The following is a 1,119,756-nucleotide window of genomic DNA, read 5'->3' as shown; positions in this document are numbered from 1 at the left end:
AAACATTTATTGTCCCTCTGTGAGATTACTAAGCTGTAATCTTAGTTAGCATGCAGATTCACATAAATGTAAAATATAAAACAAAAACAGAGACTGTAGAGTAAAGAAGAAAAAAATCCTCTACAGTTAATAAAATAATGTAACAGAGCAGGATTGTTAAAAAAAAAAATAATACGTTTGTTTAAGAAATGCATTTTAAATCACATCTAACTCTCTGTAATCTTGAGTTAAAAAAGCAAAATACTGTATCTTGATTTATAAATGGAAGAAATGGTTATGAAAAATCAGACAGTTAAGTTGTGAAAATAACAAAAAGCTACAATAATCTGTGAGAGAAACAACTAAAATATGTTACAGAAATGGACTTTACATGTTGATTATTTGGTAGACAACAAATAAATGTCATGAATAACAGCATAAAATTTAATGTTCCGTGTTATGTTAACAATAAAACAATTGTTTTAGAATAAAAGTAATTAATTTTGTTAAGACAGAGAAAACTTTCCGGTTTGTAGAATCAATTCACGTTAAAAATGATCTAGTAAAACCTCCTACCTTTAAACCGACTGCTAGATATTTTATGGATCTGTTACAAAATGATTTACTTCACATTGAATATTAACACAGGAGAAAACCACAGCATGAAACGAACCGCCTGAAGCCTGAACTTGCCTGAAGCGACTGTGAGGTACTGAAGGACCTCCATCCTGGTTCCTTTGGGTCAGAACTGCAGATCTGCAGCTGCTGGATTTACTTATCACACCGGCGTCACGCACATGCAAACGGAGAACGCAGACCGTTTGCATCCTCAGCCTGATGCAGGCAGAGAAATCTGAACGATTCAAAGTGGCTTCATTTCCATGATTCTCAAATGACTCGTTAGTCTGAAGGTTTCACTGAAACATCCGTCATAAATCAAACCTTCACTGAAAAGCTGGACCAATTTCACCTCATCATTAAGATTAACATTCACATTTTTCCACCTAAAAGAATTGAGATATAATTTATTTCATAATTCTGTTTAAAGATTATTTTTCGATCAATATTATTTACTAGTGTGGTGGTTTATACTTTGAAACCACAAAAACATCCATCCATCCATCCATCCATCCATCCATCCATCCATCCATCCATCCATCCATCCATCCATCCATCCATCCATCCATCCATCCATCCATCCATCCATCCATCCATCCATCCATCCATCCATCCATCCATCCATCCATCCATCCATCCATCCATCCATCCATTCATTCATTATCTGAACACCCTTCTCTCTCCCAATGGGGTCAGGAGGGTTGCTGGTTCCTCTCCAGCTGCGTCCCAGGCGAGAGGCGGGTTCACCCTGGACGTGTCGCCAGTCTGTCGCAGGGCAACACAAAACATTTTATTATCAAATCAGAGGTTTTTAAATGGGAAAATGTATTTTAAATTACGGCATGAATTTAATAGAATAGAATTCAACTTTATTGTCGTTGCACCGTCACAAGTACAAGCAACAAAATGTAGTTTGCATCTATCCAGAAGTGCTATACAAGATATAAATATTTATTTACAGGTGTACAAGACTAAATATAAATATAAATATAAATATGGGAGCTATATACACAGATTATACAGATTATTCAGATTATACAAGAGTGTTAGGAAATGGATTATATATGTATTAGTGGGTTTATAATACAAGATAAATAATGGCAGATAAAATTTACAGATTGTATATGTGTGTGAGGAAAACAGTCCGTGGTGTGTGTGTGGGTGTGTGTGTGTGTGTGCGTGCGTGTGTGTGTGTGTGTGTGTGTGTGTGTGAGGATAGTCCATGTGTTATTGTTGTATGAGAGGATGGAGTACAGTCCATATAGTTTATGTTTTATGTCAGGAGGCGTTCAAAAGCGTGACAGCTGTGGGAAAGAAGCTGTTCCAGGTCCTGGTGGTTCTGGTTCTGGTGGTTCTGGTTCTGGTGGTTCTGGTCCTGGTGGTTCTGGTGGTTCTGGTTCTGGTGGTTCTGGTTCTGGTGGTTCTGGTCCTGGTGGTTCTGGTTCTGGTGGTTCTGGTTCTGGTGGTTCTGGTCCTGGTGGTTCTGGTGGTTCTGGTCCTGGTGGTTCTGGTGGTTCTGGTCCTGGTGGTTCTGGTGGTTCTGGTTCTGGAGGTTCTGGTCCTGGTGGTTCTGGTCCTGGTGGTTCTGGTCCTGGTGGTTCCGGGTCCTGGTGGTTCTGGTGGTTCTGGTGGTTCTGGTTCTGGTGGTTCTGGTCCTGGTGGTTCTGGTCCTGGTGGTTCTGGTGGTTCTGGTCCTGGTGGTTCTGGTGGTTCTGGTTCTGGAGGTTCTGGTCCTGGTGGTTCTGGTCCTGGTGGTTCTGGTGGTTCTGGTCCTGGTGGTTCTGGTGGTTCTGGTTCTGGAGGTTCTGGTCCTGGTGGTTCTGGTCCTGGTGGTTCTGGTCCTGGTGGTTCTGGTGGTTCTGGTTCTGGAGGTTCTGGTCCTGGTGGTTCTGGTCCTGGTGGTTCTGGTCCTGGTGGTTCCGGGTCCTGGTGGTTCCGGGTCCTGGTGGTTCTGGTCCTGGTGGTTCTGGTCCTGGTGGTTCTGGTCCTGGTGGTTCTGGTGGTTCTGGTTCTGGAGGTTCTGGTCCTGGTGGTTCTGGTCCTGGTGGTTCTGGTCCTGGTGGTTCCGGGTCCTGGTGGTTCTGGTGGTTCTGGTCCTGGTGGTTCTGGTGGTTCTGGTTCTGGAGGTTCTGGTCCTGGTGGTTCCGGGTCCTGGTGGTTCCGGGTCCTGGTGGTTCCGGGTCCTGGTGGTTCCGGGTCCTGGTGGTTCCAGGTCCTGGTGGTCCTGGTGGTTCTGGTCCTGGTGGTTCTGGTGGTTCTGGTCCTGGTGGTTCTGGTGGTTCTGGTCCTGGTGGTTCTGGTGGTTCTGGTCCTGGTGGTTCTGGTCCGTAGGTGTCTGTAATGCCTCCCAGAGGGCAGGAGGGAAAACAGTGTGTGTGCTGGGTGAGTGAAGTCCTTTGTGATTTTCCCGGCCCTTTTCAAACTCGCTTCCTGTAGACGTCCTTGATGCCAGGCAGCGGTGCCCCAGTGATGTACTGGGCAGTTTTCTCCACCCTCTGCAGCACCTTCCGGTTGGAGACAGAGCAGTTCCCAAACCAAGCTGTAATACAGTTGGTGATGATGCTCTCAATGGTGCAGCAGTAGAAGTTCGTGAGGATCTCTGAGGACAGGTGGTTCTTCCTCAGGGTCCTCATGAAGAAGAGGCGCTGATGCCCCTTCTTGATGAGTTTGGAGCAGCTGGTCGTCCAGGTCAGGTCCTCAGAGATGTGGACTCCCAGGAACTTAAAGGTGTCCACACACTCCACCACTGTCCCCTTAATGTGGATGGGTGGATGTAGGTCAGCGTTCCTCCTGAAGTCCACGGGAAGCTCCTTGGTCTTCTCGGTGTTCAGCTGCAGGTTGTTTTTGTCGCACCACTCAACCAGATGCTCTACCTCCTCCCTGTAAGCGGCCTCATCATTATCTCTGATGAGGCCGATCACCGTGGTGTCGTCTGCAAACTTGATGATGGCGTATGAGCCGTGGACCGGTCTGCAGTCGTAGGTGAAGAGGGAGTAGAGGAAGGGACTCGTCACACAGCCTTGTGGCACTCCGGTGTTTATGATGATGGTGGATGAGAAATGGTTGTCCAGCCGGACATGTTGAGGTCGACAGGTCAGGAAGCCGAGTAGCCAGTTGCACAACGTCTGTGAGTTTGGTAATGAGTTGTGATGGGATGACAGTGTTGAATCCTGAACTAAAATCTAAGAACAGCAGTCTGGCGTAAGTGTTCTTGCTGTCCAGGTGAGAAAGGACAGAGTGCAGTGTTATGGAGACTGCATCCTCTGTGCTCCTGTTCTGCCTGTATCGACCAATTGGTGGGGGTCTAGTGTGGGAGGGAGACAGGATCTGAGGTGCGCTAGGACCAGCCACTCCAAGCACTTGGTAATGATGGGGGTAAGGGCTACCGGGCGGTAGGCATTGAGTCTGGTTGGGTTGGGATTCTTGGGGATTGGAACGATGGAGTAGACTTGAAGCAGGTCGGTACCACAGCGCGGGCCAGGGACAGGTTGAACCACTGAACAAAAGCTAAATGTGCAGCAGTATGATTTGGATCAGTAAATCACAAAAAGACCAGTTTGCTGTTTGTGGTGTTTTATTGAAGTCTTCAGGTTCACACACACGTTTTCCTTCTGCAGAGCTAGTTTCTACATAAAAACATTAAACTTTATATTTTAAATTACATCACAAATAAATGTACTATTTGTCTACTGTAAGAGGATTATGGGTATTAGAAAACAGCAAACCATGTTAATAACAAACAAACAATATTTTCAGCAGAAGTATCTTCCTGTCTGAAGCTCGTCACTAGTCCTGGTGGAAAATCCTCCCATCTGATTGGTCAAGCCATCTCAGCTTTACGTCTCCTTCCACTCTGCTGTCCTTCAGCTTCTGTTCAAACTGACAAACGAAAAGAAAAAATATTTGATCAAACTTGGACAAAATCATTCCCTGAAGTTCCAGAAAGCAAACAGGCAGTGAATGGCAAAACGCGCTGCAAACACAAATGATACTCCAAAACACACACACACACACACACACACCCACACACGCACACACACACACACACACACACACACACACACACACACGCACACGCACACACACACACACACGCACACACACCCATACATACAGAAAAAGAAAACAAATACGAAAGAAAAACACTGCAAACTAAGAAACAGAAGGGACAACATCTAAAATACCAAATATGTTACGATGCAAACAGAAGTACTCCAGACCACTAGGGGGAGTCGATCACCAAATCCAAACCAGGATGTCATGATTTAACAGACGTCCAGAAGAAAGTTGGAGGAAGAAAAAAGCTGCATTTTACTTCATGTCTTTTCCAAACATACAATATATTACAGAATAGCTGCATATTTACGTGGGTAATATTACCAACGGTAGACTCCCCCTAGTGGTCTGGAGCACTTTTATTCTGAAAGTCTGCTTCTGGGTATTGGTCAGTGAACATTGTACTGAATATGAAGCTGAATATGTAGTTTATAAGTTAAACATGTAATTTTAAACCACATATTTAGCTTGCTAATGAAGTATTTAGTTTGAAACTGTGACATTTTCCCTCCTATGACATTAGTGCTTTTTGACTGTAACAGCTCTCTGTCTGAAATGAGGTGAGTGGGAATGAAGGAGGCTGCTGCAGCAGGCTGTACCTGCTGCAGCAGGTCTGCCAGCACCGCCGGGTCACCCAGGTCCAGAGAGGAAGACTTCAGCAGCTTCACCTTCACCACCTGCTTTGAACCTGGAACTTTGACAAACAAACTGGTGTCACAACCTTCCCCATCTGACATGGAAAGGAAAACTAAAATGGAGGAATTCATGAAATCAGGATTTTTAAGGTTCTGTTCTGACCTGCTACAGAAAATATTGAGATATTTCACAGAAGAGGAAAGTTAATCTGTTGCAATCTCTTTAAAGTTCTGTAAACTCTGAATCGAACTCTGTGGAGATTATACTTGCTTTAGATTTATTTAAGGATTTACTGTTTGTGACTTTTAGAGAAGCTGATGGATGCAAAGTGACCATCCAGTCACGGTCAGCAGGTCAGCTGACGGACAGACGTTCTGAAATAAAGGTTTTGCTCTGAACTTTTTCAATATTTTAACTAAATCCTTTTGAAATTTGTTAGCAGAAACAAACTGAATCATTTTCCTGAGGAAATCTTAAGAATCAAGGCTTACCTGCGTTGCAAAAAAAAGGCATTTTCCAGGAGCAAGGCTGGTCCTCCCACCGCCCGTCGTCTGCAAGAACGGCTGCTGCACAGTTCTCCTTTGACCCGTTGGGCTCCGACTCTCTCCAGTGGCGGAAGGAGGAGTTGCTGCCATCCACCCACATCCAGGAGTTTCTGTATATACCGATCCAGACCTGATTCTCTCCTGCTGATTGGACTAGGCCCTTTATCTGCTCGTTCTCTGACATGCTCCTCACGCTGGCCAGGTCAGTGTGATGCTCTCTGCAGTAGCTCTGGGCTGCAGGCCAGCTCATCGTCTGGTTGATGAAGATCAGCGAAACATTCTGCTCTGAAATCATCCAGCAGATAAAATCAGCTGCTGCTCGTCTTCTGAGCGACCAGTAATCAGTCTGTGATCGGCCATCACCGGCTGCATTTCCATCGATCAAAGAATTGCACAGTTTGACATTTTAAAAATAAATCTGCTTAATGGAAACATTAGAATTTCAAAAAGCTTCTTTGTTCAAAAAACAGAAACACTTTTCATGTCATGAGTCACATGACCAACAACCGGATGATGCCGCTGCCGCAAACCATGAAGAAGAAAACCACAGGAAGTAGTTGACGACCCAGCATGTTTTTTAATAACTTGTCAGATAATTTTAATTCCATTTTTTACTCAATGGAAAAACGGCTATTCTGAAATTATTATTATTTTTTTTACATTAGCAGAATATTAACAAAGTACCAACATTTGTAATGGAAACTCTGTGGATTAGCTCTTCCACAAGGCAGGACATAGAACAACCAGGCCCCTCCATTCAGGGCTTAGACAGGTCAAAGGTCAGGAAAAGGGCAGCTGGCATTTCTGCAGACCCCACACATCCTGGACACAAACTGTTTAGACTTTTACCATCCGGTCGGCGCCACAGAGACGGTTTCTTCCTCTGTTCCGTCGTTCTTATGAACACAATGATTATATTTTTCTTTTCCTTATGTATAAAAAACAGAATGACCTTGGAGATCATTCAGGAAACAAACATGTTTGGAGAACAAGGAGACGACAGAAGAATCTGGAAGGAAAGACTGAAACTAAACGGCTTATAAAGCAAAACACAGGAGAAAATAAACTACATAAAATACAAATCACCACTAATTCAGAAAAAAATCTAAGATCCAGAGGAAAATCCAAAATAACACGAGAAACAAGAGAAACCAGACCGGTGACACAACAGGTGAGAAACCAAAGCAGTAATTCTGCTGGGAGAGATTCCTGGGACTCGTTAAGTCCAGGTGCGTTAACATTTAAAATAACTGCAAGAAAATTTCTAAAAACAGAAGATAGAACAACATGAGCAACAGAACCCAAAACCCCAAAACTGGCTAACTAGAAATAGCTAGAGCAAAAAATACTCCAGATACAAAACAACAAACATCTGATAGAACCGAAATGAGAAATAAAACTGAAAAACTATTAAAGATGTGATTTTTCTTGATATATAAAGATCAAAATGACTCAGAACATTTAGCTTCACTCTTAAGACCTTAGACTAGCTAATCCACATTAAACAGGTGAAGCAAACAAAGATTCATATGAGAAACAACATTTTTCCACTTGTTGTTTAAGGAACTGCTAGATTTTTGGTTCATTCTTTCAATATTGATAATAAAATACCAAATCTTATCTTCATTTTGATACAAGCTCAGAGGAAAGGTCAAGAATTCATCCTGATTAATTTATTTTTGAGTTATGGTGTCATGTTTGTTAAGACATAAATGCAGAGGTTTGGTCTGATCCTCTGTTCTCACCCTGTACGTCGTGGCAGATTACTTTGGCCAACATCTGGCAGGGATTATCGTTCCAGAAGCCGCTGTTCCACATCCCGCCGCAGCTTTCTTTCCCCTGGTAGTTGTTTGGTTCCCCAATCCTCCAGTTCCTGAACGCAGCTTCTCCGTCTCTGTAGAAGTTGGGGTCAGTAATGGACCACCTCCAGCTGTCCAGGTCGTCAAACAAACCGATCCAGGCTCGCTACAAGCAGCACATCACATCTGAGTGAAAACTGGGCAGTGACTCAGCTTTAACGTTTAACCACAAGAAACCTGAGGAAGGACTTGGAACTACGGTCAGAATGAGCAGCTGGGCATTTTTAAACGTACATGTTGGAAACTTGTGTTCATGTAGACCATGGCGTCCAGATCCACCATGTTGGTCAGGAGCGTCACGTCCTCCATGCTGCTGACCGACACCAGGTCCAAGAAGTTCTGTCTGCAGAAACTCTGAGCGTCTGGCCAGGTCATCAACTCATTGACAAAAACAAACAGGTGTCCAGGGAGCGCCGAGGCGACACACAGCACTGCAGCACAAACACAGCAAGACTCATTTCATCTGCAGTTCATTATCAACCATGTTGGTCCTGAAAGGGAGTAAACTTCAGGATTTTCAAATACTCCAGTATTTTTTATATTCACAAATATTCGGAAGCATTAAAACAGCTCACTTCACATTATGAATGAAGAACAACATCTGCAAAACTCACCCTAAAGTTTGATCCGTTTAAAGTTTATGATAATAAAAATCAGTTGGCTGCTCAGACAGAGTAGATGATGGTGGCCAACAGGTGCAAATGCTTCACAGTCAGACAAACATCATGCAGAAACATGAATGCTGCAAACTCTAAAACTCAAACACAAAAGACTAAAAAGACTAAAAAGACTAATCCAACAGAAAAACAAAAACATCCCATAAAGACAGAAAACAGCAACAAAAAGCTGCAACTAAAAACTGCTGCAACCACAGCAACAGAAGCAAAAGAGAGAATGTAACAGCGTGTATAAAACTGGCTCCAGACCACCAGGGGGCGTCGCCTCCACAGGGGACCGACATCAGTAAAGACTCCATGTCATGATTTTAACAGATGTGATTTTAATGAGAAAGTTGGAGAAGAAAAGAAAGGCCTGTGTCTTTTACTCAGCAGCACATTTACATAGTAATATTACATACTCTATACTCCCCCTAGTGGTCTGGAGGAGTTACATTTTTTGGAACAGGTTCGTAGTGTTTAAATTTTTTCCTTTAATTTGTTTAGTTGATTGCAGGATTTTCTGTTGATGTTTTTTGGTACTTTGAATCCTTCATGAGTTCATGGTGCGTTTCGCCGTTACCTGTTTACAGCTGTCAGCCACAATTAGTGATGACATCACTAATACTGGGCCAATACTGAGTAAATTGAAGCTGGTATTGATGAAACTGATCTGATACTTTGTACAAAAACATGTAATTTGCCTCTTAAGTCTAAAAGAACTGTTGTAATTGGCTTCCTAAAAAGAAGACATCACTCTAATGCAGGGGTGTCAAACTCCAGTCCTCGAGGGCCGGTATCCTGCAACTTTTAGATGTGCCTCTGCTGCACCACACCTGAACAGAATAATTAGGTCATTAAGGCTCTGGAGAACTGATCTACACAAGGAGGAGGTGATTAAGCAATTTCATTCCAGTGTTTTGTACCTGTGGCACATCTAAAAACTGCTGGACAGCGGCCCTCGAGGACTGGAGTTTGACACCTGTGCTCTAATGTATTCATTTTAAACTCAGAAATCATTTATCATTTAGTATTTTAACAGCAGTAGAAAATCATACAAAATATTTGAAAATGTTGCAAACTAAAAAAAACCAACAAAGTAATAAACCTACTTTTGTTTAGTTATTAAGAAGTTCTATAAATGAAAGTTGACTGTCGTTGTGTTTGTGTCTGAGTGAGAGACGCTGCTTTCCTGACGCATTACACACTCACCAGGCGGAAGAAAAAGTAGTTCCCATCAACGCTGCCTCAGTCTGAGTTACTTTCTATCCTTCTTTTGTTTAGTTACATTATCTCAAATGACTGAAGTATTGAAGTATTGATACTTAGATTTGAGAATTGATCTTAAAGCATGAAGGTATCGGAAGGCAGAAGCATCAATAATCTGCACATAACTGGTCACAATAGTGTAAACCTCATATTTTAACCACAAGCACAACAAATAAAATAAAACAATAACAGTCAATCTCTGAGTTTATTTTGCAAAAGTCAAATTTAAACTAGCACTTCTGCATCCTGCTAATTATTATTATTATTATTATTATTATTATTATTATTATTATTATTATTATTATTATTATTATTATTATTATTATTATTATTATTATTATTATCATAAAAAGATATTAAATGTAACATTTTCTATGTTAATCTTAAAATCTGAGTTTGTCATAAGTTGCTTATATCAGCAGAGCAATAAAACCTTGTTGAGCTCTTTTAGAACTTCTGATACGTGTTTTTGAATAAACTCTGAGTACATTTTTACAGAGATATTCACCTCCTGACCTCACAGTGGTAAAAATAAAGCGTAGTTAAGAGGAAGCAGGCGAAGCCTTACGTGATGCAGCGGTGAGGAAGTGAAGCGCGTCCATCATCTCTGCTGCTGCAGCCTGACTGCAGACCTGCAGCTGTTTATTGTTGCACTTATGATTCTGTTGTCACGGACATGCAAAGGAACGATACAAACCATTTGCATTTTTTGCTGACAATACCTGAACCATTCATGAAACTTCATACTATTCAAACCAGAGTCATTTACATCCTATTTTACTCATCACTCATTTCCCTCAAGACGCTTCAAAGTCACTCAAGAGAAAAATGTTTTCATTTCAGGGGAAAATCTTTCTCTGAAGGAACCTGCTCAGATGTAAAAAGTCTTCAACCCCTAAAGCTGAAACTGTTGCTGCAGCTGCCATCAAACTGTCATTTTTCATCAGAACCTTGACCGGCTCTGTTCGGACGGATTGTTTTAGTTTGGGTTCCTTCCAGCACAAACTGCCTGTTTAAGGACATGAAACAGTTATTCTGTTGTACTTTGACTACGCCACTTCACTTTTCTTATTGGTCATATTTTACTTCAAACTTCACTCAAATCATATGAGCTGAGATTCAATTAGTGCCAGATTGATTTTGTTTATTTAATTTATGAGAAGAAAACGCCTCGACGACGGAACGATTAATCCCAAAATGATTCGTCTCCTGGAGATTCAAATCTCAGTAGTTTTAATTTAACCGATGAGACACAGACCCTGTAGAAGAAAATAAAACCAGGGTCTTGGTTAAAAATTACTTGTAAATTGGCATCTTTGGACTTTTAGAACGATTTTGTAAAAATGAAGCTTAGCAGCAGAAATGCTTCAGATCCAAACAGAATTGAGTTTTTTGAGGTTTCAGCAGAAAAGCTTCCAGCTGTTTGGCAGATAAGTGGCAGTTCAAAGTGTTTTACATGATTAAAACACAACAAATAAACAGAAACTAACATTATGTTACAGCAGTACTGAAAACTAATGGAGATGCAATGAATCTATTTTATCATAACATTTTCTTCTCCCAATAAACTGAACTCAAACTATTCACATCCATGGCACTATTACACTCTTTTAAAAATGACAATGAATAGTAAATTATTTTGTTTTTAACTCAGATTTACACATATTGTACGAAAAGCCATTTTGGATCCGACTCTGCTATTTTAATTACTGTGCAGAAATATTTCTGATATGCTGTAAATTTAATTCTTGGTGCAACTTTTTACAGTAAATTTTTAATAGTTTTAATCTTAAAAAGAAGGAATGGTATGGTCTGGAAATAATTTGCATGGAGACGAGTGATGGGTTTGACTGACCGGAAGCTGCTATGCCCACAGCTGCCACTAGAGGGCAGACGAAATTCAGTTCATCAATTCGACTGTGTTCTCTATTAAGAGTTAGCGGAGATGAGTCGTTATATAAAAACACAAAACAGCAAAAATAGAAAATTAAATCCATTCTTTCTGCTTCTTGGTGAGTTTAAAGAAAACAGCAGGGAGGAAACGCATCAAGATGTTAGTCAGAGCTTTGTGTTAAAATGACTAAAACGTCTTTTTGCATACAATCATTCATTTAAAATTTTAAAATTACATCATCAGACAGACGTAGGTGTAATTACCAGTAACTACTATCAGCAATTATGATAATTATTCAAAGCCAAACTGAACTCCAAAGTCAAAACACCACAAACAAGATAAACATGAAGAATAATGTATTTGAAACGTAATCAATTGAAAATTTATTGACGGAATCTGACTTGATGTTGTGTTTTTAATGTTGATTCTATGTTGCATTGTTTTTTTGTGTTTGATTTGATGTAAAGCACTTTGAAATGCCTTGCTGCTGAAATGTGCTATACTAATAAAGTTTGATTGATTGATTGATAAAAGCAACAAATGAGAATTAAAATGAAACGGAGAAGTAGATTAATTTATGAATCTACTTCTATTGTGAAGTTTTAATCTTTAACAAATAAAACAACAGGAACAAAACTGTTTATTCATATGCTTTATTTGAATTTATTTATCCTTGTGTCTTCCATCAGCGACGCCATCGAGGCCTGACGTCCTGGAGGAAGTGACATCACCAGTGAGAAGGTCACATGGTCACGTCGGGGGAGGAGTTAGCGATTTTTAGCACAGATGAAGAAATTCCTTCTGCTGCACCCTTCATCGTTCACGTATTGAGTAGGTCCTGAAAAGATCAGCAACGATCAATAATCAATTCTACTCATCAGATCAACTGGAATTATTAAGTATTTTAGCAGAAAGTCATTTTTTAAAATGTCTGTTCGTGTAGAAAGAGGCAGTTTGTGGATGTTCACCTTTCAGGTTGATCTCCATGCAGTTTTCTCTGCCACCCTGGTTGTTTGGTTCCCCTCTGCCCCACTGGATGTAGTCGAAATTTGACCCGTCACTCCACAGCCACAAACGCTCCTGAAAGGAAGACTCTGTTTTTAGCTTCAGTCTGTTGCAGAACCTCAGACACAGCAGGTGTAGACGCACCACTCTGTGATGAGCTAAAGTTGGAATGAATGTGCTGGATACTTGGAAGCCTGGTTGAATCGAACTGAATGACTTCCGTCGGCAAAGCATCTCTCAGAACCACAAACGTGAACAAACTGACCTTGACGGCGTCGTAGCCTCCGACCCAGGTTCTGTCCCAGGATCTTCTCACAGTTTTGACCAGGTTCTTCAGGAACATGTACTCACTGTGGCTGTGGAAGGAGGCCAGGTTTGCACCGAGTGCGGTGCAGATACGCTGGAGGTAAAAGAAATCACAAAATGCAAACAAAAGCTTAAAAGAAACAGAACTAAAACGTTCAACTGTAAAACCCAGATGGAGGATTTTATTCTGGTTCTGGTTGTGCTGGAGGATTCCTCCTGTTAAAGGAGAGTTTTTCCTCTCCACTGTTGCTATGTGCATGCTCCGTATGAGGGATGGCTGTCAAGTGACAGCTAGAATTAATTGGAATGTGTGTGTGACTGAATTGAAATGTTTTTTTTGTAATTTCTTTTGAATTAGTTCTACATAAATAAACTGAATTAAATAAATGAATTCGGATTGTAATTTCAGATTACAGATTAAATCCACAAACACACTTTGGAAATAGCAAACTGATTATCCCTGAAACAAACATCAGATGAACCAAAAGGTGAAATAATAATAAAAAAGAGACAGATTTAAAAAACACGAAGCATCAACAGGTTTTTAGTTTTCTCTACCTCAGCATTCACCCAGTCAGTTTGGTAATTATTAAAGTAGAAACAGCGAGAACCGTACTGAGTCCAACCACCAGGGCAACCTGTGGAACACAGCAGAAGAAATCCCAAACAGGAGAAAAACAACGAGACCTAATCTGGAAAAGAGTCCAGATGAGTTTGTAATAAATGTTATTAAATGGAACAGAAAGGCAGCAGCTCATAAACACTTTACACCAAAACATCTTCACTTATTTCATCACGTCTGACAAAATTCAGACAAACTTTTAAAGAGTTTGTTTTCTGTCAGGTTGAAATACTTACATTCACCCTGTGAACAGACAGAGAGAGGAAATAAAAAAATTAATCTGGATGCATCTCAAAAGCTGTTAAACGGCGTAGCAACAAACATATTTATCCCCGAGGTAAAAACACCTAAAACACTGAAATATTAATCATTATATTGGTCAGAAAGCAAAACTGATATCTTATTTAAATTAATCACAGAGTTAAATGTTTCAAACCTGTATTTGTTGTAGTTTTATAAAGAGCTAAAAGCTAGAATTCAGTGTCTCAGGAAATTATAATTTTACAAAAAGATTCTGGATGTATGAATGTTATGGACATTATGTTCTGCACAACCACTGGCACCGTCCATAAGGAGAGCAAAGGTCATTGCTGAAGAAGCTCAACAGAGTTCTGCGTCCAAATATGTTCATAAAAAGTTCAGTGGAAGGAAAAAGTGCAGGGATAAGCGCAGGTTTGAGGGGATTGCCAAGCAAAAGTTTGAGTTTTTATTTTCTGTCAGACAAGATCATCAAATGTACAAGAAATAAAGGCTTGAAACACGAAGACCTCTGTCACTGTAGAGGCTGAAACTGTTAGAGTAAAACAGTGTTTCTCAATTCCAGTCCTCAGGCCTCCTGCTCTGCATGTTTTAAATGTACCTCTATTCCAGAACAGCTGATTCAAATGATTGCATGACCATCAAGTGCTGCAGAAGCCTGTTAATCACCTACAGATTCAATCCAGGTGTGTGGCAGAAGGGAAACACCTAAACCATGCAGGGCGGGGGGCGTTAAGACCGGAACTGAGAAACACTGGAGTAAAGGAAGACGATGACAGACTTACAGCCGTCCAGAGCGCGCAGCTCAGACCGATGAGAAAGACGACATGAAGAACTGAAGCCATCTGTAGGGAGAATCACCAGAGAAATGAGATAACAGAACCTCTAGATGTTTTCATGCCCTTAACTTTACAGCCACAAACTCTCATAGTTATTAATATTAATGTGACAGAGGCAAAGCAAATTTAGCAAATTTTTTGTGACTTTTATGAGACAAATGAAGAAACTCCCTGACTGAAAAATCACTGCATCACTGCTTGATAAATACCAGGAACCACTGCCCAGCAGAGGATGCAGCATCTACCACCCTGAAAAAAGTCTTCACATCTACAGCTCGTTTCTGTACTTTCATAATCGATCTGCATTTTCTCCATCATTCCTTTGAGACTAATAAAGAATCTCCTGCTGCACCTGAACACCTCCACCTGTTTGTGAACTCAACTTCCTGCCTGGAAAAAAAACACTCGATCATCACCAGCATGTGGAAATTTCATCACATTTGTTGTTCATATTCAGTATCTGATGAAATGACAAAAGATCTATTTAAATTTAAAATTATATAAAGCATTGAGATAAAGAAGAAGAGCTCCAACGTTACCGTTCTTTGGGTTGTGAGCAGTGAAGTGCGTCTCAACAGCAGAACTTGGTACCAGGATGTTCAGGGATGGGAGGGCAGCCTTTAAATACCCTCACTGGGTGGTGTGACCATAATCTGTCAACATCATCAGGACAAAGAAATAATATTTCCACAGTCTACATTTCATGAACATATACAGATACAAAGGTATCAGCTAACATGATGAACCTCCCACAGTCAACAAGCTGCTGTTGATGAAAGTCTGATGTAATTATTGTTTTACACACACAAAGTTACTGCAAAATGTTCTATATTTAATTTTGACCTGTTGTCATTTTTATTCTGTATAAATATCAATAAACTGTGACAGACTGGCGACCTGTCCAGGGTGACCCCGCCTCTCGCCCGGGACGCAGCTGGAGAGGAACCAGCAACCCTCCCGACCCCATTAGGGAAGAAGAGTGTAAAGAAAATGGATGGATGGATAAATATCAATAAAATATGGAACAAAAATAAATTACACAGATTTACACATTATATTATTGATTTCACTGTTTATTTCAAAGTTTAAGGTTTCAGTTCATTTAGGTAAATGACAGATATGATTATGACATTTTTAGCCAAGAATGGTTTGAAATGTTTATTTGGGGCCAATTCTGCATTCAATAAATCCACTATTATCTGCTGTTGTAGTGGCAGTTTCTGTTCTTGATGTGCTTCAATTCTTCATAATCATTAATCCAAACTTGTTGTTGGTTTGGTGGGAGTTAATTTAACTTTTCCCTTTGCTGTGGCCAAATTAATAATAGCAACATTTCCAGGTTTCATTTTGTTACCAGACAGTTCTACTGCAGCAGTGTGGATATGGATGGTAAGTAAAAGAAAAGTCTTTTTGCTCTCCAGCTGCAGGCCTGAAATTTCCAGATGTAAATAAAAACATGCAACATGTCTGTAACTGATGGCTTCATGTTTTCACTGGTTTCACGTTACCATGGAGATTCAGAGACAGATTCTCTCAATAAATTGTCTTAATCTAAAGTTTATCATCTTTTCCCAGAGAAATAAAATGACATGACAAAACAAGTTTCTTCATGCAACAGATTTATTGGAAATCAGATTTTATCCTTGTGTCTTCCAGCAGCGACGCCATCGAAGCCTGACATCCTGGAGGAAGTGACATCACCAGTGAGAAGGTCACATGGTCATGTTGGATTTCTCAGGAAGAGGGAGGAGTTAGACTCTTTTGGCACAGATGTAGAAAAAATTATTGTTGCACGCTATATCGTTCAGAAACAGAGCTGATCCTGAAAAGAGATAAAAAAATAATATCAGGAAAATATTTCAGCAGCAGGTGAATCTGTTTGGGATCCTAAATCAGCAGATCGTAAGATTTATTAAAATCATAAAATGAACTTGATTTATCAAATATTAGCTGCACAGCTCCATCTTTCTGAGGAGAGTTTTAAACAAAAGCTCAGAGGCTGATTGATGATGTTCACCTCCCGCGTTGATCTCCATGCAGTTTTCATTTCCACCAGCGTTGTTTGGTTCCCCGCTGCCCCACGGGGCGGAGGTGAACTTTGACCCGTCACTCCACAGCCACACACCCTCCTGAAACCAAATGTTTTTTAATAACACATTTTATTATGCATACATTTTATTTCCTTTCAGAAAAAAAATCTGAGTTTTAAATGTATTTAAACCAACATTTACTATTTTGGAGAAAGCATGAAGCAATGGGAAGATCAGTCTTGATTCAGCAGCAGGAAAAAAAACTGAATGAAAGTAGCATTCACAATGACGCGAGGACAAATTCTGGAAAGGAAGTGATGTTAGAGGTTATCTTCCACTTTAACTGCGGAAAGATATATGTTAAATTTGGAGCAAGGCGCTCTCCTGCGCAAATTCCAAGAGCTGAAACTCTCGCGTGCAAATCCTGAGAGCTGATAATTGATGACAGTTTGAAAATTTGTTTTCCGGAGACATAGAGTCTCCTTGCATGCCATGTGTGTTGACCCAGAGGTCATGGGAGTCTTCCTGACAGGGGATGACTGTCCCACAACAGGTGAGGCCTGTCCCGTATTCTGTATTAAAGCCAGACACACACACAGGTATGAAGTTTTTTCACATGTACAGGTCATAAAACTTAGGGATTTTGATTGCTGGTGGAAAGTTCAGATCACTGTGGTGAGTCCGGTCAGAACTCCAAAAAACGTAGAGTCGCACTCCAGGAGGTTCAACTTGTACTTGCTGTTTATTCTCAACTTGTAACTGTGTGTATGGTTTTTCTAGAAAGACAGTCAATAATACCACATCAGTGTCCGGATAATTCCCAACAAAAGACTGAACTAGTATCACCCATGCTAAACAACTGCAATATTAATAATTACAAACATCTCGTTTCCAGATAAATACGCTGCACGAGAAGGAAAACCAGGTTTTGTAGCTCTTAAGCGCACACATGTACAAAGCATGCTATAAATTAAGGGCAAACTGAAATATTCTGTTGGACAAACAATGTCACCAAAATTACTTACTAACATTTCACGCACACACATCGAGAGAAGGTGACAACAAACTGCAAACAGCAAGATGAAATATACAAACTGCTAACGGTAAAACTCTGCAGCTCCTTTTTTTATTTTCTCTCCCCTTCTTCGTCTGCATGCTGCTCTAAGCTCCGCCCCTTAAAGGGCTCAACATGGCAGACTGCCGGCAGCCTTTTTCACAGGTCACATTTATCTAAAAGTAATCAGCCATGGTTTTACAGTGTAGCACAAACATAGAGCTGTACAAGTCAGATAGACAAGTCAACAAATCTACAGTTTATCTTTAGATTCTATAAAAGACTTTCAAATATCTTCCAAACTTTACAAGCTGCCACTGAAACATCTTAGCTTAAGCCTGGAGGCTCAGGCATCGTGGTGGGATGAATGATGGTTTCATGTTTTCACTGGTTTCACGTTACCATGGAGATTCAGAGACAGATTCTCTCAATAAATTGTCTTAATCTAAAGTTTATCATCTTTTCCCAGAGAAATAAAATGACATGACAAAACAAGTTTCTTCATGCAACAGATTTATTGGAAATCAGATTTTATCCTTGTGTCTTCCAGCAGCGACGCCATCGAAGCCTGACATCCTGGAGGAAGTGACATCACCAGTGAGAAGGTCACATGGTCATGTTGGATTTCTCAGGAAGAGGGAGGAGTTAGACTCTTTTGGCACAGATGTAGAAATTATTTCTGTTGCACCTTTCATCGTTCAGGTACATAGTTGATCCTGAAAAGAGATTAAAAAATAATATCAGGAAAATATTTCAGCAGCAGGTGAATCTGTTTGGGATCCTAAATCAGCAGATCGTAAGATTTATTAAAACCAACTGAACTGTAATGATTAAATACACTGAAAAATATAAACCCCCCATGTCAAAAAAGAGTTTTATGAACATTTGGGTTAGACAATATATAGAAAGTATCTTTTCAGTAATGACTGATCTTCATATTGGCAGTGAGAACATCGTGGTGTGGCTGTTTGTAGCGGATCAACAGTCCTTTGAACATGTAGGGGGTCGGGGTGAGGAATTTGATTTTGACACAGTTGCCATCTTGTAGGTGGTTACAGACAGACTGAGGTGTGACGTGCCTGTTGATCAGACCAATAGTCTCATCAGCTGTGTGTGTGGCTGGTTTTAGCCGATCCTGCAGACGATCGAGCCGATGTGGCGATCTGGTGCTGGAGCGGTCCGACGTGGCCGATGAGGATGAGGAGGATCTGCAGTAGAGCCAGTCTGTTGGAAACCAACTCTTAGGGATAACGGACACTGATCTGTGCAGCTGCTGCTCTGGTGGACGATCCTGCATAACTTGCAACATCTGAGGCTTTATGACTTGTGTAAAAATTTGGCATTTTGAAGCGGCCTGTTATTGTCCAGTTCACAGATTGTCCAGCTGTTGCTCATTTTGTCTGATCACCCACTGGAGTTAAAAACCAACACTCTGAGTAATGCTCACAAGTTGGATTAAAAATTATACACAAGTCAGAGAAATATTACTTTTGTACAATAAAATGTCAGCAAATGCTCATTTACAGTTTTTACTCCACACGGAAACAATATTTGTCATGGGGCGTTTATATTTTTGTTCACTATATTTGCTGCATAGCATCATTTTAAGAACGTTTAAAAGCCGAGAGGCTGATTGATGATGTTCACCTCTCAGGTTGATCTCCATGCAGTGTTCATTTCTACCAAGGTTGTTTGGTTCCCCCCTGGGCCACGGGGCGGAGGTGAACTGTGACCCGTCAGTCCACAGCCACATACCCTCCTGAAACCAAGTGTTTTTTAATAACACATTTTATTATGCATACATTTTATTTCCTTCCAGGACTCTGAGGACTGGTGTCCAAGCTGTGGCCCAGGGGCCATTTATGGGCCCTTGATGATTTTACAAGGCCCCTTGATTCCCCATCATGATCAGTCAGTCAAGTTTATTTGCATAGCACATTTCAGCAACAGTTAAAACTGCTTTACGTCATAAAAACATTAAAATATAAAGTCATTACACATGATATAAATAAAGTTCACCAGCACAGGTGGTTTATGCACAGACAATTTTTAATATTTTATTGCAAGATCCATTCATCCGTCCATCGATCCTTTGCTTATCTGGTCAAAGGTTGGAGACCCAGACTTCCCTCTCTCTGCCCCTTTTCCCAGCTCCTCTGGGTACAAAGCAAAACATTTGCTCTGAACCATCCCTGACTACCAAACAATAAAATAAAATAAGAAAAAACTGACCTTGTATCTATCATGACCTCCGACCCAGGTTCTCGCGAACGATCGTTTGTAACTGTTGACCAGATTCTTCAGGAATCTTTGGTCAGCGCTGTTGTGGACGGAGGCCAGATTTGCACCTAAACCATTGCAGGCACGCTGGGAAAACAGAAAACAAAACAGGAAAATACTAACAAAAACACTAAAATCAACAAAGTAGAAAACTAAGAAAAGTCCAACTAAAAGAGAAGATGGAGATCTTTATTTAGTTTGACTCTTCTGAAGACAAACTTGTAGCAACACTTGATGACTAGCAGCACAGTTTGTTGCTCTGAAAGTCGTTTCATTCACCCAGAGATCCAGTCCAGATGGTTCTACTGGTCTTTGTCTCATCACGCCTATAAGGGCCGAGGTTGTCCTGAACTGTCTCTGTAGTTAAGCTGCTATAGACCTAGAACTGCTGGGGGACAAACTGAACACTTCCTCACTCTGCTACAACTCTCCAGTTGTCTCCATAGAAGCTCCACCTGCTCTGATGTCTGGATGTGGTTCCTTCCTGGAGGGAATCAGCAGATAAAGCTGCTGCCACCATCCATTCATCCTCCCTCTCCTCATATTTACTCTTTATGAACATAGAAATTACTCCTAGATCAGTTCTTCTGTTTCGTTTCTCTGTTCGTCTTCTGGTTCAGGCCGTTTGGACTGAGCCAGGTTCTGGTTCTGCTGGAAGTTTCTTGCTGTTAAAGGGAAGTTTTCCTCTCCACTGTCGCTACATGCATGTTAGATATGAGGGATTACTGTAAAGTTAACCACAAAACGCATAAAAAGTGATCTTGATGCACTGATGAATCTCTAGGATTTATTGTGTGACTTGAACTGAATTAACTGTTTTTAGTGTCATGAAGCAACAGTTATTATGAAATGATGATACATAAACTGAATGAAATAAAAGCATTTAGATGGAAATTCTAGATTCCAGATTGAGTCCTAAAAACATTCATGAAATGACAAACTGATCATTTATGAAACAAACGTCTGGTCAGACGGGGCAAAGATGAAATAAACAAAAAGTGAAAGAAATAAAGTGACAGATTTACAACACACAAAACATCAACTGATTTTATAGTGACTGTACCTCAGCAGAAGCCCAGTCCCTCTGAGCATTCTGGAAGAGGAAACAACGATTTCCATACTGAGTCCAACCATAGGGACAGCTAGCAGGAGGAAGTGGAGGAACAGTAGGAGGTCGAGTTGTAGGTCGAGTTGTAGGTCGAGGAGTTGTAGTTGTAGTTCGTGGAGTTGGAGTTGTAGGTCGAGGAGTTGTAGTTGTAGTTCGTGGAGTTGGAGTTGTAGGTCGAGGAGTTGTAGTTGTAGTTCGTGGAGTTGGAGTAGAAGTTGGGGGAGGAACTGGGAAATGCAAAGAAGTGCAACAAATCCTAAATAAGAGCTAAACTATTACATTTATTCTCAAAATGAATTTGAAGTCAGTATATATTTTATTAAATGGAACAAAGAGACTAGCAGCAAAATCCTTGTTCTTCATAAATAAATGAGAATGTATTGAGACAAACCTGCCTCATTACAGGTTCACAAGTATTTGTTGAAATACTTACCACATGTAGCCTGTGGATAGAGAGAACGTAGAGATTATTAAAACCATGTCAATAAAAAGCTGCTAATATAGATGGAGATCATCAACATATTTATATTGCAAGTTAAATTGGATGCACATACTAAAAAACAAACAATATATTTTCTTCCATATCAAAAGTTAAACTTCTCTTATTTAGATTCATCATAGAAAGTAAACATTTAAACCTGCATTTGCTGCAATGTTAATGTTGAAAACTCACAGAGCATCAGAACCCAAAACTCTTTGTCTCAGAAACTTTTATTATATCAGATCAATTTTACAAAGTCATAACTTGATCTGCACAATCATGAGGACGACAGCTGACTGGACGGATGTCCCTCCTCAAGGAGGCAAGACGCAAAAGGTCAATGCTAGCAGCTGGTTGTTAGCACAGAGCTGTAACCAAACATATTCAGAAAAAGTTGAGTGAAAGAAACACTGTCATAGGATCAGGTCCATAGTTGCAGGAATTCAAGCAAAAGGAGTTTAAAGGTAGAAATCATTAATTTAGAGATGAAAAGTATCATTCTGAGGTCAGTACAATTAATATGTAGATAATTTTTACTAGACAGTTTTAATATTCTGTAAATTTGAACTGTATTTCATGTATTTAATCAATTTTAATCAATAAGTTCCAGAGGGAGCTTTTAATAGTCCAGATATTGAGCTTTGCGATGGTCCTTTAAGTTTAAAGTCCTTTAACTCTCAGTTTCAGTGCCTTTATGTAGCTGCTGTCTGTCTGTCTGTCCTGCTAGCTGTCCACCTGCCACTGACCAATTAGCTGTTTTATCATCCAGCTGCTGACTGACCTGATTAGACTCACCTGGTGGAGCGCCACCTGCAGGGCACCAGGCTGCCCTTACAGTAACAAACACTTTTCAGAATCCATTTTGTTTAAAATATCTTTTATCATCAATCAGATGTAATATTCTAATTTTTGGAGACAAATTTTGGGTTTTCATTCTCTGTGAGTCACAATTATCAAATATTTAACTGTATGTGTAAAAAAATCTATACAATATAATGAGTATGATTGTCTGACATAAGGGAAATAAAACACTGAACTTTTCACAATAACTTTATTTTAATGTGTTTGTTAATACAGTAAATGTATCTTCATTCTGTGACTCCAACAGCTTTAAGTCTGAACACCTTCAGCTGCCTCATCTAAAAACTCCGCAGCTTCACTCTGTAAACATTTCCTCAATAATACTTTATAATCTGTTTTTCACTTGAGAGAAAAAGAAGATGGCAGACTCACATCGACTCCGTTCCAGAGAACGCAGCTCAGAGAGAGGAACAAAGTCAAGTAAAGAACTGAGGCCATCTGAGGGAGAATCATCAGAAATATTCAGTTTGTCAGAAATAATGAATTTACAAAGCCTGTCATATGAATTCACACCCTGCATTAATAACTAGCCATGATTCATACTTGTTCTTATCAAATTAATAAATAAAATAGAATAAATACATTGTTTGAAAATTATGTATTCATAAAACAAACAAGAAACAAAAACAACAACCAGAAAGTCTCCATCTTTGGGCTCTCCTCTGTCTAAAGTCTGGCCCTGATCACTTAAGGATTTTCAGGTTTTGTTATTTTACAACCTCAAACTTCTATGATGTTAATGTGACAGACAAACAGAAATGGATTAAAATGTTGAAGTGGAGGGAAATTTTAAAATAGTTTTCAATAAAGAGGATAATACCCTCCAGTATAATATAACTGTTACCTTCTCATGTTGAAGGACTTTATTTAACAGGAAGTAGAAGAGAAAGCCTACCTACATATCTAGGTAAATTGGGTCTATAACCCCATTAGGATGCAGAATCAACCACCCTGAAAAAAGTTATCACATCTATAGAAACATATTTTCATATTTGCTCAGATGTTTTGTCTTTTTGGAGACAAATGAAACTCCCTGAATGAAAAAAACTGCATTGTTGCTAAAGATGAGCAGGTGAGTCCCCTTAGAAATTGTTGTTCATATTCAGTATCTGATGAAATAACAAAAGATCTATTTGAATTTTAAATTATATAAAGCATTGAGATAAAGAAGAAGAGCTCCAACGTTACCGTTCTTTGGGTTGTGAGCAGTGAAGTGCGTCTCAACAGCAGAACTTGGTACCAGGATGTTCAGGGATGGGAGGGCAGCCTTTAAATACCCTCACTGGGTGGTGTGACAATAATATGTCAACATCATCAGGACAAAGAAATAATATTTCCACAGTCTACATTTCATGAACATATACAAATACAAAGGTATCAGCTAACATGATGAAACTCCCACAGTCAACAAGCTGCTGTTGATGAAAGTCTGATGTAATTATTGTTTTACACGCACAGACAGAGTTACTGCAAAATGACTGGGATGAAAATAGGGGGGACCCTTGTTTCCTCTTTGGGCCGAGCCCGGCCGGGGTCCATGGGTAAAGGCCCGGCCTCCAGGCGCTCGCCATCATGCCCCCCCTCCAGGTCTGGCTCCAGAGAAGGGGCCCCAGGGACCCACGTCCGGGTGAGGGAACACCAAGTCCTTTGTCATCACTTATCATAAGGGGTCTTCAGGCTGAACTTAGCCTGAAGGGAATCAAACCCAGAACCCAGGACCTTCTTGTTGCTACCTACTGCATCACTGTGCAGCCAAAGACACAAAGTCTAACAACTGAAACCGTGTGCATTTGATCAACAACACAAAAATCCTGAAAATGCTCCTCAAATGTTGCCTCAACATCTGATAGCAGAAAATAAATACCATGTCACAAATGTTGAGAATTATATAAATGATATATTTTTATTTGCTTGGGAATTAGATGAAAAAAAAACAAAATAAGATGTTGGAATATTACATTTGGTGCATTGTGTAAGAATGTACAAATGTGCCAGCTGTGCATTTATCAAATGTAGAAAAAGCAAAAAGAAAATGGCGTTGGCGAGATTCTTCCCGAACTTGGTCCAGTACCCGGATGCTCAACATTACACTGTTGGTGCTGAAAAGTGTGAACTCTGACGTTTAACACCCATAATGTTATATTATCACACTTGCATTGAGTTAGTTATGGTGAAGGCAACACTACAGTCTCTACACTCTGATACAGTGGAGCCCAAAGTGGGTCCTGGAGGGCCGGCATCCTGCATGTTTTATTAATCAGTCAAATTTTATTTGTGTAGCACATTTCAGCATCAAGGCATTTCAAAGTACTTTACATCAAATCAAACACAGAAACACAATGCAACATAGAATCAATAATCAAAACACGACAATGAGTCAAGTTCCATCAATAAATTTGTAATTGATTAAGTTTCAAATAAACAGTTTGGTCTTTAGTCAAGTTTGCATCCATAAAAGTTTTACCTGTTACACTCCTACTGTGTTATATGGAACAAAATACCTGTTGCTATTTTTATTCCCACTCACAATCACAGAGCTTAAAACGATGAAAACAGACTTTCAATGGACTTCCAGCACCAGGCTCCATACAACTCTTTCACAGAATTTCGCTCTGGGACTCCGTCGTCCCTCACAGATTTTTGTGCCATTTCAACACAGAATCAACAACCAAACCATAACATTAAGTCAAGTTCCATCATTAAATTTGTAATTGATTACGTTTCAAATACAAACATAAACAGGTGGCTTTTTAGTTGAGATTTAAAGGAGGTCAGTGTGTCAGCTGTTTTACAGTTTTCTGGAAGTTTTAGTCTGTCCCTGTTTTAACACACATGGATCCAATGTCAGGTCATTAGAGAACAAAAGAGATTATTGACCTGCTGATAGATTGTTTTACCACCAGGGAGAGACTAAAACCTGCAGGATGCCGGCCCTCCAGGACCCACTTTGGACACCACTGCTCTAATATGTGCTAACATTGAAATTTGAACTCTGGCGAATTTGCTGTGAATGAACGGATTAAAAATCTGCTGCTGTTGGATCAACCTTCCAGACATCTCAGGTCTTCTGGCATTAGTTTGCTCTGCAGGACCAGAACCAGAACCAGAACCAGAACCAGAACAAGCATTCGGCTTCTATGCACCACAAACCAGGAACAAACTTCCAGAAAACCTCCAAACAGCTGAAACACTGAGCTCCTTTAAATCCAGGCTGAAACTGATCTGTGTAGAGCTGCTTTTATTAGTAAAGAAACATTGATCAATATATTTGATGATGGTTCTGATAATGAAATTTGATGAAATGTAACGTTTGTTTCTTAATTTCACAACTGCTGACTGTGTTCTGTTTTTAAGATGTAAAGCACTTTGAATGCTTTGTTGCTGAAATGTTTCATTCAAATAAACTTGAACGTAACCTGTTCATGTTCAAGGGTAATTGTGTGAACTCAGCCAGAACCTGGCAGCTCAAACGTTTAAAGAACTGAAAGGTTTTAGTTCTGCTGTCGTTCTCTGCATGTTGCTGGTTATGTGTGTTTTTCTGGAGAAGATGATAAATTGTTCAATAAACATCTGGAAACTTTGTCCCTCTCATTTCTGAGATCCATAAATATGAATTAATGACTGGAATGTAATAGAATAAACTCTTGATTATACTTAATTTGGATTTAAGACCATTAGACTCATAAACTGAATTATTTTATTTGGTTTATTTGGAGTAGATTTGGTTCCTGTCCTGGAAGCTGCCTTCAGGGTTTGGCTTCCTGTTTCATCTGATCTGTTTTCTGTTGATCTTTGATCATTTGATCCTTTTAACAACAGAGGTGGAAACCAGCAAACAGTCATCAGATCCACATGTACAGCAGTCATCGTGTTTCCAAATGTTCCAGAACGGCTTCAGGGTTAAACTCTGTCATATTTAATGATAGTTTCATTCTTTGTAATAATATATAACTAATGCAAACTAAGCTTCAATCATTGAGCCCAATCAGACCTGAAACAGCAGACATGTTGGGTGTATTTAATTTCTCTTTGGGATCAGTAAAGTATATTTTAATAATTGTTTTTTTATTTTTTATTTAATGTGTTTTGTTCATATTCAAAGATTTTGCTCATAAATAAATTCCCTTTATCAATATTTTGGTTCAGGTCAATAATCAATAATCTTCTTACCTGACGTTTTAGATGTGAATAAATGAAAGTAGATGAATAAAATTATTTACTAACACAACAAAAACAGGAATCTTTAGAGGAATTGAACCAACAACCCTGAATCAGACATAACTGGATCATCTCCAGTTTAACCTCTAATGACTTTAAGTTGTTTGATTCAAAGCTTTTTAAGAGTCAAACTTATCGACTCTCTGACCTGATCATGATGTTTAATTCCAGCAAACTGCTGAATCATCAGAACCTGTTTACTTTGGATAGGCCGATCTCCACAGCATCAGGGTGTGTCTGACTCAAACGGGTCGTCTGGTGTTTGAATCTCAGATTTCATCCAGAACTGCTTCTGTTCCTCCTTCACTTTGTCAACAAACTTCTGGGACCCGATCCGTCCCGTCACCACTTCACTAACACACTACAAATATTAACATTAATATTTAGAAATGAGTATTAAATAAAAACATGAATGCCTTTGGAAAAGTTCTACACTGTAAAAACTGACATCCTTCTTCAAATTCAATTTTAAAAAATACTTTATTGAGCCAAAAGGGAAATTGAAGTGTTAAAATTTATTATTTTATTTCTTATATTGAGCTTCTTATAAAGACTTTAAAGTTATTACACTGTGGTTATGTTTTATTGCCACTTCAGTTCCACATTTATTTGGCTGGAAAGTCCATCTGTCTGTCCGTCCGTCCGTCCCAGTGTATCATGCTGTGAAACATATTTGCCCTGTTAAACATTTAATCTGTTTCTCCTTTTTTGTCACAATTTAATGTTTCAAATCATCTATTTTTTATTTTTCATAAAGAGTGAATCCCAGAAGCAGTTTTCAAACGATGATTTTAAAAATCATGGCCCATCAGAAACAACAGCTTGTGAAAACTCAACAATCCCTCTGAGCTGCAGCAAAATTGCTTTAGTTCAGTCATACTGGACGGTTCTGAGTATGAAGGATGTTGATTTTAGAGCTCTGTCCACCATCAGAGAGGTTCAGTATGAATTATTATTATACCTGCAGGTCAGGGAATAACCAGGCCAGGGTCAGGCTGCTGAAACGGAATCAGTCTTTGAGAGGCAAATACTTTTTTCATCACACGTTTATTGCATCAATGTGCCTGCAACTAGTTTACATGTGGTGCAGATTAACTACAGTCCAGCAGAGGGAGCTGTCCCCGTTTTGATTGGACTATGAATTAAGTTTCTGTTCATAAACAAAAAATGACAGAAATATTGTGTTTGACAAAAAATATTTAGCATTTAAGGTTACTGTTTTGATGTTTAAAGATGTTTTATTAATAAACATCTTAATGAAAAGCTCTAGTTAGCAGCTTTTTAACTAGAGCTGCTAAATTAAAAGCTCCTTTTTCACCTCTAAACCTTCAGACCATATATTTTTTTTGTTTATGTATTACTTCTGCTTCTTGTCATTAAATTAAAATTAAAATTTCTCATCTGGAGAAACTTTGGGTTAATTTTGCTTCCTTGTGTAGAAGATCCTCCCATCAGGCTGGTTTTTCCAGCTCAGTCTGATCTCAGCCTTCACTGCCTGGTCCTGCAGTTTCTGCTGGAGCTGAAACACAACAATCAGAAAAGTTAGGAACACACACCGAACACACAAAGAACACACAAAGAACACAGACACACCCACACATGCACATGTTTGTTTGGCTATCTTTGTGGGGACTTTCCATTGACTGCCATTAATCTCTACAGCCTAAACCAGGGGTCTCAAACTCCAGTCCTCGAGGGCCACTGTCCTGCACATTTTAGATGTGCCACAGGTACAAAACACTGGAATGAAATGACTTAATTAGCTCCTTGTGTAGATGAGTTCTTCAGAGCCTTGCTAATGACCTAATTATTTTGTTCAGGTATGGTGCAAAAGAGGCACATCTAAAAGTTGAAGGACAGCTGCACTTGAGGACAGGAATTTGAGACCGCTGGCCTAAATGTTACCCTTATCCTTACCCTATGCATTACATACCTAACCCTAACTCTAACCAAGCTCATTTCATACCTCAGTCCTAAATCTAACCCCTGACCCCAAAACAGCATTTTCCTTGAAGGTACCAGGCTTCGGTCCCCACAAGAAGCACTGGGTCCCCACAATGTAGTACATGTCAGGAAAATGGTCCCCAAAGTGTATTAAAAACAAACTCACACACACACAGCCTTGTTCGTAACCACTTCTAGGGACTCAAGACAAGGCCATGCTTTTTGGGAACACCCCTTTCTGAAAGTAGTACCACTCTGCAAAAAATTAGCAGTGACGTGCGGTCAGGGGAGGCAGGTGAGGCAGTGCCTCACCAGCCATCATGGAAAGAAAGAAAATATATATTCATAAAGTAATTTAAATTGTTATATTCATCCGGTGGTTTGTACTAAAAAATATTTATTTTTCATGTAGCTTCACCAATTTCGATTTTTATTTGTTCAAAATCGCTGAATTTTCTTATTTTCCCATTCAAATGCTTGGAAGCGATGCCGGTGAGGCAGCAGCGAGCTCTGCCTCACCTTGGATTGCGCAACCCCTGGCTCTGCGCTGGCTGCTAAGCGGAGAGAGCATGTTGCTGTACGGCGTCAATAAAATGGTTTAAACAAATTTAATATGTGAACTTATTTCCAATAATTTAGCTTATGTATATAATGTACAGTGCTTTTTGTCACCAACTGTGTTTGTGTAACGTGTTTAGATGTAATGGCGATTATAAACGGCAGAGAACAGGTTCGAGGTGAGGCAGGCAGTTCTCTTGCCTCATGGCAGGGGGCGCTCAAGATCCCAGACGTTCGTCTTGTTCACTCCTCAACTGCCGAGTAAGTGACAGCGAGCTAGGCTAAACGATTCGGGAAGCAAGTCAAGTGCAGCGATAGATTATAATAGAGATAGTGATTTTTTAGGTAAGGTAAGACAGTAATAACATTTATTTTGTTTTGTTTTTTAAGGAAATGTGTGTTTTGTGAGCTACAGTTTGTATGTGTAAGGATGCAGAAGTGAAACATAACCTGTAAACTGCTGTCAATCTATGCATCTATTTGCAAATCTGATTCTGATGACATCAGTGCCTCACCAGCTATGAACCTCACCGCACGTTACTGAAAATCAGGTAGCATGCTAGAGAGGCAGTGAACAAACATCCCACTTTAAATTTACAATAAGACAAACTAGAGTTCCCAACTTGATTAGAACGTGGGTTTTGGGGACCTGTCAGGTTTTTAGTACTATGTGGGAAAATAAATACACACTAATATGTTTTTATTACATTCTTGGTACCTGTAGCACAGTTTCAGGTTCAAAGTGCTTTGAGAGCCACTTTGGCTCAATGTACAATAAAATCTATACTTTAGAATCAAAAATTTTAAACAATGAGTGGCCACTCAAGATATGTTAAATTCTAGTATTGTGCAGTATTGGAACCGCCTTGTTACATTTAATTTATTCTTTTAAAAAGATTACATAAAGGGATTAAAATGAGTTATACATTTCTGCAGAAAGACCTTTTCCTTGCAAATTAGATTGCAATTTTGTGTTCTTCTGATTGACTGTAAACCTCTTATTCAGGAACAACCTGTGATGATGAGAACTGAGAGTAGATGGGTCACAGGCAGCTGAAGAAGCCCTGTGTAATTCTTTTCAGGGCATCAGCAGGAATGCACTCGGAGAACGTCAATGTCACAATGTTCTCAGAGTGCATTCCTCAGAATGGGAAAGACTAAATACATTTTTGCTTAAATAGAACCTCAACAGAACACTGAGATACATGCTTCTCCAGAGCCTTTAGTGAGGACAGGAAATTAGTCAAAATTATGCAGAAGCAACTCAAAGTCAAGATTAAAGACTGTAAGAAGGCATAAAGGAAAACACTTGGCAGCAAGGTCCAGCAGAACAATAGATCAAAAATGAAGAAAATCACAAGCAGGAGGATCGAATAAATGAAAGTCTGGACAGAGCAATGACCTCAATACATTATTCAAGAGGTTGAGTTCAACACCAGTTTTAAACACTACAGAATCATGCATTAAACAAGTGGTCAGCAAAAGACAGGAAAACCTCAACGGACTGTACTTTTCAAATTGTTTTCCACTCTTTGCAACTTCAGACTTTTAGGTCAAGTCAGACTGCTGTCATTTGCAGGATACTGAAATAGTGTGCAGTTGTTTTAAACACTTATCACAGTCTGCTTTCCTGGAAATCGACAGGTGTTGATGAATGCCATCAAGTGCTTTTTGACTGCAAAGACTCTCCTTCATCCCAAGTCCTCCTCTTGCATGGTTGGCGACCTTTAAAACCAAAGTTAATAACACATGTAAAACAAATGCAGCCCAGAAATATTGCAGCATCTAAAGATGATGCAATAAAATTGCCAAACCAATATCATACTTAAAGGGTTTCTTAAAATCGCAAACTACACTCATTAGATTAGACTCCTCCTGCCAAATACAGTTAAATACAGCACCTAAACCAATTATCAACTGTACCTTGCTCACCATGAAAAGCTATTTTTTCTCGATTATGCCAAAAATATACATTTGCAAACATCTAAAGTAATTATTACATCTGACAGAGCTAAACTTTGAATTACATGTAGAATAATTCTTCATGAAAAAAAACATTTTGAGACTCACAGTATACAACCTTCATGCAGTTTACCTATTAATTTAAAGTATAACATTGCTAATACTTTAACATTTGCTACCTCAATGCCATTTTGAGCCTACAGTAAGAAATACATCTAGATAAACTAAATGAATGATAAACAATTATTTGTACAAAAGAGACCACAAAGTCTCTGGAATACCATAGTGGACATAGCAGTCAAAGAAAGATTTAGCAACAGTTCGAGCTTTCTGATTTGGTGTTGGAAGAGCGACAGCATACTTTGTGAAGTGATCTGTAATCACAAGAATATTTTTCACTCTGCAGTCTGGCTCCAAAGACAAGAAGTCCATGCACACTAACTCTAGAGGTCTTGATGTCTTGATGTTAATGAGAGGTGCAGCATGTTCAGGTAAGGTTTTCCTTTTTACACATCGTTCACAGGTCTTGATTTTGTTATAAATATCAGCAGACATGCGTGGCCAGAAAAACCAGGAACGAATTAAATCTAAGGTCCTCTCGATCTCAAGGTGGCCCATACGATCATGAAGCTGAACCATCACCATATGCTGACACTCCTCTGGTAACACTAACTGATAGGCTACTCTGTTTCCCGCTTGCCGTCTCCTGAGAAGAAGGTTGTTACGGAGCTCCAATTTATTTACTTCTCTCAACAGTAGTGGCAAATCTGGAAATACATCCCTCAGTGATGGCAGGGGAGATTCCCCTCTCTCAAGCTGAGCAATCACATGTTGGATGGTGGAATCAGCTCGCTGTTTAGCAGCAAGATCAGCAGTGGAGAACCGAGGGAGAACAGAGGTAGCAAATTGGGTGTCATTCATGTAACTGTCAGATAAGCTTTCCACATGAGCAGTCAAAGAAAGAACAAGGGCATGGTCATTGCTTGAGCTGAGCACCAGTTGGCGGTCACAGATGGCTTCAACAATGTGCTGGTCAAGAGAGGTGCAACCTGGCTCCTCGAGATGATGTTGAACAAACTTTAACACTCTCTCCCTTTCTTTGCAAGATTTAAAATCATCAGGCATTTCAGAATGTGGTCGTCGGGACAGCCCATCAGCATCAGCATTCAGTTTTCCTGCTCTGTAAACAATCTTAAAGGTAAATGTGGACAGAGCAGAGAGCCATCTATAACTTGTAGCATCAAGCTTAGCTCATGTCAACAGGTAGGTCAATGGATTGCTGCCTGTGACCACAGTGAATTGTGTGCCATATAGGTAGTCATTAAACTTCTCAGTAACTGCCCATTTCAGTGCCAGAAATTCTAATTAATGTGCTGGGTAGTTTGATTCACTTCTAGACAGACCTCTACTTGCATAAGCTACAACTCGACTTTTGCCATCAATTTCTTGATATAGCACTACTCCAAGGCCTGCAGAACTGTATGGAGAATGTATGGCTTACTAGGATCTGCAAATACAAGTACAGGAGAAGTAGTAAGTTTTTCAATAATAGTTTTAAATGCATGCTGACAAGATTCAGTCCAACATTCAGCAAAAGGCTCTTTTGGGTTGAAATAGTTTGGGGGTTTCAACATAGGTTTTGGTTTCTTTCTGCTAGGTGGATAGCCGGCAGTGAGGTCATGTAGCGGCTTGACGATTGTAGAATAATCCTTCACAAATCGTTGATAATATCCTGCAAATCCCAGGAATGATCTTAGTTCTTTCAAATTCTTTGGCACCGGCCAAGATGCAAGAGTGGAAATTTTATCAGGATCTGTCTCCACACCATCCTCGGACACAACATGGCCGAGATACTTCACTGAAGTTTGGAAGAGCACACATTTTTCAATAGACAGTTTTAGTCCAAAGTCCTTTAATTTGTTTAGGACTTTCATCAATCTTTCTTCATGTTCTTCAAGAGTTGGTGCGAAGATGATCAAATCGTCATTAAAAACCAAGACCTCTTTCAGATGGAGCTCACCCATACATTTTTCCATAAGTCGTTGAAAAGTGCTTGGAGCATTGGTCACTCCCTGTGGCATGCGATTAAATTCACAGAATCCTAAAGGACAAACAAATGCTGTTTTGTCCTTATCAGCTTCCTCCATCTCTATCTGGTAATACCCAGATTTTAGGTCCAGCACAGAGAACCATTTAGAGCCTGCCGGTGCAGTAAATGCATCTTCTAGCTTTGGAAGAGCATAAGCATCTTTAATAGTTTGCATGTTGAGTTTTCGATAATCAATACAGAGACGTACAGAGCCATTTTTCTTACGAACCAGCACAATGGGTGAGGCAAACGGAGACTGATTCACGGATTATTCCAGACTCAAACAATTCTTGCAGATGCTTTCTCACAGCATCAACATCCTGTGGATGTATAGGGCGTGGTCTTTGTTTAAATGGTGTCGGGTCAGACAATCTTATCTGATGTTTCACTTTGTCTGTTCGACCAAAGTCAAGGTCGTGTTTGGCAAAGACCTCTGGTATGTTGTTGAGCTTTGAAATGATCTGACTTTTCCATTCTGGTGTTAGAGGTGATTCTCCAAAATTGTATTGAAGCTGAGTTGTTAATGGCTCTGCAGACTCATGGATTTTGACACTGTGCTCTTTTGAGATAACAGACTGGAACGCAGCAATCTCTGCAATGGCTGCTCTTGCGGGGATGATGACTGGATGGTTTGACTCATTAGTTACCACAACTGGCAGATTACAAGGCCGATGTTGAGGTATATTAATGAGACAGGTGTTAACCATAAGTCCCCCAGGCAGACAGGAAGAAGCTGGGTATTCAACAACAACCACCTTCTCTTCCCTCAGTAACCATGTGGTCAAACATCCCCCAAGAACAACAGTTTGACCAGATAATATTGTTTGTGGTTGGTCAGACTGCAGAGTTAGGACAACTGGATTTTCAGATGTGGTTTGAGTATGCCTGTGCTGCAGGATCTTCAGGACAGTTTGATACCCAAAGGCAATGGGTTTGAAAGTAGTAGACTGGCTCTAAAGGTGCTTTTTGTAAGCAATGTCAAGGGTATTTGTGCCTACTAGTAAAAGTGGATGTGTGGTTTTGGTGTCTGGAACCACCAAAGCTAGGGTGTCCACATCCATTGGTGAGCCAAGAAATTCAGGTGGAAACGTCAAATTTAATTCAATGTACCCGAGGTATGGCACATTTTGACCATTAGCACCCTCAACTTCCAACAGATTGTTCAAAGGCATAATTTCATGGTCAAAAAGATGCGTATTATAAAATGAATGTGGTACTGTAGTGACTTGTGACCCACTGTCAAGAAGACAGCTGAAGGTGGTTCCTTTTATTTGAATCTGGCCCGTGCTCTTCATGCTGATAAGACCCTTGGGTAATACACAAGACAATTCAGAATGGGGTTTGGGACAGCTAATAGTAGCAGCTCCTGAGTGTCCCTCAGCAGAAACTGCATTTAGTTTAATGGCTGGCTTGAATTTTTTTTCATCCCATGCTTGTTTCTGACGGAGCTGTCTCTTCTTGTGTTCCACAAGGCCTGGATTCGCTTTATTACTTAGACTTGGTCTGCCGTAACTCTGATTTTACACTAACAGATGTCTTTTTAGACATGAAGGAAGACATCTGTCGTTGGAGTTGTTGAATCTGCTTTTTTAACTCTTTCAGTTCTTCATTAACTGTCTCATGACCACAAGAGCAAGTACTCTGAGACTGAATGGTCACTTTCTGTTTAGATGACTGGATGTGCTTTCTCATTAGAGATTCTTTAGCACTTTGTCTGTCCTCTTCTGTTCGGAGTGACAACAGGAGTTCAGAAAATGGTGGAGGATTGCTTTTCTTTTCCTCAAGCTGCAACTTTGAGATGACTGAATTGTCCCAGCATCCACGACAAAACTGTCTAAGTAAATACATTGGAGATGGCAGGAGGCGATGATGGAGATGATGAGGACAAGAAAGACAACATCCTCACCTTAGCACAACCTGTGCAAAGCCAGCAGACATTGCTATCTGTGCCTCAAGCGTTTTCAGCCCCTCTGACCCATTCATATACTGATTGGCAGGGAGAGCCACCTGGAGCTAGCCGCTCCCCTACACTGCCAATCCAGAGAGTTTCTTTGTCAGGGAATGACCTTGTTCCACAGAATGTTCAAAAAGTTGTGGTGGAGCATGTTGTAAAAAATAGTGACTTTTCTACATCCTCACTAAGACTCTGCTCATTTTCAGGAAAAATTCCTAAACCAAGCAATGAAGCGGATTATGATTCATGGCGATCCCAAATAGAATTGCTGCTTGCTGATCCCAGCCTTTCCAGACTGCATATTAATCAGCGAATTGTTGAAAGTTTGTTATCACCAGCTGCCGATTTGATTAAATGTTGTATGAACATCTGCTTTATCACATATCCTTCTGTGGCTTTCTTTCTGCTACACGCCTGGTTGAATCTTTGGGTGATTAACAAGCTTCTGCAGGACTTGATGGCTGCAGAAGAGATTATGCAATCATGAGGGTCAGATGTTCTGATCATCTAAAACATGCAGAGCAGGGGGACCTGCGGTCCCGGTGACCCTTGCCTCATGTCTTCCCCCCTCTCCTTGCCCTCCTTCCTGTCTGCCTACTGTTGCAAAAATACGACCCACTAGCGTCGTAAAAAAAAAGAGAAAAAGAAAAGTTCAAGGGGGTCGAATACTTTTACAAGGCACTGTAATTCAGAATAAAATTAAATACAAGACACTCATCAATTAACAATAAAATAAAAGCAAATTATGTGAATATCCTACTTTGGCCTGTGATCTACCAGCTTGGTTTTTTATTTTGATCTGGAAGAAAATATATGTTTAAGAGTTACATTGCATCCCCTCATCCACAGTCCTGATTATGTGCTTGGTAAATAAATAATCTTTACAGTCACTTGACTTGTGGTGCAGATTAACGTGGACCTAAAGACACCCTGGTGCAGCGGTCCAGTGAGCTTTCTCACTTTAGCTTGAAGAGAACCCGGAGAGAACCCACCATGGACAGGGAGAACATGCAAACTCCATGCAGAAAGACCCCGGGCCGGGAATCGAACCCAGGACCTTCTTGCTGCAAGACAACAGCTCTACCAACTGCGCTACTGTGCAGATAAAAAAAAAGATGTTAGACTATTGCATTTGGTGTATTGTGTAAGAATATCCATCAGGTTGCCAGATTACACGATTCATGACTCCAGAGAAAGCGCCTCCACTGCTCTAGAGTCCAGTGGTGGTGGTTTTACACCACAGCATCCGACACTTTGCATTTTACTGGGTGATGTCTGGCTTGGATGCAGCTGCTCAACCATGGAAACTCTTCCCATGGAAACTCTGCACATTGTTCCTGAGCTAATCTGAAGGCCACATGAAGTTTGGAGGTCTGTAGTGATTGAGTCTGTAGAAAGTAGCCGATTTCTTCACACTACGTGCTTCAGCATCCGCTGACCTCGTTCTGTCAGCTTAGATGACCGACTAATTCATGGCTGAGTTGCTGTTGTTCCCAGATGCTTCTATTTCCTTATAATACAGCTGACAGAGGAATATTTAGGGGCAAGAAAATGTCACCACTGGATTTGTTGCATAGGCGGCATCCTGTCACAGCTCCATGGTGTAATTCCCTGAGATCCTGAGAGCGAGCCATTCTTTCACAAAAGTTTGTAAAAACAGTCTGCATGCTCTGGAATGATATAATAATTCACAGAATGTTTACTTTTATTAGAAGTGTATGTAACATTACATCTTACTCAGGCTCACAAAGTCATTGTTTCTCTTCTGACCTTCACAAGTTTGCTCCAGTGTGTCAGAAGCCTAGCAACAAGCGATAAGTAAATAACTGTCAAACCTCCAGAGTGACAGACCAGATTCAACGGCTGAGTGATTATTAGGCACAGAATATTCTGCCTGAAACTGGTTTTAACTAAAGGTTGCATTTTTCTCTCTATGTGTATTAATCTGATCAACTTTTTTTGGAATATTGGTGATGACACCCTGTCTGTGTGTGAAGGGCAGTATACAGTATATATAGAGAAGTGATTCCTTTGTCTAGTTACAACTCTTCTGAGTCCTCCATCTGTACAGATGAATTAAAGATGTTTTGTTCTCTCTTTTTAACAAGGTTTGGACTTTGTTAATTTTCACTTTCCACAATGCCAAGGTGATTCATTTTATGGCCGAGGAAGAGATTGGAGCACCTGATTCCAATCATTTCAATGGGGGGGCAAAAACATTTTATATACATATATAGATATAGAATTGAGCTTTTATTTTTAACGGCTTCATTCAATAAAAACACAAATGTTTAGCAGTAAAAAGTGTTTTTTTTACCACCATCAGGTAAGTTTCATATTAACATCAGAAGCCTGATATATTTTATCCAGCTGATTAGTGATAAATATATCACTAATGTAAAATGCTGATGTCATCAGATCATATTTCTGTTTGCCCGAGGCGAGCCGATCCTCACAGGAACCTGGGTGTAGCTTCACTCAACAGATCATCTGACATCCAGATATCAGGTTTCATCCAGAACTGTTTCTCCAGAACCGACTCTGTGTCTGCAGCCAGCTTCCTGTTTTCTTCAGGTGCAATTTATTTATAAAGCACATTTAAAACACAAGTTTAACCAAAGTGCTGCCCAGACATAAGATAAGCAAGAAACATTTATAAAATAGAATCATTGCAAAGATCATGTCAGCTGACGCCAACCAAAGATCATTTTGAAGACGTAAATATACATAACTGATGTTATTCTAACTGCCCAAATCAGCCTCTAAGTTTCCTTCATGTCTTGTTGTGAGGTCAGTTTGTGCTCCAGTTATTTTTGTTACTCCCTCAGTTAAAGTCCCTTATTTTGCCCTCTGTTGGTCATAATTCATCCTTTGATGAAACATCTAATTTCTTTGTTATAAATGAAGAATCCTTTTTGAAATCAGTTTCTCTCTGGCTGTTCTGTGAAAATAGATGATCTTTGATTTCAGAGGTGGGTTGTACTTTGCAGACTTCAGGAGTAAAGGAGGGGTAGACAGCTGGTTAGGTTTTAACCCTTTCAGAACAGGAAGTTAGTTGTGAGGGGCTTAGCATTTGGTTTGATAAAAGTCATAAAGAAAGTTGGAGGTGAGAGATTCAGCACAATGAAGGCAATGGCAGCCTGGAACTTCTGCACATGTACAGGTCACATTTATCTAAACGTAAACAGCAATGGTTTTACAGTGTAGCACAAACCTAGAGCTGTACAAGTCAGATAGACAAGTCAACAAATCTACAGTTTATCTTTAGATTCTATAAAAGACTTTCAAATATCTTCCAAACTTTACAAGCTGCCACTGAAACATCTTAGCTTAAGCCTGGAGGCTCAGGCATCGTGGTGGGATGAATGATGGTTTCATGTTTTCACTGGTTTCACGTTACCATGGAGATTCAGAGACAGATTCTCTCAATAAATTGTCTTAATCTAAAGTTTATCATCTTTTCCCAGAGAAATAAAATGACATGACAAAACAAGTTTCTTCATGCAACAGATTTATTGGAAATCAGATTTTATCCTTTTGTCTTCCAGCAGCGACGCCATCGAGGCCTGACATCCTGGAGGAAGTGACATCACCAGTGAGAAGGTCACATGGTCATGTTGGATTTCTCAGGAAGAGGGAGGAGTTAGACTCTTTTGGCACAGATGTAGAATTTATTACTGCTGCACCTTTCATCGTTCAGGTACATAGTTGATCCTGAAAAGAAATTAAAAAATAATATCAGGAAAATATTTCAGCAGCAGGTGAATCTGTTTGGGATCCTAAATCAGCAGATCGTAAGATTTATTAAAATCATAAAATGAACTTGATTTATTAGCTGCACAGCTCCATCTTTCTGAGGAGAGTTTTAAACAAAACCTCAGAGGCTGATTGATGATGTTCACCTCTCAGGTTGATCTCCATGCAGTGTTCATTTCTACCAGCGTTGTTTGGTTCCCCCTTGGGCCACGGGGCGGAGATGAACTTTGACCCGTCACTCCACAGCCACACACCCTCCTGAAACCAAATGTTTTTTAATAACATTTTATTATGCATACATTTTATTTCCTTCCAGGACTCTGAGGACTGGTGTCCAAGCTGTGGCCCAGGGGCCATTTATGGGCCCTTGATGATTTTACAAGGCCCCTTGGTTCCCCATCATGATCAGTCAGTCAAGTTTATTTGCATAGCACCTTTCAGCAACAGTTAAAACTGCTTTACGTCATAAAAACATTAAAATATAAAGTCATTACACATGATATAAATAAAGTTCACCAGCACAGGTGGTTTATGCACAGACAATTTTTAATATTTTATTGCAAGATCCATTCATCCGTCCATCGATCCTTTGCTTATCTGGTCAAAGGTCGGAGACCCAGACTTCCCTCTCTCTGCCCCTTTTCCCAGCTCCTCTGGGTACAAAGCAAAACATTTACTCTAAACCATCCCTGACTACCAAACAATAAAATAAAATTAAAAAACTGACCTTCTCAGCATCATGACCTCCGACCCAGGTTCTCACGTACGATCGTTTCTTACTGTAGACCAGATTCTTCAGGAATCTTTGGTCAGCGCTGTTGTGGACGGAGGCCAGATGTGCACCTAAAACAGTGCAGGCACGCTGGGAAAACAGAAAACAAAACAGAAAAATAATAACAAAAACACTAAAATCAACAAAGTAGAAAACTAAGAAAAGTCCAACTAAAAGAGAAGATGGAGATCTTTATTTAGTTTGACTCTTCTGAAGACAAACTTGTAGCAACACTTGATGACTAGCAGCACAGTTTGTTGCTCTGAAAGTCGTTTCATTCACCCAGAGATCCAGTCCAGATGGTTCTACTGGTCTTTGTCTCATCACGCCTATAAGGGCCGAGGTTGTCCTGAACTGTCTCTGTAGTTAAGCTGCTATAGACCTAGAACTGCTGGGGGACAAACTGAACACTTCCTCACTCTGCTACAACTCTCCAGTTGTCTCCATAGAAGCTCCACCTGCTCTGATGTCTGGATGTGGTTCCTTCCTGGAGGGAATCAGCAGATAAAGCTGCTGCCACCATCCATTCATCCTCCCTCTCCTCATATTTACTCTTTATGAACATAGAAATTACTCCTAGATCAGTTCTTCTGTTTCGTTTCTCTGTTCGTCTTCTGGTTCAGGCCGTTTGGACTGAGCCAGGTTCTGGTTCTGCTGGAGGTTTCTTGCTGTTAAAGGGAAGTTTTCCTCTCCACTGTCGCTACATGCATGTTAGATATGAGGGATTACTGTAAAGTTAACCACAAAACGCATAAAAAGTGAACTTGATGCACTGATGAATCTCTAGGATTTATTGTGTGACTTGAACTGAATTAACTGTTTTTAGTGTCATGAAGCAACAGTTGTTATGAAATGATGATACATAAACTGAATGAAATAAAAGCATTTAGATGGAAATTCTAGATTCCAGATTGAGTCCTAAAAACATTCATGAAATGACAAACTGATCATTTATGAAACAAACGTCTGGTCAGACGGGGCGAAGAGGAAATAAACAAAAAGTGAAAGAAATAAAGTGACAGATTTACAACACACAAAACATCAACTGATTTTATAGTGACTGTACCTCAGCAGAAGCCCAGTCAGTCTTAACATTCCGGAAGAGGAAACAGCGATTTCCATACTTAGTCCAACCAGAGGGACAGCTAGCAGGAGGAAGTGGACGAACAGTAGGAGGTCGAGTTGTAGGTCGAGGAGTTGGAGCAGGAGTTGTGGGAAGAGCTGGGAAATGCAAAGACGTGCAACAAATCCTAAACAATGACTTTAATTCTCAATATGAATTTGAATAAATTATATATTTTATTAAATGAAACAGAAAGACAAGCTGCAATGTCACTGTGCTTTATACAGTAATAAATGCTACTGCACCAAGACAAACCTGCCTCATTACAAGTTCACAAGTATTTGTTGAAATACTTACATGTAGCCTGTGAATAGAGAGAGAACGTAGAGATTATTAAAACCATATCAATAAAAAGCTGCTAATATAGATGGAGATCATCAACATATTTATACTGCAAGTTAAATTGGATGCACATACTAAAAAACAAACAATATATTTTCTTCCATATCAAAAGTGAAACTTCTCTTATTTAGATTCATCATAGAAAGTAAACATTTAAACCTGCATTTGCTGCAATGTTAATGTTGAAAACTCACAGAGCATCAGAACCCAAAACTCTTTGTCTCAGAAACTTTTATTATATCAGATCAATTTTACAAAGTCATAACTTGATCTGCACAATCATGAGGACGACAGCTGACTGGACGGATGTCCCTCCTCAAGGAGGCAAGACGCAAAAGGTCAATGCTAGCAGCTGGTTGTTAGCACAGAGCTGTAACCAAACATATTCGGAAAAAGTTGAGTGAAAGAAACACTGTCATAGGATCAGGTCCATAGTTGCAGGAATTCAAGCAAAAGGAGTTTAAAGGTAGAAATCATTAATTTAGAGATGAAAAGTATCATTCTGAGGTCAGTACAATTAATATGTAGATAATTTTTACTAGACAGTTTTAATATTCTGTAAATTTGAACTGTATTTCATGTATTTAATCAATTTTAATCAATAAGTTCCAGAGGGAGCTTTTAACAGTCCAGATATTGAGCTTTGCGATGGTCCTTTAAGTTTAAAGTCCTTTAACTCTCAGTTTCAGTGCCTTTATGTAGCTGCTGTCTGTCTGTCTTCTGTCCTGCTAGCTGTCCACCTGCCACTGACCAATTAGTTGTTTTATCATCCAGCTGCTGACTGACCTGATTAGACTCACCTGGTGGAGCGCCACCTGCAGGGCACCAGGCTGCCCTTACAGTAACAAACACTTTTCAGAATCCATTTTGTTTAAAATATCTTTTATCATCAATCAGATGTAATATTCTAATTTTTGGAGACAAATTTTGGGTTTTCATTCTCTGTGAGTCACAATTATCAAATATTTAACTGTATGTGTAAAAAAATCTATACAATATAATGAGCATGATTGTCTGACATAAGGGAAATAAAACACTGAACTTTTCACAATAACTTTATTTTAATGTGTTTGTTAATACAGTAAATGTATCTTCATTCTGTGACTCCAACAGCTTTAAGTCTGAACACCTTCAGCTGCCTCATCTAAAAACTCCGCAGCTTCACTCTGTAAACATTTCCTCAATAATACTTTATAATCTGTTTTTCACTTGAGAGAAAAAGAAGATGGCAGACTCACATCGACTCCGTTCCAGAGAACGCAGCTCAGAGAGAGGAACAAAGCCAAGTAAAGAACTGAGGCCATCTGAGGGAGAATCATCAGAAATATTCAGTTTGTCAGAAATAATGAATTTACAAAGCCTGTCATATGAATTCACACCCTGCATTAATAACTAGCCATGATTCATACTTGTTCTTATCAAATTAATAAATAAAATAGAATAAATACATTGTTTGAAAATTATGTATTCATAAAACAAACAAGAAACAAAAATAACAACCAGAAAGTCTCCATCTTTGGGCTCTCCTCTGTCTAAAGTCTGGCCCTGATCACTTAAGGATTTTCAGGTTTTGTTATTTTACAACCTCAAACTTCTATGATGTTAATGTGACAGACAAACATAAATGGATTAAAATGTTGAAGTGGAGGGAAATTTTAAAATAGTTTTCAATAAAGAGGATAATACCCTCCAGTATAATATAACTGTTACCTTCTCATGTTGAAGGACTTTATTTAACAGGAAGTAGAAGAGAAAGCCTACCTACATATCTAGGTAAATTGGGTCTATAACCCCATTAGGATGCAGAATCAACCACCCTGAAAAAAGTTATCACATCCATAGAAACATATTTTCATATTTGCTCAGATGTTTTGTCTTTTTTGAGACAAATGAAGAAACTCCCTGAATGAAAAAAACTGCATCGTTGCTAAAGATGAGCAGGTAAGTCCCCTTAGAAATTGCTGTTCATATTCAGTATCTGATGAAATGACAAAAGATCTATTTGAATTTTAAATTATATAAAGCATTGAGATAAAGAAGAAGAGCTCCAACGTTACCGTTCTTTGGGTTGTGAGCAGTGAAGTGCGTCTCAACAGCAGAACTTGGTACCAGGATGTTCAGGGACGGGAGGGCAGCCTTTAAATACCCTCACTGGGTGGTGTGACAATAATATGTCAACATCATCAGGACAAATAAATTATATTTCCACAGTCTACATTTCATGAACATATACAGATACAAAGGTATCAGCTAACATGATGAACCTCCCACAGTCAACAAGCTGCTGTTGATGAAAGTCTGATGTAATTATTGTTTTACACGCACAGACAGAGTTACTGCAAAATGACTGGGATGAAAATAGGGGGGACCCATGTTTCCTCTTTGGGCCGAGCCCGTCCGGGGTCCATGGGTAAAGGCCCGGCCTCCAGGCACTCGCCATCGTGCCCCCCCTCCAGGTCTGGCTCCAGAGTGGGGCCCCAGGGACCCACGTCCGGGCGAGGGAACACCAAGTCCTTTGTTATCACTTATCATAAGCGGTCTTCAGGCTGAACTTAGTCTGGTTTTGGACTGTAGGAGGAACCCGGAGAACCCGGAGAGAACCCACCATGGACAGGGAGAACATGCAAACTCCATGCAGAAAGACCCCGGGCCGGGAATCGAACCCAGAACCCAGGACCTTCTTGTTGCTACCTACTGCATCACTGTGCAGCCAAAGACACAAAGTCTGGAATATTGCATTTGGTGCATTGTGTAAGAATGTACAAATGTGCCAGCTGTGCATTTATCAAATGTAGAAAAAGCAAAAAGAAAATGGCGTTGGCGAGATTCTTCCCGAACTTGGTCCAGTACCCGGATGCTCAACATTACACTGTTGGTGCTGAAAAGTGTGAACTCTGACGTTTAACACCCATAATGTTATATTATCACACTTGCATTGAGTTAGTTATGGTGAAGGCAACACTACAGTCTCTACACTCTGATACAGTGGAGCCCAAAGTGGGTCCTGGAGGGCCGGCATCCTGCATGTTTTATTAATCAGTCAAATTTTATTTGTGTAGCACATTTCAGCATCAAGGCATTTCAAAGTACTTTACATCAAATCAAACACAGAAACACAATGCAACATAGAATCAATAATCAAAACACGACAATGAGTCAAGTTCCATCAATAAATTTGTAATTGATTAAGTTTCAAATAAACAGTTTGGTCTTTAGTCAAGTTTGCATCCATAAAAGTTTTACCTGTTACACTCCTACTGTGTTATATGGAACAAAATACCTGTTGCTATTTTTATTCCCACTCACAATCACAGAGCTTAAAACGATGAAAACAGACTTTCAATGGACTTCCAGCACCAGGCTCCATACAACTCTTTCACAGAATTTCGCTCTGGGACTCCGTCGTCCCTCACAGATTTTTGTGCCATTTCAACACAGAATCAACAACCAAACCATAACATTAAGTCAAGTTCCATCATTAAATTTGTAATTGATTACGTTTCAAATACAATCATAAACAGGTGGCTTTTTAGTGGAGATTAAAAGGAGGTCAGTGTTTCAGCTGTTTTACAGTTTTCTGGAAGTTTTAGTCTCTCCCTGTTTTAACACACCTGGATCCAATGTCAGGTCATTAGAGACCTAAAGAGAATATTGACCTGCTGATAGATTGTTTTACCACCAGGGAGAGACTAAAACCTGCAGGATGTCGGCCCTCCAGGACCCACTTTGGACACCACTGCTCTAATATGTGCTAACATTGAAATTTGAACTCTGGCGAATTTGCTGTGAATGAACGGATTAAAAATCTGCTGCTGTTGGATCAACCTTCCAGACCTCTCAGGTCTTCTGGCTCTAGTTTGCTCTGCAGAACCAGAACCAGAACCAGAACCAGAACAAGCATTCGGCTTCTATGCACCACAAACCAGGAACAAACTTCCAGAAAACCTCCAAACAGCTGAAACACTGAGCTCCTTTAAATCCAGGCTGAAACTGACCTGTGTAGAGCTGCTTTTATTAGTAAAGGAACATTGATCAATATATTTGATGATGGTTCTGATAATGAAATTTGATGAAATGTAACGTTTGTTTCTTAATTTCACAACTGCTGACTGTGTTCTGTTTTTAAGATGTAAAGCACTTTGAATGCTTTGTTGCTGAAATGTTTCATTCAAATAAACTTGAACGTAACCTGTTCATGTTCAAGGGTAATTGTGTGAACTCAGCCAGAACCTGGCAGCTCAAACGTTTAAAGAACTGAAAGGTTTTAGTTCTGCTGTTGTTCTCTGTGTTTTTCTGGAGAAGATGATAAATTGTTCAACAAACATCTGGAAACTTTGTCCCTCTCATTTCTGAGATCCATAAATATGAATTAATGACTGGAATGTAATAGAATAAACTCTTTATAATACTTAATTTGGATTTAAGACCATTAGACTCATAAACTGAATTATTTTATTTGGTTTATTTGGAGTAGATTTGGTTCCTGTCCTGGAAGCTGCCTTCAGGGTTTGGCTTCCTGTTTCATCTGATCTGTTTTCTGTTGATCTTTGATCATTTGATCCTTTTAACAACAGAGGTGGAAACCAGCAAACAGTCATCAGATCCACATGTACAGCAGTCATCGTGTTTCCAAATGTTCCAGAAAGGCTTCAGGGTTAAACTCTGTCATATTTAATGATAGTTTCATTCTTTGTAATAATATATAACTAATGCAAGTTGAGCTTCAATCATTGAGCCCAATCAGACCTGAAACAGCAGACATGTTGGGTGTATTTCATTTCTCTTTGGGATCAGTAAAGTATATTTTAATAATTTTTTTTTTTTTTTTTAATTTAATGTGTTTTGTTCATATTCAAAGATTTTGCTCATAAATAAATTCCCTATATCAATATTTTGGTTCAGGTCAATAATCAATAATCTTCTTACCTGACGTTTTAGATGTGAATAAATGAAAGTAGATGAATAAAATTATTTACTAACACAACAAAAACAGGAATCTTTAGAGGAATTGAACCAACAACCCTGAATCAGACATAACTGGATCATCTCCAGTTTAACCTCTTTAATGACTTTAAATTGTTTGATTCAAAGCTTTTTAAGAGTCAAACTTATCGACTCTCTGACCTGATCATGATTTTTAATTCCAGCAAACTGCTGAATCATCAGAACCTGTTTACTTTGGATAGGCCGATCTCCACAGCATCAGGGTGTGTCTGATTCAAACGGGTCGCCTGGTGTTTGAATCTCAGATTTCATCCAGAACTGCTTCTGTTCCTCCTTCACTTTGTCAACAAACTTCTGGGACCCGATCCGTCCCGTCACCACTTCACTAACACACTACAAATATTAACATTAATATTTAGAAATGAGTATTAGATAAAAACATGAATGCCTTTGGAAAAGTTCTACACTGTAAAAACTGACATCCTTCTTCAAATTCAATTTTAAAAAATACTTTATTGAGCCAAAAGGGAAATTGAAGTGTTAAAATTTATTATTTTATTTCTTATATTGAGCTTCTTATAAAGACTTTAAAGTTATTACACTGTGGTTATGTTTTATTGCCACTTCAGTTCCACATTTATTTGGCTGGAAAGTCCATCTGTCCCAGTGTATCATGCTGTAAAACTTATTTGCCCTGTTAAACATTTATTCTGTTTCTCCTTTTTTGTCACAATTTAATGTTTCAAATCATCTATTTTTTATTTTTCATAAAGAGTGAATCCCAGAAGCAGTTTTCAAACGATGATTTTAAAAATCATGGCCCATCAGAAACAACAGCTTGTGAAAACTCAACAATCCCTCTGAGCTGCAGCAGAATTGCTTTAGTTCAGTCACACTGGACGGTTCTGAGTATGAAGGATGTTGATTTTAGAGCTCTGTCCACCATCAGAGAGGTTCAGTATGAATTATTATTATACCTGCAGGTCAGGGAATAACCAGGCCAGGGTCAGGCTGCTGAAACTGAGCTGAAAACAGTTTAATCAAACCACCAATAAATAAACAGAAAGGTTTTTGGTTTGCTTACTGAATAAAATCATCAATTGAAAACTGCCTGTTGTGTTAATTCAAATTATTTTTGTACAATATTACAGTTTTTTTAATGATATGGAACATTAAATGTGACAAAAAAGTAAAAACGGAATCAGTTTGTGAGAGGAAAATACTTTTTCATATGTTGTAAACAAAAATAGTAGATATAATTTTTAAAACCTTGGCGACAGAAATATTGAGGGCAGTTATGATTTTTACTTTTCCATCAAAAACACTTTGAAGTCATCACACGTTTATTGCATCAATGTGCCTGCAACTAGTTTACATGTGGTGCAGATTAACTACAGTCCAGCAGAGGGAGCTGTCCCCGTTTAGATTGAACTATGAATTAAGTTTCTGTTCATAAACAAAAAATGACAGAAATATTGTGTTTGACAAAAAATATTTAGTTTAAGGTTATCGTTATGATGTTTAAAGATGTTTTATTTAAAAGTGCAGAACATATCAGTGTTGGCAGAGAAAGAGTTAGAAAAAACAAAGAAAGCAAAAGAGAAAAAATAAAAAGAAAGAGGAAAACAGGAAAAAAGAGAATAAAGAAATAAAAATAACAAAAATAAGGAGTTATAATTGTTAGGGCAATGTGATGGGAGAGATTAACATCTTACTATGATGTAAACTGTTAGGTCTAATACAAAGTTTTAATATTTTAAGACTTTATTTTTAATTTCATAGTAGATAAACCAGCGATTTTAACTCAAAAACAAACTGGTGAACCCAAATCTGCTTTAAAGTAATTTATAATAAAAAAATGCCTTTTAACTACAGCTGCTAAAACAAAATTTCACCTCTAAACCTTCAGACTATATGATTTCTATGTTTTACTTCTGCCTCTTGCAGTTAAAATAAAATTCAAGTTTCTCATCTGGAGAAACTTTGGGTTAATTTTGCTTCCCTCTGTAGAAGATCTTCCCATCAGGCTGGTTCTTCCAGCTCAGTCTGATCTCAGTTTTCACTGCCTGGTCCTGCAGCTTCTGCTGGAGCTGAAAAACAACAATCAGACAAGTCAGGAACACACACTGAACACACACAAAGAACACACATTGAACACACAGCCCCATGTTTGTGCAGCTGTCTTTGTGGGGACTTTCCATTGACTTTCATTAATTTCTACAGCCTAAACCTTACCATTACCTTTACATACTTAACCCTAACCAAAACTCAATTCACACCTTGGTCCTAAATCTGACCCCTGACCCAAAAACAGCATTTCCCCTTTTGGGGACCAGGCTTCAGTCCCCATAAGGAGCAGTGTGTCCCCACAACGTAGTAGATGTCAGGGAAATGGTCCCCATAAGGTATTAAAAACAAACACACACTGAACACACACTGAACACACACTGAACACACACTGAACACACACTGAACACACACTGAACACACACTGAACACACACTGAACACACACTGAACACACACTGAACACACACTGAACACACACTGAACACACACTGAACCAGTTTCCATGTGTTAGAAGACAGTTAATACGTCATTAGGAGATTATTGGTGATGATTTCACACTAAACGGTGCAGAATGTTTTCTGAATATTTTATGATTAATCTAATTCACAATCTAAAGATTTGGATTAGCAGCCGCTTGTTGCATCTGGAGAGAAATTCAAGCCGTTTTCACAGACGGTCGATGCAGGTTGAAATATTTCATTTTATTCACAGCAATATTTTTACTGGTCAATTAAAATATTCTTACATGGTTTTAGTTACAGTTTCCAAAACGATTTTCTTACATATTGCATGCTCAGTTTGTTAAAACAAACAGTTTTTGTCACTTCATTGTGTGTTTATGCTGCTAAAAGCTGCGTATCGAGACTCATACCTCCTTCAGCAGGTTTTCCAGGACTGCAGGGTCGTTCAGATCCAGAGCCGAGTTTCCCACCAGCTTCACCTTCACTGTGTGACGTGTGAAAGGTTCAGCATCTTTAAGATAAACCAAGCAAACGTTTTATCATTTTCGGTTTATCGTCCTCTTTTGTCCTTTGGTTCAACCCAACCACTGCTGGTGTTCTGACAAACTGCCAGTTAGCCACTCCCCTCTGCCAAACCACTCTGCTGCATCTTTCTTCTCTGCTGGAGTGATGAGAACCAGGTGGATTCAATTGCCTACCAATCAGAGTGTGGGTACTTAAGGTGTGACTGACCTGTCACTCCTGTTTGAAGTGCGGCAGCAAGAAGGCAAACAATCCTGTTAACACGAAAAGTGAAACTGTGCAAAAGTTTCAAAAAAAACAAACTGTGAAGGACAGCCGGTAAGCTCAAAATACTGTTGCTCATTCACATGGACTTGGATTGATTGTTTGAGAGTTTAAATATTATTGAAAAGAAAAGAAAAAAAGACAATACACTTGGTGTTTATTGGTTGAAGTAGAAAGTGAGAAAAGATTTAAAGAAAAAATGTTGGTTAAGATGTTTTACTACGAAATTAAATGTTGTTAAATATGCTAATTTATTTATTGATATTGAATTTTATTATAAAACATTTGCTATTTATCAAACTTTAGGTTTAAATGGTTTAAAGGGGTGGAAATTTATCTTGTTAATTTCACAATGTATTTATCTTGTCAATTTCAGATTGTAATTGATGTTTCTGTTTGATTTAAGGTTTTTCACCCAAGTGGTTGGAAGTGGTTGGACTACAAAAAATAATGAAAAATAAAGATGGACTAACTAAAATGAAGATTCCTTGAGTGAAATCCAGTCATGTTTCACAATAGAGACCTATCCCTTTCAAGTGGGGATCGCACAGTAAATCAAATCTAGCAGAACTTGACAGATGGCGTCTCACCATGGTAGCAGATGAAGGCCTTCTCTAAGCCACACGGCCAGTCCTCCCAGCGACCAGAGAGGCTGTAGTCTGCCGCGGTGCAGTTGTTCAACCCGCCGTCAGGCTGTCCTGATGCCCAGTAGGAAAACAGGAACAGGTTTCCGTTGGACCACTTCCAGGTGTCTTTGTAGAGGCCGATCCAGACAATGAGACCTGCAGGCCTCGCGGCCCTTATCTGCTCGTTCTCCTGCAGGCTCCTGACGCTGGCCAGGTCTGTGTAGTGCAGCCTGCAGTAGCTCTGAGCATCGGTCCAGTTCATTAATGTGTTGATGTAGAAAAATGCTGCTGTCTGTCCTGGAAACAGACCAGAGGAAAACCAGAGAGACTGCTTGGAGACACGGGTTGAAACGTCTCCAGTTCCAGTTTAAATTTGTTTTTGATTTTTGATCACCTCCATGCAATCAGTCAAGAGTTAATCAAGTTTCTCTCAGCACTCTTTTTTTTTTTTTGATGGTTTAAAATCATTTATAGGGTGACCAAATGTCCTCTTTCCCCTGGACATTGTCCTGGTTTGTGTCATTTTTCAGGGACCAGCAGGAACGTTTAAATCTCCCTGTGAGATGCAGAAACATGGCAGCTTTTCTTTTAGCAGACAGAGCCGTTCTGCTGCTAAAGTTCACAAAACATGAGAAAAGCTTTATAGATGAAGTTGAAAATAAATTTTCTTCATAACATCCTGTTCACAACAGAGTGAGTGGCGCTGTGCAGCATGTCCATACTGGCCTCAAAACATATAAAAAGATTGTGCAAAATGAGAATTTATCTCTTAAACTAAAAGATGATAAATTTTACTGTTATTATTACATTAAATATAATTTCAGATTTTGTGTTTCCCCAGGTTGGCTGAAATTCCGACTTATTACTGGTAGAGGTTAATTTTCTAAGCTACAGCTGTGTAATTATTGAGGATGCAATGATATGAAAATGCAGATTAATATTGATATCTGATATTAATACTGCTTTGATTACTATATTTACTGATATTTAACAATACTATATCTATTTGTCTGCATTTATTCACAAACAAACCTTAAAAATTAAATTCAAACTGTTAATAAATCTAGATTTATTTTACATTCTTACCACTGGTGTTGGCACAGATGAATCCATAAAGCCACTGGCAGGGAGCATCGTTCCAGTATCCATTATCATACATGTGGGCGCAGTCTGCTGTGTACCAGGCGCTGTTTGGCTCACCAGGTGACCAGAGTCTGTAGCTTCCATCTGCTGGGTAGAAACCTCCATCTGACAGCGACCACCTCCAGCTGACCACATCAAAGTACAGACCGATCCAGGCCTGTCGGACAGAACGACTTACAGCCACATCCAAACACCTGCCTGATTTTAAATATCGTTCTACGTCACTTCCTGCAGATCGGTGGCAGCAACATGGCTCCTGGTTGAAGCGGCATAAATTCAGCCTGGAGTCAGTAATCTGGATTTTCTCTACCAACGGAAGCTTAGCTGAAATATTTCTATGCCACAAACTTGAAAAATGATTTCTGATAATCTTCTCATGGAGAGAGTGATCATTGATGGTCAATTTTTAATCATGCTGTGCTGATAAAATCGGGTTTTCATAAAACTGACCCAATTCAAAGGTTTCATCTTTGATGGCAGTCTCCCATTACAGAATTCATGTTTAGGTGCAAATACTCTGAAATAAAATGACATTTACAATATGTTGATTAATTAAGATCAGTTTCAAAAGAAGCTGAAACAGGGAGGCCTTCCTGGTTGCTTGTTCTCTTGCCGAGTTTCACCCAAAGTGTAATTTAAATATTTAAAGCACCAAATGCAGCAGAGTCAGACCCAACATGTCTGTGCAGCAGTGGTTTGGATTCCAACTTTTATGAAATCATGAGTTTTCATGAATCCAGGATTATGAGTATAAGAGGCTGGAAAGTCTTTCTGTTGGAGAGCTTCGAAACAATCAGAGGAAATAATAAAAAACAACCTTAAATCAATAAATAACTTTGGTCTTTACTGCATTTTTACCACATTTGAACAAATTCATCTATTCCTGTCAGAGAGGAGAGTGAATCTGTCTAGATCTTTGGTGATCAGGCAAAGCAGAGGGAACTAGAATCTGTAGATCTATGTTTGAGGTGTCATTCTCACCTTACAGAGAAAATCCAAAGACAGGAAATTTGCATGACTTATCAAGAGGTGTTTACTCAGTTCAAGACAAACCTGGGTCCTGCTGCTCAGGATCTGGAGGCATTCAAATTGCAAACATCATGCAAATGGATTAAAAACTTCAATGTGGAGAGAGAAAAAAGTGAACTCTGATCTTTTCAAACGTTTATGCAGCGTTAGGCTAACAAAATGTTGGATTTAGTTCAGGAAAGCAAAAAGTTTCCTCTCACAGAAATGTGAATGAGTTTGGTGAGCAGCAGTTTGATAAAACAGAGACTCAAACTAACTTATCATCTTCACACGTGGTTCCAGTGAAACGTAGGATAAAAAACAGACACTTCAGAGGTGAACCAATTCCATTTTCACTGATGTTTAGGAAGCGTTGCCTGAACTGATGATTACAAAATTGGCTGATAACATTTTTTTGTTAGAAATGTTGTTAAATATAGTAAGAAAGTTGCTGAGTTGGCAACAGTGAAGAGATTTTTGTAACTGTAAACGTACAGAGCAGAGGATAGATAAGATCTGAGGAAAAGATCAGCTTCACATCTAAGCATGAGTTGACCACTGATCTCACAAAATTAAGAAAACTGGTGTCAATGAATCAATGCACCTCTAGTTATTTCAGCTGACTGAATATTTTAAAAGAAAACAGAGGAAAATATGGAGTTTACGTCTGCAGTGGATCCCATTCTGCTCACGTCTGCCAAGCCGTTCAGCTTGGTCACCATGTTCAGACTGTCCACAGTGACCAGGTCCGTGTAGCGCTGCCTGCAGTGACTCTGCGCCTCGGTCCAGTTCTTTGGGTCATAGATGAAGTGGTACTGACGTACAGGGAGAGAGCAGACGGACCCCAGAGCTGCCGCAACGCAAGCAGGAAGATTAAAATAAGAATAAAACATTTTCATGACAGAGATCTGTTATGTTTCTATCAGTAGAACAAACTTTAAAAATAACGGTTTCCAAACAGAGCTCAACTTAGCTTACATGTTTTAAAAAAGGACACACTCACACTGAACACATACAAAACATTATGTGTGATTGTATAATTTTATACTGGGAGTCTAAAATTTAATTCACTTGCCTGATGCACTGAAGAGCCACAGAAGAACGTTTTCCATCCTCGTAAATGTCGTGTAGTTCAGTTTGAGGCTGCAGACGTTTATCCTCTGGGTTTAAACACGTCATGCAAAATGATCAAGTTGAATGATTTGCGTTTGAGACGACAAGTGTTTATTCTGACAGATGCTGTGATATCAAACCAAATAAAGCAGGTTTTAAATCACAAATGACTCATTTGACTCCTGAGGCTTTTCCAGCAGAGATCCTCCCAGTTCTCTGGAAAGGGCTCACATGGCAGTAGCCCAGGGCGCAGAGTCCTGGGGCGCCCAAACGTTGTTTGTTTTAAGTGAATGTGTGTTTTTTAGATCCTCTCCTTGGGCTGCCACCTTATTGTGATGCAGGGGTTCGAGTGTCCCAGTGATCTCAACCAGTCTACATGTGTTTTGTGGACTTGGAGAAGGCGTTCGACCGTGTCCCTCGGGGAGCCCTGTGGGGGGTTCTCCAGGAGTATGGGGTACCGGGCTCCTTGATACGGGCTGTCAGGTCCCTGTAGGACCGGTGTCAGAGTCTGGTCCACATTGCCGGCAGTAAGTCGGGCTCATTTCCAGTGAGAGTTGGACTCCGCCAGGGCTGCCCTTTGTCACCGATTCTGTTCATTACTTTTATGGACAGAATCTCTGGACCAGCCAAGGTGTTGAGGGGATCCGTTTTGGTGGCCTTAGGATCAAATCTCTGCTTTTTGCAGATGATGTGGTCCTTTTGGTTTCATCGGGACATGATCTGCAGCTCTCACTGGAGCGGTTCACAGCCGAGTGTGAAGCCGCTGGGATGGCGATCAGTGCCTCCAAATCCGAGGCCATGGTCTTGAGCCGGAAAAGGGTAGAGTGCCTTCTCCGGGTCAGGGGGGGTGTCCTGCCCCAAGTGGAGGAGTTCAAGTATCTCGGGATCTTGTTCACGAATGGGGGAAGAAGGGAGCGGGAGATCGACAGGCGGATTGGCGCAGTGTCTGCCGTCAAGCGGGCGCTGTACCGGTCCGTCGTGGTGAAGAGAGAGCTGAGCCAAAAAGCGAAGCTCTCGATTTACCAGTCGATCTACGTTCCCACCCTCATCTATGGTCATGAGCTTTGGGTCATGACCGAAAGAACGAGATCACGGATACAAGCGGCCGAAATGGGTTTTCTCCGTAGGGTGTCTGGGTTCTCCCTTAGAGAGAGAAGCTCAGTCATCCAGGAGGGACTCAGAGTAGAGCTGCTGCTCCTTCACATCGAGAGGGGCCAGTTGAGGAGCATCTGGTCAGGATGCCTCCTGGACGCCTCCCTGGTGAGGAGTTCATGTTCCACCAGAGGAGGGGAAACCCAGGACACGCTGGAGGGACTTTGTCTCTCTGCTGGCCTGGGAACGCCTTGAGATTCCTGGAGGAGCTGGAAGAAGAGACTGGGGAGGGAAGACTGGGCCTCCATACTGAAACTGCTGACCCCGGGACTGGTGGAAAATACTAAAACAATAGCACATATGAAAGGCTGCAAACTTGCTCCACACCACTAGGGGGAGTCTGGAGCAGGTAATATTATCTACAGCAGTGTTTCCCAATTCCAGTTCTCAGGCCCCCCTGCCTGCATGTTTTAGGTGTTTCCCTTCTGCCACACACCTGGATTGAATCTTTGGGTGATTAACAGGCTCCTGCAGGACTTGGTGGCTGCAGAAGATGTCATGCAATCATTTGAATCAGCTGTTCTGGTGTAGAGGCAAATTTAAACATGCAGGCAGGGGGGCAGAGGACTGGAACACTGATCTACAGAAAACATAAATATGTTTCTAATTTTTAAATATTGGAAAAGACTGAGTGTTTGAAAAAGACAAAGTGTCTTTTTTTCTTTCTCCAATTTTCTCAGGTGTTCAACTTGAGGCCCGTGGGCCAAGTCTGGCCTGTCAGAACCATTTTGTGGTCCCCAAGATTATTGATGGCCGCTTAAGTAGAGGTTCAAGATAACTTTTGCATGCTTAAATGTTATTTGATTATGATTATTTGATGTATAAATGTGGGTCATGCTTGGATGAGACAGTTGTGGGTCGGATCCACGTGGATTAACTGCAACCCGTGAAGATCGTACTGTTCCTGCCTTTTCAGTTACAGCTGCCTGGCACCTTTGACTTTTTTCTCAGATTTTCTCAGTCAGAATTGATTCTGAAAATCTAGTCTTAAAACTCAAATCAAATAAATTAGAAACAGGCTGTCAGTGTGGATAAAGGGCACATTTACAAACCCAACCTCAAAGAAGAAATAACTGATTTTTTTTACATGCTAACATGACAATCGTCATTCACCATAATGTTTGATTATTTATTTGGGATTTGACATAAACAAACAAAAGTCTTTTGTTTTTTGTGGACCTAATGGTCTTCCGTAGATCTGACTGAGGTTGTAAATAGAAACGTTTTTACATCTCCAAATCTGGTGGAGAGAGACACCAAGAAGATTGTAAGGAAGTATCGACTCAAGGTGGCTGTAGAGAAATGAATACAATTATGACAGAAATATTGAAAAAGATGCTTAATTTATTTCCCTACTTCCCACTTTTGCAGTACTTACATCCAGAGTCCGGTTTTTGCCTTTATCTGGTGGTTTTATCTTTAGTCAGTCCTTATCCTGCTCCTTGATGGCAGAGTGAATACATTTCCATTAGTTATCAGGAGTTCCTGGTTCTGAGAGGCAGAGAGTCCATAGAGTCATTACCATTGCAAACCTGATGTAAATACATCTAAAAAGCACAATGACACAAATCTAAACCCAAGGATTAGAGGATTTAATGTGATTTTGTGGGAGTTTCTGGCAGTTCTTCAGAGTTACTTTGCATTTTGACCTGAAGCTGCTGACATGGCCTGGCTTGCATATTAACTGGACCGTTCCCGTCTCAACAGCCTGTTCAGCTCCAACGGCCTCCTTCACTCATCTGAGTTTCTGCATCTTTCCTGCTGCTCTCTCATCTGGCTGCACCATAAAGGCAGAGAGACACTGAGAAACACTCAGATGTTTGTTCTCTGATAGAAACATGCAAAAGTACATCAGATTTTCCAAAAATTACAGTGTTGACTCATTCAAACATTTGTGAGAGAACGGGTTGCAGATTAAGAGATGTCCTTCCTGGGATTGGTCCACACGGCTGAGTAGCTGCAGTGCAGACAGCTGGATGGAGTGATGCAGGGAGTGCCTCTGCTAAACTCCAACACGGCTGGGTCGGGTCAAATTATTCTTGACCTGAACCAAATGGAGGAGTCTGGGTTTGGTGTGGAAGAACACAGAGTGTTGAGTTCAACTGTGTGCTGAACTAAAGCGCAGACTGATAGCCAGACATTCTTGTCCAACATCAGTGTCTGACCTCACTAATGGTCCTCTGGAAGAATGACCTAATATTTGCTCCTTCTGGAAAACCTTTCTTAAATAACTGAAGCGGTTATAAGACGGACAAACATCACATTAAGCTTGTTTTTATTCAATTAAATACTTTTTTTAACTAACTGTACTGAGATCCTCTACTTTTTAATTTGTACATGTTGCTGCTTGGTGGAGCCATCAGGAACCATGGAATCAGCTTCCACGGTTGTCGAGATTTGACCTTTAAGATTATAAATGAAGCTAAGATCACCTGACCAATATATAAAGATTAACCAGATACACTACATAAAAGATATCGTTCCCTGTTGGAAAATAATAAAGATTGATATTTTAATTGGATTTCAACACAAAGCAATGAAAACACTAGAAACAGAAATCAAATTGTAATTGTTACAAATGCTACAACGAATGTGGATGGGAGTCAACAGGAGAAATGATGCAGAAGTGACTCAAACTCTACTGAACTCTTCTGGACTTCATCTAAAAGGAAACTGAATATTTTCAGAGATAAATCATGAAAAGTAGAATCTGTTCCAAAAAACACAGTTTGGCCAAATTTCACATCTTTTGCATGAAAACAGCCAAAGGTAATGGAAATCAGAATTCAATAAAACACACAAAAATAAGTAATCATGAAGGGTCAATTAAAAATCTATAAAAATAATCAATAAAGTACAGTTTAAAGGAATCCATATAGTTTGTATATTTACCTGAAGTGAAATGTGACCTGATATAAACACATGTAGACGAGTTTAAATGATTTTTCTGGTCACTATTTATTTTTTCAGGAGAGATCGAACAGGAATGTGGCTCCCCCTGGTGGACAGCTGGACACGTGCAGATTCATTTATTGAGTAAATGGGAATATTTAAAGTGAGGTGCTAAAATTTAAATGTGGATAAGCTTTAATGTGGAATATTTGATGCATTTTGTTCATGAAGAAAGAAAATAGAGCAACAATTTGAGCTGAATCTAAGCTTTTTATTGATCTATTAATCAAAACATATTCCTCTGGAGATTTATTACATTCAGAACCACAAAGAATCATTTTACCATTGTGTTAAATATTCTATATGAGCCGCCTCAGTTAAGCAGATAAAATAGTAAGACTTGGTATTACTCAAAGAATAACATCACTGTCAGAACAATGTGGGCTTTATGTGAGAAGAGCAGGAAAATAAGGAGATAAATCCTGTAAATCCATCTGATCCTGTCAGAATCAGTTTTCCTTCCTCTCTGAGTAGAAAATGTTTCCATCTGGTTGTTTCTTCCAGCTCAGCTTCAAGTTTTCTTTTCCTTCCTGTCCGATCAGCTTCTGCTTCAGCTGAGAGACAAACATTCATTTAATAGAGACCTTTACACCTTCAGCTCCAAACTCAAACTACATCACATGCTAACAGGATTTTTTCTTAATATAATTTAGTTTCACCTTGAACTAGATGAAAATAAATGTTCATTCTCCCAAAAACAATGTAAGGTTTGAACTCACCTGCTGCAGCAGCTCTTCCTGCAGGGTGGAGTTGTTCAGATCCAGGTCGGAGTTTCTCACCAGCTTCAGCTTCACCACATGCTTCGAATCTTTGGAAACCCAACAGGCCCAGTTACATCGGTTCTGGTTCTATTATACTGGCTGTTTCGATGCTAATCGAAAAGAAGTGTAACAAGTTTTGTCTTATTTCAAGTGTGTAAGTTTAGAAAACCGACTAGAAATACTTGGTGAGACTTTGTGTTTTTGCAGAGATCTGAGCAGAACCAAATGTCTGCAAACCCAAACGAACCGAAGCAGCAGCTGAAGGAGCTCAGAGGAGCTTCATTTCTGCTCCTCTGTCTGCAAAGCTTTTCTGCATTTTTCTTCAGGTTTTTGAGAATAAAGTGAAACATTGTACTACTGTACATCATGTCTTTCATTCTTGTACTTTTATCAGTTTTTTAAGAAAAAGTTGCAGAACTGTTCAAACTGCTGAAGCTGATGGCAGACCTTCTTGTCCAACATCAGTGTCTGACCTCTTGAAGAACTGCTTGAAATTCACGACGACAGTCTCCTACACCTTCTGAAAGGCTGTCCTAGGATCTGTAAAGCAGCTGTGGCTACATAACAGACTGACTTTATATCAGGATGATGTCAAGCCAAACCCCTGAATGCTTTTGGCAAAACGTGAAGCATTTTTTATGTATAATAGGTATTGAAATGTGCTGAAGTAAAGCTATGACATATAATCAATAAAGATAAAAAAACTTTGAAAAATATCCAACAATATTAGCTTTCAGCATTTGCAAAGAAACTGAGATTAAAAGTAACTTTACAGAAGTTGAGGAGTCCATCTGCTGCAGGTCGGCCATGTTGTCACGACCTCTTGGTTGTCCACGGTAACCAGGACAACCTGGTTACCGTGGGTTCCCGTGCAGAAACGTTCAGAGGAGACGGCGCTCAGAGCTGCAGGGAGGAAACATGTTAAAGGTCTCACTGCAAAGCTTTTCATTTCAGGAGAATAATTAAATACTCATCAAACACATGTTCCACTTTCTATTTAAAGGATTTTTTACACGTATCCTTAGATGATGCAGCACTGATGAACCAAAGAATGTTCTTCATTTCTTTACATCTGCTGGAGTTCAGTCTGACTGCAGAAATCCAGATTCTTACTTTTAACCTGACAAAGCAAAACCTTGAACATTTCAGACAACAGACAAAGATCATGGCCATAGATCAGGGGAGAAATGTAAATGGAGAGGATCTCTCTCCACCACAAAAAAATATTCCTTTATGTGACCGCTGGCATATAGTATCAGGAGCATATAATCATCAGACCATATGAAGTCAATAAGCATCATCGGATACATCAGTTAATGCTCTAATCAATCAATCAATCAATCAATCAATCAAACTTTATTAGTATAGCACATTTCAGCATCAAGGCATTTCAAAGTGCTTCACATCAAATCAAACACAGAAACACAACATCAAGTCAGATTCCGTCAATAAATTTATAATTGATTACGTTTCTAATAAAACTCTAAACAAGTGGGATTTAAAGGAAGTCAGTGTTTCAGCTGTTTTACAGTTTTCTGGATGGACCTTCTGCATCTTTCTCAGCTTCCATCAGTTTGGGTTTGCAGATCTACAGCAACAGGAAACACGATTTGCATTTTACAATCCGTCTTTTCCTGATAAATTGGCAAGTAAAAAATATTCAAACCAGCTTTATTTACATACTGAAGATCTCTGATCTTACATCCGAACCTTCATATAGAAAAACGAAAGTTTAAAATTCTAATACTGATCAAATAAAACTATCTAATAGTATGAATACTATTTCTGTATGTATGAACTTATACATACAACAAGCTGATTTTACAAAATACAACACAGAACGAGAAAAACTCATTCTAAGATACACGAATATAAAAAGATTTATGAAGTTATTTATAAAATATTTCAATACGGCTCCATTTGACATTAATTTTAAGAAATAAATTCCTTAATTTCATGAAACATTTAGGTCATCTTTGCATCCCTAAGTTGTGTTAAACTCCAGTCAAGTTTCCTTCGTGCAGATGAAGCTTCACCTTATTATTACACAAAGTTTTAAACTTCAGGTTGCAACAAAATAAACTACAACCGTCTGTACAGGGAAACAGTTTGGTGTAACTGGTTTTTTAGAAGAGCATTCTTTGCTGTCAGTGTTATTTCAAACATATTTCTATTTTTTATTTGTAACGATATTCAACTTTGTAATCATCAATACATTTTAAAAAAAAGCCTCTGTGCAAAATGAGGTTAAAACATGAACAAAGAGAGGAAAGGAAATGAAAATAAAGATTTGTTTCCTTTAATGCTCCCGTCTTTCCAGTGGCTGAGCTGAACCTGCTTGTTGCTGCAGATCTTCTGACACGTCAACCCAGAGTCGCAACGTTCAGGGAGCCCGTCGAAAACCTGACCGTGATGCTAAGAGTCAGGCGCCGCCACCCCCAGGCTCCGCCACCCCAAGGGGCCGCCACCCCCAGGCGCCGCCACCCCCAGGGGCCGCCACCCCCAGGCGCCGCCACCCCAAGGGGCCGCCACCCCCAGGCGCCGCCACCCCCAGGGGCCGCCACCCCCAGGCGCCGCCACCCCCAGGGGCCGCCACCCCCAGGGGCCGCCACCCCAAGGGGCAGCCACCCACAGGCGCCGCCACCCCCAGGGGCCGCCACCCACAGGCGCCGCCACCCCAAGGGGCCGCCACCCCCAGGCGCCGCCACCCCCAGGCGCCGCCACCCCCAGGGGCCGCCACCCCCAGGGGCCGCCACCCCCAGGGGCCGCCACCCCCAGGGGCCGCCACCCCCAGGCGCCGCCACCCCCAGGGGCCGCCACCCCCAGGCGCCGCCACCCCCAGGGGCCGCCACCCCCAGGGGCCGCCACCCCCAGGCGCCGCCACCCCCAGGCGCCGCCACCCCCAGGCGCCGCCACCCCAAGGGGCCGCCACCCCCAGGGGCCACCACCCCCTGGGGCCGCCACCCCCAGGCACCGCCACCCCCAGGCGCCGCCACCCCCAGGGGCCGCGACCCTCAAGCACCGCGACCCCCAGGGGCCACGCCCCACACTTTGGGAACCACTGGAGTAAGGAAACACAAAACAACACTCACACCGTCTGGTGAACAAAAAAGGAACTTTATTTTGATAACAATAAAGGCACAGAACAGACTTTCCCTCCAGGTCCAGAGAGACGAGTTTGTATCTTCATTTTTTCTGACAGTTATGCAGAAAACAAACTGCAATGCAAATATGCAGGAAACCAGATGAAATATTTGACAAAATGAAAAATAACTTCCTTTCCCAGATCATTAATATGCTCCAAAATCATATCAAACTGTAGGATTCCTTCAAGCAACAAAACAAAATACATTTATATTATGAAATATCCTATAATAATACTTCAAAGACCAACATTTGAGTTCATACACAGACATGTGGCTTTAAGTCACAAATAATCCACTAAACTGACCTGATAAAAATAAAAAAATCCACTCAGTTTCAGCAGATCCAACATGAACACCAGGGGCCTCATGCATGAAACAGCTCACAGTTTTCAGAGCCAAAGCTCCTCAGGTAGCAGCTCACCTTTACCTGTGATGTCAGACACACCCTGATCACCTCAAAAATAATCAAACCTGTTGATTATTTATAATCAAACTGTTTGAATTAATCTCCTGATCCAACCTGTTTCCTTCTTTCAGTGAGAATGAAATGACCTCATAGAAACATTTTGTGTTTCGGTGACAGAATGAAGCGTTTCATCTTTATGAGACAAACACTGAGAGAAAGTATCTTTACATTGGAGTGACGTTTTCACACACTTTTATTTTCATTTTCTTTATTTTGTGCGAGTGTTAGCTTATTGCGGTTCAGTTTCATCGTTTAAACAATAAAATATTAAAATCATGAAAGATGCTTCTTGGTCTAAATAACTGAATGTCGTCAGATTTCAGTGGATTTTGTGAGTTTTGATGATTTGAAGTTTGAAATTGTCCACAGAAAAAGTTTGGTGGCTGCCGCACATTTTCACGCCAACGGAAAAGTGTGTGTATATTTACACAAACTTTGACTTAAAGTAAATTTTTATACATGTCAACTGCTGCATAAAACATGGCGCCGCACGCTTTATGCACGAGGCCCCAGAACTTTAAGAACTTCCCTGAAACAGAATGAAATCTTGGTTTTCATGTGAAACACGTGGTTCTCTTCGCTCCTCTAACACTGACCGTAGTGAGAATAAAAGACATTAAATTAGTGCAAACAATGCCCACTGGAGCGGTTAGTAACCTTACAGAACCTGCAGCTCAGAACCAATCAACATGTTGGAAAACTCAGCGGTTCATGAGGTCCGGTGACGCTGCAGAACCTGACAGACCCGTCCAGTCTGCTTCTAGTGCATGTTTTCCAGTCACAGTAAATTAAAACATAAAGACAACAGAAGAAAAGTGCAACAGTGACGACGATCATTCAAAATAACATTAAATCAAAGGAATGAAGCTGTTGGTCGGTGTGGAGGGCAGATCTGACAGGAAGCCACGATAAAAACAGGCTTTACGTCCAAAATCCGTCACTTCTAATGGAAGTAGGTGGAAAATTACAGATCTATTGTCAGTTTGATCTGATAATCCAAGACTTTCATGGCAGATACGATGACTGCTGTTCAAAACAAAGAAGCTCCTACTTTTATTTATTATTTTTATGGCTTCCTGTAATTTTAATGAACTTGTAAATAAATCCATCAGATAGAACAAAACCTCCTGGCATCAACATGCTGGCTGATTCAGGCCACTGATCCCATCGGAACGACGAGACTTCATGCCAATAAACACGTCAGTTTGAACTGCAGGCTGAGCAAAACAACACAGAAAAACTCCATCATTCAGCTTCTCTGGGTGGCAACTATCAGTTATTTCACATCTAACTGGGAAGCTCAACAGAAAATATTACAGAAGGACACAAAAGATCTGAACTGATCCATGTTTGGTGGCAACACAATTTAAATTGGTCCATCGGGTCCAAACGGCTCCAGAAACAGAAGTGGGGATGTGGAACAGAGCGAAGATGTTACTTTGTTGTTCATAAAAGTGATGATATTCAGTCTCTTTGGCATCGCTGCACACAGCAGGAGACTCCAACCTCAATACTGCTCTAAAATTAAAACTTGTTTATCCTCATAAAGGGACATGAACACAGCAGCTGCTTTAAAAAGTTAAGCAGTTATGAAATGAATCAGAGATCTTAAATAATGAAATCAGAAATGGAAACACCCAATCATGGTTTGTTAATGTGGATCAAAACTAAATTAATTAGATCTTGTTGTTGTCATGATGAATTCCAGATAATGATGAACTGAGCAGTCAAAGCAAACACCAGAGAAAACTCACCCAGATCTCTATAATCCCAGGTTATTTGTACCAAAACAAATCCTAAATATTGTTTAAATATTGTTTCATTCAACTGTTGAATCATTTAAAATCCTCCAGCAGCAGCAGAGAAACATCCAGGCAGCAGATCTGAATGTTAAACTGCTTCAGTTTAACATTCAGATTGCAAAACTAATTCAGGTATAAGAGAATCAGTCCAGGCTTACAAATGTCTGTTTGGGCTGTGTGGATATAACCAGATTATTCCAGATTATAAGACACACTGGAATACAAGTCCCATTAATTTAGAAAATGTTAAACATGAGAGGGACGTCGTTCATATTAAAGATTTGATCTGGTGACACGTTGTGTTCAGATGCTTTTTAACAAACTCACAGAATCTGTCAGCTCTAAATCTGGAACGATCTGGAACGGTTTCGCTCCGACAGCGAAGTGCGCAGCGGGGCCGAGCGGAGACGCATGCAGTAGACATGCGTTGCATGAAGCCGTAAGACCAAGAAGGCCGTCCTTGGAGAAGTAACTCCACCGACCAACAGACATGGATATCTAGACGAACTGCGGGTGGAAAATCAGAGGAGGAAGCAGAAATACCCTAAACCTAAGCAGAAATCCTCAGAACAGCAGCAGCTCATTCTTTATGTTCAAACTGTTCCTCCAGCTCTGGCCACCTTCCTTTCAGCAAAGCCTCTTCTTTCCTCACAGCTGCAGACGGTAATGTTTGATCCTTGGGTCGTATCCGTCAGTATGAACTCATATTTAATGAATCAGTCAAATAAATGTAACATCTATAAATTAATCCTGTAACTTATAGAGCGGAAAATAAAAAATGGTGTATCCACTAAAAATGTCTGCATGTTGCCCATCTGCATCCACAGCAAACCATTTCTAGATTTTTATTCGTTGGTCGTTCCTCCTGAACGGGGGAAAGTTCTGCTGGACCTCCAGCTCCATCGGAACCGGACGGTTCTGGACACGGCTGCTTTCTACCGCAAAACAGAGAATACACGTCTGCTTTTGGACAGAACGGTGAAGCTCTGACAAACTTTAAAAACATCTCAGACACAGAGGAACATCATGATTAATAAAATAAACTTCAATCTTTTCTGATTGGCTGCCTTCAGGGTTTTAGAGGAAACATGATTAGTTGTAACATCAGAAGTAAAAACAACTCAGTAAAACTACGGTAGGTTAAGTTCTACACTTAAAGGAAAGACTTGTCATGTTGTTTGTGCTGCAATGCATCCTGGGTAAATGAAGAATGCTATCTGATGTAGCATTAGCTCCTTCCAGTCAGAACATTGATTTTTGTGTTCAGGCATTTTAAGTTGAACTGGAAGACAGAAATGATGGCAGGAGATGAAAATGAGGAGCAAACTGAGGAAGAGGAAAGAGTCGGCTGAAAAATCTGGTGTTTGTGTTGCTGCTGCTTGGAAACCAACTGGAGGGTGAACACCGCGAAGACGTCCTGATCCTAATTCAAGCTGTTTACGACTCGCGCTGAGGCCGAAACCTTTTCTCAAACACGTCTGGATGGAGAGTTACACAGAATCAAAGATGTTTCATCATCACGTTAAACCACCACTCGTTTTGCTAAATTTGTTTTGTTTTGGCTTTAGCTCCCGCTAACGGCGTTAGCTCTCGCTAACGGTGTTAGCTCCCGCTAACGGTGCAGAGAAGAGATTGAAAGCCGATCATGTTAGCTTGATCCAATAAATCTCTTTTAATGGCAAATTAAAACCGTGTGGCTCGATGAACGACTTCTTGTGTTTTGATTTTAGTCTCTAGGCATCTAAATCTTAAAAAAACAAATAAATAGAATAAAACTGGCAACTTTCATAAGTGAGAAAAATTATATATGTTTTCTAAAATAATTTTTTACATCACAAAACAACAACTTTTAGGTTGATAGGAAAATTAAAACATATTTAGTTAACTAGTTGTGGATGTTTTGACCAATTATTTTATGCTTTTCTAAAAACTCCCCCGTGCCTCCAGACAAGCTCACCATGTTCATACAGAGACAGTCCACAGCCGTCTCAGATGGTCTCCGGTAAGCAAATAAAGTTTGTTTTCTATCCTCAACACCAAAAATAAAGAAACATAAGAGAAAATCTGCACCCTGCAGTCTGAAGGCTCCTACTGCGTGGAAGAAGATCTCCCTCCTGCAGCCTGAGAGCTTCTTCCCTGCAGCTCTCAGATGCATCTTGTTGGTTTTGGGAATGTTTAATAAAGTTAGAGACGAACCAAAGCCCAGGCTTGGAGGCCAGGCAGAGCGGGGCGGGGCGGCGCCGCGGCGTTGGGTCAGATGGTGATGTAATGCTGTCGCAGTTTGGCCACCAGGAACTCGTGGGTTAAATTATGTCTTGTGATTATTCCCACAATCTGAAATAGAGACTTTGCTCAGAAACAACTAAAACGTCAGTGCAGCTGTACGTACAGGAAGCGCCGATGTCTGAGTAGAACTTACTTCTCCAACAGCGTTGACCACAGGAAGGTGTCGAAGGCCCATGGTTCTGAACAGGTTGAACACCTGGGAGATCCGGGTGTTTGGTGAAACCGTGTAAGGACACGTGTTCATGTAGGGCGTCACATCCTAGCAACGCAGATCGACGTTTTACCAGCAGCTCCAAGTCAAACTGAATTCAAACTTATTCAGCAGCCGATCGGATCGTACCACTATCATCCGGGGATTGAGCAAGGCCAGGTCCACTTCGTGGATGTCCGGGTAGCGCGGGTAATCTTCGGTCATTTCTGTGAACGACAGCCTGGGCTGAGTGGCGCTCTGCACAGACGGAGACTTCTGTCACCAACAGGGAATAAAACAGGGATCTTTGAACAAACGTGTGACTGACCGACTGGTTCTCGGAGTAGCAGACGCCTCGGATGAGCAGGTTGACGAGCTGGGAGCGCAGGATGAGGCCGTGGAAGGTGAGCGGCCTGAATCGCTCCTCCATGGTCCACTCCTCACTGGGAGACTGGTCTGGGTACAGGTTTGGGTAGGGAGCGTGCCTGAAGACCGAAACAGAACCAACGTTATTCTGCTGGATGCTGTGAGAGAAGAAAAACATTTTGTAAGTTGCAAACAGTTCAAAGGTCACTGTCCCACAACCACGACTGACTGACTGATGCAAAAATGAGACACCAGACTGAAGAACAGGCTTCATATTTTTATGTTTTTATGATTTACCACAAAATCTTACGGATTTTTGTGGTAAGGCTTGTCCAGTTATTTCAACTGGTCCAACTCCAGTTTGTCCCAAAAACCTCCAGATTCATTAAAAGAAAAAAGCAGAAGCAGACAGCAGACTAATAATAGTCAACTTGACAAATAATAGCAGCACATTCCTGAAAACTTCTCTCCACTTTTCTGTGATGCTTCGGTTGATCAGTGGATGGAAAAACTAATGAACGTTTCTTATTTCTAAAGTTTCCATGACAACCGGATACAAACAGCTGAAAACTGAAAATAAGAGAAAATGTTTTTCCCTTTGTGTTTTTGACATCAGACAACTCTTTAATGAGATTAAATATATTTTGTTATTGCCTGGAGGAGCAGCTATGATTTCATCTCCATGCAGAAAGTTTTTATTCTGCTGTTGTCTAAACGTCTAAATCTTTTCAGATACACATCAGAAAACATTTTTGGAAATGCTGTTGTGTAAACAGGACCTAAATGTAATTTTTAGTTTTAAATAAAAACAATTAGATCTTGTTTAGTTTTGCGTTTTATCTGATTACTGAGTTAAATTGTCAGAATGAAGTCCTGCAGACTTTCATCCTGTTGGGTGAGAAAAGTTTTTTCCTGCTACCGTCTCTCCAACATCTGCTGCAGCAGGTCCTCTCCCTCCTCCGCCGGCTCCGCCGCCGCGATCTGGTCGTCACAAACGTTCCTCAACTCGCTGGACGGGTACGACTTCATGGACTGGCAGCGCCGCCGCTGCTCCGCCGCACGAGAGACGATGTTGGACTTCTGCCAGGGAGAGTAAAGGAAAAAGTTATTTTATTTCTGTAGCACACTTTCAGCAACAAGGCAATACAAAGTGCTTTACAGGAATTAAAATGAAATACAAACAAAATAACAAACCAAAGGAAAAGAGAATCTAAAGTTGATCTAAAGTAGGAGCTCCTGTTCAGACCAGCTCCTCTGGTCCGATTCCATTTCTGTTGGAGGAACAGGAGTCTAAAAGTTACTCTAATAACTTTTTAATTTAATTAGATCCATTATTACATTATTGGATCTAATAATGTTGATCCAAAGTTAATAAAATGCCTTTCTGGACATTCAGACAGAAAAATATCTTCAACAAACAATTCCTGGAATTAAAAGACAAACTATGTGATGAAAGATTCATAAAACTTTTCTTTTCCATAGCAGCATCTCTCTGCTTACAGTTAAACACGTTTAAAAACCTTTACACATATTACAGTTTAGATATTATAGTTTGTTTGATTACTTTGTCACTCAGCACCAGCTTTTTCCTTTAATAAATGAAATTCTTAAATTTTAAACTGATTTTTGTTTTTACATTATTTACATTATTAATTAAACACATTTGGTAAAAACACTGGATGTAACTTTGGTGATTAAAGCTGTAACTTTTACAATAATATGATTTTTCTATATTTTCTAAAACCGTCATCATGTTGTGACAGCATGATGTGAGACGGCTGGTCAGTGAAAAGATCTGCTGTCTGAAGAAAAGCAGCCAATCAGAGCCGGGAGGCGGGTCTTCCTGCTCAACGCGGCCAACGGCTGACAGCCTCAACCCAGTTACCTTGAATCGAATGTTGTTGCTGATCAGGATGTTGCCCTTCATGAAATCCCGCTCGTTCTGTCGGTTTTCCGTGACCACGGGAAAGGCGTGGTAGACGGTGGTCCGGAGGATGCTGACCAGGGACTGGACCCGAGTGTGGGGATAAACGTAGGTCAGGTTGGGCTCCATGATGTCGCTGGCTGTCAGCCTGGAGGGATAAAGGGAGGAGAAGAAAACTGAACACAAGAAAGTCAAGGTGGAGAACAGGAACGTGGCTCAGTTGGTCATTTAATGAGTGAACTTTATTTTAAGGAGCTAACAAACTTTACACATGATCTTACTTGTCCATCTCCACCTCCGTCTCCCACTCCAGCAGAGGGACGCCTTTCAGCTGGATGTGGACGTCATAGATGCCCTTGTTGAAGAAATCTCCAGTCCATTTAGCAACCTAAAGTTCAGACACAGATTTAACTTCATGTGCTGCTGCATTGTGATTGGTTCACTCCGACATGGAGCTGTGCACTAAGAACAAACGTCTCCAGATTGTCCAGAAGTCTGAGGTTCAATTTACAAACTGAAGTTGTGACGTCATAATGTTTCCAGAGGCTCTTTAGTCCTTTAAAACAAGCTGGCTTAGTGTTTTCTAACATGCCAAATGAGGCTGAGGTCAACCGCTTAGGAGTTTCTGTCATTTAGGAAAAATGACCAAAACACACAAAACTCAGAAACACAAACTGCAAACTGAAAGCATCGGATGACAGAAAGGAAGCAGCGTTGGCACCATTAGAGTGATCATGATGGGCAGCCCGTATGTGATCTCATTGGTGGACTCGATGAGGATGACGGTGAGACTGATGGTCATCCTGACCACGCCCCCGAGGAAGGCAGCGGCTCCGATGAGGGCAAAGGTCCCCGAGTAGATGTGGAGTCCCAGTTTCCTGAGAGAACAGATCCCAGTCAGAACCAGTAACAGACACAGCTGTGAACCTTTCACTGCTAAACACCAGACAAATCTTTTAAAACCAGGTTTAGACGTAGTTCCAGCTCCAAAAAGGAAATGGTTTTTTAGCCAGCAGGAGGAGAAACTCTAGTGGTTATACTGGTGAACACTGAAAGATGATCTGCCTGTTTTCTCCTTTCCTCTCTTTCTCCTCTGAGGCTCAATATCACATCACCATGAAAAGATCAAGTTGAAAACACTTGGAATATATTAGCAAAAGTAAAGAGGCGTTTAATTTCACTTCCTGCTGCACGCCGCTCCGTTTCCACCTGCTCTGGTCGGAGCCGTTTCCCATGAGGTCATTCATCACTTTGGGATTTAGAGAATTTAGCAACTAGAACATTATTACATAATAAATGTGTCTTTGTATAATATTTAATTTACACTTTGAGGACGTTTGCGACGAGACGTCCGAACGCAGCGCCGCACAGGAGAGACGGGACGAAGAGACCGCTGGGGACAGAGACGCCGTACGTCCAACACGCCAACAGGAAGTACAACAGGAAGAAGATGGACAGAGTCACCGGGCTGAAGGTGCCTGCAGCATAAAGCAGAGAATCTATTGATATATGAAAAATCAACTCATCTCTTTATGAAACAAAAAAACATAAATCACTGAATCTTTAGAAGAACCTTTAACATCAGAGATCATCTTACCCTGTTTATTAATGATCAAAGTAGCATTATGCATGTTTATTGGTGCTGCCCAAATCCACAGAGAAACTATTAATTACTCCTGCAATAAGACTTTTAATATTGCAATGAAAATATGTGCTGCATCAGTTTATCTCCCGCATGAGATGAACTCAAAAAGGCGTCAAGAAGTAAAACGAAATGCGGAATATTTGCATAGAATAGCAGTTCTTTTCAAAAACAGTTAGATATTTGCTTGGCATCATCATCAGTTAGCCATTGTTCCCAGAAGGAGCCGAACACCTTGGCCTCTTTGTGGGTTCAAATCCTCACCGTCCTGGTGGAAGAGCTGGTGGATGGCCGCCTCCTGCGGGTTGAAGAACAGCGTGGCCATGTCGTTGTAGGTTTGATTGGAGCAGAAAAACTGCCGGATGGTTGAGTTGATGTCTTCACTGCCAGAAACCTGCAAACAGCAAACCGTCTGTGAGGACATGAAGCTGGAGAGGCTGCAGGTGAGGAATTATTTTTATTTTCTGTTTTTTCTGTCAGAGACTCTGAGAAAATGATCCGGCCTTCAACTGTCTTCATAGGAGATATTTAAAAGTGTATCCTCACTGTGGAGTTATGGGTCGTCGGGGAGGACAGGTCCCGACATTCACCCAACAGAACGGAGGCCAAAAATATCACCAGCGTGGTCACCATGGCAACCAGCAGACTCTCCAGGACCCTGGGAATAAAACGGCGTCAGTCTGTTTATTAGGCGGATCGACGGTCCAGCTGCCGGGCGAGACGGACCTGATGAACCGGGCTTTGGGGTGAATGTTTCTCATCCGATACTTGGCCAGGCACTTGTTCATGCAGTTGAAGAGCGCCCCCAGCAGGCCGCCCACCACGCCCATCAGGACGAAGAAGCCGAGGTCCACTGCTGTCCACAGGTGGCATTTCTTTTCCCCGTCTGAACACTGATGGACAAAGACTAAATGAGTAAAACTTTGGTGGACTCCCGCAATTTCTTTAGAAGACTCCAGATATTTTAACTCTGATTTATTCAGAAAAAGACTTTATATAAGGTTGACACTGATTAAAACCCAGCTGGTTAGAGCTGCTTCTGAATCCTGACAAATATTTGATGTGAAATGATGATTTTAACAAAAACACAATGTCTGTTACTGGTTTTCACACAAACACTCTCTGATGTGTTTATGATGTAGAGAACTTTGATATAAAAATAATTTATATCAATGTTTGATAGAAATTAAAGGCATTATTTTTACTTGTGTCAGTCAGCAACTGGAAAATAACAGGAAAGTTGTTGCAATAACTTTGGAGTCTAAACTGGATGCATCATTTTCATTTATAACTAACTTCAGATGCAGTTTCACGTTTTAGGGCTTTTACTGGTTTAGCTGAAAAACCTGCAACGTTTACGTCGACAGATATGAGAGATTAATGTTTAAAGACAAAATGATAGAATTTGGTCTGAATTAAAATCATTCACAGTTCAGCTTTAGCGTCTCTGATAATGTCAGGAGTATTTCTACGCAGTGAAACATCTGATGAAATGCTAAACCCAGAAACAGACAAACAAACCAACTCATGATGGATCCCTCACCTTGAATTCTCCAAAGTTGAGGAGCCCAGGCAGCTGGAAAGAGCCCCATTTGTTAAAGTTGATCCCAGAGCGGAAGAAGTTCAGCGTGAAAGTGGCCGACATCGAACAGAAGAGCTGAAAACACAAGATCAGATCTGAGAGGGACAACATCTCTTCATTTAGTTTCTGTAAATCCTGCTATCAGCAACATGTTGGAAACAAATCTTAGAAGGAGGAAGTGTCAACATCTCTTCCATCCATGGCAGTCAATGCAACAAGGCTGCAGGATCAAACCCTCAACTCAGCGTTTCTCTGCTCTGGACATGAAGCTGTTACCACGTCATACAGCAACACTCTTCAGTCAGAGGCTTCTTCTGAGTAGCTGTAAGACTGACTGCTACTGCAGCATCACCATCAACAAAAGGTACCAACTCTACAATCCAGATCCATTTGTGCTCTCAGTCCATCTAAATACGATTTAGAGCCACAAATGGTACAAAAAAAGGAACTTTTAATTTTTTATAAATTTCTATTCCAAAAAATTTGTTGCCATTTTTTTTATTTATATTTAGGGAATATTATGTAAGAAAAAATATTACCTGAGAATGTATTATTAGTACTATAGTACTTTTAATGCCATTTTGTTGTGAAAGTGCAAAGCAATCACTCCCACAAAAACAAAAAGATTCTAAAACCTGCATTTATTAAAAAAATTGTTGGTTCTTTAGGATTTCTAAACTGATCATTGTGCTAAAAGATGGATTAGGGCTTTAGGAAAAGACAACGCACCACTTTCCAGGTGAGTGCCTGGTTCCAGAAGGAGGAGCCCTCCTCCAGGCTGAAGAGAGTGCCCCCTATTGGCGCACCGAAGGCAGCAGCAACTCCAGCGGCGGCACCGGCTGACACAAAGTCCCGCTTGTCTCTGGGGAGCAGATTAATAAGAAAATAAGCCACATTTCCCAATGTGGCTGAATAACAAGAGTCACCAGGTCGTACCTGTCACTGCGGAAATAAGGAAAGTCAAATTTGATCCTCTTGAAGGTGATGCTCTGAAACTGATGGAGGGAAGAGCAGAAAATTAGACGTGTGTTACGGCCTGGACAGGTCGCTCATCCATCAGCAGTCAAACAGAGACATGGTTAACCAAGTGTGTGTGTGTGTGTGTGTGTGTGTGTGGGGAGTCAGAGAGCCTGCAGTAACACCCGGAGCTTAACCATCCTCTCATGGTAAAACGGTTTAGAGGAGCGACGTACCTGAGGAAGCCCCGCCCCCACTATGGCTCCACTGTGGATCATCGGACCTTCCTTTCCCACAAACAGACCTGAGAGGACAAACAGAGACGGCTCAGAGCATCGTTCACACCTCACAGCTCTGAATGACTTTTTCTCAAAAATTCTGTCTAAAAACAGGAAAATCTTAACAGAAATGCTGCAGGATTAAAAGGTCAGGCGGACCAACACCGGAACCAACACCGGACCAACACCAGAACCAACACCGGAACCAACACCGGACCAAAACCGGAACCGACACCGGAACCAACACCGGAACCAACACCAGACCAACACCGGACCAACACCGGACCAACACTGGGACCAACACCGGAACCAACACCGGAACCAACACCGGAACCAACACCGGAACCAACACCGGAACCAACACCGGAACCAACACCAGACCAACACCGGACCAACACCGGACCAACACCGGAACCAACACCGGACCAAAACCGGAACCAACACCGGACCAAAACCGGAACCAACACTGGAACCAACACTGAACCAACACTGGAACCAACACTGAACCAACACTGGAACCAACACCGGACCAACACCGGACCAACACCGGAACCAACACCGGACCAAAACCGGAACCAACACCGGAACCAACACCGGACCAACACTGGAACCAACACCGGAACCAACACCGGACCAAAACCGTACCAACACCGGACCAAAACCGGACCAACACCGGACCAAAACCGGACCAAAATTGGACCAAGATGGAACATGTCGAGAATGTTCAGTGACATTTACTGATTCTCTAAAATACAGTATTAATATGATTGAACTGAATCAAATTAATTATTTAATCACATTTTAATCAACTATATATGAATTTTGTTACATTATTGTATAAATATTCTAATGAGCTCAACAGCAAAGATATTTATTGCTTATAATTTTTAATATTTATGTGATTCAGCCATCAAATTGGTGCAAATGCTGCAACATGTTTAGCACTGAGATGCTATTTTGGGATGAACAGCTGATGTGAATCATCATGTCTTCCAGGTTTGCACCATAACTGGTTAACGTCTCCAACAGTTAGATCCTCCCACACGGCAGATCGTCTGAACAATTCATAATAATGTTTCATCTACCCAAAACTGAGCAATAAAAGGATTAATTCAATCAAATTAAACATAGTGAGAAAGTCTGTATTTACTTTATCAAGAGATGACACAATTAATTGTGATGAATATGTTGATCAAATAGTTTAGTAAATCAATTCATTCTGGGCCATTTACCGAAAGAACAACATACTCAGAGCAATAATTAAAGCATAACTGGTTTAATTACTGCCAGTTAATTAGTAATAATTCAACCTTCTTTGAAAAAAAATAAACCTTTGTCAGTAATTATGTTCTGCTCCGGAAGCAGTTTTAACTTCAAATGGGTCAAATTCTGTGAAAATAAATTTCCTGTTAAGTCCCAACTGACTAACGAGTAAATAGAAAATAAATCACTAGATCATCAGTACGCTGCATCGATGTTCAGTCCAGCAGAAAGAGCTGAACTTTCCACCAAGTGACGTTGTAAGGATTTTTTTTAGCTTCAGATGAATCCTGTAAAACATGATCCAATGTTCACTAAAGGAATGCTGTCATTGCATTTTAGGCAAATAAATCTTTATGTTGTTATTTAAAAAGGGAATTGAGAGTGAGAAACTTGCAGAATGTGTCACTTTTCTTTGATTAACCGTGAGAACAATCGATTATTACCTCCAGCCACGCTGAACAGAACTCCAGCAGCTTTGCAGAGAAACGTTCGAAGTCGCACGATTCCTGGGATCTTCACTCCATTCAGGTAACTTTTGATCTCTGGGATCCCGGAGCCTGCAGCCACCGGCTGGAAGTCGAGACGCATCGACAACAACATGTTAGCGGATTGGTCTCCTACCACACACTTCAACTGAAAACACATCCAAGCAGGTCGGGTGAAGGAGTGACGTTCAGCGCCTTGGCTGCTGGTACGTTCCCACTAACACGCGGTTACTGTGGAAACGTACCTCAATGAGAACCAGCACGCTGGCGATGAAGACGAACAGCATGTTGAAGGTGAGCAGCTCCAGCAGAGACAAAGACAGACAGCCTCTGTCTGTGCATTTCTCTATAGCTGGAAGTCTGCAGTTAAGGAGCACTTCCTGTTTTACATGACGGAGCTTCCTGTGTGTTGCAACGCTAAAGGATACAATCAGCGACCACGGAGAATTTGATTTTAGTGAAGAGATGAACAAAGAAGTCCACAAACAGTCCCAGCAGTCCGACTGTGACCCCGATCACAAACACCATCACCCACCGCACCGCCTCGTACTTTCTGGCTTTCTGAGGAAAAATTAACGATGCACTCAGACTTTACACATCAACCATCTTCAGAGATTATTTTTATATTTATGTTCTTTTCTGAAATGACACTAAACCGTTATACATTTCCTCACCTTGTTGTCCATACCCTCCAGAACCTCCACATACGGCTCGTTGATGCAGCGGTCATAATCCAGACTCTAAAAAGACAAACAGAGCCACATATTCACCAATTCATTTGGTAATAACTTCATAAAACTCTGTGATAAAGAGTTTTGTTCAGTATACTTTCCTTTCAAACGGAACCAACATTTTTATTCTTTTTAAAGCAGTTCTGATCAATAGTTTCATGTACAGGTGGAAGGTCCTGGTTATCACATTAGGGTCGGGATTTCAGTGGGTTACATTTTAATAATTAAATACATAGATTTTAACACAATTAAATGCATTTTTAAAAAAAAACATACAAAAGGTCCAGTGTGCTCTCTGGTACACCTGTAAATCTGACGCACAAGCCACATCCGGGAACAACACCAATGGACGTCAAAGCCACCATGTTGTGGCAGAACGGCACGATCTTCTACTGAATAACTGGGTTCTGACAGGGTCCAAATGCACAGAACCAGGATGTTCTGCGACCTGTAGTCAGGAGGTAATTAGGACAAAATGCTAATGATGTAGAAGACAGCCATAGAACGGGGTCACTCAGGGTCAAAGCGATTTAAACTCAAAGCCACAAAATACCAACAAAAAAAAAACCTTCTGCAGAACTGCTGATCAGAACCACTTTAAACATCTCTGGAAACTTCCCAAGGTCGCTCACCTCGTAGTCTTTCCTGGGCAGAATCTCATCTTCCTCATCTCGGATTTCCCCAAGAATTGTCTGAGAAAATATGAAAGAATATATATATTTTTTTAAATTATGCACAGGGAGATTTAATTAACTATGAAACAAGCTAGATGAAATCACAACAGTAGGGACTGCAATCAGCTGTCAGTTTGCTACTTGTGATGATAACTTCAGGTGGACGATCAGGACAGATGCACAAAAATGTTAAAATGAGTTTATAGCAGCTGAAATTAAACCGATAAACGGGAAGAAAATCTGATTCTCTCTGGGGAGAAGCTGAACATCTCAGGCTGGCCGGATGTGCAGCAGCAGCAGCAGGGTGGAGCAGAGAAGAGACTCCTGGAGGAACTCAGAGGAACCGGATCAGAACCCGGGAATGCCCCACCGAACCCCGCCTTCACCGCCTGTACCCCCGCTGTCCTCACCAGCTCCTCCGGCGTCCGCGTCTCTCCCTCGCTGCAGCAACACTGGCAACAAAAACAGCTTCTGCAGCACGCCATCTTTGCTGTTGTGTCATGCTGCGTTCAGGAGCTGTGGTAAAAAACAGAGTCAGCCGAGCTAAAAGCTATGAAAAGAACATTTACCGAAAAGAAAACCAAGAGATGTGTTTGAAATAAAAAATAAATATAAAGTGATTTGCTTCAAATGCTTCATAATCGGACTTTTTACTCATTTGTAATAATTTAATAAATGCATCGGTTTGTTTTGAAAGCGAATATTTCCCGAGACAAGTGAATGCAGCAGAACTCCTTTCACGTGACAATTTTTTGTTCGAAAGCTTTATTAAACAACTTTCCGTTAACAACAATAGAATTACTGGATTATAAAAACTGGATAGTTTTAAGTAAATGTATCGCTGTAGAAATAAACTGAAGTGAATATGTTCATGTTATTTCACCAAGTCGATTCAAACAAAAAACAAAAACAAAACAAAGAATTTCACAAATATTTTACATATAAATATATAAAAGGTGGTGATAAATTATACATTTTGGGTAAATATTGAATTAGTACGAATATGCCTGCTATCGACCAAATTCTCTCTGACTATTCATTTGCTTGTGTTCAGGATGTGTGGGGTCTGCAGGAATGCTAGCTGCATTTTCCCTGACCTTTAACCTGGAGGGAGGGAAGATCAGCCCTGATGAAAGGTAATCTAGACTAACAAAATGTTAGAACCAAGTCCTGTTAGATGAGCCAAACAGGACAGACTGAATAATTAATTTCTGTTTAATGTGCTTCATATATTCCTGACTGATTCATTACAAGCATATATTGACATCAAGCATCTTCTATTAATTTTGATTATTATGGCCTACTGCTGAAAATTCATCTTCTCAGATTTTTTATTTTCACTAAGCCCAATTAAATAAGGATTTTTAAAGCAGAAATATGCTGTGCATGCGGTGCTGCATGAATTCCTGCATCAATGCGACATTGGATGGAGGAGAGCAGCATCTGGCTCTGCTGAGCTTCTGGAAGCCCGGGTTGCTTCAACGATCCTCTGCACTGTTGGTTCTGCTCTCTGTCACGGTGACAATGTGCAATGTGCTCAGGGCCCCAGGATCATTAAGGGCCCCTCAGTGGAGTTGATTCATTTTTTTATTCTTTTTATTAATAATTTCTATGTCATTATAATATTAAAACATGACGTGATTTGTTTTTACAATAATATATATTTGATAATGTATGTAGAAATTATTATTTTATGGATAAAAAGAAAAAAAATTGCTCTTTGGGCCCCCTGGTGGCCGCGGTAGGTACCGCACGCTTCGCTGGTATCGTGAGCTGCTGTGCAGAGCATCCAAAGGTCCAAAGCTCCGGTCAGAAGTTAAATTAGTAAAGAAATGTCTCAAAAAGGACTTATCCTTCAGGGTGGGAGAAAAGAAAGAGGAAGAATAGACAAAAAGACAAAAAAGTGTAACAGATTAGTTACAATTTAAGCACCGATTTAGGAGTCTCTTGTGAAAACATTGATCATTTAGTTTGCTCAGCTGATTTTAATTCCTAAAATATCTTTTAATCTGGATTAAAAGATAAATTCTTAAAGGAGTTAACTGGTAGGCTTTCATTGAGTTGTGGGTGTTAAATGATCAGTTAATACGACAAAACATTTTATACTTTAAAATTTAGTAACAAACAAATTCTCAAAGCTCTAACTTGAATAACATCTTATTTTTTAAAACTAATTTTAGCTGCTGAACCAAATAAAACTCTCATAATCTATTCTTGACCAAATTAACACGGACTTTGTGCAATAATGTGGTGAAGCTTCATCTTCAAGAAGGAAACTTGACTGGAGTTTAATACAAATTAGGGGATGCAAAGATTACCTAAATGTTTCATGAATTTAAGTGTTGGGAACCGGCGTTTGGCTCTCTGGAATTTTTCTGTTTGCCTGCTGCTTCCCACTTCTTCCACTAGATGGTGCCTAATGGCTGCACACCTTGGAGGGCGTGCCGCAACGCACCTGTGATTCATCACCCAATCATCCCATCTCTCTCTCTTTCTCTCTCCGTTCACACTCGTGGAAGGAGAACGAGTGTGAAGTTTTTTTAAAGCTTTAAACTTCACTTTTTATGGTGGTGTTTCATTTGTTTCGCACTTTAACACATTCTGTTTTCACTGGTGTTTCAATAGTTTTTTTGGGGCAGCAAAAGCTTTTAGCTCGGTGCGATGGCCGGGAAAAGTTCCGGTGCTGCAGGCTTTAGCCTTTTACATCGACATGGTATTAAAATACCAGTTGCCGTGGATTTTTCGGTAGAGGAGTGTGGTTTGGCTGTTGGGGAACTTGTTGGGTGTGAAGGCAGCATCCAGGATGAATAATGCAGTGGTTCTGTTTTTGGACTCGATTGACAAGGTGAACTGCGTAGTTGAGAGGGGAATTGTTTTAAGACGTATGCAAACTACTGTTTTCCCTTTAATGAACCCTGCTAAAAAGATCATCCTGTCTAATTTGTCACCTTTCATCAGCGATGATCTGTTGCTGAAGGAACAGTCAGGTCATGGTCAGGTCGTGTTGACAATAAAAATGCTCCCGTCGCGTTGCATATCATCAAAGTTGAAACCCGTTGTTTCTTTTAGAAGACAAGTATTTATGATTCTCATAAATGATATTGAGAAACTGATCATAGTGATAAATTTAAAGTTGACGGCTTTGATTACATTATTTTTGCGACAACGGAAACTGAGGTGTTTTGGATGTAACCAGGAGGGCCATTCAGTTCGTTATTTCCCTGAAAATATTCAAAAAGAAACTGTTCAGGTTAACGAAAATCCAGAGCCAGGGACATCAGCGGATACTGTGAATGGAGCTACAGTGGGGGCAACTAAGGAGGGAGGTTCAGTGGCTGCTGCTAGGGAGGGAGCTCAAGAAATTAACGCTGGGGAAGGAGTTTCAACAGGAGAGCAAAAGCAGTCAGATGTTTCAGAACGTGACATTGATGATGTGATTACTTCGGTTGAAGGGAGTAAAGAGAGTCAAACAACCACACAAGAAGGAATACAAGAAGAAAGAGATGTTGATGACTTAGTTCGTAGTGGAGGAAATCTGATCAGGGATAATGAAAGTGTTTTTTAAGTACCAAACACAATAAGAAAACCTAAAGAATCCATCCATCCATCTTCTTCCACTTATCCGGGGTCGGTTCACGGGGTCAGCAGCTTCAGAAGGGAGGCCCAGACTTCCCTCTCCCCAGCCTCTTTTTCCAGCTCCTCCGGAGGAATCCCAAGGCGTTCCCAGGCCAGCCGAGAGACATTGTCCCTCCAGCGTGTCCTGGGTCTTCCCCGGGGCCTCCTCCCAGTGGGACGTGCCAGGAACACCTCACCAGGGAGGCGTCCAGGAGGCATCCTGACCAGATGCCTGAGCCACCTCAACTGGCCCCTCTCGAGGTGAAGGAGCAGCGGCTCTACACTGAGTCTCTCCCGGACAACTGAGCTTCTCACCCTATCTCTAAGGGAGAGCCCAGCCACCCTACGGAGAAAACCCATTTCGGCCACTTGTATCCGCAATCTCGTTCTTTCGGTCTTGACCCAAAGCTCATGACCATAGATGAGAGTGGGAATGTAGATCGACTGGTAAATCGAGAATAACTCGAGCACAAAGTGACCTCCCCACAAGACATGAAGGAAACTTAGAGGCTGATTTGGGCAGTTAGAATAAAATCAGTTATGTATATTTATGTCTTCAAAATGATCTTTGGTTGGCGTCAGCTGACATGATCTTTGCAATGATTCTATTTTATAAATGTTTCTTGCTTATCTAATGTCTGGGCAGCACTTTGGTTAAACTTGTGTTTTAAATGTGCTTTATAAATAAATTGCACCTAAGAAAACAGGAAGCTGGCTGCAGACACAGAGTCGGTTCTGGAGAAACAGTTCTGGATGAAACCTGATATCTGGATGTCAGATGATCTGTTGAGTGAAGCTACACCCAGGTTCCTGTGAGGATCGGCTCGCCTCGGGCAAACAGAAATATGATCTGATGACATCAGCATTTTACATTAGTGATATATTTATCACTAATCAGCTGGATAAAATATATCAGGCTTCTGATGTTAATATGAAACTTACCTGATGGTGGTAAAAAAAAGACTTTTTACTGCTAAACATTTGTGTTTTTGTTGAATGAATCAGTTCAAAATAAAAGCTCAATTCTATATCTATATATGTATATAAAATGTTTTGCCCCCCCATTGAAATGATTGGAATCAGGTGCTCCAATCTCTTCCACGGCCATAAAATGAATCACCTTGGCATTGTGGAGAGGGAAAATTAATAAAGTCCAAACCTTGTTAAAAAGAGAGAACAAAACATCTTTAATTCATCTGTACAGATGGAGGACTCAGAAGAGTTGTAACTAGACAAAGGAATCACCTCTCTATATATACTGTATACTGCCCTTCACACACAGACAGGGTGTCATCACCAATATTCCAAAAAAAGTTGATCAGATTAATACACATAGAGAGAAAAATGCAACCTTTAGTTAAAACCAGTTTCAGGCAGAATATTCTGTGCCTAATAATCACTCAGCCGTTGGATCTGGTCTGTCACTCCGGAGGTTTGACAGTTATTTACTTATCGCTTGTTGCTAGGCTTCTGACACACTGGAGCAAACTTGTGAAGGTCAGAAGAGAAACAATGACTTTGTGAGCCTGAGTAAGATGTAATGTTACATACACTTCTAATAAAAGTAAACATTCTGTGAATTATTATATCATTCCACAGCATGCAGACTGTTTTTACAAACTTTTGTGAAAGAATGGCTCGCTCTCAGGATCTAAGGGAATTACTCCATGGAGCTGTGATAGGATGCCGCCTGTGCAACAAACATTTTCTTGCTCCTAAATATTCCACTGTCACCTGTATTATAAGGAAATAGAAGCATCTGGGAACAACAGCAACTCAGCCATGAATTGGTCGGTCATGTAAGCTGACAGAACAAGGTCAGCAGATGCTGAAGCACGTAGTGCAAAGAGATCGGCTACTTTCTACAGACCTCCAAACTTCATGTGGCCTTCAGATTAGCTCAGGAACAATGTGCAGAGTTTCCATGGGAAGAGTTTCCATGGTTGAGCAGCTGCATCCAAGCCAGACATCACCCAGTAAAATGCAAAGTGTCAGATGCTGTGGTGTAAAACCACCACCACTGGACTCTAGAGCAGTGGAGGCGCTTTCTCTGGAGTCACGAATCGCCTAATCTGGCAACCTGTTGGATATTCTTGCACAATACACCAAATGCAATATTCCAATATCTTTTTTTATCTACACAGTGGCGCAGTAGGTAGCACTGTTGCCTTGCAGTAAGAAGGTCCTGGGTTCGATTCCCGGCCCAGGGTCTTTCTGCATGGAGTTTGCATGTTCTCCCTGTCCATGGTGGGTTCTCTCCGGGTTCTCCGGCTTCCTCCCACAGTCCAAGAACATAACAGTCAGGTTAATTGGTCTCTCTAAATTCTCCCTAGGAGTGAGTGTGTGTGCATGGTTGTTTGTCCTGTCTGTCTCTGTGTTGCCTTGTGACAGACTGGCAACCTGTCCATGGTGTACCCCGCCTATCGCCCAGAACGTAGTTGAAGAGGCAGCAGCAACCTTCCCGACCCCATTAGGGACAAGGGTGAACAGAAAATGGATGGATGGTTCTTAACTAACTTAAATAGAAATAAAATTGGCTTGTGTAATATTGGCCTTACGTTATGTTGAATTTGTTAACAGCACACTTTTATCAAGTTGCATTAAGCATTGCAAAATATCAACAATATCAACTTTTGCATAATGCCTCAGTGTGTGTGTGTGTGTGTGTGTGTGTGTGGGTTTGTTTGTAATACCTTTTGGGGACCATTTCCTTGACATGTACTACGTTGTGGGGACCCACTTCTCTTTGTGGGGACCAAAGCCCAGTCCCTTAAGGGAAAATGCTGTTTTTGGGTCAGGGGTTAAATTTAGGACTAAGGTGTGAGTTTTGGTTAGGGTTGGGTATGTAATGGTTAGGGTTAGGGTACGGGTCTAGAAATGAATGGAATTCAATGGAAAGTCCCCGCTTGGGAGGGCAGGTGTGTGTGTGTGTGTGTGTGTGGGTGTGTGTGTGTGTGTGTGTGTAGGTGTGTGTAAAAGTGTGTTGTGTGTGATGTTCAGTGTGTATTCTGTGTGTGTTTGGTGGTGTGTTCACTGTGTGTTTTGTGTGTTCAGTGTGTGTTCTGTGTGTGTTCCTGACTTGTCTGATTGTTGTGTTTCTGTCATGATGGGTACTGGTTTTCTAGCCCACATGCAGAACACAACACAGGAGAAGTTGAATCAGTGAATAAGAGTTTATTGTGAACACTAATAATAATGAACATGGTGAAAACGGGTGTCGTCCGGGAATGGGCTCACAGAGCGATCGGCACACTAAGAGAGGTAGAGCAGGATGATTAGTTCAAGGGCTGTCGGAAATGGAAGAATAAACAGACAAACAGGAACGAGCTTACTTGGGAGATGTGGTTTGTAGTCTTGGGGAGGGTTATTGAAATGTCTGGGGTCTTTGTCCTCTGGTGAGTCCAGGTGGTCCAGTGTTTAGCGGCAGGAATCCAGAGGGTAATAGTAAGTGCGTCGGAGGGCGGACAGGTAGGCTCAGGTCCAGCGGGAAACAGATAAGCGGTGACTGCCAGTCGGAGAACCACAGGAAAACTTGCAATCTGACTTCAGAGGTGAGTATGGAAACTCAGGCAACCGGTGGGTACGTTCCGCGGCGTCACGAGGAAGATCTTCAACAGGAAGCCAGGGGAGATCAGCACGAGGAGAGTCCAGGACGTCTCGGGGAAAACACCTGAAGGCAGGAAACAACAAGGAGAATCACTAAGTGATCAGACAATGAGGAGAATTCAGAGACTAGCTCTAGGGGGCTCCGAGGTACCGTTACTGGCTAACACTCAGGCGCCGAAGTTCTGGCAGTCAGCTCCTCAAGTACTCCCAGCTCGATGAGCCAATTGGGATCCAGTGTGCTGGATGATGTCACACGACTCCAGGAAGGTGCTTCTGGCAACCTCTAGTGGCAGAATGGTGAGTGGCAACCACAAATAAAGACAAAGAACCCCAGAACACAACAGTTTCAGCTCCAGCAGAAGCTGCAGGACCAGGCAGTGAAGGCTGAGATCAGACTGAGCTGGAAGAACCAGCCTGATGGGAAGATCTTCTACACTGAGAAGCAAAATTAACCCAAAGTTTCTCCAGATGAGAAACTTGAATTTTATTTTAATGACAAGAGGCACAAGTAATACATAAACAAAGAAATGATATAGTCTGAAGGATTAGAGGTGAAAAAGAAGCTTTTAATTTAGCAGCTCTAGTTAAAAAGCTGCTAACTAGGGGTGTGCTCCGGTGGCGTAGAGGTTAGCGCGCCCCACGCTTGGAGGCCTTCAGTCCTCAACGCGGCAGTCGTGGGTTCGATTCCCGGACCCGACGACATTTGCCGCATGTCTTCCCCCCTCTCCTTCCCGCTTTCCTGTCAGCCCACTGTGGTATAAGGGACACTAGAGCCCACAAAAAGGACCCCCTGGTGGGGGAAAAAAAACAACAACTGCTAACTAGAGCTTCTTATTAAGATGTTTAATAAAACATCTTTAAACATCATAACAATAACCTTAAACACTAAATATCTATTGTCAAACACAATATTTCTGTCATTTTTGCTACCTGTTTATGAACAGAAACTTAATTCATAATCCAATCTAAACAGGGACAGCTCCCCCTGCTGGACTGTATTTAATCTGTGCCACATGTAAACTAGTTGCAGGCACATTGAGGCAATAAACGTGTGATGACTTCAAAGTGTTTTTAATCCATCCATCCATTTTCAAATCACCCTTTGTCCCTAATGGGGTCGGGAGGGTTGCTGGTGCCTATCCCCAGCTACGTTCCAGGCGAGAGGCGGGGTTCACCCTGGACAGGTCGCCAGTCTGTCGCAGGGCAACACAGAAAACAGACAGGACAAACAACCATTCACACACACTCACACCTAGGGAGAATTTAGAGAGTCCAATTAACCTGACAGTCATGTTTTTGGACTGTGAGAGGAAACCGGAGAACCCGGAGAGAACCCACGCATGCACAGGGAGAACATGCAAACTCCATGCAGAAAGACCCGGGCCGGGAATCGAACCCAGGACATCAGTGTTTTAAATATAAAAGTAAAAATCATAACTGCCCCCAATATTTCGGTGTCCAAGATTTAAAAATTTAAATCCACTATTTTTGTTTACATAATGTGAAAAACTATTTTCCTCTCACAGACTGATTCTGTTTTTACCTTTTTGTCTCAATTAAATTTTCATATCATTAAACTAACTGTATTATTGTACATTATATAGTATATTTGAATTAACACAACAAGCAGTTTTCAAATTATGATTATATTCAGTAAGGAAACCAAAAACCTTTCTGTTTATTTATTGGTGGTTTGATTAAACTGTTTTCAGCTCAGTTTCAGGAGCCTGACCCTGGCCTGGTTATTCCCTGACCTGCAGGTATAATAATAATTCATACTGAACCTCTCTGATGGTGGACAGAGCTCTAAAACGAACATCCTTCATACTCAGAACCGTCCAGTGTGACTGAACTAAAGCAATTCTGCTGCAGCTCAGAGGGATTGTTGAGTTTTCACAAGCTGTTGTTTCTGATGGGCCATGATTTTTAAAATCATCGTTTGAAAACTGCTTCTGGAATTCACACTTTATTAAAAATAAAAGATAGATGATCCATCCATCCATCCATCTTCTTCCGCTTATCCGGGGTCGGGTAGCAGCTTCAGAAGGGAGGCCCAGACTTCCCTCTCCCCAGCCACTTCCACCAGCTCCTCCGGAGGAATCCCAAGGCGTTCCCAGGCCAGCCGACAGACATAGTCCCTCCAGCGTGTCCTGGGTCTTCCCCGGGGCCTCCTCCCGGTGGGACGTGCCTGGAACACCTCACCAGGGAGGCGTCCAGGAGGCATCCTGACCAGATGCCCGAGCCACCTCAACTGGCCCCTCTCGAGGTGCGGGAGCAGCGGCTCTACACTGAGTCTCTCCCGGACAACTGAGCTTCTCACCCTAACTCTAAGGGAGAGCCCAGTCACCCTACGGAGAAAACCCATTTCGGCCGCTTGTATCCGCAATCTCGTTCTTTCGGTCATGACCCAAAGCTCATGACCATAGATGAGGGTGGGAACGTAGATCGACTGGTAAATCGAGAGCTTCGCTTTTTGGCTCAGCTCTCTCTTCACCACGACGGACCGGTACAGCGCCCGCTGGACGGCAGACGCTTCACCAATCCGCCTGTCGATCTCCCGCTCCCTTCTTCCCCCATTCGTGAACAAGATCCCGAGATACTTGAACTCCTCCACTTGGGGCAGGACACCCCCCCTGACCCGGAGAAGTCACTCTACCCTTTTCCGGCTCAAATAGATGATTTGAAACATTAAATTATGACAAAAAAGGAGAAACAGAATAAAGGTTTAACGGGGCAAATATGTTTTACAGCATGATACACTGGGACGTACAGACAGATGGACTTTCCAGCCAAATAAATGTGGAACTGAAGTGGCAATAAAACATAACCACAGTGTAATAATTTTAAAGTCTTTATAAGAAGCTCAGTTTAAGAAATAAAATAATAAATTTTAACTCTTCAGTTTCCCTTTTGGCTCAATAAAGTATTTTTTAAAATTGAATTTGAAGAAGGATGTCAGTTTTTACAGTGTAGAACTTTTCCAAAGGCATTCATGTTTTTATTTAATACTCATTTCTAAATATTAATGTTAATATTTGTAGTGTGTTAGTGAAGTGGTGACGGGACGGATCGGGTCCCAGAAGTTTGTTGACAAAGTGAAGGAGGAACAGAAGCAGTTCTGGATGAAATCTGATATTCAAACACCAGACGACCCGTTTGAGTCAGACACACCCTGATGCTGTGGAGATCGGCCTATCCAAAGTAAACAGGTTCTGATGATTCAGCAGTTTGCTGGAATTAAAAATCATGATCAGGTCAGAGAGTCAATTAGTTTGACTCTTAAAAAGGTTTGAATCAAACAACTTAAAGTCATTAAAGAGGTTAAACTGGAGATGATCCAGTTATGTCTGATTCAGGGTTGTTGGTTCAATTCCTCTAAAGATTCCTGTTTTTGTTGTGTTAGTAAATAATTTTATTAATCTACTTTCATTTATTCACATCTAAAACGTCAGGTAAGAAGATTATTGATTATTGACCTGAACCAGGAAATTTATTTATGAGCAAAATCTTTGAATATGAGCAAAACACATGAAATTAAAAAAAGAAACAATTACTATACTATAGTTTACTGATCCAAAAGAGAAATGAAATACACCCAACATGTCTGCTGTTTCAGGTCTGATTGGGCTCAATGATTGAAGCTCAACTTGCATTAGTTATATATTATTACAAAGAATGAAACTATCATTAAATATGACAGAGTTTAACCCTGAAGCCCTTCTGGAACATTTGGAAACACGATGACTGCTGTACATGTGGATCTGATGACTGTTTGCTGGTTTCCACCTCTGTTGTTAAAAGGATCAAATGATCAAAGATCAACAGAAAACAGATCAGATGAAACAGGAAGCCAAACCCTGAAGGCAGCTTCCAGGACAAGAACCAAATCTACTCCAAATAAACCAAATAAAATAATTCAGTTTATGAGTCTAATGGTCTTAAATCCAAATTAAGTATAATCAAGAGTTTATTCTATTACATTCCAGTCATTAATTCATATTTATGGATCTCAGAAATGAGAGGGACAAAGTTTCCAGATGTTTGTTGAACAATTTATCATCTTCTCCAGAAAAACACACATAACCAGCAACATGCAGAGAACGACAGCAGAACTAAAACCTTTCAGTTCTTTAAACGTTTGAGCTGCCAGGTTCTGGCTGAGTTCACACAATTACCCTTGAACATGAACAGGTTACGTTCAAGTTTATTTGAATGAAACATTTCAGCAACAAAGCATTCAAAGTGCTTTACATCTTAAAAACAGAACACAGTCAGCAGTTGTGAAATTAAGAAACAAACGTTACATTTCGTCAAATTTCATGATCAGAACCATCATCAAATATATTGATCAATGTTCCTTTACTAATAAAAGCAGCTCTACACAGGTCAGTTTCAGCCTGGATTTAAAGGAGCTCAGTGTTTCAGCTGTTTTGAGGTTTTCTGGAAGTTTGTTCCTGGTTTGTGGTGCATAGAAGCTGAATGTTTGTTCTGGTTCTGGTTCTGGTTCTGGTCCTGCAGAGCAAACTAGAGCCAGAAGACCTGAGATGTCTGGAAGGTTGATCCAACAGCAGCAGATTTTTAATCCGTTCATTCACAGCAAATTCGCCAGAGTTCAAATTTCAATGTTAGCACATATTAGAGCAGTGGTGTCCAAAGTGGGTCCTGGAGGGCCGGCATCCTGCAGGTTTTAGTCTCTCCCTGGTGGTAAAACAATCTATCAGCAGGTCAATAATCTCTTTAGGTCTCTAATGACCTGACATAGGATCCAGGTGTGTTAAAACAGGGAGAGACTAAAACTTCCAGAAAACTGTAAAACAGCTGAAACACTGACATCCTTTAAATCTCGACTAAAAAGCCACCTGTTTAGGATTGTATTTGAAACGTAATCAATTACAAATTTAATGATGGAACTTGACTTAATGTTATGGTTTGATTGTTGATTCTGTGTTGAAATGGCACAAAACTCTGTGAGGGACGACGGAGTCCCAGAGCGAAATTCTGTGAAAGAGTTGTATCGAGCCTGGTGCTGGAAGTCCATTGAAAGTCTGTTTTCATCGTTTTAAGCTCTGTGATTGTGAGTGGGAATAAAAATAGAAACAGGTATTTTGTTCCATATAACACAGCAGGAATGTAACAGGTAAAACTTTTATGGATGCAAACTTGACTAAAGACCAAACTGTTTTTTTGAAACGTAATCAATTACAAATTTATTGATGGAACTTGACTCATTGTCATGTTTTGATTATTGATTCTATGTTGCATTGTGTTTCTGCGTTTGATTTGATGTAAAGTACTTTGAAATGCCTTGATGCTGAAATGTGCTACACAAATAAAATTTGACTGATTAATAAAACATGCAGGATGCCGGCCCTCCAGGACCCACTTTGGGCTCCACTGTATCAGAGTGTAGAGACTGTAGTGTTGCCTTCACCATAACTAACTCAATGCAAGTGTGATAATATAACATTATGGGTGTTAAACGTCAGAGTTCACACTTTTCAGCATCAACAGTGTAATGTTGAGCATCCGGGTACTGGACCGAGTTCTGGAAGAATCTCGCCAACGCCATTTTCTTTTTGCTTTTTCTACATTTGATAAATGCACAGCTGGCACATTTGTACATTCTTACACAATGCACCAAATGCAATATTCCAACATCTTATTTTGGTTTTTCATCTAATTCCCAAGAAAATAAAAATATATCATTTATATAATTCTCAACATTTGTGACATGGTATTTATTTTCTGCTATCAGATGTTGAGGCAACATTTGAGGAGCATTTTCAGGATTTTTGTGTTGTTGATCAAATGCACACGGTTTCAGTTGTTAGACTTTCTGTCTTTGGCTGCACAGTGATGCAGTAGGTAGCAACAAGAAGGTCCTGGGTTCTGGGTTCTGGGTTCGATTCCCGGCCCGGGGTCTTACTGCATGGAGTTTGCATGTTCTCCCTGTCCATGGTGGGTTCTCTCCGGGTTCTCCGGGTTCCTCCTACAGTCCAAAACCAGACTAAGTTCAGCCTGAAGACCGCTTATGATAAGTGATAACAAAGGACTTGGTGTTCCCTCGCCCAGATGTGGGTCCCTGGGGCCCCACTCTGGATCCAGACCTGGTGGGGGGGCACGATCGCGAGCGCCTGGAGGCCGGGCTTTTACCCATGGACCCCGGCCGGGCTCGGCCCAAAGAGGAAACATGGGTCCCCCCTATTTTCATCCCAGTCATTTTGCAGTAACTGTCTGTGTGTGTAAAACAATAATTACATCAGACTTTCATCAACAGCAGCTTGTTGACTGTGGGAGGTTCATCATGTTAGCTGATACCTTTGTATTTGTTTTTGTTCATGAAATGTAGACTGTGGAAATATTAATTATGTTACCTGATGGTTTTGACATATTATGGACACACCACCCAGTGAGGGTATTTAAAGGCTGCCCTCCCATCCCTGAACATCCTGGTACCAGGTTCTGCTGTTGAGACGCACTTCACTGCTCACAACCCAAAGAACGGTAACGTTGGAGCTCTTCTTCTTTATCTCAATGCTTTATATAATTTAAAATTCAAATAGATCTTTTGTCATTTCATCAGATACTGAATATGAACAACAATTTCTAAGGGGACTCACCTGCTCATCTTTAGCAACGATGCAGAGATTTTTCAGTCAGGGAGTTTCTTCATTTGTCTCCAAAAACACAAAACATCTGAGCAAATATGAAAATATGTTTCTATGGATGTGAGAACTTTTTTCAGGGTGGTTGATTCTGCATCCTAATGGGGTTATAGACCCAATTTACCTAGATATGTAGGTAGGCTTTCTCTTCTACTTCCTGTTAAATAAAGTCCTTCAACATGAGAAGGTAACAGTTATATTATACTGGAGGGTATTATCCTCTTTATTGAAAACTATTTTAAAATTTCCCTCCACTTCAACATTTTAATCCATTTCCGTTTGTCAGTCTAAAGTCCGGCCCTGATCACTTAAGGATTTTCAGGTTTTGTTATTTTACCACCTCAAACTTCTATGATGTTAATGTGACAGAGGAGAGCCCAAAGATGGAGACTTTCTGGTTGTGTTTTTGTTTCTTCTTTGTTTTATGAATACAAAATTGGCAAACATTGTATTTATTTTATTTTATTTATTAATTTGACAAGAACAAGTATAAATCATGGCTAGTTAGCAATGCAGGGTGTGAATTCATATGACAGGCTTTGTAAATTCATTATTTCTGACAAACTGAATATTTCTGATGATTCTCCCTCAGATGGCCTCAGTTCTTTACTTGGCTTTGTTCCTCTCTCTGAGCTGCGTTCTCTGGAACGGAGCCGATGTGAGTCTGCCATCTTCTTTTTCTCTCAAGTGAAAAACAGATTATAAAGTATTATTGAGGAAATGTTTACAGAGTGAAGCTGCGGAGTTTTTAGATGAGGCAGCTGAAGGTGTTCAGACTTAAAGCTGTTGGAGTCACAGAATGAAGATACATTTACTGTATTAACAAACACATTAAAAATAAAGTTATTGTGAAAAGTTCAGTGTTTTATTTCCCTTATGTCAGACAATTATACTCATTATATTGTATAGATTTTTTTACACATACAGTTAAATATTACATTTGATAATTGTGACTCACAGAGAATGAAAACCCAAAATTTGTCTCCAAAAATTAGAATATTACATCTGATTGATGATAAAAGATATTTTAAACAAAATGGATTCTGAAAAGTGTTTGTTACTGTAAGGGCAGCCTGGTGCCCTGCAGGTGGCGCTCCACCAGGTGAGTCTAATCAGGTCAGTCAGCAGCTGGATGATAAAACAGCTAATTGGTCAGTGGCAGGTGGACAGCTAGCAGGACAGACAGACAGACAGACAGACAGCAGCTACATAAAGGCACTGAAACTGAGAGTTAAAGGACTTTAAACTTAAAGGACCATCGCAAAGCTCAATATCTGGACTATTAAAAGCTCCCTCTGGAACCTATTGATTAAAATTGATTAAATACATGAAATACAGTTCAAATTTACAGAATATTAAAACTGTCTAGTAAAAATTATCTACAAATTAATTGTACTGACCTCAGAATGATACTTTTCATCTCTAAATTAATGATTTGTACCTTTAAACTTGACAGTTTCTAAGCTCTCAGCCTTTTACATCTTGCCTCCTTGAGGAGGGACATCCGTCCAGTCAGCTGTCATCCTCATGATTGTGCAGATCAAGTTATGACTTTGTAAAATTGATCTGATATAATAAAAGTTTCTGAGACAAAGAGTTTTGGGTTCTGATGCTCTGTGAGTTTTCAACATTAACATTGCAGCAAATGCAGGTTTAAATGTTTACTTTCTATGATGAATCTAAATAAGAGAAGTTTAACTTTTGATATGGAAGAAAATATATGGTTTGTTTTTTAGTATGTGCATCCAATTTAACTTGCAGTATAAATATGTTGATGATCTCCATCTAGATTAGCAGCTTTTTATTGATATGGTTTTAATAATCTCTACGTTCTCTCTCTATTCACAGGCTGCATGTGGTAAGTATTTCAACTTAACGGACAGCAAGCTCAGAGTTTTGTTACATTTTGACTGAATGATGTTAAAAAAAAAACACAAGTCCAAATACTTGTGAGGCAGGTTTGTCTCAATACATTCTCATTTATTTATGAAGAACAAGGATTTTGGAGCTAGTCTCTCTGTTTCATTTAATAAAATATATACTGACTTCAAATTCATTTTGAGAATTAAAGTCATTGTTTAGCTCCTATTTAGGATTTGTTGCACTTCTTTGCATTTCCAGTTCCTAGCTGTCCCTCTGGTTGGACTCAGTATGGAAATCGTTGTTTCCTCTTCCAGAATGCTCAGAGGGACTGGGCTTCTGCTGAGGTACAGTCACTATAAAATCATTTGATGTTTTGTGTGTTGTAAATCTGTCACTTTATTTCTTTCACTTTTTGTTTATTTCATCTTCGCCCCGTCTGACCAGACGTTTGTTTCATAAATAATCAGTTTGTCATTTCATGAATGTTTTTAGGACTCAATCTGGAATCTAGAATTTCCATCTAAATGCTTTTATTTTATTCAGTTTATGTATCATCATTTCATAACAACTGTTGCTTCATGACACTAAAAACAGTTAATTCAGTTCAAGTCACACAATAAATCCTAGAGATTCATCAGTGCATCAAGTTCATTTTTATGCGTTTTGTGGTTAACTTTACAGTAATCCCTCATATCTAACATGCATGTAGCGACAGTGGAGAGGAAAACTTCCCTTTAACAGCAAGAAACCTACAGCAGAACCAGAACCTGGCTCAGTCCAAACGGCCTGAACCAGAAGACGAACAGAGAAACGAAACAGAAGAACTGATCTAGGAGTAATTTCTATGTTCATAAAGAGTAAATATGAGGAGAGGGAGGATGAATGGATGGTGGCAGCAGCTTTATCTGCTGATTCCCTCCAGGAAGGAACCACATCCAGACATCAGAGCAGGTGGAGCTTCTATGGAGACAACTGGAGAGTTGTAGCAGAGTGAGGAAGTGTTCAGTTTGTCCCCCAGCAGTTCTAGGTCTATAGCAGCTTAACTACAGAGACAGTTCAGGACAACCTCGGCCCTTATAGGCGTGATGAGACAAAGACCAGTAGAACCATCTGGACTGGATCTCTGGGTGAATGAAACGACTTTCAGAGCAACAAACTGTGCTGCTAGTCATCAAGTGTCGCTACAAGTTTGTCTTCAGAAGAGTCAAACTAAATAAAGATCTCCATCTTCTCTTTTAGTTGGACTTTTCTTAGTTTTCTACTTTGTTGATTTTAGTGTTTTTGTTAGTATTTTTCTGTTTTGTTTTCTGTTTTCCCAGCGTGCCTGCACTGGTTTAGGTGCAAATCTGGCCTCCGTCCACAGCGTCGCTGAGCAAAGATTCCTGAAGAATCTGGTCTACAGTAAGAAACGATCGTACCAGAGAACCTGGGTCGGAGGCTACGATGCTGTCAAGGTCAGTTTTCTTCTTTTCTCCTATTTTATTTTATTGTTTGGTAGTCAGGGATGGTTCAGAGCAAATGTTTTGCTTTGTACCCAGAGGAGCTGGGAAAAGGGGCAGAGAGAGGGAAGTCTGGGTCTCCTACCTTTGACCAGATAAGCAAAGGAATAAAATATTAAAAATTGTCTGTGCATAAACCACCTGTGCTGGTGAACTTTATTTATATCATCTGTAATGACTTTATATTTTAATGTTTTTATGACGTAAAGCAGTTTTAACTGTTGCTGAAATGTGCTATGCAAATAAACTTGACTGACTGATCATGATGGGGAATCAAGGGGCCTTGTAAAATCATCTAGGGCCCATAAATGGCCCCTGGGCCACAGCTTGGACACCAGTCCTCAGAGTCCTGGAAGGAAATAAAATGTATGCATAATAAAATGTTATTAAAAAACATTTGGTTTCAGGAGGGTGTGTGGCTGTGGAGTGACGGGTCAAAGTTCACCTCCGCCCCGTGGCCCAGGGGGGAACCAAACAACCTTGGTAGAAATGAACACTGCATGGAGATCAACCTGAAAGGTGAACATCATCAATCAGCCTCTGAGCTTTTGTTTAAAACTCTCCTCAGAAAGATGGAGCTGTGCAGCTAATAAATCAAGTTCATTTTATGATTTTAATAAATCTTACGATCTGCTGATTTAGGATCCCAAACAGATTCACCTGCTGCTGAAATATTTTTCTGATATTATTTTTTAATCTCTTTTCAGGATCAGCTATGTACATGAACGATGATAGGTGCAGCAGAAATAATTTCTACATCTGTGCCAAAAGAGTCTAACTCCTCCCTCTTCCTGAGAAATCCAACATGACCATGTGACCTTCTCACTGGTGATGTCACTTCCTCCAGGATGTCAGGCCTCGATGGCGTCGCTGCTGGAAGACACAAGGATAAAATCTGATTTCCAATAAATCTGTTGCATGAAGAAACTTGTTTTGTCATGTCATTTTATTTCTCTGGGAAAAGATGATAAACTTTAGATTAAGACAATTTATTGAGAGAATCTGTCTCTGAATCTCCATGGTAACGTGAAACCAGTGAAAACATGAAACCATCATTCATCCCACCACGATGCCTGAGCCTCCAGGCTTAAGCTAAGATGTTTCAGTGGCAGCTTGTAAAGTTTGGAAGATATTTGAAAGTCTTTTGTAGAATCTAAAGATAAACTGTAGATTTGTTGACTTGTCTATCTGACTTGTACAGCTCTATGTTTGTGCTACACTGTAAAACCATTGCTGTTTACGTTTAGATAAATGTGACCTGTACATGTGCAGAAGTCCCAGGCTGCGATTGCCTTCATTGTGCTGAATTTCTCACCTCCAACTTTCTTCACTGAGGTTTGACTTTTATCAAACCAAATGCTAAGCCCCTCCCAACTAACTTCCTGTTCTGAAAGGGTTAAAACCTAACCAGCTGTCTACCCCTCCTTTACTCCTGAAGTCTGCAAAGTACAACCCACCTCTGAAATCAAAGATCATCTATTTTCACAGACAAGCCAGAGAGAAACTGATTTCAAAAAGGATGCTTCATTTATAACAAAGAAATTAGATGTTTCATCAAAGGATGAATTATGACCAACAGAGGTCAAGATAACGGACTTTAACTGAGGGAGTAACAAAAATAACTGGAGCACAAACTGACCTCACAACAAGACATGAAGGAAACTTAGAGGCTGATTTGGGCAGTTAGAATAAAATCGGGTGAGGGGTCAGGCAAAGTGCAGCCCGAAGACCCTGATGATGGATACTAACTTTGGACTATGTGTTCCCTCGCCCAGACGCGTGTCACCAGGGCCCCACTCTGGAGCCAGGGCTGGAGGGGGGGGCACGACAGCGAGCGTCTGGTGGCCGGGCTTTTACCCATGGAGCCCGGCCGGGCACAGCCCGAAGAGGAAACATGGGTCCCCCCTCCCATGGGCCCACCACCTGTGAGAGGGGTCAATGGGGTCGGGTGCAATGTGTGATGGGTGGCGGCCGAAGGAGGGACCCTGGCGGAATATTACCTCTCTGGTGGGGAAGGAGCCGGAGCTAGTGTGTGAGGCTGAGAGGTTCCGACTAGAAATAGTCGGTCTCACCTGGACGCATGGCTCTGGTTCTGGAACCAGTCTCCTTGAGAGGGGCTGGACATACTTCCACTCTGGAGTTGCCCAAGGTGAGAGGCGTCGGGCAGGAGTGGGCATACTTGTTGCTCCCCATCTCGGCGCCTGTACGTTGGGGTTTACCCCGGTGAACGAGAGGGTAGCCTCCCTCCGCCTACGGGTGGGGGGGACGGGTCCTGACTGTCGTTTGTGCTTACGGGCCGAACGACAGCTCAGCCCGAAGACCCTGATACTTTTTTGAGTCCCTAGAGGGGGTACTGGAGAGTGCTCCACCTGGGGACTCCCTTGTTCTGCTGGGGGACTTCAACGCTCACGTGGGCAATGACAGTGAGGCCTGGAGGGGCGTGGTTGGGAGGAACGGCCCCCTGATCTGAACTCGAGTGGTGTTCTGTTCTTGGACTTCTGTGCTTGTCATGGATTGTCTATAACGAACACCATGTTCAAGCATAAGGGTGTCCATATGTGCACTTGGCACCAGGACACCCTAGGCCGCAGTTCGATGATCGACTTTGTCATCGGGTCTGCGGCCGTATGTCTTGGACACTCGGGTGAAGAGAGGCATGGAGCTGTCCACTGACCACTACCTGGTGGTGAGTTGGCTCCGCTGGTGGGGGAGGATGCCGGTCAGACTTGGCAGGCCCAAACGTGTTGTGGGGTCTGCTAGGAACGTCTGGCGGAATCCCCTGTGAGACGGAGCTTTAACTCCCACCACCGGCAGAACTTCGAACACGTCCCGAAGGAGGTGGGGGACATGGAGTCTGAGTGGACCGTGTTCCATGCCTCCATTGTCGAGACGGATTATCGGAGCTGTGGCCGCAAGGTTGTCGGTGCCTGTCGCGGCGGCAACCCTCCAACCCGTTGGTGGACACCTTCGGTGAGGGAAGCTGTCAGGTTGAAGAAGGAGTCCTATCGCGCCTTTTTGTCCTGTGGGACTCCAGAAGCAGCTGATGGGTACCAGCTGGCGAAGTGGCATGCGGGTCAGGTGGTTACTGTGGCAAAAATCTGGGCATTGGAGGAGTTTGGAGAGGCCATGGAGAAAGACTTCTGTACGGCTTCAAGGTGATTCTGGTCCACCATCCGGCGTCTCAGTACAGCACCAATACTGTTTATAGTGGGGATGGTGTGCTGCTGACCTCAACTCGGGATGTTGTGGGCCGGTGGGCAGAATACTTTGAAGACCTCCTCAATCCAACCTACATGCCTTCCATTGAGGAAGCTGAGCCTGGGGACTCTGGGTTGGGCTCTCCAATCTCTGGGGTCGAGGTCGCCGAGGTGGTCCAAAAGCTCCTTGGGCCCCGAGGGTGAATGAGATCCGCCCAGAGTTCCTCAAGGCTCTGGATGTTGTGGGGTTGTGTTGGCTGCTGCGACTCTGAAATATTGCATGGAGATGAAATCAAATGAAATTTTATTTGTATAGCAAATTTCAGCAGCAAGGTATTTCAAAGTGCTTTACATCAAATCAAACACACAAACACAATGCAACATCAAATCAACAATCAAAACACGACATTAAGTCATGTTCCATCAATAAATTTATAATTAATTGCGTTTCAAATACAACTCTAAACAGGTGGGATTTTAGTTGAGATTTAAAGGAAGTCAGTGTTTCAGCTCTTTCACAGTTTTCTGGAAGTCTGTTCCAGATTTGTGGTGCATAGATGCTGAATGCTGCTTCTTCTCGTTTGGTTCTGGTTCCAGGAATGCAGAGCAGAACCAGAACCTGAAAGTTCTGGAAGGTTGATACAACAGCAGCAGATCTTTAATGTATTGTGGTGCTAAACCATTCAGTGATTTATAAACTAACAACAGTATTTTAAAGTCTATTCTTTGAGCTACAGGGAGCCAGTGGAGAGACTTTAAAACTGGTGTTATGTGCTCTAACTTCCTGGTTTTAGTCAGAACTCCAGCAGCAGCATTCTGGATCAGCTGCAGCTGTTTGATTGATTTGTTAGACAGACCTGTGAAACGCTGTTACAATAATCAATACGACTGAAGATAAACGCATGGATGAGTTTCTCTAGATCTGGCTGAGACATTAGTCCTTTAATCCTGGAAATGTTCTTCAGGTGATAGAAGGCCGTCTTTGTTAGGATTATTATGTCTTATCATTCTTACATGAGTAGTTACCAGTTTGCTTTTCATCTAAAGGTTTAGTATTCACACCCCAGACAGGAAGAATTTGTTAAACCGTGTGAAAGACAAAACTTGCTTTTTCCCTAAACCTTGAAGCTGCAGCTGCTCTCTAATCTTGGTATACTCCTTAAACTGTGAGTGTGTAGAATGAAGTTCTCCCTTGTTTCAGAATAGTCCCCTTCTTTTATTTATTACTCTCCCATATTTCACTCCCGACTCCTTTCTTTCCTCCTGCTTAATAAAAAGACAGGCTCTGCTACAGGGAGTCAGAACGCATGGTGAACACCTTGGAGAAGTGGTTTGCTATGTTTTCTCCTTCTGCAGAAGCTTGGTTGAAAACTCATAAACGTTATCTGTGGTTCTCTTTTTATGTAGGTTTAGAAAATACCTATCATCTTGGTGCCGTGACCCGGATCTCAACATACCCGTTTGCTGACAGACGAAGAACGACACGCTGAAAACCGTGCACGGCCAGAGTCAACAGGACTTGGAAACAAAGTCCCGGGAAGTAACTTCTTCGCTGGGCCAGCGCCTAGGTCCGACTTTGTCTGTCAACGGCGGATTGAAGAGATCCAACCAGACAAGACGAACGGACAGAAACGTGAGTTGATAAGCGCTTTTCATTTAGGGTTGAAGTCCCAATTTAGGGTTGAAGTCCCTTATAAATAAAAGGAGGGTTGGAGTCCCATCCGTAATTGGGTTTAAGTCCCAATTTGGTTAAGAAATAACATCAAATAAAAGAGAAGAGCGGGTTTGAGTCCCCTCCTTTTTGAGCCGGCAGAGGATGTTTGAATGTGTGTGTGTGTGCGTGTGTGTGCGTGGGCGTGTGTGTATTAACTAGCATTGAAGCTGAAGTGGGAAAGCTCACTGGACCGCTGCACCAGGGTGTCTTTAGGTCCATGTTAATCTGCACCACAAGTCAAGTGACTGTAAAGATTATTTATTTACCAAGCACATAATCAGGACTGTGGATGAGGGGATGCAATGTAACTCTTAAACATATATTTTCTTCCAGATCAAAATAAAAAAGCAAGCTGGTAGATTACAGGCCAAAGTAGGATATTCACATAATTTGTTTTTATTTTATTGTTAATTGATGAGTATGTGTCTTGTATTTAATTTTATTCTGAATTACACTGCTTTGTGAAAGTATTCGACCCCCTTGAACTTTTCTTTTTCTCTTTTTTTTGCAACGCTAGTGGGTCGTATTTTTGCAACAGTAGGCAGACAGGAAGGAGGGCAAGGAGAGGGGGGAAGACATGTGGCAAGGGTCACCGGGACCGCAGGTCCCCCTGCTCTGCATGTTTTAGATGATCAGAACATCTGACCCTCATGATTGCATAATCTCTTCTGCAGCCATCAAGTCCTGCAGAAGCTTGTTAATCACCCAAAGATTCAACCAGGTGTGTAGCAGAAAGAAAGCCTCAGAAGGGTATGTGAGAAAGCAGATGTTCATACAACATTTTCTGTTCCTGTGGGCAAACTCCACCAACACTGAGTGGACACTCAGAGGAAGTGGGGAAAACGTAAATCCTCTCTACATGACACAATTGTATTGATTTTAATCAGCGGGTCAGTTTGACCCAGAACAAAATACGTGTCTCAAATTAAATTATAAAAACTACCCATTGGGGAAAAAAATCACAATGTAATATAAAAAATTTACAAAAGATCAATGTCAAGGATAATTATATTTTTTTAGTGTGTAGGTTGTGTTCAGTGTTTCACAGCCTGTTTCACATACAGTCTAAATAAAGAGATAAAAACACTAAAAGTAGAATTTTTACAACTTATTTTCTAAACAGCAAACAGAAGAGAAGGATTTCACTGACATTTACTTTACGGATGAATCCACAAAGGAACAAAGTAAAAAGAACGAATTTCATCTGTATGAAGATAAGAAACATTCAGTTACTCTGAGATATGACTGAAAATATTAGATGAGTTTTTAGAACGTTTTCGTCAACGTTCATCCATCCATCCATCCATCCATCCATTTTCTGTTCACCCTTGTCCCTAATGGGGTCAGGAGGGTTTCTGGTTCCTCTCCAGGTACGTCCCGGGCGAGAGGCGTGGTCACCCTGGACAGGTCGCCAGTCTGTCGCAGGGCAACACAGAGACACACAAGACAAACAACCATTCACACACACACTCACACCTAGGGAGAATTTAGAGAGACCAATTAACCTGACAGTCATGTTTTTGGACTGTGGGAGGAAGCCGGAGAACCCTGAGAGAACCCACCATGCACAGGGAGAACATGCAAACTCCATGCAGAAAGACCCCGGGCCGGGAATCGAACCCAGGACATTTCCAACAACCTGCTGATTCAAATGATATATTTCATCCATCAATAACTGTAAAAATGTGCTTTAAAATGGTACAAATTTGACAGTATGAATTTATTCTTAGTATAAATATTTTTGATTCACTTTCACTAGCAACTCTCAGGAAAAAGAGCAGCCAAATGGTAGAAGGAGATTACTGGTAGGGGCCAGATGCATTCTGGGAAATGACAAATGTAGAGCTAGTTTGGTCTCTTCACATGTCAGATATCCAGCTAGAAGTTGGTTATCTACTGTACAGCAGTGTACAGTTGTTGTTGTCCAGTTGGTTCAATGGTTATCAGCCGTTGTGATGATGTAGAGAACTCTGTTTGGATCAGCTGTTCTTGACCGTCTCCTGTTTTCTCCATCAGGACAGTGCCAATGTGCAACAGTATACTGGGTGCAATGTACTGCTGAAATGTACATCTGTCATGATCTCAGTCAGGTAAACTGTCTTGCATTACTTCCTTCAAGGAACAGGCCACTAGCAAGGACCATGCCACAAAGATATACTATTGATGAAGGGATGAGGGAAGAAAGGATGAGCGATGGAGGGATGAAGGGATGAAGGGTTTTGATTTGGTTATCTGGGGAGGTTGATGGATGGTTTTGGAGGTGAAGACTCTGTGTGGGGATTTGGTCTTTGGGAAACGGATCTTCTTATTTTCCCCGAGTCCACATAGGACCCCAAAAGAGTCTGATTTAAATAGAACAGACGAGAGAATGAGCTTGTCATGAATCACTGAGATTATTGAGGATGCATGAACCATATCGTGGTGTAACCACTGTTCTAGTTTTCCCCTATGAACAGCGCCTAGATTCTCTGACCTACACTCTATCAAATACTTGACAATGAGTAAATAGTGTATTAAATGGCAACAGTGTGTATTGTTAATAGAGTGCATAACTGAGCACAAAAGCAAGGCTAAAACAACTACAACTAAGACCTAAATGTAGTGCGACTTGGACCTTATACTAAAATAAGAAAGCAAAATGGTAAAGTGGAAAACGTACCAGTTTAATGAATCATACTGGTCAGTAATGAACCAAGGTCAATGTACAGTTAACTTTAATTACCACACTTAGTGCAACCATTTGGTCTCAGAACTGTTCAAAACCACCCTTTAAACAAGTCTTATACAATAAAACAAAAAACAAGGCTGAATGAATCAAACTGGTGGATATCAACCACGCCATTCAGTTCCTGGAATGAGTAAAACAGTCCATTAGTTTTCTTAACGTTGCAGGCCTGAAGGGACTCGGTTAGCATTCGTCCTCAGAATAGCAGTTCCAATGGACCTTACCAGAGGGGCCGCTTTTCATTGGCTGATGCACATTCTACGTGGTCACGTGGGTGGCCGTCTCACAAACACACGCTTCCCGTTAGCTAAGTACAGCATAATAGCAGTTCTGATACAACTTCTACACCTTGAAGCCTGTCTGCTGCACAGTCTTACGTTAGCTAAACAGATCAATATGCAATGTGTACTGTATCTGACACACACTAAAGATTTGATTTTAGCAGAAAAGGCTTTGGACTAAACTGTTACTCGTGTTAGCCTCTCTAGCACCAAGTACAGCTAGTAAATCAACCATCGCTGTGTTCAGGGAAGCGCTGATTAATAATCCAGAAATAAATATCAAGCCTGGAAACTTGATGTCGTAACGGACTGAATGTTTTGTTTTTAACGTAATCTTTGCTCGTCTTGCGGGGGCGCAGGCGGTTGCCACGGTAACAGGTGTGCTTAAACCACAAAGAGAGAGAGAGAGTAAAAAGGTACAAGTGGTTTTGAGTTGATCACCTGTTCGGGTTATTTTACTTTTGTTTACCTTTGCTGTGGCGCATTACAGCCGCTGTAGTTTCTAAAGGTTGGACTAATTACGTCGTTCGTTTGTGACGGTCGCATCGTCATTCATAACAAACATCAAATAGAAAAAATATATTTCATAAACTTTTAACAAACAAATGGCGTCTTTACCTTAACAGAGCTCTTTGGTTTCTCTTATCAGTCTGTAGCTTCTCATATTGAGGTCATCAAACCAAATTTCAGATCTACCATAACTGACTGACTGACACCTGCTGGCCTCAGGTTTGCAACCAGCTTGTGACTGAAAAACCAGTAACCTCCTCCCAGATGATGACATGAACTTGTTATTTCCTCTGTCCATTGTAGTAGCTGATATATTGTGAAAATCCGGTAGAAATGATGCACTAATGGAGTCATGTTTACATAGAAACAATGCGCTACGAGGCTTTGCTTGTGAGACTTGCGGTCACGTGGGTCGGTTGTGGGCGGAGCTTGGTAAGGTCCATGATGGCGGCTCCCAGAACAACCACGAGGCATGGGTTACTCACCCCACCATGGATTACCAGTTTCAAACAAACGGTAACAAAAAGGCTCCGACTCCGGTCCAACAGTCCATTCCAGCTCAGGAGCGTGGTTCGGATCTGCAGCTCCAAAATCCAGCAAAACGTTGAGCGTGGTTCGGCTCTGCGGCTCCAAAATCCAGCAAAAACTCCCAGGAAGAAGTTCGTAGCTCCAACTGGTTAGCTAAAAATAACAGTCCAAAGCGGCAAATATCCAACCTAGTCCATGAACGGCCGCCGGCCGAGTGCCAGTACACAGCAGCTAGCACGTACACATTCATCCAGTTCTCACCCCCGGTCCATCACAACCAATCAAATTGCTTAAACTTGATTTTGCCCTTGACTGACCAGTAAGGTGGAGACAAGTAAAGTTGATGCATTTACTGACGGTAGTAAATAACAAATATTAGCAAACGCTACATTTACTGCATGTTTTAAGCCAGCAGAAAATACATATATGCACTATATTGTTATGGACTTTTACGGTGTGTAAACCCTCCAATATGTGAGTGTAGAACATTAACTAAGTTAAGTAAAATGTGACTTTTATTGTTTAAGGGGAAAAAGTCTAAGAAAATGTTTAAGGAGCATGGGAGAAAAGAGTTTTATATATATATATATAACCTGAGGGTTACACTGGGGATAACCAGCAACTTAAACTTGGATTGTCTCATTGGAGATGAAGGGATGGAGAGATGAGTGATGATCTGACTGGATGCTGAAGACACTGCTCATATACACTCAACAAAAATATAAACGCAACACTTTTGTTTTTGCTCCCATTTTTCATGAGATGGACTCAAAGATGTAAAATTCATTCCAGATAAACAATATTACCATTTCTTTCAAATGCTGTCCACAAATCTGTCTAAATGTTTGATAGTGAGCACTTCTGCTTTGCTGACATCATCGATCCCACCTCATAGGTGTGCCACATCAAGATGCTGATCTGACATCATGATTAGTGTACAGGTGTACCTTATACTGCCCACAATAAAAGGCCACTCTGAAATGTGCTTTTTTCTTTTGCTTTATTGGGGATCTGGGGACTCAGAACCAGTCAGTAGCTGGTGTGACCACCATTTGCCTCATGCAGTGCAACACATCTTCTTCACATAGAGTTTATCAGATTGTCAATTGTGGCCTGTGGAATGTTGGTCCACTCCTCTTCAATGGCTGTGAGAAGTTGCTGGACAATAGTTGGAACTGGTACACGCATTCGTATTCGCCGGTCAAGCACATCCCAGACATGCTCAATGGGTCACATGTCCGGTGAGTATGCTGGCCATGCAAGAACTGGGACATTTTCAGCTTCCAAGAATTGTGTAGAGATCCTTGCAACATGGGGCCGTGCATTATCTTGCTGAAACATGAGGTGATGTTCATGGATGTATGGCACAACAATGGGCCTCAGGATCTCATCACGGTATCTCTGTGCATTCAAAATGCCATCAATAAAATGCACCTGTGTTCTTCGTCCATAACAGATGCCTGCCCATACCATAACCCCACCACCACCATGGGCCACTCGATCCACAACATTGGCATCAGCAAAGCGCTCACTCACACGACGCCACAAACACTGTCTGCCATCCGCCCTGAACAATGTAAACCGAGATTCATTGGTAAAGAGAACACCTCTCCAATGTGCCGGACGCCATCGAATATGAGCATTTGCCCACTGAAGTCTGTAACGGCGACGATCTGGAGTCAGGTTAAGACCCTGATGAGGATGACGAGCATGCAGTTGAGCTTCCCTGAGACGGTTTCTGACAGTTTGTGCAGAAATTCTTTGGTCATGCAAAACAATTGTTTCAGCAGCTGTCTGAGTGGCTGGTCTCAAACAATCTTGGAGGTGAACCTGCAGGATGTGGAGGTCCTGGGCTGGTGTGGTTACATGTGGTCTGCTGTTTTGAGGCCGGTTGGAAGTACTGCCATATTCTCTGAAAAACCTTTGAAGATGGCTTATGGTGGAGAAATGGACATCCAATGCACGAGCAACAGATCTGGTTGACATTCCCGCTGTCAGCATGCTAATTGCAAGCTCCCTCAATGCTTGCGACATCTGTGGCATTTTGCTGTGAGACAAAACTGCGCATTTCAGAGTGGCCTTTTTTGTGGGCAGTATAAGGTACACCTGCGCACTAGGGGTTGAACAACTACATATTTTTTAAGGTCGACTACATCATGATAATAGTCGAGTCGATGTCGACTAGTCGCGGTGACGTCATAGTGACGTAAGAGCAAAAACCCTTCACAACTACTTGGAGGCTTTATTAGCTATTTTCACGGCAAATATTGACCCCCAGCTCCCCCCCCCCCCACCCCACACACACACACACACACTCCCCTTCTCCTGCTTTTACTAAGTCTATTATGGAGAATTAAAAGAGCAATAAACAGATCATTCTTCGTGAGCAGCGGGGAAAAGTTTGTTGCACAAAGTCGGGTCTGACTTTTTTTTCTAAACACCGGCTGATGCTGATGATCTCTGGATAGTTAGGAGTCAAATGATCACACTGACTACATGGTGCTTTTGGAACATCACAAGCCAAACTTGTTATGAACGGATCCAGTTTGGTTACAGCTGAATTCAACGAAACCACCTGCTTCTCCTCCGCCCGATGCGCGGCAGGAAGCTCTGCTGACTCAGCAGATTGAACGATTTAAGATATTTTCTAGTCAACGTCAACATGATAAAAGTCGAGTCGATGTCGAGTTGACTAGTCGTTGTGACATCATAGCAACGCACTTCTGACAGCTGATCTGATGACACCAAAGAGGGGAGAGCAGAGAGGGACCCGGCTCTGTCTCCGTCGAAGTGTCATTCTTAGCACGAACTCACGGCTATATGTCAGACAAGTATACACTGTCATTACCAACTACAGGCTTTTATTTAATCAGCAGCTGTCATTACCACAGGTCTTTATTTAATCAGCAACATAACATCATAATGTATTAGTTAGATCGTTGTGACAAAGACACTCGCGAGCCGCTAAGTGACATCCTTAGCGGGAAGGGGGCGAGTTTTAGACGGCTCGTGTTTTGTAGTCGACTGCAGCTGCAACTCCATCTCCTTTTAAAAACACTGTAAAACCACAAATATGCATCCATCTACATATCATTTAAACTAATGTATTAACTTATTTTTCTTGTGTCTTGTGACGTTTACTGTGCTGTCAGATCAGCACAGGCTGTCACCACCGGCAATCACATGACTGCGACTAGTCAACATGAAATGTAAAAACTCGCGAGACGTCCTAGAGTCGACTAGTCGACTAATTGGTTCAACCCCTACTGTGCACCAAACATGATGTCAGGACAGCATCTTGATGTGGCACACCTGTGAGGTGGGATGGATTATCTCAGCAAAGCAGAAGTGCTCACTATCAAACATTTTGACAGATTTGTGGACATTTGAAAGAAATGGTAATATTGTTTATCTGGAATGAATTTTAGATCTCTGAGTCCATCTCATGAAAAATGGGAGCAAAAACAAAATGTTGCGTTTATATTTTTGTTGAGTGTACGAAAGACAATGGGCGGAATAAAGTTCGAGAGAGATGCCTGATCTTAACAGGGATTAACTGAGATGTCTGGAGATCCAGACTCAAGTGTCTGGATTTCAGAAATCTGAGATGTGGTGTGGACCTTCAGATGAAACATTTGCTGAAATTCTGGTCGAAAAATAAAGATTGGCTCAAAGGGGTTGAGGATGGAGATAGGATGGAAGAGATTAAATGTATGAGATGGGAAACTGATCAATTGAATTGTCTGAAGGAAAATATCTGAATGTTATGACTGTGAATGATGATATCTGAAAAGCATAAATGAAAGAAACATTGTGCTTAAGGAGATTAAACAACAGAGGAGTAGGTTGGATATTATTGAAGAGGATGGTGGAGCTGGAGTTGGATGAGTTTCTGAATCTGGAGCAAAGAGTCAGAATTTTGAAATACTGACTCTTCCAGAAAATAAAGCATCGGTTTTGTTTAGCAAGAGCTAAAATCCAACCGGTTTTTCCAAACTAACACCATAAGCCTGATGTTAACATTCTGACATCCAGGAAACAGCAAAAGGTTAAATAAGCTCTTATAATCAGAACTGTGAAGAAGTTGCTTCAGGTTTGACCTCCTTCTGACCCCGACCCTTCCCCTTACTCACCCTGGTCACAAGTAAAGTGGACCTGGCCGTTCTGCAAGTTATTTTAAAGATTCCTTGTTGTTTTCTTCAGCTACTTGAGCTCCTCAGTGAAGGAAAGGCTCTTGAACAAAGCAAAGCCATTTACACACTCCTCCATCAACACAAGAAGCACAATCCTGAGTTATTGCCTTCAGCAAAACTAGCAAGTGAGTCTTTTCTTGACTCTTCAGAAATAAGATTTAAATACCCAGATTAGTTGGTCCTCTGGAGTTTTTCATATCTTAATAATTCAGCAGCCCAGGAGCAAACTGTGGAGAGAAAGAGGTTAGGGAGTTCCTGACAGACCGGCCTGTGTGTGTGTGTGTGTGTGCGTGTGTGTGTGTGTGTGTGTGGGGGGGGGGGGGTTTGTTTTTAATACCTTTGGGGACCATTTTCCTGACATGTACTACGTTGTGGGGACCCAGTGCTTCTTGTGGGGACCGAAGCCTGGTCCCTTCAAGGAAAATGCTGTTTTGGGGTCAGGGGTTAGATTTAGGACTGAGGTATGAAATGAGCTTGGTTAGAGTTAGGGTTAGGTATGGAATGGATAGGGTAAGGATAAGGGTAACGTTTAGGCCAGGGGTCTCAAACTCCTGTTCTCAAGGGCAGCTGTCCTTCAACTTTTAGATGTGCCTCTTTTGTACCATACCTGAACAGACTAATTAGGTCATTAGCAAGGTTCTGGAGAACTGATCTACACAAGGAGCTAATTAAGTCATTTCATTCCAGTGTTTTGTACCTGTGGCACATCTAAAATGTGCAGGACAGTGGCCCTCGAGGACTGGAGTTTGAGACCCCTGGTTTAGGCTGTAGAGATTAATGGCAGTCAATGGAAAGTCCCCACAAAGATAGCCAAACAAACATGTGCATGTGTGGGCGTGTGTGTTCAGTGTGTGTTCTTTTGTGTTCAGTGTGTGTTCTTTGTGTGTTCAGTGTGTGTTCTTTGTGTGTTCAGTGTGTGTTCTTTGTGTGTTCGGTGTGTGTTCCTGACTTTTCTGATTGTTGTGTTTCAGCTCCAGCAGAAGCTGCAGGACCAGGCAGTGAAGGCTGAGATCAGACTGAGCTGGAAGAACCAGCCTGATGGGAAGATCTTCTACACAGGGAAGCAAAATTAACCCAAAGTTTCTCCAGATCCATCCATCCATCCATCCATCTTCTTTCACTTATCCGGGGTCGGGTCACAGGGGTAGCAGCTTCAGAAGGGAGGCCCAGACTTCCTTCTCCCCAGCCATTTCCACCAGCTCCTCCGGAGGAATCCCAAGGCATTCCCAGGCCAGCCGAGAGACATAGTCCCTCCAGCATGTCCTGGGTCTTCCCCGGGGTCTCCTCCCGGTGGGACGTGCCCGGAACACCTCACCAGGGAGGCGTCCAGGAGGCATCCTGACCAGATGCCCGAGCCACCTCAACTGGCCCCTCTCGACGTGAAGGAGCAGCGGCTCTACTCTGAGTCTCTCCTGGATGACTGAGCTTCTCTCTCTAAGGGAGAGCCCAGCCACCCTACGGAGAAAACCCATTTCGGCCGCTTGTATCCGCGATCTCGTTCTTTCGGTCATGACCCAAAGCTCATGACCATAGATGAGGGTGGGAACGTAGATCGACCGGTAAATCGAGAGCTTCGCTTTTTGGCTCAGCTCTCTCTTCACCACGACGGACCGGTACAGCGCCCGCTTGACGGCAGACACTGCACCATGTCGATCACAGACATTCATCCATCTCCCGCTCCCTTCTTCCCCCATTCGTGAACAAGATCCCGAGATACTTGAACTCCTCCACTTGGGGCAGGACACCCCCCCTGACCTGGAGAAGGCACTCTACCCTTTTCCGGCTCAAGACCATGGCCTCGGATTTGGAGGCATTGATCGCCATCCCAGTCGCTTCACACTCGGCTGCGAACCGCTCCAGCGAGAGCTGCAGATCACGTCCCAATGAAGCCAAAAGGACCACATCATCCGCAAAAAGCAGAGATTTGATCCTGAGGTCACCAAAACGGATCCCCTCAACACCCTGGCTGCGCCTAGAAATTCTGTCCATAAAAGTAATGAACAGAATCGGTGACAAAGGGCAGCCCTGGCGGAGTCCAACTCTCACCGGAAACGAGCCCGACTTACTGCGGACCAGACTCTGACACCGGTCATACAGGGACCTGACAGCCCGTATAAAGGAGCCCAGTACCCCATACTCCCGGAGAACCCCCCACAGGGCTCCCCGAGGGACACGGTCGAACGCCTTCTCCAAGTCCACAAAACACATGTAGACTGGTTGGGCGAACTCCCATGCACCCTCCAGGACCCTGCTGAGGGTGTAGAGCTGGTCCAGTGTTCCACGACCAGGACGAAAACCACACTGCTCTTCCTGAATCCAAGGTTCGACAATCCGACGGACCCTCGTCTCCAGATGAGAAATTTTAATTTTAATTTAATGACAAGAAGCATAAGTAATATGTAAACAAAGAAATTATATAGTCTGAAGGTTTAGAGGTGAAAAAGGAGCTTTTAGTTTAGCAGCTCTAGTTAAAAAGCTGCTAACTAGAGCTTTTTATTAAGATGTTTATTAATAAAACATATTTAAACATCATAACAATAACCTTAAATGCTAAATATTTTTTGTCAAACACAATATTTCTGTCATTTTTTGTTTATGAACAGAAACTTAATTCATAGTCCAATCTAAACGGGGACAGCTCCCTCTGCTGGACTGTAGTTAATCTGCACCACATGTAAACTAGTTGCAGGCACATTGATGCAATAAACGTGTGATGACTTCAAAGTGTTTTTGATGGAAAAGTAAAAATCATAACTGCCCTCAATATTTCTGTCGCCAACGTTTTAAAAATTGAATCTACTATTTTTGTTTACAACATGTGAAAAAGTATTTTCCTCTCACAGACTGATTCCATTTTTACTTTTTTGTCACATTTAATGTTCCATATCATTAAACTAACTGTAATATTGTACAAAAATAATTTGACTTAACACAACAGGCAGTTTTCAAATGATGATTTTTTTCAGTAAGGAAACCAAAAACCTTTATGTTTGTTTATTGGTGGTTTGATTAAACTGTTTTCAGCTCAGTTTCAGCAGCCTGACCCTGGCCTGGTTATTCCCTGACCTGCAGGTATAATAATAATTCATACTGAACCTCTCTGATGGTGGACAGAGCTCTAAAATCAACATCCTTCATACTCAGAACCGTCCAGTGTGACTGAACTAAAGCAATTCTGCTGCAGCTCAGAGGGATTGTTGAGTTTTCACAAGCTGTTGTTTCTGATGGGCCATGATTTTTAAAATCATCGTTTGAAAACTGCTTCTGGGATTCACTCTTTATGAAAAATAAAAAATAGATGATTTGAAACATTAAATTGTGACAAAAAAAGGAGAAACAGAAAAAATGTTTAATAGGGCAAATATGTTTTACAGCATGATACACTGGGACGGACGGACAGACAGACAGATGGACTTTCCAGCCAAATAAATGTGGAACTGAAGTGGCAATAAAACATAACCACAGTGTAATAACTTTAAAGTCTTTATAAGAAGCTCAGTTTAAGAAATAAAATAATAAATTTTAACACTTCAAATTCCCTTTTGGCTCAATAAAGTATTTTTTAAAATTGAATTTGAAGAAGGATGTCAGTTTTTACAGTGTAGAACGTTTCCAAAGGCATTCATGTTTTTATTTAATACTCATTTCTAAATATTAATGTTAATATTTGTAGTGTGTTAGTGAAGTGGTGACGGGACGGATCGGGTCCCAGAAGTTTGTTGACAAAGTGAAGGAGGAACAGAAGCAGTTCTGGATGAAATCTGATATTCAAACACCAGACGACCCGTTTGAGTCAGACACACCCTGATGCTGTGGAGATCGGCCTATCCAAAGTAAACAGGTTCTGATGATTCAGCAGTTTGCTGGAATTAAAAATCATGATCAGGTCAGAGAGTCGATTAGTTTGACTCTTAAAAAGCTTTGAATCAAACAATTTAAAGTCATTAAAGAGGTTCAACTGGAGATGATCCAGTTATGTCTGATTAAGGGTTGTTGGTTCAATTCCTCTAAAGATTCCTGTTTTTGTTGTGTTAGTAAATAATTTTATTCATCTACTTTCATTTATTCACATCTAAAACGTCAGGTAAGAAGATTATTGATTATTGACCTGAACCAAAATATTGATGAAGGGAATTTATTTATGAGCAAAATCTTTGAATATGAACAAAACACATAAAATAAAATAAAAAAAAACAATTATTAAAATATACTTTACTGATCCCAAAGAGAAATGAAATACACCCAACATGTCTGCTGTTTCAGGTCTGATTGGGCTCAATGATTGAAGCTCAACTTGCATTAGTTATATATTATTACAAAGAATGAAACTATCATTAAATATGACAGAGTTTAACCCTGAAGCCCTTCTGGAACATTTGGAAACACGATGACTGCTGTACATGTGGATCTGATGACTGTTTGCTGGTTTCCACCTCTGTTGTTAAAAGGATCAAATGATCAAAGATCAACAGAAAACAGATCAGATGAAACAGGAAGCCAAACCCTGAAGGCAGCTTCCAGGACAAGAACCAAATCTACTCCAAATAAACCAAATAAAATAATTCAGTTTATGAGTCTAATGGTCTTAAATCCAAATTAAGTATAATCAAGAGTTTATTCTATTACATTCCAGTCATTAATTCATATTTATGGATCTCAGAAATGAGAGGGACAAAGTTTCCAGATGTTTGTTGAACAATTTATCATCTTCTCCAGAAAAACACACATAACCAGCAACATGCAGAGAACGACAGCAGAACTAAAACCTTTCAGTTCTTTAAACGTTTGAGCTGCCAGGTTCTGGCTGAGTTCACACAATTACCCTTGAACATGAACAGGTTACGTTCAAGTTTATTTGAATGAAACATTTCAGCAACAAAGCATTCAAAGTGCTTTACATCTTAAAAACAGAACACAGTCAGCAGTTGTGAAATTAAGAAACAAACGTTACATTTCATCAAATTTCATCATCAGAACCATCATCAAATATATTGATCAATGTTCCTTTACTAATAAAAGCAGCTCTACACAGGTCAGTTTCAGCCTGGATTTAAAGGAGCTCAGTGTTTCAGCTGTTTGGAGGTTTTCTGGAAGTTTGTTCCTGGTTTGTGGTGCATAGAAGCCGAATGCTTGTTCTGGTTCTGGTTCTGGTTCTGGTTCTGCAGAGCAAACTAGAGCCAGAAGACCTGAGAGGTTTGGAAGGTTGATCCAACAGCAGCAGATTTTTGATCCATTCATTCCCAGCAAATTCGCCAGAGTTCAAATTTCAATGTTAGCACATATTAGAGCAGTGGTGTCCAAAGTGGGTCCTGGAGGGCCGGCATCCTGCAGGTTTTAGTCTCTCCCTGGTGGTAAAACAATCTATCAGCAGGTCAATATTCTCTTTAGGTCTCTAATGACCTGGCATTGGATCCATGTGTGTTAAAACAGGGAGAGACTAAAACTTCCAGAAAACTGTAAAACAGCTGAAACACTGACCTCCTTTAAATCTCGACTAAAAAGCCACCTGTTTAGGATTGTATTTGAAACGTAATCAATTACAAATTTAATGATGGAACTTGACTTAATGTTATGGTTTGGTTGTTGATTCTGTGTTGAAATGGCACAAAAATCTGTGAGGGACGACGGAGTCCCAGAGCGAAATTCTGTGAAAGAGTTGTATGGAGCCTGGTGCTGGAAGTCCATTGAAAGTCTGTTTTCATCGTTTTAAGCTCTGTGATTGTGAGTGGGAATAAAAATAGCAACAGGTATTTTGTTCCATATAACACAGTAGGAGTGTAACAGGTAAAACTTTTATGGATGCAAACTTGACTAAAGACCAAACTGTTTATTTGAAACGTAATCAATTACAAATTTATTGATGGAACTTGACTCATTGTCGTGTTTTGATCATTGATTCTATGTTGCATTGTGTTTCTGCATTAATAAAACATGCAGGATGCCGGCCCTCCAGGACCCACTGTATCAGAGTGTAGAGACTGTAGTGTTGCTTTCACCATAACTAACTCAATGCAAGTGTGATAATATAACATTATGGGTGTTAAACGTCAGAGTTCACACTTTTCAGCACCAACAGTGTAATGTCGAGCATCCGGGTACTGGACCAAGTTCGGGAAGAATCTCGCCAACGCCATTTTCTTTTTGCTTTTTCTACATTTGATAAATGCACAGCTGGCACATTTGTACATTCTTACACAATGCACCAAATGCAATATTCCAACATCTTATTTTGTTTTTTCATCTAATTCCCAAGCAAATAAAAATATATCATTTATATAATTCTCAACATTTGTGACATGGTATTTATTTTCTGCTATCAGATGTTGAGGCAATATTTGAGGAGCATTTTCAGGATTTTTGTGTTGTTGATCAAATGCACACGGTTTCAGTTGTTAGACTTTGTGTCTTTGGCTGCACAGTGATGCAGTAGGTAGCAACAAGAAGGTTCTGGTTTCTGGGTTTGAGTCCCGGCCCGGGGTCTTTCTGCATGGAGTTTGCATGTTCTCCCTGTCCATGGTGGGTTCTCTCCGGGATCTCCGGGTTCCTCCTACAGTCCAAAACCAGACTAAGTTCAGCCTGAAGACCGCTTATGATAAGTGATAACAATGGACTTGGTGTTCCCTCGCCCGGACGTGGATCCCTGGGGCCCCACTCTGGATCCAGACCTGGTGGGGGGGCACGATCGCGAGCGCCTGGAGGCCGGGCTTTTACCCATGGACCCCGGCCGGGCTCGGCCCAAAGAGGAAACATGGGTCCCCCCTATTTTCATCCCAGTCATTTTGCAGTAACTGTCTGTGTGTGTAAAACAATAATTACATCAGACTTTCATCAACAGCAGCTTGTTGACTGTGGGAGGTTCATCATGTTAGCTGATACCTTTGTATCTGTATTTGTTTATGAAATGTAGACTGTGGAAATATTATTTCTTTGTCCTGATGGGGTTGACAGATTATGGACACACCACCCAGTGAGGGTATTTAAAGGCTGCCCTCCCATCCCTGAACATCCTGGTACCAAGTTCTGCTGTTGAGACGCACTTCACTGCTCACAACCCAAAGAACGGTAACGTTGGAGCTCTTCTTCTTTATCTCAATGCTTTATATAATTTAAAATTCAAATAGATCTTTTGTCATTTCATCAGATACTGAATATGAACAACAATTTCTAAGGGGACTCACCTGCTCATCTTTAGCAACGATGCAGTTTTTTTCGGTCAGGGAGTTTCTTCATTTGTCTCAAAAAAGGCAAAAAAAATCTGAGCAAATATGAAAATATGTTTCTATAGATGTGATAACTTTTTTCAGGGTGGTTGATTCTGCATCCTAATGGGGTTATAGACCCAATTTACCTAGATATGTAGGTAGGCTTTCTCTTCTACTTCCTGTTAAATAAAGTCCTTCAACATGAGAAGGTAACAGTTATATTATACTGGAGGGTATTATCCTCTTTATTGAAAACTATTTTAAAATTTCCCTCCACTTCAACATTTTAATCCATTTCTGTTTGTCTGTCACATTAACATCATAGAAGTTTGAGGTTGTAAAATAACAAAACCTGAAAATCCTTAAGTGATCAGGGCCAGACTTTAGACAGAGGAGAGCCCAAAGATGGAGACTTTCTGGTTGTGTTTTTGTTTCTTCTTTGTTTTATGAATACAAAATTGGCAAACATTGTATTTATTTTATTTTATTTATTAATTTGACAAGAACAAGTATAAATCATGGCTAGTTAGCAATGCAGGGTGTGAATTCATATGACAGGCTTTGTAAATTCATTATTTCTGACAAACTGAATATTTCTGATGATTCTCCCTCAGATGGCCTCAGTTCTTTACTTGGCTTTGTTCCTCTCTCTGAGCTGCGTTCTCTGGAACGGAGCCGATGTGAGTCTGCCATCTTCTTTTTCTCTCAAGTGAAAAACAGATTATAAAGTATTATTGAGGAAATGTTTACAGAGTGAAGCTGCGGAGTTTTTAGATGAGGCAGCTGAAGGTGTTCAGACTTAAAGCTGTTGGAGTCACAGAATGAAGATACATTTACTGTATTAACAAACACATTAAAAATAAAGTTATTGTGAAAAGTTCAGTGTTTTATTTCCCTTATGTCAGACAATTATACTCATTATATTGTATAGATTTTTTTACACATACAGTTAAATATTACATTTGATAATTGTGACTCACAGAGAATGAAAACCCAAAATTTGTCTCCAAAAATTAGAATATTACATCTGATTGATGATAAAAGATATTTTAAACAAAATGGATTCTGAAAAGTGTCTGTTACTGTAAGGACAGCCTGGTGCCCTGCAGGTGGCGCTCCACCAGGTGAGTCTAATCAGGTCAGTCAGCAGCTGGATGATAAAACAGCTAATTGGTCAGTGGCAGGTGGACAGCTAGCAGGACAGACAGACAGACAGACAGCAGCTACATAAAGGCACTGAAACTGAGAGTTAAAGGACTTTAAACTTAAAGGACCATCGCAAAGCTCAATATCTGGACTATTAAAAGCTCCCTCTGGAACTTATTGATTAAAATTGATCAAATACATGAAATACAGTTCAAATTTACAGAATATTAAAACTGTCTAGTAAAAATTATCTAGAAATTAATTGTCAGAATGATACTTTTCACCTCTAAATTAATGATTTCTACCTTTAAACTCCTTTTGCTTGAATTCCTGCAACTATGGACCTGATCCTATGACAGTTTTTCTTTCACTCAACTTTTTCTGAATATGTTTGGTTACAGCTCTGTGCTAACAACCAGCTGCTAGCATTGACCTTTTGCGTCTTGCCTCCTTGAGGAGGGACATCCGTCCAGTCAGCTGTCGTCCTCATGATTGTGCAGATCAAGTTATGACTTTGTAAAATTGATCTGATATAATAAAAGTTTCTGAGCCAAAGAGTTTTGGGTTCTGATGCTCTGTGAGTTTTCAACATTAACATTGCAGCAAATGCAGGTTTAAATGTTTACTTTCTATGATGAATCTAAATAAGAGAAGTTTAACTTTTGATATGGAAGAAAATATATTGTTTGTTTTTTAGTATGTGCATCCAATTTAACTTACAATATAAATATGTTTATGATCTCCATCTAGATTAGCATCTTTTTATTGATATGGTTTTAATAATCTCTACGTTCTCTCTCTATCCACAGGCTACATGTGGTAAGTATTTCAACAAATACTTGTGAACAAGGATTTTGCTGCTAGTCTCTCTGTTCCATTTAATAAGATATATAATTTCTTCAAATTCATTTTGAGAATAAATGTAATAGTTTAGCTCTTATTTACGATTTGTTGCACTTCTTTGCATTTCCAGTTCCTAGCTGTCCCTCTGGTTGGACTAAGTATGGAAATCGCTGTTTCCTCTTCCAGAATGCTCAGACTGACTGGGCTTCTGCTGAGGTACAGTCACTATAAAATCAGTTGATGTTTTGTGTGTTGTAAATCTGTCACTTTATTTCTTTCACTTTTTGTTTATTTCATCTTCGCCCCGTCTGACCAGACGTTTGTTTCATAAATAATCAGTTTGTCATTTCATGAATGTTTTTAGGACTCAATCTGGAATCTAGAATTTCCATCTAAATGCTTTTATTTCATTCAGTTTATGTATCATCATTTCATAACAACTGTTGCTTCATGACACTAAAAACAGTTAATTCAGTTCAAGTCACACAATAAATCCTAGAGATTCATCAGTGCATCAAGTTCACTTTTTATGCGTTTTGTGGTTAACTTTACAGTAATCCCTCATATCTAACATGCATGTAGCGACAGTGGAGAGGAAAACTTCCCTTTAACAGCAAGAAACCTCCAGCAGAACCAGAACCTGGCTCAGTCCAAACGGCCTGAACCAGAAGACGAACAGAGAAACGAAACAGAAGAACTGATCTAGGAGTAATTTCTATGTTCATAAAGAGTAAATATGAGGAGAGGGAGGATGAATGGATGGTGGCAGCAGCTTTATCTGCTGATTCCCTCCAGGAAGGAACCACATCCAGACATCAGAGCAGGTGGAGCTTCTATGGAGACAACTGGAGAGTTGTAGCAGAGTGAGGAAGTGTTCAGTTTTTCCCCCAGCAGTTCTAGGTCTATAGCAGCTTAACTACAGAGACAGTTCAGGACAACCTCGGCCCTTATAGGCGTGATGAGACAAAGACCAGTAGAACCATCTGGACTGCATCTCTGGGTGAATGAAACGACTTTCAGAGCAACAAACTGTGCTGCTAGTCATCAAGTGTCGCTACAAGTTTGTCTTCAGAAGAGTCAAACTAAATAAAGATCTCCATCTTCTCTTTTAGTTGGACTTTTCTTAGTTTTCTACTTTGTTGATTTTATTGTTTTTGTTAGTATTTTTCTGTTTTGTTTTCTGTTTTCCCAGCGTGCCTGCACTGGTTTAGGTGCAAATCTGGCCTCCGTCCACAACAGCGATGACCAAAAATTCCTGAAGGATCTGGTCAACAGTAAGAAAGGATCAAACGTGAGAACCTGGGTCGGAGGTCATGATTGTGAGAAGGTCAGTTTTCTGCTTTTCTCTTATTGTTTGGTAGTCAGGGATGGTTTAGAGCGGCGGTTTTCAAAGTGTGAGGCGCGCCTCCCCTGGGGGGCGCCAGAGCACTTTAGGGGAGGCGCGATGCGAGGGAAAAAATAAACCGGAAAAGCTATCTGCTTGCTGTCTACTGATGTGAGAGAAACGTCTTTTACGCACACGATCAACTCTGTGGATTTAGGAAAAAGTTGGTACTGTGGGGTGCGCGTGTGGAGCGGGGATCAGTGGAAATGTTTCCCTCCTTAGAGGATGTTTTGGCCAGTAATGTCAGTGACGTTACTGACGTCGGACCACTTTTTTCAGTAACGAGTAATCTAACACGTTGCTATTTCAAATCCAGTAGTCAGACTACAGTTAGTTATCAAAATCATTTTTGCGTTACTATCTTCTTTTGTTATTTAACCGTATTTCCTCTACTCGTCTTGTCGAATGACCGACGTCTCTATGCGACAGAAATGTAAACAATGGAGGGAGATGCGCATTTTGTTGGAGGAAAAACTGGAACTATTTTGAGTTTCTGTCGCCAAGTCCGATTATTATAAGCGGCTTTGGGCTTCATTTTTTTTTTAAAGTCGTTTGAAAATTTAACGAGTTGCTGGTTGCGCCTTTTTTGGCTCGTTTTTGAACGTGAAGTTGCTCATTTGGGCTTGGAAATAAGCAGAGACTCATAATAAATCCCAGAATTTGTCCGTCATTAAGGTAGTTTTAGTCAGTCTCTCCCTGTCCATCATTTCCCGGATGATCCGTCCCGCTGTGTCTTTGTTGATGTCAAGTTAATATATTACCTCTGAATGACGTCGAGCTTCGCGTTGCGCTCCAGAAAACTGCAAACATCAAGACCAATATGAACAGCGCAATAAACATGAAAACAGCCACGAATGAACGTGTCCGGAGTTTCCAATAGTTATAATGGCAACTTAACATCATTATAATTATTAATATTAAGATAAGTGTCACAAATCTGTGCAGCCATCTGAGCTGTGGAGCTGCAGGAGGAGCTCTGTGCTGTGACACCAAACGCAGGGCCGTAACGCAGAATCTGGAGGCTGGGGGAAGGGGGGCTTTAAAATCCTTCTTAGAGTTTTCCAGACAACAGTTGACCACACAAATTACTCACGTTTTTTATTTTTTGTACTGTTTATTTTGTACAATCTCCTCTTCAGTTCAACCTTATCAGTGGAGACACATTGTTGATGTTACCATTATAAAATAACTTACAATTAAGTATTAGCAAAGATCAATGTGATTTTCACAGGAGGTGGAGCGTTGTTGTTAGCAGCTGCTGAAAGTAACTAAACAGTTACTTTTAATGTGACTTAGTTACTTTCCAAATCAAGTAGTCAGTAATATAACTAAGTTACTTTTTCAAGGAGTAATCAGTAGTCCGATTAAAGTTACTTTTTCAAAGTAACTATGCCATCACTGGTTTTGGCCAGAGCGGGGCTGAAGGTGGAGTTTTTACAACCCCCCACCCACCCACCACCTTCGGGGGGGGAGGCGCAGCAGGCATTGTGCTCCTTGGAGGGGGGCTCACCCTTTCATACTTTGAAAACCCCTGGTTTAGAGCAAATGTTTTGCTTTGTACCCAGAGGAGCTGGGAAAAGGGGCAGAGAGAGGGAAGTCTGGGTCTCCGACCTTTGACCAGATAAGCAAAGGATCGATGGACGGATGAATGGATCTTGCAATAAAATATTAAAAATTGTCTGTGCATAAACCACCTGTGCTGGTGAACTTTATTTATATCATGTGTAATGACTTTATATTTTAATGTTTTTATGACGTAAAGCAGTTTTAACTGTTGCTGAAAGGTGCTATGCAAATAAACTTGACTGATTGATCATGATTGGGAATCAAGGGGCCTTGTAAAATCATCAAGGGCCCATAAATGGCCCCTGGGCCACAGCTTGGACACCAGTCCTCAGAGTCCTGGAAGGAAATAAAATGTATGCATAATAAAATGTGTTATTAAAAAACATTTGGTTTCAGGAGGGTGTGTGGCTGTGGAGTGACGGGTCAAAGTTCACCTCCGCCCCGTGGACCAGGGGGGAACCAAACAACTCTGGTGGAAATGAACACTGCATGGAGATCAACGTGGCAGGTGAACATCATCAATCAGCCTCTGAGCTTTTGTTTAAAACTCTCCTCAGAAAGATGGAGCTGTGCAGCTAATATTTGATAAATCAAGTTCATTTGATGATTTTAATAAATCTTACGATCTGCTGATTTAGGATCCCAAACAGATTCACCTGCTGCTGAAATATTTTCCTGATATTATTTTTTAATCTCTTTTCAGGATCAGCTATGTACCTGAATGATATACCATGCAACAATAATTTTTTCTACATCTGTGCCAAAAGAGTCTAACTCCTCCCTCTTCCTGAGAAATCCAACATGACCATGTGACCTTCTCAATGGTGATGTCACTTCCTACAGGATGTCAGGCCTCGATGGCGTCGCTGCTGGAAGACACAAGGATAAAATCTGATTTCCAATAAATCTGTTGCATGAAGAAACTTGTTTTGTCATGTCATTTTATTTCTCTGGGAAAAGATAATAAACTTTAGATTAAGACAATTTATTGAGTGAATCTGTCTCTGAATCTCCATGGTAACGTGAAACCAGTGAAAACATGAAACCATCATTCATCCCACCACGATGCCTGAGCCTCCAGGCTTAAGCTAAGATGTTTCAGTGGCAGCTTGTAAAGTTTGGAAGATATTTGAAAGTCTTTTATAGAATCTAAAGATAAACTGTAGATTTGTTGACTTGTCTATCTGACTTGTACAGCTCTATGCTGATTACTTTTAAATAAATGTGACCTGGACATGTGCAGAAGTCCCAGGCTGCCATTGCCTTCATTTTGCTGAATCTCTCACCTCCAACTTTCTTCACTATCCCGGCCAGAACGTAGCTGAAGAGGCAGCAGCAACCCTCCCAACCCCATTAGGAACAAGGGTGAACAGAAAATGGGTGAATGGATGGACTTAAACTAACTTAAATAGAAATGGAATTGCATAAATTAGGCTTGTGTAATATTGACCTTTCTTTATGTTTAATTTGTTAACCAGCGCACTTTTATCAAGTTGCATGCATTACAAAATATCAACTGTTTCTGCAGGAAATATGAGTTAAAAACCTTTGCATAATGCCTCAGTGTGTGTTTGTTTCTAATACCTTGTGGGGAGCATTTTCCTGACATACTCCATTATGGGGACACACTGCTCCATGTGGGGACCCAAACCTCAGGGGTCAGATTTAGGACTAAGGTGTGAATTGATTTTTTGGTTAGGGTTAGTGTTAGGTATGTAGGGGTTAGGTGTGTGAGCTTTCACTCTCGGAGTGTGCAAAGCCCATCACGTTTGATTCCTACTCATTTGGTGCTCCGTTGGTAGTGCACGCTCTCTCGAGATCATACATCTATCGTGGGCAACGGGGTGCTACCTTGTGGGGGTGCATGTGCTTCCGGTTGCTTTTTAGTTCAACCTTTTGGCTTGTATGTGCTGTGTAAGATGCTGAATTCTGACTGGCAGATTCCTCTGAGTGCAATGCTCAGTTGGGCAGGCCCAAGTAGAGCTGTGAGTGTCTTGTTATGTGCTGTGTTTAGTGGGAGGAGGAGGGAGAGAGAGAGGGGAAGGGGAGAGGAGAAAAAGAAATTGGAATGGGGTTTAGATCGAGATGGTTAGGTTTAGGATAAAGACTAATGGTAAGTTTAAACCAACTGGTTAGGTTTAGGATAAAGACTAATGGTAAGTTTAAACCAACTGGTTAGGTTTAGGATAAAGGCTAATGGTAAGGTTAAATAAACCAGTTTGGTTTAGAGTGCAATTCAATGGAAGGTTTTAGGACTAACTGGGTTGGTTAGGCTTAGGGAAAAAAGACTAGGGTGGATTAATTCCTAAAAATAATTTAAAAATAATTTAAGAATCTATAGGACGAAAAGTGTTTTTAGATAATTCTAAAAGTTATAATTTTTTTCTAAATAGAGATGTTGGCATAAATGGGTGGGATTTAGGTGTATCGTGCTGTTTCTAATTAATGGGCAGTTAATAAAGCGAAAGTATTTATTTTAGGCTACACTCTTATTAGTCCTAGTTTAATAACGCAATTAGCATTGAGTCAGCAGAGCCGCCTCAGTGTTAAGTCGTATGTAAGCTGAGCAGAATTTCAGAACTTAATCATCAGTGGTGTGCTGCTGGGTCAAACAGGCGTTTCGGCCAGTTAATCACCAGACGCCCAAACCAGCGGTGGCCCCCCGAGGTGATCAAGCCTCGAGGTCAAGTTCTGTGTCCAATTAGGAGGTGAGTTTGGTGATGTATAAAGCTTGGAAAAGGAGGGAAGCTAGCGTTTGGTACCGCAAGTGGTGTGGTTCTTACTTATATCTGCAGTTTTGAGGAGAGGTTTTTGGTCTTGTTCTAGATTCCCACAGCCTGGGAGGTTGTTAATAGGCTATTGTTGGGCCATTTTAAGGTTTTTTTGTCTTAACGGTGGATTGTTACCTTAAGTTCCTGTAGATCAGGGGTCTCAAACTCCAGTCCTCGAGGGCCACAGTCCTGCAACTTTTAGATGTGCCTCTGCTGCTCCACACCTGAATAGAATAATTAAGGCTCTGGAGAACTGATCTACACAAGGTGGAGGTAATTAAGCCATTTCATTCCAGTTTTTTGTACCTGTGGCACATCTAAAAACTGCAGGACTGCGGCCCTCGAGGACTGGAGTTTGAGACCCCTGCCGTAGATGGTTGCTAGGGTAAGGGTTAGGGGTTAGGTATTGTTAAGGAAAATTATTATTGTTTAGTGCTTAATACAGCTAATCTTACCCCAGATGTAAAGGTTATAATGAACAGTCTGATTTTGAACAAATTTATTAATTTTAAACAGGTTTGTGTAAAGGATTTGAAACTAAAACTACTCTATCAGTAAATATTTAGAAGTAGGTCAAATCTGTGATCTCTCTGTGAGGTTCCTCCTGCTGTGTTATCAGAGGTCAGGAGGCCATAAAATTAGTATTGCCTGTGAAACAGAACTCGGTTGGGTTCACAGAACATCAAACGTCTTTTAATCACATCTGGTATGGTTTAAACTAAAATGCAACATAGAATGTTGAGATCATTAACATTTTTCTAAGTATTAATAGCAAGTTTATAATTAAAGTGCATTATCTAAGTTTAGAATGGTGAATGCTGAATGTATTTGAAAATTGTACTGTCTATGATAATATCTGAACCAAATGGAAATTGTTTCAATGAAAATGTGTTGTTTAGTATTAGAAAACTGTTCAGGATGTATGTAATAAGGCAAAGATTCAAATCTTTGGAGAGGCTCAATGCAAAACTAGGTTTGTGAAGATAATCTTTCCTTAAACTAAATTACTTGATGTGGCCGGGAGGCACTCCGAATTTCACAGGTATCTGTGAAGTCTTGTTGTATGCTTTTATTTGCCCGAATGGCCTTAGAGCCCAGGAGACCAGGATGCAGCTGCTTGCTCCATTGTTCTTCCAGAGAGCAAATGGCCTTTGATCTCTGGCGTGAAATTAGGGGAAGTTCTAAGTTTTATTGGCGTCCAAGGTAGCGTCTGATTGGTCATACAGAGCTACGCCTCAATTGAATACATTAAAAAGTTAGGAAACACCTACACTATAAAAGTTTGTGCACAGTAATAATAAATCAGATTGCTGGTATATTTCTGCCGTTTTGGCATCAGCCTTCTCCAAAGACATGTCTTTGCCTTTTCTTTCTCTGTCCTTGTTTTTATTCTTTGTCTGTCTCAGGTATGAGTCTGTATCTTGGCTGCTTTCCAGCTCATGTTGTTACTTCATTGTGGGTTTCTATGAGATTAAACGCTGTAACTCTGTGACGTCATCACGCCTCGTTGATCCTGATTGGCACACACGTGGTTCGCTGGAAGAATCCGGGAAATAGGAAAGAAATTGAGAGAGCCAAGCTTTTTTCCAAAAAAATTAAGCTAACTTATTATTTCTTTCTTCAACAGTATGTAATGGTTAGGGTTAGGATAAGTGTAAGGTTTAGGCTGTAGAAATGAATGGAAGTCAATGGAAAGTCCCCGCAAAGATAGCTGTGCAAACATGTGTGTGTGTGTGTGTGTGGGCGTGTGTGTATTAACTAGCATTGACGCTGAAGTGGGAAAGCTCACTGGACCGCTGCACCAGGGTGTCTTTAGGTCCATGTTAATCTGCACCACAAGTCAAGTGACTGTAAAGATTATTTATTTACCAAGCACATAATCAGGACTGTGGATGAGGGGATGCAATGTAACTCTTAAACATATATTTTCTTCCAGATCAAAATAAAAAAGCAAGCTGGTAGATTACAGGCCAAAGTAGGATATTCACATAATTTGTTTTTATTTTATTGTTAATTGATGAGTATGTGTCTTGTATTTAATTTTATTCTGAATTACACTGCTTTGTGAAAGTATTCGACCCCCTTGAACTTTTCTTTTTCTCTTTTTTTTGCAACGCTAGTGGGTCGTATTTTTGCAACAGTAGGCAGACAGGAAGGAGGGCAAGGAGAGGGGGGAAGACATGTGGCAAGGGTCACCGGGACCGCAGGTCCCCCTGCTCTGCATGTTTTAGATGATCAGAACAGCTGACCCTCATGATTGCATAATCTCTTCTGCAGCCATCAAGTCCTGCAGAAGCTTGTTAATCACCCAAAGATTCAACCAGGTGTGTAGCAGAAAGAAAGCCACAGAAGGGTATGTGAGAAAGCAGATGTTCATACAACATTTTCTGTTCCTGTGGGCAAACTCCACCAACACTGAGTGGACACTCAGAGGAAGTGGGGAAAACGTAAATCCTCTCTACATGACACAATTATATTGATTTTAATCAGCGGGTCAGTTTGACCCAGAACAAAATACGTGTCTCAAATTAAATTATAAAAACTACCCATTGGGGAAAAAAATCACAATGTAATATAAAAAATTTACAAAAGATCAATGTCAAGGATAATTATATTTTTTTTAGTGTGTAGGTTTTGTTCAGTGTTTCACAGCCTGTTTCACATACAGTCTAAATAAAGAGATAAAAACACTAAAAGTAGAATTTTTACAACTTATTTTCTAAACAGCAAACAGAAGAGAAGGATTTCACTGACATTTACTTTACGGATGAATCCACAAAGGAACAAAGTAAAAAGAACGAATTTCATCTGTATGAAGATAAGAAACATTCAGTTACTCTGAGATATGACTGAAAATATTACATGAGTTTTTAAAACGTTTTCGACAACGTTCATCCATCCATCCATCCATCCATCCATCCATTTTCTGTTCACCCTTGTCCCTAATGGGGTCAGGAGGGTTTCTGGTTCCTCTCCAGGTACGTCCCGGGCGAGAGGCGTGGTCACCCTGGACAGGTCGCCAGTCTGTCGCAGGGCAACACAGAGACACACAGGACACACAACCATTCACACACACACTCACACCTAGGGAGAATTTAGAGAAACCAATTAACCTGACAGTCATGTTTTTGGACTGTGGGAGGAAGCCGGAGAACCCGGAGAGAACCCACCATGCACAGGGAGAACATGCAAACTCCATGCAGAAAGACCCCGGGCCGGGAATCGAACCCAGGACATTTCCAACAACCTGCTGATTCAAATGATATATTTCATCCATCAATAACTGTAAAAATGTGCTTTAAAATGGTACAAATTTGACAGTATGAATTTATTCTTAGTATAAATATTTTTGATTCACTTTCACTAGCAACTCTCAGGAAAAAGAGCAGCCAAATGGTAGAAGGAGATTACTGGTAGGGGCCAGATGCATTCTGGGAAATGACAAATGTAGAGCTAGTTTGGTCTCTTCACATGTCAGATATCCAGCTAGAAGTTGGTTATCTACTGTACAGCAGTGTACAGTTGTTGTTGTCCAGTTGGTTCAATGGTTATCAGCCGTTGTGATGATGTAGAGAACTCTGTTTGGATCAGCTGTTCTTGACCGTCTCCTGTTTTCTCCATCAGGACAGTGCCAATGTGCAACAGTATACTGGGTGCAATGTACTGCTGAAATGTACATCTGTCATGATCTCAGTCAGGTAAACTGTCTTGCATTACTTCCTTCAAGGAACAGGCCACTAGCAAGGACCATGCCACAAAGATATACTATTGATGAAGGGATGAGGGAAGAAAGGATGAGCGATGGAGGGATGAAGGGATGAAGGGTTTTGATTTGGTTATCTGGGGAGGTTGATGGATGGTTTTGGAGGTGAAGACTCTGTGTGGGGATTTGGTCTTTGGGAAACGGATCTTCTTATTTTCCCCGAGTCCACATAGGACCCCAAAAGAGTCTGATTTAAATAGAACAGACGAGAGAATGAGCTTGTCATGAATCACTGAGATTATTGAGGATGCATGAATCATATTGTGGTGTAACCACTGTTCTAGTTTTCCCCTATGTACAGCGCCTAGATTCTCTGACCTACACTCTATCAAATACTTGACAATGAGTAAATAGTGTATTAAATGGCAACAGTGTGTATTGTTAATAGAGTGCATAACTGAGCACAAAAGCAAGGCTAAAACAACTACAACTAAGACCTAAATGTAGTGCGACTTGGACCTTATACTAAAATAAGAAAGCAAAATGGTAAAGTGGAAAACGTACCAGTTTAATGAATCATACTGGTCAGTAATGAACCAAGGGCAATGTACAGTTAACTTTAATTACCACACTTAGTGCAACCATTTGGTCTCAGAACTGTTCAAAACCACCCTTTAAACAAGTCTTATACAATAAAACAAAAAACAAGGCTGAATGAATCAAACTGGTGGTATCAACCACGCCATTCAGTTCCTGGAATGAGTAAAACAGTCCATTAGTTTTCTTAACGTTGCAGGCCTGAAGGGACTCGGTTAGCATTCGTCCTCAGAATAGCAGTTCCAATGATGGCGGCTCCCAGAACAACCACGAGGCATGGGTTACTCACCCCACCATGGATTACCAGTTTCAAACAAACGGTAACAAAAAAGCTCCGACTCCGGTCCAACAGTCCATTCCAGCTCAGGAGCGTGGTTCGGATCTGCAGCTCCAAAATCCAGCAAAACGTTGAGCGTGGTTCGGCTCTGCGGCTCCAAAATCCAGCAAAAACTCCCAGGAAGAAGTTCGTAGCTCCAACTGGTTAGCTAAAAATAACAGTCCAAAACGGCAAATATCCAACCTAGTCCATGAACGGCCGCCGGCCGAGTGCCAGTACACAGCAGCTAGCACGTACACATTCATCCAGTTCTCACCCCCGGTCCATCACAACCAATCAAATTGCTTAAACTTGATTTTGCCCTTGACTGACCAGTAAGGTGGAGACAAGTAAAGTTGATGCATTTACTGACGGTAGTAAATAACAAATATTAGCAAACGCTACATTTACTGCATGTTTTAAGCCAGCAGAAAATACATATATGCACTATATTGTTATGGACTTTTACGGTGTGTAAACCCTCCAATATGTGAGTGTAGAACATTAACTAAGTTAAGTAAAATGTGACTTTTATTGTTTAAGGGGAAAAAGTCTACAATGTATTGTATCTAAGAAAATGTTTAAGGAGCATGGGAGAAAAGAGTTATATATATATATATATATATATATATATATATATATATATATATATATATATATATATATATATATATATATATATATATATATATATATATATATATATATATATATAACCTGAGGTTACACTGGGGATAACCAGCAACTTAAACTTGGATTGTCTCATTGGAGATGAAGGGATGGAGAGATGAGTGATGATCTGACTGGATGCTGAAGACACTGCTCATATACACTCAACAAAAATATAAACGCAACACTTTTGTTTTTGCTCCCATTTTTCATGAGATGGACTCAAAGATGTAAAATTCATTCCAGATAAACAATATTACCATTTCTTTCAAATGCTGTCCACAAATCTGTCTAAATGTTTGATAGTGAGCACTTCTGCTTTGCTGACATCATCGATCCCACCTCATAGGTGTGCCACATCAAGATGCTGATCTGACATCATGATTAGTGTACAGGTGTACCTTATACTGCCCACAATAAAAGGCCACTCTGAAATGTGCTTTTTTCTTTTGCTTTATTGGGGATCTGGGGACTCAGAACCAGTCAGTAGCTGGTGTGACCACCATTTGCCTCATGCAGTGCAACACATCTTCTTCACATAGAGTTTATCAGATTGTCAATTGTGGCCTGTGGAATGTTGGTCCACTCCTCTTCAATGGCTGTGAGAAGTTGCTGGACAATATTTGGAACTGGTACACGCATTCGTATTCGCCGATCAAGCACATCCCAGACATGCTCAATGGGTGACATGTCCGGTGAGTATGCTGGCCATGCAAGAACTGGGACATTTTCAGCTTCCAAGAATTGTGTAGAGATCCTTGCAACATGGGGCCGTGCATTATCTTGCTGAAACATGAGGTGATGTTCATGGATGTATGGCACAACAATGGGCCTCAGGATCTCATCACGGTATCTCTGTGCATTCAAAATGCCATCAATAAAATGCACCTGTGTTCTTCGTCCATAACAGATGCCTGCCCATACCATAACCCCACCACCACCATGGGCCACTCAATCCACAACATTAGCATCAGCAAAGCGCTCACTCACACGACGCCACACACACTGTCTGCCATCTGCCCTGAACAATGTAAACCGAGATTCATTGGTAAAGAGAACACCTCTCCAATGTGCCGGACGCCATCGAATATGAGCATTGGCCCACTGAAGTCTGTAACGGCGACGATCTGGAGTCAGGTTAAGACCCTGATGAGGATGACGAGCATGCAGTTGAGCTTCCCTGAGACGGTTTCTGACAGTTTGTGCAGAAATTCTTTGGTCATGCAAACCAATTGTTTCAGCAGCTGTCTGAGTGGCTGGTCTCAAACAATCTTGGAGGTGAACCTGCAGGATGTGGAGGTCCTGGGCTGGTGTGGTTACATGTGGTCTGCTGTTTTGAGGCCGGTTGGAAGTACTGCCATATTCTCTGAAAAACCTTTGAAGATGGCTTATGGTGGAGAAATGGACATCCAATGCACGAGCAACAGATCTGGTTGACATTCCCGCTGTCAGCATGCTAATTGCAAGCTCCCTCAATGCTTGCGACATCTGTGGCATTTTGCTGTGAGACAAAACTGCGCATTTCAGAGTGGCCTTTTTTTGTGGGCAGTATAAGGTACACCTGTGCACTAGGGGTTGAACAACTACATATTTTTTAAGGTCGACTACATCATGATAATAGTCGAGTCGATGTCGACTAGTCGCGGTGACGTCATAGTGACGTAAGAGCAAAAACCCTTCACAACTACTTGGAGGCTTTATTAGCTATTTTCACAGCAAATATTGACCCCCAGCTCCCCCCCCCCCCCCACACACACACACACACACTCCCCTTCTCCTGCTTTTGCTAAGTCTATTATGGAGAATTAAAAGAGCAATAAACAGATCATTCTTCGTGAGCAGCGGGGAAAAGTTTGTTGCACAAAGTCGGGTCTGACTTTTTTTTTCTAAACACCTGCTGATGCTGATGATCTCTGGATAGTTACTAAAGGAGTCAAATTATCACACTGACTACATGGTGCTTTTGGAACATCACAAGCCAAACTTGTTATGAACGGATCCAGTTTGGTTACAGCTGAATTCAACAAAACCACCTGCTTCTCCTCCGCCCGATGCGCGGCAGGAAGCTCTGCTGACTCAGCAGATTGAACGATTTAAGATATTTTCTAGTCAACGTCAACATGATAAAAGTCGAGTCGATGTCGAGTTGACTAGTCGTTGTGACATCATAGCAACGCACTTCTGACAGCTGATCTGATGACACCAAAGAGGGAAGAGCAGAGAGGGACCCGGCTCTGTCTCCGTCGAAGTGTCATTCTTAGCACGAACTCACGGCTATATGTCAGACAAGTATACACTGTCATTACCAACTACAGGCTTTTATTTAATCAGCAGCTGTCATTACCACAGGTCTTTATTTAATCAGCAACATAACATCATAATGTATTAGTTAGATCGTTGTGACAAAGACACTCGCGAGCCGCTAAGTGACATCCTTAGCGGGAAGGGGGCGAGTTTTAGACGGCTCGTGTTTTGTAGTCGACTGCAGCTGCAACTCCATCTCCTTTTAAAAACACTGTAAAACCACAAATATGCATCCATCTACATATCATTTAAACTAATGTATTAACTTATTTTTCTCGTGTCTTGTGACGTTTACTGTGCTGTCAGATCAGCACAGGCTGTCACCACCGGCAATCACATGACTGCGACTAGTCAACATGAAATGTAAAAACTCGCGAGACGTCCTAGAGTCGACTAGTCGACTAATTGGTTCAACCCCTACTGTGCACCAAACATGATGTCAGGACAGCATCTTGATGTGGCACACCTGTGAGGTGGGATGGATTATCTCAGCAAAGCAGAAGTGCTCACTATCAAACATTTTGACAGATTTGTGGACATTTGAAAGAAATGGTAATATTGTTTATCTGGAATGAATTTTAGATATCTGAGTCCATCTCATGAAAAATGGGAGCAAAAACAAAATGTTGCGTTTATATTTTTGTTGAGTGTACGAAAGACAATGGGCGGAATAAAGTTCGAGAGAGATGCCTGATCTTAACAGGGATTAACTGAGATGTCTGGAGATCCAGACTCAAGTGTCTGGATTTCAGAAATCTCAGATGTGGTGTGGACCTTCAGATGAAACATTTGCTGAAATTCTGGTCGAAAAATAAAGATTGGCTCAAAGGGGTTGAGGATGGAGATAGGATGGAAGAGATTAAATGTATGAGATGGGAAACTGATCAATTGAATTGTCTGAAGGAAAATATCTGAATGTTATGACTGTGAATGATGATATCTGAAAAGCATAAATGAAAGAAACATTGTGCTTAAGGAGATTAAACAACAGAGGAGTAGGTTGGATATTATTGAAGAGGATGGTGGAGCTGGAGTTGGATGAGTTTCTGAATCTGGAGCAAAGAGTCAGAATTTTGAAATACTGACTCTTCCAGAAAATAAAGCATCGGTTTTGTTTAGCAAGAGCTAAAATCCAACCGGTTTTTCCAAACTAACACCATAAGCCTGATGTTAACATTCTGACATCCAGGAAACAGCAAAAGGTTAAATAAGCTCTTATAATCAGAACTGTGAAGAAGTTGCTTCAGGTTTGACCTCCTTCTGACCCCGACCCTTGCCCTTACTCACCCTGGTCACAAGTAAAGTGGACCTGGCCGTTCTGCAAGTTATTTTAAAGATTCCTTGTTGTTTTCTTCAGCTACTTGAGCTCCTCAGTGAAGGAAAGGCTCTTGAACAAAGCAAAGTCATTTACACACTCCTCCATCAACACAAGAAGCACAATCCTGAGTTATTGCCTTCAGCAAAACTAGCAAGTGAGTCTTTTCTTGAATCTTCAGAAATAAGATTTAAATACCCAGATTAGTTTGTCCTCTGGAGTTTTTCTTATCTTAATCATTCAGCAGCCCAGGAGCAAACTGTGGAGAGAAAGAGGTTAGGGAGTTCCTGACAGACCGGCCTGTGTGTGTGTGTGTGTGTGTGTGTGTGTGTGTGTGTGTGTGTGTGTGTGTGGGTTTGTTTTTAATACCTTTGGGGACCATTTTCCTGACATGTACTACGTTGTGGGGACCCAGTGCTTCTTGTGGGGACCGAAGCCTGGTCCCTTCAAGGAAAATGCTGTTTTGGGGTCAGGGGTTAGATTTAGGACTGAGGTATGAAATGAGCTTGGTTAGAGTTAGGGTTAGGTATGGAATGGATAGGGTAAGGATAAGGGTAACGTTTAGGCCAGGGGTCTCAAACTCCTGTTCTCAAGGGCAGCTGTCCTTCAACTTTTAGATGTGCCTCTTTTGTACCATACCTGAACAGACTAATTAGGTCATTAGCAAGGTTCTGGAGAACTGATCTACACAAGGAGCTAATTAAGTCATTTCATTCCAGTGTTTTGTACCTGTGGCACATCTAAAATGTGCAGGACAGTGGCCCTCGAGGACTGGAGTTTGAGACCCCTGGTTTAGGCTGTAGAGATTAATGGCAGTCAATGGAAAGTCCCCACAAAGATAGCCAAACAAACATGTGCATGTGTGGGCGTGTGTGTTCAGTGTGTGTTCTTTTGTGTTCAGTGTGTGTTCTTTGTGTGTTCAGTGTGTGTTCTTTGTGTGTTCAGTGTGTGTTCTTTGTGTGTTCGGTGTGTGTTCCTGACTTTTCTGATTGTTGTGTTTCAGCTCCAGCAGAAGCTGCAGGACCAGGCAGTGAAGGCTGAGATCAGACTGAGCTGGAAGAACCAGCCTGATGGGAAGATCTTCTACACAGGGAAGCAAAATTAACCCAAAGTTTCTCCAGATCCATCCATCCATCCATCCATCTTCTTTCACTTATCCGGGGTCGGGTCACAGGGGTAGCAGCTTCAGAAGGGAGGCCCAGACTTCCTTCTCCCCAGCCATTTCCACCAGCTCCTCCGGAGGAATCCCAAGGCATTCCCAGGCCAGCCGAGAGACATAGTCCCTCCAGCATGTCCTGGGTCTTCCCCGGGGTCTCCTCCCGGTGGGACGTGCCCGGAACACCTCACCAGGGAGGCGTCCAGGAGGCATCCTGACCAGATGCCCGAGCCACCTCAACTGGCCCCTCTCGACGTGAAGGAGCAGCGGCTCTACTCTGAGTCCCTCCTGGATGACTGAGCTTCTCACCCTATCTCTAAGGGAGAGCCCAGCCACCCTACGGAGAAAACCCATTTCGGCCGCTTGTATCCGCGATCTCGTTCTTTCGGTCATGACCCAAAGCTCATGACCATAGATGAGGGTGGGAACGTAGATCGACCGGTAAATCGAGAGCTTCGCTTTTTGGCTCAGCTCTCTCTTCACCACGACGGACCGGTACAGCGCCCGCTTGACGGCAGACACTGCACCATGTCGATCACAGACATTCATCCATCTCCCGCTCCCTTCTTCCCCCATTCATGAACAAGATCCCGAGATACTTGAACTCCTCCACTTGGGGCAGGACACCCCCCCTGACCTGGAGAAGGCACTCTACCCTTTTCCGGCTCAAGACCATGGCCTCGGATTTGGAGGCATTGATCGCCATCCCAGTCGCTTCACACTCGGCTGCGAACCGCTCCAGCGAGAGCTGCAGATCACGTCCCGATGAAGCCAAAAGGACCACATCATCCGCAAAAAGCAGAGATTTGATCCTGAGGCCACCAAAACGGATCCCCTCAACACCCTGGCTGCGCCTAGAAATTCTGTCCATAAAAGTAATGAACAGAATCGGTGACAAAGGGCAGCCCTGGCGGAGTCCAACTCTCACCGGAAACGAGCCCGACTTACTGCGGACCAGACTCTGACACTGGTCATACAGGGACATGACAGCCCGTATAAAGGAGCCCGGTACCCCATACTCCCGGAGAACCCCCCACAGGGCTCCCCGAGGGACACGGTCGAACGCCTTCTCCAAGTCCACAAAACACATGTAGACTGGTTGGGCGAACTCCCATGCACCCTCCAGGGTGTAGAGCTGGTCCAGTGTTCCACGACCAGGACGAAAACCACACTGCTCTTCCTGAATCCAAGGTTCGACAATCCGACGGACCCTCGTCTCCAGATGAGAAATTTTAATTTTAATTTAATGACAAGAAGCATAAGTAATATGTAAACAAAGAAATTATATAGTCTGAAGGTTTAGAGGTGAAAAAGGAGCTTTTAGTTTAGCAGCTCTAGTTAAAAAGCTGCTAACTAGAGCTTTTTATTAAGATGTTTATTAATAAAACATCTTTAAACATCATAACAATAACCTTAAATGCTAAATATTTTTTGTCAAACACAATATTTCTGTCATTTTTTGTTTATGAACAGAAACTTCATAGTCCAATCTAAACGGGGACAGCTCCCTCTGCTGGACTGTAGTTAATCTGCACCACATGTAAACCAGTTGCAGGCACATTGATGCAATAAACGTGTGATGACTTCAAAGTGTTTTTGATGGAAAAGTAAAAATCATAACTGCCCTCAATATTTCTGTCGCCAACGTTTTAAAAATTGAATCTACTATTTTTGTTTACATGTGAAAAAGTATTTTCCTCTCACAGACTGATTCCATTTTTACTTTTTTGTCACATTTAATGTTCCATATCATTAAACTAACTGTAATATTGTACAAAAATAATTTGACTTAACACAACAGGCAGTTTTCAATTGATGATTTTATTCAGTAAGGAAACCAAAAACCTTTCTATTTATTTATTGGTGGTTTGATTAAACTGTTTTCAGCTCAGTTTCAGCAGCCTGACCCTGGCCTGGTTATTCCCTGACCTGCAGGTATAATAATAATTCATACTGAACCTCTCTGATGGTGGACAGAGCTCTAAAATCAACATCCTTCATACTCAGAACCGTCCAGTGTGACTGAACTAAAGCAATTTTGCTGCAGCTCAGAGGGATTGTTGAGTTTTCACAAGCTGTTGTTTCTGATGGGCCATGATTTTTAAAATCATCGTTTGAAAACTGCTTCTGGGATTCACTCTTTATGAAAAATAAAAAATAGATGATTTGAAACATTAAATTGTGACAAAAAAAGGAGAAACAGAAAAAATGTTTAATAGGGCAAATATGTTTTACAGCATGATAGACTGGGACGGACGGACAGACAGATGGACTTTCCAGCCAAATAAATGTGGAACTGAAGTGGCAATAAAACATAACCACAGTGTAATAACTTTAAAGTCTTTATAAGAAGCTCAGTTTAAGAAATAAAATAATAAATTTTAACACTTCAATTTCCATTTTGGCTCAATAAAGTATTTTTTAAAATTGAATTTGAAGAAGGATGTCAGTTTTTACAGTGTAGAACATTTCCAAAGGCATTCATGTTTTTATTTAATACTCATTTCTAAATATTAATGTTAATATTTGTAGTGTGTTAGTGAAGTGGTGACGGGACGGATCGGGTCCCAGAAGTTTGTTGACAAAGTGAAGGAGGAACAGAAGCAGTTCTGGATGAAATCTGATATTCAAACACCAGACGACCCGTTTGAGTCAGACACACCCTGATGCTGTGGAGATCGGCCTATCCAAAGTAAACAGGTTCTGATGATTCAGCAGTTTGCTGGAATTAACAATCATGATCAGGTCAGCGAGTCGATTAGTTTGACTCTTAAAAAGCTTTGAATCAAACAGTTTAAAGTCATTAAAGAGGTTCAACTGGAGATGATCCAGTTATGTCTGATTAAGGGTTGTTGGTTCAATTCCTCTAAAGATTCCTGTTTTTGTTGTGTTAGTAAATAATTTTATTCATCTACTTTCATTTATTCACATCTAAAACGTCAGGTAAGAAGATTATTGATTATTGACCTGAACCAAAATATTGATAAAGGGAATTTATTTATGAGCAAAATCTTTGAATATGAACAAAACACATAAAATAAAATAAAAAAAAACAATTATTAAAATATACTTTACTGATCCCAAAGAGAAATGAAATACACCCAACATGTCTGTTGTTTCAGGTCTGATTGGGCTCAATGATTGAAGCTCAACTTGCATTAGTTATATATTATTACAAAGAATGAAACTATCATTAAATATGACAGAGTTTAACCCTGAAGCCCTTCTGGAACATTTGGAAACACGATGACTGCTGTACATGTGGATCTGATGACTGTTTGCTGGTTTCCACCTCTGTTGTTAAAAGGATCAAATGATCAAAGATCAACAGAAAACAGATCAGATGAAACAGGAGGCCAAACCCTGAAGGCAGCTTCTAGGACAGGAACCAAATCTACTCCAAATAAACCAAATAAAATAATTCAGTTTATCAGTCGAATGGTCTTAAATCCAAATTAAGTATAATCAAGAGTTTATTCTATTACATTCCAGTCATTAATTTATATTTATGGATCTCAGAAATGAGAGGGACAAAGTTTCCAGATGTTTATTGAACAATTTATCATCTTCTCCAGAAAAACACACATAACCAGCAACATGCAGAGAACGACAGCAGAACTAAAACCTTTCAGTTCTTTAAACGTTTGAGCTGCCAGGTTCTGGCTGAGTTCACACAATTACCCTTGAACATGAACAGGTTACGTTCAAGTTTATTTGAATGAAACATTTCAGCAACAAAGCATTCAAAGTGCTTTACATCTTAAAAACAGAACACAGTCAGCAGTTGTGAAATTAAGAAACAAACGTTACATTTCATCAAATTTCATGATCAGAACCATCATCAAATATATTGATCAATGTTCCTTTACTAATAAAAGCAGCTCTACACAGATCAGTTTCAGCCTGGATTTAAAGGAGCTCAGTGTTTCAGCTGTTTGGAGGTTTTCTGGAAGTTTGTTCCTGGTTTTTGGTGAATAGAAGCCGAATGCTTGTTCTGGTTCTGGTTCTGGTTCTGCAGAGCAAACTAGAGCCAGAAGACCTGAGAGGTCTGGAAGGTTGATCCAACAGCAGCAGATTTTTAATCCGTTCATTCACAGCAAATTCGCCAGAGTTCAAATTTCAATGTTAGCACATATTAGAGCAGTGGTGTCCAAAGTGGGTCCTGGAGGGCCGGCATCCTGCAGGTTTTAGTCTCTCCCTGGTGGTAAAACAATCTATCAGCAGGTCAATATTCTCTTTAGGTCTCTAATGACCTGGCATTGGATCCATGTGTGTTAAAACAGGGAGAGACTAAAACTTGCAGAAAACTGTAAAACAGCTGAAACACTGACCTCCTTTAAATCTCGACTAAAAAGCCACCTGTTTAGGATTGTATTTGAAATGTAATCAATTACAAATTTAATGATGGAACTTGACTTAATGTTATGGTTTGATTGTTGATTCTGTGTTGAAATGGCACAAAAATCTGTGAGGGACGACGGAGTCCCAGAGCGAAATTCTGTGAAAGAGTTGTATGGAGCCTGGTGCTGGAAGTCCATTGAAAGTCTGTTTTCATCATTTTAAGCTCTGTGATTGTGAGTGGGAATAAAAATAGCAACAGGTATTTTGTTCCATATAACACAGTAGGAGTGTAACAGGTAAAACATTTACGGATGCAAACTTGACTAAAGACCAAACTGTTTATTTGAAACGTAATCAATTACAAATTTATTGATGGAACTTGACTCATTGTCGTGTTTTGTTTAATGATTCTATGTTGCATTGTGTTTCTGCGTTTGATCTGATGTAAAGTACTTTGAAATGCCTTGATGCTGAAATGTGCTACACAAATAAAATTTGACTGATTAATAAAACATGCAGGATGCCGGCCCTCCAGGACCCACTTTGTGCTCCACTGTATCAGAGTGTAAAGACTGTAGTGTTGCCTTCACCATAACTAACTCAATGCAAGTGTGATAATATAACATTATGGGTGTTAAACGTCAGAGTTCACACTTTTCAGCATCAACAGTGTAATGTTGAGCATCCGGGTACTGGACCAAGTTCGGGAAGAATCTCGCCAACGCCATTTTCTTTTTGCTTTTTCTACATTTGATAAATGCACAGCTGGCACATTTGTACATTCTTACACAATGCACCAAATGCAATATTCCAACATCTTATTTTTGATTTTTCATCTAATTCCCAAGCAAATAAAAATATATCATTTATATAATTCTCAACATTTGTGACAGGGTATTTATTTTCTGCTATCAGATGTTGAGGCAATATTTGAGGAGCATTTTCAGGATTTTTGTGTTGTTGATCAAATGCACACGGTTTCAGTTGTTAGACTTTGTGTCTTTGGCTGCACATTGATGCAGTAGGTAGCAACAAGAAGGTTCTGGGTTCTGGGTTTGAGTCCCGGCCCGGGGTCTTTCTGCATGGAGTTTGCATGTTCTCCCTGTCCGTGGTGGGTTCTCTCCGGGATCTCCGGGTTCCTCCTACAGACTAGACTAAGTTCAGCCTGAAGACCCCTTATGATAAGTGATAACAAAGAACTTGGTGTTCCCTCGCCCGGACGTGGATCCCTGGGGCCCCACTCTGGAGCCAGACCTGGAGGGGGGGCACGATGGCGAGCGCCTGGAGGCCGGGCTTTTGCCCATGGACCCCGGCCGGGCTCGGCCCAGAGAGGAAACATGGGTCCCCCCTATTTTCATCCCAGTCATTTTGCAGTAACTCTGTCTGTGTGTGTAAAACAATAATTACATCAGACTTTCATCAACAGCAGCTTGTTGACTGTGGGAGGTTCATCATGTTAGCTGATACCTTTGTATTTTTATATGTTCATGAAATGTAGACTGTGGAAATATTATTTCTTTGTCCTGATGGGGTTGACAGATTATGGTCACACCACCCAGTGAGGGTATTTAAAGGCTGCCCTCCCATCCCTGAACATCCTGGTACAAAGTTCTGCTGTTGAGACGCACTTCACTGCTCATAACCCAAAGAACGGTAACGTTGGAGCTCTTCTTCTTTATCTCAATGCTTTATATAATTTAAAATTCAAATAGATCTTTGGTCATTTCATCAGATACTGAATATGGACAACAATTTCTAAGGGGACTCACTTGCTCATCTTTAGCAATGATGCAGTTTTTTTTCATTCAGGGAGTTTCTTCATGTGTCTCCAAAAAGACAAAAAAAATCTGAGCAAATATGAAAATATGTTTCTATGGATGTGCTAACTTTTTTCAGGGTGGTTGATTCTGCATCCTAATGGGGTTATAGACCCAATTTACCTAGATATGTAGGTAGGCTTTCTCTTCTACTTCCTGTTAAATAAAGGCCTTCAACATGAGAAGGTAACAGTTATATTATACTGGAGGGTATTATCCTCTTTATTGAAAACTATTTTAAAATTTCCCTCCACTTCAACATTTTAATCCATTTCTGTTTGTCTGTCACATTAACATCATAGAAGTTTGAGGTTGTAAAATAACAAAACCTGAAAATCCTTAAGTGATGAGGGCCAGACTTTAGACAGAGGAGAGCCCAAAGATGGAGATTTTCTGGTTGTTGTTTTTATTTCTTGTTTGTTTTATGAATACATAATTTTCAAACAATGTATTTATTCTATTTTATTTATTAATTTGATAAAAACAAGTATGAATCATGGCTAGTTATTAATGCAGGGTGTGAATTCATAAGACAGGCTTTGTAAATTCATTATTTCTGACAAACTGAATATTTCTGATGATTCTCCCTCAGATGGCCTCAGTTCTTTACTTGGCTTTGTTCCTCTCTCTGAGCTGCGTTCTCTGGAACGGAGTCGATGTGAGTCTGCCATCTTCTTTTTCTCTCAAGTGAAAAACAGATTATAAAGTATTATTGAGGAAATGTTTACAGAGTGAAGCTGCGGAGTTTTTAGATGAGGCAGCTGAAGGTGTTCAGACTTAAAGCTGTTGGAGTCACAGAATGAAGATACATTTACTGTATTAACAAACACATTAAAAATAAAGTTATTGTGAAAAGTTCAGTGTTTTATTTCCCTTATGTCAGACAATCATACTCATTATATTGTATAGATTTTTTTACACATACAGTTAAATATTACATTTGATAATTGTGACTCACAGAGAATGAAAACCCAAAATTTGTCTCCAAAAATTAGAATATTACATCTGATTGATGATAAAAGATATTTTAAACAAAATGGATTCTGAAAAGTGTTTGTTACTGTAAGGGCAGCCTGGTGCCCTGCAGGTGGCGCTCCACCAGGTGAGTCTAATCAGGTCAGTCAGCAGCTGGATGATAAAACAGCTAATTGGTCAGTGGCAGGTGGACAGCTAGCAGGACAGAAGACAGACAGACAGCAGCTACATAAAGGCACTGAAACTGAGAGTTAAAGGACTTTAAACTTAAAGGACCATCGCAAAGCTCAATATCTGGACTATTAAAAGCTCCCTCTGGAACCTATTGATTAAAATTGATTAAATACATGAAATACAGTTCAAATTTACAGAATATTAAAACTGTCTAGTAAAAATTATCTACAAATTAATTGTACTGACCTCAGAATGATACTTTTCACCTCTAAATTAATGATTTCTACCTTTAAACTCCTTTTGCTTGAATTCCTGCAACTATGGACCTGATCCTATGACAGTTTTTCTTTCACTCAACTTTTTCTGAATATGTTTGGTTACAGCTCTGTGCTAACAACCAGCTGCTAGCATTGACCTTTTGCGTCTTGCCTCCTTGAGGAGGGACATCCGTCCAGTCAGCTGTCGTCCTCATGATTGTGCAGATCAAGTTATGACTTTGTAAAATTGATCTGATGTGATAAAAGTTTCTGAGACAAAGAGTTTTGGGTTCTGATGCTCTGTGAGTTTTCAACATTAACATTGCAGCAAATGCAGGTTTAAATGTTTACTTTCTAAGATGAATCTAAATAAGAGAAGTTTCACTTTTGATATGGAAGAAAATATATTGTTTGTTTTTTAGTATGTGCATCCAATTTAACTTGCAGGATAAATATGTTGATGATCTCCATCTATATTAGCAGCTTTTTATTGATATGGTTTTAATAATCTCTACGTTCTCTCTATCCACAGGCTACATGTAAGTATTTCAACAAATACTTGTGAACCTGTAATGAGGCAGGTTTGTCTCAATACATTCTCATTTATTTATGAAGAACAAGGATTTTGCTGCTAGTCTCTCTGTTCCATTTAATAAAATATATACTGACTTCAAATTCATTTTGAGAATAAATGTAATAGTTTAGCTCTTATTTAGGATTTGTTGCACTTCTTTGCATTTCCCAGGTATTCCCACAACTCCTGCTCCAACTCCTCGACCTACAACTCGACCTACAACTCGACCTCCTACTGTTCCTCCTGCTAGCTGTCCCTCTGGTTGGACTAAGTATGGAAATCGCTGTTTCCTCTTCCAGAATGTTCAGACTGACTGGGCTTCTGCTGAGGTACAGTCACTATAAAATCAGTTGATGTTTTGTGTGTTGTAAATCTGTCACTTTATTTCTTTCCCTTTTTGTTTATTTCATCTTCGCCCCGTCTGACCAGACGTTTGTTTCATAAATAATCAGTTTGTCATTTCATGAATGTTTTTAGGACTCAATCTGGAATCTAGAATTTCCATCTAAATGCTTTTATTTCATTCAGTTTATGTATCATCATTTCATAACAACTGTTGCTTCATGACACTAAAAACAGTTAATTCAGTTCAAGTCACACAATAAATCCTAGAGATTCATCAGTGCATCAAGATCACTTTTTATGCGTTTTGTGGTTAACTTTACAGTAATCCCTCATATCTAACATGCATGTAGCGACAGTGGAGAGGAAAACTTCCCTTTAACAGCAAGAAACCTCCAGCAGAACCAGAACCTGGCTCAGTCCAAACGGCCTGAACCAGAAGACGAACAGAGAAACGAAACAGAAGAACTGATCTAGGAGTAATTTCTATGTTCATAAAGAGTAAATATGAGGAGAGGGAGGATGAATGGATGGTGGCAGCAGCTTTATCTGCTGATTCCCTCCAGGAAGGAACCACATCCAGACATCAGAGCAGGTGGAGCTTCTATGGAGACAACTGGAGAGTTGTAGCAGAGTGAGGAAGTGTTCAGTTTGTCCCCCAGCAGTTCTAGGTCTATAGCAGCTTAACTACAGAGACAGTTCAGGACAACCTCGGCCCTTATAGGCGTGATGAGACAAAGACCAGTAGAACCATCTGGACTGGATCTCTGGGTGAATGAAACGACTTTCAGAGCAACAAACTGTGCTGCTAGTCATCAAGTGTTGCTACAAGTTTGTCTTCAGAAGAGTCAAACTAAATAAAGATCTCCATCTTCTCTTTTAGTTGGACTTTTCTTAGTTTTCTACTTTGTTGATTTTATTGTTTTTGTTAGTATTTTCCTGTTTTGTTTTCTGTTTTCCCAGCGTGCCTGCACTGGTTTAGGTGCAAATCTGGCCTCCGTCCACAACAGCGATGACCAAAGATTCCTGAAGAATCTGGTCAACAGTAACAAAGGATCGTACGTGAGAACCTGGGTCGGAGGTCATGATTGTGAGAAGGTCAGTTTTCTTCTTTTCTCCTATTTTATTTTATTGTTTGGTAGTCAGGGATGGTTCAGAGCAAATGTTTTGCTTTGTACCCAGAGGAGCTGGGAAAAGGGGCAGAGAGAGGGAAGTCTGGGTCTCCGACCTTTGACCAGATAAGCAAAGGAATAAAATATTAAAAATTGTCTGTGCATAAACCACCTGTGCTGGTGAACTTCATTTATATCATGTGTAATGACTTTATATTTTAATGTTTTTATGACGTAAAGCAGTTTTAACTGTTGCTGGAATGTGCTATGCAAATAAACTTGACTGACTGATCATGATGGGGAATCAAGGGGCCTTGTAAAATCATCAAGGGCCCATAAATGGCCCCTGGGCCACAGCTTGGACACCAGTCCTCAGAGTCCTGGAAGGAAATAAAATGTATGCATAATAAAATGTTATTAAAAAACATTTGGTTTCAGGAGGGTGTGTGGCTGTGGAGTGACGGGTCAAAGTTCACCTCCGCCCCGTGGGGCAGCGGGGAACCAAACAACGCTGGTATTGAAAACTGCATGGAGATCAACGCGGGAGGTGAACATCATCAATCAGCCTCTGAGCTTTTGTTTAAAACTCTCCTCAGAAAGATGGAGCTGTGCAGCTAATATTTGATAAATCAAGTTCATTTTATGATTTTAATAAATCTTACGATCTGCTGATTTAGGATCCCAAACAGATTCACCTGTTGCTGAAATATTTTCCTGATATTATTTTTTTATCTCTTTTCAGGATCAGCTCTGTTTCTGAACGATATAGCGTGCAACAATAATTTTTTCTACATCTGTGCCAAAAGAGTTTAACTCCTCCCTCTTCCTGAGAAATCCAACATGACCATGTGACCTTCTCACTGGTGATGTCACTTCCTCCAGGATGTCAGGCCTCGATGGCGTCGCTGCTGGAAGACACAAGGATAAAATCTGATTTCCAATAAATCTGTTGCATGAAGAAACTTGTTTTGTCATGTCATTTTATTTCTCTGGGAAAAGATGATAAACTTTAAATTAAGACAATTTATTGAGTGAATCTGTCTCTGAATCTCCATGGTAACGTGAAACCAGTGAAAACATGAAACCATCATTCATCCCACCACGATGCCTGAGCCTCCAGGCTTAAGCTAAGATGTTTCAGTGGCAGCTTGTAAAGTTTGGAAGATATTTGAAAGTCTTTTATAGAATCTAAAGATAAACTGTAGATTTGTTGACTTGTCTATCTGACTTGTACAGCTCTATGCTGATTACTTTTAGATAAATGTGACCTGGACATGTGCAGAAGTTCCAGGCTGCCATTGCCTTCATTGTGCTGAATCTCTCACCTCCAACTTTCTTCACTATCCCGGCCAGAACGTAGCTGAAGAGGCAGCAGCAACCCTCCCGACCCCATTAGGAGCAAGGGTGAACAGAAAATGGGTGAATGGATGGACTTAAACTAACTTAAATAGAAATGGAATTGCATAAATTAGGCTTGTGTAATATTGACCTTTCTTTATGTTGAATTTGTTAACCAGCGCACTTTTATCAAGTTGCATGCATTGCAAAATATCAACTGTTTCTGCAGGAAATATGAGTTAAAAACTTTTGCATAATGCCTCAGTGTGTGTTTGTTTCTAATACCTTGTGGGGAGCATTTTCCTGACATACTACATTATGGGGACACACTGCTCCATGTGGGGACCCAAACCTCAGTGGTCAGATTTAGGACTAAGGTGTGAATTGAGTTTTTGGTTAGGGTTAGCGTTAGGTATGTAGGGGTTAGGTGTGTGAGTTTTCACTCTCGGAGTGTGCAAAGCCCATCACGTTTAATTCCTACTCATTTGGTGCTCCGTTGGTAGTGCACGCTCTCTCGAGATCATACATCTATCCTGGGCAACGGGGTGCTACCTTGTGGGAGTGCATGTGCTTCCGGTTGCTTTTTAGTTCAACCTTTTGGCTTGTATGTGCTGTGTAAGATGCTGGATTCTGACTGGCAGATTCCTCTGAGTGCAATGCTCAGTTGGTCAGGCCCAAGTAGAGCTGTGAGTGTCTTGTTATGTGCTGTGTTTAGTGGGAGGAGGAGGGAGAGAGAGAGGGGAAGGGGAGAGGGGAAAAAGAAATTGGAATGGGGTTTAGATCGGGATGGTTAGGTTTAGGATAAAGACTAATGGTAAGTTTAAACCAACTGGTTAGGTTTAGGATAAAGGCTAATGGTAAGTTTAAACCAACTGGTTAGGTTTAGGATAAAGGCTAATGGTAAGTTTAAACCAACTGGTTAGGTTTAGGATAAAGGCTAATGGTAAGTTTAAACCAACTGGTTAGGTTTAGGATAAAGACTAATGGTAAGTTTAAACCAACTGGTTAGGTTTAGGATAAAGGCTAATGGTAAGTTTAAACCAACTGGTTAAGTTTAGGATAAAGACTAATGGTAACGTTAAGTCAACTGGTTAGGTTTAGGATAAAGGCTAATGGTAAGTTTAAACCAACTGGTTAGGTTTAGGATAAAGACTAATGGTAAGTTTAAACCAACTGGTTAGGTTTAGGATAAAGGCTAATGGTAACGTTAAGTCAACTGGTTAGGTTTAGGATAAAGGCTAATGGTAAGTTTAAACCAACTGGTTAGGTTTAGGATAAAGGCTAATGGTAAGTTTAAACCAACTGGTTAGGTTTAGGAAAAAGGCTAATGGTAAGTTTAAACCAACTGGTTAAGTTTAGGATAAAGACTAATTGTTAGAGAATTTTCGGAATTATCATTTTGTTTTGACTTTAGGTGAAATTCAGTCTAATTAAAGTGTTCTCTTCCTTGTGTGTATTTTCTGACGTGGAGGTCAGGATGTCTGTTTATCTTCATGTGAGCAGTTGAGTAGTTTTCTAGTTGATTAGGTTACATGTTGATTAGGCTACACGTTTACAACCTCTGTTCTTTTTACGACCTCTGCCCCTTTGACTGTTTTGACTGTTTTTCTTTGACAATAAAACAGGAGCTCGCGTAAAAGGAAATCAGAACTCTCTTTGTAAGCAGCTTGGAGAAGCTGCTTCGGAGACTTCTCCTTTTGCAAAAGCTTTGTCATAAAATTCATATACGTTGTCTGTGATTCTTTATTTAGGTATATAGGAAAAGTACCTATCATTTTGGTGCCGAAACCCGGGATCTCTCCTCCCCCGCTGCCAGGCAGAGGAAGACGCGCTGAATCCGTGCACGGCCAGAAGTCAACTGGACCTGGAAAGAAGGACCCAGGAAGCAAATTCTTCGCTGGGCCAGCGACGCATGTCCGACTTTGTCTGCCAACGGCGGAGTGACGAGATCCGACCAGACAACTACAGAAACGTAGGTGAATTTTAAAACAAAAGGACGGCGGAGTCCTGCGAGATACAGTCGCTTAAGTTCCGTAACAAAAGGATGTCGGAGTCCTGCTAGAAGCTTAAATTCCGTAATAGGTTTGAGTCCTTGTCAAATATCAATTTGACTAAATGAAGGTTTGAGTCCTTGTCAACTTTTAGTTTGACTAAATGAAGGTTTGAGTCCTTGTCAAATACCAACTTGACTAAATGAAGGTTTGAGTCCTTGTCAAATACCAACTTGACTAAAGAAGTTATAAAAAGGGTTAGAGTCCCAGTTGACTGAGTTTCAACTAAAGGCAAAAGGAACGGCTTTTAGAGCCTCCTTATTTACAGGACACTCTTTAAGAGTAAGTCCTCGTGTAGATAGGAAGTTGTAATACTGTTTTGTTATTGCTGTGTTGATATTGGTGTTTTTGTCTGCTGCTTTGTTGATGTGTGTGTATGAAGGAGTGAATGGTGTTTCTCTCTCTGGGAGTAAAACTCTCTGCCTTCGGAATTAGGATCCAAAGTGAAAAACCGCTTGGAAGCTAGGCTCCAAGTAGAAGCCTGTTTTTCAGAAGGCACTGAGCGCTGATTTACAGCACTTTCTCTGAGAAAGCACAAAATACCAAAATTTTCAAGCTAAAATTGCAAGTGGTTTAAATAATGGGAAAGTATAAAAAAGCACACATGAAGGAGAAAAGGCTTAAAGGGGATGGAAAGTTTATGTGTCAGATGGAGCCAGGAAACGTAATGTACCTGACTAAATGGAAGAGGAAGTACGGTATAGATGGCGTGTTGAAAGTTAAACACATGGTGTGTAGGTCTGAAATAAGCGCTAGGTTAAAAACTGGTACCAGACAACAGGAAATTATTGGTTATTGCTAGATCCTAATATAAATTTGAGATATCTCTTTTTAAATGTGCACAAGTTATTTAAAACAGGTTCCTGAAGACTAGAGTTTAAAATTAATTAAATTATAACATGACAAATAAAAAAAATAAATAAATAAAAAAATTGGAAAATTCCTGAAGCTTCAGTAAAATATGATAAATAATTGGAGAAAAGAAAATGATTATGAGGACAGACTGAAAATTGGAGACTGATTAAATTTTGACTGACTACAAATCTGACTAATTGTTTTGTGTTTCTGTTTGTGTTACAATTCATGTTGCTGTGAAGGATTGTGTGTGATTGGAGGTATAAATACCACTTGGTATTTTATCTAATATAAAACAGTAGGATTTCGTAAAAGGGCAAATTATAGTCATCTGTCAGGAATTAAACAAAAAGGTGGTGAAGATGTGGACAACTTTCGTCTACGATTTGAAAAGGAGTTATGACTTTCCTATAGAGGGAAGTTTAAGTGTAAATGAATTTTGACAGGTGCAAAAACAACTTGATGAGAAATTAAATGAAACAATAAAAAAAAGGGAAAAACATTTCTTCTCAGAGAACAATGTTTTATACTGCATAGATTACTGGGTAGCATAACTACAAAAGGTTAAAACACCAACTTGGTGCTATGATCCTTTGGCTGTATGTCTGGAGGGGTCAGCGATCAGAGTTTGGTACCGACCTGGACTTTATCCAGCCTCATATCTCGCTTAAATTCCAAAATGAGAGGAGGGCTGCTTGCTGGCTTCACAGCTTCAGCATTAAGGATCAACAAACTTAAAGTAATTCACTGGTCTCTGATAAGATGTTCACTCAAACTAAGTTAATTAAATTAACTTACATTCTACATTTTAAAATCTAACATGGCAAAGAATATAAAGAGATTACAGGTTAAACATGTTTCATGTTTATAGGTGTTCTAAATGATTTAGAATTCTAAAATATAAATAATGTTCGGTAATAAGTGGCTAAAACTATAAAATCAAAAGAGAGAAAAGATATACATGAGATATTTAGAAATAAAAAACACAAAAAGAAAGATAAACCCTCATTGACTCCTATTTGCTTCTTTCCTTTTCCTTTGTCTGAGCCTCGCTGCGGTGCGTCTGACCTCTGACCTCAACTCGAAGCTGTCCTGCAATGGATCAAATGAAGTCCCTCCCTCATCACCAGCTTCTGACAGCAATCAAGAAGACAAAGAAGAGTTCCATCACATCCAGACACTAAAATGCAACTGAACTCTTACAATCTCCGCTGATCTACTCCCTGATATCAGCGTGGAGAAGGAAAAGATAATGTGCTTCAGAGACGAAGACAACAAACTGAACTATTCGATGCTTGTTTCATTTGTGAAATGTTTGGACATTGACAGAGGGACAGTCTGGACAACTCAAGATCCAACACCAGAAACTGCAGAGTGAGTTAAAGGGGGAGGGAGGATTGCACCCCAGCGACGCCAGAACCAAGAGGAGGAGGGAGAAATGAGACAGAAAGGAGACATCAAAAGATAAGTGTATCACACACACAGCTGTTATACACTGCTATTGCAATGAAAACTTGCTTTCTTACTAACCCTTTTCACATATTATCTAGCCAGAAAAGAAAGTCTTGGAGGCTTTTATGTTCAATATTAGACAAATTCTTTCAGTTTGTCCCCGTAAACTCTGAGTCCTGTACAGCAGGACCACTGCTAAGGATCCTCTTAGGGTCCACGAGCCATAGGTTGGGAAACCTAAAGGGAAAACTGCAATTACTAAAAGGTCAGCAAAGACCTAACAAAAAACTTATGCCACTAAATTACACCAACTAAAAATCATGAAAGAGTCTAAGCCAAAAATTATTTGCAAAAGTTTTTTTTTTCTTTTTAAAGAAATATCCTGGTAATACATGCTTTTTGGAATTACATTAAATCTCTTTAAGCATTGAAAATAACTAATACTGAAGTGTTAATATACCATAAAGTATTTGTTGGATTTAAATTTGAACAGTTAATTTAGAATTTTATTCTATGAATGAATCTGCATAGGTGAAGTGTTCCAGCAACAGGAAGTTGCTGGATTCTACCACATGTCTGAGATAGCTCTTTTAAAATGTGTACGATACCTAAAACAGGATCCTGACAACTAAAGATAATTATTAACACATTAAAAATGTTAACACATATTGAACATTTCTTGAAGTTTCCGTAAATTTAATAATAATAAATTGCCAGCTGTTTTAAAATACAAGGTTGAAAGAAACTTTGATTTTAAGTAATTGGTTACTCCAAACTGATGATTGTGAATAAGAGTATTTTCTAGACTAAAGTTTAAAACCTTTAGTCTAGGTTTGTTTGATTGATGATAATCAAATTTATAAAGAAGCTGCAGCAGGGAAGCATGGGAAAGGAGCTTTCTCAGCACAGACTGAAGGAGAACAACAAATGATAGACAAAGCAGTGCTAAAAGACATGCAGGATAACGCACCAAAGGTTGAAAAACAAATGTGGATAACTAAGGGTGCGAAAATTAATGATGAGAACATTTTTGAAGTCGATAACAAACCAGTCCTTCCTAAATCTTTATTTAAAGCTGCAGCAATTGTGACACACGGGCAATGCCATGTGTCAACAGGGGGGATGGAAACCATAATACAACAGCATTTCACAACATATGGTTTAAATTCATACTTAAAAACTTTTTGTACTGCATGTCCAGTTTGTGTGAAATATAATTCTCAGGGAAACATAAGGCCAAAACGAGGCAGGTTCCCGAAACCATCTTATCCATTTCAAACTATGCATATGGATTTTGTGTCCAGTGCAAGTTTACTGCCTTCTGATTCTCTTCCTGTACAGGAGGCCACTCCAATCGAGCAAGGTGATTGGGTCTACATAAAGGTCATCAAACGAAAGAACTGGGCGAGTCCACGGTGGGAAGGACCGTTCCAGGTGCTGATGACCACACCAACAGCTGTAACGATTGCTGAAAGACCCACATGGATTCATCTCAGTCACTGTAAGGTACAGAGAGTGTTAGACCCCTAAATCAGAGTGACGGGGAAGTCTGATTTACAAAGGGGTTCTGTCGTTTAGGACAGTTCGTCTCAAGGTCAGCAGAAGAATTCAACAGATCCTCACTCTGCTAGGCTGGGGGTCCTGACATCTCTGTATTCTGAGCAGCAATGGGGTCTCCACATGCCAGGTGGATCCTCTAATGTGTTGTGACTGCAGCATGTCAACTGTTTTGCAGAGGGAGTGGTCTCACTCTCAATAGGATAAGGAGAAGAGCAGACACAACCTCCCTCCAGTTTCATCCGCATGACTGTGGTGGAAACTGATGAATAGAACCGCTTATGAGGGACATGCTGTGAACTGCTACGTGTGTGCGCAGATGCCGGTTTCCATACATAACTCAGGTCTACGACCAGGTAACATTACTGACGACAAACAGATGTGTCTCTACGTTCTAAGCACCAGACCACGGCGTATCCCACCCCTAAGAGGAGACAGACCACGTGAGGAGGACTATTCAGTTGACCTCCGGATGGGAGAGGCTGTGCAAAGCCTATTTCAATCTTTAAATTGTTCACTTGCAGATGATGTACTTCCTTTTTCGTCATCTCAACAAACTGTATGGAAAATACCAGAGATCATTTCGTTAGCAGGAGCTAAACCAGGATCTCTAGGGAACTGTGTTTATAATAATGGACATGTTGTTCTAGGGACGGTGCCCTGGAATTTGTGTAACAGAGTTTACACCTACTGCGAACCGACACAGGATTTCATCACCTGCACAGCATGCAGGGGTCAAGAGAACGACTCACGCTGCAAAGTCTGGAAGGACAACCCAGACTGTGACAACTTGCTTCAGGAGAGGAGTTTCAACATCACGCATAAAACAAAGAGGAGACAGGAGACAACACTGTGTAGCGCCATAGTGCCAGGAGATTATGGCGCCGAATGTTGGCAGACTGGTACTTCATATGTGGAAATGAAGCATACATGTTCTTGCCGAAAAATTGGGGAGGACTGTGTGCTGTGGTTCCTTTGATCAACCCGATTGCATTCATCAGGAAAGCACAGAATGATCTACACACCCGCTCCAAACGAACAGTTACGTCCGAGGTCAAAAATGGGGACCACGTTGAGATAAACAGGTACGGATTACTGCGACTAATCAACATCACATACCAGCTGGCCAATGGCACCATGAAAGAACTGGCTGAACTGAGAAACATGGTTATGCAAAATCGTGTTGTCTTGGACTTCCTCACTGCCCCTCAAGGAGGGGTCTGTAAAATCATTGGCCCAACGTGCTGTACTTATGTGCCTGACGAAACAGGAACTGGAGGAACTATTTCTGATGCTCTATACGAGCTGGAAGATTTAAAACAGTATGTGGAGAGTGGAACAAGCGGTTCACCCTCTTTCGATTTGTTTTCATGGCTTACTTCTGGACCATGGTGGACCTTGCTGTTAAAACTCATGACGCCTGTTCTAGTTGTGTTAGTTTTGTTCTGTCTTTTTACGGGTTGCATTTTTCCTTGCCTACGTAAAATGGTGTCCAAAACAATTGACACAACTGTTATCAATTATCAACTGACAAAGGCATCTTATGAGTCGACTGAAGATGACTTGTTCCAAGTTTCAGATGATTTTCTGAAAAATGATGAATTTCTGTAATCAATAAACAGATGATTTCATTTGCTGAATGACTCCTACACCGAAAATGTGAAAACAAGTGGTGTTTTGGATGAAAGAAAAACTGCATTTGATTTTTGCTGTTTCTTTTATTTTTCATTTATTACTTTATATTTCATTTGTTCATTGTATTTTCTGTTTAGGTTAGAAAAAAAAAATCTTGCATTTATTGTTTTCTTTTCCTTCTTTTCCTTTTTTCTTTTCTATACTTGGCTTTTGCATAAGGTTTACGCATGTCGTAAAATGATAAAAAGGGGGGAATGTTAGAGAATTTTCGGAATTATCATTTTGTTTTGACTTTAGGTGAAATTCAGTCTAATTAAAGTGTTCTCTTCCTTGTGTGTATTTTCTGACGTGGAGGTCAGGATGTCTGTTTATCTTCATGTGAGCAGTTGAGTAGTTTTCTAGTTGATTAGGTTACATGTTGATTAGGCTACACGTTTACAACCTCTGTTCTTTTTACGACCTCTGCCCCTTTGACTGTTTTGACTGTTTTTCTTTGACAATAAAACAGGAGCTCGCGTAAAAGGAAATCAGAACTCTCTTTGTAAGCAGCTTGGAGAAGCTGCTTCGGAGACTTCTCCTTTTGCAAAAGCTTTGTCATAAAATTCATATACGTTGTCTGTGATTCTTTATTTAGGTATATAGGAAAAGTACCTATCACTAATGGTAAGTTTAAACCAACTGGTTAGGTTTAGGATAAAGACTAATGGTAAGTTTAAACCAACTGGTTAGGTTTAGGATAAAGGCTAATGGTAAGTTTAAACCAACTGGTTAGGTTTAGGATAAAGGCTAATGGTAAGTTTAAACCAACTGGTTAGGTTTAGGATAAAGGCTAATGGTAAGTTTAAACCAACTGGTTAGGTTTAGGATAAAGGCTAATGGTAAGTTTAAACCAACTGGTTAGGTTTAGGATAAAGGCTAATGGTAAGTTTAAACCAACTGGTTAGGTTTAGGATAAAGGCTAATGGTAACGTTAAGTCAACTGGTTAGGTTTAGGATAAAGACTAATGGTAAGTTTAAACCAACTGGTTAGGTTTAGGATAAAGACTAATGGTAAGTTTAAACCAACTGGTTAGGTTTAGGATAAAGACTAATGGTAAGTTTAAACCAACTGGTTAAGTTTAGGATAAAGACTAATGGTAAGGTTAAGTCAACTGATTAGGTTTAGGATAAAGGCTAATGGTAAGTTTAAACCAACTGGTTAAGTTTAGGATAAAGACTAATGGTAAGTTTAAACCAACTGGTTAGGTTTAGGATAAAGGCTAATGGTAACGTTAAGTCAACTGGTTAGGTTTAGGATAAAGGCTAATGGTAAGTTTAAACCAACTGGTTAAGTTTAGGATAAAGACTAATGGTAAGGTTAAGTCAACTGGTTTGGTTTAGGATAAAGACTAATGGTAAGGTTAAGTCAACTGGTTTGGTTTAGGATAAAGACTAATGGTAAGGTTAAATAAACCAGTTTGGTTTAGAGTGCAATTCAATGGAAGGTTTTAGGACTAACTGGGTTGGTTAGGCTTAGGGAAAAAAGACTAGGGTGGATTAATTCCTAAAAATAATTTAAAAATAATTTAAGAATCTATAGGACGAAAAATGTTTTTAGATAATTCTAAAAGTAATAATTTTTTTCTAAATAGAGATGTTGGCATAAATGGGTGGGATTTAGGTGTATCGCGCTGTTTCTAATTAATGGGCAGTTAATAAAGCAAAAGTATTTATTTTAGGCTACACTCTTATTAGTCCTAGTTTAATAACGCAATTAGCATTGAGTCAGCAGAGCCGCCTCAGTGTTAAGTCGTATCTAAGCTGAGCAGAATTTCAGAACTTAATCATCAGTGGTGTGCTGCTGGGTCAAACAGGCGTTTCGGCCGGTTAATCACCAGACGCCCAAACCAGCGGTGGCCCCCCAAGGTGATCAAGCCTCGAGGTCAAGTTCTGTGTCCAATTAGGAGGTGAGTTTGGTGATGTATAAAGCTTGGAAAAGGGGGGAAGCTAGCGTTTGGTACCGCAAGTGGTTTGGTTCTTACTTATATTTGCAGTTTTGAGGAGAGGTTTTTGGTCTTGTTCTAGATTCCCAGAGCATGGGAGGTTGTTAATAGGCTATTGTTGGGCCATTTTAAGGTTTTTCGGTCTTAACGGTGGATTGTTACCTTAAGTAACCGTAGATCAGGGGTCTCAAACTCCAGTCCTCGAGGGCCACAGTCCTGCAACTTTTAGATGTGCCTCTGCTGCACCACACCTGAATAGAATAATTAAGGCTCTGGAGAACTGATCTACACAAGGTGGAGGTAATTAAGCCATTTCATTCCAGTTTTTTGTACCTGTGGCACATCTAAAAACTGCAGGACTGCGGCCCTCGAGGACTGGAGTTTGAGACCCCTGCCGTAGATGGTTGATAGGGTAAGGGTTAGGGGTTAGGTATGTAATGGTTAGGGTTAGGATAAGTGTAAGGTTTAGGCTGTAGAAATGAATGGAAGTCAATGGAAAGTCCCCGCAAAGATAGCTGTGCAAACATGTGTGTGTGTGTGTGTGTGTGTGTGTGGGCGTGTGTGCGTGTGTATTAACTAGCATTGAAGCTGAAGTGGGAAAGCTCACTGGACCGCTGCACCAGTGTGTCTTTAGGTCCACGTTAATCTGCACCACAAGTCAAGTGACTGTAAAGATTATTTATTTACCAAGCACATAATCAGGACTGTGGATGAGGGGATGCAATGTAACTCTTAAACATATATTTTCTTCCAGATCAAAATAAAAAACCAAGCTGGTAGATCACAGGCCAAAATAGGATATTCACATAATTTGTTTTTATTTTAGTGTTAATTGATGAGTATGTGTCTTGTATTTAATTTTATTCTGAATTACAGTGCCTTGTGAAAGTATTTGACCCCCTTGAACTTTTCTTTTTCTCTTTTTTTGCAACGCTAGTGGGTCGTATTTTTGCAACAGTAGGCAGACAGGAAGGAGGGCAAGGAGAGGGGGGAAGACATGTGGCAAGGGTCACCGGGACCGCAGGTCCCCCTGCTCTGCATGTTTTAGATGATCAGAACATCTGACCCTCATGATTGCATAATCTCTTCTGCAGAAGCTTGTTCATCACCCAAAGATTCAACCAGGTGTGTAGCAGAAAGAAAGCCACAGAAGGGTATGTGAGAAAGCAGATGTTCATACAACATTTTCTGTTCCTGTGGGCAAACTCCACCAACACTGAGTGGACACTCAGAGGAAGTGGGGAAAACGTAAATCCTCTCTACATGACACAATTGTATTGATTTTAATCAGCGGGTCAGTTTGACCCAGAACAAAATACGTGTCTCAAATTAAATTATAAAAACTACCCATTGGGGAAAAAAATCACAATGTAATATAAAAAATTTACAAAAGATCAATGTCAAGGATAATTATATTTTTTTAGTGTGTAGGTTTTGTTCAGTGTTTCACAGCCTGTTTCACATACAGTCTAAATAAAGAGATAAAAACACTAAAAGTAGATTTTTTACAACTTATTTTCTAAACAGCAAACAGAAGAGAAGGATTTCACTGACATTTACTTTACGGATGAATCCACAAAGGAACAAAGTAAAAAGAACGAATTTCATCTGTATGAAGATAAGAAACATTCAGTTACTCTGAGATATGACTGAAAATATTAGATGAGTTTTTAAAACGTTTTCGACAACGTTCATCCATCCATCCATCCATCCATCCATTTTCTGTTCACCTTGTCCCTAATGGGGTCAGGAGGGTTGCTGGTTCCTCTCCAGCTACGTTCCGGGCGAGAGGTGGGGTCACCCTGGACAGGTCACCAGTCTGTCACAGGGCAACACAGAGACACACAAGACAAACAACCATTCACACACACACTCACACCTAGGGAGAATTTAGAGAGACCAATTAACCTGACAGACATGTTTTTGGACTGTGGGAGGAAGCCGGAGAACCCTGAGAGAACCCACCATGCACAGGGAGAACATGCAAACTCCATGCAGAAAGACCCCGGGCCGGGAATCGAACCCAGGACCTTCTTGCTGCAAGGCAACAGCTCTACCAACTGCACCACTGTGTAGATAAAAAAAGATATTGGAATATTGCTTTTGGTGTATTGTGCAATAATATCCAACAGGTTGCCAGATTACGCGATTTGTTTTCTCTTTCTTTTCTCCCACCCTGAAGGATAAGTCCTTTTTGAGACATTTCTTTACTAATTTAACTTCTGACCGGAGCTTTGGACCTTTGGATGCTCTGCACAGCAGCTCACGATACCAGCGAAGCATGCGGTACCTACCGCGGCCACCAGGGGGCCCAAAGAGCAATTTATTTTCTTTTTATCCATAAAATAACAATTTCTACATACATTATCAAATATGTATTATTGTAAAAACAAATCACGTAATGTTTTTGATATTATAATGACATAGAAATTATTAATAAAAAGAATAAAAAAATGAATCAACTCCACTGAGGGGCCCTTAATGATCCTGGGGCCCTGAGCACATTGCACATTGTCACCGTGACAGAGAGCAGAACCAACAGTGCAGAGGATCTCTGTTTGGATCAGCTGTTCTTGTACGTCTCCTGTTTTCTCCATCAGGACAGTGCCAATGTGCAACAGTATACTGGGTGCAATGTACTGTTGAAATGTACATCTGTACTTTATTGATGATCTCAGTCAGGTAAACTGTCTTGCATTACTTCCTTCAAGGAACAGGCCACTAGCAAGGACCATGCCACAAAGATATACTATTGATGAAGGAAGAAAGGATGAGCGATGGAGGGATGAAGGGTTTTGATTTGGTTATCTGGGGAGGTTGATGGATGGTTTTGGAGGTGAAGACTCTGTGAGGGGGTTTGGTCTTTGGGAAACGGATCTTCTTATTTTCCCTGAGTCCACATAGGACCCCAAAAGAGTCTGATTTAAATAGAACAGATGAGAGAACGAGCTTGTCATGAATCACTGAGATTATTGAGGATGCATGAACCATATGCTGGGGATAACCAGCAACTTAAACTTGGATTGTCTCAATGGAGATGAAGATTAAACAACAGAGGAGTAGGTTGGATTTTATTGAAGAGGATGGTGGCACTGGAGTTGGATGAGTTTCTGAATCTGGAGCAAAGAGTCAGAATTTTGAAATACTGACTCTTCCAGTAAGTTCACATTCCAGTAAGCTGGAATGTGAACTTACTGGAAGAGTCAGTTCTTGACATTTCATACACTCTATGCATGGCCACATCTTCAAATGCCTCACCCTGGGTGTTCTCACAAGTTTGTACTTAACACAAATATCTGTATGTTTCTCAATCCTTTGACAATCCTAACTAAATTGCTCCCAATAGTGTCAGCCTTAGTCATTCTGAAAAGTTTGGCAACAGTCAAATTCACCTTTATCTTGGGCAGCAACATGTCTGAACATGAACATATTTCAATCTTATCTATCTTTATCTAAGGGGAATTTCAAGTTTAAATGAACGTTATAAGCTGTAATATTTATTTGACCATAGTATGATTTATATTTGGAGTATTTTTCTGAGTTTTCCAGTAAGCTGGAATGTGAACTGCTTGAAGCAGGAACTGATGCTAGACTGAGACCAGAGTGAGTCTGAATAAATGACTGTTGACTTCTTACGCCATTCATGTCCTCAAAGTTTTTGCTGCAATAATGTTAGGGTAAGTTCGAAAAGTGCAAGAGAAATAAACTCATGGTGCCATTTTGGCACTGTGTGAATAATATTTACAGAGGTAACATTAATTACCTCTGTAATGGCCACCAAGTCTATAGAGGGAGTTGCATTTGTGTAGAGCTGAATGGGCACATCGCTTTCCATGGTGAGTTGAATTTAAAGATTGGAAATCGTAGCAACAATCGCAGGCCTGATGGTTGACAAAACGTAACAGACTGAGATGAGTGGGTGAGCAGAGAATAAATAGACCACCTAGAAATTAGAGGTGTGGTTTGGGCGTGGCCCTGCTCCCGAACATAAGTTAACACGTTAACTCCATTTGAATTTGAAGAGAATTTAATGCAAAAAAGTGTGAAAAAACACAAAACTCAGAAAAATACTCCAAATATAAATCATACTATGGTCAAATAAATATTACAGCTTATAACGTTCATTTAAACTTGAAATTCCCCTTAGATAAAGATAGATAAGATTGAAATATGTTCATGTTCAGACATGTTGCTGCCCAAGATAAAGGTGAATTTGACTGTTGCCAAACTTTTCAGAATGACTAAGGCTGACACTATTGGGAGCAATTTAGTTAGGATTGTCAAAGGATTGAGAAACATACAGATATTTGTGTTAAGTACAAACTTGTGAGAACACCCAGGGTGAGGCATTTGAAGATGTGGCCATGCATAGAGTGTATGAAATGTCAAGAACAATCCAAAGAAGCATTCTAAAAATCTGAGCTCATTTGAATGAGCATGTGATGTTTTAGGAATTTTTTAAAGTTTAGAGGTCGGAAGAAGCATTTTTGTAAATAAGCCCCACAAACCTCAGCCAACCATGACCATATTAAATATGGAAGGTAAGACTTATGCAAAGTTTGGCTAAAATAAAATTGCCAATATTTTATGTAAACAATAAAATGTAGTCTCACTTCTGGTTGGAGGCCATCTTGATCTGATCCAGATGACAGCAGGCAGCGTTCTCACAGACATTCAACCAACTTCATCCACATGTTCCTTCCTGTTCAGACAGGAAACAGTTTTTAAACTGCCTTCATTGTTTGGAAGGAGTTTGTCAAACTTTTTGTCCCCATCAGGCTGTTTGTAGTGAACAAATGCAAACCGAGCAAAATGTAAATGCAAGTCAAGTTTATTGAGGAAAGTTGAAATAGAAGCAAAAAGGATGAAGATTGGAGAAGAAAAGCAAATAAAATACTAAGAAAACTGAAAGAAACTAAAGAGAGATGAAGCTGCACATCAGTGGATCACAACGTCTGTAGATGTTTCTGATTATGATGCATTTCATCCTCAGCACAGCAGGTCTATTCGTCACTTCAGGGTAAATTATGTGGGAATGGATCTGGAAAATATCAACAAAGTGAAATATCACCAGTTCTAAAGCTGCAACAAGGCCTCTGGAGAGTCAAGGCTGGTTTCCTGACTTCAGTCCAAATATTAAAGTTATTCTTTCTAAATCAATGCAGAAAGACCCAGGCTAGGATTCAAACCCAGGACCTTGTTGCTGCAAGGCATTAATGCTACTGACTGTGTTACTGAGCTGGACTGGAACATTAAAGCAGATGAGGGAAAAGTTTTAACCAGACTACAGAGTTTGGACAAAACCTGCTCCACAGGATCACCATGGCAACCAAACTCCAAGTCTTGATATTTTATTATGGGATGCTAACTTAAAAAACAAACAAACTAGAGGAAGCAAAAAAGGAATAAAGAAATAGGCAAGTAATATACATAAAAAATGAAAACAGACTGAAAACAAAAAATAAAAACAGAATTTAACGTATAAAAAAACACTAAATTATTTCAATTAATTAATTTGACAATTGAAAAGCTAGGTTTGTTAATCAGGTTAAAAACTTGGTAAATTAATCTGCTACTGATGGAGTTTGCTTAAGATAATGGAAGAAAATTTAAATCACCTGAATAAAACAAATGTGACATTAATGCTGTTCTTGAATTTTAGAAAGATTTTAGTGAAGTTAGACCATAAACTCACTTTGACAACGATACTTCACCTCCAGGTACTTGTAGGTCCCAACACAGGGATCTCCGAACACAGAGCTACTGGCTAAGACAGGACACGCCAATTTCCCCTTGCATCTGTGGATTCAGATCAAAGTCAGTTTCCAAGAAATTGTGATTTGGCATTTCTTAGATTTATTTATTCATATCCACTTAGAAAAACCTTTACAAAATACTAAAGCTCTTTACCTCTGAAAAACTAAATCTGCCCTCTTAGCACAATCAGTGTTCTTTGTCTGGTCGTCAGGTATCCCATCGGAGCACGTCGTCTGGTCGCTTCGTCCAAATGTAGCACTGATCACAGATACATTCCCAGTTACTGTTGGAAAACAGAAGAAAAATGTAAATCTGAATGTACTCATGGTTTAATGCACCAGAACAACCAGTAAAACCAGTGACCTTACCACACTGGATGTGACTGACTGATCCCTCACAAGTCACAAGGGATATTAATCCAGAGAACGACCTAGTATCTGATATATGAAGGATTCAGATCATATTAATATCAAGACACTGAAAAGTTCAGCTATTGATGAACTAAAGCAAAATTTATGTTTCATAATTTCAGATTAAATAATTTTGTCTTCATGCTAAAACTTGCAACACTAACTTTTCGGTTTCAGAAAACCACGACCAGCCTGTAAAAAAAAAAACAAAAATCAAAATGAATCACAAATGGAAATGAAGCCTAGGCGAAAATTCAAGCTGGGAGACAAAACACAGCCGTCCCACATCAGACACTCACCACGCCCCCGCTGCAGCCAATCGGGACAGGTGCGCCGCACCGCTTCAGCCAATCATCGTTCACGGATCCCTTCAAAGGACAAGCTTCCCCGGATCTTCTCGCTCGTCAGCCGTGCTTCGATTCTACGTATGCGCTTTCCAACCTCTCCCACATTCAGTCAGCTAGTCAGCTGCCTCCCGTCCGCCAGCAATCCCGGTCCTTCAGTCCCTAATTCAGCTCGCAGAAGCACCTTCGATCATCTTCGCCTCTTTCAGAACCAGAAAAAGGGAGTGTCCCTCACCTGCCGGCTGCGCTCCTGTCGACTCCCAGTCATTCCTCACCGATCTAACCACCCTATCAAGCCTGCATTCGGCCTCCATTGATGTCTTTCCCTCATTGATGACGCAGGCGTCCTCTGCCATCCGCCTGGTTCCCCGCTCCGGCTCACCGTTGTCAGCTGCTACGGCTCACTGGTGCTGTCAACCTGCAGCCAAGCGCTGGTTGTCTCCACGATCCGCCGTGGCTCCATTGACGCACGTCGGCTCTTCCTCCTCGTCCCGTCATGGACTCGATCCGTCGCCCCATCTTCTCTACCAGTCCACCTCCAGGAGAAAACCGAAATCAGATCACTACGCTCACCTCCGCGTATCTCAGCTCGCAGCTGACTCTTCAGCCTCATCAACCGGGAACTTCGTTTACGCCCATCGGGCGTCGTCTAGGTAAGACGTACCCACTCCTGATTCGTTCATTTGATATGCATCATGTCACCGTCAGCGCACCAGTACCTTTAATTCAGTTTATCTCGCCTCCTATTGCTGGTCAGTCGGCATCTTCAGGGTCTCGAGTAGCTCAATTAGTTAGAAGAGCCGGGGTTCTCACGGCCCGCCATTTAATGGCGGACGCTCTTTGTCAACCTCATTCCGTTATTTCCCCGCTCAGGCCGCTGTAGCCCTCTCTTTACTCTGTTGCTTAGCTCGCTCCAAATTCTGTCAGAAGTCCAGTTCGTATCTCAGCACATTCTGCCCTCCAGCCCAGCTGCCGCTGGTCTCCTAATCACAGCACCATGTTTCTTTAAGCTCTTTTCACTAATAGAGGGGATTCTTTTAAAGCTACACATGAAACGCACCTGAAAACAAACGAGTTTGGTGCAATCTTTTATTTACAAATTCCTCTTTTATTGGAGGGGAAAAAAAACAAAACAAAACAAAAAAAAAACACGTTGGACCTGCCGCTCTCGTCTAGTTTCACACTCCTTTTATCAGGTCAAAGGAGACGTGCTTGCCCGTCCTTCATCCACGTAGTTCCAGTCGCCTGTGTCAACCTCAACCCTCTAACAGTCAGTTTTCACCTGCACAGCAATCCGAACTTCACGAGCGTCCTCTTTCAAGTCATTCACACGTGGCAATACCACCCGCACCGACGGCTTCCTTTCCTCCTCATTCATTGGTTCCGACTCCTTTCAAGGAGGCACTCACGCAGCGAATAAGCAGACATGCGCTCTAAAGAGGTCCGTGCCATCTGCACAGTCGCCAGTCCAACAAACGCGTCAGGATACGACTAGCCAGCGTTTTGATAAATGCACGATCTCTCATGTTTGTCACACTTGCTACGTAATCTCTGCTGGAGCTATTCGCAGTGAACCACAAAGCGCACTCGCATAAACAAGCGTCGTCCTTGATAGCCTGACGGCTTATCACCAAGTCTAACCGTCGAGTGGAGGCCAAGTTAATGTAGAAAATATTCAGTTACTGTATAAAACTTATTCGTTTAATTAGTAATTTAATAAGAGAATTTGTTGAGGTTTAGGAAGTATTATTATATTGCATGTAGCTAAATTCATAATGTTCTAAGTGTTTTATTTTAAGTTTGTATGCCTTATAACTTCATTGACCACTTTGCAATTTATGCAAAAGAGGTGAGGAGCCTGGTGTTAACGGAAGGGAAGAGAGAGGGAAAAAGGCGAGGTCGCTGCAAGTGAGAATCGACAGAGCCACACAGTTTTCAACCGTAGTTTGTATTGTGGAGGTTATTTAAGATTTGACTGCTCATGTAAAGGATAACACAAGAAACTGTGGAATGAATCTTTTTGTTTTACATCTTTACATCGGAGCGCTGTGGAAGTTTTTGTTTTCCTCCTCAAACACACGAGTGAAATCAGCGAAATTAACCTTATGGAAACACACGTCGTCTGCGATAAAGCTTACAAAGATCTAACTTCCCTGGTATAGAGGCTAAGCCAAAGCTTGAAGCCCCTGAGGTGTTACACCGGGGTAAAGTTGACACGCCAATCAGTTTTTCTTTTGCAGGTAATCCATTTATTATCTTGACTTAGCAATCATAGACTTATTTTCTTTGTACAAGTCATTCCTCTAACACGTTGCATACATTTTCTCAGTGATCCAAACAGCATTTAATTCCCTCCCGGTATCAGTGCATCACGTCGTTTATTGTGTTGCGTTGAGCTGCCTTTCATTCCCTTGCGGTCAAAACTGTTTCCCCCTTTCGGGTGGAACACACCTGCCTCATCAACACCAAGTGCTACTTAAATAGACAGCAGACAGATCATGTGACCCAGACCATTTGGAATATAGTAATTCATAATATGCTCCTACACCTGGCATGTGGCCGTTTACCTAAAACCGTTATCGTTTGTCCCTCCCTGTTGGTTGCAAACGTAACCCAGGCTTTCCCTCTTCAAACCTGCAGCTGGTGGAGACACCCTACGGGCTCTGCGTTGTGTCATGTTGTATGTGTGAAGGTAGGATGTGTTCCTTGCAGAAGAGTAATCAGGCGCAGGGCTGTTCGTCGTGGGGAGACAACGCAGCTTACGGCCATCAAGTCTCACAGACTGCAGATCCCTGTCCACGCGGCTCACGCCTAACAAGTCTCACAGACTGCAGGCCCCCGCAGCGCAGCTCGAGCCTAACAAGTCTATCAGACTGCAGGCCCCCGCAAAGCGGCTCGCGCCCAACAAGTCTCGCAGACTGCACACCCCACCACGCGGCTCGCATTCAGCCAACGTCATTCTCTCGACCGACTCGCTTCAGGTCTTCACGGACGCTGCCCGTCCTCTGGTTTTGGGGGCTTTAAAAGGTAAATGGTTGCTGGACAGTTGCCTTCCTATTTTCCTCAGTCCGAATCCTCTACATTTTATGAAATATTTCCCTTTGCCGTAGCTTGTCGCCTCTGGGGCCATCCTTGGAGCAGAATGCGTTTATTAGCGCGCTGCGATAATATTACCATGGTCCAAGCATTAATAAAGGCTGCCCATCCGTTAGCTCCATTATGCCTTTCATTCGCCGCTGCACATGGCAAGCTGTCAACAACATTCATCATCTCAGCTCAGCATGTGTCCGGTCATACAATGCTATCGCCGACTCTCCGTCCCGTTCTAAGTTTCAGGTTTCGCTGTCCATGCCTTGCTGGCGACGCTCAACCCGAGCTAACGCAAACCTTCGAAGATCTGACGCTTTATAAATGGCTCTCTCCACTCCCTCTCGCATTCATCACGCCACTACATAAAGTCGGGCTCCGCCCCATCTACACTCTTCACATACTCTCGCCTGGCAAACCTTCACCAAGTTCTGCTCTGCTATCAATTCTCCCCTTTACCCTGGTAGTATATCCACAGTTCTCGCTTTCATCACCTACTGTTTCGACCACCGTCGATTCGTACTGTCCTACATCCGCAGTCCGTTCACGGGCATCAGTTTTCACGTGAAGCTACAGAAACCTAGTTAATCACCTAGCCTCTTCTCGAACTCTGCTGCGAAGCTCCTTCTCAAAGGGATTGCTAAGCACAGCCCCTCTATTCCCGATAGCAGAGACTGATCACACTCCTACTACCTAGGAGTCTCATCACTGCGCTCCGTCCAGAGCTTTCTCCTCCTACACCTAAGCGCTCCTCCATGCGCTTTCCTGCTAGCCTTCCATGGATTTCTTGGGCTGAGTGAGTTCACGTCTGCATCGAAAGTATTCAGTTTGTCATGAGATTTATCTATATCTGATCTAAAATTCTTCGCGGACCACTACAATCCTTCACATCAAACACACCAAAACGAAAGGTTTGTGTACTATCGCTATCGCACGCATGATCGGTCCGTTCTGTCCTTTTTGCTCAAATTCACATGTAAAGACATCAACTCTGCCACGAATCCAAATCTCTGTTTCTCACACCTGAATGCTTCGCCGTGACTGCTAACTGGTTCACTCACCACCTCAGACTGACGTTAGCAGCTTGCGGTCTTCCACCTAGTCACTTTTCAGGCCATTCTTTAGAATAGGCGCCGCTACATCTACTGCCGTTCAAGGCGTCCCTGTAGCTTCTCTCCTTCAGCTCGGACGCTTGGCGTCCTCAGCCTTCTCATCTTACATCAGACCCGATCTCTCAATCCTACTCAAAGCTCAACGTTCCATAACTGCAGGTGAGCATCTCGTCATATCTGGTGGTGGAGCGTTCTGCCATTTCTAACATCTCATTCTGCTAGGAGATCCGGCCGGACCATGGGTCCTCAGCCCTCGGCTCGACAACAGTCATTCCATCCTCCACAGGTCACCAAGCGGTTCGTGCCTAACAAGTCTATCAGACTGCAGGCCCCCGCCAACGCGGTTCGCGCCTAACAAGTCTATCAGACTGCAGGCCCCCGCCAACGTAGCTGTGCCTAACAAGTCTTGCAGACTGCAGGCCAGCTAGACCTCAACCCGGCACCCTCTTTTGGGGGGAAGACTACCCTGAGCTTAACCTGGACCGATCACCTGCCTGGTGATCCTCAGCTCACAAGTCTTCCGCAGGGTTCGAGCGCCAAAAATTTCGGATCATTAAATCCTCTAACTGCTTCTCTTTCTCTGAGTGAGTCTATCCAGATTGAAATGAAGCCTAGGCGAAAATTCAAGCTGGGAGACAAAACACAGCCGTCCCACATCAGACACTCACCATGCCCCCGCTGCAGCCAATCGGGACAGGTGTGCCGCACCGCTTCAGCCAATCATCGTTCACGGATCCCTTCAAAGGACAAGCTTCCCCGGATCTTCTCGCTCGTCAGCCGTGCTTCGACCCACCTCCTCCCCATCTCCACCATCATCCCACGGACATCTTCCTAGCTCCCTCTCTGCTCCTTCGTTCAAGGCTCCGTTCCACCACCAGTATTTGGACCGGGGGGAAGACTACCCTGAGCTAAACCTGGACCGATCACCTGCCTGGTGATCCTCAGCTCACAAGTCTTCCGCCGGGTTCGAGCGCCAAAAATTTCGGATCATTAAATCCTCTAACTGCTTCTTTCTCTGTGTGAGTCTATCCAGATTGAAATGACAGAAGATTTTTTCTAAAAACATCTTGGATCTGTATTCATCAAATTAAAATCTGGTTAACAACTGAATGACAAGAAAACTATAACTGCTAAATAAAACCAGTAAAATAATGTTTTTAACAACAGATATTCAAACCACAAAGAGAAGAGAAGGTTTTCACTCACATTGATTTCCAGGACGAATCCACAAAGGAACAAAGTAAAAAGGACGAATTTCATCTGTATGAAAATAGAAAACATTCAGTTACTCTGAGATCTGACTGAGAAAAACTCAATGATTTTCTGAAATATTTTCAACAATCTGCTGAACTAAATGGCACAGTTGAACTAATAAATATGAACATAAAAGATTTTAGTAAGATTTAAACTTACAATTTATTTTTTTCTATGTTTAAATCTTACTATATCAAACAATGCTACTATAGGTTGACATTTTCCAGTTTTAAGTCAAATCTTACCTTGTTGTGATGAAGAATAAAAGCAGCAGCAGGACTCACTGTAAACAATGTGCCTTCAACCAGGGAATGGAGGGTTTATAAACCTTCACTGATGATCTGACAGAGGAACAAAATGTCTTTACTCCTTCAACAATTCAGCCTGTTGAGTTTGTCTGAGCAGAAGTTCAGGTTGGTGATGGGTGTGTCACACCTGAAGCCATTTCTCCTCATTCCTGTTGATAAATCACTGATCATCTCTTTATAGCCCCCAGCCCAGCTAGCAGGTACACCAGACTGAAAATGTTGGGATGGAAAAACCCGGTTGGGTTTTAGATACAGGCTGCAACAACCAGGTGGGATTTTCTGTTAACAAAGATTCTTGGTCTTGATGTGGACCGTGATTCTGCCAGCCGTCTCCATCTGCTCTCTGGTTTTATACAGGAATCATAAACCATTAATGTCTTTATCTGCTCTATGAAATCCCAGTTATTTTACTGTTGGATGAGTTCAGTATTTAAAACCTTACTAATATCTCTGGAAACACGTTGGATCTAACGATTCCTTCTGAATTTGCTTTTTCTCAGTTTTGACAGATTGTGGACAAATTTTAGTGTCATGCAAAGTTGATCCCATTAAATACAAAATACAAAATGATAAATTAATTTCAATCCCGTCTATACATTTTGTTGAAATATAACTTTATTTATCATATCCTGATATAAATACATTTAGGAAGAGAGAAGAAATAAATCTTTGATATTTCAGTCTGGAAATGGTCACCAAGTCGTTTCTAAGGCCTTTGGATTCTGGAAAAGCACAGAGAGAACCGTTATCTGTAAATGTGATGTGGATGTTTCTGCACCAGAGTCTGTGCTGTTTTGTCTGGGACTGGAGGTTCATGTTTATGTTGATGATTATTTATGTTTAATGAGATTCCCAGAAGCATCAGCAACATGCTATAAACTACTAAAGGATTAAGATTTAGGCATAAATATCTGGTGTGGATGGTGTGATATCTAATGATAAGAGCTCTTTCTCAAAAACAAAATGTTTATCCCAAACATTTTAGGAAAATAAAGCATCGGTTTTGTTTAGCAAGAGCTAAAATCCAACCGGTTTTTCCAAACTAACACCATAAGCCTGATGTTAACATTCTGACATCCAGGAAACAGCAAAAGGTTAAATAAGCGCTAATAATCACAAATGTGAAGAAGTTGCTTCAGGTTTGACCTTCTGACCCCGACCCTTCCCCTTACTCACCCTGGTCACAAGTAAAGTGGACCTGGCCGTTCTGCAAGTTATTTTAAAGATTCCTTGTTGTTTTCTTCAGCTACTTGAGCTCCTCAGTGAAGGAAAGGCTCTTGAACAAAGCAAAGCCATTTACACACTCCTCCATCAACACAAGAAGCACAATCCTGAGTTATTGCCTTCAGCAAAACTAACAAGTGAGTCTTTTCTTGACTCTTCAGAAATAAGATTTAAATACCCAGATTAGTTTGTCTTCTGGAGTTTTTCTTAACTTAATCATTCAGCAGCCCAGGAGCAAACTGTGGAGAGAAAGAGGCCAGGGAGTTCCTGAAAGACCGGCCTGTGTGTGTGTGTGTGTGTGTGTGTGGGCGTGTGTGTGTGTGTGTGTGTGTGTGCGCGTGTGGGTGTGTGTGTGTGTGTGTGAGTTTGTTTTTAATACCCTTTGGGGTCCATTATCCTGACATTTACTATGTTGTGGGGACCCGCTGCTTCTTGTGGGGACCGAAGCCTGGTCCCTTCAAGGAAAATGCTGTTTTGGGGTCAGGGGTTAGATTTAGGACTGAGGTATGTGATAGGTATTTTCTAAACCTACATAAAAAGAGAACCACAGACAACGTTTATGAGTTTTCAACCAAGCTTCTGCAGAAGGAGAAGACATAGCAAACCACTTCTCCAAGGTGTTCACCATGCGTTCTGACTCTCTGCATCAGAACAAGTCTTTTTATTACAGAACAGAGCAGGAATGGAATGTAAAGGTAATAACTCAAAGAAGATAGAGAAAGGTAACATAGGAACTAACACACAGGCCCTTTAAGGAGTATCCCTAGATTTATAGAGCAGCTGCAGCTTCAAGGTCTAAGGAAAAAGCAAGTTTTGTCTTTCACACAATTTAACAGACTCTTCCTTTCTGGGGTGTGAATATTAAACCTATGAATGAAAAACAAACTAGTAAACCAACTAATGTAAGAATGATAACAATACATAATTATCCTAACAGTATGAAATGAGCTTGGTTAGAGTTAGGGTTAAGTATGGAATGGATAGGGTAAGGATAAGGGTAACGTTTAGGCCAGGGGTCTCAAACTCCTGTTCTCAAGGGCAGCTGTCCTTCAACTTTTAGATGTGCCTCTTTTGCACCATACCTGAACAGAATAATTAGGTCATATTCAGTAAGCAAACCAAAAACCTTTCTGTTTATTTATTGGTGGTTTGATAAAAGTGTTTTCAGCTCAGTTTCAGGAGCCTGATCCTGGCCTGGTTATTCCCTGACCTGCAGGTATAATAATAATTCATGCTGAACCTCTCTGATGGTGGACAGAGCTCTAAAATTAACATCCTTCATACTCAGAACCGTCCAGTGTGACTGAACTAAAGCAATTCTGCTGCAGCTCAGAGGGATTGTTGAGTTTTCACAAGCTGTTGTTTCTGATGGGCCATGATTTTTAAAATCATCGTTTGAAAACTGCTTCTGGGATTCACTCTTTATGAAAAATAAAAAATAGATGATTTGAAACATTAAATTGTGACAAAAAAGGAGAAACAGAATAAATGTTAAACAGGGCAAATAAGTTTTACAGCATGATACACTGGGACGGACGGACAGACAGATGGATTTTCCAGCCAAATAAATGTGGAACTGAAGTGGCAATAAAACATAACCACAGTGTAATAACTTTAAAGTCTTTATAAGAAGCTCAATATAAGAAATAAAATAATAAATTTTAACACTTCAATTTCCCTTTTGGCTCAATAAAGTATTTTTTTTTTTTTTTTTAACTTTATTTTTATTTAGTTTTAAACAAGTAGATATACAAATACAGAACACGGCAAAACAAGAGGGCTAGGGCAGGTGACATTCACCAATACCGATATAAAATATTACATTTCCATAACTATTACAAAGTATTAAGTCCAGAATCAGGAACCAGAGAACCAAAAATATGTGATCAGGTAAGGAACCCCATTTTCTCGCTCAGGTGGTGCAGAGTCCCACAAATCACTGTTCATCGCCTCTGACAATAAAGCATTCCCAACGTTTCCAGAGTTTCTCTCCTTTCTCCTTTTTAAGTCGTATTGCAAATGTCAACATCTCCATGTCGTGGATCATATTTATAATATTCACCAGGAGTTTCAATGAAGGGGGGCCTGGTTGAAGCCAACACTTAGTGACCGCTTTCTTGCTGGCGACCATAATTATTTTCAGCAGGTATGTATCCCCTTTGCTAAGTCCCTCAGGGAGCATTCCAAGATACAGAACAGTGAATGACAAGTCCAGATTTATACCCAAAACTTTATATATTAGACGATGTACATCCTTCCAAAAAGTCTGTAACTCCGTACAGTCCCAAAAAACATGGTAGTGGCCTACCGCAGTCACGCCGCACCCCCTCCAGCACGGAAGCTGTAACCCACCCATCTGAGATCTCTGCTTCGGCGTGATGAAAAATCGGGCTAGATTCTTCCACGTGAAATCGCGCCATATCAAAGAATTTGTGGTCGACAGGGAGCCCCTCCAAATTTGCATCCATGCCTCTGACGTAATTATCATGTCTGCTTCCTTTTCCCATCGCTCTTTTATATAGTCTGTTGAGTTTTTATTCATGGATCTTAAATTTCTATAACATTTGCCAGTAATTCCTCTTATATTTTTACCAGCATATGAATCAATAAAAAGTTGTATTATGCCTGGAATTGTCTCCAAGTCAGAAATTCTCATTTCCTTTCTTAGGAAACTACGGACCTGTAAGTAGCGATAAAAGTCCTCTCTACTCACCTCATAGGTCTGGCATAGCTCCTCAAATTTCATTAATACCCCGTCTTTAACTATAGTGCAGAATGCGGTGACTCCCTGTCTTGCCCACCTTCTATATTTATGATCTATCGATGCTGGGAGGAAATGCGGGTGATACGCAGGCCAACTCAACAGCCCTATCTGTCTGTGAAGATTAACCCACAGAATTGCAGGGCTAACTGTACCGTTGTCATTGAATTCTAAATACCTTTTAAATTCTTCTGTCATTTCAGTTTTGAATGCAGCGTTATTTAGTAAGCTTGTGTTAAGCCTCCATAGAGTATTTTTAGAATGCCTAATTAAATTAATTTTCATACTTAGACCAGAATGATCAGAGATGTCTCTTTGGCCTATTATACAATCTTTTACTCTGTGAAGGTCTCTATTAAACATAAAAAAATAGTCAATTCTTGTATGCACATTATGCCTAGCAGAGTAAAAAGTAAATTCCCGGTCATGTTTTTGCAAATATCTCCATACATCTATAAGTCCCAATTCTTGAATAAGTTTTTTAAATTGCTTTTCTAAGTGAGTCCTTCTTCGTTCTCTGCTAGTTGTATCCATCTTTGGATTTAGGAGTAAGTTAAAATCTCCTGCACATATACATGTGCCACTTGCTTCCGTGGCCACAAGACTAAGTACTTCCTTAAAGAAATCCACCTTACTACCAGGAGGTGCATATATATTACATAAAGTGACCTCTTCCTGCTCCAACCTCCCCTTCACCAACACAAATCTTCCCTCTTTATCTATGTGTTCTGAAATAAGATCAAATCTGATATTGTTGGATATTAGAATAGCCACCCCTCTTTTTTTCCCCGATCTGTGGGAAGCAAAATATGTCTTTCTATAACCCAATTTCTTAAGTTTCTCATGTTCATCATTAGATAAATGTGTCTCCTGTAAAAAGCCAATACCCACCTGCTCTCGCTTAAGCTTTGAGATAATCTTACTTCTTTTTATGGGATTCTTTATACCATTCACATTCAAAGTCAGTACATTATGGGACATATCCTCCAGACATCAACATGTTTTTACCCACCTGTAAACCAACACTCCCAGCCCTCAGAACACACAACAAACAAAAATACTTGGAAAGAAAACTTAACATAACAATGAACAGGTCTTCCAAATAAGAGGAACCCTTATCCCTCCTATTGTAGGGGAAACTGCCACTACGTGGGGCCCCTGCTTAGTTGCCTACTTAAAGAAAGGAAACTGAAAAAACTAATCTAAGAGTCACCTGCATCGATCCTTCATCATCCTGGGAGGGAGTCATAGTCCCCACCATATTCCTGTGCAGAACCGATCACCCAGAGCTTTTAAGTAGTACTGATCAGCCAGCCCGAGGGGCTAGCTGTTGGGCGGCCGAAGTTTCCTCGGTAGGGAGAAGAAAAAAGATTACTCATCAACAACGACGTCCTCTCCGCCCGGTCGCTGGAAAGCCCTCAACTTTTCCCGTGCATTCTCTCGCAGGCCCGGCGCGCTCCCTCCGCGTCGCGGTCCAACCACATCCACCGGTAGAAGGTTGTTGATCATCTCCGCCGTGATAACTTTAGGTCTGTTTGCGCACACCGGTCCCACTGTAAATCCGCGTCTCCGCAGGTCCAGGGCTGCCTCCTCCGCGCTGTTGTAGATGGTCATGCCGGAGTCGAAGTGCACACGCATTTTAGTCAGCGGGGTTTGGAACCGAATAGCATTTTCCTTGAGCGCCTTCTTAACTGGAGCATATTCTCTCCTCTTCAGCTGTATACTTTCGGCATAATCATGGTCGAAGAATATGCGTTTTTCCTGTATATGTATAGGCTTTCTCCACGCCGCGCGGAGGACTTGTTCTTTAACATTAAATTTCAGGAAGCGAACCACCGTGGATCTAGGTGGGGCACCAGCCGGGGGCTGCGCGCTCAACGCTCTGTGGGCTCTCTCTATCCCCAGGCTCTTCTCGCTGCCTAAATCCAAGCCGTCCCCGAGTTCAGTTTTAAGCATGTTTTCCACGTACCTCAGCATCGAGGTACCCTCCGCATTTTCAGGAATGCCGTATATCCGCAGGTTATTCCGGCGTGAGCGCCCTTCCAAATCCGTAACTTTCTCCCGGAGCAATTTCTGTTCACTCAGCAACTGGACAATAGCATCTCTCACTCCACAGTCCCATCTCTCTTCCTTCGCCATGCCTTTCTCAATCTCTCCAAGGCGCTTAGCTAGCTCCTCTGTCTTGTTGATAGCGGTGCTAACCTGTTGATTTATTTCAGACGTCATTTCGTTCAAGAGGTCTTTCATTTCTTCTTTCACGCTCATTTTCACTTGCGCTAACTCCTTTCTCAGTTCTAATTTGAGGTCTCGCATGCCGTCCGCCACTACTTCACCCACCACCTGCCTCAGTGAGCTAATTGTAACAGGCAAGGTCTCATCCGCCATCTTCTCTCCTTCTTCGACCGGATGGGTTCCGCAAACTTTGCTTTCATGTCGTGCTTCTGGATTCCGAGACTGGACTCGTCCCTTCTTGCTTTTATCCCCGCTCATTCTTCTTGAGAAAAAGTAACTTTTGACGAGTCAGTACCTTGAATTAGGGGGTCTTTTGTAGCTATCGATGCAGAGCCTCTGTTTTATGCTGCCTACCTGGTCGCCATTACCCGGAAGAGCCAATAAAGTATTTTTTTTAATTGAATTTGAAGAAGGATGTCAGTTTTTACAGTGTAGAACTTTTCCAAAGGCATTCATGTTTTTATTTAATACTCATTTCTAAATATTAATGTTAATATTTGTAGTGTGTTAGTGAAGTGGTGATGGGACGGATCGGGTCCCAGAAGTTTGTTGACAAAGTGAAGGAGGAACAGAAGCAGTTCTGGATGAAATCTGATATTCAAACACCAGGCGACCCGTTTGAGTCAGACACACCCTGATGCTGTGGAGATCGGCCTATCCAAAGTAAACAGGTTCTGATGATTCAGCAGTTTGCTGGAATTAAAAATCATGATCAGGTCAGAGAGTCGATTAGTTTGACTCTTAAAAAGCTTTGAATCAAACAACTTAAAGCCATTAAAGACGTTAAACTGGAGATGATCCAGTTATGTCTGATTCAGGGTTGTTGGTTCAATTCCTCTAAAGATTCCTGTTTTTGTTGTGTTAGTAAATAATTTTATTCATCTACTTTCATTTATTCACATCTAAAACGTCAAGTAAGAAGATTATTGATTATTGACCTGAACCAAAATATTGATAAAGGGAATTTATTTATGAGCAAAATCTTTGAATATGAACAAAACACATTAAATTAAAAAAAACACAATTATTAAAATATACTTTACTGATCCCAAACAGAAATTAAATACACCCAACATGTCTGCTGTTTCAGGTCTGATTGGGCTCAATGATTGAAGCTTAGTTTGCATTAGTTATATATTATTACAAAGAATGAAACTATCATTAAATATGACAGAGTTTAACCCTGAAGCCCTTCTGGAACATTTGGAAACACGATGACTGCTGTACATGTGGATCTGATGACTGTTTGCTGGTTTCCACCTCTGTTGTTAAAAGGATCAAATGATCAAAGATCAACAGAAAACAGATCAGATGAAACAGGAAGCCAAACCCTGAAGGCAGCTTCTAGGACAGGAACCAAATCTACTCCAAATAAACCAAATAAAATAATTCAGTTTATCAGTCTAATGGTCTTAAATCCAAATTAAGTATAATAAAGAGTTTAATCTATTACATTTCAGTCCTTAATTCATATTTATGGATCTCAGAAATGAGAGGGACAAAGTTTCCAGATGTTTATTGAACAATTTATCATCTTCTCCAGAAAAACACACATAACCAGCAACATGCAGAGAACGACAGCAGAACTAAAACCTTTCAGTTCTTTAAACGTTTGAGCTGCCAGGTTCTGGCTGAGTTCACACAATTACCCTTGAACATGAACAGGTTACGTTCAAGTTTATTTGAATGAAACATTTCAGCAACAAAGCATTCAAAGTGCTTTACATCTTAAAAACAGAACACAGTCAGCAGTTGTGAAATTAAGAAACAAACGTTACATTTCATCAAATTTCATGATCAGAACCATCATCAAATATATTGATCAATGTTCCTTTACTAATAAAAGCAGCTCTACACAGGTCAGTTTCAGCCTGGATTTAAAGGAGCTCAGTGTTTCAGCTGTTTGGAGGTTTTCTGGAAGTTTGTTCCTGGTTTTTGGTGCATAGAAGCCGAATGCTTGTTCTGGTTCTGGTTCTGGTTCTGCAGAGCAAACTAGTGCCAGAAGACCTGAGAGGTCTGGAAGGTTGATCCAACAGCAGCAGATTTTTAATCCGTTCATTCACAGCAAATTCGCCAGAGTTCAAATTTCAATGTTAGCACATATTAGAGCAGTGGTGTCCAAAGTGGGTCCTGGAGGGCCGGCATCCTGCAGGTTTTAGTCTCTCCCTGGTGGTAAAACAATCTATCAGCAGGTCAATAATCTCTTTAGGTCTCTAATGACCTGGCATTGGATCCATGTGTGTTAAAACAGGGAGAGACTAAAACTTCCAGAAAACTGTAAAACAGCTGAAACACTGACCTCCTTTAAATCTCGACTAAAAAGCCACCTGTTTAGGATTGTATTTGAAACGTAATCAATTACAAATTTAATGATGGAACTTGACTTAATGTTATGGTTTGGTTGTTGATTCTGTGTTGAAATGGCACAAAAATCTGTGAGGGACGACGGAGTCCCAGAGCGAAATTCTGTGAAAGAGTTGTATGGAGCCTGGTGCTGGAAGTCCATTGAAAGTCTGTTTTCATCGTTTTAAGCTCTGTGATTGTGAGTGGGAATAAAAATAGCAACAGGTATTTTGTTCCATATAACACAGTAGGAGTGTAACAGGTAAAACTTTTATGGATGCAAACTTGACTAAAGACCAAACTGTTTATTTGAAACGTAATCAATTACAAATTTATTGATGGAACTTGACTCATTGTTGTGTTTTGATTATTGATTCTATGTTGCATTGTGTTTCTGTGTTTGATTTGATGTAAAGTACTTTGAAATGCCTTGATGCTGAAATGTGCTACACAAATAAAATTTGACTGATTAATAAAACATGCAGGATGCCGGCCCTCCAGGACCCACTTTGGGCTCCACTGTATCAGAGTGTAGAGACTGTAGTGTTGCCTTCACCATAACTAACTCAATGCAAGTGTGATAATATAACATTATGGGTGTTAAACGTCAGAGTTCACACTTTTCAGCATCAACAGTGTAATGTTGAGCATCCGGGTACTGGACCGAGTTCTGGAAGAATCTCGCCAACGCCATTTTCTTTTTGCTTTTTCTACATTTGATAAATGCACAGCTGGCACATTTGTACATTCTTACACAATGCACCAAATGCAATATTCCAACATCTTTTTTTGGTTTTTCATCTAAATCCCAAGAAAATAAAAATATATCATTTATATAATTCTCAACATTTGTGACATGGTATTTATTTTCTGCTATCAGATGTTGAGGCAACATTTGAGGAGCATTTTCAGGATTTTTGTGTTGTTGATCAAATGCACACGGTTTCAGTTGTTAGACTTTCTGTCTTTGGCTGCACAGTGATGCAGTAGGTAGCAACAAGAAGGTCCTGGGTTCTGGGTTCTGGGTTCGATTCCCGGCCCGGGGTCTTACTGCATGGAGTTTGCATGTTCTCCCTGTCCATGGTGGGTTCTCTCCGGGTTCTCCGGGTTCCTCCTACAGTCCAAAACCAGACTAAGTTCAGCCTGAAGACCCCTTATGATTAGTGATAACAAAGGACTTGGTGTTCCCTCACCCGGACGTGGGTCCCTGGGGCCCCACTCTGGAGCCAGACCTGGAGGGGGGGCACGATGGAGAGCGCCTGGAGGCCGGGCTTTTACCCATGGACCCCGGCCGGGCTCGGCCCAAAAAGGAAACATGGGTCCCCCCTATTTTCATCCCAGTCATTTTGCAGTAACTGTCCGTGCGTGTAAAACAATAATTACATCAGACTTTCATCAACAGCAGCTTGTTGACTGTGGGAGGTTCATCATGTTAGCTGATACCTTTGTATCTGTATATGTTCATGAAATGTAGACTGTGGAAATATTATTTATTTGTCCTGACGATGTTGACAGATTATGGTCACACCACCCAGTGAGGGTATTTAAAGGCTGCCCTCCCATCCCTGAACATCCTGGTACCAAGTTCTGCTGTTGAGACGCACTTCACTGCTCACAACCCAAAGAACGGTAACGTTGGAGCTCTTCTTCTTTATCTCAATGCTTTATATAATTTAAAATTCAAATAGATCTTTTGTCATTTCATCAGATACTGAATATGAACAACAATTTCTAAGGGGACTCACCTGCTCATCTTTAGCAATGATGCAGTTTTTTTCAGTCAGGGAGTTTCTTCATTTGTCTCCAAAAAGACAAAAAAAAATCTGAGCAAATATGAAAATATGTTTCTATGGATGTGATAACGTTTTTCAGGGTGGTTGATTCTGCATCCAAATGGGGTTATAGACCCAATTTACCTAGATATGTAGGTAGGCTTTCTCTTCTACTTCCTGTTAAATAAAGGCCTTCAACATGAGAAGGTAACAGTTATATTATACTGGAGGGTATTATCCTCTTTATTGAAAACTATTTTAAAATTTCCCTCCACTTCAACATTTTAATCCATTTCCGTTTGTCAGTCTAAAGTCTGGCACTGATCACTTAAGGATTTTCAGGTTTTGTTATTTTACCACCTCAAACTTCTATGATGTTAATGTGACAGAGGAGAGCCCAAAGATGGAGATTTTCTGGTTGTTGTTTTTGTTTCTTGTTTGTTTTATGAATACACAATTTGCAAACAATGTATTTATTCTATTTTATTTATTAATTTGATAAGAACAAGTATAAATCATGGCTAGTTATTAATGCAGGGTGTGAATTCATATGACAGGCTTTGTAAATTCATTATTTCTGACAAACTGAATATTTCTGATGATTCTCCCTCAGATGGCCTCAGTTCTTTACTTGACTTTGTTCCTCTCTCTGAGCTGCGTTCTCTGGAACGGAGCCGATGTGAGTCTGCCATCTTCTTTTTCTCTCAAGTGAAAAACAGATTATAAAGTATTATTGAGGAAATGTTTACAGAGTGAAGCTGCGGAGTTTTTAGATGAGGCAGCTGAAGGTGTTCAGACTTAAAGCTGTTGGAGTCACAGAATGAAGATACATTTACTGTATTAACAAACACATTAAAATAAAGTTATTGTGAAAAGTTCAGTGTTTTATTTCCCTTATGTCAGACAATTATACTCATTATATTGTATAGATTTTTTTACACATACAGTTAAATATTACATTTGATAATTGTGACTCACAGAGAATGAAAACCCAAAATTTGTCTCCAACAAATAGAATATTACATCTGATTGATGATAAAAGATATTTTAAACAAAATGGATTCTGAAAAGTGTTTGTTACTGTAAGGGCAGCCTGGTGCCCTGCAGGTGGCGCTCCACCAGGTCAGTCTAATCAGGTCAGTCAGCAGCTGGATGATAAAACAGCTAATTGGTCAGTGGCAGGTGGACAGCTAGCAGGACAGAAGACAGACAGACAGCAGCTACATAAAGGCACTGAAACTGAGAGTTAAAGGACTTTAAACTTAAAGGACCATCGCAAAGCTCAATATCTGGACTATTAAAAGCTCCCTCTGGAACCTATTGATTAAAATTGATCAAATACATGAAATACAGTTCAAATTTACAGAATATTAAAACTGTCTAGTGAAAATTATCTAGAAATTAATTGTACTGACCTCAGAATGATACTTTTCACCTCTAAATTAATGATTTCTACCTTTAAACTTGACAGTTTCTAAGCTCTCAGCACCTGGCCTGGGCTCCTTTTGCTTGAATTCCTGCAACTATGGACCTGATCCTATGACAGTTTTTCTTTCACTCAACTTTTTCTGAATATGTTTGGTTACAGCTCTGTGCTAACAACCAGCTGCTAGCATTGACCTTTTGCGTCTTGCCTCATTGAGGAGGGACATCCGTCCAGTCAGCTGTCATCCTCATGATTGTGCAGATCAAGTTATGACTTTGTAAAATTGATCTGATATAATAAAAGTTTCTGAGACAAAGAGTTTTGGGTTCTGATGCTCTGTGAGTTTTCAACATTAACATTGCAGCAAATGCAGGTTTAAATGTTTACTTTCTATGATGAATCTAAATAAGAGAAGTTTAACTTTTGATATGGAGGAAAATATATGGTTTGTTTTTTAGTATGTGCATCCAATTTAACTTGCAATATAAATATGTTGATGATCTCCATCTAGATTAGCAGCTTTTTATTGACATGGTTTTAACAATCTCTACGTTCTCTCTATTCACAGGCTACATGTGGTAAGTATTTCAACAAATACTTGTGAACCTGTAATGAGGCAGGTTTGTCTCAATACATTCTCATTTATTTATGAAGAACAAGGATTTTGCTGCTAGTCTCTCTGTTCCATTTAATAAAATATATACTGACTTCAAATTCATTTTGAGAATAAATGTAGTAGTTTAGCTCTTATTTAGGATTTGTTGCACTTCTTTGCATTTCCCAGATCGTCTCTTAACTCCTGCTCCAACTCCTCGACCTACAACTCGACCTCCTACTGTTCGTCCACGTCCTCCTGCTAGCTGTCCCTCTGGTTGGACTAAGTATGGAAATCGCTGTTTCCTCTTCCAGAATGCTCAGAGGGACTGGGCTTCTGCTGAGGTACAGTCACTATAAAATCATTTGATGTTTTGTGTGTTGTAAATCTGTCACTTTATTTCTTTCCCTTTTTGTTTATTTCATCTTCGCCCCGTCTGACCAGACGTTTGTTTCATAAATAATCAGTTTGTCATTTCATGAATGATTTTAGGACTCAATCTGGAATCTAGAATTTCCATCTAAATGCTTTTATTTCATTCAGTTTACAGTAATCCCTCATATCTAACATGCATGTAGCGACAGTGGAGAGGAAAACTTCCCTTTAACAGCAAGAAACCTCCAGCAGAACCAGAACCTGGCTCAGTCCAAACGGCCTGAACCAGAAGACGAACAGAGAAACGAAACAGAAGAACTGATCTTGGAGTAATTTCTATGTTCATAAAGAGTAAATATGAGGAGAGGGAGGATGAATGGATGGTGGCAGCAGCTTTATCTGCTGATTCCCTCCAGGAAGGAACCACATCCAGACATCAGAGCAGGTGGAGCTTCTATGGAGACAACTGGAGAGTTGTAGCAGAGTGAGGAAGTGTTCAGTTTGTCCCCCAGCAGTTCTAGGTCTATAGCAGCTTAACTACAGAGACAGTTCAGGACAACCTCGGCCCTTATAGGCGTGATGAGACAAAGACCAGTAGAACCATCTGGACTGGATCTCTGGGTGAATGAAACGACTTTCAGAGCAACAAACTGTGCTGCTAGTCATCAAGTGTCGCTACAAGTTTGTCTTCAGAAGAGTCAAACTAAATAAAGATCTCCATCTTCTCTTTTAGTTGGACTTTTCTTAGTTTTCTACTTTGTTGATTTTATTGTTTTTGTTAGTATTTTTCTGTTTTGTTTTCTGTTTTCCCAGCGTGCCTGCACTGGTTTACGTGCAAATCTGGCCTCCGTCCACAACAGCGCTGACCAAAGATTCCTGAAGAATCTGGTCAACAGTAGGAAAGGATCGTACGTGAGAACCTGGGTCGGAGGCTACGATGCTGTCAAGGTCAGTTTTCTTCTTTTCTCCTATTTTATTTTATTGTTTGGTAGTCAGGGATGGTTTAGAGCAAATGTTTTGCTTTGTACCCAGAGGAGCTGGGAAAAGGGGCAGAGAGAGGGAAGTCTGGGTCTCCGACCTTTGACCAGATAAGCAAAGGATCGATGGACGGATGAATGGATCTTGCAATAAAATATTAAAAATTGTCTGTGCATAAACCACCTGTGCTGGTGAACTTTATTTATATCATGTGTAATGACTTTATATTTTAATGTTTTTATGACGTAAAGCAGTTTTAACTGTTGCTGGAATGTGCTATGCAAATAAACTTGACTGACTGATCATGATGGGGAATCAAGGGGCCTTGTAAAATCATCAAGGGCCCATAAATGGCCTCTGGGCCACAGCTTGGACACCAGTCCTCAGAGTCCTGGAAGGAAATAAAATGTATGCATAATAAAATGTGTTATTAAAAAACATTTGGTTTCAGGAGGGTGTGTGGCTGTGGAGTGACGGGTCAAAGTTCACCTCCGCCCCGTGGCCCAGGGGGGAACCAAACAACCTTGGTAGAAATGAACACTGCATGGAGATCAACCTGAAAGGTGAACATCATCAATCAGCCTCTGAGCTTTTGTTTAAAACTCTCCTAAAAAAGATGGAGCTGTGCAGCTAATATTTGATAAATCAAGTTCATTTTATGATTTTAATAAATCTTACGATCTGCTGATTTAGGATCCCAAACAGATTCACCTGCTGCTGAAATATTTTCCTGATATTATTTTTTAATCTCTTTTCAGGATCAACTATGTACCTGAACGATGAAGGGTGCAGCAGAAATAATTTCTACATCTGTGCCAAAAGAGTCTAACTCCTCCCTCTTCCTGAGAAATCCAACATGACCATGTGACCTTCTCACTGGTGATGTCACTTCCTCCAGGATGTCAGGCCTCGATGGCGTCACTGCTGGAAGACACAAGGATAAAATCTGATTTCCAATAAATCTGTTGCATGAAGAAACTTGTTTTGTCATGTCATTTTATTTCTCTGGGAAAAGATGATAAACTTTAAATTAAGACAATTTATTGAGTGAATCTGTCTCTGAATCTCCATGGTAACGTGAAACCAGTGAAAACATGAAACCATCATTCATCCCACCACGATGCCTGAGCCTCCAGGCTTAAGCTAAGATGTTTCAGTGGCAGCTTGTAAAGTTTGGAAGATATTTGAAAGTCTTTTATAGAATCTAAAGAAAAACTGTAGATTTGTTGACTTGTCTATCTGACTTGTACAGCTCTATGTTTGTGCTACACTGTAAAACCATTGCTGATTACTTTTAGATAAATGTGACCTGGACATGTGCAGAAGTCCCAGGCTGCCATTGCCTTCATTGTGCTGAATTTCTCACCTCCAACTTTCTTCACTATCCCGGCCGGAACGTAGCTGAAGAGGCAGCAGCAACCCTCCCGACCCCATTAGGAACAAGGGTGAACAGAAAATGGGTGAATGGATGGACTTAAACTAACTTAAATAGAAATGGAATTGCATGAATTAAGCTTGTGTAATATTGACCTTTCTTTATGTTGAATTTGTTAACCAGCACACTTTTATCAAGTTGCATGCATTGCAAAATATCAACTGTTTCTGCAGGAAATATGAGTTAAAAACTTTTGCATAATGCCTCAGTGTGTGTTTGTTTCTAATACCTTGTGGGGAGCATTTTCCTGACATACTACATTATGTGATGTTTTAGGAATTTTTTAAAGTTTGGAGGTCGGAAGAAGCATCTTTGTGAATAAGCCCCACAAACCTCAGCCAACCATGACAATATTAAATATGGAAGGTAAGACTTATGCAAAGTTTGGCTAAAATAAAATTGCCAATATTTTATGTAAACAATAAAATGTAGTCTCACTTCTGGTTGGAGGCCATCTTGATCTGATCCAGATGACAGCAGGCAGCGTTCTCACAGACAGTCAACCAACTTCCTCCACATGTTCCTTCCTGTTCAGACAGGAAACAGTTTTTAAACTGCCTTCATTGTTTGGAAGGAGTTTGTCAAAGTTTTTGTCCCCATCAGGCTGTTTGTAGTGAACAAATGCAAACCGAGCAAAATGTAAATGCAAGTCAAGTTTATTGAGGAAAGTTGAAATAGAAGCAAAAAGGATGAAGATTGGAGAAGAAAAACAAATAAAATACTAAGAAAACTGAAAGAAACTAAAGAGAGATGAAGCTGCACATCAGTGGATCACAACGTCTGTAGATGTTTCTGATTATGATGCATTTCATCCTCAGCACAGCAGGTCTACTCGTCGCTTATGTCAATTACAAATGGAACTGAAAACATAAAAATATTAACAATATAATTTCAGCAGAATGCATTTCAGATATCAGTAAGTGAAATATCAGCAGTTCTAAAGCTGCAACAAGGCCTCTGGAGAGTCAAGGCTGGTTTCCTGACTTCAGTCCAAATATTAAATGTATTCTTTCTAAATCAATGCAGAAAGACCCAGGCTAGGATTCAAACCCAGGACCTTGTTGCTGCAAGGCATTAATGCTACTGACTGTGTTACTGAGCTGGACTGGAACATTAAAGCAGATGAGGGAAAAGTTTTAACCAGACTACAGAGTTTGGACAAAACTTGCTCCACAGGATCACCATGGCAACCAAACTCCAAGTCTTGATATTTTATTATGGGATGCTAACTTTTTTTTATTAATGAGAAGAAAGAATGAAATTAGAGGAATCAAAAATCAGAAATAAACAAATTAATAAATAAAATAAATACATCTAAAAACAAAATATGAATGAAAATGAAAAATAAATAATGGAACATTGCAAACATGGGTAAATTTTGGATCTTTAAAAAAATATATATATTTCAGTTAATTAATTTGACAATTGAAAAGCTGGGTTTGTTAATCAGGTTAAAAACATGGTAAATTAAGCTGCTACTGATGGAGTTTCTTTAAGATAATGGAAGAAAATGTAAATCACATGAATAAAACAAATGTGACATTAGTGCTTTTCAATGTTGTTTTTGAATTTTAGAAAGATTTCAGTGAAGTTAGACCATAAACTCACTTCAACAAAGATATACCACGTCCAGGTACTTGTAGGTCCCAACACAGGGATCTCCAAACACAGAGCTACTGGCAAAGACAGTGCACATCGATTCCCCATCGCATCTGTGGATTCACATCAAAGTCAGTTTCCTACAAATTGTGATTTGGCATTTCTTTGATTTATTATGTCCTATCCAGTTGGAAAATCCGTTAGGAAAGACTGAAGCTCTTTACCTCTGAAACACTAAATCTGCCCTCATAGAACAATCAGTTTTCTCTGTCTGGTCGTCAGGTATCCCATCGGAGCATGTTGTATGATCGCTGCGTCCAAATGTAGCACTGATCACAAATATAGTCTCATTTACTGTTGGAAGACAGAAGACAAAATGTTGGAAATCTGAATGTATTCATGATGTAATGCTCAAGAAAACCCAGTAAAACCAGTGACCTTACCACACACTAATTGAGCCTCTGATCCCTCACATGCCACAATAGTTCTTAATTCTGCAAATGACCTAGTTTCTGTTATATGAGAGATTCAGATCATATTAATATCAAGACACAGAAAAGTTCAGTTATTGATGAACTAAAGCAAAATTTATGTTTCATAATTTTAGATTAAATAATTTTGTCTTCATGCTAAAACTTGCAACACTAACTTTTCGGTTTTTGAAAACCACGACCAGCCTGTAAAAAAAAAAAAAAAAAAAAAAAAAAAAAAAAAAAAAAAATCAAAATGAATCACAAATAGAAACGACAAAAGATTTTTACTAAAAACATCTTGGATCTGTATTCATCAAATTAAAATCTGGTTAACAACTGAATGACAAGAAAACTATAACTGCTAAATAAAACCAGTAAAATAATGTTTTTAACAACAGATATTCAAACCACAAAGAGAAGAGAAGGTTTTCACTCACATTGATTTCCAGGACGAATCCACAAAGGAACAAAGTAAAAAGGACGAATTTCATCTGTATGAAAATAGAAAACATTCAGTTACTCTGAGATCTGACTGAGAAAAACTCAATGATTTTCTGAAATATTTTCAACAATCTGCTGAACTAAATGGCACAGTTGAACTAATAAATACCTTGTTGTGATGAAGAATAACAGCAGCAGCAGGACTCACTGGAAACAATGTGCCTTCAACCAGGGAATGGAGGGTTTATAAACCTTCACTGATGATCTGACAGAGGAACAAAATGTCTTTACTCCTTCAACAATTCAGCCTGTTGAGTTTGTCTGAGCAGAAGTTCAGGTTGGTGATGGGTGTGTCACACCTGAAGCCATTTCTCCTCATTCCTGTTGATAAATCACTGATCATCTCTTTATAGCCCCCAGCCCAGCTAGCAGGTACACCAGACTGAAAATGTTGGGATGGAAAAACCCGGTTGGGTTTTAGATACAGGCTGAATTTGCTTTTTTTCAGTTTTGTCAGATTGTGGACAAATTTTAGTGTCATGCAAAGTTGATCCCATTATATACAAAATACAAAATGATAAATTAATTTCAATCCCATCTATACATTTTGTTGAAATATAACTTTATTTATCATATCCTGATGTAAATACATTTAGGAAGAGAGAAGAAATAAATCTTTGATATTTCAGTCTGGAAATGGTCACCAAGTCGTTTCTAAGGCCTTGGGATTCTGGAAAAGCACAGAGAGAACCGTTATCTGTAAATGTGATGTGGATGTTTCTGCACCAGAGTCTGTGTTGCTTTGTCTGGGGCTGGAGGTTCATGTTTATGTTTATGATTATTTATGTTGAATGAGATCCCCAGAAGCATCAGCAACATGCTATAAACTACTAAAGGATTAAGATTTAGGCATAAATATCTGGTGTGGATGGTGTGATATCTAATGATAAGAGCTCTTTCTCAAAAACAAAATGTTTATAGCAAACATTTTAGGAAAATAAAGCATCGGTTTTGTTTAGCAAGAGCTAAAATCCAACCGGTTTTTCCAAACTAACACCATAAGCCTGATGTTAACATTCTGACATCCAGGAAACAGCAAAAGGTTAAATAAGTGCTAATAATCACAAATGTGAAGAAGTTGCTTCAGGTTTGACCTCCTTCTGACCCCGACCCTTCCCCTTACTCACCCTGGTCACAAGTAAAGTGGACCTGGCCGTTCTGCAAGTTATTTTAAAGATTCCTTGTTGTTTTCTTCAGCTACTTGAGCTTCTCAGTGAAGGAAAGGCTCTTGAACAAAGCAAAGCCATTTACACACTCCTCCATCAACACAAGAAGCACAATCCTGAGTTATTGCCTTCAGCAAAACTAACACGTGAATCTTTTCTTGACTCTTCAGAAATAAGATTTAAATACCCAGATTAGTTTGTCTTCTGGAGTTTTTCTTATCTTAATAATTCAGCAGCCCAGGAGCAAACTGTGGAGAGAAAGAGGCCAGGGAGTTCCTGAAAGACCGGCCTGTGTGTGTGTGTGTGTGTGTGTGTGGGTTTGTTTTTAATACCTTTTGGGGACCATTTTCCTGACATGTACTACATTGTGGGGACCCGGTGCTCTTTGTGGGGACCAAAGCCTGGTCCTTTCAGGGGAAAGGCTGTGTTTGCATCAGGGGTTAGATTTAGGACTGAGGTATGAAATGAGCTTTGGTTAGAGTCAGGGTTGGGTATGGAATGGACAGGGTAAGGATAAGAGTAACATTTAGGCTGTAGAAATTAATGTAAGTCAATGGAAAGGGCCCACAAAGATAGCCACGCAAATATGTGTGTGTGTTTTATGTTATATAGGAATCTAAATATAAAATTAATATCAGAGTTCAGTTACCAGTCTAGCTCCTGTGAAATGAGAGGAAAAAGTGAATTATTTAATGTAAAGCCATGTACATATTCCTCTTTTAGCTTTTTGTTTTATTTTGGGTGAAGAAGGTTACAAAGAGAAGCAGTTGGATAGAAAAGCTATGTTTAAGGTTGACATAACAGGAAGAAAAATAAAAGATTTTCAAAGCTATAATCTGTGATATTACTTTATTTATTATGTTTAATTGTAGTTCATGTTATTTTCTGTCAGCTTCTTGAGGAAGCTAAGATCCTTCCAGGTTTGCAGCAAGAGGCTGCAGATCTTCTCAGTCTGTTGTCTTCTGCCGTCATCAGTTGGGGCAGCAGCATCAGAGCCTCATCAGCATCTTGATGAAGGAGGCGACTTCTGCTTCTATTCTGGGCACAACTGGGGAACCTCTGGAAATGATGATGATAATGATGATGATGCACAGAGGATTATTCATAAAATCAAGAAAAGTATGGACAACCCTGACATCCTCTTCAGACTGTCTTGGGAAAAGATTGTCTTCAGCCAGAGGCTTCTTCACATCACTGTGATACAGACTGCTACAGGAGATCATTCCTGTCAACAGCCATCAGCATCAAGAAGAACTGAAGAATTTGAATTAATAAGTTACAACAACATTTAATTTCCCCTTGGCATCAATAAAGTATTTTTGAATTTGAACTCAGAAGACTGAAACCTGTTTTGATTTATGCATCGATATTTGAGGCATGTGGCTCTTGATTTAAGTGTTTGATGGGTTGAGCTGCTTTAACTCATCTGTAAGTGTACTCTACAAAGGATGCACTAGTTGGTGCAACTTAAAATATGTACTTTTATGTACTTGTTTTGTTAAGGGCAGTCGCTTTTCATGCTTTTTGAAGTATTAATAACTAATTAGATTTTACAGTGTAGATGCTGATGGCTTTTGGCAGAAGAGATTTGTTATAGCAGTCTGTATTACAGCGAGTCTGGAGAAGCCTCTGACCAAGACAGTCTCATGAAGAGGACGGTCAGGGTTGTCCAAACCTGAAGAAATAATATTTTTTATTCCGTTATGATAATTTTTTTCTTTAAAACAAAAAAATAATCAAAGGAAACAAAAACACCATAAACAAAGAGATAAATAAAAATAATAACTGAATTTGGCACAGAGTACTTCTAAAGGTTTAAGGAAAACACTATTTGTTTGTATTTAATTATTTACCAATTTAATATTCTGGGTTTGTTATTCAGGCTAAAGAACAAAGTGAATAAAGCTGCTACTGATGGTTTTTGTTTAGAAAAGCCACAACATTAAAATGAGCAGGAAAATCATCCATAAAATTGCTGTTTGTGTTGCAGCAACTTGTTGAAGCTGTTCCTGTTTTGAGAAAGATTTTAGTGAAGTGAGAGCCTGAACTCACCGTAACAAATATATTCCACCTCCAGATACTTGTAGGTTCCATAGCAGGGATCTCCGAACACATAGTCACTGGCTTTGACTTTACACCACTGTTTCCCATTGCATCTGAGGATTCAGATCAAAGTCAGTGATTTGCCTTTCTTACACCTCCTTATTCACTCGTTCACATCCATTTGGATAAACCTTCAGGAAACACCGAGGCTCCGTACCTCTCACCAACTTCCTCTGTGTCTGTGGAGCATTCAGTGTTCTCCAGCTGGTCGGCAGGTCTCCCAGCTCTGCACGTCTTCTTCTCAGTGCGTCCATATGTAGCTCTGGTCACATAGATAGCCTGACCTTCTCCTGCCAGAGCAAAGAGGAAATGTTGGAAACCTGAATGTATTCATGGTGTAATGCTCCAGAACTGACCAGTGAAACCAGTGATCTTACCACAGTGGAGTCGAGCCAGTCTTCCCTCACATGCCACGAGGGATTTTTCCTCCGGGAGGCATGCTGCATGAGACATTCAGATCATATTAATATCAGGACAAAGAAAAGTCCAAATGATGTAAAGATGAATTCATGTTTAACAGTTTTAGATCCACTAAATGATGAACGTTCAACATCAGCCTTCATGCCCAGCTTGTCTTCATACTAAAACCTGCAGCGCCACCTTGTGAACTCAAAACACTAGAAAGATTAAAGCACAAACCTCCTGATGAACTTTTACCCTGTTAATCAAAAGAGACAGATATAAAAAATAATTACTTATAAAAAACCTTTTTTCTTCAAAGTCTTTAGAGTTGATTGATGATAAAGTTATCGTCATTTATCTGCTGTTCATACAGACACATTTAAGAGTTTCACTGCCTGTTTCACAAACAGTCTAAATAAAGAGATAAAAACACTAAAAGTAGATTTTTAACAACTGATTTTCTAAACAGCAAACAGAAGAGAAGGATTTCACTCACATTTACTTTAAGGATGAATCCACAAAGGAACAAAGTAAAAAGAACAAATTTCATCTGTTTAAAGATAAGAAACATTCAGTTACTCTGAGATATAACTGAAAATATTAAATGATTTTCTACAACATTTTCAACAAGATGCTGAACCAAATGATACATTTCATCCATCAATATAAATATGATGAAAACAAGTTTTTATGTCTTTGAGAATCAGAACTAGATTTTATAATAACATATATTTGAAGAAAAGAATTGTTAGCAGGTTTTCCTTTTGGGTTTGTTGAGTCAAATCTTACCTTGTTGTGATGAAGAATCAAAGCAGCAGCAGAAACCAGATTCACTGGAAGCAGTGTGCCTTCAACCAGGGAACGGAGGGTTTATATACCTTCACTGATGAGCTGACAGAGGAACAAAATGTCTTTATCCAGGCAACAATTCATCCTGTTGAGGTTTTCAGACCAGAAGTCCAGGCTGGTGACGGGTGAGGCAGGGATGTGTCAGGTTTTATCAGGTAATGAAAACACTTCAGTGCTGTGCTTAGATGATTCAAGTAACTTTAAAAATGTGCTTTAAAACGGTCTAAATATAATGCCCTCTATGCATTGTGTGCAGATATAACAGTATTATTTTAAATCCTCATGTTTTTGATTCAGTTTCACTAGAAACACTCAGGGTTTAGTGTAGCCAAATTGAAGAAGAAAGAATATTAGCCACATAGAAACTGTCTGACAACATGAAGTAGGCTAAAGGTCTCATAAAGCAACACATCATTACGTGTTGGTGTTTGTTTGTTTGGATCCGCCCCAGTGTTAGGCTCCAGGAAGAATTCAAACCAAATCAATCATCAATATTGGAGGTTATGTTTAGTAAATAAAGTTTAAGTGCGTTAATGGTGCATAAATATTCAGCTGGATGTTGCTTTAGACAGAAAATAAGTCTTTATTTTTCAGTTCTGGTATTCCTCTTTCTTCTTAGCAGAGGCGTTCTACAGCATTTTAATGTTGGGGCCAGATGCATTCTGGTATATAACAGGACTAGTCTGGTCTCTTTCCATGTCAGATTTCAGATATCCAAGCAGGAGTTTATCTGTTTGTTGTGCAGCAGTGTGCAGTTGTTGTTGTCCAGTTGGTTCCATGGTTATCAGCCGTTGTGATGATGTAGAGAACGCTCTGTTTGGATCAGCAGTTCTTGAACACATCCTGTTTTCTCCATCAGGACAGTGCTGAGTGGGTTCTGCTGGTTCTACTGACTTTCGCTTGATGTTGGCAGAGGTTACTTGTTTCTGATTCAGAGAGCAAAATATTTTTGATGATGATCCGGATTCTTAAAAGGACAAAACAATCACAGAATTTTAAGAGGATTTTTTTTTTTTTTTTTGCAGAGTTCAGTAATTAAAGATGTAATCAGGAACAACCAGAGGAAGGAATGATGGATGGATGAGTGGATGGATGCATAAACAGATGAAGGGAAAAACAGAAGGATGAAATGCAGAAGAATGACAGATAATTAAATGGATTATAAATTACTCGATATATCAGCATTAACACCAAAATCTGTCCCATAACTGAAACTGATTTGATATTAATAATGGACCTGCTACCCTGGAGATGCCAGCCTCCAGCAGGAATCAACAGGCTGTTTATTTCCATTTGGGCTGATGAGGTTGGTCATGTGGTATTTGTTTGGTCATGTGTTGATGACGCAGTGCATTGTGGGACGTTTGAAGCAGAGTACCCATGTCAGTGGGAAGTTGAGTTGTCATGGGGTTGATATGGTAGGAAAATATTAATGAAATATGATGTATGTTAATGACCATAACAGCAATATTAACATTTGGGATTAATATCAATCCAAATTTTCAAATTGATGCATCCATATTACATTGTGTATGTGAACATTCAGTGTGTGATACACCCATATTAATGTATAATATATGGTTTATATATGCATGTAAATATGTTATATATTATCTGGAGAGAAGGCCTCTGATAGGTTAGGCCTTACAGGAAGTAGAAAAATAATCATTAAATCGGCATATAGAGACGGAGTGGGAATAAATTTAATGCCAGCAGTGTGATCATTTTTATCACCTTTTAAATAATATAACTGAAGAAATTAACAAACTTAATCATTTGATGAAAATAAATATTTCTCAAACCAAATATAAATAATGTTATTTGGGGAACTTTCAATCAAATACAGAACTTTAAATACAAAAAGTTGGTGTGAATATTGAAAAAGTTCATAAAAACTCATTTCTAAGAATCATTTCTAATGATAAACTCAACCAGAGACAAAACATCTGATATGTTGAAAGAAAAGTCACATCACTGAGCAAGTCGGTCATGGAGCTAAAAGCTTTGCATGCTCTCTGCTGTTCACTAATCTGACCTGTTTAAGTTGTTGTGCTGAAATCTCAGGTGGTAAATAAAAAACTACACCACAGGCATCAACAATAACACAAAAAGAGCAATAAAATTAAACCACAAGGTGGTATAGTTTTTTGTCATTAAATGTAAAAAAGGTCAAAGCCATCCAGGCATTCATGCTATCAAGAAATGTGAAAAAACACTTCTCTTTTTGAGAGGAAGTTAAAACTGCATGGCATCAGAAAGAAATTCCACATTTCCAGAAACAGAACCACAGAGTCACAGATACACACAGAATGTGAAGCTCAACATTATGGGACCCCCGACTGAAAAAGCACAGAGAAAAATCCACAAAGTTTGACACATAAAGTTTGTTCTACCAAAAAAGATTAGAACCTAAAGCTGCATTATTCCTGTAATTAAAACTTCACAATGCCACTGTGTTAAAGACAGCAATTAAATTCAAAACCACAGAACCTCTGTCAGCTGACAGTTGCTAAATACACATTGTTAAAAACTTCTAAAACATAATGTAAAAAAATATATCACTAATTACTTGTAAGCAAATTTCTCAAGAATATGATGGAAAACATTTAATTTGACAACAGTTCTGAGATTTGCAAATAATTTGGAATCAAGAAATAGTTGATTAATGTGAGGCAACTTGTTGCATATTTATTATAAGAAAAACTCCAGAGGACAAAATACTCTGGGTATTTAAATGTTATTTCTGGAAAGTCAAGAAAAGACTAAATTGTTAGTTTTGCTAAAGGCAATAACTCAGGATTGTGCTTCTTGTTTTGATGGAAGGTCTGTAAATACCTTTGTATTGTTTAAGAGCTTTTAAACAATGACGAATGAGTTTATCTTTGACTCATGAACTCATGAGTCAAAGAAAAATATTTTTTAAAAATGTGAAAAACAACGTAGTCCAGCTTTTCTTCATTTCTGATTATTAGAGCTTATTTAACCTTTTGCTGTTTCCTGGATGTCAGAATGTTAACATCAGGCTTACGGTGTTAGTTTGGAAAAACCAGTTGGATTATGAAGCCTAGGCGAAAATTCAAGCTGGGAGACAAAACACAGCTGTCACACATCAGACACTCACCACGCTCCCGCCGCAGCCAATCAGGACAGGTGCGCCGCACCGCTTCAGCCAATCGTCGTTCACGGATCCCTTCAAAGGACAAGCTTCCCCGGATCTTCTTGCTCGTCAGCCGTGCTTCGACCCACCTCCTCCCCATCTCCACCATCATCCCAGGGACATCTTCCTAGCTCCCCCTCTGCTCCTTCGTTCAAGGCTCCGTTCCACCACCAGTATTCGGACCGGGGGGAAGACTACCCTGAGCTAAACCTGGACCGATCACCTGCCTGGTGATCCTCAGCTCACAAGTCTTCCGCCGGGTTCGAGCGCCAAAGTTTCTGTATCATTAAATCTTCTAACTGCTTCTCTTTCTCTGTGTGAGTCTATCCAGATTGAATTAGCTTTTGCTAAACAAAATTGATGCTTTATTTTCCGAAAATATTTTCCTGTAAACATTTTGTTTTTGAGAAAGAGCTCCTATCATTAGATATCACACCATCCACACCAGATATTTATGCCTAAATCTTAATCCTTTAGTAGTTTATAGCATGTTGCTGATGCTTCTGGGGATCTCATTCAACATAATCATAAACATAAACATGAACCTCCAGTCCCAGACAAAACAGCACAGACTCTGGTGCAGAAACATCCACATCACATTTACAGATAACGGTTCTCTCTGTGCTTTTCCAGAATCCCAAGGCCTTTGAAACGACTTGGTGACCATTTCCAGACTGAAATATCAAAGATTTATTTCTTCTCTCTTCCTAAATGTATTTACATCAGAATATGATAAATAAAGTTATATTTCAACAAAATGTATAGACGGGATTGAAATTAATTTATCATTTTGTATTTTGTATTTAATGGGATCAACTTTGCATGACACTAAAATTTGTCCACAATCTGACAAAACTGAGAAAAAGCAAATTCAGAAGGAATCGTTAGATCCAACGTGTTTCCAGAGATATTAGTAAGGTTTTAAATATTGAACTCATCCAACAGTAAAATAACTGGGATTTCATAGAGCAGATAAAGACATTAATGGTTTTTGATTCCTGTATAAAACCAGAGAGCAGATGGAGACGGCTGACAGAATCACGGTCCACATCAAGGCCAAGAATCTTTAACAGAAAATCCCACCTGGTTGTTGCAGCCTGTATCTAAAACCCACCCGGGTTTTTCCATCCCAACATTTTCAGTCTGGTGTACCTGCTAGCTGGGCTGGGGGCTATAAAGAGATGATCAGTGATTTATCAACAGGAATGAGGAGAAATGGCTTCAGGTGTGACACACCCATCCCCAACCTGAACTTCTGCTCAGAAAAACTCAACAGGCTGAATTGTTGAAGGAGTAAAGACATTTTGTTCCTCTGTCAGATCATCAGTGAAGGTTTATAAACCCTCCATTCCCTGGTTGAAGGCACATTGTTTACAGTGAGTCCTGCTGCTGCTGCTGCTGTTATTCTTCATCACAACAAGGTAAGATTTGACTTAAAACTGGAAAATGTCAACCTATGGTAGCATTGTTTGATATAGTAAGATTTAAACGTAGAAAAAAATAAATAGTAAGTTTAAATCTTACTAAAATCTTTTATGTTCATATTTATTAGTTCAACTGTGCCTTTTAGTTCAGCAGATTGTTGAAAATATTTCAGAAAATCATTGAGTTTTTCTCAGTCAGATCTCAGAGTAACTGAATGTTTTCTATTTTCATACAGATGAAATTCGTCCTTTTTACTTTGTTCCTTTGTGGATTCGTCCTGGAAATCAATGTGAGTGAAAACCTTCTCTTCTCTTTGTGGTTTGAATATCTGTTGTTAAAAACATTATTTTACTGGTTTTATTTAGCAGTTATAGTTTTATTGTCATTCAGTTGTTAACCAGATTTTAATTTGATGAATACAGATCCAAGATGTTTTTAGTAAAAATCTTTTGTCGTTTCTATTTGTGATTCATTTTGATTTTTTTTTTTTGTTTGTTTGTTTTTTTTACAGGCTGGTCGTGGTTTTCTGAAACCGAAAAGTTAGTGTTGCAAGTTTTAGCATGAAGACAAAATTATTTAATCTAAAATTATGAAACATAAATTTTGCTTTAGTTCATGGATAGCTGAACTTTTCAGTGTCTTGATATTAATATGTTCTGAATCTCTCATATAACAGAAACTAGAGCGTCCCCAGAATTAAGAACTATTGTGGCATGTGAGGGATCAGAGGCTCAATTAGTGTGTGGTAAGGTCACTGGTTTTACTGGGTTTTCTTGAGCATTACACCATGAATACATTCAGATTTCCAACATTACGTCTTCTGTCTTTCAACAGCAAATGAGACTATATTTGTGGTCAGTGCTATATATGGACGGAGAGATCAGACGATGTGCTCCTATGGGATACCTTATGACCAGACGAAGAACACTGATTGTTCTATGAGGGCAAATTCAGTGTTACAGCAGTACAGAGTTTCAATCTTTTTCCAACTAGATATGAATTAATAAATCAAATAAATGCCAAATCACAATTTGTAGGAAACTGACTTTGATGTGAATCCACAGATGCGAAAGGGAATCGATGTGCACTGTCTTTGCCAGTAGCTCTGTGTTTGGAGATCCCTGTGTTGGGACCTATAAGTACCTGGAGGTGGTATATCTTTGTTGAAGTGAGTTTATGGTCTAACTTCACTGAAATCTTTCTGAAATTCAAGAACAGCATTAATGTCACATTTGTTTTATTCAGGTGATTTAAATTTTCTTCCATTATCTTAAGCAAACTCCATCAGTAGCAGCTTAATTTACCATGTTTTTAACCTGATTAACAAACCCAGCTATTCAATTGTCAAATTAATTAACTGAAATAATTTAGTGTTTTTATTATATGTTAAATTCTGTTTTTATTTTTTGTTTTCAGTCTGTTTTTGTTTTTTATGTATATTACTTGCCTATTTCTTTATTCCTTTTTTGCTTCCTCTAGTTTTTTTTTAAGTTAGCATCCCATAATAAAATATCAAGACTTGGAGTTTGGTTGCCATGGTGATCCTGTGGAGCAGGTTTTGTACAAACTCTGTAGTCTGGTTAAAACTTTTCCCTCATCTGCTTTAATGTTCCAGTCCAGCTCAGTAACACAGTGAGTAGCATTAATGCCTTGCAGCAACAAGGTCCTGGGTTTGAATCCTAGCCTGGGTCTTTCTGCATTGATTTAGAAAGAATAACTTTAATATTTGGACTGAAGTCAGGAAACCAGCCTTGACTCTCCAGAGGCCTTGTTGCAGCTTTAGAACTGCTGATATTTCACTTTGTTGATATTTTCCAGATCCATTTCCACATAATTTACCCTGAAGCGACGAATAGACCTGCTGTGCTGAGGATGAAATGCATCATAATCAGAAACATCTACAGACGTTGTGATCCACTGATGTGCAGCTTCATCTTTCTTCAGTTTCTTTCAGTTTTCTTAGTATTTTATTTGTTTTTCTTCTCCAATTTTCATCCTTTTTGCTTCTATTTCAACTTTCCTCAATAAACTTGACTTGCATTTACATTTTGCTCGGTTTTCATTTGTTCACTACAAACAGCCTGATGGGGACAAAAACTTTGACAAACTCCTTCCAAACAATGAAGGCAGTTTAAAAACTGTTTCCTGTCTGAACAGGAAGGAACATGTGGAGGAAGTTGGTTGAATGCCTGTGAGAACGCTGCCTGCTGTCAAGGTTTATCCAACTGGATGTGAATGAGTGAATAGGGAGGTCTAAGAAAGGCAAATCACTGACTTTGATCTGAATCCACAGATGCAACGGGAAACAGTGGTGTAAAGTCAAAGCCAGTGACTATGTGTTCGGAGATCCCTGCTATGGAACCTACAAGTATCTGGAGGTGGAATATATTTGTTACAGTGAGTTCAGGCTCTCACTTCACTAAAATCTTTCTCAAAACAGGAACAGCTTCAACAAGTTGCTGCAACAAAAACAGCAATTTTATGGATGATTTTCCTGCTCATTTTAATGTTGTGGCTTTTCTAAACAAAAAACCATCAGTAGCAGCTTTATTCACTTTGTTCTTTAGCCTGATTAACAAACCCTAACTGGTGACATTGTATGGCGGCTTCCTTTTATTTATTTTATTTATTTATTTTTTTTATTTTGCTCTTTGTGTTTGTTTGTTTTCTTCTATTGTTTTTGTTTTGTGTCCCATATTCATGTAAGGCAGTGTTTCTCAAATAGTGGGGCGCGCCCCCCCAGGGGGGCGCGACGCTCCATCAAGGGGGGCGCGTTTGACCTCGGGGAACATGCTTTTTTATTTTTTTATTTTGATTTTTTTGACTGTCCTAGAATAAAGTGCAATTGCACCTCCACTACATTAGGGGGCAGTGGCGCTCTCATTGGCAGAGTGTGCGCAGGGAGCATTTGCTCGGTGGTGTAGGGGTTTGCGCCTTTGCACATAGTATGAGTATGAAGTGTAGACACGAAGTGTAGCAGACCCTCAAGTGACACCATGGAAAAATATTTAACAGGAATTAGAAGACAGGCGAAGAGAGACGGAGATAAAGAGACAAACGAAAGTCTTCCTAAAGCTAAGACGAGGAAATATGACGAAGCGTATGTAGCGTTTGGCTTCACTGTGACTACGGTGGGAGACGAAGAAAGACCGGTGTGCTTACTGTTGGCAGCGGACAGCATGAAGCCAAATAAATTATATGTTACTTAATACATTACACCCCAATCACGCTGATTGGGGTGTAATGTATTTAATGTGTAATGTAATGTAGCCATTAATCCAGACATTATCTTTGATTTAAAAAAATCAGCACAGATTATTTTATATATTTTTGTTTTGCAGGTTAAAGTTTTTTTAAATATTGTGCTCCTGAGTTAATGTTGGTGATCAGTTTAAATGCATTGTTATTTATCGATTTTATGTAATTTTATTTTTCAGTATCATATGCTTTGACATGGTCAGTCAAAAAATGTTAATAGTTTAATCAAGGATTTCATTTTATTTTTGAATTTCAGATGCACTTTAAATCTTTTCTGTTACAGTTAATAAAACTATTATTTGTGGTAAGTCGATCCATAATTCTTTCTTTTTATATTCTCTTATATGTTAATAAGTATGCAGTGTTATGCAGAGGTGTACTTATAACAGTTTTATTGACAGTGATACTATTAATAGTCACAGGGGCTTGGGGGGGGCGCGAGATGTTTTCTTCTTCCTAGGGGGGGCATGACAGAAAATAATTGAGAAGCACTGATGTAAGGTAACTGCTTGCACAGTGTACAATTTTTATTTATTTTTTTTCTGTTTGTGAAAACACAAAACTAATAAAAATGTTTGAAAAAAAAAAAACAAACCCTAACTAACCCTGACTCTAACCAAAGCTCATTTCATACCTCAGTCTTAAATCTAACCCCAGATGCAAAAACAAGGGACCAGGTGTCAGTCCCCACAAGGAGCACCGGGTCCCCACAACGTAGTACGTCAGGAAAATGGTCCCCAAAAGGCATTAAAAGCAAACGCACACACACACACACACACACACACACACACAGGCCGGTCTGTCAGGAACTGGCCTCTTTCTCTCCACAGTATATACCATAAAAAATGGAACATTGATCAACATGGTATTGGTGCTTATTAATGATATTTATGATCACTCTGTTTTTATAACTTTTTGTTTTTGTATTTTTATGATGTAAAAAGTTTTTCTGGTGAATTGTGCTACTCACTTGTTAGTTTTGCTGAAGGCAATAACTCAGGATTGTGCTTCTTGTGTTGATGGAGGAGTGTGTAAATGGCTTTGCTTTGTTCAAGAGCCTTTCCTTCACTGAGAAGCTCAAGTAGCTGAAGAAAACAACAAGGAATCTTTAAAATAACTTGCAGAACGGCCAGGTCCACTTTACTTGTGACCAGGGTGAGTAAGGGGAAGGGTCGGGGTCAGAAGGAGGTCACACCTGAAGCAACTTCTTCACAATTCTGATTATTAGAGCTTATTTAACCTTTTGCTGTTTCCTGGATGTCAGAATGTTAACATGAAGCTTATGGTGTTAGTTTGGAAAAACCGGTTGGATTTTAGCTTTTGCTAAACAAAACCGATGCTTTATTTTCCTAAAATGTTTGCTATAAAGATTTTGTCTTTGCGAAAGAACTCTTATCATTAGATATCACACCATCCACACCAGATATTTATGCCTAAGTCTTAATCCTTTAGTAGTTTATAGCATGTTGCTGATGCTTCTGGGGATCTCATTAAATATAAATAATCATAAACATAAACATGAACCTCCAGTTCCAGACAAAGCAGCACAGACTCCAGAGATATTAGTAAGGTTTTAAATACTGAACTCATCCAACAGTAAAATAACTGGGATTTCATAGAGCAGATAAAGATATTAATGGTTTTTGATTCCTGTATAAAACCAGAGAGCAGATGGAGACGGCTGGCAGAATCACGGTCCACATCAAGGCCAAGAATCTTTAACAGAAAATCCCACCTGGTTGTTGCAGCCTGTATCTAAAACCCACCCGGGTTTTTCCATCCCAACATTTTCAGTCTGGTGTACCTGCTAGCTGGGCTGGGGGCTATAAAGAGATGATCAGTGATTTATCAACAGGAATGAGGAGAAATGGCTTCAGGTGTGACACACCCATCACCAACCTGAACTTCTGCTCAGACAAACTCAACAGGCTGAATTGTTGAAGGAGTAAAGACATTTTGTTCCTCTGTCAGATCATCAGTGAAGGTTTATAAACCCTCCATTCCCTGGTTGAAGGCACATTGTTTACAGTGAGTCCTGCTGCTGCTGTTATTCTTCATCACAACAAGGTAAGATTTGATTTAAAACTGGAAAATGTCAACCTATGGTAGCATTGTTTGATATAGTAAGATTTAAACATAGAAAAAAATAAATAGTAAGTTTAAATCTTACTAAAATCTTTTATGTTCATATTTATTAGTTCAACTGTGCCATTTAGTTCAGCAGATTGTTGAAAATATTTCAGAAAATCATTGAGTTTTTCTCAGTCAGATCTCAGACTAACTGAATGTTTTCTATTTTCATACAGATGAAATTCGTCCTTTTTACTTTGTTCCTTTGTGGATTCGTCCTGGAAATCAATGTGAGTGAAAACCTTCTCTTCTCTTTGTGGTTTGAATATCTGTTGTTAAAAACATTATTTTACTGGTTTTATTTAGCAGTTATAGTTTTCTTGTCATTCAGTTGTTAACCAGATTTTAATTTGATGAATACAGATCCAAGATGCTTTTAGTAAAAATCTTCTGTCGTTTCCATTTGTGATTCATTTTGGGGTTTCTTTGTTTTGTTTTGGGTTTTTTTACAGGCAGGACGAGGTTTTCAAAACCCAAGAGGTAGTGTTCCAAGTTTTAGTATGAAGACAAAATTATTTAATCTAAAAATATGAAACATAAATTTTGCTTTAGTTCATCAATAGCTGAACTTTTCAGTGTCTTGATATTAATATGATTTAATTCTCTCCTATAACAGCTCTTCGTGTGGCATGTGAGGAATCAGTGGCAGAAATATTGTGTGGTAAGATCACTGGTTTTACTGGTTGTTCTGGTAAATCTGAATACATTCAGACTTCTAACATTTTGCCTTCTGTCTTCCAACAGTAAATGGGTCTATATCTGTGATCAGTGCTAAATATGGACGCAGCGACCAGACGACGTGCTCCGATGGGATACCTGACGACCAGACAGATAAAACTGATTGTTCTACGAGGGCAGATTTAGTGTTTCAGAGGTAAAGAGCTTCAGTCTTTCCTAACGGATTTTCCAACTGGATAGGACATAATAAATCAAAGAAATGCCAAATCACAATTTGTAGGAAACTGACTTTGATGTGAATCCACAGATGCGATGGGGAATCGATGTGCACTGTCTTTGCCAGTAGCTCTGTGTTCGGAGATCCCTGTGTTGGGACCTACAAGTACCTGGAGGTGTTATATCGTTGTGAAAGTGAGTTTATAGTCTAACTTCACTGAAATCTTTCTAAAATTCAAGAACAAAATTGAACAGCATTAATGTCACATTTGTTATATTCAGGTGATTTAAATTTTCTTCCATTATCTTAAGGAGACTCCATCAGTAGCAGCTTAATTTACCATGTTTTTAATCTGATTAACAAACCCAGCTATTCAATGGGCAAATTAATTAACTGAAATTTTTTTTAAAGATTCAATATTCATCCATATTTGCAAAGTTCTATTCTTTATTTTTAATTTTCATTCATATTATATTTTTTATATGTATTTATTTTATTTATTATTTTATTTATTCCTGTTTTTTGATTCCTCCTATTCCTCTATTTTTTAATTAAAAAAAGTTAGCATCCCATAATAAAATATCAAGACTTGGAGTTTGGTTGCCATGGTGATCCTGCTTTAATGTTCCAGTCCAGCTCAGTAACACAGTCAGTAGCATTAATGCCTTGCAGCAACAAGGTCCTGGGTTTGAATCCTAGCCTGGGTCTTTCTGCATTGATTTAGAAAGAATAACTTTAATATTTGGACTGAAGTCAGGAAACCAGCCTTGACTCTCCAGAGGCCTTGTTGCAGCTTTAGAACTGCTGATATTTCACTTACTAATGTCTGAAATGCATTCTGCTGAAATTATATTGTTAATATTTTTATGTTTTCAGTTCCATTTGTAATTGACATAAGCGACAAATAGACCTGCTGTGCTGAGGATGAAATGCATCATAATCAGAAACATCTACAGACGTTGTGATCCACTGATGTGCAGCTTCATCTCTCTTCAGTTTCTTTCAGTTTTCTTAGTATTTTATTTGTTTTTTTCTCCAATCTTCATCCTTTTTGCTTCTATTTCAACTTTCCTCAATAAACTTGACTTGCATTTACGTTTTGCTCGGTTTGCATTTGTTCACTACAAACAGCTCAAAAACAGATCAAGATGGCCGCCAACCAGAAGTGACACCACATTTTATTGTTTACATAAAAAACTGGCAATTTTATTTTTTCCAAACTTTGCATAAGCCTTACCTTCCATATTTAATATGGTCATGTTTAGCTTATTTAGAAAAATGCTTCATCCCACCTCCAAATTTAAAAAAATTCCTAAAACATCACATGTAAATATCTGTATCTTTCTCAATCCTTTGACAATCCTAACTAAATTGCTCCCAATAGTGGGACATGTCAGCCTTAGTCATTCTGAAAAGTTTGGCAACAGTCAAATTCACATTTATCTTGGGCAGCAAAATGTCTGAACATGAACATATTTCAATCTTATCTATCTTTATCTAAGGGGAATTCCAAGTTTAAATGAACCTTATAAGCTGTAATATTTATTTAACCATAGTATGATTTATATTTGGAGTAATTTTCTGCGTGTTGTTTCATTTCAATTTCACACTTTTTTGCATTAAATCCTCTTCAAATTCAAGAGCGGCCTGTTTCTTGAAGGAAGTAAAGCAAGACAGTTTACCAGACTGAGATCATCAATAAAGTACAGATGTACATTTCAACAGTACATTGTGCCCAGTATACTGTTGCACATTGGCACTGTCCTGATGGAGAAAACAGGAGACAGTCAAGAACAGCTGATCCAAACAGAGCGTTCTTTACGTCATCACAATGGCTGATAACCATTGAACCAACAGGACAACAACAACTGTACACTGCTGCACGGTAGATAATCAACTTCTAGCTGGATATCTGACATGTGAAGAGACCAAACTAGCTCTACATTTGTCATTTCCCAGAATGCATCTGGCCCCTACCAGTAATCTGCTTCTTCAATTTGGCTACACTAAACCCTGAGTGTTTCTAGTGAAACTGAATCAAAAACATGAGGATTTAAAATAATACTGTTATATCTGCACACAATGCATAGAGGGCATTATATTTAGACCGTTTTAAAGCACATTTTTAAAGTTACTTGAATCATCTAAGCACAGCACTGAAGTGTTTTCATTACTTGATAAAACCTGACACATCCCTGCCTCACCCGTCACCAGCCTGGACTTCTGGTCTGAAAACCTCAACAGGATGAATTGTTGCCTGGATAAAGACATTTTGTTCCTCTGTCAGCTCATCAGTGAAGGTATATAAACCCTCCGTTCCCTGGTTGAAGGCACACTGCTTCCAGTGAATCTGGTTTCTGCTGCTGCTTTGATTCTTCATCACAACAAGGTAAGATTTGACTCAACAAACCCAAAAGGAAAACCTGCTTACAATTCTTTTCTTCAAATATATGTTATTATAAAATCTAGTTCTGATTCTCAAAGACATGAAAACTTGTTTTCATCATATTTATATTGATGGATGAAATGTATCATTTGGTTCAGCATCTTGTTGAAAATGTTGTAGAAAATCATTTAATATTTCCAGTTATATCTCAGAGTAACTGAATGTTTCTTATCTTTAAACAGATGAAATTTGTTCTTTTTACTTTGTTCCTTTGTGGATTCATCCTTAAAGTAAATGTGAGTGAAATCCTTCTCTTCTGTTTGCTGTTTAGAAAATCAGTTGTTAAAAATCTACTTTTAGTGTTTTTATCTCTTTATTTAGACTGTTTGTGAAACAGGCAGTGAAACTCTTAAATGTGTCTGTATGAACAGCAGATAAATGACGATAACTTTATCATCAATCAACTCAATACTTTGAAGAAAAAAAGTTTTTTATAAGTAATTATTTTTTATATCTGTCTCTTTTGATTAACAGGGTAAAAGTTCATCAGGAGGTTTGTGCTTTAATCTTTCTGGTGTTTTGAGTTCACAAGGTGGCGCTGCAGGTTTTAGTATGAAGACAAGCTGGGCATGAAGGCTGATGTTGAACGTTCATCATTTAGTGGATCTAAAACTGTTAAACATGAATTCATCTTTACATTATTTGGACTTTTCTTTGTCCTGATATTAATATGATCTGAATGTCTCATGCAGCATGCCTCCCGGAGGAAAAATCCCTCGTGGCATGTGAGGGAAGACTGGCTCGACTCCACTGTGGTAAGATCACTGGTTTCACTGGTCAGTTCTGGAGCATTACACCATGAATACATTCAGGTTTCCAACATTTCCTCTTTGCTCTGGCAGGAGAAGGTCAGGCTATCTATGTGACCAGAGCTACATATGGACGCACTGAGAAGAAGACGTGCAGAGCTGGGAGACCTGCCGACCAGCTGGAGAACACTGAATGCTCCACAGACACAGAGGAAGTTGGTGAGAGGTACGGAGCCTCGGTGTTTCCTGAAGGTTTATCCAAATGGATGTGAACGAGTGAATAAGGAGGTGTAAGAAAGGCAAATCACTGACTTTGATCTGAATCCACAGATGCAACGGGAAACAGTGGTGTAAAGTCAAAGCCAGTGACTATGTGTTCAGAGATCCCTGCTATGGAACCTACAAGTATCTGGAGGTGGAATATATTTGTTACGGTGAGTTCAGGCTCTCACTTCACTAAAATCTTTCTCAAAACAGGAACAGCTTCAACAAGTTGCTGCAACACAAACAGCAATTTTATGGATGTTTTTCCTGCTCATTTTAATGTTGTGGCTTTTCTAAACAAAAACCATCAGTAGCAGCTTTATTCACTTTGTTCTTTAGCCTGAATAATAAGCCCTGAATATTAAATGGGTAAATAATTAAATACAAACAAATAGTGTTTTCCTTAAACCTTTAAAAGTACTCTGTGCTAAATTCAGTTATTATTTTTATTTATCTCTTTGTTTATGGTGTTTTTGTTTCCTTTGATTATTTTTTGTTTTAAAGAAAAAAATTATCATAACGGAATAAAAAATATTATTTCTTCAGGTTTGGACAACCCTGACCATCCTCTTCATGAGACTGTCTTGGTCAGAGGCTTCTCCAGACTCGCTGTAATACAGACTGCTATAACAAATCTCTTCTGCCAAAAGCCATCAGCATCTACACTGTAAAATCTAATTAGTTATTAATACTTCAAAAAGCATGAAAAGCAACTGCCCTTAACAAAACAAGTACATAAAAGTACATATTTTAAGTTGCACCAACTAGTGCATCCTTTGTAGAGTACACTTACAGATGAGTTAAAGCAGCTCAACCCATCAAACACTTAAATCAAGAGCCACATGCCTCAAATATCGATGCATAAATCAAAACAGGTTTCAGTCTTCTGAGTTCAAATTCAAAAATACTTTATTGATGCCAAGGGGAAATTAAATGTTGTTGTAACTTATTAATTCAAATTCTTCAGTTCTTCTTGATGCTGATGGCTGTTGACAGGAATGATCTCCTGTAGCAGTCTGTATCACAGTGATTGTGAAGAAGCCTCTGACTGAAGACAATCTTTTCCCAAGACAGTCTGAAGAGGATGTCAGGGTTGTCCATACTTTTCTTGATTTTATGAATAATCCTCTGTGCATCATCATCATTATCATCATCATTTCCAGAGGTTCCCCAGTTGTGCCCAGAATAGAAGCAGAAGTCGCCTCCTTCATCAAGATGCTGATGAGGCTCTGATGCTGCTGCCCCAACTGATGACGGCAGAAGACAACAGACTGAGAAGATCTGCAGCCTCTTGCTGCAAACCTGGAAGGATCTTAGCTTCCTCAAGAAGCTGACAGAAAATAACCTGAACTACAATTAAACATAATAAATAAAGTAATATCACAAATTATAGCTTTGAAAATCTTTTATTTTTCTTCCTGTTATGTCAACCTTAAACATAGCTTTTCTATCCAACTGCTTCTCTTTGTAAACTTCTTCACCCAAAATAAAACAAAAAGCTCAAAGAGGAATATGTACATGGCTTTACATTAAATAATTCACTTATTTAGATTAACAATGTTTTCCTCTCATTTCACAGGAGCTAGACTGGTAACTGAACTCTGATATTAATTTTATATTTAGATTCCTATATAACATAAAACACACACACATATTTGCGTGGCTATCTTTGTGGGCCCTTTCCATTGACTTCCATTAATTTCTACAGCCTAAATGTTACCCTTATCCTTACCCTGTCCATTCCATACCCAACCCTAACTCTAACCAAAGCTCATTTCATACCTCAGTCCTAAATCTAACCCCTGATGCAAACACAGCCTTTCCCCTGAAGGGACCAGGCTTTGGTCCCCACAAAGAGCACCGGGTCCCCACAATGTAGTACATGTCAGGAAAATGGTCCCCAAAAGGTATTAAAAACAAACCCACACACACACACACACACACACAGGCCGGTCTTTCAGGAACTCCCTGGCCTCTTTCTCTCCACAGTTTGCTCCTGGGCTGCTGAATTATTAAGATAAGAAAAACTAATCTGGGTATTTAAATCTTATTTCTTGTTAGTTTTGCTGAAGGCAATAACTCAGGATTGTGCTTCTTGTGTTGACTGAGAAGCTCAAGTAGCTGAAGAAAACAACAAGGAATCTTTAAAATAACTTGCAGAACGGCCAGGTCCACTTTACTTGTGACCAGGTTGAGTAAGGGGAAGGGTCGGGGTCAGAAGGTCAAACCTGAAGCAACTTCTTCACAATTCTGATTATTAGAGCTTATTTAACCTTTTGCTGTTTCCTGGATGTCAGAATGTTAACATCAGGCTTATGGTGTTAGTTTGGAAAAACCGGTTGGATTTTAGCTCTTGCTAAACAAAATTGATGCTTTATTTTCCGAAAATATTTTCCTGTAAACATTTTGTTTTTGAGAAAGAGCTCTTATCATTAGATATCACACCATCCACACCAGATATTTATGCCTAAGTCTTAATCCTTTAGTAGTTTATAGCATGTTGCTGATGCTTCTGGGGATCTCATTCAACATAAATAATCATAAACATAAACATGAACCTCCAGTCCCAGACAAAGCAGCACAGACTCTGGTGCAGAAACATCCACATCACATTTACAGATAACGGTTCTCTGTGCTTTTCCAGAATCCAAAGGCCTTAGAAACGACTTGGTGACCATTTCCAGACTGAAATATCAAAGATTTATTTCTTCTCTCTTCCTAAATGTATTTACATCAGGATATGATAAATAAAGTTATATTTCAACAAAATGTATAGATGGGATTGAAATTAATTTATCATTTTGTATTTTGTATTTAATGGGATCAACTTTGCATGACACTAAAATTTGTCCACAATCTGACAAAACTGAGAAAAAGCAAATTCAGAAGGAATCGTTAGATCCAACGTGTTTCCAGAGATATTAGTAAGGTTTTAAATACTGAACTCATCCAACAGTAAAATAACTGGGATTTCATAGAGCAGATAAAGACATTAATGGTTTTTGATTCCTGTATAAAACCAGAGAGCAGATGGAGACGGCTGGCAGAATCACGGTCCACATCAAGACCAAGAATCTTTAACAGAAAATCCCACCTGGCTGCTGCAGCCTGTATCTAAAACCCAACCGGGTTTTTCCATCCCAACATTTTCAGTCTGGTGTACCTGCTAGCTGGGCTTGTGGCTATAAAGAGATGATCAGTGATTTATCAACAGGAATGAGGAGAAATGGCTTCAGGTGTGACACACCCATCACCAACCTGAACTTCTGCTCAGACAAACTCAACAGGCTGAATTGTTGAAATAAATGAGTTTTTTTTCCTGAGTCACTGTGAGCCTCACCTAAACACCAACGTATATAAACTCTCCATTTGCTGGTCGAAGGCGCTGCTGCTGCGGTTCATCATCACAAGCTCAGGTTGGACTCAAACTGTAGTCATGTATTCATAACATTTTTATTTAAAATTCTGTGTTTTTAAGTAGTGTAAACTGGCTAAATTTATTTACATCATGCTCCTACTGCTAGGGAAAATGTGCCACTTATTCAGCAGATTTATAAATATAATATTTTTGGATTATGTGTCAGAATATTTAGAGGAAACTTTTCCCATCTTCATTCAGATGAAATCCGTCCTTTTTGCTTTGCTTCTCTGTGGTTTCAGGTTTAAAGTAAATGTGAGTAAAATTCTTCTCTTCTCTGTGCGTTTGGAATATGTATTAAAAAACTGTATTAAATGAAATGCGTTGAAAATCGACCTCTTGTTTCTCTTCTGTGTTTTTGGATTCACAGGTGAGATGTCCTGTTGATCCAGGTTTGTTCTCTAATCGTTTCTGTTGGATCTCAACGTAGTGCTGCAGGTCTTAGGATGAAGAAACTCTCAACAAGCCAAACTATAGATGCAGAATGTGCATCATTTCTTTAACGTATTTGTAAAATTACAGAAATGTACTATTTCATGTTCTCAGTGCTTCATGGGGTATTACAGACATTATGATGTGGTGTGTTATTTTGTGGCAACAGCTCTTCGTTTTTAGACTGTGTTGACAGAATGATGATGATGATGATGATCAAAGCCTGTAACGTTTCCCCTTCCTGCAGCTGATTCCTGTGCCAGCTGCCGTTTCCTGTCTGAGGAGCGAGAAGCAGACTGGCCTGATGCTGAGGTACGAAAACAGCTGAAGTCCATCAGTGAAACCCTGAACAACTGACCGTCCAGGTCCCATTCACCAGTACGGATGACGGTCGTAACGCTAGTTGTTACCATGTTTCCTGCAGAAAGCCTGCAGTGAATCTGATGCTAATTTAGCTTCCATCCAAAGACAAAGTGAGTACAACTTCAGAGATGCGATCTACAAAGGAGCAGGATCTCACAAACCAACCTGGATAGGAGGTGCAACGCAGCCAAGGTGAGAACTCAGAGAAACCAACTTTAATCTGCACATCATCACCAAGATGATCTGAAAGTGACCTCATGGGTCGGCCAGGACTGATTTAACCTCTGGAGGAGATGGAAAGAGTACAAAAATAAAACACTCAAGGAACAATATACTCAGATAAGTTACCAGTGTAAAGTAAAAGCAATTGTGCTTTCAAATAACTAGTTGTTGTTTTTTTTTAATTGATTTTCATTTATGTTGAGTAAAGATGTATTTTTCATAGCCATAGATTTAAACTTACTCTGTGCTGTCGTAGCATCAACAGGTCAGCAGAGCTGGCTGGAGGCACATTTACTTCAGTCACTTAGGAAAATAAAAAAAGTACCTTATGGAATATTTTTAGTGCAACTTACTTCTTACTTCTACTTGAGAAGCGTTACTGTAAATGATCACTACTTGGACTACAGCTAAAGGGAAATGATCCGCTGTATCCTCACAGAGACGATGGATTTGGAAAACAAAGTGTTATTTTTTTTAAGGTACCGGCCCGGGTTCTGCAGCATTTAAAAAGCAGATGGCGTTTCTGAGCTGTTCTTCTCCCACGGAGGCCTGAGAAGAACATGTCTGAGAGAGAATCAACTTTTCAGTCCTTTTCCAGGAAGGCGTTTGGCTGTGGAGCGACGGGTCCAGGTTTACGTTCTGGGCCAAAATGGAGCCGAACAAACACGGAAGAACGGAGCGCTGCATGCAGATCAATGAATCTGGTAAAGAAGAAACTCTGCTGCATGTGAAGCTCTGATGCAAATCACAACACAAAATGATTTGTTATAATGTAAATCATGGTGAACAAAACAAACATAGTATTTCCAGAAATAAAACCTGTCGGGAAATACAGTTGTTTTTTTGTTCAAATACTTTTTGGATACCAACTGTTGTACTTTTTACTTAATTACAGATCATGTGATCATTTGGTTTTCATGAAAGAACATAAAACAGAGTGAAGGTCGTCTCCAGCAGCAATGATATCCTGAACGAGCTTCACTTCATTTATCTCATCTAAAATTATGTTTGTGTACTTTGGTTCAGAAGTGAAGACAAAAAAATCTTTTAGAAACGATAAAATAGTTTGAATTGAAAAGGCATCATTATCAGTTTGTGTTTTAGTTTTTCTGTTTTCCATGAGTATCCATCAGGAGAAGGAGAAAAGCTTTTATCTGTTTAACAGTCAACGATGCCAGAGGCGACATGGAACTGAGTTTTGTTTGTACCAAACATCCGTAGACAGAACCAGAACCAGAACCAGAACCAGAACCAGACATCCTGCAGGAAAAAAGGCAAATCACTTTAAATAAACTAAATGTAACCATGTCTGTTCCTGTTTGTTCTCCACATACTTGTTTATTAATGTAAATAAAATTTAAAGTTTCTTTCAGCATCCAGTTAGAAGAAAAAAATAAAAATCAGAATTTCCTGTAGCGTACTTTCCTCCGCTCCAAAAAGAGTTTATGAGACGATAGTTGCTACAGAACCTTATTTATGTTTTATATAATTCATCAGCAGTTTTGGCAGAAAGGTATTAAAAAGTCACTTAAAACTGAACAGGACATGAAAGATATTGGAATTAAAGATCAGATTCTTTGTAAATATTTGAGAATAAATGACTCTGGCTGTTTGTGATCATTAGTGAAGCAGCTCCTGTGTTTCTTAAGATAAGTAGATATTAATCTGTGAAACCATTAAATATGAGAAAAGAAAAAGGAATTACTTTCTCAACATCAGGTTTCCTGGTGGTTTGCGTTTCACTCGCTGTCATCATGATTCTGACGCCCAGTTTGTTAAACTTGCTGAGATTCATGGGAGCCACCAACCCAGGTGGCGTAAAATCCACCAGTCACTGTCAGGCGTTGGCTCAGGGAGTCGTTCTCAGCAGAGCTGTGGGTGGAGGCCAGGTTTCCCTCCAAAGACTAAAGGAACCAAACATGAAGCAGCATTCAGCTTCTATGCACCACAAATCTGAAACAAAGTCCTAGAAAACTGCAAAACAGACGAAACCCTGAGTTCCATTCAATCTAGACTAAAACCCAGCTGGTTAAAACCGATTTTAATGATAATAAATGAAACAAACATGTTTAATGATGCCACTACAAGGAATGTAATGCTTCAATTCTTCACAGTCTTCTACTACTTTGTATTTTTATTATTTAAAGCACTTTGAACTGAATGATTGACTTGACTGAAGAGTTTCCAGGTTGTAAACTGATCATCTAGATTCAATCGTTGCCATAGTTACTAAATAACTTCATGCATATCAGTTTTAGTAAAAGATCTAATTTGAAATTTGTTATTGTTATCAGAGATGCTTAGCATAGCATAGCATAGCATAGCATAGCATAGCATAGCGTAGCATAGCATAGCATAGCATAGCATAGCATAGCGCAGCTGCCAGGAGGAGAATGGTTAGGTTAAACTTTATTAATCCCGTAGGGAAGTTGAGGTTATCTGTTGCTCACACATTAATTCACATCCACACAGAATTAAAATGGTACAGCATTAAGACGTCCATAAAAAGGTACAAGAATATAATAAATACATCACCACTAAAAGAGGTCAAATAAAAGTGTTTAAATAATGTTAAAATACTAGTTACCCCGTCTGAGCGATAAACAGATAGCAGCATTATAAAACCTAATGGTCGGTGGGACAAAGGAGTTTTTAATCCTCCCAGTTGATCAACCCAGTGAGAGCAACCTGCCACTACAGGAGCTCCTGTGGTTGGAGGAAACCGTGAACAGGGGACGGCTGGTGTTCTCCATCCTGACTGTTGTAATTTGCCGACAGCTGATATAAACTGATTGTGGGGAAAAAATCCATTTCATATCAGTTTGAAAGATTAATAAATAAATTGATAGATCCAAATACAGAATATCTATGGTTGTAACATGTATTAGTTAGATGTATAAACATGATATAGTTCCAGTTAGTTTTTGTTTTTCCCATTAATTAAAGTTGTTTTCATTCCAGTTAATAAAAATATTTCGGTTTCAGTTTTTGTTTCAGCTTTTATCTGGGATCTTCATGGTGGGGTTAAAGTGTGTGAATCACTCGCGATACAACAGAAGGTTGTGAGATGACCTCCTGACCTCCGTGCTGTGTGATTTGTGTTGTTTTGTCTCTGAGTTAACCTTGTAACAGGCGGATAATCTCCGGTTGCTCCTGCCACTCACCCATTTCCTTCTGCTCCAGGTTTCCATGAAGCTTCAGGGGGAGATAAGATGAAAACTGCGACTTTCTGCTGTTTCAAGACAAAAACAACTGGAGCAAAAACACAATTCATTTATAAAACGGGTTTTATCTCATTCCTGTTGACCAAAGCATGAAGGTAAAACAGGTTAGTGTGAATCTCTAGCAGTAGATTTGATCTCCCAGATCAGATTATCTCTGTTGTCTGAAGAATGTGAAATAAAACAAAAGTATTTCTCATCACTCTGCTGCGCTGCAGTCGTTTGGTGTGAAACATTTTGAAAGGAATCAATGAATCATGAATAAGTGATTTCACTTGTACTCCATAATTGGATTGTAATTCAATGATTGAGGCAAAATAAATAAACATTCAGCTGAGAAATATCCAGACTTTTCCTGATTTTCTACAATCAGTTTATTGATCAATTCTGAGGCTGGTGAACCAACACATTAATGACCATGAGAGCAAAACATTCTGTCTACTCTAACTGAAGGAAAGGTGTAGATCGCAGTTTTTGTAGGTTTGGTGTTTGATCACATAAAAAAATATGTGATCAAACACAAAACCCTGGAGAACTCCACAACTAAGTGTGTGAGGAAGAATTATTGTTTACATCAGTTCAAACTTTTTGGTGCCAAAACTGCAAAGTTCAAAGTGCAAGTTGGCCACAAAACGTCCAGCATCAATGTGGGCTTTAAGCAGAAAGCATGGTGAGTTTACTTAAAACATTTCCATGAAAAAAGAAGTTGGTTTCATGAGTGAGAAACAATTTATGATGTTCCAAACATTACTTTATGAAGATTTTACTTGCATTTGAAAATCATCTTGGCTTAATGCCATTATAGAAAAGTGAGCAGAGTCCAAACAAAATCATTGGGGGCCACAAAGTGAAACTTTTTTTTTATTTGAAATTTCCAGGTTTTTTCCAGAACATCTCTGAGATTAGTTTGTGTTTTTTCTCACAGATGTTCTACTTTTGGTGCTCAAACATTTTCAAGTTACTTTCTAGAAAATTTCAGAGATTAACCTCAAAATTTCTCAGCTTTCTGGCAGAAATGTATTTCCTTACTTTTTTTTCTACCCCTAACATGCCATCAAAGACGAAACATATCTGTTTAGATATCCGATCCTTTGCCTTTCAGAAATTCTGCATTTCTGTTGGAGGGAACCTGGCATCGCTCCACAACTCTGGTGAAAACACCTTTGTTAGTGACATGATTACCAGACTGTCCGGTTCTCGTAGTACCTGGGTTGGAGGCTATGACGCCGTCGACGTAAGTCTTACAGACACTCTGAGTGTTTGGTGCAGATCCTGCAGTCAGTGAAAAATTAACTGGTCTTTTGTTGAATTTTATATGCTGATGTTTGTTATCAGGAGAAAAGATGGCTGTGGAGTGATGGATCCAGCTTTGAGTTTGATCACTGGTACAGCAACCAGCCAGACAACTCTGGAGATCAACACTGCATGGAAATAAATTATGGAGGTAAACAAATATTTACTTGATTTTAAATTGATTATTTAATCTCCTGTTTGCTGATTAAACTTGTGGTTCGTTTGTAAGTCGAACACTGAAATGACTGACCATTTTTTCCCCAAACAGGAGACTACTGGAACGACATGCAGTGCACATATGGCAGGCCGTTCGTTTGTTCCCAGGATCTCTGAGGCAGCCAAGAACATCTCAGGTTCATCTGAGTTACAGTTCAAGTCAAATTCAGCTGCACACTTTTAATTTGCTACTTCTGTTCATTAAATAAACTCAATGTGATTCTTTTTCTTCTCATCGCTTTAAAATTGTTCAAATATAAATTTGGTTATTGGGATCTTTTATGTAGGACAAATTATTTCTTTATTTAGGGACTTGAATATCTGAATAAAACTGAGTGATATGACTTGCCTGGACCTCCTTTCTATGACTTTTGAATTTTTCTTGAGGATCAGGTGAAAAGCAAGATATTTAAAAATCTCTTAATGAATAGTCCCGGTTTGTATCACTAGATTTTCTTTGTGGATCAGAAAATGGAGCAAAGAGGAGAGCTTTGCATTTTTCAGTGTATATCAGTAACGATGCAGCAGCTGCATTACGTCACTGCCTGTCAAAGTCCCAGATGTTTTTGCAGCTGTTTTATGTCCAGTCTGAAGAATGCTGCTGTGTTTGCTGATGCATCATCCACTTTAACTAAACAGATTCAATTTAGCCAAATAAATGGCTAAATTGAATTTAGCCATCTAATTTGTTTAACATGGTGATTGGTGCTAAATAGAAGACTAATATGGAAATATTGACTGTTTTTAACAGAAAGCAGCAAATTTGTGTGTTCAGTTGTCTCCCTCTGGTGGCTGATATAAGCATTACATAACTAACTCTAAAGCCTTGCAAGTGTCTGGTTTCCTTTGGACTCAATACTGATAAAAACAATGTATGTACCGATAGGAATTATACAAGCAACAGTCGGCACAATATGCAATTCACATATTGAAACAAGATTAAAATCAGGGTTAGGATTAAACTCAGGCCTCTTGCCCTACTATTAAACTCACGTCCTCTTGCAGCTACCGTAACTGCTGTTGTTGTGCGCAACACGCTCACTCACGCTTTCTATGGAGTCTCCGGCTATCGTAATAACAATCTATAGGAAGCTTTTTTTTCTCATTTATGAAACGCTAACATCGGGGACTTTTCCGGGGAGAGGCCATCTAAAACGGGGACTGTCCCCGGAAATCGGGGACTTTAATTACACATTCTGATTGAGGCTTCCCTAATTTATTAACCATTGTTATTGAAAGAATTGTTGACTTTTCCTTTCTGTCTGCATATTTTCTACATTTTATCAGACATGTTCAACCTCTTGTATTTCTTTACATTGGGAGTTTTCCTACAATATTTAAACCACTATTAAGTCTTGTAAGGCCAATCCTCAACCTATTCATTCTAATTTCCTCCTCATTATATGAACCTCCTGCTGATGCTTTTGGATGTTGCTCCAATATTTCCATCTACGTCATTACCTGTTCCTCCTGCACCAAGAAACGCTCAGACCTTCCTGAATGGACAGATTCTCTCATTATTGTGGCTTTTACCAAACATAAATATTCAATTCAATTTATTTTAAAGGAGATTTTTGCAAGTTAAAGGTATTTTTCAACATAAAATTCTATTTTTTAAACGTCCTCAGATTGAACGTGAAATTTCTCAAAAAAAAAAAAAAAATCCCATTGATTGATCACGACAGATCTACAACAAGAATACCAGTACATTTGTCTTTAAATCAGTAAAATGATTAGAGGAATGTGAAACCGCTGATTTGTCTTCATTTATTTTAAGTGGAGTCTCAGTTTTAAAAAAACTGTGTGAACATGAGTGACAGAATGTGGGAGGAAGAAAGTACAGGCTGAAAGTGTCAGACGTTTTCTAGTTAGAAAAATAAACCGACATCAGTGACAGACTTGGTAACACCAGGATGATGAGCTCATTCCTACCGTTTCAATTAAAGACACAGTGGCTGAAAATGCACCAATGTGATCAGTCATGTACATCAGAACCACAGAGGAACACCTCAAAACATCGGTAGTGTTTGGAACAATTACAGTTTGAAAAAACACCCGAGAGGCTGGCGGCCAGCTGTGCTCTGTGCCTGATGTAACTGGGAAAACGATGAAGAAAACGGTAAAAACACAACTTCTAATGATTAACCTGATTATAACGAGCATCTTGCACTGAAAGCAACTTCACTTTGAGTCGGGGTGAAAAGTGTCGTTAAGAAAACAGCTGGAAAGGTCAAACATACAACGATGAGGAAGGAGGCTTAATGCACACGTCATTCCCAACCGGAGCGGAGGCGACGTTCCTCCAGGCTGATGGCGGAAGGTTCCGGTCCGAGTCGCCTCACATGCGATGCTTACGGCGCCAAGTAGATATCCAATAATATTAACTCTTTAGGAATAAATGGGCTTGAGGTTCCTACGGTCCTTTCAAGCACACACACCAAAGAATACAACCACATCTCACGCTAATCTTTAAGCAGGAAGCACAGCGGCTCTGCCCCCCCGCCGCCGCCGCCGCCCAGAGTCCGTCTACGACACAGCGTCTCGGTTCCCTACGCGTAGACTCCCTCCGCTCGCCACCAGGTTGCGCAGCAGTTTGCAGCGGCCGGCCAGGTAGTCCTCCTCGTCAACATTGACCAGCAGTTTGATGGCCTCATGGCCCACGGCCTGCTTTAGGGAATCCGTGATGAAGACCCCTTTGAGCGCCTCCAGCAGCGAGCCGTTGATGTAGTCCCTCCAGAAGGCGTCCAGGTAGGTGAGCTCCGAGAACTTAATGTCGCAGATGATGGAGCCCAAGTCTCTGGATTTCAAGATGGTGTTGGCCTGGTTGAAGCGCTCAAACTGCCGCTCCACCGCCTCCTGCTTGTTGGAGAAGATGTTCCCTTGGAGGGCCGACTCGTGCTGGCAGTACTCCGCCCGAACCCGAAGACGAATATCTGAAAAGGAACCGACATGAAATCAGAAAATGATCCAGTCGCTGCACAGACGTCACAGTTTCCCCCAGTGCATTATGAGGTTTTCTCTTTCTCCAGACTAAGGCTTGTTTGTTTATTTGTTGTAATTTACCAGGCCACTAATTGATTTAGTGCTTCCTGCAACAGAACATGATCAGAATGTGAACACACTGGCAGAGTGAGGTCAGTCTTTTTCATTGCTCGTCTTTACGGCTCTACAATCGAACAACTTCAGCCAATAAAGTGAGAAGACACAGAAAAACGATCAAAAATATTTGGTCACTTTAATTAGGATGAAACAACTGAAGGTAAAAGTATTAATATTTATTTTAATTGTATTGTTTGCCTTTTTTTAAGACTTTATACTGTAGTTGGTGTTTCGGTGTTAATGTCTTCCAATAACACATAATTTACCTGGTGATATTTTTACATTTTATGTCAATTTTAAACATTTTTAAGTCAAAAACACGGCGAGTTGCTGGTGGATTGCCTTAGCGCCCCGTTGGCAACATTTCTGGGGGAAACTCTGGATGGACCTTACCAAGCTCCGCCCACAATTGACCAGTTTCTTCTGATAATAAAAAGATCAGAAGAAACTGGTAATAAATGGTTCAATTTTAGATTTTGTAAATTGTTTTTAATTTCTGAAGACGTTTAGTGCACTAGAAAGTTCACCGAGTTTTTATGGTTTAATCTGGGTTCAATCTGTCAGACTGTATAAAAGTCAACAGGCTCAAATAGCAATAAGAGCTAAAATATGTTTAAATAGATGACTAGAAACTCCCAGGTAGCCACAAACAGCCTGGCGGCGTGTTGTTTCTATGGAAACATGGCGTCTCTGATTCTCTGCAGAGTATTTCTGACTCCATTAGTGTTTCATTTCTACTGGATTTTCACAGTATATCAGCTACTACAACAGACAGAGGAACTAACAAGTTCCTGTCATGTTTTTGGATGAGATCAGGCGTTTGAGCCGCGATGCCTCCAACACTGTGACGTCACAGCAAAATGCTTTGGCTCCATGAGGAAAACAGCAGATCCACAAACCCTCAGCATCAACATAGCTGAGGACAAGATCACTGATGCCGGGGCGTGGTGTAGTGGCGTAGGAGATAGAGCAAGCCACGTTTGGAAGCCTTCGCAGGTTCGATTCCCGGACCCGGCAGACATTTGCTGCATGTTTTTCCCCCTCCTTCTCCCCCCTTCCTGTCAGCCTACTGTCATATAAGGGCCACTAGAGCCCACAAAAAAAAAAAAACAAAGATCACTGATGCCTGTTGTTCTTTAGGGCTGGGTGAGTCGGACATTCATCGTTTTGTTGGCTACTTTTGAAATCAGTGGGTGATTCCTGAGGTTTGTTGGTAAAATGTCTGAGTGTGTCCAGGTCTGACACTCTGTACTTGGTGCTAGAGAGGCTAACAGGAGGAACAGTTTAGTCCAAAGCCTTTTCTGCTAAAATAAAATCTTCAGTGTGAGTCAGATACACGTTGCATATTGATCTGTTTAGCTAACGTTAGACCGTGTAGCAGACAGGCTACAAGGTGTAGAAGTTGTATCAGTGCTGCTTTATGCTGTATTTAGCTAACAGGAAGCTGTTTGTGAGACGGCCAATCACGTGACCACGTAGAACGGGCATCAGCCAATGAAACGCGGCCCTGTGGTAAGGTCCATGGTTACTCTGGTCTAAAATGTTTTTGTGTTCTTTAGGGGGCGCCACATGGGGGCGCTGTGGGACCTCAGAAAGATGAGAAAATAAAGGAAATGTTTTTTTAAATTAACATAATTTTTTATCTAAAATGTTTAATCCTATTTTTTGTTGTTGTTGTTCTTTTTTTTTTATTAAATAAAAGTTAAAATAAATTATTTAAATGTTTTTTCTAATTGACTGTGAGACACATTTCAAAAACTGGAAAAGTTTATAACAAGAGAAAGACCAAAAGAACGGTCCAAATGTGGAGAACCTTTCTGCTGAAACACCATCAGAACTGTGGGAATAAAATTTAATTTGATGTGATAACATAAAGTATGAAATACATATTATATAATATCTGTTCATCACTTCCTGTTGTTCTCTCCCTGTTACTGAGCTGAGCTCAACATAGAAGTCAGATTACGTCATTTCTTCTTCTGTGGTGTTACATACACACATCAGGACTGACTGGCTTTGCTCATGATTATGTTTATGTACATAAACATTCCTTCTCACTAATACAAGGGATAATATTAGCATTATATTCTCATTAATATGACGTTTCTAACAGCTGTAATCTGAGCTGTAATCCAACTCATCCTCACCGCAGGTTTGCTTTTCTTTGCAGTCAGCAGATGAATTACTCCTCTTGCGCTTGCGGTGCGGCGCCGGAGGGCCCGGCTTGGTTCGGGGAGAGCCCACATGTGATCCTGATGGGGGGCAGCAAATGAACGGCTGTGAACCTGTGAAGTAGAATCATGTTCAAAACACAAAGTCTTTGAAGAAAAATATTGCCATCTGTTGTAATTAAGTTGGTATTTTTGCCAGTGGACTGCTGTAAACATGGCGGGTGGGATGTTTCCCACCTGTTCTTCTGTGGGCTACGGCGTCTTTACACTGCTCTGATCCTCTGGGTGAAATGTATCGCACAGACGTTTCCTCCAGGTACTTGTCTACAGGATCTGGGCACACTGGAAACAACTTGGTTAGTAGCTGATTTCTAATGCAAACCTCCAAACTAACAGAGCAAAGAACCCAAATGCACCAGTGATCATTGAATGATGCAGATTTTACAATTCAATTTTAATTCAGTTTGATGAAAAATGTTCTTAAAGAGACAAAAAAAAAGACTCAGAATCCAGTTCCACCTAAACTCCTGAATGATAAACAAGTTTCCAGTCCCTAGAGGGCAGCAGTGTTCAAATTAATCAACAAGCTGCCTGTTCATTACAGAAGAGGAAGTGACCTAACAGGCACACTGGGGTACAGAGCTGACAGAGGAGGACAGATGGGAGGTTTGTGACAGTCAAAAGAAAAACAGCAGCAGAAGTAAAGAAAGAAATATTGTGACTTTATTTTTGTCATTTAAAGAGAAAACTGTTAGTCTGGCTAAACTAAACCAGAAAATGTGAAAGCCTACATAATCTTTGAGTTTAGTGATTGCTAGGGCTGTAACGATCCCTCCAATGATTCGAGTACCTTGATTATTAATGTTCCTCGAGGAAAATGCGTCTGCCTGGAAGCTTCGTTAAATTAAGTTCTATTATTTAGCGCACCGTGTTCCTCCCGGGTCATTATATCTGGTGGCAGCGCTCTCACTTCCCCTGATGAATAAAAACTTTGTTAATTGCGATCCTGGATGTACGACAGCTGTTGTGATGTCATTACGTTTCAGAGGAGAGAGAGAGAGAACGAGAGAGATCCAATTAACTGTAAAAATTTCTGAGTTTCAAAAGTAAAAATAAAAACATCCTGAAAACAACGTCTTCTGTTGGGCGACCAGAGGAGTGAAAATGGAGTTTGAGAGGAAGGTGGTTTGAAGCCAAAGTTGAATAAAACTGAACCCTTGTGATCCAGCAGAACATTTGAGATCAGCTGGCCCTTTAAGAAGTTTCAGTTTTGCAGACACCTCACAGACTCATGTTTTATTCAGGAACAAGATGTTCAGAACGTTGATGTGCAGGCGAAACGATGAGGCCCCACGGACGTTCCTAATGTACATCCTGGATAAAAATAAACCCAAGATTCCACATAGAGGTTCGGACTGCAGAGGAGACGCCGCTGGAGGGAAACGACTGGCAGCAGAGGTTGGTTCCCAAGGTGTGTCTTCTCTCAATTTATTCAAACTTTTATGGGTTTATAATGTGCTTTTAATCTATTTGGATTCTCAATGCAAAAATACAGCTAAATATCAGCAAAGCAGCGAAATTGTATTTATGGAAAATCCTATATTCAGGTTTAAAGTCACAGCTCTGTGTGTTTTCAGGACATAAAATATGTTGTTTTTATTTCATTCAGCGGTAAAAAAGAAAATAATTTTCCATTTCTGACATTAATTTGATTTAATTTTATTCTACAACTTTAAAAAATGGAATTAATTGAACTAACTGGATACCTGGTTCGATTGTTTTCCATGAATAAAACCGTAAACGCCGGCAGAGCCAAGTACAACAACACAACCGCTTGAAAACGGCGCAGACTGAAACATGTTTGAATCAGCCTTGTGTCCCAGCTGTACCTGAATGCATCAACAGAGGTTCCTCCAACAGGATGCAAGGAGTTTGGGCTGACCGGATCTGGACTTTAGCTGATTTTCCTCAGTGCTAACAAAGAGGTCAAAAAGTTTTTTCCCACCTAAGAAGTTTCACTGCAGGCTGAAAGATTAAAACATTTTCTAAATGGTTCCATCAGAACAACCAGGCTGCTACTCCATTTAAGGCCTAATGTTTGATTTTGAGCTTGGAAATTCCTTTATTCTGTTCTTTTCTTCTCCTCCTCTGTATAAATGAGCACATTAGCGCCCCCGTGAGGCTGAAGTGAAAACGGCTTCTCTTTAACTGGACAGCAATAGTTCAGTTGAACTAAAAATATCATCAGTAGGTGTTTATGTTTGTCCGTCAGAGCCAAGCAGAGCCACAGCGGCCTTTAGATGACCCAGAGGTAAACGTTTGACCCTCGTCCTGTCGGGTTTCTAAGAGAACCACAATACAGGGAGAAAGTTTATCTACATGAATTACTGGATTTATCAGAAAAACGTGGAGCTGAGAAAGCACTAGAACCAGTTTGGTACTGGAGTAAGTTGGCTGAAGAATCTAAATGGATCTGAACTGATTTTGATTGATCCGTTTCATTTCTTTCAGAGGTTTTATGAGAATCAACGTTTCTCTCTAGAGTATAAAACACTTATTCCTCTGATTTACCGGCAGTTTACAGGTTACCTGTGAAAAGCTGCGTTTACACTTATAATGTGTGAAAATCTTTGTCTGTATTCTATTAATGTTGAAAAAAAAAAAGAAGCCATTTTGCAATTATGGTGATTCCATTAAACAGGAAATTTAATTAAAGTCATATGTGAATAAGTTTTATCAAGAGATAAGTCATAGAAAATCATGGCAGCGATGGATTTAAACAGTTAAATAAAATATACTGATAGCTCAGCCAATCAGAGGAGACATCAGCGTCCTACGCAGGCGTTGGAGCAACAAGCCCCGCCCACTAGGGAACAGCTATGTATTCTGCATTTTGGGGAAAATTTTACGTTAGAATGACACAAGTTTTTGTGAACTTTGCGGCTGCACATCGTCTTAAAAAAACAAAAACAAACCATCATCTTCCAACTACTTCCTGTCGCCTTTTTTGTCGTTTCTGCCAGTAGTAACATCTGGCTGTTGATCATGTGACTAGTATATTGTGAAAACAAGTGTTTTGTATTTTTGATAGATTTATCTATTAAAATCTGTCTGGAAAAACTACATCATCCTCCAGCAAAAGATTTTTATTAAAATTCATCAGTGTCTTCAAAATTGCCGTGTTTCTCGTGAGCAAATTTATTTTTAGAATTCAAGTTGTGCAGTTTATGGTTAATGGAAACGCAGCGGCTGTTGAATAAAAACATTAACTCACCAGTCTGCCGCTTCCTGAGGGTGACGTAAGGCAGGAGGTCGTGGCGGGTGATTATCCTCAGAAGCTGGAGAACGTGCCGAAAGTTCGTCTCGTCGCACCGGCCCTGGCGTTCCAACGCCAGCAGGAAGTCTCTGCCGCTCCTGATGCCGCCGCGCTCGTACTCGTCAATCACATCGACAAACAGGAAGGACAGCACCCTGACGTCCCTGTGAGTTAGCTGGGCTCCGACTATGTCGAACATGCGATGGAGGGAGTACAGCCCGTGGGAGTTGTCTACGGCCTCCTCAGGCCACGGCTCAAAGCCCCCGTCTTGTCCGGATGACCCGGAGTTTGTGGAGCGAGCGGAAATGTTTCTGTTGGCCGTCTGGTCGCTGGTTGCCGCCGCACTGCGGCAGCCCCGCCTGCCTAGCAACGCTCTGTGCTCCAGCAGCCCGCTGTTCGCCCGGCTCTGACTGGAGTCCACCCGCAGCTGGGAGTGAGCCGAGGAGTTTGGGGCCAGGTGAGCAGGAATACCGGCATTCGGGATTGGTTGTTGTTGTTGTGATGTCATATCCAAGGTCGATGGAGACGAGAGACGTTAGGATCCCACCAACTTCCACGGCGTTCCTCTGCTCCAACAGACGAGCTGATGAGAGACGGAAGCGTAATGCAGGAAGAGTAAAACTACTTTTCATCAGGCTTAGCAGCTCCGAAGCTCCGTCCACAAACCACGTCTTCATTCTCAGTTTCCATTCTTTACTGAAATACCTTTTGATTGCGCAATTGTTCATACTGCTAATTAAATCATTAGTCGTAAAAATTAATAAACCACTTAAGAGTAAAACTGGACAATATTATTAAAAACTTACAAGCAATAAAACAAAGCATAAGGTCTTGATCTGTTTTCTGTCCAGAATACGTTATGACACCTTGTTTTCCCTCAGTCAATATACAAAAAATAAAAATCACATTGCAAGAGGAAAACAGTCTTGAATTTATTTATATTGGTCACATTTTTAAAGCTTCCCACAGCCGCTGTATGCACCAGACTGTTTCACTACCAAGTAAAGATGATTTTAAATTAATTGAGTAGGAATATATTTTACTTGGGGTTTTTTTCCACACATACAGTACATGCACATACTGTGCATTTTTTTTTCTTTTGATTACCTTCCTCAGTTGCAAAGTCCATAATTATCTAATTTTAATCACTGTACACAACATATAAACAACAGTACTGGCCGATGTTGCACATTTTTTAACTAGTGCTGGGACTCAATTAAAATTAAATCTAGTTCATTTCAGAGTCTGTAATTAATTGTATTTTAATCATTTCCAGCATTCCTGAGAGAAAGCCACATTTTGAAAGCCATCGCTGTTAAGGATGTTGCTTGTGCGTCAGATTTACGGGTGTACCAGAAATGAACAAATACAAAGGTTCCGGCGGGAAACAATGTTCATTTCCATCTGGTTGCAGTTTGTATGTCAACATAAGGGAGAAAATGGTTGGTCATGTGACAGTGATGAATGCAGAGCAGGACTGTGGGCTGTTTAACTGGAGCAGAGAAGCAATGTCAGCCATGTTTTCACTGTGTGTAAAGAAGTTCATACAATATTGTAAGATATTGGGTAGCAGCTATAACAGCAATAATGGCTCAAATTTTTATATCACAGCATTTCTAAACTGATCAGTATTATCTATCCTATGTTTTCCAATTTTCTCTATCGGAAAATCTCTTGTTCTTATTTTTATTTTTTACCTTTGAATGAATCTGCATGTTCCCACTTCCCTTTGACTTGCTGCTGGTACGCCTGAATTTCTCCATTGTAGGACAATGAAGAACATTTCTATTGTATTCTTTTCTAAAAATATTTTTTAAAAGCTGCAAGGGTGAAGCTAAATGTTTCAACATCAATTTCTTCCGCAGGGAAATAAAAACTGAGATGTCAAGTAAAATAGATTTGGATGATAATTGACATCAGTGTACATTAATGGTCATTTAAATTAATATATGTGAATAAATGGGGTATTTAGCTGTGATGAACCTCTTAGCTGGACACATGTGATGGGCTGTGGCTGTTTATTGACGCTGCTAACGACAACATTTTATTTCTGTTAGCTGACAGCGACAGATAAAACTAACTCCAGACAATAAAACGCATAATCCACACGCAGACGTCTCCTGCAGGTGGCAGTTTTACTTTACCTGTAGTGTTTTGGGCTGATCCAGATGAGCCTTAGACAGCAGGAGTCCGCGGTGGATAAACAACATGAAGCTAGCTGCTCCTGAGCTGTTAGCAGCTTAGCTTCTCCTCCAATAAAAACCGTCAGCTCCGTTCTGCGGCTGCGCTGCAGTTCACTGAAACCGGCCAAAACATAGCTTAAAAGCGGACCGAGGGCCAAACAGCGTCCCGCAGAACAGGACAAAAAGGTAATGCAGTTGTTTTGGTCCGGCTATCGACATCACAGGTAAATTAAGCTAAATAATTTTCGGTGTTGAGGTAAAATGAAAGAACTTCCTGGTCGCACTGCGGTTGACTTCCGGGTTTCAGATTCAGGTTTTTTCACTTGACCGAATAAATAATAAAAACAACTTATTGAATTTGACACAAAGAAAAATATTAAATACATAAACACAATTGTTCAACATTTAATTAAAAATTTCTTAACTGTAGTTTTAATTACTGTAAAATTATTTTCCAGATGTATTGTTTTTGTATTTTTTGGGATGAAAAAAATGTTGTATCAGACAAATAATGCAATTTTAAAATAATGATTTCATTTATTAATAAAATCTAGCTTTCCAAACCAAGCTAGCCCTATATCAGCTTAATAAATCATAGATTTGCTCTGGATGACCATGGTTTTTGGAAAGTTAAGATCATTTTCTCTGAATGTGAATTATGATGAGTAGAATCAAGAAATAACTTAAGCAGAAAGAGCCTGAAACACGTCAAAAAGCTACACATCACCACCCCAGTCAGAGGAAGAGATTTTATCAAAGAAGCATCTTAAAAAAATTCTACAACTTTTGAGGGGGAAATTTTTCTGGACTTATGACACAAAAACTGAAATTTCAGAACAGTTTCCGTCCTGTTACATTTGGTTCAAAACTAACAGCTTCTCAAAGAGTACAAAACAAATAGGTAAACATGAAACATGAACAGTCAAAGTCAGGATTTAAATGTGATTGATGTGCTTCGGTGTGCCTGAAAGAGCCTGAAACACGGCGCCAGTCATTTCAAATAGAAACCTGATGGCCTCTGCCTGCAAACTGAAAATGGGTTTTCATTTTCCAATAGGATCATGACTCATGAGGTCACAATCATACAGCAACGGCTCACCAAACCCAAAATCAATCTTTCTCTACTTCAGCCCCTGGACCTGCGCTGTGTAGAAAATCTCTGGGCAGAGCAGACAAAGGTTTCTACACCAGGACTATTCTCCAGATAGTCCTGGAGGAGATCAGGACTGTCTAGTGGCATCTAAAGTCAGGCCTCCAGGGCCAGTGTCCTACTTATTCTAGATGTCACACCAGGTCAACAGACCTGCACCAAGTGATTGGTTCTTTGCCAGGTCTGTGGAGAATTTTAAGACATGTTGGTTAGGTAATTTAGCTGTTGAAATCAGCTGTGTTGGGACAAGCACTTCTAAAATCTGCAGGACACTGACCCTGAAGAACTGGAGTTTGATACCTCTGATGTAGAGCGAATGGTCAACCGTCCCTCTGTTCGCCCCAACCCTATGAAATGATGTGGGAGGAGACTAAGCCCAGTTCTGTTGGTAAAATGGGGTTCTACAAACTGCTAACAGCTGGGGTGACAATAAGTGTGTGTGGAGATTTTGTTTAAATATTTAATCACACATCTTCATCAGCGGTGCTAATAACTGTGGGTGATGTTTTATATCAGTATAATGTCTAAATATGGAATATCGTTTTGATATCAGCTCTACACGTTTTATCATGTTAATGACCATATCTGTCAGTTGGTGCATGTTGGTTCTCACCTTCTCTTTCTTGGACAAATGATTTTCTAGATGTCTCAAACAATCAGCATCACCTTCAGACTTGTTTCTATGTTTATCTTTGTACTTCCTGTAGATTCTCGATCTGTCTTCGGTCTTCTGCCTGGACAGAAGTCACTTCTTTTCTAACCTTCTTGACATGAAGCAGCTGTCTGGAAGTCTCCATCTCACTGCCCATACAGATACATTTATATCAACTTCTGCAGCTGCTGGGAAAACTCCTTGGGGGGGCAGGAGAGACATCATCTCAACAGGACAGTTCTGGAGCTTGCTGGATTCTTTTGGACACCATAAACTGAACCTGTTATCTTGAATCTAGATTATCCATTAAACTGTTCTTTCAGATGGAGTGTTTGTGGATGTGTGGCCATTTTGACACAAAGCAATGCTAATGATATACATTTCTTTGGAGATAATAATTCCTAACAAAAAAGGACAATGACTTAAAGTGCATCTGTCCTTCTGTTTTGTCAGTGAGTTAGCCAATTAGCTGGACAGACGAACTTCAGCCAGACTTTTTTGCCACTGCGCCTGTGTTCATGAAATCAGGTTTGAAGGTGGAGACAATACTGACTTTGATGGTGTTCCACCTATTTACATTTATTTAGCTATTTCATTATTTTACACACCTGCTTTAAATGAATAGGTCATGGGAAGGAAAGTTTTTGTAGGATCCTTCAAAATCATTGGGATTAGACTCATTACCTCCAACCTGCCAAGCCTGAAAAATCCTAGTGTTGAGTTATTTTTTGACATTATATTAATGTGATAATCCAAACGATTATAGCAATGATTTTATTGAAAAGTCTTTATATATGCACTTTGATTTCATCCTGCTGTCAGAAGACAATGTTTGTAAAGAAAAGGTGTAAACATGTCTTCAGGAATGGACTTTGATGACGTTGCAACTTGAAGTGAAGTGTTGTGAAGGGAAATGCCACCAGATCTGTTTACTCAACACCTTTCATGAACTCCAGGAACTCTGCCAAAGACAAAAAACACAGAATCTGTTAATACAGCTTATTTTAGACAGGCATAAATGAATCCCAGTTTATACAACGCTCTGAGAGAATAAATACAATCTGCAAATATCTGAGGTCATCTCTAACTGTTAAAACTTTCTGTTGTAACAGTTAGTAAACCAGTTAAACCTTAATATTCATTAATACACACATTGGAAACCGTCTTGGCACTAACATCAACTGTCTTCTTTATATTTACTCTTGGAGGTTCAGCCAAGCAGCACCAAGGGAACTAAATGCCGTTCCTGGATTGACCTCTTTACAAATGCCAGCCAGCAGCATGTCAGCTAGTATTGTGCTCAGGTATTTCTGCACTGTCTTCTGAATATTTAAGTTATGTGCTATGAAAAAAATCTGCAAATATTGTGAGATGCACAGAAAATCTGTGAACAGGCAAAGGTCCAATCAGAAATGTTTTGTTTTTTTATCCCAATAGGGACTATTGCTTTGAGTGACACAGATTACTAGATCACAACCTCAGTTCTCCCAGACAAAGGATGCAATAATAAATGCAGTTTAGTTATCAATAATTTTGTTTTTCATAACTTAGAGTTGTGAAATCAGACCAGTACCATCATAATCAATCTTCCCATCATTGTTTTTGTCTCCGTCTTTCATCAGCTCCTCAATGTCGTCTTCTGTGATGGGTTCTCCGGTGGATTCCAGCATGTTCTTCAGTTCTTCTAAGTCAATGTAGCCATCCCCGTTCCTTAACAAAAGGTAAAACACTGTTTTAAAGTTGAGTTAAGGATCAGTCAATCTTCTAATCCAAATGACAAAGTCAGTGTTTCTTTGCCTCTACCTCTAGGAGAGAACGACCATTTAAATAAAACCTACTTGTCAAACATGCGGAAAAGTTCAGCCAACTCTTCTTCTGACTTCCCTTTGCTCTCCTCCTTCATGCATCGGACCATCATAACCAAGAATTCATCAAAGTCTACTGTGCCGCTCCCTGTGAACATGAAGCCTGGTGTTAAAAAACTACTTACATCCCAAAGCATTTCTACATTTAAATCATCCAACAAAACAGAAAAGGTATTTCTACTTAAAGTGAGGTCAAAGGACAGGCAGCCAAACGCTAACCTACCATCCTCATCCACCTCATCGATCATCTCCTGTAACTCTTCAGGCGTTGGATTCTGTCCCAGCATTCTCATCACCTTCCCCAACTCTTTAGTGCTGATGCAGCCATCTTCAGCATCCTGAATGAAGATGTCAAAGGCAGCCTTGAATTCTAGAAGAAAAACAGCATTGCATGTTTCAGGACTTTCTGGTGAGATGTGGGAACAAGCCATGGCAAAAAGAAAGAAAGAAAAGAAAAGAAATACATTGACAACTACAAATACACTGCAAACAAATCAACCAAAAGTTACCTTCTGACCAAGTGCTCCAATGTTCACAAGCCTTCTGAACCGATTTGAAGGCGGAACCAGAGCTTTTGGGTCACATTTTGGGTGTTCGAGAGACCAGGTACTTCCATACCAGTCTTCTCTACATGACATGGGATGGCATCTCTTGTACTTATTATTCCAATATCATGTTTCTATGATCTTTGTGTCACCCACAAGTGAACTTAGCAAACCATGTTGTGACTGGACAAAACTTTGTGAAAGGACTGACCTTTCAAATGGTTTTACAAAGAAAAGCTTCAAAATAGAGAAAGGGTTAGATGTGTGAAACATTTGTTGTCATTAAAGACTGATAAATTTGTCTCTGTGGTCCAAATGGCCATCTATCCCTCCACTGACTTGTACCAATCCAAGACTGGGTCAGAGAGGCACCAGATTTAGGAGAAAATCCCTGATAAACCCAGAGATATAGACAGCTCCTCCTGTAATGTTCCCAGACTAGAGGGGTGCAGGTCCTTCTAGAGTGTGAGGCGCGCCTCCCCTGGGGGGCGCCAGAGCACTTTAGGGGAGGCGCGGTGCGAGGGAAAAAGTAAACCGGAAAAGCTATCTGCTTGCTGTCTACTGATGTGAGAGAAACGTCTTTTACGCACACGATCAACTCTGTGGATTTAGGAAAAGTTGGTACTGTGGGGTGCGCGTGTGGAGCGGGGATCAGTGGAAATGTTTCCCCCCTTAGAGGATGTTTTGGCCAGTGACGTCAGTAACGTTACTGACGTCGGACCACTTTTTTCAGTAACGAGTAATCTAACGCGTTGCTATTTCAAATCCAGTAGTCAGACTACAGTTACTTATCAAAATCATTTTTGCGTTACTATTTTCTTTTGTTATTTAATCGTATTTCCTCTACTCGTCTTGTCGAGTGACCGACGTCTCTATGCGACAGAAATGTAAACAATGGAGGGAGATGCGCATTTTGTTGGTGGAAAAACTGGAACTATTTTGAGTTTCTGTCGACAAGTCCGATTATTATAAACGGCTTTGGGCTTCATTTTTTTTTAAGTCGCTTGAAAATTTAACGAGTTGCTGGTTGCGCCTTTTTGGGCTCGTTTTTGAACGTGAAGTTACTCATTTGTGGTTGGGAATAAGCAGAGACTCATAATAAATCCCAGAATTTGTCCGTCATTAAGGTAGTTTTACTCAGTCTCTCCTTGTCCATCATTTCCCGGATGATCCGTCCCGCTGTGTCTTTGTTAATGTCAAGTTAATATATTACCTCTGAATGACGTCGAGCTTCGCGTTGCGCTCCAGAAAACTACAAACATCGAGACTAATTTAAACAGCGCAATAAACGTGAAAACAGCCACGAATAAACGTGTCCGTAGTTGGCAATAGTTATAATGGCAAGTTAACACCGTTATAATTATTAATATTACGGTAAGTGTCGCAGCCATCGGAGCTGTGGAGCTGCAGTAGGAGCTCTGTGCTGCGACATCAAACTCAGGGGCGTAACGCAGAATCTGGAGGCTGGGGGCAGGGGGGCTTTAAAATCCTTCTTAGAGTTTTCCAGACAACAGTGGACCACACAAATTACTCATGTTTTTTATTTTTCTACAATCTCCTTTTCAGTTCAACCTTATCAGTGGAGACACATTGTTGATGTTACCATTATAAAATAGCTTACAAAAAAGTATTGGCAAAGCTCAATGTGATTTTCACAGGAGGCGGAGCGTTGTTGTTAGCAGCTGCTGAAAGTAACTAAAAAGTTACTTTTAGTGTAACTTAGTTACTTTCCAAATCAAGTAGTCAGTAATCTAACTAAGTTACTTTTTCAAGGAGTAATCAGTAGTCCGATTAAAGTTACTTTTTCAAAGGGGGGAGGGGGGGCAGCAGGCATTGTGCTCCTTGGAGGGGGGCTCACCCTTTCATACTTTGAAAACCCCTGTTCTAGAGCATTTGGGATTTGAACAGTGGGACATACCTGGAAAACCTCAGAATGAGACGACCAGGAAACATTCACGTATATTTATCAAATGTGCTAATACTGGAGTTAATTTTTTTATTAGCACTTTAGCATCTTGCCATCATTAACAATGTATTTTTCATTTAGTTTCCCCTAAATTAATGTTCCAGATAAATTCTGAGGTGCCAATTTTCAACATGGTTGAATCTAGTGCTTTGCCTTTAGCTTCTGCTAAATACCAGGTTGGAATAGCTCTTTAGTGAAACTAATGTTTATGATTAGCGCTTTAGGATTAGCACAGCTAACATTTCCCCTAGCATTTTTCCATAGGCCCTAAAAAATAAATATTTGTACAAATGTCCTAACTCCAAGTCAAAGCAGAAAACAAACCTGAATGTTTGAAATGCTGTAGGGGGCGCTAATTTCCCCTTAATGACACAGAGCTCTGTGAAGAGCCAACGGTTCAGCAAAAAGTAAAAGTTTTCAGTTTTTCTGCTCAGTCTGGCTAAAGTCACAGACCGACGGCCCCAATTAAACACAGGCTTCCTGTCCTGAGTGGGCGGGGCCAAAATGTTTGCGCCAAACATGGCCGACCTTGGAGCCGACTCTAAACTTTCAGATTACTGTTAGAAGACTCAATACATGTGGTACTTTTTAATCTCTGTTTAGAAACGTGTAGATTAGAGATATTATTAGTATAAACACATAATGCAGACAAACATCATAATAAATAAAATCAGTACTTTAAGTCGGTTTTATTCTAGCAGTTGCAGTTTCCTCACCATTTTTCTGCTCCTCTGTCAGATTCTCTACCTGCAGATGAAAAACAGTTATTTTTCTCCTGTTTATCCACCTCTTCACACCATCGTGGTGAAGTAGGACCTCAATATTCTCAGTTTAGCTGCACTGTAACGCGATGCGCGCTGCTTCAGCCGCTGCTATTCTTGTGAGGTTTGTGGAGCTTAAGAGGCGACCAGTTCCTCACCAGCTGTTCATTGTTCTGATGTCAGGCACAGACACCAGACCTCACGCCTCTATCTGCTCTGCAGACGTCTGTTTCTGATTGGGTTCACAATCAAATTTAGATTTTGAGCTGTTAGAAAATGGCTGATGCAGTAAAATAAAAATGTAAGTTCATTGTTCGAGATGTTTGACCTTAGCGCAGCCGATTGGAAGCAGATTTAATTTGTAACTATAAGTTCAAATTGATTGGAATTTCCAACAAATCTCTGAATGAACATTGAAACGTAACTTTTTTCCCCCATGAAGGAGAGCAAATTAGCAGATTATACCACCAGTTATCAGAACTCACCGCTGCTTTATATACGTCATCCATGACTGCTGGTCGGTTCTGGACTCGGCCGCACCGCTACCTTCAGAACCAGGACGAGCTCTGGCAGGAATATGTTGCTCTGTCTGCTATGTTGGCTCATGTGGCATCTAAAAAAGGTTCTGGCCCAACTTTCATTATCCTATGATAGTGGAGGGCGGGAGGAGTGACAATGAAGAAGAGAGGCCATCTATAAATGGAAGATAACAGAAGAAACCTAAAAATAGATAAACACTGTGTGCATGCAGCCTTATGGTGGATGTGTCACATCAGAGGCTCGTTCTGAAATATCAAATTATGATTTTTACAGGAAAGAGACACAGTGAAACAAAAAACCGTACAAATCAGTTCTGAATTGATGGTGCAATCTACAGGGTGAAAGAGAAATTAAATCTAGTTTGTGGCAAAGTGCTGCTGTATGAACTCTTACGGTGCAGTTAGCAAGAAGGAATCACAACCAAACAAAGAAACATCAGGCTAAGCTGTAGTTCTATGACAAGAGAAAGAGATAGAAAATGAACCATCCTGGCTGTGAAGTACGGCAGTGGCAGCATCATGTTGTGGGCTGTTTTACTGCAGGAGGAACTGGTAATGAAATAATATCATGTGGGAATCCTGGAGCAACATCTAAAGGCATCAGCAGGACGGTTTAGCTCCAGATGGACGATGACCATCAAAGTCAATGTTTGGTTCTGAAATTGTGGGTCGATCAGGAAAGAAACCCCATAAATCTGACCCGGTTCTGTCAGGAGGAATGGACCAGAACTCCAGCAAACTACAGTGAAAATCCTCTGGAAGGAAACTCAAAAGGTTTGACCCGAGTCATCAGGTTACAGGAAATGCCAACAAATACTGAGGAAACAAAAATATTTGCTTTTGAAGCCATAAATAAATGAATGTGAACAATTTTTTCTCTCATTGTTGTGGAATTTGAATAGAAATAACTTGTGATTTAACTGACTGTAAACAAGTTTGGTCTGATTTAACTTCACACTGTTGTCATTTTGTGTGTGTTTGGGTTTACAGCCTACTGATACTATTAAAATGTTCACTGTAACTTTTCACATACAGTAATGGAAATCAGAACTGATTCTTAAATAAAAACACTTTTTATGGCTGTATTTACTGTCCTGCTGGCCTGTGAGCACATCAGATATAGAAATAACAATAGTTACACAGACGGGTTATTTTCAGCAGCTGTCCTTGACAAGAAATAGTTGTCCTTTTGAAACGGGAGGGCGACGGAGAGTTTATGGTAATAAATGTCAGAGACTCGCACCATGCAGAATCAGATGGCAAAGAGCAGCAGCTGCACAGGCCCTCTGAGCTTCAGAGAGGATACGTGAGCGTGAAGAACTGCTTTTTGCTACTTAAAGTATTCCAAATAATTAAAGCTAATCCCATTGATTATGCATGTATTACATCCAGGCCAGACTAATTTATTATCAGAATGTCCAAGAAGCTTTTTGCAGAGCTTCCAGCTAATCTAAAATGCCAGTCAAGAGCTCTGATGGAGAGCAGTAAGAGAAATCATATGTCTTCACTTTTTACATCTTAAAAGGGTTAAAACTAGACTTTAAAAACAACAACTACCAAACTTACTAGAAGACCTGCTAAAGATACATACAATGTGTCAAAAATAATTACTCTTACTTACTAAAACAAATTCTGATCAGAAAAATTAGTTTAAAATGAAAAATGCTTCCTGGTATTAATTTTATATTAATGACCATCAGTGCAGTAATTTTGGTGTTTGGATTTTTTTCAACAAAACACAAAACACTGATCAACACAAGGAAGCTCATATTCTGGAACGGACGGAAAGTCCCTCTTGAAAATGAGGTTTAGATTTCAATGAGTCTTTTACCTGGTAAAATAAAGGAAATCATTTTAAAAAGTAATAATTTCCTTTTTGTTCACAAAAAATGAAAAATCTAAACTTTGTGGCATGGATTTGCATTATTAGTTGGTTCATGTTTACATTGTGTCATTTTATAGCACAATCAAGTAGCTATACTTGACTATTTTGTTAAAATGCTACTCATCAAATATGACTTAAAGAAATTTTACTTTGTAATTTAACTCCTTGATATTGGGCCTCCGTCTCTTTAAAAACTCCTTCTCCTTCTGAAGCTCCGCCTCCAGGAAGTCATCCCAACATGGCTCCTCTATTAACCCTTTAGTGTTTCTATCGGCATAGCTCTGAGAAGAAGCTCCTATAATGAGCTCAGCAGTTCCACCAGGTGTTTGCTAATTGCTGCTAGTCTGAAGGAGCTAAAAGCGGGGAGGAGCTTCACCCCAAAGGCGTGGCTATTTCCACCCAGGCGTTCTGCACAAGTACATGGTTGCCATGGAGATTAAAGGATGCATGAAAGAATCAAAGCAACACTCCAGGTTTGTTTTTGATGAGGGAATAACATTATAGCATGACAGGAAAAAAAAGTTAATTTTTCATAATATTGCTGTTTTAGGCCACCGTGAGTTAATTTTCTGCAGCACAGGGTTTCCAACTTCATTCTCCAAGGGCTTCTGCATGTTTTAGTTCTCACCCTGGGTCAGCACACCTGGATCAGGTGACAACGAGTGTTGACAAACTGAGCACTGACCCCGTTTTATTTGTTTAATTTGAAGGTGAATGCTGCCACCTAGCGGCCAGTGGCTGTTATGGCTGCTCTGATTGCAATCCCCTGGGGTACTGGTGCAGGAGTTTTTACTGGTTAAAGTGGGAACAAATCTAGACTTAATGTTTTCAGGAAACTGGTGTTGATTCTGAAAGCTTTGTCTTTCATGAGAGTTTTTATTATTGTTGATTTTATCAGTTCCTGCAGATCTTTAGATGCTGACATAAAATGATCAAAAACATCAGCAGGTGTTGGTCTCTATCACACACACACACACACACACACACACACACACACACACACACACACACACACACACACACACACACACACACACACACTCAGGTTGTGAATGTTTCAGATGTTGCAGAACAGAATCAGTCATGCTGTCTGACTCACGTTTCCTCCGTTTTGTTCTCTGTTCCAGGGAAACTATCATGTCGTATTAAAAATGAAACAAGACCACAAGCAGACAGAGAACCAAGTGTGCAAGAAAACATGAGTACTTTAAATAATTCAGGGTAGCTAATATAAAAATGAGCTTGTTGCTGAATGAGACTCCATTGCTTTCAGTAGAAAACAGACATGAACAATGAAGGACCAGTGATTAAATCAGCAGGTTGCACAAAACATTTTACAATTTTCACCAATTATTCATGCAGTCTTTAGAGACACAAGGTAAAGGCTTCAGATTTATTTCTAATTCTGTATATTGTTACTTTCTTTGCTGAACAGAGCAGTTGTTGGATCCAGAAGAAGCTCTTTTTTAACCAGGAAGTAGAACCTCAACAGCAACTGAGAGCAACCAGCTTTGCTGCTGATTCTATGACCCTCAAGTCAGGACAGATTTACATCTGATTGGACCGCTGATAGCACGTCTGACCTACAATCTGCTGCATTCTCTCTGCCATCTCCATGGGCAAAGGTTTCCATGGGAACAAGCCCTGGGCTCCTTTAATCTCTTGTTTTGCAGCCCTCACTCATCTGGAGGCAGGCTGGATTCCTTTTTGTCAAGCTCATATTCTTCTGCTCTATTTCCTCCCAGAGTTCTCTCTCTCTCTCTCTCTCTTTGCCTCTCTCTCTCTTTTTCCTTCTCTCTCTTCAATGTCAGCACTACTCCTGCATCGTCCCTCTGACTCATGCTCTTCAGCTCATTCCAGTTTCCAGTTATGAAACGGCTCATGCAGATCAGCTGTAGAGTCTCTGCAGTTTTAGCCGCCAAGAAGCTGAGAATCAGAGCAGAGTCCTGGTGGACAATTAAGATTAAAACTAAAAACATAGACGCAACAGATTCTCTAAATAATATCATTTCATAAGTCTGATACACGAGTTCTTTGGTAAAATTATCTTTCATTTAATTGGCTACCTAACAGACCCACTGAACCATATGAATGCTAATGTATATAGCATAGTGTATTTATTCATCTGTGTATTTATATACTTTTACATTCTTTATGAATGTTGATTTTGTACTTAATTTATATTCCTAGTTTAGCTGGGAGAAGTTAAGCAAAGTCCAAACATTTTAAAAACATGATCATAAATGGATATTAAATTAAAATTATCATCACTGTTGCTGTGACTGTTTCTATTAATCCTCAGTATTTTGCTGTTAATGCGTGAGATTTGATATTTAAAAGTTTAGCTGGTATATATTCTACTTCATAAATCACTGAAAGCTTAAAGATCTGCTGTGGATCAACATTCCAGACCTCTCAGGTTCTGGTTCTGGTTCTGGATTCAGAGCAGAACAAACTTCCAGAAAACTGCAAAACAGCTGAAACACTGAGTTCCATTAAATCAAGGCTAAAACCAACCTGTTTAAAGTTTCCTTTTATTTATAATAAATGGAACATTGATCAATATATCTGATATTGATCATTTTAATGATGAAAATTAACGAAATGTAATAATTGTTTTTGGTTTTCACGACTGTTGATTATCTGATGTTTCTTATGCTTTCAAAGTAAAACACTTTGCTCTGAAATGTAATATAATAAACTATAATAATGTGCTTAGTTTAAGGGGGGGCATTTTAGTTCAACTTATACTTTATAATATGTAAATTTTATCTATCTATCTATCTATCTATCTATCTATCTATCTATCTATCTATCTATCTATCTATCTATCTATCTATCTATCTATCTATCTATCTATCTATCTATCCATCCATCCATCCATCCATCCATCCATCCATCCATCCATCTATCTATCCATCCATCCATCCATTGTTCATATATTTGCCCCCCGTCCCTCCAGTTGGTTGCTCCCAGTCTGATCGGCCGCAGCCGCGGCGGCAGCAGCGATCCCAGCCATGATCCCTTCTGTCGCTGATGATGACGAGGATGAAGCTCCGTGTTTCTGAATGAATCCACAGCCAGGGCTCCGCTGCTGCACGGCTGCTGGACGGATGCATCGCTTCCTGCCTTCCTTCCTTCCCTTCTTCTTCTTCTTCTTCTTCCTGTTGTTGATCGCACACTCAGATGCGCGGGATGCCCGTGATTATGGACGTGGTGTGTTTTCTGTGGATGCTGCCGTCGGTGTGGGCTGTGGAAGGTAAGTCTGTCTGCCTGCACAGATCTATGCTCATCTTTCTGCTGCTGACATGAAGAGGAGCCTGCAGGGGGGAAACATTCAATGCATTCATTATTCGTAGCAGTATTGTTATTATTGCTCTTACTGTTGTTAATATTATCGTTATTTATGCTCAACATGTGAGCCAGCAGCCTGATTCTGTAGGATTTGGAAGATTCGGGGCCTCCCTGCAGTATTCCTGTCAGCTTGTGAAAACTGGACCCCGCAGCTCAGAAAGTAACTCTGTAGCATCCTGGAGTTTGGTCCAAATCAGAACAAGCACGAATATTTATTCAGGACTGTGCATAAGGTAAAACAAAATGATAATGAAATGAATGAAAGAATTTCCTACACAGTGAAATGAATCAGTATCTGTGGAGAGTGAGATCATTTAATTCTTATGAAACAGCTGCTGGAAGCTGTTTATAATTAAATGATTAGAAATAAAACTTATGTTTCAAATAAAAGCTTAAATTATTGTTTATTTTAGGATAAACTATTCAGTTTGTTCTCTTGAATCCGACATGAATATTTCTGAGTTCACCATCGTCTGGTTGCTTTTGGTAGATTGTTTCAGGGATGAACTGTCATAAATACATTTTAGCACCAATTCTTTCTGTTTTTATAAGTGACAGGACTGAAGTTAGCGTTGAAAATATGCTTCTGTCTGCACCACAGGGCGTCAGAGAACTGCTTTTGTTTGGAGCTGGAAGTTAATTGGTTGTTGATTTGTGACAGATTCTTAAAAACACACATAATTATCTAATGTTTAAATCTGTGACGTTAGTTTTACATTTAATCGGTTTAAATTGAGAAGAAATTCAGCAGTAATGTGAAGTCCGGTTAGCACCACTCATCGTCTCTTATACCAACCAGATTTCATTTCATCCATCTGGTAGAGACTATTTACTTTTTAAAAAGCTAATTTCATGCATTTTTAATTTAAAAAGGTAGTTAATAAACTATCAGATGTTTTATTGATGAGCAATAAATCAGTTGATAGCAAGACAAATTAAAATGAGCTCCATAATTTCCATTTCTCTTTTTTCTCTTTATACCAAAAACTGGATGATGAAAGTCTTCAGTCTGATGCTTCTCATCTCTTTTTCTGGAGGATAATTTTGCTTAAAAGGCTCCACAATTCTTTTTATTTGTTATTTTGCTTCTTTATTTTGGATGTTATTGTTTATTGATCTTTGAGAATGTTTTCTTGCATTATTACTGTTATATTAGTTGAAAATGGTCTCAAAACAATACTATTGTTCATTACAATAACTAATGGGACAATGTAACTTATGGGCCTCACTGATAGGGGGCAGCACTGAGCCACAAAGACACAAGTGGCAATAAATAATAACTTTATTATTGTGACAGACTTATTCAAATCTCCATCAGATATTTGATAACAGGACCACATTATAGTCCATGACAAGTGGCCAAACACTCTCTCCCACTGAAGGGCAGTTTAGAGTAACCAATTATCTGAACATGAAGGTTTTTGGACCGCAGGAAGAAGCCGGAGTACCAGGAGAGAATCCATGAATACGCAGAGAGAAAGTGTCGAGGGCAGGCAGCGAGGCAGCAGAACACACTGATAAAAATATCTGAGCACATTATTCGCGGCTCGTCCTGAGAGCTTTCACACTCATGTTTAGTTCTTTCCCCGTCTGGGTGAAGCAGTGCAGTACTGCATCTTACCTCTGGGGGTGCTGTGTCACATAGAGCGAATGAAGCAGGCCGTTTTTCACATGATTATCGCTGTTATTTACACACGTTCTACATTTGTTAACGTTTTACAGTCTGATGGATTTAATTAATATTCTGATGTGAAGTGAAAATGCGCCGACTGAGGCAGAAAGTACCGTGCCTCACTGATAGGGGGCAGCGCTGAGCCCCAGAGACACAACAGGCAACAGGTGCTCTTCTTCCACACACTGAAAAACTGAAAACAATTGGAAAAAGAGAAAATAGAGTAAGACTTTATTAAAATGTGTGCATAAGACCCTGTCAAAAACTGTTGTCATGAATGAAATAATGGCACTCTGAATGCAAAACTGCATTAAAACTTGCATAAAAAGTCCATTAAATGTGTTCATGACATGTTATGATATGTTGTGTCATGTAAGCCTTAAGTGAAGAGTTACTGAGTCGCTGCTGCTGCACCAACATGGAGGCCTTCGCTTTCACAGCATCTTCAGTCTGTCTCTGGTTTGTGCTAATGTTTCTTCTTCTCCTTGTGAATCCTGGTTCAGGTCGCAATCTCAGTCACTTCTGAGTTTTTCTGCAGCCTGGTGCCAACCAGCATTTCTTTTCATTTATCCATCACCTGAATGTGAGTCAGTCTGAATCTTCTGGATCTTCTTCACCACAGCTGATGATGTGCCTGATCCGCGCTGCTGTTCCTGCACACTGACAGCGTTTTCATTACAAATATGCTCAAATCTTTGTCAATATTCCGCTAATGTCAGAAGAACAACTTCACAATTGAAAATCACATGTGAATACATTAATTCATGTGATAAGTTATAATTTAAACAACATGCCGCTGTCACTGTACGATCCGTAGCTTTGGCTCATTTGAGCTGACGAAATACTTCTGGATTATTCTTAAAATGTACATCAACAAAGTGTAACATATTTATTCATATTAATTAAAATACTATTTTAATTGATGCTTTAATTCTCTTAATGAATAGTTGTCATAATGTAGCTAAAAGATTTTATGAAGAAAATTGTGTTGGACTCTCAAGACTGTTAGCTAGTGGTTACCGTCAGTGCGCCCCCTGGTGGACACGATAAAAAAGACCCTTATTTTATAATAATCATAAATTTTAGGAGATTAGCTAAATGTGTTATCGGATTACCGATCAGAAACACTAATTTATTACTATATCTTCCCTCATGTTTGATTTTTGTACATTCATTCACGTGATTTATTTTTTCTAGAATCAGTCTTATAAAAATCGACTGATAAAAAGAAATATATAATCTTTATTTCTTGTTATCCTCTTTAAATCATATACTATTTTTACGATTATAATGACATGCAAAAGAAAAAGGGAACAAAAGTGATAATTAGCCGATGGTACGGATTTTCCATCAGCCTCCTGCTACTTCCTGTCGTTTTCTTCTTCGTGGTTTTGCTGTTGAACACCTGTTCTAGTCACGTGACTCGTGTGACGTAAAAACAGTGTTCAGGTTGGAAAAAATAAAAATAACTTTGACTCGGCCACAAAATTACCTCAACCGTCAAAACGAAATTGGTATGTTTCCATGAAGCATATTTATTTTAGAAATGTTAAATTGTGTAATTATTTGCTCGGTGGAAGCGCAGCTGCTGAGTTTGAGTCGCTGGTTGTCGTGTCTGCTGTGCCTGCGTGTACCTTACCGTGCGTTTCTCTGCTGCAGCCCTCAGGGATCCTGTTCTTGTGCCCCAGATTGATGAGATTTATTGTAACATTTCTGTTCGTTGTGTGCCAGTAGAAGTGTAATCAACATAATGTGTTTCTGGGGACACTTTCAGTCAACTCTGACTTCAAACATGCAGAATCACGACACAACAGAGAGGGTGTTCTCATCCTGGAGGCTTTATTATTTCTGTGTGCTGATAAATAATCCATGTGGAGAGAAAAAGGAGTGAAACACAAACTCATTTCAGCATCATTATATTGGTCTTATCGTGTTTTTGCAACATGAGAGGAAAAAAAACATAAAGAAAAGCCAGTAACCCAAGATTCATAGAAAAACATAAATGTCTCGATATTACGTTAAAATCTTCTCTGAGTGTTTTGGTTTGGATAAAGATGTCCTGATAGGAATGACCTCAAAGCTCAAACACTCTGAGACATTGAGTCTCATTGTCCACTGATGCATCAGTTTTACTGTAGCTTATATTCACTCAAGCATATTTTCTTTCCCAACGGGATCAGTCATTTTAGTCCACGTTATTTCTGCTTACTCAATCTCTAGCGGACAGTCACACACCCGAACCCACTGGTTTCCCAACAGCTCAGCAAAATGTCCAGAAAATTAGTGATTCATGCAACATTAGCCTGAAATTATTTTTTATTTTATTCCAGAGTGTTTACTATGACTGAGTAAGCTGATTCAGGCTTGATTGCATTAAAAATTGTCACATAATTATTCACATTTCTTTTTCTACATATAAACGTCCTGAGCAGGAACCTTTTTAATAGCATTTCTGACACGCCTGTTAATGTGACACACAAGCTGCATCCGCTAACAGCAGCAAGGGACAAAGTCGCTTCTCTCGGCCTACTAGGGGTTAAATTCTGCTTCTAAACGATCTGATTGGACGCTGGAAGAAACTATTGTTGAATCAAGTTGCGCTAAAAGGAGTTAGCCTATCAGCAAATCTGTTCAAGTCTAAAATAGCCTCTTAGTGCTAAACATGTAGCAGCTAACGCTACTGTTAGCATCCACATTTCTAAAGGAAGAATGATCAGAGATGATCTTTGCTCCAACCTGATGGTTGAGAAACCGGAAGAACAGATTAAAAACTTTAAATATCTGTATTATTCTTCAGCTCAGATGTCTGTTTGTTCGTTTAGCTGCAAACAGCAGATGTTGCCTTTGTGTCAGTTTTACCAGAAACACAACGGAAATGTTCTGGCTCTGAATTGTTTATGCAAAAAAAGAAAAGAAAAATATGTTTAGTTTTGTTAAAATTTTTAGCTTATTAAAATCAATTGAATTATATAATTAGAATTAACAGACATTTCCTAATATAAATGCTTATTGTGAAGTACTGGGATCTGCTATTATCTGCAGGATATAAAATAAGATTTATGACCTTTATTGGTTTGAAGTTACTTTAGGGAAATTTATGATTTGATTTATTAATTTTTTGTGGAAAGCTGTCAACATATTTGTCAGTTATTATTAATGTCATGATCCTGGATTGTTTGGGTTTTTCTGTGTTTGTATTTTGATCATTTCCTTATTTTTTGTTTAGTTTCTTTGTTTATTCGTTTTGTTAATATTTCTAAATCATATTTGTGCCTCTGATTGCCTGCATCTTGGGTTCAACTACTCAGCAAAATGACATATTGAGGATTTCACCTCAAAGCAATAAAAATATGTGCGTGATCTCTTCTGCACTGCTCCTCATGGAGGCCATGCGGAGACGAAACTATCAATCTTGAATTTGATTGCTAAGGAGATAAAAGCTGGAAGCTAGCTAACAGCCCCCGCTGTGACGTGAAGCAGGGAGTTTTATGATGCGTCTCTGTTGGTTTGATCTATCATGACATATTATGTGATGCAGCCTAGTAGGATTATGTGTGCTGGGCTTAGTTGGCCCAGTCTCTCCTCCTCTTTGGCCTACTTTTACTGAATCACGCAGGGGGACGGAAGCACAAGAGCGCCCTCTACACCCATGCAGCAGAACTACAGGAACAGATGGAGGCAGTTGGAGGAATCAAAGCTAATTAACTACAGTCTGCAGGAAAAAAGAAAAGATGAAATTCTAATATTAAACCAAACATATTTTACAAACCAAACTGGGTTTTGGTTTGAACAGAAGATAATTTGTCAGGTTTATATGAAACAATTTATATAAAAGTTTAGCAGGAATTCCTGCTATTTCGGGTGATTTCCAGATGTTTTTTTCTGTCTGTACTGCTGGGAATGAGAACCAGCTCTAATAAATATGCAGCAGAAAGGAGAACGTCAGACACTAATGCATCTCGTCTCTCCATCTTCCACTAGAAGCTCCAGCTGTGCCGAGCCCACATGCATTTTAAATGTGGAACTGCGGCAGCGTCGTTCATTATTAACACACATTCACTGGTGTATTTAATTCTCCTTCCCTCTGATTATGACGGATTTGTTTCTGCATGTTATGTGCGGCTTGGAGAAAGTTTCAAAACATGCAGACAGCGAGAATATTTATCCAAAACTTCAGATCCCGAGTATTTATACATTTTTCATCAGGAGTGCATCCCAATTTCATTCATCCACGAGCAGTTAGAGCGAATCTCGTCCAATTAGTGTCAAGTCAGCTGAATTTAGTTTTATTAGTGCCTGGGGTGTCCAAACTTTTTGCAGTGGACAAAACGCTCTTTAACTAACTAAACCCTCTGAATTGTAGTGAGTGGAGAACTAGAAAGTAACATGAAAAGTAAAAGAAAAACTTCAAGTACAGTATTTGTACTTTGATGCAGAATTTAGTCAAAGTACTTTCCAACACAGAAATAAAAGCTAAATTATAAAAGCTTAGTTTTTCTGAACGAATCCAGCTCCAGTGGAGTGACTGGAGAAACTTTCCATCCACAAATTCAAAGTAATTTAGTAAAAGTGATTTTTTAAAGCTAAAATTAAACAAACCATACAAACATTTTGTAAAATGGATCAATAAAAAAATTAAAATTGTACAGAAATCCTCAAATGACAGTTTTAGCTTCACATGGTTCAAATTCTGTAAAAAAAATCTCCTTTTAAAAACCATTTCCTGTCCAATTATTAATTAATAGAAAAATAATAATCAGCCTCTTGCTGCAGTTGCATTCCTTGCTAAAAATGATCAAATGCTATTGCAGTTTTTCTTACTTAAGCAATAAATTGAATTATTTGTTTATTTTTAAAGTCTTATCGCATTAAAAAAGTTTACGCAGTTTAAAGGAAATTTTGCAGAATGTCCCATTTTTTCATTCGATTAATTGATTGATCAATAGAACAATTAAGTTTTGGTCAATATTTGCCATCTTGTTGTTTGTATCGAACCTCCAGAATAAATCCTGGGTTCACAAACTCACATCTTCAATACGGACAGTTTAGAAACTCGACGTAACAGCTAGTGAAGTCATAAAAGCGTGTGATGATTTGTGTCTGCACACCAGGCTGTGCTGCAGCCAGCGGTGCTGCAGCCAGAAAGCTGCAGATCCTCCTGGGGCTGAGCGCTGCACCCACAGTGTCTCTGAAGGGACTTTTTCTTTCAAAAATATAAGATATGTGAATTAAAGCAACATTAAAAAGTGTTGCTACATGTGATTTCAATGCAATATCATCAAACGAAACATTGATAATGACACCACAATGGAAGCTACTAACATTAAAAACACACTAAGCATGAAGCAGTTTGTGGGAATTTGAGTTTTGAACTGTGAGGTGAATAGATTAATTTGAAATGTCCTGCAGGTCAGCGCTGGTGGCCTCTTTGTTCCTGCCTAACTGTGGCTCTAACACCTGGCTCTCCACTCGCTCCCTGCTCCTCATTAATCGCTGCTGACGCTAACAGGAAGCGATCACCCGGAAAAATGGGCCGTTTGGTTGCAGCAGTGCTGCTCACACTTTAGCATCGACCAGCCAGACCCTGGCAGTCGTTTCCCAAAGTCCTGACTAATTATTTCAGCTTGAGCTTGTTTCGTTTTGCCAAAAATGGAAACAAAACAAAGTTTATTGACAATTGAAGACAACAGAATAAACAACACATTTTAACCTTTAACAGGAAATAGTCATGAGAAATGCTGTGTGCAGCAGAAACCCAGCAGTTAGCGAGCATCAAACTTTAGCATCGTGTTTTCAACCTCAAAGCTGCAGCAGAGACAAAAAATCACAGTCCAGGTTTTTATCGCCTGAATTAAACGTCGTCCTCTCTGGTTTGGTCAGAGGACTTTGGCCGGTGTCCAGCTGCTGATAGCATTTAGCAAAACAAGCTACTAGCTGAAGTCCAATAACCAATAAATCAATTCATTGCATGATGAATTCAAATGAGCTCAATAATTTCCATTTTTCCCTTTGCTCTCTATTTTTCTACCAAAACCTGGATGGTAAAAGTCTTTGGTCTCAACTGTCCCTTTTTTTGAAGGACAGTTTTGTTTAGAAACTCCATAATTAATTTTCTTTGTTCTTTCTGTTGTTTTGTTTGTTTATTTTGGATATTTAAAATGTCTTCTAGTTCCTGTGTTAATATTCATTAGAATTTAAAGTTTATTGATCTTTAAGAATGTGTTCTTTCATTATTATGCCATTATTATTTTCATTACTTGAAAATGGTGTCAAACAACAATATTATCATTTATTGCGATAACTAATTTATTGTCCAGCAGGATTTATTATTGTCAGAGGTTTGAAACTATGGCACTGATACTCAATTTCTCTCTCTGTCCCAAACATTTGGCCTTACTTGTTTATTTTACCGTTTTTTTGTGTTGTTCTGTTTCTGCTACAGCGCCACCAACTGGCCTGGCAGACCTCCTGCAGTGTTTTCAGTGGCTCCTGTTTTTTACTAATCTTTTACAAAAATTTACAAAGTTCGTCTGCGTACAGGCAGGACCACATTTAGAACAGAAATATATACATATGTGTGTGTGTATATGTATATATAGATTTATTTTTTTAAAATCGTGTTCTACACAAACTTTGAAACGTATTTTCTGAATGAATTGAATAGTTTTGTTACACTGCAGATGTTCATAGTGGATTTTATTACGACTGTAGGCAACTTCACATGAAATCATTACTACATTTTTAATTCCAACTTGGAAAAACTACACAATAATAACAGACATCAGATGTTGGGAAATGCTTATTAATTATGCGATCAATATTAAAGGTTGTTTTGTTTATATTTTTAGTTTTTTTCCATCCAATGAAACAGTTGAAAGAACAGAAAAAGTTGAACTCTGTCTCAATCGTTTCCTCCTTTTGTCTTTTCTGCAGAAGTTCTGATGGATTCAACGACAGCAACAGCAGAACTGGGCTGGACCATCAACCCGTCACAAGGGGTGAGAGAAACAGTGAAACAAAGCGAAGCTAGATGAAAGTTAACATCTGTCGTTCTGTGTTTGTGTTTCTGTGTCAGTGGGAAGAAGTGAGTGGCTATGATGAACACATGAATACCATTCGAACGTACCAGGTCTGCAATGTTTTTGACAACAGCCAGAACAACTGGATCCGGACCCGGTTCATCCAGCGCCGCGGCGCTCAGCGCATCCACGTCCAGATGAAGTTCTCAGTGCGGGACTGCAGCTCCATTCCCAACGTTCCCGGCTCCTGCAAGGAGACCTTCAACCTTTACTACTACGAGTCGGACTCCGACGTGGCCAGCAAATCTTTCCCGCCCTGGATGGAGAACCCCTGGGTGAAGGTGGACACGATAGCAGCCGATGAAAGTTTCTCCCAGGTGGAGCTGGGAGGACGCATAATGAAGATCAACAGCGAAGTTCGAAGTTTCGGACCGGTTTCTCGTAAGGGATTCTACTTGGCTTTCCAGGATTACGGCGCCTGCATGTCCATCATCGCCGTCAAGGTGTACTACAGGAAATGTCCGCGGGTGATCCAGAACGGGGCGGTGTTCCCTGAGACTCTGTCCGGAGCGGAGAGCACCTCTCTGGTGGCTGCCAGGGGAGTGTGCGTCCCCAACGGGGAGGAGGTGGACGTTCCCATCAAGCTGTACTGCAACGGGGACGGGGAGTGGATGGTTCCCATCGGCCGCTGCATGTGTAAGGCCGGCCACGAGGCGCTGGAGAACGGCACACTTTGCCAAGGTGAGGAAGACGTTGCTATCTGCATTCAGGTGTGAATGCAGATAGTGCATGAATGCAGACATTTCCTTAAAGGGGCAGTATCGTGTTTTCCTGGCACATAGGGCCATTTTATGGCATCATCAATTAACTATGTTACCTTCAGTTGTTATAAAAAACCTATAAATATCAAATTATGACTTAAGTTTGACTTCTTAACTGAACTCCTTGAAATTGGGCCTGTGTCTCTTTAAAAACTCCTGCTGTTTCCTCAGTTAACCCTTTAACATCGTTTTTACCAGCGTTGCTGAGAAGTAGCTCCTATGATGAGCTCAGCAGTTCCACCAGGTGTTTGCTAATTGCTGCTGGCTAGTCTGAAGGAGCTGCGACTTGGAGGAGGGGCTGTGTCCACCCAGGCGTTTTGCACAGCTTAATGGTTGCCATGGAGATTAAGGGACTAATCAAACTTCCATGAAAGAATCAAAACAACACTCTAGTTTTGTTTTTGATGAAGAAAAAACATTTTAACATATAAGTTGATTTTACATGATACCGCCCCTTTAAGATTATGCTGCAAATCTTTTGTAACTTTTATTTATTCTGTCTGCTGAATTGGGACACTGTGCATTATAAAACATTTTGAACAGTAATGTGACTCCACCAATTACAGCTGTAACTGTTTGTCGCCATGGCAATGGTACCGCCTGAACGACCCAAAATTAATAAGATTTAAATCAGGAACGTATTATGTAAGGATTATTTTCTATAGAAATTTGTTGAATTAGTAAATTCAACGGTTTCAATATGTCAGACTGATGGCGGTTCTTGTTTTTATAAAAATTGATTCCTTGGCAAAAATTAACAATGTGATATTTATGTGGCAACAGGGACTTTCCCATTGTGCATAAATGTACTAACATTTACATTTTCTACAGTTTGTCAGTGTAGGATTAGACTGCTGCTGTAAAAGCTGAATTTGTTTTCAGGTCTGCCGGTAAGTGTAAAGTTTACAGGATTTACAGTGTGATTTGAAACAGAGATTTTCCTGCTCCTTTCGCCCTGATTGCATCCCATGTTCTAACATGTTGAGATATGAAAAGTGACAGCATCTGTCGGGGTCTCTGTAGCTGTCATGTTAATGATCTGACCTTTCTCAGACGCAGACATGAGCAGGCCTTCTGCTTTCCGGAGAAAATGTGAGCAAGAAAGAAACGTAGAAATATTGTTTTCAGAACATGTCAAGTGCTGATGTGTGTCAGGACTGTTTAGGTAACAACAAGCAGAAACGATGCAAAGTGGCGCCATGTGACCATGTTCAGCTTGTCTGCTGCTCGTTTTCCTGCCTGAGCCTGGAGTTGTCTGTTCTTTCTCCAGCTTGTGTGTCGGGTTTCTTCAAAGCTGCACAGGGAGATGAGAAATGCCTGCAGTGTCCCATAAACAGCCGAACCATCAGCGACGGAGCAACCAACTGCATCTGTCGTAACGGCTACTACCGCGCTGACGCCGATCCTCCCCGGATGCCGTGCACCAGTACGTAAAAACACACCGGAAATCACCGCAGCCGGTCTGCAGCGGCGCAGCACGATCACAAACACATCCGACTGATGATGATGATGATGATGATGATGATGATGATGATAATGATGATGAGTGAATAATCAGGGATAGATTGTTACATTTACCCTGTTACGTTTACTTCAGTAAGATTTTTGAAAACAAGTATTTTTACTACTTTTACTTCATAATCACATTATGAAGTATCTTTACTTTACCTTGAGTAAAATGTGTGGATTCACTGAATAAAAAAACAACCAAAAACAGACGCACACCTGCAGTTTTTATCAAAGTTTATTAAGTTTGTATTGATAAAAAAATGTGTTTGTTATTTCTATGAATTATTGTCACTTTGGTCCTTAAAATAACAACATTTCCACTTAACTTTATGATGCTATTTTAAAATATTAAATGATTTATAATTTGATCAGTTACTCAGTACTTGACTTTTTACCAAATACTTTTTCACGCTTGAATAATTTCTTGGACTCTTTACTTGAAGCAGTGCTACTCTTTCTTCAGTATAATTTTGGGTACTCTACTCTGTACGGACAACACATTAATAATCTGACAACATGAATAAGTAGAATGATGTTTGATTCAGCATTTATTTTTAATTAGTGTGAGCAATGTTTGGAGGCCCCCCTTCTCCAAAACAGCTGAATCGAATGAAGCTTAAAGCTGCAGTTTGTAATATTTATTTGAAAATCCCATGTTTTTCTACACATTTGCTAAAACTCTCACCCTGTCATGACACTGTAATATGAGGCAGATAATCTGTGAAAAGATTAATCTTCTCCACCTCTTTCCTGAGTTTCTATTGTCATCTAAAGAAACGAACCAAAAACAACCAATCAGAGTCAGGAGGAGGGGCTTAGCGCTGTCAATCAATGCTAAATAACTCACTATTTTATCAGTGGCCAATTATAAACTATAATATTGTTTTGAGAATGTTTTCAAGTAATACATTGATGATGCTGTAATAATGCAGGCTCTCAAAGTCCAATAAACAAAATTTTGTACATTTTAACACTGGAGCTGGAAGATATTTTAAATATCTAAAAATAAAACACTACAACCAAAAACAATGAATAAAAAATTAAATCCACTTACAGTTCAATTCAGCTTATTTATGTAGCGACAATTTACTATAAATGTCTCAAGGCACTTTACAGAAAAAAAACAATTAAATTAAATGGATTATGATGTAAACAAAAATGCCTTTCTAAAAATATTAATAATCAGAATGGAAATGATCAAGCTCATTTTAATCATCAGAACTGTTTAGTTATAAGTAGACTGAGCTTACAGTTTGGAGAAGTCTTGTAGATCGTTGTGTGGATGTTCGGCTGGTTTGTCGTGTGACGCTCTTCTTCCCGCCCAGCTGTTCCTTCAGCGCCACAGCGGGTCATCTCCATGGTGAACGAAACGTCTGTGAGGCTGGAGTGGAGCCCGCCGCTGGAGAGCGGAGGCCGGGAGGACGTGGTCTACAACATCATCTGTAAGAGCTGCGACAGCCGGCGGGGCAGCTGCACCCGCTGCGGAGACAACGTCCAGTTTGTCCCGCGGCAGCTCGGCCTGACGGACACCGGCGTCCGCATCAGCGACCTGCTGGCTCACACCCAGTACACCTTTGAGATCCAAGCTGTGAACGGAGTGTCTGACCAGAGTCCGTATTCGCCACAGTACACGTCCGCCAACATCACCACCAACCAGGCCGGTTAGTGAACATCTTTCAAACCTGTTTCAAGATCCAACGGGACAGAAGAACAAAAGACATTTCCTGTCGACACACTTCCGCTAATCCTTAAATAGCAGAGCTAATTTTTTTCCTGTAGCTAACTTCAAAAAGAAGTTGGCTAAAGTTTCCAAAGTTAGCTTTGGAAATAAGTTAGCGAAAGGTAGAAAGAAGAAAGAAGATTTTTCATTTAGCGCTTTAGCTAACTTTGAAAATAAGCTAGCTAAACATGGACGTTGGTCTCCTTGGTGGAGAACACACTGAGGGTTTTGAGACCAAGCGTTCGTCTCTGGTGCTCTTTCTGTGTCTCATTTTTTCTCTAACTTATCATTTTTCTGGTTTCTTCTCAGCACCATCTGCAGTGTCCATCATCCACCAAGTTAGCAGAACTCCCAACAGCATCACCCTGTCCTGGTCTCAGCCCGATCAGCCTAACGGTGTTATCCTGGACTATGAACTCCAGTATTATGAGAAGGTACATCCCTGCTGATTGGGTCCGTCTTTCCCTGGAACATTTGTAGATGGGTTTTAGGTTCTGGACAGAGAACAGTCACAGGTTGAATTGTTTTGTTTTCTGTTTCAGAACTTGGCCGAAGGGAACTCCTCTCTGATAAGGAGTCAGACCAACACAGCAGTCATACGGGCCTTAAAGCCTGGAACCATCTACGTCTTCCAGGTCCGAGCTCGAACTGTCGCTGGATTTGGAAGCTTCAGCGGCAAAATGTACTTCCAAACCATTACTATGGGTAAGACCTCTTGTATCTGCCTGAAGGATGTAAATAACCTTTAAATTTCTGTCAAGAAGCGGATATCTGTGTGTGTGTGTGTGTGTGTGTGTGTGTGTGTGTGTGTGTGTGTGTGTGTGTTGTATGAACCCACTAGTGAAGAGGAAGGTTGAATTATGCCAAATCCCACCCAGTCTTTTATTTCTCTCTGGCCTCCAGTGGAGTCTGTAGAAGGTGGTTCTAAAGTCAGTTGAAGTTGTTTAGAGAAATTCTGGAATAAAAACGTCTCATTAGAGACTGAATCCATTAAGACAATCCACTAACCACTGGCTCAGAGAGTAATGTCGCTCCTGGACAGATCAAAAATCTGTTTCTACTTTCTTTTGGGGAGTCGAAGCTCTTTCATTGCTCAGCGTCTCTATTGGATATGAAATGTTATGCAGATTCTGTCTGCTGTCCGCTCATCCTTAAATTCACATGTCCAAAATGATCAGGCTGTAAAAAGTCTGAAATTCAATAGAAAATCTGTAAATTGACCTTAAATACGATAATCACAGGTCCTAAATGTTGTGGCAGGATTATTTAATCTCATATATTCTATGTAGTTTATTTTCTTCCTGGGATTTTTCTTTCAAGAAAACGTTTGAGTCGCAGACATCAGTTTATGTTCTGTTGAGGCTAGCTAGCAAGTTAGCTTTTTGCATCTCTCATTGATAAGTGTAAATTATGGCCAGTAAGCTAGACAACGTTCAACTTTTCTATACAATGCTCTGTGCATTCTGTGTAAAAAAGCTGGCTACTACTACATAAAATATACAATTTTCTTTTGTACATTTCTCTCATGACACAGGTCTTAAATTTAAGTCATAATGGCTTTAAAAAGGTCTTAAGAAGTCTTAAGTTTGAGTTGGTGAAACCTGCAGAAACCCTGTAATAGATGCAGATTGTGGATTTAATTGGTTTTCCTCTTCTTGGACTTTTAACTGGATAGTTTCTGATGCGGTGAGGTGTGGAAAGCTCTGTGAGGTCCAATCAAAACACTGAAATCCTCTAGTACATTTATGGCCTGAGGTGTTAGCCCATCAGGGTCTGGCAGTTATTTCGTGCCACAATCTAGAAGTTAACTTGTGAGAATCCTTGCAACATAAACAAAAAGTCTGCCTGTGGTTAGTGAAACCAGGCAGTGAAAGGAGGAAGCAGACCTGCTCAGAGTCTGGCTGACCAACACGTTTTAAGGCGCTGTATCTCAGTCAGCTCCAGTGTTTATCTTTTGTCTGCTTTTGTTGTTTAGAAGAGTATAACTCCAGTATCCAGGAGAAGCTTCCTCTCATCATCGGTTCGTCTGCAGCAGGAGTCGTCTTTATCATCGCCATGACTGTTGTCATAATCGTCTGTCGCAGGTGAGCCGTTATTTGACGGTACAGGTAAATAAACTCGGCCAACAGTTGTTAATAGAGTAAGAACTGGTGAGTTATACTTCCAGGACTCACATGCACGTCTGAATGCATCTAATGTCCTTTTGGTGCTATATACATGTAACATAAACACATTGTTTTTATCTGTAGACATTTTTTACCTTAAAGATCTTTGTTTTTCCTCATCAGGAGGAGTACAGACAGACCAGAATCAGAATACTCCGACAAACTCCAACATTACACCAGCGGCCACAGTAAGCAGCTGATTCAGTCTTTTTCTCGTCCAACAGCTATAAAGATTAAAAGCCGTCTTTAGTGAGATTGGACTTAGTTTTGGCTGCTCCTAACTTTGAGATGTGTTTTGCACCTCTGCTGCTGTTCCGTTTCTCTCTCTGACAGTTTCCCCAGGAGTGAAAATCTACATTGATCCCTTCACATACGAAGATCCCAATGAAGCTGTGAGAGAGTTTGCCAAAGAGATCGACATTTCCTGCGTCAAGATAGAGCAGGTCATTGGTGCAGGTAAGGAGACGGTGAATCAGAAACACAAAGTTTGAGGATAAACTGGAATATTCGGAGCTTTGCTGTTTGGCTCAACTCTTCCTTCTCAATGAGAGACCTCTTTGTCCTTTTCCAAACTGCCAACTCGTCTTTCCGATAGGTGAGTTTGGGGAGGTATGCAGTGGAAACCTGCGGCAGCCTGGGAAAAGAGAGATGCTGGTGGCCATCAAGACGCTGAAGGCGGGCTACACTGAGCGCCAGAGGCGGGACTTCCTGAGTGAGGCATCCATCATGGGCCAGTTTGACCATCCGAACATCATCCATCTGGAGGGGGTGGTGACCAAGAGCAGCCCAGTGATGATCATCACAGAGTTCATGGAGAACGGATCCCTGGACTCCTTTCTTAGGGTAATGCTACCACATGATACACAAAGATACGCCATACCAGCATACTGTGAGCAGAGTTGACTCTTGCTCTGTTCATAAGGATGATAACCAGTAAGACTAAGTGACACTGATCAGCTTGCTTTATGAACACTCTGTGGAAAATAGATGCTGACACGACTTCAGAAACATTTATACTCTGTGGTTGGTCCTGCTGCTAAACTAGATTCTGACTTGAAAAGTCGAATAAATTTACTGACGGTAAGGTGTCCGACCCCATTAGGGACGAAGGGTGAATAGAAAATGGATAGATGGATGGATGTCTTAAGCTGTTTTCACAGCTGAAAGTCCGGTAGACTCTGTTCGATTGGGGACCAAAATAGAAACTTCTGTTGGAACCAAAAGGTCAGCATCAGTTCCATCTCCAGCTGCTCTGGTTCTCTTTCTGCTCTGAGTCAAACCAACCAAACCCTGTGACAACCTGTTCCTCTGTAAACCACTTCCTGCTTCTGTTTCGGTCTCCAGTCCGCTTGGTGTTCACATATGAATTCAAACCGAACCAAAGTTCGTTTCAACCAAACCCAGACTGAGGTGGATCAGAGTTCACTTTTTGGTTCAATTACACATTCACACTTCCCCAAATGAACTGGACTCTCTAGACAAACGGGTTGTAGTTGGATTAAAGTGGACCAAACATAACATAACTAGTTTTTCTCTTTCCAAAAGCAAAACGATGGGCAGTTCACTGTGATCCAGCTGGTGGGGATGCTGCGCGGCATCGCAGCAGGAATGAAATACCTTTGTGAGATGAACTACGTTCATCGAGACCTGGCTGCCAGGAACATCCTGGTGAACAGCAACCTGGTGTGCAAAGTGTCCGACTTTGGCCTTTCGCGTTTCCTGGAGGACGACACGTCCGACCCGACATACACCAGCTCTTTGGTGAGTCCTTACTGAAGAACAAACGTACTTGTGATGAATTCATTTTCAATTGGTGGCAAATTTCCTACGTCCTTCCTCCCTGCAGGGAGGGAAGATTCCCATCCGGTGGACGGCGCCGGAGGCCATTCAGTACAGGAAGTTCACCTCCTCCAGTGACTGCTGGAGCTACGGCATAGTCATGTGGGAGGTGATGTCCTACGGTGAACGGCCGTACTGGGACATGAGCAACCAAGATGTAAGTGAATCCCCACTGGAGATCAACACAGAAAGTGTTTGGTTTTCTACTGTTGGTCAGAAGTGCTTTACATCATGACAACATAAAAACATCATTTGGCATTACATTTTGTCAAATGCCATCATTAAAATCATCAAGACACATAAATTATGTTGGTCAATGTTTCAGTTATTATTAATCAGAAGTCACTCTGAACAGACGGGACTTTAGTCTTGATTTAAAGCCAGTCAGTGTTTCGGCTGCTTTGCCGTTTTCTGGACGTTTGTTCCAGATCTGTGGTGCATAGAAGCTGAATGCTGCTTCTCCATGTTTGGGTCTGGCTCTGGATGCAGAGCAGAACCAGAACCAGGAGACCTGGGAGGTTCTGGATACAACAGCAGCAGATCTTTGATGTGTTTTGGTGCTGATCTCTTGACAAGAGTAGTGTGAGTTTTCATCAGTGATTGGGTCTGTGCAGGTGATCAATGCCATAGAGCAGGACTACAGGCTGCCGGCTCCGATGGACTGTCCGAGCGCGCTGCACCAGCTGATGCTTGACTGCTGGCAGAAAGATCGCAACAATCGGCCCAAATTCAGTCAGATCGTCGGCACACTTGACAAGATGATCCGCAACCCCAACACCCTCAAGACCACGACGCCGCTGTCGTCATGGTGAGCAGGCAGACTCTTCACACCCGGACCGGCCCATACCCGCTCACTAACCACATCTCTGTTCTGTTCTGGGTTTTTTCACCAGTGTTCACTTAGCCCTGCTGGACCGCAGCGCCCCGGACTTCTCCTCCTTCAGCACGGTGGATGAGTGGCTGGAGGCCATCAAGATGGGCCAGTACCAGGAGAACTTTGCCAACGAAGGCTTCAGCAGCTTCGACGTGGTTTCCCAGATGACCATGGAGTACGCTGGTTACCTCTCATACATCACATTTCAGATCGGTTTATTGACACAGCACGTTTAAAAGAACCTTAACAATGAGTAAAACCTTTAGGTATAAAACAAAAATATATCTAGATCAATTTTACGTGTGGAAGGATGTTCCAGTTAAAACCTGAGTAAAAAGAGTTAAAATATTAAAGGAAAATAACTGCAGCTAATTCTAAATTTTACACAAATATACCTGCATTTCTTAGAAACAGGATTTTCTGGAACTACTGGCCTTTATTTTACAGAGTAAAGAGAAGTGGAAGGACATGCAGCCCAGATTCAGGAATAGAAGAAAATGGAAATATTGAAATAAGATTATCAATATTAGTGCAGTTTTTCTAAAAATATACATTATTTCCTAATGTTATAACTACCCAGCCAGTGTTTTTTCACAAATAGAGGAGATGCTGTTGGCTGCTTTAATGATCTGTAAGAAGAACACAGGAAATAGGTTTAGACTCTTATTGTGAAGGGGCCAGTATGCTTCTGTACATTTTATAATTTTAGTGTTGTAAAATTGCCAGGCTTTATGATTATTTTAGTTATTGATCATTTTATAAATTATTCTGATGATTAATTGTATTGAAAATGTGACACATTCTGCAGATTTTTTATTTAATGCAGAATTTAAACCAGGTGAAACTAAAATTGCCACTTGATGTTTTGGGTAGGACAAATAGTGTTTAGAGAGTCTTGTTCTTTCAGCAGTTAGCCTTCTGATTCTGTTAACAATCTATTTCTAAATTTCAATAATGGATTAATCCGATTACTCGCTTCAGCCTGTTATTATTATTTCTGCCTCAGTCACTCAGAATCAGCCTGGTTTTGTTTGTAGGGACATCGTCAGGATAGGCGTGACGCTGGCCGGCCACCAGAAGAAGATCCTGAACAGCATCCAGGCTATGAGGGCGCAGATGAACCAGATTACCTCAGTGGAGGTGTGATTCCACGGACCCGTCCGCTCGGGCTCTGCTCACCGCAGGAGGCCAGCGTCCTCCCGAACTTCAGAGGAGAGCCAACAGCATCCATCCAAACTGTGACCTCACCGTTCCTCCCTACAGACTCCACCCGTTCGGGTCCGTCGCTCGGCAGCGCAGAGACGTCGGCTTGTTGTTGTGGCAGCTGCTGCGTTCAGGTAACGGTGCATTCAGGGGCTTCGAGTTGCAGTCGACCTGCAGCCGTTTGAGATGATACGCTCTGTTTCCACTCAACACCTCCACCACCAAGTTCCTCTACTGAGCAACAAGAAAGTCCGTCCAACGTGACCTGGCAGTTCCAGTTTAAGGTTGACTTGATCTCATCAGACCTCACATGTGGTGCTTTTGGTGTCAGGCGGACTTCGAGGCCTTAAACATCACAGACAATCAGCTGAAGGGAACATCTGGACTGACTGACATCTGTCTCTTCACTCCTCCGGCTCTCTTTTCTACTCGTTTCACCAATCAGATTTCCTGACTCTTGGTTTGGCATTGTGGATGAGGGCAGTTTTCAGTGTTTGAGACGTTATTTATTTTAATATTTAAAGGGGCAGTACTATGTAAAATCTCTCTTTTTTTAACTTTTACATCATGTGATAATGTTATTCCTTCATCAAAAACAAACCTGGAGTGTTGATTTGATTCTGTCATACATGTTTGAGAAATCCTTTAATCTCCATGGCAACCACTCAGCTGTGCAAAACACGTGGGTAGAACTAGCCCTGCCTATAAGGCATAGCTCCTCCCCTTTCAGATCCTACAGACTAGCCAGTAGCAATTAGCAAACACCTGGTGGAACAACTGAGCTCATTATAGGAGCTACTTCCCAGAGCAACGCTGTTAAAAACGTTAAGGGGTTAACAGAGGAGCCATGTTGGGATTACTTCCTGGATTCTGAGCTTCAGAAAGGAGTTCTTAAAGAGACACAGGCCCAATTTCAAGGCATTAAGCTGAGAAGTCAAATTTCTTTTTTTTAAGTTATATTTGATATATAGCATTTTAAGATCAATTGAGGTTAACTTGGTTAGTAGTTTATGCTATAAAATGGCACTTTGTGCCTGGAAAACACATGGTACTTCCCCTTTAATAGGTGAATCTTAAATCCTGCAGGAACATATAAATAATTTAAACTCTTAGGACTCTTGTTTGCCTGTATGAGCCACAGGAAAACAAAACAGTTTTATCTAAAAACACTTCAAACTTCAGTACTTCTTTGCTGTTTATTTCCTTTTTTATCTTCTTCCAACCAAAACTCTTCCTGGTTCAACTGACTGAGTTTAAATCAAATGAATTTAGACGCCTGCAGGTTTTAATGTTTTATTTACTCTGCTGATTCCTAATTACACACAACTCACAACAGAGAAGTTCACTTCAGGCCTCCTGGGACTTATTCCATTAATTTGAGTAAAAACAGTCGTATTTATATCCATTCACATGAAGCTCTAAAAAACAGATTTAAAGGTTTGATAATTTAAAGGTTTCTGTGAGGCAGCGCGTCTGCAGCCTGAACTGTTTTAATTATCAAGTAAACGTCTTATTTTCTATTTTCATGGCTGTCGTTCCCAATTAATTTTTTTTCTTCTAGCACTTTTTTTTACCATTGATTTTTATTTATTTATGTTTTTTAATTACACAAATAAGTAAAGTCATAATAATATGAGAACAAGTCATAATTTTATGAGAAATCCTGCATGAAACTGCTTCAAAATTAGGAATGTTGAAGAAGTTATACTTGGTATTCCTGTTACAAATACCGAAATACTTAATATTTTAAAACACTAGAGTGAAACTATCATGACTTTCAAACGATTGTTTAAACGTCTGAGTCCATTTTAAAGAAAGAACCACGCGGATTAACTGAACCGTTTGTGTCAGTTTTGATACTCCAGAAGCTTTTTTTCTCATTAAAACATCTTTCTTCTGGTGCTATTATTTTTCTGTGCTAATATTCTAGTAAGATCCTGTGCTAGCCCTAGTGCTACGTTGCACTTGTTTTACTGGCCTCTGCTGCCCTCTAGTGTCTGGAGGATCGTTTAATCAGTCAAGCATGAAAAAGACAAAGTTAAAGTCCTCCTACCTGATGCCTGCCAACAAAATCTGAAAATAAAAATAGATTTCAGTTACATTTCAGAAATTTTCCAAGTAAAACATTTAAATCATTACATTTATGCATTTTTTGCAGCACTAGATGAATATTTGAATTGTAAAGGTTGCAGACCCCAGGTCTAAGGAAACCATTGATTGGCTGCAGTCCTTGATCCTGAGCAAACACAGGGCAGCAGTGGTGAGTAGGTGCAGATTTTTAGTTTTCTTGCCACCCCTGATCTGATGGCACCCTGGACACAGAGCCGTATCACCCATGTCTAGAAGTGCCACCGCCTCATTCATAGAAACTGGGAGCCGGTTCCACAGGAGAAGCTCCACCTTTAACCACCTGAGAAAGTCCAGGAGTCACCAGGAAACCTGCAGATGTTTGACATGACCTGGAGTTTGGTCATTCAGGGCTTTTTGTGTAAGAAGAAGAAGAATATCTGTTTCTTACCTCTCATCAAACGCATGTTCTGGTTTTTGTGGATCACTCTTATCATTTGGTAAAAATGGTGTAGAAAAGATAAAAGTGGTCGTGGAAACCGTTTTAATGTGAAGGTTATTCAGTCTGATGGGTTAAAATGAATCTGCACATGCAGAACGTGGTTCTGCAGGAGCCGGCCTCCATCCACGTTTCAAATTTACATGTTTTTTCTAGAAAATTTTTGAGAATAATCAGAATTTTGTTTCTCATAAATGTTTTGCTTTTGTAGCTCAGTATTTAAATAATAATGCATATCTGAGGTCTAGAAGTCAAATTTTTTTCTAGAAAGTTTCTGATGTTAATATGAAAGTTTCAGATTTTTTTTGTGGAAATTAATTTCTTTTTTTAAATCTGCTATAGCACTAGTACAGCATCATAGAAAAACCTGCCGTCCTTGGTCATTTGAGCCAAAACTGCTAACAAAAATATTCTTACATATCTCCCTGATGTTGTGAAAACACGAACACAAAGCTCTCTTTCCAAACAGGAAACATGCAGCTAATGCCTGATTGATGAGAACGATAAGCTTTTGTTGAAAAGGAACAAACTTTACATTAAAATGACTGAGTTTTGCATTTATACCTCACAGAACTGAAATGATTTTCCTGGTTCATGTAACATGTTATCAAATCTCTTTTTGTCTCAGATGTTTAGAATGTTAAACCTCTTCCTCCTGTTGAATTTGCACAAATGTATGTAAGAACAATCCTGTCAAAAAAACAAAAGCATGCATTTTCTGTTCAGGAGCAGAAATTCTTATTTTTACACTCAGAAACTTTGCTGCTCTCGCTCAAAACTTTGAAGTTTCTTAAAACAAATCCTGATTTCCTGCAAACACACTGAGAAGCATTGAATCTCTCAGAATGCAAAATTCACTTCATCTGGAGTGAACTTTGAAAACTAGCATAACAATACAAATAGGTCACAACCACATGTTTTTATTCTATTAGCTGAAAGTTTGACAGGCTAAGCATAGAAAAACAATCAAGGATGATTTCCTAAAGAGAAGCTTTCTTCTGTCCATCCATTTGAAGGAAAGAAACATTTGATCCAAACTTTCAATCAGACTGTTGAGTGAGAGCAGCTCAAACCTTCCTCACTGCAGTGTCAAGATACGACGCTCTCTTTTGTGTTTTGACTGAAACATTCCTCTGTACAATCACATTTATCTGCTCATATGTGAGGTTGTGTGTGATCTGTGTTCTTGTTGTAAATGCCTTTGTAAATTATGAGAATGTGATTCTTTCTTTTGTGGTTCTGTGTTTTTGCCCACTGGAACGACCCGATCCACTTATTTTCTAGCAGATTTGAAAGTCTGACCTGAAGTCATCGGTTTCTAAATCTCATTGTTTTCCTTGTATAATAACTTCTGTCTCTGTTTGACGATGATCTGTGTGTTAAGGACGCAGCGAGTTCTCTGTGGTTCTGCCTGAGCAAACTGTTAGGGAACGTTCTTCCAGAGCTCTTATTTTGAAAATCTCCAAGCAGAGTTCAGATGTTTTTAACTTTTAATTTTAAAAATGGGCAGATTTTTCTGAAAAGGTATTTTCTCATGCAGCATTGTGTGTGTCAGAAACAAAGTCCCTGTATGTGTTATACAGCTGCACACAAACTCACTGTAATGTACTGAACACACGCCGACTCTGCACACACTCCTGGCGTAATGGATCACACAGACTGATGTATTTTAATAGGGTGTGTTTTTGCTGTGAAATCTAGTTCTTTCAATCTGTGTTTTTGCAACGTATGGTTCCACTTTTTACTTTTTGTTTGTCTGTTAGTTGTGGTTCTTCCAAGTCTATCATAGAAATGCAGGTTTTTAATCTTTTTGTCATTATTAAATTTCTGCACTCCTTTAGTTTATTACATGCGTTGAAGGAAATAATCATTAGCCTGGACACAGATTTGATATTTACATTTATTTATATCATTGTTTTTCTTCTCTTTTTTTTGTTATTGTTGAACTGATGTTATTCTAACCTGAAGTTAGTCGTCATTGTGTTCCTGGATCCTTCACAGACATAAAAACAGAAACAACCTCACTTAAATTTGGCTTCTGTTTGTGAAGAGAAAGTAATCTCTTGTGTGTGTGTGTGTGTGCGTGTTTATTTATAGCAGAAAAAAGCCTGATTCTTTGATTCCAGATCTGCAGTAAACGAGCTCCACATGTTCAGATGATAGATATGAAAGCAAAGTAAAATTTCCATGTTTATCATCATTTCTTTATTTTTGTTTTCTCAGAGACTGTGAGACATTCAAGTGGATAAAAAGAGCAACCTATAAAGCTACTTTTCTAAAATGTGTTCCAGTTTTTATTCGGCCATTTTTAGATTTGATCAAATATCACACTTTGGGTCATTTAAAATCATCAGGGGAGATTTCGCAAATTTTTCATTTGTCTCTTCAGCATTTTTGCCAACTTTGAAAACATTTAGCACACTTAGCTTCCCCTAAATTAATTTATTCACATTAACACTAAAGTGCTAATTTACTCAGTTGTTTTGTACATTTTTCAGTTGAGTAAAGAGTAAGTGCTTAGTATCACGATCACAGTTAGGATTAGTTTTGGTGGACAGAATTATTTTTTATTGTTGCTTTAAAGACGCAGCCAAGCAGCGGATTGATGTCCAGCTCAGAAACCAGGTTTTAAAAAATAAAATTAGGGATTTTATTATATTCCATTGAATTATGCTACTTATACTGAGCTCAATTATTTAGATGTACACCAACATTTTACATATATCCTTTAAATATGTCCTTTTCTTTAAGGTTAATAAATATATCCTGTCTATGGGCTTTTTGTTTTGTTTTTTCTTTGTGGCAAAAAGACAAAAAAAAAATGCAAAAAAAAAAATGCTGCAACTTAAGAGCTAGATGTTATTTTTACTGTAGTTGATTTTTACAGAAGTATTTAGACCAGATTTTACTTAAGCCTTTACTTTTATTAAGTTAATTTTCTTTAGCTGTCAAGCTCTTTTTTTAAATATCCACCTCTGCCTCACTCTCTGAAAAAGTGTCGCCACATCATTTTCATTAAGCCCTGAGAAACATCCACTTAAAAAAAAATAGACAAAAAACAGAAATAATCGAATGGTTTTTAGGATCAGACACAACAGAGCATTTTTCTTGCTTTCTTCGTAAAATCAACAAGGTTGTATTAAACTTTAAGGCCTTAGCTGCTCCCTTTACAGCACAGTTTTACTTTTTGCAGAATATTTTTCCCGGGACTCTTTTGGTCCAAAGCATGTGGATGATGGACCACATGGTGTCACCAGAAGCCAAACGATCCTATCACTGTGACCTCACTTCTACCTTTCTTCTTCTTCTTCTTTTTCTTATATTGTATAAATGTACATTTGATGGCACTCCTGTGAATGAGGAATTGATTTTAAGTGTTTGTAATACTGGTTTCATTTTGTAAAAAAAACAAAGAAAAGATCAAATAAAGGAAAATAAACACATTCAAAATTATATTTTTCTTTATATCAAATTGTGTAAATGGGGGGGGAAATTATGTATGTAAATCAAGCATTTCAATGGAGGTGGGTTTATTGATAACTGGAAACTATTGGAATACAGTGGGCTTATTTTCACCATGAAGAAACCTGTTTGAGATTATTTCAGTTGAATGACGGGAACCATTAGCCATCAGAGGATGTAGACTGGGACCATAAAGGGATGGACAGCAGCGATAAATGTAAGTAAATGTCCTCCACGTAATCACAACACTGAACTGGGATGGGTGGATGATACATAAACGGTTGAATAACACAAATATGGGTACAAAATGTGAAATAAAAACACAAAATTACCCAGAAATGTACAAATATATGACCAATCCACCAACCTCCTTATTGGTTCTTGTGATAAAGATAAATCTAAATAAAATTTTGTTTGAGTTTAGCTTCTCACTGCCCTTTCTAGGTGGCATCATTAAATAAGTAAGAGCACAAGTTAAAACTTAAATTTCCCTGTTTTTTTCACAGAAGACGTGGAAAGAAATACTATTGGTTTTCTTGGAGGATGTTTAGTTTGTTGTTTTACTTTAAAGAAAACTAAATGAATAAACAAATACCTACAAATTTATAAATCAATGAATAAACGCCTAAACATTTACATGAAACTGAACTTTTCTTTATGTTTAATTACGCAAATTAGCTTGCAGTTAAATCTTCACACTTGTCACCTCAAAAATATACCTTCGGGGATTAAAAACGTTCTATTATTATTATTATTATTATTATTATTATTATTATTATTATTATTATTTATTTATTTATTTATTATTATTATTATAAATAGTTTTGTGTTTTTTATATATTTACTCGTTACGACATGAGAACCATTTATCTAGTGCTTGTTTCCCTGATGTCATTGAAAGCAGCACAAGTGGACCGTCTTGTTTTCGTCACGTGACCGGAAGCCAGCGTTGATAGTTGAACGGTGTTAGGAGATGTTACTTTCGTTGGTGTGACAGACCTGTCTGAAGTTTAAAACAGCGCTGTCGGTAGTTTTTCCTTCTGAGTACCTGAGAAGAAGCCATTTCGCTGATAATTCCTCAGACTTTGACTCATTAAAAGCGGACTCTTTTGGCCTTAAAGCCTCCAACATGCATGCTAACTTTAGCCAATTCGCTAGCTAACTGGATCCACAACCTTCTGTCCATTCCAGGAGCACAGCCAGGCTGGGTTGTTTTCTGGCCGTTTTATTTTCTATTTAAGCTCATGCCACCGCCTGTTTGTCCCTGTAGTGCTACGTTGTGCTGTTGGTGGAAGTTGGTGCTATGCAGCTGAATAACAGCTAACTGTCTCTTCAGTCCCGTCCTGAGGGCTTTCTGATAAGACAGCACAAACAACCCTCGCTTGTGTGTCCCAAACATGGACGCTATGGAGCTGGTTCGATAGAACAAGTGTCGTCGTTCGCGGTAAGTCAAGATTTTAATAACCTTGAAACTAAATACAGGGGAGTAGTTGTCATGGTGACGGTCGTTTTCCAGAGGAAAGTCTCAAGAGTTTTGAGACTTTCCTCTGTTAAAAACGAGCCTCGATTAAACAGTTTATTTACCTCATATCATTATTTTTATTATGGCTGCTGATGATCAAAAGTTGCTGACATGTTTCACTGTTATACTGGATATCCGTCGTTTTGCAAAAGTATTCACACCTTGAGCTTTTTCACTTTCAATCAGGCTACATCTACAAACTTTTATGTGTTTTACTGCAGTTTTCGAATGCAGTGTAGTCTAGAATTATGAACTCGACGGAATATTTTATTTTATTTTTGCAAATAAAAATGTGAAAAGTCTGGCATGCTTTATTTAACCATTGTTAATATTTCCTCTGCCTCCAGCAGCTCTCAACATATAAGAAGTGAATTTGTTTGCTGGTTATTCTTTTAGAAATAGCTTAAGATCGATCAGATGGGATGGAGCGCATCTATAAACATCAGTTTTTAAGTCCAAGATTTATACATCTATAAGCTCAAATAATTTTATTGTGTTATTAACAAATGTGGAAAAGTTGGAGTTCTTTAGCAGAACTCTGAATAGGCCATCACGTTTGAATGTAGTTAGAAAGTTTAATGTTTTGGAGCTAATAAAAGCCAATAACTATTGTTTTGTTGTAGCTAAAGAAATATAAAATTTAAATATGAATCATGGGTGACGGTAGTTAAACATTCCCGTTGCTGTGAGATTTCTGCCGTTGTGTTTGTTAGACAGCAGATGCCTCCTGTGTGAGGCCAGCGACCATCACCCCCCACCAGAATTACTCCAGCTCCTCATCATCATCTTCTTCTTCATCATCCCTGAGCCGTCAGGATGTTGGAGGGGCTCGTAGCCTGGGTGCTAAACACTTACCTAGGAAAATATGTCAGCAATCTGAACACAGATCAGCTCTCCATTGAACTTCTTAAAGGTAATAAATGTTTTATTATTGAGACCTGCAACTCTTGCCTCATCAGGATGGAAGGAAATCCTGTGACACACCAAGAATTGGAATTTAAGGCATAAGAAGGGATTTTTATTTCTCTTTCATTTATATCCTAAGGTGCAGTGGAACTGGAAAACCTGCCACTGAGGAAAGATGCCCTCCGAGAGTTTGACCTGCCATTTGAAGTCAAAACAGGTGAGAAAAAAAGATCAAATAACAAACCCTGGATCACCAGGGAACTGTGAAAGTAGAAATAAAAAGTTTTTAGGGAATGAAATGAGGATTTATTGAGGAGAAGCAGGTCAAAGTTAAGATTAGAGACAGCAAGGTCCTGGAGAAACTCCTGGAGAGACCAGGACTCCAAGATATATATCTTGTCTTGTCCTATAAGAAGGAACAGAGCGACTGGAGGAAGATAAGATCCTTCAAGGTTTCCACCAAGATGCTGCAGATCTTCTATCAGTCTGGGGTTCATCGCTTCATCGATCGTCTGTTGGGGCAGCAGCTTCAGAGCTGGGGGTCTGAAAAGGTTCTACAGCCTGATAAAGAAGGCTGGTTCTCTTCTGGTTCTGTTCTGGTTCTCTTCTGGTTCTGTTCTGGTTCTGTTCTGAGGATGACTGTAGAACCTCTGAAGATGATTATGCAAAGAAGAATTCTTTATAAAATCAAGGAAGTTGCATGCGATGCTGACCATCCTCTTCATGAGAATGTCTTGAGAAGACATAGTATCTTCAGTCAGAGGCTTCTTCAGATTCATTGTAACACAGACGGCTACAGGACATCTTTCCTGCCAATAAGCCAGCACCATCTACAAAAACTCTTTGAAGAAAATGAATTAATGAGTTACAATATTTAACTTCCTGTGGGATCAATAAAGTAATTTTTTATTTGAAAGCCTTTTAAAGTTTATATTTTCACCTTCCTGAAACAATGATCCAAGTCATTTTTTTGCCTGAAATGATTCCAAAAGTTATTTTAAAAATCACTTATGTAACAAGACAATGTGTAATCAGCAAGCTTGACATGAACGGATGATTTTCATGATGGCATTTGGTAAGATGTAATGTTTGTTCCTGGTTTTTATCAGTTGGTGACTGCATGTTTTGTTTAAATTTTTGTGTTTTTATTTTGTAAAGTACTTTGAAACACCTTGTTGCTGAAATGTGCTATGTAAACTTAGTTGGTTGATTGATTAACTGGGATGATCACATTCCTGTTGATCATCATCAATCAGTAATGATCTATTTACTTGCTTTTGGTCAGGACTCTGGCAGCAGCATTTTCTGTTTTTAACTGACACTTTAACCCACCAAAATAAAAGCTTTCACCCAATTTCCTGTCTTATTTTGGCAAAAAAATCGTAATTTTGGTTTTTGACATGGTAGTAGGCTAATGCGACTTTATTTGTGAGTCCATAGCTGAGTCTAGGATTTTAACATGCTGTTGTGTTTTTACTGATCTATCAGGCCCAAATAGGAGTTCTGATTTATCCAGTCAATATTCTATACATGCATTCACACAGCTACTTAGAGGGAGAGAAATATAAAGATATGTTTTATCAAAAATATGTAAAAGTGTCTCGAGAACAGAACCTTGGGGAACCCCATATATGATATTAAATTTTTTTTAATGACACAATAATTGAAGTTTAGCTGCCGTGTTTTTCTGATGCTAAAGTTAAGAAAATTGTTTTACTTTGACACATTTAAACTCATCATTTTGTGTCTTGATGTTTTAAAAATGTCCTTTTCCAGGATTTATTGGGAAGATCACTCTGCAGATCCCGTTCTACCGGCCTTACAGTGACCCGTGGGTCATCTCCATGTCCCAGCTCAACCTCATCATCGGCCCCACTCAGCCGCAGGAGTTTGACGTGGAGAAGGAAAACGAGGAAGCGAGGGAACGCAAAAAGCACCTCCTGAAAACTCTCGAAGATAAATTCAAAGTAAGATAAATTTTTGGTTCTTCGTATTTTAATAGGTTTCTGTCTCTTCTTGAGGAAAACTGAGTTTTATTTGTATGTTACTGTTGATTATTGTTGACATTTTATGTCACCATGCCTGTGTGGCTCCTGCAGAGTGAATGTGAACAGAGAGGAGAGTCGTACTGGTACTCTGTCACCGCCTCGGTCGTCACCAGGATTGTTGAAAACATTGAAGTGAGTAATTCTGCTTCATATGATACATGTGGAATATTATATACCACTTATCATATCATGTATTATAAACTAGTGTTACTGATGAATAATACTAGTTTTCTTTCTGCCTTTTGTGTTCAGCTGAAGATCCAAAATGTTCACCTGAGGTTTGAGGATGACTTTTCCATCCCGGAGAAAGCCTTTTCTTTTGGAGTTTGCATCAACAGCGTGTCGGCTCATAATCCTTCCAAAGAGTTGGTAAGCGTTCATCCTTAGGACAGGCAAGCACTTCAAATAAATCAACCATTATATCCATGAAAACAAATGAACCTGTGATCGGCTTTTTCTGCCCTCTCACCAGTTTTTAACTGCAGAGTAAAGTTACTGTAAAGATTAAGTTTTTATTTTTAATAGGTTTGAATCTTCTTAGGTCTAAAAACAAACACAGAAAGTTTGGAGACGGGTAAAGAACAGTGGTGGCGGCTAACTGTAAAGCTCTAATCATAATGGCGCCAACGCGCTAAACCGACATGGCATTTAGTGGAAGCTAGCGCTAAAGCAGGACTCTAGTGATAAACAGTGATGGCATAGTTACTTTGAAAAAGTAACTTTAATCGGACTATTGATTACTCCTGGAAAAAGTAACTTAGTTATATTACTGACTACTTGATTTGGAAAGTAACTAAGTTACACTAAAAGTAACTTTTTAGTTACTTTCAGCAGCTGCTAACAACAACGCTCTGCCTCCTGTGAAAATCACATTGAGCTTTGCTAATACTTAATTGTCAGCTAATTTATAACGGCAACATCAACAATGTGTCTCCACTGATAAGGTTGAACTAAAGAGGAGATTGCAGAAAAAAACAATACAAAAAATAAAAAACGTGAGTCAAAAACAAGCCCAAAAAGGCGCAACCCGCTGCTCATTAAATTGGCAAGCGACTTTGAAAAAATGAAGCCCAAAGCCGTTTATAATAATCGGACTTGGCGACAGAAACTGAAAATAGTTCCAGTTTTTCCACCAACAAAATGCGCATCTCCCTCCATTGTTTACATTTCTGTCGCATAGAGACGTCGGTCACTCGACAAGACGAGTAGAGGAAATATGATTAAATTACAAAAGAAGATAGTAACGCAAAGTGATTTTGATAAGAAACTGTAGTCTGACTACTGGATTTGAAATAGCAACGCGTTATATTACTCGTTACTGAAAAAAGTGGTCCGACGTCAGTAACGTTACTGACATCACTGGTGATAAAGAACTTTAATGTTATTAAGTTGTTTATTATTTACAGTCAGTGTCATATTCACACCTACGTAGTTTTAACTACAGTTTGCAGAGATTTGAGGATGATTATATCAACAGTTTAAACGAAGCCTTGAGCCGGTCCAAGTCCTTGGTGTTAAATAATGTTTTGTTTTGGTCTCAGATCCATAAGCCTTTCAAACAAAAGCAGCTGGAGATTGAAGACTTCAGCGTTTACTGGGACACAAAGTGTGAAATGCTGGGAAAGCTGCCTGCAAGCCAGATCCAGGTTGGTTACACATTTAGTTTTATTGATTTATACGCCTCTCTGGCTTGTTGAAATGGTTCAAAGGTCACGGTGTGACCCACCCTCTCCGCCTTTAATGCACCACATTTTTACTGCATCCTGAGTTTCTGCTAGTGATGGTAAATGAGGCGTCGCGTATCATTTTGACCCAAACTAAACTGTATTGATACTGTATTGATACTGTATTGATACTGTATTGATACTGTATTGATACTGTGTCACTGAATACTGACACCTGCTGGACATTAAAAATCCCAACAGGCAACGTAGTTGGACTGATTTGATGACTTAGTCTGTACAATAAGATTGAAGTCATTGTATTTTATTGTATATTATATATTGTATTAAATCATATCTTCAGTTAAATTCAAAATGTATTTGATATTCTTTGATAGAGTCAATAAATAATGTGAACATGAACCAAGTGATGAAAATGAAAGTGAACGTGTTTGGAATGAAGATGCTTCTGGAATGTTTTTTCTTCTTTTTCCCCACAAATTTTCATTAAAAAATAAGTTTTTCCAACATTTTGAAATTTAGCCTGTTCTGTTTTTTTTAACACAACTTCTCCTGCTGTAGAAAAAAAATAAAGTAAACAATACATTTCTATGAAATAGTTTATAAAAAGTAATTTGCAGAATGGCTGCATGCCTGAGTTTATCCTGGTGTATCTGGGACTTTATTCTGATGCCCTATAATGGCTCAGCAATGAGGAGGTGGATTCATTTCAAGAAAACAGGTTTTAGTGACAATTTTAGAATAAAATTATGAAATGTATAATTTAAAAGGAGAAACGTATGCAACACTTAACCTGCAGAACATAATACGAAAGTCAATTTCAGCTGAATTTGGATTCAGATCGAGTAGAAACTGGAAAGAACCGGATGAAACAACAACGCAGTGATAACCAATATCTTATTTTCTGATGTAAAATTAAAATGGTCCCAAACTACAAAACCTTTTGTTTGTCTTGAGGCTCTGTAGTTGATGCTGAACCGTAAAAGATCAAGAATTATTTTGGCAAAGGCATCCTGCTGACAGATTCATCAGTGTCATTTAGAACCAGTTCCTGTATCGATCACATGACATGGTGAAAGCAACCGACACGGGATTTGGTCCCTGGGCTTGATGCATGCGCCGACGCGTTGGTGTTGCCGGACCCATCACTAGTTTCTGCTGCAGGTTAAAGGCCTGCGATAATTCTGGGACTCATTTGTAAATGACTCCTAACTAAGCTAAACAACACAGACACAGAGATGTTTGAGCATCTTCATGTGGATGAAAGACTTTCTTCTGTAAGGCGTGAAACAGACATTTTGCTCTTTTTGTTGAAATGCAGCAGTAAGAAGACCTCAGTATTGGTCCTTGTGGTTCTCTGACTGTTTTCCGTCCCGGCAGGATGCGATGACTCGGTGCATGCAGAGTCGCCAGCACCAGTACATCTTTGAGCCAGTGCGCGCCTCCGTGCTGCTCAGGAGAAACACCTCCAGGGAGCCGCTGAGGACCCGAAACATCCCTCGGATCGAGGGCCAGGTCCAGCTGGAGCCCATGTCTTTACGTCTCTCCCAGGTTCAGCAGAAAAAACCGCCGTTTCTTTCTGGATGATATCTGAATGTTTCTGCTCTCTGGAAGCATTTTTATTGTGTTTTCCTGATATTTTCTTCAGGTTCAGTACCAGCAGATAATGGCTTTCCTTAAAGAAGTGGAGCGCAGAGAGAGAGGGATGCTGTACAGAACATGGAGACCCAAAGTCCCGATTTCTGGGAAGTAAGTGCTGTTTTCAATCAACCAATCAATCACCAATCAAGTTTATTTGATTAGCACATTTCAGCAAACACTGATTTAAAACAGCGTTTTAAATCAGAAAAACACAAAAATCAACGATTGCAACATTACATTTTTCCAAATACCGTCATTACGCATCAACATGTTGGTCAATGTTTCAGTTAAAATGATTCAAGCAGCTCTAACCAGCTGGGCTTCAGTCTAGATTTAAAGGAACTCAGTGTTTCTGCTGTTTTACAGTTTTTGTTCCACATTTGTGGTGCATAAAAGCTGAAAGCTGCTTTTTCATGTTTGGTTCTGTTTCTGGAGGCAGAGCAGAACCAGAACCAAGCTGAGAGTTCTGGAAGGTTGATCCAACTACAGCAGATCTTTAATCCGTTCAGTGATTTATAAGCTACCAGCAGCAGTAGCTTAAAGTCTGTTCTCTTAGTGAAGGACTGTGGAACCGGGCAGTGTAGAACTGTGTGATGTAGAACTGTGTGATGTAGAACTGTGTGATGTAGAACCAGGTGGTGTCTCTATCTTCCTGGTTTTAGTCAGAACTTCAGCAGCAGCGTTCTGGATCAGCTGCGGCTGATTTTTCTTCTTTTTTATGAAGATACTGTTGCATTAATCAGTGCGACTTTAGGGTTTTTATTTTTCCTGGTTCTAATTTCCTTCGTCATTTTACTGATTTCTGACTGATTTTCCTCGTCGTTTCCTCCCCAGCGGCCGTGTGTGGTGGCTGTTTGCCATTCAGGCCAACCTGAGTGACATCAGGGAGCAGCGGAGGCGAGGCAGCTGGGCGTTTGCCCTGCAGCGCGCCCGGGATGCCAAGACCTACACCGACCTCTACTCCAGAAGGCTGAAAGCCACCGGCCTGAGCCCAGAGGACGAGGTATAACCGCACATCCATGGCACAATGCAGAAACATTACAGTCATAGTCTGCAATACAAAGAAACATCATGTTTTGATCATTTTACCAACAGAAGTTTAAGAAAATATATTTTAATTTTATAGCGGATCAGTTTTTTACACCTGAACAATATTTGATAATTACTGATTCCTTAAATGTGACCAGTTGGTAAATTTCATCATTTTAAATGTTCTGTTGGACCGTTCTAAACTGTTCTTAGTTTTAACTAGTGTCTTCTGGTTTTTGTGTTTCAGGCTGAACTGGAACGAGTTGAAGAGCAGCAGACGCTCGAGGAGCTGCAGATTCTCAGAGAAGTTGTCCATGACAAGTTTCGATCGCAGGAAGAGAAGGCGGATGTACGTGTAGATGATCACAGAGGGTTTGCAAATATAGACGTGCATATCAGTAAATTGAAATATTATCAAAAAGTTCATTCAGTAATTCCAGTAAAATTACTTCCATTTATAGATCCTTAATCACACAGTGATGTATTTCCGCCATTTATTGAGGTCATTAAAGTTAAAGAAGCTGAACTTTCGGTTTTCTATCCAGCTATGCTGATAGAAAGTTGAGTGGAAGAAAAAAGTGTGGTAGAAAAAGATGTTACAACTCCTGTTTAGCCCTTCGAAGCTAACATTTTCTAATCTGTGTGTAACTTCCCAGTTTTAACAGATTTTATTTTTTCCACTCGGTCTCTTCTGCAGAACGTTCGGGAGCCGAGCAGCAGCCCCCCAGCTGCTTTGTCTGCCACATCCGTTCCTAAAAGTGGAAGCTACAGAATGATTCAGTACCTGCAGTCTTGGTTCCCTGGTTGGGGCGGCTGGTCTGGAAACACGCAGGATCTGGACACACCTGAAGAACTCCTGCCAAGCCCATCATCCTGGAATATCCTACGTGAGCAACAGGCTGCGGACTGAAAGAGGCTCATCTGTTACCCATGCAGTGTGGAAGAGTGATCTGCTTTATGCTGCACTGTAACCCTTAATTCTTCTGATTCTTCTCCAGCAGAGACAGGGGATTTGTTCGACCCACTGGAGGACTCCCAGTCTCTGAACACCTTCACTAGACGAGATTACATGTTTGCTCGAATGGAGTTCTTTTTGGAGAAGGGCGGAGTCACTCTTTTTCACGAGGAAAGGAGAGCGAACTCGATGCACGAGAGCGGAGTCCTCCAGCTGGAGTTCTCAGGTACAAACAGAGAAACTTCAGTTTATTTTTCCGCCTGAATAAATACATTAAAATAACTATCACTATTTGGTTACTTTTAATCATAATTTACTCATTACACTGAACAACTTAAAAGTTAGCAACAGATTTAAATTTTTTTAAAACCTAGAGGAAGTGAACGCCACCAATAACTTTACCTGGAAACTGAATGTGACTGGAGGAACTAAGCAAATTTACTTTGAGATAAGAACCAATTTTTATAAAAACATCGTTCTAATTTGTTCTTTGCTTCAGAAATGTAATAAATTTCTCTTTGGAACCATAGTTTGTATTTTGTGGCGTTAGCAAAACTCAGCAAGTATAAAACTGAAACCATGAGTGAAAAATCTGTTCCAGAAAATCACTTTCTGAACATAGATCGTACAGGAAGGGCTGTAGTAACAAACTAGTGGCTGTCTTTAGTGTTAGCTTCTGCTAAATACCAATGCTAATAGCACTTAGCATTGGCAGAATTTACTGTAAGGTTAGCAGTCCCCAACACTGACAATGAATCTCAGTTATTATAAAATTAATTTAAAAATACACAATTGCAAGATCTGGTTGTAATGCTTTTCTTTCTTGCTCCAGTTTATCAATTTTTACCAGAAAGGAAATAAAACTTTTTGAGTGTGGGTTGTCTTTCAAGCATGTTTTTTTAAAGTTTCTATTTATGCAGAGCAAAATATGTGATTCAGCAAATATTCTATCACTAAATTAATCACAAGGGTTATTTTATTAATTATCTGTACACTTCAAATAATTACCATTTAATTACACTGTAATTCATCTTTATTGCAGTCTAATAAAACACTGTAATATACAATGTAATTACACTATATTGCAGTGTAATTACACTGTAATGCAGCTATATTGCAGGGTAAGAAAACACTGTAATGTACAGTATACAGTGTAATTACAATATATAATAGTGTAATTACACTGTATTTTTAGTGTAATTACACTATATTACAGTGTAATAACACTGTATTTGTGGTGCTTTCCTCAGGAGTGAAGGTGATCGTGGAATCTCTTCCTCGCTCGGAGTCGTCCTTACTGGCCATTAAGCTGGGCAGTCTGTTCCTCAGAGACCTGACCACTCAGGGCACCATGTTCCCCTTCCTGGTGTCGCCCAAAATGGTAATCCACATGCATCTCTTCATCAACCTTAATGTTGCTGGCTTTATTATCTCTGTGGGTCTAACGATGTCCACCTGTTGCAGGAGAAAGTTGTTGTTGCCCTTAGTCAGTCCATGAGTCAGCACAGTGCTGCTGCTGGTAAGGATTTATTGTCAGTAATATTCTGCACGGTTCTGTCAGTAGGTTCAAGGACTTGTTTCAAAACAATCTGTACACGTTTTGTTATCAGAGTGCGATGCAGAGTGGACTTCTCCAGTGTTTGAGATGATATACGAGCGCAACCCTGTGAGGTCCAAATTTGAGAGGAGGCTGGAAGTGAGCACCAGTCCATTAAACATCATCTACAATCCACAAGCCATGAAAAAAGTGACTGAATTCTTCTATAAAGGAAGAGTTCACACTTCAGGTAAGTACAGAGTGTGAAAACTTTCTCAGAGTCATCTGGAAAAGAAAACACACCTTCTTTAAGTTTCATGGTTTTACACATGAAGACAAGATAAATCAGTGCCATACACGTTTCCAAAAGCACAGAAAAAAGTCACTTCTTTAAAAAACGTCCCTAGATGGCCTGAAAAGTTGCTAAATATAGCAACAAAGTCTTAAGTTGACAACAGCACATCTTTTCTTGTGGCTACAGCCTCCCTCCCCACTACGGTCATCCCCACATTGGCCACGCCCCTCAGTGTCTCCTGGCTCCGCCCACTTTTGTGAGATTTTTTTTCCAGCTTTGTTCATTACGCTTTCACAGGGGATTAGTAACATTTCAATAAACAAAGATGAAACCAAAATGGAAATATTTGAGTACAGCCCATGATTCAGCCGTTTGGAGAGAAGCATTCAGCAGCAACGACTGCATGAAACGGGTTTTAAATTAGATGCAAGTCATTGAGGACCTGGTTAAGATCAGACAGGACTGATATTTATTAAATGTTGCATTTTTTCCTCCAGGCTTTGGCTACCAGTCTGAGCTGGAGCTAAGGGTGGCCGAAGCTGCAAGGAGGCAGTATGACAAGCTGAAGAAGCAAACTAAGGCAGAGATTCGACAAACTCTTGATCAGCTGCTCATTGGGGAGTTCATTGTAAGAAAGATTTGATGGAATGTCACATGAAACAAATATAAACTTCAAATTTACTGACATGTTTTTGCTTTTGCAGGAAAACAGCAAGCGCTGGACAATGAAGCTGGATATTTGCGCGCCTCAGGTGGTTTTCCCTGATGACTTCCAGTCAGAAGACCCGATGCTCGTTGTGGTGGACTTAGGCAGGATCCTTCTGACCAACTCTCAAGGTGAAGCAGCCAAGTTATCTTCTCTTTACACCTGATGGGATTTAAATCACCCTGTAACGGCTGATATTTGTTCCCCTCTCTGAAGATGACAGCGTCGTCAGCTCTACAGCTGCTCAACCTGAGCAGGAAGTCCTGAGTGACGAGGAGTACCAAACTCCTCTGGCCACCCCGCCCCAGTCTCCGCTTGCAACTGAAGTGCCTTTAAAAATGCTGTTCAAAAACCCAGAACTTCCCAGCCTCAGTTCTCCGGAGGCTGCGAAGGCCTACAGCAAGAAGCTCTACGAGAAGTTCTGCCTTTCATTCAAGGACCTGCAGATTATGGTCGGGCGCTACAAGGACAGCTGGAAGCACCTTCAGGACAGCGAAGTGGGACCAACCCACGTTGTGGAGAAGTTTAACGTTTTGCTGCAGCTTGAGCAGCGGCTGCGCTACACCTCGGACCCTCAGCTGCCCGGCGCGGTGCTGTCGGGAACGCTGCCGGATCTAAAGGTGCACATCAACCTTGAGAAGATGACCGCCATCAGGACCTGTCTGGCGCGGCTGAGCAGGCCAGCCAAAGACGACAGCGGCCCTGGGAAAGATCCGAGCGTAGCCTCCCCTGACCCTCCCATGCTGCGTCGAGACAAGATCTTCCACAAAGTGGACAGTTCGTGGAAACTGCACGATTCTGCCAAGAACCTGACGCAGAGCGTGATGACCTTGGAGCAGCACACACGGGAAGTCCTGGTGGAATCCCGCCTGCTGTTGGCTGAGTTCAACATCACCTACATGCAGCTCGGTGTGGAGAGCAACGGCCGCTATATTTCTGTTTTTAAAGTGTTTGGCACTAACGCTCATTTTGTCAAGCGACCTTATGACGTAGAAGTCGCTCTGACGGTTCACGGATTTCTCCTGGTCGACACGCTGCAGACGTACGGGTCCGACTTCGACCTGCTCGTTGCGTCTCATAAGCATCTAAGCTTCGACGTTCCCACCGGTAGCCTCAGAGAAAGCCAGCCGTCTTCTCCAGCTTTGTGTGATGAGCAGACCTCTGAGCATCCTGGAGTCCATTCTGGGTCATTCTCTGATCTGTCCCCATTTAGTTCCTTCCTGAAAGACCAGGAAGCCCTCATTAAACTTGAGTACCAGTTTGTGAGCTCAGACTGTCCCTCCATGAACCTCAACAACTCCCTCCAGGCCACCAGCATTCAGGTCAACAACCTGGACATCATTCTCAACCCTGAGACCATGGGGGAGCTGCTCAAGTTCCTCCAAAAGTCTTTCCCCAAAGAGGAGAATGCATCCTACGCCCAGGAGTGGCCAACGGAGCTGTCCAGTGAGGAAGAAAACCAGGCCTACCAGGCAACCTACGACCAGAACAAGGAGCTAACCGTGGAGATCCACCGCCTCAACCTACTGCTCCTGCGGACCGTCTCCTCCGGCACCGCCCTGGCAGTCGAGAAGAAAGCCCTGAAGATCGCCACCGCCAGCATCTCTGGTACCAAGGTCAACGTTTCCCTGGGAAGCCGTCTGGACGTCAGCGGTTCCCTGGGATCCTTGCAGCTGGTGGATTTAACCCAAGAGGCAGGCCGAAACCAGTTTGTGGTCAGCATTGGGAGTGCTGAGGACAGCTCCTCCAGTCCCAAAGGTTTAACGTTTCCGCCCGACAACCGAGAGTCTCCAACAGACGCTCTGAACTTTCAGTTGGAGGAGAAATTTAAGGGAGAGTGTTCTTTGAAGTTAAGAATGGCGTCTCTGCACTACAACCACTCGGCCAGGTTCCTGCGTCACCTCAGACTGTCAGCCAACGAACTGGAGGACAGTTTCCGCTCCGTGTTGAAAAACGCCGCCACGACCGTGTCGACGGTTCTCGCCTCCAAGACGGCGGAGTACAGCGGCAGGGTTTCACTCTTCGAGACGCCGTCACGGAGAACGCGAAGGTCCAGCCAGAGCTGGGGGTGTTCGTTTGATCAAGAGGAGGACGTCTCTACAGAGGAGCCTGAATCCGCCCTGGACACTTTCTTCGTGAAGCTGACCCTCAACATCAGCATCGAGTCGCCGGTCGTATCCATTCCTCGGAAACCCGGAAACCCCGAGCTGTTGGTCGGCCATCTGGGGAGCATTACCATCCAGAACTGTGACAATGGCAAAGGGTCTCAGGCAGAGAGGCTGGAGGTGTTGGTGAAGGACATCCGACTGTACTTGGTCAACACCAGTCACTTGGTGTTGAAGAGGCCCAGAGAGGAGAACGCCGACACGTCTTCACCATCCCACACTGGAAACGTCAACAAGGACGAATCCCAGTTCACACGCCACGACTTCTTCGAGTCCCTCAGCCGGGGAGAAGGTGAGAAGATTATAACTAGGGATCAAAGTTACCGATTAATGAGATAATTTAAAGTTGATTAACCTTACAGAGCAGCTAATGATTAAATTTAAAAACAAAAACGCATAAATTGGATTTTGCATCCCAAACTCTGTTTGTGCCGTTTCTCCTTCCTGTTTTAATGTGGCTGCCATCTTTAATTTTGTATTGACTGGCTCCACTTATGGATGACCAAGTGGTGCCCTCTGCTGGATGGAGGCCAAATTACAACACTAAAAGACGGTCTAAGTGGACGTTAATCGATTGGAACAAATTCTAATAAACCATTAAAATACAAATTATTGTAGGTGGATTAATTGTTTACATCATAACTAGAGGTGAGATTCTAATAAAATGTTTAATTAAGTTAATTGCAGGTTTTGTAATTAGTTAAATGCATTTTAATCGAAAGACATGAAGAGACAAAATAAGCAATTCTCAATTCATACACAATATATTTATTGTTTTTATTATGTTATCTCACCATCAGATTGGTGCTCAGTGCTTTCCAGTGTTTCATTCATGGACCCACTACATCTTTTCCTACTACATTTCTTCCTTCCACTCAACTTTCTATGATTATGCTTAGCCTCTGTAAAGAGTGACTGTTGCTGATCTCCCCACTTATCCAGGTTAAAAACTATCCAGTCTTTTCTTTGATTAAATCTGGCTTAATGTAATATTTAAATAAACATACATAATATTAAAATTACATATAAGCTGTCAGTGATTTTAATGAAAATAAACATAATGTTTGTATTATATCACTCTATGTGTATAGACTCATAATACAAGACTGTATGACTTTACCTGCTTGGATAAATAATCCTTTGGATTATATTCTCATGACCTTTGTCTGTTTCACTCATCATTTATTTAACATGTAACTGTTTTTCTGTCCGTCAGCCTTCCACATACTGAAAGACACCACTATTCACTTCACTTTTGAGAAAACTCCAGTGGATGAGGATTCTGAGTTCATCCTGCTGACGACAGACGAGCCCTTCAGAAGCACAGGCCAGCTGAGAATCCAAGGAAAATTTGTCAACCCTGTTCAGGTAAGTTCTGTACATGAGGATGATTGACAGCGCTAAGCCCCTCCTCCTGGCTCTGACTGGTTGTTTTTGGAGTCTTTCTTCAGACGGCAGTAGTAGCAGAGGAGCTGGATGTTTCACAGATTATCTGTCTCATTACAAACTGTTTTAACAGATATGTAAAAAACTTATTTATAAAAGTCACATTCTGTAGATTTGCTGAGTTATTGACGTAAACAATCTCCTGTATCTTATGGAAAACTTACCTGTAAGTTAGTTTTGTTTTGTTTCTGGTGTGCTAAGATATTTGCAGTAGAAACTAGAGCGAAGTAACTTGGTGTTCTTGCAGTGTGAGGATACGGGTTCTGGTTTCTGAATGTGTTGCTGGTAGTCGTCAGTTTGTGGTTGGCGGCTGGTTTTTGTCCTTCCTCAGTTACAGGCTGACCCTGTTGTGGTTATTGCAGGTTTGTCTGTGTAAACCCGTGTATGAGCAAGTTCTCCAGACTCTGGACAATCTGTCCCTGATTGAGGAGCAGCCTCCGACCCCCAGCCAGCCGCCGACGCCGCCCCCGCCCACCCCGTCCTCCTCCAGGCCCCACGTCTTCCCCGACCCCCAGGGGGGCCTGTTCGCCAGAGACCCGCCCTCCATCAGCTTCTCTCGCTCCTCCCTGTCCTCTTCGCTGTCCCTGCCGTCTCACCGGCCCCTCCTGCAGCCGCCGACCTTCACCCAGCTGAAGGTCACGCTGCAGGTGGCGGAGCTGCAGGTCCAGCTGAGTGCAGACCTCACGGAGGGCTCCCAGGGTCTGGTCAGCGTGCGCTTCCAGGACCTGGAGGGCCACTTCACCAAGGACCACCCGCAGCTGCTGGAGGTGCAGCTGGCTCTGCGCGCGCTGCTGATGGAGGACCTGCTGGACCCCAACCCCGACTCCAAGTACAAGCACCTGATGAAGTCCCACGGCGCCCCCAAGCCGTCCACCTTCAGCTCCAAGGAGTACCTGTCCCGCAGCTGCCCGTCGCGCTCCAACGCTCTGTCCCCGGACATGCCGCGCTCGCTGCCCGCCCACATCAAGGAGACGCAGAACGTCTTCCAGCCTTACCAGAGGCACCCTTCCACGCCGGCCGCCGGCCGCAAGTCCAAAAAGGACCCGGACTTCCCCAGCACCCCCCCTCCCTCTCCGACGCCGCGCGCCGGCTCCCAGCAGCCCGACTCCAACTTCGACGACTCGTTGGTTCACATCAACGTGCTGCTGGTGGAGGCCGGCCACCCAGAGTTCAGGACGCGCTACGGCGGCGTCGGCCGCAGTGTGGACGTGGACTTCAACTGCCTGGACATCCTGATCACGCTCCAGACCTGGGTCGTCATCCTGGACTTCTTCAGCATCGGCTCCACGGCCATCAACCACTCGATGAAGCCGGCGGCCGGCGCCACCCAGCCGGTGGCCGGGCATCCGCTGTACGAGCCGGACGGCGGCGAGGAAGAGGAGGAGGAGGAGGAGGAGGAAGAGAGAGCGCCGGCGGTCAACACCAAGCTGGACCTCAAGGTTGGTCAGCTCCTCCTGAAGTTTTTCACATTTTGGCACCTGGTAACACAAACACTATCGTGAGGTCAGACGATGTTGAAGCACTGACTTATCGGCCCCAACGTTCTTAATCTTGGGTGCCGATACTTTCATGTGAAGCCGATCTTCTCTACCTCAAACACAGCCGCTGTCTTCTTCTGCTCTGATAAAATGTTCAAACAGTTCATCGAACTTTGTAAATGCTGCTTTATTGATCAGGTTTGCAGCAGCTCTGAAGTGAAGTGGTGCCATTGTTGACCCGTCTGTCCTTTTTCCAGGTTCATTCTTTGACTCTCATCCTGAACAAGAAGCTCCATGAACTGGCCAGAGCGAGCGTGTCAAAATTATCCACCCATCTTGACACTCGCGGTACGTTTAGGAACCATTCAGACCAGCTTCCTGCAGCCAAACATTCTCTCACAGCTTTAATTTCTGACTGCAGACGGCGACCTGAGGATACACGGCAGTTTGGGAAGTCTGTCCCTGAGTGACCTGACCCCCCACGGCGACTTCTACAGAGAGCGCTTCACAACACAGGGAGGGGAGGCGCTGGTTTTCAACATCCTCAGGTACAGATAGTCTCATTACGACTGCCTCTGCTGGAACCGTTTCCCACCTAATTTCTCCTGGGTTCTGAAGGTACGGCCAGCCGGATCCTGACCTGCAGCGCGAGTGTGACATCAAGGTGTCGCTGCAGATGGCGTCTGTTCAGTACGTTCACACGCAGCGCTTCCAAGCCGAGGTGGTAGCCTTCATCCAGCATTTCACCCAGCTGCAGGACGTCCTGGGCAGACAGAGGGCGGCCATGGAGGGCCAGGCGGTGAGTCCAGACCGCCAGGCCCACCTGGGACCTGCGGTCAGGGGAGGCTCACCTGTTATCCTGATAAGTAAAATGGATGCTAAAGATGAGGAATTATGAATATAAATTTGTTTTTTTTATTGGTAACATCAACATAATTATGGTCAAAATTACTGAATTTACTCATTGCCAGGTCAAATGTATGGAAAAAGTCCAGGTGAGGCAGTGTAGTGCTGGAGCTCACCTTTGGGGGGCGCTGTGTCACACAGAGTGAATGAAGCAGGCAGTCGGGGCCCAGATTATTATAGACCTGTTGCAGCGTGACGTCCAGCGCGAGAATCCACCCGTCTCCATGCTGGAGGAGTCACTGACGATGGTTAGCATCGATTTTAGCTGTCAGGTTGTCAACAGAACGCGCTACAACTTAAATGAATCCGTGATTCATAAGAAGGGATGCAGTGCTTTGCCAAGTGTCAACACTACCACAACTAGATGACAAGGTCAGGAAAAGGTTTTAATTAAGAAAAAATAGCAAGAGAGAGGAAAGTTGTTCAGTTATGCTAGCTTGACTATGACAACCTTAACAGGTAGATGTGCTGTGGAATTCAGTGACTTTCAGTTCAGTTAAAAATAAAAAAATTTAATTCACACACCAACTCTGACAGTTCATCAGCAGAGCAGGTGTTTAAATTAGTTAATCTCCCACCGCTGGTGGATCAGCAGCGTCATCTGTTGAGTATTCATTACCTAATCAATGCATACATAATACAAAATACAATACTTTGGTTAAATTTTAGGTGCAGAATTCAAAAAGGTCAAAGTCTGAAAAGTTAAAACTGTGTATAGATTAAAGGAAAATTAAAACCGTCAGTCGTTTCACATTAAAATTTAAATGTAAGTTTGTGTCCTGGATGTTGGATGTGAGAGTGGGGAACCTCAGCGCTCGCCGCCGAGTCGCAGGTCCAACCCCGTTTCCATGGTAACTGAGGTAAACGGCTCCGTCCTCTTCCTGAAGGTACGTGATCAGCCTCAGAGGGCATCCAGGGTTCTGCTGGACATCGACGCCGGCGCTCCGGTTCTGATCATCCCCGAAAGCTCGCGGTCGCCCCGGGTGATCGTGGCCAACCTGGGCCAGCTGAAGGTGCAGAACGTCTTCCTCCCGGCCGGGTCGCACGGAACCGTTTCCCTCCAAGACAAGGTAGAGAAACTCACCATGGCGCACGCCTTTTTCCCCTCTCTGGTGAGTCCGACACGAACGCGCCGCTCCATGGCCGCCGGTTCTGCTAACAAACCCGAATTCATTCAGGCGTTTCATGACATTCATCAGATTCACTCATGAAAAACTGATTTTTTCTGAAAAGTTGGTGAAATGCTGAATGAATTCAACTTCACTGACAGAATATTTTTGTAACCAACTAATTACTGCATCTTTAATTTTTGTCCGTTGTTCGTTTTTTTAACGTAAAAACACAAACTTTATCCAATTAGACTCAGTTTTGTCTGATATTAGAGTTGAGGAAGTTTGCTAAGGAATTTTTCATTTAGTCTTATGGAGATTTTCAGAAAATATTGGAGAACTTCACAATAAAAGCATCTGTTGGTCCACTTCCTGTCTAAGGTTAATCCTGACCCTGCTAAGGATTCACGCTTTCCTTTTGGGGCGTTTTCCAGAAGCAGGTGAAGAATCATTTTAGTTTTGTACCTCTAACCTTAAAGTCCAAAGGTCCGAATCAAAATGTTTGGTTCTGAAGTTACTCCGTTTGTAATGATTTGGATGAATCAGTGAGACACGTCGCATCTCATAACAAGCTAGTTAAGCTTATAGCTAAATGTTTTCTTAGCTCTTTTTGGCCGTTCACATGCACCTTGTGTGTGTTTTTAAGAATGTTATACTGCATGGGAGTTCGTACAAGGAGCTGCCCCGATACCAGGTACCGCTGCCTCCTCCTGCTGTGGTGTGAGGTGCATTTCGTCTGATTGCTGTGAACGTTTCCTCCTGTTTCCATGATCAGAACGTGAAAAGCTTTTGTTCCTGTCACAGGGATATATTTTGCCTCAGCCAAATATATCCTTACAGATTGTGGGGAAACTGACTTCAGGTGGAAACACACTGGTCCAGTTTTCACCTGTGGGATTCCAGGCTATAACTTTATAACTTTACTGAGCAACGGTTTTTTCTGGGGTGGTTTGTGTTTTTGTTAACTGCACAGGTAGATAGAAACTGTTGAATACAATCGAGTTTTATTTCTATAAACTTTGTAGTAATGCAGGTTTTTTGTCCTGCATGCTGTGATCGAATGTTGCTTTCTTTTCCACAAAGGAGCGCGTCAGGAGCGCAGCAGAAGGAACGAGTAATGCTCAGGAGAAGCCGAGAGGTTTTGCTTCCGGCTCCGCCTCATCGTCCAGATTTGGCCTCAGCAGACCCAAAGCGCTGAGCAGCGGTACCATCCCTGAGGACGAGGAGCCGACCAGCTCAGGTCAGCGTGGCTCAAAGGTTAAAGTCAGACGGTTTCTCTTTGTGTGCTGTAACCTGCTGTCCTTCCTGCTGCAGAAGACCATGTGTGTCTGTTGGACTGCATGGCCCTGGACCTGCAGGAGATGGACATCTTTGCCGCGGAGCGCCTGCCCTGGGACAGCACCGGGAAGCCCGAACCCTCGGACCTGATCTTCCCTTCCTACTCGGTCCGTCGGACCGGAGACAACCTGCTGAAAGACTGCTGCCGCCTCACGCTGAAGGTGGAGCGCAACCTGGACAAGTAGGTCCAAACGCCAGAGCTGTTCAGGGGCCACAACGTTTTAGCAGCTTTCTTTTATTTACAATGACAAGAACTGGTTTTGTTTGGGTTTTTACCTGGTAAACACATAATTAGGGCTGAAATCATTAATCATCATTAATCTATTATTAAAATTATCATCGACTAATTTAGTAATCATTAACGAGGGAATGTCTTAAACGCACATTTTGCCTTTAAGATGAAAAAACACCTTTTGTGTAAAATATTTATTTATTTGCATCTATTAACGTATTTCTAATATTGTATAAAAAATACTTAACTGGTAAAAAGAAAAATCTGTAGAATGTGCCATTTTTTATCGGATTAATTGTCAGAATAATTGATAGATTAATCGATTACTAAGATAATTGCTAGTTGCCACCCTACATAAAATATTCTAATGAAATAATGAAGCTTGAATTGGACCGCACTTTGGACACCCTGGGCCTGCAGGAACACGTTACCATCTGTGTGGCCCCAGGAAGGTGATTATTTTGTTCAATAATCAACTTCCAACCAAAACTTAGTTTTTGCTTTTTATCTTCTTGGAACCTTGCCATAAAATCTGGAACAGGCTCTGGTTTCCTCTCTTTGAATTGTTACTCGTATCTCCCGCACGTCGCCTCGACTTTGTGGAGGTTTTTAAAGAGACGGCGTCTGTTTTAGAGCTCTGTTCGGTTTGTGCTGCGTTGAGTGATTTCAGCGTTGAGTGATTTCAGCGTTGTGCCTCCAGGGAGCTGAGCCACGCCGTGCCTGACACGTCCATCCACGGCAGCTTGTCGTCGGTTCACTGCTCCCTGGACAGGAAGCACTACCAGCTGATCCGGGGCATCCTGGAGAACAACCTGGGGGAACCGGTGGAGGAGTTCCTGCGGCCGTACAACCTGCAGCACCCCAGCAGCTACGTGAGGAAACCTGCAGCCACACATCTCTGCTTTCCTTTAGACAAGCAGTCTGTTTGATTTCTGTATGAATTTTATTCTGTAATGTTTCACAGCAGAGCATTCGTTCCCTCTGTTCACATTTTCTATCAATTTGCAACACTCCCTCCAGGATTTCTCAATTTTATTATTTAGTGTTTCCTTTTTGTTTTGCAATCTAATTTTCTAATTTTCTTGTGCTAATTTAGAAATATTTGCAAGGAAGTTTGCAATATTTCCTCCTCATTAAAAGTAAGTCAGTAAAACTTTTTGTTTTTGTTTGTGATTTTTTTCAAGATAAAAGTCACAAACAAAGAAATGACAATATAAAACTACATAAGGAACAAAAAAGAGTCAGTTTACCTAAACTACACACCCGCCTGTGCATAATCAAATGTCTCAGGAAGTGGAGGATGATAACGATTGATATGAATTGATAACGATTGATATGAATTGATAACGATTGATATGAATTGATAATGATTGATTGATTTAGTTATCTATATTCTATAGAAAATATCAGCGTTTTTTTGAATTGTCATCCATCAAAATGACGGATGATCTTCAGATTTTTTCATTATTGTTTCAAAAGCCTGAGTAGGAAAAAGAAATACTGCCACCTACAGGTGAGAGTTAGCATCACTTAAACTCAGTGATTTTCAGCATTTATGTGGAAAATTTTCCACAAACTCACAATTATGTATTAATTTCTGTAACGACTGAATTATATAATTTATCTACCAAAAAGGTTTTTAATTGCACATTCCTCTGGTTTAATAAAACATCGACCGTCTCTGATGTTGCTGCTGTTCTCAGACGGTGCTGAGTGGAGTCGTCTTCACCAACCTGTCCTTCCTGATGGACATGACGGACGTCAGCCTGGAGCTGCTGGACAGCCCCATCTCTGCTGACAACAGGAACTCTTTAGCCAGGTGAACTTCCTCCTTACAGAACCTAAAGGAACCACTCTGACCCACATCTGGTTCTGGGTTCTCACTTAGCCCCATATTCACCTCAAAATTATGGTTTTCTCAGGATTTAAGGTTGAATTGTGGAAGAATTTAAAAAATAATAAGTCAATTGATGCACAAAACAATAACTTCCTGAAAATTCTTTCAGTACCGACCCATTTCAGTTTGATCCACCATATGAAGCTAAAGTCCTAAAATGGACTAATATTTTCAATAGTGCATGTATATTGGGATTAACCATGTAAATGTAATCTGCTGCTGCGAACAGATGGAGTGAAAGATAATTATTACACTCAGCTTTCTATAAATTAATTCATTTAGAACCAGAACTTTAATTTTAATTCATTACTGACAGTTTTAATATGTAAAAAATTTAACCCAGGTAATTGTTTGGTTTTTTAACATAAAAAAGTCTTGCGCCGGAACCTTTGTATTGTGTTTCCGGTAGGCCCGTAAATCTGACGCACAAGCAACTTCTGGAAACAACATGATGGACGACGAAGCTGCTTCTCTCTGCACCCTGCAGGTTCATTAATCTGATTGGAGGCTGGAAAAGACAAAAGGAGTTAGCCTATCAGTGAAGCTATGCTAGCCTAAAATAGCATCTCAATGCTAAACAGATAGCAGCTAACGCTAATGTCAGCGCCACGTCCAATATTTCTAAAGAAGCTCCATGACTGATCAGCTTCCTGAAACACTGGAAAGATGAATGTCTAAAATAAAACTTTGCTCCAATCTGGTGGTTGAAGAATCTGATTAATAGTTTAAAAAATTATAAATATCTTTATTCTTGAGCTTATATCTCTACTTATTCAGTTAGTTAGCAGCAAAAAGGTATTTTTTCTTATTTGTCAATTTATATAAAGTTTTAACTATAAAGCAATTAATTAAATAGAGACTCTGCAATTAAGTCAAACATTTTATTGGAGTCCCACCTGCATTTTTACCTAAACTGGTCAAAAAGGTCAAAGAAATAGAAGCCTGAAAATGTTAGATTTTCAAAAAGAACTGGTTTGAAATCCAGTCAGACCAGTTCAACATATCAACATCCTGAATAATTTCTGGTGTAAAACACTTTATGACAGCTGAAAAACCTCCAAATTAGGATTGTAGGCCATATTTGGTATTGATAAAAAATAAAGAAATTCCCAAAAATTAACCTAAAAAGTTGAACACAAAACCTTGATGAGCCCTTTTAAAAGCTTAAACATGTGAAATATGTTGTTTTGTCTTCCATAGGTTTGACTTTGTGAAATCCAAAGTCCTGTTTGAGAGTTTGTCCGACGGCTCCAAGTCGGTGAACCTGGTGTCTCACTCTCTGCTGGCAAACGACACCAGATTCACTGAAACCACGAAAAGCAGCGAAAATAGCAGGTGCAACGTGTTCGACTGCATCCTGCAGGCTTCAAAGACAGGAACCAACCGGGCGACTCTGCAGCTGGAGCTGCACTACAGGTGACTGACAGCAAAGTACTCAGAATGTTTCATCCAGTGAAATAGGAAGGTCTGTTGTTCATACAGCTGGGTAGAGCATCCAAAAATTATACTCAAGTAAGAGTGACTCAACTTCAAAATGTTTTTACTCACATAGATTTAAAAATGAGTGAGACAGTATTTACTCAAGTTTACTCAAGTACTGAGAGCTGAACACATTATCATTCATTTAATATTTAAAAATAACAAAATCAGACAACATGAAATGTTTCCAAATCAGTTTCTTTCAATAAAATACTTATGAAACTTTAGCAGAAACTGCAGGCGTGTCTGGTGAACTTTAGGATAAAACGTGTTGGTTTTTCATTCAGTGGGTAGAAGGTCCAGAAATGTCACTCAAGTAAGAGTAGAGATACTTTATAATAACAAGTAGAAGTAGTAAAAATACTCCTAAAAGTAAATTTTTTCAATAAAGTTAGATATACTGGAGTAACTGGTTACTACCCGGCTCTGGTTCTGCGTAGATCCACGCGGGACTCGTCCAGCTTCACGGTCGTTCTCAACAACCTGCGGGTCTTCCTGATCTTCGACTGGCTGCAGCTGGTGCATCACTTCCTGCAGCTGCAGCCTGAAAACGCCACAGAGAGCCAGCAACGCTGCTACAGCAGCGCCGCAGCTGGCAGCACCGCCGCATCCGTCATGCCAAAGACGGTGAAGAGCGGCGTGGTGACGAAGAGGTCCACGGTGATGGTCAGTCAGGACCGCTGCCTGGAGGTGAAGATCAACGTCACAGGTGAGTAAAGACGGCTCACTGGCCCTCAGTGGTTCCGTTCAGCAATTCATAATTCAGACGTCAACTCGTCTTTTAAAACGTTTCTCTGCTGTCCAGGCACTGAGTTTGTAGTGGTGGAGGACGTTTCCTGTCTCGACACCAACGCCATCATCCTGAAGGGAACCACGGTCCTCACGTACAAGCCCCGCCTACTGGACCGACCGTTCTCTGGCAGCCTGGCAGGAATAGAGGTGCTGCCTCTCCTCTGTTGCTATGGGTTACTGCGGGTTGCTATGGGTTGATACCGGTTGCTATGGGTTACTACGGGTTGCTATGGGTTGTTACATGTTACTACGGGTTGCTATTGTTGCTATGTTACTCTGGGCTGCTGCAGAACGATGTCTCAGCTGCGGCGTTTCCCCTGCAGGTGTTCTCGTGCCGGCTGGGCAGCGAGCAGGAGACGGCGCTGTCCATCATCGACCCGGTCAACGTGCAGCTGGAGCTGTGCGGCAGCCCCACCTACCCCAGCAGCTCGGGGCTCCTGGACGCTTTCAACGTGGAGGACATCCCGCCGCTGCTGGAGGTCGGGCCGCCGCCGCTTCCTGTTTGGTCGGACTTCGTTTTAACGCTGAAGGCGGATTCTAAGATGTTTGGCTGACCTTTGACCTGATTGACCTGCAGATTCAGTTTCCTGCTCTGGACATCCGTCTCTCCTACAACGATATCCAGCTGTTCCTGTCCATCGCCAAGTCCATCTCTGCCGCCCAGGCTCCGCCTTCTCATGCTGACTCAGCCAATGGAGCGCCGCCACACCAAGATGGCGTCCAGGAGAAGACAGAAAGCCTCACCGGTATGAGAGACCAGTTTCCTCTGAACCCAAACCTAAACGTTCCACTTTATAATTAATTATACATTATTATGTTTATATCATGTGCAGGTTGAGCTGGGCAATAAAAATAAAATATAAAGTTTTTTATTCTAAATTAAATTAAAAAAGAATTCTACTTTTCTCTTCTTAAAGTCTTTATTAGATAGTTTTGCAAAATCACTCAACTCTCTTTTGTTGAACACAGTTCCTGTAGCAGCTCTTTGTTCAGTTTGTAAGAGTTGACCATACAGATCAAGCTGATCTATATTTTCTGATCTATAATTTAATCATGTGATCATTAATGTGTTGTGAATTATGACATAATTGGTCTTCCATAGTTTTCCATTGGTGTCTTTGAAAAGAAAAAATGATCAGGCGTCTAAATGTTTTGGTGACGTTTTATTTGGCAAGTTGTGAATAAGACTGTCATAAAGTGTCATGATTTACTGAATGACACTTCATGACATCAGTCATAAATATTCATGAAGACTTATTCATGTTCATCACAGTCTTATTTACAACCCATCAAATAAAGAGTTACCAATTTTTTTGACTAAATATAATTAAATGCACATAAAATGCAGTAAATATTCTGTTTCCTGTATTTTTCTGCATTTGAGCATTTTTGAGCATTTCTTTCTGCATCTATTTTTTCTTAATAATGACAGGGTTTGTCCTCCATATGTTTTACCCTCACTCTTTGAAAACTTTAAAAGACGGCTGTTAGTGACAGAACCAGCAGTTGACTCTCAGCGATGTGCTGAGAAACTGTTGTTGAAAAGTCTCAGAAATCCAAAATATCTAAAATAAATGTTTTGGTTTGTGTATTTAATACATTTTTCTGTTTGTAGAAACCAAGCTGAGCCACTTACAGAACCTTGGCTTCAGAAGAGAGGACTGCAAAAAAGCCCTGATCAGCTGCAAAGGTGAGTTTGAGTTTTTTCCTGTTCAGAGAAGAGATGCGCTGCAGCAGGTCGGCGCCTGGAGGAGGAAAAGGATCCATTCGGTTTAAACTCAGATATCCAGTGTTCAGGGTTAGAAACATGCAGAGAGAAATGGCAGGGGGCCCTGTGGTGGTGCAACCTTCATACGGAGGCTTTAGTCCTCGACACGGCCGTCACGGTTCGATTCCCGGCCTGGTGACCTTTGCCGCATGTCTTCCCCCTTCAGTCCCATTACCCACTTTCCTGTCAGTTAACTACTAAATAAAGGCCACTGAGCCAATAAAACTTAAAAAAAGAAATGGCAGAAAAAACTGAATTTATTCAAAATTCTGAATTTCTTTCAGATTTTTAACTGTAATTTAAAAATTGTGTTAATTAATCAAGAATTCTGACTTTTTTCTCAGAAATCTGTCTTTAATCCTTCAAAGTCAAATCCGTTTTTATTTTCTTTGTTTGGCTCAGGCCAGCTGGACCAGGCGGCCACCTGGCTGTGGGAGAACTCGGAGAACTCTGGGATTCGTCCCAGAGGCCGGGCCGACTCCGGCTCCGGCAGCCACGCCTGGCCTCTGTCCGGCGTGGAGGTGAAGGCCGAGAGCGTCTGCATCTGCTTCATCGATGACTGCCTGGACTGTGACATCCCGCTGGCCGAGCTCACCTTCTCCAGTGAGCCTCTCACTCAGCATCTCACCGTTTAATCATGAACTCTGACCTCTGCTGAGCCGAGTGAGACCTGCAGAGCTTCACATGTTCTTCCAGGTCCTTTTGTGACCCAGATTCACCATTTAAAGAGGAGAAAATCATTTTGTTTCTGTTTACTGAAGTTTTCTTGGTCGGATATTGAAATTAGTTTGACCAGAAACATTTTAGTGTGACAGAAACAGAATAAAGCTGTAAGTGTGGATTTGACTATAAAACCAGAGATTTTTATGTGTTAACTACATTAAAACAAACACGTTAAGATCCCTAAAATACAACATTAACATTCCTTAATGGGTTAAACACCATGCCAGATTAGGTGTTGATTAATTATTAGATTTTTCATTTAGCCCAAAGGATGAAACAAAACATAATTTAAAATCTATAAGCTACAATGAAACTAGAAGTTGTTAATGATTCTCATGCTTTAGTTTAGTTAATGCATGTGAAGCTTCATTCAGCTGGACGGTTTCAGGTGGAAACACTGAAAATGCCCCCTGCTGTGTTTTTATTGCAGGACTAAATGTGCTGCAGCGCATTGGCTCCACCCAGGAAGGAAACGCCAGCTTCACGCTGTCCGGAGACTACTACAACAGAGAGCTGTCAGGTAAATGATTCACCATAAGACACGGGGAAGGAAGGTCAAGAAGTGAAAGTGAATCAGTTTCCTAAAGTTTTAGGATTTGGTGTTTTTACATTGAAAAGATCATTAAAAACTTTAGAAACACGTTACAAGGATGGATGATTTTCTAGATCCTCAAGTTGAGATTTTTTATGTATTTAATACATTATTCTTCAACACAGCGACAAGCTTTCTTTCCATCAAATTGTCTTTCAGATTTTGAACAAACGTTTAAAATGTTGCATAAGAAAAAATTGCTAATGATGCAGTTTTCCAGCTGCTGGTCTGCAAGGCGTGATGTCACCAGATGTTGGTGCTACTCGTGACTGTAAGAAACAGGAAGTAGAGGTTCACACATCTCAGAAAAATGGAGTCGTCCCTCTGGAGGGTTTAGTTATTCAGAGACATGTTTCCAGTTCCAGATCAGGGGTTTTTGGAAAAGCCAAAACTACCTCCAGAGTGAGAAGCATTTCTATGAATTTCCATGAACTTTTTGTAATGCAGAACTCCAAGGAGCGCCGGGACAAATGTTGATGGAAACGAGGTGACAGGCTGTCCATCTCTGTGCCAACCGCCATGTTTCCATCTGGGGTTTTAACGCACATTTTGAAACATTCGAAAAGGCAAAGAAAACGGCTAAAGTCAAAATATTTCTACGCTCAACTGAGGCAGTTTTTGTCTTTTCTGAAAGAGCTAATGTGCTAAACAAGATGATGGAAACGCAATAGCCGAATAAGTTCTGACGTAGCAAACGTTCCCGTCTGGAAGAAATGCCAGAGTCCCGACCTCCAGAGGAGAGAATCTTTTCTCCATGTTAGTTTGAAATCTCTTCTTCCTGTTTAGTACCGTCAACATCTGAAGAAATCCTGCACTGTGTCACCTGGTTGCTTCAAACCAGTCGATGGAAACCGACCTAATTCACTGTTTTCTCTTTGTGCAACACTTTAAAACTTCACTAAAACGTTGGATGGAAACATGGCTAATTATGCGATCAGTTCATGTTTTTCTTTTTCATTTTGGGTTTTTTAAAGGTTAGGGAAAAAATGTCGGCTCCAAATTTGCGGTGTGGAATTGAAAATTGACAATTCAACGATGGAGGAACAATTGATTCATCTCTGAGCCGCTGCGTTTAGTTTGCAACGAGGCTGCAGGATTGTTGCCACAGCTGTGATCCAGCCGTGGAGCAACGGAGGAACTTCCTGAATGCTGTGACCCGACGGGCTGGAAGCCTTCAGGAGTCCAGACAGCACCGAGTTTCTCCCAGTGTTTGGACCAGAACTGAAAGATCCAGATGATCCAGCGTTTCTGTTTGTGTTCCAGGCTGGGAGCCGTTCATCGAGCCCTGGCCCTGCGTCCTGTCATGGCAGCATCAGGCTGCGGGGCGACTGCACCCTCCACGCCTGAAGGTCGCCGTTCGAGCAAAGCAGAGGCTGGACGTCAACATCACCTCGGTTCTGCTGGGTCGGTCTGAACACAGAGACGGCTAACAATTATTTTAGCTATCGGTTAAACGATGCTTCTGACAATTAATCAGTTATTCTGGTGATTAATCGTATAAAAAAAATTATACTATTTTTTCATTTCAGCCTTTTTTATGCAATTTTAGAAATAAGTTATTAAAAGATTCCAATAAGTAAATATTACATTTTGTTTTTTAATAAGAACATTTTGCTGCCTAAATGCAATAACAGCATTTCTTTAGTGAACGATTGAACTTAGGAAATCCTTCTGGCATCAAATGAGGCCTTTCTGCTGGACTGAACGTCAGTAAATCACCAGATCATTTACTGGATTAACTGAGTAACAACTGGATAGAAAAAGCTGCTTAATCTGACATTTTCTAGAGAATTCAAAGCTAAATTATGAAAACTCATTTGAGGAGTTTTGGGTATTTCATCCTTACAGACAAATATGTTTTGTTTTTATCTTAAATCCAAAATGTTTACACATATTTCACAGTTTTGGCTAAATTGCTGCTCAATGTGCTTTTCTTTCAACAAATTACCTTTTTTGAGTCTGTGTTGACAGTTATTAAAATAATTAATTCAATCTGATTAACCTCCTCTTCCCCTTCCTGTGACCCGTCCAGATCAGTACAAAACCACCAAGACTTCCTGGATGGCTGATTACTGTAAGGCAGAAGAGCAGGCTCCTCCGTCTCCGCCCCCCGATTGGTTGGGGTCCTCGGTCGACCCGCCTGGCTTTGGACAGAGTAAGTTCCCGTCACACACAAAACCAGAGTTTCATCAGTTAAAGAAACGCAGTTCCTCACTGGACAAAAACAAGCTTGGAGCGAGAAACGTTTCTACATTTTATGCCGTATTTTCAGGACTATTGGTGGCTCCAGATGATGTGGCAGAAAAACAATATAAGTTTGATTTTGAGTGTCAAACATCTTGATGTGGTTGAATAAAATGCAGCAAAGAAAACAGGACAGGGCTAACAGAGCGCTAACACTTTTCTCTGTTTCCTCCCTGTTTCCTCTGTTTATCTCTCTCTGTTTATCTCTCTGTTTATCTCTCTCTCTGTTTATCTCTCTCTCTCTCTGTTTCTCTCTCTCTCTCTCTCTCTGTCTCTCTCTCTGTTTCTCTCTCTCCCTGTTTCCTGTCATCGTGTGTTTCTCTGATCAGCTGCGCCTCTGACTCACCTCAGAACTAGGAGCACAGCCAGCCTGACGAGCCTCCAGCATCAGACTCACTCCAGAGGTACCAGTCGGATTCAGCTCTCTCACCTTTAGTAATTATTAAACCACCTGAAGGATTCAGCAGATAGAAAGCATTTCTTCTGCACATTAGATAAATATTATTTTGTCTGCACAAAATCTTACAAAGTATTTTTGTTGAGTTTCTGGTGCAATTATAACACTTAACACTTGAAATAAGACAAAACTAACTAACAAGTAACTTTTCAGCAAGAAATAGGAGCAAATTTTGTCTTGTATCAAATGTACTGAGATGTTTGCACTGTAAACCAGACCAAACCTTCTAGGTAAGATTTTGTTTTTGCAGTGTGGAAATATTAGCTGCGTTTCCATAATTCATTAAAAACATCACATGCCTGATCCTACTGGTTTCTACTGGTTTCTACTGGTTTGTACTGGTTTGTACTGGTTTGTACTGGTTTCTACTGGTTTGCTCCAGTAGTAGAATCTGGTTGAAACAATTAATCCAATTAATTACGTTATTGAAACCAACTCATTTAGTAATCAATTAATCATCAGATCCTAAAAAAGAGCATATGCTGAAAGGACAACAGTAATTAATCCAAACTGTACAAAATATCAACATTTTGCATTTAAGATGAAAAACCTTCTTGGTCTGTAAATAAGTAGCATAGTTTTAGCTTCGCCTGGTTCAAAATTTGTAAAGTAAAACTCATATTAAGCAGGTGTTGCGATCTAATGATTAATACAATAAATAATCTAGATATCGGCTCTAAACTGTATGGATGCAAAGTCCAGCAGAAATATGTGAGCTTTTCACATGCTGTTGTGAAAACTGTTAAAAATGGTTGTTTGTTTTGCTTTCACACTTTACACTTCATATAATTATATTTTATCAGACGTCTGTAAATGTTTGATGTAAATGACAGAAGAGGTTGATCTCTCTGAGATGTTTTTGTTTTCTCCAAAGATGGGAAGATATCAAAGAGGAGGCAGCCGTTCGTCCCATATGCACTTCGAAACCACACCGGCTGCACCATGTGGTTCGCCACGTCGACCACAACGCCCACAAGGTACGACCAATCACAGCGCAGCACCAATCACAGCAGAGGACCAATCACAGCAGAGGACCAATCACAGCGCAGCACCAATCACAGCAGAGGACCAATCACAGCAGAGGACCAATCACAGCAGAGGACCAATCACAGCGCAGCACCAATCACAGCAGAGGACCAATCACAGCGCAGCACCAATCACAGCAGAGGACCAATCATCTGTCCATCTGTCCATCCTTTCAGCCACTCACACCTCCTTCCAGTAATGACTGCACACTTCCCTCTGTCTCCACAGGGTGGCGCTGTCCCACAGCAGCAGTGCTGACTCCATCTCCGACCTCCAGAGTTCACGAACTGACGACACTCACAACCTCAGTCAGTGGAGGGAGGTTCTGCCCGGCAAGGAGATTCCCTTTGAGTTCGAGGCCCGCGAGAAGCTGCGTCACCGGTACGTCCGTCTGTCTGTCTGTCTGTCTGTCTGTCTGTCTGTCTGTCTGTCTGTCTGTCTGTCTGTCTGTCTGTCTGTCTGTCTGTCTGTCTGTCTGTCTGTCTGTCTGTCTGTCTGTCTGTCTGTCTGTCTGTCTGTCTGTCTGTCTGTCTGTCTGTCTGTCTGTCTTTCCTTCTTTCTTTCCTTCTTTCCTTCTTTATTTATTTAATGGCACCAGCTTTAGTTCTCCTTTCTCCATAATCTCTCTACCTGGTTCTCTGACCTCTCTGCCTCCCTCTGCTCCTCCTCTTCCTCTTGTCTCATCTTCTTCTCTTCCTCTCCTGCAGACACACTCATGAGCTGAAGCTCCACCAGCTGCTGGTCAGAGTCTGTGGCTGGGAGCAAGTTGAGCCGGTGTCGGTGGAAAAAGTGGGGGTTTTCTTCAGATACGCTGCTCCGGACAGAAACAACTCTTCCAGCACTGTGAGAGCAAAACCAAAATACCAGAATGTATGTGATGATTACAGAGCCGCTCTGCCATGTTGTCTCCTCCCTCTCTGCCTCGCAGGTCGGCAGTCCGATCAGCAGGACCAACATCATCCACCCTCATGTTTATGTACGTTCGTTAACCAAAAACATCCTGAAAAAGTAAAAGAATTCTGCAGCACATCCACATGTTAAGGTTTTCATAGTCAAGCTAGCATAACTAACCTACCTCCAACTTTCTTAACATTTTTCAAATTAAAACTTTTTACTGACCTGTGAAATGAAAAACCCTCAGATTTTATTTAACAGTGCGTCCCTGATTCAGATTTCATTTTCCTGACTCAGCAATGTTTTCTACTGTGAGAAGATTTTACTCTGATCGTTTCCCCACAGTTCTCAGAGCTGCCCCCTGTCAGGGTGGTGTTCGCCATCACCATGGAGGGCAGCGCCCGGAAGGTCATCACCGTGCGCTCGGCCCTGATGGTGAAGAATCGCTTGGATGTTCAGATGGAGATCCGGCTGGACAGCCCCTCTGCACCCGACAGTGAGACTCCTTCCTGACCTCCTGCTGGGACAATCAGATGCAGGATGGTTTTAGAACCTGTTTATGTTCTGATTCTTTGGACAGACCCGGTGGTGCTGCCTCCCATCCTGCCGGGCCAGTCGTTGGCCATCCCCCTCCACCTGACCTCCTGGCGGCTGCAGGCCCGGCCTCAAGGCAGGGGTCTGTTCTTCTGCAAGGTTCCGATCCACTGGACCAGCGTGAAGCAACCTGGAGAGGTCAACAGCAGCAAGAGGGACTGCCAGTCAGCTGATATGGATGAGTCACTCGATGGCAACTTCAGGTGTTCACGCAGCTTTAAAAAGTAAAATCATGCGTCTAATGTCTTAAAGGGGCAGCGTCACGTAAAATCATTATTTTATAATGTTATTCCCTCATCAAAAACATACCCGGAGTTTTGCTTTGATTCTTCCATACATGTTTAAGAAATCCTTTAGTTTCCATGGCAACCATTCAGCTGAGGGCTGCACAGCACAGCGGCCACGTTGGTAGCACGGCGGCCATGTTGGTAGCACGGCGGCCATGTTGGTAGCACTGCTGCGCCTCCTTCTGGCTGCAGATCATCTTCCAGCTCCATTTGTTAAAACCACAGGATGAGTTCAGTTTAATGCTTTCTGTGTTAGTTTAGTTTCCTCAAGGTGAACTGCCGTGAATGGATTGGCTCAACATCGCACTCCCTCTGGTTTTCTTTGTTCTGTGTGTAAAGGAGACTGGAATTAAAGGCACCATTTCAACCAGAGGTTCTGAACCAGACGCTCCACAGCGTCCGGTCCGTAACTCTTCACCACGCTGTCAGCGCCGGTCAGAGAGTCACATTTAGTTCAGAGTCCATGAGATGATATTCAGAGAGGATTTTTTATACATTGATTCTGCGATTAACTCTTTACATAAAGTCTATAATGTCTGCCCATTTGCACCAGTCCAGGGTGTGAATTATAACCTGCAAAATGGCCGACAGGCTTCAAATGTTTCCATTGTTTTAAAAAAATATTCCGTTAACACGACCCTGTATTTGATATATATAACTTTTTTTTATTGCAATTGAAAGTAACATGGTTCCTTGATTGTGCTATAAGATGTTGCCTCTTTAAATCAATTGAAAAATGTAATTTGACTGTTAATCTTGTGTATTAAATTTTGTTACGGTGGGATTATTTAATCTTGTATATTCTACGCAGATTGTCTTTCTCACAGACTTTTCTGTAAGGAAAAGGTTTATGTCTTCATGGTTGAGGCTACTGCTAACTAGCTGCTAAAACACCCTTGCTAGTTAGCTAGAGAGCGTTTTTGGTTTCTAAAAGCCTTAAATTTGAGTTGGTGAAAGTTGCAGAGATCCTGAAATGCATCATTTTCTTCCAGCCACCCCCAGAAGAGTTCCTGGTACTAATTAGCTTTAATAAAAATGTTCTGATTTCTGCAGATTCTGTGTGGTCATCAAGAAGGAGAACTTCCCAGAGCAGCAGCCGGCAAAGCCGGAGGTTTCCGGCGGCGCTCAGCAGATCTACCGGCAGCCGGGTCACACCATCTACCTGCTGCCCACCGTGGTGCTGACCAACCTGCTGCCCTGTGACCTCAACTTCTACATCAACGGAACCAACATCCGAGGCTTTCTGAAGCCGAAAGACGAGGCGGTGCTTCACTCAGCTGACACGTCCCAGAACATAGAGCTGGGTGGGGAAACTGGCTCTCTGACGGTCTTTAGCCCCCAACAGCCGCCCCGGTTCTCATGCTGGGCCTGATGTGTTTGCAGGAGTCCATCTGGAGAACTTCCCCGAGTGCAAAGAGCTGGTGATTCCTCCTGGCACTCAGAACTACACGGTGGGCATGAGGCTGTACGACACCAACAAGCAGCAGCTGAGTCTCACCATCCGCATCGTCCTGAGAGCAAAAGTGGCGCTGAAGATCCTGGTCTCTGCTCCCTACTGGCTCATCAACAAGACCGGTAATTTAGGTTTTAGTCTGCCGATTCATCTACCTAAACGCTGCAGAACATTTCTGTAAATAGCTTTCAAATGTGGATACAAGCATAAAAAAATTATATTTCCCAGTATACGCAAGATGGCCGCCGTTTGTGAGACTTTTAAACCTTTTACTTTCATAAAAGTAAAGTTCATGATTTCATGAACTTTATGTGACATCATTCGTTTTCAACATCAACTGGAAAAAGCCAAAGACTTGAGGCAGTGATAGTCCTCTTAATTGTTAGCGTTAGCTTCAGATAATTTTTTGTTTTTAACGATGTAGCGTTAGCTTCAGATAATTTGTTTTACATGCAGCAAATAGAATAGAATAAACAGTAGCAAATAATTTTTGTCTATAGCATTATCTTCTGCTAATTTTTGTAATGTTTAGCATTAGCAGTTTAGCATTAGCTTCTAGTAATTCCAGTAATTTCTCTGCAGGTATAGCGGTAGCTTCTGCTAAAAACATTTTGTCTTTAAGTTTAATACTTCAACTTCTGCTAGTTTTTGTAAAATGTGTTGAGCAGTTTAGCAGTAGATTTATTTTTATAATTTGGAAGTTTAGCATTAGCTACAAGAAATTGTTATGATTTTTGTGATTTAGCATTGCTTCCAGTAATGTTTTTGTGTGTTTATTGGATCAGCGTTAGCAGAGCTAAGATTCCTTTTTAGTGAATTATCTGATCTTCTTTTTCTAAAAAGTCCCTGGGAGCGTCTGCACCACGTTCGGTTCTTGTATCTGCCTGTGAAAGGTTTTGCTGAACTGATCATTTCCCAGTGGCACTGAGTCCTCTTTGGTTCCTCAGGCCTGCCGTTGATTTTCCGTCAGGACAACACCAAAACCGACGCGGCGGGGCAGTTCAACGAGCATGAATTGGCCCGCAGCCTCAGCCCTTTACTGTTCTGCTACACAGACAAGGAGCAGCCCTCCATGTAAGACCCAATCTGCTCTCTGCTTCCAGAGGAACCGGGTTTACTGTCATTCCTGCTCATCTTTACTCCAGGTGCACCATGCGGATTGGGAAAGGGATCCACCCAGACGGGGTTCCCGGCTGGTGCCAACGCTTCTCCTTGGATGGAGGGAGCGGAGTCCGAGCCCTGAACGTCACCCTGCAGGGGAACAGACCGGGTCTCGTCTACAACATAGGCAAGATGCTCTGAGTCAGATTTCAGATCAGAGACGAATGAAAGCTGCGTCTTAAAGCTAAAGATGGACGTTTGTGTTGAAAACGATAGCAGTGAGTTTAAAAATGTATCTCCAACACGTTGGTTTGTTTGGGGTTGTTGACTCGTTAAGTCACCAATTTTAGGATTTATCCTGTGCAGCATGAGGCAACATGAGCTGTTCACGTTCTGTACTGTAATCAGACTGATACATAATCAATGGATTTCATTCTGTTACTCAGAATCAGCAGCATGCATGTATGGAGCCAACAAGTGATTATTTTAATAACTGATTAGCCAGAAATACTGTCACATTTTGCAGAAATAATTTAATCACTTTTTATAAACACGTAAATACATCTTTTATTCCCTAAATGCAACAGCAGTGTTTTTTTAGTGAAGACTGGATCCTTTGTAGCAAAGGAAACATCTGCAGCTATAAATCCTTTCTGTTTCAGGTTAGGCTGATCTGGGGACGGACTTTTAGATTTACTGACTGAAAAGATTTATTTTACATTTATTTTGAGTCAGTTGAAAATAAAAAATGGTTTTAAATGGAATATATTTACAGACAAAGAAGGTTTTCATTTTAATTCCAAAATATTGTATATTTGTACAGTTTTGGCTTAATTGCTGATTTGTTCTTGCAGCCAATGACCTTGAGTTTTTATACGCCACGTAACTCATTACTAAATTAGTTGACGATTACTTCAAAAATGGATTCATCACGAATAATCGTTCCAACCCTTTATGCATGTAGTCGCTGTTGGGTCTCTGAATTCTGCTGCAACAATGAGTGAATTTAAAATGTAGAAATATTACTGAAGCCCAGCCGTTTCCTCAATCGTTCCTGCAGGAATCGATGCGCGTAAAGGCAAAGGAATCTACAGAGACACCTACATAGTGACCTTTGCCCCCCTCTACCTGCTGGATAACCACTCAACACACACACTGGCCTTCGCTCAGAGAGAGTTTGCAAGAGGAAGGGTGAGAAACCGACTGGCAGTTCTCCTTCCTGTGGAGTTTAACTGCAAAATGTGATATAAAATTGGGATGTTTTTTCCTTAAAGTTGCTTAAATTCCAGTGATGGTACGTTAGGTAAATCATTAGATTTGACCCATTTTCCTGAAATTTCTCCTTTTCCTAACCAACACTGAGCTGAGTCCTTCTGTCCAATGTGAAGAGGCCAGATGGGATGTTAGTGAAGGCATGCTGTATGATGTTTATTATTTACTGCGGTGGCCAACGGGTACAAACTCAAAAACCAATGCAACAGAAAAACGCAGCAAAAAGAAAAAAATGCTACAATCACAGAAAATAGAAGCAAACTGGAAAACTATGCGAAAAGGAAAAACAGCAAGTGAAAAATGCTCCAAACTCTACAAAGTCCTCCAGACCACCAGGGGGACTCGATCACTGAATCATATGGGAGCAGACGCTCAGCAAAGAATGGATGTCATGATTTACCAGGATGTCCAGAAGAAAATATGCATTTTATTTTTAATATTACAGAATCCAGACTCCCCCTAGTGGTCTGGAGGACTTCAGATTTGTGGAGCAATTTTCTCTTGTTTCCATTTCCTGCAGTTGCTTTTCATCTACAAAGTTTTTCTGCTGCATTTGTTTGTTTATTTTTTTATTTATTTATTTTTGCGTCATTCACGTTTTGAACTCGTCAGCCACCGTAGAAAACTCAAACATGCTCTAAAAAGTGGTAATGAACTTTTTCATCAATTATACACCAACAAATGCTGCATTCTAGGGTGCCTCCAACCCTGAGGGGTACATTTCCACACTGCCGGGCTCCAGCGTGGTTTTCCACTGGCCCCGGAACGACTACGACCAGCTGCTGTGTGTGCGCCTCATGGACGTCCCCGACTGCTCCTGGTCCGGGGGCTTCGAGGTCAACAAACCAAAGTCCTTCCACGTCAACATGAGGTGAACCCGACGGTTTGGTTTCTGCAGATTCTGCTCAGCTGTTCTGTTCGTTTCTCACTTCACTTGCAAAGCTGTTGCTTCGCATGTTACTCAACAGGTTGTTGCTAGGTGACCAATGAGTGAGTTAGTTGATAAATAAAAATGGCTAACTGACCTGCCTAAACTCTTGCAGGACAGTTGTTTTTATCTGGAGAACTACCAAAGCTTTCAAAATAAACTGCTGCTAATGATTCATGCTAGTTTCCTTCCTCCTGACTGAGGATGTGTTGCTGTGAACAGAAACACGCAGGGGCAGTGTTTCTTCCTGCGGACCGAGATCAGCCTTAAAGGAGTCACCTACCTGATTTCCTTCACGGACACAGATCAGCTGCCTCCACCTCTACGCATCGACAACATGTCCGAGGTACGCCGCTGCCGTTTAGCTTACAAAACGGCCAGGTTAATTAGCACTTTAAAATGTATTCAGAAAAATGTATTTAGGGGAAGCTAAGTGTGCTAAACATTTCCAAAGTTAGCGCTAGAGCGCTACATGAAAGTTAGCGCTTTCATTTAGTGCCAACTTTCACTTAGCGCTTTCAGACTAGCGGAAGTCTACTAGCGGACTAGAGGAAGTCTGCTAGCGGACACGCGGAGTCTGCTAGCGGACTAGTGGAGTCTGCTAGCGGACTAGCGGAGTCTGCTAGCGGACTAGCGGAAGTCTGCTAGCGGACTAGCGGAAGTCTGCTAGCGGACACGCGGAGTCTGCTAGCGGACTAGCGGAAGTCTGCTAGCGGACACGCGGAGTCTGCTAGCGGACTGGCCGAAGTCTGCTAGAGGACACGCAGAGTCTGCTAGCGGACTGGCCGAAGTCTGCTAGAGGACTAGCCGAAGTCTGCTAGCGGACTAGCCGAAGTCTGCTAGCGGACTAGCCGAAGTCTGCTAGCGGACACACGGAGTCTGTTAGCGGACTAGCCGAAGTCTGCTAGCGGACTAGCCGAAGTCTGCTAGCGGACTAGCCGAAGTCTGCTAGCGGACTAGCCGAAGTCTGCTAGCGGACACGCGGAGTCTGCTAGCGGACTAGCCGAAGTCTGCTAGCGGACACGCGGAGTCTGTTAGCGGACTAGCCGAAGTCTGCTAGCGGACTAGCGGGAGTGTGCTAGCGGACTAGCGGGAGTGTGCTAGCGGACTAGCGAGAGTCTGCCCACCCCTGATAATACCTGTGAATAAAATGAGCTGTTAGTATTTCAGTAAACTTCTGTAGTGTTTCTTTGTTTTGATTCCCATTAGCCGTTGCCATGACAACTCTTTCCACATCCTCAGAAAAAAACTTTTATTACAAAAAAACGTCAATATAACATTAGTGACGTGGAATTCAAGTGTAGCCCTTTATACAGTAAAATAATTGAATAAGGTTCTTTTAAAATCATTTGTTATAGTTAAGACTTGTTTTTATCCAGCATTCCTGTTGCATTATTCAAGAGGAAAACCCTTTAAAGCATGCCTTGTATTAAAATGGTGTACAGTTTGGCTACATGACAGTTGATTATATAAAACTTTTGGTAACTTAGGTACTGCAATATTTCTGAAAAAGCATAAATGGTCCATTTCAACCTTATTTTTAACCAAAAAATAAGGTTGAAAATAACTTTATTTTTGTGCATCCTGATAATATTTTCATCTGGAACGATTCTGAGAAAGACAAGCTGCTCTATTTTGAACTAATTCTTCCTTTCTTATATTTGGATCAGTTCCATACATCAAAACATAACACACATAGATCACATAAGGTTTATAAAGTAAACATGTTTTTATAACGGCTATCAGACGGAGCTGTTAACGACCGGATGTTTGACCTTCAGGTTCCGATCCAGTTCTGGCAGCACGGCGTGGCCGACCTGCAGCTGCAGTATGAGGTGAAGGCCGCGTCGGTGATGGACTACGCCTGCGACGAGCCCACGCTGCCGCCGTGCATCACCCTCATCGTGAAGGGGGCGGAGTCGTCCGAGGTCACGGCCAACATGAACTTCTTCAGGGAATACAACAAGCTGTACTACGAGAACTTCATCTACATCGCCGCCACGCACACCTTCTCCTTGTACGGCCCGCCTCTCTCTCACAGCGCTAACCAAACCGCTGAGCTAACAGCTAACCAAACCGCTGAGCTAACCGCTAACCATACCGCTGAGCTAACAGCTAACCTAAGCGCTGAGCTAACCGCTAACCTAACCGTTGAGCTAACAGCTTTCAGCTAATTGTTGAGCTTACTTCTAAAGTAACTGATTAGCTAACCGCTAAGTGAACCACTGAGCTAACCGCTAAGTTATGTGTTGAACTAAGTGCTGAGCTAACCGAGTCGCTCTGTTGGCGCAGGGACCTGGAGTGGAGATTGGCTGAGAAGCAGCGCCTGGAGAGCAGCGCAGGGTTGGTTCTGGACGTGGACCCAAAAACCCAACGGGTCATCCTCAGAAAAAAGGTGAGAGAGGGAAGGTGAAGGGGGGACTGGAGAAATCTGGAATCATCCATCCTTTCTTCACATTTAAAGCCACAGAAACAGTTGCCATAAATAATTAGAATTAATAAAAAAATGTTGTTCTGACTTTAAAAGCTAAATAAATGACAGGATCAAATTTTTGTTTTAGCATAAAAAACTACAGATTCTGGTTGGTGGTTTCCTTTGTTGATCCCAAAGGAAAATGTGATTAAATTTAGAACCGGGACGAAGCGTCATGAAGCTGCAGCTGGTTGGTTGTTACTGAGTGATAAGTGATTTTCTCCAGTCAGTCCAGAATCGTTGTGTTGGTTCTGCAGGAGCCGGGGAAGCGCTCCCAGCTCTGGAGGATGACCGGGTCCGGCATGCTGTGCCACGAAGGCTCCTCCCCCCCCCAGAGCAAGCCGTCCCAGCCCCAACCGCTGGACACCTCCCTGGTTCTGGACATCGCCGGGCTGGCTGCCGTCAGCGATAACAGGTACCGGTTCTGGATCCGGTTCGCCTGCTGTGATGTCCTGGTGAACCTGAATCTTCCTGACCGCCTGGTTCTGGTTCCTGGCAGGTTTGAGCCGTTGATGCTGAGGAGGCCCGACTCGCGGCGCAGCACCACCCAGACCTGGTACTTCAGCGAAGGCATGCTGACCTGCGGCCTTCCCCGCCTGGTGGTTCAGGTCACTCATCCTCCGTTACCTCCACCGATTTCAGCTCTTCTCTCTGTACAGCTGCAGCATCTAACTGTTATTAACTATGTTTGTTCACATATTTGCTATGAGAAAGATGAACTGTGAAGATTGATCTCCTCTGCCAATCAGAGCCAGGGGGCGGGGCTTAGCACTGCTACCACGTTATGAATGCTCAGGGTAGTTAGCAAATAAATGGGTTTTTCTTTCATCGGTAGCTTGTTTCTCCACATTTAGCAGTGAGTACAAGAAGTTCAGTCAGAACTCTCAGCATTAACCGAAATGCTTTTCAACGCAAAACGATTGAGTCTTTATGACCTCATCAGGTTTTCATTATTTTTATTGCATTTTTAAACCCAATTTTATTACTTTATTACCTATTATCACACAGCATGTTCTCCATCAAAGTGGGGGAAATTAGCATAAAATATGGGAAACATTTCTAAAGTAGATCCACAAAATCTTTGATTTTTATTACAAAAAGAATAAAAAATCATGAAATTCTGGAGGGACTGAGACGGTAAACCAGAGCTGGACAAAAACCATCACAAGTTCACAGAACCTGAGCCGTGTCTCCATCCATACTGCAGCTCCGTTGGTAAACCTGACCTTTTGACCCCCAGGTGAAAAATGGTGTGGAGGGGATGCGTGACGGGGCCGAGGTGGTTCTGGGGCCGGATTCGGGTCTGGACCAGCCCGGTCCAGAGCAGCAGTTCATCAACCAGAAGATGAGACCTGGATCAGGGGTGCTGTCGGTCCAGGTCCTACCAGATGGACCAACCCGCGTCCTCCAGGTGAGTCCAGAACCCAGAAAGAACCAGGCTGCTGTGGAACCAGCTGTTAGCTGCTAGCTTCTGAAAAATGACCAAGTAGTAAAATAAATCAATATGAGAACAGAACGACCTGCTGAGCTTTACGAGTATGAAAGAAGATGATGCAACGTCACCTGATTATGTTCAGATTGACTTCAGTCTGTTTACTTAGAGATCAGGTTGAAATGAAAATTCAAAAACACTTTATTCACCCCAAAGGGAAATCGGATGCTAAATGTGAAAGGTTGTTGTTGATTTCAGTTGCTAGCTTTCTGTTCTACTGCAAACATCGCTTCTGTTTTCAGATCAGTGACTTCAGTCACAGGAGGATGTTGTGGAGCTCCTCCAGCGTAGAACAAGACGCAAGCAAAGAAGAAGAAGAAGGAGAGAAGGCGGAGCCTGAGCAGGAGCTGGAGGTACGTCATCAGCTGCAGGCCGGCCGGGATCCTGCAGAAACCCCGACATTCATCCCAGACACTGTTATCGCGCCACATCCCCCCCCCCCTTCCTTCCTTCTCTCTCTACTCACTCACTCTCTACTTCCTCTTCTGAGAGGGGAGATGTGGTACCAGCTCTCCATCTAACGGGTTAATCGAGTTTCCTAAATCTGCTGAGATTTACCCTGTCCAGAACTGAAGTAAACTCTGTTTAAGCTGGCATCGAGAAACGATTCGCCTGGTTTCTGACGACCTCCATCCAGGTGTCCCACCCTTCTTCCCCCTGTGAATTAGCCAGACTGAGCAGCCTGCAGCCAACTAGTTTCACAGAGCACACCTGTTAACGGTCGCTCGTTCTCTTTTATTACAATTTGCTCTTGTTACTGAACCAGGTAGGTTTTAGTGACTCAGGCGAGTCCCAAGGATGATGTTTTAAATTTGGGCTATCAGGAACCAATAAAACATTTTCCACCTCTTCCTCTCCAGAATCGAACATCAGAGCTATTTTACAACCATCAAAGAACTTTAAGGTGACTCATTAATTGAATGTCCACAACATCTTTTAGATTTTCTTTATGCTAATTATTTTATTAGTAAGGCCATTTTGCAAGGGTCAGTACAGCTTAATTCAGTAGCAGAAATAATCAATAAGAAAAATCAATCATCTAGTCGATCTTTCCCTAATGCTGACACTGAGAACTAAAAAGGGAACCTTTGAGAGAGACGGACAGTTTGGCTTTTCGAACCCCAGACCTGGCCTGATGATGAAGGAGGTGTTGCAGCAGTAGGAGGATGTTGGTCGACGAAGGCAGGGATCTCTGTAGGTCTGATGAGCTTTCTTCTCCTCATGGATGGTGAGGTCACACAGGACTTGGGTGCTGGCAGAAAGGAAGACATCAGTTCTTCTTCTTTGTCTTTGTTCTTTGTCTTTGTCTTTGTCCTTGTCTTTGTCTTTGCCTTTACCTTGGTCTTCATCTTCGTCTTTGGGATCTGAACCCAGCTGATGAGAGAAGTGCGATTTGAAGCCACATGTTGCGGGGCAGACGGGTTGGTCCCCATGATCAGGACAGTCTTCGGCTCTGTGGCCCCGGCTCTTCTTCAGCTGCAGAGTTCTTTGTCCATCTCGATCTTGACTCGAAGCTGCCTGGAGGATCCAACCAAAGTTTCCTCTTTTGCACCCACCTTTTATAGGGTTCATCCACCCTTTTGGTTCATTTGCATTGGCCAGCACTGTTGCTGTGCTTATTTCATTGGCTACCTGCTTGGACAGATGATCTCATCTCCATCACTGTCTTAGAGACATTGTGTCCTGATGTCTGTGCTAATGTCTCAGGTTGCTTAACAACCTGTTTCCAAATAAGGCGTTGACCATCTCTGCTCTCCTGTTAGTTCCTCTTTCTCCCTTAACCTTTCACCTACTATCTACCTCCAACACATCAGTGATCTTTAATTGCAGTTACACCTTTGACACCATTTCAAGTTCAGAGTAAAAATCACATTTATAACTTCTTTAGCTTCTCTAATTTATCATTCATTTATAATGTTATGATAACCATAATTTATCAGTTACTCTAATTATAATCTTAATGTGGGTTATTACAAATGTTTTCTGTAAAGAAACCAAGAATAATCCATGATTCTTATTATTTGATATCAAAGTTACAGTTACTTGTTTTACTTGTAAGAGTTCCCACTAATGCAAGTGTAAGTGTAAGTATTATTACAAGCAAACCAATATTAATATAAGTATTTTACTTTGAATCTTATCCAATTACTCACAATCTTTAGATTTCTTTCTTTAAAACTTTCATGCTAAGTAATAGTCTGAACTATTTTTATAAATCTGCAGGCTGGAAACTTACTTCCTCTTTTTCCAGGAAACCTGCTCTTCCTGTGTCACGACTCTCTCTGTCTTGACTATGATTTCTTATGATTAAATAGAAAAAAGTAGAATTAAAGCAAAGTTTGCAGGAGACAGAAACAACACACACAACCAAATTGATTTTATTGACATTTAAGTCTAATGTTGGGTCTAGATTTTACTTGAGTAATTAATTTTAAAGATAACTTTATTTATTTTTACTGTTAAACTAAAATCTCCAGCATGGGGAAGTGGGATGATCTCGGATTTTCTTGACAACACTTTCTAGAAAAAAAATAAATGCATTTCTGAGTTTTAAAAGATGAAGATTTGCAAGAAAAAAAAAATCAAAAATTGTGAGATTAATCCCAGAAATCTTCTACAAAAAATTGGAAGTTGAATTTTTTTTACTTTTGAAAAATGTCAGAAAGTTGCAAATTTTCTTAATGAGCTCAGAAATTTTCCAAGATTTTTTCCAGAATATTTCTGAGATTAATTTTAAAGTTTCATAATGAGAAATATTCATGTTTTTCTTGAAATATTATGATTAATCTCAAAATGTGACTTTTTTGTCTCAAACATTTCACCTTTGGAGTTCAGAAATGTAGTCATGTTTTCTAAAGATTTCTGAGGTTAATCTGGACCTGGTGTTTCTGTTTCCTGGTGTTTCTGTTTCCTGGTGTCTCTGTTTCCTGGTGTCTCTGTTTCCTGGTGTCTCTGTTTCCTGGTGTCTCTGTTTCCTGGTGTTTCTGTTTCCTGGTGTCTCTGTTTCCTGGTGTCTCTGTTTCCTGGCGGACGCTGCTCCTCCTGTTCCATCTGTAACGCCCCCTGGTGGTTCTCTGTTTGCTGACGCTGCCTCCGTATCTCCGTCAGGTGCTGGTTGACCTGGACGAGGGTCTGGGCGTCTCTCTGGTCAACAAGTTTCCAGAGGAGCTCATTTTCGCCACTCTCTCTGGTGTGGACGTTCACTTCACGCGCACTGCAGCCACTGAAGTCCTGGAGCTGAGCATCCACAACATCCAGGTCATTCCTTCCCCAGGCTAGATCTTTATTAACTGTCCTGAAATATGTATGTAAAGTAACATACCCAAATCTAATTTTGTTTTTCTCAGCAATTACAAACTCTGTTTCAATAATCGTAGTATCAAAAGTTGGGAGGCTCCATCAGAAATGTAAATATCACAGCAGCTGCTAGAGTTTCAGAGAAAATGAGGATGAAACATAAAATAATTGTTTTTGTCTCTGGCAGAATTTCTTTGCATTATATATTATATAAAGTTATAGAAATATAATAATTAAGGCAGCAACCTTTTGAAAACACCTCATCAACTGTGGATCTGTTGATAGATTCACAGTTAATTTAACTTAAGCTAATTTACAGAAACTTTATTTAGAAAATACTTTGGCACCGATGACAAAACTGAGGATTTCCTGTTTACACTTAGCAAACCTAATAAACGTTTTAAATAATTAAAAATTTCTTTTTTTTTTTTTTTTGTTGGTTTTATTTTTTACATTTATTTTAGCCAATTATATTGAAGCCATAATAAATTGTTATATTCAACTCTAATTCAAGTTTTTTTTTTACAAATAAATTGGGAACATTTAACTCAAAAACAAATTAAAGCCGCCAAAATATGTGCCTATATTTTATTTTTTGCACTATTGGAGCTCCATACAATGTCTCTTTGGTGACCTGGGGCTGAACTCAGATCCTTTTATCAGCTTTTGGCCAAGAATCTGATGTTTCCATGGAAACCAAATCTGTCTAGATGTTTAACTGAAGGGAGGGGCAGAAAAGAAGTTAAAATCTGCCCCCGGGGTGCGTGGCGTTTAATACGTTTAAATTATTTTAGTTTTGACCCATGCGGACGTTTTAACTGTTTCTGTGTTGCCGTTGCCGTTGCCGTCAGGTGGACAACCAGTTGCTGGGCACCACCCACCCAGTGATGCTGTGTGTCTCTCCCAGTACGGCAGACGACGGCGCCAACGAAGGCGGCCCCGCCCTGCAGGTCAACTCGGTGAAAGTTCCCAGCAGCCTCATGCTCACCGAGCTCTTCAAGGTGAGATTACATCACTTCCTGTACGACCCGCTCACACTGGTCTGACCTGTACATACAGCTGCTGATATTCAGTGGAGAGAAAATAAGATGTGAAAAACTGAGCTGAACTTCAGGCAGTTCAGGCTGACAGGTGGATTAAAATAATTATGGATTATTTTACTGTTTGCTGATTAATAATTGGAGAGAAAAATGAGTTAAAGGAGATTTTGAGGTTTATTGTAATATTGTGTTGTATGATAGTGAGAACAATAAGGATTATTATAAAAAATTACTTATTTTTTAAGCCACAAACTCAAAGATTGTTCTTGAAAATTTTCCCATTTGTTTTCTGCCATTTACTTAAAAATCACTAAACTGCACAGTAAATGCAGTTTTTGTATTTACTGATGTTTGTTGATGCTTTTGTGAAACTGAGAACAAAAAAAACCTTTTTGATGATTTTACCAGTTTAGTTGTTTTATTTACCACCAATAACTGAAATTTGTGACCATAAATGATACGATAGAAAATGAATTTATCAGCTTTGAAATCATTGCAGTGGTTTTTTTGCATCAGTATTTTCCTGATGAAACAATCATAAAAATAATCAAAATTTATTATTATTATTATTGTTGTTTTTTTACTTTTATCTTGGCTTCCTTACAAAAATAAAGCAGCAAACTTCTAAGATTCAAACCCAAAATTTCCCAGGAAATTTCTAACCATGTTAGAAAAAAAAAGTCATTTATTTCCAGCAACAATAACTGAAAAATGAAAACAACTCTTCTTTTAATGTGGTCAAAACATAATTTTACAAAAACCTCCCATTACCAAAATAATCTAAACCGGCGGTTTTCAAAGTGTGAGGCGCGCCTCCCCTGGGGGGCGCCAGAGCACTTTAGGGGAGGCGCGGTGCGAGGGAAAAAGTAAACCGGAAAAGCTATCTGCTTGCTGTCTACTGATGTGAGAGAAACGTCTTTTACGCACACAATCAACTCTGTGGATTTAGAAAAAAGTTGGTGCTGTGGGGTGCGCGTGTGGAGCGGGGATCAGTGGAAATGTTTCCCACCTTAGAGGATGTTTTGGCCAGTGATGTCAGTAACGTTACTGACGTCGGACCACTTTTTTCCGTAATGAGTAATCTAACGCGTTGCTATTTCAAATCCAGTAGTCAGACTACAGTTACTTATCCAAATCATTTTTGCGTTACTGCGTTACTATCTTCTTTTGTTATTTAATCGTATTTCCTCTACTCGTCTTGTCGAGTGACCGACGTCTCTATGCGACAGAAATGTAAACAATGGAGGGAGATGCGCATTTTGTTGGTGGAAAAACTGGAACTATTTTGAGTTTCTGTCGCCAAGTCCGATTATTACAATGCAGTAGGCATTGTGCTCCTTGGAGGGGGGCTCACCCTTTCATACTTTGAAAACCCCTGATCTAAACCACTGCAAATATTATAAATAGTTACAGATTCTGGTTCTGATCTAATAAAAGTAAATTTTACGGCAAAGTTCTGATTTACAAAAACACAAACGGTCTCCATGTGAACGTCAGATCCAGGATGAACTTTGACCTCTGTCTGTGTGGAAGCAGTTCAGTGGGGCTGTAGAATCGGTTGGTGGTTCTGTGCTGATTTGAGCTCGATGTGTCGGCAGCACCTGATGGTGACGGCGCGCCGCTTCACGGTCATCATCGACGAGAAGCTGCTGCTCAAGCTGCTCAGCTTCTTCGGCTACGGGAAGGCCGAAGTCGGTGAGTCTCACGGCGCCGCCGCCGACACGTCGCTCTGCGCCGGCAGGCCGTCTGTGAAAGTAACTAACTGCCTAAACGCAGGGCTGGAGAACCTGGACGAGAACCTGCGTGAGCGGCCCAGCGAGGACGGCGGGCCCCGGAAGCGATACTACTTTGAGAACCTGAAGATCAGCCTGCCTCAGATCAAACTGAGCGTCCTCCCGTCTCACAAGCTGCCGCCGGACCTGAAGGTAACGCCGCTCCGCTTTCAGGCCCGACGGATCAGGACTCACTGCAGCCTGGAAACATCTGGAAGAATGTGGAGTGTGAAAATTTAAAGTTGGTGTCAAGAGGAAAACATGTTTCCAGATTTTGGATCTTAAAATATTATTTGGAAGATAAAAACTTGAAGTTATGGTCAATTAACAGTTTTGATTTATATTTAAATCTGGTTTACAAAATTACAACAAAACTTTTTTTACTAATCATGTTCAGGAGGCTTTTAAAAATTCATTTAAAAAATGAAAGTTAGCCTTGAGTGCTTTAATCACAGCTCTTAAATTTAATCTCGTTTATTTCATCTAGTTTCTTTTCCGTCAAATCTTCACTGGTTCTGACTAGCGGCCGTTGAGGCTACCGCTAACTAGCAGCTAATGTGCTGTAGCTCGCTAGCTAGCTCTTTGTTTCTGTCAGGAGTAAATTTACATTTAAAAAATATTATTTTAACTTCTACTTCCAGGTTGGAAGCAAAGAAATGCAGAATAACTTCAGTTTTAACCTGGTTCTGATTGTAGCTGGTGGTTCTGATTGAAGCTGGTGGTTCTGATTGTAGCTGGTGGTTCTGATTGTAGCTGGTGGTTCTGATTGTAGCTGGTGGTTCTGATTGTAGCTGGTGGTTCTGATTGTAGCTGGTGGTTCTGATTGAAGCTGGTGGTTCTGATTGTAGCTGGTGGTTCTGATTGTAGCTGGTGGTTCTGATTGTAGCTGGTGGTTCTGATTGCAGCTGGTGGTTCTGATGTCGGGTTTTTTCCTGTCCAGGCTCTTAAAGGCACCCTGGGCTTCCCGCTGATCCGTTTCGAGGACGCGGTCATCAACATGTACCCGTTTACCAGAGTCCACCCCTACGAGACGCAGGAGATCATCATCAACGACATCCTCAAGCACTTCCGAGAGGTCAGAGTTCACACATCCGGGCTCGTCTATCCGAACCGTGCAGAATCGGTTCCGGTTCTTCACGCTGCGGCGTCTGCCCTGCAGGAGCTGATGAGCCAGGCGGCGCAGATCCTGGGCTCCGTGGACTTCCTGGGGAACCCGATGGGCCTCCTGAACGACGTCTCGGAGGGAATGTCCAAACTCATCAAGCACGGCAACGTGCACGGCATGCTGCTCAACGTCACGCACGGCGTCTCCAACTCCGCCGCCAAGGTACCGAGTCTCTGGGTCCGACGATCCGACCCAGTTTATGGATAACAGTTTTATTATGACGCCAAATCATGTTCCAAGAACTGCAGTGTGTTTTTACTAGGAAATTTCTTTAGACTTGCATAAAATGTTTCATTTCAAAATGTCAAAAATCCACGTAGTTTTTTTACAAGTGTTTTGAGTTTTAATAACATTTTTATTACATAGAAACAAAATAAAATTAATGGGAGAGAATTTGGCCCACTGAAAAAAATTAATCTCAGAATTCAGAGAAAAATAAAAATTCTGACAGAAACTCAAAATTACATTTTAATTTCCAAACTTCTAAGAATTTTGAAAGTCAATTTTAACGTTTTCTCAGATTTGCTCAAACGTTCAGCCCCTATTTCTGTCTATTCTGTTATTTATTATAAGTGTATTTTTAAAACTAAATGGAATAATAAAAGCTGCTGCTGCAGCGTGTGAGGAGCAAACAGACTGTCGTCCTGTCGCTCCGGGCAACGGACCGTTCAGAACAACCGGATCGTCATTTCTGTCTTCTCCGTCAGTTTGCAGGCACGTTATCGGACGGTCTGGGTAAAACCATGGACAACCGGCACCAGAGCGAGCGGGAGTACATCCGGTACTGCGGCGCCACCAGCGGGGAGCACCTGGTGGCCGGGATCCACGGCCTCGCGCACGGTGAGCCGGCGAACGCCGAGTCACGCCAACATGGCCGCCCTGCTGGTTCATGACTGTAAATCGCCTCCGACCTGCAGGAATCATCGGGGGCATGACGAGCATCATCACCTCCACCGTGGAGGGCGTGAAGACGGAGGGCGGCGTCAGCGGCTTCTTCTCCGGACTCGGTAAAGGTCTGGTGGGAACCGTCACCAAACCCGTGGCCGGGGCGTTGGACTTCGCCTCGGAGACGGCCCAGACGGTGCGGGACATCGCCAGCCTCAGCAGCCACAGGTGGGGTTCCTCAGGGACGGGAACCACAAATACACTGCAAAAACAGAACTTCTTACCAAGTAATTCTGGTCCGGTTTCTGGTGCAGAAACCTTGGAACACCTGGAATAAGGTCAAAGTAACTTTTCAGCAGATATAGGAGCTCGTTTTAACTAAATAATTCAGAGTCCAAATTCTGACAAAGTACCAACTAAATAATCTGCCAGTGGAACCAAGACGTTTTAAAATCAATATTAATAAATGATTGACATAAAACCAGCTCTGATTTCATGCTGAAGTTAGTTTGGTCTCATTTTCTGGGTTTAAAGGGATTCATCGGAAGTAAACAGACAGTTACCTAGCAACAGGGTTGCTAGGTAACCAAAGAGTGAGTGAGTTGTTTAGCTAGCTGAGAGGTTGACTTGCTAAAGTCTTCCTTCTGCCTACATCTCCCAGAATGCTGTGCGGTTCAGTGAATATTTTCTATATTGATTTTCTATATTGCTGGTTTGTTGCCCAGTACTTCCTGTTTGTGTGACGTTGACTTCCTGTCCAGGTTCCCGGTCCAGCGCGTCCGGAAGCCGCGCTGTTGTAAGGGCCCCCAGGGCCTCCTGCCGCGGTTCTCAGCCATGCAGGCCGAAGGTCAGGAGCAGCTCTTCCGCCTCACCGACAACATCCACTCTGAGTTGTAAGTTCTCCCGTCTGCAGCCCAAACGGAGTCGGGTCGCTCCGGCTTCTGTCACGTTCCCAACCCACTTCCTGGTTCTGATCCGGCAGCTTAATGGCGGTGGAGCCGATCGACACCTACAGCGTCCTCATCTCCTCCAAAGTGGTTTACTTCCTGAAGCCGGGCGACAGCGTGGACCGCGAGGGCATCGTCCTGGAGGTCAAATACGACGACCTCTTCCACTGCCTGGTGTCCAGGGAGTACGGGAAAGTTTACGTCCAGCTCACCAAGAAGGCGGAGAACTCCACCAGCGGAGTGGCCATTCCTGGACCCTCACAGCAGAGACCCATGGTGAGAATCAGAACCAGAACCGCAGCGTTGCAGAAAAAACAACACCTTAATGAAACGGGTCAGAGAGCCAGGTGTTACTGAACCAACACCTGCTGATGTAGCTGCAGGAAGAAAAGAAAAAAAAGACATTTAAGATCCATAAACTGAGACAAACTGATTCTCTACACTGCAAAAACACAAAATCCTACCAGGAGTTGGTTGGTTTCCACTCCAGAGTGCACTTAAAATAAAATAAAGGGAACTTACAGGTAACTTCCAGCAAGATGTAGGAGCTGGTTTTAATTCATTTTAATATTAATAAAGTTCCACTGGCAGATAATTTAACTTATAATTTGGAAAAAATGTCTGGTTATAAATTAAATGTAGCATAGAAACACAACTGGAGATGGGAAGAAAGAGGAGCAAATTTCAAACATCTATGTTCTTTCAAAAGATGAACATTTGTAACAAAAAAATTATTCTTAATTTTTGAGTTTCAAAAGTTGAAAATTTTTTACTTTTCTGATAATTTTTCTAGAAAATTTTTGCCATTTCAAGCTTTGAAAATGTTCATCAGATTTTTCTTTGTAAGATTTTTTGGCAGATTTTTCCTCCTTTTCTCTCTGCTGGGGCTCCGTGTAAATTAACCTCTAAATTTTCAACAAAATTAGTTTCAAAAGGTGAAAATTGGCTAGAAAAAAACTTAATATCGGACATTTTTTAGAAAAAAAAAAACTTGGAAATTTGTATCAAAGTTTAAAATGTGCAACTTTTCAAACTTTGAAAATTTCCACTCTTTCTAGAAAATTTGATCTTAAATTTTTTTTCTTGCAAATGTATGACTTTTCAAACACTGAAAATATAAATTAATTCCAAAAATGCAAATTTTCAGACTCTGAAATTTCTTTTGAGGAATTATTTACCTAGACGGTTAATTTTAAGATATTTCCGGTAGAATCGACTCGGCAGGATGTTGTGTTTTTGCAGTGTGTGACGCTGCCGCTGTCGCCTGCAGGTCCAGGTGAGGAACGAGAGCCTCGCCTACAAGATCTCCCAGCAGATCAACTTCGCCAAGAGCCTGTACTACGAGCAGCAGCTGATGCTGCCGGCCGCCGACGACGAAGACTTCCTGCTGCTCGAATTCTGACGTTTCCTCTGAAGTCCTGAAGCGACTCGGTGGAAGGAAAAACACGCTGCGCTCTAACAGACACTTTGAAACTCCTGGACTCTAAAAACTGACAGAACCACTATTTGTTCTGGACGTTCACCAACATGTGAATATGTCTAGAAGAACCTTAAACTCTGTAAATATATACATATATATATATATATATATATATATATATATATATATATATATATATGTTGTTATAATAAAGATAGGATATTAACAAGAAGCTGAGCGTCTGAACTCTAACCAGCTGCTTTTACGTGTGTGTTTGTATATAAGAGTTTATTAGAGAACATGAATCTGTAGATCTGTGCAGGTTTTTAACCTTTTATCGGTGAGTCGCTCTCTGCAGGAGTCGGCCCAATCAGACGGCAGGAAGGCAGCGCCGCAGCGCTCGCCGTGATCCGCTGCGCTTCACGTCAGGGAGGCGGGCGGAGGATTTTCTGCAGGGTCAGCGTTCCTCCACTCAGTTTGCTTCACATTATGGATGCAAATGTTCTGTTATTGATCCGGAACGATGATTATTTGTAGGCAGACGTGTATCGGTTTAAATTCACTCTTTAATATTTTTTCAATAAAACATTTTGTGTCATTTAAACAAATGAAGCATTTTTTTACTGTGCAAATGGAAAAAGTGACTCAGTGTTGCCAGATTGGGCGGGAAGTTCACGTTTGTGCTGCTTTTCACAAAGTTTGGTGGATTTTTTAGGAAGAAGCAGAAAACTTTTAATAAAACGCCATGACTTTACACCCATTTAATTTAATTTAATTTGAAATGTCTAGAATCTGTTAAACGTGACGACATCAATGATTAGTCATCGGTTAATAAAGTGTGATTATGTAGTATTTTAAAATAGAAATCCCAGAATAACTGCATGATTTAAAAGGATTTAAAGCCACACAAAACTCAAGGTTTGTTAAAAAAACTCCAGCTGGAAACTGTCGACTGCTACGGAGTATTAGGGCCGTTATGGATTAAAAAGCCAATTTCTGCACAAAAACTTCGATATTTCTGAGTTTTAAGGGTCAAAGGTCAACTAGAAAAAGGGTTTAGAAAAAAAATACAAAATTTCTGAGTTTGAAAGTCAAAAATTTTAAACTTTTTTTGGGGCGTGCTGTGGTGGCGTAGGGGATAGCACAATCCATATTTGGAGGCCTTGAGTCCTCGACGCGGCCGTCACAGGTTCGATTCCCAGACCCGACTGACATCTGCTGCATGTCTTCCCCCTCGGCTTCCCCCTTTCCTGTCAGCCTGATGTCATATAAGGGACACTAGAGCCACAAAAGACCCGCTGGAGGGAAAAAATATAAAATAATAACAGAAAATGTAAAACTTTTCAAGCTCCAAAAGTTGAACATTTTTGGCTTTTGAAACTGACTTAGCTCCAAACTAAATATTTAACTAGCAAACCAATACGTAGTTTGAAGCTAAATATCTAGTTAGCCAACTAAATGTTTAGTTAGCAGGATAAATATTTAGCTCCAAACTAGATAATTAGCAAGCTAATGTTTTTGTTAACAAGTTAAATATTTAGCAAGCAAGCCACAATTTATGTAGCTTGGAGCTAAATCTTTAGCTAATAGGTGAAATTTAGCTTGGAGCTAAATCTTTAGCTAATAGGTGAAAGTAAAAATGTTCAACTTTTGAAACTGAAAATCTTTTAGAATAATCTCAAAAATTTACTAGGAAAATATGAAAATTTATGATTTTTTTGGTGGAAATGTGCTGCTTTTTTCCTGACTAGCCGTAGTGAGGGCGAGACAGAGATATACACGCTAATATTAATGTGCGTTTCTACAGAAGTTGAGATTTGGGCTGGTTTTTTTGTTTGTTTTTTTAAAAGTTTTTTTTTGGAGTTGACCGGGTTTTAGGTTCTGTTTGGGCCGGAAACTGTCAGTCAGATCTGGCAACCCAGGTCCAGTAATCCTGGATAAAATGTCCAGAGTTGAGATCCGGACGACATCCAGAATGAAAAGTTCACCCCGTCTGTCCGGATCCGCCAACCGAACCGGGGTCCCACTCGGCGCCTGTTCCTGGACACACACTCTGCCGAAGTCGACGGACTCCTGCAGCTCCTGAGTCCGCTGAGCCTCCGGGTCGGGCCTCCCTGACCGGCTGGGGTTCTGCTGGAGCCGCGGCGCTCGGCTCATGTCAGCTCACAGGCGACGCTCAGCAGAACCAGGAGGTTCGGTGTGAGGAAGAGCCGAGTGGCCGCCGCGTTGAGAGCTGCACACAACAAGGTGATTTCCCTTTAAATCGGTCTAAAAGCTTTTATTCTTCATTTTAACAAGTCACCTAAATTCCCATTAAAATTAAAAATTTGATTTAGTTTTAATTTAGTTTTATGATAAATGTTTGCATCTGATGCTTCCTTCATTTCCATCATTTGGGTTATTTAGCCAGACATGAGAGAGAAAATAAGATTAATTGATAATTGTTTCAAACTAAATATTTAATTAGCAAGCTAAATATGTATGTCCAAGCTACCTGTTTAACTGGTAAGCTAACATTTAGTCAGATAGTTAAATATTTATCTTAAATTAAATGTTTGGTTTGCGAGGTAAATATGTATCAGCAAACTACATTTTAAACCAGTAAGCAAAATTTTGTTGGCGAGCTGCAATGTGTTATTTCATTAGAGAGCTAAATGTTCAGCTTCAAGTTAAATGATTTTATACTTTAACTAGGCCATAAATGAGGCGGGTCAGTGCATCGAATCACATTTCGTTCTTGAACGTACCGATAAAATGTTCCCTTCCTTTCTTCAGTCTTGGGTTCTCTGAAACACAAAGTAAAACCTGTTTGTGGCCCGATTCTGACCCGGTTCTGGGCCGGTTCTGAGCCGGTTCTGAGCGGTTCTCACCGAACACGATGAGGCGGGTGTGTGTGTCGGTGGAGCCCAGAGGGTTCTGCGCCGTGCAGCGGAACATGGATCCGTTCAGCTCAGCGGGGATCCGCTCCAGAACCAGCTCCCTCCCATCGTGCTTCTCACTGCCGTCCAGCAGGTTCCCGCCGACCCGAGTCCAGGTGAGCAGAGGCTCCGGGAACACCTTGGTCTGCGACACAAGATTAACTTCAACTCGAGTTACAGTCAAAAATTAACAGCAGTGATCTGAGTTACATTTTCTGTCATAAGAAAATAAATGGCGGATTATTCTTCAGTCATAGTTTCACTGTTAAAACTAAATGTTGAGCTAGTGAGCTACTTATTTAGCCTCAAACTAAACACTTAATCAGCAAGCTAGTATTTGGTTAGCCAGTTAAATGTTTATCTAGAAAGCTAATATTTAGCTAGCAGTTAAATATTTAGCTATAAGGCTAAGATTTTCTAAATACTGTTTTTAGCTCTAACTTAAATTTTTAGCTAAGAAGCTGATATTTATTGAACCAGATAAATATTTAGGTAGAAAGCTGATTATTGAGTTAGCACAGAGCTAAATGTTTAGCTAACAGGCAAATTCACTTGCCATTAACAGGAAGTGAACTACCAAAATAAAAGCTGGATCTTCGAAGCTCTATAAACTGTTGCATCGTTTATTGCTGTGCACCAAACCGATCCAGAACCGTTTTCTGGGTCATTAGAGAGAGAAAAGGTTCAGGAGCCTCATCTCTTTCATTTTTACTTTTTCCTTCATGTTTACATCTCCTGACTTTTATCCTGAACTGAAGTTGTTCCACAGCCGTTCTGTATTTTTATTTTAGTCAGGAACTCACAGCAGACGGTCCCAGCTGGAAGCCCTGGACAGAAATTCGCACCGTGTCTCCCACTTTGGCCTTACTGGGTCTGGTGGACAGTTTGGGTCCCCTGGGAGCAGCTGAGGGAAAAACAAAGGACCGCAGTGAAACATTCCCACCTCAAACTGCCTGCCTGGCACGTAAAGCATGCATGTGGCGACAGTGGGGAGGAAAAACACAGAAAAACTAATGGAAGACCTGATCCAGGATCAGTTTCTAGAGAAGTTAATATCAGTAGTAGCTCCTTTAGCAGCTTCATTAAAAAGAGAAACAACAAAACAGAAACTGAGAAAAAACTAATCTGAAAGTTTAGTTAGTATTACTTCCAGGTTAAAGGTCATCTTGAATCTAAATCTGCTGGAAGTATGAATACTTTTGGCACTCACTGTAGAAGCATCATTTCTGAGAAACACCAGAAAACTATTAAAATATCAGCTTTGTCTGTGCTGCACATGTTAATGAAACCATTACTGCCCTTTTTGAAACACCAGTCTGTGTGTGTGTGTGTGTGTGCGTGTGCGTGTGTGTGTGTGTCCTTTGCTTCAAGCCCTTAAAGTGACTCATTTGAACAAACATCCCAGACTCTGAGCATTTCAAGCAGCTTCTGATCTCATTAGTGGGAAAATAAAAGGTTTAAAATAAAACCTGCTTTAATTCCCCAAACCTTTTATAGAAATGATCCACAGCAAAAGAATCGAGTTCCTCTGAACTGTTTCACATCTCATCTCAAAATTAATCAAGTTTAATAAACGATGGGTAAAAATTGGTTCTGACAGGAACGAAGTGGAGAACCATGAAGAGTTTTTGGTAGAAATGCTCTCAGCGATGGTCTGTGAACATGGTGACAATAAGTCGTTTGTGATGCAGAATAAAAGTTAGAACTGGAGTCCAGTGTGATGATTTGTTTTTCTTTAGCCACTTTCTCACTCTCCACCAAATTGTCGGCCAACGTGTCAACAATTAAAAAAAATAAAACTGATTAATTATTAAGTGTGCAACAATGGGGTCTCAAATATTTCAAACACTTTCTCGTTATGGTCATCAGACCCGGTCAGTACTGGACTAGATTCTTTTCTGAGGCGCTGGAAGCGTCGAGTGGCTGGAGGTTTGGTGTTGAGCTGTGACCTTACTGAGCGTGACCTCGGCCTGCATGGGCATGGACAGAGCGGGGTGGTTGACCTCGCAGCTGAACAGGGCTTCGTTATCCAGCTGGGGGTTGAGGCTCCAGGTCAGCATGGCTCTGACCTCCATGGTGCCGTCGCCCGCCACCTGCTGCCAGTGCTGGAAGTAGTAGAGCGGGTCGCTGCTCTGGACCCAGTGGGGAAACTCCCGGCTCACCACCGTCTCTGGGATGCCCTCTGTGGTCGACTCCAGCTTCAACCTGGATGCTTCCTCCACGCCTCGCTCCATGCTGTCCGTCTCATTCTCTCTAAGCTGGGTCACTTTCCCCACTTGGTTCTGCAGGGACAGGGACTTCTGGATTTTGGTGTCGTCAACATCTCCTCTGGGAAGAACCGGGTTCTCGCTCCGGTTTCTTTTGGAGGCTTTACTGTGATGTCCCACCAAGGAAGAAGACCGAGCTGCTGGAAACACGTCAATGAGCTCACCGTCCCGTTTGAAGTAAACCTGGAAGGCAAAAGGTTTGGAAAAGTTAGAAACCTGTGGAGACTGACTGAGGATGTTTTCACACCTGATAGTCCAGTAAACCCGGTTCTTTTGGACCCAAAACCTCATCATCTGCTCCACCTCCAGCTGCTGTGGTTCTCTTTCTCAAACCAACCTGTTCCCCTCCTGGCCTGTGGGGGCGCTGCACCAACAACCACTGAAGGAAACCACACAAAAACCTCTGAAGACACTGAGAGCAACTTCCTTCTTCACCAGATGGAAACAAGATGGAGGCGTCAGATTTTAGTGTTGGAGGATTTCTCTTTAGTCTTTGGCTGAAGACCAGGAGACATTTCTGCTGCTAACGCTAGGCTAGCATGTTAGCTTTTGTTGTGTTTACCCAGAATGCCCTGGCTGTAGTCCACTTCCTGCTTTTGGAGCGGTCTCTGGTCCACTTGGTGTTCACATATGCATCCAAACCAAACCAGAGTTCATTTCAACCGAATCCAGATCGAGGTTTGGAGGACCAGAGTTTGATTATCATTCACACCAACCCAAACGAACCGGACTTAGAGCGGCTGAACGGGGCTGGAAGCTGTCTGAGTTCCCTGCCTCTCACCCAGTCAGGACTGAAGATGGCTCCAGCTGCCCTATAAACAATATCTGGCAGCTGAATTCAAAAACGAAAACATTAAATAGGTTATTAGATTAATCTCTGTGAGAATAAGATTAGTTTATGTCGATCATAAATGATTTTGGAAAGCTGAATTTCTTTGCCACTGGATTTGATTCCATCACAAATGCAGCTGTTTGCTAATCCTCCGGTATTAATGCCGAATACTTTGGCAAAGAGGTCGCGCAGGGTACAGACCACAGCCACAAATAGCTTTTTAATTTCAAACTTTCTATCTGCTTCAGGCTGCATTTCTGTGTGTGTTCGTTTCATATCAAATCCAGCTGTGAACTCATTACTACCAGCCAGGCTCTCATTTGCACTGTTACGCTTTTCATTTCTCTCCACCATCATAAATAGATTACAAACCGGATTTTTTTGGGGATACAAGAATATCTGGGGAGAGATGACAACAGACGGATCCGTCTTACCGAGGGAGCTGGTTTTGCTCCAGTAACGATGCAAACCAGGGTGAAGTTCTTGGCCTCGTAACGGCTGAACGGAGCGGGGCTGTTGGCTGCCGCCACAGAAATAGACCTGGGGGGAACTGCAGGGAAAACACAAATATATTCACACACTGGAGGGGATTTATACCCAGACATTACAGGCTGAGAGACGAGACTGCGGCGCTCCCACCATCCCTACGCCGCACCGTCCAAAATGGCTGCCACCAGTTTAAGAGCTTTTTAATCTCTAACGTCTATTTGTGAGTTTTTCCCACTAGACAGTAGATAAAAAGTTTGTTGTTCAGCATGTTTTGCTAATGGCTAGCTTGAACATGGAGACCCATAAAGGTTTTACTGGTTTTCAACTGAATCATCAGTTTAGTCTGGGAGGCCATTTGTAAAGTCACACAGTCGAGGATTAACAGCAATAATTTTGCTTCAGTTAACAAATGAACCCAAATTAATTTTTCTTGGTGTATGTATATTCATCTTCTGCATATTTTTACCAGGTTATTCATTTGTTTATAAATGTCACAGTTTCAGACTAAATATTTGATTAACAAGCCAAATATTTAACTCCAAACTAATTATCTGATTAGCAAGCTAATTAATTTGAAGCTAAATATTTAGCTAAAAAATTTGCTTTAAACTGAATAGTTAGCATGTTAATAAATAATTAGCTAACTAAGTAGTTACTAGTGTGAAGCTAGTTAGCGAACTAAATAGTTATCTATCTGAATAGTTCGTTTGAAGCTAGATATTTAGCTTTAAACTGACTTGCTAGCGTGCTAAAGCTAATCTCGTGGTAAAATGCATGAATGAATCGGCAGCATCAGGCTCTGACGTCATTTCCTCCCACATCCTCACTGTAACTTCTGACATTGCGTTGAAACAAAGTGCATTTCACACTGAACTGCTCTGACAGAATGTTCTAACTTACTGTTTAAAAGAGACACGAAGGTTTTCCCTCAATATTAACCATTTAAAAAATGTGTGGCATTAAAGATGAAATGAAGTCGAACCGATAACGGAGAGCGTGACGCTGCCTGACGCTTCGATCAGCTGATCTCTGGAGCCTTTGCTGTAGATCCCCACATGGCATTCATACAGACCATCATCCTGCAGCTGCACCTCAGGGAGCCTGTCAGCAGGGAAAACAACAACCACCAAATATTCCACGTTCATCCTTTTGTTTTCATTGTGTTAAATAATAATAATTGATCCCTGCCAGCCATTCGTACCGTACTGTTGAGTGGTAAACCAGTTCCTCTCGCTTGTTTGTGTCCTCCATGTTGGAGAAACTCGTGTTGTAAACAGAATCGTAGGTGAAAATCTTTTGCTTGGCATTTCCTCCTTCAGTTACCTGCAAAGCAAAACAATAAAACGCTGGTTTCACCTAAACAATGAGGAGTAAAACTGAAAACATTTTGTTCTCTATCATGAGAAAGAGAAGAAAGGGAATTAATTTTATTCAGTTTTCTAAATCTAGAGGGAACTCACCTTTTTATTCATGTGAACTGATTGATGACTAGTGTATTTAAATGTGAGTTGTTCCTAATAATTTGGTCAATAGTGAATAATGTAGGATTAAAAACTCTGTATATGAACTGATAATCAATCAATCAAGTGTATTTGTATGGCACATTTCAGTTCAAAATGCTTTAGATCATAAAAATACAAAGTAATAAAAATACAACACGGTTAACAATTATGAAAACCAGAAACAAACATTACAGTTTGATGAGTGGCATCAAACTGTAATGTTTGATTTAAAGCCTTGATTTAAAGGATCTCAGCGTTTCGGCTGTTTTGCAGTTTTCTGGAAGTTTGTTCCAGATTTGTGTTGCATAGAAGCTGCATGATTTGGTCACAAAAAAAAAACTTGTCTTCTCATGTGTAGAACCAAAAAAGGAAGAACTTTCCTCACATGAGCTACTCTCATATTTTACTTATCTTATTTGTGAAAAGATAAAATGATCAAAGTGAAGTTTGGAGGCAGAAATGTGACCGATGCAAACGTCCAGGCCAAAACGTTGCAGTCCGTTTCTGTTGAATGCTCACCTGGAACCACGCGATCTCTCTCAGGGTGCCCTCCGTCTGGAAGTTGCACTTTAACGTGATCGTGTCGCCGATGACGACAGGTGGGAGGGGATCCATGGAAACGATCAGGTAACCTGCAGGTGAGGCACAAACAGGTGGGAAATCACCTGAGAGACTTACGGGCACCACGTTGTCCAATACATAACTTAAGGGTTAAATCTGACAACAGATGATCATGATGCTGCCACCACCGTGCTTCAGTGTGGCTGTCTTGTTGATTGTGAGACAATGCCTTTCAGAACTCCTCCTCTGTCTCTCTGCTACAGCTACAAGATGCTTGTTTTCATCAGGAGTGAATCAATATCCGGCTCTCCACATTGACCTTGGGGACAAAGGTCACCTTGCAGAGCAACGCGGCAGCCAGCCTCACCTCTGCTGCACCGGCCGCTGACGCATGACGTCACCGCGGCTGCAGATTATTTTCCTCCCATGTTTTTCCTCTTAATCCTCATAGAGCTTTTGATCCAAAGAGCCGGGCATTGCCCATCTCTGGCCTCTTCAGACACACAAACAATGTGGAAGAAAGATTAAAACATTTCCAAACGAGGTCAAAGAGTTTCCAGCAACCTGCAAAAAAATGATTTACCCATAAAGGCTGTTTGGGAATCTGGAAATAAAACATTAGGAACTGATACGACTGATTTAAACAGGCAGACATGAGCTTCAGCTACAAACTTCACTGTATTTTAATGGGATTATATACAGAAAATTACACATCTGGAATCTCAAAAGTGCGGCTTGAGAGTTTGAGGATGGAGCTAAATCCAGGACAAAACTGAAATAAAAACTGTTAGAGGCAGAAAACTGGGATGGAGGTTCAGCTGTCAGCAGGAGAATCATCATAAACATACAGCCAGAAATGCACGGGAAACGTTTACATTCATGTCGTAGAATGGCCTAGTCAAAGTCAAAGCTGAGAATCTGTTGTAAAACTTTAAAATTGATGTTCACAGATGGTTTCCATTCAGTGTGACTCAGCTGGAGCCCTTCTGTGTTGAAGAATAGACAAAAACCTCAAATAAACCGGTGGAGGCAGAACCCAAAAAGATCTCTACTGGTGAACAAAAATGTCTGCCACACTTTTCAGATTTTGCTTAGCATTACTTCACATTAGCCTAATACACAAAATTCTTGTAAGATGTGAAATGGTGAAAGACCAGAAGGTGTGGTGAAGAAGAATGTGACGTCAGTGATCAGAAACATCCATCCATCCATCTGTCCATCCATCCATCCATCCATCAGTCCATCTGTCCATCCATCTGTTCATCCATCCATCTGTCCATCCGTCTGTCCATCAGTCCGTCCATCCATCCATCCATCAGTCCATCCATCCATCCATCCATCCATTCATCAGTCCATCCATCCATCCATCCATCCATCTGTCCGTCCATCCATCCATCCATCCATCTGTCCATCCGTCTGTCCATCAGTCCGTCCATCCATCCATCCATCAGTCCATCCATCCATCCATCCATCCATTCATCAGTCCATCCATCCATCCATCCATCCATCTGTCCATTCCTCTCATCCCGTTCCCGGGTCAGACAGTACTATGGTCTCTCCAGGGAGTTCTTGCTCTCCTCCCAGTGGGATAGTACTGAAATCCTCCGGATAAAGTGATCCAGATCAGATGGATGAACTTCCTCTAACTCTGTGGTGTCCAGATCGGTCCTGGAGGGCCGGCAGGCTGCATGTTTTAGTTCTCTTCCTGGATCAAATGATGGCTCACGACAGGCCTAAGAAGAACATCGACATGCTGAGAAGGTAGTTAGAATGCTGTCCCTCCAGAACCGACTCCGGACACCACTGGTCTAAAGTCTCCTTTCAGTGAGGAGAACCAGCGGCTCCACATGGAGCTTCCTGTGGATAAAGGAGCTCCTCAGCCTGTCGGTTAGGCCGAGTCCAGCCTCCCTACAGAGGAAGCTCATCTCACCTCCTGGTTCTGTACGAACTTGGAGTGGAGCTGCTGATCCATCAGATGGTCGGGACATCTCATTAGAAGGCATTACTTCATGAAGCTGTGAGGCCAACTGGATCAGAACCAGAAGATTCCCGATGAGATCCTGAACAGTGATCGTGTCTCAAGGGTGACGGGTGTTTGGGTTTTATTAGAGTCCAAGATCATGGGTGGAAAATCTGTGGATTCTGCTTGGGGATTAACATCCATGCACTTTGTGATTTCAACAGCCACAAGCATTTAATCACTTGAAAGTACAGATTACCATAAGCAATATGGCTCAGAGTCAGACAATGGACTCTTTTATCCCCAAAGGAACATCTCCAAACAGAGTTAGGTAACCCGCTAGAGGACAGTCCTGCTCTGATGGCACAAAGCTGTCTCCACACAAACCCAACCATAAAGTCAGCCAGATTAATTTACAATAATTCAAACACTAACATCTTTATCTAAGAAATACCCAGAAGCAGATTTGAATTTTCGCTGTAAAAGATTTAATCAAAGATGTGTTTTAATGTCTGTTTCATAAAAAGCGCCTGTGAACGTGACGCTCTCCCGCCATGACGGACATCAAAACAAACTCTGTTCATGATATTCTTGGTTAGAGTTTGAAAGCGTGGATAAATGTCTTAATTTGAAAGGCAGACCATAATAACTCCCGCTTCGTAATAAGTTGGCCTACCATGAACTATTCCTGGATCTGTATTCTTACCACCAGGGGGCAACAAACCGCCGTACTACACTGTTAATGCTCGTCAAAAACAGAAAGATGCTCGCCTAATGTCGCTTTTATTTAATTTATTTCACTGTAAAAAATGTCATAGTGATGCGCGGTTGGCTGCACAAATAAACAATGGCGCGATTAAAACTTTTATCGTTGTTTTATAGTAAATGGTTTTATTCCTGTAACAAGGACAGATTGCGTAGACAGATTGATAATCCCAAGGACTGGAAACCTTTGGTGTATTCACGGATTTGGAGCGAACACTTCTAACAAGGTAAGAAGATTAATGTTCTTACTTCATAAGTGAGTAAGATTAATAAAACGCAATCAAATATTGCATTATTTGGAAGATATATAAGATGTAGCCTAGCATGTACAAAAGAAAACTGATTAGCATCGAGACATTTGCGTGGTTTTAAATCTGCTCTAGTGTAAAGGGAAACGTCGTTTATTACTTGATGGAACAAGTCATGTAGCATAAAATCAGACAAAGTCGGAGCCTTGAGAACATAAAAAATGAAGAGGGAGATGGTTTGGGTCGGTTTCTAAGCTAGCTGTGTACAGTTAATATTCCTAGTGTCACTTCTGAAGATCCATCATGGCGCCTCAAGGTGATCAAGTGACGTAGTTTTCAAATGGTCAATAAAAATAATGATTGCTGAGTCAGCAGTCATTGAGATGAGACTGGTGGTTAGCATCAGTCCTCAAAAGCAATATCTTAGATGTTTGTTTGTATGAACACTTCCACTAATCCGCCAATAACGGAGCTACTTTTTGTTTAGCATTTTAGCATTTTGCTAACTTGGAAAGCATTTAGCACACTTAGCTTCCAGAAGGTAAAATTTTTCAGATAAATTCTAAATCACTAATAAGGAATTAAGTTCAAGTTATCACTTTAGTACTTTAGCATTAGCTTCTGCTAAATATTATGTTAGTGTAGGACTTTAGGATTATCAGAACTAGCTTTTTAGTTAATCCTAACATAGTATTTAGCTTCTTTTAAATACCACTTTGGTGTAGAGCTTTAGCATTAGCAGAACTAGTTTTTTTTAGTTAGCACTGGTTCCACTGGTTCCAAACTGGAATGGTTTGAATGTCTCCTTTGGCTTTGTGTACATTCCTATCGTACACACATCGTGTCCTGCAAGAAATCTTTTTGATTTCATGTGTAAAAACATACAAACTCCACAGGATTTGTAACTTGTTTGAAATGTAAATGTTATTTTTCTTTCTTTTGACAAAACTTCACCCTAAATATGCAATAAAGCCCCTTTAATTGCACATTTGTGCTGGTGCTTAATGAACTAAACCCATTACCAGGAATGAGATGCAGTCAAGCGTGATTAAATTAAAATAATGAGATCATAATTTCTGATGATGATGATTAAAAATAAAACGAACACCAACTGGATCACAGAGAAGGTTTTTAATGAAAGTGAGAGTAAAAAGGATAAAGCAGTTTGAAAATTAGAGGAACACAACCAATTTAAATTGAAGTTATTTCTTAAGGACACTTTAATGAAAGCCAGGATTATCTAAAAGGCTGTTTTTCATGTTATCCCTGAAAAATGCTTAATTTGTCCTGTTAAGAACCAACAGATGAAGAGAACGGAACTGAGTTGGTGTTTAGCTGTGGGATAGTTTGAGATGCTGCTCTTACCTTTCGTTGGGCTCAGGGTGTGAGAGAGGAGGAGCAAGCAGCAGAGAGCGAGCGAACGTTTCATCCTGCTGAGATGCTGCTCAGACCTGCGGACGCTCCATCTGCTGGTTTTATCTCCCACTGAGGCTGAATGCAGAGGCTCAGCAGGTTTATACCACAGGATTACTGCAGCTTCAACACGCTCTCTCTCTCTCTCTCTCTTTCTCTCTCTCGCTCTCTCTTTCTCTCTCTCGCTCTCGCTCTCTCTCTCTCTCTCTCTCTGTTGCTCTCTGGACTCGTAACTTAATATTAAATAATTTAACCTGGATTTATTATCAAAGCAACACTTTACAACAGACGGTTTCTCTCACAGCTTCCCTCTCTTATCCAGTTTTGTGTGATCCAATCGATTCAACCCAATCCAGAACAGTCAGGTTCAGAACCAAATCCAATTTAATATATCCCAATTTAATCCCATTTTAATGCAATGCGATCTGATCTGGTAACAGTAGAAGGCCAGTTAGGGTGAGGCAGTCAGCATGACCTGCAGCAGGAATGTTTCCACACAATCTGAAAAATCTCCACAGATCTGGGAGGTTTCTGCACCTGCACCATCATTTATTACCAATAAATTTAACTGGATTTCTAAGTGACTCGTGGTGCTGAATCTACTCAAAATGGAAAATAACACAATCACCAGTGGATCTACAGAAACAGTCGCTGCACAACCTCTAAATATTTAGTTTAACTCCAAATATTTAGAGCTAAACATTTAGCCCAGAGTTAAATATATTCTCCAAAATATTTAGCTGTGGAGCAAAATATTTTACTTTTTATTAAACATTTAACTTTCTAACTTAATATTTAGTTTAAAGCTACATATTTATCTTCAAATCAACTAAATATTTAGCTGATTTAGCGTGCTAAATAAAAATGTCGCTTTTAAACTAAATATATTTGTTAACTAAATATTTATTTTTTAAAGTGAATACTTACTTTGATTTGCTTGCTAACTAAATATTTAGTTCAAAGCCAAATATTTATTCTTTAAACTAAATAGCTTGCTTGCTAAATATTTTAGTTTGAAACAATGACTTACATAAATAATGCATAACATTATTTTTATTATTTTCTAATTACAATAATCCAAATTATTGCTGATAATTTTTGAATGTTTAACTTTACAAACAGCAGCCCATAAAAACCAGTATGTAAGTAATTAAGCCAGTTAAAAGTAACTGTCTGAACCAGAGCAGAAAACTTTGTTAAAGGAAAAACTCTTCCAGCAAAGACATCCTGTCCTGTTTTATCACAGAAACAGTAATAAAATGAAATCGCCACCAGGGGGAGCTGTCTGATCAACTAAAAGCTGCTGATATTTAATTCAGTGAAACAGAAACAAACTCAGTCAGCCGTCCTGCTTCCCTCGGGGCGTCGGGTTGCTGATCTGAAGACAGTAAGACAGATCCAGAATCTGGGTTTGTGTTATAAAGAAACTGATTTGCAATTATTCTGATCATAACCTTCGTCATCCCTTAAATCACGCTCCCATGCTCCGGCCATGTTGTTAGCTTAGCGACGTGTTTCTGGGCCGGTTAATGGTGGAAAGTTACCCAGAGCGACAGGAAGATCAGAACGACTTCGATCGTATCTCTGAGTCTCGCTGCAGGTTTTCCGCTTTAGAGCCTGCGCTGAATTTATTTGTCATTTATTTCCCATCAGGAGGAAAATCTGCAGGTTTTTCCGGTTTTTAGCGCCTGGATGTGAAAGGATGTTGAGTGCAGGCCGGTTTACCTCTGCAGCTGTCGGCCGTCGCTCCAGATGTAATGTGGGTGGACAGACCAGTTCTCCCAGTCCCACCATTACAAACTGACAGTGGCGTTCCCTCTTCAGTGGCTGTCTGATGCAGTTAGATTCAGTCCGAATTAAAAACAGACGAACAGCTTGAATCATCTGACAGCCGTCGGTTTTATTTACTGTGATCCACAGCAGCTTTCAGGCAGCAGCTTCACGCCTGGCGGCGAATTACAGCACCGAGGAGGAAATGAGGAGTACATTTCTGCCAAAAAGTCTCCGAAATTTAGAGTTTTAGAAAAAGAAAGGAAATTCATGAACTTGAAAATTTGAAAATTTGCTATAGAAAAAAAAAAAAATTGAGATTAGTCTCAGAAATGTTCTTGGAAAAAACGTTGAAATTTCTGAGTTTTTGGCAGAAATTTAATCAACTTGCTCTAATCTACAGCGGCCTGACTGACTGGAGGGGAGGAAGGGAGTAAATTACTGCCAAAAAATGAAGACTTTTTCTAGAAAAAACTTGAAAACTCTCAAAGATTTTGACAAAAGTTGAAAATTTCTGATGTTTAAAACTCAGAAAATGTCTTTTTTTTCTAGCAAATTTTCAACTTTTCAAACTCAGAAATGTATTTATTTTTTATCTAAAAACATCTTGGCAGAAATTCACTTTGCCCTTTTTTATATTTATTATACCTCTCATCCTGTAGGCAGGTCAGTATTTTCAGGGTTTTGCTTTAAATCTGCTTTGTGTTTGTTTTTCTTTATATTCCTTGTTAAACAGTTTCACTGTTTTTATTGTAACTTCATGATGATAGAAACAAAACAGGATTTGATTGATCTGAAATCACTTTATTTAGTTTGTTTTTAAGATGATCTCATCTTCAGATTCATCAGACATAAAAGTGGATTAAAATAAACAACAAATGTACATGAAAAACAGCTGATGAGGATAATAAAACTATGTTTGTAATATATTATATCATACAGTCATACAAAATTAGAACATTCTTTAAAAACGTGTATTAATTTGGACATAAGGAGATTTAATGTCAATTTTAACATCACTGGGAGATTTATGCAACATAACTAAACTATTAAAGTTGAAGACATTTCTAAATATTCAATAAAGTGTGAAAACAAAACAACCTGCCCCCCCCCGGCGCTTTGTGGAAATAAATCAGGACATTTATTTTGACGGCTCTGAAAGTGAAAGTTGTTTGATTTGTTTGTTTGTAAAGTTATAAAGTCAAAGACTAAGAAATAATTTGGGGTCATTTAGTCTGAAATAACAGAATTTTATTTGTAAATGGAAATTTAAAACTAAATATTTAATTAGCAAGATAAATAAACTAAATATTTAGTTTTTAAATTAAATATTTAAATAGTTGTAAATATTTAGTTATTCAATAAACAGTGGAGACACTAAATATTTTTAGTTTGTATTCTAAAAATAGTTTACAAATAATTTTTGTTTGTAAACACAGATGTAGCTAAATAAACTATTTAATTAAAATTATTTAGTTTAGCTCGATAAGCTAAATTACATATTTAGATTATTTAGTTTTCCAATTAAAATGACAAAGCTTAAATTTAGCTTATTTAGCTTTTTAATGAAATATTTAGCTCACAAATTATTATTTAGTTTGTGAAAACAGAATTTATTTTATAAATGTCACAGTTTCAAACTAAATATTTAATTAGCAAGCTAAATAATCTAAATATTTAGTTTGTATCTTTAATTAAACAAGAGAACTGAAACGATTTTTAAGAAAATATGTAATTTATTTCTTTTTACCTTTAATTTTACGTTTGTGTTAGAAAACGACACACAGAGTAAATTTGTTGGCTGACAGATAAATTTCCACTTCATATGGTGAACCTCTCATATTTACATAATCAATAATCGATTTTCAGGATGACAGAATCGTGGCTTCGATCCAACCCTCCGTCCGGCTACCCTGGAAAAACACAAACAGAAAAATAATTTATGGATATTTATGAGAGGATATAAACCTTTTCAGGGGAAGTTTTAGTTCAATCTTCGTTTTGGGGTTTTGTGGTTCGTTCATAAAGTTACACAAAACTTAACATCAATATTTGTGATATTTACCTTCTCAGAAAATAAAAAGTACATTTTTTAAAGCCATATTATTTCCATGTTATTATTTAATTTATGAATGTCACAGTTTCAAAGTAAATACTTAGTAAACTAAATATTTAGCTCCAAATGAAATATTTAGTTAGCAGCCAAATATTTAGTGTACAAAACAAGCTAAAGACTGAGATATTTAGATCCCAACTAAACATTTTAATGATCAAGTTAACGACTTAGCTCTACAACATTTATCTCTGAGTTAGTTGAATATTTAGCTCTTAGCTTGCTAGATGTTTAGTTAGCTTTGAGCTAGCTGAAATGTTGCACCAGAGAAGATGAAAACTAATGATGGTAATGAGGTCACATAAAGCTCCAACTTTCATGTTTAATTTGAAGATAAATATTTAGTGTACAAAATAAATATTTATTAGGAAGCAAAGCATTTAGTTGATAAGCTAAACATTTAATTTAACTAAATGTTAGCTTCCAACAAATGTTTAGTAAGCAATTTAACTACGTAGCTCTTGTACAACATTTAGCTGAACATTTAGTTAAACGTTGAGCTAACTAAATAAAAAGTGACAGAGTTTACCAACTCATCCATTTTATTTATTTATTTTATTTAGCAACATTTCAGACAAGAAATAAATTGGTACGGGCCAGGATCAGAATCGACAGGTCAGGTTCTTTAAAGATCGGTGATCTGCGATCGGCCACCTCGCTTCCAACTGCGCTTTCAGAATTAAAGTCAGGTGGCCACTGAAAATGCTTCAGAGGGCCCCGCACGGCCCCCGGGCCGCACTTTGGACCCCCCTGACGTAACCCTGTGTGGTACCTCTGCCGCTGTTGCATCCCAGGCCGCTGCTGTTTTCTATCCGGTCCATGCGTGTGCCGAAGCAGCTGGAGGCCCGCTTCCTGAGGCTCAGCAGCAGGTCGTTCAGCCGGTTCCGCTGACTCGCCTCCGACGGCCGGTTCTGCTGCTCCGGACTTCCGTCCCGGCTCGGTTCGGCTTCCCGGATCGGCTCCTCGTAATCCGACTCCTCCTGAGGTTCGTCAGCCAGAGTCTCCTCGATCCGCTCCAGCAGCGACTGCAGAGGTAATTATTATTTGAACCCGATGCAGGAACCAAAACGAATCCAATTCATCCAGGAACGTTTTGTGTCATTAACTTAACTTGGCAATAAAATAAATAAAATATTAGAGAAATATTTAAAAATGGAATAAAAATTAAAAACAGGAAAAAAATCCAACATGGCTGCCTTAGGAAACCATTTGACGGATGAAGTCCATTTCCATCTCACTTTTAGCTCCATCAGAGTGTAAACCAGGGGAGTCCAAAGTGTGGCTCAGGGGCCATTTGTGGCCCTTGGAGTGATTTTGGGCGGCCCCCCAAGAATAACACAAATTTGAACTTGTGAGGGTAAAATTATTATCCTGATGAAAAATAATATTTTATGTTGTAATTTTCTTACAGTAGAAATATAAAGTAGAACACAAAGTAAACTTTTCTGAAAATCTGACCTTGCTGCTTTTATTTAATTTGTTAAAATTAGCTAAATAAATCAAATGTTTTGAAAGAAAGTCACTCAGAACTTTTTAAAATAACTGAATAAATTTGTTCAATCAAGCCCAAAAGATTTGAAATTAAGTTTCTTTACTACAGAAAATGTATTAAATGATTTTAAAGTTTTGGATTAACAAAATCAAACAACTTTACTGCTTGGTTTGATTTTAATATTTCTATTTATTTAAATTTGGTTGGGTGCTTTTTGACCCGTGACTGTCATAAACCCTCCACCCACAGTGGCTCTGAGCTGGTTCTCCTACCTTTAACTGGTCCAGGTTACTGGGAAGCGAGGGCCGTCCCAGTGCGTGTCCAGTAACCAGACTGTGCTGCCAGAACAAGGCCAACGCCGTGAAAACCACCGCCGTCTTCATGCTGTCCTGATGCCGAGGCTGAGCCTGCAGCCGGCGCCGACCGAGGCTAAATACATGGCAACACACACACCTACACACACACACATCTACACACACACACACACCTACACACACACACACACACACCTACACACACCACACACACACAGCAGACAGTCAACATTGGCTCATCGTTTCATGGATCAAGTCAAGAGCATTCTGACACCTCTGCATGATAAAGCAGCAAGTCAGATGTCTACTTCACTGGTGTCTGTGTGTTGAGAGGTGTGTGTGTGTGTGCGTGTGTGTGTGTGTGTGTGTGTGTGTGTATTCAGGTGTGTGTGTGTGAGCACCGACCAGCAGTGGGGTGACTTCAGGAGTCCAGTTTGGCTCCCTGAGCTCAGGCGTGGTTTATTTTCAAAGCAGCACTCAGTGAAAATATTTAACACTTTTTGCTTTTCTGAGCATCAAAACTCCATATTGGGTCAAACCTGCAGCCTTAAAGGGCCGGGATCCAATTTATCGATCAGAAATTAATTCATCTGGAAGATTCACAGCTTCAGGACCGTCACTACTTTTTATAACCCAGGAGAGGAAAACAAATCCGTCTCATCATTGTTCTGCAGGATGACGTCTTATAAAGCAGCTTCATCGTACCCAAACAGCCTTGACCTCTGACCTTTACAAACATCAACTTTTAGAATGTTTTTATTCACTATTCAATAATTTTTACATTCTTTTAGCATCCAGAACATTTTATGACTTTATTAGAAGGTAAAACACAATTTCAACACAATCCCTGTTTGGATTGTAAGAAAATATTAATTTTATATTAACCACATGAAAGTTGATTTTATTTCCACGTTTGCACATTTTTTGCAGCAGTTTCTTACTAACTGAAGTAGAAAAGCAGTTAGATTAATTTAATAAGCAGCCAATCAGAAATAATATAAAAATAAATACATTATTTTAACTTATATTTTACAAACATTATTAGATGATTCCTTTCATTTTGACACAATTTTACTATCAATAACATTAGATAATAGTTAGATAACCTCACTGTGGACAGATTACATCGTCTCTTTTTCAAAATAAAATAGTTTTTATTTCAAATTTCTTCTATTTTTTTACCCAATAATAAAATCTGAGCCCATTTGTTCAGTCTTTTAAATGTTACTGTATAGGAAATTACCTATAATTCCCCAAATTACCAAAACTTGGAAAACTTTACCTGGACCTGATTATTTAAAAAAGTAGTAAAATGTATTTTCATCATTTTTGTCTGCAGATTCTGCATGTGTACATTTTGCACAGTACTTGTAAAAAATGCAAAATAAAGTATGTTTTATTTTAGATTTAGTAGAATAACATTTGCAGTATTTAATTTATGTTTTATTAGAGCAAATTAATCAGATTAAAAATATCTTTATAATAGTAAATACTGCATTTGTTTTTAAATACCGTTTGGTTTCCATGTCTGCATTCTGTTTTCTCAAAAGAAAACTTTGCTGCTTTCAGATTTGGTTTTACTGAACTTTACTGAAAGCGTGTTGCATTTTTAACAAACGTGACCTAAATCCTGTTTTTATTGCTCAGAATTGTCCAAATCTTCTCCTCTCTTTGTTTCAGTGGAGAACTTAATAAATCTGATAACTGGTCGTTTTAACAAGGCAAACTAAAAAAAAAAACTTTTAAAGTTTGGAATCTACAATAAATTTCAACACAATTTAAACTATTTGTCTAATTAAAGCGCCGTGTCTTTTGTTTTTGATTCTTTTGGTCCAGGTGAGAAAAGGTTTTAATCCAGAGGTTTTTATGGAGATCCAGTAACTCTTGTCTTTCCCAGGTTCAGCAGTTTTTGTTGAATTGTAGATTATTTTGAACAGAAAAGTTTCTGTTTTACTTTCCAAACGGTGTTGCAGCTCTTTGCTCTCCATGGTGCTGAAACGCCTCCAAAAACTTCTTATAGTGTAAAAAAATCCTTATTTAGGTTCAGTGAAGCATTTTTATTACATTTACTATTTCCAACTAAATGCAAACTTTTAACTACTTCTGGGCCACAAAATCACTTAAATTGAAAATATTATAAATTATCATTTTTTTCTTATTTTACCTACACAAGAAATCTGTTGCCTTATTAAAAGAAAAACAGCGAATTCCAGATTTTTGTGTTATCAGTCATTTCCTATTTTATTTGCCAAATTTTAACCATTCTTGACTTGTTGTCCAAATAAAATCATTTCAAGGGCCACAAATGGCCCCCGCGCCACACTTTGGACACCCAGAGATTAGGTGAGACTGTCTTGGTCTCAGTCTTCAGTCAGAGGCTTTTCAAATTAGTTTTTTTTATTTCCTGCCAACAGCCTTCACTGTTTATAATAATATAATGAGTTACAACAACATTTAATTTCCTTCTGAGGTCAATAAAATATTTTTGAATTGAACTGAATTTCTTGTCGCTTTGACAAAAAAAACACATTTCTGATGATGTAAACATTTATTAGACATTCAACAGAATAGAAGGAACAACATCACATCTATTTTCAATAAATATTTTTAAATATCGGCGAGAAATAAACAGTAAATATTAGTCAATAAATAACATTTAAAAGGAAACAGGGTTTGGTACAGACTTTGGAGCAGCAACAGTTGGACGGTAAGACTTCATCTTTGCTTTGGATCTGGAGAGAAGAAGAAAACAGATTCAGGTTCAGAAACAGATTCAGTGTGAACGGGGAACAGCGTGGGAACGGGGAACTGCGTGGGAACGGGGAACAGCGTGGGAACGGGGAACAGCGTGGGAACGGGGAACTGCGTGGGAACAGCGTGGGAACGGGGAACTGCGTGGGAACGGGGAACTGCGTGGGAACGGGGAACAGCGTGGGAACGGGGAACTGCGTGGGAACTGCGTGGGAACAGCGTGGGAACGGGGAACTGCGTGGGAACGGGGAACAGCGTGGGAATGGGGAACTGCGTGGGAACAGCGTGGGAACGGGGAACTGCGTGGGAACAGCGTGGGAACGGGGAACTGCGTGGGAACGGGGAACAGCGTGGGAATGGGGAACAGCGTGGGAACGGGGAACAATGTGGGAACAACGTGGGAACGGGGAACTGCGTGTGAACGGGGAACTGCATGGGAACGGGGAACAGAGTGTGAAGGGGGAACAGAGTGTGAATGGGGAACAGCGTGGGAACGGGGAACTGCGTGGGAACGGGGAACAACGTGGGAACAGCGTGGGAACGGGGAACTGCGTGGGAACGGGGAACTGCATGGGAACGGGGAACAGAGTGTGAAGGGGGAACAGAGTGTGAATGGGGAACAGCGTGGGAACGGGGAACAGAGTGTGAATGGGGAACAGCGTGGGAACGGGGAACAGCGTGGGAACGGGGAACAGAGTGTGAAGGGGGAACAGCGTGGGAACGGGGAACAGAGTGTGAAGGGGGAACAGCGTGGGAACGGGGAACAGAGTGTGAATGGGGAACAGCGTGGGAACGGGGAACAGAGTGTGAAGGGGGAACAGCGTGGGAACGGGGAACAGAGTGTGAAGGGGGAACAGCGTGGGAACGGGGAACAGCGTGTGAAGGGGGAACAGCGTGGGAACGGGGAACAGAGTGTGAAGGGGGAACAGCGTGGGAACGGGGAACAGAGTGTGAAGGGGGAACAGCGTGGGAACGGGGAACAGCGTGTGATGGGGAACAGCGTGTTCCTGCGGTTCTCTGCAGTGAAACTCACTGTATCTGCCAATCGTGTTGCAGCCCAGGGAGCTCATGGAGCCTATCCTGTCCATGCGGCGCCCGAAGCAGCCGGAAGACCTCTTGGACGAGTCGTTGCGGACGCTCTTCAGGTTCTTGGCTGAGAGGAATTCTCTGATTTGCTCCTCGTCCAGGTCGGTCTGAGGCTGCTGCTCGCTGGACGTGTCCTCCATGTTCCTCCTGTTAGCGCGGCCGTCGTCCTCAGAGACTCCTTCGTCCACCACAATCTGCTCTGAAACCGACTCCTCCAGTTTCTGAAGCAGCACCTGAAACAACCAGCATTAACCTTAGAAGCCTAGTCCTCTCTAGTTTTCTGATTATCTTAATTGGATCGTTGGATACTCACCTTCAGGATGTCCATATCGGCGTCAGTGAAGCCGGTGCTGACGGGGTAAGTGCTGCTGGGCTCCAGGTTGAAGACGAGGAGCAGACCGCAGAGAGGAATGGAAAACAGAAACATATTTCTCTGAGAGATGCTGCCGTTCATATCTCCACTTGTTGGCCTTTGACTGGGCTGCTGTTGGGATGCTGGACTCCACCAGCTGCTCCTTTATACTTGAGCCTGACACGCCGAGGAATGCCAGGAATTTGAACTCAGGCTTTATGCATTCTTGACACCTGATTCTGATAACGAAAGCTGTCGGAAACGGCTCCTTATTAAGTAGCATATCTGAGATATCTGACAGCTGCTGCTTCTATATCCTACTTTGTTTCAGGAAAAAGTCCAACCCACCGTCCACTCGACTCAGATGTTGTCACTAGGCTACGGGAAGTTGTAAAATAATATGACAGAGTTGCTAAATCGAGACGTCTACGTGGTAAAACAACATGCTGGTCACCAAATGGAGATAAGTAAATTCTTTTCTGGGGTTCAGACTGTGACCTCATTTCCTTCACTGCAAAAACACAAAACTTTACCAAGTACTTTGGGTCTAACTTCTGATGCAAATTGGTTAATACGCTTTAGATAAGACAAAACTAACTTACAAATGACTCTTTTTAGTGAGATATTGCAACTTGTTTTAAGTCATTCCTTAATAATTGGAAAAAGTATTTGTTCTATTGGCAGATTATTTCATAAGACATTTTTCCCATGTTATAAGTGACATGAGAACTAGAACTTCTTCATCAAAATTAAGGAATTATTAACTTAAAACAAGCTCCTATTCCTTGCTGAAAAGTTGCTTCCATGTTAGTTTTGTCTTATTTCTATTCTAAGATATTTTCACTAAAAACTAGATCAAAAATACTTGGTAAGATTTTGTAATTTTTTTTCTGTATTTAGAACCAAAAAAACCAAACATTTTTCCTCTCAGTGCTGATAACTGGACAAAAATGCTTCACAATAAGCCAAATGACAGTGAATATGCAGTGAAAGTTACTATTTATTATTATTTATTTCTATGTTTTGACTATTAGATCATAGTAAAAAAAACACACAGGAATGTTTGGTATGATAGATATGCTTGTTTTACCTGTAGAACTTGTTATGAAATACCTAAATATAGACCAGACACCATGTGGTCATGAGTTTCCTATCATGGTGGACCCATTTAGTGACTAAAATAGACTCATCTACTGTGTTGTTTTTCCATAAATATCATTTTAACAAGGAATTTCATACATCAGAAATATACAATGTAATAATATTTCTGTCTTTAATTACACAGCATCGAAGGAGTAACTGAAAATTAAATTAATAATTTCCTTCAAAAGAAAGTGTAAGGTACAACACAAAGTATTTTTAATTACTACATACTATTTCGCATTTCAGTTATTTTTTAAAAATAGTAAATAGATTTATCCCGTGACTTTTACTCAGATTAGGGGTGTCCCAAAAAATAAATGAATTCACATAAGAATCCCAATTCTCATTTTCTGTAATTCAGAAACGATTGAAAATGTTCCCAAATCGGAAAAAAGAGCCTATTTATCTTTGGTTACAAACACAAAATAAAATTCACCAACTGCCATCAGCGCGAACATAAACAATATTCTACAAGTTAAACGGGACACGTAACAATTATGCAGTTATTAAAGGCATATTGTCATTTTTGTCGGCCTCCATTTTGTAGATTCCCGGGCCATGGTGACGTCATAACGCTGTACGGTAGGTGGCGGTATTCAGCTTTAAGTTGTTTACGATCCGCCATTACAGAAAACAAGAAGAAGAACGAGAGAGATTTGACGTGTCCGTCCTCGTTGAGGGAAAACAATTGTACTCATTTTGTTTTTTGTTTTTTTAAGGAAGCGTTTGAAAGACGAAGCTTTCCGAGTTTCACCGTGTTCAAGGTTTGGAAAATGAAGATGGAGCTCTTACGGAACAGCGCGAGTATGGAGCAAAGCTACAACGGAGCTTTTAAAGAGGTACGCCGTTCCCTCCGGTACAGAGCGAGTAGATTAAGATAAGTATGGGTTAATATTTAAAACTATTCAGTAAAGGACACCGCAATGTCTCTGTCATCCTGCCTCGCTAAACAGACTGGAGTATCATCAGATTCCTTTGTACACATATCGATTGAAGCAGGAATCATAATGAATAACCGTTTTCATTCAAAAATCGATTCTGAATTGAATTGTGGCAACAAAAATTGGAATCAAATTTAAAGACAGTGAAACAAATTCCTACTCAAAAGCAGACTTTGGTGAAACTTGGATGAAGCCAAATCTACTTTCATTAATTTATTCAACGTGGTTGAATTTAACAAACGTTTTCAGAGAACTTGTGAACCTCTGCTTTTATATTTTTCAAAAATTTTCAATAAGAAAGTTTTGGATGTACCATTGTTTACAAAATTTGACATTTTTAAAATTTAAAATTAACATGTGTTCCCTGTAAGGTTCATACACTTTGTGTTTCCAAACATTCCTCTGGATTCATACGTTTATTTGTCTGTCTGTAAAAGTCCAACCACCTCTAAACGCTGCACAGATTTACTCCAGCCATATTATTTTTTGAAGTCTGTTCAGATCAAAGTTCAGTTCAGTTACTTCTTCATGATGAGTGAGAAAAACAGTTTTAATGTGGAATAGTTCTGACTTTAAACCGTTCTCTGGTTGCATTTTCAGAATGTTTTCAGAACAGTCTCTGGTCATGGAACGAAGTTATAAAATAATTTTAAACAACAAACTGTTTAAACTTGAACTGTTATCTGGAACATTTTTGGTAACAAAAAACTAAATATTTAGTAATGCATTAATGAGTTGATGCTTGTGAAATAATTTCTGAAAATCTGTGAAACCTTTGTTCAGTTTTTATTGTGTTATCCACTACTTTAAAAATATCAGTTTCAAACTAAATATTTCATTTGCAAGCCACATATTTAGTTTGTAATTAAATATTCAGCTCCAAATGTAAATAAGAAGCTGAATACTTTGGATGTAAATATTTAGTTTATCCTCTCAGGCTGCAGTTTCTCACTGAACCTGTTAAAGAGAAGATCTTTCTTCACACTGTTTCTTGTTTAGTAGCAATTGCTGCAGTCAAAAACGTAATGCTAACAGCTGAAGTTAAAATGTTTGAAAAATATATTAGTCGTGTTTCTTCTGTCAGTCTGATGCAACATTTATTAGAAATTATTTTAATATTTTACCTGCAGTTGGTGTGAATTCAGGAATGAAGCAAAGTAGCGACATTATGTAGTTAAGGAATATTACAGATCATATTGTTAGATATTTAGCTAATTAATGCTAATAATCAATTAACTTCACAAAAATCGCATCAATTCCAAAACGACAACTGTCTTTAAAATAGTTAATTATTGAGAAAACTACTTTCTCCTGCCTACATTTGGATCCTCACCTTAAACAAAACAAATATTATTAACCTTTGCTTCTGCCACTTAAATCAACAAATGTTATATTTCCAACTTCACTTCATATTTTAGATGGTTAGTCAGGCTGCACTGTCATTTGGAATATTCTTATCCACTAATATGTGCTGTTGATTTTAATTTTTATAGTTATTTGCCCTTTTTTATGAATCTGATCAGAAATAGAAACCATGAGAGACGTTATCAACACCTGTACCAACTAAACTGAGTGTTTATTATTTCTCTGTTATTATATTTCAGTCTGTCACGTTAGTAACTGACATGGAGGAAAATAAACTGTGATCAGGTTAATTTTGGATTATTTCTGGTTTGTTATGTTGTCAGTGTGATCAGAGTTTCCCTCAGCTTCAGATGAGTTAATAAGATCTGATGATGCTAAAAATAAATCTAATTAAAACTCTTTATTTGTACTGAATCCTGCATAATGCTGCATATAGCTGTTCCCACAAATAACCAGTGAATCAACATTTATATGCAAAATAATGATTTTACTCCAATACAGAATATCACAAGGCAACTTGACTTTATCCAACAGAAAGATAAATAATAAATACACAAACAATAAATTAGAATTCAGCAGCTTTCATTTTAGAAAACACAATGAAAGGGAATAAATCTGGGAGCAGTAACTGCTGCGGCGATCTGGAACGTCTCTGGAGGACGGACCTGTTGAGACAAACACACTTTAAAAACATTTTTATACGAACCTGTTGAGACAAACACACTTTAAAAACATTTTTATACGAACCTGTCGAGACAAAAACACTTTAAAAACAGAACGTTTTTATACCAGGACACAAACAAACCTTCAAATTTATCTTTTCCAAACGCCAATAAAAAACCAGTCAATCTTAGATCCATGTACTTTGCAGGATTGTGTCTAAACCTATAAATAAATGCCAAATAATCCCATGGAGAAAGTTAAAAACAAACTTTTTGTTTAATTTGTTTGAACAAAAAGTTCAACCAAAAATTACTTTTGGTAATTACCAAATTATATTGGTATATTTGGTTAAACATAAATATTCTATTTATGTTTATATTATGTTATAAATGAATAAATCAACAGTCTGTTCTTGTGTTACCATGGCAGCATTGTATTACTGGAAAATGGTCTCAAAATAACAATATTGTTGTTTATCAGAATAACTTCTGGAACAACTTATCTTTCAGCAGAACGTTGTTATAGTGACAGACCTTCTATTATGTAATATAATTATGATGCGTTTTAGAAACTGAAACTGCAGGATTTATGATGTGATTTTAAAAGAGGATGACGGATATTTCATCCCGGTTTCGTACCTCAGCACCCCAATCCGCTGAAGGAGCCGATCCGCTCCAGGCGGACGCCGAAGCAGCTCCTCAGGCCGCCCTTCTTGTATCGGCTCCACGAACGCTTGGAGGTGGTCATGATGTCTTTGAGGAAATGCGCCAGCGCGTTGTCTCTGGCCAGCGGAGCGGCTCTGCGGCGGTCGGCGGTGCTCCACGGCTCCCGCTGCTCCACAGCGCCAAGCACAGACCTGTCTGCGCCCAAGTCGCTGTCCTCCACCGGCGCCTCCTCAGAGGAGACGGGAAAGTTGCTGATTTCATTCTCCAAAAGCTGCTGCAAACTCTGAGAAAAAGGAAACAGCCTTAAAATGAGTCGTTTCTGCAAACAAGTCAGCAACACTGATTTAGTTTGTTGGACACGTCGGTCAGAATGATATCCACTCCAGCTGAACTTACCTGCATGTCAGAAATGGGCTTAGCTCCTATGAAATTAATGAGCAGCAGAGAAAACCAGCAAACTGAGAAATGTGGCTGCATTTTCTTCTTCCTGTGGCGGTTTCCAGTCGTTCCTCTCTGTGATGACTCTCCTTGCTGCTGCCGCTCTCCTCTGGGTCTCCGGCGCTGCAGGTGCCGCCTTTATACCGACCTGATTTCGTCACCATGCGATCCGGAGGAGAATTAATGAGGTGTGACTAATGATGCTGGAGCGGAGCCTAACCTGACTCTCGGAGGTGTTCGGTCTCTGAAGCTGCCACAACGTGACTGAAGACCCGGCTCTCCGCTCTGTGAGGGTCACAGCTGCACATCAGCTGCTGAACTTCACCTGGACTCAGAGATGGAGGTCCCACTGTCACACATTATTAATTTGACTGCTCCTCTTTTTGCTGTTTCGGTTAAATCTAAACTTTATATGATGAAAACGTTCCTCTGAGGAGGTGCAAACTGTAGAGTTTGTTTATGTAATCTTTTAGTGGAGTACTTCCTGTTTGTGTTTAACTGGTCAGAGGTCAGTTTCCACATAATGCATGCAGCGGTAGCAGCTAGCTCTTGATCTCTGTTTAGTTTTATTACAAATAAGCATCTAAACATGGGTTGCATAAATAGTCACAAAATGTTATAATTAAAATGGACATTTTTAAGTTTTTCTTTCCTTGTAATGCCACATCATTTTCAGAATATGTTGTCTAATTATATATTAGGTGAACAAACTTCAAGAAAAAAATAAACTTAAGTAAATAATACAATCAAGTGGAGGGCACACTTATGCTAATCAGCTAATGGTAGCACTAATTTTTAATCCAGCGCTTCAGCTAACCTTGAAAACATTTAGCTCTCTTAGCTTCCTCCAAATAAACGTTCTCAGATAAATCCTAAGGCTCTCAGGTAAGTGGCTGTTCTGTAAACTTTCAGTTGAAAAATGTTTGACATCTTTGTTGAAGTTTCAGTTTTCTACTGTTAAAAATTCTTTAAGCAGTTAGATGTTTATATTCATGCTCTTATTTTGAAGACTGTTTACAAAGCACTTGCATTTCCTCTCACTCATGCCCTGACTTAGCAAACGATCTTTATTCTGTACCCAGAATTCATTGCTGTTCTACAGCAAACAGTTAAGATTAAGAAGTGATCTCTGCACCTGCTGTTAGCTAGGCTAACACTGCAGTGGTTGGTTAATTTAAATACCTGCCCTACTGACCTGTCAGAGTTGGTGTTTAGTTTCTTTTTATAATTATTTTTTAATTGAACCGAAACATTCTGCAGCACATCTAAATGTTGCGGTTGTCAAAGTCAAGCTAGCATAACTGAGCTACTTCCCTCTTTGTGTAATTTTTTTCTTAATTAAAACATTTTCCTGATCTTATCTAGTTGTCCCAGTTTTGACAAATAGTAGCAAAGCACTGCGTCCCTTTTTCTTTCATATATCCAGGTGTACATTTAAGATTTGGCGCATTATGTTGAAAACCTAAAAGCTAAAACTAATGCTAGTAATCGCTGGTGAGTAGTCTTTTGCCCTCCAGCGGGGGGATGGACGGGATCTTCCTCTCGTGACGTCACAGTGTGACGGGTCCACAGGCAATATGGGACCAATTGGCAAGAGATTAGTTAGCATCAGAGCCATGATCTAAAAATAAAACTGTGTGTGTGAAATAATTCTGTGCCGTTTCTCAGCTTTTCCTAGGAGTGTGTTTTCCAGAATAAAGATCTCTGAGGTTTTCCTGGAATCTCCTGGAGTTTCTTTCCAGCAGATTGTTCCAGTGATGACTGGCGCTGGTCCATTGGACGTTACATGGCGTTGATGCTGCAAGGTTTCAACTCCAATCCTGACAACCTTTTGCAAGTTTTGTGAAATGCTCTGAAAGATATATAAATAAATCATCCTTCATAGAAATATTAAATGTTTCAGTTGTATTTCTGCTTTTTGTTCTCTTTAGGATTTTAGGCGTCCAAGTACATTACTGTATTTATTCTTCAATGCATTGATGCAGCTTACTATAATCTTTGTAAATTTACCATTATATTGTGAGATTTCCATTTTTCTCTCTTCACATGATCTCTGCATGTGCAAATGTACATGCAGAGTTGTTTGCACAGTCTGAGATTTCAGGCATTGTCCACTGAATTCAGAGTTAAGAGATAAAGATTTCATGTTTCACTTTATCTTCACCTTCAAATATAAATGCACTGCCTGTTGCTCCAGCATGGCACCAAACTGTCCTCTAATACTCTCTCTCTAAACGTAGACTCATGCTATTTTTGGAAAGTGTTTGCCAATCATTACCTAGACACGGAAATGAGTAAACTGTGCAACAGTGGAGGCTCATGAAAAATTTACAGGCACATCTTTTCAGCCAACAAAGAAACAAGTTGCAACCTAGAAACCTTAGCCAGATCTTTAGCCACCAGACCTCTTCTGGAGGACCTGAACCTGTAAACTGTCCGATAAGTTTTCACCAGACTGATCAGGTCCATTTCAGCTGAAAGTGGACCTGATCAGTGGTACCCTGGCTTTTCTGGAGGCCTTTAAAATCTAAAGACATGAAAACCTTTCACTTCATTTTTAGACCAAACTACTCTAATGGCTCTTTGGGGGAAATGCTGCTACATTGCTGTCAAAGCTTACGATTCTTCATACATTCAGCTTAAGAATTATGGACTGTGTGTAACATCCAGAAAGCGTAAGAGATAACCTAAGATTTGAGTAGAATATAGAGGAAATTGTTCCAAATTTTTACTTTGTAGGAACATTGCTGATTATTTCTCCATGTAACCCAGCTGAATGAGTCATTCATCCGTTTTAAACACAAGGTCAAGATGTGACTTTTCAGTTTGTTTGGCCTGCAGTTTTTGCACAGGAATGAAAACAATTAGGACATGATCCCAACCACCTCAGTGCAGCTACATGTTGAATTGTTGTCTGTGTTGGATGGCTGTGGCACAAACAACAGGGGAAGACACAGATAAACACTTGGATGTACAAAACGTACTGCGTTTCATGAGACGCCTCAGAAAACAACCTGTGTTGTTTTCCGTATTAGGAGGAGATTTTCTGCTGAAAGGAGGAAGTGCTGGAATGCAGTTGATGGGATGAATCGGCTCATTGTTTCCTTGTTTCCTGTTTGTATTATTCCAACCTCAGAGAGGGCAGTTCTGGAGTCTGATCTGAAACTGTCCAGCAATGTTTCATAGTCATGATGGGATCGTTGCCAAGTGTATCTTTGTCACTGGAGTGAATTTGTGACGCATTACCATAGAGCAGCAATGAGTCGCGATGAGTCAGCGTCAGGTGAGTGACCTATACAGTGAGACAGATCCTTCCTTTCAGCTGCTCCTTTTAGGGATTACGACAGAAGATCTTCCTCCATTCCTGACATTTCTCAGGCTTTGGGACTCCATTGAACCACAGAAAGAGATAATATCCACAAATAAAGAAAACATGGAACAGTGGTACACCGTCCTTCCTGGCAATGATTATCCAATGAAAAATACAAAGATACACTGAAACTTGAGGTAGATGTTGGTAACTATGGTCTTCCTGCTCTGGCGTTACTTGTGGAGAACCACAGGGGTCCGTTCTCAGTCAGTTGGCTTCCGGTAACAACGTAAAGAACCTCGGCGTTGTCTTTGACCAGGATATGTCAGTAAGGTTTAGGCTGCATCACCTTCACTGCAAAGTCATCTCAGGGAGAACCAACACCAAGCCCCGGTCCACTGTCACTGTCCTGACCGCTCCCAGCCAGAACCCGGAGGCTCCGTTAGCCAGACAGAAACCAGGAGCCAAACATCCCAACGACCCCGACAGAACCAAAAGACTACCTGACCCCCAACTCCATGCCAGACGCCAACCAGAGCCAACAAAATACCAAACGCCCCCATCTCTGACGTTTTGGAAGCTCTGAACAAGGAGAGTGTCGTTACTCAACGCTAAAGCAATTAGTTTGATAAACCGACATTTAAACCTCATAATTATTACTCAGGTAAATCATCTGCAGAGTTCCCCCATTACACACACACACACACACACACACACCGTTCCCCCCCAGCTAAAGTCCATAATTAGAACATGGGTGCCTCACTACAGAAATTTGTTTGGCTGAAATGAGCCGCAGCATGTGGTGTCAGTGTTGTTGCACTGATTCAAATAGTGGTTTGTAGTTTGTAGTTGGTGCCTATAAACTCCACACAGGCCACAACACCATCATAGATCTGGATGTCATCCTGTTTTCTTTACAGCTCCTAGAAATGCATTATTGTTTGGAGTTGAAGTTCCTGGACCCACCAGGTCCAGTTGCTTCGTAGGTGTTTGTAGGTATCACTTATACACACATATAGGTTTGCATATTTCAAACATATAACCAAAAGTCTGCTGACTACAAAGGTTCTCCAATTTTTTTCACTTGAGGCCCCGACTCCCAAAATGTCTGCCAGTCACATCGGCTTGTATTCTTTTGGACTTTGAGAGTTCAAAAGAACTCCCAAGGTTCTTGGGACAAAGCCCCATGAAAACAACAGTTTTTATGACTGCGCCACGGATAAACATTCCCTCCAGCAGGTTTGGTTCCTCTGGGTTTTCTCCCGCTGGGAAGCAGAAGCTTGAAGGTGGAATAAAAATGGCCGTTATGAAGTAAATCTTCTTTCAGGTTTCAGCCGCCGGGGCAGGAGTTGAGCGCTGCCCTGTGATTGGCTGCCACACCCAACCAATGTGGCCAGATGATCTGTCCTCCCTGTCGCTGTCTCGCCACAGTCACGTCAGCCACACTCACTTGTCCTGAGGTGTGGAAGGCAGGGCATCATTAGGGGAAACGACTCTTGTGTTGCATACCAGCCCTGATAATGAAACTGTCACAAGGGCGGACAGCATGCTGCTGCAGCTCTGCAGTGATTAGGCTCAATAACTCACTTTTCTTTCCTCTCTTCCTCTCGGTCAATAAGCTGTTATTTTAAACTCTAAATAGAAATCAGTGTTCTGTATGTTTGCTTAGCGGTTTTACAGCAGCAATAAGTTGGTTAATTTGTAAGCAGAAGGTGAGGATCAAGGACAAAGAGCTCCTGAAAGCAGGTCGATAAATCATTTCATTCTTTCCAGGAATCTTGTTTATGTTGGTTATAAATCAGAACATGTATGACAGATATTTAGTTTATTTTATTTAATGTTTAGAATTGTGCTGCATGTTGGAGTGACTACTTCCTTTTTCAAATTTTAATTCCTGCCTTTCTGGAGGAATATTGCTTTTATTGGACGACCCAAAACTGCTGTCCTTGGTTTGGACAGCTGACGGTGTCTTCAGTCAGAGGCTTCTTCAAATTCACTGTAATACAGACAGCTACAAGAGCTCTGCCAACAGCCATTACTACAGTACTTACAATAACTCTTGGAAAAAATGTCATGATATGAGTTACATTTCATTTCCCTTTTGATTCAGTAAAGTATTTTTTGAATTGAACTGAGTTTGAATTTCTCATAAAGCAGCAAGTGAATTTTGTCTATTCTTTTAGTTTCTACATCTAGAAACTGAACTTTTTACCCATTTCTCTTTCCAAATAGGTTAGATTCAGCGAGATTCAATCAAGTCTTTCCAAAGATTCTCAGTTGGATTCAGTCTGGACTTTAACTAGGCCATTCTAAATCATGGATCTGCTTTCCGGCAAGGCAACGCTGGATGCTTTGTGTGCCGAACAGATAGAGCTTCACTGGACTGAAGAACACAAGGTGGATGTTCGAGCACCAGTTTAACTTTAACATTATGTGTATTATAAAACCCCTAGACATTGTTTATGTCTTTGTCTCGTTCTCCACTGTCTGGTTTTATCTTATTCCTGTTTGGAATCAGCTTATTGGGAACAAATGATTGATGGTAGGTGAGGAGAAGAAACTGAACTTTGGAGTTACAGTCTTCAAAATAAAAGCATTAATATTAACGTCTAAATACTTAAAAACTTAACAGCCAATAACCAAAACCTCAAACTTTAGTCAACTGAAAGTTTACAAACGGTGCTAAAAGTTAGTAAAAATTAGTTATTATTAAATTACAGCTGAATGTCACAGTGGAGAAAAAGAATAAAATGGGCCGATATCAGAGCTGATATTGTTACATATTGACAGTAATTTGTAAATATTAATTTAGAGCAGAAAAGTCCAAACTTTTTGTCATGTGGGCCAAAATTGACAAGTGAATAGAAATCAAATGAATAATAATATAAAGATTAAAATCAAGTAGTAAAGCTGTTTTTTGTAAAAAATGACCCAAAGCTTCAAAATGATTTTTGCAGATTTTGTGTATTAAAAGAAATTTTTAGTTTTCATATTCTCTTGGAATTGATTGAGCACATTTATTATCTTATGAGAAAAAGATTTTAGTCGCTTCCTGTCAAAACACCTGCTATGTTTAACCAAGTTTAATAAATTAATCAAAAGTTTATAAAAATAAACTTGGTTTTATATATTATGTTTAACATTTTCCACTGTGAGTAAATTACAATATAAAAATATTTAATTAGGGTAAGCATTTAATTGAAAATAAAACGTTTTCATCTACACCTGTGATAGACAGGCTACAGTTTCATAATTCTTGAATTGACCACACAGAATGGGTCATAAATGGCCCCTGGACCACAGTTTGGACACCACTGGTTTAGCTAAATGCAGTGAAAATGAGAAAACGCTCAGCTAACAATTAGCTCACTGATTCACATCAGAACTCTCTAAAACAGAGAAAAGGAGTAATTTGCTTTAAATGTTCAACATTTCCCCGTTTTATCCCGTGTTATGATTCAATGCTCCCCTGATGCAGTTTAATGTATCCTGCTGTCTGATCAGCTGAAACGGTGCGACTGGGAGACGTTTGTGAGCAGCTTGTTCATGCTGATGCTAGGCTGTAATGTTTCCCACGCCTTGACTGCAGTGGTGACTGTGGGAGTCACGGCCCCTCCAGGCAACGACATTAATAAGTGTCAGGAAGCAGCGGGAGCCCACCAGCGGGAGAGGGAGCTTTCTAAAGAGGTTTTAATGACATTGAAAACACAACAAAATGCGTCGCGTTCAAGCACATCTACATGTAAAGCAGTGTGGGGAAGTTTTTCCAGTGCACGCCTTTATTACTGGGACGATTACAACATGTTTTTCTGTTTACATTTGCACTTATTTTGTTTATTCCATAGGAAGAGTCAGAAAATGAAGTAAAACCCAAAAGAAACCTTGTTTACAAAATCTTACAAAGTGTCTTTGGTTCAGTTTCCAGTGCAAATATCTTAGTGCTCTTGAAATAAGACAAAACTAACTTTGAAATAACTTTTCCTCAATAAATATGAGCTTGTTTTAAGTCAACAGTTCCTTAGCATATGTTTTAAAAACATATGCTAAGATAACAAAAAACGTTCATCAAAACAAAGACAAGAACAGTAGAATCTGGTGAAAAACTAGATTGTTTCACTCATAATTATATATTCCCCATGTTTTCTGCTAGTGGAACTTTCTCATCAACATTAAGGAATTATTGACTGAAAACAAACTCCTGTATTTTGCTGAGAAGTTACTTGTAAGTTAGTTTTTTTCTTATTTCAAGTGTAAGATATTTACACAGGAAACTTGACCAGAAATACTGAGTGACATTTAGTTTTTCTGCAGTATAAACGTTAGGAATCCATGTCACTGACAGGATTAGGGCCTTAAACCAAAACACCTGATATTTTTAACAAAGGGTCGCCAATAAATGTGTGTAAATTTAAATGCATTAAAATAATGCTTTAAAATTTATGTAGACATCTATATATACTTGACCAGTATTTCCACATACTTATTTTGACACTTTTCTGAATCAACATTATCTTGTTTCATTGACTTTGTTTTCTAACAAGCCATTTAAAAGCAGTTCAACCTGTTAATGAACCTCTGGCGCCATGTTGAATTACTAACAGGAAGTTGTAATTGTTTTGAAGGATTCTGATTGGCTGACAGGTTTTACTTTGCGCTACACTGCCCCCTATGGGTTCGGTATGAAAGTATTTTGGAGCGTTTGAACGTTGAATCGTTCACCCAGAGATCCTCTCCAGTGTTTTTGAGAGAAATGCTGTCATTGGCTCGTCTGCTGCAGATACTGACACGTTGTGCTCGTTTCCACTCATCAAGAGGCCGGGAACGTTTCCTCCTGCTGCGCCCATCAAGCCGGTCCTTCAATACCTTCGACCTGAATCCACTTTTAGAAACTGCTGCCAGGTCCACAATAAAATGACCATGTCTCTTCTTTGACTGGACCTTTTCCAGCTGATGTCAGGCTCTGAATGTTAATTAGCATCAGAGCTAATTAGCAGGTTATGGAGCTGATTTTGAAGAACTCAGTTTCCCTGAAGCCGTTTTCATCTCCAGCTGAATTATTTTACTATTTAATTTCCCAGCATACATCCATCACAATCCAACACAGAGACACAATCACACACACACACACACACACACACACACACACTGATGTTGGACGAGACCGGTCTCAAGACCTCTTTTTGATGGTTTCAGTCTCTGACATTGAGGACTTTTATGTCAAGACCACAACTGTGAAAATGTCACTAAAATGTCAGCATACTGTCCAGTTTGTTTGTCAACTTTCTTGTTTTCACTGGATGCAAAACATACAGATTAAAATACTAATTACTTTATATTGTCCCTGTGCAGCTGGCTTTACTAACCTCCACAGAGCTTACCTTTCAAAGTGATGCTTAAAGTTGGACGTGGTTCCCACCGTCTCTGAAAGCAATGCGTTGCTGAATTTACATGTGATTATATACTTTCTTATGATTTATGTAGGCAAATTTATTACTGATGATTAGATGGGCATCTTTTCCGAGACAAACACTGCGCATGTCTCAGAGCGCCGCGTGCGAGTCGAAGGGGGCGGCAACGGTAAATATATAGAATCATTACGTATTAATGTCAGCTTCAGGTTAAGATTGTGTAAAAATGGGGAAATTAAGAACAAGAAGCTAGTTCATGTGGAGCATTGTTTCATTCATTTACATTAATAATCTACATGTTTATTTATAAAAAAGCTTGTCGTTGCACCAAACTCCTGGGCTGACCTCTGACCAGCTCTCCATCTAACGGTTCGGTCCGTCTAACGGTTCGGTCCGGATAATCCCTATCAAGGTTTATGCAGTTACAGAATTTATTTGATTCAATGATTGTCAGAATAATTGATTATCTGCTATAAATTTAGGTTTTCTCTGATCCTTACTGCACATTTGTTTTAATTTCTACTTTTGTCTCTTTATTTTAGTGATGAATCAGCTACAGTACAACCAAATTCTCCTAAACATGCAGACAGTAAGATCAAGTTCTCCCTTGAAACCTCACCTTACCAGGGCAACAAAACCACATGTTACATTTCTCAGTCAGTTTTGCTTCTGATGTGAATCTTAAAAACTTAGAAACTCCGAGCAGTTCTTAAAAGGAAGTTAAATTACTCTACAGAACAGAGAAACGTATTATTTCCTAGATCAGAGCGCCCTCTGGTGGGTAACACACAAATAGCACTTTAGTAACTTCACTGGCATCTTCAATTTAACTTCAAATATTGTGAAATTATGAAACATTCAATACATTCCTGTGGGTGGTATTTTACTCAGACCTTTAGACATTTTACTTAGCTGAGCAGGAGCATGACATTATGTGTTCTTCTGCAACAGAAACCATAAAAATATTCCAGTTTATCAACATTTTGTCTCCCAACAGCAGCAAGATGCCTACTAGAGCAACACCAGGCTCCAGAGGAAAATGAGAATCTAATTCAATTACGACAATAAATAATTATAGCCACATAGTTTACATCAGTGTTGGGGCTGCGATTCCCTGGAGAGCCACCAAGGGGCGCCAGAGGGGCCTCAAAGTTGGAGAGAAAATAAGAAAAATATTTTAAAAATAAATATATATTTAAACCCATAAACTTGTGGTGATATCAACTTTGATGTGATTAATATAAAATATTACATATTCATAATCAAAAGGGATTGTGTTGAAAAATGTTATTATTTGGTTATAAAGTCATAATATGTCCTCTGATAATAAAATGTTATGCAACAGATCTTATGGCCATCTAAAATCAGTATGTATGATGCAGCATTTATGCTAAATGAATGTAATAATTAAGGATTATCAAATAAAAAACATTCCAAAGTATAATTCTTTACATATTTTGTAGCAGTAAAGTGGTCTAAATCTAAATTATTATTGTGGAATAATTATAGAAATATGTTTCAGATCACTTTTTATAAGCCCAATATAGAAACCTAAAATCACTTATAGTACCAAAAGCAAATTCATTGTGTACCAAAAATAAAAACATGCAAGACATATTTGTAAGAATGACATTAATATTTTAACAAAGTTTTGTTAAAATATTTATCCTCAGTTTCTTCTTTGTAATTTGGCATTGAAGAGGCGGAGGTATGGCAGGTTGTCATTGATCGACAAGTTGTCAGAGTGTGTGTATGTGTGTGTTTACGCATATTTTGTATTCCAGTCAAGAAAACTTGAGTCACGTTTCTAGTAAACAACATCCCTACAGACGTCTCAGTGTATTGATGACATGTCCTAGACAACGGCAGAAATGAGACAAGGACACAAACCATGATCAGCATCTATTTTATTGATTGTTGCATTTTAACCATCCCCTCTCTCCTGCAGACACACACACACACACACGCACACACACTGAGGTTAACTGAATTAAAGCTTTAGTGAAGAAGGATGGAGGAAATGTATGGAGGAGAAAAACCACCCACTTGATGTGGAGAAGATAATGGAGCAGATAGCTGCTTCGAAACAAACTCAATTTGCAAAGCAGAAGATCAGAACATGGGAAAAAGGGAGAGGATGTACTGAAGATATGATAATAACCTGCTTTCTTTTCCTGAAAAGCCATAATAGTAGCAATTTAAATGGTCCAACCCAAGACTTATGTTACACGTCTCAGGTGGAATGAAACAGCTGTAATGATGTTTAGTTTTCTTGTCTCTGCTTCTCCTTTCTTCTGGAGAAAGGAGCCTGTAAACAAGAACAACTCCAGTGAATGAGAGAGCGACCGCCGTCTTCTTCCCCAAACTCTGTCTGAGGGGCCGGGGCTCCTCACTCTGGGTCTCCTGGTGGAGCGCTGTCTATAATTTGGTTCCCTTTGTTTAATTTGACGTTATATTTTGGTAAATTTGACTCTAAAAAAACCATATATAATGCATTGCAATAATTTATGTGGTGGCTTATACACTTAAATTTTCTTGACTATATAAACAAATGATGGTTACAATCTTTCACTTTGTGGTGTATCACACTTACTTCTAGCAATGCTACTGAACCTGGACACAGACCGAACAGATTGAGCAATAAAGACAGAAAGAACGTTATACTATTCGATCAGGCGACAAAAAAGAGGATTTCAGATGGGTAAAATATGAAAACTGCGAAAAAAAACTAGAATAAACTCATCGAAACAGATTGTAACGACCTAGCACTGAACGTTGCCAAGAACGTTTGTCGACGACGTTCGGCCGACGTAAAATGAGACGCCATTAAACGTCCGTTCAGTGAACTTTGGTTAGCCATCTGCTAGCCCTGTGCTAGCTTATCCCTCCATTTGTTAGCCTACCTTCCGGTGTCTTAGAAAACTAACACACCGGAAATTCAGAGAGAGACGTTTTTTTACGGTTCAAGACAACACACCGTGATAACGGAGGAGCTGAAACTTAACGGCAGGAGACGGTAGGTTAATACAATATAACCGCATAGTTTTTATTAGGGCCAGGCTAAGGTTTCTTCTTTTCGAGAATAAGAACGACAGGATAAAACGTCTTATGAGAATACGATCATAATATCACCAGAGTAAGGTTGTAAATTAGGAGAATTAGTAATAATTTTAAAAATAATTACATTTTTACAAGTCTGGTCACGTCAGCTCTTATCGAAGCATCGCTTTCATTAAAACGACTCTTTTTCGCGTAATTTCACGTCTTTATTGTACTAATAGTATGACTATAATATTATGGCTTTATTCTTTTAATTAAAAAAATCTTATTCGTTGGCATAAGTTTATTTTAACACTTACTTCAGATAATAAAAATATAGTCAACCAAATTGGTGGCTATAAAAATATTTTTATAGGCACCTGAGGAAATGGCAAAATAAGTCAATTTTATAGTTTTTATTTATACTTTAAGATATGCAGAAAAGCATAAACATGTAGAGATATCCCATTATTAATTAGTTATTTTGCAGAATTGGTGGTTGATTGGATTGTGATAGTTACTATAATAGTTATATTTCCCATTTTGTTTTGATATTTATTGTGTTCAGTTTGTGCCACAAGTCTCTTTTTTGAATGTGTAAAAGGTGTTTCTTGGTTGGTGTGGTTCAGCCGATGTTTGCATGGTGACTTGGAATTGATGCTGTATCTTTTTATCGCTTTTTTATTTAACGGGCTCAACCCATATTTCCACAGATTTCCTTAGAGGTAACTAAACCTCTAAAACTAAAGAAGTTTAGTTACTCATTTAGAGCAACGAAACCTCTTTTTTTTTGCAAGTAAATTGTCTAAATTAGTCGCTAAGCGTGCTGTTTTTACGTTTATTTGCAAATTATATTTTTTGTGTAAATTTGTTTGATTCCCCAAATATTTGACATAAAACTGTTTTCACAACGGATTTAGTTCCACTTTAAAAAGAAATGCTTTTAGAGAACTTGAGTTTCTTTGATAACAAGCAAAATGATTTTTTTGTTCTTTCAGTGCAAAATTACATACTGCTGCTGTGAATATAATCCCAGATGGACTACTCTGCCTCATAAAGATTGTTGGGTTATCCTGTAAACGGTCCTGTCTGTTTTTGGTAGATGCTGCAGAAACGTTTCTTAGTGCTTTTCCTCAGACACACGGTTCCAGCCCAACATATGCTCTAGCAGAGCGAGATGAGCGGCACCACATGGGGCTGCCACATCCTTTATCAAACGAGTCACATCCAACGGCGGGGGGCATTCACAACGATTATCATACGGCTCCCAACGTGTTTGACAAAAAGGGCACAAATGGGTCGCCATATTGCACCGGCTTCAAAAAACTGCCAGAATGAAAACGGCTGCCAAAGTGACTGGAAACAGAGCGGCAATAAAACCAGGAAGAAAAAACAAACAATATGACTCCTCTAACCACAGCAGGTTTAAAACATTTACAACTTATTATTATGACAATGACTCTGATCATATGAAATAAAATGATATAAATACACCATATATTCATCATTTTATATCTTAGGTAAGAAAAACCCTTGAACAACCAGCAGCACAAACTGGAAACGAGACTAAATTATTTCCTGACTGTGATGCTGTGGTTTTTATTAAATAATAAATAAACAGTTATTCATCCATTGTTTATTCCCTCTCTCACTGGGTGAGACGCATTGCAGGACTTTTCAATAATCACTTTAAAAAAAGAAAAACAACTCCTAAAATACTAAATCTCAAAATATATCAAGAACATTTCTGTATTTTCTTATTGGTGCAGGATGAGCCATGGTTCCTGTTGGCTTCATCAGGAATAACATAACTAACTGGAAGATGGACCTCATTAAGTAACGAACAATGGTTGCTATGGCGATACTCACCTCTTCTATGGCAGAATGCCCACAGCACCACTAAAACAAATAAATTCAACCTTATGCAGTCATCATGTTAAAACAATGAGTGGTAGCGCCTTCTAGTGGCCACATAAGTGTATTTTAATTTGTCTTCAGTGTTTTATGTAGAAAACATGTCAGAATAATAGTGTGATCAGATTAAAGTTTAGTGGTTTAACAGAAAAGTGCAGCAATGGGAAACAAGCTGATGACAGAAGACAAAAAAAAACTTTATTTGATTTATAAACATTCAGAAATTAAACTATGGATTAAATCATCAAAACGTTTCTGAAGATTTTACAGGATTAGACTTCAGCTTCAGCAAAACATTTGGTGATAAAATAATAAAATCATAAATCAATAAAATAAAATATTCAGAAAACCTGAACAGTGATTGTGTGAAAATCTCTGAAAGGGGAAAATCTAAAGGTCTAAGAGGAGTTTAAATATTAAATATGTCTTAAAACATAATAAACATAGTAAAAAATATTTAGACAAAATTTACAGTTTTATATTTTCATATTTAAGTAGTAAAACTAGTAAAAGTATGTGCATAAAAATAACATTATTCTTGATACAAAAATATTCATGTCACAAAAATACAATTTATTACATTTATTAAGCAAAATTAAAAACTAGGTGACCAGGAAAATGATCCGAAAGAAAATAAACGTGAAAAATGTTAAAAAGCATCTTTAACGTTTTTTAACATAAATATATTGCCAGGCCTTTCACAATAAATCAAATAATTACATGATGAATTAAAACGAGCTCAATAATTTCCATTTGCTTGATTTATCATTTTTCTCTTTTTTTTTTCTTTTTCTACCAAAATCTGGATAATAAAATTCTTCAGTCTGGTCATTTTTTCAAGCAGCCCTTTTTGAAAGGACTCTTCATGATTCATTTTATTTGTGTTATTTGTTGTTTCTGCAAAAACAACAATTAAGTTAATAAAATAATCTTCAATAATAAATATCATTTAGGATATTTAAAATGTCTTCCAGTGTAAAGTATTCATCAGAAATTAAACTTTATTTAATGTGTTCTTGCATTGTCATTATGCCATTACATTATATTATTTGAAAATGGTTTCAAAACAACAATATTATCATTTATAGATAATAATAAAAACATTTATTGTGACAATAGGGATAAAACTTTAAATTTTGTCATGAAATCAGTTAATACTTAAAGCTTAAGTAACTCTGGATAATCTACTGATTAATCTACTGATTAATCTACTGATTACTGAAATAATTTTCATCCCTTCATACAGACGTGTGATGAAGCAGCATTTTGAAGGAACAACAGATCCGTGTTTTTTGTTCTCCCCAGTGGTTTTCTAACAATCTAACCAGTTCACCACCAGTAAAAATGAAAAGCAGGATATGGGACCAAGAGAGATGGAGGTAAAGAAAAAGGGAGGGGCGCAAAGTACCGAGGGAATAGATGGAGAGGAGAGGGAGGCTGCGATGGAGGAGGCTGATGTCATCGGTGCGGATGAGCCAATCAGAGAGCCGGGAGCGGAGAAACGGGGGGGTTTGGAGACGGAGCTCTGAAGGGTGTGTTTTATGATCCACTGCAGATTCAAAGCAAGAAGAAAAAAGAGTGGAGAAAGGGAACGAGCCAGGAGACAGAAGTGAAAAGATGCTGAGATAAAGGAGAAGCGGAGATGGAGACAGGAATGTGAGGAGGAGAAAACGAAGGGATAAAAGACGGGAAGACGGGGAAACACCTGCAGAGGTAAAACAAAGGCTTGGCAGGCCGCTGCGTGTGTCTGGGTGTCAGTGTGTTTGTGTGTCAGGACGGATCTCAGCTGGAGGCTTAACCGTCTCTTACGTAACACAGCTGCAGGTATGGAAAGCTGAAATGTCTCTGAGTTGGTCTGTGAAACACTGAAACGAGTTCTGGACGCCTTAATCTGGACTGCACAACCTAGAAGGCACATTGATTTAAATTTGACCCAAAGTGTGTGTGTCTGTTTTATGAAATCCCCATGTGGATCGAGGTAGGAGTGGCAGTCTGGCCTGGAAAATTAAACCAGCCAGGGAGACATTTTTATTCTGCTCAGGTTCATTCATGTTCTGCTTTGCTGTCACCTGTAGTCAGGATGTGGCTTAGAAACCGACTGGATCAGCCTTCAGGGAGGAGTTCCTCCTTCTCCAGCCTGACATCCTCCATCATCTGCAGGCGCTTGTTTTTATTAATATTGAATGAAATAATGCACTGTAGCAGAATTTGATTAATTATTTACACTTGTGTGGCTTCCTAACTATTCCAGATTACCTTCTATGAAGAATAATCTGTTTCTGATCTGGTTTGACTTTTCAATGGGACGGGAATTTGGTCAAATCAAGACATTAGACATTCTGCTGTCTAAAGTTATGTTTATCAATTAAAATGATTTATTTTAGTGTCTCTTTTTCTCCACAGTCAGCTGCAGCAATACTTAAATCACTGAGTTGCACCTCAGACACACGTCTGCCTTAAATCTGAGAAACGCTTGGCCTTTTTTCTTTTTTTTGGCAGAGTTGGAGTTCATAAATTAAATTGTTTCCTGCAACAAACCCTGGTTTTACGTCCATTACTTTTTAAAAGGGTTGAGGTCAGAGCTTTAGGAATGCCGTTCCAGAAACTAGCTGCTTCTGTTTGGAAGTTTTTGGGAACATTGGAATATCATCAGAAACAGAAACTAGCAGCCAGAGGTCAAAAGGTCGACGCCTCCTTCTGGCACAGAGACCATCAAACTGCTGGCAACACCAGCAACTAAGGATTTAGGATTAGATTAGAGAAAATAAAAATAGGCTTGTAATCACTCCAGAAACCAGAAGAGTCCAGATGAATAATTAATGCTCCTGCCACAGCATCTTCCAGTTTGTTTTTCCAACATGAACTGAAGGCAAAATGAATGCAGGTAAACTCCTCATTCAGCTGCCTGTTGTTGGTTTGTTGCCATACATTTATTCAGGTTGTTTTTTAAAGAGAAGACGAGGTTGAATCAGTCCAGACGTGTTTTATCGATCTGGGCTCTGAGGATTTCCTGATTAGTGTCGATCAGAGAGACAGTCTGGGGGGAAAACTTGCTTCTGTAGCGCCAACCTGAAGGTAAAGGTCTAAACAGTTCATGTCCAGCATGTGTGGGGTCTGCTGAGATGCTATCAACTTTCACAATGGGCTGAGTCAAACCAGCCAAACCCTTTGAGCGACCTGTTCCCCTCCTGGCCTGTGGGGGCGCTGCACCAACAACCACTGAAGGAAACCACACAAAAACCTCTAACGACACTGAGAGCAACTTCAGATTTTAGTGTTGGAGGATTTCTCTTTAGTCTTTGGCTGAAGACCAGGAGACATTTCTCCTGCTAGCGCTAGGCTAGCATGTTAGCTTTGGTTGTATTTTCCCAGAATTAAACAGGCCTGGTGGGAATGCAGCCAAAATCTGATATTCCTATTTCAGATAAAACATTTTAGTAGAGAAATTAAGTATCTTTAATATCTGATTTTAGGTTATTTAACATATTCTAATTTATTGAATATGACTGAATGTTCATGTCATTGAGTTTCTGTTCGTATGTTTGAAGGTTTACATTCAGTCTCTCTCTCGTCTTGCTGATTTCATTTTATTTTATCTCCCATTTAAATCCTGTCATTAGTCGAAGCCAAAATGAAGTAATCCATATGTTTAAATACTCCGGTCTTAATTTGCAATACAATAAAATAAAATATTCTTTATTGTCTTCCAGATGACTTCTTTTTTTTCCCCAGTCAATAATCCATTAGAGCGCTTTAAAGTCCTACACAATAAAAGCATAACCACTCAGCAAGATACACGGCAGCGTTTCAATTAGGAAGATAAAAAATAAAACAAGATGAAGAAGAAACATCTGCTGCTGGATGCCCGTAGAAATATGGAGACATATTTCAAAGCTACAGTTGAAGAAAATTAGAAAATGATCCAGTTTGCTCCAACTGGACGATGTTTGACCGGTCTTCTGTTTGTTTCATAATGACCTCAGTATCGCTGCCAAGGCGACTAATTAAATTACTCAGCAGAGATTATTCATAAAGACCAAAACTACGATAAACATGGAGGCGTTTTTTCTGTGTAATCCGTGACACACTCTGCGTCGTTGAGCTGAAAGCAGCCGTCTTGGTTTCAGCAGATTTTTATTCCCTAATTATTTTTACTCATAATATGTTGGGATTTTTGCCCTGATCTGTTTATGATGTTTACAATTTTCAATAAAGTCTCAGACTAGATTTTATTACATGGATATTACAGTAAAAATTTGATGTTTAATGTGGATAATTTGTGATATATTTGTAAGAGACAACCAGATTTAACAATATTGGACTTCTTCCTACTCCTTCTCATCTGGTTTTTAAAGTTTTTTTGTATGTCATTATAATATATACATTTATTTTCATTCTTGTTTTGTTTTTTACTTGTTTGAAGTAAAGATTTAATTGCAAAGTGTCTAACCGTTCCATCATACACATTCAGTTTCTCATTGAAAATCGTTTTTATTGTTAATTTATAGCTGTGAATTTAGTTGAAAAATGTTTATTTTTAATTACCGTATTTTTCGGACTATAAGCCGCTACTTTTCCCCCCACACTTTAAATCATGCGACTTACAGCCCGGCGCGGCTTTTCTGTGGATTCTTCTTCAGCCACCAGGGGGCTCTTCAGCAGGAAGTGACTCATTGGAAGTCACAATTGTAAATCAAAGAAGAAAGCTCTGAGTTTCATTTAGAACATGCACATGCTAGCAGCAGACACGACGGAGAAATGTTTTCAAACTCATCATGGAAATACATGAAGAAGTTTATATGATGCAGCTTTTAAGTTGAAGGCTGTAGATCTGGCAGAGGGAAAACCGGGAGCGGCGCAGATACCAGCGGCTTATACATGCATGTTTCCTTTTTCTTAAGAAAACTTTGTAGGTACAACTGATAGTGAGGTGCGCTCTATAGTCTGGAAAATACGGTATGTTTCTCCGTTATGAGATGAACTTTATGTCCCAGAAAAACGTTCTGGTGATTCCTGAGCTCCGGTTCTGTTTCCACCAATAACCACAATCTGAGAAATGCCGGTTCTGTCTCGACTCTCAGCTGAACCTGAAGTGTAAAAATCTTTTATAAATCGATTCAAATGTTTTCATCAAAGCTGCATGAAAACAAACTAAAGCTGCAACTAGACCTACGACCATAAGTTGTCCCAAACGTTATTGCAGTAAACAATAATGTTGTTCCAAGACCATTTTCAAGTAATATAATGGTCACATCTTCTCAGGAAGCTTCTAATGAACCTTTAACACTGGAACTGGAGGACATTTTTAATATACAAAATACATAAACAAATGTAAATAAAATGAATCATAAACAAAACTGTCTTTCAAAGAAAAGGCCAGTTGAGACCAAAGTACCAGACTGAAGAGTTTTATCATCCAGATTTTTATAGAAGGAGAAAAATGATAAATTATTAGCTCATTTTATTTTATTATGCCATTAATTGATTTATTGTTTATTTTGACAGGGCTAATCTCTATTTCTATATAACATCAACATAAAGCCAGACTAGTTAAAAAACTCGAGCTCATTTTCCCTCCTGCTGTTTGCACTTTTATCCTTGAACTAATTCGGTTCGGATGCCTTCAGACCTGCTGTGTGGCTCAGAGCCTACAGTCGTTTCCACCTGTTGGGAACCCAGGATGCATCGTCAACAGCAGGTGTGAACAGCTCAAAATCGCTCCCTCTTTATTAATTTCCAGTTCATCTGCAGCAAAAATAATTTTCCCTCGTCCAGCCAAGCGACTGGTGAAGTTTGTTCATGTGAAATTTCAACCTCGTGCAGAAACAGGCTGGTGACGCAACACAAGAACACCAAAACTAAGAGTCGGCTCATAAACCAGCCTTACGTTTGGGAGATGGGTGATCGCTCGGTTCTTCCATGTGAAGAAAAGGAATGAAAATCAGCTGCTGCCCTTTTTGCTCCACGTCCTCCCAGCAGGTCATGTCTGCATGTTTACAGTTCATAACAGTCATTCCACTGTTGCCAACTCAGCAACTTTATTGCTATATTAGGAATATGCAGCTGGGAAGGTTTGTAAAAGATTTTCAAAACGTACATGTGTATTAGTGCATTAAAAGTGAACAAAATATTTACAACAAGCGACAATAAAAGAGCTGTGCAGATATGAACAGAAATGTTTGAAATGCGTAGAAAGCTGTGCAGGTGCCAGCAGGAGCGTAAACAGTTCCTGAGTCTGTTGGGAGAAGTGATGGATATGAAGTCCAACAGCTGCTGGGAGGAAGGATCTGTGTTAACGCTGCGTTGTGCATCTAGGACGTTCTCCCTATTTACTGTTTGAACTGTTAAAATATGAAGTTATGAGCGTTTTTAGATGCTATTTGCTGGAGGTTCTGGTTGCTAAACCCAGGAAATACGGCGGTTTCACTTATTTAATGTGTTTGAATATTTTTAAAACTCATCTGGAAGCATTAACCTTCACCTCAAAACAAGATTTTCTGATCGTTCTCTGACTTTCTGGTGTCAGTTTTTCAGTTTCTGCTTCCAGCTTCTGTTTTACATAAAGGAAAAAAATCCCTCTTGTCCTTTTACAAAGTGAGTCTTTAGTGTTTCAGAGGCAGACTGAAAGGTTTTTTTATCAGAAATGAGGGTGAGATGGAGGTCTGCTTGACTAAATGAGATTAGCTAAATTAATCCTCTGGATTCCTTATCCATCATCCCTTTTCTCTCATCCGTTGTCCTGCTTTCTCTTTTGCTCTGTTCTTTTCCTCTTGTGCCCATTAAGACGAGGTTGTTGTATTAATGAAATTAAGGCGTGCCCTGCTTAATTTTTCTTCCTTCAGTCACCCCCTTCCTCTGAGAGAGAGTGTGTGTGTGTGTGTGTGTGTGTGTGTGTGTGTGTGTGTGTGTTGGTTTGTTGGACATGTTGAACATTAGCTCACGTTAGGGACTGTTTTAAGCAGCTTATCTGAGTTTGAGACCTTAATCTGGTCAGAAGCAGCTAATCTAACTTTAGTGACTTAAACGGATTCGCTGAAGAGAACAAAGAGAAACACTCATCCTGCGAGTAACAAATATGTGACCTCTGATTTTTTATTATTATCATGTGACCACAAAAACAGAGGCGGCTGTGTTGGTCAGCGCTCCGGCTAACTGTTTCATCAGTCACTCATCTGTCATCCAGCCAAATGCTGCACAATTATTTCCTGTGTTTTACACGAACATGTTGGAATGAGCGGCGTTAGGTTTTGGGAAAACGATGAGCTTGTTGATGTTTTTCAGAGTCACAAAGAACTGCACATTCTGGACTGAAAGACGCATAAAGTTTTGGACAATGTTGCAACATTTCCTCTAGAAACCAGTTTCTCATCACTGTTTGTCTGTCTGTGGCGTTACAGAGAGCTGCTGTTGGTTCCTCTCATGATCTGAAGCCGATTCAAACTGAAGGCTGACGCTTCCTGCCATCAAAACCTTCAGACTCGAGTTGAGGAATAAACCTGAATCATTTCAGAGGAGAGGTTGGCAAATAGCAGCATGTTGTGGAATTATGAAGTCAATTTTATTTTATAACAAGTGAAGGTAACATAGTTACTGGACTGTACTATAAAATGGCACTGAGTGCCTGGATAACCCAACACTGCTTCTTTTAGTTATGACAGAAAGACAGATTTACAAAATAACGTCTTGAATCACTTCACAGAACTTCACTTTAAACAATCCTGGCAGTTTTTCCATTTTCCCTGACAGTCCAAACTTATTCAGATTGGTTGGGTAGTTTATAGAGCAAAATGAGGATTTCATGGACAATAAAAATCATAGGTAGATTATTTCACCTCTTCCTGTTGCCCTAAATGTTTGTGACTGTGGTTATTTGTCTGCATGTTCCTGTTTTTACTCACTTTCAGGTTTAGAACTGGAAGATAAACTCCAGTTGTCTCTGTTTGACCCTAAAACAGAATAAACACCTTTAAGACTTGGACAATAATTCTCCTGATTCTCTTAATTAATACATTTGGTTTGTAGTTTTTGCTACAGATGGAAGGCGTGTAGATTTTCTTTCTTCGATTGGACTGGATTTAAAAAGTCTGTGGCTCTAAGCACTGCAGAGCGAAGAACATGAAGGCCGGAGGAGTGTGTGTGTGTGTGTGTGTGTGTGTGTGTGCGTGTGTGGGTGTGTGTGTGTGTGCGTGTGTGTGTGTGTGCGTGTGTGTGTGTGTGTGTGTTTGGAGGTGAGTCAAGTGGATGCTGGGAGTGGCTCTGGAGATGAGGTGTGGTGAGACGGAGAGGGGGATGGGAGGACTCAGGGAGGGACGGGGGATGGGGACAGATACACGGCCGTGTGGCGCTGGAGGTTACCATGGCGATGGGGGGCGACAGAAAGTGATGGGAGGGACATCAACACATATTACACTGAGCAAATTTATGTCTTTCTCCTCCGACTCGTTGACGAGCTCTAAAGCTTCACAGGAAATGAAGAAAAAGGTTTTCTAAATAAAAGAAGAAACAAAACCTCTCATTGCATTTCAGAAAGTTTTTACTTTTTCTCAGGTTGGACACAATAAAATGATTCCCAGGATAATTATGGAAAGTTATTTGTTTCTGGAATTGGCTGAACTCATTATTTCTTCTGCAAACTGAAACAAGTCTGCTGATTATATTTGTTTTAAATCAACCAGAATCTGTAGAAAGTTGAAAATTATATTCTGTCTTTTTCTTTTTGCAGTTTTCTGGTTGGTTGCCGGTTACATATTTGTAAAAATCCTGACCTGCAGATTCTGATTTTGGCCGATGCCAGTTTTTTTTTTGTTTGAAACGTTGCTGAGTTGGCAACAGTGGAGTGACTATTGTTAACTGCAAACATGCAGACAGGAGCTGGTCTGTCAGTCAACCTCTCTGAATGAGAGCAGCTGATCTTTAGTCCTTTACTGAGGCGGATAAGATCAGATTCACATGTAAGGATCAGCCCATCACTGAAGTAAGGAAATTGGTGCCAATAAATCAGCTGGCCAATAAACTGGTGCACCCCTAATTAACATTGATTTGGCTTTAAATATAAAACCTGGATGGAGAACCAGACCTGTTCTGATCGATCAATCAAACCTTTTTTTTTTTATCTCTGCCTGTTATTAAAACAGATTAGATGTGCATTAAGTTACAAACATAAGTGATCTATTTTACTTTATCTTTGTTCCACCAGAAAATCTCTGCAGGAAACCGAGTGGGGAGAAAATCAGTGGACAGAAAGAAGAGAGTTTGTTCTGGGTTATTTTGGTGTGTGCTGACAAAACAAAACAAGAGTAAAATAAAGGATTATTCAGGGAAAAACGCAGACCAGTGCTGTGGGGAATGAAAAATGTATCACAGAAAGTGGAGCCTGAACAAAGCCAATTTGCTGAACACATATGGAGGAATTTTACTGCCAAAAGTTGAGAACTTACAGCTTGAAAGCAGCCTGCTGGTTATATTTAACCAAAATATTTAAAAAGTTATAAAAAAATCTAATCTATTTCCGTTGGTAACATCATTGACTTGAAATGTGGTCTAAACCAGTTTCAGTAAAAGGAAGAGCAGGCATTTGAGATTGGTTTAGCAATCCTGACTACAGAGAACACAGATATGCTACCAGTTTTGTGTTTACACAACAAACGATTGCAGGCGATCTCTCTTTAAGTCTCGATAAGCTCAGTTGGAAATCAAACGATTTGTCTTTTGTAAAGTCATGACTTTACAAAAGTCATGACTTCCTGTAACATGCAGGAAGGAGCAGAAAACCGAAGAGGAGGAGCTACAGCTACCTGTGGTAGCCACACAGGCACACCCAGGAGGTATTATCAAGCGCACCCAGAGGAGCACCGTCATTCTATTGGCTGGAACGGTTGCTAGGCGACGGTACAGCAAGAGCAGAAAAGAATGGCACCGATTGCAGATGACATTTTACTACTAGTACAAGCAGAGTTGGGTGGTAACTAATTGTTAAATATTAAATAATTGATAATTTGATCATTTACTCAGTACTTGAACAGACTTTCTAACAAATACCTTTTTACTCTTTAGTAATTTCCTGGATGGCTACTTTGTACTTTTACCTGAGTAAAAATATGTTGAAGTAGTTCAAATACTTGAGTATAATGTTTGGGTACCCGCCCCCCTGTAGCTGTCACGCCGTCCAGAGGCAGAAAACAAACCCACCTTTCAACCGTTGCTGCCTTGTTTCCACTTTGAGTCCTCAGCATTTCAACCATTGTTAAAGTTTCTCCAGCTTCTGTATCAAAGAATATTGAAACAAAGCTCCCGAGACGTCTTCATCTTCTTCTTTGTTCAGATTTCTCTGTTTGTGTTTTGTTTGTCCGAACATCCGGGCAACTAGTGCGCTTATGAATATTAATGAGCCACAGTGGTATCTATTGCAATCAGGGCCTTTTGCAAGTGAGCAGAGAGGTTGGAGCGGTTCGGTTTGATCTGTGCTGGGAGAAAATCTGAGGAGAATATTGGAAAGAGAGCAGAGGGATGAAATCTTGCCTTCAAATTAAAAATGATCAGCAGTACAATGCACTATCTGGTACCAAAACCAGATGATATCTGCATTCAGTACCCACAGGCCTGCATAGATCACATCTGCTCTCAAGCTCCACTGCTGTGTGAGAAACTATGAAACGGTTGCATTGCGCTCCTCCTCAACTGTTAGGGTTTCAGTCTGCCTGGTAGATCAAGCACACTTCCTCTTTAGTTTGTCCTTCAGACCTCAAGAAGCATCAGAGTCCAGAGAAATCCTGCAGCCATTGGGTCAGTCAGTGGACCCATAAACCCGACATTTGATTTTATAAGGGTCGTCTTATAACTTAGTCTCTAAGTCTGAGTTTTTTGGCAGAATTTTACTACTTGTTTTTTTTCTCACAGTGGCCCAGATATGTTGTTGTAGAAACAGATGAAAGCAGATTGTAGTTCATGAGACGATTATACTTTTACCTTAATTCTTAACTAATCAGGATTAACTTTTGTATTTTTGACTAATCCAGAATAACGATGGGAGTGAAATCTTTGCTTGGCGTGTCTCTGTTTGCGCCCTGAGGTTCGCCCCTCTCTCAGCTGGAGCCTCTCGCCCCTCGGCTAAATCTAATGGACCCACCCGGAGTGGGTCGCTGTTCAGGCAGCAGCATGCCTTCACTAATGACAGATTTATGCATTCCTCTGCAATTGCTTTGTTTGTCGTGTTGGGGACAGGAAATTACAGACACACACGGGCAAGTGGCTTTGTGTCTGAGAAGTGTGTGTGTGTGTGTGTGTTTGGGCGGTCATGTGAGGGGTTGGTAACCCAGAAGTGTTTGGACTATGTTTCAGCGTAATGCCTAATTTGAATGAGAAAAGAAACGTTCTGAGCAATGAAATGACTGTATTCTGGATTTCAGTCTGTAAATGTCACAAAAACTCAACGCAAGAGAGATACAGGAAGAGCCTTTTGAAAGGGAACATATGCAAAATATACATTTTGCCTGTTTTTGTTCTTCCATTTGGGTTTCTACGGCTTCTAGAAACAGCCAAGCACTTCAACAAATTACCCATCTGGTTCTTGGTAATGAATGTTTTTTGGTGTTTTGAAGATGAGCCGTTTCAAAAACCTCTGAAATGTAACGTCATAAATCTGCAGGCATTATCCGTTACCTAGCAACCCCACCAAAACTCCGTCTGTTACCTAGCAACCCCACCAAAACTCCGTCTGTTACCTAGCAACCCCAGCGGAACTCTTCCCCATTACCTGGCAACCTAAGCTGAACTCCAGCACATTTGGTCAGCTAGTTTAACCACTGTATGCGCTGTACAATGGCTGCTGGAAAATGCTTTGCCATCCAGAAACCACTTGCTGCATTCTTGTTGGTTGTGCAGGAGGCTCCACTTCTGCTTTTCAAAGACGGATGGTTGTATAATTGTACATCCGTTTGCAGCCTTTTTCACATGCGAGTGTAAACGTTGAGTAAGGGGGCGTGGTCAGCACTGGTTTAATTGGATTTAAAGTGACAGGAGGCCCTATAGAGCTCAGAATAGACAGAACTGAGCAGACTGGAATCTCATTATCTAAAAAGATGTAACAAACATGTTTGGTATTTACCATTAATGCTAATATTAAGTTAGCATTAATATTCATTGTTATAAAATTTTGTAATTTTTCACTTTTTTGACCACCGGTAACTTTTTGTTTTTGGCTTCTGCCTTTACCTTTCTATATTGTTCATTGGTTATTCTGTTCTTCTTCATCTTTAATTAGAAATGTAGAGGCCTTCACCAATCAATAATTCCTCTATTAAAACCATTTTCTCTTAAAGACACATTCCGGTCCAACAGAGCACACATTAAGGCCAGATTGACCCTAAGAGTCTGAGGGGGGTTGAAGTCAACCCACCAAGCAAACAGTGAGCCACACTTCAGCTCTTCTTAAAAGACATTTTATTTAAGATTTAAACATTAAATTTATGAGCATCTCTGGTGATTTCTGAAAAGCTTTTTTTTGTTTTTGGGACTATATTGTGGAACTGTTTACCAGAAGAGGTTAGCATGTTTTCTGGCAGGAAAGAGTTTATCTGCTCTTGTTGATGAATGAATTATTTCCTGCGTTTGCAGACAGATTGAGCTGTTATCAGGCGCTCTATGATTAACCCATTTGCACACAGACTCACACAATGCACACCCCGTTGCACAGCAATTAGCATATCGAGGGCAGTGTGGGGGTTCCCCGTCTTATCCAAGGACACTTTGACGTCTGGCAGGTTGGAGATCAATTAGCTGAAACTCGGCCCCTCCACCCTGATCCACAGCCAGGAAAACATCAAAAACACCCACATACTGACACCCCACCGTTTTATTTATCAGGAGACATTTAAACTGATTTGTTCTCACATTTTCACAGAAATTCAGCTGTACTTAATCTGAGCCAACTATGTGTTCATATAAACAGTTTATCTGCCACTTTGTGGCGGCCATATTGAATCTTACAACGCCCACCCAGGGCGTTGTAAGATTCTTGGTGTTTTCCCAACAGAACGTATCAAAATCTCATTTGTTGGATGGATTTTCCTTAATCAAGAGTGTAAAATGTGGTGAAACCAGAAGATTTCTTCAGTTTTTTGCTGTCAAACATCAATCGAATCAGGGGTTCCAGTTTGAGTTCAGCATTTTAGTTTGTTTGACACACAACGTTTCTCATGGAAAAGAAACATCATTTTTGCCCCTGGTGACGGCTGGGATTAATAATCCAATCTGGTGACAGAGATTATGAGCAGAATAAACAGTCGGCTGCATGTTGGGTGACGTTTCCTCAAAGTAGGAAGTTCCTCGGTCAGATTTCATGTTGGGGGTTTGCATGTTCCCGTCATGCATGCATGGTTCAGGTTTTCCTGCTGAAAGCCTCTAAATCGCCCCAGGTGTGACTGTGTGCAGGAGATAAGCCACCAACGCTGCACACGACCGACAGCAAGACAAACATTAATGGATGGATGTTTATGGAGTTAGAAAAATAAATAAAACAACAGAACCCAATAATGGTGCATTCTATAGATAAACGTCTGGGTTCAAAGGTCAGAAACCTTTTCAGCCGTTGCAACAAAATAAAAATTTTCTAGAACCAGAAAACCTTCTTATCCCTAGTTTTATAAATATACACTACATAAAACATTTTTATTGCAAAACCAAAATAAATTGTATTTATTTTTTAGATTTCAGGAAAAACAAAAGACTTTTACAGCGAATGAGAGCAGCTGAGTGAAATAGTCAGAAGAAGTAATTTTAGGAGAATTCCTCCATGGAGAACAGAATCTAAAATGAGAAATGATCAATCAATCAATCAATCAATCATTAATCAAGTTTATTTGTATCTGATATTTCAGCAGCAAAGCAGTTCACAGGGCTCTGAATCATAAAAACAAAAACAGTCACCAAAACGTCATCAGTTTGAGAACAAACATTATATTTTATCAGGTGTCATCACCAAAAACATCCATTCACATCAAATATGTTGATCAATGTTGCATTTATTATGGTTCAAAAGACACAATAACCAGCTATGATTTAAAGGAACTCAGTGTTTCAGCTGGTTTTTAGTTTTCTGGAAGTTTGTTCCAGATTTATGGAGCTGAATGCTGCTTCTCTGTTTGTTGGTGTCATTTTTAACACAACAGCATCAAATTATTACCAGCAGCAGGTTTTGATTAAATGAGTCAGTTATGTAGAAAGAATCTGACAAACATCTTCTTTTCTCATAATTTCTCATAACTTCCTGTAATTTTATGTATTTATTCTGCTAATATTCAGACTTTATTCTCGTAATTAAAAAAACATCAAATCTTAGTCTGGCTCTAAAACTCTCTCATACCAACATCAGTTCCACAGATAAATGATCCAATCTGAGGACAGGATGGGGTCAAGGTGACGTTTGGCTGCCGTTCTGAGGAAGACTCCAGAACACCTGCATGCTGATTTCAGCTTGTGAGGAAGAACTTTCTGTCTTCTTCCTCCGCCACGCCCGTTAACGGCAGCGCTCCTCTTTCTGATCAGAGCTCTCCTCCGCTGCCGGGAATCACTTGATTTGTTTGGACGGCTGCCAGAGGAAGTGCTAACTTCACTGGCTGGAGGAAACCTCAGTTCAACTGTTACCATGGGTTATCTTTCAGGATTTAATGAGTTCATTTCTGCAACAGACTGTGTTCAGAGCTCAGCTCATTCTTTAAATCCAGTTAGTTCACCAATCAATCAATCAATCAATCAATCAATCAATCAATCGAGTTTATATTTGTAGCACATTTCAGTAACATGGCAGTTCAAAGTGCTTTAAATCTTAAAAAAACATCCAATATGTTGGTCAACGTTTCATTAATTAATAATCAAAATAAACTCTGAACTGGTGAGTTTTTAGACCAGATTTAAAGGAACTCAGTAATTCGGCTGTTTATTCCAGATATGTGGTACATAGAAGCTGAATGCTGCTTCTCCATAACAGGTTCATAAAGTTAAATATGGAATAAACTTCCAGAAAACTGCAAAACAGCCGAAACCATGAATTCATTTAAATCAAGGCTAAAAATTCACCTGTTTAGATCATTTTGATTAATAATAACTAGAACATCGACCAACATATTGATGATTTTGATGATGTCACTCGATAAATTGTAATGTTTGTTGGTGACTGTTTGATGTTTTCAGTATTTTTTTTTTGTCTTTTTAAGATGTAAAGCACTTTAAACGGCCGTGTTGCTGAAATGTGAAATAAACTTGATTGATTAAAACTTCAGGCTACAAATCGCTTCTCATTCAGTCGGTTTTGGTTCCTCGTCATCAGGACTCACCAGGAAATAACCAACCACTTACCTCTGTGTGTGTGTGTGTGTGTGTGTGACTCATGAATAATGAAATCAGTTGAATTTAGGCCACATGGACAGTCCAACGGGGGGAAAGCAGGGAAACCTCTTTACTTTTCATCTCGTATGTCTGATAATTACCCTCATCTTTCTTCCTTCTCTCCTTCTCCTCGTCTCTCCGTCCACCTTTGCTGATTTTTATTCCTGCAGAAGGGAATCTATCAGTGAGTTAATTTCTTGCTGGGTTGCACCTGCACCCCGTTCTGCCCCCTGGTCCCTGATTAGATTGCCCCCGCCGCCTCCCCTCCTGCCCTCTTCCTCCGCCCTCCACTGGGAGTAGCGGCTGATTGGACCCATCTGCTCCGCCGTCTAAAGCCTCTCAGATCCACTGGAACGGGTTGGAAACACCCAATGGAGTAAAAACTGGAGCTGTTTAAGCATCACAGTGATCTGCTGCTTCGTTAGCCCAGTTAGCTCCACGCTAGCATCAAGGTTTCTCCACAGTTAGCAGCTGCTACAACCTCCTAATGCAGCCCCTGCAGAAAGTATGAAGTGTCTCCTCTAATGACTGGGCTGGGCATAAATTACAGTCGTCATGAAGATGGATGTGTGTTGCAGAGAGTGATGTGTTCTGGGCACAGGTTGCATAACAATTAGCCCCCAGGGGGTCCACAGGCCAGCTGCCACCGCCTCCAACACCATGTGTGTCTGAGAAGTCCTGAGCCAAAGAGCACTTACAGACTGATACGATACGACACGTCCAATAACGACCTCTGACCTTTCGTCTTCATATTTCAGGACCTCCAGGTGTAAAACTAGAAACACTCTGAACCTGAAAGCTGTGAAATCACATCTCAATAAATCTGGGGAAGGCGGCCAATTTTTCCCTAAATGTCCTGATCTAAAGCAAGATGGCCTCCGTAAAAATAACGAAACTCTTTTTTTCTAAACGTTTACACAAACTGGTACTTTTGGTATAAAGTTAAAATAATTTTATCTCATAACAACTTTGAAAGTTGTAATTATGACTTTTATTCTCAGAAGTTTTCCAATTATTCTTGCAGTTAAGAATTTAAAATTCATTATTAGACTTCATATTGGGCTTTTATTTAACTTTAATTTTCCTGGAATTTACAGGAAACTTTTAGGGAGCAGCTTGTGGGGTTCCTCAGAGCTTCCTACTCGGTCCACTTTCAGTCCAGGTTTTCTTTTCTCCCTCTGATTATTAAAGCATCTCTGACTGCAGCCGTCTGATGAAAAACTGCATCATCTTTCTGAGTCACTGCATGATCCCGCTGCTTACAGGAACCCAGCGACCGGGTCGCTAACATACGTTGGTAACCGGGTCGCTAACATACGTTGGTAACCGGGTCGCTAACATACGTTGGTAACCGGGTCGCTAACATACGTTGGTAACCGGGTCGCTAACATACGTTGGTAACCGGGTCGCTAACATACGTTGGTAACCGGGTCGCTAACATACGTTGGTAACCGGATCGCTAACATACGTTGGTAACCGGGTCGCTAACATACGTTGGTAACCGGGTCGCTAACATACGTTGGTAACCGGGTCGCTAACATACGTTGGTAACCGGATCGCTAACATACGTTGGTAACCGGGTCGCTAACATACGTTGGTAACCGGGTCGCTAACATACGTTGGTAACCGGGTCGCTAACATACGTTGGTAACCGGATCGCTAACATACGTTGGTAACCGGGTCGCTAACATACGTTGGTAACCGGGTCGCTAACATACGTTGGTATCCGGGTCGCTAACATACGTTGGTAACCGGGTCGCTAACATACGTTGGTAACCGGATCGCTAACATACGTTGGTAACCGGGTCGCTAACATACGTTGGTAACCGGATCGCTAACATACGTTGGTAACCGGTCGCTAACATACGCTGGTAACCGGTCGCTAACATACGTTGGTAACCGGATCGCTAACATACGCTGGTAACCGGTCGCTAACATACGCTGGTAAATCCGGATCGCTAACATACGTTGGTAACCGGGTCGCTAACATACGTTGGTAACCGGATCGCTAACATACGTTGGTAACCGGGTCGCTAACATACGTTGGTAACCGGGTCGCTAACATACGTTGGTAACCGGATCGCTAACATACATTGGTAACCGGGTCGCTAACATACGTTGGTAACCGGATCGCTAACATACGTTGGTAACTGGGTCGCTAACATACGTTGGTAACCGGATCGCTAACATAAGTTGGTAACCGGGTCGCTAACATACGTTGGTAACCGGGTCGCTAACATACGTTGGTAACCGGGTCGCTAACATACGTTGGTAACCGGATCGCTAACATACGTTGGTAACCGGGTCGCTAACATACGTTGGTAACCGGATCGCTAACATACGTTGGTAACCGGGTCGCTAACATACGTTGGTAACCGGATCGCTAACATACGTTGGTAACCGGATAGCTAACATACGTTGGTAACCGGATCGCTAACATACGTTGGTAACCGGGTCGCTAACATACGTTGGTAACCGGGTCGCTAACATACGTTGGTAACCGGGTCAGAGTCTCCTCCAGTTGGTCATAGAAAGACAGAAGTTCCTGTTCTGGTCCCAAAACTGTTTAAAGGGTTAGAGGTCAGCTCTCTATGGAAGTCCAATCCTGCCATAGAAGAAAGAATTAGGAGGAAGTTGTAATTTCTGCTGTAAAAGTCACAATAATGAGGTTTGAAATGATCATTTTGAGAAACTGCAGCAAACGTCCTTAGAGAAACATGATTTTGTATGAAATAATTGAGATTGAAAGTCAAAATTATGACTTTTATTCTTGTAATTAACACTTGAATTATGACTTCTTGTTGGGCTTTTATTTTTTCTTTTATGGTAGAAATGGGCTTCCGTAGCTTTCAGGTTTTTTAAACCAACATTTTGAATAATTCATAAGGTGTAAAAGAGAAATTCCTGGAAAAAAAGACAAAAATTAGAAATAAGCAAATTTGGTGGTGATATAGTTTATATAAAAGGAAGAAATTAATATTTCTTATCACCTCCTGATAATCTTACCGTCACGGGTCAGCGGCCCGTCAGAACCAGAACACAGCAAACAGAACCTCTCCATCCCTCCATCCTTCCATCCTTCCATCTCTCCATCCCTCATCTCTCCATCCCTCATCTCTCCATCCCTCCATCTCTCCATCTCTCCATCTCTCCATCCCTCATCTCTCCATCCCTCCATCCCTCCATCTCTCCATCCCTCCATCTCTCCATCTCTCCATTCCTCCATCCTTCCATCCTTCCATCTCTCCATCCCTCCATCCTTCCATCTCACCATCTTTCGATCCCTCCATCCCTCATCTCTCCATCCCTCATCTCTCCATCCCTCCATCTCTCCATCCCTCCATCCCTCATCTCTCCATCCCTCCATCTCTCCATTCCTCCATCCCTCCATCCTTCCATCTCTCCATTCCTCCATCCTTCCATCTCTCCATCTCTCCATCCCTCCATCCCTCATCTCTCCACCCCTCCATCCCTCCATCCTTCCATCCCTCCACCTCTCCATCTCTCCATCTCTCCATCCCTCCATCCCTCATCTCTCCATCCCTCCATCTCTCCATTCCTCCATCCTTCCATCTCTCCATCTCTCCATTCCTCCATCCTTCCATCTCTCCATCTCTCCATCCCTCCATCTCTCCATCCCTCCATCCCTCATCTCTCCACCCCTCCATCCCTCCATCCTTCCATCCCTCCATCTCTCCATCCTTCCATCCTTCCATCCCTCCATCTCTCCACCCCTCCATCCCTCCATCCTTCCATCCCTCCATCTCTCCATCTCTCCATCCCTCCATCCTTCCATCCCTCCATCTCTCCATCCTTCCATCCTTCCATCCCTCCATCCATCATTGTAAGCTAATTAGTGCTGAAGATGTTTCTGCTGATCTGCTCTGGACTTTATCTTGATGATTTAACTGCTTTATCTTTTTAACACAAAATCCCTCCAGTCCTCTTCAGCCATAATGTTTCCATCCATGATTTGAAGATAAAAGTCTCTTTAAATATTCAGATTTGTTGTTCTGCATTAATTTTTCATGAGCTGTGATTGTTAATTTGAATGTCTTGTTTGTCTTGTTAGATGAAATTAATGATGTTTCCTTTTTGTCTGTTTCCTGTCCTATGTGTCCTGGCCTCTTCCCCTCTCATCCTCCTTTGTTCTCTCGGTCAACCCCCTTCCTCCTCTTCCTCTTCCTCCTCCTCCTCAGTTGGCTGCAGACGGAGGGATTGTTGAAAGCGGGAAGCAGCTTCAGTCACCAAAGCAAACCGTCGCAGACTGAATTAAGCGCGTCTCCCTGGAGAGTGTGTGCCTAAACTGGGAGGGTGTGTGTTGTCCCGTGTTGATGAGTGTGTGGGTGTTTTCTGTCACCTTTGATGGGACATTAAGAGATGTGCGCGCCGCAGCGTCTGTGGATGGGCTGTAGGGGGCGTTGTGCCCCTGTCCTCCCCCTCCTCCTCCTCCCTCTGTACTTCCTGTTTGCTCAGGGAGCCATCATCATCCCGGAGCATTGTGAGTACCGCACCGCCGCTAACATCTCTGGAAACACAAAGCTGTTTCCTCCAAACAGTCGGTCCTTTTTACCCCCAAATCCAAACATTTCCCCTCTGAAGGCAAACCACACCCGCCCCCCCAGCCAATATATAATAATATGAATATAAAGTTCAGCTGCAACGAGACAAACTGCAGAAAAGGTTAAAGCTGCAGTGAAAACTTTTATTGCTCCCATTTTTGCAGCTCTTGTTGATAAACTGAGTTTTTCTCTCAGTTTGCAGTTTGTATGTAATAAACAGGAAACCTCAGCAGTTGATGTTGATCTAACACACATTAATGGCAGCAGATCAGGTTGAAGCTCAGATGATTCCAGTATGAAAAGGTCAAAGGTTACCGCTGCAGGTCAGAATCTGAACCGTATTAAACATGTCTGTTTCCTCTCTTTCTTCTTCTACGCCTCCCTGTGGACAAACAGATAATTTAACGCTCTGTAAGTGATTTTTATTGTTTTTACGGCTGACAGGAATAAAATATCTGTTGTTTCTAAATGTCATGGACTTTATAACTTTCATTTAGCCAGACAATATAATTTTCATAATTTCTGGTTGGTGTCTGCAAATGAATTTCCATTGAATGAATGAAAAACTGGAAGTTTGACTGTAACAGTTGAGTTTAATCCAAACCCAGTAAATCAGGTTTTTTCATGTCTGAAGCTCCTTCCTGCAAGCAAACTGCAGTTTCTGTCTGAAGCACAATGTTCCATTCATAAAGTCTTCTCATGCAAAAATGATGAGACATTGATTAGTTTTCCGGCTGAAGCCAAGAGAATCAGATTTAATCCCACATTAAAGAAGTTTAATCTGGAAATGTTCCTGAGTTCATGGGAATGTCGGGTTTCACCTGGATTTACCTGGATTGATGCTGCACTCACTGAAAGTTAAGATAAATGAATCTGTTAAAGGTTTAATGAAACACAAACTGATTCTTAAAGAGTTTCCAGTTTAGCACACTGTAAAACATTTCACTGTTTAAGTCAAATAAATCTGGAAACAGATTTAAGTTAAGTATTACTTACATTAGTAAGTTGTGTTAACGTTTCATTAATTTTGCTATATCTCCAGTATTTGAGGATTTTTAAGTTAAAATCTGAATAATTCAACGTTCTGATCTGGGATGGATGATCAATATCAAATTTATTTATAAATCAGATTTAAATCAGTTGAAACTGCACTAGATGCTGTAATTACAGTAATTAAACCACTTATAATAAAAATAAATCAAACATAAATAAAATTACATTTAAGCATTTAAGTCTCATCATTCAGTTTGCGTTAAGACTTAAATGTTTTAATGTGTTAATTAATGTGTTAATTAATTAACTAGTAGTTAATTAATTTTTCTATCTATTTTAATTATTTTAATTTTTATTATTTTTTGTCTGTTTAGGCTGCTGTTTATTGTTTACAGTTTATTTTGTACTCTGTGGCTGATATTGTGTGTTATTGTCTCTGTCATGTTGCTTTGCAAAAAAATATCAATAAATATAAAATAAAAAATAAAAAAGGGTCTTAAAATCATCTAAACTTTTTTCAGACCCGGTATAAAAAGCCAGACTCTGGATCTTGGAGTATTTAATGGTTTTTGATTATTTGATCTCGTTGAAGATATTTCAATAAGTCTGAGCCAGTTAAGGTTTTTAAAACCAGTTCAGTGGGATGCTGGGAACCAGCAGCGCTGATATTTGCTGTTCCTCTCTGATTTCTGTTTTCCTCGCCTCTCAGTCCAAACGCCTCCCAAACTGACGGTGGTTCCCAGATCGGTGACGGCGTTTTCCCGAGAAGACGTCGTTCTGACCTGCAACGCCACCGGCAGCCCGACTCCGCTGTGAGTGCGCCGCCTCCCCCCCAAACGCCAACATCCTGTTTGCCGTCCATTTCCTCCCTCTGACATTCAGGTCGCCATGGAAACAAATACACGCTTAATAAAATTAGAAGTAAACATTTTCCATCTCACTCCGTCTTGTCTGACAACACTTCCTCTCATTTTGTTTTCTTAATGTCATCAGAAAACGCTAAAAATAAACGACATCTGGAAAAGTAGCAGGCGACTCGAGCGGCGACTCGAGCGGCGACTCGAGCGGCGACTCGAGCGGCGACTCGAGCGGCGACTCGAGCGGCGACTCGAGCGGCGACTCGAGCGGCGACTCGAGCGGCGCCGCGACGCTCCAGGACGAGATTCTCAATTATTTTACCAAACATTTACCAGAAAGACTGGAAAATGACTCCAGACTGAAGTTTGATGAACTATTTTCATCAAAGTCAGCAGATGTTTAATTTTCTTTTAAAGTTTCTCTGAAGGTGAAACGTGTTGAACCAACTGGAAATCAGAAAAACTGTTTCTGGTCTCAGCAACATAACAAACTGTTACCAGCAGTACAGCAGTGGACGGGTTTCTCAAAAAATAAAAATACTTTTTCAACTGCAGGAAAAATCTCAGAAGTCAAAACAGATTAAAAAGCTAAAGGAGAGTAAAGCATAATCGATTATTGTAGTAACTGATTACTATTTGGATGAAAATGTTGCCGTTTTTATACAATATTAGAAATACATTTGAATGTAAACAAATAATTTATTAATTTTTTGAATAAGAAAGTAAACATTTTATTCCCTAAAATGCAATAAGAGCTTTAAGGATGTGAAAAGTCCAGCTGTTTCTGCTGGACTTCACATCAGCACAGTAAAGGGCCGATCAGATGATTATATGATCTGATCAATAATCAATAGTAATGAGATATTTTTTACAGATGTGGAGCCAGCTGAAACCAGAGGAATTCTGGGTAAAACAGATTTACAAACTAAAATTTATTTTTAAATCTTAAATTTAAACCGACCTGACACAAACCCCACTGGACGAGTCGGGTCGTCCCGACTGCTCCCCGTCGCCGCGGTAACCGCTTCCCAGCCTGTACTCTGTGTCACTTCTGCCTTTCTGCCTCCTCTGCCTGTAGGATCCGCTGGGTGAAGGACGGGGTCCAGTTCGGCCCAGAGAAGAGCGGTTCTGGACTGGTTAACGCCTCAGAAGATGAAGAAACGATGGAGCTGGAGTCTTACGCCGGCGTCTACCAATGCTTCGCCTCCAACGACCTGGGAACCGCCATGACGCAGACCGTAGAGGTCATAGTGGAGCGTGAGTCTCACAGCAGAGATCAGGAAAACCGTTCTGGTTCTGGTTCATCTGGACCGGCCACCTGACCCGGCTGCTGTCAGTGGGAAACGTCTGCTGTTGCTCTGGCAACCGTTTCCTAGGAACAGATTTACCGCTCAGGCATGAGGTTGCAGTTTTAGTGGGGGGGGTCCATGTTTAACCCTCTGTGGCCCAATAAGCAATAAATCAATTAACCGCACAATCAATTAAAACAAGATCAATAATTTCCATAAAATTCTTCAATCTGGTGTTTTTGTCCCAGTTAAACCTTTTATGAAGGATAATTTGTTTACAGAGACTCCATAATTCATTTTATTTGTTGTTTTGTTTATTTTAAAATGTTTTCCAGCTCCAGTATTAAATATTCACTAGGATTTAAAGTTTATTGATCTGGATGATTCTGTCCTTATCGTTATATTTTAGATCAGATTAGATTTTTTCTGGTGTTTTTTTGTGTTGCAGCTCATCCGGTTGTAGCAAAAGAAAACGAAGTGGATAAGACGGCGTATGAATCAGAGAGCCTGATCCTGACCTGCAACCCTCCCAAGAGGTCGACGCCTCCTTACATCTACTGGATGGGAACCAGTCAGTATTTCCTTCTGGTCTCAGATTCTCTTTTGATAAACCGGCTTTAGCTGAAAATCTGGACGGTTTGGTTGAAGGAAAATGTTTATTTCATTTACGATGAAGTAAAAACCACTTCAACAATTCACCAAACACAACTACAAATGAATAAACACGACATTAGCAAAGGGAAGAGGTCGGTCTCACTGGAAACCAGAGACGATGCTGATTGGACGATTCCACTTTTCACCTGAGAACCTGAACTCGTTCTGGTTTTGGCTCATTTGTTTCACTGCCGATCCAAAAGAAACTACTGCAGTATACAAATCTCAGCCTTTTCACAGTTTGGGCAGAAGGTGGCGCTGTGACCTACTGGGAGCGAATGCCAGAATAATTTAGGGTTCTGAAGTCCAAAGTGGATTCGTCCAGTCAGAGATGTCTCAGGTTTCTTTCTTTTTAAATTTATGTTTGTATTCAGTGACTTGTTGGAGTGGTTTCACCGCCGCAGATCTTACAAAGTTTAAATTTCTCTGGTTTCCCACAGGGATGCGTCACATTCCCCAGAATGAGAGAGTGATGATCGGCCTGGACGGAAACTTGTACTTCGCCAACCTCATTAAGACCGACAGCAGGAGCGACTACAACTGCTACGCCCAGTACACCGCAGCCAGGACTATTATCCCAGTGACTGTGGCTAGGCTCACCGTCCAGTCCAGTAAGAGCTCACACACACACACACACACACGCACACACACACACACACACACACCATATGTTCACTCGCCTACAGAATCTGGCGCGTCTATAGCTGCGTTCACACTGCAGCCAGAGGATTTAATTCTGATCCTCCTATAAACCTCAATTTGATTAAAGTGAACTTTGAATGCATGTGTGAACGCCAAGCGGACCGGACAGTTCACTCCACAAGCAGGAAGTGAACTACGGCGCAGGGCATTCTGGGTAAATCCAACCAAAGCTAACATGTTAGCCTAGCGCTGGCAGCAGAAATGTCTCCTGGTCTTCAGCCAAAGACTAAAGAGAAATCCTCCAACACTAAAATCTGACGCCTCCATTTAGTTTCCATCTGGTGAAGAAGGAAGTTGCTCTCAGAGTCTTCAGAGGTTTTTGTGTGGTTTCCTTCAGTGGTTGTTGGTGCAGCGCCCCCACAGGCCAGGAGGGGAACAGGTTGGTTTGACTCAGAACCACAGCAGCTGCAGGTGGAGCAGATGATGGAGTTCTGGTTCCAGTAGAACCGGGTCAACTGAACTTTCGCCTTATAGATTCTTGTTTTTCTTTCCCAGGTAACGAAGTCGTTCGTGGAAGAAAACCAGATTTACTCCAACCCCATGGCTCCCACACCGCAGTGCAGGCCCTCCGGGGTCAAAGCGTCACCCTCGAATGTATCCCCAAAGGCCTGTAAGAATCCCAGAATGCTTTGCTGAAGTGTGTGTGTTCAGTATTTATAAAGTGTGACTGAAGGTTTAGCATCTCTTTGGTGTGTCTCTGTATCAACATGCCTGAATCACATAACTGGGTCATTAGCAAGACTAGCAAACCCGATTGCATGAGGAGAGAATTCATGAACTTTAGGTAAAGAACAGAGAAACTTTCTGTATCTCACTACCTCCGGTTCTGATTCCACAAAGCAGGGTAAAGGGATGGTCTGCATCTCGTAGATTTCTCTCTGGTTCAGCACAGCTAGCAGAGCTCTGCAGAGCTGGACTGCATGTTGGTGAGGAAGTTTCACCATTTGATGCCAGAGTGAAGGACAAGGACAAACCTTAAGGTGGCAGGACTGAAACCGTTCAGCGATTTATAAACTACCAGCAGTAGTTTAGAGTCTCTTCTCTCAGTGAATGACTGTAGAACTGGATGATGTAGAACCAGGTGGTGTCTCTATCCTCCTGGTTCTAGTCAGAACTCCAGCTGCAGCGTTCTGGACCGTTGGGTTGTCAATCAGGCCTGTGAAGACGCTGCTGCAGGAATCAAAGCCACTAGAGGGAAACTAAAGCCTGGATGAGTTTCTCTGATCTGAGACTTTAGTCCTGGAGATGTTCCTCAGGTGATAGAAGGCCGACTTTGGAACCGGCTTTATGTGGCTCTGGATGTTTTTGGTGAAATTTTGGTGCGTCCAATCATCTGTTCAGTGATTGGACGGTTCAGAGTTGTGTGTCATCCCCATAGCTATGGCAGCTAATCATATTTCCTGTTATAACCTGAGCTGGTATAGAGATTAAATAAGAGGGTCCTGGGATTGAGTCCTGGGTTACCCCACATGACCCCACATGACCCCAAATGATCCCACACGACCCCACATTAACCCCACACGACCCCACATGACTCGACAGTCTCCTTCATTCCTGTGATTACCTGCATTTATTTACATCTGATTCCTGAGCTGATCAGGCCGTTTCGTTTCTTCCTGCCCTGCGTCTCTGCAGGCCGACTCCCTTGGTGGAGTGGCAGAAGACGGACGGCGACCTGAAGACCACGAGTGGCTCGCTGGACAGCTTCGACCGCTGGCTTTCCTTCGACAGCATCACCGAGGACGACGACGGCGAGTACCGGTGCAGGGCGCACAACGTCCACGGGAATGCCACGCATTCCTTCACCGTCACTGTGAAAGGTGAAAAAGAAACGAAAACATTTCAGCAACTCAAAGACAAACCAGCAGGTTGAACACGGAGTCACACAGTTCAACGCCCTCTGGCTCTGCACGCCGCAGTCAGAAGGTCAAAGGTGAAAAACGACACCAGGACGATCAGAAGACAAAACAAATACGGTTTGAATAGGAGAGTTGAAGGAGAAACTGATCTGATATTAATATTTGTATCAGTCCAGATATTGAACAGAATTCTGGATGGAGTGTCGGAGACAACGACCCGATCCATACGGGCCGATCTACTTAATCTAGTTCTATGCTTTGTTTTGTTAGCGAGTCGCACCTTCAGATTTAAGTTTGTTCTTTCTTATGTTGAAACGACGTAAAACATATTAGATATTTATATATGGGCCTACTTTTGTTTATTTTTGTGAAACATTAAAACACTTTGGAGAAATTCTTCCGCGACGCCATCTTGGATATTTCCTAAAGCAAAACACGTAACGTCTTCGTAACGTCTTCACGCAAATACGTCACGTTACAGGAGCCGATAAGTAAATGAACTACTGAGAAACGGTTCTTTATTCCTGCTTGTTCATTTATTTCATAAATTATTAAAGCCTCAAATGAAATTTCACTTATTTTGAATGTTTTATGACGGTGAAGTCTGTGTGTCTGTCCAGCGGCTCCCTACTGGGTGAAGGAGTTCCCAGACCTGACGTACGCGCCGGGCGAAACCGTGAGGCTGGACTGTCTGGCCAAGGGGAACCCCGAACCCGACATCAGCTGGAGGATCAACGGCGAGCCGCTCACAGGTGGGCCACAATTCACACTGTCCTTTTACTACTTTAAACAAAATATTTATCATTTAAACAACCAAAAATACTAATTTGTCTGATCAGAATTAGCTAAAATGTATTTTCTGTTGTAGAGAAAACTTACAGTCTTACAGAACGTTTTCTGAAGGAACGAGTGACCTGAAACATTTCCTTTCACTCAGTTTCTCTTTAATTACATTATCCTGTAATTTAAAGGTTGAGACGAACATTAGAGACTGTCTGGCACCACTCAGTCTGACTTCTGTCCCGAAGAGCAAAATAAGATCAGCCAGAAACATTTTAGATAAACGTCCAGAGAAAGACGCTTTCCACCGGAGAAAAATATAAAACTGAAAACACGAAAGGAGAAAAACAAGAAAGATATAAATGAAAGGACAAGGAAAAAAGTAGAAACAAAAATTAAAAATTATGAAATAACAGAAATAAAGACAAGAAAGAAGCTTCAAAAATACAGATAATTGTTTTAAAAGAAGACCAGAATAAAAAATAACATGCTAAACATTTTTATTGTCCATAAAGGGAAACAGTGAGAGCAGAAGCAGCTGAACGACACAAACACAATCAGATAAAGACAGAAACGTAGAGAAGACAGTTCAGACCGAATTAACCATTTAAAGCAGCAGCATCACTCCGGCATCTAAAAACAAACAGATACGTAATTAAATTAACGCACCAGATAAAAACAACCTGAATGCATTAAAGGTTTCTCTGTTCATTCAGGCCAGTAGAAGAAAAAGGATTGTTTAAAACGGGGAAATTAGCAACAAATATGGTGGTAAAAGTTCAGTCACTGAGCAGAAAAAGGAACAAATAGGAATAAAGAAGATTGGAAGAAATTTGTCTCAATAAGCAATAAATCAGTTAATCACATGATAAATAATAAAATAAAACAGAATCATTTTCATCTGCGTGATTTATAGTTTCTGTTTTTCTGCCAAAACTGGAGGATAAAAGTTTTCAGCCTGGAGTTTTGTAAATTATTTTGAATAGTTTTGTTTTCAGAGTCTTCATAATTAATTTTATTTGTCGTTTCTCTTGTTTTATTTATTTATTTTGGATATTTAAAATGTCTTTCATGTCCAGCATTAATGTTTATTAGAATGTAAAGTTTATAGATCTTTGAGAATGTAGTTTTATTATCATAATTTACCATTATGTTGCCTTAAAATGGTCTCAAAACATCAGTATTATTGTTTATCGCGATAACTTCTGGGTCAGTTCATGTCAGTCCTTCACAGAATAACAACCTCTGGATCAGCCAGCCGGCAGCAGGACGAGTTCCCTCCTCATTGTGCCTGTTCTTCTCTTTCTCTCTCCTCCTCCGCCATCTTTCTTTTCGGCGTACATCCCTGGGCAGCGGTGGACGAGGATCCTCGCCGCAGCGTGGCCGGCAGCGCGCTGATCCTGAGGGACGTGGTCGTTTCTGACACGGCCATCTATCAGTGTGAAGCCACCAACGTTCACGGCTCCATCCTGCAGAACATCAACCTGTTTGTCGTCGGTGGGAAGGCGTCACACTCTGCTGTGTATGAAATCACTGCCATGCTCCAGAACGTGTGGATGAGTCTGGTTCTGTCCTGCAGAGCTCCCGCCTCAGATCCTGTCTTCTGATGGGATCGTGTACAAAGTGTTTGAAGGTGAACAAGTCAACATGGACTGTGAGTCGTTTGGCGCTCCCCGACCTCAGATTACCTGGTGAGCAGCACAGAGAGTTTAATCTAGAACAAAAAACTCAAATCAAGGTGAGAATTCAAAGTTCTGTTCACCAAAGTGATTCTACATTCTGGTAATGTTCTAATAAGCAAAAAAAAAAATAAACAGCTGTGATGATTTTTGCAGCACAAACCATGTGAAAAGAAAAATATCTCAATAAATTTGGTCAGATTAGTTTCTGGGTTTTAGTTCATGACTGCCAGATATAGTTTAAATATATACTACTTAATTTATTTATACACTTTAGTTTATAGGGGAGTTCAAAGTGATAAAATAAACAGAAATAATGATTTTAAAAAACGTTACAGTGGGAGAAAAGTTATAATCCAGACAAGAATTCATTTACTTTCTAGTTATCAGTCAAAGGCGACTCTAAACAAATGGTGGGAACCGCTAACTTTGAAGCTAGCTGCGCTAATGCTAACGCTCTAATCATATCAATCAAGTTTATTTGTACCTCACATTTCAGCAACGAGGCGGTTCAAAGTGAAAACATAAAAATATCATGAACAAGTCAATCATTCGCTATGCTCTGGGCCGGATTTTAGCAGGGGCTTACCGGGGCTGCAGCCCGGGGCCCCGGCATTTCGGGGGCCCCGAAGGATGTTTTATATTTTTGTGAATGGATAGTGTCAGAATTTAATCAATGACTACCATGATTTTGAGAGCACCGATGAAAAATGTTCCAATTTGTTCTGGCAAACGTCCATCTTGAATGCTTGCTTGTTATTGGTCCACTTTTGACGCATCTTACGCATTGGGGAGGAGGAGCGTCAAGGGAATATTATTTTACAATGGCGGACAACAGGAAACACGACAGCGGAGCGCAGAAAAGAAGGAAGAGAAAAGAAAAAGAGCATCGCGCCAAAGAGGCGACAAACAAAATGCCTAAACTGACAGGCTTTTTTAAACCTGTTAGCGGAGATGGAGCGGAAACATTATTATCCCCCGCTCCTCAAACCCTTAGCTATGCTAACACCGGCACTAAGATCCCGCCAGAACCTTTAACCGTGACTGAGTCGGTGGCTGGACTGGCGTCTGTGGAGTCAGAGTTGGTGGAAGCGGGATCTTCTTCCGCAGATGGAAAGACGACTGTGGATCCGTACAGTACCGATCCGGCGCATTGGGGGGAAATTGACGAGTCCGTGCGAGCTTACTGGGCTGAGCGAGGACCGGAGAGCTGTCAAAATATGAATGTTGGCTTTCAAGCATCAGAACGGGTGTACAAGCATCAAAAGCGTCACTTCTCCAAATCTCACTTTAAACACAAGATGTTAAATGGTGAGTATGCCGAAGACCGTGGCTGCTCTACTCTCCATCCACGGAGCTGCATTTTGTTTTGCATGCCGCATTTTCAGCAATGCTACTACTCAGTCAAACTTTGAAACTGGTTTCAGTGACTGGAAGCACGCAACTGAACGCAAATGCCTAAACTTTAAAAAATCCTTCAGAGGGCAGCACTTTGGACTTACCTGGGTCAGGATATTTTCTGAAAACTACAGTATGCCTGATCTCTTTTTTCCTGAAGATATTGTTTATATCCATGTTCTGTCTGACTGGCAGAGAAGCACTTTTTTGACATTTATTTCCTCCACTATTTACCAAGAACTTTAAAACCAATGAAAAAGTTTGAGTTTTGATATATTCCACTTGTACTTATATGGACTTGTAAATGCTGGGGATATTTGTATAAATATTGTTTTACTCGCTTTGCTTTGTAAAAGTATATTTGAGCATTGCATTTCTTGCACTCAATCTGTTTTATAGTTTGTGTTGAAGTCCAGGCAACAATAACTATTCAGTGATTTTATTTTGTGATGCAAGCATCATATTCTAGTTTCAACCCCAACATGTGGTTTAGTCTTTCTAGAAAAGAGTTCAGAGTTGTTTGTAGTTTGTGACAACTGGCTTATTAAAGTTGTAAGTTGTCAAAACTTACTGTTCGGTCATTTTCTGTTCATCCTCTAAAACAAAACAAACACATACAAATATATATATATATATATATATATATATATATATATATATATATATATATATATATATATATATATATATATATTGACTCTAGCCCAGGGGCCCCCATCCTGACTCCAGCCCAGGGGCCCCCATCCTCCTAAATCCGGCCCTGGCTATGCTAATGCTAAAGCGCTTCAGTTATAACTTTATTTAGTCAAGCTAACGCTAAACCATCGTCTTTTCTCATAACAAACTGACTCTCTGTGTTCAGGCTGCGTGAGGACGCCGTTCCTCTGCTGATGGATAATCGCGTTTCCTTATTCACCAACGGGACGGTCGAACTGGTCAACGTCACCCATGAGGACAGCGGCGCCTACACCTGCTCTGTCGACAACACCGACATCTCCATCACCGCTAACCTGGAAGTCTTCAGTGAGGGAGTTTTCAGCTTTCTTCTTCTTTTAATTGCTGTTCATGTCATATTTATTTACTTTACTTTACTTTATTTATATTTATTGATCGATCTCCCTGGTGATTAAAGGTGATTTGATAGATGTCCAAAGTAAAATGTGGCGGCCTCTGGTTCCTCTCTTCCAGATCGAACTGTGATCCTGAAAGGTCCGCGGGACGTTCACGTCCACCGGGGACAAACTGCTTACCTGGACTGTCACTTCTACAAGGATCGTCGGCTGCGTGCCACCGTCCAGTGGAAAAAAGACGAACAGCACCTGAACTTCCCAACGCCCAACAGGTAAACGCCCAGAAACCCGAACAAAACCAACCATGCATGAAAACACACTGGTTCTGCTGAGGGGAAGACCAGAATCTATAAACACCATTTCATCCAGTCATATTTATCTGGCTTTGGTTGTTTGTGAGGCTGAGCAATATGACTGAAAAACATATCAGCGCTTCGTATCAGTCAATATTAGTAATTATTGATATCGACTGACAAACTGCTGCAATGATTCATTCTGTTTTATCTTGTTTTCACTCCAAGCCATTCTTTATTTTAAGCAGTTATGAAACAAAACCTTAAGCTGCTGTTGTGGGAGATACTCAGCAGGTTGTTGCTAGGCAACCAAAGAGCGAGTTCGTTGAAGCCACTGGCCTCGTTTAGCTGGCTGTGAGAGATTGAGCGGCTGAAGTCTTTCCTCTGCCTACATTTCCCAAAATGCCGTGCAGTTCTGCGTTGGGATTCAATGAATATTTCGTCAGACACATTCAATGTTATTTTTACATCTGGAAATTTTGCGCATAAACACAACGAGGGAGAACAAACTAAAGATTCTTCTTTTTAATTCAGTTCAGTGGAAAAATAACTCAAAACAACTCGTATTCCTCCTTTTCTCGCTCTGTTTTAGCTATGCTAAGCTGACTTGTTGCCATAGCAACAGGTCCACTAGTGTATCAGGATTCAAGAAACAGTGAAACATTTCCCACACAAAGAACAGAACATTCAGTGTCACAGCTTTATGTTTTTATGCTTGATGTTTGTTTTTATGAATGTTTGCGATTATTAATAAGTGTTGATTAGCTATTAGCTATGCTAACGCAGTAGTGGTTGATTAGCTACCGCTGCTATTAGCTAAGCTAACACAGCCATGGTTGATTAGTTACTTTAGTTGTTGTTATGTTGCCTGTTTTTATTGTAACGGATTCCACATCCCATCTACATGTTACAGTTGTCATAGTCAAGCTAGCATAACTGAACTACTTTCTTCTTCCTCACTATTTTTTGTTGTCCAGTTGTAAAATTTTGACGATTAGTAGCAAAGCGCTGCGTCCCTGTTTCTTTTATAAATCATGGATGCATTTAATATTTATCTCTTTAAGTTGATAATTTGACAGCTAACACTGATGCTAGTCATTGTTAGCCAGCAGATGTTTGTCCTCAGGGAGCTCAGGGTGGGATCTTTTGTGTGTGACGTCACGTTGCAACATGTCTGTATATTTAATAGTCTGTCAGGCATATTATCTATTGATATTGATCATGTCCGTTGCAATGTATATTATTATTGATTTATTGTCCAGTTGTTTGATATTGTTTTATTGTTTTCTCTCTAGATCCAGGTACAATCTCCACAGGAACCACACCTTACAAGTGAAAAAGGCCCAACAAGACGACACAGGAAAGTTTTCCTGTGAGGTCAGAACTGACCCAGTGGGCCGGGTGACGGCCACCGGCTCCATCACTGTGTTAGGTACGGCAGTCGGTTTATTTTAGTTTATTGGCTTACCAATAAAAACAACGTCGATCATTTCTGATGAAAAGTAAAACATCAGTTGAATATCCAGTATGTGCAACTTCCTTCGATTAGGAGGAAGTTATTTGCTTTTTAAATTCTTCTGCATTAAAAATATGGGCTAAAATAAATCGCTAAAAGCTCTGAGCTAAGATCAGATTCATGTGAACTTCTAACTGGAGCCACTTTCTGGGCCCGCAGCTCCACCGGACCCCCCCGGCTCTCTATCACTGTCCCCCATTGAGGACTACAGCGCCACCCTCAGCTGGATCCCAGGATCTTCACACAACAGCCCCATAACAGGTAGAGAGGCAGGAAACAGAAGGAAAACTCAGACGCATCTGTTTGGATTTGTAAAAAAAGTCACCTGAGCTTCATTCACTGGATTATCGTCCGTACGAACGAGTTCAAACCGGAAACTCAAACACAGTTCGGCTTTTTCTTTATTTTATACGTTTTTGAAGTAGCATCATGTTAAAATGCAACAGCGCCTCCTGTGGTCACAGAATGTGGTGCAACACCGCCGTAATTTGAGTGAAATTTTGATCTCGTGCACATAGATGTTCACACAGGCTAGTGACGCAGCGCGAGAAAGTTTTAAACACTGAGGAAAAACTTCCATCTTTCACCGTTTATCAAAATGGTATTTAGATTAATCTGTGTTATGTCAGATTAACGGGTTAATATTTTCAGATTAATCTGTTATGTCAGATTAACAGGTTAATATTTTCAGATTAATTTGTTATGTCAGATTAACACGTTAATATTTTCAGATTAAGTTGTGTTAAGGCGTAATCCTTACATCCCGGGTCTCTGTCTCTAGAGTTCGTTGTTGAAGCCGAGGAGAAGCCGCAGACGGACAGCGGCGCCGCGGCGTGGAGGAAATGGACGACGGTTCCTGGAGACTTCAGCCGCTTGCAGCTCAGCCTGCAGCCTTTCTGCCGGTACCGCTTCAGGGTCAGCGCCGTGAACGAACTGGGCCAAGGCAAAGCCAGCGAGCCCACGGAGCCGCGCAGCACTCCGCCTGCAGGTGAAACCTGGACAGGAGTGTTTTTATTTTAGCATTTTAGTATTTTTCTTCTACTTGAGTGTTTTTAGTCTCTACTCAGGAAAACTTCTGGACTTTCTTCCCTCTGGAGGAAAAACAAACATATTTTAACCAAAAGTTTTTGTTAAGGTGTCAAAAGTTTTTCATTGAAATAAATTGATTTGTTATTTATTGTTACTTAAATGAATTATTGTATTTTTGGTCTTTGAAACATCAAAACTTCCATTTAACTTTATATTTTGGTCCATCTGATGATGCAACTTTTAGATATAAAATTATTGATACTTTGATCAGTTACTTTTACACAAAGACTTTTTACCAAATTCTTTCTAGAGTCGTTTCCTGGACAGCTTCTTTCATTTTACTTGAGTAAAAATATGTTGAAGTATTTCTAGTATTACAGTCAGGAAACGAGTTGAAATGAAAATCCTCGTTTTTTTCTCCGCTTTGCTTTCCCACAGCGCCACGTTCGAACCCCGCGAATGTCCGCACCAACTCCACAGAGCCGGGCGTTCTGCTCATCACCTGGGATGTGAGTGGCTCAGCGCTTCGCTTCGAAACAGGAAGTGCTTCCCAACTTTAACCCAACCTGTTGGTTTCCCTCCGCAGGAGATGGAAAAACGTCTCCACAACGGCCAGGACTTCCAGTACCGGGTGTACTGGCGGGAGGCCGACAACAAGAACGCAGACTGGAACTGGGCCTACGTCAAGTCTCCGCCGTTCACAGTGAACAACACGGGGACCTTCACGCCGTTTGAGATCAAAGTCCAGGCGGTCAACGCCATCGAGTCAGGACCGACTCCCGAGGCGAAGACCGGACACTCCGGGGAGGACAGTACGTCTCCTGATTATTTATTGACTCCAGTCAGGAAGTTCAACTTTCTAACTCCAGATTGACCCTGACAGTTAGGATGATGCATTTGGGACTTTTAAAATTCAAATTCTTGACTTCAGTTTGAAATTATTCTTCAAATTTTGTAGAAAAATAAATATGTTGATGTATTTTTAACTTTTACATTTAAATCTATAACTCTGTGACAGTTTCAGTTTAGTTTATTTATACAGCATCAGTTCATAACAAACAGGCACCAGCTGTTTTCTCTGTAGGCTTTTAGTTTGCTACTGCCCCCTAGTGGTGGCAGAGAGGCATAACGGGTGTGAAAAACATTTACAGAGCCGTTTTTCATTACAACCACAAACTGAAAGTATTACACAAAGACTGTTGAATACTTTATAAATGGGATTTTTAATTTACAAAACAAAACAGTTTCCACATTATCATAATGAAGTTTTTATCATGAGAAAAAATATTAATAAAATAGAATAAGGCTATAAAATAGTAAAATGTGTGGAAACTGTGTGTCATTAAATTCATTAAAACATACAGTAAAATTTGTGGGTTCAATTAGTGGAAGATTAAATCTTTTATTTATTATAATATGTTTTCTTTGACTCCCTCTCAGGATTGTCATTGTCCTCCACTTCACATCAAAACCTTTCCCTCTCATCAGACTGTCAAAATAAAAGCCTCTTCCTCCATCTTCCAGCCAGTTTCTGTTTTTCTCCTTGCAGAGCCGGAGGAGCCGCCCACCGGCGTTGCCTTCAGCGTGGTGAACAGCACCGTCAGAGTGACGTGGAACGAAGCGCAGAACGTCCGCGGCCACCTGCTGGGCTACAGGGTACGCTTCCTTACAAGGTCCTGGAATATCCTGGAACATCCTGGAAAACGTTTCCCACCAGGCGGAGAGCCGCTTCCCTGCAAAAACACAGAAACCTACCAAACATTTCTCAGAACATGAAATAATTTATTATGACTTTATTCTGGAAATATTATATTTTTTTTAATATTACAAATTTATTCTCGTAAATTACAAGATTACATTTTTGTAGTTAAAAATGAAGTCTTAGTCTGGCTTTAATACTTTGTTATAGAGTTGCTCTGACTTCAAAGTCCAATTAAATTGAAGCCGTGAAACATGTTTGTCAAACAAAATGGCCGCCCTGGGCGCGGTGACATCATCATGGAACCCCAAGGAGTAAAAGATCCTGGTTCCCAGAAATTAAATTAAAGTTGGTTTGTTGCTCTGCAGTGGAAACCAGAGGAAAACATTTGGTGAGGTAACGGACGGCTAACTGGTTTCCAGGACATTTGAACCAGTAAAGCCAGTTGGTTTAGGTTGTAGAGTCCAGTATGGGACTCCAGTAAGGCTGTCATCATCTTTCTTCTTCTTCAGCTGTACATCAGGAGGCTGGGTTCCTCCAGCGGACGGGACAGGAGGTCTCTGGGCAAACACCACCACACGGCGGAGCGACACCGACTGGAGCAACACAAACTGGCAAACAGGAACAACTGGGTGGTGGAGGTCCACGGCCCCAAGACGGCCGCTGAGGTCACTGGTCTGCGTCTGTTCTCCCAGTATGAACTGGAGCTCACCGCCTTCAACAGCAAAGGGGAGAGCCCTCGCTCCTCACCGACGCGTTTCAGCACGCCAGAGGGAGGTGAGGCAACGTTTAGATAATAAATCATTTGGTCTGGAGCTCTGATTGGCTGCTTCTGCACAGAAACATACAGTTTGAGTTATAAAGGGAAACTACAATGCAAAATCCTCCTTCTGCACATTTTTATTCTTCCATTTGGGTTCCTGCTGTTTCTAGAAACAGCCTCAACTCAACGTTTAAACAGCACTTAGAAAAATACTCAGCCATTGTTTGGCAGTCGGTTCATGTTGTTTGTCTTCACAGCTCCTGGTCCTCCTGCATCTCTGAGGTTTGAAAGTCCAACAGAAACCTCACTGATCCTTCACTGGACTCCTCCGCATGAAGTTAACGGAGAACTTCAGGGCTACGAGGTGCAATATCAGCAAGGTAACATCCCAGTTTGAAAAACGAGACTTTATCCAGGATGAATTTATCTGACGTTGGGGCTGGTCTGTTTCAAACAGAGGGAGGCAGCCAGATGGAGATCCAGATGATCAATGTTTTCAACGTAAACCAGGTTGAACTGAAGAATCTGGACCCAAGCAGCTATTACCTGTTTAAGGTCATCGCACGCACCGCAGCAGGACAGGGTCCGCCCATCACACGGAGGGGCGCCACGCTGCTGGAGGGAGGTAAACGCAATCACAATCAAAAACCACAAGTTAATACTCAGTGATGCTCAAACGCTGCTAAATATTTAGTTTGAAAATTTGATGAATGAGTAACGAGATGAAATTATGACTGAAACCCGAACCCCCATTTTTCTCTCGACAGGATAAATGGATGTTAATTTTATTCTGTTATTCTGTAACTTTACAAACATTAAATTGTTCTATTGCACTTTTGTAGAATCGCACACGTAAACGTCTCTCTGCTTCCTGTAGCTCCTCCCACAAACATCACCGTGGTTTCCAGTGTGACGTCGTTCAACCTGAGCTGGGTGCCTGAAGACCGGCACCGGAACCACGGCTTCCACATCCACTACCTCCGGAAGAGCGGTGAGCAGCAGGACTCGTCCAAACCCGCCTCAGTTTCACCAGATGTTTACGCTTCTGAAACCGTGGAAACAAGAAACGGGAGAGAAGGGCGCACTCCTCCAAATTGCACCCAGTTTCAGCCCTGCTGGTTGCTAGGAGACCAGCATCCTGCTCCCAACAAGCTCAACAAGTATTTACATACAGGCTGGTGTTTAAATAACATTTCCGCAGTTTTTCTGCACTGATCTGCTGGATTTCAAACAGTCAGTTTATTTTTTTCAGTGTTTAATAAACATGAACATTTTATTTCTATAATATATTTTTATTCTATTTTATTCTGCAGACTTCAGATTACTCAACAGACAAAAATACACCAGTAACTGCAGTTTCAGTAACCAGATAACTGCGCAAATTGGAATTACGAAAATAAATTCGTTTAATGGAATGATGCCAATTTTGGGGGAAAAAGTAAAAATTTTGATTAAAAGTTTTTTGCACTAGATTGAGTTGTTTTTTGGCCATATAAAAATTGGTTTATTGGAAACACTTCTTTCATGTCACAAGAGTCACATGATCAACATCTGGATGTTACTGCTGGAGGAAACGACAAAGAAGACGACAGACAGGAAGTAGTAGTTTTTAATGAATTATCGCGTAAACAAACTGATTCACGTGGGATTTTAATTGTTTCTTACTTAATGGAAACATTACTATTGTGAAATTATATATAAATAAGCAGAATATCCACATTAGTAACAGAAACGGTAACTTGTGTTTTTTCTCTCTGTGTGCAGCCGGCGGTCAGTGGGCGGAGTCAGAGCTGATCAACTCCACGCAGGGTTTCTATTCGCTGTCGGGCCTCCAGCCAGGAACCGAGTACAGCCTGAGGATTCTGCACGACAACAACACGCACTGGCAGGAAATGCTGCGGACCGTCGGACCAGGTGCGTCCGCACAAACACAAACTGCCTGGACCGAATGTTGTTTACGTTCATAAAGACGCTATAAAGGTGAAACGTTTCTGCCTCAGTGCCGTCGGAAATGCCGGGCCGGTTTGCCACCCAGGGCTGGTTGATTGGACTCATCAGCGCCATCGTGCTCCTCATCCTCATCCTCCTCATCCTCTGCCTCATTAAGCGCAGCAGGGGGGGGAAATACGCAGGTACGCCCAACCCGATGATCTGACGGAAAATACGACCCAAATACAACCTGCTGATGCGGAGGAACGTTTCTCTCCTCACAGTGAAGGACAAAGAGAAGAAGGAGATCGACTTCGACCTTCAGAACAAGGATGAAACCTTCGGCGAGTACAGGTGAGTCACCGCCGAACGGAACCGATCAGAACCGATCAGAACCAACAGTCACAGTACCAGGTCAGGAATCAGTAAAGAAATAAACTCCAGAGCTGCTGACCTCTGAACCTCTGAACAGGGCCGGCACAAACCTTTTGGTAATTAATTGTAATTAATTTTATTATTATAAAAATCAGCTGATAAACTCTAAATTTAAAGTAAATAAGTTTAACTTTGATGTTTTATGTTTCACCGTCCGTCAACAACAGGAAGAGAAGAATTGATTGTTTGTGTAACAGCTATAAAAATGATACAGAAATAATTTTCTACATGTAATAAATAGCATTTAGCTTATGTTATTCAGTGTTACTTTAAATGTATTTGTTTTATCCTGCTAGCTTGGTGCTCTAGGGGGCGCTAAGCAGCTGTTTGACTTGCATATACTTTGGGCCGGCTCTGGGAACAAAGAGGAGCCAATGAATGTTGCGTTTTGTTTTCGCTCTCATGTCTTTCTTTCCTCCTCTCCTGCTGTTCCTGCAGATCTCTGGAGAGGTGAGGGAGTCGGCCTTCCTGTTGTCATGTGCTCCTTCGTTCTCACTGGCATCAAAATAAAACCTTTCTGTTCTTAAATCTGATAATTATCTGAACAAATGATTTCAGATGGTTAAAGAAAACGTTGATGCTTGCTTATCATGTCCGCCTCATTTTCAACATCTTTCACTGCTTTCTGGGATTTGGATGGTTTTCTCTCCTAAACCAGTTTACAACCAGTAAAAAAAATCAGATAAAATAGTGCTGAGTCATGCTCTCACCTTTCCTGCAACCTCACCTGGATGCTTCCCGCTCGGCATCACAGTCCTTCCTGCAGCCGTTTTTATTTCTGTTGCAACTGTCTGGTTTCACTTTTAAAGGCTGAGAATTTATTCACTGCTGCAGCAAATTAAACCTGTTCTCACTCTGAAAGTGCAAAGGTTTTAGCAGCCACACAAATCGTTGTTTTTCTAGTTTTTCATGTTTCTATGAGGAAATGAGGAGAAATTTAAAAACCTCTCGGAGACGATACAGATTTCAATCTGGAGCCGTTCTCCTGAAGGTTCCCATTGGAGAGACCAAACCTCTGACCTCTGACCCGCTTTGTTGCCTTTACATTGTGACTCGATGCTGTTTGTAAAGTTACAAAACATTTACAGCTGTAATCTGGGTTATTTAGCCTCTTATAAGAGAAAAAAAACTAAAGATTAAATTTTTAAATCATATTTTCACCACAACATTCAGTCATTAATGCATCACTGTTTCAAACTAAACATTTACATCCAAGCCAGTTAGTAAGCTAATTAATTAGCTTTGTAACTATGTAAATATTAGATTAAAAACTAATTAGCTAAATATTGCTCATGAATAGTTAGCTTCATTAGTAACCTAAATATTCAGTTTCAAGCTTAATATTTAGTTCCAAATTAGTTAGCAAGCTAAACAATTAGCTGTAAAGTTACCTAGCAAGCTTAATAACTAGCTTCAAGCTAAATATTTAGCTAAAAACTAGATATCAAGCTAAACAGTTAGCTTCAATCTAGTTAATAAACTAAAGTTTCAAAGGAAGTATTTCAAAACTGGTTAGCAAGCTAAATATTTAGCTCTAAGCTAAATATTTAGTTCTAAGCTAAATATTTAGCTCTAAGCTAAATATTTAGAGCTAAATATTTATCTCCACATATGTTACCAACCTCAGTTATTCTTCAAACTACACATTTAGTTTAACAACTAAATATTTATCTCTGAATTAACTAAATATGTAGTTTGTTGTCTAAATATCTTGGAAATAAAAAATAGCTTGGAACTGTGACACTTATAATATGAATGAATGAATGAATGAATGAATGAATGAATGAATGAAAACCTTTTTTCTGACTGGCTAATTGTCACAAGACATTATGGCTGTAAATGTTTGTGTAGCTTCACAATCTGCATCCCTCCTTCCTGTGGGTTCATAATCAGAGAAATTAGATATTTAGAACTAAACCGGCGGTTCTGACCCAGCGGTGGGTTCTGACCCAGTGATGGGTCCTGACCCAGTGATGGGTCCTGACCCAGCGGCGGGTTCTGACCCAGCGGCGGGTTCTGACCCAGTGATGGGTCCTGACCCAGTGATGGGTCCTGACCCAGCGGCGGGTTCTGACCCAGCGGCGGGTTCTGACCCAGCGGCGGGTTCTAACCCACAGAACCCATAAAGTGAAAAACCCAACATTTGTGTTGCTGCAGAATCATTTGTCTCAGACTGGAAACGACTTTCTGAGCTGCTGGCGTTTTATTTCTGTTTTTATTGAAGCTTTTTATGGTTTTTTGTTCTGCAGCCCTTTGTGTTTCTAAAATTATAGCAGATTTTTAGGATCCGTTTGAAAAATATTCACACCTCCTGACCTTTCTAACATTTTGATGCATCAAAGCCACAAACTTATTGTTTACTTTTGATTTTATACAATAGATCAACGAGAAGTGGAGCCAAAATATTTTACAAATGAAAATCTGAAACGTGTGACACACATTTAGATATAACAGTAAAGGAAATTTTATTTATACATTTTCAACAATAAACCCCTTTCACTCCAAAACCCCTCAATAAAATCCAGTGCAGTGAACTGCTCTAGATGTCAGCGACCTTTTGACCTCTAAAGCCAGAAGGTTTGGAGGTCATTTCTCATGCTAGTGTTAGGCTAGCATGTTAGCTTTGGTTGTTTTTACCCAGAATGCCTCGTGTTGTAGTCCACTTCCTGCTGTTGGAGCAGTCTCTGGTCTGCTTGGCGTTCACATGTGCATTCAAACCGAACCAGAGCTCACTTCAACCAAACCCAGATGGAGGTTTGTAGACGGACCAGAGTTAGCTTAGCGTTCACACCACCCCAAACAAACTGGACTTTCTAAACTGGACTGGAGTTGATTAAGGCGACTAAACACGACTTGCTAAGTTGATAGACAACTGCAGATCTAACCTCAATAAAAGAAGATCCTAAAAAATATCGAGGGCTAAATACATGCGCATACCGCACTTTTCAGATTTACATTTGTAAAAAGACAAAACATGAAAATAATTCATTAATTTCCTTTTCTTTAGCTGTTTCCATTACTTTCTGTCCACAGAACTGCAAATAAAATTAAACTAAAAGTTTGTGGTCGTGACAAAATGAGAAAAAGATGACAGGAAAAATCTGGTTCTAACGGCGCCGTCACCAACCGCTGTTCCCGCTCTGCTTCCCCGCAGCGACGGGGACGAGAAGCGCTCGGACAGCCAGCGGTCCCTGTGCGACGACAGCAAGCTGGGGAGCGAGGACTCGCTGGCCGAGTACGGGGACAGCGTGGACATCCAGTTCAACGAGGACGGCTCCTTCATCGGCCAGTACAGCGGCCGCTCCGCCGCCGCGCCGCCCGGCAGCTCCGGCCCCGCCTCCCCGCTCAACCCGGCGCCGCCGCCGCCCTTCGCTCCCTCCATGTCCGGCATCCTGAACCGGCCCAGCTAGATCCAGAACCAGAACCGCCTAGACGTGCATGCCTGCAGCAGAACGGCAGAGACGGACCCGGTTCCACTTCCTGGTTCCGACGTCCACAGGAAGTTTAACTCTCCATGTTTACAGCTTTTGATGCAAAACTGCTAACTGTAAGAAAAATGAACAAATTTGGCTCCTTTAGAGAAACAAATATATCTTTATTAAATTCATTCCTGTCTGATTCTGCAGTGAGTTTTACTCTTTACTGTCCAAATCTGCAAAAACACAAAATAACACCAGGAGTTTGTAGTGCAGACAGATCAATACACTAAAATAAAACTATTTAAAATCATCTTTTCAGCAAGATTAGAAACTTATTTTAAGTAAATAATTCCTTAATATTGATGAAAAAGTTCTAGTTCCAAGTGAATTGGACAGTATGTTTTCATATTAAGGAATTATGTAATTAAAATAAGCTTCAAATCTTGCTGATAAGTTATTTTTATGTTAGTTTTGTCTTAATTGAAAGTTATTAATCTATTCGCACTACAAGCTGGACTTTGAACACTTGGTAATATTTTGTGTTTTTGCAGTGAATCTTCACTGCCGTATTTTTAACTGTTGCTGTAAAGCTTGGAGTTAGCAGCTTTGTACTGTTGAGCTCACAGAATCATATTATTATCGCTCTGTCAGAATATAACGGCTTCAAATTTCTCCTTCACCGTTAAAAAGTGAAAACTGGTGCAGCTGGCAGCATTACAGGATAAATACGACGCATTTAGCTGAATTTCCCATAAATATTTCAGCCTCCTTACTTTTTTTATCCATTTTTACTCAAACCTTGTCACTTTTTTTAATATAAACATTTACATTTCTTCATGGGCGAACTGGGAACGATGCAGACTTAGATATTGGGAGGATAAATCGGTACTAACCTCTGCTTCTCTGTGCAGCTTCAGTGCGCCACTAAACCATGTAATCAGAGTAAAGTATAAATCCCACAATATAATATTTAATTTCACACATTTTCAGCGTGCCTCAGTTTTTAAAGGGAAAAGTTTAACCGAACTGTAAAAGGTAGTTAGTCCCTTTGGCCACCAGATGGCGCCAGTTTTAACTGACTGCGGTGATTTTCAGTTGCAAAAAGCTGGCAGCTTCCTATGCAGAGGCGGGAAAATGATTATGCAGGCAGAAAGAGAATCTCACGTTTTCCTTCTCTGAATGTAAATAAAACCTTAAGATTGTCTCTTTTTGTTACTTTATACAGCTTGTTTTATAAAATAACCAAATTGTTTTGATTATCTATTGACGTGTTTGATTTTGAGCGTTTGTAACGTCCAGACCTCCCACCCACCGTCTGCTGCTGACCTTTCCCCTCGTGTCACTCAGTAGCTCCAGATCCTGTAGAGATAAAAATTAGGAAATTCAGCCCTCTTCCTGTTTCCTGTAGAGCATAGAGACGCAGCAGAAATACAGATTATTAAATGTGACGTTCAAACGGCGCCAGACAGAAACAATGGAGTAAATGTCTAACAGAAACACTCTGAAACTTTCAGATTAATCTAAAATCTTTGAGTCAAAAAAAAAACTACAAAATTTGAGAAAAAACAAGGAAATTTAAAAAACAAATGTCAAATTTTGAGATTAATCAAAAAACTGAAATTTCTGAGTTTGAACGGTCAAAAACTTGATAGAAAAAAACCGAGAAATTTTGAGATCTTAGAAAAATTCTAGAAAAAAAAACAAGAAAATTTCTGAGTTTCAAAAGTCCAAAATTTTCACTGTTTGAAACTGAGAATAAAACTTCTATAAAATATCTGAGATTAATAAAAACAAAATTTCCTATCAAGTTTTTGACTTTTGGAGCTCACAAATTTCCTTTTTTCTGAAATTTTTAGGGAAATTTCTGAGTTTCATAAGTTGTAAATTTTAGTCTTTTGTTTGTTTTTATAGAAACTTTCTGAGATTTTTTGGCAGAAATTTACTCCTTTCTTTTCCTTGGTACCGGAGCGGAAAGCTTCTAACGGACTTCCCTGAAGTTTGCAGAGGTTTTGTGATGAAGCAGCTCAGATGTTCCGGATCTCCTGGTTCCGTCCAGAACCAGCCGGAACCGGGAACCCTCAGCGGGACTCGGACCGGGCCGGACGGAGAGGAACTGTGACGGCGGGAGGAGAAATCGCTGCAATACTGAGATGTGCTAACTAACTAGCTTGTTGCATTGTGCGCTGTATGTAAGCTGGCGAACTAACCTCAGACTGTCAACGAACAATAAACATGGCAACGCATTTACTGAACAACGGCTCTGGGTTCTGTTTGCAGCGAACCACGGCGCACAGCGCCGCCACTACAGACGGAAACCAGGAGGAAATTATTGCAAAACGCTCTACAAAAACCCAATTGAAAATTTTTAACTTTGCAGCTCAGAAAATTTCCCTTTTTGTATCTTAAAAAATATCTACTTTTATATCTATATCACATCTATTTCCCCCCCCCCCACATTCTTTATCTAATAGAAAACAACAATTTAAATGTTTTTTTCTAGAAAACGTCTGACATTTCTCTTTTTTTCTGCAAAATTTTGACTTTTCTGTTTTCTAGAAAATTTTCCGTTTTCTGGAAAATGTCAGATTAATCTAAAAAATTCAGTTTATTTCCATTTCATACTTAGAAATCTTTGATTTGTTTATCAAATTTGTCAAAATTTGGACTTTTTGAACTAAAAGATTTCAATGTTTTTTTAATTAACATTAATCTCTAAATTTCTCACTCTTTTCTTGCAAATGTTGAATTGTTGAAACTCTGAAATTTCTAAGTGTTTTCCGGAAAAATTCTGAAATTTCAGGGGTTTTAGGCAGAAAGTTTTGTTTTTTTTTCCTATTTACAATCCTCGCCGTTGGGACGTGATGTCCACATGACGCGGCTCCCTGCTGGTGAAGCCGGAGGAGGTGAAGCTGGAGGTTTCAGACCGTCACACTGGACGCACCGCAGCAGGAGGAGGATATTCCGGTAGGATAGTCAATCATCCGCCGGGTCGCTGCTTCCGTGGCCGTGGAGTGGGCGGGCCCACGGGCCCACGGCCAGTGTTCATGCTTGGTGCACACATGGTGTCATAACTGACGGCGCTCCGTGTTCCGAGGCTCCGCAGGACGGAACCGAGACCCGGGAAGGATGCTCCGCTTCCAGCGTCCGCACGGTAATCAGCACCGACCTGCTGCGTGATTACCGCTCAGGTTGTTTTCATTCATTCATTCATTCATTCACTCGAGAGGTGAAATCCTCCGCGCGCGACCTTGTGACTCAAACTGATCAAAGATCCACTATTGAGCTGAAGATGCTCGGGCCTTTCTTTGTTTATTATTTTGGTTGGAGTCTCGAGCTGTTTCACCGGAACAACTCGCGGCTCGCGCGCGGCAGCCAGGTGCGTGCGCGTGCTGACAGTCCAGGGGTCTGAGGCCATCATGAAGGAAGGAGTCATTGTAAGGCTATCGCGGGGCTTCAGCGTCATGTAAGCCGATAAACAAGGCGCCCCGCCGCGCCGCGCTCCGCCCCCACATGGAGGAACAACAACAAGCCGCCTTAAAATCCTCAAAGAAGAAGAAGCTGCAACACAAACGTTATTGTTTGGCATTTTGATTTGCGTTAGTTCTACTGGGAGGAATGTTCCGGTAAAACACAAACGGCTCCAGTAGAAATTATCCCAGAAAAAAGTCTAATGAGTTTTCTAATGAGTGCCGTTTGTAAAGTTTTCATCATGTTATTCATTCAGTTTCCAACAAGTCCAATTTAAATATTTAAACTAAATACTTAGTTAGCCAGCTAATTATTTAGTTTACAGCCAAAATATTTAGAGCACAAACTAGCTACAAACTGAACATTTAGCTCTGCATTTTTAGCTAACATGCAAATTAATTTGCCAAAAAGCAGAAGTGGACTCTCAAAATAGTCACAGTTTCAAACTAATTATTTAAGTCCAATTTAAATATTTAGCTCTAAACTAAAAAAATATTTTCTAACCTAGCTATTTACAGTGCAAGCTAAGTTATTAAGTTTACTAACAAATAATTTAGCCCCAATTTAATTTAGCTCCTAACTAGATATTTAGTTAGCAAGCTACATTTTTAGCTAGCTTAAATTTTAATAATTTTTAAGCTTGGTAAATATTAACAAACTTAATAATTAGTTGCCAACTATATATTTAGCTCCAATGTAAATAGCTCTGAACTATTTATTTAGTTAACTATTTGTCTTGCTAAGTGAATTTTTGTTTTGAAGCTAATTATTTAGCTTGAAATTTATTTGTTAGCAAGCCAAATAATAACTTTGAAGCTCAATATATTGCTCAGAGCTAAATATTTAGCATGCTAACTAAATATTTATATGGATGACCAACATTATGAAAAATGAATCCCACTTTTTTCTTTTATTAAAAATGGCTAAATAAAAATCTTCTTTTATTTAGCCATTGATAAATAATTAATGGCTAAATAATTATTTGTTTCGCCAAGAAAAGGTGCCTCATAGTTTTTCTGCCAACTTTCCTTTTTTCGGCATTTCAGGTGTTCCGTATGCAGGAGCTGGTTGTTTTCAGATTTTGTCTACATAAATGAAATCTGTGGATGGTATCCTGACTGTAATTATCTTTATTAAAACAAGATTGATTCTGCCATCGTAGTGGACGGGACTCATTGATTTAAAAATGTTTTTTGGCATTTATCTAGAGAAAAACACTAATAGCGATTAGCCTGGTCTCTGACAACAGCAGTTAGCAAAGCCCATTGATTTTCCACTTTGACCTTTGGTTCCTCCACATCCAAGTATTGGCGTTTCCTGTCTGAATAATTTTTTCTCTCAGAGGGTTTGAAAGAAGGATTATTATTCCCCACGGAAATGTTGGAGAAAAGAGACAAAAACTGTGGTCAGACAGCCGGCGCTTTTCTTCTGCTCATCTGTTACTAGATTAGTTTCTGTATTTGGATCCCAGTGAAAATATAATATTCTTTGTACAGATTTGGCTGAATTACTGCACAGTGTGTTGTTCTTCCAGCAAATGGCCATTTTTCTGAGTCTGTCAACAATTAATTGATTACTGGATTAGTTGGTGGTTATTTCAATAATCGATTAATCACCATTGACCGATTCAGCCGTATTTTCAAAATGCACGTAGAGTTTCCTGCTGTCGGTCCATCAGGATTCCCACAGAACGTCCACTTCCTGTACTCCAGGTCAAAGTGCATCGTTGTGCTGACTGGACGTTATTCTGTGACAAACAGAAGAACCGACCAATCGCAGCGAAGCAAAAAGGTAGCTCCTCCCACATCTAGAGAAAGTTCAAACTGCACGTTTAACTGGGAAGATCCCTGCTGTTAAACACACACCGACTGAGACGACGTCAAGACACACACACACACACACACACACACACACACACACACACAGCGGAGTCATGTCCCAGAACCGAGAGACGCTCACCAGAACCCCCCTGGAGAAAACCTGGGTTCCCTGGATGGGAGGCAGACTGAGCAAACGCAGAGGCTGTGAGTGGACAGAACCAGCGGTTCTGGTTCTGACCCGGTCTGGGTTTCTGTGCTTCTGTTTTTGAGGAGTGTGAGACTTTAGGCTGTGATTAATGACTGGGTTTGGATGGTTTCTTATTTTGGAAACATGGAGAAGACCTGAAGGCCGTTCACCCCAAAGGGTCACGGGGTCGTCGTGTTCTGATCCGATATTAAAGCCGCAGTTTGTAACTTTAGCAAAAAACAGGTTTTTACATGTTTATTCATGTGAAGATAGTTTAACATGAGACAGATAATCTGTGAAAAGATCAATCTCCTCCCTGAGCTGCTACAGCTGCCTGAAGAAACGCTTCAGAAACAACCAATCAGAGCCAGGAGGCGGGGCTTAGCACTGCCAGTCATCCTCATGTACTCGCAGCTACATGTGCTAACGGCGGAGAAACAACTCACCGTTACAGGAAAACTGATTAACTGTCGTCATAAGTGGCTATGCTAACTAGCCTTAGCATTCACAGCAGGTCATGCTAGGTAGCCTAGCATTCACAGCAGGCCATGCTAACTGATTTAGTTGATTAAATTAGTTGATGATTATTTCACTAATGGGATGTACTGTAGGATGGATTCTGGATAAAACGTTCCTCGTTTGTTCTAATTAGTAACCATGGCAACAGACCATTTCTTCCATCAATCATAATGTGAAATTGTTGGCAGCTGGATGACCTTCAACCCCTGAACTCCGTGTTTCATTTCGCTTTGGGATCAATAAAGTATCTTCTTGTTGTCTGGCTGTTCCAGCTTCGGTTCCCCAGTTCACCAATTCCCCGACCTTGATAGTGATGGTCGGCCTGCCGGCTCGGGGAAAAACCTACATCTCCAAGAAGCTCACCAGGTACCTGAACTGGATCGGAGTGTCGACCAAAGGTACTCATCCCCCCGCCTGCCTGAGTTTAACATTTTACCTCAGCTTTTCCTTCATTATTACTTCTGAGCCCTGATGTCTGTCAGTTTCAAGTTTTGGACATTTTCTGAATTTCAAACGTTGAAAATGTTCGACTTTTAGGGTTTCCAAATATTTTCAAGAAACTTTCTGAAATTAATCTAAAAATGTTTCAGTCTTTTCTGAAACTCAGAACTGTTTTGTTGGGAATTTAAACTTTTTGAACTGAATTTTTTTTCCCATTTTTGTCCCAGAAAATTTGTAAGATTAATCTGAACGTCGGAGGTTTTTCTTGGAAATTTTAGATTTTTTTAAATCAAAATTTTTTTATGTTTTCTCTGAAAAATTTCTGAAATTAACCTAAAAAAAGTTTTGAGTTTTTTCACTTATAAAACTTAAAAAAAGAAATTTTTTGATATTAAACAAATTTTTTTTTTTTCTTGTGAATTTTTCAGTTTTTTCTTAATTTTCTTTATTGAATAATTTAGCAGCATAAATGGTTTTTGAATTGCACTTCTTGTGTCAATGTTGTTTTCAATTCAAGTGCAACTGATTGATTACAGATTCTGAGATGGAGATGATTAAACATTTTAAATATTAAAATCTTTATTATTTTTGTTTTTTAGTGTTTAATGTGGGTCAGTACAGAAGAGAAGCAACACGCTCCTACAACAGCTACGAGTTTTTTAAACCCGACAACGCAGAAGCCATGAAGATACGCAGGTACGAGTCTAAACGCAGAAAACAGATTACAGAAAATATCACAGCTAAGATTATCATCTCTTTTAATAAAACCTTCAGTTTGGGAGGATTGAGCTGAAAATCCCACTGAAACATTTATCAATGCCTGAAATTTCATGATGTTTTATCTATATTTAATTTCCTTATGTTGTTTCTTAATGTTTTTGACATTGTTTTTAAAATATTTTTTATTATTTTTCTATATTTTTATGGTTTTATATTGTTTTTTTTTAAATATTTTTTTATGTTTCTTGATGTTTTTTGTGATTTTTTAATGTTTTGTGTTGTTTTTGATGTTTTCTCGCAGCGCCTGTGTGAACACGGCCCTGCAGGATGTGTGTGACTACCTGACCAGAGACCAAGGCCAGGTCGCGGTGGGTTCAGGTCAAAGGTTATCCAATAACTGCAGCTTGAAACAGAAGCAATTTAAAGAGACAGGATGCAAATATGGAGGAAATTCACCTGAAACTGATCGATCGATCGATCAATCCTAAGATTTTTAATTTGTTTAAATTACCCAAATAATTGAATCATCAGACTTTGTTCTGGTGAATGGATGAATGGATGATAAATGTTTTATAAATGAAATTATTTCTACGTAGTTAAAGTTCTATTCGTTGTTGGTAAAAGTCCTGATTTTGTTCTGCCAGGTTTTCGATGCCACCAACACGACGCCGGAGCGCAGAGAGGTCATCCTCACCTTCGCCAAAGAAAATGGTTACAAAGTTGGTCTTTAATTTGCTTTCCTGCTGTAAAACGTAGAAATGTGTCAGAAACATAGAGCTGCAGCTTCTATCTTCTCTCTGGTTCAGGTTTTCTTTGTGGAGTCGATCTGCGACGATCCCAAAGTCATTGCTGAAAACATTAAAGTAAGTCACTGTGATAAACGATAATATTGTTGTTTTGGGGAAAATCTGGTTGTAATGTGATAATGACTAAAAAAATCAATTATTAGTTTTTTAGGTAATTCTGTGACTTTGAATGCTTGACAATCTGAAATAAGCTTTCCTTAAAGAAATGTGATTTATTTCACAAAGCTGCACACAGTAACAGCATTTAATCAGGTTTCTGAATTTCCTCATATTCACTGATGCTCTTGTTGAACAATCAGAAAATAGTAAAAGCAGATTTTTTTTATTTCATATTAATTTGAATTTTTTAAGGTGGTAAAAATCAGAATTATAAATTTTCACAAAAGATGCAATAAATGCCTGCTCCCATTTTCAAGTAATATAGTATTAATGTCATAATAAAGAGTAAAAAAGCTCAATTTAGTTTTAATATCCAAATTAAAACACAAGCAAAAATTAAAAGGAGAATAAAAACCACAGACAACCAAAACCCTAAATAAAATAGATTATGAAGTTGTAAGCAAAAATATTAATCTTCAGATTGAAACTTATGAAGCTAATTTTAATTTATCATGTGATGAACTGATTGTTTACTTACCGGCCGGCCTCACAAACTAAAGTCGTGTTTTTCTGTCGGTAAACAGCAAGTGAAGCTTTCGAGTCCCGACTACGTAGATTGTGACAAAGAAGAAGCTGTTGCAGATTTTCTGAAGAGGATCGAGTGTTACAAGATGACCTACGTTCCCCTGGACGACAGCAAGGAACGGTAACCGATACCGATACATCTAATAATACCGATACATCTAATGATACCGATACAGCTAATGATACCGATACAGCTAATGATACCGCTAACTAAACATACAGCATCAGGCTAAATATTCAGCTCCTTAAATAGCTTGAAGCTAAATATGTAACGCCTAAATATTTAGAGGATAAATATTCATAATAATAACTTCAATGAATATTAATTGAACCGTAACATTTAGATGCTAAATATTTAGCTTACTAAAAAAATATTTAGGTTAGTTAGCAAGCTAAATATTTAGTTGTGAAACTAAACATTTAGCTAGTAAACTAAATTTGCAAACTGAATATTTAGCAAGCGTAGAGCTCATTAAATTGCTCCTTAGTTCCTATATATCTATATTTAGATATATAGTTTATATTATATTTAGTTTGGAGCTAAATATTTAGTTGTAAACTATATATGTAGTTTGCCAATTAAATATTTAGTTTAAACATTTAAGATAATGAATAATGTAAAAATATTAGTTTAAAAAATGAACCCCCATTGTTTTCTCTGACGCTAAATAATCTAAAGTATAGATATTAATGTTTTACAGTATCGTTACTAATTGCACTCCATATTAAAGGCTAAATGACATAAAGGAGCTTCATGTGTTTAGTTACTGCTGGTCTCCCCGTTTCTCTCTGCAGGAGTTTATCGTACATTAAGATCTTCAACGTGGGCAGCCGGTACCTGGTGAACCGGGTCCAGGACCACATTCAGAGCCGGATCGTCTACTACCTCATGAACATCCACGTCGCGCCCAGATCCATCTACCTGTCCCGGCACGGCGAGAGCGAGCTCAACCTGGTGGGGCGCATCGGGGGAGACTCCGGCCTGTCCCACCGGGGGGCAAAGGTCAGGCCAGCGCTGCATCGTGCTACTGAACATTTTACAAACAAAACAGAACCAGAGTCCAAGGTTAAGATGATCAGTTTGACACAAAATCTCAGGTCAAAGGTGAATCCTGCCATGCAGAGTGCTGGATGCTGATGTTTATGTTTGGAGCTGCAGCAGCAGCTGCAGCACTCCTAGTTTCACTGCAGAGCAAAGTCCAGTGATAACAAAATCACTCAGATAGCAAAACAACTCAAACAGAAATCCATCAATAATCAATAAAACAACAGACAGGAAGAACATTGATAAGCTCTTAAAATTATCATAGAAAAGAAAAGAACAGAATCAGTTTTTATTCAGATATCTGATGGTTCAAATAAATAAAAAATATTTACCTAACAAGATATGTAGCTGATAAACAACTAAATATGTAAATCCAAACTAAATATTTAGTTTACAACACAATTTTGAGTTGTTAAATAGATATTTAACTAAATAATTAGCAAGTATTTAAAAACTAAATATTTAGTTTACCAACTACCTTTTCATTTTATAAATAAACATTTAACTGAATATTTAGCTGTGAAGGTAAATATTTAGTTCCTAAGTTAATATTTAGTTCAGTAACTAAATATTAGAAAATAAATATTTAGTTTACACTGTAAAATATTTAAGTTACCAATTAGTTATTTATCTCCATAATAAACAGTTAGTATCCCAACCAAGTTTGTATTTAGTAAATAAAACATTAGCTAAGAAGCTACATAGTTAGTTTACCAACTAATTATGTAGCTTCAAACTAAATACTGAGTTCATCAAGTCAATTTTAGTTTGAAAAACTGAAATATTTAGTTAAATACTTATATAAAACTAAATATTTATATTATTGGTAAGCTAAATATTTAGCTTACCAAGTAATTATGTAGCTACAGATTAAATATTTAATTGAGAAAATACATTTTTAGTAACTAAATGCATATTTAGCTAGAGAGAGAAATATTTATTTGCTAAATTAAATGTTTAGTTTTAGTTTGTGCGTCTCACTGCTCGCTCAGTTCGCCGCCGCGCTGGGCGCCTACATGTGCGGTCAGAGCATCAGCAACCTGAAGGTTTGGACGAGCCACATGAAGAGAACCATCCAGACCGCCGAGGCGCTGCGGGTCCAGTACGAGCAGTGGAAGGCCCTCAACGAGATCGACGCTGTGAGACACAAACCCTTTTCATTAGCATGCTTCAAACTCTGATGTGATTCCAACGGCTGATCCTCTCAGAGAAACAGCATCAACCAGCAGAGCACATTCATGTTTTCATTCTCTGATCAGGGAGTTTGTGAGGAAATGACTTATGAGGAGATTCAGGAGAACTACCCAGAGGAGTTCGCTCTGAGGGATCAGGACAAATATCGGTACCGGTACCCCAAAGGAGAGGTGAGTCTGAGAAAATCCCACAACGACTCCCAGGTTATTCACACATCCAGAGTCCAGAAGTTTGTGTTAACGCCAGCAGGAAAGACAGAGAAACAACTGAAGAGTTAAAAGGAAGAAAAAAGATCTGGGACATTTTGGATAATCAGGGTTTAAAAAATAATTCAGACGCTTCCACAATAATCAGTCTGTCCACGAAAAACTCTCTTCATTTGTAACTTAATTAGTTTCTGCAGGTAGTGAAAGATCCGAGTCTTCAAGGTATAAAGAAAGAGTTCAGGTGGAAAACAGGAAAAAAGAAAAAACAAAAGAACAAAAGGGAAGAAAAAGGAGAAAAATTAAAATTAAAATGGAAGGAAGAAAACATTAAAATAGAAAAAATGGGGGAGAAATATTAGTTTCACATCTACTCTACAAATTTATAGATTAGTCTCCATTCATTGACTTTAATATCTATTAATGTCAAAAGTTTGTTTTAATAAATTCTGATTTTAATAATTTCATAATCCAGAGCAGAAATTTCCTCTGAATTATGAAAATATTTACCGCCGATCAAAACAGCATTTATATATCAGGACCAGTGATAATACGATTGTTACTTAAGGAACCGATCCAGTGACGTGTCCAGTTGACTCGCTGTATTCTGATCCTGTACGGAATGACAATAATGTCAAAAAAGACTCTAAGTCTGAAGTCTTTTTTGGGACTTTTTGCTGTCTCAGCCTGACAGTAATGAGAACGTTGATCATTGGTGTGTTCAACCCTGTAAATCTGACCTGGATCAGGTGACTGTTTGACCTTTGCCCTCCAGTCGTACGAGGACCTGGTCCAGCGTCTGGAGCCCGTCATCATGGAGCTGGAGAGGCAGGAGAACGTCCTGGTCATCTGTCACCAGGCAGTTATGAGATGCCTGCTGGCCTACTTCCTGGACAAGAGTGCAAGTGAGAAAAAAAACATCTTTATTTTACCAAAAATGTTTCCTTTAGCCATAAAACTGCACAAAGTAAAATTATAAATATAAACGAACTTAAAGCTGCAGTACGTAACTTTTATCAAGCATATGTTCTGTACTTTTTTGTTAAAGCCGTCATCTTGTGCCAGTTTCAACAAATGTATGAAAAACATTTTTTTATCAAATTTACATGCTGCAGCTTTTAATGGAAATATTTTCCAATAAATAGTTTTAGTGATGGGATGAGGTGGTTTTTCAACCGTATCAAAAAATAAAAAAATCACATCACAGGAGTTACGTGATCAACAACCGGATGTTACTACTGAAGGAAATTAAAAAGAAAAGACAGGAAGTGGTAGAAGCTCTCACAGCATCGGCTCATAAAACGTTCTGTCATTCCAACGTCTTGAATCCAAACCTCTTCTGGAAAATGGTCGACACACTCTCAAGTAGGCGGGACTTGTTGCTCTACGGAAAGCCATCCAGCTCAAATTTATGAGACTTTTAACATGCAAACATAAAAATACAAGCACAACACACAGCCAACGTGTCACATATATTTGAGCAGGATGGTTTCCCATATGTTCCAATACCTGAATTTATCTGATGTAACTGTCGCTGCCATGATTTTTAATGACTTATTAAAAAGTCATTAATAAATAATCTTTTATTAATTGGAATATAGAAAAGTTTAGAGCACATTCTAAAGGAAATGGTGTGTTTCTGATGCAGTAACTCATGTTTCTGTGCCAGGCGAGCTGCCCTACCTGAAGTGTCCTCTGCACACCGTCCTGAAGCTCACGCCGGTCGCCTACGGTCCGTCCCCGCTGCCATTGCTCCTGTTAAGTCGGGCGTTTTATCAGCCTCAGAACAAGCTGCTCTGGATCTGAATCTGGTGTTTGAGACGTATTTCACCACTTCTGTTTTGTTTCCCCTCAGGGTGTAAAGTTGAGTCGGTGTTTCTCAACATTGAAGCTGTGAACACACACAGAGACCGGCCGGAGGTAAAGTCCCTGCAGTGTGTTGGTTTACGGCGGCTTAGACAGCGATAACACGCAGAAACAGATGGAAGATTTTCAGACCTGATAGAAAGACTCATGATTTTAGAGTAAATATTACATTTGTCCCACATAACTACTGCACAAACAGGCCAGCAACCAGAAGAAATGGTTTAGACACCAGCAAAAACAAAAAGGCAAAAACAGAAGAAGTCTGTAGAGTAGGTGGTAAATTGTTTGAACAAACAGCTTGAGTTTGTTTTTCTCAGAATGTGGATGTGGACAGAGACCCGGAGGAGGCGCTGGAGACGGTACCTGAACACATCTAGAGGACGCCTCAGCTCAACGTCCGTCCCGTCCAGAGGAGAAGTCTTATTTTAATTCATGTAATCCTTGTTTTCAGAAAACTGAGAGCTCACTGATAATGAAAGGTTTCTTCAACTAGTGCACTTTATCTAGAAGGGTCCAGGCTGAAAACAACTGCTAAAAAGTGAAGACCTGAAAACGACCTTCTGGACTGTTCACCAGTCATTAATCTGTTTCACTGCATCACTTCATCCTGTGCTGTTCCTTCAACTCTTGTAATTTCATGTAGACAGCAATAATAGTGGAGATGCCGTGCCGCCATGTTTTAGTGGTAGTTTTAGATTTGAAAAGTGATGTTCATTGATTTACGCAAAGGGCTTCATTCTCTCATCAGCACATTATTCAGCTCAGCAGAAACCGTATTCACCAAACAGAAAAAAAACTGTCACCACCTGAATTTAACTGTTAAATTCAGCTGCCATCACATTCCTGGGAACGTTGTAACTGACAGCCACGTTGATAGGCAGTTGCTATGACAACAGTAAACAAGCCACAAGCTTAGAACTAGTTCTTGGGTTTCTATCTGAAACAATATAAGTACTTTACAACTGTTATTTGATTACAGTTTTTGAGTACTCTACCCATCTCTAGCTTGGCTAATGTAGCTTATCTGCTAGCTAAGACACTAAAATATTTTATTGTTTAGTAGGGTGTCAGCGCATCCTGTAATGTATTCAATGCATACAAAATGTACGGTAAGTTGGTCCTAAATACGTTAATCACAGGTCTTACAATTTTGGCAGACTATTTAACTAAATATGTTTGAGTCGCGCGCACATCATTGCGGTTTAGACTACCGCTAGCTAGCTGCTAACAGACCCTTGCTAGCCATCTTGCTATCTTTTTGCGTTTATCCTGGAGAAGATGAAAAGTCCAGAAATTTCTAGAAGTAAAAATTATTGACTTTTCAAACTCAAAAATTGCCATTTTTTCTAGAAGATTTCTGAGATTAATCTAAAATGTTTAAGTTTTTTTGTTTTTTCGGTAACTGTAATAGTTCTTTTACTTACAATGGCCCTGAAACGCCTGTAGAAAATTACCCGGGGTCATGGCGGAGACTCGCAGCTGGAAGGTTTAAATCTTCCGTCCACATTCCTAAAAGCTTCATGTGTGGCTCTGTGTTGACATTCAGTTACACATAAAATATCCAAATGATAAACAATTTGTTACAACCTTCGCTTACTTTTAGCTCAAATAAGACGTTTGTTCTCAAGGACACCACGTCTACAGTAGCCCAGAAGGGACAAATCATTCTGTTTACACTGTGCCTTTAAAAACTATTAATTTCCTGATTCATAATATGATGAGCTGGAAGAGGGATGTCTATGAAGGTGCTCAAAGGCATCAAAAATGCAAATAATATCGCGTATAAGTATTCTCATCATGTTCATTACAGCCATGCGCCGCTAGATGGCGTCGCAGCCTTTTTTAGCTGTTAAATTATCTTTCTGAATCCAGTGGAAATGTTGGCCTCTGCCTGTTTTAACACCATCCAACTGTTTACCAACCCCCAGGCCCGTCTGCCACCACCGTGCTTCAGCGATACATGGTACCACCATTCATTATTTACATTTTTTATACAAACTCTTGTGAAGAAATTGCAGTTTCTGTGAGAATTAACTGCATCTGTTGATTTTTTTAAATAGCTAAGTACTGTTTGAACAATATGAGCTGTGTTACTTTTGATTTTTACTTTTTCAAGCTCTTGCATCCTTTACTAATCATGTAAAATGTGAAATGGAGGATGAGGTCGATGTTAGAAAAAAACAATCTTCATTTTTTCCACCTTAAAAAGAAATTCTGACTTTTTGTCTCATAATTATTGCTTTGAAAGCCAAAATTATGACAACCATGACAGCGTTTCTCTTTGCTCTGACAATGCGTTTTTGGTGCTGTTTTTAAAGTTACACAGTAGAAAAATTAACAGCAATAATTTTCTGTTTAGCTTCTGTGGTGATTTCCAAAGTCATATTTTCACCAAGTTATTCCTACAGTTATAAAGCTACATATTTCATTCACAAGCTCCAGATTCAACATATTCTGCTAACTAAATTAATCTCCAAACTAACCATTTATTTTCATATTCAATATTTATTTGTCAAACTAAATTTTTAGCAAGTAAGCTCCGTATTTAACTTGCTTACCAAATACTCAGCAACCTGAGTGTTTAGGTTGCTATCTAAGTACGTAGCTAAACATTTAGCTAACTACTTATGTATTTGGTTTGCTTCCTAAATATTTATATTGAACTCAAACTGAAGCATTTAGTTCAGAACAAAATGTTTAGTTTCCAAGCTAAATATTTAATTTCAAAGTTAAATGTTTAGTTGGGAAAAATAAATATTTAGTTTGGAACTCCCACATTTATTAATGTAGAAATAAACTGGTGAATATATAAAATATAAACACCCAGATGAAAGGCTCAATAAATCTATAGGTGTAAATTTTCACAGTAGCTTTACAAACAGCATCCCATTTGCATAAACTGTTTCCTAATTTACTGGAAATCTGTTTTGTTGCACATGTGCACTTTTGAAAACCGTTTTAGACGCTTGCAAAGCTGCTGCAGCATTCATGTAAACTGACAGTTAATCTGCGTGGTTTCCAGATTAACCAGAACCATCCTGGATTTACACGCTCAGATTTGTAACTTCAGAAGTCGGCATCGTCCTGATTCAGCTGCATCGAGTCGTGATGTGAATTTTAAAGATTTATGCTCTTGATTCTGTGCTTCAGTCACTGTAATTCCTTTTAATGCAGGTCTTTAAAAATGAAACATTGTGAAACATTAAATGTGTTTGTTGTGTAATCTGTGTTGTGACCATGTCTGGTTAAAATCAGGTGCCTGAATAAACATCTTGTCTGAACTGTTTGTGTTTCTGAAGAACGTTCCAGCAGGTTCTCTGGGTAACGTTGCACTTTGTTAGATTATTGTTGTTTTATTAGAATATGATCATTTATTTGAAGTGCTACATTTACTGAAATGGTTCATCAAAAACTACAAACCATCTGCTCAGACGTAGTTGGGTCTCGTTAAAATGTAACTAAATTTACACAAAAATGTCAATATTTTCCCTGAAACAAAGATTTTAGACAGTTTATCAGTAAATAAAGTAGATTTGGGTTTTAGTTGCACTTTAAAAATGAGTAAATGTGCTTGAAATCCTCTTATTTCTCTAAATTGTTCTTGTTTTGTTGGAACCAGTAATCATGGCCCAGTTCATCACGGTGAGCGTCGGACCTCCTACGTTTCCTAAACGCCTCAGACACGCCGTCTGTCTCTGCATTTCCGTCTCTGATGCGTTTTGGACTGACGTTGTTTGCAGTTGAACTCACACGCCGGATTCTTTAACACCTTTTTAATGACACATTGCAAATCCATGACTCTGTACAATAAAAACAAACAGTTAAAGTACGAACCAAATGAAACGTTGCATGTTGACCTTATTAAAAACCAGGAGAAAGCAAATCTGGAACCGAGAGTTCAGTTTTAAACAGTGGAAGAGGTCTAGTCAAAGTAAGCAGGTCATCTGTGGCTGCTGCTGGCCTGGCTGGAGCTGGCGGTGGCGCTGGCGGGGCAGTGAGCCTCTCGGTACTGCTGAGTCCAGCTCCGCGGATCCTGCTCATGAAGCTGAGACAAACCAGAATAACCAGTTAGAGAACATCCTGGATTTAATCCTGTCAGAATAAAACAGATTTAATCAGGATTAATCTAATAAATGTCAACTAATTTGAAAAAGGCCATTTACTGAACTCAGAGCATAAAACTGTTTCATGTACAATCTGTTAATCCCAAAGGATTAGAAGATCTTTGGGATTGTTTTGATGTTAAAAAGTAAAAACCCAAATCCAGCAGAAATAAACCGAGTCCAGCGTGATGATTTGGTTTTATTATTTGACACTTTTTCACTCTCAGTGTGGTTTGGCTTTAATCCCAGATTAGAGGTAAGATCATTTCTTCTCTCTTGGATTAGGCAACAAAATGTTTATTATTTAAAAAGGAACTGAATTATTTGTTTATGTGCATCTTTGTGTTTTTATAATATTGTACAAAAGCAGAATTTTCCAGTTTTTCATCCGATAAATCGTCAGATTAATTGATCGGTAAGTGAATGGGAAGCAGAACCCTCACCTGACCCATGAACTCCAGGATCTGGGCTTTGGACACCTCCATGTCGGACCGCTGCCCCCAGCGAAACTCGAACTCCACCGGCTCCGTGTGCGGGATCCGGACGTACTCCAGGTACCTGCAAACAGGAAACCGGCAGTTCATGACAGATTTATGACATCATAGATACAGAAAAACAAAACTAATCAGAAACCAGCCGCTCTGCAGCGCCACCTATCTGTTCTGGGCTGCAACGACAGGCAGTCCGGCCCGGTTATAGCAGCTTTGGGTTTTTCATTATAATTTAGTTTCGTTAGTTTTAATTAGTCTGTATAGCAGCAGTTTAGTTCATTTTAGGTGAGGATTCAAAAAGGTCAAAGTATTGTTGTGTTTGCATCGATTGGTAACGAATCCTCAACCAAAGAAATCATTTTCAAAAAATTCATTAAAATATTACTGGACAAGCAGCTGACTGGTGTTTCCTCCCAACGTTTCCGTTGCCACTTTGACAGAATAAGTGGAGTGTAATTTACAAACTGCTTGTGTGGAAAAAAAAATCAATTATTATAAACATGAAAACAAACATTATATCCATAATTTCATTATGCTTAGTTCCAGAAACATAGTTGTAGTTCCAGTTAGTTCCAGTTTTTCCTCATTAATTGCCGCCCATCCAGTTAACCAAAATGTTTTCTCCGTCTAGTTATTCAGTTAGTTCTAGTGAACTGTGGTCACTCTGGTCCAGGCTGCATGGTGATGTTCGCAGTGGGAATGCTGGCCGGCCCCGGGGCTGCAGGAGCCGCCTGCTCTCACGCTGCTGTTAATCTGTGGTGTGGCATAAACCAGAGTCTATGGTCTGACAGAAACTGGCTCTGAACACACCAAGCTGGGACCCGAGCTGGACTCGAACCGGCGACCTCTCGGTTGGAGGCTCCAAGGACAGAAGGCTGAGCCAACAGCTGGTTCTGTTTGGGTCACGATACCGAGGCGAGGAGTCTGACTTTCACTAAAAAAAACAAAAGCTGCAGCTGCAGCCTCACCTCTGACGCACAAATTCATCGGTGATGACTTTCCTCACGTCACCAAACTCCTCGTGTCTCTGCCTGGAGGGAAACAATCAAAACAACGTAACAAAACAACAGCAAACATGTTGGAAAAAACTTTACTGCATTTGTTTTTCACCAGCGGCAGCCACTGCTAACTAATCAGCTAGCTGCGCTAACCCTGAGGCGCTAATCATAAATATTAGCTCTGCTATTGCTAAAGCTCTATAACAAGCATTACAGGGGATCTATTATGCAAATTCCACATCTTGCTTGTTTTTGTACTTTAATTTGGGTTCTTACCTCTCTTTAAAAAATTTTTTTTAAATAAAACCACGCAGTCGTTTTTAGTAATAAGTTCATATTTTTGTGTCTGGAAAACAAGCCCTTTCAAAAACCTCTGATTGTTAAGTCACAATAGATGTGCAATGCACTGTTGCCTAGCAACCCAAGCTACTGTACTTATGGTTATCTTCAAATCTTCTGTCCATTTATTTTGTTACCGTTTCTTGTTTTAGATAAAGTTGTGGGGGAAAAGAGAGGAAACAGAATTAACCCACTTCAGAATAAGAGCATGAATATAAACCACAAACTTTATTCAGCAGAAAGTTTACAGAACAGCTAACTAAATTAGCATTTTAGAATTTCTCCTGAAAAACAAACTTAGTAGAAACTAAGAAAAGTTCACTAAACGTTTTCAAAATTAGCAAAATTCTAACCAAAAAATTACCTCCGCTAGAAGAGCATTAGCAAAGTGTGTCCATCACTGGTCACCATAATCAGAAACCAAAGAAGAGGAAAGCTAAAGGCCTGAAGGGGCTTGTTTCCAACCAACAAACTGAACGTTAGCTTAGCAACAAGCAAGTGAAGCTGCTGGAGGTAAAAACTCTTCCTTACCCGGGATCAACACGCAGCTTCTTCAGAGTGTTCCATATCAGGTCTGAAAAACAAACATTTCAGCCTCATTTTGGTCAACAAATACTAATAATAATAATAATAATAATAGTAATAATAAGGTTGGGTGGTCATGTGACGACACAGCATCATTAAATCCATCATGAAAAAATAAAACTGCTGCAGAGTTCAGGCCAAACATCACAATATGCTGCGATTATGTCAGTTAACTTCCTGTTTTCTTTTTTCTCTCCATCACAGAAACGTCTTACTGTCATCGTAGATGAAAAGTTAAATATGTGGCTGTGGGGGGTCAATTTCAGTCAAAACATAATAAAATTTTGATTTTAATTTCACACTTAAAAAGCCCATGGATATTCTGAGATGTCAAAACATTTGTAAAAAAAGAAATTGAAATTTTCCATTAAATCAAACTGAGATATTCTGTAGTGTAAAATCAGACATTATAAAACTTCAGCAGTAAATTTAAGAGATGAGCATCTGGATTTTTTATTATTTGTGTTCATTAAAGAAAAAACATCACAACATTCCTAATATTTCTAAAGTAGCACAATAAAATAAAAAATATTGATTGCAAAAATCAAGAAACCATTAAAGGATTGATTATTGGTACTTATGCAGTTTTCAAAATTATTTAATCCAACTAAAAAACGGTTTAATCTCAAAGTGTGGTAAAGTTGGAGGTACAGGGTCAAAAGACACTGCAGTTTCTCCTCCTAAACACTAGGGGTCACTGTGGAAGAGCGTTACACACTGAGCATTAGATTGAGGCCAAACAGAAATCATTAACCACCCAACCGTTTATCGAAACGTTGCATCATGAGACTCACTCTCTCTGACGACGCCTCCTTTCATAAAGATAACACTCAGGATCACAAACAGCAGGCCCATTTTCGGGTTCCTCGGACGCCTACAAACAGAAAAAACTTTATTTTTTTTAAACCAAACATTGAAAGTTGTGCTTGAACTACAGGATCTATGCGCTGATACTCACTCCACTGGCGAGGATCCGGCTGTAGAGGCGTCCAGATTATTCACCAGAACATACATGTGATTCTTGGAGTCAATTTCAACCAGTTTTAAGCCAAACACCTGGTAGGAAAATCAAATATTAACGACAGATTTACAGTTAATCTTATAACTGTATGAGAGGAAATTTAACCAACCTGTTCAAATATCCGCATTGCCCTCTTTATGATCTCGGGGTAGACGGTTCTGTAATCCTTAACGACGTGTTTAACGAGGTCTGGGAAGAGAAGCGAGCCGTGATTTAACACCACTGAAACTTTCTCCAACCCTAAAATATACACATAAATTATTTTCTATTTGGGATTTTTTTTTTCCAGTAATAAATATTTGTTTCCTTTCCTGTCTTAAGAGAGAAGAAATAAAAACCTTAGAGGAGAACATGAGGTTCCCTCCAGAGGTTTGATTGTTTTGTCTTTTTTTGTTCTTTGGATGAGCTGCACTGAAACTAATGACAGAGAAAGCTAACTTATGAACACAATGATCTCTACAGAAAAATGAAACACCATCAAAATATTCCAGTCAGAATATTAAGAGGCGTTTCATCAAAATGCAGAAAACATTTACAATCTGCTGAATATTCTTCGTAACCTCTTTCACAACATGCATGAACCTGCTCTGCTCCTCCGTTCCTCACAGTCCCTCTAACTGTGGATCAACCAAGTTGCCGGTTCCATTCCCTTGTTGCCATGACGTTACTCTACCTGCTCTGCGCACAGGAATCTTCTTCTGGTCCTTTACCAGGATGTACTGCACCACCTCAGCAGTCTGCATGAAAGGTAAAGTATATTACATTAATTAAACAATTCATGCACCTGCACAACTACCTGGTCTACAGGTGCACCAATTAATCTGCTCTCATTTCCATAAATCTTGGTGATCAGCTGATATTTGCACATGTACTTTTAGAAATATCTTAATATTTGTAATATCTGAAACCATTTATTTTTCCAAACCAAACATGTCTGGGTGGCATTGTGTTACCTTCTGATCCACCTGTGCAGGTGTGAGTTTCTCCAGCCCCCTCTGGACCTGTGATGTGCTCGGCTGGGTGAACGTTGCATCTTCGTCCTCCTCCTGCGTCATGAAGCTGTTGGACTGCCGCTATAGAATAAAATAAAAACACACCAAGAAACGTCCCAATCTGAACACAAACTGCTGCAGATTCATCCCAACGTAAACAATCTTCACTGTCAGTCCACATGAGAACATATGAGTTATGTTAGCGTTGGGTTTTTTATTCAGGTTGAGCTGTATCAGCAAACCCCTCAAAAAAGATCAATAAAAAAATAAATCACATTTTATAAAACCAATCTTAAACCACAGATTTTATTTTCATGGCGTTATTGTTAGCATCTGTATGCTATATTTCTTGCTAGCTAACAGGTTTATGCCTTTTTTTTAAATTAACACTTTAAGATTATAAAAAAAGCTATTAAATATGCTCCTAATTATTTCTATGCATGTTCATTTCAATAATTAAATTGTTTTTAGTGTCAATTTTTTAGAATCTTAGTCTAATAAAATGATTATGTTAAGAAAATTATTGTAAAAAAATACTTATTTGAGATTTTTTTATCCGTATGTTCAACGTGTATCTGGACCAACTTTAATCCATTGTAATACAAACATACTTACTACTCAAATCCAAATTAGATCATATAAAATATGGATTATTTAAATACGGTATGTACCATCAGTAATTTAAAACCCAAAATGGTTGATGGACAACATGTGATATAATAAATTACATCGTTAAAGTGCCGAAAACGTTATATATTATTCGGAAAATAAAATGTTTATTTCTTATTCCGTGATCTAAAAGAAACGGAATAAGAAAATCAAACTTGTAGAAACAAGTTTGAGTTTCTACAAACTTGTAGAAACTCAAACTTTTCTAAATATATGAAGAGCTGAAAATTTACCCGATGAATTTTCATGTTTTTTCATTCTTTCTGGGATCCTTGGGCTCTGTGTGTATTTAGTTTATTGTGAGAAACACAGAAAAAGGCCAGGAGCGTGACCTGGGAAACATTGGCGGCGGAACCAGCCTGCCCAAACAATCCTGCGTGTTTTTAACACTTACTTTACTCTGAGATGAGCTTTGTACGTTAGGTAGCCGTTTTCTTTGCGTCATGGCAGCGCAGCGTCTGAAAGAGTCATTTTAAGTCATAAAAATGAGCTTGACTTGAAACACAAACATAAACAACACAGACGGAAGTGATGCACGTTAGCTGAACAGAATGTTAGCTTATTAAACCACGTATAAACAATAAATAATAAACAAGTAACGTTCTTACCGACGGAACAATGTATAAATCCCAGTAGCGTAATAGCAGTTTATAAAAAGAGGTTTAAATATTCCACACACTCACTAAATGAACCGTTTATATGAACACCAACCGGTTCTTCTTCTTCTTGTTTTTTTTTTAATAATGGCGGTTGGCAAGCAACTTACTGATGTGCATTACCGCCATCTACTGGAATGGAGTGTGAATCGGGATGCTACATGTACATATATATTCTCCCACAAAAATAAATAAATTAATTAATTAATTAATTATATGAATTAAATAAAACTTATATCCTTTCTATCAATTTCATTTTCTTAAGATAATTTATTAAATAACAAAAATGTTCAGAAGTAGAAATATTGTCCAAAATATCTTGCATATTTAACTGTAATTTATTTTCTTGCAATTCACATATTAATTCCCTTCTCTCAACAGAATATTTAGAAAAGAACAACAAAACATGTTTCACTGTCTCTTCTTGAAGACAAAAATCACAATTTTCTGTTGGATGTTTTCCCATTTTAAATGATTTACTATTTAACCCTAACAAAATTATTTTTACTCAATTTTGTTATGTTTGTGATTTAACTAAAACATTAAACATTAAACAATCCGACATGACGAATGATTTTAGAATAAAGACTGGAGTGATCAGGTTATCCAGCAGGAGGCGACATCGCTGCAAGAGATGTAGAGATTGTAGTTAAACTAAAAGTGAAGAAGAAAAAGAGAAGGAAGGAGAAGAATGAAGAAAGGTTAACAGACAGTTATAAAGTAAGTATAACATAAAAAAGGAGATTTTAGCTTTCCTATAAACAACTTAAAAGTGTAAAAATGACGTGTCTACTGTCTGACTGGCTGTAACGTACATTTATTTGAATAAAAATAGTTATGTGTGGTTATTTAGAGCTGTAAAGTGGTCCTGATATTTGAATAAATATAATGAAACTTTAACCGGAATGCTAGTTGACGTGTTAGCTGGACTGTCCCAGTTTATGTTGGTCAGCTTCATTAACGTGTTCAGGTGAGTTAGACTCTGTGTTCAGGAACTACAGCTTGTTACGGCGGACTGAGACATGCTGCTGGAGGCTGTTATATAGTTTTTATTTATAACAACAACTAACAATATCAGATAAAAATAAAATAAAATAAAGACAGCTATACCAAATAATAACAATATATCCCACTGGTCAACCACTCTAGTAGAAAAACTTTTAGGTTATGCATTCCGGTTAAAAAAAGAGAAGAAATATTTTTATTCACATTTGGAAGAGAAAAAAACCATCTTGCTGGATGTGACGTCACTCTTAGATCACACAGCTCCTCGCCTTTTGACCTCTTTCTCTCACAAGGTTCAGACTTTAGTCTCCTGATTGGATCCGGGTTTTATGCAGTTTAGAAAAATCTGGAAGTTAAGACTTTTCCAGGTATTTTCCAGGAGTTCAAACCTTAATCCTTTATTCACATCGTGATAATTTTTTGTTGAACGTATAATCACGCTCAGGTTTCAAACCTCACGTTGAAGAATCTGAAGGTCGTTCATTCTGGACCAGAACCACTGCAGCTGTTTGAATTTTTCTACTTTATGTTTATGAATATTTCCCCTCTCCTTGTTGTCAGGGTGACGGTGGTTGTATGTAGAAACTCTGGAGAGCCAGGATGCCACTGGAGGTCCGATGGCCGTTCCCACAATGCCCTGCGCTGGCGTGGCGGGTCTCCAGCACCTTCATCATGGGCATGGTGGGAACGTATTCCTTCATCTGGACCAGTAAGTGTTTAATCTGTGACTTGCAAACAAACATCCATCCATGCTAGCAGAGCAAGCAGCCACTTTCTGGTCTCCATCCAGAGTACATGAACTACCTGACCGTCCACAACCAGGAGGTTCTGCTGGACCTGATTGACCACCGGCCATCAGACACGCCCCTCATCACTTTGTCCAATCACCAATCCTGCATGGACGACCCTCACATCTGGGGTAAGACCCGGGAAACGTTGGCGGTCCGGCCTTTGGGGTCGTAACCAGGAAGTAACGCTGTTCGTTTGGAGCAGGTGTGCTGAAGCTGCGGCAGCTTTGGAGCTACAGGAAGATGCGATGGTGAGTTTTTATTCTCCGCCGTTTCTCCTGGCGATGCACCGATCCGATATTAATATCTGGACAATAAATCAACAACAATAAACATCAGGATAGACCCAGAATCATTATCAATAGATAGAATATTAACTGAACTCCAATGTAGGACTGCACTGCATTCTGGGAGATGTAGTCAGAGTCAAGACTTTACTTATTCACAAATTAGGTCAGGCAGGGGTGTCCAAACCGTTGGTCACATGGGCCAAAATCAACAAATCAATAGACCAAAAAATGTAAAAAAAATAAAATAATAATAATAAAAATAACAGAAAGATAAAAATAAAATTTTAAACCCAGTCATAAGGTTTTTTCAGCCTGGGTGTCGGTGACAATAAGGGCAGATCCATTCAGTATAATTTATGCTTTATTTTTTATTTTACTTTATTTTTAGAATTTTTAATTGCTCTTTCTGAACCATCTGAGGTTTGTTGCCGTTTATGTTTCACATGTTTGACCAAGATAGCCAGCATGTTTCTGTCAGTTTCAGCTGCTCTACTCCTAATTGAGCCGACTGAACAAATCAAAGCTGTTTCTCCTGGAGTTTGACCAGCTGGTGAAGCTGCAGGTGTATTTTAGTGAGCTGTGCTGGTGCAGAGTTAACCAATAACTTCAGACATTTCAGTCAGTTCGGCTGTGTTTCTGTATCGATGGTATCAGTTGATGATAAACCTCAGATATTGGTATCTGAAGTGTAGAAAGTGGATCGGTGCGTCCATAGTTGCTCCTCCAGTCCAGATTTTCCCTGTGAGTAACCATGGAAACCTCTGTGTTTGGACCGGACAGGACGCCGACAGCGTCTGACATCTGCTTCACCAGAGAGCTGCACTCCCGGTTCTTCAGCCGAGGAAAGTGTGTTCCTGTCTGCAGAGGTGAGTCCGAGCAAAGCCCCAGTTCCTGTTTCTGCACAAATAAAAGACGCAGTAACAGTTTGTCTCCTGCAGGGGACGGTGTTTACCAGAAGGGAATGGACTTTGTCCTGGAGAAACTCAACAAGGGGGAATGGGTCCACATTTTCCCTGAAGGTTCGTCAGTAATTCATGTTTCAGCTGCTGGATGTTCTTTGGGATCAAAATAAAACTTCCTCTGTGTTTAATTCCTGGTTTAACAGGGAAAATCAACATGACGGAGGAATTTATCCGCCTGAAATGGGGTGAGTGGAACAGCCTCTGTACCAAATACGGCTGTTGTAAGCGGTTATTTCGTTGAGCAAGTAATCTATCGATTATTCAGATCATTCAAATATTTTTCCTTTTTTATTCTCATCCTGCAAATGTTTGAGGCTCTTCTGGCGCCACCTGGTGGCCCCACTTTGAAAACACACTAGTACAGCTGATAATATGAGGCAAAATCATTTTTCTATCCGTCTCCTACTGCTTGCACTCTTCAGCTTGACCTGGAGTCTCAGCCTTTAGCTGGTCCAGAACCAGGCATCGGACCAGGTTCTGCCCCGGTCAGGAAGTGGAGAACCTCTAAAATCCCTCCTCTGTTGAGTGAATCTTTGGTTCTGTTGTGTGTTTCAGGTGTAGGTCGGCTGATAGCAGAGTGCTCTCTGAATCCCATCATCCTGCCGCTTTGGCATGTAGGTGAGTAAACCGACAGTCCGAACACGCTGCATGTTTTCGTTTACGTCAGGAAGGTTCATGCACAACGCAGAAAAACGATCCTTTTCCCTGCCATCCGCAGCTGCGATGCTGCGGTAGAGACGCTAACTGAATGAAGCCTGGAGATGTGGGTGTTTTTGATTCAGCGCGCCACAGCAAAGGGAAAAATAGTGCAGGAAACCTGCTAAAGTCAAAACTCAAAACCACTATTTTCTTGCTCTGTGAGTCCACACTCAGACTTGTTGCCATAGCAACTGACCACAACGCTGCTCTATGTTTGTTATAAAATAGTTTTATGGTTTGTGTCAGTTCTCTTGATGGTATTAATGAATGTTCTTCTGGATGTTTGTCTCTGCTCCCAGCCTGTTTCCGTTCAGAGACTGTTTTCTCTTTCGTCTCCTCAGGTTTGACCGACGTCCTGCCAAACGAGTCGCCCTACTTTCCTCGGATCGGGAACGTAAGACCTTTGACCTTGATGTGTTTTGGATTTGTTCTGCTTCTGTTGGTATTAAATGTTGTCGTTTCTTCCAGAGGATCACGGTCCTGGTGGGAAAACCTTTCAGCGTCAAAGAGCTGCTTGATTCCCTCCGAGCTGAAAACAAGAGCCAGGTGAAAACCACAAACTGTTTCTGCTTTTCTAGGGGAAAAAATAAACCAACAGCAAATTGAAGAAAAATGTCTGAACTAGGAATGCACAGAAAATATGGCCAACATCCACATCCAAAATTAATATTAATGTAATTACATCTCATAGCCATTATAACACTTATACACATTTCCTTACACACTGAACACTAAAAAATGGCACTGAAAACTGGCGGCATTAACTTATTTAATCCAAATGTGTCACTTTATACCAATTTAATAATTATTTTTTTACTTCCCATTTCGTCGGACCTATCAGAGGCCTTTTTATTTAAGTAACATTAAAGAGGAAATTTACATTCAGATTTAACACATATTATAATTCAATAAACATTGGATTATGGAGGGCTGAAGCTGCCAAAATTAGCAACAGACATAGAAAAACGTCTATGGTTTGATAAATTATTGATCAACCAAATATTGCTCCAAAAAATAACTTATTTGATTATACATAGTAACATAGATTAATATTTAGCACTTTTGATTTTATTAATTTAACATAATCCCAATTTTTTCCATCTTATTTTTAATCTTATTGTTTTGTTAGTTTTTATTTTTATTTCACTATTTATATATTGTTTTTATTCTAGCTTAAGATTTTATTTTTTATTTTGCTTTTACTTTTTGTTTTAATTATACATTGATTTGTATGCTAAAGTCTTGCTCTCTCTCACTCTCTCGCAGCCTGACTGAGTGGCAGACATTTTAAACACCGTCTGTTTTCTGTGGCGTAAATTTAACTTTAGAACCATAGGCGTAAATCCCAGGGGGGGCTGAGGGGCCCAGATCCCCCCAGTTTTAAATCAGAAAAGGAACTTTTGTATTTAAACAATAGAAAAATGAAAAGGCAAAAGAAACAAAGAATAACATTTTTTCATCTAAGAAAAAGTGAGGATGAATTTTTGGTCAGATTGAACACATTAAAAACCTTTCAGATAAGAGATACGGGACTAATAAGATACATTGATATCAATTATGAGGCTAAATTCTACGCAGCATCGTTAAGGTTCCATCTACAGATTTTTTTATGTTCAATTTCACTGTAACTTTTTCGAGACGCTTAAGAAATCTCCCTGTTTATTGTTATTTATTGGGATTTCCTCCCTTGGTTTTAACCAAACTCTTGTTTTAGATGGAAATGAGGAAGACGCTGACCGATTTCATCCAGACGGAGTTCAGGAACCTGAAAGCTCAGGCTGAAGGTCTCCACAGACAGATAGAAGCCAGATCCTGAAGCTCGATTTCCCTCCAAACAGCGAGCAGGACTGACGGACGGACGGACGGATGTAGCATTAGCCTGGTCAGATGCTAAAGCACGGTTTGGACTCTGAGTCGGTCACTAGCCTTCTGCTCTGGACGACATGCTGGATTTTCAGTTGAATTATGAAGAAACGACGATCAACAGCGATCGTTTTCCGTACTTTTGAAGAAACAGAATCTCCAGTTGTTAAATAAAAAGCATGTTTTAAAGTGAATTAGCGAACAGCTGCAAGTTGATGACTGATGGTTCTGAATGTATGTTGACCCACAAATTGTTTCTGTTGTGGATTTTGAATCATTTCTGTTCCTAGTTTTCAGATCAAATCCAACCTGTGCCTCTGTTCACCTCACTTGTTTTTACATTTTTGTTATTCCTCATTTTTAATTCTCATATTTAATTTAAAATCATTTCTGCGTTGATTTAGCTGCGTCAGACTAGCAGCTTACAAAGGCTGTAATTTAAAATACATTTAGGATCTTTCTTCACTGTTTGCTTCGTGTTTTGATGTTGATTCTGATGATGCGGTTGGAGAATTCGACCTGAAGCTGCTCTTTAAGTGACCAGGAAGTGTTGTGGAGTTAAAGCGCCTGTGGATCTACAAGCGTCTATAAACTGATGTCAGTCCTGATTCGTTAACGTGCCAAAGCATCAGCAGCTAAACGCCTGGTTCTGTTTAGATCTTTTCATTTCCACCAAGTTTTCTCTAAAAGTTGGACTTTTTCTAACTCCATTAGCCTCTAAATCTAACAGTTTTTACACGCCTCGACTCACGTTACATGATCTGTTTTTAAGATTTTATCACAGCAGCTTCCGTTTAGATTTTGATCCCATTTAAAGGTTTTTCCTCCAACTACTTCCATGTTGATTTAGAATTCACATGTACAATTTATACATGAAAATATTGAGATTTTTCACTTCTTTCTTCCTGTTTTATGCCAAATAATCGTCACTCTGCAAACCCATAACTCTTAATTGTAGTCCTCTTATATGTTCAAACCTTAATTTTTCCATCAAATCTAAAATCTGACGTCTTTAGCCTGTTTTATCTTTTATAAGGTAACTTTACTCCCTCGTTTACCTCTTCGTTGTGCCACATGTTGGTGAGGGAATCGTCTGGTGGATTTCTGGTCTCTGTCTGAGGTCAGAGGTGCTTCAGTCGGTTTTCTGTCCTCTGGTTTCTGATTCCTGCTCAGTTTTTTGTTTGTCTCTTTGCTGCAGCATCGATCACCATCACAGTTCAGGTTGCATCGTTTTTACAGCCTGGCAGTTCAACACCAAACACTTGAGTTGTGATTTTCTCAGTGCAGTTTTTTATGGCCATTATGTGAAGGTTTTGGGAAAGTATTGATGTTTGGAAAATGCTGGATTTTCTGTAGATCTATTAACTTTTTTAAATTAGCCCCAGCTTTGATACATATTTTGTATAAATAGAGTATTTTATCCCCAGATTGCTGACTTTTCTAAGGGAAACAGAACATTAATTTCTCATTATTTTAAGTGAAACACCTTTCTGTCAGTTACTCTTTCCTCCTGTATGCTTTCAATAAAGCATCTGACTTTTAAAGCTGTGATTGGTCTGTTTTATACCTCGTTTCCATTCTAGCCCCAGGATAATATCTTTCTAAAAGATATTTTAGAAAACAAAACTTAAGCTTAATTTTACGACTGAGTTGAGGTATTTTGATGTCAGAGTTTATAAAACTCTTCAGGGTTAACGAAGCCAGGCCTCTAATATAATATAGTTTAGCTTATAACTTATCTTAGTTACTTATGTCGCTCTTTTAGTCGAAGGATAGCTTAGAGATAGCCAGAGAATATCACCAATATCTTCTATTGTGATTATGTGAGGGCTGCACAGTGGCGCAGTTGGCAGAAGGTCCTGGGTTCGATTCCCGGCCCGGGGTCTTTCTGCATGGAGTTTGCATGTTCTCCCTGTGCATGGTGGGTTCTCTCCGGGTTAATTGGTCAGGTTAATTGGTCTCTCTAAATTCTCCCTAGGTGTGTGTGTGTGTGTGTGTGTGTGTGTGTGTGTGTGTGTGTGTGTGTGTGTGTGTGTGTGTGTGTGTGTGTGAATGGTTGTGTGTCCTGTCCGTCTCTGTGTTGCCCTGCGACAGACTGGCGACCTGTCCGGGTTGACCCGCCTCTCGCCCGGGAATAGGAACCCTCCCGACCCCGCAGGGATAAGTGTGTTAGAAAATGTATGGAGGATTATGTGTTAAGTTGTTTTGCCATAGAACACACCGGACTTTAGCGCACTCCTGCAGAGATGCTCCTCAGTAGTCACGTGACCTCCTCTACGTCACGTTCGGCACCTGCTGTCATATCGGAGGAAAGATGGCGTCGTCGGGGACAGCGAGTTTCTTCCTCCAGCGGATCCCCGGGTTCATGGCCGTGTTTCTGGCCGTGTTCAGTGTTCTGATCACGGTGCAGTGCGATGAGCAGGTCCCGGTCATCATGTGGACGAGTGAAGGGTGAGTGGGCTCCAGGGTTCGGGGTTCTACCGGGGCTCGGACTGTCCGCTAACCATTAGCAGTGTATTGATGTCAGAGGAGGAGAAATGTTAGCTATAAGGTCAAAATTTGGTCTCAATTTAACTCAAATTATCGCGCATTAGAGATCATGTTGTGTTTCATTTATGCGTTTAGTGTCACCTCAGCCTACGGAAGAGGATGAGGGCCACTACGAAAAAAACCCCAAATTAAAATATTTTTTTTCCCATTGGCTCTAATCAAATTCAATATCAGTTTTCAATTAAATAAATACGCTTTTAAGATCAACGAATGTGTATACATAAAAGTAGACCATTGGATTATATAAAATTATATTAAATGTTACAATGTTAAGCTTTAGTCGTAATTAAGTAGTTACTATCTGCCTTAGATATTCTAAATAAATACACTTCATAGGAATCAAGCAAAATTACAAACCAAACACCAAATAAAATCATAAAATAAGAACATTTACATAATTAGTACATTAAAAATGTAATTAGAATAATAAAACAGGACAATAGTCATACATTACAGCTGTTCTGGATATATTTACATTTATTTGTTCAGCTTCTGGAAAATATTCCAGCTAAATAATGAGTCTGCAAGTCATGGTTTTTCCATATAACCACATATTTATATGTCTCTGTTATTTTCTGGTTGCCTACCTGCTTGATGTCTCCCTTTTTTTGAAGGGTCTCCGTCCCTCAGCAGGCTCCACCCACTGCAGGTCACATTGTTGGGCACCAGCAGCTGGCCTCCTACCTGGAGAAGGCCCTCAACGTCGGGCCCCGAAACCTGGTGCTGTTCCTTCAGGATAAGGTACAAAACACACACTTAACAGTTCCCACATCTACGAGAACGCAAACAAATTAATAACCTTAATTTACCAAAAAACAACCAAAAATCAAATGATTAATGCTGTAAAATAATCTCTGTTAGATTCATAAGGGGATTATTCTTTTAATTTTACCTGTTTGTTAAAGTTTAACTCAGAGATTTAAAGAGGGGCGGCAAAAACAAATGAGGCGGATTAGCAGAGCTAGCTAGCAACTGATCCAGGACATGTTATTTGTGGAATAATGTCTGTGCTGCCCAGATACTGAGCTGTTAGCATCTGATGCTAACAGTCTTTGCTCAGAGGAGTCTTCAAATTAGTTGCAAGACGGACTGCTACTGGAGATCCGGCTGGCAACAGCATCGACTCTTTAAAGATACTTGAATGATATAACTTAAGACAAGTTTTAATTTTTCTTTGGGACAAATAAAGTATTTTTCAAATGTAAATTTAATTTTCAGTTGTTGTATAAATTTTGTCCTGATGGTTCTGGATCCAAAGCTTCAATCAAAACATTTTTTGTTTGGCTTTCTTGTCTCCCTAATCTCTGTTTTCTGTTTGTTTTTGTTCTCTAGATGAGTATTGAAGATTTTACCATGTATGGAGGAGCCTTTGGAAACAAGCAAGATGGTGTTTTTCCTAATCTTGAGGTAAAATATTACAGTCAGACACTCAGGGTGGTAGTATGTGAGAAATATACCCCAGTTTTTATATCATGGTTCAGTAAACAAAGCATATAAGCTATGCTGAATATGGTCTTTCTTCAAATAAATTAGCATTAAACCTTTTTTTTCTAAAATTAATTAAAGAATAAAAACACATAATTGTTAAAGGTCCAATTTAGAACAGGAAATGAACTGGATAGCCTGGGCTACAGGGAGAGATCTGGACTATTCTTGAAGTTAGGGGCTGCACAAAATCAGTTAAATATCCCCAGAACCCCAATTTGGACCCCCTGCTGTAAAGGATGATATTAATTTCATCCCGTGTCTTTATTTATTCCTCTGATCTGTCCCAGGGAGCGCTTCAGGCCTCTTCTTCTTCTCTGGTTCTTCCTGCTGTGTCTTGGCCCGCCTCCAACGCTGTGATTGGTCAGCTGCAGGACCAATTGGAAACGTCCCCTCTGTACATGGACCCGGAGACGCTGAGCCAGCTGAGACTGAACGCCTCGTCTCCGGCTCTGCTGGTGTTCAGGCTGCCGTACGGGACCGGGTGAGCTTGTGTAGGATGCAAACAATTAATCTACGTACAATTAATGGATTATTCGATTAAAATTATTTCCATTCGATTAACTAATAACATCTTTATTCAGTGTTGTAGTGCGGCCGCTATCCAGCAGAGGGCGCCGCTGGTCATTAGTAATATCCCAGTTCAGCAAAGAGAACCGGTCCAAACGGAGTCCGGTGTCGATGAAAAATGCACTTTATGTGGTTCTTCTGTAGAAATATAAACACTGAACAAAACTCCTTATATTATATTATATTATATTATTATAATCGCCCATTCAGTCGAACTGAGTGGCATCAATTTATCAGTAAAAAATACTGACATGCTTCAGAGGGAGGATGTGGTGATGACAGAAAAACGGAAAACAATGCAACATTTCACGGTTTAGTTTGATATTTTTCTAAGTGTAATAATGTGAGAACAACAAATTTTTCTGTTTATTCCGTCGGTATTTAACATATCTGACAAACTAATGTTCAAATATAATGATAGAAAATGAAACATTTCGCCCTTCGTGTTATAAGTCGCTCGGCCCTCTTGATAAAAGAAAAAACTCGGGTTTTTTATAAAGTGGCTGCTTATGAACTGTTAGTTGATTGATAAGAGAAATTAACTTTAGATAATTAATGGATAACTTCCCTTCCTCCCAGCCGGATCTCACTGTTTTCCCACCGGTTTGTGTTGCAGGTCCGATCTGCTGTCTGCTAAAGAGATTCTCAGTGGAAACGGTGAGACCTTGTGATCAGTTTTCATTCATCAAAGCATCAAATTGATGTTTTTGACACATTTATCCGTCTTTGTTTAGATGAGGTCATGGGTCAGGTGATGAGCATCATGAAGTCCCAGTCCATCCCCTTCACGGCCGTTTATACCGGCCTGCAGCCCTCCAGGGTGAGCCCGCCGTGGTGATCGTGAACGCTGGTCTTCATGAGGTTTGGTCCAACCCGTTCCTCCCATTTTGTCCGTGTCGGCAGAAGGAAGCGGCGTCCATGTCTCTGGAGGCGGGGCTTGGTGGAGGACGCTCCCTGCTGCAGTCCAGAGGTGGATACAGGGACCGGTCGAGGGACCGGGAGCGCCAGCAGCGCGTCAAGGAGCGGCCCGGAGTCTACCCTCCTGTGGAGTTTAAGGTGCGTTTTCTGTCTTTCTCTGGCTTAAAGGGACAGTACAGAATTTAAAAATGTCCGTTGAACGATTCTAATCATTCAGAGGTTTTTACATTTTGTCACGTTTCAGCTACAAAACTCGAGGTTTTATGTGTTAAACAAACAAACAAAACAAACTTTATTCCAGGGATTTAGATCTATCTATCAGGGGGGTCCAAACTGTGGCCCGGGGGCCATTTGTGGTCCTTGAAATGGATTTGTTCGGCTCCCGAAAAACAAGTCAAGAATGGTACAAATTTGGCCAACGAAACAGAAAACAAGAAATTTGGAAATCATCCTTTTTATGGTTTGGTTCTTTAATAATATAAATATTTTGATAAAAATCTACTTTATTGTTAAGCAGGAAAAACAAAAACGATAAACAGTTTTTGCATTTTTAATTTAGCAGGCCAGGAGTTTAAATTTTCTGATTTTGGGCACCGCTGATCCGAGTCCTTTTACTAGCAACCCACAGCATGATGCTGCCGCCACCGTGTTTCTATACTTTCTGAAAGCACAAATCTACAACAAACTTCTCATTAAGCTATTCTTATTTTAATACTCAGAGTAATAATCGTCTTTTTTTCATTTTACTCCCTTTAACTATTAATTGGTTACTAAATTAGTTGACAGTTATTTTGATAATTGATTAACTTGATTAATCGCTTCAGTTTTCTGCTCTGTTTTCTGCAGGAGGACGACAAAACCTGCATGATGCTGTGGGCCAGACGCCTGACGGTGAGCATTCTGCGGAACAACCAGTGGGAGGAGCACAACCTGACGCCAGCCACGTTTGGAGAGGGAGTTAGCCCCAAGCTACACGGCTCCGACTGCGACAAGAGCAAATCCAGGTGGAAAGGCTGAATTTTAGGTTTAGCAGCTAAAACAGGCGATAGAGGAGCTTCCAGCCGGACGCTTCCTTCATTGCTGCTTGGTTTCTTTCCAGGTTGGTTCTGAACTATGAAAACGTCCTCGGCCACCGCAGCTTCAAGCTGATGTAAGTGTTTCACAGGCCTGTAATGTAAACAGTTATTTTACATCTACTGATTATTATGACAATTAAGTCTTTTATTTAAAACAATAAAACATTGCTGCAATAAATGGTCATTATAGCCTCCTCTGGTGGACTCATCACAGCAAGACAAAAGTTAATCTCACATTTTATGACATTAGCTAAATGTGTTTATCTGATTACGGATAGAAATTTTTTTTTTTATAAATTCTTTCCTCACGTTTGATTATTGTACATCTGACCCAGTTTTGCTAAATGTGGTTAAACCATTTTTATTGTTATTCTCAATAAATCGTAAACTATTTTTATAATTACAATTACATTAAAAAAGAAACAAAAATGCATTCTCTGGAAGTATTTCTTTTACCACATGCTCACATTTGTCGATGGTACGGATCCCCGAAAAACGATGAAAACCCGAACATGTCCGGGGAAAAGCTCCCTGCCATGCTAATAGCGGTTAGCATTCATCAGCGGCGGAAGTGACAGCGTCACGCAGCACGTATCCGGCCGGAACACACGGCGCTACGTAGCAAAAATTACAACGCTTCGAGGCGTATTATTTGCTTCGAGGAATTTTAATATTTGAGTCTCTGGTCTCATTTGATGAATCGTTACAGCACGGCTGCGATCGCATGCGTTTTTCTTCTTTCTTTCTTTGTTTTTTAAACTTGTTTTGCGGTTGGTTCCAGCTTCGTCATGAGCCAGCGCCATTACACGGTGTCGGCGCGCCGCTGGTTCACTCTGGACGCCGTGGAGCTGGAGTACGACGGCACCAAAGCCACGTTCAACGGCAGTAGGAAGATCTACGCCCCGGCTGAGTACTCCTACCGCTGCTCGTCCGTCAGCAGCTTCCGCTGGCCGCTGCTCGTCCCGCGCTCCGCCAAAGACCCGGCCAACCAGTGGAGGGTCTCCTTCGACGACTTCCAGGTGAGTTTCAGTCGGTTTGACCGCAGATTCCCAAACGTTTCCATCCCATGGGCCCGAACAGCCCGAACCCAGACAATGCTACACAATGCAGAAACATCAACCCACTAGTCACAATTATTACATTTATTTAGCACAAATGCTAACCTCTTACCTTCAGGTTTTACATGGTCATGTGTTCTGTGATAAATATTTATTATCATGACTTTAATAACAAATTATACAACTTTTCCACATGCTCACAGTAGTTAGCATGACCACTGATGACAGCAGTTAAATGATTTTCCTGTAACGGTGAGTTGTTTCTCCACCATTAGCACATTTAGCAGTGCATACATGAGTGATTGACAGCGCTAAGATCCTCCTCCTGGCTCTGATTGGTTATTTAGAGCAGCACTTTTCTTCAGGCAGCAGTAGCAGCTCAGAGAGATCAATCGTTTTACAGATTGTAGATTATAAATTTTATGTTTTATTTTAATATTTTCCCAGATCCAGGGCTTCAGCTTGAGCGGCAGCGAGTTCTCGTACGCCAGCGACTGCGCAGGGTTTTTCTCGGCTGGGATCTGGATGGGCCTGCTGACCAGTCTGCTCATGGTTCTGGTTCTGACCTACGGCCTGCACATGATCATGCAGCTGCTCACCATGGACCGCTTCGACGACCCCAAAGGCCCCGGCATCTCCGTGCCCCAGACTGAGTGAACCCGTCCTCCCACCGCAACCAACCGGTCCTCCCACCGCAACCAACCGGTCCTCCCACCGCAACCAACCGGTCCTCCCACCGCAACCAACCGGTCCTCCCACCGCAACCAACCGGTCTTCCCACCGCAACCAACCGGTCCTCCCACCGCAACCAACCGGTCCTCCCACCGCAACCAACCGGTCCTCCCATTCCATCATCACTGAAACCTTTAATGTGAATTCCAGCACCGACAGTCAAAGTTTAGGTGATTGAAACATCCAGAAATAATTACTATTTATTAAATGGAGTAAAGATGCTATTTATTATTGTTACTGCTGTGATTGTTGTGAAGTTCCAGTTTACATTTGTTTTGTTGTAGATATGTGAGATTATTACTGGAAGCATTAAATTGGATTATGGATTATGTTCATGATATTCCATTGTTGTTGTATTGTTGCTGTGACTCCAATAAAACATCCTAAAGGTGTCACTCCTGGTTGGCGGCCATCTTTAAACTCAAAGTCTCTTCCTGTTCAGAGTGGAAGGATTTTAAAACTGAATTTATAGTTTAGGAAGGTTTTTGGAAGAATTTTAATCCAGAGAATGTAAATGCAAGTCAGGTTTATTCATGAAGAACTGAAATAAAAATGTAAAATAGGTTGAGAAAACTTAAAGATACAGAAGAGTAGATAATTTCCCAATAAAGTAATTTAATTTAATTTAAAGAGATATTAAGCTGCTAATCAATGCTGTAGATATTCCTGATTATTATGAATTTCATCCAGAACACAGGAGACCTGATGACGGTTTCACCCAGTCAGAAAAGCTGCAAAAAGAAAATGAAAATAACAATATAACTTTTAGACAATTTAGAAACTTTTTTTCCCATTAGAAGCAAAATTGTTGAGCTGAAAGCCAAGAAAAATAAATTTCCTTTAATAACATTTTTTAAGTTCATTAAAAAAAAAAATTAAATAAAATTTTTAATTTGTTCTAAGAAAGTTGCAACAACCTGGCTGCATAAATGTTCAGAACCGAAAACTACAGTTTTGTTAAAGCAGATTTTCTCAGAATTAAATGTTTTTGGAAGAAGTGTTTCAGTTTTCCACATTTTGAGTGGACAATGTTTTCCCACTGAGCCCACAAGCTAATGTTAGCATGTTGATTCAGAAGTAAGTTTAGCTCACACAAACATTTGTATACTGAATGGAGCCAAGGTTAGCCAATATGCTAGTGATTGATGACCAACATGGTAATGGTAGTATTTAAGCTAATATTAGCATTGTAGCTCATACACTTCTATTGCTGTAGGTCATATGCTAATGATAGCTAGAATCCTATAAATAGCAAGTATGCTAACTCTAGCGCAGCTAATTTTAGTTTATGCACAAACTTTAGAGGGTAAACTCACCGTAACAAATATAATCCACCTCCAGGTACTTGTAGGTTCCAACGCAGGGATCTCCAAACATCGAGTAACTGGCTCTGACGTTACAACGCTGTTTCCCGTTGCATCTGTGGATTCAAATCAAGTCCGTTTCCAATAAAATTAGATTTTTATCTTTGTAGACCTCTGAGTTCACACATTTAGATCCAGTTTTAAAAACATTTACAAAAAACTGAACTTCTGTACCTCTGACCAACTCTGTCTGAGCTCCTGAAGCATCGGACGTTGGTTATCTGGTTGGCGGGTCGCCTAGCGGTGCACGTCTTCTGATCCCTGCGTCCATATGTAGCACTCCTCACATAAATAACCTCGCCTTTGTCTGGCAAAGAGAAGAGGAAACGTTGGAGAGACAATTTCCTGGTGTAATGCTCCGGAACAAACCAGTAAAACCAGAGATCTTACCACACCGGAGTTGAGCCACTGATCCCTCACATGCCACAGTTGGACCTTTCTGGGGTTTTCTTCCAGTGTCTGTCAGAGAGATCCAGATCACATTAATGGTCCTGAATAGAAAGTTGGAGATGGACAGGATGGAGAAAGCCCTGCCCTCCATTCCTTCAGTAGCACTAAAAACACAGAGAGTCAAGTGGTTCTGGTTCAGCAGCACCTTCAGTTCTCACATGTTTGAACTGGTTTATTGGTTGAAGGCGGCTGCTCTTAATCCAGCTGCTGAAACATTGGTGCTGATGGGGAACATGGCCGACGTGTGTTCTTTAACACAGTAAAGAAAACACATGATCGTTTGCTCTCTGGTCACACCTTACACAGTTAACGACAGATTTATTCAAATCAACAAAAACTCTCATTACCTGACAAAATATTAACTTTTTGTCTATTAATTTCTAGATTTTAGAACATGTTCATTAACATGTTTTAACAAATGGAGCCTTCTGGTTGCACGTTACCCAGGTCAAAAATGCAGATAAAAATACGGCTAAATAGCCTAATTATTAATGTTAATATGATTATAATTTGACTGGTAAAAATAGTACATGACCAATTTATTTAAAAATATATATATACACACACACACCTCCTCTGCTTGGAGGGTTTAACCAGTCTCCAATGTTTCCATCTTTACTTACGTTGACATTTGTACTCCACCTCCAGGTACTTGTAGGTTCCGGCGCAGGGTTCTCCAAACACAGAGTTTGCTGCTCTGATAGAACAGCTCTGCTTCCCGTTGCAGCTGCAGATGGACAATCAGAATTAGAGATTTAATCCACAATGATCCCAGTGAATAATTGACACCAAAATAGACATTTGCACCTTTTAGCAACTTTATCTTTGCTGCTGCCTTGAGACAGACTGGCAACATGTCCAACGGGTACTTTGATTATTTTTTGATGACCACCAAAGTTGGGAACCACCTTCTGTAAGAGCTTGGGTGGATGTAACGGTTTTCTAAAATGTCTGAATGGATTGATGTGTAAGCTCCTGGAGCATCGGACGTTGGTTATCTGGTTGGCGGGTCGTCCAGCGATGCACGTCTTCTGGTCTCTGCGTCCGTATGCAGCACTGGTCACAGATATAACCTCACCATTCTCTGACAGAGAGGATCGGAAACGTTGGAGGTTTTAAACTCCAAACAATCAATCAAGGCAGTTCAAAGTGTTTTACATCATAAAACACAAAAATAAAAAGTTATAAAAACCATCATGCAGTCACCAATTAAGAAGCCAGTAACAAACTTTACATTTTGTCGAGTGCCATCATCAAAATCGTCAAATATAATGATCAATATTTAACATTTAATAAGCAACTCTAAGCAGAGTTTTAGCCAATATTTAAAGAATCTCAGTGTTTCGGCTGTGTCTCAGTTTTCTGAAAGTTTGTTCCAGATTTGTGGTGCATAGAAGCTGAATGCTGCTTCTCCATGTTTGGTTCCGGTTCTGCATGCAGAGCAGAACCGGAACCAGAACCAGAACCTGAGAGGTCTGGAAGGTTGATCCAGCAGCAGCCTTTAATCCAATTTATAAACTACCAGCCGTAGTTTAAAGTCTGTTCTCTCAGTGAAGGCCTGTAGGGTGGTGTAGAACTGGGTGGTGTAGAACTGGGTGAGGCGCTCTGTCTCCGTGGTTTTAGTCAGAACGCCAGCAGCAGCAGCGTTCTGGGTCAGCTGGGACTTTAGTCCTTTAATGCTGAAAATGTTCTTCAGGTGATAAGAGGCTGATTTTGTAACCATCTTTATGTGGCTCTGAAGGCTCAGAGTTTATCCTGATCTCTGGTTTCCGGCTGTAAGAACTGGAGCTGTGTGTTGATTCTGAATCGTTCTAAAGATAAAAACTCCAGTTAGAAGCAGAACCATCAAACCCGGTGACCTCACCACACTTCAGCTGAGCCACTGATCCTTCACACGCCACAACGCGAAGCTCCTGGGAGCCGGCTGCAAATAAAACGCCGTCAATCACGAGGAACTAAGATTAATGAGCAACATTTCTGCATTTTAGAGTCTTTTTACCTGAAGGTATCAGCACACACAATACCGCCAGAACTAGAAGAGAAAAAACGTTTTATTAAAGCTGTGAGATTTTTCATAATGAGCTGAAAGTTCAGCAGGATTCAGTGGAAATCATTCAAATTATTAATAATATTCAACCTGCATTCAGGCCGACAGTTTAGTTATAAATTCATCTACATATGATCCCAACAGTAAGAAGACTAGAGAATAAAGTCCCTTTATTGTTTGGTTCATTGATTAATGATAAACTGAACTTTGTTGATAAATAAAGAGATTTATTCTTATTTTAGAGATTATGTTCAATAACCAGAGAGTTTCAGTCAGGATTTAAAGCAGAAAAAATGTTCTGTCCTGGTTTTAATGGACCTAAGAGTTGAGCTCCTGCTATAAAGGTTTATTGCCCTAAAATGGATTAAGACCAATTTAAGTTTGTATCTTTTAGTTTGTGTTGTAGCAATGTGTGGCGTTCCACAGGGTCGTGAGCTTAAACCACTGCACATGACATACCAAAATAAATGAATGAACATTTTGAAATCAATATTATACATTACAAACATCTTCCCTAAAATAAACTGTATGCTGATGACATCTTGCTATAATCGTCTCTAAAGATTTATGAACATTTTAAACTCAGGATATTTATGCTAACTATAATAAATGTTAATTTCAGTAATTCTTTTTGGCTTTTTTAAACATTTTTGTTTTTAAAAACCAACTGATCCATTTATTCATTAGTTTTATTATTTGAGAAGGAAACAGTTCCAGCTGTGCTTCTTTGCACGTTTCACCCACCAGTTACAGACCAGAGTTCCCAGTTTTCCACTGGGAAATCTGGTTCCCACAAAACAAAACAAGAACTGCAGTAACAGTTAAAAACTAACAACTTTTCTTTAAATATTTAACTTTCACTCGTGTGCGTTTCTCTCCTGCAGCCCCTAGAATTGAAATTGTTGAATCAGACTCACCGAGCGTGGAGCAGAGCATGATGGGTAGCCGGATGGATGCTGGAAGAAGCTGGCCGCTCGTATTTAAGCCGTTCTCTGTTCCCCGCCCCGAAGGAGGGAATCCATCCCATAATCCTCTGTCTGTCACTTTCTCCACCAAAACAAACTGCTTGGAAAACTTGAGTCTGTTTATCTTGGCGTTGTTCGTGTACCATTCACACAGTCAAACACTTTATGTCGGCTCTGGACACGCATGCATGTTGATTATGCAGAAGATCAGATTCCTTCCTGACCTGCTGCATAAGATCAGAAACGGCTTGCCGTACATCTGATGGATGGAAATCTTGGAGCAACGACAGAATCAGGAAACTTTCAGAAATCATCCAGGAAGGCACAAAAAACCGCTAAATGGTTTTAAAATGTTTGGTTTTCACAAAAAGGAAGAAGTTATTGAAAGTTAGATTTATCGAGGAACTTTGCATTAATAATTGCACAATTTGACATTTTGAAAATAAATGTGCTTAATGGAAACACAGCAGCTTTTTTCAACAAAAGGTTTTAGGACGAGTTGGGTTTTTATTTGCATCAAAATTGGTTTATTTCTCAAAAATGCAAAGTCACACGATGAAGGTTTATGAGAAAACAACAAACATGGATACGTATCCATGGCAAACGTGTTTAATTTATTCCTGAGAAACTATAAAAAGGTAAAAGTTTAAATTCTGTTGTAATGTAATAAAAATAAATAAATTACTTGTGAATTAATAAAAGCTCCACTCTATTCAGTTAGTTTATGACTGAACAGTCATCAAGAGCACTTAAGTAAAATTTACTGAAACATGAGATCAAGTTTTATTATTTCTAAGTTTTTGTCATTTAATTGAAATTGTATCATGACCCAAATCATGACTTATACATCTAATAACCAAAATTAAATTCATGACTTAAAGGAGGCGGTTTGTACCGGAGTTTATAAATGAAACCATGATTTTAAAACTGCATTTTGTATTTATTCAGGTTAAATTCAGGGAGTACGGAAAGCAGTCAGACAATTTAAACTTTCCACTCTGCTTCACTGCAGCCAATTTCTAAAATCAAAACAGTTCACATTATTTCTCATGAATGTACATTCACTGTCCCATTTTGACAGAAAAAAACTGAATTGTAGAAATTTCTGCAAATTTATTAAAAAAAGCAAAACTGAAATATCCCTTTAAATAATCTCCTATGCTTTCCGTACGCACTGCATGTTTGTTGGATCATCTGAAATGGGAAAAAAGTCTCTGTCATTTATCTGAGGTTTGTGTGTCTTTGGGTTGGACGTGAGTCAATAACTGCATAATAAAAGTTTGTACAGATCAGCGGCTGTTCTGGTTTCGCCTTAAAACCAAACATCATACCCGGCTGCACATGAAAAAAACATAAAAAAGTAAAAATCCAAACAAAGAGTTTGAGCTGGTTTGCTTGGGACCCGAGGTTTAAACCAGGTATTTATGATACAGGTTTCAAACAATGGGCAGATAAAGGTGCCACAGCAATGTGTAAATTGACTGAAAAGGGCAATCTGTTGAACTTTAATAGCCTAAAGGGAAAATATGGACTGGAGGATCAAGACCAGTATAGATACCTGCAAATAAAAGATTATTATGAGAAAGAGATAAAAACCAATGTAAGTGAAATAATAGAGATATTTCATTTCCCTATGAGGGGGAATAAATTGCGGGTTATTTCAGCACCAGGGACTGATGGCAGGCAGGAGGACGTCTACTATGTACATCAAAGAAAAATGGGAGGACGAATTGAAGGAGCACATAAGCGAGGAGGAATGGTTTAAAATTTGTAAAATGCAGTGTACGGCCACCTGCTCCCGTGTGTGGAGGGAATTTAATTGGAAAAACATGATTAGATTCTTTATAACACCAAAGATCAAGTCCGGGATGGAATCCAGTTCACAACCATGCTGGAGACTCTGTGGCCAGACTGATGTAAGCCACACACACATATTCTGGTCTTGTCAGAAGCTAACCACATACTGGCAGAATGTTAGCCTTATCTTGAAAAACATACTGGGATACGGAATACCCAGATCATGTAAAACACTCTACCTGGGATGCCTCACACACCATGTAATTCAAAAGGACGATGAATATCTGTTGAAAATATTACTTTCTGCATCAAGGAAAACCATCACAAAACTGTGGTTTAGACAAAACCCTCCTGCAGTGGAGCAGTGGCTGAGCATCGTGGAAGAGATCTCTGTGATGGAGAAAATCACACATAGACTAAGACTGCAGGAGGACAAGTTTGATGTTAAATGGGAAAAATGGAGCGACTACAGACGCAAGGAGAATGCCACTCTTGTATCCAGCTAAATATGGACACGGTTGTCCGACATTGTGTATGAAGTTGAATGTATTGATGCCTCTCCACTGTATGTGTTCAGAAATGTTCAATAAAAAATAGGTATAAAAAAAAAAATCCACAACGACATGCATGTACAGTGTGTGTAGTTTAATTTCTCCAGCTGCTTTCAAACAGTAAAACCAACAGATGAAATAAAACATGAGTGGATATTTTATGGAAATAAACATTTCCCATTCAGCAGTCACAGCCACAATTCTGATAAATCTGAGTTTAAATCACACAAATATTTACAACTACAGCTACCGACTCCAAAGGCTTTTCTTACACGACAGATTTAATTTGTTACGTCTGATTTCAGAGTGAAAGGTTAAACTTTTAAAGGTTTATTTTTTATGTTTCAAGGTGAGTTTTGTTGTTATTTTTAAGCTAAACTTCAAAAACACAATCCTACCCAGTAATTCTGGTTAGTTTTTATTGTAAATAAATTAGTAAACTTGAAATAAGACAAAACTAACTTACAGGTTGACTTTAGATGAGCTTGTTTAAAGTAAATAATTCCTTAATATTGGTGGGAAAAATGATTATTTTACTTAAAATCAAACATTTTCCCATGTTATAAGTGAAATAATCTGCCAGTCAAACTAGTTCTGTTTTTAGCAATACTAAGAAATTATTTGCTTATCTAAGCTACTGAAAAGTTATGTGTAAGTTAGTTTTTTCTTATTTTAAGTGTACCAAGATATTTGTAAAACTGCTTTTTTTGTGTTTTTGAAGTGTAGGTTCTGCCAGCCAACAGACGTAGAAACATGGTCACACAGAAACACCCAACAAAATATGATTAAATTCAGTTCAAATGAAAACAAACGGAAAGAAAAATGGTTACAGACACTTTATGTTTTAAAAATAACAGATAAAGCTTGCTAAAAACGTTATTCAGGGTATTTATGGTGTTATGGCTTGGATTTGACTGGACCGTTAGAGAAACTCCACTGTTTTCTAGCAGAAACCAGGAATAAAGAAGAAGCCGCCCCGGTGGTTCTGAACGCCCTGAGCTGCTACCTCTGAGTTGTTGCTGCGTTTCTGGCTGCAACGTTCTGCCGCCATCAGGAGGAGGAAATATTTCCCAGCAGCGCCGGCTCTTCTTCTGCGCTTCCTGTGGTGAGCCTCCAGGGGGCGTCGTCACGCCGTGGTGGCGCATCGGTTTCTGAAAAGCTCGTCAACGACGGACGAGTCGGCCAGCGTGGAAATGTCGCCCAGATCCTTTTCGTTGCAGGCGATTTTACGAAGCACCCGCCGCATGATCTTTCCTGCAAACACAACGAAGTTTGTTTAGAGCAGATTACACTGTAAAAACACAAAGTAAATAATTTGATATTGATGAAAAAGTTCCAGATTATTTAACTCGTAATGTGGGAAAAATTTATTGTTCTCAGTAAATTTAACTGAATCATTAACTTTAAATATCTGGCTGAAGAGCTACTTGTAAGTTAGTTTTGTTTTATTTCAACATATTTCCAATGAAAAATAAACATTTGAACTTTTGTGTTTTTGTGCGGGAAGCGTCTACCGGATCGGGTTTTAGGAAGTCCAGGTGCGTTCTGGATGTAGTCTGGAGTGGCAATGGCTCCGATCTTCTCCCTCACTGCAGACACAACAGAAACAGATCAGACTGGTTCGGCCCGGTTCGGCCCCGGTCCTGTCTGGTTCGGCCCCGGTCCTGTCTGGTTCGGCCCCGGTCCTGTCTGGTTCGGCCCGGTTCGGACCCGGTCCTGTCTGGTTCGGCCCGGTTCGGACCCGGTCTTGTCTGGTTCGGCCCGGTTCGGTCCCGGTCCTGTCTGGTTCGGCCCGGTTCGGACCCGGTCTTGTCTGGTTCGGCCCCGGTCCTGTCCGGTTCTGCCCGGGTCCTGTCCGGTTCTGCCCAGGTCCTGTCTGGTTCTGCCCGGTTCTGCCCCGGTCCTGTCTGGTTCTGGCTGGTTCTGCCCCGGTTCTGTCTGGTCCTGTCTGGTTCTGCCCGGTTCTGCCCCGGTCCTGTCTGGTTCTGCTCCAGTCCTGTCTGGTTCTGCCCCGGTTCTGTCTGGTTCGGCCCGGTTCGGACCCACCTTGCTTCCTGAGCTCGGCCTCCAGCGCCTGGCTGTACGCCACGCCGTCGTTCAGCGTGACGAAGCAGTAGAGGCTTTCTCCCTTCACAGCGTGAGGGCGGCTCACCACGGCGGCTTCAACGACCGATTTGTGCTCCACCAAGGCTGACTCCACCTCCGCCGTGCTCAGCAGGTGACCTGGAGGGGGAGCAGCAGGAAATACACCGTCACACCACGATAAAACAGATTCAGCTTCTTCATTATAATTTACGTTTATTTTGTGTGACCAATGATTAATCAATAAGCTTCAATTAATCAGTTTTCTGCTGTATCAAGATGGCCGACCGCCTTCCTATAACATGAAGGTAAAATATGCTGAATTTTAAAAAAAGAATCATCATTATATTTGAACATTTGCGTGCCCAAATAGATTTAGCATTAGCCAGTTTAACTAATGCTAGTAACCTAGCATTAGCTGTACCGATGCTAGGACTAGTTATCATAGCATTAGCATTCAAGCATTAGCTAATTATCCAATTATCAATGCTAATGCTAGTTATGCTAACATAATTAGTTGGGTCTGCAACATGCAAATGTTAGTTAACAATAGCATTAAATAGTTTTCCTAGCATTAAATTTGATATCAGCTATCCTGTCCATAATAACAATTACTGTTGCTAATGCTAGTTGTGCTAGCATTAGCAACAGCAGCTAATTATCCACACTTAAATTCCACATATTTCAAGACTCCAGTTTCTTCCGAATCATTATGACCGCCATGATGAGAGCGAGTTTGATCGGCGGCGTACCTGAGACATTCAACATGTCGTCTATCCTCCCCGTTATCCAGTAGTATCCGTCCTTGTCTCTGCGGCAACCTTACGGTAGAAACAGGTGATGAGTACAGAACGGCTGACTCCTGAACGGCTGAAGCCGATATTAATAACCGAGTCTCACCGTCCCCCGTGACGTAATATCCTGGGAACTTCTTGAAGTATGTGGCTTCGAATCTCTCGTGGTTCCCGAAAACGCTGCGCATCACGCCGGGCCACGGCTGCTTGAACACCTGCGGAGAAGCGGAGGGCGATCAACGCAAGGCGACAGAGGAAAACATACGGCAAGACAACAACATATTTAATCCTGACCAGGTATCCTTCACTCGGCCCTTCCAGCTCTTCTCCAGACTCGTTCAAGATGGCCGGCACCACGCCGAAGAACGGAAACGTCTGAGAACAGAGTCACATATTTAGACATTTTTTCAAAAACACACACACACACACATATATATATATATACGCACACACACATGGGTCTATATGAAACGTGTGTGTGTGTAAATTAACATATGTATATAAACGAGTGAACAAACTGGGTCGTTTACTCACAGCGGATCCGGGTTTCATGGGTGTTGCCGCCGGCAGAGGAGTCAGCACGTGTCCGCCCTGAAAGACACAGAGAGGGATTGAACCGGGTCGTCACGGCGAGACAGACGCAGCCCGACGGGTCGGTCGGTACTGACGGTTTCGGTCTGCCAGAAGGTGTCGACGATCGGACATCGTTTCTCCCCCACCACGCCGTGGTACCACTGCCACGCCTCCGGGTTGATGGGCTCGCCCACCGTTCCCAGAACCTTCAGCGATTTGCGTTTGTACCTTCAGAAAAGCAGAGAAAGTCGATTCAGGACGCGTTCGTGTCTCCGAGTTGGATCGGAAACGGGTCGGAAACGGGTCGCTCACTTCTGCACCGGGTCGCTGCCGTACTTCATCAGCAGCCTGATGGCGGTCGGCGCCGTGTAGAACTTCGTCACCTGGTATTTGTCCACGATCTGCCACATGCGGCCGACGTCGGGGTACGTGGGCAAACCCTCGAACTGCAGCCAGAGGGAGGAGGTCACGTCACCATGGCAACGACATAACAGGAGGAAGAGGAAAAACCTTCCTCCAAAATAAAATAACGAGAGAAAAAAACTAACTGGACGTGTAATAAGTGTTTATATCACAAACTAAACAGAGTTGAGTAATAACATTATAAATATATATATATGATATTGAGAGTAAAGTCACGATGATATGAGAAAAAGCCAGAATATTGAAAATTAAGCGATAATATTGTGAGAAAAATGTAGAAGATTTAAGTTATATTATCAAGACAGTGTCGTAATAATACGAGAATAAACTCTGAATATTCCTAAATAAAGTTATAATATTAGCAGAATAAAGTATTTATATTTTTATATTTTAAAAATGTTGATCATGTGAAGATTAATGTGGTATAAATGTTACAAACTATTTCATCTTTTTATTTTAAAGAAATGATCAAAACATATTGAGCTGTTCACATTAAAACTTTGCTCTCATTAAATTAAACATAATTTTATGACTTTATTCTGGTAACATTGGAACTTTATTCTACTGCTATTAATGACTTTATTTTTGTAATTTCAAAAAGATCCTCTGTCGCAGTAAGCAAATGGCTTAAACTGATCAAAACTAAATTACAATTGAAAATATGAAGTCAAATCTAAATAAAAACAAGTTATTTCCTTAAGAGTTTATGATGAATTAAACTCTTTGTTCTCAGAATGAAATCTGAGGCGTTAGCAGGAATGAGACAGAAATCCTCAACATTGGAGCGACTTCCTCATCAAAGTGAACATTCAGAAATAAGTTCAGCTGGAAACTGGAAGCTTTGCTGCCGTTTCTGCAAACCGAAGGATGGAAACAATTAACGGTTCCTCACCAACACGCTGGTGGCGCCGTTGGCCAGCGGTCCGTACGTGATGTAGGAGTGGCCGGTGATCCAGCCGATGTCCGCCGTGCACCAGTACACGTCGCCGGGCTGATGGTCGAACACCAGTTTGAAGGTGGCGGCGACGTAGAGCAGGTATCCGCTGACGGTGTGAAGGACCCCCTGCAGAGAGGAAACCATCAGCAACCTGCAGCAGGAAGCTGCGTTACACTGCAAAAACACAAACACACTAAATCCAACCAAGTATTTTTGTCTAGTTTATACTGAAAATATCTTTGTACTCCAGACAAAAGTAACTTTTCAGCAACATAAATAGGCTTTTAATTCTAGAGTATAGATTTAGAAAAACTAGTTCCACTGGCAGATTTTTTTTTATTTTTAATGTTTTATATATATTTTTTTTTACATACCGTATTTGTTGAAATTGTCACCATGTCATAATAGTACCATATGAGATAAATAAACTGGAAAAATTTTAGCTCATCTGCCGTCTCGCCCAACTAGGAACAACCAATCAGAGCCAGGAGGCGGGTCTTAGTGCTGTTAATCACTTGTTTCCATCTCCCCCTGCTCTCTACTAAGCTACAGCTAGCAAAGCCTGTTGTGTATGCTAATGCTAGTTAGCACAGCCACCAATGACTGTGGATAAAGAGTTTCTCTGTAACAGTAAGTTGTCTTCCTTCATACATGGGGGAGATTGACAGCGCTAAGACCCGCCTCCTGGCTCTGATTGGTTGCTTTAGTTGAATTTCTTCAACAGTTCAGGGAGGAAATGAAGGAGATTGAATATCTGTTTCAAATATCTAAAAAACATTTTTTTCTTATAAAAGCTACATACTGCAGCTTTAAGTGAAGCCATCTTCCTCTGAAACTAGAACTTAAAAAAAAAAAAAAACCCAATATTAAATAATTTACTTTAAAAAAATTGATCTTTCTGAAAAGTTGCTTTTGACTTATTTAAAGTGTAATCACATATTTGCAGAAGAAACTAGACAAAGATCCTTGGTAAGATTTTGTGTTTTTGCAGTGTAAAGATGCACAATACATTGGCAGCGACATCAGTAAACCTGAGCTATAGGACACATGCAGAGATTAAATTAAAGTGTCCCGAGACCACAGCCTTGAGGAACCCCAGATTTCTGTTGTAAGAAGTAAGACAAACTATTTTTTTGGTTTCTCTGTGTGTAATTTTACATTTCCTGGCCTCCATTATTGGACATAAAAAAGTTTATTTTCAGGAAATGATGGCCAACTTAAGCTTATTACTTTATAAACATATGGACAAATATTTTGTAAAACTTAAGGTCATGTTGGCAGGAACCTAATTTTATGGCTTTCTGGCTCTAATAGTTGATTTGTGGTGCAGTTGCTCTTTACTCTGCGCTATAGGACACATACAAATATTGAATTAAAATGTCCTGAGACTTCAGCTTTGAGGAACTCCAACTAATTTTTGTTTACTCAGTTATTATCAACATCAAATGAGACAAACAAATCAACTTTCTGTTCTAGTGTATTGATTTTAATTCTACAAATCTAAAATAAAAAAGGAGGGATTGTTTTGTGTCTGCTTCCTTTACTTTGGGTTTGCCGGTGGAGCCGCTGGTATAGAGAATGAAGAGCGGGTCTTCAGACTCGCACCATTCGGGTTCGCACTCGTCTGCAGCTCCACTCATCAGAGTGTGCCAACACAAGTCAACGTCTGGGTTCCAGGGCACCTGGAGCAGAAAACAAATCTGAGATGAGGAATAACAACAAGTGAAATTACAGCTAATATTTGCATCCAATAAGTGGGAATCAGTGACTGAAATTACAAAAACCTCATTAGTTAATGTTAGTGAGCACCAGAGCTCAGCCACAGAAACAAAATTTAAGGAAATTAAACAAAAAGTAGGAAAATGACATTAAAACAAGCATGACACAGCAATGATTCAGGCTGCATGTCTCATTACTTTAAGTGGGCCAGTTCGGCATTAGGAGCCTGCAGAGTTTCTGGCTTCATCTCATTGATTGGTGAGTTTGTAGCAAAGCCACAAATAAATCAGGAGGAGAACAGAAGCGCTGCTCCTTTAAGGAGTAAATCTCCAGAAACGTCCGCCTCATGAGGACAACCTCTGCAGCGACCTTCAGTCCTCGGCCATTACTGGGATTTCTTCAATCTGCTAATGGCGCAGTCTTCCTCCCAGGCTGGGTAACGTTTTATTGAAATTACGTGAAAAGGTCAAACGCCAATGAAAGATTAAATTATTGGCTCTGTGGACTCGTTTCATTCTCCTTAATGGGCCAAACTTAATAACTGGGATAAGAAAAGCTTTTCTCTCCAGCTGCTTTTCAGACGAAGAGAAACTCCAGAAAAAAGTGACAACATGTTCTTACTGAGATTTCTTTCACTATTTTCATTTACTGGTTTATGATCTTCTACTTCCTTTTCCTTCTGTGTGCTGGGACAGAAACATGTTAATTTTTATTAATTAACTACACCGATTTTGACACATTAAAACTTGTAATCCAATTAATCAGGTCTTGTTTTTAACCATACAAAAACAATAGTAAAATGATACATAAAAAACATGAATTGCTTCTAAAATTGTGTATTTTTAAGGCTGAACAATAAATCAATAATATATTCCACAATAGACACATGATCAATATTAATAGATAATTTGTCTGATAGATATTAGCTCCTCAACCTCTCAACTCGCAAAGCAAAGTGAGTGGAATCTAACTCACTCTCTCACTCTTTGGTTGCCTAGCAACGACCTGCTGGGTTAGGAGCAATTTCAAGTCCTCCCCCCCCCCCCGGTTGCCTAGCAACAACAAACTGGGTAACTTCCGGAAGGGCAGTTTAAGGTTTCGCCTCATAGATGTTTAAAAATAAAAAGTGACGGGTCGGAGTGAAAACTGTGGATAAAACAGGAAAGGCTGATCCACAAGTTTGATGTATCAAAAATATTTCACATATCAAAAAAAAATCAATAATCAGTGATAGACTGATATGAATCACTTAAACTGATACGTTTTCTGCTGTTTTGCCCAGTTTTATTGTATATTTTATATATGGAGGTCATAAATTTTTTTACGGATACTTTAGTGGACTAGAACCTACAAAGCAAAACGCAAGATGTCAATGCTAACGGTACGCAAGTTGCTTCAAAGTTTTCATGTGGTGTTATACACAGGAGCTGTAAATTAACTTAAATTAAATTATTTAACCTACCTTTGGTATCAACAAAGTAATTTTTTAATTTAATTAAACTGAATTGAAAAACAAACGTGATCCGCTTGAGAGCTTCTGTTTTTTTATGTTAGCAGGAGCTAACACACAATCAAAACAAGTTGGAAGATAATAAACAAATCTTTAAAGTGATAATGAGGAATCTTTCAGTCTTTGTAACACACCATTTTGACATATTTAAGAAAACATTTTGATCCCAATGCTAACCATAAACAACATGAGTTCACAACTAGCTTTTTTATTAGCATGCTCTTTTTTAGGTTAGCATTTCCAAGCAGCAGCAGAACAAACATCAGATTTTTTTTTTATTTCCCCCCCCACCAGGGGGTCCTTCTTGTGGGCTCTAGTGTCCCTTTTTTTCATAGTAGGCTGACAGGAAAGGGGAGGGAAGAGGGGGGACGACATGCAGCAAATGTCGTCGGGTCCGGGAATCAAACCGGCAACGGCCGCGTCGAGGACTGAAGGCCTTGAAATGTGGGGCGCGCTAACCTCTACGCCACCGGAGCACGCCCCAAACATCAGATTTTTCATCCAACTTTCTCCTCTTCCTCCGTTTGTTCGTTCTCATCTTCATCTGCTCTCACTCCAGATCAAACTGAAAGGGCTGAACGTTACTCACTGAACAGGAATCACTGTTCTGACTGGCCGGCGCTAGCACTGCTAGCACCTAGCATATTTCATCTACCCAGGATGCCTTGAAGAGTAAACAACATGGCTATGTATTTTAATTAAATTTATGAAAACTAACTCCACTAAACTTTCCCTTGTCATGATGGGATGCTGTGACAAGTCAGCAGTCTCGCTAATGACTACCGGCCAAATATAACATTTCTGAGTTTTACTTTTAAACTGAATTGTGGAAATAAAAAACTTGAACGGTGCTCTGATTTATTGAGATGAACTGATAAAAGTTTAGTGTTGAAACGTTTCTATCTGATCTCAAGCAAAAGAGAAAAAAATCCCTGGGAAACAAAGTGATGCAAAAACAGTGAAGCGTTTGATTGAAACCCCAGAAACGTTACAAAACAAACAAAAAGATGACATGGAGGATTTTAGTTGTGGAGATGGAAATACCTTTGGAACAGGATGCGTTTTCTTTACTTTCCTTTTCTCCTGCTGGATGGGAGTGAGGGAGGGGAAGGCAAAACAGGAGGAACGAGAGGTTAATGGGGGAAGGAAACCCGCCAACAAAAATAATCAAAACCAGGGACACCAAATCAAATCATGGCAGATGAAGACTGAGAAGCGTTTAGGACGAATGCAGAAGGAAAAATAGACTGTAAAGTTAGCATTTTCTGCTGCAGCCAGGCTTGTTTAGGACAAACGATCCGTCGTTTCCTCACCTCCAGATCTGGACACGCTCGCTTGGCGGGAGGAGACTGTCTTCCCGCCGCCTCCGGCTCCTTCGATAAGTGCTTCAGCATTATGCACTTCTTCAGTGGAAATCCTCTGCAAAAACCCAAAAACAAAATGTTCACTTCACCCTCCTGCTGTGAGCATGCAGCACCTTGCAACAGCATCAAAAATCTGCAACAGCATCAAAAATCTGCAACAGCATCAAAAATCTGCAACAGCATCAAAAATCTGCAACATTAGGCTTTTTTCATGGCATAAACTCAAAATATAAAGAATTTTTTAAGATTAATTTCAGCATTTTTGAGAATTGTTTTTTCAACTTTTATCAAATCTTTAAGTTTTTTTCCTAGAAAATATGTGAGTTGAATCTCGGCTGTATTGAAATGAGCTTATTTGGCAAAACTACAATAGAGACTAAGGAAAAACAACGAGAGGAAATGTTTGGCGGATGAAGGTGATGAATGTTTCTTAATGATTTATCTTGTGAACAAACTTATGCTGTGAGATTTTAATTTTGTTTCTTATTTAATAGAAATTCTGTTTTTCCCGACAAAGTTTTGAACACATTTGTAACGGAAACGCAGCTACAGACTCTTCCATAAATCCATATTTATAATTTCCAGCCATGGTTTGTTTACGTCCTGATTTACGACGCAGGTTTCATCAACGACGTAAGAAAACTGTTGGATTTAGTTCCACTTATAGAGGAGACACGGACTGGGTTCTGTTTTTGTCTGGGTTCTGACCCGACTCGTGATCTTGGTTAATGTGTGCAATAAGGAAGACAGTAAAGTATTTTCAGTGGGTTTCTGCTGCTGACCAAAGCGCTGTGTGGGCAAATCAAAATGTACCGACATATAATTGTTAATATGTCACTTTTACTGTCATTCTGAGCTTTAAATGCTCCTTTATGTTCTCTGTCAGTTGGTTTTATATCATCTTTTGACATTAAACACTTTCAGTTTTGCACTCTCTTTCTATTTTACGGCTCCCTGTAGCTCAAAGAATAGACTTTAAAATACTGTTGTTAGTTTATAAATCACTGAATGGTTTAGCACCACAATACATTAAAGATCTGCTGTTGTTGTATCAACCTTCCAGAACTCTCAGGTTCTGGTTCTGGTTCTGCTCTGCATCCCCAGAACCAGAACCAAACAAGGAGAAGCAGCATTTAGCATCTATGCACCAAAAATCTGGAACAAACTTCCAGAAAACTGTAAAACAGCTGAAACACTGACTTCTTTTAAATCTCAACTAAAAACCCACTTGTTTAGAGTTTTATTTGAAACGTAATCAATTGCAAATTTATTGACGGAATCTGATTATGTTGTGTTTTTATTGTTGATTCTATGTTGCATTGTATCTTTGTGTTTGATTTGATGTAAAGCACTTTGAAATGTCTTGCTGCTGAAATGTGCTATACAAATAAAATTTGATTGATTTTTGATTGATATCTATCTTAGATTTATTTTACATCCAGCTTTTATCACCCTGGGGATAAATAATATGTTTTAAATTGAATTTAATTAAATTTTCAGTATGTATTTTCAGGAGGATTTTGTTTTCTGTCCAACCTGCAGTAAAAATAAAAATATGTTTTGCCCAGAACTCCTCAAGCTGCAGTTGGAGCTTCAAATTCAAATTCTGATTCAAATTCTGTAGAAAAAAATCTAATATTAAACTCCTTTTACATCTTTTATTAATCTGCTCATTAAGAGTCACCAGATGACCTCTACACTTCATTGATGTTAAGTCAAAAAAAAGTTTTATTTAAGTGTTTATTTAGGTTTTCATTTTTAGCGGCAGATGTATCCTTTGCTATAAATAATCAATCGTTCTCTAAAGAAATGCACTTCAGGGAATAAAATGTTTGTTTTCTTATGTTAAAAAATGCTTTTAATTACATGTTTGTTCAGTATTTGTATTTCTAATATTGTATTAAATGAAAAGTTAGCAGATAAATCATTTAATTGTTAGAATAATCAATAAAAATCTAAATAAATTTTAATAGTTCATCAGAGCTGCGGTTTAATGCGCCTCAGCTACGTGTATGTGTGCTTGTGCGTTTGTTTCTAATACCTTGTGGGGATCATCTTCCTGACATACAATGTTATGGGGACCCACTGCTCCTTGTGGGGACCGAAGCCTGGGACCCACAAGGAGAAACACTGTTTTTGGGTCAGAGGTCAGATTTAGGACGAAGGTGTGAATTGAGTTTTGGTTGGAGTTAGTTATGTAATGGACAGGGTAAGGATAAGGTTTAGGCTGTAGAAATGAATGGAAGTCAATGGAAAGTCCTTGCAAAGATAGCTACGCAAACAAGCATGTGTGTGTGTGTGTGTGTGTGTGTGTGTGTGTGTGTGTGTGTGTGTGCGTGTGTGTGTTGGGCTGTGAATAAGGGGATTTACAGCTTACTTGTCTCTACATTTCTGCAGAGCTTCATCAGCTAAGAGCTTCAGGTTGATCAGTTTATCTCCTCGGTAGAAACCGTCTGACATGGAAACACAAAGAGCCAGAAGGTTTAGCTCCATTCAAACCAGAAACACAAAACTTTTTACAGAAAGACAAACATTTTCCATGCAGAGGAGAGTACAAGGCCTGAAAATTACACTAAAGAGTAACACTACCTTAACATATCTTTACTCAAGTAACAGTAAAATAAGATTTGGTAAAACGTCTACTCCAGTAACTGATCAGATTATCAATAACTTAACGTTTAAAAATTACATCAGACGGACCAAAATATAAAGTCAAGTGGAAATTTTGGTATTTAAAGACCAAAATAAAAACAATTTATATAACTAACATAATTACAAAATAAAATCAGGAAAAAATAAATAATTGGAGGATCCAGAAATTGTATTTAAGTAAAAATACAGGAAAGAATCTCCTAAAAGAAGAACTTATGTTCTAAAGTAAATGTATTTAGTTACTCCAACAATCAGAGTTTTACGGCCGATTACTGATCTTTAAAAAGCATGAACGGATTCAGATTTTACCAATTATTTTTGTCTGAAAAATCGCTGGGTTAGCAAAGGGGAATGTTATTAGTTTATTTTCCTGTACAAACCCTGAAAAAGTAACTGGCTGCAAATTCCAGTGTCCTGAGGTCAGTAATGTTTTTATTTCTTTTATGAAACTTATTTATTGGAGAAAAAACCAAAACCTTTTTTATGAATGAAAACAAAAGAATAAATGAGCGTCAGATGGCTGGATTAAGTTTTTCATCCCAGACTAATCTGGCAGATTAGGCTTTGACTACAGACTCAGAATCAGCACTTCAGCAGCGACTCGGCTCCCTGAAGTTACCCGGTTCTGGTTCTGGTTCAAACTGACCTGCAGTGATGAGCAGCGAGCACTTGGAGTCGATGATCCGCTCGCACAAAGACTCGGCGGAGAAACCTGCAAACTGGGAGCAGAGGCGGGTTTACGCACCCGTCCTACGATCAAACAAAGCCGAACTTCGCAGGAATGTTTCGTAAACTCACGACGATGGAGTGGACGGCTCCGATGCGGGCGCACGCCAACATGGCGACCACCAGCTCGACCACCATGGGCATGTAGATGGAGACGCGGTCGCCCTTCTTCACTCCTGCACACAAGAACACAAAAGTTGAAACGATTGATCGTGATTAATTGATCATCTAGTGATCAATGATCAACCATAGAGATTCAAGAAAAGACCATTTGCTGGAACAACAACCCTTCAGTGGTTGAACTTCAGCCAAAACTGTCCAAATATAATATCAATTTTTATTAACGGTAAAAAAAACAACCTTTCTTGTCTGTAAATCTGTTCTACCCAGAATCCTCTAGTGCCACAGTTTCAGCTTCAAATGGGTCAAATTCTATGCAATTCTCATATTAAGTATATATTTTATTTTTTTATTCCCCCCTCCCACCAGGGGGTCCTTTTTGTGGGCTCTAGTGTCCCTTTTTTCATAGTAGGCTGACAGGAAAGGGGGGAAGACATGCGGCAAATGTCGTCGGGTCCGGGAATCGAACCCGCGACGGCCGCGTCGAAGACTGAAGGCCTCCAAACGTGGGGCGCGCTAACCTCTACGCCACCGAAGCACGCCCCAATATTAAGTATTTTTGCTATCCGATTATTAATTGGTCAATTGGAGAAACGATCAACAGACTGTATTGGTGTTAAGTGAATCAGAAAAGGCTGATTTAAGTACTTTGTTGCAGATGCATCCTTTGCTACGTTACTTCATTTTAGGCAATAAAATGTTTTTATGTAAAAAGGAATTTTATTTATTTTTGTTTATTTAAATTTTTTAATGTATTTCTAATTTTATAAAAAGTCTCTAGCAGTTAAATGAAAACCTGCAGAATGTGGCATTTTTTATCAGATTAATTTATTAATCATCAAAATAATTGATCAACTGCCTGAGGAATAATAGCTAGCTGCAGCCATTTCTGATTCGTCCGATTAATCACCAGTATAACCGATTAATCGCCTGAGTGATTGAATATTTTAATAATTGATTACTAAAATAATAACTAGCTGCAGCCCTAAACAGACAGAGACACCAAACAGGTTATTATTCATTATTCTGTCAAAACTAATTTAAAACATGTTGGATGGAAGAAAACCGATGGGACAGAATAAAGTTCAGCTTTTTACTAGAGCAGACTGCCCAGCCTGCACCTCTTAGAAAACTTTAAAACCTACTGCAGGATTTTGGTGATTCGAAGCAGAAAGTCAGAGGAGACTTCTCTGAACAGCTACAGTTTATTTCTTACAGCAGCTAAAAAAAAACTGTTACTGTGATGAAACCAGGTGCTTTCATAATCTGAGGGCGCAAACATTTCAGTAAATTTCCTCATCATGCTCTCTGCAGCTGGTGTAGCAACTCCACTGCATGAGCAACAACCGTTAAAGAGAAAAACATAGAAGCAGATTCCTGCCAAAATCCGCTGGGACTTTACAGAATGCAACAAGTTCATAAATTAAATTAATTTAACTCTAATTTACTGGAAAGAAACTGATTATGTGTTCAATAATGGAGGTCAGGAAATACAAGTTCTACACAGAGAAACTGCAAAATGATACATTTGTGTAATTCAGTGACTGTAACTGTAAAGCAGTTGGGGTTCCTCAAGGCTGAGGTCTCGGGACAATTTAATTCCATATCTACACGTGTCCTACTGCTCAGATTAAAGATATTTTTGCAGACCAACTGTGTAAATTTGCTTGATTCTGAATATTTGGCTTAAAACCGTGTCATTGCTGCCGTCTTTGGGCTGAATTGTGGCAAATGCAGCTGAATTTTCCTATTGGTTACAACGGCCCAGTTTGGCTGATGTCTGTGTCAAACATGGTTTTATTCTCCGGTTTAAAACCGTCTCAGTCAGACGAGTTCTGTGGTCTCAACTAGCCACTTTTTCTGAGACTTTAGTAGCAATTTTAATGGTTGTTTCTTTGTTTATTTTGGACATATAAAATGTCTTCCACTTCTAGTGTTACATTTGTCAGATATTTAAGTTTACTGATCTTTGAGAAAGTAAACTTGCATTACTATGCCATTACGCCAGGAGCTGGAAAGGTGATCGTTTAGTAGTGGATGCCCAGCAGACCAAAGATAACTGCAGTGCAGGGCATTCTGGGTAAATCCAAATGTGTTAACCTAGCTTTAGCAGGAGAAATGCCTAGTGATTTATTACTAAAGAGACTAAAGAAAAATCCTCCAACCATTAAAATCTGATGCCACTCCATTTTTGTTCACAATTGGTAAAGAAGGAAGTTATGCTCAGTGTCTTCTTCAGAGGTCTTTGTGTCATTTCCTTCTGTTTCTCTTGGTGCAGCGCCCCCACAGGCCAGGAGGGAAACAGGTTCCAAAGGGTTTTGTTTGTTTGACACAAAGAATTTAACAAATGTTGCAATTTTGGTCCCCAATCAAACCGGTGTGAAAAGCCCCTGAAAGGCTCAGTGGCAGATCAGATGTTTAAGGAGGGAGACGGGACTCACCCTGGGATTTTAGGACATTAGCAAACCGGCAGACCTTCTGCAGCAGCTCTTTGTAGGTGACGGTCAAGTCGTCTCCGGGTTCATTGCCTTCCCTGGAGCAAGAGACAGTAAAGAAAAATAAATACCAACATCTGACCGGTTTCTTTTACTGTTTCTTACAGAATTAAAGACCAATAATGGGTCATAATCGTCACAATGACTATAAATATTAGTCTTGAAGAAGTTTTCTTTCCGATATGGCTGACAAAGAAACCTGATGTCGAACTGTTGGCTTTCTTTACAAGTATCCTAATAATCCATATACTGAGTGCAAAGAATTTATATGATTCTTCTCTGCTAATCAAACTTATTGTCTAATAACAAAAGCATCAACAGACTTATCTGATATGGCCTTGATGTTTGATTTTGTGATATTTAATTTAGAAAAAGCAAGAAATCAAATAATTAGGGATCATTTAACTTTAACCTTCACGCTTCAGCAAAAACTGAAACATCAATTCATTTCCATTTTTTTCAGCTCTATTTGGGTTCCATACAACAGATTGGATGTTAAACAGGAGGAACATCACAAACTGGAAGAATTAAATGAGAAATGTAACAGTCCATGTTCAACAGCGCACATGAGACTCAAGTCAGGCGTGACGGTCAGGGAGCCAATGATGAGTCCAGGTAACCTAAAAATTCACCTGAAGTAAGAGTAGCAGGACTTATGTTTATTTCTACTCAAGTCAAAAGTAGACGTCCAAAAAAGTATCTGACACAAATGTGGCAGAGTAACTGAAAGATAACATCATATAATCTAATTAAACTTAAGATTATTATTTGGCATCCCATAAATCTATTTATTTTATCCTCCAATTAAAACACAAAAACAAGAGCAGAGGTTTAACCCGACATCCAGAGCGTATGAAATCTCAGGATTATTGTCTCCAGCTCTCCACTGGGGCTGGACAAAAAAAAATCAATAATAATATAGATTTCAACAGTCACATGATCAATATCAATAGATAAAACACCTGACAGAAAAGTCAACATGTAGAATGGACCTTACCAAGCTCCGCCCACAACCGACCCACGTGACCGCAAGTCTCACAAGCAAAGCCTCGTAGCGCATTGTTTCTATGTAAACATGACTCCATTAGTGCATCATTTCTACCGGATTTTCACAATATATCAGCTACTATAATGGACAGAGGAAATAACAAGTTCATGTCATCATCTGGGAGGAGGTTACTGGTTTCTCAGTCACAAGCTGGTTGCAAACCTGAGGCCAGCAGGTGTCAGTCAGTCAGTTACGATAGATCTGAAATTTGGTTTGATGACCTCAATATGAGAAGCTACAGACTTATAAGAGGAACCAAAGAGCTCTGTTACGGTAAAGAAGCCATTTGTTTGTTAAAATTTTATGAAATCTATTTGTTCTATTTGATGTTTGTTATGAATGACGTATAATCATAAACAAACAGGGTAATTAGTCCAACGTTTAGAAACTACAGCGGCTGTAATGAGCCACAGCAAATGTAAACAAAGGTAAAATAACCCGAACAGGTGATCAACTCAAAACCATTCGCACCTTTTTAGTCTGTCTCTCTTTGTGGTTTAAGCACACTTGTTACCGTATCAACCGCCTCGCTAAGACGAGCAAAGATTACGTTAAAAACATAACATCCAGTCCGTTACGATATCAAGTTTCCAGGCTTGATATTTATTTCTGGATTATTAATCAGCGCTTCCCTGAACACAGCGATGGTTGATTGACCAGCTGTACTTTGTGCTAGAGTGGCTAACACGAGTAACAATTTAGTCCAAAGCCTTTTCTGCTAAAATAAAATCTTTAGTGTGTGTCAGATACAGTACACGTTGCATATTGATCTGTTTAGCTAACATAAGACTGTGTAGCAGACAGGCTTCAAGGTGTAGAAGTTGTATCAGAACTGCTATTATGCTGTACTTAGCTAACGAGAAGCTAGTGTTTGTGAGACGGCCACCCACGTGACCACGTAGAATGAGCATCAGCCAATGAAAAGCGGCCCCTCTGGTAAGGTCCATATTCACTGAACTTCAATCCAGAATGTTCTGGGGAATCAGCCAATCAGCAAAGAGCGTGGTTGCCTAGCAACAACCTGCTGAGTAACTTACACAGCAGTTTAATGTTTCGCCTCATAACCGCTTAAAAATAAAAAACAACATGCAGAGAAAACTGTAAACAAAACAGGGTAGGTCACTCCACCAGTTTGGCTGCATTTTAGATACTTAAACCAAAAATAATCAATAGTTATTGATATCATCAGATATAAAACTCTCATATCGCGACCTGTTTTCCGGCCGTATCGTTTAGCGCTGCACTCCACTAACCAGAAGAAGGCGATGTTGTCTCCAAGCTTCCTCTCGTGGACGTTGCGGTCCAGCAGGTTGTAGCAGATGTTGGTGGTGGCTCCTTCCATAAACTTGATGAAGATTTCTCCTTTGGTCACGTCGAAGTTGTAGTCCAGGAACTGACCGGTGTGTTTGGTCTTCCAGAAGAAATCTTTAGCAAAGGCACCCCAGAACTCTGCAGCACAGAAACACGACAATTACAGAAAGGCACCGCTGTGTTTTTGAAGAAATTCACATTTGAAATACAGAAAAATGTATCATAGTTATTAACCAAACATTTTTCCGGTTCAGTTCAGAACCATAACCTGATGGGACAAGACAAATGGACTTCCTGCTCTTTATGCACAACGTCCAGGAATTTGGGTAAAAATATAAATATTTGTTTTTCAAGAATAATGTTGGATATATAATTAATTTCTCAGGAAATGCAAACACCTGGATGAAATCATAATCAAATGACAGGAAGCAGCCTCAGTGTTTCGTGTGGTTTATCGTTTTCTCTTCCGACCAAAAACTGGATGGTAAAGATCTTTAGTCTGGTGCTGAAGTTTATTATTTTGGATATTTAAAATGTTCTCCATCACCAGAGTTAAATGATCATTAGAATTTAAAGTTTATTGATCTTTAAATGAATGTGTAGCTGATTTTTATAGTTGAGTTAATTCAGTAGTTTGAACAGCAATGGACAGAGATTGAAGTTGTAAGTTTGTGATCAAGAACCAACAGGTTGCATGTCTGAAAATGGCTCACACTTATTTCTTCCTGCAGTTATCTGCCTTGTAAATGTGCACAGGAGTAAAGTGTAAAACGCTCACTACCACAGAGCATTTTACGTTTATGAGTTAGTGCAATAAACGGCCTTTTGTGGAGACAATAGAGACACACTGAGCCTTGAACCAGGAAGTAACTGGGTAAAAATAAAAAAATAAAACAGATAGCTGGGATAACTGCATATGTGCAATATTTCAAACTTTATGTGAGGCTTTAAAATGGCTTTGCAAGAGGAAGAGCGGGTGTATCATGTTCTGCAAAATGATGAAACCAGTTGGTATCTAAGATTTCCTCAACAAGTCATCAGCAACATTTCCTTTGGTTTTAATGTAGAATATGAGTCATAATAACCAGTCAAAAAGTATCCAATTTACCTAATAAATATATATATATATATATATATATATATATATATATATATATATATATATATATATATATATATATGAAAGTATCCAATTTACTTTATTGTTTATTTTAAAGTACATGCTAAAACTCCCTGTGACTGTATGACAAATCTTTCGGCGATCATCAGGCTTTAAATGTGAACCAGCAGTAACTACAGGAAGAAATGGATGGAAGTCCATTTAACAAGTCTTTTAAACGCAATTTTGGTTAACTAGACTTTATAACCTATTTTGATGTTTTCTTTGTTTGTTTATTTTATCTATTTAAACATTTTGATTTAGTCTAAAAATGCATTTTCAATCTTTAAGAGAGAGAACTCTGCCATTATTGTTATTGCTGCATATTAGTTGAAAATGGTCTCAGAATGACAATATTATCGTTTATCACAATCATATCTGGGACAATTTATCGTCTTATTGTGACAGGGCTATACAGCCTGTTGCAATGAGAAATAAATCAATCCAATAATAAATTCAAACAAGCTCAATTTCAATTTGATTTATTGTTTTTCTCTTTTTATCTAAAACTGGATGATAAAAGTCTTCAGTTTGGTGTTTTGGTCTCAACTAGAAGTTTTTTGGTTTAGTTTGTTTTTTAGGACAAGCTTGCTTACAACGACTTCACAATCCATTTTATTTGTTGTTTTGTTTATATAATTTGGATTTATTTTATGTCCTCCAGATCCAATTTAAAGTTTATTGATCTTTGAGAATGTTTTGTTTTCTTCCATTATTATGCCACCATTATTATTATTATATTACTTCAAAATGGACTCAAAACAATATCATCGTTTATTGCAATAATGTGAAAATGTGTCATTGTGGCAGGTCTATTAACATAAGACAGGTTGGACCAGTTCATTCAAAAGGCTCCGGCCAGGGAATCGCAACATATTATAATTATAAATATAATATTGTTAGGATTATTTCTATGTTTACCTCTGTGTGAATATGCATGCTTAATGCATTCTGTTGTAAAGCTCCATATATCAATGCATAACTCCGTGTTTGTACTGAAATAGGAGCTAAATTTACTGAGAAATCAGCGTTTCTGGGTTTCATTCTCGCCCCAGTGTAATCTGAAATGTTTCCGTGTGAAACCTGGGAAATTCCTGAAGAAACTCCAACCTTTCACTGATCCTGTGTGGTATTAGCAATGCGGATGTATTACTGGGTGTAGAGATGCAATCCTGCAGGTTGCGACACCCCCGCTATTTTTTTTTTTTTTACATATTCTCACGAGATTTTTCACTTTTAGCATTAAGTAGTCATCTATTCTGTAGCTTAAATTAATACTCACCATCTGGATTCTCTATGGAGCGGATGTAGAGCTCCTTGTATTTCTCAAAGCTGGGGATGTGGGACTCCTTCTTTAGGTCTTCGGAGCAGTGGAAGACGTTCTCCTGCGGGGCTTTATCGGGAATCATGTTGGCTCCAATTTATTCCCCACGAATACAAGTCAAAGTGTGGACCGGTCGGCCTGATATTTCCACAAAAATCCAGTTTCAAGCACCCCGTTCTGGTGTACTTTCATAGAAACAAACTTAACTCATCGGGCGAAGTGTCAAATCTCGCGCGAAGTGCAAAAATTCGAAATAACTCAATGCAGAGTTCATTCAGACTTCCTTGTTTCGCAGGGTGAATTATGACGCTTTTTATTCAAAAGCTGCAGCCGTTGACTCCAAAAGCACACGCTGTCTGATTTATAAAACAAAACCCAAGTCAGTTGTAGCTTCTACGCAGCTTCAGCGTCTCGTCGTTCCTGGGTGAACACGAACGTAAAAAGGTTTGACACCAGCTAAGCTAACCAGCTAAGCTAAGGAGAAAAAGGCAGGTTCAGTTCATCCGTTAAAAAGCCCGCTCTGTGTTACATTCAACGAGACACGTTATGTTTAATCATTACATAATAACATGCTTTCATTCAGCATAGCTCTATATAACGAAATTAAAGTGCTTTTAGCCGTAGCGCTAACTCTTTGTGCGTCTCTTCTTCACTGTTTGTTGCAAGCGTGTTCTGCTGCTGGACTGTTTGGCTCCGAGTCAGAGCCAATCAGAGCTCAGGGGGGCATTCACGTGCTCATTGTGAAAGCTCCGAATTTACAGTGACAAAACTTAGATCAGGCTAAGGCGTCACACCCACTTTCAAATCGCAAAACCGGTGCGAAGTAATGATAGCATAAAAAAAATAAAATAAAAATGTTTTAAAAATGTATTCATACGTTCCAGATCAATAGTTGTAATCTCTCTTCCTCTTTCCATTATACTACAAACCAAACATTTTAAAAGTTTTTGAGGTTCTTAGGACGAACACAGCTGAAAAAAGTTTTAGAGATTATTTGGGCAAAGTTCAGGTTGCAGAAAACTTTAACCATCACGCTTTTAATGTGGCTAAATTAAATCAATTCTGCAAAGAGTGGGTATTAATTATATATTTAGTGGAGTAACTTTCTGGAATAAATTAAATTTTAGAAGGAAAATTTGATTTGGAAAAGTTTTTTTTCTGCCTGAAACTATCAAAATACCAGAATTTGGACATAACTTTATATTTTTGTCTGTCAGATGTTCTTATTAGTTACTAAGGACTCGAGTCGCCTTTTTTACCAAGTACTTTTTGACTCTTTGTTGACTAACTTCTTGGACGGGTTACCTTGTAAAATATGTTCAAATAGTGCTGCTCTTACTTTAATACGAGTTCTGATATTAGACTTGAAACACTGAAGTATAACAACAATATAAAATCATAAGAAATTAATTAGGGGATGAGTACTTTTATATATATATATATATATATATATATATATATATATATATATATATATATATATATATATATATATATATATATATATATATATATATATATATATATATATATATATAGCTGTGCAGAATACCTGCTAAAAAAAACAACAGAGCACATATTTTAACCATATCGCCTCTTACAGAATGAGATGTAAAGCAAAGTGTATCAAAATGGCGCCCGCCAGGGGGCGCTATGGGAGTTACAGAAAGTTAAAGAAATTTATTGCATTTTTTAATAATGAAATCTATTTTGTTTTTTTAATGATAAAAGAATATTAAATGTTATTTGGTATGCTTTTCTTTCCAATTGGCCGACTGCTCCGTCGCGCTTGCTAGCATAGCATAGCTAGCACGAAATGGAATAGTTTCTGACAAGAAAAAGACCGAAGGAACCATCCAAGAGTATTTATGCTAAGCACATGTAATAATTATTGAAAAGTGAATAAATATGAGGGGGAAAATGGCTAAGTCAATGTTTCTTTAGGTATTTTGTAGTGTTGTTGTGTATTTGCTAAGACCGCAAGCTAATGTTATATTTTAACTCTTCTTTTGAACAGCACAAAAAAAAAATAGAAATAAAAGAACAGGCAGTATTTGACAATGAAATACTGTTTTATTGTTATAGTACAAAACGTGATTTAAAAAGATCAACTTTAGCGGAGTATAACAAATACCACAGAGGAAAAGATGGGGAGAAGTCACAGTGTAACACACTAATCAGCGCTGATTGTTGAAAACATAAAGGTCTGCGGCTGCTACCAACAAAACCCCTTAAACCCACTTCTTCATTCTGCTCAGGAATATTTAATTAAACTAAATTAAAAAAAACAAAACACTCCAATATGCTACAACAGGCATTTGGAAGAACTGTGGAGCAGAAAAAGTCTTAACAAGCAGAAAAATGAAAAGCAGAGAAGAGTCAACATTCTGCTGCAAGGAGGGGGGAAAATGAATAAAACTGAAAACATTCAGAGATTTTCCAGCAGTAGTAGGAGGAGGAGGTGAGATTAGCACTTGGTTGATTTGGTACGAAAAGGCCACAGTGTCAAACGTTGCATCATGAAAAGCACTTCTGAAGAGGAAAGCCTTCTTTCTGTCTGCTGCAGGTTTTTCTGGGTTTGGGGAAGTCACAGTGGACAGACAGGGCTACAAAAAGTAGCCTTCATCTCAAACTCTTGTTTAGAAATCCTCAAATTTAGTTTCCTGTCTGGTGTTTCACCAGTGGCAAAGCACTGAAGAAGTTCCAGTGACTATTTTACAACGTTAAACGTCCTCAAAATCTTCAAATCAATATTGAAGTCAACTAACTAAAACATTAAAACCTTCCACACTTATTGAGCAAATTTGGTGTAAATAAACTTTGCTACGTTTGTGATGCTTTTGTTTTGAAGAAATTAACGAAAGTTTAAATGTCAAATAATCTCCTTACATCACCTAAATCAAACTAAACCTTAAAAGACAAATAATAAAAGTTTCCAGAAGTCTGCCTGCTAACAAACAAAATAACTTAGGGGTGTCCAAAGTGTGGTACGAGGGCCGTTTGTGGCCTTCAAAATGATACTGGTTGGTCCTCGGTCTACAAGTCAAGAAAGGTAAAAATCTGGTAAACAAAATAGAAAACAGCTGATAAACCCCAATAATTTGGAAATTGCCTTTTTCTGTTAACAAAGCAACAGTATGAAGCTTTTTTATGTTTGGATGCTTTAGAATTTATAGAATTCATTTTAAAAAATTAGCTTATTGTCAAGCAAGTAAAAAAAATTAAGTCATGTTTTGTTTTTAATTTAATGAATTTTGTGGCATGTGTGTAATTTAAATTTGGTGCGAAAAGTTTAGTCGCCACTGACTTTTACAGCAGATTTTCATTTATATAGTCAAAACAAACACTGATCACATAGTTGATTGTGAGCAAATTTCCTTGATTTCATGAAGGCGAGGGAGGCTGGTTGACAAAACACCAGAATCGGCTTTTTGTTTGCAAATCTAACAATTGAAGTAAAATCTCCAAACTGCTGCAGGATTATTACGGTTTGTGCTTCCTGAACTAGAGAATCAGAGCTGGACTTGGCTGAGACAGTGTGGAGCCGAGTCGTAAAGCTGCAGCACGTAACTTTTATAGAAACATATTTTTATACATTTGTTGAAACTGTCACTATGTTGTGACAGTTTAGTATGGGACAAAAAAATCAGTGAAAAAAATCAAGCTCTTCTGCTGATTGGTTGAGCTAACTAGAAACAACCAATTAGAGCCAGGAGGCGGGTCTTGGTTAGCTCACTGGTAAGTTGCAGCTAGCATAGCAAGTTGTGAACGCTAGGCTAGTTAGCATAGCCACTGATGAGGGCAGATAAAAGTTTTTTCTGTAACAGTGAGTTGTTTCACCCCCATTAGCGTAGTTTGCAGCATCTCCCCAAGCTTGATTGACAGCACTAAGACCCGCCTCCTAGCTCTGATTGGTTGTTGAATTGATCTTTTCACAGATTCTTTCTCATAACAAACTGTGGACAATTTTAACAAATATCTAAAAACCCATTCTGCTGTTCAGAGTGACGTCAGAGCGATTGTTCAAACGACTGAATCCGTATAGAAACAGAACTTTCTGACTTTCTTCTGGTAAAATTGCATCTTTATTCCACTAATGTAATTATATTCTCATAATTAAACAAAACATTTTGTATCCTGGCCCTAATTGAAATAAAAGTCACTGATTTAATCTTGAGCCCTAAAAGTGATGCTGTTCAACATTTGTTAAATCTGTTGTGACCTTGATAAGAGTTGGAACTGCCTCTAAATTTGGGTCCTTTGAGAAAACAATATTCTGACTCAAAGTACGACTACCGCCCTCTAGTGGCTGCTCCAGACCTAGGACGTCCATGGAAAATTATCATAAAAATAAAAGTCTTTGTAAATGATTGAGATTCTTTATTAGGTTTTAATTGCAGCCTGAAATGTTTCTGAGTTTGTTAAATTTTGTTCCTTCAGGCTTCATGTTTGGTCCGACAAAATCGTAACTGCTCGATTTTTTCTCTCCAAAATACAGCTTGAATATTGTAACCGGGTAAACAAACAAAAATCTAACAAGACAAAATTTACTTTGCTTACAAACCAGGTTTAAAAATTACATTTTTGATAGAAAAGAATAAAATAAAAAAACCTGTTCTGTAATTTCAAACGGTTTGCTCTAGTGAAGGCAAGTAGTAATAAATAGAGAAAATCAAGGCCTCTGGGCTGCTTCCACTCCTCTTGGCAGTGTTTGGAGCTTCAACACCACACATTTATTCAGAAAAAAAACCTAAAAAACTTTTTTTAAAGAAATTTTTTATGAATAAGGCCATTGAAAAGAAAAACGTTCCACTAACAGGAATAAACACCAGTGTTTTGGTTAAATTAGAAAGAAATGTGACAAAGTAACATTAGTCTGAAGAAACGTCTCCAACTGAACCCAGAATGCAGATTAAATCTGATTAGATCTGGTTGTTTTCTAGATTATATTTCCAGATTTTATGGAGGAGGCCATCTTAAAGGCTACAGGTGAACAGGAGCGGTCAGCACTTTCTACCAAGTTCAGCTCCACCATCTCCTTCAACTTTAAACAAAAGATGAAGCCACTTTTTTTTCCTGGATTTAGGAAATCCACATTTTTAAAACTGTGAAATTTTGAGCGTTTTGAGAGAACTGGTGGGTTGTAAAAACAAACACGCAGTAACACACAGAGGCATGAAAGGAAGAAAAACGAGACAACTGGATTTTTGGTACCAAATGAAGACAAGCCTGTTGCTTTGTGCCAAACTAAACGTGAAGATTTTCGGTCTGAATGAACGCAGAGCGCCTTCTTTTTTCTTTACTTCATGGAGGAATCAAATCAATCCAGGAGGAAAAAACCTCCTGGCAAATTCAAGTTTTATTCAGGTTACAAGAAGCTACAATGCCTGGAAAGGACACCAGAGGGCGCTTTGGTCAACACCAGCAGCCAGATAGCGCCACCACCGCTGCCCCCTGGTGGCCACTTTAGTACTGCAGGTTCAGGGAACCAAAACCATTTCACCGTCAAACATCCAAATGTATGACGGAGAGCAAGGGCCTTTAAAGATAAAAAAGGGTAAATTTACGACAAAAAACTAAGGAAGAGAATTAGGGCCACCGAAAAAAATAAATAAATAAAATTCTGACTCAGGATTCTTAAAAACAGACATTTCCTAAAAAAAATAAAAATAAAAATTCTGAGTTCCAAAAGTATCCAAAATTTCTGGGGGAAAAAAACAACTAATTTCAGACTAATGTCATAAATCTTCTAAAAAAGACTAACTTCTGAGTTTCAATAGCTGAAAATTTTATACTGCTGAAACTCAGACCTTTCCATGTATTTTTTTTCCTTTAGTCTTTTTTCTAAATTATTTTTTAGAAAATTTCAGTTTCTTTCTAGCAAATGCTACATTTTTGAGACTCATTCATTGCTTTCTTTTTAGAAAATTTCTGAGATTAATCTCAAAATTTGTAGATGTTTATGCAGAAATTTACTGATCCTTTTTTCTTTTAATTTACAGCGGCCCAAACATGCCGTCGTACCAATCGTTAGTTCTGGTTTGAAACCAACAGAAAACAATGAAAAATAAATGTAGGAAATAAAATACAACATGAGACTCAAGAGTTTTATGGTCAGAAACGAAACATTCAGGGTTAGTTTGGAGAAAAGTGCCGGCGGGTCGACCGGGTCGTCAGGACGAGATTCTTCATTTGGATCCAACAGGCTTTTAAACAGACACAGACACACACAGACACACACACACACACACACACACATCGCTTATGCTTTTTACACTCGAGTCCGTAGCGAAAACCAGGTGTTTCCCAACGCGGGTCTGGTTCTGGGAAGGACTGGATTACAGGGCAGCGCCGGGGGTCGGGTTCTGGTTCTGGAGACAGAGGCTTCGTTGATTAGAGAGAGGGCTTGGCGAAACCAAACCGCCTTGGCTTGATGAGGTGGAGGAGACGCTTGGATTAAAACTCCTCCTGCTCCTCGGCGTCCGGTATTATAAAACCCTCCTGCAGGAAACGGCGACAGGAAAGAGACGAACGTTTAGATCCAAACGATCCCGAGACGCTTCGCCTCACAACCAGCAATAAATCTAATCGTTACACCATTAATTAACATGAGATCAATAACTTCCATATCATTACTGCCTCTTTTGCCTGTTTTGCTTTGTTTATTTTGAATAGTTAAATGCAGCTGCAGTTTAAAATGTTATTTATTAATTAAAACATTTTTGATATTTGATAATATGTACTTGGATTATTATTTTTCTCCTTACTTTTATTTACTATTCAACTATTATAACATTTATTTAGCATAAATGTTGCCTCTTCTGATTTTAATTGGCGATGAGTTCTGTGGTGGAAAATGTTTTACGTATATTTTCCACTACAATCCTTAGACAGGAAAGTGTGTAATATTTTACATTAATCCCCTCAGATTTCAGCCAGTTTTCCAGTTATTCTACTGGTCAGTAACCAGTTTAACTGGTCAGGTTCAGGATGGATTTATAGCTGTTATGGATCTAAACAGTTGTGAAACAGATTTGTTTTGTTTTAGTTTGGATTTGTTAATAATTTGTGAAGAAAGAGTTTTGAGTTGAAAGCTGGACTCACGTCTGTGGCGTAGAGGATGTCGACGATCCGCTGCAGCGTCGGGTCGCCTTCACCTTCTTTCTCCTGGCAAATCAGCTCAATGTTCCTCAACTTACCAAAATAAAAGTCTCTTTCCTTCTCCATGTCCTGAATGGTAGATTTCAGAATCTCTATCTGTGGGTACAGGATACGAAAAAGGTGAAACATTTATTTTAAAAGCATTTCAGCCATTTTAAAGTTAAATTATTCACTTCATAAAGCCTCAGAAATATTAGCTGATTCAAAATTCAAAAATACTTTCTTGATACCAAAGGAAAATTAAAAAATAAAGATTGATGATATTAATGTTAATAAAAGTGTTCATGTGGGTGGAAGTAGCGCTGGGTGAAGTGGAATTAAACCTTTTGTGGTAATTTAGTGAAAACGATGCAAATTAAAAAGATATTTCTGTTTCTTAGGGGATCAATAAAATATCGTTTCATCTGTACAGCACAGTTTTCATACCACAAACACAAAAACATTTCAAATAAACCCCTTCACTTACTTCAAAAAGTGTGATTTATACCAAAAAGTTACACAGTAACTCAATTTAATCACGTTGTTGAACTGAATCGTGAAACAAACAGTAAAACAATATTTCTGATTAAACTATCAGTAGGGCTGGACAATAAATCAATAATATACATCTGGATACACATGGATCAATATCGATAGATGATAAATCTGACAGAAAATTCAATATTCATCATATAAAATATTCACTGAACTTTGATCCAGAACATTCTGGAGAATCAGCCAATCAGCAGAGAGTGGCTTTAACCCACTGTTCTGTGGTTACCTAGCAACAGCCTGGCGAGTAACTTCCACAGGGTAGAGGATTATAAGGTTTCTTATAACGCTTAAAAATAAAAAACAACATGAATTAAAACTGTGGAGGACAGGAAAGGTACTTCAAATACTTAAAACAAAAAACTAATCAATAATTATCAATATCGTCTGATATGAAACGCTGTCATGTTTTTCTGTCATGTTGTTCAGCCCAGTTTTCTTTTTTATTTAACATCATTATTTAAAATTTATCAGGATATTTAAATTCTTATGTCAAGAACATTTTTATGATAAACAATTTGAGCCAATCAAATCAAACCTCATTAATAAGCTCCGCCCTCTCTTCATCGCCGCCTCCCATCCCCGGTTTTCGGGTCACAGCAGGAGCCAACTTGGGAGCAACTTTTGCAACTGGAGGCTTCTGGGTTGCTGATGAGAGAATCAGGGAGATTTCTGATTACATTGATCGATCAGACGCCCGAGGCAAACTGATCAGACGGACCGGCGACGCCGACCGATCCAGACCGGAGACGCCGACCGATCAGACCAGTGGTCCCACCTTGGTTGAGGGTCTTCTTGGGGAGTTTGTTGAGCGCAGACGTGGCGGGACTGTTCATGGGCATGGTCTCCTGGCCCTGCCTCATCGCCACCGGGTCGTACTCCTTCCCGTCGTAGTTGGCATCAAAGAATTTCTTAAACCACTGGACTAACTCAAAGTTGTCCTGGAACTTCCCCTTCACCAGTTTGTCGACTGGGATTATCTGAAACGAGACGGACGGCCCAATCAGAGCGACCGACGACAAACGGATCCAATCTGGCGTGGTTAGCCCGGCGGCTATCCTTTAGCTTTGAGTGAACTTACTTTATCCACGCCCATCTTCTTGAAAGCAACTTGCAGAAGCTTGAAGTTGTGGATGTATTCGTGCTCCAACTTGGCGCCGAATTTGACTTTCTTCAGAGGTACGGATCCGGGGAACAGCATGTCCATAAACTGGCAGTAGGCGGCGCCTGAGCAGGAGCAAAACATTAGAAACTTCTGGAACATTTTACACTGTAAACATGAACCAAATGGCTCTTCCTGCACCGTCCTGCTGCCAGAGTCCAGGAACACGGATCGATTCCAGGAACACGGATCGATTCCAGGAACACGGATCGATTCCAGGAACACGGATCGATTCCAGGAACACGGATCGATTCCAGGCAGCACTTCTTAACAGTTTATCATTACTTTAATTATTGCTTTTATTCCTAAGGCTCGTCTGGTGCGGAGCGCCTGCAACCCTCAGGTGAGCTCACACCTGTTTATTCAATGCTCCCCCAACCAGAACTAAACAAAGGAGCAGAAGCTCCTCAGCTCTGAAACAGTAGAAATAAACCTGCCTGGTCTCGCCTGGCTGCCCATGATGCAACACGGGACGCTTCCTCTAAAAGCTGCTGGACAGCTGCCGGGTTTAAGTCCTGAAAGAACCCGGTTTATTTTCTGCAGCTCAGAGCCGAGGAAGGAGGTCAAAGAATGAATGTTTATGACGGAAGAGTGATTCAAAAATCCTGCTGTTTTAAATACATGCAAAAATTTTCCATTTCAAGGAATATTTTTTACATAAAGCAACTTTTTCTAAAATTAAATTTTAAAAATTGACTTCTCTTTGTAAAAAACATTTTGCTACATTTGTTGCTTTTTTGAAAAAGTTGCTTGAAGGGTTTGAAAAGTCGCAGAATTATGCATTTTCCAGACAATGTGCAATTTTATAGCACAATTAAGTAACTACTTTACTTTCACTTGTAATAAAAATGCTCCATAAATCAAATGTGACTTTATGAAATTGGGTCTCTGTCTCTTTAAGAAGCTCCTGATCTTTCAGAAGCTCCGCCTTCAGGAAGTCCTCCCAACATGGCTCCTCTATTAACCCTTTAATGTTTTCCCCAGAAGTAAAACCTGAGGAGCTGCTCCACCAGGTGTTTTAGCTGCTGGCTCATCTGTGCTCATTAAACTCAAACTGGATTAACGGTTTTTCTCCTGCCTGAGGATTTAAGTTCACAACGCAGCTTTGAAGAATTAATTTCACACAAACTCATTTTCTGTCCTCACCTGTACACAACATTTCTATCTTGGTGAGGTTCATCTGGAGAGACTCGTTGATCCACATCAGCATGTCGTGCCGACTCATGTTGTCGCTGGTCACTGACGTCGCGTAAACATTCACCGCCATCCTGGCTCACCTGCAAAACAAGATGGTGGATTACCGCTTCAGATCCAAAACGAGCAGCCCGGTTTAAATGATGTGTACACAGAGAACCGGAGATTTCGCTTCCCTTTTGTCTTTCAAAGGAGAAAAAAGACAAAACGACTCTCAGTGAAGAGTGAATTATTTCTTACTTTTCTTGACTGTTCTCTTTCTTTTGCTTGAATTGTTGATTTTTTTATTATTGTGGAAGCTGTGGAACTGGATGTATTTTGGTCTTACAGTTTTTTTGTTTTTTTTAGACAACTATGATGCATAACTGAATTAAAAATGATGCCATTTTACAGCTGATTAGCATCTGGAAAGCTCAAATACGCCTAAACTTTGACCCCCAAGGAGAGGAAAAGGAGGCATCGTGGATGCAGAAACAGGAAGAAGGAAGTTAAACCATTTCTACTTTGCAACGTCCTGGATTTCAAACCAAACATCCAGAGAGATTCAAAGAGGAGCGGCAAAAGCAAATGAGGTGGATTAGCAGAGCTAGCTAACAACTGACGGCCACTTAGGACATGTTACTGTAACATATCGTCTCTGCAGCTGTTAGCATGTCAGCACAGTTATGAGATGACAACAGTCTTCAGTCAGAGGCTCCTTCAGCTGTGCTGTAAGACTGACTGCTACCAGAAATCCTACCTGCAAACAGCATCACAAATGGGCCTGTCACAATAACAAATTTAAACAATAAATTCCCCCAAAGGTTATCACAATAAACAACAAGATCATCAATTTGAGACCATTTTTAAGTAACATAACAGCAATAACATTTTAAATATCCAAAATAAATAAACAGAACAGAAACAACAAATTATGAAGTCCATAATCAAAATTCTCCTTCAAAATAAAAGCGAGGTGAGACCAAAACACCAGAACTGAAGAATCTATCATCCAGTTCTTCGTAGAAAAAAAGAAAATAATTGAGTTAGTTTTCATTTGTCATGCGATTAATTGATTTATTGCAACAGATCTGATCACAATTTCAGACACTTGGATGATTTGTGTCACAACAACTAAAGTAATTAAATTTCCTTTGGGTTGAATTAAACATGTTTGTGCTGAACTGAACATTTAAATACTGTCATATAAAAATTGTTGCCCAACATGCTGTATTATTTAGCATCAGTTCTCTATCAGATAAGGTCATTTCCTGCAGTGCGTCTCTTCCATCCATTCTGTGTAAAGTCAGACTCTGAGACGCTTCTGATATAACAGCCAACACAAACGGCATGCAGACGGCGCCGCATGTCATTAAAATGACGTTGCATTTTAAACGTACAGAAACCCTCTAATGTCTTTCTGATCCGACTTCCTGTTAGTAGCAGTTATTACCTGGATCACAATGGAAAATAAAATACTATAAACCTAAACAATTATTTTTACCTTAATGTATTGCTTAACGTCTTGTTGAATTTGTCATGGATTAAATAAACCTGCTGACTGGTCCACAGATTAAAAGCTGTTATTCTGACTCGGGTACAGATCCTGACAGCGTGACGTTTAGATCCTGCCCCATCTCCCTGCTGGAGGGCAAAAGGCTGCTAGCTGATGACTAGCATTGGTTTTAGCGGACAAGCTGTCAACACAGCGCGCTAAATCTTAAATATATGGCTGCTATATGGAAGAAAAAGGGACACAGCACTTTAAATAAAAACGTCAGGAAAAGTTTTAAGAGGAAATAAGGGAGAGAGTGGTAGGTCAGTTATGCTAGCTTGACTATGAGAATGTTAACATGTAGATGTGATGTGGAATTTGGTGTGTTTTGATTCAGTTAAAAATAAAGGCGACCCACATACCAAGTGACTGATCATCAGTAGAGCAGGGGTTTAAATTAGCTAATCGACCACCACTGTGTTAGCTTGGCTAAGAGCAGCGGTAGCTAATCAACCACCGCTGTGTTAGCTTGGCTAATAGCAGCGGTAGCTAATCAACCACCGCTGTGTTAGCTTGGCTAATAGCAGCGGTAGCTAATCAACCACCGCTGTGTTAGCTTGGCTAATAGCAGCGGTAGCTAATCAACCACCGCTGTGTCAGCTTGGCTAAGAGCAGCGGTAGCTAATCGACCAGAAGTAGCTGATTTATAATAAACATAAAGTCTAAAAACATAACACTGTAACAAACTAAATGTTCTCCTCTTTGTGTAAAAAATCTTGTGGATTCTGAAACATATAGTGGTGATGTTGTCAGTTGCTACGGCAACGAGTCTAGCTAATTAAAGGTGGTTTTAAATTGTTCTTCAGTTTTTTTCTGCATTATTCTTCCCTTTGCTGCGGTGCACTGCTCTGAACTGATCATTCCTGCATCTCCAGGTTTCGTTTAGTTAACGAGTTGCTCTATGGATGGCATGTAAAAGAATCATGTTTTTTCCTCCACTGTTCATTGAGCCTGTTGATAGCCCTTTGTTTGACATCGTTATCAGTGAATTTGCATGGAGAGCGGCTTGCAGATCTGATCATTAAGGTCAGATTTTAATGCCAGGTGTAAATCAGTCTGATGGTATCAGAGGATCACAGCGCCATGATGGATCCAATCAGTGGGTTTCTGATTATACAAGTTACAGTGCTATTACCTTAAATTTGTTTATTTGCTTTTGCTGGTTACAGTTTCATAAACTTTTTGACGTTCAGGTGCAGTCTTTTATATTTTTGATCTAATAACGTGCATGTATTTGTCTGTCAGTGACAGTAAGTGGTATTTCTGTTCTATTCCACATGACACAAAGAAAACACACCCAGATTTACGGCTTATAGCAACATCAATAGTAGACAATACCAACTTATGAGTGCAGCTTACGATCATTTCAGTAATCGATTATTCTGATAGTTAATTGAGAAATCGTATTTTTTAAAAACATCACAAAAGAAACTCTGCAACAGTAAATATTTACTTAAAGAACATTTGCAAAAACTTTATTAGAAATATATAAGAAAAAAATATATTTTTCTTTGCAAAATGTTCAGATTTTCAAAGGAAAATTAAGTAAATTGACTCAGAACAGCAGTCAGTAACCTTTACAATCCTGGGAGTCCTTTTGTTTCTCTTCTTCACTTATAACAAATCACAAATGAGTAAATGAATAATTTTGTTTTCAACAAAGCCAGGTCAGTTGTGGGATCACAGAGAAAGCCCAGCTGTATCTGAGTCAGCAGGGCGCATGTCAACCCAGATCTGAGCCGGGCCTGCGTTTTAAACACGGACCAGCTGCTCTTCCTGTGTGCCAACACTAACAAACATGTTTTAGAGTTTAAGCCAAGTTAAAACTGCTTGGTTTGGTTAAGAATGGTGTTTTGCAGGACGCATTTTGGATCAGGGAGGGAACTCTTTACCCTATATCGCATCAAAACTAGGAAGCTAACGTTAGCAGCAGTTAGCCGTTATAAATGTGCTTATCAGATTATAAGCCGACTTATTAACTAGCTACAACCTCATATAGTGAGATTTTCGGTTTCCTGGTGGGCTGTACAAACTGCGGATGTATCCTAGACCCGTTTCCAGCACCGGGTTGTGATTTGTAGCCCAGTTCTGCCAGCATGAAGGCTGTTTCCCCGCCCTGAACCAGAGCCTCCCAGACGGAGCACCGCCTTGTTAGGTTCCGTTACCCTGGAACCACTACCGAGCCTTGGTCAACCCAATCATACTAAATGTGATTTTATTAAAGGTCCTGACAACTGAAAACAAGAATCCTGATCCAGTTTCACCAGCTAGCTCCGCTCTAACCAGTATCAGCCATGCTCCGGGACAGCGAACCACCAGTTAGCATTTTAGCTGCTCGGCTCCTCACCCAGCGGCCGCTCCAAACCACCCCGGTTTTGTTTCATAGAAAAAAACGTTAACTCACCTGTAACTGGTCAGAATTTATACTTCTGTGGTCTCGATTGTATTTAGTTATCTCTGCTGTGGTTCCGAATACCAACAAAAGACAAATCTTTGTTTACTGGGACCGAAGGTGTCACTTCTGCTTTTCTTCTTTAGCTGTTTCACGTTCAATCTACCGGCAGCGGAAGAACACAGCGGAACAGCGCAGCAGATGACGTAAAAAAGTAAGAGTACGTCACGACGCACCAGAGTATATGGAGCTAAAACGGTCTCATAATTCACAAACGCATAGTTCAAAATCCACATATTTACAGAACGAGATTCACACTTTTATTTTTGATGCAAACACAAATATATCTTGATTTACAAGCTGTTTCTGGCCTGTGGGTGGCGCTATATTTGTGTGTGAATTTGATACTAGTCTAGTCTAGGAAACGTGACTTATCACGTGAGAGCAGAAGACTCTTATGATGCGGGCGGGTTTGATGTCTATGACGTGAAACTGACGTCATAGGTCAGGATCTTGATTTGCTGTTTTTTTCTCTCTAACCGTCACTTTGCACTCATTTATCGGAGAGCCCGGACCAGTTCGTGTTTTTCCCGCTATTTTAGCAGAAAACTTGAAGCAATTATCCCAAGTAGAATGACTTCCCCGTCCGAAGAGACCGAGATCATCACCGTCCAAACCCTGACACCTGTGGTCTTCAATTTTTTCGAAGTCCTGACCCCAAAGGAGTGTAAACATCTGGCAACTGGACACCCAGATGGCATCACCACCTGCTTTCTGTTCAAGACTATGGGAGATATCTTGGAGCTCTTCACATCCAATGTTCTGGATAAGCTCCAAAAGAAAAACTTCACCTCTGAAGATGTAACGGCGATTGTGGGCAACAAAGTTCCCGACACGTTCGCAAAAATCCTAGACGTCGAAAGAGACTACAGTACTGAACATACCGAGAAGATAAATCGGCTAATTGTGAAACATGTGATGAATAAAGTCGCTTCCAGCTTAGACTTTGACGACCCTAGAAGAAATCAAGTCAACGAAGTACCTTATATGTACATACTGAAAAATATAGTGTCCGAAACCCGCTTAATGATAAGGGACCTTGTTATATTCCAAGCTAGTGAAAAATCCAACGAAGTACCTGCTGTCAACACAATTGAGTCAAAATATAAGCCGAAAACTCTTAAAGGGAGAATGCAGAGATTTTTCAGGATGATCTTTGGAAACCTGTTGAGAAACCGTTCTTAGTTAAGCGTGTTTTCAGAGCCGTATGCAAACCTTTAAAAGAGACAACAGCTGAGAAGTCCAGAGTCCAGTCTGCCAAGACGAGACCACCTGACACCTTAACACAAAATGACTCCATTCAGCATGCTAACATCAGTGTATAAAGTAAAATGACCCCAAATGCTAAGGTCAAACGCTATCAGTAGCATCTGTGGTACTTTGTATGTTGATTTTCATAGACTTTCTCCATTCAGTTGGATAAACATAGCTAATAAATAAAAGTCTAAAATGCTTATTTAAGGTACAAAGCTAATGAAACTATCACTAGCAAGAAGGGGAAATAGCATGTTGACACTAGCAGTGGGCTGCAGTAAATGCTTTCAGTAGCATGTTGACTTACATCATTCAGTATTGGTGAACATAGCTAGCACATACACATCTTATTTTAGAGATCTAAAGAAAATGTTAGACTTATTTTCTCGAGATCCCAAAAAGCTTTCTTTAGATCCAAAAGATCAGAGACATAAACAAACAATCACAACAATGGAGGAGACACAGGGGAGATTTATAGGGTTTCATGTGGATCTTGGGCTCGAGTATAAACACATCAGTACGGAGGCCCGAAGGGGACATGGAGAAAAGAAATCCCAAGAAACTTTCTTTCTTTTCTGAAAATCCATCCTGGGAGGAAAGAAATAATTTCCCATAGAGATGGGAAATTATTACATTTTACAGACATTTGAATGAAGATTTTTGCAAAGACACAAATAAGAACAGAAATCAGATGTTTACAAAATTTTATTCCAAATACTAACAGCATTTGTAGAGCCAAACAGGACAGTATTTTGTGTTCATACATGTTCAAACCTTCACACAGCCAACAAGCATTTAATCCCTTTGAGGTAATGTGCAAAAGCATTGAATGAACTTTGCTCACATTTAAAAAAAGAAAAAAAAGATCCACCAATAAAACGGATCGCAGTCCCACAAATCATTACTTTTAGCATTAAACATTAAAAACAAAAGCATAAAATGTAAACATCGGAACCAACATTTCAATTTCATTCATAACAGTTCCGTCAGTGACAATATTACCAATAATATCTATTAAAAAGGAATCATGATGACAAAAAGCAGCTGAATTACAGTAGTTTGTAAGAAACGTAATAAAAAAAGATGAATCCTCAGTTACTTGATGGTTGTTCTGTTTGCTCCAATATTGATTTAAAAGCTTTAATAACAGATTTATTCTGCAGAACAAAATTAAGAGACGTTTAATAAATCTGCTGGAACCACAAACAGGGTGAATCTGGAGGGTTTGAACATATTCAGAACATCTTTTGAGTTTTGTCGTCTTATTCTTGTTTCTCTCATTAGGTTTAGTTTGCTAGCTTAAAAAAATGAAAGTGCATCAACATGATTTTGGTAGAAATGCATCAAACTGTGTTTATAAAATTCACAGAAATAAAAAGGAAATGTATGTATGTTAGATGTTTTTTGGTTCAGCAGTTGGAATAAAGTCATTTAAACATTTTTCTAAATCTATTAGCTCAGTTTGTAAACAGTTATGACCCAAACGGATCTGCAGGTAAACAGCACTGAACAGCTTGTTTAAGGCACTGCAGGTCAATACTGAGGTAGATTTACGCGCCACAACTGTCACTCACATGACTGCAGATTTACAAAATTCAAATGATTGTTTTTGCCTATTCATTAAGCAATGATCAGAGTATGGAATACTCATCCTGCCAAAATTGGCATTAAAGACAGAAATAAATAAATGGCTTGATCATGTGCCAAATATTGCAATCAAAAAATAAAAATAACTTTCCCAACTTATTTTATGAGAATCATAAAATATTTTTATTCATAATTTTCACTTATTAAATTTTTTTTCTACATGTTTATAATTTTTTTAAAATGTTCACCCTCATTTGATTTTGACAAATTGTGTATTTATTTAGTCACATTTTAATTTATTGCCGCTTTTTTAAAACATACATTTATTCTCTTCTGTAATTTTTTCCCCTTTGCATATTTACCCTTCTGTTAATTAAACGAATAATTGCATTGTATAATCGGATAAGTTGGGAAAGTTTTTATTTACTTTAATAATTTTTTTGGTTGCAATATTTGGTGCAATTACGTTCTTTAATTTTTCTCCACAAGTTTTGGCTAATTTTGGCAGGATCAGTCCTCCATATGAGAAGATCTCAAACCCAAAATGAATTTAGATTTTAAAAAAGCAACACTCAAACGTTATAGAATAAAACGTAATAAAAACAGTCAAGTAGTTTTAAAAAGCATCACATGATTCACATTCTGCAGGTGCAGCCCAAAAATATTTCAACCATGAGGTTGTTTCATCCATCTTAAAAACTGTTAAACTGATGAATTCATTCACATTTCCTGAGGAAAACAGCTGCCTATCAGAAGCAGCAAAACTAAATGATTAATTGCACAAAATACGGAAATTATTCAGTTAAAATTTAGAGTACTGAGTGAACAGCAGTGTAGAATCCAACAGACTTACTGTAAAGATAATAAACCGTTAAATAGTGATTTACATTCACCCCACATTCGCTGCGTACTTCTGTGTTCCCATACGGGAAACAGAACCGTGACGTAGCTCCGGATCTATCGGAGCTGCTGCAGGTCTGGGGAGTTGGGCGAGGACGGCGAGGTGCTGGTGGCGGAGACGCAGGAGGCGGTGATGGGAGGAAGCTCATCGCAGGCGAAGTACTCCTTCAGCGGGGCGAAGAGGTGGCGGATGACCGGCACGCTCCACGCCTTGCCCAACAGCTTCTGCCGCTGCTGCCGGTTCATGTTCCTCGCGTCGGTGTAATGTTTGGGGAAACCAAAGATCCTGGAGAGAAGAGGGAAAACCAACGTTGGAGAATATCGATTCAATCCCACATGACACAGGGAGAGATGAAGAAAGGAATGTAAAGAAGTACCACTGCTATTAGCTAAGCTAACACAGCGGTTGTAAATTAGCTACCGTTGCTATTAGCTAAGCTAACACAGCGGTGGTAAATTAGCTAAGCTAACACAGCGGTGGTAAATTAGTTACCGTTGCTATTAGCTAAGCTAACACAGCGGTGGTATATTAGCTAAGCTAACACAGCGGTGGTATATTAGCTAAGCTAACACAGCGGTGGTATATTAGCTAAGCTAACACAGCGGTGGTAGATTAGCTAAGCTAATACAGCGGTGGTAGATTAGCTAATTTACACCCCTGCTCCACTGATGATCTGTCAGAGTTGGTGTTTTGGTTCCATTTTTATGTTTTTTTTAACTGAACCAAAACTCCTTGGATTCCACAGCACATCTACATGTTATGGTTGTCATAGTCAAGCTAGCATTATGGCACTACCTTCCTCTCTGTTTTTTCCTTAAATTGTTTTCTGACCTTGTTATCTAGTTGTTTTGTTGACAGTTAGTAGTTGATTTACATATCACGCTGCATTTAGCCTGATATATTGATAACAGCTGAAACCAATGCTAGTCATCATTAGCCAGCAGCTTTTTGTCCTGCAGCAGGTAAACGGGGGCGGGATCTTGACGTCTCACTGCAGAGGTTTATACATTAACGTACTTTTCCAGTTCGGTGATCCAGAGGATGTCCTCTCTCCCGTTCTGGACGACCGGCAGCAAAGACACGTCCTTCCCCTGCTTCAGGGAGTTCGGATTTGTGGTGATCGTTCTCACTTTGGTTACCTGGAAATAAAACGCCACACCAACAGTCGTGAGTTTAGTCTGCCGGAAACGGGAGCAGAACCTCTGAGACAAACGGTGAGTTTTCTCACCCTGGCTTCTCTGCCGAGCTCCAAACAGTCCTGCAGGTTCAACTTGTCGTTCTGGGAGGCGATGATGGGCCTGGCGGGTTTTGGATCAGTCACTGCTTTAAGTATGTTATTCTTTTTGGAAAAATGTACTTTTCCCCAGTATGTGTACTCCAGTTAATGATTAATCGATTATTAAATTAGTTAATGATTATTTCAATAATCGATTAATCATTTTATTCCTCAGTTTATTTATAATAATTATGAAAATAGTTATTCTTCTAGATTACTAGTTCAATAATTTAATGTTTAGCAATTTTGACTTGGCAAGATTAGCTGGTAGTTTTTACAAAAACATTTTTAGTAAAAATTTATTTTTCCCCCCCAAATTTCTGAGTATAAAATAAATTTCTACCAAAAACATAGAAAATATATTTTTTACATATATTTCATTGAAAAAACTAAAAATATAATAAAACATATAATTGTTACAACAATATTTTTATACTTCTTGATTATTTTTCACAAGCTCAAAACGTTTCTCAGTATTTCAGAGTGAAAATCAAAAGTTTGACATTAAACTCAAACTGAGTCCCTCCGTCCCAGAGGATATAAAATGCATTTATTTTGGATTCTTTCTGGCAGTTTTAATAAAACAAAGCAGACTTTGTGTCTCCGCTGCCTCACCTGCTCATCCCAGGAATGTTTCCCCAGAAGTACCGGGCTCTGTGCGCAGGGCTCACCTTGACCGCGTCCACCAGCACCGGGTTGCACTGTAACAACACAGAAACCATCAGCTGCTCAGACGCCCTCACAGCTCCAGGCTCAGCGCCAGCAGCCGTGAAGCAAACCTCCAGGAAGCGGCAGATGTTGACTTTGTCGTGCGTATTCATGAAAACGACGTTCTCGAAAAGCCAGAAGAACGGCCGCTCGTCCTCCTCTTTGGGCTTCAGCAGCTGCAGGATGCGGTAAAACTCGAAGAACAGTCTGCCGGTTCCCTCTGGGAGGAAGAGAGCGAGAAACGGGCCGTCAGGTTGACCACGGCCAGAGGCTTTCTGATTTACAAACACTCTGTAGAAAAACGTCTAGATTTGACTTGGATGATTTTATAAAGTTTAAACATTAAATCACATTATTACTGCTGTTATTACAAGGGCTAAATCGATTAATCGCGATTAATTATTGAAATAATTGTCAACCAATTTACTAAGAGATTCACAGTTTTGAATTGAAATGATGTTTTCAAACACAAAAATAGGTTTTCTTTTAAATATATTTATGTAAAGAGAATAAAATACAATATTTTCATCCGTTGGGCTGGAATACGAACCATACAGGCCTTTCCTGAGCGGGTTTACGATGGACAGATCGTTGCAGGGGCTGCCACCGATCAGCAGGTCGAACGGCCCCCACTTCTCCAGCTGAGTTTAAAATATTAAAATAACATTTATTTAAATGAGTCGTTTTTCATTCTGTGTTGAAAGCAATGAACCAGAAAATGTTTTTATTTATTCTTCAGAAAAGAGAAGCAGCAGATTTAACCCACCAGCTCCTGGGAGATGAATCGAACGTCTCCAACGTGGATGATCTTCCTGTCGTGGTTGATGGTTGCCACGGCAACCGAATCTTCGCAGACCTCAGAGGCGACATATTTCTCCACCTTGAAGCCGAGATCCTTCAGCACCAAATATCCTGAGAAAAACAACGCAAAGAGAAAAAATTTATTTTCTCCTCATTTTATTTGGTTAAATAAACCGGAAACAAAAACCCGTTTGGCATTTAGTTTAATGTTCCCAACATTAAAAAAACTTCACCTGAAAACTGAAATTCAGTTAATCAGTTTCAGTTTACATCCAGTTTCTGTTCTCAGAAAAGTTTAACCTTCTGGTGTGAAGCAGAAAAATTAACAAAAAAACAACAATAATCCCACCGCAGATTGGAGAGAGAACAGATATTATTAAAATTTAATACTGTAGATACGAAGAGCAAAAACCAGGAACATGAATACAGAAACCACTACAGATTAAAAATAGCAGAAATACGAAGAGGAAGAACACAAATGGAAAACCAGCAATGTGAAGAATAGACAGAAAATACCAAGAACACACATTAAAAATCAGGAATGTGAAAAATGTAAATAAAAATACAAAAAAAAGAACAATATAAAGAACCAAAAGGAAGAAGTATTCAAAAACAAAAACCACAAATATGAACAAAATGAATACAAAGAACACACTCACTAAAAATATAACAAAAAATATTAATAACAAAATACCAAGAACACAAATGGGCACAAAACATAAGAAGTTAGAGGAATGACGTTGAAGTGATCAGAACATTCTGCTGGTCCGGACGCTCACCTGTTCCGATCCCGTCGAACAGCGACAGAACCCGCAGCGGTCGGCGCATCTTGATGGGGACAGACGGGTAAACCCGATGAGGCTCCTGCATCAACAACACATGAACTTTATCACCGTTTAATCTGAGGGATGTTTGACTTCACATCCTCATCCCACCAACGCTGCTCTGTGATCGGGTCGCAATTTCATTATGGAGACACATCAAAAAGGAGCAAAAATCCTTCAAACTGCACAGAATCCAAAAAGAAACGTTCCCTCTTTCGTAGCCAAACTGAAATGCTGCAGACGTCTTTTGTCTTTTGTCTGGAACATGCAGTAAAACTCTGGCTGCTGCACAGAGTCCCAGTTATAGGAAACCAGATTCAACAACACTTTATTAATCCCAAAGTAATCAGGTAGGTAACCACCAGTTGTCAATAAAAATACATTTCTTTTTGTTGTGGATAAACAAATTGCTAAATTTGTCACTTTTTAAAAATTACAATATTTGTTGCTATTTTCTGAGAAAAAGTTTTGTTGCTTTAAAAAAAAGTCATTGTTAGGGTCTGAAAAGGTGTGAAACAGTATTATGTGTTTTTTGGGGTATTTTATAGCACAATCATGTAAATATGTTACATTCACCTGTTGTAAAAATGTTATATGACTTTAAAATTTGACTGTCTTCAAATTGGGGCTCTGTCTCTTTAAGAACTCCTGCTGTTTCTGAAGCTCCGCCTCCAGGAAGTCATCCTCTGAGCAGCAGCTCCTATAATGAGCTCAGCTGTTTGCTAATTGCTGCTGGCTAGTCTGAAGGAGCTGGGAGGAGCGGCGCCTCGAAGGCGGAGCTAGGTCCACCCAGGCGTTTTGCAGCTGAATGGTTGCCATGGAGATCAAAGGATCAACGCAACACCCCAGGTATAATATAATGCCCTTTAAGACTTTTTAACATCTTCACCAGGAGGACCACTAGAGGGCGCTTTCACACTGTCACCATCAGCTGAACTCACAAACTCCATGGCGCTGTTGTTGGCAAACATCTCCTGGACGCGGAAACGCCAGTCCTCCCGGGGCACCAGGGCGCCGTGCGGCTGGTGGGGCTGGCACAGGTAACAGATCCACGGGTCCACGGCCTTCAGAGAGTCAAACGTCTTTGGACCAACCAGGATGTTCAGACAGTCCTCACAGAAAGACCTGCAGACCAAACGGACAGAGACTAAACCCCCTGCTGTGCGTGGGTTGCCAGGGACGACGGAGACCAACCTGTGGCAGCCATCGTGTCCGCAGAGAATGACCTCCATGCCGTAGCAGCAGATGGTGCAGTAGGACTGGTATCCGTCTTCGTCGTAGCGGTACAGCGTCTCCATGAAGTTACCCTTCAGAAGCAGAGAGCAGAGTTTTAAACCACAGCTTTAATTTGGACTGTTGTAGCAACACCAAATGAGAATCAGCAACCAATCAAGAAGCTTTTCACCCTTGTTGTTTTTTAAATAGGCGGCAGACATGATGCTGAAATTCAGCTGGATGATAAACTGTCCCAGATGTTACTGCGAGAAACGACAATATTGTCGTTTTGAGTCGTTATTCAGTTAATCTAAAGGTAGAGGCATAATGATGCCACTGCCTCTATCGTGGGGGCCATCTTTACTCAGGCAGTTTGTGATAAACGTAAAAAACTGTTTTTTTGTGCCGCTGGTTTAAAATATTTTCCGCTGCAGCAGGAACTTACTTTGCACTTCAAGCAGAGGCTTCCTTTGAAGAGCGGGTGGGAAATCTTGATTTCTTTGGTTCCACAGCACACACAGAAATCTGGAGGTAAAACGGCGGGAAAACGTGAGACTAAATTCACAGGACGACAGATAAAGTCTCACTGCGAACACCGACCTTCGATGTCGAGGTTCAGGTCCAGGATCTGATTGATGGTCTTCTCTGTAGAAAGATCATTTGGTCAACAACGGATAACAACCGCCACTCTTCCTCTGTTTTGTTTATGAAGCTGGAGAAAAACTGTTTTTGGATATTTGCTCTGCGCACCATCTGGGCTAATGTTAGCTTAGCAAAGTCCTCCTTCGCTTCAGTAGAAGAAGAAAGCTTCCTGCTGCCAAAACGTGTAAGTTTCAATATACTGCATTTATCTATTTTTCTATTGGACTGTTTTGTTTTGTTAATTAAACCTATGATTAGAAATGGTTTCTGTTGTTAAACAAGGAATTTTGGATGATTAAAAACTGAATTTAGGGAAAAATTTAAGTTAAATTTGTAAAAGCTAATTGAAAACAGGCAGTAATGTTTTTACTTCTGGTTTCCACTGGAAATATTAAAACTCTGGTGGGATATTATTTTGCTATAATGTTATTTCAGCCTACTAGAGGCTGTGTATCACATTTATTTGACATTATTGCTTGCCATATGGTTGTTGATTACAATGCAGTAGATTACATGCCCTGCAATTAACTGGATTCATTTTCCTGTCTTGCGGTTCTTACTTTTTAAAGGTGACCTGCTATGTTTCCCTGGTTAGGATAGTTCTATGGTTTTAGGGCCTCTGTCACTTTAAATCCAAATGAGCTGCTGCCCGTTACCTAGCAACCCCAGCAGAACTCTGCCCGTTACCTAGCAACATGAGCTGAGTTCCAGCATGTTTGCTCAGCTGGTTTTGCTGCTCCACTTCTGCTTTTCAAAGATGTACGGTTATACGTTTCCTCATCCATTTTCACAAACGAGTGTAAACGTTGAATTTGGGGCCGTGGCCAGCAGCTTATAAGGATTTAAAGTGACAGAGACCCTAAAACAGCTCAAATTCAGCAGAACTCAACAGACTGAAATCTCGTTATCTCAGAATGATTTTGTGCACAAAATGTAATGAACATGTTTTGTATAGGCCATAGAGCTATCCTAACCTGATCGAGGGAATATAATAGGTCAGCTTTAAGCTCTGGGGACGTTTTTAGAATCACTTCCATTTGGTAGTGGACTTCCTTCATTGAGTCAAATAACTACTAACAATCCCAACAATCTGTCATGGAGCGACCGTCAGTTGATGTCCGTCCTACCTCTGAGTTTCTGGTCCGGCTGCGTGTACACGCCGCTCGTCACGTTGACCTTATTATACGTTTTGGTGTAGCTCCTCTTCCTCTGTGGCACAAAGTCTGGCGACATGTCGTTATCCTCTCCAGTCAGCCAGCTGTAGCTCTTCTTCAGGCTCCGTCCTCGGACTTTCTGTTTCTGCCATTTGCTTTTCACCTGGTCCCACTCTGCGTCCCAATTGTCCTTCTCCATCTGGGATCTTTCCTTTCCCTGCTTCCCGCTGTAGGGAGTCAGAGGTTTGGACCTTTTTGCAGCAAAACCCGGTCCGGTTTCCCTGTTGGTTCCGTTGGTTTTGGAGCTGGAGGGCAGATCGCTGGGAGAGCACGACAGTCTGTTGAGTAAGACGGCTACGTGTTTCATCTCGATGCCGTCTTTCTTATTCGGAGTGGAGGATGCAGGAGCTGGGATGGACTTCTCAAAAAGTTTCTTCTTCACCTTTGGCCTGGTGTATGTTTTAACAACACCTGGAAAACACACACACGCACACACACACACACACACACACACACACAGCAAATCAAACTTTATTTGTATAGCACATTTCAGCAGCAAGGCATTTCAAAGTGCTTTACATCAAATCAAACACAGAATCAACAATAAAAACACAACATTAAATCAAATTCCGTCAATAAATTTGCAATCGATTACGTTTCAAATACAACTCTAAACAAGTGGGTTTTTAGTTGAGACATGCATGCTAATTGACTGGATAGGATCTGATTTTAAATCATCTTGAATATCAAACTGAGCTTAATAAACTGCTTGATTCAACTTGGATGATTTATTGTTTTTCTTTTTCTACAAGAAACTGGATGACAAAATTTTCTATTTTGAAGTATAATTTTGTTTACAGAAACTTCATAATTCATGTTATTTATTGTGTCTGTTTAGTTACTTAGGCTATTTAAATGTTTTCCAGCTCCAGTGTTAAATATCCGCGGCCGCACCTTGTTTGGGTTTGAGTCCATCCGGGCCGGTCGGCTGAAAGCCTCCGAACGCCCAGTCCAGAACCTGCTTCAGAACTTCTTCACTGTCTTGGAGCAAAGGAGAAAACTTCTTCCCACAGCGCATCGCTGCCTCCTGCAGGACACAAACAGAAATGCTTCGACCACAAAATAAAAATAAAGGGCAACATTTGCTTCTGTGCAGAGAAGAGAATAAAAAACACGATGCGTTCGCTGATGTTTGACCTGTTCAACACAGTTTGAGATAAAATCGATACAAATGAACTAAAACAACTCTTTCAATTCACTCTTTTACATTATTCTTAACAATTTAATAAAGTCTACAGCAGGGACAAAGTAAACAAAAATTTAGTAAAGTTTTATGTTTTGAAATGTCTCTCACACCTTATGTGAGAACAAGCAGCTGCCACTAGTCTGTAGGGTCGCCTAGAGCAGCTTAGGATACGGACCTGCAGCGACAAGAGGACGGCCTCTCGGTAGGTGACCAGGGTTGCAAAGGAGTTGGCGCAGAAATACTGGCTGAATGCAGCAAACGGCTTCAGAGACCGGACACTGACCTGCAATCGGAGACAACATGGCGGACGTTTTACCATCTGCAGAAAAACGACCAACCAGTAAGAATGAAGCGGAAAACAATGACCTGAGAGCACATTCTCTGGCCGTACCACTCCACCATCCTCTTCTGAGGAAGATGGGCCTGGGCTTTGAAGGGGACAACAACGCCGGGCCACGGGGAGAAACCCTCGATCTGACCCCAAACCAGCTCCCCCTGCAGGCGAACACAGGAATTACAGGCACATGAACCCATTTTATAGCACAATCAAGTATCTATGCTACCTTCAGCTGTTATAAAAATATCTTGTATGTCAAACACGACGTAAAAGAAATGGGGTCGCCTTGAATGGGGTCTCTGTCTCTTTACGAAGCTCCTGTGATTTCTGAGGCTCCGCCTTCAGGAAGTCCTCCCAGCATGGCTCCTATGTTAACCCTTTAAAAACACTTTTACCAGCGATGCTCTCAGAAGCAGCTCCTACAACAACTTCTTGCCACTGGTGGGCCACAAAATTCAAAAAGCAAAAATTAGTTAACCATGATTTTCTGCTCAACATTAAACATTTTTTAGGAAATCTGACTAATCTGTACATCATTAAGGCTATAGTAGACTGCTGTCTTATTAAAGGATAAACTGATAATTTACAAATTTTTAGGGTCATCAATTGTTTTCTGTTTTGTTGGCCAAGTTTTTATCATTCTTGACTTGTAGCCCAGGGCCAAACGAAATCCTTTCAAGGGCCACAAATGGCCCTAGGGCCACAACTTGGACACCCCGATGCTATAATGAGCTCAGCAGCTCCACCAGGTGTTTGCTAATTGCTGCTGGCTAGTCTGAAGGAGCTGAGTGGGGGAGAAGCTTCATCCTTGAAGGCGGAGCTAAATCCATCCAGGCGTTCAGCAGCTGAATGGTTGCCATGGAGATCAAAGGATTTCTCAAACATGAACGAAAGAATCAAAGCAACAATCCAGGTGTGTTTCTGATGAGGAATAATATCGATACATGAAAAAAAGTTGATTTTTATTAAAAAACAACTTTTTTGAAATAGTTAATTAATAATTAAATAAAAGTTGCAAAGTTGACTCTTCAGTAAAAATCTCTGGATTGGTCTGGTTCTGCTTATTATTAAAGAATTGGAAATAAAAAGACAAAAACTTTGTGTTGTACGTAACATTTTCAATTCTAAGAAAATTATATTGGTTATAATTGTAAAAAATAAAAAAAATCAACCACATGTACTGGGCAGCCCAAATTCATGAATATCCTATAAAATGACTCAACTATGTGCCTGGAAACACATAATAATGCATCTTTAATTTGCAGAATTTGTCTGAAAATATCAAGCATTTAGAAAAGTGACCTAAATCCTGCTGTTCTATCTGAGAATAATGGGTTAAATCCAGCCTGAATTTGAAACCTAGATTTCTTTTTCTTTTAATACAGCAAACATACAAAATGCATTTTATATTTTGGATCTATGATGAACGAGAAACAAAAAAGAAAAATTGGACTACTTTAGTTTTGGGCACCCCTGACTGTCTGTAATCCTCCCCATGTTCATCAGAAATACACTTACAACGGATTTTTCTTCACAACCCGGAAGTTTTGTTGTCGAATCCCAGATCAGATCCTCCTCATCGCTCGTCACGATGAAGATAAACTCTCCCTGATGAATTCCTTCACCTGCAAAGCGACACTAAATGAGCAGGACTTGCAGTGAATCAGAAAGATGTAGAAAAAAATCACGTTTATCGTCTTACTCGTCTTTGTCCGCTGGGCGACTGGAGACTTCACAGGCTCTTCTGTGATGTCGATCACATCTGATAAAACCCAGCCAGAGAGTAAGCTAATGGAGCTACAGCGGACCCAGCTAACGTCCAGGTAAACTGGGGAGTCCTACCTGAGGAATTGTCTGTGTAGTCCATCTCATCCACACTCCTGTTATGTTTCATCTTCTGAAATATTAAAGGCTTCGCTGCAGGACTCTTATCGTCCTCTGATGAACTCTCATTATGTTTCACTGTGACCTTCTGGCAGTTAAAAGCCTCCAAAGAAGCCAGTTTCTTCCTACCGACTGACGATCGTCGTCCCCAGACCTCCGTGCACGGTGAGGCAACGGGAGTTTTCTCCCCGTAGGGAGGGATTTTCAGGTACTTGTAGGCCTTCAGAGAGGAACAAACACAACTCAGATCTTCACAGCAGTGACAATAAAACCAGTGGTGGGCACTGCGAACTCTGATGCTAGCTGCGCTAACCCTAAAGCACTAATAATAAACATCAGCTAAGCTAAAGCGCTGCACACAGTATTAAGCAAAAGCTAACTCTAAAGCATTGAATCAACAGGCTAATGCTAAGGCGAGGTACCTACAAAACTCATATACTATAACAACATGGTATTTAGTGGAAGCCAACACTAAATTACTATACAAGGACAGTATTTAGCATAAGCTAATGTGAAAGCGTAATACAAACAGTATTTTGTGGAAGATAAAGCTGAAATGCTAAACCAACGACACTCATGAGCTGCACCAACATGGTATTTAGCCGACGTTAATGCTAAGACGTTAATGCTAAGACGTTAATGCTAAGACGTTAATGCTAAGACGTTAATGCTAAAGCGCGTTGCCAACTCACTACAGGACCTGTGTTAAACAGTCCCTGCTGCTCACTCAGGCCACCTCCAACCATTCTTTAAGTAAATGTGAATTTAATATGGCTTTTGTAGCAGCCACATTACAACTCACCTTAGCAAACACCTGCGTCTGGTGCAGAGAGCTGGGCAGCGCCAGGAGCGTCAGAAACAGCTTGTGCAGAGTGGGCCACGGTTTCATTTTGTTCAAGATCTGCACAGACAAGAGCAGAGACTGCTGGTTTGATCTGAAACTTTTCACCAAAATAAACTGAATTTTCCATCTTTCTGAGGCGCCGTGGACAAACGACCCAGACAACGACCTTCACCACTTCATTTCCACGCCACATTTAATCCCAGCTTTGACCTCTAACCTTCACCCAGCTGCTACATTCGTCACTGCTGCTCTGTTCCTGGATGAGCTTCCTGAAATCGCAGCAGCTGCGTTCCAGCTCCACCTCTGGAGGCCCGGCGGCGCAGAGCCCCAGCTGGACGGCCATCACTGACAAAACCTCCCAGGGAAAATGTTTCTCCTGCAGGGAGGGAGGGAGAGAGAGAGAGAGAGAGAGAGAGAGAGAGAGACAGAGACAGAGAGACAGAGAGAAAGAGAGAAAGAGAGAGAGAGAGTTCACCAGAAAACCACAGCAAGCTCTAACCATGTTCAGGTTCCCCCAGGGGGGCCACAACATAAAACAGACAACTTAATAATTCCTACAGCACATGAATGATCTGCTGCTTGGTTAGCAAAAGTCTTTAATAGGAGAATTTTACGGATTTGAACCAGGTGAAGCTAAAACTGTGGCACCTGAGGAGTTCTGGATGGAAAATATGTGCAGATAAAAAAGTTTTTTTTCATCTTAAATGCAAAATTTATTTATATGTGGAGTTTAATTACTGCTCTCAAAGTGTTATTTCACCAAATTAAAGTTTTAGCCTGCATACTCTGAATACTAAATTGGTAAATGATTGGTTCAATAATCGATTGATTGAGATTAATCAGTTCAGAAGTATTTCTAACATCCAGGAGGTAAAGGACGGTGGGATTCTTACTGTGATACTTTCTGGATTTTTCAGGATCAGCCCGATGTTCCTGAGCGTCCCGTCTCCGAGCGGGCCGGGAATGCTCTCCACCAGACTCTGGAGAGCGGCTCTGTAGAACGCCTGGGCGTCCTTCAGGAACCGGGCCAGGTTCTGCTCCCCCAGACTCGGCCCAAAGGCCCCCATGAAGTCCGACGCGCGCGGCCCGATGTTCACCTCGGCCACGGGGAGCAGCTCGTCTCCGTGAAGCAGGTCCAGCTCCCGCTGCAGAGCGGAGGACGGCGTGGACTTAGAAATTTATCACAATATTTTGTAACACTATTTTAACATAAATATAAACAGTGATAAAATACATCACTTCGTTTTTTAGATAACTGCATTGCAGAATCCAGAACCACAAGCAGAAAAACTTTCCTATTAGTTTTTTGTTCTGAAATGCAACAAACCGGTGAGGTGACCTTTCCTCTGACCCACAGGTTTCTCTCCTTGTTGTTTCTTTTTTTATTTTAAAGCAGTTATGAGGTGAAACATTAAACTGCTGTGGAAGTTACTCAACAGGTTGTTGCTAGGCAACCAAAGAATGAGCGGGTTAATGCCACGCTCTTTGCTGATTGGCTGATTCCCCAAAACATTCTGGGTTGAAGTTCAGTGAATTTTCTACATGTTGAATTTCTATGCAACATATTATCTACTGATATTGGTCACATGTCTATTTGCAACATATTGTTGATTTTATTGTCCAGTCCTACTGACAGTTTTATCTGAAATGTTTTTATTATTTTCTCCATTATTTGTTTCACCAGAGCATCACTAAATGTCAGTAAGTTAGTTAAAACTGAACTTATAATACCATCTCCTCCAGGTTTCATTTAATGGAATCGTTCTGCAGCAGCAGCAGGATGTAAAAGAGTCTTTCTGCCCTATATATAAACAATAACATGTAAATATTGAATGGGATGTTTTATGTATTGATAAGGATCATGTGTATTTCGATATATATTATTATTGACCAGTGATAAGCGATACGGTAAGTGCCCACCCCTAGGAGGAAGCGGTGGACGGCGTGCGGCCGGCAGATGCTGGCGGTGTAGGACTGCATCAGGATGGAGGTGAGCTGCAGCTCCATGCTCAGCCCCGCCATCCCGGCCCGTTGCAGCTCGCTCAGCTCCCTGAGGGGTTCCAAGGCGTGGGACAGGAACAGGAACTGCAGCTGGACCGTGTCGTCCAGCAGACGGCTCCGGATCGACGCCGCCGCCTCATTCAGCGATTTAAAATACTCCTGCAGGTCCTGCCACCGGGCGGCCATCTTCTGCACGCTGTGGGCGAGGAACAGATACTGTGGGACGTGCGGCCCGGTGTCGGCGAACACTTCCTTCAGGCTTTCGTTGACGGACGGGCAGATGGAGTAGTGGCGGTGGACGTCTGTGATGAGGTCGACGGTGTGGATGAAGGCGGCGGTGAGTCCGGCCTGGCAGGTGCGCTCCGCGATCCCCGGGATGCTGCAGAGCGACACCAGCTTGGGGCTGAACGCCTGCAGCTGCGACACAAACACCCGGCTCAGGCCCGGCTGCGGCGTGCTGCAGTAGAACGCCGCCAGGTTGGACAGAGACAGCTCGTACTTCCGCAGCGCCTCCACCAGCAGCCAGGCGTCCGAGTCGGCGACGCGCGCCATGGCATCCGTGTCCATCGGCTGGCGAGGGTCGGCGCTGTCGGTGCTCATCTGCAGAGTGTGCAGCAGCTTCACCACGCTTTGGCAAGAACCCTCATCGAAGTATCCGATCAGCAGGACGCTGGCGCTGCGTCCCGCGCCCAGATCCACACCTACGTACAGGTAGACACAGTACGGCCGGTCGGCGACGGCCGCCATGATGTCCTCCGGCTCCGCTGAGTAAACTTCATCCTGGAAGTAAGTTCTGATGAAGTTCACCAAATCGTTTGTGGGAATCTGCTTGTCCAGGCGCCGGATCTGCTCCTCCACCTGAGCCTCCTGCTTCAGAACAGGTTTCTGATCCGTCGACATGTAAACCACGTCCTCGTCATCTTCTGACGTCAAACAGATCACATCCGAACTCTGGCGTGTTTTCACTGCTGCAAAATCCATATTTACAGGAAGTTCAGTGTTCCTGGGAGAAGCAGGCGGGACGAATGCTCACCTGGACCTGAGAAAAAGGAAGAGTTATCCTTTAAAATTATTTTCTTTGATGAAAAACATTTTATAATAAATCAGAAGTTTCATTGGAACATAACCAAAACCATCATACTAGACTGAAACGATTAATTGGATTAATCATGATTAATTAGGGCTGCTGCACTCAGCAATAAATCAATTAATTACATAATAGATTAAAACAAACTCAATCATTTCCATTTGCATTATTTAGGATTTCTCTCTTTCTAACAAAAACTGGATGATAAAACTCTTCAGTCTGTGTTTTGGTCTCAACCAGCCGTTTTGTTGGAGGACAATTTAGTTTACAAAGATTTAGAATTTATTTTGTTTGTTGTTTCCGTTCTTTTGTTTAGGATATTTTAAAAGTCTTCCAGTTCCTGTGTTAAATGTTTATTAGGATATAACGTTTATTCATCTTTGAGAAGGTGTTCATCCATTATTAAGCTATTACTATTATACTACTGGAAAATTAATATAATTATGAATTAATATGATATTAATTAATATAATTAATATTAATTAATTATATTAATAATATATTAATTCATATTAATAATAATATATCAATTATGTTAATATTAACATAATTAATATTAATTAATATAATTATTAGCTTAATAATAATTCATCTATTATTAAGCTATTACCATTATATTACTGGAAAATTTGTTTTTAACATTATTGTTTATCGCAATAACTTCTGGGACAATTTATCGTCCAAAAAAAATTGGGATTAATCTATTGTTGAATTAATTGTCAACCAATTTAGTAATTGATTAATTGTTAACTGGTGTAAAAAGTCCCCCAAAAAGACAGCGTTATTAAAAACGAGAATTGTTTTCATAAGAAAGAGGGAAACTAGACAGGATAAAAGTACTAAAATCTATAAATAAATAAGGAATATCTTCTACCTAAAAAATATGACAAAATGATAAATTAATTTATATCATATATAAGTATTTCTGGTGGAGTGAAAATTGCGAACAATTTACATGTTACTTTTGCGACAAGGTCCATTTTCTTCCGACTCCCGTCAGGGTCATTTAAACGGCTCTGACATCCTACGCGTCTCCAATTGGTGGCGACGCAGTGACGTGATGACGGTTCCACCAATCGGGTTGAAGTGGGTAACTTTTCAGCCAATACAAACAATCCAAATAACTTTCCAAGATGTGCTTAAAAGCGCAGAAAACATGGAACCGGGCAAGCCGGGGACAATGCTCCAGATTTATTTGCAACAGTTGACAGGCTCACAAATCCTCCTATCACGTTACCACCTGAACTTCAGTCTATTGCCGCCTGCAACCAGTTTTCCAGTTTCTTTTCAGAGAAAATTCAAAAAAATCAGAGGATTAATCTGCACATCCTCTATAAAATCAGAACCAACACTGAACCCAAACAAAACAAATACAGGAAAAATGACCCAATTTCAACTACTTAATTATAAAACCCTAGAGGAAATTATAAGTCAATTAAGCTCCAGTTCCTGCTGTCTGGATGTTCTAGATCTATAACTCTAGAACATTTCTTTAAGAAAGTTCTGCCTGTTGTTGCTACTGATCTGATCCAAATAGTAAACTCATCGCTCTCATCAGGCGTTTTCCCCCAGGCTTTGAAAACGGCAGTAATCAAATCACTGATAAAAAAGAACAATCTAGACAAATCACTACTGCAGAATTACAGGCCGACCTCTGACCTCCTATTCATCAGCAAAGTTATTGAAAAAGTTGTGTGCAAACAGTTAAATAGCTTCCTAACAATAACCAACTGCTTTGACTCCTTCCAATCTGGTTTCCGGTCTCACCACAGCACAGAAACTGGCCTAGTCAAAGTGTTCAATGACATCCATATAAATACGGACTGTGGGAGAACCACAGTGCTGGTTCTGTTGGACCTCAGTGCAGCTTTTGACACTGTTGACCATGACATATTACTGAATCGACTGGAGAGTTGGGTCGGACTCTCCGGTCCAGTGCTCAACTGGTTTGAATCGTACATAAAGAACAGGGATTTCTTTGTTTCAATTGGAAACTTCTCATCAAAGAGGTCAAAGGTCACATGTGGGGTACCCCAAGGTTCAATCCTAGGACCCCTCTTATTCAATATCTATATGCTCCCACTAGCTCAGGTTATAACAGGAAATAATATCAGCTACCATAACTATGCAGATGACACACAGCTCTACATTACGATGTCACCAGGAGACTCAGAATCCATCCAATCACTGAACAGATGCTTAGAACAGATAAATGTGTGGATGTGCCAAAACTTCCTCCAGCTGAACAGAAACAAAACTGAAGTTATTATTTTTGGACCTAAAGAGGAACGATCTAGAGTCAGTGCACAGCTTCAGTTATTACAACTAAAAACCAGTGATCAGGCCAGAAACCTGGGAGTAGTGATGAACTCTGACCAGAACATTCAGAGCCACAAAAAGACAGTCACAAAGTCGGCCTTCTATCACCTGAAGAACATTTCCAGGATTAAAGGACTAATGTCTCAGCCAGATCTAGAGAAACTCATCCATGCGTTTATCTTCAGTCGTATTGATTATTGTAATGGCGTCTTCACAGGTCTGTCCAACAAATCAATCAAACAGCTGCAGCTGATCCAGAATGCTGCTGCTGGAGTTCTGACTAAAACCAGGAAGATAGAGCACATAACACCAGTTTTAAAGTCTCTCCACTGGCTCCCTGTAGCTCAAAGAATAGACTTTAAAATACTGTTAGTTTATAAATCACTGAATGGTTTAGCACCACAATACATTAAAGATTTGCTGCTGTTGTATCAACCTTCCAGAACTCTCAGGTTCTGGTTCTGGTTCTGGTCTGCATCCCCAGAACCAGAACCAAACGAGGAGAAGCAGCATTTAGCATCTATGCACCAAAAATCTGGAACAAACTTCCAGAAAACTGTAAAACAGCTGAAACACTGACTTGTTTAAATCTCAACTAAAAACCCACTTGTTTAGAGTTGTATTTGAAACGTAATCAATTGCAATTTTATTGACGGAATCTGACTTGATGTTGTGTTTTTATTGTTGATTCTGTGTTGCATTGTATTTTTGTGTTTGATTTGATGTAAAACATTTTGAAATGCCTTGCTGCTGAAATGTGCTATACAAATAAAATTTGTATAGCTGCTCCCAACTTTTTCTCACTGGTTGATGAAGGTGCAACCATCCGACTGATGGTTTCAAAGGCTTTATTAAATGAATTTTCTGTCGCATAAATGCCCAAGACCACCGTGAACACTGCAATAAAATACACGGTGACAAATATACATCAGTAAAACCGTCATGTTACCTTATATAAATTGTTCAAATGAAACTTATTACACATAAACAAACACAAAAATATTTCACTTAATTGTCCATACTGTATGCCTCTCCAAACAGAAGGTTAGGAGTTGCTAGAAGTCCATTTCTTCCGTATTTCAGTTCTTTGTCTTTCCTATTATCGCTTGCACACCAACTGAATGAAAACGAAACTTAAAGTCCTATATCGAAAAGCATCACGTGATCAAGTGATGACCTAATTGCTTTCGTTCGCTACAGTTTGATTGATTGATTGATTGTGGAAAGAACAATACCAAACGAAACAATGAACCCTTAGCTGAACTTTCGCTCACCAATCACACAAGATTGATAATATTGAACAACATAAACTTAATCAAATTACAACTTATTGTAACCCTAAAGTTACGGATAGCTAGTATTTAAATGGCCCAGAATACCAACGCCAAAAATCAAAATTTAAAGAGTTTAGAATGGTTAAACGTGAACCTAAAGATGGTTTAAAACACAACTGGCCCATTCACTAAAGAAATAACTGAAATCGTCTTGTTTCAGTTTTTTACAAACAAGACTCAAAATTGTTTTGAAGAACATGTAAAAATACCAAACAATCACAAAATATCAATTTTCATACGTTTAAAAATAGGGTAAAAGTTTTAAGTTTGTAAACAAGGGAGAATAACTTTGTGCAAGTTTGGTCATTGTAATTATTTAATTTAAGGAGCTCGTCACAAGTCAACAAAAACAGCGTATTAACCCTTTACTCCAATCGGATGCTTGTTTCTGCGTCGTTTGTTGCGTACAAGTAAGTTTAGTGAACCAAACCAAATAATGTAGCTACATTTCGATTAAACAGCGGCCTAAATTGTCAAGGTAGAATGTTTGTCAGTGTGTTTAGATTTTATCTGGTATTCAATGGTTAGATTTTAGATGAACACGTGGGAAATGTGTTTAAAAAGACACGCTAAACTTACCCACGCCGATCCGTCCTTCCTCGCTACCTCTTGCCGTCTAACCCTCAAATAACCCAAAAAGTGTATCCTTCCGCGGAAAGCAAAGCCCCGGTCCCCCACTGCGAGGTTTCGACAACCTTTCCTCGGTTTTACCGCTAGTACTAACCGCTCAGATATTTGTTGGTTAATGGCCAACAATTGTCAAAGTAGGCCATTAAACTATGTCTAATGTAATTCTCGGCCTTTGGATAGAACACAAGAATGTGTAAAAACAAGCAAATCTTTCTAGATTTTTCCAGATCGAGACGCCATTGTAGTTAGCCTCTAGCTAACATCAAATGAAGGGCATTTAAAGTGATAGGAGTTAAACTACGCTAAAATCAACGCGAATGTTACGTAAAGCTCATTTTTACACCGATTTCCTCAATAAACGAATTCTGAAACAGTTTTTGTTAAGCTATTACTACGACAGGCGCATTATAAACGCCAACAAATGAAGATCTTCCCTTTTTTAAAAGAAGGCCGAAGGGCCGTTAAAAATTATTGAATTCACGAATCCCGTTTCCACTGTTGAGTTCAAACACATACAATCCCTCGCAAAAGTTTTCACAACGTTTTAACTTTTCCACTTTTTCTAATGTTAGAAATGCAAACCACACTGTATTAATTTTATGTCAAGAAAACGGAAAGTAGTGCCTAACTGTGACGTAGAAGAAAGAGGATACTCTGTGTTTTGTTTCTTAACATTAACCCATGAGAAGTGTGATGTTTATTTGTATTCAGACTCTGATGGCATTTTTCTATAAGCTTTTATCATCTAAATACTGAAACTTTCCCATTTTATTCTTCATAAAACAGCTCAAATTCGGCTATATGGATATAAAAAATACTCGTAACAGGATTAAGCCTAGACTTTGGGTGGATCATAATTTTGCTATATGAAAACCATAATATTGTTGCTCTGACTGTATTATTTAGGGTAATTGTCCTGCTGGAAAGGAGATCTACTTTCCCAAATCTCCATCTTCCCCTCAACACGTACTAACTTCTTATTCTTTTGGTTTTATGGCAGTTGGCAGCCATTTTATATGGAGAATTACCGCCACCAACTGGACTGGAGTCTGAATCACAGTGTACGAACAAAAAAACAAAACAAAAAAAGATTTAAATTATTTTAAATCAAAACTTTGCTTTCCAGTCAACCATATAAATATTCAAATTATTGATCATAATTAGTTTGGATCTAGAAAGCCAGATAGAAACTACAGGTAAAGGAATTATCTCATTTGGTGAGGACCAAATGAAAATTTTGCAGAGAAATTACAAACTATGAAATTAACTTTCATTGTAAGAGTTGTAATGTTTTTCTTTTCACAAATAACATCATTATTACAATGAAACAAGATAGGAGTTTGTTTAAAGTTAACAAATCCTTAGATAAAATAGTACCAGTTCCACTGGTAAATTATTTCACTTAAAACATGGGAAAACTGTCTTGTTAAAAGAAAAATAAACTGGCAGTGGAACTAGAACTTTTCATCAATCATAAGGAATTATTTATTTGAAACAAGGTTATATATTTTGCTGAAATGTAACTTATACGTTTGTTTTGTATTATTTCAAGTGTACTGATGTATTTGAATTAGAAACTAGACAAAAAAAAACTTGGTTAGAGTTTGTGTTTTTGCAGTGAAGTTCAAACCATCCCTTCATATCCCCTACTCCAACATCTTTCTACCAGTACAACCAGACAGAGATATAAAGTAGCAAAAGCAAATGAGGTGGATTAGCAGTGTGTTCCAAAAACTAAACGTTACTGTAGAAAATTCTCTTTGTTCATGGTTGTTGTTAGGTCACGATAGTCTTCTGTCAGAGGCTTCTTCAAATTTGTTGCGAGATTGACTGCTATTAGAGATCTTTCCTTCCCCAGAGACAACGACTCTTTCGAATTGGGGGCCGCGGCCCTCTGGAGGGCCACCATGGGGCAATAGAGAGGCTTTAGAAAGTTGGACGGAGGATTTAAAAGATAAATGAAATCTAATAGGTCTTTCAATTATAATTTTTAGATCTAATCTGTTTTTCAGTTACACATGGTTCCCCCAAGTCTGAACCAGAAATGATTTGTGCCACTCAAACGCCATCTTGGTAGGCAAAGCATAGACGAACCACAGCTTCAAGACCATCAAAAAGAAAGTATGTTAGGGAAAATAGTTTATGACTTAATAGTTGTATTAAGTCATAAACGTAATACAACTGACAGTTACAAAGTATTATTCTTATAAAATATAAGTTAAAACAACTTGTTGAAACGGAATTTGCCAACTTTAGGAACTCATGGCCGACTAAAATCAGAAGATATGAAACAGAATATAAACTAAATGTAAAAATGATTGAATAATGAATAAAAGTGAGTGGAAAAGCAAAAATACTTACAGAAAGAATGAGAGCTGACACCTGTTTGTGTTTTGTGCAGCAATGCTGCTTTTTATTATATAAAAAGTTAAAAAAGCAGCTACAAGTAGTATAAGTGTTTTTCTCTCTAAACTGTTGCAAAACATTATAAAAATAACTCAATCTCTGTATCTGAGATGATTTTAAAAGGTGAGATTAATATGAAAAAAATACACTGTTAAACAAAAATACAGCAATGCCCTAAAAACAACTACTCTGCAGATTTGGTCCAGTTTACACACACATGACCTAAAACTCCTAAAAATCTGCTAACATGCTCAGAAACATCAAGCTGGATAATGGGATAATATTCTAAAAGCAAAGCAAACTAATAATACTTGTTAGTTTAAAGCAGAAGATGAGCGGTTTTAATAAAAAACACAAAAATATAAACTAAGCATGAAAAATAAAAAAGGTAAAAAAGTGTTCTTATGAAGGCTTGAGGAACGATTCTAACAGGATCGTTCCTGATAATCAAAGTCTTGTAAACCTTTTTATCTGGATACAGTACGTAGAAAGAAACCGCACATGATGAGCAGATTGTAGATTTCAACACCTGATCTGGTGACAGATTTTACATTTCAGGTCACTTCAAACACAACCTGGCAGGAAAACATGCAGAGCTCAGAGGTTTCTGCTGGATACAGTACAAAATGTTCAGAAATGTGCAGATTTCCCCGAAACGGCCGGTCAAGTTTCAGAACGTTTAGCCAACAGCAGTCAGTAGCAGAACACGAAGAAAGCTTTTTGGTTTAAAACTGTTTCACATTTTCTTTTTGCCGTCTTTAACAGATCAACGCCAGCAAATCCAACAGGATCAGACGCTGAAAACTTTCTAAAGAACCTTAAGATTTGGTTCCAAATCCAAATGTTTAACAGCAGCAGAACGTTTTGGAAACTTTTAGGGAGGATTTGAACGCGAGAATGAAATTCAAATGACAATGCACCCAATTTATTTCCCCATTTTCATCTGTTTTGAGCAATAAATTAAAGTTTATCCACCTATTTATCGTTCTTATGTTCAGAGGGAACTCTGTTACAAAAACACAAAATCTTAAAGTATTTTTAGTTTAATTTATATTGCAAATATCTTAGTACACTTGGAAAAAAGACAAAAATAACTTACAAGTAACTTTCGTAGATTCATTTAGGAGCTTGTTTTTGGTCAATATTTCTGAAGTCTGAGCTAAACGTATTTAAGCTACAACTAAAACTTTTTCATCAATATTTAAGGATTATCTGACATAAAGTCCTAAAAAGTTGCTTATAAGTAAGTTTCCTCTTATTTATGATCTACTAAAACATTTGCAATAGAAACTGGATGAAAAATACTGGCTAAGATTTTATGTTTTTACAAAATAAAATGCCAAAAACAGAAATTTTTTGGATTTGTTTTGAATTTACTGACCTCATTTTGGTTATTTTTGTTTAGTTTATTTTCTAAATATATTATAGTTTACTTAAAATAAGAGAAAACAAACTTAGAAGTAACTTTTTGCCAACATTCGTATCTGGTTTTTAGTCAGTAATTCATGCATTTTGATGAAAAGATACTAGATCAGAGAACTGAGCGAAAACCGTTTCATCAATGTTAAGGAATTACTGATTTGAAACAAACTCTTGAAAAGTTTTTGTAAGTTGGTTTTGTCTTTTTTGAAGTGTATTAAGATTTTTGCAACACAATCTAAGATTTTGTGTTTTTGCAGCAAAGAGACTCTGCTTCCTCAGGTTTGATAAATAAACTTCAATTTATAGGTCAAAATTAATGAAAATGAGGAAAATAAAGGAGTTTTGTTTAAGTGTCGGTTTTGTTTTTACCAATTAAAATGTTTGTTATTTTCTGAGCGGCTCAGAAAACGGACCGGTTTTTAACTCCGGTTCTGATTCTGGATGATCCAATCAGCTTTTCCTTTTTTTAATCATCCAATAAGAGCCGCTCTGATTTTCCTGCAGCTCTGGTTTGAATCAAAGTAACTCTCTCCATGTGAAAGTGGCTGACGGAGCGAGACGTCTTCAGGTCCCTGGTTTCTGTTCATTCACAGGCGAAGTAATCCTTGAGCGGCGCGAACAGATGCCTGATGACCGGAACGCTCCAGGACCGGCCCAGCAGCCGCTGCCTGGCACCGCGGCCCATGTTCGACACGTCCGTGTAGTGAACTGGGAATCCAAAGATCCTGAAGAAACAACAGTTATAAAAAGCATTAAGAGTCCATATGGCAGGCTGTTTTAGCATAAAATCAGTTCCATAAAATCAGACGACTAAAACTGGTTTATGATTAGACCATAAGTAGGCCGGTCACAATAAGCAATAAATCAATTAATCACAACAATATCAGTAATTTTTCTTTGTATGGTTTGTTGTTTTTCTGTTTCTACCAAAAACTGGCCGATAAAACGTTTTGATCTCAACCAACCCTTTTTTAAAGATAATTTTGTTTGCAGAAACGACATAGTTCATTTTATTTGTTGTTTTGTTTATTTATTTTGGATATTTAAAATGATTTCCAGCTCCAGTGTTAAATGCTCATTAGAATGTAATGTTTTATTAATCTTTGAGAATCTCTTTTTGCATTATTGTGACATTAATACCACTAAAGGAGCTGGAAATGTTCTCAAAATGACAATGTTATCATTTGATGCTATAATTTCAGGGAGAACTTTTCGTCTACTGCATCTATTTCTAGTTATGAGGAATGTGACTGTGTTGGAAGTGATTTTATGCTAAGACGGCCTGCCGTACGGCAGTCCTGCTTACCGCTCCAGCTCCGTGCACCACAACACGTCCTCCTTCCCGTTCATCAGCACCGGGAAGTGCTGGTCCTTCCCCTGTTTGATGGAGTTGGAGCGAGTGGTGATGGTTCGCACCTTCCCGAACTGACAGACAACACAACTGTCAAACTCGCAGCAGAAAATCCAGCAGGTAAAATCCTGATTAACGTGTTCATGTCTGACCTTTGCGACCCGTCCGTGGTCCAGACACTCCTGCAGCGCCAGCTTGTCCATCCCAGAGGCGCAGAGCGGCCTGAAACACGCAGTTTCACTACAATCAACGTAAAGGTAAGTCTGAGAAGCAGCAGGAGCCGTTTCCCTGCGTACCTGTTCATCCCCGGCAGGTTCCCCCAGAAGTAGCGCGCGCGGTGGGCGGCGGAGACCTCAATGGCGTCGATCATCACAGGGTTGCACTGCGAAACACACACAGAGGTCAGAGGTCAGCTGGGATATGTCTGCCACATGAAGAGAAGGAAAGTGGCATCAGAAATTTACAAATCCTGACTTGAAAACTCATTCAGCCAAGTTTAACCTGGAAAATTACAACCAGGAAGTTAGCTAATGCTAGCTACGTTAGCCAACACTACCGAGCTCAGAGGTCTAACAAAACCCAAAATAAAATGTTTTCATTATGAATGCAACAATAAATGGTCATTTTAGAAGGTTTTCTGTAAATTATGTAAAATCTGTTCTTAAAATCCACAACATAATTTTAAATGTAGCTAGCTTCAAGCTATGCTAACTGTTTATCAGTTTTTTTCCATATTTACAGAAAATATCCACCTCATTCTATTTTTCCCTTTTGTAATAAATTTAATTTGTTCTAAATTCTGAAAATTTAATAAGTTTTATTAATTTGTTAGCTCTCATAATAAAACATTTTGTGTGTATTAAGAAAATCTTATTTTGCATCACCAGGTGAGTTTTATTTTGTAGCATCAGAGGCAAAAGTGTCTGAATGGAAAAGGTTGCTAACCCCATATCAGGTGAGGTGGGTTAATATTGACGGATTTTTATGAATTATTTATTTTCTAATACAAATTTTTATAGTCTTTTGACACACAAAGATGCTTTTAAAGAAAAGAAAAAAATAAATGGATCAATAATTCCATCCATCCATCCATTTTCTTTACACCCTTCTTCCCTAAATGGGGTCGGGAGGGTTGCTGGTTCCTCTCCAGCTGCGTTCCGGGCGAGAGGCGGGGTCACCCTGGACAGGTCGCCAGTCTGTCGCAGGGCAACACAAAGACATACAAGACAAACACACTCACACCTAGGGAGAATTTTAGAGAAACCAATTAACCTGACAGTCGTGTTTTTGGACTGTGGGAGGAAGCTGGAGAACCCAGAGAGAACCCACCATGCACAGGGAGAACATGCAAACTCCATGCAGAAAGACCCCGGGCCGGGAATCGAACCCAGGACCTTCTTGCTGCAAGGCAACAGCTCTACCAACTGTGCAGCCCTCAATAATTCTAATTTCTGATTTTATGATAAAATTTTTCTTAGTATTTCTTTAATACTTCGTGGTACTAAAAAACAGATTAAAAATGTTGATATTTATATTTAACAATTTAGCAACAAAAACTATTTTTCATAAAAAATGTCGCTTATTTTTTCAACTTTATATGTAGTTCTTGAATAATTGCAATAAATTACAGAACCACCACTTAATTCAAATAAAAGTTTTCCCAAGACTTTAACTCCTGATTTTAAAGTGTTGTGGTCCAAAGTGTGAGTGGACGCGTTCGGCTGACCTCCAGGAAGCGGGAGATGTCCCTCTTGTCGTTGACGCCCATGGCCACCACGTTCTCAAACAGCCAGAAGAACGGACGGTCTTCTCCTTCTTTGGGCTTGGCCTCGCTCAGCAGGCGGTAGAACTCAAAAAACAGCCTTCCTGTTCCTCCTGAAGCAAACCAGACTCACATCAGGGTCTAGTTACAACTCTACGTGTTTTCGGGATTAAGAAGAAGCATTAAAAACACAGAAATTACGCTGTGTGTAATTGATGATAAATGTGTTTCATTATAGAGATTTTGTTAAAAGTACTAGAAAAAGATACTTTTAACAAAAATGTTACAAACAGGAATCAACAAATGTACCAACCAAACAGGCCTTTTCTGGCCGGATTCACGATGGACAGGTCGTTACAGGGACTTCCTGCGATCACCAAGTCAAACGGCCCCCATTCCTGAATCTGAGACAACAGCACCACCTGGTGTTAGACTGCGGGCATTACAGCCGTTTGTTAACGGTAAAAAGTCAAATTAACTCCGGGTTTTAAGCCTATTACGAGACAAAAATTGTGGTTAATTTGTCACAGTTTTAATTGATTGATTTAATTTAAATGGGACACTGTATATTAATCAATAAATATTTTTGTTGTAATACTGGAGTAAGCTAAATGCTCATTTCCATCCATAGTACCATAAAACAAACGACACAAGATGCATTTATACAACTTCATACATACAACCAAGAAATACAGTAAAAACAACCATATACATGGTTTGGAAAAACTATTTTATGAGGCTTATATCAAAATGCTACTTTATAAAACTTTCACAAACTGAACAGTGATATTTTTACCACATTATTCACTCATTTCTAATTGTCACTGTTTAAAACTAAATATTAAATTAGCAAGCAAAATATCTAGCTCTGAGGGATCCAGAGCTAGATAAAATATTTTAGCTATACTAGCTAAATATTATATATTAAAGCTAAATATTAGCTATTAAATATTAACATGTAGAGCTTGCTAGATGTTAGCATCTAGCAAGTCCTTATAGAGGACCATCAAAATATAAGGTGTAGTATGTGGAAAATGAGCAAAATGTGAAAATATTACTGCACAATAAAGTTAAATGATGCTCTTGGGGGCCCCCTGGTGGTGTGGTGGCCATAAACAGCCACTTAACTCGATGTCTAGGCATAATTCTGAGTCCATACACTCCAATAAACAATTAATCAATATCTAAAGTGGTTAATGATTATTTCAGCAATCGATTAATCACAATTAATTGTTCCAGCTGGTCAGGATGTTTCCTTCAAGCTCAGCTCAAACGTTTCTGATTGTGTCTTGGAGAAAGAAAAGAAGCAGATCTGTCTAAGGAATCATTAAATATGGCCGCTCCAGTCCAACCCAACTCTGAACCCGACTCTCTTACGTTTCTCCTGGTGATGTTCCTGACATCATGGACGTATTGGATCTTTCCTTCATGTCTGACCACACCCACTGAGATCGAGTCCTCACACACCTCCGACGCCACGTACTGGTCCACTTTAAAGCCCAGGTCCCTCAGAACCAGGTAGCCTGGAGCCGGAAACACAAACAAAACATCAAAAAATCTAATTATGGCATATTGTGTGAATTGTAGTGTATGTTGTGAGTAATGTCTTGAGCTGCTGGGACCTTGAATTTCCCCTTCGGGATTAATAAAGTATTCATCATCAAATCAGAAAAAAGGTTTTTCATGACGCGAGTTCCTCAGTTTCCCCCAACAGGGAGAGATTTTTTTTACAGGAATAACTGCAAAAAGTTCCTGGAAGTGCAAATGTTGGCGTAAAAAGAGGCTTTGCGGTTCCTCACCAGTAGCAATGCCGTCAAACAGGGAGAGGACTCTGATTGGTCTTCGCTGCTCAGCAGGGACTGCTGGGTAAATCTTTGGTTTCTCCTGCAGAAGAAGAAGAGAAAACACTGAAGGTCAGTTTAGTTGGGCGGTTGGATAACTTCACGTTTCAGAACTTTGCCTTCTTTCAAACTTTGAAGGTAGATGTAACATTCTGACCAAATCAAAGATGGCGTCGCCCATCTGGAGGCTAAACCAAGCGGTTAGACTCACAAACTCCTGTTCGTTATCATTGGCGAAGAACTCCTGCAGCTTCAAGCTCCAGTCGTGGCGCCGTTTCAGGACGCCATACTGCAGCAGCGGCTGGCACATGTAGCAGCGCCAGGGGTCCTGGTGCCGGGCGTTGTTGGACGCCCCCGGGTCCACCAGGATGTCCAGACAGTCCACGCAGAAACACCTGGTGGGACGACACAACGAGGCGCTAGCATTACAGCTCATCTGACTTTGTATGACTGCGGTAGAAAGAGCTGAAAACATTTAGCTAGTGGAGCGCTAAACAATAGTTCTGCTAAAGCTAACAAGCTGTACCGACAGCATTTAGAGGAAGCTAATGCTAAAGTTCTAACTCCAACCATTTGTCAATAACACAACATGCTACAACACAGTAGATAAATGTTAACAGGGTTAAAAAGTTGCTGCTATAGTTGCTGAGTTTTGCTAACTCTGTTGCTAATTTTGCCTAATTGACCACAGCAGGGCTACAGTTGTAGAATATCTGTTAAACTATAGATCCTGAATATAGAACCATCGTCAATGAATGTCACATCACCTGCTGGGAACGCGAGGAGAAAAAAATGGAACTGCAGGTAAATAATCTTCACCCACTTCAAAATAAGAGCATGAATATAAACATCCAACTCCCTGAAAAGATTGTAACTCGTGTCAGACTTTAAGGCTAGTTAGCTTAGCCACCAATGATGGTAAATAAACAGTTTCCTGTAACGGTAAGTTGTTTCTCTGACATTAGCACATTTGGCAGCACAGTCATGAAGCTGATCAACAGCGCTAAGCCCCTCCTCCTGGCTCTGATTGTTTTTGGTCAGGAGCGGTTCTTTTCTTCAGTAGCTCAGGGATGAAATAGACCGATTTTGTTCACAGATTCTGTCTCACATTCTGGTGCCATTTTTAATAAATATGTAAGAATTTTTAAAAAATAAAGTTACAAACTGCAGCTTCAAACTCGGCTTTAAATAATTTTATAACCTGGAAAGGATCTGACCATTTTATAGGCCCTGATGGGTAAGACGGCAGAATGAAATGACTCCATGTTTTTTGTGTCTTTGAATAATTTTTTGAGTTTTTCCTGTCTTTACTTGCAGCTGAATTCCTGAACATTTTTCTGGAACGGACCTGCAGCAGTTGGCGTTTCCGCAGAGCAGAACTTCTCGGCCTCCGCAGCAGACAGTGCAGTAGGACTGGTAGCCATCGTCATCATACATGTAGGAGATCTCTAGATACACATCCTACACACACACAGACACACACAGCGTTTTATCACTGCTGTCATCCTCTGGCTCAAAGATCCGATCTGGAGCGGACCTCACCTTACACGTTTGGCACAAGCCTCCTTCAAACAGCGGGTGGAAGGTTGCTGCTCTCATCTTTCCACATGAGAGACAAAACTCTGACGAATCGGAGAAACACAGGCGAGTCAAATCAAAACAGAGCTAGGAGATTATGACTGCAGCGGCGTTAAATACCCAGACTGTACCTTCTATACTTCGGTTCTTGTTCTGTACTTCATTCACCATTTGTTCTGGCAGAAAGTAAACCGTTGAGACAACATTAGTGACAGTATTTTGTATGGTATGAGTGACAAAATTAAGATTATTGCATTTGTAGCGGTGGCTACTTCCTGTATCCATTCTGAAGCTAACTATTGATCTGATTAATTACAGGTTGGCATGGTAACAGAGAGCCAGCTGCTGGAAAATGGGAAGGAAAGGACTCACTTACGCTAACCTAGAACAAGCTAATGACTAGCGTACCTGGGCTGGTCTCCCACTGAATTGTCTTCTTCCTCTGTAGCCTGGATAGGTTAGCATTACCCTTGGTAAGGCTAACAAATAGCATGGCTAAACTCATCACTCACTGGATTGCCTACTTCAAATCTACTTCTGCCTTTACAGGCTAACGGTAGCCTAGCATTGTTAAGGAAACAGAGGAAGAAGTAGGCAATCCAGAAAAAGCATACTAGCTGCTAGCCTATCCAAGGTTCACACTAGACTTTCAAAGCTAATGGTAGCCATTCTCTATTAATGGAAATCAGAAGAAGTGGACAATCCAGTGGCCAGCCTAGACATGCTAGTTGTTAGCCTAGACAAGGCTTATGCTGGCCTATTGAAGTCTAATGCTAATGTAGCCAAGCTAACGCTAGCCAATCTCTGCCAATGTATAATTGAGGAAGTAGGCAATCCAGTGAGGGACCCCATTTATGCAAGTCGTTAGCCTTGTATAGGCTAGCTGTTAGCCTGCTAATGACAGTAGGCAAACCAGTGGTCATCCTGTGCAAAACTAACTGAGTTACCAATTTCTTCCCACCATTAATTAGCTTAGCAGCTAGCTGCAGAATCTACATAGCCTCCTGCAACAAGGAAGTAATATTTTTAATTTTGGCACTAGTAGTGCGCCATAGAAGATTTAATCCTACCTCTGCTACAGGGCTCCTCGGGCGCAGCCTTGGCCTTGCAGGGGATGACTTTGGGCCGCTTAGCGCTGGGGAAATACTCTGGCAGAGAAACGTTGAGGATCTGGTGGTCCAGAGGGTTACTGCCTGCAGACACACAGACAGACGCTCACACTCTGCTCCTGTACGCGGCTGAACTCAGGTTTTGTTTAGCTCACTGGCGCTGCGTGTCGGTTTGAGTCCTTCCTCTCCTTTGGGCTGGAAGCCGCCGTTGGCCCAGTCCAGCATGGGTTTGATCTGGTCCTCGGGATTGTCCGTCTCGCAGGGGGGAAACGTTTTCTCTGCCCTGACGCTGGCCATCTGAGACAGCGACAGAAACGTCACAAAACCTCAAATTCACCTGTTTGACTGAGCAAGTCTGACCACACACTGCGAGGCGTCCAGACCCACCGAGGAAAAATAATGACACCAGAACAATCCAGATAGTTTAGAGCAGTGGTTCCCAATTTCAGTCCTCAGGGCCCCTGCCTGCATATTTTAGGTGTTTCCCTTCTGCCACACACCTGAATTGAATCTTTGGGTGATTAACAGGCTCCTGCAGGACTTGGTGGCTGCAGAAGATGTCATGCAATCATTTGAATCAGCTGTTCTGGTATAGAGGCACATCTAAAACATGCAGGCAGGAATTGGGAACCACTGGTTTAGATTATCAAAAACAGACGAGTTAAAAGGTTTTGTTAACAGCTGAAATAGAAACCTTTTGATAATTAATTGTATTGATGTTTTTTGTTAATTAAAATTATAAACACTTCTCAACAAAATCCTCACTGATGATTAGAGTAAAAATAAATTATACTAAAGTAAAAGTAGCACTACTTCAACATATATTTACTCAAGTAAGAGTAAAAAGGTTTACTAAAGTTCTGAGTAACTGATCAAAGTATCAATCATTTAATATTTAAAAATGTTGTCATGAGCCGACCCAAATGTAAAGTTATGTGGAAATTTGGGTATTTTAAGGATGAATAATAATAAAAAATGACAAAATCAGGCAAAATAATTTTTTTCCAAATCATTTTCTTTCAATAAAAAAATCGATGAAACTTTAACAGAAACTGCAGGTCTGTGTCTGGTGAATGTTTGGGTAAAACATGTTTGTTTCTCTTTCAATAAGTAGAGAAAAATTTGACTCAAGAGTAGAAAAACTCCTAAAAGTAAAGATTTACAAAGAAGTTACTCAAGTAAATGTAACATTTCTGATAGAAAGTTAGTTGATGTTTTTGGGCGTGAAATAAAAGTTTAAACATTTAAAAACACAATATTTGTTTTCCCTCTAAACCGTTTTTTCATGTCTGTAACAGAAAAATGGAATTTGAGTGAATTTTAAACCACATTTTAACTTTATGGATCAGCAAAAAGAGCCAGGAAGTCTCTCTGCTGAGCTGTTTTTATCAATGTGTAACAAAAAGCTGCGTCCTCTGTTAGATAACACACACACACACACCAGACACAGACACACACACACACACACACACACACCAGACACAACTGTTTCCTTATCTGCTTCACACTTTATAGATTTACTGAATGTAAACAGAAACGTCACCAGCTAGCATAAATGCTAAACCAGCTGAGTTTGACCTGAAGCTCCAGCTCTGACTGGCTAACTAAACTTTGCTCCAAAACTTTAAACAGGGAGAAAATATTAATGTTTCACGTATTTTCTTCAACTGAAGTCACTGTTGAAGGAACTGAAATTTCCGGTTCTCCAGGCAAAAAGAACCAGACGGAACATTTTAATGGAAAACTGCATCTGGATGTTCAGGATCAAAACAAATCCATCCGGTATGAATGCAGTTATTTAGTAAATAATAATGTGCAAATAGTTTCTAGACCTGGTGGAGACCTGATTCTGTATGGAGGTTGTCTCAGAGTAAACAGACGGTTTACCACCTTCTGTTTGCAACGCTCAGAGCAGCTCTGTTAGTTTACAGCCGGCATCTCCACTTCTCAGGAACTGAATCTGATGAAACATCCGTCTGAAATACGGCTGCAGGGATTTATTGGATTTATCAACTAATCAACTAACTTTTCAACGTCCAGGCAGAACAGTAAGTTTTGCTCCATGTAACGTTGAACCAGAAATGAAAATGCAGAGGAATAAACGGAGGAAGAGGAGAGATTTATGGTTATCATCAGGTTCTAAACATTTTCATAAATATATTAGAGCGACGTGTTACAAAGACTTAAAGATGCCACTTTAAAACATTCATTCATTATCTTTCAATTTATTTTGATTTTGCGTTAGCTCCTGCTAAAGGTCCTAGCTCTAACTTACAGTGTTAACTTCAATCAATGATGTTAGCTCTAAACAATAATTCTAGCTCTTGCTAACGCTAAAGCTTAGAGCTAACTAATAGCATTAGCTGCTGCTAATTTTGTTAGCTCTAATTAATGATGTTTCCTCTAAATAATGATGCTAACTCATTAGTGTTGGGTCAAACTACTCTGGCAATCAGCTGCGTTAAACTTGAAGAAGTACCTCGACTGCCTGAAAGATGGCCTTTCGGTAGGAGGCCAGCTTGGTGTACGAAGCCTGGCTGAAGAACTTGGGGAAGTTCATGAGAGAGTCCAGCTTGTCCGCTGAAACCTGGACACAGAAATCACAGAGTGAGGTTCAAAACCCAAGATAAACACACCTTTTCCTGCTTTTCCGTTCAAGACGGCTGGCCGTTTTCACCTCAGAGAACTTTCCGTCTCCGAACCACTGCAGCCACCTCATGCCGTGGCTGGCCTGCCGCTTGCCCATGGCGCGCCACGTCACCACGATCCCCGGCCACCAGGAGAATCCCTTGATCTTCCCCCAGACCAGCTCGCCGACTCCAAAACCTTTATTATCCTGCAGACAGAACAGGAAGAGACACAGTGAGCATCCATGAAGCTAACCGTGTCGAGACACGGTTAGCTTCATGGATGCTCACTGTGTCTCTGAACTGTGACTCTGTTTCCATTACAAATGTCTGCCAAACTTTGTTAATATTCGCTAATGTAAAAAAAAAAACATTTCGCATTTCAGGCGTTTCCATTAAAACAAAGGAACGCAATTACAGTCACATGATAAATCATTAAAAAACATGCCACGTCATGATCCTCCAGCTACTTCCTGTTGTCGTCTTCTTTGTTGTTTTCGCCAGTGGCTTCGTCCGGTTGTTGATCATGTGACTCATGTGATGCGAAAAAAGTGTTTCCATTGCAGTTGTAAATAAAAAAACAAACTCCTCGTGGCGTGCTGTGGTGGCGTAGGGGACAGCGCAACCCACATCTGGAGGCCTTGAGTCCTCGACACGGCCGTCGTGGGTTCGATTCCCGGACCCGGTCGTCGTTTGCCGCATGTCTTCCCCCCTCTCCTTCCCCCTTTTCCTGTCAGCCTACTGTCATATAAGGGACACTAGAGCCCACAAAAAGACCCCCTGGTGGGAACCCCCCCCCCCAAAAAAAAACCAAACAAACAATAGAAGTAAAAATAATGCAAAACCACAATTATTTTTCAAATAAGAAAACTGCAGGTTTTCTGAAATTACAAGAAAAGTCCTTCAGGTCAGCGGAAAGTTTCAGACGAATATATTGAGTATTTAAAATAAGTATTAAATATTGATATTGCTGTTATATATCAAAATTAAATATATTTCCTTTTGGATTTTGGTTTTACTTGCGTTCATGCTTCGTACAGTAAATTTCTCTGTGCTCATTGTTGGTCGAAAGGTGTTGCCATACATGTTAATTCCATTTATATTTATATTTTAGTTCATTATTCTGTTTTGGTCCATGCCTGTTGGTTTTTGAGTCTTATTTCCGTTCAGACAGAAGGTCTTGACGCTCTTGATACTTTTTTTTGCTGTAATTAGATTTTTTTCTTTTTTCTTTGCGTGGTTGTTCAGCTACTAATTAAATGCGACCGCAATCAGATTTCCGTGTGAACGGCTTCCGTCCTAATACCATTCAAGAGTCTTGGGATGAAAAGTTTTAGTTTTCCAAATAAACTGCTGGTTTGACTCTTTAACTCCTGTCTGTTAAAAGGCAAAACGGAAAGCAAACAGTGACTCAGCACTACGACTATGACGAAGCAGATTCAGCAAAAACGGATTTAATTTTGCATTTTGGGCTTCAGTTTCTTCAAATTCTGCTTGAAATGTTGTACTTTTGAATATAGTCCCCAACAGGAAGTGGGGAAAAAAAGCATACTAATGTGTTTTTATTGCATTTTTTTAATTACTGAGGTCATTAAAGTGTTTCCAAAGAAAACGATCTGGCAGGGTGTCGCAGTCTGACTTAACAAGCAGATGTTTTGCTGAGTTCAGCCAAAACTTTGTGTGCAAACAACCGCAGAGAGCATCCAGGGAACATGGCGGCCTGCCCGGATCCATCAGGAGCTCATGTTTTTATGTGTAATTATGCTAATGCTAAACGTTGCAGGAGGAAACAATTCCTAAGAAAAATCTAACTGGGACTTTCTTAGACTTCATCATTTCATCTGTTGAAGCTGCAGAAACTTTTATAAAATGTTTTATTACATGTTTGTTAAAACTGACATCATGTTATAAGACAGATGATCTGAAAAGATCAACATCCTCCAACGTCTCATTGAGCCACTGAAGAAATTACCAAAAACCACAAAGAGCCAGTGGCGGGGCTTAGCGCTGTCAGTCAACCTCATGTACTCGCTACTAAATGTTCGAAAGGAGAAACAACTCACCACTACAGAAAAACAGTTTATCCAGATTATGATTGACAGCGCTAAGACCCGCCTCCTGGCTCTGATTGGCTCAGTTTTTTTAACTGCTATGACACAGTTTCAACAAATATGTAGAAAAATATTTTGTTTTAATATCTTCCAATGTCAGATTATTCCACTTATAACATGGAAACATTTATCTATTTCTTCATCAATATTAAGGAATTATTTATGTAAAACAAGCTCCTATTTCTTGCTGAAAAGTTACTTGTAAGTTAGTTTTGTCTTATTTCAAATGAACCAAGATATTTGCAGTAGACACTAGACCAAAATTACTTGGTAAGATTTTGTAGTGTATTGAATAAAACTGAAAGCAGAATGGGGTTGCAATAGTTTGCAGGAAAGGTAAACAACAAACTGAGTGTTTTTGTAAACCTCCTGAAGGAGAGGAACTGTTCTAACGTCTAAAGAGGTTCCAGTGGGCTGCGGATGAAATGTGATGAACCCAGAATGCGGCCTGAACCGAGGAAAAGGAAAACCGTTTGACTCACGTTGTACTCTGGCTGGACTTCGGAGCTGGAGGTGGTGGTGCTGCTGCTCTGGGCCGAGTCTTTGGAGTCTTGCTCCATCAGCTCCAAACATGGCGCCTCCGGCGTCTCCCTGGCAACGACGCTGGCGGCTCTGCGAGGACCAGCAGCGTACTGGACATGGAAAAACACAAAAGATTAGATAAAAAACTACCATAAGTCTACAGCCTTTTATTTAAATATGTACATAAAATATATATATATATATATATATATATATATATATATATATATATATATATATATATATACATTCCCTTATATATCCATTATAAGTGAAATAGTAATACTGTTGTTACTATTTCAGCTTCCCTGTATTTATACTAATCAAAAGGAGAAATTCAAAGTTGGTAGCTAAAATCAGTCCAGAAGCTTCTGACCCCCTGTTGACCCCCAACAGGAAAAGGGGGAGGAGCTATCAGGGACTGGTTGCTACGGTAACCACCAACCGAGCAGAACTTAATACACTAATAATAAATGTCTGGAGAAAGTAACTTTTTGACTAAACAAAATGAATTTGAAGAATAAATAAGTTTTGACAAACTTCACATCTATAATAATGTTAAAATAAAAAACTTCAACAGTTCAGCGTAACCTGCAAAAACACACAATCTTACCAAGTATTTTGGTTCTAGTTTCCAGTAAAATTTCCTTTTTAGGCTTGAAAAAATACAAAACTAACCAACCAGTAACTTTTAAATAGGAAGCAGAATCTTGTTTTTAGTCAGTGATTCTTGAACATGGATTTTTTTTAAAACAGTATCAGCAGATTTTTATTACTAACAAGAAATGTTGCCATGTTTTATGTTTTAATTGAAATAACATTTTGGTTATAAGAATGATCCTTCCAGAAAATTATTTCACTAATTATAATAATACTATTACTATTTCACTTATAGGAAAATGTTAGGTGAAAGAATATTTTCATCAATATTAAGGAATTGCTAATATAAACTAGCTCCTGTATCTTGCTAAAAAGTTACTTGTAAGTTAGTTTTGTCTTATTTCAAGTGTACCAAGATATTTGTACTGGAAAACTGGGCCAAAAATACTTGGTATATTTTATGTTTTTGCAGTTTTTAATCCAATCTTGCACATCGGGCCGATAAGATGTGCCGATAGCGATGTGTCGATAGCGATGTGCCGATAGCGATGTGCCGATCGCGATGCTAATGCAGGATCCTTCCTGGCGTTTACCATGACTGTGCTTTGCTCCTGTTTGCGGTTCTGCCTGCGGTGTTTGGTCTGCGGGTTCGCCGCCAGGCCGGCCTGGTAGATGGTTCTTGGTCTCGGCCTCTGCCTCAAGCCCAACTGAGACGTTCCTGACGGCTTCTTCTGGAAAAACAGACAAACAAACAATCAAATGAAGCTTCTTCCATCGGTTGGCACAAACAAAGTGAGGCCTCCATGTGCTTGTAGCGTTACGTGGCTGTAGGAGTCCCAGTCTGGTTCCTCCTCCTCAGGCCTCTTCCTGCTCCTCTTCCTGCTTCCTCTCGTACGCTGGTTACCATCTGGCGAAGAATGTGGGAGCAGAAAGGGAGACGGGGGAGACGGAGATAGCAGCAGAAGGTCAAACAGAGGGTGCAACAAAACCGAATACCTTCAAGACTCTTCCCTTCATCTTGGACCTAAACTGCTCTAATGAACATTTTCCATACTGAAGACTAGGAATGTCTCAATAAGAAATAATATTATTATGTGATTATTATTATTAATCACATAATAAATTAAAAGAAACTCAGCAATTTACATTTGCATGATTTTTCTTTTTCTACCAAAAACTGGATGATAAAAGTCTCCAGTCTGGACTCAACTAAACCTTTTTATGAAGGATAATTTTGTTTACAGAGACTTCAAAATTAATTTTATTTATTTTGGATATTTAAAATGTGCCAGGGTTAAATGTTAATTAGATTTTAAAGTTTATAGTTCTTGCATTATTACTTTGCATTTACAGTTGTATTAGTTGATAATGGTCTCAAAACAACAATATTATCGTTTATCACTTCTGGGATCATTTATCATCCAGCAAAATTGATTATGAAATTTATTTGAAGACTGTGATTCAGTTAGAGCTGCAACATAAACAAGAGCTGGACTTAAACAATTAAACCTAAATCTATTATTTAAATATAGAAAAAGATGTAAAAAAAATTACATAGACCATAAAGACCTTAAAGATATTAATGCATAAACCTCTACACTGCAAAAACACAAAAACTAACCACATATTTCTATTCAGTTTTTAGTGCAAATATGTTAATACACTTGTGATAAGACAAATCTAACTGTTTCAGCGAGATAGTAGGAGCTCATTTTAAGTGAATAATTCCTAAATATTGATTAAAAAATACTACTTCCACTATTTTACTCATTACAAAAGATATTTTTTATGCTATAAGTGAAATAATCTGCCAGTAGAACTAGCATTTTCTTCAATATTAAGGAATTATTAGCGTATTAGCATATTAGCTAAACTCATTTTAGCAGTTCTGCAGAAAATGAAACTAGAGTTCCAGTTCATGTCGGGTTCGACCTGCTGCCTCCTGAGCACTTCGCGTTTGGTCAAGCGATTTAAATAATATGTTCCAATAATAAAAATCGTCCATGAGACTGTGGATCACTTAAAAAAAATAACTGGTTTCCCTGCAACGTGTTAGCATTGGGGTTTTATGTTTATATTTAAATTTGTACGCCTAATTTTGACCAGAAAATCCACAACAAAAGTTATTTGTATTATAATTATGTCACTTTGGAGAAATAATGATAGAAATGCAGCATAAAAGCCTCAGATTAATGCTCACAATGGGTGGATGCAATTCTTAATTTTTACAGTAACTGCATGTCGAAACATATTTAAGTCTGACTTCTCCTCTGCAGAGCAGAATCGTCTGGCTTCCTTAATCCTCAGTTTAATACCTCTTGTGTTTTATTTCATTACTTTCTGCTTTTACTGCATTGCTATAAAACCCAAAGTGGCTCCAGATGTCCACATTTTAAACACTTGGTGTGATTTTTAAACCTCCATTGACGTTGGCATGACAGTGAAGTTGCACAATGTCATGTTTTGGTCATAATTCGTTAATTTTTAACACAATAATGACCCCAAAACCAAGAAATAGCAACACATCGCCTCTGTTGGTTCAGTTTATAACTGTTTATTGAGAGTTTTGAGAGTGTTAAAACTGTGGATGTGCTGGGTACGTACCTTGCGGCGAAGCGGCGCCCCCGCTCTGTTTGGGGCAGAAGGGCGAGGGCGGCTCCGCTGCTGTCAGCGGGCTGTTGTCATTGGTCAACTCAACGCCGCTGTCGTTCTCTGATAGGCCCTCGGCAATAAGGGGCGTATCTCCATTTACTGCTGCCTGAGGACGAAATGCTCTGATCAGATCAGGTATTTACGAGATGAACATCGCAGTGAACCCACCACACCTCAGAGGGCGCTAGGGAGCGTGGCTGGGCAGACTCTCAACATGATTTTTAAATCAACAATGTAATAAAGCTCCCTCAGATGATGATAAAAATTCATCAAATGCAGCTGTTGGAAATAAACCACCTTTAAAAATGTTTATTGAATACATTTTGTTATAATAAAAATATATTTCTGGAATAAAAACCATATCTGCACTGAGAACATTAAGCTAAGAGTGTTTTTAACAAATCATAGTCTGGTAATAACAAGGGAGATGAAGGTCGGTCAGCTACGCTAGCTTGACTATGAAAACTGTAACATGTAGATATGCTGTGGAATTCTGTGTTTCAGTTTGTTTAAAAAAAAACAGCAACTCTCCGGCAGATCATCAGTAGAGCAGGTGTTTAAATCAAGAGCAGCGACAGCTAATCTAATCAGCTAATCAACAACCACTTATTAATAAACACAAAATAAACATCCAGCCTGAAAACATAAAACTTTAACAAACTGAATGTTCTGATCTTTGTGTGAAAAACACACCCTTTTGTTTTGGTTACACAGTAAATGCATTTCATCATATTTTTAAATTCATTAGTATTTATTGATGCTCTCATGAAACAGTGAAGAAAATTGTAAAAATAACAACAATGCTGTTAGCTTTGAGGGTTTTAGCATCATCATGATTGTCACATTAAATCCAAACCCTTATTGTAAGAAATTCTTCACTATATAATGATAAATGACATGAAAAAGGTCCATTCTGATCCAGTCTGACTGAGATTGAGTTGCTTTGCTAAGAAAAATAAAAAATTAGCTGCTAAACTTGCACAGCTTGAATGCTATAAAAACACAAAAAGTCTTATCAAGTAGTTTTAGTTACTGTAGTTTCTAGTGTAAATATCGTAGCAGCCCTGAAATAAGACAAAACTAAATATAGAAGTAATTAATCAGCAAGATACAGGAGCTTATTTTCTGTCAATACTTCTTTAATATAAGTTTAAAAAAATGGATTGTTTCACTTATAAAATAGATTTTTTTCCAAGTTATAATTTGCCAATGGAACAAGTATTTTTTTTATCAGTTATTGACTTAGAACAAATATAATAAGTTATTTGCACTGGAAACACTAAAAGTACTTGGTGATATTTTGAGGTTTTGCAGTGTAGAAATATGAAAGATGTCTCTTCAAGATGGATGCCAAACTTTGATAGAAAAATGGAGCAGAAATGTCACAAAATCTCAGATTTTCACCAAAAGCACAGAATAATCAAGCTCAGTTTTGACAAGTATTTTAAGTTTTTAGCCACATAGAATGAAATTCAGTCTGTGATCCTTAAAAACTGTCGCAAACAGACACCAGATCCAGTTTTTTTTGTGAGTTTCTTGTGATCTTGCTTTTGTTGCTCCTGACATTGAGACATTTAGATAAAATGATAACAGCTAAAAGGTGGAGTCTCTGAGTCTGCCTGACTCAAAGCAAACAGTAAAAGCTGAAGTTACATGGCAGCTGCCTGAGGGAGCGAGCTGTTTATTTAAATTGTGCCTGTTTATAGAGAGGATCACTGGGAAATAGTTGTGAAGGTACTCACCAAAACCCTCAGTGCTCTATTCATCATCGCCTCTCTTCTTTTAAAGGAGGGATTACGTGTTTCTGTTGAGTCCATAAAACCTGAACCTACATAACCCCAATTAGTTCTTCTGGTATGCTATAGAAAAAGCTAACTTATCATGGCTTTTAAAATGCAAATGGGAAAACATTAGGAACATCTTCCACAGGATTTAACGAAAGTAGCAAGCAGAAACTACAAATCAAATTAAATTGATCTGCACTTTTATAAAGAAGTGGTTTTGGGAGCAAAGCTGGTGGACATTTCTCGGTCTGACCTATCATATTTAAAAGGATCCATAATTAGCTCTAAAAATAAATTTATTTGGGAAACATTTATTTAAAAAAAAACCCCGGTAGTTTAGTTTTTATCAGTGTAAATTAAGATATTGTCACCATGTTGTCTACACTGTAATGCATTACTGCGTATTGAGTAACATTTAGTACTTTCAATTTGAACATTAAATTAGAAGGTAATGCCTCTTCATTTCCATGACAAGGGCGAACGAAGATGAGGAAGAGGAGAGTCGGATAAAATAGTCTGTTGTTTGTGCTGCTACTGCTTGGATATGCTAACTGGAAAGGAGAGCGAATAGCTCCTGCTAATGCTGTTAGCTCCTGCTAATTCTGTTAGCTCCTGCTAATGCTGTTAGCTCCTGCTAATGGTGTTAGCTCCTGCTAATGCTGTTAGCTCCTGCTAATGCTGTTAGCTCCTGCTAATGCTAATGGTGTTAGCTCCAGCTTATCCTAACAGTGTATAAGCTTAACATCAAGTCGTATTTTTATTTCATTATAATTACACAAAATGTCCTTTTTTCTATGCCTGGCTGTAAACATTTTAGAAACCACCATCATTGTTTTAAGCGTGTGACTTTGAGACAGAGAGCTCCTCCTCTCTACTTCTTCTGATATCATGGTGGTATTCTGCTTGATGTTCTTGTCAGAATAAATAATAATAAAAATATAATAATAATAATAATAGCAACAATTAAAATTGTTTATAACAACCACACATATAGTATCAATATGATTACCAATGTACACCATACAAATTCTTTATAATCTGTGTTAAATAACAATGAATAAAACTAATGATAATAGTAAGACAGCAATCTTAACCTTGTAATAATGGTAATAAAGCATCATGGATGCTTCTGCAGAGATACCTGCAGCCACGTTAGCATCGGACCGCAGCCTGTGCCGCTCAGATATACGGGGATTCTCAGTAAAAATATACAGAGAAACTCAAAATGCTGCAGAGACTTGCAGGACATGAAGTTACCAAAGCAGGTCACCCAAAGTTTACTTCAGGTGTCAGGTAACCTGGGAAAAACTAAGTGCAAAGCCGGGTCCCAATACACAGCAAAAAATTTATTTTTCTCTTACATTTTCTATGAAAAAGCTGAAAAAGCTGTTAAATAATAGATAAGTAGTGATTAGGAACATTGTTATGAATAATTTCCACAACCCACACCCATTCCTTACTGCTGCCAGACCAAAGAGATCACTTAAAACCTGTCTGGCAGCATGAAGCAAATCTCCAGATCTCAAAGAGAACACATTGTGCCTCAATCTGAAAAACAGAACATCAATCAGTCAGGGAACGGTCCCACAGAAAGGTTTACTCACCATTACTCATCCAGGACCGTTCAGAACAACGGATAATTCTCTGCAAGCCTCACTGACTCAGTGAAGGTCAGAGGTCATGAGCCAACAGGAACAAACTACAGATGTGTCCGAATTCAGGGTCTGCATCCTTTGATTACGTCATAATGTGGCAACAAGGACTGTCCGAAATCGAAGACTCCACCAAATACGTCCTCCTTCTCCCCAGGTTCGAAGGACAAGTCCGGTGTATCCGTCACGGCCCTCCATATCCCATAATTCATTGCAGGTCCCAACTGGGCTTCAGGCAGTAGTGGTGAAGAGTGGCAGATTATTATTATTATATTACACTTTGAATGACAGAACATGATTTTGTACAACGTTTTTAGTGGAGAATTAAAGTGTAAGTTTCAATTATCTGCTCGGTTCACCAAATCATAACCTGCTCTGACATTTTCGGACATGTCTGCTCTCGCTGCGTTAACAGCCAGCTCCCCTCGCCAGCTGCCAGCTGGCCGGGCGGCTCGGGTTCGGCCTACCGGAGAACGCAACGTTAGAAAAACTCCCGCTGGCGTTCCCCAATGAGGGGAAGTTAAACACCAACAGTATTCAGACAGGTGATATCTAGTGGTGAAATGTTTGGTTTACTAAAGTATTTAATTTATTCCTGAGCAAAACGGTTTGATGAGTTCAAACTTACTAGTTTTATTCAACTGTAATGGCTTATCCCACATTTGGAGAGTATTATATTTGAAAATGAAGAATTTGCTTATAATTATTCCTGGTAGAAATGTGTAAAACATGTCTGAACATTTTAGAATCAGACTAACAGATTTCTGTTTTACTATGAACAGTCTTTACTGCAAAAGGTGGATAAAAATACAGAAATCAGGAGTAATACGTGACAAAAAAAAACAAACTTCCGCTCCGTTGTTTTTTTCTTCGCCGCTCTCTGCTTCACGGTTGCTAGGCAACGTGAGTTACGCTGAGGTGGGGGCAGGGACAGATGGTGAAGGTCAGACCTGTCCGAATTCACAGCTTTTCTCTTCCGGTCGTCGTTTTTTCCGGTTCCTTCCAAGGATGCAGACCTTGAATTCGGCTTGCATCAACATGGTTCTCATGTGACGTCACACTTCCATGAACTTTTAGAACTAGCTCTCGAATCGTTCCTATCTGACTTAAAAACAACAACGGAAATGTTTCCTGGCATGTTTTGAAATAATTACTTGGTTTAAATTATTGCTAAGATAAAACAACGAACAATTCGAGATTAATGAACTACCGTAATTTAAAAAAACAATGTTTGGAAAACAGCTTTGCAGCTAAGCTAGGTTGGTGAAATCAACTCACTCTCTCGCTCTGTGGTTGCCTAGCAACAACCTGCTGGGCAACTTCCACAGCAGCAGTTTAAGTTTTGCTTCATAACTGCTTAAAAATAAAAATAAAAAACAATGTGGAGAGAAAACAGGATAAAACAGGAAAGGTCACTCCACCAGTTTGGCTGTATTTCAGATATTAAAACAAACAAATCTAATCAATGATTACTGATATTAACAGATCTGACTGATATCACAGCTCAGTTAGCACTCAGCTGTGACCAAACCAGTTATCAGCTGTTTCTTCATTCAATTTGTCCGATTTTAAAACTTGTTTGATGATTGGAAACATGTAATTGTGACAAAAATAAGCAAAACGAGAAGAAATCTATTTTGAACTTCTTCATTGCCTTGGACCAACAAAAAAATTAAGATCTTTAAACTTCTGCAGCCGAGGTAGAGAGACTCACCTTTTGCTACTTTTCCACTTATTTCTAACACTTCACTACATATTCCTCAGAATGTGCAAATTTTTTTCCACCACCCACCAAGCCATTAAAGTTTTTCAACTTTGGCTGAAAGGCGTAAATCATTAGAGCGGCGCCTGTGGGGAGGTCCCGCCAGGTGAGGAAAACATTCCCAGCGCTAACAGATGAGCAGGTTTACTGTCAGAATCTGTTCCTGTTCTGTTTATTTTGAGTTTCTGTGTCTCTGTGTTGTCCGGTCTCCCCTTGATTCTTCCCAGGTGTTTCTTGTCTCCTTGATTACCCTCTGTGTATTTAGTGCCACCTGTGTTCTTTGTTCCTCGTTGGGTCCTTGTCGTGTTTGTCTAGTCTGCCTGTTGTCACCAGTTGTGAGCATCAGCCCTGCCTGGTCTTTTGGATTTTGATTTCCATTAAATCATCTTATTCATCTCATCTTGGCTCTGCTGCGTTATCTCACCGCTTCCACCACCAAAACATGACATTTACAGTGCAACGGGGGCAAGCCGCAGACACAAACCTGGAAAGACTTTCAGGTTTTCACCTTCGCTGTGACTCAGTATGTTCTGATATTTCCCCAGGGTGTTTCTGTCTGTCTTCACCTCCAACTGTCAACTTCAAAACAACGCTAATTTAACACGCGGAACATTTAGTAGGGCAAATCTCTGCACAGGTGGCCAGTCAAATCACAGGTAAAACGAGTTAGCAGAGGAAAGCAGGTGGAAAAGCTCTTCCTAACTAAAGCTGCCAGAATTATACACTTTATTTAAAAGTAATTACTGTAACGGGTAAACAGCATATTTAGTTGAAGCTAATGCTAAAGCAGTAAACTGAACCATTTTCAGTTGTGGCCACCACTAGCCAAAAAAGTAAGCTATGCAAGCCTTGAAGGTCTAATCATAATTGCTTCTGCTAATGCTAACGCTCTACACCAACATGGCATTTAGTAGAAACTTGTTCTTAAGTGCTACGTTTAATCATTTTGAGTAGGGAACACCGCTAACTGAGAAGTTAGCTGCACTAACCCAACAGAGCTAATTATAAATGCTAACACTAAAGCACGATGCAAACAAGGCATTAATGCCAACATGCTATGTTTAACCATTTGGAGGAAAGGTCACTGCTAACTAGCACGCTAAATGCGCTAGCCCAACAGATAAAATTATAAACAGCAGTTCCACTAACACTAAAACTTTGTACACACAAGGTATTTAGCCAAAGCTAATGCTAAAGCGCTGAATTATGGCTCATGGTCTTTTGATCCGATTTGATTAAAATGTTTATGTGAACGTGAAGTGGTCCTGAGGCCACTCCAAAAGCAGGACTACAAGTGGACAACAGCGCAGGGCATTCTGGGTAAATAGAACCAAAGCAAACGCGCAACTTTAGCATTAGCAGGAGAAAAGACTTGTCATCTTTTATCAAAGACAATAGAGAAATCCTACAACTGCTAAAATTTGATTCTGCTCCATTTTGTTTAGATTTTGCGAAGAAGAATATGGCTTTTCAGGGGTTTTGATGTTTCCTTCAGTGGTTTAAGTGCAGCGCCCCCACAGGCGAGGAGGGAAACAGGTTGCACAAAGACTTTGACTCAAAAAATTAAACAAATGTTGCAACTTTAGTTCTTAATAGTACAGAATCTGCAGGCCTAAATCTAAATCTATATGCAAAACTTCATCATTAAATGTTTATATGGCATGTTTGCTTTACTTCTGTATCTCAAACAAAATGAGAAGCACAACAAGGTTTAAAGAAATCCAACCTATTCCCTGAAGAATGTCCAGCACATTTTCAGTAAAACTGCTGTGATAATCTGTGGGTTTCCAGAGACTGAAATGGGGCTGAAGGCGAAACCGGTAAACTCAAGCTGACTCCTGGTAACAATGGAACTAAAGGAGAAATGTCTATCTTTGGCTAACATTTACATTTTCAGGAAACAGTCATATAGCTGGGAAGCTGGTCCTAGAGCCGCCTCTGGCCGGTCATAAATCAAGCTGTTGAGTCATGAGGAAACGTAAGCTTCAGGAAAATGAAGCCAGAACGCTGGAACATGACTTGTAATGGTTACTTAAAAGGGTCACACATGTAATTACTGTTAGACAAACACATCACTGGAGTTTAACGTCTGCTTCCTTATATTCTCAAGCATAACCACTGATGAAAAAGCTACCGTTGGCTGAAAGTGAAGCATTTCTTTCTTTTTAGCGTCACAGTGACCCATCCAAATGTGTCTAAATGCTAAATAATTTGTGTGGGTGACACACCAAACCGGTCCCTGAGTGTTTCTGAATTAAATTAGTCAGCTAGCTGGCAGATTGCACACCTCAGCCGTTACAGTGCTGACGACCTCGCTTCAAACAGAAAGGCCCAGAAAGTTTCTCAGTCACAGCTTGAGGCATTTTGTGAAAGAGGCAACTCAGTGTGACGATGCTATGGCTGTTTTAGCCCTTTGGCAGATGAAAAACAAAGGAAAGCTTTGAAAGACTCAGTTTTTTTATTCACTTTTCCTTTTCTTTGTACATTTCAGACCTGAAATTGCCTTTCTGTGCGTTTCAAAACCCCAAACTAACTTGCCAGATGTAACAATATCTTCCTGTAAATTCTAGAGCAGAGGTTTACTTGAGTGTTTTGTAAACTTTCAGTTGAATAAATTTTGGTTGACTGTTCAAATAGTTAAGTATTTGTGATTAGCACAGCTAAACTTTTAGTTAGCAGTGTCCCCTAATCAAAATGGTTAAACATAGCACTTTAGCATTAGCAGAGCTAATGATTACGATTAGAGCTTTGTGATTAGCACAGCTAACTTCCTAGTTAGTGGTACCTACAACTTAAAATGGTAAAATATAGCACCTTAGCATTAGCTTATGCTGCATACTGAGTTGTTGTAGCGCGTTAGCATTATCTGACTAATGTTTATGATTGGAACATTAAGCCAGCAGTGCTAACCACTGGAAGCAACATTGGCTGATTTCCTACAAATGCTGGTTGATGAATGGGGTTCCATCCCACATCAGTGTGTGACCGTGCTGCTGACTGTCTGCATGGTTCTTTCTCACACTGATTGTTAAATTGTTCCATTATTTCATGACATACAGTCCAAGAACAACATAAACCAAGGAGTGAACTGTAAAACGAGCTATTTGCGCTTCCAGAGAAGGTTTGGCGAGTTTTTCACGGTGCAACCCGAATACTGAGCTCTGCTGCTCACGTTTCTTTACAAATGTTCCTCTGTTTAAAGGAGAAAAAAACCCTTTCCACCGGAGCAAGATTTATTACCAAATAGCACAAACACAAATCGTGTTTTTCACACCAAGTCTCATTTTAGCAGAATCTGCAGAAGAGAAAGCGATGAACAGAAACAACGACAGATGGTTGAGGGAAGGAAGTCTGCCTTTCAGATAGAATGCTATACGAGTGAAAAAAGAGGAAGAAGTGGCAACGGACGAGGGGAGCCCCACTGAGCGTTTATGACTGAAGGAGCAAAGGTTTGAAACAGATTCACTATAGATAATAAATCTACACGGACATCATAGCAAATGTCTTTGCAGCGTAAAGTATTGAAATATTTTCATTTTCAATTCATTAAATCCTTTCATTTGTCTTCCTGCTCCTCCATCGCTGCATCTATTCAGCGTTTTCTTGCTGCCGCCTTGTGCGGATGCAGCTGTTTGTGTGCAGCGCAGGAAGACGCCTCACAGCCAACATGCATTCTCAATTAGAGCCATGTGACGAGCTGGCACTGCCGACCAGGCATCTGCCTTGGCAGCCAGACAGTCGCTGCCTTACAGCACAGCTGGGTCGCACAGAGGTGTGCAGAGCCAACGCTGAGCTCTTCCTCTCACTTATCTGCTGAACTCTACCAAAAGCTGAGTGGGAGGAGCGTCCAAAGTGCGGCGCGGGGGCCATTTGCGGCCCTCTGAAGGGTTTTGGGCGGTCCAAATGAAGCAAATCTGACCTGCAAGATTAGGTGGTTTTTGCATTTGGACACTTTTTCAGACACCTTTTCAACATGTTTTACAGCAGGGGAGTCCAAACGTTTTGTAATATCGACCAAACAGAAAAATCAAGCTAAAATCAGGCAAATAAAGGAGCCAGATTTTTTTTCCCCCGAACTGGATATTTATTGTAGTTCCAAAATTTAAAGGGGTTTGTATGATAGTGTCTTAGGGCCTTTGTAGATAAATAATAATAATAATTTTTCTGAGTTTCAAAAGTAAAAAAATCCACTTTCTAAACTCAGACATTTCAAAGCTTTTAATGAAAATTTCTGAGCTTCTTGGTGGAAATTTACTGCTCTTTTTTAATTTTATTTTTACTATTTTATCTACAGCAGCCAAATAGATTTTGCACATTTCCTGTTTCAAATAAAATCATCTGATTTATGTGTTGTGTTCAGTAATAAGAACAAGATTTGAGTCACTTTCTTTCAAAGCATTTTCTGCATTTAATAAAAACTGATTTTTGTGCATCATTTCAGTAAAAGTATCTGAATAAAGGTGAGTTTACTTTTTGTTAAAGCTTTGTTATGAAAAGACAAACAAGTTGTGTTTACTTCACATTATTCATTATTCATCTGGATAAATTTGGGTCATTTTGAGTTGCAGTTGGAGGCCTCGGGCCAGTATCGGCCCCTGATCCACACTTTGGACGCCCCTGTTTACGGATAAGTGACATTTTCTTCAGACAGTCAGGTATACCAACGTGAAAATGGTGTATAAGGTATAATAAAATTGATTCCCAACTAGTAACAAAGTTTTTGCATTTATCTTAGTTTTGGAATAACTAGAACTGGGGTGTCCAAACTTTTGTCAGATGAGTCAAAATTGTTGAGTGAAAAGTCATGGGCCACGAAAATAATAAAAAAAAACTAAAATTAAGCAAATAATTATGATTATGATCATAATTCATCACAATTAGTCAATTAATTTTGATTAATCGTATATTATTTGCTTGATTTTTAAAATCAAGCAAATAATTGATTAATTAATAATTAATCATAATTAATCACAATTAGGGATCATGATTGATACCTAGTGATTAAATGTTTTAATTGATAGCACTGGTCTGTCTGTGTGTCTATGTCTGTGTGTGTGTGTGTGTGTGTGTGTGTGTGTGTGTTTGTTTCCAATACCTTGTGGGGATAATTTTCTGACATACTACATTATGGGGACATCCAAAAACAGTGTTTCTCCTTGTGGGGACCAGGTTTCGATCCCCACAAGGAGAAACACTGTTTTTGGGTCAGAGGTCAGATTTAGGACTAAGGTGTGAATGGAGTTTTGGTTGGGGTTAGGCTGTAGAAATGAATGGAAGTCAATGGAAAGTCCCCGCGAAGATAGCTGCGCAAACATGTGTGTGGGTGTGTGTGTGTAGGTGTGTGTGTGTGTGTGTGCGTGTGTGTGTGTGTGTGTGTGTCTCACTGTGGCGGTCACGTTGCTGCTCTCTGACAGGGTCGCTCCGGAGTTGTTGGAAGGCATGGCTGTTGTAGCTGACGGGTCCAGTTGGTTTCCTGACTCCTTTTCAAACCTGAGGAGAAAACGATGAAGAGGAGGAGAAATCCTGTTACAAACACACAAACTCAGACCTCAGGAGACAAATTAGCCCAGCAGGCCTGCCACAATGACAGATGATAAATTGTTCCAGACATTATTGCGATAAATGACAATATTGTCACTTTAAGACAGTTTACAAATAATATAATCATAACATTAACGAAGAAACACATATTCAAAGATAATTATACTTTAAATTATAGTGAACATTTAAGACTTTTAAATATTGAAAATAAGTAAAACATCAGAAACAACAAATAAAATGAATAATTAAGTTTCAGTAAATAAAATTATCCTCAAAAACAAAAAAGGTTTAGCTGAGGCCAAAACTCCACACTGAAGAGTTTTATCATCCAGGAATTATTGAGTTTTAATTTATGATTAGTTTATCATATCAGACAAATTTCCTTCCACTTCCCAATAATGCACAACTTCGTCTTGGTTTATTTAACAAAATTTTAATAAAAACATAAAAATGTGAACAAATTTAAGCCACCATTTTGGTCTGAATCCTGTTTTTTAACGTTTTAGAGGATTATTAAATCGATCCAAGGTGGGATGCTCTCCAGGTTTCATCTAAAATATTTATCTGTCTTCTAAAGTTAACATGTAGCAAAATGCAGGTTATCTGAAACTAAATGGGAGAAAATGTAAGAATAGGAGAGTAACGGTAAATAAAGAGCTTCAGCTCTGCAGCTGACGTGCCCATGCAGCCCTTCAGGTAAACAGATACAGTCTGGGTGTGAGCTGCGAGTGCAGCGCGAATGTGTCCCTACATGCTCAATAAACACAACGCCGCTACTTCATGTAGCTGCATTCCTCTGAGCCTCCATGCTGGTGGACATGACTGACGGCTCTCAGGCATCTGCGACGAAAAGAGACCGAACCGGGTCGCACACGGGGTTCGGTTTCTGCAACGTGTCGCCGCAGGGAGGAGCGGAGGCGACCGGGTTTAACCCGACACCCCGACTTGCCCCGAGTCACAGAAACCAGCCTGAGATTAGCGAGAGTGTGACGAGGATTTCGGAGGCTTAAACGCCAAAGTCAACCAGAGTTTACCATGAAAAAACTCATTCAGTGACTTCAGGGCAGAATATCAAATAAACCCAGGAATATTTTTACATTTTAAAGTAAACGAGTCACTTCCAGAGACATTAGTGATGTTACAGCTAACTAGCATAACGCTGAAAATGTATCAATGTATAATCTTTACATATCAGTAGATATTGGTAATTATTTATTATCTTTTGCTTTAAATATCTTGAATTTAGAAATTCAGCCAAACTGGTGTTCTAACCTGTTTTATAGTTTTCTCTGCAAGACTTTATTTCTAAGCAGTTTTGAAGAAAAACCTTAAACTGCTGCAGTGGCAGTTACCCAGCAGGTTGTTGCTAGGCAACCAAAGAGTGAGTGAGTTAGTTGATCCACTGACTTTGCTTCGCTAGCTGAGAAGTTGAGTGGCTAAAGTCTTTCCTCTGCCTACATCACCCAGGATGCCGTGCGGTTCTGGATCGGATTTAACTGAATATTCTAACAAAGTGACGATACTGAATAGTGTATATTCTATCAGACGTATTATCTATAGATACTGATCGCATGTTTATCTGAATCTAAACTGTTATTGATAAATTGTGACTGCTGTGTCAAGCAGTCATCACACAGCAGTGAATACTTTTAGCATATGGTGACATATTGTGTGAAATTATTATATTTTTATCAACAAGTGCATCATCTTTCACCTATTAAGCGTTGGGTGTTTTCCACAAATGATAGTCCAGTAGACTCGATTCGATTGGGAACCAAAATGCCAACATTTCTAACATTTTCATGTTCTTTGTGTAACCTATTCTCCTCATCGCCTGTGGGGGCGCTGCACTAAGAACCACTCAAAGTAATACAAGAACGACTTCTTTCTTCACCAAATGTAAACAAAAATTGAGTCGTGTCAGATTTAAATGTTTGTAGGATTTCTTTTTTTGTTGTTAGCTAAAGATCACTGGCCATTTTTTCTGTTAGCGCTAGGCTAATGTGTTTATTTTGGTTATATTTACCCAGAATGCCCTGCACTGAGGAACCACTTCCTGCTTTTGAAGTGATTTCTGCTCCGCTTGGCGTTCACATATGGATTCAAACCACACCAGAGTTCACTTCAACTAAACTGAGACCTACACTGTAAAAACACAAAATCTTACCAATTATTTCTGGAGTAAATATCTTAGATCACTTAAAACAAAACTAACTTATAAATATATTTTTAACAGGATACAAGAGATTGTTTTAAGTGAATAATTTATGAATAATGATTTTTTTAAAAGCACTCATTCCACTGGCAGATTATTTCACAGATATTTTTCCCATAAGTGAAACAATCTGTCAGTGGAACCAGTCTTTCTTTTTCATTTTTTATCAGTATTATGGATTATAGATTTGAGTTCAGCATGAAATAATGTCCCCACAGCATGACAGGTTTTGGAAAAGATGTCGCAGTTTTTAGAGCAAAGTTATTTCCTGTGACCAAATAAACCCCCCAGGCATGAATGTGCCGACTGCTAAACTGCAAAAACACAAAATCTTTCTCAGGGTTTTTATCTGGTTTCCACTGCAAATATCTTTCCACACCTGGAGTAAGACAAAATAAACTTACAAGTAACTTTGCAGTAAAATGTAAGACCTTGTTTTAAGTCAATAATTACTGAATATTGATAAAAGGTTATTTTTTTACCTGTAACATGAGAAAAATGTCTTGTTTTGTAGCTTTCAGCTTGCTTTAACGTGGGCAGATTAATCATAGGCGAGAAATTAATTTATAAAAACAACTAAATATAAGAACCAATTATGCAGCCCACTGCTTTCCCACGGCTGTTGTTGCCTTTCACCAGACTTGGTCTGGGCTCCTTTTGCATGAATCTTTTGCCAACATAAGCAGCATGAATCAGAGTAAAGTCCTGCTGGAAAATGAAATCAGCATCTTCAGAAAGCTTATCTGCAAACAGAACCATCAAGTGTTGCCAAATTTGCTGGTAAATTGCTGAGCTACGGTTGAGATGCTTCCCCAAACTCCTAAACAGGCTGTACTTTACAGTTACCACTGTCACTAGTACACACTTCTTCCTTCCACTCAACTTTCCAACATTAACCTGGAACAAAAATTAACTCTTATTTTTGGTTATTTAGCCTGTTAAGAAAAAAAAATGAGGCTCATTTTTCAAAATTATATTTTCACCATGTTATTCATTCATTTATAAATGTCATAGTTACAAACTAACTACTTAATTAGCAGGATAAATATTTAGCTCCAATATAAATATTTATCACAGACAAAAACATTTTGCCTTTTGCAAATTCACTTGCCAATAACTGGAAGTGGACTACCTACATTTTATTTAATTTATTTAATTTTATTTAATCAGGTGCTATGTAAATAAAATTAGCTTTACCATTAAAACATTTCTTTCCTTTGGGGCTAAAACAACCAAAGTTTTGCTGTTAATTTTCGACTTTAACTTTACGAACGGGACAGCGAAAGGAGCCATCTTGTTTAGCAACGTTTAACTGGAACAACACCGACTGCACATAATAAGCAGATTAGAGGCAATGAGGCAAATTAAAACCTTAATAAGCTTCTTTATATCAGGCTTAGATGTTTCAAATTACAAAGTTATAAACCAAGTTTGGTCCAGTTTTATCCATTTCCATTTTGATATTATTCAGGTAACAATGATGCGTCCTGTCAGTCACATCAGCAGGAATTTGATACTTTCCACAAACCAGGAGAACAATTACCTCCCATTACTGAAACTTCCTAACACCCACATTAACACCCCGATGGGACAAACTGTGAGAAAAACACAGATTTCTCACAGGTAAAACCAGAAAATGTGCCTGGGCGAGTATTAATTAGCTGTTTGATCGGCTATGATCTCATTCTGTTCCAACTCAGTTTTTCAGATCTTTATCAGAGACAGACTGGGAACATCCGGAGCGCTGCGGAGTATCTGACACCAGGATGGAAATGATCCTCCGGGCCCCGTGGCCGGTTCAGCGATGGATCAAAACGCAGCAAAAACAATCCACCAGGTTCAGGATTTACTCAAAAACAACCTGAAGGGAACAAAACCGCATTTAACGTAACAAAGTCGGATTATTTCTTACAAAAACGAAGCATAGATGGAAAAAAAGCCAATTTAGAACATATTTCTCTGGGAAAGGTCCAATCGTTTAACTACAACTGGTTCTGCTGTCAGATTATCTCACAATTTAATCCAGAATTATTTAATAAACAGTGGAGTTCACTGTCAGCTCAACCAATGACAGCTGGTCAACATTTACAATCATAAAGTCTCGTGGTGCATAATAAACATTTAAAATGTGAGAAATTTTAAAAATTTCATGTTTTTAAAGTCTTGGGCATTTTACCCACAAAGCCGAGTCTTTATAACAACAAATATCTTCACCATATTGTTTAGAAATATAATATTTTACACACAGGAAAGTTTTCAGCACAAATCTGCCGCTGTAGTAAACATGCCAAACCCACAGAGGGCGCTGTAGAACAACGCTAAAACCTGTCAGCCAATCAGAATGCTTCAAAACAATCACAACTTTCTGTTAGGAATTCAACATGGTGCCAAGATTTTACTTTAAACAGCAAAATACGATAAAAAAGTTGATAAAAGACAAGACAATGATGATTAGTGGCCTAGTCAAAGCAATTTGGATATAAAATAGTATTTGGCACAAACTGTGGTGAACGGGACACTAAATCTCTGTCTCTAGAAAAAGAAAATTGTAAAAGTTGATTTGTTAGCATTGTCTGCAGGTTTCCAAAGGAGATTAATTTCTTTGGGAGGCCAAGTCATGGAAAAGTTTGGGAAGCCTTGGACTAGGCCTTGGATGTTCGGGTAAACTTGGAAATTTTTCCAACAGCTGCTTATGCTGAGTTCAGGTTCAGCTGGGATACTCTGAAGCGATAACTCTCTCACTCTTCGGTTACCTAGCAACAACCTGCTGAGTAACTGGCGCAGCAGCAGTTTAAGGTTTCGCCTCATAACTGCTTAACAATAAAAAAACACATAGACAGAAAACTGTGGACAAAACAGGAAAGGTCACTTCACCAGTTTATCTGTATATCAGATATTTAAAACAGCAAACTAATCAATAATGATCAATATCGATTGATATGAAGCTCTTGTATCGTGACTTGACTTGTTTTTCTGTTTTGAGTCAGGAGTTTCATTATTTTCCTACAGAGCTGAAAACAAACATTTCCACAGTGAGGAGAAGCTGAAACGTTGTATCCTCAGCGCATAACTTCTCTGCATCTTTAGTGACAAAGAAAGAGGTTGAAATAAAGCAGCAGAGAAAGAGCGCAGGGCCGAGCGAGGGGCCAACCACACAGGGTCAGGGAGGACAAGGAGGCGGCGGCGCGGGGGACCACATCAAAGCCGCGCGGTGGCAAGAGATTAGGGTCCGCTTTGCTGGAGGGGACCGGCCTCTCCCTGCACGGTGTGCATGTGTGCGTGAAGGGGAGCCGAGCCCCTCGGGTCTTTCTCTGGGCCCGCATTCCTCGGCCCTCGTTACTTTATGGCCCCATCCCGCCCAGAACCGGCCCCGCAGCCAAGCGCCGCAGGTCTCGCTCCAGACACGATGGATACAAATACATGGCAAACATCCATTCTGCCTCAAAACAAACAGAAAATATCTTCTTCAAAAACTAAAAACAAAAACGAGATGTTCTTTAATCTACTTAACAAAGCCTGTGGCATTCAATAAGAAATTAAAACAAACTCAATCATTTCCATTTGTAGGATTTATTGTTTTTCTGCTGCTTTATTTACAGAAACTTCATAATCCAATTTAATTGCATTTTTGCTTATTTACTTTGAAAATTTAAACTGTTAAATGCATTAGAATTTTAATATCAATGAAGATCAAAGATCAATTTAAAGTTTGAATGTGTTCATGCTTTATTACGCCATTAATATCATTATTTTATTTAAAAACAGTCTCAAAACGACAATATTATCGTTTATCGCAATAACTTCAGGGACAATTTATCGTCCAGTAAAATTTGTTATTGTGAGGATGAACTATTTTAACAAATAATCAGAATTATAATATCATCCAGTTTGCTATTAAAGTGTTCCATTGATTAAAAACTAAAACATATTTCATCTGTTCTCAGCAATAAAAACAGAATATTTATTAAAAACAAAACTTGCTGTATTCAGCAAAGTTTTACTACTGGTGTAATCATGGTTACCATGACAACAGAGGGAAACCAGATGATTGCTGTAATTTTTAAATCGAAGTAGATTTTGATTTAAAAGTCATAGTTTGATCCTAATTTATTCTCAAATTGAAGTCGAGGGGGCCTCAAAATTCAAACAAGCGAGCACAAAGGGCCCCCGAACCTCACTTTGAGCACCCTTGATCTCGCTACATCTCGTTGGTTGAAAGAGATGTTGCACCTGGTTCAGTTGAATGTATATGTGAACACCAAGTGGATTGGCACCTGCTCCAAAAGCAGGAAGTGGACTACAGCGCAGGGCATTCTGGGTAAATACAACCAAAACAAACGTGCTAGCCTATCGGTAACAGGAGAAATGGAGAAATTTTAGCCAAAGACAAAGATAAATCCTCCAACTAAATATGACACCTCCATTTTAGTCTCATTTGGTGAAGAAGGAAGCTGCGCTCAGTGTCTTCTTCAGAGGATTCTGTTCTCAGTGATTCTTGGTGCAGCGCCCCCACAGGTGAGGAGGAAACTGGTTGCTCAAAGGGTTTGGTTGGTTTTTCATAGAAAGTTTAACAAATATTGGTTAATTTGAACCCTATGCAATGCTGGGTTTTGTAGACATCGGTCCCATTAGATCATTTTTACCCACAATGATGTCTGCATCTCCTGAATTAAACGTTTCTGCCACCGTTTATTGGTTAAATTGGCTGCTTGCATGGAAATCACAGCATTTCTTTCTGTCTCCTCCCGTTTTCTTCCAACCTCGATTTGCATCTCCCTGGAACATGCTGTGATTTAAAAAAAAATATTGCTTCTTCATCTGTAACCCCGAACCTGTTTAATAACACCGGTTAATAACAGAAGCAAGAGGAGGAAGTTCAGCCAGTAAAAAAAATCCCCACCGTTTGTACATGTTCAAATACCTGAGCATGTCCAAAACCAGGAAATAAGGAAGCAGAATCAACACCTAACCACACACTCTTAAAAAAAAACATCTGCTGTTATACAAAAAAACTCCCGCTGACTGATGATTAAAACAGATTTCAGCGCATAAAATGAAGAAGGAGTCAAATATCTGCAGCTCACTCCTCGGTGAGCCGGCCATGTATGATGCAGTTGTACAACAACTCACTTTGAACGCAAAATAGCGGAGTTTTCCTGACACTAAACCCGCTAACAGCTGCGAAACACGCGAATAAACGTCTGGGGATAAGAGACGGAAATGCAAAACCTTCCAGTGGTGTTTCAGAGTTTTCCCCAGATGATGTTTAAGGTCTTACCTGAGCGGAATCTGCAGCAGCTCTGGGTCTGGTCTGCGCACATGGGGCAAAGTCGAGCGACCTGCCAACTTTACACGTGCGCAGAGCAGGAATTACAAGGGGAACCAACCTGCGCGTAACACGCAGAAAACTCACGCTGCAGCTCGAACAGATGAGTTAAAGTGTTACAAACACGACAGACACGGGTTTTACTTACATAACCATCCGCAGTTGTTGCGCGCATCCGCAGCTGAAACGTGTGCAGGAGGAAGATGTTGACCTGGTGAGCCGAGCCGAGGTGGATCTGGAGTCCCACACGGATGTTTGGCTGCCGCAGGCTTTTAAAGGTGGAAATGTCGACTCCCATTTTGTCCCCAGTAGTAACCCCCCCGCCCCAAAACCTATCATTCACGCAGCTATGGAAGCAACATATTTCCACCTTAATTTTAAAACGCCTTCAAACCCTTATAACCTTTGATTTTTTTCATATTTTGTCAGCAAAAACTTTGATTTTATTTAAATAAATAACCCAAAAGTCAAAGAAAATCAATCAAACAAGTTTATTTTTATAACACATTTCAGCATCTTGGCAGTTCAATGTGCTTTACATCATAAAAACACAAAAATACAACTGAAGAAAAATACATCTGTAAACTGCAAAAACACAAAATCTTACCAAGAACTTTTGCTTAGGTTATTACAGGAAAATATTTTCCAATTAAAAGTTAAATAATCTGCCAGGGAACCTTTAAGAACTTAAGAAAGACTTTTCTACTGGAAACTTAACGTAGTTTTGTACGTATTAGGGCCATTGGAGATAAGCAAGAGTTTGAAACATCAAAATTTGTGAGAAAATATTCAGAAATTTTGCGATTAATCTAATAAAATTTATTGAAATTCTTTTTCAAGTTTCTGAAAAAAAAGTGCTAAACTTTTTCAAAAATGTAACAATTAATCTCAGAAATTCCCTAGAAAAAGCTTTTAAACTTCATAGTGTGAAATGCTGAAAGTTTGCTAGAAAAAACTTAAATAATGAGATTAATCTCAGAATCTTTTTAAATTTCTGAATGGCAAAATTTTAGAATGTTTTCTTGCAAATTTTCAACATTTCAAATTCAAAAACTTCCAAGACTTTTTCTCCGAAAATTTCTAAGATTGATGTCAGTGTTTCAGATTTTTGTTTAGGAGGAAATTTCCTCTTTTTTGTTTTTTATCTACAGTGTCCCTAAAACACAATCATAAGTTTCTTATAGGAATATATTTTCCTCTTATAAATGAACATTATAGTATAGTTATTTACTTAAAATAAACTTCTACATCTTGGTGGAAAGTTACTTGTAAGTTAATTTAGTTGCTTTAACTGTATTTTAATATGTCTTAGTTTCCTTCTAATTACAGGCTCATTTTTTTCATAAATAGCTTTACTTTAAAACAAGACATTTAAGTAAACACCAAATATTTCCTGTATTTTAATCTATTTTCAGTCTGATTTCTCCGTGTAAAACGTTGCTTTGTAGATTTTTCACCTTTTTCCTTTCAGAGGTTCAAACGCCTTCTGCGCATGCGCGTGACCACCGTGAACCCGGAAGTTCTGTCCTGAAATCAGCTGCGCAGCAGCTGCCAAGACTCCGAACCAAGTTTATTCAGGGATAAAGCACAAAAACATGCAGCTTCACTTCGCTAAGGACGTGTTACCGGACTCTGTCGGTACCGACTTCCAGAATCTGAACAAATTTAATGAGCAGGTAAAAAAACAACAAGAACCGCTGAGCTGGTTACCGAGGAATTTTAGCTAGTTTTTCTGTTTTCCGGTGAGATTTATGGGAAACTGTAAACATCTTAAATGCTCGTAGGTGTTTCATGGGAATTTATAATTTTATATGTTTAAGATTTGGATTACTAACTGTAAAAGAAAGGTTTAAATGCATAAAAGCGCAATTCTCGTGTCAAACATGAATGAAATCTTAAGCAGTTCTCATGCAAACGCTTCAAATTTAATCCAAATAACCAGATCATATATCATAATATGCTTCTGTGCGTCATGAACTGCTGACCTTTGCCCTTTTTTACAACTTTCCATCACGTGACAGCAGTTTTTGCCTCAGTAAACCATCACAGGATGTGCAGTGTTCTTATATAGTATTTATAATCTTTATAAGGTCTCCCCTGCAGACTTATGTTTTTTTTTTACTTATTAAAGGAAAACTCAATCCAAACAAACCAGACCCTTTGTAAAAATGTGTTAAATCGTATATTAGCAAAGGTTAAACACACTTTTTGTGTATAATTTCAATCCAAAGATCTCTACAGTCAATATGTAGCCTGAACAGAACCTGTTTGTAATATTTAAAAAAGTTAGGGTGCAATTTTTACAGATGAAAGGAATTTTGATAAAGACTAAAATAATTAAAGATTACATTTATTTAGAACACAAATAAAAATGGAAAAGTGTCCAAAAAGGATTATTACTCTGATAATAAGTAAAGGACTTATTATCACATATATAATAATTCTTATTGTTATTAGACACGAAATATTTATTGCTATTGAATTTTTTATTATTTTGAGTGAAATCAGTTTTTATTTGACTGAGATTTCAGATATATGTTTTAAAGAAACTGTGCTGCTTGTTTACCTCTGTAAGCTTAGAAACAATAGTTATGGTGTTTTATAACAACAAGCTTTTTGAGAGTGCTTGAATGCAGTTTGAGCAAAAATTTCAAAAATCTATAAAAATAATAGTTCTTATTATTTTTTACAATGCATAATGATAATAACTAACAAAGTAAAAGTAAAAATGGACAAATAAAATAGTTTTTGCAAATTTTAACTATGAAAAACATTTAATATATATATATATGATTATAAGACATATTTCAACTGTATTTAATACAAATATTTATCTTGAACTACTAGTAGAAGAAAAGCAGAAACATTAGTGTAATTACACATAAATAAAGTGTTTAGGCTTGAGGACGACATGCAGTAGCAACAAGAAACACTTACAGACGGCGATGAACGTTTAAATTACACAAAGTAATGTGTTTTTTAAATTTATTTTTTAAATATCTGCAGCAGTTTAGTCGACTGATTGAAATTCTGTTCCAGTTCCTCCTGGACCCAAAAGAGGTGAGTGGAAAAGAAATGAGACTTTGAGCTTTGATAAATCAACCGGAGTAAAATGCTGCTTTTCCCTTTGTGTGTGCGTGTGCGTGTGTGTGTGTGTGTGTGTGTGTGTGCGTGCGTGCGTGCGTGCGTGCGTGTGTGTGTGTGTGTGCGTGTGCGCGTGTTCAGACGGACAGATTTGTGCAGCAGCTGACAGAATTTGCAGGGGAACACGGGATGAGCGCCGGTCCGCTGAGGAACCTGATGAAGAGCGTCCTGCTGGTTCCGCAAGGTGGGAGAAACCAACGGGAAGCCATTTTGATTTTTTTTTTCAGAAAGGAGAGACTTTCCCCAACAACCTCTCCAAACAAGCTAAGCTAGTGGTCAAGAGTCTACAGCGCCTTTGCTTTTTGGGTTCTTTTCATGCTTTCAGCAGTGGTGTGGACACTTTTACTAAGCCGCTAATGTTGGAGCTAATTTTTTATTAGCACTTTTGCTAGCTTTGAAAGCATTTAGCGCACTTAGCTTCCCCTAAATTAATTTTTCTAGATGAGTTCTAAGGTGCTAATGTACTGGGCTGCTTTGTAAGTTTTCACTTTAATTTTTGGTTTTTGACTGTTAAAAAGTTCTGCTAATAGTGAAGCTAGCTTATCAGTTAGCATTTTGCTTGTTTGAAAACATTTAGCGCACTTAGCTTTCCCTAAATCAATTTTTCCATATGGATACTAAAGCGCTAATTCAGTTGGCTGGTTTGTGAGCTCTCAGTTGAGTAAAGTTGAAGTTTTGGTTATTGAATATTAAGATTTATTCAGTTAGTTAGACGTTTCTATTCATGCTTTTATCTTGAAGCTGTTAAAGTGACTCTGCTGTTTTCTCCTCAGGAGCTCTGAAGAAAAACCTGACGACCGAGCAAGTCAAGGAGGACCTGCTCACATTAGGTTCGAGTTTCAATCTCTAATTGACTTCATTGTAAATCAACTGTTAAATTATGTTCCCTGAAATAAAAAGGTTTTTTCTGTTTATCCCTCAGGGCTAAACGACGAGAAAGCTGCTCACTTTTCTTCACAGGTAAATATATAAACCCTTGAATTTGATGGATTCTGTAAGTTTAGAGACTCTGAAGAAGTTTGATTAGTTCATAAGATAAATAAATTCTGATAACTTTCATTTGGGAGAACTAGCAGGCATTTTAGCATCATTTACTCACTATTAACATTCAGATTAATATTCATATCCAATTCATTTAAAGAAAATCTGATGTGATGACTTCACCAGAAAGGATCTGATGGGTAAAATTCATTCTAGCTGGGAAACAAACGTTCATTAAGTCCAAAACCAACTGTTTCTGCTCTGATTTTTATTTTACTGCCTGTTTGTTTTTCTATGGTTCTGATGGCAGAGAAAGAGGTTTTGTTGTTCAGACTAATTCATCTGCAAAATACAAAAACTTAAAAATTTCTATGTTAGAAAAGCCAAACATTTGCTAGACTCAGAAATTTTTAGATTATTCTCAGGAATTTTCTAGAACATTTTTTGACATTTTCAGAGTTGAAAAGTCAAACATTTGCTAGAAAACACTAAAATTTTGAGTAAAAAATCATTTTTTTTTACTTTTCTTTTGGAAAAGTCAAAATGTTTGACTTTTGGACACATTTTTAGTTCCAAGAGTCACATTTTTTCCACTTTTAAATCTTTAAACTTTCCACGTTTTTTTCTCAAAAATTTCTGAGATTGTCAAAATTTTGGATTTTGAAGCAAAATTACGACTTTTCAAATTTAGAAATTTCTTAGTTTTTTTTCTAGCAAATTCTTAACTTCTCAAACTCAAACTTCCTTGTTACTTCTACAAAATTTATAACATTTCTAGGCAGAAATCTACTAATTTTTTTATGCTGTATCAAAAAGCTTCAACAACCCGAAAAGTTAAAATTTGTCGATACGTATTTGAAAGGTTTTCTCTTTTTTTACTCAAACTAATGAGCCAGCTTTGTTTTATCATTGTTAGCAAGGTGTGAAGGTGTGAATATGAGCATCTGAAAACAACTTATCAGTCAAATCAAACAGGCTGCTTATTTAAAACCATATTTTGCTAATGCTAATGTAGCTGATGCTAGCTAGATCAGCTAATGTAGCTGATGCTAGCTAGATCAGCTAATGTAGCTGATGCTAACTGTATCACAGTGTTGATGTGTGCTGAGGGCGGCCATCTTGTCCCTCTGTGTGCTGCAGTGGGGGCAGCATTATGCTGCGCTGTCCAGGCTGGCGGTGGGACAGACGCTGATGGTCAACCAGCTGGTCGACATGGAGTGGAAGTTTGGAGGTGAGACGACTCAAATCGTAGCGAAACGATCGCCGGGGAAAATATTCGCCAGGATAAATTCAGTCGCTGCAGAACATAGACGTTGGCTCCTGTCAGAAGAATAATGGCCGCCATATGGTCAAGTATTTTATGATCTTCAGATAAAAACTGAATGGAGAAATAATAAAAAGTGTTTGCAGAGTTTCTGTACGGCCTGGAAAACTCTGGATTTTCCAGGATTTTATGGATATGAGGAGAGAAATAAGGATGAGAAATATCTTAAAGTTTTCTGCATTTGTATTTTATCCATCCATTCAGTATTTTTTCTTTCTTTCCTTTCTTCATTATGGTTTTGTTTCTTAATTCATTCATTTCTTTCATTTGTTCCTTTCTTTCCCTTTCTTTCTTTCTTGAATCGTGTTTCTGGTAAATTGTTGAACCCAATTCCAACCCAATTCCAATTTCCAACTCAAACTGGGACGTTTTCTTTCGTTCCCAGTGACTGTCGGCACCAGTGAGATTCAGAAAGTGGGAAACATTTTTCTGCAGGTAAAACTTTCAGAAAACGATCCAAAGTTGGGAGGTTTTTCATGTCTTTTATTTTTATTTTGCCCCAACTGTTCCTCTGCTCTCCTGCAGTTGAAGCTGGTGGTGAGGAAGGGAAACTCGACTGAAAATGTTTTCATGGGTGAGTCTCTATTTTAAATTGATTTCAACAATAAAATTAAAATTTATTTGGATTTTATGTGAGAGATCAACAACAATAAAATAAATACAAATTTCAAGTTTTAAAGTGATAAAAAGTGAGACATTTCTCTTTAGTCTCCAAAGTCCTTCAAAATCTAATTTTTACTCTCTAATCTAATTTTTACTTGGTTTCTTTTGGAAAATTATTTATGTGTTTCATCTAAATCCGTCTCCTTTTGTTGTTTCCTCCAGAACTGACACTTCCTCAGTTTTACAACTTCCTGCATGAGATGGAGAGAGCAAAGGCCAGCATGGAGTGCTTTGCTTGAATTTAAGTGTGTGTGTGTGTGTGTGTGTGTGTGTGCGTGTGTGCCAAATGTTTGTGATAATAAATACAATTAAAAATGAAACTGTTTTGTCACGTTGAAGATTATTGCTCTGAACCTTCTGGATTAATGAACAAAATTGTACTTTAAAAATTATTATGTTTTACTTATTTAAATACCGGCAATTAGCAACAAATGTCGTGTCGAAGCACTTCACAAAAAATAATAAATTCAATCACACATTCATTCTGATTGATCCTCGTTATCAAACAGTAAATTAAGATCAATTAATTATTGAACTTCAGCCTGGTCTTAAAACTACACAGTAGTACAAATTTATAATGGAAACTTTTCATTATACCTATGTCTACATTCCGCTGATGTCAAAAAACACAATTGTACAACCTCGGTGTTTGTATTAAATAAGAAACGCAATTAAAATTACACGTGAATAAGTTTGTTAAATATCTGCAGCGCCACCGTCCTTCAACTACTTCCTGTTGTCGTCTTCTTCGTGGTTTACGCATAAGGCAACTTCCGGGGTTTTGATCGTCTGACACGAAAAACTTGTTTCCATTGCAGTTTTGTAATATAGCTAAAGCAATTTCGACACAAAAAGTCCAACTCAACGTCAGAACTTATCGAAAATCAAGTTTTTGTTGTTTTTTATAACTGTCGTGTTTCTATTGAGCAAATTTATATAAACTAAACTAAACGCTGGTACGAAGCTAGTTCGTAGCAAGCAGCTACTAACTAGCACCTGTGTTTACCTAGCAGCTACTAACTAGCACCTGTGTTTATAGCAGCTTCATGAGATGGTGGTTGCTACCCACCTAGCAACTACCAGAAACTGGTAATAGTTACCAGTTGTTTTCTTGGCTGTCTCGAAATTGTTTCTTTTTTCCCCGCAAAACTGCAATGGAAACAGGTTTTCCGATCTCACGAAGACAACAGGATAGTTGAGTTAAGTTATTTTAATAACTTGAATGATTTTGATTGAGTTTACAATTCAATTCTAATACCGTAGTTGCGAAATCATGTTTCTTTTCGACAGTGGAGGAATATAAACGAAGTTTTGCGTACATTTGTACAGTGACCGCAGAGATAAATTGTCTCCGTTTCTCTTTAAATTGTGACCCAAACACATCAGAAAAACTTTTGGAAATGTTGCAAACTTTCCACCTGAAGCTAATTGTAGCGGGCCAAACAGCTTAAAATGAAAACAGTGGTTTCATTTGTCAAAGAAACGCCAGCGTATAGGTGAGTCCTGTGAGTTTCTTCGTTTTGTCTTTAGTTCCTCTTTGTGAGTTTCTTTCCGTTGGCTTTCCTGTCCCAATGCAGCTGATTAGACCAGCGGGACAAAGTCCGACCGCAGACTTCCTCCTGCTGGATGTATAGACATGTTTCCTCCCCGATGTATTTTCGCCGTTAAGCCATAAAACCCGCTATCTTGGTCGCACACATGAGCCCTGAGGAAACGTCCCGTTTAAGCCCAGCGGCTGATTCCGTTTATTTAACCTCCATTTTCCTTAATTTGGAGTATTTTGAGTAAAAAACACAGCCAAAGTTGATCACTTTTTTTGTTTTGCTTATTGATAGATAAATCTGAATAAATGTGAATATATTAAAGATGGAAGGAAGAAGGATAAAATGCATAAAAATAAATAACATTCCACCAAATATTAGAGTAACACCACCTGCTGCCACCACCAAAGCAAAAAAGGAAATAAGGGAGAAAATTAAGGAAAGAGGGAAAGAAAAAAAAAAAGAACGGATGAACAAAGACAGGCCAGAGTTTTTATTTCTTCTGTCTGAATTTGAAAATTAAGTCAAATCAAGAGCTGAAGATTGTTTTGAATTTCCAACATGGAGGAAATAAAATCTTTTCATCATCATCCCAAAATTCTTTCCATTGCAGTTTTGCACAGGCCGGAAACTGTTTTCCAGGCTATTGAGAACTTCCGGCTAATTCTGTTGATCCGACCAGAACTAGAACAAACCACGCAGCGCCTGTTTGTAGCCACTAGAGGGCGCCACTGACCAAAGGTTCTGAGATCAGAGCGGAAACTGTAGGAGAAACTTGGTGAAACATTTGATTTAACTCAGTCAACAGAGAGCGTTGCATGTTGGTTATTTGTAAGATTATTTTTTTTAAATGGCGGTTAAACTTTCAAAATAATATTTTCATCATTTATAAATGTCACAGTATAAATATTTAGTTTGAAGTTATACATTTTTAGTTAATCAGCTTAATACTTAGCCTCAAACTAAATAATTAACTCTAAAGTAAATATTTAATTAAGCTAAATATTTAGCTCCAAACTAAATATTAAGTAAACAAGCTAGTTATTTTTTGCTAAATTTACCCTCAAACTAAACCTTTAACTTTAAACAAAATATTTAATTAGCATTCTAAATGTTTAATTTACTAAACATATTTTTGGCTTCAATCTAAATATTTAGCTAGAAAGCTAAATATTTAATTTGAGCTACATTTATAGTTAGCATGCTATATGTTTATCCCCAAACTAAACTAAGCTAAACATTTAGCTTCATTAGCAATCTTAATATTTAGCCTACTAGCTGAATATTTAGTTTAGACCAAAGTACTAAGATCTAAACTAAATATTTAGAGCTACACATAACTTGAATAAATAGCTTGCAAACTAAATATCTAGTTTGAAAGTAGATATTTAGTGTCAGAAATGTTTTATAAATGTATCTTCATCCAGGCTAGCAGAGTTTGTGTGTTACGTTGGATTTTTACCCCAGGAACTTTGGACTTTCATTGTTGGATTCAGCTACTGCAAATAAAGATGAACTTATTTTAGATGTTTTTAAACACATTCACCTCATTATTGGTGAATGATCAAACCACTCATTAGTTATTATTAAATCTGTGGAAGAGTTGGTGTTGTTATGTTTGCAGCCGTTTTTATTTTTGTCCCACTGCGTCTGTTTTGTTTTTGTTTTGCTGCGCGGCTGCATGTCGGTGTGTTTGCAGGTTCGGCGGCTCCGTTCGGGTCCCAGCCAGGAGTCACCAGCAGACCTCTTCACCGACGCCCACACACACTCCCTCCAGCTGACTGGCGCCATGGCAACCAGCAGAGCCATCCGGGTCCTGTGTGTGTGTGTGTGAGAGAGAGACCAGGTGTGTGTCTCATCGGTGCTTTTTTGTGTTCTCCATCGTTTCCCCTGAGGGACACAGATGTGCATCAAGCTCCACATGCATGAGGCAGACGAACAGCAGATGGTTGCTCTGTGTTTATGTTGATATTGTGCGCAAATCTTTGTCTGTAATTCGCCAATATTGAACAAAATAAACACAATTTCCCAATTATTGTGTTTCTATTAAGTAAGAAATTAAACTGAAGTTGCACATAAAAAAGCTTGTTTGAATCATGGTGGTCCAAAGTGCAGCCTAGGGGCCATTAGTGGCCCTTGGACTGGTTTTAACTGGTCAAAAATTATCCAGATTTGTCTTGTTGATGCAGATTAATACTGTTAATTTGTATTATTTTAACAGTGTCAAATGTAAACTGAAATTTCGAAGTTTTTCTAGAAAATTTCTGAGATTAATTTGAAAATTTAATAGTTTTCTAGTAAATTTTCATCTTTTCAAATTCCTAAATTTGTTTTGTTTTTCTAGTGAATTTCCTTGATCAATCTCAAAATTTCTGAGTTGTTTTCTTTTTGTCAAGCAAATATTTGAATTTTTAAACTCTTAAATTTCCAAGTTTTTTCGTGAAAATCTCTGAGTGTAATCTCAAAATATCTGAATTTTTTTTCTAGCAAATGTCTGCCTTTTCAAATTTGGAAATTTTTTACACTTTTTTAAAGAATATTTCTGAGCTCAATCTCAAAAATGTAAAAAAACAATTCCAGAAAATGTTCAACTTTTCAAATTCAGATATTTCCTATTTTTTCTACATTTTTTTTCACATTTTCAACATTTGAAACTCATAAATCTCCATGTTTTTTTTTCGTGAAAATATCTGAGTTTAATAACATTTTTTCATCTGTAAGGCTGTTTGTGCCTCAGACAACAGAAAGCAGAAGGTCGTAGTGAAGGAGAAGGTTGGACTGTTTTGAAACTTACTTTCACTTCCTAAAGTCGAATTTATTTTAATCCTGCTGATCGAGTTGCTCTTTTCCTGCCGCCTTTCTGCTTCTCCTTTGAGGCGTTTAGACACAAACTTAACGGATCACACTTTGTGTTTGAAAGTGTTTCCAAGCACATTTATCCTGGTCCCTGGTTTTTACAATGACGATAAAACAGAAAAGGGTTTTATTGTGTCCGAAAATGCATTTTTACTTTACTGTGATAGTTTTACTGGTTTACTGTGGAAAACACATTTAAAAACGTTACAATCATCCTAATCCTTCTCTGTTCTCTTCATCCTTCTCAGTTCTCTTTAAAATCCCTTAAAAGTATTCACACCTTCACTGTTTTTTAAATCTTAAATACAAAATGTTTATTTTTTAAAACTGTTTAGGCTCAATTACCACTCTGAGTGTGTTGCTCTTTTGTCAAATTATTTATTTTAGCTTGTGTGCTCCAGTTAGCGATTAATTGTCTACTAAATTAGTTGAAAATCATTTGATCAACTGTTCAGTCCTATTTTTCAACCTTCATACTTTCTCCCAGTGCTCCCAGTGCTAACTAGAAACAACCAGTCAGACCCAGGAGCCCCCCTTTCTCTTTGTTACGATGCAGTTAGCATAGCATGTTGTGAATGCTAAGGCTAGTTAGCATAGCCACCGATGACGGCGGATAAACTACTTTTCTGTATCAGTAGGTTGTTTCTCCGCCGTTAGCTCATTTAGCAGCAGCCAGAGGAGAGCAGAGTATCTAAACATTGTACTCAAGTAAAAGTACTACTAAAAGATATTTTTAGTCTAGTAAAAGTAAAAAGTAAACTTTGTCCAAGACACTACTCAAGTACTGATCAAATGATCACTTAATGTTTTAAAATAATCAAACGGTACAAAATATAAATGGAAATTTTGGTATTTTAACAACTAAAATAATTCATATTAATAATAAAAATAAGAGGTTTTTTTTCCGATCAGTTTATTCAATAAGAAACTGATGAAACTTTAATAAAAACTGCAGGTGTGTGTCTGTCTGGTAAATGTTTGGTAAAAACCTGTTTTTCATTCAGTGGGCTTAAAATCCACAAATTTCCCTCAAGTAAAAGTAGAAATACTTCATAATAAAATTACTCAAGTGAACATAAAATACTCCTTAAATAAAAGAAAACCTTTCTTTCTTTATTGCAGAATTAAATATTAATTGGCTAATAATTATTAGTTGACGATTATCTAAATAGCCCATTAATCGTGTCGGACATATTTTTAATGTGAAAAACAAAACAGGAATATTAATACGTTTGTCCCGAAGTCATGGTCTAAAAATGATAAATTTGTTTGATTTTATCTTTTCTGTTTTCTTTTTTATTTTTTTTACCGAGTAAAACAGAAAAACCTGTTGCATGTTGAGTTTTAACATCGGCCCACGTCTGTATGTTTTTGTCCTGATTGTTTCTCTGACATCCACTTCCTGCTTCTCAGATCTAGCTGCCGCGTGCGGGTCCCGCCGGACGGTCCGGGTTGGACCCAGTTGGATGTGGACGGTACCTTGATCAGGACCCGCTTCCTGTTCCCACCTCCAGCCCTGTGGAGGGAACAATGAGGCGCAGCAGGACGCTAACAGGTGTCCGCCATCAGCTGGAGGAGGAGGGCCGAACCGGACCGAACATGTGGCCCGTTCGGCTCCACTAGCAGAGTCTTCCTCACGGGAGGAAGAGTGGGAGGCGCTGGCTGACATCCCCCACGGGACCGGGCCGAGCGAACAGGTGTGTCCCGGTACCAGCCTCCCGAACCGAGCCGGGGAGTTTCACCGCAGCTGGTGCGTAAATACCAGAGAGGAGGAGGGTCCAAATTGACTAGTCGGAACAAATTCACGGGTTAGATTTTTTTTTTTAATTATTATTTTTTATATCTACATATTTCCCGGCTTTGGACGGACTTGCAGTTTCGTCGGAGACATTTCCAAAAGTGGGTCATCTGGTCATTTCACTATGACAACGAGAAAATCCGCCGGTGCTGCTGGAGACGTGGATCCCATCTCCACCAGCAGCAGCACCGGTACCAGCAGGCTGCCGACCCAGACCCAGCAGAGCAGCCGGAGTCCCGTTGGAAGCGACCCGGTTCCGGGCGAGGCGCCGGAGATGGTCGGGGAATTCCGGGACTGGTGCCTGAAAACGTACGGAGACTCCGGGAAGACCAAGACCGTGACCCGGCGCAAGTACGACAAAATCCTCCAGACGCTGCTGCAGGAGGGCGAGGAGGACGGCGGCCATCATCACATCAACGCCAAGTTCAAATTCTGGGTCAGGTCCAAGGGCTTCCAGGTGGGCCGAACCGGGTCGGACGGACCGGTGCTGTACGTTCCCATCAAGGCAACGGTTAGTTCCCCTTTCTGTCTCTTTGTGTTTGTCCCATTTCAGGTGTGTGTGTGTGTATGTGTGTGCGTGTGTGTGAGTTTTCAGATGATGTGGAAGAACGGACTGGTTGCCATGGTAGCGGGAAACACCTGTGTCATTAGGGTCCAATTGGACCTGTCTGTGTCTGCTTGTTTTACAGTTTGGTAGTAACTAGTTACATTTACTCAATTATTTTTGCTTGAATAAGTTATTTAAAATGTACTTTTAGGAGTATATTTTTCTACTTGAGTAATGTTATTATGAATTGTTTCTACTCTTTCTGGAGTAAAACTAAAACATAACCCTACCCTTCACCAGACACAGACACACACCTGCAGTTTCCGTTAAAGTTTGTGAACTTTCGTATAGAAAGAAACTGATTTGGAAAAAATTTCTTTTGCCTGATTTTGTTAGTTTTTGTTACTTATATGAATTTTTGTTATTGTAGCTGGTAGCTAGCAGCTACGTTTCTACATATAATAGCGCAATTTGACATGTCGAAGCTAGCTAGTAGCTGCTAGCTGGCAGCTAGCATCTGTTTCCATTGACCATTTATGCTCATTTTGACATTTCGAAGCTAGCTTGAAATAATGCCGCCACCTTGTGGTAGCATTGAGACATGACAGCCAGTGGGAATCAAAAATAACAGGCAAGTTTAAACAAATCACTCTGAATTGAGCTATTAAAGTGAATTTTAATGGCTAACAGGAGAGGAAGGTTAAAGAAAACAATAGTTTGGAGGATTTTAACCGTGCTTCTTTTTCTCTTCCAATGAGTGAGAGTCGAACTCCGCTGTTTCTTCCAGCTGTATTTATTTTTGAAATCATCGCTGTGTTTATTCTGTTTTGCTTCTTTATGTGTCACACTGAGAGTGATGTGACCTTCCTGCAGCAACTGTCTATCAGGCAGCCTGTGTGTTTACACTCCAGCAAAGTGTGTGTCTGTCTGCGCGGCTGGGTGTGAGACGCGATGATCCATTTATTACTCAGCTGAGATGACAAAAATGCATCCCGAGACGTGAAACAAAAACAATGAGCAGGCTCCGGACTGAATCATGAATAAAAGCAAAAATTGAGAAAAATTTACACCTTATCAGAGTTAAACAGTGAGAAAAGGTCAAGAGACAAACAGCTGCTAACTCTTTTGTTTTTAATAGTCACCTAACTAGTGGTAACTAGTGGTAGGTTGTATTTATTTCACTCTATAATTAATTAATTGCATTTTGATCAAGCTATATATCGACTAAACAAGCTAAATTTTCAATTCAAAACCCATTTTTGTTGCCAAATTATTGAATAACAATAATAATAATAAAAGTTGTGTTTTCCAGTTTCATTGGCAAATTATTTCACTCATAATCTCCATGTGAAACCTTTTGATCAATATTTAATAATTGACTTAAAACAAGCTTCTCTGTCTTACTGAAATGTTATTTAATGATTTCTAAGATATTTTTACTGGAAACTAAACCAAAATACTTCGTAAGATTAAGTGTTTTTGCAGTGAACACTTTTGATTTTTGTTTTTTGCAGTGGAATAGGGTTCTATTTCTATTTTCTACGTTTGGGTTAAAAAAACAAAAGAAAACTCAAAACATAATTAATTTTAACAGCTTCTCTTCTATTAAAGTTTACGGCTTAAAAGTGAGATTTCAACATTCAGCTGGAGAAAAACATAAAACAGGAGAACGGAGGTAAAAAGCTGCTCCATTATCTGGTTTTTAGTCTCTAACCTTGACTGGAAGCTAAAATGTTTTTTTTTTTTTTCTGAATGCGCTCTCTCTCCTCCCCCTCTGTTTCCAGCTGTTGTCATGGCGACAAAGGTAAAAAGAAAATTAACGCGAGTCTTAATTAGATGGCAAGGCTTCAATTACCTTCATTCCTCCGGCCCACTCCTCCTCCTCTGCCCTTCTCCTCATTTCACCGTCGCACCCGAAAAGCAGCATGGCGAATCGCCATGGAGACGGGGTCTTCACAGGTCACCGTTAACCCTAAGGGGTCCAGACCCACAGAGCAAACAAACTGGACTTGGGGAGGAATAAATGTACTGCGCTTTTTTTTATTTATTTAAAGGGACGGTATTATATAAAACAGACATTTTTTTAAAAGCTTTTTTATTGTATTAAAATATTTTTTGTCATTGAAACAAAACCTGGAGTTGCTTTGATCCTCTCATTCAAGAATCCTCTAATCTCCATGGCAACCATACAGCTGGATAAAATGGCTGCTAAGACAAAGCTCCGCCTATTTACACAAAGCTCCTCCCCCATTAAGCTCCTTCAAACTAGCAGCAGCAGTTAGCCAACATCCGGTCAATTCAGCTCCTAAGAGCGGTTTTAAATGGCATCATGGAGAAACATTGTCGTGATGTCAGAAAAGGTTGGAGGTTCTTAGACAGAGGCCCAGTTTCTAGACGTCAGATAAATCCATGATGCAAAGTAGAATTTCTTTTTAAGTTGTTTTTGTTGTGGGAAACATTTTGGTAACAACAACAAATATGGCAGCTCAGGGAGGAGGAGGAAATCGGTCTTTTCACAGATCATTTGTCTCATAACAAACTGTCACAACATGGAGACAGATTTAAAGGGGCAGTGTTAGAAATGATGACCATTTTACAGCACAATGAAGTAACAGTGTTACGTTCAGTTCTTATAAAAATACTGTGTATATGAAATATGACTTAATAGAAATATTCCTTTATAATTTATCGCCTTGAAATTGACTGCTGTCTCTTTAAAAACCTTTCTGTACTTTCAGGAAGTACAGAAAACATGGCTCCTCTGTTAACCCTTTAACGGTTTTACTAGCGTAGCTTTGAGAAGTAGCTCCTACAATGAGTTCAGCAGTTCCACCAGATGGTTGCTAATTGCTGCTGGCTAGTCTGAAGGAGCACAGAGGCGGAGGAGCTTTCTCCTTGAAGGCGGGGCTAAGGCCAGCCAGGTGTTTTGGACAGCTGAATGGTTGCCATGGAGATTAAAGCTTTTGATTGCATGAAAGATTCAAAGCAACACTCCAGTTATGTTTTCTAAAATGATGTAAAGCTAAAAACGTTGATTTTACATCAGACTTTCCCTTTAATAAATATAGAAAACACATATTCTGAAGAAGTACCGATTTCTCTGGCGGATTATTTCACTTATATCTTTGTAGAAAAACGTGTTGAGAGGATAAAGTTTGATTTCCGGATGTGTTCATGTGTCAGTCTGATGCGTTTCTGTTTGCATGAGGATGAAGGCCAACAGTAATGATGGAGGAGGGAGTGGGGGCTCAGAGCGTATCCTAGCAACAGACTGGTTTGGAAATGGATGGGAACAGTGGGTCAGAGCCAGAACGAGATGGAAATGAAAGGCTGACACGTGGTAATTTGTGGCGGTGAAAGCAATCGGAGAGGAAAGAGAGGAGATCCTTTTTACAAAAAGAGCAGAAATGGTTTTATGTTCTGGTGGTACTGGTGTAAGGTGGAGCACTCGCTGCTGAAGGTTGTAGGTTTGAATCCCAGAAGGGGAATTTCAATTTAACTTCAATTTATGGTCCAGAAGCATTTGTTGCAGTTTCAAGCCTAGCCTTAAGGTGTCGCTGTCCGGTAGATTCGGTTTAATTGGAACCAAAATTGTAACATCTGTTACATTTTCTGAGTCAAAACAACCAAATATAACTACCTGTTCTCCTCCTCACCTGTGGGGGCGCTACACCAGGAACCACTGAAGGAAATGACACAAAACCTTTGAAAAAGACACTGAGAGCAACCTCCTTGTTAAACAAAAATTGATTTTAGCGCTTATAGGATTTCTCTTTTGTCTTTGTCTAAAAACCACAAGCTATTTCTGCTGCTAACTAGGCTAGCTCGTTTGTCTTGGTTGTGTTTACCCATAATGCTCTGAGCTGTAGTCCAACGGTATTGGGTGGTGTGGTTTGGTCTGCTTTAATCTGACTCCAGTACCTTTAACTAGAGAGCCGGGTCCGTTTGGGGAAATGTGAATGCTAATCAAGCCAAACCAGGCTACAAACCTCGGCCTTGGTTTGGTTGAAATGAACTCTGGTTTGGTTTGAATGCACATGTGAACGCCAAGCGGACTGGAGACCGCTTCAAAGGCAGGAAGTGGACTACAGCGTTGGGCATTCTGGGTAAATACAGCCAAACCAAATGCTTTAGCATATTGCTAGCGGGAGAGATTTGTGGTCTTTAGACAAAGACAAAAGAAAAATCCTACAACTGCTAAAATCTGACACTTCCATTTTGTGAAAAAAAAAGTTGTGCTTCAAAGGTTTTGGTGTCGTTTCCTTCAGTGGTTCTTGGGGCAGCGCCCCCACAGGCGAGGAGAGGAATAGGTTGCTCAAGTGTTTGGTTGGTTTGACTCAGAAAATGCAACATTTTGCAACTAACTGAGTCTTTGAGGTGGGAAAACACCCTTAGAGTAATCACAGTAATCAGACGTCATTGAGAAGGGTCAAAAGTCAATAAAATCCAGGCTTTAGACCAGATTAATAAATATTTGTGTGTGTTTGCCTGGTCACGTGGTGCGGTGTGTTTGTTTGGTTTTCCATTCACTCGGTGCGTCTGACTCTGACCTCTCTGCAGGCCCAGTAGAAAGTCTGCAGGGAGTTTCTGACCTCCTGCTCTGCTTTAAGACGTCCCTGAAACACAACCTCTCACACAACACCTACATACACGCTGTATACATCACTCTGTGTGTGTGTGTGTGTGTGTGTGTGTGTGTGTGTGTGTGTGTGTGTGTGTGTGTGTGTGTGTCTGCTGTCACATATGCTACAGTCCCAGGCCATGATGTGCCCTGCAACAGGGGAGAGACAGGGACGGTCCGCAGTTGTCCGCCATCTTTGTTCCTGTTTGGAAAGGCTTCTGCTCATTTTTCTCTGTTTATTTTAGCTTCTGTTGCTAAACTCTGTTACCATCTGATGCTGCTAGTAAGAAGCTAACTACACTGGAGCTGGAAGATGACAGTCAGGTCTCCTGAAGTCAAGGATGAACAGCTATGTGTTTTGGTTTAGCATCATATTAAGCCCTGGCATCAGGAGTAGTGAAGGACAAACATGCCCTCGCTTTTCATGCATCACCACCAGTCTTTCTGTGTGTGTGTGTGCGTGTGTGTGTGTGCGTGTGTGTGTGTGTGTGTGTGTGTGTGTGTGTGTCCTAAGGCTGTGCTGTGTGGTACTCAGGCTCTCATTTAGCAGGCAGATGGAAAAGGGCAGTGCAGACCCGTCGTACTGTAAATACAAATCAGAAGAATCTCCTTACTCTGTCTGAGGTTACATGTCACCACAACAAACCGTTTGATATTTAGTGTCAGGATCAACGGTTTGCTCCCTGAGAGGTTTGTTTCTGTTCTGCTTAAATGTGTGAGATAATCAAACAAATCAGATTTAACCAGATTTTAGATCATGTTTTGCAGTAGTTGGTAGCGCTAAACCTAATCATAAATATTAGTTCCACTGATGTTAAAATGTTACAACAATACTGTATTTATCAATACGTAAGCTATTGCTTAGAATTTATCTGGAAAATACATTTAGGGAAAACTAAGTGCACTACACATCGTCAAAGTTAGCATGATGTTAGCAAAGTAAAAAAAATTAGCTCTGCCAAAATGTACAAAAATGAAATTTCAGCACAAATGTCAAACTTTATCCAGCGGAGAGTTTACCAAACATCCCATTAAATTATATTTAATATATCCGGAAAAATAATTTAGGAGAAGCTAAGTGAGCTGAACATTTTCAAAGTTAGCAAAAAATTAGCTCCGCTGTTAGCAGAGCGCGGCCACCGCTGAGCAGGAGGAGGAATCAGATCAAACTGACTGAACTTCAGTTCACTGAGTTTATAGGAGATGTTTTACACCAAGAAGGTGAGGACAGAACTGGTTTCATTTTCACACACACACACACACACACCCACACACACACACACACACACACGCACACACACACACACACACACACACACACACACACACCTGCTGTCTCTGCCGCAGCAGACAGGTTCCCTGCTTGTTCTCCGCTGGATGTTTGACCCAGTTTACTCGCTACAGAAACACAACAGGAAGACCTTCATGACCTTTAAACTCTCATCATCTGTCAGCCCAGAAACATGCATATTCTCACGTTTCCCACGGTTCCCATTATGGTTAAACATGACTTGTACTTCTCAAAGATTTCTGAACATCCTGTGTGAACATTCTGGACTTTGATGGGATTTTCAGAGAGACACTGATGTTAATTTTATATTTTATTTGTTTTATTTCCTTCATTTACAGTTAAAAATGTTGATTTAAAAAATCCTATATTCTCTCAAAAGTCAATTCACATCACCTGAATTTTATGGCATAAAAATAAAGTTTATTCAAATCACATGTTTGGTCAGCTGGTTTTCCTGTTATGTGTTTTGGTTTGGCATCATGGCATCAGGAGCAGTGAAACTCCTGATGCCAGCGCTTACTCCCCAGTGAAACTCCACCCGTCACCTAGCAACCCGAGCTGAGCTCCAGCATGTTTGGTCAGCTGGTTTTCCTGCTGTATTCGCTGTACAATGGCTGCTGGAAAAGACAAGAGTGTATTCGCCAGTGAACATAAATGCTCCCTCGTTTTGTTGAATTTACCACAAAAATATTATTGTAAATTCTACGTTTTCTCTTTCACTTTACACACTTGCTGGAACTGAGAGTTTCTATTTTTGACTCTTCTCCACTCAGTAACAGCATCCACACTGAAGCTTGTGGTTGCTGATGTTGTGGACGGTGATCCAGCTGGTTTATCTGGTTCCCAGTGAACCCAGATGTGTGTTTCTGGACGTTGTTTTAAAGTCTGTCCTCTTCCTGTCCCCAGTGTGTGGACGGCGTGTCGGGCGGAGACCCGTCCCTGAAGCGCGTGGCAGTGGTGGAGGATTTCTTTGATATAATTTACGCCATGCACGTGGAGATCGGCACCGATCCGGGAAAAACTCCCAAACACGCCGGCCAGAAGAAGACCTACAGAGCCGTGAGTGACGATTTCTGTCCCGCAGATCTGAGGCTGAACCAGCGTTTCTCTCCGTTTGATCCCAGTTATTTTCTTTAAAAGTTTCTGCTGGGAAGAAAACGGATTGTAAACTTATTTTATCTGTTTTTCCATTAACTAAATGGAACCTGGAGAGGTAGGTTTCATTAATTTAGTGCCACAGCAGAGGGAAAATAACGCAGATAAACCGTTGAAGAACTAGTCACAACCACTCCTGTTCTTACAGTCATTTATGGTTGGATTTATGGGCTGACATTTTCTACCAGTTATGATTGTTGATCAGCACCAGAAATGTTCAAATGTTTGCAGATGAAAACTTTGAACTTTAATAAATGTTTGCTTAGAACCTGAAAATGTCTTAACTGAAGAAATGAAAAGGTTCATGTCAGTAATAACTTAAAGTAAAATGTAAAATTCATCCAGTCAGTTTGTATTATTTATAAAAAATAAATATAAACAGTCAGCTGTTTCACTCACAGCTGCTCATGCTGCCCTCTGCTGGTCAAATCATGAACATACAGCTGCAATAAACTCATTACTTCCTTTTCTTAACTTTCCTACATATTATTACCTTACATTGTTCTATATTTTATCTGCTGTGTACAATGGCATGTTAGGGTCGTTGTAGATGGAAGAAAAGTTCATTTCTGAATTTTGAGATTAATTTCCAAAATTTACTTTAAAAATACAAAGACATTTCTGAGCTTGAAAAGTTGAAAATTTGCAAGAAAAAACTCAAATGCTTCCAGCTGTTAAAATATTGGACTAATAATTTAGCAGTTTGTAGCTTTATACTTATTCTGCATGTTTTATCTATTCATTGCATATTAGGGGAAAAATGTAAAAAATCTGAGCTTAAAGTCAAAAAGTTTTGACTTTTGAAATGTCTAGAAAATTTCTGAGATTAATCTAAACATTTGTGAGTTTTTTTCTTGCAAATCCACTCCTTTATTTATTTATTTTTCTGTCTCTCATTAGTGACACTAATGTGCTGCCATAATTACCTGCCTCTGTAGGTTTGTGATTTGTCACTATTTCAGCAAATGGAAATAGTATTTTTCTTCCCCATCGCCAGATGTAAACTGCATCCTGACTGGACATTTCCTTCACGTATTTCTCTTTCTGGGTTCATTTTGGAGTGAAAACAACTGAAATCCTGTAAAGTTTTGATGTTTTTTCCATCAAAATGAAACTTCACTTCTCTTTGTTTTTGCCTCAGATCGCTGAGACGTACGCCTTTCTGCCCCGGGAGGCCGTGACTCGCTTCCTGATGAGCTGCGGCGAATGTCAGAAGAGGATGCACATCAGTACCGCCGGACAGGATTACAAAGGTGTATACACACACACACACACACACACACACACACACACAGAAAGTCACTGCAGCTTCAGAAATAAAAAACTTTATAAAATATTTAATCACATCTGTTTTCTGTTCCACACTGAAGTACAAAATGTCCTGTTTGCTGCTAATGTTCGGTTTCAGTAGCTCGAATGCTAATGCTAACAAAGCTACTCCTGTTAGCGCAACATGAACACATGAATAGTCTGTTCAGCATCCAATCGGATCATTCTGAAGCAGGAATTATCCGATGAGGCGAAAGACGTGGCTTCGTCCGCCGTTGCTGTTGTTAGCTGATGTGTGCGTCGGATTTACAGGCCCACCGGAAACGTGTCAGTTTAAAGGTTCCTAATCCTTTGCTTGTACAAAATAATAAAATTCAACTCAATTAATTATATTTTTAACACATTAAATTATGTAATTATAGGAACATCGATTCATAAAAAACAGAAAAAACCCAGAAATTTTGTAGAAAAACTTTGAACTTTTTTAGTTTGACAAGTTAAAAAAATAATTTTTTTTCCAGAAAATTAATCTTAAAACTTGTTCTCTCAAATTTTTGACTCTTTGAGTTTGGAAGAGAAAGAAAAGAGAAATTTCCATTTTTTCTAGAAAATGTTTGCCCCGTTTTTGTTCAGACTGCAGCGACTCCAACACGCCGTCGTAATTAATCCGTCTTTGATTCGTATCACGTTTATTTACCACTAAAACTTGTAAAATGGAGCTGCATCCATTTTACATCAAAGCTTGTCTGGTGGCTCCAGTCGGGTTTCTGAGTCGATGTGAAGTGGGGAATCTGGTTTTATATTTTATCAATCAGCCTCACCGTAACGACTAATTTTTCAGAGATTTTCCCCTCTAAATTCATCCGTCTCTGGTGGTTTTCCCTCTTTTTTCCATTTTTCCGTCCCTGAATCCTGAATCTGGCCTCCAGCAACTCTTTGTGTGTTTTTCCCATTTCTCTTTTCCTCCCTCCTGTCATTACCTCCCTCCATCCCCCCATGCATCCTCATCCCTCATTAGATAGAGGAGTCATTGGAGTGTCCCGTCTCTCTCCTTAATTAGCCTAATTAATGGCTTTAACAATGAAATTGGCCCAGAAAACAGGATCGTTTTCCACCGGGTCGGAGCGGCGTGGGGACAAAATCACAGAAAAAAAAAAACTTCAGAGGAATTTAACAAAGAATTAGTTTGTATTTCTGATGTTGTTTTTTTTCGTACGATTTAAGATTTAAAATAAAATATCAGAGCTCTCTGATTTTATTCCAATTTTTTCTTTTTCTCAGTTTCTTTTCCAAAGTAGAAATGACAGAAAATATTTCAATTATTCCTCTTTTTGGAGTATTGGCACCGGACTATGAGAATTTCTATTTAATTACAAGAAATTAGTCGTAATATTATCAGAAAAAAGATCACATTTTACCAGAAAAACGTCTGAAAATTACAAGAAAAAGGTTTTTTAATGAGAAAAAAGCTTCTGATTTGTCAGGACCTGGACTGCAGTCGGTTTGGTTCTTTATTAGAAATAAACTCGTTTGCAGAACTATTACAAAGTTCTGGTGCTGATAATGATTTGACGCCAAGTTGTTTAAAAATATTTATAACATTAGCTGTAGTTTAACTTCACATTCTTTAGATTTATTTATTTTTTTGTGATAGTTCTCGTGATGTTGGGATTTTATTATTTTCACGTTTTTGTCACGTGACTTTTTTCTTATAATTAAAAATAAAAACGTTTTGCTCAAATGTTGTTTTTCGTCGTAGAGTTGAGAGCATTGGTGCAAAAAAAAAAAAATATCATAAATTTTTATTAATCGATCAAATCGATTTTTCCTCCCGGTGCTCGTTAGAATCAGTTTGTATCTGCAATAATCAGAACGTTTTCAGAAACACACACGGTGTGTGTCACTCAGACCGGAGCAGCTAATCATCTCAAACACTGTGGGGGTTCACACACACACACACACACACACACACACACACACACACACACACACGCACACACACACACACACACACACACACACACACACACACACACACACCCTCTCTATGCAGAGGGTCTTTCTGTAAAGTTCAGCTGTGAATTATTAAAAGCCATTAATTGGAGCGGACCGGTTCTGGTTAATTGGTACCGGCACCAGCGGGTCGGACCGCAGGAACAGTACCATCAGATCCACTGACGGATGGATGGAGAACAAGACGTTTTCCCACGTTGTAATTTAAATAAACTTCTTCAGCAACATTAAGGAATTATGGACTTAAAACAAAAGTTTTAAATTTGTGAATTTTTTTTTTTAATTTTAGATTATGTTAAAATTTTCTTGTAATAACTTTATAATTACTGAAAAATTTGTAATTTCTGAGCTCCAAAAGTTGAATATTTGCCACAAAAGACTCAGACATTTTGAGATTAATTTTCTATTTAAATAATCAGAAAATCTTTGAGCTCAAAGTCAAATATTTGAAAGAAAAAACTCAGATATTTTGATTAATTTCTTCCATTCAAACGTCCAAATTTAAGGAATTATTGAGTTAAAACAATCTCCTACTTCATGAAAAGTAACTCTTAGTTACTTTTTTTTTTTTAGTTTTTTCCTATTTCAAGTGCACTAACATATTTGCAGTAGAAACTAGACTAAAATACTTGGTGATATTTTGTGTTTTTGCAGTGTGGAGTCTGGTTTTGTTCAGCTAAATCCAGGAATTAAATACCTCCTAAAGCAAATCAGAAAAATCTTAAAACTTTTCCGCTGTTTCAAAAGTCCTTTTATTACATGAAGGGACAAAACAATAAACAGGTTGGAAAATTAAAGTTCACATGAGAGTCGATTGTTTCCTTCATCTTTTGCTTCAGTCCTGTTTTTCTGCTTCGTGCCGTTTATTTCCGCGCCCTGAGCAGCTGTTTGGTTTCTCTCCATGTCTGTCCGTTCATTTTTCATGTTTTTCCCTCCAGAGAACGACAGACCCAGCTCTCTGGTTTCAGACGTCATCGACTTCAACGTTCCTCTCACCACCACCTACATGAAGCAGATGAAGCTGCACTTCCTCAACAACAAGGTGGGTTCTGGTTCCCTCTGGCGCCGGTTCTGGCTGGGGCCAATCAGAGAGCAGGTCAGAGGTCAGAGAAGTTCCTCCGTCCACTCAGGGATTGTTAGTGACAGATGAGCTGGAGGAAACCAGGAAGGAACTAAACTCCCGGTTTAAAGGAGGAGGAGAAGAAGAACCTGTTTTTAGTCATCCAGAATTAGTTTTAGTTTTTTATTTCTCTCCCATAAGTTTACAGAACGTGAGAAAAGTTACTGGAAAACTGATGTTGGTTTGTTTTTGTTGCAAATGTTCAGATACCAAAGGATGAATTTAGGAACAGAAATCAACATCAGTCAGCAAGATGAATATTTAACCTCAAACTAAATATTTGACTTTTAGATAAATGTTTAAAGTAGAGCTAAATACAAAGTTAGCCAACCTTAAACTAAATATTTAGTTAATAGACTGTGGCTGTGAGTATTATAACAGGTTTTCCAAATTATTAATGAAATAATGGAACTGGCACTTTAAATCAATATTAAGAAATTATTGAACTAAGAGAAGCTCCTGTCTTGCTGAAAAGTTATTTTTAAGTTAGTTTTGTCTTATTTGAAGTGAACTAAGATATTTGCAACAAGACAAAAATACTTGGTCAGATTTTGTGTTTTTTTTTTTTTATCTCTGTTTTTTCTGTTTTGTAATGTTACAATAATTATTGGGGTAAAATCGCAGCAGATTGCTGTTTTAATAAACCACCAGATAAAATGGCGTCCGTTCTGGTGATGCGTGGATCTGAACCGTGTCTTTCTGTGCTTCTGAGCCGTTTGCTCTCCGTCTCATTAATATGCCGAACTCTGTGACGGTTAAACACTTCCTGCCTGAAACATGTTGAAAACTCCCACAACTGAAGCTGGACTCCATGTTGGAGAGGGCAGAGCGGCTGTCGTTTCCTGCACCGCTCTCCATGGCTATCAGTGCTCCACACACACACTCGCTGCGGTCGCCGTGTGTGTGTTGGCGCATTGGAGCCGTGATGTCGTACAGGGGAAGCCAGGGTTGAGCTCTTTCCAATTAAGCGAAGCCTCTGAGCGTCGAGTTAATTAGTCAAGAACAGCGAAGTGCCAATTTACTCTGGAATGCCGATACGTCTTTCTGTCTGCATGTCTCACCCACATAAACACTCACAAACACATAAAATGTGTCTGAAACAGGGCCAGAATCCTCCCCTTAAATTCACCTCCCACCAATAAACACAGTTTGACCTGAAAACTCACCTGAACCAGCTGAGCCGAGTCGGATGTTTGATAAACTGAACATGTTGCTGCTGAAGTGGTTCTGGATCACCGGTCTGAATTACAGAGAGAAGCCGACCGGTTCTGCTGTTACTGTCTCTTTAAATCATCCTAAATGAGGCGTGACCATTTCTGAGGTTTGGGTTAATTAACAGAAACTAACAGATTTTATTGTCATTCAGTCGCAGTTTTAAAACGTACAAATCGAGTAAAATTTTAATGTAAGGCACCAATAATTATAAAATAAGTAATGATAGAAAGTATTACACACATAAGTGTATATATATATATATATATATATATATATATATATATATATATATATATATATATATATATATATATATATATATATATATATAGACTCGTTGCCATAGCAACTGACCACAACGGCATTCTGTCACAGGATTCAACACCAAATAACTCTCCAACATTTCCCATTATGTTTTCAGGATGATGGTTATTTTGTGATTATTAATAAGCGATTGCTGTGGTAGATTAGCTAGTGTTGCTATTAGCTAAGCTAACACAGCAGTGGTAGATTATCTAGCGTTGCTATTAGCTGAGCTAACACAGTGGTGGTAGATTAGCTACTGTTGCTATTAGCTGAGCTAACATAGTGGTGGTAGATTAGCTACTGTTGCTATTAGCTAAGCTAACACAGTGGTGGTAGATTAGCTACTGTTGCTATTAGGTAAGCTAACACAGCAGTGGTAGATTATCTAGCGTTGCTATTAGCTGAGCTAACACAGTGGTGGTAGATTAGCTACTGTTGCTATTAGGTAAGCTAACACAGCAGTGGTAGATTATCTAGCGTTGCTATTAGCTGAGCTAACACAGTGGTGGTAGATTAGCTACTGTTGCTATTAGCTGAGCTATCAGCGGTGGTCGATTAGCTAATTTAATCACCTGCTCTGCTGATGACCTGCGTTTTTGTCGCCTTTTTTCTTATTTTTTAACTGAACTGAAACTCATTGAATTCCACAGCACATCTACATGTTAAGTTTGTCATAGTCAAGCTAGCATAACTAAACTACTTCCCTCTCCCTTATTTTTTTTAATTAAAACTTTTTCCATTTCTTGTTATCTAGTTCATGTAATGTTGACAATTTGTAGCAAAACACTGCTTTCCTTTTTCTTTTAAATTTATATATCACACATTCATTTAAGATTTAACACGTTATGTTGACAACTTGATAACTAAAACCAATGGTAGCTACTGTCTGTTTCATCATTTAACATTTTAACAATAAAAAAAGTACTTGAATTACCGACTTAAAACAATATATATAAAACAATCTCCTATATCTTGATAAAAATATACTTGTAATGTCTTAAACCAAATGGTCTTATTTTTGGTTTAAGACATTTGCACTAGAAACAGTTGAACTTCTACTGAGTTCAATTGTGTAAACTCAGTAGAAGATATTCATATTCAGTCAGATAAAGTTCATCTTTACATAACTAATTTAAGCTTTACCTTTTTTAAAGACTGTAGTCGTCCTTCAGGATTTTTTCTCTGAAAATCTTTTTTCTGTGACCTTAAAGCAGCTCTAACAGTGAGGATGTGCCGCCATGTGCGGTCTGCACATGTCCGCCCTGACGCAGCCGTACAGGAACATGCAGTGTGTGTTTCAGCGTGCAGAGCGCTCTCAACAAGGGAAGGTCACCGTCTTTTGTCAAAGTTGTTCTTATGTGGGAGTGAGGAAAAAGCTGAATATCTCACCAGGAGAAAGACGCATTCCTGCTTTTACTTCTACCTTCATTTTTTACTCTGGAAATTAATTTCCTGGCCCATTAAATTTACCCAGAATGGTTTTTATTCTGAGGCTCGCTGGGATTAAAATCTGACTAATAAAGGATTTAGTCTGAGATTGTTACGTAGTGGTTAAGACTGCCACTCTAAACTGTATGTAAATCTCTATATGAAATATAGAAAGGGACAATATGGCTGAAAAACATATCACGATATTAGCGTTTTATATCAGTTGATATTGATAATTATTAATTGTTTTTTGTTTTAAATACCTTAAATACAGCCAAACTGTTGTCATAACCTTTCCTGTTTTATCCACAGTTTTCTCTAAACTACGTTGCTTTTTATTTTTAAGCAGTTTTGAGACGAAACTTTAAACCGTTGCTGCTCCTGTTACTCAGCAGGTTGTTGCTAGGTAACCGAGGTTTGGGGACTTGGAACTGTTTGTTACCCAGCAGATTGTTGCTAGGTAACCAAAGAGTGAATGAGTTAGTTGAAGCCACCATCCTAGCTTAGCTAGCTGAGAGGTCGATCCCCCAGAATGCTGCTCGGTCTGAACAAAACACATGTTTCGTTTTGTGGAACAAATTTGCTGCATTTGATGCTTATTGTTGTTTTTGCTATTTGCTTCTATTTTGTGTGGTTGCATTATTTTTCATTTGCAGTGTCATTCTGTTGTGTTTTTATGTTTTGGATTTATTCACGTGTTTGCCAGTAATGAAGACTTTCCAAGCGGAAAGCGTCATCTTTAGTTTATAATCATTCCTAAAAGGCCAAACGTGAGAAAACGCAGCTAAAATGAACCCCAACGTGGACTGAAGGTGTCCAAGTCCTCCACTATTTCCATTAACACTCATCCCAGGCCTCCGACATGCGGCCCATCCCTTTCTCTCTCCTGCCATCCGCCCCTCGTCCCAATTCAATAAGCGGAGGAAATTAGCCAGCGTGCTTCCTGGCAGTGGGGGGGATGCAGACGATGTGGTGAAAGGGTGGAAATGTTTGAGGAGCGAGAGGAGGAGAGACCATGGGGAGAGGCAAGATGGCAGGGCGGAGGATCTGGTGTGGAGAAGAGGGATAAAGAGATGGATGTAAGGACATGGAGAAAAGAGAAAATGTGCCTCTGATTGTGAGGGATGTTTATTTTTGTGGGGGAGGGAGTTCAGAGAAGGAATTAAAAAGAATGACATGCTTCATTATTATTTGTGGCCTCCCTCCCTCTGCCTATTACTGCAGCTACCTCCAGAGGAAAGACGTTTCATTAATTTAGGGAGGAGGGGTGTGTGAGCGTGTGTGAGCGTGTGTGTGTGTGCGTGTGTGTGTGTGAGCGTGTGTGAGCGTGCGTGTGTGTGTGTGTGTGTGTGTGTGTGTGTGTGTGTGCAGAGGTGAGAGACACTGTTAGATTAAGGTCTGGTTGAAAGTCTCTGAAACAAAATTACAGGAACACAGTGGAACCATTGATAGCTGCATATATTAATAATTCAAACAAGTTTGTCACAATTAGCAGTTAATCAACTAATTGCATAATGAATTAAATTGAGCCTGATAATTTTTATTCTGATGATTAATAATTTGCTTACAGACACATAATCCATTTAATATACAATTTTTATTTTGTTTTTTATTTATTTATTGTTTTTGGTTGTTGTGTTTTATTTGGGATATTTGAAATATCCTCTAGTTTCAGTGTTTAGTGTTCTTTACTAAATTAAAGTTTATTGGTCTGTGAGAGGTCGAACCTGCATAAACATACATTAATGTGCACTAATACACACTGTAGAAACTGTCTTGATGCTAGCGTAGAAGCTAACATCTACAGTGTTTCTTAGCTTCATTCTAGTCAATCAGCACCAAGGAAAACAAACGGAGCTCCTGGATTGGAGGTTCTCAGTATTAAAGTTTTCTTGGCTGCATTTTTGTTTAGATATTTTGATGTTTTGATATCGTGATGTTTAAAGAATCAGTGAGTAGACAAATTTTCCGTGAATAATTTGGACTTCTGATCCACAGAAAAATCCGCAAATTGTGAAGCGCAAATTCACCACGGCCAAAGTGCATGTTTAGTTTGTAAAGTTCCTTCGTACAAAGCTTTAGTTGTTTTATTTTACTTTTGAAAACAGTTTTTAAAAATTAACTTGTTTCAAAATGTTAAAATGTTTTTAAATAACAAAATTTTGAAAAACCGAAAAATAGATTTTGAGAGTATCGTAATTTACAATGTGTAATAGTTGAACTTGTATTTATGAAACTCACCATTTTTTCAGATTTTACTTTTTCAAATAATTTTTAAATAAAAATTTTTTCAAAGTAGTTTTTCACTTTTAAATCTTTAAAATGTTATTTTGTCAAATTATTTTTTTCAGTTTTTATTTTTGTTCATTTTTATTTTTTCAGAGCTTATTTTTGTCTAATTTCATTTTTTTAAAGATTTTATTTATTTTAAAGATATTTTTTTATTAATTTTACGTAAATCTGTTTTCCTCTCTTCTGGTGGCGGAACTTCCTCTGTGGCGGGAAAACACTTTCCTTCTTGTCGAGCGGACGTTAGCAACAGCCTTTCTGTTGGCTGGTGTGGGCCAATAGAAACCTTCGAGCGTTCCTATTGGTCAGATTGGACAGTTACGAAGCGCTGCTTCTCGTTCTGCATTGACTGCATAGACAACGGCAGGATGCTGAGGAGGAGAATGAGTGGGTATAATCAAACCAAAGTAAAAAGAAATTCCTGCTGTTCTAACATCAAGAAAAGAAAGATTTCACGGCTTTAGTGTTAACACTTTTTGATTTTAGGAGTTGTATAAATAATATCTGGTTTTTAGTAATAAAAGTTCCACCCAAAGTGTTGTTGCGTTTCCGCCAGGGGCGTGACCTTTGACACGCCGTATCGTCGCAGCCATCTGCTGTGATCCTCGTCTAATAAAGCAGAAACGCCATGGAAACGGTGCTGCAAGGGAAATCCCCTCCGTGCTCTAAGTGCTCCTTATTTGCTGGCACAAAAAGCAACAGTAGCTTTGTTTCACTGCAGATTTTCCCTTCCTGATCCGTCCTGGAGGAGAAACCGCTTCCCCTTCCCTGACCAGATGAAGTATAAATGCAGAAATAAGGATTAGGATAAACAAACTGCTAACACTTGTGCAGAAGAGGTTGGTGGGAAACAGTGGATGAACTGAAAGCCCAGAGGAGCTTTAATGTGCGGCTCTGTTTCCATGGTGTTTCTGCTTTATTGGTCCGTGCTCACCAGAGAGGCAGCCATTCGGGGATTTTTCTTTTTGTTTCACTGCTAATGAACAATATTCTGCAGCATAATTCACTGTTTTTGGCTACTGATTCATTTTAATCCAGCCTGTGCTTCCACCCTCCGCCTGTAGGGGGCAGCTGTGGTGCATACTTAAAAAATGGTCCATCGTAATATTAAATATTTTCCCAACATGTTCTTATTGTATCTTTAAAAAATATGGAAGTATTTATTCTTTTATTGGTGCAAATTAATGTTTTTCCTCTTTATTTCAACTATACCTTGGCAGTAAATGCTTTTGTGAGCTTTTAATAATCAACTAGGCATAATGAAAGTTGAGATTTAAAATAAAATGAATGCAACCAGAGACGCACAGACAGAAATATGACACATTTTAAAGGAAAACTAAGCTAAAAATACAGACATTTGCAAACTAAATAATTAGTTTTAAATAAAACACTAAATTAGCGAACTGAGTATTTAGCCTTAAACTAATCAGCATAAAACTAAATATCTGGTAAATAAGATAAATGCATAGTGTGAAGTCAAATATTTCATTAGCAAGCAAAATATTTTTGCCTCAAACTAAATTGTTTAAAAATATTTAGTTTGCATGCTAAACATTTCAAATTAAATATTTAATTTAGAGCTAAATTTGAAGATTGCGGCTAAATATTTAGTTAGCAAGCTAAAAACATATTACGACCTATTTAGTGAGAAATAAGTATTCACTCAACAAGCTAAATATTTAGTCTCCAACTAAATATATAGTGAAAAAGTTAAATAATTTTTAGAGTAAAACGATAAGAAAATTTTTTATTGTACACCAATGTGGAAATTTTCCTTCAAACTAAAAATGTAGTTCTAAACTAAATACATAGTTAACAAGCCAAGCATTTAACTTAAAGTTAAATACCTTAAAACTAGTGAGCAAGCTAAATGTTTTTGCTTGCAGCAAAACATCTATTTAGCTTCTATTGTTTGAAACTAAATATTTAGCCTCAAACTAAAAAGCTTGAAGCATAAATGTTTTGCTTCAAACTAAATATTTAGTTTATCTCAGTATTCAGCATTGCATTAAATAGCTTAAAACTAAATATTTAGTTAAGGTAAAATATTTGTTAAATTAAATATTTAGCCTCAAACTAAATAGCTTTAACCTAAATATTTAGTTTGTATGTTAATATTTGGTTTGAATATAAATATCTTGTTGTAATCTGTTGATGACAATGACAAATAAATCTTATCTTATCTTAAATAACCAGCTTCAAATTAAATACTTTAGTTTGAAGATAAATGTATAGGTTGAAATTAAATATTTTGTGCACAATTATAATTCCAAAATATTTTACTAATCCCAACGAATTAACAAATTAAGTAATTAGTAGGACTAATTATTTAGCTTACTACTTAAATATTAGCTTCAAGCTAATTACATAGTTTGCTAACTAAATATTTAATTTGGCGATAGATATTTAGTTTGGGAATTAAATATTTAGTTTGAAACTGTGACATTTAATATATATCATCTGTGTAATTCTATCCATAAATGATCTCGGTCTCTTTGTTTTTCTCCTGTGTTTTGGACCGAAGAAGCGGAAGTAGTTTGTAGTCTCGTGCATTTGGTTTGTAGAAAAATAAACTCCCTCCGCCCCCTCCCTCCGCGTGTTGACCCCGCCCCTCGTGATGTCATCAGACGTGACCACGCCCCCTCTGGTTGCCACAGAGTCTTGAGGGTCCCGCTGAGTGCGCTCACTCCCTGCCTGTGTACAGCAGCATATACTGTCCATTTAAATTCACACTACAGAGGGAAAAACCCGCAGAAAGCGAATGAATAAATATTTTTAGAGATAAAAAACAGATAAAATTAGACGGCGGCGGTTGATGATCGTAATTTCGGAGAAGTGAAGGTAAGAAGGCGTCTTCGGCATGCGCTTTATTATTTATTTATCAATGTGTGTTCCGGAGTGTTTTCCTCCGGTCGCGGTGCTTCCCGCATGCCGGTGACTGAGCCGCTGGTTCCGCTCGGGTCGCTCCCAGAACCGCAAACGGAGCGGTAATTAGCGCCGGTTTGTTTGCGTGAGAGTTGTTGCTGGCTCGGGTCGCTGTGCGGGTTCACCGGGCCGCTCCGTCCTGCGGCAGCCAGGCTCCGGGCTCATCATCATCATCTTCATCATCGCTATTCACGAGCGTGCTGCTGCCCCGCGTGCTCACATTGTTCTGGGTTTGCTCCGGCGCGCGCCACTGTGTGTTCGTGGGACGTCCGCGCGAGCTTTTAATTGATGCGCGTGCGCCCGTGGATGGATGCGGGGTGGATGATGGGTGGGTGGTTGCTAAGGAATGACCAAGCACCCGCACTGAGGACCAATCGGCGCCGCGTGCCGAGCATTCAGACAGCTTGCGTGTTTCTGCGTGTTTCTGCGTGTTTCTGCTTGTTTCTGCGTGTTGTGTCTTTAGTTTCCGGCTGAATCGATGTGAATATCATAAAGGCAACAAGTCAAAATGAGAATAAAATCCACCTCACGGCCAATTTAACCATCAAAACATGATTAAATTTAATTTAATTTGTTGCCTTGGTTCTGAAACTATTTTAAGTTTAACACAAACAACCAGCAGATTTCTTTGAAAGAACTTTAGACCCCCAAAAATTAACTAAATCTATTTTTCCCCCTTATAATTCTGACTTAAAGACAAATGAACACCTGGGAGAAACCATGTTTAATGACAGACAGGTGACTTGTTGAACACATCAGATTTAATTTTTAAAAATTGAATTTTATATGACGTATTGAAGTCATACTTCTGAGGGGGAAAAAAAGTCCGATTTGGAAATTTAAAATCAGAATTTGGAGATTATTTTTATTCTTTTATTATTTGGAGTCAAATTGAGAATAAAATTCACTGTCCTTTTAATTTACATATCAAGACCTGATTCAATTTGATTTAATTTATTGTTGTGGTTCTGGAACTGTTTCTGTTGGACTCACAATAATCAGAAAATTCTACGGAAGAGCATTAGAGCCAAAAAGTGAAACAAGAAACAGACTTTTTTTTTTCTTAGAATTTTGACTTAAAGACTTGTGGACACCTGGGAGAAACCAGGTATAACAGCAGAGACGCAATTTACAATTTAATAATTCGGAGAGAAAAGGTCAACTTTTTTTCTCCGAGTCCGACTGATGTGAGCATACATCTCTGTGAACATCGAATAACCTGTGGGGTTGCGTGTTTGAATCTCGTGCTCGCTCAGTACGTGTCCTGGCTCACGCTAGCAACAAGAGGCACAGAAATGACCCCGGGAATGATGGAGGAGACGATGTGGCGGCTTGTTTATCTGCAGACTGAGAAAAGCGCGCCACAGTGACAACGTTTTTAACGTTAGCAGAGCCACAGCTAGCTGGCTACATGAGGCACAGCTCTAGCTAGCATGGATGTTAGCATGTGGTACAAGCAGCCTTCAGTGTGACTTTGTGCCACCAACCGCAGCGTGATGAGATTGTTCTGCAAACAAAGAATAATGTGAGGCGTTGTATGTTTACACACTCGCTCAGTACGTGTCCTGGCACGTGCTAGCAACTTAGCGAAGCCTACCAGCCAATCCCAGGCCGGTCTTTTTCATCCAATCAGAGTATTCCTTATAAAGCCTGGATAAATAACAACCAATAAATAAGATTACTGCACCAAGCGGTAGGCATTACTAAACCAAATGAGAGGATTTAGGAATATACAGAAACAATTTATACAGTAAATATTTTACCCAAAGAATATATTATTCAAGCATACAAATACGCAGCATTGTCCATATTTATTTTAATTTAAATACGACCAACATTACATAGTTTACTGTCAGATCTACTGGGTGATTAATTAGTTATTGTTTAGCAAAAGTGCAGAAATGCATTTATTTTAATTATATTCTATTGCACATGCCTCTTTTAAGACTCTATAGTTGGTGTTTTAGTATCATGTCTTTCAATAACACATAATTACCTGCTCATGTTTTCAGATTTCCTCTAAACGTTTAATTTAGTTTGACACATAAACTCCTCCACCAACATGTTTAGCTAGTTTTCTGAGGGAAAACCTTTAATCCTCTCACCTCCTGATGGCAGCGCTCTGCATCCCAAAGTGCTGAATTTCCTCCAGAACTGATAAATTCAGTCATTTCAGGGACATTTGGCGGGAGAAGTGTTTGTCCACACGGCAGAGCGGACCAACTTCAGGCTCCCTGCTGGGAAAAATGAGCGTTTCTCTGTGTTTATGTTTCGGTTCCCGCTCTAAACGTTCGATCCATTTCTGTGGTGAATATTCTCTAATCTGCCACTTTTACAACCGAAGGTCAAACGCCAAGTTCTGCTGATTCAGGCGTCTGAATATTGACGTGTGAAGTCAGCACATTCAGCTGAGAATTCAGGTTTGATTTCATACAGTTGAGGCTCCTGCGTTAGCGTAGGGTTGAAGTTTGAGCCGGCCTCGGGGATATGAAAACCCTGCGGCACACAAAGGGTTAAAGTGCCCCTCCCTGCCGTTAAGGAGGACGAGAAGAGACGCCTCTCAGATAAATCCCTATGCGAGGATCGACTCGGCTTCCCTCCGCTCCAAAATAACTCTGGTTTTCCCTGACCTGGCCATATGCACGACAGGAGGCCGAAGATGGAGCGCTAATCTCCTCTTCCTCTCATCCTCTTCCTCGCTCCTCTGGACGGGAGGCGCTCTCTAGTTCTGTCTGCAATTCCTGATTTCACTTTTCTTCCTCCTTATGTTTGAAACAATTCCCTCAGAGTTCAGATTAACGCTTCTGGTTATTTTTATTTTCCACTTTTTTTTAATTTGACTCTGAAATGGACACAAAGATGTAGAAATATTGTTTCCAGTATTAGAAATTTAAAAAATGAGCAGGGATTTGCTTTAAAGGTAAAAAATAAAGTGGTAATTAATCAATCATTTGCTCCAGTTTCATCCAAATGACATGCATGTTTTGAGAACTTTAAAAACGTTGCAAAAATAAAAAATGAGATATGAATGTCATTTGAATTTTGAGCAAACTTGTCAAATATTGGGAAAAAAATCATGTAAATGTGCAAATTTTGAGTGAGTCACTAAAATATCTTAAAAAATAAATAAAAAAATGTGACTCATCTAAATTTCATGCCAATTTTGAGCAAACTTAAAATATTGCAAAAGTTAAGAGATGCATATTATTTAATTTTTATGCTAATTTAGAGCAGACTTAAAATGATACAGAAAAGAAAATCCAAAGTAGCCATGTTTCATCCACCGGCTACGCAGAACGTAATTTCATCAGACGTTGACGCTGTAACAAACAGGAAGTTGAGGTTGTAAACCAGCATGAACCACATATTCTCCCCTCCATGCTGGAGGTTTGGACTATAAAACTTGATTTTTGTGCCTCTGGTAAGGCACAGACCCATCAGTTTATGGGAGCATTTTATGATTCTGATTATTTGGAAAATGTGTTTCAGCCATTATTATTCAGTGGTAACTCTAGACAGGCGGACTTTAACTTTGACTTTAAGGAACTCTGTGTTTCGTCTCCTATAGTTTTTATGAAGTTTGTTCCAGATTCGTGATGCATAGAAGCTGAAAGCTGCTTCTCCATGTTTGGTTCTGGAGATGCAGAGCAGAACCAGGCACTGTTCTGCTCTGCAGTAATTGATGCGACCAAAGACAAATGCATGGATGAGTTTCTCTAGATCTTGCAGAAACTTTAGTCCTTTAATCCTGGAAATGTTCTTCAGGTGATAGAAGGCCGACTTTATAACCATCTTTGTGTGTCTCTCAAGGTCCAGATTTAGGCCAGATCTCTGTTTTCCAGCTGTAATAACTGAAGCTGTGCTTTGACTCTAGATCTATAACTGTAGATCATCCCCCTTTAGGTCCAAAGATGATCATTTCAGTTTTGTTTCTGTTCAGATGGAGAAAGTTTGATTTGGGTTTGGAGTCTCCTGTAGAGTCAGCAGTTTATGTTCTCTCTTGTCTTATCTCTTGCAGGTGTTTCTTTAAACTTGTCCTTCTTGCGTCTCTCATGTTTGAAACAAGCAGAGGTCAAATCAGCCCTGAAACTGAAGCAGTTAGATAAAGGACTCTAAATGGGTCTGAGGAGCTTTAAGCCTGGAGATTTGTTCTGCGTCCTCTGACCCAATCTCTCTGTGTAAACCCTGGATAACGACAGTTTAAGGGTAATTCAGTGTCAGTTTACAGAACAGCAGCGTGGCATTCAGGTTCAGCGCCGTTACGACTCTGAGGTGAGAGTCAGGTTGGTGAGCAGCGAGTCGAAGGAGCTCAGCAGCGTTTGCTGGGCAGCGCCAACATGGTCCAACCGCGACCTTTGCCTGCACTAATCCCGGCAGTGTTTTCCTCGGATTGCTTCCTGGAGGGGAAAGGGGTTAATCGTCGTGCTTCAGGCAGATTTGTGACTGACCGGATTAAGTGGTGCTCAGAGTGTTGGACACGCTGCTAATCTCCACTATCTGTACCCCTGTTGCTGTTGGGACAGAGGTGACGGACTGACCGATCACAGGCTGCCTGACGTAGCCAAGTTCCTCCACTGGTTCACTAACTAGCTGCTCCCTTTGATAGGTTGGACAAGTTCTACAAGTTTATGATTCAAACCACTTTTTATTCTGTTTTTTGGGACTATACAGTCATTACAGTCATAAAAGTGACCTATTGCACTTCCTTGAACAGGATAGGATAGGTCTATGGCAGGGAGCCCAGAGTCGGTCCTGGAGGGCCGACATCATGCATGTTTTAGTTCTCTCCCTGGTGGCACCAACAACCTTGTCAGCAGGTCAATGTTCTTCTTAGGCCTCTAGCGAGCCATCATTTGATCCAGGTGCGTTAAACCAGGGAAAGAACTAAAACATGCAGGATGCTGGCCCTCCAGGACCGACTCTGGGCTCCCCTGGTCTATGGGCTACACAAAACATTTAAATTTTGTGGAGTTTGCTCACATCTGCCTATGTTGAGCTGCTTAAGGGTCTCTGTCACTTTAAATCCAAATAATCTGCTGCTGGTCACCCCCCCTAAATTAAATGTTTACACTCGTACATGAAAATGTCCGTAAACAAATGCACAATTATTCAACCGTACAGCTTTGAAAAGCAGAAGTGGAGCCTCCTGCACAACCAACAAGAATTCAGCAAGTGGTTTCTGGATTATAAGTCAATAACAACAGTGCGAAGGTGTATTTCTGGTCTAGTCTCTAGTGTTAGTACTCTTGAAACAAGACAAAACTAACTTACAGGTAACCTTTTAGCTTGAAATAACAGCTTGTTTTAAGTGAAAAAGTCCTGAATATTGACAAAAAAGTACTGGTTATAAGTTAAATAATCACTTAGTTTTGTCTTTGAAATAAGAAGAGCTAATATACAGGCTTATATTTCTTGCTAATTTAGCTTAAAAATGAATTTGATCTCATTTCAAGTGTATTAAGATAGTTACACTGGAATCTAATGTTTTTACAGTGAAAACACTTTTTTTCCAGCAGCCATTGTACAGCGCATACAGCTGACCAAAAGTGTTGGAACTCTGTCCGGATGGCTTGGTAGCGGGCGGAGTTCCATTGTGGTTGCTAGGTAGCGTATGTAAAAAAAAATAATTAAATTTTGCAATTGCGGTGTTAACATTAAATCCATCCATTTTCTGTTCACCCTTGTCCCTAATGGGGTCGGGAGGGTTGCTGATTCCTCTCCAGATACGTTCCGGGTGAGAGGCGGGGTCACCCTGGACAGGTCGCCAGTCTGTCGCAGGGCAACACAAAGACATACAAGACAAACACACTCACACCTAGGGAGAATTTAGAGAAACCAATTAACCTGACAGTCATGTTTTTGGACTGTGGGAGGAAGCCGGAGAACCTGGAGAGAACCCACCATGCACAGGGAGAACATGCAAACTCCATGCAGAAAGGGAATCGAACCCAGGACCTTCTTGCTGCAAGGCAACATTGCTACCAACTGCTCCACTGTGCAGCTAAGTTTGTTTATGTAATACGTTATTAAAAAAAAAACAACGTGCCATCATCCTGCTACTACTTCCTGTAGGAGGTCAGTTAAGAAAACTGCCATGTTTCCATAGAACAAATTTATTTTCATAATTTAAATCTGCGCAATTATTGTCAAAATAAATGCAGCTATTGTTACATTTTCAGCTGCTGTCAAACCAACGCAACTTTTTGAGCAACCTGTTCCCCTCCTCGCCTGTGGGGGCGCTGCACCAAGAACCATTGAAGGAAACAACATGAAAACCTTTGAATACACTGAGCACAACTTTCTTCTTCAACAAATGTAAACTAAAATGGAGAGGCTTCAGAGTTTGAGGATTTCTCTTTACTCTTTGGCTAAAAACCACAAGCTATTTCTCCTGCTAGCGCCAGGCTATGGTTGTATTTACCCAGAATGCCCTGTGCTGTAGTCCACGTCCTGCTTTTGGAGCGGTCTCCATTCTGCATATTCATTAGATTGACCAGAGTTCAATTTTTTTTGGTCACATCTCTGCAAACGAACCGGACTTCCTAGACAAACGGACTGGAGTTGGATTAAAGTGGATTAAACAGAGCTGGTGTGAATTATTCACCCTCACTACGCTGTGAGGTGAGAAAGGATAAAACACACACACACCTGATCTGCTTACTCTACATAAAGGCAAGGTCAGGATCTGTGTGTGTTGACAGAGATACAGCAGGCTCTGTGTCACCGTTCTGACTGTGTGACGCGTTCCTGCGCCACACACACACACACACACACACGCAGACCCACACACACACACACACACACACACACAGACATTCAGAGGGTAATGACCTGCATCTTGTTGTTTTGACTAATCAGAGAATGTTTAATTCAGTGTGTGGCTGGATGTTCTGCTGGAGATCCTGAAATCGTAGCTGCGCCTGGTTCTGCTGGAGATCCGAGTTTTTTCTCACATTCAGAGTTTATTTATAACTACTAAAGTGAACAGATTCATTTTAAAGTGAACAGATTCATATTAAAGTGAACAGATTCATATTAAAGTGAACAGATTCATATTAAAGTGAACAGATTCATATTAATGTGAACAGATTCATATTAAAGTGAACAGATTCATTTTAAAGTGAACAGATTCATTTTAAAGTGAACAGATTCATATTAAAGTGAACAGATTCATATTAAAGTGAACAGATTCATTTTAAAGTGAACAGATTCATATTAAAGTGAACAGATTCATATTAAAGTGAACAGATTCATATTAAAGTGAACAGATTCATATTAAAGTGAACAGATTCATTTTAAAGTGAACAGATTCATATTAAAGTTAACAGATTCATATTAAAGTGAACAGATTCATATTAAAGTGAACAGATTCATTTTAAAGTGAACAGATTCATTTTAAAGTGAACAGATTCATTTTAAGCCCCTCCTGTTCCTCTGTTTTACTTCTGTTTCTTTTCCAGACAGTTTTGACCTGAACAGATGCAGAAAATGCAGCGTTTCTCAAATTCCCTCTTTACTGTTACAACTTTAAATATTATCGTTCAAAACCTTTAAAGTATAACAATAACCTTTTTTTTCACCTTCTTGTTTTTTTGGGCTGAAACGACTAATCAGATTAATCACGATTAATTGATTAAATAATCGTCACCTGTTTCAGTAACCGATTAATTGTTAACTAGAATATTCAGACTCCAGTTTACAACAGACTCTGAGCAGGAATTAAGTCAAAACTGTACAATAAATATATACATTTTGCATTTAAGATAAAAAAAATATAGCTAACCAAAACTCCTCAAATCCGGTAGTTTTAGCTTCGATTCTGTAAAAATCTCCTGTTAAGATCCTTTTTCTGTTCAGTTATTGATACTTTTAAAATAAACAGATTGGATTGTGTTGATGTGATGCACTGAGCTTTTCACGTCGCTACAGATGATCAACCATTCACTATAGGACTGCTGTTATTGAATTTTAGACAATAAAATTGTATTTTCTTATTTAAAATTTAATTTAAATATTTATTCATTTGCAATTTATAATATTGTGCAAAATAGGCTTTAGTGGCTCAACATAAAATCTGCAATTTTGTATCAGATTAATTGGCAGAATAATTGTGAAAATAATCAATTCTTGTCAGAATACTCAAATAATTGCCATAATAATCCATTAATCTGAATAACTGATTGATCGTCGGAATAATTGATTTTCAGAATTATGATTAATTACTATAATTTTCATTATTTGCAGCCCCGGTTTAATGATTTCTTCATTTCTATTCAGTATTTTAATAAAGAAAAATTTGATTTTAAAGTCAGTATTTTTCCTGATCCATCAGTGATTTCACTTCCTTCATCCCTTCAAAATAAAACATGAATCTCTGCTGAGTCTTTGTCATAATGTAAAGGAATTATTATTTTTTGTTTTAAGAAACTTCATTCATCACCAACTCAAAAGTCTTTTTCCTGCTCTGTCTGAACTCAAACATTATCAGAGAGATTTTCGGGTTATGCGTTGAAAAATCTCCCGCAGAGCGTTTATCAAAAGGTCCCGACCAAAATCGAGCAGCGAACAGAGACGTTATGGATCGGCAGGATCGGACAGGAAGCGCTTCTGAATCCGCAGAGAGAAAAACCTTCAGCTCGATAAGTTCTGGGCTAATGAAGCAGCGGGCCGAGCGATTAGCGCCGTGTCGGGTTCAGCCTGAGCCAAAACACTCGCCCCTCGCTTTCCTCATGTCAAAGTCATGTTTGCCCTCATCCTGTGAAGGTCGGCAGCGACGTATCGATCATGGCTGGCCGCCTCCACCGTGCTTCAAGCTGGAGACGCTTTTTATAAACCAACAGGCAGACGGCTCTGACCACCAGAACCTTTCTTTGTGTTTCTGGATGCTACAGAAGGTGCTGCATCAAATCGGAGTGTTTTAGTGGTTACACACACACCAACATACACACACACACGCACACACACACACACACACACACGCACACACACGCACACGTACATCCTCTTCATGGCTGCAATCAATATTCTGCAGTGGAGCTCCTTGGCCCGCTACAATTTGTGCACTCTGCATGCAGGTGCGTGTGTGTGTGTGTGCGTGTGTGGGTGTGTGTGTAGCTCACCTCTTATCAATATCTCCCCCCCTCATCAATCTGAGAAAGAGAGATCCAGCCTGAATGAGGGGTTCTGTAAAGCTCAATACCTGTCTGTGTCTTTCTCAATGCCGGATCGTAAATTCCTCACATTTTACCACCAGATTTGCCAGGTTGGGTTCGGATTTATACACCACTTCCTGTGTGTGTGTGTGTGTGTGTGTGTGTGTGTGTGTGTGTGTGTGTGGTAGTCAAGCCCACCTAGCCCAACACCAAGCCAAAGACCAAGACCCGCGCTACATGACAGTAAAATGTGAAATATGATAAGAATTGCTTCTCCAGATTTTAAAACCTCAGCTGAAATAAATTTAACCAGCATCATTACTAATTTAAACTCTTCTTGGTTCTGCTTTGCTTCCACTGGGCAACCCTCTGCGTCACAATAAGTGACATGATGAAGCCCTGGGTGGTTGCCCATAATGCCCATGTCACCAGCCACCACCGTCTGCACCGTTAAATATAACATTTAATGCAGTAAATCCTCCATTCAGTGCTTTAAATATGGGATACATTACTATTGTTGGTGTTGTTTACTAATGATGTTGATTAGCTAACCAATACAAACTATTGTTTACTAATAATTTGTGTTAATAAACAACAACATTAGTTCACAATCAGTTGAACTAATGTTGTTAAACAAAATGTTTACTTTTTTTTACCAACACAAATTGTAAACAAACACCATTTTTGTTGTTTACCACCAAACAACAGAAATGGTGTTTGTTTACCATTGGTAATCAACACCAATAGTAAACAACACCAACAATAGCAATACATGCTAAATTTAGGACAGTAGAAATAGCTGCACCAAAAAACACTGAAGAAAACGACACAAAAACCTCCGAGTGCAACTTCCTGCTTCACAAAATGTAAACAAAGTGGCGTCAGATTTTAGCCATTGGATGATTTCTCTCTTGTTTTCAGTAAAACACCACAAACCATTCCTCCTGCTAGCGCTAAGCTAAAGTACACTTCCTGCTTTTGGTTTTGAGTTTTTTGGTCACAACCCCCAAAACAAACTGGACTTTCTAAACAACCGGACCGCAGTTGGATTAAAGAGGACTAAACATGCCATCTTTCTCTCTTTCATATATTTACCAAACGTTCCTCATAAACAATTTCTCATGTGATGTCACAATTCCCGGAACTTTGTAGCTGGCAGCCATCTTGGTAGGCATCCATAGCTAACTGTCATGGCAGGCCCTCCGGAGTTGCTATGGAAACAATAAACAAGCCACATTGTCTGTCTCAAACGTGTCAATTCTGACAGCAGTAATTTTTGTCGGAATATTTTTCTCTTGCACATTCGTCAATGTTGACACATTTTCTTTTTGTTGGTGTCGACGTCATGGCTGTTTTGTGCTGCGTTTGCCTACCAAGATGGCGGATGCTGAGGCTCGCATCACTTCCCGTTCAGACGTTGGGGAACTATGTGACAAACTACTGAAGTATCTCCTCCAAAGGGCAACAATAGCAGTTTGTTTTGTTTTGGAGTTTATTAACGGTGCGTTGAAAGGCTGGTATCGCCATAGCAACCAGTGACTCAGCATTTTCAGCGTCTGACATTTCTCATCAGGTTCTTCTCTTGTAATAATCCATCATCAACGAACAGAAAAAAAAAAGATGTGCTGGATCTGGCAGAAGCTTGTGGTCCCATCGCCATGGCAACGACAACAAACATGCCTGTAGTTGAGTGCCATGAAATCTGGAATGATGATGATGATGATGATGATGTTGGCTAGGTTTCCTTGGAAACCAACAAACATGCTGAGGGAAAAAATTAGAGAAAAAGAGAAACGTTCCTTCGCTTCTGATGGTCGCAGAAGGAAAACATCCCAGATAGAGGGCGGAGTTGGGCCGGCGTGGGCGGCGGCAGCCGAGGATGGGGATGGGTCGGCGTGGCGACGGGGTGGAGGGAACGAGAGGACGAGGGGGGAGGGAGGAAAGGGAGATAAATGAGGAGGAGATGGGGGTGCAGCAGGCAGGGAGGTGGAAGGATGCCAGGATGAAAAGCTAGCTGGGCTTCAGGGTCCGGCTCTGCAGCATCGCGCTAAAACAAAGAAGACAAAGAAATAAACGACAGCAGAGAAACGCTTCACCCCCGGCGGCTGCCGCTGCTGCTGAACACGTTTAAAACACCTTTTAAGAAGGAAAACCATCAAACCCTTTAACAAGAACTTGTGTTGATGAGGATTCAGTACAGGGTGTCCAAAGTGTGGCCCAGGGGCCATTTGTGGCCCTTGGATTCGTTTTCTGTGGCCCCTGACTGCATGAATTTGGCCATCCAACACCAGAACTTGCTAATCTCAGTGGAAGGGGTGGTTATCATGAGGCCTTTAGTAGTAAACAGACGTACCTTAAGTTAACGTTACATTTGCATTATGTTCTATAAACAGTTTGTAAATACCAACAACAAAGTCTTAGAAAATAAATATAAGTTAGCCTGAAATGAAGCCTTACGAAAAATTATTCTTCATACGAGCTCAAAAGGCACAATTGAGCCTGATCAGTGAGCAGATTCTGATTTATTGAACCGTTTTTTCAGAGTGGGTTTGTGTGAATTGCTGCTGGAACGAAAGCAGGATTGACTGAGAGACGGTTTATTTTTCTGGAAGAGGCAAAGTGAGGAGAGGAGATGAGGAGAGGCAGGAAGAAGACGGTTCCTTCCGTTTGTCCGGCGGTTAACCTGATTAGGTTTGGACTACAGAACCGGATCCGGCCTTTTTACTGGGGAAATCTGGGAGCACACACACACACACACGCACACGCACACACACACACACACACACACACACACACACACACACACACTGGTTTGTTTAAATCAGAAAGCAGAGCAACGTTTTGGCTCCTTATTTATTAAAAACGTGGCTTTGAGTTGAAAACAGACGTGTTTTCTGACATTTTATTATAAATGTAGGATTATTAGGGGATTCTGACATCTGCTGGTTTAAATCAGTGATCCTTCAGATCCGCTCTATCGGGTGTCCAAACTTTTTAACCCGGGCCAAAAGAACAAGGGGGCTAAGAAAACTAAAGTCAAGCAAACAAAATAGTCAATTTTATTCTTTTTTGTTGTTGTACAAACAGGCCTGTCATGATAAATTTTGCTGCATGATAAATTGTCCCAGAAATTATGGCGATAAATAATAATTTGTTTTGAGACCATTTTCCAATATTATAGAAAAAATGAATTATGAAGTCTCAGGAATCACCAGACTGAAGAGTTTTACTATCCAGTTTTTGGTAGAAAGTGAAAAACAACAAATCAAAATTAAGTTTAAAAAATGGTAAAAATAAATTTAAATTTGCTGTATGACTTCCTGTTTTATTGTGGCAGGTCTTTGTACAAAGTCACTATAAATCCATAACTTTGTTTTTCTCGTGTCTGCTTGAACAACTTTCAAATTCCTTTGGGTTTATTTGAACAAATTTATTCTCAGCATAGCAACAAGATTTGGGTCACTTTTTTAGCCAAGGTTAAAAAATGTAATAAAATCTGATTTTGGATGCAGGAAAGTCGACTTTTCAGTAAAACGTCTCAGGATAGACGTGAATCTGATAGATTTTTGTTGTACTTTAAATTATATTAGTGATCATTTTACCATCTTTTCAAATAAAAAGTCTCCATCTGCACCAACCATCATTCATAAACTGCACTAGGGGGCCAAACGAAAACACTCTGAGGGCCACAGCCGGCCCCTGGACCACAGTTTGGAGACCCCTTTGCTGTGTAATCATTGCTGTTTATTTACATTTGAAATCCTGAAGCAGGGCTGCTCATGTGCCGGTTTACAGTGTAAATATGGTAGAGCTTGTTTTTTTAATCACTTTGTTAGCTGTTTGAAACTGGTTTATATTTAAAATTTTTCTGATTTTTGCACATTTAGATTTAGACAAATGACTAGCCTGCAATAATTTAAGAAATACTTTCTGTGTTGAATAAGTCCTGTACAAGAAATGTTGGGTTTCTCTCTATTCTGGGAACAAACCAACTGTAATCCTCCTGAAGTCACACGTCTGCCTTGTTCCTGTCAGTGAATGTTTCAGCCGGAGGTAAAGATGGTGGAGTGAGCAGTAAAGATGTTTAGAGGTGGCAGCGCTGCGGCTGACCGGCGGTGAGGAGGAGCTGTTGGCTCTGCTGTTGGTAGTATTTGAGCAGGAATTAAGAGTAGATTAGAGCGAGCTCTGATTTGATCAGCTGTCAGAGTTGATTCATGCTCCTCGGTGCTGAGAAGGAAAAGTCTCAGAGCTGATTAAAATGCCACAATCAGAGTTCCTGGGATCGCTCTCCGGCTTCCCTGCTTTCAGCCTCAGAAAATACAAACTACAAACACCTGGAGCCTGACTAAAACTACAACTTTTAATTTGATTTTCATCTGACAAACTAACACAGAAGGCGTGGAGCTACGCTAACCATAAAGAGCTAATCATAAAGAGCTAATCATAAAGAGCTAACCATAAAGAGCTAATCATAAAGAGCTAATCATAAACTTTAGTTATGCTAATGCTAAAGCACTAACTTTAATTCAGATTATCTCTGCTGACGACAACCTTCTGGCACCAATGTAATTTTAACGTTACGTTTGACATTCTCTGTAATGCATTTAGATATTTTATTTTTGTCTTTTCCATGATTTAGTTTGTTTTTCTTATTTGACATAATCAGAATCAGCTCTGCAGATATTGTTTAGCCAAAGCACTAAAACTTTAAATGAAGACGTAGCTACGCCAGTAGTGCATTAGTGGACGTTTCCCACCACTGATGGTCGCGTAGTGCAATGAAAAAATTATTTATTTTATTACAAATAAAATCTCAAAAACTTGCTTTCATTTGTATTTTCCGCCCTAAAAATACAGACGGAGATACAATGGATGGCTTTAATCAAAGCATATCCATGTGTTAAAATGGCATAGTCAAAGTTCAGACCAACATTCAATAGTTTGTGTCAAGAGTTCAGATGCACACAGAGTTTCATTCCAATGTAACTGAGATTGAGATAATTTACACAGAAAAAAAAAACTTTAGTTTAATTCTCCAGATGTTCAGAAGACCAGCAGCTAAGCTATATTTTTCTGATTTGTATTTTAATTTAGTATTTTTTCTTCTACTCGACTGCTTTGTGTTTGATATAAAGTCTAAGCAGCTTCTTGGGGAAAACATGAAAAACCTCTGGCGTGATTAATACTTACTTTTTTCTGTTTCTGTAAATAAAATCAGACAAAAGAACAAATGAGTCGCTTCGTGTCACAAAGAGCCGAGGTGAGAAATTTAAATCACAACCGATCCACCTGAGGATGTAACACCTGGAACGATCCGTTTCCTCAGATACAGCATCGTTTCTTTAACACGTCCTTGTTTTCTGAAAGGGAAGTTTTCCTCTGAATGAAGGCGATTTGAAGCGACAGTCCCCTGATATCCTGTCTGCTGGTTCAGCCATGTTGGCTGATTCACCGATGATCAGAGGAAGTCCTGTTCACCAGAACCGAGTCACTGCTGAATCACTGGATCAGCGCCGTTAGCAGGACGAACCTGCAGCTCAAACTCCTCCGATGACTGATGTTTGTTTTTAGATCTTCACCAGCTCTCCTGGTTGAGGAATATGAGGATTATCTTTTATCCTCTTAAACCAGGTGATATCAACAGAAACTGAGTCAAATGAGTCTATAGACATGTTGCATGTTATTGTTTACGTACAGAAGTTTTGCACATGTGCACAACGATGGAGGACAAAAAGACAATTCTGTTACATGACAGAACGATTTTCTTAACCAAATAAAAGATAAATCCCTTTTTATGTTTTAGATCTTTTGTTTAAATTTGTCAGTTTTGGCCACCAGGGCAAAAAGTTTTGACACCCCTGATTTAAAGAGTAACTAAAACTTAAAACAACTTTTTTTTGGTGATAAAACATCTAAATTGTAAAATTTTTGAGTAAATTTGATTAAATCTGTAGTGTTTCTCAGTGCTGCCCTCTTTGGGTTGGTTGGGTATTGCAGCTGAATTTACCTATCGGTTATATTGGAACAGGCTGGTTAGCGTCAACGATTTGCGATGAGTGCTTTCATAAAAACCTGCAATATCAATTTTTGAATTTGTGCCTCTGGTAAGGCACAGACACCTACGGGCGGTAAAGTTTGTTACAACAAAATTTGTTCTGCAGTTTTTACATAACTAATGTAAGAGCTTCTTGGAGAAATTGAGAAAGTTATTTTGTATTCAACCTTTTCTAATGTAATGATTCAAAATGCGTAAACAAAAAAAAATAGTGCTGTCTTAAGTCAGAGGCTTTCTTTGATCTGTTGTAATACAGACAGCTACAGGAGATCATCTACAAGTGTTTGATTTTTTTTATGAATTACAGAATAATTTATTTTCCCTTTGGGATTAATAAAGTAATTTTGAATGTGAATTTTGATTGAATTCAAATTGAATTGACTTGAATGTTTTAGTTTTTCTGTGACAGAAAAGTGGGAATAAAAATAAAAATAAATGTTTCATATAGTTTGGTTCTGTGAAACATTCAGTTTTCTGCAGTAAAAGTTGGACTCAACACCTCACTGCTTATTCCAGGTTTACCATCCAACTGTGACTGAAGTAAAACATTTATAAATACCTGTTTCATTTCTTCCTGAGCTGCATGAATTCGCAGCGTTTTCTTTATGTGTTAATCAGTTTCTGCAGCTTCCCTGAGAGGAGTCAGAAATCTCACTCTGTGTCGTATTAGCTAACTCATGTTTTGGGCGAAAGCTTTCGTCTGCTTCTGAGTTGCATAAAGTGACGGAAAATTGCTTCTGATCCTTCCCAGAAATCCCTTTTTCCCCATAAAACGGTTTAATTTAGTTTTTCCCGACAGCAGTGAAAGTGTTTCCCTGGAATCTGGGTTCAATTAAAGTCGCTTCCATCGATTCTGTTAAAGTGATTTTAATCCAAATTATAGTGGTGATCATTTCTGAAGGGTTTGTTTTACAGATAACATAAACACAGAGTCCCACTGCGCTCAAAACAACAACCTTACCATTTTGCACAATTTATTTAATATTAATTTTTTTTATTTATAAAATTTTTCTTTGGGATCAATAAAGTATTTTTGAATTTGTATTTTAATTAAATACATCCTTATAATCCTTAGGCGTACATCCTTAAAATTTAAAAAATATGGTGTTTCATTAAAAGTGTACAATTCTTTCGCCAAAAGAATTAGAATTTTTTTTAATAAAAAAAAAATTAATAAATTTGCATCCTTTCTGAGAATTATAAAAAGAAAAGAAAACATTTTTCTGGAAACAACCTTCATAATACGGTTTTTAATAAACCTGTTAATGTTCTTTCAGCTCTAAAAAAATATCTGTCACAGTTTCTAGACAACCAAAACTACAATTAATATTAATGTTCCTTTACTTCCTGTTGTCTTCTTTGTTGTTTCCTCCAGTAGCAACTTCCTGTTGTTGGTCATGTGACTCGTGATGTGGAAAGTTTTTTTCCCTTTGCAGTTTTGTGAAATACACTAAACCACTACATTTTAGCATGAAAACCTTTCATCAACAAACATGCTTTATCAAAATTGTCGTATTTCCTTTAAACAAATTTTCGTAATTCCGATTTGTGGATTTTTAAAGGCAGCTATAGAAGCTAACGCTTGAATGAAGCTAAAATGAGAAGAAAACGTGTTGATTCTGAGCGTTTTTTTTTCTCCATTTGTTTTTCAGGATGACAGTTCACTGAGCAGTGAGGAGGAGGCAGAGATGAGCGAGCCCACGTGGCTAGCAGCTGATCTGGGCGCGGTGTCGGACCTGAGCCCGGCCAGCCGCACGGAGAGGATCCGCCACAGTCCCCAGGACATCCACAGCAAGGACGACGACGGTAGGAGCTGCCAAAAATATCGATTTAATTCAGCAAAATGAAAAGATTTGATTGATAGGAGCTGGGCGCAGATTTGTGTCGGTGTTTCTGGTGGGTTTTGAGTTAAAATGTTTAGAGTTGACAGGAGTTTTCCAAATTTCCTGTCAACCCTGAGTTAGTGTTGAAGTTCAGGTAATAATCCTGGGCAGGTTGGAAGTCCTGACTAATACAGTAAATGTGAGAAAACCCACTGAATTCAGTTTGGTCAGTTTGTGTGCATCTTCATTTTATTATTATTGTCTTCAACTGTCCAAAAGGTATTTCCTTTCTTTTTCTGGACATTTCTCTCAATCTGAAATGGATTCATACGGCTCCGTTTTTACCACAACCAGCACGAGACTGAACGCAAAGACAAAAAATTTTTTTTTAAAATTCCCCCCAAATTAGGGGTTCATCGATAAATCTGCCTTGATTTCCTTAACTTTGGGAGATGGTTACATGTTTTGGGAGATTGGCTGATCCTTGCATGTGATATTATTTCAACATTATCATAGATATGAAGTTTGTCAGAATTTATTTGTTCTTCAAATTCATGTTGTTTAGTCAAAAAGTTACATTTTCCAGACATTTATTATTAGTGTATTAAGTTCTGTTCTGCTGCTCTTGACAGTTGGTGGTTACCGTAGCAACCAGTAACTGACAGCTCCTCACTTTTTTTCGGTTGTCGTTGGTAACCGGGGGACAGAAGCTTCTGGACTGATTTTAGCTACCAACTTTGAATGAGTCTGTTGTGAGTCAACAGAAAGGATATATATATAATTTAATTTTTTGTTATTGTTATTATAGAAAATATGTAATCAAATTACATGGACTATAACAAAATTGGAGGAAATATAGTATTAGGTGGTAATTAGTGCCTCTATATAATATAGACATATAATACTATATATATATTATATGGTATTATAGTATATGTAATATATTTTATGATAGTTCATATATATAATATTCAGAGAAATGAAGTGAAGTTGAAATTAACTTTGCTAATGCTAACTACACATATGCAAGTAAAAGAGAAAGTAAACAAGAAATTAATAAAATATTGTTGGTGTTTTATTTCAGCAGGTACTGAATTATTCCCTTTATTTGCATTTCACAGTAGTTCTGTTATTTGTGTGGGAAATGTTTGAGTGTTTTTTTGGTGTTGAATCCTGAAACATATAGTGGTTTTGTTGTCAGTTGCTATGGCAACAGGTCTGCGTGTAGCGACACAAAGTGAGAAAAATGAAGAAAGTGAGTGGTTTTCAGTTATTTTTCAACAGATTTTCTGCGTTTTTGTCCCTTTGCTGTGGTGCACTAAGTTAAAACCGACGTCTCCAGGTTTCATTTTGTTAACAGATCATTTTAAAATTAGCATCGCGGCTATAATGGAGGCAGGTAAAAGAATCGTGATTTTGCCCTCCAGCGTTGAACTCAAGCGCTAAATGTTCAGATGTAAACAGTAACATGCAGGGGTCATTGTGTTTTTATGCTGTTCTTGATTTGAACCCCACCAGAGGAAAAGTGACTGTTTGAGCTGCTGGCTTCACATGCTCTGAGGTTGAGATGCTTCTGTATCTTCAGGACTTCCTTAATTATTAACACCCTCCTCCACTGAGCCGGACCTGTTGTCTGGACTAGCCGTGTGTGTTGGTGTGTGTTCATGTGAGTTCGGTCTTTAGGAGCAATTAGCCGCCTCCCTTGCAGTGGAGTGGTTCGTTCTCCTGCCTGACTGTAACGATGTCTGGAGCAGCCGGAGCTTCAGACCTCTGCACCTTTTACAACATCCTGCTAAATGCAACCAGCTCTGAAATCAGCATGAGCTCAGCCCTTTAGACGCTCTCCAGTGCAGTGGCAGAATAAAATGAGGCACAGGGCAGAGTTTTTCTCCTGTTGTTCTGCGATATGAAGCTTTTTGTAGAAAATGACCTAATGGAGTTTGCAGCAGTTGCAATTTTCTCAACCCATTATTATCACTCTTGCTCTCTCGGCCTGAGAGCAATGAGTTCAGGTCACTTATCAGTGGATTCTGGGAAACGGAGAAGCTGCTATTTATAGTTCACGATAGATGGTGATGGAAGTTAAATATTGCTGCTGAACATAAGTCTGTGTCGTCCTTTGGAGTCAAATTGCTGGGATCTTTGAAATCTTTGCATGTGATTTTATGTTTCTGGTCATTTTGGTGTCTGCTGGAGATGCAACACTTTCAGTGTCTATCGACTCAAACTGATTACGATTTTCAGGCCCACAATATGATTCAGAATCCAGTTTTTTATTTAAATTGCTTAAAGATTATGTTTAAGTGATATGACTGACAAGAGAAGAAGAAAATGGAAACAAATAGAAGATTTATGTAGAAAAAAACGAACAAATTTCAATCTAAGAATCTAAGAAACGCTTCAATAAATGAGTTCAGAGAAAACTTTAAAAACTTTGCACATGTTCACAAGAAACCCCAATTCTTTTTCTTGCCATGTGTTTTCTGCAGTAGAAGAATTTCATTAAAATGAAACCTGGAGCTGAAGGTATTATTAATTTAGAGCAGTGTGCCTCAGCAAAGGAAAAATAATGCAGAAAAAAACCTTAGAAAACAATTCAAAAACACTCATATTCTTCTTATTTCTCACACTCTGTGTCTGCTACGCTACATGACTGACAACGTCACTATATGTGTCAATATTCATCACTAAAAAACACTCAAACATTTCCCACACAAAGAACAGAACATTCAATGCGTTACAGTTTTATGTTTTTAGGCTCGATGTTTATTTGGAGATAAGTGATCCATGTGGTAGATTAGCTACCGCTGCTATTAGCTAAGCTAACACTGCAGTGGTAGATTAGCTACCGCTGCTATTAGCTAAGCTAACACTGCAGTGGTAGATTAGCTACTTTAAACAACTGCTCTGCTGATGACCTGTCAGAGTTGGTGTTTTGGTCGCCTTCTTTATGTTTTAACTGTACTGAAACACAGAGTTCCACAGCACATCTTCATGTTATGGTTGTCATAGTCAAGCTAGCATAACTGTGCTACTTCCCTCTCCTTCTCTTTTAAGTTTAATTGAAGCTTTTTCTTACTTGTTTTAGTGTGAACAATTAGTAGCAAAGCACTGTGTCCCTTTTTCTTTGATTTTATCATGCATACATTTAAGATTTATTGCATTAAGTTGACAACTTGACAGCTAAAACTGATGCTAGTCGTTGTTGAATAGTTTTTTTCGTGATCTTGAAAACAAATAAACATTTTTTCTTTGAGGTTCAATAAATAAATGTCTCCACTCCAGAGTGAAAAGAGCTCTGATGAAGAAAATGCTAAATCTGCACAAAAAACAAAGATTTCAGCTGGTTGTAAATTCTTGACACAGGCCTCTTTGTTTCTGTTCAACAAGCCCAGTTAGGTGTGTTTCCATTGAGACTTTGGGAGTGTGTGTACATTTGCACGGAGAGGTTTTAAGACCTCGGCAGGTTTGTGTGTTTTATTGCTTTATGGTTTTGGATGATTGAAGGTGTGCAAAGGTTGGCTCCATAAAAAGGGCTTCAGCCTGAAATTTGTACCCATAGTTGTTGACTTCCACCTCCACTGGGACACAGTGTCCCACACCAGCAGCAGGTCCGTTAAAAATCACCAAAGTTCCTCAGAATGGGTCACAAAACACTAATGTTGTGCTTACTTTTAGTTTTGTTTTTTAGAAAATCTCTGATAATGTTTAATTTTTGCAAAGAGATAAATTTGGAAACATATTTGTTTGTCTTCTTGCTGGACCAGATTGTCTGACTTTGACCCACTTTTGTCTTCTTGAATTTTACCTCAGCAGCGGTGGACACACTTCCACTACACTAAAAAAAATACTCTCAACTTGACTCAGTAGTGTCGATTTTAACTGTCAAGTTCAAAACTCTTAGTAAAAGCTATTGCTACAACTTCAAATAAGTTGACTTTACCAGGTATATTTAACTACACTGAAAAAAAGAATGGAGCTCCAACTTAAAAGAAAAAGTTAATTTTCCAAATGTAATCAAATTAAGTTTGTCAAACTTACTTTATTTGTCTTTGTAACTTAATTTGGTTACTTTTGACCAGTTAACGCAATAAATGTACGTTTTTAGTGTAAAGAGAAATTAACAGAAAGTTGCCCCAACGTTTTTGTTTTTCTATTACTCCATCAAGTTGGCTTGTCTTAAAATGTTACATTTTTAGAAGTTATTTCTAAGTTATGTCAACATTGTAATGTTCATTTTTAACTATGTTTTTTTTTTACTTTAAATTGTTCATTGTTTTATTATTAATTATGTTAGTGAGTCTAAATGAGTTAAAGTTTTATGAATATTTTAATGCAGTAAATCTTTCAGTATTTTTGCTAGTTTCAAAAACCTTCAACGCTCTTAGCTTCTTTTAAATTCAGTTTTTTGCTATAAATCATGAAGTTCTAATTTACTTGTCAGTTTTGTAAACTTTCGGTTGACTAAAGTTCAACATCTGTGTTGAAGTTTGTGTTTATAATTCTTCAAATAGTAAGAGGTTTATATTCATGCTCTTATTTTGAAGTCGGTGAAGAATGTTTCCTCTCCTCACGTTCTCTCTTTTGTTTCCCAAAACTTTTACAAACAATAGCAACATAAATTCAATATGTAAGGCATTATAGAGCATATAAATTACACTGTAAAAATTAGACTGGTGCTCGATGGTTGAAACTTTCAATGGTAGATTTAATGTTTAGCTAAGCTAAGTGCGCTAAATGTTTTCAAAGTTAGCTTATCTATTAGCATATTAGCAGTTACTTCACTGCTTAAATGTTCTTCACAATAACTAAAACTCTTTATTTAAAGCTGCAGAATGTAATTTTTAAAAAGAATATATATTTTTATAACTTTCACCATCTTGTGACAGATAATCTGTGAATCAATCGATCTCCTCCAGCTCCACCCTGAGCTGCTAGTCCTGTCTGAAGAATCAAAAACAACCAATCAGAGCCAGGAGGAGGGGCTTAGTGCTGTCAATCAACCCCATGTAATCGTTGCTAAATGTGCTAATGGTGGATAAACATCAATGCTATGCTAGGGCCAGAGTAGCAGAAAACAAGGGTGATTGACAGCGCTAAGACCCGCCTCCTGGCTCTGATTGGTTGTTTTTAGGTAGCCCTGGGAGCAATGAAGAGTAGTTAAATTTTTTACACAGATTATCAGTCATGACTTAGTGACAATTTCAACAAATATGTAAAAATCTATTTTTTTGTAAACATTATAAACTGCAGCCTTCAGGAACTTTATGACCCAGGAAATGTTTTTTCATTTTCCAATGTTTTGTGTGGAACTTTGAATCTTCTCTATGTCCAGTTATGCAGGTTCAGCTCTGAAATTTTAGCCATAGCTAACATATAAAACATGTTGAAAGAAAATGAGTTGAGAACTGAGAGAAAACAGACGTATCAGAATGAGAACAACTGTGATGAAAAAGGGGTAAAAACATTAAGAACAGAGATTTCCCCTGAAGGAGATGGAGATCAGACAGATGTTCATCCCAAACAACCCAGATGTTTTATCTCCGATAGTCCTTCATGTTTGTCTCCCTTCACTGCACTCACTTCCTGTCTCCTCCATGTCCTCGGGTGTTTCTCTGCCCTTTCCTTTCCCAGCAGTTGAAGACAGAGCGTTTTGTTCTCCTAGTATTTAAATCTCGTTTTATTGAGCGGAAACCTGGAGATACCTGAAACTGTTTGGAGAAAAATTCAGATGACAATAAAGAGACGCAGCAGACACACCCAGAGGACAGCCGTTTGGTTTTACAACAGTCCTGGCCTTGTCTCTGTGGACAGATAGGAGGGACGTACCTTCACCTCATAACCTCGAATGAATGAATGTCTTTCTACACCAGCTGTTAACAGATCCTGTTTTTGAGCCTTTTTACATTCTGAATGATTTCTGTTATCAAAGTTTCTCTGAAGAGTACGATCTATTGGACAGAAAACAATCTGACTGTAGCATAGCGTCATCACTAGCTGCGTTTCCATTGACCGGATAATTGTGCAAATTGAAATTAAAAAAATAAATTCCCTTAATGTAGAGTCAGCAGTTTTGAAAAAACTTGTTTTTGATAAAAGGTTTTGCTGCTTTGATGTTTCTACTGGTGGAAACCATGAAGAAGACGACAACAGGAAGGATGGTTGGAGGATCACATGAACAAACTTATTAATATGTGATATTAATTTCCTTCCTTATTCAATGGAAACACGGCAATTACAAAATTGTGTTTTTCAACATTATCAGATTATTCTAGTTTTGTGCACATTTGTAACGCAGCTAAAAATGTAAACACTTATATGAGATATAGTAATAATTCAGCCATGGTGCTAGCGCTCATCATCTAACAGCCAATCAGAGGAGACGTCAGCGTCTTATTCAGGTGTCGGAGAAAGAAGCCCAGCCTACTTTGGAGAGGTTACAAATGCAGCGTTTTACAGAAATTGTTGTCGGCCATTTTAAGAGATGTGGATTCAACACGTTCAAATGATACACAACTTTTTATGAACTGGGAGAACTCTGGTGGAGCTGCACATTGTTGGACAAAAATCAAAAATAAACCACAATGAAGGTCACTTCCTGTCGTCATCTTTGGCGTTTCCGTCAGTAGTAATCCGTCTGTTGATAACGTGATTTGTGTATCGATATGGCTGAAACAGCCCCCATCCCAGCGCTAAAAGTTTATAGAAAATCAAGACTTTTTTAAAATTGCAGTGTTTTGATTAAGCAAATTTATTTTCAGATTTTCAATTTGTGCAATTTTATGGTCAATGTAAACAGCTGGTGATAACATCTAGGAAAGTAAGGAAACTACAAACAGAAGCACTGAGCCAGGAGTACTCTCTATGCTGAACAAAACAAAGAGAGAATATAAAGTTGATGATCCTATAACTGCAATTCATCTACACATGATAACAGAGGGAGGGAACGAATAAGGCTCCCCTTGTGGATGGTTGATACATAATTATATTATCAGTTAATCTATAAACACTTTATAAATCATTAATAACTGTTTATTATTAAGTAAGTAAACGTTAGATAAAATGCATAGGTGAACAGAGTTGGCTCACTATTAGGTAGGAATCCAGTAGATTTAGTCGCTTTCTCACAGTTATTAATGATTTATAAAGTATTTAGAGATTAATTACTAACATATCTATTAACTATTTATTATAAGGGGAGTAAAAATCTCTTTCACCCCACAGCAAACTAACAGTAAAGTATTAAAAGTGGGCATGGGTCAAATCTGGGAGGTTTTTCTGTATTTTCCTCATTTTTAATGTGAGAAATCTTTAGTAGACTTGTAGTTTCTACCAACTGTTGGGTTTTTCAACGGGGTTTGACAAATTATTGTTTTAAGACTGAAGGTGGAAGAGTTTATTGCTCGTGTGTGGGCGGATGTAAATGAAGCTGCTATCCTTTCTGCTAAACTCAACACATCTGCTGCTAAAAAACAAACCAAAGCAAAAAAAAAAAAAAAAAAGCCAGGCTGTTTTTCATCATTTGCTGTTTTTGTTCTTATTGTTAAGAATGTTTCAGTCAAAGGTGGAAAATGTGTTTTTTACATGAACCATATGAGCAGCTGATATTAATCCAACACCACGAGAGTCAAATGTCTCGTGGCCATTAGTATTTACTTAAGAGCCTGAAATATACGATGTATAATGTCCCTCTTTGTTCTGCAGAATGTTATCAATTCCCTTCATATGGTTGTCAAGGAAACCTTTCCTTCCTCCTTCACTCCTCTAGATGAAAATGACGTGTAATTATTCATATTCAGGTAAAGTGTATAGTTTCCTGCAGGTTGATACTCTGATCAATGTCCTTTAGTTTGAAATTAATGTAAAAACGTCTCGGATACCGCTGAGGTGAAATCAGATCTCTGGACTGATTCTCCAGTCTGAACTGTTCGTTTGCCAGCAGACTGACTGAAAAAGATGAACTGGTTCCAGTCTCAAATAAAGAACGGGGATTTCTTTGTTTCAACTTCTCATTGGCGTGAACAGAAGTCGCATCCGGGGCACCGCAAGGCTCAGTCCTTGGACCCCAAACTGTAGTACATTTATAATTCCAGTAGATGCATTTCTGAGTTTCAAATGTTGAACATTTTCAACTTGTTGAGCTTAGAAAAATTCCAAAAACGTTTCCAATATTTTTTATAGAACATATCTGAGATTAATCCCAATTTCTATTTTTTATTTGGTGGAAATGTACTTTTATGTGTGTTTATATTTTTTACTTTTTTGTTTTGTTCTTTTTTTCCTTATTTGTTGTTTTGACAATCTTGGCCATCGTGACACAAAGTTTCACGATGGAAGTGAGTATTTATTGTAGTTCAAAACTTAAGAGATTTTTATGATAATGTTACGACTATTGTAGATAAAATAATAAGTAAATATAGAAAAGGTACATTTCCACCAAAAAAATCAGAAATTGAAATTTGTCAATTAGAAAGATTGTCAAACATTTTCGATTTTTGGAATTTTTAGCCAAAAATCGCCAACTTTCAAAACTCTGAAATTTCAACATTTTTTGTGGAAATGTATTTCTTTTTATCTACAATGGTCTTAATGCGCTGTCATAGAAAAGCATCTGGTTTTCTAATTTGAACTTGATTGAAACATTTTATTATCTGCAATGAGAACAGGATTTCAATCTTTCAAAACGTTTTCAACATTTAGTTCAATAAATAACAGCTGATTTGGTTTCATCATTTCAATAAAAGTCTCTGAACAAACAGGATTTTACCTTTTGCCTCCGTTTGCTGGTCAAATCTGGACCATTTTTGTGTTGCAGTTGTGGGCCGCACAACATCAGTCCAGGGGCCACTAATGGCCCCCGCACCGCACTTTTGTCACCCCTGTTTATGTTTTTTTTTTTTTTCCTATTTTCTTTTTTTGTCCTCCACTTCTTCCAACTCAACAATTTTGGCCCAAGTGTCAAAAAGTTTGTACGTCCCTGTTGTTGTAAATCTAGTTAGCTGTTAGCATGTTAGCTAGCTGCTGGTTCTGGACTCAGATTCAGATCCAGATGATGCAGAGATGCCGCCGCATCATAAGTCAGAGCTGACATTGAGAGGGAGAGTGTGTGTGCGCTCCAGCAGAGTTGGGTTTTATGCAAATGCGCGTGTGTGTGTAGGAGTGGTGCATGGAGCGAGGTCGAGGGAGAGAGCCGCTCCATAGTCTGGGTCTTTGTGCTCCTCAAGCAGTCTGTGTGAGTGGGAGGCTGGCTGGGAGGGGCTGCCGGCATTATCTTTCACCTCTCAAGGCCGCAGACGGAGCCGCGAGAGATAAAACACACACACACACACACACACACACACACACACACACAGACGGTGCAGCAAGGGGCTGAGATGGACGGGAAGGAGCAAAGTGAGAGGTGGGGGAGAAAGGTGTGAGGAAGAGGAGCTGAGATGAATGGATGCTGGGAGAGGAAAACCAACAGAAACAGAAACTTGTTCTCCATGTTTCAGCCTCAGGTTCTGCTGCTAAGATCTGCGTTTCCATTCATTTCTGTTTATATTCTTCTAATGTGGAAAAATACACAATTTAAATTAAATAAGAAATTAAATAGAAATCACATGTGAATAAGCTAGTTTAATAAGTTATTTAAAATCATGGCAGCGACGGATGTAAGCGAGATGTTCACACCTCAGCCGTGGCGATCATCAACGTTATAGTGGTAGTTTTAATTCTTTCATACATTGGTTGGTTTATTGGTGCAGAATAAAATAAAAGTCAAGGTATTGTTTTTATGTAAACACAGATTCATTAATGGATACTCAACAGAGAAAATAATTTACTGTTGAACAACCAAGTGACTCTGGTTTTTCCTCCCAACCTTCGGCGTCTCATTCCCAACTGAACGAGACGCCAAACGTTGTAAATCAACAGCAAGAGATATGGAAGGCCATCCAGCTCAAATGTATGTGAATTTTAACATATAGAGAACAATTTGCCTGTTCGTTTTTTATTAAATAAGAAATTAAATCCCTTCATCTCTGAGTAAATGGGAAGTATCACTGTCTTCATGAGGGATATTTGCAGTCGACACACATCCTGCCCGAGGAAAATTCACTTGTTTTATCCGCAGGCGTTAAACCTGAAATTATTTATGTTCCTCAGTTACTGAAATATTTACACTGTTTCAAAGCACCATGATGTTTGTTTCATTTTAATGGGGGTTTCCAGTCTGTTAACCTCTGTTGGGTTTTGTTTAATCATCATAGTTTATTTAGGACGATGTGGTTTCGTCAGTTTTATGAATCAAACTGAATATCTGGTAGCGTCAGCTGGGATTGTTTCTGGAGTTTAATTCAGGAAATCTGACGAGTCAAAGAGAGAATCCAGCTGCAGGTTGGAGGGAAAATCTCAGATCTGAGACATGAAAACAGCAAAAGGAGGCGGAACGAGAGCAAACCGAGGGGAATATTAGAGAAAACTGCAGGTCAACAGGAAACGCACCAGGAATACCCTCAGAGTGAGTTAGCATAGCGCTAGTTTCACTAAAAAAATATTCTATATTCAAATCTGAACATCGTGAGAAAAATCTCTAAAACAAATCATGAATCTTAACTTCAAACTCGATTCAATATAAAAAAATTACTGTATTTTAGGACTTATTTGGGGATTCCAATAAAACACCTCGTTGCCATGGTTACGCATCATGGTATGCGTCACAAGCAGCAGAGGACACACTCATGCTAATCTGTTGATAGTGTAGCGCATTTATTGTTTATTTGGTTTAGCTAAATTTGTTTAGCTCACTTAGCTTCCCTAAATTGATTTTATCTGATAAATTTCAAACACTAACATGGCTGTTTTGTAAACTTTCAGTTGACTAAAGTTAAACATCTGTGTTGAAGATTTTGTTATCTACTATATTATCGACTATATGTAACATATATGTTTATATTCAGGAACTTATTTTGAAGTTTTCACAGCAGTTCTGTTTCCTGTCTACATTTTCCCAATAATTTCATTTCAAACAAGAAACATACAGGAACAAATAAAACATGGACAGTAGAGAACATAAACATAAATACATTATCTAAAGATATTATCGAACTTAAAAATTATAAAATTAAATTAAATTAGTGCTTGAAGGCTTCAGTCCTTAAAGTGCAAATATATTTTAAAATTAAATCACCAGTAGCGCTTTAGCCTTAAATGCTATATTGGTTTAGTGCTTTAATTGATTGATTGATTAATTGAACTGATGTTGTTGCATATTTCTTTAGGGTTAGCATGGCTAACTCTTTAGCTAGCAGTGCCCACAATTGTTTATTAGTATTACTAATTAAGCTGCGTATTGTTTTGTCTGTTTTGTGTTTTTAAACCTGAAGGAAGGGTAGTTTTTGTGTTTATCTACTTTTACATCAGTGTCTCCTCTCCAAGTCACTGAGATGTGCAGAACAGATGGCACTTTATCTGAATATCCCTGTGAAAACCACACGCACAAAACGTCCCCTGCAGTGTGTGCAAAGTAGGTCAGAAGGCCAGCGCTGACCATTACTGCCTCTGGACTGCGATGAGCAGCTTAGCTTACTGCAGCAATGAGCAGACAAACCAACAGCAAGTCAAGGAGATCATGAGGGAATCAGTACGCAGATTGGCATGATATCAGCGCTGACACGCCTTCACTGCTTTCTCACAGGAAAATACCAGAATCTAACCTGCTCTGTCCAAAAGGCACAGGGACAAAATATCAGAGAGTCTGAGGGAAAATACTCCTGAATAAAATGAAAGAAAGTGGATAAGTGGCTGGAGAAACGAAGCAGAGCCAGAAGGCAGAGGGGGAACAAGAGGAGCATAAAAAATTGGACGACTGCAGGAAGAAGGAGTGTCTTTATGCTCTTGTGAGACATCATGTGATTCCTCCCACCCTAAATATGTCCAAAAAGCCCCTAAAAATTACCCTCATTCTGCATGAGCTGGCTTCTCTGACTGCTGCTCAGCTAAGCGTTCATTCAGAGTTGATCTAATTCATTAAAATATATTAAATAATGCAGTTTTTTGTTGCAGAGCCATAATAAAAGCAGAAAGATGTGTTCAGTTTGGGTCAGTGATGTGATACTCGTGCATTAACACTCGTCTTCCTATAGAAACTCTGATGGCTCTGACATAATGTTATCTGATGAGTACAGTGCACAACAATGAGTCAAGGCTTTTAGCAGGGAAAGCTACACCCACTGAGCCCTGCCCCCTCTGCATCACTGCATGCGCCGCTCCAACCTTCCCCCTCCTCATCCTCACTCACGTTTTGGTTTCTTTTGTCCCGCTTCTTCCTCTGGCTCTCATCTCTGGTTCCTCCTTCAGTAAACGCTGGGTTCCTCTAAAACTGTAAATCTGAAACGGATTATCTCACTAGTTGGTGACATTTACTAGAGTGGGAATATTTTATCATTAGCAAGATGATAAAATATAATTTTGCTAATGATATTTAGCAATTAATCAAAATACTGTTCTACTCGATTAATAACGGTCTTCGTGTCGTAGTTTGGCCTCCGTCCAGCAGAGGGCGCCAGTGGTCATTCTTAAGCAGAGCCAGTTGCTAAATAAATTAAAGATGGCCGTCTCAATCCCAGCCCAAGAAAGAGAAACGTGCAGGTGAAAAATTCACTTTATGCTGTTTTCTGTTTTGTGCGATGAAATATTTGGGTCACTGCAGGTAGAAAGAAAAATGAAAAGGAGGCGTAAATTTAAAAAATAACAAGAAAAAATATTGGACATTTCTGAGTGTCTCTACTCTAAAATCAAAGATTTTGTAGAAAAAACTAAAATTTCAAAATTAATCCCCCAAATTTTCTAGAAAACAAACAAAAAAAAAAACATTTAAATTTAGGAAACTAGCAGAGTATCATCTGCATACAGTGACAACTGTTCTGTGCTCACGGTTGGGTTGCATTGTTTCTAAAAATATAAACTTGATGCCAATTATTTAAAAAAATACTCAGGTCTTTATATATTGAAATTAGTTAAAAGTGAAGAGACCTGCCTTTCTGCATACAGTGACAGTTATCTTTTCTGTTGCATAGTAAATATGTAACATTTTACACAAAATTATCCAGCATAAAATACAAATAACTGCAGAAAATGGAGAAAAAATGTTGAACACTTTGGTTTTTGTTTTTTTGTAGGTTTTTTTAAAAAGAAATTTAAAATGTTTAGATGTCTACCTCCTTCGTCTTGCAGATTTTACTTTTATTTCTCCATCGGAGCGTCGAGCAGCAGCTTGGTGTGTCAGTCCACCTGCTGAGGCGCTTCTGACCATGATGGACAGCAGGAAACCAGGAAACGATGTGGGTGAAAGGGCAGAGTGGGATGGAGTGTGAGGGAGAAACATTAACACTAAGAGCCAGAGAGTGTGGCGTGAGACGAAACTGTAAATGACAGATGAGTGTGTGTGTGTGGGCGTGTGTGTGTGTGTGTGGGCGTGTGTGTGTGGGCGTGTGTGTGTGCGTGTGGGCGTGTGCGTGCGTGTGTGTGTGTGTGTGTGTGTGTGTGTGCGTGTGTGTGTGGGCGTTGTTGTCCCGTTGGCATCATGATGCTAGCGTTGTGCTCGTCCCTTCCTATTAGCTCGTTGACTGACTGCATTGCTCTGTCATCTCTGTATTAAATCATGACTCAACCTCCTCAACAGTGAAAAATAAATTCCCAGATGGGAATTCCTGCATCGTTTCTTAGGAATTTACCTAAGAAACGATGCAGGAATTCCCATCTGGTCCGAAGCTTTGGCTAACCCTCACTGGGTCTCAGTTATTTGTCATCCAAAACTGGGTAAACCAACAATCATCCTGGATTTATATCCTGGTAAATATTAGATGATTAACTATTATATTAATGTTAGCTAATGTTTATATATATTACTGGAACGGAAAACAAATTGGAAGATAATGAAGCACCTTTATAAAACAACATTATATATATTTGTGAAAATGTTTTGATCCCGATGCGAACTGTAAACATCTTGAGTTAGAAACTGGAGCTCCAACAGCACAAACATCAACTGCTCTTCATTTGTTTTGTCTTCCTCATCCTCGTTTCTGCATAATCTGTATTTTTATGGTTCAAACTGAAAGGCTGGATGTTACTAATGGCCCAAATTACTGTTCTGACAGGGTGGAGCTAGTGCTGTTAGCACCTCGTATGTACCATCTACCCAGGTTGCATTGCAGGGAAACATGGCTACATGTTTTTATTTAAATTGATAAAAACTTGAAAAGTGACAGTATTTTTACTGTGTTGTTTCATTTGAAATAAATGTTTCTCAAATAAAGTCTGTTGTTGCTAATTGAGGATTCCTTCAGTGCTCGGACACAAACTAGGGTTTAGTTTGGCTTTGACGCGATGGGCCCAAACATTCAGCGTGGGTGTGTGTGTGTGTGTGTGTGTGTGTGTGCGCTACCTACAGGGAAGTGTTGTCTTGGGAACAAAGCTTCCTGAGATGAGGGCTGATTTGAATATGTGTGTGGGGGGTTTAGGGTGAGCAGGCAGTGGCAGTCTGTGACAGCAGTGTCTTTGTTGACTGTACCATCTTCCCATTTGACCTTCTACCCAATCCACTCCTCTAACACTGAACAAGTCCTGTCCCACACACACACACGCACACACACACACGCACACACACACACATAAAACCTACAGAGGCCATGTTTGTTCTCTGATTTTCTTGACCTCCCATCTTTCAGACATGTTTTATTAACTTGAATTGTCCTTCAATTTTTATACAATTAACTCTCCTAATTTCCATATTGAATCTGAATTTAGAAAAAGTAAAAATTTTATTCAGTGGCATATTGGAATTAATTCTGATATTTTTATAAAACTGCAACAAAACCAGGATCCTCTGAGGTTTTACTACCATCATGGTGGATAATGAGTCACTTCAGCATCATCTTCTCCAGTTCTTTAGCTCTTGTTTTGGAGTTACTAGCAAAGTCATGTTCACTTCCCAGACTGTTAACACGAGATGAATGTTACAGCTTCAGCCATGTTTAAAATGTCTTGGCTGATTTATTGTTTTTTTTACTCCCACTAGCGCTAGGCTAGGCTATCTGTGGTCCTACAAACCTCGGTCTCAGTTTGGTTGAAGTATTTTTACTTCAACCAAAGTAAAAATGGTTTGAATATGAAAGACAAGCGGACTACAGACCACTCCAAAAGCAGAAAGTGGACTGCGTAGAGAATTCTGGGTAAATACAACCAAAACCAAACGCTTTAGCGTAGCGCTAGCGGGAAAAATACCCCGTCGTCTTTCACCGACAGAAGAAAAATCCTCCAACCGCTGAAATCCGATGCCACTCCATTTTTATTTACATTTTGTTAGGAAGGAAGATGCACTTAGTGTCTTCGTCTGAGGTGTTCATGTCATTTTTTACAGTGGTTTCTGGTGCAGCGCCCCCACAGGTGAGGAGGGGAACAGGTTGCTCAAAAGGTTTGGCTGGTTTGACTCAGAAAATGGAATAAATGTTGCAATTTTGATCCCCAATTCAACCGACTGAACCGAGCTACTGGAGGTGAAGAGACCCTCAGGTTGAGTTGTTGCTGTGTGAGGCGATTCCTCCTCCTGTTTTCTGGATAATGAACAAATCAGACATCAGTGTGTGAATGTTGGACATCCGTAGACCCGGCTGTGTCTGGTGCTGTTGGTGCCAGCTGGTCCTGTCAGACAGGGGCTCGCTGTCACCGTCGGGAGGAGGAGGGGTAACGCGCTCACTGTGTGGGGGTGTCGGTGGGGTTGCTATGACGATGCCAGGAAAAACTCAAACCTTCGCTGGGTGAAGGTTTGAGTTTGGGTGTGGCAGCGAGTCAGGGAGAGCGTCCGCCGTGTCCCATCAACATGATCAGGGGTCAGTGCCGTCCAGCTACTCTCACACACAGGGGTGAAGGAGTTAGCATCTGCTACGGTTAGCTCAAGTTAGCTCCAGGGAGGGAAAGGCCTCTAACTGTCTCCAGATAGCAGAGCTTCAGATGAAATACCACGAAGGACGAGCCATTAGCGCTCCCTCACCTCCATCCATCCCTGAACCGCTCATCTTCACACTCCCTGCCACTTTCTGAATCACTTTTCCCTCTTTTCTTTTCTTCCTCACACGTCTTCCCTGTCATTGTTTGGACTCTTTCTTTCCTTTCATTTCCTCCACTTCTTTCTTCTGCAGCTCTATTATCTGCTCAGATTTATTTGTCCTCCATTTTCCTCTTACTGCCCACAGGGCTGGACAATAAATCAACAAAAACATTCTGCTAATCAAAATCAATAGACAATATATCCATAATTTAATGGATCCAGAACCAAACAGCATTCTGGAACATGTAGGCAGAAAAAAGACCTTAAAGCTGCTCAATCTCTCAGGTAACTGAGCAAAGTGAGAGGAATCAACTAACTCACTCACTCTTCGGTTGCCTAGCAACAACCTGCTGTGTAAGAAGCAGGTTCAAGTTCCTCCATCGTGCTTCATAACCAGGGTTTCCCCAGAACCTACTGTACTTCGTATTGATGACTAAAATGATTATTTTACTGCAGTTGTTTGTAAGAAAGTGTTCAACAGCTTTTGAACACTTTCAAGAGATTTGTTTATAGACGGTTTATATTTCATGCATTTATAGCCGGACCAATCACATCGCTGCGTTGCCTCACGCGCTGCAGCAGCTGGATGTTTGAAGTTTCCCTCAGTGCGGATCGCGCTCCTCCTTTCACTCAACCTGGAAACAGGCTGAGTTGTGTGGATATTTACATCAACCCCCTGGGAGGGATCACGTTTCTTCCAGAGTTTTGGATCATGGTAGGAGTTTCAACCCCAACGCGTTCTGGTAGCTCTGGTTCTGCTGCTCTACGCAGGAGTAACTTCTGCTTTCAGAGGTGCGTTGAGCGAACGGTGAGAATGATTCATATTTGTGGACAAAGAATTTTGTGCAGCTTTTCCATCTCCTCTCACTGCCCAGCGTGTGGCGCTGTCTGCGCTGATAAAGTTTGTTCCTGGTTGTTCGGAGCTTAGTGGTTAACGAACCAGCGCTGACCTCATCACGCTGGTTTTATGTTATTTTATTATTATTTTAGTATTTTTTTTTTTCGGTTACACGATGCATCAAATGTTTGGTCCACTTCGTCAGACAGAGGTCATGCGTCCGGCCGCGCGGAGATCTGAGAAACTCGTCCCACAACCAAAACAGTTTCTGTGACTTTTATTAAAACCTCAACAGACATGAAATGTTAGAACTACTAAAGCCACAATAGCAGCATTAAATTAAATCTCCGTTTGTTGCGCATCCACCCGACTCCACCTAAATCCACCTGAATCCACCCGACTCCGTCTGACTCCACCCGACTCCACCTGACTCCACCTAAATCTGTCCAACGTCTATCAGGGAAGCACGTCACCTTAAAATGAATAATTCTTCGAACTCCTGATGGACTTAAAAGTAAAACATTTAATAAGTGTAAATTATTTTTAAATCTTATATTTTCCCTTCTTCTTGTGGCAGTAAAATAAAATTGTGGAATTGTTTGTTTTTGTATTTGTTTACGTTTGTGTTTATTTTTGCTTCAGTTGGTTTTCGAGTGTTTCCTGCTGCAGATCAGCTGTTTGCTGTTATTCTTGTACCAGAGATGGAAAAGGCTTCCAGCTGATTCACGTTTTATCGGCTGATATCTGAGAGCAAAGAGGCCAAGGAAACATGAAGAAAAGCCGACTAATAACACACCGACCTACATTGTTTATCCATAATTGCTTCACATATTTTCCTGTGACTCGGCGGGAGGCGGCATGTTCTGTTTTCTGAGCCACAAAGAGACGTGGGATTGCTTTGGCGTTGGAGGTCGGAGAGAATGAGAGCGCGAACAGGCAGGGTCACTGAAGGTTGATGGCTTACAGAAAGTGAAAGGAGAGGAAGCGCCACACCCCGTCCAGAAACGCACCGCATAGACGCAGCACAGAATCCCTCCTGGTGCGGTCTAAGTCCTGAGGGGACGTTTAAATCAACTTAGCAGGAATTAGACCGGCCCCGTTTCTTAAACGCTGCTTCTTCCTCAGAGCCAGGCTTCAGATAAATACGCAATAATCGTAAATATCCCGATCCGCACCAGCATGATGAGATGCTGAATGTCCTCCATGTCGTTTTAGGTTCTCTGCTCCCTTCCCCCCTCCTTCCTCTTCATCCTCCTGCCTCCGACCCGCCAGCCATGACCCCCATCCTCTTCATCTTCCTCCTCCTCCACCTCCTCCCACCCTTCTGCTGACCTCTTTTCTTCTGCCTCTGTACCTTTCTTACTTCTACTTCCCTTCACTAATAAACAAAACCAGTTTATTTCACAAAGCTAAAACACAGAAGCAGTGGAGGATCAATAAGAGTTTTATTCTAATTCATCTCCAACATCAGTAAGTGTCATGTGACATCACACTTCCCTAAACTTTGTAACTGACGGCCATCTTGGTAGGCAGTCTGTTCTCTCAGCGAAGGACTGTAGAACTGGGTGGTGTAGAATTGGGTGTTGTAGAGCTAGGTGGTGTAGAACTGGGTGGTGTAGAACTGGGTGGTGTAGAACTGGGTGGTGTACTCTGTCTTCCTGGTTTTAGTCAGAACTTCAGTAGCAGCGTTCTGGATCAGACACAGTTGCAGTAATCGATGCGTCTAAAGATAAATGCATGGCTGAGTCTCTCTGAGACGTTAGTCCTCTAATCTTGGAAATGTTCTTCAGGTGACAGAAAGCCGACTTTGTAACCGTCTTTATGTGAATCTGAACGTTCAGATCCAGTTTTTGGGCCTGATTTCCAGTTTCCAGCTGTAATAACTGAAGCTGTGCGTTGACTCCAGATTGTTCCTCTTTAGGTCTAAAGATAATAACTTCAGTTTCGATTCTGTTCGCTTGGAGAAAGTTGCCTCATCCACACTTTACTGGAACTAGAACTGACGTCCAGCATGTGTGGGGTCTGCAGAGATGTTAGCTGCCCTTTTTCTGATGGACATTTAGATTTTGGGAAGTTCTTTATCTTGTGTAATGGGAACCGCAGCAGCTGAAAATGTAGCCGATGTTGTGATTTTGGTCGCCAATCGAACCGAGTCTGATGGACCTTCAGGTGTGAAAACACCTTTAAGATGCCGTGGGAGAGTTTTCCGTCTTGTTTTGGTCCTCTAAGCTGAATTTCTGTCTCTGTTTCCACCAGCAGATGATTCATCGTCAGAAAGCGGCAGCGGTAACGGCCTGCCTGCCCTGACTCCACCCTCCTCTGCTGTGACGGACGGCGCCATCGTCAGGGAAACCGAGGTCGTTAACGGCGGCGGCTCGGCGCCACTGGACTTCAGCAGGCCGACCTCGTCCTCCTCGTCGTCGGAGGACCAGCAGGCGGGGAACCTGAGCGAACGCCTGCCGCTGCCTACCTCACACCTTCCCATCACCGTGTCGGCCGCCGCCGCCGCGCTGCTGGGCGCGCTGCACCCCAACGCGCCCGAGGAGCTGCGCAGGAAGTACCCGCTGGCCGCCAAGCCGCCGCATTCGGCGCTGCCGCACGCACACGGCACACACACACCGACACACACCGCCGAGCTGCGACTGGACCGGGACGGCCGGGACTACGGCAACAAGGTGAGACCACAAACCTGATCTGCTGGGAGCTGAGGGAGGAGTTAGCTCTGGACGAAGCAACATTTTGTATTCACTTACAAATCTTTTTTAAAACATTTTAGTTTAATTTTTTTTCTTTAGAACAAACTTTATGGCCTCATTTTAGCTCCATACCTCTGGCTCATCTGCATGTAGTGGTATAAGTTATGCTAACTCCCGTATGTCTATATCTTTCATATTTCTGTTGCAGCTTTCTGAGATTTTTAAAATTGTGACTTTTTTCATCAGGATATTACAATCAGAATAAAAAAAAAAAACAAATAAAATCTGTGGCCCTAATCCTCTTCCATGCAGGAAAGAATATGAATCTTTATTTGTTTTTAGTTTTTTTTTTTTGTTTACAATCATTTCTACTGGGAATTTTTCATAACTAATAAAAAATCCATTCTAATTATTAATAACAACAACTAGTAATTCCAGAGCAGCTTTTTTCATATTCCCTCTGGTGTTTTGATAATTTCTTTTGTGATGAAATTTAAATATTTGGGTTTGGAAAGCCTCCAAACCATCACCCTAATCTTTTGCCCTTTTCAAAGATTCCTAATCTAAGATAAAGATTATTTCAATTATCAGTTATTCAGATGAATTTTTAAACATGGACACATCCTGCAGATTTTTCATTTAGCCACCTAAGCCTTTTTGATATAATATTAAAAATAAATACAACATTTTGTTATTTCCATCTTTTTGGAGATGAAATGGTTGGAAAATCTCTAATATTAGTTTTCACTATATTTATTCTCACTGAAAAATACAACAGATTATAGAAACTGCAGCTTTGTTAAGACAGACATTGTAATATAAAAGCATAAAAATAAGTAAAAGTCAGATTTTTTTAAATGGTTTTTTTACAATTTAACTTCTGATTTTTTGCTCTCTGCAGCAAACAGAAGAGAATCTCTTTGAAAGAAAGTCATTTTCTCCTTTTATTCAGACTGGAAAAGCCATAATCTGTGTGAGCGTGAGCTTTTAGCTGGTTAATTAAAAAGGACACCCACGTCGCCTCCTTCTGTATTAAAATTATCCCAGAGAAATAAAAAGCAGGAGCTTCTCGTCTTTGTGCTGCAGCTGAAAGCCGAACAATGAACTCCGGCCTTGGAGGCGCCGTGTTTCTCCCGGACGCGGTTCGGACGCGGTTCGGACGCGGTTCGGACGCGGTTCGGACCCGGTTCGGACGCAGCGCGGTGGCTTCATGTTTCTCACATCTAGGCTCGGAAACAAACGAGCCGGCCGCCTTTACGGAGCAACAACACGTTTCGCTGCGTTGCGTCAAATTTACTTTTAGTGTTGCTCTGTTTTTCTCCTGGCTTTAAATTCGCTGACAGATTATGACTTTACATTCAGTATTAATCAGGGAGGTTCAAAGTGTGGCCCGAGGGCCATTTGTTGCACCTGGACAGATTATTTTACGGCCCCAGACTAGAATTTAAAGGGAAAACGTTTCATAAAATCAACTTTTTTTCAGCTTTACATTGTGTTATAAAACAAGCCTTTAATTTTTTTATGCATCTATGAGAAATCCTGTAATCTCCATGGCAACCATTCAGCTGCGAAAAAGGCCTCAGTGGACCTAGCCCCGCCTTCAAGGCGCAGCTCCTCTCGCACTCAGCTCCTTCAGACTAGCCAGCAGCAATTAGCAAACACCTGGTGAAACTGCTGAGCTCATTGTAGGAGCTACTGTTCAGCAAGAAGCTGGTAAAAACATTAAAGGGTTAATAGAGGAGCCATGTTGTGATGACTTCAGAAAGAGCAGGAGCTTCTTAAAGAGACAGACCCCCAATTTTTCAAGGTGTTAAACTACAAAGTCAAATTTCTTTTGAGCCATATTTTATTTGTTTGGCTTTTTTTTAAGAAGTGAAGGGAACACAGTGACTTGATTGTGCTATAAAATGGCTGCTGTGTGCCTGGAAAACATATTTTTTAATGTTTTCTTGAAAATAGACATAAAATGTTTGTGAAGTTGAAGCTCGTTTTTTAAAATGTTTTTGTCTTTTGAGAGATTGGTGTCAATTTGTTTTAGAAACAACGTTCTTATTAAAAATAACTAATTTTAATCCTCTTATCATTGTTATTTTATTTTATTATTATTGTTATTATAGTCACCACTATATTTGAGGACATATTTTTGTTATATTTTTAGTTCAATATTTTTAAATATATTTTTAATATTTAATAATTTTTTGCTTACCTCACAAAAATAATAAAGAAAATAAATGTATGGGTTTGAATAATTTAGATTTTTACTCCCTGTAGAATTTTTACATTCAACTGAAATGTTTCATTTTTATTTCCAGATTTAGTTTTTTGCGTTTCTGAGCACAGAAACCCGTCAGAAAATAGTTTTTGTACTGTTTCTTCTTGAATTAACATTAAAAATAGGAAAAAATCCATCAAAACAAAATGATATAAATAAAACATGGAAACTGGCACAGTCAGGTCTGAAGACAACACCACGTATTTTTGACTGAAAGCTGTTTTGCGACGTTAGGAGCAGGAAAAGAGCAAAGCATCCGTTTCCATGACAACCGGCCTCGACACCTTGGTGAATGTTTGCAAGCTGTGAAGCTAATTTATACCTTTTCCAAAGCTACACTTTCTGCTGTCTGAGTGGAAAACTGTCAGGTAGAATAATGTTTCTGTTTTATAGGAAAATCCAAACCGACTTGATAAAAATAATTATTTAATCACATAAATGTTTGAAATCACAGTTTTCAAACTCAACCTGATGTTTTAACAACTTTATTTCTCTGAGTTATGATCAGTGCTGGTCACACTTCCACTAATGTGCCAATAGTGGAGCTAGTTTTCCACCTAGCGCTATTTCTAGCTTTGAAAACATTTAGCGTGATTTGTGTTTTAGCATTAGCTTCCAATAAATGCCATGTTGATGTAGCTCTTTAGCAATAGCTTCCATTAAATACCATGTTGATGTAGCTCTTTAGCATTAGCTTCCACTAAATAGTGTTAATGTAACGCTTTAGCATTAGCTTCCACTAAATAGTGTTAATGTAACGCTTTAGCATTAGCTTCCACTAAATAGTGTTAATGTAACGCTTTAGCATTAGCTTCCACTAAATAGTGTTAATGTAACGCTTTAGCATTAGCTTCTGTTAAACGCAGTGTTGCTGTAGCACTTTAGCATTAGCTTCCACTAAGTACAATGTTGATGTATCGCTTTAGCATTAGCTTCCACTAAAAACAGTGTTGCTGTAGCGCTTTAGCATTAGCTTCCACTAAATACCGTGTTGATGTAGTGCTTTAGCATTAGCTTCTGTTAAATACAGTGTTGCTGTAGCGCTTTAGCATTAGCTTCTGTTAAATACAGTGTTGCTGTAGCGCTTTAGCATTAGCTTCCACTAAATACCGTGTTGCTGTAGCGCTTTAGCATTAGCTTCTGTTAAATACAGTGTTGCTGTAGCGATTTAGTGTTAGCAGAACTAATGATTGTAAGTGCTTTGGCAGTAGCTAGCATTAAACAAATGTGTTGGTGTAGCACTTTAGCTTGTGTGAAAATCATGTTTAGGAATAGTGTTTTGGGGTTAGCATAGCTCACTATTTAGCTGGTGATGTCCACCACTGCTTATGATGGTTTTCCTCCTATAGCTAACTTTTAAGATTAGACTATTACATCAGACCAAGATTAAATTTTAACACAGAAAAATGGGCTTAATGAAAAGTATGTGTTACAGATTATGCTCTAAATAAAAAATAATCCTCATCAGAACAAATGTTCTAGTTGAACATGACTTTATATGTTGATAAATATAAGAACAGAAAGTTTCGATCAGGACCAGGATTAACGTTCCTGAACCTCCTGAGACTCTTTTCACACTAAATGACCAAACCTCAGTCTAAACACGTTGAAACAGTGAAATCGATTCAGAGCAGAACGTTTGTGTTCAGTCCCCTCAGTACGGCTCGGGGGGAAGCTACGACAGCATTAAGACGGAGCTGAGCGCAGAGGACCTCACCATGGGCCGCCACGGCAACCAGGTCGCCCCCGACGACGACGACGATGACCACGACGACCATGACGACAACGACAAGATCAACGACACGGAGGGCGTCGACCCTGAGAGATTAAAGGCCTTCAATGTAAGTCAGGAGGAAATCCAGCAGTTTGAACTAAAGTTTCTAATTTTTAGGGTAAAAAAATATCAGAGAAATTCTATAAAAATCCAGTTTATCAGCACAAAACATTTAGCACAATTAGACAAATTGCACAAATTCTAGCTCGCTACATAGTGGGTATCAAAATGTTACAATTTATAACTTTAAATTAGCATTAGCTTCAGCTAAATAGCATGTTGGTGTATTGATGTAGCGCTAGCGAAACTGATGTTTATGATTAGTGGTTTTGTCAGCACCAGGTTGAGTTGCTTCTGTTTATTGCCAGTACCATTGTTGGTACACTTGCGCTAATCCGCTACTGCGCTAACAGCTGGCGTAATTTTTTTCTGAGCACTTTAGCAATTTTACTAATTTGGTAATAGTTAGCGCACTTAGCTTCCTCTGAATTAATTTTCCAAGATAAATTGTAAACACTGCATGGTGAGTATCAACATGGTTGAATTTAGCGCGTTAGCATTAGCTTCCACTCAGTAGCATGTTGGTTTAGCGTTAGCGGAACTATGTTTTTCATTTTTGTTTAAAAATAAGATGTGAGTACGTAAAGCCTGTCAGTTTCCTCAGCGGGGATAAAGGTGACTCCATCTTATCGGCAGCCATGCTGTGTTTCAGATGTTTGTTCGCCTGTTTGTGGATGAGAACTTGGACCGAATGGTTCCGATCTCCAAGCAGCCCAAGGAGAAGATCCAAGCCATCATCGAGTCCTGCAGCAGACAATTCCCAGAATTCCAGGAACGCGCCCGCAAGCGCATTCGCACCTACCTCAAATCCTGCCGACGCATGAAGAAGAACGGCATGGAGGTGTGCTAATGAGAAAATCAAGAGTTTCAACAGATTTCAAGGAATGTCGGTTTCAGTACCCAGGGTTTTTTTGTCTTTTACCATTAAGTATATACTTATTTATTGGAAATATGTAACATGTCATTAAAATACATATTTTCATTTGCTTATTCTAAAAGTTTAATGTTTTTTCCTGTTTTAAAACCTCAAAAAGCAACAATGACAAGATTGTGGTTTTTAAAATTTCACAAAACAAAAACAAGCAACCTTTACATGCTAGGTTTATTTAACTAATTAATCTACATGTATTTGATCAATTTAAATGCATTAATTTATTTGTCAGTTTTTTATATTACTTTATTTATTTTTGATTAATACATATTTAAGGCTCATTTAGGTTTTCTCAATTAGGAGATTAAAGGGTAAAAACACTTTAAACCTGAACTGACGAGGCTTTAATTATAATGTCTCTACTGCCCCCCTGTGGTCGAACCTAGCATTACGTCTAATGACAGAAAATATTTTCTGCTGCGACAGGACAGAACTGGCATCATTAGTGAATAAAAGTCTCTCTAACGCTGTGTTGCTTCCAGACCCGCCCGACTCCACCTCACCTGACCTCGGCCATGGCTGAGAACATCCTGGCCGCCGCCTGCGAGAGCGAATCCCGCAACGCCGCCAAGAGGATGCGCCTCGAAGCTTTCCACGTAAGCGACGCTCCGGATTCATCAGCGTCATTAACCATCAGAACAATTTAAAACAAAACGTGCTCATGTTGAACCAGAGGTCCTGGAGGGCCTGGAGGGCCTGGCGGGCCAGAGGTCCTGGAGGTCCTGGAGGGCCTGGAGGTCCTGGAGGGCCTGGAGGTCCTGGAGGTCCTGGCGGGCCAGAGGGCTTGGAGGTCCTGGAGGGCCTGGAGGTCCTGGAGGGCCTGGAGGTCCTGGAGGGCCTGGCGGGCCAGAGGGCCGGTCTCCTGCATCTTTTAGACGTTTCTCTACTTCAACACACCCGACCGGTTCTCCGGAGAACCCGACTGCTCTGAGGAGGAGAACCAGCTGTTGGGTTCAGGTTGTTGGACCAGGGAGACTCTAGGAGCTGCAGGACTCCGGCCCTCCAGGACCAGGACCGCCCACCCTGCAGTAGAGACTGTTATTCACTGTGTTTGGACCTGAACCGGGTCAGATGTTTACCGTCTCTGTCTGCATCCTGCTTTGTTTTCATTAATTAACTCCCATCTTTCCCATAATTCCCTGTGCCAGGATGAGCAGGTATCTCTGGAAAAGCCGTCCGGCGGCGGCGCCGCCCTGAGGGACCCCGTGTCTCTCGCTCACTCTGCCTACTCCTTGGCTGCATCAGCCTTCCCCTCCCAGGACTCGCAGCTCTACATCAACGGGGCCGGACTCAGCTACGGTTACCGTGGTTACCCGGGCCTGAGCGCCGCCATTCAGCACCCCGTCTCCCTGACGACCGGCGCCACCACTCAGAGCAACGGTGAGCGAGGGATGAAGCTGGGAGGATGATGAAGACGATGGAAGTGATGGGATTCCATGTCTGAAACTGGGTTACACATCACTGAGCTGTAGGGCTGAAACGATTAATCGTGATTAATCGATTATTGATTATCAGTATTACACTGGGTTTTTAGTGCCATCTTCTCTCTTGACCCAAATAATCCAGAACCATCTGTGATGAGCAACGTAGAGAACTACAAAATAATAAAAACAGCTGACTCATCACTATGCTTTAGGGTTGAAACGATTAATCAGATTAATCAAGTAATAATCGATTAATAATTAACTGGAGTCATAGGCGTAACTTCCACTGGTGTGGACAGTCCCACCAGTATTTCCTGGACCTTTCCTTTATGCGTCTGCATCTAAAACGGTTCTTCTGTGTAACTCGGCAGCAGCTGCACGTTGTTCAAACATTAACAGCCAGAAACGCTTTTAAATTCCCTTTGTGAATCGAAGATTGGAGGTTCGTTCAGGGATCCGGTGGACTGGACGTCACATGACTCACTGTGCGCCACATGCGCTGCTTTGTTTATGTTTTAGCACTTGATAAAATCAGACAATGAAAGGCAACTATGTGATAATTGTTTACTAAACATATTACTGAATTGTGAAACTCTGTTTAACTGTAGAAAAGCATTCAGCAAATAAGAGTTAATAAGTTCTTCTGTCAGCACTTCCATCACCAAATGAAAGACATTATATAGATGAACTAAATTACTTCAGTTTTAACATATTTATATTTGGCAGTGTGTTTAATAGCTGCTGAAAGTTTATTTTTGAAAGGTACTATTAATCTGACAACCTGGTCAGGATCCTGATTTATTGGATCAGACTGTCTGACATTCACATGTAAGTTTTGGCCTCATTCTTGGCACTAAAAAAGAAAAGGTCTTCCATAGACTGGGTGGATCAGCGCGTCCCCCCCGCCTCTCCGGGGCCCCGGGCTCCTGCTCGTCCCCATCAAAGTTACACCCCTGACTGGAGTGCACAGAAAAAACCTGCAACTGAAACTATTAATTGGATTGATTGGGATTAATCAATTATTAAAAATAATCATTACTAATTTAATAACTGATTAATTGCTAAATGGAATATATCAAAATAAAATGAAACGATTAACTAGATTAATGGAGATTAATCGATTACTGAAATAATCGTCAAAATATGCAATAATTTATTAATTGTTAAATGAGTATAGAGAAAAACTAGGAATGAAAGAATTAATGGGATTAATCATCAAGTTATTTAGTAATCAATTAATCGTTAATTGGAATAAACAGACTAAAAAAAGGAAAAACTCACTCAGAGCAGTAACTAATCCATAACTGTACAAAAATATTACATTTTGCATGTAAAATAAAAAACCTTTTCTGTTCATATTTTCTAGCAGAACTCCAAGTTTTGGCTTCACGTGGTTAAAATGTTTCCTGTGATCAGAGCTTTTGTCCTCCATGTTTGCTGCTGTGAGGCAAACTGCAGCCGCACAGAGTTCCAGCAATAACTGATCAAACTTATGGATCAAACTTATGGAGTTAGCAACAGATTGTTCCACCTAAAAACAGGCAGCGAATTTAATGGAGCTTATTGAAATAATTTCCGTTTTCAGCATCACAGTAATGAAGAAGAATGAATTACTGCCACCTTGTGGTAGCAGCTTTGCATTACAGTCTGAAGCATCCAGCTGCCAGACTTGTTCTTATTTCTGGGCCCTGCAGTAGAAAAGTTTTCTGCACATCACAGTGTTATATTTTACTGTGTAACTGATTATATTTCAGACGTTGTGTTTGTCTCACCGTCTCCTCTCCAGGTCCCACAGACCTCAGCATGAAGTCGCTCTCCTCCACCAACACCAACTGCTCCTCTTCCACCACCACCAACAACCTCAGCGGGCGCGGAGGCGGCGGCGGCGGCGGTGGAGGGGGCGGGGCATCCACACAGCTCAGCCAACCAGAGATCACGGCCGTGCGCCAGCTGATCGCCGGTTACCGGGAGTCGGCAGCCTTCCTGCTTCGCTCGGCCGACGAGCTGGAAAACCTCATCCTGCAGCAGAACTGAGGGAAACCGTGGGAGACGACACACACACACACACACACACACACACACACACACACACACCTCATGTAATGCTTGTTTAGTGTCTGCTTCGCCTGTGATGAACTCCAGACCTCCTCTACTGTCGTCCCACCTGTGATTCGGATTCAGTGGAATAAAAACAGAAACATTCTCCCCACATCTAAACGGACCGACTCTGCATGTGGGAATTCATTTTTTTATTATTTTTTTTTTGTTTTGAGGAAAACATGGAGTAGAAAGTTTAGACTCCATAAAATCCTGTCCTCTCCTGTCTGGAAGCTGCTCACAATCAGCCGGAGAGGAAAACTGATGGTACTTAACAAACTGTCCAGATTTAATGGAGAAATGTTTTTATTATTATTATTATTATTATTATTATTATTATTATTATTATTATTATTATTATTATTATTATTATTATTTTCCAGTGAATTTGTTGAATACTGAATAATTTAAACTAATATCTGCTGAGTCCCAGATGGACTTTTGGTTTATTTTGTTTGTTTCTTTGCTTCACTGCAAAAGTCTTTAATTTAAAGGAGAAATGACAGATTTTTGTTGTTTGTTGTTTTGCTAGCTTGTACATACTTGCTCTCTGTGTCCTACAGCACTTTTCTCTCCTCAAACCTCCCGACTCTCACTGTTTTTTACCCAGGAAGCAACTCGCTGCTTAATTTATGCATCCATTTTTCTTTGAGCACCAGGAATTACCTCAGATCACACCTGCCGACTCCGCTCTCGGGTCCTCGACTTTCCCAAACGGAAACCAGTTTACTCCGACTCCCCCACTGCAGAAACAAAGCATTTCAGCGACTCGCTGACCTCTAAACTTTTCCTTTTCTCTGCGCGGGTTCGTTGGCGTGCTGCTGTAAATAACCAGTTTATCTTGAAAACTTGAAGAATCGGAGCTGAAGCCGGCGGGAGTGTGATAGTTTTGTCCTTAAATTGCGTGTATGTGGCGTGTGTGTGTAGAGGGGATGGAGTGGGAGGTGTGTCTCCTCTCTTTACAAACGTACACCTCAGCATCTTTGGGTTAAATATACCTCCTCCCTGCCATCCTCTCCATCTCATGGACCTAAACTTCCTCCTCTTGGTCTCCAGATGAGGATTCCTCTCTCTTTCTGTGTTTTGTCTTTTTAAACTCTGAAATGGCCATTACTATTGTTGTTACTGTTATTATTATTGTTATTATTATTACTACTATGATAATTATATGAACTTTCATGTCGCTGCTGCTATTGAGAAACCGGACCTTCTGCCACAGACCTGAAACCTCAACCCGGCCAGGCGTGGCGACCCGGCCGAATGACCGACCTGCTGCCTCGACCGCGTACCATAACCAAACCACCGGGACTCTGTTAGCTTATCACCTCCGTCTCACACCGGCTGGTCGCCTCTTTGTTGCTTCATAGGGCTTTCTCCATGTTGTCTTTGTGACTTTCTAACTGTGAATCTCAGTTGTTTTGCCTTGTTTTCTTATTATTTCAATATTTCCATCCTTCAGGGGTGCGGTAAGGGATGTGTTAGAGCTGAATTACACCAGATTCTTGACGACCAAAACATTGATTATAAACTGTTCTTTTCGGGAAAGGTCTGATTTGGACATGAATTGGTCACAGATAGATCAGAGATGGGGATAAAAAAATTGGTTTGGTTTGTAACTAGTAGGAACATCTAAAACAGACAAAACTCAGAATGGAAAACATGTGAAAGAAACAGTTGGGGGCTTGTCCGGGATGTGATCCTCTCTTGAAAAATATGCAAAAGCAACATTTTGAATCATCACATGTGGAGGATTCTGGTTGAGGCTTTGGCTGTATGCTTTTTAGGATTCACATCGGTTGCAACATCTGGTAACTATCAAGGTTTGGATTCCCACCAAACCAGTACTAGTGCTTTCTTTAAACCAGTCTTTGTCCGATTCTGCTAATAAGAAACTGGTTCTGATGATGTTTTGATTTTAAAAATGCTTGTTGGTATTGTAAAAAAACATTTATAAATGCAACAAAGGGACATAATCACATAGCCATGAGTCTCTGTTGCACAAAACAAACGTTTACCTTGGTCTAAGCCAAAATCTGTGAAGTCTTCAAAGCTTCTAGTCATTCCTCTCAAGATGGCGCCGCTTCTGTCCTCTGGTGCTTGATCTCAGATCCCCGTCACTGGGCCGCATGTGGACCAAATGATGTCTAATTTGAACCATTCCTGGGTGTTGATAGCAGCTTTTTGTCAGTGAGTTTGATTGTCTTTGAGGCTGCAGCTGCTTGGTGTAGCTAAAATGGGAAACAGGCTCTTATTCAAAACATCTAAAGCTAATTGATTAACTCACGTTTGATTAAGCCATAAAAGAGTTGCTGTTTCAGCTTGTTCTGCCCAAAAATACTTGGTCAGATCTGGTAAAGAGGATTCTTTTGGAATAATTTGCAACATTAGCAACAAGCCACTTAAGTTTTCATATGCAAACTTGAATTTATTTTTTGGTTTAGACGTTGTTGGAGATTGTTGAATTTAGCAAGAGATGCTTTCAGCTACAGCTGAACTTTTCACTCAATTTTTGCTCAATGAGCCAAACATTAGTGATCTATGGTGTTAAAGGGAAGGCCTATGGTTGTATGAGGACATGCATGTTGTTGTTGAAATGCATTTGATAATCAGAATATGTTTGCCATTTTTTTCCAGTCATGTGACAGGCTGCAAACAGTGACAGGAAAAACTTAATTTAGACCTCCTTTATGTAGAATTTCAAATGATTATTTTCACAAGAGAGAAGGATTCTGTTTTTGTGCTATTATTGCTGAATGGAAAACATGAGAGAGAAACAGTTGGGGGCTCGTCCGGGATGTGGACCTGTCTCGAAAAATATGCAAAAGTAAGATCAGGTTGGAAGGATAGAGAGCAAGAAAGAAGCATGCCTTTAGTTCAGACATGTTGCACTGCAAATGTTTTTCATTAGGTTTGCAGAAGACATGAACAGCTACATTTTAGTGAGTTTGAGTAAAATGGTCATTTTAAAAAGATTTTTGCATAACCTGATGGTCACACTTAGAATAGAGTAGTTGGATAAATATTTTTGCTACTTTGCACTGGATGAAGAATTAGATACTGAAGAAATGTTGGACATTAGATGGAGGTCTACATGGTAGAAGATCAGCCCACATGATGCTACTGCCATCATGGGTTTTCAAACTGTTTCAGGTTGTTTCCATAACAAACTCTTGTTTTTTGGGTCTAAAATCTGAATAAAGTTCAGCTGAACTGGCCTGGTATTTATTGACACATGGTTGATTGGTCTTTGCTGTAGGTGGAAGGAAATTTGTTTTGTTTTAGTCCATCGGACTAAATTTCTTAGATAGATATCTGTAGGGTCTTGATAAAGTCTGAATCTAAATGATGGTTAGGATAAAGTTCTCCTGCAACTGCATGTCCCCATCCTCAATCAACGGCCCTGATTTCCTGCTACCATCGGCATAAACCACCAGAAGTTTGCTAGAACTTAAAACCCTTTAGAAACTCTCACCAAGAGAGAAAATGTAGGTCTGAGAACCAAGCAGCCGCCTGTTAGCAGTTTATAATCTTGTGCAAGTCATTCAAGTAGGTTTACAACAAAACCAGACATCCACAGTGCTGCACCCCACCTCTCCAATCGGAAATGATTACATAAATAATAATTAAAACACCAACAAACTGTGTAAAATACAACATAACTAATAGCAAAGGACAATCGATAGAAAGGTGGAGCCATAATCAAAGCGTTTCCTCCAGGTGTTTCCGACTCCGGTGGCAAACAGCCAACACATTTCTATTGGATTTTTACTTTTTAATACAACTTTTGTTATAAAGGTTTCTTTAAGTATGTTTTGTAGGGTGGTACAAGGTATTTTATCCCCCAACTCTCAGATCCAACACAGTACATTCCAAACATTGGCCTGACCGGCATCATGTCTTTTATCAGAGGTTAAAATAACTCGAGCCAAACTGCGTGACTCTTAATGCTCTGCAGGAACTTCTTAGCCTGTTAAAAATCAGCCAATCAAGACAGGTCTCTTCTATTGTCCGTGTCCTACCCACGGTCAAAATCCTTCATGATTTTGTGATGGAGCACAAATGTGATGTGCTCCATCACATGAAATGAGTATCCCAGTTAGTCCTTAATATTCACCAAATGATGGCGCCAAAACACTGCTAAGACCCTAAAATACTCAAGAAGAGGCTTTAGATCTCACTAGGACTTTACCAAGACCCTAGAGACCTTTCACAAACCCTGCTAAGATCCTAAACTCTTCAACAAGATGCTAAAGACTAGATACCTTACCACAACCCTTGTAAGTTATTAAAGTCCTAATCAAGATGCTACAAATCTCAGTAAGACTTTACCAAGACCCTAAAGACCTTGCTAATACCAAGAAGACCTTACAAACACCCTGCTAGGACCCTAAAGTTCTCAACAAGATGCTAAAGATGTTACTAAGACAGTAACAAAGTACCTGACCAGGACCCTCCTGAGACCCTAAAGTCCTGAACGAGATGCTAAAAATGAAGACTTCATCAACACCCTGCTAATATCCGGCAAACACTTCCTGAAAGTATTTTGTCCAAGTATGATTGTCAACCAATGTAAAGAAAGTCTGAGAGAGAAAACATTTAGTTGTAAAATTTTGCTTGCTAACAACTTATGTTAGTATAAATGCACAGAATTTCATTCAGGAAAACCCAACAATCAGCATTTGGAAAACTGATCTATTAAGAAATACTTTCAAATTAATGATGAAACTTTTGGTTCTGATTATTAGAAGTAATGAATCTAAAGTAGTACTCAGTATTAGAGATGAACCAAACAGCCAGAAATGTGAACACCTCGGTTTGGACCGGGATAAAGAACATGATGCCGGTTCTGTTCTGTCAGATGGTCAACAAAAATTTAAAGAATCCTCTCAGCCTGTTTTTGGAGGATGTACGTTTTTCTTTCTCCTCCTGACTTTGTACCGGCAAACAGCCAACACATTTCTATCGTCTTGCTTTCTTCTGCCAGGCCTTCGTACCTCCAGTGAAACCAATGTGAAACCTGCATTCCCCTCATTTGACTCAGTGGAAGTGTGATGTTTACATGTACAGATTTTTGCAGAGCTCCTTGGCTTGGATCTTTTTTGCGTTTTTTGTTTGCTTCCCTCCTCCTCCGTTCATCTCTGTCCGTCTTTTACAGCGAAGGGAAAGGCGACGGGTTTTGAAACGCCGCCGTTAGCATTTTGAGCGGTGGAAGCTGATGTCAGCGCGGCGTCGCGGTTCTGGCTGTGGTTGAAACCTGGGTTGGTTTGTCTCCGATTGTGGGCACAGAATCACAGTGACCCTCCGCTGGTAACCGAGTCCAGAGGAGAGGACGAGTTCCTCAGCGAATGATAAGCCATTACTGACCGCGAGTGTCGGGTCTTTTAGTCTATTAGTGTATTTAGCAGAACTTAAAGAAAAACTCAACCTCAGGAAAACATGTTTTTGTAAAAACAAACCCCTCTGAAGGCCCATTTCCCTGCCTCTTCTTTGATACCATATAAATTATATCAAAAGTTCTTTTTATATTTACTGTTTACTATATTTACCAGTGGAAACATTTTTTCCAGTACCTGCGCTTGAATTTTGGTCTTAACACACAAGAAGGGGAAAAAAGACAAAAAAAAAAACAAACAAACTGGGGTGTTTTATTTCTGTTAACTGCCTGGGAGAGGTTTGTTTTTCCCAGAAATGAGAACATATCACTCTGGTCCATGATGGGGAAAAAAGATCAGTGGTTTAAAAAAAGAAACTTTTCTTTGTGTGATGTCATTGCTGAAGCTGAAATGTTTCTGGACTTGAAAGATTTGTGACTATTTAAGTTTGTTGATTTGTTTTCTGTTTCCTCCTGAGCTGTACGTCACAAAGCTAAATATACTAATAAAACAGTGTGCTAATTATGGAAACAGGCCGGCCTTCTTCCTTCCTTTCATAATGCCGCATGTTCTTCCTCTTAAACTTTTTCACATTTCTCACCAATAGTGCCAATATTTAAAATTATTCTGTATATTTTTCACGTATCTTGGTATAGGTTGACAACAGAACTGGTGAAAATGAACGTGGTCTTGCCATCTGGTGATAAATTTGTGTTTAAAGGGCGTTGCACTCATTTTCTATGGAACTTACGAAGAGGCAACAATTGCATGCCCTTATGGAAAGTCATCTAGTTCAAAAATATGTCTTCTAATGGGCAGAAAATACATTGACAATATATTAACGTGTTTTCTATGTGTCAATGTATTGTTAACGTAAAATCAAAGTATAATCAACACCTTGATAACGTTTAGATGACGTGTTATTGACATGTTATCTACGATCCCTGTGTGTTGAACACATCACCCAGGACAAACGGAAAAAGAACCAGCAAACTAGCTTGCAAGGGTTTCTTAAATTTGGCTGTTTTGTTTTGTGATGCAACATAAGAAAATTTTAAAAAATGTTCCCCTTTTGTTGCCATGAGGTGATAACTTTTGCCTGTTGCTTTCCGTGTGTCAAGTCCATTACCTATGATGGAAACAAAAAAATCACCTAGGAAGGATGTGTTTATTCATTTTGATTAAAATGTACAGAACATATTAATGTGTTGTGTATTTGTGAGAAGTGACATATTTTTGAACTCGACAGCTTTCCATACACTCCTAAACCAAGCGACTATTGATATTGATGCATTTGAGATTTTATGTGCTACCTGAGTGTCGAGTCCATCACTTACAATCGGCGCAAAAAAAGATAGCTAGGTAATTCTGGTTAAAATATATAGAAAATGTTGACATGTTGCCTACATATTTTTGAAATGGATAGTTTTCCATATACCCTTTTTCAGACAAGCGAGTAGTGACATCCTTGTATGTGAAATTTTGCGCTTGTAAACGTTGACAAACAGATGCAGGTTAGCTATACAACAAAAGAAAGTTTTTGTTGCTGCCGCCGCCCGGACTTCCATATGTTGAGTTTTGATGACAATCACTTGTCGTTGTACATCGCTAAGACACAAAAAAAAGTTAGCTAGCTAGTTAGTCAGGGTATAATAATTTTAATTAAAATGTTGACATGTCTAAATGTTAGAAGTCACATATTTTTGAACTGGATGTCTTCCCATATATCCTCCTGCAGCAACCAATGACATTCGTTCATGTGAGATTTTGTTCCTACATGAAACTGCCGAAAAAGTAAAACTCTGATGTTTTAGAAATCTGGAAATCATCCTCAAATATTTTTATTTTCTTTTCTAACATTTTTAACAAAACTTTTGCTTCATATTAAACCGTATTATTTATTACACAATATTAAAATATTTGAAAATGATGAAGTTATTTCTTTGGAAACAATATGGACCCAGAGGATTTATTAAATAAATGAATTTATTCCCGCTGATATATGAATTTAATTTAATTTGTCATCGGTGAGATATTTTTCTGTAGTTAAATTAAATAAATTAATTTCTCACTAAAAGGTGTTGAATCGTCTAAAACAGCCTCAGATGTTTCAGCTGCTTCTTGTTTTGGATACAAGTTAAACCAGCAGCTCACTGAATGAATCTGGTGTTAAATGGACACGTGAATCCGTGATGATGTCATTAATTAAACACTCCTTTGTTTGATGAAGTGATGAAAACTTGCCGGTTTCTGCCCCTCCCGCCCTGTTTGCTGCACCTTCCTCCCTCCTCCTCCTTCTCGGATGTTGTGCGGAGCGCCAAACCCGAACCTCTTTACGCAGCGTCCCGCCTCACCTTCAGCGTCACCTCTGCGCCTCCTCAGCCGCGCTGAATGGATTAACCTCCGGGAGCCATGCGGTACCGGCACCGAGCCCCCGCAGCGACCCGAGCCGCTTCGGATGGAGGAGAGTCCGGTTTCCACATTTCCGCAGCCGCCGTGTGCACTGCAGGCGCGGAGCGAAGATCCATGATCTCAACAGAAAAGGAAACCGGTTCGTCCGGCTCGGCGGGCCGCCCCGCGCTGCGGATTCATTGCTACGTTCCCGGCGGACGGAGAGGCTGCTGACTGTGTGTCCCAGGCCCGGTTCGGAGCTCCTTCATGACCCGGGATGGAGAACTGTTGCCGCGCATGCTGCCCCTGCTTCTCCCGGCTCTGGAACTGGATCTGGCCGGCTCCCCGCTACCCGCCCGTCCCGAACCTGGTCATCGCCAACCCGGGGGCCCGGTCGGAGGAGATCCGCACCGTGTCCGGGGACATCCGCGCCCCGTCGCCCAAGAAGCGGCCGGTGCAGCTGTACGCGGCACTGTACGACTTCCAGGCCCGGAGCGACGACGAGCTGACGGTGAAGGAGGGAGACAAGCTGTCGGTGATCGAGAAGCGGGGCGACTACGTGCTGGCCCAGAAGCTGACCGGAGCGCCGCAGTCCGGGCTCATCCCGGCCAACTACGTGGCTCTGCTGCAGGACGAGTTCGCCAAACACAAGTGAGTTCGACCGAACCTGATCTGGACCTGATCTGAACCTGATCTGAACCTGATCTGAACCTGTTCAGAACCTGTTCAGAACCTGTTCGGGCTGCTTTCCATCAAACATCTGGGCCATTAGAGATAGAAAAACAAACGGTGGAGTACATTTCTGTTAAAAAAAAAATCTAAAAATCAATCTTGAGATTAATTTCAGAAATTTTCTAGAAAAAAGTTTTAAATTTGTAAGTTGAGAAGTTACAAATTTGCTAGAAAAAACTTAATACATTTTTCACAAAAAAATGTTGAAATTTCAGAGTTTTAAATGTCTCAGATTTGCTATAAGAAACGGAGACAATTAAGATTATTCTGAAATGTTGAGGAAAAAAACTGGGATATTTCTGAGTGTTTTCTATAATATTTGCGACTTTTCAAACTTCTGAGTATTTTTTTTTCCAACATTTCTGAGATGAATATATAAATTTTGGATTTTATCTTGCAAATTTGCAACTTTTAATACTCTGAAATGTCCTTGTTTTTTCTCAATTCATTTTTATTAATCTCAAAGTTTAAAAAGTTGTAAAATTGCAAATATAAAAATCTGTGAGAAACTCAAAGCTGCATTTAAACGTTAGATGCACAAATAAACCAGACAGACTTAAAAAAAAAAACAACAACAATTTTTCTGAAGAATTTTATTATTTTTAGTCTAAAATCTTCAATTTTATGCATAAAAACACGTCGACATGAGTGTAAAACCAGAATCCAGATTTTATGGAACATTTTTCATGCCATCAAATGCATTTACGGAAGTTAAAATGTAAAACGATCATCAAAAAAACAAAAGTAGGTAAAGTAACACTATACTTCAGTAAAGGTACAAAGTACTCACTACTTTTAGCATCACCGGGTGATAATGATGCATTTTCTGTATATTATGGAGGGAAGTGAACATTTCCTCCAACCTGTTTTAGCTGTGCAGCGGCCATATTGGATTCAGGGTTCCTCAGTGGAAACTGTCGTCTGTTTTTGCAAACCTTCAGCCTTTTTGTCTTCATTCATCAGAAAACAGACGGCTGCATCTCGGCTGTAGTGAGCATGTGGGACGGTCCGATCGTCTGCACACATTTCCAACAATCAGAGCGTGAACGAGTGGCAGATCCAAACCTAGCATTTATTACAGCAGCCTGAAGACATCAGTCCACATCAGACTCAGATCGCTCCCTAAAGTGCCAGAAAACAATGATTAATGCCAATTATTGTCTCCCATCAGCTCATTTTCTATTGAGAGTAAATATTCTGTTTCATATGTAAATATTCATGAATTTATTTGGTTTGTTGTGGCTGTAAAAAAACATTTTCCTCTACAGTTAAAGAGCTAGCTAGCTCTCTGGTGATAGATACTGTAGCAGTATCTACATATCTAGCTAGACAGCTGCCTCACTACCTCGCTAGCTATATAGCTAACTCTCTAGCTAAAATCTGTATAGATTGCCAGAGATCTAGCTAGCTTCTATCTATATAATGGCTATCTTTCAAGCTAGCTAGGTATGTAGCTTTTTAGCTACCTCGTTGTCTATCTTGTTGTTCAGCTAGCGTTGTAACTACCGTTCTTGATTAATAGTGATCTTCCGTTGGTGGAAAATGTCTGTTGGGATGTTTACCTCCTGATAGTCCAGTAGATTCTGTTCTATTGGGGAACAAACACAACATTTGTCACAACATTAGCTAGCTAGCTAGATAGCCGGCTAGCTAGATAGCTGGCTAGCTACGTGGCTCTCAAGTAAGAGATTCATTTAAGGATGTTTACATATTTGCCAGCAGGCTATTGCATTGCTAGTTTTTCCCCCCCAATGTTTTCTTCTCAGATTTTTGTTTTTTAGTTGAATTGAACACAATAAATAAAATTAAATGTTAGGAAAGGTTTATAATAATTAATCCTTTGTGAGAAATTAAGGTGAGTGTAAAAATAAGGCAAAAAGTCACCAAACGTTAAATTAGTTTTGACTGAGATGATTACATTAAACATGAAATGTTTTCATGTTTTGTAGTTGTTTATACCATTATGTTATTATCACACCACATATGAAGCCTTAGGGTCAGAGGTCACAGTGACCAGCAGCATCTTTCGGTGGAGCAGGACTCGTTTCTTCTTCTGCAAATGAGAGAAAACATGTTGAAACGCCCTGCAGCTGCAACTCCTCCATTATTTATCCAGCCTGCATGGAGTCATCATGTTTCAGCAGAACGCTCTTTTTAAGGTCGACTTATGTTCACACCGCATGCCCAACGCACACACAACCACACACACACACACACACACACACACACACACACGCACACACACACACACGCACACACACACGCACACACATGCACCAGTTAGTAAACACAAACATTCCTATTGTGGAAAACATGTTTGTGTCATCAAATTAAAAAAACAACTAAAAACAACAATAAACCAAAATGCTAAATTTTAATTAAAACAATAAAGCTGTCAGTTTTTTTTTCTTTTCTTTTATTTATTTATGTTTTAGAAACGATTGACCAGATCATTGTCGATCTAAAACCTGAAAAAAGGTTTAAAGAAAAACCATCCAATTAAAAAAAAAAAAAGAACAGGAGTTGGGTCTTTCTTTATAAACACTTGCTGTTTTTGGTAATATTTAATATATATTAATTAGAAATTTTTATCAATAACTAATTAATTAATGAATCAAAAGCAGATTTGCACCAAAGATGGCAGAGTTGTTACTTCTTTGTTTACGTATCCTCCTTTATCAATCTGCAGACCTTTCTACTGATCACCAATCAGAAAAGACCCAGTCTAATACTGAAAACATCGACACTCTGAATTTATATATTCTGTCAGAAATGTTTATTAGCTTTTGTTTGCAGAACCTGAAAGCAGTCGCTCATCTTTTTAAATCATGTCTGAGGTTCTTTTGTGTCTGTGACGCTTTAAAATCTACCCATAAATGGCGGCGGCGGCGGCCATTGTTGCTGCCGTAAACAGAGCGACATCAACGTTCTTCCTCTGTGCATCCGGGTCACTTTTGGGTCGAGGCGCTCAGACAGAAGTCTGATTGCATATAATAAGAACAACCCTGTATCAACTCTCCTTCTGTGGAAATGAGCGACACCAGTCTGAAAACTTTGGGAACCACATTGATTACCCAGAATGCCTTGTGTTGTAGTCCACTTCCTGTATTTGGAGCAGTATCCGTTCCGCTTGGCGTTCACATATGAATTCAAACTGAACCAGACTTCACTTCAACCGAACCGAGACCGAGGTTTGGAGGTGGACCAGAGTTAGCTTAGCATTCACCAGAGTTAGCTTAGCATTCACCAGAGTTAGCTTAGTGTTCACCAGAGTTAGCTTAGCGTTCACCAGAGTTAGCTTAGCATTCACCAGAGTTAGCTTAGTGTTCACACCAACCCAGCCCAACTGGACTTTCTAGGCAAATGGACTGGATTCGGATTAAAGCGGATTAATCATGGCTGGTGTGAACACACCTCTACTGTTCACCAATTCTCTATTTTCCATCTCCAGAACTAAATGTCCCTCTCTTCTGACTTAGTGCTTTAAATTTTGACACTAAGCTCATTTTCGGTCGATGAACCGCGCGGTGCGTTCGTGATCAGCTGCGTCACCGGAAACGTTTCCAGTTTGAAGTTTCCCAGCATCGTGCTTCTGACTGCGCTGTCAGATTCCCAGCATTTTATCTGAGATCTGCGCTTTGTGTTGATAGTTTCTGTGAAACCCGAGAGCCACAGGGAGCGGAGCCGCCCGCCCGGATAACTCCAGCTTAACACGGTTTCTGAAATCTGAGCAAACAGACCGGACCCGGCCGGACCCGGCGGCGTTTTGTTACTGCCACACTCCGGAGGAGAAACAGTTTAATCAAAAAGTTTCTGTTTGCAGCTCAGTTACTTCAGTTTTTACTCTGTCCACTAAACTTGTCAATTAATAATCAATTAATAACCAAACTGTAAATCAAAACAACTCATTGACTTCCATTTTTATGGTTTATATTTTCTCTCTTTTTACCTGAAACTGGAGGATAAAAGTCTGAAACGGCGGGTAGAGAACCAGCAACTGTGCTGAAACAAGAGTTTTATAAATTATTTTTACTGAAAAGAAAAAAGCAGACATTGAAAGAAATTAATTGATTAGGAGTAAAAAAGTATTTGATAAAAAAGATACTCAAGTGATAATACTAATAATAATAGTAACAATAATTATACAACTTTTTTTAAAGCAAATGTTACAAAAAGCTTCACATAATAAAAATATTATTTAAACATCAAAATGACACAGAAAGTAAAAATTCAGAGTAACTTATTTTAAAAACAAGCAATCAGACAATATTTAAAAATGCAACATTAATTGGACCAAAATATAAAACCAAAAGGAAAATTATTTCTATGAATAAAATAAAATAATAATAAAAAAATGTCTTTCAGTATAACACAAAAACAAACTGCAGCTGTTTTTGACATTTTGGTTAAAATTTTCGTTTTTCATTCAGTTACTCAACAAATAAAATTACTTAAGTAAAACTAAAATTTATAGTGTTCTAACAAAACTACTAAAAGTGTTCTTACAGTAATTAACATATTTATTCTCCTCTAATGAAAGGTCTGTTCATGTCTTATGTTTCCTTTGGATGAAACTAATTTTGTTTTGTACAAAGATCCACCGATTCTGTTATTATATTAAACCGTCTCAAAAATACAATATTATCGTCTATCGCAATAACAACGATTTATCGTCCAGTAAATCGGTTATCGTGTTTTTAGTTCCTGTAAGAAAACATTTCTGTTGTTTCTTTCATACTGACCGCCTGTCCCTCCACTTCCTGTTTCTCCACTTCCTGTCCCTCCACTTCCTGTTCCTCCACTTCCTGTTCTGTTTCTCCACTTCCTGTCAGGTGGTATTACGGGAACATAAACCGGGGGAAAGCAGAGAAGCTGCTGCTCGCTTCCCAAAACAAAGATGGCGCCTTCCTGGTTCGCATCAGTGAGAGTCACAGCGACGAGTACACGGTGTCTGGTGAGTGGCTGACTCAGCATTTCCTCACATTCCCAGGATTACTCAGCAGATTTACATTTTATCTTCATAATTCCCCCAATTTCAAGTTTACGGAAGAGGATTAGGGCCACCGAAAAAAACAAAAAGGAATCCTGACTTTAAAGTCATAATTCTGAGATTAATCTCAGAATTTGAGTTTTTATAACAAGTTAAAATTTTTCAAACTCAGAAACATCGTTGTTTTTCTAAAAAAAAATTGCATTGTTCTAAAATGTCTGAGTTTTATTTTGACAGAAATTCTCTCCTGTTTTGTCGCTCTGATGCGCCGTTCTTTAAGCGTCGATCTGGACTGAAGACGCGTCTGGTTTACTGATCTTTGTCCCTGTGACCTCTGACCTCTGACCCTGCTGCTGTCTTGCAGCGCGGAGCGAGGGGAAGGTTTTCCACTTCCGGGTGCAGCGCTCGGTGATCGGAGCGTACTTCGTCTCAGACAAGCTGTCGTTCGCCACGCTGGGCGAGTTGATCTCCTACTACCAGAAGAACCCGCGGAGCCTCGGCGTGATTCTGGAGGAGCCCTGCGCCCAGCAGGTAGGATACTGATTACTGCTTACTGCTCTACATAACCCTGGTCTCAGAAACAGGATTTGTTTTGTTTTTTCAGGGTTAATGTTTATTTATTTTACAGGGTTTATTTATTTTAGTTATTTTGCTAGACTGAATTTCACTCAATATTTTTAATTTATATTTATGTTTTCCAGTTTTTTACCTACTTTGTATTTTGTTTTAGAGAAAAAACTTTTTAAAATTTATTTAATTATATAGAAAACTTTTATTTTTAACACGTTAACCTTTTACTCATTGTATTTTATTAGGATTATTTGATTTTTGATTTTCTTTTTTTATTATTTCTGCTTTAGTTTACTTTTCTTGCATTGATTTATTTTATGTTTTTTGTTTTAATTTTTATAATTGTTTTAGAAATTAGATGCAACAATTTAGGACAAAAATCAGACTCATATTTAAACAATATACAGATACATTTTTGAAGTTTTCTGCTCATTCTCGTCTTCAGACTCAGATGAATAAATCCTGAGTTATTTATATAAATAATAAATCTGTTTTGCTGTGTGGAAGCATGCAGACTCGTCGCCATAGCAACCGACTGACAACAGCTCCAGCAGTGTGTCAGGATTCAGCTCCAAAAACACTCCAACATTTCCCACACAAACAGAACAATCAGTCCGTTACAGTTTTATGTTTATTGTGTGATTATTAATAAGTGATCGATGTGGTAGATTAGCTACTGATGCTACTAGCTAAGCTAACACAGCTGTGATTGATTAGCTAATTTACACACCTGCTCTACTGATGATCTGTCAGAGTTGGTGGTTAGATTAACTTTTTATTTTAACTGAACCAAAACATCAAATTCTGCAGCACATCTTCATGTTGAGGTTCTCATAGTCAAGCTAGCATAACTGACCTACTGACCTCTCCCCGAAATTTGAAAAATAAATTGAAACCAATTTAAAGAGAAATTATTAGTATCAAAGCACAGCGTCCCTTTGTTATCTATATCAGGTGTACATTTAAGGTTTAAGTTGACAACAGAGCTAATGCTAGTCATTGTCGGCTAACAGGAAGCTGGCAGGACGGATCTTGTGCGGTTGACAAAAATAATCATTTCTATATTTTTTGTGCAGTTTTTCCTCCATTACTGTTCTGAGAATTGTTTATTCAGAAAATGAAATATTTTAGAGTTAATATAATCCAATTAAAGATGATTGTAATAGTAAAGTAGTTTTTTCATTAATCGATTAATCACAGGGGGGCGGCGGCGCACCGGACATTTTTATTTCTGTTTGCGTTTTTATGTGTGATTATAATCTGGAATCACAAAAAAATAAATGTTCATTTTAAAAAAATCTGTGATTAATCATTTCTGTCCTGTATGTTTTGTTTGGTCCATGAAGAAGAAAAAATCCCCAGCATGAACTCCGAGGCATGGCGCTGGAGGAGTCATGCTGTGGGACTGTCTCTTCTCACGTTGACTCAACCCTGAGCTCCTCTGCGTCCCGCGGCGTATTTAGTTTTTCTTTGCTTTCTCCGTTGGGATCAGTAGATGTAAAAAAGCAGAACGGTTTAAGTGTCGGCTCTGTGATTATGCAGCTATTTTTAACTCCCACCAAGCAGCTTCCCGTTTCCACGGCTCATCAGTTCGGGAGCCAACAGCTCAGATTTCCTCCATATCTGCTGAAAAACAGAAAACTAAAACGCAATTATTTAACTTAAAACAGAGGATGAATAAACTGTGCAGAGTGAAGGTCAGTCGATGATTCCTCCTCTTCTCTCCTCCCTTCCAGCGGAAGCTGTGAGTCTGAGGCGGCGACACGAAGCAGAAACGTCTTTAAACGTGAACGTGGAGGCGCAGACAGGAAAACATTTTTATTAGCTTTGAGGAGAGGCAGGGCGACTCCCGCTGCCCTTCATGCTTTGCTGCATGTCGGCTGCGAGTGCCGAGCCGGTTTGTCTGCTTTTCCCAGATTGGGAATGTTGACCCGGCACATGCAGGGAACGCCGTCGGCGCCCGCAGCGTTTCTGTTTCCTGTAGCTCAAACCAAAGCACAACATCGGAAATATTTCATAATTTAATGCTGGAAGTTGTTCCTCACTGTCTGTCACCAAATAACCAGAGAAAAATGATTAGTTTGGTACACGCCGGAATATTGTTTTATTTTTAAATTGCTTTCTTTAAAGGAGACCTCTCATGGAGAATTTACATTTTGCACGTTTTTAAACTTCTATTTAAGTTTCTGCTGCTTCTAAAAACCAACCAAATGCTGGAAAAACATTCAACCGGTTTTTTACAGTAACTTCATGTCTTTTAGTGTCTGGAAAATGTAGCGATCTCAGCGGAACTCTGCCGGTTACCTAGCAACCACAACAGAACTCTGTCCGTAGCCTAGCAACCACAGCGGAACTCTGTCCGTAGCCTAGCAACCACAGCGGAACTCTGTCCGTAGCCTAGCAACCACAGCGGAGCTTCAAGACGTTTGGACATAAAATCTTATTTCAATTTTTACTTCTTCAAATATTAATTTTCTTTTTTTCATTGTCTATTTTCAAATAGCGTGATCATAAATGTAAAGTCCCTGGTTCTCAATATGATTTGCTTTTCATTAATTTAATTTAAATGCATAAATAAAAAACATAAATACTGTCCAGTTATTTAAAAAAGCGTTCTCTGGTAAAAAAAAAAAAAAAAAAAAGGAATGTGAGTTAATTAAAAAACTTCAGGATATTTGCATCTTAGATCATTAAAATAAAACAGACTTTTATTTAAAATGCTGGTTGTTTTTGTCTGTTTCTGCACCAAAAATAAAGAATACAGCAGGTTCAGCTAAAAACAACCGAAAGGCTAACAGGAAGTATAGTTTCTACACTGAACCTTCAAAATAAAGTTCAGAAATGCTCTTAAAAAGAGACAGCGAGCTGAGAGGAGGAGCTAACACAATTAGAAAGTTATTTGAACATTTCCCAGAAAAAAATCTAAATTTTAGATTGATCTAGAAAATTCCTAGAAAATCAAGAATTATTCCAAGTTTCAAAAGTAAAACATTTCAAATTTTTGGAAATGTTCTACTTTTGTGTCCAGATGGTTTCCTTGCGCTCTGAGGACGACAGCAGATGTTCTGCTCCTGTAACCAACTGCGCTGAATGTTTGAAACGTTTTGTTTGTGTGTTTGCGCAGCGGGAACTCTTCGACATGGAGCCTTGGGAGAGACCGCGGGAAGAGTTCAAACTGCACCACAAACTGGGAGAAGGAAACTTTGGACAAGTATGGGAAGCCATTTGGATCAAAGAGAACCGGAAAGTGGCCATAAAGATGCTGAAACAAGGTACAGGAAGATTTTGATTTCACTTTTTCCAAAATGGCTTCAACTGATGCAGAACCACCATCTGATAGCAGCTTTGACTGTTTTTTCCTTTTCCTTGTTTCACCAGAATAAAATCTCTACATAAAGTCCTTCAGAATTACTTTCATGAGAAATTAATATTTTACATCTTAATGAAGCTGCTGCAGGATTTAATGTCCTGTTAAAAGCTGATCTGTGTCAGACAAAGATTAGAAATGCAGAAGTGATGAGTGTAAAAATGCAATGTTTATTGTTTACTATATTGTGTTTTAATGGTGTAAAGCATGAAAAAAATAAGTTTTATAATTTTGTTTCCGTAGTTCTGTCTGGTTTTTGTAGCAGAGTTTATTTGACATTTTTATTTTCCATTTCCTGCTGGCTTGAGGAGAAAAGCATCTTTATGAATAAAATCATGAAATAACATTTAAAACAATTATTTTAACTTATATTTGATATTAAAAAAATCTTAAAGAACAGAAAACAACAATTCTGATTCTGAAAATTTAAGAGAATTTATGAGATTTTTTAAATCACCTTCACAGCGCCCTCTGGCGGCCAGCAAGTATTTTTGTTCTAGTTTCTAGTGAAATATTTTTTTATTATTTTTTTATTTTTTTTATTAGGTTTTAACATCAAAATACAAAATGTGCAAAAATATATGAACAAGATATGTAGACTTTTTTCTATAACAGAACCGAACATAAGTCGTACAGAACACATGGATAAGCCTTCCCAAATAAAATCCAGAGGAATAAGAGAAAAAAAAACAAGAAAAAACAAAAAACAAAAAGTAGATATGTTAGAAGAAGAAATAAAAGGGAAGGATTTAAAAAAAAAAGGTACATCAATGGGTATTAATGACAAAATAAATAATTTGATAAATAATATGATAATGTAAATAAAAAGGTCAGGCAAAAGCAAAATTTAGTTGGGCACCATACGGGACGGCAATGTCTGAACAAAATCAAAAACGGCTGCCAAATCTTTAAAAATTTAGTTGTGGAACCTCGTAGGGTAAATTTAATCTTATCAAGTTTACTAAAGTGTAAAGCATCTTTAATCCAGATTTCAAATGAGGGAGGTGAAGCTGATTTCCAGCACAGCAATATTCTACGCCTTGCCAACAAAGTGAGAAATGAAACCAGATCAGCCTTAAGTCTAGTGAAATATTTTAGGCTTGAAAGAAGAAAAACAAACTTAAAATGAACTTTTCAATGAGAAGCTCATTTTAAGTCAGTAATTTCTTAGTATAATTTTAAAATCGTTCCGCCTCCACTGGCAGCAGATTCACTTTTTACAGGACATTTTTCTCAGGTTGCCAGTAAAATGAGTGAAATCTTTTGAGTCTTTTGAGGAAAAACTTTGGAAAACTGAAAATTTGCTGGAAAAAACCTTTTTACATTAATCTTGAAAAATGTTACTAAAATCAATCTGAATTTGGAAAGTCACAGATTTACTAGAAATCTTTTGAATTAATCTGAGAAATCTTTGTAAAAAAAAAACAACATTTCAGTCTGAAAAGTTGAAAATTTGCTTGAAAAAAACTCAGAGATTTTTAGATAAACTCAGAAATCTTATTGAAAAAAACAAACATTTCTGAGTTTCAAAAGTCAAAAAAGTTTCACTTTTAAAACTCAGTTTTTTAAAACAAGTTTTATTTTTAGAGATTTTCTGAGTTTTTGTTTTTACGGGAATGTGCTCCTCCTGTTTTCTTTCTTCCAGAAACGCTGCTGTAGTTTCTCAAAGTGTTTCATGAATGTTTTGGATGCTTTTCTGCACAACGTGCAACATCACCATGGAACATGAAGAGCAAAATACAAGAACATTCAGTGAAATAAACCAGTAAAAGGTGCAGCTCTGGTTGCTGGTTTCCTTGTTTTTCTCAGAGGACACGAAGCAGGACGAGTTTGTGAAGGAGGTGCAGGCGCTGAAGAGCCTCCACCACCCGAAGCTGATCCAGCTGCTGGCCATGTGCTCCAGAGGGGAACCCGTCTACATCGTCACCGAACTCATGAGCAAAGGGAGCCTCAAGTCCTACCTGGACTGTGAGTTCACCTGTACACAAACTTCTGTCAAAAAACAAAAAAACAACTAAAGTACAATAAAATAGTTAAAGTAGTTATTTTGTTTTTATTAATATTTTGTGTCGTAATCACAATTTTCTATTTAAAAAAATTATCTTGGTAACAATTTCATTAATAATTAAAGCCTCCATGTGGATCAAATTTGTATCAGTCTTGAATTGAAACTGGGGGCCGCACAAATTCAGTCCAAGGGCCACAAATGGCCCCCGGGCCTCACTTTGGACACCCCTGCTTTAACACCAGGTTACAACCATGAACATTTATATTTCTATGTTGCTGCCTGTTTATAGCTCAGCTTTTAACTGGGCTAATTTCTCAGTTAGCGCTTTAGCTAACTTTGAAAACATTAGCGCACTTAGCTTCCCATGTTTTAATTTTTCTGGATAAATCCTAAAGACGAAGTTTTGTAAACTTTCTGTTGTTATTGGTTCTCAAAGTAGTTAGCAGTGTCTAGCTGACTAACAAGCTAATCATGCTAGGAAACCACATTCTGCACCAAAACATGGAAAGAAATAAACATTTTATGCTTCCATTGGTAAAAATGATCTTAAAAACTGTCTAGGTTCACTTGAATTGAATTTGCTCCAGCGTTGGCAGCGGTTTCCGTTTGCTCTGATTGTGAAACTGTGTTTGCAGCTGAAGAAGGAAAGCTGCTGAAAACGGCTCATCTCATCTACATGAGCGGCCAGATCGCAGACGGCATGGGCTACCTGGAGGACAGACACATCGTCCACAGAGACCTGGCCGCCAGAAACATCCTGGTGGGAGACAACCTGATCTGCAAGGTGGCCGACTTCGGACTGGCTCGGATAATTAAGGTGAATCGGGTTTTATCTGACTCAGACAGACGGGTCAGGTTCAAAAGGGGTTTTTCTGAAGCTTCGGTTTCTTTAGAGCGTTTAATGTGTCTTGATTGAATATTTCACAACACTTAAAGGGGAGAAATTATAAAAAATTCACATTTTGGACATTTTTGTGTTTCCATTTTTGTATCTGCTGCTTCTAAAAACAGAACAAGAACATAAAGAATCTGTTTTTTGAGATAAATGAATGAAAGGGATAAGTCTGGAAAATGAAGTTGTTTCTAAAAGCTCCAGAATGTAATGTCACAAATCAGCAGGCAATACCCCGTTACCTAGCAACCACAGCGGAATTCTGCCCGTTACCTAGCAACCACAGCGGAACTCTGCCCGTTACCTAGCAACCACAGCGGAATTCTGCCCGTTACCTAGCAACCCAAACAGCGCTCCAGCACGTTCAGTCAGCTGGTTTTATGAATCTTACCAAGTATTTCTGGTCTAGTTTTTCAGGTAAATATCTTCATACACTGGAAATAAAGCAAAACTAATTTACAAGTAGCTTTTCAACAAGATATTGTTTTAAAAATTTAAGTTTTAAAAAATCCCTTGGTACTCATGAAAAAGCAGACATTCGGTCAACCGTTTCTTCCAGATCCACTGGCAGATTATTTATAAAAACAAGACATTTTTCCCTGTAATAAGTGAAATAATCTTATGATGGAAATAATACTTTTTCATTAATATTAAGGAATTATTGACTTAAAATGACTCGTATATCTTGCTGAAAAGTTACTTCTGAGTTAGTTTTGTCTTATTTCAAGTGTTCCAGGATATTTGCTCTATAAATTGAACCAAAACCTCTTGGTAGGATTTTGTGTTCTTGCAGTGCAACAAGATCTAGAAAAACTTGGTTTTAGTTGCACTGATTACAACAAGAGTGTATTCAAAGGTCCAACTAAAAAAAAAATCAACAGAACCAGAACCATGGAGACGCAGTTTTCCGCTTCTACGCACCACAAATCTGGAACAAACTTCTAGAAAACTGCAAAACAGCCGACTTCCTCCAACTTCCACTGATTTCCTTTGAATCCAGACTGAAAGGCAGATCTTCAGAGCTGCTTGAACCGTAACAGTTAGTTAGTCTAACTAACTAGTGACTGATGTAACTGTAATGTTGCTGCAGGACAGCGTGTACACTGCCAGCAGAAACACCAAGATCCCGGTACGGTGGACAGCGCCTGAGGCGGCGCTGCACCAACGCTTCTCTGTCAAATCAGACGTCTGGTCGTTTGGCGTGCTTCTGTATGAGATGATGTCACGCGGGAAAATGCCGTACGAAGGTACAGTAGTCATTTTCTGCTTTTGGTTCATTTGTGAACAAACCAGTTTGATCTTCAAACGAAGGAACAGTGAGAGTGTTGCGAGTGTTGTTATTCTTACCTGGAAACGTTTTGCTGTGTTGGACCACAAACCTCCGTGGATTTCATTGGTATTTTAAGTGATAGACAAAGTAATGCATAATTATGAAGCTTAAAACAAAATGAATCATGATTCTGAATTTTCTTTTCCGTTAAAGATGTGGTTTATGGTGTGTGTTTGTATTTAGCCCCTTTGAGTCAATACTTTAAAACAAAAAATGCTGCAACAGCAGAAGCAAAATACAAACTCGCCCAGAAAACGTAAGTCCTCCTGACCACCAGGGGGAGTCTGGAGTAGATAATGTTAGCTACTTAAATATGCTGCTGTTTTATAACATTATATCCACTTTTCTTCTGGACATCCTGCTAAATCGTGACAATACGACTTTACTGGTGAGAGGGAAGCTGCTGACCCCACGACCCGACCCGGATAAACGGAAGAAGATGGACGGACTTTACTGAGTCTGGTGCCATGTGATTTGGTGGCTGACTCCCCCTGGTGGCCTGGAGGACTAACGTATTCTGGAGCAAATCTGTAGCTTTTTATTCTTGTTGCGGTTTTTACTCTTTGCTTTTATTTCCTGTAGTTGCAGCTTTTTGATTTTATCAGAGTTTTTATATTTAGGAGTTTGCGTCATTCATTTTTTGCAGTGCATTTCACTGTTTACCTTTCACTGCAGTGACAGCGGACGCTTTTTTGGGGGTTTGTTGATATGTATAATTATAAAATGAGTCAGATTGCCAAATATTCTCTATTGGATTTAGGTCTGGGCTTTGACTGGGCCATCCTGATGCCTGATCTGAACCTTTTAGATTTGTCTCTTACTCGACATTAGAGTCACATAATGAGCTTATCAGCAGGAAAATGTCAAACCTGAAAGCATGTAGAGTAACTTTTAGCTAATTTTGCTTCACTCTGTCGTAAATGATGTAAAAAAGGTTGTTAAGATGTTTTAGCATCTTAGCAGCACGAGGTCATAACAGACATTTGAAGACTGAAAGGTGCAGATTTGCTGTGATTTGTTAGCAGAAATCATCTCCTCTGCTGCAGTTCAGCTAAGTGTTAGCCAGAGGGAAGCAAAGATAAAATCACATTCAAACCACCTGCAGTCCACAGGATGCTGCAGCGGTTCATGCAAATGCGCTCTGGTCAACCTTTAAACCGCCGGATTTGCATTAGGAAACCTCAGCACAGCGAACAGTGGAAACTAAAACCTGGAAGTCTTTGTTCCCGAGTTCACAGACCAGATAGAAATTTATTCTAATCATAATCGTTGTAATTTTAAAAATACCCTGTGAGAGGTATGGCAAGCTGTTTTGTCATCTAGTTCAGCAGGATCTTTAAATCAGAGATTTACAAATTGTGAAAAAGATCATTTGAGACGTTCACCAGACACAAGCTGCGTTTCCATGGAAATGAGCAATTTGACTTTTAGAAAATGAATTCACCGAACAGAAACATGCCAATTAAAATAAAAAGTTTTGCTGCTAGAATTATAATTTTTTGTATCAAAATGAGTTTATGTCATAAAACTGCGATGGAAACACTTTTCTTGTTCCTGATTGATGACAGGATGTTACTACTGGAAGAAACGACAAAGTAGATGAACAGGAAGTGGTTTTTAATAACACATCGCCTTATTTAATGGAAACAATGCATTTACAAAGTTTGTTTTTGCAACATTAATAGAATATCAACAAAGGTTTGAACACATTTGTAATGGAAACATTTTATATGCACATGAACTGATTTAGAAAAATTACAACAGTTTGAAATTCTGATTTATTTTGATTTTTTAATTTATATCTTTTGGTCTTTAAAATATCAAAATTCCAATTAACTTTATATTTGGATCTGTCTGATATCATTTTTGAAGCTCTTTTACCAAAACACTTTTTATTTTATTTTCATTTGGGTCATTTAATGTCCTCTGTTCCTGATGTGTTTATTTATTTCCTCATGTCTCGCTTTGTGTAGGAAAAAGCAATAAGGAGGTGATGGACATTTTGAAATCGGGGCATCGGCTGGGCTGTCCCGACCGCTGCCCTCCCAATATTTACCGGATCATGAAGGACTGCTGGCACACCGACCCGACCCAAAGGCCGTCGTTCCACGCCCTGCAGAACCAGCTGGACGCCATTTATCAACGCATTTATTACAAAACCGTGGAGGTTTAGAGGCGAACGGCGGTTTTCCTCTGCAGGTTGGCAGGAAGTGGCGAGGCGGAGCGATGAGGACCGCTCCTCTCCTTGTTTCTGTTTGGGAAAATGACGCAGAGCAGCGACCCAAACCAACATGGAGGACAAACTGGACAGAAGCCCAGCGGTATTTTAGAGTATTTAAATACACCAGAGAAACTCCTTAAACTGGTTTTAAACTCCACTCTGGTGTTTCAGAGGCTGTAATAGTGGAAATCGTCAGTATGTGCCATGCTGAGCCTGAACTGGGAATGTTACGGTTTCACTTCTGTTTCCGATGCAAAGCAAGTCGTGAAACTGGAGATTTTGTGCAATAATTTTCAGCCGCATTAGACTAGAGAAAGGGAAATGAATTAGTGTCTTAGCTTGACTCTTCCTCCTCTTGAGCTAAATATCTTGAAGAAAAGGTTTTGTTTGCTGGTTAAATGACTGTTTTCATCAAACCGCATCCAGACGTAACGATCTCTGAAACCTGCGTCTCCTTTACATTAAAGAGATCAGGAATAAACTGTACAGGAAATAACACGTCTTCCTCTGCTAAGACTTTGGTTTAAGGATCAGCGACGGCGCATCTTAAATTTAAAGGTGCATTTATTTTTGTTTAGCTTAGCTTAACTAGCAGCCTAAGGAACGTAGCCGTAGTTAGCCTCCCAGGTAGCCCCTAACTTAGCTCCAATGCTAGCGCATGTGGAAGAGCTCAGTAGCTGCGTTTCCATTACAAAAATGCACAAAACTTTTTCAATAATCAATAATGCTGAAAAAACACAGTTATGGTGTTTTGATTAAATCAGATCAGAATTAAAATCACAAGTGAATAAGTTTATTCACGTGATAATTCATTTAAAGACGTGCTCCTCCATCTACTTCCTGTTTGTCTTCTTCATGGTTTCTGTCAGTGGTAACATCTGGTTGTTGATCATGTGACTCGTGATGCGAAACAAAATGGTTTCCGTTGAAGTTCTGTGACAAACAAATTTAAATACAGCTGAAAAAAAATCGCCTCATCCTGGCAACAAAACCTTTTATGGCTTCATGGCATGTCTCTATTAAGCAAATTAATTTTAGAAATATAAAATTGTGCGTTTATGCGGTGAATAGAAACACAGCTAAGGTTTGAGTTTTAGCTTGAATTTCTGCAACTCTGCTAAAATCTAATATCTGCAGCTTTTGTGAAATCCTGCGGCTGAATCTTCCAGGTGGGACCAGGGTTCATATTTAACATGCACATCCTGTTTACTGTCACTGAGCTCTTGTTTTGAAGCAGGGAGCATGCTGGCTTGCTGTGTGGTTTGGTACATGTAGCCCTTAGCACAGTTACTGTAGCCTGCTGCATTTAGACCCAAACTGATTCTCTGACATGGGCTGAAATATTTAATGTTCAGAAAAATGACTTGTGCTCCAGTGCTGCTCTCAGGACAGACTGTAAGAAGATCTATTTTTGTATTTTTGTTTGTGCACTTCTCTGCGCTTCCTGGCGTTTAAACAGTTTACCTGTTGCAGGCATTTATGGAGGCTCGGCTACATTTTACACATCTAAAGCATCCTAACAGGAACATTTTTAAAATGTTTTTTTAATCAGCACAAGATGAACTTGAAGCGCTTGAAAAGCCACTGGAGCTCGGTGCCAACAGGCCTTAAGCTCTTCTGACGGGCCAAACCGATGTCCAGTAACAACTAGTGCCTACGTTTACACTGCGGACCGAACACGAAGCTAACCAACGACACACGAGCTACAGGACGGACATCTGGACTCGCAGCACTTTCTGTGGAGTTTTCTTTATTTGAAGCACATAAAACTAAACAAATCTTGCAACTTGCAATGCAATTTGTGAATGAACCAATTTTGTGTGTTTTTATGCATGATGTTTGCAGCAGACGGAGCCAAGTTCAGGAAACTTGAGCCATAATCACCAAATTATGAGTATGTTTGTATTTATGGCTGTTTGTGTTCTGGTACCAAATGCAAGTTATGCAAAGAATAAAATATTTTAAGTATTGTTTTTAAAAAGCACAATACAGCTGTAATTTTTACTGTTTTTTTACATGTTCACTCATTTTTAGAGAAAAATTTCACATAAATACATTTTTAAAAGGACCTAAAGTTAAGGCTACAAACTAAATGTTTAGTTTGTAAACCAAATATTTTTGCTCCAACCTGAGTATTTTGTTAGATTCTAAATATTTTAGTTTATATATTTAGTGTGAAGCTAAAAATAAGCAAAATATTTGGTTAGCGAGCTAAATATTTAAATTTTTAGTTTGCATATTTAGTTTGAAGCTAAATATTTAACTTGTGATATAAGCTAAGTATTTATTTAGCATTTAGCTAAATATTTAGGTTCCTAACTAAATATTTAGCTTGTTAAATATTTATTTTGCTGCTATCTAAATGTAGTTAGCAAGCTAAATATTTACATTTTACATATTTAGTTTGAATCTTAGCTTGACAGAAAAACAAGCAAAATATTTAACTAGAAAGCTAAATACTTACAAGCTACATATTTAGCTTTTTGGTGAGTATTTAGTTTGTAAATATTTAGTTTGAAGATATTTAGCTTCCAAATACAATATTTTGTTCCAACTTAAATATTCAGTCATCAAGCAAAAAATACATTTTTTTTTTAGTTTACATAATTATTTTGTAAAATAACCTAAACAACTTGCTAACAAAATATGTAGCTTGAAGCTAAATATTTAGCTTGCTATTTTTATTTGAAACTGTGACTTTTATAGGTGAATGAAAAACGTGTTGAAAATTTGACTTTGAAACAAATAACCCAAATAATTTCTGTTAATGTTTGACAATATAAACTGGAACCAGTTAAATCCGTTTGGTCTAATCTGTAGTTCATCCAAAGATAAAAACTTCAGGAACAGAAGTTGGTCGGTTTCTTGCTGCTGTGTCTCCATTCAGGCCCGTAAAACGCGATAATAATCTAAAAATAGTTTGTGTACACAAACTGGCGCAGAGAGGGAAGAAATGCAAACAGCAGGGAAATAAAACTCAAAAAATGTTTTGTTAAGCAGATTATGATTTCTGTGCAGCAGCAGGAAGAATCTGTTCAAATGGATTCAACTTCTGTTTTCATTTTCCTCAAATGTTTCATATTTCAGATCAGAAAACAGCGTTTTTAAAACTAATATTTAATTTTATCCCTAAAATTTGATCTTTTTGTTTATTGAGTGAAAATTTCACCTTTAGTTATTAAGAAAGTAACTATATGAATCAGCATTTACTTTACTTAGGGGACTTCCTAAATTCCTCCAGGGGACACAAATGGCCTCCGGGCCACATTTTGGACAACCCTCATCCAGATCAACGGATGGCCTATTCAAAGCCCGGACATGACCAGAACAAGACGAGACAACTGGGGTTGATGGTGATAAACATTTAAACATTTAGCTTGAATATTTTAATGTAAACTAAATATGTAGCTTGATTGGCGACTTTTTTTGTAATGGTGACATTTACAACTGAATGAATAATTTGGTGAAAACGAAAAATAAACTCCCATTTTCTCCTCTCATGAATAAATAAACCAAACTGTTACTGTTCATTTTTAACAGTGTATCTTTACAAACATTCAATAGAAAATCATTCTATTAAGAGCACAAGCTATTATTAATAATGAATATTAACTAAACCCGCCTCATTAAGGGTCATAAATCACAGATCGGACGCAGTGAAATAAAAGTTGCTGCAGGTTTGAAGGTCAACACGCAGCATCACAGCGGGATTTATTTATGTCTCTGCCTCGTCATAGGCGGGGTTTCATTTATGCTGCCCTTAAAGGAAGTTCTCTGAATCATGCCAGTGTCACTCAGGACCGACCAAACCGGAACAGCGACGCATTTCGAGGAGTTTCTGTCTACCTGTCCGTCAGGTGCGGATCATCCAGCGGCGCGGCTCACCGCGGGGCGCGAAGCGGCTCCAGGCCGTTTCCTCAGCAGCGATGTGTGACTGTCTGCTGGCGTGTGTGCGGCGGCTCCTCCCGGAGAAACCGAACCACGGAGACGGGAATAACAAGGTGGATGCTGACGGGAAGCCGGTCAGCCCGCAGCCGCCGCCGCAGCCGCCTCCTCCGCCGCCGGACAGGCCGGAGAGGCCGTCGGAAAACACCATTTACACCGGGATCTGGCCGTTCGACGCCCGGCACCGGAACGAGCTGTCCTTCCAGGTGGGGGACCTGCTGGAGGTCATGTGCCGCAACGGAGACTGGTGGACGGCCAGGAAGATCGAGAAGAACGGGCGCATCCTGGGCACCGGGATAGTTCCGCACAACTACCTGGCCAGAGCGGAGTCCCTGCAGATGCAGCCGTGAGTACTTTCCACATCACCCACGGGAGGTATTCACAGCCGAGAGCCCGAAAGTTGCTCTGGAGTAAGAGTAAAACAACAGCCGTCCAAGAAAGGATTCAAGTAAAAGGTTTACTCAAGTTCTCCGGGGCGCAGCGACTTTCTGGTGGTTTCAACGCACCAGCAGCTGTTCAATACAGAAAAGGCCGTTTAACAGGGAAAACTTTCCACTGTTTTCCTGGCGCCCCCTCTAACACGACGCCCACGAACGGTGCCTATTTTTTAGCGTCACTGCAAGTGCTAACTGATCAAAACATTATGATATTTAACAATTACATCATAAACGGGCCAAACGGACGTTTTGATATTTTAGACGCCAACATGAAAATAGTTCATATAAATGACATGATTGCAAAAGAAACATTTTTCCAAATCAATTTTCTTCAGTTAAAAATTTATCAAACTTGAACAAAAACTGCCAGAATGTGTCTTAAAAATTTTACTATCAGATGGACCAAAATGTAAGGTTGTGTGGAAATACTGTTATTTTTTATAGACCAAAAAGTAAAATAATTAATTTGAATAAAATTACAAAACAAAATCAGAGCAAAACACATTTTTTAAAATCTTTGTAAAACTTATGAAACCAACAAGAACAGCAGGTGAGTTTCTGCATCTGGTGAAGAAACCCAGATATTTTACTCCAGGAAGACAATAAAAGTATGATAAGTATAAGTTAAGGTGATTTTATTTATCAGCTCATTTTCAGCAACAAGGCAGTTCAAAGTGTTTTACACGAATTAGAAAGAAACACAAACAAAACAACAAACCAAAAGACAAAAAGGTAAAAGTACAGCGCAGTAAAAATACATTTTCTAAAAACTTACAGTAACTCGTTTCCACCCAAATCTCCATTTAGCATTCAGGATAATAACTTTGGATTTTCTTTATTATCTGTTTATGTGCAAAACAAGCCAGATTAAATCTCAGAATATAATCAGATTAAAAATCTGGAATTGAGCTGAAACCTGCAGACTAGTTTAATCTGAGCATTGTTATTAATCTAAAGCGGCTTCGCTTCAGGTTTCATTCATTCATTCATTCATTCATTCATTCATTCATTCATTCATTCATTCATTCAGAGGGAAACAACTTTACAGCTCCAGAAATATTTATTCCTCTGTGATCGTATCAGAAATCAGGAGTTAAATGAAGAAACTTCTGAGTTTGAAATGTTGAATGTTTGCTAGAAAATACCGGAGATTTTGAGATTAATCTCAGAAATATTCTAGAAACAAAACAAAAAGTTTCAAAAGTCAAAAACTTCTCACTTTTTTTTCAAGAGAAAAGAAAATAACAGTTTTGACTTTTTAACTTTTAAACTCAGAAATTTTCTTACTTTTTTTTCCCAAAAGAATTTTTATGTTAATCTCAAAACTTCAGATTTTTATAGTAAATGTTTGACTTTTAAGACTCAGAAATTTTTCTTTCAAAATTTTATAGAAAAACATTTCTGACTTTTAAAAGTAAAAACATTTGCTTGAAAAAACTCAAGGAAATTTCAAGGACATTTTGAAATTTTCTGAGTTTCAAAAGAAACTTTTTGAATTTTGAAATTTCCTCGTTTTTCTAGAAAATTTCTGAGATTAAAATGAAAAATTCAGATTTTTTTGGCGGACATTTCCTCCTGTGTTTTTCAACATTCTGACTCTTTGTGAAGAGAAAACATTCAGACCTGAATGAGTCTGTGGAAAAGTTTTAAGGGTGTAAATACTTTCTGATGTTGCATCGCTGCCACCTTCTCTCCCAGAGCAAAGCATGATGGGACTGCAAGGCAGTAAATCAATAACCAGCACCCTGCGACCAAAGACAAAGTCCTGAAACTAATCTGGCTCAAGTTCCCTATTTTAAAATGTGAGATTCGTGTTATAAGGAAGTCGCTCAGCCGTGTGACTCAGACACTGAAAGCACCTGAAATTCTTCACGTTAAGCACCTAAAAATGATCAAATCGAACCTAAAAATGTCCAACAACGACTTTCAAATTGATGGTTTTGAACAGTCCTGACATAAAAGCTGTAAACCTTTTCTCTTTTTTTAACCTCACTTTTTCCTTCCACTCAACTTTCCCGTGTCTACAGCTCTCTAACCTGAGAATCAGAAGTGTTTCCATGTTGGTGTTATTATAAGATAATTTTTGGTGCTTAATTAGCTTTAAGTCATAATTGTTTGCTATTTTGGACTTTTCAGAACCTTACAGTGTTTCAGAGTTGACGACAATGTGATCTAAATGTTTTCTCCGAGGCATTAGAGCAGAAACTTTAACTGAATCTTCTGTTGAACACTGTAAAAAATACCTGTCATGCCTTTCATACCAGTGTGATTCCAGTTTGATGAGTTACTCTGCAGTTCATGCCAACCCAGTCTCTGGGTTTTTTCGGTATCTCTCGTGGTTTACGGCTCCAGAATTGAAAGTGCGTGACCCAGTTTTTCCAGAAGCAAGCGGATATAATCAGCGTTCCTGGAAAAGGTTCAGAAACAAAAACATTAACTGGTTGTTAATGTTTAGTTTGTGCTAAAAACATATTTCAGATGATTGAATGAGAAATATTACGGTCTACACTATTTAGTTAGCATCGTTACGTTAGCATCGGTAAACTGATGCTAACCAAAGTTTAGCTGCAGATAAACTTTGTTGGACGACAGTAATTATTGTGATAATAAAATTGTTGCTTTGACACCATTTTCATGTAATATAATGATGATTCCATACCAAGGACTAATAAATTTAAATTTAGTAAAGAACTCTTAACTCGGTTCTGTCTCCATCCAGATGGTTTTTCGGGTCGATGAGTCGCTTTGAAGCCCAAAACATCCTAATGGAGCCAACAAACGAGGAAGCCTCTTTCCTGGTTCGGAGAAGCGAGAGGGACAACATCGGATACGTTCTTTCAGGCAAGAAAAGAAAAACCGGACTTTTGATTTTACAGCTGACTTCCTGTTTTATATTGGGGTTAGCAATCTGAACATTAGCTTAACTGCTATCTGGTTGATGCTCTTTCCTGCTCCAGACGATAGTCTGTACCTACTTATCCATGCAGGCAGCTAATGCTAACTAATATTTAGCTTAGCGCTTTAGCCTTTGTGCTAACATTGAAAACATTTAGTTTTCCGTGATTCTATTGGATAAATTCTAAAGGCTAATTTACTTTGCTGTTTTTTAAGCTTTCAGTGGAATAAAGATGGTTTTGTTGTTAACCTCAGAATTCTGCTAATAGCAAAATGAATCTTTTGTTTAGCATTTTAACTAATTTTGAAAATGTTTATCATATTTAGCTTACATTTTTACATTTTTCCAGATAAATTCAAAAGTCCTAATTTACTTGGATGCTTTGTAAGCTTTCAGTTGAATAAATTATTAGTTTTGATTATTAACCTTTCACAATTCTGCTGATAGCAGAGAAATATCTTTGATTAATGCTTTAGTGCTTTTGCTAATATTAGCATTTAGCACATTTAGCTTCCCCTAAGTTACTTTGTCTGGTTAAATTCTAAGGTTTTGTGAACTTTCAGGTGAATAAAGTTCAACATCTGTGTTGAAGTTTTGGTTATCAACTGTTAAGATTTCTTCAAGCAATTAGACACTTATATGCTCTTATTTTGAAATGGGTAAAGATTGTTTGCGCAGCAATTGTTTCCTCTCTCCTTGTTCCCTCTCTTCTTTTCACTTTATTTCAAACTAACATACAGACAGTGAAGAGTAAGACATAGAATTACATATTTAAGGGAATTATTATGTAGCTTATGTCAAAATTAAATTGGTGCTCAAAGGTTGCAGTCTCTAAAAGAGAGAGATTAGCATTAGCTTCTGGTAAATATGTTGGTGTAGCGCTTTAGCATTAGTGGATTAGAGCTTTATGGTTAGCGCAGCTAGCTCTTTAGTTAGCGCTGCCCACCACTGCATGCAGAACAGTCTGTGGGAACTTCCTCATCCGACTTCTTTAGACCAGACTTGTATTTTCACATCCTGTTTTTTTAGACTTCTCAACTCTTTCCACTTCTGCTTCAGTCTCACTGTGTGTAAATCCTTCTGCAGTGAAATCCAACAATGCAGTCCGGCACTTTCGCATCCTAAATAAAGAAAGGAGTTTTTATGTGGAGCAGAGTCAGAGGTTCAGTTCTCTGGCTGACCTGGTGAACTACTACAGCGAACACAGCCTCAACGACATCGTCTCTCTGGGGAGTCCGTGCAACAAGGTGAAAAGGAGAAACAAAAGCATTTCCCCGCAGCCATGAATGTCTCCTAAAAATATCTGTTTCTGGTACCAGAAAAAGCCAAACATCGAAAATATCAGCCACTTGCTGGATGATTGGGTTCTCCCGAAAAACGAGTTCACCATCGAGAACCAACTGGGCAACGGCTGTTTTTCGCAGGTCTTCCGCGGTCGCTGGAAGAACCACATCAACGTTGCCATCAAGGTCTTGAAAAATGGTACGTAGTCAACCGAACCGATAAACTGAAGGCTGGGTTTGGGAAATGCTGTTGGGGAAAAAGGTGGTGAAGGGATTCAAATGCGGCTTTTTCATCCAGAAATTGACCAACTCTGATCGATTCACCTCCCAAATCAATAAAATCAGATGTGGTACTATTTTGGATACTTATTTCATTTCAAAGCCATTTTCCTGAGGGACGAGCCCAGAAAGGGAAATTTCCACTGTTTTTTTACCCCTCCAGGGGGTTTTCTGTGGGCTCTAGTGTCCCTTATATGACAGTAGGCTGACAGCAAAAGGGAGGAGACATGCAGCAAATAACGTCGGGTCCGGGAGTCGAACCCGCGACGGCCGCGTCGAGGACTTGGCCTATCCCCTACGCCACCACAGCACGCCCAAAGGTCCACTGTTTTACCGACATTAATATCAATATTTAGTGTTGTTGTGAGGTAATCAGCTTCCACTCAAATACAAATAATCCCACATCTGGAGAGATTTTTGGACATTGCAAAATGAAAATAGTTTTGCAATAGGTTTTTTGGTTTTTCTGCTTTTAATACTTGGATGAAAAAACATAAATATCAAAAATAATAAAATATCTGAAGTTTGATCTACAATTCAACTATTAAATCTGAAATAAAATGTTTTTTAACATGAAGTAATACCAGAATGATGGAAGTCACACCAACCCCAAAAATAATATTTGGGAGATTATTTCACTTCATAAATAGAATTATAAAGTGAAATATTACTTTAAATTTTAATTTTGTCGTTTTGGGATTTCTATTTTCTAATTTAGTTTTAAAACAAAGAAACATTAGATTTTTTATTTTTATGGTTTTATTTTGAAGTGAAAAAAATAAAAAATCTTCAGCTATTACATCCAAAATAAAACATCTGTTGTTTTTTTTATATGAAGTAATACTGTTATTGCTTCATATAATGACAGAAACTTACTTAAAGAGAACGTTCCTGGTTTGTTTTAAACAATGCAAAAGCTTTTAATTTAATTTATGTCTTAATTAACAAACAGAGGAGACATTTTTTGGAATGGCCACAGATTGTTTTACCTTCCAGGAAGATCAAATATAAATAAAGAGAGGATAGTTTCACTCTGGCTTCTCTGAACGTTTTTACGTCTGTTTATATCTGGTCCCTTGAGATTCTCTGTTTTTCACCAGACTCTGTGGACAACACAGAGTTTCACAGGGAAGTAGAAATCCTGAAGAGGCTTCACCATCGTCACCTGATCTCCCTGTTCGCCATTTGCACCGAATCGTCGCCGTATTACATCATCACCGAGCTGATGGAGAAAGGCAGCCTGCTGCAGTTCCTCAGAGGTGAACCCGTCTGGATAACCAGGAACTTTATTTAAAATGCGCCGTTATTTAAAGGAGTTGAAGGTTCCTGGGATCTTTGGAAGAGTATCAAACCCAGATTACCATATTTTGGTTTCAGGGGATGAAGGACAAAATCAAGACGCTGCGTCTCTGATTGACATGGCAACCCAGGTGACTGATGGGATGTCGTACCTGGAGGAGCAGAAGAGCATCCACAGAGACCTGGCAGCTCGAAATGTCCTGGTAGGAGAAGACTACATCTGCAAGGTGGCCGACTTTGGGCTGGCACGACTCGTCAAGGTGCGTTGGTCCACAGGAAGTTGTGTTTCGTCGGTTGGTTGAATTGAATTCACAGCTTTAGAGGATAAAATGTTTTTCGTCCAGGAGCCGTTTTACATCTCGGAAGAGAAGAAGATTCCCTACAAATGGTCGGCGCCTGAAGCCATCAGCCACGGGAAGTTCTCCATCAAGTCAGACGTTTGGTCTTTTGGGGTTTTGCTCTATGAGATTATGACCTATGGCAGTGTCCCATATCCAGGTTAGTTCAGCAACCTGCTTTCTCCTGTTTACGGTACATCCAGCCCTGTTTGGTCCGCTTTAGTCCAACTCCAGTCCGTTAGCGAGAAAGTCCGGTTCGTTTTGACAGGTTTGACCAAAACCGCCTACAAACCTCGGCCTCTGACTAACATGAACTTGGGTGCGATTCAAAGGTACATGTGAATGTCAAGCGGACCAGAAACCGCTGCGAAAGCAGGCAGTGGACTACAGCGCAGGGCATTCTGGGTAAATACAACCAAAACAAACGTGTTAGCTTAGCGCTACCTGGAGATGTTTTTGTTTTTTATTTTTTTACCAAAGACAAAAGAGAAATCCTGCAACCGCTAAAATCTGACGCCACTCCGTCTTTGTTTTTATTTCTTGAAGAAGGGCGTTGCGCTTACATGAGGATGGTTGACGGCGCTGATTGGTTGTTTCTGACAAGGACAGGTTTATTTCTGCAGATGGCAGTAGAACCACAGGGTGATTTTTTCAGATTATCTGTTTCATGTCTTACTGTCAGGACAAAGTGACAGTTTGAACAAAGATATAAAACATTTATATAAAAGTTACGTAGTGCAAATTTAAAACCTAATCATCTGATGAAGTTCTTCCAGCCACGAATAAAAATAACAACTTATGAGCCGTTTTAGTCTCTTAGCTTAATTGACAAATAAAAAGGTTTTGCTAAAAACTGCAAACATTGCCACCAAGAATGAAGGATTTAGCTGTTTCTCCTGTCTGAGGCTAATAATTAAATTATGTTTTACAGGAAATGTCTGTTATTTTTAGTTGTTTTGTTTATTTATTTTGGGTATTTAAAATGTCTTCCGGTCTCAGTGTTTAAATAAACTTCAGAAGTTAAAGTTTTACTGATCTTTGATTATTATGCAAATGGTTTCAAAATGGAAATATGTCCATTTTTCACAATAATTTAATCGCTCTATGTGGGTCTAATTATGTCTGAACTGCTCTGTATTTTCTGCTGTTTATCTTTCTCTCACACCGAACCTGAAAGAGTTTACACCTTTCTGAAACTCAGACCGCTGCACTAATTTAATGCTTTTTATTCTGGTAAATCCTGTTCCTCTGGTAGTTTGTGACAGATTCATCTGAAGCTTTAAAATGTGTTTTGATGTTTCAGCAGAAGAGGGTCAGTGGTGAAACTGACCTGAAAACCTGTGGAGTTCATTTCAGCTGCCGCTGTGGTTAAAAGCTATCGCATGTTTGAGTGAAGAAATCCAAGTTGCATCCGTTCCAGAGGGCAGTTTCGCAAACTAACGTTTACTAGTAATACTTGCATGTCACATAAACTATAACATATGTCAGGTTTCAAGCAGTTTTGCTCAAATCAGCTTCAGTTAGAAACCAGAGATCAGGGTGAACTCTGACCTGAACATTCAGAGCCACAAAAAGACAGTTCCAAAGTCGGCCTTCTGTCACCTGCAGAACATTTCCAGGATCAGAGGATTAATGTCTCAGCATCACAGAAACTCATCCAGGTTTTTATCTTTAGTCCCATTGATTAATACAGCAGCGTCTTCAAAGGTGTGACTAAAAAAATCAATCAGAAGATCCAGATCGCTGCAGCTGGAGTTCTGACTAAAACCAGAAAGATGGAGACACCACCCAGTTCTACAGTCCTGACATGAGCTGTGTTTCCATTGGCCTTATAATTGCACAATTTGACATTTGGAAAATAAATTAATTTATTGCACAAAAAATCTGGAACAAACTTCCAGAAAACCGCAAAACATTGTATTTTGGCATTTAATATAAATTTAGATCATTAAACCACATATTTCATATAATCTTTGACATAAATAGCAATAAATATATATGTATAATACTGAAAAGAAAATCACAGGAGTAACATTCAAAGGCTATCACGCAACTGATAACTGAAATATTAATTTGTACCAAAAATTAAAACAAAAATAAGAAGAGAGAAAATTAAGTTGGTGAATAAGATCAGACCAGCTGCTTCTGCTCCTATACATTAAATAAAATACAACAAATAAAACTAAACAAACTACAGAGTTGTGAATAAACACAGCTCAAAAGCACAATATTTATTATAACAGTTAAACAAACATATAGAAAACACAGAAAATGTACACATTCACTCAGCGAATGAATGAATTTGTCGAAGATATACGTTAAAATATAATAATTTTAAAGAAAACTATTACAGTCACTCTTGAATTAATAGGAGTTACAACAACATTTAATTAATTTTTCTTTGGCATCAATAAAATATTTATCAATTTGAAAACTGCAAAAACACAAAATCTTACCAAGTACCTTTGGTCTAATTTCCAGTGAAAATATGTTTGGACATTTGAAATAAGAAAAAAAACTAACCTATAAGTAACTCTTCAGTAAGATGGAGGAGCTTGTTTCTAGTAAATAATTTCATAATATTGATGAAAAAGTACTAGTTCCACTGGTAGATTATTTCAGTTATAAGACATTTTAGTGAATTTGTATGTACTTAAAATCAATATTAAGATATTATTGACTTAAATCAAGTTCCAATGTCTGACTGAAAAGTTGCTTCTAAGTTAGTTTTTTTAGTTTCATGTGTGATAAGATATTTTCACTAGAAACTAGACAGAAATAGTTGGTGAGATTTTGTGGTTTTGCAGTGAAAACACTAAGCTGATCCACTGTTACCAACGGCAACAGAAAAAGGGGGAGGAGCTGTCAGTTACTGGTTGCTACGGTAACCGGCAACCGTCAAGAGCAGCGCCAACAGGACTAACGGTTGAGACAAAATAACAGAAAGAATTTGAAGAATAAATAAACAAAATTTTGACAAACTTCAAATCTGGAATATTTGAAGAAATGTAAAATTTGAGACAGTTTGGTTTTCTGTGATGATGTGAAGCACTTTGAACTGCCTTGTTGCTACATTAATAAACCACAACGCTCCTGGAAGGCGTTTCATTTTCAGGTTCTGCTGCTCTGCTGCAATCAGACTTACAGAAACGTCAGATATCCTCACCACTTCTGCTTTCTCCTTCCTTCTCTTTCTCTCTCTCTTCCTCCAGGCATCAACAACCGGGAAGTTTACAACAAAGTCAAGAGCGGCTACCGGATGGAGGCACCCAACAAATGCCCCAGCTTCGTCCACAGCATCATGCTGAAATGCTGGCAGGAGCAGCCAGAGGACAGGCCGACCTTCAAAGACCTCAAGGACATGCTGGAGAGAAGCTCCTATGAGCTGGATTCGCCACCAGGGGGCAGCAGGGAGCAGTAATCTGTATACAAACATGGCCGCTGCTGTGACAGAGAAGTGAAATACGGTAGTTTGACAGCCAAAACGAAGACTGGCTTTTACAGCTTTAAAGACTCTTCACATCATCACAACAAGAACAGAATCTAAACCAGGGGTGTCCAAAGTACGGCTCCGGGGCCATTTGTGGCCCTCAGAACAATTTTGGACAGCCCTCGATTTTTATTCAAGAACACTCTAAATTTGATGTTTTTACTGATGCCAGGTTGTTTAAAAAAAGATACAATGGAAAATGCAAAGTCCAACACACAGCTTTGAATTTAATGTAATTTATTAATAACAGGTAAAAAAAAACAAAAAAAAACAATAAAAACATCCAGTGGTTTTTACTAAAATTCAGACTTGGGCCTGACCATTTAGTAAACCTGGCAAAAACTAAACTAAAGACACAAAAACAAATCTAGAAAAAGATAACCAATCTGAAATATGGTTTCTTGTTTTAAATATGGCAAACATGCATATTTTGCCATATTTATTGCAAATTATTGCAAAATACGATGCATTTTCTTTGCAGGGTGAGTATTTTTATTTTTTTTTTAATGTTTTTTTTTTTAACTGTAATAATTGTCAACAGAAATCTGACAATCATTGTAGAGTTTCATTAAAATATTATGAGTTGATTCTATAATTTATTTAGCAGGCTAAAATAAAAAATAAAATTGTTTTTCAATTAAAATACTCAAAGTGTTGTGGCCCCTGGATCAGTTTCAACCTGACTTTTATGGCCCAAATGTCAAACGTTTGGACACCCCTGATCTAAACTTTGCTCAAAAGGTCACTGAAGATGCAACTTATTAATAAACTTTTACACTACTAGTGGGGATGTTTAAGAATGTGCAATAGGAACGATGTGAGTCGTCCAAAAGGGATTCATTTCTCTTTGTTTCTTCGTTCCTAAAGAGGAAACTGTAAATATTCTAGAGCTCATGTTCAAGTCTCACTGACAGGTTTTAGTTAATATTACAACTTTCGGATTGTGAAATAAATTTGTTGCAGCCAGTTTTAAAGCAACCAGACGTAAGTCCAAATTTTTCCAAAACTTCATTTTGTGGCCTTCAGATTTGAACTCGGTGGTGAAATCTGGATGATTCTCCTGCTGTGTTGCTCCACTGTGTCTGAACTTCCAGAGTAACTAAAACCTAGTTCAACTTTTTTAAAGTTACAATGTCTAAATTTGTCATTTAGGGCTCTATATTTATGTTTTTGTGCAAATGTTGACATTTTTATGCAATAAAATAATAATAATCCAAAACTGTCTCAGTGCTGCCCTCTGTGGGTTGAATGGTGGGTACTGCAGTTTGATCTTTCTGTAAAAAAAGTCAAAGTAGTTTTTCTGACCACACCCACGTTTAGCCCTGGATGTAGCCACGCCCCCAGTCTCTCCTGGCCCCGCCCACTTCGCTTTAAGGTCACAAACTCTTTTCCTCATTGTTGAATCTTGATTTTTACAGACTGTTTTCTTAAATATCTTGTTGAATCTCTTTATATTTAGTCACAATTTGCTTCTTTTTCAGATTTCGTAGCCTACTTCATGTTGGCAGACAGGTTCTGTTTTCACTGCTGCAGTGATCAGGCAAGTAAAACTGAACTCAGACTTACAAAGAAATGTGCTTAATTTACAGTTGATCATAGAAAACCCCCCGATGTGGTTGTTTTGGATAGTTTGTCATTTGAGTTTTCACACAAAAAATATTTTTGTCTTTAGGCAATAATTGGACTTTTGCTGCAGCATGGAGGAAATTAGATAAATAAAAACTTAAATAAAAGTTTGAATTGTCATTTTGTTCAGTTTTTACATAATAATTGGTTAAACGTAGATTTTTTTTCAGTTTCAAACTTTTCATTTTTTAATTCTGAGAGTAGTGAAAGTAATACGATACTTTGTACATTGATAAAGTTTGTTAGATAAATAGGATGAATTAAAATACATTTTAAAATACTTTTAGATTACATTTGTGTGTAAAATCAATGTATGAATAAACATTGAAAATTGAATTGAAGTCATTTGGTGTAATGTTCAGAGTCGGCCAGGAGGGGGCGTCCTAATCTCACGGTCCATCCTCTGATTTACTTTAACGCACCTGATTCAGATAATTAGGTCATCAGCAGTGGAGTTTGCTCTCCTGTGCTTTGAACTTTAACCTTTTATTTTTTCTATGTTTCCACTTAAAAATGTAAATTTTTGCCTCAGATGTGAAATTATATAGAAAAATGTTGAAAAGATGAAAAGAAACCAGACAAACTCATCAGGGTGAGAAGATTCCTGAGAGCCACAGTGCCGTATTTTCTGGTTTCTTTCATGCGGATATTTTTGTGTGAATGATGTTCTTTGTTTGTTTTAAACTGAAGAGAAAACAGGAGGGGATAAAATGTTTCCCAGACATCAGCAGCTATTTTTTCTGCCTCAGGAGTTAACTGGGTCAGACGTGTTTCCCGTTACGCCCTCCCTGCCTCCCTGACCAAATTCAGAATCTAATCTGCTTCTTTATTATGAACCGAGGCTCTCATCTTTATTCCTACCTCAATGTGGCTTTTTAAATCCTTTACTTTGAAAACATATAAATATACAATTTGAACATTTTTACAACTGAAATAAAAAACTAAATCCAAACATGTAAGTCAAAAACATCAAATTAGACAAAATACTTTTAAAAATTAAATACAAAATAATAAGTAACATCACTACATGACACTGACTAATAAATTCAAAGTTACTGGAGAATATTTGTCTCGACATAAATGTTTATTTAATCCAAGATAATCCTGAACCTTAATGCTCCCTTAATCAGGACTCTGGTATTTTCCTGCCATTTGTTTTCCCGTTCAGCTTCCTGTCGCTCCAGAACAGTCCAGAAAGCATCGCTGTGTAAAAATCAACCGGCCAGCACAGACCAGACTTTGTGCTGCATCAGCATCTTTCCCGATGTCTGGGCTCAGCGCCAGCAGAGCCAACTGGAGTGAAACTGGAGTCTGCTGAGTCACGACGCCCAGTTCACCCAGTATGAGCATTTAAACACGAAGCTGGTATTAATAACTTACATAAACCAACAGCAGAGTCACTTCTGTATGGAAGAAGATTAAAAATACAACCAGGAAATATGACTTTAATCTCAGAATTGTGACTTTGATCTCATAAGATTCTGCTAAAAAAAAAATCAGAATTATGAGATTAACTCTGCAAACAGAGAAACCCGAGGAAACGTTGCAATGATACCAACTGTTAACGATCCAAACAAGATCGATCGATCAATCGATCGATTGACCCACCATCCGGTTCTGAAAGCTCCCAGTTCATTTCAAAGTTTTATGGTCGATTCGTCTATCAGGGAAATCCAATCTCTGCTTCCTCAGACAGAAAACACTGCAGGTAAAATATTTTCTGTTTATAATTTCCTGAAATAACTCCACATTAAAAAATTACTTTCTCCATGTTTTTGGTTTCTTGCTGATTTAAACTTTAATGGAAAGCATCACTGACTGTTTGAGGCCAACAAATCTGGATGATTAGAAATTACAACCTGTTTATGGACACAAAGTTTCTCCAGTCATCAGCTGGAGTTTAACAACATGGAAACCGTTTCCAGTTTAAACCCTCAGACGTTTCAGGAAGGATCCTTTAAGCAGAATGTCGCCTCCTACTGGCCTTATTTGGATTTCCTGTAAAGTTGCCGTCACCTCTATGCAGCGTGACCTTTGTACAGACTAAACTCATTAATGAGAGCAGGTCAGACCAGCTCCATGCAGAGCATGTCAACCTGAATACTACACCACAGTTATTCTGTAGCATCCTACGCTGCTGAACTCAGGAAACCCAAATGGTTCTTCTGGTGAGAGTTCAAAAACATTTCATATAACACGACAAGCTGATGTGACCTTATTGTAATTTTTCCATCACAGTTTGTAAAATAACGCAACAGAAAAGCAGGAAATGTTCATTTATAATATATTAATGGCACCTTGTTGTTAGATAGTTTTACATTAATGTTTTACATTAATGGAGTCCCGTTTGTAAATTATACACTCAAAAACTAACAGCAATAATTTGGTTTGCTCAGACAATATAACGTCCATTTCTGACAGTTATATTTTTACCTTGTTTTTTATTTAAACATAAATGTCCCTGTTTCTAAACAATTATTTGATTAATAAGCTAAACATTTAGTTTGTAAACTAAATGTTTTGTTAGCAAGCTAAATATGTAGCTTCAAATTCCATCTAGCCAGCCATTCATCCTGCTAATAAAATAAATAATCAGTCCCAAACTAAACATTTAACTACAAACTAAATGTTTAGTCTCAAATTAAATATTTTGCTACAAGCTAAATATTTAGTTCCAGGCTAAATGTTTAGTTAGTATCTAAATATTTGGCTTCAAACTAAATAACTGGTTTGAAGCTATATAGTTAACAAGCAAAATATTTAGTTATTTAATTAGAAAGCTAGTATGTACCCTCAAACTTAATATTTAGCCTCAAATTAAATATTTAGTTTGAAGTTAAATATTTTGTCAGGAAGGTATATATTTATTTAAGAAGTTAACACTTAGCCTTCAACTAAATATTTTTGCTCTGTTGTTTAGTTTGAGGTTTAATATTTAGTTTGAAACTGGGTCGGTGAAAATACGGCTTTGAAAAATGATCCCCATTTTTTTCTCAATAATTTCTTTATATTTTGACTTTACAAACGGCGGCCATATTTACTGTTGCAATAATCTTTAAAGTCAGAGCTGCTGTACATTTCATATTAACTATTGATACGTTTTCATGCTGTTTTGGCACAGAGGGATGATCTGAGCAGCGTGAAAAGCGGCCGGCCTCCTGATCATGTCTGAGTCTGTGCTGGGAGGGGAGGAGACACACCTCACTGCTCCAGGGAGGAAAAATAAAACACTCAGGCAGAAAATAACCAGCTTTCCTCAAGATCCTGCATCTTCCTGCTGATCCTCACTGACCCGCTGAGCTCAGATTTCAGATTTTAACTCTTTTTCATTTTTATTTGTTTCCTCTGGAGTAATTTCTTCCTGTCCTGCAGGATCCCAGAAAACTGCCTGAAAAAGGTGGGAATTGTTTATTTCCATGCTGGTGATTCTGTTGTGTTTGCAGAAATTTAACAGCAGGAGTTAACAAAATGTTCCTTTGCTGTTTGCTTTAAAGAAAATAAAAATATAGAAGTATTATATTGATAAAAGCAAATCGCTTCTAGAGGCAGAAACGTATCTGACCTGGAATTTATTTTTTAGTTCTTGGTTTGCAGCCGCCTGCAGCGGGAGCGTCTCCTGTTGGAAATGTCTCGGCAACCAAAGTGTTGATCGCTGCGTTAAACTAGAAGCAACACAAGTCAGTGTGGTGCAACATTCAGAATGACAGAAACAAGCAGCTAAACCTCAGGTTACAACACCTCTGACTAAAACAGTCACCTTTTCCCACCGACCTTCAGCCTGAGTTATGAACCTGATCAGCTCCATGAACTGAACTTAAGACATTATAAAAGCCCCACTGGTGATTTCAGTCATGTAAATAAAAACACATCTAGAGCAGGTTAAAAGAGAATCAATGCTTTTGTATGGAGCCAAATTGGGGCCATGAAGTTTGGGCAAAGGAAACACAAATTAAACTGAAATAAAAAAAAGATTTGAAACTGAAAAATTATTTGGAAACTGGGGAAAAAAATGTTTGAAATATTTAAAAAATTAAACATTAAAAATTTAGTAAAAAAAAAAAAACTGGAAGAAAAGTTCAAAAACTGAAAAACAATCAAAACTGACAAAATGTTTAGAATCTGAATGAACTAAAATAAGTTTTTTAGAAGCTGAAAGTTGAAACTGAAAAAGGTTTAAAATCTTTTTTCAGCTACTTTTCAAATTAATGTTTTGAACAAACTTTATGACCTTTATTTATCTCCATACTTCTGCACCATTTTGGACCTGGTCCTGTTGATTTCCTGCCTGACTTCAAGTCCAGTGAGATTTGATCGGAGGTCAAAGGGTTTACGGCTTGTTTTTCTTGCCCGGCTCCTTTCTAAGACTTAATTGCGTTGCTGTTTGCTGACTGAGCAAAACTTCTGGGATTTGTGCCATTACACGGATTACCACAAACTATCACAAGACAGGCTGCAACTAGCTTAACTAATATTTAACAACAACATGTATCAAGTAATTATTTACTTTAAAAAATTCAATGAATTAAAAATTAGACTCGTTTTAGTTCTGCAGATAATTCAGAGGGTCAGGAGTTCAAAATACACCGTTAACATTTCTTATGGCAGAAGTAGCAGAAAAATTAGCAAAAGGGATCAGAATGATTAATTGATCAGTAACTCTCTCCTTCGTCCTGCATCTGTCACCATAGCAACCTGCAGCCATAGTAACCATACTGCCTAACTAAATATTTAGTCGCTAGGCTAAATATTTCCCTCCAAACTAAACATTTAGCTCCAGGTAAAGCTAAGTAGTTGGCTAGCTAAACAAATATTAAACTCCATACTAAATAAGTTTTTATTTCACAAATATTTAGTTGGTAAACTAAATATTTAGCTCAAAGTTAATCTAAATATTTTGCCAGGAAGCTAAATGTTTAGCTCCAATTTAAATATTTAGTTCATATTAATATTCCGCCTCAAGCTTCAGTTTTGGGTCCAGTTCTGGTGGTTTGGGGATCCGGATGAAGATCAGCTGCTGCTAATACAAACATTTGATCATTTCCACTAAAACCTGCTGCGTGTTTCATCACCAAAGTGAAAATGTGCAGCAGGAAGGAGGCCAGCGACAGCCGAGTGCTGATATGAAACAGCTGTTATGGTTCTGCTCTCTCATGCCAATGGAAAAACGTTTCTATTTTTACCCCAGTGACCTCTGACCTACAGTCTCTTCAGATGCAAGTCTCACCAGGACATCAACCTTTGTGTCTGAGCGGTGCAACTTCCTGCTGGCTTTTTCCCTCAAACGCGGCTCTGATTTGACTGAATGAAAACATTTTGATAAAACTACAGCAGAATCATCTCAGATTTATCACAGACTGCGGGGCGGCGGTTATGAAACCTGTGGAGTTCTTCCAGCTGACCCAGACCTATTTTAAGATGCACAAACAGAGACACAGGTCAAGAGCAAAATCATGAATTGATATTACTTATTTACTTTTCCTGGCTATATTTAGTTACTTTACAGACAAAAACAGTCGGTATCAGGGCCAGCTTCGTGTATTCGAGGCAATTTGATGTAAAGAGATAATTGTTTTGCTAATTAGAGAAATCTATAATATCTATAGATCTATAATCTATATTTTTCTCTTACACATTGGTGAAGAGTCAATATACTTTCTTTTTGTTGTTCTCGAAGAAATGGTTCATCTAGCCCACAGGTGTCAAACTCCAGGCCTCCAGTTTGTCCTGCAGGTTTCAGATGAGCCTCAGGTACAAAACACTGGAATGAAACGTCTTCCTGACCTCCTCCTGGTGTGGATAGGTTCTGCAGAACCTTAATGAACTCATTATTCTGTTCATGTGCAGCAGAGGCTCATCTAAACGTTGCAGGACGTCGGGCCTCCGGGACTGGAGTTTGACTTTGTGAACTTTGACCCCAGATTTGCAGTTCCTCACAGACATTCCTGCAAACGTTGGAGAACGCAGAGGAAGTGGACGTGTTTGTGTTCAGTCCTGCAGGCGGTCCGGTCCACAGAAAGGGTGAAAGATCAGAACAACAAACAGCCATGTGGGAAAACAAACGGCGCCGCAGCAGCTAATAATAGCAGCAGGAGAGCAAAGTGTTTGATTTTCATCTGTTTGGACTTTCAGGTGACATCAGATCATCACTTCCTGCCCTGAACACGTCGCCACAGAGCAAAAACAGCAAATAGTTTTAGTCCAGTTTCTGTTTCAGTACAAATGAAACGAGACAAAGATAAAAGTAACTTTGCAGCAAGAAATGGGAGAATGTTTTAATTCAATGATTCATTACTATTGATGTTAACGATGCAGTTACAAGTGAAATAATCTGCGAGTGCAACATGACATTTTCCTATAATAACTTCTATAAATTAGTTTTGAATTTCTGTGCATCTCATCGTTTAATGCACGTCACAGTTTTCTGTGCGTTTTCTTTGCCTGTCTGTGTGTTTTTGTAGTTTTTTGTACATTTTAGCATTATCTTTGCATTTTGTTGTTTTCTGTGCATTTCAGAGTTTTCTGTGTATTTTATTGTTTTCTTTGTGTTTCACAGTTTTCTGCACCTATCTGAAAGCTTTAGCATTTTTTATCTGTTTTGTTTTCTTTGCATTTTCTGCACCTGTTTGTGTTTCCACATTTCTGTGTGTTTTGATGTTTTCTGTGTGTTTTGATGTTTTCTGTGTGTTTTGATGTTTTCTGTGTGTTTTGATGTTTTCTGTGTGTTTTGATGTTTTCTGTGTGTTTTGATGTTTTCTGTGTGTTTTGATGTTTTCTGTGTGTTTTGATGTTTTCTGTGTGTTTTGATGTTTTCTGTGTGTTTTGATGTTTTCTGTGTGTTTTGATGTTTTCTGGACGTCTCTGTGCTTTTGTTGTTTTGTGCAAATTTATGTAGAAAACAAAATTCGGCATTTCGGTATTTTTTGTGCATTAAGGCGTTTTCTGGGCGTGCTGACCATCATGCTTTCAGCCGCTGAACGAAATGCTTGATGCGCCCAGAACGAGCTGAAGGAGGCAGCACACTGTAAAAAGTAATAAGTTCACTTTACTTAAAAATAGTTAGGAAACCGATTGCCTCAAAATCTTCAAGTAAAGTAGCTAATTCATTTTAAGGTGTTATTGCTAAAAATAACTATGTTTAGACCACTCAGATAAAGGCAGTAAACCTGAGTGCCGTTAACTCAAAATCATTAATTGGGTTAACTGTAAAATATTCATTCAGACAACTCATGCAATGGCAGTAAACTTGAGTGCCGTTAACTCAAAATCATTAGTAAAGTTGACTATAAAATGTCAATTATGACTACTTCAAATTGTGAGTTATGTCAATTAAGCAGTACTCATAAAAATAAGTTATACTTACACGTTTAAGAGTTCACATTACTTGCAAAATATCAGGAAACCAATTGCCTTGATATGTTCAAGTAAGATGAACCAAAAGTGTTAAGTTATTGGAACAAAGAGCCAACAGACAACAGTTTGAATGGAAAAAAATGTTTAATAATTAAACAAGTTTACCTTAAATACAAGGTTCTCAAGTGTGGTTACATACACACTAACCTGGAAACAAAGTTTTCCACAGACTTTTTTAGGGAAAAAAATGACATGACTTTTTTTCTAGGGTAGCCTTCAATCTAATATTGAATCCTTCAAATGGCCCTCAGTCTTTAAAACTTTGAGAATCCCTGCTTAAATGTCTTTGCTGACTGGTGTGAAACAAAAACTCAATTCTCAATACTAGAGCCTAACATTTATCATAACATTGATAAAGTAAATAATGAAGTAGTGAAGTGAAGTAATGTTTCTCCTCATTAACATAAAACCATTTAGTAGTCTGCAAGTGCAATGATGCTCTCTCCAACAAAAAAAGAATCAAACAAGAAATAAAAATCACTTTTCCAATAAGGGTAAAGGTATCAACGTTGATCCATAATGTCACATCACATTCACTCATTGCATCAGAAGATTTTTGAGTGATTGTATTTTTGGTTTTAGGGATTTATGTCCAAGTGACAGAAGCACCCTTTGGATGAAGTCAAAGGTGTACTTCAGTTGTTGAGGGTACTCCAAATTCAGAGAATAAATAAGTCCAAAGAGCACATGGCATGTGGAAGATTTCCAAGATCATTCATGACAAGACTTCCTTCCAAAATGATGGCAGTACTTGAAGACTGGAGGTGCAGTGAGTCAGTGGAGGCCTGCCTGTCCTCAGGAATGATGGTCAGGATCCCAATGGGGGTGTGAGACACGTCTGGGTCTTCGCAGTCCTAACAACAATAGAAGCAATACCACAATTACATATCAACATAACACTTCTTTAGGGTGACCAGACGTCCTCTTTTTCCCGGACATGTCCTACTTTTCAGACCTAAAAAAATGTCCGGGGGGAATTTAAAAATCGTCCGGGATTTTGGTCAACTGCCTCAAAACACATTATATAGCTTACAGTGCATTGTGATTACATTGCCACTCCGTTCCACTACTCCATTCCAGGTTTCTTTGTATGGCAAAGAAATCGGTAGCACATGTACACACATGTGCTACCGATTTCTTGTGCTACCGCTGGTTCTAACCCCCCACCCCCCATCTCCACCCCCCGTTGGCGCATGTGTGTCCGCCGATTCTCATCATAAGCCTTCTATAACAGTACAGCGGCTTTTTTAACCCGCCAACATCTTTATCCTTATCCCTTTTCCTTTTTTTGTTTTGCGCCCCGGACAGCTTTTTTGCTCTGCCGCTCCATCTTGTTGCCACTAAATAAACATGATATTTTCGACTAACGTTAGTCCCAGGCATCGCTAAATCATTACACATAAGGTTAACATCAAAACCTGGACTTACGGATGAATTATACGGCCGAGATAATGAATATAAGTTTGCTAAAAAACAGTGGGACTTACCGTGACAAAACTTAGCTGCAGCAACCGTCGTATTGTTGAGAGTTTGGCGTTTCTTTCAAACACGTCGTCACTCGTCAGTGTCCAATGCGCATGTGCATTTAACGAGAGCTGCCGAATGATGCCGAGTTTTTTGATGGTTATGCAGATGCGTTTTGCTCACTCATAACTCCAAGTTCGGGTTACTTGCTGCTGATGAGTTTGATTACTTGCCTCAGTAGAAAGTTGTCTTTGCTAAGTTTAAGTTAGTATAGTCAACAGAGTAAGCTGGAATGAGTTCAGGTCACTTTTATTTTTGAGTACACTTTACTTTTACATTTTACAGTGCAGAGACACTCAGCGCCCTTTGAATGGCACCACATATAAAATAATATAACTGCTATGATGATCTGTAGATGACTTGCAAACACTGAGGAACATCATTTCTGTCATGGTGGCCACATTAGATCCTGCTGATCTTCAACATTCTCTCCGTCTCTCCTGGTCTTCAGGGTGCTGACCCGGTAGCGAATGTCTGCAGCATCATGACCAGCGTCAACTCTCCAGCCTGCCTGCTCGCCCGGAACCACTTCTACAGAAGTACGACAAAACCCAGACCCAAACACGGCTTCCAGAAACTTTAAACTCAGACAAAAGATAAATATTCACCATCTGACCACTGGCTTTCTTCATGCTGGAGGAAAGGTTGGAAAATCCACTTTTAGTTAAGAAAATCCTGATCAATGAACCCACATGCAGGCAGTAAATAAACGACCTCATTTGGGTTTAAAGTGCTGGACGGTCCAGTGGAAAACTTTAAATTTTTACTTCTACGATCCAAGCAGAGCGTTTAGAAACAGGAACAGAAAAACTGATCAGATCCAAACCCAAAGACGTGACTGGGTCTCCATCAGCCGGGATCCGATTTCCAGAGAGGAAGACAGAAGTTGGCCTGAAGATGGAAATAAACCTTTTCTTATTAAAGAGCAACCAACTTCTTGTTTTTCATCAAGTGTCTAAATTAGTAATTAACGCTGCTATCTTTATGTTTCTGTACAATTTGTGCAAAAACCATCTCAGTGCTGCCCTCTTTGGGTTGAACGGTGGCTACTGCAGTTACATTTTCTTATTGGTTACAACAGTGCAGCTTGTTGTAACCAATCAATCAGGGATTAAAATGGTAACATCTGCTCCACCTCCAGCTCTGAGTCAAACCAACCAAACCCTTTGACCAACTTGTTCCCCTCCTGGCCTGCGGGGGCGCTGCACCCAGAACCACTGAAGGACTTTGAAACGGACTTTATGTGACTGAAAGTTCTGATCTGATCTCTGGCTTCCAGCTGTAATAACTGAAGCTGTTTGCTGACTCGATCGTTCCTGTTTAGCTCTAAAGATAACAACTTCAAACCAAACTGGTTTCGCTCAATTCAACCATACAGGCCCAGTTACTCCATACCAGCAGACAAAGTCCCAGTAGAGACAGAGAAACAAGAAGTTCTGGAACATTCACCTGGAAGTGACCTAAATGGAGACGTGGACGTGTTTCCCTCTGTTTACGTAGAAACACAGAAACAGAAACTACAGGGAGCAGATTTTGTTCACTAGATAACCGGGCAGATTCAGCGTTCAGCCTGGGGATAAACAGGTTCACTGGAGCCAAGCAGGGAGTGCCTGACACATGAGCAGACATTAAAAAAGGTTCTGGCCCCGGTCCAGTTCACGGCCCGTTCACTCCGGCAGCACATGATCACAGGCGCAGCGCATGAGAGAGATGGAAACTTCAGGGCTCGGAGTCACAGAGTCTGTAAAACGAGTTTGTAACGAAATGCTAATGAGGACGATTTACTTCCAGGTGTTCCCTCAAGTCCAGACGGGATGAACCCGACCCAGCAGAACGACTCCGTCATGACACAGATCCTCCTCTGGATCAGGATGGGAGTTCCTCCTGGTAAAACATTCACTGCTGCTTTTACCCGACTTTAATCCCACCGACAGGCATTTTATTACACAACGGCTAACTGGGCCCATTATTGGTAGAAACAAAATTACATTTCCATTAAAAAACACAGAAATGTTGATGTTAACCTCAGAAATCAAAAATGTCTGGGCTTGAAAAGTCAAAACAAAAATAAATGCTAAAAAATCTGAACATTTCTGAATTTGAAAATTCAAACAATTGCAAGAGAAAAATTTCAAATAGAGATTAAAATCAGAAATTTTCTCCATAAAAAACTCGAAAATTTCAGAATTTCAAACATTAAAAATTTGTTAGAAAAAATCTAAATGTTTTTTTTTAGATTAATCTCAAAATTTTCTACAAAAACTTTTCTGAGTTTAAAAGTCAACAATTTGCTGGAAAAATATCAGAAATGTTAAAATTAATCTCAAGTTTTCCAGACAGAAATTAAACTTTTCTGATTTTAAAAGTCAGAATTCTTCTAGAAAAAATAAAGGATGTTTTGGGATTTAAAAGTAAAAAACATTTCAGATTAATTTCAGACAACAAAAATGTCTGGGCTTGAAACGTTAAATATGTTCTATAAAAAACTTGGAAATTTTAAAAATAAGCTCAAAATTCTTCAAAAAAAATTTTTTGGGAAATTTTCTGTTAGGAAAGTTTAAAATTTGCTAGAAAAAAGCTGAAATTCTGAGATCAATTTGAGAATTTTTCTAGAAAAATAAATAAATTTCTGAGCTTGAAAGAAGAAGTCAAGTTTTTTAGGGAAATGGGAAGATAAATTATTGTTTGTTTCACCAGTTTGCTAATTATTTTGGGCTCAGATTAAAAATATAAAGAAAGACATTTTGCTTCTCCTCTTGCTGGTTTAATAAATTAAATCAGATTCTGGTTTTATAAAATCTGTCAGATAATAAATGCGATCACATTTGTGAAATTAAAAAGAAAGAAAAAAAGTGGTTGTTAAAAGAGAAAAGTTTGAGTTCTACTTAATATTTTCCATTATAGAAAATTTTAATTTGTCAGTAATAATTTTACTGACTGAGTTTGGGTGACAACGGCTCCTATCAGGGCGTTTTAGTCACTTTATGGTGTAATTATATTCCCCTGTGTTTCCAGGGCTCCCGGTTGCCATGGGAACCAAAGGGTTGCTGATGGAGATCGCTCTGGGTTCCTCGTCCTCCCCCAGCAGCAAACCGGCCAACCCGGCAGACCAACACGTCAAGTAGACGAAGCAAAAGAAAACTGACAGAAACCGTCCAGGAGTTCAAGACTAACAACAAACAGGAAAACAATGAGGCTTTTAACGCTGATTGATTTTAACGCTGATTGATTTTAACGCTGATTGATTTTAACGCTGATTGATTTTAATGCTGATTGATTTTATCGCTGATTGATTTTAACGCTGATTGATTTTAACGCTGATTGATTTTAACGCTGATTGATTTTAACGCTGATTGATTTTAACGTTGATTGATTTTAACGTTGATTGATTTTAACGTTGATTGATTTTAACGCTGATTGATTTTAACGCTGATTGATTTTAACGCTGATTGATTTTAACGTTGATTGATTTGAGATAAATCTGATGCTTCGTGTCCAACCTTCAAAACTTAAACAGCAGTTGGACTTTTGCACTTAATGCAACATAAACACCGAGTTTCACCAAAGTAAAACATGCAGCAAATGAAGGAATGAATGTTTGTACCCTAAATTTATCTGTCTGTTCCTTAAACGACTTTATAAGTTTTCATTTATTAAACCGCTCTCTTCATTCATCAGCTGGAAAACTGTCAGATATACATTATTGATGAAGCATAATGTTATAAACTAACTTCATCTCAGTTGATCATTTGATCAGTTCTTAAAGCTGCAGTGTGTAACTTTTAGAAAGATTTGTTTTTATGTATATTTGTTAATACTGTTTGTGAATCGATCTGCCTCCTCCCTCTGAAGAAAAGAACCGCTCCCCACCAAAAACAGAGCCAGGAGGAGTGGATCAGCGCTGTCAATCATCCTCATGTACTCACTGCTAAATGTGCTAATGGCAGAGGAGAAACTCACTGTTACAGCCATCGGTGGCTATGCTAACTAGCTTTAGCATTAACAGGCGCAGTGAAAATGGCCCCCACCTTCCTTTGTGCAGCAGAAAGTTTCATTGTCGCTGGTTTTGCTTTGAACTGTTAAAGACCTCTGAAAATTTTCATTAACATTTTTAAAACACCAGCAGCAAAAACTAATACAAATAACTGGCAAATTTTTCATTTAACCACCTGAGTTTATATTGCATAATATTAAAGAAACGCACATAAATAATTCTACTTATTTTTAAATAAGACAATAAACATTTTATGTCTAAAATGCATTACTGTAGTGTGCAGTGAGTCTAGAGATGCACCAATCTTTTTTCACTTACGATACCAATATACTTACAACCGACTCTTAAAACCACTAGAAAAAAGATTAAATTTCTGTCCAAAAAAATTAGACATTTTTAAATTTATCTCATAAATTTTCTAGAAAAAACTTGAAAACAATCAGTTTCAAAAGTCGAAAATTAGCTAGAAAAACTCAGAAATTTTCAAATCTCTAAAATTTCCTAGAAAAAACTTTTAAATCTCTGAGTTTCAAAAGTTACAGTTTTGAAAGAAAGAAACTCAGAAATTTTGAGAATCTTCAAGGTAAAAAAGACAAAAATTTGCAAGAAAAAGAAAAATCAGAGAATTTTTTAGATTAATCTGAGAGTAAAACAGGAAATTTCTGGTACTTAAAATAAAAACAAAATGAAACAAAATTACCCTTAGACATTCTCCAGAAAAAAAATTGTTAGAAATGAAACTTGGAAATTTTGAGAGTTATCTGAGAAAAAAATATCTAAATTTTCTGTTTCCAAAATATAAAATGTTTGACTTTTAACTATCCAAAAATTCTTAAATCCTATAGTTTTGTTATTTCTGTCACTTCCTGGAGTTAGTTTTCTCCAGTTAGCGATTAATCGATTAATCATGATTAATTTGATTGGTTTCATTATTTGGTTCAGATGCTGTAAAGCTCAACATTGGAGAAACTGGATTAAAAAGTTTATTTAATTAAACCTTCAGAACCCAGAGGAACAGATTTTTCTTCTTTCCTTTACAACAGAAACATATAAAACTGTTTAAAAAACATTTTATTATGCATTTTTTACTGTAGGTTACAGTAAAATCTGAACTGAAAGGGAACCAAGCCGCTCAGAGACGGAGGTTAAAGTCAGCGTTCTGAGCAGCCAGTGAACTAGAAAAACTGCAGCGTGGAAGAACAAACGCGCTGCAGAGAAAAACCTCTTTCAGCTTCGTCAGGCGGAGCGGCCGCTTCGCTCTTTGTTGGTTTTTCCTCTGAATGGAGGACAGCTCTGCTTACATAAGCCCATTTTACACTCATTTAGAAAAATCTGTCCGTCAGGATTCGTCACTTTGATCCACAGAGTTTGACTCTGCAGGTCCCAATGATTTTCTAAAGTTAAAACAAAAAACATTTATTAATTTGGAAAAAAAACATTATTTTTCCCCTTTTATCATCAGCATAACGCAGATAAAGTTGACCAATTCAGTGCTGATTCACTCCAGAACATTTTTCATCCAAACGCTTAAAGCTGAGATGAAACATTCTAGAAACAAACTAAATAATTTTCTAAATTAAAACAAGTTTATTTTTCTAATTATGCGAGATGCTGCATGATGCCAAAGAAATCTAGTAAGGATAGAAAATAACTGGATAATTATCAATGTGAGCAGCATTTTTCAGCCTGACTCCTAAAATAACCTGTCACTTTGCATAAAACAAAACTTTTAACACAACTGACAGAGCTCTGTTTTCTGAAAGTGATTTTCTGAATGAAATATATTATTTTATTCTTACTTTTATCAATGTTGGATCCATGTCAGCTCCATGTTAATGTGTATTAAAAGACATAACACTGAATTTATCTAGTTAATCAGAAATCTTCTGATCCCTTGGTGGTATAGGAACAGTTAATTTTTCCTTTGGGATTAATTAATAAAGGGTTTTCTTTAAATTAAATTTGAATTGTATATAATTGCATACATAATAAAATGCTTCAAAACATCCATCTGTGTGTAATAATATTTCTCTTTGTGAATTTAGTTCCTGAAATAAATGAACTTCTCTATAATAGTCAAATTAGTTTGTAAATGTCAAACTCAACTGAAAATGGAAATTAATTTTCATCAATTATGAATCAATTATTGTGAATTTATTCAATGATTTTATTATAGCTTGTAGAAAACGTGTGACTGGTTTACCTGCACAGGAAGTCCAGATTAGATCACGTCCCACTTCCTGTAATGGATCAAAATTAAAATGTCTCTTTTTATTTCAGTAACACATTTAAATATCATAAACAGTTTTATATTTCTTTTTACTGGATATTGTTGCACTCTGGGGGCTCTACAGCAGACTGTTTTGCTTTTAACCCCCCCCCCAACAAAAAAAGAAGTGTCCTACTTTTCAGAAACCCAAATCTGGTCACCCTAAGTTAATTAAGTTAATTTTAAATTGTCTGTAACTTCAGTTTTTAGTGAGTTTTCAAGAAGCACACAGCAACCTGGAGCGTTGAGTCAGTTACACAACATGGAGTCACTGAGTTCAGTACCAGCAGGAAGAACAACTTTTCATTGTTTAGTTCCTGGACCAAACCCAGCGAACACTCGCTCTCCTCCTGAAGGTTGTTCAAACAGTTCAACACTGTAAAGCCGTCTGAACCTTGACCTACTTCTCCAAATATCCTACTTTTTTTAAGCCATGATAAAAATGATAAATTAAATATTTGCATACAAGGACAAAACTATTGTGTAAGATGGATCCACATTAGCTGCTCTGATAATCTGCTGCAGGACAAACTGACTGTTTCCCTCCTACTATTTGCATCATTTGCTGTTATTTCAACTGCTTGATTTCTCAGACGAGTTTTTATTTTTATTTGAATCTGACAAGTAGTTTTCAGGTTCAAAGGGGAGTTTTCCCTCTCCACTGTCGCTACATGTTTGTCCAGGAAGTGAACGGCTGAGTTTCCTTAGAAACTGTAATCTGAATAATTCATTGAACTAAATGAACCATTTTTTAACTGGGAACATTCCTCTCTGCATTCTGAAGATCCAGAAACTTTAAATTCTGATGGTTTTAACGGACAGACATGGACACCAACGCGGCGCTGGCTGCAACAGACTACTTTATTCCGTTTGCAATATAACAAGGGTAACAAAAACATGAAGGTATGCACCACGGTGTCAATGTGACGAGGTTACAAAGCAAAACGTTACAAATGGTAACGAGCTCCGTTTCTTTTTTTTGTCGTTTTTAGTCGTTAAAAAATTATGTTAAAAAACATGAAAAAAACCCCAAAAAGAAAACGCAGCCGTTACTACCACGAACATTTATTAAGAAAAAAAAACAAAACAAAAGAAGAAGTTGTAAATGGGACGATCTCCGTCGCCTAGCGTTGGCAGTTGGTCCGGTTCTCCCCAGGGTGACCAGCAGGAGTCACAGGATCACGAGGAGGTGGGGCTTCCTGCCTCGCTGCTCTCACTCGCCTGCCGCTGCAGCACCATCTCCTTGGCGATGCAGGTGATCTGACCGGTCGTCACGGCACCAGAGACCCCCACCCTGGCAGAGGTGGCGGTTAGAAAAACGAATCTATAAAACAGGAACGGCTCAGGCGGCTTCATACTTACTTCTGCTGCGCCTCCTCGGTAAGTGGCGTCATCCCCGGCTGCTTCCCAAAGAAGAAGCTGGACCACCAATGGCCAGAATCCTGCTTAGGAAGTCCTGGAGAGACAGAGCAGCACTTAACGCAGCGGAACCAGAGAAACCACAACCTGCCCTGCGTGGCGTAACCATCTGCTGAGCTCTACAGCCGAGTCAGGATGAATGAGCAGCTCAGACTCCGGATCTAAACGTACACTGCGTGTTTCTGACCAGCAGGAAGTGATCTGGATGGGTGCGGCTGCTTTAAGAAAAACTTCCTGGCATCATTACAACCTAGCAGAAATGACTTCATTCTCTGTGGCAACAGCAGTAGAAACTGATGCAACGTTAGCAGAGAAACCCCAACATGTGGGCAGGTTGGTTTCTGGGTGAAAGTTTAATCTCTGAGCAACAGTCTGTAACTCTGCTGCAGTTAAAGTTGAGTTCTTTCTCTGCCATTATGTTTAGCAGTGAGAACATGAGGGTGATTGACAGCGCTAGGCCCTTCCTCTTGACTGCATTACAGTGCATTTCTTCCGACAGCAATAGTAGCTCAGGGAGGAGGTGGATCTTTTAACAGATTATCCGTTTCATTTTGTGACAACACGGTGAGTTAACTCGCATGTAAAAAACTAACAGTCTTTATAAAAGTGAACCTGCAGCTTTAAGCCACGTTTGAAGCCGTTTACCTGGATGGTGAGGGATGACCTCCCCACTGTACTCCGAACTGCCGCATGAGCTGCTGCTGGACGTAGAGCCGATGCGCCCTGCAGGGGGAGGTAAATGTTAATTAGTGATTAAACATACAGTGAGACGGCCAGCGGAGGTGGACGGATGGACTCACTTCGGTAGTAGTCGGTGGTCGCGACGAGGGAACCGCCTGCTGGAATGGCTGCCATTTTTCAGGAGTTGGTGACTGATGGAAACCTGGAACTGGAACAGACTCGGTTACTCACCTCCACTAAATGAGGCCTCACTAAAGAGTCATGAAACAGAAGCGTGTAGGTGCCAACAGAAACTCTGTAACTGTAATTTGTTGTGAAAAACTTGATTATGCCATTTTTATATTGTTGATGCTTGTGCTCCTATTTTCATTTTGTTGTCCACATCGAGTGGACGCCACCGCGCTGCTCGACTGAAAACTTGACGTTTTTGCTCTGATTTTAGTTATTTTGTTAATTTTGTGTTTTTTTATTGTATTTGTTTCCCTCCAGGAAGTATTTTGTGGGCTCTAGTGTCCCTTATATGACAGTAGGCTGACAGGATAGGGGGAAGGAAACGTCGGCCGGGTCCAGGAATCGAACCTGCGACGGCCGCGTCGAGGACTCAAGGCCTCCAAAAGTGGGTCGCGCTATCTGTTAGTTTCATGTTTTTAATCGCCATTTTTTTAACTGTTTAATTGTATTTAAAATGTTGCAAAGTGTCCTTGGGTGTTTTGAAAACCAAATAAAATGCAATATTATTTTCTTCTCTCTACACTTTGGTCTTGCCATTGACAAGAAGTTAATAAAAGACAATACAATGTGTGTATTTTTTTAGTTCTGTACAGTAAGGTTAAAAATGGGGTTAAAAATGTTTGTTTCAGATTCCTAAAAATAAAGAGTCTACCAACCTCAGATTAGTTTAGATTTTGATCAACTTAAAGGCTTAAGATAATGGCAACACCACCAAATGAAATCCATCAAAGAACATGATACAAATTAAAATAAAAAAGAAAACCTCTTGTAGTTTGGTGCAATTAATGAACAATGGGAACATTTATTCATTAATGTCCCACTGAGCTCCAGTCAGAACTGACCTGGGTTTTTCTATTTAATCTGTTTTGACACAAACATTTAAAACGGGGGTTTATCGTTTAAAACCAAACATGAACAGGCTGTGGAGGAGCAGATTTAGGTTCTGCACCATAAACTTCATTGTTTTCATCATGACGTCTCTGTCACTGTTCTGCAGTGAGGAAGAGGAGGAGGAAGAAGAAGGGGGTGTTTACATTAAAAACAGTCACTGCACCAGACCGACATCTTTACATTCAACGCAAATGCTGAACCAAAACAAAGAACAGCAGGTTCTGACCGGCTGTAGACTGTAAAACACACGGAGCTCGTCTGAATTAAGCTTCTGCTTGGGAAAATTCTGGGTCAGAGCAACAATAACCCTAAAAACTGCGGTGACCATTTTGTCCGTTTGTTACAATACAACCTAGCTTGATAGACCGTTAAAAATTATTTTAAAATGCGTTAACTATTAAAAAACAACAACGGGTACCGCAACGACAAAGGGAGAAAACAGTTTTATCTGTTTCTCATTTTTAACTGACGTACAGCCGCTAGCCTCCAGCCGTTAGCTCGCCTCGCCGAGGGGAAAGAAGCCCTTTCCACCATTTTCTGACCTTAAAACAAACTCACCTTTACTTAACCCAGACGATGTGCTGATGTTCTGTAGCACCCAAGTCAACTCAGACGGCGAGGATGGGGGGAGCAAACGCTAGGCGACGGGGCCCATTTGAAAAAAGGTTTTGGGTAAATGTAACCCTCCAAGGTCCGAGAGGATGTCAACGATGCTTCTTTTCTGAGGCCAGGGAGGGTCCTCGAACTTTTATACTGCGAAATGGGTGACGTCACCCAACGGAGGAGGAGCGACGGAAGCAGGAAAAAAAATCGTTACATCATGGCTCCACACACCCACAGCCAAGCATAGCAGCGACATGCATAACCGTATACACAGGGGCGCAGCCAGGAATTTTTCAGCCTATCAGACGACTTTATTACCCGGCGAAAATAACTCAAAAATAGTCCAAATAATTCGAATGCATTTTTCTTTCTTTACTTCTTACAGAAGTTGTGTTTATGTCTTAGAAGGGATAGAATGAAATGATTGACCTGTTTTACTTTTGTATTTTGCATATAAGTTTGTGGTCCATTTGTATCCTATATAAAAAGTTAAAAAACTTAAACTATCTCACAAACAAGATATTAAAATACATGGAAAAACCTTACAAAAACCTTGAGTTGTAGCAGAAAAACAATCATATTAAAGATGCTGCATGAATTGACTAATACAATTTTGCCAGAGCTTGCAAAAAATGAAGGGGCTCTATAATACATTGTAATTCACTATTTGAAGCAAAATTAAAAGCAGATTAAAAAAATTAGCTAAAAGTCAAATATAGGTGTATTTTTTAATTTAAATATAATTTTAAAAGTTTAAATTTATATATAAATATATATATATTTAAACAGACACTTAAATGTAACAATGTAAGATAAAATTATAACTTCTAACATGTATACCGGTAATTTTTAAATTACATTGACTCATATTAATCATCACCTCTAAGTGATGAAAATAGCAGATTTTTGAACATTTTGTTAATTTAATTTAGGAGAACAAGAGGGAAAAAGTTATGAGGGAAATTGGGTTAAGGTACAGTACCTGTTTTTCAAACTGTCCAGTCCAGACAGAAATATGTTTTATTATCATTTTATAACAATTATTAGTAATACATATTTTAGGTTTGTTGTGAAATTAAAATTAAAAAGAACAAGGGACACAGAGAAATCTCCATACACTTTCTGTAATGATGCTGATTAACATGTCATTAATCACATTGTTGCTCACCTTCTTCACTGAGAAGAGTTAGGCAGATTTGGGGGAATCTGAGGGAATCTAGGGGATTCTAGGAGAATCTGGGGGAATCCAGCTGAATCTGACTCAACTTTAAATATGGTAAAAAAGAAAAATAAACAGAGACAAGTTAGATATATGAATATTATGCTAAACAAATGCTCATTCACTGACTAAATGCTGGTGAAAAAGAGATTAAAGTTAACATGTAGCTAAGCTAACAAAGCTAAAAAGTTGATAACCACATCATTTGACCCACCGTTCTTATTTTAAAAAAGAAAATAGAAAAAAGATTAAAAACAAAAACCAAAACATAAATACACAAATAAACAAAAGCTGTTAAAGATACAAATTGCATAATGTACATTCAGTGCTCTCTGTTCATCAGCCGTTTACTTTTCCCTAACTGTCGAAATTGTTGTTGGCATGGTGACCGGTTTAAAATGCGTCAAAGATAGTTTGCAACTAAGAGCGCTCACTCTGTTATGTATCTACAAAAACAACATGACAAAGACAGTTAGAAACACAGATATCACACTTTGTACTAAATTTTAAACAGTTCTCAGCATGAATTTAGTCATACAATTTACTACTGGATTACTAGTGTAACTTAATTCCACTATAATCTAATTTACAGCATATTTCATTAATACATCATAGGAAATACAATGTCATGCTTGTTATAGTATTTCAACGTCCGGCGACAGGAGAGCAACTAATATGAGATTAATTAAAAATATGACTCACAGGTTGAGTGACTATGCAACATGAGTCACATCCGGAGCTGTTCAGCTTTTGTCCTGTACCAATCAAAATAACTTTGCAAATACCGCCATCTTGTGGTGAAATTAACCAAGTGAAATTGAAGCGTCTAAAAAACAAATTTAGGGTATAAAATTGTTCTTTTTACTTTTAAAAAGTAAAAAGAACGAACAAATTTAGGGCTTTTTTTAAAAGTAAAAAGAATCTTTGTAGCAAAAGGTAGTAAATATATATCATAGATCTTATAACGCTTATTTCTTGCTATTTAAAAGATACATTCACCCAGATCTAAATAACCATAAGAAAAATGTTTCCTCTCATAATTACAAGGTAAATTCATTAAACTTGAGATTGTTTGGAAATTATGTTATGGTGCTTCAACAAGGCAGAACAGATCTAAAAAAAAAAAAAAAAAAAGCATAAAATATGGAGTCAAAATCAGGTTTTCACTTAAAGGAATGCTTTATTGATCTCTACACATGTACAACAAAACCAGAGATCTTTAATTATTTCAGCATGATTTCCCAAATCTCATCACTTTCCAGTCAGAGACGAAGCCGGGACCCAAAGTGAGTAAAGCTGCACTTCCCTTGGCACCCAAAACAAAACAAAAACATAAAGGTACACCGTTCTCGTTTGGCCGTTTCCAAAAAAATCAAATAAATGCAGAAAAGGTTCATCTAAATCTTCTAATCAGTGGGGAAAACATTTCTAACTAAATCACAGTTTTTCTCATTTGGAAAAGAAAATTCTGTAACAGATAATTCAAACGTTGGCAACTTCAATTGAAGGCGTACAAGTTAAGTTCTCGAAAAAGAAAAACAATCTACCAAAAAAAAAGTAACAACGAAATAGACTTAAAGCAGTTTGATGAGAAGTTATGTTTCTAATTCTTAAAGACATTTCACTTAAGGGAAGAGAAATGCTGCAGGAAAATATTTCATAATGGTGCAAATGCAAAGTTTGTTTGAGCAAAACAAAATGTATTCCTCTTTTTTTAATCAGGCTCAGAAAAAAAAACAGATTTTCTGCATTTTTAGCCATTAAATTTAGTTTGTTTTTACTAGCAGCGGCTAACGTGTGCATTCACGTACCAGTTGGCAAAAAGCAGAGTGAGATATTTCTAATTTGACACCAAAGTGAAGAAAACCTGTAAAGTTTTCCTCTTCTTTAAGCTAAATCTGAGCAGACGAGACGAGCAGAAACAAACCAGGGTTGGATTAATGGAGAAAATGTTGAAATTAAAACCAGTTTCTTTTATTTATTCCCAGTTGCTTCGGTTTGATTAATGTAACTAACTGAGAAAAACTGACCCACTATTGTTTGTTTCCTGCTGTCAACCCTGATTACTACCACCAACGATATAATATAGTCATATATATTTATACATATTGATAAAAATTATGTAAAAACGTTATGCAAAGCAGTGTAAAATAGTTTATAATACAAAATGGGTGCAGTTTTTACAACTTGGGTGTTTTCTGTGAGTTTTTAGGTGTGATGTGGCTGCTTGCAGGGTTTGTGAGGTGAGACAAACATGCTGAGACCGAAGATTTCCTCAATCAAACTGCGAAGCAAAATTCTGCGTTTAAAGAGGAAACAGACAGAATATGTGCTCACAGTGTGAGAGCAGGAAAAGTGAAAGTTTTGAACGTTTAGTGAGGATCACAGATGTTCAAAAAGAAGGAAAAACAACATTTTTTAGTTTCTTTTTCTGATTTCTGGCTCAAAATTATTATTTTAATGAGAGATGATAACAGGATTTACAGATCGTAGGACAAAATGCAGAGTGTTGCTGAAGGGGTCAGAGGTCAGGGCTCCATAACAGTACAGTCTGAGGTCGTGAGGAAGATGGCAGCGAGGATGAGGAGGCGGTGCGGTGGGTTCAGAAGGGCGGGTTGTCCTGAGTCGGGGTGGTGTCGGTCGGGGAGCTGACGGTGTCTCCGTTCCCTCTGGGTGCCACCACCTTATGCTGCGCAGCACCAACAGGAAACACGAAGACAAGAACAGGAAATGGACGAGTGTTTAATGATTGTGACGCTTCGCTGACTCAGCACTTCCTGCTTCCTGTTTACGGCGACAGATGAGAGACCCGAGTGAAGTCCGACCCACAACCTTCGTCAAATTTAACAAAATCTGCATCAAATGTTTGTGCTGCAATTTCTTTTGTGCCGCCATAATTTTAAACACATTAATAAAAGTTCCCAAAGGTCATGAAAGGTCAACCAGCCGCCCACTCCTCTTCAAATCTAAAAGTTGGTGTCAATCAACTCCGCTACGTTTGTGCTGCAATGATATTTTGTTTTTATCTGTTACCTTGAAGATATTAATAAAAGTTTAAAGGTCAGAAGGTCGACCAGCTGCACCACCTGCTTCAAATCCAACAAAATTGGGTCAAATGTTTGTGCTGCAAAGTTTTATTTTTTTTTTATTTGTGCTGCTATCATTCTAAAGATGTTATAATATAAATGTTTCCAGAGGTCATAAAAGGTCAACCAACATACCATAACTTTTAGTTAGTGGTAGCCACTAAAACCTGATCAGCAAACTTCATTTCATTTTGCTCATATTATCATGAGAACTTATGGACAATTTTTCATTGACTTTTAGTGTAAAAACAAGAAAATATATAAAAATACTTAACTCTTAACATTTCAATGTTTGTGGTGAATTTCTGCGGTTTTACTCGCCTTCAGGTTTCCCACTTTGTCCTCAAACGACTTGAAGGTTGGAGAGTTTCTAAAGAGCAAAAACATTAAGTTAATTAGAAATATCAAGTCTGATATCATAATAAATAATAATCAATTATCAAACTGAAACACACATCAGGAAAATGGAAAACAAACAAGAGCAGAAATAAAATGATCCTCAAGATTAAATGTTTTTATTGGAAATCTACTTTTTGCCTTAAGACAAAATTAGTTGTGAATAATATGAAATTAAACAGTAAATAAAACAGAATAATATTTTAAAATATACTTTTATTCAATTTTATTTGGCTACATAATAAACAGAATTTCTATAAATTATTTAATTAAAAAATATATCTACTCCAACAACATAGATGAAATAAATGATTAAACAAATAAATTAAAATTATATATACTATAAAATTTAAAATGAAAGCTATGTATGCAAAATCATATTTCAAATTATTCAATTTTATTAGCATATATTATAGGTTTTATATCCTAAAAAGTATAAAAGATATAATACCAAAATAAATACAGCAATATATATAAAATAAATAAAATATCAAATATAAATAAAATATAAGAATCACTGTAGATTTAATCATACTGAAAGAAAGACTGAGAAAAAAAACATAAAAATAAAAATAGTTCATAATTAAATGGAAATAAAAATTAAATACATATTTGAATTTATTATAAATACAATCTATTCTATAAAATAATACATTATAAAACATAATATCAAAAATATATCTAAATTAATTGATTAAAATGATCTTAAAATCCCAAATGTGTGTAGAAATAAGATGGAGAAAACAAAAAATAAAATAACTAAATGCTATATAAGCAAATATCAAATTTAATCTCTAATCTATCAGAGAAAAACAAGCTTGGTAATGAAATAAAAGACGCTGTAAACATCAGGAGGAGCTCGTCGGTTACGTTACCTCATGGCCGGCATACTTATGGAGTGGCGAATGGAATAGTTGCTACTTTGAAAGCATTAAAGGAAGGAGAAAATCCAAGAGTTACACAGCGAAGCTTAAAATGCCTCCAAGTTTAAAGAATATCCTGATCTGAACCAACATTAGCCTTACCTAAAGGAGTTAGAGAAAGGCAGAGCTCTGCAATCGAACCGGGGCAGCAATAAACAAAACAAAAACAAGACGACAACGTGAGGCAACGGCTCCAGAGCAAACAGAAACCGGAACGGGACAAAAAAACGGAAAAACAGCAGAAAAAGGAACGGCAGGCAGAAAAGAGAGCAGAAGCTGTTTGCTGCGGATCCAGAATCAGTAAAATCATGAATTTTACTGTTTTTCTGTCTAAAATGAAGGAAAACCACAACAAAAATGTAACATTTTTAAACATTTTGGCTGCTGTTCTGACGCTCAGATAAGAACCGTTCAGAGTAAACTGGTTTTATGTAAACACCAGCAGCGGTTTCACACCAGAACCGGTTCAGTGAGATAAAAATATAAAACAAACAAGACAGAAGTGAAGGAATCATAACAACAGAAAGGAGAAACTAAACAACTTCCACTTCTCATTTCACTCTGAAAACGTTAAAAATTTAAATATTTCCACTACAGCAACATTTAGAAAGCAGGGCGTCCAAACTTTTTATCACAAATAATAAACTGAGCATTAAATATTTGATTGAACAAGGAAAATAGTCAATAGGAATTTAACTTCATGGTTTCACGTTTTCCTTAATAGAAAAACAAAAAATATTTTACTAAATTTATTTTTACTGAAGAAAACTGAAAGTTTTAGTGTATTCTCAGTAGTACATTATTTAGTCGCCCTCTCTTTGAAAAATATTTAATAAAACCAGATTTGAGTGCACTAACTGGATAAACATCATCCTATTAGCATGAATTTAAAGAGATGGCTTTAAAAGACGAACAGTTTGTGCTGTAACAAATATTTTAATTTGTGAGATCGTTTTGTAATAATTGGAAAACAATAAATAAATAAATCCGGACCACACAAAATCAGTCCAGGGGCTGCAAGTGGCCCCCGAACCGCACTTTGGACACCCCAGACTTTAGAGTTTCATGCAGAACTAAAACGATCTGACTTGTACATGCAGGCGTGCAGCAACAAGGACGGTCAGAAACAGAGATGAGGAGGCCAGCTGGACGCTCGGGTGGAAAACAGGAACAAAATGTGAAATATTTGGTTTTAGGGTGAAATTTCTTTACTGAAGCTTTTGCTCATCTGTTCAGCAGATACAGCGTCTGTTCTCATCAGAACTGGTATTTAACAGGTGGATTCACACAAGCCCAGAAAAGCTCAAAATATTTTTACTATTATCTACTTAAAAGTGACAATTAATAGGCAAAAAAAATTTATTACCGTCTTCCTGTTTTTAAAATCCAAAATATTTCCAGACATCTTCCTTCCTTCAATCAAAATGGTTCCGCCATTTTGATTGAAAAAGTCACATGGTGTAAATGCGTAAAAAACAGATTATTAGAAGAATCCGTTCAAGGGTTCTATGATTTCATATTGGACCAGTCAAAGGAAAACTGTCCCAAGAGAAGTGAAAAATGTTCAAGTCTTGTTGCTGTTGTCTCTATTGTGTTTGTTGGGTTTCACCTTGGATTGTGGGAACTTTCGCCTTTTGCTGCTGTATCAATAATACATCTGGTAGAATATTCAATAATCAATAATATTCACAGATGTCGGCAGATGTAGCTGTTCAACCTCTAGAGGCGAGCAAAGCAAAGTGAGCAGAATTAACCAACCCACTCACTCTGTGGTTGCCTAGCAACAACCTGCTGGGGAGGAAGCAGTTTCAAGGCCCCCCACACCAACTTCGGTTGCCTAGCAACAACCTGCTGGGCAACTGCTACAGCAGCAGTTTAAAGTTTTGCCTCTTAACTGTTTAAAAAGAAAAAAACAACTTGGAGTGAAAACAGGAGAGGTCACTCCATCAGGTCGGCTGCATTTCAGATATTTATAACCTAAAAATAATCAATAATTATCGATAGATAAGAAACGCTTATATCCTGATATGTGCGTCACACATAAGAGTAGCTTGAATTTTTTACGTTTTCCGTAAATTTCACCTGAAAGCCAAACACCTCCACCTTTTAGATGGTTTTATGTGTATAAGTTTGTTTTCTACTGGGATTCACCAGCTACAAAGCTTTGTTTTAACTTTTCCACCAGTAGGTCAGGTGATGTCGGCCATTTTGTTTGTACCTCATGTCGCCCAGCCTCCTGCTGATGGCCGTGCCCAGCGTGTTGAAAGCGGCGCTCGTTCTCTGTCCCGCCTCAGAAAGAGTCTCTTGGGTCTTCTTGTATCTGCAGAAAGAGAGAACAGCGAGGATGAACAAGCAAGATGGAGCCAGATTGTGGAAAATGAAGGAAAAACCAAAGGATACAGAAAGTTAGCAACATGGCTGACGGGAGAGTGAAGCAAAATAAGGAAAAAGGGTGTGGGAACTTCAGTTCATAGACAAAATACATTAAAAAATAGTTTATGTGCCATTTTGACAACTTTATTACAGTTTTTCCTCTATAATCCATGAACATTTCTTTTTTTTTAAAGAAAACAAACATTGGCTCAAGCAGACTGGACAAAATGATAGCAGTAGCAGAAAGGGAAATAGCTGCACAGTCAGAAAACTTCTAATCAACCTTCATATTTCTACTCTGTGAGCTACTGCAAATATTAATCAGGAGTGATTATTAGGGGAAGTTAAGAGTCCATCAAACTGGTTAAACATGCAAAGCATGACAATACCAAGTATTAGCATAATGAAACCAAACTTTGCTTTAATTCAACAGCTAAAATATAAATAAAGGAAAAAAGCTGCTGTGGGTTCAGTAATGAGGGCAGTTTTTAACCCACAAGATCTTCCTGTTTTATGCATCAACATGGACATGCACTGAAATTTATTTGATTTTTACTGAACACAAAACTCAGAAAAATATTGCAGAATTTCACATTCCAATCTGGGATTAAAAGCCAAACAGAGAAATTGGTTGATGGGAAAAAAAACTCAATTACTCATGAAAGTAAAATATGAAAGTACATCTGCATGATATGAGAAACATCAGTATTACTCAGTAATGATTGTGATTAACTTTCGGTTTATTGATACGGATAAATGACACGTGAACATCCTAAATATTTCATGCCTGCAGTCCAGCTCATACTAGCTGTAGATAGTCTGCTGATGTTGAAGAAATTTTATTTAGCAATTGCAATGTTTTCAATAAATATCAATGTAACTAGAATCACAAGTGAATAAGTTTGTTCACATGATAATCCATGTCACGCCATCATCCTCATAAACGACTTCCTGTCGTGTTTTTCTTTGTGGTTTCCAGCAGTAGTAACATCCAGTTGTTGATCATGTGATTTGTGTGAAAAAACAAACAAGGCAAAAAAAAACTCATCCTAACACCAAAACTTTTTATCCTACTCAACTCAGCGTTTACACTCACAAGTGAAAATGGCTGCAAACAGAAGCGTAATTATACAACCATACATCTTTGAAAAGCAGAAGAGGAGACTCCTGCACAATCAACAAGAATGCAGGAATTCGTTTCTGGATGGTAAGTCAACAACAAAACACTTGTCTTTTCCTGCAGCCATACAATGGTAAAACCAGCTGACCAAACATGCTGGAACTCCTCTGGGGTTGCTGGGTAACGGGAAGAGTTCCGCTGGGGATGCTGGGTAACGGGCAGTGCCTGCTGATTTGACATCACATTCCACAGGTTTTTGAAATGTCTTATTTTCCAGACACCAAAAAACATGAACTTGCTGCCAAAAAACAGTTTTTTAAGCACTTGGGGCTGCAGAGTAGAAACCCAAATGGAAGAACAAAACATTTAAAATGTGAATTTTTCATAATACGTCCACTTTAAATCCATTAACCATTCAAGTTTATCCAGCTTTGAGTTAGGAAAAATATGTTGGGTGAAGATATTTGTCTAATAACTGCGCACAGAGTTCAGGTTTTATTGTAATCTGGGATCATATGGACAAGTCACCTGAACATCAATGCAGTTTTAGAGAGAAAATGTCACAAAACTGTGGTGGATTACAGGAAACCAGAGTTGGAATATAATCCAAGATGTGTCCTCGTGGATTCAGTGTTTTGTTTAAATCTTAATTCTCCAGATCTGAGCAACATCATCATCCTCAGTAACCTTCAGCATCCTGCCAAACGGCTGCTTAATAAACAAACAGCCTAAATTAAAGTCATATGTTATTTATTTAGAGTCCACCATCCCCTAAGTGCAACATGGCCTCCAACACCAGAACCTGAGTGAACCCAAGCTAAATACTGGACCAAACAGAAACAGAAAACAGAGCAAGGACAGCAGAGAAATGATGGACAAAAAAGCTCCCAAAATGAAACTCATAGAAACCTTAGCTCATCTACAAAGCCAAACACAAGCAGAAAAACTAAAAAAAAGGATTAACTCACGCTTCAGAGTGGGTAATGTCATCCAAAGTGGCTGAGGCAGACAGATATCTGAAGACACAACAGCGGGATAATGACACAAAGGAAGACAGTCATAATGAACAATAATCCTAAAACCTGAAAAACGCTCAGTACAGATCTATACAACTATAAAACAGTCATTCATTAATTTATTTACCCCATTAGCAGACCAAAGTGTGTGGAGGCAGCATTGCTTTACTTCCCGTTTTAAAACAGTTTTAATCTAAAAAAATGAAAATCATTTTCCCAACTACAATAAAGCAAAGAAGTATTTGAGGATACAACAAAATGTTCACATTTCTTCTCACTGCCTCGTAAATAAAAAAAAAATGCAAGTAACATTTTAATATGTGATGCACCAATAGGAAACTTTGGGCCAGTACAGGTGGCAAATATTAATATTGCTAATATTACAACTGATATCATATTTCACCACCCTTTTAACATGAAAAAAAGATAAACTATTATTTTATTGATTATTTTGACGATTAATTGGAAACAAAATTGGCACATTCCTCAGATTTCATTTAATTGTTTCAGCCTTACAAAGTTATATCTTTTCACAAGTAGTTACGCAATTAGTTGACGGTTATTTGAATAATCGCTTAATCACGATTAATCCACTTAATTGTTTCAGCCCAACTGAAGTAATGTCATTTCAGTTAGTTGACTGTTATTTGAGTAAACGATTAATCATGAGTAATCGTTTCAGTCTTAAAGTTCTGTCCTTTTTTCCATGCTGCTGTTCACAAGACGCTGATATTTAACCAAAAACAAAAAGATTAGAGTGCATGGCTCCTGAATAAAACTGCTGAGTAATAAGTTTTTGTTTTAAAACCTGTCTGTTTTTTTTCTTTCCTGAATACTATCAGCGTTCTGTCTTCAGATAACTGCTGGTCTTTGACTGTGTGACAAACAAACAGGCGGTTTGACCAGCTCCACGTCTCAGGAAGCCAAGAGGGCAAAGATAACAACGTGGAGCAGAACGGCTGAAAAAGCAGGAAGGGAAATCCTCCCACATTTATACTCTAATGATTCATGCTTTAGCAGATCAAAACACCAACTTACTCACTCATTAGTGAGGAGTGATAAAATAGAACGAAAACACCATTTACTGCCTCACTTTTACTGCATGAAAACCATCGTTTTGATTCTGGTTCTGGTCCAAATACAGATGTAAAGCAAGGACAAGACGAGTCTGTATGTTCTGACCTCCATTAGCACAAAGCAGCTTACAGTACAGCAGCACAGCATCACACTGGGCAGATCTGTGCTGTAATTGTTTCAGAGAAAACAGTCTGAACAGAGGAAGGGAGTATGTTGCTTATAAATGTCTGAGCTGGACTTATGAGGGTGCGTTCCTGCTGAATGAGGACTCCACTGTGCTCTCCAACAGACCGCATGGTCGAAAACATGAAGACCACGAAAAAGCTGCTAAACTTTAAGACGACACTTATTTCAAACTGATAGGAAAATGTGAACTTCAATACAACAAACATCTTATCAAGGCCACCAATATATCCAAGACTGACATTCCCACTAGCAGTGGAAACTCGATTTTCATTATTTTATGCTTGTACTAAAACAAATATGTCTTTTAAAAACAATTCAGCAAAACCAACATAAACCTGCAGATAGTTTGATACGTTTTTGGACAAAACATCAAATTCATTTCAGAAATGAAAAATTATTCAAGTCTGAAGCAAGAGAAGTTTTTTTTTTTTAATTACAAGAATGTGTTCAAAATGTGAGAATGAATTCGTAACATTACGAAAAGTCGTACGATAAAAGTCGTACGATAAAAGTCCTGATAATACAAGACTTAAGTTGTAGCAACATGACAAGTTTGTGGTGTGAGAATGAAGTTATAACAAAAAAAACAAAGTTTGAAGAATACGAGGATAAAGTTGGAAAAACACTAAGATGAGGTCGGAATGAGGCTGGAATAAATTCATCCGGGAATAAAGTCGTAATGTTAGGAGCATGAAGTAATACTCCAAACAGTTAAACTGAAGAATGTTGAGCATCTTGATGTTATACTTTGGTATCAGTTTTAAAAATAAACTTCATATTTTAACACATCAGCACCAAGTCATCCTTAGCAGCAGGACTTTGAAACGATTGTTAAACTACTGAGTTCATTTCAACACAACGTGACGTCAGATCAGGATATCTCCATCGAAGATTTTCTTTTTTAAATAGGTTTTTACTTTCTTCTGGTAATAGTGAATTTTTTCAACTAATACTACAACTTTATTCTCTTAACTAAAAATATAACTGTCTGTTGTAACAGTGTGATTTTTGTGTACTTTTACACCCTACTTATTAGTTGCTTGTTTTAATTTCTTCACTCTGTTATAAAAGATTTTTAAACTATAACATGAGAAGTAAGAAAAAAAATTGTGACATTTTGTCCTAACTTTTCAACCTTATAAATAATAACGATTAAATCACAGAGTTTTATGACTTGTGCTCTGTGAATTTCTCTCTGCCATTTTTATTTGGTTCTCTTGGGACTCCACTTCCCTCCTCTTCCTCATCTGTCATTCTGTATCTCACATTCTTTTCCTCTCGTCCCAGTTAGTCCAGTCTGCGCGTCCTGTCTGGTCACTGGGACCAGTGAGGGAGGGCACTGGGGAACAAAGTGTGTCAGAGATACAGACACATTTTCCTGCACTGGGTGTGTGTGTGTGTGTGTGTGCGTGTGCGTGTGTGTGTGTGTGTGTGTGTGTGTGTTACGGTAAATAAAGAGCTTCATGCCTGCCTGCTTCTCCTGTCCTACATTTTTCACCAAACAGACACAATCCACAATTATCTCAACAGCAAACAAAAGAAGAATCGGCCATCTTGGTTTCTGGGAGCAACCACAGACGTAGAGCAGGTGGTGTTGGTGGCTGGATGTTAAATCAGAGACCAGACCAGTTAGCTACATCCTGCTGAGTTACATCTATCAAATCTAAAGCTGCTCTGTCCAGTTTATTAGCAAGTCTGGCAGATAAACTCAACGCTTAAACCAGGGATGTCCAAACTTTGTCAGGTTGGCCAAAACCAACAGCTGAAAAATTATTTTTTAAAACTAAAATCTCTTTAAGAAATTGTGCTTTTTTATCTACTCATCAATATGTGTGAACTATTTTAATCAAACAAATAAAATAACCAGATATTTTTTGTAGGAGTGGAATTGAAAATCCAAAACAAATTTTTTCCTTGTTAAATGAAAGGCATCCAGTTTGCTTATTATTCTGGGCTAAAATGATTAAAAACTGAAAAAATATTTAATCTATTCTCAGCAATAAAAACAGGATCTGTCCGTCTTTATTTGAAAACACTTGATGTATTTAGCAGAGTTTGAATACATTAATTAAAAGCAGATTTTTGTGCACCAAGGTGCGTTTTAGAGTCAGTGAGTCGACGTGGTTCTAGTCGCCATAACAAGGAAACCAGAAAGCTTGGAAATGTTGATGCATCTAACATTTTTGTAAGGAAATTTTAATTTAAATAAAGTTTTTTTGGTTGCACAAAATCAGTCCAGGGGCTACAAATGGCCCCCAAGCCTCACTTTGAATATCCTTTGTTTTTAAAAATGTTTTCCAGTTGGGACACGACGCAGCAGTTGGACGTTAGCATCAAGCTAAGCTAGCCCCGTTCTGCTCCAAAGGTTTTCCTCTGTCCAGATAAACAGGGTGTCCAAACACTCACTGCAACTCCCTAAAGACAAACTGGCCTTTATGCCGCCCTCCTTGCATAAATCACACTGAGACGTGAAGAATGTGTCTCAGCTCCGACCAGAACCGACCTCAGATTCTGCAGATTCTGACCGTTTGTTGTAAATGCTGCAGGAACTCATCATAACTTTCTGAAAGTAAAAAAACATCCAAAAGCGAAGGGAAAAAATTGTCCAAACATGCAACAACTCAACCAAAACCTTTATGAACAAAAAGTCTACAAAACAGACAAATTAGAGGAAACCGTGAGAAACCGTGAGCAGTCAGACCGACGGCAGTTGGACGCATTAAAATCAGGAGATAAATTTACGCTCGCAGTGATGACTCAAAGGCAGCATTCAGATTGGAAAGACACCGTCTGCTACCAGAACTGAGACTGAGAAGCTGAAAATATCCACCAGAGTTTGTCCAGGGAGGAAAGACAAGGAAACATGTCATCAATCTAAGAGGAAGAGCCAACAGCTGATCCAGAGAGAGGAAGTCATCTGCTGATCCAAGATAAACAACTGATTCATACTAAAGGATCCAGAGATGCTCCGGAACCACAGCACATCAAGCCTTAGTGGGTGAACTAATGGGAAAGTGGAAAAACAAGTCAGATTTCAACCCAATTCTGCTTTTATTAGAACTGTAAGAAGAAAGAATCTCACTTCTGTGATACAAGTTGAAGCAAATGACCAAGAGAATCATCAGAAGAGCAGATCCAAAGTCAGACTGTTGCACTTAAAGCTACATTTTCATACAAACAAAATCAGCAGATTAATGCAGTTATACTGAGGAGGCTTGAGGTTAACAAACATGCACGGCGACTCTAAAACACCTGGTGTTTAACAGCAGCCACTGCAAACATGGTTAGAAGGTGAGAGGAGTGAGGCACTGGGGGTGAGTCGGAGCGTGAGAGAGCAAACAGCGGCGCCCAGATGAGCAGCAAACAGTTGGTAAAACTCACAAATCTGAACTGGTCACCCTTTCATTCCACTCGCCCAGTTTCTCTGTGGTTCTCACGTAGCTACAAACAGAAACAGGAGCGCGTTACGCCGCCGCCGTCCAGCAGGGGGCCGCAGCAAAGCTAAAGCTGCGTCGCTACGAACAGTTCAGGTTCGAAACGCTGCAAATCAACTTCCTGACTGAAGGAATTAAAGCGTTGGGGGGTTAAAATCTTTAGTCTTAACTCATCTGGAAGATGTTGGCAATATTTCCACAGAGTGAAGATTCATATCTTATCTTATATACTGCAACAATTCTTGTTCTCCAAACTGGCATAAGACCGTGGACCCAGACCCAGACCGTAATAATGCAGTAATATTCTCCAACAGCTGCACAGGAAGTCAAAAGTTTCAACTTTAATACTTAGAAAAAATTTGCAGGAAAGTAATAAATGCTGAAAAGCAATATTCTCAGACTGAAATAACCTCGGCGCTTTTATTCTACAAAGGAAATCCTGTTTAAAAGAGAGGTAGAGATTAAAATTATCCATCTGCAAACAACACAAACACTTTCTGGGTTTATGAGCCGAACCCTCTGGAACCAGAACCAGAGAGGTGACCGGTTTATTGGTACGTACGCTTGTGAGGTCTGGACGTCCTGCCAGCTCTTGGTGATGTTCTGCTTGAGCTCGTTGAGCGGACTGAGACCCAGTTTCCTCTTCAGCTCCGAGGCGTGCCTCTCTTTAGCGGACAGAACCTGGCGCAGCGTGTTGATCTCCTCCTCCACCTGAATCAGAACCGCACAGTTCAGCCTGCAGCAGATCCTCTCCAAGAACCAGACTCTAAAAACCACTTTGGCTGAAGTTGTTTTAAACGTTCAACAGATCTTCACCAGAACCAGAACCAGAACCTGCTGTGTCTGTGGATCAGAATGTGGAAATAATGTTGAATTTTAGCCAAAAAGGCTTTAAAGTTTTAGACATTAATGAGCCAGAAAACCTCGTAACTGGAGCTGCAAATAATGATTATTTGAGTTATTGATTATTCTATCGATTATTTTGACGATTAATCGGAAAAAACAGAATTCCACATTTTGCACATCTTTCATTTAAACATTGAAAATTCATGAAAAGATGCAAACAATTTAATACCTTTAGTGAAAGGCCGTCCAGCGTACGTAATATTTGTTTGATATTTTAATATTTGTAGCATCAACATATTTCTGCTTGACTTTAACATCAGCAGGAGTTTAATGGGAGATTTTGTTTTGATTTAATTACTTCTTCGTTGTTTTTTCAGCTTCCCCTTCAGGATAAATTTACAGCCCATTTACATTCTGCACAAACTGTCAGATCAAAACTATCTGCTGTCGACGACAAGGCGCAGGAAGTCAACACAACTCTGCCATGTGAATTTATTAAAACCACACTACAGTCAGGATTCACAGGTTGATGAGACCGTCTCTGGAGTTACTTTGGGTTTCTTGTCTGCTCCTGGAAACGACGAGGTAATTCCACCTAATGAGAGTTTGTCGACTGGCAGGTTGAAAAATTCTGATGCACTGAGGAATCTGGATTCTTTATTTGTGGTGGTTTTTAGTGAACGAACATCTGGCTGTTTGAAGGACTGGCTGAAGCAAATCTGACCATTAACTTGTCCAAGTGTGAGTTTGCTAAGGCCACTGCTACCTGTCTGAGTAAGGTGGTGGGGCAAAGGGCCGTGCATCCAGTGGAAGCCAAAGTAACTTCAGTTTTGCAGTATCCTGTACAAACCACAACAAAAGAACTCCAGCGGTTCCTGGGTCTCGTGGGGAACTACCGCAGGTTCTGTAAGAACGTTTCTACGGTGGTTTCGCCATTGACAGATTTGCTGAAGGATAAGGTGAAGTACACCTGGTCAGCTTCCTGTCAGAAAGCTTTTGATCATGTCAAATCTGGTCTCCACGACTGGATCATCCTTTCGACCTGCACCAGGATGCCAGTGATGTAGGTGCCGTTTCATTTCAGCAGGATGATGATGGGGTTGATCGACCTGTGAGTTTCTAGTCTAAAAAAATTCAACCATTTTCAGGTGAACTATTCATTAAAAAGAGACAGCGGCATTAATTTGGGCTTTAGGTCATTCTGAGGTAGACCTGGATTCTGGCAGTGTTCCTCTGGAGGTCTGTACCGATCACAACCCACTAACATTTTGCATTCACTGCAGTGTCCGAATCGCAGATTGATGCGATGGATGTTGTTTTTGCAGCCTTATTGCCTGGATATCCGCCATATTAGAGGCTCAGGTAATATCGTGGCAGATGATTTATCCAGGGCACGTTGCCCCTACATTTAATGTATTTAATTTTCATTCCCCTTCTCTACAAGTTTCTTATAGGCTTCTCCAGTGGCTAGAGTGGGTGAGCTGTTGGCGGGGATTGAATGGGTGATTGTGGTAAGGCAGCAAAGTCTGTTAGTGTTGTAATTGTCATCTAGATGTTCAGTTGAATTGCTGGGTCTTTTTCCATTAGGGAAGCTGATTGGCCTCCAGACCAGACCGGAACAAGCAGCATTGGTTCATAATTTGGATAAAATAAATTATTGTTTATATGGATCTGCTCGTCTGTCTCCCATTTTTGTCATCACCTACAAGTGGGGCGTGGCACATCTAATATTTTTCTAAGCAGGTTTTAATTTAAAACTTATAGTTTTGTCCTTTTTTGCTCTTGAATTGTGGTCAGGGGGCTGCAATAGCATCAGCCTACGGGCCACGAATGGCCCGCGACCCCTACATTGGACACCGTTGTGGTAATCGGTCCATGACCTTCGTCAGTTCGAGGTGGAGCTCCTCGGCCTCTTCCTCCGTCAGGCCGGGTGGCAGAGGGAGAGCAGAGTTCGCCGCCGCCGCGCCCTCCGCCTGAACGTCGGCCATGTTGTCTGAGCGATCCATGCTGTTGCCTTTGTTAGGAGAGTTCAGGTTGATATCTGCAGCAACGGATGATGGGAAAAAGAAAAAAAAGATTAGAAAACATTACAGAAAGAGTAAAATTTAAAGGATCCACATGTTCTTCATTCACATTTATAAAGGAAACTACATTAAGAAAGCAGCTTACATTACTGCTGAATCGATTAATCGCGATTAATCGATTACGGATTCAACTCAGTTGAAGGAAATGATCCCTCTTACTGTATTTAAGCCCACTCTTAATCAGTTTGTAAATAAGGTATTTTTTAAAATGCTTTGATTAATATCATGGTGTATTTTAGTCCTATTTTAGCATTGATGTTATTTTTATTTTATTATTTGTACTGTATCTTAATCAGGTTTTGATATCTGTAGTTTTGATTTGTAATTGTGTGTTGCTGCCAGTTTTGGTCAGAAATCTTTAATATTAATTAAACATATCTGGATTATATACAAGTATATAATATATAATAAGCATTTTGTATAAATACTTAGAAATAATCGTCAACTAAATCGATTAATCATTAACTGGATTACACAGGCTAAAGATACGTCATTTCAGAGCAGTAATTAAACTAAAATATATATATATACATTTTGCATTTTAGATAAAAACCTGTTTGTCTGTAAATATATTTTAGCCAAAACTCCTCAAGTGGTAGTTTTAGCTTCACCTGGTTTAAACAAACCAAAATGTTTATTTTCTTAATTAAGAAAGGAATTGAATTGTTTATTTTAATCTTTGAATATATTGCATAAAAAGGCTTCTGTGGTAAAATGAAAAAATCAGATTAATTTCTCAATCATCAGAATAATCGACCGATTAATCATTTATTAGAGTAATCGTTAGTTAAAGCCTTAATGAACACATTAATTCTTTATTAATGCATAGTTTGAAACTGTTAGTGTGCCCTGATTAGGATTCCTTAACCTTAAAATACTGAGTCCAGGATTCCTGCAGTGCAGCCATGCAGGTCTGATAGCTGCTCTACGGAACTGAATAAGTGTCGAGTCATTTACCTGAAGACTAATTTTAGCTGCTTCGGCTGAGTCAGAGGGGGCAACAGAACCCAAGAAAGGAGAAAATACGTCTCCAATAAACGCAAAACGACACCGAAATGGGATTCAGGCAGCTTTAACCTGCACAACACAACCAAATGTTAATGCAACATAAAAACCAGACGCAGCAAAGACGACTGAACCAGAGATTCAGGGAAAATGGTGGCCATTCATTAAAGTTCAGATGTTACTCCGATAAATTATAATATTGTTTTAAAACCATTCTCAAGTAATATGAATGGTAGTGGCATAATAATAATCCAAGAATACATTCTCAGAGATTAAAAAACTACATTTCTAATGAACATTAAACACTGGAACAGGAAGACATTTAAATATCCTAAATAGATAAACAAAAACAACAGAAACAACAAATAAATTGAAATACAGGCTGGTTGAGACCAAAACAACAAACTGAAGACTTTTATCATCCAGTTTTAGGTAGAAAGATAAAAACAATAAATCCTACAAATGGAAATGATTGAGCTAGTTTTAATTCATCTTGAGATTAATTGATTTATTGTGACGAGGCCAAAACAGCTGAACATTTTCTGATGTTGGGAAACGACAGGATCATCTGCAGATAGCTCAGTAATCTAATAGTTGGACAGCAAACAGAGACTCCACCTGTAAGGTATACAGGCGTCACCAGCTCAGACAGGAAAACCCGATAAAAACAAAAAATAACATTAAAACACTGAGCTACACGGATCCAGGAACAGAAATGCTCATTGTTTTAATGATTTCCTTTTTTTACAATAAGCTGACTGGGTTAGATTTATGCTAAAGCTGTAAATGGGTGGACCTGTTTGGCAGCAGACTAACCTGTCTGAGGTGTGGAGCGAGTGAGGTCATCCTCCACACCCACTGAACACCAAGCTCTTCTACCTTCTGTTTTCTACGCTCCAGTAGCAGCCAGTCATCCAATGAATCAGAAGAAGCCTCTGACTGAAGACTGTTGATCTATCAAAGCACAGATGATACTCAACAGCATCATCTCCACTATAGCTAGCTCTGCTAATCCACCTCCTTTGCTTTTTCCCACCCCTCGTTAATCTGAGATATTAGAGAATGAGATATGTTTAAGCCTGTCACAATAAGCTATAAATCAATAAACCACATGATTTTTTTTTATGAAAAATCTGCATTTTGAGAAAAAACAAGCAAAAACAAAAACATTTGAAACCTGGTAGTTACCACAAACTAGCTACCTTGCACTTTTTCCTCCCACACAAGTCCTAAACTTTTGCCTGTTTTCCTTGTTAAATTTTCTGAAATGCAATTTTGGTTACAGAAACTTCATAATCCATCTTAACAATCGTTGTTAAAATGTTTTCCAGTTCCAGTATTAAACTTTCTTTAGAAATTAAAGTTTTTTATGCTAACCAGCTACACCCAATTGTAAAAAATAAAATAAAAAAGGAACAAGAAACAAACACCTTGTTGCCATAGTTACATACAACAACTGTCTGAAAGTAACAAATAAATAAATTAAACATCCTATTCATATCGCCAGCCAATAGCGCGTCAGTTAGCATAGCACCTGGTTTTTCAACTTTCGTAGTGGCGTTTCTTTCGAATATTTCAGATATGCAATATGAGAAAAAAATGTCTGTGAAGAATCACATTTTTAACAAATAAAATTAAATTACGCTCCACAGAAAGATCTGCGAGATAATGGAACAGAAATAGGCAGAGGTCCACTGAAAATGGCCCGATTTTAAATATCAGAATTACTTCTTGGTTCAGACAATAGTATCATTCTCTTCTCTATGCTGCTTATATTGTTTGGATTTTTATCTTTTTTTTATTATTTTTCACTAGAAAAACATTTTTACAGTCAGTAAATGCAAACCGAGTCGCCATGGAAACCACTTTCAAGTATAGGAGTTACTACTGAGCCAAAGTTAGCTATTTTCAGTATCAGTGAGGTGGTAAAGTCAGAAGAACGACGGCGACATAAGATCTGATCTTAAAAAAAGTTGATTTTCTACGACACTGAGACAAAAGGCTGTAAGACAGTGAGAGAGAGCAGAACATAAAGTCGCTGCTTTCATCCTTGAGCTTCGAACGTCGATCCTGGAACATGTTGGTTGCTTTTTTAGAAAGCTCAGAGTTCAGGTAAAGAAGTAGATCATCTAGAATACACACAGGAAGATTTCTGTAATGCTAACGCGCAAGATGCTGAGCTAATTGAAAATGTGACCTGCAGTCAAGTATTCTTCAATTTAAAAATTGTGTTTCACGGTAACGGCTCTCTGACACTACAGGATGATGTCATCTCTGGTCCCATCATCAATAATTAACCACCACTCACAACAAGAAGGCTAGAAAAATATCTGGAATCCTCTTTTTTTATCATAATTAACAGAATTTAGCATTTCTGACTAAAATACATTATTTTATACCTTCTTTTATCAGTTTGTTATGTTGGATTCATGCCAATTTGTAACAAATACACAAAAATGTCTAAACAGAAACCTCATGACCCCCTGCAGCATCTCTGTGACCTCTTTAAGACTGCGACCCTCATGTTGAAGACCTCTAGTGTATACCCATTGTTTTGCTTGTTTTGGGAATATTTTAGATTGTAATTTTGCCCCTACTTCGCAGTATGTTAATCTTAATTTTGTTTATTTTTACATTTTTATCTTTGTGAAGCTATATGCCTCGATATCCTGTCACTTTCCTGCTGTTACACCTCAATTTCCCCCACAATATTCCACTCTTGCTGTTTTTTGTTAATTTTATGAATAAAGTTCAATAAATTTTTTAAAATGAATGTTCTGTGGCTGTGTGGAGGTCAGCTGGAGTTAATGACACAGCAGAAAGGAAGTTTCCTTCTCTCCAAACAACAGCACCTGGTCTCAGTTTCACTCATTCGTTTAACGAGATTCAGAGGCTAAAACAAGCGGATGTGTTGAAATAATGGACCCCAGTGACTCAGGTGGTAAAAAGTGGGTTGAATCAGCTGATAATGTCAGTGAAATCAGTGCAGGGAAGCTGCTAACATCTGTAACTCGATCCTCCTCCTTTCTCTCCACCTGCTGTTGCTGTTCCTGTCACGGATCGGAGGGCCCGTCCGTCCTCCCAACACCCACCCTTACTTCCCCGGTCCAACAGTCAAACAACATGGAGGAAACGGTTTTTTGTTTTAATGCAGGGTTCTGGATGAAAAACCAAGCTGCTCTTAACTTGTTTACGCCGTTTTTTCAGCCAGGGAGAGAGCTGACTTGTGCTAACTTGCTCGGTAAGCTAACAATTACCTTGACTGGTTGGGTCCATGGCGTCAATTCTACAGATTCTGGGTTATTCTGGTCGGTTCTGCTTGAAGCAGATCGATGTGTTCAGCCTCCGCCTCGGTGTGTGGAAACCTCCCCGAAGAGAGCGACCAGCTTCCACGTAGAGAAGGACGTCGATGAGGAACAGCCAGCGGAGTCAAAACAGCCCCAACCAACAGCCAGCTCAGCCTAAGATACTTTCTGTCAAGCTAACGACTGCTTTACATCCTCATCCGGTGACGTCATTTCAAAATAAAAGCGTTTCCGTTAACGCCACTACTTTTTGCTATACCGTCTAGTTAAAAGTACTTGCACTTTGGGCAAAACTGATTTAAATGAATGTGTAGAAGAACACAAAATATTTTGTAATCAAACACAATAGAAAACGTTCAACCCAAAAACGTAAGGAAAATTTAAGGTTTTTAAATTATTTCATCTAATTCATTTAATTAAAATATTAAATGTTTTATTGGTTCACAGGTAAAAAAAATTTTTAGGATAAAGTTATTTTGTGTTTTAATTTGAAAAACATCTGGATGCCTAAATTTATTTTTGCCTCCTATTCTAAAAAGTAAACAAACTACCACCTCACACGTTTGTCAAGCCAGTAAAAAATAGAAATAATTATTCCTGGTATTTGAAAGTACAATAATTTTCCTAATTTTTGGTTTAAATATGTGATGCTGGTAATAACTGAGAGAGCAGCTATTAAAAAAGAGCTCTATAAAACAAAAAATAAGGTCGTTTTGAGTAAATTTATGCATTTTGCTACTTCTGAAGGCATTCAATTAAATTCAAAAATACTTTTTGACCCCAAAGGTAAATGAAATAAATCATGTGTTATGGTTTAAAATATTATGCATAGATTTAAGAAAAGAAAACAAAGATAAATCACTGATTTATCTCCAGGTAGTCTCTGAAAAAAACGTCACCTTTTATACAAATTCAATCTGAAAACATTACTATTGCTCCTTTGAATTGAAAAGTTGTAAAAGTTTGTCCAGATTATTTTCCACACAGGAACTAAAATATTCTGACATACTGTCAAGGATAAATACTGGTTTCACTATTTAAACATACGTGGCGACATCTCTATGCTTTTATTCTGAAGGCTTGCCGCCCAAACCGGAAGTTACAGCCTCCAACAGTTGCAGGACATTCGTTTCTAAAACTTTGCGTGGATAAATGACATCAGAGACACGTTTTGATGGGATTTGTCTTTATATTTTAACTCATTCTGAGATTAGAAACACGTGACTTTATGTTTTAACCCCCCAAAATCTACAAAAACACGTTTTACACGATCAAATCTGCTCCAAATTTGTTCTAAAGTCTCCATCCAACAATTCAAGCTAGTAAAAAACCCCAAAATGTACTGAGACACCCTCAGATTTTTACAAGACCAAAGTTTGGCCCAAAACAAGAAATAATCTGCAGTTTGCAGCAAATCAAAACAACTAACATGATACAGAAAATAACTTTGGGTTTTAAAAATGATCATGAATGAAGCAAAAGAGCCTATTTTTTTCGCTCCTGCTGCAGCTGAGAGACGTAGAAACTGGATCTACCAAGAACTGGGACCAGAGCCAACGACGAGGATGATGAAGAGAGAGGAGAACCGGAGGAAGGACAGCTCTGGTTCTCTGTATTCTTCTTCTGAAATAAAATAAAATAATAATAATTAAAAAAAAGTTAATTCAAGCTATAACTACATGGTGTTAGGTCAATTATAAACATTAATTTTTATTTATTTTATTTTATTTTTATAGAAGATGCTGTAAAGCTCTCAATTTTATTATATTTCTATAGTAAAGTTAAAAAGTACAATTATATTTTATTACTAAGATATCAGGAAGCAAAAAAAGCCATAATTTAAACTTTCAAAATCATAACTATGAGATCCAGACATAATTTTGAGATACAAAGTACTAATTTTGATTTTCTAAGTCATGATTATGAGATTTAAAGTCCCATTTTTTTGTTTTAAATTTATAATTGTCATATTCAAAATCAAAATGATCATATTTTGAGATTTAATGTAATAATTAAGCAATACAAAGTCATAGTTCTGATGTCCTAAGTCATATTTATGACACTTAAAGTCATAATTTTGAGATTCTTATTAATAATTATGATTTAGTCATGATTATGAAATACAGAAGCAGTCACAATTATTTAAAGTAAAATTCCAAAATACTTTATTAATCCCGAAGGGAAATTAAATTGACCATAAAACTCGAAATTATGACTTCAAAATCCGTAAATATGACTTCCTGTTGGGCTTTTATTAGTTTTTCTTTCAGAGAAGGAATGGGCTTCATGAATCCAACAGCCGCAGTCTGTAAACTGTAGTTTCGAGATTTAACCACAAGGTGTCAGTAAAGGGCAATGAAACAACATAAAGAAGAGCAGCGCGGTCTGACCTGCGTGGAGGCGCTGATTCGTGTCCGTCTCTCTTCTGGGTTCACAAGTAAATAAAACAGCCGATGTAAGACCAGAACCTCAGCAGGATGACCAGCAAGCCCAGAAGGTAGAAGACCAGTGTGACAATCTGGAGGGACAGCAGGAAGGAAGCGTCATCAAAGCTTCCCCGAATAATTACGATAATGACGATGCGAGTTTAACTGCAACTATTAAAGCCACTGTAGATAGAAAAAAATAAAAAGACAAACTTCTGCGAAAAAAATCTGGCATTTTTAGATTAATCTGAAAATATTTATAGGCAAATCACAATTTTCTGAGCTAAAAAAAATTGCAAGGAAAAACTTTTTAAATTAATTTTATTCATTTTTTAATTAATTAAAAAATTTCTAGAAAAAAACAAGGAAGTTTCTGAGTTTGCTAAGCTGAGCATTTGAGTGGAAAAACAACTTTTTTTAACACAATCAAGTATCTATGCTCCCTTCAGTTACAAAAATGCTCTACATGTCAAATTTGAAAGAAATTTGATTGTGTAAATTATTGCTTTGAAATTGGGCATCTGTCTCTTTAAAATCTCCAGCTCTTTCTGAAGCTCCGGCTTCAGGAAGTCGTCCCAACATGGCTCCTCTGTTAACCCTTTAACGTTTTTACCAATTTCTTACTGAGCAGTAATGAGCTCAGCAGTTCCACCAGGTGTTTGCTAATTGTTGCTAGTTAGTCTGAAGGAGCCTTGTGGGGGAGGAGCTATGTCTGGAAGGCGGGACTAGTTCCCCCCTGGCATTTTATGCAGCTGAACTGTTGCCATGGAGATTTAAGGATTTCTCAAATATTAATGAAAGAATCAAAGCAACACTCCAGGTTTGTTTTTGGTGAGAGAAAAACATTAAATCATGATGGAAAGCTAAAAAACAGTCGATTTTAAGAAAAGATAATTTTATTAGTTTCCCATAGGAGAAATTTATCTTTGATCATTTACATCGTACTGCATCTTTAAGAAGTATTTACCAAATGCAGAGACAGCTGTTTATTACTATTTTAACAGTTTGTTAGGAAGTTTGATCAAATCATGATTTGATTTGGGCCAAAATAAGAATTATTTTTCCATCCCTGGTTTACAGAGCAGGAAGTTGTTGAAGGTTTAAGAAACAGCTGAGATGTGCTGATGGGGGAATCCCCCCGTGGCCTCGTGGCATATCACCTGCTCTGAAATGTTACCCTTTTGGCAGGGTTTCCCAGAGTGCAGCGCTAATGCTACGCTAACAGCTTTGAGCTCCGTCACCTGAAGGAAATCTCTGTCTGTCCTTCAGAAGGAGGGCAGTTAAACTTAACATCAACTCAGCATAGGGCTGGTCTGGTGATTATTTTTCTGGTTAACCAATAAATACTTTGATGGTGTATTTTACAGAATTTGAACCAGGTGAAGCTAAAACTGCTGCTTGAGTAATTCTGACCAGAACAGATTTCTTTCTTTCATCTTAAGTTCAAAATGCTTGTATTTTTATACATATTTGGCTTTTTTTGGTTTGTTTTTTTCACATCACACGAGTCACATGATCAACAACAGGATGTTACTACTGGAGGAAACGACAAAGAAGACGACAGGAAGTAGTAAGAGGATGATGGTGCGGAGTGTTTTTTATTGAACAAAGTTCACTGCGATTTTGATTCTGTTTCTTATTTAGTTTTTAAAAACATTTTGTTTTTTTTGTTTTTTTAAGGTTTTATTGGCTCTAGTGGCCTTTATTTGATAGTTAATTGACAGGAAAGTGGGTAATGAGAGAAGGGGGAAGACATGCAGTAAAGGTTGCCAGGTCAGGAATCGAACCCGCGACGGCCGCGTCGAGGACCAAGGCCTCCTTATGTGGGTTGTGCTTAATCCCTGCGCCACCACAGCACATCCCGTTTTTAAAAACATTTAAATGGAAACACAGCCACTGTTCAACGGACCGCTGACTGAAGGAGCTACACACTGGTGCGGTTCGGGTCGGTTCTATAACAGAATAGTACCAGAACCAGACCTGATGCCCTACCTGCTGAGTGTTCATCCCCTCCTGGTCTTTCCTCAGGTTTTCCTCTCTCACAGGCTGCCGTGCCTCGGCCCCAACCCGCTCCACCTTTCTCTCCACCCTAACCTGACCCTGTCCAACATCACCGGAACCTGGATCACCAGTTTCCGACTGCAAATGTTCTCCAGCAGACTCTAAAGAACCGGCAGCTGGGCCAGGAGCTGCAGGATCTGGGTCAGCTCCCAGTTCATCAAGCTGTAATGGTTCCACTGGTGGAGAGATGGGAGGTGGAAGTGGCTCTTCAGCCGGTTCTCCCAAAGCGTGATGGTCCGGGATTAACGGCTCCTGACATAGTTCTGGTTCTGTGTTCTGGATTAAAGGTCCTTTGGGTTCTTCTGGATCTGGACCGACTTCTGGTCCTTCACAAATGTCTTCTACAACAAGTAAAGAGAAAACACACAACAATCAGTGGTTCTTTGAATACATCTCTATTGAATCCTAATGTTATTTGGTGAAGTTTCTTTTTACTTGTGAAGTGCTGACGGAGTCTGTAGATTAAAAATTGGATGATAAGAGTAGAGAGACGGGATTACATCGTTTTTATGAAAATTCTCCTACTGGTGTAATTTTTTATTTAATTTGAGATATTTTATCTGTGCAACAACAAAATCTTTATTACAGGAACAGAACTGCTAGCCTTAAGTTAGGTAGGTGTGTAGATGTAGCATTACTATCTTAGTAGCATTACACTCGGCTTGAATTTATTCCTGTTGCAAGTCAGTAAATTGGTGGGACTTGCTAAATGTTTTGTTCAATGACCAAGCTAACTGTCAAAAACACATGCTAACAGCTACAAGTTTTGATCAGTGACCAGGCTAACTAATGTTACCAATACATGTTAACAGCAGCAAGCTTTGTTCAGTGAACAAGCTAACTAATTTTAGCTTTACATGCTAACACTTATGTTCTTTGTTCATTGACTAGACTGACTAAGGGTAACAATACATGGTAACAGCTACAGATTTTGCTCAATGAAGAAGCTAACAAATGTTAGCTATACATGCTAACAGTTTTATGCTTTTGTTTGTTTTTTATTGTCCAGATGATAGAGAAACATAATAAAATAATCACTAAATATTATCGGCCATTACAGAAATATTAATATTGGATACTAATATCAACTAGTAATATTTTTTTGAAGATGAAATCTAAATATTAACTATTACATTTCTCCTTGATTTATACAAACTAAACTTATGCTTATCAATTTCTACATTTAATTTTGCTCCCAAATAAGAATCTCTTTGTTCTTACACTCAGAAAAGAATAATTTTCCACTTTTCCTTCCAATTTTGTTTTCTTGCTCACCTTTGTCAAAGTCTATGCTCCTCAGCATTTCTTCCTGTTTGCTAAAATTAAACCTGTAGAGACTCAGACTGTCATAGCCTGGTTTCAGTGTCTCGGATGGACTGGCGCTGGAGGCTGCAATCACTCTGCACAGGAAGAGGAACATGAAGAGGAGAGGAAAGAAAATAATACGTACAGAGGGAAAAAATAATGAGGTGACACTTTCTTTTGTTTCTAATACTTACTTAGAGGTCAATTCTTTTGAATTCTAAGAATAGAATGAAAACAATAAAAGAATTTTGAGAACATTTCTGTAATAATTCAGATTTATCATGGTAAGAACAGAAAAAAATGCTAAATTATACTCTGAAAAAAAAAATCATTTTTTAATGGTGACAGTCTTTCTTACATGAAAAGCCGGTTTCACCTGCACAGGTGTGACCCACCTGAACAAACTCAGCCATATCCAGCTCCTCCATGCTGCTCTCCACGCTTGACAACAACTTCCTGTTGGCCTCCATGCTATCGCCATAGCAACGCATCAGCATCTGGGTGTGGTTTACCTTCTCGTCCTCTTCAGAGCTGATTTGTTGCATCATAACCTTCAGGAATCATAAGAATCAAAGAAGAAGAAGAAAATTTTCTTTCGCTTAATTTAAAGCAGAAACAGTTTCACTGCAAATAACACAAAACCTTGCATTTATTTTATTTTTGGTCTTGTTTCTTGTACAAATATCTTAATACTCTTGAAATAATACAAAATTAACACAGAAGCAACTTTTCAGTGCGGTACATAAGCTTGTTTTAAGTCAATAATTTCTTAATATTGATAAAAAAGAACCAGTTCCATTGGCAGATTATTTCACTTTTAGAATCAACTGGCTCTGCACTGTTGCCTAGCAACTCCGACCTGGCCCAGCCCGTTACCTAGCAACCCAGTTCTAGCTCCATTAGTTCATTTAACTTGTAGCATGGGGGAAAACATCTTGTTATAAGTGAAATAATCTGCCAGTTGAACTAGTTTGTTTTCAGTCAATAAATCCATATGGAGGATTTATTCTCTCTCTCCCTGAAAAGTTACTTATTAATTAGTTTTACCTTATTTCAAATGCACTAAGATATTTACACTAGAAACTAGGCCAAAATTACTTGGTAAGATTTTGTGTTTTTGCACTGAAAGGACAAAATTATTCATAGATATTTAGAGTATGTATTGATATAAACCACATGTCAGCCAGTGAGTGTTTTATAATGATAAATATAGATGGAGCTTACACAGAAACAAATGTTATTATTAAGATAATTGGATAAAAACACCAATTCTGACCTTCCGTCTTTCCTCCAGGATGGAAAACATGCAGCTGAATTTGTCACACACGTTCTGTTTCTGGGTGTTGTAGCTCTCCTGTACACAATTAAAATACAAATCTGGGAATTAAAGGGAATGTCGTACTAACCTTTATTACAAACACAGTACCAAGCCAGTCAGTTTTTATCATATCTAAGGGTGTTTTCACATCTGAAAGTCCAGTAGATCTGGTTTGACTAGGAACCAAAACGGAAACATTTGTTACATTTCCTGAGTCAAACCAACCGAACCGTTTGAGCAACCTGTTCCCCTCTTTACCTGTGGGGGCGCTGCACCAAAAATCACTGAAGGAAACGGCACAAAACCTGAAGAAGACGCTGAGCGCAACTTCCTTCTTCACAAATTGCAAACAAAAACGGAGTGGCGTCAGAATTTAGCGGTTGGAGGATTTCTCTTTTGTCTTTTCCCAAAATTTACAAACCTTCTGATTGCAAAGTTGAAAATTTTCAAAATTTGTCAGAAAAACTAAAGTAATCTCAAATTTTCCAGGAAAAACAAGAAAATTCTCAAAATCTGTGTGTTTATTCTCACAAATGTTCCACTTCTGGAATTTTTCTGGAGTTTCAAAAGTTGAAAATTTGCCAATTTTGTAAATTTTTGTAAATTTCAATGTTAGGAAATTTTTTACTTTTGAACTTTTCTCATTTTTTTTCCCAATAAAATTCCTGAGATTAATCTAAATTTTTTTTAAGTTTTTCCCAGCATTGTTTTATCAGAAAACATTCTGAGGTCATCATCAAAATTTCAGGGTTTTTAGGCAGCAATTTACTCCTCCATTATTTCTACCTGCCCTAATACACTGCAGTAGTTTAGAGTTGCATTTGATTAATAATTGGAACATTGATCAACATATTTCAGTGGTTCCAAATTCCAGTCCTCAGGCCCCCTGCCTGCATGTTTTAGGTGTTTCCCTTCTGCCACACCTGGTTTGAATCTTTGGGTGATTAACAGGCTCCTGTAGTACTTGGTGGCTGCAGAAGATGTCATGCAATCATTTGAATCAGCTGTTCTGGTATAGAGGCACATCTAAAACATGCAGAGCAGGGAGCCCCGAGGACTGGAATTGGGAACCACTGTCATATTTGATTATAGCGTTTGACAGAAAGTGAAATATGTTGCTTGTTTTAAGATGTTTTTATAATGTAAAGCACTTTGAATACCTCCACGGCTCTACAGGTGTCTTCTATGTCACTGACCAGAGCCTGGACTCTGTCTCTAAACTCCCCAAGAGAACTGATGCCTTCGCTCAGCTCATCCTGCAAAACAAAACATTTATTTTAGCAACGTGGAGCTTCAAACACGTCCAACATGGCGGCTCAGTTCACCTTCTTCTGCTGGTGGACGTCCATCAGAGGAGCCACCCGGCAGTTCTGATGCGCTCCGAAGACTTTACAGAAAGAACAGGTGGGAAGCTGGCAGGTGAGGCAGTAGATGTTCAACTTTTCACCTTCATGATCAGAACAGGTCGCCTCAGCAGGAGGAAGAGGAGGAGGAAGAGGAGGCGGGCTGGAGAGGAAGAAACAACACGTCTTCATTCAGGCACTTTCCATTCATACTGCAGCCTGAAGTGACCGAAACCACAGGCGGGTAGAAAACCCAAATATTTTACTAAAGTAAAAGAATAAAGTAGCATCCAAGAAATTACTCAAGTAAGAGTAAAAAAGTATTTGGTAAAAAGTCTATTTGTGTACAGAGGAATTGATGAAATTATAAATCATTCAATATTTAAAAATTAGATCATCAGATGCACCAAAATATAAGGTTAAGTGAAAATTTTGGTAATTAATAATTCATACAAGTAACAAAAAAAAAAAAAAAAACAAAACAAAAAAAAAATCAGTTGAAATATTAGTTTTTCCAAATCAGTTTCTTTCAATAAACTTAAACTTGTCTGTGTCTGGTGAATTTTTGGTTAAAACATGTTTGTGTTTCATTCAGTGGGTAGAAAATCCAGACATTTTACTCCAGTAAAAGTAAACAGTAAAAGTAAACAATACATTGTCGTACAAATTCACCTAAAAGTAATTTTTTTTTTCAAAACAAGGTATTCGAGGAAATGTAATTGAGGAAATGTATCTAGTTACTACCCAGCTCTGACCAAATCAAATTTTTTGTCTTACTGTGACCTGCATCTGATCTTTTCATGACGGTCTGAACACAGATCGGATTTTTTCGAACCGGACCCGGGCTACTTGATATCCGATACGTATCCGATCTTTTCAAACATGACCTGAGTCTGTTCGGCCAGGCCTCTTTCATCCTATCTGAATGTCATTGATACTCGACATACGTCACTAATCTGCGACCTGATAAGCGCAAGAAAAATAACAACAATGGCGGACGATAATTAGGATTATGTTGCCGCCTTCGGTCGAAAATAACTTCAAAATCGTAAGATATGCTGCACCATTAGCATCTATGTTTACTTCCACAAAGACGGAGCATTTCTTCTTTTTATACGGCGGTTGGCAAAACAGTGAGCACGCTCGCTGAGTGACGTTATTGCGCCCTAAAAATCAAATATGCGTCACGTAGCCCAGCGTTTTTTGTTGTTATATTTAGCGGATTCCATCCACCTTGGTATTTGGTTGAGCTCCTGTTTGTAGATATCGATGATGTTCTCGACCAGCAGATTCCTCTGCAGGCCGTAGACGCCGTGGCGATCCAGCACCACGTCGTGTCTGCAGGTCGGACAGCGGAAACGGCCGCTGTTCACAAGCATCGTGGTTCTGGCGTGGAACAAAGATGGCTGCTCATAGAAAACAAAACAAAAATAAATAAGTAGAAGGATGCTGAAATGTTTGCTCAAGAAATTAATACAGGCTGTTGTTTGTAAAAATTAACACCGATAATAGGGGTTATTTAGCAAATTGTTAGAGGAAAACACTAATTAATAAATGGCACCGTTTCAAACATACTAAGTTTACAAAATAAGATCTTACAATAAGACTTAGCTGGGAGCTAAATATGATGCTCAAAACTTATTATTTAGTTAGCAAGCTGTTAACTAAATGTTTAGCTTAGTAACTTAATTAGCAAACTAAATAGTTAGTCTGGTCACTAAATATTTAGTTAACAAACTAAAGTTCCAAACTACATATTTAGTTCACAAAATAAATTCAGAGTTACTTTCTTTGTAGCTAAATATTTAGATAGCAAGGTATGTATTTTCTTTCAAACTAATAATTTAGTTTACAAACTAATTAGATTGAAGTCAATTATTTACTTTACCAACTAAGTAATCCCCCTGTAATTGAATATTTAGTTTACAAACTAAGTAATTCATCTGTAGTTTAACATTTATTTACAAACTAAATACTTAATTAAATATTTAGCTTTGAAACTAGATACTCAGTTTACAAACTAAACCCTTAGTTGAGAATTAAGGGTTTAGTTCAAATCACTGTGTTTACTTCTGATTCCAATAAGTTTGAAGGAAGATTTTAATCCAGTTTAGTAACTAAATAATAATTCTGGAATTAAATATCTATTAACAAACTAAGTAATAAGTTTGTCATTAAATATTTAGTTTACAAATGAAGTAATTAGAGATATTTGGTTAAAACATAATAATTTGATCAGACTATATATTCATTTTACAAACTAAACTTTTAGTTTACAGTTTAGTTTGTAAACTGACTTCTTACTTCTGCTTCCAATAAGTTTCAAGAGACACTTGGAACCAAGTTCAGAAACTAAATATTTAGTTTGTAAACTGCATATTTAGCTTTTTAATTAACCATTAAAATAGAAACTGTGACCAACTAAACTTTGAAAAACTAACTCTTTCTTCTTCTGCTGTTTTGCAGTAAACATTGAGGTTGGATTAATTTTGGGTTCCAGTAATTCACAGTTGGAACGACAGCGGCTCATCCAGGTGACGGCAGCTGGTTCTGCTGCCATCACACCAGTTCATACCAGTTAACCACCATCATGTCCCAGTTTAGACTCAGATAATCCAAACACACCCTGAATGTGTGTGTGTGTTACTCCTGCTATGCGGAGCAGAAACAGTGGCGTGTCTGACCTGATAAAGCTCGTTGGCGCATTTCCTGCACAGGTTGTGTTGACACGGCAGGATGACGACCGGCTTGCTGAAGATGTCAGCGCAGATCGGACACATCAGCTGCTTCTCCAGCGACGCCAGCGCCGCCTCGCGCTCCGCGCCCTGGCTGCTCTGGAGGCAGCTGAGGTCGGCCGACAGAGACATGGCAACCGGCTGCTGGGGGCAGAAAGTTCGGCTTATTGGTCGTCAATCAGAGCAGAAATGTTCTGATATGTCAGTAAAATTTCACAAAAACATTACACAATATCACCATGTTGTTCATTCATTAACATCACAGTTTTAATCTAAATATTTAGTTCACAAACTAAATATTTTGCTACGATTTAAGTATTTATATACAAATATTTAGTTAGAAAGCTAAGGTTAATATTTAGTTAATAAAATATTTAGCACCAAACTAAATATTTAGTTAGCAAACTATATACTCAGTTTACAAACTAAATAGCAAGTTACATATTTAGTTTGAAGCTCAATATTGAGTTTACAAGGTATATATTTAGCTTAGCAACTAAATATTTAGCTCCAATTTAAATGTTAAGCTTCAATTTAAATATTTAGCTTGCTAACTAAATATTTAGTTGAGCAACTAAACATTTAGCACTAAGCCAAGTTGTTGTTTAAAAAGTTAAATATTTAGATGTTCAACTAAATATTTAGATTTCTAGTTGAATATTTAGTTTGAACTGGTGACTTTATAAATGAGGTTAAAATCCAATTTGAACCCCATTTTTTTCTTCTAAACCTAAATAACCTAAATTATTGCTGTTAGTTTTCGTAACATCGGGTTGTTTTCCTTACATTTGTGTTTTTGTTTTGATCAAGTCAGAAGTTACATATTTAGAGCATCTTTATGTTACAAAAGGTTGGAAAAAATCAAACAGAATAAAAATATTAAAAGGAGATAAAAGGTGAGCCTACATTTTAACTCTTTATTCTTGTTTTTGTTGCACTTTTGCAAAAGCAGTCGGACTTTAAATAGCCGGCCGCCACCTTAAGGTGAAGCTCAGCGGTGATCTTTTTGCTTCTGCAGGTTAGTGGGTCACTCAGTTGTGTTGCTGCCCAGAATAGACTGAGCAAAAGTTCAACGACGGCCGGCGCCATCAGTGTGAAACCAAACGGAGAGAGAAAACCGCCCAGTTCCTACCTGAACCCGGTTCCTACCTGAACCCGGTTCTCTTCCTGGGTCCGGTTCTTCCTCACCGGTTCGTCCTCCTCTTCCTCCTCAGCCACAGCCTGTTCAGGACCGCAGCAGCAGGAGAACCAGGATGCGCACTGGGGTTCGGACTGGTGTGTGTCGGAATCAGGTTTCAGCTCCACACACACACACACACACACAAACACACACACACACACCATATGAGGAGACGGCTGGTATGTGGACAGAATAAGACTCTGCCATGCTGTGCTCCGTCTTCTGTTACACCCTTAACGTCCCGCGAAAAGGTGCTAAATATGAATTATTATCTTATTTGCCAAAGCAAACAGCTGATTTTGCAATAATGGAAACATATTTTCTGTTAAAGGTTTGCAGAAAAAATAAAACTCTTCAAATTAATGCAAAAAAAATAAAAAAAATTTTTTTCTGGTGTTGACATGAAAACATCGGGGAAAATATAAATTCATGGAAAATAAAAGGAGGAAATTTCTGTCCAAAAACTCAAATCTTTAGATTAGTCTTAGAAATGTTCAAAAAACTGTTTCAAAAGTCAAAATGTGCTAAAAAACAAAAAATTTCTGAAAAATTTCTGAAATTTTTCTCAAGAAAACATTTGACTTTTCGCTATGAAAATCACAAGTTTTTTTCTAGAAAATTTCTGAGCTTAATTTGAAAATCAGAAATTTTCCAGCACATTTTTGACTTTTTGATCTCAGAAAATTTCAGAGTTTATTAAAACAAATTTCTGGGATTAGTCGCCACATTTCTGTGTTTTTCCTTCTTATTTATATAGTCAATAATAAAACACAGTGAGAAATTGAAGCATCAGAGCTGTTTATTTTCCAACAGGACATCGGACACTTCATGTATTTTCCCCACACATCTCCGGCCGACAGGTAAAAACACGAGTCCATGCTAAAAACAGAAAAGCCTCCGTCTATCTACAGGCTGCGCTGCGTATATACAGCAGGGCTAACACACTAAACATCCGCTTCACACACCGGCTAAGAATCAAACGCCACAGAGAAAATAAATTAAACAAAAACGCTGCTGGATTATTTTCTGTCGATGTTTTGAACGATGAAGGTGTCAGGATTCGCTCCAGAGCGAAACCTGCAGGTTCCCTGAAACACTCGCAGATTTATGTGATGGAAGGACTTGAACAGAGCAGTTTCTCATGATATGCATGAAAACGTGATGAGGAAGTGATGCGATGTACGGCGGCCTATTAGGGACATTATAGATGCAAAATGGAGGAAATTTCTGCCAAAAAACTGAAAAGAATTACGAGAAAAAATCTGAGTTTCTATAGTGAATTTTTTTAACATCTCTTTCAGCTTTTTATAACAAATTTCTGACTTTTTTTTCCAACAAAATTTGAAGTTAACCTCAAAACTTCAGTTTTATTCTAGCAGATTTTTGACCAGGGTTTTTGTTTTTAACATTCCTGCAATTAATCTCAAAATGTATTTTTTTGTTGTAAATTTTAAACTTCAAACTGAGAAATGTTGTAATTTTTCTCTCAAAAAGATAAATTGAGATAAATTTCAAAGTTTTTTTGTAGCAAATTTTTGCAGATTGTAGCAGATTTCTTTCTTTCCAGAAATGTCCTCCTCTTTTTGTTTTTATATCTATATTGCCCCTAACATGTTGTGGTAGCAATGGGCTACAGAATAGAGTCAAAGTGAATAAATACACCCAGTTTTATAAAACTGATTCGGTTCGATTAAAGATTTATGTAGGATAAATAAATCTTGCTTCATGAAATCAATTGTTGTAAACTGCTTTTCTATGAAAACACGATTAAATAAGACTTTGGATATCAGTATCGTCCCTTCATGAACCTCATAAACAAGGAAAACAAAAACAAGGAGAAAGCAAATACAGATGCTGACAAGAAAAACAAAAAACACAGTAACTTTACACAACATGTACAGCATTTTCACCATTTCACAAAACAAAAACAAAAAAACCTGGGTAAAATCAGTGTATAAATTCACACAGATGGCCGCTAGGGGGCGCTTCCTTACTGTCCTACAGCTATTTTCCAATAACAAAGATCCCGGTTGGACCCAGAAGAGATTCTGTGGCCTCTGTCTTCAACAGTGAACAAACCTACATATGTTCCTTCATGTTCCTACCTTCATCTAAGAAGAAAAAGAAATGGAGAGGAGGAAGAATCAGCTGTGATAAAACAGAAAACCCAAATCAAAATGGCACCTGGTTCTCCACTCTGATGGGAATGACATAATCCCATAACTAAACTGGGAAGTTTCCATAATTCGTTTTTGTAGATTCAGGAAGAATAATCTGGCATTCAAGTAATGCTGGTGATCATACATATATGAAATTATTATTAATTATTCAAATAAGATGGAATAATTTCCCATCTTCAAAGAAAAACACTTTTTGTTTTTAAAATAAAACTGTTAAACGTTATTGCATAAAGTTAGATATTTCATCAAAGTACTTTTTTAAAGGAACAATTAAATTTTTACAGCTGATTTGGTTCTGATGGGTCATGGCTGATATAATTAAAGCTACAGGAACAAATAATTAATTTGCTACTGTCTCTATTCTTCCCCTAATTTCATATCTGAAATTTTTAAAAAACACAAAGAGCTCACGTCTACTTTCATCTGCAGGATGAGGTTGAAAAAGAGAGGAAGAGGAAACTGGCAGAGGTGTGTGTGTGTGTGTGTGTGTGTGTGTGAGAGAGAGAGAGAGCAGCTGTTAGGGCTGGGATTCATCTTAAATAAAAGCACCAACTGAAGCTTTTCTCTGTTAAAATATCCCGATCTGCTGAGAAACATCCGAGCGGTTCAGCAAACCAACGCTGGATTTCCAAAATATCCTTTCAGAATCGATTTTTATTTAGTTTCAATTTAAAATTTTAACAAAAACTTCTGTTTTTCTGAGCATATTCCTGCTGAAACGTCACATTCTGTTAGCATGAAGGAAATAAAAAGGTGCTTTCAGTCTCTTTCTTAAAAATATTAAAGATGTAGTTAACATAATTTACTCAAAAATAAAGTCCAGCATTTTAGAGTCAGAACAATTAATCGTGATTAATCGATAATTGAAATAATCGTCAACTAACTTATTAATGGATTAATTGTTAAGAAGTATTCAGTGTTACTGGCACAATGAAGGCTGAGGCAATTAATCAAATTAATCAATTGATTATTGAAATAATTTAGAAATCAACTAAGTGTTAAACGGAGTAACAGCCTCTCCAGATCATGATGATAACGGAGGCAATTAATCAAACGAATCACCATTAATCGATTATTGAAATAGTCGTCAATAACACACTCAGAGCCGTAATTACACCAAATCTGAACAAACCACACACACATTGTGCATTTTGTAAATATTTTCTACCCAGAACTCCTCAGGTTTCAACTTCAGCTGGTTGAAATTCTGTAAAATTATCTTATTAATCATATTCTCCTTCTTAATTAATAATTGATTAATTTAAAAAAAACAGCCAATAGATCAACTCTAGACAGCTGCACATGAAAATGATAAAATGTCTATTTAGTTATTTGAAAAACTAAATTTAATTGTTTATTAGAAAGTTTCTTTACATATTCTTAAAATTGTGAAATAATCTTAAATTATTAAATGAAAAAAAGAAATTGCATATTTAAAAAATCTGAGTTATCGATTAATCGTCAGAATAATCTGTTACTAATATAACTGTTAAATGTATGTTTGCCACGGTAAAGCACGGTGATGGCAGCATCATGCTGTGGTGGTGTTTCTCTGTTGTGATCAGATAAAAACAGCATTATGTTCAGTTCAATGCGTCCAAATTAGCAAAAGAGGCAGAAAATAAACGTTTTGAAAACGCCGTTGAGCAACTAGACATGGTCAACTTTTGTCAACTTTTAGGGTTGATTCAGCAAATTTTTAAAATTATTCTGCATTCCACACAGATTTATTAGTTTCAACTGCAGGTTCAGTTTGATGCAGTTTTGAACAGAAAGCTCAACTGATAGAGCAGCAAAAATTGTCCAAAAAGCTCCAGCGTCTTTAGGAAGACGAGTGAGTTAAAGTTGGTGCAGCTGAATCCACCCAACACTGATGTGTTTTTATGTTTCACATAAATATTAATCATAAATTAAAGTGGATGCACCTCCCAGCCCTAGCAGCCTCTTTCTGCTGTGTGTGTGTGCGTGTGTGTGTGTGTGTGTGTGTGTGTGTGTCTAGTAGGAGTCGGTTTTGTAGCTTTGGTGCGCTTCAGAGGTGAGCTGGGTGGTTTCTGTGGCCGATGACGGCTGCATGACGATGGGATCGCTGCCGTCTAGAAGAAAACAGAAACAAGAAAAACATCAACGATTCAAAAAAAAATTTTATTGGATCGATTTTTATGTTATTTTTTTGTTGTTTTTGTTGAAAGTGTTGATAACAGAAAGAGCAGATGAAGCAAAATGCAACTAATGGAGAAAGAAAGGAAAGAAGGAAAAAGATAAAAAAGGAAAAAACAAAAAGATAAAGAATCAGGAAAATCACAGGAAAAAAGAAGAAAAGAAAAGAAAGCTTAGAGGAGGAGCTGCGCCTCAAAGGCGGGGCTAAGTCCACCCAGCCATTTTACACAGCTGAATGGTTGCCATGGAGACTAAATAAAAGAATCAAAACAACACTCCAGGTATGTTTCTGACATTACAAACATAAAGAAAAGCTCAAATAGTTGATTTTACATGACATCTGAAACTGTGAGAAGGGATGTAAATGACGAATCCGGTGACGTAAGATGAGATACAAATTCTGACTCGTCAAAATGTAATTGAAGATATCTTGAATTATTATTCTTAAGTCAGAAACTAACTACAGATATCTTAAATTACCATTCACAACAGCCAAAATAAATCCTTAGATGCCCAGAATGTGATCATGGACATTCAGAGGAAACAGATTTGATGGTAAGACGGCTTGCCGTAGCGTCCCGGTCCTCACCTCTCTCGTCTGCAGTCATCTGGGCCTCCAGGTCCTCAGGGGACACGTAGAACTCGGGCTCCTGGTCCATCGGCGGCCGGGGTTTACATTTACCGCAGCAACAGTTACAGCAGCAGCACAGGCAACAGCAGCAGTAGCAACCTGTTGCCAGGCAACAGAACGCAAACAAAGCCTGGGGGGCAAAGGTCACACGGACACAAAGTGAGAAATCACAAATTAAGTTCATCCTAAACGCTGTTTTTAAAGCCTCAAAGAAACCCCCAAAATAATCAATTAATCATTGAGCTGTTAGAAATAATAAATATTCATCACATTGAAACAATCCAAACAAATTGTGTTAAAATAAATTACCTTTAGAAGCTTAATTTGAGAAAGTTACAAAACAAAAATCTTGCCAAGTTTTGTAATTCTGACTGAGCAACAAGAAAAGTTTAGTTTTGATTTAATTTCGGACAGCGAAGGAAAAAAGGTCTTTTTATTATCTTTAAATATCCGTAAATAACACTTTCTAAATGTAGGCTCTTAAGCAAGCGTTAAACTACAATTACAAAACTGTGAGGTTTGAATATCAAGTTCTTTTAAAGCAGTTCCCAAACCTTGAAAACACCTAATAAATACTCAAGTATTTTCAAGTACTTTCCAGACCATTTTCAAGGATTCAAAGCCTCCATACAAGCCCTGGATATTGTGACTGGGAGGAAAGAGTGGCTGGAAAAGTGTTCATGATCTCTTCATCTACAATAACAAACGAACTTCAAACTGTAGCGGGTCACAGGGACGCACCTTGGCCCACCAGCTGGACAGAACAAAGTAGGTGTTGACGTTCTCCTCTCCGAACTGCTCCGCCACGTAGAGGCCCAGGGAGCCGTATTTGTCGTAGATGTTCTTCTTGGTGGGATCCACCAGGATGGAGTGAGCGTTGTTTATTTCTTTAAACTTTTCAGCCGCGTCCGGGTTGTCCGGGTTTTTGTCGGGGTGAAATTTCAGCGCCAGTTTTCTGCGAGTTAAAAGACGAAGAAATACATCAGATTTCTGATTCAGGCTGTTTTCACACCTGATAGTTTGGTAGAATCAGTTTGATTGGTGACCAAATGTTACATTTCCAGCTGCTGCAGCTGCACTAAATCAAATGACACAAACCCAGCCTGTTCCCCTCCTGGCCTGTGGGGGCGCTGCAGCAAGAACCACTGAAGGAAACAACACAAAAACCTCTGAAGACACTGAGCGCAATTTCCTTCTTCACAAAATGGAAACAAAGTAGGAGTAGCATCACATTTTAACAGCTGTATGATGTTTTTTTTTTTATCACAGTCATTTCTCCTGCTAATGCTACGCTAACGAGTTTGTCTTGTTTGTGTTTACCCAGCATGCCCTGCGCTGTAGTCCACTTCCTGCTTTTGGAGCGGACTCCAGTCTACTTAGAGTTCACATATGTATTCAAACCAAACCAGAGTTCACTTGAACTGAACCCAAACCGAGGTTTGTAGGCGGACTGGAGTTTGCTTTTTCTGGCCCGGATCTGGATTCTCGCTTCCACGAAGAACCGGACTTTCTATGCAAACGGACTGGTACCAAAGGATCCTCCACTATTGGCACCTTTATCCCAAACAAGATAAATTATTTTTGATCTGTTTGGCATTTTAACCAGACTTAGGAACAAGAGTCTCACTTTTTATTCATGGCAGAATTGGAAGGAGGACCAACTGGGTCAGGATGCTTCAGTATTGGTACCAAACATGTCTCTTCTTCTCCTCTCCTTAACCTTGCATTTAATAACAATCCCTATGATCTCTCAGGGTTTGTTGCACCACTTCAAACGTGTAACATTTGTTTCTGAAATACCTCCCATGGTCTCCTAATGATGGGACATAAGGCTGGATGATTGCAGTTTGTTCTTTAGAAAGCTCCTCTTACAGCTCTCTGCCTCCCTCTAGTGGTAGAAAACATCACAGCAACAGCGGGATTTCCTTCCCCTGTCCGTCAACAATATTGCACACCTGTAACATTTCTTGATGTCCTCTGTTGTGGCGTTCTTGTCGACTCCGAGGACAACGTAGAGCGATTCTCCGGAAGTGGACAGAGTCCTCTGCCGCTGGTGGTCCATGGTCGCTCTGTTGCTCTTCTTCCCTTCTCACTCAGCTTCTCCCTTAAATAGGCAAAAAACAAACAGCAGAGGACAAATTTGATTTAAAAAAATCATTAAAATATTGAAGGCTGCTGCAGCATAGCAGCATGTAACTCATGCTGATTTATCTTGCAACTTAGCTCAGAAAACAGGTTGGGAGTTCAGTAATTAAACAGCAGAAATATTAATTACTTTGACGATTAATCGGATTAATTTATTAATACGATATTATAAATATATTAAAAGATGCAAATAAACCACTAATTAAATTCCTTTCCTAATGAAGAAAATAAACATTATTGCCTAAAACTGAACAGTGTTACTTTAGTAAACACTTGATTATTTGTACCAAAAGATGCAAAATACTTCAAACATCAACATGTGAAAAAAATTATAAATGAATCCAATTAATTGGAGAGCAAAAGGTGCTTAATACGCTTTTCTTTCACAGAATTTGAATGATTTGAATCTAACACTGTCACATAAGGAGTTCTGGGTAAAACATATTTATAGACAAAGATTTTTTTTCCATCTTAAATACAAAATGTCTTTATTTTCTTGCATAGCTTTGGCTTACTGGTCTCAGTGTGTTGTTCTCTAGCAAATGTTTCTCTTTTTTTGAGTCTGTTCACCCCAGTTAACAATTAATCAACTATTATATTTGTAGATTATTATTTGGGATCATCTTTGAAAAGCAGAAATGGAGCCTCCTGCACAACCAATAAGTATGTAGCAAGTGGTGGGGTGAACAAGAACCAGCCATCGTCTGAGGAGTCCGTCGTGACGCCATATGGTCAGTACTGAACTGGCCGCCATGCACTTCCTGTGTTACTTCTGGAGATTAACCAGAAGTAACTCGGATTCTCCGCCCTCCCTCGGCCAGGATTACCCAATGAGGACAATTCATCAGGAGCGGCGGGATTACCGGCACACTGACATCGTTCTGGTGTGTGTGAACGATCACGTCTGACAGGAGGCTTTACACATCGGCCAATCACATCTCACCTGGCCAAAGTTTGTAAGTGGGAGACTTTCTACAAACTTTCTATGTCTTAACTCGTTTTCACAGACAGACAAAACTAAAGAAATAAGGAAAACGTGTACGTCTGTTTGAATAAGGAGGTTAAAAAGGTTAAAGTAAAATTTTAAATACGGTTGGATTTGAGATGGACAAACTCCTCTGTCTGGGATGATGTTGCAATAGTAAATTAAAACTACCTCGTTAATTCCCTTTTGCATGATTTATCATTTCTCTCTTCCTACTAAAAGCTGAATGGTAAAAGTCTTCAGTCTGGTGCTTTGGTCTCAAATAATTTACTTCATAATTCACTTTGTTAGTTGTTTCTCTTGTTTTGTTTATTTATTTTGGATGTTTAAAATGTCTTCCAGTTCCAGTGTTAAATGTTCATCAGAATTTAAAGTTTATTTAGAATCAGCAGCGTGACCTCATCGCTATAAACAACATAAAGTAAACGCAGCTGCTGTAAACACACAGCAAACTAAACGCCCGCTTTGATTCTGAGCTCCAACCGATCCGTTTCAACCGCAGCTCAAACTGAATACCAGCACAAAACTGAGGACTGAAGTGTTTTGAAATGCAGAATCAACACAGATGAAAAGACAGATGGGTTCCTATCTGAGCTCATCTAACCTGAGTTTCTGCTTTCAACTGAAGATGACACAGAATGACTTTCTGTTTGGCTCCTCAGAGATAACAACGAAGGAAACGCTGCTACAAAATGATGCAATCGCCAACAATCCATTAATGTAACGCAGCGCTGGATAGTAAATCAATAATATGTATCATGATAGACACGTGATCGATTTCAATAGGCAATACATCTGACTGAATATCCAGTATCGTCACCTTCCTAAAGTAATGGCCAAAGTCATTTATTGCTCACATGGAATTAAATAAAGTCTGGTGAAATCAACTGACTCACTCATTCTTCGGTTACCTAGCAACAACCTGCTGGTAACTCCTGGTTACCTAGCGACAGCTTGCTGAGTAAAAATCAAATACAACATGGAGTGAAAACTGGATAAAACAGGAAACAAGAAAGGTCACACCACTAGTGTGATGGCATTTCAGGTATTTAAAACAAAAAATAAAAGCTAATCAATAATTATCAATAATAATATGTCCAAAGTGCGGTCCGGGGGGCCATTTGTGGCCTTTGAATTAATTTTGTGTGACCAATAATGACAAATTTAGCCATACAACACTTTTTGTACAATTTTTTAGGATGAAATTTTCCATGGCAAGTTTATAAGAAATGCACAGATATGAAAATTTGGGCCGATATTAACATTGCTGTTAATACTGATAATAGTATTTATCGATATTATAAATATTTCTCTGCACATCTCAACACTTTTCAAAAAAATAAAAAAATGCTACCAAAGAGTGCTACCAAAGCAAAACGCTAGCTTCATGTCTGACAGAGATTCACCTCTGTTGGCTATAAACAGCCAGTCCAATTCATTAGCTGATGGTGAATCGGCACTCCGTCAGCATTCACTCGTTGGATTCTTAATGGATGCAGACACGTTAACAGCGCAGCACAAAGGAGGAATAATCTGGACTGAAGCAACCTGGAACGACTGCATACAGATTTACCTTCGTTTCCTATTATCCATGATGACCGCAGGGGAATTTTATTAAATTAATCTTCAGAGCACATAACACCAGTTTTAAAGTCTCTCCACTGGCTCCCTGTAGCTCAAAGAATAGACTTTAAAATACTGTTGTTAGTTTATAAATCACTGAATGGTTTAGCACCACAATACATTAAAGATTTGCTGCTGTTGTATCAACCTTCCAGACCTCTCAGGTTCTGGTTCTGGTTCTGCTCTGCATCCCCAGAACCAGAACCAAACGAGGAGAAGCGGCATTCAGCATCTATGCACCACAAATCTGGAACAAACTTCCAGAAAACTGTAAAACAGCTGAAACACTGACTTCCTTTAAATCTCAACTAAAAACCCACTTGTTTAGAGTTTTATTTGAAACGTAATCAATTATAAATTTATTGACAGAATCTGACTTGATATTGTTTTTATTGTTGATTCTATGTTTCACTGTATTTTTTGTGTTTGATTTGATGTAAAGCACTTTGAAATGCCTTGCTGCTGAAATGTGCTATACAAATAAAATTTGATTGATTTGATTTTTGATTCAGATTCATGTAAGATCAGCTCAAAGTTTACAGACTTTTAGGATTCTATGTCAGCGTTTTTTTTACTTATTGGAGTCTAATAGTATAAATTTTATACTATTTTGATTCTTTTAGATTTGTGCCATTGAGGTTCTTAATTGTTGTGAGATCGCTCTATTGCTCTTGATTCTTTATATTACCAATATTTGTGCGGTTTTGTTTTATAAATGGCTGTAAAACTAAAATGAACTTGTGTTTAGAGCCGCTCTTGGTCTCCTGTCTTTTATTGCAGCTTTTGCAATTTCAAGATAGGGTTTTTGTTGCTGACAGTCAGAAGTCGTAGCTGTTGCTAAACCTTGCCCAAGTTCATGTCAGCTGCATGTGACTGCAGCATCACATGCACTGATTGGCTTTAACTTTCAGTTTCCACACTTTGGTAACACTTCCTTCAGGTCCTACTGGGATAGAAACCATTTCTAATCAGCTGAGTCCAAATTTGTACACATGATTTTTGCTTTTTTCTAATAAATTGCAAGTTGCAGCTAAACAAACATAATTGCACATTCATTTTGGACTTTAAAATATCTAAAAGGAACTAGGGCTGAAACGATTAATCGGATTGATTGTGATTAATCGATTATTGTAACAATCATCTGGTAAGTTAGTAATCAAATAATCATTAAACTGAGTACAGAGACTCTAAAAACAACCATATGCTAAAAGAACAATATTATTTTAGTCAGAGTAGTAAATAAGTCAAAACTGTCAAAAAATATTTACATTTTGTATTTAAGATGAATAATCCCTCTCTGTCTGTAAACATGTTCTACCTAGAATTCACCTGGTTCTATTTCTGTAAATAAATATCTAAAAAAAGTGCTTATTGGTTTCCAATTTTTAATCAATTGATGAAAAAAAGTAACAGATCAACCTTACACTGTACATACCCTAACCCTGGCAGAAAATGTTGACAATCAAGAGTACTCTAAAAGAATGTTATCCTATATTGTATGGAGTAAAAGGATTATTTTGTCATTTAAAAAATTAGCTGACTCATTTGTTCATTTGAAATTTTTAATGTATTTCTAAGACTTATGTGGTTACATTAAAAATAAGCAGAATGTGTCAATTTTTATTTGATTAATCGATTAATCATCAGAATATTTGATTACTCAAATAATCGTTATCTGCTGCCCTAAAAGCAACTAGCTGTTTAACTTCAATGTATTTAAAAAAAAAAAAAAAACATTTAATTAGGACTGTGGTTGGACAATAAAGAATCCTAAAAGATAAATAATAAAATCTAAAAAACAAAATGTCAAACACTTCCGTTATTTTCTCACATGTTCTTGTACCTCTTAAAAATGAAATTGAATATTAAAAAAGTGGTTTGAACCCCACATACACCGAAATGTTAACAGCAAGAACTGCACGAAAAATTTACCACAAGTTCCTTGATAGAATCTGACAGAAAAAAAAGGGATTACAACACAACATCTCCCTTGCCTAAACTCATCAAAGAGAACATGATGTTGGTCGCATTTATAGATCCTAAATGGTGGGATATTGTCACTTATTCCCATTTCTGACAGATTGGTGCATCTCCAGTGACTGCTACTGAGGGAATAACTTCCATATTACATACAACATACTATCTTTTAGGAAATCTGAATATCCTGGATAGTGAAATCTTTCAAAGATAGGAAAAGACCTGCAAATCTAGGTGAATAACCGGCTTTAAAAAGGTTTCTTTTCTCATTCGTGAATTATTTCGATCATGAATTCAAACATAATGCGTTAGAAATAAAGTCAGTGACGTCTCCTACTGCTCTGTAACAGCTGAAAAGGCAAAAAATAAAAATAAAAACCATATTTATCCATCAGCTTAAATGCACCTGTCTCTCCTAATGTTTCAACCTGACGTCAGCTGAGACATCAAAAGCGCAGAAAGTAAATCCAGATTTATCTCCCAACTACTACAGGTTACTACAAGAACTAAACCGGTCATAGTGAAAGCAGCGGTAGTCCGAATTGTAGTTATAACTTAACTGAGCAAATATTTGAGAAGCGGACCAAAAACAGGTTGGTTCCGGGATCAAACTGTGGTTAAAGCGGATAATCTCCAAGCACCGCATCAAACGAAAGCAACCAGCATCCATGTTTGTTAACAGGGGTGTTTGGCTAGTCCATATCCTTGCCTGCATTTAGCACTTTGCTCGCTAACTAATCCAAGGGCAGCAAAGCTGGCTAATGTTAGCCCCCCTTGGCTAACTCTGTGCATTTCTTACCTCTGTCTCTCCAACCGGAGTGGTTTGGCTGTTGTTGTTTTCCTTTATGAACGAAGCCAACTTGGAGTTTTATTGTTCTCGCATTTCAGTTTTCGCTTCGCTCTCTGGCGCTAAAGCATTCCAAGACAAGGCAGCAGCAAAAAGTACCGCCGAGCTAACGGCTACACCGGGTGGGAGCGACCTGTCAGCCGTGACAGCGATCCCTAGGAAATCTCCTCCCATATATGGCAAGCCATTAGCGTAAACAATAATCCGTAAATACGAAGTTGTGACATTTCAAGTCAATTAGACTTTTTTTGTGTATTCCTTCTTTATTTATTCAACGTTATGAATATAAGTCCACGTTAACATAAATCCAAGATATAAAAAAAACCCCAAAGCAAACCGATAAATGAGCTGTAAAATAATGTATTGAGGTAAGAAAAGCTTACTTTCTGAGAGAATAAATCTGCTGAATATATTAAAAGTTCTACATTTCATGAAAAATAACAGTTTGTTCATAACAATTGTATTATTAGACCATCACCGTGTATTGACATGTACTCATTAGAGTGACTCGTTAATGTCAATTATGATAAGGTTTGCCATATTTATATATATCTAAGTACATATAAATATGTGAAGAACTCTGAATAATATGAGTTACAACGTTTAATTTCCCTTTGGAATCGATTAAGTGTTTTAGAAATTTAATTGTATTATTGATGATGCTAAGGCTTGCCATAAAACTCTGAAATGCGTGCGCATCCACTCACAGCAGGCGCGTTCACGATGCAGGAAGTTCACTCGTTCTACTTAAGTGGCGTAACAGTCAGACGCAGCGGAGAGAAAACTTCTGAGATATTTCAAGATTTAGCCGCAAGTATTTAAATGTACGTTTTTAAAAATTTTAAGTTTGTTTAAAGGAGTCTTGTGTGTGTGTGTTTATTTCCTTAAACAACTTACGGTGGTTGTTCTGCAAGACTTCGGCCTTTAGTCGTTCATCTGTTTAGCCATGTCATGGGCTAACGTTAGCACCGACAACCAGAACTACACACAGCTAACAAAAACTTTGTGGCTTAACTGTTAAAATTTAATTTAGTGAAAGCAAACTCGCCACACAAGTTAAAGGAAGACATTAACTGAATAAAATCATCAGGTGTTAGTCAGAAGATAAAACAGAAAACATTTGACAGATAGCTCTGCAAAGCTAACTTTTACAGCATTGTTCTTTATCTGTAGGCTTAGAAAGTTGTTTATGATTAAAAAGTAATTCTTTTTTCAGTCAAGGATGTGTATCTAAGGTAAGCGATATTTTTCCTCGCAGAAAAAGTGTGTAGGCTTTTTACTTTTAGTTAGGTCCTGAATGCATTTAAAAACTACTTTCTAGTTAACTTCAACTGGGTCATTCCCTGAAATCTGGGTTTTATCATCAACCCCGGCCGTAGAATCCAATATGGCGGTCCGCCAAAAAAACCAAATGATCAAACTGCAAAAAAACAAAACAAAAATGTACTAATTTAAATTTAGCAAATTAATAAAAGGTCTAACCAAACACCAAGCTAATGTAATTTGTGATGAATAGTGGAAAATTAACAGATTTCAGTAGGATTTGGTAGATAAAGAGGAAGTGGTGCTCAATTATGGACAGAAGTGATTAAAACATTTTTGATCTCTAATAAAATCATAATTATTTAACTTGACCACTTATTATGGATAAATAAATAATTTTTTTTTTTTTTTTTTTTTACATTTTAAAAACTACACAGTCAGCAGTTTGGACCAAGATGGCAGCTGGTATTGTAAATGAGATGACCTCAGAAAACTGACATCTTGTGTTTTTTTTCCTCAGTTTGGGAGTAAAGATGTCGTCCGGCGCTCTGTTTCCGAGTCTGGTCAGCGGCTCTAGGGGAAGCTCCAGCAAGTACCTAGTGGAGTTTCGTGCTGGTAAAATGAGCCTGAAGGGGAACACGGTTACACCCGACAAACGCAAGGGCTTGGTGTACATCCAGCAGTCCGATGACTCCCTGATCCATTTCTGCTGGAAGGACAGAACCACTGGGAACGTTGATGATGTAAGTAAAGATTTTATCCTTAAATTAAGCCAATAATTTAAAACGCACTCGGTGAAATCTGAAATGTTTATTACTTTCATGATGTGATTGGAAATATTCACTTAACAGTGCTGTCGTATTCTCTGTGGATAGAAATGTATTTTCTATTTTAAACTAAATTAAACCAAAATAATTTTCCTACCTTCTCGTTACTGGAGATGTTCTGATGCATTTTGATGTTGGTTGGCAAAACATTCAGGCTTTGATTCTTGTTTTAGAAACATAGCACAGAAAACTGTCCCAGGATTTAATGATTGTTTTTTTTTTTTTTTCAATCAAAATTCCTGATTGTGGTGGTAGTCTAGGAATATTTGCAGGGAACTGAGTAATATTTGAGATAGATTTCCTTATTTAAATGTGGCTTTTTATATTTGTAACATGGTATGAAGTAAAGTTGAGGCAGCAGTGTAGTAGCAGTAAGAAATACTGCCACCTGCAGGTTGAAGTTAGCATTTCTTAAACCCAATCTTGACAATTTTCACATAAAATTTGCAGTAAATTCTATGCATTAGCGAGAAAAATTCAGGCATTGTATTGTTTTAATTTTTTACCTGAATGTCTGCCAAAAAAAATGAAGTGGTTGATATAAATATTAAAGTTATTAAACTATATCTGATCTCTGGCTTTTTGTGATTTATATATATATATTTGTTTTTGCAAACAAAATAAAAATTTCTGGTGCTGCTTTAAGAATATTTACAAGGAATTGTAATACAATATTTTTGCGATAAATTTCTTTATTTAAATGTGATTTCATTGTTATTCACCATATCTATCTATAACATGATAAGGAAGGCAGAGGCAGCAGTGAAGAAATACTGCCACCTGCAGGTGGGAGTTAGCATCACATAAACTCAATGTTTTTGACCATTTGTTTGAGGAAAATTTAGAATAAACTATTAATAGCAAGAAAAATGTTGGGTGGTTTTCTCCAAAAACTCAACACACTAATGTAAATGATAAAGAATGTCTGGGGGGGTTTGAGTACGAGGCTTATTTTCCAGGAGAACTAAACCAGAACTGAAATGTCCTGCAGGATCTGATCATCTTTCCTGACGACTGTGAGTTTAAGAGAGTGAACCAGTGCACCACGGGACGTGTCTATGTGCTGAAGTTCAAGGCTGGCTCCAAAAGGCTCTTCTTCTGGATGCAGGTGGGAAGATGCTGCTAATCTGCTGAACTGAAATCTAAGTGCATTTAAGAGACACTTTTTTAAACTGTCAACTCAGGAGCCCAAAACGGACAAAGATGAGGAGTTCTGCCGTAAGGTGAACGAGTTCCTGAACAACCCTCCGATTCCTGGCGCTCCGGGCAGCGGAGGCAGCAGCGGTCACGAGCTGTCGGCGCTGGGCGGCGAGGGCGGCCTGCAGAACCTGCTGGGAAACATGAGCCACAACCAGCTGATGCAGCTGATCGGTCCGACGGGGCTCGGTGGACTGGGTGAGGCACTCTGGGTGACGCTTTAGGTTTCACTAGCTGCGTCTCTACTAGCCATAGAATTGTGAAAATTTAAATTAAGAAAATAAATTTGCTTAATTTAAACAAAAAATAACTTTTTTTTTAATGAAATGTTTTTGCGCTTAGATGAGGTGGTTTTTCAGCCGTATGGAAATCGATGTCACAAAATTGCAGTTAAAACACTTTTTTTTTTTCCCCGTCACTTGCTGAATATCCTGATGGAGTCACTTTTTTCTGATTTCTTTTCCTTCATCACCATGTTTTATTAGTTTTGGCATCACCAACTGGGGAATCGAGGGAAGCAAATGCCTGCTGAAATTGACGTTGCTATGACGATATATATGGGTTATATTGTGCAGTCCTGATGTAAAGCCTGAATGCTTCATCAGAGCAGCTTTTATAGATTTGTTGTGGTTTGTGTAAGGAGGCCTGGGAGCGTTAGCCGGACCTGGACTGGCGAATCTGCTAGGCAGCGGCGGCCCATCCGCCAGCAGCTCCTCATCCAGGTGAGACCTCACCTCTGGATCGTTAAGACTTCCTCCTCTAGCGTGATGCTAACGCTCAGTCTCCATGCTATCGTCAGCTCTAGAAGCCAAGCAGCCACGGCCGCCTCCTCATCAGCTGCAGCCCCCAGACTGAGCTCCACCCAGGCACCGACCACGCCTACACCTCCTGCTGCCTCTGCTCCTGCCACTGCTGCTGCTGCTGCTGCTGCCCCCGCTACTCCAGGTACAACCGCCTTAGTTCGGTCTCACACTGCAAGTCTCGATGCTCATTTCTGATTATTTGCATCGTCATTCATGTTGCTAATTAACTTCTGTGTGAACTGTTTACAACTCCAAAGTAGCTCTCTGTTTACCAAACTAATAAAGGACGCTGCAATCTATGGATTGATTTTAAATTTAAGGTGTTTTCACATGTGAAAGTCTAGTAGACTCGGTTCAGTGGCGTCAAAACCGCAACATTTGTTATGTTTCCTGTTTAAATCGACTGTCTCTGTCCTGAACTCTGTGCTGTTTTTTCCCCATTTGCAGCTCCAGCTCAGACCCCTGTGACGCCGGCCTCCGTTGGAAGCCCTCCTCCTCACCAGCCCATCCAGCTCAGTGACCTGCAGAGCATCCTGGCCAACATGAATGTTCCTGCAGCCGCTGCAGCGCCGCAGGGATCTGCAGGTCAGCAGGCTGTCGGGTCTTCTCTGCTGCTGCAGGGAGACGGAGGACGCTCCAGCTAACGGTGTGGTTTGTCTCCTCCAGTGGACCTGGCGAGCGTTTGCACCCCGGAGATGATGGCTCCCATCCTGACCAACCCCGAAGTCCAACAGAGGCTCCTCCCCTTCCTCCCCAGCGGAGAGAGCTTACTGCAGAGCGCAGAGGAGATCCAGACCACACTGAACTCGCCGCAGTTCCAGCAGGTAGAACCAGACCAGGGCCTGGACGGTTCTTCATCTGTTTGGTTTAGTTCTGACTCTGGTTTCTGTCTGACTTCAGTCCATGAGTATGTTCAGCAGCGCTTTGGCTTCGGGGCAGCTCGGCCCGCTGATGAATCAGTTCGGTCTGTCGGCTGAAGCTGTGGACGCTGCCAACAGGGGAGGTAGGACAAACACACTGCCTTACATCATGGAAAGTTTTATTTTTTGTAAATTTAACGCATTTGTCCATCTATTTTTAAGAAGTCTGGTCTTTCTGTGTCTCAAACATGTTTCTGTTTCCTCCTCAGACGTGGAAGCGTTTGCCAGAGCCATGCAGGGCAGCAAAGGAGACTCCAAAGAGAAGAAAGAAGATGATGAAGACATGAGTCTAGATTAGAGACCAGCCTGCCAAGTTCCATATCTATCTCTACTTTGTTCACTTTTCCTCCCACTTCAGCATTGTCTTAAATGTTTTTCTATACCAAAGGCAATGTTTCTACACCATGTAGACGTCTCTCTTGATGATACCAAGCCTTACGTTTTGCTTTCTACTCTTGAAGTACCGTCTGCTGTTGGCTTTTTGGGACTAGATCTTTATTAAAGTACAAATTGAAAAACACTCAAGCATCTAATTTTATATGAAAAAGACTTTATTCAAACAAATGAGGGCTGGGAGCAGCAGCTTATTCTTTGAGTTACTTTAAAAATGTTAGCATACAAAAAAGCTTAATTTTCTTGTTTGTTACATGGGTTCAACAATAAAAGGGGTGCAGGTCATATGAAAAAGCTGGTTTTGGAAAAAAAGGTAAATAGAGTAATTATAGAGAAGGGGTAAGTTAAGGTCAAAATTATTGGTTTGCAGCGATTTTCTTTTATGTGACTGAAAAAATTTAAAATTTTCTTACATTTACAAAAATATAACAGCTTATTTAACTTAGCTCAATTTAAAAAAAAACAACAAATCCATCAATTTCTATGAAATTAACCAGTTCATGAAGCCCTATTGTCTGCACAATTGGAGTATTGTTTTGTTTTACATTTTAATTTTAAATCAGTGCATCATGATGTGAAACCAATAATTAGACATAGCACAAAAACGTGAAAATATAAAATATGCTTTTTTTTCTCCCCCAAAATATAAAATAAATATTAATATATATTTTAAATTAGCTACAGTAACATGACACCCACCACCAGTATTTTGTTGTCAGGGAATGTGAAGGCTCTACATGTGAGGGCAGCCTCGGGTTCCGACGGCTCCGTGAACAGACAGCGGTTCAGACAACGTCACGGGTCGACGGTTGATGCTAACATGGCGGAAACAGCCGTGGAAAACAGGAAACCCGTTAGGATGGCTGGCCGTTGTGACGCCATCTGGCGGACAAAAGAAAGTTTACCGAGTGATTAGAAAAACAGGCGTATGTTATTTCATTTTTGAAGTTGTTCTTTTTAGGAAAAAGTAAATTTTTAATGATAAGAAGCTAGATGTTAAATTAGATAAAGCTGTACAGCGTTTTAAAGGAGGAGGACAATCTGCCGAATAACCGTTAGAAGGACGTTTTCGCAGGAGGACCCAGACACTAGGGATCGCGGAAGCAACATTATCTTCGCAAATACTTTAATTAAGGGTCTTAAATTTTGACAAGACAGTACTATTTGAGGTATATTCTATGTTTTATTTTTTACATGGGACTTTTCTATTTAAAGTTTAAGTCTTGCGCGTTCTGTGACGCCAGGCGGTTGCAGCTACCGCTAACTAGCGGCTAGCAAGCAAGCTAGCTAGCCTTTTCTGCATGACCAAGGGTAAGAGCAAACGTCGCCATTTGCTACACTTCTTTCGATATCCCCCATAAGATTCTAGGTACATTATGTGCAAAGAAAATCTTGGCATTAAAGAGAGTTAGCAAGCCCATTTTGGCACTAATGGCCCACATTGAACAGGGAGTAGGGTAGAGTACATAATCACATTTGTTCTGTTAACTGCTGCTATGAGTTTCATATCAATAGGATAGTATTTGGGGGAAAATGACAGGGCATGCAAATATTCATATTGCCAAAAAATGCATCCTCCTCTTAGATTGAGGAAATACAGAGTTAAGAGGGATTTGACTTTTTCTACATAATCACACTTCTCTTAACTGCTGGATAAGTTTCATATCAATAGGACAATATTTGGGGAAAATACAGAGAGCAGGCAGATACTGGGGGGCTAATAATTGACTTTGCTACAAAAATGCATCTCTCTGCTAACATGGAGAAATAAAGAGCTAAGAGGGATTTCACCTTTTCTACAAAATCACACTTGTTCTATGAGCTACTCAGTGACGTGCGGTCAGGGGAGGCAGGTGAGGCTGTGCCTCACCAGCCATCATGGAAAGAAAGAAAATATATAATCATAAAGTAATTTAAATTGTTATATTCATCCGGTGGTTTGTACTAAAAAATATTTATTTTTCATGTAGCTTCACCAATTTCGATTTTTATTTATTCAAAATCGCTGAATTTTCTTATTTTCCCATTCAAATGCTTAGGCGATGCGGTGAGGCAGCAGCTCTGCCTCACCTTGGATTGCGCAACCCCTGGCTCTGCGCTGGCTGCTAAGCGGAGAGCATGTTGCTGTCTGGCGTCAATAAAATGGTTTAAACAAATTTAATATGTGAACTTATTTCCAATAATTTAGCTTATGTATATAATGTACAGTGCTTTTTGTCACCAACTGTGTTTGTGTAAGCGTGTTTAGTGTAATGGCGATTATAAACGGCAGAGAACAGGTTCGAGGTGAGGCAGGCAGTTCTCTTGCCTCATGGCAGGGGGCGCTCAAGATCCCAGACGTTCGTCTTGTTCACTCCTCAACTGCCGAGTAAGTGACAGCGAGCTAGGCTAAACGATTCGGGAAGCAAGTCAAGTGCAGCGATAGATTATAATAGAGATAGTGATTTTTTTCCTCTCGCTTATCCCGACTTTCGACATTTATTTTGTTTTGTTTTTTAAGGAAATGTGTGTTTTGTGAGCTACAGTTTGTATGTGTAAGGATGCAGAAGTGAAACATAACCTGTAAACTGCTGTCAATCTATGCATCTATTTGCAAATCTGATTCTGATGACGTCAGTGCCTCACCAGCTATGAACCTCACCGCACGTCACTGGAGCTACTAGTACAATTTTCATATCAATAGGACAATATACACAGGATGCAGATATTGGCAGACTCAGAAATTAAAATGCATCTGCCCCTATAGACTGGATAATTAAGGCTGATATCAAATTTTGTGCATAATGGGCCTCTGTTTTGTAGGCCCATCAATGGTGTATAAAGTTAATTCTAGATTTTTTAATATTGGCTCTTTAATATCCCAGCCACAGAAATAAATACACATTATGTATGAGCATTAGCAGACACTTTCTGTAAAGACAAAGAGGAAACCCTGAAATTCTGCAGAGAACTGTGATATTGTACTCACTTGGTGCACCTCCAACGTACACCGTAGTTTTGGACCCTGCAGAACGGTTCTGTTTGGGGCCTGCACTCTGCTTAGCGGTTACATCCACAAACAACTTCAGAGCGTTGTTCCTCTTCTCCACTGGAAGAACACATCAGCATTAACAGAGAGCGGTTCTGTTTGGGGAAGATGACTGGTTTCTGTAAACCCACCTTTGATTGTGTGCCAGCGTCTGTTACACAGAGGTTCTTCAGGCATTAGCGAGGTAGAGAATTCACCTTTGCCACTGATTACCGAAACAGTCACCTAGACACAAAAACGTCTTCCTCAGTTTTTTTTTTTTTTGTACCCCTCCAGGGGGTATTGGTGGGCTCTAGTGTCCCTTATATGAAAGTAGGCTGACAGGAAAGGGGAAAGGAAAGGGGGGAAGACATGCGGCAAACATTGTCGGGTCCGGGAGTCGAACCCGCGACACCCGCATTGAAGACTCAAAGCCTCCAAACATGGGTCACACCATCCCCTACGCCACCACGGCATGCCCCAGTTTTGGTTTTTAGGATTTCTTGAACAACGTCGAGAAGAAAAATCTCCACCTTCTTCCTGCTGTTTCTCTTCTGCTTGGTGAAATCTTAACTCACCTCTCCCTGGCTTAGGAACAAGCTCAGGTATTGGTCAGATGAAGTTCCAGCGTACAACAGCAGCCCAGAGTCTGAAGCAGGTCGAACTTCCAGCTGGATCTCTAGGTCCCGACCCAGAACCAAAGAGTCATCTGCCAGGAGGTGGAGACACGTCAAGCAGTGCATACTCTGACCGAAAAAAGGTTTCAAACAGCTGAAACTTGGAAAAGACAGAGAGGGTAGTTACCAATCTTCAGGTGTCCTCCCTGTTTGGAGAAGTACACTCCAGGTTGTAAAGGGTTCTGGAAGCATGGAACCGCCCCCTGGCTGAACGATGGGCTTCCTGCAGGAACTGCGTTCAGTTTCAGGTCCTTGATGCATCCGATGAAACCATCAAAACGTTTCGGCTGGAGTTCAGACACCAACAGTGAGAATGATGTCTGATGAAGGTGTGCACCTTTTTAACTTTATTTCTGTCTGAAACTTGAAATAATTAGACATAGCCAGTAATCCTCAGTGGGACTTAAACTCTCACGATCTTTTAGACCCCATGACTTTTTTTTTAAACTCTGTGCACGACCCATCAGGGTCACATTGACCCCGTGTGCGCTTGGTTTCAGAAACTGACGATCTGTTGTCTCACCCAGACATTTGTCACACTACGACTGTGGGAGAGTTAAAGAAGAGTTTTTGTTTTGGACCATTGTCCTGTTGATGACCCAGTTAGGGTTGGACAAAAGGCTCTGGAATATGTAACCCTGACCCGGTTTCTAAGGGTGTTTTCAGACCTGATAGTCCAGTAGACTCGGTTCAGTTGCAACATTTGTTACATTTTCACACTGCACCGTGTCAAATGATCCAAACCCTTTGAGCAACCTGTTCCCCTCCTCGGCTGTGGCGGCGCTGCACCAAGAACCACTGAAGGAAACAACAAAAAAACCTCTGAAGAAGACGGTGAGCGCAACTTTGTTCTTCACAAAATGTGAAAAAAATTGGAATGGTATCAGATTTTCACTGTTGTAGGATTTCTCTTTTGTCGTTAGCTAAAGACCTCGAGCCATTTCTCCTGCTAGCTTGTATTTACCCATAATGCCTTGTGTTGTAGTCCGCTTTCTGCTTTTGGAGGGGTCTCTGGTCTGCTTAGAGTTCACATATGCATTCGAACAGAACCAGAGTTCACGTCAAACAAAAAGATTTGCAGATGAACCGAAGTTTGCCTTTTTGGTCCAAGTTTGCATTCAATTCTTTCCGAATGAACTGAACTTTATAGGCGGACAAACTGGAGTTAAAATGGACTAAACAAGGATGGTGTGAACACATCCTAATGCAGATAGCTTAAACTGGTAAAATTAAAAGGTTTTACAGCACAGGTTGCCATTTAACAGAACCCAGTTTAAGAACCATGTGTCCACTTTACAAAAACTCATGAATTAAGAGGCATCTAGGTCCGACTTTGGAAAAAGTACAAATCCTGGAATAGACATTTGACCATACTTTGACTCCTCCAGACATGGAAAGTAATAAAATAACATATCCTGAGCATATGAATGGTGAAAGTTAACTGTGTGAGTTTTGAAATAAGTAAATTTAACCTTGACGGAGGCTGGGACTCCACCGAGGAACAACGGTCCACTGATCCGGATCTTTCCGGCTCCGGCTGTCCTCTTAGCTCGACTGCTGATGCCATCCACCGTCAGAGTGATTTTATTCCCCTCATGCTTAATGAAAACCTGCGATAGAGAAACATCTGGTGAACCCATTTCTGATGCGTTACTTTCATGATTCCCCCCGGTGGGAGAATGTTGCGATCGACTAGATAAGGAGTTTTCAAGCCGCTAGTGGCTCTTAATAACTTTGGATAAAAATAAAAAAGAACCAGCTGATGTTTTTAAATTTAAAACTTGTGTTTATTAATATATCTTACCAGTTTTTGAGTTAATTCCTACAATATTTACATTAAATTTCCATAAATAATTAGATTAAAAGTAGGTTTTTAGATAAATATCTTTAAGTTGGAGTCTATGTGCATTTTTATGCACGCTTTATAAAAAGTGGACCGATTTTCTGGAAGTATTTTGAAGTAAGTAAAAAATTAAGAATGTGGAGCCTGGTTTAATGTAGTTATTTGTATGTTTATGTACATGTCTTGCGCGAAAGACCTTACCGGGTGCCACCGCTCATCGTCATATTTGTTCGAGCTGCGCACTTTGAAATTATTCCTGGCTGATTCCACTGAGAGGATCAGGTGACCTTTTAGGACGCTGAGCAACATGGCCGCTCCGCCATGCTGCCTGCCGGCTGCGTACAGGATGCAGCCGTCAGAGGAGTTGATCTTCACCTCCAACGACAGATGAGAACTGAGGAAAAATCAGTTTAATTAGTGAGTATTTAGGACCCCTGTACATGCAATATTAGGGCCGTTGTAGATGGAGTTTAGCAGTAACTAGTTACATTTACTCAATTTCATTAACTTGAGTAACTTTTTTGGAAAAAATTCCCTGTTAAGAGTATTTTTACTACACTGTACTTTTACCTGAGTAAGTTTATTATGAAGTATCTCTACTCTTGAGGACAATTTCTGGATTTTCTACCCACTGAATGAAAAACAAACATATTTTAACCAAAAATTCACCACACAGACACACACCTGCAGTTTTTGTTAAAGTTTCATAAACTTTTTTATTCAAAAAAACTTCTTTTGCTGATTTAATTTTTGTTACTTATATGATTTATTGTTATTTTCCTTCTTAAAATACCAAAATTTCCACATAACTTTATATTTCAATCCGTCTGATTATGTAATTTTTTAATATTAAATGACTGATAATTTGATCAGTTATTCAGTGGCAGACTTGCTAACAAATATTTTTTTTACTCTTTCTTGGACGGCTACTTTAATTAATAAATTGAACTAGTGTTACTTTTAATTTTTGGGTACTCTGCTCACCTCTGGTTGTAGATAGGAGTAAATTTCTGCCAAAAAATTCAGATTTTGAGATTTATCGTAAATTTTCTAGAAAAGATTTATCCAAAAAGTTACAAATTTGCAAGAAAAAACATGCACATAGTTTGTGTCTTTATTTTTTTTTAAATAAAAGGGAAAAAAATTGCATGTTTTTTTCTGATTAATTAGAATTAGTCTCAAAATTAAATTTTTTCCTGCAAAATTTTCCTTTTTCAACCAAAGATATTTCAAAGTATTTTTTTCTAAAAAATTTCTGAACTTTCACACTTACATGGATCTGACCACTGGATTGTATTTCTGGTAGCTGTGGGCGGAGCCGCTGAAGTGCGTTGCTCTGCTCTCAGGGTGCAACAGCTCCCCCTGGCAGGACTCCCTCGTACTGCGGCTGCGAGATCTCGACGGCTTCTTTTGATTACCCTGAGACAGAAACATGTATGCAGTTTCTTAAAGTGGCGGTTCCTTTTTACTTGGAGGAGCAGAGCTGTCGTGTGTTTGTACTGTACCTTTTGTTTGCGTCTTGGTTCCTCTGCGATGATCTGCTGAGGTATTTTAGCTGCTGGACAGTTCAGAAGAATGTTCTCGACTTCGTTCACCTTCAGCAGGTTCTCCACCATTTGCTCACCTTCCCTCCTGGAGGCAAGAATCACGCACACATTTTACCTTCTGGTTCTGCAGTCCCGTCATCCTAGTTATATGCAAATTTTGCTGTATGGCAGGCCGATTTTATGTTTTATCATAAAATCGGTTTTGTCCAACTGTCCATAATTATATTACGGATAACTAAAAAATAAACTAGATAAAACTACATTTTGACAATCCATAATGGTAAGAAATCTGCATCTACATCCTGACTAATAAGAATAATAATTCAATATCTTCAATTACATTTTGAGGAGTCAAAATCCAATTCAAATTCAAAAGTACTTTATTGATCCCAAATGGAAATAAACAAATTCATTTAATTCATACAATTGAAGACCACTTCAGAAATCTGCAAAGAACTTCCTGTTTATTCACTTCCAACAATATCTCTCAAATATCTGGAATTAAACTGGTGAAACTGATTTTATGTTAAAATGGCCAGCCATATTCACTCAAAATCAAAAGTTAGCGTAAAAGTTGTACAACCATAATTTGAAAACCTTTTTCCTATTTCCTTAGGTCATTTTTTATAATTTGTAAGAAGACACGGTTTCTCCGTGACTGTAGGGCTTTTCTAACCTCTTTATGACGACGTTGCTGATGCAACCTGTGAGGTTGTCAACGTTTTGCTGAGGTAATCCTCCCAGGAAGGTGACGTTCTCAGGACCCGTGTAAGCAGGCGGCTTTGTGTTCGTCTTAACGCCACTGCTCTCTTTTACATCGTCCATTAAAAGATGAAACCTGTGGAAGCCGACAGTCAGCAAAACACTTGTAGCAACAAAACAGCTTGAGATATAGATTCACAAGTCTCAAGTCTTTGAGGACTAAGTCCAAGTCAAATTCCTAACAACTAAAACAAATATTTTCGTGACTTCTAGGTCACCTAGCTGCATAATTTGAGGTTAGGACTGTTTGTCCTCAGACTTAAGTTATTACACTAACATTTTAAAAAATTATTACCCTTTAATCAATCAGTCAGCTTTATTTGTGTAGCACATTTCAGTAAACAAGCAGTTCAAAGTGCTTTACATCATAAAACCATCGAGAAACCATTAACAATGTCAAGTGCCACCATCAAAATCATAAATACACATCAGATATGTTGGTCAGTGTTTAATTTATTTCGGTCCAAAAGCAACTGTACTTATTTTATTCACCATTCAAAAATTCTCTGAAGGCTGCTTCATATTATTTAAAACACTTATAAACTGTAATAGAAGTATTTATGTTTTAAGATAAATAATAGAACCAGATTTAAATTAGTAACTGTAGAATTTCTGCTTTTTAGTCTTTGTAATGACTAAGCCACCAGCTGTTTATCTTATTGCGTGTATAAATGATGTCCTGGCTGTTGTTTTGCTAGCAGAAGCATCGTGCCTTCTGGTTACGTTATTGCAGTGTGCTAGCTGTTAGCTTCTTGAGGACATAACCGTACTTTGCTTTGGAAAAAACTGATCAGGTAAAAGGTTTAGCATTGTTTATGTCATTTTCGTCCTAGGGAACACATCCAAATGCTTCCAGCAACGTTCTTGCTTTAGCTTGTGGTTGCTTTAGCTGCTGTCAAACTACAGAAAATGGCTGAATGCGGTAAAACAGGTAAAAGAAGGGCCTGTGGAGCTAAAACAACAAGGAATTCAGACAAAAGCACCATTCATATAGTCCATAAATTACTGATTTAAATGTGAAAAGAAAATATTTAAAATCATGCCCACTGAGGACACATCCAGCCCAAAGTGTCTTGTAATGTTGTAACTAGTTTGTCAGGAAGAGAACGTCGGTCTATACCAACTCCTATAATGTTCCACTGCATCCTTTCACAGGAAAACATTACAGCAGCTGTAGTCTGTAAACCACATACCGGCTTTCACTTTTTTGTACATGAGATAAAAAAATGGCACTATGACTCAAGTCTGAGACCACAAGTCAAAGTCAAGACTGAAGACTTATTTTTGTGACATTACCATAATGAAACACCATCTCTGGCTGTCTTACCCATTGGGGTCAATGTAGAAAGCAACATTGTGGTTGTTGTTGTCGTTGTACGTCTTCTGAGTCTTAACCTCTGAGTTGTTCACCCTCAACACAATGTTGCCCTTCTGCAAAGAGACTTGACAGATTCCCTCCTGCAGCCATGGATGGAGAACAGTAAGCTCAAAGAGTTAATAGAAAGGGGAAGCAGGAAAGATCATGGGAATGAACATTTTTCTTTTCTGACCTGATCTTTATGGAAAAACATGAGTCCGTTTTTCTGATCTGTCCTGAAGCTGAAGCTGGCGTAGAATTTGTCATTCTGGCTGCTAACGTCTTTTGGGGCTAACTTCATGTAGCTTTGACTGCTGAAATGAGCTTCCCGAGCAACCTGCACAAACACACAACATTTTAACAAACTGTCCTCTCCTGCTTCAGCGCAAACCAGTTCAGACTGTTTACACGAGCGGAGCAAAAAGGAAAAGAATTAACAGTCATTTCTGTTCGGTTTACTGCAGGTAATTCCAGATACACCTAGTTTAGAATTGCTAATTAGCTAATTTAAACATTTGATCTACTGATAATCTGTCAGAGTTGGTGTTATGTCGCCTTTTTTATGTTGTAACTGAACCCAAACACAGAATTCCACAGCACATCTACATGTTATATTTGTCATAGTCAGGCTAGCATGACCTCCGTCCCTCTCCCATGCTACTTTTTTCTTAATGAAAACATTTTCCTGACCTTGTCACCTAGTTATTGTAGTGTTGAGTATTAGCAGCAAAGCACTGCATCCCTTTTTCTTTTATATATCATGTATACATGATTTAGAGCGTTATATTAATAACATCACAGCTAAAACCAATGCTAGTTATCGTTTTGTAGCAAAAGAAGCCTCTCAAGTGCACTGATGGTGGTGTCATCATTTTAGCTCCGTAGATTTCAGTAAGTGTGTTCTTTTACCAGCAGGTTGCTGTTACAGCCAGAACTGACTCCAGAGGCTTTTATGGTCTTCAGGTCGAAAGGATAGCCGGTGTGCTTTAGGTTCTTGATGCAGGCCTTCACAGAGTTGCTCCCTGAAAACAGCTGCTTTAAACTGGGAGACAAAAAAAGGCAACAGCTTAAAATCCACATCTATAGCTATGCTATTATTATTATTATTATTAATAATAATAATAATAATACATTTAATATTCAGTCCATCCTTTTTTTCTTTGTTGGTTCTGATCCATAATCAATTGGTAAAATAATAAATCACAATTTTTTTCTAGCTTGTAAAACCAACATGACATCATCATGACATCATGATCTTACCAAGTATTTTTGTCCAATCACTTGAAAAAAGGCAAATTAACTTAGAATTAATATTTTTGCAATAAATCTGGCCTTGTTTTAAGTCAATAGTTGCTTTGCTCTTTCCTTTGGTTGGTTGTTGTATTTCTTTCTAATTAATGTAAAGCACTTTGAATTTCACCTCACCTTAATGTATGGTGCCATTGGCTGATTATTTCACTTATAACATGGAAAAAATGTGAAATAATCTGCCAGTCAAACTAGTACTTTTTATCAATATGAAGGAATAATTTACTTAAAACAAGCTCCTATATCTTGCTGAAAAGTTACTTGTAAGTTAGGTTTGTCTCATTTCAGGTATTTGTATCAGAAACCAGGTCAAAAATGCTTGGTAAGTTTGTGTGTTTTTGCCGTGCATCATAGCGTTAACTGAACTTTGTCCGTCTTTGACCAACTTTTTGGCTTTCAAACATTAATTAAAGTTTATTTGACAGGGATAGATACACATTGACACAGACAAACTGTGTTTGCATCAAAGTGTCTATAGCAGAGGCTAATTCACAGCTCTTTTCCCTAGATGGGCTTTTCAAACAGTACATCTAAAAACTAGTAAACAATAAATAATAATTTAAAATAATACAATACAATATGACTCTAAGTACATGTACAAAATCATACATATAAAACAATGAAATGTAAAAAGATAAAATCATTATGCATGGAAACAGTTCTATTTTTGACATAACCAGAGTTTTGTTGTTTTTTTGAATATACTAAATCTGGTTACAGACTTTAAATTGACAGGAAGTGAGTTCCAAACTGCAGGAATCTGATTGGCTTTTGATGTAAAACCTTTAGGACCCGACTAGAGAGACTTTACATGGTTTGAGTTTTGCTGGTAGGAGACCAGTAGCTCCATACAAAGGATCTGCTCAGAGAGGATCATGGAGACAAACAACATCTCTGACAGCAAAGTGTAAGACCATTTCTAATCATTTTGAAACAGTTTATATTTTGTTGCAGATTTTATCAACATGGCTCCTAAAGTCTAACTGAGCATCCAAAATGATTCCTAAATATTTTTCTTGTTCAATAGAATCCCCATTGATCTGAATGTGCTTTCTTTGTTGAAAAGCAAACACACTTTGTTTTCTTTGTATGAAGAGTTAAACAAGAACTCAAGTTACACTTTTGCATCTGCTTGATGTGTGAAGGCATGGTGTATGTTATCTATTCAGCTTGTTCAGTTCCATCCATCCATCCACCCATCCACCCTAGGCGGGGTCACCCTGGACAGGTCGCCAGTCTGTCGCAGGGCAACACAGAGACACACAACCATTCACACACACACTCACACCTAGGGAGAATTTAGAGAAACCAATTAACCTGACATGTTTTTGGACTGTGGGAGGAAGCCGGAGAACCCGGAGAGAACCCACCATGCACAGGGAGAACATGCAAACTCCATGCAGAAAGACCCCGGGCCGGGAATCGAACCCAGGACCTTCTTGCTGCAAGGCAACAGCTCTACCAACTGCACCACTGTGCAGCCTCCTTATTGGACATGCCATTTTTAGAATAAAAAAATTGACAACTAGTACAAAAAAACTGTCCAGTGCAGCCTCTGGTCCTTACAGTGAAAAAAGGGTGATGGCTGAAAAAAAGCAAAAACCTTTTTTTTCTTTGCTCACCAGAGGCAATAAAACTTAAAACACTGATAGTTTACAGTCTGTAAATACAGAGATTGACAGGAAGAAAGACACTAGGAATCCACTGGTGACATCAGATTTGTAGAAAATTTGTGGAAGACGGCAGAAAAGTAACAATGCAAGTAAAACTGAACACACCATGTGCACAATAAAACATGGTAATGGCAGCAACATGATAACCCATCATGGAAACCATTCAATCCCTACTGACAAACATTTCCACTCACCTTTCAGGCATCTCTTTCTCTGGTGCTCCTCCCAGATAGTATTTACCACTGAAATCTGGAAAGTCTTTTGTTAAAATTAAGTTAAAGACAGGGGCAGCCCTCTGCTGATCCGTGCTCGTTGAGCCATTGTGATTGAATACTGTGATCCTTTTATACTTTTCAACCAATACAAGCTTCAGCTGAAAAACAATAAAAAGAGAAAAATGAATTTACAGTTAATATGACGGAGAAGATTATGATACAGTAAATATGCTGCTGCAGGATTAGCAACTCATTAAAATGCAACTTGAACCTAAAACTGAAATAATATATATGTAAAAATATATAAAATCACTTCCTTTGTCCAATCAGTTTTACTTTGTTGAAAACTAATCATTTACAATACTTAAATGTATGTTCATTTGAGATATGCTTTCTGTTGATAATTGGCAAATGTTAGCTGAATAGATAAGCACCAGCTGTTGGATAATAGAAGATGGGTTTGCACCAACCCCCCATTAGCTCTTATTTCAGGCATGTTATTGATTTCTAGCTTTGGGAATGAGAAAACTATCAGTGTGCATCCCCAGTTTCTACTGCTTCCCAAACACTTAATTGCACCACCCAGCTGTGTTTTGGCAATAAGTTAATGATTTTTGGCATCTGGAAAACGAGCCAATTCAAAAACCTCCCAATTGTTGAGTCAAATTCAACGAGCACTGCGCCGTTTCCTAGCTACGCAGGCTTGATATTCTTAGTGTACGAGAAAAGTATGAAAATATGTTCAATATTCTGGCTACTAGAAACGACAGTTAAAGCATAAAACATAAAGTGAGAAGCAAAAACTCTACAGTGTTGTGTTCAACGCGCTCCTGCTTACTTTTTCATCAATATTAAGGAATTATTCACTTAAAACAAGCTACTATTTAACTGAAAAGTTACTTTTAAGTTAACTTTGTCTTATTTCAAGTGTACTAAGATATTTGCACTAGAAACTAGACCAAAATTTTGCGGTAAGATTTTGTTTTTGCAGTGTGTGCGTGAGAATTTGCTGCCTTTGTTCCTAAATAGGAGCCAAATGATGGGAAGTCAGAGGGTTACCATCTGCAGCTGCATGGTCAAAACTTAAGATAAAACAGAAAATAAAAACATGTCCGACTCACAAGCCTCATCTCTCCATCACTAATCTTCAGCAGATTCAAATCGTCACTGTCAGGCGGATGTTCAATCATAGTACCGTTGAAATCATAATAAAGTCGGAGGTGACCCTGACGTACGGCCAGGCACAAAACCTTCGTCTGATGGACATAAGAGAAAGTAGTGAGTGCCTCTGAAGAATGACAGCAGACATCAATGAACAGATAACATTGACACAAAGGTGGGAGTGTTGTAATCAATTGAAATGGGTCTTTACCTCATTTTTGAGAAAGATTAATATTCCTTCGCGTGACAGGAGTCTGATGTTCTGGTCAATTGCCATCACTGAATATAAATTACTAGAATTAAAGTTGATCTCAGCAAAGCCGGTTCCATCGAAATATTCCCCGTCAACCAACAAAGACCTATTATAAGAAAATTCTTTCAGCAAGCATATTTGGAATAATAACAATAACAAAGATGACCCTATTGTGGAGTTGTGCTTTGCAGCAATTGTTCAAGTCTTACAATTGGGTTTCTGTATGGATGTACAGTGGCTAGTACAAACATTCATATCCTGTAAGTTTTTGTCACCTTACGACCATAAACATAAATATATTTTATTGAAATTTTATGTGAAGAACTAAAACAAAGCGGTATTGACCCTTTGCCTGTGACGTCACAACCTATTTGCTCCTGTAAAGCCTGTTGGAAAACATACATCTGTTACCCTAATGTTGCTTTTATTTAGTTGATTTCACTTTAAAAAACAAATAGATAAGGATACAAACCAAACTCGTCATTTTATTGTGTAACTTTTTACGAGGAAAGATACGGCCGTGATGGTACAGCAGCCCTCAGTGTAATCGCGGATTTGCAGCGAACACTTTATACAAAGTAAGAAGATTAACTTAATCAACACGTCAGGAGGGAATGGATCAGTTTTTAAATTAGCTATTTAAAAATTTTGTAGCCCCATCCAAGTGTATTACATTCACAGACAAATTAGCTTAACTCGAACAAGAAAAAACACTGAAGCAAAGACAACTGGCAAGAAAATTCTCTAATGAGTCCTACATCAGGTCTTGTGGGAAACAACGGAGAACTCAACGATAAAACCACAATAAAGCTCAGCCTTTCACAGCCACAGGAAGAATGAGGAACACAAAGTCTCATTGGATGTGAGTGAGAAAGCTGTACAAAATGGTTGAGTAATGACTTAAATAATACTGGCTTGTGAAAATCTGCCTTCAGGAATAAGCCTAAAAATATAGCATAAACAGTCAACGTAAACATGTACCGCAGTTACTGGAGCACATGTTTCCATGCTGCCTTAGAGAAACCGTTGGAATTTACAGATAAAATCAAACATACACCGTTCTGGGTAACGGCTGCCCGGATCGCATGCTCCCCACTGACAACGTTGGACCATGATTTCCCATTCATTTCTTTGAAATCTCCCTAACAGCAGTTCCTCCAGATAAGGGGACAACTGGGTTGATTGGTCAGTTGCTGACAAACCCCATAGAATGACTGACAGATGGCATCATGTTAAAACTCTCGTCCGTCACTGCCAACGTCCGTCACTACGCCTCGAGTGGCGTAGTTGCAAAGGGTCAATACAATTTAGATGCAGAGTGTTAATGAACACCAGTTTTCAGAACTTGCCACCGATTCTCGATTGGGATTAGGTCTGGACTTTGGCTATGCCATTCTAACAAATAAATATGTTTTGTTTTAAACCATTCCATTGTTGCCCTGGAGGGAAAGCAAACAGAAAAAACTTGTGCTGCCAAGTACAAAATTAAGCAAACGTGGTCTGACCTGCTGCACGGTATCTCTGTTTTAGTGTTGAGATTGAAGGTTTTTTCAAAGTTGTACAGACTGATTACTTCCTCGTTCAGCGACTCCAGCTGAATGCAGCCCTCAAACCCAGTTGAATTGTTAAATGGGGCGGGAAGCTGAAAGAAGGAAAATAAAAACAAATGTATTCATTTCTGTTAACACATAATAAGCACTGTACATAAAGAACATCAAGTTTATTTATGCAAAAAGAACATCAAGTTTATTTATGCAAACAATATTTTTTTATGCTTTCAAAATAAAATTGAAGCTTTTTCTTGGTGATGTTTGATTTTCAGATTTCTTACATTTTGAAGTTTTATGATATTAATGCTGCTAGTAGGGCTGTTCAATATGGACTAAAAATGTAATCTGTGATTTTTTTCTCACACAATCCGGTCTTAATTAGAAATGAGAGAAAACATTTTCTAAAAGGAGCTTTTTTTCCAGTCATCCCTTCTTACGTTAAGACGGAGTATTAGGGTCAGGCGATGAGAATGTTTGTTTAATTATGAGAATATATACAAAAATATAAATGCAACACTTTTGTTTTTTCATGAGATGGACCCAAAGATGTAAAATTCATTCCAGATAAACAATATCACCATTTCTTTCAAATGTTGTCCACAAATCTGTCTAAATGTTTGATAGTGAGCACTTCTGCTTTGCTGAGATAATCCATCCCACCTCACAGGTGTATGACACTAATTTTGTTAGATTTGTGTCACGTGGATCGCTGGTTGACCTTTTATGACCTCTGGAGACATTTTACTATCTTTAAAAATATAGCAGCACAAACAAAAAAATTTATTGCACAAACCAAATTTAGCAGAGTTGATTGTGAGGGGTCAGTGGCTGGTTAACCTCTAACCTTCAAACTTTCATCAATATCTTCAAAAGTTTGCATGCTCCCCACTGACAACGTTGGACCACGATTTCCTGTTAATTTCTTCAAAATCTCCCCAGCAGCAGTTCCTCCAGACAAGGGGACACGTTTCTTCTACATCCAAGCTTGTTTACATGCAGTTTCCCATTTCTGTTCATGCCGACTGGGAAAAGAGGAAACTCCTAATTTTTTTTTTATGTCAGCATTACCCAGAAGTTTTATTTTTATATTCACAAGATAAGTGTCCAAAACAGCAGCTGTATGATTTGAGATGCCTCATCTGGCAAGGCGATAAAACAAATGCTGATTTGAGGAAGGTCGGGGGGCTGTCTGACCTGTCATGACCTCTGAAAACATGCATTAATATCTTTAAAATCATAGTAGCACAAACAAAAATTCTTGCCGTACAAACATGTGACATCAATTTTGTTAGTTTTGAAGAAAATTTTGCGGTGACTTTCAGCGCCGTGTTGCAGCATTCCTCTCTTTTGTAATAGTGAGTGTAACCTGACAATGGCGGCACTTGGCCCGCCTTTGCTCACCTGGAAAGAATCTGGGGGTCCGCCAACAAAGAAGACTGTGTTGTTGGGTTGGAGGTTGAGCAGTCCCATTTCACCTTTGCCCTCCCCTTTTGCCTTGAAGATTTTTTCTTCGTAGTTCAAGAAGTAAGACATGGACATTTGACCGTACTGGAGAATCCTACATTAAAACAGACAAGGCAGTTACAAGCATTATCTAAATACATGCTCTTTAAGCTGGGAAGTCTGAAAAGCTAAGCACATTTTTAACATAAGATAAATTAAACTTGCAATGTTTTCGAGTTGTTTTTCTGATTGATGTTTACCTATAACTGTACAATGTTTTTATGTGTGATTTCATGATTCCGATGGCTACATTTGACAAAACATAATGTTCATCACAATAAATAAATTATTGCAATAAACCATAATATTGTCATTTTGACCCAATTTTCTACTGCTGCAACGATAACGGCACATTAAACCTCTCAAACGTTGTTTTCTGAAGAACATTAATGTTTTAAATATCCAAAGTAAATAAATAAAACAACAATTAAAATGAATTATATAGAATTATACAGCCAAAATTTATTTTCAAAATATATCTTTCATTCAGCTTTGACAGGGAAAACCAGCAAAGTGGCAGGTAGAGCAAAGTACCTACTTAGCACTGTCAAATCTTTGCAGCATTTTTCAAAATGTCGGCTTTTCAACAATTTTAAAGGGCAGAATCTCTTTGATAATTATCCGCAAGTAAATTATCGATCTCATTTTAATTTATCACCTCATTAATTGGTAACTTGTTGCTGAGATCTGCTGTTTAAATCAACTGGAGTTCTTTCTTTGACAAATTTTTTTTTTGAAATTTGTTTAAAATTTTTGTTCGCCTTGATTCTCAAAGTCATTTGTGACTATCAATTAATTTTGTGTCATTTGATAGTAATAAATCTAAGGGGGGAAAATCTGGTTCCTCAGGGCTCCATTCTCAGTCCATATATTCAATATGCTTACAGTTTCTGAAACACCACGACTCAGTGGTGTGTTAAGCTTTTTTCCCCTCCTTGATTTTTATTTTTGTGTTTGTTTGTCACCATAAAGTGTTTCAGAACATCAAAGCAATTTAAATATTAGTCAAAGTCTACACAAGTAAACACAAAATGTAGTTTTTAGGTGTACAGTATAAAGGGAGAAAGAATTGGGTTAGGGTTATCTGATTAATCAATTACTGGAGTAATTGGTAGTTGCAGCCTGACTATAAAACTTTGTTAAAACTCTTACCTATCCAGCACAACTGTGTTGAATGTTTTGTCAATTTGGGCATCTTGAGTCGACATCACCTTTATAGTTTCTTCTCCAACATTGAAATACCAGCTCAGTATCTTCTCCTCCAACACCATGCCCAAAAACTCGTTATTGGACTACAAACACAGCAGACATGATTATAAAAATAACACGCATTTGTCCCTCTTAGCCATAAAATGTCCCTCTGAGTTGCTGTTGTAGGACGTACATTTTTGTTGCCGAGGAAGAAGACAAACTGTGTTTTTGAATCAGTGGTGGAACGTTTTCTCCGCTTTGGCTGTGATGGCCTGACGTGCAGCTTCATGGAGGTGTATGCAGCCAGGTCCGCCAGGTTAGAAGGAGTACGCACCTGGACGCCCGACTTCCCGTTAAACTTCATGGACACGCTCACCTGCAGGGGAAACAGCCGGTTACATTCGGAAGCAAGTCCAGACCAATAAACTTTGAAGAAATGTGTAAACACTTTGAGTTTTGGACAGAAAAGTTTGCACCTTGTTGACAGTGTTTCGCGCCTCCTGAATGAGCTGCCGGATCCGGTTGATGTTTTCAGAGATGTTTGGCATTTGGACGGAATAATTCTGCAGATCGTCAAGTTTCTTCAGCAGCGTCGGGATGTGCTCTTCCAGCTTTTGAACTAAGAATGAAAAAACATTATTTGAGGTAATGTAAGCTTCAGAGGTATTTGTTTAATAAAATTAAAATCAGCAATTTGTCTAGAAGTAGTTGATTGTTAGGCTTCTTGTGTTTGCTTGGGACTAAAACGATTAATTGGGATAATTTCATGCTGCAAGTATTTAGCTGCAGATGCATCCTTGCATTCACTGAAGAAATGTTGTTATTGCTATTTAGGCAATAAAATGTTTACTTTATTATTTTTAAAAAGAATTGTAATAATTTATTTTTTCATATTTTAATTTATTTGTAAGTGAAGTTGTTAACTGTGTTGTTTTTTTATCAGACTGATTAATCGTCAAAATGATAACAATTTTTGTAGTCAATAGATTAATCGATTACAAACATAATCATTAGTTGCAGCCTTAGTTTTGTTTCCTTACTAAATAATTTGATTACTGACAGGTTATTTATTGATTCTGTATCTGCCTAGGGTACAATAATTACATTTCTATGGAAGCATAAATCATTTTGAGATTTGAAGAATACATTTTTATAATAAATGCATTCCTTTTCTTTTTATTAAATATTCAATAATGGCTCATTAATTGAGTAAAACAATTTATTAATTTCTTACTGAACATTCCATTTTTTAGAACTACCATTCTATTTTTACCACATCCTACTGAAATAAAAAAATTAGCAGTTGTATTATCACAACAATTATTCTGTTGGAATAATTTAATGCTATGATCCAATAAAAAAATAGTAAAACTGCTAGGGCCTGTTTTGTTTATTATATTTACCTTCAAAAATATTAGTTGTTTCTTTGTCATTTTTAGGCATAATTATTAAAACTCATTGTGGACGATTTAAAGAGCAATTTGCAGCTCCATATGCCGTTCCCAATTTATGTACAGGAGGAAAAAGTAGTAAAATAAAGTACTAAAATCCTTTCTGCATTATTCCCACCCGTCTTGCTGGCGTTGATCAGGGCCTTGTTGATCTCATCGCTCGTGGAGTTGGTGTCACCGTAAGCTTGTTGCCATTGGTCCAGTTGCTTTTTAATGGGGAGCAACATGTTGTTGACGTCAGTGGCTGTAATGTTTGCTTTATTGGCCACAGTATTTGCTTCATTGATCTCCTGAGTCACATCTGCAAATTAAAAAAATAAATAAATAAATGCCAGAAATTAACGCTCTGCAAAAAACAGGTGTGTACAGAGCAATTTAAGACTGAAGCATTACGTTAATTGGTGATCATGTAAAGTTTAAAAACAATATTTAAAAGAATCTATGGTATGTAAATTGATCAAATAAATGAATTTATACATTAAGTGAAGATTGTTACTGTTGGTTTTTAATTTATCTCAGGAATTGTTCAGGTGGTTGGTTGGTATTTCTGTTTTGATTTTGTTCATGTGTTTTAAGGTATTTTGTGACGTATTTTTGTAATAATTGAAAAAATATGATTTCATTGTAATATTTGCAGTATGAACCCCAGGATGAATAGTCTAAGCAGCGGTGTCCAAACTTTTAGTCTTGTGGGCCAAAATTGTGAAGTAAAAAAACCTTCGGGCCAGAAAATGTAATATTTTTAATAAAAAATAAAAACTAATATGGTAATGCTATTGCAACCAACATGATAATGTAATAGTTTAAACAATTTAAGTACTAAGATTTTTTTTGTTTGTCTTTTTGGTTTTAAACTTGTAAACTATTGTAGAGCCAAAACTTTTTTTAAATAAAATTGTATGGCAGAAACAATTAATTGGTTTAACAATTAATCAGTTAATTGTTAACTGGAAGTCTATTTCCCGAAAGAACGGACTAAGAACACAGTGATTAAGCTAAAACTGAACCAAAAATACATCCTATTGAGCACATTTTGCTACCAAATAATTATTTGGTTAATCCAATAAATAATAAATAGTTATTTTTTTCATAAAATATTCTAAGAATAGAGACCATTTGATTCATATTTAACCTGCTGTTGCATCATCCAGTCACACAGCTTTTCCAATGCATGAGGCTTGATTTAATCTTTGTAATTCTACAAAACTGCATTGGTTTAAAATGTTTTAAGTGCTTACTTGAGGTGGAATTGAGGCTTTTCTGAATTTCTGCCAAATCCTTCACGGCCTGATCGTGTTTGGCCTTGGCTAAATTCAGCCGTTTCTGAGCTTCTTCCAGCTCTACCTTCAGGGCTGCAAGACGGAAAAATTTATTTTACCACTTCAGATTCTAAAAACTGGGTCACAATTTAAACCAGAAGATGAAAATCTATTTAATTTAGATTAAAAGACGCTGTACTTACTGTTGTTGAGTTCATCGTTCATTTGTTGGACTTCTCCTTGCAGTTCCATGCTGTGGTTCTTCAGAGTGCTCGCCGACTGTCCAAGGTCCTGGTTCTTTATGTTCTAAAAGTATTTAAAGCAAAACTAGATATTAACAACAACAAAAAAAGATTTACTTGCTTTAAAAAAGAATGTGTGTGTAGGTGTGTGTGTGTGTGTGTGTGTGTGTGTGTGTGTGTGTGTGTGTGTGTACTTGTTATGCTGCATTTCTAGGACCCATATGGTATATTCAGTTACCGTCTGAGGACCTGTTGGTCTTATGGGACCCAACATGTGGAAAGATTCGTGTGTGTGTGTGTGTGTGTGTGTGTGTGTGTGTGTGCGTGTGTGTGTGTGTGTGTGTGTGTGTGTGTGCACCTCTAGAGTGTCATTTGCAGCCTTCTCAGCCATTTTCGCAGCATGTTCTGCTGCAGTGATGTTATTGACAACATTGTTGTAGACTTTTGTTAAATCCACAGACGGATCCTTCTTGGTGTCTGCGATCAAACTGTAGTAGCAACACATCACAGATTAACGTTGTTTTATTGAAACCATTTATTAATTCTCTGTCTAACAGGGAAGTTTTAGATGGACACAGAAGATCCTTACCTGGTCAAGTTCATGGCTAAGGCATTCAGCAGCTCAGCGTGTTTCTCTGCCTCCTCCACTAGGGGGATTAAGGTGTTGATTGCAGCAAATGTTTGCACCTTGTTTGCCAAAGGCGACCTGGCGCCATCTAGCTGTGCTGCCAGATGTTCATATTCCTGACAGATACATTTTAGAGGGATAAATTCAGGGTCTGCTCCAAGTATTCAACACCGCTCACTAACAAGCAGTTTGGAAACAAGAAAGATTGATCCAATGTTAAGGATGTAGGACAGTGAGGTATACAGCAGAAAAAAATACTTTGAATTTACAAACTTCCTCAAGTTTAAAGAATGGAATAAATGACTCTCTAAAGTGTTAGTTATTCCACACCCGATAGTCTGGTATATTCAGTTCGACTGGGGACCAAAGTTGCAACATTTGTTTCACTGCAGAGTCAAACCAACCAAACTAATTAAAAAACCTGTTCACCTCCTCACCTGTGGAGGCGCTGCACCAAAAGTCACTGAAGGAAATTACATAAAAACCGCTGAAGACGACACTGAGTGCAACTTTTTTCTTCAAAAAAGTAAATAAAAATGGAGTAGCATCAGATTTTAGTGGTTGTTTCTCTTTTGTCTTTGGTTAAAGACTACAAGTCATATCTCCTGCTAACGCTAGGCTAACAGGTTTGTTAGCCTAGCGCTTATAGTCCACTTCACTTCTTTGGTGCGGTTATGCATCCACACCATCCCAAATTAACCGGACTTTCTAGGCAGTATCCAGTTTAGTTTAGTTGCACAGATTGGATTTTTTGAAATGCTAGCTCTGCACAGTTGCAATAAATGCAAAATGAAATGAATGTAAACATTTTTTACAGTTGGAAAACCTTATAGCACTGAACATAATATTCCTGAATCCTGACTACAAATAGCCAATTATATGAAGCCCCCTGCTACATAAATATTTATGTATTTTTATTTGTTCCTACCTCTTTGGACTCCTGCAGCATCTGAACCACAGTGTTGACTTGAGTGACATCAGCGACAGCCATTTCTAGCGTGTCATTCACTTCCTTCTGCTTCATTAACAAGTCTTCGATCTTCCTCTGAGGGAAACAGAGACAGCAGACATCAGATGCACTCACACACACACACACACACACACACACACAGTCTTCGTTTGATCCGATTTCTCACTTTGTTTTCCTCCAGAGTTTTCTCGTTGACGCTGTTGAGTTCTGCGGCTCTGGCAGTGTTGTTCACAGCTTCGTTCAGAGCGTCTCGCAGGTTTATCATTTCAGAGGTGAAACGGTGCAAACGGTCCCTGATGGCCTTCGTCAAGTTAACATTTTCCTGCTGACGGTTTGCCAGCTCCTTGATAACACGATCCAGTACTAACACATACATACAGAGGGATTTACTGGACATTTTGTGATAATTTCCACAATATTTTAGTTCAAAATGATCAGCAGAAGCAATTAATCGAGTTAATTGGGATTAATCGATTCTTGAAATAATCGCCAACTATTTTAGTAATAGATTAATCGTTAACTGGAGTATACAGACTCCAAAAAAGGCAATTTGTTAAAAAGCCCCCCAGCATATTCAAAACAGTAATTAAACTACTATATTAAATTATATTAAATACACATTTTGGATTTAATATAAAAATAACTACACCCTGTAAAAATGTTTTCCCCAAAACTCCCCGGATGAAAAGAATTATATTTTACTGCATTTTAGAGAATAAACTGTTTATTTTAAAAAAAGATTTGAATTATTTGTTTATTTGAATCTTTTAATGTATTTTTAATAACTTATTGGTTAAATGAAAAAAAATTAGAATGTGCCAATGTTTCTAATCTGAATAATCGCCAAAATAATTGATAGAAAATTGATTACTAAAAATAATCATTAGTTGCAGCCTTAGTAACTGTGAGTAGGGGCTCAGATGATAAACTTACATTTCTCTGTTTCGTTTTTCTCCTTGTCTGCCAGTTTCTTCTGACCCACACAGCTCCTGTACCTCATCTCCCTCAGCATGGCCTGAACCTCCCTGATCTTCGCCTCCTGCCCCTCCACATCCTGATCGCCCTCCGTTTCGTTTCGGGACTGGTTCACCAAGTGCAGCGTTGCTGCAGACAGAAGCAGACGATCGTCGAACAGTCCGCTGTCTGTGGCCGTGTTTTGGGGATAAACAGGCGTTTCTCTCACCGTTTATGTCCATGCTGATGTTGTTAATGAATCTCAGCAGATCTTCTGCCCTGTTGTGGGTGTGGGAGGTGCTGTTATCCAGCAGATCGACCCGGCCTGTCATTTCTCCTGACTGAAAACAACACAGCATTTTAGACTGTGAATTAGGGCCATTGTAGACAGAAAAAATAAATAAACAGGAGTAAATTTCTGCTAAAAAAAAAACCTGCCAAAATTTCTAGATGTTATTCTGACTTTTTTTGTTTTATTTTCTGAGATTCAAAAGTTGGAACCTTTTTGACTTTTCAAACCTTTGTTTTTTCTAGAAAATCTGAGATTAATCTAAAAATGTCTAAAAAAAAATCAGTTATAATTTCATCCTGTGACAAACACATCTATGTAATTATCTAAAGGAAACTTATAATAAAAGTAAAATAAAAAACATTTACTTAAACTTAAAATGTTTGTGAAATAAGCAAGACAATAATTTAAGCCATATTGGTTGAACAAGAGGCTTGATGTGCGTTTCTGACCTTTTTGTGCAGGTCATCAATGTCAGCTTTGATGGTGGCGATGTCCATCTCCAGCATGTCGGCGCGACTCCTGCTTTGGTCCAGCGTGTTGTTGTATCTCTCAATGGCGCGCTGGAGTCCAGATATTTAAATTAAACACCAAGAACACACAAACAGACAAACCTGTTGATTTGGTGAAGATGTGAGGATCTCACACTGAGCCAACCTTAAATTGGGAACCTTATTAGAGAGCCCAGCTTTCATGAACTGATTAAAAACCAATAACATAAAAAAAACACTAAAACACTACCATGTGGGTTTCATAAGACAAGGGCTGCAAACAACTGACTTAAGATAAATTATTGATTAATGGTTTATTAGATTAATATTAGTTACGATTGATTAACTAATAACGTCTGCTTTGACCGTCTTTTAGTGTTGTAGTTTGGTCTCCATCCAGCAGAGGGCGCTGCTGGTCATCCTTAAACTGAGCTAGATAACAGGATTAAAGATGGCGGCCATAACAAACCGAGTCCAGTGTGGGATGAAAAATGGACTTCATGCAGTTTTGTTTTGAAGTATAAACACTCAACAAGCTTCTTAAATCATCATCTTAAATAATAGAGCTGCATGATGGAGCAGCGTCAACTTCTCAACCAAAAATTACTGATTTGCTACAAAGATGAGGATGTGATGATGACAGGAACGCAAAGACGATAACACAGAAAAATGCCAATAAGTACAGTTGATTTTGAGGGCTTTCTAAGTTTAACGATGTGAAAAAAAATAACATTTTCTATTTATTCAGTCAGAATAAAGGTTATAAAACAATTCCCTCAACGTTTCGAGACATTTCACCCAAGACACATGTTTGGTTTGGTAGCAATATTTGATTCAGCTTCTTAGACTTAGTATCTTGTTTTTCATTCATCTCCATCGTGAAACACGATGATCAGTTCATCATCGTGTTTCACACCAAATTCACATTCCAGCGATGGAAGCGAATGTTTGGCTTGTGTGTTTAAACTCACAGCGACGTCCTCGATGGACTCGTTGAGGCTGACGAGCTGAGCCCAGGCCATCGAGCTGGCGTTGAGGTTCGTCAGCTGCAGAGACAAGGAGCTGAAGTTGCTGTCCAATCTCTCCAGGTCTTTCAGCAGCACGATGACGCAGCTGTCACACACTGGGTGTCCACACACACACACACACACACAGGATGCCGTCCGTCAGTGATTAATCCTCCGGTTTCCGTTCTCAGTCTGCAGGTATGTGTGATTTACTTACCTTCACAGTGCATGCCATGCTGGCCCTCCACTGGGACGCTGTACCTTTCCAAGCAGGTGTCACACTGTCTCCCCGTCAACCCGTTTGGACAGCGGCACTCACCGGTCCGGGGGTCACAGCGACCCCCATTACAGTCACACCCTACAGTGACCCACAGATCAGTTCAATCAACCAATCGGATTTAAACATCCTTCAGCAACAAGGCAGTTAAAAGTGCTTTACGTCATTAGCACAAAAATCGACAAGTGAAGCATTGCACTTCGTCAAAACCTTGGTCAGTGTTTCATTTATGACGTTTCAAAAGCAGCTTTAAACCGGTGCTGCTCGTCTAGATTTAAGAGTTTCAGCTGTTTTGCAGTTTTCTGGAAGTTTGTGGTGCATAGACTCTGAATGCTTCTAGTCCATGTCTGGTTCTGGATGCAGAGCAAACCAGAACCAGAAGTGTAATGACATAATAATTCCCCCCAAGCAGCCTTGGACCTAGCATAGATACAGTAATGTTTGTGATAAAGTGGAATAAAATGGTCAAAAAACCTAAACACTCCCATTAAGGAGTCAGTCAGCTGCTGCAACTAAAGCAGAAACAGTGACGTATGACGGTAACCAGCTGTGACACTCACTCTTGCAGCCGTCCGGTCCATAGTCCCAGTGTCCGGGAGCGCACTGCCTGCAGTTCGGTCCGTTGACCCCAGGCTGGCAGGCGCACTGACCGCTCTGAGGATTACACGGCTGGACGAGCGCCGCCGAGGCCTCGCAGTCACACTGACGACAGCCGGAGCACGAGTTGAAGCCGAACGACCCGTCCTTAAAATAACCACAACCAGATAAAGGCAGGATGGAAAGTTACACAAACCTTTCCTTTCCTATCGGTTTTCTGAACAAGGCACACAACAAATACATCTTACCAGATATTTGTCTGATTTCTTGTGCAAACATGTTATCACACTTGGAACCAAGTGTGATAACTTAGAACAATTATGAACTTGTTTTAAGTCAGTAATTCTCGAATATTGAATAAAAATCCTAGTTCTACTGGCAGTTTATTTTCACTTATAACAAGACATTTTCCCACAGTATCAGTGAAAGAATGTGTCAGTGGACCTGGTACTTTTTCTTGGTCAATATCCAATAATTATTGATTTAAAACAAGCCCCTATATTTAGCTGAAACGTCACTTCTAAGACAGTTTTGTTTTATAGTGTACTCAGACATTTGCATTAGAAATTAGAAATACTCAGTAAGATGTTGTGTTTTTGCAGTACAGAGGCAAACATTGATAGAAGGTGTTATTGTGTTTTAAACACCATCACTTCGACCTAGTTCCCATTTCTTACTTGATCAGAGCAAAGTAACCAACTTAGAGAGCAAACAGAAGCAGAAAGTGTTAAAATTCGTAGACTACACTGTAAAATCCACAGAAAATGGTCAGAACCTTAAAACTGGATCCCACCTGGCAGCGGTCACAGAGCGGTCCGGTGACTCCAGGTTTACAGCGACACTGTCCCGTGTGTGGGTTGCAGGATTCGGTTCCACATGGAGAACAGTTGCATCCTGCATCACAAAAGAGTCACTTTCTTTTAACTGTGTAATTTTTTGTGCTGTATTTGTTGCTGCCTCTTGGCCAAAACTCATACAGGTTGATAGGAAACAGATGTAAGAGTCCAGCGCGGTTCGTCTATTGAAGGACATGCAGATTGTTAGAAAACTACACCGATTGGTTGAGAATTCCTCACACACATTATTTACAAACTTTGATATGAAAATGCCAGTTTGGTATGAAAGGTGGGTTTTTTCAAGGTTTTTGTTGTTGGCTTGATAAAGCAGACAGACACCGAGTCCTCTGTGATGATTTACTTCTGTAATTTGCCTCGCCGGCTCATGACATATTGGCGCCCAACGTGGGGCTCAAACATGCGACCTTGAGATTAAAAGTCTCATACTTTAGTGATTAAGCTAGTCTATCTGCAGGCCTGAGTAAAGCAGGAAGATACTGAGTCCTTTCTGCTTTATTTACAAAAGTAATTTGACAAATCACAAATCCCTTCTGTGATTTTCCACACACAACTCTCAACAAATTGGCGCCCAACGTGGAGCTCAACATGCGACCTTGAGATTAAAATATTCATCCCCGACCAACTGAGCTAGCATTTAAAGCAGACACTGTCTGAGTCCTGCATGATGATTTGTTTCCAGAGAAAAGTTACTTCTTTGGATTATATATGTTGGCCTGAAGCTGAACTCACTGGTGCAGTTTTTGGCGTGTATGGCGTCTCCATGGTAACCAGGAGCGCAGATGTCACAGTGGGGTCCTGCCGTGTTGTGCATGCAGCTGAGGCATTCTCCAGTCAGAGGGTGACAGTCGGTGAACAGCATGTTCGGGTCCGTGTTACCGTTGCAGTGGCATGGCTGGCACCTGCTGCCCAGAACCATGGGGTTGCCGTAGAAACCAGGGGCGCACCTGAGTAACAGGGAACAAAGTTACAAACAAGCAAGAGCCTGAACCAAGTAGCTGAACCTGGAGTGTGTTTTCCCGCTGCTTTAAGGAGAAGTTATGATTACCTCTCACAGTTTGGTCCAGCATAGCCGTGCATACACAGACACTGCATCCTGTCACTCCGCTGCACGCAGCCCTCTGCAAAGCTGCACAAAGGTAGAGCAGGATGAGTTCCTGGAAAACTCAGTAAGAGTGAAAAAACAGCAGCTCAGAGCGTGAAAGGAAGGCTGACTTGTTGGACGGAGCCCTGAGCGGACAGGGACAACTGGAGCAGGACACGGCCTGTCCTTCCAGGCTGTTGTTGCTGAGGAACCCTCCCCTGCAGCTCTCACAGTGATCTCCGATTGTATTGTGCTGGCAACTCTGGAAAGCATGTAGAGCGGAGTTTAGAGTCTAAAAAAGTCAAAAAGCTTTGAGAAAGGAAAGTGAAACTCACCAGACAGATTCCAGATCCATCCAAACACTGGTCCGAATGTCCGTTACAGTTACAGGAAACACATTTTCCCAGGAAGAGTCCAATAGTGTCTCTGTAGTAACCTGGAGCACATTTCTACAGGCAGAAAGGAACATCAAGCATCTACTAAACATTTTAGCTCAAGTTTGCAGAGTTGAATCCAAGAAAAAAAAGAGAGAGAGACTTCTTAGACAGAGGAATGAATAGAAATCGTTTTCTGTCTAGTTCCTCACCTGACAGGAGTCTCCCTGGTAATTGGCCGGACACATGCAGATTTCCACATTGTTGGCATGGCGACCTGAGGTCAGGTCCGCTGCCCCCTCCAACACGGCACCATGGAGCGACACGGAGTGGGCCGACTGAGAGTGAAGGGCTCGGATTTGGAGAGACTCCAGGTTGACCAAAACCATCATCAACTCCTCCCGAGAGACGGGGTTGCCAGTGCGAGCGTGACGGAAGCTTCCCTGTAATGACAGGAAAAACAGAAGAAGAAGAAGAAGGAAAAGGGGTTTAGAGTCCTTTTGATGCAGGTTCCCAACATATGGAGGAACTGTGGGGATATTAGATCCTAGAAACAGAAGCATACGGCTTTAAAAACTAGCTTTACTGAACATCTGGGCTGCTTTGGTCACAATAGATTATAACAAACTGATTGACAGACAAAACTAGAGCGAATAACTCTTGCTGTGGTAAATGGCCTGTGTCTGCATGGCTCCTTATCAAGGCTAAAGCACTTCACATTACATTGTAATCTAAATTAGTTCAAATCTTATAATCTTGTGTCAATTAGTAAATGTTAATATGAACAAACAAAGTTTGCATGTGGGGTTCCTCAAGGCCTCATTCTGGGACAATTTTTATTTAAATCTAAACTACTCAACATGGATTCAGAGCAAAAGTTTAACAACCACATAAAGCCTAATATGATCTTAAAAACAATGCGAGTCCTGGTTTTTGTCTATTAATTAGATTTCTTTTACTTGGTGACTTTACCTCGACTATGTGAACAATTCCCAGGTGAAGGTCTTCAGGCGCCGAGTATTCTCTCTCCATAAACACCAGTGTCATCTGGTTCCCCTACAGGCCACAGGAACAAACACAGAGATTAATTAATGTGCAGTTTGGATGCTGCGGTCCAACCCGGCTGGGTGTTTCGCACCTTCAGAATAATGTCGGGTCGGGAGGCTTCAGCCGGCAGAGGCAGAGTGTCTCCTCTCATGGTCTGGGTGTGAAGGCGGTACCGCAGGGAACCGCCGTAAGACGAAACCTGGAGGAATGAGAAGTAAAAAACTAAAATAAAACCAATTAATTCAATGGATTTTAAACTGGACAGTCCACTGGTACCTTGTCTCCCAGGTACTTCTTCGGTGCGTGCCAGTGGAGGTCCTGGTAGACATCGGGCACGTCACTGAGGTCCGCCTCTATGAGATCCTGATCAGGATACACAGTCACGGGTACTTCCTGTCTGTCTGCCCCGAGGAGCACCCAGCCTTCCATGTCCATGATCTGCAAAACACAGAAATAACTCAGGAGAAAACTTAGATCACCTGAAACAAAGGAAAGTTTACCAAGACTCCAGAGCTGAAGGACTCAGAGAAAAGATGCATCTAAAGGTGGCAGGATAGAAGCTCTCCAAGATTGGAAACCCCTGATCTGTTCATAGTTTCCATAAGTCTGAACCTGCAGCGATCAGCGCCATTTTGGTAGCAAAGTCCAGTCAAAGCATGGCTTCAAAACCAACAAAAAGAAAATATGTGGAAAGTTACATGAACAAAATGCCTGCTGTCGACCCACATGAGACGGAGAAGGAAAATATTTCAGACAATGTGGACAAGCTGCCTCTGACCTCAGTACCTGGTGAACAGGAAGAGTGCGTACAGCATGGAGGAGCTTCACGGCTGGACAGTGACGAACTGAAACAATCACTGTGGATTTTTAAAGGACGTATGAACTCTGTGTGAATAAGAAGGTTCTGGTGACTAGCAGAGTAAATACATCTAGTAACAAACACAAAGACTACACGTCCATCTTAGCTAGCAGATAAAAGCTACATAGGCTAAGCTAATTTTGCTAGCTTGACAGATAAGTGATACAGTACATATCACTGATATTTATCTTAGTATTATACAGAGTACTCAGCAATTGTTGCCAAGTAATAGTTTTAATAAACTTATATTGTTTATAAGTTAAGAACGAGGCGAGAGCTAATTCAAAGCTAGCATTGGCTGTTATCAGAGCAACTGCCTACCAAGATGGCCGTCAGTTACAACGTTTACGGACGTGTGACGTCACATGAGAACGATGAATCAGTTCCATCCGGATGTGACTGACGTAAGGCAATCCTGCCTCAGTTCCTCAGAAATGGGAATGTTGATGCCAAACAGGACAGCCAATAATCAATAAATAAAAACGAAGATCTCCATCTTACAGACGGCTGCAGGTCTGAGGAGAACGTTGGAACAGCGTGAGTGAAACCAGCATCTTCATGTTTTAACACATCCATGTTCATAAATCCTTAGTGGCGCATCGAATTATGGATGATGACAGAACAGACATCTGAAGAAATGGAAAGCTTCTCCTGTTAGCTACATGACGTCTCGTTTCAGCTGATCCTGGATCAGGACATAAATCGGTTCCACGGCGGCTACCTCTGTCCGTCTTTTGTCCGAGCTTTGACATCGGTCGGTGGCGCCGAAGCAGAAGCAGCTGGTGCATCCTTTAGGGTTGGTAGGGTCCAGGTGGAAGGTACCGATCCTGCACTGGTCGCATCGGGAGCCCTGGACGTTCTCCTACACACACCCAGACACACCCAGACACACCCAGACACACACACACACACACACACACACACACACACACACACACACACACACACATACTTTGAGCTGCTCAAACTGTTGGTGGTGCCTGAAAAGGGGGGACAGTTTTGGGCGTTTCTCCAACCTTGCAGAGACATTGTCCTGTGAAGGAGTCGCACACTTCCTCCTCGGTTCCCGCCTCGTTGCAGTCGCATGGTCTGCAGTTGGGGTAACCATAGAAACCGGGCACGCAGCGGTCACACTGGCGGCCAACGATGTTGTTCCTGCATCTGGAGACACAGACTTTTTGATTTAAATGTAATCCTTCAGCCATCAAACTCTTCACTCTTTGGATGCTGGTGTGTCTGTCTGGTTTTCTTAATTTTCTAGAAAATGTAAAAAAATTTCAGCTACTTTTGGCTTTTACTTGAGTAAAATTTGTCGAAGTAGTGCTACTCTTACTTGAGTATAAATTTGGCGTACAGTGCTCTGATTGTAGATAGGAGTAAATTTCTTCTGTAAATTTCAGAACGTTTAAGATTAATCATAGATATTTTAGAAAAATATTCTCCAAAAAAAAAAATAAAAAAAAATCAAAATCTTGCAAAATAATTCTAATTTTTTTAATGTTTTTTTACAGAATATTTCTGAGATTAATTTCAAAATTTCAGTTTTTCTAACAAAATTTTACAATTTTCAAGCTCAGAAATTTCAACTTTTTTTTTCTTTTAAATATTTTTTAATAAGTAACTCCTCAGGAACAAATAGGATCTTGTATGACATACATAATTCCTTAATATTGATAAATTATTAGTACTTTGAAAGTACAAATACTGGCAGATTTTTACACTTTAATCAAAACATTTTTTCTGTGTTATAAGTGAAAAAATCTGCCAGTATTAAGTAATTATAAACTTAAAACAAGTCTCTACCTCTTGCTGAAACGTTAACTTAGTTTTGTCTTATTTCAAGTGTATTAAGATAGTGCACTATAACCTAGACCAAAAATACTTGGTAAGATTTTTTTTTCCCAGAATCCACTTCGTTTCCACTTCCTAGAAATGGATGTCTGTATATATCTGATAAAAACTGAAGGAATTTAATTCTACCTGCACTGTCCGCTGTCCGTGTCGCAGCTGACGTCAGGAGAGACGATGCCGGGCCGAGAGCAGTTGCAGATCTCACATCCCACCACCGGGTGGCAGCCAAAGGTCTGCGGCTCGCACTGGATGCACTCGGGGCGCAGAGTCCGGGGCGGACAGATGCAATCCCCGGTGACCGGCTCACACAGCCGGGTGCCGCAGTTACAGGCTGCAGGGGAGAGACGTTACCGACAGCCAGGCAAATGTCCCTCTACAATAATGTCATCAAATATACACACGTGAACATGGAATATATGCTTTATTTCCACTGAAACAAATTTTTATAATAGTAATACATCAAATTAATGTTGTGTTTGTTATTTTCATACAAAACAAAACAAATCGACTGTTTAATTCTTATTGAATTGTATAATTTAAATCTTGTTAGCAAGCTAACTGTGTAGCTCCAAAGTAAACAGTTATGCTTGCCAACTAAATATTTAGTATGCAATCTAAAACTAAATTGCAAACTAAATTTTTAGAATGATGCTAAATATTTAGTTTACCAGTCCCGTCCACTAATTTGCTATTTAGCTTGCTAAATATTTAGATTGCATACTAAATATTTAGTTTGAAGATAAATATTTAGTTATGAAACTAAGTATGTACCTAGCAAGCTAAATATGTAGCTTCAAATTAAATAATTTGTTTGCTAATTAAATGTGTAGTTTGGAGCAACGGTAAATATCTACTTAGCTAGCTAACTAAATAAATATTTAATAAAACTAAGTATTTATCAGGAGCTAAATATTCAATTTGGAACTGAATACTTTATTTAGCTTGCACACTAAATATTTTGTTAGCAAGCTAAATACTTAGATTCACATGAACTATTAAGTTTGACAACTAAATATTTAGTTCTGAGCTAAATATTAAGTTTTTAAACTAATTATTTAGCTTGCTTGTTAAATATTTAGTTGGAAGCTAACTTTTATAAATGAATGGAATAGATGATTGCCTTTAATTCTGAATATTTTTATGAAATATATGCACTAATGTGAAACATGGACTGTATTTTAAATTTCTAAACTTCCTGGACTACATTTTTCACGGATTCTGGACCTTAAAGCAACTCGACTCACGCCTGCAGTTGGGAAACCCCCAGTATCCCGTGGCGCACATGGAGCAGTCCCGTCCAATCACGTTGGGCCGGCACTGGCACTGGCCGCCGAACGTCTCGCAGGCGGCGCTCTTGGCTCCGGCCTCGTGACACGCGCAGGGCATCGCGCCGTTGTTGAAAAACGCCGACAGCGACACGGCCGAGCTGAGGCAGAACGGCGAGGCAGCGGCGGGACTGCAGCGGAAACGTTCACCACGTCAGTGAAGCAGCAAGACATTAAATCAAATATTTCTCCGCTTGGGCAACTGACTTCACAGAGAAGCTGTTCTGTCCACAGTTGCTGATGAAGTCGTACGATTTGTCCAGAGGTTCTTCGTTCAGGTAGCTGGAGCTGTAGCTCCGCTCAGGAACAACGAGAACGTAATCCTGTCGAGACATTAAACAGGAATTCATTCCTTCACATTACTAACCAACAGGGACAGCTAGAAACCAGCTACATTTAGATGAGTAACGTTTTTTTAGTTTTCCATTAGGGAGGTCAAAAAGTGTCAAAATTTAATCTGTAACAACTCTGAAGAGTTGCAACAGATTCAGATCAGAGTTGGGTGGTTCAGTCTCATATTTTCGGCGTATTTTGGAAGAACAGAATCAATTTGATCATCTGATAACGAAAGGAAAATCTCACCAGCCACAAAGTTCTGCCTGCAGGAATCTGAACGGTGAGGAAAACGTCGTGTTGGGTCACATCCAGCATGATCTGGTTCTCCGAAACCAGAACGTTCCTGCAGCCGTAAGCATGGGGGCAGAACGAGGCGTTGGTCTGGCCTGAAACACACACACACACACACACACACACACACACACACACACACCCACACACACACACACACACACACACAGAATCAAAGTCAGCTAGAGCTCCGTAATTATCTCTACTGGGTTCTATGGATGCATAGAGTGCAGAAATGTTGATATTTTAAATATTAGCTGCTTATGCTTCCTGTGCAACGAATAATCAAGCGTTCACTAAAGGAATGCTGGGTTGTTGCATTTTGGGTGATAAAATGTTTATTTTCAAATGTATTAATATTTTTAATATTGTGTTAAATAAGCTTAAATGGTAACATTAAAAATCTGAGGAATTTGAAAATTGTTTTTATTTGATTAATCAATTAATCATTGGAATATTCAAGAATATTCGCTACAAGCTGTATACATAATATTTTCATTTAATTATTATTTTGTAAGTACACAATTTTTTGTGCAATTTATTTTGATCAGGATTGATTTGTAAAAGCATACATCAAAGGAATGCTGTTTTATTACATTTTAAGGAAATTAAATGTTTCCTTTTTAAAATAACGAGTTGAGATATTTAACTGCATTTTTAGTATTTTTAATATTGCATAAAATAATAATAAGCTGCAGTCATAACATCTTTATTCAATTGTTGCATTTAAAAAAAAATTTTTTTTAATTTCACACATTGATTTTTTTGGTCAAAGGAAACAAATTTAGTCGATCTGTAAAATGTGTGAAATATGTTTTACAGTGTTTGCTACCCTGCCAGATGACGCCTCCACTGATGTAAACCTGGACTGGAAATGTGGGATGAAGAGGCTGGTGAAAATGGAGGATGAAGACGTAACGGCCCAGAGCCTGGAGGCGAGTCGAGTACACTGCTGCATTCTGGGTAACGGAGACGTGAAGGGAAACTTAAACAGGAAGTAACTGTAAAATGATCATCTGCTTAAATCAGCAGCTTTCAAACCTGCAGCGAGTCCAGGCGCATGTGGAAGCTGCTGTCGGCTCCAAACGGCGGCCGGACGTCTCCCATCCAGACCGGCTCGTCCCTCTGGTTGGGGGACAGCGGCGGGGCGGCGGCGGGGGACGCCTGGACCGCCTGGACCGCAGCGTCCTCCGTGGACGAGCTCTGGCCCTCCTTCAGGACCAGAGAGTCCGACGGCGTCTGGAAGCGGGACGGGACGCAGGAGGAGCTGCGGCGGAGAGCAATCACAACGTGAGGTCATCATTTCTGCAGCTGCGTTTCCGTCACAAATTCACACAAATGTTGGTCAAAACGTTACAACATCTTTACCAATGATGAAGAAAAACCTGCGATTTTAGTGTTTCCATTAAAAATCACACATGAAGAAGCTTTTTCACGCGACAGTGACATATTCCCATTTCTCATGACTTTTATAATAATTATGTTTAATATTTTATTATTTATTGACAAATTAATTCAGCCATTTTAACCTTAAAAGATATTATATATATATATATATATATTTTTTTTTTTTTTTTTTTTTTTTTTTTTTGCTCTTCAAAGGTCTAAAAATTTTGAAAGCAGAACTTTTGAAATTAATTTCAGAAATTATCTAGAAAAGATTTGAATTTTTCAACATTTCAAAGTTTTTCTTCGTTTTTTTGGGAGCTTTTTTTTTTCTAGAAAATCTTTGATTAATCTAAAAATTTCAAAGATTTTTGGAACGAACTGACTCCTGCCAACTATAAGAGGTGGAGAGAATATCCTGAACTTTTAAATTAACTCCTTAAATTAAATTAAGAAAATCCAGCCAAGAGACATCGGCGTTGGAGCAATAAGCTCCGCCTACTTAGGAACGGCTCTTTATGCGGCGTTTTACGGAAACAAACCATCATCTCCCTCTCAAAATTACTGCGGTTCCACTTTCATAATTTCAGATTGTGTAATCTGTGTGTTTACCTGTGGTCATAATTTCAGATTGTGTAATCTGTGTGTTTACCTGTGGTCATAATTTCAGATTGTGTAATCTGTGTGTTTACCTGTCGGGGGCGAACTGTCCATGCGTCCCGATGCAGTGCAGTCCAGGCTCAATGAGCTCCAGGGTGAAAACGTCTTTGGGCACCAGGTAAACTTTGTGCTGCAAACCATGAAAAAACGTTGAAAAGATAAAAGTTTAAACACGTCCAGCTACATTAATTCAAATAATGAGATAAACGTTTAGATTTTCTGGTCCTTGTTTTAGAGAGTGAAAGAAATATTTCAAAACTTTATCTCGTAATTAAAGCTGCAACAAACAATTAATTTAGTTATAAATTAATCACTTATCCTGATAATTAATCAATTAAAACAAATTCATTTAACTAGTTATATCAGAAATGCATTAACAAATGCAATTAAACAATTGAATTCCTTTTTAAAATCAATATTTTATTGGCTAACATGCAATAAAAACCATTCCTGAGTGAACATTTGATCGTTTGTAGAATAAATAAAAAATATTTCAAACATCAACATTTCTGCTTGACTTATTTCCTTCTCTGATTATAAAGATGTAAACATTGGAAAGTCGCGGCGCCCCTCCCCATCTAGCTGCTGGGAGCCCGATGTATTCAGAGCTCTGGTTCTTCATCTTCCAGTGACGATAAACGGATGTGTCTCGACTTTGTGACGGGACAGAAGAACGATTCTCACCAGGAAGAAGGAGACGCGATCCGACGACAGCTGGACGTCGGCGGCGGCGGCGGCGGCCAGAGAGAAAACCGCCACCCTGTTCTGCTCGTCAACCGCCACGACCCGACACAGGAAGCTGCAGAACGCAGACAGGAAGACGAAGACGTGATGAAAGAACCGCCGAGCGAGAACAAACCGGAGGCGACAGACAAAACGGTCAGAACTCGTTTCCATCCTCATCTGGACACTCAGGACGACACGATGGATCCGTTTTCTTCTTCAAATTATTTTTTTACTTGGGAAGAAAGATTTGCTTCACCGTCATTAATTAGTAAAAACTTCAGACATTCAGGGTCGAAGGTGAAGGTGGAAGCAGAAAGTCCAACACTGCAAAAACACAAAATCTTAGTTTCCAGTGTAAATATCTTGGTACACTTTAAAAAGAGACAAAACTGACTTACAAGTAACTTCAGCGAGAAATATCAGCTTGTTTTAAGTCAATAATTCCCTAATATTGACAATATTGATTTTTACTGGCAGGTAAGATTTTTCTCCCATTTTGTAGGTGAAATAATCTGCCAATGAAACTTTTTCTTCAATATTAAGGAGTTATTGTATTAAAACAAGCTGAACTTACTTATAATTTGGTTTGGCCTTATTTTAAAAGTAATTTGACGTTTGAGCTGGAAACTAGACCAAAAATCCTTGGTAATATTTTTGTGTTTTTACAGTGCTCTTCAGGACAAATTTACAGAAAAGAAAGTTTTTCATCGTCGATGACAAATGAATATTTTTTGTACAGTTGTGGCTTAATTACAGCTCTTTGTTTTTGTCCCCAGAAATGTGACAATGAGTTTGTAAACTCCAGTTAACGATTAATCGTTCACAGATATTTAAACAGTTGATTAATCACGATTAATCGGTTCAGCCCTAGATCAAATACTTGTGTGGTTCAGTTCCAGATAAACAGGAAGTGGGTCAGAGAGGCGGACGGGTGGACAGGTGTTTGTATTCACCTGAACTTGCAGTGCAGCAGCGTCACTAGGTGGCGCTGCGTTGGCGCTCCAGGCGAGTTGACGGCGACGCTCAGCGTTTGCGGCAGCTCTTCTTCGCTGGAGTATTCGACCACCAGCGTGTAGTCTCCGGGAGAGCCCAGACGTCCCCGCAGCTCGATGCTGATCTGGACCAGAACCGAACCGTTACAACATCTTTCCCTCTTTTAATGCTGAAGTGTGCAGCTTTCACAAAAATATGTTATTTTCTAATGTTTGTTAAAACTGTCTGCATCTCATGACAGTTTGTTATTGGACAGATAATCTGAGAAACGTTTGATCTCCTCCTTGGCCAAAAACAACCAATCAGAGCCAGGAGGAGGGTCTTAGCGCTGCCAATCAACCTCATGTACTCGCCTCTAAGTGTGCTAAAGGAGAAGCCTTTTGTCTGATGGCTATGCTAACTAGCTCAGCATTGGTTGATTGCTATATTGTGGTGAACCAACCGTAGCTTAGCGATGAGCAAAGTGGAGGAGATGAGCAAGAGAGTGATTGGCAGCGCTAAGACCCGCCTCCTGGCTCTGAATTTCTGGGAGAAGCTTGAATTTTTTCCACAGATGATCTACGTAATAATAATTTTAACATGTAAAGAACTTTTATTTAAATAAAGATTACATTCTGCAGCTTTAATTACTTAATTACTCTTAAAACGTGAAATGATAAGATATTCCAGCGGTCGTCTTACATCCAGCCCGCTGCAGACGGCCATGTCCGGGTGGCGCGGCGTCACCCTCTCGGTGGGGCATGGCCGCGGCAGGTGGTTGTCATGGCGACAGCTGGCATCGTTTCCGGAGATGGAGGGGAAAGAGTCCAGGGACAGATACTTGTACAGCAGACAGCTGGATAAATATATTTAAAAGAAAGACAATTTAGAGATGATAATGAATTTTGAATAGAAAATTTTTTATTTTAATATTTTATAGTGATAAAGGCATTAAAATTAAGGTTGCCTGAACAAAATCCTTTGAAAAATGAAATAATAATATTTACTTCTGGCTGTTTTCAGGCACAGAGCTGTAAGTGCAGGGCTCAGTAACTCTGATCTGCAGGATGGGAGCTTCATAGTAGGCACTGGGCAGCAACACCAGGTAGTCCTGGAAGACAAATAACAATAAAAACTGACAATAAGAATAAAATATCACTGCAATATTCAGCGGTGTGATCAATGAACATAATGATAAAAGTGTTATTAGATATAAATCTGCAACTGTATCGAGTCAAAATCCTGCAAATAGAAATAATTCTGTAAAAATATAACTTTTATCATTATTATTAACTTCAATGAACTGTGTTGAAGCTCTAAACTGAATAACCGCAAAGTGGATGAAAAAATGAAGAAAAAATTAATAAAAAAACATTTTTTAATACAACAAATTAAGAGAAAAACAGACGACAAAGAGGTAAAAACAGAAAATAAGATGAAACAAAAAAACAGAAACAAAATTTAAGGAAATAGAAAGCAGAAAATAAAAACTGTAAAAGAACAGGACAGAAATTAAAGACAAAAGATGTTTAGAAAAGATAAATGAAATAAGCAAAAACAGAAAAAGGAGAGAAAAAGTAAGAAAAAAATAAAATAGTTATAATAGATAAATGATAACAGTCATAATGACGGCATGAACAGGGAAATGAAGTGACGTCGTTCGCCTGACGCTGCCGGTGTTACCAGTGAGATTCCCTCCGCTTCGATGACGACGGTCCAGGACCCGGGGTTCAGCACGAACGGCTCCACAAAGCTGTTCTGGGGAACGTTGACGAAGGTCGGCTGCACACTCGGAGCAAAGACGATTTGTTTGGACTGTTCCGAACCTTAAAACCCAAACATCAGAGGAAAAACTGCATCAGTTTCCAAATCTGTCCAAAAGAAAGTTCAACTGAAAATCAGTGAAGTGTTGGAGGAACTCAGGAAGAGACAGAACTGATAATCTGCTGTTTTCACTGCAAAAACACAAAATCTGACCAAGTAGGATTTTCTGGTCTGGTGCAAAAATCTTACAACATTAGAATAAGACAAAAGTAACTTGAAAGTACATTTTCAGCAGGAAAAAGGAACTTAAGTAAATAATTCCTTTAATATTGATGAAAAAGTTCTTGTTTCATTGGCAGAATATTTAATTTATAACCTGGAAAAATATCTTGTTATAAATGAAATAATCTGCCAATGAGACAATAACTTTTTCATCAATATTAAGATCCTATTTCTTCCTGAAAATGTACTTTTAAGTAAGTTTAGTCTTTTTTCAAGTGTTGTAAGATATCTGCACTGGAAGCTCGACCGAAGATCCTTGGTTAGATTGCGTGTTTTTGCAGTGTTGGGTGGGACGTACCTCTGCGGTTGGCCTGATAGGCTGTTATTTTACCGCTGGAGGTGACTCCCTCAGTATTGACATATCTGAGGATGAATCGAGTCAGATAGACGTCTGCCTCGCTCACATAAACCTGGAGCTTCACCGCAGTCTACCAGGACCGGGTCCGAGGTGAGAAAGAAGATGCGTAAGTCTTACATGCTGACATGTCTACTGATCTGTGGCCCCAAGAGGAAAATATACGGAGCTTAAGGACAGAAAGAGAAGTCACCACCACAAAGTTTGCATTAGCCGGCCACCGCTGCAAACAAACGACCTTCGTGTGACAGAACAGGTGGGAATGATGATGCTTCTCCACCAGAGACTCACGACCGTTACCGCTTTTTGATTCTGCAAGAACATTATAAACACGTCGCAATCTGACGTCTACATCCCAAAACTGTCAACTTAACCTTAAATGTGTGATGCATAAAAGAAAATAGTGTTTGCTACTAAATGTCAACAATTGAACAACTACATAACAGGATTTTTTAAAATTTTAATTTAAAATGGTGAGGGAAGTCAGTCGGTTATGCTAGCTTGACTATGACAAACGTAACATGTAGATGTGCTGCAGAATTTAATGTTTCGGTTCAGTTTAAAATAAAAAAGCAACCGACACACCGACTCTGACGGATCATTAGAGCAGCTGTTGATCTCTGCAACAAACAAATACATCAGCGTTCACATATTAGTTTTCTTCTATTGTTTCACCTGGGAAGAATAATTATGATTGGGATGAACGAGGAAAACGAGAAGAGAGTTAAGAGATTAATATTTTCATTTCTGGTTGCATGTTTTGTTAAATGGGTTTATTCAGGGGTGTCCAAACGGTGGCCCGGGTTCCATTTGTGGCCCTTTAAATGATTTTGTTTGACCCCTGACCCCAAGTCAAGAATGGTAAAGATTTTGGTAGAAAACAATTAATGACCCCAAAAATGTGAAAATTGTTTTATTTTTAAAAAGTCGACGATCCAAAGCCGTTTTTATGTTTTGAATCTTTAAAGATAAACAGATTTTGTTAAAAAAATATGTTAAGCAAAAAATAGAAAAACAGAAATTCCAAACTAATTTTTAATTAAATTAATTTTATGCCGCCTGAAGTTTCCTGTTTACGCCCCAAAATGCGGAAATTGTTTTTCTTTTAATAAGTGAACAATTCAAAGCTCTTTTTATGTTCTTAATCTTTAAAGATAAACAGATTTTGTAAAAAAAAAAAAAAAAAAAAAAAAAAAAAAAAATTTAATAAGCAGGAAAGATCAAGTCATTTTTATATGTTTAATCTAATGAATTTGTGGTCTGCCTACAGTCTGAATTTGCTTATCCACCCCCAAAAGTATGGATTTTTTTTTTCTTATTGATAAACAAATTTTGTAAAAAATAAAAAAGTGTTTGTTGTTAAGCAGGAAGATAAAACTGAAAGTCCAGATGAATAAATGAGCTCAGAAACATTATTTAGAGAAAAGAGGTTCGGATCCACCACCTTCTTTTCCAAATATATTTGAACAAAAAGACAAAAAAATGCATTTTTCCCTCATTGTCACTCACAGTTACCACAGTAGTAACTCCTGCCGTCCTCCATGACCGACACTCTGCCCCAGACAGCAGAACCGGCCCTGTTGCTATAGCGAAGCGCCACACGGAAAAGGTCCGGAGAGGTGACAAACACCGACACCAAAACTTTGGACTGCCAAGGAAACGGAGAATCAGGAAGGAAGAGAAGATGGGAAAACAGACAAACAGAGGAGCCAAAAGTTAGGAAGCAAAACGACCCGACAGAGAAAAGAAAACGAAAAATAACCAAGGAGAGAGGAAAACTTCACAGAGAAATCACCAACATCGACCAAAAGGAAAGTTTAATACCATCACCTATAATACCAAACATCCTTTATTTAAATCAGAACATTTCTCTTTGGTGATCAGGGCTTCGCAGTAACCAATAACCAATAAATCAATAAATCACATGATAAATTAATACAAACTCAAACATTTCCGTTTTTCTTCCGTCTTTCTACCAAAAGTCTTCAGTTTGGTGTTTTGGTCTCAACTTTCCCTTCTGGTGAAGGACAATTTCTGTCCATTTTGTTTATTGTTTCTGGTTTTTGTTTATTTATTTGGGATATTTAAAATGTCTTCCAGTCCCAGGGTTAAATGTTCATCAGGATTTAAAGTTTATCCATCTTTGAGAATGTGTTCTTGCATTATTATCTTATTAGCATTTTATTACTTGAAAACGGTCTCAAAACAACAATATTATCGTTTATCACAATAATTTCTGGGACAATTTATTGTCCAGCAAAACTTGTTATCTTGACAGGCTAACTTTTTAATTTTTGGCCTCCAGAAAGGTGATGATAAACATATTTCCCTAAAAACATGGACAATTAATGATCATCAGGCTCAATTCATAAGAAAACCATTAATGAAATATTTTTCACCGTCTGATTCTACCAAAGAGAAATGTCCAACATTGTTCATTCACGAAAGAAAACAAAGAAAGAGGGGCCACAGTCATCTACATATCTCTACATATAATATAGTTTTTAATAAGACAAATAAAGTCAGCCTACCTGGATCTGGGACATCTGGGCGTAACCTCTCCAGCTGAAGTCTGGGAACTCCAGGAGGTCGTAACCGAATCTCACCGGCCGGCCGTCCAGCATGGTTCCCTCCTCTATCTCAAACTTCAGATGGTGCAGATCCGGGAAGTAGTGATGCAGACGAGGCCTGCAGGCAAACGACACAAACAAACAACCGTGAAGGCGTTTTAAAAATGTTCCCGTCCACATCCAGAAGTTTGGTGCAGGAGCGCAACGCTGGAAGGCAAAAGGAGGATTTATTCTTTCATCCAAGTAAACAAAGTCACTTTTATTTGTCCTTTTTCAGGGTCTTTGTATCTCCACATAGACCAGTTGCCATGGCAACCATCTGACAGCAGCTCTACTGGGTTTTTTTTTACTGAACGGAAACCCACCAGATTCCGCAGCACATCTACATGTTAAGTTTGTCATAGTCAAGCTAGCATAACTATGACAGGCAGAAATTTACTCCTGTTTTTTTTTCCATCTGCAATGGCCGCCGTCATACAGAACTTCCCTCTCTTTATAATCTTTTTCCTGACCTTGTCATCCACTTGTCGTGTTGACAATTAGTAACAAAGCCCTGCTTCCCTTTTCTTTTATGTACAACACACATTTATGATTTAGCGTCTTATGTTGAGATGCTTCATAAAGAGAGTCACAGTCGGGGTAAAGATGAGGATATCTCTGCATTTATGAGAACATAATGCAGTTCAGACTCACTGGTTACACTTTGGCCCTTCCACGTTGGGTCTGCAGTCACACTGACCGTTTTGTTGGCCACAAAACTGACCCACCGAGCCTCCGATGTCACACTGGCAACCTGAAAAACACCAATGCACATTAGCGACCAGCTAACGTAGAAAAACAGAGCTTTAAATCCATCGGCTGTCACTCACCCCGGCAGCCGAAGTAACTGTGAGCCTGCAGGTTGTAGAAACCCTGTTTGCAAGTGGAGCATGTTCCACTGCAGACGCCGGGCTTACAGTGACACTCTCCAGTTTCCTGACAAACACAAAAATACAGTAAATATATTAAAAAATGGAGAAAAACATAAAAATATGCCAAGGACATGAACTATTTCTCACATCCAACTCATCAGGAAATAAAATCCTCCAGAGGAAATTTAATTTATTGACGATATTATTTAAAATTAATTGGAAAAACATACAATTTCATCAAGTACTTTTGGTTTGGTTTCTACTGCAAATATTTTGTTACACTTGAAAAAAGACAAAATTTACCTCTAAGAAACTTTTCAGTAAGATATAGTAGCTTGTTTTAAGTAAATAATTCCTAGTTCTAGTTCCACAGGCAGATTGTGAAAATGTCTTGTTATAAGTGAAAGTTACGCCTAAGAAATAATTAATGTTAGAAATTCATCTATAAACACTTTATAACTCATTAATAACTTGTATGATGTATTAATTAAGGGAGAGAAGAAGACTAGATGATAAAAATTGTCTACAAATGATTATTGTGCTTACAAAGTAGTCTGAAAAACTGAACAGAGTTGGTTCACTATTTGGTAAGAAACCAGTTGATTTTGTCTCCTTCTCACCTTTAATTGATGCATAATAAACAGTTATAATGATTTATAAAGTGTTTGAAAGATGAGCTAGACTTATATTTCACAGCTATCAGCCTCTCCAGCTGGTGTAGAGATGCTTTCAGAGGAGGAAGAAATGTTCATTTCACCTGTACACATTCTGCAACCCCACTCAGCGTCCCAGCGATGTTACACTCACAGCCTGCAGGAGAAACCAGACAGCTGTTAGATCTACGGGCTGCATCCATAGAAATGAGGAATGTGTGAGATTTCCTACTGGAGCATCCGCCAGCGGCGTCAGGGGAGAGGTTCCAGTACAGAGGTTTACATCTGTCACACGCCGGGCCCTCCACATGACGCCGGCACTCACACTCACCCTGCATGCACCAGAGTCCAGTAAAGCTGCAGTGTTGTAATACATATTGTTTCTCCATATTTGCTACTCTGTCTTATCCCAATGCTAACTAGAAACAACCAATCAGAGCCAGGAGGCGGGTCTTAGCGCTGCCAATCACAATCTTGCATAGCCTGTCGTGAATGCTAAGGCTTGTACGTATAGCCACCGATATCGGTGGACAAAGTGTTGTTTTCTGTAATGGTAAATTGTTTCTCCACCATTAACAGGTTTAGCAGCGATTACTAGAGTTTGATTGACAGCAGTACGCCCCTCATCCTGGATCTGATTGGCTGTTTTTGGCTCATTTCTCCAGACAGCAGAAGCAGCTCAGGGAGGAGATGTTTATCCATCTCATAAACATGATATGGATAAGATGTTTTAACAAAATGTAAAAACCATGTTCCTTTAAAAGTAACGTACTGCAGCTTTAAATTAAAACTGTTAAAAATGTGAAGCTTTGGAAAGCATGAGAGAAAAACCCAGCAGGACTTACAACAGGCGGCAGCACGACGTACTGAACGGATCCGGCTGGGTGGCAGGTGCCAGCTGGCAGGAGCAAAGAAAACAGGGAGCACAGTTTGGACATTTCATAATTTATGTAGAGCTCCAATTCAAACTCAAGAACAACAACAACTAAATTGTGTAACAGATCCACTTTTGTTCTGCAATATTTCCACCTCCAGCAGTAAGATGTTTGTTGCCGGGTTGCAGGCGGTAATTATTTTTCCCGTTTTATCACCTTGGCAGTCAGGGAAGCCGTAGGAGCCGTGAGCGCAGCTGTCACAGCGCAGGCCGGCCACGCCGGGCAGGCAGGCGCACCGCCCCGTCTGCTGGTCGCAGGTGGAGAACCGCGACCCGGCGGGGGAGCACTGGCAGGCTGCAACACAGAAACACACAGTCACATCATGCTTTCAATCAGCGGCGTCCAAAATGAGGCCCGGGGGCCATTTGTGACCCTCCAACTCATTCTGTGTGGCCCCCAACTGAAATTCAGAAAGGATCCAAATTTTGCCCGTAGAGATGCAGAAACTTATAATTTGTAATCATGGTAAAAAATGACTAATATTGTCTTCTTACACAGGAAAATGTAAATATCCGTCTTTTCATAACCAAGTCTTAGCAAAAACCAGAGACTTTGCATTAGCTTCGATTCCCTCTTAAAGTTCACTAAATATAGAAATTTATAGATTTTGGAAGATTTTGGCTCAAATCTTGTTATTCAACTGAAACTAAAAATTTGAGGATTTTCTTTTAATACAACAAACATGTAAAATCTAAAAAGAAGGAAACTTATAAACTCTAAGTCATAAAAAGGTTGATGTCAAAATGCTGCAATTTTAACATTAATGTCAAAAATATTCTACAAAAAAGGGGAAATTTCAGAATTTCAAATGTCAAAAATTTCTGAGATTAATCAGAAAATATCTGAGTTCCTGGCAGAAATTGGTTCCTTTTCTTCCGTCTCCAGCGGCCCAAACACTCCATCACAGAAAATCCTTTCAGGTTTTGGATCCACAATAAATTTGTTTGATTTTAGGCTGTGTTTTTCTGACTTACGCGTGCAGCTCGGGTAGCCATAGTAACCGGGGGCGCACTGGTCACATGACGCGCCGCCGTAATTGGGTCGGCAGTGGCAGATACCCGACACGGTGCAGCTGGTACCGAACGAGGTGCGAGGATCACAGGAGCATTCTGGGAAAAAGGAAAAATATTTAAACTTAGATACAAAGAAACAAACATTCATGTTTTTATATTAGACTGTTTCATTAGGGAGGACAAAAAGTGCCAAAATTCAGTCTAAAGATATTTGGATGATGAGTTATGACAAAACAAAACTTTCCTTTGAGATTCATAAAACATTTTAAAACAGATTTTTTTATCTGCTGCCCTCTGATCTTCCTATTCTATTAATTTTATTATTTCCATTTTGTAACTTTTAATTTATTTTCTGTATTTTGTCCAGAGGTGTCAAGAAAGATGCCTATAAATAAGATTTATTGTTAATATTATACATTTTTGGAAAGTAAAGTTGAAATGAATGAGTGGAACGGAACAAAATAAAAGAACAGCATGTAATAAGATTAACATTAATTCATACATCTAATATTTTTTAATAAGAAAGTGATATTTTATTTAGGCTTTAGAGTTGAATGATTGAAACTCTTTCATCTCTATATTTATACACAAATTTTTCTTTATGCATTTGTACTTTTTTTCTGTTTAGCTGAATTTCATTTGATTTTGTTTCACACATTGAGTATTGATTGTTGATTGTATGTGGGGGTAATCAATGTTTATTTGACTGCATATTTTATCAACTCTGTAAACATATTGTAAAACAAAAAGTACTTTTTAATTGAATTAGTCACATATTGGGTACAATGTATAAAGATATTTTGACTTTTATTCTGAAATTTAATCAACAAAGTCCCAAAATGAATCTGACATTGGTGTCAGATTCTCCACAGGTTTTAGCTGAAGTTATTGTTGCTGAATCCCGTCCTGTAGTCGATGTGTTAAAAAACATCAAAAAACACTCTGGGAGCCGCCATTTTGTTTTTCCTAACCCTTGAACTAGACCCGTCTCATATTTTCACATTTCCCTTCTCGTTTTTCCCACCTGGTCTAACAAAAACCTACTCTTTATGAAGCACTGTGCCACTCCATAAAGTCTAGGCTCAGATGAAGTGCTTCCATATGTGAGCTGGTGGCAGAACCAGAACAGACAGATTGGGTCCGGCTGAGGCTGGTTACCTTGACAGTTGGGGAAGGAGTGGAACCCAGATCTGCACTGTTCGCAGCGCGGACCCTGAAACTCCGGCCTGCAGAGGCAGCGCCCCGACTCGTCGCAGCGCTCAGGGAGAGAGCCGACTGCGCTGCAGCCGCACACTGCAGAGAGAGGTCAGAGGTCAGGGAGCGTCCAACTAAAGATGCTGCAGTGGCCGTACGGGCAAAAGAAAAGGAGTCGGTCCAAAATGTATACATTTTTAAAATATATTCACTGAATGTTATGTTGATTTATAAGATTTCAATGCATTTATCCAACTTAAGGAAATAAAAAATAAAATTTTATTTACTTTAAGCCACGGCCGTGACTTTAACACATTCATTTTGATTAAATAATTATATAGACTCGGAGGCGGAACCTTTGCATTTGTATGTTTCTGGTACGCCTCTAAATCTGACACACAAACAACAAAAATAAAAAAATAACAGCAATGAAGTTTTTGGTTTTGTTTGACCTTATTAGTCTTTTCTTTTACTCAGTTAGTCAAGGTTGGAAATTTTAGGGTAAATGCACCAGAAATTATGAGAACAAGAGCTGAATTACAAATTATTTTTTAAAATAAATAAAACAGGTTTATTTTTATGGAATCAACTAATGAGTGAAAATTTGAGTCGGGCAACTTTCAGAGTCAAAAAAGGCCCAAAAGTCCCTGGGCGGAGGAGGCGACTCACGCTGGCAGAGGGGGTAGTTGAAGTAACCAGGCGCACACTGGTCACAATGGTAACCATGGAAACCGTTCTGGCACATTCCATGACCAGTCACCAGGTCACATGACCCGTCCAGGCAGCCAGGACCCGAACACTGGCAGGCTGTTCGGAAACACAAACACAGAGTGAGAGAGAGGCAGAAACAGAACCGGGCAACGGAACCGGGCAACGGAACCGGACAACGGAACCGGGCAACGGAACCGGGCAACGGAACCGGGCAACGGAACCGGACAACGGAACCGGGCAACAGAACCGGGCAACAGAACAGAATCTGATAATTCTTAACAGATCTATGAGACAAAATAAATGAATCATTATGATTTTAATATTCTGAGTCATTTGAACAAACTGAAACTTTAACTTCAGTTTGGTCTGGATGGACAGAGAGAGAGGAAGAAAGGAAGGGAGGGAGGATGGTTGGACGGATGGAAGAATGGAAGACAGGAAAGATAAGACAAAGAAAGGAAGGAAAAGGAATGGATAGAGAACAGAAGGAATGAAGCTTCATCTGATAGATGAGGTGAAGGAAGAGAGCAGGGACTGAAAAAATCTTTAATTCCAGATTCTTCGGGATAAATCCTGAAAATCTAAGATCTAAAATATGAACTTCCTGTCCGCCATGTTTGGTGTTCCTGTCCGCCATGTTTGGACAGATGAGTCCAGACTGTTCATAACGGATCAGTCTGGATTTCTGACGGAGCGTCGCTCGTCTCTCACCCTGGCAGTTGAGGCCGTAGAAACCCGGAGCGCAGGCGTCGCAGTGAGCCCCACTGAACCCGGGTTTACAGACGCAGGTCCGGGTCCGAGGGTCCGGCCTGCACGAGTTATCCACCGTCCCTGCCGCGCTGCATTCACAGTCTGCGTGGAAAACACAGTCACACCAGTATGAAAAACAGAGGAAAACTGTAGAAAAAGTTGGAAAAGAGCCAGCAGATTGCAGGTGATCCGTGTTTTTAGACCAGCTTATCTCCTCTAAGCTGCTTTTCAGAGTTTTCCCAACACTCCCTCAAATATCTGAGGTAGACACAGAATAATTCACAAGGAGTCAAGGTCAGACGTTTGCTACTGTTCCCAAAACACAAAGAGCTAAAACCTCATTTTGTTTCAGGTTTCAGTCGCGTGATTACAATGTAATCCTCAAACTAATCTGATGAAACCTATCACAACCACCCACTGCAGAGCGCTGCAAAAAGTAGTTACCCTGGTCTTCTTTAAAGGGTTTTTAAAAATGGTTTTAATTAAAACTATATTTACTTTTTCCAGAAAAAAATCCCAATGAAATCCAGAGGTTTGGATACACTTAAAAAAACAATCATAATTTCAAAACCTTTCATCATAATTCATCTTAATTGTTCTTTGTCTAACATAAAAATTTGAATAATGACCAGAAACTTAAACAATAATTAACTAAAACATCTATGTCCTCTTCAGTTTGGGCATAACTGAACAAGAAATAAATTGGCATAGATATAAGCTTAGTTTATAATTTTATATCTATGCTAACGTTCTAGTTAGCCTAGATAAACACTTGCTATATGACTAAGCTTAGAACTCAATGTCTGGTATGTCTGGTTAGCATTGCTAACGAAAAAGGAAGGAAGATGCTAACTTTATGGTTAGCATATCTAACCAAGCAAATCTTTGGCTTGTAAGATTTAAAATACACACAAAGCAAATTATTGTTTGCTTGAATTGAATATGAGCTCAAATCCATCCGACTGAACACTCAGATTCAGTTTTTGACCAAAACTGGAGGAGAAGTGAAGTTTCTAACCGTCACTTTAGGAAAAGTGACATGGTTTGGTTTTTTTTAAGAGCAATAATCTGTTGATAAATTAGAATAGAAATCATTATTTTGGGTATCCTCATTTCTTATTTCAGTGTTTGAGTGAAGAGAAGACTTACTGATGATCTCTCCAGCTGGTTTCGCCTCACCGTTATTGTCAGTGTTTGTGGGATCTGTAGGGATGGCTGGTGAACAGAAAGAGTTTCATTTAAAAACTGTATCCATGAAAATCTGCAACATTTCAGGAATGTTTCTGCTCCAACTCACGGTAACACTGAGGGAAATTGATAAAGCCGCTGGCGCAGGAGTCACAGTTCTCCCCGGCGTAGTTCGGTTTGCAGAAGCAACGTCCGGTCAGATCCTCGCAGGTACCGTCCGTGAACTCTGACTGGCAGTTACAGGCTGGAGGGAAATAAAAAGAGAGAGAAATGGAGAACAGTCAGGACAAAGATGATGCCCTGAGCTGGGGCAACTGATCGGGCAGCAGGTGGACTCACGCAGACAGGCCAGAGGGGAGTCGATGGGATGGTCAGGCGACCGGTAGTAGGTGGGGATGCAACGCTCACAGTTGACTCCAGTGGTGTGGTGCTGTCAGAGAAAGTTTCCAGAAGGTTTACACCATTAAAGCTCCATCACTGGAGGTAATAATGCCCCAATGCAGGAGTCTGAGGTACCTGGCAGTTGAGACAGACTCCTCCTCCTCTGTGGTGTCCGTGGACGTCGAGACTGGCTCTCTGCCGGTCGACCTCGGAGTCGTAGTAACAATCGAAGGAGTGGCGGTGACAGTTACAGGCTGAAAGAACCAACAAAAACAAAGAACCCAATGAAACCAAATAAACCAAATTAACCAATGAAACCAATGAAACCAAATTAACCAAAGAAACTAAATAAACCAAATAAACCAAAGAACCAAATAAACCAATGAAATCAAATTAACCAATGAAACCAAAGAAACTAAATAAACCAAATAAACCAAAGAACCAAATAAACCAATGAAATCAAATTAACCAATGAAACCAAATAAACTAAATAAACCAAATAAACTAAATTAACCAAAGAAACCAATGAAACTGGATAAACCAATGAAATCAACCTTTAACACCAAATAAATACTGGGAAACATTTAGGGGTGGATGAATCTACATGTAATACCACGATTATGTCCAAATATCCAGGATAATAAAGAATAAACTGACAAATTTACATGTAAACCAAGATTATTTCCAGTAATCACATTTAATCCGATTAATTCTTTAATCTGTCAGTAAACGTTGGAGTTTTTATTGATGAAACTGCAACCAAAAACACTTCGAAACCACAAGGATGTCAGAAACTCAACATTAGATTAAAAAAAAGTATTTTTTAGTGAAAAGATTTCCAATCGTTGCTCTTTAGACGTAACTCTGATTTTATTGTATTATCCAACGGACCTTCAGTGATACTGATGTTGACTTTTGTTAAATTGAACTGCAGTTTGACTCCCAGACATAAATGGAGCTAAAATATTGACAGCACCAAATTCAAACTGTCAAACCAAAAACACAGTGATGGTTTATTCACATTTTAAGGTCCCAGAGCAGACTTTGACTAGGCCATTTCAGCACTTTGGATTTATCATTCTGTTCCAGTTTGGCCCAAGTTTTATTTTTGTATACAAATAATTAAATATCGGACTCAAAGGCAGCAAAGCTCCTCAGGTTCTCTGGTTGCAGAAAGAGCCCGTATCACCACTCCTCCACCACCGTGCCTGACAGGTGAGAAGGTCTTGTACTGAAAGAGTTGTTCTGTATTTAACACTTTTATTTTAATCCAAACTTGTCTTACGTCCAATTTTTATTATTCACAGGAGGAAAAAAATGATTCATTTTAAAATGAATAGAAATGTAACCAGAACAACTGAAAACACTTCCAAATGTGGCTCCCCTCCCCAACCTGTTTCTGCTGAGCCTCATTAAATGAAAGCCAACTCATTCTGTTGAACCAACACATGAAACATTCCAGTGCAGGCTCCAGCGATCACACCTTCTCTCTCTCTCTCTGTGTGTGTGTGTGTGTGTGTGTGTGTGTGGTGTGTGTGTGTGTGTGTGCACCATGTCAGGCCCCACTCACGTTCACATTCATTAGCGCTGTAGGTTGTCGCAGGTTTCCACGGTAACTGGTTGTACCCGGGGCAGCAGTGGTCACAGGAAACGCCGCAGGTGTTGTGCTGACAGTCGCACCGCAACCTGTGAAACGACGAAACGAACAAGATCAGGAGAAAATTGATAAACTCTCAGCTCTACCGGGAGTTTCCCTGTGAGGGTTAAGAAGGTTCTGATGTTTAACGTTTCCTGTAGAAACAGGAAGCTGATGCTGCGGCTCGGACCAGCAGCTTCGTCAGTGACCCCGCCGCCCGCCGCTCTGGTCAAAACACAGCAGGGAAAGAGACAGAAAGACTTTTTTCTATCACTCTGAGTCTCTTAACCAAGAACAAAACTCCAGGCAGGACAGAGTGAGACGAAGAGCAAAGAGGAAAAATATCAGATTTTTATCACCCAGCTATGAACTGTGTTCCAGACTGACCTGAATAAACTTTTATAAATAATTCATCTTCAACACTTTTTGCAGGTGAATTTTTTTTGACTGCCCTCAAAAAATTCTGGTTAAAAAAAAAAATAAAAAAATTACTGGCAAAATTCATCTGCAAAATTTCATTTGTAAATTTCTGTCTGCAGATGTGGCGACCTTTGGTGACCTGAGCTGGAGCTACAGACTAGATCAAGTCGATCGGCTTTCAGCCAATCAAATTTCGCTCCTTTGATCACATGACAAGCAGCTACCTGGTTACTGCTACATGTGGCGACACCTTTGTGAAATTTGTAGGCGAAACTTACGGACAAAATAAAATCTGATATAACTGCCTAAAATAAAAATAAATCCTGATACGATTCGCCTTTGGGCAAAAATAAATAGAAATGAGTTACATTTGAGCAAAACCCACCAGATTTGAGTCGCGTTTTCCCTTCGTTTACTTTTCCTCAGTGAATGTTGAACCTTCCTACAGATGAATCTCCCTCAGCCTCTGACAGGCATTTATTTCATTTACCATCTTAAATCACAGCCTGAGACTGATGAGAAGAGCTGAAATGAAGCATAAAGATGGACTCCTCTCGTTCCTTCTCTCTGAACAGATCTCCAAACCCAACACGAAGTCAGAAGAGGTTTATCTGAATTCCTGGTTCTGGGTTTCCATCAGTCCAACACCTGCCAGGCTGCTGTGTGTCCACAGACCCTCATGCCCGTCCTGGTTCTCCAAATGTTTAAAATACTAGAATACCACTCCAGTTACATCATTATATTCCCTCTGCTGGCCGTGATCATTGTTTAAGTTTCATTTAGAAAGCAGACGCATGACTTCAGCATCACTTTAAACACCAGATCGGTTTGTTTTTGGGTCAGAACTCATGAACTGTGAGTGAATGAGGCAGGAAAATCTTAACGAGTTACAACAACATTTAATTCATGGTTGGGGTCAAAAACGTATTTTTGGAATGAATTGAGTGTAACTTCATTCCTGTGATGGATGTTTGCATCTGAAAGTGAAAAACAGACGTAAATACTAACTGTCTGCACCTCCTGCAGCTCTGCATGCATGTTTGTGCTGATAACACGTCCATGCATTGTGTCCAGAGCTCCTTTCACAACATTTCATCTCTGTTCAGTTTCTCCTTTCAGGTTTAAAGGATAAAAATCTCACCAGCTTTTTACTGATTTTTACAAACAAAGATGGATTCTGGCTTTCCAGTTCTTTCATATTCATATATTTTATTAAAAATAGAAACACATTCAATACACTCAGATTCAAAATATTGTTTCTGCTGCATCCTGTTCAAAGCCTCGGCGCTGCAGGGAATTTTCTATGCTGACAAAAATGTGCCTTCAGAAAAATGGCACCAAAAATGACCTTTTTTTTGGTCCAAATTCAAACCATATCCAACTTTTCCTGCACAGCTGCAACTCACATCCGTTGTTATGTCAGTGAAGCTCATTGCATCCCAATTATTATGTGAAGGAAAGTGTCTTAGTTCTCCTTTAATCTAACAGTCAAAGCAGATTTAAACATTATCTCCAGGATGCCCAACAGTTTATCATGTTAGCTTGTTATCCGTCTCCTTCCTCTGACTTCACTCCTCTCCTCCTGATCTACTCCTGCGGATCCTCCAGAGCGATCTGAGACCCCATCCATCTCACTCTGCACCAGCAGACCGTCTGCAGAGGCTTCCAGCAAGCCTGAGCAAGAGTGGCTCTTCATACATGCATGGCTGAGTGCAGCAAGAGCAGAAAGTGTGAAGCAGAGCTGCACGTTTGTACATGAAAAAGGGAAAAAAAAACGCAGACGGGAAACAAGCAGACAGATTTGATTGAGTAATAATGGCTCTTCTGCAGCACCTGAGACTGACTAGTGAGAAAATAAACCCTGTAGTTTATATTCACAACAGTTCTTTACCAACATGCTGTTAAGGTAATGAAAGGTTTCCCTCAGCCACTTATTTCCACACATGTGCTCCATGCGTTAAAACAAGCTCCATCCTGCCTGGACAGAAACGCGCCTCATTCAGGCTGCGATCAGAAATTAAGTTTATCTCCTGCCTCAATTTACAGTAAAAAAAAACAAAAACATTTTTCAAAATATTCCTCTGACTTATTTTACTTTTAGTCTTTTTGTGTCCATTAGAAGAATTAAATACATTTAAAAAGAAATTAAACCAATTTCTGTCTGGTTAAAACCAGCTACTCAGTTTGTATGATCTGAAAAGTGTGGCGTGCTTTTATTCTATACAATCTCTGATTTGCCAACAAACCTCGGGCTTGGTTAGCTTGAAGTGAACTCTGGTTGGGTTTGAATGTATGTGAACATCAAGCAGACTGGAGACCGCTCCAAAAGCAGGAAGTGGACTACAGCACAGGGAATTCTGGGTAAATGCAACCAAAACAAACGAGCTAGCCAAGTGCTAGCGGGAGAAATGACTTGTGACAAAAAAGAAATCCAACAACCACTAAAATCCATTTTTGTTTTCATTTGGTTGCGCTCAGCGTTTCCTTCAGAAGTTCTTGGTGTAGCGCCCCTACAGGCGAGGAGAGGAACAGTTTTTTTTTTTTAAACATTTGGTTTTTTGACACAGAAATGTTGCAGTTTTGGTCCCCAATCAAACTTTCAGCTGTGAAAATACCCTTAATTAAACAAAGCTGGAGTTGTACTGGGTTTTATTAACAGGTATCAGAGTAAAGTGGGTTGAAAATAAATGCTTTTTTTTTAAAAAGTGTTTTAAAAAACATTGATTTTCCTTTTACTTCATAATTACAACCACTTTGGTTTAAACAATCCAAACACACTGGAGATTCTGTTTCAAACGTGACAAAATGTGAAAACGTTCAGGAATTGTGAAAACTTTTGTGATGTAAAACATCACAAACATGTCGACTATCGTCTACTGTAACTCAGACGTCTGGCAGCACCTCGTCTCTGGTAATTAAATTCCTCGGTTGGATCTGAAGAATCCCCCGATAATTAACCATCCTTCCAGCTGCAGGCCTACATCCAGTAACAGCTTCCAGGTCTCATTTGCATCACAACTCTGCAGGTTTGTATCATGAAGCCAGATGGAGCTGCCACAGAGAGAAACCAAATGATTCCCGGCAGATTCGTAGCCTGGAGGTTTCAAACCGGCAACTCTCTTTGTGCCACAGTGACAACATCAATCAAACATTTTAATAAGATTTTTTTCTCAATTAAGTAAAAAAACACACAAAGATTCCACCTTTCAGAGTGATTAAACCCAGATTTATTCATCTGAGTTTATGTGGCTCCGTTTCAACATGTTTCCACTTTTCAGATGTAAAACTGGTTTAATATTTATTTACATCAAAATTAAAAAACATTGTGTTAGTATAAACATCTTTACCTGTTTGTTGTATGACCTTATTGAGTTCAATCTGCCTTCCAACATGTCTCCACTTATTGAAACGCTGCTCTGTAAAGGTGAAATTTGGGCTTTGACTGGGCCACTGCAACATATTTTTACCTCTATTAAATCACCGTTCAACACACAACAAGTTTCAATACTTTGGTATCCACAACAGTTCATGGTTTGCTGCAAAACAGGCCCATATCATCATACATCCACCACTCTGCTTGACAAAAAGTGAAAAACAAATTACCCTGATCAGGAAACCCTGATTTATTAGTTTGGACTTTAACTCATTAATTTTGATTAACTAAATGGAGTTAGCCTATCAGCAAAGCTATTCAAGCCTAAAATAGCATCTCAATGCTAAACGTAGCAGCAGCAGAGATGCTAATGCTAATGTCAGCGTTCACAGTCCATATTTCTATCAGTTCTTAAATGACCTGAAGAACAGATTAAAAATCATAAATATTAACCTTGTTGAGCTCATATGTCTGTTTTTCAATAACTTGGCAGCAAAAAGGCTTTTCATATTGAAACTGAAGTTTATTTTGTCGAAATATGGTTTTCTTTTAATTTCAAATCCTGTAATATTTGGTTATATCAGTTTTAATCGGGTCCCACCAGTAGTGGTTTAGATTTTTAATGTTTTTCAATTAGAAAAGCAGCTTAATGTTGATTTGTAGACTAACCGCATAAAAAATACTATTTGCAGGTTCTTTTGTGTTTGATTATACTGAGCGGGGATTAAAATGAAAAGTTTGAATTGAGCCCCAGAGTCAGTTTATTTAAGGTGGCTGGTTCCTACAAGCGTGATGAGAAATCAGTTTTTCTCTTATGAATTAACATTTCTCCTTCATTCCAATGCAGACGATCAAGGCGGCCATGTTGTTTACGGAGAAGAACGTCTTCAAACGCCTTCAAACACCAAAACTTCAATCTATTTTCAACTTTCCTGCCATGAAACAACATTCAGGCCTGCTAAACTAAAGTTCCCAGAGTGTCAGATGTAATTCTTGATAAATAAAACCTTCCGGTTTGAGAAATCAGATTCTTACTTGTAAGGGTCACTGGGGTCGTTGGCGTTGCAGGCCTCGGCGTGTCCATTACACACACACCTTCCTCCGATGCTGATGTCTTTGATACTGTAGTAGTACTGCAAGAAATCAGCAGCACACAGGGAGTCATCAGCTGCTGGTTTTATTAATCAAACCCCACCGACCCTGTTCTACTGCCTCACCCTGCGGGTCACGGTGGGGTCGCGCAGCGCCTTGCCCATCAGGTGACCCAGCAGCGTGTTCGTCCTCAGGAAGCGGAGCCGGATGTTGGTGGCCTTGGTGAAATCCCTCAGCACTGGCGAATAGGAGAAATTCATGGCCCCGGGCCGGCCGTTCACCAGGGACACCACAATCTGCCATTGGGGGGCGCCAAAGTTATCAAGTGACAAATGAAGACAAAAAAAATTCCAAATGTAGAAATTCTATAAAATGAAAGATTTTTGTACCAATGACTGTTATTACTTGCATGTAAAGTGGTTGATTATATCTATTTCCTTAGGTTTTGGTGATATTTAGAATAACTTGTGTAAAAAAATAAGGACTGGAATCCAAATTCTTTTTGTAAACATTAAATGTAACCTATTTTCCTTCCTGGCAAAGGTTAGAATAGCTCTATGTGCAACACAAAACATGCTCTCTGTTACTACGTATTTCCTGCACATGCTGGATCACCTCTCCGTTTTCCAGCGGGACGATTCGTGAATACTCCGTGGTGCAGATGATGTCGTTGTCGTTGTTGATCCTCTCGATGGTTCTCTGTCCAAAGCGTTCGATGCAGTCTCTCTTAGACGCTGCAAAACACACAAAGGCAACGAAGGAAATCACAGAATATGTTTGTAAACGTTTATGGATTCTCCACCAGGTTTACAGCCTGAAGACAAATAAAACCCAGAGTAATGAAAATATTTGAAATGTCATGATTTCAGTTTGTTCAGAGTAACAAGCAGCTCTGAGTTTTACAGCCTGGAGGCTAACGCTAATTTACCCAACGAGCTGAAGAAACCATGTCATCACTTTTCACATCCAGTTACAAATTCTAGGTTGAAATTAAGTCTAGGCTTTGACTGGGCCATGAATCTGTTTTGATCTAAAACAGGGTTGTTCAAAGTGTTGGTCTGGGTTTACAGCCCCCCGGATGATTTTGTGTGGCCCATGATCACAGATCTGGGCCACACAAAGTGAGACAAACATGATGTGTAAGCATAGATTGACTTTTATTAATTTTACAGATAAAATCTTCTTAAAATTACAAAATAAAAGTTTGGGATTTGTCATAATTTTGTTGTGTTAAAGAACCACAAACATAAAAAAAAGTAAAAAGAAAAAGAAAATGTATGCCTGACACTTGTTTTGCTTATAAAAAAATAAAAAATAAAAATTAAAATTTTTTTGTTGGTCTTAATAAAATTGTTTCTGGTATCAGTACCAGTTTTCAACCCAGAGAGGGCAGCACTGAGATGAATTTAAGCAAAATAATGCAGAACCAAACAAATTTACATAAATTTCAAAATTCACACAGAAACATAAATACAGAACCATAAATAACCTACTTAGACAGTTAATCATCAGAAAATAAAGTTGATTTGGGGATCAGTTTCACTTTAAAGACAAGCTGAACATTTTCCTGACGACACTAAAATGTGGCAGCGGAGGTCCAACAGAACCTCTCATCTCCTCCTTTAATCAGCTAAACTCCAAGCTGTGACCTGTTGCCAAACATTCCTGGAATCCCCCTGCAGCTCACCTCCACCAGCAGCAGCCAGTCAGTTAACATACCCCCCCCCCGATGACCTCTGACCTCTGACGTCCTGTTAACTATAGATTAGAGTTGTAGCTACTGCCTTCCCCTGACATGAGTGACTGTAGTGACAAACCTGAACCTTCAGAGTCACATAAAGACAGTTACAAAGTTGGCCTTCTATCGGCTGAAGAACATTTCAAAGAGTGATTCAGTATCCCGATGTGAACAATAACATGCAACTTGATTTATTGATTGATTGACTGATTGATGCACATTGACTTGGTTTTATACTCACAGGCGAAGTACTGCCAGGGCCGGTAGGTCTGCCCAGAGTCCGTGGATCTCTCCAGAACCCAGAGGTCCGGACGGGGAGAGTTGGCAAATTTAATCAACACGTAGGCCACATGGAAAAGCTGCAGAGAGGCGGGGAGAAAAACAAAAAACGACAACATTAAAACTGACATGTTTTCATTTTAGGGCGTTTTCACACCTGATATTCCTGTAGACTGTGTGAGTGGGGAGCAACATTAGTTACATTTTCACTTGAATTTTCCTCTAAATTAATTAAATTTTCATTTCAGACCAGATTGTTCAGTTATTAATCTGATGTGCTAAATCTTAAGTAATTCTTGTGTAGTTTCTGGTACAAAGATCTTTGTACACTTGAAATAAAAACTTTAAAGTAGCTTTTCAGTCAGAAATAGGACCTTTTCATAAGTCAACAATAACTTAATATTGAAGAAAAGGTGCTAGCTTTATTGGCAAAGTATTTCACTTATAAGTAGACATTTTTCCTGTATTCTAAAATAATCTGTACTTTGTCATCAATATTAATAAATTATTGACTTAAATCAAGGTCCTGAAAAGTTACTTGTGAGTTAGTTTTATCTTATTTCAAGAATAGTACGATATTTATAATAGAAACTAAACCAAACAATTCTTTGTAAGATTTTGTGTTTTTGCAGTGGAAGTAATTTCAAAGGACTAAAAGGTTTATTTTCCAGCACCGCAACAAGAAAAGAACAGAAGTTGACCTTTTCTTTAGCATCAAATAGAAAATAAAATGTTGTGAGGAAATTAAAGCTCAGAGAAAGGACTGGAACAAGAAACGACGGATTTGAGATGAGAAGCTGGAAGAGATTTGACAGACGACAGGTTAATCAGAAACAGCAGCCAGCTGCTGGCCGTTAGTGAAACCAGCCGACCTCCGCAGTGACCCCAGCGATTGACCTGTAAAACACGGCCTCTCTGAGAACGCGGCACGTCAAGAGCAACTAAATTCCCTCTGATCTACTGCGTCCTGGTTCTGCCACGAGTGGCTGTCAAACGGCTGATTCCTGGATTTCCCAATGAGCTCCAGATGTTCGGTGCTCTGTGGTGTCGGCGCGGCGCGGCCGCAGCCCGGACCACAAACTGCTCTCAGCGGTACGAAGGGAAACACTCTGAGCTTAAAACACTTCCCCAGCAGGAACAGGACGCAGCGCAACGCATGGCATGCATCATAACTCCAAATCTGCTTCCCTGCATGAAGCTACGCATTTAAAAACCAGGCTGATACGGCGCATTTCAGTGATAAAACGATGCAACTGTAACCACTCAAGACTTTAAAATGTTTGGGAGAAACTGGGTCAAGATACCAGAAAATATCCTTAGAATAGGGCTGAAACAATTAATCCAATTAATTATGATTAATCATGATTAATCGATAAGTGAAATCAACTAATTTAGCTGTCAATTAATTGTTAATTGGAATATAAAGACTATTTGGTGACAAAGCATACTCAAAGCAGTAATTAAGAAAAGATTGTACAAAAATATCAAAATTCTGCTTTTAAGTCAAAAAACCGATACCGATACTTTTTAACTAAGTCTGATATAAAATCAAACTTCTGAACTGTAGGTGTTTCTGTGGTTTTTCCTTTTAATTATTTTCTCCAGAATTTGGACAAAGTTTATAAAATACTTTAAAGTACATGACTAGTATGCATTTAGTGAGCATTTTTCCTAAATAAACAAAGCGCATGAAATGTCTATTTGAGAACAAAACAGGTAGACAATGAGGTAGAGTTGAGAAACTATGAAACTAAATAAAATTTTAAGAGGGAATCTGAAACTGACTGTTGATCTAATACTGACAGGTTATTGATATTATCAATAATTTGGATCGACCTGCCCACCTCTAATGGTGGCACACAGCCTGATTAGCTCAACAACAGCTGAGCTAACACTAAACAGAAGCATATCTGGGGAGAAATGTCTAAACACATTAGATAATCTTTTAATGTGCTTAAAACAGCAAAATATTACATTAAAATTAGATTTTCTCCTTCAAAGACCATTGATACGATTAAAAAAAAATCTAATTTTCTTTTTTAAATCAGGTCTTTTTTTTTTAGCTAAACCAGAGATAAATATTCCAAAGATGTAGATTTAGAGACCAGGAAACAGAACGCAGCGCTCCTGTGTGTCCCTGAGGGCAGAAAGATATTGACCAGGAAAAAAAAATAAAACCTGGACATTCTTTTAAATCCTGGGTTAAAGTTTGACTCCCAGGGCAAATTCCTGGAACCAGAGAAATCTCCACCCAAAAAAAAAACAAACCTCAGGTGCACAAGCCGCCCCAATCAGCCACGGTTTGATTTCTGTTTTGCTCATATGTAAAAGCTGAAGGTGAGATTAAATAATCCAGTTGATGGCAAAATCTATAAGAGTATAGAAATATCCTTTATTGCTCCACAAAATAAAAATTCAGTTCAGTTCAGTTCTTAAAATGTTAAAAATAATCCTCTTTGTTACCCAGCAGGTCGCTGCTACGTAACCAAGCCACTTCAAATTTTAAATTTATTGATCTTTGAGAATGTGTTCTTGCATTATTATTATGCCGTTTCCATTATTTGAAAATGGTCTCAAGACAACAATATTATCGTTTATCGCAATAACCTCTGGGACAATTTATCATCCAGAAAAAAATTTATTGTGACAGATTTATCTATGATTTGATTCTCACTGTTTAATTTTCAGATCAGGCTGAAAGAAAATCCCCACTGTGACTGTCTCCAGCTCTCAGTGGGAGCCAAGTGGGTTGTCTTGTATGAAACCCCCCCACACACACACACACACACACACACACACACACCTCCACTGGATTTATGGATTGGCAGTGGTCTCCCAGGTTAACCTCCTTAAATTGCTTACAGAGTCATTAATCAGCCTGCTGTTACCGCCGCCGCAGCCAGGTGGCCGCTGGATGAAATCCGGGGGAAGAACCCGGCGTAACAAACAGGAACCAAAACAAAAACACAACACTTTAATCATCCTTTGTTCCATCTTCTGTATGACTCAGAAATAGTACACTCCAACCAATGAAAATGCAAGATAAATGCAATCATGTGTATTTTTTCCCAGTATAACTCATAATTTAGTCACCCAGTACTCAACTGGTAGTTGGGTAAGAGAAACTTACCCAACTACACATGCATACAAGTAGTAGCAAACATGTTCAGGGAACAACTAGTAGATAAAACACACTTCGTCTTCTAGTTCGTGGGTGTCTCACCCCTTTCAGATGCCGCCCCGGGCTTCTGCCCATATCAAAAACAGCCACTGTATAAATGTTTTAATCTTCAAACCAAACATGTCTGAAGATGCTCTGTTTTCCAGGATTTTATGTTAAGCAACTCTTAAGGAAGCCATTTTGCACTTCAGGAATTATCTGAAGTTTACTATCATTTATGTGTGTTCGTCTCAGGAATTCAGGTGTGTGTGCAGTTGTGTGTCTGGCCCCAAGCCGGTTTAATGATTGCACACATTCCTGGGTGGTAGCACATTCCCAGCACCTCAGGTAACCATGGAAACAACACAAAATGACAGCAGCAGTAATGGAGCACCACTAATGCAACCCCTACTCACCTGAATCAAATGAATGCTTAAAGCTACATTATGTAACTTTTAAAAAGTGTAAATTCGTTGACGCTGTCACTTTGTCATGACAATCAAGAAAAGTAATCTGTGATTAAAAAGAGCTCCTCTTCTTTCTCCCAGTGCTAGCTAGAAACAACCAATCATTTGCCGTCAATCACCTCCCTGACAGCAGAGCCTGTCATGAATGCTAAGGCTAGTTAGCATGGCCACCAGTGACAAACAGTTTTCCTGGAATGTAAGTTTTTTTCTCTGCCATTAGCACATTTGGTATATGAGGATGATTGACAGCGCTAAGACCCGCCTCCTGGCTCTGATTGGTTGTTTTAGCATTTCTTCAAACAGCAACAGGAGCTCAGGGAGGAAGTGGAGGAGATCAATCGTTTCACAGATTATCTGTGTCCTATTACACTGTCACAACATGGTTACAGTTTAACAAATATGGATACAAACTTTTTTGTAAACGTTCCATACTGCAGCTTTAAGGCACTGGTCGAAATAATTCAATGAAGCAAAAGTACGCCTGAACAGCAATGTTAACATTTCTCTACAACTAGTCGGCTTCAACTGTTCGTTTTTTGTTTCTGTAGGAGATATGAATACATCTGAGAAGATTGCATGATTTTTTTAAAATAATACTGTAAAATGATGAAAAAAACCTCCTTGATGGAAATTGCAACATCATCATAAAAGCCTCTTTGGATTGTAAACCTTGCAGATTCTGGCTCTGAGTGAATCTATTCAAAACTCTCTGAGCTGTGTTTCCAACTGGGATTTGATGACTCCCAGTAACTTGCATCATAACTTAATTAAAAGAAAAAAAAAGTGAGCCTTCTCTGAGGGAATATTCTCCAGAACTGCTGATCCGAACCGACTCCTCCCTGGTGTAGAAACAAACCGTTTGGGCCACAAAAACAGAGCAATAAAAGATTCCCTGTTTTTTTTTGGCACACCTCCTGAATCTGGACCAACACCAGAATCTAATCAAGGCTCGTTTGGCCTCCAGGCAAACGCCTCCCTGCTGCGATGACAGAAATAATGTCACTATTTAAACAAAGTTCCTCTATTAAATAATAACCACCAATTAGTGAGTAAAACAGACATGATGTTACCAGATGACTGACCGAAAACAGACACATGGAGCCGACTGCAGTCCAAGACAAACATGTGAGCGATTACGTCCAACCGGCCTCCATTACAGGACATTCAGGACAAAACTGGAGGCTGTCAGCTGTCAATAAACTAAATGTGTGGATTAGACCAGATCAGTTTAGGAAAAATGACAACATTGGGTAACCTATGAATGTTCCCATCTGAAAACCATGACAGAAAAATCCCAGTAAAGGATTTCTGATGGTTACATCACATCTCCGTCAGCATAAACAACATTTGTGTGCCAGTGGGTTTTATTATTGAAATATTTAATATTTTGTTTAGTCAATAAGCTGTTTCTTCAGGCGTTTATTGGAGTATCAAGTTCTATTAGGCTGCTCTTGGCAGTTGGTGGTTACCATAGTAACCAGTAACTGACAGCTCCTCCCCCTTTTTCTGTTGCCGTTGGTAACCAGGGTATGTATTAGAATCAGTTCAGTGTTTTCTTAAAAATTATTATATTTTAACAGACAAATTTAATAATATACAATGTTTAATGAGTAATTTTGCAATGTTTTGCTAACATTTTAACTATTATTACTGACCATTTTAGCTATATATAAAAACAACAAATTCAAAGCACAAACAATGACAACAAATTCATTAACAAAAGGGAAAAACTAAAATAGTAAGATATAAGAAAGTAAATAAATAGAAAAACAGAAACAAGTTTAAAAAAATACACATAGGAGTTCCCACAAGAGATCGATATTTCAGGATATTCAAGCGATAATCCAAAGTTTTTACTAATTTAGAGGAATGGGTTTAACCAAAGATCACAATTTGCCCATTTCTTTGGGAATAAAACATGGAAGTATGTTTTCTTTTCTGTCATGGTAAAGATGCATAATTATGTTAAAATATTCTTTATTTAAATAAAGTTCAATCATTCCAGTAGATTAAAAATAAATCACATTGAGAAATAGAGAAATATGGATGGACCGATCCACTTTTTCATTTCAATACCAATATCTGAAAACGATACCGATTCAATCCAGAAACAACAGCTGAATGGATCAAAAATGTTTCTTTTTTTACATAAATGCACTATATTACACATTTATTTGACAACTTTGCACCAGTTCAAATCATTTAAATACACCAATAACTTCAGAAATTTGGTCAAACATGGAAAAACAACTTGAATTTGCTCAGTCAGTGCAGTTAGGAGTGGAACAGCCAATGTAAAATAAATAGTAAAGAAACTGAATCTGACCAAAACCTGTAAAAACAAAACTGGATGAAACCTTCTGTCAAATGGTTCAGAAAGTGTAAATAGGAAGTCCAGACATCTACACTTATAGATGGAGCACATTGTTCTCAATCTAGACTTTCTCAATATTGGAACAACACAGATATTAATATTGGATCGGTTTGTCTCCAGAGATGCTAGCAGTACTCTAAAACCAATAAAAACTGCACTGGTTTACTCCAAAGACACTTTGAAAGTGTCTTCCATAGACTCTGAACTGGAAGTGTGCGCTTTGTGATGAGAGCAGAAGGAAAGATGAGAAGCAGGCTGGCAGACTGGAAAAGCTGCAGCTGCATCTGTCAGCTTCTGGAAGAGATTTAAAACACTTTCTCAGGACAATCCAGAGACACCTTCCTGGCGCCTCGCTCTGATTTATGTAAGAAGTGAAACCGAACGAGGGATTGAAGTCGATTTGCTGCCGTCACGCCTCTCAGCCACCAGCGGAGGCAGACATGGAGGTCAAACAGGTGAGTAGATGTGAAGCGGTGGAGTGAGCCATGATCTGGCTCTAACCACACAGACTGGCAGGGTTCGGATCCACTCTAAAAAACGGTTATAGCTGCCTATTTTAATAACACCAAAAACACCTTTATGTGCATCAATACACACTAGAGATGTACCAATCCGATATTAATATCTGTATCAGTCCCAATATTGAAAGAAATTCCAGTGACAGTGTGCCTGATCCATCCAGGTCTATTCAGTCTGACTCTATGCTTTGTGCTCCAAGAGACATTTAGCTTTATTATTTATAATCCCTAATTTCACTTTCTGAACCGTTTAAAAAAAGTTTACTGCTGTTTTTTATTGTTTTCTTCATTATTTAATCTACATCTGCTGTTAAACTCCTAATTGCACTGACTGAACAAATTAAAGTTGTGTTGTTTTTCCAAGTTTGTAAAATTATTGGTTCAATCCAGCCTGTTTTTCTGTATCGGATCTGTATCGGCCGATACTAAATCTCAGATATCAGTATCGGAAGTGAAAAACATTTATTGATGCATCCCCCAACCATCTTGGAACTAGCGCAGACGCTAGCACCTACAGTCTTGCTCCTAGCAGTTTCTGCTTTCCAAGCTGCATTTTTTAAAAATCCCCAAGCAGGCACATTTTGGGCAAATATTTTGGAGCGTTCATCTGCAGAAATGTAGGCGGAGTCCACTGTAGTGGTTTATTGAGTCACTGATGTTTTGTTATGATCTTAAAACAGCTTCTCCATTCTCCTCTGACATTTTCACCCACTCACTTTTCGTAAATAGCAAAAAAAAAAAAAAAAAGAGAAAAGCTAAACCTCAGTCTCGCACTAGAGTTGAGGTGAACTCTAATGCGTTTTGAATGCTTATGTGAATGCCAAGCAGGCCGGAGACCGCTCCAAAAGCAGGAAGCAGATTACAGCGCAGGGCATTCTGGGTAAATAACACCAAAACAAACATGGTGGTCTAACGCCAGCAGGAGAAATGGATCGTGGGCTTTAGCCAAAAACAAAAAAGAAATCCTATAACTGCTAAAGTATAACTTTTCCTGAAGAAATGTAAACAGAAATTTCTTTGTTGTTTCCTTCAGTGGTTCTTAGTGCAGCGCCCCCACAGGTGAGGAAGGGAACAGGTTGTTTAAAGGGTTTGGTTAACTAGACAGGAAATGTAACAAATGGTGCAATTTTAGTCCCTAATCGAACCAAATCTACTGAACTATGAGAAGTGGAAACATCCTTAAAAACACGTTTGTATGCGTTTTCCTGCACAAAAAACAAGAATTTAGAGCTGCTTGTTACCTACAAATGTCTAAATGAAAGGAGTAGGAAGACCAACAGTAACTAATGACAGCTTCCACATTTTCTTAAAGCACCCCTTCATCTTGGGCCCACACCGTTTTCCAGGTGGGATTTGAATCCCCAGAGGCAGCAGATGTACAGACGCAGGCTGCCCCGTTACACCTATACATCCACTGCACAGCTGGTCTGTACACGCTCAGCCGGTGAGCTCAGCGCCTCTAAAACATGCCTTCAAATATAAAGATCACTGCTTCTTCCTCCCCCTTCAAACCTCATGACAGTTTGTAGTGTTAAAAGCTTTGAAGACATCATGCCATCTTCAGCAAGTTCTGGCAGGAAGAGAGAAGCTGGGTGAGGACATGGCAATGTGCTGTTTGCATTCCAGTAATGTCACAAAGTTGAAAATACCAACATATCCCTGGAGAAACAAGAAGAAGAAAAAAAGCTTTTCAGAAGAAATATCTGTTATACAAGGTGAACCTAAGCTAAGTGTTGCACCAATCTGGCCTTTTCTGCCTGACACCAATTTCCTAATACAGTTAAAAACATAAAAATACAATTTCTGTAATGCAGTTATTGAAAAATGTTAGACATATTTGAGAAAAATTACCCAGTTTCCGTGGATGCCTGGAAATAATTTGAGACAGAAAATGTGCTGGAACTCAGCGTTTGTTGCTAGGTAACAGGCGGAGTTCCGCCGGGGTTGCTGGGTAACGTAACATTCCGAAGGATTTTGAAATGGTTAATTTTTCAGACACCAAAAAACCCCCCAAAAAAACACTAACTTGATGCCAAAAAAGTGGTGGTTTTTAGAAGCAGTAAAAACCCAAATGGAAGGAAAAAAAGAGCCAGAATGATGTCATTTTCTATTAATAATCCTTGTGCTTTCTATGATGATATGATCAACATTATTAAAATGAGTGTATGGAATTGGGCACCTTCCAGCCCCGATAAGAGCCACACAGCAACAGGAAGGCCAAGGTTGGAAAAGAAAAGCAGACGTTCGTAAGAGGAGGAGAGCAGATAAGAGAGTCGGCTCCCATCGTGGAAACAGCGATGGACTCGTCTTCCCAGACGCTCCTTATCGGAGCCCAGGAGGAGGACGGAGGTGGAGGAGTCAGGAGAGGAGAAGCTCACTATCCTGGACAGTTCTGGTGATTTCTACCTGCAGAGTCTGAAAATCATGTTTGGTTCCAGCCCGTCTCCTGATGCGTTCTGCCTTTCACCAGCTTCTGGGACTTTTCATGTGGAAAATTTATAAAAACCTTTAGCAAATGAAAAATGTCAAAATAGGAATATTTTTATTTCAAGCTCCTTCAAGTTTTATGACAAATTATTAGGGCCATATTAATGAAAAATAAAAACTAAATTACGAGAATAAAGTCATAAAGTTACAGTAATAAGGTTGTAATATTACTATTAATATTATGTAATATTGTGATATGACAACTTCTTTCTCACAAAACTACAACTTTACTTATGTACCAATCCATTTTTTTTTCTTAGAGTGGCCCTAATAATTTACCGTGAAATTACACTCAGCCTTTGTTTATAAATGTAATAGAGGTGGAACTCACTAAAAATTTTAAATAGATTAAATAGATTTAACTGCAGTCTGTAGTTAATCCAAAACACTGTTACATGTTTAACATTAAGATCCTACTTTAGGCTTGGATAGCTTCACTGGTAGGCTAACTCTTTTAGCACAGCTTGACAACAATAGTCTTTAGTTGGCCTCTAACAATAATCACATCGGCTTTAGAAGCAAAAATTATCGAGAAGCAGCCGAGAAAAGCTGTTTGCTGATCCGTGCGTCAGATTTACGGGACTTCCAGAAACACATAAAGGTTCCTGAAAGAAAAATAATATACATATTTGCATACTTTTAATTACAATTATTTTTATTTTGTTGTGTTTTTGTTTTTGGATTGTACAGCACTTTGTATCAACTGTGGTTGTTTTAAAGTGCTTTATAAATAAAGCTGGTATGGTAAAGGTTATGCTATGAATTAATCAAAATCAATATTTTAAATCCCTTGACCTTTTATGCTATTTGCTCCTCAGTGTTAACATGGTGAGCCAAACAAGATAAATAAGAGGTGAAATAATTATTTTCAGGCCTTTTTCCGCTGATATCGAGTCAGCTGGCATTTAACAAGCTTTAGAGACCGATCACTCCTGGTCACAGTGGGAGCTGAGATCTTCCAAATGTTGTTTTAACAAAGAAAGTCAGACAGAAGAGGAATGAGGGGAAAGGGACAGAAAGGGAGTGTGGAAGGAGAAGGAAGGGAGTTTTCCTCTGCCATGACCTGGACTTCCTCCATCTCTCTGATCCACGGCTCCTTTGACGAGCTTTGCTGATGCCTCATTATGACAGACAGCTGGGGCATTTTCCATAATTAGTCTGAATTTGGGAGAAGGATGAGCGATAACGAGGAGGAAAGGGAGAGCAGGCTGTCCCGAGGAACAGACCTTACAAAGTTTAGGGGACGTGAGGCGTTAGGCAAAGAAGTACCACCAATACTGTGATTTTTTAACAAACATTTTAAAAATAAAATGTTCTTAAATAGAATAGAAACACCAAATTAGGGATGCATTTCATATTAGCATCAGTGTCATTTCTAATGTATCGTATTGATCCATTAAGTAAAACTCTGCTGATGTTAACAACTGATGTTTAGTCTCATCTTTTTACCTAATTGATTAATTGCGTACTGCGACAGGCTTAATGGACGCATACAACATTATGAATGTTAGAAGAGTCACACTTTGTATTTGAATGAAGCTCAGTGGTTCCAAAATGCTAAAGCTAACAGGGTGATGGAAGCACAGATTACAAAGAAAGTAAAGTCTGGAGGCCCGCCAGGCTTATGATGCCCCGGGAGAAACCAGGATTTACCAATTTGCTGCAAACCATAATCATCATAACGACCAATTTGAGAAATATCCTGTTGAACAACCAGAAAGAAACTCGGGTGTTTCTGGAAAATGTTCTTCGCTTTGTGTTTTCATGACCTGGAATATTAACATTTCTGGGAATTCAAACATTGTTGCTAAAAAAGTAAGAGGAAGGTCAAATAAATTTTGTCCCAGCAGCTTTCATAAAGTTCTATGTAGGAAAAACCTTCAATAAAAATGACTTTATGGCCATTCAGTCATTTAAATATTAGCATTTGTTACGTCTACTCTTCAGGCAGACGGAGATGGCCGGTTCCATGCCAGGTATGTCCAGAATGTGTTTCAGCTTCAGCGAACGCTGAGGCTTCCCAGCTGTTGCTTTCAATATGAAACGGCTCCTCCAGGCAGCATCAGCTGGGTTTCCTCAGCAGCTCTATTACAGTCTGTCAGAAAAAAGAACGTCTTTATCTCCGTCTGCCTCAACAGCAGACAAACCGAGAGCATGCCGAAGGCCGCAGGGTCACGAGGTCAAGCAAACAGCTGCCAGTGTCCTAATAATAATGGAGATGGAGATTCACGCTGGCTCAGTGATGTTATCACCTGGACACGGGATTTAAAAGGCAGTTCAACATCCAGGTAAACTTTTTAAAACAAGCTAATAAACCTTTAAAATGTTCTACATCTTGATGAAACTTTTTGCACTTCACTTTTTTCAATTTTTTTTTCCAAATCAGTTTCTTTCAATAAAATAAAAACTTATGAAACTTTAAAAGAAACTGCAAGTGTTTAACCAAAACATGCCTGGTAGTCTGGTAGATTGAGTTTGATTTGGAACCAAAATTGCAACATTTGTCACATTTTCAGTCAAACAAATCAAACCTTTTGAGCAACCTGTTCCCCTCCCCGCCTGTGGGGGCGCTGCAACAAGAACCACTGATGGAAACAACACAAAAACCTCTGAAGACACTAAGCACAGCTTCCTTCTTCACAAAATAAAAACAAAATGGAGTGGTGTCAGATTTTAGCGATTCCTCTTTTGTTTTTACTAAAAGACCACAAACCATTTCTCCAGCTAGCGCTAGGCTAACATGTTTGTTTTGGTAGTTTTTACCCAGAATGCTCTGCGCTTTAGTCCACTTCCTGCTTTTGGAGAGGTCTCTGGGCTGCGTGAGTATCCAAACAACCAGAGTATCCAAAAATTAAGTAAGAGTAAAAGTATTTGGTAAAAAAGTCAACTCAAGTCCTGAGGAACTGATCAAATGATCAATCATTTAATATAAAAAAATGACATCATCAGATGAAGCAAAATATAAAGTTAAGTGGAAATTTTTGTATTTTGAAGACGAAAATTATAATAATTCATATAATTAACAAAAAATAACAAAATTGGGCAAAATAATTTTTTTCTAAATTTGTTTCTTTCAATAAAAACATGAAACTTTAACAGGAACTGCAGATGTGTGTCTGTGTCTGGTGAAGAAATACTTCATAATAAATTTACTCAAGTAAAAATAAAAAGTACAATGTAGTAGAAATACTTTGTACATTTATGTGACCCAATTCTGTGAAAATGCAACAAATGGGAAGATCTTTAATCCTTTAATTCTGGTCCATAAAATGTGCATAAAGCTTAATGTAAAGGCTGAACTCCCTGCCCTCCTCCTTCCTCTGAAGTCTTCCTCTCCTCCCCCACGGCTTTCATTCCAGAGCTTCTTAGGAAAGAGGAGAAACTCAAACAAGCTGCTGCCGCTGACCCGGCTGAAACCAATATTTACCGCCACATTAAGAAGGGCAAACGTCTCCTTTTGTCCCTCCAAGTTTCCTCTGTGGCCTCCTTACACAGCATTTCATCATTCACCTGCCAGCCTTCACTTCCTCATTCACAACAATCCAAATTTGATCTAATTTTACATTTAAAACCGAATAAATGTGAAACTCAGGCCAAGCCTGTAGAAACAGTTTGTAAGAAGATTTAGTGGATCACTGATCAGATCTGATCCTAACGCTGAGGATGTGCAGCAGAGAGAGAAAAGAAAAACGACGTTTTGATCCAGTAACACGAAAACATACGGAGAGATGGATGGATGGATGGATAGATGGATGGAAAGACAAACAGATGGATGGAAAGACAAACAGATGGATGGAAAGACAAACGGACGGATGGAAAGACAAACAGATGGATGGAAAGACAAACAGATGGATGGAAAGACAAACAGATGGATGGAAAGACAAACGGACGGATGGAAAGACAAACGGACGGATGGAAAGACAAACAGATGGATGGAAAGACAAACAGATGGATGGAAAGACAAACGGATGGATGGACGATACATTTTCTGTTACAGAAGTTATTCCGATAAACGATAATATTGTTGCTTTAAGACCATTTTTAAGTAATATAATGTAATGAATAGCATAATAACGCAAGCTGGATGGATGGATGGATGGATGGATGGATGGATGGATGGATGGATGGATGGTTGGATGAATAGAAAGAAATTGGTGGATGTATAGATGGATTTATTTGAGCACTGAAGCAAAACCCAATGGAGGAACCATGGAGACCGAAAATCAGAATAATAATAAGTCAAAATAACAATAATAATTTGCTGCATTTTGTTATTTTCCCTCTAATCTTAATTGGACCATTTCTGAGAACAGGAATCCAAAAAATCCAGACTCATTTAAAGGAAGAACTAAAAATAAGTCAGTCGGCCTTCAGAGCAGAACAGTTCTCACTCAGTTCTTCTACCAAAATGAACTCATTGTCTGCTAGCTGCCAGATAGCAACGGCAGGCTATTCTGGTTCTGGCCCGGTCCAAGCAGGAGGAAAAGTTCTGTGTCCTTAAGGAAGGGCACAGAACCAGACATGTTGTTCATTATTCCTCAGGAGGAAGCTGCTCCTCAAACAGCAGGATGACATGAGATGATAATCGTTTAGATTCATCAACACGTTCTGGACGGAAATGATTCAAACAGTAACAACTGATTCAGGGACACAATTATAATTTACTCAAAAAAGCTTTTATCTTTCATAAGCCTGTCATGATAATTGGCAGGCTGTTGAACTTAAGTAATATAATGTAATAAATCACATTCTCAAAGATCAATAAACTTTAAATCCTAATTTAAAGTTTAACTGGAAGACATTTTAAATATCAAATACAATAAATCATGAAGTCTGTAAACAACATTGTCCTTCAAAAAATGCCTAGTTTGCACCAGACTGAAGACTTTTGTCATCCAATTTCTTTTTTACTTTTTAATGAATGATTAGGCCTGTTGCAATAACCAATAAATCAATTAATCTCATGATAAATTAGAACAAGCTCAATGATTTCCATTCCCACAGCTGATTGTTTTTCTCTTTCCTCTCTCTCAGTTTGATCATCTGATAACGAGATCACAACAGAATCAAACACCTGCTTTCCAGCTCATGAAAACATCTTATGACCTGAAAGGAAGAAGAAGAAGAAACTCTTCCTCTTCTGTTTCTCCTACAGCAACAAAGGAGAGGAAATCCAATTTAGGGAGAACAAATAAAGAGCTGAGCATTCTGGTCAACTGATCTAATCTGATTTTTAATTAATTTCCTCTCTCGTTATGACTGCGGAGAATCCCAAACACTTCACTTCCCATTCACAACTTTCTTCCATGTTTGTTCTCTGCAGACTTTGTGAATGAGTCAAACATACTCAGCGGCACAATGGACCCATAAAGGGCCCATTGAGAAGCATTCTGGATGCTAAGTCACTGGGAGAGGCTGGGAGCGCTGGTGAGGGCGGGCAAACACGGCAGGACAAAGGCAGCGAGCTGAAAGGAGGGTCAGGGGTCAGGGGTCGCGCTGCCTGGCGGAGCGAGGCGTCTCAACCTGTCCGTCTGCAAACAGCGTGCTGGAAACTTTTCCTCCTGCGGGCTGGTTTTGTTTTGAGGGATAAAATCACAGGAGCAGAAACGGATGAGCTCAACTTTTAAAGGGCCGGTACTCAGAAAAATTCACTTTTTTCAGCTTCATGTTACAAAGTTATTCCCTCATCAAAAACAAACATGGACTGTTGCTTTGATTATTTCATACATGTTTGAGAAATTATTTAATCTCCACGGCAACCATTCAGCTCTCTAAAACGCCTAGACGGAATTAGCCCCGCCTTTGAGGCGCAGCCCCTCCCCCTTTCAGCTCCTGCAGACTAGCCAGCAGCAATTAGCAAACACCTGGTAGAACTGCTGAGCTCTTTATAGGAGCTACTTCTCAGTAAAAAGACAGTAAAAAGTTGTTAAAGGGTTAATAGAGAAGCCATGATGGGATGACTTCCTGGAGGCGGAGCTTCAGAAAGAGGAGACGATTTTAAAGAGACAGAAGCCCACTTTCCGGGCCTCAATACATACAGCATTTTAAAAACAGTTACTTGATTATGTACATTAAGTAAGTAGCATCAGCTAAACATGTAACACTGAATCTTTAAGCTAGCTCTAATTAAACCTTCTCTCTAACAAGGTGAATTAATAAATTACTAAAGACTTTATATAATTTTCTTTTTTTTATTAATCTAAAATCCTTGAGAAAATAGTTGCTAATCAAGTGTGTGAGCATTAAGTAGTAATGATGAGTTTGAAGAGTTTCAGCCAGGTTTCAGAGCTCATCACAGCACTGAAAAAGTTACAAGTGATCTTCTCTTGGCTTCAGATAACGGATTGTTTCTGTTCTGGTCTTTTTAGATCGCTCTGCTGCTTTTGACAAAGGTGACCACAATGTTCTCTACTGAACATTCAGGAGCAACAATAGGCTGAATTAAATCTGTCTGACAGGTTCCAGTTTGTTGAACGATAAATCCTCTCACTCCAGGGTTATTTGTGGAGTACCACAGGGCTTCATGCTTGGACAAATTCTTTTTGCTTCCAGTTGGTAAAAAATCAGCCACTTGTGGGTACATTTCCACTGTTATGCAGCTGATACTCTGCTATGTTTTGATTAATCCAACCAGTTTGGTAGATTACATTCATGTCTTGAAGACATAAAAACCTGGATGACACTAAACTGTCTGGTTTTAATTTCTGACGAGACACAAGTTGTCATCTTTGGACCTGAAAAAGCCAATGAGTTAATCTGGAAGGCAACAAATTGGTATTTGATAATGAAGTAAATATCTTTTGTTATTTTTAATCAGGTTGTGTCATTTAAATGAATGAATGAGTGAATGAATGGTTTTACTTATTATATTTATATTAAAAGTCCTGAACGGCTTGTTAAAATGCCAATAAAACTAGTATTTTTTTCATCAGTATATTGACTTACAATGAGCCCCTATTTCTCGCTGAAAAGTTCCTTTTAGTACACTTGAAATAAGATGAAACTAAGGCATTTCCACTAGAAATCAAAATTACTTGGTAAGATTTTTGTTTTTGCAGTGTTTGTCTAGTTTAGGGTTTCTCAGTCCTGTCAGGGTTCAGAGTTGAGAAACAGTGGTGGGATTTTTCAAACATTTGCTCCATCTGGCGTTTCATAATCCATAGCTTATGTTTTACTGAGTTAAGTGTTTTTCCAGGACCATGTTAACTACTTTTAAAAGTCCCACAGCGTTCTGAAAACCAGTCAAAAATTGGCCAGAAGAAGCCTAAAAATGAGCTCCAGTTGTATGAAGCGTGAATCAGGAATGAAGAGAATCGGGCTTCATGGTGATCAGCTGTTATCCTGATCCGTTCCCTCTCACACTCCGCACAGAAGAGTCTTTGTATCCTGAGAGTTACGACCGACATGAGAAGGAAGAAAAAGATCAGAAGATTGATTATATTAAGAACGTAGATAATAAAAGTGAAGTGAGATCACACAATGAGCAACTGGGGCATTTTGAAGTCTCACGCTCTAATGGAGCGACGGGTCAGAGAGGAAACGGGCAAAACAAAACAGCAGTTTCAGATTTTGGCATCACTTCGTCGTCATTTACTACAGGATTCATCTAAAGGCTGGTGAAAATAAAACCCAGAGAGATTATTCTGGTTCAGAAACGCCTGCTGATCCGGACAGGTACCACTTCCAATGCAATGAGGTTCTGATCCAGTTCCATTAAAACACCAAGCTGTAAAACGTCCAGATCAGACATTAAGATGGCAGAAATCCCTCCACCTGAGAAAGCATGTGGCGACAGTAAGCCTGCCGCAAAAAGTAATAAATCTATTCATCAGAAAAGTGAAAGAATTTCCATTTGCATAATTTATGGTTTTTGTTTTTTCTTCTTCTATTTCACCAAAAACTGGATGATAAAAATCTTCAGTCTGGTGTTTTGAACAATTTTGTTTAGACTTCATAATCATTTTATTTACTGTTTTTGTTGTTTTGTTCGTTTATTTTGGATATTTAAAATGTGTTAAATGTTCGTCAGAATTTAAAGTTTATTAATCTTTCTTGAATTGTTATTATACCTTCAACATTAAATTATATCTCAAAACAACAGTACTATTGTTTATCGCAATAACTTCTGGGACACTTTATGGGAAAATCTGTTACTGTGACGGGCCTATAGGTGGCAGTAGAGAGAAACAGTGAAAAACAGCTGAATTCAGCTCAAATCACTTCAGTTAGGAAAGGAAAGTTTTATCCTAGTCTTAAAGGTAAAGTGTGTGTCTGACTCAAGATTAAAACTGGGAGCTGATTAGTAAAATATCTGCCTTCCAGTTTATTTTTAGGATGCATTCACTCCGCTTTAGTCCAGATAACTTGCTAAGCCTGATGGGTGGGGCGCTCCGCAGTCGGTCATCCAGCGGCCCGTTGGGCTTTTGAGTTAAAAAATGTTTAAAGTTGACAGGAAATTTGAAAATATCTCTTGTTGATTATGTGTTATTGGAAGATTAATATCTGAAAACCAACTGTAAAGACTTAAAAAATGCAAACTTAAAATTAAATTAAATTAAATGACTAAGCAATGTGAATGCGTAATCGGAACAAAAAAGTGAACTCTGGTCCACTTACGGTATAAATGTCGGTCTTTTTGAAGTGAACTTTGGGATGGTTCAAACACAAAGCAGATTGGAGATCGAGTGCTACAGCGCAGGGCATTCTGGGTAAAAACAACCAAAACAAACATGCTAACGGGAGAAATCCTACAAACGCTAAAATATGACCCCACTCCATTTTTTTCATTTTGAGAAGAAGGAAGTTGTGCTCTGTGACTTATGCAGCGTTTTGTGTTATTTTCGTCTGTGGTTTTTGCTGTAGCACCCCCACAGGCCAGGAGGGGAACAGGCTGCTCAAAGGGTCAAAATGTGAAAAACAAAAAAATTCTTTAAACTCTTTCTGCAGAATACTGAACCCACAGATTATTTCTTCACTTCCTGTCAGCAGGAATTAAAATATTCAAGCTTTAAAGTAACAAGTCCAAGATTTCTTGCATCGCTCTGAGACAGGATAATTCTCATTGTGACAATATTATGGAGGTAAAACAAACCCTAGAAACCTGTTTAGCTGAACTATCAGTCATCACTTGATATTAACGTTGAATCTTTAGAAAGCTCAAGCGTTTAAGCTGCAGGTAAGATGTAAGAAAAACCTCTGGGATTTCCCAGATCTGTAAGCTTCATGCTATCTTCCTCCCTGAGGCTCAGAGCTGCACTGTGCCAATTAAAGGTTTAAAGGATCAGTTACACAATAAAACACAATCAGGAGCAGGATGAATTCAGTCAGGGATGATGTGGGTCGGACAAAAATGACAGGAAAACTTGCAAAAGTGTTCCTACCCCATAAACTATTTCACATTGTCTAACAATACAACTAAAAGTATATTTTACAGGGATTTTAAAGTTCAAACCAGCGGATAATATTGCATAATTTTAAATTGAATTAATTTTACAAGAAAGAACAATAAGTTTGGACTGCATTTGCAGTATTCCCCTTTATAATGACGCCTCTAAATAAAATCGATTGCAGAAAGCAATCCTCCCAAATGTCACCAGAAGATCAATGTTTGTTCCAAAATATTCACTTAATAACAATTATAAAACAACAACTTTAGGTATTTAAGAAGACAATAAAAATGGATTTTATCAGCAATGTGTCTAAAACTGAAAAATATTCTGATAAATCTTTAAGACTGGTTCATTTTTTAATGATAAGAACGAGTTGTGTCTTCTAAAAACATATTTTCTTCTATTTTCTGAATATAATGCAAATATGATGGAAGCTTGAAGGAAAAAAAGTCGAAACTTGTGTTGTGAATCGTATGGAAGAGAATTAAAGACAATTGAATTTTTTTTAGAAAAAAACTGACATTTTGAAGTTAATTTTTTATTTTTTTTTTCCCCCATCAGGGGGTCTTTTTGTGGGCTCTAGTGTCCCTTAAACCACAGTAGGCTGACATGAAGGGGGGGAGAGGGGGGAAGACATGCGGCAAATGTCGTTGGGTCCGGGAATCGAACCCGCGACGGCCGCGTCGAGGACTGAGGGCCTCCAAACGTGGGGTGCGCTACCCTCTACGCCACCGGAGCACGCCCCATTTTGAAGTTAATTTAACAATAACAAAAACTTTTAAAAAATTGAGTTTCAATAGTGGAAAATTTGACTCTGACATTTAAAGATTTTTTCAAGAGAATTTCAGAAATTAATCTAAAAATTTCTGAGATTTTCCTAACAAGTTTTTGTCTTTTCAAGCTCAGAAACATCCATGTTTTTTTTTTCCCAGAAAATTTTTTTTATTGCCAACTTTCAACTGCTGGAGCTCAGAAATTTTCTAGGAAAAAGAAACAAATTTCTGAGCTCCAAAAGTCATAAATTAGCCTTTTTACAAATCCTAAGAAAAACGTCTGCATTTACGTTTTCTAATGGCCCTAACCCTCTCCGGTAAAATTAGGATTATATTACCAATATTTTATCTATTTAAGTCTAAACACCACAAAAGCACAAATTCTTAGGAAGTAATTTTGGTCTAGTTTGTTGTGTAAATATCTCACTACACTTAAAAGTAACTTTTCAGCAAGAAATAGGAGCTAATTGTAAGTCAATAATTGCTTAATATTGATTAAAAAGTTCCTGTTTCACTGGAAGGTTAAAAAGCCGTTCAGTGACAGTAACAACACATTTTTCTCATCTTATAAGTGAAATAATCTGCCAATGAAATTAGTGCTTATTATCAATATTAAGGAATTATTGATTCTTAATTATCATTATTTGTCTTATTTCCTGTGTAATAAGATATTTGCACTAAAAACTAGACCAAAATTACTTGGTAAGCTTCTGTGTTTTTGCAGTGAATAACTGAAAAAAAGGACATGAAAATCATGAAATAGATTTTAAAAAAACAAACCAGAAGAAAACGTAACGCAGCTCCGCAGGGCTTTAGGCTGAAAGCTGCTGACAGATCTGATTACAAGAAACCAGGTTGTTTTTACTCTCTTTCTCTCTCTCTCTCTCTCACACACACACACACACACACACACACACACACACACAGCATAGTGTGCTCTAATTATAGTGTTCTGAAACAGACAAGCATCCCGTTCTTTCCGTCTCATGTCTGTTTTCCCCCCATGCTTCATCTCTCCTTCCTCTCCTCCCCTTCCCGGTTTCTTCTGCTCACTTTTTGCTTCGCCTCTCCTCCTCCAGGTAGTTTCTTCTCCTCCCCTTTACCTGTGACAGCACTTCTTCCACTACCACACATCTGGGGAATGAAGCAATCACACTTGGGCATGCAATGAAAGAATCTTATTTCTGCTTAAATGAGTCATTTTCCACTTCTCAAATCCTCCCCCCACATTTCACATCAAACCACAGGACAATGAAGGCAATAAAACAAAGCTTAAAAGGAATAAAGTGAAGCTGCAACTGTCTATTACTTTTATTAATTGATTTAATCAATTAGCTGCAATTTTGTATTTAACCACCCAACCTTTTTTACACATTATCAGAAATGCACAAAATGATGTAAATAAACAAAAATAAACTTTTTAGTGCCTAAAATGCAACAACATATCATTCCTTTAGTGAAAAGATCTGCGTCTGCAGCTAAAAAATAAACATTTCTGCTTGACTTCCTTCCTGGACTTTCATGTTTTAATCAAAAATCCACCAGATAAAGACACAAACCTGCAGCTAAAGATTTTTATTTAAAGAAACTGATTTGGAAACGTTTTCTCACTTGTATTAATTATTGTCTTTAATATACCAGAATTTCCACTTAACCTTATATTTTGGTGTAATTTTGAATGATTTTGATTAATTAGACTTTTTACCAAACATTTTTTACTCTTACTTGAGTAATTTCTTGGACAGCTACTTTTAGAGTAAAAACATGAAATGGTGCAATTGTTGGCCACTCCACCCACCTCTGCTAAAAATCAATGGAAATCCTGTGGAAACGTAACTAAAGAGCAGAAGAGGAAATTTGTGGAGTTTGACATTTCTACAGCTCCGTCTGTGAATCTGACCGTTGTGAAGGTGAGACCAGGGGGAAACCGTCCTCTCTGCAGGTCGGGGCAGGTTAACTGAAATTCCAATCTCTCCCTCTTTCTCTTTCATTTAGTTGGAGGTGGGGTCGCCTGCACCGTGTCACTGACAGACTCAGACCCCGGCCTTTACCCACCTACATTCTTTCAGGATAAAACCGTAACCGGGTGACTGCAGAGACTCTCCCCTCTGAGCCTGTTGTCTCAGTTAAGCTGCTCTTGTAGCGCTCCGCTCTGATGTACAACCATTTAAATCAGCCGCAACAAGCCGGTTTGGAAGAGCTCAAACTTCTGAGGTTGGGTTTTAGAAACAATGCTTCGTCCAACACACCAAAAACATACCTGAGAGTGTTTTCACACCTGACAGTCCGGTAGGTTGGGTTTAATTTGGGACCAACATTGCAACATTTGTTCCAATTTTGTGTCAAACCAACAAAACCCTTTGAGCAGCCAGTTCCCCTCCTCACCTGTGGGGGCGCTGCAACAAGAACAACTGAATAAAACAACACAAAAACCTCTGAAGAGACACTGAGCACAACTTCCTTCTTCATGAAATGTAAACAAAAATGGAGTGGGGTCAGATTAAATGATTTCTGTTTTGTCTTTACTGCAAGACCACGATTCATTTCTCCAGCTAGCGCTAGGCTAACATGTTTGATTTGGTTGCATTTACCCAGAATGCCGCTGGGTAAATGCCCTGTTTTTGGAGTGGTCTCCGGCCCACGTGGCGTTCACCAGAGGAGGGTAGAGAATCCAAACATTGTACTCAAGTAAAAGTAGTAAGAAAGTGTAAAATTATGGTGAACCTCTCCGGTTAATTGAAATTCAGTTCAAACAGAATAAAACTGAATCTATTCGTGTTCATAGTTCACCACCAAAACATTCCGAGCTTGATTGATTCAGATTTAATTATTATTTGTTTGACCAGACAGAGCAGAAACACAAATGGTACCAGTTTAAGCCATTCCTTCCTGAATAATGAGACGGGTTAAATTCAGATTCCTCTGGGAAAAAAAAGCCTCATTAGGTTCAAAGTTCTCTGGAAATATCGACGCTACTCATTCCCATAATCTTTCAAACATGTCTGTGCATGGCACTGTGATACAATCACACAAACCACACAAGATCACAGATTTACACACATGTGGAAGGCACTCGAACGCAACAGCCAGGAACAAAAGAGCTGCATTCAGGAGCATAAAGAGGTTCAAGAGGAATACTCCAAAAAAACAACAAAAAGAAGGTTAGAGAGGAGTCCAGGATGAGCGCCAAAAAGTGAAAATACATGCTGTAAAAGTGTGGGAGAGCTTCTCTTTGACTCATTTCATTCAGCCCAGTTGCAGCACTGTGAGCCATCAGGAAGATAAACTCTGAACATCTTATTATTATCCATTCTTGGTAAGTAACAAAACAGATCAAATACAGAAATATTTTCATTTATAAGGAGATAAAACACTAAAGTTTACAATAACATGGTGATCCATAAGTTGAGTGCTACACCAATTGTTAAAAAGTTACTTCTGGTAACCATAAAGCTCTAATCAAACTGTAGTTCTGCTAACGCTAAGCGCTACGCCGATACAGGAGCCTATTCAGCATAGGCTAAGGCTAAACCTCTAATCGTTTCAACGCGACAGTATATTGAAGAGATGCACACATTTTGCTGCCGCCACAAGTATTGGACAAAAACTTTAAATTTTAAACACTTGTTTTCTTGTTGAATATTTTATTATTTACAGAGACGTTGTCGTTTCCCAGTGATTAGTCTTCATGTTTTCAAATGGTCACTTACTGAAAGGTCAAAGTTGTAACTGATCTGAAAAGATCAAGTTTATCCTTTTCGATACAGCGCCCCTTCATGTGACTGTTTACATTGTAAAAAATGTAAGCATGCGCACAATGCGGGGGGCAGAAAGGCTTTTCATTCACCTGTCGTCCAGAGAAGTGCTGCCATAATAGAACGGCTCCATTAACTAAATGAAACTGGATGTGAAGGTATCGTTAATGTGCCACAGCAAAGAACAAAATAACTCCAGACCACTTGTAGTCTTCTTTCTCTCATTCTCTGAGTCGGCTACGCTGCACACAGACTTGTTGCCATAGCAACTGACAGAAACACCACTAATGTTCCTGGATTTAACACCAAAGAAACCACTCAAACATTTCCCAAAACAGAACAGAACATTCTGTCTGTTATGGTTTCACATTTTTAGACTTGATATTTATTTAGTGACTAATACTAAATGATCACTGTGGCTGATTAGCTGTAGCTGCTATTAGCTATGCTAACACATTTAAATTGTCTAAATTTAGACAATTGTTTAAATAGTTTAAGATCAATTTAAACAATTATCTAATCAATTATTTGAATTGATTAGATAATCTAAACAAACTGCTCTACTCATGACCTGTCAGAGTTTTTTTAATTGAACCAAAACTCACTGTATTCCACAGCACATCTACATGTTATGGTTGTCAAAGTCAAGCTAGCATAACTGACCTACTTCCCTCTCCCTCACTATGTTTTTCTTTATTCAAACTTTTCCCTCACCTTATATAGTTGTTGTACAATTAGTAGAAAAGCACTGCATCCCGTTTTCTTTTATACGTCAGGCGTAGATTTAAGACTTGGGAAGCAGAAAAAAGGTCAAAGCTGTGATGCTACATCAGGCCAACAGGGCTAAACTCAGAAACCAAGCCTGACCCAAAGAAAGACATCAAAAGTAAAGAAAACCAGATGATATTTAAGGACAGGGATGATCCGAAGACGACCAGAATCCAAACATCTCGTGTTTCTACCTGTCCCAGGTCCAGCGTGACGTTGACCTCGTTGTATTCGGTGCTGCGGGAAAGAGGGGGGCTCTGCCACCATCTCTCCGTCCCATCGATGGCGTTGGTGATGGGATGGGCTCGGTCGCTGTCCTCCTGGCTGCAGATGTCACAGTACTGCCCCTAAGATGGCCGACATGGAGGGTAATTAGGAAGTTAGTCTGTAGAGGAGCCAAGATGGACGTAAAACTTGGCATCATTCACATCTTAGAGATTCAGTTTCCAAAGGTTTCATCTAAACTAGAACTAGAACTGGAATCATTCATGACTGAAATCACATCTAGATCTCATGTTTAACACAACGGATTTGATTCCAATGGGGAAAATTTTACATGAGAATAAAAAGATTATTGACCAAATCAAACAAACCTGTTAGAAATTAAAATGAGTTTGGCCATTTAAATGATTAATTATTAATATGTCTAATGTGTAATTTTGTCATAATCCATTTTATTTATGGTTGTGTGTAGTTTTTATTTATTACTTTTGGTTGTTGTGCTTTATTTTGAATATTTAAATGTCTTCCAGTTCCCGTGAGTTTTTTTAGTACAGAAAAACTAAAATTTTTCTGTACAAAATTAAAAGTTTATTTGGCTTTGAGTCGGGAAACTTGTATCATTACATCATCAATATTTTACTTGAAGTCTCAAAACAACAATATCACCATTTATTTATCATTTCTGGAACAATTTATCATCCGGCCAAATTTTGTGACAGGCTTAGTCACAACTTCCTGAACGGTCTAGTCAAAACATAAAACCCTCTGGTTAAAACTTAAGGAGGATTTCAAATCATGAAAAGTTTATTTTATGGATACAAAATCAAAATGAAGTCCATGTGATCTTCAAGGACCAGTAAAGACAGAAATGATCATTATACATGTTTGAAAAATCTATTTTTCACAGCCGCTTGTCAAAGTAGAGATTTTAATTCATGCTTCAGAGATGATTCCACCTATTCTATTCATTTCTGTGCTGCACCAGAGAAATTTACCTTTAATGTTTTCTTTTCAAGACTAAATGTAGAAAACCATTTTATACACTTGGTCAAAGCCTTTACTTCAAACAGTTTGTCTTCTTTTCTCCATAATCCTCCTGATTATTTACTAATCCATCAACCTGGTGGGAAATTTAGGGATGACAAATATGAGCCTGAAGGAACTGGAGTAAAGAAAAATGACGTCTCTGCAGGTCAACCAGGTTAAAAGTCATTTTCTCTTGTTTCATGTTTTTCTCAATGAAATTCCTGTCTTACACTGTAAAAAATTTGAGTCGCATCTTTTCACTTCTACTCTTTAAGTCTAAAGAAATCTTGGAGGTTTTAGATTTTGAACCTAATTTTCAGTAGTAAGAGAATAAATGAGAGTTTTTAAGTTTGCACTTAAAAAAACAGAGAAGAAGAAAAAGGTGGGAGTGGGAATTATTTCCCAGGATGCTTAGCGGCTTGTTTTTGTATCCTCCTGTGTGTTTTTAAGGAAGGATTCATTTTGTAAGTCAACTGCAAAAATATTTGCTTTATTTTTTTTACGTTTTGTTGTCTGTTCAAATTAAACAAAACAATGTTTTATTTAACTGCTTAAGCTAAATATTTCTGAGCAGAATTCAATGTGATGTTTAATAAAATGCATTTTCAGACATTTTATTCACGCAAGTTCAATCAAGAATTTAAATTCTTGCAATAATGTGAAATAATTATTTGGCTTAAATTGCAGTATTAAGTTATAACAACTCATAAGTGAAGATTAATGAGCAATCAGAATTTAAAAAACAATGTTAAACAATGTTTACACAACTTGTTTCTTGTTGTTGAATCAGCTGGATGAACTTTAATTTCTGAATTAAAACCAAAACTATTGTCTATTTAACATTATTCACATTTTCAAGGGAGGCAAACTTTTATTTTTAAGAAATTTACCAGACGTTCAGCATTTTTTGTATTTCTTACTTAAATCAAAAGAATCAAATCTAATTTGGCAAACTGTTGTAACGCAGACAAATCAGAGAAAGATTAGGTTAAAACCTTTAAATGACAGATTATTCCTGTTAGTTACTGTCATCTAGTTGATCCTACATTCACACTATTCTGCTAATTCAGTAACTTGTTTGACTTTAATTTAGGCACAGGCACAAATTTTAAAGTTCCTGTAAACAGTTGGAGCACTTTGGAAATAGATGTACCCTCAGGCTTAAAACAAGTTCCTGCAAGATTCCCAACCTCTGCAGATTAATCCTAATCTAGGAGAAAAATCTCAGCTCAGCAGCACATTTCCATTCGTACGCCTCCTGGGACCAACTCCAAACCTAAACTGAATATTCTTGGTTTTTTTGGTGCCCTCAGGACTTGAAAACCTGCCGGTAACAGGGAGCGTAAAGCCCGTCTGATTGGAGGACACGGGTCAGTCGCTGGGAGGAATGTGGGGAACAGGTGGGAGAAAAACCGAGAGATGGAGACAGACGTTTTTATGCGTTCTCCCACGAACCTGCAACTGGCTTTTCATGTGTTAACAGAAGCTAAAAAGAGCCCAAAACTCAGCCAGAAATCAAAAAGATGGAACAGAATCAGGCCGAGTGAAACTGGCTGCTCTTATATAACTGACCCGAGTTAAACTTTGCCAGGACCTACAAACTCAGCGGTGCAGAAAGTGATGACTTGGCAGAGCAGCTGGAGGTTAAAATCAGTGATATTAAAATGATTTGTAGCTAAAAGATACAGCAGAAAATAGATGAAGGCAGAGGCGAGTTCTCAAGTAAGAGTAAAACTATCAACACTTTTTTACTCTGGTAAAAGTAAAAAGCAGTATTAGTAAAAGAAAGTATTTGGTAAAAAGTCTATTCAACTATTAAAGTTAAGTGGAAATTTTGGTATTTAAAGAAGGAAAGTAAAATAATTCACGAGTAACAAAAAAAAACTTCAAAATGTTTACAAATCAATTTCTTTCAGTAAAAATCTTTAACGAAAACAGCAGGTGTGTGTCCGTGTCCGTGTCTGGTGGATTTTTGGTTAAAACATGAAAAATGTTTTTCATTCAGTTGGTAGAAAATCTAGAAATTTTACTCAAACAAGAATAAAAATGCAGCGTATAAAATGCACCTAAAAGTAGATTTAAATAAGTTATGTAAGTAAATGTAAGCAGTTACTCTCCAACTCTGAATTAAATTCCTCTAATGATGTAAAATATTTAACATTTTGCATCCTGGATCTTTATTCGACTTAAATAAAGATGCAAAAATGCGTCTTTTTCTCAGTTACTGCCAAGAAACTAAAACAAATGATTTCTGGTAAATAGTCAACTAAAATTTGATTCTTTCTTTTTGTCTATTCATGACAGTTAAACTTATCAGACACAGATTTCCTGCATCTAAAGACCTAATTAGACTCAGAGGACCCAACTGATTGAAAATAAATCTAAATTCAACTTTAAATTGTTGACTTATTGCTGAATCTGGCTGAAAATGCATTCATTTTGTGCCAGAAATTAATATTGTTTTGACATAAATACATTCCTTGTGACATTGGTGTTAATTTTAAAAAAACCTTTTCCTCTAAAGATTACATTTTTAAACTAAAAACTAAAGTTATTAAACATGAAACATTTTTTTAACCAAAGCATCTTTAAAACTTATTCAAATTGATCAATATTGGTACATTCTATTATTATTTCTGCTATATAGATGTATTGGAAAACTAATATCAGTTTTTTCTGTAGTAAAATTAAATAACATTGTGAAAAACTTTAATTTTATAGTTTTTGAAACTTTTTTAAAGACAAAATACAACAGTGCAGAAGGTTATCATGGTTTGTGTTACATTCCTCTATTAAAAAGATATTTTAGGTTTAACTTTAGTTGTGTCACAATAAATTGTGATAAACAATAATATTGTAGTTTTGAGACCATTTTCAAATAGTGGCAAAAAATTAAAGCAAGAAAACATTCTCAAAGATCAATAAATACTAGAACTGGAAGATATTTTAAATATAAAAAAAATAAATAAACAAAACAAAGAGATTTAGACCTTCATAAAAAGCTCTAATACCAGACTGAAAAGTTTTATCATCCAGTTATTGGTAGAGAAAAGAGAAAGAGAAAAACTATCAATCATGGAAAATGTTGAGCTTTGAATATATCATGAGATTAATCAATTTATTCCCAATATATAGACACAGAGGAGCTTGTGTGAGTAAATAAAGTTGCACGAAACTTAGAAATGCACAACCTAAAAGTAAGAAAATCAGGGAAAACTGACAGTAATTGCGGTTCTCAGGTCATTTTGAAGCTCAGTCTGTATTAATGAAGCGAAATGAACTCATCCCAGTCCGGACCGGAAGTTAGTGAAGTTTTGGACTCACCTGGATGGTCTGGCTCGGGTCTCCGGACACCGGGCCTCCGACCAGCTTGCAGTACAGGTCCTGCAGGCTCCGGCCGGCCTCGTCCTCCCCGCAGGTCGCCGTGGCGGTGATCTTCGTGCCCTCCGCCAGGTTGAAGTAAGGCGGGTGGAGGCTGTAGCCGTTCAGCCCGGTGGCCGGAAGCTCCTGGGCCGCAACGAGGCACCAGCAGCCGAGGAGCAGCGCCAACAACCCGGCTGCACCCATCATCCCGGTCCACCTGCGCGCTCGATCCGGGAGGAAGAAGATCCGGCTGGGGGTGTGAGAGCCGCGGTTAGCTGGAGCAAAGCTGAGGCATCTGCAGGGAGGAAGCAGTGGAGGGTTTCTAACTCCAGAGAGGACAGAAAAATGAGAGCTGAGGGAAATCCTGGACAGTGTGTGCGCTCTCCTGGTGGCACCGAGTCCAACTGAACCAGTGGAAGTCCTCCCTCCTCTGAGTCTCTGCAGCCTGTCCCCAGTGGTTAAAGCGGGGAACAATCAGAGCTGGAGTTCATTCAGACACATTCAAAGACACCAAGCATGATGTAACTACTGAAAAAAGAAAAATAAAGTTCCTCCACAGACACCAAACATGATGCAACTACTGAAACAAAAAAGAAACGTTCTTCTAAAGACACGAAACATGAGTTAACAAAGTTAATTTCCGCCAAAAAAAAATAAAAACAAAAAAAAAACAACTCAGAAATTGTCTAGAAAAATCAAGAAAATTTCTGAGCTTGAAAAGTTGAACATTTGCTATAAAACTCCAAAGTTTTGAGATTTATCTCAGAAATTTTCTAGAAAAAAAAGAAAATGTCTTATTTTGAAAAATCAGAGGTCAAAAACATTTTTGACCTTTGAAACTCAGAAAAAATAATTATTTTCTGGACAATTTCTGAGGTTAATCTAAAAATTCCTGACTTTTTTTCTACCTGACTCTAAACTATTCAAAGTTGTAAATTTCCAAGTTTTTCTAGGTAAATCCAGGGATCAACCTCAATATTTCTGAGTTTTACCTAGAATTTTCTTGATCTTTCAAACTCAAAAATGTGCCTTTTTTTCTAGAAAATTTCTGAAATTGATCTCAATATTTCTGATTTTATTTCTTGCAAGTTTTCAACTTTTGAAACTCAGAAATGTCCTCGCATTTTTCTAGCCAGTTCCTAAAGTCAGGTCAGTTTCAACATTTCTGAGTGTTTTGGCAGAAATTTGTTCTGTTCACAACAGTCCTGATACACCGTTGTATGGTTTAGTAGATTTTGTATTTGATTAAAAGTTACTTACTTCCTAGTTTTTGTACTTTTCTCAATTATTGTCTCCAGGACTTTCTGAGTCTGACGTTAAACCAGGCAGTTTTAGATTCCACAGTTATGACTCAAATGTGGAACTTTGGTCGGACGATAACAGGTGGAAGTTAATTATCTGAGAAAAGCGGTTCAACATCCAGGTTAACGTTCAAAACAAGCTGCGAAACCTTTACAATGTTCAACATCTTGAACTCTTTTGCACTTCAGGAGTGGCAAAAGAAAAAAGAATCAGTCGAAAGAACATTTTTCCAAATCAGTTTCTTTCAGTTTAAAACTTAGGAAACTTTAATAAAAACTGCAGGTGTGTGTTTGTGTCTGGTGAATGTTTGGTTAAAACATCTTTGTTTTTCATTCAATAGGTATAAAATACAGAAACTTTACTCAAGTAAGAGCAGAGATACTTTCCAAGTAAAAGTAGAAAGTGCAGCGTAGTAAAACATAAAATCCTAAAAGTATAATTTTCCAAAAACGTTACTCAAGTAAATGTAACTAGTTACTGCCAAACTCTGGTTAGATATGCGGCCCCCAACCCGTCTCCTTCCAACTGGAGGACGAGTCCTCGGCAGACCAGAGTGTCGTTTGGTATCCCAGCATGTCTGTCGTTCCCTGCTGAACCTTTTATGCCTGTGGTCTCTGATAAACTGAAGACAATGGATGGATGGTGCTCTGCTATCGATGTTCGCACCAGGATCTAGAAAATATTCACCGTTTCTGTTTTCTGTTGTCACTCAGCGACAGCCTGAACCAGAGAGCCACAGCAGGGGGTTGTTTAGGAAGCACAGGATTAGAATGAGACTGTAGATAACCTGCCTCTGTCCCCCACTGTCCCACGGAGACGTTTGTCCTCCTCCTGCTGCTGCTGCAGGAAAAGCCAGGAGTTGGTGTGACTCATTTAGGTAGAATCGGCTGACATCTCTCTCTTACAAAGTAGAGACACAACTGATGAGCAAATGCTGTCAACAGTCAGCCGTCTCACATAACAGGAAGAGATTTTACAAAAGTTACTTGATGTTTTCTCTTTGATACACTGCAAAAACACAAAATATTACCAAGTATTTTAGTTCTAGATTTAGTGCAGATATCTTAGTACTCTTGAAATAAGACAAAATTAACTTAGAAGTAACTTTTCATCAAGTTACAGGAGCTTGTTTAAAGTCAATAATTCCTTAAGAATGGGAAAGAAGTACTTCAGTTGAACTTCAAAAATACTTTATTGATCCCAAAGGGACATTAAAAGTTGTTGCAACTCATATTGACACAGATTCTTCAAAGTGTTACTGTAGATTATGATGGCTGTTGGCAGGAAAGAGCTGTTGTAGCAGTCTGTATTAAAGATGAGAAAAAGAGCAAACATGGATTTGATCAGATGGTTTTCTAAGGAAAGTTTCTTGAAGAGTCAGAAATGTTGCGCCCAAAGACTCACCAGCACAGACTGAAAGTTTGATGAACCTCTAGGAAACACCTGAGCAGGTGTGTGTGTGTGTGTGTGTGTGTGTGTGTGTGTGTGTGTGTGTGTGTGTGTGTGTGTGTGTGTGTGTGTGTGTGTTTATGTTTCTCATGGACTCTGGAGTTCTGCCATCTAATTAAGCAACAGGAACCTTTTTAGAAGATGAAAGAGTTTCCATCCCATTAACACACATGCTTGTTCACAAACTAGATTTTCTAATGTTTTACATTCATTTTGGAGAAATTTAAATCCATCCTCTGCTAGTTTATCACTGATCCTTAATACAGCTAAGGTTTTGTTTTGTTGTTTCCATGTGAAAGGAGGACATTACAACAAGTGCATACAAGTAATTTCATGGATGATGATGGTTGTTTAGATAAATGTTCAGAAAGATTGGCCGCCTCTTGTTCAAAGTGAAGCAATATTTTCTGAAGCAATACACCGTGCCCTGCAGGAGGATTAATACTACACAGTGGTTAATCCTAAACTAATCATAAACATTAGTTTTCCCAATGATAACATGCTAGAACAATAGGGCATTTAGCGGATGCTAATACTAACTCGCTAGCTTCAACTCAAATTATATCTGCCCTTGAAAGACTAAAACTCTCGAGCGCCAATTGAAATTTTAAATTATAATTTAAATATGCTACAATGCAATAAAATAATGTATTAATGTTTACATCTACTGTCTGTGTTTTATTTCGTTCTGTATGTTTCTTGTTTGGTGAAAAATAGAGAGAAACGGAAGTGCTACAAAATAATCTTCACCCCCTTCAAAATAAGAGCATGAATATTCTAACTACTTGAATAATTCTTAACAGTTGATCACGAAAACGTCTGTTAGGTTTATTCTTCAAATAAACTCTGAAAGAATCACAAGGACACAAAAACTGGTCTTTCTGCAGAAAGAGAAGCGTGTCAAACTTAGCTGCGTCAGACAAGCTAACTCCAACAGGCTAACTCTAATGGCTAACTCCAACGGCTAACTCCAAAGGGCTAACTCCAACGAGCTAACTCCAACAGGCTAACTCCAACGGGCTAACGCCAACGGGCTAACTCCAACGGGCTAACGCCAACGGGGCTAACTCCAACAGGCTAACTCCAATGGGCTAACTCCTACGGGCTAACTCCAACAGGCTAACTCCAACGGGCTAACTCCAACAGGCTAACTCCAACAGGCTAACGCCAACAGGCTAACTCCAACGGGCTAACTCCAACGGGCTAACTCCAACGGGCTAACTCCAATGGGTTAACTCCAACGGGCTAACTCCAACGGGCTAACGCCAACGGGATAACTTCAACAGGCTAACTCCAACGGGCTAACTCCAACTGGCTAACTCCAATGGGTTAACTCCAACGGGCTAACTCCAACGGGCTAACTCCAACGGGCTAACTTCAACAGGCTAACGCCAACGGGCTAACTCCAACGGGCTAACTCCAACTGGCTAAGTCCAATGGGTTAACTCCAACGGGCTAACTCCAACGGGCTAACTCCAACGGGCTAACTTCAACAGGCTAACGCCAACAGGCTAACTCCAACGGGCTAACTCCAACTGTCTAACTCCAACGGGCTAACTCCAACAGGCTAACTCCAACGGGTTAACTCCAACAGGCTAACTCCAACAGGCTAACTCCAACGGGCTAACTCCAACGGGGCTTGCAGCCGTTCAATATTTATTCACTTCTGAGCATAGGCGTCGTAGTGATAATTCAACAGCACAGGCCAGTACAGGAAAATGCATTCCATATATGGTAACGTTAAGAAAGCGAAGGTTTAATAAGAAATCACATATCGCAGCAGTATAAAAACAGCAAATACAGCAGTAAATAAATGGCAAAAAGTATCAATTACCTCAATTCCATAATAATGTCAACAAAGATATTAAATCTTATACAAGTGAAAGTTTACAAAACAACCAAGTAAATTTGTGCTTTGGAATTTATCTGGAAAAATTTATTTCAGTTTCCCTGAAATTAAATGAAGCGGATTAAATATTTTCAAAGTTAGCTAAAGCGCAAAGTGAAAAATTAGCAAGCTGCTATTAGTAGATTAGCGGCTTTAAATCTTGATTTATTCAATGTAAGATATCAACACATAATTGAACAACAATAAATCTGAAAAGGCTTGTAACAGTTTTTTCTGTTAGAAAGATAAGTTTTCTAACAGAATCATCCTGTCCACTCTGACCAGCCTTTCTGTCCTGCTGAATGAAAGGAACCCCACAGGATGACGCTGCCACCACCATGTTTCTCAGTGGAGGCGGTGTGTTCAGAGTGTTTTCTACCACACATAACACCAGGATGTGAGGAATGTAGACAACTTAGCAGGTTGGTTGAAATGTTTCCAGTTTTATGTGCTTCCTGCACAGTACAGAGTCCGCATGTATACTTCCTGTGTTGCCTGTGTTACACATGCTGAACTCTGACCCATGGACTGCAGTCAGGTTCTGCTTTAACTACATAAACCTTCACTGGGTTAATTTTACATTAAGTAATGTAGCTGTTGGTTGGCAGAGGTCAACAACCTCCGGTGGTTTAAAGGAGTCTGGAGGCAGTGTGTTAATGCAGCACAGCTCCATTCACTGACACACTCCAACATTCCACCCAATGTTTACAGGTTCAAAGGTCACACTGATGGTGGCACTCGCTTCATTTTCATTTAGTTGTAAATTAAAAATTTTCTAAGGTTAATAATTCAACAGATTAACCATTCTGATTTCAAAACAACAGAAATGATAAAATGCAACAAAGTTAAAGAGATTTACAAAAATTTTATTTTATTCATTTACGCAAAACAGGATTTATTTAAAAACTAATCTGAAGACATGAAAAATTTTGAATTTCTGACTAAAATAATAATGTTCATCTTAATAACAGTCGGTAGGGGAGACTGTAAAATGCTACTTTGGAAATGTCATTTTGGTCAGTTTTTATTGTCAGTTCAGGACTATTAAACTAAGAAATATTCCATGTTTCAGGAACTCATTTAAGCAATGGCTACTATTCACCTTTTTTTTAAGAACTTGGGCTGTTTTTAAAAGCAGTAGAAAACCAAACGGAAGAACAAAACGTGCAAAATGTGAATTTTGCGTAATAGATTTTCTTTAAGATTCACACTAATGATGAATCGATTGATGTGGAGCAAACCTGAGTCAGGGTCATTGTTAGTCAAACTTCATGAACTATCAGGAGTGCTGTTTGGTTACTTTTCTTTGTTAATTTACTAAGCTGAACAGTCAGGGTTTCATGAACATAATGTAAACAGATGATCAGCTGGAAGGAGAAGCTCTGTAATCAAAGAGAAACTTTAGAGAGAAACTTGTGAACAGAAGGGCCTGAACCCACAGCAGAGAGGAGAGGCGTTGTTGATTCACCTCACTAAACCTCTTTTATTCTCCGCTTCTCTCTCTAAACTCTATAACTAATCTACTTCCTGGTTTCCAAGGAGATCAAAAGAGAAGTCAGGGACTGGCCACTTGTTGCCGCGGCAACTGTGAACCGCTCCATCAGCTAAAATCCCCCCACTGATACACTCCCACACACACTTAAATTAAGAGGTTGGGACTTGTAGAAGAAGAAAAGCAGACAGGATGGGAGAGAAGTGGAGAATATGATGAAATGCTTCACTTCAGTTTTGCACTAATTCAGAGTTAATGATGACAACAAACCCTCTGATTGGTGGACGCCATGTTTGAAAACGCCTCTGAAATTTGGATATTGTATATGTGTACTTACTTTTTCGGTTTTTAAATATATAAAATGTGAAAACAACATATTGAAAAAGTTATTACAAATGTACAACATTCAAATTTCAGAGGCATTTTTAATTCAATGGCACTTCCATACAAAACCTCCCAAAAACAACATGGCTGCTCTGTGCCTTTTTTCTTCTCATGAGTGAAAACCAGACAATTGTCCAAGTCAAAACATTTCCTAATGCTGGCTTCAGTGTCTGCTCTGCACCCTCAGCCATAACTCCAGGATGATTATTGAGTAAATACTGATTATCTTGAGACAGCATTCCTCAGATTTTCCACCTCCAACCCAGGATCAGATAGGAGTTTGGCGTGCGCACACCCACACACACACACACACACACACCCACAAACACACACACACACCCACACACACACACACACCCACACACACACACACACACACACGTTTGCGCAGCTATCTTTGCAGGGACTTTCCATTGACTTCCATTCATTTCTACAGCCTAACCCTTATATGTCAGGAAAATGGTCCCCACAAGGTATTAGAAACAAATGCGCGCACACACACACACATGTAGATAGGTGACACACAGAGGGCTCAGGGCGGATGTGCTTGAAGCACAGCAAGTCTGGGAGGGGATGTTTGGGATCACAGTGGACAAAAGTCTCTCTCTGTGTGTGTGTGTGTGTGTGTGTGTGTGTGAAGCAGGTATGAACACGCCTGCCTCTTTGTTCGAAGGCATCAAAGGATCGTTCATGGTGGGCGCTCTTCTCAGTCTCACCTCCAGCTCTGACTCTGTCAAGTCGCTGCTGCTCTTCTGTTCAATTCAACATTTACCAGTCGCCTGATGTTTGTTTCTTCTGCAGACGATGAGACAAACTGTACATTCAAACCTGCAGGCAGGAAAGGTGAGACTAGTTTATGAACATTTAGATGCATCAATGCAGCTGCTGACTCCAACATGCGTACTTCAACTTCTGTCATCTCCGTGACTCATGTGATGCAAAAAAAGCATTTCCATTGAAGTTTTGTGAAATAAACCAATTTCAATACGACCAAAAAAAAAAAAAAACGCACCTTAAAAACTTTATAATGACATGTTAATTTTTTGAATTGTTATTTAATTAACACTCTTATTGCAGCAGAGGTCCTTCCTATTGAAACTCGTTATTACTGCTTCCAGCTTTCCAACTCTAAAGCTAGCAGAAACACGGCGTCGCCATTGGCATCAACACGGATTAATGCTTGATTAAACGCAGACTCCACCCTCCTTCAGATCCAAACACTGTTTCCACCAACCTATTCGCCTTGGTGCATCACTTTGAAGTCTGCCGGCGTCTGAAAGAGGACTTAAAGAAGATCCAGACAGCTTTCACAGACAGATAAAGGATTACAGAGAGATATGTAGAAAGGAAGAGACAGAAAAAGCCCCAACAAGGGGCAACGAGGGGGAAGAGGCGGGTAGCACTATGCCACTTAAAAGACTGAGCACAAACATCTGATATGCTTGTAGCAACACAATCTGAGTAATTGCTTTAGGACTAACTTTAAAATAGTGGCGGGACAAAAAATAAAAAACAAAGAAACAACCTAAAATCAGGCGAATGAAGTAGCCCGATTTTGTCTCTGTTTAATTAATTAAAAAAATGAATAAATGGTTTCAAAACTGTCATCACTTTTATGATAATGTGTTAGGGACATTGTAGATAAAAAGAAAATAAAAAAGGTAAATTTCCAGCAAAAAATCTCAGAAATTGAGACACATCTCAGAAAAAATTATTTGCAAATATTTGAGTCTTGGAATTTCTCTGAGTTTCAAAAGTTGACAATTTTCAACTTTTGAAATTCAGAAATTGCCAAGATTTTTTGTAGAAACTTTTTAGATTAATCTCAAAGTTTCTGAGTTTTTTGATTGAAATGTACTACTTTTTCTTTTAGAGTAGAAAGTACTCCTGAAAAAAACAGAAAGTTTTCCTCGCCTGTCTAAGGGAGAATCAGAAATGTCCAGAAATCAAACCTCATGAAAGTTGGTTAATTTTAGTTGAACAACCAGTTTATCCTTCCCAATGGATTTGCTGCTCTGCAGCCATGTAGTTTTCCCTAAAGCCAAACCTGAAACAAAGTCTTCTTTATGTGCTGTCAGGTAAGCAGGCGGCCATCAAAGGTATGCAGGGGGCCAGGTGAGGGTGAGGGGCGGGGCCCTTAAGGGTCTCCATGCCTTCATGTTAGGATTATTGCTTGACCAGCTCAGGCACTTGTGAAATATTTAGAAAATGTCCCACAAATAAAATCAGGCTTTTATCGGTCCTCCTTAATAGATGGAATGAAAGCAATACTACCAAATATTTATTCAAAATATTAGCAGGTTGACCATTTTCAAGACGTTTTGCTCTCTTTCTTCTGATTTATTGTAGGAATCTGAGGTTTTAAGTGTCAAACTCATGAGTCCTTCTAGACATCAAATCACATCAAATATTCCCTCCAGTTTTTTATGGGTCTGAAGTGGTGAAAATTCACACAAAATCAAAAGATCCCTGCATTTTTTTTCATGCTAACAAGTTTGTTTAAAATGATCAAAAACAGAAGACATAAAATTGTCGTATTATCTCTTATTTATTACTACACTGCTGCGTCAGCCGGATTTTGACGTCAGGTTTCCCCTGCTGTCAACAAAAAGTAATTATAAATTTGCACCGCAAATCTGTGATTTTGATTGCAAAACATTTTTTTTCCAATATTACTTAATTTTACTAAGTATATCAAATGCAGAGACAGCTATTTATTAATATCTTGCAGTGTGTTAGTCGGTTTTATCAATATATTCTCTCACAATCTGCCCTTGAGAAGATTAATTATCTTGATACGGCCTAAAAAGAGAAAGAGTTTGCCACCTGTTACAGGTGAATCAGACGGACAGGTGAGGACAGACGTCTCTTCTGTTCACCTGGAGGACAAAAGGACGGATGTTTGGGGACAAAGCAGTAAAGTAGCAGCTGATGACAGCTATTAAAAATGGCTCCAACCACAACCAACCGACCTTCACGCTAATTTTAGTCCTAAACGACAATATTTTCTATCTGAACACTGCAAAACCAACATTTTAGTTTCTGTTTAGTTTATAGTGCAAATATCTTAGTACACTTGAAATAAAACAAAACTCTCATAAAAGTAACTTTTCAGAAATTATTGCTTTAAGCCAATAATTCCTTAATATTGATTTAATAGTTCCTTTGGCAGATTATTTCACTTATAAAATGGAAAAAATGTCTTTCCATAGGCTATCTACCAATAACTAGTACTTTAAAAAAAAATCAATATGAGGGAATTATTTACTTAAAAGAAGCTTCTAAGTTAGTTTTGTCATATTTTATTTTGCACTAGAAACTATGTTAAAACACTTTGTAAGATGTTTTTGCAGAAAACTAGTAAACTTGATTATGTATATGGTATAACCATAATCCTAACTTACATAATTTTATTTTTCAAAGTCCACACTCATATAAATCATTAGTATTTAACAATCAGCACAACCAATCTCTAAAATGATTAAAAATATTCTGTCAAGCTGAGGCTTTAGCAACAGATTCTACCACAAATAGTTGAACAACCTTTATTAATTAAAGCATAAATTAATGTGAATTGATCTAACAAATAATATAAAGGTTTATAGTTCTATTTTCACCAAAATTAAGATAAATCCAGATAAATAGTTAATAAATGAGAATTAATTTCTGCTGTAGGTTTGTTAAAATGTTGCTCTGAAATACTTTGGACACCTCTGAGTAACTAATCGTTTCTAAAGATTAAAATAACTCCTCAGTTATTGTTCGCAAGTTACCATAGCGGAATCAAAGGCTAAGTCTTCTTCTGCGTGCTAGATTGATCAAATGCTGCCCCCTGGTGGCGGAAAAAAATTAACTGCAGCTTGAAATAAACGCTAGAAAACCCGAGAAACATGGCAGCTCTATTAAATCTGGTTAATCTGAGGCTCCAGAGTCTGACTTTTTATAATGGTTTTTCGTTTGGGTTTATTTTGTATTTTTGTGGGAAATATCTATTTGTTTTCACATTATTTTCTAGATATATCTTCCATTGTCCTTCATTTTAATGCCTAAAAATAGAAATGACTCAGTAGTTCTTAAAAATTCAAAATTTAAATTAGATGTTTAAAAAATAAATGCTTTGTGGCTCTAAAAAGGTTAGATGCTGGAGTGAAAGGAAAAAAATGTCTCTGGATTATAAACGCAAGTATAGACCAATTATTAACATTTAAAGCCAATAACTCCAACAGGTTAGGATTGGAAAACCTCAAAAGTAACAAAAAACAAAATTTCTGGGAATGTAATGTCACACAGTGAAAATCTTCAAAAAAAGGAATCGTTCTTGCGGGATTAATGGTGTACACATTAAATAAAACTCTAAAACAAAATGAGAGATAAATCATGAACCTAAATAAAAACAGAAACCTATTTTTAAATGCACAATGTTTCTAATTTACTAGCAGCTGATATTCAACCCATGACAGACCTATTTTGCATATAGATGATTAAAAATATCTTAATTTATTGCTGAAGAAAGCTTAAAAAGAAAATCCCATTTTGTTTTATACGTATAATCTGCTAATCCCAGATAATCCATTCATTGGACAGGTCAGGAACTGTTGAAAGCAACAATTCAAATCTGATCCGTTGCGTCGCCTTGCAGCCTCTGGTCGAATAAACAGGTTCAAAATATTCACTGGGTAATGAAACACAAACAAAATGTTGCTTTTTTTCTTCCACTTTATTTAACAAACGTTCCACAGATTCATCCAATGCGACTCTCAGAAGTTCCTGCAAAATGGAATAATAATAAAAAAAGAAAAATTAGAGCATAAAATAATTACCAAAAACAAAATTTATGTATTAAATGCATCTTACAGCAAAACCATCTGGTATTGTGGTTACGTTTCAATAACCGAATATCTGAAATATCCAACAGACTAATTACTATTTATACTTAAAATATTTTCCCAGAAGAGAATAATTAATGTGGATGAATAAACTTTAGCTTTTGCAGATGAATTAAATTTCACGTTAGATTCTAGATTTGGTTCTTTTGTCCAACTAGAACAGTTTTACCTTAACACTGTTTATAAGAGGACAGTTAGCAGCTGACAGTTAAAACTAAAACGTTTACAGGATAATAATCTGAAGGTGATTATATTCTCAAGTAGAAAACTAGAGAATAGACTCCTACTTTGCAACAACGCCGTCGACCTTGGCCAGCCTCAGGATGGAGTCGTCAGATTCTCCCTGCAGAGACAAGAAAGTTTAGGAAAAACTGCAGAGGCTCAGGTTTCACTCCACCGATTTTATTCACTTTATACGGGAGAGAAAAGGGCCACGAAATAAAATAAATTGTTCTGAACTTTTTCTCAAATTCATAGGAAAAAGTCAGAAATCTGAGCTTGAAGTTAAAATTGAGGAAAATAGTGAGAATTCAAAGAAAAAACCCATCAGGATTCAGACCTCAAAAAAGTCAAAACCCTGACAAAGACTGTTAAAATTCTCAGCAAAAAACATCTGGATAATCAGGAAAAAAAAATCATCCTCAGAATTCAGAGAGAAAGCAAAAAAAACAACAACAGCAACAAAAAGCAAAAACAAAAAACCCATCAGAATCCTGAGATAAAACGTCAGAATCCATTTCCCCCCAGTGGCTCTGATCCTCTTCTGTAACGTTCCCAGTCAGAACCAGTGAAGGTGAACCGTCTGCTGGAGGACCGGACCATGTGAACACACTCAGGGTCCTGGTTCTGGGTTCTTATGGACTCAGTGAAGTACTGAGTCTTTTTCACATTCTGAGAGCTGCCATTAAGGAAAGTCTAAAGCACCATGAAACCTTCAACACATTCCTGGGTTTTGGAGCGCCAGCAGGAAGCGGGTCGGCCTGTCCTGGTGTATTTTTGTTAAGTGGGTGAAAACGTTTACGGCTGCTCTACAACACAGTGGTTCATCTTTCCTGCTTTGTTTGAATATGAAACTGATTTGGTTCCTTTTAGCACCAGGAACCTTTAGCTTGAACTCAATCAGTGAGTCATAAACCTGCGTGTTCTTCAGCCAATCAAAACGCAGCAGATGTTTAATGATTTGTATTTATTGTTCTATTAAAAGTTTTGACATTATTGCTATCTCGCCTTCTTTTGAATACTTATAAAAAACTACGTTTGAAAAATGTTTATCAGCTAAAAACATTGTAACAGTTTAGTTTGAATAAGTTCCTGTCCAAACATAAATGTATTTCTGTGTTTTGATGAATGCTAAAAAAAGTTGAAATCTGCTCTGAGGTTGAGTTTCTGTGTGTTTTCCAGCAGCTGTGGACTTACCATCCTGCGAATGGCTCCACAGATGGCGTAGGTCTTGGACTGACCGTTGAAGCGGCCGGTCACTTTGTCAACCTAAAGGGAGAAACCCAAACAGAGGAACTCATGTTTACCCTTTAGAGAGGGAAAAACGTCTCATTCAGTGGAAACTGAAGGGTTTGATTTGCATGAAACAACAACATGTTTACAGCAAAACTCTGATACTGAAGCAAAAACAAAACTTTACAGGATGGTTATTAATATGTTTCACGTTGACTAAAGTCTAGTTGATGATCAACTTCCAGCAACAGAGACTCGACGGCAACGGAGGTTTTTTCCTCAACGGCCGCCTGGAGATTTTTCTGTTTAATGTTGAAATCAAATTTATGTAAATTACACCTAAAACACGGCTCCCTCCTTCATGCTCAGCAGCTCCGTCAAACATTTAACGGATGTTCGGAGGATTTTAATGCACGGCTTCCCAGCTTGTAGTACCACCACGTCACCACCAGAGGGAGGAAAGAACATTAAAACCTCTAACATCTGATCTCTTCACCTCAACCTGTTTCTGGTTGATGCTTCATGAGGAGAATGAAATGTTTCCTAAACGTGCCAAATAAAATTTAATAAAATTAATTGAGCATCAGTTTGTCAGGGTTCCAATAACTCAAATTTAAGACTTTTTAAAAGCATTATGAATGAAATGGTACTACTTGTGAGATAAACAAAAAAATCTTGTCAGATTTTTACTTTAGTTTATCATTTCTTTTAATCTTTTTCTTCACTAGCTAGCACATTTAAGAATATCCAGACACCCTACACAAAAAAAGTCTTAAATAATAAAAGTTTTTTATTTCTTTTCTTGCTGTCTAGCTAGCTGCTAATATACCGTTGGTAGCTAACTATAATTTTTAGTCATGGTACAGATCTTAAAAGTTAAATTATAAAGGTCTTAAGCTCTTAAAAATGTTAACTTGAGTTGTGAAACCTGCAGAAATCCTGTATTAGCAGCTTGTTGCCAGTCAAAACACAAAGATATCTACAAATAAAATGTTTGACTGGCAAAAAAGTCCAGCAAGAAAACAATTAGAGAGAATAAGCAAGATTAAATAATGCTGTCTAAATCAATCACATGATAAATTAAAACAAGCTCAATAATTTCCATTTGCATAAATTTATCGTTTTTTTCTTTTCTTTCTTTTTGCCAAAAACTGGATGATAAAAATCTTCCGTCTGGTGTTTTTCTTTTTGAGGGAAAAGTTTGTTTACAGACTTCATAATCCATTTTATTTGTTGTTTCAGTTATTTATTTTGGATATTTAAAATGTCTTCCAGATTCTAGTGTTAAATGTTGGTTAGAAATAAATGTTTATTGATCTTTGAGAAGGTGTTCTTGTAATACTGTCATTCCTGCACTTTATATTTATATTGTATTTTATTTTATTCTGGAGTAACCACAACATTGGAACCTCAAAACATTGTTCTGAGCCGTATGCAACAAAATTTCGTTCTGTATTCACCCTGTGCATGAAAAATGATAATAAAGTCTAAGTCTAATATTATGCCATAAACATTATATTACATGGTCTTAATCAGCAATATTATCATTTATTGCAATAACTTCTGGGACAATATATTATTCAGTAAAATGTATCATGACAGACCTGGTCAATACTATTGTAAAATGTAGGCATACATTTATTTTGATGACTGAGCAGCGAATAAATTTACTCAACACAAAGCAATAAAAATAAAGTTTAGCAACATTCAACACACCTGTGACGTCTGATCATCAGAAACTCCAGATGGGGATATTTGAAATGGATTCTGTTTTAATTTAATCTCAAATCCATTCCGACTTCTGAGCCAAATAAAAGATAGTAAATGTAAAATTTTTATGAATATTTTTGACTTTCAAAATCTGGAAAATAAAAATGTGAATTTTTAAAAACTAAAAACAGTGGTTTGCTTTGGACTGAAACTGCAGTTGAGATTCCTTTATAGACTGAAAGTTCAGTTTAATTTAGCGGAGCTGAGAAAACACCAGAATGGCACAAACAGGCCAGACGAACCGAAAAGCTTTAATATTCTGACTTTACCTCAGCGATGTTGATCTGGATGGAGGCGTGGTCCTTGGCGCCGATGATTCTGTTGCTCGCAGAGCTGCAACAACAGATTTAGTTGATCTGTCAGTAACTAACAAGCTCATATTTTATTGGATTTAGACAAAATTCAGCTGAATCCCAGAGTATTCTGGTAGAGATGTTGCAATTTTTAGATCTTCTACATTTAAGTTATCCAAAAGTAAGACTTTTGGGGAAGGTTTCCCCACAACGCTCAAAACTGTCGACCTTAGTTTTAAAAATCTAGACTTGGCTGGTGAGAATTACATAACTTAGAACAGGGGTCTCAAACTCCAGTCCTCCAGTTGCTGTCCTGTAACTTTTAGATGTGCCTCTGCTGCACCACCTGAATAGAATAATTAGGACATTAAGGTTCTGGAGAACTGATCTACACCAGGAGGAGGTCATGAGGCCGTTTCATTCCAGTGTTTTGTACCTGTGGCTCATCTAAAACCTGCAGGACAGCGACTGGAGGACTGGAGTTTGACACCTGTGACTTAGAATAACTGGTATACCGAAGGTGTACATAATTATTCCTACCCCTGACAAATTTACATTTAAGGTACCCTATGGCTATTATGTGTTAAAACAACTTGCCCTATAAGAAGTAACAAGCTGTCCAGCAGATAAAGCAGTAGCAGAAATGACAATGAGCTTCTGTTTAACAGCCAGCGAATGATTCAGATCTGATCTCGCAGCAGACTAACTAGGACTGCAGGGATAGAAACGGATTAAATCTGAGGTATAAAATTCAATTTACAACTGTTGAACCAGCAACTCTTCTAAAAGAAACATCACTTTAAATCTGAATCTGCCAGAGCTATAAGAATCATTGATGGCTTAACCATAACTGAAAACTAATTATGCATTTGTGGATGCAAAATAAACTACAACACATCTGAACACGCTCAGTTTAGATGATTTTAAACTGAAGGATGTTTCTATGGTCGTTCTCCAAAACTGAGATGTGACAAAAATCCTTCATTTTCCTGAAGATTTAAATAAAAACAATGTTCTCAAATATGAGGTTAGCAATGAAGAAATAAAAATTAAATATTATTTATTCCAAGTAATCAAAAAGAAAGTAGCACACTTGACATAACAGTATTTTATTCACTACAGCTCAGATTATAGAGAAGTCAAAGGCTTGAACATAAGGAAAAAAAGCATGAAATATTATTTTAAAAGAGAATTTAAAAGTTTTTATTCAAGCAGATGATGCAAATCACCACTTGTAAACATTTCCTATAGATAGCAACCTGAGCTGTTTTACCTCCACTTTTTGTTTAATTTAAGGGAAGTAAACATTTTATCTTGTTTAAAAATTCTGCAATTATGTTTTATCATTTTATAAGATTTGAAATTTTATCCCTTTTAAATAAAATTATGTTTATCAATTATTCAAACCTATCTTTTTTCTACCACGTCAATATTTTGTTTCTTTAGTTTTTCATAATATAAAAGAACTTTAATTGCCTCATGCCGAAACGTTCTATTCAAAATTGGCATTTTATAACCAGTGAAAATGGTAGTCATTTATATAAGAAACATACTGACAAAACATATAGTTCTTAAGTCAATTTTCGTGATTAAATATTTTGTTTTGAGTCAGAAACCTTTCAGATGTTTCAATATAAATACAGGAAAGGAAAAAAACACGAGAATGTTTATAATTATGCAGCTTCTTTAGTTTAAAACTGACCGACATAGCATCGTGTAAATTAAACTATAGCTACAGTTAAGCTGAATAATTATAAAAACTCACCATTTGCGTGGGACGTACAGGTCCACAAATTCACCAGCGTCGTTCTGCATTTTGAAAGTTGTGCAGGTGGTCGACTACAAACCTGGAAAACAAACAAAAAACTTTACCACTGGGCTCTAAGCCGCATGGTTTTAAGGAAATGTGATTTTAGAAACATCATGCAGACATAGATGTGATAACGGGAGCCAGGGACCAACACAGCAGCTAGCGGCTAACCCCGTTAGCATGCGGACAGCGCGGCCGCATGTGGCTGCTTTACACACACGAACATTCTTTATTCACGCAACATAACAGCAGCTAGCGAAAACAAATAACAACCAGACAGTTCAATATAACATTAACTACAATAATTACCATAAAACCCTGCCGTGATAAACTGAAAGAGGAGTTTTAGAACGTTTAGAAACCAGAGCCGAGGAGATACCCACCGCTTACGACAAATGGCCGACAGGAAAAGGAAGAGCTGTTATTCCGGAAATGAAAAAGAAAAATGCCTCAATGTTTTTATCGCCACCTGCTGGTCTTTAGCTGTCACAACAATCACAAACACCGAGTGCCCAGAAATTTGTTTCCTCATTAAAGAACAATGCTTTGAACAATGTTTTGAAGAGCAGAAAATACAACTTTACACTAATAAAAACAAAAAACAAAACAAGGGAGAAATAGTGTACGAAAATATCGGAGATTGCTTTTATTTTTCTATTTTTATCTTATATATTGAAAATAGCAGTAGAAAGCAGCTTAAAATATGTATATAGTGGCAGAATGCGAATAAAATGAGTTGTTTTTTTACCTAATAACTTAGGTTATTTCTTTAAAATAGTCAAATTGAGGAAAATCTATAACCAGCACACTTTCTGAATTGCTTTCACGTTTTGTTTAATGTATGCAGAGAAAAATAATGTTTTCAATTGGAAATTAAATATTTGTTTGTCAAACAAATAATGCAAAGACAAACTATTAAAACTTTTTTAAAAATACACTTTTATAAAAAAAACTGTCTGAACTAACTTTTAAGGATGTGAAAAGAATCTGCACTATTACACATTTCTTGTTTTTCTTTTTACAGTTAAATGTTTCATATAATCAACTAATTAGACAGAGAAAAACATGCCGAAAACAAGAAAATGTTAACAAATTATGATTCATTCATTGAGGGAGAACAACAGGCATCATTCATTAAGGTCATAGTTTATATGGTAAACAATAAGAAAAACACTGGAATAATTGATTCTATGGAAGAACTTAAGGGCCAAATGTTTCCAACAAAAAAGAAACACAAAACCTTGTCTCACAGTTACTGAAAACCAGTAAATATGATCTCTGCTTGAGATTTAAAAAATACCCCGTTCTGGTTGTTTTGGTCTGTTCTTCTTGTTTTGGTTCTTTCTTCTTGTTTTGGTCCGTTCTTCTGGTTTTGGTTCGTTCTTCTTGTTTTGGTTCGTTCTTCTTGTTTTGGTTCGTTCTTCTTGTTTTGGTTCGTTCTTCTTGTTTTGGTTCGTTTTTCTTGTTTTGGTTCGTTCATCTTGTTTTGGTCCGTTCATCTTGTTTTGGTTCGTTCATCTTGTTTTGGTTCGTTCTTCTTGTTTTGGTTCGTTCTTCTTGTTTTGGTCCGTTCTTCTGGTTTTGTTTCGTTCTTCTTGTTTTGGTTCGTTCTTCTGGTTTTGTTTCGTTCTTCTTGTTTTGGTCTGTTCTTCTTGTTTTGGTCCGTTCATCTTGTTTTGGTCTGTTCTGGTTGTTTTGGTCCGTTCTTCTTGTTTTGGTTTGTTCATCTTGTTTTGGTCTGTTCTGGTTGTTTTGGTTCGTTCTTCTGGTTTTGTTTCGTTCTTCTTGTTTTGGTTCGTTCTTCTGGTTTTGTTTCGTTCTTCTTGTTTTGGTTCGTTCTTCTGGTTTTGTTTCGTTCTTCTTGTTTTGGTTCGTTCTTCTGGTTTTGTTTCGTTCTTCTTGTTTTGGTTCGTTCTTCTTGTTTTGATCTGTTCTTCTTGTTTTAGTCTTTTCATCTTGTTTTGGTTCGTTCTTCTTGTTTTGGTTCGTTCTTCTTGTTTTGGTTCGTTCTTCTTGTTTTGGTTCGTTCATCTTGTTTTGGTTCGTTCTTCTTGTTTTGGTTCGTTCTTCTTGTTTTGGTTCGTTCTTCTTGTTTTGGTTCGTTCTTCTTGTTTTGGTTCGTTCTTCTTGTTTTGGTTCGTTCTTCTTGTTTTGGTTCGTTCTTCTTGTTTTGATCTGTTCTTCTTGTTTTAGTCTTTTCATCTTGTTTTGGTTCGTTCTTCTTGTTTTGGTTCGTTCTTCTTGTTTTGGTCCGTTCTTCTGGTTTTGTTTCGTTCTTCTTGTTTTGGTTCGTTCTTCTGGTTTTGTTTCGTTCTTCTTGTTTTGGTCCGTTCTGGTTGTTTTGGTCCGTTCTTCTTGTTTTGGTCTGTTCTTCTTGTTTTGGTTTGTTCATCTTGTTTTGGTCTGTTCTGGTTGTTTTGGTCCGTTCATCTTGTTTTGGTTCGTTCTTCTTGTTTTGGTCTGTTCTTCTTGTTTTGGTCCGTTCATCTTGTTTTGGTCTGTTCTGGTTGTTTTGGTCCGTTCTTCTTGTTTTGGTCTGTTCTTCTTGTTTTGGTTTGTTCATCTTGTTTTGGTCTGTTCTTCTTGTTTTGGTTCGTTCATCTTGTTTTGGTCTGTTCTTCTTGTTTTGGTCCGTTCATCTTGTTTTGGTCCGTTCTTCTTGTTTTGGTCCGTTCATCTTGTTTTGGTTCGTTCTTCTTGTTTTGGTCCGTTCATCTTGTTTTGGTCTGTTCTGGTTGTTTTGGTCCGTTCATCTTGTTTTGGTTCGTTCTTCTTGTTTTGGTCCGTTCATCTTGTTTTGGTTCGTTCTTCTTGTTTTGGTCCGTTCATCTTGTTTTGGTTCGTTCTTCTTGTTTTGGTCCGTTCATCTTGTTTTGGTCCGTTCTTCTGGTTTTGTTTCGTTCTTCTTGTTTTGGTTCGTTCTTCTGGTTTTGTTTCGTTCTTCTTGTTTTGGTTCGTTCTTCTGGTTTTGTTTCGTTCTTCTTGTTTTGGTCTGTTCTTCTTGTTTTGGTCCGTTCATCTTGTTTTGGTCTGTTCTGGTTGTTTTGGTCCGTTCTTCTTGTTTTGGTCTGTTCTTCTTGTTTTGGTTTGTTCATCTTGTTTTGGTCCGTTCTTCTTGTTTTGGTCCGTTCATCTTGTTTTGGTTCGTTCTTCTTGTTTTGGTTCGTTCTTCTGGTTTTGTTTCGTTCATCTTGTTTTGGTCTGTTCTGGTTGTTTTGGTCCGTTCATCTTGTTTTGGTCTGTTCTTCTTGTTTTGGTCCGTTCATCTTGTTTTGGTCCGTTCTTCTTGTTTTGGTCCGTTCATCTTGTTTTGGTCTGTTCTGGTTGTTTTGGTCCGTTCATCTTGTTTTGGTCTGTTCTTCTTGACCCATAGTTTTGGTGGTCCGTTGTGAAGAACCGTCTGAAGAAATGCAAAGCTCAGTTTATCAGTCCATCTTTGTTTTGTCACTTATCTTTGGCCGTCAGATATGAATCATGACAGCTGGGAGACAAAACACAGCCGTCACACATTAGACACTCACTACGCTCCCGCCGCAGCCAATCAGGACAGGTGCGCCGCACCGCTTCAGCCAATCGTCGTTCACGGATCCCTTCAAAGGACAAGCTTCCCGGATCTTCTCGCTCGTCAGCCGTGCTTTGACTCACCTCCTCCCCATCTCTACCATCATCCCAGGGACATCTTCCTAGCTCCCTCTCTGCTCCTTCGTTCAAGGCTCCGTTCCACCACCAGTATTGGACCGAAGACTACCCTTGAGCTAAACCTGGACCGATCACCTGCCTGGTGATCCTCAGCTCACAAGTCTTCCGCCGGGTTCGAGCGCCAAAGTTTCTGTATCATTAAATCTTCTAACTGCTTCTCTTTCTCTGTGTGAGTCTATCCAGATTGAAATTCAAATTCCTAGGCAAAACTGTTTCTATAAAAATGAACAATTATACCATGTTTGATTTTTACTTTTATGGACTGCAGACACTGAAGCTTTGCTGTTCAAATGTGTTTCATTGAGATCAGTTTTCAGTTTCAGTGCTGCTTGGTTTTCATTTGAAGTTTCAGTGTTTGAATACTTTAAAGTTATTTTCTAACATAGTCAACAATGAATTGGGTGTCATTTTCTGCATCTCACCTTTCCAGTTATGAGAAACAGATGCATTTATGAAAACATATTTGAGTTTCAGTGCCTTGTTACTACTGTTATGTATCATTTGATTTTGCATTATTCAAATCTTGTTTTGTATGACATCCTACAAGTGCATTTTAACAATCCTGATAGCGAGCAGAGACTTTCTCCATCAAGCTCTGCAAGCAGAGAAATTCTTTGGCGGGTGCAGAGAAATCACACGCGCATGTTCGGATCAATTTTTACGCTCTCAGGTATCTCCATTATGCTCATGGAGCATTTCTGCGCGCGCACGGACCCATATGCTTCCGCGCCGTCTCTTTTACCACCTCAACATTTGGAATGATTATGACGCCATAGTTCCGTTCTAGGTTTTTTGGTCTGTTCTGGTTGTTTTGGTCCGTTGTGAAGAACCGTCTGAAGAAAAATGCAAAGCTCAGTTTATCAGTCCATCTTTGTTTTGTCACTTATCTTTGGCCGTCAGATATGAATCATGACACATGAAGTCTAGGCGAAAATTCAAGCTGGGAGACAAAACACAGCCGTCACACATCAGACACTCACTACGCTCCCGCCGCAGCCAATCAGGACAGGTGCGCCGCACCGCTTCAGCCAATCGTCGTTCACGGATCCCTTCAAAGGACAAGCTTCCCGGATCTTCTCGCTCGTCAGCCGTGCTTTGACTCACCTCCTCCCCATCTCTACCATCATCCCAGGGACGTCTTCCTAGCTCCCTCTCTGCTCCTTCGTTCAAGGCTCCGTTCCACCACCAGTATTCGGACCGGGGGGAAGACTACCCTGAGCTAAACCTGGACCGATCACCTGCCTGGTGATCCTCAGCTCACAAGTCTTCCGCCGGGTTCGAGCGCCAAAGTTTCTGTATCATTAAATCTTCTAACTGCTTCTCTTTCTCTGTGTGAGTCTATCCAGATTGAAATTCAAATTCCTAGGCAAAACTGTTTCTATAAAAATGAACAATTATACCATGTTTGATTTTTACTTTTATCATGGAATGCATCTGGACTGCAGACACTGAAGCTTTGCTGTTCAAATGTGTTTCATTGAGATCAGTTTTCAGTTTCAGTGCTGCTTGGTTTTCATTTGAAGTTTCAGTGTTTGAATACTTTAAAAGTTATTTTCTAACATAGTCAACAATGAACGGGTGTCATTTTCTGCATCTCACCTTTCCAGTTATGAGAAACAGATGCATTTATGAAAACATATTTGAGTTTCAGTGCCTCTTGTTTTACTACTGTTATGTATCAAACCATTCCAATGATTTCCAAAATGCAGCATTCAAATCTTATTTGCATTGTGGAAACACAACCTTGCCAAGGGTCACCAAGCAAAAACAAGAGGCCACGGATACGTGTGTGGGAGATATTACTGTTAGGAAGCAGAAAATATTTCATTAAGTCATAATAAAACCACATAGACTATAGTTTTAACATCAACTTCAGTTTCATTGTTTTGTTTGTCTTGTATTGTAAGGTTCAATGCAAGAAACTTACAGCTTTGATTATAAATACATGTCAAAGTTTTTAGGACAATTTTATGTAAACCAGATATTATTTTATATCCACTGTATTATAACATTAAATAAATAAATGAAAAACAAGTTTATGGTCATAACATGACAGAAGGTGGGAAATTACCACATTCAATGCAAAATAAATAGATTGTAACTTCACATATTTAGAAAGTTTTTCAGCTCCTTTTTCTAGTACTTGTAGGAAATGGGAATAATGTTCGGATATGAATTAAATTATGGCAAACTTTTTTTTATTAAATGTGAGAATCACACTTTTTTCTACATAAAATCTAACAAAGACATCAGGTCAAAATTATCAAACACTTTTATTTGGCTCTAACGTGTTTGTAAATGAATCACAAAGGTTTAAATAAACTGTGAAAATAAATTGGGAGTAAAGATCAAAGGATTTTTTTAAAGGGGCGGTGATCACGTAATGACTGGGGGGACAGTAATCTCAGGAACCCATATGAAATGATTATCATATAAATAAAATATATATATTATCAAAATGACTCTTTATACCAAAAAGACTGTTGTTGACAATAAAACAAATCATTTTAGTTTAGTGTCATTTAATTAATAATTACACATAAGATGGTGTGTAATAATTAAAGAAATATGATTTATGAAATTTATTATTGCACCAATAACTGAGAAAATATTTGGTCATTTCTAATAAGAACTCCAATTTTTATTTTGTATTTTTACGACGACTGAATGATTCTGATGATGAAACCAAACCAAATTACTCCCTGTTATATCTATTTAAAATATTTATAACACATTTATTATAAATAAAATAAAGGTTTTGAGTTTTATTTATAATTTTTTTTAATCTACATTTGTCTTTATTTTTGTTCATTGCTAAACATTATTAGTTTCCCTGAACTGTGATGTTCAGGGAAACTTAAAAAAAATATTGTGAGGTTTTACAGAATATGTTTTGTATGACTTAATAAAAAATAAACTTTTTCTAACATTAACAAACATTGTGCAAAAGTTTCAGTGTAAATCACTAAATGATTTTCAACAAATTTTAAGAAAAAATGGTAAAAGTTGTTGACATTGGTCATTATTTTGTTGTTTTATTAAATAATTTTATCTTCATCCTAATTAAATGATTTTGTGTGATTATGTTGAAACATGCATCCCTTCAGAATGAGACCATCAATGTGATTTACTGTGAAATATATCACATTAAGAATAAAACAAAGAGTCAACACTTCTGCTGATACTCATAATTTATTGCTTTTTTCTCGAAAGACCCAGCAGGAACAACCTCAAAGACAAGCAAGGAAATACATTCACAACCCCAGAGAAGACACAATATAGAAAAATATTATCCAGGTAAAAAGATTATATTCCAAAAATGAATATCTTATAAAACATTTTCTGAAATGTACCAAATGCTAAAAAAATACAGCAATATCTGAAGATTTTATTACATGTGAAAACATGCAGATGTATCTCATGTCACTGACATGCGTTTCTTTTTTAATGACGTTTTTAAAAAAAATAAAGTATTTCAATAAAAATACTTAAGCATTGTATGTGGTGTACACATCAAAAAGACAAATAAATAGTTAAATAGTGAAGATGTAGCAGGTGATATTTGTGTTGTTTTCCGGGAGAGGATGCCTGGAGTGGTGCCCAGTTCGAAAACATAAACCTTGATGTTGATGGGTTTAGCGACCAGCTTGTTATCGCCGCAGGTGGTGCACACAGCCTGTTGGATGGGAGAGTGTTCAGATCCTGGCCTGGAAACGAATCAAGAACAAGGAACAGGTCCATGAATACAGAGAATCAGTCCAGAACGTCAAGCTGAGTCAGCGCAGAACATTTCAGAAAGACGGCAGTTCAAAGCTCTTTGTAGCACAGAAACATCAGAATTGCAAAACAAGCAATAAGCATTACATTTCATCAAACACTGTCAACAAAATCATGAAGCAAATACACATAAAATACATATGTATTAATCCTGGTAACGTTCTTAAGGTGACGGAAGGCCGGCTTTGTAGCCGTCTTCATGTGTTTCTGAAAGTTCAGGCCTGATCTCTAGTTTCTATCTGCAGCAACTGAAACTGTTTCTGTTCAGATGGGGAAATCATGGTGCCTCCATGCATTGATGGGTTCAAAGTCACATGATGACATAATATTTAAGGTCAATAAATATTGATCAATAAATCGATTGCTTATTGTGATTTTATCAACCAGTGTCATAGCTTTTGGACTGTTTTGTAATTTGTTCTAAACTTGTTTATGTGTTTTAATTTACTTTTACTGCAACAGGTTGTTGCAGATTTCTGCCCAGATAAAAATGAGATCTAGATCTCAATAATACAAAAATTAATCACATAATAAATAATTTTCATTGGCATCATTTATTTATTTATTTATACCAAAAATGTTGGTGAAAATCTGGTGTTTTGGTCTCAACTAGCTCTTATTTTGAAGGGTAATTTTGCTTACAGAGACTTTTTAATTTATTTTATTTGTTTGTTCTTCTATGTTGGATATTTAAATTGTCTTCCAGTTCCAGTGTTAAATGTGTGTTAAAATACAATTTCTGCATTACAATTATATTATTTAAAAATGTTCTCAAACCAACAATATTATCGTTTATAACATCTTGACTTCATCGTTTTGTGACATTAGTTCAGATCAGTTCCTGGATTTTTTCTCTTTCTCTAACAGAAATGTGTTTTTCTCTGTTCATAGAAAAATGCTCTCACCTTGTTTCGAGAGTCCAGGGTGAGATGGACGAGTCCTTCAGCTCAGACACGTGGCTGATGCACGACTCATGAAAATACTTTGCATGCTTGCAGTTTTGACCACAGACAGATTTGCTGTTTGCTGTTCCCATCAGAACCAGAACCACCTGGAAGAAAAACAAAACATTCAGCGTGAAAAACTGCTGGAAACGCATCACTTCTGAAGCAAAAAGAAGTTACTGTTTTTCATCATGCAACAGTTAAAGCTGGGAGGTATGCTAACTTCAGTAACTTTCTTTTCAGTTGTACTTTTTACGATTAATTTTAAGATAAAGTATTTCTGATTTTTCCTGAATAAAATTTAAAGATTTATTTTACAGACTGAAGGAAAAACAAACATGTTTTAACCAAAAATTCACCAGAAACTCACCTGTTTCATAAGGTTTTTATTGAAAAAAAAGATTTTGAAATATATTTTGCAATTTTGTAATTATGCTTTTAATATGAATCACTTTGGTCTTTAAGATACCAAAATTTCCACTTAACTTTATATTTTGGTCCAACTTATAGTGAAATTTTGGTAATTATTTAGACAGATTCTTTACTTGAGTAAAGATGTGTTGAAGTAGAGCTACTCTTACTTGATTACAATATCTGCACTGCAAAAACTCAAAATCCTACCAATTATCCTACTAATATAATTTTTCAGCAGAAAATATTAACTTCTTTTAAATCAATATTTCCTTAATATTGTTGAAAAAAATAACTTGTTTCATTGGCAGAATGTTTCACTTACAGAAAGACATAAACTAAAACCGTTTAATGAGTATCAGGTCATTGTTGAGATGAAACAAGCTCGTATATCGTCCTGAAAGTGCAACAGGTTGCGGTACTCACCAGGAAAGAAGTGAGGATGGAAGCGGCCGCAGAAACCATCATGTCAGTTTGTTTGTGTTGTTTTCCGGGAGAGGATGCCTGGAGTGCCGCTCTGCGCTCTGCAGCGGGCTTTTTATTCTGACAGCGATGATGTAAGAGCACATTAAAGGAAGAACCGCGGGGGCGAACGGCGGGAGGTGCCGGGGTTATTTTTGTCACGAGTGAAATGCACTGGTGGATGTGATTGAATGTGTGTTCAATTTACAGCTTGAAAGGAATAAAGACGGGAGATTTATGAAACTTGACATTGTGGATCAACTTTTCATGAAATGCACAAAACGTGATAGTAATCCATTCTCTAGTTTGAAATATTTCAATAAATAACAATAATACTACAAATAAAATTATAAAAATCTGTGTTTTATATGTGAAAATTTATTTTTAAAAATCAAAGTGTGAAATTTTGGGTGCAGAGTAGCGCTACTTCCTCATACTTTTAATCAAGTAAAAGTAAAAAGTGGTCATTTTAAAATTACTCCAGTAAGAGTAAAAAAGCATTTGGTAAAAAGTCAACCAAAATATCAATAATTTAATGTTTGAAATCACATAATCCGATGGACTAACTTGTAAAGTTAAGAGGAAATTTAGCTGTTTTAAGGACTAAAATGACAATAATTTATAGGCCTATAAGTAACAAAAATAATAAAATCTGGCGAAAGAAAAATTTTCCAAATTAGTTTATTTTAATAAAAACGTATAAAATTTTAACAAAAACTGCAGGTGTGTGTCTGTGTCTGGTGGATTTTTGGTTAAAACATGTTTATTTTTCCTTCGGTGGGTAAAAAATTCAGAATTTTACTCAAATAAGAGAAGAAATACTTGAAAATAAAATGACTAGAAATAATCCCAAGAGTACATTAAAAATATAACAAATTACTTCCCGCCCGTGGTTATTATTCTGTGTTCGCGTGGGTTGCAGATCTTGGCGGCGGCTCTTCCGTGGGTGTGACGGAGGACACCGGGGTACCCACCTCATACGTCACGCCGGGCGAAGCTTCGCGTGAAATAGTTTGGGGAAGCCCACTCAGGATCCCAGGCAGCGGAGAAAGCCCAGCCTGCCGCGACACGCCTCCTACCCACGCTGCGTGTTTACTCATGAGTTTCCCTTTTCCCCCAGGATTATTATGACGCTTTAATGAGCTGCAGGAATGTAAAACCGGATTCAAGCGACATTTCAGAAATAGAGCAGATAAATTTATGTGTGTTTTTAAAATGTTATTAAAGTTGAATTTTGAGCAACAAAAGATTCTGTGTTAAACTTCTGTCAGCAATATTTTTATCTTTTCTTTTTTTAAAGCAAACACAAATAAATCTGAATATTATTGGAAAGGTTTTTATTTTGTGTGGAAATATGTAGAGATGCTTGTTTATTTCTTTTTTATTATTATTCTCCTTTTTTGGTACAATTTGTCTGGATTTCACTGTAATTTTCCATATTTCTTTTGTACCCTGAGAGATAAAAACAAATCTTTATGGCTGTCTCTGCTTTAACGTTTTATGAACAAGTAACATGTTTCAAATAAATAATCCTCTAATACTGATGGACATTTACAGATAATTTCACTGATAACATGGGAAAATATCTTGATAAAAGTGAAACAATCTACTAGTGTAGGGTGACCAGACGTCCTCTTTTTCCCGGACATGTCCTACTTTTCAGATTCTACCCCCCCACCCCCCGTTGACGCATGTTTGTCCGCCGATTCCACCCCCCCACCCCCCGTTGACGCATGTTTGTCCGCCGATTCTACCCCCCCACCCCCCGTTGACGCATGTTTGTCCGCCGATTCCACCCCCCCACCCCCCCGTTGACGCATGTTTGTCCGCCGATTCTACCCCCCCACCCCCCGTTGACGCATGTTTGTCCGCCGATTCTACCCCCCCCCGTTGGCGCATGTTTGTCCGCCCGATTCTACACCCCCACCCCGTTGGCGCATGTTTGTCCGCCGATTCTACATCCCCACCCCGTTGGCGCATGTTTGTCCGCCGATTCCACCCCCACCCCGTTGGCGCATGTTTGTCCGCCGATTCTACCCCCCCACCCTCCGTTGACGCATGTTTGTCCGCCGATTCTACCCCCCCACTCTCCGTTGACGCATGTTTGTCCGCCGATTCTACCCCCCCACCCTCCGTTGACGCATGTTTGTCCGCCGATTCTACCCCCCCCCCCCCCGTTGACGCATGTTTGTCCGCCGATTCTACACCCCCACCCCCCGTTGACGCATGTTTGTCCGCCGATTCTACATCCCCACCCCGTTGGCGCATGTTTGTCCGCCGATTCCACCCCCACCCCGTTGGCGCATGTTTGTCCGCCGATTCTACCCCCCACCCCCGTTGGCGCATGTTTGTCCGCCGATTCTACCCCCCCCACCCTCCGTTGACGCATGTTTGTCCGCCGATTTTACCCTCCCACCCCCCGTTGACGCATGTTTGTCCGCCGATTCACCAGAGAATGTCTCTCCAAGGCCTTCCGGATATCCAACTACAACCTGATGCAACTCCCAGAGTCTGGTTGGTAGGACTACCAAAGACAGAGGTTTTTCCCCTTGACGCATGTTTGTCCGCCGATTCCAGATGGTCTGCAGCAAGAGAGATAACTGACGAGGCAGAATAAACAATGGATAATTAAGGATTGAAGTTTATGAACCAGAGACAGAGGAACTGCATATGATACACGGATACACAAGAAACTCCACTGTTCTGTGGGATCACGGGGGAAACATTTCCACTGATCCCCACTCCACACGCGCACCCCACACTGTAAAATGTAAAAGTAAAGTGTACTCAAAAAGAAAAGTGACCTGAACTCATTCCAGCTTATTCTGTTGACTATACTAACTTAAACTTAGCAAAGACAACTTTCTACTGAGGCAAGTAATCAAACTCATCAGCAGCAAGTAACCCGAACTTGGAGTTATGAGTGAGCAAAACGCATCTGCATAACCAGCAAAAAACTCGGCATCATTCGGCAGCTCTCGTTGAACGCACATGCGCATTGGACACTGACGAGTGACGACGTGTTTGAAAGAAGCTCCAAACTGTCAACAATACGGCGGTTGCTGCAGCTAAGTTTTGTCACGGTAAGTCCCACTGTTTTTTAGCAAACTTATATTCGTTATCTCGGCCGTATAATTCATCCGTAAGTCCAGGTTTTGAGGTTAACTTTATGTGTAATGATTTAGCGATGCCTGGGACTAACGTTAGTCGAAAATATCATGTTTATTTAGTGGCAACAAGATGGAGCGGCAGTGCAAAAAAGCTGTCCGGGGCGCAAAACAAAAAAAGGAAAAGGGATAAGGATAAAGATGTTGACGGGTTAAAAAAGCCGCTGTACTGTTATAGAAGGCTTATGATGAGTAGACTGCCATAGGTGGGACAGCTGTAAACTGTAGGAGAAGCAGCCGTGATGAAGAAGTGTAGGGTCACCAGATTTGGGTTTCTGAAAAGGAGGACACTTCTTTTTTGTTGGCGGGGGTAGAATCGGTGGACACACATGCGCCAACGGGGGTGGAGATGGGGAGACGGGCGGGGAACATGTGTGTATGTGCTGATTTCTTTGCCATACAAAGAAACCTGGAATGGAGTAGTGGAAGCAGTGGCAATGTAATCACAATGCACTGTAAGCTATGTAATGTGTTTTGAGGCAGTTGACCAAAATCCCTAACGATTTTAAATTCCCCCAGACATTTTTTAGGTCTGAAAAGTAGGACATGTCCGGGAAAAGAGGACGTCTGGTCACCCTAAAGAAGTGTTATGTTGATATGTAATTGTGGTGTTGCTTCTATTGTTGTTAGGACTGCGAAGACCCAGACGTGTCTCACACCCCCATTGGGATCCTGACCATCATTCCTGAGGACAGGCAGGCCTCCACTGACTCACTGCACCTCCAGTCTTCAAGTACTGCCATCATTTTGGAAGGAAGTCTTGTCATGAATGATCTTGGGAATCTTCCACATGCCATGTGCTCTTTGGACTTATTTATTCTCTGAATTTGGAGTACCCTCAACAACTGAAGTACACCTTTGACTTCATCCAAAGGGTGCTTCTGTCACTTGGACATAAATCCCTAAAACCAAAAATACAATCACTCAAAAATCTTCTGATGCAATGAGTGAATGTGATGTGACATTATGGATCAACGTTGATACCTTTACCCTTATTGGAAAAGTGATTTTTATTTCTTGTTTGATTCTTTTTTGTTGAGAGAGCATCATTGCATTTGCAGACTACTAAATGGTTTTATGTTAATGAGGAGAAACATTACTTCACTTCACTACTTCATTATTTACTTTATCAATGTTATGATAAATGTTAGGCTCTAGTATTGAGAATTTAGTTTCTGTTTCACAGCAGTCAACAGACATTTAAGCAGGGATTCTCAAAGTTTTAAAGACTGAGGGCCATTTGAAGGATTCAATATTAGATTGAAGGCTACCCTAGAAAAAAAGTCATGTCATTTTTTTCCCTAAAAAAGTCTATGGAAAACTTTGTTTCCAGGTTAGTGTGTATGTAACCACACTTGAGAACCTTGTATTTAAGGTAAACTTGTTTAATTATTAAACATTTTTTTCCATTCAAACTGTCTGTTGGCTCTTCGTTCCAATAACTTAACACTTTTGGTTCATCTTACTTGAACATATCAAGGCAATTGGTTTCCTGATATTTTGCAAGTAATGTGAACTCTTAACGTAAGTATAACTTATTTTATGAGTACTGCTTAATTGACATAACTCACAATTTGAAGTAGTCATAATTGACATTTTATAGTCAACTTTACTAATGATTTTGAGTTAACGGCACTCAAGTTTACTGCCATTGCATGAGTTGTCTGAATGAATATTTTACAGTTAACCCAATTAATGATTTTGAGTTAACGGTACTCAGGTTTACTGCCTTTATCTGAGTGGTCTAAACATAGTTATTTTTAGCTACTTTACTTGAAGATTTTGAGGCAATCGGTTTCCTAACTTTTTTTAAGTAAAGTGAACTTATTACTTTTTACAGTGCACAGTACCAACTTTTTCCTAAATCCACAGAGTTGATCGTGTGCTAAAAGACGTTTCTCTCACATCAGTAGACAGCAAGCAGATAGCTTTTCCGGTTTACTTTTTCCCCTCGCACCGCGCCTCCCCTAAAGTGCTCTGGCGCCCCCCAGGGGAGGCGCGCCTCACACTTTGAAAACCGCCGATGTAGACCATTGTGAATAATAATCATCCATCCATCCATCCATCCATCCATTTTCTTACACCCTTCTTCCCAAATGGGGTCGGGAGGGTTGCTGGTACCTAACTCCAGCTGCGTTCCGGGCGAGAGGCGGGTTCACCCTGGACAGGTCGCCAGTCAACACAAAGACATACAAGACAAACAACCATGCAAACACACACTCACACCTAGGGAGAATTTAGAGAGACCAATTAACCTGTCATGTTTTTGGACTGTGGGAGGAAGCTGGAGAACCCAGAGAGAACCCATCATGCACAGGGAGAACATGCAAACTCCATGCAGAAAGACCCCGGGCCGGGAATCGAACCCAGGACCTTCTTACTGCAAGGCAACAGCTCTACCAACTGCGCCACTGTGCAGCCTGAATAATAATAATAATAATAATAATAATAATAATAATAATAATAATAATAATAATAATAATAATAATAATAATAATAATAATAATAATAGGTAAATTTCCACCAACACAACTCAGAAATTGAAATTCATCTCAGAAATAAAAAAAAAAAGTCAAAAACTTCATATTTTTTCAAAAACTGAGAAATGTTCAAGTTATTTGTAGAAGATTTCTGAGATTAATCTCAACATTTACTTCTCTTTTTTTTATTTGTGTTTTTATCTGTAATGGTCCTGACACTCTGTCTTAAAGTTTGCACTCTTGCTGCATTAGAAGAAAAACAAGGAATTTTCTGTTTCTTTTGGGCTCTATTGAACAAATTTATTTTCAGTAGTAAGAAAAAGATTTGGGTCACTTTCCTTTCAAAATGTTTGCTATATTTAGCCAAGTTTAATAAATAAAATAAAAGCCCATTTGGGTGCATCATTTCAATAAAAGTCTCTGAATAAACATGATTTTTTGACCTTATGTTAAAAACACAAACACTTTGTGTTGCGTTTTAAGTTTTCCACTGTAATCAAATTAAAATCGAAAGTTTCCATCTGCATCAACGGGTTGAGTTTGGATCATTCGTGGTAAAAAAAACAAGGTAAGTTTTCTAAAATGTGACTGAAAGTGTTTCTTTTAAAACTGGCAGCAACATGCTAAAACAACTCTGCAGAGTAAAACAATGCAGGGTTTCAGTTTCAGTTTTACTCAGGAAATGGAGCCTAGGCGAAAATTCAAACTGGGAGACTCGACCAGCTTCACCACATCATCTAATCACCACGCCTGGCCTCAGCCAATCCGGAACGGAGCTCCACGCCGCTCCAGCCAATCGTCATCCAAGGACACCTTCAAGAGTTCAAGCTACCCTGGGGACTTCCTGCTCGTCAGCCGTGCTTCGACTCTACGTATGCGCTTTCCAACCTCTCCCACATTCAGTCAGCTAGTCAGCTGCCTCCCGTCCGCCTGCAATCCCGGTCCTGCAGTCCCCAATTCAGCTCGCAGGCGCACCTTCCGATCATCTTAGCCCTCTTTCAGAACCAAATACAGGGAATGTCCCTCACCTGCCGGCTGCGCTCCTGTCGACTCCCGGTCATTTTTCACCGATCTAACCACCCCATCAAGCCTGCATTCGGCCTCCATTGATGTCTTTCCCTCATTGATGACGCAGGCGTCCTCTGCCATCCGCCTGGCTCCCCGCTCCGGCTCACCGTTGTCAGCTGCTACGGCTCACTGGTGCTGTCAACCTGCAGCCAAGCGCTGGTTGTCTCCACGATCCGCCGTGGCTCCATTGACGCACGTCGGCTCTTCCTCCTCGTCCCATCATGGACTCGATCCGTTGCCCGATCTTCTCTACCAGTCCACCTCCAGGAGAAAACCGAAATCAGATCACTACGCTCACCTCCGCGTAGCTCAGCTCGCAGCTGGCTCTTCAGCCTCATCAACCGAACCGTTACGCCCATCGGGCGTCGTCTAGGTAAGACGTACCCACTCCTGATTCGTTCATTTTCATACGCATCATGTCACCGTCAGCGCACCAGTACCTTTAATTCAAGTTTATCTCGCCTCCTATTGCTGGTCAGTCGGCATCTTCAGGGTCTAGAGTAGCTCAATTAGTTAGAAGAGCCGGGGTTCTCACGGCCCGCCATTTAATGACGGACGCTCTTTGTCAACCTCATTCCGTTATTTCCCCGCTCAGGCCGCTATAGCCCTCTCTTTACTCTGTTGCTTAGCTCGCTCCAAATTCTGTCAGAAGTCCCAGTTCGTATCTCAGCACATTCTGCCCTCCAGCCCAGCTGCCGCTGGTCTCCTAATCACAGCACCATGTTTCTTTAAGCTCTTTTCACTAATAGAGGGGATTCTTTTAAAGCTACACATGAAACGCACCTGAAAACAAACGAGTTTGGTGCAATCTTTTACTTACAAATTCCTCTATTATCGGGGGAGAAAAAAAAACAAACAAAAAAAAACACGTTGGACCTGCCGCTCTCGTCTAGTTTCACACTCCTTTTATCAGGGTCATAGGAGACGTGCTTGCCCGTCCTTCATCCACGTAGTTCCAGTTGCCTGCGTCAACCTCAACCCTCTTACATTCAGTTTTCACCTGCACAGCGATCCGAACTTCACGAGCGTCCGCTTTCAAGTCATTCACACGTGGCAATACCACCCGCACCGACGGCTTCCTTTCCTCCTCATTCATCGGTTCCGACTCCTTCAAGGAGGCACTCACGCAGTGAATAAGCAGACATGCGCTCTAAAGAGGTCCGTGCCATCTGCACAGTTGCCAGTCCAACACACGCGTCAGCATACAACTAGCCAGCGCTTTGATAAATGCATGATCTCATGTTTGTCACAATTGGCATACGTAATCATTGCTGGAGCTATTCGTAATGAACCACAAAGCGCACTCGCATAAACAAGCGTCGTCCTCGATAGCCTGATGGCTTATCACTAAGTTTAACCGTCGTGTGGAGGCCAAGTTAATGTAGTAAATATTCAGTTACTGAAAAAAAAACTTAATCGTTTAATTAGTAATTTAGTAAGATAATTTGTTGAGGCTTAGGAAGTATTATTATATTGCATGTATCTAAATGCATAATGTTTTAAGTGTTTTATTTTAGTTTGTATGCCTTATAACTTCAGTGGCCACTTAGTAATTTATGCAAAAGAGGTGAGGAGCTGGTGTTAACGGAAGGGAAGAGAAAGGGGAAAAGGCGAGGTCGCTGCAAGCGAGAATCGACAGAGCCACGGTTTTTCAACCGTAGTTTGTTTTGTGGAGGTTATTTAAGATTTGACTGCTTATGAAATGATAACACAAGATACAGTGGAATAAATCTTTTTGTTTTACATCCTTACATCGGAGCGCTGTGGAAGTTGTGTTTTTCCTCCTCAAACACACGAGGGAAATCAGCGATATTAACCTTGTGGCAACACACGTCGCCCGCGATAAAGCTTACAAGATCTAACTTCCCTGGCATGTGGCCGTTTACCTAAAACTGTTATCGTTTGTCCCTCCCTGTCGGTTGCAAACGTAACCCAGGCTTTCCCTCTTCAAACCTGCAGCTGGTGGAGACACCCTACGGGCTCTGCGTTGTGTCATGTTGTATGTGTGAAGGTAGGATGTGTTCCTTGCAGAAGAGTAATCAGGCGCAGGACTGTTCGTCGTGGGGAGACAACAAAGCTTACGGCCATCAAGTCTCACAGACCGCACACCCCACCACGCGACATTCTCTCGACCGACTCACTTCAGTCTTCACGGACGCCGCCCCGCCCTCTAGTTTTGGGGGCTTTAAAAGCTTCCTGCCTCTGGGGCCGTCTTTGGAGCAGAATGCGTTTATTAGCGCGCTGCGATAATATTGCCATCGTCCAAGCATTAATAAAGGCCGCCCATCCGTTAGCTACATTATGCCTTTCAATCGCCGCTGCACATGGCAAGCTGTCAACAACATTCATCATCTCAGCTCAGCATGTGTCCGGTCATACAATGCTATCGCCGACTCTCCGTCCCGTTCTAAATTTCAGGTTTCGCTGTTCATGCCGTGCTACCGACGCTCAACCCGAGCTAACGCCAGCCTTCGAAGTTCTGATGCTTAATAAATGGCATGAAGCTACAGAAACCCAGTTAATCACCTAGCCTCTTCTCGAACTCTGCTGCGAAGCTTCTTTCCAAAGGGATTGCTGGGCATAGCTCCTCTATTCCCGATAGCGGAGACCGATCACTCCCATTACCTAGGCGTCTCATCACTGCGCTCCGTTCCGGAGTTTTCTCCTCCTACACCTAAGCGCTCCTCCATGCGCTTGCATCCTAGCCTTCCATGGATTTCTTGGGCTGAGTGAGTTCACGTCTGCATCGAAAGTATTCAGTTTGTCATGAGATCTATCTATATCTGATCTAAAAATTCTTTGCGGACCACTACAATCCTTTACATCAAACACAACAAAACAAAAGGTTTGCGTACTATTGCTATTGCACGCATGGACGGTCCGTTCTGCTCTTTTCACACCATGCTCAGATTCACATGCAAAGACATCAACTCTGCCACGAATCCAAATCTCTGTTTCTCACACCTGAATGCTTCACCTGGACTGCTAACTGGTTCACTCACCACCTCAGACTCACGTTAACAGCTTGCGGTCTTCCACCTAGTCACTTTTCGGGCCATTCTTGTAGAATAGGCGCCGCAACATCTGCCGCCGTTCAAGGCGTCCTCACAGCTTCCCTCCTTCAGCTCGGTCGCTGGTCCTCCTCAGCCTTCTAGTCTTACATCAGACCTGATCTCTCAACCATACTCGAAGCTCAAAGTTCCATTTCTGCAGGTGAGCATCTCGTCATATATGGTGGTGGAGCGTTTCGCCATTTCTAACATCTCATTCTGCCTAGGAGATCCGGCCGGACCATCGGTCCTCAGCCCTCGGCTCGACAGCAGCCATTCCATCCTCCACAGGTCACCAAGCGGTCGTGCCTAACAAGTCTATCAGACTGCAGGCCCCCGCCAACGCAGTTCGCACCTAACAAGTCTCGCCAGACTGCAGGCCACGACTGACGCCTATCAATCCTGTCAGACTGCAGGCCTGACCGACGCCTATCAATCCTGTCAGACTGCAGGCCTGACCGACGCCTATCAATCCTGTCAGACTGCAGGCCCTGACCGACGCCTATCAATCCTGTCAGACTGCAGGCCCTGACCGACGCCTATCAATCCTGTCAGACTGCAGGCCCTGACCGACGCCTATCAATCCTGTCAGACTGCAGGCCCTGACCGACGCCTATCAATCCTGTCAGACTGCAGGCCTGACCGACGCCTATCAATCCTGTCAGACTGCAGGCCCTGACCGACGCCTATCAATCCTGTCAGACTGCAGGCCCTGACCGACGCCTATCAATCCTGTCAGACTGCAGGCCCTGACCGACGCCTATCAGTCTGGCAGATTGCAGGCCCTGACCGACGCCTATCAATCCTGTCAGACTGCAGGCCCTGACCGACGCCCATCAGTCTCGTCCGACTGCAGGCCCTGACCGACGCCTATCAATCCTGTCAGACTGCAGGCCTGACCGATGCCTATCAATCCTGTCAGACTGCAGGCCTGACCGGCGCCTATCAATCCTGTCAGACTGCAGGCCCTGACCGGCGCCCATCAATCTCTGGCAGATTGCAGGCCCTGACCGACGCCTATCAATCCTGTCAGACTGCAGGCCCTGACCGACGCCTATCAATCCTGTCAGACTGCAGGCCCTGACCGACGCCTATCAGTCTCGTCCGACTGCAGGCCCTGACCGACGCCTATCAATCCTGTCAGACTGCAGGCCTGACCGACGCCTATCAATCCTGTCCGACTGCAGGCCCTGACCGACGCCTATCGGTCTCGTCCGACTGCAGGCCCTGACCGACGCCTATCGGTCTCGTCCGACTGCAGGCCCTGACCGACGCCTATCGGTCTCGTCCGACTGCAGGCCCTGACCGACGCCTATCAGTCTCGCCGTGCTGCAGGCCGCAGGCCTGACCTACGCCTATCAGTCATTAGATTGCAGGCCCTGACCGACGCCTATCAGTCATTAGATTGCAGGCCCTGACCGACGCCTATCAGTCGTTGACTGCAGGCCCCGACCTACGCCTATCGGTCTCGTCAGACTGCAGGCCCCGACCTACGCCTATCAGTCTCGTCAGACTGCAGGCCCCGACCTACGCCTATCGGTCTCGTCAGACTGCAGGCCCCGACCTACGCCTATCGGTCTCGTCCGACTGCAGGCCCTGACCGACGCCTATCGGTCTCGTCCGACTGCAGGCCCTGACCGACGCCTATCGGTCTCGTCCGACTGCAGGCCCTGACCGACGCCTATCGGTCTCGTCCGACTGCAGGCCCTGACCGACGCCTATCAGTCGTTGACTGCAGGCCCCGACCTACGCCTATCGGTCTCGTCAGACTGCAGGCCCCGACCTACGCCTATCGGTCTCGTCAGACTGCAGGCCCCGACCTACGCCTATCAGTCTCGTCAGACTGCAGGCCCCGACCTACGCCTATCAGTCCAGTCAGACTGCAGGTCATCCGGGCCTCGGCCCGGCTCCCTCTTTTGGGGGGAAGACTATCCCGAGTTCGCCGAGCAGACTGCCTGCTCACGGCGATCCTCGGCTCACGGTCTTCTGCCAGGGCCGAGCGCCAAAGAATTGTATCATTAAATCTTTTTAACTGCTATTTTCTTCTCTTTGTGAGTCTCTCCAGATTGAAATTGTTGTTGCAGCAAAAAAAACAACTGAAATGATGAATCTGGCCAACCTGATGTAAATTATACTCTCTGTTTTTTTGTAGTTTCTAAAAGAGTAATGTGACACTTGCTCAAAAATAAATGGCTTTTGTTTTAGGGAGCTGATAATTGAATCGAGTGTAAGATGTGGATTTCCTTATTTTAAGCAATATCTGATTTATTCCCCCATTGTGGGATAATTAGCAGCAATGTTGACTTGCAAAACACTCCTGGGATCCGGACGGCCGCATGGCGGACGTTTCTAAAAAAGCTTAATAAAAATAAAATCTTAAAACTACACACACTAAAAAAGGTTTGAGCCAACAAAGTTTTCTAAGTCGTTTCTGCATTTGTCGTAGTTTTATAGGATGACAAACATCCAGCAGCTCCTAATTAGAGTTGGGATGAGAAAACAATCGATCTGCTCCAAAAAACAAACTAAAGAAACCATAAAAAACAAACTGAAAATGTGAAAAATTGGGGAAAAATGCCTGACACTTTTTATGTTTTGCATCTAAAAAGAAGAAAAAAAGAAAAATTTCCTCCTTCAATGAATCTGCATGTTTTAGTTTATCTGAGCAGATAAATTAATCTGTTCAGATTCCTGGTAGGAGTGCCTGTAATTCTGCACCCGAAGCAGTGAGTCAGACGTTGCTGCTTTCGTCATTCTGTACGACTGCCTGTAAAAACAGGCCGGCGCTTGCAGAGATGGGAAGAGAGCTAATTTAAGCAATGTCTGCATAGCAGATTTTATGAGGAAGTTGGCATTTGGGAGTTCATTGATGAACTTTGGCATTCGCTTCAAAAGACGAGTGAGTTTCTGTTTTGCAACGCAGCTTCTTTTATATCCAATGAAACCAGCAGAAGGTGACAGGTAAGGAAATGTAGAAACATATTGCATCTCTTTTAGCGCCATGACATACAGATTTTCTTCAGATCCTAAAATATTTCAATCTAGACTCAAGTGCCAGAAAACAGACTCCAGTTTATCATACAAAACTAATCTACTCATCAGATCCATTGTGTTCAAGCTTGTTGTTTATTGTAGTTACAAAATTTAAAACAATAATACAAAAAGTAAATTAAAAAAAAAAACCCTCAGAAATTGACATATCAGAAGATTTCTGGAAATATTTTTGAAAATGTTTAATTTTTTGGAGTTTTTTGTTGTTTCCAAAATTGACAGTTTTCAACATTTGAAACTTAGAAACAACATTTCTGAGATTAATCTAAAAATTTCTGTTCCTTGGTGGAAATTTACTGCTCTTTTGTTCATTTTATAAGCATCTAAAATGGGCCTCATAGATGCCAAAGCAGATTTTGCACATTTTAACCGAAAAGCATCCAGTTTTCTGTTTTTTGGGCTCAATTGAACAAATTGATTTTCAGCAGCAGGGCCACTTTCTTTCAAAACGTTTGCTGCATTTAGCCACGTCTAAGAACTTTTTTTTTTTTTTCAAACTTTGTTTATTTGGTTTTTAACAAGAATTGCATAGCCATACATTTACAATGTGATACATATAAGACAAACCATACAATTCCCTTGAGTTATAAAAACAAAACAAAAAACACAACAAAACGACCTCCAATCACTCCCAGGCAATAAGAAAAAGTCATAAGAAAAAGGACACACACACAAAAAAAGTTTTGAAATAAATAAAAATTAAGATGCATTCTGCTACAACAAAAAAAAAAATGTTTTGTTTTCTGACAGCATCTACTGTCAGAGATGTTTTATCGAAATGATTTTTTAATTCTTCAAGAATGAAATTAATGTCAGCTGTCAAAAAAAAAGGATATTAAAATTTAAATCATAATTTATCTTTTCCACACAGGTCAGGTTGGTTTGGACAGATTTTTTTTTCTGAATAAATGTATTTTCTTGGCTTGTTGATGTCTAACAGTAAGGTTTGTTTAATTATTTGAGAAATTTGAGTGTGTCAAACAAAGAAAGCAGATGAAACCTGCAGTGAATTTGACATATGAAACCTTACAATTCAAATAGTTTCTGCAGAAGCTGCATGTAAATCAGGCCTGGGTGTTGTTGAGACGCTTATCCAGGGTTGCACGTGTACTCATGCACATACAGCTGTATTTCACACATAGTATGTTTCATTTATGCACAGAGAGCTTTTGGAGGAATGGAACTTGACCTTGCATGTTTCACTTTCAAACAAAAGGCTTTCAGTAGAAGTGAAACTTAAGCTGACACCATGATATCATGGCTTTCCTTAGCTGACGTAGTTCATCAGACGACCAGTAAGGCGTGTCTTAGATATAAAGAATGGATCGTCCGTTTTTGATCAGATGCTGTTTAATCCCGGTGAATTCACGTCACAACAAATTAGCCTGTGAGTGTAAGCGTCTTTTTCTTTTTAGCGCTAAAAAGAATAAAATAAGTAAAGTCTGATTATTTGTGTCGGCTGATTTTCTGCACGTGTGATCACATGGTTCCGATTCATCGATAATACATATAGATCAACAGTGTAAAACCTTCTAGTGATTCACAAATTCCTGGGGAAGATCTTTGTTAATTCATTAATACGACGCAAAGCTGGAGCTCAGAGAAAACTGGACTGGAACACCAACCAGAGGATTTCCCACTCTGCCGTTTTGTGTCCTGATTTCTGCAGAAGCTGTGCAGCGTGTACATTAGGTTTCCCTAACAAACAGAAAGCAGACCGCAGCAGTTTGAATATCAAGTCCCAAAGCGAGAGCAACACTCAGGATGACTCTAAATTACACTGGAAAAATGAACTGGCAAGAAAGCATTTAAATAAAAATCCAGAAACATTCCTGGATCAGGTTAGTCCCGTGGAATCCAGGATGATGCAGATATGCTTTTATTTCAGGCTAAAAACTCATGTATGCAGCCAAATTAACAAAAAGAATGTAACATAGGCTTCAATTTTAAACATCTTTGTATTTTTATGTTTTATATCATTTGTTTTGACTGCATTATCTGCATTATATTCAGTCATATTTACTACAAATTATTTGGAATCAGATCATCCTGCAGCGATTATTTGGAATCGGTTAAATTATCTGTTTCTGTGATGGCATCATACAAACAGAAACTGACTAATACTTAATTGTAAACTGTTCAAACTCCACTTTAACGGCGTTCAGTTGCAGAATATCTGAAATGAGGCAACACTGCTGGAAATACGTAACACTGCTGGCTTGCTGCTGATTTGCTGACATGTTGAATAATAGTGTCAGAAAACCTCCTACTGAGATGAGACATCAAACACAAACCTGTACTGACGCGTTTCTGGAGGTGCTCGTATAAGTTTGTGGTTCAGTTTGACGGTTTGAGGTTTGATAAATTAAAAGATTTGAAATTGTTACAATTTTTTGCAAGTGTAAAAAAAAACTTGCTTGATAAATTTGGTTAATTTACTTATAGCATTCACCAAAACTAGCCATATTGCTTATGGCTATATTTTAATCCTATCAATATTTTGAATTTTAAATAATCTTGAGAATAATCAATCATTTTACAGGAGAGGCAGTAAAGTCACATTGTGTTAACATAAAAACATAAATAAGCCTCTTTCCTAACTCAGATTTCCACTGAAATGCAGTTGGTTCTGAACTTTTTCACATTTTGTCTTTTTTCCAATCACCGTCTTGAGATGTGAGCACAAAGTAGAACAAACGTTTCTGCAGAAACGCACTTAAAATGCCCAAGTTAAATTAGTGGGACTGTCCAGCAACATTTGTTACATTTCCAGCTGCTGTGGTTCGTTTCACATGACACCGAATCAAACCAACCAAACGTTTTAAAAACCTGTTCCACCCCTCTCCTGTGGGGGCGCTGCACCAAAATAACTGAAGGAAACGACATAAAAATCTTCGAATAAGACAAGGGCAGCAACTTCCTTCTTTACAAAAGGTAAAGAAAAATGGAGTGACCACGAGTCGCTTCTCATGCTAGCGCTAGATACACCGTTTGTTTTAGTTGTATATACCCAGAATGCCCTGCGGTGTAGTCCACTTCCTGCTTTTAGAGCGGACTCCAGTTTTATGGACCTTACCAGAGGGGCCGCTTTTCATTGGCTGATGCTCATTCTACGTGGTCACATGGGTGGCAGTCTCACAAACACGAGCTTCCCGTTAGCTAAGTACAGCATAATGGCAGCACTGATACAACTTCTACACCTTGTAGCCTGTCTACACAGTCTAACGTTAGCTAAACAGATCAACATGCAACGTGTATCTGACACACACTAAAGATTTTATTTTAGCAGAAAAGTCTTTGGACTAAACTGTTACTCGTGTTAGCCACTCTAGCACAAAGTACAGCTGGTCAATCAACATCGCTGTGTTCAGGGAAGCGATTAATAATCCAGAAATAAATATCAAGCCTGGAAACTTGATATCGTAACGGAGTGAATGTTTTGTTTTTAACGTAATCTTTGCTCGTCTTGCGGGGCGCAGGCGGTTGCCACGGTAACAAGTGTGCTTAAACTACAAAGAGAGGGAAAGAGTAAAAAGGTACGAATGGTTTTGAGTTGATCACCTGTTCGGGTTATTTTACCTTTGTTTACATTTGCTGTGGCTCATTACAGCCGCTGTAGTTTCTAAACGTTGGACCAATTACCCTGTTTGTTTGTGATTATACATCATTCATAACAAACATCAAAAAGAACAAATAGATTTCATAAAATTTTAACAAACAAATGGCTTATTTACCGTAACAGAGCTCTTTAGTTCCTCCTATCAGTCTGTAGCTTCTCATATTGAGGTCATCAAACCAAATTTCAGATCTACCATAACTGACCGACTGACACCTGCTGGCCTCAGGTTTGCAACCAGCTTGTGACTGAAAAACCAGTAACCTCCTCCCAGATGATGACATGAACTTGTTATTTCCTCTGTCCATTGTAGTAGATGATATATTGTGAAAATCAGGTAGAAATTATGCACTAATGGAGTCATGTTTACATAGAAATGATGCGCTACGAGGCTTTGCTTGTGAGACTTGCGGTCACGTGGGTCGGTTGTGGGCGGAGCTTGGTAAGGTCCGTTGGCATTCGCATATTTTTGTAGGCGGAATAGAGTTCCTATTTTCAGTCGGGATCAGAGTTTGATTGCGCATTCAAACCGACAAACTGCTGTAGCTTTGGTGACTCTAGATCAGGGGTCTCAAACTCAATTTCCCCGGGGGCCGCTGGAGGTAGAGTCTGGGTGAGGCTGGGCCGCATCGGGTTTTCCACAAGAAAAGCTCTTACAAAAACATTCCAATGTTATCAAATGTCTTTATTTTTATTTTTTAAACACAAAATAAGATGAAAAAATAAATAAATTAACAATTCATAAGAAAAAAAAATTAATCAGTAATAAATAAATAAAATCTAATAATAACACAGCAGCTATAGAAGACTAGATAAATGTAATTATTATAATTCAGATTCAAATGGCTGTATTAACAGTTCTTTAACCTTTAACTTTCTGAACATGAATGGAACATTGAACATAAACTGTTATGAATATAACAGTTTATAAACTGTTTCTTCTGCCTACTTCATACTGCTAGAGGTCTGGCAGCGCTTCCTCTCGCATAGCCGAGCCACATTTGGCTTAAGGGAGGAGGCAGTTGAGACCCTAAGTAGAGCTTGAAGATGCTCGTCAGTAAGTCTGGACCTGTACTTGGACTTATTGAAGTTCAAGGTAGAGAAGAGCTTTTCGCACAAGTATGTGCTCTCAAAAAGACACATGGTCCGCTGGAACATTCGGAAAAGCTCAGGGAAGCTGGGTGGCAATTCTCTCAAAAATTGCCCAAGCTTGTCTGCTTTTCCACTCACCTCCCTGAACTTGGCTTTGAGTTCAGAGTGGCACTGCGGGTCAATAAGCTCCATTTGAAGCACTGTGATTGGTAAGTTAGTTAGATTACTGACTACTTGATTTGGAAAGTAACTAAGTTACATTAAAAGTAACTTTTTAGTTACTTTCAGCAGCTGCTAAAAACGCTCTGCCTCCTGTGAAAATCACATTGAGCTTTGCCAATACTTTTTTGTAAGCTATTTTATAATGGTAACATCAACAATGTGTCTCCACTGATAAGGTTGAACTGAAGAGGAGATTGTAGAAAAATAAAAAACGTGAGTAGTTTGTGTGGTCCACTGTTGTCAGGAAAACTCTAAGAAGGATTTTAAAGCCCCCCCACCTTCCCTCCCCCCCAGCCTCCAGGTTCTGCGTTACAGCCCTGCATTTGGTGTCACAGCACAGAGCTCCTCCTGCAGCTCACAGCTCAGATGGCTGCACATTTGTTGCCATTATAATTATTGGAAACTATGGACACGTTTATTCGTGGCTGTTTTCACGTTTATTGCGCTGTTTATATTAGTCTCGATGTTTGCAGTTTTCTGGAGCGCAACGCGAAGCTCGATGTCATTCAGAGGTAATACATTAACTTGACATTAACAAAGACACAGCGGGACGGATCATCTGAGAAATGATGAACAAGGAGAGACGGAGTAAAACTACCTTAATGACGGACAAATTCTGGGATTTATTATGAGTCTCTGCTTATTTCCAAGCCCAAATGAGTAACTTCACGTTCAAAAACGAGCCCAAAAAGCGCAACCCGCCACTCATTAAATCGGCAAGCGACTTTAAAAAATGAAGCCCAAAGCCGCTTATAATAATCGGACTTGGCGGCAGAATCTCAAAATAGTTCCAGTTTTTCCACCAACAAAATGCGCATCTCCCTCCATTGTTTACATTTCTGTCGCACAGAGACGTCGGTCACTCGACAAGACGAGTAGAGGAAATACGATTAAATAACAAAAGAAGATAGTAACGCAAAAATGATTTTGATAAGTAACTGTAGTCTGACTACTGGATTTGAAATAGCAACGCGTTAGATTACTCGTTACGGAAAAAAGTGGTCCGACGTCAGTAACGCATTACAAATTAACGCGTTACTGACATCACTGCTCGCGGGCCACACTAACATTAAACTTTCATATTAAGGTGGGGGCCACAAACTATCGTCCCGAGGGCCGCAGTTGGCCCGCGGGCCGCGAGTCTGAGACCCCTGACCTAGATTCATGAACATCTCTTCCACATCAGATTGGTGTCTATTTTACTGTGGATGACTAATCTACATGGTTGTATTTCCACAGTTCTTCATCTAGAACTGATTAATTCATCTGTCACTTTGTTTGTTTTTAACATCCATCAGTTACTTTCTGTTAAAACTCTTCTTTTCTATACCACATTTCATAACGTTTGCTTGATTAATCTCACATAAAATCCCCTCCCCTCACAAAACAATTCAGTTTAAAAGCCTAAACTTTTAATCTGAACTAGAACTCAAACAGTGTTGGCATAGTTACTTTGAAAAAGTAACTTTAATCGGATTACTGATTACTCCTTGAAAAAGTAACTTAGTTATATTACTGACTACTTGATTTGGAAAGTAACTAAGTTACACTAAAAGTAACTTTTTAGTTACTTTCAGCAGCTGCTAACAACAACAACGCTCCACCTCCTGTGAAAATAACATTGATCTTTGCCAAAACTTAATTGTCAGCTATTTTATAATGGTAACATCAACAATGTGTCTCCACTGATAAGGCTGAACTGAAGAGGAGATTGTAGAAAAAAACAGTACAAAAAAAATAAAAAACGTGAGTAATTTGTGTGGTCCACTGTTGTCTGGAAAACTCTATGATTTTAAATTTTAAAGCCCCCCCCCCCAAATGCCCCCAGCCTCCAGGTTCTGTGTTACGGTGTTACTGTGTTACTCCTGTGGTCTCAAAGCTCAGCGCCCAGATCTCCTCCTGCAGCTCCACAACTCAGATGGCTGCACAGATTTGTGACACTTATCTTAATATTAATAATTATAATGGCGTTAAGTTTCCATTATAATCATTGCCAACTACGGACACGTTTATTCGTGGCTGTTTTCACGTTTATTGTGCTGTTCATATTGGTCTCGTTGTTTGCCGTTTTGTGGAGCGCAACGCGAAACTCGATGTCATTCAGAGGTAATACATTAACTTGACATTAACAAAAACACAGCGGGACGGATCATCCGGGAAATGATGGACAGGGAGAGACGGAGTAAAACTACCTTAATGACGGACAAATTCTGGGATTTATTATGAGTCTCTGCTTATTTCCAAGCCCAAATGAGAAACTTCACGTTCAAAACGAGCCCAAAAAGGTGCAACCCGCCACTCATTAAATCTGCAAGCGACTTAAAAAAAATGAAGCCCAAAGCCGCTTGTAATAATCGGACTTGGCGACAGAAACTGAAAATAGTTCCAGTTTTTCCACCAACAAAATCTTCCTCCATTGTTTACATTTCTGTCGCATAGAGACGTCGGTCACTCGACAAGACACGTAGAGGAAATACGATTACGGTAAATAACAAAGAAGATAGTAACGCACAGTGATTTTGATAAGTAACTGTAGTCTGACTACTCCATTTGAAATAGCAACGCGTTAGATTACTCGTTACTGAAAAAAGTGGTCCGACGTCAGTAACGCATTACAAATTAACGCGTTACTGACATCACTGAACTCAAAGTCCATTTGGATGCTAAAGGTCAATGATACTTCTAACCTGCATCTTGCTGTGATACAAAGCTAACCTTTTAATCTCTTTGTAGACACCTGTCAAGCAGGTTGCAGTTAATATCTGAAAGAGATTAAAGGCAAACACTGAGAAGTATTTGCCTCAACCGTTCAGGAGTGTCCTTTGTGAAGGAAACTCCTGAGAGTGAAACTCCCGGTCTGGGCTTAGCTGTTATGCAAACAGATTACGTCCACAATAAGTGAAATATTAAGTGAATCAAAGTAAATAAGAGGAAACAATGATTGGTATCTAAGTGCTGTACTTACTAATTCTGTTACTAAGCCTCTAAGGTGAAAAGGCTAAACTTAGAAAATCATTTTGACAGTTGAAACCTCATTGAAACAATAATTTCAGAACAAGGCTGCCGTGTTTTTTGGGTTTATTTTTGTTTTTTGTATCTCCAGTTCCTTCCCTTTACGTTTAGTTTCTCGGTTTGTGTTCATGTTTTGTTCGTTTTAAAATGCATTTATTTCTCAAAATTACATTTTTGTTGTTGTTGTTGTTGTTGTGTTTCAGCTGTTAGGGGAGTCTGGGGTAAACTGAGCCATTTTTCATATGTAGGATCATTACACCAAGTTTTTGTCTTGTTTTACATGTTGAAAAACACAGAATTAACCCCAAGTAGCTTTTAAGCAAGATAAAGGAGCCTGTTTTAAGTAAATAATTCATTAGTAAGGATAAAAATGCAAATATTTAACTTTTAACAAAACATTTTTCCCTAGTTATATGTGAAATAATTTGGAAGTGGAGATAAAAGTTATTAATTTAGTGATTAACTGAATAACTGGACAAAAAAATTGGCAAATTCTGTAGATGTTTTATTTGACCACCAGCATCTATTTTATACCATACAAAAAATTCAAGCAAACAAATAATGTAATTTATTTTTCTAAAAAAGAAAATAAGCACTTTGTTGCCTAAAATAAAATAACATAGCAAAGGATGCATCTGCAGTGAAATACAAAAAAGTAATTTGCTGACGGTTTTCATCAGTTAACCAATTAACCACTGGACAGAAAAAGGTGATTATCAGGAGAATTTTACAGAACCAGGTGAAGCTAAAACTATGGAGCTGAATATATTTATAGATGAAGGTTTTTCCTTTACATTTTCTTTTACATTTTACAGGTTAATTACAGCTCTGAGAGCTGTTTTTGTGTTAATGTGATATTTTTATGTCATTTTACTCCCATTAACGACACGTCAGTTTTACGCAAATCCATTCAAATGAAGCTTTTTTAATGTTTCGGTTTGAAGTTGGACCCAAAAGCAGGTGGAACCGAGCCAAGTGAAGTTAATTTGTTTAGCACTTTTCAGCTACACATCAGTTCAAAGTGGCATAAAAACCCAAAACAGAAACTGGTTATGAGATTCAACCTTTCAGTTCATCCACTCGACATGCTTGGGCAAAGTTCTGGCCTGGAGAAACTTTCATTTTTTACAGCTTTGCCTCTGTTTATAAATCACGTAGCATTAAGGAATCCCAGTGTGTGTTGGTGTAACTGGTCTGTTTAACATGCAGGTAATTTATTTGTTTTAGATTGTTTTCGACCCCTCAGTGTTTTTTACCTTGCCTTTTTTGATTTCCATAGAAAACAGAATTTCATATTATTGTCTAAATCTCCTGAAAATAGGCCATAAATTTTACTTCTTACAGAAATCCTTCAAATTTTTGTACCATTTTAAAAATGTTTAAAATGTATTTTAATATATTTATTTTTCCACTGAAAACATGGGGAAAATGTATTGTTATAAGTGAAATAATCTGCCGATTAAACTAGTCATTTATTTATTTAAAAAAAATATATATTTATTGTTTTCAACAAATTAACTAAACTGCAGGACAGTTATCAAAATACAAAGATATGCGGAACATCGATCAGACGGCGATGACCAATTGGCGTCGGTTGACGCTGGCATTGGGATCTTCTACAATGACATCATCAGTGAATGAATCCAAACAAGATTGTATTTACAGATAAATTCCAGAATACAGCTGTCCAACTATCATTTATGTAACCAGAAAAACAACAAAAACAGTGATACCCCGACCCAACCCACCCCAAGTTATCAAGGATAGAAGATAGAACAGCAAAGAGATAGATGGGGAAAACAGAAAGAAAGAAAAAAAATAAAATAAATAAAAAGGGAAGGTTAATTTGTACAACCAAAACAAGTATGATAACTAAATAAAATATTCAGCTCCTCCACATACTGCTGGAAATAAGTGCATAAGGGTGTATTAAGTCCCTTGTGTATCAACCGAGAGGCTTTCTGACAGGCAGGGAGGCAGCAGAGCCACATAGCAGACGCTATTCAGTCACTACCCGTGTCCAGTGGTATTACTCAAAAGTTCAAGGAATGGCCCCCACGTCCCAACATATCTGCGTACATCATTATTGAGAGTGTAGCGTATTTTTTCAAGATGTAAACAAGAAGCCATGTTGTTCAGCCAGCATTTAAATGAGGGAGGTGAGGCAGACTTCCACTCTGTAAGAATGACACGTTTAGCCACGACCATCCCAAAGGCGAGAGCCTCTCGAACAGGCAGGGGCAGAGCAGAGCAGGAGTCAGAAACACCAAACAGAGCAACAAGACAGTCCGAAGGTATCGGATGTTTGTACGCCGTTTGGTAAATATGTCAGACCAAAAGGTTGTTAAATAATGGCAGTGCCAGAATTGATGGCGTCCACATCGGTCACATGAACTTGGATGACTAGGGAATATTTTATTCAACCTTGCTTTAGAGTAGTGCAGGCGATGCACCACTTTAAACTGGATTAGTTGCAATCTGGCATTAATAGAGCATTTTTTATTCCCAACAGCACACGATCCCAAAGCGCAGTGGAAATAGTAACTCCCAAATCATTTGACCAGGCGTCTCTGATATGAGTAGATGATGTTGGCATAGAGAAAACATTTACAAACAGTGAGATTAGACATCTGGAAGTGGGAGGTTTTATAAGAAGATCATAAAAAATATGCTGCGCTGAAAGCTGATTTGTGCTCAAAGCAAGTTGGTTTGCGAAACTCCTAGCCTGCAAATAACGAAAAAAATCATTTGGGGACAAATTGAATTTAGACTGTAACTGAGGGTATGATGAAATCTGTTTATTGATAAAAAGATCCTTGAGAGAGGAGAGACCCCTGGCTGACCAGAGTTTGAAGGCAGGATCTGAGAGGCCTGGCTTAAAGCAGGGGTTATTACACAAAGTGGCATAAATGGACAAATCTGGGAGTTTCAAGACCCTCTTTATTTGTGTCAAAATCTTAACTGAGTTCCTAAGTATGAAGTCAGACATGAGCCTCTTGAGGGGGATATCTGGTTTAGAGAATAATATTGCAGGTAATGAGGCAGAAGTTTGTAGTAACAAGTTATAAGATTCAATCTGAGGCCAGCCAGGGAGAGAAACGGAAGGAGTCCCTGCCCCGGCAGAGCTGACGTCCAGAATGTCCAAGCCCTCGCATTGCAGGCCCAATAATAGTGCCGAAATATTGGAAGGCCAAAGCCACCCTCACCTCTAGCTTTCTGTAAATAAACTAGTCATTTTTAATCAATATTAATCAATCATTGATCGAAGACAATCTCCTATATCTTGCTGAAAAGTTACTTGTAAGTTAGTTTGTCTTATTTCAAGTGTTTCCAGATATTTGAACTAGAAATGAGAGGAAAATTCTTGTTACAACTTGTGTTTTTGCAGTGAAAAGGCTTTTCACTGCTTCGGATTCACAAGCAGCATTTGTTGGAAACCTGAGTGACGTCGACCGTCTCACTTCTTCACATCCGTCAAAACTGGTGTCAAACGTTTGTAGAGTGAAGGGTTTTCTTTGTGCTGCTGTAATTTTAAAGATATTAATCAATATCTTCAAAGTAAAAGCAGCACAAACAGAAATTTGTGCTGCACAAATATAATTGAGGTGATTCGTTAGTGTCTTTTACAAATTAGTTATAGGGGTTGACCTCTGATGACCTCTGGAAATGTTACGAATATCTTTATCAAGTGAACATTTTTACTGCAAAAACCAGCACAAATGCAGCACAAACATTTGACCTTTAAGCTTCCATTAATATATTTGAAGAAAATCAGCACGAACAATATTTTGCTCCACAAGCAAAGCCGAGTTGATTGATTCCAATTTTGTCTGATTTTAAGAAGGTGAGGGCCTGGGCGACCTTGCATGACCTCTGAAAACATCAATATTTTTTTAGGTAAAGTGGGAATGTTTAAAACACAAGACCCCACTCTGTCAGTGCCTGCATGCCTCCAAACCTTCAAAATGTCAAGGTGGTAATAAATGGGTGGGGTCACCCTCTGGATGATCCTGAGTCACGAAACCACAAAACCAAAACTGTGGAACGGTGTGGAAACCCAGAGGGCTGAAAATGATGGGAATCTATGAGGTTCAGTTATTCATAAAACTGGTAGCCTGAGGATAACTGTGAGTTACCTGATCATTAACAGCATCATAATCACCATCACTCACATCTAATTCCAAAAATAATTCATCCCTCAAAACGTTTGTGGCCTTAGCTTGACATTTTGTTCATGCCATCATGTCAATATGAATCAGGATGTTCCATCCTTTATGCCTCAGACTCTTCAGGCCGTTCTGAAGGAAACGTGCAGGAGTCCTGTTGGGAAAACGGTAAATTAAATAACTAAAGGGAATGGCTGGCGGGTGCAAGTAACGGGGTTTCAAACTAAACATTATGGATGGTGAAGGCGCCTCAGGACCTGAAAACGCTTCTACAGACATAAGAGGAAGATTAATTTTCAAATTCTACAATGTGAAATAGAGATTTAGTTGTTTTTTTTAACTGATATTTTGAAAAACTTTTGTCAATGTGGTGAACTGGAGTCACACATGGAGTACCTCAAGGAGCAATGCTGCGACCCCTCGTGTTTAAAATCTATATGATCCTGCTAGTTCAGGTTATATAACAACAAAATAAGATTTGCCATCAAAATTACACAAATGATACAAAGCTTTAGATTGTCACCAGCTGACTCTGAACCATCCAAACTCTTCTCTAGCTGAACAAAAACAGAACCGGAGTTATTATCTTTGGACCAAAAGAAGAACCGTCTAGATCAGGGGTCTCAAACTCCAGTCCTCCAGTCGCCGTCCTGCAGGTTTTAGATATGCCACAAGTACAAAACGCTGGAATAAAACGGCTTCATGACCTCCTCCTTGTGTAGACCAGTTCTCCAGAACCTTAATGACCTCATTATTCTGTTCAGGTGGTGCAGCAGAGGCTCATCTAAACGTTGCAGGACAGCAGGCCTGGAGGACCGGAGTCAGCGCACAGCTTCAGTTATTACAGCTGGATTCTAGAGATCAGGCCTGACATGTGGACACTAGAGACGCATAAAAACAGTTACAAAGTCGGCCTTCTATCACCTGCAGAACATTTCCAGGACTAGAGGACTAGAGAAACTCATCCATTAATTATTGAAACAGGTCTTCCTGTATAGAATAGACTTTAAAATGCTGTTAGAAAAAGCAGCTTGCAGCTTCTATGCACCACAAATCTGGAACAAACTTCCAGAAAACTCCAAAACAGCCGAAACAAGGCTAAGTCTAGACTAAAACCTCACCTGTTCCAACCTGCCTCTACTTAGTAATAAGTGGCATATTGACCAATATGTTTGATGATGATTCTGATGATGGCATTTGACAAATTGTAATAATATTATTTGTTTCATAATAGTGACGGTAGGGGATTTTTTAAAAGGTTTTAGAAGATGTAATCATGTAGTCATGATGAGAAAACCAATTCAAGGTTGACCGAGAAAACACTTTCTGCTTGATCTCATACTGCCTCTGGTTTCACTACGACATTCAAAGTAATCGATTTCTTTAAGGGGTTTCACAGAAATTAAGAAACTGATATTAAATTCCCCTTTTGGATGATGTGTCAAAATCAAATGTGAAAACTTTAATAAATAGGATAAATAAATAAATAGGATAACAGAAAGAAACACCACATCCTTTTGTGTTACGTCTGACATTTCTGTTTAAATCATTCTGAGTTTTGTTTTCATATTTCTGTTTCATATTTCCTGTTCTCCTGTTCTCGTTTCCAGCCTTGTGTTGTTTTGACCCAGAGAAACCAGCTGTAGACTCCGTCACTATTTTCACTGTGTCTCTTAGCAGTTCCATCTCCTGCTGCATATTTGGATCTAACTGATTTCATCCTTCAGGTGTCAGCGGGAGCAGGAATAAATCTAAATTTGTTCTTTTATTCCAGCGGTCAGTTGGACTCTGACGGTTGGAATGATGCTGCGCTGCTGTTTAAGGCTGTAATATTTTTAAAAACAGCTCACCCTGCCTGCTCTGGTCCTCTGGGGCGCAGCAGACTTTGCATTTCCTAACTCAAACAAAAATCTGCTGCGGTTGAGGAAACACTACAAAGGAGGCAGTGTGTGTTTTCATGTGTGTGTTTGCATAGCATTATTTATAAATATGAAACTGCAGACAGACGTGTGTGCATTAGGAGAACGTTTTCACTAATCCCACTGCAGTTTAGATTTGAGTTAACATAATTTGACGTTTGTATCAAATTACATTTATCCAGTATTAAATATGTTTTCCAAGGACCTCTGACCAGTCAGGAAGTCCCTTGCTGAGATTTTTAAAAAATATAATCAGGCTAAAAAGGGACGTTCTATACAAAATGATTTCCACGATTTTTGCATCATGCTTTGAACAAATCCAGTATGTTGACTATTCCAAGGACCTCTGACCAGTCAGGAAGTCCCTTGCTGAGATTTTTAAAAAATATAATCAGGCTAAAAAGGGACGTTCTATACAAAATGATTTCCACGATTTTTGCATCATGCTTTGAACAAATCCAGTATGTTGACTATTCTGTTTTTTCTTTGGTTTTGACACACCACCCAAAGCATTTCATCCTCCAGCATCGCCCTTCTGCACATGCAGCACCAAACTGCACAATGCAGCACCAAACTGCACAATGCAGCACCAAACTGCACAATGCAGCACCAAACTGCACATGCAGCACCAAACTGCACATGCAGCACCAAACTGCACATGCAGCACAAAACTACACATGTAGCACCAAACTGCACATGCAGCACCAAACTACACATGCAGCACCAAACTGCACATGCAGCACAAAACTACACATGTAGCACCAAACTGCACATGCAGCACCAAACTGCACATGCAGCACAAAACTACACATGCAGCACCAAACTGCACATGCAGCACCAAACTACACATGCAGCACCAAACTACACATGCAGCACCAAACTACACATGCAGCACCAAACTACACATGCAGCACCAAACTGCACACAGTTTGATCACTAAACCCTCAACATGAGGAAAAGAAATGCCAACGCTGCATCAATGATGGGATCAGTTCAACAATCTGATGCACCAAACTACACATGCAGCACCAAACTGCACACAGTTTGATCACTAAACCCTCAACATGAGGAAAAGAAATGCCAACGCTGCATCAATGATGGGATCAGTTCAACAATCTGATGCACCAGAACTTTGTGAATCAACTCATAATCTAAAAAAATACTTTATTTCCAACATCTATACCTGCACAATGTGACAGAAACTCAGTAACTAAACCCCAAATCAACTTTATTTTACGGATTAATGGACTAAATTTGGTTGTATCTTTATGTTTTCGTTGAAATTTTTGTGTATTTTTTCATTTTGTCTACAGCGACTCAGTGCTGCCCTTTCTGAGTCGAACGGTGGGTACTGCAGTTTAATGTTGCTATTGGTTACAACAGTACAGCTTTGTTGAAGTCTCTATATTAACGGGTGTAAAACCCATCTCAGGCAGACATTCGCCCCCTGGTGGAGAGTCAGATCAAAGTCTCCAATAATACAGAAAAACGTTGAGAGATGGTCTAAAAAGTGATTAAATATGGAGCTCAACCTCATACTCAGCCACGCCCCCGAATTTCCTGGCCCCGCCCACTTTTTGTGGAATTTTGAAAAATCGGAATGGGGCGGGGCTATGCTTTTACAGGGCGGTTAGTTACACTTTAAGACATTTTATTTTCGTTTAACAAAAAAAATTCTGGAGATTTGTGTTATTTTTCTCAATTTCATAAGTCCATATACATTTGCCATCGTTCAAACTGGAGGCACATTTCAAACACACAGCTTTGAGATATGCCTCCAAAAATCCACACAATCGATAAAATTAAAAACATTGGACTTACATTGGACAAAACTTTCCAGACAATTTGAGGCGCCACAAAGAAGTATAATTTCAACCATCATGCAGTTATGGTTGTCACAATGTCGTGTTCTGTGTTTTTCTGTATGTTTATTTCAAGTTTCCTGTGTGTCTGAGTCTCTGTGTTGTCCTGTCTCCCCTTGATTAGTTCCCAGGTGTGTCTCGTTCCCTGATTACCTCTTGTGTATTTGATGTCACCTGTGTCTCCGTGTGTTTGTCGGGTCCTACGTCTGCTAACGTCAATGTACGTCTGTGTTCGTCCGTCATCACCTGTTGCTACCTGTTGTGAGCATTAGCCTTCCGCTCAGCAGTGCTGCCAGGTCTGTGGACCGTTTTCTGTTTTAGGTTATTATTTCATCATTAAACTCCTCATCTCACCTCATCTGGGTCTACTGCGTTTTCCTCACCGCCATCAACACACCACTTTATGACACACAATAAACAATAAATCAATTAATTTCATGATGAATTAGAAGAAACTCACTTTTCATTTGCTTGATTTATTGTTTTTCTTTTCTCTCTCTCTTCTTACCAAAAACTGAGTGATAAAAGTCTGCAGTCTGGTGCTTTGGTCTCAACTGTACCTCTTTATGAATGATAATTTTGTTTACACAGACTTCATAATTCCTTTTATTTGCTGTTTCTGTTGTTTTCTTTATTTATTTTGGATGTTTCAAATGTCTTTCAGTTCAAGTGTTTAAATGCTCATCAGAATTTAAAGTGTATTGATCTTTGATAATGTGTTCCTGCATTATTGAGCCATTATTGCTCTTATAATACTTGAAAATGGTCTCAAAACAACAATATTATCGTTTATCACGATAAGTTTTGCGACAATTTATTTTCCAGCAAAATTTGTTATTGTGACAGGCCTAATAACATCAAATTCAAAGTCCTCTCAAGGACTTTCCAGGACCGGTTTCCTCACCTAAACTGGTCCTGGACAATGCACAGTGGCACCTACCCACTGTACCAGCACTCAATCTAAAAATCAATAAACATGTTTAGTACAATGATCATTCAATTAAAAACTCTTGAGCTAATTTGTGCCATGGTGGCCATAAATGTGACAGAATTCACAACAGGTTTGAACCTTCAGGGTCAAAGAAACATTTAAACCATCCACACAGCTAATATTTGGAGGATTTGTTGCCATAACAAGTGAAAGTGAAAGAGAACTGGAATAAAATGTTAGTTAGCTTTAACGTAGGGTTAATATGTTAATGTTTACCCTAACACTCGACTGAAAGTTCATTCAAAACTTTCAGTCAAGTTCCAGATGAGTCAGCTTGACTGAAAGTTCATCAGGAAGAAGATTGCATGCATCAATTTACTCATTGCTCATGTTAATTATGTCGACTTCTCACTGTATAAACATCAACATGTTGGCTCTATGTTAGAGCATAATTTGTTCTCTTATAGCAAAATAAAATGGCAAACCTTTGGATTATTTAAAGTCGATCTCAGACATACGTCACCAAGATTGAGTGATTTAAATTAAGCCTTCATTGGAAACGAAGACACTGGATAGGGTTGTCTGGGGTGATGAGTCATTGCTTTCTTTGTAGCAATCCAGTAAAGTTGCCTGGGTTTGGCAGTTTCTATTGCAATGAAAAAACTGATGGGTGCCTGTAAGGATATTTGTATAAAACTTGCAATAGAATCTAAATAAATCACATGCACATTGAGTGAAATGTATCTGTTGGAATGTATTAAAACTAGTTTAGAACTAGCTTTGGTACTTAATGTTTAACTTTTTTATGTTGCTCTTTCATCGACAATGATAGGCTGACCCCATCACCTCCGTAAGAGATGATGTCAGAGTTTTTTACTTTGTCCACGACGATTCAGTGGGGTCCCACTGAGCCCATGTGCGCTTTTACGAGGTTTTCATTTTGTGGTTTCAGAAAGATCGTCACATCGTCCCAACCGTGACATCTGCTGTGTCCTCCTGAGCAGCATGCAAAGACCGCTGGAGGGTTAAGAAACTGGGTCCATTGGGCCCAGCCAGCTTTACAACATGAACGCACATCGATCCCTTGTGCGCCTTAACAAGACATTTCCCCGCTGTCTGACCGTGACATTTGCTGCACTCATCCTGAGCATCTTGCTAAAACCGAAGGAGATAAACCCGAACTAGATCCAGATAATTTAGATTTTGCACCCACCTGCCTTTTTAACCAAATCTTTCCTTTCCTAGCCAGTATCCAAGGTCTCGTATGTCACATGGACACAAAATGCAACAGAACGTGCAAAGTGAGTTCATATAGTAGTATTTCAAATTCTTAAACATTCAAGTATTTAAAGGACCTGTGGGAACCCTGTAGAGTCCGGGACAGATACAGATTTTCTTTTGTCCCTACCTCAATATCAGGCTGAGGCTACCTGTCCCTTACTGTTCTTGGGTGCATTGTTAATGCCCCCCCCCATACAATAACTCTAACCATTCCAGGTCAAATAATAAATAAGCATACACATGTACTGCCCACACACTTACTTTACAAACAAACCACACCTCACACCCACAATAATAATCCAGACGGCCGAAAGGTCACACCAGCACAGGCTCATGTATTATGCAATGTGTCTCATTTTGGGCCCCTCTTTGTTGCTGTCCTGGGGCCAAAGAAGGGCCGGGGTCCCTGAAGGCGTCACGGGGGAGATCCTTGGTTTGGTGTTTGTCTTGAGCTTCCAGGAGCTCCGGGACCTTAATATGCCTCCCTAGCTTGGTTCTTCACAGTCCTGGTTGCTGCGGTGGGTTGGTTGTGGCTGGGTGTGTGTTTGTCCTGGTTGGTGCTTGGTGGTTCTGCTGGTTGGTTGCTTGGCCAGTACAGTGGGAGAAAATGGTGCGACTGAGTTTGGTGTCCTTCGTTTCATCATGTACCTCTTTGGCTCCTGTTTCTGTGCTCAAACAACAACCTACGTAGCTCATTGCGAAGGGAGAAAAATGTCAGGCTGGGCTTCTGTGGTGCATTAAATTTTAAAGGAACATTTTGAGCTTTCCATTATGCTCACATGTTATTCCCTTCAGAAACGTGCCTGGAGTGTTGCCTTGAGAAATCCTTTAAACTCCATGGCAACCAATTAGCTCTACTAAATACTTGGGTGGATCTAGCCCCGCCTTCGAGGATGCAGCTCCTCCTCAGAGCTTCCACCTCACATAGCAGCCTCCCACAGCAACTCCTCCACTCAGCTCCTTCAGACTAGCCAGCAGCAAACAGCAAACACCTGGTGGAGCTGCACACCTGGCCTCATTATTGGAGCCACTTCTCAGTGAATCGCTGGTAAAAATTTTGTTAACGTGTTAATTAATGGAGCAGCCATGTGATGACTTTCTGAAGGTGGAGCTTCTTAAAGAGACAGAAGCCCCATTTCAAAGCATTCAATTACAAAGTCTAATTTATTTATAAAAGTTACTTGATTCTGTTGTGAAATGATACTATGTGGCTGGAAAACAGATAATACGAGAAGTTTAGTTAATTACTTATTTTTATGTAAATAGAGCCACATGCTTGTTTTCAAGCAGTTTAAGAATAGAAAGGTACAAATTGAAACTTTTTGTCTTAAAGATTTTTTTGTTTTTAGATAGTTATTCAAACATGTTTTGATTTTGTACTTCTGTCCTCATCAGAAGTGTCACATCTGTGGTATTTATTGCTTTATTATTAAAAAATAATATGAGGAATATCTTTCCTTCATTTTAATTTTCATTATTACTGCTGTTTAATCTAAACTGTAGAGAAAAGATTTAGGATTTCAGCTCACCAATATGTTATGATTTAATTGTTTTGTTTTTGTAATGAAAATGGAACAATCTTTTAATAATGACTTACATCTTCCCTGCTTGCTGCTACGTTTTAGATTTTTGCTTCATATTGTAAACACTGAAATATTTAACTTCTTTTTTTTTGCAAAATAAAATTTTTTGAGTTGTAATTGTATTAAAAAAACGTAGCAGGTTCCAGTGAAAGTTTGGTTTGTTTATTTTTGATGAACTTGGTAGCAAAGTAACCAGGTTCCAGTTTCAGTCGTATTGGATGAGATGACCTGCATCGATGCAAATAAAACACAAAACATGGAGGACGGCGTCAAGTTGTAGCAGTTTTAATTCCCCATTTCAACTCGATCAAGCACAAGAAAAACCTTTCACTATACCAGGAGAAACAGAGAGAACACAGTACTTACAGAAAGGACAGATGGTGAATTTTTCACCTTCCTGTCACAGAAGGAAACAAAAAGACAATAATAATAATAATAATAATAATAATAATAATAATAATAATAATAATAATAATAATGGGAAATAAAATCAGGAATAAAAACTTGGCTCAACTTGCTTTCACTATTGTGATAAAAACTACAAACCTAATAATGTTTAAATCTTTTTTATAACTCTACATCTTAACATCGCCTCCATCCACCTGTCCACCTGTCCACCTGTCCACCCGTCTGCTCTACGTTACTCCTGAAGCTGCAGGCAGCCTGATCACAGATGAACAAACATCAAGAACTGTACAGAGACTCGAGTCACCAGAGCTTTCCTAGGAGAGCAGAAACGCCAAAGTCATCATGAAGACTTTGGCTACAACAAAACGCTTCACTTCTCCCATCAATGAAGCGTTGAAGTTATTTTGCAGTTATCTGGTTTTTTTTAGGATGCTTGGAATGAGGAAACGTCGGTTGGTGCTTCTGGTTCAGATTTGGTTCAGTTCAGAGCCAGGAGAGCACGATTTATCTGAATAGAGCCAATCCAAAGTAACTTGACTCTTGCTTTTATTTGTCCCACATTTTATGTAAAACAAAACCGGGACTGGTCTCAGGTTGAGACTTGATCAGTTTTTTCCTGTCTAAACATGACAAATATCTAACGTTCTGCATTTATTTTTGTACTTTAGAGTTGTGGGTGGGAAGTTATCTTCACTGTAATCCAAGATGCTTATCGAAATGTGCACGGTTTGAAAAGTGTCGTAGGGATCATTTATCAGAATAATGGGGGTTGACGTACTATAGTTGTCATCAGTTAGTCACTTCATCTGTCTTTCGGATGTTGCTGCACGCAAACCGAACACGTTCTCCAGACGCTTGTGCTCTCTACTCAGCTTCATCTTCCCACTGAGGTTTAATTCTTCAATCCTTTGTTTTGTTTATAAATTACAGTGAATAGAAATGGGTTTCTATAATTCAGAGTGGGTTTGGTACATCTTCTGGTTTACATCAACCCGACAGACGTAAATAAATGATGGCGGAGGGCGAATACAGAAGACCAGCTGCATCTTTCTAATGTTTAACAACAGTTTTCTGCCTTTATCTACGTTTTAAATGAACAGTTTTGTACAATTCTTGGTTCCACAATGAGACAAGAAGCCATGTGTTCATATGTGGTTTAACTTCTTCTCTGGGAGTAGAAATCCTTCAGACAGGATCTGATTTATTCTAAGGAATGTCGGTTTCAGCTTTTCTGACAGAATTAAGCTCATTTAAACACAATCACTTATTTTATTTTAGCTCAACTTACTGCTTTCATCTTTTTGTTCATTGACTTTTTATATGAAATCTTTAAAAAAAAAGTAGTAATTTTTGTAAAGCGCCTGCTTGTCTTCTAAGCCCTCAGATGAACTGATTTATTTCAAAAGTCAAATCCTCTGAAGTTGTTATTTTTAAACAAATTGAGACTTTGGAGGGAGAAATGTTACTGACTCAATCAAAATAATTTTTTACATATTTGGTTGTGTAAGTTTAAATAAAAATCTTTGAAGCACTAAATCACCAATACTGTAACAATATTACATTGAGGTGGAAAAACCACAGAGACATTGGGTTTGTGAACAATAATTTAGGAACAATTAAGATAAATATGTAGACGGTCAAACAGAACAGACTGCATGTGTCTGATTAACTGGGACAGCAAAGATTAAAGCTAATTAATATTTACAGCTGAGTCTGAACACTTTTCTCCAAAACAAAGAAAAAAGCAAAAGGGGGAAATGTTGTGACTCGTTTTTATGCCATTAGTGGGCGTCCACACCAAAAACAATAAGAATAAAAGGAAGAAAATCTGCAATGTGGTACAATCAAAGTACAGGGCGATAACATTCAAGTGGTCCCGACTGAACCACACGAACCAGAGAAAGGGATTTATTTAAACAGCTACACAGTCTAAAACACAATAAACTCTAATCTAACCATACAATGGGCCTACAATAGTTTCACATCAAAAAGAAAAGTGAGAGCAGGAAGTCAGTTTAAGACAATGTTGACCAATCTGTGGAAAACCATGTAAACACAGAAAAGGCTTATTTTGATTGAAATCTGCAGTTTTAAGTGTTTTTATGACTCATAGAAACTCCAGAGTTGCAGGTCGTCTGACCTCAGTTTGTTGACTTCAGATGATGCAAACATTTTCACTGTGTCACCGGGATGATCACATGAATCAGTGTGAGGAAACAGAGAATTCACAAGGTACCTGACTGTGACTTCATGTGTTCCTAATATCACCATTATCACATTTGCAGATGATATCGTTATTTTTTTCCGGAAAGCAGGTGGAAAAATAATAAATCAGTGAAAGCAAAACAGAATTAAAGGGTTTGAATAGGAAGAGAGACAGAAAATGAAAAAGTTTAAGAATTTTGTTAAAGAATTTCAGACATGATGGATGCCATAAATAAAAAGGGAAATTTGGCAGCTATTATATATTTTGCTCACTATTTAGAGTGATTTCAGTTGATAAAAGTGTTTTACTATGTTATTTGTAAGCTCATGTAAATCACTATAAATAAACAAAAAAATAGAAGAGGCATCCAACTGTGTTTCTATATATTCTCAATGTGATGATTACGAGGATTGCAGATGATATTGTAATTTTAGGTGGGAGTCGAGAAAAGGAATGAAAGTCTTTGATGGATGTGTTAAGCAGACGGGATCAACCAGTGAAGGTAGAGGGAAGAAAGAGAGACGAGATATTTCTGTCCTGGATTCAGAAGTGATCCAGGACAGAAATACCTGCAGGAATGCAAAGTGAAAGTTTGCAGAAGCTTCTGATGTATTTTGTTGAGTGTTGGATGAGATTTCAGATAAAATAGTTTTCCACGCCCTGGAAACCTCACGTAAACCGGTGTAAGCAAACTAAAACAGACAAGGACTTGGATTTTCATTTATTCATAGTATGACAATTGTGATGTTTGCCAATGATAATGTGATTTTTTTGGGGGAGAGTTCAGAAAATAGGAGGAAGAAGAAGAATGAAAGTCAGTGGCACCAGGACAAAATTCATGTGTTTGAATGGGAGGAAGAAGAGAGGAGAGGGACAAAAAATGGAGGAGTGTAAGGAGATCGAGTCGACCAATCAAGACAAGAGGCAGAGCATGAAAATGGTGAGAGAAGAGAGAGGATGGAGAAAAGTTTCAGGATATCTGCAGGAAAAAAGTGAAGTTTCCAGCTGCTATGATTTGTTTTATTCACTGTGACTTCAGATGATAAAATGATCTTCTCTACGTCACGTCAGCTTAAGTAAACAAGTTGGTAAATAAACCAAAACAGACAAGATAAAGGGCTGGGAGATTTCTACCGCAATAACCATTATGACGTTTGCTGAAAATATTGTAATTGTTTTCCTGGGAGAGTCCAGCAAGCAGGTGGAAGGAGACTGAAAGTCAGGAATAACAGGACAAATGGTGATGAGTCTAAACAGATTAACAGCTGGTGACGGTGAGTGCAGGTGGGGGAAAGACGAGGGAAAAGAGTTTCGGAGGCGACGTAAGAGACAGCTGCTGGAGAAAAAGAAAAAGTTTACAGCTGCTATGATGAGAGATTTGGAGAAGGTGTAGACATGAAGAGAGATGGTGTGAGGATAATAGTGGCATGGTGAAAGGAAAAGTCAAAGATTGATCAAAGATTGATCAAAGGTATAATTAAATTGGCTGCCAGGTATTTCATTTGAATAGCTTTTTAAACTGCTTTGAAATAATCTATTATCACTGCTTTTCACTGAACTAAACCCATATTTACAAATCTTTTTATAGTTATTGTTTGTGATGTGAGTGACTCACCATGACATCTATGAGAATAAATAAAAAACAAAAGTAAAGAAACCCTAAAAGACCTTCCACAGAAAATTTCACATCTTTAAAACGTTTTTCTTTTTCTTTTTTTTTCTTTTTTTGCAGCATAAACAACCAAGTTAAAAGCTTCTGCAGTAAAAACAATCCAAGTTGGAGCTGGTCTGAGGTGCTTCGCTACACGTTGTGTAATTAGATTCCTGTGCTTTGTGACGTAAAACCTCCAGACAAAAAGAAACCTTCAGTCTGCCAACAAATAATCTCTTACACCAAGCAGGCAGCGGCAGACTTAAAAAACCCAAAACAAAACAGAAAAACAACCAGTTGGACCTCAAATGAATGCAAACCAGCAACAGGTGAACTGAGAAAACACTTGGATTATTTATATAAAGTCCCTGAAAGTACCTGCCTGGTTGTCTCTGTCAAAACTTACATTTTATTGATTTAAGAACAAAAACCCTCAGAGTTCTGTACATTTCCATGAAAACTGTCCTTCATTTTTAGATCTCCACATTTTTATTAAATAAAATAAACTATTTTTTTGCTCCGCTGCATAAAACAAATATAAAAACTGCATTATTTTGCTGTGAATATGTAAAACTGATGGGTGGGATTTAGTGTCTTAGGTAGTTTTACAGGAAGAGGGAGAAAAAATAAATCCATTATCACAATTATAGCTGCAATTCAGAACCTGTACAGTTTATATTGGCTGGTGGCAGCAGTTTTAAGACAATTACGTGTTTTTTTTTATTTTTCTTAATTAAACTTTTTTTTTTTTGCAAACATTTTAACCAAGATGTGGGTTTGAGGCGTTCTGCACATTCTTTTCATGCTGTCCCACCTGAAAGAACCAATTTCTTAAAAAAAAAAAAAAAAAAATGAAAAATTGTGGAAAAATTTCCACCCTTGTGTTTAAACCTCTGGGAGCTTTGAAAAACAAAAAACAGACACACAGTTGTGGTGCGCTGAGATCGACAGGCAGGTCGTCGTGTCGGATGGAGCTCAGGAGGCGACGTTGGGTTTTCCCTCAAACATCCGACAGGACGGCGATGCTGACGTGTTTTCAAACCGCCTCGTCTCCACCAGGCCTAAGATGTCTGCAGGAAAAACCACAGAAGACGTGGAGATATTAAAATCTGCTTTAAAGAAGGAAAAAATAAGAAAAATAATTTGGTTCTTGGGTTATGTTCAAGAAGGAAAACAATAAATAACACTGTTTAATAAATAAAAACTCACATGAACAGGAGTTCCAGTTCAGCCTTTGCTTTGATTAATTCAAGTTTTCTGACATTTTCTTGGATGGAAACTCCTGACAGCCTTTCAGAAATGGCAACGTTTGGACTTCTGGTCCAGTTTGGCTTCAGTTGTACCAGAAAACAATCACTCAAATATTGTGTTACCGAGGCAACCATCTCTCTCATTCAGAGAAAGACGCTGATTCATTACTTTCACACCAACTTAATAATCAGCTTGAAAGCCCATCAGTTTTTCAAAAATTAACTTGTAACCTGTTCCAAATGTCGTATCCTGCCAAAATGGGATGGTGCCCAGTTGACAGACCAACACTGGTTACCATGGTGAGTGCTGACTGGAGAACCGGGACAAATTGGACTGCAGTAAAGTAGATGACATCAGTTTACGGAGAAAGTTGTGGAGGCGTTCTGTAGATAAGACCACAGTAATCTAAGCCAGGAAGTGAAAGTTGATTTGTACTGATAGAGACGTGAGCGTCTTTGGGTTTAACAGAAAGTGAAGCTTGGAGACGGAAGTAGTTTGAGTTGGACTAGATGTGAACAAAATGCTGTCATCAGCATATAAACGGGTAATAGAACTGCTAGCACAGCAACAGGATTGGATCTTATTAAGACCAGAAAACACTGAACATGACAAAGACGTCCGTTTTTTAAAGTCCTTCCCCTGGCTCCCTGGAGCTCTGAGAGCAGACTTTAAAATACGTCTGGAAGTTTAGAAATCCCTGCTTAGACCAAAACACATTAAAGATCTGCTGCTGCTGCATCAACCTTCCAGACCTCTCTGGTTCAGGTTCTGGTTCTGCTCGGCATCCAGAACCAGAACCAAAACAGGGAGAAGCAGCACTCAGCTTTTATGCACCACAAATCTGGAACAAACTCCCAGAAAACTGCAAAACAGCTGAAACACTGAGTTCCTTTGGAACAGAAAGAGGTGTAAATGTTCACGTATCTCCGTTAGAGTCGGGCTCAAAGCCTGAACAAACTGTGGTGGTAAATAACTGTTCTGGCTGCTATACGGATGCTGTGCTGTATTTTCATTATTGTTTTTTCTTTAAGTTATTTATTTATCTGCAAACTGCCCAGCTGTCTGGAAAGCAAATAAAGTAATCAAGGCTAAAACTCCACCAGTTTAGAGTTGCTCTTGATTAATCATTACTGAAACATTGATCAATATATTTGGATATATTTTGCTTTGGACAAAGTGTAATGTTTATTACTTGTTTTATAATTGGTGACTGCCTGGTTGCTGAAATGTTCTCTACAAATAAACCAGATTTTCATGTGAGGCGTTTCTCCAAAAAGATCATTGGTGAGTCTCCTGATTAGGATGCTGATCAATCACAGATCCACACCATTTCTCTTTGTTGTTGTATATGTGAAGTCATTTAACACTGGAAATGCTGCTGCAATACAACCAAGACAGACTCTGCAGTCAGATTGCAAAAGAGGAAGAGTGTTGTTGGTCTCCAGGTAGCAGGTTAGCTGCTTATTAACCAGAGGCAGGACTGGAGAAACTGGAATCGCTCAGCTCTGAATCTGTATCTACAGTAAGATTTTTACTATACTGTGCAGATTTACTGTTTCTGGAGTGAGATTAAACAGATATGGGATACATTTGGACCCAAATTATTCAGATTTACACTCCAACAACACCAAACCTTACCAATTAATTTTGGTCTAGTTCCTAGTTCAACATCTTAGTACACTTAGAAAAAAAGATAAAGCTAACTTAAAAGTAACTTTTCAACAAGAAATATGAGCTTGTTTTAAGCCAATAATGTTTAAATATTGATAAAAAAATATCAGTTCCAATTATTTCACTTATAACAAGAGATTTTTTCCCATATTATAGATAAAATAATCTGCCAATAGAACTAGAACTTTTTCATCAATATTAATGTAATCCTATATTTTGATAAAAAGCTACTTTTAAGTTAGTTTCGTCTTATTTCAATTGTATTAAAATATTTGCACTAGAAACCAGAACAAAAATACTTGGTGATATTTTGTGTTTTTGCAGTTTGATTGAAAGTTAATCCTTAAATTTAATATTTCTGACTGGATGTAATATCAACGCTGTAACTGCGTTTATTAAATCTGATAGAGAATCTGTGGGTGCTTAAAGATTAGGGCGATGTCAAGGAGGCATTCCTTTTTCAAACATTCGGTGTTCAACTCAAGAGATGAAGAAAAACATAAAATAAACTTTTTATATCTACAAAAAGTTCAAAACAAGTTTCTAGCACTGATTCTAGACTAGAAGTATTTTTGGACATCCGTTTTAGCTCAAATATAAATACAGCTGGTATTTCTTCCAAACCAGGCATTACGTAACCTTCGTGGTTTTACCATCTTTCATTTCCGAAATGTCTGCTGACATTTTTCCTGCACTCCCACTTCCACGGCTTCAGCCCATTATGCCAACCATTGTTTTCCATATTGGAGCTCCTGCATACTGCTTTGTATTTTTTATTGTGAGCAGCCTGATGACAGGTCTGACATTTGCATCGATGACTACCCTGAGCTGTGAACAGGCTGCAAATAATGGAATATATTTGCTTTGAAGTGGGAGAGGAAAGTTCACATCATACAAACAGTCACTACATGTTGTGTGTTATGATGGTTATCCAAAGGATAAAGAAATAAACATTCACAGTCACAGGGTCTTTTCCAAAGGTTATGTTTAACACTGGCATATAGAACAACTTGATAACATTTATTATTTATTAAATATGTTCAGATATTTAGTAAACAGATCCAGGGTGAACAAGTGTCATCAATTTTTTATTTTTGTTGGATAAAAATGTTCAGAATTGTTTAGGACCTTAAATCATGATGCAGATAATTTACTGGGAATGTTTTTTAAAAAGGCTGTAAATGATCATGTCAGTTTAAAAAAGAAAACATAACACAGGTTTCATTGTGTTTTTCTAAAATCTGCCCTAAAACATTTAGAAGTTTTGATTTTTTTTAGGTAAAATTGTGATTAAACTCTTTGCCTTCAGTTTTACTATAGAAATAGTTAAAAGTCAGTTCATAGAAATTGTTGTTTTCCTGCAAATAAGGAAAGGATTTCAAAACTTACCAGGAAGTTTCTCAAATTTTTGAATATTTTTCCAGATTTATTGTGTAAAAAAAATTTAAAAAAAGAAATAAAAATTACTTCAAACTATCAAATATATTTCACTGGTTGCATTTCCAAACCCTTCAGTTTGCATTTAGATGTCTTAAATTATAATTCAAAAGTAAAATAAAGTTGACAGTTTGTGACTCTGTTATAAACCAGATTTGTGTTTTTTCTAGTATAAACACACACAGGACATCTATAATGTATATTCTATATAATCATAGAAGCTGAATGAAATTGGTACGTGGGCTGCATGCGCCTCAGCAAATGAGCCATAAATGTAAATAAAACCTGAAGAGTTGTGTTGATTTTTATGACTCATGAATGTCTGAACTCAGGTTCAGAGTTCCCATCTGAACCTGATCCAATATGTACAGTCAGAGCAAGAACTAAAAATTAAAATGATTAAATTTTTAGATTAATCATTTTAATTTAAAAACATTAAAATGATGCAAAAAACAAGGCTGGGTGAAGACAAAAGTTCATCTTTCTGCTCCACACAGACAGGCAGGATAAGATCTTTAAATGCAGCAAAGAGCAACATTTGGCATCATTGTATTCCCATAAGAACTTATTTTAAAGCTTTTGCACAATTCCTCAGTTTCTGAACAACTACAAAGTTGATCTTGTATTTTCTATTGAAACTCAGACTCTCAACAAGGGCTGAAATGATTAATCAATTAATTTGGATCATTAAAAATAATCATGAACTAATTTAGTGATTGATTTAGTGTTAACAGAATCAAATTTGTTGAAATAAACACACTGAAAGCAGTAATTAACATATAAATACACACCAAAGTTTTACCTTCACTTGGTTTGAATTCTGTAAAATAATCTCCTATAAAGTTTCTCTTCTGATTCAATCATTTCTATAATGTTCCTATTATAATATTAGCCGTAAACTATTTATGTTAAAGGCCTGAGCTTTTCTCGTTCTGATTTATAATTAGTTTTTAGCTGCAGATGCATTCTTTGCTACAAATGATTAATTGTTCACTAAATGCTGTTGTTGCATTCAAGGGATTAAAATGGTTATTTTCTTACTGAAAGTAACTGAATTATTAGTGCGTTTGCATCTTTTAAAGTCTTACTAACATTGTATAAAAATGCGCAAGAGGTTAAATGAAAATCCTGGAGAATTTAAATGTGACTAATCAATTACTTGTCAAAATGATTGATTACTAAAATAATTTAGTTGCCGCCGTACTCGCAACCTTTGAGAGGAAAATCTGATCACATAAAAATGAGACCTGAACCTGTTTTAAAAGCAGTTTAACAGTAAATTACAAAACCACCCACAGGCACATAAATTATTTATCTGTCAAGTTAATTATCCAGAAAATTTTCATTCTGAGATGCACAGAGTTTGTTCCTGGTTAAAACTGGTTTCTGTTTACATCACACCACTCCATCTATTTTTAGTTTTCTGCTGACGTGCCTTGATGTGATATTTATATGACTAAATTTAACTGTACTGAATTAATTTGTGTCAATAACACATTATGGGAAAAAATGAACCGCAGGCTCCTTGATAAAAATGAAAGTCTGGCAGGAAACAATGAAATGAGAATTAATTCCAGTTAATAAGTGAGTCACGCATTGAAGGCGTCTCACTGGAACGCAAACCTTTACCTGACAGAAAGTCCTGATAAAAAATATACATAAAAACACGATTAAATAGTCCCATCAAAAATCACCTGTCATTGATGTAACAATCAGCTCACTTCAGGGGTGTACTAACTTTCTGTCATGGGGGCCAAAACCTCTGAGTGAAAATGGATGTTTTCAAAATGGATATTTATTGTAGTTACAAAACTTGCGAGGGATTTTTATGATTGTGTATTAAGGCCAATGTAGATAAAAAAACAATAAAACTCCACCAAAGAACTAAAAAAATAAATAATAACAAAAAATATTCAGAAATGTTCTTGAGAAACATTTTTAAATTTTGGATTTTTTCAACATTTGAAACTCTGAAATTTACAAATAAAATTTTGTAGAAAATTTATGGGATTAGTTTCAGTTTCTTTGGTTTAAATTTGCTAATCTTTTTATTTAAAAAAAAATCTACAATGGCTGTAATAATATTGAATAAAGTCTGACCTATCCGACTAACGTATTTATTTTCGCTTTATGCATCTTATAATCTGGTGCGTCTTTTATATGAAAATAGATCCGTTCACTGATACTGCATCTTATAATCTGGTGCGTCTTATAGTCCAGAAAATACGGTAATTAGAACAGGATTTGGGTCACTTTCTTTCAAAACCCTTTCTACAATTAGACAAGTTTAATAAATGAAATAAAAGTTGATTTGTGAGCAAAAGTCTCCGATTAAACATGATGATTTTACCTTTTGCTAAAGCTCAGTTATAAAAAGAAACACTTCATGTTGTACTTTACATTTTATTTTTTCATTTTACTCCATCTGCATCAACGGGCCAAATTTGGATAATTTTTTAATTGCACTTTGGAAACCCCTGACGTACTTTTATTAAACGACTTTAAGACTTTTTAAGGCCTTAATTTTAGATACATTAATCTAATCCTGCATGTGTTTCTTGTACTTGGGAGGAAAAAGAAGTGGCGAGTTCTTCAGCACTTTGAGGGCTGACCTCTGCACTCTGTCTCTGCATTTTGTTCACAGAGCAGGACGCCGGCTCCTCTTCCCCCAACGCTTCCCGTTCCGACTCGCGCTCTCGCTTTCCCGTGATGCCGCTGCCCCTGGTGTGCAGGAAGAGGCCTGAAAGTCGCCGAGGGCAAGCAGAAAAACGGACATGAGAGGAATGAACTGGAGTGAACTCAGACAGGAGTTTCAGGAGCTCCACGTTTCAAATCGTTTCATCGGTTGATCAGTGAGTCATTAGGCTCTACGGAGGACTTTTACTGACACACTCATTCAAATTTGGCGTGTTGAAGCATGAACACAGAAAACACGCAGCAACAAGCTGCTACTGCAAATGTGTTGCCCCCTTGTGGCAGAGATGAGTACTTAGATTAGAATAATAATGTGTTTTTCTGATTGATATATAATTATTACATGAATGTTTTGTGAGTCTAAAAGAGAATGGTTTCTGCCCACAGCTCTCACCTGGGTGTTGAGGCACAGCAAACTCATGATAGAGTCGGCTGCTGGTGATGTTCTGGCTGGCGTCTGGCACTGAGTGGTATCCTGCTGGAGACACCACACAGTTTGTGCTTAATTAAAACATTCACAACAGGAAGTTCATTCATTTTGATGTATAAATTCAGAAATAATCTAGATTAGGACATAAAAGTAACTTGAAAGTGAAAACAATCATCAAAATCCAGGTTTGTGTAATGAAAAGACATTTTTCCTCCATAAATGTGACTTCTGCACAAATTAACAGAAAAACCCAACAAATCTGTCAGGAGGCAAAATATCTGTTATTTACCTGTATAAATAACAGATATTCTTGAAAAGGTTTGCACCTGAAACTTTTAAACACTTTATGATTCAGCATCTTTTCTTCCTGGGTAGAAGTAGAGCTGCACCAATCCGATATTAATAACTGAATCGGTTCCAATTCTGAAATAAATTCTGGATCGGGGATCGTGATAATGTGCTCAGTCCCTAAGGGCAGATCTATTCAGCCTAATTCTATGCTTTGTTATTTATCTTACATTATATTTAGAATTCCTAAGTTGCTTAATTTGGGCAGGTATTTCTTGAAAAAGAGTTTTAATCTCAGTGAGACACATCTGGTTAAACACAGGAAACAATTTCACTTTCTGAACCGTTTTAAGGAAAGTCATTTTCCTCTGGTGAAATCTCGTTTTCATGATTTGGACGAATATAATCCCCTCCTTATCTTTGAGGAGGTTTTGGATCAAAACTGAATAGTTTTTTGGAACTGGTCATAATTTCCTTCACTTTGACTGAAATCCCATTTGAAGAGACACAGGGCATAATGCTGCCACCTCCATGCCTCACAGTGGGTATTGTGCAGCATTATATAGACAAACCTTCTGGAACTGTGGCCAAAATGTTGGTTTTTATCAGAATTTAACACATTTTTTTCTGTTGTGCTTTGGGAAATCTTCGGCAGGCCGTCGTGATTTTTGCCACCTTCATTCAGACAAATAAAGGATAAAAACATGAAATTGAACAGGAAACACTCCTATCAGAAGTGTTCCTACCATGTTGCTGCTGATGTTGGCTCTGTGGCAATGTGTGAAGTCGCTGCTGTTGCTGTTGCCCAACGCTTCTGGGCCCCGTCTGCTCTTCGTTATCAAAGTTAAATAAAATGCTCCCGCTGCCGTTCCCTGTGGCCACCGAGCTTCCTGACACTCCAGGCACTGAAATAAGAGAAAAATGTCTTCAAACGAACCCTGATCAATAATAAAAACTCTGCACAGGTTACATTTTGTTCCTTGATCTCTTACAATGTGAATTGTTGCTGTTGGTCCCTGACTGCTGCTCTCCAGGAGAGTAGGCCATCATTCCTCCGTTTCCGTTCCCGTTTGTGGACGGGACAGAAGCTAACAGTCCTGGAAAACACAAACACACACTCCTGATCATCTTCAATATTTAAGAAATATTAAAAAAAGTTTAGTTTTTTTTTGTTTTTTTTGGAGAATATCTGTGTGTGTTCAATTATTGGACAACTATCAATGCGTGAAAATTATAACACAACTACATAAAACACAAAAATATTCCCATGTTTGTCCTTTTTTTATTAAAAATAGACAAAATAACATCAGAATGTACAAATAAGCATTTCTAGTAATATTGGATTTAACATTTTTCATGAGGAATGCCCACTTATTTCTCCATACACCAGAACATCGTGGTATTTGTTGTGTGTGATACTTTTTGTACCATGGCTGTACATAATGGTTAGCATTAGCTTCTGCTAACTCTTTTAGTGGAGCTAAGAGTCTTGTTGCTTTGTGGCTAGCTGTGCCCATCCCTGGCAGTAGCTACTGCCAGCCAATTTTAGAGCAAACATTTATTCTCCATGACAACCATGGTGACCACACTGGAAAAAATGTCTACCAGAAAAAGAAATCAAGATAAAAAAAAAAAGGGGGTTCAAAATATGTCGTCAGATTTGATGCCAAACACATTCATATAAATGGTGATTTTAGTTCAAAAATGGATTTTACATGACAACCATGGTGTCACTTTGAAAATGATCAGTAAAAAGGTTGAATTAAGTACGACACGTCACTAAAGGTGTAAATCTGCAATCAATGTGGCCGCCATCTTGAATTTTTTAGGGCTCCCCCCCAATAATCTGTACAAATGTAGGTTCTTGTATCCGCATGTGAAACATATTGTGCCATTTGTTGTGTGTGACACTTTTTAGATTTATTTTTTACAATGACTGTGCATTAAAACTTAAACAGCAGTGATTTGACTTCGTTTCCTCACCCAGGCCTCTGTATCGGCTCAGCTGCTGGTAGATCTGCTTCATCCTCTCGATGTTGAGCCGGCTGGCCTCCGCGTGGTGCACCATGGGTTTTGGGTAATGGACTCCGATGATACACTTGGCTGCCGCCTGAACGGACTCCGGGGCGTTCCAGGGGTCGTAGATGTACTTGGCGGGAAAACCTCGGAGGACAGGTAAGTACCGCCTGGAAGCACAAGACGACATTAGATGCTCTTGCTTTTGCCAAATGGGAAGTATCTTACTTAATAGTCAACAAAAATGTGTTTTAATGTAAGTTTTAAAGCTGTAAAAATGTATGAACACAGTTTTCTATTCGTCTGTGTTAAGAAAAATTAGTTTTATTTTGCCGTCCATCATTGTGCTCTAATTAATCGGAGCAGGCTGGCCATCATGCTTACAGGCTCCATGGAAAATAGCTGCTACAAAATGAGAGGTACAACCACAACACTGCACAGTAATGCTACGGTACAAGAGAGCTCAAGCAGAAAATCTTTTTCCTGAAGCCCATTTTTGAACATTTCTGGCACTGCAGTGAGATACGATGACAGTGCAGAGTGAGAACTGAAGCTCCAAACCTGATGGAAAACGAGGGGCTGTGGTCCTGAACACATTTACTGCGAGTTACCATGACAACAGCCACACCAGTAACAATAGGAAAAGTGTAATCCTCCAAGAGATGAAACCAAAAAAAATCAACTTCTCACAATAGTCACTGAGCTGCCAGGAGTCGCTCAGTGTGACAAAGAGAGGCCACCTACCTACTGGACTCGGTCCAACCTTACCTATTCCCAGGAGGGGAGACTGACAGGACACAAGGAGGGGGGGCGAGTGGAACTGCGCAGAGAGGGGTGGGGGCTGGTGTGGTCCGGCCCAGTGGGCCGACGCGCACACACGTGACGGACGACGCTCCGCTCGCTACGGAGATCGCACCATCACTCGAGAGAGAGAGAGAGACCACTGCCGATTGAGCAGAAGATGCTAGGAGACGTCTACTGTAACACGCGGTTAGAAAGCAGAGAGCATTGACCCCACCCACCCGCTGCCCTCCCCCCTCCCCGACCAGAGCAGGTGTATGCTGGGAAAATTCTGCCATCAAAAAAACAAACAAACAAAAAAAACCGGTTTTCTCGCTGAAAAGAAAAAGTTTGCTTGATTCCTTTGGTGTTTAAATGTTTCTGATGAATGCTCTTTAGAGGTGCACTGATTGCAGTTTTCTGGCCGATTGCCAATCTTTAAAAAGGCTCATACCAAATTAAATTTGTCTGACGTGGCGCTAAATGTAGCAAGAAAAATCGCTGCGTTGGTAACAGTGACTATTAACAGCAAACGATCGGACGACACCTGGTGGGCGGGGCTAACAGTCAAACCTCTCTAACAGGAGAGAAGAAGACAGCAGCTGGTTTTCAGACCTTTGCTGAGATAAATAAGATCGGCTTCACATGCAAGTAAGTATGGGCCCATCTCCAAACTACCAAAGTTGAGGAAATCGGCTCCAATGAATCGGCTGGTTGATAAAATCGGTGCACCCCTAATATTCTTTTTTAATAAAACATCTAAAACTCTGCCAGTCGTTAGAGGAAATATGCTCCAAACTCGTTGTCGATGACAGAAGTTTCCCATTATACCTCGCAGCTCCGCCCTCCCTCCCTCCAACCCTCATCCCCCATGATCAGACAGTGGTGGACTGAGAAAAGAGCTCACACATGCTCCCCGTCCCCCAGACTGTGGTGGTTAACTTTTAAGTGGTCAGCGGGCCCATAGCCCCCCTGCTGACTGTCTCCTCCACAGCACCACACTCTGGGCCGGCCCACTAGGGAGCCCCCTCATTTCACCAAAAAGGACCACAACCCTTTTGTCAGGAAGATCCGCGACCTGCTAGTAGCGAGCGGTCCTGGAAGGGAACAGCGGGTGGTGTTGGGGGCGGAGCCTACTCTTCCTACACCTTGTTTTTTAGGAAGGTAGCACACTGTGATACAAAGATTTACTTCTGCTGCTTTAGCTGAAATACTTTTTTTTAATCCAATAATTAGCTTAAGTTTTTTTTTTTATCAGATTGCAAAATATAATCAAAACAACAGGAAGAGAACAGAGAAACACAATGGCTGCTGGGTAGAAACTATTCACATTTACTAGAGTAACATTTTTTAAAAACTACTTTTATTTTTAATTATGCTGTACTTTTACTTGAGTGATTTTGTTCACTCACTTGGGTGTTTTTTTTATTATCACTGAACATATTTTAATAAAAAAATCACCAATAACACACACACCTGCAGTATTTCTTTAGGTTTTATATTTTTTTATTTGGAAACATTTCCTTTACCTAATTTTGTTATTTATGTGAATTACTGTCATTTCCATCATTATAATACCAAAATTTCTACTTAACTTTACATTTTGCTCCACCTGATTATGTAATTTTTAAATATCAAATGATTGAAACTTGATCACTCAGTACTTGAATAAACTTTTTATCAAATACTTTTTTACTCTTACTTCAGTAATTTCTACTTTTTACTTTTACTTTGTAAAAATATGTTGAAGTAGTTTTACTCTGAACAGTATGGGAACACTTATGCTAATGAGCTAATAATTATTTGTTTAGCACTTTTGCATTTTTGCAAACTTTGGAAACGTTTGGCACACCTTCCATCTCCTAGTTTTCAGGCAGTTAATGTTTGTTTTTCTTGTGTTTTTAGGATATAAAGCCGTGAGACTAAAAACTAAAATTCTTCTTATTATTACACATAAATGTAACGACTATCACAAAGTTTCTATTTAAGGTGCTCAAATGTTGTTTTTCTTGTGTTTTTGGGAATAAAAGAGGAATTTTTTGCATGTATTGCATTGAAAACAATTCTCGTATTAATCTTTACAACATTTGGGCGGCACCACAGTGTGATTCAGCCGGATGACCGAACCCACGTCTGTTTTCCAGCATACAGCCAGCCGCTGCTCCAGGCCCACCGGAACCAACAAGGCTGCATTCACCTAAGCAGAGCACCACTGAACATTTCACAAAGGGCTGGACGAGGGGCTTTGCCCAGCGCCTGGACAATGGACCGGCTCGCGTGGCACCGCGCAGGTAACGAGTACCAGCGCCACCCTGCGATGGCAGAGCTACAGCTGGTCCAACGCCTCTCCTTGCTACCCTCTGGGAAATGCTTCACAGAGCTCTACCTAACGAACGCAGGCAAGGCGACTGCATTTCCCTACCAAGCGGTCAGAGTCCCTTTTGACGAAATGAGACGCTACCGAGTCACAAACCTGCCCAGAGGGCGCCGCTGGGGCGTGAGCAAGTCCCGTCCCTCAGGGTTGCACAGGTAGAACCAGGACAAAACGGCCACCGATTTCTCAGCGGGATTTCCAACTTCTACCCCAGGCAGTCTGGAGCCGGGCGGCCCAGACTGCCCCTGGGAGGAAGGAGGGGGCTGGAGAACGGCCAATCAACTTAAAAGCAATCAGCTACAATCTACACAGGGGAGAGGGACAGCTGAACTTTTCCCCCAACTCCCCCATAAAGAAAACAGATGAGCCAAAAACACAAACACAGAGCTACATCCAGAAAAAAAGAGAGGAAATAATCTACGGCTCTGCAGTGAGTCATCTGCTAGCAACAGGTATGAACCTACTGATGTATGCGTGTTTCACCAACACTCACAAACAATTAAAAAGTACACTGAGAGAACTGAGGTTGTTAGAAAAGACATGCCTGACATCCCAAAGACTACAGTACTGAAGTTGGAACAGACGGAAAGATGGAATGATAGCAAAACAAGAAAACAGCAAAAGGTTTAAGGAGTCTTGTTCTATCTCATCACTTACCCAGAGGTCTGGAGGCCCCGCATTTATCCCCCCATCTCTCTCTCTTGCTACGTGCTTTAGCTGAATAGTTGCCTGATCTGAGCCTCATTTTATAAACTAAAGATAAAAAAGCAAGTCTAGAAAACTTTCCAAACATTTAGAGAAATAAATCTATTAATATGAGCTACATTTAAGGTCTTATTGCTTTCAGTAACCTAATAATATCTGGTTTATGGAGAGAGAGGGACGGCGGGAAGGAGGGCAGCATCCATGCGGTTGCAATCAGTTGTTGGCGATGACAGGAAAGGTACCCACCTGATGAAGTCCCCGTTGGGGTCGGTGCGCCGGCCGAAGCCCACGGGGCAGTAGCAGTGGAAAAACTGCTGAAAGAATGAACTGCAGGACAGCCACATCCAGCTGCCCGCGTTCACACTCCAGTCTGCGTCCAGCAGCAGCTCCTCGAAAACCTGAAGCAGCAAAATGTTTCTGAGTTCACCTCAGGAACTACAAGGTTCATTTCAATGGTTCTGGTATCAAAACAAAGGAACCACTTCAGAAAATACTCTGAAAATATAAAGTCAGTTTTTAGACGCCTAAAAACTGAGTTCATGCCAAAACAATGAAGCGTAGAAGTTTTGATGAGGGAAATGAAACGTAAACAGTTTCCAGGTTGACAGAAATGGATGTTTTAATATAGATCATCCTCACATCTTTGTACGGTTTCATTTTTTGTGGGAAAAAATTATTAAAGATCTAAGTGAAACTGTGAAGGCAGGAGTAAATTTATATTGGTTCAAAGAGTTTTTCATGTAGAGAGGTGATGATTATGTTTTAGGAATAGCAGAGTTTGGGTTTAAAGTATCATATTTACCTCAGCAAATGTCCATCTGACTGAGCTACACACCCACCAGCTCATGTTTACATGTCTGCAGTCAACAGTAATCGCCCCACTGTTACTCAGCAACTTTCTTGTATGTTTAGCAACATTTCAGACCAAAAAATTGGTCACTTTCAAAATCGGAATCGGCACATCAGGCGTTTTAAAGATTGTAATCGGTCAGTAGACAGCAATCATTGCACCTCTATCTGTTATGTGGATGTGCAATATGAATATAGTATTTCATATGTTTGGTACCTTGGGTTTCAGGAGTTAATGTTCGCAACATTTTTAATTCTAAGGGCTGAAGCTCTTCCGTCTTGATCCAAATAGTTCAGTGAAAACGGAGTTGGCCTTTTGCATTCCTCACCTTCATCCCTTCCTCCCAGCTGATCCACAGGTCTCCTCTGGTGAGGAAGCAGGCCACGGCGTGCCGGGCCAGGTGATGGATCCAGCCCTCCTGCCTCAGCTGAGTCATGATGGCGTCTATCCAGGGGAAGCCGGTCTTGGCCTCGGCCCACTTGGCGAGCGCCTCGGGGTTCTTGTCCCACGGGATGCGGACGCAGATGGGGTTTCCCTCCATCTTGTCGAAGCGCGGGTTGTTGGTCGCCGCGGTGTAGAAGAACTCGCGCCACAGTAGCTGTCCGTACAGCGAGAGCGGAGGAGAGCTGTTCTTTTTCACCTGGAGCCGTTTAAACACAGAGATGGAAGAAAACTGGTTATTAATGCTACTTGGTTTCCTGCAGTTTTACCTTAATTTTGGGTCCATTTAAACCAGCTAAGAACAACTGATGGCCATTGATTACTGCTTTGTTCCTTAGCTCAGGCTGTCGATGGCGATACACATTTAAAAATGAGATAATTTTCCCTAATTTAACTTAATTTGATTTAATAGTAAAATGGATTAAAACATCCAGTGGCTTTAACTAAAATCCACACAAGGGCCAAAATAAAGCAAGAGTGAAAAAATCCTGATCTTGTTGCTAAAAAAACATCAAAAGAACTAAATCTGAGAAGAAAAACAAAATTCATGCAAAATCAAGAGATTTCTTTTTTTTAGCACTAATGCATCATTGTGAGTGAGTTTACTGCAAATTTTCTGCAAAATAGTCAAGAAAATTGGGTTTAAGTGATTCTAACTCCCACCTGCAGGTGGCAGTATTTCTTATTGCTGCCTTATTAATTGAAATAAAGTTAAAAAGTCATATTTTTGTAATTTTTCCTCTTACTATACAATATTTTTTTATTTATTCTGTTTATATAAATATTGTATGTTCAATTTTTGTGAGTATATTTGCTGTTATTGCCTGTCACTTTGCTGCTGTTGCAAAGAAATTTCCCCATTTTGGGACAATAAATGATAATCGGGTTCTATTCTATTCTGTTCTTAAGAACAATTATTGCAAAACTCAATGCAAATATAAAATTATTTATTCTGAATGCATAAGAATCACAAAAACAATTGTGAAACCCTGGAGGGACTGATCAATTTGTTATTTAATTTATATTATTTAATTTTAAGACAAACTTATCGCCTGCTGACAGCTGATTGTTAACATACTAACAGTTTGTTAGCAGGTTTTATTAATGTATTTCAAATAAATCGGTCGTTACGGAGCGTGCTGTGAGTTTGGGGGCCGACCTTGCGGTAGAGGTCGGTGAGTTTGAAGTAGAAGAGGCGGCAGGAGAGGCAGCCGAAGCGCAGGTAGGGGCTGAGGCCGGTGGGGCTGGCCAGCAGCGAGTTGGCGTTCATCCGGGGACGCTCGAAGTTCGCCACCCACGCCTGGGCAGAGAGACAGGATGAACGGGAATAACGATGTGATGAGGCAGGTTTGGTCAACATCTGACAAAATCTCTTAAAACATCGTTTCTAAAATTGAGAAATTTCTGTCTAGTGTTTGATTAAATCCGTGAAAACATCTAACTTCTTACCAGATAAAGCAGAAATTACGGTTATTCAAACAATAATGTACCAGAAAAGGAGTAGATTCTCAGTAATGATTAATCTCAAAAACCTTCAAGATGAAATTTCTGAGTTCGAAAAGTAGAGAAAAAACCAGAAAGTTTTTGATTAATATTTTTAAAAAAAATTCTAGAAAATTTTTCACATTAATCTAAAAATTTCTTTGTTTTTTTTCTCCCAAACTTTTGGGAGGAAATTTACACCATTTTATATGCCCGATAGCTTATTGTTACGTCTATAAAATAAAGAAAAAAGTTGAACCTTTTCATGAGTAAAAAAAACACCAAGAAACAAAAAAAACAGGACAAAACCAATACAGAAATATCCAGGTGGTAGAAATTACTCTTTGAAAGTTTACTGTCAGAAACCGATTTATATATTTAGGTTTCATCAACTGGAGTGAGGATGTCACATTATCTTATTCAAATTTAAGCTAAAGAAATAAAGGATAAGTAATCACAAAGGTTCTGTAATCCTAACAGGAGGGTGTAATACTGACTTTTCTCTCCAGATGGCGCTCTATCCTAGTCAGAGCTTCAGTCTCTCCTCCAGGCCACACAGCTGAAGGGAGGCCCTCAGTGTCGAAACCTGAAAAATGTTCATTTAAATCACATTAATCAGAACATCCAGCATCCAAATGGCAGAAAGAATTATTTAGTTTTGTTGAATAAACAAAACTACAGTAAATTAAACACAACTGATCATTTAAATGACAGTTTTGAAGACTTTATTTTGTGAGTGGTTTGTTATTTTAACTGGATCCATTATTAAAAAAAACAAGTTTTACTCCCTGATCTCAGGATATCTGGAGACCAAAACGTTAAACCAAAATGATTAAAGAGTTGGACAAAAACCTAAAACTGCTGTGTGAAAAATCAAAGATAAAGGAAGTTATTTAGATGTAAATCAATGTAAAACAAACCTTATATTGAGGAAAAATCTAATTTTTAATAATGTCCAGGTGAGAACACAATTTTTTCAATAATAAAATTTCTATTTTTCTAACTTTATTTAAAATTGCTGGATAAATTCTGTACAAAACACTGAACTACGTCACTATGAATAAAAAACTGATCTTCTTTCTGTTAGAGCATCCGGGCGCAGCAAAGCTTGGTCATTTATTGCTGCAACATTACACTCCTAAATGCCGGTGAATCATCTGCAGAACAAACAGAGAGAGTTTTGAGCTCCGTTCTGAGTTAGAAATGAAGCGCAAACGGTTCTGAGCAGCAGGTGGCGCCGTTTCCCAGCAGATGGTGCCAGGATCTGGGATGGGACCGATCCTGGCACTCTGAACGGAAAACTTAACGGAGTCGGGATAAGCGGGCTAAACGTGGCCTGTGGTTCTTTTCAGGGATAAATCACAGCGTGAGGTAAAACCTGCAGAGCTAAACGTCCAGCTAAAGCTTAAGTGGCTCGTGGATCAGTGAAAGAGTCGGGCTGAGCAGGTGTGAACTGCAGATGGCTGCAGGCCGGCTAAATATATGAATGAACTGAAGGTCTGTGAATGGAAAGCAGGCATCTGGAAGGTTCCTCTAAGCAGCTAAATAATCCAATAGGAAAAGACTTTAAATAGAGAAACAGGACTGAAGGCGCTTAATGGTTTAATGAAGGAGAGACGTTTTGTTGCAGTCGCATCCAATTTTTACTTTTAAATGTTTACTAAATAAATATATACAACACTAGACAACCAGCAGTGTTCAAACCTTTTGGCCAAAATCATCAAAATGTCTGAAATTACAACAAAATTACAGTTTCTACAGTTTCTGCAATTATAAATCTGGAACAAACTTCCAGAAAACTGTAAAACAGCTGAAACACTGACTTCCTTTAAATCTCGACTAAAAACCCACTTGTTTAGAGTTGTATTTGAAACGTAATCAATTGCAAATTTATTGATGGAATCTGACCTGATGTTGTGTTTTTATTGTTGATTCTATGTTGCATTGTGTTTCTGTGTTTGATTTGATGTGAAGCATTTTGAAATGCCTTGCTGCTGAAATGTGCTATTTCAGCAGCAAGGCATGTGCTATAATGTGCTATAATAATAAAGTTTGTTTAGATTTGATTTGATAAATAATTCTAATTAAACAAGCAATGAAAAGAAGCAAAATCAATGTAGATCCAGCGCTAATAAAAAAAAAAAAAAAAATTATGGTATTAAAAGAAAGAAATGAGGTTCTCAAATTCTTTTGGGCTCAGATGAAAAAATAAAAACATTCTGCTGATCCTCAGCAGTGAGAACCAGATTTGGGTCACTCTCTCTTTAAAACTGCTTTCTGTTTCAAGCTAAATTTCATCAATAAAAGAAGATTTGGGTTTCCTGGAATATTTCTCAGTAGAAGTCAGTAAATAAATGTGATTCCCTTTATGGAACTAAAAATGAATGAGGAGAATGATGTATTTTGATGGTTTGTTTCCTCACCCAGCTCCTCCAGCGACGGGACGCCGTACTTTTCCCCGTGGTCCTCAGAGACGGGCGTGACGCAGCCGCCCATCAGCGCGTCCGACAGCGTCTCCACCGGCATCTCGGGCGGGTCCAGCCGGCTTATCAGCGTCTGGAAACGCTTGTAGGTGAGAGGAGGCTGTCCGCCGTTCAGCTCGATGATCCTTCAGACGGAGGAACGAAGAACAACAAACCGATTTACACAGAAGTTCAGAAGTTATAAAACCTGCTTTAAAAAGTTCTGCTCACATGTTCAGTGATTTTACTGCATTTAGAAAACAAAAATAAACATTTTTTTATCCATTAAGCAAAAGAAATCAACAGGATTGTGTTCCCTGAGTCCTCCCTGTCAGCTGGGAGATATTTGAGGGGTTTCAAGTCGTTCCATGGCATCTTACTGAGATCAACGTCTGGGATTTGACTAGGCCGATGATTTTCCGTTTTTATCTGCTTCTTGTTTTTGATTTTTTTTTCATGTTGCAAAGCAAAGATCTGGTTCAAACTAAGTTTATTTAAGAGATTATTTCACATTTACATACAAACTGATTGACGGGTACCAGTAGAACAACTCATTTCAAAATCTAAGAAAAGTTGGGCTTTTCTTAGAAATATTGTAATGATATTTGAGATCACTTACAATATTTTAATCCCACCTTAAGTAGGATTAAAATACGAGCATTTATTCATATTTATGGAAAATTTCTGCACCGGTTTCCGTATTTTAATTTTCTTTGTTTATATTGTTTGACATTTTCCACTATTGTTAAACTCAATATTAAATCTGAATATGTTTAAAAAAATAAAAATAAAAATACAGGCCGTCATCAGATGTCCTCTTTCTTTAATATGACTAGATTTGAACCTTTGATATTGAGCCACTTCAGGATTTTAATGTTTTATTACAGATAAATAACTAAGATTTTATTAGAAAAAAGACTCATTTTCTCACTTGTCCAGGTCGTAGAGTGTGTGTGATATCTTGACGATGACCTCCACCCCCGCCTCCATGGCCAGCTTCTTGATGGCGGCGTCCCGCTCCTTCCCGAACGGCTCCGAGTCGTACTCAAAGGTCAGCCGCGAAATCTTCCACTCCTGAGCCGCAGAGGTCACAAATCACAGAAAATCATGTCAATAAACTCTGTGTGTGTGTGTGTGTGTGTTAGTCGAACCGAAACCAGAACACAGACTGTGGGTTGACAAGCAAGAATGTGTAAGACCAGGGGTGTCCAAAGTGCGGCCCGAGGGCCATTAGTAGATCCAGATTTGGCCCGTTGATGCAAATGGAGTTTTAATTTCTAATTTTCTTACAATATAAAATGTAAAGTATAACAATAAGTGTTTTGAAATTCACAAAAATACCAAAAATAGAAATTGGACATTTTCTTTCTAGAAAACTTCTCTACTGAATCTCAGTTTCTGAATTTGTCTGGCAGACATTTATTTTTTAATATTATTTTACATCTACGATGGTCCTAGCACACAATCATAAAAATTTCTCAAAGTACCAATTTCGAGAAAACAAAAAGAAAATTGAGTTACTTTATTTGCCTGATTATAGTTTTTTTTTTTTTTACCTGCAACTAATTTTGACTCAACAACAATTTTGTGACAAAACGTTTGGACACCCCGGTGTTAGCGTTGGTGAAGAAGCGGCGTTTGCCTCGCTGCCGACCTTGAAGAGGCGCGGGAAAACGTTTGCTGGTTGGCCCCGGATGACAAAAAGGCGGGAGTTGAGTTTTCGGAGACTTGCGTCCAAATCCTCCAAACACTGGAGCAGAAACCTGGAGAGGAAAAACATTTCATTAACAACAGGAAGTATGATCCAGACCTGTGTAAAACATTTAAATCCCAACTTCACAACTAACAATAAAATGAATAATAAGAACTATTTAAGAGGTTTTTTAAGTAACTGCAATCAACAATGCAAAAACACAAAATCTTACCAAGTAATTTTGTTAGTACACTTGAAATGAGAGTATTTCTGAATTTGAATTGTGTTTTAAAAGTGGAGTATTTCATTTTGTGTAACCGTTGCTGCTCAGAATAGAGGACGAAAAGACGTCACTGCTGTTTCCATCCTGCAGCGCTGCACGGCGTCAGGGGTCAGGGGTCATGGTCAGTGGGTCAGAGGATGAAGGTTTCCAGGAATCTGACTGGGCCCAACACATTTCTCTGCAGGTCCACATCCTCTGCTCTAGTTAAACTAAACACTAAATTTTGACCAAGGAAAAGATCCTGGAAAACTGAACCTTAAAACGACAAAAACACTAAATCTTACCAAACATTTCTCATCTTCTTTCTATAATAATTTGTTTTATTACACTTGAAATAAAACAAAACAAAATTTTAAGAGCTTGTTTTAAGGTAACAATTCCTTAATACTGATGAAGTACTAGTTCCACTCATTTTTCTATAAAAGTTGCTTTTTAGTTAGTTTTGTTTTATTAAGTGTACTAATAGAGTTACACTAAAAACTAGACAAGAAATACTAGGTATGATTTTATTTTTTTGTTGTCCGTCTCTACAGCTACTGTGCTTTAGTTAGTCGATATTTTATATTCAGAGGTCGGTAGAGTATACATTGTACTCACTACTTCAACATATCTTTCAACAAGGAAAGCAGAAAAAATAAAAAGTAGCCGCCCAAGAAATTACTCAAGTAAGAGTAAAAATGTATTTGGTAAAAAGTCTCCTCAAGAACTGATAACCGATCGATTATTAAATATATAAGGTTAAGTGGAAACTTTAGTATTTTAAAGGACGAAAATCACAACAATTCATAAAAGTAAGAAAACATGGCGCCAGCCGTTTGGACGGAAACAGAGCCGGCAGCTGCGTGGCGTTCAGCTAACTTCTGCTGCTTCCTGTCCAACTCCTGGCCTAATCACTGAACCCGAGCAGCCGCAGCTCTCAGCTAAAGCTCCGTTTGTTCCCAATCCTCACGCAGACAGACAGACAGAGCTGCGAGACAAAGCAGTGCACACAATAAGGCACGTGGCAGCCTGCTCATGAGCCGGACGACGGGGCCGTCACACGGGCTGTCTGCTCACCATGTAGGGCAGCAGATAAACCTTTCAAAAACGGTCATTCAAGTCGAGAATCTGCCCTAATAAAACTGATATTATGTATTCATGTACAAGCATTTTAGGTTTTGTAATTTTGACCCAACAGTGTTGTGAAAAAGTAAAACCTTGCTCTGACACTAACCTAGAAACCTCTGCTTTTTAGGACAGGATACTCGCTGTCTGCGTCAGTTGATTCAGAGCGATGACGCAAATGGTTTGATGGCTGCACCAAAGCGAACAAGCACACAAAAAACTGCAACATCGAACACAACAAGAGTTTATAAACCACTGCAACACTTTAAAGATCTGCTGTTGTTGCATCAACCTTCCAGACCTCCCAGGTCTTCTGCCTCTGGTCTGACCTGCATCCCCACAACCAAACATGACCAGCAGCTTTCAGATTCTATGCACCACAAATCTGGAACAAACTTCCAGAAAACTGCAAAACAGCCGAAACACTGAGTTTTATTAAATCAAGACTGAAAACCCAGCTGGTTAGAGTTGCTTTGGAAACATTATAAATGTAACTCTGATATGTATGATTTCAAAATATTATGTTTGTTCAATTATTGACTGTGTAGTGTTTTCTTTTGAACTTTATAATTTTATGGTTTTTATTATGTAAAGCACATTGAACCGCCTTGCTGCTCAACTGTGAAACAGAAACAGATCAAGAAATTCTATCATTTTAAATGAAACATAACTTAACATAACTTTTACAAGTCTGAGTTTAAAGGCACACAATGGGACACACAATATCCAACTATCTGTGGACTTGGTCTAACCTGCACTTTGAGTGAATTATGGATAAAAAATAACTATCAACATGGTGGAATGTGTCATGTCTTCTGGGTCAGCTGAGGTTGTGTTTACATCATTGTGAAACCTGAGAGGAGTGTTTACTTTTCTTAAAGTGTTATGAAGGGAAATCTAAATATTCTAGGCATTTTTCTTTTTTAAAAATCAGTTCTCATGAGCCGATATGAATTCATGAATTACAGGGATGCATCTGTGTCTACCTGGTTTCTAAGAGTGTTTGCATGGCTGCATAAACATTAACAACCGTTAATGTTGACGCTCAGGAGCATCGAACCGAGCTTCCCTGTTTAACGGCCTTTCTGTGTTTTTAATGTGTGTGTGCAGTTTTGTTTCCACCTTATATAAACATTATGGCCTACATCTGTTGCAGCGGACACACACACACACACACACAGCTTCGGCTGCACCATAACACGATCCTTTAGCCTAGTAACCTCATTCACACGCCCACACACACGCGCACACACGCACATTGCGACTGAACAGTGACTGAACGGAAACCGGAAGGTTTTGGTTTCAGGTTTCCTGATAAAATTTCAACTATAATCACTTAAATCTTTTATTTAAAAACCCCCCAAAAAAACAAAAAAAACAACAAACATTTGAACTAACAGAAACAAAGAAAAGTTTAGCATAAAGCAACTTTGACTAAAGCTGTTTTAAAATAGTTAACATTAAAATTAAGACATAAAAAACCATTCATTTAGCAAAAGTAGAAAGAAGTTCAGTGGTTGTGAAAATAAGGGTCGAGGTCCTATAGTGGGCTGGGAAAAGCCCAGTTTTGGGTCGTATTTCAAATATACAAGAAATAATCTTTTTTTTTTGTTATAATTGTAAAGAGATTTAAACAAAGAAAACCTGATTATAAAAAAGAAATCCTTGTTTTTTTAGAGACCTTACAAAATCATCTCCTGTGGAAATGATCCACCCAACAATACAATGTAATATTTATTGGTTGTTTCATAATCGGTGGGTTTATGACGTTTTTATGATCTAAAGCACTTTGACCTGCTTTACTGCTGAAATAAACTTGACTAGACAAGCTTGGCACAACAGGCCAAACTGGTTTGGTAGATTTCTCATTTCAATAAGCAAAACAAGTATCTGAAAAATTTTAATAACACAAAAAAGGGGAAAAATCTGTAAAGGAAAGAAACATGAAGGTATTTTATCTGAACTTCTGATTCTGGCTCCCTGGATGAACTGAAACCTGATTCATGAAGACGACCTGTTGCTCTCCAAACGGAGGACGCAGCCCTGCATTCCTGCTGATGATGAACGGCGACGTGTTCTTCTTTGTGCTAGCGTTGGTTACGAGCAGATCACAGAGCCAAACCTGCTTTTATCTGCACCTCCACCCCAAGAAATACCGGTTGGGTAACGGGCCACACAGGAAGATCTCGTCACAAGTAGGTCACGATCACATAACCGCTTCCTGCGCTGACACACTGGCCTACATTACCTTCAAAGATTTCACCTACATTTCTCCTTTGATTGGAAAAACTTCTAATTATTTACACTTCAGGTGTAGAAGCTGAAGTGTAAATAGACTATTATTCTAACACAATAGTCCTTATGTTAGAATAATAGAGACCAGAGAGATAATAAGGGTAAAACCTCCATCTGTCTATTATGACCCTGCAGATCAGTTTCCTGTTGTTTGCGGGAGTTTTGTTTTTCAGATTTGAGAAGCTGCTGGACAAACATGTGCAGGCATCAGTGGGGTTATCAGGAAAGCCTCCTAAATAAGATGTTTTCATTCAAAACAAAGTGACTAAATAAAACCTGGTCCCATCTTTAACCCTCAACCTGGAGACAGAGTTAGAGAGCATTGAAATAAAATCACCAGCGCTAATTGGATGACGGTTTGCCAGGTGTCAGGGCAGCTGTGCACGTTTCAGAGGGTGTGCTTACTTTTAAAGCTGCTCTGTGAGTCTAAAACACGTGTCAGGAAAGATCTGTGCTCTAATACCTCCACTGGGACAAAATTAGGGATGCACTGATCCACTTCTGGTACCGATATCTCAGGTTTAGAACCAGCCGATACCGATCTGATACAGAAAAACAGCTGACCTGGCTGTAAATGTTTATTTGTTTAAACAAATGTACTGAAATACTAATGAACTTGACACCTCTGCACCAGTTCAGCCCTCTTAGACACACAAAATCTCTTCACAAACATGGAAAAACAACCAAACTTTAATTTGCTGAGTGTAATCAAGGAGAATAACAAAGTGGCAAAAACTATAATGTAAAATAAATAATAAAATGTAGAATTAGACTGAATAGATCAGAAACACTGTCACTAATACCTGATCTAGAGTTTTTTTGATCCAGATAATAATATTGGATCATTATTATCCTCTTATGCCATCATAAGAGGATAAACATGCTATGCTGCTAATAATATAAAAATGTAACATAACTGCTGATTTCTTTATAATTACTGGAGTTGAAACCTAAAATAAATGCATTTCAATCTTAAGTGGTGTTGAAATCCGCCGTTTCCTGCAGGAACTGCTGGATTTCTAGACCCAGACGAACGCCGAGTCAAAAGCTTTCTTCTGCAATGAGCTAAAAACAAACCAAAGCAGGCCAGTGAGCAGCGCCTCAGCGCCAACACGCTTCCCCTGAACTCGGCCCAAAGAGACGCAGCTTTAAGTTTCAAACAACTGGACTCAGGTGGGTTCCCGTCGATCCTGAAAGGTAGATGTGCTCTCCTCAGGCAGACACTGACCCTCATGTCCGCCTGCAGACTGACCTGCACCAGGGGATTATGGGAAAGCAGATTTAAACCAAAGGGCACCTTGTGGCTGTGGAGCCACTGAGTGCTCTCCTCCAGCTCACAACTCTTAACTTTGAATATTATTTTGCATTTTTTGCAAATAAAAATTGAATGAAACTAGAAAAATCTGTGTTCTGAAAACATGCTTACATATTCTTTAGCGCCTTAAAAAAATCCACCATACCTAAAGCACTAAAAGCAATACAGATCTAAAATATTAATTTCAGTAATTTAGGCAAAAAGTAAACTTTTCAGATTTGTTTCAGATCTCTGGAAAAAAGTGAAATGAAGCTTTAAAAGCAGATAAATGCTGACATCATGCTGCAGGGTGCAGAACTGCAGCTGCCTGGAGGAAAGTCCTCCTGTTCAGGATTCCCAGATTAAATTATCCGTCCTTGTTTTTACACCCAGTCAGAGCAAAAATCCTCTCAAAGTTTGGCTCAGGTTCCAGCTAAGAGAAGGAATGACAACAATAATAGACGAGACTGAGAGTGAAGCTACAATCTTTGTTTAATGAACCAAAACAATAAAACTTAGAAAGTGTTAATAATGCTCTGACGGAATAATCCTGAAATCCCCACTTGGGTTTAACTTTTACTTCTACTGAATTAGATCAGTTTAATTTGTTGAATTAAGAACATTTTACACAAGTGAATCTGTATTGGTTGGAAGTTTTTGAAGAGAAAATCAGAATCAGCAGATCAGACATCAAACCATCAGAAATCAAAGAATTACAAAAGATATTTATGAACCAACCAGCTGATTCCAAAGATTTCAGAGGGACGGTCGTTTCTGTTGACCGTACAAAACAAAACTGACATGATTGATTCTAGCTTTCCTAACTGCCTGAACTTTGATTTAACTAGACCGATTTCCTCATTTACACCAATCATGTGTTAGCAATGGAAGGAAAACTTGATCTGTTTTCCTTGGGAGCTAAAGATGAAGAAATGATACTTCTGAGAAGAATACATTTTAGAAATTCACACATATTCTCCAACAGAAAACATCCAGAGTTAATGGTGCTTCACTTCCGTTTCTTAACTTAAGATTCAAAAGCACAAATAAAAATATTAGCAGTGAGTCAAACTTGTTAAACTTTCCTTTATTCCACAGTGAGGAGCTACAGACTGAATAGTTCGGAGCCAAACTCAGAGAATCGTCTTACCTCCACCTGTTGACCCCGACGTTAGACGAGCCTGCGAACCACGGGTCCAGGAAGTAAACGCAGCGCACGGTGCCAGCCCCCCGCACCGCCTCCCGCAGTGCCGGATTGTCGTGGAGGCGCAGTCCCTTACGGAACCAGTGGATGGAATTTGGGGCCATCGTGTTCTGTAAAGGACGAGTAGAAAATAGTAAATAATCAAACATCAGGAGCTTTCAGGGCAAACAATCTGGATTTGAATGCAGCTTTTAACCAGGTCTCATTATTTTGCGTCCAAACATCAGTTTTCTGGATCAGTAGGTGGTTGTCTGAGAGCTGCAGCTGCACACAAAGCCACAGCCGAGCAGGACAGAAAGGAAGCCGCAGGAACCGCAGAAAACCTCTTCCCATCATCAATCCTCCTTCTGATTGGTTGGGAATGTGGGAAACAATTTGTCCAGAAAATAAAAGTGCAAGTAGGTCTTTCACAATAAGCAATAAATTAATGAATCGCATTATAAATTAAAACAAACTTAATAATTTCTATTTGCATGATTTATATTTTTTTTCTTTCTGTCAAAAGTCTTCAGTCTGGTGCTCTAATTTCAACTAGTCCTTTATTTGAAGGATAATTCTGTTTACTTCAGAATTCATTTTATTTGCCCTTCCTGTTTTGTTTAAACATTTTGGATATTTAAAATGTTTTCCAGTTCCAAAGTTAAATGTTAATTAGGATTTAAAGTTTGAGAATGCTTTCTTGCATAATTTTGCCACCCCCTGTATATCACTTGAAAATAATCTCAAAACAACATTATTGTTATTACAATAAGGTCTGGCACAATTTATCCTCCAGCAAAATTATTATGACAGGCTTAGGTGCAAGATAAGTTACTAAAATAAGAACTCTGACTTGGCTGCAGATTCACAATGTTTTTCTAAAACTCGAGTCTTTCTGTTGGCGGAGGACGGCAGGCGTAGGAAAGCTGTTTATTCACTCAGCTGGCTTTGATACAAACACAAAGATGCGTCGCCTCCGCCTTTTTTTCAGTGCATCTATGAACACAGTTAAAACTCAAGCTGTTATTTTTCCCGTTTGACCAAAGGCTCCGGCGCCTGAGACTCCAGAGTGGAAACCGGAAGCTGAACGGCTGAAGGAAGACGAGCAGAGCGTCCCTGGCAGACGAACGGCTGCTAATTAGAAGAGGCTCATCCGCTGCAGAGCAAGCTGCCGTTTGGCCTGCAGCCTCTTTCACCGGCTTGTTTTCTGAATGGAAGAATCAGAAAATCCTCCACTGGCCAGCTGGAAGAAGAACCGTTTGCTCATCGTTCTTTGAGATGTGGGGGATCTTTTTCTCTAGCAGGAGCCAAAAAGAACTGAATTTACAGAAGTAGATTCTCATGCTATGGTTGCAAAACTAAGACTATTTTAAGCTATTAACACATTATGATGTTCATTTTTAAAATAAATATAGTTTAGTTATTTACTGACTGTTTATTTTTTCACAATGGGAACCAAGTTGTGGGTTCAAATCTCAGCCTGCGTAGAGTGTAGATGTTCTCCGGATGCATGGATGTGTTTTCCTACAACATGACTTTGGGTAATAAAATATTCTAAATAACCTTTAAGGCTGCAGGTTGTTTGTCCTGTGTCTAAATTAGGTGACCAATCACCAGGAGCCTCATTAATTTTTCTTGTCCCCGATTGGTTGTAACCCGCGGCGATATGGAAAACCATACATGTTAGCTTCTGTGCTAAGATGGTTTCCACTGTACGTTTTAAAGCACATTAAAACTAGTGTTAAACTAGTTCACACACTCTGCTTAATGCATTTAATCCAATAATTAATCCATTATCTTTTTTATGTAAAAACTGCCATCTTGCTTCATGGTTTAAAAACTCTTACACTCAAGTATAAAAACTTATACTCCTAATCAAGTTAACTCCTACTGTTAAGATACAAACTCCAAAATTATAGAAACAACTAAATTTAGTTTAGAAAGTTTCAGGTAAAAAACTGCAGAAGGTCACATTTACATGACATTCCCCCTAATGAAGCCATGGGCTTACCTTTTCATTTATTACTCATATACCAACAATCATAACTCATAAACATGTTTCAGCTTTCCTTCGATCACACATTCAGTCATTTCCAGTGAGTAAGTGACAGAGGATTGATGCGTTAGTATGTTACAAGAGGAAAACATGGAGAATGAGTGTTAAAGAGTAATTCTGTGAGGATCCACACAGCCAGGCGGTGGCAACAAGTGGCCGGATTTCACATCTATCCTAACTGCATCAATTCAATTCACTCCAAATTAATCACACTTCTGACAAAAAAGAAATCCCAAGACACTTCATGAGAGAAAAATGGGTGGGAATTAAATCCAATTCACTTTAAATCAACTTCTCCTCACACCAAGTCCATTGAATTCAATACAACACAGACACATTCATGTACAGATCGAATTTATCAATCCAACTTATTCCAAATCAGTCTAATGCGGCCAAAATCCAATAATAAATTATAGTTTCACACTCAAAGTATATCCAATCAGATTTATTTTGGACACAATTCAATGTAATAGAACCAGTTCACATCCAATTTCGTCCAATTTATTTCAGTGCAACACAATTAAGATTCAGATTCAAATCAAATTAAATGAAACTTTGTTCTTTTCAATCCACATTACTCCAATACAGTTTAGATAAATACAGATTCAATGAAATATGTGCAAAAATTAATCAATTATGTTACAATTAAAAATAACAAGACAATGGAGCACTTTAACAGCAAACACTTAACTAAATGTAATAAACCTTAACAAATAATATTAACACAAGAATGACAGCAAATATCATGCAAATTAATGAATGAAACAATACTATTATCAAAGTTATAAAAAAAGAGAAACATTTTGTTTATGCGCAACTATTTACTGCTTTTTATACTAGAAACAGGACCCTGATAAAAAGGTGCTGGGTTATTCTATTCAATAATAATTGAAAATTTAATTTTGCAATATATATTTGGGATTATTTATATCAAAAGATATTGCACTAATACCCTATAAAATACATTCTAGTGTAATAGTTTGGTTAGAATTAATTGAATGGTTATCATCTTGTGATAAATCTTATAAAAGTCAAAAATCTGCGTTCTGTTTATAAAAACAGACGCTTTCTTTCTAAAGTATCAGGTCAGCGACTGCGACTTCTCCAGATGGAAATTAGGTCACATCGTCTGTCTGAATGGGGCCTGACATGCTGCAGAACACCTCATATGAACTCAAAAATTTATATTTATATAATGTTAAGAACATACAAATTCTTAATTTCTCATTTTGGCCTCAAGTAGTTGAAGACAAATATAAAATTAAGCAGGAGGAAGTTTACTTGTCTGCTAGGAAAGACCAAAACGGGGTCACCGGAGCGGAGTTTATGTAACCTGCGCGGCGCTGTTTCTACCACTTTAGATTAAAATGAAACACACAAGGCACGAATAAAGCCTCGCTATACCTTGTGCTGGCTTCCCGGGAGTGATGTTTATCTCAAGCCCAGAGAAAGAAGCATTTCTTCGGTCCTGTAGGAGTCCGGATCAGCGATGGGTATCGGGTACGTGCCAGCAGCCTCTGCCCGAGAATCCCTCTGTGTTCCTCCTGTGCCCTACTACTGTAACGTGTTTCATAACAGATGAAGCTACTGCGCATGTTCGGAGCGATATATATGCCGGCTTTATGTTGCATTCACTGTCCAAGGGTTTTCACGTAAACAAGCGTTTTTTTTCTAATCCTCTCCACTCAGTACACCATGTTTAAGAATAAGCTATAGAAATTAAGAACAAATATGAAATCTTATTCATTCGATATTAAATAATCAAGTTTGTGTACATACTTTAGCTTTTAGATGTTAAGCAACTCTGTAAAACATGTCATTATTTTGTCGGTTAAAGCTGTTATTATCAGAACAAATTTGAAGAAACACTATTATGAATACTAATTGGGCAAAATCTTTTTTGTCTGTCCGTCTGACCATTTGTTTTTTGTTTATTGAGAATTAATATCTGCGACTCATTTAAAACATCCAATGATTCCTATGTCAGTAAAGGCAACACCAAACGTGAACTCAGACGTGTTTCCGAGGCGGACAACCCCATTGGTCGGTATGTTGTCACGTGTATGATGTCAGTCACGTTTAAGAGGCATGGAATTGCGGAAGTTCCTTCTCTGTAGTTGTGAATGGTTGAGTCGTTTAATTGGGAATCTTGATAGCAAATAAATAACTAAATAAAGCAGGTGAATATTCATGTAAATATATCTATTGTGTAGTGTATGCACTGACACTGAAAGAAAAAATATTCCAGAGAACTCTAGCAATATAAAAATATAAGTACCGTACATTTTACTCAATTTATTTACTTAAGTGTATTTAGCACAAAACGCTTCTTAATTCTATGGGTGCCGAATTACAGTGTATGTTGATCAGAAAAATGAAATATTCACATGGAGATTCTGTGATGAAGCTTACAATACATTTGAAAATAGAGATGCACAATAATTACAAAACACATTATAATAATAACCAATAATTATAAAAATATAGATAAATAATAACAGTAATGATAATGCAGTGTGGAAATACAAAAGGTTAATTGGTCTCAATAACCAAACTTAGTGGGCGCAATTATAAAAGTGGTGGAAGTATAAAGATGACATCCCTACTACCGCTTACAATAGTAGTAATACTACCAATTAGATCACAGGTGTCAAAATCCAGTCCTCCAGTCGCTGTCCTACAGTTTTTAGATGTGCCACAGGTACAAAACACTGGAATGAAATGGCTTCATTACCTCCTCCTGGTGTAGATCAGTTCTCCAGAGTCTTAATGACCTAATTATTCTATTCAGGTGGTGCAGCAGGGGCACATCTAAACGTTGCAGGACAGTGGCCCTGGAGGACTGGAGTTTGACACCCCTGAATTTGAATATTTTTAAACAAGTTCTGTGAAAAAATTAAAAACTGCATTTAATTTTTTTTTCTTTGCAGTTGATAACAAAAACAAAAAGAAAACTTTATGGAGACACTTTCCTGAAGTTGGTAAGAGAGTTATTTTTGTAGGGAACATGGACTGAAATGCCACTCGGAGATGAAGAAGCCATCACTCCAAAGATAATATTAAAAGGCAGATTAAAATCTGGACTTCCACATGGGAGCCAAGACTCTAATGAAACTACAATAAAGTGTTTGGCCATCGTGACCTTCGTTATATTGGAAAGAAAGATAAATCAAAATAAATGAAGAAAGTAATATAAAATATAACTAAAACTAGGTCTTATTGTTTTGTCATTTAGCAAATATCATTAAAAGACAGGAAAAAGCAAGATGTGTTTGAACAATTTCCAAAAAATGTTCTAATTATAACAGGGAAGTCCAAACCTTTTGTCAAGTGGGCCAATATAACTTTATCTTTAAAAACATATATATCCAAAATTTTGTGTTTTATCCACTGACATACTAAGCACAAGCCATTCTAATTAAACAAAAAAGATTTTTTTTTTGTGGGAACTGGGTCATAGATCCAAAACCTCAAATGATTTTTCTTTGTTACAAAAGGCCTCCAGATTGCTCAATATTTTGGGCTCGATTTGAAGAAAACTGGAGTTATATTTCTTCTATTCTCAGCAATAAAATCAGGATCTAGGTCAGTCTTCATTTGAAAACACTTGCTGTATTCAGCCAAATTTGGGTGCACCAATTAGAAGCAGATTTGGGTGCACCAACATGTACTTAAGAGTATATGTTAATGAGCCAATGTAGTTCTAAATAACATGAAAACAGAAGGAAACAAGAAAGCTTGGAAAAGTTGATCACTGAATTGTGTCTAACATTTTTAGTAGATTTTGATTTAAAAGTCCTAGTTTTGTCCTAATTTACAAATTTATTCCTGAAATGTGGCCACAAAAAGTCAGTCTGGGGGCTGCAAATGGCCCCCAGGCCTTACGTTGAACATCCTGGCTCTATAAGCTTCTAGTTATTCACACCAAATTATAGAAACATATTGACAGTGAGATATGTGGGAGGTTTGCTGTTCATGACTTCTTCTTTTCCATATTTTTTATAGTCTTGCCCACAAAGCTCATTATACGTTCCACATGCACAAATGAATGGAAAATTACCTAAAACTGCCTTCTAAAAATAATAATAAGTACAAATAAAATTGATATAACATGTTCTTTTGTTGGTACATCGCAGTAGAAGCCTAATAAGGCCGTTTTAATTAGCTTCTGGAATGAACGTAGGGCAGCCTGTCCAGTTTATTTCTGTCTGCTGGACCCGGTCCAGTTCTTTTTCCTCTTTGTTTCTGCAGTCTGTTTGCTCGCCCTGGTTCATGCTCTCTGTTTCTGCCAGTCAGCAGATGGTCTGGTGAGGAGTGCCAACACAAACAGTCGCTGCTTACGACACTGTCATCAGATACGGCGTCATCTAATGTGCGCATCCCCGTCAAACTGCGTGAATATTCACCAAAATATGATACAGGATATCAGGAAGAGAGATAATACATCAGAATGTGTACCACAGAAGAAGAAAGCAGGAAAAAAGAAAACAGAACATTATTTACCATCTTTTCTAATCAGAAATCTCAGCTGTATGTTTGTGTATGTTTGTGTCATGAACTCTGGTTCAGTTGGTGGTTTTGTTGTGTTTCTCCTGGTGGGTCATTGGTTGGAGACGGAGAGCGGCCTCCCTCTCTGAAGGTGTTCCTGCCGTGCTGACGTCTTGTCTCAGGGTCATGCAGCGTGCTGATGTCAGCACCTTGGGCTCAGCAAATTCTTTTCCAGGAATGCCCTCATATGTTGCTGCATCTGATATTTTCTTCCACTTGCTGTGGAGCCACAGGTCAAAACTCAGCCTAAAAATTCATCTGCATCCATTTAGTATAAATCTGTTCCCTCATATCGGCTTTTCTCTCAGGCTTCATGATCTTTCCAGAAAGGTTGCATCTCATCAGATTTTCTGCAATGCTGTTTATCTGTAAAATATATGGGTTTGAATATCTATTTAAAGATTAACAGATCATTTGTTTTGAAACTGATGAATGTGACAGACTATTGGATTGATTTCTTCTTTCATAAAACAACTGAAATGCATTTCAGTTTTTGCGGTAATGTAGTTTTCTAAATAAAAATCCTACTCTTCTTATGAAAAGCTGAGTCTTTCTTGTTCCTGTAATTAAAGGTACAGTTTGTAACTTTTATTAAAAACATATATATGTATATAGATATATCAAATGGAGGTTGTATTTGTTTTTTCATAAAATAATTACACTGAATTCCCACATCAAAATGACACTAAAGCATATATGAATAATTCTTTTTTAGATTTGTTTTTCTTGACAATAGGTTGAAAACTTTATGCTTTTTTTAACACATAATTTTCCACAAATCATATAGCAGAGAATAAAATATATCAATTGTCTTTTTGCAAACATGTTTTTTTTTCTATAAATACTGCAGAAATAATTTGGTGGTTCTTTGGAAATGACAGCAAAAGTTCAAAGAGAACTTATAAGTAGTTGCAGTGAAAGTGAATGTAAAAGCACATTATATATTTGAGATTTTTATTGGTGAGAATATTTTATAACCATTTATCATTTCCCTCCAACTTCACAAGAAAGCACTACTTTGTTTTGATCTATTGTTGCATAAAATCCCAGTGAACGATATTAAAGGTCATGGATGTAATAAGACAGAAAGGAAAACTGTTTAAGAGGTTTTACCACAGAGAATTAAAGTTAAAGGTTCAGACATTTTAAACCAGATTGAGGCCGTTTGATCCATATCTCTATATTATTAGATATTTACTAAAACATGTTTTTACCTGATCTAAAAATGTAAAAAATCCCCACATTATATTGGAGTCTACTGGATCTATAAAGTGTTACAATTATTAAGTGTTTGTGAGATCAAGTGAGGATAACTTCCTCATTTTATCCTAAGTCTTACCATGTTAACTTTCTCCTGTTAGTTTTTCCCTTTTATTCTCATCTGTATACATTGAGGTTTGTTAGCTTAGTGTCACTTTATATTTACTGTAGTTTCAAGTTTCTTTCCTCCCTTTTCTTTGTCTTTTCATTATTTATCTTTCACTTTCTTTCTCCCTTCAGCCTGCCATCCTGTTTATTATTTCCCCAGCTGCATCCACTCACCTGTAATTAGCTCCTCTGGTCCCATGTGTCATTTCCACCTCTCTCTCAGGGTTTGAACTCCTTTTTCTCTTTCACTAGCTGCATTTCCATCGATTACATGATCATGTAATTTGACTTTTTGAAAATAAATAAGCTTAATGGAAACAAGCTGATTTCCTAGCGACAATAAAAGCTTTGGTGCAAGGATGAGATGTGCTTTATGGGCCATATCAAAACTGGTTTATTTCACACAACTGCGATGAAAACACTTAATTCACATCATATACAAAGTGTTTAAATAACTATATCTAAAGATGAGAATGTGAGACTTAAATATCATGTAAGATGGAAATAATTTAAGTCTTGTTGGTGTTTTGACATTTAATTATAAATGTATAAAATCAGTACAAAAACACAAAAATAAAAACAGCTACGAAAACTATATTTTGTTGACTGCCATCATCAAAAATGATTAATATCCATCAAATATGTTGGTCAATAAATAAAGAGATAATATAATTTGATACGGTTAAAATGTGAAGATTTAACTTTTGTGTCTGTCTGGAGAACCGTGAGGCGTTCAAGTCAGAGTTGAAACTGGTTTGGTCCATTTCAGTGTGACCTGAAATTCATCTTAACCACTGATTACAGTAAATATAATAATCAGTAAATATATACACCATTCAGATTTAATTTTTTACTTCTAGAGGGTTCTAATCTTAAAAAATGTATAAATTCCTCTTTTTTCCTCTGCATAATACGCATGAACACTTTCTCTGCAAAATAAAATAAAAAAATCCAAAATTGCAAGTCGCGCTTCTCTGAGGCACATGCATATCCATGTGCCTGTGTGATACACACTCTCAAACACCCAGCAACACTCATTACTATTCATACTATTTGCCTTACTGGCAAGCAGAGCAGATCCACACACGCTCCTGGTTTTAGCGGGCGGACGTCATGCGTCTGAATGAGTCAGCGTGTCGGAGGAGAAGCACTTTTCATCTGCAGCTCATCCACACCTACAGGCCTTCCCAACGAAATTTATTCACAGCCTCTTCCTCTGCTCCTTTCGCTTCTGCTGTTTGGTCTGTGATAACCTGAAAATATGATTCTTTTAACGTATAAAACATTCATTGTTGAACAGGACACATTAAAACAATTACAATGGTGGTGCAAACTACAGTTACTTCAATTTGACAAGATGACCTTACTTAAAAAAAGTTAAGTCAATTAAAGTCAACATTAGTTTTACTTTAATTGAGTGTTGCCAAACTTTGACCAAAGTAAAATTTTATTCCCTCATCTTTTTCTGTTAAATGCAATGTTACAAATGAAAATGTATTTTTTATGATTATTTTTTGGGTGTGAGTTTTTGTAGAGTGCAGTTTTCAAATACACTTAAAAACATCTCATAAAGTGATGCATAAAGTGCCAATGCATGATTCCAAGGACAATCTCCACTTAAAAAAATAAACATAGCACATCAACATGAAGTGCTCTGAATTACAAAAAGGATTCACAGCTACCTTTGTTGCCTCAGCAGCAACTCTTCCCTGCACTGTTGCTGGGCTGTGACTCCTGCTCTGGGTGAACACTGTCTCCGGTTTCGGGCCGCGGCGGATCCAAACTGGACTGAATGGACAGAATCTCCTTCACCAGACTCCTGAAACACAGCAGAGATGCAAAACAACGACGGGAAGAGAAACAAGCAGGATACAAATAAAAGTGATAAAACAAGACAGAAAATAACCAAGAAATAAAATAAGGAAGGAAGGAAGGACACAGAAAAAATAAAGGAAGACAGGAGGGAAGGAAACGATGTTGGAAGTGAACAAGGCGAAAAGGAAGGATGAAAGGGCACAAGACAGGAAGGAAACAAAGAAAGAGGGATGGGAGGGCACAAAGAATACAAGAAAATAAAGGAAGAGGAGAAGAAAGGGAAGGAAGGAAAGATGGAAGGAACCCAGTAGGTCTGTTAATCATGCAAAGTGCATTGGAGATCATTTTGTGAATGAACTGGAATATACTGGATTTAAAACACCTCATACCTGCTGCTGTTGCTTACATTAGTAAGGGGACAAAGGAAGGAAAACAAATCCTATTTTTATGATTCAAGGTGAACATTTTACATGCAGTTCCAAGGATTAGCATCTTAACCCTCAAACATGGCGCCCCCCATCTGACTGATGGGATGTAAATGTAGTCCTGGTAGTTGCCATGTTGTACCATGTAAGCTCTGGACTTGCTATGTTACCTCATTGCCTCGTCGATGTTCTTGTTGTCTTTCACTGAAGTTGCCATCCATGTGAAGAAGCCATTTGCCTTGCAGAACGCCTCAATGCGGTCTGCTGGGACGGCCCATTGAGACAGGTCGCTCTGAGGGGGAGCAGAGAGAGCAGGAGGAAAAAAAGACATTTAGGAAAATACAGAATGCAGATCAGTACTGACGAACTTTCCTCTTTAAAAAACATAAATGTCCTGTCACACAGTCACCACCTCCCACTATAAGCAGGTGTAGAAAACAGATGGGTGGATCTTGAATTACCCAAACAGGAAACGTGCAACCTGATTTAATACCAAACACTGAGAAAAAAGTCATGCATATTTTCATAGAATGACTGTAAACATCTGGCTTCAACTGTATGTTCCATTCCTGCACGTTTGCTTATTGTAATAATTTATTTTGCTTTCCTGTCCTTCGTATCTAATCTTCTGCAACTAATTTACTGGAATGTATGTAATGTTGGGATTTGGAAACAACATGACTGGGTACATTCACATCAACCCTGTTTAGTCCGCTTCAATCAAACTCCAGCTTGTCTAGAAAGTATTTAATATTGGGATTTGGAACTAGGCTAACTCTGGCCTGCCTAAAACCTGGATCTTGGTTTGGTTGAAGTGAACCAATCCAGGGATGCAAGTGGACCGGAAACCGCTCCAAATGCAGGAAGTTAACCACCGCGCAAGGCATTCTGGGTCGAAATAGCCAAAATAAATGCACGAGTCTTGCACTACAGGGAGATAAAGCTTGTGTTTTTTCTTTACAAGAGACAAAAAAGAAATCCTACCATTGCTAAAATTTAAACTACTCCATTTCTGTTTACATTTTTTGGAGAAGGAAGTTTGCACTGGTCTTCATGTTATTTCCTTCAGTGATTCTTGGTGCAGCGCCCCCACAGGCGAGGAGCTGAATGCGTTTTTCAATTAGTTTGGATTGTTGACACTGTACAGCATTAAAGCGAATCGCATGAGCTGAAAATGTAACAAATGTGGGAATTTTGATCCCTAATCAAATCGAGGTGTGAAAACACGCTTACATGTGCACCCTCTAAAATTTCTCATGCGGCTCTTTATAAAAAGATGAGGACGGTGGTAACTCAGCAGATCATCATGTGTTCGCTAAATAAACCGACTCACCTTGTTCGCCAGCAGGATGCATGGGATGGAGCTCCCGTTGGGCAGCATGGCCTTGCTGTCCAGGTCCTGTTTCCACTGGCGACACTTGAGGAAGCTTGATGAGTTTGTGACATCAAACATCACAACGCAGCCCACCGCTCCTTTATAATAAACTCTGGTCATGGAGATGAAACGCTCCTGGCCTGGAAGGGCAGACAACATTCATGCACATTTCAGTGATCAACATATGCGAATGCATATTCAAAGTGTTCAAAGTGAACTACAGGTCTATACCTGTAGTTCACTTTGAACTAATGTTTCATACCTGCAATATCCCAAAGGTGAACTCTGACCTTTTCTTTGTCAGACCAGTGCAGCATCTTAACAGAGAAATCCACTACAGAAGTAAACAAAACTCATATTAGGAAACACAGTCTGAGAACAACTCAGACTCATAAAGCACCATAAACATATTTATTATGTTTATATTTACCTAAATATTCACATTAAATTCAGAAATACATAATTAATCCCAAAAGAAAATTAAATTATTCTGCTCTTCTTTAATTCTGAAGAGCTCAACATGAGTGGAAGAGGATTGGGGCCACTGGAAAAAAATGAAAAATAAAATGAAAAAAATAATTCTGACTTTTGATCTCAGAAGATAAAAAAATAAAATCTGAATTTTATTTCAGAATTCTGTTATTTTTTTTCCCCTCAAACTTTTATCTTTTTTATCAGAATTCTGACTTTTGATCTCAAAAGATTGAAGTCATAATTCTGAGGAAAAACTCATATTTTTTTCAGTCGCTGTAATCCTTTTCTGTAGCCCAGAAACATTGAATGGTTTGTCTGACACGTTCTGGGTCTTTCCTGAGTTTTCTCCTATCAAGATGTGATTGGAAACCGATGCTCCAAACCTTTAAAAGAACAATGGCTCTGTTCCTAACCGAGGCTTAATTGTTCTGCTTTTATTCAGAATGTTGTTCTTTTGATGAAGATCCATATTTCATGACCATGGAAAAATAGAAGAGCTTTAATTTTTGACTCTCTCGGCCGTTTTCCTTGCTTAGACACAACCAAGTAGCAACACACAGTCTTTGAAAAAAGAAAACTAAATCTGTCTTTGTGAAACATCAGTATTTGACAAATAGTTGAAGTCTCCTTTCCAAGACCAAAGACTCAACAAATCCGGACTTTGTAAGAAGTCATAGATCTGACATTCAAATGATTCAGAAGTTACATTTTCCATATTAAGTATTAAACACACAAGTCAGCCCAGATGAAGAGCCTAAAAAACTCTAATTGTTAAAAACCAGTTTGGATACCTCCTACGGTCATTTTGTATGTTCTGTTGAACTGTCCATTGACGTAGCGCTGCACAAATGAAGACTTCCCAACGTTTCCGTCTCCTACAATCAGTATTTTCAGCAGGTGCTCTTTCATTTTGTTTGCTCAGAAAGCGAACCAGAGGAACTCTTCAGCTGAAAGGTGCCATAGCCCAAAGTTCTAACAGGAACTGGGATTTGATAAACTCATAAAGCGTTTGTGTTGTGTGGTTGTATAAGTTAATAATCTCCAAAGTTCAAAGGAGCACTGGAGCTGCAGTAATCCCAGTAAGGATGCAAAGAGAAATGAAGATAAGGGGATTTCTTGTCTTAACATCTCAACAGCGTAGTTTTTGTATGAAAGATGCATGAAATTTCAAGTCTTTTTGGCCCTCTTGGTGTTCCATACAAATTATTGTTTGTTCACATAGATATATGTACTCACATCGGTTTCACTGCTCATTGAGATTAGTGGCACAAAGACTTGAGAAAAACTGTATGATAATGAGGGCATTAAAACACCCACATGCCCCATGGGCTCATGAATACGGCCTTCAGTTTGATTTGATTGTGTTGCAACAAAGTGCAAACATTTTTTAGCAAAAAGCACAGATTTTGTTTTTCAAGCTGGACCACATATAAGGACACCATTTGGGTCCTAAAACAGTTATTTATAAGTTCTGCGGAGTACTCCATCTGCTGATGGGAAGAGAACCAAGACACGACGCGCACAAACAGGAAAACCTCTCACAAAGTGATTCAGGAGGATGACTCAGCGGGGGGCCAAGAACGGCAGCCTATTTGGCAAATCAGCAAACTCGGTATGTGATCAACACCACACGCCTCTGTGTGTGTGTGTGTGTGTGTGTGTGTGTGTAGGAGCAATGCTGATAATAGCGATAGAGGACAGAGACGGAAGCTGAGATATTCTTGATGTGTTGTAGTTTTTCTAAAAAAGCCCTCTTTATTGACTGCAAGCAGTGGTTGGTTTTACTTTTTGTTCCCACGTGATTCTAAAAAATGTGGAGAAATTAGAGTTTATCCTGGATTTGAATCTTGTTTCAGCTTTCTGTTTGGAGTTTGCATTTTCATGCGCTGTGTGTTCCTATCGGGTCACCAGAGATTGTAGGTTGGTGCAAGCACAGTTTGTCCTGTTTGACCCTGTGTAGCACTGAGATTAACACATAATAGACACCAGGTGGTGCCTGAGCACCAGCACTAATTCCAGGTGCTTCATCACCTGGAAAAAGTTGAAAATTGTACTTTAGAGTCAGTTAAATAACTTTGTCACATTCTGCTTGATTAACAGGAGCCATAGGCTTATTTTAGACACAAATAATCATCACTTTAATGTTAAACCAAGTCTTTATGAAGCTTGGAGTGGATTAACGTTCATAAAAAGAATGGTGTGTTCAAAATAACTAATAATTACATGTAGTCTAATCCAAATTCATCAATAAATAGCAAAAATAAAAATTCTATGCAAATATTGAGAATTTTAACGGTTAATTTATTTATTAAATCTCTTAATGTGTTTTTAAAGAAGTTAAACACACTGTAATATATATTTTTAATTTTATTCACTTAAAATCTAGATTCACAGTCTTAAATAAGATTAATGCTCCACATTTTCATCCACTCAAGACAAAGATTTGAGTCCTCTGTTGTGTTTTTGCTTATTTAATTTCATCATTCCTGTTGTTTCTTTGGTTACATTCAGTAAACCAATATATAAATTATTTTGTTTCTGTATTTCATAATTTATGATTTTATCTTGGAGCATTTAAGTGAAACAGTCTCGTCGTGTTTTTTGTGCTCGTGTGACATCTAGTGGTCGAACTGCAACATGACTCCCCTTATTTTATTTTTTTTTTTACTTTTTTTTTTTTTTTTTTTTCCCCACCAGGGGGTCTTTTTGTGGGCTCTAGTGTCCCTTATTCAACAGTAGGCTGACAGGAAAGGGGTAAGGAGAGGGGGGAAGACATGCATAACTCCCCTTATGGATGGATTAAAATGTAGTTTTGTGACGTAAACAATGACAAAGCAAAGGCTGTTTCCCCTCAACGTACTCAACCTTTGAATGCATATTTAATCCTATTTTTCAACTACATAATAGAATGACGCAACACATTCTGGACTTGCTGTTTCCATGGCAAAACATGAAGTTGAAAAAAATGCAACTTTGAATTTACAATCATAGTGTTTTTATTTCTTTTTGGCTTCATGGTGACGGTGAGTGCATTTTAACGTCTTTGGCAGCTTCAGTTAGACTTTGACAAACGAAGATAAAAAAACTTTTCCTCATATTTTTATTTTCAGTTATTGAAATATATGTATTCATGCACTTTTTACTGCCAGTTACCTTACAAAAAACAGAGTTAAATGAAAATGTCTCTGTTTTAGACGAGTTAGTTACCAAAATCATCCATGTCAAGTTTATTTGTAGCACTTCTAAAAACAGATAGAAACTGCACCAAAGTTAAAACTGAAGACATATTTTTAACTATGAAAACTATAAAAAGCCAGAATAATGACAGATATTTGTCAATAACGTTTTTATTACTTTCTTCAAATTTAAACGTTTACGAATAAGATAGGCTACATTCAGATTGCAGCCGGAAAATAATTCTTTTTGTGAGATCTAATTAATTAATTAATTAATTAATTTTTTTTGCGTAGTAAACGACTGCAAACGGCCTGAAAGTGTCCCGCATGCGCAGTGAAGGCGCAATAACTCATAGAGAGCGTGCTCATTGTTTAGCTTACCGCCATAAAAGAAGAAGAAGAAGAAGAAGAAGGGCTCAATGTTTGCGGAAGTGAAGGTGGACGCTAATCGTGCAGCATATCTTACAATTCTGAAGGCAGCGCATTAACAAGTCAATCCTCATATCGTCCGCTATGGTTCTTTTTCCTGCTTGCGGCTATAAGGACGCGGAATAGTGACGTTTGTCGAGTATCAATGACGTTCAGATTGGATGAATGAGACCTGATACAAGATCTGATATCAAGTAGCCTGGGTCCCATTCGAAAAAATCTGATCTGTGTTGTTCAGACTGTCTTGAAAAGATCAGACACAGGTCGCGTTAAGGGGGAAAAATCTAATTTAGGTCACTTCAGGCTGCAGTGTGAACTAAACATAGGTATATTTCTGTATGTCAGGTAGGGTTGGGTGATAAATTAGTCACAATATATATCGTTATAGACATGTGACCAATATCAATAGATAATAGGACTGATGTAATATTCAGTGATTTCACTGAACTCCCTTCCAGAACTGCACAGCATTCTGGGGGACGTAGGCAGAGGAAAGGCTGTGGACATAAGCTAACTCACTCTTCTGGTTACCTAGCAACAACTACTTGAGAAACTATCACAGCAGCAGTTTCAGGTTTCAACACCACTAATCATAACTAAAAATAAAAACAACAGTGTGAAGTGAAATCTGTGGATAAAACAGGAAAGGTCACGCCACCAGTTTGGTCGTATTTCACATTTAAAACAAAAAGTTAATTGATTTTTATAGATATAGACTGATTTTAAACATTTTTCAGCCATATAACTCTAATGTCAAGAAGCCATTTGCAAATCAGCATAAAGTGTAAAACAATTTGATATTATGTTGCATTATTCAGAATCATCTCCCGTTGTTTGTATTTTTTTAAAGATCAAGGATCAGAATGCATGTTAGCGCCGTTACGCTTCACTTCCTGCTCCTCTTGCACCGTCTCCTTCCTGTTGACATGGAGGAAGTGGAGGATAAAGTCCCTCTGGAGGTCATCACGGAGAGCTCTCCCTGCAGCGTGACCTGTGGACTGGGGGTCAAAACACAAACTCTGTGCTTGCTAAAGGACGGCAAGGCAGCGATGGAAGAGAAAGTGAATCAGAAATCAGTTTTGTTCTGTTTAGGACTAAAACATTGATAGGTTACACATGGTTCAAATTGGATTCATACTGAGAATCAGTTGGACTTTGATTAGCAATTTAAACACTCACATATTTTGGTACAATTGCCATCAAAGCTCTGCCAAGAAAAACAAAGAGCCGTTAAAGAATAATTTTATAGTTCTGCTTTCTTTAACTTTGTTGGTATGTGACTAAGAACAAATTCTCATTTTCAACAATAACCTGCTTAAAAACATTAAAACATCATACAATAGAATATCATACAGCAAAAACAAAACACAAAAAAAATCACAAAACAGGAAAAATAAAATAAAAATACAACTATATTCATATTGACTAATGTACTAAAATACACGTGATAAGTCAATACTTTAGTCTAACTTAGAAGTCCTAAGTTTACACCCTCCCACCTTTCTATCATTAAACATATAATACACCAATCTTTTTGCCATTTGCAAACATCTGTGCATGCAGAATGTAAATGTCATGTAACTCAGAAATTTTGAGATTAATCTCAGAAATTTTCTTGAAAAACATCAGAAAAATTCTGAACCAGTAAAGTAAAAAAAAAATAAAAAATTGAACATTTGGAAATTTTCTTTATTTCCGAAGTAAAATAATTTTTTTAACCTTTGGATCTCAGAAATTTCTGAGGTTTTTCTAGAAAATCTCTGAGATGAATCTAAAAATGTTAAAGTTTTTTTCTTGCAACCTTTGGAGCTCGGAAATTTGCAGATGTTTTCTAAAGAATCTCTGAACTCCTATCAGAATGTCAGCATGTCCAGCATATCAAAGACATGCAGGAGCCAACAGGTGCAGTGTGTGGAGTCGTGGCAGTGTGGTCTGAAGACCATGACTGTGACCTCTGGACAGCGAGTGGAGATCGACTGTTTGGGAGAAGTCATGGCGGCAATGGGAGGGTTCTCCTGGAGGTAAAGACTGCATCTCCATCAGCAACTCACTTTCAGCTCAAAAGGAAAAGCTCTGAAGCAAAGTTGTGATTATTTATCATTATTCATTTGTAATTTTCAAATTGCTTGGAGTTTTCTGTTATTCTTCAAAATGTTTTGAACAGGAAAGGTGAGGTGTGATGGGGTTTCTGAGTGACTGTGGATCTCAGCGTGATGTTTTGGTGTCCCTCAGGGTTTCGTGGCGTTACGCTCGAGGAGTAATCAGCTCGGACGATTCTCTGTTTGATCGCTGGAAGGCCCCTGATCTGCATCGAGTGGTTCTGGACCCAGTCAGAGAGAAGGATGCAGGTAAACACACCTGGGATGGTTTTCTCCAGGTAATGACTTCATTTCATGTTATACTGAGATGACAAATTTATTTTCCTCTTCTTTTCTTGAGAGAACGATTTAAATTCCCATTTTCTTGCAATAACAAATTCATTTTTTAATGGTATTCATGAGATAATGACTTAAATTCTTCTTTTCTTGAGATGATAAATTAATTTCCCAATGCTTTTTAATTTTAGATTATGATATAAATTCATTTCTATATTGAGATAAGAAATTAATTTCACTATTTTTTTTGAGATAAAGAGTTAAATTTCCATTTTGTTGAAAGAATTCATTAATTTAATTAAAAAAAGTGTTTTTTTTTAATTTAAAGATAATTACTTCAATTCATTATTTCAACAAATGAGATATTCACGTTTTCTTGAGATGACATAAATTTCCCGATGGTTTTCACAGGATAACGACTTAAATTTCCTTTTTCAATCCTTTTCCCCTATGGACTTGTTAATTTCAGATAACAAGTTAATTTCTCAATAGTTTTGTCCAGTGAATCTCGAAACACCAAAATGGCATCAGGATAGATTCAGGTTTAAAACACACCAATCATCTTGGTGTGTGTTATCTTGAAAAAAAAAGAAACATCAGGAAATTAACTCATCTCAAGAAAAACTTTGGAAAAATGAAAATGCGGAAAACGTCCACTCTCAACTTTTGTATCTGTGCTCAGAAGGACCAACAAGGAGTTTACAGTCTATGGTGAACAATAACAAAGCAAATCATGTCCCAATTGTTTCCAGGAACGTATCGCTGTGACGTTCAGGACACCAACTATCGCAGAAGGAAGACAGCTTACTGGGGCGTCCGTGTTTTACCGGCGGGGGTCGTCAACCTGGACTACCAAAGCTCTCTGTCGCAGTGGGACGTGACTGGAAGTCGGGCCGACGGCAGCGGTGTGCTGCAGCTGGCCACCAGCAGAGTTCTCCTCTACGCTGTACGGTTTACTTTAACTTTGGTTTTCTTTTTTATTAACTTGCCAAAACGTCACAAACTCTGCTGAGTGAATTATTACTGTAGACAAAAGCAAAGGTCATTTATTTCACCATATTTTTTCTTAAAATTGTTAGTTATTAATGTAACCAGGCACCTATAAATGCTTCTGTCTCCTGTCTAGAGCAGCACAATGGAGTATTAGGGTCAGATTAAGACAGTTTTTACATTACAAGAATAAATTCACAATATTATGATACTATGACAATAATGTCATAAGATTTGGAGTATAAAGAAATAACATTTTCTTAAAAGTACTTAAAAAAGTCCTTTCATTGAGAGCAAAGATATGTAGTACACAATTATGTGTGATTCTTTCTTCAAAATATATAAGATGGACAAAAATGACAAAAATGAAATTGACAATAATTCAAACTAGAAAATTTCTGAAGAAATTTAAACGGGGCCTGCCAAAGCGCGCCCGTCGGTCTGGACCCGGCATTCCTACGCTGAAAGTTAGCATCGACGCCACAGAAAGCTGCAGCGCGATCGACGGTATGAGGAGAATTACGAGAACGTCGACTGACACGGACTTGTGCCATTCAGCGTGTTAATATGAGCGTATGAGCTAAAATTAGCCAAAATGCTAATGTTAGCATGAATGTTGTCGGTAGCATGTGGGGCATCACTAGCATGTTGTCTGTACTTCACTTACTCCTTTCAGCAAACTAAGCATGGCTAGTAAGTCAGAAATATAGCTAATTGCTTACTTAAGCTAACAGGCTAATGCTAGTGAACTGCCTAAGCTTTGCTAAATAGTAGTCAATAGTGCAGGGGTCACCAACAAGGTTCCCGCGGGCCCCCGGTCGCCCGAGGGAACCTTGTCCGTCGTCTGTGGAGCGAGTTCTAAAAATAGCCATTGTCATTAGGGAGCGCTGCCAAAGAAATTATTTAATTTAATCTTTTTACATTGTACTAATAACATTTGTTTACATTTAGAGTTTGAAAAAGGAAATGAATAAGACGTTTAAAATAAATTGCTTTATGGCTAAAACTCTTTTCTATGGTTAAAGTTCAGAACTGCGCAGACGGCTGCACACACTCTGTCTAACTTAAGATTTACCTTGAAGTAAAAAAAGAAAATAAAAATTTCTGAAATTTTTATTATCGAACCCTCTTTACAATTAACAAAATTGTGGAGAAAAAAAAAGATCTTATGTCTCAAAACATCTTGTAGTAGCACATGTCTGAGTCTGTGGGGGTGAGCAGCCGAAGCTTAAATCTTATTGGTCAGTTTGCTTTTGTTTATTTGCTGGCTTGGCGCTTTTTCTGTAAGCTAAAAATGAATGACAGGAGTTTGAACCTCCCGTAGTTCTAAGAGCGTCGTTTGGATCCTGGCGGAGCTTTAGCAATAACTTATCTTTTTTTATTTATTATAAGGAAAATCTCACAGTTTGTCCAGCTGTTCAGCTGCAGCTGCAACAATCCAGACTCTCAGTCACTTGTGGGAAATTTAGAACCAGACAGAAAATCTCCAAAAGGGAATCAAACTTAAAACTCTGAACTAAGAACTTCTGATTACATTAAAACAATTAACCATATCTGCCATGGTAAATTATTACTGATAAATATTGTCAGTTGTCCCTAACATTAATATAACCAGGCAGCATGTAATCATATTTATGTATTATTGTTATAAAGTCTGAGCCAAGAATATTTATCTCTGTATCAAACCAGCAGCCCTTCGTGTTGCTCTGGACCGTGAAGCAGCTCCCAGTCTGAAAAAGGTCGGTGACCCCTGACCTAAAGTTTATACAATATTATCAAAATCAAAACAGAAGAATTTTTCTAAACAAATCTTTGCAGCAGAGTCTGCAAAAAACAAGGTTTAATCAGTCCGACCCACGTTTCACCAAGATTTAGAAATCAATAGTTGTAGTTTTTATCTTTTACTTTTTCATGTTGTTGTAAATAAATAACCCCAAAAATCAACAAATCCCCTCATTTTTTCTGAGTTTATCAACATTTTTTCTCAAAATTGTCCAAAAACATTTGGTGACCGCTGTCTCAGCCTCACTTGATGTCAAGTTACAGTGCATGACCGATAGAGTGATTAATAAAAGATCACATTTAACATCATTTATTAGCTCAAATATCGTAAAAATTCCTTACAAATATTTCTAAATCAGCACCACAAAATCTGTGATGATTGCAGAAAACCACAAAAACAATCCTGATTAGTGTGAAAAGATGTTCAATATTATGTTATTTTAAGAATTATTGAATGCTGAAACACCTATATGTTGATATTTTAACAACTGGATTGTTTTTTATCAGTATGATCTGGAGCAACAACCTGAACATTCAGGTTTTTGATTTGGTCAAAATGGAAATGAGTTTGATGCCCTGATATCTGGGATAAAAACAAGAGAATCCTGGACTATTTTGAATGTAAACAAGAATAAAGAGTGAGATATTTGGTGGTGGAATGATGTCACACCACCAGCAATGGAAGACTCTGTGATGTCACCGTCACAGGCTGTGATGTCATCAACTGCAGAATTGTATGCAACACAATTCTGCATATTTTTCATTGCTCGCAGTAACACTGACCAGTTCAGACGTTCGCAAAGCTCTTTAGAGAAGTTTACAGGTCAACGATTGTAGTGATTGAATTAGGAGAAAATGTCTCATCATTCACAGAGATTCCACAGTGGGATGATGGGATCCCACTGGAGACGGGGAGGCCAGCAAAACCCCCCAGGCAGGTTCCCTCCTGCACACCCGACTGTCTTCCACGGGGAAATCCAGCGACTCAACTACCTCCTGGAAATGGAGAGAGCTGGAAGGGACCAAAAACTGTCCCACCTGGAGGCCGAACTGGAAGAGACAAAACTCCAGTTAAAGAAACAAAAAGATCTCAAGGAAACTTTCATCAACCAGGCCAAAGAGGCAAAGAGGGAACTAGAGAGATTAGAGAAGTTCAGTGACCCAGCAGTCCTTAACGCTGCGGTCACTGCTTCCAAAGTTCACAGTGATGTGAAATACATGAACAAGAAGTCCTTACAGCAAGACTTTGAGGAGTTGAAGGTGGCCCACCTCCTCAGCCGGGAAGCTTTTGTAGCTGAAATTCAGGCTGAGAGAAAGAAAAGTGCGGCGCTGCAAGAACAACTGGACCAACTCCAGACTTCCTTCGAGGAGCTGAACTCCAAGCATGAAGCTGATGATGCTCTGCTGAGGAAGGAGGCAGAGACACAAAAGATTCATGAAGAGAGGCTTCATGAGGAAAAACAACTGCTGGACAACCTGAGGACTGAAAAAGACCAAATGTTTCAGGAAATGTCCCAAAAGATCAAATTTCTGCAAAACAGCGAGCAACTTCTGCAAGAAGAACTGACTCAGCTCAGATGTTCATACAGTGAACTGAACTGTCGATATGAAAACGACGTTTTGATACTAAAGCAAGACGCTGAAAGATATCAGGAGGAGCTGAGACAGGAGAAACACGCCAACATTAAAAGAGAGAAGGAAAATCTGCAGCTCATCAACGATCTGAGAGCAGAGAAGGCGGAGCTCTCCATAAATATGTCAGAAGAAATCACCATCCGACAGAAGAGGGAGAAGCAGATGCACCAAGAACTGGATCAGGTTCACCTTTCATATGAGGAACTTAAATGTAGATATGAACAAGATATCATTGACATTCAGCAGCAGGTAGAGACATACGAGCAGAAGTTAAAGGAGGAAAGAAAAGATCACCTGGATAAAACAGAGGAGGACAAGATGGTTCTGGACAATCTGACAGCTGAATATGCCATCCTCCAGGAAAACAAAACAACAGAAATCAAATTCCTGCAGGACAAAGAAAGGAGCATCCAGGCTGAGCTGGAGGAGGTAAACGGTTTGTACCAAGAGCTGAACTGTCGGTACAAAACCGAATTAACTGCATTAAAAGAACAGGCAGAACAATACAAGGAGGAGATCAGTTATCTGAAAAATGACCTGGAAACAGCAAGAAATGATTTACTGCTGGCTGACAGTCTGAGAGCTCAGGAAGAAAATTTCCACCAGAAACATCTCACAGTTTCCCAAGAGATGGAGAAAGACTCTCAGAACCAACAGGACCTGGTCAAAGTGTCGAGTCCAGCGGTTTCTTCTGAGGAGGAACTCTCAGGAGAACATTTATCTGGTTGTTCCACCGATCCAGAAACCTCAGAAGAGACCAAGGTCTCTGGAGAAACTGTCCAGGAGAATTTGGACCAACAAAACCTCCGGGACCAACAAATCCTCCGAGATTTATTGGCCCAAATCCTGGAGGACCGTAAAAAGAAAAAATCCAAAATTTCATTCTGGAAAAAGGTCCAAAACGCTCTGCGGTGGAAGAAGCCAAAAAACAAACAAAACAGTGAAGAACATCAAGAACAAGCCTGAAGTTCTGGATTGTGATATTTAGAGGAGGAGAAAGACGTGCAGGAGTCGAACCGAGGACTGGAATCGAACGTGTGGAGTTTGTAGCCTCCATGAACGGGGCGCCATGCGACGCTCCGTCAGGACCAAATTTTAAAAGTTTTTCCCCGTTGACAAACTAGAAAATAGATCCCTTCCCAACCAAATTGGAAAAAAGGTGGGCAGCACGGTGGTGCAGCGGGTAGCGCTGCGCCTTCACAGAGACCATCTGTGTGGAGTTTGCATGATCTCCCCGTGTTTGCGTGGGTTTTCTCCGGGTGCTCCGGTTTCCCCCCACATCTCCTAAAACATGTCGGTCAGGTCAGTTGGTCGCTGCAAATCGACCCAAAACAATTTAAGAAACTCCAAACCATAAAGTTCAGTTTTACTGTTAAACTGGTCAGACTAACTGGTCAGTTTTATTGTTAAACTGGTCAGATTAACTGGTCAGATTAACTGAATTAGCCAAACGTTACGTTTTGCCCTTTTCCCTTCACTGGTTTAGAGCAACAACACTGGGCTCAATATTTATAGCAACGTATTGATTTAAGAGTTAAAATGTTTTAATTTAATAATAATAATGATTTCTGTTTATTTTCTCTGTACTTTTGCTGTTATGGTTTGACCTTTAGTTGACCTTTTCTACTCACTTTTCATATTAAATTGCACTGAATTGTAGCTCATTAAACTGTTTAAATCTGTATTTTAAAAAGATTATAAAAAGGATCCTGCAGTGGCTGTTTTAGTGTGACTGTGGCTCAGCGGGTAGAGTGGTCGTCTTGTGTAGGTTCGATTCCAGCTTCCTCAGCCACATGTTTAGCTGCCCCAGGGCGGGGCTCTTAGCGGCCCCTGACCTGCATGTGTGTGTAAATGTGACTGTAGTGTGAAGCTCTTTGAGTGTCAACATGACCAGCAAAGATCAACACAAGTTCAGTCCATTCTCCTGTTTTTGTTTTTATACCAAACATTAAAAGCTGATTTAACAGGTTTGGATTTCTTCAGGTTCCAGGATGTTAATTGAAGATTAGAGTTTAATCTGATCATAATTTAATACTCTGGACCATGAAGAAGATCAAACTTGTTTTATCTGGTTTGTTTGTTATAAGAAAAAAATGTTTTTATCAGAAATAACAGTTACTGTGATCTTTCTGTTAGTCTTTATTTATAAATACAGATTCAAGATAATATAAGAAACTTAACAAAAAAGTGCAATTTAATATGAAAAACTGTAGAAAAGGTAAAAAGAAGAAGAATCTATGAAAGTATGAAAACAGAGAATTTAATCAAAAATTATTTCCACTCCAGGAAGAAATGGATTCTTAGATCAATACTTTGTAATAAATATAAATCTTTTGTGCTGCCTGCTTGTATAAAAGAGAAGGAAAAGGGGCTAAGAAATGTCTAATTCAGTTATTTTTTAACTAGATTTATAGTAAAACTGTAAATTATGTTTTATTTAGGATTTTACTTCTAGGTTTTGTTTGTCAACCTGGGTTCAATTCCCAGTCCTGGGGAATCGGCTGCATGTCGTTTCCTTCTCTCTCCTCCCAACTTCCTGTTCAGCCTGTTAAATAACGGCCTAAAAAACTTTATTAGAGCCTAAAAATCTTTTTAAAAACCTAAAAAGATTAATTTCGCCTCACAGCTGGACCAAAGGTCAGAATCTGTTTCCTCATCTTAAAAAACAACTTTCTCCCTCTCTCTCATTTTCTCTCTTTCTTACATAATTAACAGGTTACTTCATATTCACACACACACACACACACACACACACACCCCCTCCATGGGCTGCCACCTTATCGTGGTGGGGGGGGTTTGAGTGTCCCAGTGATCCTAGGAGTCTTGCTGTGGGGGCTTCATGCCTCTGGTTGGGCCCCCCAGTGCAGACGGGTCCAAGGTGAGGAACCAGACCAAGTGCAGCCCAAAGATCCTGATGATGAAAACGACCATTGGAAACAGTGGTTCTGCTGGCCCCTACATGAGGCCCCACCCTGGAGCCAGGCCTGGGGGGGGGCACGTTGGGGAGTCCCTGGTGGCCGGGCTTTGACCCACAGAGCCCGAAAAGAGCCGATGGGTTCTGGCTAGAAAGAGTCGGATTCACTGCAGTGCATGGTTCTGGTTCTGGAGCCAGTCTCCTTGAAAGGGGTTGGATGTTCTCCCACCCTGGAGTTGCCCCTTGTGAGAGGCACTGGGCAGGAGTGGGCTGACTTGTTACCCCCCATCTTGGTGCCTGTATGTTGGGGTGAATAAGAGGAGCCTCTCCCTCTACCTCCATATAGGAGGTTTAATCTGGACTCCTGCCTCCATGTAGGAGGTTTAATCTGGACTCCTGCCTCTATGACCCAAACCTACCAACGCGTTGAACGCAGCTGAACATGTGGTGCTGAAGCGTCTAGCTCACTTAGCTTAGGTCAAAACTCGTCAGGACTACTTGGTCCCATCCCTCTCGTGGCGACCAAGCTCCTCCAAGTCTCCCGAATCTCCTCCTCCTTCGTACTTTTGTCCAGTTTTTAACTCCTTTGAGTGTTTTCTTCACTTCTTGTCGTCTCACCCTCCGTTCTCTACCGTCACGGTTCTGCTGTCCTTCTTCCTCCTCCTCTCAACCAATTACGAGTCACACACCGGACGGATTGTCTGAGCTGTTGCTGCTGCTGGCTCCGTTGCTATGGTAATTAATTGTCCGCCATCAACTGGCAGCTGTGATGACTCATCCAGTCTGTCCCCATACACAACAATGGAGCAGCTGGTGAGGTCCTTAGTGCAAAAAGCGTTTTTTGCTTTTTTGTCGCCATGTTAACTCAGAGTCCCACCAGAAGTAAAAGCTCCAATGACGTGATCAAGCTGCACGTTTTGATACCACTTTTGTAGGGGTGCATTCAGCGGTTTGAGCCGCATTAACGGTAATAGGTGCATAACAACAGGTTCCTGCCATTGCTTTGCATGGCAGGCCCCAATAAGTAACAAAAAAATAGCAAAAAGGCAAAACAAAACTTTTCCAAATTAGTTTCTTTCAATTTCAATTGAATTTTTGGTTAAAATATTTTTCATTCAGTGGGTAAAGAATCCAGAAATTTTACTCAAGTAAAAGTAAAAAATATGGTGTAGTAAAGATACTTCTATAAGTACATTTATTCCAGAGTTACTCAGGTAAATGTAACTGGGTAAATGTAACTAGTTACTGCCTAAATCAGGACATGAGGGTCAGATCGTTCCTCTCACTTTGCACCGTTTTACCTTGCCTGCCTCCTGACATGTCAGCGTTTCAGAGAATCGCTGCTCCTCCCACTGAAATCAGACCAATCGGATTCTCACACCGAGACTTTTCCAGGATGAAATGCAGCATGGAGGCCAGCAGCTCGACAAAACTCTGCAGCATAAGAGAGACGTGACTTCCTGTGTTCACCCTGAGCATGATCAATGACCCATCATGTGTCCGGCCTGCATGGCTGTGGGGCAGAGCAACCATTTTTCTAAATTGGGCCGGGTGTTTAGGCAGAGATTGCAGGAGGATTACCGCAGCTGTCTGGAGACTTTTTATTGATGCTTACAACTAATGAAATAAGAAGCAAAGCACAACCTGGACCTGTCTGGTAGAAACACTGTCATTAATCCTCTACAGCCTTTTATTCAAACCCCCGCCCCAAATTTCTGTAAACACATTAAACTGAATCATTTCTAAATGTATAATTAGTCTTTTTCTTTTTTTGTACAGGAGTAGTTATTCATCCATAATTTGTCTGTAATTTAGAGCACAAATATGACTTGAAACTGGGAGATTTTGCTCCATCATTAAAATGGAAAAAACAAGAAATATGTTGCATCATTCATGTAGGGCAGATGTGTGTTGCACTGAAAAAACACAAAATCTTACCGAGTAATTATAGTTTAGTTTCTAGTGCAAATAGGTTATTACACTTAAAATAAGACAAACTAACTTAAAAGGAACTTTTCAGCTGGTTGTAGAGGCTTCTTTTGAGGTAAATAATTCCTTAATATTGACGAAAACTTTCTTAGTCTGTTGGCAGATACATAAATTTATAACATGGTAAAAATTTCAAATAATCTGCCAATGGAACAAGAACGTTTTCATCAATATTAAGGAATTGTTTAATTAAAATAACCCTCTATAGCTTTCTGAACTGTTACTTCTAAGTGAGGGAGAGTTTCACCTTATAAGGTGAAATTTTTAAGATGGTTTAAGATGGAAATACATCTTGATTGTTAGGTTATTGACTCAACAGGCTTTGCTTTGTGTGTCTAAAAATGCAGGTGGTGATTTGTTTCGTCTTGACTGGCTTCTGGATTGGACTGATATTCCTCTACAAGACAGTTCTCTGCGGACGACAGAAAAATGACAGACAGACAGACTTGATGCAGTTAGAAAAATATATTGTGAAATAAAAAAATTTTCAAAGCGCACTCAATTCTATGTATGGATAGACAGCAGAGTTTTCTTATATCAGGTAAAATATTAAAGTGTGTACTCATTGTGGCCATTTTCTGCTCCACCAGATGGCAGCGTTGGCTAACAGGAAAGTTCTGAGTCAAGCGTGACAACACAGATCAATTATCACCTCCCACATCATGACCAGTAGCACAGCGTGATCCAGCTGCCACAAAGGAACCAAGTTATTAAAGAGGAGAATGCAGAAAAGCACAACATGTGACTCCTTAATGGATTTATGCAACACAGCAGGCAGACCAGGACTAGATGCTCCACATGTTTAAGACTAGTTTAAAAAAAGTCTTTCCAAAACTCTTGAAGAAGCCACATGCAGTAGAAACGTTTCATGACTTTATGTATTAAATAGGTGTGAAATTAATCCCAGAAAAAGAGCAAATGACCTTGTGACGATGCTGATTGGAGTTTCATTATCAGTGAAAGAGCTGAAAGGCCAAACGGAGAGAAAGAAGCTCCAAAAACAACATGAAGCCAGAGTACAGTTAGCAAATGCCCTCATGAACAAAAATCTGAATTATTGTAATGAAACTGAAACTGACGTGGTTGAGCATCATCACATCTGGAGGAAATAGGGATCTATACCGAAAGTACATGTTTATCCCAAAAGCACAAAAATATCTGGATTCATAAAACCATGTCCGATTTTTTGTTTACAAATCACAGCTGCACCTCAACGTCTAATAAAACCTCCACTTCATGTTCAATGTGAGCACATTCAACCATGAATGGTTAATGGAAGAAACATAATGCTAAGCTAATATTTAGTCAGTGAGCTGAAAGTTTGAAGCCAAATATGTAGCTCTGACCTATAAATACTTTAATAACAAGTTAAATATTTAGCTTGAAACTGATATGAAAAATGCAACAATATGACAACCATTTTTTATTATTATTACAGGCTAAATAACCCAAATTATTGCGGTTAATTTTTGACTATAATTATACAACTGACACCCGAGATTCTTCTATCATGTTTGGTTTTTTATACATCACAACCTCTGTGTGGAAAGGTTTTGTGCTTACAACGCATTTACAAATGAGGCCTCAGATATTGTCACCAAGGCTTCGGTGTGTTGTGTTTGTAGCTTAGCAACCATTGAACTGATGACATCACAGGCATCGTGGGAAACAGCTGAGGGTGGAATGTGAGCAGTTGCCAAAATTACACCGGTGAACTCTGGGTAAATAATGCGGACGGAAACTGACTGCCAGGAGTTTAATATCTGGGCTGCAGAGACGACACTTCCCAGTAACGCGTCCTGGATGACACCATCTGTTGTTGACAAGCACCGCTAATCCACTTCCTTTTCTTTTCCCACTCCTTAAATCTCTGTCAGGAAGCCTGGCACAGAGAGAAGCGGATATGATCCGCCAGCCACGTCTCAGTAAAACACAATACTTCATTTAAAAACTCTGGCTGAGTCCTTCTTCGGGCTTGGAGTTCATCCAGCCTGTTAGCCAGCGATCTCCAGTTGCTCATTATGATTGTTGGAAGACGTAGTCTGAACTTCCTCCTTCTTTCTCTCCTTCACAATCACTACGCCTCCTTTTCAACTCATCTGGGTTTTGTGTCTTCAGTTGAGGTATTATTTCAGTTTTCCTGATGGTAATCAGCTGCTCCTGGTTGTAAACCACCTTGTTGCTATGGTTACGCGTCACAACAAATGCCCAAAAGCAAAGAAAGTATCAGCTATAATCCTTCCAGCTGCACAGCATCCTAAAGTAGAGAGGACAATGGTGCAAGAAACCAACACATTTTCTACCTGAAATGGAGGAAGTAAAGTTTAAAGAAAGGCAACAGAGCGACTCCAACATGCTGCAACCGTGAGTGGAGCAAATCTGGAACTTTTTCATTCATTAAAATGACAGAGGCGACAGGCCGCCATACCCAGCCAGACAAGGTGAAAGTCAACGTCATCCCAGACCCAAACAGGGAGGGACGTTAAGAGCCAATTATGGCGACATAGTCATCGGTTTGAGTTATTTTGGGAGGAGCGACTCCAGGGAAATAACAGCAATGCAATTATGAATATATGCTCATCATAATTCATTTATTTTCTCGTGGAAGTCGCCGAGCTCCTCCCTGAACAATGGCGTTTGCCTTTGTGTGTTTAGTTAAAAACGCCACTTTAGCAGATGTAATCGCTTTCCAGGGCAGTTTAATCATCGTTTCACTGCAGAGTTAAAACACACATGGAAATGTTGCTTTTTGAAAGCATTTTGGAAAATACAGAGGAGATCATAAGTTAGACATTCAGTAAGCACTGGATAAGCTCTTGGGAGGCTGAGAGCATTCAGTGGCTGTCTATTCATCCTGTCATGTTCTCCATGTATTTTACTTTTCATTACATTAATATTTATCCAGATGTGATTTTAAGTTTTATTAAGGTTTTAGTGTAAGTACCTGCCAGCTTCTGACAAACTGAAACACTTTGAGTTAGAATCTCTTCTTGGATGTGTTTAGCATGAAAGATGACTCATTTTTTTGACTAACTCATTAGTCACTGCAAAGACATTTAAAATGTTGATAGTGATGACTAAAACATCCACTGGCAGACTATTTAAAAACCATTTTCAACGCCCAGATCACCAGATTGCAGAAAAATGGAGAACTCTGTGATCTCACACTTTGCAAACCTTTGATGTCTGAGGAGCCACCAGGATGATGCAAGTCGTGTCGTTAAAGTGCAACACACCACCTGTGGCTAATTCTGTTTACATGGTTTCCTCACAGCAGTCATATTTTAGGACAACTGGAATAGCCTGCAACAAAGCCTGAAGAATATTGTGGAGTTACCTTGTTAAAGCCTGGACGTAAATTTGATTGGGATTCTGGGAGATGGCTTTAAATAGGCCATTAATGTTTAACATCACTCCAAAGTAACATTCCCATAAAGAAGAGTAGGCCATTATTCCTCCACAGTAATGTCAAAGAACTGATCTTCCTCTTGCTGTGTGCAGCCCTCCACTGATTTCTGGTTTTAAGTAAATAAAGACGGACAAATAACTGTTTCTACCCAGAATGATAATCCAAATTCATTGATGGCACCCAGAGATGGTTCTTCACAATCCTAAAAGTATGCTGCAACATTTCCTGCAGAGGTAGTAAAGTAGATATGAATAGTTGTCCAGCAGCCGTTATTTCACTGCTCTCTTTCAAGTCACACTCAAACCTCTAAAAGAGGCCAACCAATGTGCCTTAATGATGCTTCATGATGCATGTTCTTTGCAGGCAGAATTTTAATCATCCCCTGGATTTATAGCAGCGTTTCTCAGCTGCTCAAATATCGTCATTCAACATAGTAACGCAGAAAGGGAATGCACTGTCTCTCACGGTGTCCTGACTGATATTTATCTCACTGGCTTCCTTAGAGCTTCGTCCAAACTGGTAAAATGACAGAGACTTTGGATTGGTGAAGAACTTTGACCCCACATTTTATTGCTGAATCTTCTTTAAATGCAACTTCAAGGTGATCCATTCATCAGGAACACTCATTTCTTATGCAGAATTTAGATTCGAAATAGCTGAAAAGCTACAACCACGTGATGTTTGAACCCGATATTTATGCACACTCCATAACAAGATATAGAATTGAATTATGGGATTGTTTTGATTGGTTAATTCACCACATCTGAGTTAAAATGAAACACACTTACAGATGTTTTTAAATTTAATTCCTAAAACATTCTGATGTTTTTGGAACATCATAAGAGATATCAGAAAGATAACTGTGAACCTTCACTAATCTTACAGTTTTCCATCGTTCTAAGCAGTAATATTATGATTCATAGGTTTTTATTGTTTCCAAATTGTTTACTTACTTTCTGATGTTTATTTACATTTTCTGCATTCATTATTGCTCAATTGGTTTGCCATATTCATTAGTATTGTCTTTTAAATGTGCTTTATAAATTAATTTGGCATTGTTTGAATATCAATGTCAGCCAGGAGATTTAATTGAAGATGAGGTAAAGGAATGGTGAAGTGTTCATTATGAAGGTCATCCGTCACAGCGTGCCTGTTTAGTGTGTTAGCGCTCAGATTGATGTCCTTCCTGCCAGGTTTGTGACGTCCCAACAGGTTTGTTTTGCATGTATCATTTACCAATGACAGATTAATAACAGAGGATTATTATTATTTTATGACCTATACCTTATCTGTATTCAGTTTGAATGTTGTCTGACTCAAGTCATCAGAGCTTTTGATGTGCAAATGTCTGCACCCACACACTGATGACTGTATAAATTTTCATAGAAAATTCAGGTTTAACTTTGATCTTAGTTTGTTTTCTGTGTGTGTTTTTTTAAAATAGCCCAACACCAGTGGAGCTCTGAGCGTTACGGGGAAGAATAAAAGCAGTTTTTGCTGAGCTCCAGCTCCAGTGAAGCATGTTTGTTTGTTGGCTACTGAGCTACATGTTGCTAAATGTGATGTGAGCGAGCGTTAAAGCAGCAGAACACTCCGGAGAGCTGCGTAACCATCTCTGGTATTGGCTTGACTTTGAGGTAGATTAAAAGAAAACACTGAAGATTGGGGCTGAAATTGAGGGCAGACTGGGAACACACACACACACACACACATGCACGCATGCGGACACACACGTCACATGGTGATTGACCTTTTCTTAAAGACCTGTTAGGTGCACCTGCTCAGTAATTGGACACAGGCACAGAGGGGAGTCTCCCTGCACCCATTTGTGTGTGTCCCACAGCCATGGCGGAGCACTTTAAATTAATTTCACTTGAGCTCTGACATTTATATATTGGAGCTACTGCTGAGAGCTGACCGCTTCAGTGAGACTGTGTTTGTGCCTGGACAGTAAAAAAATAAAAACTAAAAAAAAAAAAAAAAATATCACATGAAGAGGCAGGAAAACATCTCCATTAACCTTTAGGGTCACACATGTTTCCACATCTTTCCTCTCTCTGAAAACAAATGTATTATTAACTGCAAGTGTTTGTTTTATTAGTAAATTGTTTAACATTTTCACTGAAACTCTAACCTCTGCCATCCATGAAAATGGAGCAAAGTGCCTCTTTCTTCTGTTTCAACAAGTTTGGTTTTATCAGAGTCAAGAAAACGTGTTTACATTGGTATAACCTTCTCCTGTTTTTTTCTGTCTTACTGAAATGCTTCAGATGAAACCAATGCAATCAATACAATTGATTAAAATGACAGCTGTAGCTGCTGAGGATGGTGCAACCAGCTGTTATGTTTAGGGGCAGTTACTGTTTTCCAGTGGTCCATGTTGGTTTGAATATTTTTTATTTTATTATTATTTTGAAACGGTTTTATTTTAATAATATTTTAAATCTGAAGTTTGTCACATTTATTTATTCTGTGACTTTATTTATCTTAGTCAATAAGTTGTTTCTTCAGACGTTTATTGGTGTATCAAGTTCTGTTACACTGCTCCTGACGGTTGGTGGTTACCATAGTAACTGAAGGCTCCGCCCCCTTGTTCGTTGCTGTTCTGTAACTGTGGTATGTATTAGGATTAGCTATGTGTTTTCTTTACGAATCTTATATTTTAACATATATTTTAGGCTAATTTAATAATATGCAGTGAGTCATGAGTAAATTTTCAGTTTGTTTTTAACTGTTATCATTACTAATGCTGTCTATTTTAGCTATGCTTAATTTTACAGATGTCAACTGCAATTGGCTTGTAGTTTGTTTAGGATTATTTATTATATTTTATTTAATGTATAAAGGCAGAAGCTGATGGACTGATGTTAACCACCAACTTGATTTTCTCTTTTCTTAGAATAAATACAATGAATCTGAATGTGAAGTCAACCTATTGGAACATAGAAGGGTTAAACATGCTATCTTTATTCAACACTAAAATTAGATAAAGTTTTAAGTGAGAAAAGCATGAATTGGACGGAACTGACTGTATTTCTGTATTTAAACATTTGATTTTTCTTTTTTTGAAATGCCTTGACATGACATTTGTAGTGAAATTGTGTTATATAAAAGTTGGACTGAAATGAATTGAGCATTTGTTCATCATTTGGTTTTTCTAGTCTCAAGTCGCTCTTCTAACCGTAACTTCATACCTCAGTGCATTTGTTCCCAGTGCAGCAGTCAGTCACTGTGACTTTATCCCTCCCATTTCTCCGCTCGTCTTTGTGATGCTGTCACTCATTCACGCCTCCCTGGCTGCCATGGCTGCTGATTGCTCTCCCATATATTTCCTCTTCATGGTTATTTCTGTTCTCAGTTCTCTACTTGCTGCCCAACAGAGTCTGGACTTAAGACAAGGATAAGACATGAAGCTGACACAAATTTTCCCTAAAATCTAATTCTGATTGCTGGTTTCAGTATCAAATTGCATCTTGTCTCATAATTCACTCGTTTTGTTAGACTAACGTCTTTTCAGTCTTTATTAATGTGATCAGTTTTGTTTTATTAGTTACATATACATGTCAACAAATGCATCCCTGTCAGTTGGGGATAAAGGAAAATAAAAGAATAAATATTTCAGTTTTATTAAGACAATCAAATCAGGAGTGAATGTCCCATAAAGACAAATCTGAGATCAGATCGTAAACTCTTGTGATGCTTATTTATTTAGCCAGAATAGGAACTGAAGCTCATATTTTGAAACGTCAAGTCTGTCTATGCAGTTTATATGAAACTCTCTGTTTTTCATGGCATAGATTAGGAAAAATATGTCCGATATACCACCTGAAGTTTTACTGTAACTTCAGTTAATGATCCTTTCATCATCAGGGATAAAACTTAAATTTCCTGAAACAAAAGAATATGTTTCTCATTCCCCAACAAGGTGCAGACTGTGAGCGCCACCTAATGGTCAAATATGCGTTGAAAGATTGAGGAAATGGGATGATTTGTCACTTTAAGGTCTGCACAGGTGAGGGAAACTTTGTCAGCGCAAACAGAGCACTTGCATAGTGTAGCATGATATTCCAATGACATTTCTGTTGTACTTATGCTAATTTAAGAGCAGTGTTTACATGGTTATAAACCTGAAATGGACATTTTTGACATGAACAATTCTCTGTCAGACTTGCTTAGATGAGGTGCTGATCAAATTATGTTATTGATGCAAAAGATGCCAAAGATACTTAAAACTATGATAGGGAGATTGTTTAAAACAAATTCTGAACTTTTTCTTTATGTTACAGGGAACATTCAGTTCATTTTCTTGTCTTTCTGGTAAAGTGACATTTAAAATGATCTGCTTTTGGTTTAGTTTGATTCCCCTTAACAAAAACATCTGGTGCACTTTTCCTGCTAACTGACAGATAAAATGGAGCAGCTGATGGTAAACCATCCCAAACATCTGTTGAGTCTTGACTTTGGAGGAAAGGCAAGTTGACATTTTCTAACAAAAGATATAAAGCAGCAGAATTATTAGTTTAAATAGTTTACTATACCTATTTACCTATAAAGTCTGAAAAACGTCTAGTTTATTTTCCAAATGTTGATATTGCATTTGTAGTAGATTTGGTCCTGCATCCTATACAGCAGTAAGACTGCATGTCTTTCCAGCCTGACTTTGGTGCATTTATTCATTAGAACAGACTGATTTGCAGGAGCAGCTGCTGTTTCGGCTGCACCCTGAACTCACCTTCCTGACCTCTCCCCCAACAGCTGAGTCCAAACCAAGCAAACTGTCAGTCTGTGTGAAGAGCTGTAAAGAGAAGTCTGGCAAAAGAATATGTTTCTCATTCCCCAACACAGTCTGCAAACCTCACACCTGCATTTCTAGTTCCACTACAAAAACAACAAACTGCATTCAAAAACTTAGGTCACATTTTTTCTTGCGAGGTGTGAATTAGCTGGAACTGAAATTTTAATGTTAATTTTTTCCAGTTGTTGTGTTCTCTAGGGGCCGAGCAATGACATTTTATTGCCAATTTCACTGTGGTGTCTTTGCGTAAAGACAATAAAATAAGTAAATAAGTACTTAAGTAACTAATGAAACAGCCTTTCTGATCTTATCCACAGTTTTCCCTCCAAAACCTTTTTTGTTTCTGTTTTTAAGCAATTATGAGGAACGGTGGTGAAACCTGAAACTGCTGCTGCGCAAGTTACTTAACTGGTTGTTGCTAGGTAACCACAAGTTACCCAGCAGGTTGTTGCTAGGTAACCAAAGAGTGTGTTAGTTAGTTGAAGCTGAGCTGGTTCTGAGAGGTTGAGCTGGTAAAACCTTTCCTCTGCCTACATCCCCCAGAATGCCGTGTTCTGAACACGTTACCTATTGATATGGATGTTTATTACATTATGTACTGTTATTGATTTATTGCACAGACCTTCGTCTACTGGTCTCAATGAATTATTCTCAAAGTGTGTGTGTGTGTGTGTGTGTGTGTGTGTGTCTTCATACTGATAGACCTTCACCTTGTTCAAGGTGTGTCCCAGTTTTCAACCACTGACATCCCCCAGCAGGGACAAGCAGGTACAGACTAGGTGGATATTTTTGGTCATCTGGTATATATAATTATAGAGGCCTCTGGAGAAAAGCCTGGATAAAAACAATAAATCTCAGGCAGTTCTGAGGCAGCATCTTCTGGAGGAAAGAAAGATTCCCACTGGTGTCGACTTTTGATCTTTAAAGTTACATTCTGCTAAAAAGAAACTATAAAAGACTGAAACAAGCCTGTAACTGTTTCTCACTGCTCAACAAAGAGTTGTGATTTATTCTCAGTTCTCACTGCAGAGCCAGAGCTTTTTATAATTCAGTGTTTCCTTCTGACATCAAATGATGCACTGGTCAATGCCTCACAGCTAAACATGGACAGACAACAGGAAAGCTCAAAAATAGAGGCAGTGATCAACAATCTTCCAGTTCAAACTCAGGACTGACAGAGGAAGTAATTCATCCATTATTTTCAGCTGTGTTGGTGCAGAAAAACAGCTAAATAATTCAGGACATCAACAAGGATTGTAATTGGCTCCCTCTGATAAATCACCAGTAGAGCCAGCCTCGCTTTTGGGCTTTAAAATATTCCATGGCTCGTTGAGCATGTTGGCCTAAATATGTTGTAATTTTACTATTGAACTAAAACACAGGTGTCAAACTCCAGTCCTCCAGTCGCTGTCCTGCAGGTTTTAGATGTTTCACAGGTACAAAACACTGGAATGAAATGGTTTAATGACCTCCTGGTGCAGATCAGCTGAGAAAGCAAACCATTGTATGAACTTTTGCTTAGTCTGTTGCTGAGCCAAAAAGCAGAGAATCTGTGGACGTTGCATGTTATTGTTTACATCTGGACATTTTACACATGTGGACAACACTGGAGGGTAAAAAGACGATTCTTTTATATGCCATCGGTAGCCGCTCAGCCAAGGTAGAACAAGTCCATCTACAAATGAGACCTGGAGATGCATTTATTATTAACTCAGTGTAGCGCCACAGTAAAGAACAGGAAAGTGGAGATCTTCCTCTCCGATTAAATGAGTAAATTCTGTTTTTCATTTTGACAAACTTGTCCTAACATGGCTGTGACCAGGCCTGAACCTTAAAAAATACATTTTCTTTCAATGCTTTGCAGGTTCTTTGCAAGAATCATTCTTTGCACTCAGGAATCAAGTTGTGTATTAATATGAAATCTTAGAAAATCACTCAAAGAACCCACATCAGTCCTGCTGTCTGTCTCTTTGCAGCGCGTCCATTAGGAACGTCTCCTATTGCTTCTGACAAACTTTTCTTGCCTGTGAAAAATAAATTAGACACTCTGCTGCTTTCACAGTCTGCCAGATTGCATTCTTTTTGTTTTTAAAGATAGATAAGAAAAAGAAAAACAAGAAAACATCTAAAATGTCATTAAGGTTTTTTTCCACCATCATTGTTTTAAATAAGTGGAGGTTTGGTTTCCAGGCTGTCATGTTACTGTCGCTTTCTGTTTACCTCCTTGGGTGGCAGCATTTACAGAAAGAGTTTGATGGATGGCAGCATGTGGGAGGATGCAGAGCTTAAATATCAATCCAAATGAGTGACAAATATGAAAGGAAAGTAACAACAACTCTGAACAATATCAGAGCTGAATATGAGAGATCTTTTCACAGTTTCTTTGCTCACAACCTTTTTTCCATTCTTGGCATTTATGTCTCATTTATATATGATGCAGGGTTTATCTTTCCTCATAAATAGAACATTAATAACAGATAAATGCTCAGTTTGACCGTACAGTGTTGACCTCTTGCTTTCTTGATTATTAAAATCTAATCTTTAACCACTGTTTTTATTCCCTCCTTGTATTAGATGCCACATTGCATGTTAATGAAATATTAAAGTTAGTATGTTGTTGCTCTGTTTCTCTCTTTTCATCATCCATGGTCATTAATGGCTGCAAAACAACAGCAATGCAACTGTCACTTTTTGTTGTTATCTTGGAAGAAAATCTGCTTTCCAGACTGTTGAAGTCTGAATCTGTTAAATCCTCTGGCACAATTTCCATACCAACACTTATGGAACAAACAAAACGGCTGATTATGCAGATTTTGAAATGAACATTTACAGTTTATTTAACTGCTTCCAGGTCTGACATTCCCATCATCCTGTACTTTTGTCTGACTCAAAGTTCAAGGATTTTGCTTTGAAAGACTCCGGGTGTCAGGAACCTCTTGATCTTCTGGTTTTAATCAGATTTAACTGAAGTGCGTGTTCAATGCTTAAATATCAAGGTTTCTAATAAAATTACACAAAAAAAAAATTTTTTTTAAATGCTTACAATGGTTAGTGCATTTGAAAACGTTGGCATTTGTGAGCCTTTTACAAAGCATTGGAGTTTTAGTGGTGCAATATTTAAAAAAATCGCTTCACTTTGAAACAAGTGACCATGTGAAGATTTCAGATGAAAAACTTTTGCATAAACTAAAAGGCCAACACAACATGGTTTGCTTTGATTTTTAAGTTCAGAACTTTCTTTGTTAAATCAGTTTGATTCAATATTTATTGTCCTTTCTGAAGACGATCTCTCATAAATCATATAAAGGTTTTCACAGTAAAGCCTGAAAGAAACTATATGATGTCAATTTATTATTTAAAATTCAGTTTTCAGTGTCATAAAATCTGCAAACATTTTAAAAATATGTGACAGTTTGACACCAGCTCATCAGCTTCAGAGTGTAACATCTTTTTATTTTTTAAATGAATATTTATTTGAGTGACTGTGGAAGCAGTGACTTCCTCAGGCTGCTGATGGATCTGCAACTTGGGTTTGTTTCTGTGGATGGTTGTTCAACATTTTCTTAAAATATGCAATGCAGTATTCAAGCACTGCAACTTGAAATTTAACTATGAGCATTTCCACATACTTCATTTTAAACCACAATATTCATTTTGGATTCACCAGCTGTTGTTTCTCAACTGTTAGCGTCACCATGTTTGTTTATTTCCAGTCTGAAATATAAAACCACCTGACTGGATCCATAAATCCATCTACTTTAGTTTTCTCTCCACTTCTGTAGATTTGGGATGAAATGTGGTTAGAGCTTCTCGTTTCACACTCAGCAGAGTTCACAGATTGACACTCTTGTTTCTCCACATCTCCTAACACGTCAACAGAAGTCCTGCCAATACATTCTCCCTCTTTCCAAGAACGCCGTCCAGTCTTGTTTCTCTGGGACTGCAGGATGTTCTGGATGAGCAACTGGCATGCAATCAGGTCTTGCACAGCAGTTTTCTGCATCCATCTACCTGGATGTACAAATCACTTTGCAGCTGCACAATGATTGAAGCCAAATACCAAGAGAAATGCTTCCCCTTCTCTCTGGTAGGTAATTAGGGGCAACAGGAAAACAATCTCTGAAAAACTAACATTGTCACTGTGCAGGAAATGTCTGATATACACAGAAGTGATTCCATCAAGTCTCTCACTGGCATATTGTGCAGGTTGTGAAATTTAATTTTTCAAAGGTGTTTCCTGATGGTGTGATCCAGATTTTTATTCTGTTGCATAAACATGAAGTGGCCTCTAATTTCACTCAGGTGCCTTTTCTTTATGTTTGGCTGTTAGAAGCAGCTCAGTGTTTCACTCCTCATTTCAACTGGTAATAAATTACATAGAATTGGTTTGTGGTTTCTCAGTTTTTATTAAATATATTAAGAAATTCCATAAACGTTTTGGAATCACAAACAGGATTTTCAGTTTCTCAGAGAACTTTCTGCATTGGCCCACATGGATCCATGAGACTCTCTGTGATCTTCACTGCAGGGCGACGACACACGTCAAACAGAAACCTAAAATCTCTCCTGCAGCACCTCCACAAGCAGGAGACAAAGATCTTCTTCCAGAGAAACTGATTTAATTTCTCACCCTCCTCTGAGCTGAATTATCTGCCAAAGCATTTGTCAAGACAACGTGTGTGAGGAATGAGACAAGAGCTGCACAGCTTCTCAGAGACGCATCATTTCTGCTGGGATAAGGAATAACGATGAAAGCCTGACTGATAGCAGATCAACACTCTGCAGACAAGAACGCAGTTCAGGAAGTACCGTAATATTTTCTTAAGTTTTGTTTTTAGCTTTCTTTGAGAAAGAGGCTGTAAAGCTGTGATCTATTGGCTGAAGGCTTTTTGATTAAAAAATTAAAATGCATCATGCTACATTGACATTGACATTCAGATCTGTTTCTTCCAGCAGTGAAGATTTGATGCAAATACAAAGTTTCAATTTCTGTTTTCAAAATTGCATTGAAGGGATTAAATTTTTTTTTAAATACCACAACTTCATCACAGAAGATAGTTTTGTGCTCTTGTATGATGCAAATAGCTAATCCATGAATTTGTTATTTAAATTATCTTTAATTTCTGCCTACTAAATTGTTCTGTCAACTCTTAAATTATGTTAATGTTTACAAAAATCAGCCAAAATAAAGAGACTTGAGTATAAAAAGAAAATATGGCTCTGTGTCTTTAATAAATATTCTCTACCAGCAGGAAATCACTCATAGTTGTTTTTAGGCTTCATGATCTCATTTTTCAGCTGGTCCAAATGGAAACAGAACCAAAGTTAATGTGAAAACATGACCTGAAAAGTCTTTTGCTTTTAAAGGGATGAATGAGTGAATGAACTGGGATCTACTGGTAGCAGAAAGCATGTTGAATATTGATGGAAGATCAATATTCAGCAGTGGTGCTTTGGTTAGCACCTTTCCAGTGGCCATTCTGGGTGGAGTTTACATTTTCTCTTCCTCTCTCTGTGTGGGTTTCTCTGCATTTTGCCAATCTAAAATGCCTTTAAGCATGATTGTGTGTGTGGCTGTCATATCTCCCAGTGACTGCTGGGAAAATGTAAACAGACCCTGTGCAACCCTGAACAGGATAAAGCAGGTAAATAAAAAGGGCTAATCAGCTGGCTGCAGGTTTGTGCAATATGCTGCTAATTTCACAGTCCCAAACAAAACAAAGAATCATTTAAAAACTATCCTGCTCCCTAACCTACATACATTAACTTAAACATTTTTGTAATTTTTCTCCAAACCCACCGTGAAGCATTTAAACGTTTATGAACATCTAATTATTCAAAATCTTTGTGTAGATTGCACTCATGCATGAACATGTTAACATAACATGTTATTTCTTTCTGAAAAGCAGAAAGAAATAAATTTCCCCTCCATAGTTTTGGTGAACATCTGCTGCTGCTTGCAGTTTATACAAACACATAGCAGACCAAGACTCTGGGAAAGCTTGTTAGACTCTTTTTAGAGTGCAATCATGACACAAGTTAAATACAAAATGTGCTTGAGAAGGTCTGCATTGAGAAGCTCGCCGGATGCCCAGAAGAAGCATTTTGTGGAATCAACGTCAGAGCTGTGAGCGATGATCGTCCAACGTGATGAATTATAGAGCTCAGGAAAGGAACAGTGAATATTTGACACGGCGTGACGCACATCACACACAACGCTAAGAAGTGATGCTGCAGTTCAAACAGTGAGTCAGTTGACATTTAGAGTTTTTCAGTGTCTGGGAAATATTCTGTTAATTCTGCAATAAATGTATTCCAACTTTCCAATATTTCTCAGGTAAACGTTAAAGGATTTATTAAACGGTTCTTTATCATTTTACACCTTTTTCTGGTTTTGTTATTTTGTTCTGAAGGCTTTGCTGAGGTCTTAGTATTCATCAGTTTCTTCCTTGGATTACTACATAGTTTGGGTTATTCCTAAATTATTAACATGACAAGTTTCCTTCAAAACACAGAACTTCTGGTAACTTATTCTGCAAAAACACAAAATCTTGCCAAGTATTTTTGTCCAGTTTGAAATGCACTTGAAATAAGACAAAACTAACTTGCAAGAATCTTTTCAATAAAACGTGGGAGCTTGTTTCAAGTCAATAATTTCTAAATAATGATAAAATGTTCTAGTTCCACTGGCAGATTATTCCACTTATTCTGAAACATTTTTTCAGTGTCCCGCCAGTTTTCACAGAAATTCACAAAAATCAATAGATCACATTTTATTTGCACTAATGTGTAATTGTGTGCGGAGACACAATATGAATTAATTTAGGAAATATGCTCTTCTTTTCACTTCTATGTTCCAATTTATATCAGACAAATGGGGAGGAAATACATCAGAGTGCACAGGTTTATCAATGAATAATAACAAAATCACTGCTTTCTAATTTTCAGCTCCAGACAGGAACGAACTTCAGAGTAATCGCTCCTTGCTATAGAAACCTATTAATCCTATTGAGATTTTCAATGATTTTTCATGGAAAATGTCAAACCTAACGGCAGAAGCTGTGGAGGAGAACGAGAACGAAGAATCAATTCACACTTTGCTGCCTAGTTTTTCTAAAAATATGAATTGAAGAGGTGGTGTTGAGTTTAATTCATTGGGTTTTTAAGTAGAAACTCAGTCACCTTCATTACCTTCAGTATCTGAACTCAACCTGATCTTACCTCCCTGAAACACAAATCCTACGTCATAGTCCGTCATAATCCCCAGGTGACAAACTCTCTCATGCACATAAATAACTGAAGGTCATAAAAACACAGGCTAATTATTTTACCAATGTGTCCTGCTTCGATGCTGGACGCAGCCTTGATTTAGTAAAGTCAATCACGCCATCAGGATGCTGTCTCCCGATCTCTGTTTTGTAGAAGAAATACAGGCGAAGGGAGCCGTCTTCTGTATACGGTACACCTGAAATGCCCAAGCAGAGCAGATGGAGACAAAAAAAAAGATTTTTGGACCAGGATTTTAAGATGGAACGGTACTCTGCCCAAAAGCAGAGAGAGGGAGCTGGATGTTCAGGAGAATTTCCTCTTTTTAATGGCTTGTTCTGTACGTTTTATCCTCTCTGCTGTGTTCTGTTTTTGTAATATTAGGGTGTTTTCACACTTGATATTTCAGTAGACTTGGTTCAATTGGGGACCAAAGTTTCACATTTGTTACATTTTCAGCAGCTGCGGTTCTTTTTCTGAATGCATGGCGTCAAACCAACCAAACTCTTAGAGCAGGTTGTTCCTCTCCGCACCTGTGGGGGCGCTCACCAAGAACAAATGACATAAAAACCTCTGAAGAAGACACTGGCTTCAACTTCCCTCTTCACAAAATGTGAATAAAATGTGGCATCAGATTTCAGTGGTTGTAGGATTTCTCTTGTCTTTGGCTGAAGATCATCAATCATTTCTCCTGCTAGCGATAGACTCACATGTTGTTGTGTTTGTATTTACCCAGAATGCTTCCTGCTTTTGGAGCGGAATCAGGGCTGCTTGGTGTTCACATACTGCACCAGAGTTCACTTTTCTTTGTCTGATTTCACACTTCCCCACATGAACCAAACTTTGTAGGAAAACAAAGTGCAGCTCAGTTAAAGTGGATTAAACGTGTCTGGTGTGAATGCAGCCTCAGTGTGTTTGTTTCTACCTTCACAGATAATGAACAGACAAACACAGTCACAGTCTTCATGTGCTTGTGTCTGAGTCAAAATTTTTCTAAGTGATAAAAAACACCAGAGGTTACATACAGTTATGTTTTAAAGTGAAAAAAGCTGATTTGTGCCTTTGGAATAAAAAATGTTGCCATTCTTCTGTAATGCCAGGTTATTATATAGGCATGATGAATGCTGGTTTTAAGGGACCCATAGTGCATTTTTCCTTTGGGCCCCATGAGGCTGTAAAATCAGCTCTGCTTGCACAACATAAGCAGTTTGGCAAAAGTAAAAGCCTGGCTGCCCGTCTTCATTCTGGGAACAAACCCAAGAGCTGAATGTTACAGTTGTGCATCAGCAATCCAGACAACAGATGTTTTTCCCCTCCATAGTTTCTCTTTGTTGTTAAAATGCCCAAAGATGAATCTCCAATGAGTCTAACAACATGCTCAGCAGTTTGGAAAACCTTCAGCGCAGAACTGCCTGGACCAAGAAGGTTGCTGAGAATTTCATCAGTGACTTTTTGTTTCTGTCCTTGTTAAGCAGATTTGGCGTCTGATGGTGTCCGTGTCTCTAAATAAATGAATGTCAATGAGCCACAGAGTGGACCTGATTGTACGTTATTGTGTGAGGTTCAAGCAGTGAATCACCTACATTCAAGCATCTCAGCCAGATGTCTGTTGTCTTGCAGAAACAGGCCCTCCATCCACATCCACGTTATGCTTTGGTTGCATAAATTTGTGCATGAATAATTTTTCTTTAAGTACACTGTCTTCCTCCAAAAGTTCAAAAATGTTGATGTGAGATTAATTGAGCTAAAATATGTGATTGTAGTTGCATGGTGTCTGTTGTGACGGACTGGCAACCAGTCCAGATGATTTTCAGACCATAAACAGATGATAGAATAAGTTAATATTTTCTGTCAGCATGAAAATGCTTCAGACTAAGAATTATCCATGTGATCTTGCTTTCTGAAAAAGTTTTCTGTTGTATAATCACAAATCTTTTTTGAGCCCAAGCTGTTATTTTTGTCTTTTTCTTCGTTTCAGTTGCGCTCGCGTCGCTCTGAGAGGATGCACCAATCTGCACAGATGAACGCAGCAAATTGTTCCCAAATGGAGGCGGAAAACGGAGCTTTCTCTTCTTACTGTTCTCCTGTCTGAGTCTGAAGTGTTAAACACCAGACGTCGCTCAGACAAGAGCTCTCTTAACAGCAATTAAGCCTTCAGTCAGCCAGGGATTACAGAGGAAAGGCTTTGTAATGGAGTTGGAGTTCAACTCACTCTATTATTGTAGCGTTGCTACCAGAATAAATTGAAACCACCTGGACTATTGTCACTCGAGCTGCTAATTTTCCTGCAGTAATGTTTGTTCTGTATCACGTGGCAGACTCTCAGGTTTGATAACAGCTCTTCACTGACAAGTATTTATCTACTGCAGCTGATAAACTGCATCTTTGAAGGTTTGTTCAGAACTTGAGCATTTTAAGGAAGTTCTGTTGTTTTGTAACTGGAAAATGTTGCAATCTCAACTCGCCTGGTTACAGTGCGAACAGCAAAACCTACAGTAAAACATTTTTGATTAGCAAAAATGTCACAGAATATAGTTATGAAAATATATTGGTGGTATTTGCCTGTGTGAATGAAGCCTAAGTGAGTTGTTGTTTCTGTCATGGTGGACCCAAACGCAGCAGGCAGTAAACGTAGAAATAAGTGGATGTTTTAATGAAGAAATCAACCAACGAAAAATCCAAAGTCCAAAAACAAAACAAACTGGAAACACGAGGGACCAACAGGAAGCATGTGTAGAGAAAAACCAGAGAGACGAGACGGACTGGTGAGTTGTGACTGGGACAGAGGAGCTTAAACACTGGGAGGTCAAATAATAAAACTAATCCTGAAGCGAAGAAAGTGCCACAGCATCTTGAAGCACCTTACTCTTTACAAAAGTAAATTGCATGTTTTACAAACATGAAGGTCAACAAATCATTTTAAAAACAAGTGAACTCAAAATACCTGAACTTCAGATTCAGATCCTGTCAAAAGTTTAAAACATATTCATCCAAATCCACTCTGTCATTCATCCCACTTGCTAAATCCTGAATAAAATGGCACATTATACTCATGGTTCATTAGTATATCTATTTGTAACGAATAAAAACGAAAGGCAGGAATCAGGAGTATTTCTGGGATTAGCATTAGTTTTCTCATGCTGACCAAAACAACTGCTAACATTTTACTTCACAATGGACTCTAATGGACTCTCATGGAGAACTGCCACAAATGTCAGCTTCATAGTAAAAATACCAAACATTTTTAAATATATTTCTGTCTGTGACGGACCTGACTCACAATAAAACAAACAAAATGCATGGCTGGATGTAAAGTGTTATGTTCAGGAGGATCCACAGAGCAGCTACAGTCCAAGATTAGAATGAAAATATAAAAACATTCGATTCCCAGTAAAGTTACTGGATTGCAACATGTTGAAGGAAGAGATCAGCTCAGTTAGAGTCAGTAGAAGACGTTTTATCAGGATGCCCCAGTTTTTTTGTTTTTCTTTACACAAAAACGCCGTTTGTCCGGCTCCGTCTTGTGATAACAGAAGTTTCTGGAGCTGAAGGCTCCTTTAGGTGAAGCGTCAGTGGCAGGAATACAAAGCGGCTTCCTGCTGCCTGCAGCGTCGGGTCGTGACAGTGAGATGCCTGCTGTCTGCTTTATCTCTTCAGCCCTTCCTCTCTCCTGTGGTTACACATTTTCTCTGGGAATGTACAGTAACATGCAACAGATTCAGAGCAGAACTACTTCCTCACCTGCTGCCTCAGAGGAGCAGCGCTGCTGTTCAGCGGTCTTCATCAGCAGTTTTTAGGTTTCCAGGACCTTCTGCAGGTCTTTTGTTTAAGAACCTTAAAATATTTTGTGAAGTATGTACCAAAAAAATTAGGAATTTTTTGCAATGCATGAACTGAAACTGAAATTGAGAGTTTTGCCCTCAATAAACTGGAAAAAAAAAATCCAACAAATTTCTGGGAGAAAAGCTGAGAAAAATCAACCTGATCATCTGCTGCATGTGATGCTTTCAAAGTCACCTGGACTGCATTATAAAGATTGTGTTGCTATTAAATTGTGCAATATTTGGTATTTTAAGCTGCAAAAGTAAATAAATGTAATCTGAGAGTCTTTATGAGGAATTTCTTGTAACAGAAACTACTTGAAAAAGTATTAATCACAAATCTAAGACCTTTTAAAGCAACAGTATGTAACTTATTAAAAGAAGCTATATATTTCTTTTACATATTTGTTAAAGTTATTATGTCATGACAGACAGTCTGTCTGATGACAGCGAGTTTTAATAAACATGAAAGAAACATATTTTTGTAAAAATTTAATTTTCCAGCTTTAAATTCGGAATGATTTATGGGTAAGAGACATATTTTTAAATCCAAACCAAAGTGAGATTTATATCAAAATGTAAAAAAAAAAAACAACAACTAAGAGGAGCAGTTGAAGTCATAAAAAGAATATCTGTAAGTCAGAAACATGATTGGCAGCAAATGAGGCTCAAGTTTTAAAGCCTTGGATGACATTTCTGAAAGTGATTTTCATGTTCGTTTGGCAGAAAGATGTTTTCTTCTCCTTCAGTGGAAATGAGAGTTGAAGAGTAGAAGCAGACACTAACAGAGCTTTCAAACGGCAAGACGGGACATAAATACGGTGGAACCAGCATGTTTATGTCCTGCCAACTGGGAACCAGTTACTGTGGCGTCTTGCTTCCAGCTGCTGACTTATGGCTCCTGCCTGTGCAGCTTATGGATTCTGTTCAGCAGGAATCCCCATGATGAACTGCTGCACTGTGAGTTTGTTCAGCTGCAGGTCTTTATGTTTCAGGACGTGTGTGGAGACATAATGACCGTCCTTCATCCAGTTTTTCTCTGGACTCATTTATTTATAGATTTATTTACAGATTAATATTTTTCCATCTGCATTCTTGTTTATGTATTTGTTTTGAATTTTTATTTCATCTTGTATCATATTTAAATCCCTTTTAACATCACACTTCTGTGTATGTTTTTATACATTTTATTATGGGTTTTGCTATGTTTGTATGTAGCAACACTTTAGATGGAGAAGCTGTCAGGATGGAAGAAATTTCCTCTTGAGGATCAATAAAATATTTTCTGTTCTGAAGGCAATGGATTATTTGCCTCTCTGGCTTCTTTCTAAACATGATATTTTTTTATCCAGAATAACTGATTATTATGCAGATCAATTATTTTAATAACAGTTTCTGCTTCAGCACAGAAAAACCACTCACACCAAAATTTAATTCAAATTCAAAATGACTTTTTTGATTCCTAAAGGGAAAAATAACAGGTTTTATTATCATAGAGACTGATGGCAGGAATCTCCTGCAGCAGTCTGTATTGCTACGAATTTGAAGAAGCCTCTGACTGGCTCTGTTTTTCTATGCCAGTTTGATGAAGAGGATGGTCAGAGTTGTTCATAATTTTCTTCAAATCTGTGTTTGGTATGTTTATGACCAAAACGCAGACAGGAGTTCTGGATTTTAATGAAACAACAAAACTACAAAGAGGGGAAAGTGCAATAAAAGTGAAAGCAAAAAGTAATGTAACTGTAGAGCTTAAATATACTGAGCAGGGAGCGGAAATGACAGAGGAACCAGAAGAGCTAATTACTGGTGAGTGGATGCAGCTGGAGAGAGGAACAGGAAGAGGCACAAGGTGAGAAAAAAAGAAACAGTTAACAAAGAGAAACAAATAAAAAACTAAAATAAGAAAATTAACTGGACTTACACAAGACATGAACCAAAGTGTTTGCTACGATAAAAACAGAAAATGTAAAGAAAAAATCAGGACCACGAATCACAAGTTACATTTATTTGAATAACTTTTATAAAGAAATCTGTATTTTAAGGAGTAGCTTTGTTGCACAATACTATTTAACTTTAAATGAGTAACACAATCATCATAAAGTATCACTAATTTTACCTCAGTTAAATTTCTGGCACCTACAGTTCATGTCAAAGTGAAACTTCTTGTTTGTGCACCAGCTTCATCGTTTTACTGATATTTTAGATATACTGAGTCTGTGTGCTACCTGGATGTTTTCATTAGTTTTAATAATCTAGAAAAATAATTCTTCTAATCAAATGTGTTTTATTTATTTAAATTTATTATTTTTAGTCTTTCTATTTACTCTTAATTTTATGTCCTTGTCTGCCTGATTGCCTCATTTCAGTTAATAAGTCATTACTGTATGTTTTGATCTCCAAAAACATACATATATTTTACTGAACATATTTTTACTCTCACCAGGATATATATAGATTTTTCATCTTTAACAAATGAGAACTGCCAGTAAAGTTTACCGGATATTAAATCAGATCAGATAAAATCCTGATCAGATATCAAATGTGGCAGATGAACAATAATAACCTGCTGCGATAAAGAAACATGTTCAGCTGTTTATTGACACAGATTTCAGTGTAAAGTTACCAGCATCTGTTAAAAGACAGGAAATCAATTTGAAGCACAGATCTCCATCTGTCAAGCTCTACGATATCGACTGAATGTAACCAAACATGAAACTGAGTCTGTAACTGCAGCTCACTTGCTCCTAATTGCTAAATGATTTATTAAAGTCTCAAATGAAAGCACAGTGGATAAAACTCAGGATCACAAAGAAATGCTTTTCATCTCCAGCTTGGTGCACAGGTTGGATTGTTGCTGTAATTTATCACAGACCTGAGAAGTGGCATCTTAATCACAAGCATTGATTGTGCAGAAAGCAGCCAGAGACGCAAATAATTGAATGCCTTGATCTCTGAGGTGAAAGTGCTGTAAATATGCCTGCAGGGCAGAAGGAGGCGTTAATTTGCTTCCACACGTCAGAAAGATTTATACATGACAGAATGAAAAATAAAAACATCTCAGATTCCACAAAAACAGGCAAAATGCCAGATTTATCATTCTGAGCCGTGTTTATTTCTCATTCACTGAGCTGAAGGCTTAATCCTAATCTTCTGGCTTTGATCAAAGATCAGCGTAATCCTCAGTTTTCACTTCTATTAATGGAAACACACAAAAAATAAAACATCACATGGAAACCTGGCTGATATTTAGACTTATGTTTATTTCACAGTACTGAAAATGTCAAAATGAAATTAAAATACAGGTGTGTAAAATAAAAACGTGCCAGTTTTGGTGAGAAAAAAGTGACAACATTGCTCCACTTTAAACACACAGCTGTGCTGCATGCAGCTGGGCATTGTGTGGAGATTGTTGAAGTTTGAAGGAGGTTTGTCTGTTTGGCTGTTTGTCTGACGGCTGCGGCTGAAAACACCATTTAAAAATCTCTGAAAAGAATCAAAAAATCAGCCGATCCACGTTTCCTTAAATACAAGTGAATGTAATCAGAAAGCAGCCAAATCCAAACGAATTTATCGACAATATGATGGATTTAATCTGAACGTCTCTAATTCTGTTTGGAAGCAGCAAGCGATAAAAGTTCTGGGATTTTCAGTTTAGTTTTATTTTCTTGTGCCTTTTTATCTAATTTGTTTAGTTTTAATTAGTTTTTCAGTTTTTCTTAATATTGTTTAGTTTTTATTAATTATAGCTGTAGTTTTAGTTTTTTCATACTTTTGGTTAATTTTTAGGTACAGAATTAAAAAAGATCAAGTATAGAGATCATGTTTACATCAACTAGGTAATAAATATGCAACAAAACATGCAGTTTTTAAAAACCATCATGATTCACTTATTGCTGAATTATTACTGTCATGTTTTCTCACAACGTTTGCCGTCGCCACGTTGTGGATGGATCACCTGAATACACCGACAGCTGATATAAACTCCGTTCAAAAGGCTAATAAACAGATTCATAAACACAAAAACAAAGGATGTTAAATGATTTCAGGATGTTTTACCTGATTTTATCAACACACAATTTAGTTCCAGTTAATTATCACAACCTTCAGATTGATTTTTCAGCTCTTAATGTTTCCTGTTTTTCCTTGCTGTGAAGTCATGAAATGGTTTAAAGATCTCAGTCTGATTATGTCTTACTGCCACATAAAATCCTGACACAAACCAGTAAAGTTTGTGCTTTTAACCTAACAAAATGCAAAAAATGTCCAGAATGAATATTTTTTGCAGCCATTATCCAGTCAAGTTAACTGTAAAAGGAGGATTTCTAATTGCTGCCCTGAAACACAGACCACAAATTACACTCATTTTCCTTTTTATATAATTTCCTTCAAAAGCCTCTCGGTGTTTTTTCCATTTGAAAACATTTTCTTTATCTTCTCTTCACCCCAAGATCTATTAAATATTCATTTGAGCTGTTATCGAGCAGAAGCATATTGCTCAGTAGCAGCTTCTTAAACGTGGCGCTGGCTTTGTTCCTTCAGCAGCGAGATGCAGATCGCAGAACAAAGAGCTGCAACACGCTGGAACCAGGTGAAGGTGAGAAGACCGGGTTTGGATCAGAACCCGGAGCGCACCAAGAACTTCAGTCTCTGGAGTCAACAGTTTGACTTTTCAGAGTCACAAAACATTTCAGCTCGACTTTGAAGAGCCGATTATTAAATATTTGAATGTTGTGCTTTGCATAAGACAACATGAAAGGAGAAAAGATTCTGCGACACTCTTTAAACTTTTCACATTAATAACAATCGCTATGAACACATTGTGCAGTGTTACTCTGAAGCCTTTCATGAATTTGCTTTGCTACAAAACTTTGTGAAAACAGTTGATGGAGAATGTAAAGTTCTGTTAAGAATTTAATAATTTAACTTATTTAATTATTCAGCCATGTTTGTTCTCTTGTCTTATGCAATAAATTTGAACAAATTCAGTAAAATTTGATGGTGGGTTAAAATGTTTAAAGTCGTTTAACTTAAACCAGAGATTATCAACATGATTTTCAAATATAAAAATAATATTCCGATGACATCAAACACTGCTTTAATATAATAACTTTTATCATTCTGAGCCGTGTTTAGGTTTAACAAAAGACATAGAACTGCTGTGTATTAACGACTGGATGTATGTTTTTTAATAAAACGGCTGTAATTCAAACTGGAGCCTTTGTGTTTAAATTAACCAGTTAATTAAATAGGAGATGAAATCTCATTTCAGTTACATTTCCATAAAGTCGGCCCATGAGACTGTCAAAGGCTGTTATGAAGCCTGGGCGCAAATTCAAACTGGAAGACTCTTTAGCCCCACCTGGCTCGTCCTATCGGAGCATCCCGCCCATCACCGCTGTCCTATCAACGCTGGACCAAGCCACGTCACGTCCAATCGCCTTCCAAGGCCCAGCTGAAAAGGACCTCCATCCATGGCGTCTTCCGCATCCCAACCGCGCTCAACCCTCCTCCACCCCTTCTCCACCTTCCCTCGCCCGGATCCTCAAGCTCGCATCCTTCTCCGACCTCCACCACCAGGGTCGGGTCCCGGGGGGATGACATTCCTATCCTACATCGGGAATGCTCATCCGAGCTTATTGCAATTCACAGCTTGATGACCACAGCCGGGGCCCGAGCGCCAAAGAACTTTAAATTCATGTCTGTCAATAAACCTTTTTAATCGCTGTTCATTTTCTCTGTCTGAGTGTCTCCAGATTGAATTATCATTATTCCATCCATGTGAGAGAATTCAGCTCCTTGTTATTATAAAAACAGGAAACAGTTTCCATTAGAAATATTCACCACTCAGGACCTTTTTACTGCGTTTATTAATCAGTCATGATCAACATGATTTTTGACCCAAAAAAATCACTAAAAAGTCCTGGTTTCTACAAAATAATGACAGGTACATGAAAACATTTAATCCCACAGAGGTTCAGCCAGCTGAGTGCAGTGAGTCTCACATGATGGAAGTATAACAGCATTTGTGTCTTGAATGAGAATTAAGCAATTTAATCTCCTTTCTGTATTATGAAGGTGAATTAGCAAATCAAATTGATCTCATTTCAGAGTCGTGATCAGGAGCCACACAAATCATTACAAGGGCCACAAATGGCCCCCGAGCCACACTTTGGACATCACTGGACTTGAGTTTTGAGTTGGTCATTTAACAACCAGAGAGCTGCAGCAGCCAAAACAGTCTCTTCTTCTTACTTTAAATGACTTCAGGTAATTATATAAAATGTTAATAGTTTTACAGGAAGTTCAGGATGTTTGGTTGAAAGCAAAGTTACTTCAGGCGGCGCAAAAAAAGACTTGGAAAGAAACATGCAGCAGTGCAGCTGCAGCAGGAATCTGGAGTTAAATTCAGTCAGAGACTCTGATGATATTATCATATTTTAATATTAAAAGTAAATATATGTTACAGGTAACAGATTACATTACTACATAAATAAATGTACATAATAATAATTTTATTTCAAAGAATCATCAGTATTATTAGAGTGTATGACCTAAACTACTACGGTGTGTCAGGGTCATTGTAGAAAGGAAAACAAAGAAAATTTCTGTCTAAATGCTTCAAGTTAATGTCAGAAATTATCCAGAAAAAACTTGAAAACTTGAAAATTGTCATCTTTAGAAAAACAGCAAATTTTCAGATCCTGATTCTTTTTTTTTTTCTAGATGTGGAGTTTAGAAATTCCCTTTCTGATTTTTCTTTGCGTTTTGAAAATGTCTCCTACTTTTTTTTCTATCTACTGCTAATCCAACCCTTTCTGGCTGACAGTCAGATGTGGAGAGTGACAGGTAAGAGCAGGTGTGGGCGTCGCCGTGGCAACAGGAGGAAATATTTCAGCCTGTGTGTCACTTTCTGGCTGGAGGGAAACCAAAACTCTCACTTCATCTGCCGCCTGTATAAACTCATCTCAGACGGACGACTTGGCATCAAAGCTGATTGGAAATTAGATGTGAACAGAAACACAGTATTGATGTGTTGGCTGTGAAATTGGAGGGAAATGATTATGAACTCCAGTAAATAAGTTTTTTTTGTAGTGACTCTCATTTTCCTCTGACTGGAGCTCGTATTGATGTTTGCAAAAGTGCAACGCTTCAAGCTGTGTGCCAGGAAGTTACTTAAACACTGAGCTAAATGGGTTTGTGGGTCAATCATAGGAGAAATGTGTGTGTATGAGAGTTGCGTATCGACCAATCACATCAATTATTCACACACCCCACCGTGAAGAAGTATTTATTTATCACAGGCTTGTTTCCTGTAGGGTTTGGTTTCTGGACTTTATGCACATTTAAAAGAGGTTTATCGTCAAAGTCAACATTGTTTGAAGGTTTTCTGCTTGGATTTCCTGTAAAACTTTCAGCTATTTTCAGAGAAATTAGTTTTGCTTACTCAATTTGGTACCTTGCAAAACTATTCCTCTTTTCCTTTTTACAATTCCCTAAATCAAACTCCAGTCCTGGAGGGCCGCAGTCCTGCAGCTTTTAGATGAGTCCCTGCTGCTGCACCGGAACCGAATAATTCGGTCATAAAGACTCTGGAGAACTGATCCGCACCAGGAGGAGGTCAGGAAGACGTTTCATTCCAGTGTTTTGTACCTGAGGCTCATCTAAAACCTGCAGGACAGCGACTGGCGGACTGGAGTTTGACACCTGATCTAAATGTATTTTATTGGGATGATAGTAAAATTTAAAGAAAAGACAAGGCGATTAAATTTTTAAATTTAAAGAACAAGGTGCAAACGTGTATTTACTTCTTTTAAATCCCATTTATGCTGAATGTTAAACACACAGACAACCAAAAGGAGCTTTCTGTTAATCACTTACATTATGACATGATGTAAAGCTCAACAGTTTCACGTCATACTGCCCCTCTAGGAGTCACATTCATATTTCACAAATAAATGGAGAAATGGTGTAAAACAGAGTTATATTTTTGCACTTAAAATACTTCAGTAAATGCTGTGATTTCTTGTCGTATTTCAGGATGCATGGAAAATCAGATTTAATTTTTGTTTAATGTATTTTGACTGAAAACATCCCAGTTGATGCTGAATGAATTTGATTGATTCTGGGAGCAGCGACACCAGAAAATGACCCCAGGAAGAAATGAAACCTGCGCTTGCTTTATATTCGCTGCACACTTCTTCTTCTTTTTCCACCTCGTCTTCTCCTTCTCCTTCTTCGTCTTCTTGGCAGGTATCCTTTATTACCGGGTGAAGCGATTGTCAGCAGCATCACGGTTCCTCCTCTCTGTCATCCCAGCCTGGCAGGAGGCAGATGGCCCCTCATCCTCATCCTGCTCCCCCTGAAGATTTCCTCCTGTAAAACCGATTGGTTCCTCTCCACCCTGCTGCCCTGCGCTTCCTGACGGAGGATTAAATGCAGCTCACTTGCTTCCACACATGGAGGGTGAAGCAGTAAACTGCGTGAACTAATATTTATTTTTTACACTGCATTATTCTTCCAGGTGAGAATTATTCATATAACACATTTTAGTGCTGCGAGAGGTCAAGTCATTAACACAAAATGTTACAAAGTGTTTCTCTTCAGTTTCTAGTCCAAATATGGTAAAACTAACAGGAAAGTAAATATACAGTATGAAGGTGTTATAAGAGTAAAATCTGTTGCAGGTAAGATACTAACACCTCATAACTTTTCCTCAGTACCTCCTTCAAAACATCCATCTATAAGTTTTGGTTCAGATCAACAGCATCACCTGCTGCTGTTGATCTGAAAGTCAAACTGATTCTTTTTAAATGTATTTTCCGATAAAATACTATTTCTTTGTACTGGGGTCAGTTTAGGTTTCCTCATCATGTTATTTATGTTTAGACTTTAATATTTAAAAACACAAACTGGATGCACCAGAATTTATTATTGATTTTATTTCAATTTTTTTAACATTTTTGCAGAGGATTAAAACAAATCCTACTCAAATATTTGGTTTCTGTACTGAGCAGGAGGCAAATCGTGCTCATTTCTATACTTTAAGACCATTTCTTACTTGTTTGATTAAAGACTCACATTGTGATTTTGTGAGTAGACAGTGTATATGTTTTGTATTTCTTATTAAAATAAGTTTAGTGGCTGTTTGTTCTCAGCAGTAAACCTACATGATGAATTTTCCTTCCCTGTCTCAGAAGACTTCCTGGATCTGGATCCTCTCATCCACACGCCTTCGCTGATTTTTGATCTGTTTTTTTTTTTTTCCTGAATTCTGCCTCTGGTGCTTCTTCACATCTGATTTTTATTCATTCATTTTGTCCACAGAAGAACCTGATGGAGTTTCCCAAAGCCCTGCTGCCGCCTGAAGAGAAACCGCTGATGCTCGACCAGCTTATGAGGAGATTCTGGTGGTAAACAGCCAGATTAAAATGTTTAATTATCTTCATTGGAAGTTTGACATCTGTGACGAAATAAATGAATGGGACTGTCATGAAGAAGGAGCAGTAATTTTTCTTTTAACTTCTATAGACTAACCCTATAAAAAACATTTATCTTCTCCCATCCACCAGGAGAAACTATCTACAGTTTATTCTGTAAACATATTAAATATTAAATAGATTTTAGAGAATCTGATGCTAAGTTTCTGTCTGTCATATTAAAAAAATAATAGTCTGTGTTTGCTGCTCAACAGACAGAATAAAAGAAAATGTTAATGAATTTTGACGTGTATTAATAAGAAAAGAGAAAAAGCAGCTTCAGACTGCTGCAATAAAAAGCTGTTTGCAATTTATTGTCTGTAATGGTTCAATAATTTCCACTTTAAGTTGATAATTGGAATAGAGTTAGCATAACAGCGCTAAAAATAGGTTAGCTTTGCTAAGCTAAACAGGCTAATTGTAACAACGACTCCACAGCAGAATAATCATTTGGTTAAATAAATAGTTTGTTATCTCAGTTTTGTCTCGTTGTTCACTGTGATCTAAAAATAGCATTTAGATGAAAATGCTATTTTAGCGCGCGCTGTCCTTTCACAGTTTATGAGATGTATCTGCACAAGCAGCCATTTATTTCTACTTATTAATTTCAGGGATTTATCCTGTTGCGTTGGACTAGAATCTCATCCTCCATTAAATGAATGAGCCGTGATTTGAAGTGGCTCCTGAAGAAAAGGAGAAGCCCCGGGGCGGGAGGGAGAGTGCAGATAGATTAAAGTCACACTCAGAGAGATTGGTGAGCTCTATTAGAAACACCTGCAGGCCAAGCTTTGGCATCAGAACCTGCAGAATGCGCTGCAGCGTGGAAAAGATCCCAGGCTTTGACATGAAGGGGTTACAGGCTGATGGAAGGAAACATTTTTTAGCAGGTTGTGTCAAACTGCCCCTGGTGGTGCAGTTTCTCACCAGCATCTGGAAACAATGAAGGTCAGAACTTCATTGTTTCGTCTTATTAAATGCTAAATATGACAAAACTAAGCTAAAATGAACTTTTCAGCAATAAGAGCTTTCAATTCAGTAATTCCAGTTTCACTGGCGATGATTTTACTTATAAAATGGAAAAAATGTCTTGTTATAACTAGAACTTTTTCCTCAATATTTAGGAATTATTGACTTAAAAAAAGATCCTATACGTTGCTGAACTTGTGAGTTAATTTTGTCTTATAGGAACCAGACAAAAAATATACTTTTTTAAGATTTGGTGTTTTTGTAGTGCATGCATTTCATGGGTGCAGCTAATATTGAGATGATGCCAGTTTTGGATACACATAAGTTATTAAATATTACCAATAGCTGTAGATATTTATAATGAAAGAACAAACAAACAAACTGTGATCTAGAAATAAATAAACAGGATATATTGGTGCTGAAAACTTCTTTAGTTGTTTATCACAAAGTACAAAATGCTCTAGAGCTCACAAACCCAAACATGTGGAACCGCAAGGCTCAATCCTGGGACCCTTCCTACTCAAAATCTATATGCTCCCACCAGCGCAGGTTGAATCAGGAAATAAGATTAGCTACAATAACCACACTCTACATGATGATGTCACCAGGTGAGTCTGAACCCATCCAATCACTGAACAGATGCGTAGAACAAATCAGTGTGTGGTGAGCTGTAACTTTCTTCAGCTGAACAGGAACAAAGTTATTATCTCTGGATTTAAAGAGGAACGATCTAGAGTTATAGAGCTAGACTTATAGATCTAGAGTTATAGATCTAGAGTTATAGATCCAGAGTTATAGATCTAGAGTTAGAGATCTAGAGTCAAGGCACAACTTCAGTTGTTACAACTGGAAACTAGAGATCAGGCTGAAATCTGTGTCTTAACATTCTGAGCCACATAAAGACGGTTACAAAGTCGGCCTTCTATCACCTGAAGAACATTTCCAGGGTTAAAATCTAGAGAAACTCAACCATACATTTATCTATAGTCGCATTGATTGCCATTACTGTCTCTGCAGGTCTGCCTTGATTGATTGATTGATTAATGGACAAATAATTAAACTTCTACCATCAGGACTGACAGCTGGCATCAGATGCTTGTGCATCAATGAGTCCCAGATTAAATTGATAAATAAATGATCTTTTTATTTCCTCCGTATGGTAATTAGCAGGTTGAAAACTGATAAATTTAATGTTGTTTTTTTTTAACAATTAAAGAGTAAATGGATGTTTAAACAGGTTTTGGTTGTGCTTTTCTTTAGGGTTTTGTGTGTAAATGTGACAGACCTGGTTCTTCTTTAGTGCAGTTGCCTGATTACATGTTCAAGATCCATCCATCCATCCATTTTCTTACACCCTTCTTCTCTTAGTGGGGTCGCGAGGGGTACATGTTAAAGATTTTTACCATAAAATGTAAATTTTCCTTTTTCTTAAGGTTTTGAAACATTTTAGAAAGGAGAGAGTCAGACAGGTTTTTAATATTGATGTTGGGATCTGAATGATTTCACTCCTGCAGTTTTTTTGAAGCTGAGAGAGATGTGCACATTTTGTACTTTTATTTTATTTAACCCACTCGGCTGCATATTCATCTTGTCTGGACTAGTTTTATAACTACATGGTCTTTATGTTGAAATTTTGCCCCTACTGTGCAGTGATTTATTCTTTATTCTATTTCTATATATATTTTTAATTATCTATTTGTTGTTATTTCCTGTACTTTGCTGCTGTTCCATAGAAACTTCCCCATTGTGAGATAATAAAGGATATTTCTATTCTGTTCTGAGTGGTTTGCTGTTGCATTACTGTATATGCATAAAATATAAGCTACCATCTCTGAGTTATGTTTCCTTTTATCTCTGATTAAAGCAGTAAAGGGCTTTTGAAAAAACAGACCCACCATCCTTTGCGTTTTACCGTAGCTTCTGTAATGTAGATGGAATCGTCTGAAAAATGTTTAGAACATGTCCATTCATGTAAAATCTGACTCAGCAGGAAGTTTAGCTTTTACTGCTAATCAGAAATAATGGAAGAAAAACACTTAGTGAGATGGGCGTCCATGGTGACATCAGGAGGAGGCGAAGGTCGTCCTGGAAGAGGAGCGGCTGCGGATGAAGACGGGAAAATCATTTATCCACGTTTCTTTTGTTGCGGCTTGATTGTCCCCAGTGTTGGCTTCTTTCATATTATTTTTTGTCGCTGTCCAACTCCTCCTCTTCCTGATGCGCTGTCAGTGGGAACAGTAGTCATCGTGTAATTTGAGGTCAGTGCTTCAGTCTTCAGCTCCTTCGTTGGGTCAGCGTGTCCTCAGGCAGGACAGGTTGCCCTTAACAACGTGTTCAGCTCCGCGACTGTGCAGAAAAGCTTCAGTTATTCGTTTTGCAAGGTTCTGAAATCACAAACTAAAAGCTTATCAAAATAGAAACACAAAGGTATTATTTATTGTTTAAAAAATGTAGCCAAAATGTTAATTGTACAAGAAAATATGCATAAGACTGAGGCTTTATAAAAGTTAGAAAATAATATTTATTTCAGCTTTGTTGGAATCTTGCAGCAGATTTTCTATCTGGTATATTAAAAAATTACATTTTTTATAATTTTCATAAATTCCAATTTATGTATATTCCTTTTCATCATGCTTGTATTATTATTAGTCTTGATGCATAATTGTATTAAACTACTTTCAAACCATCAAACATATTTCTTTTCCTCTCTAATTTTAAGGTTTTAAATTAATAAACATGCCTCGGTGAAATATTCTGAAAGTCCACATTCTGGAAGTTCAGCAATTTGTTGAGTAAATTATTTCTGAATAATTTATGAGAGATGAAGCGCTAAAGGAGCGGAGGACGTCGTTATCCCACCGATAGAGAGAGAAACAAACAAAATAAGCCTCATTATTTTAGACGAAGCTTTTGGATTTTAATATCAAACAGAACTGAATAAAAATATCTCTCTAGTTTATACGTATAATCTTTATAATCAGTTTAACACACAAAACAATTTCTAATTAAACTGCAAATAATAAATCTGATTTGGGAACGGGGAAGCTGCAGTGGATGACTGTAGAGTGGATTATAATTAAAATAGGTTGGTTTGGATCTAGAATATCAGAATATAATTTTTTGTACAAAAATAAAATTTTTTTCTAAGTATTTAAGTCTAGTTTCTAGAGCAAACATCTCAGTACACTTGAAATAAGATAAAACTAATTAATAAGTAACTTTTCAGCAAGATGTCAGAGCTTGTACTAATCCCATTGGCAGATTATTTGATTTATAACAAGACATTTTCCCAGATTATAACTGAAATAATGTACCAGTGGAACTAGTTCATTTTATCAATATTAAGGAATCATTGACTTAAAACAAACCACCAAATCTTGCTGAAAAATCACTTATTAGTTTATGTCTTATTTCAGGTGTACAGAGATATTTGCTCTAGAAACTAGACACAAATACTCAGTAAAATTTTGTGTTTTTGCAGTGCAAATAATTTCACTTCACTTCATGTCAGCTGAAACTTGGACAAATAATCTTCTGCACAGACCCAGACCGGCTTCGGGATGAAGAAAGCTGCATTCTGGAACAGCCACTGCCAACGTCCTGTTAAATATTTATGGTGCTTAAAAGCAAAGTCTGTGCCAGGAAACCAAACGATTTAAATGAGCCGATCATAAAAAGAACAGTGGTCAAATATTCAGGTCATGTCGACAAACACTGAGATTTCTTAGATAACTACATGTATATGATTAATTTTAAAAATTAATGTCATTTTCCTGACATTTACCACGTTGTGGGGACACACTGCTCCTTGTGGGGACCGAAGCCTGGTTCCCACAAGGGAAATGCTGTTTTTGGGTCAGGGGTCAGATTCAGGACTAAGGTGTGAATTGAGTTTTGGTTAGGGTTAGGTATGTAATGGTTAGGGTTGGGGTAAAGATGAGGGTAAGGTTTAGGCTGTAGAAATGAATGGAAGACAATGGAAAGTCCCCACAAAGATAGCTGTGCAAACGTGTGTGTGTGCGTGTGTGTGTGCGTGTGTGTGTGCGTGTACGTGCGTGGGTGTGTGTGTGTGAGGGGGTGTACGTGTGTTTGTGGGTGCTTGCGCAAGTGAACACAGATCGTCTTTGTGACTGATAGGAGCAATCAGCAGTGCCCTCTGTCTCCTGCAGAGCGTCCATGCTGGCGGTGCAGATTGTGGACACTGATCAGAGGACAGACAGAGGACGATGAGGACTGAGGAAACGAGGATTCAACACCTCTGGACGCCTGTTGGGACCAGAAGATGCTGAGAATGTGCTTGTGTTGTTGCACAGTGGGTTATTAACTATAGGACCCAAATACAGAAATCAAGTCAATAAAGCAACAAGGGGTGTGAGGATTACCTGATGATGACCTGCAATCTCAAGAAAAATCACTTCAGGGACATTTTAGTGTTTATTTCAGGGACATTTTGTCTCAATATTTTAAATTTGTTTACGGTAAAAATGTTAAAGTTATTGTTTAGGGTGTTTTCACACCTGACAGTCCGGTAGACTCGGCTCAATTGGAAACCAAAATTGTAAAACTTGTTCCATTTCCATCTGGTTTAATTCACTTTCACAATGTTTGAAAAACCTGTTCCCCTCCTCACCTATGGTGGCGTTGCACCAAGAACCCCTGAAGAAAACAACAAATAAAACCCTCTGAGGAAGACACTGAGTGCAACTTCCCTCTTCACAAAACATAAATAAAAATGGAGCGGCATCAGATTTTAAAGATTTCTCTTTTGTCTTCTGTAAAAGCGTATGAGCCATTTCTCCAGGTAAATACACACACAGGTTTGCTTTGGTTGTGTTTACCCAGAATGCCTTCCTCTCTAGTTCACTTCCTGCTTTTGGAGCAGTCTTCGGTCCACTTGGTGTTCACATATGCATTCGAACCGCACCAGAGTTCACTTCAACCGAACCGAGACCGAGTGGTGTGAATGCAACATTTTACTTCACAGTTTTATCCCTGACTTTTCCTTCTACCTTTAGTTTGTTCTCTTCTCGTTCTCGGCTCATGCTGGTCATGTCTCTAGTTGTTGCTATCTGCCTCTCAATCAGTCAAGTCACTCTAATCCCTCTAAGCTTTCCTGGCATTCAACTAATCCCCTGGTTCCTTACATTTTCTCCCTCTAAAGAATTTAATTTAAATTGACTTAGAGCACTTTTTGTGTGACATCTTCCACCATATCCTGCCACCACATGGACACAAAGTGCACATGTCTGGGGTGATTCTTGGCTTTGTGATTTATCGGATGTTTGAGGCTGGGTGGGGATTAAGGTCGACCCGCTGCTGTTGCTAACAGCCCTCTGAGCCGCCATGGCGGAAGGGCATTAGGCTCAGATAGTGACGAGCCAAGAACCGTTCAATTACAGCCAATGGAGCGGCTGTCACTTACTCATGTGATTAATTGGCCAAGGCAGCTTAAAAGGGGTTCCTCTTTGTAGACATGTTGCACAATCAGACCTCAAAACAAGTGAAAATGGGCAGAAACATCTGATGCAAAAGTGGTGATTTGTTTAGAAATATCTCCATGGTAACTGCTCCTCAAATCTCCAAACTTAAAGTGATGAACCGGAGAGCGAGTTTCATGTTGTACTTTGAACCAGTTTTTTCTCATCAAGAATTTGATGATGTATAAAAGATAATAGGTGAACAAATTGCTGAGGATGCAGCAATTTACTAACATTTCAGTTTGTAGATGCAGTTTGCTGCAGAGCTGACCAGCAGGAAGCAGCGGTTTCCCCCCGATGACTGTCCCTGGGATAACAGGGCGCAGCATTTACGGCTGTGACTACACCTGATTAGTTCTTAATCATCTTCATGTGTCTGAGTAAAGGTGGAGATTTTAGCATCCAGCAGTGCTGCCAGATGTTTATCAACTTCAGGTTGACTTTGGACCTTTAGATTAAAGGTCAAGGTTATGAAGAAAGTGTGCATCAACCAATCAACAGCCAGCAAAACAAACAAACAAACAAACAAAAAAAAAATTAAAATAAAAACCCAGAAAACAATGCTGGTGTCATGGAAACACACTCCTCTGCTTCCTTTTTCTGCTCCTCATTGAGTTGCACCTTTAAATCTTACCTGAAAAGTAAATTAAATACGTTAAAGATCTGTTGTTGTTGTTGTCATAGAAACCTTCCAGACCTCTTCTGGTTCTGGTTCTGGTTCTGCATCCAGAACCAAAACCAAACAGCATTCAGCTTCTATGCACCACAAATCTGGAACAAACGACCAGAAAACTGCAAAACTGCAAAACTTTAAATCACAACTAAAACCCACCTGTTCAGAGCTTCCTTTACATTAATCAATATATTTGACGCATATTAATTATTTATGATGATGAGATTTGTCAGAACTTTAATGTTTATTGCATGTTTCATAATTCTGTAATGTGTTAAGGAATTATGTCAAGATTATATAAATAAGTTTAAATAGATAAACTCGACTAAGTTTGTTTTTGAAAGACACTGCGTTGCTTAAAGTCTTCAATCCCTTCCAGGGCCACAAAGTATAAAAACAGCACATTGTACTGTTTATTTCTTATTAATAAAATAAATTAGCTTCAGATAATTCAAGTTTCCTACTTGACCTAGATTATATTTTTATTTCTATGAACGACAACTTCACTGCAACACAGTGGACAACAGCTAAGAGTACTTGACACTCTCTTTAAGAATATATCTTTTAATAGTTCAAACATTTAATATACCTTAATATTCATTAATACGCTCAATGGGAACCATTTCAAACGAAAGCTAACATCAACAATCTTCCTTATTTCTGCTCTTGCCACTGGAAAAATACAAAATATTGGTAAAAGTTTGAGTTTTTGCAGTGGCTGGTTCAACCAATCAGGACCAAGGAAGACAAACGGAGCTCCTGGATTGGCTGCTTTGCAAAAGCATGTCAGGTACAGTTATTATTTCAGCCACACAAATGTTGTTTTTTAAAAATATTTTATATATCCTCTATGGAAAAAATGCAAAAGCAAAATTATGCAAACACTGAACCACAGATATCTGGGGGTCCACTGTGATTTATTTTCAAGTATTTATAGAAAATATTCTAAAATGTTGTGTGTGAAAAGAAGTATTCTTATTTTTACCCAGTTTTCTGAATGTATAAAGTCATTTATGCATTCTGATCAGCAGTGTGTTGTCGCAGAGCATGATTGAGGCTAAAGGGTAACCGCTTGTCGCTGTTTTATGGTAATATGTAGTAGGTGTGTGTTTGTGTTTGGTTTATGCACTTTTAATATTCACTGTGAGTGTCAATGTGTCCCTTTGCAACACAGAATCAATCCATAAAGTTTGTGGCATTCTGCAGACAGGCAGCTTCTCACTGTCCATTAGGTTTTATGTGTGTGTGTGTTTGGCTGATAAATCGCTGCGGGGCGTGTCCAGATGTGGGAACACAAAGGTGATAGGAGAAAGGAGATAAAAAAGTGCCAGGCTGCCAGCAGAAGGTGAATTCATCGTCCCCCGGCCCTCATGTTCTCTGTGCTTACTCTTACAAAGGAAGGAAATTAATTCTGGCCACCCTGACTGGAGCGAAACTGATAAACACAGCTATCTAATTAGAAAATGTAACATCTGATCTGTTCTCATCCTGCTGAACCACATCAGGCTGACTGCCTCCTATGTGTCACTGTTTTTACGTCTGGAGCCGACATCAAAAGTAAAAACAGAGCAACGGGCAGTCAGAGGTTTCTCTGAGCAGAACAATTCATGACGTGGTGGAATGAAGACAAAGCAAAACACAACAATTTATGAAATATATCTGTTAATAGTATTGGGGGAAAGCTCTCCAGACAGCTTTGGCTTTAACCAGTAGCTGGTTTCTGGCTCATTTCTGCAGTAAATATCTTCTCTTATATTTTACATGTTCAATGTTTCCCTCTGGGAAATGAGAGCTGCTTCAACTACTTGTCTTCTCTGCAATGTGATTCACAGTTCAGTTCATTTCCAGCCATTTGTTTCAGTAGAAATCATTTTATGTACAGTTTTAGATTTATACAAAAGTAGAAATATCCTTTATTGTCCTATTAAATTTGTGTTTATGAATCTCTGTTGTCTGTTTGGTTTTATTCTTGGTTTTATTCTTGTTCTCTTTCTCTCTTGTTTTGTGTTATGCATCTTTGGCTCCATGTGTGCAGGATCTCATCAGCCATTTAATCCTGATTCCTTCAAATAAACTTAGTTACCTCTGCATCTTTTCCTCACAGCAAACATTCATTCTGCTCATTAGATTCATTTGCGTTCACTCTGGTAATCATATTGGGAAAAATCTTATAGATTAAGTATTTGTTATGTAAGAAACACATAGAGGCTGAAAGTGGCAACAAATAAATGAGGAAAAAAAAACTGCACAAAAACAAAACATAACTGAAATTAACATATAAAGCAATACTGAGAAACTGAGTATGGCAAGACCTGTTGAGTAATAATAAACAAACCTGAAAGCTCAAAACAGCCAAACAATCCTGGACTTGCTCAGTTATCAAGATTTTTATAGTCGATGTATTCAAAATAAAAACATTCTGGAAGTGAATATTTAAAACAACGACCTGCACAAATGAAAGGATAAAACAATGTTCATAACCAGTGAGGGCATCTGGGTGGGAGGCGGGGCTTTTCCCAGCAGTCAGGGGGAAGGAGACACCCTTGAATGTGTCCATCCATTACCAGGCCAACAAGGAGATAAGAAAAACAGACCGCCACGCAAACGCAATCACACCTGAGGGCGCTTTCAGTTGCCACTTCACATAATTACCAACGCTAGACTGAACACAATCTGGAGAGGATGTTCTTTCATTACCGGAAAAACAAAACAGGTAGCAGAGAAGAAGAACAACAAAAAAACAAAACTAAAACAAAGTGAAGGCTGGAAAGAGGTTGGCTGCAGCCAATCATTGTCTTACCGATGTAAGACAATGACTTCCTGAAGAAAGACGTAAAATATCTGTTCAAGAAACAACAGACCTACTCCTGTGAAATCCACTAAAGTTCTCAGTTTATGTTTCTTATACGAAAAAGAAAAAACAACAAAAAACTGAGGTTTCTTTTTAGCATAATAAAAAAAAATATAAGCATTGGCTTTTGTTGTGTTGAAATACAGAGACTTTACCATCCAACAGCACAATAAAACACGACTTAATAAAGGTTTATGGGAGTAGCTGCGCTTGAGGTGGAAACCAGCCACCAAGCTGCAGTTTTAACTTTTTAAAGCATAAAGTATTTCTCCATGAATGTTGAAAACGAATATCTTTCTCTCTGACTGCAAAGTTCAGAACAGCAGGTGAAAAAAGTCGTAGATTGCTTCCATTGTTGAAGGGGCAAAGGGTGGGTTTGAAATGACGACTGTTTGGTGATGAGACGACCATTTCCTGCTTTAACATGTGTGTGAATAATTTGACAGAAATAAAAGTAGCTTTACTATGCATTTCAAACAGAAATTCAACAAAAACTGCTGAGAAACTTCCTTTCACCAAGGCCTGATAAGAATGGGAGACCATCAGACTTCCCTTTTCTTCCTGATTGCCTGTGGGGGCACCAGTGGTGTTTATTCACAGTAATCAGACAGGAAAAGGACAGAGAAAAAGAGCAGGAGGAGGAAGGACTGAATGCCTGAGTGCATGAGAGCCAGCTCTACCACAGGATCATGACTCCAGACTCACTCAGTCCTGGTTCTCTCAGACTTTGTGTTTTCTTACAGACATTACAGATGGTGTTTAACTGCAGTTCGCACCTTTTCATCTTTACATTTAGGACAAATTCGATTAGTCCGTTTTAATCGGACTGCAGTTTGTTTGTCTCAAAATGTCTGATTTGTTTACAGAGGTATGACAGTGTAGTCAAACTATAAAAAAACAAACTCTGATTGGACTAATTCGGTCCGGGTTTGGTTGAAGTGAACCCTGGTGCTGTTTGAATGCAAGCAGACTGAAGACCGCTCCAAAAGCAGGAAGTGGACTACAACGCATGGCATTCTGGGTCAAAAGAGCCAAAATAAATGAGTCTGGCACTAAAGAAGAAAACAACTTGTGTTTTTACCAAAGACAAAAGAGAAACACTACAAATGTTAAAAATCTACTCCATTTTTGTTTACATTTGGTAAAAAAGGAAGTTGTTCTGAGAGGATCTTGTGTTGTTTTCTTCTGTGGTTCTTGGTGCAGCGCCCCCACAGGTGAGGAAGGGAACCAATTTTGTTTGGACCTTTGCTGAAAATGTAACAAATGTTGCAGTTTTGGTCCTCAGTTGAACTGAGTCTACCAGATTATCCAGTGTGAAAACTGGTCAAGTAATCCAGGTTTCTGGTTGGCCTTGCAGCCTACTTCGCAGGATTGCTGCTTTGCATCTTTGGCCTAGTCAAAGTTCTCTCTATATTTCCTAGTTTGTCCCATGAAGTTCAGTTTCCTTTCCTACCTCTACTGTTTATTACAGCTGTATGTAGCATGTGTAGCATGTGCAGCATGTGCAGCATGTGCAGCATGTGAAGCATGTGCAGCATGTGCAGCATGTGTAGCATGTGTAGCATGTGCAGCATGTGTAGCATGTGCAGCATGTGCAGCATGTGCAGCATGTGTAGGATGGTTGAATCGCTCCAATCCAATACATGGAAACTTGTTTTTTGTGAAAGTTCCTCTTGCCTTTCTTCCCTGGTTGCCAGTCCGTCACAGAGACACACAGAAACACACACAGGATAAGAACCAGGCAGGACCCTCCCTCTGTAAGGCAGCAGGGCCACTATATGCAGTGGCAGCAGTTTCAATGTGATTTATCTAGCTGTTGAGAAAACGCTGCAAGCTGCGGATCTTCTATACCATTGGTCCTAAAATGGCTGATTTACTTCCTGAGTGTGGAGCGTAAAGGCAGCTACCTTTTTCAAATGAGCTTCATTAAACTAAGGAAAGAACTGGAATCTGACACCACTAATTTGAAATAAGAGCTGAAGGCACTGAAGATCAGAGTTAGTGACCATTGTGTTATGTAAGCTAGTGATTGTTTGATATGTAGAAAAGGCTCGAACCTCCCTGTAGCGCCCAGGTTCAGTGGCCCCATCAGGAGGCTCCTGAAGGCTAACAATTATTGCAATATATAGCATTTTATATTTCCGCTTGCAGCAGAATGCAAGGTGTTATTTGGTGAATCTCTTCCAGGTTAGCTTGCAGAGTTCCTGCATGTTTGACCTATTGGTGAGTGTGTGTTTGCACAAGCTCATAATTTTCCCCCTGAAGCAGCTGACCAAACACTCACATGTAAACTGCAGTTCCTAAGGTTACCAAGGACAAAGCGGGTGACAAGCTCTCAGCCGTTTCCGTGACAACTGCTACTGGCGGTGCATTCATTCATGACAGGTGAAGAGAAGCAGAGGTCAGTTCACCTTTGAATGGTTCGGTCACAGGAAAAATAAATCATGAGCGAAAGATTTTGTTTTTCTCTTGAAGATTTTCTCATTGTAACTTGAACAATCTTTAAAACAAAATAATCGTATCCAGAACTCTCCAAATTTAATTGTTTTAATGTTTATCCCCAACTTTGTGATTATTCTATGATTCAGGCAGTAAAACAATTTAATGTTGGGACACCAGCTGATCCTTCATCCAGATCTGACAGCCAAAGTAGCTTTACAGTCATCTTACATAATCATTAATATTTAAAAAGGTGTAGAGCAGATCTTGGTGCGATGCAGAATATGTCTTAATCTGATAGACCTCCACAAGTTCGTTCCAGTTTATTTCCAAATACATTGAATCCAATTCTGTCCAAATTCAATCCAGATTCAGATTCCATCACATCCAATATAGTTATAAACTCCCGGCTGATAAAAAGTTACCCATCTGTGGGAGCACATCTAATCCCTCTCAGCTGGGATGTGGCGAGAATGGACCGGAACCGCCCCCTTTAAACGGGACCAAACCTCAATTTGTTGGAACCAGAGGGAGCAGAAAACAGGCACAGAGATTTACAGAGGCTCAGAGCAAGATGTGCTCCAAATTGGGACACCACTCTTCCCAGTTTGGAGCAACATTTTAGTCAGTGGCTCATTCAGGAACGGACGCGTCTAAACCAGAAGTACTGAGGAACACTTTCTAGGAGAAAGTAAAACAAATCCCTCATGGGTGGTACGAGTCAGACCTCGTTGGGTGTTGAACCCAAAATATCTGATTTACACCAGACTGCATTGATTGGTCCATCAATGTAAATCAACAACAAACTTTCAATCCACTACCAGACCATTGTGCTGTTACTAGTGCATGTCTGATGCCGTTTAAAACTGTTCTCACATCACATCTCTGGAGACCGAAGAACGCTGCCAGCAGCTTTAGTGACAAGGAAACTGAAAACAAGACAAACAATACAATCTAAATATGTTCAAGTTGCAGCATAATATGCATTTTAATTCTGAATTGCTGCTGAATGACACCATGAATATCTGTATTTGTACGAATCTATGGCCAACCTTGCAAATAGTGAATAATTTGATTAGGTTTACAGCTCCTGTGCGATTATGGCCCGCCCACTTTTCTGCCACAAAGTGAGGAACACACTGCCGATGGAAACACACACACCTTGCTACAACAGAACCAGACGTTAACCAGCCGGAGCGAGTCAGTGATGATGCACAAAGTTATAAATGGGAATAAAATATAAAGTTCTTGTATTTTTTTAAACTTAGAACTTTTTTATTTCTTGCCAAAAGCCAAACCAAATTTAAAACTTCTAGTATAGATAAACCATCCGATAAGAAAAGTTGTTACTTTATTGATGCTTATGAGGGAAATTCTCATAGATAAAATCACAGATACATCAATAAAACAGCTGGAATCAGACTGGGAACACCTGGTTTATGATTGACTCTTCGGTATTGTGCAACATCTGGTTTTCATTTCCATTCATGTGTCCAAAAGGAGTTGATTTCATCTGGTTTTACTCACACGCTCTTTGTGGTGTCTGTCCGTCTGTGACAAACACACTCAGAAGCTGTCAGGTTCATGTCATGTTTGTTCCTGAGTGTCTGTGGCAGATTCTGTGAACCATCTGCCAAACTGCAACCTTCAGACTCATACGACTCAGTGCCTGACTTCATGCATGTTTGGACTTTTCCATATTTATGTGTGAGCGGGGAAAACTGTGTGACGTCTGGGTCAATGAAAATGCTGCAGGGAAGAAGGCATGTTGACAAGTCTCCTCTACTTCTACTCTACCTCTAACAAAAGTCTAAAATATAGAGATGAATTTAGAGCTGCATGTTTGTGAAAAGTAAAGCCTATGTCTTGATTTAGTATAAAATAAACATAATGTGGTATTTGTAAGTTTAGCAGCTGATATTAAAGCGAAGGCAGTGTGACTGTGAGTTTTTCCGCCACCGCGTGCAGACATTAATTCAGTGAAACAGAGTGACACATGTGAGTGGGTGCAGCAGGGCAGCCGCTCTGCAGGGTGGCTGCAGGCAAAGACACACACCAAGACGATTCCCCCCCCCCAGACTTCTGGATTTTCCTGTTCAACTTATAGCAAAGTGCTTGTGAAGTTGGTGGTATGTGTGACTGTTTAATTAAAATGATTCATGGAGAGCGGGCTGGATGTGACCGAGGCGAATCCTGACATAAGTTTTCATCTGAACATACCCTTCGTAGAAGATGGAGGAGCTGTTGGCGTCGGCTCTGTGGGCAGAAACTCTACTGAAGTGTCCAAGAAAAGTAGTTACTCACATAAGAGTAAAAAAGCATTTTTAAAAAGGATACTGTAGTACCAGCTACCTATATATTTGATAATATTTAAAACAGACAAAAATGTAAAATTATGAGCAAATTCTGGTATTTTAAAGATAAAAAAACATTACACAATTACAGCTTATTATAGTAAATATAATTTACCAAATATATATTTTTCACTATAAAACTTACTGAAATAATACTTATGCACGTTAGAACAGCTTAGCGTTTATTTTCTTCACTTCTAAATGACAACAATCTCAGCAGATAAAACAAAGATTGAGTACAAACAAGAGGTCTCACTTCAACATGAATTAGTCTTTGGATAAAATGTTTGGGTTTCTTTCAGTGAAGTTACTCACAGTGAGTAAAGTATCCAAAAATTTTACTCAAGTAAGAGTAGATGTATTCTATACTAACATTATTCAAGTAAAAGTAAAAAGTACAATGTGGTAAAACATTTTTCCAGAAATTGCTTGAGTAAATGTAACAGGTTCCTACCAATCTGTATGAGTGTTAACTAATGAGATTTAGATGTTTGTACCAAACAAATGTTACCAGAAATAAAATGTCTTCCAGTGACATGGAAAAGCAAGACAGAGATATCTAACACTGTGACACAGTTTTATGTTCTTACTCTACTTTCAAAGTCAAAGTGGACAATATATTATGTTTTCAGAAAATAAATCTTACTTTTCATTTATTATCAACAGCTCAGATCGACAGTAACATTATTTTAAAAGCGATTGAAATGTTTTCTTTGTTGTTGTTTTCTCTACATGACCAGATGATGATCAGCTCTGTTAGCCACGCCATGCTAATGCTAATGTAAAGCTTCAGAAATCAGCCAGAGCGATCCGTGAAAAATGCACGGCATTCTCAGCTCTTGATCATTTTCTCGGAGCTCAAGGTGTGTTTGGATGTGATTGCTTGCTTGTGGATCCCAAACACTGAGGCCTTTTCTTCAGCTGGAAATGATTGCCTTTCAGAAAACAGCGAGCAACAGCTTAGAAAGTCTTTCCGCAGAAAAAAGGACAACATCCTCAGATGCTTTGTTCCTCATTTTACATCTAATCAATTTTGAACGCACCGTGGAACAGTAAAAAAGAGTTTGTTTTTCTTTTTCTCTTGTTTCAAAGTCTATACAAAGCTATAAAATGTTCTGTAAGAGAAATATCCTTCATCAACATGTTTATGACAAAGTCTTTGTTTTGGGTTCAGACATTTCCAGAACACAGACAGGGACGATTTAGTGTGACGTTGGTTTTGAAACCATAAAAAAAAGAAGAATCGAACTGAAAATATGAAGAAAAAAGATGTAGGTGGATAAATAAGTCCTGGACAGTGAGTCCATCTGTTTCTTGCCGTTTACTGTTGCTAACATTGACCAAAGGAAGGACAAACTGATTTATTCTTTTACTGTAGATTAAAGTCAAGTGGAAACATTTTTGGAAATTAAATGCTGGCCTACAAAAACTTCCACTGGAAACTAATTTAAGATTTTTTTTGTATCTTGACCAAATGGTTCCACCTTCCTGTTTTTCTCGACACGTTGCAGCCAACAGGGGATCACAACAATTTCTGTTTAAAGTAATTTTCAGATTGTCTTCCAAAATGAGAAGATAGCAGATATTCTTCATGTCAGGCAGCAATTAACCTCAGAATAAAAGGCACTGCCTACATAGCTATTAAAATAGTCCCTGCAAAATCAGCGTTCAGCTGCAAGACACAATCATTCGATGACAGAAAACAGCAGCTGATAGCTCTTCTAAGGCTTTCTGTGAATGCACTTCAGTTTATAACATTTTTACAACAGCTACAGATGTTTTCCTATTTGTGTTTATATTTGGTGTCCTGTCAGAGTGTTTATGAGCTTTAAATTTTTGCATTAATCTTTGTCCTAACATAAAGATAAAGTTGAATTTATCATAAACAGAGAAAGTTGTGAAAATGTCGAAACATACGTCTCAAATGTGTAACAATTTTTGCTTTTATTAAACGAGTGGAACCTGTTTACTGTGTGCTGTCAGCTATGGTTAATCTAAAAAACTTTATTGTTTAGCACCCATTAATTACTCCTGACAGCAGTTTTTATTGAGTTAAAATCTGATGAAAACAGATTCTTTTTAATTATTATTTCTTCTCTCTGTTCACCGGTTTTTATTTTCTGTCTCATCCAGAACAACAGGCTCTCTGCACAAGCTGCCTGCGGTTGGTCTTGCTGTTCAGATGTGTTATATGAATCTGGCAGAGATGAAATTTTGGTTATTTTTACACAGACTACCCGCTGAGTTTTCACTAGTGTCAACAGCTTGTCTTTAGAGGAAAAGGAGAGAAGAGAAAATAAGAAAGTGACACCAGCCTGAAACCAACAGGCTTTTTTCTTGTGTTTTTGATATTAATATGTTACACATTGCTGTTCCTCTTTATATTCACAATCACTTACAATACACAGTAATAAAAATGAGCTCCAGTGTCTATTTCCTCAAACTCATTGAGTTTTTGTCTCCACTCCAACCCCAAAATCTGCTTCACACCATCTATGTTTTACTTTATATTCATTCAGAATATAAACTGGAGTCTTATAGATGCAGGACAAATGAGACATTTTTATAACTTTACATCATTTACTTGCATGAGATGAAGGATATGTGCTTGTGTGACAACCCAGACAGGAGGTCGATATCACGCAGCAGGTGTGCACGGTTTCAGGATGTGATCCAATTAGTGGCTGAGTTATCGGCGTGCAGAGCACAGTATCATTGACGAGAAAAATTCTTTGCTATGGGTGTAATTATGTAGGATATCGTCCCTATCAATCAGACTTTGCTGCTCGTATTACAACCTAATTAGACGCCTGTGGTTGTGTGTGTAATAAAGTGGGTTATTTATGGCTGGGTGTGTGGCTGCGATCACACATGGAGCACAAAGAGCGACGGCTTTTCTTTCCGTTTGATGGAAATGCGACTGCAGAGCAACATCCTGACGGTAATCCATGAGGACTGAAACACATTCCTTCCTGCATTCAGAGCAGCGTTCGCTCCAAGGTGCAACCTGAGGATCCTGGAGCCCAGTCTGAGGAAACGGTGTCAGAAACTGGTCTCCAGTGCTTTAACTGGTCCAGCTGGAGCTCCAACAGCAGAAAACAGAGGCAGCGTAAAAACATGAATACAGAAATCATGTCAGCCAGGTAATAACTGAAAGGTATTTCTAGTTTTATATAATAAACAGTCATGATTGATATCAAAACGTAAACGCTTAAATATTTATTTGAAATGTTGAACTTAAATTAGTTATTTTGCTCATTTGACTTTAATCACTTTGTATGTTGATTCACTGTGATTGATTAGGATTTTCTTTGCAGTCTGAGTAAAATTAATTCATGTAAACTTAAATAACACAGGTTAGTTATATTTATTTTTTCTTTTCCTTTCATTAAAGGTTTTTACAGTTGTCTCTGGACCAACTGTAAAAAGAAATGTTCTGACAACCATTAATAAATGGAGGATAAATGAAGAAAACAGCTAAACAGTTAAAATCCAGTTGATCAAAAGTCTCCACAATTTAAAGGAGAACCTGACAGGTATAAAAACATCACAATCTGCATTTCTATTAACCATAAAGCTTCACAAATTGAAATTAAAAAAATTATTTGCTCAATGGAGTATAGAAAAAAATTCAGGTTTTTCAATAAAAAAGTTTTTGTGCTAAGGTTACATGGTTTTAATTTTTGAAGAACTGCAATGGAAACACTTTTTCTCATCAGATGAGTCGTGATCAACAACAGGATGTTACTACTGCTGAAAACGATGAAGAGGACGGGAGGCGGCAGGAAAACGGTGGTTTGGTTTGGTTTTATTGGACGATGTGCTCCACCAGCTGTCACCGCATCACACAGTTCATGAAATCTGATTCCAACATTTTAGATCTTCTGTAAAATCACCCACTAAAACAACAGATGTTTTCTGCATTTTGTGGCTAAATGTCTAATCTTGTTGTGCATTTTTCCAAAATCAACCAAGTACAAAAAAAATATCATAATTTGAGAACAAGTTGAAACAAAATTCTTTTTGAGGAAGAGTTGAGAAACTACAATAGAAAAATAAAGCATTTTAAGAAATAATCTGAACCTGAAGTATCAATATTGCTGTAGGATTTCTTGAAATAAGACTTTCTGTGTGAGACGGCTTATTTTTGTGTATTCAAGAAAGTTAGGTATAAAATTACAAAACCTAAAAATGTGTGAAATGACAAAAAAATTGAGTTTGTATTTACAACTACTTGCTGTAGTTGTAAATACAAACTACAGGCAGTTTCTATTCAATTAGACCAGATTTTAAACTTTTTAGTTTTCTTTTCCGTGCCTAATATTATTCATCTTACTTTCATCATGTCTGGAAATGTTTTAGCAAACATAGCAGCGAGCGTTTGGGTGAGGTAAACAGAAACTGAAACGCTTTCCTGTGTTTTTCCTGCGGTGTTTGAATCCCACACGGCGCCTCCTTGTTTGGTTTGTAATCGCTTTTAGTGTTCTGGTTATCGTTTGGACAGCTGCTGCTTCAGCACAGACAAACAGGAGGTCTGCTGATGCTTGTTTAAATATCAGGCCGTGTGTGTGTGTGTGTGTGTGTGTGTGGGAGTGTGTGTGATTAACACCTGGATGTGCTTGTGAAGTAAAGCATTTATGAGGGGGAGCATAAAAACTGTCTGTGCAGCAAACGCAGAGTTGAAAATCCAGTGATGGTGCAGAGAGACGTAGCACTTTGGAACTGCAACCGACATAAATAAGTAAAATATTAATGAGGAAATGTGTGCACCTCCACCGTTCTCTGAGTTACCTGGAGAGGTTTCAGGTAACGCCAGACAAACAACTGGACCTGATCAAGGGGCGGAAAATGATCAAAAGAGAAAGCTGACCATAACTCCAGATTATATACAAAAATAGACATAACCAAAAATAAACTAATAAAATGCTCAAAGCATATGAATAAGAATGATGGTGATAAAGGTGGGCTTTAATATTTACATGTTGCAGATCTACATAAATAGCTAATAAATGTGTTTACTGTTGTTCTCACAAAAATGTCAGGCTGTTCTATCCTTAAAATGTCTTAAATCAACTTAAAATGTTATTTTTTGTATGGCCGTAAATTAATGAATCACCAGTCTTAAATTTTGTCATGGCAGGATTATTTCATTTCTCATCTTTTAACAGGTATTTTTCTCACAGAACCTTTCTGTCAGGCAAAGTTTTGAGTCGTGAGCAAACAACAAGGCTGTTGAGGCTACTGCTAGCTAGCTGTTAGCGTACCTATGCTAGCTAGCTACATAAAAAAATTTTTAAGAATTGTTTTGGCGTTTGACAGTGAATTGACAGGAAGACATGCAGCCAAAGGTCAACGGGTTCTAAAATACACAAAAAGGTTTAACTGCAATAAATGTAACAATCTGCCAGTGGAACTAGAAATTAATCATCATTACTGAGGAGTTATTTACTTAAACCAAGCTCCTATAGCTTGCCAAAAAGTTACTTACTTGTCTAGTATTTCAGGACAAAAATAACTTGTCTTGAAATACAAACTTGTCTAGTTAGTAGTATTTACTACAAACTAGTTCACTATTTACACTATTTTCTAGTGCAAATACTGAGATATTTGCTCTTAAAAATTAGACCAAAATACTTGGTAAGACTTGAGCTTTGCAGTGTTGACCATAGTAAATTGGTACACACACACACCCACACACGTCCACACACACACGCACAGGCACACCCACACACACACACACACACACACACACACACACACACACACACACACACACACACACACACACACAGTACAATCTTTCACAGCCAGCGTAAGGAGCCAGTTATTGAAGTCTAGAGCTATGGGATCAGAAGCTGTTCCTCACTGTTTACATCTTCCAGATGGTGACGATTCCAGCTGGGATTTCAGGATGGGTATAACCATAAATATGCAGTTGACACTTTTCTCCAGTCCCGTTTCTCTGTAAACACACCGTAGAAGGCAGTCTGGTGATGAGCTGCACGGCCTGATAAATAAATACAGATTGTTGCATTCAGCAGCAGTGCAGCTGGCATATCGTCCAGCAGCAGTTGGGAAGTACAGCCGTGTCGGTACCAAAGTACCACTGGAACATTAGATTCTCTTCAACCGAGACTTTTTCTGGGTATTTTAGAAAGAAAGTCCTTTGTTATGCTTTTCCTTTTAGATGTGAAGCATTACTGCTCAAGGAAACCGGTTGCTCGCGGTTCGTTTGAGGCCTCTTTGCCTCCAAGGAAAGGTACAGATTACAATGCCTCATCCCTTTGTCCTTGAAAAGTCAAAAGCTGCATTTCTACCATCTGGATATTAGAAGAAAAGCACGGTGCAGCCGGCTCATTGCTTCTTTGGGCTGCAATGAGATTTAGGATCCTGGAGCTCTGCTCAGCATCTGCTGTTGAGCAGAAATGAAAAAGGAGATGAATTGTATCTGCCACAATGAACAGGTTGTAAAACACGGTTTTAAATCTGCCACAGCTTCATTCCCTGCAAGATTATCTCTGTTAGTTAAGGCAGCAGCTCAATATTAGAGTCACAACTCAGTTATTCAGCAGCTTTATTATTAACAGCACATCTCTTATAATGTTAAAACATTCCCTTTGGTCATAAAGGGAATGTATTTTCATCTGTGCTCCAATCCATGTGTGTTTCTAGATATGCATTTTTTTTTTACTATGGTCACTTTATCTTACTCATCGATGCAGTGACATTTAAAAGTTTCTTCTGTTTTTGTGACACAGATTCTGAAAACTTAATTGAAACTTATAAGGAGAGAAAATATTGCAGATCATGTAACAACAACCGTCTGTACTCTCCATTTCTCCAATCAATTTTAGCTCCAATCCTTCAGCTGTCAGTGAAAATGTTGTTTGTAAAAAGGGATTTTATTTTCTAGCGTCAGAGTGAGTCCAAACATACAACCAAAGCACCAAACGTATAAAAGTTATGCAGCAGTCGGATGTAGAAACAATCTGATTTATGAGGGAACGTTTTACACAATGAGATGCTAAATATCTTCAAGATGACGACAGGATTTGACTGAATGCTGAAAATGAACCAAAATAATCTGCTTTAATGTAGAAAACATGCCTGTTTTCTGTGTTTTACATGGGAAACCAGATATTTAACAGACGTGTGTACACCTTTAAGAATAATTTTAAATATGTCACTCGTTGTTTTTCTTTCTGGTTGGCAGATTTGCGTCCTGTGAAGGTTTGTTTTTCTTCTCTCAGTGTGAATTTAATCACACTCTCATCTGCAACACAATCATACACTGCTGCTGTTTGCTCTGTCTTCTGCCCTCATAAAGGGATGATTGTCTTCATAATGTTCCCATTTTCAGAGTCCCAGTTCGGATCCTCAGTAGCTAATTATCCGTTTGCAGACTACCGTCTGTCTGTGTTGCTTTGTTCTCCTATTTGTGGCCTTGGATGAAGTTATTATGTTTGAATGTTGTTTCATTTCCATTTCGAGCACATCTGGTTTCTCCGCCATGTTGGATTGATCCTGCAGTCGCCTCCATTGTTTCCACCTGAGTCTCATCAGCGTCTTTTCATTCGTTTGCATGTTTTTCTGTGTGAGGTCTTCAACTCGCCTTTTGTTAAACTCTTTCCAAAACTACACTTCATAGATCATAACTCTAACCGGCCCTGAAGACAAAGTATTAGGGCTATATTAACAAAAAAGAAATAAATTATGAGGAAAGATACAATTACTAGAATAAAATAATCATGTTGTGAGAATAAAGTCACAGAAGCTCAAGAATAACATTGAAATATTATGAGAATAAAGTTGTAATAATGAGGAAAAAGTTGTAATATTTTAAGAATGATTACAAGAATAAAATCACAAAATTATGAAAGAATAAATTTGTATGAGAATAAAGTCATATTTTCAGAGTAAAGTCATAATGTCTGGGGCCTTTTATGATTTTGTGTTTTTGTGATACTTTGAACCGTCTTGGTGCTGAAATGTGCTACAAGCAAACTTGATTAATTGATAATATTCAGAGAATAAAGTCATAATATTGCAACTTTGTCTTATTTTGACTTTATTTTCATAATATTATGACATTATTCTCACCACAATATAAAAAATCAGATCTTGCATAAACCAAGTTTGAAAGTTGTGAAAAAACTTTCACACTTTAAAATTTTCCGCGGCTACAGCTAATATGTCTGAGCGTTCATAGACTTAAACTGGTTAGAGGAAATTTTACTGGTTTTCTTGTTTTTGAAAAATTGATCCACGGTTTTGAGAATAAAGCCTGAGGATCAACAATCAGCACAACTTCAGCTGAATCACCTCAGAGGTCTTGAATAGAATCGAATTCACCTTAAATCAAATTGGTTTTTTATTCAGAAATGTTTGTCCACGTCTGCTAGATTATTCATGAGAACTTTAGAGCTTCCTTTAAAGGATTTAGAAGGTTTTTAAAAGGTTTTACACATATGGAATCAGTGCCGTCCTGCAGGAAAAAGGTCAATGCTGCTGAAAAACATCAATGACCAGCTCTGTTTCGCTGCCGGCCACTCCATCCAAACCAGCTGCTTTGTGTTCATTGATTTTCTTCAAGGTGCCTTTCTCCTTGTATTGTTGCAGAACTGCTGCTGCATCTCCAGCAGGCAGGAAGCTGTTGATGTAGAAGGACAAGCTTCTCCCTCTGGATGTTAAACAGGTAAAAAAAGAATCTTTACCTGCTGTGGTTTGTCCCGTCACCGTGGATACAGTGTAGCTGCAGATATTGTGTTTAAGAACACAAATCTCAGGCCTCACCACTGTTTTCTGCTCGTTAGCTTTCTGTTATAAGAAAATAAAAAAAATGTTTTCTTCCTCTCCCAGTTTAGGACAAAAAGTATTTCACAATCAGTTCACGCAGGACAAAAGTGAAAAAGTTCATTCTCAGAGGAAACATTTCAAACTAAATTCAGTTTCCAACTTGTACTGGTTAATAAAAATATTAATATAAATGAAAATATGAGGGTTTGTAAAATCTGGCTCTAACCGGAGAGGCCAGAAATCATTTTGGCAAACTCTTATTCCTCTCCCATCTATCTTTTCACACTTCTTCCTAATTACCCTCTACATCATCTTCCTAATTTCAAACTGTCTACAAGAATCCCATAAATCACATAAGTGACCAGTTTCATACAATCTGTACTTCAGCTACATATACTGGGCCTAACAGAGTTTGAAAAAGGAGCTAAACTGTTACTGGGTGTTGTAACTGTTATTGGTGGTTATGTAAAGCCATAATAATAATTTGGTTTTTATGTCCAAATCTCTACATGCTCAGTTTAAATTGGCTTATTTCCATTAGAGCTCAGACACATTAAGGGGAAATTGATGTCACAAACTGGTCTGTTGGGGTCACATCGCCGGTCCTGCACCCTCTGATGTTTGTAACCTATCATCCTCGGCAGCAGTCGCACATTTTAGTGACATTAAGAGATGCAGGAAAGTGTTTACAGCCAGGTTTGTTCCTGCAGGAACCTGATCTCAGTCGTTTGTAGAAGATGAGTTGGAACATTGTGTGCATGAATCTTATTGACAGTTTCCAGCACCGTTCCTGTGATGCACCACAGTAATTTATTTTGCACCTGAGAGACTTGATGTTTGGAAGAAACAGACTGCAGTCAATAGGAACAAGTGAACATGGAAAGCAGAGTGTTGAAAGTACAATTTACTAACAGAAATCTCAACTTTTAAAGAGGGTGACTTTGTTCTTTGGAAATCTTAGCTGAAAATAATTCCAAGAATAGAGTCAGCTCTGTTTTTATAGCATTTATTCTTTGTAAATAAAAAGAAAACAACTTCATAGAGTGAAAGACCATAAATCAGGAAATCTGGCTTTCACAGGAGAAAAAGTTTGTTCACACAAGAAGTCGACTCCAGTTTCTGCCAAACCTTTATCTGATTAGTTTACTAATTTTACCTGTTTATTTAAACTTTTGTTTATTCAGAAATAAATTTATTGAGATCGTCTGTTTTGCAAGAGTGTCTGGCCAAAAAGTTGGACACATTTTGCCTTCTGCTTTATTTTTAATACATAAATTCAATTAGAGAAATTTAGGTCCATATTCACAACACTGCATTACACAAATTGAGGCAAGTTTGTCAGCTGAGCATCGTTACGTTTTCCAAATCTCAGCAGTTGTTGCCTCCGTCAGGCAACCCACGGCTTCCTGTTTCCATTGCCAGTCCCTTTTCTGCCTGTCGTTTTCACAGTCTGATCTGACCTCCACAGATCCGCCTGCATCCCTCATAGATTCAGAATGTTATTTTGTAACAGACTGAACTGCATGATAATACATTCACCGTAACTCAAACGGACCCGGTAAAGTTCCTCTGTCTGTTTCTGCATCGTCTCACTCATGTTGGCTTCATGGAGACGGATCGAAGAAATCCCTCAAATCATCATGACTGCAAACACAAAGACTTTGAAATACAAACAGAGTTGTTCTTTTTTCTGTGCCTGCATGGTCGTAACATTTTCACTGAACATATGAACGTTTCATCTTTTACTGTTTAAAACTAACTGTGCAGTTAAAGGAAGTGTATATTTGATCGAATTTAAAAAGATTTTTTTCTTACATCACAAAGTCTTCGTGCAAGTTGTGCAGATTGTAACCCGAGGCACTGTCGATAATCGTGTTTAAAAGTTAATCTGGTTTATCTCTCCTGCGGTGGGAAGCAGGTAGTCCTCCCACTCAGTGACCAAATACTTCAAATTAACCTCCACGTTCTGCTCTTCCCTCACAGCTTCCCTGTCCACTTACGTAACTCCTCATATTTCCCGGAGGAGAGGGAGAAATGTCTCAAACTGAATGACATGAACTGTTACTCTGACCGTATCGGTGCGTTATACATTTCCACGTCAACAGAAACCCATCCTGCTCCATGACTAGTAATTCATTGGGTGTGAATTACTAGGAGATTATTTCTCATGATTTACTCCAAAAGTAAACCACAAACAAAAAATTATTTTTTGAAAGGAAATTAAAATTAAATCTTTGAGTGCATTTCGCATTTTCATTCAACTGTGAAACCCCTAAATGAAATCAAGTGCAACAAATTGAAGAAGTCGTTTTATTTCCTGACTTCAGGCCGACGTGTGAAACTAAAACCTCAGCATGAACGCAGCTGTTCTGTGGAGTTGAAGAAACACCAGGAACATCAGCCAGATACATAAAACAAGTCTGGGAAACAGGTGCGTTGAAAATGCACACAATAACAGAACATTTGATTAAAATGCAAATACTTAGTTTATTTCTTAAACTTCAAGAGGCTTGTGCAGAAGACTGCAGCAACGTTCCCACATAACTGAGCAATTTGACATTTCGAAACACGCTAATTTTGAAAGAAAAAGCTTTTAAGATAAAGTTTTGGAGCAGGATTTAGTGGGTTTTTTGGCCGTACTGAATTTGGTTTATTTCGCAACTGCAATAAATCAGAAGTTTTTTGCATCACCAGAGTTACATGATCAAAAACCGTTTGTTGCCACTGTCTCACAGATGAAGATGACAGGAAGTAGTTGAAGGATGTTTTTCTAATGACCCATTGCTTTTTAAATTGCATTTATTTGCCAAGTTGTGTTTTTCAACAATGGCAGAATATTGACCAGGTTTTGCAGACATTTGTAATTTAAACGCAGCCACTCTGTGCGGCAGATGAAGCTTCAGTGGTGATCAGTTATGTTGTAAAAAGTGTTTTTAAGTTTTCAGACATCAATCCGGTTGTAAACTTTTGGGAGTTTTAAAGATAATTAATGATAAACAGGACGCTGTGCAGAAATGACGGCTGACAAAGCCGGGATGAAAAGACAATGCTGCTGTAACAGCTGAACACACCGTTTGTCTGCTACATTTTCATCTGAATTAAATTAAATGTAAATAGGGGCATGTTTATAGTCAACGCTCATGTTTGATTAACACTGTGCAGGCTTTATGCAGCGAGGAAAATCACTTTACCCTCTGCCCGCTGTAGGAATGTGTAGGTAATCTTAATGTCTTGTTGATTACTGATAAATAACAAAAATAATTACTACAACACACATGCTACATGAAAATGTTGCAGTATCCAATATGTCTGGGATTTAAAAGATTTAACAGCTCACTGAAGGTTGCTGATTGAAAACACCTACGTTTATTAGTTATTTGACATTTTCAGATTAAAGATATTCCACTAGATTAACTATGTACAAAATGCTGAATGTTTGCAGCTCCAATGCATTTTCAGGGCCCTCCATGTACGGTAAGCATACCGACTGTTTAGTCTGCAGAGGCTTGAATTCAGTTACAGTTGGGTTATTGATGAGCAGAATTATAATCTGTTAAACAGAATAAGGCTGTGATGTTTCAGACTCCAGAGTCCCACTGACTTAAAACTGAACGGCTTGTTGTTGTTTCCGAGCAACCATTTAATAACCTGTCAAACTGGTATGACTGGTTCATTAATAAATGAAAAGGTGCACCTCAGCAGCCATCATGTGATTCATTTATTCAGCCGATGAGTCATCCAGATGCTGGACACACGACTGCATGTTTAGTCACGCCAACGGCTTTAGAGTCCTTTCAGAATAAAAGCAGGAGCGTCGCCGGTCACTGGTCCTGCTGGTGATGGACAGAGATGCTAATCTTTCAGAGTCTAGAAACCTGATTCCAACTATTAGGGCTACGATTCGATTCAAATCAAACTTTATGATTCAAAAATAACATTTTCTATTCACATTGTTTAGAGATTCTGTTTGAATTATGTGAATGTTGAGAGGAAAAAACAGTGTGGAAAAAATAGAAAGTTTATTTAAAACAATATAAGATTTCATACCTTACCATTCTAAATTAATCAAAATTGGTTTGTGTATAAACTTTTGTAACTTAAATAACTGTTAGCTTAACAGTCTGGCTTTTTATTAAATAAAAAACATATAAAAATTATTCAAAATATATGCAGTGGGAACCCTTTCTGGGTTAGGGATAGGTTTAGGGTTAGGTTAAGGTTAGGAGCGAACACGTATCAAGAATTTCAAAACTACAAAAGCCGAAAATGTTCAACTTTTGAAACTGAAGTTTTTTTTTCTGAAAAATTTCTAATATTAATCTCAAAATTTCTGAATCTTTTGGTTGAAATTTACCTTCTTTCTCCATCTACAGTGGTCATAATGCACCGTAGTGACAGCAGAGACAGAAACTGATGGAGGAAAACGAGTCACTCAGGATGCAGATATGAACGATGATGGCGAGGATGATGAAGATGATGATGAAGAGGATGATGAAGGCCAGGATACAGAGGGAGATTTGACAGATTTCTTTAGGCATTTGTTTCCTGAAGATTTCATCGATGGCGTATTTTACACCACCACTTTGTACGCACTTCAGAAAGGAAAGGCAATCTGGCTGCCAAAAGAGAGGAAGTGCTCATGTTTTAGGGATCAACATGTTCATGGGATATATTCAGCATCCTGGATGTGCTGGTCTAGTGAGGATCGTCTTCGATGTGAAAATTACAAACATTCTGGGTAAACAGAGACAAACTAAATGAGGGACTTTAACACTACAAGGAGAAATGTCTCCGGATTTCTTACCAGAGACAGAAGAGAAATTTTTAACCACTAAAATCTGACGCTGCTGCATTTTTGTTTACAATTAGTGAGGGAGAAAGTTGCGCCGAGTGTCTTCTTCAGAGGTTTTCAAATCGTTTCCTGCAGTAGTTCTTGGTGCAGCGCCCCCCACAGGCAAGAAGATGAACAAGGTTGCTCAAAGGGTTTGGTTGGTTTGACTCAGTGCAGTGTGAAAGCGAACTGCAGCAGCTGGAAGTGGAACAAATGTTTGGACTTTGGTCCCCAATCAAACACCCTCAGTTACAACATAATCGAACACGTGGCTGGTTGTGAGGATCAACAAACATGTTCAGGTGATTCAGGGCAGCAGAGTTTAGACCAGACCAATCTGACCTAAACGTCACTTCCTGCTGACCACATCTGCTAGCAGTTGTGGAGTGGCATCTGGAGAAACCCAGCATGCCTTTATGCACTTAATGATCCACGGTTTGTCTTGACAAGCCAGGCAGACCTGTGATGAAGAAAGAGCCACAAAATGAAGGTGGACTTCTCTCAAAGCCAGAACCTGACAAAGTGTTTGAACCTTTACCATCAAAGTGGGTCAATAACGGTTCATCCATCTTTGTCCTGTAGGAGCTTTCCTTTGATTGATGGGACGTCAACCCAACTGGTGGTCTTTGCCCCCTCATTCATTTAAAATGAACCAACAGCTGCCATCTGCCCATGAACTGAATTTTTCTGCCCCCACCTTGTAGCTTTAGCTTTTCGCTCAGATGAATGGCTCTGGCTCTTCTGTCCTGCCAGGAAAGTTTGAGTACTTGTACTCGGATCGACCAAACCTGCAGTAAAACTCTCCCTTTGCTGAGCCACTTGTGTGCAGCATCAGGTCATTAACACTTCAGTGCATCTTCTCTGTGGATTTCCCTGAGCATGCAGCCATCCCTCTGAGAGAGACGATCATTTTTATCGCTGTCTTCATAACCTCAGCATATTTATGTCACAGGGTGGAGAGGAGAAGTGTTTGATGAATAATGCAGCTGCAAAAGATGGGTGCAGGATTGTCCTCTTAATATCTTCTGTCACTCTCCCTCCGATGAAGACGGTTCCTTCTATGTAAAATATAACTCTCTCGCTAAGCTTTACCAAAGCATCACGCTTCCTCCACCCACAGTAGCAAACCAAGGGAACATTTATTAACTTATGTTAGGTGGGAAAAAAAAAAAAAAACATTTTAAAGAGTGAAGCATGTGCTACTGCATTAAAAGGCAAAGACAGCTGTGTGTGAAAATCTGCTGCACCATCAGGTTGTTCGCTGAACAGTGTCAACACCAAATGGTTCACACAGGAAGGATAATAAATCATTTCATTCTCATAATCTGTTTATTGGTAATATACATACATTAATAACTATCTGAAGAGGCAGTAGAGGTTTCATAACCCTGTTTTTAACAACAAATCCTTGTATTTTTCCATGTTGTCCATTGAATATGTATGACTGCGGCTCTCCATTTAAAATGGACTTTTTGAGAACCATTTCATGATATAATATGATTCCCTCATCAAAAATGTACCTGGAGAGTTGCTTTGATTCTTTCATGATCATTTGAGGAATCCTTGCATTTCCTATGGCAGCTTCTTAAAGAGATAGTGACCAATTTCAACATGTCAGATTTCTATTAAGTTATGTTTAATTTATGCTGCGTTTATTTCTGCAGCTACTGCAGGGAACCTGGGCTGTGATGAACTGTGCCTTGTCCAAGGAGGCCAGTGCCTACAAATAAACATGTTGCATCACAAAGTGCCACGATGCAGAAAAAAAAGTGTTTGCATTGCAGTTTTGGAAAGAACATCAATTTTGATTCGGTTGAAAATCCACTTCACTGTCATTGTTTAAAGAAACAAGTTAGTCAAACAGTCTGAACTTGTTGGTTGCACCAACCTCCCAGTCCTCTCTTGCTCCACCAAGCACTAAATACAAATGACAAAGTTTAAATATGAACCAAGTAAGCTTTTAGATTTCATATCAGACTGTCAGTTCTGCATCATCCAAGGGTGTGTGTCCTCTGGCTTTTTAAAGATTATCCCAGTGACTCACAATCAGCTGATTCACCAAATTATCTAAAGAGGTTGATTCATTCAAACACTGCATTCACATTTGGCACTGAAAATTTAAAAGTTTTTAAAACTGTCTGCTTAGGGATTTATAAACCAAACTTTGGTTAAGATTGGAAGAAGCACCTTGTGTGGAAAGCAACTGCAGCTCTGAGCTGGGAGTCACTACGACGACGACGACGACCACGACGAGAATCCAGTTATCATTCTTGTGGTTGTGCAATGAAATGTATATACATTAAAAATTGTGTAAATGTTGCAGTAGTTGATGGACATGTGTATCAATCAATCAATCAATCAATCAATCAATCAATCAATCAATCAATCAATCAATCAATCAATCAATCAATCAATCAATCAATCAATCAATCAATCAATCAATCAATCAATCAATCAATCAATCAATCAATCAATCAATCAATCAATCAATCAATCAATCAATCAATCAATCAATCAAACTTTATTTGTATAGCACATTTCAGCAGCAAGGCATTTCAAAGTGCTTTACATCAAATCAAACACAAAAACACAAAGTGATGCAACATAGAATCAACAATAAAAACAATATCAAGTCAGATTCCCTCAATAAATTTGCAATTGATTACGTTTCTAATAAAACTCTAAACAAGTGGGTTTTTAGTTGAGATTTAAAGGAAATCAGTGTTTCAGCTGTTTTACAATTTTCTAGAAGTTTGTTCCAGATTTTTGGTGCATAGATGCTGAATGCTGCTTCTCCTCGTTTGGTTCTGGTTCTGGGGACGCAGAGCAGAACCAGAACCAGAACCTGAGAGTTCTGGAAGGTTGATACAACAGCAGCAGATCTTTAATGTATTGTGGTGTTAAACCATTCAGTGATTTATAAACTAACAACAGTATTTTAAAGTCTATTCTTTGAGCGACAGGGAGCCAGTGGAGAGACTTTAAAACTGGTGTTATGTGCTCTATCTTCCTGGTTTTAGTGAGAACTCCAGCAGCAGCATTCTGGATCAGCTGCAGCTGTTTGATTGATTTGTTGGACAGACCTGTGAAAACGCTGTTGCAGTAATCAATACGACTGAAGATAAACGCATGGATGAGTTTGTATCGGTTTACTCTGTTTGGTCCGTTTAAACTAGTTAAACATTAAAGTTATTTACAAAAACTAATTATCTGGACCCAAATTCAAAAAGATCCAAGGAAAAGCATGCTCATGTTGGATATTTAATAAAATTCAAAGTTTACAGACAAACCCCATTTCTGGGGGCAAAAAAAAAGAGCGTTTTTAAAACTGAGGGTGATTATTGGCATGAGAAGCAGGTAACTTTCTAATCTGGTGCAGCTTAAAGGGAAACATGAACTGCAGAAGAGGGGCTAATTGACTAAATAAATACATAAAAATAACTGAAAAACAACAAATAAAAACAATGCTTCTGTGACTAAACATACCAGTGAAAAACCAAGCTGCTATATTGAATAAAAACAATTCCCTCCATTTCTGATGCACAACTTCATTAAAAACACCAGCTGCCTTGTGCTGTGAGGTTGTAACAAAGGTAAACCGAAGGCAGTAATGAGTTAAAGGATTTAATGACACAAGATAAAGAAAAATTCAGCACCAAACAACAGAAACCAAGAACTTAAATTCACTGAATCTGTGACGAGTGACATGGAAACCAGATTAGAGGAGAAACAGAACAGCTGCACAGGAAGAATATCATGAGGAAATAACCTAAAAACACAAGCAAACATCAGAAAAACGAAGCTAAACACAAAGGAACGAACCAAAACGAAACGACTTGAAACAACAACACAGAACTGAAATGGAGACGAAAATTTCTAAACAACTAAAACATGATAAAAACATAAACACAAATCCCTGTGGGGCGTTAACACTGTTCTCCTATTAAACGTATGAAGACTGAAAAACATGCAAACTCAGAGCAATAAATACGTTTGCAGCAAAGCGAAGATACATTAAATCAAATTAATGCTCATAAAGCAATAACTCCATCTGAAGGATGAACTGTTTACATTTGCATGAGCAATCTCTGTTACATTTCAAATAAATAAACAGGATATTTTAGCATATTTCTCTGCATTAAATTTATTCTAAATCAACATTAAATCAGTAACTAAATATTCCAGGAATAATCAACCAATTAATGAATAAGAAACAAAGTGAACAAGCGTCTAATGGATGCTACAGAGTTTTACTAAAGAGAAAGTTTTTTTCTGTTTGGGAGATAAATATTCAAAATATTATCTAAACTGATTAAAGATTAAAAATATTCAAGAGACTATTATTCTCTGGAGATTCAAAGCAGCATTTAAAATGCCAGCCAATTCCTGACAAAAAGATAAATTAATGACAGAAAGAAAATGTAATTAAAATGTTTTAGTTGCTGAGTGGAATCTGTTTGAAGAGGCTCTGAGGGAAAGTTTGTCTGTTTCCCAGATTCATTGGATTAACATTGTTGAATTTTTTTTATACAGATTCATTGGATTAACATTGTTGAATTTTTTTTATACAGATTCATTGGATTAACATTGTTGAATTTTTTTACAGATTCATTGGATTAACATTGTTGAATTTTTTTATACAGATTCATTGGATTAACATTGTTGAATTTTTTTTTACAGATTCATTGGATTAACATTGTTGAATTTTTTTTACAGATTCATTGGATTAACATTGTTGAATTTTTTTTTACAGATTCATTGGATTAACATTGTTGAATTTTTTTTATACAGATTCATTGGATTAACATTGTTGAATTTTTTTTATACAGATTCATTGGATTAACATTGTTGAATTTTTTTTATAGATTCATTGGATTAACATTGTTGAATTTTTTTTATAGATTCATTGGATTAACATTGTTGAATTTTGTTATTAGCCAGACCTCTTCAGTCTTTACTTTCTTACTTTTTCAAGACTTGCGAAGATGAAAACTTCTAGCTGATGAATTATTCAATTTAAACATAAAAATGTAACGAAATGACTAAATAAGATGTTAGTTACTAACCCATCTTTAAAGTGTCACATTTTCTAAGAAAATCTATGATGATACTAGAATCTCTTCACATGAGCAGGAGACTCTTGCTCTGTCACTTTATTTTAAACTTTGTGAACCGTTTCTCCTCCTGGCGCTGTGTTTTTATGACCCTCTGTCTAACACACGCTTGATGATGCATAATTATGCTGCTTCCACTACTGGGTGCTTTTCCTTTAGGGATTCACTAATTACTTTCTCTTTTGAAATCTCCTGCTTCTGCACAGCAGATAATAACCTATGTGAGTTGAGTTATACGTGTAGAGATGGGAGGCCTATAAAAAAACATGAGCAAAGCTTTTAAGGCGCTCTGCGTTTTGCATTGAGTGTTTGAAAGTGATCTCTAGCGAAAAAGCAATTAATCCAAATGACCAGATCAGTGTAAGCCCCCCAGACGGTGGGAAATGTCAACCTGTGAACTCTGCATTTTAATCCACAAAGTTACTCAATAACTTGATGGCAGTCATGAATTTTTATTACACTGTTCACAAGATTTTCTACCTTAATCAAAAATTAAATATTTGATTTTTTTACCAGCCTATAGCAAGCAAGCATTTCTATAATTATTGTGCTGAGATAAAGATCGCTGCAATGCCATAAATCATGTTTGGACAAGAGTTTTTGTTCTCACTGGACAAATTGTCACAGAATACTTCCTAATTTATCTTCCTTTTGTGATTGACTCAGCAGTAAGTGTTCATTTTTCCTCTCTGCCCAATTAGTGATAATAAATAAACGGTGTAAAACGCTGCAGTGAAGTTTATTGATCTGCTTTTGATTCATGTGTGCGCTGACCTCGCTGCGGTTCACTTATGGCGTCTTTGTCACAGATTAACTAGGCACATAAAACCCCTTTTCAATTCATAGAAGCAGGTCCTGTAATTCACCTCACGCTTGCATAAACAATGCAGAGAGTGATTCTTTTTCCAATAATACTGGCAGTAGTTCATTGGCTTTTGCTGCTGCTGTTATGAAAATTACATCCTGCGCAGCCTAATGGGTCCTGGTGCCGACTCAAAAAGCAGCACAAGCCAACTTGAAAGCTTGTTGCATTGACTAATGGGATGATTGAGCACAAAATTAAAAATTATATTCCTCTGTGCTGCAAAAGGAGAATCATCTCTGGGCTGGAAAAGTCAGAAGGTTTCCACAGAGGCTAAAAGAAATGAGCTAGCTTTCAATGTTGACGATAATTACAAAGGTTTTGAGAAAAAAACAGCATTAAAATGAATAATGATGATAATTTAGTAAACAATAGCATTTAGATGAAAATGAAGTATTTTTTTTAACCTGCAAAGACTCAGGAGACGTCATAACACACAGCCTGTATGAAAAAATAACCTTATAAGTTTATTATTGAGATAAATCAAAACACACTATAAAGTTTCTATAAGGTTGAACTAAAGTTCATTTACAGTTAATTCAGAGGAAATCTGAAGAACTCAGGTAAGTTAAAGAATCTATCGCTGAAAAACTGAAACAAGAAGTTTAACTATTCAGAAAAAGATGAGCTTAATTAAAGTCAAATTTCCTGCTTTATATATTTTTATATATAAAGCATTTTTATAAGCACTGAAGGTAAGTTACTCGATTGTAATATAAAAGAACTATGTGACTGGAAAATGCATAATAAGCCTCTAAATAAAGGCTAAAAAGTTATTATTTTGAACTATAATAACTGGAGCACTGATCAACGTATTTGATGATTTTGATGATGTGACAAAATGTGATGTTTGGTTTCACATTTAGTGATGTTTTTATGAGGTAAAGCACTTTGAACTGCCTTGTTGCTGAAATCTGCTACACAAATAACTTTTGATTTGATTTTATAAACAAAAAATGAGCAAGTGGCAGCTGGCATAAAGATGTGAAATTTATTTTTTATTTAAATGTAAATGACATTTTTTTTTTTCCCAAAAATTGTTTTCTCTTTCAGAAGGGTCTCTTTTATTTCCAACTGGGAGAAAAGTGAAATTAAAAGTCTCCCAGGGGTATCAATAATTTTGGGCTGAACTGCATCTGGCCTGGGAGATAAAACTTTGAAACCAGTTGGAAACTGAAACCATGGGACACAAAATCAAATATTTAGAAAGTCTGACTGATCTCAGTGTGGGATACTTACCACTTCAGACATATTATACCACAGAGGATTGGAGATGAAGTCTGGATGAGGAAGGAACTGCAGTAATTGGGTCAGAATAAGGATCATGTTCTCTCTCTTCATTCCATGTTTCCCAACAGTCTGAAGTCGAGAGATTGTAGTTTTGCCTAAAACGAAAGCAGGAATTCACACTCATCTGCCCAGGAAGATATAAAAACATGAACATTCCCCCCTGAACTTCTGAGGAATACCGAGATGATTGCATTTCAGGTTTCAGGAACAGCGCCGACATCCCAAGCAGATGTTTTTTGCACATGGAGTGATCATTGGGGACAGCTCACAGTAGATTATCTCCTGGGACAATTAAATGAAACCAAGAATCAAACGCTATGAAACTACAAGACAAGAGAGCTAAATACTATGAAAATAAAATTTAGGCAATCAAACGTAACCAATTTTATCAGCAGGTTGGTTTGATTGGTGCAGCAGTGCAGATCAGTAGAACAGCATCGCAACTGAAAATGGAGTGACGACCGCTAACTGCCCTCAATAAATTGCAATGATTCCCGTCTGCGGAGCTATTTGAATCCTCCAAAATGGGAGTGAAATGAATAAAAATGTTATTACCTGTAATGAAATCATTTTGCTGTTTAGTGGCAGGACAAGGGCTGCAGCAGAGGGTGGTCTGTAATTACTAGGCCATGACTAATCAAGGGTGGGCTTCTTTAAAAGGGGTAAATGCAGAGGTCTGAGAAAGCATTGTTAGAGATACAGCCACTTCTAATGGAGATCACGCTGCGACTTCTTAAAATAAAATGATAGAAATTCAAGGCCACAAGGCAATAAGAGGCCGTTGCTCCATGCAGGATGCATTATTCAGTGGAATGGGGTAAAATCAGTCATTCCTAAGAGGCTCAGAGAGAAGTCATACATCACATGGAGTGCATTCTTAAGGCTTTGGTGAGTTTAGGAATCTAATTTCACCCTTAAGAAGTTACAAAAATAAAAAGAATCTCAGATTCTAATTATACTTGTGCCTTAAGGACTTGAGGCCTGACTTGGACTCCTTATCTGAGACTCCAGTCCGTCTAAATTGTAAGAATAATGAGAGGAATCCGATATGTGAGCCCCTGTACATGTTTTACTGTGAAAGGACGAGCTTGATCATTAGCCATTTAATAATTATTATGGGATGTCATAATCTGTTCATGTTGGCTGTGGCTTCAAAATAATAAATGTCCGTTCAAATGATCATTAATGACTTAGAATCTGACCCAAATCCAACATCCTCTCCTTGTTTAGCCAACGGTATCAATTCAAGGCTACTTCTCTGTTTTTCAAAAGTATTAATGTCTATTTATGATGCTAATAAGGGAAATATTATATCATGTGATCAACTTGAGTAAATGTTGAATGATTAAGGTCCTGTTTACACGACAACAAATTCTGGTGAAAGTTTTGTTGTTTTTGTTCTCTGTACATTTACCAGATTGAAAACGGGTTCCAGAGTGCAATGGTTCTGAAACGTACCGGTGTCCGTTGTCTTGTAAACAGAAGAAATTGATCTTTTCTGTCAGGGAAACCCAAGCTAATGCATAGTATGACGCAAAACATAGCTGCTTCCTACAATCAACAGAAGAAGAAGAAACTACTGACAATGCAGGTGTTATTACAATTCGTGTTTCCCCATCAGATCGGTTCCCTCAGCGCCTCTTCACCGCTCCGCGCCGCGCAGGTGGAAAAATACAGGTGTGCTTGTTCAGCGATCATAACAGCACTCGCTTGTTAAGCGCTCTTATCTACAGAACTACGGACACCGTGAAAGCTCAAACAACGTGTTTCACCAAAGTTACCCCACTTTTTTACAAACTGCGCCCTAATCAGACACACATAGTGTGTGTTTTCTCCCAGTATCAGTGGGAACGGTACCAGATTGGGAAACGAGAATCGATGTGCTTTCAAGTAAAACTTTTTTTTATTAAACACATGCGCACTTAGTTTCAAAGAATCTAGCACCAACTAGTGGCGTGGCGAGAGCATTACAGGTTTTGATGTGTACCGTTACTGTGCAAAGATTGTAATTAGAACGTCTTCATGTGAAAGTGCTAACAGAAAGGAAATAAAAATTCAATTTTCATTGGATCATTGTCATGTAAACAGGGCCTACGACATGATAGTTTATGAAAATGTCTTGATTTAAAGATAATGATGTTCATATACTAATTTAATAGAACAATCCAGGTTTAAATTCTCAACCTATAGAAAGAGAGTTATAAGTGCACTCAGTTTTATGGAAAGTCATGAAATTCTGCTGTAATTTTTGTTAATCACACTTGAGTAATCCTGTGAATATAAGAACCTGTAGTATTTACTAGCAGTTGTTCCATCTTGGTTTTTAATCAGTTCACTCTTCACAACTACTTAATTCAGTTAAACCTGAATTGATTCGTGTTCACAGAACCAGTTTCACAGCTACAATCTGAATTAGTTCTTGCTCATTAAGCTAAAAATAAAGCAGAAAGCACATTATAGGTCATGCTGCCATTCACAAAGAAGTACTTTGCATCTGTTATGTTGTTTTTGCTCCAATAAATTGCATTTTAAAATGGTTTATCTAAACTGATACTCTCATTCATGTATTTTAACAGTTTAATCTACAATAAACAAAATGTTTTACTGAAAAGCGTTTTTGTAACAGTGCTTACCTTTTACCCTCTTATTACCATTAAGTCAGTCTTTATATTGAGTTGCTATATTGATATAGAACACAATAAGAATCCAATTACATGGTCTGACAATCTCAAAGGGGAGTGAAGGCAAGAAAATATAACAATAAAAAGTTCAAATCTGTAATTTTTGCAGATATTGCAAATGCCTGCATAACTAAAATCCCTGTAATACCATTAATTTATATCATGCACGATAAACTGAGAAAGAAAAATTCTTCAAACTGATTCATGATGCGTAAACACATTCAAATTCCACCAAATTGCTATTCTGTGCTCTGGAGATGAGATAAACAGGGTTTAGGTGTGTGTGTGTGTGTGTGTGTGTGTGTGTGTGTGTGTGTGTGTTTTGGTAATCCTGCCAGTCACTGGTGTTGAATGTTAAAGGCATGGAAAGCAGTGGAAAAAGCAATCCTGGCAGAGTGGGTGGTCATAGATAATGAATCCGTCTCACAAGTCTCCTCTGACAAATTCCTGGCTGTTCCCATTGATCGCCTGCTGACCCCAGGCTCACGTATCGATCGTTTCTGCAAAAACATCCAGACTTTTTAAACAGCATCTTAAAGTCATGTGCATCGATCTGAAGTTTATGGTGACTTTTAATTATGCTCATCATTTCAAGACTGATTACCTTCACCACATTGTCTCGGACCTCTCTCCGTGAAGCTGCAGTCCGAAATGCTTTGACTCATCCAGACTGCATGAAGAATAACAGGTGCCAGACAAAATCATTACTGCTGGCTCTGTGCTTGTGAGCATCCTGCTTACAGGTACATGTAGCTTTATATCGCACCACTGAAAGGTTTCTGCTGATATCAGCGCATTAAATCAGACAACAGCACAGAACTGGTTAAGATGAGAACGCTGCATCGGCTAATCATCAGGATTTTCTTCTTTTTAGAAGTTTTTACATATTTGTAATAAATAAATTTTATAAATTTAGCTCACAGTGCCATGCATTTTATGCCCCCCAAACACAGTAATACTATTGAATACATCATGATCCATGAAATCATCTGATATGCATTCAAATGAATCCTAATGAATATGCATTAAGGTTGGTGTTAATATAAACCTGTCATATCCATTCAAACATTTCTAATGGAAGAAAAAAAATGTCTCATTTACTTTTGCAACATTTGGAGTGACGAGAAGCAGATTTGGAGAAGAGAACAAACAAGAAGAAAAGCCGGAGGAACTGAAGAAACTTTTTAAACAAGGAAATATTTAATTTAAATGTTCTTTTTGCAAACGTTTTGCAAGTGAAATCCTCAATTTTTCTACACTGGTTTCACAAAGCAGATTAAATTAAAGACATGCAAATGCTTTAATTAGACTGGAGGGAATCACGTTCAGAATAGCATCTCTAAATCAGTAAAAGTCTTTTAATGAGTCGCTGTAATGGATGATGGGATGTTTTATCCATTTACTTAATTACTTTGGAGATAAGGAAGCATTATGTGAATATATAGGAGAAACATTGTGGAGTTTGTGTAAACATCCTAACTTGACTTCTACCAGGTATTGTCAGGTTTTTTCACACAGAATATTTTTTGTGTTGAGTTTTCTTTCTAAAACATCATACTCTGAAAGAATGAGACTTTTTTTTCTTATAATTCAGATTTGGTTCCAGAAGATTAACGTGAGAAAAAAAAAGTCTGATTTTTTTTTCCAGTGGCTCTAATCTTCTTCCGTACATTAATTTTCAAAACGATGCTTTGCACTTTTATCAATTTAGTTTATAAAATCTGATTTTTTTTTTAACAGGAGAAGCTCATGTTTGGTAAATATTCAAATCTCATCTTCTCATCTTAAAGAGGAAATACGTTTGTGAGAAATAATGCAAAGCTGAGGCTGAGGAGTAAAACCAACACCATGAAGATCTGCAGAATAATGGCTCCATTAATGACCACACATAAGCTACATAAGCAGGGAGTTTATGTTAAAATCAGTGGATGGCAATGCAGCAGCAGGACTTCCAGATCTCCCTTGAAGCTACACTAGTTATGTTCATCTGCATCATGTACAGCATATTAAACCAATTAGTATAATGTGGCCGATGTAATGCACAAAGGGTCGAAAAGATGGTTGTGTTTTTGATTAAAGAAGGTTCCCAGCTGTGTAAAATGAGCAAGACGTGAGGTCCATAATAACAGCACAGTGAGTAAAAAAAATTTTAATATTCTGCACAAAGCGATGTAACTGTTTTAGGAAGTTGTTCGGGATTCCAGCTCACAAATTCCTGCAACAATCACTTTGTATCTCATTGGCTTGCATAGGTCACAACTTGTGTGTGAGACCACTGAATACACAAACATGTTTTTTAACCTTGAGAAAACATTTATGGCTCTGGGGTGCATTATTGTTATGATGCTTCAAAAGATATTTATACCTTCCTATACCGAGTCTAAATCAACAAGATGTATTGAGCACTTAAACAGTGGAAGTTTTCTGTCGCATCACCTATAAAACTAAAGTAAGAAAGACTTGGATATAAATTAAAAATAATTGTATAAATTAATTTTCAATAGATACATTTGGCAAGTATGTACAAAAATAGACAAGCTTATAAATTACTGGGAAGGTGAATGAGTGGCATGAGAACCAGGTGTGACTAATCAGGGGGATGCAGTTCAGCTGGGGAAGAACGTGAGCAGAAAACTGAGGGATGGTGACGGAAAAGAAGGAAATAAACACAGGACTGAAGACACGAAAGGGTCAAACTGGAAAAAAGACTAATGAAAAAATAATTTACAGCAAAACATGAAGAGCAGAGAACAAGAAATAAACTGGTACAGAGCAACATTAGTAACAAAAATCCACTAACTTGAGCTAATCAAAAATCTTTTCACTATCTGCGTTTTTAATATTCCAAAATTCCAATAATGTTGAAAAAATCTAATAAAACTTTGCAATTTCAGTGTTTCCATTAAATAAACATGATTAAAATCACACACGAATATGTTTGTTTATGAGATAAATTATTTAAAAAACATGCCCCATCATCCTTAACTACTTCCTCTTTTCTCCTTCGTGGTTTGCATCGTGGCAACATCCAGTTGTTGATCACAAAGCTCAACAACTGGATTAGTGCTCGTGTGATTTGAAAAAAGTGTTTCCATTGTAGTTTTGTAAAAAAAAAAAACTGTTTTGATGTAGCTGAAAAATCACCTCACCATAAGTGGCAAAACCTTTTTATAGAAAAATGAAAGTTTTTTTTATTTAGAAATTTGTGTTTTTCCATTAAGTAAATTTATTTACGAAATGTCAAATTGTGCAACTAGATCAATGGAAACGCAGCTACTTATTTGACCATGTTTTGTTCTTTTTCTTATCGGGCAGACAGAAAATACTTATTGGATGTTTTCAATTAATGGAGAAAAGGAGAATAGTTCTGTGTATCTGTATATTGCTTTTTTGCATCTATTCAGGTTATTTTGGTCGTTTTTTTCAGGCATCTGAAAAATGTAAGTGTGACAACAAACCAAAAATATGAGAAAATGATAGATTGCTTGTCTTTTCACAAGAAACAAATCAGAGATTTTAAAAAAGCAAATGATTAGTGCTCTAAAATTATTTTACTACTAAAGTAGGATATTAAATAGTTTGGTTTGGTTTCGGTCTCTTCCTTATTCAAGCTGCAAATACCTCTCTCTCTGTCCGACTTGGTTTGGCATTGATCAAAGGGACCTTGTGGGCTTTGCTGATGCATTTCTTTTACCAGGTTTTCGATCTGATAAGATCTGATAATATTTCAGAGATGCCAGCCTCAGTGCGACGGCCTTTTTCTTTATAATGAGTAAGCAGATAAAAGATCTGAGGTTGAGAGTGTTACGGAAAATTATTATTTTTAGTGCTTAATACAGCTAATCTTACCCCAGGTGTAAAAGGTATATTGAACAGTCTGATTTTGAACAAATTTCTTAACAGTTAATTTTATGTCATATGTAAAAGGTATCTTGAACATTCTATGTTGTATAAATTTCTTAGTTTTGAACAGATATTCTGTGAAGAATTTACAGGAAATTATCCACCAGAGTAAATGTCAAAGGTCAGGAACTAGATGCAGATCAAAGGAGATCTTTTAGTATTGTTATCAGGGCTCAGGAAGCCACGAAATTAGCATCTATTGCAGGGCAGAAGCCTGTATGGCTCACAGAGCATCAAAGGTTTTTTAGAACCACATCTGGCAGGGTTTAAACTAAAATGCAACATAGAATGTTGAGATCACTAACAGTTTTCTAAGTATTAATAGCAAGTTTTAATCAAAGTGCATTATCTAAGTTTAGAATGGTGAATGCTGAATGTATTTGAAAATTGTACTGTCTATGATAATATCTGAACCAAATGGAAATTGTTTCAATGAAAATGTGTTGTTTAGTATTAGAAAACTGTTCAGGATTTTATGTGATAAAGCAAGGACTTAAATCTTTGGAAAATGCTGAATGCAGTAGACCAGAATTAGGTTTGTGAAGATAATCTTTCCTTAAACTAAATTACTTGATTTGGCCGGGAGGCACTCCGAATTTCACAGGTATCTGTTAGAGCCAGAAGACTAGGATGCAGCTGCTTGCTCCATTGTTCTTCTAGAGACCAAATGGCCTTTGATCTCTGGCGTGAAATTAAGGGAAGGTCTAAGTTCCTCTGAGTGACCAGGGGAGCTCCTGGTTGGTCGAACCAGGGGTACGCCTTAATGAATACATTAACAAGGAGAGAAACGCCTCCACTATAAAAAGATTGAACACGATAATAATAATTCAGATCGCTGTTATTTCCTGCCGTTTTGGCATTCAGCCTTCTCCAAAGACATGTCTTTGCTTTTTCTTTCTCTGTCTCTGTCTTTGTTTTAATTCTTTTGTCTCAGGTAATGAATGTATGTCTCTGTAACTCTGCAGTTTTCTTGTTAACTCATACGTTGCTTGTTGTGAGATTAAACGCTGTAACTCTGTGACGTCATCACGCATGTTGCTCCTGATTGGCACACACTCCTCGCTGGAAGAACCCGGGAAATAGGAAGAAATAGAGAGCAAAGCTTTTTCCAAATTAAGCTAACTTACTATTTCTTCCTTCAACAAGAGCTAAATGGGAGCAAAAGAACAGACAAGAGTTTTTAAAAAGTCATTAAAAGTAATATACTGTTTAAGTTAAATAAAATCTGCAGTTATAATTTCATGGATTTGGAAGAAGTAAAAGTTATTGATGGTCTCTCGTTAAAACATTTTACCGCTGCTGAATTTATTCCCAAGCTCTGACAGTGAAATGTTTTTGTAAAAATCATTTTTCATGTTTATACAAATTACTAACTTGTTGGAACTGAAGAAAAAGCAAGGAAACAATTTAACTGGTAACTGGATTTTGATGGATAGAAATTATAAAAATAAAATATCTATACTAAATTAAAAGGGCTGTGTTGTTGTAAAAAAGGTTTGAGCTTTATTTTATTTCAAAAACGTACATGGACTGTTGTTTTGATGCTTCTGTCCATGTTTGAAAAATATCCTTTAATCTCTATGGCAACCATTTAGCTGTGCAAAACACCTGGGTGAACCTAGCTCCACATTCGAGGATGAAGTTCCTCCTCTGAGTTGGAGTTTCCAGCTCCTTCAGACTAGCCAGCAGCAATTAGCGAACACCTGATGAACTGCACATCTACTGGGCTCATTATAGGAGCTACTTCTCAGTGAAACGCTGGGGAGGAGCCATGTTGTGACGACTTCCTGAAGGCGGAGATTCAGAAAAAAACAGGAGTTTTTAAAGACATAGAGGCCCAATTTCAAGGCATTAAATTACAATGTCAAATTTTGTTTAAGTCATATTTAACATATCTAGAATTTTATAACAACTGAGGGTAACATAATTATATGACTGTCCTATAAAATCTCATTATGTGTCTGGAAAATACACAATACTGCCCCTTTAAAACGTTTTATGAATGTGTCAGGCCTAAATGTGATCCAGATATCAGGTTTTTAATTATAGGAGCTAAACAAAACAAAATGAAATGCTGTTGGTGCGCCAGTGTTCTCATTATTTCACATTTTCAGGTCACCGTTTGTGATTGCCAATCTGGAATAAAACCACCTCAGTTTCACCCAACATTTAACGGACATGGATCCCATGGATCACTCTCTAATCTAACAACTATGTATTTACATCAAACTGTGGATGAATGATCTGCAGACGCTGCACTGATCTGTAAAGACAGTTTCATCATTATGAGAACATAATGATCTAACTGGAGCTGTTGTTCAGGGTTCAGAGAGATCAACAAGAGAAGGGCGGAAAAATCCCAAATCAGTTTCTGCTGTTACCAGTGAGTCAGTGAGGGGGAGTTTAGCTGTTGCTGCATGGAGACGCTCAAGGATGCGGTTCGGGAACCGGTGTCAGGAGAAGCTAATTTATGGTGCTATGGATCATTTCTAATTAGTTTCCTCCTCTTCATATACAGCAGCAAGTTGGGACCAGGGGAGATATCATCTCTATTCTGGCCGCTGACAAGCCCTGTGTGGGCGCAGATATTGTCACATTGCTGATGAACATTGTTGAGCTCTTTGTGCGTCCTTGAAAATGGAAAATTAAACCTGACAACTCCAAGAGAGAGGCTGCAAATCTGGGAAAGACCCCAAACTTTGGTGAATTTTGTGCTGCAATTATCAGCAACAACGGGAAGGCGTCTTTAGTTCTTTTATAACAGATTTTTTATTTAGTTTTTTAAAGATTTGTGTAGCATCACTTCTAGTCAAACTTCTTTTAAAGACTCCTTTAGAGTCCTGTGGTGTGAAACTTTCCACATAAACTCAACCATCTCTGAATTACTTTGTAAACGGGGTTACATTTTCACATTGTGTGCATTGAAGCTGCAGCCCTATCAACGAAATAATGAACTCGTCTCAGTATAGGACATTATACTAACAACCAGAAGCCCTTTTGAAAAATAATTTGCATAAGAGGATTGCTGGAGTCTATTAAAGAACGGGCATTCAGGCATTCAGTCCCTGGAAACGTTCATGTTAATGCTTTTTACAGCTTTATTCACACATATTCACAGTGATGACAGGAAGAGCTACAATGAATGTGCACAAAATCTGCCACTAGCTCAAGATTATAAAATATATCAAGTATAATGAAATGCAAGAGTCCTTGGAGTCTGAGTCCTTATAAAGCCACATTCTGCTTTGTCTGTGCATCTCTGAATACAAATAGGCCTTTAAACCAATTCCAGACAGGGGGATAACAAAATGACTGCTGGAGTTTTATTTAGAGTCTGACTGTTTACTTATCAGGAATAAAATTTACTGGAATTAAAATCGATTAATTTGAATTTAATTTGAAATATACATACTAATAAATAATGTGTGAACCATTATTTATTAGTCAACGAACACAGATGACCAGAACACAGAAGAACTTTATGGAGCTTGATTAAAGTGAATAATGACCAATAAGCAGTGCAGTTGGGAAAATTTTTAAAGTGTATTGAGAATAAATAAATATATGTACACCCACAAAAACTCTGTATATATATTTTTTCATGTGCAGTGGTAGATTGATTTTCAAACTGTCTTTTGCACCAAAGAGTTAAGAATATTTTCATGAGGCTCTTTAGAAGTATATGCAATTTTAAAGTGAAACTTATCACTGTGACTGTATACAAAATAAAAATCTGTCTGTCTTTCTTTCTTCCAGCAGTTGTAAACACTTGGCTCTGAAAAGCCAGAGTAAACACGGAGCAAGGCAGCAATACTGAAGACCAGCGTTTAATGAGCTGATGCTTGGTGAAGGAATTACATGATGATTGCAGCAGCAATTCCACAATGGCACAACCCTGACAGAAGCCTGCCGCAGTTGCTCTGGTGAGATCATGCTTTCTTTTTCTCCTTTGGGTTTTCTGAGGGATGTTTCTGTGAGACTACAGAACAAAACTGTGCAAACTTGTTGACTTCTGACACTGTATCAAAACATCATGGCAACATTTGAAAGAGTTGAGCAGACAAAGCCCCAGTCCATCTGTTGATGTGCCATTCTATCACTACAACACTAGCTTAAAATGGATCAAAAAGATGCACTGAAAAAAATTACTTTTTGAGCCTGGAAGAATTACTTTTGTTTATTATTTAAATTCTGCAACAGATCATCATGTTAGCACCTTTACTTTAAATTGGCACCCTATATTTATTGTGTTATTTTCATTAGTTAATAAATCTGGTAGCACTCACTTAAACTAGATCGAGTAATTTTTGAATTTTATATTCACTTATATTTTACTATTAAATACAATGTTACAATCTACAGTGTGCTGGACATAAGTGTCATATCAGGTGGACTCCTAGTTGCAGTTTAAAGGCATTTGTTAATTTGCATTTAGTAGTTTAGTTCATATGTTTTGGCATGAAGAAATAATGAATTGAAATTCTGACTTTATGGACTTATTAGCTATTTTTTTATAAGTGCATTTGGATGCATAAAACTGCACCATGAGTGAGTTCTATGTTCATTTTCATGATCTCCCTGTTCTGCTGGAAGGCTAAGCAAAATGCTACTAGGAAAACAAGAGTATATTTTGAGCAACTGACCTGTTGTTAAAAGAAGCTTTATTAATATTAATAAGTAAAATTAACTGAAACTTTTTCAAGTGAATCTCTAATTGTAAAACTTGCCTAGCTTTTTCTAAGTAAATGTCACTCCAAACAGGTATTTGACATTTATGCTTACCATAGAAATGGAAAAGATAGAGAATCAAATTCTGGTTCTTCTTTAACCTCATGGAGAGACTTTTTTTTTTTTTTCACAGTGGATGTCACTCTGAGCACATCAGAAGTTACAATTTGACTCTGCATGAGGCTAAAGTACCAGCTTGTCATCAGACAAATCCACTGTTTCCCTGAAATCACTCAGGCGCCCTGGAAGGCGCTTATTTCATCACATATTCAAGTAGTGTCACTTTTCAGACTCCACTGTGTTACAATTTAAATTTTAAATAAGAATAGAAATACATAAATACATTAGCAGTTCTGATTGTTGGTCTGACTTTGGTTGTGTCTTTGAAGAACAAAAATGTTTCCCCTCACTCCATGAATAGTTACACAAGGTAACATTAAAATATTTGCTGCGAGAGCCAGAGGTGTGTGTCTGGCCGTTAATCATCATAAATCAGTAAATCCATTTCAAATCAATCAGGTTAGAGCAGGAGTTTGAAACCAGCTGCTGGAGAGCCACAAAAGGACAACAAAGGATATTTTTCTATTCTTTTAGATCATTTATTTTATTTATCCATGTAACAAAGAAAGATTTACAACCTTTATCAAAAAACATTGAATGATTATAGCGTTGTTATTATTATAGAGAGCATCTTTCTCTCTATAGTCACAGTCATTATGTAATATTTCTACTAACTATTTCCTCTGATTTATGCTTTTACATTAAAAAGCCCTGAAGTGTTCGAGTCCAGAGGATGTGTTTACCTGCAGATGAAGGCCAATCACTGAAGCCGTGTCAGCGTGTTGAAACAAGACTAAACGTTTCAGACAAGCACAGCAGGTGGACACACAACTCACTCCTGATTTTCTCCCATCATGAAAACATGTTGAAACTAATAAAGGTAAAATAAGCAGCCAGAGGAGGAGGAGGAGGCGAGAGCGCATTGAATGAAAAATTAGTCTGATGTGACTTTCTTGTGTCACCATGAACACAAAAGTGAGATCACAGTGATCAGGGCAGAAAGAGAAAGCAGAAAAGATGAGAGTCTGGAGGAGAATCTTCCCACGGCTTCACACAGGCTGACAACAGAAAGGATCTGGTGCAACCGTTTGACAGAAGAGGATGGGTTCAAAGAGATGAAAGCAGACAGGAAGGGATTAAACCCAGGGAGAGAAAGCTGTCACTGTGGGATAGTTATGGCATACTGTTCATGAAGTGAATTAAAGGTCCGGGACGAGAGACGGATGTAGTTAAATATAGATAAGGCAGCAGAATGGAGCGCAGCACAAAAAAATGAGCCATTTAGATCTGATGAATGAACAGAACTGAATGGGAGGAGCAAAAAGAGAAATAACTCATGGTTTATTAATAACAGCCTATTCAGCCTCTGCTTATATTACATTTATAGCTTTATTTATTAAGTCCTGCAGTTCCTGAATGTTTTCTGTTTAACTCCAAGTGTGATAATAAATAAAAAATCTCCACTAGTTTTCTATATAAAAATCCTACTCTGCTTCTGAAAAGTTGAGTCTTTCTTGTTCCTGTAATTAAAGGTACAGTTTGTAACTTTTATTAAAAACATATTTATATATAATCTTTTTTTTTTTTTACATATTTGTTAACCATGTTGTGACAGTGTGGTAATCTGTGAAGATTTTATCTCCCAGTGCTAACCAGAAACAACTAATCAGAGCTGGAAGGCGGGTTTTAGCGCTGTCAATCACCACTGTGTATGCCTGCTCATCCCCCCTTTCAACTTATTCCTGATAGCACAACCTGTTGGGAATGCTAGGCTAGTTAGCATGGCAGATAAACCGTTTTCCAGTAATGGTGAGTTGTTTCTCCACCATTAACACGTTGGATGGTGAGTATGAAGATCACTGACTGCTCTAAGACGCTCCTCCTGGTTGTTTTTGATCATAAAAAACTTTTTTAAATACAAGTTACGTAATGCAGCTTTAAAGTATGGATCATTGATTTACAAGACAGAAAAGAAGACATTATTTTCATTATTTTAATCTGGTTGGATTTTTCTGAAATCAAATAAAAAGAAGCTGTTCAAACATTTTTGGGGTTCTGATCTGATCATCCGAATCTGAACAGAAACATCAGCTGACACAGAGATTTTCTTACTCGATGATTCCTTCTCTTCTCTTTTGTCACATCATTATTTGAAACACTAAATAATGTTTCAAAAGCGGTGAAGACCTTTCAGCAGCAAACCTCCATTCTTTGTCCACGTTTACAGATCTAACTGTCTGCACCACGGATCATTAGGAAAATAAACAGTTGGAAATCTTATATCAATCATGAAGTCCTTGCAGAGCGGCGTTGTCCTCTCTTTGACCCAAACAGACGGACAATCAGCCGGCTGCTGCCAGGATCACCTCACTGCCCTTCAGTGTGAAGCATCTTGTTTTCTATCATTTCATTTCTGGGCTTTTTCCAGAAATGAAATGGAAAACGCTCATTACTTTAGGACAGGAAACCAGCATCACACATTGTCTCCTAACTAATGTTGGAAAAATTATGATGTTTGGGTTGAAAAGACTCCATAGATCTTGAATTCAGGATCTAATGAACCAAATTCATCTTAACATAAAATAATATCTGCAATGGCAGTTCTTATGGATGCTGAACATGGCAGCATGTGAATCAATAATAAAGTTGAGCGGGCAAATTATGATTATCTCCATCTGCTGTGTCTGCTGTGATTCACATTTTGGCAAGATTTTTATTTTGAAGGAGCAGCAGGGCTTAGTGCTAAGTGATCAGTTTGTGTTTTTCACCAGTGAATAAAGTCAGTCACAGAATCTGCCATGTTTTTTTAATTTATGGTTGATAATCGATCTTCCAGCTTCCTGTCACTTTTGGAGAAAAATGATGAGTCTGTCACTGGCAACAGCATAAAAATCAGATGAAATAGGACATGACTAAACTGAGGTTGCTTAAAAAGTGTGAGGAGCAAATCCATGATAGAGAAACATGAAAGTGAACTGGGTCTGATTTGAAAAGAAATCAGACCCAGTTCACTTTGGGTTCATCAGAGTGAAAAACAAGAAGCTCAGAATCCAAATATGATTGTTTCCTTGGTTCAGATTTCATCACTTAAACCTGTTTCACTGCATGTATCACCAGGAACTTTAATTACTTACATATCATACTGCAGGGTCATCTAATTTATTTAACTTCCCAATGTTTAAAACACTAAAAACGGTCATGTTTGTGCTGTTTTTGTCTGATGTTCTGTTTCTGTCTTGGTTCGTCTCAGTGGGCTTTGGGTTCTGCTCCGCCGCTCCAGATGGTTCTGATCCTTTCTGAAACCTTCACTGGTACGTTACTTTAGTTCATGCTGTTCCTTCACTGATTCATCTGTTTGTCGAAGAAATGCAGTTAAAATCAAACATGAACACGTTTGCTCACTCACTATGATCCTCCAACTAGTTCCTGTTATCATTTCCATTAAGAAAATTTATTCTTGAAATATCAAATTCTCAATTATTTGGTAAATGGAAACTCTGCTAATAAGAGTCCAGGTGAGGTTCTTGTTGGAGAAAACTGCAAAGAATGATGACTAAATAACAAGTAATGCACCTTTATTGTTATTTCAGTCAACCAACAACTTTGTGCAGAGAGTTAACATCTGCATGATTATGAAACTTTCTCTTTTATAGAGTCAGAGGTTGAAATATCTAAGCTGTGTGCTTGTGCAGCATCCCGACTCTGTAATAATAATCCCCACTGTGGTTTAAACCAACTTGTCTTTGCCAGCATTTCTTCTGTGTTTCAATTTACATGGAAGAAGAGCTGATTTATTTAAAGCTCTCTGACAAGTTAAACCTATTTAAATTAAAGGTAGGTACAGGAAAACTGAAGAGGCGTAACATGGTTATTTATATTTTATGTTGTACATAAAAGACCCTCATTGTCAAAGACTGCAGCATTCAGTTTTAAAATTAGTTGCTGATATGAGTTTTTTTTACATAGTGTGCTGGCTGGTTGTCTAATTCAGCACATTTTGATGAAACAGAGAATGGTTTGAGAGGAATCTAAAGAAAATGAAAGAACTTCTGAAAAGGTTAAGAACCAAGAGGCTGAATTAAATCAGAAAGATAAAGATTCAAATAAACTTAAGATGAATTTCTGATGTTGCCTGTCAGAGATAGAAAGCTTTTTTGGGGGATATTTCCCAGCAGTACCTGGTTCGTACCTTGCATAATGAAAACACTCCAGTGAAATAAAGACCCAGCAGAAGCTGGACGGTGGCAGAAATCAGTCAGGGTGGCTAACTATCACAACCACAGTCAGACACAAGTGTGGGCGAGACGAGAAACAGGATGCGGTTGAAATGAAAAGCTTGTTGGCAGAAGACCACAAACTGAAAGGCAGAGATGATGTACCCTAAAAATAAGAACTCCATCCACCATGCAGCGGTCACGTTGTTGTGGAAATTAAAAAAGAAAAACTTCCCTGAGGGCAAGAACACAGCATGTATGAAGTAAGCAGTTACAGGCCGTATAGTAGAGAAAATTACTCCCATTTACTGTTAAAATAACACGGAAATGACATCGTATGTTGTAACCAAATCAGGAATGAAAAGCATCAAGAAACAATAACTTTATATAGCACTTAAAAAAAACTCTGGATGCTTTCCAATGTTAAATAGTTAAATATGAAAGGTAAATATAACTCTCAAAGGTTATATTTAAGAGTTTTAAACATACCCTGCGATTCCCTCACTCAACTCCTTCAGACTAGCCAGCAGCAATTAGTAAACACCTGGTGAAACGCCACTTCTCAGGGCAACACAAATGTTCTTAAAGGGTTAATAGAGGAGCCAGGATGAGTTGACTTCCTGAAGGCAGTTTCAGAAAGAACAAGAACTTCTTAAAGAGACAGAGGCCCAATTTTAAGGCGTTAATTGATTATATCAAATGATACTTGATATATATATATATATATGTCATTTTTATAACAACTGAAGGTAATATAGTTACATGTTTGTGCTGTGAAGAAAATACATAATCCTGTCCCTTTAAGTCACATTAGCAAAGTCGCCATCGTTATCCAACTGTCACTGGTGTTTAAGGTTTTACAGCACAGACTTATGAACATTCAGTGGTGATGTGTTCACATTACGATGAGCTGAAAGATCCAACCAGAGAATTATACAGAATGTGGATTTGTTGAAGGATGTATGGAGCAACAAGCAGGGAGTGAATGAAAACAAAGAGCTGACACACTGAGGAGGATTGATCACTGAAGTTACAAACCAGCGAGTGTAATTACCTGAACTGCTTTGTGCCGACCAGGCCTGGGGGAGCTCAGGGAAAATGACTGACATAGAATGAATACAAAACATAAAACCTCAGTGACTGATCCAAACCCCACATCCTGAAAATGAACAGAAACATAACGCAAAAATAAAAACCGTCATGATCCAATGAACTCATTATGTCACTATGATCACTGAAACCAGGAGAGCTGAAGCAGTGGTGATGTGTTCGCACCTAAACCATGCAGGTCAGAGGGTTTCAGGATCAGGACTGGGAAACATTGATCTCAATAATAGGATCTGACAAAAATGACAAGAAAATGGAAGTTATATAGAGTTACTGCTGGAACAAGTGAGAGTGATTAATAGAGGGGAGAAACTGAAAATAATCAGAAACCACAACAAGGCAACATTAATATACAAAGGATTTCTGACATTTTAAAATGCAATTACTATAAAATCATAGAAAAAATTAAGAACTTCATCCACCCATCAGCACCAAGTGTTTAACAAAGCTACCAGTTGGACTTTGATTTATTTTTTTCTTGGTCAGTAATCTCCATCAGCAGTTTTCTGTTGTCCATCACCAAAGTCTAATAAGTTGAGTAATATTTTAAATCTTCTCATTGAAGTTAACTTGTTCCCAAGTTTTTGACATTTTTTGAATGCTGAATCATATCTGAGGCTCTGGTTTTAGGAAATCCACAGTAAATTGAGGATTTATGTCTGAATAAGTTTGAGGATCTGATGTTTTTATTACTTTGGAAAACCTTACACAAAGTCTTCTGCAGTTCAAATAGGTTACATCAAAGCTAAGAGAACAGCTGAAGTTATCTTCTTCCTTTCCTTTAACAGTGATAAAAAACATTTTCAACAGAGGTTGAATAAAGATCAGGGTTAGTAGTACGCTTTGCTTCGTAATATCTATTTTACTGCATGAGCGGTGAGTCTGTTCAACGCTTCATCTTAGTTCAGGTCATTAATCACTAACGACAAAATAACGTGCTTTCAACCATTTTTCATCCAATAAGATAAAAATTGAAAGGAAGTCTAAGATAGAGTCTTCTGCTATAAGTAGCAGAGTAAAAAAAATCTAATTTTGTGCATAGAGATAAGTCATTAAGATGGATTTCAGCAGCTATCTGCAGGCCCTGATGTCAGATTTTCTCTCTCTAACCTCCAGTCCATCACTCAGCTGTCTGACTGATTCACAAGATCTTAATGTCACTGATCTGATAAAAAAAAAAAAAAAAAAGCCATTATCACAGAAACTGAATTATGTGGCGATGTGAGGTCTGAATGTGATTGTTATCTGCTCTGGAATGTTTCTGCTGTAATCATCAAAGGGGAAAAATGATTTATTTATCTGATTTACTGGTAAATGTGACTGGTGCATTTACAGCTCAAAACACGATGCTGGAGGAGTCTGGAGTCTCACACAGGATTTTAAAACACTGTGTGACACTGATAGTGGATGAACACTTCTTTCTTTAATGTTGTTTACAGTTTTCCCTGATGAATCCCTTATTATTGCTTATATTGCTGATCCTGCAGAACAAAACATGTTCAGGGTTGTAGGAGAAACATGATTTTATCAAATGCATTTATTTCAAATTTGCATTTGTTATAGAGCAGATAACACCAGTTTTAAAGTCTCTCCACTGGCTCCCTGTAGCTCAAAGAATAGACTTTAAAATACTGTTGTTAGTTTATAAATCACTGAATGGTTTAGCACCACAATACATTAAAGATCTGCTGTTGTATCAACCTTCCAGAACTCTCAGGTTCTGGTTCTGGTTCTGCTCTGCATCCCCAGAACCAGAACCAAACGAGGAGAAGCAGCATTTAGCATCTATGCACCACAAATCTGGAACAAACTTCCAGAAAACTGTAAAACAGCTGAAACACTGACTTCCTTTAAATCTTAACTAAAAACCCACTTGTTTAGAGTTTTATTCGAAACGTAATCAATTATAAATTTATTGACAAAATCTGACTTGATGTTGTGTTTTTATTGTTGATTCCATGTTGCATTGTGTTTTTGTGTTTGATTTGATGTAAAGCACTTTGAAATGCCTTGCTGCTGAAATGTGCTATACAAATAAAGTTTGATTGATTGATTGATTTGAAAATGTGCATCATAATTACAAAACATTTAAAACGTGGAATAATGTGCATGTTTCATGTGTCGCTTTCATTCACATATTGCTTATCAAAAGGTCTGACATATCAGCTGTGCAATACAAAATGCAGGATGCTTAATACATTTTTCTTCATCACAATATGCACGAAATTGTTCAAAGCAAAAGGTGGAGAAAGTAAAGCAAGCAGTTCATGTAATATGATAGAGTAAATGTTCTTTTAACAGGTAGATTGCTGGATATTACAGTACATAACAGACCAACCAGATATTCAGATCCATCACTTCTTACCCAGTTCCTGTTTCTGTTGATGAGACACTGAGTCTCTCTGCTCTCCACTCACTAACACAGATTGTCTTCGGGTTGTTGGACTGTTGGTGAAGTTTGGCCGGGAACATCACCGTGTTCCTCTACTGCGCTGGAGTGTCTTCCACAAGCCTCAATTACAGAAATGTGGAGTTTCAGAGATATTAAAACTTACATAATCATTTTTGGAGCTTGAATCTTCGAATAGTCCAGGGGAGGTTGAAGAACACTTTTCAATTTGCTGTGTAGTTTCAGAATCTAATCTAAATAGTTTCATTTTCTAAAATCAAATTTTGAGCTATAAGCAGCTAAGATTTAACACAATAAGTTTATATTGTTTAATAATACATAGAATGTGTGTTTGGCACTGTTACATGCTGTCAGCATACATGCAACCTTTTAAGAGACTCATTCTGTTTCTGAGCTTCAATAATAATTATGGTAAGTTGACGGCACAGACCCAAAAGATTTGAAGTTTCTGTGTTGGAAGCTCAAAGAGCATAAAAAGCAAAACCATATTTCCTTTCTACATCAAACAAACTGTTGTTAGTAATTATAATTTTAGATTTCTGAGCGTCTTAAACATTTATGAGCTGTGGAACCTGGCAAGCAATTAATTAGACAGCCTTTAAAAAGCAGTCACTAATGACTCATTATTAAAAGATTATGATTAACACAAATTTATTGTAGCTTGTTTTGTTTTCATTTCAGCAAACCAAAGGTCAAATGTATATTGGCTGGAGGCAACTTTCAACCCTGAAGCCATTTATCTGCCCCTGTGTGATTTTAAAGATTCAAATCAATCAACAGGTATGGAAGTACTAAACTTGTTGCTGAATATCTGTTGGCATTCGATTTAGCAGATATAAACTCTGGTGGATAAAAGCTTAGAAAGAATTACTTCTGAGAAAAAAAGAAAAAGCCAGTTTTACATTCAGGTTACTGTCTGAAAACCAAGCAGACCGGTCTTGGTTTGTTCCCCAGGGGTTTCTTGGCTGGATCTGTTTTATTTCTATTTTTTTTCAGCTCCATAACTGATCTAATTTTTGGCTTCATGTCCTTAATGCCCATTTCATCTTGTGGGAAATGTGCAATCAGCCTCAGTTGTGAGTTTGTGCCTGGAAAGGAACCTCTCCCTCTGCCAATAAGCAGAAGAATATCATAACCGGCGTCATTAATTTGAATCTAAACTGGGAAGCATCAGAGTGACACATCGTTGGTACTGGTCTGAAGCGACAGCCGGCCGTATCAGGTCTGTTTGGGATCAGGATAAGATGGCCGGAAACAGATTTGTAAAACGATTAGAAAAACTTGATTAGCTGCATCTCCTTTGTTCCAATTAGCTTGTGACTCTTGTTTGTGTGGAACTGATCTTTTCTCTGAATGAGCAACACATTATCAATATGATAAAACAGCAGCGTTATCTGGAAGTCGTGAGAGGCAGACACAGCGTTTCCACCCTGACCATAATCCGCCCACACTCTGGGAGTAATGGCTTCTTTGCAACATTTCTTTTTCCTTACAAACTTTCCTTCACTAAAAGGTTTGTCTTAGGGGCAATTATCATCTCTTGAGGGAGCAAATGAATGCCTCAGCCACAGCGGCTGCTTGCCACTAACAGGCAATAAAATATATAAAATCAGTCATCTGCCTACACACAATCAATTCAACAGACCTTTAAAGTCATCTAAAGTAAAACTGTTTACTCCCATAAATCTCTGCTCAGGAAACAATGTTGCTGTTTTTACTCACATCGCCTCAGTTGGAAGAAGTTCAGTTTGATGATTGTGGTCCAATCAGCTCACAGATTTCCACAGAACCATGGCAGGCACTGTGATAAGAACCCCATGGAAGAGGAACAGATGACGTTGGTGTAGATTACCTGAAGATTTGCTTCTGCCAGGGTTTTTGATCTCCTTCTTGCTGGATCTGCGTAGCAGAAATGTCCCACCTCAACACGGCTCCTGATGTTCGTTCATAATTTAAAGGTTGTTGTTTGGACCAATAAGTAATGAGCTGTGTGCAGACAAGGGGCCGCTGCGCTGCTGGGATACATGCTCTGCTTCCATTAATATGGTTCTTTTATTTAACTCTTCTAATTTCTCAATTATCCAGACCAAAACCATTATTTTGTTTATTTATTTTACAAATAATTGTGCTTTGCTCTTTTTTTTGTCTCCTGACCTTTCAAGGGCTGATCCAATGTGCATTCTTGTTTTAAAGATAACCTTTTGTGCTTCTTGAACATGAACAGCCTTTGACAGGTCTTTGGACTAAACAAAACACGTTCATTACATTTTCAGCATAAAATTATTTTTAGATAATGAGATTCTAGTCCGCTCAGTTCTGCATATTTAGAATGAGCTGTTTTAAGGCGTCTTATCACTTTAAATTCAAAGCTGCTGCAGGCCACACCCCCAATTCACTGTTTACAAACACATGTGAAAATGGCTGCAGACAGATTGACAATTATACAACCATGCATCTTTGAAAAGCAGAAGTGGAGCCTCCTGCACAACTAGCAGGGATGCAGGAAGAGGTTCAAGGATAGTAAGTCAACAACAAAACACTTGTCTTTTCCAGCAGCCGTTGAACAGCAGGACAACCGACTGACCCAATTCAAAGATTCCAAATTCAGAATACTTTAATGATGCCAAAGGAAAATTAAATGTTGCTGTGACTCACTAATTCAAATTCTTCAAAGAGGTATTTTAGACAGTGATGGCTGTTGGCAGGAAAGGTCTGTGTTACAGTGAATAAATGTGAATAAATGTGAATAAATGTGAATAAAATAAACATAAGCAGCTCTGCTGGGGTTGCTAGGTAATGAGCAAAACTCCGCTGGGGTTGCTAGGTAACAGGCTGGGTTTTACTGGAGTTACTATGTTAAGGTCTGTGAGCAAATTTGGAGATCTAAATAAGTATAAGTTGTGGCAGTTGTCATTTATAATTTAGCTATATTTGTTTTTAAAACATTTCAACAATGTTAATTAAGAATATTTTGCAGGTATAAATAACTTTTAAAGTTTTTGTACAGGTTTTAATCACAGTTCTGTCTTTATTATTAATCAGGATTTTATGCTTTATTGAGAACAGTGGCAAAATATTGCAGTGACTCTTAATTTTAGTGGAATTTAAGAAATGGTATTTGTAGTGCACAGCTCACCAGATATTCTGCAAAACAGACCGGTTGATCTTAACAACAGATGGAATAGATGTAAGTCACTTTAAATTCACACTTCTGATTTAAGATTCCTGACATTTTTCTGAACTGGATGAGTTTGTCAGAAGATTGCAGTGAAAACTGATGAGCTTCACCCTGTTTTACTTCTGTTTCTGTGTTTTGAAGCGTCTCACTCACAATCCACAATCCCTGTGAGGGGTCTCTGCCGTTCAGTGTGGCATTTGGTGATCGTAACGTCATTGTGAGACGTAAGCGATGACATCATGGGCTATATTTGTAACAAAGCAGGGAAAATGGAGCATGACATGGACAGGAAGATTGATGAGGATTCATCAATGGATGCTGATTCAATTTAATTTAGAAAACCAAGCCAGGAGGCTTTGACCTGGAAAGAATCACCTCTTGATTTCTCCCACAACCTCTTATTATCCACATGGATAAATTTATGTTAGGCTGAATAATCAAATAAAAAGATCATCAAGCGACAATCGTTGGAAACACGCACCCAGTCCAGGTCACTCTGGATTCATAATCATTTTCACAAGTGAGAAATAATTAGTTCATGCATCAAAATGTTTTTTCTTCTTACCAGCTTTAGAACAGAAATAATGTATATGAATAGAAAGTATAGGGTCACAGAATGAGATATGATATAATTCAGTAATACAATTATTGTTAATTTATATAGATATGTTTTATTTATATGTTACAAATGTAAAGGCGCAGTTGGTGCTGTTTTGTCTCCTTTAATGATGATGAGGGAGGGAAGGAAATGAGTAATCGGACTGAATGACGTGATCAGCAGAAGTGGAGCCTTTTCAGAGCTATTTTGATTTAAAATAAACTCATAATGGTCATTGTTTCTTCACTCTACGTCACTTACAGCTGCAGAGGAAACGAGCTTGGCAACACCAGATAATACAAATCTGACAGCAATTCTAGTGGAAGAGGAAAGCATTTAAGAGGCAAGAGGAGTTAATGCAGCGGGAAGAGGAGCCATTCTGCTCAGAGCAGCTGATGTCTGAATGAACCGCAATCATGACAGAAAGACTGGAATCAAGGACAATATGTCTTCAAAATGAATAACAGAAATAAGGTCATAACATAATTTATTAAAAGAACTGCAGCAGGTAGGGATTTTAAACCAAGACAGTGGCTCTGTATATGTGGAACACAATGAGCATCAAGATAATAGAAAAGACATTGAGAGTAGAAAAAAAAGAGATTACAGGATGAAGCTTCTGGTCGCACTCCCCCTCACTCCCTACTGCCACCTTTTCTCCTGTTCAGCGCAGTTTGCTCAGCCGAGACTGAGCTCAGAGCGGCTGTCTGTGGAGAGAAGCAGGATGAATCACAGAAATTATTTTGCTGTTGTAGACAGAAAACAAACCATAACAACTCCATGCTTCTGTTTTGAGCACCCAAATGTCTAGCAGCAGCCTTGACTGTGAGTCAGCGTTGGTTGGTATCCTGCAGGGTTTAGATGTGTCCTTGTTCCAACACATCTGACCTAAACAACTAAACTACCTCCTCAACATGTCTAAGGTCTCCAGAGGCCTGGTTATGATCCAGTCATTTGAATCTGGTGTGCTAACCCAGAATGTCATCTGAAACATCCAGGACACCGGCCTTCGAGACCAGACTTTGGACTGGTCAGGAATGGGATCTCTGGCAAGCAAAAAATTATGAATGTTAACTGCTAGCAGATATTAAGCGCTGGATGATCACATCCCAGACTCCATCGTGAAGAGATTTAAAGAGGAGCGGATGGAAAGGAGGTGGATTAGCAATGCTAACAACAACAGATGGTATTTTCAAAGACAAGCGGTTGTCATGCTTCCTCTCTGAAAGTGAACTGGAGGCAGAACATTGTTGTCCATCTTACTCCCAGAGAGTTGACTTGTGTTATTGTAGGAGCAGAGAACACAACCCAAAAACACCTCAATAAATGTCAACTTAATTCTTTACACTTCTGTTAATAGCAGCTATAAATCCATTCCACATATTTCTTTAGGAAAGGGTTCTTTTTACCAAACTGGTTTAATCTGGTTACCTTGGTTACCTTAACTTTACATCAATATGCGATTACTGCAGATAACACTCAAATCTGCCATGTCCATCTGGCTGTGAAATCTGTGAATTGTTCTTTCTGTATTGAGGTTCTGTTAAACGTTGTGACTGTGTTTCTGTTTGTTTTCTTTTGCTGCTTCTCTTTGATAGTCTGAAATATCTGACGGTTATTATGACTCAGCTCAGTGTAGATCCACAGCTGCTGGATTTGTGAGGTTGTCTGTGATCTGTACGGTCCAAACTTCCATGTAAGCACCGGAAACTCAGCGATAGACTTTTATGTGTTCATGGCGTTCTTTTCTCCCCACAACAAAGTTATTTTCACTCCACAGGAAACGTCTCTGCTCTAATCTCTCATTCTTTCTGAACTCAATAAGGATGACGATGTGTCCCAGTTTTATGTTTGGTAAGAGTTTTCTTTTATCTGTTCTGAGAATTTTAGATGAACAAAGAATTCAGAAAACTCAAGTTAGCCTCTAATAAAACCAACAAAGTACCTTTATTAAACCTCAGCCAATGTTTTAAACTGAGCTTAGAGTATTTTAGTTTCCATCACAGCATGATTATTACAAAAGCTGATATGCAATGTTAATCTGCTCCTTCATGGTCTTTGTGTATTCACAGATCAAAGTCAAGGCTCTTCATTTTAAATTTACTTTGAACTCCAAAGTTGCATAAAAAGGATGAAACTGGATTCTGGAGAAATTATTTCTTTCTTATAAGAATACACACACACACACAGGGTGGGTTGTTTTATCGTCACAGAGACGTTGCATTGATTTCCATTTATTTTTCATTCATTTCTCTGATCCGTAACCAAACCATCACCAGAACACACCTAACCTTAAACCTAATCTAAACTCAATTCACACCTTTGTCCTAAACCTGACCTTTAACCCCAGATGACACAAAGAGCAGTCAGTCCCCACAGCGTGGTATGTTAGGAAAACGGTCCATGCAACACAAAACACAAAGAGACACACACTTGCACAAAATACAGATCTGACTGAAAATGTTTACGGTACTATCTGACTGGGTTTCATCACGTCAGTATCATTTATGTTTCATCACGTCAGTATCATTTATGTTTCAGTCACGTCAGTATCATTTATGTTTCAGTCACGTCAGTATCATTTATGTTTCAGTCACGTCAGTATCATTTATGTTTCAGTCACGTCAGTATCATTTATGTATCGTTTGTGATCCGAGGAGCACCGTAATCTGCCACTTTGACTTTCACCTCGGTCGTATTATTTACCCCCCGGGATGCAGAATTTAGTTATCGAAGCTGGAAACACTCCTAACCGCTAAAGGTCTATCTGTAAAAACATGCAGGGAATTCTGATTTGCATGTAGAAAATTTCTGATGCAAATCTGAAATTCAAACATCCCTTCAGATATCATGTTATGTTGTTTTGACTTTTTAACATAGAAAAGGTGGCTGTGTGGCGATGTCAGATATCATATGTGTGAGGATTTGTGTTTTTCTGTGTGTTTATTTTAGGTTTCTGTGTCTCTGAAGTCTCTGTGTTGTCCTGTCTTCCCCTTGATTGTTCCCAGGTGTGTCTGGTTCAGTGATTACCTGCTGTGTAATTAATCCCACCTGTGTTCCTTGTTCCTCCTCTGGTCCTCGTCTAACCTGTCTAATCTGTTGTGCTGGTTAGGCTAGCTGTCCATTCATGTACCAGTTGCTACCAGTGTTGAGCCTCAGCCTTCTGCTCAGCTGTGCTGCCTGGTTCTTGGATTTTGGATTTGTGTTTTTCTTCATTAAAATCACCATTTTCTTCACGCCAGCCTGTCCTCAGCGTCTGCCTCACCACTAATACATATTAGATACTTGTAAAGTTAGTTTATGTTGCCTTTTGGATTTTATGCACTTTTAATAGAAGTAGTTCTGGAGTTACTTGGACAATACAATGTTTTTAAAGAGCATTTTATTTTAATAAATTCTTCTTGCTTTCTTAAATATGCAGTGATTGTGCTACAATCCCAACCTAATTTAACATCAATATAATTCATTCGTGAAGAATATTAAAGGTTATTTACGATAACCTGGACTGGATTCTTTCTCCCGGTTTTCTGTGAAGATCATATTTCATATCCTTTTATCCTCGCTGCCATGTTGTGGGTCACAACACAGGAACCAGTAAACATGAATCTCATATTCTGTTGCAGGTATGTCAAGGACAGATGTGTCAAAAAGATTTGTGAATCAGAGTGTGGTAGTTTCTTGAATCTTATATAAAGTATAAATAAACATATACTGAAGAAATGGAATGAGTATTATTTACATATAGATTAGCTCTAGCAAGTTTCTGAAACACAATTCATCTGTTTCCAATTGTGAGTGATTGGAAACAGATCAATGACTCACAATTGGAAATCTATCAGCACAAAATAAGTCGCTCAGTTTGTAAAACTGTTTCTATATTCTGCCTCCCCTGCCACAGATGATTTTTGACAAAATAAATATTATGTTCTGAATATCCTAACTCTGAATGCCACACATATGCACCACTATTACCAAATGTATTTGATTGCTGTTCAAAATATCACAAATTTAACCATTTTAATGTAATTTTTCATGTTTTTGATGGTAATATTTTGTATTTGACACAGTAAGGGGTTAATTAGACTAATCTGAGTGATTTGAAATTGATTACATTATGTTACCAAATCTTTAGATAGAGAGGAGCAATAAAAGCCTATGAGAATGTTGTAGGGATTCAGAACCTCGGTCTGTATTCAGGTTATCAAAGTTGCTCAGCAGGTCACTGAAAAATCTGAACACTTGAGGCCAGATCCACGTTTGAATGATCTTTGGTTTTTTTTTAGGACATCTACTCCTTTTGATGGCTTTGTCTCTAAAACCAGCTCAGTTTTTAGACTCATCACAGGTTGATTGTCAAACATTTGCTTCTCTGAAGGTCAACCTTACAGCTGTGATTCTTTGAGTCTCCTTGCAGCAGTTTTGTTGCCTTCATTGCTTTTTTTATTCATGCACTCTCTCTGGCCTGTTGAGTAGTTTTCATTTAGCTAGCCTAGAGCTCTGGGGAGATGATAAAATACTGAAGGAATTTCAAAGGGCTGAGCAGGAAGGACATGATAAACTCAGAACAAATTGAAAAAAAAATTAATAAAGGGGGAGTGGAGCAGATAAAAGCAAAGTAAGTGGGAATAAATTATTTGGGAAAAGGGGTTTAACTAGTGTGAAGTGAAGGTTAAATGACGAAGCAGCAATGAATGATGAGATTTCCTGATAGAACTGAGGAAGTGAGAAATAAGCGAAGGAGAGATTGGAAGTCACAGCAGTGAAGACGAAGGTTAAAAACTGGAGGAGAACATAAAGAGGTTTATATTAGGAAAATGATAAGAACGGAGGTGAAGGATGGGTGAGAAGGAAAACCTGGACAGAAATGGACAGGATAAATGTAGGAGGAGTGGGAGAATATCCAGAAGATAACGTGAAAAGACGAAGAGTGACAGCAGAGCAGGTCCAAAGTCCGAGCAGATTCCACTTCCAGCTGACGGTTTCACCGATCTCACCAGTCAGGCTAAAGACACGCCTCCATTAACTTTTAATAACCTTTTTCAGAGAGTGCAAATAATTTACTGTGGTTTGTAAAGGTTCTACTTTGGAATTTGTGAATACTCCAGGCTAATCTTTTAGCTCACATTATGCATTTTCATGCTGTGCAAATTTAAACCTGTCCTGTTACAAAGCAGTAAAAAGGCTCTGTTTTGGGGTTTTTAACAAAATGGAAAAAACGTAATAAAAAATATAATATGGTATAGAAAATTGGAAGAGAGGCATACTCTCTAGTTATAAAATCCATATTACAACTCATATGTTGCTAGTAGATGAGACTGATAAGAAATATACATATATATCTTTTATTAATGGGAAAAATTGGATTTTTCATGCATACATAAGTTCAATGAAGTGGACGTCTCAGTTCCTACAGTTAATGGCTGCGTTTCCATTACAAACGTACACAAAACTTTGTCAATATTTTGCAATTTCACACAATTTTGCAAATATTTCCTTTAAATAAGAAACACAGTTAAAATTGCCAATAATAAGTTTGTTCACATGACAAATCGTTAAAAAAAACCACCTCACGTCACAGTCCTCCTACTTCCTGTCATCTTCTTCTTCATGGTTTGTGACAGTGCAACATTCTGAGAAATCAATTTTGATACGGCCAAAAGAGGGTTTTTTTTTTTTTAATTGGCTTGTTTCCATTAAGCAAATTTATTTTAGAAATGTCAAATTGTGCAAGTATGGAAACATTACTAATGAACCATCATGTTGTTTTACACTTGTCTGCATTTTGAATCCCAGTAAAGCTGCAGCAGCTTTACTGGGATTTTTTTCTTGCCCTTTGAGTTATTTGTTGTTAAAATGATTTTGTACACTTTTGGGACAGAGTCGTGTTGTCTAAGCAGACCTAAAGGACCAAACTGACAGTGTTGAAGATGAGCTGAATCCCTAATGGCAAGAAACTAGAAGACCTTAAAGGTTTTACATAAGACAAGACATGAAAACTAGAGAAGAGTTGAGAAAGAAAGGAAAAAGTTTGTGGAACAGCTATGGCAGAATGAGAGCAGAGAGACAGAGGGAAGGACAGAGATAGAGAAAGGGATCAACAAATCAAAAGGTGAAAGTCAAACACTGACAAAAGACAACAAACCAAAATCAGAGAGGAACGAACCTGAGAAACAAGAAGCGAAACACAAAGAAACAAACTACATGGAAATACACAAACAACAATAAAATAACAATCCAGAGCTCAGAATGGATCAAAACAAACATCTGTAAATCCTGACACTAGATTTATTTTATGTTTGGATTTCTTTAGATATTTAAATTGGTTTTAATATCAAAATATGTTTACTTCTCATCTAATATAACACAATTTATGAAGGTTGACTTAATGTGTTAAAGGAACAGACTTTCCACACCAATCAGGTTCTTTGTGGAAACCTAACAACTCCATATGGCAGAATTGTCTGTAATGGCTGCCGTCAAGCATTTGTGATAACTTGCAAAATGTTTTTTTTTACATCACTAAGGAGGAATTTTGGCCAACGTTTCCAGGAAATATTATGCTAATTTTGCCAGATTTTATGGTTCTGGGCCTGCTTCCTGCTTAGGGTCATACCACATCATTCCAGTTAGATTTAAGTCCACAGGTAGAGCTGAACTCACGGTAAACCAACCCCACACCATCACACTTCCATCATTTTTGACAGGAAATAAGATCTGCTGCTGATATGCTGTGTTCATTTTACACCTAACCTAAAGGTACCTTTAGTTTTCATTTTTGTCTCATGAATTCAAACATTTTCCCCCAAAGGTTCTGGCAATCATTGAGATGTTTTGTGGCACTTTGTTTTGTTTCTGTTCTGTTTTTGTTCTATTTCTAGATAATGTCTCTCACTGTGGGTCACATACTTAGAAAAGGATTTGGAACCAGTTCAAAACTGAAATATGTCAATGATTTTGCTTGTGTATTCTTTAATGTTTTTAAATGTTTTCACTTAGTTTTACTTTTTAAGATCTTTTAGCCTACTTCATGTTGTCAGGCAGGTCCGGTTTAACATTTTGGTTGGCCAACAAAGCAAATATAAAACAATGTTAACAGTGCATAGCAACTTCTGCTGCCTGGTAATACATATTTATTTTTACTGGTTTTCTTCATGAGAAACATCCAAAGCATTAATTGTCACTTTTTTGACAATCACACACACATCTACAAGTCCTCATTTATTTGAATTAGAAGATTGATTTTGTTATGCATGGATGAACACAATCATTTCTTCTCCAGGATTAAACATGCACAGGAGTTTTATCTCTAGCAGAGATCCCACTGAGGAATTAGTATGCTCCCTCACAGAGCGCACTCAGGAAAAAGATGGCCTCTACGCTCTCACATAGAACATTTATGATTACAGTCCAACCCAAGTCGGTTTGTTTTCTTCTCAGAGCAACAAAAGACCCATGGAGAAAATAAATGAAAACCATTTCTCATTTTTCACCCTACCGTCTTTGCTGCTATAAAATCTATTCTTAGATGTGGCTGATGGTTACCCAGCACACAGCACAGCACCTTTCAGGCAATGATAAGAGCTGAAATTATTATCTTAGGATGATGAAAGTGTCCTGCAGCATTTGAAGGGAGTTTCAGCTCCACATCTCTCCGACAATATGAGATTCTGTTGTTGAGCATGGTGCATGTTTTAGCTTTGGTTTACTCATCCAAGCTAATATTTGAATAGCTGTTCTAAATCTTTTGTTGGTTATTTTAGAATTTGGACCTGAGGCAACAAAAGAAGAGCAAACATAATCAATATTACACTAATCCCTACCAAAGTTCCTCCATATTTGATGACGATGTTCTCTTTTCCATGATATTGAGCTGTTTCTTATTTAAGCTGTTTTTATTGTCGCTGATCCAAACCTTGCATCATGCAAACTCATTGTAAACAAACCTGGTGACTGGCTTTAATGACACATGTTTCATCAACACAGAAGATTTTTCACAACAGTTTAGTTGTTTTTTAAATTATATTCTAAGAACCATGTTTACTGATGAAACGGTTGATTAACATATATTACTAAACATAGTTACAGTGTACCTGAATGTATCAAGGGATTATTCACACATTCCTGGCCTGCACTTTGCAAAATGAAAGCAAATATTCCTCTTAAAACAGGTTACCAGAAGATGAAAACAGTATGGTTTTAAACTGAAATTGTGACTATATCACAAAGTTTTCAGACCAAAAAAAATAAATAAATAAAATTATTATTCTCGACTCATTCAGCAATCTCTAGACACTTAGTTGACATGGCCTACGGCATATATATATATATATATATATATATATATATATATATATATATTATAAAACATATATATATATATATATATACATATATATATTATCATATATATATATATATATATATATATATATATATATATATATATATATATATATATATATATATATATATATATATATATATATATATATATATATATATATATATATATATATATATATATATATATATATAATGCATATTCATTGAGAAATATTATTTCTCCAGTTTGAGATCAAGGTTTCAAGGCTGCTGATTCGTTCTGGCTCTTCAGGTTTTATAATAGCATACTCACCTGCTAGATGCAGCTGCTGTGAAATAGCTGTCTCAGTAAAATGACTTGTTATCATAGACTACATTACATTACATAATAAAGCTGAAAAGAGGCATTGCTGTATTCTGTTTAATATTCTTTGTATAGTGGAAGTGCTGCCTGAGTGGTAGCCTTCAATAGTAGATAAACTGAGAAGCTAGAGATTAACCAAACTATTCAACACAAGCTGTTTTACTCTGCCAGAGCAGAAAAATGTCATACTGACCATTCACTCAGCTACTTTCAGCTATTACTCTTCCGTTATGAAAAGCTGTTCGACCCAAGATCATGTTCCATCACGTTCTGCCAAACAAGCCCTGGATTTTCATTAGAATATCTTTTTAATTTACGAGGCATGTTGCATTCACTCCTCCCATTCCGCTAGGGGGCTCTATAGTTTATTTACGTTTTAAGTGACATGGCGGACTAGGAGTGATTTGACGACGAACCGGAAGTGGTTCTATGTCAAAGCTAGAAAGCTAAATGAACCTCAAACTACTTCGTTTGATTATTACTTAACGAAGTAAGTTGATGTTGACTGTTGGCTTTGGAGAAATATGTTTATATATATATATATAGGCAAATGAGCTTTAAGCTAACAAAAATGCTAGTAGTTTCATGGGTTATATTTTACATTCATTGGAAGTTAATTTGCACAACGCTAACTCGTGTTTATTATACTGTGGTGTTTATTATACTGTAAAGTGTTTAAGGAATAAAATATGTGCTCTATAATTTTTTGGTCAAATAAAGCATAATTGGTGATTGTATGCTCATATGGTTTGGTTTAAATGTTCACATCTGTGTTTTAAGTTTGTGTTGATTTGAATATTATATAATAGCAAATATTGCAATGTTGTTTTTTACTTCCCGGCACCAGACAATAAAATAACCATAACGGTTTTTTTAAAGGCATAACTAGAGCTTTCTGGTCAGTCATATCAGCATATTGGGAACCTCTTAGTTTTAATTTGGGACTGCTTACTGAAATGAGGGATCCTAAGTGTGTGGACAATTCATATTGCCTTTTTTTCCTGATTAAACAAGGGGATTCATCTGAGTCTGAAATCACATGCACATCACTTTCTTTTGAGAGCCACATCTTAGAAAGTATTTAAAGCTCAGGCTGTTTCTATAGCACTCTCTGAAAAAGGTGTTTTTCTTATAGAATTAGATTCCTCCGTTTTAACCTCTCAAGTATTTACTTGTCCACTGCAGCAGGGAGCCTTTGAAGCTGTCAACTGCTCCTCCTGAAGTGTCTTGCAGGCAGAGCCTGTTGTTGTTCCTTTGATATCAGACTGAAAGAGACATCTGGTAAATGCTACAGAGCGTGAAAAAAAAATGCCTCTAAAGGAGATATTTGTCTGAGTCACGAAAACAACTGTCCACGGCTTTAGATTTTTTTTTAAAAAATCTTGCTATAGAAGTAATAGATTTTTTTGTACAGTCTGAAGGCTAGGCAGAGAAAAGTCTGAAACTGCAGAATCAGAAACCATTAGTGATCTTGCTTTGAGTTTGCTAACGTTTTACTTTTCTTGTCTTTTATAAACCACAGAAATCCATGGCTGCGATGCGTTGTTATCTGCATTGTCCTCCAGGATGGGTGTGTGCACATTGAACTGCAGCAGGAAGAACAGATGAAGCATGTTCTGAAATGTTTTTTCAAGCATCGTGACAGAGGATTTGCTGTAACTCAGGGCTGTTAAAAGATGAATCCTCCTCCATCTGATCTCCTGACAGCTCCAGGTCTGCTTCCTTCCCTTTTGATTCTTTTCTGCCGCAGTCAGGTGTCTGCTTCTTGATAAAGTATCTGCTGTCCACTAGTAGAACCAACTACTAAAAACAATTTCTGAAAGAATGAAATGACTCAACATCAGTTGAAACCTATCCATTTAAGATTCTGCTTTTGAAGGAAGTAAAATCTTGTTTTTGCTGTCCATGTTTGCCAAGATCAAAAACTGAAAACAGCTAACATAAGCCCTGCAACAACAGTATTTGTGCTTTATTCTGATGACAAACTGATCCGACAAACTGATTTCAGGCTGAGCTAGTCTTTATTTCTTTTGCATCAACAGAGTGTATCTTCTTCAAACACCTTCTACTAGGTGATTTCTTTTAGTTTCCAAGTCTTTTAGCTAGCAAAATGGTGAGAAATATAAAACATCTGTTTAATTTAATGAATGTAGGGCAAGTTAATAAAGACAGTCCAAGACTAAATGTTTGCTATGATCATTCATCCAACTTCTAAGGTTTTCCTGTAGCTCAGAGTTCTGGGAAGACAAAAACCCCCCACATTTCTTCACGCACCCTGCCAAATCATTTCTCCATTAGTATGTTGCAGCAATTGCAATAAAAGGTACAAAAATGCATTGAACTTAAAACAACCTATTAGGAGTTTTAGGACCCTCTCTGATCCTGAAATGTTTTAGTTTAGTGTTTTTTTTCTTCTTTTTGTCTTTTATTCATTTTTCATCAGTTTTACCTTTCCTGTAATTGTATGTTCATCTGATCGTCTGCAACAACCTACACAGAAGAAAAACTGTCTTTGAAGCAGCATTTGGACAGCTATGTCACCGTTGAGGAAACTGAGACTTTCTGCTGCTTCCATTCACTGCAGTGTTTTCTACAACAGCTATAGCGTGCTGCACACTTAAATGGGAAAACATGTATAATAAGAAGAAAACTGTTGTTTCCACTATTGTTAGTTCCAATTTAGTTACTTTGCTCTCTACTTGTAAACTTTAGTTTCTCCTCCTTTCAGTCGCAGTTCGCCACGCATCTATGGCTAATTGATGATGTTCTTCTGTCTGATAGAAAAAGTGCAGGGATGGATTATTCTCAGTGGGGATTTGTTGTGGTTGTAATCTTCAGATCTTCACCACAAATCCCACAAGTCCAGAGAGAATGGAAATCAGCTTCACTAATTAACATTTCCTCCTGAAACTTTCTTCATTGCCATTTAGCTACAGTAGCCACATGTGCTATGTGGATGGAGCTCTGGGGATTTTGCCTGTTTTTAATTGCATGAATGTCTGTTTACACATTACATATGCATGCGTCTCATTCTTAGTATTAAACATACCAGATATTCAGTAAAGGCATCTGTTTAATTGCCACATCCTAAATTAGCCCTTCATTCATCTTCTTGGGTCAGTTTTTTCTGCAGACAGTTCCAACTTTTGGGGATTTGAACTCCTGGTTGGAAATCTTTAACAAAGAGATTAATGCCCAGTCAAGATTAGTCTTAATATTCCTATTCAATAAAATGCAAACTTTACATTCCAAATGGCTCATTATGGTGTGAAATAATTTATTCCTATTAAGATACAGTAAAGTTATTCCCTGTTTTTCTATGCAGCTGCACTGGCAGGTTTTCTGTTAATACCTGATGTGGCTCAGTTCTTTTAAGCTCGTTATTATAAACCTGTTCATGTGCGCTCATAATTACTGTAGCAACTTTGGGAGCTTAGCAGTGGATTTATTTCTCCTGCTTTGTTCTCAGTGGGGTGACAGTGTGTCAAGGTTAAAACACTAAAGATGGCAAATTTTTACTCAGTAATTCACGACACAAAAAACAATTAAATATGTAGCAATGAGATGAGTATGTATGAAAAATGATATGGTAGAGAAGAAAACTGTGATGTTTGTGGAAAGAAATCTCTGCTTCTGTTTTTCTTTAAATAAACTCGCTATAAACACTTTGATTATGTTTTATTTGTTGGTTTTTGGAACTTGAATAGCCAAACCGTTTATGTCAAGTGCCTTTTAAAAAAAACGACTTCACAAAAGAACTCGTGTGATTCGTTAATAATAAGTACAAGTGGAAATTCTAGGTAAAGTGTTTTGAACTTATGAACTCTTTTCTTTTTGTCTTTCACTGAATAATAGTTGAAGTCTCTCCCTGTTTTTAATATACTCAAAGCTGTTTTCTTTCCTCTGACAACATCAAGTCTCTCCTTTCTTAAACAGATTCAGTACAGAAGAAGTTCATACTTGGAATAATGTCTAGTTTAATAACTCCTTTGAAAAACTTTAAGTGCATTGTATGTTGAGGTACAGACCATGAGTCTCACCTTTATTCTGACATTTTGCAAATGTAATTGTTACTCCATTGGTTTTCTCATATTTTGTCACAACATAACCACAAACTTCATTATATTTTAATGGGATTTTATGTAATAGAGTAAAAAAGTAGTGCATAATTGTGGAGTGGAAGGCAGTAACAACAAATCTGAGTTGAAGCACATTTTGTCGAACCATGATTCTCTTAACTACAGCTGTTAGTCTTCTTGTGTATCTCTGTCAGTTTTCTGTGGGGAAAGTTTTACCGCCATCAGTCAAGATTGCACATTTTCAGTTTGAAAGCAGAATTTTTGTCCCCAAAACCACTTGCACTCAAAACTTCTGCTCTCTTTCAAATATTCTCTGTCTCTCTCAAATATTCTCTGTGCTCATTCTCATATTTTGTCCTGCGGAAACTTGTCTCTGTACGCATTAACTCTTCACTCGCAAACCTCTCTGCTCACTTGCAAGCTCTTTTCTGCTCTCTCTCAGAACACAAAGTACCGTTGCCTGGCAACCGTTCCAGCCAATAGAATGAACGTTTTGTGATGGGTTGTGGGAGCCTCGTCGTTTCCTTCTAGTGGGTGTGCTTGTGTATTTATATATCTGTCTAGATAGCTGATATCCATCTACATAGTTCTATATGTAGAAACAATCTATTTATATAAATGTTAGCAAAATATGTGCTCTCGACTTCTGGCAGTAAAATTCCCCCGTGGTTTTGCCAATCTAGAGATTGAACCGTTTGTTTATTAATCTTCGTACAATCAGTCAAACTCTGCCAGACTGGATGGAGAGCAGCTATTTTAAAATTTTCTAGACATTCTTAGGTATTTTAGGATTCTCGTTGAACTCCTGGGTCTTTATGATGCTGTTGTTCACTAATGGTTGTCAAATAAAATACTATTGTAATGTACCAGTTATCTCCTAAAACACAGTAAAGTCAAGGAGGTCCCAGTGATTTATAGCAGTTCATAAATAAGATGGAACATTTTGCCATTGCTACAAGTATGGTAGTAAATCTCACCAATACGGCTGAGTTTAATATCTTTATTCCTGTAACTTAAACTAAATGGACTAAATTCATATAAATTGAATAATGCAGAGATATATTTGCTCACTCACTCATCTCCATCATTTCATATTAACATCAGAAATAAAAGGCCAAACAATTCCCCCAACAAAGGACGGTACACGATTATCATTTAAGAAAGCAATTGAACTGGATTTTATTGATGAAGAACTGAAAATGATAAACAAATAGAAAAGCTTTTAAAACAATAAACAGGATCTGAGTAAATGTAGCATAAAATCCGAATGCTCTCTGTAAACATTAGGCTGTAATGATGTGAGACATTGATTAATCATGTTTAATTTCTCTATATCCAATGGAGTGATTAAAACTCGAACAATTAAAAGCATAATGATGAGAAAAGTCGTCTCGATATAAAAGAGCACACTTTGCAGATTTAGATTTGATTATCTTAAGGGGTGCATTACAGTTTTTCGCTTGATAACATTATAACTTTAATGTCAGTGTTAAAGTAAATCCGAATGGTTTAAAATAAATAATACTGTTGCTTTTATCATCTGGTTTATGCAGTTTTTTGTTGTAAAACTTTCCAAGGAGCCACTAAAATCTCAAATTATACTTAAACATCTTGGGAAAAAAGAGCATTTAATACAATAACTATATTATGCTCAAATAATTGTTGTATAGCCAGTTAAGGCATTCAGATAGTTATAAATTTGTTTTTTGCATATGTTTTTATTACCAGTTGATTATATAATAAGAAACACTTGAAATGAAAAATGTTAACTTCTATTAGATGTTGGCTTTTCACAACCAAGTGCAAGATTGTTGCATAATCTTATTTACACTCAAATCAAAAATATTACACCTGCTGTCTGTTGTTTTTTATCCATCCATAAATGTTAGTGTGGTAGATGCCACACAGAATACCAACGTGGATATTTAAACTTTTCATTTGGCAACAGCTCTGATCTATCCAAATAAATTAGCAATAAATAGTTTTACAGCCATTTATTACACTCACATCACAGATTCTTTTTACAGCACTTCAGCTAAGACTGGCATGATTTTTGTAAGTTGTTGTCTAAACCCAACCAGTAAAACTTTATTCAGGATTGTGATTATAAGTCTCCCTGGATTGCAGTCTAGTCCAAACTGCTTCTTTTCTTTTTCTCAGCCTGTAATGAAATTTACTGGGAAAACATGAGATGATTCCCATAAGGATGTTTATTGTGAGTCGGATCTTCAGCAGTTTGCTGTTAACATCATTTTAGTGCTTCTTTGTGGGTTGTTTTGGCAGATGTGGAATAACTACAGGATGATATGGAATAATGGATATTTGGGGAAATTTTATCAACGTAGCTTGTTCCATCACCCACTCGGTTCAGTTTTGTATCTTTGTGTTGTTTGTTACTGCGCAATAGCCAGCCCCGCCCTCTCCTCACAACTCCTCGGGCTGTCTACTGAACCAGTTCTCTGTCTAACAGGTCCGGAAAATCTCTAAGACCCGGGTCTTACCCTGAAGGTGATCTATAAGAGATAATCTGTTTAAACTGGTGGCGAAAGAGACACGTCTAGCACTGACTGCCTCCTATCCAGAAGTTATGACCCTTTTCAGTTAAGGAACAACCAACTGAGTAGCCTTCGCAGCTGTATAATTCCAATAACCACTTCTGTTAACGGCAGTTCTCTTTCTATTGTAACGGGCACTTGTTACCGGCTAGATTTTATTTAGTGGCTAAGATTTAAGCCCCAAGGTCATTATTAACACTCACCAAAGGAAAGTCTGAAGCCACCACATTACTAGAATCATGCATACTGATTTTACTATAAATAGAAGAACTTTAACTCGAGTGACTCAATTAATTTCAATGTCCACAACCTAATCAGAATTTTAAAATGTATGTATTTATTAAGCAAGCTTTAGCAGGGGAAATGACAGACATACAGAATTTACTTGTGATTACCATACAAAGAAAATCAATATAGTTTAGATTAATTCAACCTTTACCTAACAACCTCCCTACACTGTCATCTATCTATCGAATAGGCTTTGGGGTGTGGCACAACTCCTACCCATCGATGGTATTGGATCTTGGCAACAGAAAGTCCTTGTAGTCCTTGGTCAGAGTCTTTGACTTTGAGTCATAAATCCTCTTTGGAACCGAAACAAAAATGAACTGTTTGCTTCATCCAGCCGAACAGCCCTTAGTCGATCCTGTGACTTTTGTTCAGTTCCCCAAGTCCGTTGAGATGTAATTTTTGAAATCGCTGGGTAGAGTGCAGAGTTTGGAAATCTAATTAGGAACCAAGGCAGTGGGTCGGTGGATCTCGCCCTGTGGTCCGGCGTGAGGAGCTCCGTTGTCCTCCTTGTGAGGCGCTTTTCTTGGTTCAGGGTGTAGTCCTCTGCTGGTCTTCTTACCACACTTGTGTAGAGTCTCAGCGCCGGGCGAAGAACATCCCGTATCACCTCGGTCTCATGTTTTATACTTTTCTCCCTCCTGGGGAGTACACCGAGGGAGAGAGAGAGAAAGACAAAGAACAGTTTGTGCTCTGCTTCATAGTTGCAACCCGCCCATCTGCAAATTTGGGCACTATGACTCACTTGTGAGGTAATGTGCTTGTGAATCTTGGGACTTTCCGAGAGCAATAGACTCCCGCTTGAGACACAATGACCTCATTGCAAAACTATGTGTTTGGGCCTTTTGGGCTTTCGAGTTGCTATAGCTGTATGTGTCATAGCCTAGGACTTTCTGGGACTTTCGAGTTGCAACTACATGTGTCAGCCTCCACCCCCAACCTTACTTCTCCTTGTTCTGTACTTAACTTTAATCATACAAGTTACTTCAATCATTAAAATCATATAAAATCTTAGTACATTAGATGTTTCGATAATTACTCCAATCATTAAAATCATATAAAACATTAGTACATCAGATGTTTCGATTCTATTCTCTCGTTACAACATTAATAGAATACAGAGAACACATTCTCATACAAAGAGTACACAATAATCAATCATTTTTAATCAACATACAGGGCTGCAGCAATCTCCTAGGCACTTTATGATCCGTTGTTCTGCGTGAACCTGGACAGATCTCATATTTACATACCAGATTTCTTGACACCCCCTCCTTGAGATTGGACAGTGCTCAGCAGAACTCGCACAGACCTACTCAAAAGAGGTCAAGGCCGTTGTCCAGTCCATCATCACAGCAAAGAAAAAGAACATCCTCTTCATTGACGGCCGTAGGAGAAGGAGACGGTGTCCACGCATCCACGACGTCGTACTCCGTAAGATTCGATGGTGGTGCGAGCCAGTCATCCGTGTCCATATCCTCGCCAGATGTAGAGCAGGGCTGGAGCTGAGGATGTGGGGGACTCAGCCGAGGTGGAGGAGCTGGGGCAGAACCAGTCGCACTCACCTCTTGGGGAGGTGTGGGGAGACATAACTCCGCCAACAGCTCCTGAAATTCTTCCTCGTAGGTGGATGACGAAGAACCGGTGTCAGTCGTCTGGCTGGGTTGGTGAGATGAACTGAGTAGCTCAGTTTGGGAACACTGATCCTGTGTTGCTGTGCTGGTTTGGGTTCCGACGTCGACGAACATATCCGGAGATACTGGACAAACAGGGGGAATATACTCTCCCACAGCCACCACCTTGCCATTCAAAAGATGAAGAGTAGGTAGGCAACGACGGGACACTTGGTTCTCCCACAATTTCCTGACTATGGGGTACATCCGCCCATTGCCCAGTTTGGACGATGATAGCTCGTTTTCGTCTTGGCCCAAGGCAGAGGTCCACACGATCTTGTGGTCTCGTTCCAGGATTCTAGATGTAGAAGCCGCAATGTACGGGGCCCCACGTCCTTCGGCATGAAGAAGAGCCGTTACATAGCTAAAGTGAGTGTGCACACACTTGTGGCACCAACGAGTTGACGATGCAACCCAAAGGAATCCATAGGATTCTGCGGGATTCCACCCCACACAGCAGATCGGTACCTAGAGAGAAATAGCAACCCAGGTAACTTCATGATTAGTTGCAACTGATTAAAAAATATTTACATAAATATGTAGCCAAGATGCCAAAGCAGAAGAAAAGATGTAAATTAGACTAAGCTGGTGTGCCAGATTGAGCTGCGAGCCATGGGGAGTTGATCACGGGGGGATCGTAGATGGGGGCTTGAGGCTCCTGAATGGAATCATGAAATATGGCAGAGTAGGTCATGAGCCAAGCAATGAGGGGCAATGTAGAGGTCTTCTTTATCCAGTAAAGGATCACCAGGACCCCCCAGCATACTGCCCAAAGGACCAGGAGCGCCCATCTCTGGAGCCAGCGACGCTTGCTGCTACCCTTGATGGAATATGCTTGGTGTGCCAGGTAGACGAGGATGTAGACGGCCAAGAGCCCCTCTACGATAGCAGTGATGATTTTGAGAGGACCGGCACGGGTGGCATGAACTCCTCCACACACCAACTCCATTACCATGGCAGCTGTATCCATGGTTAGCCAGAGGCCTGCGACGATGCCTTTACGCCAGTTGATTCGGGTTCGGCCCATCAAATAACAAGCAAAGAGGGATAGAGCACAATCCCATCTTTGGAGAAAGATAGGGCGTAGGATGATCTTCATATACCCTTGCAGAGCGACAACCACCCTTAGTGGCTGATCAGTAGACCATAAACCGGTGTGGGAATATATCACCCAGGCAAAGATGACACTAATCTGCTCCACGGTACTCACTTGAATAGGCGCAAAGAGTGATGTCGGAGCAGAGGAGTTAGTAGATGAGTTAGATGCCATGATCTCTGATGATGGTTGTTCTTTAGGTCAGGTCCCCACCGCAGCCGTGAAGAGGAATGGCTCGTTAGCACACAGCAGCTGTCTTTTATGCGGATTTACGCTCCGCCTTGGGGGGGAGGGGCTTATAGTCCTTCCCCCTGCAACGACAAAGTTCCTTCAGCCACACCTCCACGATGACCTTGCCCATGATCAAAACCACGGCAACGCCCAGGAGGCCTAGCAAGTATGGCCACAACATACTCAGGGCACTGAGTATCCAACCCTCGACAATAGAGAGCCCACCCCCTATCACGTCGGCAACTCCTTCCACAACGTCGGTGACTACGGTGACCACAGAGGAGCCCAGGACCTCATACCAGTAACATTCATGTTGATTCTTTCCGTCTCCACATTGCTGCCATGTCTCTTTAGTCACATAGCAGGTAAGGTTAGAATACATAAGGTTAGGTCCAACCCAGTCGAACCCATGGTCTACTTCACCCTCGCACAGACTTTTCCGGAATGCATGCCCTTCCGCGATGGCGATGATAGGGTGTGGGATGAAGGGAACGGGGGCGTTAAGGATGCTTTTGCGCTTCTGGAGGTGATAGCCCAGGATCGCATCAGTACATGTCTTTCCACTCACAATTGCTCTCCGCCACACTCCGTTGATCTTCCTCCAAGTAACCTCCGATGAATGGGTGTCATACTCTTCTGCGTAATGGTCTTTGCAGTAGTCTTCCCAACCTATGAGCGTTTGGCAAGGTTTCCTGGCCAATGATATGACGCATTCAGTGTTATTGCGTCGACACGTCATGCGCCAGGGTCTTGGATTCACATATGGCTCGGGTCTCCAAAAAGCTCCGGGCCATATGGTGACTTCTTTGGAGTAGACAGTGGCAACATACTGATATTTTATCCAATAATTATTTGATTGACTGAGACAAGGTAACACCCAGTTTTGAAATTCTCTTTGTTGAAATCCCCAAAATTCCCAGTCCCACTTTCGATAATAATCCTCATACCAGCCTTGCAGAGCGAGCTTTGCTGTTGGGACCAAGTCAGGGTCGGGGCATTCATAGGTCCATACTGTGAAAAGGGCGTGATTAGTCTGCCAGATGTCACAACGTGGAGAGGAGAGAGTCCTCCTCCAGGTGGTTCCGTTGAGGCTGTCGAAGATCCTTTTGGCCACACACTTGTCGATTTTCGCAAACTGGTCTTTAGGAGCATTGAGAAGATCGTCAGGAGTTGGGAGTCGCGTTGAGGTCGGCAACCTGTGGTCCTTTAACCCGTCGGGAGAACGAGCAGTCCCTTCAGGAAAATCTCCAATGTAGTACAGCTCGGCTGCTGCAATGTAGGTCCATGGGAACGAGTTATTTAGCCAGGGTTCTATTTCAGTTCGCACAGCTCTCACGCGAACCCATGAGACAGTTATGTATTCTTCTATGCCTAGTACTATGTAATTTTGACTGCCACATCTCATAAATTTGTTCCACAAGCAACTGGAGAGCAACTTAAACTTGTTGTCATAACAGTCTGCCTGGTCCGTTTGATATATGAATCGTCTGGGGCCTTGCCGAATCAGAAAAGCAGTGATGTTCAGAAACTTGATGAATCCTGGCGGTTGTGTCTTATTCTTTGGAGGCCTTACCACAGGCGGTCTTCTGGTGACGACAACATCTTCCTCACAGTTCAGGTGATAATCCCCCCAAAAGTCCCAACGTGGGAGCCAGGTTCGACAACCTGAGGATCTATGCGGAGCCGCATAGACTACTTCTGTATCCCAGTATCCTTGTAGGGGCAACAAGATCAAAGGTCGACAGGCCATGTTGCAGTGCCATTCCGGCACCCCTAGGTCTGGGTGGATCCAGTTGCATCGGACGGTTCGGCGTTCCTTGCGTTGCAGGATCCTTATCCAGCAGAGAACTCCGTCAGTGAGGAAGTTGTAGTTGTAGATCTCCCATGTACGATTCATGAGGGCATCGATGTCGGAATCATTCAGGCTAAATGCTCGACTTTCCACATACTTTTTGCCATAATCCTTGGCAAATACGGCAGTCATATTCTCGGTGGAAGTATCTTTTTCCCATGGCACAAAGATGGATGTTGTACTTACATTCCAGCAATTAAAGTTAGCGTACTTGGAGTGACCATAGGTGACTCTTGAGTGTGTAAGTTGCCATGGTCCAACTCCAACGAAGTATAAGATAGTGGTGAGAGTAGCAGAAGCAACTAGCAGGGCGAAGAGCGTAAGAAAGCTTTTGCAACAAAGGGATTTGGCGTTAATCGTAGTCGTTTTCCGTAGCAGGGGTCCTTCAGAGGTTTCCGAGTCGTCGTCGTCTGAGTCTTCCGGGGCTGATATGTCGGCCAGTAGATTTGGTGTCGTAGGCATTCTTTTCAGATGGATGTCTTCCATTTTGGTTCTAACATGTGATGAATCAGTCGTTCTCTGGGGTCTGCTTCAGTTGGAGTTACGCAGATCTTCTTTAATGCGTTGGTGTGTCGCTGGGCAGCTGGGTTCCTCGCAACCCGTCTGATGTTTCTTCCTCGCAGCAGCGTGGTATATATTGGAGAGGGGTAGGGCAGATCTGGTTCCAACCCCCTCCACACCCACTTCCATAAGAACATCCTCCAACAGTCGGGCCTGGGAAGTGGGCCCTGTGCACTACCACTTGTTACCGCCTTATCCTTCCAGGCGCCATGCATGTGCCCCACGGGGATTGGAATGGTGATATATGTGCACAAAGATTGGCCCTGCAGTGTGAGCCGGGTGCGGTACCCCATAGGTGGTGGAGTAAAAATCCTTTGATGCGGAGGGTTGGGGTAGACCCTGTCCATCTCCAGTCTCAGCGGCAGTCGAGTGTTGTTGAAGATGAAACGGTCCGGGTCACCTTCCATCCTCACCAGAGTTTTAGCCATGCCGGGGGATGATGCCCAGATGATGCAGCCGTTCAACGCTATTTCACAGTATAATCCCTGTATTGGCTCCAAATAGTGGGGTCCCCATCTGATTCTTACTTCCATCCCTGCTGACATCCAGTATACAGTGTTGAAGATCCAGGGGAGATGTCTCCGGCAGTCCGGGGAAATCTCTGCTTGTTTCACCACGCTAGTCATTTGTCGCCCCCTCCAGACCACAGGTTCTGACGGGGAAAAATAGTACACGCTGTGCCATGATCTCGGCACCTTTTCATCGCCATCTCCCACTTTCCCTATGTCTTGAAGATCGGTTGGGCGTAGGTAGATCAAATGTTGGAAATAATAAGCTTCAGAAAGTGGGAACGTAGTAGTGAAATATTCTCTTGGTTTATCTTATAAATAGGAGCCATGGGGGAGTTTCAGAAATGGCCCTCTTTTTGAAGTCCCTGACCAAGCCCCCGTGCCTACTTTAAATAGTTTACTTACAAAATATCTTTTTCCATCTCGTTTTTCATTTTTTTGCTGACCTTTAGTTGTGACGACTCGTGTTCCTCTTGCCTGTAGGTCCGTTATTTCTAATTTTTCTTCTTCCATGGAAATGTGAAGGTGAGTGCCTGCCAGGGGTTGGTCTTTATTTTCTTACGAGGTGGCTCCGGTTCAGTAAGGGACACGGTGGCATAGACCTGTTCCTCCGGCACCGTCTTGATTGTTGCTCCGACTGAGTAGATCCCCTTAAAAGGAATGATGACCATCCTCACTGACAGTTGAACTTGACGGGTGGTGCTTGAGTCAGAGGGCGTTCTCACCCTATGAGCCACGCCTCCAGGGACCTGCAGTATTCCATCGCGGAAGGATGACTCTGCTGTCACCCAGTAAAGAGATGACTTTTCCTTGGGCCTCGAGGCATTACTGCCCCATCCATCCAGCTCGGTGTTGTAGTAGTATCGACGTATGCACTCCACTCTCCCTTGGTACGTCTGGTAGATCCGTTACTGGGATGGTGCAGTCATTGATGATCTCCAAGATCAGATGCGCCCAGGTGGTTAGCTCCCAAGGGCCTGTCCACCCCCCGTTGACAGCCTGCACTTTAGTGTCATCCGGGAGTAGATTTAACTCTCCAGCAGGATGACTCAACTGAGGCCGAAACACCCGAAAGATTACTGGGGATTGTTGGGTGCCTACCGGTAGGAACGGTACGTGCGTCCGAGAGGGATCATATGGCCAGGCAGCTTGAACAGACGTCCACAAGTCGTCATGGGGCCCCTCTGCTGTCTTCCACACCCCTTCTTCTGTCCCCGACGGGTCCTCCGGAGTAGCAGGAGGAGCAGAAGGTCCGGGGAACCAAGGGGGTGCTGGTATGGGGCTCTCATAAGTTGACCGGGCTCGGTCGTTCGATTTAAACAGGCGTAGGGCGCTGTAGTATCTCTTTACCTGCCAGCCTTCAGCCTGTCCCGTCGGAGACACCCCTGCCTTCTGAATCAAGTCACAACAGACAGTACAGTAGCACAGTTCCTCGCCGTCCCACATGCATTGACATCTTTTCAGTTCCTCCTCCTGCCAGCCCCACTGGGCCATCACCGTAAGTCGGGGCAGGTATCCTATCCGGCAGTTCCCGCAGAACAGGGTGCTCAAGACGACGACCGGAGAGACCGGCAGGGAGCCCAGTACCAACGCCGTTGCCTCCTGTCGCCTGGGTTTGTCACGGCCTGGTCCTTCCCAGGTGGTAGGGAGCTGGTTGTCCGTTAAACAAACAGGGCAGCAGTTCTTAGGTCCACTCCACATCACCATTTCTTTCTCCGTCGACAGGATTCCATTTTTGGCCCATTCCAATTTCTTCAGGGCTCTTCCTGTCCAAATCCCTGAAGTTGTTCTTCTAATTACAACCACCCCTCTGACGGTGGCCAGTCCGAGATAGGGTGGAGTATTACATGATTCACTGGCCATTTCACCGGCTTCTGTTTCACTTTAGTTAGGAACTGGCTTGAGCTGTTCGACTCCTTGGATCCCCTTCTTTTCCAGCAACACTGTGTTCCTATCCAGTACTTGCTTGACTATGTCTGTTGTTTCAAACTTGGGTTTCACTGCTGCATTCACAGGCTGATCTCTTGCTTTGACCCACACGCGCTGTCCCACTCGGAATGGCACTTTGGGCGTCAGCTTCTCCTTTTTGTCGCTGGAGCTCCGCCCCACTTCCTTCGTGGTGAACGGCCGTTGGTTGAGCTCCATCGCGGGGGCGGGCCTCTCGGCTCTGCTTCTGTCGTTCAGGGCCTGTCCAATTTCCACCGCTTTGGTGCTCCAGCTGCTGGTGTTAGCATTCTTAGCTATCCAGCTTTTCACTAATCCTATGGTGCGCTCCACCACCCCGTTGGCTTGTGGGGTGTATGGGGGTGAATAAACTCGCATTATCCCATAGGTCTGGCACCATTGATCAACCTGTGCATTACGGAAATGCGTCCCATTATCCGTACGCAGCTCCTTCGGGATTCCCAGGGCACTGCACACTTGCTCCAGCATGCCGACAACACTATTGCCGTTTGCTTTCCTGGCTGCTTTTACAGTTACAAATCCCGACATAGAATCCACCAGCACCAAGAGGTACTTCTCACCTCTTTTTCCTGTTATCCCCATGGGGCCTGCAACATCCATGCAGACTGAGCCCCAGGGGACTGTGCTCTTGATGGTCAACCCGTCCAACCGCTGCCCTCGGCGACCTGCGTTGTATTGACCACACACTTCGCAGTCCCTCAGCACGCGCTGGACCTGTTTCACTGGGATCCAAAGCTCTTGCTCCTCCAGCTCTCACGTGGTAGGTCGTACGCCGGCATGTCCAAGGGCTTCATGCACGCTCCGTACGACCTCGTCCACGTACTCTTCTGGGACCTCCCGACCTTTGGGAGTACTGTCCCACTTCTCGGTACCGACAAAGACAATCTTCCGCTGTTGGACGTAACAGTCCACTTCCTCATTCCCACGCCAATGAGCTCCCTCATGCGTGTGCGCTTTCTGATGCTCAACTTCGAGTTCTAGCTGCAGCTTTAACTCGGCAATCTTTTTCCACAAGTCTTTATGCGCCACTGGCTTGCCTTTGGCTGTTTCAAAACCATTCTCTTCCCAAATGGCCAAATCTTCTTTAAAGGCTTGAGCACAGTAATAGCTATCCGTGACTATTCTGGCACTTTTGATTCTTCGTTTCACCAACTCCAACAGTCCTTCCAATATTGCTGTCACTTCTCCTGCTTGGGCGCTGCCGGGGGCTTTTCCCTTCTGTCGGCATCTTTCTTTGCCATCTTGCTTCAGGATGAACCCCCAGTAGGCTGTCTGATCGAACCCTTTTCTTGATCCGTCGGTGTAGAGTATCCACTCTGGTTGTTCTGGTGTTTCAGGTGCTTCTTGTAGTCGTTTCTTCGTGGGTTGTGTAGGCCCAATTTCGAGCTCTGGGTCTAACAAGATGTCTTCCCATCTTCCCCACCGTGCATTAGTTGCTTTGGTGCTTTCAACAGTCCCTTTTCTTAAGAACTTGTGGACCTGGCTTTGAGTGATGACTTTAACTGGTTGTCCCTGTGCTAGGTCTTTCAGGACACTCCAGTAACGAGCTAGCACCGCCAGCTCTTTCTCCTCCTGTGGGTACTTCTTTTCCACAGAGGTCAAAGTGTAACTCCACAGGGTAACCAGGCCCCCGTTTTCGTTGCTTACTTTGATCATGGCGTCGTCATTCTCACAGCTGATCTCTGCCACCAGTCTGTCCGACAAACTCCTTGGTTCCAGTCTCACAGCTGCTTGGATCGCCTTCCTCAAATCCTCCAGGTTCTGTTGATTGGCTGCTGTCCAAACCCACGGTCTCTTTTCTCCTTTTCCTTCATCTTCACCTTTCTTCAGGCAGTTGTACAATGGTCTGGCATATTTTTGGTAGTTGGGCACATGGTCTCTGACATAGTTACATAATCCTAATATTTTCTGCAGGTCATTTTCTGACTGAGGGGGCTGAATATTCATCAATTTTTCTGTATCCTTCCGAGAGTCCCAGGTCCGGACGTGACCTGGCACCCCAGATAATTTACTTGGAACTGTCCGAACTGGCATTTCTTGAGGTTAAGTTTCAGACCTGCCTTAGTGAGGTTTTCGACCACAGTTCGCAGCTTCGCTAGGTGCTCCTCTTCAGTGTCATCAGCAATGAAAACATCATCTATGTAGACTGTTGCCCCCAGATCCCCCAGTACCTCCATCACGGCCGACTGGAAAACATTTGGAGAGTTCTTGTATCCCTGGGGCAACCTCTGCCAGACGTAGCTCTTGCCTTTATGGGTAAACGCAGTCTTACCCTGGGATTGTCTTGCCAGGCGAAGTGAGAAAAATCCATTAGCCAGATCGATGCAGGACTTGAACTTCTTGACACGGAGTGTTTTCAGTGTGCCTTGCGGGTTGATTAGGCTGGCTCTCGTTCACACGGTTCTTCGATTCAGGGCTTTGAAGTTGATCACGGTCTCCAACCCCCTCCTGCCGATTCAGGTTTCTTTACCGCTTGGATGGGGCTGTTCGTGATGGGGTTGAGTTCCTCTCTGATGATTCCCAGGGCGCTCAGCTCCTTCACTATCTTGTCCATTTCCTCGACCGCTCCCGGGTTCAGCGGGTACTGTCGAACAGGCGGGTGTACCCCACCTTCGATGTGATGAACAAACTTTGGACCCAGATCCCCACAGTCGTTCTTGAACCGGGCCACCTCCGCTGATGTGATGATCTCACGCAGCTTCTCTTTCCCAGCCGGGGAGAAGTCGCTCTCTTCAATTTTCTGTTCTGTCACTGCTGGTATGTCGACCGGCTTGTACCAGTCTTGTGTTTCTGGTCCAGCCTGTGTCGGTCCGACTCTCACAAGCCTGGCTTTCAGGTTTGTCAGTCGTCGCTCAAGGAGCACGATTGTTCTTCTTTTTTCCTAGTCCTTCTAAGTCTTTTACTGTGAGAAGATTATAGGGACCTTTTACCCACACTACTCCTTTCCAGGTCCCGTATGGCATTTCTTCTACTTTTCCATTGGCAAATTGAACCTTTAGGTGTCCTGCTGTTTTTAGGTCTTTGCGGGTCATAGACACCTCTGCTCCGGTGTCCACTAGATAGGGCACTCCATCCACTTTAGCGTAGATTTCATCCCCCTTCCAGTAGGCATTCTCTAAGATGACCCGCGACCTGGACTCCATTACTTCGTTGACCCTCCGTTCCCGACTTTGCGGGCCTCACGGAGGGCCATCCTCTGTTCTGGGCTCAATTTTCTATAATCCTCATCTGACAGGAACGGGCCTTTCCTTGGCTGGTTTGATGGTGCTGGCGGGACGACTGGTTTTCCCTGCGGCTCCGGTGCTCCTTGCTGGTAGGGTCTGCTCTGGAAGTTAGATGGTGGTCTCACATTTGCCTTATTAGATGGTTTTGCAGGCTGGCTAGACTCTTTCTTCCGTCTTTCTTCGAAGTAGTGCTGCTCCAGGTCAAATCCTTGCACTGCTGTGTCCATCTGGGCGACTGTGGTGCTTCTCACCGGCAGCTTCACGAAGACCAGCTCACCTCTCCGTCCTTTAGTCACTTCGCGCAGCACCTTCACATATCGTGCCGGGGAAACGGTTTGCTTGAGTGTGTGCCAAAGAGGCTCTAACCGGCTCCCTTTGTCAAGTCGTCCTCTGGCTCTCTTGATCTGGGATTCTTCATCATCCATGTCTTCTAACACCAACCTCTCATAGTGGTTTTGTGCAGACTCCGATCCAGTCATCGGGTCCGCGGTCACGCTAGTAAGCCACAGCTTCTTGGCTCCCTCATGCTTAGTAGCAGACACCACTGTAGGCCAGACGTCCTTCAGATATTCCTCGTTGGTCTCATCTGCACCCTTACTCCTAATTATCAGTCTCAGATTCTTGAGTTCAGCGTAAGCATCCTGGCTCGCACTTAATCCTGTCGGCTGGGCTGACACACCTTTGAATGGCGGCGGATCCCCTTGTCCCAGTTGCAGAGATGTCCCTTGGGGCTCCTCTTCATCAGCAGACACTTCGTCCAGCTTCTGTCGAGTTTCTCGGGAATACTTGTATGCGGCTTTCTTCAGTCGTCGCAGCATCACGTCGTACATAATCCCGATGTAGGCTGTCCTGAAGTTGGCGGTCAGGGAGTAGTGCGCCGTCAGGGTCGAGCAGGACGGTGTCATCAGTATGTTAGCCCATTCCCCGACTGTCGCCTCCACCTCGAGTGTAACTCGGTCCTCCAGTCTGCTGGCCCAACCTCCCGGGATCTGGTACTCCTTTTGCCCGACTTCTGGTACATACGCCCGCCGTCCATCCTTAGCCTGGACGGGACCCCAGGTCAAGTCTCGAGCCAATCTCTCGGAAGACTTTTCGATGTCAAACGTCTCCGTCTCCTTCTTTTTCCCTCGATGTTGTCCTGTCCGGAGCGGCCTGTAATCAGCTGGAGGCTGCTTCGGGTCGGAGAAGGCGCTCTCGTGGTCGCTCTCTTCTTCCTCCGCTGCAGGATGTTCGTCCTCGCGCTGCTCCTCTCCGTCCTCTGCGTCGCTGATGTCCTCGTACCGCGGCTGTCGAAGAGGGTCCCATCGGGGGGAGTTCAGCGGCTGAATCTTGACCGGTTTCAGCAGTTCATCTTCCTTGTCAGCCTGCCGTTCGTTCTTCACCTTGTCTGCGTTGAATTTTTCCTGTTCACTGTCGCTTCTTTCAAACGTGAACTCTTTGACGTATTTCGCTGCTTGGGAATCGGCTCCGTCTGATGAGGCTCTCAGCTTTATCTTGATGGGTTCCACCACTTTGGCCTTGCCCGCCTGTGAGGTACTTGGAGGCGAGCTCGGCTGGATCACCAGGGGGAGCTTCTTAGCCTCTGGTGGGGGGGGGTTGACCCGGCGTTGCTCCTCTATCTCAGCTGCCATCCGCACCCCTTGCTCCGTCTGAAGCCGGTGCAGACGAGGGTCGACCACCACCACCAATTCCTTGAACCCGAAAAGATGACTGTTGGTCTTGGCTATGGTCACCAACCCGTTCTCAGCAACTGACTGGGCGGTGTTCCCTGGCAGCTTTGGTGATCTCAGTCCTTGTACGCTCACCACCACTCGCCTCATTCCTTCATTGTTTCCGGCCACTAAACCTCGCTCGAGGCCGTGCCAAATCTTCTTCCGGTAGTCCTCAAGGTTATCCCCCTTCTGGTATGCGTCGATCGGGACCAGAATCACTGCACCGTAGGGAAGCTTGTAGCCATTCACAATGAGGACCTTCCCTCTGGTTGCCGCGGCTCTGGCCGCTTCCCGCAGCAGCAGTGAGTTTTGCTGATAACTCTCTCCGGCTTGACGTTGGAGGTCCCCTCGGAATTCCCGGTTGTGAATCTTGTATTTGTGGTTGGCGAACACGATCAGTCCATCACCCTCGATGTCCCATGGGCTCCCAACAAGCTGAAACACCTTGAGCCCGGTCTGCATCTTAACACAGATGGCCTCCGGCGGCAGTGGGGCCAGTTCCTGGGCCATCCTCCAGCCGTCCGACTTCTGGGTCTTTTTCCTCGGTCTGTCGGTTCCCCGTAGTTCCTCGTCTGTGCTGTCCCCCTCGTCGTCTGAGCTGCTCTCCTCCCGATGTCGTGGCGGCGCCGATGGTCTCCTCCCTGTGCTGTGAAGCGTCGGGCGAAACTCGGACCGCTGGGCTTTCTGCATTGACCAATTCGCTGCAGCCTTCTTCAGCTCCCCCTCCAGAACTATCTGATGGAGGGCTTCCTTCGCTTCCTCCAGGCGTGTCGGTCGAGGACTCCCTGGGCTGCCGGCGGGCGGTTGAGATGGTCGCTTCGTGCGTCCGAAATCAGGCTGGCAGGTTCCATGTCTGCCCGACCCCAACTCTCTGGCGGGGTTCCCATCCTACTCGGGAACCGGGATGGAGCCTCAGCTACATCAGATTCCTCCTCTCTCGTAGCCGGGGCTGATGCTCGTTTCCGTTCCTTCTTCTCCTTCTCATAGGCTTCCAGCCGCTCCAATTCCTCACGGCATTCCATGTAGCGACTAACTCCTCTGGCATGGGGGTCCACTAGTATTCCGTCTAACCCAGCTGCCCGGGTCGCTGTCTTGACTACGCCGTCATATTTCTCAGACGGGCTGTAGACCATCCTTATTTCACTGTCCTTCTTTTCCTCAAGCAGGTCAGCAAACCATTTCAGCCAGACTTTGATCTCACTCTTTTTGCTGACCTTAACCGGACATGGAACCACACACAACCGTGTCCCATGGTCCAGTTTGGAGCAGCTGTAGATGCCTTTGGAGTTAATTATAGTTTCCATCAAGTTGGTATGTCCTCCTGCCTGTAGTGGTAGTGATGATTGAAGAACATGCGTCGATTTACTTCAGTCCATGTATCAAATCCATCACCAAGCAGCAAATTCATTGGAGTTCTTTGTAGTTGGGATGCGGAGAGCATAGATCGCCACTCTCCTTTACTTTGTTCGCCATCCTCGTGGCCTAGGTCACTTCCTTGTGGATTTTCTTGCATCGGTCCAACTTTCGAGTATCCATCATCTTCACTATCCATTCTTGTTCTTTGTCTTCGAGTTGCCTCTCCCCCAAAGCCTCTCTTATCGATATAGAGCAGGGATGGGTCCAGGCCGGGTTGGCTACTGGCTTCACTGTCTGGATCTGGTCATTTATCCTCAGTAGAAGCTTTCCCTCACCTGTATGCTATACAGTTACTGCGAGGTTGTGACTGACAGCCCTATCAGTCACCACTAGCTCCTCTCCCTAGGAGCTAGCCACTAAGTGAGCTATTCAGAATCACACATCTGTTTTACTGACTTAGTACCTGAGGCCCTCCTACTCCGTTGGACTTGGGCCCACCCAGGGACGCCATGTTTGTTACTGCGCAATAGCCAGCCCCGCCCTCTCCTCACAACTCCTCGGGCTGACTACTGAACCAGTTCTCTGTCTAACAGGTCCGGAAAATCTCTAAGACCCGGGTCTTACCCTGAAGATCTATAGAGATAATCTGTTTAAACTGGTGGCGGAAGAGATTTCTAGCACTAACTACCTCCTATCCAGAAGTTATGACCCTTTCAGTTAAGGAACAACCAACTGAGTAGCCTTCACAGCTGTATAATTCCAATAACCACTTCTGTTAACGGTAGTTCTCTTCCTTGTAACGGGCACTTGTTAGCTAGATAATTTTATTTAGTGACTAAGATTTAAGTCCCAGGGTCATTATTTTTCTCTCACCAAAGGAAAGTCCGAAGCCACCACTTTACTAGAATCATGCATACTGATTTTACTATAAATAGAAGAACTTTAACTCGAGTGACTCAATTAATTTCAATGTCCACAACCTAATCAGAATTTTAAAATGTATGTATTTATTAAGCAAGCTTTAGCAGGGGAAATGACAGACATACAGAATTTACTTGTGATTACCATACAAAGAAAATCAATATAGTTTAGATTAATTCAACCTTTACCTAACAACCTCCCTACACTGTCATCTATCTATCGAATAGGCTTTGGGGTGTGGCACAACTCCTACCCATCGATGGTATCGGATCTTGGCAACCGGAGTCCTTGTAGTCCTTGGTCAGAGTCTTTGACTTTAAATCATAAATCCTCTTTGGAACCGAAACAAAAATGAACTGTCTGCTTCATCCAGCCGAACAGCCCTTAGTCGATCCTGTGACTTTTGTTCAGTTCCCCAAGTCCGTTGAGATGTAATTTTTGAAATCGCTGGGTAGAGTGCAGAGTTTGGAAATCTAATTAGGAACCAAGGCAGTGGGTCGGTGGATCTCGCCCTGTGGTCCGGCGTGAGGAGCTCCGTTGTCCTCCTTATGAGGCGCTTTTCTTGGTTCCAGGGCGTAGTCCTCTGCTGGTCTTCTTACCACACTTGTGTAGAGTCTCAGCGCCGGCGACGAAGAACCCCGTATCACCTCGGTCTCATGTTTTTATACTTTTCTCCCTCCCTGGGGAGTACACCGAGGGAGGGAGAGAGAGAAAGACAAAGAGCAGTTTGTGCTCTGCTTCATAGTTGCGCAACCCGCCCATCTGCAAATTTGGGCACTATGACTCACTTGTGAGGTAATGTGCTTGTGAATCTTGGGACTTTCCGAGAGCAATAGACTCCCGCTTGAGACACAATGACCTCATTGCAAAACTATGTGTTTGGGCCTTTTTGGGGCTTTCCGAGTTGCTATAGCTGTATGTGTCATAGCCTAGGACTTTCTGGGACTTTCCGAGTTGCAACTACATGTGTCGGCCTCCACCCCCCAACCTTACTTCTCCTTGTTCTGTACTTAACTTTAATCATACAAGTTACTTCAATCATTAAAGTCATATAAAATCTTAGTACATTAGATGTTTCGATAATTACTCCAATCATTAAAATCATATAAAACATTAGTACATCAGATGTTTCGATTCTATTCTCTCGTTACAACATTAATAGAATACAGAGAACACATTCTCATACAAAGAGTACACAATAATCAATCATTTTTAATCAACATACAGGGCTGCAGCAATCTCTTAGGCACTTTATGATCCGTTGTTCTGCGTGAACCTGGACAGATCTCATATTTACATACCAGATTTCTTGACAGTGTCTTTAAAAGGTGTTTGATTAAAGTTATAGCAACTCCCAGCTCTAGGAGAGTCTATATATTAGACCTATTGTGACAGTTTTTATGTATGTTAAAAAGGTTTATTAATAATTTCCATGTAAATAATCATGAATTTAGCTACAGATTATGTCAAATTTAATTAAAACATGTTGATAAACCTTTTTCGAATGCTTGTTATCAGTATGACAATCTGTAATCTTGTTTTAAAAAATACTTGCACTAAAATCTTGGCTCTGTTGACGTGGCAGAGATGTTGGTTAGAAATGGATGGAATATTCCTCCTGCAGCATCAGTATCCCGGTTCTTCCCGCCGTCTCTCTCTGTGTGTGCATGTGTCACACCAGGTGGCAAGGCAAATGTCAGCAGTGACTGTTTTTGTGTGGGCTCACATCACTGAAGAAGAGAGGAATATTCTTTGAAAAGGCCATCTCTTAAAGGGCAGAGGTACAGTCTCCACTTGTGCACTCTCTGTCAGATCAGTTTGACACAGAGCCACCAGATGTCCTCCTGTTGGAGTTGGATTGTACAGATGTCCTGTGTTTTGATAGTGTCCTAAAGTCAACATCAGACTTTTAAAAACATTTTATTTAGCTTGCATTTCAACATAGGTTTGAAGTATCGACCTAACATCTGCAGTGCAGTCTCACAAGAACTCACACCTTGAGACCGAGTCGATGCACATGTTGTTGGGGGTTTGTTACCATCATCACCGTCAATGACCCTCATAAACCCTGAATAGAGACGAGGGCCAATGTTTCATGTGACCTTGATAGGCTCATTAGTGACAACAATCTCCTCGTTAGTGGTGTCTATCAGTGCGATTGTTTCTAATTACAATTTATAACCTCATGCCTCGTTTCCACTGATCGATGTTTTACACTAATTTCATAGTGTAACCCCCATATATGCACGTAATATTATTGTTATTTTGTATTTTATTTCTGTCTTGTAATTTAATGCACCAGCAAATCAAATTTTAATTTTAGTTTCTCTTTTCCTACCAGAAACACCAGTAGGTAAGATAAGTGACCTGATCCTTACAGTTAAATCTCTTCCTGCTGTGATTTTCTCCACTGAGTGTTGTGATGTGATTTTGCAACCTGAAATGAAGCTAATGCTAAATGGCGTCACAGGCATCACTGCTTGTATGTTCCGACAAGAAAATAAAAGAAACATAAAACCAATCGGAGAAATGTGTAACATTGGAATAGTAGAATGATTTTCATTGTATTGTATTTTTGTTATGTATAAACTGGTTTGCATACAGCTATATATTTTTTTGCAAGCTTGCTATTAGTTAAATATTATTTTTTGATTTATTACTCCTGCATACTTTTGGACTTAAATAGTTAATTAAGTTCTTTATATTTGCCGGTTGGTTTCTTTAGAACCACATTCAACTTGGAACGTTGTCCAGCTGCAGATCATCACAGGCCTGGATTGGATCTGCTGAGCTCCAGGTTTCAACCCAAAACCTGGGATTGCTGGATCCACTGCCTGCTTTGGACTGGATTAAGATGAGATAATAATCTCATCTTAATCCAGTAATAATACAGATATTTATATAAAAAAAATCTAAATATCTATATTTAGATTTTTTTATCTAAATAAAAAAATATATCTATATCTATAGATGTATAGACATATATATATATATATATATATATATATATATATATATATATATATATATATATATATAAAGATGTGTATTTATTGATTTGTAAATATTCATATAAATTCATATATATATGTATATATATATATATATATATATATATATATATAAGAATTTAGATATATATATATTTATATTTTGCCCAGAAAGATAACTAGTTGTCAAATTTTTTCCAATTTGTATAAGTTTAGACTTCTAAAAGTCTCTTTTTGTTCCGTGTTTTTTACATTTTCTTTTTCCAAATTTCCCATTAGTTATTAAAAGTGGTTTTCTTATTTTCTGTTTAGAATTAGAAATAAAACTCTTCCAATGGATGAACATGAGTACTGATGTTGTTGAACGTGGGGGAAGCCGGAGCACCCGGAGTGAACCCACAGCTACACAGGGAGACGTTTCCCACCGTGCAGTCCTGGCTTTTTAATATTGAAATGTCCAATTAACAACAACTGTAGCTCTTTTCCCAAATCCCACCAATCACCCAACCCACACCTGGCCCCTCCCTCTTTTAAACCTGATAATCTGGAGACATAAAGTGTCTACGCTGTTTGGCCTTTACTTCAGTCTTTAAACTGGCGCAGACAGGATGGAGTCAAAAACTTTTTGAATCGCCTCCACAGTGAAATCTTTGTCTTTGGTTTCTCTTCTTCTTCAGAGACTTTGTTCTGTTCCTCTGACTCTTCAGATGGTTGAGTTTCTGATTGCTGAGGTCTCTGGATTAGATCTTCATTTACAGTAACCTCTGTCTGTGGAGGCGATGTTCTCAGTTTTTCTGTAAGAACTACAGGATCCTTATCTGCTACATCTTCTGACACTATGACTGGTTTTGTCTCTATTTCCTCTAAAGCTGTCTGTGGGATCTCTGGTGCTGTTTCTACATCAGGTTTTGTTGTCTCTGTGTTTTGGACCAAGTTTTGATCAGTCACTACTGGCTTTGAATTGTTTTCCAGTTCAGCTTTCCCTGCTGTCTTTCTCTTTTTCTTACATTTTGATTTGATCTTTGGTCTTTTCTCAACCTGATGATCCCCAATTGGTTGTTTTTCAGGGACCATTTCATCTTCAGTCGCCTGCTGCAGTTTATCAATCATCTTTTCATTTTTATGAATCTCAATAATGATAGTAGCTCTCTGATCCTTGATGATTTCCAGCATTGAAACTTCTTCTTGTTCCTTGTTTTCTACAGAAACTTTCTCATTGTTGACTCTTTCCATTTCACAGGCAGCTTTCATCGCTGCCCTTCTCTGGTTCTTCCGTTTAGATTTTTTTGTTGCTCTTCTCTCGTCTCGTTGGTCGTCACCTTGTTGTGTTGGGCAGATCGTTTCTTCTTCTGTCACCTGATGAAATTTACTGATGATCGTTTCATTTAAGTCAATCTCATTTTTAGCTTTCTGATCTGTAACTGGTTCTGGAACTGGAATGTCTTGATGTTCTCTATTTGCCTCTGAAACCGTTTCATTACTCAGAGTCTCCAATTCAGAGGCAGCTTTCTTTGCTGACTCTCTCCTCTTCTTACCTGCTGATCTCTTCAATCCCTTGGTCTGCCCATCCTGATGTCCATCCTGTTGTGTCTCAGACGACTGTTCTTGGAGCAGTAAAGGGAGCTCAGTTTGTGTCCAGATTGTTTGATAAACTGGTTTTAACAGGCAACTGGATTCCAACACGTCTACCTCAGTTTGAGTTGAAATCGTTCCACAAACTGGTTTCCAGTGACTTCTGGTTTCCAGCTCATCCATTTCTGTCTGAGTTGAAACAGTTTGAAGGACTGGTTTCAACAGGGAGCTGGTTTCTGGTTCCTCCATCTCTGTCTGTGTTGAAATCGTTTTAAAGACTGGTTTGAACTGGGAGCTGGTTTCTGGTTCCTCCATCTCTGTCTGAGTTGAAATCGTTTTAAAGACTGGTTTGAACTGGGAGCTGGTTTCTGGTTCCTCCATCTCTGTCTGAGTTGAAATCGTTTTAAAGACTGGTTTGAACTGGGAGCTGGTTTCTGGTTCCTCCGTCTCTGTCTGAGTTGAAGTTGACTGAAAACTGACTGGTTTCTGCTTTAGGTTTTTCTCTGAATCAGTCTGAGTTTGAACAGAAACTGTTGGTTTCCTGCTTTGTTGTCTCTCTGAGAGGACTTTCGTCAGCAGATCTTTCTGCTGTTTTAGTTTTGCACTCAGTTTTTTATTCGTATCAAACATCTCATCAAGCTGATTCATTAGATATTTCCTAAATTTGATGTGTTCCAGTTCAGTCTCCTTAAATTTAGCAGCACATGTACACGTTGGTTGACTTGTTGTCAAGGAAGCTTCCTCATTACTTTTTTGTGCTGCCATTGAAACATTTTCTGTTTCAATATTCCCAGCAATAAAAGTTATATCTACATGAGGTTCTGACTTGGGCAGCGTTTTCCAAAACATCTTATTTCCACTGCTGGACGAAGCTGCCTGAAGACTTTGGTTTTCCAGCAGAGGTCCATCATTACTGTCAGTGTTCTCAGTAAAAAATGACAAATCTATGGTGGCATCAGGCTCGGGAAAAGATTTCCACAACAGCGGCGTCTTCTTGATGCGCTTAGCCTTTGATTGTTTTTCCCCTTTCTCATCCAGCTTCCTCTGTGGTTTGGAGATGTCGTCCTTTTCCGTCACCAGTTGTGTTACAGAAATCACAGTTTCCTCTGTGCAAATATCCTTATTTAAAGAATTGTCCTGATCTCCTTCTTCAGGCAGAGAAGTCTCCAGCTTTTCAACATTTTCAGTGTCAGACTTAAGGGGCTGTTCCTTCTCTGTTGTCTCCTGAGGTACGGAGATCAATTCTTGTTTGGTATCCAGTGAAGTTTCTTCTGTTCCAGTACTCTCAGAGGAAATCCGTTGGTCAACAGGGGCGTGTGTCTCCAACCAGACACTGAATGGTATTTTCTTCTTCTTATTGTGCCTGGTCCTTGGTGGATGTTCCTCAGACATGGAGGGCTGTTCTGTCTCTACTATTTCTATTTTCTCCTGCCCTCCAGCGGTGGACTCTTCTCCGCTGATCAGGGATTCATTCTGCTTCTCAATGTTTCCAGCAGAAATCTCTTGGTCAGCTGGGGCGTGTCCCTCTGTCCAGGTTTTAGTTGGTACCAGGTTCTTCTCATTTGCCTCACTGTCGGGTGTCGGTCTGTCCCCTTTTTGATCGACTACCTCCAGAGGTTGGGCGATCGATCCATTTTCCATCACAGATGAAACCTCCTGCTGTTCAATATTCTCAGCAGAAGTTTTCATCTCTTGCTGCTCCAACCAGACAGCAAAAGGCACCTTCTTCCTCTTGCGCTTGGGTCGGTTGGGTATCTGCAATTCTCTTTCAATGATCTCTAATTCAGTCTCCTCGACTTTAGGCTGGTTGGTCTCCATCGTAAGCTTTGCTTCTTTCAGTTTCTAAGTTAAAATCAAATCTCTAGAATCTCGGTTAAGATTTCACTGTAAGCTTGATGTAAATCACCGAAGGAAATTTCCACCAAACAAAGTTGTAAATCTGTAAACTGTTAAAGAAATTCTCGAGAACGTATCCACTACGGCTTCTAAAGGCTGTGATGAAAGTTGATGATGTGAGGAGCTTATATAATGGCTGGTGATGTCAGAATTCTGCCTTTGGAATCACGTTGTGATGTCACAGTGTGATGTCACAGTGTTGTTTGATATTCAGAGCGGGCTTGTCTGATGGATTTTTTTTTATTAACAGGACGGATGCGCGCGCAACCTGACTTTAGAAAGAGTCAGTGGGCTTTTAACTGTCACTGGTTGCCATAGTTACCAGTGACGTGCGGTCAGGGGACGCAAGTGAGCCAGTACTGTGGAGTAATTATTTTTTATTAAGCTTAACCAATTATGATTAATTTTTTCTTCAAAACTGCAGAAGTTTCGCATTTTCCCATTCAAATGCTCGGAAGCGAAGTGAGGCAGCAGCAGCTGAGCCTCACCTGGGATTAATCAACCTCTCGCTAACTGCCATTCTATGAGAGCAAGCTCCTCCTGTCTGTACGTCACCAATAAAATGGTTAAAAAACATTTCATATCTGAGCTGATTTTTCATAATTTAGCTTATGTATATAATGTACAGTGTTTTCTGTCACCAGCTGTGTGTGTAACGTGTTTCGTGGCTGCAGCGATCAGAAACGGCAGAGAACAGATTCGAGGTGAGGCAGGCAGTTCTCTTGCCTCACGGCAGGGGGCGCTCATCATCCCAGGTATTGTGACTCCCCAACTGCAGAGTAAGAGACAGTAACGGCGAGCTAGCCATGGAGCTAGCCATACAGTAAAGTGTAGCGTTAAATACCTATCAGAGATCGTATTAGTATGTCTCATACTGAGGTATACGTTTCCTTACTCAGTTTGATTTTGATCTTTCACAATGTTATTCTGCACTTCAATTTCTATATGAAGGAGTTGCAAATCCTGGTATCACAGCATTTGTCAAAACAAATGTCTTTTGATAACATTCGTAATATATATTCTCTAATTGCAGTTACTGTTTGTTACAGACATGTGAACAGGTGCAGCCAGTAGGAGCCTTGTGACACTTCCTTTCACAAAAATACACAGTGCTTTAAATATTTACTATTCCTTTCAGCAGTCTTCATATTCTGTGAAAATGTCACTGTGAAGCTGTTCAGCCATCCACTGCAGTGAAAGACGGCACACAGAACTCCCCAGGTTCTGCCATTGTGGCTCCTCACAAAAGATGTTTGACTTTTCCTACAATTTGTTCTCTTTTATTATCTGTTTGTCTTCATTTTGTTAACAAGAGCAGTCGCTGAAATCAGGGATTTTATGTGATATTTCCGCATCACTACACTACATAATCTCCACTTCCTGATTTTAACTGTTACAAGTAGAAATCCGTAATAGTTATTTTTATAAAAACGTTTTATAAAAGTTGAATAATTTGCTTAATATGTATTTTTAAAATTAGCTTGCATTACACTTTAAGTTTGTAATCTCATTTCAACTTTATTAAATGGCTTAATTACTCCTCTTATTCTAACCAGCTACTAATAAATGTTATTTGGTAAGGTGATATTAAAATATATTGTTCTTCATTCAGACATTCAAAATTAAAATTACACCACAATGATTGTAGAACCAGAAATACTTCCTTTTTCTAACAAACTGACATCCAAACATCATTTTAATGTACAAGCAGCTTTACAGAGTTGCATCAAGCAATTTAGCTAATTATGTAAAATGTTTTGGCACCAATCTGACGTGGTTTTATTAAAATTGGTTTATTTCGCAAAACTGCATTTTAAAAGCTTCTTTCACATCACAAAGGTCACATGATCAACAACCGGATATAGATACTGGTGGAAACCATGAAGAAGAAGACAGGAAGTAGTGGCGTGGCATGTTTCTTAATGAATAATGACATAGGCAAATGTATTTATGTGTGATTTGTGTTTCCTATTTAATTGAAACAATGCAATTGCAAAATTATGTTGCATCATCATTAGTGGAATATTAAAGTTTTGCACACATTTGTAATGGAAACAGAGCTTGTTGCTGTTTTTTATTTGAATAAGTAGCTTTCAGGTTTATTATGAACAAATGAATCACAGTTCTGCACCAGTAACCCCATCAGTTTAAACTGATATTTATGATGTGGAGGATGGAGAGACTTTAACAAATTGAAATCTTACTGTGTTGCTGCATTAATCAGCATTGCTTCAGGGGAGTCATTATTGCGTACAGTAAGTCCATTTTATATGTAGCTCTATAAAAAGAACAGTAGAGAAGAATAAAAGACGACCTTCTGTGGAATGGATGTACGAGAGGACAGGAAGATGATGTGATACTTGAGAATAAAACAGTTTCTAGGGTGTTACTGCTGGGAGGCCTGCCTTGGAGCATCGCCCGAGGGCCATAAAAGAAAAATTACAAGTGGCTTTTATGATATATTCTGTATTCGTCCTGAGCATTCAGGCTTGTAGTCATTACCGATGTGAAATCTATATTTCTTTGAAATTCTTCCACCACACGAATAAAAGGAACAGCTGAGGTCAGCAGATATAACCCCTCAGGTTTTGATGGATTTTAAAAACCCTGCAATGTAATCTGTTTACAAAGTGGAAACAGTGTGACTGCATGACAAAGTGTGAAGTTTAAGATAGATTTTAAAAATATTTAAATGTTACTGAACAGTAGATTTATAATTCACTGCAAAAATAGAAAATCTTACCAAGTATTTTTGGTCTAGTTTTTAGTGCTTATATTTAACTTATAAGTAACTTTTCATCAAGATATATAAGCTTATTTTAAGTCGATAATTCATTAATATTGATGAGAAAGTAATACTTCCATGAAAATGAAGAATTTGCTTATATTTATTCCTGGTAGAAATGTGCAATACATGTTTGAACATTTTAGAATCAAACTAACAGATTTCTGTTTTACTATGAACAGCCTTTAATTATAAAAGGTGAAGAAAAATACAGAAATCAGGAGTAATTCATGATTGAGTTTTAATTTTTTTTGCAGATCTTGAATTCGGACACAGCTACAGTGATACAAAATCTTTAAGTTCTTCAGATGCTACATATTTTGATCAGAAATTTTTATTATTTGTTACATTTTTACTGCAGGAAGCGATCTGTTCCACCCCCTGCCTGTGGTGGCGCTGCACCAAGAACCACTGAAGGAAACCACAAACAAATGGGGGAACTCCAGTACTCTGATTGCCAAGTTTCAGAATATGGTCATGTTTTTCTCTCTAGGGTTTAATCATTCAGCTGCCAGTCAACAACAGATATCAGTTTGCCTTTTACACCTTTAATCATACAGGATAATATCAGCCTTTTGCCAGGTAGTTGAACCATAATTCTTAACTCTTTTCTCTCTTCACAGATCTTTTCCATTTCTTTTTCCTCAGAGCTTTCTGTATATTGTTTTTCCTAATCAATTTTCAGTTTCCTTCCTTGTGCTAGTATTTGATTCACCCTCCTTCTCCATCTCTTTCCATCCCTGGGGCATGTCACCAGGCTGCTGTCAGATGTTATCACGAGATGGCTCGCTGCTTTCTCATCGCGTTGAATGATACATCACAGGCTGCAGCTTCCATATTGTTTTCTGTCTCTGATTTCCTTTTGTCCTTTCTGCATTTGTTCCTGTTAGATTGTAAATACAAAAAAATAAATGAAACATTTAATTTCTCTTGTAAAAGTCTTGCAGGGTTTAAACAAAGTGTTTCACAGAACACTTGTTGTTAATGACATGAAAAAAAGTGACTAATTTGCATAATGTCTACTGCGATAAACAGCCTCTGAACAACACATTTCTTTTTGTTCTGATAATGATGTCACTGTTAGTAGCTCGGGATGAATGAAACCAAAACACTTTTTATATTGTGTAGTACATAATTTTGTATGAGAGTTATTGTTGAACAGGAAAATAATTAGTATTTTCAAAGGTTTTATTTTGCCAACAATCAGAATAATCTCAAGAACAAAAGAGTAAAATCTTAATAAAATGCTGGAAAAAGCTGTATCCTGGAGTTCTTAAGAATTTTACTTTGACATCTGGACCTTGAATGTCCTAAACACGAGATCAAATCCTCAAATTATTACAGTATGAGATGCCCAAGATTGTCTTTTGGTAGAAACACAATACAGCACAATGTGAAACAATAAGTCACAAAAAAAACCCACTCAGAAAACTTCCACCTCTAATAAAAAACAGGGAAATATAAACGCAAAAAAGTGCAATGTAATTAAAGTTGGTTCTACAAGAACTGACCCAGGAAGTATGAAAAGTGAAACACACCAAGCTTTATTTGTGAAAATAACTTCATAAAAAAACAAACTTTTATTCAGTCTTAATTATTTTTCTGTTCAGTAGATTAAATTATTTCTGTTTAATATGACGGCACCATCCTTTTCGAATTTTCATTTTGTCAAAATTCATGTTTTTCTGTATTTTTATTTATATTTTCATCTTATTTCAGTCAAACTTAATGTTTTCACAGTCACCTTTAGTTCCTGTTTTATTTTGAAATCTGTATTTTCTTGAAGCGTTTTATTTATTTACAGTGAAAAATTCTGAAATTGTTTAATGAAAATAAAACAACGTGACTCCAATACCTTCTATGTATTTTTCTGATTTTGGTTCCATCTGTTTTATTCATTTTCGTTGTATCCTATTATTTTTGTTCAGTAACGTAAAATTCACTATATTTCTACGTTAACATAAACTCCAACTCCCCTTGAAGAATCCCACTGAGGCTTGGGGAGGAGCAGCGTGACGCTGGGTTAACTGGTAATTCTACAGCTAATTTTAGCATCATTATGGTTTCTCCTGCTATTCTCCTGCGACAGCTGGAATAGCCTCCGACCCCCTGCGACCCAGCAGATTAAGATCTTGTGAAAAATGATTGAATTTCTGTGGGTAGGCGTGTAATACTCTAGTCCTCTAGGAGAAAATGGATTGATGAATTCCTCTCACGAAAGAGACAACAATGAAAACCTCACATGGTTCAACTGCCGGAATTCTTCTTTCAAATGAAAATCTAGTTCCATTTGTCTGAGATTCGGGCAGATTGTGATTATTTTGGGTAAAAATGTGTGAAAACATCTTCACAGATATCTTATGCTGCTGATGTTGTGTTCTAAAAATAAAACAAGCACTGACTGATTCAGAAAAACTGGAGTTTTGTGCCAAATTACTAGATTTTTAAGTCATATTCAGAGCTGTTTGTCTTTAGTGTTGTGGTACTTAAGAAATGGCTTTTCTTGTTTTTAAAGTAAGGCTGCAGGTTGTTTCAGTGTGGGTAGAATAATGCTGTGAAGTGAGAAATTACATTTTGAATTCATGGCCCATGTGTCTGAAAAACGTATTCCATAACCTGTTCTTTCACAGAACTATAGTTTCATCGCCCCACAGCCCTTTACTCTGCCTTGTAGCTGTAGATATGATTCTGTAAAAGTGCTGTCACTTTTACTGTTATTGACATAAAGCTGTTGCCTCAGACTCTTTTTCCTTCCACGGTATCTACCTCTCTTTGTTGGCTCACCATTCCTGGATGATATGGACACTCTGCGATACACACACTACAAAAAGTTAGCACAGAGGAAAAACAAAACATCTATCATTTAAGTTCATACACTACTGACATTTAGAAATAGTGATTATTGCAATGCTCACATACAGCTGTGCTGTGCAGCAGTGAATAAAATACAGTTTTTGACAGGAAGTGCAGATCGTAATGTAACCACTAATCAATTGATTGAAGTGGGAGCTGATGGGAACGTCTCCACTGCTGGGAAGCTTGGCCTGTGTGAAAGTAATTTTAACATCAGTATATTCATGATTGAAGTGATTGATGACACAGCTTAATTAAGATAATTTGTTTTTATAAGTGGTTACTTGTTAACAGTTTGAACTTTCTGGATAATATTTTTTGAGTTACAGTTTTCAGGTTTTGAAGATAATCTTTATGAAAAAAGAAAGTTTACACTATTTTAGCCTCAGATTACTTGTTTTCCTTTGTAACTTTTTATTTTTATCAGATTTATTTTTGTAATTGGAAGTGAGTTCAATATAGTTTTTACTTTTGCTGATTGCGCTTTAGAAGAGAAATGCTATTAATTTCATTATTCTGTTTCACTGCACCTTCACAAAGTCATTGAGTTCATGTTTGGGAGGCAGTACATGCACATGTCGCTCATCCTGTAATGTTTCTCATAGAAACTGAATCAGTTGTGATGGTGGGAATCATTAACAACTGACTGTCAGTAAAAGTGCTCTACACTCAGCTGTTTGTCTGCGTTCGTACCCTTGAATGCAGTTCATCAAAGCTTCTGCAGCACGCTTCTAACCGGGAGCAAGTTCATACAAAAACTATTTTCTTGTAGCAATTTCCTTGACCTATGCAGATTAACTCACATTTAGTATTTGTATTTGTCATTTTGAAAAGTGGCTGAGAGAAATGGACATTTATCTCGCGTCACATTTCTACTCCAGGAACACTAAAAAACATATTAGCTTGAGATCCAAGACAGACTGATTACCTTAAATTGTAAATAGCAAAAATGCTTCATGTAAATTTTTCAGGAATTGTTAGCAGTGACTTGGTTGAAAGCACCAACTTTATGTGGGATTTTGCCCACATCAACCTGTGAAACCCAGTTATTTCTGCCCTGACTTATTTCTTTTCGGGTGGAGCAGTGCCATGTAGCAGCAACAAACGGACACCCTGGTGTCCAGGGAGAAATCCCCCCCGGTCAGCCCCACGGACCTGGAGCTCCACAAGAAAGACTGTTTGATGTCACAGGTGGAGAAGGCTTGACCTGAAAGAGCTTCTGGGAAAACTATTCTGAGAGAAAACTATTCTGAGAGAAAGCCTTTGAGACAAAGACACAAACGTTCTACAAAGTTCAGCAGTTCAATAGTCAGGAATGTTTGGAAAGTTAAGAGATTTTTTTACCTGATTTATTTTGATATTATAGGTAAAATCTAGTAACATAATTGAGATATTGTTTTTGATGTAGAAGTAGTTTTATTCAATCACTATAGAAACACCATCAAACTGGGGAAAATATTTGGAAGCCAGAATAAAAGTTAAGTGCTTTCCAACCTTGGTATTTTCAATGGATTTATTCTTTTTTCTTTAGAGTTCAGAAAGGAGAAAATAACATATTTAATTTACAAAGGATGCTTTTTCATTTTAAATTCACACTTTGTGACAAAACCTGCTTTATTTTATCCTGGGTTCTGCTGGAGGACTTTTGACTTTTGACCTTGAAACCCTTCATCTGGATTTGTATGAAACCAGAATGTAATTTTTATGGCAGTCATACAGAAATACGAGCCAAAGAAAGATTCATAGACAAAGATATGCACAAGAGAAGTGAAAGGATCATTGTCTGATTACTTTGCTAATTGTCTGGAAGAGCTGTGCAAATAGAGGTGGTGCTTTGTATGACCAAGCGTTTATGCACCCCTGAACGGTTGGGGTTGCCACATGAACGGTTGCCACAGAAGATTTAAGGATCTATCAAACATGCATGAAAGAATTAAATCAATTCTAACATTATATAAAGCTCAAGAAAACAGGAGCCAAACAGTAAGATGCAGCTGAACTCTGGTGAAGCCATATTGATGCTGGCGGTGCACATTTAACTGAATAAAGTAACTTTATTCTCCCTATAAGCAGCTTTATGAGTTTAGGAAGCTTATCCTTCCTTATGACTCTAAAATGTGTCAGCCACATTATATTTGACATTGTGGAGAGACAGTTCACAATGTTTCTCATGACGGGAAAGGCCTCAAGGTCCATCGAAGTGACAGCTCTAAGCTGGATGTAAAAAGGTAGAAATATGTAATATCTGGAAAACAATGTTATTTTAGCCTTAAAAATGAAAGATCTATGTGGCAACAAGACAGACAAACAGTCTTCTTTAGTTCTTATTTTTACGTATGAGGCACTTATTTCCACTATATGATCTTTAATTCAGCTCTTTGCCTTTGCTCATTAAATGTTGCTTATGGTTATATAAAAAATACACACCTGTTTGTAGAGAGTTAATTATTACGGAAGCCCCTAGGGGACATCCAGGAGGTTTTCATTTGGGTTCCCTCGAAATACTTCTATTGAAATAGTGAACTAATCAGTTCATGCGGCATGATTGAATACTGAAAGTTTTTCTTACAATGGCCACTGTAATTTCTGCTCTATGATTTTCATGAGGTTTTTTCCATCTGTGTTAATATCTCGTTTGTGAGATATCTCAAGTTGAATGTATTTTTCTTGTGGATAGAAATACGCCACAAATCTTTGTGCAAAATGCAAAAGCAAATTGGTCAATCATGAGCTTTTCATCTCTTTCCATCCCTTCTGAGATAAAATAGAAACTTTCTGTAAGAAGGAAAGAAAGAAAAATACATCCAAACTATTTGGACTATTCCTGAGTTGTTTTCACACAGTTTTGATTGTGTGTGTGTGTGCGTGTGTGTGTGTGTGTGTGTGTGTGCGTGTGCGTGCGTGCGTGTGTGTGTGTGTGTGTGTGTGTGTGTGTGTGTGTGTGTGTGTGTGTGTGTGTTGTGTTATAAAGGGATGTTTTCATGTCCAGTTCCATCTCAATATTACATAAACAGGCCTAAACATGAAGTGTTTTTTTTTTTTTTGCACAAAAGAGTTAAGAATATATTAACAGGTTTTCACTGAGGCTCTTTAAATGTGTATATATATTTGCAATTTTAATTTGACATTTGTGACACATGTGTACTATATAGACCAGGGTGTATTTGCTGATTTATTGCGAGGGAATGCAGTACTTTTGTGAGGTAACGCAAAAGAAAAAAAATCCCCCATGTCCTCTAGGGGGCTCCATAATTTATTAGTGCAGCAGTTTTAAAGAAAACTTTACATTATTCATTGCCCAAATGATGCCTTGTATTGATTTCAGCATCCCACTGATTCTTTAAACCTGTACATTAGTTTGACCTCAAATACACTAGAGACTCATTGACCTTTGCCCCACCAGCCATTGCTACCCTCAGATGGGGCCCTGCTAATGATTACCAGGTCATATTTTATGACAAAGAAGGTGGAGCCATTTGCAATTAAAGCCTCTATGCAACTGAAGTCACCTCTAACTGAACTCGGCTTCAGTAACTCATGTACTTTCACTAAAACCCTCATAACAGTTTTTTCTCAAACTATATGAAAGTGGAGCATAAGTACATTTCAGATGACATCAGAAAATGTACGTATTTATTCATCCAAGTCTTGTTTGTAAGCAGGGTGTGACAGTGTGCAGCGACCTTGAGTCGTGTTTTTCTTTACAATTTGTTTATATCTCAACAGCTTTGTCACAGTTCTTGTCTACTTAAGCTTCTGTTCCTCCCCAAAGACATTTTCTTACATGACAGGTCATTAATCATACAACTGTTCTTTGTTTTATGTTTATCAAAGCCGCCTCTCTGCAGGCGTTGGACTAATTATGTTCAGGATGATGTAGAACGGGAGTAAAAGCCTGTTCTATAAATACCAAGCTGCTGGTTGTTCTGCTGCAGGGTCTATGGAAGAAACTACATCGCTTAGGTTTTGTCATCGTTTATGTTTTATAAACCGTTTGCAATTCATAAAAGCTATATAACCAATTAAAGCTACATTAAAAACATTATGTTCTGTGTGAACATAAAACCAATGAAGTGTATGCTGTGCAAATCTTACCAGCTACTTGCCTTGTGAATTATAGATGCTTGAGATAAACTCTGTTCTTTGGATTTGCAATTTTATGGATTTTGCAAGGAGCATTGAGGCAACTACATGTTCCACATGATTATGAGCCAGTTACTCCTGTTCTACATCATCCTGAATATAGATCATTCCATCACTCTGGAAGAGAGTAAACCTGGACTCATCAGATCACATGACCCTCCTCCATTGCTCCAGAGTCCAAACTTTATGATCTCTTACGAATTGAACTATTTTTCTGCGGTTAGTCTCAGCTGTTCAGTTCCAATCCTTTACGTTCTCTTTGCACTGAGTGATTAAATGCTCTGACTTTCACTATTAAACAGCCCTGAGTTCTACTGCTTTTCTTACCAGTTTTCGTCGTGGAAGACGGTAGTTTCCCACCATCCTTCCAGTTTGTCTTAATGTGTTGGACATTATGACAAACTGGAAGGATTTTATCTGTTTCTGCATCTCCAGATGTTTTCTCAGCTTGATTCAGGCCAGTGATCTGACCCTTTTTAAGCAGACTAACATCTTTTCCACGGCCATGAGATGTTTTTCAATACAGCTGTTTAAGAAATGGGAAGCTACTCATTGCTTCAAATAGGTTTGGATATTTTGCTATCAGCTGGTTAAATCAAGATGCTGATTTTTTGTTTTTGGTCTGGCAGTACATTTTACATCAATTAAACCTTTAATTGTTGAAAGAGAGTTAGATATTATTATTAACCTTTATTTTGAAAATAATTTTAGAAGCAGTTTTCTCACAACAAAAGTTTTAAACAGTTTTTTCTTAAAAACAAGGATGATGAACGATGATGTGTAATAAGACAGAGACAGATTGTTTTTCTTGATTAAAAAGACTTTTTAATGGAAATATGTCAAACACTCTCATGATAGATCAGCTTTGTTTTTGCTGCCAACATGCATTTGAATGTCATTTCTTTCTCCACATCTCCAGACAGCATGTTGCATTGCCAATACAGGTTGACGTGACAGAACAATTACAACTTGCCCGACAGCAATGCATTCTTCAGAACCTCTGAGATGTGCGGTCCATGTTAGGCAGCAACCTCTACTTCCTGTTTGTCACAGCTATATGCAACGTCAACATCTGATGAAATTAGATCTGCATAGCCTGGTTGATTTACTCTAAACCAGTAGATGGAAAAACACCTTCATGTTTTCTTTTGTTTTTTTTCTTAACCACATCTTAAAATTTCGCTCAAAATTCCCAACAGTTGGATCCAAATATTTCTTCTGTTGGAAACTTTTGTTTTTACTCCAGTATTAAATCTTAAATCTTCATGCAGAAATAATTCAGAAACTCTGGATACAAAGCAGAGTGGTTTATTTACAGTTTGAAAATGTGCAATAGACCATAAATGCCCAGAAGGAGTCAGATGAAATGTGTAGAGGGTAAAAATATTCCCATCTGAATGGTGACTTGTACAGTACAAAAGGAGGATAAATGGCTTGTTTTTAAAACAGTTGCGTTATTGTGCTGTCAGTTCCCCTGGACATAGAAAATGTAATGCTGTGCTCACCTTTAGAGGCGTTCTTGGAGTCGGGGAGAAGGGCACATACCTCCAGTCAAACCCAGGCTGGACGACTGGTTGCCTGGAGACAGAAGAAAGGTGCAAGACTTTATGGCTACAGCTTAATTGCACCTTCTCTGTTTTTTTATTTATTTATGTTTGTTTTTTTAACGGCTTTCTATTTACAATTTATTTACCATTTGAAGAGGAGAAAAAGTGAGCAGGAATTATCAGAGCCTTTATATTATCAGCTTATAGTGAATGGTGAACAAATAAGCATTTTGGATTCTACATTCTGATTATTCTGTTACTGTTCATATTTCTCCATATACAGTCCTAAACCTTATATTAGCCCCTGTAGGTAATCTCTGCAGGTCTGTTGACAGCTGGTAATAAATCTTTAACATTTCAAGATTGTTTTTACCCCTTTAGCACTGGCTCAGCATCAGCAGTGAGACATACTGTTTCCATGCTATGTGTATATTGTGGATATGACCTCAGCAACATTAAGTATTCTTTGCAAATACCAATGTCATTTCTTACCACTGCTGTCTTGTTTGCTTGTTTGCTGATGTAGTTGCATGGCACACGCAGTTCAAGCCCCACGCTGCTCTCTGGAGCACAAACCGTCATCTCAACTTTCTGTTCCTTCGTGTTTTGTCTCTTCTCTTTCTCACTGCTGGAGGTAATGCTGGCTGTAGCAAGAGACAGATGAATAATAATGTCAACTAATCCATAAATATAAAAAATATTTCTTTTTGTTTTCAAAACTGGCCCTATTCCGCTCTCTATTCCAGGAAACTCTGCAGTGGCAAAAAGGATACAAAGCTGAAATTTGCAGTGACTTTGGTTGTTAATGGGTAAAAAATGACAGGTTCTGCTACACTTTTATGAATGCGTGCACTGATTTTTGCCTATATTAGTAGTTCATACATCAACTTTACTTTAATATTTATTAATTCACACATTGGAAACTGTCTTAGCGTAGCCCAGAAGCTAACATCTACATCCTTCCCTATCTCCACTCTTTGGGTTCAGATCCTTGTGTAACTTTTCTTCAGATTAACTCAGAGCTATTATTGTTACAGGTCAGTTTTCCAAACTACAGAAAAGTAACTGTCAGGGAAGCTCAAATATGAAAAATAGGACTGATCTTGATATCCGATAGTAACACTGGTGTTATGCCAGATTTACCAAGATTTTGTTTTATATATTTTTTATCTGATTACTCGATTAATCGTAAGAATAATCGATAGATTACTTGATTACTAAAATATACAACAGCCCTATTCAACATACAATTTCATTTCATATTTTATATATGCTGTACAGAAACTACACAAATCACCATCACACCAACAGACACATTGTTCACCACACAGCAGAGCAAAATCTGCAGCTGTTACAATTAGAAATGTGGCCGAAAAATGTTGATATTCCACTAATGCTGAAAAAACACAATTTTATAATTGCAGTGTTTCCATTAAATCAGAAATGCAATTAAAATCACTCATGGATACGTTTGTTCATGTCAGTAAAAAACCATGCCGTGCCATCATCCACCTACTACTTCCTGTCGTCGTCTTTGTCTTTTCCACCAGTAGCAACATCCTGGTTATTGATCACATGACCCAAGTCATGTGAAAATAGGCAGTTTTGTGAAATACACTAATTTCAAGACAGTGGATAAACCGTCTCATCGTAGCGCTAAAATGTTTTATTGAAAAACATGAGGGTTTTGTTTTTTGTAATTGGCATGTGTCCATTTAGATAATTTATTTTCATAAATCCAATTTGCCCAAATATATGGTCAATGTAAACATTTCTGTTGTATTGTGAATCCTTTCCAAATACCCCAACAGATATATACAGCATTCTGGCTACAGCCTTAAAATGATTTTTCCTCTGTTTGTCTCCCAGCAATTTACATAAGTGCACCTTTATCCTTATATCCAAGCCGCTCCCTGCTCGGAATAATGAATTCGATGTGCCAGGAGCCCAACATGGATGATATATGAGCCACGTAGGTAAGGGTCCTTCGTTGAATTGGAAATGGAGATATTCAGGATGAAATTCCCCGTGTGTTTCCTGAGGGAACAGTACTAAAGTTAGCAATGTGTTTCTATGAGGTGGCCACAGCAAAATCTGAATGAAGGAAACATCATGATGTTTCACCAACACACACAGAAAGTCAAACAGTTTCTGCCTCAGTGAAATACGACATTTTCTAAATAATGGAGGTCATTTGGACTTCAGTAGAGTCACCAAGCTAGTGGGAGAAGTAAAGTTACTTTCTCCTTCTTTAATTTCAAGAGAACCCCCAAAATAATGGTTTGTTAAATAATAATTAAATGAAAACTAAAAAAAAAACCTTGTCGAGTTGTTTTGTTTCACATTAAGATTAGTTTGAGCTTTTTAGCTCTCTTAGCAAACAGGTGCTCCCAGTGGAAAAATGTCCTTAATTCAAACTAGAAAACAATTTTGCCTGGTGGAAAAATGAATGTGTTTTATGATGCTGATAAGCATGGAGAGTTCAGGTTTCTATTCAATAATTCAGAAACGCAGCAAATGTAAACATCTGTGAAAGATGAGAGAAGTCAGACAAACATGGCAAGATGCCACATAACATACCTGAAGACTGAATGTTTGAAGATAAATGGGTTGCTTCAATTGAATTTAGGTCATGGGGTGACTTCAAATGATTCAGCGCACAGGCACAACGTCTTGAATTATTTATTTTTCCTTGGGGATGAAAGCAGAGACCCTAGTACGATAAAACCAGAGCACTAAGACCTTGATGTGTCTGAAAGTCATCACTCAGGGGGAAAATAATCTGCTGAAGCAACTTTGACTATAAATTAAAGGTGATCAATAACTGATAGCAATGCAATAACCAATGGTAATAGTTATCTAACTTAATAAATTCAGTTTACTTTAGGGTAAGAAATGACTCAGAACATCAGCACAAAGATGACCCAAAGCATGTGAAGCTTTTATCAGTCAGCCTTGAAAAGATAAAGGCAAAATGTCTTCTGGCAGTCGCCTTCTTTGTAAATCCGGTTTTACTGCTCCATGCTGAATCTCATATCTGTTTGACCAGGCGAACAGAAACCCCGTTAGAAATCATTGTGTGCTTTACCAGCGGTGACGGAGAAGGGCTTCTCTGGAACTGTGTGGTGAAACTGCAGCTCAGCCATTTGTCATAATGTTGAGACCCTGATTTCCAAGCTCCTCAGCATTCAGTCGGCACGGCTCTCAAATGGACGAGTTTGCATGAACATAGAGGCTGTGCTGTGTTCGTTCTGAAAAAAACGATCTGCCTTATCTGACTGGTGGTCTTTGTAGCTTAAGACCACCAGCCACAAATATGTTGTTTTAGCAACAACAAGACGGTTCAAAAATGTTGAAAAACACAAAAATAAGAAGTCATAAAAACAACATACAGTCAACTATTGTGAAACCAGTGACAGACATTGCATTTTGTCAAGTGCTATTGTTAAAGTCATCTGCCAAATGCATGAACATGATTTAGTTTAGTAGGTTCCCTGACCAGGTGATGTCTGTAGTCAGTCATTTCTCTGTATCTAAGTGGGTAAAGACTATCGATCGATAGGTGAGACATGAACTGCTGCTACAGTATGTAGTGGGATCTTGTTCTTGCATTGCCAAAGCTGGAGTTCTGTCTGCATTCCTGGTTTAGGAAATCCAACTGAGTTCATTTCAGTTTATTTATATGAATGCAATGCACATTACAACACAAACAAATTCAGTTTGAATTGAGAGACATATAGTCAATTTAATAGAATCAAAGTCAAATTTCAAGTTGATCCTACATAAAAAGCAATGTGGTTATGTTCGGTTTATTAGGCCAGTAGGTAAAGGGTTTTCTATCTTAAAGAAGCTAAGCTGACTGCGTCAGAGGAATGACTGCAGCAACCCCTCCGTCTCCATAGTGACGCTGTGGTAACACTGAGTGCATCAAGTTGCTAACAAGGCAGCAATCTCTCTTACTGAGCATGCATGTGGTGGCATTGGAAAGGAGAACTTCCTTTAAACAGAAACAATCCTGGAGCAGAACCTCGCTGGATTTCAGAAGTCAATGCAAAAACACTAACTGGTCCAGAGATCTATGCAGTGCAGGATTCCCAGATTCAACTATTCACAGATGGTTTTGTAGCATACCTTTAAAACTGCCAAGTCATAAAACTTTGGAAAAAGTTTGCTTAACACGCCATTGACTGACATTTGGAAAGCAACAAATGTATTTATTTTCTTTGGCAGTGACTGATATTAACCCCAACAGCTCCTGTCTGGAGTTTCCTTTTGGTGGTCATGTCCCATTGGGAGCTCATGAAGAAAATGGTGTCTGGTTAGGAGAACTGTCCTGTCTACAAGGACATCTCTGAGACAAATCCAGAATAGGCTGAAAAGAACAACATATCTGACTTCTATTCTGGGAACAGCAGGTTAGACGTGTCATTCTGGTCACATCCCAGAATGACCTGGACAGAGTCACCGCAGAGCAAGACGCCTGGAATTCCCTTTGTTATTTCCATTACTCGATCTTGGATATACAGAGGAAAATAAATGGGTGGATTGTACTCACTTATGTGTATAATCGAGTCAGTATGTATAATTTTGCTCTGTAGAAGAAAGTAAAACAATCACAATCAAACTTGTGCATCCAGTTCTTGTTTTAAAGTCATTGAGGTGTTCTGTATTCACTCCACCCTGGAAACACAGCAGCTCTGATAATCCTTTAAAAACCACAGTTTTTATGGCATTCATGCCCACAAAGGTGCAAATGTGAAATTTATCTGTCATCTTGTTATCTATCCAATTTGTGCAAAAACTTACCAGCATTAAGAGAGATGATGAAATCATGCCAATGTCTTTTCCTTGGATGCCTGCGGTTATTTGAGACGGACATTAAAAAACTTGACTCTGCACAACAACATGACTTCAGACATAAAACGTGTGCTTGGACGATCTGCCTGCAGCTCTTCAGATGATGATGATGAGGGACATCAGACAAGAACAACATAATGTTTATGTTCAGTTAGAATGGCCACAGATTTAAAGAACATCAGGAAGTTTCTGTTCTTCTCAGTTCCTCCAAAATGCGTCTGAAAGATGGACGATGTAAATCATTAATCAACCCGCTTCCAGACAGCAGACTGCAGTTTTCACACATGTAAGACAAACAAGTCTACATGGATTTCAAAGTTTCAAATTTAATTTGGAAATATAAACAGTTTTCTAACTTACAGATCAAATCCTTCGCTGTGAGAGATGCCTTCACTTTCTTAATGCCACTGTGACTCTGATATTGCAGCAACAAATTATTAACTAATCACTTAATCTATGCAATGCAGATTTTTCACCAACCTTATGAAACCTCATGAAACTAAAAGTGAATCTTGACTTCAAGCTTGTTTTGTTATGAAAGTCTTTATTTGGCTACTGATGGAACATCTGGAAAATGTAATTCTCAGATATGATAACTATAACTCATGATGCTGATATGACAGCTAAACTGTAATGTACCTGATCCTGACACAACAGAACTCTGTGAATTTCAAACCGTCTGCAACAGGAGAGCATCAGAACATGATTTAGTGGTGAGATGAATGGTATGAAAGTGGATTTTCAATAAAATCAGAAACAGTGTGACAGATGATAAAAACTGGAAAATAACCCAAAAACATTTTCTGCCACTAACATCTCATATGTGCTCTGTTATTTCCTAAACACAGGCCCTCTTTCACTTTTTCTATCATCTTTTGTTAGAGCCAACATAGAAAAGAAAATGGTCACTGAGAACCAGCAATGATCTCTGGATCCATTCATCTGTCCGGGGTCATGAAGGGGAAAAGCGTTACCTTTCTCTGCTCTTTCAAAGTGAAATAAGATAAAATAAAATGAATATAGGGAGGAGAAAAAAATAAAAACCCTGGCTCAGTCTTAGAAATTTTATAGCCTGCTGGTTGTGATGATTGTTATTGACACAAAAGAGAGAAATGAATAAAAACAAATGAAACTTGCTGGGTTTTTATTATAAGACTATAATAGATATTCTGGCTCTGACTGCAACAGTCATTTTCTTGGTCACTTTTCTTTCCTGTGTTCTCCAGTCCCAAGGCTAAAGTCAACTCAGAAAAGGAAAAATACTCAACAAGCTCAGAAAACCTAAAATAAATAAAAATAATTAAATAAAATTAAAAAAAATCAGCTAAGTGGGCGATGCAATTAAAACCGATTTATTTGTAGAGAATTTGCAGTCATTCCTTTACAAGGAATCTCTACCCATAAATACCAGCAGGTCAAAATCTACTGTTGTTAACTAACCAGAACCCCTTTATGTTTAGTGTACTAACATTTTAAACATATTATGACTGTAATTGTATAGAACTGGGCCCATATTTTCCAATATTCTTCCTGGAGAGCCTTTTACTCCCTTAGCGAGGACGGGTGGTTCAACCTGTTGCTATGCGTGACGCTCTCTTCAAAATAAGGTATAAAAAAAAACAAGCATCCGTAGTCTCATAAAACAAACACAAGCCTTCATTTTGTTGCTTATTTATTTGTATTCACTAAATGAGACTGTAGATTAATTCACACTCGTATCATCAGGCTCTCGGGTTTCACTCGTATCTGTCCAAGTCTTTTTGGAGACTAGATGTTTTCCCACATACATGCATAGGCTGGTATACATTCATGGTTTCTTCTACACTCCCAAAATGTGTGTGTTAAATATATAATTTATACAGACCGACTGAATAAGCATGAATGGTTGCCTGTTTAATCTCCCTTTGTAATCAACTGGCTTTTTGCTACTAAAGGCTCCAGAAAATAAATGAAAGTATTCAGTGTTCAGTTTTGCTGAATTAAAAACAAAGTAAAATAGATGATTTAATAACATGAAATGAAAATGTTTGAAAGTTTGTAGGTGTTACCTTCAAAGGTCACCATTTGTACATGAAGGCTTTGGCATAAATGTCCCACTTTTTATGATATTCAAAGGATTTACGGCAGGAAAACAAGAAATCACTTCAGTCCACATTACACTGGAGGATAAAGCCATATTCTTTTCATAAACCTCAAACCTAGTTTTTACTCCACTGGCTTCTCATTTTTTAAATTACTTCAACAGCGCAAGTTTCTGGAGGTGAAACGTTTTAGGTGGTTCAACATGAACATCTGAACAAGGTGCTGCAAACACCTTTTACCCATTTATTACAACCCATTAAAACTGCAAAGATGTTTTCTGTCGAGGTGTTACACACACACACACACACACACACGCACACACGCACGCACACACACTGTTGTCAGTAGAAACAAGTGTTTATTTTTATACAACCAACCCAGGGAAGCTTTATACTTCAGGGTCTAAACGGCCAAAGAGCCCGTCTGACTGAAATAAAAACAAAAAAGGAGCAACGTCTGAGGTCCTTATGTCTCCACAAAACAGGAGAGAAAGGACTGAAAGAGGAAAAACCCTAACAGCTTCCACTGCGAACAAAACCACCTTCCTTTTAGATGTCCACTTACAATAACTCACACAGAAATATTCAGTCCTGCTGTTCAACAAACAGAGAAGATCCCAGCAGATCAAGGCCAGGGGAAAGAGGTCTGATGATCTGCAACACCAGGCAGAGCTGAAACTACAAGAGGAGAAAGAGGAGAGCCCCTAGAGGTCAGGGGCGGTATCGCCACTGAAACACCATCTCTGCGTTTTGGATCAAATGAAGCTGGAGTGTATCTTAACTTTTAAATGACCAAAAAACCAAAACAAAGGCAGCCATCCAAGAAATTACTCAAGTAAAAAAGTATTTGGTAAAAAATCTACTTAAGGACTGAGTAACTGAGTAAATATCAATCATTTAATATTTAAAAATTACATAATCAGATGGACCAAAATGTAAAGTTAAGTGGAAATTGTGGTATATTAAGGCAGAAAATGACAACAATTAATATAAGTAAAAAAGCCAATTTTTCCAAATCAGTTTTTTTCTTTATAAAAATCTTACAGAACTTTAAGAAAAGCTGCAGGTGTGTCTGTGTCTGGTGAATTTTTGGTTAAAACATGTTTGTTTTGTTCGGCTAAACATAAACTAAGCTAAATGTAAATCATCTTCCTTTTTCAAGTATAATCATGTAGAGTCCATCTGCCCTTTAAGGACAGGTTTACATTCCTGCTGTCAGAATTTTAAATTGCCTTTTTTAGGCTGGGAAGCTAAAAGAGAATTATAAAGATGATCTTCACGATAAATGTAATGGGTGTGAACTGTGAAGCAGAAGCCCTGAAGGTTTGAAACTTTTAACTAAACTATATTGAACAGCATCGGGGATAAAACTGCTGTAACATCTGTACAGCGCAGCAGCAAATTGGATTTCAGCAAAACCAGAACACAATGTGGGTGAATTCACCTGCTGCTGCCCAAAGCCAAACACCAAGCTTTTAGAGGAAACTCGGCTTTATTGCCATCAAGGGAATATTATCACTGCTTTATAAAAATCACTTCATCATTCCTGTTACATAAAGTTGGCAAGGCAACAAAATTAGAACAAAATTGGATTGTTTGTTTCTAGCAAAACATCAAATAAGCAAAATTTGTACCAAAACTATCCAAATATTTCAGTGTCTTAAGTTGCAAACTGCTGTCACCAAAATGCATTTATTTCTGCTGGATGTTTTGGGCTTGTTTGTGAATTGTTTTGCTGTTTGGTAAACAGCAGCCACGGTGAAAAAATATCTTCTGTCTTACAGATATTTCAAGTCTTTGCATGTTTTAGATCTGAAATATTTTAATATCAATCAAATACAAGACAAAAAATAAATGCAGTTTTCAAATAATAATGTTTTTTTCTTAGATGAAAAAGCATTTTGACCCAAAAGGACCCAGAGTAGAAAAAAAGAAGAGGTAATTTTCCCCCTGCAGTGTTTCATAAATGATCTGTAATCAAAAACATTTCTAAAAGTTCAGTTTGCCTTCACATACCTGGTAATAATCACTCTCAGATCTGTCTGATCACATGAAGTAGGATAAAAAGCAACACCTCACACTCTGAGATAAAAACATTCAAGAACAGATAAGATGGAAAACTCTCAGAACATCTGAAGCTCTGCAGGCGTCACTTCAGTTAGTCCATTCAACAAAAAGGAACAAAAGGCTCATCTTACATTTGCTGAAGATCCTAAAGAAAACTGTTTTGGAATCAGCTTGAAACTTAATCTAAACCAATAGAAAGTCCAACTCTCATCTGCCAACAAACCAAACTGAACATTTTTTGAGCAACTAAGCAAAACTAAACTGAGATAATGTTACTCAACTCAATTTAGTTCTGCTGCTGCTTTTTACATGTATTATCATTTAAGTTTAGGCCCACCTGTTTAGAGTTGCTTTTGAACCAAAATAAATGAAACATATTTGATGTGCAACGATGATTTTAGTGATGGCACACGACAAAATGTAATGTTTGTTTCTGGTTTTTATGACTGTCTGTTTTTATGATGTAAAGCTCTTTGAACTGCCTTGTTACTGAAATTGGCTAAACAAATAGAAAATGTGCTTAAATCTACTTTTAACTCATTTTTTCCATTTTTTTAAGGATTCAGAGGTAAATTCCAGGCCTTCGAATCCTGCATGAAAACTAAACTGTAACAATTGTTTTGCGTCTGTGTTGACTGATCAGCTGGACACGCCGTTACGCATCACTTACAGCACAGCCTGTCCTGACAGTCAAAAACACAATGGAGGACACTAATGGAGACACATGAGTGACTGGAAAAAAAACAGAAAAACTTTTCAATTGTCTGAGCCTGGAGGTTTTTTTATAAAGCAGAGTAATCCTCTGAGGCCGTCCTCATCTCTGGACCTTTCAGGAACCGCAGTACATATCGGCTGTGCAGTAGCTTTGCAGTTTGATAGCCAATTTGCCGGCGCCTCCCTCATGAGCAGACGGCACTGAAGGTGCCCCGAGTGCCAATTTACAAGTACTTGGAAACGAACACCTACTGAGAAAGAAGAGGGTGAGAAAAAGATAAAAGGCAGAGCGAAAGTTGGGCTTGATCCGCCCACGTTTCCAGGGAATGCTCCCAGCTGGGTAAAACCGCCCCGAAGTGAGGAAGAGACAGGAACAGAAGCTTCTGTGCTTCCCTGTTCATCTGCCTCATCATGTTACGAAGCGATGGACCGATACATAAGAAAATAGATTTACAACTCTGACATCTAATGTGAGGTGTAGAGAGACAAAATGACATCCTAAAAGAAAAGCTAACATGTTGACGTCAAGTATTTTCCTTATTGTTTTCCCAAAATGCAGCAGTAACTAGAATCTTGCTATACATGTTTAACAAAATGTATCAAAACGTTTTGTACTCTGAAGGAAACGTCAGGATCAAAACCCGGTAATGACTTCAGCTCTGTGGCTTCGCTCTGAGGAAACTTTCCCTGCTGCTTATTTCCTGTTTGATGTTTAAGTTTCTTGCCTGTTTAAAGTCACATAACAGAATGTCAGTAAGAAGAACTGACCTTTGACCTTTGACAGTATTTGGTGGATTTGTCGGTATGTGTCGGGTTGTTGTTGGGGTCTTTTCTAAGTCTAAAATTGTTTTTTTTTTAGCAGAAGAATACTTTGGATTTTCATCCAAACACAACATGATCTCCAGTCAGCACAGAGGAAATCGTTCCTGTCCTTTTTCATGATTGTTGGTAGAAAACCTAAAATATTACTTTTATTGTGCTGACTTCACTCGCTGCCATAAAGTACGTGGTGATCAGACGGGAGTGAAATTGTTTTTTTAAATTGTATTTTTTTTCCCTCTTTTCAGTTCAAATGACAGTTTTCAATTTCTTGCAGGACTTTGGGAGAACGTCCTGGTTTTCAGAGACAAGAAGTAAAAAACTTTTTCTCTCATCAATGAGGCTGTCTAATGTTGAACGTTTTTCAGTGGATTTGTGGATGAGACGCCTTACTATTGGTTCCATATATTACAGAAGGAAGAGTTTATTTATCCTGCTCTGTAAATGTGTCAATATATATTTTCTTTTAAAAACAGCATATTGATAGTAAAGGAAAGAAAATTAAGTGTATATATGAGAAAAACATAAATTATAGCTGAGTCCGTTAAGGTAAACCATCCTGTGTAAGAATTTGTCTTATTTGCTTGAGTCAGATCAACTCCAAGCTAAAACACAAACTGAATGTCAAGGAAGGAATAAACAACAATAAAGACCAAAAGAGCAAAAAAACAAACAAACAAAAAAAAAAAACTGAGAAAAACTGAATGTTGTGACAAAGTTTACAGGCGAAACTTTTTTTAAGCGCAGAAAAAAAATGTGCCAAGCAAACTTGAAACAAAAAAACTAATTCACTAAAATTTGAACAACACAAAGAAGTGTAGTCTGGGATAAAGGAAATGTAGCTAAACAAATGAATCTTTATATTTGATCACCTCTCTGCTTTGTGGCCTGTGGCAGATTAACAGTAGAGTTAATCAATAACTCTAATCAATAAATAACTCTACTGTTAATCAATAACTCTACTGTTATTGAGACAAATGTTTTTAACAAAGCTGAACTGTTAACACAGGAATCAAACTAAGTTAGCAATAATAAACCCAATAAAATATGCTGCATTTCAGAAGTGCTGAATCCCTGATGGTGTTCCAACTTTAGTATTTCTCAAAGTTATGTTTTTGAAAAAAAAAAAAAAAAAAAAAAAAACGACAACCAAACCTGATGCAGTTCAGTTAGCCAACAGTTCATACAGACCAAACACCAACATGTACACAGGAACCTGGAATACACTTTTCATAATCACCTTTAAGATGGTACTAAACATGTTTTTCATTAAACCCTCATTTCTGTGTAAATTTGTTTTTATTTTGGTTTGACAATCTAGAAGTTATTTTCATTGGTTCTAAACAAGAAATCAAATAGATTGTGAACTATTTAAAGTTTAAGCAAAGTCTCTGAAATAAACTGTTTAATTATCTAAGGAATTTTAAAGAGCATTCTGGGAGCTGGTTGTGTGTTAGGAGTTGTAACAATGAATAAGTTGGAGTAAAATGTTGGGAGAATGAACTTTCTGTATGTTTGTGTATGTGGTGAAGCGTTAGAGAATGAAAGACGTAATGAATTATTTAGAAACATAATCACGTAGGATTCTTTCTTCCCATTAAAGTCACGGAAAGCATTTCTGTGTTAATTGGGGTTTTCATTTGATACATAAACAAAAGCAACAGCCAGATTATTAAAGCAGTTGTGTGCAGCAGCCGGAGGAAGAGTCACAGTTCTGTTAGGGAACATTTATTCATTTGTCTGGAGTTCCTCATATGATTCAGAAACTCTGGAGACGTCGGTTTGTTTTCGGTCCTTCATCAAGATTATCTCCTCCAAAATTATAAACTTTTATTCTTGGCTTTGCATCGAAAGTGCTAAGTAAGAATTTTGGTTCTGCTTTGTAATTACCTGTACCCTTTGAAAATTCATTTTTTATTGACTTCAATTTTTACATCACAAAAAAATATCTGAGTTTTTACTTTCATTTTGTTTTTTCCATTTGTTTTTTGAAGCATCTTTAGAAGAAAACAGCAATAATAACAACAATAAACGGTTGCCATTGTCCAAAATTGCCCATGAAAGCAGCAGTTCTCTGTTAGCCTCTAGCCAACATGAGGGAAACAACAGAACAGCAGCCGAGGAAAACAGAGTTTATGGAGCCAATATGTGCAGGAGGAATTACAACAAAATTGCTGCTGGTTTATTGAATGCCTTCCTGTTAGTTTCAGATTATATTTTAAGACAGATTAAACCTGATGTCACGCTATTCTGGCAAGAACTGTATGACCGCAATAAGCAACAAAAAACTGTAGAAAACATTGTAAAATAAAAACAAACTAAAGGAGGAGAGCTGAACACTTCATGGTCTAACTAAATCAGCTGCAGGGAACAAAATTTAAAAGCTTTGGAACAATAAAGTTTCTTACTGAAACTATATTTTGTTTTCTTTTTGCCGTTATGGTTCAATAAAGCTTATTTAGTTTATTGCATCACAGTGAGTTGATGTTCTGGTCTGTTCTTTTCCAGGTTCTCTAAAGATCTTGTAGTAATAAATTTTATTCTTTCACTTCTTTTAACTCATTTTTAAAATCAAATTTCTATACTTGACATTTACAATCTGTCATCTCACAGTTTTTAAGAAAATGTGTCGGCCAGCAAAAATGGTTTCAGCAGATGAACAGTATTTAAAGAAACACACACAGTTAGTTTCTTAATTAGACTTTAAAAGATTATTTGAAACACTGGTTTCTTGAAACCAAAGTAGAACGAGTCATTAAACGTGACATTTACTCAGAATCGCTCCAGCAATTAGGACTAAAGTTATGCATGAACCTGCATGCAAATTAGACCGACATGTATGTTTCTGTGCAAGGAAAGATGGATTATTATTTGCCTTTAAATGACAGGAAGATGATAGACAGACCCTTCTACTTGAAAATAAAACATCTTTGAAATGAAAATGTGACTCTTTTCTTTTTCTTTCTTTTGTTCCAGCACCGTTCAGCTTCCCGTTAAACAAGGAAAGAAAAACACTGGAGACCAAAGCCGCCATATTTCTGATCGATGTTCGGAAAAAGTGAGTTTTGAAGGAAGAGTCTGGGAAATGTCTGTTTATTTCAAAGCTGTGCTTAAGATTGATTTGTGCTGTATGATCACAGTCAGACTCACCATTTTCAAGCTCCGTTTGTGCTGCAGGGCCGAATAAGGCAAACTGGTGCTTATGTGATTTATCAAAAAGGCAGGAGAGGAAAATGGAAAAGGTCTTTCTATAAAGGCCTAAACAGGATGAATTGTATCCAGGAATCATAATAAAGAGTTCAGAGCAGCTGATTAAATAATAGCAGGTGTTAGTGATTATGTTCCTCATGTGACATTTATACCTGAATAATAAATCCTTTATAGCTAAATTACGCTATTAAACTTAAAAACAGAGAATATGTTTAAAATGACTTTCTAGTTTTTGTTAGGATTGTTGCAAAGTCCCAGAAATTATTGTAATGAAAAATAATTGGTGTTTTGAGGTCATTGTTAAGTTGTATAACTATAATATAATAATAATAATAATAATAATAATAATAATAATAATAATAATAATAATAATAATAATAATAATAATAATAATAATAATAATAATAATAATAATAATGGAAGTTTGCTCTCAAAAATTAATAAACACTTAACCCTGGACTGGAAGATATATTAAATATAAGCAATAATAAAATAAAAAAAAAAAAAAAAAACAATAAATAAAACTAAAATCAAAACCATAAATGAAATAGATTATGAAGTCTCTGCAAACAAATAGCAATCACCAAAATGGAAATTATTGAGTTCCTGTTTATTTATTATGCAAATAACTAGTTTATTTTTTATTACAGCAGGAAAAGTTTCTGTTTGTAGGACTGGACTAAAAAAAGACTTTTTCCAAAAGAATAGAAAATACTGGACTGAAAACCTAAAGACACCAAACGCTAGTCATTTATTAAGACCTTTTATTTTCTACATCTGCTGATGTAGATAAAAACACAACTAATTCACTACATAATTATTTAGCATTTTTAAGAGAATAAAAAGCAGCAAGAAGACAAGAAATAGGAAAGACCTGCAGCAAAAGACTTGGAATTGAACCCGGAACGATAGCATGAGGTTTATAGTCGCTGCTCATGGTGTGTGTAGGTGTGTGTGTGTGTGTGTGTGTGCTGTATGAACTGAGTCACCCAGCATCCCCACACTTTGTTTTGTTCTTGATGAAATTCCTGTTTTTTTCCCAGGTTGGATCTGTTTATTCCTGAGTTTCTCAGTCTTGTTAAAGGATTTAATGGAAGAAACATTTGGCCACTCTTAATCATAACAGTTTCTCTCCCAATCTGTTACTTCATTTACATTTTAATCTGATATTTAACATGATTTAGACTTCTCTACTTAACAATATCCTCCAATATACCTGCCAGGATGGTCTGTTTTTTGACATAGTTATTTTTAATGATTCTGGATTTGTTTTCATCTCCAGATTTTAACATGTTCCTGATCTCTGTTAATGTGTTGGTGTTTCCCTCGGCCCTGTCTCTGGGGCCGGCTCATTGAAAATGGATGAGATTTATGAGACCCATTTCTGATTCGCCTGTTTCCAGTGGCTCTGGTGGACGGATCACTGCGAGGAATTAGTTTGTGCACAAACCCGGCTGCAGTGGAGCAGCATATTTCATCATGAAAAGAATCTGTGAAATGAAAAGTGCTTTTACTTTGTGTGGACGTATATCAACACTAACTGCCTGGAAACAACAGTGATCTGATTTCAACATGTGGCTGTTTAAGATGTTAATTTTGCTCTGTTGGATTTACCAGATCACACTCAGATGTTTGTGCTGAATATTTTCTACTGTGTTTATGAAATTCAGTTTATGAAACGTTGCTTTCATAATATCCTGTCAGAAAAAACCCATCAGAAACTAATGTTAACTCATTAAGATTTAAAAGAAAATTGTTTGGATCAGCATGAAGTGGGGCTATAATGCTTACACTCAGTCAGTTAAATTTTTGTCTCAATGCCACAATAATTCAAATTTCCAATTACGCGGATGCACACAGTTGGAGGTAAACAAATGATCGCTACAGATTGGTAATTTGTGCTCAAAGTTCCCATCAGCTCATCGGTTATGTTTGAACACAGATGCCACTTGAGGCGAATACAGAAATATGCTAACATAACAGCTCAGGTTTCATCCAGGCAGTGACTGGCAGGAGTCTGCAGACCGACGTCCAACTGGCTGGTCTGCAGACTAAAAATAAAACTAACTATTGTTTGTCATCAAATTTGCATCCTGGTTTCAGTCGCCACAAAACAGCAGATATATTTTAGCATTACCCAAAAACAAACAGCGTAATCTCTTGTGGGGCTCAAAGACTTGGATAAATTTAAATGCTCCAAAAGTTCTACAGCACCTTCAAAGTTCTGGTCAGAAAGTGTCATAAACTCAACTTATTATGTAACACCAGTCATTTTACAGTCGTCCTCCCTTCCTACTGTTTCCCACATGACGGCTGGAGTGTTTAGCTAAATTAGCCCATCATCATTAGATGTGTTGCCAGGCAACTGGAGAGACGAGGCTAATCATCCTGACATGTTGGGGTGATGGAGATGCCACAGAGGTGGAGGGAGAAAACAAGGATGACCAAGAGGCCGTTCTTCTGCCAGGTCAAACTGAAACTGATCAGACGCACCGTCAGCTGCCTTCAAGGTCGTTTCAAACTTTTCCTGTTTTAAAAATCGGAGTCAAATTTACTGCATTTACAGGATGGAAAAACTGTTTTTTTATTTTTTTATTTCCATTTTGTTACCCGGAATCAGTTTGCATAATTTGAAAATTATAATTTTTTTGTACCTTGTTGAAAATAAAGAAATTATTTGAATTAATTTATTTTTCAAAAAGAAACTTGGCATGTGTTTGAAATGCTTTAAAAACATTTCTTCAGAAAGGTTCTGTGTTTCTCTGACCTGTCTACTATTGTAACTATTGTAATTTTTACTTTTGTCACACTTTTATCTCATCATTTGAAAAAAAATATGTAAAAAGAAGTTTTTGAAAGGAATTACTACTGCACACTGTTGTTGTTTGAAAAGTCAAAACTCCACACATTGTCTCTTTGTTTGCTGTCAAAATATTCCACACTCTTAACTTTTATTTTTCTGTGAGAAGAATCAAAGTAAAACATTTGCGAAATGTAGTTTTACCAAACATGCATCCATCTTTGGAGAAATGCCTCGTAGCATTTCATGAGTGGGAGACAGTTTCATTACGACGGTCGGCTTTGAACTGTCATAATGACAACACTTTAAGAAAAGGCCAAGCCTGTAATTCTTCACCACAGACTGCCAGTTGAGCTCTTTTAATGGAAAAAGTCAGAGAAAAATCAAAACTGGAAGCTGGAAATTAAGAGATTAGGTTTTACTTTAAATGTTTACTTTAAAAAAACCTTTTTCTACTCAGACTGATTGACGTCTTGTAAATGTAACCTCCCAAATCAACAAATCATGTAGAATAAAGTTGAGAGTTTCTTTCCAAGCACTTATCTAAAAACCTCCTGAGGGAGAAAAACATTAGTAAAAGTGATTCTTCATCTGGACGTTGCTGCGTTCAACAAGAAAAGAAGATTAACTGTTAAAACAAACCTTCACTCCAGATTCTTTCAGCACCAAACCTCACAGAGAAACGCAGAGAAAATGGTTGTACAGCTCCTCCAGAGCCACAAAACTACCAGGAGTTTTCTAAGGCGGTTATCAGTACTTGGTGTCTTACCTGTCACAGACAAATGTTTCCTCAAAGTGAGTTCACAGAAATGGAAAGTAATTACAAGAAAGAAAAATCAAACAGTATTAACCAGTCAGTGGTAAAGCAGATGGGCTGATAAGTTTCTCTGTTTTCTCAGCCACCTGTTTCCAGATCCCCCTGCTATACTTCAGTACTTCTGAAGCCAATTTTCATAATCCTCTGAGAAAAACTGGTGAAGAGATGAATATGAAGAGATCAGACAGACTGATTGAACAAACAGCCTCACCACTCACTCAGACAACCAGGAGCTTTTTCAGTTTGAGTCGTTTCCTTTCTGTCAGAGGATTACAGCTTAACTAGCTGACTCTTTTTCTGTTTCTCTGCAAACTCATTTTGACAAAAATGATCTAACAATAACTGCTTTACGGAGCCTCACTTAACAAATCTGAGGTATCCATTAAATCACCAGTCAGTTTCCTGTTGAGTGAGAAAAGTAAAAAGTTCCTGGTTACATATTAGAGCCTGAGTCACCTGAGGGAGGAACGATGGCTCCACTTCTACCCAATTAAAGAGCAGAGTTACACAGCACAACGGTGATAAGGCCTTTTATTAAAACAATACATTCACAAATAAAACAGGAAACAACTTTTATTTTAACGCCAAGAGGCAAAACAATGTTCTTACTGTGTTAAACAAGAAAATGTTTCAAAAGAAGCATTTAGAAATGACAGGCAGGAAGTTTAAAAGGATTTCTGTCAGTTTGCTTTTTGTTGTGAATGAAAGACATTGAGAGAAGAGAGTTTGATTATGAGGCAGAATGCTTTGTTATTCTCCCACTCACACCTTTCATGTGCACCAATTTATAATGAACATTCATTTAAGACGTTTCTGGTTTTGTTCCTTATCATGAAAGAAACGGGACAAATTGTTTTGCTCCATCAGGATTTTAAGAACAGACATAGTTAGACATTTGATTAAAATGAATTAAATCAGTTAATTTCTGTTTTTAAAAAATTAAAGCAGAAATTTCTGCTTTAAACATTATTTAATCAAAACTACAAATGGTAAATGATGGCATCCCATTAAAGTAAAAACAAGTGACTGACTGGCTGCATTTCCATTAAACATAAAATTAGGCAAATTGAAAAAACAAAAACAAGTTTAGCAGTTTAGAAGAAACTCTTGCTTTTCAGTGAAATGTTTTTGTGTTAGGATGAGGTGGATCTTTGGTCGTCCACCTTTCTCACATTACATGAGTCACTGGACCAAGTGCAGCCAGTAGGTGGGGTTGCAACATTCATAAAATATTGCTATGAATTCAAACATGTTGAATTATTGCTCTTCTGTAAAATTTCCCCAAAACACCACAGATAGCCGCTCCCAAACGTAAGGGGGCTGTTGCCCCGACACCTGAATAAGATGCCGACGTCTCCTCTGATTGGCTTAGAGATGATGAGCGCTAGCACCATGGCTAGGTTATGAATATATATCTTGTAACTATTTACATCTGTTGCTCTCATAATTTTAATGATTTATCGTGTGAACAAGATTATTCACCTTATTTGATGCAAACAGTGCAATTATAAAATACAATTTTTCTTTTACATTAGCAGGAATTAGACAAAGAAACAGCTGCAGAAACCTCTACAGGCGGGTCTTTAACCGGTTCTGCCTCAGTCCGGCCGGATTCGTCGCCATTTCCTCGTTTTTCTCAACAGCTTCGTGGGAACAAGACGCTCCAAGCCCATCGATTTGATTGACAGCAGACTGCATTCGTTGATCGACCGCTGACTTGCATCACCGCATGAGCGAAGGCCAAACCTTTCAAACTCCAAACAACAGCATCCCAAGCAGCAAAGCGGATCGTTGGCCAGGCCGTCTGCAGTTGGAGCCACTGAGTGTGGAGGAGCATCAGGAGCAAAGGTCAACACATCTCCACAATGTGTCATCATCATAGTATCAGGGTCATTCCTGAGTTCAGATGTCAGTATAATTTTTAACTTCTCATCTTTTTGAAAAATCAACTAAATGACTCATTTACTGTTTGAATATAACAGCAGATGCTCAGTCTGACAGCTTAAAACCTCAACATGTTTATAATCTACTGTAGGTGTGTCACATTGTCTCTGCCTGACTGATAAACCTGATGCCACCAAGACATAAAGCATTTTTACCAGGTGATTAGCATCGTATCCACAGGCCCACAGAAACATCCAGAATGATTTATTGGTCAGTAAAGTGCTTACAAGTTCACTGTAAGAGTGGTTATGATGCTTCAAATTGTTGTCATAACAACATATTTACTTGCTCTTGAACCAATTAAGGGAAATTAAATTAGTTGAAATGTTTGTTAAAGTGCACTAACCTTTAAATGACCTCCTCTATTCTACTCAGCAACCGGTTGGAAAACTGTTTCACATTAATGTACAGAATGTAAAATGGAAATGAGAGTTTTATGTCTGTACTTGAGAAACAGTTTCATTTTATAGTAACATTAATAACTAAAAAAACTATCCAAAAATGCAATTGTTGAATATTTTTCTCAAATGTTTTGTCATTTTATTACAAGATTTTCTTGAACATAACACAAAAATAATATGCTAAGTTTACAAAACAATTAAATAAAAGAGTATATAATGTTTTCTATCAAACAAAACCCAGATGACTGTTTAAAGTCTCAGTCTTTGCTGTAAACTCCTGACGTGAAAAAGGAAAGTCCCTTTAAAGCAATTCCTCATGTGTTTGTTGATAAGGTTAGAAATAAAAGCTCTTTTATCAGGAATAAACGTCCTGGCTCACTGTGACCGGCTGGAACCTCTGCTTCAGGAGTACGTTCCTGTTTTCAAGAGCAAGTTAAGAGGTAACAGCAGCCTTGAGTCCTTTAGCTGCTTTATCCAGGAGAAAAACAAAGCTAAACTCACTGCTTCTGAGCTACGTGTAAAATTTAAGTCATGATAAACACAATTTGTCACAGCAAGAGACACTAAAAACTGGAGTTTCATCTGTAGAAGGAATAGAAACATGTTGGTAACAAAACCTCAGCTGTCAGAGCTTACACAGGAAACAGGAATAAGTATGACTTCTTTGGAAAAAACACCCAACTGGAAACGGGTACTGGAAGAAATCTATGATTGGAGAGTAGTAGGAAAAAAAAGTAACAAAGGATGGTGAGTCTAACCCTAAAGCAGCAGATGTACACACATAACTCAGGATAAGCTAAGCAACTCTAATCATAAGCTTTATGAAAACAGAAAGTTTTTAAGCTAATAATATATGTAGACAGGGTGTCTGCCTAAAGGACAAAAACCAGGACAAGAAGGGTGAAAACCAGAACGCTGATAACTAAAATATTGAACCTACTGTTCAATGAAACTCTAGGAAACACCAGTAGACCTGCAGTCTGTTGGAAACATCTGAACATTGAAGTTGATTATTATCAGCTTTATGTGAAAGAGACAATCTTAAATCCTATCTTGGATTTAAAAATAGAAGAAATATGAGTTCTCGTTCCAAACCTTATTGCTCTCACTGCACTGCATCACAAAACGGAAAGTTTTTTAACTAAATTTGTTGCAAGTTCTTGACAGTAAAAGTCCAGCCATGAGGTAACAACTGCATGGTCTAGTTTAGAAACGCAACTAGAAGCAACTTTGATTATAAATGTAGTCATTTTCTGTTGACACTTTGCTGGTATGTTGATGTTACTGAACAGAAGCGTGAAGTCTCAAGTCTTATTTATGCAAAGCTTCCAGATTATTATGATCTATTTTCAGTTTTATGTGGAGACAAAAGTTTGATGTGTGTTTGTTTAGCAACGGGATCTGCTGTGGTGTGTGAGTGTGTCACTGTGAGTCACCGATCAGAGGACGGTCTATTATTTTATAAGGGTTTTATTGTCCTATCAGGCTTTTAGAAGCCACTTCCTTCTAGATTTACAGGTTTTGGATGAATTTGAACATGTTCTGCTGTATTTACAGCAGTACATCGAAGCTGAGAGAGATTGTTGGCTGCAGCCCTGCAGAGCGTGATTCAGCAGGCTGGCCCATGTCAGAACATTTATGTTCCCTGGAAGTCTTAATGTGCGCTCGCGGATTAGAGACAGGGTTTTACTGGCAGCCAGCAGGATATGTTCTTTAGAGCTTTAACAATATTAAAGTAGAGGGCGTGCTGCGGTGGCGTAGAGGGTAGCGCAACCCACGTTTGGAGGCCTTGAGTCCTCGACGGGGCCGTCGCGGGCTCGATTCCCGGACCCGACGACATTTGCCGCATGTCTTCCCCTCTCTACTTCCTCCTTTCCTGTCAGCCTACTGTCATATAAGGGACACTAGAGCCCACAAAAGACCCCCTGGTGGGGAAAAAAAAACCCAACAATATTAAAGTAGAAAAACTCTCCTTTCCTTCCCGTAAAATGGAATCAGTTGAAAATATTGTTTTGTATCTAAAGTGTCTCCTGCCACAGATATTTCAGAGGTTTAAATGAGAATTAATTTGGAGCTGGACATTACTTTGGTTTTTACAGCTAATAAAAAGGATTTCCTTTCTGTTTCTGTGACTGTGGGTTGGGTTTTGATATATTGTTGTGGCACTATAGTGGGCAGTAACCAGACAGAGAAACCGACAACTGCATCCTCTAAATGATCCTTTAACAGCAGACTGAAACTGACCTGGCCCCTCGTGTTTTCCATTAGGTAAGACTTTGAGTTTTGTGTGTTTAAATGGGAATCAGACAACATCTAAATAGGTTTTATTTCCATACAAACCAGTACAATGGAAACACGTCTCATTGTAATGCAAATCAAAATACTCAGAGGAAAATGAATAACTTTCTCCCTTCTACAAAGAGTGACAGAAAATGATTATATTAGCTATTTCAAAAATAGATGTGCCCATTTTTATCAGATATTTATATTAAACTAGTATTTATTGTTTATTTAGAGTTCCTGGGAACTGATTACCAACAGGAGCAGTTTAACGAGACCTAAACTAAATGCGTGCACTGCAGAATAAATCCAGTCTATCACTTATTCTGTTGAGAGTGCAGAAACAATACGGCGCTCCCAATAGAGAGCTATAATCAATTTTGCTTGCATGTTGAAATTGATCGCTCTTTGTTTGTTGTTGGTATTGAACTGACCCCTTGAAAGATAAGGCAATTGTATTCTTACCTTGTTCACACTCAGACCCAAACAGTCGGGGTCCATCTGTCACATGACCAGCCATCCATCAGCGGCGGCCGACAGGCTTTCAAGGCTAATGCTAATTCTTCCCAGTGGTTAAACAGTCAACACATTTCACTTTGAAACAACACTTTTAACTTCTGAAGTACATTTACAGTCTATGAAGCAGAAATGTTCAACAACTGCTGTTCAAATGTTTGTACACGACCTTAAATTATTACTAAGTGTTGCATTTTACAGGTTTTCAATTGATTATCACATCATGTAGAATCATTATAGTATAATAACTCACACATCCTCTCCCACTGCACCACTCCAGTGTTATCCACGTACTTTTTTTAAACCACAGGTTTGTAGCAAACAATGTTCTCTTCGAGTTTCTGTGGGACTTTAACAATCGACTCTCACCATCTAGATTTCAGAACATATCTAAAATACTAAAAAGAAAACAGATCGGAAGCTGACTTACCCAACCACAACTGTCGTTGACACGGTATTGGCTGGTGTTTACATAGCAGTCAGTCTGGAAGTAGCATTTACTTTCCTTGGTCGTGATTGGCTGTAACCTCAAGAGCAGAAATAGAAATATGGAAGATTGTAGTTTCTGCAGTCGTGCTAAGATGGTTTCCACTGTGAGCTTTAATGCACGTTAAACTATATTTGGTGTTTGAATAATATAAACCGACTCCATGTTTGAACTTTTCTTTTCTGAGGTGGGATGGCTAAAGCAAACAACTTCAGTGTTTTTAAAAAAAGAGGAATTGGGCAACATATCTGAGTTAAAGGTGGATTTTCTTTTGTTGGCACATAAAGACAAACGTCCCTAACAAGTTGAAGAGACGTAACTCTCAGGCAGGAGTTCATCTGGGTATTTAACCATTCTTCTTTGAAGAACTGGTACAGTTCATTTGAATATTTAGGTTTAATTAGACTTTAAAAAAACCTAAACATTCTCTAGCAAAAACCATTTTTGATTTGTCACTGTGACTATTGTCTGTTGGAAAACCCAGTAAGGTCCTATTTTTAGAATGACTTCCTGATAATTATCATTAACTCAGGACTCTGCTCAGCTCTGTGGGGACAAGAGGCAGGTTGGAATGTGAAGAGAATAATTCAGTCTGTCTAACCTGCAGCTCTGGAGCAGCAGACAGGAAGCTGCAGCTGCAGCGACAACAGAGACGGCAAACATATTTTCCTTTGTGAGCAACACAGACACTGAAATACCTCACAGAAATCCAAACTAAAACGGGATGAACAAACACAGACAGGCAGATATCAGAATACTTATCAAAGATGGAGGGCGAGGTTTGGAGTGTGGCCTAGATTTTAGAAAAACTGTACAGAAGAAATAAGAAACAGAATTAAAATCACACGTGAATAAATTTGTTCCCACGATAAGTCGTTACAAAACATGATGTGCCTTCATCCTCCAACTACTTCCTGTCTTCTTCTTCTTTGTGGTTTATGCCAGTGGTAAAATCCGATTGTTGATCATGTGACTTCTGTGATGTGAAAACAGTTTTTCCATTGAAGGTTTGCGAAATAAACAAATAAAAAAAAATAATCTCATTCTAGTGCCAAAATGTTTTATCAAAAAATGAGAGTTTTTTTCAAAATTGTTGTGTTTGTATAATTTCTTTTTGACATGTCAGAACGCTCACTCACTGACGATCCAGACATCAAGCTTTTGGAATCCAACATGGAAATGTAAAACTTTAAAATATGGTCTGTGCCAGGAAACCAACCATTACGAAAGAGCTCTACAGATTGAGCCGGCCAGATTGATAACAGAAACCTGTTGATGGCTTCAGAGAATCCATGTTTTCTCTGCTATTTGAAATATCAATGACTATTTGGGGGTATATTTATCCTTTTCTGCTTGCATGGGTAATTCAGACTCCATTGGGATTAACTAAGACCAGAACAAATAATGCATTTTTTTCAGAACGTTGCACTAAATCATTTGTATGGTGTGAAGATTCCTCCACCACCTCACAGGAAGCTTCGTTTTCCTGCAGCTCTTTCTCCAGCCTCACTCCTCTTTCCACAGCAGTCCCGTTTGAGAAACTTTCAGTGAAGAGCCGTAATCATCTTCTGAAACATAAATGATTCGACTTGATTTGATTGAGCCGCGATGCTTCAGAGGCAACAACACTCCTCATTAAAGGATGCATTAGACGTGAGAAAGATGCCATAATGTATTGAGTCACTGGTGCTTGAAAGACTCAGCTCTGTTTTCACATGCATCTGCATATTTCTGAGATAATTTTATCGATGGAAACATGAATTCGAACTATTCCCTGACAGTTTTCTTGTAATTACTTTGATTAATTTAACTGGAAGAACAACTAAAGTCACACAGATGTGATGAATAAATATCTACTGTTAGAACGTTTGAGTTATGGTGTATGAAGGATTTTCCAGCAGTGCAGGTGTGCATGTATATATATAGTCCGGTGTTTGTCATCCAGTGTGACTTTGCTTTGGGCAGGTTTGGACTTGCAAAGCTCCCAGTTGTCCTCCATCGATCCATCGATCATTGTGTCACTGCATCGTTGTCTGGGGCAGATCGCTCAGCACAGAGGTGATTAGATTGATTCTGACCATGTCTTGCAGTTTGAAGTGATCATTAAACCAATTTGTGGGTAGATTTCTTGCTGCCTAGGAGAAAATATCATAACTTTTTAGTCACATTCATTCGTGACTTCCAGAAAAGTGCTTCACTTTGGACTTCTTCCTTTATGTATCCAATATGGGGTGGCAGGGTTAACAGGTTCGCAAGGGAAACCCAGAAATCCTCATTAGCTGCGTCTCCATTGACCATGTAATTGTATAATTTGAAAGTAAATTGATGGAAAATTTTTGATAAAAAATGTAGGTTTATTTTGCAAAATGAAATGGAAAACCATACTAGTGACAGGAACAACAGCAGGATGTTACCACTGGTGCAAACCACGAAGAAGAAGAAGAAGAAGAAGACAGGAAGCAGTTGGAGGATGATGTTTTTTAATGATTTATCATGTGAACAAACATATTCACATGAGATTTTAATTTCTTATTTGACTGAAATACAGCAATTGCAAAATTGTGTTTTTTCCCTTCACATTAGAGGAATATTGAGAAGGTTTTGTGACACTGTCCACTTCGATCTGGAGCAGCCTGAGGTGGAGCAAAGATTCCTCCTGCAGGTTTGATGAGCCTTAGTGTCTCCTGCTCAGGCGTTTGAATTACCTTCACAGCTTTGGTTCCACAGGCTGTTTGGAAAAAAAGGCAGGAAACTGAGAAAATGGCCTTGTTTTCAGTTTGGGTTTTCTAAGTTTTCAAAGATTCAGACAGACCTTACAGCTATTTATATGTGAACCCGTTCAAAAAAATAAAAAATTGAGAAGAATAACTATGAAGATTTTTGGAAGAACAAACAAGAAAAAGGCATTTTGTGCCAAACATATAATTCCACACCTTAGCATTGTTTATTTTTTTCTCACAAAAAGAAAACAGTCTTTTTTTCAGTAGGCTGAATTCTACTGTGAAGAAATCAGACAAATCAGACGACAGACAGGCGCCGCGCAGACATTTCATTTGTTTGCTGTTGGAAAACAACTTTTCTGTAAAGTTTGTGAAATGCTTATATTTTCTCTTTTGTTAAAAGCTGAACTGAGATTTAAACAAACCTTAGGATTGCTCAGACTGAAAGCTGAATTGTTTCTATATTTTAACTTTATAGCCACATTATTTTATTACATCTCCATAAATTTCACTGCAGTTTTAGAGGAAAGCTGCTTGGGCCAGAGAGAAGGAGCAACATTATCAATAAAAGGAGAACAAAATGCACTAAAACTTCACCCTGCAGTTGAAACGTTTAATTTTATTTATATGTGAAAAGAGCAATATCAATATTCTCTGCCTCTGGGGTGATAAAGGATTTTGTTCAGCAGAAATTTTACTGTTAGTGATATTACAGCAAATTAGCCAGTAACCTGTGCTTGCTAGCTTTTAAAAGTTCAACATCAACTTGAGTTTTTCTGGTTTACATTTCTGCCTGAAGTTTCTATTTCTGAGGACCAAAGAGGAAAAACATCCCAGAATCCTCCTGAACAAAACCAACTTCATCCTTAAATTTCAGGATGAAAACACACTGCAGATTCTGATTTATTTTCATTTATACCAAGTCACAATAAAAACACTGAAATAATATTTAACTCCACTGCTTCAACCACCAGAGGGTGAGAAGTACAAAACTTGTTGATCAAAAACATATCATGTACTGGTAAGACAACAAATAAACCAATAAATATTCAAATAAGACTCAAATTTTCCATATTGCATTTATTATATTATCTATTTGATATAATTAAGTAGTTGGCTAGGAAATATTAAACTCCTGTCTTTTAGTTAAAAGGATCCAACATGAAGAGACGTGAAAACTCCTGAAAACAAGAGAACCACAAAACATTTAGGAGAACTTCAGTGATTGATTTCAAACCTCTGCAGTAAAGGGTTGTTCGCTCTCAGCTCCTCTGGATCCCATCAGGAGTTTCATTACATGAAGGCTGTTGCTTGGACTGATGATGTGCATCCTGACGCAGTCAGCAGCATTAAAAAGCAACGCATCCTCAGGCACATTGCATGAGGGACATGAAGAAAACACTGATACCAAAGAGAAAATGAAGCGTTAACAGAACTCACTGTGGCCTCACACCGACTCCATTTCTGATGCAATTATTGGATATCAATACTGAACATCTTCCTAAACCGAGGGCCGAATTTAACAATCCTTCACCTGAAAGTATGAAGAAATTTAATCGTTTTATGGAATCTGTTTTTACTCTCATCACTGGTGAGCTCTGCAGTGCGATAGATTCACTGCAGCTAGATGCTACAAACTGCGGTTGCTCTTGATTTCCCTTAGGTCAGCAAAGCAGCATCAATACCATATTAAAGCTGAGCTTCAAGCTCCCTCCATCCGTTATTAAACATTAAATGTGGGGTCGGGTCATGGAGGCAGCAGCCTGAACAGAGAGCCCAGAATCACAAACTGTTCCCAGGTCAGAAACATCGTCCCTCCAGCATGTCCTGGGTGTCCTGGGTGGGACGAGACCAGAACCCCTGACCAGAGAGGAGGGCTGGGTTCAGGAGGCATCCGAACCAGAAACCACCTCAACTGGCTCCTCTCCATGTGGAGGAGCAGCTGCTGCTGGGGCTCCAATGAATCCTGAATAACAGTCTGTGTTGGTTGGTAACAAAGGCAGTTACCTGCAGTATTAGAAGGGAAACTCACCAGAAGCAGAATGTTCAGTTTCAGAAGTCAACACTTTTGGATCTCAAGTTCTTTCTTCTTTTTTCTAGAAAATTTCTGAGATTAATCTCAGATTTTCTGAAGGTTTTTTTCTTGCAGATCTTTTTACTTTTGGAGCTCAGAAATTTCTGTTTTGTCTAATAAATTTCTGAAATGATTTCACAATTTCTGAAAATTTTCCCACAAACATTTTTTATTCTGGAACTCAGAAATTTTGTTATTCTAGAAAATTTCTGAGATTAATCTTTTTTATTATTATTATTTGACAAAAATTCAGTTCTACATCTTTTCTGCCTACATCAGCCCTGACACGCCGTCCCACCGTGTGTGTCCTGAGGAATGGGGAGAATGATGAAGGAGAACAGATCAGTGCAGCTGCAGTTCTTCCAGTCAGAGGCTGAAACCGGCAGAAAAAGAAGAGAGAGAAAAACATTTTGACCTGCGCAGGACACCGTGGAGGCAGAGAGGTTCGGCCGGGAAGATGGAGCTCCACATGATTGACACGGGGATCTCGAAATGACGTCAGCCGGAGGCGCTGCCTCCCAGGAGCGCGTCGGCAGAGAGGGAGGGCGGCGCGGCGCGGCGGAGAGCGGAGCGCGCCTCCAGACCCGACAGAGGGACTCCACCGGTGGCTCACACAGGGTAAACTCACCTCCCTTTACTTCATCCGTTTAGTTTTACCTCATTCTCACACTTTTTTTTCCAAATAGGATGCAGCGACGTCCTTTATTAAACTTTAGAAATCCGACCTTCTCAACGAGGAGGTTTTTATTTGCATGATTTTTTCCTATTTGTATTTAACGGATATATTTAAGAAAGAAAACTTCATTTAGATAGATAATCATATGAAGCGTATTGAGGGAGAAATGGCGTGTTTTAATCGGGAAAGGTCATATTTAAAATATTCCGCACTCTGTCCTGATTTGTCCGGTTAAAATGTGGTTTTGGTTCAAATCTGTTCCTTTAAAATCTATTTCCACAGTTTGTCATCATGCTACTGACTCTAGTTAATTGTATCTCTCCCCATTTCTGGCAACTAATTCCTGTCCACATCTCCCTCCTGTTAGGTCACTCGATGCGCCACTCATGCGTAACGCACACTGGCCACCTCTCCAGAGCGCTTTACAAACAGAATGAAAACAGCATAAAACCGAACGGGAGCCGAGCTCTGCAGCTAAAAATATGATTTTTAGTGTCTGATTTCGAGGGAGGACAGAAACAGAGGAGGCTGGAGGACACCTGTCTCTAATCAGGACCAGAGAGACATCTCCTGTTACAGAAAGTCATTTTTCATTTTTTAAAATAACAAATAAAAGTGAAAATCAGGGGAATATGAAGACTAAATGGCTGTAAAGCAAACAACAATCGAAGTACTGTGTTAGGAGAGCTTTAGCACCAAGAGCCCTCAGCATTTCCATTTGAAGAGAAGTCCTCTGGAGTGAAGTCTGCATATTTTTAAAGTCAAGAGGAGGTAAGAGCACAAGTTGGATTCTGAGATGAAAAGATGTGAAATTGCTGCCAGTAAACTAAGCAGAGGATCACTTGTGATGAAATAAGCGCCGATCCTCCATCAGCCTGACCTTTTCTCCTGCTCTACAACTCATGCTTTTTTTGTTGACTGATGAGGGAAGATGTTAGAAACTGAGCTTCGATTCAACTCTACTTTTTAAAAATCTTTTTTCCTTTTAAAAATGCTACCTGTGAAAAAAACCTTGATCTGAACTCGTACATCCGTGGAAACATGATGGAAAACGTGACCCATCCCAGAGGAGAACTGCCGGTTTGCAACGACTCGGTGGACTCGTCGGGGAACAGCTCCGACCTGAACTGCATCATTCCGTACTTCGACGCCGACCTCTACATCATCCTGCCAATCATCTACTCTGTGATCTGCGCGGTGGGACTGACGGGCAACATGGCTGTCATATACGTCATCCTCAAAGCCCCGAAGATGAAAACGGTCACCAACATGTTCATCCTGAACTTGGCCATTGCAGATGACTTGTTCACCCTGGTGTTGCCGATCAGTATAGCTGACCATCTGCTGAACTACTGGCCGTTTGGCGAAGTTCTGTGCAAAGTCATCCTCAGCATTGACCACTACAACATATTCTCCAGCATCTACTTTCTGACGGTTATGAGCATTGATCGCTATCTGGTTGTCTGGGCAACGGTCAGTTCCAAGCGCATGCCGTACCGCACCTACAGAGCCGCCAAAATCATCTCGTTTTGCGTCTGGCTCCTCGTCATCTTCATCGTCATGCCCTTCACCGTTTTCGCCGGAGTCTACGTGAATCCACACGACGGCAGGAAGAGCTGCGTGCTGCTCCTGCCGATGCCGGAGGCTCTGTGGGTCAAAATGAGCCGGATCTACACGCTCATTCTGGGCTTCGCCATTCCAGTCTCAACCATCTGCATTTTGTACACCATGATGCTCTACAAGTTGCGGAACATGAGGCTGAACAGCAACGCCAAGGCTCTGGACAAGGCCAAGAAGAAGGTCACCATCATGGTCTTCATCGTGGTGGCCGTGTGCTTGTTCTGCTGGACGCCGTACCACCTGAGCACCATTGTGGTTCTGACAACGGACCTGAGCAGCACGCCCCTGGTGATCGGGATCTCCTACTTCATAACCAGCCTGAGCTACGCCAACTCCTGTCTCAACCCGTTCCTGTACGCCTTCCTGGACGACAGCTTCACAAAAGCTTTTAAAAAGATGATGGAATGCAGACCGGCCTGAATGTGGGAGACGTTGGACCTGACACTGAACTCTGCGCTGTCTTTTTTAAGGCTAGGAGGCAAAGAGTGGGGGTGTAATGATAACGATGGACTTTTGGTTTTTGTTGCTATTTAAAATTGCAGTAAATTTGTTGAAGCTGTCAGGATGTTATGAGACAGATAACCTGAAAAAATCTATCTCCTTCGCTGTCTCCCAGTGCTAGCTATGTTGAGTCTTAGTGTTGTCAATCATGCCCATGTGTGCACCACCCACTTACCTCCCCCTTGCTCTCTGTGTCGCCCTGTCAGCGCAGCCTGTCATGAATGCTAAGGCTAATTAGCATGGCTGCTGATGAGGGTTTTCCTGTTATGGCGAGTTGTTTCACCGCCATTAGCAAATTTAGCAGCACTACAAGAGGATGATTGACAACACTAAGACCCTCCTCCTGGCTCTGATTGGTTGTTTTTGGTGCATTTCTTCAGATGGCAGCAGCAGCTCAGGGAGGAGGAGAAGGATGTTGATCTTTTCACACTGTGTCTCTGCACAAAGTTTCATTTGGTAAAAAACAAGAAAAAAGTCGTTCTGGAATAACGAACAAAATTTCATTAGATAAATCGTAAGAAGCAGAGAGAACAAACATCTGTTATTCTTCATGAAAAGCTGTTTGGCTTCTCCACTTCTGTTATTCAAGATTATTCTAGAGGTAAACGTGGAAACAAATTAAGGAATTTGTCATTTCAGCGACACATTTCTCTGTTAAGACCAGTCACACTTTGCCCCGTGTAGCTTTTATGGAAGTTATCACACAGTGGGAAATATTGTATTAATAAGATAATGACAAAAGCATCAAGAAAGAAAACTCCATGTTATTTATGACTGTAAATGATGGATGCCAGAACTGGTCACCTGTACTGGACACTGTCTGCTCTAATGGGACTAAAGAAGAACTTTTAAGGGTCAAACGTGATCAGTCACAGTTGGAAGGTAGCATGATGAGAGTTTTATTTTCACAACTTTTGTGTTTGAATTACTTGATTGTATATGCAAAGAAACTGAATTTTGCTTTTCACAGAGCCGTGTTAGTGCAGATGCTAACATTCAGGTTTTGACTTTCAACAAATGGGATAAAAACAGGAAAAATTAGGAGAAAATAACTCAGCATTTCTAAAAGATCAGTGGATTTTCCCAGCGTGTGTGTGTGTGTGTGTGTGTGTGTGTTTATCCCTCATGTGAATTGTTTTTTGTAACTCAGAAATGCACCTTACCGACCTGGCAGCCGTACTGTAAGCCTAACATACAACAGGCATGGGGCAGGAGGGCTATTTCAACTTTTGTCTGTTTCTCTGCACAGATTGTTGTGTTGGTGAGCTTTTGCTGCCCCCTGTTGCTGACAGGTGGTATAACCTAAAATGCAGCGGAGCCATTTGTTGAGAAGCCTTTTGCCAAGTCAGTAGGTGCCATGTGTCTTTCTATTACCACTTCATTGCTAATATCATTAGTAACATCAGTAATACTATTAGTTATTACTCTAACACATCATTTATTTGGAGCCAGAGCTGTCTATACAGTTTGATGTACATAAGTAAATACCAGAATTAGAGTTTTAAGAAATAAAGGTAATTTAGTATCAGTTAAATCAGGGAGTGCCTGTAAAATCCCAGAATTGTCCAACAGAGTATGGAGACCAGGGCTCTGACTGCATCAACAAACGAATAAATACTGTAAATAGATTAGCCTTTTTTGTATTTATCTGTACAGAAGAATGTATAGTCATAGTATTATATAATTATAAAAATCCTAATGAAATATTCTGCTTAAAGTGGCGTCACATGAATGAAAACTTATCTGAGTTTGCAGTCATGAGTCATTATTTAATGCATACTGTAAGAAGAGTCACAGTGCATTATTTGAAATGTTTATGTTGGAGCTTTCTTTAGTTCCTAAACACTTAAGAAATATAACTTTATTTTCCCAGTTGCAATCATGTATTTTTGGATTTTGAATCATGTATTTTTTGGAATCATCAGAACTGCGCAGAAAGATTTGATTTTTATAATTCCAGTGTATAATAAAACAACATGCATAACACGTTGCTCATGAGAGTGGTTATTTTTCTGATGAGGATGAAGGTGTTTGGGTGATGTCACAGCGACCAGGTCGGAGGTCGCTGCGTTGTGTCACTGGAGGGTCACCGAGTGTGTTGCCACGGCAGCTTGTGGTGTCCAGGATGTACTGCTGTTGATAAATCCTCCCAGGAAATAAATCACCACCAGGTTTACCAGAAAGGATTAAGACACACTTCTGTTTCTTTGTTTAGTTACTGTCTTAATAACCGCAGTTCATCACCTTTAGAGACTTAAAGAGATTAAAGTAGAAGCACCAGCTGAAATATGAGCCCCTTAATGGTCTCATCTTGCATTATAGATGCTTTTTACACCCTTCATGGTGTAAAAAGCATCTTTTATTTGATTAGAATAATCTTTTTATATTTCAGTAAAATCCAACCTTTAATTTAAGTGCATTTCAGAATGTGGAATCTGATTCACTGCATTTCCACTACGCAAAACTTAGTTGATATTCCGTGAATTTCAAAAACCCCAACAATTATCCGATTGTGATGTTTCCATTAAATAAGAAACACAATTAAAGTCACAGCAGTAAGACATTAAACATTAGACCAACATCTTCCTACTACTTCCTGTCATCTTCTTTGTAGTTTCCTCTAGTAGTAACATCCAGTTGTTGATCATGTGACTGTTGATGCAAAAAAAGTGATTCCATTGCAGTTTTGGAAAATATGCTAATTTTGATGCAGCCATAAAACCACTTCATCCTGGTGATTCGATTTGGAAGGAAGTACTGGAGAAATTCACATAATCATGTTGCTTCACTTCACTTTTTCACTGAACTTTCAAAAGTGAACACATTTCAAAAGCAGTTACAATGAAACACTACAGAAAGTGTTGAATTTTCTTTTCCACAGTAAGCAAACATCAGCAGAGTTTAGCTGCAAGTGAAGCAAAAATCCTGTTTTCAGGAAGTCCTGGTCCATTCAGATCATTTTTTCCTTTCTATAAGTTCTGACAGAGATAAGAGATGAGATGAGAGTAGAAGAAGAAAATGCTAAAGAATTTCTGTCTTTATTTGGACATTCATTTTGGATCATTTTGTTGCTTATGACACCAGTTCAGTTTTCAGCTGATGACCTCCAGATGTTTATTAAAAATGTCCTCCTGGTTCACTGAGTTCATGATGCCACAGACTCTGACTGGATTCCCAGGGTTGCCCACAGCATCACAGAACATCCATCACACCGAACTCTGGCCTTGTAAAGCATTTCTAGATATCCAGCCTTCATTTCACGTTAATTCCACCTAGACTGTTCCCCTGGCAACTGCCAAACCAGATTCTTCCATTGAACCGTAAGACAAGAGAGTGATTCATCACTCCAAAAGGTGCCACTGCTGTGTCTGCAGACGGCATGCTGCATCAGAGAGCAGCTGCTCTGTCATGGAGAACAGTGAAGTATTTGAAGTGCTGGGCTGACCGGAAGGCTGCAAGAAGTTTGGAGATTCAACACGATGCAGGAGTTGACTGAGACCCAGTGAGAGACCCAATCTTTCTGAAAGGGTTTGAAGAGACATTCGGCCTCCGTTTGAGTTGGATTCAACTGTCCTGTGGTCATGGTTATTATAGGAACCCGGGAATTCAACGCCTTGGTTACAGGACATCAGACAACATTTTGTTAGTGGTTTTTACTGATACACTGTTATGTAAAGCTTCACATCATGTCATAATTTTATTACCTAATAAAACCTACCTGGAGTGTTGCCTTGACTCTTTCATGCATGTTTGAAGTCCTTTAATCTCCGTGGCAACCATTCAACTGTGCAAAATTCTCTGGTGGACGTAGCTCTGCCTTCGAGGATGAAGCTCCTCCTTTAAACTGTAGTTTCAGAGCTTCCACCTCAGAGCAGCTCTCCCTTACAACTCCCCCACTCAGCTCCTTAAGACTAGTCAGCACCAATTAGCAAACACCTGGGGGAACTGCACATCTGCTGAGCTCATTATAGGAGATACTTCTAATTAAAACGGTCATAAAAACACTGTCAAAGGCTTAATAGAGGAGCCATGTTGTGATGACTTTCTGCTCAGCAAGAGCAGGAGTTTTTTTTAAAGAGACAGAGGCCCAATTTCAAGGCATTAAATCATGAAGTCAAGTTTCTTTTAAGTCATATTTGATATATACAATAAAATATAAACTTTATATTTCACTTAATAGAGAAAAAGAAAGACTACAACAGAATGAACTCCCACATGGAACAAGAAGAAAATGTTTGTTTTCATAAATTTGCTTTTTTTCCTCGTGTTCTCCTAAACTTCTGTGCTGTCTTCCTTCTTTTTACTCAAATTTCAAATTTATAGGTATGATGTTTTAAATTTAGTTCCATGTATTGGATAACGTGGCCAGCTTCATGATCCATTTCCTTTTCACCTGTTCACAGCAACTCTTGCACTTCTTATTCCAGGCATGCAGCACGTTTTCCCGGCTTACACACACATTCAGGCTGCTGCAGGCTGTAGTATCTTTACCCAAGAACATCATCATCCTCGGTCAGTGCAGGAGACTGAAGCACGATGCTTTCCTCTGATGGACGACTGCTCTGACAGCTAAGCTCTTGGAAATCCACCTTTAATCCACCTGACAGGGGAAACCAGTACCAGTCTGGAATGTAGCTCATTTTTCTTGATTCAAATCAATTTAACCTCTAAACCCATTCAGCATTTTTATCTATTTTTTCTCTCTAGATATATGAGTCTTTACCTTCGTTTTTACTTTTTGATAGGTTTTTCTTTCTGCTAATTCAATGAACAAATCAGTATTTTTATTAAAAAATAATAAATAAACACAACAATGTTGTTTTGTACAGCAGGAGTTATGATGTTAAAGTAAATTTAATCAGAATAGATGCTTTGTGAATTTTGTGTTGAAAGCTAAATTGTTCCTATTTTCTTTTTTATGTTTCTCTATTAATGCAGTCGAACAGTTCCCGATGTGAGATGGATAAAATTGGCCACAAAAATGGAGCCTCTACTTCTGTAATTATAACTATTCACCACTAGAGGGCAGCGTTGATCTTAGTAAATCCACTTTGCAGGGATTATATGACTGTAACCTTCAGTAGGTTACTAATACTTTTACATATTTAACTGGAGACAAACACAGCATATATTATGAAGATATTTCCCATGAGGGCTGTTTGCATGTTCAGGTGCACCATGGGAAAGATCTCAGTTATGTGTGGTGAGAGAAGATGACACGACTCTTTCCTTCATGTTCAGTGAATGTAACAAACAACAACAGCATTAGCTTAGCATCTATTTCAAGGTGACGTTAGTTGCCATGTTTGTCAGGTAAAAAGCAAATTGATTCAGTTAATAACTTGAAATAATTTATATATTCATTGACTACTTTAACACTCGTTAAATTGCTTTGTAAACACAAACAGGGAAACAGCCAATCACAGTGCAGCAGGTCAATTCAGCATTTGTTCAGGTGAACTTTCCAGAAACTGCTGATCTAATGGGATTTTTATTTAACTCGGTCTGCGGTTATTTCTGTGGAAAAAGGAGAAAAATTATGAGAAACAATTATTTTTTGACACTTAAATCACCTAATGTAATGGTGTGAGGGATGTTTCCTTCTTTCTACAAACTGGGCATCATTTAAATGCAAGAGTATTCTTCAGTGTTGTTGTTGTTAACAATGTCCTTCAGGTTGTGGAATGAGATGTTTCAAACGTCATCAATCTGCAGCAACTGGAAGATGATTTTATGTCAAAAAAGAGCCTAAATGTTCTATTAAAGCTACATCTAATATGAGTAGCCACAGATTAAAGAATTAGGAAATCCTCTGTTAGGGCTTTGGGGGCTTGTGTCTGTATCTCCAGCTGCTGGAATCTGGAAATTAACAAACCTGACATTAGCTCTTGTTTAATCTCTCCCTCCTTTTTCTGGCTAAGATAAAGCTACTGTCACAAAATCTTAAATCTCACGTAACTGAATGGTGCATTGTTTTTGATGTATAGATTAACCATCTGCAAAACTAAGCAAATCAAACCACTTACCTTATCATTAAGATGCCAAAACGCCCCTTCTTATTTTCAATGCTAAAGAAACAAACATTTTCTCTTGACAGGTTAGCAAACTATTTTCATTTGATCAGCAGGAAGAACAGGCTGCAGCATCACGACTGGAGATGTTTGGAACCAGACTGACACAGACAGCACTTTCTTCACAGAAAGTTAGAAATTAGTGTCTGAGGGTCTTTTTGTCACATCCTGCTCTGCCAGTGGAAATCTGGCATTTTAACAGCTATGTGAATAATATACCAGGAGGTGGCAGTGTTGCACTGTGTGCTTATAGGGGAAGGTAACAGTCCTTCAACAGGCAGTCATGCCTTACTTCTAAATGTATTCTGTTCTATTTATAGCAGGTAATTTATGAAATTGTGGCCCTAATTACGTTTGATATAGCTTTGGATGCCTGACACATGTCAGGCATCCAAATAATGCCTACCAGAAAACTCGTCTTTCATGCTCTGTTGATGGTCATAAAACCACGGGTTTAACTCGCTGGCTGTTCCAGAAGGTCGGTTCTGGTTCCTGAAACATTTCTACATTAAAGTCCAAATGGCACATCTCCTGTAACCCAGGCAGGTGGAGGAATTGCCTAAGAAGTCAGTGTGACTATGTGGTCAGAAATCTGTCAACTGCCCTACGTTCAGTCTCCATGGTAACCAACTGCTGCACTAGCTAATGACCTATCAGCTGGTGCAGTGGTTGTCTCGAGTGGCGGTCACATTTCCACAAATCTGCTAATGGGCAAAAAGTCTATAGTTAATGTTTAGTTAACTTTTAGTTTCCTTTAGCGCTTATGCTAAATTTGAAGATGTTTAGCGCACTTAGCTTTTTCTAAAAACGCCAATTTACTGGGCTGTTCTGAAAACTTTAAGTTAAATAAATTGTGATATCTGTGCTATAGTTTAGGTTATCAGCTGTTCATAATTTTTCGAGTACTTAGACATTTATATCCATGCTTTTATTTTGAAGTAGGTGAAGACTGTTTATGCAGTGGTTGTGTGTTCACTGCTTCACTCAAACACATTTTATTGCATTAGGATGCAGGTTTCACAGCCACGACATTCCTTTGGAGATGATCAAAAACAAAAACCCAACAGGTGGACATCTTTGGTGCAGTTGTTTCCTGCAGGTCGGCTCTGAGCCAGCCTCCATCTTGAAGCACACCGTCTTCCTAATTCAATCGTTTGGCGTCTCCTCAGGAGTTAGTCATGCAGCTTCTCCATGAAAAGCACTCCTCTGTTTTACCCTCCAACATCGAAGGCTATGCTTATCTCCACTGAAAACTGATAAAACATTCATTGTTAATACATGGAACCAAAAATAAACGGATTCTCCTTGAACAAGAGAGGCTGGAACTGAAGTGCATAAGGCCAATTCTTGAAAGAGATAAATGAAGGAACAGATGAAGATAAAGTCTGATGCACCTTTACAGGCTGATTTTATGATCATGTGTTTCCTAGTAACAAGTAAGAAAAAAAAGCTATTCATCCGAAAGCAATAAAAAAGTTTTCATAAATGGATCCACCAGCTTATCCAATCCTGAAAAACACCACAAGTTTCGACTTAAACTGTTTTGACAACAGTGAAGAAATTGGTACAATGAAGGCAATAAGAATACTTTCATAATTTGATATTCTCTTTCAGATTAGACTCCAAAGTTAAAACTTTTATTTTCTTTTACAGACACACACATTTCCACATATGTAATAAAAATCTATGATGGTAAGGTCAAAAGATAACCATCAACAGATGGTAAAGACCTGAGAGGTCTGGGAGGTTGAAACAACAACAGCAGATCTTTAATGATAAAAACCTATGAGAATGTATGAAATAAATGAATATAAGTGTTTGACTTCAGTGTGTGAAATAATTATAAAGTTCTCCTGGTTTAGTTAGATTTGGTTTCCTTGAGTCATTCCAGATTTCATTCTTAGATTCAACAGTATCAGATTTAACTTTTGGTTTTGTTGAATTTAAAAATGTTCTTGCTTTACGTTTAATTAAATCAAATCTATTTCTGATTCTCTATAAGTTTCCTGACCACTGCTGTCCTGCCAGTGACAAAGCAGGGGAACACTCACACCTGTCTCCTGATGCAGAAACCATTCTGCTTTATAAATTCACAAGAAGTTGTTTTCCTGTTGCAGCATTATGAAGCCCACATGTCACAAGTACCAGATAAATGACACAATATGTAAAGGGTGGGAGTCGTGTCGGGTTTAGAGTGGCATGGAGCAAAATCTGCACTGAAATCAAAGCGATGCATCACAGTCACCCATGATTCGCTTTGTCCTCGCTCGTTCTTTCACTCTTTCTTTCTCTTTGTGCCTTCCTGCTTCTCTTCCCTGCTTGCTCTTATCATTAGCTGATTACTCATCCATCAACATGAATTACGGAGAAGCTGAAGCCAAAGGATAAACTCCCATTTGATCCACTCATAATTCACCATGGGTGTCTGCGTTTCAGCTGTGATCCTCCTCATGCAATATTCATGTTGTTGACGTCTCAGGGGGGCCAATAAAACAAGCGCACACATAAAGATACGGAGACACAACCTCCATATACCTTTGGCTTCATTATGTGATGGAAGATGATCCATGTAAGTTATCTGTAAAAGCGAAATCTAAAAGCTAAAAAAAAAGCTACAAAAGCTGTAATAGCTAAAAAAAAAAAAAACCAAAGAAATAAAACATGAAGCATGCACAGAAATATATTTGGTGTTTATCTCAGTAAAAAGGTTGTGATTTGAAGAAAAACACTCCAGCTTGAAATACATTTCATATTCCTGCTCCTGTCAGAACATTACTTGGGTTTCTTTTGCAAAATATTTTACAGTTCATGGAAAACAAATATGAGCCACTCTATAAAAAGTATTTTTGTATCATTTTTTAAAATTTTATTTTCCTCCTTCATCATCCACGTCCCTGTTTGGTACCAATGTTGAAGTCTTTGTTCCTTCAATATTCCTGTCAGAACTCCATGTAAACAAACCACTTATTCCTGATCCAAACCATCTTCAATTGGGAGTTTAAAAACTTTAATAAGTTATAATGACAAATCTAATGTGTATTTCAATTGTATTTTTTTTTCTTGAATTGTATTTAACACATGTTGATCTGCATTTTGAAGGACAAGAACTTCTGTCCCACAAATAAAACAATAATTCTTCAAAGTCCATATTGTAGTCATACAACTTTATATCCACATTGCAGACTGTGAGTATAATACAGGGCAGAGGAACCTTCACAACCCACAGAGTCGTTTTGTCCTGCAGTCCAGAGAAATAAATCTCACTTTGTTGCAAATCTTTTCTGTCCTTCTTCCGTTTTAAACCTGATGCAGAATCTTTTCAGCGTTTTTATTCTCTGACTCCTGTCAGTTCAGAAGAACACAGCAGGAGATGTGAAGATTTCTTCCCGTGTTGACGGAGCTTCGTCATGTTACTTCAGGTCAGAGCAAACAAAGTTATTGACCGTGTTACTGGATCAATCTGTGTATTCCTCAGTGTCACAACCTTTAACCTGAACACACACTTTAAAAAAACAAACTATTTTCACTCAATGACAGGAATATTTGCTGATAAAGAAACAACAGATGCACAAAGATGTTTTTGAACAGTCAGCTGTGGATCGACTGCACAGTTAAGGTCAGACCTGTTAGTCAGGGGGAATAAATCTTTGTTTCAGAGCCATTCGTCTTTCTTTGTCCTTTAGGTCTCTTTCCTGCAGTGCCTCCCTCTCTTCCATTTCCCTAATGCTTTCAGCAGCAGACAGCAAAAAGGTTTACTCAGTATGTAAGAAACCCTGTGAGGTAGCACACAGGAAGTGACAACCTTTGGAGAATTACAAATAATCCACACATGTGATTATTAATTTAGAAGTTGAAGGATATGTGAGAAGTTTACATTCATGCATAAAAACAACTTTAATCATTCCTAAAAACATCAAACTGGCTTCAAATTCAAATGGACTTAACATTATAATATACTGACTTTGAACATGCCATATTGAAAACGTTTGAACATTTCTGAACCATTTTGCATAAATCTCAATGTGAGGGTTTGAGTAGACCTGGGGAGCCCAAAGTGGGTCCTGGAGGCCCGGCATCCTGCATGTTTCAGTTCTCTTCCTGGTTTAACATACCTGGATCCAGTGATCTCCCCTGGATCCAGTGATCTCCCCTGGATCCAGTGATCTCCCCTGGATCCAGTGATCTCCCCTGGATCCAGTGATCTCCCCTGGATCCAGTGATGGCTCGTTAGAGGCCTAAGAAGAACATTGACCTGCTGACAAGGTTGTTGGTACCAGGGAGAGACCTTAAAACTGTGAACATATCTTTTATTGGATTTATTGTTCAGTGTCTTCTGTTCTGATTAAGTCCCAGGAGGCTGAAATCTTTGACTTTGAGTCTTCATTAAACTAATAATGTCTCCTGCCTTCAGCCTGGCCGGCTCGCCAACATAAGATGATGCAAAGCATAGAAAATTGTTGGAAGTTATTATGAAGAGAACTAAAGTTTCCTTTTGATGTCTGCAACATCTCTTTCATAATTTCAAAGGACCAGTGTTCACTTTCCTAAAATTATTTTGTGGCAGCAGGAGGAAGGTCATTGTTGTCCCAGGTTCAGACTTTGCTTTAGAAGACTTTTCATCTAAACATGTTGTTGATTCTTGAGGTTTTATTTTATTTTTTCCCCTCCAGGGAGTCTTTCTGTGGGCTGTAGTGTCCCTTATATGACAGTAGGCCAACAGGAAAGGGGGAAGACATGCTGCAAATGTTGTCCGGTCCGGGAATCGAACCCGCGACGGTCGCATCGAGGACTCAAGGCCTCCAAATGTGGGTCGCGCTGCCCCCTACCCCACCAGAGCACGCCTCGACTCGTGATGTTTTTATTTGGTAGTGAAACCACAGGAAAGTTGGTAGTGAGAGGGTTAAGACATGCGGCAAAGTTCAGCGGAAAGGAAGCCATGACAACCGCGTGGAGGACGGAGTATAGATGGGCATCTATACCCCGGAACCCAAATACAACTTTTAAAAGAGCTGTAACAACATGGATAAAAATAAGAACATGTTTCAGAGATAAAACTTAGACTTTGAACCTTGATTTCCATGAATCTTGTAAAAAACTGTAAGGCAGATAAATATGCAGCACCTGCAAGCCAATGTGTGGTTTGGAGATTGTGACACAATAGTGGAACCTCACCTAGATTTCCTGTGATTGGACTAGGCTTCCCTGTGGTTTATGGAGGTTAAACTAGATACAGTTTTTACACATTTAGGCAGATAATTGTAATACTTGAATATGTCAATTAAAGGTTATAATGCTTAAATCTAGACTAAAACCCAGCTGGTCAGAGTTGCTATTGAACCATAATAAATGAAATATTGACCAACATGTTTGAGTTTGTAACCATGAAACTTAACAAAATGTAATACTTACTGGTTTTCTGTGTGCTGACTTTTATGACTTTGTATTGTTGTGTTTTTATGAATTGAACTGCTTTGTTGCTGAAATGTGCTCTTTACAAATAAACTTGATTGACTGATTGACCGATTGACTGATTGACTGATTGGTTGATTGACTGATTCTCTAGTAAACATCCAGGTAGTTCAGGCTGTGAAGATAATGTCCTAACATTCAGATCTTACTTCTATACCCTAAAACGACGTTAAATGAGTTTAACCTTGTGTGTTAGTTCAGTAGAAATGTCGACTATGTATATCTCTTAATCCATATTATGAAATAATTGGAGTGTGTTCTAGAAAAATATCTCATCAATTGATTAATGATTATTGCTTTTTGATGGTGGGTTACAGAAGAGATGCCTCAAAATAAATTTTCTTTTTGAATATTCTTAAAGAACAGCATTAGATTACTCACTAGCATTTCTTTAAAATATATTTAATAAACTATCCTATAGCATTTAAAATGAAATCTATTCCATTCTACTTTTCAGCTGTGCTTCAATTTTGTATTTTTCAAGTGTCCTCTGAATCCTTTTAAACCCTAAAACTTCTCTTTGTTCAGTCATCTCTCCTGGTGCTAACCATTTCCTCTCTGCTCCTGCATGTGATCAGTCTCTAGCTAATCCCTTACTGATGGATTAAAGCCGTTTTCAACTCGCCTGAGGAGTTGAACATCACACGGACCGAGTTTCTTAGAAAGAATCTCAGTGTGTGATGGAGATGATAATCAGATAAAGCGAAGTAATGTCCATTTCAACCAAAGTTAATGAACATTTTCTTGCTTGTTCCAAGAAAGGAGTAAATCAGAACTTTAATCAAGGGAATATATGGCTGTTTACCGTTTAAAATTTAGATTTTCAGAAAGCTGGAAATAATTGGGTTATTTATTTTCTGATGTGAACCTTTTCAGGTTTTTTCCTTTGAAAGGAGAGCGACTATTTCTGCATTTCTAAACCATAAATGCTCCAGTTCGACATTACTAAACCCTCATGTTTACATATTTAGACAGAAATAAAATTAAGAAGCTGTGAAACAGAATAAAAGGTTTCCTGTTCATATTTTGTAGTTAATGAAAGAAGTTTAGATCTAAGTCAGAGGCAACCTAAAATACAAAAGTAAAACATCTGCATGGGCCTCCACACCACCAGGGGGCCCCCAAGAACACCAAACTACCATAATGATATATATATATATATATATATATATATATATATATATATATATATATATATATATATATATATATATATATATATATATATATATATATATATATATATATATATATATATATATATTCAGTGTTATATAACAAATACTGGATAATACATACATTTTGTGTTGATCAGCTGATGTTACTTTCAAATAAATAAAAATATGACATAATACCACTCTGCATCTCAAAATCCAGATTTTTTTTAACTTTTAGTTTGCTACTCCTGTAAGGCTAAACTCTACAGCCATAATAACACTGGAACAATGTGAGCTAATAATAAATTAAGCTAATGATAATAGATATGTTACACACATAGAGCAGCTTAGGAACGATGAAGCATTTGCTGTTGACATGTTGGTATTGGGGGCCCCAAATGAAAATCTCCCTAGGGCCACAAAAATGCTTTGGCCAGCCCTGGTCTGAATGTATCAAAGTCTGATTAACGAACCCAAAAACAATCACATTTTCACCTGAGCCCCGATATTTTTAAAAACATTAATAATAAAGGTTAAGAGTTTCAACTACTGCAATCCTGCAATTAAGATCCTGAATTAACTCTTTTGTGCTTTAAACACTTAAACGTTTTAGACTAAAAAGTCTGTTACAAGGTCAGATGATAAATTTTACAGAAACTACATAAACAGAAAATACATTTTCTTCTGAAAAACATTAAATGGAAGCTTGGAGTTTTATGAAATTCATAGTGAGAAATAAAATGCCTGGCAATAAAAGCATAGAGATTAAGCTTCAGAGATGAAAAGGGAAAAAAGCTCTTCTATAAATCAACAACAGTAGCTTTCGCTGTTTTGGGAATAACAGAGACTTTCTTCACAGCTCTATGAAATGAAACTCATGATAAAGCTCAAAGCTTCAGGATCTGAAGGTCTGTGGGGGCGAACAAATACATTTTTCCTTCAGAAACTGAAATCTGTGTCAACCTTTTCCATAAATTACATCCATAACCTTTTCATTTGAAGCAATCAACCTGTCATGCTTGTTGCAGAGAGCAATCCCAGAGGAAGTCGACCATAAACACGGAAAGTCTTGAATGATTTTAGATGACGTTGGAAATCACCGTGTCAACATAAAAACCCCACCATAAAGAATCACGTCCAGTTTGAAACCTCAGACTTTGACAAAAACATGAGAATGTAAATTATATGGCTGATTTAACCTAAATACAGCAGGTAATACTTTCAATTAGTTTTATTTTTGTCCTGATGATGGCTCTGCTCTCAATGTTTCTGTTAAAATGACACCAGTTTTATCAATGAACCAACAGGATTAATCATGTGGACCAAATGAAAAATATTACATAGCACACATTTTCTTAAAATTCTGTATTTACATTAAACCTCCTGATGAGCTCCATTCTCTGTGAGGATCATGGCGAATCATCAGAGTGAAGTCAAACTGAGTCAGAGGCCTCAGTTTGACCTAGTCAAAGGCCTGTCTCATCATTCAGCTCACTGGTTAAAACCAGAATCGCTCCAAGGTTTCCAGTGGTCACCTGTAGCTAAATCACTGCAGCTGCACACATCCTCACCTGAGGAAACTTCTTATCAGAATGGAAAACAAAATCCATTCTGGATCTTTTCATTTGATCTTCAAATCATTATTCACACGCTTTCACATCATGTGACTAAATTGTAAAGTAACTTGGAGCATTTTCCCAAAAAAATAAAATAAAATAAAATAAAATATATATATATAATTTCTTTCTTTTGTTCACAAACCAGAAGTAAATGTAAAAGCTATGATGATATCTGTCTGGTCTTCTAGGTTTTTATGAACTTTTGAAATAAAATATATCCTCTGTGAAATAAGATAACTTTGAATTTATGTATTTTCTCCAAGCTTCATTTTTTCTCAAATCCTTGTCATATAATTTGTTCATTTTCAAACTTTATCCCTTTTGCTGCTACCCAAGTTTATTGCTGTTTATTTTTTACTTTGAATTTGAAAATTTGACAGATTTTATAAGCTTTGGATTATGAATTTGAATTATTCATCTCCTAAAATCATTTACTACTTGCTAGTTTTTGTCACTTAATCTGTTTTTCTGAATCAGCTTCTATCTCTATCATGAACTCAAATATATACATATATATATATATATATATATATATATATATATATATATATATATATATATATATATATATATGTTCACCTGCTGTGTTGTAAGTTTGTCAGCCTGCATGTTCACGATGCTTGAATGGTTTTTTCTTCAGGTTTTTTCTTTCATCTTGTGCCTCCCTCAGATGTCTTTGTTGCAGTTGCAGCGTTTTTGTTTGGACAGTTTGTTACAGCACTGCTCCTATGAAACCATGAAGATGTCACCAAGACATGTTCACTAAATCCATATTTTCACCCTGACTCTCCTACTGCATGTACACGCACACACGCACACCCACGCATACACACGCACACACACACGCACACGCACACACACACATGCCTGCACACACGCCCTCTCTCTCTCTCTCTCTCACACATAGATGCCAAATGTTCTCCAATTACATTCCAGTTTTTAGCTTAGAGGAAATTAAAAAGAAAATTTCAGTAACAGAGAAGACAGCTTGTTTAACATGAAATAAAAAGACACTATTGATCATAACAGTTTAGCAAATTGCATAAAAAAGTGTAAATCATATTTAGTTTCCTTCCCTGTGGCTCGGTTGTCTCCAAGTGTCTTTGAACAACCATGAGAAGGTTTTAAAATAAAAAGGTCTGAACTTACATTTTCCATGAAGAGCAACAAAACAGATAAAGGAGCAACATTTTCACAGCTTATTAGTGGCTGATTAGTGACAGAGGAAATGTAAAAACAGCTGTTACATAAGTCTGTGTGACTGTATTCAAAGGTCTAAAAGAATCCAACTGAATTCAACAATAATCGCTGGATGACAGTTTGGTGTAAAGGTTGCTAATAAAAAGAAAGGTTCAATAAAAACCCACTGAGGCGTGTCAGTTAGTCTCTCCTGACTCTGTTCTCTGAAGTTTTGTCCCATGTCTCCCTGAAGGCTGAGCAGAAACGTCTCCCAGCCGTGTGACAGTTTTATACCAGAGCCGCTAAATTTAGACGTCACTGACAGCAGAGGTGCAGCTGGATTGACATTCCTCAATGAATAGCACATAATTCCCGTCAGCTGTTGGTGTCTTCATCTTTGTTGTGAATTTATAGTGTCCTTAAGAACGTGTCAACATGTGCTGCTCTGTCTCTTTCTAGAAACGACTCGGTTTATTTTCAGGCCGTCTTTTTCCCTCCTGAGGATCCAGACAGCAGAAAACCCGACAGGAAGCCACTGCTGTCGCTGCTCCCAGACATCAGCAGCCAACTGGGTGCGTGTGTGTGTGTGTGTGTGTGTGTGCGTGTGTGTGTGTGTGTGTGTGTGTGTGTCAGAGAGCAGTTCAACATTGTGTGTCTCTTTTCCACTGTATTGTTTGGATGGTGATTGTGTCAGGCTTGTTGTCCACCTTTATTGTGATGAAACGCTGGTTGTCCTTTAACCTTCTTGTTTACTTGCTGCTCTGTCTCACTTGAAATTCTCAGCACTTTGTTTCTCTCTGTAGCTCTGTTTCCACTGACCATATCATTGTGCAGTTTCACATTTCAACAATAAAGGTGCTTGGTAATATAAGGTAAATTGGAAAAAAAGTTGTTTTTTGATAAAAAAAAGTTTTGGTGCTAGGGTTAAGTGTTTTTTTGTTTTTTTTTTGTGGCCATATCGAAATTGGTTTGTTTCAGAAATTTGCCGTGGAAAAGCTTTTTTCACATGACCTGAGTCACATGATCAACAACCGGATGTTGCTACTGGGCAAACCCACGAAGAAGAAGATGACAGGAAGCAGTTGGAGGATCGTGGAGTGGAATGATTTTTAGTGACTTATATACAAACTTATTCATGTGTGATTTTAATTGTATTTCTTATTTAGCGGAAACACCATCGTGAAATTGTGTTTCTTTTCAACATTAGCAGAGTATTGATAGAGTTTTTCTTGCATTAGTAATGGAAGTGCAGTGATTGTCTGAAGTTCCGGCCTGAATGAACCAGATAGTTTCCTTTTTCCTATTTGTGGAAGACTGAATTAATGAAGGCCCCTTCCAACCTTTCTGTGTGACTTACAATTAAATATAAATGTACATAATCATAGGAAGGAATAGTGCATGTTATCATTAATCAGAATGTATTTTTATAGATATTAGTATAACTTTCCCTTCTACCTGGGAAAGATGATCAATTACTATAATATATCCATATCTAAAACATTTTATTAATGTTCTCCCAAAGGCAATGTTAATGCATTAATCAGCAGCTTCTTTTACTGCACTAATTCTTCACTTTAACTGTTTACATTTTTCATTTCAGTGCAGTTTTCCATGGTTCCAATACAGAAGATTTAACTTCATCCTAAAGAACATGACTCTTTATGTTTACATAATGCAGCTCAGGAGTAAATAAATACAGTTTAAAAAAAAATATGCACACCGTTTAAAATGTAAGCTTTTATTTCATTTAACAGCTTCCATTCTGGCATCTTAAGAGAACATTAGTCAGATTTCTTTTACATAAAGTTTTCACAATTTAGCATTCCTTGTATGATAATAACCTTAACTTTCATAACTGAAGAAAGAGTATAGTCCAAGTTTTCAGCCGGTTTTGTGAGCATACAGGACCAAGTCAGATCATTCATTGCTGTTGATCCATGAATACAAGATGAAATTCTGCAATGTAGGGATAAAAAGCTTCAGTTAGATCACAGGTCAGGGCTTGATGTGTTTTTTAGGAATAAAAAATGGTTTGAATTGGCCTCCTGCCATCTGGAACATCTGGACTGGGTCAAGTTTATTGATCTGTGAAAGACAGAAAGTCACCCGTTCACCTGCACAGACAGAAGAGGTGAGAAAACAAACTGAACTGTGAACCCATTTTAAAAACATTAACTATGTTTTTTGATATTTTATTAGCTATTTTAAAGGAAAGCTACTTGGATTTTTAACTTAGATTCTTGCAGCATATTTTGATGAAACATAAAATAAATGTAGCACAATTTTGATTTCATTTTATATGTTTGCTGAATTCAGTTGCTGATAAAATGTTGCTGCCAGTTTGTTCACTGTTTTGAAAAGTTAATCACAACATTGGTAATTCTCAGGGGGTTCTAAGAAATTACATTTCAGACAGCTGTAATAAAAACAAGTAATAAACTCTGAAACATGACAGTCATTATATTTTACTGGCTGACTCATAACTGTGGTGCCATTTGGTCCAACCTGTTTCCATGTTCTTTAATTTCCAGCTGTTTCTCTTCATACATTAACTCATCAGTAATGTGAGAGGGTGAACATGAAGGAGTCATTCAAGCAAAATCTGAAGTCTGTTTATGATTCACACTGACAGCTGCAAAATATCATAACCCACAGCATCATCCTATCATGATGCTGGAATACTTTGACAGCATGAGGATGAAGGAATGAAGGGATGAGAGGATGAGAGGATGACAGGATGAAGGAACGATGGAGGGTTTGGGAGGTGCAGACTCTGCGTGGGGGTTTGGTCTTCAGGAAACGGATCTTCTTATTTTCCCAAATCCACATAGGACCCCAAAAAGAGTCTGATTTAAATAGAACAGATGAGAGAACGAGCTCGTCATGAATCACTGAGATTATTCTAGTCAGAGATGAAGGGATGAAGGGATGAGTGTTGATCTGACTGGATGCTTGAAGAGGCGGCTCCCATACCCTGATCTTAACAGGGCTAGACTGACATGGATGGAGATCCAGACTCAAGTGGCTGGATTTCAGGATTCTGAGATGTTGATGAAAATAAAGACTGGCTCAAAGGGGTTGAGGATGGAGTTGGGATGGAAGAGATGAAACGTATGAGATGGGAAACTGATCAGTTGACTTGTCTGAAGGAAAATATCTGAATGTTATGACTGTGAATGATGCCGTCACAATGCACCTTAACCTAAAACCCTGGCACTTATACTTGGTCTTTAAAATCAATAATATAACAGATTTTGACATTTTAATCGTTTTTTTTTCTTGTTCTCTTAAAAAAACACCTCTTGTAATTCACGGTGCTTCACAAAAGAGCCATTAGAGTTTGAGTCGTTCACCTGGTGCAGGAGGAGTCTTGACTAAGGCAATGCTTAGAAAATCATTGGGGAGGAAATGGATTTTAGTTATTACACAATAAAACTTTAGTGAAAGGGTCAACACAGGTGCAATAGCCAGTAACCATGAACAGGATTAGTTCACTGTTACTGGCGGACTGATTGCTGCTGTAAGCACTTTCTGCTAGACCCACTAATTGTTTAGAGCTGTGATTTCATTACGATGCCACCCACATTTTAAGCACCAAGCGTTCATTAGTTTATGGGATTAGTATTATGGGATTTCAACTTTATTAGACAGAACACACACCAGTGGGAGGGGTGGAGGAAGGAGTGAGGCGAATAACGACATGGCATGCAGTTCAGTTAAAGTTCACTGCTGTCATTCTCAACTTGTTGGCAAACAAAGACAAAACAAAAATCATTTTTAAAAATTTACTAAAATACAAAAAAATTGGAAGACATTCTGGTCTGTTTTTTAAAAATATTATTGAATTTTCAACATTTTTTTATTTGAACAATTAAAGAAGATAAATGTTGCCTCCTGAAACATAATTAATTCATTGTCTGTAACTTGATAAATGCTTAATTTGGATCAAAAGCTGAAATAAAAACTTCCTGAAGAAAAATCCAGATGTTGCTAACTTCGACCATTAAACGTTTTACTGCCATATTTTTGACACATTTTATTGTTTCTATTTATTTTGTTTTGGTCAATGACATTTATTTATTATTATTTATTTATTATGTATTTAGTTCCATAATAAATGTCAGTAAGGAAATAGTCGGGTGGGAACTATTTTATGACATCAGAAACCTTGATTGGATCGAGCTACTTCTGATCTTAGGGTTAGCTAACTATAACTTGCAAAGAAACCCTGGATTTTATGAATTTATTTTGTTACATTGGTGAGTATGGGTAATGCACAACAAGTTTTCTGTTTTATCTTAAGCTTTATGTTTAAATTTTGGTAAGCTTCATGTGAACTCAAACCACACACTGCAAATACTTAACACCTGTGAATACCTGAGACCTTTTCTAAAAACACTTTCTATTTTAATAGTAGAATTTTGGCAAATATACCTTAAAATGATCTAATGCTCACAGTGCACACCATCTTAGCACTGCCACAGAAGCTAACAGAGTCTTTCCAATCAGCACCAAGAATAATAAATGGTGCTTTTCAAATGCCAGCTGATGTTATGTCAAGTATCATTGGACCTAACTATTCCAGTTTCCCAAGCTGCATTTTCTTTAGTTTATATGTTCAACAAAAAAATATTGCATGCAGCTTGTACTTTGGATGAACTGTGTGAGAGAGAAATGGTCGCTGAATATTTCCAGTAAAGCAAAAGAGCAAACGGCAAATTTGCATGACATTAAAAGTATGCTTACTTCACTTCCATCTACGAAGAATAGGGAGTTATCTCAGTGTTTACAAGAATTTGTTGTTAATAAAGCCAACCTTGCAAACTACAATGACTAAACATTTTAATTTCTTAGATAACTAAATGTTGTGGTGTAATACTCACTAAAACAAAACTTTGAGAGAATCTCCTCATCAGTCAAGGTCACAGTCGTATTGTCTGCTGGGAACACCTTCCTGTTATCCATCGGTCCGTTTCTATACCTCCTGCTGATCAGTATTCATACAACAGAGTCTCCGCTCTGACAGCAGAGATCAGCTGGATCCAGCAGCCCAAAAGGTCAAGAGGACGGAATTCATTTTGAAGCGTGATTGGACAGGTGAGTGAAGGCTGACCTGTCTTTCTTTCTTTGTAGAAAGAAAGGAGGCAAGTGAGAAGAACTGCAAAAAAAATAATAAAATAAGAACAATAGTGAAAGGAGAAGACACTTTGATTAGATGTTTAAACATCTTCTGTTGGGTTTTAGGTGAGGAAGAGGAGGAGCGGCTCCTCTTCACTCTGACATACCTGATAGCATGTCATCAAACCACCAAGGAGAAGGGTTGATGTAACCTGAGCTCTTTGTGTCGAAGCACAGGAGATCAATACATAGGAATGGAAAAATATATAGAGAAACTGTAAAAGAGCTCCTGTCACAGGAGATGTTAATAACAGTGACACCCAGTTCATTGCTCTCATCCTCTGTCCATTTATGTCTGCTCAATACTGGGCTTTGGTGACAAGTGCAAATCACCGTTGGCCTCTCTGATTGACCCCAATTACAATCAGGAGGAGCTCAGTGAAAACAAAAGGAAACAACAATAACAGATGCAAGTAATGCTTCAGTGCTTCAAAGGGAATTAACCTGCTTGACCGATAATTAACAGAAATGATTTAGACATGTCTGGGATGATTTCATGTATAAATAATCTAAATAAGCAAATGGTTCAAAGGCAGTATATAATTGGGAGTCTTTTGCTTTGGTCCCTAGATGGTAGAGAACCAATATACTGCTGTTCGCATGGAAAGCTGCCCGGTAGGTTTTTACATTTTATGCTACATAGTGCTTCGCTTTTATGAACAAAGAACATCTTCAAAGTCCTGTACTTTGCTTTTCCCATGTCTTCTTGGACACGTTGTGTTGGACTGTCCAGTCACTGTCTCCAATGTGGCCAAACCACATGTGTCTCTGGACTTGTTCTTCAATAGTTGGTTCTGCTTACTTCGTTCTTGGATAGCTGGGTTTGGAACTCAGTAGATGTTGAGCTATTTAGAGGTTCTTTCAGGAAGTCAAAATTTAAAATGCATCAAGTTTATTGTACATCAAGGTCTCAGAACATTGGGAATGTTGAAATGAAGAAACTCATGTTGGAGCTCAGAAATGTTGGGATTCTTCCAAATGTGAAGCTCCAAATCCAATTTGGCAACAAATCTCTGCCAAAATATTTTCTCCTCCACTGGATCAATCAGGATTCAAACAAAATGAACTGGATAAGGCTATAAGACTCTGCAGAGTGATCAGCATTTACAAGTATTCAAATAAGATCTGATGATGTCTCAAGTAAAACCTGTCTCTTTGTGTTTCCAAAGAACAAACTCAATCATCCAAAATTCATCATCTGAGAGCGATGTGTGCAACAAGCAGTAAATATCTAACAATCAATGTATTGAGTTGACCTTGATGGCAGTTTGGGGACTGAATATGGGAAGTGAATGCAAGCAACCTAAAAGTGTAGATGATCAAAGCAACAACAGAGAATCTGTCTTTTTTATTAAAACAACAGCAGAGTTCTTATTGAAATTATTTTTCATATATATCATACGGCTGCCCATGAATCAGTCTTCATGTGTGGAGGTGATTATTAAAGATGGTTTATACATTAATGTGCAACACTTCAAGGCTTCCAGAAAAGCTTGAAGCTCAGTACCACTTTACATTTCCTCACCAGATTTACTTATAAACTCAGATGATTTCCTTGTTAAGATGTAAAGATGTTGAATAATCATTTCAAACCAAGTTTCTCTTGCAACTTCAGTTAAGAGCTCAGAAATGCCAACGATTTGTTCTGCAGGGACTTATAGAATGATATTGTCACTGCATGAAGTTAGCATATGATTTTATAGCCTATGAAGGTATAATACTTTTAAACAATCTTTATCAACTTGATCGCCCTGGCAACCAGTTAATGATGTTCCGCGTCCGTTACCCAGCAGCCAGTGGAGACACGATGCTACAGGCAACAGATGACTGGATGGATCTTTGACCAACAGTATTTAGAGCTGATTAAAAGTAATCAAGATTCCTCAAGAGCAATGATGCACCCCACATGGAGCAGACTGTAGCTAGTAAATCAGTTGAAGTACGTTTTCAGGATGTCATTAGAGGCAAACATTCAGAAACTGAAGAGGAATTATAACCAGAGCTCATAATCTGCTTGATCTTATTAATATGTTAACATAATTAGAAGAAGAAATCTCATAGATTTTGTGAAAATGCTTTAACATTAATGTACATATCTGAATGAGTCTGTCATTGAATATCAAATGTCTGAAAAGGTTTAATATCAACACCTCATAACATAACTAGCATCTTATGCTAAAGTGTCCTGTGGTAGCATACTACCATTAACGCATACAGATGAATTCATGCTGCATCCAGCATAAAGCTGTATTCACAATAAGAACATGTAATTGAATAGTCACACATTTTCATGTTATCAAAACTATGTTTTTCTGAGAAAAATATTTTTTGTGAATATATAAAGTTTTACTCCTAAAAAAATGACATTTCTCAAGGCATTAAATGTCTGCAGTTTTTCAGTTCTGTAAGGGTTTGTAATTTCATGTTGCTGTAGTAAACAACTGTAGTAACTATAATTCCCACCTGCAACATTTTAAGTATAAACAAGTATAAACAATTTATGGATAGATTTGAGATTGACTCTGAACACAAAATCTCAGCAAGTATTACATCAAGACATTCTTCCTATTATGAATCATAATTATTAATATGTATTTACTAAAAATAGGCTCTTATCTTTTGCTAGAAAGGTTTTTGTAAGTTAGTTTTGTCTTATTTCAAGTGTACTAAGTTATTTGCACTAGAGATGATTTGGGAAAACTTTGTGCTTTTGCAGTGAATTAATTGTATTATTCTATCTTTGGGTTTAGTTGCTTTATATTAGTGAGCTGTCATTGTGTGCAGATGTTTTTTTTTTTTTTATCTTAGAAAAAACACAGCAGACATTTTTAAAATTGTGAATCTTGAGTTTTTTATTTCATTTAACGTAGGCTTAAAGGTTATATGCTTATGATGCTTGTCTCTGTAATACTGTTTTAATGTGAGAAGAATGAGATTATGTTTTCATGACTTGCTCACCTTCAGGCTCCTTAGAGATTTCCTACAAAACACAATCCTGAGAGCTTTTTGTGCTTGACCTTAATATATGCTGCACAGGAACAATAAGGCACAGTGGGAGCAACAATTAAAGAATAATATACAGGTCCATGGAGGACGCTGTGCTGTAACATTTCCAAATCCTTTATTTCAGGCTCTTCTCTGAAGGAACACAATCAATACAAAAGTCTGATGGGAGAACAGGACTCACCATGACTCACACTTAATTGCTTGAAGGAGGGATAGTGATTTTATTCTGGTTCTTTAAATTTCAGTTCTTAAATATTTAATTTCACTCCAAAGCTACGGATTCTTGACACCACTGATAGCGTGTGAAGAAGCATCACTACTTGATATTTCAGCTTACCAACCTGCATTAAACAAACAACAACATAATTCTAGGTCTGATCTATGAGAAAATCTATTAATAACCAAACTTTCTGTAAACAATTTCAAGCTATGTTCACAACAAAATGTGGGGAACTTTGTCTCCCTAAATATATTCATATTTATCTACAATACAAAAAGTAATACTTCCAACTTACTCAATAAAATTCAGGCAATACATTACAACCAATATTATTAATTCTAAGATTTTAATTACTAATTACATTTAGTAATTTAACTTAAGTACACTCAAAAAGAAAAAAGAAATTATTAGAAAACTTTCATCCTAAAATTTTAAAACTCATTTTGAATGCTTGATGATCCAATTCCTCATTAATACAGTGTAAACTCAATGTTTAAATTATTTAATATTAACCAGTAACAAGCATCATAAAACTATAAAACAAATCAAACAAAACCAATATGAACTCTTAAAAATGTGAGTCAAATCTTCAGTCAATAATGTCAAAAACAAACCCATGAATAAAAAACTAACAGGCAACCAAGAACAAATCTGAAGAGTTTTATTGAAACTTTTCATTTTCAATAATGTAAAATAATTCAGTGAACATGGCACCAGACGCACCATTCAGATGTCATCCGACCGCAACAGAAAAGGTCGAGTGCCTTTCATTAAAAAAGGTTAAATTCACTGACAAACATTATTTCATTTTATTGAAATAAAATAAAGTAGATTTTACTCCAATCAGTTTTACTTCAGATTCTGCAAAGTTAATTATGTTAGCTCAGGCTCACTCCTGGCATCATTCTGGCATTATTTGCTCTCCATAGATTTGAGTTTTGTTTCATATTCACCATTATAATTCCTCAGAACAGTTGCAGATTTATCAACTAGTCTTACATTTCAACAGTTCTTCTCATTTTTCATCTAATTCCTCTTTGTTTGCTGTTCTCAGTAAAATAAGCCAATTATACCCAGCTGGGATATAAATAAATTAACACTGGCATCTGCTTAATAACATAATGTTCTATGCAGAGCCTAATTTATGAAATTCCTGTAATTATGTTGTTAAAAAAATATCACAAAAAGAAATGGGCACCAAACCAGTTCAGTAAGAAACTGGATGGAAAGAAAGAAAATGTGGTGAAAATGTGTCTTTCAGAGTGAAACTAAAACATTCATTCAAACAGAAAGACAGTAGGTGACATGATAAAACCCTGTTCAGGATTCACATCGTTTTTCTGTTTTCATCAGTATTTCTTCTAGATTTAATAAGTTGGTGCTCAGTTGAAAGCGCAGAAAGTTTTCTCCTAAATATTGACTCATTTTAGAAAAGCACAAACCTCAGCTCTTGAGAGCATCTGCTCTGAGGTTAATATATTTACCATTTCCCGTTGTGAGTGCAGTCAGAATGTGGATGCTGTTCTGTTTAGAGCCTTTCTGTCTAATTTTTGTCAGTATGAAATGAACAGAAGGATTTAAAGGTTTCATTATGACGGAGGGAAACGTGGGCGTTCTTTTCATCAGCGCAGTGAAAAACACAACCTGCCTGTGCGAGCTTCAATCAGAAGTAAGCATTCTGTGTTCCTGCCGGTATTCATCCAGGCAATCTTCCCCTGTGGAACTTTATTACCTGCTAAAAGAACACATACGACACTGATCACAATGAAGAGGGCACAGAAACCCCAAACTGGGCAGCAACAGACCTGCTGGAGGTTTTAGTGTGACAGTGATATAAAAATGTTTTGCTGAATTGCTCATTTGAACCTCACTGTGGAGCTGCTAGAGAAACAAAGTAAAATGGAAGAGTAAAAATAAAAGCAGAGAAGCGGCCGTTCTTTCTTTCCAGATACTTGCATCATCCCAGTGAGTGTAAGAAAAGCAGCAGCTTGCTGCAGAGGCTCATTGTGGATGACAGATGCTGGTAAGAATCGCACCATCTTCTTTTTGTCTGTACTGTTGTCGTCTGTAATGGGTTCACTTCAACAAAAGGGTGATGTTAACCCTGGAGGTGAATTTCAAGAACCAAATATGAGCTCAAAGCTCCGATCCAGCTGATGCAATAAAACACGAAGTTCTCCCCGGGGAAGTGAAGGAGAGATAAGAAAGGTATCCATGACAACATGGAGGTTGTACGACAACAACCAGAACAGTACAGTAGAAACTATGTCGTCATCTCCCAAGTTTTGTTCTGCTCAGGATTTTTTTGTATCTGATGCTGATCACAGTCTTTTAAGAGTAGGCATTTACCAACAGTCAGTTCAATATTTAAAGTGACAGTGTTTTGTGTTTTCCAGGCATATGTTGCCTTTTTTTAGCACATTCAACTAACTGTTACCTTCAGTTGTTTATAAAATGCTATTTATATCAAACACGACTTAAAGAAATTTAACTTTATAATTTAATGGCTCTGTCCCTTTAATACTCTTTCTAAAACTCCGCCTTCAGGAAGTCATCACAACATGGCTCCTCCTGTAACCCTTTAACAAGAGTTTGCCATCTGCTTAATAACATAATTTAATTTATTATGTTCTTACAGGAGCTCATTAGCTCCTGTAATGAGCTCAGATCCACAAGGTGTTTGCTAATTGCTGCTGGCTAGTCTGTAGGAGCTGAATGGAGGAGCTGCAGTGGATGGCTGCTCTGGGAGGGGGAAACTTGGAATCAGCAGCAGGGAGGAGGAGCTTCATCCTTGAAGGTGGAGTTAGGCCCACCCAGGCTGAATGGTTGCCATGGAGATTGAAGGATTTCTCAAACGTGCTCAAAGGAATCAAAGCAGTTTCAACAGATAAGTTTCTTCTAT

The 1,119,756-nt window shown here is 39.2% G+C and overlaps 48 protein-coding genes and 7 long non-coding RNA genes across 104 annotated transcripts; 25 read left to right on the top strand and 30 right to left on the bottom strand.

Moving 5' to 3' along the window:
- Positions 1-4,152: 4,152 nt before the first annotated feature.
- LOC122832663 (C-type mannose receptor 2-like) lies at positions 4,153-8,647 on the bottom strand. Its single transcript, XM_044119696.1, has 6 exons — positions 8,308-8,647; positions 7,928-8,124; positions 7,580-7,799; positions 5,781-6,119; positions 5,253-5,347; positions 4,153-4,476 (listed from the first exon to the last, which is right to left on the bottom strand). The coding sequence occupies exons 2-6, from the start codon at positions 8,066-8,068 to the stop codon at positions 4,384-4,386; spliced, it is 888 nt and encodes a 295-aa protein (XP_043975631.1). The 5' UTR covers positions 8,069-8,124; positions 8,308-8,647; the 3' UTR covers positions 4,153-4,383.
- A 3,575-nt stretch (positions 8,648-12,222) lies between these two features.
- On the bottom strand, positions 12,223-13,082 carry LOC122823721 (ladderlectin-like). Its single transcript, XM_044103679.1, has 4 exons — positions 12,984-13,082; positions 12,783-12,917; positions 12,481-12,592; positions 12,223-12,350 (listed from the first exon to the last, which is right to left on the bottom strand). The coding sequence occupies exons 1-4, from the start codon at positions 13,080-13,082 to the stop codon at positions 12,280-12,282; spliced, it is 417 nt and encodes a 138-aa protein (XP_043959614.1). The 3' UTR covers positions 12,223-12,279.
- Positions 13,083-13,404: 322 nt separating this feature from the next.
- On the bottom strand, positions 13,405-14,549 carry LOC122832902. The gene is made up of 3 exons (XR_006370901.1): positions 14,489-14,549; positions 13,682-13,688; positions 13,405-13,461 (listed from the first exon to the last, which is right to left on the bottom strand). It is a non-coding gene; the product is annotated as an uncharacterized LOC122832902 (long non-coding RNA).
- Positions 14,550-16,144: 1,595 nt separating this feature from the next.
- LOC122832804 (galactose-specific lectin nattectin-like) lies at positions 16,145-43,237 on the bottom strand. Of its 2 annotated transcripts, none has more exons than XM_044120038.1 (7): positions 43,132-43,237; positions 42,313-42,378; positions 41,030-41,036; positions 40,676-40,830; positions 39,565-39,699; positions 16,560-16,671; positions 16,145-16,364 (listed from the first exon to the last, which is right to left on the bottom strand). In XM_044120038.1, exons 2-7 carry the CDS (start codon positions 42,376-42,378, stop codon positions 16,294-16,296), a joined length of 546 nt encoding a protein of 181 aa, XP_043975973.1. In that variant the 5' UTR covers positions 43,132-43,237; the 3' UTR covers positions 16,145-16,293. The 2 variants fall into 2 exon arrangements, with proteins under 2 accessions (XP_043975973.1, XP_043975883.1); XM_044119948.1 differs by lacking the exons at positions 16,145-16,364; positions 16,560-16,671 and adding exons at positions 38,576-38,795; positions 38,984-39,095.
- LOC122832736 (galactose-specific lectin nattectin-like) lies at positions 18,123-23,612 on the bottom strand. Its single transcript, XM_044119820.1, has 7 exons — positions 23,545-23,612; positions 22,729-22,794; positions 21,448-21,457; positions 20,970-21,241; positions 19,859-19,993; positions 19,274-19,385; positions 18,123-18,342 (listed from the first exon to the last, which is right to left on the bottom strand). The coding sequence occupies exons 2-7, from the start codon at positions 22,792-22,794 to the stop codon at positions 18,272-18,274; spliced, it is 666 nt and encodes a 221-aa protein (XP_043975755.1). The 5' UTR covers positions 23,545-23,612; the 3' UTR covers positions 18,123-18,271.
- Positions 43,238-47,321: 4,084 nt separating the features above from the next.
- Positions 47,322-53,223, bottom strand: LOC122823657 (macrophage mannose receptor 1-like). Its single transcript, XM_044103550.1, has 6 exons — positions 53,187-53,223; positions 52,777-52,961; positions 51,047-51,260; positions 49,925-50,257; positions 48,959-49,059; positions 47,322-48,108 (listed from the first exon to the last, which is right to left on the bottom strand). Exons 1-6 carry the CDS (start codon positions 53,221-53,223, stop codon positions 48,007-48,009), a joined length of 972 nt encoding a protein of 323 aa, XP_043959485.1. The 3' UTR covers positions 47,322-48,006.
- Positions 53,224-61,190: 7,967 nt separating this feature from the next.
- clcn6 (chloride channel 6) lies at positions 61,191-76,389 on the bottom strand. Its single transcript, XM_044118918.1, has 22 exons — positions 76,292-76,389; positions 75,840-75,899; positions 75,151-75,216; positions 74,905-75,037; positions 74,722-74,828; positions 74,435-74,561; positions 72,687-72,754; positions 72,430-72,488; positions 72,223-72,355; positions 71,455-71,568; positions 70,638-70,804; positions 70,458-70,569; positions 70,176-70,305; positions 69,594-69,747; positions 68,991-69,147; positions 68,551-68,657; positions 68,231-68,417; positions 67,265-67,425; positions 66,308-66,464; positions 66,130-66,237; positions 65,923-66,048; positions 61,191-65,837 (listed from the first exon to the last, which is right to left on the bottom strand). Exons 1-22 carry the CDS (start codon positions 76,364-76,366, stop codon positions 65,757-65,759), a joined length of 2,589 nt encoding a protein of 862 aa, XP_043974853.1. The 5' UTR covers positions 76,367-76,389; the 3' UTR covers positions 61,191-65,756.
- Positions 76,390-89,553: 13,164 nt separating this feature from the next.
- Positions 89,554-94,056, top strand: LOC122832607 (galactose-specific lectin nattectin-like). Its single transcript, XM_044119568.1, has 7 exons — positions 89,554-89,606; positions 90,360-90,425; positions 91,616-91,625; positions 91,889-91,974; positions 92,950-93,084; positions 93,537-93,648; positions 93,837-94,056. The coding sequence occupies exons 2-7, from the start codon at positions 90,360-90,362 to the stop codon at positions 93,905-93,907; spliced, it is 480 nt and encodes a 159-aa protein (XP_043975503.1). The 5' UTR covers positions 89,554-89,606; the 3' UTR covers positions 93,908-94,056.
- Positions 94,057-113,235: 19,179 nt separating this feature from the next.
- On the top strand, positions 113,236-119,341 carry LOC122832463 (galactose-specific lectin nattectin-like). The gene is made up of 7 exons (XM_044119307.1): positions 113,236-113,339; positions 114,094-114,159; positions 115,435-115,444; positions 115,599-115,684; positions 116,661-116,795; positions 118,815-118,926; positions 119,122-119,341. Exons 2-7 carry the CDS (start codon positions 114,094-114,096, stop codon positions 119,190-119,192), a joined length of 480 nt encoding a protein of 159 aa, XP_043975242.1. The 5' UTR covers positions 113,236-113,339; the 3' UTR covers positions 119,193-119,341.
- Positions 119,342-137,146: 17,805 nt separating this feature from the next.
- Positions 137,147-141,803, top strand: LOC122832400 (galactose-specific lectin nattectin-like). Its single transcript, XM_044119177.1, has 7 exons — positions 137,147-137,243; positions 138,000-138,065; positions 139,346-139,352; positions 139,559-139,716; positions 140,693-140,827; positions 141,280-141,388; positions 141,584-141,803. Exons 2-7 carry the CDS (start codon positions 138,000-138,002, stop codon positions 141,652-141,654), a joined length of 546 nt encoding a protein of 181 aa, XP_043975112.1. The 5' UTR covers positions 137,147-137,243; the 3' UTR covers positions 141,655-141,803.
- A 14,824-nt stretch (positions 141,804-156,627) lies between these two features.
- LOC122832542 (L-rhamnose-binding lectin SML-like) lies at positions 156,628-163,933 on the bottom strand. The gene is made up of 7 exons (XM_044119435.1): positions 163,921-163,933; positions 163,628-163,681; positions 158,043-158,070; positions 157,837-157,905; positions 157,622-157,751; positions 157,407-157,510; positions 156,628-156,752 (listed from the first exon to the last, which is right to left on the bottom strand). The coding sequence occupies exons 2-7, from the start codon at positions 163,679-163,681 to the stop codon at positions 156,727-156,729; spliced, it is 411 nt and encodes a 136-aa protein (XP_043975370.1). The 5' UTR covers positions 163,921-163,933; the 3' UTR covers positions 156,628-156,726.
- Positions 163,934-174,080: 10,147 nt separating this feature from the next.
- On the top strand, positions 174,081-178,667 carry LOC122832349 (galactose-specific lectin nattectin-like). Its single transcript, XM_044119043.1, has 7 exons — positions 174,081-174,172; positions 174,929-174,994; positions 176,310-176,319; positions 176,526-176,680; positions 177,525-177,659; positions 178,141-178,252; positions 178,448-178,667. The coding sequence occupies exons 2-7, from the start codon at positions 174,929-174,931 to the stop codon at positions 178,516-178,518; spliced, it is 549 nt and encodes a 182-aa protein (XP_043974978.1). The 5' UTR covers positions 174,081-174,172; the 3' UTR covers positions 178,519-178,667.
- Positions 178,668-180,733: 2,066 nt separating this feature from the next.
- LOC122823598 (L-rhamnose-binding lectin CSL3-like) lies at positions 180,734-186,211 on the bottom strand. Its single transcript, XM_044103426.1, has 12 exons — positions 186,158-186,211; positions 185,865-185,918; positions 185,606-185,624; positions 185,344-185,406; positions 185,124-185,256; positions 184,916-185,019; positions 181,807-181,859; positions 181,634-181,687; positions 181,373-181,400; positions 181,167-181,235; positions 180,948-181,077; positions 180,734-180,836 (listed from the first exon to the last, which is right to left on the bottom strand). The coding sequence occupies exons 2-12, from the start codon at positions 185,916-185,918 to the stop codon at positions 180,734-180,736; spliced, it is 810 nt and encodes a 269-aa protein (XP_043959361.1). The 5' UTR covers positions 186,158-186,211.
- A 6,425-nt stretch (positions 186,212-192,636) lies between these two features.
- LOC122823541 (L-rhamnose-binding lectin CSL2-like) lies at positions 192,637-202,046 on the top strand. Its single transcript, XM_044103309.1, has 16 exons — positions 192,637-193,014; positions 193,093-193,196; positions 196,029-196,124; positions 196,364-196,417; positions 196,640-196,667; positions 196,804-196,848; positions 196,932-197,061; positions 197,173-197,276; positions 197,959-197,988; positions 199,413-199,471; positions 199,711-199,764; positions 200,003-200,021; positions 200,221-200,283; positions 200,371-200,503; positions 200,608-200,711; positions 201,705-202,046. The coding sequence occupies exons 4-16, from the start codon at positions 196,364-196,366 to the stop codon at positions 201,728-201,730; spliced, it is 849 nt and encodes a 282-aa protein (XP_043959244.1). The 5' UTR covers positions 192,637-193,014; positions 193,093-193,196; positions 196,029-196,124; the 3' UTR covers positions 201,731-202,046.
- Positions 202,047-203,943: 1,897 nt separating this feature from the next.
- LOC122832212 (galactose-specific lectin nattectin-like) lies at positions 203,944-208,216 on the top strand. Its single transcript, XM_044118795.1, has 7 exons — positions 203,944-203,957; positions 204,161-204,214; positions 204,330-204,351; positions 204,639-204,703; positions 204,816-204,946; positions 205,575-205,680; positions 208,160-208,216. Exons 2-7 carry the CDS (start codon positions 204,161-204,163, stop codon positions 208,190-208,192), a joined length of 411 nt encoding a protein of 136 aa, XP_043974730.1. The 5' UTR covers positions 203,944-203,957; the 3' UTR covers positions 208,193-208,216.
- Positions 208,217-208,289: 73 nt separating this feature from the next.
- LOC122823472 (galactose-specific lectin nattectin-like) lies at positions 208,290-209,995 on the top strand. The gene is made up of 4 exons (XM_044103173.1): positions 208,290-208,295; positions 209,300-209,431; positions 209,533-209,641; positions 209,759-209,995. The coding sequence occupies exons 1-4, from the start codon at positions 208,290-208,292 to the stop codon at positions 209,821-209,823; spliced, it is 312 nt and encodes a 103-aa protein (XP_043959108.1). The 3' UTR covers positions 209,824-209,995.
- Positions 209,996-211,459: 1,464 nt separating this feature from the next.
- dedd (death effector domain containing) lies at positions 211,460-220,786 on the bottom strand. The gene is made up of 5 exons (XM_044118542.1): positions 220,437-220,786; positions 218,251-218,875; positions 215,214-215,318; positions 214,953-215,090; positions 211,460-212,639 (listed from the first exon to the last, which is right to left on the bottom strand). The coding sequence occupies exons 2-5, from the start codon at positions 218,798-218,800 to the stop codon at positions 212,233-212,235; spliced, it is 1,200 nt and encodes a 399-aa protein (XP_043974477.1). The 5' UTR covers positions 218,801-218,875; positions 220,437-220,786; the 3' UTR covers positions 211,460-212,232.
- A 2,247-nt stretch (positions 220,787-223,033) lies between these two features.
- On the bottom strand, positions 223,034-228,030 carry LOC122832148 (troponin C, slow skeletal and cardiac muscles-like). The gene is made up of 6 exons (XM_044118679.1): positions 227,900-228,030; positions 227,370-227,400; positions 224,366-224,512; positions 224,116-224,230; positions 223,851-223,987; positions 223,034-223,238 (listed from the first exon to the last, which is right to left on the bottom strand). Exons 1-6 carry the CDS (start codon positions 227,921-227,923, stop codon positions 223,207-223,209), a joined length of 486 nt encoding a protein of 161 aa, XP_043974614.1. The 5' UTR covers positions 227,924-228,030; the 3' UTR covers positions 223,034-223,206.
- A 4,804-nt stretch (positions 228,031-232,834) lies between these two features.
- LOC122831993 (ephrin type-B receptor 2-like) lies at positions 232,835-258,014 on the top strand. The gene is made up of 16 exons (XM_044118424.1): positions 232,835-233,097; positions 241,798-241,862; positions 241,940-242,624; positions 243,975-244,130; positions 245,539-245,874; positions 246,243-246,367; positions 246,476-246,638; positions 247,909-248,017; positions 248,222-248,286; positions 248,432-248,554; positions 248,694-248,941; positions 249,644-249,859; positions 249,945-250,094; positions 250,552-250,745; positions 250,831-250,986; positions 251,849-258,014. Exons 1-16 carry the CDS (start codon positions 233,025-233,027, stop codon positions 251,955-251,957), a joined length of 2,973 nt encoding a protein of 990 aa, XP_043974359.1. The 5' UTR covers positions 232,835-233,024; the 3' UTR covers positions 251,958-258,014.
- A 948-nt stretch (positions 258,015-258,962) lies between these two features.
- vps13d (vacuolar protein sorting 13 homolog D) lies at positions 258,963-311,639 on the top strand. 4 transcript variants are annotated; one of them, XM_044118259.1, is made up of 71 exons: positions 258,963-259,486; positions 260,282-260,477; positions 260,610-260,687; positions 262,247-262,437; positions 262,570-262,650; positions 262,771-262,887; positions 264,060-264,164; positions 265,581-265,751; positions 265,849-265,949; positions 266,676-266,844; positions 267,118-267,219; positions 267,568-267,757; positions 267,869-268,051; positions 269,076-269,206; positions 269,290-269,344; positions 269,436-269,612; positions 270,155-270,285; positions 270,362-270,494; positions 270,580-272,820; positions 273,745-273,896; positions 274,337-275,413; positions 275,710-275,800; positions 275,874-276,000; positions 276,071-276,251; positions 277,246-277,428; positions 278,114-278,161; positions 278,551-278,707; positions 278,782-278,986; positions 279,738-279,909; positions 280,741-280,856; positions 282,135-282,350; positions 282,854-283,122; positions 283,219-283,352; positions 283,529-283,684; positions 283,783-283,951; positions 284,821-284,895; positions 285,376-285,576; positions 286,127-286,216; positions 287,552-287,692; positions 288,321-288,443; positions 288,862-288,936; positions 289,864-289,966; positions 290,244-290,396; positions 290,723-290,858; positions 290,944-290,991; positions 291,255-291,405; positions 291,490-291,727; positions 292,844-293,094; positions 293,174-293,365; positions 294,191-294,317; positions 294,389-294,531; positions 295,405-295,535; positions 296,312-296,487; positions 296,767-296,890; positions 298,326-298,561; positions 298,837-298,939; positions 299,275-299,432; positions 299,517-299,625; positions 300,258-300,428; positions 300,752-300,862; positions 303,618-303,767; positions 304,658-304,807; positions 306,445-306,541; positions 306,623-306,771; positions 307,559-307,693; positions 307,778-307,945; positions 308,491-308,623; positions 308,701-308,896; positions 309,430-309,561; positions 309,651-309,891; positions 310,886-311,639. In XM_044118259.1, the coding sequence occupies exons 2-71, from the start codon at positions 260,381-260,383 to the stop codon at positions 311,015-311,017; spliced, it is 13,155 nt and encodes a 4,384-aa protein (XP_043974194.1). In that variant the 5' UTR covers positions 258,963-259,486; positions 260,282-260,380; the 3' UTR covers positions 311,018-311,639. The 4 variants fall into 4 exon arrangements, with proteins under 4 accessions (XP_043974194.1, XP_043974274.1, XP_043974108.1 ...); XM_044118339.1 differs by having other exon boundaries at positions 260,278-260,477; positions 291,490-291,706; XM_044118173.1 differs by having other exon boundaries at positions 260,278-260,477.
- Positions 311,640-312,481: 842 nt separating this feature from the next.
- On the bottom strand, positions 312,482-325,872 carry LOC122831363 (immunoglobulin superfamily member 21-like). 2 transcript variants are annotated; one of them, XM_044117522.1, is made up of 11 exons: positions 325,716-325,872; positions 323,943-324,068; positions 319,563-319,675; positions 318,743-318,864; positions 318,524-318,642; positions 317,487-317,602; positions 315,908-316,403; positions 314,757-314,857; positions 313,906-314,098; positions 313,783-313,821; positions 312,482-313,268 (listed from the first exon to the last, which is right to left on the bottom strand). In XM_044117522.1, exons 2-11 carry the CDS (start codon positions 324,004-324,006, stop codon positions 313,189-313,191), a joined length of 1,443 nt encoding a protein of 480 aa, XP_043973457.1. In that variant the 5' UTR covers positions 324,007-324,068; positions 325,716-325,872; the 3' UTR covers positions 312,482-313,188. The 2 variants fall into 2 exon arrangements, with proteins under 2 accessions (XP_043973457.1, XP_043973543.1); XM_044117608.1 differs by lacking the exons at positions 323,943-324,068; positions 325,716-325,872 and adding an exon at positions 319,972-319,994.
- LOC122831682 lies at positions 317,670-319,978 on the top strand. Its single transcript, XR_006370741.1, has 3 exons — positions 317,670-317,761; positions 319,587-319,681; positions 319,868-319,978. It is a non-coding gene; the product is annotated as an uncharacterized LOC122831682 (long non-coding RNA).
- Positions 325,873-326,543: 671 nt separating the features above from the next.
- On the bottom strand, positions 326,544-329,797 carry nppa (natriuretic peptide A). The gene is made up of 3 exons (XM_044117979.1): positions 329,638-329,797; positions 328,646-328,898; positions 326,544-327,673 (listed from the first exon to the last, which is right to left on the bottom strand). The coding sequence occupies exons 1-3, from the start codon at positions 329,746-329,748 to the stop codon at positions 327,669-327,671; spliced, it is 369 nt and encodes a 122-aa protein (XP_043973914.1). The 5' UTR covers positions 329,749-329,797; the 3' UTR covers positions 326,544-327,668.
- Positions 329,798-332,212: 2,415 nt separating this feature from the next.
- nppb (natriuretic peptide B) lies at positions 332,213-334,022 on the bottom strand. Its single transcript, XM_044117731.1, has 3 exons — positions 333,830-334,022; positions 333,464-333,749; positions 332,213-332,411 (listed from the first exon to the last, which is right to left on the bottom strand). The coding sequence occupies exons 1-3, from the start codon at positions 333,968-333,970 to the stop codon at positions 332,395-332,397; spliced, it is 444 nt and encodes a 147-aa protein (XP_043973666.1). The 5' UTR covers positions 333,971-334,022; the 3' UTR covers positions 332,213-332,394.
- Positions 334,023-337,556: 3,534 nt separating this feature from the next.
- On the bottom strand, positions 337,557-340,740 carry nppal (natriuretic peptide A-like). The gene is made up of 3 exons (XM_044117854.1): positions 339,042-340,740; positions 338,619-338,928; positions 337,557-337,982 (listed from the first exon to the last, which is right to left on the bottom strand). The coding sequence occupies exons 1-2, from the start codon at positions 339,120-339,122 to the stop codon at positions 338,620-338,622; spliced, it is 390 nt and encodes a 129-aa protein (XP_043973789.1). The 5' UTR covers positions 339,123-340,740; the 3' UTR covers positions 337,557-337,982; position 338,619.
- A 3,183-nt stretch (positions 340,741-343,923) lies between these two features.
- Positions 343,924-344,852, top strand: LOC122831316. Its single transcript, XR_006370676.1, has 2 exons — positions 343,924-344,139; positions 344,626-344,852. It is a non-coding gene; the product is annotated as an uncharacterized LOC122831316 (long non-coding RNA).
- A 5,762-nt stretch (positions 344,853-350,614) lies between these two features.
- Positions 350,615-397,313, top strand: LOC122831158 (neural cell adhesion molecule L1.1-like). 3 transcript variants are annotated; one of them, XM_044117165.1, is made up of 30 exons: positions 350,615-350,817; positions 354,310-354,467; positions 372,335-372,636; positions 373,094-373,108; positions 374,400-374,502; positions 375,626-375,804; positions 376,285-376,407; positions 376,931-377,101; positions 377,688-377,802; positions 378,828-379,012; positions 379,672-379,803; positions 381,185-381,328; positions 381,411-381,522; positions 383,771-383,931; positions 384,097-384,250; positions 385,567-385,703; positions 385,947-386,048; positions 386,569-386,775; positions 387,255-387,325; positions 387,403-387,628; positions 388,366-388,472; positions 389,028-389,292; positions 389,536-389,658; positions 389,736-389,903; positions 390,156-390,269; positions 391,043-391,192; positions 391,279-391,410; positions 391,492-391,561; positions 392,081-392,092; positions 394,797-397,313. In XM_044117165.1, the coding sequence occupies exons 3-30, from the start codon at positions 372,516-372,518 to the stop codon at positions 395,050-395,052; spliced, it is 3,855 nt and encodes a 1,284-aa protein (XP_043973100.1). In that variant the 5' UTR covers positions 350,615-350,817; positions 354,310-354,467; positions 372,335-372,515; the 3' UTR covers positions 395,053-397,313. The 3 variants fall into 3 exon arrangements, with proteins under 3 accessions (XP_043973100.1, XP_043973268.1, XP_043973182.1); XM_044117333.1 differs by lacking the exon at positions 373,094-373,108; XM_044117247.1 differs by lacking the exon at positions 392,081-392,092.
- A 545-nt stretch (positions 397,314-397,858) lies between these two features.
- Positions 397,859-411,303, top strand: si:dkey-96f10.1 (6-phosphofructo-2-kinase/fructose-2,6-bisphosphatase). 2 transcript variants are annotated; one of them, XM_044116852.1, is made up of 14 exons: positions 397,859-398,212; positions 401,328-401,453; positions 402,096-402,192; positions 402,518-402,584; positions 402,861-402,935; positions 403,023-403,079; positions 403,706-403,827; positions 404,502-404,709; positions 405,744-405,890; positions 406,011-406,115; positions 406,924-407,053; positions 407,818-407,880; positions 408,004-408,068; positions 408,332-411,303. In XM_044116852.1, the coding sequence occupies exons 1-14, from the start codon at positions 398,188-398,190 to the stop codon at positions 408,389-408,391; spliced, it is 1,347 nt and encodes a 448-aa protein (XP_043972787.1). In that variant the 5' UTR covers positions 397,859-398,187; the 3' UTR covers positions 408,392-411,303. The 2 variants fall into 2 exon arrangements, with proteins under 2 accessions (XP_043972787.1, XP_043972703.1); XM_044116768.1 differs by lacking the exon at positions 397,859-398,212 and adding an exon at positions 400,337-400,553.
- LOC122831103 lies at positions 405,808-407,936 on the bottom strand. Its single transcript, XR_006370647.1, has 4 exons — positions 407,832-407,936; positions 407,434-407,532; positions 406,889-407,037; positions 405,808-405,888 (listed from the first exon to the last, which is right to left on the bottom strand). It is a non-coding gene; the product is annotated as an uncharacterized LOC122831103 (long non-coding RNA).
- A 469-nt stretch (positions 411,304-411,772) lies between the features above and the next one.
- Positions 411,773-417,966, bottom strand: ndnl2 (necdin-like 2). The gene is made up of 11 exons (XM_044116972.1): positions 417,821-417,966; positions 417,607-417,670; positions 416,505-416,624; positions 416,225-416,288; positions 415,661-415,740; positions 415,489-415,586; positions 415,325-415,404; positions 414,477-414,519; positions 413,577-413,639; positions 412,561-412,675; positions 411,773-412,059 (listed from the first exon to the last, which is right to left on the bottom strand). Exons 2-11 carry the CDS (start codon positions 417,655-417,657, stop codon positions 411,955-411,957), a joined length of 819 nt encoding a protein of 272 aa, XP_043972907.1. The 5' UTR covers positions 417,658-417,670; positions 417,821-417,966; the 3' UTR covers positions 411,773-411,954.
- A 550-nt stretch (positions 417,967-418,516) lies between these two features.
- Positions 418,517-425,023, top strand: tafazzin (tafazzin, phospholipid-lysophospholipid transacylase). Of its 5 annotated transcripts, XM_044116555.1 has the most exons (11): positions 418,517-418,588; positions 419,435-419,582; positions 419,664-419,792; positions 419,867-419,912; positions 420,732-420,817; positions 420,890-420,970; positions 421,057-421,098; positions 421,469-421,531; positions 421,954-422,006; positions 422,081-422,158; positions 423,327-425,023. In XM_044116555.1, exons 2-11 carry the CDS (start codon positions 419,474-419,476, stop codon positions 423,426-423,428), a joined length of 789 nt encoding a protein of 262 aa, XP_043972490.1. In that variant the 5' UTR covers positions 418,517-418,588; positions 419,435-419,473; the 3' UTR covers positions 423,429-425,023. The 5 variants fall into 5 exon arrangements, with proteins under 5 accessions (XP_043972490.1, XP_043972336.1, XP_043972415.1 ...); XM_044116401.1 differs by having other exon boundaries at positions 420,732-420,970; XM_044116307.1 differs by lacking the exon at positions 418,517-418,588 and adding an exon at positions 418,757-418,838 and having other exon boundaries at positions 420,732-420,970.
- Positions 425,024-425,735: 712 nt separating this feature from the next.
- atp6ap1a (ATPase H+ transporting accessory protein 1a) lies at positions 425,736-432,259 on the top strand. The gene is made up of 11 exons (XM_044116058.1): positions 425,736-425,926; positions 426,640-426,766; positions 427,358-427,432; positions 427,801-427,994; positions 428,697-428,737; positions 428,815-428,900; positions 428,984-429,136; positions 429,845-430,002; positions 430,098-430,148; positions 430,856-431,093; positions 431,580-432,259. Exons 1-11 carry the CDS (start codon positions 425,790-425,792, stop codon positions 431,787-431,789), a joined length of 1,470 nt encoding a protein of 489 aa, XP_043971993.1. The 5' UTR covers positions 425,736-425,789; the 3' UTR covers positions 431,790-432,259.
- Positions 432,260-432,373: 114 nt separating this feature from the next.
- LOC122830635 (L-rhamnose-binding lectin CSL3-like) lies at positions 432,374-437,140 on the bottom strand. The gene is made up of 9 exons (XM_044116190.1): positions 436,643-437,140; positions 435,678-435,710; positions 435,543-435,602; positions 434,486-434,762; positions 434,302-434,405; positions 433,619-433,687; positions 433,403-433,535; positions 433,181-433,284; positions 432,374-432,595 (listed from the first exon to the last, which is right to left on the bottom strand). The coding sequence occupies exons 1-9, from the start codon at positions 436,659-436,661 to the stop codon at positions 432,579-432,581; spliced, it is 816 nt and encodes a 271-aa protein (XP_043972125.1). The 5' UTR covers positions 436,662-437,140; the 3' UTR covers positions 432,374-432,578.
- A 1,977-nt stretch (positions 437,141-439,117) lies between these two features.
- On the bottom strand, positions 439,118-460,007 carry acss2 (acyl-CoA synthetase short chain family member 2). 3 transcript variants are annotated; one of them, XM_044115839.1, is made up of 19 exons: positions 459,234-460,007; positions 456,735-456,930; positions 454,380-454,471; positions 451,891-451,994; positions 451,739-451,811; positions 450,818-450,893; positions 448,390-448,495; positions 448,121-448,159; positions 445,392-445,529; positions 443,803-443,973; positions 442,800-442,933; positions 442,583-442,715; positions 442,449-442,505; positions 442,209-442,289; positions 442,021-442,129; positions 441,873-441,941; positions 441,085-441,261; positions 440,553-440,627; positions 439,118-440,292 (listed from the first exon to the last, which is right to left on the bottom strand). In XM_044115839.1, exons 1-19 carry the CDS (start codon positions 459,358-459,360, stop codon positions 440,165-440,167), a joined length of 2,085 nt encoding a protein of 694 aa, XP_043971774.1. In that variant the 5' UTR covers positions 459,361-460,007; the 3' UTR covers positions 439,118-440,164. The 3 variants fall into 3 exon arrangements, with proteins under 3 accessions (XP_043971774.1, XP_043971711.1, XP_043971859.1); XM_044115776.1 differs by having other exon boundaries at positions 448,121-448,162; positions 459,234-459,987; XM_044115924.1 differs by lacking the exon at positions 448,121-448,159 and having other exon boundaries at positions 459,234-459,987.
- A 1,321-nt stretch (positions 460,008-461,328) lies between these two features.
- mapre1b (microtubule-associated protein, RP/EB family, member 1b) lies at positions 461,329-474,612 on the bottom strand. Of its 2 annotated transcripts, none has more exons than XM_044115661.1 (7): positions 474,525-474,612; positions 469,276-469,406; positions 468,049-468,194; positions 467,746-467,947; positions 467,506-467,615; positions 466,380-466,532; positions 461,329-465,776 (listed from the first exon to the last, which is right to left on the bottom strand). In XM_044115661.1, exons 2-7 carry the CDS (start codon positions 469,394-469,396, stop codon positions 465,732-465,734), a joined length of 777 nt encoding a protein of 258 aa, XP_043971596.1. In that variant the 5' UTR covers positions 469,397-469,406; positions 474,525-474,612; the 3' UTR covers positions 461,329-465,731. The 2 variants fall into 2 exon arrangements, with proteins under 2 accessions (XP_043971596.1, XP_043971511.1); XM_044115576.1 differs by lacking the exon at positions 474,525-474,612 and adding an exon at positions 473,262-473,461.
- Positions 474,613-475,250: 638 nt separating this feature from the next.
- On the bottom strand, positions 475,251-495,746 carry LOC122830182. 2 transcript variants are annotated; one of them, XM_044115376.1, is made up of 24 exons: positions 495,303-495,746; positions 489,903-491,022; positions 488,876-489,127; positions 488,200-488,358; positions 487,941-488,039; positions 487,097-487,358; positions 486,957-487,016; positions 486,773-486,879; positions 485,284-485,412; positions 485,093-485,200; positions 484,626-484,758; positions 483,645-484,142; positions 482,476-482,520; positions 482,321-482,400; positions 481,855-481,967; positions 481,602-481,785; positions 480,616-480,700; positions 479,802-479,947; positions 479,586-479,676; positions 479,107-479,255; positions 478,943-479,028; positions 478,280-478,349; positions 478,069-478,190; positions 475,251-477,336 (listed from the first exon to the last, which is right to left on the bottom strand). In XM_044115376.1, the coding sequence occupies exons 2-24, from the start codon at positions 490,962-490,964 to the stop codon at positions 477,108-477,110; spliced, it is 4,269 nt and encodes a 1,422-aa protein (XP_043971311.1). In that variant the 5' UTR covers positions 490,965-491,022; positions 495,303-495,746; the 3' UTR covers positions 475,251-477,107. The 2 variants fall into 2 exon arrangements, with proteins under 2 accessions (XP_043971311.1, XP_043971394.1); XM_044115459.1 differs by lacking the exon at positions 495,303-495,746 and adding an exon at positions 494,412-494,429.
- A 2,640-nt stretch (positions 495,747-498,386) lies between these two features.
- On the bottom strand, positions 498,387-533,886 carry dnmt3bb.1 (DNA (cytosine-5-)-methyltransferase 3 beta, duplicate b.1). Of its 3 annotated transcripts, none has more exons than XM_044115084.1 (22): positions 533,763-533,886; positions 525,917-526,022; positions 515,287-515,440; positions 513,504-513,589; positions 513,276-513,413; positions 512,043-512,192; positions 509,500-509,658; positions 509,302-509,409; positions 506,978-507,119; positions 506,784-506,906; positions 505,845-505,889; positions 505,678-505,757; positions 505,484-505,596; positions 504,347-504,530; positions 504,094-504,178; positions 503,672-503,817; positions 502,608-502,698; positions 502,259-502,407; positions 500,829-500,914; positions 500,685-500,772; positions 500,488-500,606; positions 498,387-499,906 (listed from the first exon to the last, which is right to left on the bottom strand). In XM_044115084.1, the coding sequence occupies exons 1-22, from the start codon at positions 533,768-533,770 to the stop codon at positions 499,765-499,767; spliced, it is 2,502 nt and encodes an 833-aa protein (XP_043971019.1). In that variant the 5' UTR covers positions 533,771-533,886; the 3' UTR covers positions 498,387-499,764. The 3 variants fall into 3 exon arrangements, with proteins under 3 accessions (XP_043971019.1, XP_043971184.1, XP_043971099.1); XM_044115249.1 differs by having other exon boundaries at positions 500,685-500,754; XM_044115164.1 differs by having other exon boundaries at positions 513,276-513,410.
- Positions 533,887-535,091: 1,205 nt separating this feature from the next.
- On the top strand, positions 535,092-540,044 carry commd7 (COMM domain containing 7). 2 transcript variants are annotated; one of them, XM_044114879.1, is made up of 9 exons: positions 535,096-535,290; positions 536,621-536,674; positions 536,840-536,942; positions 537,532-537,588; positions 537,681-537,718; positions 538,880-538,970; positions 539,449-539,498; positions 539,589-539,637; positions 539,889-540,044. In XM_044114879.1, exons 1-9 carry the CDS (start codon positions 535,210-535,212, stop codon positions 539,963-539,965), a joined length of 600 nt encoding a protein of 199 aa, XP_043970814.1. In that variant the 5' UTR covers positions 535,096-535,209; the 3' UTR covers positions 539,966-540,044. The 2 variants fall into 2 exon arrangements, with proteins under 2 accessions (XP_043970903.1, XP_043970814.1); XM_044114968.1 differs by lacking the exon at positions 536,621-536,674 and having other exon boundaries at positions 535,092-535,290.
- A 668-nt stretch (positions 540,045-540,712) lies between these two features.
- On the top strand, positions 540,713-617,215 carry LOC122829711 (nucleolar protein 4-like). Of its 3 annotated transcripts, XM_044114514.1 has the most exons (13): positions 540,713-541,222; positions 542,967-543,113; positions 545,537-546,432; positions 553,287-553,439; positions 554,677-554,788; positions 557,756-557,859; positions 582,960-583,113; positions 602,315-602,733; positions 606,676-606,867; positions 607,513-607,701; positions 608,274-608,387; positions 608,940-609,171; positions 611,002-617,215. In XM_044114514.1, exons 3-13 carry the CDS (start codon positions 546,046-546,048, stop codon positions 611,247-611,249), a joined length of 2,304 nt encoding a protein of 767 aa, XP_043970449.1. In that variant the 5' UTR covers positions 540,713-541,222; positions 542,967-543,113; positions 545,537-546,045; the 3' UTR covers positions 611,250-617,215. The 3 variants fall into 3 exon arrangements, with proteins under 3 accessions (XP_043970449.1, XP_043970536.1, XP_043970616.1); XM_044114601.1 differs by lacking the exons at positions 540,713-541,222; positions 542,967-543,113 and having other exon boundaries at positions 545,264-545,873; positions 546,000-546,432; XM_044114681.1 differs by lacking the exons at positions 540,713-541,222; positions 542,967-543,113 and having other exon boundaries at positions 545,266-546,432; positions 602,318-602,733.
- On the top strand, positions 595,662-597,372 carry LOC122829866. Its single transcript, XR_006370454.1, has 3 exons — positions 595,662-595,760; positions 596,346-596,452; positions 597,272-597,372. It is a non-coding gene; the product is annotated as an uncharacterized LOC122829866 (long non-coding RNA).
- Positions 617,216-619,026: 1,811 nt separating the features above from the next.
- On the top strand, positions 619,027-637,160 carry srms (src-related kinase lacking C-terminal regulatory tyrosine and N-terminal myristylation sites). The gene is made up of 8 exons (XM_044116631.1): positions 619,027-619,726; positions 624,640-624,761; positions 625,162-625,328; positions 628,492-628,639; positions 630,544-630,702; positions 631,378-631,559; positions 632,725-632,881; positions 634,938-637,160. Exons 1-8 carry the CDS (start codon positions 619,353-619,355, stop codon positions 635,135-635,137), a joined length of 1,509 nt encoding a protein of 502 aa, XP_043972566.1. The 5' UTR covers positions 619,027-619,352; the 3' UTR covers positions 635,138-637,160.
- A 1,719-nt stretch (positions 637,161-638,879) lies between these two features.
- ptk6b (PTK6 protein tyrosine kinase 6b) lies at positions 638,880-650,372 on the top strand. The gene is made up of 8 exons (XM_044116618.1): positions 638,880-639,476; positions 642,287-642,408; positions 643,550-643,710; positions 643,783-643,945; positions 645,126-645,284; positions 645,403-645,584; positions 645,669-645,822; positions 648,875-650,372. Exons 1-8 carry the CDS (start codon positions 639,112-639,114, stop codon positions 649,081-649,083), a joined length of 1,515 nt encoding a protein of 504 aa, XP_043972553.1. The 5' UTR covers positions 638,880-639,111; the 3' UTR covers positions 649,084-650,372.
- A 16,445-nt stretch (positions 650,373-666,817) lies between these two features.
- ppdpfb (pancreatic progenitor cell differentiation and proliferation factor b) lies at positions 666,818-671,065 on the bottom strand. 4 transcript variants are annotated; one of them, XM_044122111.1, is made up of 5 exons: positions 670,969-671,065; positions 668,195-668,283; positions 668,040-668,117; positions 667,338-667,431; positions 666,818-667,269 (listed from the first exon to the last, which is right to left on the bottom strand). In XM_044122111.1, the coding sequence occupies exons 2-5, from the start codon at positions 668,247-668,249 to the stop codon at positions 667,155-667,157; spliced, it is 342 nt and encodes a 113-aa protein (XP_043978046.1). In that variant the 5' UTR covers positions 668,250-668,283; positions 670,969-671,065; the 3' UTR covers positions 666,818-667,154. The 4 variants fall into 4 exon arrangements, with proteins under 4 accessions (XP_043978046.1, XP_043978053.1, XP_043978027.1 ...); XM_044122118.1 differs by having other exon boundaries at positions 668,195-668,277; positions 670,969-671,051; XM_044122092.1 differs by lacking the exon at positions 670,969-671,065 and adding an exon at positions 669,756-669,950.
- Positions 671,066-672,179: 1,114 nt separating this feature from the next.
- Positions 672,180-692,083, bottom strand: tpd52l2b (tpd52 like 2b). 17 transcript variants are annotated; one of them, XM_044121957.1, is made up of 10 exons: positions 691,823-692,061; positions 687,357-687,517; positions 685,193-685,341; positions 684,578-684,637; positions 679,886-679,933; positions 677,643-677,744; positions 675,527-675,553; positions 675,377-675,421; positions 674,427-674,475; positions 672,180-673,708 (listed from the first exon to the last, which is right to left on the bottom strand). In XM_044121957.1, exons 1-10 carry the CDS (start codon positions 691,839-691,841, stop codon positions 673,622-673,624), a joined length of 747 nt encoding a protein of 248 aa, XP_043977892.1. In that variant the 5' UTR covers positions 691,842-692,061; the 3' UTR covers positions 672,180-673,621. The 17 variants fall into 17 exon arrangements, with proteins under 17 accessions (XP_043977892.1, XP_043977903.1, XP_043977916.1 ...); XM_044121968.1 differs by having other exon boundaries at positions 675,377-675,418; XM_044121998.1 differs by having other exon boundaries at positions 673,576-673,708; positions 674,381-674,475; positions 691,823-692,063.
- A 950-nt stretch (positions 692,084-693,033) lies between these two features.
- Positions 693,034-704,332, bottom strand: trim101 (tripartite motif containing 101). Of its 2 annotated transcripts, none has more exons than XM_044121342.1 (12): positions 704,208-704,332; positions 703,008-703,199; positions 701,557-701,729; positions 700,306-700,486; positions 700,141-700,236; positions 698,939-699,016; positions 698,058-698,213; positions 697,857-697,879; positions 697,633-697,757; positions 696,289-696,698; positions 694,261-694,388; positions 693,034-693,493 (listed from the first exon to the last, which is right to left on the bottom strand). In XM_044121342.1, the coding sequence occupies exons 2-11, from the start codon at positions 703,188-703,190 to the stop codon at positions 694,302-694,304; spliced, it is 1,512 nt and encodes a 503-aa protein (XP_043977277.1). In that variant the 5' UTR covers positions 703,191-703,199; positions 704,208-704,332; the 3' UTR covers positions 693,034-693,493; positions 694,261-694,301. The 2 variants fall into 2 exon arrangements, with proteins under 2 accessions (XP_043977277.1, XP_043977282.1); XM_044121347.1 differs by having other exon boundaries at positions 703,008-703,202; positions 704,208-704,325.
- A 3,525-nt stretch (positions 704,333-707,857) lies between these two features.
- On the bottom strand, positions 707,858-716,941 carry dnajc5ab (DnaJ (Hsp40) homolog, subfamily C, member 5ab). The gene is made up of 5 exons (XM_044119198.1): positions 716,736-716,941; positions 711,162-711,310; positions 709,948-710,161; positions 709,165-709,336; positions 707,858-708,511 (listed from the first exon to the last, which is right to left on the bottom strand). Exons 2-5 carry the CDS (start codon positions 711,266-711,268, stop codon positions 708,414-708,416), a joined length of 591 nt encoding a protein of 196 aa, XP_043975133.1. The 5' UTR covers positions 711,269-711,310; positions 716,736-716,941; the 3' UTR covers positions 707,858-708,413.
- A 533-nt stretch (positions 716,942-717,474) lies between these two features.
- On the top strand, positions 717,475-722,313 carry LOC122837738 (proteasomal ubiquitin receptor ADRM1-like). Of its 2 annotated transcripts, none has more exons than XM_044128162.1 (10): positions 717,475-717,607; positions 718,567-718,789; positions 719,865-719,981; positions 720,058-720,268; positions 720,714-720,792; positions 720,870-721,015; positions 721,321-721,458; positions 721,540-721,697; positions 721,774-721,876; positions 722,003-722,313. In XM_044128162.1, exons 2-10 carry the CDS (start codon positions 718,580-718,582, stop codon positions 722,089-722,091), a joined length of 1,251 nt encoding a protein of 416 aa, XP_043984097.1. In that variant the 5' UTR covers positions 717,475-717,607; positions 718,567-718,579; the 3' UTR covers positions 722,092-722,313. The 2 variants fall into 2 exon arrangements, with proteins under 2 accessions (XP_043984097.1, XP_043984096.1); XM_044128161.1 differs by having other exon boundaries at positions 717,488-717,607; positions 720,711-720,792.
- Positions 722,314-722,323: 10 nt separating this feature from the next.
- On the bottom strand, positions 722,324-810,313 carry lama5 (laminin, alpha 5). 2 transcript variants are annotated; one of them, XM_044128158.1, is made up of 80 exons: positions 809,672-810,313; positions 805,294-805,446; positions 781,371-781,488; positions 780,007-780,125; positions 779,517-779,687; positions 779,335-779,432; positions 774,441-774,556; positions 773,006-773,124; positions 772,829-772,919; positions 772,599-772,733; positions 772,451-772,516; positions 771,263-771,403; positions 770,510-770,647; positions 769,805-769,939; positions 768,608-768,742; positions 767,790-767,927; positions 767,544-767,596; positions 766,931-767,030; positions 766,803-766,855; positions 766,004-766,109; positions 765,828-765,927; positions 765,096-765,252; positions 764,074-764,212; positions 761,847-761,989; positions 761,171-761,274; positions 760,866-761,019; positions 760,145-760,308; positions 759,150-759,264; positions 758,498-758,595; positions 757,461-757,686; positions 757,252-757,378; positions 756,375-756,514; positions 756,000-756,115; positions 755,712-755,923; positions 754,597-754,798; positions 753,633-753,777; positions 753,338-753,478; positions 752,034-752,195; positions 751,849-751,956; positions 751,683-751,766; positions 750,923-751,153; positions 750,672-750,785; positions 750,468-750,598; positions 750,301-750,381; positions 749,985-750,199; positions 749,192-749,292; positions 748,362-748,545; positions 747,742-747,882; positions 747,489-747,640; positions 746,479-746,589; positions 745,967-746,078; positions 745,717-745,887; positions 744,950-745,146; positions 744,742-744,858; positions 743,775-743,929; positions 743,544-743,673; positions 743,147-743,249; positions 742,923-743,036; positions 741,803-741,985; positions 740,710-740,852; positions 740,427-740,609; positions 740,195-740,334; positions 738,941-739,097; positions 737,495-737,631; positions 735,948-736,095; positions 735,697-735,831; positions 734,555-734,733; positions 732,289-732,421; positions 731,573-731,716; positions 731,350-731,480; positions 729,937-730,098; positions 729,219-729,345; positions 728,987-729,132; positions 727,915-728,107; positions 727,343-727,480; positions 725,998-726,157; positions 725,772-725,902; positions 725,346-725,439; positions 725,155-725,274; positions 722,324-723,068 (listed from the first exon to the last, which is right to left on the bottom strand). In XM_044128158.1, exons 1-80 carry the CDS (start codon positions 809,915-809,917, stop codon positions 722,920-722,922), a joined length of 11,061 nt encoding a protein of 3,686 aa, XP_043984093.1. In that variant the 5' UTR covers positions 809,918-810,313; the 3' UTR covers positions 722,324-722,919. The 2 variants fall into 2 exon arrangements, with proteins under 2 accessions (XP_043984093.1, XP_043984095.1); XM_044128160.1 differs by lacking the exon at positions 764,074-764,212 and adding an exon at positions 762,508-762,637.
- A 10,610-nt stretch (positions 810,314-820,923) lies between these two features.
- Positions 820,924-826,860, bottom strand: rps21 (ribosomal protein S21). Of its 2 annotated transcripts, none has more exons than XM_044128156.1 (6): positions 826,820-826,860; positions 826,392-826,473; positions 824,603-824,666; positions 822,528-822,599; positions 821,399-821,454; positions 820,924-820,992 (listed from the first exon to the last, which is right to left on the bottom strand). In XM_044128156.1, exons 2-6 carry the CDS (start codon positions 826,439-826,441, stop codon positions 820,983-820,985), a joined length of 252 nt encoding a protein of 83 aa, XP_043984091.1. In that variant the 5' UTR covers positions 826,442-826,473; positions 826,820-826,860; the 3' UTR covers positions 820,924-820,982. The 2 variants fall into 2 exon arrangements, with proteins under 2 accessions (XP_043984091.1, XP_043984092.1); XM_044128157.1 differs by having other exon boundaries at positions 826,746-826,836.
- A 41,638-nt stretch (positions 826,861-868,498) lies between these two features.
- Positions 868,499-902,880, bottom strand: LOC122827501 (cryptochrome-1-like). 2 transcript variants are annotated; one of them, XM_044110514.1, is made up of 15 exons: positions 902,688-902,880; positions 899,195-899,358; positions 893,030-893,138; positions 892,307-892,449; positions 891,337-891,521; positions 889,411-889,499; positions 888,591-888,731; positions 887,319-887,630; positions 886,387-886,538; positions 882,249-882,451; positions 881,258-881,362; positions 881,012-881,170; positions 879,942-880,025; positions 879,466-879,593; positions 868,499-873,564 (listed from the first exon to the last, which is right to left on the bottom strand). In XM_044110514.1, exons 2-15 carry the CDS (start codon positions 899,350-899,352, stop codon positions 873,556-873,558), a joined length of 1,977 nt encoding a protein of 658 aa, XP_043966449.1. In that variant the 5' UTR covers positions 899,353-899,358; positions 902,688-902,880; the 3' UTR covers positions 868,499-873,555. The 2 variants fall into 2 exon arrangements, with proteins under 2 accessions (XP_043966449.1, XP_043966474.1); XM_044110539.1 differs by having other exon boundaries at positions 879,942-880,022; positions 902,688-902,872.
- A 4,887-nt stretch (positions 902,881-907,767) lies between these two features.
- LOC122833685 (ras-related protein Rab-7L1-like) lies at positions 907,768-915,470 on the bottom strand. Of its 3 annotated transcripts, none has more exons than XM_044121474.1 (6): positions 912,080-912,197; positions 911,077-911,148; positions 910,773-910,954; positions 909,610-909,731; positions 908,882-909,018; positions 907,768-908,452 (listed from the first exon to the last, which is right to left on the bottom strand). In XM_044121474.1, the coding sequence occupies exons 1-5, from the start codon at positions 912,195-912,197 to the stop codon at positions 908,892-908,894; spliced, it is 621 nt and encodes a 206-aa protein (XP_043977409.1). In that variant the 3' UTR covers positions 907,768-908,452; positions 908,882-908,891. The 3 variants fall into 3 exon arrangements, with proteins under 3 accessions (XP_043977409.1, XP_043977414.1, XP_043977422.1); XM_044121479.1 differs by lacking the exon at positions 912,080-912,197 and adding an exon at positions 914,931-915,470 and having other exon boundaries at positions 907,769-908,452; XM_044121487.1 differs by lacking the exon at positions 912,080-912,197 and adding an exon at positions 914,846-915,017 and having other exon boundaries at positions 907,769-908,452.
- On the top strand, positions 914,219-927,075 carry tmem81 (transmembrane protein 81). Its single transcript, XM_044121463.1, has 6 exons — positions 914,219-914,311; positions 915,744-915,954; positions 916,751-916,914; positions 917,126-917,241; positions 918,021-918,214; positions 926,926-927,075. The coding sequence occupies exons 2-6, from the start codon at positions 915,757-915,759 to the stop codon at positions 927,055-927,057; spliced, it is 804 nt and encodes a 267-aa protein (XP_043977398.1). The 5' UTR covers positions 914,219-914,311; positions 915,744-915,756; the 3' UTR covers positions 927,058-927,075.
- A 974-nt stretch (positions 927,076-928,049) lies between these two features.
- Positions 928,050-934,507, top strand: LOC122830394. 3 transcript variants are annotated; one of them, XR_006370518.1, is made up of 5 exons: positions 928,050-930,220; positions 930,351-930,588; positions 931,064-931,180; positions 931,432-931,624; positions 934,394-934,507. It is a non-coding gene; the product is annotated as an uncharacterized LOC122830394 (long non-coding RNA). The 3 variants fall into 3 exon arrangements; XR_006370517.1 differs by lacking the exon at positions 934,394-934,507 and having other exon boundaries at positions 931,432-931,928; XR_006370519.1 differs by lacking the exon at positions 934,394-934,507 and having other exon boundaries at positions 931,064-931,199; positions 931,432-931,928.
- An 88,483-nt stretch (positions 934,508-1,022,990) lies between these two features.
- Positions 1,022,991-1,025,250, top strand: LOC122831909. The gene is made up of 3 exons (XR_006370787.1): positions 1,022,991-1,023,053; positions 1,024,086-1,024,276; positions 1,025,062-1,025,250. It is a non-coding gene; the product is annotated as an uncharacterized LOC122831909 (long non-coding RNA).
- Positions 1,025,251-1,090,714: 65,464 nt separating this feature from the next.
- On the top strand, positions 1,090,715-1,094,946 carry npbwr2b (neuropeptides B/W receptor 2b). The gene is made up of 2 exons (XM_044125168.1): positions 1,090,715-1,090,776; positions 1,091,202-1,094,946. Exon 2 carries the CDS (start codon positions 1,091,876-1,091,878, stop codon positions 1,092,872-1,092,874), a length of 999 nt encoding a protein of 332 aa, XP_043981103.1. The 5' UTR covers positions 1,090,715-1,090,776; positions 1,091,202-1,091,875; the 3' UTR covers positions 1,092,875-1,094,946.
- Positions 1,094,947-1,119,756: the final 24,810 nt, after the last annotated feature.

Source organism: Gambusia affinis, linkage group LG01 (assembly GCF_019740435.1).
Source record: "Gambusia affinis linkage group LG01, SWU_Gaff_1.0, whole genome shotgun sequence".
Classification (NCBI taxonomy): domain Eukaryota; kingdom Metazoa; phylum Chordata; class Actinopteri; order Cyprinodontiformes; family Poeciliidae; genus Gambusia; species Gambusia affinis.
The sequence above is the reverse complement of the archived record's forward strand: the minus strand, read 5'-3'. Positions and strand labels throughout refer to the sequence as shown.

What these genes read in the sequence shown, in the direction of transcription:
- LOC122832804 (XM_044120038.1), bottom strand. Translation starts at nt 42,378, where the DNA reads ATGGCCTCAGTTCTTTACTTGGCTTTGTTCCTCTCTCTGAGCTGCGTT. An exon ending in GAGGTCATGATGCTGAGAAG is followed by an intron (nt 16,672 to 39,564) that starts GTCAGTTTTTTA and finishes ATTTGGTTTCAG; the next exon opens with GAGGGTGTGTGGCTGTGGAG. An exon ending in CATGGAGATCAACGCGGGAG is followed by an intron (nt 16,365 to 16,559) that starts GTGAACATCATC and finishes ATCTCTTTTCAG; the next exon opens with GATCAGCTCTGTTTCTGAAC.
- mapre1b (XM_044115661.1), bottom strand. Translation starts at nt 469,396, where the DNA reads ATGGCGGTGAATGTTTACGCGACGTCAGTGACCAGCGACAACATGAGT. An exon ending in GATAGAAATGTTGTGTACAG is followed by an intron (nt 468,195 to 469,275) that starts GTGAGGACAGAA and finishes GCTCCTGCTCAG; the next exon opens with GCGCCGCCTACTGCCAGTTT. An exon ending in CAAGAAGACCCTCAACCAAG is followed by an intron (nt 467,616 to 467,745) that starts GTGGGACCACTG and finishes TTCTCTCATCAG; the next exon opens with CAACCCAGAAGCCTCCAGTT.
- LOC122823657 (XM_044103550.1), bottom strand. Translation starts at nt 53,223, where the DNA reads ATGGAAAACGTTCTTCTGTGGCTCTTCAGTGCATCAG. An exon ending in GAATGGGATCCACTGCAGAC is followed by an intron (nt 51,261 to 52,776) that starts GTAAACTCCATA and finishes TCTGTCCGACAG; the next exon opens with GCCTGGATCGGTCTGTACTT. An exon ending in GGCCTTCATCTGCTACCATG is followed by an intron (nt 49,060 to 49,924) that starts GTGAGACGCCAT and finishes TTTATCTTAAAG; the next exon opens with ATGCTGAACCTTTCACACGT.
- commd7 (XM_044114879.1), top strand. Translation starts at nt 535,210, where the DNA reads ATGCAGCTTCACTTCGCTAAGGACGTGTTACCGGACTCTGTCGGTACC. An exon ending in TGAACAAATTTAATGAGCAG is followed by an intron (nt 535,291 to 536,620) that starts GTAAAAAAACAA and finishes AAATATCTGCAG; the next exon opens with CAGTTTAGTCGACTGATTGA. An exon ending in CATGGAGTGGAAGTTTGGAG is followed by an intron (nt 538,971 to 539,448) that starts GTGAGACGACTC and finishes TTTCGTTCCCAG; the next exon opens with TGACTGTCGGCACCAGTGAG.
- vps13d (XM_044118259.1), top strand. Translation starts at nt 260,381, where the DNA reads ATGTTGGAGGGGCTCGTAGCCTGGGTGCTAAACACTTACCTAGGAAAA. An exon ending in TGTCTTTACGTCTCTCCCAG is followed by an intron (nt 265,752 to 265,848) that starts GTTCAGCAGAAA and finishes TATTTTCTTCAG; the next exon opens with GTTCAGTACCAGCAGATAAT. An exon ending in CTACGGGAAGGCCGAAGTCG is followed by an intron (nt 306,542 to 306,622) that starts GTGAGTCTCACG and finishes GCCTAAACGCAG; the next exon opens with GGCTGGAGAACCTGGACGAG.
- acss2 (XM_044115776.1), bottom strand. Translation starts at nt 459,360, where the DNA reads ATGATTCCCGATAAAGCCCCGCAGGAGAACGTCTTCCACTGCTCCGAA. An exon ending in GCTCCACCGGCAAACCCAAA is followed by an intron (nt 443,974 to 445,391) that starts GTAAAGGAAGCA and finishes TCCTCTCTGCAG; the next exon opens with GGGGTCCTTCACACCGTCAG. An exon ending in ACGGCGCCACCAGCGTGTTG is followed by an intron (nt 442,934 to 443,802) that starts GTGAGGAACCGT and finishes CTCTGGCTGCAG; the next exon opens with TTCGAGGGTTTGCCCACGTA.
- tpd52l2b (XM_044121957.1), bottom strand. An exon ending in TCCACCTCGAACTGACGAAG is followed by an intron (nt 685,342 to 687,356) that starts GTCATGGACCGA and finishes GTTCTGATTCAG; the next exon opens with GTGGAGGAGGAGATCAACAC. An exon ending in ATAAGTATGCCGGCCATGAG is followed by an intron (nt 674,476 to 675,376) that starts GTAACGTAACCG and finishes TTTGCTCTTTAG; the next exon opens with AAACTCTCCAACCTTCAAGT.
- srms (XM_044116631.1), top strand. Translation starts at nt 619,353, where the DNA reads ATGGAGAACTGTTGCCGCGCATGCTGCCCCTGCTTCTCCCGGCTCTGG. An exon ending in CCTCAAGTCCTACCTGGACT is followed by an intron (nt 630,703 to 631,377) that starts GTGAGTTCACCT and finishes CTGTGTTTGCAG; the next exon opens with CTGAAGAAGGAAAGCTGCTG. An exon ending in GACTGGCTCGGATAATTAAG is followed by an intron (nt 631,560 to 632,724) that starts GTGAATCGGGTT and finishes ATGTTGCTGCAG; the next exon opens with GACAGCGTGTACACTGCCAG.
- LOC122832736 (XM_044119820.1), bottom strand. Translation starts at nt 22,794, where the DNA reads ATGGCCTCAGTTCTTTACTTGACTTTGTTCCTCTCTCTGAGCTGCGTT. An exon ending in GGGACTGGGCTTCTGCTGAG is followed by an intron (nt 19,994 to 20,969) that starts GTACAGTCACTA and finishes CTGTTTTCCCAG; the next exon opens with CGTGCCTGCAATGGTTTAGG. An exon ending in CATGGAGATCAACCTGAGAG is followed by an intron (nt 18,343 to 19,273) that starts GTGAACATCATC and finishes ATCTCTTTTCAG; the next exon opens with GATCAACTATGTACCTGAAC.
- LOC122832663 (XM_044119696.1), bottom strand. Translation starts at nt 8,068, where the DNA reads ATGACCTGGCCAGACGCTCAGAGTTTCTGCAGACAGAACTTCTTGGAC. An exon ending in TGAACACAAGTTTCCAACAT is followed by an intron (nt 7,800 to 7,927) that starts GTACGTTTAAAA and finishes TGCTGCTTGTAG; the next exon opens with CGAGCCTGGATCGGTTTGTT. An exon ending in TGGCAGACCTGCTGCAGCAG is followed by an intron (nt 4,477 to 5,252) that starts GTACAGCCTGCT and finishes TTCGTTTGTCAG; the next exon opens with TTTGAACAGAAGCTGAAGGA.
- LOC122831363 (XM_044117522.1), bottom strand. Translation starts at nt 324,006, where the DNA reads ATGAAACGTTCGCTCGCTCTCTGCTGCTTGCTCCTCCTCTCTCACACC. An exon ending in CACCCTGAGCCCAACGAAAG is followed by an intron (nt 319,676 to 323,942) that starts GTAAGAGCAGCA and finishes CCTCACCTGCAG; the next exon opens with GTTACCTGATCGTTTCCATG. An exon ending in AGGAAGGGAACATTTTATCG is followed by an intron (nt 313,269 to 313,782) that starts GTACGTTCAAGA and finishes TGTTGTGTGCAG; the next exon opens with CTCTCAACGCGGCGGCCACT.
- LOC122830635 (XM_044116190.1), bottom strand. An exon ending in AAAGATAAAGTTGCTAAAAG is followed by an intron (nt 434,406 to 434,485) that starts GTGCAAATGTCT and finishes GTCCATCTGCAG; the next exon opens with CTGCAACGGGAAGCAGAGCT. An exon ending in GGTGGAGTACAAATGTCAAC is followed by an intron (nt 433,688 to 434,301) that starts GTAAGTAAAGAT and finishes TCTCTCTGACAG; the next exon opens with ACACTGGAAGAAAACCCCAG.
- clcn6 (XM_044118918.1), bottom strand. Translation starts at nt 76,366, where the DNA reads ATGGCGTGCTGCAGAAGCTGTTTTTGTTGCCAGTGTTGCTGCAGCGAG. An exon ending in AGGCACTCACCTGGAAAGTG is followed by an intron (nt 71,569 to 72,222) that starts GTGCGTTGTCTT and finishes TTGTGTTTTCAG; the next exon opens with CTCTTCTGTTCGATGTCGGC. An exon ending in GCTACTCCGAGAACCAGTCG is followed by an intron (nt 66,238 to 66,307) that starts GTCAGTCACACG and finishes CCGTCTGTGCAG; the next exon opens with AGCGCCACTCAGCCCAGGCT.
- nppa (XM_044117979.1), bottom strand. Translation starts at nt 329,748, where the DNA reads ATGAAGACGGCGGTGGTTTTCACGGCGTTGGCCTTGTTCTGGCAGCAC. An exon ending in GTAACCTGGACCAGTTAAAG is followed by an intron (nt 328,899 to 329,637) that starts GTAGGAGAACCA and finishes TTACCTCTGCAG; the next exon opens with TCGCTGCTGGAGCGGATCGA.
- LOC122837738 (XM_044128161.1), top strand. Translation starts at nt 718,580, where the DNA reads ATGTCGTCCGGCGCTCTGTTTCCGAGTCTGGTCAGCGGCTCTAGGGGA. An exon ending in CCACTGGGAACGTTGATGAT is followed by an intron (nt 718,790 to 719,864) that starts GTAAGTAAAGAT and finishes AATGTCCTGCAG; the next exon opens with GATCTGATCATCTTTCCTGA. An exon ending in GCCAGCAGCTCCTCATCCAG is followed by an intron (nt 720,793 to 720,869) that starts GTGAGACCTCAC and finishes TGCTATCGTCAG; the next exon opens with CTCTAGAAGCCAAGCAGCCA.
- lama5 (XM_044128158.1), bottom strand. Translation starts at nt 809,917, where the DNA reads ATGATGGGTGCAGCCGGGTTGTTGGCGCTGCTCCTCGGCTGCTGGTGC. An exon ending in GAATTGTTCACATAGTCGAG is followed by an intron (nt 751,154 to 751,682) that starts GTAAAGTCACCA and finishes CTGTCATTACAG; the next exon opens with GGAAGCTTCCGTCACGCTCG. An exon ending in ATGGATCTGGAATCTGTCTG is followed by an intron (nt 750,599 to 750,671) that starts GTGAGTTTCACT and finishes CATGCTTTCCAG; the next exon opens with AGTTGCCAGCACAATACAAT.
- LOC122823721 (XM_044103679.1), bottom strand. Translation starts at nt 13,082, where the DNA reads ATGCACATAGCAACAGTGGAGAGGAAAAACTCTCCTTTAACAGGAGGA. An exon ending in GAGGCTACGACGCCGTCAAG is followed by an intron (nt 12,593 to 12,782) that starts GTCAGTTTGTTC and finishes TCTTCCTTTCAG; the next exon opens with GAGCGTTTGTGGCTGTGGAG. An exon ending in CATGGAGATCAACCTGAAAG is followed by an intron (nt 12,351 to 12,480) that starts GTGAACATCCAC and finishes TGATCTTTTCAG; the next exon opens with GACCTACTCAATACGTGAAC.
- LOC122832400 (XM_044119177.1), top strand. Translation starts at nt 138,000, where the DNA reads ATGGCCTCAGTTCTTTACTTGGCTTTGTTCCTCTCTCTGAGCTGCGTT. An exon ending in GAGGTCATGATTGTGAGAAG is followed by an intron (nt 140,828 to 141,279) that starts GTCAGTTTTCTT and finishes ATTTGGTTTCAG; the next exon opens with GAGGGTGTGTGGCTGTGGAG. An exon ending in CATGGAGATCAACGCGGGAG is followed by an intron (nt 141,389 to 141,583) that starts GTGAACATCATC and finishes ATCTCTTTTCAG; the next exon opens with GATCAGCTCTGTTTCTGAAC.
- LOC122833685 (XM_044121474.1), bottom strand. Translation starts at nt 912,197, where the DNA reads ATGAAAGAGCACCTGCTGAAAATACTGATTGTAGGAGACGGAAACGTT. An exon ending in TCACCTTTGGGATATTGCAG is followed by an intron (nt 910,955 to 911,076) that starts GTATGAAACATT and finishes CTGCCCTTCCAG; the next exon opens with GCCAGGAGCGTTTCATCTCC. An exon ending in GCATCCTGCTGGCGAACAAG is followed by an intron (nt 909,732 to 910,772) that starts GTGAGTCGGTTT and finishes GCTCCCCCTCAG; the next exon opens with AGCGACCTGTCTCAATGGGC.
- si:dkey-96f10.1 (XM_044116768.1), top strand. Translation starts at nt 400,463, where the DNA reads ATGTCCCAGAACCGAGAGACGCTCACCAGAACCCCCCTGGAGAAAACC. An exon ending in GAAGCCATGAAGATACGCAG is followed by an intron (nt 402,193 to 402,517) that starts GTACGAGTCTAA and finishes GTTTTCTCGCAG; the next exon opens with CGCCTGTGTGAACACGGCCC. An exon ending in GCTCACGCCGGTCGCCTACG is followed by an intron (nt 407,881 to 408,003) that starts GTCCGTCCCCGC and finishes GTTTCCCCTCAG; the next exon opens with GGTGTAAAGTTGAGTCGGTG.
- LOC122832148 (XM_044118679.1), bottom strand. Translation starts at nt 227,923, where the DNA reads ATGGATGACGTATATAAAGCAGCG. An exon ending in GACAGAGGAGCAGAAAAATG is followed by an intron (nt 224,513 to 227,369) that starts GTGAGGAAACTG and finishes TTTTTCTTCTAG; the next exon opens with AATTCAAGGCTGCCTTTGAC. An exon ending in CTTTTCCGCATGTTTGACAA is followed by an intron (nt 223,988 to 224,115) that starts GTAGGTTTTATT and finishes CCTTTTGTTAAG; the next exon opens with GAACGGGGATGGCTACATTG.
- ptk6b (XM_044116618.1), top strand. Translation starts at nt 639,112, where the DNA reads ATGTGTGACTGTCTGCTGGCGTGTGTGCGGCGGCTCCTCCCGGAGAAA. An exon ending in GAGTCCCTGCAGATGCAGCC is followed by an intron (nt 639,477 to 642,286) that starts GTGAGTACTTTC and finishes GTCTCCATCCAG; the next exon opens with ATGGTTTTTCGGGTCGATGA. An exon ending in TGGCAGTGTCCCATATCCAG is followed by an intron (nt 645,823 to 648,874) that starts GTTAGTTCAGCA and finishes CTCTTCCTCCAG; the next exon opens with GCATCAACAACCGGGAAGTT.
- dnmt3bb.1 (XM_044115084.1), bottom strand. An exon ending in GTTTGACGGCATTGCTACTG is followed by an intron (nt 503,818 to 504,093) that starts GTGAGGAACCGC and finishes TTCCGGCTCCAG; the next exon opens with GCTACCTGGTTCTGAGGGAC. An exon ending in AACCTGCCGGGGATGAACAG is followed by an intron (nt 500,773 to 500,828) that starts GTACGCAGGGAA and finishes CGTTGATTGTAG; the next exon opens with TGAAACTGCGTGTTTCAGGC.
- trim101 (XM_044121342.1), bottom strand. Translation starts at nt 703,190, where the DNA reads ATGTCTCTGTCGGCCGACCTCAGCTGCCTCCAGAGCAGCCAGGGCGCG. An exon ending in ACACCTGTAGAGCCGTGGAG is followed by an intron (nt 699,017 to 700,140) that starts GTATTCAAAGTG and finishes AATTGTGTACAG; the next exon opens with GAGAGCTACAACACCCAGAA. An exon ending in TCAAAAGAATTGACCTCTAA is followed by an intron (nt 697,758 to 697,856) that starts GTAAGTATTAGA and finishes CTTCCTGTGCAG; the next exon opens with AGTGATTGCAGCCTCCAGCG.
- nppb (XM_044117731.1), bottom strand. Translation starts at nt 333,970, where the DNA reads ATGAACGGCAGCATCTCTCAGAGAAATATGTTTCTGTTTTCCATTCCT. An exon ending in CCGATATGGACATCCTGAAG is followed by an intron (nt 333,750 to 333,829) that starts GTGAGTATCCAA and finishes TGGTTGTTTCAG; the next exon opens with GTGCTGCTTCAGAAACTGGA.
- ndnl2 (XM_044116972.1), bottom strand. Translation starts at nt 417,657, where the DNA reads ATGACGCAAAGAAAACGGCTACCTAACGTACAAAGCTCATCTCAGAGT. An exon ending in GATTCCTGTGCGCAGAGCAG is followed by an intron (nt 415,741 to 416,224) that starts GTAGAGTAACGT and finishes TTCTCTTCCCAG; the next exon opens with ACCTCGTTAAACACGTCGTT. An exon ending in GCCGGATCCTCGCCAGTGGA is followed by an intron (nt 415,405 to 415,488) that starts GTGAGTATCAGC and finishes TTCTGTTTGTAG; the next exon opens with GCGTCCGAGGAACCCGAAAA.
- LOC122832607 (XM_044119568.1), top strand. Translation starts at nt 90,360, where the DNA reads ATGGCCTCAGTTCTTTACTTGGCTTTGTTCCTCTCTCTGAGCTGCGTT. An exon ending in GGGACTGGGCTTCTGCTGAG is followed by an intron (nt 91,975 to 92,949) that starts GTACAGTCACTA and finishes CTGTTTTCCCAG; the next exon opens with CGTGCCTGCACTGGTTTAGG. An exon ending in CATGGAGATCAACCTGAAAG is followed by an intron (nt 93,649 to 93,836) that starts GTGAACATCATC and finishes ATCTCTTTTCAG; the next exon opens with GATCAGCTATGTACATGAAC.
- nppal (XM_044117854.1), bottom strand. Translation starts at nt 339,122, where the DNA reads ATGCAGCCACATTTCTCAGTTTGCTGGTTTTCTCTGCTGCTCATTAAT. An exon ending in AGCCCATTTCTGACATGCAG is followed by an intron (nt 338,929 to 339,041) that starts GTAAGTTCAGCT and finishes CCTTTTTCTCAG; the next exon opens with AGTTTGCAGCAGCTTTTGGA.
- LOC122832212 (XM_044118795.1), top strand. Translation starts at nt 204,161, where the DNA reads ATGAAATCCGTCCTTTTTGCTTTGCTTCTCTGTGGTTTCAGGTTTAAA. An exon ending in GTTTCAGGTTTAAAGTAAAT is followed by an intron (nt 204,215 to 204,329) that starts GTGAGTAAAATT and finishes TTGGATTCACAG; the next exon opens with GTGAGATGTCCTGTTGATCC. An exon ending in GAGATGTCCTGTTGATCCAG is followed by an intron (nt 204,352 to 204,638) that starts GTTTGTTCTCTA and finishes CCCTTCCTGCAG; the next exon opens with CTGATTCCTGTGCCAGCTGC.
- tmem81 (XM_044121463.1), top strand. Translation starts at nt 915,757, where the DNA reads ATGCATGTTAGCGCCGTTACGCTTCACTTCCTGCTCCTCTTGCACCGT. An exon ending in AGGCAGCGATGGAAGAGAAA is followed by an intron (nt 915,955 to 916,750) that starts GTGAATCAGAAA and finishes AACTCCTATCAG; the next exon opens with AATGTCAGCATGTCCAGCAT. An exon ending in ATGGGAGGGTTCTCCTGGAG is followed by an intron (nt 916,915 to 917,125) that starts GTAAAGACTGCA and finishes GGTGTCCCTCAG; the next exon opens with GGTTTCGTGGCGTTACGCTC.
- LOC122823598 (XM_044103426.1), bottom strand. Translation starts at nt 185,918, where the DNA reads ATGAAATTTGTTCTTTTTACTTTGTTCCTTTGTGGATTCATCCTTAAA. An exon ending in GGTGGAATATATTTGTTACG is followed by an intron (nt 181,860 to 184,915) that starts GTGAGTTCAGGC and finishes CCCTGGTTGAAG; the next exon opens with GCACATTGTTTCCAGTGAGT. An exon ending in TTATTCTTCATCACAACAAG is followed by an intron (nt 181,688 to 181,806) that starts GTATTTATTAGT and finishes ATTTTCATACAG; the next exon opens with ATGAAATTCGTCCTTTTTAC.
- LOC122829711 (XM_044114514.1), top strand. Translation starts at nt 546,046, where the DNA reads ATGACAACGAGAAAATCCGCCGGTGCTGCTGGAGACGTGGATCCCATC. An exon ending in AGAAGAAGACCTACAGAGCC is followed by an intron (nt 553,440 to 554,676) that starts GTGAGTGACGAT and finishes TTTTTGCCTCAG; the next exon opens with ATCGCTGAGACGTACGCCTT. An exon ending in CCACAGCAAGGACGACGACG is followed by an intron (nt 583,114 to 602,314) that starts GTAGGAGCTGCC and finishes TGTTTCCACCAG; the next exon opens with CAGATGATTCATCGTCAGAA.
- atp6ap1a (XM_044116058.1), top strand. Translation starts at nt 425,790, where the DNA reads ATGGCGTCGTCGGGGACAGCGAGTTTCTTCCTCCAGCGGATCCCCGGG. An exon ending in AGAGATTCTCAGTGGAAACG is followed by an intron (nt 428,738 to 428,814) that starts GTGAGACCTTGT and finishes GTCTTTGTTTAG; the next exon opens with ATGAGGTCATGGGTCAGGTG. An exon ending in ACCCTCCTGTGGAGTTTAAG is followed by an intron (nt 429,137 to 429,844) that starts GTGCGTTTTCTG and finishes TGTTTTCTGCAG; the next exon opens with GAGGACGACAAAACCTGCAT.
- dnajc5ab (XM_044119198.1), bottom strand. Translation starts at nt 711,268, where the DNA reads ATGGACCACCAGCGGCAGAGGACTCTGTCCACTTCCGGAGAATCGCTC. An exon ending in GACATCAAGAAATGTTACAG is followed by an intron (nt 710,162 to 711,161) that starts GTGTGCAATATT and finishes TTTAACTCGCAG; the next exon opens with AAAACTGGCGCTGAAATTTC. An exon ending in GATGACTGCAGACGAGAGAG is followed by an intron (nt 708,512 to 709,164) that starts GTGAGGACCGGG and finishes GTTTTCTTCTAG; the next exon opens with ACGGCAGCGATCCCATCGTC.
- LOC122832349 (XM_044119043.1), top strand. Translation starts at nt 174,929, where the DNA reads ATGGCCTCAGTTCTTTACTTGACTTTGTTCCTCTCTCTGAGCTGCGTT. An exon ending in GGGACTGGGCTTCTGCTGAG is followed by an intron (nt 176,681 to 177,524) that starts GTACAGTCACTA and finishes CTGTTTTCCCAG; the next exon opens with CGTGCCTGCACTGGTTTACG. An exon ending in GAGGCTACGATGCTGTCAAG is followed by an intron (nt 177,660 to 178,140) that starts GTCAGTTTTCTT and finishes ATTTGGTTTCAG; the next exon opens with GAGGGTGTGTGGCTGTGGAG.
- dedd (XM_044118542.1), bottom strand. Translation starts at nt 218,800, where the DNA reads ATGACATCACAACAACAACAACCAATCCCGAATGCCGGTATTCCTGCT. An exon ending in CCTCAGGAAGCGGCAGACTG is followed by an intron (nt 215,319 to 218,250) that starts GTGAGTTAATGT and finishes AGTTGTTTCCAG; the next exon opens with TGTGCCCAGATCCTGTAGAC. An exon ending in CAAAGAAAAGCAAACCTGCG is followed by an intron (nt 212,640 to 214,952) that starts GTGAGGATGAGT and finishes GTTCCTTTTCAG; the next exon opens with ATATTCGTCTTCGGGTTCGG.
- LOC122830182 (XM_044115376.1), bottom strand. Translation starts at nt 490,964, where the DNA reads ATGGATTTTGCAGCAGTGAAAACACGCCAGAGTTCGGATGTGATCTGT. An exon ending in GGACACGATGGCTGCCACAG is followed by an intron (nt 481,786 to 481,854) that starts GTTGGTCTCCGT and finishes TTTGGTCTGCAG; the next exon opens with GTCTTTCTGTGAGGACTGTC. An exon ending in TGGATCACCGAACTGGAAAA is followed by an intron (nt 477,337 to 478,068) that starts GTACGTTAATGT and finishes TCTTCTCTCCAG; the next exon opens with GATCTTTGGTTTCCCCAAAC.
- tafazzin (XM_044116401.1), top strand. Translation starts at nt 419,474, where the DNA reads ATGCCACTGGAGGTCCGATGGCCGTTCCCACAATGCCCTGCGCTGGCG. An exon ending in GGACGACCCTCACATCTGGG is followed by an intron (nt 419,793 to 419,866) that starts GTAAGACCCGGG and finishes CGTTTGGAGCAG; the next exon opens with GTGTGCTGAAGCTGCGGCAG. An exon ending in AGCTACAGGAAGATGCGATG is followed by an intron (nt 419,913 to 420,731) that starts GTGAGTTTTTAT and finishes TGGACCGGACAG; the next exon opens with GACGCCGACAGCGTCTGACA.
- LOC122832542 (XM_044119435.1), bottom strand. Translation starts at nt 163,681, where the DNA reads ATGAAATTCGTCCTTTTTACTTTGTTCCTTTGTGGATTCGTCCTGGAA. An exon ending in TGGTTTTCTGAAACCGAAAA is followed by an intron (nt 157,906 to 158,042) that starts GTTAGTGTTGCA and finishes TTCATATATCAG; the next exon opens with ATACTAGGTCGTTCTCTGGA. An exon ending in GCAGATTTAGTTTTTCAGAG is followed by an intron (nt 157,511 to 157,621) that starts GTAAAGAGCTTT and finishes CTGAATCCACAG; the next exon opens with ATGCAAGGGGAAATTGGCGT.
- LOC122831993 (XM_044118424.1), top strand. Translation starts at nt 233,025, where the DNA reads ATGCGCGGGATGCCCGTGATTATGGACGTGGTGTGTTTTCTGTGGATG. An exon ending in AACTCCAGTATTATGAGAAG is followed by an intron (nt 246,368 to 246,475) that starts GTACATCCCTGC and finishes TTTCTGTTTCAG; the next exon opens with AACTTGGCCGAAGGGAACTC. An exon ending in ACGACGCCGCTGTCGTCATG is followed by an intron (nt 250,746 to 250,830) that starts GTGAGCAGGCAG and finishes TTTTTTCACCAG; the next exon opens with TGTTCACTTAGCCCTGCTGG.
- LOC122823472 (XM_044103173.1), top strand. An exon ending in GAGGCTATGACGCCGTCGAC is followed by an intron (nt 209,432 to 209,532) that starts GTAAGTCTTACA and finishes GTTTGTTATCAG; the next exon opens with GAGAAAAGATGGCTGTGGAG. An exon ending in CATGGAAATAAATTATGGAG is followed by an intron (nt 209,642 to 209,758) that starts GTAAACAAATAT and finishes TTCCCCAAACAG; the next exon opens with GAGACTACTGGAACGACATG.
- LOC122823541 (XM_044103309.1), top strand. Translation starts at nt 196,364, where the DNA reads ATGAAATTCGTCCTTTTTACTTTGTTCCTTTGTGGATTCGTCCTGGAA. An exon ending in GGTGTTATATCGTTGTGAAA is followed by an intron (nt 197,277 to 197,958) that starts GTGAGTTTATAG and finishes TTATGTTTTCAG; the next exon opens with TTCCATTTGTAATTGACATA. An exon ending in TGATTCTTCATCACAACAAG is followed by an intron (nt 199,472 to 199,710) that starts GTAAGATTTGAC and finishes ATCTTTAAACAG; the next exon opens with ATGAAATTTGTTCTTTTTAC.
- npbwr2b (XM_044125168.1), top strand. Translation starts at nt 1,091,876, where the DNA reads ATGATGGAAAACGTGACCCATCCCAGAGGAGAACTGCCGGTTTGCAAC.
- ppdpfb (XM_044122111.1), bottom strand. Translation starts at nt 668,249, where the DNA reads ATGGCAGCCATTCCAGCAGGCGGTTCCCTCGTCGCGACCACCGACTAC. An exon ending in GACCACCGACTACTACCGAA is followed by an intron (nt 668,118 to 668,194) that starts GTGAGTCCATCC and finishes CTCCCCCTGCAG; the next exon opens with GGCGCATCGGCTCTACGTCC. An exon ending in GGTCATCCCTCACCATCCAG is followed by an intron (nt 667,432 to 668,039) that starts GTAAACGGCTTC and finishes CTGTCTCTCCAG; the next exon opens with GACTTCCTAAGCAGGATTCT.
- LOC122827501 (XM_044110514.1), bottom strand. Translation starts at nt 899,352, where the DNA reads ATGGCCCCAAATTCCATCCACTGGTTCCGTAAGGGACTGCGCCTCCAC. An exon ending in GTCGGGGTCAACAGGTGGAG is followed by an intron (nt 893,139 to 899,194) that starts GTAAGACGATTC and finishes TTTCCTCTCCAG; the next exon opens with GTTTCTGCTCCAGTGTTTGG. An exon ending in GAGCCGATACAGAGGCCTGG is followed by an intron (nt 881,363 to 882,248) that starts GTGAGGAAACGA and finishes TGTGTTTTCCAG; the next exon opens with GACTGTTAGCTTCTGTCCCG.
- rps21 (XM_044128156.1), bottom strand. Translation starts at nt 826,441, where the DNA reads ATGCAGAACGACGCTGGTGAATTTGTGGACCTGTACGTCCCACGCAAA. An exon ending in CTGTACGTCCCACGCAAATG is followed by an intron (nt 824,667 to 826,391) that starts GTGAGTTTTTAT and finishes CTGTTGTTGCAG; the next exon opens with CTCTGCGAGCAACAGAATCA. An exon ending in TCCAGATCAACATCGCTGAG is followed by an intron (nt 822,600 to 824,602) that starts GTAAAGTCAGAA and finishes TTCTCCCTTTAG; the next exon opens with GTTGACAAAGTGACCGGCCG.
- LOC122832463 (XM_044119307.1), top strand. Translation starts at nt 114,094, where the DNA reads ATGGCCTCAGTTCTTTACTTGGCTTTGTTCCTCTCTCTGAGCTGCGTT. An exon ending in GAGGTCATGATTGTGAGAAG is followed by an intron (nt 116,796 to 118,814) that starts GTCAGTTTTCTG and finishes ATTTGGTTTCAG; the next exon opens with GAGGGTGTGTGGCTGTGGAG. An exon ending in CATGGAGATCAACGTGGCAG is followed by an intron (nt 118,927 to 119,121) that starts GTGAACATCATC and finishes ATCTCTTTTCAG; the next exon opens with GATCAGCTATGTACCTGAAT.
- LOC122831158 (XM_044117165.1), top strand. Translation starts at nt 372,516, where the DNA reads ATGTGCGCGCCGCAGCGTCTGTGGATGGGCTGTAGGGGGCGTTGTGCC. An exon ending in CATCAACCTGTTTGTCGTCG is followed by an intron (nt 381,329 to 381,410) that starts GTGGGAAGGCGT and finishes TCTGTCCTGCAG; the next exon opens with AGCTCCCGCCTCAGATCCTG. An exon ending in CGCTAACCTGGAAGTCTTCA is followed by an intron (nt 383,932 to 384,096) that starts GTGAGGGAGTTT and finishes CCTCTCTTCCAG; the next exon opens with ATCGAACTGTGATCCTGAAA.